Raw genomic sequence first — 1,153,433 nt, forward strand, 5'->3', positions numbered from 1 at the left:
TTAATATTGGCATTTAACCTGGCCATTTAAGACATAGATCCTTCTCTGAGAACACGGAGTTAAAAGCAGAGCTCTCCCCTGGGAGGCCCTTTTGGGTTTCTGGTGGGAAAGAGTTCGGGTCTCTCCCCCGGCCCAGCTGCTGGCTGGGCAGGGGGAGGGGAAAGCCATGTGGCCAAGAGAGGTAGGCCTGAGCCCGGGGGTGGAAGGGTGGAAGAGAGAGAGAGAGAGAGACACTGGGAGCCATCGGGCAGCCCCTCCTGAGCGACACAGAGAGAGAGAGAGAGAGAGCCGCTGCCTGGGACTGTAACCTTGAAGCTGGATAAACATGGACCTGCGCCGGCAGCACGGCTGGGACGGAGAAGAAGGGGGGGTGCAGCCGGCCCCTTGTAGGAGCTTTTAACCCCTTTTTGGAGAATGAGAACTTTACAGATCATTGACCTCTCCTAGAAGATAGAGTGGAAGATGAGGAAGGAATGTGCAAGTGTGAGAGAGGTCTGGGCGAGTGAGAGATAGTAGAAGAATAGAGAAGAATCCTAGTGGGAAGAGATGATGGAGTGGCTTTTGCTGGACTCTTTTTGTACAGCCATGGACAGACCCATGTTCCTTGTGACACAGAGACTGCATTCTAGGGGGAGGCAATGCCTCAGAACCAAGAGGGTTCAGTGTTGGTGCCCCTCGGCCCCAGGGGGTGAAAAAATATGGGGGGGACAGGTGTCCCAAAGGAGAGATTGTGGGGACAGGTGTCCCAAAGGAGAGATTGTGCCTTTTTTGGATCAGGACAGAGCATCCTTAAAAAGACAACCCTAGAAGCAGCTCTGGTCCGTGTTCAGTGGTGAGAGCACTGGACATGAAAAGGAAGAGGTCACGACGGCAGATGTACTCCGGGCGGTGCCACGAGTGACACTGGAAACACACGAGGCTTCGACTGTGTTTCCAGGGGAAGCCCATGGCACAAGAAGGACTCCTCTCCTCTTGATGAACTGAGGATTGATTGTCTAAAAGGTGGTGCTGGACCAAGAGTTGGTGATTTGAAGAATAGATGTATTGTATTAGAAATTTAGTGGGGGGAGGAGGAAATGTATTTGTAAGGTTTTCATTTTCCCTGTGTGTGTTCCTTTTATCTATAGTTGTAGAGTAGTTAATAAAGTTCTGTTTTCTTTTCTTTCCTAAGTAAAAGCCTGCTTTGCTTATTCCTAGTCACATCTCACAGCAGAAACCAGAGAGAAGGTATCTTCATAGAGGCACTGGCATTGTGCCAGTGTCAAACCATGACAGAGGGTAAGGCAGAAATGTGAAGCAAATTAATTGTCTTAATGTGACTAGGATATTTTAGAACGATTTTAAAAAATTAAAAAGTAATAAATTATATTCATATTGACTGAAAATTTTGTTCTGGAATGATTTTACATAGGTAATTGGAATTTGGTAATATAAAGCCTTTATTTGAGGAAAATAATTTTTAAAAGTTGAAATAACTAGTTAAATAGTATGTTTTTAGTAAAAAGGGTATGAAATAAAATATTTCATCGAGTGATCAAGTTAATTCATGAAAGCTATGAGCATTCAGATGACTTCTATGCTTGGGTCCTCATGCCTTGCTAAGAATACATGATTTAGGTATGAGGGACAGTTAGGAAAACTGGGTTCTTGAAATCCATACCATGACTGAAAAATGAAGTTAAAACAAGAGAGTTGAATTTCTCTGTTATCTCTTTCAGGTCCACACTCCTGTTACAGTACTAAAATTTCTCTTTAGTGAATATCACTTTGAAACAAAAAGCAAAGCAAAACAAGACTGCTCCAGCCTCTGTATTTGGCTTAAGTTCTCTCACTAACAAATAGAAATAAAAGCATCTAAGAGATAAAGCAAATATGATCAAGAAATGGTGCAATGGAAGAGCTCTCTGCTTTTGATATGTGACAGTTTTCACTAGCTTCTTTTTTCAGATGGACTATAAGATTAAAAATACTCCCAAACAAAATAAAGAGTGAGTTTAGAAGCCTAGCTACAATAATTTAGGATAGGGAGAGGAATAATGGATAATTCCACAATTAAATAAAAGTAAACAGAAAAAAACTTAGTCTGTAAAGATATCCAGGTACTTATATTCTAACATTCTGTAAAGTTGGAATCATAAAATTATATCAGTTGTTTTTAAAGTCTTTTAGAAAGAAATTTGAAAATTCAAGGGTCGGGGAGAACAATCCAAAGAAACAACATACATACATGCAAAATGAACCCTCAAAACCCCCGTAAACACAATCTAAACTTTTAATGTGTTTAAGATTTACTATGATTATCGTTTTTTAATCCATAATCTAAACATACTTTGCTGTGTTTGTTTCCCTCATTACTGCCACAAAAATGATCAAGAGTGCTGAAGAAACTCTTTTTTGAAGACAGGTTGAGAGAGTTATGGATTCTTCAATCTGGAGAAGAGAAGGCTACCATGAGACCTTATTGTGGCCTTTCAATATATTTTCAAAGATCAGGTCAGTAAGAAAGGTGTAGAGAGACTTCATCACAGCAGGTAGTGACAGGACAAAGGCAGTGGTTTTAAACTGAAAGAGGGTAGATTTAGATTAGACTTCTGAAAGAGTTTTTTTTTTTTACAATGAGAATGATGAAACAGTGGAAGAGGTTGCAGGCATCACCTCTGGGAGTGTTCAAGGTCCGATTGGACAGGGCTTTGAGCTTCCTGATCTTAGAGAAGATGACCCTAATCTTGACAGGGAAGTTCTACTAGATGATCTTTAAAGATCTTTCCAACTCAAACCATTCTATGATTCTATGATTTTATGACATTAATTTTTTTCCAGTAAAACTTGAGACAGAGAAATTCCAATAAATGCAAACTTTTTTTACCTTCCTTGTAAACACTGGGCTGTTATAGATTAAAAATGTATTCCCTAAAATGCGCAGTGAATGATTACTGGAAGATACAGGATTTATTGTTTTCAACTTTTTGTTTTCTTGGTTGAGGTTTATTAAAGGAACCTCCATTTAGCCTCCTGTAACTTCCATTTTTTGCACATGCAGGCTTCTACAGAATTTTATTATTGTACAGCCTAAGTAAATACAAGTTTTCTGGATTTCTGAGAGAGAAAAGCAAATTAAGAGTGAGTGGCTAGTGTCTGAATAAGCTGCATGTCACTCAGACTAAAATAAATAAACTAGCACTAGATTTTGTATTGGGTTTATATTGAAAGGATTCAGTGCACAATAGGGGTCTGCAGTTTCTTATCAGAAGAGACTGGGAGCTGACCCCTTGTCAGAAACAGCCAATTCCAGCTGGTTCCTAACCAGACCTGCCACAGGCCAAAATCTGAGCTCACCAGCAACCCCAGTGTAGCCTCTGTGATAATGTATTTAGGAAAGGGTAAAAAATGCTACAAAGCTGCTGTGACAGACGGAGGAATAAGAAAAATGAAGCAGTCCTGTAGACATCAAGGTGAGAGAAGGAAGAGGAAGAGGAAGTGCTCCAGGCACCTGAGCAGAGATTTCCTCATAACTCCTGAAGTTGTGGAGGAGAAGGTGTTTCCCAGAAGTTTACAGAGAGCCCTACTGAAGGAAATACCACATTGCAACCAGTGGAGAGACCATGCTGGAGCAGGTGGATATGCTCTGAAGGAAGCTGCAGGCCATGGAGATCCCAGGAGCAAACTTCTGGCAGGAACTGCAGTCAATGAAGTAGAGCCCTTACTCAGCTTCTCTGGCACAATCTGTGGCATGTGGGGGACCAGCACTGCAGCCATTCTTGGAGGACTGTACCACATGGAAAGGACTCGATTTTTAATTAGAAATAAATTAATCTTGCCCAAGTCCAACCAATATGTTTTGCCCATGAGAGTAATTGTTGAACGATTTCTATGTCCTTATCTTAAAATACAATCTTCTTCATTTATTTTCTTTCAGTTTTCTGCTGAGGAAGGAGGTGAGGCAACAGCTTGGTGAGCATCTGGCAGACAGCGAAGGTTAACTGATCAGAGGTGTATAGGGAAGAAGAAAAGGGTACAATTATTTCCTACCTAAAATGTATGTTAGATTTGTATTTTGCATTTGCTGTGTTCATGTTAGCACTTCTTTCTGAAGCACTAGCTGTGTTGTAAATGGATAATGTTGCATTTTTACAGTCTTTTACATTACTCTTTTCATATTTCTTTTAGTGTTGATTTGTTTCATTCACAAATCCTTACTCTTTCCATTAGAGTTTCATAAATTATTTTCATTAATCACACCTTTATAAGTTTCAATAATGCAGTATGTATGACAGAAGAAGCCCCTTCTTAATCGATGAAAAATTAATCTCTTGATCACTAGATTGGAATACTGAAAATTCTTTGGCAGATTATGTTCTGGGTTTCAGTCTTCCTCATTTTTCTTTTTGTACTCTCCATTCTCAACCAGATATAACGTGTTTCATAATCATTATTATTTCCATCTTGCCTAAGGAGTTGAAACATCAGTTCTACAACTGCTCACTCGCACAAAAATATTCTCTGATGAAGAATTGCTTCTGTTATCTCATACCCATCTCCTGGGTTTCATTCCACATCTGCTCCACAATCCTGGCTTGATACATGCTGACTCTCCTGACTTTTTTCCCTCTTATAATATTCTCCACACACTTCTGGAGGCAACAGAAGGAATCCCCTTCCCCCAAGACTGTGCACTGCAGGGAGAGCTGGGGAGACATCTCCTCAGAGTGAAAGCAAATTAATAGATCAGGAGAGCTGCTGGACTCTGATATCACAGTCCTGTTTTTTAGTTTATAAGAGCTGCCCTAGGCTGCTAAGTTGGAGTTTATTCTGCTTGCCAAAAAGCCTAATCAGATGCCTTCACCTCTAGAGGCAGTAAATTGGGATGGAAAGGTAACTTAAGAAGTAGCCTTTCTCCTTCCCAGCAGCTATTAAAGATTTATTCAGTTTTCACAGAAATGCAGATTCTCTTTTCAAAATTTGTTTGCATTAACAGAAGGTAATTATATGAGACATAAGCGAAAACTGCACTGTTTTTCTGGGTGATAAGCCCTTTCGAGGAATGTTTTATCCTAAGAAAGTGGCGTTTAAAGTAAATACCAATTGCCTATTAAGATACAAAATCACAGAAAGTACAACTTCAGCTTTAATATTTGGTGCTGGCTGCACCACTCTCATAAATCTGTTTAAACATTCAGTCACATTACATGAGAAGTGATCCCTAAGGCAGACAAGGAAATGTTGTCTGTTAAACTACTGGTCTGTCAGCAGTTTTTCTCAATGTTTTTGACTCTTGACTAGTGCCCTCCACAACTGAAAAGATTGTAGAAGAGTAGAGGTATAGGCCAGTTCTGCTACAGCCATTTCTAATCCTGCTTACCTCCTGCCTTTTGCTATCAGAAGCTAGACATTGCAAATGCATTATCTTAAGGTCAGATCTTGGGGAAATGTACTTTAAATTTAGTAGCAGTCATGAGGCTGACATACTGAAAAGGGACTTTGGGATGCTTGGAAGCAATAATAAAGGACAAGTAAATTCTGAAAGCTAACTATTAAAATGCGTTGATGAGGAAAAAGAAATGTAGTTGGTGGAGCCATTTTTAATAAAAAAATTGCTTGTAGGAAAGAAAATTGTATGAATTAATGGAAGCTCAGTATGAGCTTAACCCTTAAACTGAAAGGATGAAAAAAATAAGAACAGGTAGTTTGTCATATTAGAAGAGACCACTAACGTGGCCATTGTGGAGGCATATCCACATCGTGCTAATCATTGGCTGTTTGTCAGAAGGACTTGCACTTGCTTCTTATAAAGAGGCGTTATGCTATCTCTAAGGATTTCGAAGTTATTGTAAGAAAACCTGAATTCCCAGAACTTAAAGTATTAAAACTAGCAAAGCTGATTAAGGATTTATGGAAAAAAGCACACAAGTCATAAAATTAATTTAAAAATTAATAAATATTCCAACCACAGGCACTGACTTGTCTTTTGAGATTGCTTATGAGTTATTTCTCTGTCTTGATGCCTTTCTTGATTTTTGCATTTCTATCTCATAATTTGAAGTGCTAGAAATGTGGTATAAGTTGGACAGTTGTATGATGGCCTAGGACTTTAGATGAATGTCTCTAAAGTATTTTTTAATGTCTCTTGCATGTTACCTTCCTACATGGAAGGTTGATGATCAACAGAAGATACACCTGATTTCTACGATATCAAATCATCCTAGCCCATAGTTTTTCTTCATGTTCATGGAAATTCATGATGGGATTAGACCATTTCTAAGGCTGTTCAAATACCCCATGTTTAATTAGCATATCCATTTGTGACAAATTGCTGATATTAACCAGACAATCCTCTTTAAGTTGCATGAAATAAGGTAAAATACAAGTGTAGGTATTAATTTACAACCTCCACAATAATAATCAAATTAAAAAATCTACATTAAGAAAAAAATGAGGTAACTAAGAAAAAAAACAAACAACCATGAAACACCTTGATATTCACTTTAAGACAAAATTATGCTTAGGATGTCTGTGTTTTGATTCACAAAGATTTTCACAAATGCCTGGCACTGCAGGCTGTGCACCTCAGATAATAGCATTCATTGCTGAAGCATGCTGATTTTACAAACTGTTCTTGGTTTCTTTTCAAGGTCACCCAGAGGGTCTACTCAAATTTTGTGTTTCACCATCAAAACATATTCCAACAACCAGCAAGACCCTTCATTGGCTTCTTCTGCTGACAGAGACTAGAGTTTCATATAATCTTTCAGCAACATGCTGGCAATCCCTGTAATCCAGCTCCAGCATCTCTGCTGGAGCAGCATCTCTGCTGGAGCAGCATCTCTGATTTTTCCTTCATCTTGGTGGTTGAGGTTTTATGTGAACTAAACTTCTACACCATCGTTGCTTGCAAAAATTGAGAGTGGATTAAGCAATCCAGGAGTTTTATTCCATTCCTAAAATTAAATGACTGTAGCTGAGGTTAGTAAGTGATAGTCTTCCTAGGACAGATGGACAGCAGCTGTTATTCATGCTAGGAGTTTGTTTACATCTGGAGCATAAGGTATCATTCTTGTTGATGGGTAATATTTACCTGGGCATTATAGGCTGAAGGTATATTGTATGTACAGTACTCAACTTGAAAGGACACATTTGGAAACAGTGTTTGAGAAGTCTGATGAGTAGGAAGCAAATATAATCAAAAGAGGAGAGGAAAACATTCAGATTGCTTTATTTTGGACCTTGCATTTATTTTGGAAAAATGGGAGAGGGACGTGCAAAATATTGTTTTATTTTGCATATCACATCTTGCAGTTATTGAAGGTCATATATTCACATTTATTGAGGGTCATATATTCACAGTTATTATATTAATTCAAAATATTATATGAAAGTCTCTAAAGAAGAGCATTAAAAATGGAAGAAAACTGCAGTATGACTATCACTACAATATTGCAATATAAAATTGCAGTGATAAATATTACCTCATTGCCACAGAATTATAAAGTGTTCTGATTTATATCAGCTCAAGGGTTTTGCAAATATTTATGCATTTACATCCGTGCACATTGGTTTGAACAAAAAATTACAACTATGGCATCTAAGTACTCCTTTATGTTGAATTTATAGTTTTACAACATCTGCAATAAAGCTGGGAAGAAAATGAGACTGAGAAAGTGGAACCATATGTGAGGAAGGGTGTGGTGGAGGAAAAGGGGTGGGCGCTGATGTGTGGGATAAGGCTGGATAAGGAGACAGGAAATTTAATGTATAAGGAGAGTAGATACAAGAATCTGGCCTAGGTTCTGTTTAGTAATGAGTCCACATGTGAAAATTTAAGTGTATTTAAGAAACAACATGGCGTATATGCAAAAAATTGAGGCTGAGCTGAACAGACTTGTTCAGTTCAGTTTCTGTATTTTTCAGTTCTACCCTTTGCTACCTCTGACACACCCAAAAATCTGAGAAAAGGAATGTGAGGCATTTCTTTCTAGCCTGGTGGCAGTGCCAATAACATGCTGAGAAAGTCAAAGAGGTGAATGAAAACAGGAAGCACAGTATCAGTTGAGGAGTTAACTTACCTCACTACAAAATTGGAGGAGAGTGAGGCTGAAGCATGATGATAAGGCTGAAGTTGTAGCTGCACATCACGACTTCTTCATTAAGTTAACGAAAGAGAAATAAAGTAGAGCTGTACACAGTTTTTCAAAGGGGATCTACAGGAAAAACAGAAAGCTAGCAGGAGCAGACAAAAAAAATGTTCAGAGGCAGCATAGTAATCATATCAGAGCTACAGAGCAAAAGCATGACACATACCAGTAAAGAGTTGAGAAATGATACAGAGAAATAGGTAAACAGCAATATAGAGGAAGCTAAGAAATTAAGAAGGTATTTAAAAGGAATATATATTTTTTTTGTACACAACAAAAAGCGGAAGCTTTCCAGAGAATCTTAAGACGTACTAGAATAACTAAAATATAGAAAAAATAAGTAAACAATGGTTATAACATCGATTTTTTTTCCCCATCTATGTTAACCACGGAGGAGTTTGAAGTATAGAAACAGGGACCCTTCTTTACAGAGTGTGTGTCAGAGGTTTTGTTTAAAATTGAAGAATTGGCAGAAAAGGTGAATGGATCAAGGGGACGATGTGAGCAATAAGAAATCACCAGGAGCAGGTGGCCTCTGCCCCAGAGCTGTAAAGGAATTCGAGTGTGAAATAGCCAAACTAAAAAACGAGGTGTGTAAAAAACTGAGTCCTTGTTAAAGGACAGGAAAGTGGTTCAAACAATGCCAGTTTTTCAAAAAGGACTCCAGTAGAACCATAGATGGATAAAAACTGGAATTAAGGAACATATGGATGCCTATAAGAAGTCACAAAACTAGTAAGGTTCTTTGAAAATATTAACAGGCATTTAGATAACGGAGGTCTGACTACCATTCCTGTGGATTTGCAGGGTTCTTTCATTTATGTACCTCACCAAAAGTTTTCCAGAAAACTAAACAGAAGTACTCTTAAGGGTAAAGAGTACTTTAAGTAGTTTTTCCTAATAAAAACTTAGGAAACATAGGACAGGAATAAATTAATAACTACATTTGCAGTGAAAAGACAATTCGGTGCAGAAAGTCCATGGGTATCTATGCTGTGTTCCTTGGAGATCATCATACTCGCATTCTGGAAAAGGGAAATGGCAAAGTTGCTGACTCTGTTAAGCTATTTAGGATTTTAAAGATGATTTCCAGCTGTAAAATCTGCAAAAAAGAAATTACTGGGAGCTGAAGTGAAGCTGAAAACCAGTGTAGACAACTGCAAGTCAAAATCCCTGCCTGAACTACCTTCCTTGAAATATCCAAATCCTATCCTGCAGCAGGAATAATGCAGCGTGGATTAGAAAATCACCTCCCTGATAATCCACCTTCCATATTCTCAACTTCTGAAGCCCATACCTGTGCTGTAGCTGTCATAAAATAACTGTAAAATGAATTTATTCAAGGATCAGAGTGCTGGAGCACTTGTATGAGGAAGAAAGGCTAGGTGTTGGGGTTGTTCAACCTGGAGAAGAGAAAGCTCTTAAGAGACTTAATAAGACCTTTCAATCCCTAATGGGGACCTAAAGAAATAACAGTTTACAAGGTCATGTAGTGATGGGATAAGTGGGAACGGCTTTAAACTGAAAGATAGTAAGTTTAGATTCAATATTAGGAAGAAATTCTTTATTGTGAGTGTGGAGAGGCACTGGAACAGATTGCCCAGAGAAACTTTGGCTGCCCTACTCCTAGAAGCATTCAAAGCCATTCTGAGTGGGGCATTTGATGTGTCCCTGTCCATGGCACTGGGAGTAAAACTAAGTGATCTTTAAGGTGCCTGCAAGCCCAAACCATTCTATGAATGTATGATTCCCAGACCTGATCCCTATTCATGTGGTAGAAAACACATAAACCTTAAAGGAGGAACAAGCAGTTAAACCAAAACTTGCCTATGAAAGCATGTGGATGATTCGATCTTTTCTTCCCATCCTTCACTCATATCAGCTGCAAATGTGACTCACTTAATTGTGACTGTGCGAGTATCTCTTATCAGAATAATTTTATGATGGCAAAAATGCAAATCTCTGAGAGATTTTTCCTGGTTTTTTGTTCTTTAAAGTAGAGAGAATGCACTGGCAAATTACTTCAGTTTATTGATTGGAACTCAAAGTCTGTGAAAAGACAAAATGCCATGGGTGAGACAGACACGGGAATGACCATCATGTATAGTTTTACAGTGAAAAAGTCACACATTGTCCATACTGGTTTTGAGATAAATTACTTTCTGGATAATTTTCTATTTCTATTTTTAAAGCAACATGGAAACTGATGGTGTAAGATACTGATACCAAATGGACTGCTCAAGTGAAAAAGAAACCAACCTGAGAATTACATTGTAGTTGCGATGCATTTATTGAAAAACATTAGAGTGTGAAATATTCACTTGTTTTCTGACATGATCTTTTGCCTGATTAAATTTAAAATGAGAAAGAGTCCCTTAGATCCAAGTGTATAGGTAGAGGGAGTTAAAAATCAAGTCCTTGCTCAGAATCTCTTTCATCTATGTTTTTATTCTGTGCTATTCTTAAGCTCCATGAGCTTCACATTTAAGTGTCTGTTCTAAAATTGGAAGAGTTTTTGTTGGCTGTTGGCAGAAATAACATGAATAAGAATATCAGTCAAACCAGACTATAATGTGTGTGTGCATGAAGATAGGTAGGTGTGACTAAAGAAAGCATTTAATACATGCCAAGCACATCTTAGTTTCCACTTCTGACTGCATTTTATGTGAATTAATAGATCATTTAGTTTAGGAAAGTTAAGTGGCTGATATAAAACCATTTTCAAAAGAGCAGAGTAAGTATCCATAAACCTTATTTCTTAAACACCAATTTCAGCCAAGTTCTCTGGCAGACTGCTTGGTTCAATATGCACTTAAAGATGTTTTGTTGGGCTACGGAGAGGGTGGTGAAACTGCCAGTCATGTTAGGGTGCCCAATTTTCATTACTCATTTAGAACCAGTTTGATGGAAACTAAAGGTAAAAATAAATCTCCTAATGCTCTTACTTCTATGGTATTAGAGCAAGCTTAAACTCAGTTGGATTATGAAGATCTATGAATTGTAGAAAAAATATTCTGAATATTCTGAGCTTTTCTATTTCTCCAACTTCTTATTTATACAGCTCATTAGTTGTAGGACTCAAAAGACCTGCTACTTCAACAGGTACATCTGCATTGCTGCAGTGTGTGAAGGTTCATAATGGTCTACGTAAATTATGACTGTAATCAAGCCAGAAGATCAAGTGCCATATACAGTAGGCACACATGCACTGAGGGATTCAGTCACACATTGTGGTTTAGTCCTGTGGCAACAGGAACTTCAGTTGGAAATTAGTTTTAAGGATGAAATTAAAATTTGTCCTTTCATTCTAACTATGGCATAGCTATGTCAGTGTTGTGCTTATCTTCACCTATAGTGCACTAAAGTAATGAACTTCTTCAGTTGGTAACTTCCCAGTTATTCATATACAAAAATGAGGTAATGGAGTAATTTGCACAGTGGACTAAAATCAGACCAAGTGATTGAACCCCTAGCCACCTCCATAATTATGTACCTGAACAGTTGCTACGATCTCTCTGACTGCTTTGGAGATCCATCTCATGCAACTCTTGCTGTACTTAAACCAATATGCATATTTCAGTGAGTAAATTAGCATCCTAGGTGGGAAATCTGGCCATCCCAGAGACATACATCCCACCCAGGGATTCACATTTTCTATGTGGCTATTTGCTTCATACACAGGTCAGAGACTTCTAAAGAGTCAGAAAAAATTGCTCTAGAAGTGCAAATAAATGTTCTCTGTGCAGCTACGTAGTTAGGAGATATTCTGTACATTGTTTAAGAAAATTATTTGCAATAGGTAATGCATGTTGAGAAGTCTCACAGAACTGTGGGCCAGACTGGATAGGAGTTAAGCAGTTCAAGGAATCTCACTGATCCAGCTAAAGCACCATGAATTTCCTCACACTGTTATTCCCACAATATGGTAATGATCTGATTTTTTTTTCTAGACAGGAAACAATTGCAATAAAACAATGTAAATGGTTGTTCCTTTCTTAAATGAAAAAGTTTTTACTTCTTTAATGGTAATTACTTACATTCTGTATTATGAAGTACATTTTAAACAGTAGCACCACAGCTTCCACAATAACCAAATCTAGGTACCACAAATTTAAAAAGGAAGTTTAGTAATAAATTAAATAAAAATATCATTACTATTATACTTTAATACTTTCCACAATTTAAAGTACCAGTAACACATTTCAATAGAGAAGTAACTCATGCTTTCTTTTGCAGTTCAAGATAACAAAACCTCTTTCAAAGACATTAACCTGAAAATGTATAATAGATGAGCATTGTACAAGTAAATATGCAAGACAAAAGAAGCAGTGCACTAACCCTACTAGTATCACTCCTACTCATAATTGGTCTAGAAATAATTCTGAACAGAACAAATATAGCTTTTCCTTGATTGATTTTTGGTATTTCTGATTAACTCTAAATTGGCTTTTCTTTTATGCCAGTCTAGCACCATGAAACAGAGGTGTAACCAGGCAATGTGACACATTACTTAGAATTGAAATGCTGTTCATTGAAAAGCAAGAATTAAATTCAGGAGATAAGGCAAGACATTATGATTATTAAATTAATGCAAACTAAAACTTATCTTACTGGGAAAGAAGCCTATGATAAAGATTTCACTTTTAGAGAAAAACTGAAAGTAATAGCATAACAATGCTTTCTTCTGTAACTTATCCTTTCAAATCCAATTAATAAAGCCATTAGGAGTCAAGTCAAAGCAAACAAGGAGGTGAGTCTTCATGCAACATTTAGCAATCTTTCCAAAGGTTGCTGTGAAAATAAGAAGATTTCATTAGTTCTAAAGAGTCATTTGCAGGAAGAAAAATCCTATCAGGGCAGACACTTGAAGAGTGTCATGACACTTGAAGGGCTGGAAGGTATTAAGAGGAAACATCTTGTACTCTTGCCCAGTTTTTATTATTTCTGAATCATTATCACATGCCTACTCTGCTTATTCGTTTTCTTTAGCACATTGAAAGTACCTAAATCTCTAATATGCACTTAAAGCCCTCCCTGAAAATGAGGTTACTAAAAGATATTGGAAGGGTGGGGGGATGAAGGGTTCAAGACCACAAATTTGGTGGGAGTGGGCAACAGAATGAACTGAAACTCAAAGGCTCAGAAGTGGAGAAATTAGGAACCCAGAAGATCACCTGAAAAACAGGGACACCTGCAGCAGCACCTCTACTCCCTGGAAGCAGTCTGAGGAGCTGGCTGATGGACATAGCTGGAAGGAAGATTCTGAGGTGGAGGAATCCTTGATCTGACCCATTCCTGTGTAACTTGCTAAAATGTCTTATGAGTTTATATTGTTGAGCACTGTCTGTTTTCTGTGTACAACTCAGAACAGTTCCCAGTGGGAGAGCACTTACATTGGCAAAATTGTGTGTTGACACATTCGACAGTGGGCCTGCAGGCTGAATGAGCTGTGATGAGAAAGGTGATTTTAGTTGTCTGCACCAAAAGAGGATCTTCTGTCTTAGAAAAGAGAATAAGGAGCAGAGCTCTTAAGCTAAGTAAGGCAGATGTGTAAATGTATTCCCTGGTTATGAAGGTACCTGTTACAACTGGTTGATATGTCTAGCCACATATCTTCAGGCCTTTTTTGATTGATTGGGTTTTTTGCAGACCAGTAAGTAAAAATTGTTCAGTGACTCTTGGAGGTCACTTCACTTTAGTGTACTTCTATGGAAAATGTGTGAAAGAGCCAAGATAGTAGAAAAGATGTATGTCAGTATTCCACTGGTGTTAATAAGCCTCACTTTAATTTACAATATTGATATTCTTGATCCTAGAATATCATTAGATCACTACAATCTGCCCTTTTTTAAGATGACACTTTTTAAATATTTTAACATTTAGACAGTAAAAATACTCTTATGGATTTTCTTACTTGCTGAACAGATATGTGATAATGAAGTTTGTCATAAATGAGATGCATTCTATTTAACATTACTTTTCCTGGTGTCCCATTTTCCCTTTTTTTTTTCTTTCTTGATTCAGACCAGAAAGCTTAAGAATTGCAATAAGCTGTAATAATGACACACTTAGGATTGAAAATATTGAAAGCTTAGTTGCTTTACCAGTAGAGTAGGAAGGTTTTGTTGTACAAGATCTTCAAACTCAATTTATTTTAAGTAGTCATTTTGTTAATTTTCTTAATTTCTGTTCATTGTATTGTCAGCCACAAAGACCCCAAACCTACTCACAGTAACACAGGAACATGCTGCTGCTTATATGGAGGTGTAAATGCTAGCATATTATATCTAGTTCAGGATCAGGGTCCAAACACCATTCTTCTGTGATGCAAGTGAAATAGGACGTCCAGTTAGTTAAAAGCGAGTAATTAAACTTCTTTTTCTTCGTCTTCTTCTTCTTCTTGTTAATGTTGATCTTTGCACTATTTATACATTGGGATCAAATGAACATGGGATTGTAGAATTGGAAGTTTTTCTAAAGAACTGCACTGAAACATATTATAGTGCAATAATAAGGTGTGCAGAAAGAAGCCTCAACTAACATGTTCCTCAAAAAATCAGAGTTAATAGTCATACCAAAAATTTTGCCTGGAAATTTTCAACAAAATTGATGGAAAAACTATATTTAAACAATCTTGTAAAACTCTGCTGTTGGCCCATTTTTTTTTGTATATCTAGCAAGAAGAATTTGCTATTATAGACTACTGAAATTTTCTGAAAAGCGTTCATGAAAATGGCATAGAGAACACTTTGCCACTGACTCCCAGCAACCTGGTTTTCATTCAGCAATACCTTTGTCTTGTCCTTTTTCCCCACTGTAGGATTACACTATACAATATTTTCCAATGTATAAGCCATGCTTGCATATCTCCAAGTATCATCAGTCTGACAGAAAAAGATATTCTAAGGATTTTTTAGTCTCAAAATCTAGTTAATAATAGTTAGCATTTGGACCAGGCAATTCAGAAATTATATAATTCACAATATTTTTAAAGTAACAATGATACTTAAAAATGCAATACTTCATCCTATTTTATTTATATTAGTCTCCATCTTGAAGAGAATTGCAGATAAGGTAAAATCAGCCCACTTGAACAAGCTCATAAGCAAGGTTGACAGTAGCAATCACAGATGAGAGACCTGGGCTCTTGATTCTCTACTGTTGGAACCACTGAGCGTTCGTCTTTGTTTCAAGCACCAGATTTATATTTGCTGTCAAGTTGCACAATGCAGAGAGAGTTCCTGGAAGAATTTAAAATGAATTCAAAAGTAGAATTAAATGACCCTTAAGGTTCTAAATCTAAAAACACTCAATACGTATCCGAACTTTGCACCACAATCAGTGTGGATTTCTTCTTCTTACTATGTACAGGAAGAATGAGCATCCCTCTGCTGCAGATTTTAACCCAGCTTTCATGGTGCAAGAGATTTTGCATCGGTCACTGTGCATTTAATTGTCCCAAAATAAACATACATAAACACAAATTTGGATATTACCTGTTGATTTCCATTTTCTCTTTTTTACCATTTTCTGCATCCCTCCTATTATTCAAAGTAAATTGCTGACAGATTTCAGTTAAAATATACGTTGTACTACAGTCCCTGGTCATTGCTTCCCTCTTCTTGTTTTTTCCAGTTACTATCTCCCATTAAAAGCATATTTCCTTTCTTTCCTTGTGATTAATTCTCTTGGTTAATTAATTTTAACCATAATGCAAACCTTTCTGGATCCTATTATCTTTTATTTATTGCATAAATCAAGAACAAAAAACTAAGCTGTTCAGGCACTGTTAGAAGTTCTTGCATTTCTGTCCACTGTGGAATATCATTATACGTCATATTGACCTGTTAACAAGATTTGTGTTTTTTCCTAATGTAAGGATACATTGATGCAATGACACAAATGACAGTCAAAATGGTGAGATGATATTCCCTAATATTTCAATAAAACTTGAGTAGTCTGATGCATTTCCTTGATTCAGTATTCTTTTCTGCAGTGTGTTGAAGGAGAAATTATTTGCCCACAAATTAATTTATAAAACTGTACATTTACCTACTTTGAGTCGAATTTCTTCCTTCTGTCCTGATTCTTTCAAATTAGCTATACTTAAATTTATTATGGTGATTGTTTTCATAAGAAGCTTTTTAATCACAAATCATAATAAAATTATCAGATATCTGAATATTTCAGAAGGAGACATTAACCATTAAAAGTAATCTTTCTTTTGTTAAAGACTGATGTGGCAGCTTCTTTCCTCTCTCAATCTTTCTCCAGTCCAGGTATTCTTTATTTCCTCTGTCACCAATACTGTTATGTAGCCCAATATATTTGTTTGTCATTTTAATAAAACCATAATCCTTGTCCTATCTTAATATTATTAGTTTCTAGGAATTTCTTCTGCAATTTGCATGTAGTTATGTTTTTCTATCATCATGTAATCTGAGTTTGTGTCTTTTTTGTCCATTTTATTTATATGAGTCATTTCAGTACTGAAGTAATTTCTCTTCCACATTAGTGAAATTCCCTGGATTTTAATAGATATGTATGTATGTATATAATATAGTTCAATAAGTATTTTAATATTTTTAATAGATTTTAAAAATATATATGGTGTATTTATTTATGGACTTTTAAAGGATATACCTTCCATTCTTATGGTTTCTTATAATAAAATTGATCAACTGAAACCTCTTTTGGTTTTTCAATATATTTTTATCAACCTAAAGTAATTTGCAGTATATTTCTGAAAACTGTACTTTCCACAGAGGTGACGTATCCAACATAATGTTTTGGAACAGACTGAATTGGCTCCATAAAAATTCATTCTATGCTTTCTAAACGTTTTTGTTTAAATCACATTTGAATTTCACATATGGAGGATCATCGTGTTAGATCTGTTGGGGAAAATAAAACTGTTAAACCATAAAGTCTGGTTTTATGATGAAAAAATGGAATCTGATATATAATGAGGGAAAGATGTCTGCAAAAAATGTACTTTGTTTACTGAGTCAATATAGCAACAGGGTGAGAATGAGCTTATTTCAATGTCATTTTAATTTAATTGTTCTTTTCAGTGGAATCAAATTCCTGAAATAATGTGATGCATCTGTGAAGAAGGCAAATCCAATTCTAAGATGCTCCAGGGCAAACATTTCCAAGAGAAGTAAGGAAGTTTTTGTGCCATTGTACAAGGTCCCACACCATACTCATCTGGAAAACTGATCTAGTCAGCCATACTCAATAAAAGAAACTGAAATAAGAAGAGCTACAAATAAGAGCACAAGGAACATCAGGAGAATGGGGAGTTCACACTTGAAGAAGATTCTGGTAGAGCAGCTTGTTTGGGTGAGCAAAACGAAGATTCAAAAGGGGTATGATTACTGTCTTGGAATATGTTATAAGGGAAGCTCCTAGGAAAGAAGCTGTTAAAGATAAATATCAATGATGGCAAAAATACAAATGGGAGTGAACTGGTTATAATTAAACTGAGCACAGATGTTGCAAAATGCTTGACTATCAAAATAACAAAGTTCTGAAAAAACTCTCAGATCAGAAAAACAGGGTCAAAAATCTTGGTCAAAATTTTTGCCAAATAGGCTTCCAGATTCACCTCTCTATCACACAAAAAAACTAAAATGTCAGAATAATTCTCAGTTTCATCATTATGTTTTGAGTGATTCTTTTTAGCTGCTCTGATTTGTAATGGCTCTTTTTTATTTAGAACTCATATATTTTGTGCTGCTTTGATTCTGAATAAATTTAAGAATACCTTTAACTTGTTTTCAATGGTCAACATTTTTTAACTCTCACTTCACTTGTACTTTATAATATATGCTAGATTACCTCCACTTTTTCCTGAAGGTTTTTGTTCCGTTCTGCCCACATGCTGAACTAAGGGAAAGCACATAAAATTTCAGAAAAGTTGTGGAGCTTTCTCAAGTGGACACACCATTTTTGACAAACAATGCTATGATCAATTTTAATCTCAAATCCTTTACATAGGGAAATCCAGAAGATGTAAAGGCAAATAACAACCAAAGGGCAGGATTATTAAAAATGAATACATTTCTGATAGTGACAAATAAACATTATTTTACACTGAAATCATTACATTTTGTAGTGAGTGGCTGATATTTCAATTCCACATGCTAAAGGACAAACCACATGCAGCTTGATATGTACTTGCACAGTTTTCTCTACTGCCAATAATTTTCAATTGCCTAATCAAATTGTCATCAAAATGACATGTAAATAACTAGGAAAGATCTACATGTTTAGCAAATAACATTAAGATTTTTGGTTTTTATTAATTTCCAGTGTTCTTTGTTCATCAACTAATCAAAACCACTTTTGGAAAAGAAACACAGGTAAATTCACTCAGGTTTGAAGTGAAAATAATAATCCACACTGTGATTATCTTCTGAATTGTTTAGAGAATTGGATTAACAAATACACTCAGCGTATGTTGTTAAATTGAGTATCCTAGATCTTTCACATACAGGTCACCAGAACAGAAGGTCAGCCTCCAGGTGTGTCTTTCTTGCTGTTCAGTATGCTGAAAGATGCCAAGGAAACAAGGATTCAAGACATCAAACATCCTGTTGATGTACATATCAGATATGAAGACGAAATCTGTCAGATATATTTTCAGCTCTTCCATAGAGCTCAGTGCCTGAACTCAGTCAAATGTCATAGGAACGTTTCATCTCTCAGGATCTTGCTTCTGTAAAATAGCTGAGGTAAGTTCTGAAACTTCAACAGAGGGAATACAGAAAACTGACTGAAATACAATACCGTAAACATCTTCTGAGAAGTGCAAAGGCACAGGATAGGTGAGGTAAGACCCCTTTGAAAGTTCCCCAACCAAAAGTACACAATATAAATGCTTCCAGGAAACTGCCTTTTTTACAGTACCAGTTCTGCGTGGACAGAAGACAGAGTGAACATTTGCCACACTACAGGAATCTGCTGCTCTGAACTACTCTAGCTACCATTAGATCTTCTAACACTGCTTAATTTCTTTAAATTTTATTTTAATGAAAAATAATATCTCTAATGCATCGTTACCTCTGAGCTACTCTGAATTTCTGAACCACCAGTAGTGCCGTGGCAAGTGTCACTCGACAGTATTGGCTGACTCATTGCAGCCAGGGCCCTTAAGCTTCTGTCAGGTAGTTTATTTCTCACAACAGAATGATTCCTGTCTGTCCTTTTTACATGTTTCCAGTTTATGTCTAAAAAGCACCATGCCTTGAAACTAGTTCATTAACTTTATGTGCAGCAGTCACACAGATATTATAGCAGCACTTGTGATGAATGCCTAAAACATAGTTGAAAAACTTGTATTCCTATTAAGACAAATAAGATTATTAAATAGTTGGTACCTGTCTGACATATATAAAGGCTGAGATTTAATTTTGCAATTAAAATTTACACATTTGTAACAATTATCAAGGACACTAACTGAAAACACAACATGCAGACGTATATATGTGTATCTATATATATGCATATAAAATGTGAGTTTGAAACAGCAGTTCTGAAAATTGCATAATTTAAGTTCCTTAGGAAAGTGCCACTGTCTTTCTGATTTTTTTGGGGGGGGGAATTTTTTTTGCTTTTTTTTGGCTTTGCAGGGAGCTACTTCTTGAAAGCAACTGCCACAGACTCAGTAGTTTTTGAAAACGTTCGGGATAAATATTAGCTCAGAATACTCTCTGGAGAAACTAATTTCTGAAATGCTGACCATAGCTGGTAAAGCAGAGTACTGCTTAATGCAATAATGCATTCTAGCATAGTATAAGCTGTCATATCATAAAAATATGGGCAGAGATTCATTAATTCTTTCAGAAGAAAACAAAAAAGTTTTAACATTTAAATAAAAATTTTACTTTGTCAGCTGTTGATTGGAATATATGTCAGATATTGTTTGTATTTTTTGGAATATTTTGTCAAATGTGTTTGAATGTTTGTTGACAAAAATGTGAAAATGAAATCAGTTTTCCATGGGCAGAGTAGATTTGTAGGGTTCAGGAATATATTACAGAATATTATAATCACTCCTCTATTATCCCTCTCTGTTTCAGGTGAAAGTTCTTACAGGTCATTTTTCCTACCTTTTTTTTAACTTGGTATTTTTACTATCCACATCTTGCCCTTCAGTGCTGATACTTTTGCTTCTTTCACCCACATCACCCTACCTCAGATCACACTTCTATCTGTGACACTTCATTTCTCTTTTACAGGTTCCCATTTTATCAAGCCAGTTGCTTTCCCAGCCTCTTCATCCTGCTAATAACCTTTCTTTTCCTCTCAAAGATATCATCTTCTTAATTCTTCTCTCTAGAATTCTTTCCTATGTCTCCTGAATTTATGCTTCTGGACAAAAAAGAAATTGATTAGTTAAGGTCAAAGTTTCTTAAATCAAAGAACTTTAATGTATCTCTAAATGTAAATTTAAAAAGCTATACTTGTGCACTAGATAGATTTAAGAGAGCTATAAATCTGTATGTGTTCCTGTAAAATCCCTCTATTTTTTCACTTAATCTCTCTTCAATATTCTCAGTAGCAGTAAGCCTTCAAAATAAAACCTCACACATATATCATAGCTTTATTGGAGGGAGGAGGGAGGAAGTTTGCCTATTTGGTGGGGTGTAATTTTTAGATGAATCAAAATAATGCACCAGAACAGAAAAGAGAGCACAATTACAGATATAATGTAAAGCCACATCTAAAAAGATCATATAAGATCAGACTTCAGGATATTTCACAATTTGAGCATAGTCTGAAGAGAGTTGAAATTAATTTCAAAATTATATTGCAGTTAAGTCACTCCAATTTTAACTTTTTCAAAATCTTCCTTGCATCAACCCCACTCAAAAGATGGTTGCCACAGATCTTAGTGACAACTCCCTTCTTTATGCAACATAAAAAATGAGGGGGGGGGATGGTGTAATGCTGTGGGTTTGATCCTGATCTTTTCCGAAGAAAGTTGGCTGTTCTCTTACAGATGTATAGGATGAGTCTGAATGTTACTGGGCAGCTGTCCAGTCCAGCACCTTGTCTACATCACTGCTTCATAGGAGCACCTAGAAACTTCACTGAAAATTATTGTGCAATAAACTTTCATAGGAAAGAAAATTATTAGTGGTCTATTGCTTTTTAATTCTGTTATAGACATAAGGAAAACATTGCTAGAAAATTTTGTGTGGCTTCTTGCAGTGAGTTGTATCACAGATTATTTCTCTCCAAAAGAGCTGTTCAGCAATGTCAACGGATGTTAAACATCTCTCTTTTTTAATATCATCCTATGTCGTAGATGACAAATTATTCTTAACATGTGAACTCTTAGAAAGCTGGACTTGTTGAAATAAGAATATTTTTCCTTTAAGCTAAATGAAAATGCCGCTTGCCTCCTCTTAGCATGCTGGACACCTGCAATATAAGGTGGAAATTAGATCTGGGCCTTTAAAACAATTCTGTATCTACAAGATTCTCAAAAACAGAAATACCTGGCAAGTACCTTGATGACAGGTAGCAGGAAAGAGCGGAGGTCTTTGAAAGAAAATATTATCTGAAAAAGGTAAAACTTTTAAAAAGGCAACCTAAGTTTGAAATGCAGGTGAGATGCAGTAGGTTGATTTCCTAATAAATAAGAGGGATCTTTTTTAAACAGTCTAGAAAATTATAAACTTTTTTTCTCAAGAGTTTTTTAAATGAGATTCCTAAACAAGCTTTGTGACTCACTCTCTGGGAAAGAATAACACATACGAAGGTCAATGGCAAAGTTCAACTCACTTTAATAGCTTAAGAATTAAGTTCATTCAGAGCTGACATTTCTCTGTCTTAAAATATTTGTATGAAGTAAGGCTAAGGTACAATTACAAATTTTTTAGTATATGAAAAAGCACAAATCTTAATACACCTTCAAAATCTTAAACATCCTAATCATTCAATAATAGAATTTTTTTTAACATAATTTCATTACAATTGCTAAACCTGAAAATTATCTGCATTGTCTATTAGCACCTTAAGAAAGACCTAACTTTCTTGTTTATACCTAACTAACTTGTTTATACCTAACTTTCCAGCTGTTCAACCTTTCTCCAAGAAATTGCAAAGGACTGAAGTCTAAGAATGAGTAGCATCATAATAAATTAAAAATAAGCTCCTGCTGCAATGGTACTCCAAAACTTTATTTGTGGTCTTACTACAATAAAAATGTTCTGGTTAGGCTATTACTGAATTCAAATAATTTTTTACAACTTTCCAGTGCTCACGTCATAGTAATTGTGCTGTGTAAGAATAGCAGGACATCATGCTATTTACTGAAAACTTGGAAGCCCCAACTGGTCAATCAGAGAAAAATGCTATCAATCTTTAAGCTTTTTTTTTTTTTATTAAAGCCAGAATCTCTAACTTAGAACATGCTAAGAAGCCATCCAGAATATACAGGAATTAATTTTTTTTTTTAATTCTAATTCTATTTTCTTTGTGATTTTCTTTTCCTAGGCATGTTTCCAGTGATTTTTTTCACCTCTGGATATTCCCAAGAGAAGCAAACCCCTTCCTATCACTATGAAATGGATTCAACCATAAATCCAGAAACTGGCTCCTTTGACATTTTACCTTTTTTTTTTTTCCTTAACCTTGTAGAAAATGGAAATCTGTTACCCCATTTGGTACCTGGATATTCTTTTCTATATAGTGATCAAGCCTTGCCATGGTCAAGATGAGCAATGGTCCATACTTTAAAAATCACAACTGACCTCTCAGCCACACTGTCAAAGACCACGCAAAGATTAAATTTCAATGACATTCGTCTGCTTTGTATTTGCACTCCAGCTGATGCGGGTATCATGACAGATGTATTTTTTCAGCTCAGACTTACATTTCAGTTCAGCTCTGAAGTACACAACTGCCCTAATTTAAAAGCATATATAAATTTTTCTTTATAAGCTGAAAAATGTGGAAGGCTGGATAAGAGCCGACAGACTGACATCTGTTTATACTGAAATTAAAGTATTGAAGTTCATCACTCTTGAAGTGAAACATTAATCCATTAGTTTCCTCAGCCTACATTTTTTTAACCTATATAGGAATAATTTAAAGAGTGAGCTGTTACTAAGATCATTAACTATGTTACCATGATCAAATAGAATAAGAGAATACTCTTTGTCATGTCATTTTCTGTCAGCAATCTCTGTTTAGCTCTTGTTGGGATGACAAGGTGCTGCTGCTTTTGCTGGTTCTGCAATTGAGAATTGCTATTACCATCTGAGTTGTGTTTCTGGGAACTATGCTTAATTCAAGTCAATTTTCCACTGGTTGGAAAACTTTTACTCCACAGACTGTTCATCCCTTGGAACAGGCTGGTGGGGAAGTGGTTGAGTCATCATCCCTGGAGTTATTTAAAAGACGTGCAATGGTACTTGGAGACATGGTGTTGTGGGCTTGGAAGTGCTGTGTTAATGGTTGGACTCAGGGATCTTGGAGGCCATTTTCAACCTAGATGACTCTATTCTGTGATTCTGTAAGGATGAGTATGCAGAAGAAATAAATATATGTTTCACTTTCTGTAACTGGTGTTTGGTGGCATGGATGGGGCCAGCTGTAGCTCAGTACTGCTGGAGACAAGGCACTGGTTGTTGGCATGGCACCTGTCCTCAGCCCTAACACCTCACAGTGTCATGACTGCCCTAAGCCAGATGGCTACAAGGTGGAGAAGCCTGCAAGATTTGCCCCATGCCAGTATCCTGAAAAAGAGTTTTATCCTTTAAGAACTTGTCCAAGGTGCTGCTTCAGTTTTAACCTGCAGGAGCTGGTTCCCTGGACAAGGCTCCATTCTCACATGTACCCACAGCTCACAGCATACACCATGCCTAGCTCAGCACAGAAACCTCAATCAGTGTAATAGCTGAGCTGTCTGGTAAAAAAAACACCCAGACCAATAAACAAGAAACAAATCCCAAACAATAACAAAAAATCCAATCAACAAATAAATCTGCTTGATTTCCAAATTTTCTCTCCTTGCTTGGAAAGCATAATACACTACTACTTTGTCTCTTCCCTCCAGGCTTCTGACAGAGCACATGCCTTTGTTTTCATACCTAGTGTTTACCTTTTAGAAGCACTCTCTCAGTGTCATGCTGTTTTCTGAATTTTGTCCTTTATCTCAGTGTATGTGCCCTGCAGAGGCCAAGAGCTTGGAAAAAGCCATGAATTCTTTTCCTAACTAGAAGTGTCAAAGCTGCTGCACATACATCTTTTCCCATATAATTTTGTAGTTGGGATTCAGCCCTGACTGCCTTCTCAGCTCAAAATATTAGCACTGAGACGGATGAACTGCACAAACATATGCTGAGTTTGATGGAATATTCACACATTTTAGATTCTACTTGCTAAAATAATAAAAGGCTCAGGGACAAGACAACAGCTTTTTCTTATAAAATTATATAAATAATTTTTAAAAAGCATTTATCAACAACAAAGGTAGAACCACCGATTTTCCAGACCCTGGTCACATTTCTGATCTTCGTCAAAATGACTGTAGCACTGTAGCACTGAGATAAGATCCAGTACAGCCTTGTCAGAACTCTAGGATAGTAACCTTTATCACTAGTTATGGAGGAGGAGGTTTTTGATGATTGTGGGCACATTACCACCATAAGTGTGGCAAATGCAGAAGGTTCTGCAAAAGGATCATGGGACAAACACTTTCTATAGAAAATGTCAGTCCCAAATTCCTTCTTGCTTCAAGAAGAGTTACACTAGAAAAATCCTACCTTCTACTCCATTCCTGCATAAGCTCCTCACAATGGACTTTGTCCTAGAAGATGAACTCCACTCTCCTGTAAAAGTTTCTCCTCCTTCCTCCTTTCCAGCCCACAGGATATTACACAAGTTCAGATTTCTTTTAGTCTGAAAGGGGATGACCCTGGTGGATTTTCTTGGAGTATATTTGGGGTGAGACATAAAAGGGTTTGTTCTTCCTGAGCAATAGCTGGAAACAGAAGAGTGCATATAGAGTACAGAAGTCTACTCTCTTATCTGTCATTACTTCAGTTCCTTGCATTGCAAAGCCAAAGCTCACAGTCTGTGTATTAAGAGGTTTGGATTGCACTCTTTATCTTGCATTTTTGTGTCCCAGTGAATCATAAAATTATTTAGATTAGAAAAAAATTCAGATCATTAAGTTCAATCTTTAACCTAGCACTTCCTAGTCCACCACTAAACATTTGTTTTTAGTGTATCTATATAATGTGTGTGATGGCTTCCTGTTCAGAAAAATATGACTGTGTGAGAGTCTGATGCTATGTCAAATACTAAAGACAAAGAGTTGATGTTGTTTTATCACTACATAGCAGAATCATGTATTGGGACTACACTTATTTGCTGAGAGCAGCTGCTTGCGTTTTGCCGATGCAGCACTGACAAAGTTGTTTCCCTTCTGAAGACTTGTCTCTCACCATTCTGAGTAGTTTATATCAGTAGTTGTGAAGATTTTCTGTATTTGCTAGGCTTTTCTCAGACTCCAGCTCAGCAACTAATTCTGGTGTCCCTCCAGAGAGCCACAGAATAAAGTCCTGGGTGAGCTTGGGTTGCCTGGGACATCTGGACATCGTCTGGTCCCTCTCATCACTCAGAGGACAGCATAGACCCCGTGCCCAAAGGCATTGGAGGGCTGTGACCTGCCTCGTTTGGCATTCTCCTGAAATGAAGACTCCAGCATTCAGACTCACTGATGGGGGAGAGTCTCATCACAAATAGTAGGTCAGAACTTTTCAAAACTATTAGGTTTTTTCAAGCTTTTCACTGAAATGCTCTGTGAAGGAAGTCTGAATAATTAGTGGGGTTACATCCCTTTAGACAACTACTCACCTATTCCACACATAGGAAAGGAAATATTTCTAAGTATTTATATACACATATTAGATACTTTACATGTACTCATGTATATATATACGTAATATTTATTGGCATGGAAAATTGCTTAGAAATGCCCTTTGATTTACATTTTTTTTAATTGCAATTCTTTTAAAGTAGCTGAAATTGTCAGTAGAATATATAACAAGAAAACAAGCTAGCAGAGAGCACAGCAATGAGAGTATAAATTGTAATATTAGCTTTCAATTAATGTTTAAATTTGTTTTAGTAGCTATTTTTCTGATTACCAAAATAAGTGCTGGTTAAAAGCTCAAGTTGGTGAATAATTGTAAATGAACTGATACAGATGTCTTTTAGGGGAAAAAAAATCAAGCATGCAATTGTATGAGTAACTAGGGGAAAGAAACAAGATTGGAAAACATATAAAACATATACATGTTGTCAAATGTGTGTAATTTTCATTGTATAAAGAACTTGAAATTCTGCTTCAGTATACATCTCATATGCTTTGGATAGGCTATATCTGTTTATACAAACACATATATTTTCTGTCCTTATGTTTAAATATGAGAGTCCTGTAAATTAGAACTTTTTACTTAAAACATTTTTTAAAATACTCATATGATTAGCAAAATTCAAGAAATTATCATGTGTTTTTGTTGATAAACCCTTGAGAGAAATTTATTTCTGGTTAATTGGTGTTACCTGTAAAATTGAAATGAAAGTGTCTTCCCAGTCTATCAGATAATCATCATTACAGCAATTTCTAAAGTAATCTCATATCCACATAGGACTGGAGACACAGATATTGTCTTGAATACCAAATACATTTATATTTTAAAATTATCATCTGGATTGTAAGGCAATATGTTCTCATAATAATGTTTGTGCCTCAAAATATTTAGGGCATGTAGTTGAATTCATGCAAATTCTCAGTTCACATTAGTCAATTAAAGAAACTATTAATAGAGGAAATCTGAGGAGATTTTATTTTTTCCTACAATGTAACCAATAAGATGTGGCAGCAAAACCAGTCAACATCACAATTTTGAGATCAGGACACCTGCAACACAAAAAAAAATTAGTTAAACTTCATGGTGTAATATTCTTTTACTTTGTTTCTTACTTGCATTCTGCAATTCAGAAAAAAAAACCCAAACAAACAAACCAATAAACATTTAAATTCCAGTAGCTAAAACTCTTTCATAAGAAGATCGGGGAAATAATACAAGGTTTTCAAGAAATGAAGGCAAAGAATCACTGAACACGAGATACGTATAGTCATAGAACATTTAACCAAGTCAGGATTGCAAGACAATGGCCAAGGAGAGAGAACATGAGCTACACAGCAGTTTTACAATATGTACAATTTTACTGAGCCTTTAATAATATTTATCTTCTCTATTTTTTCATCTTCAGCCACATTTTTAATCATCACCATCACTTCTTCACTTTATAGAGACAATATGGAGGCAACAGGTGAAAACCAGTGGAACAGAAAGGGGTTTATTGCTAATTGGTCAAAATTTAAATATGTAAATCAGCATGACTTCTGTTCTTTCAAGGATAAAGCAGAACATAAGTTACCAGTTTTCCAATTTTGTATGCCATAAACTGCTCTTTTGCTTCAGTTAATTTATGATTTATTCCTTGATTATGAGCCTTTGAGAAAGGCTATGAATTGGTGTGAAACAAATGGATTAGCCTGGAAAAAAAGATGCATTCTACTTTGAAGAAGAAAAACTCAGACAGTTAAAAACAAAAAAATTGTGTTGAGCAAGCTCTACAATAATTTGACATTCCAGGATAGGCATCTGGGTACCATGTGTAGAATAAACCCACTGCTCAAATATATCATGCCCAACACTTCCCACTCTCCCTTGCTTGCTGTTTGGCTTTGATACAGATGATAAAACCTACTAGACTCGTGACTGTGCCACTGCTGGAGACATAGTTGTGGGATTTCCCCTCAGCCCCTTGTTAGTCACCATTCTCCACATTGCATTCTCAGACTTATCCAAAAGCTGGGAGTTAGGAAACTAACTTGTAAGGTTTATTAGACAGCTTTCTCCCTTCCTTCTCTCCTTTCTCTATCTCACCACCCTCTTCCCATACACACTCCCCCATCTGAGTGGGAATGATCCCTTTATAACGGGATGAGCTTCTAGCTCCCATGTGTTAAATCAGTGGCTTGGTATTTCCTTTGCTAAATGGTCATAGATGTGCAACTCTCTTCCATTTTCTTCAGTTTCTTCACCCATTTACTACCTTTTAGCTGAGGCTTCTGAGCATCCTGTGGCATCCTTCTCCAGACATTTCTGTTGTTGAGAGCAGGACTGCTAACAAGCCACTGCTTCCCAATGAGCCTGCAAGTGGCTAATGCCTATTTCAGTGCTGTTACCAGCGCATTGTGTAAATGCCATTCAGCTCTGACCTTTCTGGTCACCTTAAACTGCGAACTGCAAAGGTAGTTCTGCTAGGAAACTCTTAAATCCCTGCAAAACTTTCAAGCTTTTACTGGAAATGTTCTGTTTCTTGAGCCTGCCCACACAGCAACAGTGTGTTGAGCCATTAACAGAACTGCAAACAATTTAAAAGTCAAAGTTATGTTGAATAAGACTCACTCTTATTTTGTGGTACTTCAGGATTTAATCAACAGTATTTTCTGATGAAGTAAAATCAGCAGAAAATAAGCCCATCAGGATTAGATACTGTGAAAAAAACTATTAACCTATGTTTAAATGCATGCTGATTTAGGTCTCAAAGTGGTACACAGGAGTTACAAGTGATTGCTATGGGAAATAAAGAGTGGAAGTTTAGCAGTCATTCTCTATATTTAGAACAAATGTTTTCTGTTTCAAGTTAATTCAGCTGTTGTGGAAGCAGATACTGAAGCTTTAGTGGCATTGAAATGATTGAAACTATGAAATCTATGTTTCTTTTATTTTGGAGCCAGAAAGGAACTGAATTATTGCATTTCAAAAAATAATTTATTTGATTTTGGACATGTCAGTTTAGGGTGCTGTAATTTTTTGCCAGTATTTGTGATTAAATTATCCCAAATCTTAGACATTAACAGCTGAAATATATTTCCTGAACAGGTTACACATGAACAATCCATGCAAACATTGGTGCTGTAAACCAGCATGTTTAGTGTTTGTCTTTTACTTTTTACCTGGGGTTTTTTGGCTTGGTTGTTTGTTTGTTTTTTTTTTTGTTTGCTTTGTTTATTTGTTTGGGGGTTTTTTTTGTTTTGTTTTTGTTTTGGGGGTTGTTTGGTTTTGGATTTTATGTTTTTTTAATGAATCTGTGTCAACAGTTCTGGTCTATTAAGTCCTATCATTGCTATTTTCATTTTGTGCTTTCATGAGTACTAGGAAAGAGAGAATTTTAAGTCTCTCCTTATTTGTAGGCTTTTACTACCCCAATTATTTTAGTTGCTCAATTAAGCGTGAAATAAACATATCATTAATTCTTGGGATAAGAAAAGTTGTTAGATGATATTGGTTGTGTTTGGATGGCTCTTCTGGAAGGACATTGAATATCCTGGAAAAAGCATGTCTGTTGTCATTTTGGTGAAAAAAAAAGCTAATAGGAAATAGTTAACCTGATGAGATTTTAGAGAAGTATTGTTTTCCTCACCAGTACAAACAGGAGAGCATTTTGTTGACCAAGTTTGTCCTGGAGTGCCGCCTAAACCAGAGCTATTAATTGCTTCACTGGAAATCACAGACACTGAGAAATTCTTACACACTCTGTGTAGTAATTTATTTAGCATTTACTAATGACCTTGGCTTAAGCATTGCAGACTTCTTTTGATGAAAGTTTAAATTTACTGAAAGGAGATCATCAAAACTACTGTGGTTATCCCAGTTGAATGCTGTCATAGATGTCATTGCACAAATCTACTGTTTATGAGAGTGCCTAATGATGCAGGTTATATTTTATCACCAGAAGTTTTCAATTATTACCTTCAGAACCCCATTTACAGATGTCATATAATATCATTGTTACTTTTTTTTTCCATTGAAATAGCACTGTTCTTTCTTCCAGGTAGACTGTGATGAATTGTGATGAACTTTTATCCAAAAGAGATTAAATGAAAGGTACTGGTATTTCTGAGGTGATTCTGATACATCCAGGACTCAGAATCCTGTTTGTGGGAAGGAAGAGAAAATTTCCTCCTGGAGAAGAGCAGGTTTAAGAAACAAGAAATTAAATGTGTCACCAGGCATTATTGCACTGAGGAGAAAATCAGAAAACACTCAGATTTCTTTTGAAGCAATTAGCTTGTCAAATGATCACACTTTTTAAAGAAAATTCTAATGTCTTGTAAGTCTAGGGGAGATAGAAATAACAGAAGATCTCCATGCAAGGTTTTCAGTTTATGGTAAAAAAATTGCTCATATTTCATGACTTAAAAAAATCCATTCCAGTTTAAGAGTCTGAACTTTTCCCCTTTATTCTTTTAGTATACAGATGAATATATCTGTAAACCTTTTCTCACTAATGACAATTAGAACTGAGAGTCACTTGCATGATGAGCATATTTTTTATAGGCAAAAAGAGCAGATTGACTAATTTCATCATCATGTCATATGACAGTGCTACAGGACCTGAGATCATATGACTGTCTGTCTGTCCAGAATGCAGACAACCAAAAATAATGGTTTAATCTCCTACTGAATTTTAAGGGGTGATCAGCTCAGGTGATTTACAAGTAGAACAGAATTGAAGCATTCCTGGAGATTTCAAAGAGAATATGTATTTCATTATGGGATTTTTTTTTTAATTTCTACATTAGTATTTTAAAACTGATGCATTTAGATGAGCAATTCAGAATTTGTTTTTAACTTCCATGCTAGTATTCTGCCCCAAGGGTAGGATATACACTGCGTTTTTTTTAGCAGGAGACTAATATGAGAGGGTAATTTAACAGTTTGGACTTCAGACTGTGATTCAATAAAGCTCCCTGAAAAAATATCCCTGAACATATTTAAATAAATCATATACATATTCAGTTATGCTTGTTAGTCCCAGTCCTCTGTGAGATGTGAATGAATATCTTTTGATAGGGAAAAAGTATCTTTAAATCTAAAAATATATTATAGGATTTCTTTTGGAAAATAAAATTTTGTCTGACAGCTAGGTACTAAATCAGGAATGGTAAAAAACAATATAGATTTAGAACAGTAAGCTGTTACATTTGGTGTTTCTCTGACACACAGAAAGGCCCTTGAGATGAATAATCTACTGTAAAATATCACAGGGGAATTTTTTTTCATTTGATCCTTAAATTACTGGGTTTAAAGACATTGTAACTGACAAGGTGGGGTTTTTTATTCTACCTAGATAGCTCATATAGCAGTCTTCTGTTATTTTTTGTATATTATAATAAAGACTATTTCTTCTGTTAGTCTTCTCTTATTTTTTATTTTCTTATTTATTAAAAGTCTAAAGCTTGTCTTTATAATCTCTCTTTTAAATACTTGCTCATTAAAATTACTGAAATCTCCTTGTTTTGATTAACAGCTCAAACCCATGCATTCTCACCAGGAACCAAATTTTCACATTTGCATTATCCGCTTGTAGCCCGAGTCACCAAAGTATGTGCCATTCATGTGCAGTCCAAATTACTCTGTCAACCATTCAAATTTGAAAAAATTCAAATTCTTCCTAGGTGTTCCATCAGTCTTTTAAATTTTTTAGTTATTGAGTAATACTAAATAAATTATTAATACAGTAATTTTTCAACAGAAATTCAGAAAAAGGGCATACCAGGGAAGAGAAAAAGAATATCTGAGTTTAGGATTGGCAATGACAATGGAAATCTTCTCCTTGCATAAAACAGTGATGGAAATTATGTGCAAAAGAGGTTGAAATGTCATGATTCAGAATCACCCTGAATGTGAAAGATTCCTTAATTTTTGGAAAGCCTTGTTTTCTTCAAATTAATTCTGCCTTGCTGTAGGACAAACATTTCATTTTGTGGTCAAATTTATCTCTGGGATGAAGGAGAGCAGGGAAAGAAAGAGTGAAATTAACTGAATCCTACTCCATTGAATCTAGGGATAGAGTACAATGTTATTTGGAATTGCATGATATATTAATAAGCTTATTAAGTAGCTCAGATTATACCATTATTAATATTTAGTTTTTTTAAATTAATGTGGAGCTTTTCTTCTGTATAAAGAGATTCTGCAGTATAAACAGATTCTTCTTGCAACTCTTTGGTTATACCTGGAAAAGAAATGTAGCAATCTCCTGGGGTTTTCTTTGGATTTAAAGAAAGCCCTAGGTTTTCCTTTGAAGGGGGATTCCTGGAGACTGGCTGGTATTTAATGAATTTCAGAGTGCAGGGTTTAAACTGACAGAGACAATCTTGTAAGAAGGAGAGATGTTAAGTCTCATCCTTCCCTGCATAAAGCATATTCCAATAAAAGAGTAATTGAATGTTTTTACTTTAGATATTTCATATATTGCAACTGTATTTAGTCTAGCAGGCTGAGTTTTCCAGTGCTGTCTCTAAAGTATTTCCTTCATTACCACATGAGTTTAAGTTATGCATTTTAATTCTATTAGCTTTCATTCTAGTGGTACTTGGCTTAAAGATCTCTCTAAGATATGAGCAAAAAATGCTGCTGTATTTCTCTTGATAGTTATCACCACTGTATCCGACAGTGAAATATTATCTGTACTTTTCTGAGTGTGAATAAAGAACAGATTCTTACAATGTTTAATTGTTTCATAAAAATGTTATACCTTGCATATTTGGAATACTGATGTTTGCAGAAGTTTTTGCAGTCTTAAAGAAGTGCAGGGCAACATTCATTCATAGTCTTTTCATTGTCTGTGAAATATCACTGACAGTGAAAATATCAGTGATATCAGTGATATTTCACTGTCTTATGAGAGTGCACCACAGCAAGTAATTCACACTTTCCAGAAATAATCCAATGTGCCCTCTCTCGAGCAGTAAGTATTCGCTCTTTTCTTTAGGCCCTATGTTGCACTAGTTAAGCTGGAAAGGTTGACTCATGGAGGAACAAAGATGGTGAGGGAAAAGAAGGAAATTGCACAGTCAACATACTCACAAGTGCTTGAAAAAGAGGATAGATAACAAAGTTATGGAGTTTGAAGTGAAGAAAAATCAGCCTTGTGTCAGTCCAAACTAAAACTCTCTAGAGAACTGCATCAGGATCTTATAATGCTGGAAAAAACATGCAAATAAAATTTCATATCCACATGAGAAAAATAAAACATGGGAGCATACACAACACAGTACACAGAATATTATGGTTCAGAAGTAGTTGCCACTGCTTAAGAGGGAGATTGTAATCATTGTAGTTATCAACTCCCTCTTCACAGAACACTCAAATAATTGCAGAGAAAATAACAGAAAAAATTATATCCCACTAAGTAAATTCATTGCTACCACAACTTGGGTACTGCTTGCACTTCTTGATCACCTATTTTCGCCCTTGACCAGGGCTACAGAAAAGATAACAATGGGGGTCAGAAGTGCCTTCTGCAGAAGACAAGAAACCAGCTGTAGTACTTCTCTTTAAAAAGCTGAAAACAGATGGCTGTAATGAAATCATGAATATAGAGAAATTGTGTAAGGAATAATTTTTCATTTTCTGCTTAAATCTACTGCAGTCATACCAAAAGGATGACTGAGTTACATTCTTCCTTTCTAGAACACTGATAATACCATAATATGCTATTTAGACCTTTGATGTGAGAATCAAGATACTTTTCATGGTCCTCTAGTTAGACCCATGGAAAGTTTAATAAGTCCTCTAGCATGGACTTCATGAGCCATGTTCTTTCAGGGAATATCACCCACACAGTGGAGTTCTCCAGGCACTGCAGCATGGATACCCAGTTCATCACGGGATCTCTCCAGGAGCTGCAGGCCATCATCTCCTCCACCAGAGACTCTGCAGGGACCACAGGGGCATATCTGCTGAGGCTCCCAGAGCACCTCCTCTGCTCCTACTGCTTTCCCCTCAGGTCTCAAAGGGCCATTTATCACACTTTTTCTCTCACCTCTCACTATCCCCCACCACTGATACTAACCCTGAAGCCACTCTCTGCTACCAAAACCTTGAGACCTGCACACAATAAAATGATTTGCTTTCCAAGTACCTGAGGTCAAAACTGTTTAAAAACATACTTTACATCCTTTGCATTGGATTATGTGACTGAAAAGTTCATATCTTACAAGTTTCAAACAATGTAAGTCAATATAGAAGTCTACTAACTTGCTTTTTGCAAGCCATAAGTAATTCATGCCTCCTAAAAAATACTACATATCATTGTACTGTTCTTTCCTCCCTTTGACTGTACCTTCCTTCTTCAACTGTGTTTTGTGCTTAATTTCTTTGTAATTGTGTTAGCACAAAACATGTAATTGTGTTAGTTTTTTGGCATCATGGAACATTCTTTTCAAATATTCCCTCCCATCAGTATGATGAAGTAAAATCACATGTTTTATTGAGCAATTATGTCATGGAGTAACAATGGCACTGAATTAAGTAGCTAAAAGATATTCAGATATCATTTTTCAACCTTTTTCCTCATTATTGATGACATTATATTCTTTACCTGACACTGAAAAATGCATTAAATATTTACAAATTTTTCAATTTTAAAAATGCCAGAATGCTGGCTTATGCTGAATTCATTATTCTTTTTCTACAGTCTTCTCTTAAGCCATAATTTTTATCTATGAAAATAGCCCTCAATTTTTTCTGAACTTAAAAAAAAAATAAAAATGTATATTCGCACAGAAGATTTCATTGGCCTTCTCTCTTCAATATCTTCTTCATTCTTTCAGAGCTGATATGTCTGAAGACTGACTAAATACTCAAGGACTGGTCACAAGTCAGAAGAAAATCTAAGCCCTTTCACTAATTATAAATGTCAGTGATATGAAGATCACAGTGGCCTATAATTCATATAAAGTCTCTAGTTATTTCAAAGTTATAAGCCAATTAATACACTCAGATTATTAATGAATAATGTATTAGGAAAAAAGAGAAAACATTGCTGTCTTTGAAGAGCTTGCTTGCTGCAGTCAGAGAATTTTTTAAAGATCACTCATTGTACATCAATAATCTTTTAGATCAAATACCACCATCAGTTACATGAAGCTCTCCAGTAACAACCATAGCTAGTAAATTACAACAGTGAACAGCCTGATCAAGATCTGTTTGATGGAAATTCAACATCTTCTTGATGTTTTGCAACACTGAATTAAAGAAGAACCCTTGCTGTAAATATAAATTTGAACTCCAATGCTGATGCAAATCGGAGGGGTTTTTAGTTGTGCCCTTTGTGTTTTCCTTCTCAGAGCCTAGGTGGCCGTTAGATGATGAGGAGCATCTCAGTATGAGATTTTCTTGCATCTTGCCAGTAGTAAGTGAGAGTGAGCCTTTAATTTATCCTATCCCAGGAAAGAACAACATAGAAAAAATACATGCTGCGATTTCTTGTTTTACCGTAATGTGCAACACATCCCCTTTTTTTTTTTTAAGTTTCCTTTGTTGGCAGTTTTAATTTCAGCACAATTCTTGCTTAAATTAAAGTAATATTTTATATTCGCTATGTGCTAGAACTGAGACAATTTAGAGGTCTAAAAGAAATATCAGGTAAATAAAGAGAAGATAAACTTAGAAACTTGTATTGCCCCTACATGGCAAGAAAGTAACATTCACAGAAGCTATCTGGTAAAGACACAGATTTTCTATCTGAAAAGGACATACCATAAGATAACTGCTTTTATCCACCTCACAGATGCCAACATTTGTTACATAGGAAGGACTGACTTTTTCCTATGTGATCATTCTTGATTTCTCCAACTTTCCCTTGAAGTGATAACAATGAATAGTTGTCTCTTTTTCACTGCCCTAACTTTTGTGCCTCTTCAACAATTTTGGGAAGAAAAAGTTTTGAGACTCCTATATCTGCTTCATCCTCAAGTTCTGTGAAAGTTCTATTATTTTCTGTTACTTTTACAAAAGTTTAACAAAAATGCAGCTATGAACTGTGTAACTTCAAGCAACAATCCTCTCTAACTTGTAGTTTAACTTGGATAGAATTTCTATATCAAAAAATCCCCAATGCTTGAGTTTTTTCTAAGATTTTTTCATTGATTCAGTTCAGTCATAGTTATGTGTTTATTCTTTTAGCATATGGGGTCTCCAACTGGAGCTGGAATACCCAAACTTTTCAGAATCAGCATCTTCTTCTCAAAGGTGAAGATTGAAAACACAGAATAGTGCAATCTGGAAGGGACTTCAGGTTGTATATGCTTCCACCCACTGCTCATTAAATCATCAAGTAAGACTGAAAACGAAATATTTGTGAGGAAGCCATACAAAGAATGGCTGAGGTCTGGCTTATCCAGCCTGGAGAAAAGGAGAGTGAGGGAAGATGCTATAGCACTCTACAGCTTTCTCACAAAGGGAAGTGAAGGGGCAAGTATTTATCATTTCTTTCTAGTGACAGTGACAGACCCTGAGGTTGTGCCAGGGGAGGATTAGGTTGGAAATTAGAGGGTGAAAATTGGGCACTGGAACAGTCTCCCTAGGGAAGTGGTCACAGCACAAAACCTGACAGAGTTCTAGAAGCATTTGGACAACATCCTCAGGCACATGGTGTGACCCTTGGGGTGTCCTGTGCAGGGCAAGGAGTTGGAGACTCGATGATCTTTGTGGGTCCCTTCTTCAGGATATTCTATGATTTTTTAGTTAGTCTTCCTGTATTCTGAGGACTGTCTGAGATAAATTCTGTGGTTTGTTTTTTAGTGTCACCTTTAAATTTTTATACCCATTCCAGGCAAAATTCAAAAGCTGAAGTTCTTTAATTTCTTTTCTTCAATATCATCTAAACTGTTACTGTGTTTAGTGGCAATCTTTTAAAGTGTAGAATCAGCTGTTTATTTCTTGTTATAGAAAACCATAGGATGTTCAAAAATTGCTTTCTTTTGGGAATTATTTCAGGTTCCTAGGTTTTTGTTTGGTGAAACCTGATGCCTATTCATTACATGGAAAATGAGAATGTCACTATACACCTCTGTTTACATGCCCACTGTTCTCCAATGAAATTTCTGTTCTGCTATGAAAATTCTTCTAGATGTTAAATTTTAAAGTTCCTTTAGGATAAAAGAAGAACTTGGTTTGAACTAAAAAATAGTTTTAAATTTCTACAAATATTATGAACAACGCACTTAGCGAAAAAACCCTGACATTTTATACAATAAAAATAAACGAGATTAGAGTAACTCAGAAAATAATTTCTATCTCTACTGGCCACATATCTGCCAAATACTTTCCTAAAGCAGAGTCAAACATTTCAGAGCCTAATGAAAATCAAAATTAATTTAGATGTATATAAAATGTTGTGGAAATGAAATATTTTTTTAATATTCATTTCATAATCTATCATACTAAACAGATTCTCATGTACTAATATATTGTGTAGTCTTCAAATGTGTGATGGAGAACTGCCTCATCTGGAGAAATTTCCAGAGCTTCTATGAATTTTTTCAAGGCTTGGTTCTTTCAGATAGACTATGAAATAAGCCTGGCCCTATTTTGAACTTTTTTCTCTTCCTTCCCTCTTCATTCATCCTAAAGTCCAGTAGGATCACTAGGAGCTTCTGGGGAAAAAAAAAAAGAAAAGAAAAAAAGCTAAATTTCATCATAGTGCCTAGACTACAAAAGTTAAAAGATCTCCTCAAACCCTCATGAGAAAGGATACATTATCAAGTTAAATACTGGAAAGCTTTCAGAGGGAGACAGTGGGAACATTGCAAGAATTTACTTAAAGCAAGGATTGAAAGCATAGAAGAGAAGATAATTCAAAATCTCAGATCTAACCTATTTCGATAACACTTCTATTGTGTTCTCTGTGGAGCATCTCTGTAAAGTATAAAGGCTGATATAAGCACTTGATGGATCTGTGGGTTTGACAGCAGAATGACAGCAAGAAAAAAAAAAAAGGATTGATGAACTATGGGACTTTTTTTTTAGTATTAAATAGCAGGATGGCTAAAGAGAGATTGTGGAAATGGAACCTTGAGCAATGAGAGTATTAGTGACCAAACAGTGGACTTGCACACCCTTAGGCTCCCTATTAGTTTAGTTACATTGAAGCTCCCTGCAAAGCACATTGTTTTGCAGCAAGGATATATGGCAGCAGAACACCTCTCAGAGCTCAGTGATGCACTGACACAGAGTAATGTTGCAAACCAGTAAAACTGCACTGCTGCTCTTCTTTTGGGAAGACAAAAGGATTTCCACTTCTAATTCAGTAGAGAGTTTCTCTATTCTAATTCAGTAGATATTTCTCTATTCCACTAAACCTTAACATTTCTAGTTGTGTTATAGAGAAGCAGTGATTTAGACATCAACTTAAAGATTAACTGGTTCTTCCATGATGGTTGTTTTTGACACCACCACACAAATGGTGGAATAAAATGAAGGTTTTGTTTTCCTATTAATTACTGTCCAGCAAAATCCAGTAGTGCTCTGGTGGATGACAGAGTCCAAGCTTTTTAAAGGTGTTTTGCTTTTTCAAGGGTTTTCAGTGAACCACAGGGAATGGCTGTGTGTCTCTAACCCCACTCCAGATCTGTAATGTTCTCACTCCCCAAAGACTCTACTTCTGTTCCAGTGATATGTCTAGACCCATGGAAAGTCAGAGATGGAGAAAGGTTGACACGAGGACAGCAGGTCCTGGGCAAGGCAAGGCCCAGAGAGATTAAACATGTGGTGTAGTGGTGATTAGCAGAAAAATATTCCTTTCCCAGTGCAATAAAAGAATTAGTAAGAAACATTTTGGCCTAAAGTGTTTCTCCCCACCCCACCCTGAGCTAAACTGAAGCACATGCTAGGTCTCCAATGTGTGTATAATAGGAGTACATTACTATAGAACCAAGAGAAAATCCCTTTTTGGAATTCCAAATGGGAATATATTTGAAAGATTAAGTGCATCCTGGGTGATTTCTTTATTTATTTGTTTATTTTTTGAAAAATTGTGAAAGAGGAATACATAGTTTGAATTGTGTGAAATGCATTCTTATAGGGAGTATTTCAATAAATCCACAAAATTGAGGAAATTACCAATTGAAATTCTAAACATTTTTTTTCCTGACCTTTGCCTTGGACATAAAGTTGCTTATAAGACCTTTTGAAGTTGTAGAGTGTTGCTGGAAATTAGGACAAGAAATTGATTACACTGTTTATACTTCATTATTTTCTTCATGTTTTAAGTAACACAGTGAATTGAATTGGTGGATTGGGTGTGTGGCCATGCTTTAATAGCAGAGGGACTAACCAGGTGGCTTCTGTGAGAAACTGCCAGAAGCTTTGCTTTCTCCATGCCTGGAAGAGCCATTGCCAGCTGTTTCCAGGATGGACCCACCGCTGGCCAAGGCTGAGTCAATCAGGAATGATAACATTTTCTTTGTGATAAAATACTCAAAAAGGAAAACAGAAAATATTGTGCAAAGCTAATTTCAGCCAGAGAGCAGTAGTGTGTGAATGTGTCAGAGAAACCATTCTGCAGACACCAAGGGCAGTGCAGAAGGAGGAGGAGGAGTTGCTCCAGATGCTGGAGCCAAGATTTCCCTGCAGGCTCTGGTGCAGACCATGGTGAAGAATCTGTGTTTCTGCAGCCCATGGAAGCCCATGGGAATGCAGAGATCCACCTGCAGCCCATGAATGACCCCAGGCCACAGCAGGTGGATGCCTAAGTGGAGGCTGAGACCCCATGGGAGGCCTGTGCTGGAACAGAGTCCTGGCAGGGACCTTCAGACCCATGGAGAGAGGAGCCCACACTGGAGCAGATATCCTGGTAGACTTGTGGCCCTGTGTGGCATCCACTCTGAAGCAGGTTGTTCTTGAAGTACTGATCCCATGGAAGAGTGACCCACATTACAACAGTTCATGTAGAACTGTTGCCCATTGGATGGACTCACTGGAGAAGTTCATGGAGGGATGTCTCTTGTGGGAGGGACCCCATGTTGGAGCAGGGAAAGGACTCTTCTCCCTGAGAAGTGTCAGGAAAAACATTTCATGAACTGACAATAACCTCGATTTCCCATCTCCCTGTGCCACTGCAGCAGAGGAAATAGAGTTCAGGAAGAAGGAGCGATGGGGAAAGTTGTTTTTAAGATTTATTTTACTTCTCATTATCCTGCTCTGATCTTGTTAGCAATAAATTCAGTTAATATCGTCAGGTTGAGTCTATTATGCCCATGATGGTATCTGGTGAGTATCTGTCCCAGTCCTTATCTCAACCCATGAATCTTTTGCTATTTTTTCTCTTCTTTGTCTGGCGGAGAAAGGGAGTGATAGAGGAGTCCTGGTGAGTACCTGATGTCTAGCCAGTGACAAACCCTTACAATTGATCATTACTAAATTGCTTACATTTCCAAACATGTTAATTAGGTTGACCCTTGAAATCACATAATGGAAGTCTCTTTACATTGTTCTACAATTGCCAGCTTACATACCTTGTTATGTCATAACAGAATTATATATACATAAAATTGGTACTCCGGAAACAGTCCTGCTGCCATGTCTTCTGAGATTATTTACTCTGTTGCATCTTGTATCATTACTTCTGTTCTTGCTGTGTAAACTGTAAGGGTCTCCTCTGAGAGGGCACCAGAGAAGCCTGGTGCTATCATGGCTGTCAGTCAGATGTTTGCTGGCCTATAGGATGTTATCTAGGTGGGCAGCTGGTATGCCCAACACAGTTTAGATCCATGGTTTGGACTGTGGCTGAGACATATCACTGCATGTTGAAATGGAATTTCTACCCCTGAGAGATTAGTTTTGACAATATCATTGCTCTCTGTAATGTGTGAGAGATGTGGGATCTGTCAGTTTGGCATGTCACTTCCTCACTCTCTGTGGCAGTCCCTTGCATTTTACATGGCTTTTTTGGTTGTAGTTCCATAAGGTCAGTAAGATACTGGCAAGAGTAAGAGTCCTGTACATGTGCTTCCACATGCAGACTGGGCACGCATTTCTTTTAAGGGCTACTTATCATTCATTTTCTCCAGAAGCAGTCATAGACTATTTTTGCCAGGTTTCCTCTGAGCTGCTAAAGACAAGTGGTGATAGTTTGCTTTGAAAACTATCAAGAAGCCAGAGAATGGAGGTGAAAAAAATTAAAGCACTGTCCCTGGCATGGGGTTCCTTGTCCACTTCATTGTGTTCAGATCCAGATTTCACTGTTGACCCAGAGTGCAGACTGTCTTAATTTGTCTCAAAACACCCATTGTATTTTTGAACATTGCTGTACATTGATGTCTGTTCAGATGAAGTTTGGGTAACACTATAATGTGAGTACATTAGACAAATATTTCCTGGTTAGTGGTTTTTGTCCTTGACCTTCATTCCACCAGCTTTCCTTTCCCTGACACAGCACTAATCTATGTTTTTGTCAAAAGTTATTCAACCATGTTTCTCCAGGTGTTCCTACTGGGAAATTCTCCAGGCAGCATCTCTTCTTCCAGCATAATCAGACCAAAATTTCAATTTATTCCAGTCCCCAGGTTATCCTTCTGTGGTCCTAGGATTAGGATTACAGCATCTTCTTTCTCTTCTGTAGCATCTGCAAGAAGTAACAAAATGCTCTGCAGGAGACTGCTGTTTTCCAGCATCAGAGACACGTGTTATGGCTTTTTTGAATTTGTGGGGTCATTAGGTTGTAGGGAGTTTTGGAAGGAAATGTTGTAGGGCTCAGGCAGGAAAGGAATACTGAAGTTTTCAGGCTGTTGGTCCATTGTACACTGGATAAACCAGCTTTTCCTCTCCTACATGATTTTTGGGGTTGTGATTAGAAAGGTGACTAGAAACTTTCTTTCCTAGCATGTGACTCATGCAATACAGATAATAGGTAGTAAGATACTCTAAGTAGCCTAAGTACCTTTGTTCAGTATACTTCCTAATGTTGCAGTTGAAGTTAAAAAATGTTAATCCATATAAATGAGGTTTTAAAATCACACAAAGGACACAGAGAAATCAAATATATGAAATAAATATATAAAAAATGAAGCAAACTCTAAAGCAGATAATTTTAATAAATGAAGATACATTCCTTGGATATGAATCTCAAAGATTTGAATCCAAGAAAAAAAGGGATTTCAAAGTAGGAGCCATTAGGATTTCTCAAAAATTTTAAAGAATTATTTCAATAAAAGTTGAAACTTCACTGGTGGAGAACGAGCCATCTGGTCCTGTAATTTATGGTGAATTAAAGTTTTCTTGTACCATGACATACAGAAATAGTATTGGGGGTTTTACAAAATAGTAAAATGAGGAAGCACAATGGCTGAAAGGATTATCTAAATAAAATTGCCTATGGAGAAGGAAAGCATTAACTGAGATGTACACTTAAAAGATTTAGGCACAGTCACTGATAATAAACTGTCTGCTTCAAAGAATGACTCACACAGCAGACTGTGGAGACAGTATGGTGGGGTGTAGCTTTTCTGCAACTTTTCAATGAGACAGGTAATTGGACAACACAGTGGAGACACCAATGTGTGACTGACAGTGAGTTTAAATTTGATGTACGATGTATCCCTGAAATCAAACTCTCAGCAAATGTCCAATGGTGTCACACAAAACAATAACCCTCGAAAGAGTTGCAAGCTGGGCATGTTCTTGGGGCTTATAACAGGAGTGATAGGGCTGAAATGGCTTAAAAATAAAAATAAAAAAATAAAAAAAGGTTTTTTTGCTATTTTTATTTAGCTGAACAGAGCCCTTGGTACCAACAGTTGTTATAAGGGGCCAGCTACTATATAAAACTCAAGAAGCTGTTTGAAGCTCTCACACTCTCTAAGCTGAGGTGTTTCAAAACTGTTCAGAAAAAGGAAATATTGTAGCTGTTTTCAAACCTTGTTCTGAACAGGTCAGAGCAGAGAGATGTACTGAAAATGCTAGTGCTGGCAGGAGGCTCTGGCAGTGGCATCAAGAAGATTTGGCAGTACCTGTGACGATATTCAGCCTTCTGCAGGCTTTCTGTCCATATCAATGTGTGAAGAAGGGCCTCTTCAAGGAGTCACGACTCCTCTGAGTCTCCCACATTCCCTGAGCACTCCCATCTGAGCCACTTCATATACATAAGGCAAAGATGCAGCTTTCTTTCAGATAAGAGACCAAATGAATTTGAAATCCTGGAAAGGGGGCTATATCAACCTGGTTCAGACACTATCCCAGCTGTCAAGCCAAAGCAATGACAAAACAATGTAGAATTTCAGAGTTTTGATACTCATCCAGAAACCATGGCAGCTGGGTTATCAGTAAAACACAGCGGCAGAATTACCTATTATGGTACTCAGCTGCACTTGATGTAAGGCCCTGAATATTTGTTATGAGACAAACCCAGGACACTGCCAGTAGCAAATATCTGCTTTGAAGTTTCTGGAAAAATAGATACTTAGTCTGACAATGGTTGGCAAGTGGATGTCTTATCTCACAATACCTGCAGTTAAAGCTAAGAGGATTGTAGTTTTGGTGGCATAGTAGATGTTTTTGTATCAGAAGGGTGACAGTAGACATCAGAAAACTCTTCTAACATAAGTAACATTAGAAATGCTGTAAAATCAAGAATACCTTAACACTTACATGGAAATGTTTCAGTCAAATTCCTGTAAAATCTATGTTTCCTTCATATCACAAAGTAGATGCGTGTAGAACAAAAGCACAACAATTTAGTACATAAACCAATGAAAAAGGAAAAAAAAGTCTTCTGTTGTTTAATTTTTTTTTCCTTTTTTAAACTCTGAAGGAAGAAAGATTCATTAAGTGCTAGAAATTCTGAATTTTTCAGAATTTTTCACAGATCTTATTTGCTTTTACCTAAACTTACTACTTCTGAACTAATAAGTCTTTGTCAGAAGAACAGCCATAAGATCTTCTATAAAATGAAGACATTTTCCTAGTAAGTTTTACAGTTCTGAAACCCAACAAAGCGGCCCACAACACTACAGGCCATTGTCTGAGCACCCCTCAGGTTTCTCCCTATAGCTGTTGATGCTGCAGTAGATGGCTTTGTGTATTTCCATCATAGACACATTTTATCGATGTGGTTTGTTGCAAGAAGTAGGAATCATAGTAAGTGAATAACCGGTTATGAAGGGAAAAACGCAACATAATACAGAAACTCCAACATTAAAAATCCATGATTTGTGAGTACTTTCCATTTTGGTGAAATTCTTCATCCTGTCTTCCGGTATAATTGAATCGTTGCATTTTAAATTTGTTTCGTTGAATGGCTATAAGAATTTTTTCTAGTGGACAGAAATATTAATCACACTTGCAAAACATGAAAAGCAGTTGGAATGAAACTGTGCCATTAATGAAGCTGATTTTAAATTCAGTGCACCTTTAAAAACATTAATTGCATGGATTTCCATAATATTAGGGATCTCAGATTGTGGTTGTTTAGGAGCCTGATCATTTGAATCCTGCAAGTTCTGCTGCACAGAATAGTTCATTTTAAGTATAGTATCAGAAGAGTGTAATAAATACATGTGCATACATGTACATGCTTTAAAATAAAAAATTAAATGTGAGTGTTTCTTCTTCTGCAGCGATGTGTTGCCTTCAGTATAGTTGGACACAACAAAATTTGTGTAGGAAAGCAATAACTTTTATTAGCTCAGCTGATGTTACTGGGAAAGACAGACATCTTATTAGACATACCAGTCTGAGACACCAGACATGCTACTAGTTTTTAGAGGGGGTAAAAATTCATTAGGCAAATGACAGTAACAAAAAAAAAGTCTGAAGACTAGTTTCCTGAAGGCACTTTCTTTGTCAGAGTCTCTATTTAATTAATTTCACCCTTTGAATATTAAATTAATAAATGAACTATGGAATAAAGAAGATGAGTACCATCTTGTCTCGTGGTTATGCACAGTCCTGTTTATTCTGATGCAAAAGGACTGGAAAAAGGCAATAAAGTCAAAAGCAGGGAAAACATTCTAAACTTGTCAAGCAGAAAGGTTAGCCAAGAATTAACTTGTAACTTTACATGGGGAATTCAGGAGGAGGTGAGTAATCCAACTGGACTGTGCCAAAATAAGTACAGAAGATGAGTGAAGATGATACTTTGATAAAGGCCTGTCAGATACTGCTCAATCTATCCTACATGTTCCCTTCAGATTAAATTTCTTGTAACTGAATTTCAAAAGAAAAATTAAGAACAAGTCCCAACAGTGATGAAATATAATTTATTGTTATTGTTGTTATTATTATTCAGGTTTTAATCTTTTTTGTACTTCTTAATGACATATATGATAAAATAATTTGTTTGGTTTTCTAATTGATTTTTTTTCATTAAAAATTTGAGTGTAAAATCCAACAACAAAAGAACATTGTCCCTATGTTTATTTTCACTAGATAATAAGGAAGTTATTTTCAGATTCTCATAACATGAGATTTTTTTATTGGTGCGTGGATACTTTATAATTATTATCTGGGTATTCCTGTTATAAGAAATTAAAAAAGCGAAACATAACAAGGAATAGCTAAGAAAAATATTTCTGTGTTTTGCTGTGTAAAGTATTCCATAAGAATATAGTTTTTAATATTTTTTATCTTTCAGGTTTTAAAAGCAACAAATTTATATGCTCTACTCCTTTCATGAAAAGGAAAAAGGGGAAAAAAAAACGCACCAAAAAAAAAATCCCTCTAACAAAAAGCAAGATATTATTTGCAGCTAACACATAAGAAGTTAATTAAAATTTTGCAGACAGGAGAGAAAAATTTTCTTTTAGTTAAAAACTGTCACTGAAAAATAAAGATTCAAGTGAGCCAAACTGGTCACAGGTTCTTTTTGAATGGATTTGGCAGAAAAGTCAATTTAAAACAAGTAAAATCTTGTTCCGAAATGATTTAAAATTTTAAAATCTCAACCTGAACTGCTTATTGTGCCATCCTAATTAGCTAAATGTTTAGAACCATTACTAGCCTTTCACTGCATTTTAGCATTTCATTATGTATTACCTTATGTCTTTATTCAAAGTTATCATAGCTATTAAAAGAATTTAACAAAAAATGGTCGAAAACCTACAATCATTTTCAGAATCCTTTCTTAGCAGAAAAAAAAAACATTTTCAAAAAATTAATATACCCCAATAAAATAATTGTTCTTCTCCTTATTTTCCTTGATTTTTTCTTTATTTGCTTAGTTGCTTTGCACTCTGTATCAGGTTTACATGTCTCTGGCAGTCAATTATTATCATTGACAAAAAAGCATTCCAACAACAGGTTATATTTCTTAAAGCATCTAATTAAAATATTTTGATAGTCACCAAGAAATTAGAATTAATCTCAATACAGTAAGTGTTTCATATATAGACAGTGAGAAATTTAGAGAAAATATTCTGTCATGGAATTCCAATATGAAATACAAACTTCAGTTTTGACTACAAAACCAGCAACAATATCTTTTAAGGATATATTTATCATGTGTGGTCCTTTGTAATACATATTAGAAAAACTGAATATTCTTAAATATGCTTTTTACCTTTAGTTGTGTTTTAAGTCACAGCAAGCTGTATTAAAGCCCTCTGAATTGTATATTTTAGGGATGCTTTTCAATCAAAGGACTTCTTTTAAGCATATTGTAATAACTTCCCTGAAAGCTTGGCTTAGCAGCCCCTGGTCATATGAAATGTTTTTCTAGCTGTTTAGAAGTACAAGCATCTGCCCTGCCTGCCATCGTTGCTCCCTTCCCAAGGCTCCTGCATAGATTCCTAAAGAATAAATGAACATTAAAAAAAAAGAAAAAAAAAAAGAAAAACCGACCAAACAAACATAAAATTAACCAACCAACCAAAAAAACCCACCAAAAAAGTAAACAAAGAAAAGCAATTTCTTAGTCTCAGATAAATTAATTCTTAAGAAGACACAAGGCTTCACCATACTGCTTCAGTAAGAAGAGACCCAGATACTGCATCTCCTTAGAGTTTTGCTTTGAGAGATCTCATTCTTCTTTCATCCCTAATATGCCCATTCCAAAAAACAAAGGAGAGTCCTTATTCTAAACTACAGATCATGTCAATGTAAAAGTGTAATGAAAATTAGAGCTGTGTGTGAAATATATCACTCTGACCATCCAGTACATCTTGTTTCACTATTCAGTGCAGCACAGTCTGCAGCCTTCTCTGTTCTTGCACAGCTTTAGAGGTTGCAGATTTGCATCACATTTTCCAAGTGATTAAAAAATATTGTGACATACACAGAGATTCCAAAATGTCATATAATCACAAGTTTTTTCCAGATTAAAAATGCAGGCTCTAGGTAACTAAGAATGAGAAATCTGTTCAAAGAAATTTTTCCCTCATCATATAACCTATACTCTACAACTTGCAATATGCATGTAAGCTAGAGGCTTTTAAAGATTTTTTAATATTTTTGTTGATGAAAATGCCGTCTTTGCAGGTTATAGATATTAGATTAGATTTTAGCATCAGAGTAAGAGTTTATATACAAATATGATGAAATTCATTGCTGAAAAGTACATTACAATGCTCGTATCAATGTGTTCTTTAAAAAATCTAATACTGAAATGTTAAAATTGAGATTATCATAAGAATTTTTTTCGTTTAAGTTATTGACATTTCTGTTAATGTGACATGTCATGTATGGAATTTTTTGTGCAAGATTGCAGGTGATACAGAAATACTTAATAGAAAGATTAGAGATCTTTCTGTCTTGATTAATTGATGAGTTGTGCTTTACCTTGGGTGGATCATAAATACCTTCATTTTCCTTACTGTCTGTAAGATTATTATACATGTGCAATGCATTTTGTTAATTTCAAATACTTTTACAAAGTCCACTTTTACAAAGTCCAGAATCAAAAACTCCAGAATCAGAGCTCAGAAATCAAAAAATATTTGGTTTTGATCTTGAATGAAAACCTAAAATACTTCACTGAGAGAAAACTTGTTCATCTGGATGTCAGTGAGCATTACACTTTATAAAGATTTAATCTGTAAGAAGGGGAAATACTAGATTGCTGTGTGTCAGCACTGATCTTTTCTTTCACTTGGACAAATTCTGGGTCAGCTGAAAGTGTAATTTTTTTATACTTACTTGATGCCAGTCCATATTCCAACTTGAAACATGACCTGAATGCAAATTCAACATATGCCACATGGACATTATGATATAGAGAGACGACGACAGAATTGAAGACACGTGCTGGAAGGAAAATAATAAAATTTTGAGATATATGCCTTGCTTTAGGATACTCTATTAGTCTCAAATACATTATGCCAGATGATAAACTAGATTTCTAGGGGATTAAAGCTACCCTCATTGTTCATCCTTGAATTTGAAAGATACAGCAGTGGGTAAAGGGAAATACATTGCCAGCTAGGTGAAATTTGTTATGTATATTGTGTTTTACATGAAATAAGAAATAATCTATTAGTGCTTTGGAGGTCAAAAATAAACAAATTAAATATATGTCAAAACTGAAAAACAAGCAAACAAAACCACTTCACTTGTAAAAAAAAGAAAAAGAAAAACAAGAAATATGCGTTACTTGGAAAACTGCATTTTGACTAGGGTAGGAATGTGAAAACCTTAGCTGACTTGACGACAAGGGCTCAAACCTTTAAATCTATGTTGACATACTGCACTACAGTTGTGTGCACTTGAAGTCAGCACATGTCAGTGCTGAGCTAACAGAAGTGAGCTCACTGTCGTCCCTCCTCTCTTTCCTTTCATTCCATTCCAACAGCGTGCCTTGCCCCTCTCTTTTGCTGGTGGAGGGAGTATCTGGGGTGCAACATATGTCAGGGAATCCCTCTGCTCCTGCTAAAGATCTGCTCTTCCACAGCAAAGAATCTCACCCAGCAGGTCAGACAGAGACACAAAGTTTGTGCTCATGACATCTAAAACTCTACATTACCATATTTACCTTTTAAACTCCTCACCTGGAGAGAGAGCCTAGCCTTGCTCCCTAGTTCCAAGCACATTTGGTAATTGATCCAGTCAGTGATTTAAATTAGTACTTGCCATGGGCCTTCCTGTGATATTACTTGGGCCTAAGTGAGTTCTTTTCATAAACTGATTTGCTATAGAAGAAGAACAGTAGTGGTCACTTGGTTTTATCATCACCTGAGCCATTGGAATTTTGCTTCCAATATAAATTCAAACTGTGAGGTCCGGGACCTTTGCTGTGCAGTGACCCAGACTAAGAATGATGTGAACTGTGCAGGGCTTGGACTTTGATCTGCAACACGATATTTCTAGGAAAAAAACAAAAATTACATTTTCTTCTGCTATTTCATTAACACTTTATCCCAAATATATGATTTCTTATTTTAAAATAAATTTCTTTTTTATGTTAAACAATTTTTGTTAGTCTCTGTTTGTTTGAGATCAATGTATTTATTTACCCTTTGTTATTGATTGCAGAAATAGAAAAGAAATGTAATTTTAAAATGTGCAAGAAGTACAAGGTCCCAATTTAGCTGCAGCAGAACCTGAGATAAATACATTTGTATATTTGCAACTGAAAACCTTTTTTGGTAAACAGAATGAATGTTTCTGAGCTGTCCATTTGCTTCAAGTAAGATTATTTGTACTGTATATGTTTAAATTAACCGCAGAAGAAGGTTAATTCTGGTAGTATCCCTGAGTGATGACTTCCTTTTTTTAATTGCAATTAGAGAATGAGGTATTCAATTTAGTCATTTATTCATTAGTAGAGTATAATAGATAAATGAAAGACACAAATTAATGTCTTCAGTGTTATGTAAATAATGAAAAGTCTCTTTCCCTGCTGCTATACTTTTGATGAGTAGACTAAGACAGTTTTCATCACATGAATATTACATTGTGATGCTTGATGGAAAGAATTAATCACATTTTTGTGGAAGAAAGCATTGTGTTTATTTCAATGAGACTGCAAAAGGTGATATGAAGATCTAGTTTTGTTTCACCTCAGTAGAGCCTTTGCAGTGACAAATGTAGTGCAAAAAGCAAAGCTGGGTATTGTGCCAGATTTGCAAGCACTGCACAAAAAATTTGTTGTCCTGTTCCATCAGTTTTCACTCTGGGCAAAATTATTCTTGCTAAACACTATATGTTATAGTTGAGTAGGAAAAAAGAGGATATTAAAGAGGAAAGTTTAAAGTTATTTGTTTACTTTGTTGTAGAACTGCAGCAAGCCCGTGGAGCATATCAGTCTCATTGAAATGAGTGAGTACAAAATTAAGCAGATTAGCAGAGAAAGTGTACTGGGTCTGTGTCATCATTTCCCTTTGGGGTTTTCTGAAAGGGGATCAACAACTTGAGGAAAGGTTAAGGGACTTACTTTACAGAACTCTTTTCACATCTCAATCTTGTATTTTACCTATTACAGTAGGATACAGTACAACACATCTAAAAAGAAATTCAGATCTTTTGCTGAGTCTCACAGCTTTAAATTCTGTTTCTTATCCCTGATAAAACAGGGATAGGTCCCCTGAGCACTGTAGAAGGAAGTCTCCACAGTTCACATAACTGCAGAGGTGAACCTGGGTTTCTTTCCATTCTTGGTATATTCCAGTAGGTATGAATACCATTTCTGGGCCCTGATATGATGCAACAATCCTTTCATTCTACCCACTCCATGACTGCCTTCACACTCGAGCTCTATGGTGTGTAACTATGGAGCATCTGGTTATTGAGAATTTCATGAATGTTTCTCCTTGTTGACTCTTTTCCCCTGAAATAACTGGGTAATGTTCTGTTTTTTGGAAAAAAGTCAGTGTGTGTTGCCCTTGTCCAATCTCTTCTTGCCACCCCAGCAGGAGATATCAGATTTTTAATGCAATAAGGTACTTGTTGACTTCAACCTGACCTCATTTGTATGAAGGTTATTTATCTGAAATACTCATTTCAAGAAACTTTTTGCTGGAGACCAATAGAAATTATATTGTCCAAATCTTGTTTTACAGATGAATGCTAAGGATATTTTTGGTCCAAATTTTCATTTTTAAAGCATTATCCTTCTAATCGCTCAGATTTTTCAGTACTTTGGTGTTAACCTTTGCAAGTTGCTGACCCCTGCTAAATGATGTATGTTCTACACGAATAAAATGACTAATGTATCCTTTCTCTGCCATTTCCATAATTTTTCCTGTACAGAGAGAGCTAAAAGCAGAAAAGAACCCTGAGGTAACTCTGTAATGCCTGACTAACCCCCAGATTTCAAATTATCAATTTATATTATTTTCTTACAGGATAGTGAAAGCAGGAATAGCATTTATTTCATTCTGATTAATGCTAATTTAGTTTAGATTTGCTATTAATTTCTTCTGGCTCTCTTTGCATAGAGACAGACAAAACAGGAAAAAAAAACAATACCAAAATGAAGACTTAGTGGTTGTAGCAAGGCACCTAGAAGGCTTTGTAGACACAGGTTGTCTATTTTGTTCTAAATACTGAAAGTGATGAGGACCAGAGGGAGATGAGAGGAGAAGATGAGTGAATAGCCACTTGCAGTCTCACTCTGCAGGCACCAATGGGCAGATTTCCAAGCCAGTTCTTAACTATCTGAACTTAAAATGGTGTCTACAACAACCTCAGTGAAGGTTAATTCTCCTTTATGGGGTAGACACATTCACTTTCCCACCTTAACACAGGAAGTGAGTCAGGTTTGGTGGATTGACTACTTTGTTGACATTCCCTTGGTTTGCTTTTTTAAAAATGTCACTTGTGACTGGTTTTAAAAAGAGCCTCCTCAGAGACATTCATTTTCTCCCAAGGTAAAATTTCTGTAGATATGACCTGGGTAAAGTCCAAATAAATGCTTTTGGGTTATGATAAAATACACACACATGATCAATGGCTCCACAACAGCTTTTCATTGGCCAGTCTGTGTGTCAGGGTCAAGGGGTGGGGGGGAGCAGTGAGAAAGCTGCACTTGGACAAATGAGTAATATTTACAGAAGGGACTTGTTTCCTTGTTCTTGCTGAGTAACCATTTATTAAACAGAACCAAACTTTCATTTACTTTGCAGTTTTTACTGAGTCCTTGCTTAGGCTAGCCTTCATTATTCACTTCAATTTAACAACTCAGAACAGGTCAGGAGGAAATACATCTAGACTGAGAAATTACTAACTGCATTTCTTCTTCTCTGGTAGTTAAACACATACTTTGAGAACTAGCAAAGCACTGTTACTCTGAAGTGACAGTTAAGAGAAACATAACTGAAGCAGATCCAGAGGACATTTGCCAAAAAAATTCACATCCTTCCTGGTTTGTAAATTTTGAGCAACTTAAGTACTTGGCAAAAGGTTTCTAAGCTACAGCGGGCAAAATTCCAGCTGCAAAATCAGAACTTTAAAGAGGTTTGATTAATTTGCCATTCACGCTTGTTCTATTATAATGATGTTTTCTCTTGGCTGTTTGATTAAAGAAATAAGTAAACCACTTCAGCATTAGAGGCATTAATATTGAACGTGCTGATCCTGGTGGGAGCTTAATACTTCCCTCTCTACAGACAATGATACAATTATTTAGTAGATGGGAAATGGCATCTTTGTCTTCAGGTGCCACACTGTAAGTAATGACAGGAAAAGCAAAGCTGTTCTTCGTGGCAAGCTCACTGTGTAAAAGAGGCTGAGTCATCTCTGCAGACAGTCAGAAGGTAGATGGGTTTTTCTCTCTCGGTCTGAAAGGTTTGTGCCACATACTTTTCACAGTAGAATGAAAAAAACTGACAATAAATAAATCAACACAAATAAGATTTTAGCCCATGCAGAGGCCTGTGTCACCAATAAACTATAAATGGACTAATGAAGATATAATCAACATTAACTATACTGTAAAATATAAAATATTAAGTCCTATAACTAACAGCAGTACGTATTTATAACACTGTGACAGCATAGCCAGACAGACCTTTGCCTAAATATTTGAGTAATACATTCACCAAATAGTCAAAAAAAGCTAGGTCTGGTTGCATATAAAAAGCATCCTGACAACTAAAGCTGCCAGAGCGAGAACAAGATCAGGATAAGGGACATTCTTCCAAATACTCACAGATGACTGGCAAGATAAAAGTTATGGGATAAAACTGGCTTTCCTCTTGTGATAGGACAGCACTAGCACAAGCACATGGAACACAAGTTAGTAGAACTGGAGAATGGGAGAAAGTGAAGGAAGACAAGCTCCTTTCATTTCTGACTTCTCTTGCTGAATAACTTCCAAGCCTGATCAGCAGGATCTCTGCAACTAAAATCCACCAGGGGTTCCACCCATTCATAGTAACTTCATGGCATGTGCTCCATGGTAGTATGTACTGACAGCTAATTTAGAGTGGGATTCTCAAAAGATGAAGTTTTGTGTATATATTGTGGATGATCACTAATAAAATCTATTAACAAATCTGCTACTAATGAACAAACTCTAAAGCTGGCTTGATTTTCCACTCTTCTAAACAGTTACATCATGATGGTTCTCTAGCTGACATATATATATAAAACTAATACTTACATACACATATGTTCAGTAGGAATAAGGATATGGTATTGCATCATTTTTCCATAATAAGATAATTTACATGTGATATACAGAACTGTGTGGTAGCATTTGGTATAAACGTAGGATTATTGACAGAAAAGGACTTCCACATCCTTGCAAGTTAGGAGTCACAATACCTTCTCAAATCCTAGGGAAGAATTTAAACTATAATCATGTTCTACTTCAAACCTGGAAAACATATCTGAATGGTATTAACATTTTTTCATCTTAAAGAGCATCAAAAAAAGACCTAATTACCTCTGCCTATCCTTTGCACCATGTTGGAAACAACCTCTCTTCCCACCAAGAATTAAAAGCAGATGTAACTTAGTAGCATTCTATATTTTAATTTCATTTTTATTCAGTAACTACCTAATGCAAATGGCAATAGTAATTTGCTTCATTACTAGATGAGATGCAGGCTCTCATAGACATTATTCTGTCTGATACCATCAATCTTTAAAACTCCCTGTTTCCAGTAGTAGCACAGCTGCTGCTGAGAAGCAGCCTGAACATTCTGAGCTTTCCAGAAACAGTGGAATTTGTCTTCAGAAGTGTGAGCTCAAAATTGTTCCAACTCAGGTGAGCATAAGCCCTTGGGCAAATGCTAAAGTCACAGTGTTTGGTTTGCTGTGGATTTTTTTCCAGCAATTTAAACAGTTGTTATATTTAGTGGGAAATCTGCTTGTGAGTTCACAAAACCTCCTTTGGCTCTACTACTGGTCCAGGGCTTTGGTGCATCTCTATCTGCTTTCCTGTGTGACTGAGAAAAGAAGAGGATGTGGCAAACAATTTTAATTAGGCAGCTTTTAGAATAAAATACAGCAATAAAGCAAAATGTAAATGCAAGAAGAGGCGTGTAGTGGTGGTATTGGGTATAATATCCAAACTATGGATTATACCTGAGTTCCTTAGCTCAATCCAAGAATTTGTTTTAAAATTCCTCATGTTGCAGACAAAAAGAAATGCATGTCTGTGCCATAGGGTAGACTAGGGTTTACATATAGTTTTATCAATTCTTGACCTTGCAGACTGTTACACAAAATCTTAAGTGCCATTTATACTGAAAGAAAGTGGCATCTGAAAACAATCAGCTTGAAATTAATGAGGTAATTTATAGAGATAGATTCATCTTATAAGTTTTTTTTTTAAAGTATGTAAGCTAGAAAAGCAGAATGATGTGAAAATAACTCATTAGTCAGAGAGCTATCATAAAACTGAACCTCTGCCTTACACAGCTCTTAAATGAAACTGCATTCCCTAACTACTGTTTTCTAACATACACATAGATTTTATATGTATTTTAGTATAAATATTTTAACAACTTGATGGATATCCATCTGTTTGAGGCATGCTAGGTTTTCTGTTTCTATTCTGGCACCAAAGATTGCCACTGAAATGTTTTAAGCTGTATTGCATTTAGGCCTAAAATTTATATCACTTCATTTAGATTTAGGGCATGAAATATGTTACAAAAATTTTAGAGGTCAAAATATATCTTAAAATTGCTCTGTACAGTACAAAGACTTCCAAATTAGGGTCCAGGTTTACACAATGATGGCACAACTCCCTGATCTATAATAAACTTGAAAGAAGTGCAACACTGGCATCACAGTTGCAGGTTTAGCCATTTAAAACCAAAGCTTCCCCTGTGGTAGTTGAAATTCTGGTGCCAAATCTTCAGAAGTCAAGGAGTTGTAAATCATATTTTGAGTTTCCATGGAGTTGTGACCACAGACATGTATCTCAATTCTACATCAAAATCACAGAATGGTTTGGGCTGGAAGGCATCTTAAAGAGCATCTAGTTCTAAACCCCTGCCATGGGCAGGGATACCTTTCACTGGACCAGCTTGCTCAGGGACACATCTAGCCTGGCCTTCATCACTTCAAAGCAAGGGGCAACCACAGCTTCTCTAGGCATCTGTTCCCATGCCTTACCACCCTCAGAGTAAAGATTTTTTTTCCTAATATCTAACCTAAACCTGTTTTCTTTCTGTTTGAATCCAATCCCCAGTCCCATTACTACATGCTTTTGGAAAAAGTCCCTCTACATTTTTCTTGTAGGTTCCCTTCAGCTACTGGAATGCCACAATTAGGTCATCCAAAGCCTTCCCTTTTCCACCTGGGACCACTCCCAATTGTCTCAGCCTTTCCTCATAGGGGAGGTGCTCCATCTCTCTAATCACCCTGGTGGCCTCCTCTGGACTCACTCCAACAGTTCCATGTCCTCCCTGTGCTGGGCACACCAGAGCTGGCTGCAGCACTGCAGGTGGGGTGTCAGCAGAGCAGAGCAGAGCAGAGGGGCAGAATCCCCTCCCTGACTCTGCTGCCTACTCTGCTTTGGATGCTGCCCAGGACACATTTGGTTCTCTGGGCTGTGAGTGCCCATGGCTGGGTCGTGTCCAGCCTCTCCAGCACCCCCAAGTCCTCCTGGCTGCTCCCCATAATTTAATCTCCCAGCCTGTATTGGTACTGATCAGCAGCACCTTTCACTTGTTATACCTCATGAGATTCCCATGGGCCACTTCTAAAGCTTGTCCAGGTCCCTCTGGATGCCATCCCATCTTTGCAGTGAGTAAACTGCATCATTCAGCTTGGTGTCATCTGCAAATATGCTGAGAGTGCCCTTGATCGCTCTATGCCATTAATGAATTTGTCAAATATCACAGGTCTCAGTATGGACTCCTGAGGGACACCACTTTTCTCTAATATCTATCAGGACTCTTGATCACCATCCTACTAATAAAACTTTCAAACTCACATTTTATAAAAGCTAGAAGATGTAGTAAAACCTCTCACAGAAACCATTCCCTGTGAAATAAAGACAAAGGATTAAATATCTGATATGATAAAATGTTTGGCATCCTTAGCACTCATCATTTAATGAGAGGTTTAAGGACACTCACTAGTTCATGATGTTTCCAGAGACTTGCCATAGATGTGGATTTCATTTGTATCTTTAAGGAACTGTAGAGAAAAGATCTGAAATATTGCTTTATAACCAAAAAAACTTGGTTAATCAGCATCACAGGAAGCTGATAAAACAAATTAGTAGAATTGGAAGTCTAGTAAAACAGAAACAGTTTATTCAGGAAGCATGAACAGGAGAAAAGGAGACCAATATAATACTGTAGATCAAGAATGCTTTGAAGTCACTCTCTGAAGCTGAGAATAAGGTGAGAGGCAAATTTGTTACATTTCTCTAGGTGAAGATAAAAGGAGAAAGAACAAAACAAAAGCTCCTATCAAAAAGAAGCCGTAGATTAAATTTTTGATCAGGCAACAACAGCAACCAAAGGAAGAAAGCAATGTGGGACTGAGTACTTAATTATTTATTGGAAAAGAGTATTTAGGGCACAGTCCTACAAAATGTGTGGAAGGGAACTTTGCATGGCATATGTTAGAGAGGTTCAAATGTTCAGAGAATGATAAAATGCTTTCTGGAGTACCTTAAAAGTAATAGAGACCATATCACAGTTATTCTTGAAGAATAACTTGAAGAAATAGTTGAAGAATAGTATTCTTGAAGAAATAGTTAGGTTTGCTACATCAGGAAATTTATCCTCCAAAGGAAACTGTATCAATGGAAAAAAGGTATAATTGATAAATTATAGATTTAGTGCTTCAACTTGTCTTCTGAATTCATTGAGTTATCAATTTGTAAGCAACAGCAAAAAACATGTACTCTTTCTGATCATTGCCATTACTTTTTTGCAATATAACTGGCATAGAAGATAAGGATGATGTAATACTTGAAATATATTACTACCTTCGTAATCTTTCTGGCACTAGTCACATGGCATTTTGAAAATAATGATGGCCAGGTTATATACTATGGGCATAAGCCAAATTCCCCAAGTCAGTGCGTGCTCTTAGAGTGGATAGTGATGGTTCACTGATGAGCTGAGGAGATTTTTTAGATGGATGCCTGTAGGGTTCTGGCTTGGGCCGAGTTCTAAATGATATTTTCATTAATGGCTTTAAAGAAAGAAATAATCAAGGTTGTGTTTGTAAGACTTGCACAAAGTGCCAGTCTAAGAGGAATTTCTAGTTCAAAGAACAAAATGATAATTCAAAATATATCTGATATTCACAAGATCAAAATAAATGAAAAGCAACCAGTACTTTGCTAAAAAAGAGACATCAGACAATCTATCTGAGACAAGAGTCGGATATCCAGCAGACACTGAGCTCTGTGGATTTCTGCTGATGGAGACCTCTATGAATGCAAACATCAGGAACACTTTCCTGTCAATGAGGGGGACAACCCTTCAATGACCCTGGTGCCAAACCCAAGTGCAGTGAGGGTGACTTGCTTTGAAAAGTCAAAGAGAGGAAGTCTAAATGAAAATCCTCCCTGACTCTTGTTAATAAAGTATAGGATGCTCCCATCTGCACTACAGGACACTAAGTCCATTATTTCTGAGTATGTCTTTCTGAGTTGCAAAAGCTCACTCTCCTTTTCCAGGGCTGGATCTAGCAAGATCTGTCTTAGATTCTATTAGAGTTTCTCCTCCTCTGAAAAGGCAAGGTTTATTTGTTCTTATTGTTTGAAACTTTGAAGAAGGCAGATTTCAAGGCAAAATGCTGGTCAGCTGAGATGCCAAAAAATTGTCTTACACTGTCTCAACAGAAGTATGTGGGCATCTAAGTCCAACTGCTAAATGGAAACTAGAAACACATAGACACTATTTGTTAGTTTTTGCCTGCTTTCTATATTTTCCTTAGAAAGGAACTCTTTGTTTTCTTTATACCACAGAGGTTGCTCAGGGTTGCAATTTCAGTGCCTCTTGTCTGGTAAAAAAATCCTCTCAAGTTTTGCAAAATTACTTGAAGACAGCTCCGACCTTAGAATAGAGAGTAAGTTACAAAGCCAACCACCTCACATAGCTATCCTTCAGTTTTTTTACTGAGATAAAATAATCCTTTTTCTTACTTGAAAAAGAGGTTAAGAATTTAGCACATCCAGATTCCTGGAACAGCAGGAAGAACAATAAGGTTTTACTCCTTTTGCAAGCACAATCTATGTTTCTTTTTATGCCTGACCCTTACAACTTTCTTAATGGCATGGGTGAATGAAATATCCACAGGGCAGTAAGAGGTTGGAAAAAGGCCCCAGAAGGCAAAGTTTTCTAAGTTTGCAACCAATCTCTTCTTAACCACTGCAAAGTTAGGTCCAAGTTAGTGGTTATAAATATTGCAGTGAGATAATTCTATGCATGCTTCTATTTGATTTTAATATCTGCTCTTGCTGAAGAAAGAACACCATAAGGTAGCCGTGAGCTGTCTGTGTCTCTCTGAAAAGATATTGGGGATTTTTTCATTGTGAGGATCTTGGTTGCTAGAGAAAAGGGTTTATTTGGCTCAGGAGTAGAGCAGTGTAATTGCAGATTTGGTTCAGTTCCTCCCTTTGTTATTGATAACACACCACGACCATGTCCAGAGGTACTGTCTGTGTTACCATAAAAGGGGACACAATGCCAATTTGGATCTTCTAAATCCCAAGCACAATAGCTATGCCCTGGATCAGCTAGGGGGAAGATCACCACCACTGATTTTATTAATGCCTGGTAGCTGGCATAGCCTTCTAATTGACACAGATCTCTGCCTTCAAGTGCTGAAATTGAGTTCAGGGTAAAAGCACAAATTCTGTGTCAGCCATTTCCTTTCTTTGCTTTCCTCATTTAATTCCGATATTATTCTCACTGGATTCTTAGAGATTTGTGAATCTAATTCTGCTAACCAGAAATCTTATTTCTGAACAGAACACAGTTATACAGTTTATATAGTTGCAAATTGCTCTTTACTCTTTCTGTCCGTGAGGACAATTTTTCTTGAGGATATTCCTTCTGCTAGGAAGCAGGAGATCTGTGTGGTGGTAATCCCTCCTACATTATTTCTTTGATGAATGAGACCTCTGTCACAACTTATCTTATGTTCTACCTAAGGTGAAAAATTGAGTTGGTACTAACATGATTGAAACCAGTTGGGTTTTTTTTCCTAGTTTTATATTTATGAGTTCAAGGGTCTTTTTTTTCCTGCATAGACTAAGTCTTCTGTGTCAATGCAACAAAGTTCCACCCTTTTTCATGAGTGGCTGATAGTGAAAAATGTTTTCCCAGAATTGTACTTGTGAGAAGTAGAAATCAACAAGCGAATTAAAAAAAAAAAAAACTGAAATAAGACACAGATTTTTCTCATGCTGTTTGGACTGAGTGAATAGAGTACACCAAATGTCCAATAGTATATTTCATTAATTTAATAGTAAAGGTCAATAGGGCAGACCATATCTTGCTAAGGACGATCAATGTATTTACCTGCCAGGTAAAAAATTTTCAAATTAAGAAGCATGACAAAAAAGATTTGCCTGAAATGCAGCAAGAAGAAGTTGCAAGAAAAGAATATCATAAAGCCCAATGCTCCAAAGATGTGTTAGCTATCTGATGTAAGCATCAGCTGATCAATGAGCTACAGCCTGTTGACTGAACAGAGTACCTGTATTATTTTTTAAATAAAACCTTTGCAAGTCTGTAGCCTACTCTTCCATTGCCAAAAAAGAAATATCTGCCTGATTACAGGTATTAAAGGCAGGAATTATCTCCTATTGCAAAGGTGCTGACTGTTCTGAAAAACCTGGATGTTTGGATCAATAGTTAGAGATCTCTGCGCAAAGAGAATCTGGATCAGGGACTTTGTTAAAATATCTAAGACCCAAGTAGATCTGCCTTCATTGATCAAAGTATATTCTGACAGAGCCAATGTTATTGCAGGTGCCTTGATGGGTGATATCTCTATTAGCATATTTTCCATAGAAAAGAAAAAGAAAAAGAAAAAGAAAAGAAAAGAAAAAGAAAAAGAAAAAGAAAAAGAAAAAGAAAAAGAAAAAGAAAAAGAAAAAGAAAAAGAAAAAGAAAAAGAAAAAGAAAAAGAAAAAGAAAAAGAAAAAGAAAAAGAAAAAGAAAAAGAAAAAACCCTACCATGTGAATCCATACACAGACAAGCATTCAAAGCAGAAAAGTAACTGGGAATTTTAAACATATTTTATCCATGCACATATTATTTATTCTTTTCCACATCTTCTTCAAGTTCTTAGACACTTGGTACTCAGCAGGTTGAAACTGGGGAATGTGCATACTACACTGCCCCATATACTAAAGTGTTAGAATAATGAGAGGATGGAGAAAAAAATACACCTGGACTTTCAAAAAGTTTTAACAGAATCATTGTTACAGCATGGAATTTTTTTTTTTCCCCTCTGCTTGTCAATGCTGACACCTTGCCAAAATACTATGTCTAGGTTGGTAAGAATATAGAGGCTGACAGCAAAGAGAATAAAAAAAGAGCATAAGCAGCAATGTAAAATATTTGCTACACTGTCTTGTAAAGACTGAGTCAAAAGATCAAGTTCTACTACATAAATAAAAAGAAAAGAAAAGGTTTCTGGAAATGATCAGTCAGTTTTTCTCTGTTGTTGGTTGGTTGTTTTGTTTACAGAGAGGGCTGGTAATAGATATTAATCAAAGGTGATCAGTTATTAAGAGAAGTTTTCATAGAATCCTAGAATGTTAAGGGCTGGAAGGGACATTTAGGACCCTCTAGTTCCAACTTCCAACTCCCCTGCCATGGGCAGAGACATCGCCCACTAGACCATCTCCCAACTTGAGGTTGGTCAAGGCCTTATCCAACAGGTAACACTTCCAGGGATGGGGCATCCACAAGATCTCCAGGCAACCTCCGTATAACCTGCAAGGCTAATCATAAACTTGAAAAAGGGTTTTCTTGGTGAGTTTATAAAATAATTTTCACTGAAGATTTTTGGGAGAGGTAGGTAACCAAACACTTTTCAAGTATTATTTTCCTTTATATGAGATAGACTGAGTGGACCTTCTAAAGGTCCCTTTGAGGCAAATGTGTTTGAAATTCTTCTAGATTTTTCTGGTTTTTCCTCAGCCTGTGTGAAAATTCCATGTTGTGCTGCACCCAGATCATCATTAAATAACGTGTTTTAAAGTAAAATTTTAGGACTCTCTTGTACTGCAGGAGCAGGACAATATTTAGCTTACAACATTTATAATCCAGATTCAGAGATATTTTAAGATTATTTTCAAGGCCAAAAAAAAATCCTCAAACAAAACAGTTCTTAATAGTTTTTCAGAGTTGTTCCCTGTTTTTACTACTCCCAAAGCAACAGTAATATAGATTTTGTCTTTTTTTTAATATGAGGAAACTGGAGTATTTTCATTTCCTTTTATTTATGACTGGTTTTGTTCATTTCAAAGATACTCAGCATGTTGTTTCCTTTGAATAGATCACAGTGTATCAGGCATCAATTTCAAACAAGTAACCCTTGATGTCAATTTTTGTTATTGCTGTATCTCTCCAATCATTCTATTTAAATGGAGAGTCAATAGCAAAGACAGTAATTTTTTTCCTTTTTATTATTCTAGGAATCTCCTAAAACATCATATCTATCTAAACAATTATATTGCTGAGATTAAATATTTGTCTAAACAGGATCAGAACCGATGATAATTTCTAGCAGCCACAAGCCATGTTTAAACCTCAAAAATAGTAAATAATTTAAACCACTAATATATAAGCCATTCCTTGTCATTTTCTAGTGATTTTAACCATTAAGTTTATATTTTCTGCACACAGACAATTTTTGTACACTTGTTGCTGGAGTGAAAACTTTAAACTGGAGTTGTGTTTTCCTGAAAGGTCAGCACTTTCACCCAGAGGAAGCAACTGCACTGGGCTAGAGATTTGGATATTTCAGTCTCTATATTGCTTCTGGTAATGAAAACCTTTGCTGTTGAGGATGTTTTCCCCCTACTCACTGTTCCAAACTGCTTTGAAAAAATTAGTCACAAAGTTTGCACTATTAATGAAGTACATCATAAACTTCAATATGAAAATGCATTGGATAGGATTTTAAAACTGGAATATGAAAAACCATTGGAAATTTGAAGAGATTAGCCACATTTTTACTTGATAACAATATCTTTTTCTCATAACCAGTACAAAATGCAATACGTAGAACTTGCAGTTGGATTTGTTGTGTTTTGGTTATTATATAAAACTAGCTCCAGGAATTGGAAACTATTTCAAAGACTTTTTGATGTCAGTGTATTGAGATAACACTCTGGTAGGGGATGTGTTTCAGGATGCCATTGTCATCAGGCAGATGAAGGCAGGATCTCCAGAATTTTTGAAAATACATTTAGAATTTGGTGGAAGAAAAGAAATAACAGGAAAACCCTCAACTTCCAATTCTTTCCAGTGATCATTGCATTAGTCTCTGAATGCTAACTTGTCTGGAGTTTATTTACCTATTTTTTCACCTAAAAAGACATAGCTGGAAGTAAATGGTTGATTTCCCTTTTCAGGTATTTATTACAGACCCCTCTGAAAAGTAACTTCGAATTATTATTAGATAAAGTGCCAAGCTTCAAATAACCTGAATCTGGCATTTAATTTTGTTGTGGTTGTTGTTAAAAATTCTTAATGGAATTTAACTTCTGTCTGTGAAACAATCAAATGGGAAATAATTAATTCCTTTTTCCAGAAGTTCAGCAGTAAGCAAACATCAGAAATGCAACAATACTTCTGTGGATTGTGGCAACAGTTGCCATGGACAAAAATATGCCATTTTCATTTAAACCTCTGTTCTTCTCAAATGAAATGGCATTACCATATTGTACTACCAAGATGTCATAGTTGAGCTTTCCGTAAATCTCCAATTATAATTTAATTCATTATTTTATTATCACATTTTGATTGGCTTGATCAACATTTACTGCTTCTCTCACTCAGTTGTACAAGTGGGGGAAAAACTGGGGAGTACAATAATTGGGGAAAACAAAAGCCCCAGAGTCACCAGAAGCTGTTCTGCTGTTGGCTTCATTAAATATTTTGCTGGCATTTTGACAATTAACCATAAGCAATGGAGAAACCTCCTCTGTCTAAATGACAAACTTTCTGTAACCATTACCTCTAAAACATCATGAAAGCATCTCAGTACACTCTTACATGATCAATTATTCTCTCTGCTTACTTGTGTTTTGGGATATGGCACCCTTCACTCAATGCCCTGCAAAAGCCATATGCACCCCACCATGGAGTATGCCAATACCTACTCTACCTAGCAGGAAATTAAGAATATCTAAATAAAAGCATTGAATATATACAATCATAATTTTGAAGAACAGACCTAGTCTGGAAATAAATTTTCAATTCAGTGGTGACAGAAGGACTTCTTGCTGAGTTGTACAGAGCATGAAGTGTCCAGTCATGTCTTCTGAGTTATAATCAGGTATCTTATCATCAGTGTGCTTATAGCCATTTCCAGATACTTAAGAAAGTGAGTATTTTTCCAATAATACACAGAGTAGGGTTGGTTTTGGTTTGTTGTATTTTTTTGTTCTTTTCAGAAAACTCTTGGGTTTATTACTTGTTGGGGTTCATTATATATTAAAAGAAATATAAGATTTAACTTTTAGCCATCAATTCCTAAATGTTGAAGTAAGGCTGCAGTTAGAGGTCTAATCATATAATTGTGGAGTGGCATAGCTTTGAATTCCTCAAGATTTACTGTGACAGGTACAGTTTAATTTGGTAATGAACTTCTACCAAAATGAATTTGATGAAAATGAGAGATGGTGCTTGACAGCATAAAGTGTTCTTTGGTCTTTTAAATATAATTACATTTTTTTAAATCTTAATATTTTATATAGATGCATGTGAAGACAATATTAGATTTTTTGAGTAGACTTAAAATGAGTTTATAATTGGAAACTTGTTCTGTAGGCCTAAGACAAAGGCTGAAGTCTAAACTTCCTTCTGAGTATGCACCTTAAAGATCTGAAAATCACAGCTGCTGAAAACATTTATTTCAGTATAGCTTAGCTACTACACGTTTTACATAATATGTGCAAGTTAGACCCTATTTACAATTTATACCTCTCTGAGTTCATAATTTTTCTGGAAAACTACTTGATTTCATAGTAAAGAACAGTTTTCTCACTACTGAAGATGCAATACATCAAGATAATGACAGGTACAAGCAGAAGTCATCATATTCTCTCAGCACATAATACATCCATCAGAATGTCATTTTTATCACGTGATTTTACAGTTCTTAATTTCTTCTCTACAAGATACAAGACATAAACTACCTTCAGCAAGCACTAAAGAAGAAGTCAAGATGTGGGAGAAACAAGTCAATATGAAATGGTCTTGCTGTTTTCTTTTTTCATTTAAATAATTAAATCTGATTTAATCCTGGTTGTTGGGGTTCTTTCCCCTTCAAATTGGCTACAGCTTAACTGTATAAATATTTAGTTTTTGCTGATTTTCTGTCTGCTTTTATTTACTTAGTGAGTTGACTGATTCTCCATTTCTTGTAAAATTTTCTTCCTTTTTCTTCCTTGCTTTGCTTTCTATCTCTCTAAAGAATACATTTCATAATCTCTTATTATTTTTTATTTGCCAGAAAATTTAAAAATATGAGGCTGCAGATAAAAATACTTCTACAGTCAATTTAATGTTGTAATGAAATAGAGCAACTTCAACTGATTTCATTTGGAGTGAAATCAATCATTCCGATACCTTGAAAATCCTCAGTGCCTCACTTTATCCTTTCTTAAGGTAGAGAGGACATTCTTCAGCTTTCCAGCTGCTGTAAATGCATTATTGCTTTCCATCAAATTTCATTTTTACAAGAGTGCACATTTTGCTTGCATTCATACATTAGATTTTTATTTCCCCATATTAAAATGTACTGCTCATAGATTTTGTATTCATCTCTGCATTATCTTCTTTGATTAATACGTGATTATTCTGACTTCCTTCTCTGTCTGTGGCCAAAAAACCCAAAAATTGTGCATTTGTTATGTTAGTATATATGATGAATTTTTAAGGATCAAAATTGATATTTGCTTATACCGTATTCGTTTCATTAGGATTCTACACATGCATGGGTGCCAGAATCCCCTGTGCTCCCATATTTTACATACATTTTTTCACAGCATAAAGCTATTTGACAACTTTATTCTTTGGGACAAAATTTCAAAGGAAGAATGTCCTATGCCTTACAGACATTTTGATGCTTCAAGTCAGCCTTTAATTATGTATTATGGACTTGAAAATGGGCTTCAGATCCACATCTGAGGAAAAAGAGGGACAAAACAACACCTCCTCTCAGATGTGAAAGACCTTTAAAATGCATGAATTTTATACATAAAAACACACTACAAACCCAGAATTTAAATTCAATAAGGCCTGTTTTGTCTGCCAACAGTTACAACTCCCCAGATAACATAGCTTCCTTGGCTGCTTAACCTGTGCGGCCACTAGCTCAAAATTTACACAGTTAGAACTGCAGGAACCAGTCCTGAAGTGTGAACTGTCTCCCTTGATCTTCCAGCACATTCATTTCATAAAGCAGCAGCCATAGGAAAGTTGCCACAGAGCAGTGTTGTGCTGTTTAAAATGAGGATGTGTCACATTTGGAGAGCCATTCTGAACGACGTTAGCAGTGGACTGTAATTCTGTCTGAGCCCTTGGAAAAAGAAAGCTCTGACAAGCTAGTAAGGCAAACTTTGCACTTATATTTCCATGGCTCAGGTTGTTGTGAAGTGTTGTGGTAAATGTCTGTCAAAATTTGGCAAAGTTACTATATAGGAATTTTTATTTTTTTATTTATTTTGTTTTTACATTTGAAATCTCTTGTAGAGAGGCAGAAAAGATGCAACACAGTACAGAATAATGGCCAGTGCACAAGATGTATCTCCCTGTTATTGCAATGACTGACATTTCCTACACCAATTAAGTGTTTTGCAAAGCAAAGTGAAAAGAAAATCAAGTGTGGAGTATAACTTTCCTCATTTTCCTGCTTGATAAACCATGAATTCTTTATAACTGAGAGCTACCAATGGTTCTTAATAGCTGAATGCCACTGCTTACTAAAGCAAACTTGTAAGAATATTGAAACAACAAATATTTTTCAACTCTGTTGTCTGAACTCTTTAATACCAGGGACCAGGGTAAGGTCCTACAGCAGGTTCTGCCTAGTACCTTCAATTTTAATTCAGAAAAATCACTGGCACAGGTGTACTTGCCAAAGCACTGTCCTTCATGGTGTCCCTTAAAAGAAGATAGATTAGTCTAGATGCAAGAGATAAAACACTTCATCATAATAAGTGTCCCATAATTCAGTGACTGGGATGAGAAAAATCATATTGTTAAACATTTAAAAATACCAGATGGGAAGTTTAACTTACTCATTCCTGTCTCAGAGTCTAGCTAACACTCTCAATCTTTTGCCAAATGCACATATTAATATTTCTCCTTAAACCATCTGAGACTGAGAATATGTTACATTTTAAAAATTAACAGAATTAAGTAGAATTATCTTGATAGATGATTTGTGTGAAAGCTGGGTGCCATGAAAACTTCTGGGAGTTTCAGTACTTATTCTACAATTATAAAAGCTGTCCTTTCTGAATGCGGTGGATTTAACCTACCTGCCAGTCAAACACCCACCCACCAAGTTGTTTGCTCATCTGCAGGGGGGCAAAGAAAGAAAACAGGAAGAACAGGCATGAGAAGGATCACAGGTCAAGCTTAAGACTGTAATATTGCTTACCAAATGCCATTGTGGGAAAAACACTCTCAACTCAGGGAAAATTAACTTACCTTGTTGCTAACTAAACTAAATATTATTAACCGTGCAGTGAGAAACAAAAACCAAATAAACAACACCTTTCCTGTCCCATTTCCAAGTCTCAACTTCACTCCTTCATTCTCAATTCCTCTACTTCCACCCCTGCTAGTGCCACAGCTTCAGCCCCTTTGGCAAGCTTATGGGCAGAGTAAAAGTGAGGACAGGGAGTTAGAGTCAACACATGGTGGTTTTTCTCCTTAAAGTGCTCAGCTGTGACAATTTCTGAGTCTTTTTGCAATGGTCTTTGTAAATCAAGTGTGAGATTTTTCTGTTCGTACATATGTATATTTGCTCTGACATATGTTTGTAAGTTTTATAATTTAAAATTATTAAATGACAACTACTTATTTTGTCTTCCAGAAGCTTAATTCTTCACACCCAGAATCTCAAGAGTCAGTCCCCATAGCTGGTCTTACCAAGCCTGTAGTGATATGTTAGCTCTGCACAGATATGGGTTGTAGGCCGGATGGTGTGAGCTGAACATTCATACTACTTGTAAGGTTGAAGTTTTGAGTTCAGAACAGTTGTGAGCCTGCTAAATTTTTTTGGTTTGAAGACTGAGATTTCTTAATCCCTAAAGGAAAATAATTACTTCTGAGCTTGGTTAATAAAAATCAAGATATTTTATGAAACACATACATTTCCTATCCACAAAGGATCTGCTCAAAATGCTTATTTCAAAAGGTCGCTAGTGAAATAGTTAAACAAATACTTAAACAAATTTATATATCTACCATACACATCAGCTCTTGAATTAAGGATCTGCTATCTCTTTAGACAAGTTAGATGCAGTTAACTTATCTTTCTCTCAGTTATCATGTTTAGATTCTCCAAAAACCAAACTCAGCAATGAAGTAAGAGGCATTTAATTGGCACAAAAGGGCTTAGGGTAAACTGACACAAATTCTGTGCTTATGCCAAAGAAAAGGATATTCAGTTTATGTGCAAATCCTGCATCTTTCAGATGAAATTCAAACTTTTTCTCTGTCTTGATTTTTTTATCTAGATGAGTGCTCTATATACTAGGAGTTAGCAAAAGCTTTGGAAATGACAGCTCTTGCACATCACAAATTCAGATGTTTTAAAAGAGGTTTAACAGTTCCCAGCAATCAGCATCTCTTGCTGACTTCCTGGAAGTTGGTTAGAGAAGTATTTATAGTATTTTGCGGCTTTGTCTTAATATATTTTCTTGCCAATCTTTTGTCTTTTTAGCAATCTCTTTTTTGATCCTCTTTTTGTTTTCCTGCATCAGTGACCTTTTCTTATCTGGTGCTTTCATGGCCTGGCATGCAGCTCTGTTCACAACATCTGTATCTTTTTCCTCAAACCTCTACCACCATCAAATTTCTAATTTCCTCTAAATGTTAAAATCAGTTGCTAAACAGCATGTAGGAATCACTTCATAATGTGTATATGTGGCATTTTAGGAGGCCCTTCAGGAGGCAAAATGTCACCAGCACAGCCATTTGGTTAGAATGAGGAAAATATAAATAAATTATTTATGTCTGGTATTTTGTAAGAGCAGCTTCGTTTCATAGTGTTGTATTTCATTTGGACCTAACCTAGATAAACCTACTTGTAGGACCAGTTAGCATGACAAAAAATAATATAGCATGTTATTACAGCAGGAGAGACAATTTTTTTTAAATCTATATGTACTATAAATCCCTAGTGCCCACAGGGTCTGCACACTTGAAATATAAGAACATTTTAAAAAATCTGAAAACTCAAAGAGTAGCAAGCATGGTTATTGCAATACTGCAAAGTATTGCCATTGCTATGACTAAACCACAAGTAATGCAAGAAACATTTGACTTGTTCTGGACAACTGGTTGGAGAAAATTAAATGGAATTCTTCAGCAAAAGCAATTCAGTGATGTTTGGATGAAAAACTAGAATGTGGAATTAGGACATATTAGCGCTTAATGCTCCATTATTCAGTCAGTAGACAGGTAGTGCTGAGATCTGACTTGTATCCCATCAAGCCTCAGGACCAAGGAAAGGCATCATCAATACTATAATATAGTCTATAATACAGCAAAAACAATGGCAATACCAAAATATACAGCATGACATAGTGATTAATGTTTCTTGGATGAGGTCTCTCTTAAGCTTAGACTCCCTGTGACTCCCTAGGCTGGGCCTGCTTGGACATAGAGACCTTACCTAGCTGCAGGATCTTTGCCATGACAGGACTATCTGATTGCTTTGGTAATCAGACAAATGCTCTCTAAGTTTTAAGCAAAAGTCAAAGTGCATAAATCCAAAGCCTTCTCTCAGAAAAAAAGATCAAACAAACAAACAAATGCACTTGTTTTATTTCTTCAAACCAAGCTCCACATATTAAAACACAAGGCTTTGGGGTGCAGATGCAAAGCAGGGATGCCCTGCATGATTCTATGGAGTCTGACAGCCAGAAGGGCTGAGGACAGCATATGGTACCCTCATCAAAGGGCAGAAAGGCCCAGAGCATTACAATGCAATATTACAGATATAGAAAAAAATAAGTTTTTAATAAGCTTCATGATTCTTAGATAGAGTTGTATTTTGTAGTATAGCCAGGGTCAGCCTCCGGCAGAGAAAAAGGGGAATTGCACAATTTAATTTTCTCTTGCAATATGCTATAATCATCTCAACAAATCTAAATTCAGATTGGTACTTGCACATTTCCTTTGTGAGAACTCTGATAAGTTCAGTTAATGATCAGCAAGGTCTCCCCAAGAAAAGCACTGTTTACTCAGGACAGCAGCATTTCAATGAAAATGAAAATGAGATGTAAGTGCCTGTCTTGCTTAGGAGTAGTCTATTAATATCCCTAAAGAAATATAAATCTGCATCTCTTCCCTCTGACTGTTCACTCAGCTCCTGCCTGGGTCTTGGCCTCGTACACAGTTCACACTAAGACCTGATGTGTGCTGGGAGCAGGACCATGAGGTCAGCAGGAGCACCACATGTAGGCAGGGCAGGATGGATAGGACAGCACAAAGGTCATCACGCAGCTGTTGTCACCTGCTGCTTGCTGTCTCCTCCAGCCATTTTGTCTTCCAACCCTGAATATTAATTGCCTGAAGTTTCTTCTGTATCCATTAATTTATGGAAATGACATAGGCCAAATTTCCAAGCCTGAGGTTATAAATGCATCATCTCACTTAAGGGGATTTTAAAGCAGATCCCATAGCAGCCAGACTGCTGAGGCATTCATTCTTTCCTGTGTGACACTGGGGACACCTATGCTGTGAGGGAGGAGGAAGAATGAGCCCTCGCACCCTTTGCAAGGTAAGGGGTTTGCTCATTGGCACGTGAGTAAAAGTTAAAGAACTTGTGAGTCATGAATTACCTAAGTGAACCCATGTTTGGCTAGCCTGTACAAGTAAGGTTGAGTGTTTGCCTTTCCTCAAAAAGTAGAGTTTCATTTACAAAGTATATTGTCCTTTAAATTTAAGAGGTTCAAACAGACCATGACACCACTTCTAGTGCTTGTTATACCTGCTACAGTCCCAAGTCATTAATTTGCAAACAGTATCTATTTTTTTTTCAGCCAGGACTGCCAATTTTCTAATTTCAAAGTCTGATTTCCTTTTCTGCCTCTCTGATTAGGCCAATTATTTCAAGTATTCTTTGGTGGGGAAAGAAAATTTGGCCAGTGACATCTTAAAAGGCTTTTCACTTGCATAGTTTCACCATAACAATTTGGTCTTAAAGGCTCCTAACATTTTCTAGACTCTTAGGACCATCCTTTAGTTCACTGTCTTCTTTTTGGTCTCACTGCTGACTGAATTCCTGGCTTCCTGTATATCATTTATAGTCCTAATATGGTAGCCTTCTGCTGTTCTGTGGCGTTACAGGATTTTTCACATGGGATTTTTCACATAGGAGTGATCAATAGATCACTCAGAATTAGGAATATTGGAAAACAAGAATTTATTGCTTTCTGTAAGCTGTAACTCTTCAATAATGCTGCATTTAAATAATTCAAGAGTAAATAGGGCTTCTGTATTACAGAATGCCATCCACTCCATCTTAAAATTTCATTTTGATAGCTCTTTCCTAATGTCAACTTTCTAAATTCCTCTATTTATAACTGACATCATCCCTTGAAATTCAACAGAAAAAAACAGCATTTCTTGTAAATAGTAATTTCTGAACAAGCATTTCTTTTCTGTTCTGTCTATGGAGATTGGAGTTTTATTTAGGCAAAAAGTGTAAATCTCAGATAAAACTAGAAAATGTCACTGTCAAATGCTTATTCAATGCTATTTCAGTACTGGGATAACAAATTAAAAATTATAATATCACACATTGCATCTTACTGAGGATGCCTAAGAGATCTAAAACTTGCTATGGATTCAGCTGCAAGAATACCATAGGTATTGCACACTTTATCAGGACAGAAATCCGCAATGCCATATGGCAAACTGAAGTCAGATCCAAATAGAATAATTGCTTTGTGGGTAAGGAATAAGTTTTCTTTCACTGTATAAAGTAGATATTCATCTAATTTTCACCCGATTGTGCTTTCATAATTTAAGATAAGATTTTTTTTTTCTGGTAGTACTGCTGTGAATAATGCTAAGACAAACAGGATCATATACTTATTTGGACCTGAACAGATGATCAATCTATTAATTTCTTCTTTCAAATCATACAACTGCATAATTTTATGTCCATTCAACTAGGTAATATCCCTTTTTCTTTTTTTCCAGGCTATTACCTTTAGAGGAATAATGGAAAGGCCTTTCAGATAGTGAAAAGATAGCAAAACCTTGCCAAAGCCCCAGATTTTATTAGGTCATTTACAGAAATGTTACATGTTGTGGAACCTGAAGGAAGTATACTAGAAAGGTGTCTCAAAATATCCCTTCATTTCTATCCAGGAAATACTAGATACAATTTAATTTTGGGCATTGTTCTTAACAGGAAATAGTCCAAAATTCACAATTTTAAATTATGAATAGATTTGGTTTGTTTTGTAGGTTTAGTTTTATCTGGGTTAAGGAAGAAAGTATCACAGTGTAATGAAGTTGTGAGTAGGCCATGCAAGACATGAAAATGAGCAGTAGTAGTTGGCATGGTAAAGAATTTTGCTTTTGAGTTTATTACAGAAACATGCCTACTTCTTATCTTTAAGCAGCATTTTATTATCACCTAGAGCATCTGAAATTTTACTTCAAGACTACCTCTTAACAGAGAGTTTCTATCCACTCATCACTCCTATACCTTAGGTGAATGCTATATTTTTCTTTTCAAATGAGGTAGAAGTTCCAATGTTCTTTATCAAGAATGTCATTTTTTCTCCATTGAGAAATAACATGAATTAACATAAAGAATATTTACTTTATCTGAGAAAAATAATCAGCTGATAGAAGTTTGTGACTGTGCTATAGCTCTGCAAATGTGGTAAACATAGTGAATCATCTAATTCAAAAAGAAGAGCTACAACTACTAAGCAAACACCCATGCAAAGACTTAATTCTTGGTAGACCTTGAAGGAATTTTTTTTTTAACAAAAGAAAAAGTTTATCCTGTGTTTACAGAACTAAGATAAAAAGACTGAATCACTTGTTCAGCCGTTTCTTCCTAAGAAGTGTCTTTTTAAATAAATATTAACTTTCTTCAGTAAAGGCCAGGAAGTTTAAGTAACCCTTGTCGTCAATATTCGGTAGAAAGGCATGGAACACCCTGCCACCGAAGATGGGTTGCAGAAAAACTTACTGCTGACACGTAAGTTCGTTTAAGTGTGAGGAAACTAGTCTTGCAAGAGTCCTACAGCTTGACAGCAAGGTCGTAACATTACAGGGAGGACCACCTAAGACCAACACTCAGTTTGGTACCAGAACAGCTGAGGATAAGATACTTTTCCTCTCAGAAATGACTGCTATAGAATGGCATATGCTCCTGCTTCCTTTAACTGCAGAAATCTCACCAATTAAATTAAGGCAAATACATGGAAATGAAAGGCAGATGAAAGCACAGGAAATAAAAAATTAACTCCAAAACCTTGAATTCAATCAAGTTGTAGCCTACTGCAAATGGTTGCTTTTCAGGAAAACACTTTAGTGTTTTCACCTACACTTACAATAGTATTCTCTGATATCAGGCATTTATTGAACTCTAGCTGAAAAAAGTCTAGCAGATAACCCTTGTGAATGTATATTTCTTAGCTGGACAGTTTGCACTTGTTCATACTTTTTTTTTTGTTTTTTTTTTAATAATGTAGTGGGAGTGATACTATGGTTTTTTTTTTTCCTTCACACCTGGAATCTCAAAGGACAGTCTTCATAGCTGGTGTTACCAAGCCTGCAGCAGATTTTTAGCTCTGCACAGCTATGGGTTGTAGGCCAGACAGTGTGAGCAGAATATTCTTACTGATCCAAAGGTTCAAATTTTGAGTTCAGACCAGTTTCCAGCCTGTTATTTTTAACTTGATCAGAGACTGACATTTCTCAAGTTGCTGAAAAACCCCCAAAGAAAGAACTGATATAATTTATCCAAACTAAATTCAATAGATGTATGCCAACACAGTTGAAAGATTGAACTAAATAAAGTATGTAATAATGGTCCAATTAAGTATTACTGAAATGGTTACATCATATAGACAGAAAGGAATTGAGGAAATTTTGTTTAATAAGAATTAGAAAAGATAGGGAGACATAACTGAAGTTGTCCATTGCACTGAGGTTGGGTTATGCAAAAGAGGGACACAAATTAATCCCTGAGCTGCACAATAAAAAGATGAGCCATATTCATAGGCTGTAGCAAAGAAATCCTAGATAGGTATAAGGAAAATATCTTCACAAACAAATGCAGTGGTCAAGGACTTGGACAGGTGAACTGCGGAAGTTGTGAAGCCTTTATCCTCAAAGGTTTTTGAAATGAGATTGTCCTGAGCAAACTAATCTGTCTTTGAAGCTAGTCCTGCATTACAAGCCTGAATGATCCTTTCCAAATTAATTTTTCCTATGATTTCTATGAAGTACACTTGAACAACAATAAGGCCGGTTCTGGGTTCCCCAGTACAGAAGAGATAAGGAGTCACTGGGGAGAGATCAATGAGTGGCCACAAAAATGATGAAGGGACTGCAGCCTCTCTCCTGCAAGGAAAGGCTGGGAGAACAGGAACTGTTCACACTGGAGAAGAGAAGGCTTCAGGTGATCTCATTGTTGTATATACGTATCTGAAGGAAGATAAAGTTAGAACCACATTCTTTCTAGTGCTATCCAGTGAGAGGACCAGAGGTAATGGACACAAACTGGAACACAAGGTGTTCTCTCAAAACTTCAGCTCACGCTTTTTCACCGGTTCAGATTGACCAAAGAGATTGTGACATCACCATCCGTGGAGACACTAACAAGATGTCCTAGTGCTGGGCAATGTGGTCTTGGTAGCCCTCCTTGAGCAAGGGAATTGGACCATGTGACCTCCAGTGGTCACTTCCTGTGACCATGTTCACAGAGTCTCAGGCTGAGGGAAGAGACTAGGATTTGACTCCATGTTTCAGAAGGCTTTATTTATTATTTTATGATATATATTACATTAAAACTATACTAAAAGAATAGAAGAAAGGATTTCATCAGAAGGCTAGCTAAGAATAGAAACAGAAGGAATGATAACAAAGGTTTGTGGCTCGGACTCTCTGTCTGAGCTAGCTGGGCTGTGATTGGCCATTAATTAGAAACAACCAACATGGGGAATCAAAGATCCACCTGTTGCATTCCACAGCAGCAGATAACCATTGTTTACATTTTGTTCCTGAGGCCTCTCAGCTTCTCAGGAAGAAAAATCCTAAGGAAAGGATTTTTCAAAAAAGATGTCTGCAGCACCTTCCAACCTCAACCCGTCCATGATTCTGCAATACATGTTATGTTAAAAAACAATTTTGATGCTATGTTGACAGTACAGATCAATCCTCTGAGTCTTTTTTTCCCATGGTTACAGCTCTAAATGGCCTAAATGTCAGTGTTATCCAATATTCAGTGACAGGTTTTGTCCAATTATTAAAGCATGGAAGTTTTATTATATAGATATTGCTAATTACTGAAAACTAATTGTCTAAATTCCAATGAAAATGGGATTTACAAGTATTCATAACCTTCATAGGCATTAATAGGATTAATTCCAAAAATGACATTTGTTTTAATCGTAAAAGGAATTATCCAAGATTATGGTTGAAATGTCTTGCTAGGTCCCTGAAATTATTATATAGCCAAACTCCCAAAATAAATTGAAAAGCTGCTCCTTCCTCCTTCCGTCTCTTCATCACAGCTAACTTTTCTCCCGTACTCACAGAAAGTCCAAGAAAAAAAAAGATCTGAGCTTCAAACTGAGATTCAAATTGAATATACTTGGCAATCAAAATTTATTCCCAGTTTCAACTCTAAAACACAGAGTTCTTTCAAGGTTAGGCAATAACTTTATGAAAGAAAAACTTATGATATCTGCTGGTGCCTGCACCTGTATTAGCAATTCAATTAAATAATTGAACTATTCTACCTTATTCTGGAAGCCACATTTTCCCTGGAGTAATTAATGTTCAAATGGAAGCAAAACCAAATGCAAACCAAGCAAGTCTATGTGACATTACTAAGACAGTCTTAGGTTTATTTCTCTACCAGCGTTGGCTGTATAAAGCAAAAGCTCAGGTGAACACCTAGGTCTTTTATCCGACAAGACTCTAAACTGCAGTAGCTGTCTGGCATCTTTGCTGTCTGAAAAACTTGAAACTTTTTGTAAGTTTTCTCTTTGTTTCCTGGGTGTTTGTTTTCCTTCATTTAAGAATTCTGGTGAGGTAAACCAGAAGAATAAACAGAGCTTTTCTGAGGAATCTATAGGGAATATGCCAAGGTGCACAATCTAACAAATGAATTAAGCAAACAGGTTGGCTGATAAAGATTTTTTTAAGCTCATTAGAAATTTTTAATAGGCTTACTTTAGAATTTTAGAATCATGTTCACTTATGTCTAAAATATTTCTTAGAAGTGCTTTGCTACAAATGGAATTGAAGGTTAAAGTACTTTTCCATGCATCATATTTATTACTATTGTGACATGCCACAGTCCAGACCAGTGTACAGATTTCTGTTTTGTCCATATCTCTGACAGCAGAAGAAGGAACAGGAATTAACCTTTTTTTGGGTTGTTTTGGTTGGCGTTTACTCATGAAAATTCAAAAAATTCTCTGTTCAATTTATGAAATAGAAGGAATTAGAGAATGGCAGTTCAACAGGACTTGGGTGAGTACACAAGGAGCATCACCAGCTGACAACACCAGCACAGAGTAAAACTCTGTATGGTTATTGGGATCAAAAAACAATCTAGATATTCAAAGTTTTAAAGTACAAGTCCAAAATCTGGAGTTTTTCAGGCCCGTCTTGAATTGTTGCAAATGCAGGAACAGGGAATTCCTTCATGGATGTCCACCTGAATTACCAGTTTTTTTGAAAGTTCTGAAACCTCATCTCACAGTTAAACTTCATATTTTATGAACTTTACTTCATGTGTAGTGAAACACCTCAGAAGGACATGGTTAGAAAACTCAGCATTCATTTATTAAGTATGAATGTTTAATGAAGTGTAAAAGGGTAAAAAGGTAAAAGATGACCTTCCTGAATCAGAAAACACTACCAATATTTCTGTTTTCTAAAACATTTAGCTTAACTTTTCATTTGTGATTGGTCTCTGGTCAAATAGACCTTGGATTATCTACACAAATGTCAAGTCACCCATAAGATTTCTTGAAATATCTCCAGAACCCAGACAACAACCAGATTATTATATACTTAGAGCATTCTTGTAGAAAATTTGATATGTAGACTTGTGCTTTTTTAAGGGAAAGAATCAACTAATTGATCTGCAGTTGCATGAGTGGAATCAGAAGAATTAGAGGGCATTAATAACCAGAAGTGTAACACAGACCTGCTTTGTTCTTTGATAAAATGGACATGTTGTAAGTCTACCCTGATAAGAAGTCCTTGTCTCTGTTCTTCTAACCTGGGACAACTCTAGGTCTTTCAAAATCCGACTCCTACTCCTCCATCTATATTTACACCAGAAATTGCTGGGGGAAAAGCAAAAGAACAGCATGAAATAACCTTCACTGTTTAATTTCTAGCACATTCCTTCACGCAGTTTTGGCCTGTGCCAGCTAGTATTGTCTATGTCAATGCCCAGTTCATGGCATGGTATGGACCAAAACTCTTTCCAGTTCACATTTTGTGTAAGGCTTCCCAGGAAGTGCATCAGTGTGGACTTCCCTATTGACTCCAGAGCCCAAGAACTGTCCCTGGCCTATTTAAAAGCCTTTGTCTGGGTTCCAGACCTCAAAGTTTGTAACTGACTGTGTTTCTTCCACTCATGAATTCTTTATCTCACTTCTTGGTACTGGATATGCCTAGAGTTACCATCTACTGAAAGATGTGAGAGGTAAGGTTCCAGCTGTGTTATTCCCATGTGGTACAAGGCATAATACCAGTCCATCATATTATGCTTCCTATTTTAGAGTAAGTTGCAGCCTTCCACAGTTTTGACACCCACTACTGCAGTTTTAGACATTATTCAAATTAAACCTCTCTCTCAGTAAGTTTGAACACTGAAATGCTTCAGGCAGGTAAAGTAAAAGCAGAGTTTTCAGGATTCAAAAATTTGAAATGCTTTCTATGACAGTCATAGGAAAGGACCACTCTGGATATGTACATGAAGATAATCAGGACATGACCCAAGAACATTTCTATTTACAAGAAGAAAAACTTATGCTTAGGGAGTCAGGCTGCTTCATGTCTTGCTGCCAGCTCAGCAGTAAGAATGGAAGCAGATGTAGTCTTTCCCTAATTTTTTGTTGTTTTATATTTCTCAAGTAATTCCAACCCCAATTTCTTGGCTAGAGCCAGGACTTTTTAACTTGCTAGATAGGAGACTGGTACATGATGTCCAGCATAACTGTTGTGTGAGAGTGATAATTCTTGTTAATCTATACATTTCCATTGTTTAGAAAACAATTTGCCTTCCTGAGAAAAAGAGCTGAATTTAGTGTTCATTCTCTAGTTACTTCTATTTCTCTTATATTCATTTGTGACTGGGGCATAAAAGCACTGAATGGATTCTTCATTTTATTTTTATATGAGAACATAAATACACACTACAGTTGTGTCCCATGGATTCACAGTTGACTGAAACACTAAAGTGCTGTCTTTTTTATGTGACACTCAATTTTGTAAGCTAAGCAGCAGTGTAAAGTAGTCTGAAGATCCGCTTGACTTGAAAGATAATTGCAAATACTTATGAGACTCTTAACAATTGTGATTTATTACCAAGTAGTTTATATTCAAAAGCATTAATAACATTCTGAAGTAATGCAAACTCTTGACTGTGACAAAAGGATTCATTAAGACAGTTAGTGTTTCATGACATGATGAAATGACAGCTTTCACTCCAGTGTACATAAATTGCTAAAAATGTGGTGTGACACCTTTGCTTTGCTGTCAAAGGTTTTCCATCTGAATATATGCCTAGTCTTCCCTGCTGCTCGATAGGAGAAGTAGAATATTTTGGGTTCTGAGGAAGCAATAAGGAACTACCATCTCAGTTTGCCTCTTTAAACACCTTTCTTTTGCTCCACTGACATCAGTACATATGGAAAATGAGTCAAGGTGGAAAATACAGAATGCCAAAGGGTTTGCAGAGGGTATCCAGAGTAGGCTACATAACAGTGGTTAGACTGCTCTAAAAGTGAGCAGGGTGGAATCTAATTTAGGAATGGCTTGAGATTAATTAGATACAAAATGACTAAGCAGATAAAGGGACTAATTGAGCTGAAAATGGCTGGGGAAATGTGGAGTCCATATGGTTCACATGCACCTCCCTGTCTTTGTACAAGCATTTAGAAAGAGACAGTTAAAAAGAATGTGGGAGAAGCCAAATGCCTTGGGAACACCACAGCCTCATTCCAAGTTTCAGGGAAGACTTCAGTGCTTTGTCTCTGGTTGTGTTAAGCCTCTCTCCAGGTGCATGGATCTCAATCTAGTTTCCTCCACATTTATGATCATCCCAAGAAAGTAGAATATCATCTGCAAGTGAATTTTTTATACAAAGATCTGATTGTTTTCCCGCATATAGATGCTAAGCAGCTTATTAATTATGAGGAAGATAATGTCTGACACCTTATGAGCATCTATATTTAATTGAGGGAAGCACATTTCATGTGATGGCTACAAAAGCAGGGAAATTCCTTCACACACACCAGTAATCGGTATTAAAACATTACCTATGTTTACTTTTAGCTTTAACCTCTCTCCCTTTCAAATTGTGCAGTATTTTTCTCCAATATCATGAAATGGTTTTACGCCAAAACAGGAGCATGTAGGGAGTGTTTCATGGGCATGGCGAGAGAAGGGTGGAGGGCACCACAGGCAGCTCTAGTTCCACATACCGGGTCCCTCTCTGGGGACAAGTTGGGAGCATGTAGGAAGGTAAATGGGCCTGGAAATGCGCTCCCCAGTGAGTTGATCAGGAAGGGAGCAGGCCTCAGTTGCATTACCTCTGAGCTGGCCCTGAGCTCCAGCAGCCATGGCCACAAGAGGGAGGATGAATCCAGGGCTTTTACTTTTACTTTATAGCTTCTCTTTGTTTGCTAGTCTTTACAATGAATTTTTGACCTTCTGTCTAGACATTGTATATGCTAATGAATGTCTTTCACTTCCTTGGAATGTTTTAAAATATTATTTTTATAATCCTTAATGTTGACTTTGCTTCTGTTGCACTAGTAAATCAAAAATAAAAGAAAGTCTGGGATGGTTGATATATTCTTACAGTCCCTAGAATATTTAAATCATGAGTTTGTATAAAAGAATGATATTGACAGGCAGAACATGGAGAAAGCTAGAATTCCAATTGTATTGTAAAAATCCTCTTTTATCTTTCAGAGGTATTTTTTCCTTTAACAGATTGGGTTTTTTACATAATATAATTTCTCTTAGCAAGGTGTATTTCTGTCCTCTGTCAAAGCAGCTACAAAATCATTAGAATATGAGGAATTAGGTTCTCCTGCCTCATGATTAGTATTACTGACTGAGTTGAAAGAACTTTAACAATTATGAAGGTCAGTAGCAAGGACAGGGATGCAATAAACTAAAATTTGTGGTTATAGTAACAGCAATTTCATTATAAAATTAAGCTGGACTAATTACTGTGACTTTGGTGGTTCTGGTGGACAGAGGTTTTTTTCTTCTTTAGGTTGGGATGATTTTGGCATAGGCCAATGCAGTATTATAAATTGGATAATTCACTAAATGCAAATAAATTTTGCTTTTCATCATTTAATTAGGTTTTCACTTTTGAGTGTAATACCACTCAAAAGATCTGGTAAGCAACAGACACAAAATTACAGACACAACAATGAAGGTGTCCTCTTTTTTCAAGTCAGAATTGGGTTTTTATGACTTTCAACTTGGAAACCTGTTAACAAAACTATAGAAAACTATAGGAAAAAAATGATGGGAGAATTCTTGCAGTAAGTCTGGAACTATAATTATACTGTAATACTAATATTCTTCCTTATCTATGACCAAGATGTTGAGGCAGCCATCAGTGTAAAATAATCAGTTTCATATAAGTAATTAAATGTTGAATACTTAAGTATTTGTACATTATACTTCTATTTAAACATTCTGTTAAATTGTTCTTTGGCTTTGTCAGGAAAATTGGGCTATAAAATTATTTCCTGTCTGTTTCATGCAAAAAGACAAAAAGTGTTTTTTTTCTTTGAATCTATTACCCTCCTTTTGGCCTGATAAACTTTCTTTATGGCAAATACAGGTCTCTTTCCTGAAATTCCAGGCAAGATTTTAAACTTAGTTCCTGGCTTCTCTTTTAGCTGCTTATTCCATTGTTGAAAAACATTTGAATGGATTTATTCTTAGGTTTGCAGGACTGATTTAATTTCTTTTTCACTTTTTTGGATATGGTGTGTCCACCCCTTTGCAGAAAAGCTGGCTATCTGCTAAATCTTCTCTCCATCCCTACCCATATGTTGCAAAGAGACTGATTACTTACAAAGAAAGCCCCTGTCACAAGTGTCCTTGAAGACAGCTTAGCCAGAAGAGGAATAGAAGGTGTAAAAGGGGATACAAATGTGCAGCTGTATAATTAAGAAGTCATATAGGAGATTAGAAACTGATTGGAAAGGCAAGAGATAACACAGAGAAGTACAGTTTGGGTAAAACATATTGTCTAGCTATTTCTCTCCTTATATATATCCAAGAGACAAAGACACAGAGAAAACACTATGTCCCCCATGAGCTGTTAACACTAGCTTGTATTACCAATGAAGAGGTAATAACTTTCCTCTAACACCTGGGGAGAATTAAGTTTCAGTGTGTGATAGCACCTATTTGTATGCATGAGTATAGATACACTCATATAGATTCATATGTTAGGGTGTGTATTAGTAACGCATAACAAAAGCTATACTACTAGCATAATATTTCTGTATTATTGTGTGAATATACACACAGACATGCACACATGCAAAATACATATACTAACATAAATATATTACATGTGACATGTCTTTACGTATATGTAAAGAAATAGCACATTTTTGCCTTTGAAAGTATAGCTAGCAACAGTTAATTTGGATTTCCAGGTATCAGAATGGCTAAGGACATCACCTGTCCGAAAATCAAATCTAATTAAAATTTTGGGCATGATCTACACCAGCAGCTTGTTGCTGAAATAGAAGTGACTAAATCTTAATGTAGAAGAGGAAGAGAGAAAAGAACATTCTCCAACAATTCCTTTACTCCAAGTGCTAGACAGTCCTTGCAGTACCAATTTAGAGTTTTCCATTTGTTTTAACTGATTCCTCAGTCTGAAGATTAAAATTTCTACTGCTCATTATTTGGAATTTAGGAATTATAGACCTATCCAGGGGACTCTATAAACAAGACACCTGCTATTTAAAATAGAAGTGAAATAATTCTTTCATATGTTTAATTTTCAAGATTGGTATTTAAACTTACTCATCCTTCTGTAGCCAGCTAAATTTTCTAGAATGGTTTTTAGTCAAATGATTCCTGACAAACATTTAAAAATTAATTTGTCTTGCATAAGCAATGGACTTCAGATAAAGGAGAGTCTTCAAGAGAAAGTATTCTACAGGCTCCCCTGCCGTACCTTGTACATACAAATGCACATAGAAGTGTAAATATAGACATTTCTGAATTGAAAATTACCCCTCCCTCAAAAAAAGCTGAAAAGTAGAACTTTCACATTTCTCAAAGTCTCTCATTTCTGCTAGTCCTTAACATACTAAGCACTTTTTCTCCAGCCTGCTAGCAACTACCCTGTCTCCTTGAGCTCCTTGAATTGCTTCTCAGAAATCAGGAATAAAGGCAAGAAAACCCCGCAGAGGAATACAAAGGGATCTGTGCAGGACAGGCTATAGGACTAGAAAAAATGAAAAAGTGGAATTTCACGCTGGTCCCTGCAGTCAGGCAGTGATGGCACAAAAGTGGTCACAAAAAACGAATGTGAGACTGGGGCATGGAACGGGCAAGGTGTTGGTTGAATTTTGAGAGGAATAAGAGCTGAGTGAAATTCAAAGTGCTCAATAGCTACGTACTTGTGGAGAAAGGGGTAATGGAAAACCCTTCTTCTGGGAAGACATTTTTTAGCAAACTGTGGAGGTTGTATTGGCTGGAGGGAGGACTTGAGAGAACCAATGAATTGCTAAATGTTCCCCACTCCCCGCATGACAGGCTGAAAGACTCAAACACAGCCTTGACTGCAAAAATGCTGACAAAATAACAAATGATTCTTTTCCACTTAATACATATATAGGTAATCAAACATGATTTTCACATAAAGTTATTTCTTTCCTTCAGTTTGAAGCTGTCCATGTCTTTAGTTGGACACTGGGGGATTGTATAATTGTGTGGGCAATATTATACATATATGTGGACCTGAAGGACACAGGAAAGTAATTTGGATAATACATTTGAGGCTTTCAGAGACATGAACATCTTCCCTGTTTCTCAGCTACTGTGTAAGAAGTGGGACACTCGTCCTTTTGAGTTTATAAATGGTGTGAGTTTTAACTATCTGTAAAACCAGAATTTCTGGCACAGAAACTGTTACATTTCAGAGGAATAACACCCTTGAGAGCCACTAGAATGAAATCTGGAATGTCATAGAATAACCAAACATCATGATGGAGCATGATGCAGGTGCTCCTTTTCAGAAGAAAATGCTTTCAGCTGAATTTCCATCACCAATTCCTTAGACATCCTGCATGCTCTCTTTGGTCTCTGCTTCAATCCACATTCTCCAGTACAGCTCAGGTTGGGAGGGCTTGAAGCTGGTGATTACAGCAGGCTTGAAGCTGGTGATTACAGCAGGGTGGTTAAGTCAACTGAAGCAAATGAAGATTTACACAACTTGTCTTGTTTAAATAAAACTTAATTTCATTAAGGAAGCAGATGACCAGGATTTACAGGGAAAGTTGGGAAGGTAGAGAAGGAAGATGAATAAGAATAGATTTAGTTGTAACTGTCAAGCTTTGAAGACCTCATTTGCAAGTCATCTGCTGGTTTCGTATTTCAAATGCGAAGAAAGGATTTACAAATCTACTCATTTTAATTTAGGATTTATTGGGATGATTTGTAAATTCATCATAGGAATTACATACAGCAAGTAGGATTTATAAGTCTAGGGGAGGATTAAAAGGTGTGATGTAGGATTAGTAAATCTATTGTATGTATATATATATAAATATATTTCCAGATATCTAAATCTATTACATCATATTTTTTAATTAATGATGTGCAAATCAAAACTGAGTAAAATACTTTTATTATTAACCTAGTGGCAACATAATACAAGTTGGTACAAAATGTAAAAAAAGTCTCATAAACACATACAATTTGTAGAACAAAGTCAGTACAGAGTATGTATTACCAATGTAAATGTATGTTAAGAAGAAGAAGAGAGGGATATACTGAAATAGTGATTTTTCTTAACTATATTTAATTTGTAGAAACCTGTCCAGTTGGAGCAAAGTAGCAGTTTAAACAGACCTTTTAGTGATATATACGATGGTGAGGGGAAGTCAAGAGACTGGAACTGAATAGAAGAAGGTAAGAGTGCTTGCATCACGTCAATTAAGTCGATTAGAACACACAAATCCAGTGACAGTGCAGTGATTAGAAACGACAGGGAAGTTACACTACAGGTCTGAAAAAAACAACTTGCCCTCCACAATAACTCTGCGATCTCTTCCCTTTTTATTCCTTCTCCTCAAGTCCCAGGTGAAGGGAAGACTGGCTTGGTGAGCCATTGGCAGAAGCCATTTAAGTCTAATAGGCTGATTCCATCTTTCAGATGGGCAAAATAACCTGTAAAGATGGCATGAGTAATTTTAGATTTTTAGTAGTACAGCTTTCCAGAACAAAAACTTTACATAACAACAAAAAATTAAAGCCTTCTGGTAACCTATAATCATTCAGTAGAAGGCATCACAAAATAGCAGACTTAAAATGCAAGGGAAAAACAACTGGCAGTGTTATCAGAACAATCTGAGGATTTTGACTCACACTGTGAACATGTTTGAAATTTTTCTTGGCTGGCACTCAGACTGCATTTGCCAACTTGTGGCAAGTTGCTCAGATTTGCTCTGTGTTTGTAAACACCCTGCAGAATTCATTTTTATCTCATAAAAAAAGCTATTTTTATTCTGTTTCTACATAACCACAGTATATGAGAAGAGAAGTCAAAGCAAAACTGAGACAAAGATATTCAAAGGAAGAAGGCAAATGAGAAAGAGACCTTCATTATGTAGAAAGCTTATTGGTAGAAAAGTCATAATTCTCTAATTACAAAAAGGCAGCTATTGTCTGCTTGGGCTCCTACAGGCAAGTAAGTTTCATCAAATTTTTAGCGCTAAAAATTCTAGTCAGGTGTTCAGCTTCATCCATATTCCATTAATAATTCAACAAAAACATCTTGGGAACAATGAATAAGTTTTCTTTTTATTAATGATAACTTTTAAACAAGTTCTAATTTTTCTTAATTACTTAATCACTTCTTCTGCAAATGCATTCAATGGTCACAGAGTAAACAGAGTGAGAGCTTCTCCTTTAAATCACTGACAAAGTTTAATATTCAAGGAAAGTTAAGGCTTAATTTTGAGGTTCCAAAATTAACTTTCAAAGTACAAGTTAAGGAAAAAATGCTATTCCTTACTAAGGAAAAAAGTTCTGACTCTAGATAATTGAAACTGGAGACTGACAATGCCACTTCATTCCTTCTTTAAAACACAAATGCATGATAAACAAGTGAAGCAAAAAGAATGAAGCAGCAAAAGTTGCTTGAAGCTGAAAGCCAAGTCAGGATAGCATTTAAGCATAAACACAGATCAAAATTTAGAGTTGTGATAACTGACAGGAATTTACTTTCCCTCATTTTACCTCAAAGCTCTTTCTGCATTGAAGTTGTACTTAAGAAATATCATGTCATCACCTCCCAGTCATCTGCAATGTTAAATACTGCTTCATACTGCCTTTTGGAAAAAAAAAAAACAACCTGTGGCCTAAAAATTTTCTTTTAGCACCAAGTACCTCAAATTGTTTTCATCATGTGCATAAGCAGGAACTGCAAAGCACAGAAGGACCATCAGTTAACAACTCACCACTGGTACAAGGTACCTCCCTATTTCTCCTGTTGTCCCCTTCTCATCTTTTTGTGCATGCTACTCTATCCTCTACAAAAGTCAACCGAAAAGTGTTTCTTGGCTGCATCTATTTTTAACAGGACTGTAGAACTGTAGAATCATGCCATTATCTAGATTGGAAGGGAGCCCCAGAGGGCATCTCATTCAACCCACTGCTCAAAGTAAGTCTCATTAGATTATGTTGCTCAGGGCTGTGTCTAGTCAAGTCTTGAACAATTCCAAGGACAGTTTCTGGACAACCTCTTCTTTCACTTTACTTCACCTTGTGGAAAGCAAAACATAATCCTTGTATCTAAGCAGAATTTTCCATGTTCCAACTTGTTCCTCCTTCATCCTGACTTGTCACTCTCTGAGAAGAGTCTAGTTTTGTTTCCTCTGTATCCTCACAAGAAAAAAGCAATAAGATCTCCCCTTAGCCTTCTCTTCTCCAGACTGAACTAATAACATTGTCTCAGTCTGTCCTAGTGCATCATGTGCCCCAAGACCCTAACAATCTTGGTGGGCCCCACTGGGATTCTTTATGATGTCAGTATCTTCCTGGTACTGGTGAACCCAAAACTGGACACAGAACTCCAAATATAATTTCATAAGTGCTGAATAAGTTGGAAGGATCAATTCCTTGAAACTTCTGGCTACACTCTTACTAATACAGTCCAGGATGCAGCTGGTCTTTTTACTGCAAGGGTTGCTTGTAATTTGCTGATTCATGCTCAACTTGTTCTCCAACATGGATAACAAGCTGAGCACATCCTTTTCTTCAGACCTCCTTGATAGTCAGTTCCCACCTTGTTCTGTTGCATAGGATTATCCCACTCTAGATATAAGACTGCATTTTCTTTCATTGAACTTAATGACATTCCATCAGACCATTCCTCCATTCTGCCCAGGTGCCCATGTCCTCTAACATACTGATCACTTCCCACATTTGGCATCATTCACAAATTCACTGAGAGTGCACTCTGTCCCATCCTTCAGGCTTTAGCAGAGACATTAAACAATGCTGGATCCAGTATTGGTCCCTGATGGCCCCTATCTCCTGACCTTCAGATGGACTAGGCAATGATCACAAGCTCTTTGAGACCAGATGATGTTTTACCTATGTGGTGACAAGGAAACTATGGGAGATGGTGTCAGAAGCTTTGTTAAATAAAGTCAAAGTATAAAGCATTCACTGCCATCCTTTTGGGAGTCACACTAGGCATCTTATCATAAAAGACATGAGATTGTTCAAGCATGGCTTGCCCTTTGTAAATCTCAGCTTGCTGTTGCTAGTCACTCTCTTGTCCTTCACATATTTGGGAGTGGTTCTAAGAGGATTTGCTCCAAAATTTTTCACAAGACTGATGTGAGGCTGATCAGCTTGCTAACTGAATCTCCCTTCTGGCCCATCTTTAAGATGGGTATGACACTTGCCTTTTTCCAGTCATTAAGAATTTTTCCCAGCTCTCATGACCATTAGGAAATGACAGAGAGCACCGCTAAAGTGCCATCAGCCATCTCCATCAGCGCTGGAGGAGGCATTCCATCTGGTTCCAAGGGCTGTTCAATTTCTATCTAGCTTAAGTGATTCCAGACTCTCCCTCTACTGTGAGTAGAGCTTCACTTTTATAGACTCTGATAGAGGCTCAGGGACCTGCAATGCCTGAGTAAATATGATAAATATTTCACTAGTAAATATTACCAGTGAAAGCTGAGGCAAAGAAAATGTATTCCACATCCCTAGTTGTTAAGTCCCCTGCTCCACTGAACAGCAGACCCATTTCCTAGCCTTTCTTCCAACTGTCAATGTATTTACAAAATCCCTTCTTGTTTTCTGTTACCTCCATCACTGTATTCAACTCCAGCTAACCTTTAGCTTTCTTAGCTAAATTGCTACACACAAAGGCAATACGTTGTTTTTTTTTTTATCAGACAGAATTTTCATGTTCATCTACACTGTCCTACTGCTGTGATTGCTCAACTCTCTGTGTGTTGGAATGGACTGTTCTTTCCCTTTAAGTAAGCTGTCACTGAAGCCTCCCAAGAGGAGTCTGTGCAGTTTTCTTGGGCTCTTTGAACTCCAGGCAAGATTCATGGGGAATCTTGCCAAGCCGGTCCACAAAGAGCTGAACATCTGCTCTTTTAAGTCCAAGGCTAAAATTCCAATATATGTGTTGCTTACTTCTCTCAGGATTTTAAACTTCATAGTCTCACAGTCACTGCAGTCAAGGTTGTCCTTCACCTTAATATCTTAAACCAGTTTTTACTTACTTGGGAGTAAATAACTGGCCCAAGAAAACATTTGAATTGATTCACTGATTACTTACATTTAAAAAGTCTTCTGTACATTTTAGAAATCTTGTAGCTCTCTTGTACCTCACTTTATTGCTCTTCCAGAAAACATATTAGCAGTTTAACACATGAGCATTGTGACCCACGATTCTGAGGCTTTCTCCACCTACTTTAAAAAGTCTTCTTAAGTTTCAGATCTGCAAGTGAAGCAGGAACCAGAACTCATAAACTTCCAGCTTTCTCCATCTTGAGAGTGAACCCCTACTGCTTGTTTGATCATGACCTCACACTGTTTCTCCTTTGCTGCTTTGTATGGGTCATGCTGTTGTCTCTGCAATTTTCAGTGAAGACTCACTCAAGCACCTTTTAATTTCCCTGTACACAACCTGTAAACCTCTTCCTTCAGCTCCTGCACTGAGTGACTCAGTGCCTCAAGCTAAGCACATCTCACACTTGGGAGGTCTCTGGGACCAAGCATTCCCCAGAGCTCTGCAGCTGAACATGGATATAGTTCCCTTGGAGCTCTGTCAGGAAAAAGGTCTCCAAAGCATCAATGGCAATTGTACCAGTCAGTACCAAAGAAAGTACCCTCAGCATGCTGAAACCATTATCAGATAGTTTTCAAGCAGCCTCACAGAGCCTTGAGTAGTTTTAATGCATCCTTCTGTGCCCCTGCTGTGTCATGATATCTGCTATCCCTCTGGTGTGCTCAAAAATCTGGAAAAATAGCAATTTTTCCTCCTCTCTGCTGCTCGGTATTCTGTTTTGCCTTTGCTCCTCAGATAGCTGAACCTGGCAGCAAAAAGAAAACATAGGCCAAGAGCTTGAGTTAGAAGAGGATTTTAACACAAAAGAGAAATTAGAAATGTGGTAAGTAATAATCCATTACTACTACTCAATAATTGCAGATATAAATAAGATTTTTAACCTTGTACCCAAAAAATATACCATATGTACTGCACTACCCATTACAGATAACGTCACTATTTTAGCAGTTTCTATTTTGATGTAAAATTCCTTATGAACTTTCGTAGAACTGACCGATTTACCTAGTCAGTTCTACGAAATACCATGTCATTGCTATGCTCAACTTTATATCTGTCAACACAGCACCAGAAAACAGACTAAGGAAACAAGGTTCCAGACCTTAATTATTCACAATTGTATTTGTATTGATTTATTGAACACCTTGTTCATGAGCTCTCATTGCAAGGATTACACTGTTTGTGATCTTTCTACCTTTTCCTGCCACTTGCAAATCAAACACACATTTGAAAGTCAAGAAAGCATGTTTACATTACTGCTGTAATTGACAAAGCACACCTGTTATCTTCTCAATGGATAAATTAAACCTATGATAGACCTTGGAAACAAAGCATGAAAGGGAAATGACAGTTATTTCAAGCAACATGGAACATGAAATGTAGGAATGAAAGCCTGAAAGCAAATGGCATGAAATACAGTGTATGGACATGTGTCAAACTTATGCAGCTTTGTGCTTGCGTAAGTTATTTTACTTTTTAAGTAGGTACTTCAAAGATAGTGGAAAGCTTTTTGTGTGTGTATGTCTTGATTTTTACCTCCTGACAATGACAGTTCTTTTATCTGAACTATAGGGAAAAACAGTCCTGTAGGGCATCAGTAGTAAAATCATGAACTATAACAAAAGAAGTGAAATTAAGAGGGTAGAGGAAAGAGAAAATTACCTAGGACCAATGTAATCATACCCATCTCTTCTTAACACATGCTTATCAAGGTTTCTTAAAAATTCCCAGTGATAGTCACTCCACCATTCCTTATGTCTAGAGAAATCCCATTTTATCCTCCAATTAAATGTCCATACTATTTTCTATTACTATTTTCTTTATGGTGGGACTGGGGAACAATTTCCTTCTTCTCTGTGGGAACAAACATTCAAAACCATCATGGTGTGCAGAACCAGAAAAGAAATAGGCTAGAATTCATTCTTAGGTCACTTTGTTGCCTTCCAAACTGCAACACATAGCAGTTTATTCAGTGGTACTCTTCTCACTCAATTAATTTTTTTAAATTCTAAGGGGAGAAATCTTACCTGGTTGGTTCATTTTGTTTACTTTATATTATCTTTGGAAAAAGTATCTTTTAACAATAGGCTGCTGCTTACTATTCATTGTTTTGTACTCCTTGTTTTGACTGACTTTACTTGGTCTGGTTGGGACAGAGTTGATTTCATTGAATCACAGCCTGATTGAATTGTTTCATACAATCATTCTCCTTTTTGGATTTGTAACTAGACCAGTGTTGAAAACACAACAGTGTTTTGCCTATTGCTGAGCAATATTCACACAGCAACAAGGCTCTATCTTCTTCCTATTCTCTCCCCTTCATGAGCAGGATGGGGGTGTGCAAAAAACCAGGAAGAAAATGTCTGAGAACAGCTGACCAAACTTACCAGAGGGATACTCCATACCACATGATATCATGATCAACTGGAACATGTTGAAAGGGACTTCCAATGGGAAATAATGGAAAAGTTCCCTATTTTGCTTTGCTTCCATGTGAGCTTTGTTTTATCTATTAAAGTCTTTTCATCTTGATCCTCAAATTTTCTTGGCTTTATTTTCCAATTCTCTTTCCCATCCCAATGAGCTGGAAATAAGCCAACAACTGACTTGCTCAGCTGCTAGCCAGGGTCAACCCAACACACTGGCTGTAAATATGAGAAGAGATACTGCCAATCTCAAAAATTTCTGTCTATGTTTTTATCCCATAGGAACTTTAGAGTCTTAGTAGCTTTCAGTGGCTTTCTTTTGTTCTTTATTCTTTTCTCTCTTCAAGTGATATTATTTGGCACTTCAGGAGCAAAATAAGTTACCTAATCCACTTCATCTGGTGTGTTGAGTACTTTTATACTAGCTTGAGACACTGAGCAAATCATATGCGCCTGACTGAAGCTATAGAATTACTCATAAAGATATGTATTGTGGAGACACTTCCCCCAAAGCAATCAACCCACTGACTCTCAGCATGGCCATTCTGGCAGAGTCTAAGAGTCCATCTCCTTGAAGGCAGACTCTCCAAGGTCATTCACCAGGGCTCTCAATGCTATAACTTCACTGAGGATGTGCCTCTGCCTTGGGAGGGAGGCGTATGGCCATAAGGTGAGTAATCAGCATAAGCCCAGCATTTTACTTTCCCAGTTACACTTTCAAACCACATTCCTTATGTGCTATCCTTTATATTCATTCACACTTAGATTCAGCTGACATTCTATTGCCTCTCAATTTGCCTCCTGCAATTTTACAAGCAGCCCATACTTTTCTTGTTCTGAGTAACCTGGTATACTAGCAGATTTTTCTCTTCACTGCTTAATCTCTTCATGGGTATCTGAGATTAAACTAACTAGTTCCCTGCAGGACCCTACTGCTGGCCAGCCTCCATTCTGAGGGCTGAATATTTCATCTCATTTCCTGGGGTTTACCCTACAAATACTTTTTGGACATGCCAGAACTTTTACTCCTCCTCCTATTTGTTGGGAGTTTTTTAAGGTTTATGAAAAATGTTGCCAATGCCGTTTTTTGAAAGTCCTTTGAATTAACACTCAAGAACTATCTGAATTATAAGCACCTAACATGAAATGTCCTGCAGTTAGTACTTGCACTGCAGAAAGGGAAAGTAGTCCAGGGTTTAAGAGCAGCACCAATAAGTAATTAAAAAATACCAGTAATTAAAAGCATATATTTGGCAGCCTCCTGCTGTAGAAACTTTTTCCTTGAGTACAAAGATTCACAGTCTAAAACTAGAGACCACAAAGACCATAAACTACTTGTCTCTATCCTTGTTTTAGGAGATTGCTACTATCTCAGCTCTCAGAAATTGATCTTTTTTGAGAATTGGAAGTCACTGCCCTCATCCCAAATATTTTTCCAGTTCTTAGGTAGCAGCTACACTATCTTTCAGAAATAGTATAACTGATATATATCTAGTTAAATTCCCATTGGTTCTTCCAAATTTGTTTTCTGATTTTTTCCCTCTGTTTTCTGATTTTTGTCCTGATCTGAAGCATTTGTTTGCCTGAAACCTTTTCTGTTTTTTTCTATCGATGGATGTAACAAAAATGTTAATGCCACTTGTAATCTTTGTCTTGCCTGTATCTCTAAGCTGTCATTGCAGCAGCAATACTACATTAAAAAGAAGTTATTGATGTAAATTCACTCAGTCAGAAGAAAATGGAGACACCTTGTTTCTCCTTCTTTAACTCAGAGATTACACAAAGGATTATGCATCACAAAATTTTCTTCTTAACCTCAGTAATTCTGGAGAAAACTTTGTGAAGAAATTTTCTGTTTTATCTTTAATTTCCTTTCTTTCTAGACAGATTTTTAGTCATGTAGTTAGGCTTATGCTGCTGTTTTGCATAATAAAAGAATAACGAGTTAATAAATATTGAAAAAATCATGGTTTGTATGCACCTCTAATTAAAAACTTATTTTCTAACATATTTTAAGAGTAAATATCAATGTTTTGCCATACATTGCCTTTGATATATCAGCAGAATAAAAATATAATAAGATTAAAATTTGGATAATGACAGATTCATTTTGCAAACCTAAAGTTCTCTGTGAAACCAGGATGAGGTTTGGATAGCCAGGAACTATAGCAATTATCAGAATTCAGTGTTACCAGAGATTGTAGGTTCTCTTAGTGTTTGGTGATATTAATAAGAGGGTCATTGATTTGCCTTGAGTTATGACCACTATTTTCAATATTCTAAATTTTCACTTCATTTAAGGAAAGTGAATGTCACTCTAGCCACACCTTACACTGTATTTCTCACATCTTCTGCATATTTAAAAGTGAATAGAATTCTCTTTTATTCCTGTGCGTAACACTAAGGTATGAGGTGGACTCTGAATTAAACGTAAATTCTTGTGAGATTATAAAATGTTTGATTTTCACATTTATTTTGCATTTATTTGTATTTCACTTTTATTGTGCAGTAAGATATTTTCTTTAGCAATTTTTATTTTCTCTATGGAAGTTACTAAACAGAGTTAGATTCTCATTTGTATTTTAAAACATTCTTTAAAGAGGTGTAAATAATTTATTTTTGCCAGAAAAAAAATTACCAGCTACATACAATCCAATACTTATCTAGTTTCCCATTAACATGGTATTCATCAGAAATCAGCAGGTGAAATCCATCTCCAGGAGCTGCAGCAGAAGTATTGAATCTAATTACTACATGTAGCACACTGCATGTCAGCTTCTAGACAGTACACTCAGGTAACTCTCAGAGTAAAAGAGGCATGGCATAAAAAAATGATAGCTCATATCTTTGGTGCTTAACTCTTTATGTATGCAAGTGTTTTTCCATAGGAAGAAGTAATGAACAGCATGTGCTTTTAAACACACATTTGTTGTATTATTAATTCTATAACAAAGTGCAATATGAATGAAGCAGTAATTTGTTTACAGAGTGCTGAAGACTCACAGATGAAGCCGATTTTCAAAAAGTACAGCAAAGCTTTCAGACAGTTAAATGCAATCATTTTTTCCTCATACTTGGAACCCACAAAGACCATCATGGCAGATTTTTTAAAATAACCTAACCCGTGACGTACTAGTCTATTCTGAAATATAACCATTTGTTTGGATATGTAAATAAGACCTCAACTATCAAAAAGCTCTGCCCCTTCACATATGCAAGTTCTTTCTCTTTGGGTTCAGAACCAACCTAGGCCTGACTTTGAATTTTACTCTAGTGAAACAGAATCTAAGTTTCTTCTGAATTAAGAGAATTCAGTTCCAGCACTTGAGAGTTAACATCAGATTTTCTTTCTATTTGGAGAGACAGGACTAATCTTTCCCAGTTTCCCTCTCCTCTGAGCCATCAAGAGACACTAATTTTAGCTGACACTGGATTCCTATTCATTCCTCTCATTCTAGGAGTGTTAAGACATTAGTGACAGTGAAGAATTACTTGTCTGCATAGCATGTTGTGTATTGCAGCAATCACTACATGCAGGAAACTTTGAGGAGTGACAATGATGGCTTGATGTGCACAAAAGTATTGATGTCACATGAAGAATATCAGGTTTTGTATCAAGTTTTAGTTGTCATTCATCTTGTTACCAAGTTTTTCATATTCTTGAACAGAATTAAAAACAGTGTATTTGTCATATTAATCCATACCTCTGTTGAGACTTCCAAAATTATTTTGCAAGTATAAAACCATTCAATCAAGGCTGATAATTTTAAATGCCACCTATATATTGCTCATGCCTGCACTGAATCTGCTGTAACAGATTTTGCATTTTCTATTCTGTACTTACACACTACACATAGAACCATAAAATCATAACTATGCCTCAAATTAAATTAGGATACAAAAAGGTATGATCAGAAAACCATAAATGGAATTTAACATTTTCAATATTCTTTATTATTACCATGTGTTTTTCTTATGTTTCAACTTGTTTGAAGGTTTTGTGAGGTAAGAAGCCTTGAAATATTAATATAGTTATAATTACAAACTTTTAATAATCTAACAGGATGTAAGATAAAAGCCACTTGAAGCTCCTTATAGCCTGAGGGACTATGTTGATTTCTTTCTGCACTCACTTCTTAAAGTATTAAAAATGCATTATTGGAAGTGCTCTGATAACTGCTCAGATGTCTATTTATTCAACTCTGCAATTGTTTATGTTAGAATTATGGACTTGGTTTTCTATTCCGACAGTTATCTAGTTTGCTTGCTTGCTGTGTCTTGAATCTATTTTAGTTCAAATTATATTAGAGCATCACATACAAAAGAATTCTTTGTTCACAGCCTATCCAACAAAACAGAGAAGGCTTCAGAGGCATCTGTAGCTCCAGGGCCCAGTAAATTAGGTCTTGACTAGAAAAATAAAAGGAATAAAGATTGCCATATGTAAGAGGATGGATTGGATGTGCTGTCTTCCACTAAGAAAAAGGAAACTGCATTGTCTTATGAATTGAAAGTGTGTTTATTTTACAAATTTTTTTTAAAAGTCACATACTCTTAGATAAGAGGATCTACTCTAAGATGAAGAAACAGTGTTTTATATTCTTTCTGTGGTCTGGATGACATTTTTTTATGATGAAAAAGAGAAGGAAGTCAGATAAGAAATCTCTATGGAATTTACATTGTCTTGGCAACTACCCATCTTTACACCAGCCAGGAAAGCTGTGGAAGTGTATGGCTCCAGAGAATCTAGTTTTTGCCACACCCTTACTGTTGTACAACATCACAGTCTGAAAGTGGGAAGTGTTTCAAAATAGAATGTTTTTCTTCCCTTCTTTCTCAGCTACTGCCCTTTTTCAAAAGGTTGAAAATCAATTTACAATGTATTCTTCTACTGAAGCAGCCACTGAGAGATAACTTGGGAAGGCTAAGACATGAAAACTCTGGTGTTATCAAAACATTGGTTTTTTTCTCCTTATTCTTTTAATGCATATTTTGAAGCAGATATCCTTTTAAATACCATTCACAGAGAAGAATCCATTTGCTTTATTTCCTGTAGATGCCTTATTAGCTACATAATTTTCTTTCACATTTCTATTTACATAGCTGAAGCATAGAATTAGGTGGAAATTGATAAAATTAGCTCTATGTACAATTTTGATAGTTATTTTTGCATTGAACATTATTCTCCTGTGTTAATACAAGCTGTAGAAGGAGGATTATTGTTAATTAGATTGATAAATCTTTAATAGTGAAAAAGAATGTGGGTTTAATCATGTTCGGTAAGGCTTTTTGCAAAATCTTCTGCATTGTTTTAGAAAAATCTTATTCTGTATTGCATTTTGCATTTCTTCAGTATCAACTCATATGAAGATTGTACATATGCTATCCTTTAGTCCTGGTTAATAATACTTCAATTTCTACTTTCTTCCTTCACACTTCAGAGTGATGAGGATCCAATTTTAGGTTTATTTCTGAGGTCATTAAAAGGACATTTTATTTTGATCTTTTTTGAATTTCTTTAAGAGATCAGGTCCCTGCATACCATTTGTATATTTTGGAAAAAAATATAGCAAAACAGAACAAAATAACATAACAACAACAACAACAACAAAAAGAGCAGGAAGAATTATGTCTTACTGAAAATGCTGAAAAATTAATAGTGTATTTTAAATATGCTAGGTACTATTTTTGAATCATCTGTATCATAACCATGCATCTTTTAACCAGTATATGTTGCTTAGTTAAAATTTTATATACCTCTTCAATTCATTAATGTAGTAAGCAAAAAGCTCATTCTTTAGTGCTTCATGTGTTACTTTGGACCAGGATTCTAATTTAAGAACCTTTATCAGAAGCTATCAATCAGAATTATAGATAGCTTTTCATTATAGCAGTGAGCTATTGATTTTTTTCCTGTAATGACATGGGCCAATGCCTTTTTTCTTAAGAATTGTAATGTCTCTTTTTTTTTATTTTTATTTCAATGTTCAGCTAAAGGATATTCACAAGCCAACCTTTTAACTTATCAGTAGTGAAAGTGATATGAAACAGCAACAAAATAGGGAAAGAATAGATTGATAAGGTAATTGATAAATCAGTCACATTTCAGGGTTTACAATAAGCTGTTTAAGAGTCAAACAAGGAAATGTTCATGCTGTTTAACTTTGGGGGTTACAGGATGATGGCCCTGGTCTTGGAGGTGTGGGAGCTGTAGCACAACACCTATATTTCAAGCAGGGAAAATGAAAATGAAAATATGAGGCTATTTAGCCTTGAAAGATTTTAGCACTAATTAAGTAATTGGGGTGTGCATACATAAATTCAAGAGTGTAACAAATGTCAGATACAGATTTGCTGAGACTCAATGTCCTTCATCAGCAGAACAGAGGCTTATGAATGGAAGATATGTTAAATATGATAAAACTTCATTTCAGGAATATTTTGATTGCACCATATGGCTTGAAATTCGTACAACCAACTAGAAAAATAAATTTTAGAATGCCTTTATGAACTGTTAGTAACAAAAATTGCAAATTAATTACCAAATTTTCAAAACAGCACTGCAAACTTGCCAAAGCTAAATGTAGTAGGAGTTCTGAATACTCAGAAGATCCAAATTGGATGTGAGAGTGAAATCCAGAAACAATAATTAGGTGAGGGTCTGAGCTACTTGGTAGGGTCAAGAAAAGCAAGTTCTTCATTGGATCCAATGAATAGTGTCCCTCTGCTTTCAAATGAAAGAATTACCTTAATCTCTGCCACTTTTGGCTTGGCACAACATTTATTGCAAACTTATAAACCTCAGAGGAAAAAAAAAGATTATTGAAATCATTGCAGATCAGCAACTTGAATAGCTTCAGAACATTATCTGTGCCTTTTAATCAAGTCCTCTACAAATGAAAAATTGAAATTAATACAGATTTAATTTACTGCCTACTAAGGCTAGTGAATTTTAGGAAGTAAAATAACTCAGCTTTTTACTTTTTTTAACCATGGGTAACCTGCAATCCCTCTTTGGAGATGAGCAGAAAAGATATATAAAGACCTCTTAGGAGAACTGCTTTTGTGCAGAAGTTTTGTGTTTGTACGTGTGAATAATGGCTTCTCAGAACTGAGAAGGCAATCTCAACATGACTGTAGACTACAAGGAAACAGAAAATGTCTTTCAGTCTTTTAGCCAACATTCAGCATGAAAGCATCACAGATCTTTTTTTGGCAATGTAACATTTTCTGCTTCTTCTTCTGAGAATCAGGCACTTTACAGTGGTGTATGATCGGAGAACACAAGACAACAAAGCCAGGAACTAGAGAAGATCCAGCCTGATAAATGAAAAAAAATTCAAGGACAGAAACAGGTTGCCCGGAGATTGTATGCAACCTCTGCTGCTGAATACCTTCAAAAACGTAGAAAAAAATGGTGAGTATTCTAGTCTGATGCCACAGCCAACTGGACCAGAAATTTTCTGAGATTCTTTCCAACCTGAGTTATCCTATAAACATACAACCAACAACTTTTCATATCATTAGCTAGCAGGGTTTTTCTCATACCTCTCTCTGGTCTGTTTTTCAGTGTGGATTACAGCCTTACAGTTGTAGTGATCCTAAAGTATTTAACTTTTTACAGATTGTGAGGGGGAAATTCTAAGCACCCTTACTACTTTGGACTTAAACCAGATGCACTCAGTGATACAGCACTCATTTCACTTTGTATTCCAAATGGCAATTTTTGTCTCCAATTTAGTGCCTGTTGACACCTGAATTGCATGTCTACTTTCTGTCTCTCAAGGCATTGAGTATCTGCCTTACAGTCCACCACAGAGAGAACAGTTTTATTAAAAAAAAACCAGGGAAGTAAATATGGTCTTTTCTCTTTGGCCTTTCTCATCCCTAGCCATGTTTACTTTACTACCCTATCATTCTTTCCTTTTACCCACTGCTGCTAAGAAACAACTTTCCACATCAGCAGAAAAAATAGACACCCTTTTTATATGTCTTCTTACTTTCCCAAAGCTTCTTTTGACCTAAAAGGATTGTTTTTGTGGGGAATGTGGAAATATTTATATACATGACATGTTTTCTGTCTGAGCAGAGGGAAAAATAGGTTTGATGGGAGAGCAAAACAAGCTTCTTTGTTTGCAGTAAGACAGACCTTGCTAATATGATGTCATAGACAATTATCAGGGTTAAATTAAATAACATCAAACTTTATTGATATTAATACCTTAAAGATTAGGAGATGCTCTGTAGATTGTCATGAATGGGGTCCCATAATTTCAGAGGTCTATAGAGTCATCCTTAAAGCATCCTTAAAGCATCTTTAAAGAACAGAGAACATACAGTAATATGGACGATATTCAGTGATTATAATGAGTTAATTTCCTGTTTGCTTTTCTAAAGGACAGTTCTGAGATCTCTGAGGCCTCTTGCTTCTCCAGGTCTGCTTCTTCAAAATGTCAGTGATTTGAATGAAAAGGACCTAGAAAGAACAAGTTGCACTATTTTCACATTCTTCCTATTTGGGTTGAAAGTTTGATCAAACCTGCCAAAAAATTAATCTTGTCATGGAGATGTCTGGGTTGTTCATGTCCCAAACATAACCATTCAGAGCTGGCCAGTTCTATTACTGAAATGAAACTGCCTCATTTGAACAGAGAGAACAGATACTTTAGCAAGGTATGATTGCCCAGTTTTTCTTTTTACTGTGATATCTTATGCTTAAATGTTGTTAGTAAGCTATTAATTAAAAGTAAATATTGGTAGTAAAAAAAAAGGTAAATGAAATTTCTAATTAATCCCTGCTTAGTCTTCATAATTCACAAAGACTGTCTCCTTTTTAGAAAAATACAAATATTTACTGACCAACTTTTCTTGAATCTTTTGAGGGTTTAGGACTTTTTAGTTCTCTTTTTTTTTCCTGCTTAAATCTCATTTCTCAAAAGAAATAAGTAATGTCTCGTTATCTATATTAACTATATTTACATAATCATTTGCTACATATAGCTGTAGGAGTTCCTAAAACATAAAAGACAATGTTTTTGAAAAGCATATCTCAAAAGATGGATAAAGCTAAAGAGTCCTCTAGAATTTAAATGTTTGTACTGCATGTGCTGGGAGTCACAAGCTAACCTTTGATACAGTCATAATGTGCAGAAAATCATCACTAACCAATTTCTGGCCCTTGGGAATATTTCTCACTGTTTTCTAGAATTTCCAGTCAGCACTATCAATATCCAGTATGACTATGAATAAACAACCTCTAATCTGAATTCTGGTGTCATTTTTCTCAGAGCATCATGCTTAAAGCATTACTCTTCATCCACAAGAAACTTTGTCATGGCTGTAAGTATTATAGTATAGAGAGCACAGACACTTCTGAATGTAAGGTTTGGTGACTTTTCCATGCTTTCATTATTAAATATTTGGAAGAAATTGATTGTACAAGATGGGTTGCTTTGGTATGTTTCTAAAGCTACAGAAGCAATGCATGTGACCTACATATTCATAATTAAGACTTCTTAAGCATATTCTTCAGGTTCTTTCTTTGGAAATTTAACCATTGGGACTGCAATTATTTCAACACACCTTTTGGGCAGAGAGGAAACCTGTAGAATGGAACCCTCCTTATTTAACACCTGAAGATATTTTGGAAAAAAACCCTGTGGCTGGAGACTGGAATATATCTTAGGAACTCACAGAATCCAAGCATCTAATATTTCCCTTCCTAAAGTTAACTGATACATCTACATTTCAAATTAAAGTGATGACAACTAAGTAACCCTGAAAGTAATTATGTAAAATATCATCATATTTTCCATTATAGATTCTGTCATTCTTAAATGAGTTATTTAAAAACTTTTCAACTTAAAAAGCAAATGAAGCATTGGAAGCTTATTATGAAATACAAAATCTGCTGTAAACTCAAATAACAGATACTCCTCAGCTGGTCCCACATCTAACTAAATACTTGTGAAATAAACATAAAGAATGGTGACATCAATTGCAGATTATTTATATTAAAAAAATGGAAGCTGAATAATTTTCCACACAAAATATACTTAACTGAAAACTCTTCAGATTAATTGAAATGTACAATTAAAGTGAGATAGTATTTGAGCAAGATAGTATTTAAAATGCCCAGACTAAGATCCACTTGAACAAACCTTAAACATAACACAGCAGAGATTACCATTTTACATTAATATTCCACAGTCCTGTTCCTTCATAGATTCATTATCTATGTAATGCAAAAAATATTAACAAACTGCATTGCTTTAAAGTATTGAAAATTTCCTGATCCTAACAATCCCCTAGAGGAATCATATTTCTCTTGATAACAGAAATATCTCCTATATATAAATATTTCCAAAGATTTTTCATTATTTCAAAAACCATCATGAAAACAACAAGTTATATTTAATTACTTACATTAATTTATTTATTAACAATTAATTTATGAGTTTTGCATTTAAATTATACAACCTACAGCAAAGCAACTGCTTTATAAACCTGAATTGACATGTGCATGAAAGCATCATTGAAATCAAATTCAAACAGAAAATGTTTCTTAGATAGTAATATCCTTCTCTTGTTCTTCAAATGATGTTACCATTTACTGTTCTCCCCTACATGCTTGACATACTGAAACAAATATAACTGTAAGCAAAATTACAACATAATTTTTACTTACAGTAAAAATTGTCATTAAGTAAAAGTCAGAAAAATTAGGAAAAGTAATATATATTATTTTTATAATTTTGTTAGTGTCTATATTGTATATCAGCTGTGAAAGCACTGTAAATAACAAAGTACTGGATTTCTTTTGAAAATTCAAATATATTGTCAAAAAATGCTTGTGGTATTTAAAGCTTCCCTACAAAAAAATAGAATTTCTAAAATAATGTTTACCTTTATAACTATATCCTTACAGAGGCTTTATCAGTCTAATATCTTTCAACATATGAAATTTCATAAGTTTCAAGAAAAACTAAAATCTAAAAAAAAACCAGTAAAATGATCATGCAGTAAATTTAAAAGGAAAGAAATTGCAAGTTAAAAATCCTCGCATCATTTTATTTCTGCTCTTTCAGGTACATACTATAATTTTCCATGGTGTTATTGAACCCCCTCTATGTACTGAACTACATGGATACAAAATTTATGGAAAAACTCATCATTCTGATGAGGTGGTATTTTTGCTGCTGTGGTACCCAAGTTATTTTTACCTTCCTCTGTATCACCATGTGTCATAGGTTTCATAGGCTCATTAGAGCACATTCACCTAAAAAAAGCTATCTGCCATTCTGTCGATATGGGGATTGCTGATACACTTGATTGTTCCTGCCCTCCTTCTATTTTTGTGATCTTTCACACTAAAGTTCTTAATTTCTAAGGCACTGAAGTGCTTTGTGATTCAGGGTGTGTCAGTACGGTCCCTTCTAGATTAGATATTTGTTAAATGGATGGCTGTAATTCACAGCTGGGTATATTTGATGGGTCAGAAGGTCTTCTTGAGTGCTACAGTCCTAAAACTAAATGTGATTACATAAGGTGGGAAGTAGTAGAGATATTTAATTACTAAATCACACAGGCTATTATTTGTGAAGGCAGTGATGCATCATGAATGAGGCAAATGGAGCACATTGCTTTTATCCTCTCCTTTCAGTAAGCAAGGACACCTGCATCATTCCTCCTTCTGCTGTTTATTCTGTCAGTGGGGATTGCTCTCGTGAGCATAGTACAAATTAGATTCTTCCTTCTGAACAAGACAGGGATCTAAAATGCATTGCCATGCTTGTTAAAACAGATATTAGCATCCTTAAGCGATTTTTCTGAAACACATTCTGTGTGTGTTTATTGAAGAGATATCCTCTTCTGCTGGTTTTTTCTTTGTCATTCAAGCTATCCCCACTTTTCTGGGACAGCAAGGCAATGGTTGACTGAGTCTTGACCTACCTACTTGAATGGACATGGTAAACTACTAGACAAGAGAAACTCCTGGATGTGATGAGATGGATTTGTGGGAATCTAACAACAGTAACAGAAGTGCCATGAGAGGATGGTTGGATTTCACTGACAGCTCAGGAGTAGGTATGCAAGAAACAGGCAAACTTGACAGGAGGTGAAAAGGACCTTTGGGAAAGGGAATCTTGTAAGGCCCAAGATACTAAGAAAATCATATCAGCAGAAGCACATGGCTGAGAACACCCCAAAAACAGTAGCAGAAATACTAGATTAGACTACAGATAGGTGTACCAGAACATGATATGAAAAGCAATTAGGGAAATATTGTTTATTTTGTAGGAAACAGTTGTAAAAAGGAGAAAACCTGAGAAAGAAAAAAGGGAAAAGAAAGCAGCAGCTACAGATGACTTAGAGAAATATAGGTAGAGCAGCTAATGGTCTTGGTTCTTGATTACTACACTTGGCAGCGCAGCAAAACAGAACTGTTATTCTGCCCATAAATAATGTGGTGAATGTGCTTCTACTCTTAGGCAGACCAAGGACATCCTGACACCTTCCTATGCTTAGTGGAGAATGTCCAGACAGTCCTGCTACTGTCACCTTTCCAGTACTCCTTCTGGGTGTCATGACACCATAACCTTCGACACACCCACCCAGCACACTTCTAGTCTGACTATAGGAAACACGTGATTAAAAACCCGGAACAGATATGGACTTGAGGCTGTTTCAGATGAATGCACTGTTGTAGGTAAAAATTAGATTAACGCTGCATCAGCCCATAGAAAGCTGGGAACAGGTGAACAGGAAAATGACATTAAAATTGTACCCAAAAAACCAGTCTTCTAGTTCTGTTCTGGTTCTTTGCAGTTTGCGAGTAAGGAACAATGAAAATTTTTCAGGCTTTACAGAGTAACTTTGAAAACCTTCATCTGCTTTACTGAGTTTGAGACTGGTCTGCAGTAATACACTGGAGAATCAGAGAGTCATAGAATAAACTGAGTTGGAAGGCACCCATAAGGACCATTGAGTCCAACTCCTGTCCCTGTATAGGACCCTCCCCAAGAGACACACCATGTGCCCAACTGCACCATCCAAACCCTTGACAAATTCTGTCAGGATTTGTGTTTTGACTACTTCCCTGGAAAGCCTGTTCCAGTGCTCAACCACCCTCTGGTTGAGGAACCTTTTCCTAATATCCAACCTAAACTTCCCCTGACACAACTTCAGGCCATTCCCTTGGGTCCTGCCACTGGTAACCACAGACAGGAGATCTGTGCCTGTTCCTCCACTTCCCCTCATGAGGAGGTTGTTACTAAATGAGGTCTTCCCTTCTCCTCCAGGCTGAACAGACCAAGTGACCTCAGCTGCTTCTCATACGGCTTCTCCTCCAGAGCATTCATCATCATTGTTGCCCTCCTCCGGATGCTCTCTAACAGCTTAATATCCTTCTTATATTGTGGCACCCAGAACTGCCCCCAGCACTCGAAATGAGGCCACCCCAGTGCAGAGCAGAGTGGGACAATCCCCTCCCTTGCCTGGCTGGCGATGCTGTGCCTGATCTGCCCCCAGGACAGGCTTGGCTCTGCCAGGGCACTGCTGGCTCGTGTTCAACTTGCCAACAACCAGGACCCTCAGTCAGTCTGTCCATATATCCAGTGTTTCCCTGTCACAGGTGTGGAATCCAGCTTTTCCTTAGTGGAGTTTATCTGGTTGGTGATTGCCCACCCCTCTCATTTGTTGAGGCCTCTCTGCAGGGACTCCCTTCCTTGGAGGGAGTCAACAGCTCCTCCCAGATTTGTATCATCTGCCACTTTACTTAGTATCCCTTCCAGTCCTGCGTGCAAGGCGTTTATGAAGACATTGAAGAGCATAGGGCTGAGAATGGGGCCCTGCAGAACCCCAGTAGTGACAGATTGCCACCTGATGTCACTCACTCCATTCACTGTAACCCTTTGTGCCAACCCGTGAGCCAGTGGATCACCCATCATATGAAGTGTTTATCCAACTGGAATGCTGGGCGTTTTGTTCAGCATTACTTTAAGAACTAGCCTTATGGAAGTGTGTTGAAAATACAAGCTTACAAATTTTAAAATGTGTACAAGTTTCAGTCCTCAAAAGTACAATCTAGGCAAACACTTGTAAAAAAAATTTGCCTTACTTGCCCATTAATGAAAGAATATATCAAGGTAAATTAGATTTTTGGGTGTGTTTTCCCAGCATAATGGTCAAATGCAACTTGGCTTATTTTAATCTGACTACTTTGAAGCCACTGTAAATGGCACAGTTGGACATTAGGAGGACTAATGCAGCCAATGTCTAGACTGAGGTCAGTGGAGCATGGCTGTCCTTCTCCAGGGCCAGATGTCAAAATAACAAAACATTTTGTGAACAGGTGAAGGTAAAATCCAATAATCTGTTCTCAGGGTTGAAACATCAGGGGCAGAGACATGATATGATTTCTGAAATTGGAAATATTTTTACTTAAAAATAATACCATAGCTTTCAGTGCTGACACTGAGTACCTTTTTCACAGAGTCCTTAATGATTGCCTGCATAGGAAATTAATACATTCAATTTTCAACAGCATCATTCAGTCTCATGGTGATCTGGATAACACGCTACCAATTAATTAAGTTCAGAAATAAGGTGTAATTAATTCTCTGAGCATTTATTTAATTTCTGTCCAAGAAAACTAATTCTACCTAAAAATGTGCATATTTTTCTGTGGTTAGCTGTGCTTCAAAGAAAGACTGTTCAAATAAAACCCACATGTTTTTTTCTTCCCCCATCCCACATGTACTAAGAGTTTAAATATAATTGGATTTAACATCATTGAACACATCCAGTAGAATTTGCATGAATAGACAACATAAACAATGCACATAATATTCAGACAATTCTGTCAAATATTGATTGATGCCTTTGCTGCATATGCTGGAGAAGGCTATTATAGAGATTCAGCTAATATGTGAAATCATTTATTTTCACCTATTCTTTTACATTTACTTTTTACCTCTACACATTTACTTAAGATTTATCATGAGAAGCTTAGAAAATAGTTGATGTTCCTATAGTATAGCAGCTGGTATATTTTAACAGGGTTTCAGTGGAACTGCATCAAATAAAAAAGCAAAATTTACTGAAACCAATTATGCTACACCCACCATATGCAAAACTAAAGTATTTACAAATGCTTTCCTAACTCCATGACCAAGGGACATGCATATATTTTCAGTGTTGCCTGAACCAGAATGCACTCGTTCATAGTAGTGATCAATCTGCTTCAACGCTCCCTCATGTTTCTAGGCTTTCGTCATGAGAATTCTTCTTATAATGAAATAAAATGTAAATCATATAGGAAAGTAAAATGTGAATTCTGTATCTTTCATTTTTAAATGCTTTCTTTGCTTGGAATACAGTTGCAAAATACCCACATATCAGTCCTTAGAGCTAGATAAAATGTTCAGCTGTGCTTATCATGTTTTGGTTGGTTTCATTTGACTTTCACTTGAGAAATGGATTGCCTTTTTAATTTTTTTGCTTAGTTTTTTTTTTTTTTAAGGAACATATTTATGTCATCTTTTCAAAGGAAGAAATTATGTCAGACACTCTTCCAGGACTGATGTGCCAATTCTTCTTCTTCTGCTGGAAAACTAAATATATATGTGTGTAAATCTGTTTTTTCAAGCGTTCTTTGGCTGTCTCAAAGAACAAACTGTAAAATACAGTTTTATCTTCTTCCTCCACATCCATTCCTAAAAGTGTTATCTCATTAATCAATCTTTAAAAAAAAATTACAGGGAAAAGATGTTTTATCAGCAGAATTAACAAGGACTATAACAAAAAAATTCTTCTGCATGGAAGTCTATAAGATAAATTGGCACGGTATAAGTTTAGAGAGTGTGTTCGTTTCTTTTCACTAAAGTGAATATAAGACAACATTCAACTGGCATAATTTTCACTGGGGATTGCTTGCAAGAGAGGTAGAATTTCAAGATATTTCATTTTATTGCTGACTTTTTTTTGTGTTTGGTACTCTCCTACAAGTAAATAGTGTCCAGATGTTAATATTTCCTAATCAGGATGTTTTAGAATTGTGTAAATCAACTATGTCCTTTATTGGAATCAAACCTTGTTGCTGCTGCCAATTAACATTTCCGTTATTTTCCACTATTGCCAATAGGCTTTTCAACCCTATTGTCATTAAGTTTTCAAAAGTATTAGACTACTAGAATAGAAATTTCTCCAAAATTTTTACAATTCATCTGTTATAATCCCTTTAATCATTGTTTCACGTCTTTTTCAATTCTCAATTTATTGCTATCAAGTTTTGTGATGAACTATGTCAGTCTTATAGTTTCCACATTTTACTTTCTTCTCTTTGATAAATCATGAAAGCTCTGAGCATATATATCTATGAAGCATAATGTCCAAACTGGTGACACTAGCTAACATCTCAGAACTTCCAAGTTCTGTTCTAATAATCCAGAAACATTCTTGGTTTTGACATCAGAAATAATGCTCACATAAAGCAATTCTTGGAAAAAAAGCAAACAAAAAACCAAAAAACGAAGAAAGGACAGCCAAGGAAAACAATAATTTCTGTCAGAAACTAAGTGCTAAACACTTTTAGCAAAGCCTTTCTAACTTTTCTCAACTTTAAAGTTGAGAAAGTTCAGATGACTTTTTAATGGTTATAAGCATAATTAAGGTAGAAAATACAGAGAAAGGTGTAAGTTTGTCATTAGTTGCATCGTTACACAGTTTCAAGTTTTCAATTTGAACATCTGCAGGCATTTAGAAGTCCTAGATACTCTTTAAAGGTCTTTTCATTTAAAGCAAATAAAAGCTTCTAAAGAGTACAGTACCAGATTGAGAATAGAAAATCTATGAGTAAACATAGAATTTGTTGTTGATAAATGGTCATAAATTCAGAAATATGTATAAAGAGTGCATGGAGAGAGAAGAGTGACATGGGAGGAATCTCAATTGACACAAAAAGATGAGCAATTGTACATAAAACTATGAATGTAATTTCTTTGGCTGTATTTATGCTAAAATAAACTGTAAATTTAGTTTTGTTTAACTGAATTGAAAAGGGCAACTAAGAAAAAGGCCTGCATCCTAATATTAAATAAAGACACTGTAGCTTTGACAACTTCCTCCAGTCTAAGCCACTAGCATGGAAAACTAAGATGAAAGAGATAATGATGATTTAATATAAATTTTAATATTTATATAAGCTATGTCAATATAATCACTTTACATTTGGGGTGATTATTCTCATATAGGATCCTACTGGGATCCTGTGTTCCTCTGCCCTCAAATACATCAATTACCCTCCTTTTTCCTTTGTAACAATTTAACAGATGGGAAAACTGAATATTTGTTTGCATGTCATTAGCTGTGGATCGTAGAACAGAAGTCCAATTTCAAGGAGGTAAATGTCTGCCAGCATTATCATTTAGAAGTCAAAGGATGCAGCAGTGTGAAAAATGAGGATATTTATCAATGAGACGAAAAATTTTTGAGGCTGGATGTTCCTTAACTTCATATATCAGATCTAAGCTACTTTAGAGAGAAATTAATCATTCTTTGAAAGGTCCTGTCTCTTCCCTTGAGATGTAAAGGTAGTATAAAGATCCACAAATACTTGGTGCTGAAGTAAAGGTCAGCAAGATGTATCCAATTCCAAATTAGTAAATGTAAGCCACTGATTCTTTGCTCTTTACTTGGCTTCATCTCATTTTAAGTTTCCAAAACGAAGAGTGTTTGTATATCACTTTACAATGTTCTGATCATTATGGTTGCTATGGAAACTTAGCTCAAGTTTTATCAATATAAACTCAAATAATTGAATTGTGATTAAGCACAGTAGGAGAAAGAAGGGCTCACACAACATCCTTGTGCTTCAAAGCAAATTACAAGGTCATGAGTCCAGGCATGCAGGAACAGGATTTCCAAAGTAATTCCATTGCTCCTATCAAGGTACATCTGAACAGGAGTAAAGGCTACAAAGGCTATGACTCTCTGCTGGTACATGCCATGAGTAAAGTACTGGGGTAACTTCTGCCTGCTATGTCTCATTACAGGATAGAAATGAAACTTCTGGAGCCTTGCAATGGCAGTGAAAGCAAAAAACAAAGCCAAGTGCAAGGTCCTACACATGGCTCGTGGCAATCCCAGGAATACCTGCAGGCTGGAAGGAGAAATGATTGAGAGCAGCCCTGTGAAGAAGGCCTTAAGGATAAGAGTTGGTGAAAAACTCAGCCTGAGCCAGCAGTGTGTGCTCACAGCCCAGAAAGCCAATGGAATCCTGGGCTGCATCCAAAGGGGCTTGGCCTGCCGGTCAAGGGAGGTGATTCTGCCCCTCTACTCCAATCTGTAACTACACCTGTAGTACTGCATGCAGTTTTGGTGTCCCAAACATAACAAGGACATGGAACTGTTGGAACAAGTCCAGAGGAGGGTCATGAAGTCAATAAGTGGATTAGAGCATCTTCCCTAGGTTGGGAAAATTTTGGCTGTTCATCCTAGAGGAGATTGTGTGGAGATCTTGTAGCAAACTTCCAATACCAGAAGGGAGCCTCCAGGGAAGCTGGAGAGGGACTCTTCTTCAGGAACTTTAGGGACAGGACAAGGGAGAATGGGTACAAACTGAAAGGGGAAATTTGGGTTAAATATTAGGAAGAAATTCTTTACTGTGAGAGTGGTGAGACATTGGAAGAGGTTTCCCAGGAAGGCCGTGGATGCCTCATCCCTGGCAGTATTCAAAGCCAGGCTGGATAAGGTCTCAAACCACCTGGTCTACTGGGAGGTGTCCTTTCCCATGTCAGGGGGTTGAAACTTGATGATCTTTAAGGTCTGTTCCAATGCCTTAACTTTCTCTGTTTCTGTGACGGCCTGGATACAGCTGCAGAGTAATCCAGTTTCACCTCATACCTATCAGCCTCGCCCTTTTATGTAAAGTTGATTTAATGTCACTTTCTGATAACTAATATACATAATTAGCATTAATTATCAAATAACTATGTACACAAATTCCAGTGTGAAAAAAAAGAAATGTTAAATGTTTGTAGTATCTCCTGTCTGTGGAAAGGCACAAATTTTCAAGCCAACACTAGAAGAACACAGTGCAGTAATTAGTGATGTAGAACAGAGTATAATCAGAAAAAAAAAACTTCTCACATGATTGAAAAGGGTTTGGGCCTGCAGCAGCAGAATACATTCTAAAGGTTTTTAGGGCAGCTATGTAAACACAAGATATTATGTAGTATTTTTCATGCAAAAATAGAGCTAGCAAGCACAAAGCAATGCAAGGGTTGCGATGAACTGCTTGTGAACACTGTGGGGTAGATAAAATTATTTAGGCACAGCTATGTAGGGAAAGGAACTCTGTACCAGCTGCACAGCTCAACTGCAGTACAGTTTTCAGTTTTGGTCACCTTAATTATAAAGGGAAAGAGCATATAAGGATCAGGCTTAGTAAGAGTCAATGTAAATCAGCAGAAGCAGTGAAAAAGCCATAAAGAAGTTTTTCTCCATTGTCTAGGTTTATCTTAGAGAAGAATAAAAATGCCTTTTGGGATTAAAAAAACCCCAATGAATTCCAGAGGGAAAAAATGGCAGAAAACAGTAAATCCCTTTGCATTTCTTTTAGGGGACAAAAAAGGGTAGCTGTCTGGTACTACTGTGTGTGTCATTCACTGAAAGAACTCATTGCCACAAAATGGCATCAGGAGAAAGTTTTAAATTGAAAGGGGAAGGGAGTTTGATACTGACACTGTTGGTGAGTACTTCTGTAGTTAAATCCTACAGAGAATTTTAGAGAAGCAAGGCTTGTAAACTGACACTTCAGAACAAAATGTCAAAGGTGCTTGTATCATGCCAGTTTTTCTAGATTTTGCTTTCTGGATTATTTCACACTGTCAAATATCAAACACAATTATCAGACTATGGTTAGCATTATAGTACATTAATAATTGTCTCCCAACAATTTTTCTAATTTCCAAACTCCTCTATTTCTATGATGATCTCAGATCACAACAGCCCCTTTTGTACTGTAATTACATTGAAATTAATCTGCAGCAAATGAAAAGATAATTCCATGAGTTATAGTTGTAGGTCAGGTTTCAGCATGGGAAAAAAAAATTTATTTCAAAATAGGGAATATGCTGATATAAATGACATTCTAGAGCTATTGACTGACAGAAAATCTTAATTCTCTGTTAGAATCAAGAAGGACAAAAGCAGGGAAGCAGGTGATTTCCTTTTTTTTTTTTTTTTTAAGAAATGGGGACTTTTTGTGGCTTGATGTGGCCCTATATTCTCTTTACCTCACTGAAATGACTTGATGTGGCCAGCAAGTGCAGCAACAGGCATTACAGAGGATTTGAATGAAGATGCTAATGGGCCAGTTGCCAGACAGACTTCTTGTACTGAGACTGTGATCTTCACTCAAGGGACCACTAATATGAACCTTCCCGTTCCATGCAATAGTTTACTTTTATGAAGCTTGTGGTAACGTAAAAGCTTTGAGTCCTCAGCTGTGCTTTCACATGTTTTTTTTTAAATTGTATACCTTGTTTGAAAGTTGTTGGGTAGACTGACAGACTGACAGACAGATAAATGGCCATGGACAACATGATTGCAAAAAACTTTTCTGTTTAGGAAACCAGGATAAAAATAAACTGCCTTTATTATAACACTCAGTAGACTTCTGAAATCACTGAGATAGCCTCCATAATTACAGTACTATACTTCTAAGGCTGTTTAAAGGTATATAATGGTTATAACTGTTATTCTTGTCTGACTACCTGTAAAATTGCTGCATGCCATTCATTCCTAATGGCTGTTTAACAAATTTTAGCGTTGAATATGTGCTACCAACTGACTACAGCTGGAAGAAACAAATAACACGACAAAACAAAAATCTCAACATTCATTTGGAATTGTCTCTACCAAGGTCTGTAAACAAAAGCTATTAATTCAGCTGGAAGCATGATGAGTGTTGCTGGGTAGTTCAATCCAAAAGAACTGAACTCTTTAGAATAGTTTAGGTTGGAAATGACCTTTAAGATTATTGAGTACAACTGTTAACCCAGCACTGCCATGACCACGACTAAACCATTTCCCCAAGCACGGCATCAACACACATTTTAAATACTTCCAGGGATAGCAACTCCTCCACTTCCATGGGCAGATTGTTCAAATGCTTGACAGCTCTTTTGGTGAAGGATATTTTCTCTAATATCTGGATTAAACCCTCTCCGGCACAACCTAAGGCTGCTTTTTTTTGCATGGTCACTTTTTTACTGGGAAAGGCAACTGACATCTACCTTTCAAGAAGCTGTAGACAGCAAAAAGGTCCCCTCTGAGTCTTCTTTTCTCCAGGCTAAACAACCCCAGTCCCCTCTGCCACCCTCATAGGGCTTGTTCTCTAGACACTTCGCCACCCTTGTTGCTCTTCACTTACAAGTCACTCGCAATTATTTCATGATGCCACTTTTTGAGAATCAAGTGAATACTTGATTCTGAAGTACATCAGAAAAAGCTTGAGGTCCTTTTGGTCATTTAATGGAACACAAAAAGCCATTGTGCTCCTCAAATGAATATTTATTCAAATCATGAAGTGGTTTACTTCAACCACTTCAATTTTTAAAATCCATCTTTGCTGCATTCCAATTGTTATTTTCAGTAAACAGATAGGCATTTATCTAGAGGCAGAAGTATATTTTCCTGTAAAAATAACCCATTCTGATGAAATTATCAAGATTATAAGTATGCAGCATTCAACAAAAGCAAGTTACCTTTCTGGAAACTTACAGATACTTGGTCCGATTAGATTATTTACTGTTTTGAAAGAAAGGCCTGTGACAACTTACCCAAATATGGCTTTGCCTAGTGTTTGTTTTTTTCAGGGAGATGAAGGCCCTGCTGGAAATTTGAAGCAAAGCTGAGGTGATGAAGACTCCATTGCTGGCATTGAAATTGCAATCTGGGTAGAATTTGGGCCAACATCCCCACACTTTAACATTAAATTAATGTTTTTTATTAAATACTAAGTAGTGAATGATTTTTGAGTTCTGTATCTCATATTTTTCAGTAATATAGCCATAACCTAGAAAAGGGGTCCAATCTTGTTCTTCTTTACTTATAATACTTACTTCTTCTTTATGATATCTATTCTCATCAATAGAAGTCATACATGCTTGAGTTTTTTTGATCTGTTTTCTCTTCTCTTGCAGTTGTCAAGCACAGAACAGCTGAGCTGGGAGGAGAGTAGTGGTGAAAAAAAGGAAATAGATTTGTTAATCATGCTCTTCATTTAGTTTAAATGGCATTGGCCATTCCTACCTATTATCACTTATTATTCTTACTTTTTTGTGATTTATTTTTCATCTCTTTATTACTAATGCATGTCCATTAGCTCAAAAGATTTTTTTGTTTGATTTGCTGATGAATAGCCCCATACAATGGCTTGGCAACAGTCCCCTAGAATAATGTGGGATTCAAATGTTCTGCCCTTGTCACCTTGTGCTGGTCTAGTCTCTCTCATAACAGAAAGTTGGAATACTGAACAAAGAGGTTTTTAAATCATTGGAGAAGGCTTATTGTACCATAATGATCCTTTCTGGGCAAAATCTAAAAATAATACTCTATAGATGAGCTGACCTTATGTCTAAAGCCAACCCTTAGTATTTATCATTGCATTGGCTTTCTTGATTATAGAGTTATGATATGCTATCCTGCAGCATCTAATGCTGTTCATCTAAAATTTTGGGATGATTTTGCTACTAAGTGCAAATAAGAGGCAAGATGCCAGACTTGAGGTAGAGACAGTTTTCACTACTGGACTGAGTAGAAGAGCTATGTGTCTTTTTTTAAATATCTATTTCATCTCTTACTTGCATGCATCCATTTGCTCCAATGGCACCTCAGTGTTTTGTTTCCCTTAAAAGACCTTGGATGTGAGATTTTCTTTTTGATGAAGGGCTATTCAGGGCTTAGTGTTTTCATATCTTAAACCTTTCCATGCTGAAAATATATACCCTTTCCATCACATACCAGAAGGATGACAATAAAACTGCCATAGCAGAATAGACTGCAAGGTAAGTAACTGTTTCCTCGTTCTTAAAGACAACTTGTAAAAATAAAATGGGCAGGTTTTTACAACCATATTTGAAAGAATTGATGTATTTATCTTGAAACCTGGAAGAATTTTTATATCATCAGTAAGTTCTGACCTATTGATCTGCCTTCCATCTGGTGACACCATTTATACTCATGCAGAGCACAATCAATAGTATAGAAAAACCATATTTCTCCTGTATTACGGTGATATTTCAAATGACAGTATGGTAAAGGGAGAAGGTTTCAATAATAATAAAAAAATATTAAAATAAGAAATGTAGTTTGGGGTTTAATAGCTTGCCCATATTGATTTTTACCAGGGTTATTTGCCATATTTTACCATCAGGAGGAGCTGTCATCTCTGCAAAAGCCATTTATTTTCCAATTAATTATTTCAGCTTGGAAAGGCAAATAAGAATACCTAGGGATTATAATGTTTCCCAAAAAAATAAGCTAAGCTTTCCTGCCCCAGGGTTCTAGCCACTTTCTGCACCATTTCCTCTGGCTCTTTGGGATCCGTTAAGCTTAATATTTTTCAAAAATGTGAAAGAATCCCAGTTCTTCCTCAAGTCTCAGCAGTGCAGACTATCATGCCACAAACAAAAGAGGTTTCCAGAGGCCCTGTTAGGAGGAGGGAAAGCAAGAGCACACCTTTGGCTTATGCTCCAGCAGGAATCATTTAGAGAAACACAGGCTTTCATTGACAGGCTTAGGCAACAGCCACTGCTCAATACCACAGAGGAACATAAACAAAAGCCCAAAGTCTCAGTCAGTCTGACTGGGAAGAAAAGTATTTCCTCACTTCAAAGACAGCAAGTATTGTTTCACAGTCTGTCTTATGGGATGAAGCTTACCTGAAAGCACTGCCCACATAAATGAGATCCTGTTTATATCTTCACAGCCCTGACTGTATCAAACCACTATAGAAAACAAAAAAGGCCACATAAACTTTTCATTGCTGCTGCCAAATTCATACCCTTTTAACATTTTTGGGGACAAGAGACCTGAGTGTGATAGAAATCAAGACAAAAACTATTAAAAGGCCTTCAATATAAGGAAACACAAGAAAATTGTGCTACATGATTAGCCCAAAATTAAAATTTTGGCCCACTACAAAATCAAATCTATTTTAGAAAACACTAAATGGTGAAGACAACTCTGTGGAGACAAGGGGAACTCTAACACAGAGACTGTGAAGACTGAGTCCAAGGTGAACCACTGTGTTAGGGGTCAGGCCACCTGCCACATGTTAAGAAATTAGACCAGTGTCATGCTGCCCCAGATCTGTGGTGCTTGTCAGACCTGCACTGCAGGGCCTCAATTACGTGAGAATTACTTGAGTGCTGTGGAACAGAAATCTGAGAATAGAACTTATTACTCACCTTTTTTACCTTATTACATAAATTTAACTGTGTGTCACTGAGTGGTGTGGTTCTGTTCTCATATCCATCTGATTCAGATTCCCTCCAGGACAGCATAAGAGCAAGAATAGCACAGCTGACATTTTGGGTCATTGGTTTTACTGATGCCACCTGAACACTAATGCTGTCTTCTCTGGGGTTTCCTGCATTCACAGGTGGCCAGTATCAATGTTTCAAAAGAAAAGGGAAGGAAAAATGAAATTTAATGAAAGGGAAAAAAAATCTTTATTTTCTCTTCAGTGAACTTATATTTTTATAGCTGCTCCCATCAAAATCTTTGGTGTTTTTCCCCTACAAAAGTAACTGGCCTTGTGAACAAATATCAAGAAACAATGATAAGCATTGTCTGCATGAAATGCCTGTGGAGATGACATGAATTTATCATTCTTTCAATATAGCCCATCATCTACATATGTGGTTTTAACCATTTGTTAAAAGAGTTTGCATCTCTCTGATGGGGCTCTGCAGCATCATGCAACTCCAGAGAGGTTGTGCCTGTCAATGCAGCACCCTGTCTTAGTCATAATTTTCTTTAAGAGAGAAGAAACTGCCAAGGAATTAATCTAGCACAAAGCAGCTTCGCTCTCTCTGGGCCATGAAGCAGCCAGCAACAAGTAGCAAAATCCACACACACACACACAAAAAAAAAAAAAAAAAAAAAAAAAAAAAAAAACAAACTGAAAAAACCAAACCATACCAAAAAAAAAAAAACAAAAAAGAAACAAACAAAAAAACCCCCTACCTTTAAAGTCAGTGAGAAAAGAATTGTAATAGTATAGCTGATATTGTTCTTACAGGCATCCTTTGGGAATTGTAAACTCCCTGGAAATTTCACAGAAACTTCAGCTGAAAGATTATTCATCTGAAACCAGTGAATGAAGAAAGACACAGCTGGAATGGTAAAAAAGAGAAGTGTTTGCTCTGCAGCAGCAATTAATTTATTAACTATTTAAGAGAAAGATAAGAGATGCTATGAATTATATCTCTGTACTTGTGCACTGTATAGCAAAGGTAAGGGAAGTGTGGCAGCTGCAAGTTTTGCAGGGACTAAATTAGTAAGCACAAATAGTTTTAATATAATGGAAACCTAAGGTTTAAGAGATTGGGAATATTTCCTGTAAAACTCCCCTTTGATCTCAAGATAATTTTCTGTTTTGTTTTATTAGGCTTTTGTAGACTTTTTTGTTATTAGAGAGGAGATGAATCGACAGGGATAACTGAAAAAAAACCAAAAACAAACAAAACACCCCCAAACCAACAACAACCATAGCCTCCCCCACCCCTCCAAAAAAACCAAACCAGTTTTGTCTCAACAAAAGGAAATCTCAGGTTTAAGGGTAATTTTATGTGAAAGATGGATGAAGGGGAAGCTTTCCAGGGAATATGTAGCACACAGAAATGAATCAAAGCATGAAAACAGCATGCAGAGGAAAGGAGGCCACAACAGAGAAGAAAAATTACTTGTTTATCTCCCTGCTTAACTTGGGTAAGTTCAGGGAGATTTCTGAGCTGAACCATGGTTTTTAGCTATAGACTCATTAAAGGATACTCTCAACTGTCAGCAGAAGTTATTGAAGTAATAGAATTAAGAATAAAAAATCTGCAAGTCTAATTGATATTTCTTTTTAGGCTCTAGGGAGACTTAAAGATGAAACACAGGAATCTCAAACTTCTGTCTCAAATACAGTGTGGAAGAACAGGACTGACACATCCTGACATCAATTATTTCAGAAAGCTGCAGGGGAACCTGAGGACTGACCAATAGCTCAGTGCATCCACCATGTTAATTAGCTGAAACTGCCTGAAAAATGAAATTAATGTGCATCTGAATAAATATGAACAATTATGGTTCATAAATATGAATAATTAAGGAAGAGCAATATGGCTTTTGCAAATGAATAATGGTTTTTACAAATGTACAGTTCTCTAAAGTAATCAGCACGCCTCCACACTGATGCAAGAAGGCTGATAAAGTGCACCTTGACCTTGAAAACATGTTGAAAAAGGTCTTGTAACAAAGACTTAAACAGATGAAGATGACTTTGGAGAAGGGACTAAAATGAATAAATAAATTCCGTATTAAGAGGTAGAAAATAAGTGGCAAAAATAGTTAGATTTCACAGGGGAGGAAGATTATCAGAAGTATTCCTTAGTGATTTGCACTTGACTCCATAATTCTTAATTTAGTCTTTAATGATCTTGAAAAGATGCTGAGCAGTGAGGTGGAAAAGTCTGTCAAAGTTAATAAGTTATTTGGTACAACATACATGACCAGGGGCTGTGAAAAACACAAAAGCACTTCCTAGTAGTGACTGACTAGGTGACAGAGTGGTATTGAATGTAAAGGAGAAAGCAGAAGCCCACTTTATTACCTTAAGTGTGCTTTAATTAATCTTTTGAAGAATGAAATTTACAGAAGGTAAATATAATATTGAAGTCATCAACCCATTTCAGAAAAAAAATAGTAGCCTTAGAGAACTCTCCAAAATACTGTTTCAGTTCAAAATCAGAATTTACAAATTACATCTTTAGTCTGTGGATATTGTTCCCTTGATTTTCAGGTTTCAGAGAGAATGGAAGAGAATGAAACACCTGATTTAAGTTCCATTAAATAAAATCCATCTATAAAAACTTCTGATGTAGTATTATTATTTAATTGTATTTTACAAGAAGATAAACCATTTGATATCTGTTTCCAGTGTAAAGATCCAGAAATAATGTGTCAATTACCATCAAGCTACTGCAACTTTTCATGATCTTTTAAAATAAATATATTACAACTGCTTTATAAAGCCAGGCCAAGAGTTAGAGAACCTAATACATATCATAAAGTAATGAACACAACCTACAGTAAAAGTCTCCCAAAGATAAACCTGTGAAACTTTTCTACATATTCTTCCCCAGGGCTCTTTGGTCAATATGACTTCATAGAAACTGTTGTTCATGCATATTTTTCTGTCTATGGTTTTGTTTTCCTGGGACTGATAGAAGAAGTAGATTATTTTCTTATACTGAGAAATTTTGATTTTTCTATTTTTTATATCCTTTCAATTTTGTCTGCATTAGACGTGATTGGTTGCAGGTGTTTGTCTTGTTTCATGTAGCAAAATAGCTGTAGTATAATGATCTTTTTGTACTCTCTAGTTTCTTTTGTAAACTTACCTCTCTCTCTTCAGAGATGCAGATAAAATTCAGGCAATTCTTAATTAACTCCTCTTTTAGACTTTTTGGGTGTAGGAATACACCAGTTCCCCACCTGTAGCAGAGATACACAGTACTTTCACTTATTTCAAAATGATAAATAAACACTAAAATCAGCAAAATTTGTCAAATCATAGAATCACATACATTGGAAAAGACATTTAGGATCATTGAGTCTAACCATATGTGTAGGAATCATTTCAGTAGCTCTTGAAGAAAAAAAGTAAACCGATTAAAAAACTGAATCATCCATTAAAAAAAATAAGTAATTTTAAATAATTTTAAGAAAAGTTAGCAGGGTCACTGAATTCAGCCTTGAGGTTTTGACAATCTCACTATAATTCATGATGCAATTAATTGCATCTCTTGAAAATTTTTGCAACCCTAAGAACAATTTGACCATCATGTCAGGACTCTAGGTACCTTATCAAGTTTCTATCACAGAGTTTTAAGGTATTGCAACCTTAAAAAATGGCTGGTTGTCCTGCATTTTATATGATAAAATGTTAGTACTTCAACTTTCATTGGTCTTATCAATTTGTATAATTTTGTTTGCAGCCTTTATAAAATTTATAATTATTAAAGGTGACACACAATAAGTTGATTCAAGATGACAAAGTAAATATATGCCATAAATAAAATGAAAATAATAGTTTTATCAGTTATCTCTTCATCTCTCTGTCTTTTCATCTCTCTTTTTCTTCACTGAAAAATACATCAGTTATAGTTTTTCAAAACTTGAATTAAACTATCAGTATCTAATTTAGAGAAATTTCCTGAAAGATAATGCAAAAATAGTAGAGGCCATCATCCCGAAATAATCAGTTCACTTTTAAAATGTCTTTCAGTTTGATGAGTTTGTCAATGTCATGAACAATAGTTCCTCAACTCAGACTATCTGTCAAATCCACTAGACACCAAAAAATTCCACCTGCTCTAGGGAAAATACTGGAAATTTTAATAGAGGAGCTTAAACTGTAGAACTGCAATATTATTCATTTTGAGTCATCTAATTTCATTTTCTCAAAATAAATTAGTAAATACTGGACAACATTTTGAAGGGTCTCATATATTTAAGGAAAATATTAAGCTGTTAAATAATTTTAAAAATAAAGGGTGCACTATTACTTTTGCTAATTTTAAAATGGAATGTCAAATATTAATTCTTCTAATGTGTATATGCTGTTAGTTTAGTTGACTACTGTTATTGACAGAAGCTTCTGAGTGAATGTTATTATTTAAGATGTTCAGAGCTTCTAGAAGCATATTTTCTTGTAATGTCTCATGATTGTTTTAGGTATTGGGAGAAAAAAATATCTGAATATAGCTGAACTAATTAGAGAGGTCAAGAGTGGTGTCAGCAAACTTTCAGCTGTTTGAGGAGTTAGTGGATGTGGCCTCCTGGAAACTGCCCTCAGAGATAAAGGATTGAACAGAGCTTAGAGAATATTTTTCTCACAGCACAAGAACTTTCAATTTCCCTTCTTAAGAAATCAGGCACAGAAGGCAAGGAGATAAGCATGGCTGAGCAAGGACCTCCTGATCAAATTAAGTATAAGAAATGCACAAGCAGTGGAACCAAGGACAGGTTTCCTGACTGTAATATAGCAAGTTGCCTAGATATGTAGGGATGGGATCAGGAAAGATATAGTTCAGTTAGATCTTAATTAAGCAAGGAATGCAAAGAATAATAAGGATATCTATATTGTTGATATGAAAAAGAAGATAAAATGAAAAGTACCTGTCCTGATAAGTAAGACAAGGGAACTGATGGCAACAAGCATAAAGACTTGAGGCACTTAAAATTTTTTCTGCTTCAATTTTCAGTTTTAATCTCTCCTTGCACACCTCTCAAATCCCTAAACCTCAAGACAGGGGATGAGGGAATGATCTCTCTGGCTCTAGAAGATAATTTTCAGGACCACCTGAGAAACTTGAATGTACATAGGTCCATGTGACCTGATGAGATGCATGTCAGGGTCTTGAGGCAATTAGCTGCCTAAGATAGTGTCCTCTTATTATGTAGTGACTGTATCAGTGGACAAGGTCTTTGACATGTCCCCCCACCCAATATTCCACTTGATAAATTGGAGAGATATGGGTTTGATGAATGCACTTTTAGATGGATAAGGACTTTGCTGGATGACTGCGTCTGAAGTTCAGTCACAGTTATCAGCTCAATAGACAAGTGGAAATTAGTAATGAGTGGTGTCCTTCATGGGTCCATACTGGAATCAATACTATTTAATATCTTCACCAGTTACATTGACAGTGGGTTTGGGTACACTCTCACCAAGTTTGCAGATAACACCGAGCTCAGTGGTGAGGAGCTTGGTGTTATCTGCTGATGTGCTTTAGGGAAGCAATGACAACCAGAGGGACCTTGACAGGCTTGAGAAATGAGCACACATGAACCTCGTGAAGTCCTACAAGCCCAAGTGCAAGATCCTGCACCTGTGTAGGGCAATCCTAAGCACAAATACAGGCTGGGTGGAGAATGGATAGAGACCAGCCCTGCAGAGAAGGAATTCAGAATACTGATTGTATATGAGCCAGCAATGTGCACTTGCAACCCAGAAAGCCAGCTGTATCCAAAGCAGCCAGGGCACCAGGGTGAGGAATGGGATTCTGCCCCTCTGCTCTTGTGAGACCCCACTTGGAGTGCTGAGTCCTGGTTTGGGGTTCAGCAATGACATGGACATGTTAGGACTGACCCAGAGAAGGGCCACACAGATGACCTGAGGGCTGGAGCATCTCTGCTATGAAGAAAGGCTGAGAGAGTTGCTGCAGCCAGAGTTGTTCAGCCTGGAGAAGGGAAGACTCATGGAAGACCTTATTGCAGCCTTTCAGTATGTAAAATGAGACTCACAAGAAAGATGGAGGGATACCTTTTATGAAGATCTGTACTAACTGGACAGGGGTAATGGTTTTAAGTTGAAAGAGGATATAAGAAAGACGTTCTTTACAATGTAAACAAAGACAGGAAGAGTTGTTTATGTTCCGTTTCTTGAAGTGTTCAAGGTCAGGTTGGATAGAGCTTTGAGTAATCTCATCTGACAGAAGATGTCCCGGCCCATGGCAGGGTGTCTGGACTAGATGATCTGTAGAGATCCTTTTCATAAACATTCCAGGGTTCTATTATTTCATGATCCACAAAGTGACAATTATTGTGAAGCAAGAACTCTGGTTCTTTAGGATGAGACACACAGAAGATTTATAAATAATGAGATTTCCCAAGACGCTCACTTTTGTACAATCTCTTCCAGATTTACCAATTACTAACCTAGATTGAACATTTTTAGAAATCTCTTTGTCATATTTTATTTCAGCTATAAATGAAGAAAAATAAGATAGTTAAACACAGAGTAAACAAGAAGAGGACAACTAGATTAAGTGGGAAAAAAAGCAATAGAATTATGCTTTGAAAAAATAAGACTGCTAAAAATACTTTTTAAATAGCAAAGATTAATAACAGTATCCAACAAATGTAAATAGTATTGGCACATTCGAATCTTGAGCCTGTATATTCTACCATGTAAATAATATATTCGTTCCTTCTTCCCTAAGTTGATGTTTCAGCAAAAATAATTTTGCTTATAAGTGCTTGAAAAGTGAACCAATTTACAGAAATCTACTGCAGAATGTAATTGCCATCTAGTACTCCAGGCAGCTCTGCCCATAAATGGAGGAGAAAGTAATAGATAAGGGGGAAATATAAAAGACAAACACTGAGAAAGAAGTGGAATTTTAGACTGCTGAGAAGAGGAACTACTGCTATAAGTCCTGCCAGTTCATGAGAAACTGATCTGCAATTCATGAATGACAAAACATATTTTCCTTATAAAACAAAGAAGAGAGGTAAACAGAGCAAAAGGTGCTCCCTACCCCACTGCAAAATGGTGAATGGTATTTCCACTTAGGTAGATCCTTTGTGTATTTAAAAAACAAGAGCCTGAAGAATGCAGAAATTAGAAAACAAAAATCATATTTTTTACAATTGACAAAATTAAGAGGTCAAAAATGAAGAGGTCAATGAAAAATTTTGAACATGTATATAATCTTCTGGTAACTCAGAAATCCTCAAATCCTTGCATTTGAGAAGCTATTAGGAAAAACTGCTTACTTTTTTCTTCCAATTCAGATTTCTTTCTAGCTAATAGAAGCTGAGATCGTTTTATGCATTTTTTACTGCTGTTTTGCTTTTTTCATAAGAGTAGAGCTCCTGCGATCCTTTGTCTATGACTTTTTTTGTCTGTTTACTCCAAAGTAACCACATGCCTTCTTTTTCTTTCCTGTATTCCCATGTCTTTAAAGGCACTGTATGGAAATTGGTTTTTCTTCTCTCTGTTGGAAAAGCGGGACTGCTGTTTTGCTTCTGGAAGCAAAGAAAGGAGAGTTTATGGGTCAGACCCAGTAGATATTTTTTTTTAATAAAGTCAAATAGTACATGCTATTGATTACAAATTCAAATGCAAATGCAGTACTCTTAATACTAGTTCTAACATTATCAATTTTGGTCTGTAAGCTTTTTTTTTTTTTTTTACATTCCTTTTCTTCCATGAGATTCTTGATTCATTTTAAAATTCACTTGAAGGATTTCTAACCCTGGAAACATTGTGGGCTTTAAGATTGACATAAGGAATTAGGAGAATCTCTGATGGAAATGGTCTTAAATCAGATGGCCACCCCATGAGACATTGTAGAAAACCATACGGTAACATATAGATTGACACAATAAAATTTTTTTTGAGCATGGCAGCACCACTGTTCCAGGGCAAAGTGTCTGTGTGCTCTTGGGAATTAGCACCTCCATCACAAGTCCTTTTCATCTTCATTTTTGCTCAACTAACAAATTCCTTCTCCTTCTTCTATCTGTATGCAGAACAAATAAAGGGAATATCTCAAAAGAATTACAGTAACAGATTAAAAGCAATGTGCAGGATCACAATTATGTTGTACATGTCCAAAATGAATAAAATAGAATTAATTTCAGATTTATAATCACAAGAAATGAGGCTAATGAACAGCACTAATTACATCCCTGTAACATGATAAGCATAAAATAATTAAGTATGGATAATGTATTACATGATTTTAACAGAGATCAGGAGCATAGGTTTTCAGGAAAAGTTCTAGGCAATGGAGAAGATTCTAAACCTTTAAAATTAGCAAAGATCTCTGGAATATGAGATTTTCCTTTAGGTCTCTGTAGTAACACTTTTTAAACCTGCATTTTATATAACTTAAACGTGAACTGCAAAACTGCAGCTTATATTTAAGGCCAGGAAGACATAACTGTCTAATTCCCATTTTTGACTGTTCTTTAGAGCATCTTTATTGTGATAATTTGTTGCCTTTTATATCACACTATGTTAATTCTTTATGAGCATTTATTAAAGTATTATTTTCTTAGGAATACCTCCAAGTACTGATTGTATTTGTGTATCTTAACTTTCTCTGGAAAAGTAGATTTTCATTTGTACAAATACCATTACAACAATAATAAAAAATATTAGGTGTCCACACTGGAAATTGAAACACAAAATTAGACAGAGATAAGAAAAACTTGTCCACCTTAAAATTATAATATTTAGTGTTTAAAGAGTAAAACAAAGCATTCAAAGAAGTATTGGGGAAATTATGCAAATCACGATCTAAATTATTAGCAAACAGAAGAGGAAAATTGGTTTGTTCTCTAACCATTATTTCTGAAATGGGATTTCTGAATGGTTCCATGTTAAGGAGTTTTCTTCTTTCAATTTTTGTTTCATACCTTAATACTGCGGGGGTCTCTTACAAAAAATATTTCTGAAATCAAGCATTTTCTTTAACAGCCCTTCAAGTTTGCACTAAACCTTCCAATGCTTGCTACCCTTTTACGTACAATATTCCTATGAACCAGCAGATGCAAAGATGAGCAGGAAGGTTTTAAGTCACATGCTGTGGACTGCTTATCTTTAAAAATGCTTCATGAAAAGCACATTCTAAATGGCAGGCATGTCACCTAATGGAAGGAAAGGCCTTTTAAAAACGACTTGTTTTCAAGTTGTTAAGTTGTTTTACCAATGCTTCATTAGCTTTCTTTTACAATCAGGAGATGAAGTTCTTCCTCTTTTTTTTTTTTTTTTTTTTCTTTTTCTTTTTTTTTTTGACAAAGTAAAACTAGAGCTGGTAGGACTTGGGAGCGATGTATGTGGAAGGGAAGCAACAGCACCTCTCTTTATGTTTCATTCTTTGTAAAGACAAGGAGTCTCACAACCCACTTGCAGCTGTGTCAGGCTTTAGCCAGTCTGCAGTTATGGTTGGATAAGAAAGGGCTGAAGCTGAAAGATGAGCTGCTGTACAGTACATCTTAGGTTAAAACTTCCTGGGGTTTAAATAACATCTCTGAGCAGGATTAACATTTTTAAAACTTCTGCCACGCACTGAGCAGAAACCATGTTTGTATAGCTCCCAAAGGAAAAAATCTTTACTAGGTGACCAGAAATAGAGACCAGCTAAATGTATTTGGAGTCTCATGCAGCAAAGCATAGAAGCATGGCCTTATTCTCCATTTAGTCTGATCACATGGGCAAAAAACCATGTTCCTTGGGCTTGATCAGAACGAAGCTTGTACTGGACTGATTTGTTGAACTGATGCTTCTGGGTTCATTGAAAGCTCACTAAGCAAATGAAAAATGTTGCATTAGCATTAATAAGCTTCAGAAACTAAAATCCTATGATCTGCAGTGCATGAGGCTGATTTCACAGTAAATGACCTCACTGCAGTTTTTGAACTGAACAAATGTAATGAGATTAGAAGGATCCTCTCATGGATATTTCTCATTTCACAGTATAAAGAGTATATATTGCCAATAGGTATGTTTTTGTCTGTTACTTATCACCAACTAGTAATTCCAAGAAATTTTTCTTCTCTGATAATGCCTTGAAATTTGTTAGACTCAACTAAGCATTATGACTTGGAATAGGTGACAACTTTAAGTCAGAACATCCAAGAATAAAGTTTAAAAATTTACATTTTTTAAAAACTTCAGCACAGCAAATACCCAGATTAGAAGATGACTTTCTGAATGAAGAAATTACAAAATCTTTGTAAGGAAGTGTTGACATGACTAAGTTCTGTTGAATTATTTCATTGGTCAATGTCTTGAAAGACAAATTTAGCAGCATTTTTTGAATAAAGAAGCATAGAGATTCAGAAAATACAATACTAGAAGGGGAAAGCTTCCATTTGTGACCAGGAAAAGACATTATTGAGAAAGTAAATCACACTCTTCATCAAATAGCTTTTTTAAGAACTGAAAACTGTCAGCAAAAGAAAATTGTAAGCCAGAGTGCTCATGTTATCCATGTTGTGTCTTTAGCTGGAACAGAGCATGCCCTAAACAGTCAAAAAACATGTGGATACGTGCTCTGTATCACTTTGGACTCACCCAGCAGAGGAAGGAAGCCAAGGTTGAACAGATGTCCACTTCCAGCCTCACATTGTACCATATGGCAGAGACATACAGACAGTGCCCAGAGGAGAGAGACAAAAGGTTTAATTCCAAAACCCCTAAAGTGTTATGGATGGGTGTTATAACAAAAAAGTGGGAAAAGCAGCCTGCAGCTCCAGGTACTGGGCAAGCTGTGTATCTCCCATTTCATCTTATCTGGTGATAAACCAGTTGTAGTAGATTATTTTGCACCAGCAGAGCATGCAGAGGTCTCCCACTGGAGCACTAAATCTAACCCAGCATACTTCATAGTGGAGGGAACTGCTGAGCCTGACATTTACATGACCTGTAAATGATATTGGACTCCTTTATTTCACAGTAGACTAACCATGCTGGGTGTCACTTGAGGGTGAAATGGGCGTGCCTGCGTGTACTTACATATACAGGTTTGTGAAGGAACTGCAGTAGCACATATTTTGGTTTTCTCATAGTAACTCTGATTCTTGAAAAAAGCAAAATTAACATTTAATAAATCCACAATTTATTTGATGAGGGATTTGACAAATGATCTTGGCCCATCCTGGAGACAGGTAATGAGGAGCTATTTTTGTCCTGGAGATCTAGCCCCTTTAATATGACATGGCATATCTGAGAAATATAGATGAGACAGACAGGGGTAAGCCCAGGGCCTTTTTTTTTCTGGAGTGGCAGCTGGAAGCTAAGCATCATACCCTGTACTAAAATGGCACAGGAACCCACCTTCAGGTACCTGAATAACCAATTCCCTAATTTTTTTGTGAGAAAACAAGAACAAAAAATATCAGTTCAGCAAACCCAAATACATAAATACCAGTTATAAAATCCTTGGCTGTGAGCACTACCACTGATCACATGCCAAAGTATTATTCTGAACCTTAAAAAATAAAGTCACTAAAGATTTAATTGTCACCAGTGCTGACATTATAAAACACATGTAGCCCTCCTTGCTTCACAGCAAAGCTACCAGTGTGGGCCCTGAAATGCACAATATGTGCCTTCCTTTGGCCAAGGGTGTCTGGGTGTGAGGGACCAGGGAGGGAGTGTGTGCTGCCCAAATGCCCCAGGGAGAAGTGGCCTGCCAGCAATTTTCCTTCCATGATACCCACATCCCTCTAGCCTGCTCATCTGGTTTTCAGCCTCGGCTCCTTCCTGCCTCATTCCCTTCCATCCTCCTCACTGTGGACATATAGCAAAGATTCTGGTCTCAAGGTCCAACAAAAATCTTTCATGGAATGGATAGAGACTAGCTTGTCATTTGCAATTTTGTCTGAAAGAATGCTCCATATTTCAACAGGTTAGCCTCTCCTGTCACACGAGATGGTTGGACATCACCTGCACAAGATAACAGATTCTTTCTGAACGGCTCATGGGTTATTTACAACCAGTGATGCACAACGATTAACCACACTTTTCCCACTTTTCATCACTCAGACTGTTTTAACTTAATTTTTCACCTATTTTTATCTGGCCTCCTCATTCTTCCTTCTGCTTTTATCCTTCTCCAGGCTCACTTTTTCCCCTCTTTGAAAAAAGGACAACAAAAGAATTTGTTGTTTCATTCTTTAAATGGGCTCTGTTCCTCAGTGTTCTAAGGAAGAGTATTGTGAAAAAAACTAGAGGCTGCAGACACAGCAGGCAGGCAGGAACCACAAGTTTCAGTGCAGAGCAATTTTCCTTTTTTTTTGTTTGTTTGTTTGAATGCATTTGACAAGGACTAGGCAAATATATAGTAAATTAAAGGCTTCAGATTGCTAGGTTCAATGGCAAGGTTGGTTTCTCATTTACAAAGCTGTCTTGTGCAAGCTGGTAATTGAGCATCCACAGTAACATGTATGTGATTTATGGCAACCCCAGATGAATGGTGGTGGAATCCATAAAAAAATTATTTTTAATAAAGAAAAGGAAAAACAAACTGATTCCATTCCCAAATGTGAAGTCTATTTTTAAGTCATACTACTTTTCAAATACTGGAACTATCCAGGAATAACTATGGAGTTATTGGCAAATGACTTCAAATATATGTATTTACAATACTATGCTGCCATACATACAAAGAATACAACATTTGAAGGAGATAAATATGGTTTATCATGTTAGCTCCATTAAGCTTAAGTATATGAAATTATCTTTGACAAACTCAACTGATTTGAACACTGTTTCAACTGTTTTGAAAGTTTAAAAGCAACTGAAAACTCAAAAAAAGCTGAAAAAAAAAGATACAATTCCTTTACTTCTGGTTCATACACCAAGAAGGTAAAAAAAATTATTACCCACCTCACCTCTTCTTTTAATCATATGATCAGTTTCAGTCCCTGTTTCATATTAGCATTATGTAAAATCATTCTATTAGGTCCTTGTTTGCACTGTATGCGTTATATGTGCCTTGAGTTTCATGTACATTTTTCTTAGAATATTAGAATACACAATGAATTATAATCTTCTGTATTCTACTATATCTTTACTTAGTCATACACATATTTAATACTTGTAAATTACTATGTGGTGGTAGATATTTTTCAGTTGAACTTTCAGCAACTCTCCATTAGAGGCAATGGAGAGTTGCTGAAACCCTTGTTAAAAAAAAAGCTTTCTTGTTAAAAAAAAAGCTATAATGAATTGCATATCATTTCCTTTTATATTCTTCAGTTCTACTAAGAATATTTTTTAGGTTGCTGGATAATGAGCTTTTACCCCTCCTTAGGTACAGGCCTGAGTTCTCAAGGACCCACAAATGTATCATAGAACTGTTAATCCTAAAGGAAAATTATATCAGAGCTCAACCTCTCCTACTTCAGACAAGTCAATTATAAAATTTCAGTGAGAGCAAATGTGCCAGAGTTTTTCACTTTAAGAGGGGCAAAATAACAAAATGTTCCCTCCTTCTTAATCCTTTCAGAAAATTTAAATTAAAAAGCTCCAGCAAAGGAAATTAAAATTAACAGGAGAAAGAGACCTGAGTAAAGCATCAAGTTTGACTGACTGGGTAAAATAATAAAAATATACTGAGTTTAACTAATGTTTTTTCAGTAGCTAAAACCAGAGATCTCTGACCATTGCAAAACCAGGATTTTGTGAGTATTTGAGACCAAGTTTTAATACATGTAATAATTAAATTATTATGTAAATTATTTAATAATATTAAATAATTAACATAATTATTTTACATAAACACATAGGCAACAGTCTTAACTAAGTAAAAAAAAAAAAAAGAAAATAGGGAAAGAAGAATTTAATTTGTAATTTTTTGCTTAAACCTTTTTTTTTTAGCCCAAGTTTTCAATATATACCAGGCAGTCTACTTCATGTTCTTTCACATCACACTACAATACATGTCAATGTCCTAAATGCATGCAAAATGTCCTAAATAAGTATGCTGGCATATAAAAATAACTCTTTGCCAGCCAAGGCAGAAAGCAGGTCTGTGATCTGTATAACCCAAACCTATGTCTGCACCATCTTTATGGAAAGATATAAATGAAAATAGAGTCAAAGGGATATTTTGTGTAAATTATTGATTGCTTTGAATTTAAGGCTTGTACAAAATTAGTAATTTTTGATGAGAAATGGCAAAAATCTCCCAAAAGTTAGTGTTTGCTATAGAGAACTGAGTCTCAGGTTAGAAATGTTTATAAAATTAGAAGATAAACAGTAAAATGGTAGGCTATTAAGTAATTTTAATTTTCTAAACCTACCTCTAGAAAATTAATGCAAGGGTATCAGCAGATATCACATTCCTTGGTAGATAAAAAAAAACCCCAAAACATATTTCTTTGTTAAACAGTTAAGGCATAACAACAAAAAATGAGTTTTATATAGATTTTATTTAATATAAGTTTTATCTTTAGTGAGATAAATCTTACCAAAGCAATAGGAAATTTTAGTTTATAATTTCAGTCAGTAAATTCAGCTAAAATTTCAGAAGAACAAACTTTGAGGAATACTGGAAATTTTCTAGCATGTTTGCCTAGAATGATGAGTTCAAGAACCTCTGAACCTCTGAAACGGAAGAGGATGCAGAAATATTGTGTCCAATATATTAGCTTGGTGCTCGAAGTTCAGGGGGAAAAGTCCATTACAAACCAGAACCTTGAGAGGGTTACAGACTTCCTGGGATGACTAAGCAGTTCCTACAGAGATGAGGAGTAAAAACAGAGCATGCAAATATGGAAATTTGAATGTAACACATTTCTGCATCTTGGGAATTTAGAGATTTACAAAAGACCAACAGCCTACCGTGGACCTATATCTTGCAAAGAAAATGAAAATATGACACTGATGTTCTCCTTAGCCATAAAGCAAGAAGTAAACAGAAACTGTAAAACCAATGTACTGCAGACTGAAAACACTAGACTAAAGCCAAAAATATTAAAACATGATACTAGCATCAAGGAAGAAAAGAGAGGATAGCATAATGGAAAAATTATATGTATCATGGAAAAAAAAATCCAGATTGCTCAAGATACAAAAGGAAGGGCTGAAAGATCAACATGTGAAACCACAGCTACAAATATCCAAACACTACAGAATAGGAGAAATAATTTAAAATGCCACATGTTTTTGTGAAACTATGAGTTTATTCTAGATATTGTTGCTCCCATTTTTCACTTTTTTGACTTGGTTATTTTTCTCTATTGGTGTACTTTGAACTAGAGAAATTTTGACACATTTTACAATAAAGGCAGGTCATATTCATATGATATTATAAAATTTCAATACTGGAACCCTGGAGCCTAACTTTTCTGACAAGATATTGAGAATCCAATTTAAAGAAATATTTCTATGATTTCTGATCATTCTCCACTGCTGTCAATGAAATATTTATAAGAGCCTCATTTCTTTTGCTAGTATAAAATAATGCTGTGCAATTTTACAAGTGTGACTCATGACATAAAACAAATTTGTGGCGTGTCTAAAACTTTGGTGCCTACCTAGACCCTGCCTGAGATTTTAAACAGAATTGGAGAGAATCACCCCTGTAGTCAGTTCCACTCTAGTACCATAGCAGCTAAGCAATGAAATAATTAATTTCAGAAAGTTTCACAGAAAACAGTAATCCACAGAAACCTACAAAGAATCGAATAATCTCAATCTCAATAATCAATAGCCATAACTATAATGATTACTACAGGTCAAAAAAAAAGAAAGAATTTCAATCTAAACAAAAAATGGAAACCACAACAATGTACAAAAGATGGGGGGAAAGGTTGAAAAAAAAAGAAAAGAAATGCTCTCTGTGATTTGACCTGCAAGAAAACAGTCTTCCTGATTTCCAGTATGGTCTCCACTCCAACTCTGAGCATGGGAGAAGGGTTCAAAAACACAGTACTTGAGAAATTGATGCTACTGAGAGTACTAGTGAGCACTAATCTCCAGTCTGCCACTGTACTCAATTAAGAAAATACTTTAGGGAGGAAAAAAAAAACCCCAAGAAGCAACAAAACACAAATATAAAAGCACCCCACATTATTCATGGAATAAAAAACTAAGATGGTCTTATTTGGCAACAAATTTCTGAAGCATATCAATATAACTTCCACTTACAGCATATAAAAAGAACAATCACTCTCCTAAAATATCAATACCTCAGACAGGCAGAGATTCTGCTTCACTTTTCAAATATTCTGTCATCTTTTCCATGAACTTGACATGTTCTGATGATTCTTCATTGTTATGCTGTTTTGGAAGATTTTTTTGAGCATAAACCCATAAAGAAGAAGAAAGGAGAAGAAAGAATAAAGAAAGAAGAAAGAAGAAAGAAGAAAGAAGAAAGACAATGAAAATGACAATGACAATGATGATTCTGACAACAGAGTTTAAATTTTTTTTGTATTTCTGTGGCTATTTTCCTCCCCTGAAATTTACTTGTTTATGTTAATAAATGGTCAACAATCCCCTCAGACTCTGTTCCACTAATCAAAACAAGTCAACTACTTTTAATTACACTTCCTTACAGACAGTCTTCTCCTTTGATTAGTCTAGTAAACCACGGGCTGCTTTCAGATTTTTCAATTTGTAACTTGAAAAACGTTACTCTAAGCATTACATGTTATTTCAGAGGAAGTCCTGACATTGTCTCAAATAAGAATTCTGATAATTCTATATCCCCATCAGATGAGTTTTCTCTCCAAACTCACTGCTGCCCTGTTTTGCCAAACTTACTTATCTTAAAACAGCAGCACTTCTCACACACGACACATAGGGATGGTTCAGATGCTCTCTCCAGACAACCATGCACAAAGATTCCCCTTGTCATCTGTTGTCCCTTTTTGGACAAGTGATCAAACTACAGCAGCTGTTTGTGGCTACCTCTGTGCCTGAGTTTTCATTGTTTAATACCATTCTATTCCTATGTCTCCACAATAGTGACAATCCTCTCCAGATTTCTTGTTTCTCTGATGAAATGAACCCATGCCAGCCCTTACCTGGTGGCCACTACTGCATCTATTCAACAGGATCCCATTCCCAAGTGTCACCAAAAAATGATCCCTATCCTTTCTGACAACTGTTAAGCTGTCCCTTTTCCTCCAGCTTTTCTCTATCTACCTCACAATTCACTAGCAATCTCTGTCATCCACACCTCCCTTTTTTAATGTACAGGAGTCACATACAGATGCTAAACCTAGACATTCTCTGGATTAGATCCCTTCTCTGAGAAACTGGAAATATTAAAAAAACCTCAAAAGATGGAATTGCATTTCTCTCATGTCTCTTTTCACACTTTCCTTCAAGATCTTTTCTAAGACAATGTCCAGTACATTGGTCTACTATCAAGAAGTTTGTTGGCAGGTAATTTTCCAAATTTTCTGGAATATATGTTGATAAACTTCAGCAAGTTCTGAAATAGATTTTCCTCCATGAGAAAAAAAACAAAAAGCACACCAAGACTAATAACCAACCAAGACTGGTTTTGTTATTCTTTAATCCACTTGATAAAAAGAGCTCGACAAAACACTGAACTTACAGAAATGATGTTTGTTACAGAACAGTGATATAGTCTGCATGTTCAAGGATTAAAAGTTTTATTACCTCTTGCTTCCTGCATATTTTTTGATTATCCAATTTCAAGACTAACGTTCATACAAATATTTTTGGGAAATGCATGAGGATTCAGCTAACATTGTTTTTTACTATGTGGATTACAATTACATAAGAAAACTACATCTGAATATATAATAAAGTTTTGCTTCTCAAAAGATCTTTTCTTAAAAAGAAACAAAATTTTGGTAAAAGACCTGCGGCATTGTCAAGGATATTCAGGGATGTGTAAAGAAGACGCACCAAGAGCAACTAAAAAAAATCAGAGAAAAATAACCTTACTTTTTCAGGAAAATTCACATTCAAAAAAAAAGAAATCGTGAAAATAAAAGTTCATTACTCTTTTCACAAGCCATCATTAGTTGGATGCAGGTACTTTTATTTACTAAAAGTAGTGGCTAAATGCATGTTTATTTTAACAGAAACAGAATTTCAAAGACCTTTTGAAAAAAGTCTTGCTGGACAGTTAAGGCAATTGATAAGCATGGACAGAAAAAATAAAAAAAAAAAAAGAAAAAAAACCACAAAAAGAAGAAAGAAAAAAAACCAAAACCAACCAACCAAAAAAAAAAAACCCCCAAAAAAAAAATAGAGCTTTGACTTGGTTGCACCTATCAAATGTCATATGATGAAATACAGACACAGATACTAAAATTACTGGAGTTAACTGGAGTTAACACAGGAAAATCAGAGGAGGACTTCCCTGAGATAATTTTCCCTGCATTATCCTGTACTGATACTCAGTACCTGAGAGATTTCGATGCCACCACTCTGTTGAAATGTGCTTTTCCTTTTCTTTCTGAAGTTCTCTACATCATCCTCATGAAACTACATATGATATCTTAGTCATTACAGGGAATCTTGATTCTCAGCTACTGTTTGCCTTGGAAGATCTCCCTTTATGAAGCATCCGCTAAAACAGATGTCTTCCAGCTTAGACTGAGAGATCAGAAATGAAGTAATAGCTTGAAAATCACAGTATCCTCATGAAACCTGGCAATGCAGACAGCAACAGGAGACTGGAAACAGGGTGAGAACTCATCTAACCATCTGATTTCCAAGCAGATAGTCTGTTATATGCTGCACACAGCAGGTACTAGGCTGAAAATGCATTCATGTTAGCAGAAAGCATATAGTAGATGCGCTGAAAGGAACCCAAAGTTTTCTAATATTACAAGTATCCATGCCATGTGATATGAAGGATCAGGTGCAGATAAACTAGCGTACATTTTTGGAGATATCAGTAGTTTCCTTCTTTTTTTTAGCAATGCACATTGCTATCGAATGAAAAATCAAGAAGTGTCAAAACGAATAACAATTATTCAACAATACAAAACCCCAGGTTTTAAAGCCACAGTTTTTTTTTCACATCAGTACACTTTTCTAAACTGCATTGTATGAAGATGCTTTGGGTGTTGAATGTGTCTAATATTTATCACTCATGCAACAGAAATGAAAAACATTGCCCCAGGTTGCCTGAAACTTAAGACAAATTCTTTAGTATTTAAGCATATAGCAAGTCTACCCTGATTCCATGAATCACCAAACACTTCACTACCTCTGAAATATTTCAAGTAGATCTGGTATGAACTAGATTCTCCTCCTGCTACAAACTTAGACAAGCAGACTGCAAATATTAAATTAAATTACTTTGATGCAACCTTATGGACAAGCATTTAACTCAATGATTAGACATACACTGAAAATAGAGCCCATGATCTCTAAATTCAGACTCAGACACTTTGAGAGTTAAAAGTGGATCTGTTTGTGTATGAGAGCTTTGTCATGTACCTTAATTACTGCATTGTAGAACACAAGGATAATGACCATCATATACTTAGAAAGAAATTTCTTGAACATCCCTATTTTAAATACTAGGGTCAATGACAGAATTAATGAATTATCTGTCATGTGATTGTCTAAAATAAAAGATGAAATCTCATAAACAGAATACTATTGAGAATCACTTTCTATCGTTTACTCGGTAATATGATGACTTATAAAACATGGAATGGTCTCTAAAGGTAACAGTAAATCAAAAGTGTAATATTATAAGTTTGGCTTATTTTTTCCTTAGCTTACATTCATCCTACTCTTTTCAATTCTAAAATATAAGCTAGTTTCAACCAAAATCTGCCCTGGGACCTCAAGGACTGCAAAAATATTGTATGCTTCATCATTCTGTGCCTATGAATGATTGTCTACACCTGAAATCCCAAAATTCATGGAAGCAAAGAGCAGTAAAATACCCCATCTGAATGCACACATCTTCTTGACAATCTAACCTTGAAATTTATGGAACCAAGGGAGTGTACTAACTTCTCGATGTAAGTGTGATGAGCAATACGAGCCCCTCTCCTGAATTGCAAGAATTTTATTTTGGACAAGGTCCATTTAAATTATTTTTCCCCATGAGTGACCTGTCAGTATAAAACAATTGTTACATACTTAATTTTACTGCAGTTGGCATTTTCAAATGCTCCTGAGTTTGTAACATCAAAGTTGGAATGCTTTCCAGGGTATCATCATTCAGAGTGTCATGTTGTCTACTCTCAATTTACATCAAAACTGAAATTCCAATTATTCTTACCTTTGATTTCTAGTTAAAATTCTGGTTTCTACTTTGCTATGTGCTATTTCCCACTGCATGCTCTACTTAATGAATATAAATGGTGAATTTTGGGTTGGACAATCTTTTAGTTCTAAATATCATGCTGTTTTCAGACAATAGGCACTCTGTCACTGAACAAAGTAGGGAGGGTTCATAATCTGTATGAATCTGGACCAAATACAATTTTATTGTCCAGGGAAAAGAGGGGACATTAAAGATTGTATACAGACAGCTGATCATGACCAGATGGAATATCTAGCTGTGCTTAGCAGCAGGCAAAAATATTTTGGAGGACCCATAAAAATCCCAGCAAAATGGTAACATTTCAGATTTTATATATATATATAAAAGAACCTTTTTTCATTCTTTTTTTTTTCAGTAGATAGTCATTCAAAGTTGCTAACCAAAGAGAAAAAAGTTTAATTCCTAAGTAGTTTCCCTAAAAGTAAGTTCCACATAAAGTAAAAGACATATTACAATATGAATATTTTAAGGACTATAGAAATTCAGAGTACCACTTGAGGGTGAAAAATAGACAAAACTTAATTTCCTGCTGAACAGAAGATGCCTTGCTTTGGTGAAGAGCTGGAATCAGTCATGGTTCTTGACAATTTGCCAGGCTACAAAATGTGAAGCAGAATTAAAGAGAACCTAGTTATTTATGATTTAATTATTTCAGGTTGATAAAATGTAGTGCTGATTTAGCAAACCACATTTGAAGTGCTTTGCAAACATTATCTAATTTGTTTATAAATATGTCTCTCTGTTTTGCGTTTTTATTTATGCCACTCTTTGTTTTGGATAAATGTGTTAAATTAAAATTAGCCACCCCAATAAGAGATACTGAAGAAAAAGAAATGCAGTAAAAGGATTCAATGTAGCACAGAGTAGATTCTAATATTAACAACTATTATGTCAAAATTCAGGTTTTGAAGGCTGCAGCACTGCAGGGCAGACTATATCATTAAGGCACATCTGTGGAGGTGGCAGAGAGAGACTACTGAAAGCACTGAAAAATAGCTTTTTCCCTAAAAGAGGTGAAACACACATATTTAGCCAGCCACTGAATTCAGGTAGGGATAGAGTCATAAAAAACAGACGTACCAAAAAAATCTAGGGCCTGAGCAATGCAAAAGCTGCTATACTTTATAGTTGCTACAAATACTCCTGCCTAATTAAAGCAGGACATTTTTTCCCTGCATCTCCACACTAAATACCATGAGGTTTCTAATCTGACATCTTGAAAGACTTGAAAGTTTTCATCAAGTTGGTCTTTCCATGAATTCGTATGTCAGAACAGCTGCAAGAGGAGGTTCAGCATATCCCATGTTAAAAACACAGTGTAAGTCTCAGCTGACATAAATTCTTTCAGATCTAAAAATGTATCTACCCATGAGACTGGTTTTGTTTCAATAAACAGTTGTGATATTTCTTACAAAGTATATTAAATTAATAATATTCCATGAGGAAAAAATTATATAAAAAATTATTCAAAGAACAGTACATTTATTTTTCAGAAGTTTACTTTTAGATTCTACTAATTTTCAATTATTTTTGCCTTATTTTTCTTTAGAGTTTATTTCATTAACCAGGAAGAGAAATAAAATGCAGGATTTCCGTAATAAATTCCTTGTGATGGATGTAAATTAACTACAAGTTAAAAGGGGGGAAAGGTATATATTTGCACTCATTTTTAAGCAGTATTCTTTTTCATAATGCTGTTCAGATTTTAATTTACCCTTGTAAGTGTCGGCAATGGGCGTAGGCAGATTTTTACACCCATGTGACCAGATAGCTTTTGGGGCAAGCAAAGCTTTCTGGAGCTTTCTTTCTGTTTGTTTTCAACTTGAAAGTTCTCAAAAATTATTATGATTTGTAGATTATTATGATTTTATATATATATATATATAATATTATGATGATTATGTATATATATATACATAATCTTGTCTAGCTAAACATTTGAGTTATGACTCAGGTCTTGATCTGAGAAAATTAGAACTCAGAAAGGAAGAAATGGTTTATAAGGCTTCTGCGGGTGTGCTTAAAAAGCTGCCAGTGCTTCCCAATGTGTTTAGATGCCTAGGGTACAGCTGCAAGTGAAGAGCTGCCTGCTTCAGACCTTGGGTAACACCAATACTGTCTGAAAGCACTTTTTCAGTGAGTATTTTGGTGGTTTGGAGCACCTTCACACAATTCTCCACCTCTGGCTGAAAGACATATCTGGTGTCTATATTGTGTACAAGTATCCGCAGGTGTACTGTCCGTATATATGTAGACATATGTAAATACACTGTGTGAATATATCTGCTCCCCACTGAGCCAGGGGCATTGCTCCAGGAGCCCACTTGCTGAGCACACAGCCACTGATCTGTCAGTGTTGGATTCTTTTCAGACCTGGCCACCTCCTTCTCATGAGCTGTGAGGGCCAAGGCAGAAGCCCAGCCATCAGGTGCAGAGGCCCAAGTGCTTGGTTGCCAAAAGAAAAGATGAAAGACAGACTGCATCTAAAGTGCTTCTCTCCACCATGTATACATGCTACAATAAGAAGTGCATTATGTCAAACTTGGCTTCTGAACTCATTTCCACTATTTGATAGCAAGCAATATCACTGGGATTTGTTGGAACGACTGAAAGCGCCTTCTGGGGAATGGAAGATGTTAAGCACAGCTATAGCATTCTTCATTTCATTTTTTCAGCAAGGAATGCATCTTTCTTATGCTCACCACTGACACAACAGTCAGTCTTTATTGCTGCTTAGGAAAAAGGCTTCGTAAGAATCTCATTGCCACCTGGATACTTCTTTCTGTGACTGTCAGGATGTTCATGATAAATGTGTGACTCCTGATAGCAAGGTACAGCAAAAGAATTTTCCTAGATGCATATATTAAGCAGTATATCTCTATCTAAGTATTTAGTAGACAGTTTAATAAACATATATTGCTGGATATATTTTGCTATTTACTTCATTTATTGATGACCTCTGAGAATTCAACTTTTTCTATACTTTCTCAATTAATAAATAAATATAGCACACCAATTACTTGTTTGTACAATAAAAAGCAGGTCATAAAAATATCACAAGGAAATTATCATGAACCTTCAACTATGCCAAGTAGTTGGGTCTAATTATGTCATAAAACAACCAATTCTATCTTACAACTGTTTCATTTTCTCACCTCACTTCTTACTGGAAAGATGGTTCCAAGTCTCATTTTGTTAAAGAATGTATTGTTAATTCTAATCTAAACTTATTTGTGCACAGCATAGAGCTCTTTTTACTTTTCCTGTATCAATATTTTCTTCTGGCTTAACAAACTCCTCCATGGTTTTTGGTCTAGAAAGTAGAGAGGGAAGTGAAGGTCTCTCACAGAGGGATCAAGTGTGTGTCATTCAGTCTTTGTTTAGTGAGATTATTAAACCAAATTCTGTTAGTCACTGTTTGCAGGAAGTTTTGCCCTTTCTCTGAGCAGTCTCTGTACTCCTTTTAATGAAAATTTCTTTTTCCTGAATGTGGATTATCACAATGTATGTCGGACTCTCCATGATAATTTTCTTCTAGGACTTTTTAATATTTCTTATTCTCCTGCCAATTCTTCTGATATGTTTAATTATATTTCCTTTCTCCTGACCACATCACACTGATCATGACACTTATGACTCATCTTGATGAACTCAAACTTTTCTTTTCCACTGTCACTGGTTCATTTCCTTTTCATGAACCTTCCATTTATAGAATAAAATTCTTTTATCAATCTATAGTAGCAAGACCTTCTTGTTCTTGCATTTTATACCAATTCCTATTTGCCTTTCTAGTCTTAATTGCTTTTTCTTTGACAATATATTCCAAATCTTGCACACTGTAGAGGTCAAAGTCATCTATTTGCGGCTGCCTAGATAACTTATTCCTTTTGAAAAGTTACTGCTTCAAAAACTGGTTTTGATACTTTAAAAATTGAGTTTTTAGTAAAAAATCATTCCTACTAGACTCACTTGCACACTTTACTATGTTTCTGTACTTGGAAATCTAAAAATTGGAGGTAAACCATCTTAACAGGTAGACCACTTCTCCTCCCCCACTGAGGAGGAACCCATGAGAAGGATCTGGCCTCCTTAATTTTCCCTGGCATTTTCTATGTCTCAGTTTCCACTTCCATACAATCCTTCTCATAGCCATCTTACTCCTGCTATATATTCAACAGTGATGTCCCATCTTCTGCAAAGAGAAGCAGAATGCTGCTTTAACTTAGCCACCCCGTAATTATTTTGACTCTTCATCACTGATTAGGATGAGCTCAACTTTGTTTAATCATGTTCTTTTTTAACTTTCTGGTCTTCCTGATAAGATTATTTGATGATCAATATTTTCTCAGGATTTTTATCATCCAACTTTCCAGGTTTTTATTACATCTTATTTCAGCTGCCTAGGTATTCAACTAAATTGAGAGCCCTACAGAATTTCCTTTGTGCTTGACAATAAACTCCAAGTACTCTAAATGTTTCCTTCACATTCTTCCAGAGCCTTGGACAGCATGAATCCTCTAAGTTTGACCTGAATTCCTCTGTAAAACTCAAATCTGTGATTTTGAACTAGAAAGAATTATGTAGTAGCCTGGATTTTTAAACTTCTTTTTGATTTAAGCTGAACAACTCCAAGATACTGGTTTGTGTACTTAGCACTTACAAGCCTTCCAGAATAACTTTATTTCTTGACATTGTATCACTCTTGAATGACAAAATCTTTTACCTTTTGCACACAGAAATGATGTTATTCTTCGCAATAATTTTTTGTGTTATCAATATCTAGGAAATTTAAAGTCTGGTAAGAACAGAAATATAAATACTTGTAGTATTTATAATGTTAAGATCCACTCATTTAAGTTCTTGGAATCTTTAGAATATTTTTATGTTGTTGCAGTTGTACTAATTTGTTGCAATCCTTTGCAGAAATTGACTAATATATTATTTCAGTGCCTCTGTTCTTCCTCTCCTCCTCCAAATCTAGCTCAGGTATGGTTGGGCCATTTCAGTGGGAATATTTTACCTCAAGAATAGCAATTTGTATATTTTTCTTTGTTTCTATCAGAATCTCTTTTTTTCACCTTACTTCCACCTATCTTGTTCTATATGGCAAGCAATTCATTTTTCCATTCTCTGGTTCTTCTTTGGATTTAGGACTGGAAGTCCTTTAACAGCAGTCCCCACTAGAAAAATTCAAAGAGACTTGTGATATTTGTAGCAGGCCTTTGTATTTCCTAAGTATTTCACATTCAGTTTTCTCTGACAGTCTCTTTGGCATCATTCACCTTTTGGGGCCATTACTGCCCCTATCTGCTCCCATTTTCTTCTTTGTCTGCTCCGATGGAAAGAATCTCCTTTGTCCTTGTCCTTGTCACCCTGTCTCTTACCTGATTCCCTTTTTACTTCCCCAGCACAGCTAAACTTTTTCCTCTGGGAAGAAAAAGATGTTTTTACCTTGGGAATTAGCCAAGCCAGACAGGATATTGGTTTAAGCCTGCATTCAGTAGAGGAAAGAGGGAAATATGGGAAACTGTTGCCAGAATGGGATGAAGACTACATGTGGCAGAATCCCAAAAAGCAGTTGCTCTTTACTTCTGCTTAGCTCCTGTCAGTCAGTTCTCATTAGTTGTCTTTCTTAATTAGCATTTATGCAATTACAGGCCTAAGAGTGCAGGCTTTAGTCAGTCAAGCCACCTGCTGAGTTTTCAAAGTGACTTTTCTACAAGTTTTTCCTTTCTAGAGCTCAAGATCAAGTACAAGAGAAGCAATAGCTGAGTTTCATCTCTTTTGTATCTGGACTAATTCCCACACCATCTGCAATAAGCATTCTTAAACAACTTGTTAATTCTCTAGGGTTCTTACTGAAGCAACATGATGACTACGTTACTGGATCAGTTCTGTTTCAGAAAAAGATGAGAGTATTACCTTGCTAAGCCTCAGCAAAATTCCAGTGCCAGGCACTACTCCAGACTTTCACCAAAGTCTTATTTCTAACTCAAGAGTTTAGTCATCAGCAAACACAGCTTGCATTCATGAGATATAATATTGAATTTTATAGTTATGCAATACCACAGAGATAACCATCAACATTTATTTTATATTAGAAACTTCTTTTGGTCCAGGTTTGACCCTTATGCACTTTATGTAGTCTCCTGCAAAATGGTGCAATTTGATGAAAAACTTCCCAGAGCCTGAATCTTTGAGCAACAGTGGAAATGACAAGGGAAACACTAAGATTATTTAGAAATGTCAAGCCCAGTGATGCAGCAGTGAGTACTTTCATTTTTTTCAATTTTGTTAACTGTAGTTTTGAATCAGCTTTTCACTGAGAAAATAATGGATCTATTTCTGCCGACTGTAATAACTGTGGTTCATGAGGTCTGTTCTGGCTGTGAGCTGAAGGGTTGCAAAGTCAATGGAAGTTTATAAAATGTTTTGATAGCTGTTAATAACATAAACTGAGGGGTAAAAGTTACCAAAGGAAGAGAAAAGAGAGAAAAAAATATTAAAAAATTACAAATTATATCTGTCTGTGGATATGATAAAAGGACTGCAGTGAAACCGTCTTTACCCAGAAAAAAAAGCAGCATAGAAATGAATGAAGGCAAACTGGTGTGTTGGCAACACAGTCTGTTCAACATCTGCCCTTAATCACTGCCTTTTTAATGGTCTTTAAAGAGGCACTTTGAAAGGAACAGGTGGACACAAAACCCAACCATCAAGTAGGGAAATAACTGTTTTTTTCACTCCAGAGACTTCAGCCTTTGATTTTGATCTCTGAACTCATCTCCCCAAGGGTGTTTCCAGATTAGCTCATTATAAAATTAACAAAATCCCCTTTCTGATTAATGTGAAGCCTTCCTTCTCTGTTATCTGCCCAGGACTCAGGGAAATTAATTTGGTGATAGAAGTTACAGTGATTGAGCTCCAGCCTCAGACAGTAAAAAGTACTAAAAAAATGGGGAAAAAAGGAAAATAGGATCAGAGATCTCCTCTGTTACCAGATATAATTTTCATTATTTTGTGATTATTTCCTTTAAAAAATAGTAAGAAAACTACCATCTTTCAAAGAATTGAAAGACAGAAATAGCCTTTTTTCCTATGAAATATGTCCCAACAACAACAAATTACTTCTACTTCTAGATCCTGACATTTAAAAAAGGCTCTTTGGGAATCTTTGTCCATAGTTTTCAGTTTTGTAGTCAGGTGTGATACTTTTTTCTTTTTTTTTTTCTTTTAAATAATTGTTTCTCATTTTAACATATATTTTCCAGATTCTTTGAAACAGTAAATAAGTACTTGTTTACCGTTTGACACACTGTTACAGTTTTCATATGAATATTGATAATTCACTATGCTTATTTATCCTTTTTGAATAAAGGATAAGCAGTTGTGCTGAAGCTGAAGTATAACTGACAATCCCGAGTGACTCCAGATCTGCTCGATCATGGCCATCAAACAAATTCCCTTTGGTGCGCTGTGGCAGAAGGGCTGAAGAGCTGAGACTCGGCTGAGAAATAAGACGACATCAGACCACAGAAACAAAGAGCACTGTTCACACTGCAGCTGCTGTTGTCCAATCCACATTCATCCATTCCTGGAAAAGTTTTTGCCCTTGCTTTCCTTGCCAGAATACAGCTGCTGATGAGTAATGAATGCTGCTCAGAATAACCACATTTTGCTGAAAGTGAGCCATGGACACTATGCTCCCCCCCTGACTACTGATAGAGAAGGTATTTGAAGTACAAGCTCTCTTTAAATAGCCCAATGCAGCTTAAAATATAGTCTAATTTGATAAACAGGGGGGGAGGCTTATGGATATCTATGTGTTTCATATCTGCTATTATATGAATAGTGCAAAACACTAAGGGTCCTCCTGGTCATGTCTGAAAAATAAATTTCTATGAGTTATGGAGATGTCAAATTTTTCAGTGTGAAATGTTACAGAATCACAGAATCAATGTTACAAATGTTACAAATCACTGAATACAAAAAATTCCTCTTTTTTTCATATGTACTGGGACTGCATTGCTAGCACAACCCAAAATGAAATTATTCTGAAATCATATGATCTTGTTAACACTTAAGAAATTTCTCCATGAATTATTTACAGCTTGCTGTTATTTAGACATGTTCTCTACTGCCTACATGATCCAGGTTATTTCACCTTCCTTTTGCACTATCATGCTCTTCCCACAGTCTTGCCGCAGTCTTATTTCTTACCTCATTCAAACATTTATTATGTTTCATTTTAGACAGAATTCATTCCAGGGCATATGACTCAACTCAAGACTTTAATTATATTTCAACAGGTAAAGTTTGAGAGTTTTGAGTCAGATGCATCACTTGGTAATTTATACATCACCCAGTATAATATCACATACTGATTTATATTGATACAGGTTTCTCTTTATTATAGGAATATACAGCTTGTGTCCTCCTTAGATGACACAACTATTTAAATCCTGAGTTAACAAGTATTTAAATAAAGGCATCTGCTTTGTGATTGCTATATGGTTGAAGGGAGTTCCATTGGCTTTCTGTTTATCCCAGTGAAATAGCACAGATATTGATTATTAAACCTTCCCTAAGTTGGATAGAAATTATTTCCTTGCCAACTGGAACTATAATATATTTAGTTGCTAGTATATTTGTATTCTGAAACTAGGGTGATTTGGTTTCATATGTCTGAAGGTATGTAGTACTGTAAAATGCAAGTACTAGCCAGCTGTGAATTATTTTGTAATGTTTTAAATCACTGTGAAAGTTTTTGCACTGAAATTATTCCATATTTCTTTTTAGCCTCTAATGCTCAAAATGCATTATATTCTTTAAAGAACTAAACTCCTTACTAAATGCTTTATATTGGTTCTGAGTTTTAATTTTAAACCTGTTTTTATTTGGTACACTACACTTGCAAGATATGGTGGAGTCAAAAAATTACGTAGAGTGAAAATAAGGAAAAAGCATTCTTTGCAGAATGACCAGCAACACTCATACCTGGAGTTTATCTACAGTATTTTCTTCTATACATAAAATTCTATAGATTTTTGCTCCCAACAGTGCTTGGCCAATTTAAATTAATTTTTCATTATATTCTGAAAAAAATAGTTGTGCAAAGTAATCTCCAGAGGCCTTTGAGGTTTGTATAAATGGACGCTAAGGTGGTATCTCAGATCAAATGAAACAACATATTGATTCTCGTTAAGAATGCTGATCATTGATTTAGCAGTGCACTCAAATGATGGTGCTGTAGGTAAACATTCATGGATAGGGATCCTCAGACTTACATCCATCTGGCAGAAATGGATATTATAATGGACAAAGCATCATGTGTAAGAAAAAAGGTGAAGCAGCAACCAGCTGCTTAAACACAGAGGGGATTTATGCAGTTTTTTGTAACACAATTCAGACTGTGCTACAGGCTGTCTGAATTTAAAAAAAAAAGTACAGAGGGAGCAGAAAGAAAACATTCGCATAGAAAAACCCTTCTGTGAGTTACTGGTTTTATTCTTTGTCTTCTTTTGGTTTTAAAAATCAAGAAAGAGATTAGCAATTAGCAGGAGATTATTGTCTTTTTGCAGATAGGGATTCTACACAAAAAGTAGCGCTCATTAAAATAAAAAGGGACCTTTTTGTTTTTGCTCAGGAAAATTTATGATGTTGCTGTTTTCTCCATTTTCAAGAACTTTGAAGTGCTATTGGTCCCATGAGAATGGGAACTCCCCTACCTTTATACTTCTAACACAGAGACATATGTATGCATGCACAAGCACTCACACATCTGTTCATGCTGGTCCATTTATGAATGATTCCAGACTGATTTCAGGTAAGTCAGGAGTACTCATATTCTAAGCACTCTTGGGAATGGTAGTGCAAAAAGAGACCCTCTGACAAATCCTGGAATTAGTGATTACAAGAAAATGGGAGGAAAGGAGTGGAGAGGCTATTTGCTTAGTCTGAAGAAGTCTAAAGAAAATAAGCAGAGTTATCCTGCGCCATCTGTTAGGAAAGGATTGGGAGAAAGAATATAGGCATGAAGTCTTTCCAAAGAGTCGTGGAATATGAGGTACACAGAGACAAGAAGGACATAAATAAGAGTAATGAGTGGATTGGACAGCAAAATCCACTTGTGAGCCCTGTACTAAAGCATGATGGTAAAATGTCAAGGATGATGGAAGTAGGGACCCTTTGGTGTGCTGTCACATGCATTTACTCTCACTAGGAGCCTGTCCAGACAATGCAAGAAGTTCTTTCTCTACTTTTTTTTTATTTGGGAGGACTATTCAGGCAGATGACGGACAAAGTGCACATGAGTTTCATTGTCTTGTGGAGAAATGACCTTGTTACCACGAGAATTCCTTGTGGCTTTATAGAAGTGCTAGCACACATCAGCTATCCCACAAGAAAACTACAGTTTGATCAATGCCAGTCTATGGAAAAAATATGGGAGCCTCAACAGCAGAATACTATCTGAGGCTTTAGCACATTATCTCATTAAATACCCCTGGATTTTAAGTTCCCCCTTTCTCAGTCCTGCTCCCCAGAGCCTACATTTTTTACATAGCAATCAAAATTGTGCATGAAAAGAAGCAAAATCTGAGTTTGTACAATATTTTGTCTGTATTATAGTAACACATGGTTCCACATTTTTTCAACCATAATTTTACTGTAAAATTTTTGTCCTAGCAGATATAGAAGATATGCAGATCTAGAATTTAAAGGAAATGTAATGTAATACAGTTTGTAATATAGAATGACAATATTCCAATTTCTTCACAGTCATTAAAAAATGAAAGATTTTCAAGGATCATAATATAATAGAACAAGAAAATGAAATTTGACCTAGCAAGATATATGGAAAATCACTTCAGAACAAAAGAACTTTGAGTAAATCATATAAAAAAAAAATGAGACGAAAGAGGCAGTCTGCTATACAGAGGAAAAATAGATCAAATACATATGGAGGTATTTGGATGTTTTAGTGGCACTGATTTCTTTGAATAATTATTATTCACTCTTTTGTAGGTGCCCAGTAATCCGTCACAACATCACATCTGGTCCAGAAGTCATTTTTTAAACTATCCCGATAAAAGTGAATAATGCTGCTAGAACTAATTTTACTTCATAAGTAATAGAATATTTATCACACATTAGCTTATTTTGTCATAAATAGCCATTTCAAAAATCACACTGAGATCACTGATAAGTTTAGGGAAGGAACTTAGGAGATCACTTATTCACAACTCCCTTATTAAAGCACAGTCAGTGTTCAACACAGACCAGGCTGCTTTGTCCAACCAGCTCTTGAAAACCTCCTTAAAGCTATTTGAGACATCTATGATATAGTAAAAGTCCTGTGAAAACTCCTTGGACATTTCCTTCTGTATTGATTCAGAAAAAGACTACTTCAGACATACTTCACCAAGGCAGTTCCTCAGGAATTTTCCAAAGGATTTAATTGTAACAGAACTGCAAAGATATTGTCCCACTCTAGGAAATTAAAATATATTAACTGATTTTCCTGACTGTATTTGGTTTGAACAAACCAAAACAAACAACTGGTGTGGTGGAAGAAACATTCTGTTTGACACCTACCTTCTTTTTTTTTTTTCTGATCTCTTGAGTCTTTCATATGGCTCCTTTTGAAATTACAGAAACATTCACAGCTTCTATTTCAACAAAATGTGATTCCTGCACTGACATCAACTCATAATCCTTTGGTAAGTACTTTCTTAAGTTGTTTTATTGGTACAACCATATGCTAAAATTTTAGTGAAGCAGTTCTTCCTTAAGGAAATGAACAAATACAAGATTGCTTGATTTTTATTCATAAGCAGCAGGCAGGTGTTTGTTTTGGTCCTGCTTGGTTTGGATGCTCTCAAGAAGTGCTGTGCTACATTGTGAAAACATAGGAAATAATTTGATTATATGAAAAGGAACTTGTAAAACATTTATTCTACAGATAGATTTAACTTCTTATATTATCTTCTATTATTTCTTCTTAAAACACATTTCCCATTGTTTGCGTATGTTAGAATTAAGATCTACGAAAATTTAAAATTGGTACAAATATTTTCTTTACAACATATACTGCATCACTTATGAAAGCACAGCAAAGAACAATCATTTAAGTGTTTTTTCATCTTTCTGGTACTTGAGAAGATGTCTTCATGAAGAAGAAATTTTGAATTATGCTAAGGCCATTGTAATATCACTAAATGGTTTCTCATAGCATGATATGTGCAAGTTTGATTATAATTTTTTCATTTTTTATCATCTTTCAAAATAGAATAATATCACTTTTAGCAAATGAAAGAAAATAATTACTTGTATTAAATGAAATACACAAGGAAAGGGTTGAATTTTTCCAAGGACTTCACTGGTTTATATGAAAACTCCTGAGATGTTTTTAATTGTCAGACTATTGCCTCACACATTAAAATATGTAGTTTTAATTTTTTTCTTATGTATGAATCTGAAATCTATTTACCTACATTACACTCACTGAGAGAATGAAACTGTAGCCTAATGTTTGTGCTTACAGGAAAGCAGCAAGTCAAATGGGGAAGACAAGCAAGAACCTGCTCATTTTCAGCCTATGTATTCATACTTCCTGACTTTGGGGGATGTTTGTGTTTGGTTTTTTATTGTTGGTGATGGGATTTTTTTAAGCCTGGGAAATTTTGATTTTAGCTTGAACTCCAGGACAGCATTATAAAATATAGTTGCAGTGTCAGAGGTCTCAGTATAGGGACAGAACTACCAATTTAGGTACTTAGTTTTAATTTTCTGGATCTAATTTGAGTAAAAGAAGGTTTAATTGGTGATAAGAGAATTCTTTTGATCAAGATCTGCACTTCACATGCTTTAGCTACTGACATGGATATTCAACAAACTGCATCAAGAAAACCTATCCTGATACTTTATGCCTGAAACAAGAAAATGGTAATTCTTTTTTCAGCTCAAGTGTAGCTTTATAACTGGATAAAACTCTCTTCAAGAATTTCTCAATCTTTTTTACTCCTACATCTCGGTACATGTAGTCACACTTTCCATGACCCCACAGTCAATGCTTTGCAGCAGCTCATCCTCAGATTCAGAAGTGCTCCAAGATATTTTCTGTGTATTTTCCAGAGACACAAAAGTAACACCTATGACCCCAACAAAACAGTGTTCTCTGATTTGGTCATAGGACTAAGCAACTGAGAAGTTGCTGCAAAAAATTGGCAGGCTAGATGAGTTAGAGGAAATGCTGAAATACTTCAAGACTTTATCTCTTAAAAAAGCAGAGGGAGAAGTGTGAAGATCAAACAGATGGAGGTTGTCAAAAGCCTTTATTAATGTTTGATTTTATGTATCACACTATATGAGACATGTATACACTCAATCTTTTTACTGCTCCAGATATACATTAGATAGGATCTGTGTTGTCTGGAATGGCTGATAAAAATAAAACACCTTTTGTAATTGCAAGAGAAGAAGTACTAAGAGTTATTACAGAGGAAGAAGATTTATAATGCTGCCACAGGGCACATTACAAACAACGAGAAAACAAATGAACATTAAAGGCCAGAGGATGATGACTTTATTGTTCTAGATCTGCCCTCACCATATGGTCTACAACCTCTATTTTTTTTACCTTTCCCAATGTTTTATTGTCCCTTTGTGTTACATACATAAAATGCTAGGAAAATTAACCACTGGCACATTCTGATAAGATGATTTTCAAACATAAAATGAAAAACCTTTCAGCATTTTTTGCCTTTGAAAATTATGCTACCTTCATTTTTGTTTCCAGGTTGAGAATCCTTATTTGTTTTCTAGGTGCTGCCAAATGATGTCCAAAATGATACCTGAGAGTATCTTGCAACACAAAAATGTCTGTTCTAATGCAGTCAGAGCCAAGTCTTGCTACTACATCAAAAATTAGGCAGACAAGAGGGGAAAAGGCCTTACAACAAAGGTGAAAGCAGCTCTTGTGTATGCTGCATACTCCTCACAATCTGACTATGTCCAGAGCATACCAATTTTTCCATCCCAGCCCTTCTGGTGCCAAGTCATAGCTCACTTATCTTTTTTGCAGTTACAGCCAGAGGGCCCATGTGACATATGAGGTCCAGGTCTCCCAGAGGTGGGGGCTGTTTGAAGTGCTGGTCATTCCCCAGTTTTCTTGGGGTGCCCAGTGTTGCCTTTTTGAGCCCTTCTCACAGCTTCCTTCATCACCAGAAGAGGTCAACTGATGGACATTTCCAGCCTTCCTTGGCTCACCCATTTGCTCTGCCCTGTGATAGCAATAGCTTCTGACAGTAGCAGGCAACATAGGTGCTACAAGCAGCACCCTGGAGCACCACCTCTGCTCTGACTCCCAAAAGCAAAGCAGGGACTACCTAGTGACTAGCTTCCCCTGCATATTCTTTGAGTGAGTAAGTAAGAAACACTAGAAGTTAAACCTGGCTCATTTTTCCTCTCAGTCCATGACTGTGGGAGTATTATGCTCTATAAAGCTAAGCTCTGTGTATTTGAAACACATATTCGACCTTCAGTATTATAATGGTTTTTTACGTTCTCAGCATGGGAAAAGCTTCATGAGGTAGGAGCTGGAGTGTGGTAGGGAACTGTTTTGTGCATGTTATCCTGAAATGGTAAAGAATTTCTCTGCACAAGAGCAACTGCACCTCTTGAATCAAGCACATTAGAGGTGAATCCAATAGAAAAAGCAAGATATAAAAGGTCTTGAGTCTAAAGATAGAGTGAAAGAAATTGTTGGCTACTGGGAGGTGCTATGGGAATTTCACTGTGGATCTCTGGATATAGAGGTTTGATGAGTTCTCTCTTCTGATGACATCACAAAAAAAGAATGGGAGGCCAAATGGACCCTAAAAGACCTCCTTCTCAAAAAAATAAACTGTGGCAATATTTCACAGCCTGAGGTGTGTAATGCAGACATTCGTTTGTTCTGATTGCATGTATGACAGCATAAACATAAGACCTTTTATTTCGTTTCATATTATTTGTTAGACCATTTCTTTTCATAGACTGAGAGGTCATATTTTCTCCAGAATTAATAGAAAATATTATTAGTATTATATAATATACTATGTATTATATATATAATGAGTATTTTTAATTACGAAGGACCAAGATTTGGTGCCTTGTCAGATGTCATTTGTTATGTAAACAGTGACACTATTTAATGCTTTCTGTATAAGGGTATCCACCCTTGTCCAGAGATACTGAATTCTGCAATGTGAATTATAATAATTCTTACAGGCTGTAGTGACAGCTTTTAACAAAGGAACAGCTGATCTGCTGTAGATGCATCAGCCGCCAGACTGAGTCAACTGTGAGGCCACAATGAGCTGATGAGCCCCGCTTATGTGCATGTGTGTGTAAGTAATCAAAACAAAATCAGTCAGAAACACCTATAAATAGAAATAGTAGCATTGTTCATAGCTGCAAATTCGTGCTCATGTAGTGACTCAGTTGGTAATTTGTTAGGTGTTTGTAGGTCTTGTCAAATGCCAGCTAGTATAATTGACTGGTATTAGCATTGTTTGCAAAACAGACTTGTAGGATTATAAAACAGGCTTTATAAAAACAGGTGAAAACTGAAAAAGGCATTAATGCTCTCCTAGAAAATATGTTTATATTAATCTTAAAATACATAACTGATAAAGCACAAAAATTCCATTGTCTCTGCATGCTATGTAAATTAAATGTACGTCTGATTTAGAAAAAGCTAATTTGCTCTTTATTAGCTGTATATCTCCCTCTGATACATTTTTATCCATCACATTCACTTCTGAGTAGGCATCACCTCTTCTGAAGAATGTCATGTCACACATGACTTTTAAGCCACAGTCATATTTTCACACAATTTTGCAGTGCAGTGAAGGGGAAGGATAAGAAGCGACTGATGTAACTAATGACTTCTTCACTTACTTCAAGCAAAAGATGAATCCAGGAAGTGAAGACAAAATCAGGTTGCTAAAGATTAATGCAAAACAACGTAGGTGAGATATATGGAAACAAAAGACCAAAATATAAACCCCATGAAACTGACAAGACATATCCCCATAACATATGCACAGCTTGCTAGCAGAAAAGTAGGAAAACAGTCCCTGCTCCTTACCCAACAGTGAAGAAAACCCATGAATTTCATGCCCTTTTTGGAATCTTGAATCCAGAATTCCCCATCATTTATCACTGGTTTTCATAATTGATTACTTCACAACAGTGGGATAAGATCTTAGCTTAGAACAAGGGGAAAAGAAGTGTGAATACATTTAGATAACTGTTTGGAAGTCAGCTGGGCTTGATACATTTAATTCTAAAATATTTATCAAAATGGCTGAAGTAAACACACATATTAGCAGTTATTTTTGAAAATGTATAGGGACAAAAGGTGGCCTAAATGCCCTAAGAACCCTAAAAACAGTTAAAAGAAGTGATCTGGACAATTTCATGGGGATTTTACAGATTTTTCAGCTTCATCATGGACCCTGAGCAACCTTGATACAAGCAACTAAACTGTTTCCAAGCAGACAAGAGACTGAAAGATTACAGGATCAATAGCAGCTAATGTGGATTTGTAAAAAAAATAAAATGTGTCAATTACAATATTTTATCCTACAGCGGGGTGATGAAACCTGTGGATAGAATGGAAACACAGGAACATAAATATATGTTTCATATCACAAGGATAATAAAAACTTTTAATGGTGCCCTACATGATACTCTATAAGCAGGTTAGGGAGATGTGATGTAGATAAAATTTATTACAGGACAATCTGGATTAATCAGCTACAATGTGGGTGTAAATCTTTTTGGAAATCTGTAATCAGAAGGGTATCTGTCAATGAATTGCCACCCACAGTAGAAGAGGTCTGCTCAGAATCTGTTTTTTCTTAAATCTTGTAATGGATGAATTTGATATTAAAGTAAAAAACAAGCTTATTAAATGCACAGATGATGGAAAATCAGGTGAGACTGCAAGCATGTTGAAAGATAAGCTTACAATTCAAAATGACTTTGATAAATTGCGGAGATGATCCTACAATTTAAGAAAAAGGTTTTAATGGTTAGAAATGCAGTGAGCAGTTGTGCATGCAAAAGGTGAAAAGCAACCTGTTAGAAGTCAGTCCTATGGGAAGAAATAAACTATGTAAGCATGAAAAGGTTACTCTCAGAGGATCATTTTTGAAAGGCAGCACAGTTTTAAGCCTTCCATGTGTCCACACTGTGCACCTGTTACTTAGTCCATTTGTCCATATACCAAGAATAAAAGAGAAAATTTAATATCATCTGTGTACACTGAATATTTTAGGTAAGGTAAGATCTAATTTGGGGAATTTAATGATTTTTAAATACACTTCAGAAAAGGATGATATCCACTCTATAGGTAAAACATGCCAGAAAACTATAGCTATCTATACAATAATTCTTCTTTACTATTGCCTCCAGAAGCAACCATACCTTCCCTGAGTTTTTGAAATGTATCTGCAGTAGAGCTGGCAGATATTTAAACCCTAGATTAGCTGGCTGGCTCAGCATGTGAGGATCAAATTTAGAGGGAAATCTCCTCAATCTGTGAATTTTTAGGAATCTGCAATAAATAAAATCATCACCAGTTTCTAGGAAGATGTTCTTTTTTGTATTATATATTATGCAATATTCAATATCACTTCTTTTCACTGGAGTTTTAAAGGTTTGTAGGCTGTAAAAGCCTATGCCATGTCTTTCAGAAATTATTTTTATTCATCCATGTATTTTCCTATATCTAGGATGTAGGATGCTTTCCTGATGTAATTCTTGGAAAGGCCAAAATCACTTTAACTCCCACCTCTGCACTCTTTTATTATCTAGAGCTCTAGATCAAAGAAGTCTATCAAATTTGTGGCTCATTCAAAAGTCTGAACACCTTAAGGTGAGTGCAACTCTGGTTTGTGTCACTTAGAGACACAACAAGAAAGGGTAACCTGCCTCTGGGAAGGAGTTGAGGTACATGGAATATCTTGGCAGGCTGTCTACAATAGGTCAAAATATTTTAATCAATCAAAATTGAGATTAATTTGTCCAGTTCTTCCTTTGTTGTTTTATTTTTTACTTCACATGATGGTTTATGTTCTTCAAGGATTCACTTTCAGTAGGAAAAGATAATTATTGAAAACTGAACTTTTTCAATAATTTCTGATTTACAGGTAAAAATCATTAAGTGAAATTAAGTCACATGAGCAAGTTCTCACATCACGCATAGAGCAGGGTAATTATCTAGAAAGAGCTCAGGAAGTTACCCTGGAAAAGTAGAGGGTTGCAGATAAAATATTTTGGCTTATCAGCTTTTGCTGAATGCTGGGAGTTCTGTGCAGAATGTGCAGACCTGTCTCAGCTGCTGTGGTAAAAAAGCTGTCAAAGCAGCACTGAAAGATCTGAAGATTATTGGCTATTTCAAAAGCTCACAGGACTGGAGTTGGTTTTGAGTCTTCATTTTAAATTATTATATAATCCAAGTGGCTAGTTATTTGTTCTTTTAATATCAGTGCTCTTCTTCTACCAGTAAAATAATTTGTAAAATCAAGGTAATTTTATGTAGCTGTTGCTCTCTTCAGAGACTGCAAAATATACGTTGTATTGCTTGAAAGAGCACCAGGTGATGTTACCCTCAGAATCCCCTTAACAAATGACTTGACCAAAAAAGAACTGGCTTAGTTTTTTTCATCTAGATCAATTCTCCTAAGAAGATGGGCTCCAGTTGCTCAAACATTGTGTTAACATTGATATTAAGTACTGTAAGGATAGGTAGAAGGTAAAAGCTGTGTGAAGTATAATGGATTGAATGACATTTGTAATGTAAGGACATTTTTTGAGAATATTATTGAAAAAAAAACAAAGAGAAGACCAGAAAAAGTAATAAACCCCATCTCAATACACAGACCCTCTGGAAAAAGAGATAACAGAGACAATATCTGTGACCAGATCTCCCAGCTCACAGATTGAGGGAACACAACTGAACAAATCACTCAAGGCCTTGGAGATGTTCTATCAGCTTTTTGTAACTGATAAAAAGGGGTGCAGAGAGGGAGAAAGAGTCTCACAGGTCTCAGAAAAGAACAAACATTTTCAGAATTTTTCAGGGGCTTTAAGGCAATGGATTAAACTGACTATAGAATGTTAGGAGATTCAGAAAAAAGATTGACAGAGTTGGTTATGTAGACAATAATAACATTGAAGTGAAATCAGGTGATCATAGATCTAGAGAGACAAGAAATTAGGGGCAAAGGAGGCACCTTTGATATATAAGTGGAATAGCCTTTCCCCTTGCTCTGGAAGGATGATGAACACCCCCTGCTTGTCTGAGCTGAAAGAGCAGTCAGGACTTTTACTAAAATGGTCAGGAGTACCTAGTTTGTGCCATTCTTCATTAAAAATCTATTAATCTGCAGCATTTGGTGGGCAGCTTGACCTCTTCCAGTAACATCATATTTTTTTGCCAGTTACTCATAAGGGGGGAAACTGAGCCCCCCTGACAAATCAGTGGGAGAGGAGAAGCCTATGAAACAATCACAGTCAGGGCAGTCTGCCTTTCACAGATGTTCATTTTGTGGTGGCTCTTTATACTTGTCCATTCTGGAGTACACTGCTTATATTGGGGGAGTTTTTCTATCGTGCTTATATGTTGTTCCTTATCCAAAAACCTCAGCCTAATCTAAATAGTTTGATACATCCATTCAATAAGTGAAACAGTGGAAATCCATTGTATGGAAGCTACAGACAAATCCCATCTCAGTGAGGATCAGTCACAGACTATCCTGACCCTCAGCTCTCTGTTTTAATGAACACCTCATATATATATTAAACACACAAATTGTCTTCTATCCCTATGACTGCGACCATATTGAGATTGTTATTAGATCTGTAAAGATTCCAGATCACATTTTTCATAATAGACTAATGCAATATTATATCAGAAGAACAAGTCGCTAAATAACCACTAATGAAATATCTTTTACAGATTAAAAGTATTTTTCTTCAGTGTAATACACTGACTTCTACACATGAAACCTAAGTGAAGGATAAAATTTACAAATTGTTGAAATTAATGCTTGCCATTATAAGCCCATAGTGCATTTTATAAAGAGGCAAGGAGTAATGATTACAAAATGAAAGGGGAAATTTAGACTAGATGTTAGGAAGAAATTCTTTACTGTGAGGGTAGTGAGATACTGGAGGAGGTTGACCAGAGAAATTTAGATGCATCATACCTGGAAGTGTTCAAGGCCAAGCTGGATAAGGCCTTGAGCAGCCTGGTCGATTGAGAGGTGAATGGCAGAGGGGTTGAGACTAGATGATCTTTAAGGTATCTTCCACTCCTTAACATTCTGTGATTCTATGATTCTTCTTTTTTTGAGCTCTGTGTATGAAAACAAAAACTGTAGCTTTTGAAAAGTGAGGGGGGTTAGCCAATATGCACTACTGAAGTAACAGCATATTGACATCTCTTACATTTTGTTTTGTGGTTGATCATTTTTTACAAGAATCAGCTACCTCAACAAAGTGCAAATAGAGTCTAGCCATAAAATTCATGCAAAGTGTATGAAGATGAAAGCCTACTGTGTGTCACCCAATTGCTTGATGCATTATTAGGTTAAATTGGCAAGTACATTGTCAATCACTCATTAGAATAAACAACAGGAAAAAAGAATCCAAAGATAGATAGTTGCTCACCTGTATTTTTCTACAGAATATGTTCAAACATCCAAAATCACAGTAGCATTCTCAGCTGCTGTATAACAGCTGAAAAATCTCACAGGCATCACAAATAACATAAATATAAGCAAAGGTCACTGAATCTAATACAAATTTCTAAATTGATATCCCAGAGTGAAAAAAGAGAAGATTTACCATCTGAACTCTGTATGCAACAAAAGTAACTTATTTTAGGGACAGAGTTGACATGGGAAATGTGAAAGATCTTTTGTAACTCAGTTAAAAGGCTTTACCCCTTTAAATGGATTCTTGCTGTTGAGCTCATCAGAGCTGTCATAGTATACGTTCAGTGTCTTTCCAAAAAGACTTCTGCTGGGACTGACTATGCTACTTTTGTAACATAGTTGTTTTCATAATGTATAGCCACAGTAGATGTTGTGGAAATTTCAAAATTTAGCAAAAATGACTGACTACATAAATTCATATAAATGCATTTTAATAAGTACTTGATAAGTAACATTAGTGATGATAAAATTTTTACATTAGGATCATAAAACATCTTATTTCCTTCTTAGAATTTGGTACTGTTTTACAGCTTATTACTTTCATTTATTTCTTCTTTCATAAAAGGTAAGAAAATAATAAAAACACAGTTATCTTTTCCTTTGTAATTTTAGCAGGTGTTGCTGATAAAACATATCTTCATGTTTTCCACTAAGTTAAAAATACCACAAGGGAGGTTAGGTGTGCAGTAATACAGAGATTTACATAACAGGATTACATGAAAATAAGCAGTTCATTTTTCTGCTGAAAAAGCATAGGGCAAGAAACTCAAGTTTTCCTTCAAAATCTTTTACCCTGAAATTGAAAGAGCAGGAGTAGGAGGAAATGAGGAAAAATACATCCTGCCCCTTGTGCACCACATATTTTCTTGATGCACTTAAAAGATGAAAACTATCACAAAGAACATGAGACAGCAACGGACTTTAAGAATGGTACCAGGCTGAACAATTTATAATTGTTTAAATGTTGTGTCACAGATTTTTTTAGTATTTCCATTTTTACGATATCATTGTGAAAATCTAGTTTCCTAGATAGAAAACCATGATGTTGTAAACTTTCATAGGAAAAATTCAGTATTGTACTCATCCATTGCATAGTCAACCTTTCAACTCTTATGTGAATGAACATTTACACTGCAGCAACTGGTCCTCCTTTGTTGCTGAAATTTACTCTTTCTAAACAACTTAGTTTGTAGAAGTCTGTAGAAGCTTGCTACTGAAAACTCTGCAGGATGATGACAAACATACCTCCTTTACAAACCATGTATAGGACCAGAACCTGGCAATTATGCAAGATAGCCTGTAGCAAAAATGGTAAATCTGGGTAGCAGGCATGAACCAGATGATCTGACACAGTCAAACCTTTTTTGAAGTGAACTGAGGCCTGACAGAGAAAATTATCAGGTCAAAGTGTAAGGCAATCTGCTTCACAGCTATGAAGTGCAGAACAGCTCAGCTGAGAAACAAAATTAAATTAAGTATTTTGGGCCTCAAAATGTACAGGATATGCTGGAGGGCCTTGAGTTCCCACTGGCATCAGTGCTGTCCAGACAGCCCCCACTGTGACTTCAGCCTTGGTGCCACTGGTGGGTGGGGCAAACATTTTGAATGCACCAGTGGCATACCCAAAAAACTTAAGGTATGGGGAATATTACCAGGTGTCTTCCTGTACACTGAAACACTCATATGCACGCCTCATAAGGAGACAATTCTTGTAAGCTGTCCTTGCTAATGGCTGTATACCCATGCATCTTCTGAGGTGTGGGTTTTCATAAGAGTTTATGAAATTAAATTTAGAGTAAGGTTCTGAAAAAGTGTCAGATGAGAAGCTCTTCTGAGCACTGAAAAAACACACCAAGTCTCTCCAGAAAATTAAAATCACACTGGTTGGAAAAGGTAAATGTGTGTCACTTTTGGAGCATGGCATTCATGGAGTATAACAGTGAAGTAAAACTAGCTTCATCTTTCCTGATACTTACTAATTATAATAGAGCCCAGATTAGAAAATGACCCAGCATTCCATAATTCCATAATGCCAAATCATTAATTTTGACTTCAGGGTAGGTAATATCTCAGTCTTATGCAAGATGAGGTCTAACTAGATAATCAATCTACTGGTTCCTTGAACTCTGACAGTCTTTTACCCTATGGAAAGATACAAAGTAAAACCCAGACATAAATGGACTAAATAAAAGGATAATCATTGTAACAAGGTTTCACTAACTTTTATTCAAACAGCATCATTTTCTGAATCTGTGTCAAGACTTCTGCTCGACTTTTTGCAGGATGGTCTTTTTTGTTGAGATGGACTTATTCAATATACAAATACAGAAAAAAGAAAAAAGAATCCAAAAGCACAGTATAGTTCTGTAAGTGTTATACCTTAATCCTAAATGCTTTTATAGCTGTAAATGTATTAAAGGATGTATCCTGAGAATGGCTTGTCATTTCAGTTGACAATAATAGAGATAAACATGTTTTGAACATTCAAAGATATCCAACTATAGATTACAATTTGCAGCTGAGTTGACATTGTACTGCTAGTAATACTGGGTAACATGTAGACATGAAGACAAAATGAAATTACTTTCTTTCATGGGGTTAATGTTTACAAATTATTTCAGAACAGTCAGCTCTTCATATAACCTATTTATGTGACAGGGTATATGAATTTATAACAGTAAAATTTGTTTTACTGGATGCTGAAAAGAACAGTTTATACACTATGCTAATTTTCATTTCAACTTCTGGCCTTCCATCTTCCAAATAACAATATACCAAAAACCAACAAAAAGCCCACAAACTAAAAGCCCCAAGCCCTCTTTAAATCAGATCTCTTTAACTGATAGGAAAAAGCACCTACATTGTTTGTTACCCTCTCAATATTTTCACCATGTTTTTCTGTGAAGTTAAGTAAATCTCCAACTATCTCCTTAATCAGGAACACTTAAATGAAGTTTTATTATTCAAAAATGTAGTTTCCTTACTATACCTTGAATAGGAGCTCTGATTGATCCTGGCTGACACATACCATTGAATTCAATTGAATTTTTAACCTTTTGTATAATTTCTTGTGAAAATTTGACATGCTTAAAATGCCAAATTGTTTAGGAAACCAATGGCACTTACTCACTAAATAATAATTTTTACAATGATTTTTTAAAATAAGGTAGGTCGAAAAAATATTTTAATATGGCTGTTTCAGAGTGATTTTGTTCATTACTGCCTATTTGGTCGTCAGTGGATGAAGCTGGTAATAAGAAAATCTCAGTCAGGTCCTAGGGATGTGAGTTGTCTTCAGTACATAAAAACCAGCTCTCTCAATGCAAATACAGATTCATTTACAAAATCTGCAGGTACTACAAATTCAATTGTATCTTCCTATTGCCAGTCAAGCTTAGCACTTCAACAATAATTTACTCATAATCAAACTGAGACAAAGCCAGCTGTGCCTCAGAATTGAAAATTCCTTATATTTCTTTAGGATACTTCTGTTTAAAAAATATTTTCATGAGATCAGAAATGCAAGCTTTTGAGAATCCTCTTGTCATGTCATCATTGTGGCATAGAAAATCATCCTCATCCCAGGATTTATGGGCACTTTATTGTTATACAATATTCTGCAACAATTTAGGAGAAATGGAAAATACATATAGTATTACTATAATTCAAGGATGACTTGACTTTTTAAAAATAACATCAAAGTCAAATAAAAGAGAAGGAATTTGGACCAATTATTTGAATTCATTGCCAGCTTAGTTTCATTAAGACATCATATTGTGTGACTCAAGAAACACGTTCTTTCTTATCTGAAATGTATTTTGGTGGATGTTGTCAATGTCTTTCAATAATTTCACCCTGAAATAATTCTTAGAAAGGGATAAGAGAGTAATTGCTAGAACTTCTTTGAAATACTGCTCTAAACTTAAAAACTATCCATGCTTGATTGATTTTTCAGTTTATTAAAAAGGGCAAAAACAAGTTTTCCCAATTTTATTCTATATTTGCTAAAGATTATCTGAAACATGAAACTATTACATATAGTTATTTTCACTTCACTTCAGTTACATTTTTAGTATGGAAAGTTCCCATTGACTTCAGTGTGAAAAAAAAGTTGCCGGACCTGGACATGACAGAGGATCTCAACAATCTTCATATGAAGTATACATTTAAATTTAAACATAATCTTAAAGTCAAAACAGAAAAGAAATGATTTCCTTTCTGTCCAAAAATTCAAGCTTCCAAACTCCATTCCAAGAAGGATCAAACAAAAATTAATATGATTTGAGACAGAACATGCAGACACAAATAGTGTCTAGGCATCCCATATTTTAGAGGACTCATCCTGGCTGTTGACTGAACTGTTGACTAATGGACTTTTCCTTGGGTTCCTCCACTGCTACCTTCATCCTTTACCTCATGATGAAATTTTTCACAAAGAAAAATATATATTTTTAGTTAGCAGGATGGGGAAATTATTACTGGTAACCAGCTATTCCTAGATGGAACCCTTGAGCCTAAACTTGAAAAATTTGCTACTGATATTGTTTTTCATTATACAGTCATTTGGAGGACTAATTATCTGAAAATTATATTAGTGCATTTAACTCAATTCATGCTATTACTTCTTTTTTTCTGTTTTCTAAAATTTTTACTTGCTGTTACTTTGACCAAATGGAAATCGGAGGTTCAAGAACCTTTCTAAATCTAACAGGTAAATATAAATGGCAAAGATGCTTTTACAGTTCCCGTGCTAGAAAATATCTGCCTTGATATGATAATTTCCTTTTCTTTTTCTATCTTTTTCAAGGAAAAAAACCCAAAAAAACTCCAACTTGAAGAAACCCTCAGGGAAGTTAACCAAAGATTAGGACAGATACACCACTTCTAGGTACAGACCTGAGAAGCCTAAGACAGACTGTCTACATCCAAGAAGTCTGGGACTGACCAAAAAAAGTGAACCGCTTCCACCTACGTATGCTTTTTGCTTGTCAGAAGAAGAGGTTTAGTCACTGAGAATAAAGTTGGCAGACCTCTTCCTGAAGCTCTGTGGAATGCAGCCTCTTCCAGAAGTTGATCTCACTGCTTTTCACATTCTTAACCCTCACTGATCTCCTTTACTCTTCCTCTGTGACAGCAACAACAGCATATGGAAACTGATTTAAGTCATGTGGAAACTCTGACTTAATTCCTTTGTTACATTTCTCCATATCCATAAGCAAGGCTCGGTCCTGGCCTCTTCTCTGACCTCATGTGGTACCAGGGAACATCGAAAATGTGATGCATCGGGGAGAATCAAGGAGAAAAGTGACAGGAATGGGAGAAGCTTTTGAATCTTGCAGCATCTTGAGATGAAAACCCTCTCATGCAAAACTGTGATGTGAAAGGAGGAAACTTTGAGGGAGAAAAATAGATTTCAGACACCTCCCAGATTCTTCCAAAACTCTTCTGTCTCCAGGCCTCACTTTCCCTATGGAGGTCTACATTATTATATATCTTTATTTAACTTATATAGAGTATATATATTGTATACTATATTTAACTTCCAGGCTAACAGCTTCCATACTAACTACTCAGATCAGTATAGCCAGCTGGGTAACCTTTGCAGAGTAGGGAGAATCAGATGTCTTAAGTTCATTCTTCACTAGCCCACACTGCTTATCCTACCATTAGGTCAGACGTGTACAGTCCCCAGAACCATGAAATGCCCCTATTACATGGGAATATTTGAGGGGGAATGGAAGAAGGACACAGCCTACTTCTAGTCTTTCAATCTCCTTTACGTTTATTGCCAGAAAGACCTTTCAGCTCTGAAAAAGAGGCTGGGCTTCAGAAAGTGGATCACATGATGCTATCGCAGATCTAGGATACTGTGCCACCCAGTAATTTTATTATCAAGTACATTTTGAAGTTTAACTGTAAGACAGTTACTCCAGGTAACTACTGAGTGACCCACTACTTTCAGTTCAGAGTTAGATGTCTGTCTTAGGCTGGGAATCATAAACCCAGGGTCTGGCACTTGGCAGAAAAAATGAACTTTTGGTCCAACCAAACGTTTGGACAATGGGCTAGTTGGTCACTTCTCTACTCGAGTCAAGACTGGATTGGCCACTGTGCTCTGCCACCAGCAAGCTCCGTCTATAGCTGTAACTCAGCAGGCATCAAGACATGCCAGACCAGAACCTGACAATGAGGTTTTGGGCTTACTCTAGACTTGAGCCCAGAGGTGCTCTTCTCACAAGTCCTAGTAGTTGGGCAACATCTGGATTGGCATTGAGGGATGCTGCCAGGCTGAATCACCCTCAGCTGTAACTTACTGATTTTGTCACAGGTGGATGGGTCACCTTCACCGAACCCAGGGAAAGGACACATACCAGCCATCTATGTGGTCCAATAAATCTAGAAATAAACTCCCCTTGCTCCCCCTCCCCAAAAAGTGACCTCAGGCCTAAAACAAGGTATTCTGGCAGTGGGAAAACGTAGCCTCCGGCCTTCCGTGACATTAAGGGAGGGGTAGCCACCGCAACCATCCGTCGGTGAGAAGTGGGATCTTCAGCCAGGTGGATCTCCTGCTCGCAGTTTGGGGAAGCTGCGAGAACGCCAAGCGAGAGGTGGCAGCAGCGAGTCGCCGTGCAGCCACCAGCGGTCGGCCGGCACCGCTGCCGCCTGGGCTCAGCCCGGCCGCGGGTACCGCTGCGGGTCCGCATGCTTCATCCGTGCGGTGCGGGGCTGGAGGGGCGCGGGGAGGAGGGATGGGTGGATGGATGGATGGGAGCGCTGTGTCCCGCGGGACCGGCCCGCCTGGCCGCCCCTGGCGCCCGGGAACACGCGGGTCCCTCCCTGCGGGGCAGGTGCTGGGACCGCGATTTTGGTCAGCAAATGACCGGCTGTAGGCGCTGGCCAAGCGCCTCGGCCGCGCCTCTGGCTTTCCCCAGTGCCGCGCTGATGCTCAGCCTGCTGCAAGCGTGAGTTAGCAGAGGTTACCCCGGGCAACGACCCCAAAAAATTGGGTGGCATTGTTCAGGTACCAAAACTCCCGGCGGCGAGTTGAAAGGAGCCGTGGAGTGGCAACTTTCAGGTGAGTGCTGCAATTGCATTCCACACAAGTTTCTCAACGAAGGGTTAAGCGTGCGCAGGAGTAAAACATGACTTCCATATTCCTTACCCTATTTGCTCGCAAGAATACTTCTGAAAACACGGTAGGAATTCCACCTAGATTTCCCAAGCATGGGAAGAGAGACCCGAGGTAGGCACGAGCCGGAGAACGAGCTCTGGCTTCCCTGTTGCTCTCACCGTTTAGGCTGGCCCACCTCAAGTTCCCAACCCATGACAGCGGGAGCCGCGGTCACTGCCGAGGGGCTGCTCCCCACCGAGGACCCCCGCCCCAGGGTGCGCTCCCACACCTGCGCCCTCCGCCCTGCTTCCCCTTCCCCATTAAATCAGAGCCCCCCGGCCGCGGGGGTCTGAGGGAACACGGGGACGCGCCCCTCTGCGGCGAGGCTGGGGGACCCGGCGCGGCCCTACCTCAGCCCCGCCCGGCACGGGCGGCAGCGCCCCATCGGTGGCGGGGCCGCCCGCCCCCCCGTGTCCCCCCCGAGCAGCGCCGGCTGCTCGGCCGCGGCGGGCGCGCTCCTGCTGGGGAGGGGACGGGCAGGGAGGGGCGGAGGCAGGCGGGAGGAGGGAGGGAGGCAGGGCGGGCGGGAGCGCGGCGGCGGCAGATGCTGCGGCGGCGGCTGTGTCTCCTTCGGCCACATCCCGCGGCCGGTGCGCCCGCCCGGCGCGCTGCGCTACGGCGCCGCCGCGCAGCCTGCCCCAGCCGCCGCCGCCGCAGCAGCAGCAGCAGCAGCAGCGGCCCCGCGCCTCGCCCCAGCGGCGGGGCGGTGGATGCCGAGCCCTCCTCGCCCCGGCAGCCAGCGGGCAGCTGTCCTGCGGCCGAGCCCCTCGGAGCCGGATCGGCGCGCTCGCACGGACACGGGGACACACGGGCGGACACGCACGCCGTGGGGGGGGGCAAGCCGAAGATGCTGCAGCTGGGCAAGGTCAGGACCTTGCGGTGAAGCCCGGAGCCGTCGCTCGCCCCCCCCCCCCCCCCCGCCCCGCTCCCCCGCTTCATTCTCGCTTAGCGGACTGAGGATTTGCTCTTGGGTTTTGGTGTATGTTTGGGAGCAAGCAGACTGAATCGGCGCCGATCGGTGAGTACGACAGGCACCGTAATGGTGCCAGGTCCGTCCCCCTCCCCCCCACACACCCTTCCCGCCTGCGTGATATTTCTTCTTGGTGCGGGGTCCTGCGCTGCTCCCCTCGGCGAGGCTGCCGGGCTGGGCTGGGCTGCAAGGAGCGGTGTTTATGCCCTCAGCCGAAAGGTAACAAAGTGCGTTATTGCCTCATGGCTCTTTCTCCCGGGCCTCCCCCCTCCATCGCTTTCCTCCCTTTCTTGCTACGTTAGTCGTTGCTTATGTAGGGCATCCGCGGCACAGTGTCTCCCGGCGCCCTGCACTAATGTGCTCGTTACGGCGGTGAAGTCATGGGCCAGGGAGAAGGAGGAGGAAGAAGAGGAGAAAGAAGATGAAGGGGCCCGGGGACCCGCGGGCGGGGGCAGCGCCCGGCCCTGCGCGGAGCCCGCGCCCTGGGGCGGCTCCGAGCGACGGCTGCTGCGTGTTTCTGTGTGTCTGCGCTGCGTGTGTGTGTCTGTGTGTCTGTGTGTGCGGAGGGGTGTGTGGGGTGTGTGCTCTTCCTTTGAAGCCACCGTCTGCGAAATCCTGCGCTCGAGGAGCGGGCGGAGGAGGTGGGGAGGGGAGCCGCGATGTGCGCTGTGATGTTTGGTTGATCTATATTTAATGGCTGAAAGAAGATATGCTTTTCTTTCCTTTACCCTTACCTTACTCTTATTCTGGTGTGTAATGTGCTTGCATCGATCGGTCAAATCGTAGCTTCAGCTGAATCAAGTCACCACAGAAGAAGGAGGTGCAGCGGCACAGGCAGTACATGTAATACACAAATTCATCTGGCCGGGGATCTTGGAGAAAAATGAAAAAACCAGTTAGAGGGATAATTTTAGAAACCATGTTAAATTTCCTCTGGAGGGACTGGAAGGACGAATACACGGAAGAGTGTAATACAGCTTCTTGTGCTGTTACATTTTCTTATACTTTGTTAGGGTGTGCTTTGTTTGGATTCAGGGTGTCATGGTTAACCCTATGCTTTACAGAAAAGAAAAATCCAAAACTTAGAAGAAATATTTAGACATTATTAGGCTTCTTTGTTGAACACCCAGCTCTTAACTTTAGTGGCTGTAGTAACTGATGACTGTGCCCCTTAAAACGTGTATGCCTTTTTATTTGCAATAACAAGGTAAAGTAAAAACTTCACATTGCAGGTTTATTTTCAAAGTCTTTATAGGTAGCCTATATGTAAAGTGAAAACAGTGAGTCAGCCTGAGCTGTGCTTTGTAGCAAACCTTTCCATAGGGTACGTCAAGACTTACGTACCTCAAGACAGAGGGAGGACAACCCAGAATTATATGGAGTTTATGTAAGTCTGTTGTGTCTCTTGCAAAATCAAGAGAGGGGAAAAAAAATCTTTAATCATTCTGTACTTCAGGATATATTCATCCTGTCTTAAAAAATAAACTGATTATGTAACTCATGTAGGCTGGGTTTATCTTTTTCAGACAGCCTAGTTAGCTGGCAGTGTATAAATGATGCGGCACGAAGGGGTTAAGGGCAGGTCTCCAGAGAAAGCTGCTGTATATCCTACTTGTGGGCCTCTGAGACTCAAGTGGCTTTAGGGCTTTTGTTGCCTTTACACGGGTTATCTGGGGAGGAGCCCCAATACTCAACCCAAACCACCTGGAATGACTGTGATATTTAAGCAAAACATTATACGATGATCAAATACCCTTGTAAGACTAATTTCTGAGCTGAGTTGGTGAAGCTGTCTCCTTTCAGTCTGTGAATGACATGATCCTTTGGGAGCCTTGACTGACTATCAGCTGCAAAACTGCGGAGAACTTGCGATCGATCATCGTCATTAGTAAGAAGTTGATTAATAGCTCGGGACTGGGTTGAATGTGATTATGTTGAATGTTGTAGTTCCAAAAGAGGAGATCACATCTTGATCACGTTGTTCAGAGATGGTTTTTGCAGTCTGTTATATAAGAGAGGCTTGGGGAAAAAAAAGGAGTAGCGGGCTGTGCTATGGATACCTACCGAGGGAAATACCCCCCAGAGCTGCTGGTAGGAAGCTAAGTATTTATTTCCAAATGCCAGTTGCATGACTTTTTGTGGATTGTAAGAAAGATGCTTTTAGGAGAGGACTCCAGCAACAATTCTCGAGTTCTGTTTGTCAGGTGCCTTAATAGATGTTAAAAGCAATAAATAGCTCATCAGTGACACAAGCCTCTGACTTTTGCTGTGGGGTTTTTTTAAAAGCAATACCAAGATAATTTGATCCTCACATAATGAACTCTAACAGACAGTTGCACAAAATAGAAATAGCAACTAAAAAAAAATGTTTTGCATAAATCTGATTTGTATAATTTACCTTTGCTGATAGATGGTAGCAATTTAATGACTATGGTTTGGTGTTGAGTATTTGTTGCTCAAGACACGTGTAAAATCAACTTATGCTATGAAAGAAGTGCTGGAGTAGTTTATTTTAAGCGTTTTAAGAAAAGCGTTTTTAGGTAGGGGTGTAGATTGGCATGTAAATGGAGCAGATAACAGAATCAGCAGAACTCATGAGTGTTAAATTTTGCACTAAATTTCAGGTACATTTTCTATTTCATGGTTCAGTGTGATATGATTTTTAGAGCTGATCACTTGTGGAAATTCCGGCATATCTTTGTTAGGATTTCAAGCATATGTTTCTATCCCAGAAGCAACTGTTTTCAGGAGTATCAGCAAGATAAGGAAAATGCATTATTACAGTACTCTTCACTTAAATAAGGACCTATGGTTTTGATGCTTGTTGATTATGCTTGTAAGTCAGGAAAAGTTTGATATTTGAAGTTACAGCTGAGGTTTGACAAAAATGAAAGTGATTGTTTTTTCTCTTTGAAGTTCCCAGTAAGATCCTATTAGAGAATGAATTTTGGATGCTTTTTTACCTGCACAATATTAAGTTTAGTAGTGGAATTATTAATACATACAAGTAAACAAGATACCTTAATAGAGGCAGCAGTTTTAAATATGGAAAATTAATTTCTTAAGTGACAGAATGACTCTCAAATAGGACTAAACCACATTTGCTTAAAGAAGAGACTGCTTGTGTCATGACAGAAGATATTATACCAGGAAAAACATGTATTTTTGGCCTTTTTTAATGGGGGTATGTTGGGAAAAGTATTTTCTCTCCTATGAATAGGAAGTCTCTGTGCAGGACAGGTAAGTAGTCCTCTGCTCACACACTGCAGAACCACAAAACTCTTTGGCTAGATGGCTTCTTGGTAGTTAGGCTCACCCGGAAAGAAATCTGAATGCACCATGGCACACTGAAACAATTCCTTCTATCCCCTTGGGATGTGCTAACTTTGTGTAGTGAATGGGTTGTAAAAGCAGATTGCCTGACCAGATTGTCTGGCATTATGCTGGACAAAATTTAAATTCAATAGTATTGAAAAAGAAATATGCTATTTGTTTCTATGTAAACCAGTTGCCATGTTAATAGATTTTTTCTTATATAAACTGCCAGTTTAGTCTAGAACTAAGAAGCAGAGAAACATTTCATTATCTATGAGAGCAAGCATTTAATATTTGTTTAAATTGCTATTGGCATGGTAACTTCAAGTGCATCCTACTGGCCCTTAATCTGCCGATTCTACTTTACAAAATTCTATTATAATAATAAGCAATAACTTATAAGACATATAAACCATGGAACAAAATGTATTGTCTTGTCCTTTTGGTTGCTGCCTATTTTATTAAAGCTTCTGAAAAAAAACCCCAAAAAACTACCCAACCTAAACTCCCCCAAGAAACCTCCCAGGTTTCTAATGAAACTTTTAAACTTTGTACTTCTCAGAGCTGCCAAAATGGTGTTAACTTTCTAAAACTCATATAAATAAAATAACTGTGTTCAATGTTACATTTTGTATTGGTTTATTGTGTTAATAGTAATAATTCTACTATATAATGAACTATTATTTTCCACTTGTTTTAATTCATTTTAAGAAGCCACAAATATGTAGAGTTTGACTTGTAGCATCCAAAATCAAGGACATCTGAGACTCAAAGGGGCTTTACATAAAACTTTCTGCAGGGGAGGATTTTGCATTTTCCCCTCCTATGTTTTCGATGTTTTTGTCTTCCACTCATTTTTCCTTGACAAATTTACAATTGATTTCTTCATCTCCCAAAAGTCTTCACAGTAGAGCAACTTTCTTTTGGTCAAGATAATTACTTTTACTGACAGTGTAACTTAAATTTGCCTGCTTAATGTAACATAAGCATCTTCTTTTTTCAGCCATGGCTACATTCTCCTGTTCAAATACCATCAGTTGTTATTCAATTAAGTAGCCAAGATACCCCTTTAAGGCTGAAGTTTTGAAGGGAGCCAAGGGAAATAAATAGGTAGTGTAAATATATATTCTGATGGGATTCTAGATTGTTTTAAACCCACTGAATAAGATGTAACCCTTACACATTCAGTTATATCAGATTTATATTAGATAACTTCATTCAGATTACTAAGGTGCTTGGGAAAATAATTAGGAATAAGTTTCAGTCTGCTGGTAGAAAATTGCTGTACTTTTTAGCTCCACTAGGATGACTATGGGTTGTAATATTCATCCTGTAAAAGTATGTGCTTTCCATAAGAACCAGCAAGCAGTTTGGAAGGGTGACTAGCAAGGATGCTCTGAGAGGTAACTCAAGGCTCCAGACAATGAGTTGCAAGGTATTTTAATTCCTGCTTCCCAAGAGAGTTCTACAATTTTTGAAGCTGGGTATCTGAAAGGCAAGAAAACATGCACTGGATGTTATGAACAGGACATGTGAACTTTTTAGTTTTTCTTAACAGTTTTCCACCTAAATGCTGGAATTCATGAAATTGTATGCTTCTGATATGCTAGCTGATCTATAAGTGGCTATAGTTTTTTGTTTGTTTGTTTGTTTGGGGTGGGTTTTTTGGGTGTTTTTTTGCTTAGTTTTGTTGTTGTTGTTTTGGCTTTTTGTTTTTTAAATGTAGACATGGTTTTAGATTAACGTGAGTAAAGAGTAACTTTTATGAAGATGGCATAAATGAATCAAATCCTGGCATGTTGGCTCAGGTTTCTTCAAAAGCAGGTTGTTGTTGTTTTCCCAGTCAAATTTGCCTGTTCAGAAAAATTTATTCTTCTTGACAAGAGGTTGACTGTTGCTTTACCTGTTTGGCATATGGGAAGGCAAAAGCTTTTTCATGCTCTTTTTTTGTGTGAAAAATGTCATGACATTAGATGTGGATGTTCATATTCAGTGAAAAGCAGAGTGAGAAGGCAGAAGGCTAGGTCGGAGAATGATCATCTAAGGAAATAACAACTTAAAGGTTTTCAACAATGAAAATGCCTCAGGATTAAACATGTAAATCTTGCCTGGACAAACCTTGTTGTTGTTTTGTACACCAGAATTTGTAGAGTCAGTTCTTTAAATAAGCAGGTACTTAGAGACATTAATTACACCATCACTTTCTCACATTTCTTATGCCAACCAAGCTTCAAGACAACTTTTGAACGTGCCTAATGCATCATCTAATTTGTGCTTGGCATGATACTATAGTAGGTGAGATTGTGTGTGTGATGGAGAAATTGAAGTCTTATGGGAAGTTGAAGTTGGGGCTGCTAAAAATTGTAGGTACTAAATATGGAGTGGTACGTCTAGTGAATTCTTACAAATCAAAATCTAGGTTAGTCTATGAGCATTTTGAAAAAATTTAACAAAATGATTAGTCATATTTGATACTTCGAGTACTTCCTATGAAACACCTCTATCCTTGATCACCACATGATGGTAACCTGAAGCTTCAGTTCAGTGCCTAACCTTGTCTGACCTAGTGTGCTTAGAAATGCAGTGAATAGAACAAAAAAGTTCTGGGTATTTTAAAAAGTTTGTGCTTTAATGAAGGAGGTTGACAGTAATTGATGAGTTGTAGAATTCTTGCTGCAAATGGTTTTGAAGCCTGAGTTACAAGAATAATGTGATTTTATATGTGGATTTCCACTGCTGTGCTGATGTATGTCATCTGATGGTACAGAGGGCAAAACTTGGAAGTGTGATAGTGCATCTCTATTGTTGCAGGGCCCCCCAGGCAGGTAATAGCTTACATAGACTCCATGTATTACAGAAGGCTGAATAATCTCTTTATTATATTATTATTAAGAAACCCATTGCTCTTAGTTTGCTACAGGTGTACTCGTGTGACTGGTCTTTAATTAAAACACCATCACCATTGGCTAATTAAGAAACTACCCTTTGTTAAACAAATCTCCATAACACATTCCACATCTTCACAATAGTAGGTGCAGCGAGTTAAGATAAGAATTGTTTCTCATTCTTTTCTCTGATCTTCTCACAGCCTTTTCCCAGAATGATGCCTAGGAAAGTTGTGTTTCTCCCTGTGGTCAGAGAGCTGCTGCTACACATTTCTTCTTTGTAAGTGGCAAAAATATAGAATGCATTCTCAAAATTTTCATTGCAATTAAAGCAACAAAAGACTGTTGGTTTCTGTTTTCTTTACTTCTGACATTTAACTGCGTTAACCTTCCCAATACAAGAATTTTGAGTAAAAGGTTTGGAAGTCCTCTCCTGCTTACAGCTCACCAGGTTAATTCCAGATCCTTCTCAGCTATGCCTGTATGATTTTCAGACAATAAAGTTTGGTCCATTCCGGGGTAAAAAAGGGGTTGCAATCTGCTAGAGACCTTGAGGATTAGCTACTGCACATACATTTGTTTTACTGGTGACTTACATCATCCTACAGTTGAATGCGTAGGAGATAGGCAACACCAATTCCTCTTTTTCTGCCATAATAAATATGATAGTCCCTTACAGATTTTATAGATTCAGTAGTATGTATTTTTGGTTGAAAGTGTTTCTGACAAGCTTGGCAGCTTATTGCACTTATTTTTCACTTCTGACTTCTATTGCCTTTACCAAGAACAAGTAAATTATTGCACAGAGCCTCAGGAGTCTTGGGGGACTCTGACTTTAATCTCTTCAAAGAAGAATGGACAGGTTGAGCTTAATTAGAAACATGCATGTCTAATCAAAGGGTAAATCTAGAATCACACATTTTAAGAACTGGCATTAAAAGCAGACTCATGGTACCAAAAAAAATCTTTGGTTTCATGAAGCCATGGTATATTTGTGAAGCATAATGCACTATTCTGATAAGCAATTGTTTAATACTCTTAGGTATGTAGGCCTCCCTAATATGAGTCATTACATAGTTTTTTTCAATTAAAAAAATTCCGAAGCATGCAATTCTGGTCAAACCATGGAAGTTCCCAGTTTCCACTGGGATCTTATGCACTTAATTCTCAATGCAGACTCTCATAATGAGTGCCCAAAGGATGGCTAATACTCCTCATTTCAGCAAGGAAAAAACATTTCCTTATATTCCACATATCTTATGTAGCATAGATCTGTTCAGCAAGTACTGTATGTGAATGAAGTGGAAAGCTATGGTGTAAAATGTAAGCTTTGCATTTTTTCTTTGCTTTTCTTGAGGTTGAGTTTTGATTAGTTGGCTTACATGTTCCTTCTCCATAAATACCTTATATGTAAAAGTAGCCCAGAGTAATCTGCTTATTAATTCTTACTTTTCTATCTCTAAGTCTTTGAGATACAGTGCATGTATAGGTCTTGCTGTTTTGTTTTATTTTTTGTGTTGTTTTTTTTTCCGGTCAGTAAGAGACGTGAAATTTTTTTGCTGTGAGTAATAAATATTTCTTCTATTTCATGTGTATTAGAAAAACAGTATTTGAACTCAGCAGAGGAGACATCTGGTTTTGTGTGGTAAACCAAAATTCCAGGTTTTGATTATGTTTAATGCCTTCAATTTAGCTTAGAGTGGGTAAAATTTTACACAGATATGTAAAGTAATTTAGTCTGATTTCCAGAATAAAATTTATGTACTTAATAATTTATTTTTTTTTTGTGAGCAAGTGCAACACTGGTATTTGAAGAATGTGCTATACCTGACGGTGACAGTTAAGTGCCACATAAACTTGACCTACTCTTAGGATTTTGGGACATCTTGGATTTTTGAGACCGGGCATCTCTGACTCCTGAACATGCTGGTGTCATTTCATTGGAAAGCTGACTGAACAAAGCCACTTCAAAGAACCTGATTTTCCTGCTTGTGCATCAAATCCCTATATGTAGTTACTCAGAGGGGAGCTGGCCAGTGAGGGGGAGCAGGTTTTCCTTCACAGCTGTGTTCTGCCCACCGGAGTCCTCAGGCTAACATTGCTGATGGATTGCTCTGCCTGAGACTTCTTCCCCCTAAAAATATCCAGGGAGGAACTACTTGGCTTTTGATCAGTGGTGATGGAAATATTTCAGGTCCCCAAAGGACAGATTGTTGGTGATCTATTGACAGAACAGACTTGGAGCAATGATGTTTGTTAAGGAGCCAAAGAGTCTGCAATATAAATTGCTTTTACATTTTGGGGTTTGTTTTGTTTAGTTTTCATTTGGGTTTTTTTTTGGTTTGTTTTTACTGTACATAGTGTCCAAAGCAAAGGAAAAGATCTGAGATACTGGTTATAGCACGCTAATAAAAGGCTGGATGGGAATGTGGGGACTGGGGGACAGACTGGAAGGCACAACTGCTATGTTGTCATGTTATCAATGAATAGGAAATGTGCAAATTCAATCTCTTAACACAGGTAGTTGATCCAGTCTAGCAAATTTCTAGCAAATACTTTCAGAAATACATTTTTGGGAGTGTTTTATTTACTAAAGTGCATTAGTTCTAACATAACACCTTGCACAGATAAGCAAAGTAGTGTTTGAACAGGTTTAAGAAATGCATGCATGCATATATTCTATTTTTATGTATTAAACACATATGGAATTAGTTGCACCTCTGTCAAATGTAAAAATTCCCCTCTTGTATGCATGTTACACAACTTGCACATTAATCTGAAAAGCAATGTAGTGTTGTCATCTCCCCCAGGCAAAACCCAGCTGTACTCTTGTTGAATTTGGTAACAGAAATCCAACTGATTCCATGGGACCCCTGTGTTTTACTCCACGTCCCGTAGTAAAAATATCTTTTTCTATTTATTCTGCCTTCTTTCACTTGATTCTTTAGTAATTCCACAAGATAACGTTTGTCATGAAACAGTTGGGGTTAGCTTTTCAGTGGCTTTTTTTTGTGGTTTTTGGTTTGGTTGGTTGGTTTGTTGGTTGAGCTTTTTTTGTTTGGTGGAGGTTTTTGTTGGTTTTATTGGGTTTTTTAAAGAAAAATGCAGTTATTACACTGTTATCAAAAAACAGGCAGGACAAGTAAACTCAGTAGCAGGTAATAGTTTTTATACTACTTGGTCAATATGTGAATTACAGGTGGGGGTAAAAATGGGGGTGAAGTGGGAAAGAGAAGGAAAAGATCAGAATAGAAGTTGGTTTAGCTAACTTATCTTAATGAAAGATTATTCCTGACCTGTAGAACAGTATAGTTCTAGAAGTATAAGGTTTGTTTACCTGATAGTGTAGTATGCTAGTCATCAAATGGAATTGCTCTCTAGAAAGTTGTACAGATCTCCTAAAACAAGTTACTGGGTTTATGGAAATATGCATTCTTGGGAATAAAGCAATTTATTCTTCCCCTTCTGCTGTTTTAAATTCACTTTTTCATAAGGTATTTAGCGTGCCTCCAGTAAAATACTGTAATAAAGAAGCAAGGACTCCTGATTTTTGAAGGGCTTAATATTCTCATAATAGCATTCAAGTATCCATGTTTTTCAAATACTTTTCTAATAAATCTTTACTTAAATGTGATCTTTTGGTTCCAGTTTGAATTTAATAACTAAATAGTGTTGGTAGATTGACAGAAATAAAAGGTTTTTTGGTCATATGGTTTTGTTTAGGAGTGTCTAATTTGTATATACTATGCAATGCATTCATGTTTTTCCTAAACAAAAGAGAATGAATGGTGGATATTAAAAAGACAAGTTGGTCAGGAGGAATAGAACAAATGGAAAAGTGGCGTGGTCTTGAAATGCAGATGTATAGCTGTGCTTCAGAAATAAATGTTGTGTCTAAAACCTAGTGTTGTAAATTACGAGTCTCTAACTCTTTCACGTCATCTACAGTAAGTTGCACATTGAAGGGAATAGGATGCAGAAATAAAATTATTTTAGCCATCCTCAAACTCCATGGAAATAGTAGAAGATTTATTGCAGTGGTATTGCTTCCATTAGCTGACGCAAAACACGTCTCAAGTCATATCATTCCAGCATGGAAGCTTCTCGGTGGATTTTACGGGCAACTGAGGTGCTGTCACTACCACTTACTGCTGAGGCTGGCTTCTGTCTGAATGGGAACATCCACTGAAAACTTGTACCACTTCTATGTAGACTTTTCTACCTTTAAGTATGTTCCTGCACCTTGATACAGACCCTGATGGATGTCTGTCTCTCTTGTACCCTCTACTTAAGTTGGTTGTACAATAACTATTATGAACTACTGTAGCGTTCTTGTTTAACTTTAAGAAAACAAACATTTTTTGCTTAAAAAACCGTAAAGAGCTTCCTCTAATCTGAGTTTCCAGTGGCTACCACACTTCCTAACAACATGATGGGAAATTTATGGAATCTAAATTCTCTCTCATTTTTACTTTACAACTTTTATTTGAATAGCAACATCCCACAAATAAATATATGTGCATTCAAGAGGCATGGAGAAGAACGGTTATGTCTGATTGTGTTATCGGTATCCAAAGCTTGCACTTCTCTCCATGGGTTGTGAAAGGAAAGGGTTAGAGACTTGTGACTGATTTCACAATATCAGTTTTTAGATATAAAGTGTATTTCAGAGGCACAGCTATACATCTGCATTTCACAGGAACAGTTGAAGAAAGGAAGGCCAGCACAAAGCTTTTTCTTTTTTGCAGATGAATCCTTCTGAAGCTTCTTCAAAAAGGTGACTTACCTTGCTGAATGAATTTATAGAATATTGTTCAACATTTCTGATGTTTTAATCTTCACATTTTTCATACATGTGTAGAAGATAAGAATAAAAGGGACTTCAATTTAAAGTCTGAGCATTTATACATCCAAAACTTCTGAAATTTGAGGATGTATGCAGAGCTTTTAATAGTACCTAAATATGACATTCAAATATTACCCAAAGTGTAAAAGGTATATAAAGCAATACTTTCTATCTCTTTATTATTTATTTCTGCCAGGCAGGCTTCCTTTTTTGAATAGACTTTTTTTTTGGTTGTCTTGAAACAGTCATTAATGGGTTCAATAGAATATCATGGAAATAGCTGTGGCCTTATGAATTCTGTTCTTACCTTTTAAATTTTTTTTTTCTATTTTGATAAGCTCTAGTTTATGATACTATTTTACCCCTGAAATAGTTTTATAGTGCAAAAAAGATATTGTGAAGGGCCTGAAGCTGCTAATTCTAGATGCAGGCTAGCTCACAGTGGAAGCTTCAGGAGGCTCCTTCAGCACTCCTATTTGCAGCTGTTGTTTCAAACTTTCTTATCATTCTGCCTACAGGAAACCAAATTTCTCAGTGTTTGAGTGGTGGTGTATTTGCTTCTTATTGATACTGAATTTCAGTAGGTGAACTTTGTTATGGAACTGGACCTTAGCCCTAAATTAGAGCAGGACCTTGAAGGTAGCTGTAAATATCCCAGTGTTTCTCACATTGAAATACAGAGTGAGGTCAACACTCCTGAGTCCATCTGTGACTCTTTACAATAACAAACAGAACCACGGGCTGGACTGTGCTCCAGCACGCTCTGCCTCTGCAGAGTGGTCTGTAACCAACTCCCTCCCCGGGCAAGTTTAGAAAATTGCGTGCTGCAGCTTCATTAACTGCACCATGTATGAGAGACCATATGCAAGAATGCAGATGGAGGAACAGACTGGACTCATCTAAGCAATCAAACATAGTGGTGGCTCTTTATTTTGTATCACATCAGTGTTTTGACAACCATACTTAGATCACAGCCCTGTTGAACCTGTGCTGTCCAAAACACACTCACAGATGGTCCTTGTGCTGAAAAGTTCAAAAACCTATCTAACAGGACTGCTGAAGGGAAAACAAGTCAAGAGAGGCTGAAAATAGGTCAGGAACAAGCATGAAAATAGGATCCTGGTTGCTTATGTACTCTGTCTCCTAGAGCATGTAGCCCTTTCCCTGTTCCTTAAGCAAAAAGCTCTTGCTACACTGCTCTCAGTGCATGGGTGGCATAAAAGTTAACTTTTGTTTGACTTCAGCTGTTTTTTTCCAAAACAAGTAAAAACATATTTTATGTGATGTAAGAGACTTTTTTTCCAAAACAGAAAATGTCATTAGTGAGCTTTTTTTATGTCTTTAACAAAATGAAAATAAGTAAGAAGAGAGTAATTTGGAGGCGTGTAAACAAGGCAGGGGTGGTGGGGGAAAAAAGCTGTGCTAGATCCCTTCTCTGTGAGAATTTTAAAGAACAAAACTAGAACTTGCTTTGGCAAGAAGAATGAAGCTCTAGAAAGCATCAGCTAATACCCTGCTGCTGGTCCCTTACTACACTGTTACTTCTATTGTATTAACAGAGTGTGTAAGGAATGGCATTATACTCATTTATAGGCAAAGGTTGCTATTGTTTCATTATGTACTAAGAGAGAAGTGGACAGACAACTTCTACTCAAGCCTTGCTGTGGTACCAATAGTAGTCTTTCAGTCCTTTCTTGTTTCAAGCAAAAAGGAGCCATTTCAGAGCTGGAAGATGAGGGACAAATGCTTGAATTCCCTACATCTGTACGTTTTCTTCTTTTAATAAGCGTAAAGTTGATATTGGAGTAGTTAGAGATTGTTTCAGCAAAATAACTAGCATAGGTAAGCCCTAGAATATTTGAACAATCTTTCAGCATTTTTTTTCACTTTCACAAAACATTAATATCATTCTAATATTTGTCTGAAAATATCTCGGTGCTTTTTCGGTGGTTTCTCACAAGTGGTCTTTTCTGATATAGTATTTCTTGGTGTTCATTTTTTAAGGAGAAATAAACAAACAAAATACAAAAGAAACAAAAAGGAAAGAGAAGGGCTAAGGTGGCAGAGCACCCTAGGCTTTGGCTCAGTGGATCAGAAGGTAACCATGGATTTTTGTTGTAGTTGGTTTATTAGGTAAAAGTTGCCTTTATCACTTAATGAGTTTTAAATAAAGTAAAATATCTCAACAAATATATGTAATTACTTTGATAGCAAGAATATATAATATTTTTGGACATACTATAGATTGTGTTTATTGTTCTGTAATAATTTATGGGTAGTAATAGAATACATTCTCAAAACCATAATTAATGCAATATCAATTTGAAAAAGAAAATGTGTTAAACCTAACAAATTCCATGAAACTTTAGTTGTAGCTTTTGTAGCTGCTGCTCTTTCAGTCAAAGTAATAATTAAAGAAGGTTTGCTGAGCAAAATTAATTTAATGTACAGGAGAAATCTAATTTACTCAACTCTGATCCATTTATATATTTGTAGTCAGCCTTGATAGCATGGTCTATTGAAATTCACAGTGAATTTTAGAACATCTGCCTTCTAATTATTCTAAATATCACTATCTTAAAAGCATGTACATGAGGCAATTACTCCTTATGGTTTTATACATTTCTATTCTAGGAGCTGCTCAAAGCATGTCTTGTTTTTCTTATCCATTGTTCCTCTAGGTTGTCAGATTACAATCAGCTAGGTTTGTGGAGTTAACAAACCACTTACACCTCAAAAGGGTAACTACAGCACCAATGACAACAGTGTTTCCTACAGATATAATCTGAAGAGAAAATTCAATGTAAAACCCATAGTTTCTGGGACTTTTTGTTTATCATGTTTACCAAAATTTGTTTGCCCATGTGTGTGACTGCAGTACATTACCTCCTTTATCCATGGTCTAGGTATTTTTTATGTACTCAGAGAATGGTTAGACCGCAAATCTTTTTTTTTTTTCCTACTTCCAATAGACTGTTCCACAGTTCAGCATCTTTTCCTGACATCACTTAGTTTCCTCTCTTAAGCTTTGCTCTAGGCTTTATTTCCTGTGTTTTCAGCTACTAGCTAGCTTGTTTTTGATTCTGCTTTTCCTGACTTAGGGCACAGTCTGCTGTTAGTGACAAAAAACCTGGGCTCACTCATCATGACTGTGGTAATATGAAATTCTTTGGCATCTCCTTATTGGTCTGTGGCTATCAAGCAGTCTCAGGATGTTTCAAGTAGTGCCTTTCCTTTTATTGTGGTGTGGACTCTCTTACAGATGCAAGAACATATCTGATCAAGTGCTAATAAAGAGCTGATTTGAGCTTCAGAATTATCTTCTAGACAATAGTTTCCTCCAGCAACAGAAAGTGATATCTCTCTCTTTCTCATGCATTTCTGCCATATTTGCTCACTGAAGAGTGGAGGATCCTCTTTATCATGGCATCTGCCCATCATCTACTTTAAAAATTCTACTTACCTACTAATTATGTGAGATTTAAAATCTCTAATAATTATCTTTGAAAGGTCATGGCTATCATGGGAGTTTCCTGAGGACTGGAGGAAAGCAGACATCATCCCTGCTGTCAAGAAGGATAATCTGGAGAACTACAGTCAAGTCAGCCTCACCTCTGTCCTTGGGAAGATGATGGAGAAAATCCTCCCAGAAACACTTTCCAAACATATGAAGGACAAGAAGGCGACTGGGAGTAGTCATAATGATTTATGAAGGAGAAGACAAACTTTGCCAGCCCGATGGCCTTCTATGGTGAGATAAGATGGCCATGGAGGATGAAGGAAGAGCAACAAGTGTAATTTATTTTGACTTTGTGGGAGATTTTTGACAGCATTCCATAATCTATTCATACCCAATCTTTAAAAGTATGGAAGAAATAAATGAACAGTGACATGGGCTGAAAACTGTCAGATCTGCTGGGCCCAAAGATTGTTGTCAGCAACGACACCTAGCTGGAGGCTATGCACTAATAGTATACACCAAGGGTTTCTATTGTGTCCTGTGTGGTTGAACATTTGTGTTTGTTCCTGATCTCAGTGATGGGACACTGAGCCACACTCAGCAAGTTTGTAGCTGATAGAAAACTCAGAGGATCCACCAGATTGATAAAATGGTGTATCTGGCTCATACATGAGAAGATTGTGCTGCTGTTCAGAAACGTGTTACCAGATTGGAGAAAAGAGAAGAAGAAAACCTTGTGAAGTTCAATAAAGACAAAATGCCAAGTTTCGCACCTGGGTTGGAATAACCTCTTGTGCTAGTAATATGCTGGGGCTGGCTGGCTGGAAAGCTGCTTTGCAGAGGAGTATCAGAAAATTCCTAGTGTATGGCAGCAGTGTGCTCTCAGGGCAGAAAAGATCCAACAACTTCCCAGGCTTCAGAGGGAAGTGACTTTTTCATTCTATGCATTACTGATGAAGCCATGTCCTGGACAACTGTGCACAGTTCTTCTGCGTTTCATAATTCATTTTCTTTGACTTAAGTGTTGACATCTCCATTGTCTCAAAGAAATTCAGATATTAATGGACCATAGTATCAGTTTAACTGTTACTGAATATTGAACAAAGAATAAGGCTTTAAACCAGGAATGGAAGCTGTTTAGACCGTGGAAGAATTTTGGGTGTGGGCCTGATATGTTTCCATTGATGCTTGCTTTTAACACAATAGACAACTCGTTTCTCTGCAAATGGGAATCTGTATGTGGTCTTCAGATTGTTCATTGAATGTGGTGGTCATCCCAAGGATGTCACTTGCATTAATTACCGTGGCTTGTTTCTTGACAGGCAGATGGAAAGGAAATACTCTAATGCTGCCTGAAGACGTAGACATTTCAGGAAGTAAAGGAGCTTTGCATGATTTCCAGCAGAGCCCAAAGACTGCAGTAAATGTGCCTGTGCAGAGCCATTCAGCCTTGTCTGAGACTGCCTTTTCTACATTCAAGAGCTTGTCTCCTGAAATTCAGAATTCACAGTAGCTAGACTTGTGTCCCTTAGGAGCCATCATCAGGATGTTTCAAGAGTCTCATTACAGTTTTCTCTGAAGCAGATGCTGTATGATTTTTGTTAACAATTGGTCTTCATTTCATTTCACCAGTCACTGATACGGCAATCTAATTCGAATAAAGTGATGAGTATGTCTCAAATTAGTCTGATACTGGAACTGGAGAGGTATATGTATAGAATCATAGAAAATGCTTATGCTATGTTGGAAGGAACCTGTCAGGATCATCAAATTCAACTCCTGGCCCTGGGCAGGGCACCACAAGGACCACACCATTTCCCTGAGAGCATTTCCCTTATGCTTCTTGAACTCACACTGTCTTGGTGCTGTGACCACTTTCCTGGGGAGCCTTTTCCAGTGCCCAACCAATATCTGGGTGAAAAACTTTCTCCTAGTATCCAACCTAAATCTCCCCTGACTCAGTTTCATGCTGTTTCCTCAAGTCCTATTGCTGGTCATGAGAGTGAAGAGGTTGGTACTTGCTCCTCTTCTTCCACTCATGAGGAAGTTGTGACTGCAGTGAGGTCTCCCCTCTAGGCTCCTCTTCTCCAGGCTGAACAGACAAGTGACTTCAGCTGCTCCTCACATGGGTTCCCCTCCAAACCCTTCACCATCCTTGTGGCTGTCTTTTGGATACTCTATAACAGCTTAATGCCTTTCTTATATTGTGGCACCAAAAACTGCCCCAGCACTCGAGGGGAGGCTACCCCAGTGTAGAACAGAGTGGGACAATCCCCTCCCTTGCCCAGCTGGTGATGCTGTGCCTGATGCACTCCAGGACAGGGTTGGCCCTCCTGGCTGCCAGGGCACTGCTGACTTGTGGTCGACTTGTCACTGACCAGGACCCCCAGGGACCTTCCCTTCGCACTGCTTTCCAGGATCTTGTTTCCAGTCAGTCTGTCCATACATCCAGGAGCAGAACCCAGCACGTTTCCTTGTTGAACTTCATGCAATTGGTGATTGTTGAGATCTCTCTGCAGCGCCTCTGTTCCATCCAGGGAGTCAAGAGCTCCTTGCCATTTAGTGTCATCAGCAAGCTTATTTAGTATTCCTTTGAGTCCTGCGTCCAGATGCTTAATGAACACATTGAAAAGAACTGGGCCAAGGATATAGCATTCCTTCTTTTTATTTTTACTCCTGGGATACCCTGGACACCCTAATCTGTGTGTTCTGGGGTTTTTTTAAATTTGCTTTCTTAAGAAAATCAAGGCGAGCTCTTTGCAGCAAAAGACCAGAGGTTGGAAAGCTCTGGATTAATGGCTTGCAATTTCAAAGGATTCTAAAAATATACACTTCATAGTCAGAATTTCTGTGATATAATTGATGACAAGAAATGCTTCTTCAATATTCAGATTGCAGAGTGTTTTGTTGGGATTTTTTCTTTCATAATGAAGCATCTAAAATGAGCTAATGCCTTCTGCTTTGTTTTAGTAAGTTGTGTAAATCTGCTAGAAATATCCTCTATTTTTAGATACAAAATGATGATAGCAGAAAATTAATGCTTCATTCCTGATCATATTTGTGTTGGACCTGAAGACCACAAGCTACTGAGATCTGAACAATTATACTATAGAACTAGTTATACTAGTTATATAGTATGAAAATGGCATCCTAGCACTAACTTTGTCAAAAAGTCAGAAGGCAGTTTTGCAACAGAAAGCTCTTTTCCCTTCATATTTTGTATGGACAGGATTTTGTGGGAAGGTGTCTGGAAAAATAATGGCAAAATGGACTATTAATTCTGCTTTTATTCAGAGAACATGAACAAAATTTAACTTCCACTTTATAAAAATACATCCATGTGACAGTAGAGGTTTGGAATATTATTTTACAGTGTTGCATAGATGGATGAGCTATTATTTTGCTAGCTGTCTTCCAGGTTGGTTAATTTTCTCATAAACTAAGTGAAACATTATTTTTTATAAAGACACAGTTATGTGGTGATTCCCTATGTTTTAACAGGGGAGAATTAATTGTCATCTGTTTTTCTAGTTCTTCTTACAAATCCAAGAGTCCTGGGCTGATGGACTGAGATGAGCCATGTGATCATAAAGAATGAAACCAGAATTGATTTTATGATTTATTAGCTTTGCATTCTTGCATAAACCTTTTTGTAAAAAGCTTCACTGGTTCAAGGTTTGAGTTCTCAGTTGTAAGCTCTTCTAAATTTTAAAAGTATCTATCTTCTGAATTGTTTCTTTGTGGGAGCAAAACCTCTAGAGGGTGCCAAAAACTGGTTTTGGTTAAAGAAGCTGTTGTGTCCTACACTACTAATGTCAGAAGTGCAGAAGTGCAGGTCACAGATCAGGCCCTGAAAGCTTTTCTTCCTCCCAGTAATTCAGTTACCTGTAAAATCCCTGCTCCTTTAAATTTGATTCCAAAGTCTTTCTACTCTGTGATAATAATCTTTTTTTTAGGCTTTTTTTTTTTATACTAGGCACTGTATGATTGACAGGACTGGCATTGGAATTCTTCTTTTAGAAAACTTGGTTAATCTTTGTTTATAATTTCTCCAAATGGGAATAATACATCATGTTTCTAATGTCACACAGAGCATACACTAAGATAAGTAGTGTTTATTTGACCAAGGCTTTTTGTACCAGCAGACTAAGGATGTCTACAAATTGTAGATTTTCCCATTCCTATGTGACTCTTAATCTTGCCCTTCACCATTGCCCGGTTTTAAAAAGCTCCAGCTAGCATTAAGAACGCACTGCATTTTAAAGAGAAGCAAAACAAAACCAAAACCAACCTAACCTCCCCCTCACTCCAAAACCCCAAAACAGAACAGGGAGGAAGGGGGGGAGTTCAGTAGTGGAGATTGGTGCAGGGTAGAAGCTCCAGGAACAGATTCTCTTGCTAGTTACTTCTAATTGACTTCTTGTCATGTAGCTACAATTTAAGAATAACTAGATCAGTTTGTTTTTTCTTCTAATAAACACTGTATTCTAGCAGTTAAACATGTACATGACAAAGTATTGCCAACTGAACAATGTATCAAGCTGCATCAATGCCAGTCATCTCTAGCTAGGGGCGATGAGGACACTATCAGAAGCAATAGACTTGTAATTGCTCCTGCTGCACCTTGTAAGAGACATGACATATGCTTTATTTCTTGTCCCTCTCTGTGTAGGTGTGCCAAAAATACCTGGGTGTGCTCACGTATTTTAGGTTGAAATATTGCTAGGAATTCTTCTTGATGGCAGCCTCGCACACAACCTCAACAGCTGTAGAGGTTATAGACAGTAATGATGTGCCTTTAAACATAAAGTGCTACATCAAAGTCTCAATCACCAGCACAAATTAAAAGTTGGTGAAGAATGTTCTCAAGAGTTTTGTAGGGATTTGGAAGCTTCTGCTGTAAGATGTGATTGTTCAGGGGATTTGTATATGACCTAGGATCATTGCCCCCACCCTTCAAGATACAGAAGATCTTTGTATTTTGGTCAAGACAGTCAAGTCTTGTTCATAATTACTCTCAGAATTCTATTGACATCAGTGGAACTCTTTACATGAGTGAAACCAGTGGGATTTGTCCCAAATTACATAATCTCCAAAGGAATTTAATAATATGCATGTATTAACAACATTTACAGTTCTTGATCATTATCAATATTTAATCTACAGAAATTGTGCTGCATGTAAATCAATTACATGACCTGCCTAAAGAGGACCTTGAGAACATTGCAGACTTAGGAGTCTGAAAAAAACTTCTCTTAAAAAAAGGGTAGCATGTATTCTTAACTGGATATGCTAATTTTGAATAGGGTGCTGGGAAAATATGATGAAAAGACTAGCTAAAGATTGTCCCAGTAAAATATTGACTTGTTAGAATGGCCAGGCTAATGGGCACAATTGACAAAATCAATTTGTTTTACCAAAAAGGTTTTTTATGAAACTAATCATGCAAGTGCAGAGAAAATCTGATGTCATTTCTAGGGAAGAGCAAAACTTGGGGATTAAGAAAAAAGGAGTGATGAGTCTGTCCCAGACAAAATCACATGCTGTTTATTGGATTAACAATTAGTTGAACAATCTCAAAAAAAAACCCAACCAAAAACCCAAAAAACCACACAACAGCAAAAGTTTAAGGATTCTTGCCCCTCAGTGCAGTCAGCTGAGACACTGCAGGTGTATTGGCAGGGTCTTTCTGGAGTGAATCATGATCTAGAAAGCACACCTGCAGAAGATGATAAAGAAGCTCAAGCTGTTTTCCTTTGCCAGATGAATCAAATCATTGCAGACTGTTAGTACCTCCCGGGAAAGTGGTTTCTGTTGGATGGCTTTTTGATTTTGTAGCAAATAAAATGAGATTTGGAGTTGGTGGCTAATATGAACAATTGATTTTAGAAATGAATTTAGACTTTTAATACTTGTTGTAGTTCATAATGGAAATAAAACCATCAAATTACAATTGTCTGGATATATTTCTTGAATGTTGCATATACATTTAAAATATATAAATAGTCTGATTGGTAAACTGTTGTGGATATCAAATGATAGTTTATTCTGGCCTTACTACTGAATTCATTATTGAGTTAATGCACTTCAGAAAATTCTTTAAATTGTTCTCAGTTGCTCACTAGCTCAGTGTGCTGGTTGCATACTCCATCCTTGCTTTTGAAAGAACACTTGAGGCTCATTTATTTCTACTTAAATCACCAAAGGTAATACTACTGGTTAAAGTTTTGATATTTACTGCTTCTATTACCATTGGTTCTGGGATGATTCCAAGAGAACCATATATTTATAGGTAGAGTAAACCCTGGTTTGTTTTCATTTCATGATGGTGGAATGTAAGAACCTTATGAAATTTAAATCATGAAGAGAATCTCATGTGCAGTTGTAAAGACCTGCTTCCTTCACCATCTGAAATTCATGAACAATCGGGTTTCCATCTTTGTGTTGAAATATTCCACAAAACTAGCACCAGAAGGCAAATCATAGCATTTGATTACCTTTTCTTAGTGTTTTTAGGTTTTTACTTCTATCTACTTCTCAAAAGCACAAGGGAGATTTTGGCTTCCATAGGATCCTGGTTAATATACAGTAAAAGATACTGGATGTAGGCTCTTGATAATTCTCTGTCTTGGTCATTAGTTTGTCTATCTGTTTGGTTAGAATTTGTCTTAGAATAGCAAGGGTCATAAATGTCTGTTCCAAGTCTTGGCTAATTTACTTTCTTCATAATGAATGTGGGTTTTTTAGAAAGTAAACTAAAAAAGTGTTAACTGGTAACAAAATTTGCAGAAGATGGAGTTGGTTTTGTCTCTGCTGCTGTTTGCTAAGCAGCAGAACTTCTTCATTGGTGTGTGATGTCACGAAATATGACTGAGGAACACAGGAAGACAGAGTCAAATTCTGCAGGGTTCTTTCTGTAATGAATGTTTATGATAATTTTCTAAAACAAACTGCTCAGATGAGGTAGCCTTAAAATGATGACATGCCGTTCAGAAAGAAATGCAAGTACCTCTGGATTTTGCATAAGGGTTGCTCTGTAGAGTGCATTTCTGTTAAAGAATTATAGAGTCGTTCAGGTTGGAAAAGACCTTTAAGATCATCAACCATCAGTCCACCACTGACCCATGTGCACACTGGACAGCAGCACATCTAGACATCTTCTAAACCTCTCCAGGCATGGTTACTCCACCACTTCCCTGCACAGCCTGTTCTGATGCTTGACAAATCTTTCTGTGAAGACCTTTTTCCTAATATCCAATCTAAACATCCCCTGGTGCAACTTGAGGCCATTTGCTCTTGTTCTGTTGTTTGTTACTTGGGGCAAAAGGCTGACCTCCACCTGGCTTCAGACTCCTTTCAGGTGGTTGTGGAGAGTGATAAGGTCTCCCTTGAGTCTCCTTTTCTCCACGCTAAACACCACAGTTCTCTCAGCTGCTCCTCATCAGATTTGTTCTCCAGACCCTTCACCAGCCTGATTGCCCTTCTCTGGATACCCTCCAGCATTTTAATGTCTTTCTTGCAGAGGGGGACCCAAAACTGAACACAGGATTTGAGTTGTGCCCTCACAAGGGCTGCATACAGAGGGTCAGTCACTGCCTTGGTCCTGCTGGCCTTTTGGGAACCTTCTCTGTCATAACTCCAGAACTTTTTCCTAAACATGACTGTACAATCAAGACAGGCTTACTGAGTATTTTGGTATTTGGCAATATCTGAATATCCAAATACTTAAAAAGGTATGTGCCACTTCGTTTCTTAACAATATTATAAAAAAATAGAATTATGAGGCTTACACTCTTCCATGTGTGTAGTACACAGGTTTCCAGCACCCTTGAAGTGTGGTGGTGCTTGGGTTTGTAATTTGAGAGTAAGCATGTTTCTCCTGCAGCTGACTTCTTACCTGACTGGCACTTCTGAAATTTAATTTAGGCTTCACAGGTGTGCTAATTGAACTTTATTAATTTTAAATGCCTTAACCGTGTTATGAAGAGCAAGAGAGCATTTGTTTATGTTTTAAAGAGGGAGGGGAAAAAAGGGATTGATATTCCTAGCTCGTTCTTCTCCAAATGTCTTGCATAAGAAATAAAGATCTCTTCCTAAGATTGCAGTAAAAACTACAGATAACCTTTATAAAATCCAGATGACTGCTGAGTAGCTTTTGGTTTTAACAATGTAGACACCTACAAGTTCAGTTTTAAGATTCCACTTTTCCGAACCTTGATGTATTATGTAGTATGCCACTTTTTTTTTTGTTCTTAATGATAGATAATTAAGGATAATTTGTATCAATTTTTACTCACAGAGCTAGATTTATTAGCAACAGAAAGTGATGCTCTTTCTCATGCATTTCTGTCATACCAGTCTACTGTTAAAGCCATATATCCTGGCATGCATCCCGGTGTGTATCCTGGCCTTCTACTCTCGGTAGTGCTGATTAATATGTAATGTTTTGTATCTACCTTCCTGTCCATTTCCCAGTATTTATATTGAGCACAGGTTATTTTGTTACCTGCTAAGTGTGAGACTTGTTACTTTTCTGGGCATTTAGTAAAACTGTGTTAGGAATGTTTATTGGAATTTATAGTAACCATTATTAAAAATGGGGAATTTGCCAAACAATTTTTTTTGTAACATGTTGCATTTTACTGCTTCCTAAATAAAGGAAACATGTGGGCTACATGAGCTCCATGTGTCCAGCTCATTCTAAGACAACATGCATAAGTCTCTTAAATCCTGGTTTCTCTCAAAATATAATGGCAATTTGTGATGATGTTTTCTCTGAGGAGTGATGACCAGTGTAACCTAGGCACCTTCAAATGGTTTAGAAATTATTTGTTACATGATGATACATGGTTCAGAACAAAGTAATTCTTGTAAGAGTTTAACGATGAAAATGGTCACTTTTTTAACAATCATTTCCACTTATAAATTGAAATGGGTCAGATGACAATGAGACTTCTTTCTGTTTTCCCTCAATTATAGTAGTAACAGATCTTTAGTGAATTTAGGCATTCAGAAATAGAGCATCTCATAACTAATTGACAGAGAAATGCACGTGCAAGTAGAAAATTATTCTTGTGCTTATTTTTATCCTCAGAGTTTTAACAGCTGCATATTTCAATTATGTGTGGCTAATTAGAAGCCTGGCTTAAAGGCACTACTGCTCTTGGGGTTTTAAAAAATACATTGGGCTATTTATCACAAGAATGAAATTCTGAGTCTGTTTTCACTTTGGACTATTTCTTCCATGTTTCACTGCTTCTTTTTTGCCTGGAGAGATGAGGCATTGGCTTCAGTTGTATTAGGTTACTCAAGCTTGTTACTCAAGTGGTCTTTGTTCATTGGATCCTTTTTTTCAGAGGATGCTAACACTGCCCTGTAATCACTTTATTTGGATTGTCAGACTGTTGGCCTCTTAAAATCCAGAGATAATGTTTGTTTTTTTTCTGGTATCAGTATTTGTTTCAGAGAGTTTGGAGGAAATTATGATAATGGTCTCCTAGTGCCTCGAGGCAGAGGTGAAGTTTCGAAATCTTAGATAAATACCACTGTTTACTGGTGGACCTTGAGCAGCCACCTGCTTGTCTGAAAGTCAAGCTTTTATTCTCTCTGTTGCCTCTTAAAGTGTTCTCTGAGGGCTTTGGCTAAAGCATCAAAGGTTCGCTCCTAAGCAGTGGATAAATTGTAAAATCACTCAAACGGTGTGTAGCTTTCCTTGAGCCTCTCCTTTGGGCTTTGTCAAGAGAGACACGGGTTTTATGCTGCTGTTGGGCTGTGTGTTCTGAATGAATGGAGTCTTTGGACAGCTGCAGGGACCAGTTTTGCACCATGATCTGGGCCTAGAACTGTCACTCTGGAGCAGGGGGTGGAACTGCTGTGTTGAAGATAAGGCTTTCAGAAAGGAGAACTCAAGATGCTTTCTCGATTTATATAAATCATGCTTGAAAGAGCAATTGCCATGTCAGGTGAAATAAAAGAGCATTGTGTAATGGGTCTTGAAACATCTCCAAGCTGAAGTAATCAGGACAAGATTCAGTCCAGTTTGCTGACAGTTTGCTTTCTGCACCCTTCCTTATGGCAAATCCATTAAATTTCACTCCATTTTTAACAGAAGAGGGAGTGGACTTAGTGATTAGCAGCTAATGTGATAGCACCAGCTTTACTTCAGAGTGAAATGGTGTGTGTAACAATGTGAGAGTATGACCTTTTTTTTGCTCCTGAAATGGGTGAAATATATTGACTTATAGAACACGTGAAGCAGGATTTTGTCAGCATTTGGAGATACAGTAGAAAATTCAGCAAGGAGAACATTATACGCTATAAAAAGAATTTGAATTCTTTTCAAGGCTGTTTAAGGAACCCAATTCATAGTTCTAAATAAACACCCATAAATGTAATATATTTAGCTATTAGTGGAGTTCAGACTAGTTCAGAAAGACATTTTAACTTGACTAGGATGGGGGTGTTGGGGTGGGGGTGGCCTTTGTGCGGGCTTGTTTGCTTTGCTTTTGGTGTTGTTGTTTTTTGGGGTTTTTTAAGCTTACTTTAAGAAAAACTGCTGCTGTTTTCAGAACAGTTAATGTTTATGTTCTTGGTGACCAAACATGCTTAACTCTGCATTGGCGATTGCTCTGTGCAGTTCGAAAGTGTCATTGAATCTTGTGATTTTTTTTTTTTGTTTTTTAAGACATTTTGAGACCATCTCTTTTTTGAATGGACTAAAAACCAGGCAAATAACTCACAAAAAGGGTACAGAAATGCTCAAGCAAAGAACAAAAGAACAAAGCCTGATTTAAACATGATTTGAAATGACACTGGTAGAACTTTATTTTCACTTTTAGAATCCTGCTTAAAAAAATGTGCTCTTTCCTGTGCACAGATAACCATTGACTTCAAGAGGAAAACTTGATAAACATGGACAGAATCAGGTCCACAAGCACTAACACCCTTTTTTACTAAGTATAAAATACATATGTAAGCATTTTCCAGATGTTCCAAATGTTTTCATTGCCATCTTCTGAACCTGGATTTGATGTGGATAATTAAAAGCGTCATTGCTTACATAGCAAATAGGGAGGAATAAATGTTTTACAGTGTGTTTATTGTGCACGACCAGATGTCATGTTATCACGCTGCATTATTTTTCTTTGAGATTAATAGTGCTTTGTCTGTCTCCCAGATGTATGCGACACCTGCTACTTTAGTATCTGTCTAGGTCATTGTTACAGAAAGTCTCCAGTGTATGCTGTTTGTTTTTCATCATGTAGAGGATACATGCATTGATCCGTGGAGCTGTAGGAAAAGTCCTCAGCTTCCTTCTCTCTCTTCTGGCACTGAGAGTGTTTTCAAGCCCAGTTTTAGAGTGGATGTGAGAGCTGAAGCTGTTTCCTGGTTTGGCCAAAACCTCCGTGCCAATGCAGACATCAGGATAGAGAGAAACAGATCTGTCTCTTCCACCTACTGGTTCTGCCAGACAAAAAGAGAGGTGCAAATTTCTTTCGCTATCCCTTTATCCTCTTTGTGGTGTTTCTGGCATCCATTTAGCTCATGAATAACTGCACCACTTGTTTCAGATGCTCTTCACAGGGTCTTGCCAACAGCAGCGCTGTGAAATAAGCGTGGTTCATGCGAGGTGTCGTGGCTCCCCACTGGGCTCTCAGTGGCAGCGCTGAGCGATAATAACGTGGTCTTTTTGTTTTCACTCTGCTGCGGTTTAACAAGCCCATGTGTAACAGCGGAGATTAATTCAGCTTTCCGTCTGCTGGCTTGGGACAGCATTACAGCACTTTGCATTATCAAGTTTAGGTTTACTATTATATTATATCATGTAGTAGGATTTCTTACTATTATTATTATCATTATGGAATAATTTGAAACAGGAAATCTTCCAGCCTGCTTTGCTTGCTTTGGGAAGTTTTACCTCTTGATAATTAGCAAAGTAATATATAAATTTAAGAACTTTTTTGTGCTGTGTAGTCTGATCTGTGTCTTTTATCTGATTTCTACCAGGATAACAGGGTTTAGGGTGGTGGTGCTAGTGGTAATCCCAGATGAGTAGTGCTTGAGTCAAGAAAAAGCTCCTCTTGCATCTGAGCCACATTAGTTGAATTTAAACATTCCTAAGGATGTTTCTTTTTTTAAGCAGTTAGGGTATATGTGCTGTTGCTAGTCCATAGTAAAAGAAAACTTGTTGTGGTCCTTCTCAAGTCCACTCCTGAGAATGGGGGTTGCCCTTGCTGTCCCTTTGTAGCAGCATTGGCTTCTCTGCTGTTCTCTGTATGGGATCCTCAGAACTGCTGCTGGTGGTTTAGAAAAGGTCTTCCTTTTCCAGATTATCACGCTCTCAGGTTTCAGGACTTCTTGCATTCATGTCCTGACCTCTTGGGTTTTTCTTGCTCCGTATTTCCCTTCTCAGTGGGAGGAAGGGTACAAAAGAAAAAGTCTGAGCAGGATTTTCAAGGATGTCTCACTGAACAGTGGTTCCCTCACTTTTAATATGCTTTTGGAGCATTCTGTGCTGATTGACCAAAAAAAACCTTGGTTTTGGGTATTTCAAGGTGTAATGAGTTTCAGACCCACTAGACAAGATTTTAATTTTTTATTCCTTGTTAACCAGGATCTGTTCCACCCTGTTCTTCTCAAGTCTCTCCACTTCCAAAGCAAGCAAGTCACATGCAAAAGATTTATTTTGCACTGTGGCTTGGTTTGTACTGCTAATGCTGCTGTTACAACACTTCATGCTTCTGCTCCTATTGTGAGGTCTCAATCACAGTGTGCTCTCTTGTAATGAACACAGAAAATTCTCCTGCCTAGCATGAAGTTTCAAAGAAAATACATAAATCTCCCTTGTGCAGCACTGCACAGAGATGGAATTTTATTTTCAGTATTTTGGGATCTTCTGAATTGTAATGCTCCTCCTGCAATAATTAATTTTAATTAATACTGTGGTCTAATGCACATAGTCCAGATTATCTGCCTTTGAAATGAATTGAAAAAGGTGGGGTGAGAGATCCATGTGAAAATCTGAGATGGACAGGCCTGCTATCCTCTGCCATAAAATTCCTTCAAAATTGCTGTGGAAATGCAGTGTAAGAGTTAGATATTTGCTCTTGCTGATGAAGCTGGCATCTGTATTTGCTATGGTGTAGTTTAGTGGGTTTGTTAATTAGTTTTAATATGTGATTGAGGCTGCTTCTGCTATCTACAAGTAGATAGGGACTAAAGTTGCCAAAAATGAGTTGTCACTGCAGCTGCTTCCACTCTGTGAAGAAATGGAGTGTATTTTTTCAGGCTCAGATGAGTATATCTATGATGCAGGAACAACAATTGCAGATAAACGCCAACTATTTGTCATTTGCATCCAGTTCAGACATGGTTCAGAAGTCAGTTAAAATTAGTCAAAATTTTTTCCTAAATGTTATATTAAAATGTGTCCTTTCATTTAATGTCATATTTATCTTGAAGTTTGAGGAAGAACATGAAGTTGCACATTTACTACAGGGCTTTAATAAGCTTCTTCTGCAGCTAATTTTGGGAAATTAGAAATTACTCCATCTGCTTGCTGTTATTTAGAAGTGGGTGATTTCTCAGGTGTCTAGGTAAAAGAGCCAATCTATTTTGGTGTGCACAGAATAAACTCACGTTCAAATGTCAATGTAAATTTTCAAGTATACCTTTAAATAAATTCACTCATTTGCAACCTTCAACCTTTTGTAAATTGAAATGATCTTTACCAGATATTAACTTGTTATATTTTAGTAAGCTTAAGTATTACAAGTGCTGAAAAGGAATAAAATTTATATTAGGAGCCAACTTTTGAGATGTGGAGTTGCTTAAATTTTGATAAAATAGAAAACTTAAATTAAATGAAACATTTCTTTCAATTGCAGAGCCATTCCATTTTATATATTGGATGAATTTTAATGTGGTGAAAAAATCCTATTGAAACATTGTTCTATTCTGTGCTTCTCTCTTCAATGTGATATTTCACCATTATCTAGATTTCCCCCACTCAAAATATTATATTCAGTTTTAGTGTTTTAGAAAACTTTGGCAAAGGAGAGGCACTGCACTGCAAATAACTTCCTGTGGTATTTTTGGAAGCTGTCTGAGAAGGTGAAGAAAAGGTCTGTAAGGGTGAATATTCATCAAAGCATCAAGCCTATTACATGGTCCATCAATGCAACCGGGCATCTTTGCTTGCTGACTCCAGCTAAGGCCAGCTCTGCATTTCTGTGTTTTGCTGGGCTTTTTTGCTGATGTGAGGAGCTTGGGTTTCTGCTGTAGCTGTGAAATATGTCCTTTTCATATGTTCAGCAGAAAGGGTATGGATTGTATGGATCCTAACTTGCTAATACTTTTAAGGCTTTACAAGGGCTGATGTGAGTACCAGCTCTCTGCTGAGCCTCTTGGCTGAGGTGTATTGCACTTTGAGTGGGAAAGGTGCCTTCATATTAGTGATATGGTTTTTCAGGTCGTGTTGGAGGATGTATATAATTGGTGTAAACAAGAGTCTTTGCATTTTTAAGTATTGCAAACAAAATTCACCTGTGTCAGGGAAATCCTAAGAACAAATATGGGCTCCGTGGAGAATGATTTGAGAGCAGCCTTGTGGAGAAGGATTTGGGATGTTGGTGGACAAAACCTGACATGACCCAGCAATGTGCAGCCACAGCCCAGAAGGCCAAACCTGTCCTGAGCTGCATCCAAAGCAGCGTGGGCAGCAGGGTGAGGAGGGAGGGAATTCTGCCCCTCTGCTCTGCTGAGACCCCACCTACAGTGCTGCATCCAGCTCTGGGGCCCCCAGCATAAGAAGGACTTTGATCTGCTGGAACAAGTCCAAAGGAGGACAACAAAGATGATCAGAGGGATGGAGTACCTCTCCTGTGATGACAGGCTGAGAAAACTGGGATTGTTCTGTGTTGAGAAGAGAAGGCTCCATGGAAAATACTATCACAGCATTCCATAATAATGGAGGCCTACAAGAAAGATGGAGAGGGACTTTTTCTAAGGTCCTGTAATGACAGGACAAAGGATTATGTCTTTGAATTGAAAGAGGGTAGGTTTAGGTTAGATATTAGGAAGAAATTCTTTACAAGGAGGGTGATGAGGCATTGGAACAGATTGCTGAAAGAAACTGTGGGTGTTCCATCCCTGGAAGCCTTCAAGGCTGGGTTAGATGGAGCTCTGAGAAGCCTGGTCTATTGGAAGGTTTCTCTGCCCATGGTGGGAGGCTGGAACTAGATGGTCTTTAACATTCCTTCCAACCTAAACCATTCTATGGCAATAATATTGTGTTGTAGCTGAAAAGAATGTGCCACTTGTCATCCTCTTGCACTAGGTTCTGGTGGTATGGACTCCCTTAAGGACTGGTGGTCTTATCTATGAATTATCCATCTGTTCTACTAGATTAGTGCCAGGTTTTGGACATTGTATGGCTTCTGTGTCCAGCTTTCCAATTCCATGTCCTGTTCTACTGCAGGCAGTGCTCTGGTATGAGATGGAATAATTTTGCTTGCTGGCGGATCCCAGGCTGTTGCTGATGGTGGAAGTGGTTTCTGTATGTATCCTTGCCCTTCTGGCACCTCCAAGGTAGGCATGATCTGCAGTGAACATGCTTCTACCTACAGTGAATCCAGGAGCATTTTCCTAGCTGTTTTTGCATGTGGGATGACAGCAGTGAGGAAAACACATGAAGTTGAATAAAAGTGCCTGCTCTGACCATGTAGCTCTGAGTGACAGGAAGTTTTGACATACAGCTCCCTGGACCTTCCCCTCTCAGGAGGTCCCAGAGAAGCCTGAATGATTTTAAATTAAGAAAGCATCAGGTTTTACCAGGGAGGAAGATATTCCTTGGTATAAAAAGCCTAAGTGATGGGTGGGAGACAGGAATGTAAGAGGAGGACTGTGAGTAACTTTTGTTCAAGTGTGCCTTGGCAGGGAGAGCCCTTGTGGCTGGGCATGGCTGTCATGGCAGAAAACTGCATAGATCCATTTGATTTGGGGAGCATTTTTCCATTCTGCAATCCTGGAAGAAATTCCGTTTGTCATAAAGATCTTCAGGATAGGATAGTAATGCCTGATGGGTCATTACTGAATGTCTGAGCATTGGATTAGCTCAGACAAGATGTTATGAGGCTAAGTAAGGAACCAGCTTTTTAATCTATGGTAAAATTACATGCTTCATTCTGTTGCTACTGGATGTTTTAGTAGCATGGTGTGGGGTTTTTCTGTTTGGTTGGATGTGAGGGTTTTGTTGTTGTGTTGGGGTCTTTTAATTTTCTTTTCTTTACTGAATTCTTTCCAGATTTTTTCTAATGTTTTGTCTTTCTTTCTCTCTTTCTTCTGTTTGCAATAGTACAGTTATTTTTATGGTGCCACTTTTTAGTAAGTAAAGAGTGTCTGCTGTTGATTTTTAACATCTGTAAATAACTTCCATTGTTATTTACTCAAAGAGAGAGCTAATGGAGGAGTGACTGTGTATATCCTGGCTAATGATCTCAGACAATTCAGTTCAATCATGGGTGTTGCTATTTACTCTGCAAATGTTTTTTAAAAGTCAAAAAAAAACCCCTACACGATACATTATGGAGGAAAAAACTGCAAATTGAGATGACCATATAGTGTTCATATATATATAAACTAGCATAAAAATACTAAAATATTACTTGAAATAGCTGGTTCAATAGCCAGCTTCATCACTTATTATGTGCATTGATTTTATTCTGTTCCCATTGTGAACTTCAGAAAAATATAATGCTTATTTGTCAGTGATTTCAGTGTCCAGTGGGAACCTGTGAAACACTGTGGTATGGAGGTCATCAAGACTCTTAATTTTCTTGCTAAGTTCTTAACCCCGCTGTACAATTCTTAAATTGAATTTTGCACAGTGCTGACTAAAGGAACAACACAATATAAATAGCAAAAAATCATGGTGTAATATTTATTTAAGAGTAATTTTACAATGAATCTAAGTCCTAAGGGAAGTAGGAAATCCTGTGAATTATTTGGTGTATTACATGATCTGTGTAAAAATGTTTTCTTTATTAATTAAAAAAAAGAAAGAACCCTCTGTTTCTTTATAGATTTACAGAACCTTTTATTTATGTCTTTAGCTTTTAGTAAAGGATTATGTCTATTTTAATTTTATTAAGACATTAGTCTTTATATTAAATATATCTTTAATTTTATTGAGGCATTAGTGAGAAAATGAAACAGCCTGGCAGCCTTTTTCCTCCCCCTTAAATGAGAGTTAAATATTAGCACACTAGAAAGCTCTCCTCCCACCCCAAAACCCCTACCACCCCTAAACTCACCAAATTCATACTGCTGCAATGACCATACAACCTGAACTTTGCTGGAAAATACGACATAAACTTCTGTATGAGGCAAAGAAGAGGGTAGAGAAGGTCTTATAGGTGATGATTCTTTTTATTTAGTGTAGAGGACAAGCCCCGCTATGCATGAAAGATATTTGGTTGAAAGTTTTAGAGGTGCTTCAGCTTGATAAGAGTACTTGTTACTGTTTATGTTGTATTGGAAGATTAAATTAAAATTTTATAGGACTAATGAATTCAGACTATTGCTTCCAATTAGTTTTTTACATGGTTTGTGTGACCTCCTTTCCTCTGTATGAGTTATGAGCAAAATTATTGGAGATCACAGAGAATGAATAAACTTTAGAACTAAAATGCAAGTAGTTTATTTCTCTAAATTTGGGTTAATAGAAGTCTATGCAGTTTTATGGGAGTGTTTGAATAGAACATGTCATATGTATTTCAGCTCATTTATATTCCAATATGCAGACATCTAGGGAAAAGTAAGGACCTTGCTTATCCTGCCTATCAAGATTGTAGATTGTACATGTTTCTTAAAAAGACAAAGGTGGGAGACACTCCACTTCCCCATTCCCATTTTATTTGCTTTCTGTAATAAACTATGGTGTTTCTTGAGCATGTTGGGCTTTACTTTGTATATTATTCATGCTGTCACTGTGCCTAGGGCTTTACCAAAGCTAATGAATAAATGCATCAGTTATAGCTGCACAAGAAACCAGTTCAGCTGGAAGGCTGATTCTGAATTATATCAAGGAATGCTTGGAAAAGAATCAAGTAAGCCAAAATACATGCATAGCTAGGAATTGTAAATTTGCAGATGGTGATAAAGCTTTCAGTATAAAGCAGCTGCTTTTTCCAGTGTAATGCACTGTTCTGCATTTGGGCCTCTACTCCCCTAATGTGCAGTAAGTAGGCTGCAAGCAGTGAATGCAGTGGGAGTCAGGTTTGTGTGCACAGGATTGGGGAAGTCTCTATGCTCTTATGCCTGGCTGATATCTTTCTGGAAAAAAATAATGGACCTTACAATGTTAAGTCCTATCTCATATAAGAAAAGGCTGATTAACTTATTTTTATGAGGATTAAGTAACTAGCTATAAACTTCTGAAAAAAAAAAAATGGATTTGGAGAGTAAAAAGATTACCAGGCCTTAAAAAACTGTAAGTACACAAAAATGTTTCCTTGATATGGGATTAAGACAGAAAATATGACCTTGTACTTTAGGATGTCTGCAAAGTACAAAGGGATTAGGAAGAAAATTCTGTGATAGGCTATTTTTTGCATGCTGACCCAGAATGGATTTTGTTTTTCTGAAAATATTCTCCTGTAGTCTCCTGTACCAGCCATAGACTGAGATGTAGCTGGAAAAATCAGTGGGGTCTGATCCCTCCTATTGCATGTGCAGAAAATTCCAGCAGTACTGTTAAAGATGATCTGGTTAGGAATGTATGGGTAGGAAAGCACCAGGAGGAATAAATTGCAGGAAGGGGGCTGTAGGAAGGGGCAAGTCTAAATGCAGCTTTTCCTGAGCCCTGGGTTAAGGGGCAGTGATTAGGCCCTGGTGGCTCTGAGGATGGAAAGATTGAAAACTGCAGCTCGTGAAGGCTGGAAGAAGCCACACATAGCTGCCTACGGCTGCCATCTGACAGGAAGAGGACTCATTCTTCAAGCACCTTGGCTCCCAGACCATCCTGGGAGGCCATGGGTGGATACCAGTGACCCTGACCCTGCAGCCTCACCACTGGGCAGGCTGCTCAGAGTTTTGGTGCTGGTGAACATTTGGAAGTGAAAGCAAGAATGAAAGTGAGTTATGAAAGCAAGAATGTGAGTGAGTGAAGGCAGCTTTGTTGAAAAGCAAACCCGCCTTACTCGCCTGTAAGTTTTGCTAGAGGAGCACCGCAGTAATGGAGCAGCTTTCGCTACATAGAACCGGCATCTGCTCACCAGTGAACCATTGCAGGCATCGCTCCTGACGTAACTGAGGATTATGACACTCTGATGGGGTCTCGGTGGGGTGCTGCATATGTTTTTTCCCAAATATCCCATCTGTGAGCAGTTAAGTACTAGAAAAACACTTAGAAACACAAATGAAAGCAGAAAAACACACACAGAGAAACTCAATCACCAAGATGTTGTTATGCTTCTTCAGTGCATTGGTCCTGGAGCGCTGCTTGTGGCAGTGGTGCTGCCTGGTGGGTGTGAGTGGGATGTGAGGAGGGAGAGGGGTTTATTGGTTTGAGTCTTCCTGCAGGAGACCCTATGCCATAGGTATCAGGTCAAAGCAATAACAAAAGTTGCTCTGGGTTTTGTTTTAAATGAAAAGAAAGGCAGAGCTTTTGCTTCATCTTCCTCAAATGTTTGGGAAAAAAAGCTGTGGGTTGCTTGTGGGGTTTTCAGGACTCCATTCTTTTTGTTTGAATAGGTACATGGTACTTGAAAAGTTAAGTCTGGAAAGAAATTATAAACGCTCATGTATTTCACAGCCATCACTGGTCTAATCAGTGTGTAACTGTTAATTTCTTGCTTTGTTTTTTCCACCCCTTGTCATGAGTCTGGTGATTTAATAGGAAAAAGAAATCAGCGGTTTGACTTGTACCTCCATTCAATAACATCTGTAAAGCAAGCTACTCTTCAAGCATGAAGAATCCTTTTCTGTCATTGGTGTTAGGCTCTGTGAAGTCTTTCTAAATTTGGGGGTTTCTCAGTTATTCTTTAACTTCAGCTCTCACAAGGTTCTCTCATTGGCGTGAAGATGCTTTGTTCTGCCAACACAAGACATAGGTTGTTGTTTATCATATGGATGCATGGTAGCAGAAGTTTCCTAGGTCTGTACAGGCCATGGTTCTATCTGAGCCAGCACGGTAAATTATTCATTACCTTGTGATCTTTACATCTTCATAATAAATGGAGCTGTGAGGTAAAAGGTGTGGTGTGCACACTGCTCCCCCAAAGCTGCTCAAGCGTGTATTGTGGATCTACTTGCTGGTGTAGGGAAGAAGCCTGGGAGACTGGAGACTGTAACACAGCAATAGTATCAGAAAAGTTCATTCAGTGGGATGTCTGTGTAAGCCATACTGTACCTAGGCAGAAAAACGTTTGGCATCATATATCAGTCTGGAGGAGTAGACTTTACTGAAGCACATAGACAGTGGGAAAAAAATGTATGTTGTTTACATGAATTGATTTTGATTTGCTGTAACGAAATTAACTTGAAATTCGATTCCTAAAAGTGTTAAATGTATTTTCACCAGCAGTAAACTGATAATTTATTAGTCTCAGTCTAGTCATCTGTTCTTTTAGCTGCAGGGATGTGGGCTGAACATTTTCTGGAGTAGGAGAGAGATCTTTTTAAGTCGTTCTATTGGAAGTACATCCTACTCATGGTGAACGAATTCAGTTGTCTGAAAGATGCTATGGATAATCCATCCAATACAGCATTTATTGTGAAGACGTAAAGATTACAAGGTAAATTAATAATTAGCATGCTGGCAACCTTATGAAGTCTCAGGCTTACTGGCTTTCATAATTTTTTCAGGTATTTCTAATTTTTTGCCACAAGTTAACATATTTTATTTAAATTCCTTTAAAATACGATTTCCTACAACATCAAAGAAATTTTCTCCATCAGGATTACTATTTATTATTCACCAGGATTCTGAAAGAAGCATTGTATTATTTAATTTAGATCCTGGAGGAGGATGAGGAGAGATGAAGCAGAACCGGTGTTAATTCAATGTATCATTTTTTTTTATTTGAGTAGAGAAGTTTATTGTTCAGCTGGCTTCCTGCCAGATGTTCCTATGCTAAGAGGACTCTCACCATAGAGTTAAGATAACTTGCATTTCATAATGAAGAGCCAAACCAGTGACTAGGAGACTAGTAAAAGAATAAGGGAGTCCTGTATTCTTTTGTGAGCACAGCTTTTCTTCTGAAATGCTTACATAGTGATGTAAGATGTTAAATGCTTATGCATTTTGCAGGCTAATCTTGCAATAAGTAGAAAAATAACTATAAAACATGGCCATCAAATAATTATAAAATATGGCTGTCAGTAGAAAAAACATGTAACATGCACATGGCATTGAAACAATATTGATTTATGCTTTATAACTCACAGTTACTGATATGTAAGGGGATAGAATATAAGAAAATAAAGATAGTGTAGAAAGTAATCTTACCCCTAAGGAGTTGCAGCTGGGCCAATTATCAAAGATTAGGAACAGGCCTGACTTTAACAGGCCACAGCTGTAACCAGTGAGAAGAAGAGTGCTATAAAAGAGTGGGGTGGCTGGTTGATTGAGAGGGGAGCTGGAGTTAGTTTGTTGCTTTGTGAAGAAGGAAGAGTCAGTGCTTTGAGGAGATGCCCACAAGAAACACCAAGAAGGTATGAAACTTTTGTGACAGGTGACAAGAGTATGGAACCTCTGCAATAAGATGACAACACTGATATAGTGTTATATTTCCTCCACATTTTAACAGTGGCAAAGGCTTGCTTTCTCACAGGGTTAGAAAACAAGTCAAGTTTTTATTCAGAAAGTAAAATTAAATGCTTTTAATTTTCTGTAGTTTGAATTTACAGTTTAGGTTAAAATACATCATGGCCCAATTAACTGCTTACACTTATTTCTTTATTTTCCTTCAGAAAACTGTGTGTTACAGAACTTAGTAACAAAGTTACTAACTCCAGGCTTTGACAATTGTGCTTGCTCCCACTGATAAAGAGTGTAAGCCTCCAGACTGTGGTTCATTTATTGCAACTAAACTTGACTAACTTCAGGGTCCCAGTCTGTAGGGGTGGGACCCTGATTATTTTCCCTAAGGGAGAGAAGGTGTGGTGGACACCAATGGCCTTGGACAGGAAAATATGAAGCTGTGTTTAATACAGAATGAAGAAACTTCTCATTAAGTAAATATCTGACTCTCTGCACTGAGTGATAATGAGCAAAAGCTGAAGATGAGAAAAAATGTCTCACTGTGGTGATGTTTATCAAATGATGTGCAAAATGAGTTCCAAATGTGATGGAAAACATCCTGTGCAGCCAGACTTTTGATATGCCTGACTCCATTCGCTTTTGAATTTAATTAATCTAGTTTAATTAAACTGTTTTTTTTATTGTGTTTACTTTTGCTAAAGGTGTAAGATGTAAGCCTAGATACATCACAGTGGGGAGAAAAAGAAAATAATTTTGGATTTTAGAGAAGATTTCTCCACAAATGTAATTCTTGGCCTTGCTTTGTGCAGAAAAGAACATCTTTCGACTTATTAATTGGGAAAGAGTTTTATGTGAAATACTACTTAAAATCAATCCTGTCTTTTTGATTCTTAGGATGTGTAAATCCTATCTCTCTATGACAACTATGTGTTTGTGGACAGAAGTATTAACATCTTTAATTCTTGCTCTTGCTTGTGATTCTTCCATGCTTCATATTCTTTACTTTTTATGATCTGGGGGACTCAACAGTGAATGTATATTGCACAGATACTGCCCTGATATTGCAGTTTTCTGGATCTGGAGATTTTATTGATGTGCTGGACTCTTGGCTGCTGAGCTTGGATACCAGGTGGCTGTGGGAGTTGAGCTGTTCTCACAGTTTATGTGAAACTCATCAGTATTTCTTTGTTAGTGTTTTGCCTCCCTTATGGACTACCTGTTTTGCTAAGCAGTGTTATGAAGCTCTGAGTATATGATGTGTTTTCAGAATCAGAAAGCTGTAATAGTGTCTTTGTTACTGTGTGGTATCATTTTTTTTTCCATTTGTTCTTTAATGCTGTGTTGCAAAACATTGAGCTGTGTTTGGACTCATTTAATGCTATGACTGCTACGGGCTTTAATAATAATCTCTCAAACCTTTTTTGTACATAATTGTTTTTTCTGGCAGTGGAAATCTGGCAAATGTTAGGTCATTTCATTTTAAAACAATCCTAATGTTTGTAAATTGCCTGAAACACAGTTGGTATTTAAAAAAAAACCCCAGAAAAAAAAACCACAAGCAATTATCTTTGCCTTTTGCTATCCAAAATAAACAACAAATGCTAAGAATCCTTTTATTCTAATTACTCCATTTGGCTGTTTTGAAATAATTGATGAAATATAATTTATACCTCTACAAAATCAGTAAATTAAGAAATGGTGTGATACCTTTGAATGGAAAGGCATGGCAGTTTCTATGAATGATGTGTGGTACCTAAAGCACTGTAGCTTTCATGCTATTCAGCGCTGCTGACTTATTTCATACAGACTAATTAGAGCCACTGAGCCTGGCTTCAATGGGGCTTTGAACTTTGGTTCTTACCTGGGCAGAGTATCTCAATTACAGAAATGCTGAAGGTGTGATACATCAACATGGATTATTAAAAAATGTACTTCCCTGGTGTTGAATAAACTTTAGAGCCCCATCAAAAATATATCCTATGCAGTAGTCCCATTAAAGTAATATTTCTTGTGAGGTAGTTGTTTGAAACTTATTTTGCTCTGATAATTACGGAGTCTGTATCCAAGACAGAGAACCTGGGAGATCGAGGCACAAGGGATTCATGCAGACATGGCTGTATGCGAAATAACAGAATCTAAATCCATGGACCTGTCAGCCATACTCAAGTCAAGTAGTTGCAACAGTCCTGTTAGATCCCTACTTGAATGAAGAAGTTCAAAACCAAAACAAAACAACCCAACCACTGTCCTCCCCCAAAAAGCTCCCAAAACTATGAAACTCAAAGAAAACCCATCAACACCCCAAAACAACAACAAAAAAACTACAATCAAAACCAATTCTAGGCAGAGCATCTCTTTTCCCTGCACAAGGGACATGCTAGGAGCTGTTCTGCCTCAAATATCCAGGGAATCAAATATCTCCTTGAGCTTCATGGATGCTAAGTGGGAGGGAGTCTGCTGTTACCATACACAGGCTGCTAAAAAATTGTTGCTCTTTTTTGGGATGGAGTATGCATAGTAACAATTTCAGACAACATTTTATTGGTGTTCTGTTGCTTCAAGTGCAGACTTCTTAGAAGGGTGGATACACCACTGACATGTAAAGCATGCCTGTCCCGCTGTGGCAGTCAACCCTAATTGTAGAGAACAGCACTGACTAACTGCACGTGCAATAAACACTTTCCTTAGTGAAAACCAAGGCTGACAGAAATTTCTTAGCCTTGGCAGACTTGACTAGCTGGCTGAGAAAAAGCATATCTGGACTGAATCTTGGATAGAAACACTGTTTTCATATTTCTACTGTGGAAGCCTATAAATACAAAGAGGATTCTTGTGCTGGGGGCAGGGAAGGTCACAAAAAGTTAAGTATGGTATTTCTAATTTCTTTGAAAGTAAGTGACCACAAAAAATTGACATTTTAACAAAAAAGAAATAGCATACATTGAACTAAGAGTATAAAGTCTTTGGTTTGTAAAATTGTGTTTGTCAGTGGTAAAGCATTTGATTTGTATTTCTCCCAGTTTAGGAGATCTCAGGGAACTTTATTAACATAAGCAGAAGTAAATTTGGTTTTACAATATATTCAATGAATATTTCTTTAAAATGGACGTAGCTTTTTTTTCTTTGGGGTGCTGGTTGTATTAATTATTGTTTTGTTAGATTTCTTATAGCAGTCTCAAATATGGTGCTGTTTCTTACATATGTCTTAAAAAGCCCTGAAAGGTATTAGGTCTTGTTGCTGAAGGGGTGTGTGTAATTTTCTCTTGGTTTGCAGTCTCAGTGTACAGGAAATGAAACCATTGCTGCCCACCTGCCCTTCCAGAGGCAGACAAGTTTCTTTCAGGCTTGTGCCTCTCTAGTTCAGAGGTTCTCTCATGTAGGTGAAGAAACAACTGGATTTTTGTAATTTGCATGTAAACCAGAGCATTAAGAGCATGTCATGGGTAATAGGCTGAATTCCCAACCTGTTTAGAGAGACCCGTCTGAAGCAGATGTCTGCACATTACTCTAGGAGTGCTGCTCTCTGGTTTCGTAGCATGGTTTTGTGAAACATTTGCAAGCTTGGCAACACGTAGGCCAACGCAGTTGTTCAACCTCACGTGTCGGGGCACGGAGTTAAATGTTGTCACAATATAATATGTGTGCGTGTCTTCAAGTATATGAGATTGTCTGATTCTTTTACAAGCTTCTGTAGCAGCTGAGTAGCAACTGCATCCAGGAAAGGGAAAATAATGGAAGAGAACTCTGTGTTTTCTAGTCTCTCTTTTGAAAAATCCTGAACAGAATAGATCCTGTTTACATCTCCACTAGAAGACATGATTTGTTGGGCTTGATACTGTTACCTGGAAATCTTCTAAAGAAAGTGTAGGGCTAAATAACCATTATATTCAATAATTGTATCTCACAGGTAAGCTTGCTTAACATTTCAGACCAATTCCTGCAGACCAACCTGAAATGGGTGGTAGTGGGGATTTTTTATGGAAGAGCAGGTTGAGCAAGCTGGTCTTTTCTCGATTTGACCTCAGGCATTTAGTTCCCTGTTAAATGGAAGATGCCTCAGCTGAGGACATGGTCCTGGAAGGAAAGGTCAGGTGTGTCTCTGCTGCGGTGTTGAGGGGCAGGGGGAATTAATGGCATTAATGAATTTGCAGTAGTTCATAATAGCTCATTAGTAGCAGTCTCATGAAGTAAGCTGTATGTAAAACTTTTTTTCTATGACAAAGATGATCCTCTTACAATGCTTAGATACCATTTCATTATAATGACAAGTAGTAATGCTTAATTGGTACTATATAAAGAATAAATTAGAGAAGTATGACCTGTACCAGGCTCTAGGAAGTCATCACTACAATTTCTTAAGTAATTTTTTTTTAAATGCAGGTGGCATGATGTCAGTGCTTCTGTGCAAAATTCTTCAATTGCTATTTTTTTAAACTTAAGTTTTAATTTAATGGTTTAAAAAATACACTGATTTTAAAAATGGAAATACCTTCAGAAGATGAAAAATTAGCAACTTTTTAATGATAAATTTTATCTTTCTAAGAAATGTTGGAATAGCATGCACAGATAATTCAGCAAATGTTTACTATAAGCTACTTTTACTGGAAGATGTATTACTTTTAAAAAATTAGATATATATGGAAGAATTTCATTGGGTTTTTTCCATTGGGTCCTCAATTGTTCTTAAGAGAAGCTCACTTTTGTTTGCATTCTCTGCTGTTACAAAATTCTGGTTCCTTTTCTGTTATCTCTGTTTCCTTTATCTGCTAAACATTGGGGAGCTTTTGTGTTTGGATAAATAGCTGGGGTTTCTCTGTAAATGGTGGAGAGACTGATAGTCGGTGTAGCCTATTTGTTCTTCTGAAAGAGAAGGATGGTATTTTGCAGTTGGTTATGTCTGTGTTTCACTGCTCCTGCACTAAGCGCAAATGAGATTTTCTTTCTCTTTTTGGTCAGAGCTCTCCTTATGTTGATTTATTGATTACTCGTTGGAGAAGTAGATTTAGTTTAGCTGCTACTCAAAAGTACTGCATGAAGACTCTCATTCTCCTCCACTCCTTCTCCCTTTTTTGGGAACTTTTGGTATTTTGGTAAAATAATACTGAAGTATTTTACCCATTCATTTTGATGGAAAAGTGCACCCTTGCTGGTTTTTAGAAGCGGACAGAAGTGCAAGTTGAGACTATGCAGAACTAAAATTTTGTTACACAAAGACTAGGCAGCAGACTGCATGTGCTCATGTGTCCTTAATGGATCAGGGAAGCAGGTCTCTATCCAGACAGAGAAATCTGCTTGGCTCACCTCCATGTCTCTGCAGCTTTACCCACCGATGTTTTTTCAACTTTTCATCAGTTTGTGAGACTGTTAAGTGTGCACACTCTGTTAATGAAAATGAATCAGAACTGGGCATCCAGACTACTTTGTGCTTCAAAGCTCTTCCCCCCCCCCCCCAATTCACATTGGGACGCTAAGTCCTTCTGCAAAGTGTAAGATGTGGTTGTCTTGTTTGAGAAGGGGTTCTCCTGAAATTGCAGATCTCTTGGTTGAATGTGGCCCTGAGAAGTCTGAGGTTCCACTTGCTTCACAGCCAACACAAGATGTGTTGCGTGCCAATGCAGTTCAAAGCTCACTTCCTTTGGAAATAGTGGCCCTGTTGGTCTGTTAATTGTATTGAGGTACAATAACATCCCAAAATAAAAGTGGGTAGCAGCACTTAACTGAAAGTTTGTAGTTCAGTTGTTCTAGCTTAGCATTTGCAGCGGTGGCATGGGGAATGAGCAGAAGGGATGAGTGCTTTGAGTTAATACATGGGACGAGACAATCTTTGTTGCCTTCTCTTTGAGGGATGTCTTCACAATTCATTTTCCAGTACTTTTACCTTCTTGAGTATTTTCTTTTTGCTAGCCATAAATGGTAATTTGTATACAGAAAGGATCCTGCTGACTGCAACAGCTTTGTACTTTTGCTGAGACCTTGCTGGAGTTTATAGTCAGCATTTTTACTATGGTGAAATTAATGTTTTATTGCTGCTTAATGTACAGCATGTAAATCTTGTGGCACAGTTGCTTGTTACTTGCCACTTCTTAAAATTAATTTTTTCTTTGTCTTGCTCTGTCATTCTCTGTAGAGAATGGTGCTTGTTCTCTGCAGTTGTAAGTGAATTGTGATACTCAGCACCCTGAGCCATGTTTCCTTCACATTTGTTTTGCAGCAAATGTTTTAGATTGCCTGGCATCTTCCCCAAACCAATTAACATTAAAATCTGTCAAGAACAGTTCAAGCAAAAGAACTTAGCCTCTAACGTGTCAGACTACAGTGAGCAATTGCATTTTTGACAAAAATTTCAGACAAGCATCTCTACTGTTTAAATTATTATTTTATTTAGCTGTGATTTTCTTCTTCTGTAGTGTTTGCTGTCTGGCGAATGTATTCCCTAAACATAGGCAATGCTGAAGTGCAATCTCTATTCCAAACATTTTAGAGCCTATAATCTCCCCAATCAAATACCTGTCAGAGCCAGAATCAAATTTCTACATTCTCATTTTTCTCATTCTCATGAACAGTAGAATTACTTCTCCATCACTGTAGGGAAAACAAGTAGGATTGCTCTTGGGGTGAGGGAGGGATCTTTTTAACGCCTGTGAGTTCTCCCTCTCTTCTTAATGCTCAAATTGAGCCATTTTCCAACTCTTCAGCTGTAGTTATGGAAGTTGAACTGAGATAGTGTTTACATATTTTCATGCTGTATTTAAATGTTCCTAAGGAGAAATTTTAATTCATTTTTTTGCAATAGCAGTTGGTTTTGTGGTGGCATCTAGGAAGTCAAATTCACGATAGTTTTACAAACACATGAGAGAAGCTTCTCCATGGAACTGCACCACATGTGTCATCAGAGGTGGGCAAGGGATGAGCAAATTTGTTTAAAGTTCAGTAGACAAATGTGGTGTCTTGCAGTGTCCCCTGGCAGCAGTGAAAGCTGACAGCGTCCTGGACTGTGCTGGACAGAACACTGATGGAAGTGTTCCATTCCCCTTTTTGTCAGCACTTGTCAGAACCCACCTGGAATACTGTTTTGAGATTTCAACACCACCTCTCCTCTTTCTGCCAGCCCAGCTCAAGACAGACATGGAATGACTGGAATATATTCAATGGAGGGTGACCAAAACGGTTGGAAACTGAAGCGTACATCCTTTGCAAAGATGGGGGAATGGAGCTTGCTCAGCCTGGAGGAGATGCTTCAAGGGGAGGGTAACCTGATGGCAGCCTTCCATGACAATAAGGAGGCAATCAAATAGAGCTGGGCTCTTCACTGAGGCGCTTGGCCAGAAAATGAGACACCGGGTACGTAAATCAAGACATAAGAGGCTCAGTTTAAGGAGAAATATCCATTCACCATGAGGATAATTACGTATTGAGAGAGGCTGCCTAGCAAGGCTGTGGAATCTCTGTCCTTGAGATTTTTCAGGTCCTGCCTGACAAAGCCCTGAGCAACCTGATCTGAATTCAGAATCGACTCTGCTTTCTGTAGATTGGAGCAGATGACCACCTAATTCCTTTCCAACATGACTTCTAATTTTATTCTATGAGCCAAGGAAGATGATCAAGGAAGATCCTGGGAAGAAGAATATTTGCTGTCAAAGATAATGGTTTATAGAAGATAGGCCTACTTCCTTGTAGCTGATCAAGAAAAAGATTTCAAATAGTTTTCAAGAGGCCACATTTCAGGTTTTTGAGCGATTCATCCCTCTGACCCCCAGAATTATGCAGTGTTCCAAAAGTATAGCAGTGATCAAGAAAGTACAGAAAGCTGAAATAATTATCAGGGCAGGGCACAACTTTCCTGAGAGGGGTGGTGTATGTTTGGGATCTACAGGCTAGAGAATGGATAATTGAACGTGTGTAAGGTAAATCACAGGAAATATGCGGGATATGAACTTGAAGCTCTTGTCTTTTCTCCGCTAGCAGGCAGACGTGGTTGTCAAATGCAGCAAACAAGAAACAGGTGAAAAATGCAAGCCAGTGGTTTGCCCCTAATAAAGGCAATTGGGTGGGATTGCTTGCTGCAGCTGTTAATTTAAAAATTAGTCAATAAATAAATAACCTTCAATATGTTTAAAAAAAGAGGAAAAAATAATGGAAGATTAAAAAAATCAGTTACAGGTGGTCTACCATACACTTAACAAGAGTATGTGAGAGGAAAAAAAAACTAGTTTTGATGAACACTGAAGACTCTGTAACCTATTAGTACTGCTGTGCTCTGATTAAAGGAATAGTCTATTACTTAAGTGTGAATTGTATCGGTTTGGAATTTCCCATATTTTCAAACCTTAAAATGACATAATGTCACAGTCTGACAACTGATCAATAATTGATTGATTAACACCAATGAACTAAGAACCTGGAATGGTCATAAAGGCATAACATTAAAAGGATGTTTTTTATTGGAAGAGGACATACAGAGTTTCCTCCTTGCTGCTGGTTTTGTTGACATTCAGGAGCTGTTCATCATTCAGTTTGGAAAAAAGTGTTTTATCACTGGATCTTTTCCACAGAGTTTTCATCCTCTTGTAAGCTGATTTTCCTCTGGTTAAGAAAAAAGCTGTCCTTTGAAGATGTCAATAGGCATATCATATATGTAGAGGTATTTAGAGCAGTAACTTTATGATACTTTGATGTAATAAGGTCAGAAGGAAACTATTTCAGACAGCAAAAAAAATTATTCTTGGACTACTTTGTCCTTTGGGCAACACATCAAGCAGGAGTGGAATGTGTGCATACACATACTAAGTATCCAATGTTTAATCACATTCAATAATACTCAAAATCCCAACTTCACTGGAAAATCCACGTAGGCAATTGAAGTCCACATGCCATGAAAGTGAGGTTTTTAAGGTGGCAAATTTCTGACCAGTGTAGTTGGTGGCAGGATGCAATAGTCTATAGAAAATACCCAGTACAGAGTCAAGAGTGTGTAATTTAACATAGTGTGCTTTGGGCACTTCAAATGAGCATAGGGTATGAGGGCATTGCAACAAATTTATGCACTGTAAATTTTTCTCAATGCGTGTGGGATTTTTAATCATCACAACATGTTTCAAGAACTGCAGATAGAGAATTGCTGTAACAGCTTCCTCATATTTGAATAAATTTATGTTAATAGCAAATATGTGATGACTGCCTCAGAAGTAGGAACAGAACTCCAGAAATACTAATGAACTTCCAGAGCTTTATGCATTCTTTTCCACTTCAGATTTGATGTATATTGAATCTGTTTTGTTGGTACAGCATCCAGCCTTGGAGAAGTGTGTGGGCGGGATGCAGAGGACAGTGAAAGGGAAGTATGCCCCTGACTACATCTGCCAGGAACATGTTTTATAAAACAAAAACTTGGAACAGGGATTATATTCCATATGAACTTTTCCAAGTGAGGATGGGCTGTGTCTTGGCATGCTCTTTGTTGGTGTTTGACACACAGTTCTCATCTCCCCTTCAGTGCAGAAACAAATGTTAGTAGTCACCACAGTGTGCCTGCAGTTGGAAGATGGTTGTTTCCCATGTGCTGCGTTCTTTGCACTGAGCTACATCTGGAGAAGCCAGAAAGAATCTCTGTATCTGCAAGTTTTAAACTGTCCTCTAAGCTACTGTTAGAATAGGCTTTACATGGCACGGCAAAAAGCAATGATATGTTGTATTTTAAGCAGAAAAGACTGCACTTGGACGAAACAAGGACCTTTGTGTGTATACTGTACAAGCAAAAATGTGATGCTATTAAGCAAATAGACTCTCTTGTTCAGCTGGTTTTGGTCTTACATCCTTAATCATCCATTTAAAAACCCAGAGACTTCGTCAGCAGCAACAGATTGTCTGTTACTTGATCACAGAGTTCATAACTAAAAAAATTGGTTTTATATATAATCAAGAGCAACTAAATACAGTTAGTCCATTTTGTTTACTTTTTGCTAGTTGAAAACACTCGCAGTGAAACAAAACATTCAATGTGCATTGTACCATCTTTTACTTAAAACAACAAAAAAAATTGTATAAAAAGGTTATTTCCTAAAGCTGTAAGCTCAGATGCTTGTGTTCAGCTGTGAATAATCAACGAGCAAACACTGTACTCATTTCTAATTTTGGCATCCTTTATGCAGCTGCATTATAAAAGAACGTGTTAAAGATTTTGGATTACTTTTATCTGTCTCTATATTGGTGGTCCCTAACCTCCACATGTAATGATAAGTGTTTCAACTCAGATGGTCCTATTTTATTTGTTTGCATCAATTAGAATTGCTTTTATTAAAAAAACCAAACAAACCCCCAGCAAAACACAAAACACACACACAAACCCAAACAGCAAAAATAAGAACTTAATAAGCAGCCTGAATGATGTAATGGGAATTTGTGGGAATTCTCTGAAGCCATTTAGAGAAAGAAAATTATTCTGAACAATGTCATATTTCATATATGCAGTCTGTTAATGTTGAATGATCAAATGCTTGTTTTGAAACATTTCTGGGGATAATGAAATAGTATCAGAATGGAGTTGATGAGATATTTGTGACAGACAGGTAATGTCAGATGTGCTTAGTGACTACTTCTTCTGAACCAGTTCATACTTTGTACATGTGCTAAATGGCAAAACAGCTACCAAGCTCCTGAGTGTTGCTGGTACGTTAATAGGTTGATTGAGACAACAGGAGACGTTTGAATGTATCTATCTGCCACAAAAATATCTTTATTATAATTTATTAGCATGGATCAAAACTGACATCACTGTGTGCAGGAAGATGACTTGTAACTCAAGGGCCTATAAATTTACATTAAAGTAGTCCTAAAGAACACAAGTGCTGCTCTAGTATGCAGGGGAAGGCATGGTGAAGAAATTGGCTTAACAATGATGGTGATCAGTCAGTGCAATGATTCTATATTTACTGATTGTCAGAAACATGAGCCAGTTTCAATAACATAGCCAAAGTCATTGGAGTTTTTTAACACTCCTTTCTGGAAAAGGGTCAATGAGAGATGATAAACAGTAGGTACTGGGGCACTCAATAAATATATTTTGGTTTCCCTTTAGAAATTAGTTGCTAAATGATTCTGAGAAATTCTGTTTGTGTTCCAAGCTTCTTTCCTAGTTTGCAAAATGATCATAGTACTTGCAGTGTAAATGGCTGTGTCCATTTTACAGGAATCTGTGGTTGTAATTGTGAGAACTGGCTCTCTGAGACCATCCAGGCCAAAGCAAAGCAGACATGCTTTGAAGGCCTTTGGTGGCATGGGTTGAATTTTTGTGTTACACTGAATATGTCAGTCACAAGGAGAAGAGGACTGTGTGTTGTACTCATATGCCTCCATCAGAACTTCTGTCAGCTGCTGGATTTGATTAGAGGTGTTTGAGAATACGAACCCTAAAAGGTTTGCAATTGAAGATGGTGGAGCTAGAACGTCCTTCCTAGATCAGATTATTCCATTTTTTTTGTCATTTCAAAAGCTGTTTAGGATATGTACAACCATCAGCTGAAAAAAAAATTAAAAATACATTCACTATTAAACATGGTCATATCTTGTTTCATAATTTTACCAAACTTCAAAGCCATGCACATGAGAATATTCATAGTTGACCTCATACAGAAGCTGCTGTTGTATCTGGACTTCAGATTCTTTTTCATCTCCCTCCTTGATGTCATATATGACTGTGAAAACAGTGACTTATTGCAGAAATATGGTTACAGGAATACTTCAAGATTTCAATGCAAGATCTTCAACACGTAACAGGAGAACTGGAAGTTATTCTCTATTTTTTGTAACTCCTTCAATCTTGACAGCAACTTTTTTGTTTCAGTGGTAAGATATGTTCTGATGCCATAAACATAGTACTTTAGCTATACCACACAAGAATCTTTTGTTTCTCATATCAAGGAGTAATATATATGGTTAAATTTCTTAGTTCCATTCACTTACCTGTAGTTTGCATACAAGGAGTTTCCATTTTCCAATCTTTGTTTCCCTTTGTGGTTTTTTTTTTTTCCCTGATGTTTCTTTGTTTCCTACTTTGTTAAACCAAGTTTGAGGGATTGGTTTAATTAACTGAGGAATTAAAAAGAAACAGTGGGATTGCTGAGATGAGAGAGACCTGCGGGAACAGACCTTGAAATAATACAATGGAGAAAAATCTTGGAAATTTATATTCAGAAACTAATTCACTTTGCTCTTTTGCCTGCTTTCCCTCACTAAAGATTTGACAAAATTCTTGTTCTTTTGTCAACACTCACATCTTTAAGTGGTTTTTGTTTCTCATTAGATAATCATGTATTGCATTTGTATATGTGTAGCACTACTGCTGTAGGACTTTTGTCTTAATCAGAAACATCTTGACTTAAGTTGCTAATTACTGCGCAGGTCTGACAAAAACCATCCTGTTGTTTAGTGGAATTTTTTACAGTTTGATAGATGGCATAATGAGACAAAGAGCAGGTGAAGAGATTGTATAGTTGGCTGAAAAGCTACACCTTTCTGAGCAAACACCTAGTTTCAGGATTGCTTCAATAATTAGTGTTTTGTTCTGTCCTTTTTACCTGACTCAGACTTCCTGATGCCCAAGGAAAGATGCAATTCAATAACTGTGAAACTTGGTTTTCTTTTATAAAAAACATTACAGAAGCACTTATTCTAGTACTAACAGCTTGTAAAATAGTTTTAAAATGTTTTATCTACCTGGAAAAAGGAGCGTTTGTCTGTGAAAGAATGGAAGAGCTTAAATTTCATAGTTGCAATGGGAATATATAATTAATATTTCCTCGTTGCTACTATAATAGAAATTAAATGGTAAAACAAAGCAATTTCTCTGTGAAATGTAATTGTAGAGAAAAATCAGTTCTGCACAATTGGCAGGCTGAGCATCTATAAGAAATTTCCATTTAATTTAGCAACCTATTTGGTGAACAAGGAGATATTGCAAATAAGGACACAGATGAAAAAAAATCCCAAAGAATTAATTATCAAATATTTTAGTCAAATAAAATTGAGTTTCTTGAATTTTTTGCTTTTTCCTCAGCCTAATTTAGATCACATTTTTTAGAAAATGCAAATATGCATGACTTCTTTGTCTAAGTGGTCGAGAAATTCACTAGGAATGTCAAGTTCTTCCATGTTCCATGCTTCTGGAAAATATTCCTCTTCAGAAGAGACTGCTTGTGTTTTTTAATGATATGGACAATTGGAGTGGTGCTTGGGGTGTTTCTTCTGACTGGCAGCATGTGCTGAAGGTGGGGGTAGGAGTTGCCACAAGCCACTGGACAGAAGTGGAAAGCTGAAGGAGGAACCATTTGGTTTGAGAATAAGTTTGGTAGTTGGTTTTATGCATGGAGGCATATCAAAGCTAAGAAAGACTAGGCTGATCTGACATGAAGAGTAAACAGATTGTACTTCTCTGGTTACATCTATTCTGAAAACAGATACACAGTGCTGAAATTGGTCAGCTTCGTGTGAAGACTCTGGAATCTGAATGTGAACTCCAGAGTTTTAGATAAATGTATTTACTCTCTCTGTAGGAAAATGGAAGGGTTGTCTTCTATACGAACAAAAAAAGAGCATACCACACCATAGAATTGTTCCAGATGCCAGGGACTTGGATGATCATCTGGTCCAGCTACCTGATCACTCAATAGCTGACCAAAGTTCAGTGGCTGGACGCTGGAACAGATTTCCTAGAGAGGTGATGGATGCCCCATGTCTGTCAGTGCCTAAAAAAAAAAGAAACATTCAGCATTTGGTTATGCCCTTGATAATGGGATTCACTTCTTGGTCAGCCCTGATGTGGCCAGGCAGTTGGACTAGATGATCACTGTAGGTCCCTGCAAATTGAGCTATATCCTCCTCTCCCTTCCTCTCCCCTTCCCTGTCCTCTCCTTTCTTCTCTTTTTCATGGAGGTGATGAGGTCATTACTCAACATACTCTGGTCTCCAGCTCCTTCTCCTGCCTCTTTCTCTCCTGGGAATTGTCTTGATTATTCGGACTTGGTGTAGGGGTGTTTGTGGTCCTTATTTTCTAAAGCATTTTCTATATGCTTCAGGATTTTATTTGTTACCCTTTCATAAGCTTGTACTTAAAATATTTTGTAGACATGCAAATTATTATCTTGGGAAAGTGAAATTTCATGTAGTGTACTTTCAGAAATTGACATGTGTGTTTGTGAACAGATTTAGTAAGCAGAAGGAAATTTAACTTAATTCAGTGGTATTGTTTGATAATGGATACATACATTTTATATAAAAACATTGTTAATATATTAAATAGTCAAAAAGAAAATGAAATTATTAGGTTATAGAGAGGAGTCCCTTTGAATTCATATGAATTCAATCTGATATACAGCTCAAAAATGTTAATTATTTCTGCAGGTGGGAGATTTGGTAGAGATTAAAAACTACTTCTTTCTTAGGCTGATAGACTACTGTTAATGATCTCCTATGATATATGAAGAATGGTGTTCCTATGCTAACGCATTTTACTTGATCTCTCAGATTTGTAATTCTGAAAAGGAAGCTCTAAAGAATGCAGCATTCTGCATAAAGTTTCCAATATTGATGTGAAGGTGATTCCTGGAAGTTAATTTTCTATGTGCTGTTAGTATTCTGTCTTCATTTCAGCATTCATTCATTCACTTATTCATTCATCATTCAGAATGATGAGAACTCACGATATGGAGTTAGCATGTTTATCCAGAGCAGGCAAGCACATACATTTTCCATGGAGTGAAGCATCAATAAAGCATCTCTGCTGTTAACACACACTGCACCCCTGTGTTACATTTGATTGCATTAATGCAGTGTGCAGCCATCCCTTCTTTCCCTCGTAAAGTTTTGTTGGACAGCACCTTGGGATCAGTGCTTCTGCTAGCTGTGGATGGAAAAATGCGTGGTGGTGGAGCATGTGTGTGGTTTTTCTTTTAGTTGGTTGTTTTTTCTGGCCAACAGATAGAGGGGAGGCAGAGGGAAGACAGCTACTGTGCCAATTATTCTGATGCCTTGGACTGGCTACCTAGAGCAGAGGCTATACAGAGTTAAGAGAATAATGTGAGTATTTATTAAAGGCCTTCAATAGATACACCTTGGGCAGTCAAAAGCCTCGCAGAGGCTACAACCAAGTTGGTCGATGGTTGTGAGTTTTTCAGACATAAGCTAGGTTTTCAGATGTAAAACTGGTTTATTGGCATATCAGGTGTTAATTCTCCAATTACAGCTTCAGGTAATGAAGCTATACCCCCAGTTTGCTCCCTTCCACCTCAATTCACTTTTGTGTCTACTTTTGGGGGCCTGATGCTGTGGTGTGTCCTTGGATCACAGGCCTAGAGGGATTGTTTGGTCTAACCAAAAGGTAATGGCAGTTAACTACACATTATATGGAGTTTAGAGCTATGCACTAATGCAGTACAGGATTTGAAATGTGTAAAAGCTAAAATCTTAAGGCATCCATTCTGCCACTATGAACAGAGAACAGGGAAGAGGAACACTGTTGGGAGAGAACAGGGATTTGTGCTCTTCATGAACACAGAAAGCAGAAGTTAAGCAATCATGCTTAGAAGTGTAGAGTGTTGCACTACACCTGATATATTTTTGCCTGTTAAAGAAGCACACCTTACACACAAAGACAAGAATTTATTGTTAGTCTAATTGAAATTGTAGCAGTCTAATCAAGAAGCATCATTTTAATTGGACTAATAATACCAGGCTATCTTCAACTCAAAAAAAACCTCATTAGCATTATGTTTAAAGTTGTTCTTAAATGTCCTTGAATTGACTCCTTTTTGTCACGCTCATGTAACATCGCCTGGGTCCTGAGGTTAGTGGCATTGAGGCCAGGGGACAGGGCAGCACTGATGTCCTTGGCACCACTCTGGGAGTGGTGAGATACTGTCTGCATGAGGGGTAAGCTTCCCCCTTGATCTCAGGTCTGTTTAGGTCTGGCTTTATATATTTGCTGTCTGTTCAGCCACACTTTCTTTTCTAAATGACTCGAAGGGTGCTTGCACAAGGACTCACTCAGACCATTATCACAACACAAAGTTAAAGCACACCATGGCAGTTGGCAGGAAGCAGTAGCAAAGGAATCTCCTGTCAAGCTCTAGAAAATAGGTCTTTGTAGAGTCACAGAATCATGGAATGGTTTGGGTTGGAAGACAACTTAAAAAAGAGATAGTCTCAGCTTCCCTGATGTGGGCAGGGACACCTCCCAATAGACGAGGTTGCTCAGAGCCCCATCCAACCTGGTCTTGAACACTGTCAGGTGTGGGGCATCCATTGTCTCACCAACCTCATTATAAAAGATTTCTTTCTAATATATAATCTAAACCCACCCTCCTTCAGCTTAGGGCCATTCATTACCCTATGTTCTCCCCCTATATGCCCTTGTGTAAAAAGTTCGGTCCAGCTTTCTCCATTAGCTACTGAAATGCTGCTACAAGTTTGCCCTGGAACCTTCTCTTCTCCAGCCTGAACAACCCCAAAACCCTTTATCCTACTTTCACAGGAGAAGTTCTCCATCCCTCTGATCATCTTTGTGGTCCTCCTCTGGACTTGCTTCAGCAATTCCACATCCTTCTTATGCTGGAGACCCCAGAGCTGGATACAGCACCACAGGTGGGGTCTCACCAGAGCAGAGGGGCAGAATCCCCTCCATCACCCTGCTGGCCATGCTGCTTTGGATGGACTCTAGCATACTACTGGCTTTCTCGCTTCCAAGTGCACATTGCTGGTTCATGTCCATCTTCTTGTGCACCAAAGACCTTCAAGACTTTCTCTTCAGGACTGCTCTCAATATGCAGAGTCACTGTCCAGCTCTAGGATATAATCTTCCCATTCTTTCCTGACCCTTATCAATACTTGCAGTTGCAGCTAAAGCAGACCCATAACCATTTAGAGCATTCTCTGGACAGGCCCTAGCACTGTGAAGCTGCTGATGGGCTCTGATGTCCATGGCTGGGGCTGCAGGGGCAAGGGAGAAGAGCACCATGGTGTGGGGGATGAACACCATGTGAGCTGAGGAGAGGAGATGCCCAGGGAGAGGATTCTGAGGGTGTGTGCAAACAAAGTACAGCTTCACATCAGCCATGGACAGTCTATCAGAAGATGTTACCCATCACGCCAAACGTGGGTCTATGGAGGTCTTTCTTTACCCTATGTCGGATAGAGGAAGTTCAAAAAGTCACTTTTTGCCTTAAGCTTATGAACTGACCAAGCCAATATGAGCACACAAGAAAAAAATCAGAGTTTGAGCACATGTTTCCATTTTTGGCATTTTAAATCTTAAATTGCTCTTTAAGCCTTTAACTTTAAAATGTCATTGATTTTCATTAGAAGGCTTTGTAATCTATTTCAGAACTGCTTTAAAAAAAATCTATGTTGTTAGGGAGTTACAATGATTTTCTGTGTTGGCCTCCTTCCACTTTTATAAATTGAGACTTAATCAGGGCTACTGAACTGAAATTGATTTTATAGAAAGTAACAACCCATTAATAAGATCTTTTGCTTTAAATAAGTCTTCAATTGGAGCTCTCTACAAATGGGATAGAGGAAAAATGTTTGTTAGTGCCATGACTTAATATTGACTAATATTTATTCTTTGAGAAACATATTTTTCCTTCTCTATTTTTTAGAGAGCACAACCAAATCTGGATGTAAGCTTTATATCCCTAACTAAATGCATTTAAGGCATTAATGGATTTTTTTTTCAAATGTCTGTCAACTTAATCTTGTGTAGTAATCTTGATTCAGCAGTTTAGAGCTCTAAACTGTTACAATAGTCTACCTTAATGAATTTCCAAACCTTAGAAAACCCTGTTAAATCTTTTTGTCCCCTCCCACTCAGATCCACTACTGAGGGGAAAAAAAATCTGTGGAGCTGAAATATGAAAATGAGATGTTATCCCTAATGAAATATGTCTTAAATAAAGGTTAGTGTGAGTACACTATATTGATCGCCCCTTCCCTGGTCTTCTTTCTTTCAGTCTCCATATCTCATTCAATTGCCTGGTACCATTTTTTGCCTGTTAATTTTTAAATAAGCTGTCTTTTAAAAGCCTGCCTAAGTCTCTATATCACCTGTAGTCTGTTAATGTTAAGATTTTATTTTAAAAGGGCCCAGTTGAAAACATTTGCCCTCTCCCTTTTAACAGACCTATGAATGAGAGATTGAGAGGTGTCAGGATGTTGCTGCAGAGCAGCCCAATACAGTGGTGTATTCGGGCTGATCAATGTAAGGACTACTCAATGATGTATAATCTCTCCTTGTATAAAGAGCTGATTGGGCTGCTATTGCTCTCATTCTCTGTCTTCCCTGCAAAACTATCCTGTTTCTTAATTTTAGAGTTTTCAAAGAAATGACCTTGTTATCTCATTGGGACAGGAGTTATGTCTCTCAGGTGTAGACCCAGGGCCCTTTCTGGGGAGGTTCTCACAAGTAGTTATCAGACTGTACCACTGGTTCCAGGTGTGAAATGTGGAGTGGTGTGTCATTTTTAACCCAATTCAGCTGCCTTTACAAATGCTTTTGAAACATAAGCTCAGTTCTGTCACAGGCATACAGTTGATGTGATGTTTCTCAAGGAAATGCATCATTTTATTGATAACAAGCTGTTTTTTCTATTGATGTGTCACTTGGTCAGCACTGCAGTGACATGGCTTTCAGTGGTAGTTTTTTGTCTGCCAGGTCAGATACACTTCAGGACATCTCAGTCAGTGTGTGTTGACACTTACAGGGAGAAATTAGAGAAGGAGATCACTTAAGCCTCTGTCAATAATAGCTAGACTTCCCAGCCAACAGCGGGGTCTCCTGAGCCTTGTGGATCTGACCAAGTGGTGCTCCAGGCACGTAGTGCAGCAGTTATGGGGTTGTTACTCATGAGGGACCAGTGCAAACTCTTCTAGATCTTGGAAAGCTTTAAATGTTGTTCAAGGTTAAATACAGAAATCCCTGTATGGAGTTTGTACTGCTTCAGCTGTCCATTCCAACTGGGCATCTTTCTGGCTATCTTTCCCCATGCAACTGTACAATAATTAAAGTGTTAAAAAGCCCAAAGATGTTACTGCAGACATTTAATACATATGGCCTATTGGTATCTGCCTGATTTTCTGACCAGGAAAACAGCTGGACTTTTTCCTTCAGAAGTCACTTAAGCATTATTAAGATGCTGAACCTCATTAGTTCCCATCCCAGATTGCTTTAACATTCTGACTTGGAAGTACTGCTCTTTGAAAAGATAGTCTAGGATCTTTATTTAATTGGCTCATCATTTAACCACAAATTAGCCAGTAAATTTGTAAATTAGTAACTTTCAAGTTTATGCTCCAAATTAGACTTATCTAAGGAGTATTTGCATTACTTTATGCAGGTCAAATAATTACCTTAGCTTACTAGCACTCAGCAGATTTTCAGCTTACATTCAGTTTAGATTGTATTTGTTTAAGCAAACAGAATAAGCAGATATTCTTTAAATATCAAAATGTCGAGGTCTTAATTGAAGTCCCCAAAATTCTTTATATATACTCCCCACCCCCAAGGTATGCAAAGATGGCCTTATATAGTATGCAGACAGAATCAAGTCCATTTCCCCCTTCTTTGTCAAGAACCTTGGCAAAGTGACTTTACCCTAACTCCTCTAAGGGAATCTGTATCCTCCCAATCAATTTGCTCTAATATCATACCTTTGCAAAGCTTTTAAATATAATTAAAAAAAAAGAAGTTATTTTGCTATGTCCTTAGGATCTTATGGTGATGCATGTGAGTGTAGGTGTGGAACATATATTTGCAACCAGTCAGTCAAAGGAAAGAAAAATTAAGGGACAATAATAGAAGGCTTGAAATTATAAGTATTTTTCAGAGGTTGAAACCCAGAACTGATTAAGATAATGAAAAATACTGGGAGTGGGCAGAGTCACTGATGCTTAAATGCTTCAATTAAAAGACAACCAAACCCAACTTCAGAATGAAGTGTTAATTGTGATGGTTAATGAACATCTCTAAATAAGCTGGAAAATAATTTCCCACCCAGAATCTCACCCTTGTTACCAGAATGATTGTTTTAAATGTCTGTGAAGTATGGTATTAAGAAATTCTGAGTCTTTGCCTATTTTGCACATGCCTTTATTATGTATAAACCTTATTCTTGAAAGGTGAGTATTAATTGTGAATAATTTTTTAGCTTTTTTCAGATTAGTATCAAACTTCCCAGAATTCCAAAATCAGAACTGAATATAAGCACTATCACGTTTGATTAAAAAATGTTTATTCCTAAATTATTTGTGTTATGAGTTCAGTCTACTTTTCAGTATTCTTTCTTTCCTTCCTCCTCTGAACTTCCCCATCACATCCCAAGCAAGAGGCTGGAACATGTTAACACCATCAAGTGAAACATTTCTGCAAAATTGTTTTTGTTGTTTCCAAAATTTATTCAAATGAGACACGAGTAACATCAAAAAAACCCCAACCAGTCTGGCCACAAAAAAAGCCCTTCCAAAACAACTGAATTTCTAAAGTCAGTGCCCTTACCTTAGGATGAAGAAAAAAAGAAAATTTCTAAGGGGCTTGGGTATGACTACCACCTATATTATGATTTTTGGGCTAAAAAGTCTCCAAGGATATGTCTAAGCTGAAGAAGCTTTGTGATGTGACTCTAGCAGTGGAACATAGCTGGCAAGTTGACTGTAGGCTGAAGTTTTATTTCCTATCCCTTTGTGGAATAAGTAATGCTGTCAAAACCACAACTCTGCCTGTGTACCTGCTGCTACAGTGGCAGCAGTTTGTTGTTTCATTTCTGTCAGCTGGTCGAAATAACCAGTGGTGGTAAGAGATGTTAGTGTGAACTTGGCTCTGTTTCGATTTAGGAACTGTCCACATGTCATGGCAGGTGAAAAAGGAATTCATTTGGGGTAAAGGACTTACTGAACATGGTCTGCTACAATGACATGTAAAGGTCACCTGAGGTTAGTGTGGTAGCTGGTGGCAGAACATTTGACCTATTCATGCATGCCTTAATGGAGACTTGAGATATTTGAGTTTTATTTACCCAAAAGAATAAATGAAAAATTATCTACCCCAAAATGTTTACATTTTTTCCCTGTTACAGTTTGGCTACTGGGCTCTATTCCATGGAAAGCAACATTGATGTCAAATTTCACATTTTGATGCCATCATCATAGGGGGACCACCTCTAAAAAATTATGTAAGACGGTGCATATAAAATGAGGAAAAAGGATTCTTCTCTGCTACCACCCAGAGGAGAACTCCAGGTTATCTGTAGCAAGTTTATCAAAGAGATCAAGAAAGCTTATGAGTATGGAATTTAATGGTGACATTTTTTCAAAGTGTTGATAATCTGAAATCATAAATTACTTGGCACTGATACTGCCTTTAAATAGGAAATGTTATGTAACACTTGTCAGAAGAGGTATTTCATCCTAAATTAGCTTTTTAAGGAGCTGTTGAATTGCTGAATAACCATGATATGGAAAACTACAAATCCTTCTATAATAGGAAAAGATGCAAGAGCAGTAAAACAGGGCGGGAACTTGAAAGTGAAAGGTGAAGGTCAAGTCTGACAGTTTTAACTATGTGTAGCAGAATTAGGAATCAGTTGTCTGAGAAGCTGCCTGTGCATGGTGTGAAATCCTGATCACTCAAAACATCCCATAGTTACTTTTGCAGCCCAATGGGAGAAGGACTGGGTCTCACTTATCCTGAACATGAGTGCCTCCAAGGCTGAGAACTCCAGAATGGTGATGAAGAACAATAGGAAAAATACTGTGTGGTTTTGTTACTCATCTGTATCACAGACCTCCTTCAGTCTTTGGCTCAGTTTAGAGTGGCCTTGCAGCTCCTGCTACTTGTGTCACGGTGACAATTCCTTGGTACTGTGCAGCAGCAGAGGTGCTTGAGTACGGCATGTTCATCTCTTCTGCTGGCAGGAGCACTTAGGGTGGATACCATTTTACTATTTTTTTGATCCCTGTCAGTATACTTTGTCCTTATATATGAATTAATGAATAAGACAAGATATGTAACTAAAAAGTAAAAAAACTTCCTGAATGCGGTGTAGGAGTCTGTACAATTTTAGTTTTGTAGTCCAGTAGAAGGGAGAAAACAGTAGCTACATTAAAAAGGTTTATCTTGTCAACATCTTTTGTATACCATGATCAGATTTTTCTTTGCCCTTTGCCTGTCTCCAGGTTAAGAAATGCAATGGGGATTTTTCACTGGATTTATTGTTTCCAAATTTTTCTTGTAATATGTCACGATGAATTACACTTTGCTGCAAAATGTGGTGGTGTGTTTTTGTGCTATAGCCTTAACATAAATAGCATAGTCCCACTGGAACTAGTTCAGGTTTGTTGTGTAAAAGAGAGGTCAGTCTTGGACTAGTCACCTGGCTGCTGGAATCAAGCCTGTAAACAACAGTGCTGACAGTGTTTGATGCTCTCCATCCCCTGCCCTCCTAAAATGTTAATTAGCCTCAGGCTTTAAGTAACTCTTCAATGTGAAAAGTGAACATCTTTATAAAAGTACTGTACTTTGGTAACCTTTCACCACAGACACATGATACATGTGGCTTCCCATCTGGTTAGCAGCATTGATCCTACTTGAGATCAAGTTGTGCCACAAAACTGTGAGCTCCTCACACTTCTAAACAAAGATTACTTGAAGTCTGAGACACTACAGCTTCAGAAGCAATTTTTGAATGTTTACCTTTAGAATTCTCTTTCCTAGAATATAAGTGTTGTTCAGTCCTTTTCTTGCAGCATCCCATCCTGTAACATTGTATTTTTCACCATTCTTGAATGCACCCATTTCTAGGGTTTCTGACATGATCAGTGCTGACAGCTAAACTGACAACATCAGTTTAAGGAGATGGGTATGCCCATAAAGGAAAATAGCAGAGAAATGATGGTGGGGAATGGAGTTTGCTGAAAAGTTGAAATGTGGTTGTCTTTCTTTCTGCAGGTCAGAAGGAATGTAGGAGAAGGGGAAATTCAGCAGTGTAAAGCTGTAATTTGCCTGATCCTGTTGCAGACTGAGCCATGTTGAGCACTGTATTGAAACACCACTGTTTTGGAATGTTTGATTGTCAGTATAACTACTGTGGTGTGTCATAGACTCCTGGCAGATAAAGTCTAAACTTTTCCACCTGATGACACAAGATCATGTCAGACTAGTGGGTTTTAGACAGGTGTAAGAATTTTTCTACTCACATCACCTTATCATATCTGAGCTCTCTCAGGGGAGGTTCAGATTGGACATTAGGAAAAGGCTCTTCACTGAGAGGGTGGTCAGCCCCTGGAGCAGGCTTCCCAGGGAGGAAGTTAGAGCACCAAGCCTCACAGAGTTAAATGAGATTCTGGATTCCAGAATCCTTATGGATTCCTTCCAACTTGAGATACTCTATGATTCTATGATTTTCATCAGCATGTTCAAATTATGTTGGGTGGACATCATCTTAAAAAGGCTAGTTAGTTATCTTGGCTTGTACAGCATTGCTACTCACCAATTTATTAAGGTGAAGAGTACAGACTGTATGATTTCTGCAATCAAGTCTTGACATATGTGAAGATGTGAGGATTAACATTTATCAATTTCATTGCGACTTCTCCTTAGTTTGGTTTGATTTTTAAGTGTAACTAATATTTCACTAAATGTAATGAATATGAAACTTTTGAAATTCTTCACTTTAAAGTTAAAAAACCCCAGAGCCAAAGGTGTTTCAGGTTATTCAAAATTTTCTGATTTGTCTAAGTACCATATCCTCCTTTCAAATTCCCCATATTGGAGGGGATGAGTGAGAGGTTCCTGGAAACTTCTTCAGTTTTCCTCTGTGTATTCAAGTATCTTGTTGTGTCTTAGTGCAACACTTAGTAGATAAAAGCATTTACAAATGAGAGCTTTTATATAGATAATATAGGTAACTCTTGTTTCTGTAATGGGCTGAATCTAAAGTCCTCTGTTGGTTGCAAATATCTAAAAGGGTTGGACAATGTGTGATTGCTACATAACTAATACATATAAAAATAAATGTCTTTTTCAGAAACATGATGGAAAAAAATAAGCAAGTAGTTTGACAACTAAGACAATATTACCAGCAATGAGAATAAACCTACCAATGCCAAATAGGAGTCCCTTTTTATCTGGACACATACTATCTGCCATTTCCTTGCTGAGGAAAATCTTAGTGTGATAACATTGCCCTAAGCTAGTAGGCATTCTCAGTCTTTTCCATGCCACTAGCCTCTTCTGATGCCAATATCAGAAAACTAAAGACAGTCTATAGAATTTTAAAAACTTTGAATTTTGCTCTCCTGGGTCTAAGGATCTCACGGAAGTGGTCCACCTGAAGTGGGCATTTTTGTAGTAAGGGGCAAATTATAAGAGGAAACATTTAGTGGGATTGACCTGAAAAAATACGTTAAATTGTAGTTTTTTTCCTTTGGCTTCAAATTTATTTATTGCTCATTTAAAACTTACCAAAGCTAGTCCTATAAAAAGAAACAAAAACAAGCAGCCTTCCAAGACCAATATCATATCTGTACAAAAGTGTTTGAAAGACTTGAGAAAAGAAGGCTAAAGTCCATCTTGTTTATCTCAAATGGTGAGAAAACCAATTGCACTGTACCCTACTCTGCCAACAAAAGTAGTTTGACTAAATTGAAGAGGGTCATAAAATGGGAGGAATGTGACAGATTGATGAGTAGGTTGAAAATGTTTATCCTGTAGAATATGGAGGCTTAGGGATGAAGACCATCATCAATCTGTAAAGTAAATGAGATAACTTGAGAAAAATGTGAGTTGAATGTGGCATAATTTAGTCATAGGAAGTAATTTATGAGGGGTTCTCATTTTTTTTCCATGAAACCATTATGTTGGTGTTGGGTTGAATAAATGACTTTCATATCGTGTTGTCAAAGATAGTTGTTGTAACCATTCACTACAGAAATGTGGCTCCTCTGTCCTCATTGTTCCTTATCACTGCCTGAGTATTATTTCATGATACAATGAGTGATATTTTCTATGGAAATTTATCTGTTCAGAGTTTTCTCTGGTAGAGACAGAAATAGAAGATAAGAAGGACTGGGGGCAAGGTGGGGATGGAGGGGGAAGGAAGGGCAACAATAAACAGGTGAGATAAATTTTGCACCACCAGATATGATAACCCCTAATGATTATTTGTTATGGTTGTTCTTTTCTGCAGTCTTATTCATGGAAGTACTTTTTGAGTTTTGGAATTAGGTCTAACCTCCTTACTGCTAAGGTCAGTAATTTTATACTAGCCCAGATCACAATTTTAGCAGTCCTGAGTGCCTGTGGAATGCACCCTTCCTTTTGTCTCTGGGGAAAAGAAATATGAAACAAATTCCTGAGCATTACCTGTTCATGTAGTGACTAGGAATGTCACATTAGTAAGTTAGCTTTTATGGGAGACAGAGCTATATTATTTGTAGCTACTTGAACATTTATCTAAACTGCCTCTATCAAATAAATGCAAGAAGCTAATTCTAATTGACTGCATTTAATGCAGTGTCACCTGAAAGTGTCTATATTGCTAAATTTAAACATGAGCAGAATGACTTACATAGCCCAAGAGGAAGTTCAGGGCATTTTTTTTTCTGCTCTGCTTAGCAATTAAAGAGCAAATCTCTCAAGATTAGCCAGGTGCAATATGCTGCTACTCACTTTTCTCTGTAGCATCAGGTATTGGCCAGTGCTGGAGGCAGCATGCTGGATTTTACAGAACAGCAATGTGATCTGCTATGACAAATCCTGTGAGATCTTTTGGGGAAGTGGAAAGCTTCTCTGCTTTGAACACTGATGCATTCTCCACAGATTGTTTTTGTGGGTTTCGTGGCATGTCTGTTTTTCTACTTCCTGCTTCATAGTAGCAACATTTCCCTCTCCAACTTGAAAGTTATTGTCGGGGGGGACAAGATGTTTAAGTTACCTTACACTCCAGCATGAATGCAGTTGAAAGTATGGAAGTATTTAGAAGGAAAGCATCAAGGGCAAGTAGAAAGAGAGATAAAAACCAGTGAGGAATGCATACCTAAGGCTACCTGTTGCACGACTGTAGGCACCCTATTTATTAGATGAAAATGAAGTAGGACTTGCTAAACTCTACCAGAAGCTGAGATGTTAAGCAAGAACAATGCACTTAATCTCTGGTTCATCACTCCACAGTTACTGCCTGAAGACCATTCCAGTTAGCTTGAGTCATGTTTTGAGCAGGCTGTTGTGTGACTTCACAAATGTCTCCTGTCTAAGTAACTCTCAGGAAAGGCAGCCATAAGCACCAGTACATGCTGGATCACACCCAGCTGAAAACCAGCTTTTCAGGAAAGGACATGGCATTCTGGTGGATGCTACGTTGACCATGAGCAAATAAATCAAGAGCAAAGGGGACAAGATGTAGTAGTATCAGTCAAATTGATAATGAATAACAAAAGGGAGAAGAAGAGGATGCCAGACAATGCAGTATTGAAGGATTTCCAGCTCTAAAAAAATAAGTAATAGGGATTCCATTTTTAAAAGGATGACTTTGCAAATCTTTCCCTATGATGGTTTTCAGGACAATGCTTCAATTCTTTCAGAGCTGTTATTGGAGGAGGGACCAAAGTATGTCAAAAGAATAGGGCATAGGGGTGATGGAGATAATTTCATTCTTTATTTCTATCTAATGTCAGTTCAAGGAACTTGGATACATAAAAGCAGCTCGAAGGCTAATTACAAGATGACAGGAATGAGTCTGTATTAAAGATAAAACTTTCCAGACTTTGCTTTTATGTGAGGAAGATTCAAATTCAAAGTGAAGGTTGCTGATATAGTGAACATCATCTTGTCCAATTTTCTTCTCTTGTTATTTCTTATCCTGTTGCAGCATGGACTTGGTTTCAAAACTTTACTCTCCTTCCCTATTGCTGACAAGTTTCAGAAAAATTAGTACCTAAATATAGATACCTTTTTATGAGGAAACAGCACTACTGCATGTCTTGAATCAGTGCTTTCATTAATTTTGTGTGATAGTGGGCTGAATACTATTTGTGCTCAGTTTAGTTTAAATTTCAGGATAATATTCTCAAACATTTGTATGGAAAGATGTTGATTTTTTTCCCTTTTCCCCCAGATTCACCCCCAAATGAAAACAATTGTGTTTTCTGCTCTAAAATCACAGAAGAATTTTAAGTTAGAAAAATTATTCATTCTTGTTATGAGTATGTACACAAAAATGTCAGATGTATTTTAGGGAGTTCATCTGTGTTTTCACTGTTTCAGCAGCCTTATGGTCTATAAAAATCATAGTTGTTATTCCAAATTTCCAAACTCTGGTTGTGTGGGTTTTTTGTTTTTCTTTCAAGACTGGATGCACTGAATGTGAAAAATCAAAGATAGCAGTGAGAGGATGCTACAGAATGCATTAAGCATCAGAACAAAGCATCTGGAATTATCCTTCCCTGTGGCTGAACACAATATGGAAACACCACAGTTGTATTAGCTGGCATTTACAGGGAAAGAAAAAAATAAAACAGTACGAAGAGATCCTTGGAAAATGGAGTGATGGGGATTCTGGTTTGTCTTTTTGCATGTTAAGCAGTTTATGAAAGATCTCAGTTGTCTTATATGATGGCTTCAGGCATATACCCATGCTCTGAGAGAAACATGAAGTTAAATGTTCTTGACCATGGCCCAGGATTTTTACAATTATTGGTTATGAATTAACCAATATGAAGGAACAGACTAGACCAGAAGCATAGATACCTTGACCAGGATGTGATCTGTTCTAAATGTTCAGCATGATCTGTGACTCAACAGCTACAAGAAAAGATAGAATGATTTGTACTTCAGAGGATTTCTTGGAATGTTGCCTGGCACCTTGCAGATGGTTTCAGTTAGAATTTATGGTTGAAAGAAACAAAAGTTGTGCTAGGTATCCCATTTTTCTTTAAATCAACCAACCAACAAACCAGTTTTTTCTCCAGTCTCTGAGACAAACATGTCTTGTTTATTGTTGCACTAGGTGAACTTGAATCCAGCTTAATAGAGTAAATCACTATAATTTCTCAGAAAAAAAAAGTTAGAATGTAAACTATGTTATTCAAAGAGTGAATACAAATGGATAAACATCTGAAACACCTGCACTGAATCAGTGGCCTCTGAGTAATAAAGACCCAACAGAATTTGCACAAATTTCTTTCTGTTCAATGGTAGAATATAAGAGTTTTCCATAATCTGCTTTCTGTGGTACAAAAATTATTTTAATGTATGTTTGCATTGGTAATAATCCTAAAATACTTGGTTTTGGGATAATGGATTGTTCTGTTCATTCAGGTGGTAGGTATAGATGAAACAAGTGCAAGTATAGCTATATGATGCATGCTTGCTTTAAAAACCAAACAAATAAGCTCAATAGCAGGAATGAACAAACCCTGAAACTACACCTCAAAAGAGCGTGCATTTTATCCTGCTTTTTATCCTTGATCTCGTTTAATCAGTAGCTCAGATCTCTTCCAAGAATATGCCTTCATGGGATTGCACACCACATTAGAAATGCAGAGAGAGTGAAATAGACTTAAATGTAATCATTTTACTTTCTTGGCTCTTGCTGATTTTTTTAAGGCTGTGTGAATGATATTTTAACTTTTATTGGTAAGCCCTACCTAAAATCAGCTGAAATATTATAATTACAAAAGAGGGAACTTTGTTTGCTATGCTTGTTATTAAAGCAAAAACTATTTGATGTACCTTGAGGGGGAAATATTTTGAGCTTGAGTAATCATGTAATCCTTCATTAAAATGCATTTATTTTGCCAAGGACTTGAGTGTCCTGCTCATAAAGACTTTAATACTTATGTATTCTAATTCCTCCAAGGGCACTGCACGCACCCAAGTTTTTGTAGCTTTGGGCATAGTCTCACTTGGTCATCAATTTTGTTTGTTTGGGGTTTTTTTTTTGTGGTTGTTGTTGTTTTTGTTTGGTTTTTTTATTTTTCGTTCTTTGTTTATGTTTGGGTTTTTTTATTTCTTGACAGAATGTAAATGTTTCTAAAATTCTTTAAATAAAGCAAAGTTCTGGGACATTCTGTAGTCGAGATTTTTTCCTTAATTTTTTCTTATTTATTAATTTAAAGTCTGCTTCTCATTTTGAAGTGCAGCAGTAGAATAGGAAAACTGGAAAAATCTTTTGCAGGAAATAGTTTCAGGAAAAAAATTCAATCCAGGGAAGGAAGACTAAGTTCACTTGTCTTTCCCTAAAACTGTCCTTTTCCCTGAAAAAAAAATTCTGAAAATTTTCATTTTCAGAAAACTTATTTAGACAGTATTTTACCTGTAATTCAAGATGTCCACTGTGAATAAACATCCTTGTTAAACTGCTGCTGTGGATTATTAGCTTTTTCATTAAATGCTTGAAATGCATTCAGATTATCAATCTAGCAGTCCTTGAGATCCACCTCTTGGTCTAGCACATAAAGGTAATATTTCTGTCTAGTTTATATCTTCCCATATATTTAAGGAAATCAAGTTTTTTCTGTAACCTACCAGGTTGTTGATAATTGATTTTAAACATAAAGGGTTTTTTTCAGTATAGAAATGTTGTCTTTGTTCTCTTTCAGTGTACCTTCTTTGTACTATGGATATCAGATCTTACCACACTTATCATGTAATGTCTTTGGATTTGTTAACTGTTTTTCCACTGTCAGTTAATGGGTGTTATCTGTGCTCTTTCCCACCGAACAGAGAATTTCACATCTGTATATACCTGTATATATCAATTCAGTGTGTACCATGGGGATCCATTTTTGGAATATTTAAATGTACATAAAGACATGCCTTAAGAGAAGAACACTAACATTACTACTGCTTTCAGCAGAGGAAAATTGTCCATCTGTGTTCTGTTCCTTAATATAAAATGTTATCTTGATAGACACATAATTGCTTTAATTATTTTATCAATGGAGCATTTACAGGGGGTATTCTTTTTATTCAGCCTACTTAATATTTTAGGAACAGTTCTTAGTCATTTCACTTGCAAAGTGAAATTTAATCTGCTATCAGGGAAGAATTCTAAGTGGTATTTTAACTTGTGCATATCAACTTACCCAGCTATTCTTGGATTTTTATTGATTGATTTACAATATGGAGCAGGGATGCTGCCCTGAGATTGCTCTGCATTGCAATTGCGGGCAGGGATTTGGGTCTGTGTCCAGGGTTAGCTCAGGGTATGAAGGCAGGCAGCCTTTGGGGTGATCTGTCTTGGCTTTTGTGGGGGTTAAAATTGTACATAATTCTTCCCATGCTAGTAATTAAAGCATGTTAGTGCTTCTGTAAATCTGGCATGCTCCCCCTTGCCTGTAATGTACCTCAGTCCTGCACATATTTAAGTTGCCTACTTACATTTGTAAGGTTTCAATCAATGTGGTTTGTAGTAAAAGTAATAACATGCAAGTTTGTAAAAAAAAAAAGTAATACATGCAGTGTTTCATTTGTAAACTGAGACTGCTAATTATGGTTATTACTGCTCATATTGCTAGTCACATTTTGTAGTATGAAAAGTAATCCCCTCTTTGCAAAGGGTTTAGGTCTAAGTATAATTAAATTGTTTTTAAATGTCCATGTATCAGTATTCTGGAGGACATTCAAATGAAAAGACACTGAAATCAAATTGTGGGTGTAAACCTCATTCCAGTAATTTAAACTGAGAGAGTTCCAAATCCATATCCTAAATGGGACCCTGATTGTGTGCCAATCTATATTCTGAATGGCTGTGGGGAAAAAAAAAGGCAAAAAAGGTACCATTTAAGGCTATATTTCTCATTTTATTTGGTTATAAATGAGACAAATAATAGTCATTATATAATTCTGAAGAAAAATATGTTTCCACAGATCAAGACATATACCTATTCATAACTGTATGCATAATGTGATTTATAATATTTTTTTTTTCTTCAGAGAATTTCTAGATTGTTAGATATGTATGTTCTCATTCCAGGTTATGAATTTTGAATAATTTTTCTGGATGTATCCTAATTTTCCTTAACCACCTTTTTAAATCAAAGAAATCCTCATTTTGACAAATATTCATAGCACAAAGAGATGATCTTAAGGTCTCTGAGAATTTTAGTGCATATTCTATTTAAATGGCTAAGCAAAACCACAGCTGAAGCATATATTTAAGCATATATTTTCCAACCCACTATATGGGAGGTGGGGAAAATGGTGACACTATGTATTCTTCTAACCCTAGGCCCCTAATTTTTTTTATTGAAATCAGAGAGGATTTTTAATAATTTTGTAGGCTGATTTGTAGTGTACAGTGAAATCTCAGAATCTTCCAAACAACACAGAAGTGCCCTTTTGTATTCACCTTTTTCTTCTTAATGAATGAGTGATTTTTTTATTTTTTTTTTAGATTTTGGTCATTTACTGACCTTTTTTTGTTATGACAGTAGAAACCTCTCAGCAATTAGTTAGTGTGAAGAGATCACTACCACAGCCATATAGTGACATTTGACCTTGCCACAAATAAATGAGAGTAGAGAGAAATAAATGCCGCAGCAAACATTTGCAAACATTTTCATAGTGATGTGATTTAATTTTCTTTTATTCTAGTCTTTTTTGGAGACAGGTGCTTTGTCTATCCTTGTGAATAAATTACTCAATCCAAATTACTTAATATTTTCTGATTTTTATTTTTTACTAGTTACAATAGATAACCTAAAAAAAACCATTTTATAAATAGAAGGATTTCCTCTTCAAGTGTCTTCTTATATTTGGTTTCCTGCATTTTTTATTCAGGTGCACAGTATAGTGGTTAGCACTGAGTGATGTATTTTTAGCAAAGTAGATGAGATATTGTATTCTGGATTATTCCGATTCTGTTTGATTTTGGTTTTGCATTTGGCTGGCAGCAATGAGGAATTTAGATAAACTTATGGAATGACAAGCCTGTGTTTGTAAAGGGCTGTCCTGTTCTCAAGCTGCATACATAATTTTTGCAGTGTTTCCTTTCTCCTGCGGGGGATTTCTGCTATTGGATGTTATCAGTGCAGATGGTTACAAGCATGAGACACAACCTTTAAAACCAATGTTTTCCAAGTGTTTCCCCTGCCTCCACAGCTGTAGAAATTTCATGTTTTACTGATTCCTTTTCAGCCTTTGGTTGGTTTAGGCTGCTCTTGGAGGTTCTTCCTGAGCTGTACATGAAATAGTGTTTTGAAGGTCATTTGTCTGATGGTAGCTGGCACAGAGGAATGCATGTGCTAAAGAATTACTAAGATATCTCTCTGTATTCCAGCTTACCTTATGCTTGGCATTTTTAGAACTTTTCATAAAACCATCCTGTGATAGTGACAGATCCGTTTTCTCAACAAGATCTTCTAAACAAGGTATTATTTTCTGTCATCTAAAGATGAGTAGCTTAAATAAGAGAGTTTAAAACTAATATTCTTTGAAATAAGAGAAAAGAAAATTATTTAAATAAACTATTATTTAAAAACCTTACTGATTTCACACAGAAAAATAATTATCATTATACACTGTGACCGCAAATATTACACCCAGCATTATTTACACAGTTTTGGACAACTTTGTTTCTGGTGAAAAAGAAATTAACCACGAGAACAGTAAGGAGGTGGATCAGGTTGCCCAGAGAGGTTAGGCAGCCTCCTAACCCTGGGGGCATTCCAGACCCAGATGGATGAAGCCATGAGCAACTTGGTCAGATTTCATGGCTGACACTGCTTTGTGGAGAGGCTTTACTTTGATGATTTTCTGAGACACTCTCCAACCTGATTTAGCCTCTGATTCTATGAAAATGAATTGAAGTCACCTGCTGCTGCTGAAAGTGAAGTAGTTGTGTTGTAGCTATTACAGGTCTCTTTTAATCAGTCAAACTCTGTATAAAGATAGTGAAAGAAACAAGATTTAATGCTTAGTGCAGGAAAACATTCAACCCTGAATATTTAGATTTTTCCCATTGCCTTTTGTTATCAAGAAAGTTTGATAGCCCCAAAATATTGCAGTATATCAGGCAAAGACATGGAGTTTGATTCCCAGTTTCTGAAAGGATACCTGGTCACAGGTGGTGATGGGTTGTCTTTGCAGATCTGTGGTGAAAAAATGTGTCCTGTACTTGAAACAAATAGGAATTGAGATATAGCTGGAGGAAAGTAATGAATTTCTATATATTAAGAAGAGATGTACTGAACTCAAAGAGCTTGCTGCAGAATAATGTCCAGAGAAGGCCTGGAAAATCACTTGAGTATTTGATATGAATGGAGTTACTTTCTGAGATCTTTAAATACTGTTTTTAGCTAATCTTGTTTAGTTTTTCTTGTGTGCAATATTTACAGGTTACTTTTACTGGCCCTGAAGTCTTAGTACCAAGCCTTTCTCTTATAAACAGGAGAGCAGTTGGATCTTGGCCTACAGACTATTTAGAATAGTGTAAAAGTTTATTTTCCTTGGCACAAATGGCAATATGCATGATAGGTCTTTAAAACAAATGACTTCACATTCTTTTATTTAAATATCTAAGGACATCTGCAAGGCAATGAAGAGTTTTCAGGGTTTGAGTGTGTGTTTTGCTTTTTGTTTTTGTTGATCAAGTTTGCCTTTGTTTTTAGTACAATCATTTCTACTCTTAGTATAGTGTTTGTGGCAGCCTTGGTCTGGTAGGGTGTAGAGTGACAGGAAGAAAACAGGACATTCTGGGGTTTTTTATTTCTCCATTCTATTCCCTTCACCCTGCCCCCTGACAGCTATTGGGACACTGGAAGCATTTTCTGAGTAGGAAGGGTGATAAGAAATCCCCATAACCCAAAAGCTGTCCTGTTTGCTTTTTCCCTGACGGTCTGGGAGATGCCAGGGGCTGCTGTACACAGAGTGGTGCACAGCCCCTTGTCTTGCTCCATCCCATAACTCTGGTGCTTGTGTGCTTTGGGAATGTGAAGGTACTTTTGTGTTTGCCAGCACACTGCTGTGTATTTCTGAGCAAATTACCACAGAAGTTCTAAGTTCTCACCGCATAAATCTTGATGTCTAGTCTCAGTCTTAGCTCAGGCTTCACTTTTGACAGTTCCTATCAGTCTGTGTGTACACTTCGTAAGGGCCTTTATATTTATTGCACAATATAGAACCACCAGAGGAATTTCAGAATATTTTGCTACCTGAAGTAGTGAGATCAATCAAGTAGGATAAGGTAATCTAGCAACTGTGTACTTCATTTAGCTTCTCAAGGTAATGAGCTGTCTAGCCTATTTGCTAGAAATGCCTGGTGTGATTCCTGGCTGTCCTTTATCAGAGAAGAGAAAATAGTGTCTTCACATTTACAATTTGGATAAAGTTTTTTCATTGCTCAGATGAAAAAAATATTTGATAGTGTTTTGTTGCATATTAAAAAGAGTAAAATGCCACTAGGTAGGAAAAAAAGGTTTTTACCTTTGTTCTAAAACCTTATTATTTCTATATAGTGCCATACTTCTCAGAAGCCCTAGCTGGATTTCCCTAGCAATAGTGCAAAACGACTTTCAAGCTTCTTGTAAAACAACACAATGATTTTTTAATTTTTGTTTTTAATTTAGAGCACATTAATGAGAGACATTGATGTCTTTCAGTTGATGGAATTCCGTGTCAAGTAAATAAGAGTTATCTTTGGTGGATTGAGAAGAGTTTTAACTTTTTAAACACTTGTGTGGTTAAACTGAATGGCCAGAATACCTGAGTCTTAAGTACTAGAGGAGAGGAATTCTGTGTGTGGAAATTAATTGTTTGCTTCTGTGGCTAAGTCTTGGATAGTGACATAAAAATTCTGGGAGTATTCTTCATTCTATTACAATTCCTTGTGGGAAGTGAATTCAGCCCTGACATGAAAATGTGGGAGGCTTACAACTTAGCAGGCATCTTTCATTCCTTATCTCAATTCCCATTTGTCATTGAAAATATTACAGACCTACACTTTAGAGCCCCAGAAAAACTGAGCAAATAAAGGTTCTGCTGGAGTAGCACATGTCTCTGGGTGCTGATCTTTCCTTTCCTTTTCTAAACAAAATAAAACAAATCAAATGAACAATATAGATAAAAATCAAGAACATGAGAGCAGCTAATACCTGGGCTGGAATGGGGTGGGCTGAGAACTGATGAAGAGGGGGAAGAAATACCTTTTGTTCCTAGCAAATCTGTACTTGAAAACCATGAAAACTGCATTTTCTTCAGTAGACTGACTTGCTAGAAGAAACGATGGATTAGGTATTTATAAACATTTAAATACCGCATGAAGTGCAACTGTGTTTTTTACCTCATACTTGGTTCTAGATATTTGATACTTCATACAAGTAAAGACACACAGGACTTGTTATTCCATGCTTCACTTTTTCATACACATTCTTACAGTTCTTTATCTGATGACTCCCTTTCAAAATAGGAAGTTACATAGGAAAATACACATCTTCACCTGTGTGAAGAACGAGAGATGTGATGGCAGGTGGGAAACCCTATTATTTCAGCCTAATGGCTTAGGGTTTTGACACACATTTGTGTAGCGCCTGTTGCAGTGTCTGTGTGCACTCACTGCCCAAGGGTATGGGCAAATCATGGGTGGCCATGGAAGGGCATCTCAAGATTACTCCAGCTGGTGAGGAGGTTGAGGGCTTCGGGAAGCAGGTGTGCTGAGCATCAGGAGATGGCTGCTGGAGTGACCAGAGGGGCCAGGGGAACTCCCAGAGAGACTCCAGAGTGTAGGGGTGGCAGTGTCTGTGCCTGAGGCCACTGGAGATGAGAGGGTTCAGACATGAGATACAGGGCAGACTGAAAATGTCAGGTCAGTCACTGGAGAGTTGCCCAGCATGGTTTCCCCACTAGTGGACCTTCATCCTGGTTTGCTAGTGGTGAACAGGGTGAAGCTGCTAGCAATGTTTGTTTCCTGATGACAATTTACTGCTCTGAGAAGCAAGTGAGGTAGCTGTGCTGCTGCCTGCATATGTCAGCATAATGTTTTCATAAACATATCTATGAACTTCATGGAATCATTTAGGTTAGAAAAGACCTCTAAGATCATCAAGTCCAACACTTAACCCAGACTGCCAAATTCACCACTAAACCATGTCTCTCAGTGCCACATCTGTTAAATACCTCCAAGGATGGTGACTCCACCACTTCCCTGAGCAGCCTGTGCTAATTCTTGATGACCCTTTCAGTGAAGAAATTTTTCCAAATATCCAAACTAAACTTCCCCTGGTGCAACTTAAGGCCATTTCCTCTTGCCCTGTTCCTTGTGACATGGGAGAAGAGTCTGACATCTGAACCAAGCACAGGTTCTTCTGGTGGCTACTTGACCTTTCTTTGCAGGGCTGATCCTGCTGTTTCTTTCTCATTTTTGTGTATTTAGTTTTCTAGCTGGAATCCAGAAGTTGTCTGCATGGGATCTGATCACATCCCATTTTTTTTCTCCCTATTCCACACTTGATTCTAACTCAATTCTTGTTGTGAGGGGAGAGTAAAATATCTGTTTGGTTTGCCCTATCTTCTCCGATGTACAATATTGCCGCTTGAGGTCTCTAGCTCATTGAGTGTGTTCAAAATACATAGTTTTGTCTCTAGTCCTGTCCTTCAGAAGTGCTGAGCAGAATTTACAGCAAAGCTATCAATTCATATGAAAATGAGTTCATCCAAACAGCCTATCAAATAAAAGACCCTTCTTTTCTTTTTTTTTTTTTTTTAATGCATCAGTATCACAAATAAGTTTTTTGTTTGCCTGTTACATGGAACATTAGAATCAAAGTTTCTGGTTATCACATTGTAGATATCCAAGACAGTAAAGCTGATTGTAACTGAAAGCATATTTATATTAAGCAGCAAATGTGCTCATTTTTAACATAAAGAAAAGCGTTCATTAGAAAAAAGGAGTTCATTTCTTTTGAACGGAATGAAATGTAAGTTTAATTTTCAGAACGTTGCTTGGGGCAATGGTTTGACATTTTCTTGAAACCAATCTGATTAATTCTCAGAATTATGCTGAGAAATGTCACTTACTGTAGAAAATACCTTTCTAAGAAGTGAACCTCAGAAAGAAAAGAAAAAAATATTTTTCTTTTTTTTATAAATTACTGTGTGCATTTTAGTTGCAAGGGCAACAGCTCTACTTGTGTATTGAACTTGGTTTTATATGATTATGGAATCAATTCAGAATCTTAATGGGAAAATTATATGGATTGAACCAAGCCCATTGTGCTATTTTTGTGAAGGTGACCTTATAGAGAAGGTGTAAAGGCTTTCCAGTTTGAAATTTCAATACTCTTCTGCTGTAATTTTTATAACATGAAGTTAAGAGTTGCTTTTGCAAAATCTCCCTTAAATGAAACAGACTTTTTCATCTGAATTAGCGGAATGAGTGAATAAATATAACAATGTTGCACACTATCACTTACAGGACATGCTAATAGAAGTATTTAGCTTATATAGTCATCCAGGACTATAAAGAGTTCAGTAGACTTACTAGATCCCACTGGACAGTGAAATGATATTTTAAATTGGATATTGAAAGTAGTGTGGTTTAACAGCTGGTAGAATTTCTAGAGCCAAAAGCCAGACTTCGATGATCAGATTTCATCTTGTGCAAAGTTTAGGGTTTCTGTCAAGGATACCATTTTCACATCTGAATCATGATTTGTGGTTGTTGTATAGAGCAAGGCCAGGAGAATGCACTGTCTGAGGGAAATATCTTTTTCAGCACTGTAAAAGGTTTTAAGAACTAAGTTTCTTCTTTAAGAATATATGTATTATTAAATAAAGAATACAAAACAAAGACTATAAATATTTTAAAAACTTGATAGAGGTTTTGATGCTTATTATTTAAATTCCACATGTATGATATTTTTAAATCAAAAACCAGTAGGGATTTGGACCTCCTCACTAGTTGACTCAGTACTACAGTTTACTGTCTATTTTAATACAACTTGCTTTCTAGTTGTAGAACTTTTTACATGACAAAGAAGTTGATCTATCTGTATTTTTGTGTAGTGTATAATGTCATTGTGAAAAAAAATTATTTTTTCAGGGCACTATATTCTATACATTAAGAAGAGAATACAAAGCCAGTTGTTTTATTCCCAGTTCTGGAAAATGTAATTTTTACCTCCAATGTAAAAAAAAGTAAATATTCTTGAAGACAGAGAAAAGAAAATGGATTTGTGTGGTATGCAACATGCAGTTTACAGCACAGAACATGAAAATAAAGGGACCGCCTCTGAAATTGAATGGTTTGAACAGCTTTAAGCTAAAATTGAAGGGAACTCAACCTTGCACTATGCTTGTTGATAACATTGCTTTAAATTTCATATGTTAATGCATGTGTTAGTAGTTGGATATACAAGTTGATGTATCTAAAATCCACTCTGACCCCTGTTACCTGAAATGTCCACGTCTTTACCATTTAAAAGAAAAAAAAAATAGTTTTATTGTTCAAACACTGTAACGGGGGCCAGTATCTTTTTTTTTCCTTCCTTCTCTTTCATTCCCAGGTTTACAGATGGGGAAAAGGATAAGAGAAAAGGTTATTCACTCAAGGTGGATTAAGGTGCTGAGTGAAAGGACCCAAGTGTCTGTAGTCCCAGCCATATGACCTTCCTTATTCTTAATCAAGTTCTCTTTCAAGCAATCTTAGTTTTAATTAAATAGAACTGTCCTATCTCTAAGCTTCATTAAGGTATCATTAAGAAACTAGGGAGAAGAGAAAAGGATGCCAGAGTTCCTTCAGCAGGACCTTAAATTCTGTTTCTAAACCATAATGCAATTTCATCTTCCAGTTTATTTAATAATTAAGAATGCCAGTTTCTATTGAACCCTTCTAAGGTACAAAAATGCTGGTCATATTCTAAAGGAGCCTTCCAAATTATAAAAAATAAATTGTCCATACATTCATCTCACCTTAAACATTTTTGGAGTCTGGAGATAACAAAACAGCCTTAATTGTGGGGGGAAAATTGCTTAATTTAATATTCGATACCTGGGAAAAACCACACAAGTTGTGACTGAAGTGTTTCTAGCTAGAAGTTGGCATCATGGGAATCTCATGAGGTCCAACAATATCAAGTGCAAGGTGCTGCACCTGGGTCAGGGTAAGCCCGGGTACCAACCCAGGCTGGAGGATGAACAGATCCAGAGCAGCCCTGCCCAGAAGGATTTGGGGGTGCTGGAGAGGCTGGACAGGACCCAGCCATGGGCACTCACAGCCCAGAGAGTCAAACATGTCCTGGGCTGCATCCAAAGCAGTGTGGCCAGCAGGGGAGGGAGGGGATTCTGCCCCTCTGCTCTGCTCTGATGGGACCCCACCTGCATCCAGATCTGGGGGCCTCAGCAGAGGAAGGACAGGGAACTGTTGGAGCAAGTCCAGATGAGGCCACTGAGATGGTCAGAGAGATGAACTTCCCCCATGAAGAAAGGCTGAGAATCAGGGTTGTTTGTTCTGGAGGAGAATGCTCTGGGAAAACCTTATAGCAGACTTCTAGTACCTAAAGGAGTACAAGAAAGCCAAAGAAGGACTTCTTACAAAGACATGTAGTGATAGGACAAGGGGGAATGGCATAAATCTGGAGGAGGGTAGATTTAGATTAGATAATAGGAAGAAATTCTTTGTAAGAAGTGTGGTGAAACACTGGAATGTGATGAGAGAAACTTTGAATTTCCCATCTTTCACAGTGTTCAAGGACAAATAAGATGGGACTTTGAGCAAACTAGTCTAATAGCAGATGTCCCAGGCCACAGCAGAAGGGTTGGAATTAAATGACTTTTAAAGTCCCTTCCAAACCATTCTATGATTCAATGATTTGGGACAACTAGAAAATAGTAATTTTTCAGATGCTCTCTTTTGATGCTAAAATATTGTTACTGTCATCCTGAAATCAAGTTTGTGTTTATGTCATATTCTGTTGTGCATGGGGCTTTTTTGTTTAAGCACAATAAAGTTCAGAGTTTCGGGTTTTCATCCCATATAAGGGACTTGTAGACAGGTCAGAGAATTACATGACTGTGGAAACACGTTTCCTCAAGGAGGAAGAGGAGAAAACATAATGTTGTATAATGTTTAAAACCAAGAGGCTGAAAACTGTTGACTTTTTCTTAGAGGTGAACTGCAGCACCATATGTGAGCAATCTAAAGCAGTCTCTTTAATTGCACAGTGTTTTGAAATTTGCAGCATATGCTTGTGTGTGGGGATGACTAATTGATGTCCACTCAGTTTTCACAACACTCTCAAGAGCAGAAACTGCATTCCAACATGATAACTTCTTTTTTTTAAAGCAATAGTAAGAGGTAATGGTACAGGTGATAGGAGTAAATGGCAAGGTGGGCATTGAGCAGGCATTTTGCCCTGAATTCATATATTTAAAATGCTTGCATTCCCTGTGAAATTTATAAAGTTAAAGTTGTCTCCTTAATTTCTTTTCAATTTGTTTTTCAAGCTGACTTTAATCATCTGAGAGGTAGAGGACAGAGGATGTGTCCTGAAAGAACATTGGTTTGTTTATTTGGTTTGCATTGTTTTTCTCTGGAGACAGAGCACAGCCAATGTTATCTTTGTTCAGCAGTCTTACCAATATGCCTTATTCCTGGCCAGTTCCTTCCCTCTTCCTAGAGGGGATCAAACAGCTTTCATCCTCTTCAGCTCACTGCTTGCACTGTCTGCAGAGCTCTTGTTTTGAGGCATTTCTTTTATGTCTTTGGTAATCTTTGGGGCCTAAGGAATTGGCCTTGTTGCTTTCCAGCACCAATGAATTGAGCCAGGGACTAAGAAAGGACTTGCAGTTCAAATCCAAGAATGGTTGTGGTAAACTGTACATTGATTAAAAAAACAAAAAAAAACCCACAAAAAAAACCACCAAGGTTTTTTTTAGCATTTCCTCTCAGCACTATGCTTTAGGAAGAAATGACTCAATGAACTGTATCTACTTTTCTTCCCCTTTGCTTTTCTTTGTTGTCCTGGCATTTGCTCTTTCTTATTTCTGAATCTGCAAGCTGGCTGCATTTAAGCAATACTTCCCCCTCTTTATTTTGTTACTCACTCTAAAGATAGGATATACATTTGTTACATATACAAGAAAAACCTCCTGGAGTGACATGGAATAATGTAACTCTCACCAAGAGTGACACTTGCACACAACATGTGCTCTATTTGCCTTGCAAGCACGGGCTGTGTTCTGAGCAGCCTTCAGCTGTGTTTAAAGTACACACTGCACTGGGATTTCTGGATGCAGCCACATGCTCTGTTTTTCTAGTCAGGAAATGTGCAAAAATTAGAAATCTGTGTACTTCAAAAAGTGCAAAAATTATTTTGGACTCTCTCCATGTGTTTTAGAATTTAGGCTCATTTGGACTCAGCATTCAAAATGAATCAGATTCACATCAAAAGATTCCCTATAGCCTGACTACAGGGAGCTACTAATGCAGGCAAAGAGTGAGCTCTTACTTAGGCTTCCATTTAGTTTCACTTGATCTGATCCCTTCAGGAAGAAATTTCATCAGCTTCATTGCTCTCTAGGTAGAAACATGAAATCCTTAGTGGTAGCCTGAAAACTGGGCTACAGTATGATTAGAAAATGAGGTGGAAACTTAGAGTGACCTAGTCTACCATAGGATATTCATAATATGAAAGCCCAGGATGTCAGCTCTTTTATGACTAGAAAGTTTCTTCCAAAGAAAATGTAGTTCATTCATCCAGGTGAGTTTAGAACCTGGCATGACACAGGAGAAAGCCTTAATAGGCATGGGTCCTACCTCTTAAATTCACTGTTATTTTGCTACTGAAAGTAATTTGCTTTCCACTGTTGTACTGAGAAAAGCACACTTGCAGTGTTCTCCCCATCTCTCTGGTTCTAGCAGAGAACATGTGCACCAATGCCTTTTAAAAACTTGCACAGCTATTATTTTAAGACCAGTATCCCTAAGGTTCTCATAGTGTTTTGCTCCTGAAAGTAGATATAGGTGGAAAGTAAATCTTCCAGCATGTTGATTAAAGGAGCAATGTAGTCTCTGATAACCATTCCCTCACAGTTGTTTTCCCAGTGACCTGCTTTTCTTACTGAGGAATTCAAGTGTGGTCCTACAGCTTCTGAAGAGCAAAGTGCTGCCTGTCATCACATCTGTGAGATTTGGGACACCAAATACCGCAGTTTTCCAAACCTCTATCTTCTTAACCCATAGCTGCCCAGATGAGATGTCCCACTGATTTGTAAGTGAGGGAGACTCCTTTCTCACAGTGTCCTTCTTTCTGTGGAACAGTGAAATTCAAAGATCTTTGTACTATTTAATATGTACCTACTTGAATTTGTTCACTGCACAGAAAGAAGCAGCCTGCGGTGAAGGGTTCCCATGAATCTATGTCACATAAGGCTCACAGGATATGGATTACTATGTAAGGAGTGCTTTAAAGTAAATATGCAGGCAAGAATGCATATGTATGCACACATAAACATGGCTGTAATATGCAGGGTGTATTTACAGATATGTAATTGCAGGTTTCTTAAACTGAAAACCCCCTTGCTTGATGAATACACAGTCTTGCCCCTCCTTAGACATCATTTTTGTCTCTTACTTACTGTATTTTTACACTTGCTTGTATTTCCAGAAACAAGCTCAGCACCCACACCTGTGTACTGTGTTCAGTTTTGATTTCTGCTATACAAAAAAAGTGTACACAAACTGGAGAGGATGCACAGAAGGGCCACAAATATGATCAAAGGACTGGGAAGTGTGCCATGTGAGGAAAGGCCTAGAGAACTGGGTTTGTTCAGCCTGGAGAAAAGAAGGCTTATCTCTATGTTCCAGTATTTAAAGGCTGGCTAAAAAGAACATGGAGACTCCATTTTTACCAGGAATCACGTGGAAAGGATGAGGGGTAATGCATCCAAGTTTCTTCATGGAGATTCTGGTTGAAGATAAAAGGAAACTTTTTCACAATGAAAACAATTACCCATTGGAATAATCTCCCTGGGGAAGTGGTGGATTCCCCAATGTCAAACACTTATAAGAGCCAGCTGGACAGAGTGCTGGGCCATCTTGACTAGACCGTGCTTTTGCCAGGAAAGGTTGGGCCAGATTATCCTTGAAGTCTCTTCCAACTTGGTATTTTAGTATATTTTGATATTCTAACTACAAAGCTGAAGCGATGAAAAAAGAAGAACTATTTCTCATTATGTTGTTCCATCTTTTAACAGATAAAAGTGAAGCTTTCATAGTTTTCTTCTAAAGCATTAGCTGTACAATTCCCTTAGGATTTTCTACTATCAGAAATTCTAAGGTAACACTGACAGCTGTGACAGCAAGACTGAGGTGTTGATCTGCAGATGTATGGTGTCTTAGTTATTTTCAGTCTAACTCTTAAAAAAAGTTAGACAAAATAGTATTGGACATATATGTTTACATAATAGTTATGAAAAATTATTCTTCATCTTTATTCTTCATCTCCAGTTAAGGTTTTGCTTTCTGTCTTAAAGTATTTCCATTTCTGATGGGAAACTTTGTGGAAGATAAGCAACTTAGGGAAAGTTTTAAGATTTCTTAATGCTTCAGCAGTGAACAAAGACTTGTTATCAAATGTCTTCCACTGCTGCAATAGCTTTGAAAAAAAAAATTAGTATTTAATGTATTTCTTAAAATATTAAATAGTCATACTGAGTGTTTGGCCTTATGCAAAAGTATAAAAACCATAATAAAGGATCTGCTTTAGCAAACTGATTATGCTACTCTCATTCATGCATGGAGTTTGATTGACTTCCCCAGTGCCTCTCATCAAAGTCTTCTTCAACTTTAGCCAAACGGTACCAAATGGATGGTATTATTAATTTTAAATAATTCTCTACATGTGCTACTTAAAAAAAAAAAAAGACAACCAGACCACCCAAATTCCACTTATTTTTCCTTTACCTTTATTTAAAGCTTCCATATTTTCACTGAAGTAATCATAGTTCCTGAAAAGCATAAACCGAAAAAGAAAGTAACATGCAGGCATTTCATCAATGGGGTGTTAGCTGTTCAAGGTGGATTTGAAAGCTTCTCTCTTGGGATCCATGCAAGAAACCACTTCTGTGTTATGTGTACCATATTTTATTGTGTATTTCTATATAATTAAATTTTAAAAAGAGAAGCTAATTTTGTTTCAGATCTAATTTTACATAATAAGTTGATCAAACTACTTGGTTAATGAGTAGAAGTATCCCATCTTATTTAATCATCTAAATGTGTGTATTTATTGTTGGTGAAGTACTGTTACTGTAATTCTTTATATGCATGTACTTAAATTAAAAAGCCACGTGTTACAATTTGCTGATGGTAGGAACTGGAAAAAAAGAGATGTCTTTAGGTTTCCAAAACCTGACTTATGAGTGTAGTGATCATCTTTGCTGTCTTTTTGTCATGCATTTTCCATTTAAGTCAGGGGAAGTTGTATAGCTAAAATCACGCTGAATTCATTGAAAATCTAGGGCATGCTTAAAGGGCACTTCATCTGAGCAAAGAAATCATTGCTTTGAGTGTGGCTATGTTAAGTGAGAGATGGAAGTGAATAGCTTTTAGTTTATTGCTCATTTTAAACCTAGAGGGGAAAATGGCCTTTGTCTACCTGCCAAGCTCTTCCCCTCCTCTGCCCAGACTTCCTAAAAATGCTTATTTGAAATCTGGCAGCAGTTACCCATCATTTCTTTCAGGAGCTTTTTCTATTTTTTTTTTTTTTAACAGCATTTTTGTTTCTTTCTTTCCTGTTATAAATGTTATCTATTTTAAAAATGCGGTAAGTAAAAAACTAATGGGGCTTTGGGGCTTCAAAACAAGCCCCAAAGAAAGAATCACTTATTGATAATTTAATACTTAATTCAAAATCTAATCACTAATATGTACTCTTCAGTTGCTAGTTTTTCTCTGTGCAATGATAAATGAACCTTTTATATTTTCTTAGGAAAATTTTAAAAGTCCTACCTCTATGTATATACTATAATGACATCTTATTGCAGATGCAATAAAATTGTGTCATAATGTTGAAATTCTATAATTGCAGCTTGTAGCAAATTTGTCGTCTGCATATATGTGGATGTGAGACCTTATTGTTGTGTAATTTAAAAAGGAAAATGAAATTATGAAGTCTTTTTTTACCTTAAACAATAGTGCATTTAATGCATTAATTAGGCTGTGTTTGCTTTGAGACCAGCAAAAGAACAGAAAGTATCTGGTGTTTTCATGGTAGATCATTAAATAACACAAGCTTTTCTTAATAGAAGTGATCACAAACTTATTGTGATTTTGCATTTATTCTGCTTTTTATCTTCTCATTCATTTGGGAATTTTTCAGCTCCTGGCAGCACCATGGTTATCAAGTAGGCAGTTCTTGGAGATTTTCATGAGAGGTTTGTTTTTATGGAGGAGAAAAAAAAGGTCTGATTTTTTTTTCCTTCGAAGCTGTGTTATGATAAAGCATTTTCCATACTCAGGGCTTCCACTTAAGGCTATAGCTAAATAAACCTGAAATCTTGCCAAGTCCTGCAACTCAGTGCAAGAACAAATGAAAACGGTTCCTGAACAGTGTGTCTTTCTAGGTGATGTTGTGAACATGTCCATTTATACTTCGCCCTTGTAAGACAGTGTTACTTACTTAGAGTTTAAAATAGCTTTTATTTTTGCTCTAGAGTGACTGCTGACGCCAGGAACCAAGTCAAGAAACAGTTTCTCAAGAAGAGAAAAATAAGTCAGTTTTGAAAAATTCAATCTCTGTTTGAACTGGATTCAGATTTTATTAGTGGGTGTGAAACTGAAAAGGAGGTACTCTTGATGATATTAATAAGCACGAGCCAAAGGGAACAAACTCTGTAGAAGTTAAACTTGGGGTGGGTTTAGTAATGAGTTCCCAAGCTATGCTTCCTCTTTGCTGCACTGTGTTTTTGGATTGTGAGAAAATCAAGTAATAAAGTAAAGCATTCCTGCTACTTGAAACCCTTTCCTAAGTGAAATATGTCCTTATTATTGGTTAAAACCTCTTCTCTCAATATTTTTACTTTGAACATCCTCTCACCTAATGACCTCTCTGATGTCATTTTAGCTATCGTGGTCTTTTTATTCTTCTGCATCTAAATTAAAACAGCCCCTTAATAAACCCCTTAATAAGCACTTAAATTCCAAGGATATAAAATTAGCATGCTTTTTAGCACTCTTTGTGATGGCTATTACAAAAAATGCTGACCAGCAAAAAAAGAATGTTGTAGCATCATGACTCCTGCTTGATAAAGATGCTACTATAGATAATGATGCTGCCAGGTAAATGTCATTGCAGTATGAAACATTTATCAAAAACAAGTATCAGGCCTCAACTGATATGCATATTGATCCAAAAATTATTTCATCAGCAGCATGGAAGGTGTTTATTTTTGCATCGAGGTTAAGCACATTAGGATGATGATTCCTTAAGCACCTTAAGAGGATATTTAGGAAAGGTACTTTCTCTTTTTGCCTTCATGATTAAAGAGGCTGAAATTCTTTTCTGAAGTTTTGAGGTTGCCAGACCCAGGAGAGACCATTGATTTCTCTGAGCAGTGCACCCTGGTGTTGCCAGTACAAACGTGATGGGAGAATTTTGAATCTTGTGTAGACTCTGAATCATGCTTAAAGCGCAGTGTACCTATGGCAAAAGACTTGCCTATCATAAAAATATGGATCTTCCATCAAAATTGCATCCTCTGCTGGCAGCCAAACTGGGAAGAAAATGAAGGTGGTAGTGCAGGATTGGCAGTCTTCGTGAAAGTCAAAGGTCTGATTAAAAGCTGGAAGCTTGTGGCTTATAAACCACTGTGACAATATGTCATCATTAATAGGCATTACAAAGTACAGTTTGAAGTAATAGTAATATTCTTGGTTGAAAATAAATTATTGGATTATTCCTAGTAATTTCATAATCTGATCAATTGGATTTAAGGGGGAAAGAGCTTTCTTCATAATGTGACTTAAATACCTTTAACAACGTGTCCATGTTACAGAAAAGACATTTTTAGGGAAGGACTGTCTTAGCAAAACAGCTTTGTTTTCTATTAGTTTATTTAAGTGTTTTTAGAGATATCCTTCCTGCAGTTCAAGGTAAACTTAAAAAAATAGAAGGTTAAGAGTTTTACAGGCCATTATGTAAGAATTACTTCACAAGATCCAGTTTGCAGCATCATTTCTCTCTGTTTCAAAATTATTATAATTGACAATTACTGTATATGTTTGATTTCCATGATGTTGTGTTGGACAGTATTGCCATATAAAATTAAGTTTTGAAGTTCATTTTTTTTTATATTTTAATCTCTTTTTTAAACATAAGTCAGAAATAACTACTAATGGTTTAGGCTTATACAAAACAGGAAAAAGTAAAACTGGTTTGGCATGGAGTTTAGCTATTTTAATCTTTAGTGAGTTTTATACAGGATGGAGGTGTTTGGTTTGGATTTTTTTTGTTTATGTTTGGTTCAGGATTTTTTTGTGTGTTTTCTTTTTGGTATTTGAATTTGTGCTTGTTTTGTTTCTGGTTTGTTTTTCTTTTCCAAATAGTGTAATTGTTTTGCAAAACATTTGTGTTTTTCCTTGGAGGCAGTATTTAATTTAGATGAAGTACCTTTCTGGAAGTAACCATACTTCTCCCCTATTTGAATCTGTGATGTAAAATGCAAGTAGATAATTGGATCTTTGGGAGACATTTCATAAGAGTTAATATCTCATAAAGTGATGTGTGCTGGATATGTTTAGAAAATTACAGACACCACACTATTTGTGTAAACCTCTCAGTGCTACACATTTGAGGTGTTAATACTTCCTGTAAAAAGAGAAAAATTAAGATACTGCCCATATTGCCTACAACTTGAAGTATGGGGATGTGAGTAGCATCTGTTCAGTGAATGTAGCTTCAGGATGTCATGGCCTCTAGTCATAAGGAAACCCAGAGAAGAGAAGTCTTGTGATTCATTCTGATTATAGCCAAGTTTGCTCTTGATTTAATTTCTGCCAGTAGCAAACCCCAGAGACAGGTATCATCTGCCAAGAATTCCCTCCTTCTGGGTGCATGAAACCAAAATGCTTGGAACCCATCAAAGTTTGTGTGGTTGGGTTAGAGAAGGGTAGACAGTGAGTCTTCAAAAAGGCATTGCATCCAGGGAATTGCCAGCTAGACTGACTGCCTAGCACTGGGCATTTCACACAGAATATTGCCAGCTGCCACAGAGCACCAGCACAGCCTGAAAACATATACTGTGCTTTCACCTCCCATACAATAGCATATTATGGAAAGCATGATACAGGTATTTACAGTAATGTTCCTAGAACTTTGAAACATTTCACTGACTTCTGTGTGTACCAAAAATACAAAGAAACAGAAAAGATATATCTATACATAATATAGATCTAGGCTGGACAAATTCAGTCTCCTGTCAGTATTTTCCCACTCAAACAACAAACTCTGTTAGACACTCTTCTAATGCATGAGGAATTTTTGAAATTACAGGCCCTTGAAGAGTAGTCACCAAGGATGGAGTGATGCTTGATTTTTCATCCACTGCCTTCCTTCCCAAGGTAGAAGAGATAGATTTGGCTTTAGCAAGCAGAGGAAAAAATATCAGTTATAAAAGCAGTACATAGAAGCTTTCAAGAGCAGTGAATCAATATACTGATATTTCTTAAGTTTTTGTTATGTTTGGGCAATTATTTTTGTTGTAAATTTGACTGCATTTTATTAGTATTCAAAGTGCCTTATAAAACATTTCTAAATTTAAAACTTTTGTCCTTAATGTTATATGTGGATATGAGTTTGGACTACTTGTTCTTCCCTCTGTAGTAACAAAAGTGGTAGTCTATTTGGCAGCGAAGTTGACTAAGTTTACTAAGTTGACTTTAAATAGTATTGCTATTTCTTCATTTGCCATAGAAATATTTTCTTCCCAAATAGCACCTGAAATATTTCTAAAATGGCAGATACAATTTAGTTTAAAAGCCACAGTATCTGATGCTCCTGTAGTTAAGGATGTTTCGAGTAGTGCATGATAAGCAGAACTTAAATTCCTTGACATTTAATATTAAAAAATGGAAATATCGTTATCAGTGATAATGTGCTTTTTCAGTTAACAGGATACACTGGAATTTGGTATTTAAACTTTATCCTATGATCAGCTTAGACAGGCTTGTAAATTTTTTTGGTTGTTGTTACACTGAGCCCTACCCTTCTTCTGGGAAAACTTTATGACTTCTTCCTCTGTTGATGATCAGTGCTTTCTGTGGGAAGCTGGGTAGGTGCTCAGCAGTTAGTGCAGTTAGAAGAGGAAAAGCTTTTCCTTCTGCTGGGCCTAGAAGATTTGGTCCCACAGAATATGGGAAGATGCCTTGCAGCGAGTTGGTGAGCTCATAAGAAGAACACAGCCCTCCCTAGGCCCTGTAAGAAAAAAAAAACAGGTACAATGTGAGTTTTCTTGTTTGAGATTTGGCTCAGACAAGTGACACTAAGTTGCTTTGTTTTGTCTTGTCTGCTTGGTTTTTTGCTCCTCAAGATTGCCTGGCAGAACATCCCTCCCCAAGGGACTCCTGGCAGCTCCTGGACCGTTTTCCAAAACCCCATGTCTTGCTTTTGCTCCTCTTTCTTGTGCCTTCAAAATCTTCATTCATTGTGTTCCCATTCCTCTAAGTCACGGTCTCGTGCATCATCTCAATGTGTACTTTGGCAAGGCTGCTGTGGTATTGACTGCTGGTCTCCTGTAGAGGAAAATATCAAAAATGTAAAGTCATTAAGTTATGCAAGCAAGATTTTGAATAAATGAATGTATGCAAAGTGGGTTGAATGACTGTTGATTACTGTTCCGATGTGGATTTTTTGTGGTCAAGGTCTTGACTTTCTTTTATTGATCATTCACTTTTGAGACAAGGGTAGTCACTGAACAAAGAATATATTTGAACAACCTTTGCATGTGATTAATGCGTGCTTGGAATAATTTACAATGAAGTGCTTCAATATGTATCCCTACCAAGTATTATTTTTAGAGCCCGTGTTAAAATGACCTTAAGCTTGCTGATATATAAATTAGAAGGAAATAGTGAAAAAGAAGACAAAAGAATGAAAATTAGCTGATCTTGAGTAAGTACTATATAATATCCAGTGCACTTGTGCTGAATATTGTTTTCAGAATCATCATGGAAGTCTGAATTACATAGATGTTAGAATTACAATGTCCATAACATCATTGTCAGCCCAGCTTCCCCCCATACTCTTACCTATTGAAAAAATTAGTGTGATATAAATCAATAATCAGGATGGCTTGTGGGAGTTGGACTTGATGATCCCTGTGGATCCTTTCCAACAGAGCTCATTTTTCTGTGATTCTGCGATTCTGTGAAAAGTAAAGGACTTTTGAGTATAGGAGTGGCAAACGTAGAAAAGCATCTGGAATAGTGAATAGTTGCAGTATGCCTCAAACCTAGGGAAAAGCTTTTCCTTAAAAAGGGGAAAGCTTGGGTGGAGCCAAAAGTTTAAGCTTTAGATGGAAACAGAAGTGAGACATCTCATGCTATTTTTGGAATTAGGTTCAAATTTCTGTAATTCTTCTATTACAAGAATGTCTGTTTACACATTTTTCATCAGAAAAATGTGGTTTTAGAGAAACTCCCATCTGCTATAAGACTTTTTTGCAACTGTTATCTTTACATGGAAGTAATCAATATCTTTACTACTGAGTTTTATTTTAAAAGAACCACCAATAAAACTACTTGTAACAACTTTCTTTGTTATGACATATTAAAATATTGAGAATGATCAACTGGCATCCTATATTTTAGCAGTTCATTTAATGTTTATATGCAAGAATATATATAATGTGCATCTAAAGCACTCAGCAGTCTCATTTATTGGGAGCATTTGTTTCCAGATAGGAAAAAGAATTGTGCTTTTCCTAATTGGGAAAAATCCTTTGCTCTTAATTTATTGTCCTGTAAAGGCAATACTTTGTGTCCTTCTGCATGTATTTCAGCTCTGAGTATCTTCCCTTTCCTCTATATAAGCTGAATAGACATACTACAGTACATTTTTAAGCATAATTCTGTTGTGATTTGCTAGCTGGTGAACTACTGCTAACACTCCTTCCTGTTTCTCTTCTGTGTCTGTGTTTTATTCGCCCTCATATAGAGTAACTCAGAAGAAAACCCATTCTTGCCACCAGATATTTTTTGTGGTTGATACTGCATACTCCTTTTTGTGTTCTTATTCTCTATAATTTTTCTGACTTTCCAGAGAGTTCTTGGAAGCAACTTAATGTATGTCTTGCTGTTATGGATTGATTACTTTTTTTAAAATTTTGTTTGCTTGTCTTTTTCATTAGCAGTGTCTCCAAAAGTTCTCAGGCTAAAACTGGTAGAGGACTTGTGGCAGAATGTGAAGTGTTGTGCTGGTGAAGAGTATTTCTTCAGTCCTTTGACAATGTTTTTTTTTTGTGTCCTACCCTTTAGTAGTTGTCTCATACTTGAGAGTTACTTCGGCATTCCACTGCATTCCCTGGGATGCAGGGAGAATGAGGCATGAAGTGCTGCTCTTGTCACTATCACACGAGTCTCACGGGATGTGGCAAGGTGTGTTGTCCTGGAGAATCCCATGTCACTAGGCTGACTGCGTTTTAGAGTATCCAGGAGAGAAATATTAGACCTTGGGGGAATCTGCTCCCTGAAAAACACAGAAATAAAACTCATAAATTCGCAATCTCAAATACTTGAAGCAGGCTTCCCTCACGTGCCTCCAGGCTTGAGAAAAAGAGCATTATAAGAAATCCCCAGATCCTAAGCAGTCCCTCCAGATATACCACCTCCTTTTGTCTCCTTTGTCTTTTAGAAAGCAATACATTTTCACCTTCTGTTTCCTTTTTTCCTTTTCTTTTGTTACCTTTTTTTTTTTCTTTTTCCTTGGTAATTTAAGAGCTTGGATATGCATCAAATTAGAAAATGCTGGTTTTCTCTTGAGGTATTCTTAGTGCTGCTCTGTGACCATGAGGCTTGGTATGGCATTCATTTGGTGTTTGGTTGAAGATGTAGCTAGCCCTAAAAGAGTGCATTCTAGATTCAGCTTGTTCAGCATATAAAGTACTTCCACTGGAGAATTGGAATGACCAGTTAATCGAAGGTGGCAGAGAGCCATCAGCAGCAATGATTAGATTTGTACAGTGATGAAATTCTTGTACACCAAGAGGAGTGGAAACAGCCACCTTTTTTCCATACCTTGTCTCAACTAAAACACAGGAGCTGGAATGAGAGAGCTAGTTCCTGAAACTGAAGCATAGGCTGTTCAATTTTCAGTTTTAAGGAAAAAATTACTAGAGAGGGCAAAGGTTGGAGTGCTTGTCTGCTATCTGAAGGTATGAATATAATTCAAAAATTGTTGTGCACTGAGAGGTATATGTTCAGGATAAATCCTAGGAAAAATACTTGCCTTTGTGGAAAGCCGTAAGTCCATAATTTTTGGGGTTTTTTGTATGGCAGAGGTAATAGCTCAGAGAAGGAACAGGGTCACGTTGTCATAGAATCATAGAATGTTTTGGGTTGAAAGGACCTTTAAGATCATCCAGTTCCAATCCCCTGCCAGGGGCAGGGACACCTTGCTCAGAGCTTCATCCAGCTTGGTCTTGAACACTTAGGGGGAAGGGGCATTCACAGCTTCCCTGGACAACCTGTTCCAGTGCCTCACCACCCTCACAGCAAAGATTTTTTTCCTGGTGTCTAATCTAAATCTGTCCTCTTTCCTTTTAAAACGATTGCCTTTTTTCAATCCCTACAGAAATTGTTGTAATGCCTACCTCCCTCTTTATTATAAGCCTTTCAGTAATGAATGGCTGCAGCAAGGTTTTCCTTGAGCCTTCCCCTGTCTGGGCTGAACCACACCAATTCTCTCAGCACTTCTTCATAGGGAAGTTGTTTATTATCACAGTATTTGACAAATTTCAAATTTTGGTTGCTAATGATTTTGGAAAATGCTTTTATTCCTCAAATAGTGAATGAAATAGGCAGATCAACTGCACTAAGTTTAATTTCCTTTTTACAATTATTATAGCAACAAAATCTATAATCACACACAATTTAAATACACATTTATTTAAATTAAAGCATTTAAAATATATATTTTAAAATACACACTTGCTAAGCAATAAATTCAAGCAATATCAATGGGAGATCTTATTTTGGAAAACTAATTATCTACAGTACATATTTGTAAAGAATCGCAGAGCTAATTTTACTTGTTAATTTACATTGTTAAAAGAAAAAACTGGAAGGAGAAAGCAAAGGCTTATTAGTACACTGTAAATGCATTTTTTTCAAGTGTATAAGCTCTTGACTTTTAATTTATTCATGATATTAAGCATAGTAGCTATGGCCATGATCAGAAGGAAATCTGATTATGTGAAAACAGGGTCTAAACGTTCTGCTCTAAGTCATACTAAAATCTCTTCCACTTAGCAAGCCATCCTTGTGCTATTGCTGAATGTTGCCATGGAGTTAGGTAGTTGATGAAGAAGACAAAGTAATGTAAGAAAAGAACAGACAGCCAAGTGAAGCCTAGACATTAAGTGAAACCTAAGTTACACATTGTGGATGGTGGCCATGCTGGGCTTCCCAACAGAGTCCTGCTGTAGCCAGCATTTATATGGCTGAGAAATTCTCCCTCTGGTCAAAACAGGAGAAAAACGGGGTAGTTGACTTTTTCTCCCCCAGCAGTCTTTTACTCTAAGTTCCCCAACTTTCAAAATATTTTTTCCTCAAAGTTATTCAAACTCTGTGGAAGCAATTGAAAATAGGGGCATCTGTTTCTTGACAGACTGACATGGTTGGTTGAAATAGTGCAAATTTACTGCATAACTGAAGCAGAACTGGGGAGGGAATCCCTGCCAAATTGTAATCAGGCTGGGACCATCAACTGCTTTGAAACAATTTCCCTCCTTTTTCCACTTGTCTTTTTTTTTCAGTGATGCTTTTATGAATTAATGGTGCATGTGTGATGCTTTTATCCTATTAGTACTGCATATGCATACTGCAAATGTCATCTTAGGTGGCAAGGCCAGAGGAACAGCATGCTTTAGTTCACTGTTTTTTGCCACAATATCCTGTCTAAAGGGGCAAAAGAATCTGCATCTGCCCAATTTGTTTCTGTTTTTATATTCTGTAAATATATGCCAGATGAAAAGCTGAAATTGTGGTTCTCATTCAAAATAATTGCCTTGGAGAGGCAGGTTTTTTTTTGTGCTAAAATGTGCATCCTACAACAGGTATTCTTTTTGTAGAAGCCTCAAAATAACATGATGACATTTAAACCAATAGAATATATAAAATTGAAAGAATGTTACTCTTAATATTCCTTTTCTTCTTCCCCTCCCTCCCCCTTTGAAATGAATGAGTGTGACTGTGCCCTTCTGTACACACATCTGGTTCAGGATTGAGCTTGTCAGTTCAAAATTTGAATTTTAAACGCTATTCTTCTGCCTTCAGAAGTGCTGTTGTAAACCTGCACCTTCTTCCTTAGGATTGACTCTGACATATGTCAGAGTACTGCACTTTTTTTTTATTATCAGGCAAAAATTGATGCACAGTAACCATATCAGTTAGGGTACTTACTAAGTCACCTACACAGAGTTTAAAAAATGCTGCTAGCAAAATCTTCCATTTATCACTTTTATTTAAGTAATAGTTGTGTTTTCCCTTCTCCATCCTCTCTTGCGTTGGGCCTCTCAACTGAAAGAAAATTCAAAATTAATTCAAAAATTAACTGGAGATAAGCTTCCAGTATATCCACTGGGATTTTAATGTTATGACAATGAGATGCCTTTGTAACACTGTCCATCTAGTCCAGTTACCATCTGGCACAGTGATACAGAACATAAAAATTGTTTTTGTAGTAAAGGAAACCTGTTTGCTGGGGAATTTTTCATTTTGTTTTTGAAATTTCCTTCGATACTAGTTTCTGTTCTTGCTGAATTTTCTGGGAGAGAATTTGGCTGTGTCTTGCATGTTTGTGTAGTATCCAAGTGAGAGGCAGTTTAAAGATCCCAGTTTGTCTACTCTTGTGATAGGAACGAGTTTGTCCAGCATTTGTAGCTACATCTCTCCTCACACTGGTGCAGAAATATACACAAAGCAAGTTATTCTTAAGACATGTTAAAAATCTAATGATACTTGCTTTTTGTTTGTTAGAATTCTGTGCCAGACTTTAAGGTGTATTTTTGATTTCCAAAAAGAGACTTGGGCTAATTCATGAATAATTGTGGGTTCATGATTGACCTTAGTGGATGCAATACATATGACCAATCTTTTGAAGTTCCAGTGTTATTTTTGCTTTGTTTGTGGTCTGTCCCTGTGTGTCCATGTGTCATGCCAGTCCCCTATCTGTTTTCATTTGAGATGTGTTCTTTTTGGGCACTGAGTTTTCAGTGCCTTATTTTGAACTTAGGGCAGGAGTATTCAAGAATATTTTTCACCACTTGTGTCTCAAAGTGTAGATCTAGGCATTCTTTTTACATTATTTTTACTTCTACCTGGAACTACTGCCAAAAAGCTGTGGTAAAGTTTATTCTGCATGTGAACGGTAAAAATCAGTGCCTGGTGTAAGTGCTGTTTTCACTGCAGCTAAAGAAAATGATTACTTTATCTGCCTGAAGTGTCATAACCTCCTGTTGTTTAGAGGTGATTCTCACCATGGCCTTGTAGACGTAAAAGCTTAACCAGCGCTCAAGTAATTCTCTCGATGTCAACATACTTCAGCTTGTCAGCTGCCTGCCTCACTGTGCTTTGAGTTACAGCATTGTAATCATTGCCGCACTAAATCAAAGCTCTGAGCCACCCTTGCAAATGCAAGTTGATAGGTACCTTCTCTGTTATGAGTGAGAACGTGTGCCTTCAGCATCAGGCAGCAAGAGAGCAGGGAAATTAAAACTGGGAGAAGCAAAGATGAAGGAAGTGGAAATGCAAAAGGAAAATAGAAGAGAAGGTTGTTTAGCCTTCAGCAGTAATTAGTGAGTTATTATTTTAATTTGTAAAAAAATTGAATCGCTTGAGTATGTGTACTGTGGACCTGCAGTTCAAATTGCTTAGTCAGAGTCTTAAATTCAGCTTTATTAAGAAAGCAACTTTGTGTGTAGCATTATCATGTGCTCACATTTTTATTTTTACCTGTAATTTCATAAGATTTTTATTCCCTAGCAGAATCAGTGTAGGATGTTATGCACTGAGCAGAGTATTTCTAATCTCATGGAATAAATTCATAGATGGTTTTGGAAAAGGCTGATATACAAATTTATTCAAATTAGCTTAGTGAAGCAAATTTTAGGAGTTTGCTGGAAAGAGAACATCATGTACATCAGAGAAGCAAATTATGTATCTGATTATTTGAGAATTTGCATAGAAATAGGAAATTATGCAGAAATCAAAACTTAATGTTCATTGGAGTTTGGACAAGGGCAGTAAAGAGACTTGGAGTTACACAAAGTAGAAAATGAAGGCAAAATCTCTGACATTCTCTACTTAATTGAGATTATGTCCAAACAAAGATTTTTTATTTATTTATTTTTTTCTTTTCTTTCCCTCTCCCCTTTTGCATATGCCTTTGGAAGGGATCATTGCTATCCATTGCATGTGAGACACTGCCCTTTAAATATGTTTGATAGTACTGGGTATATTAAGATCCATAACACTGATTGATTTTGAAGTTAGTTTTTTAATGCAATGCCTTCCTGAAATATTTGTTTGTGCTTGCACCAATAAGCAATGCTCAAGTGGATTTTAACATAAGTAGGACATCATGTCTATTTTTCTTGAACCACAGCTCAAGGATAAAATTTATGCTAAGGGTAATAAAGTTGTTATCCTATAAAAAGTATCTATAGTTATATAAGACACAGATATCATGTATTCTCTTACCCACTTGTAGTCAGAAGAAAAGAGAGTAGTGCCAAAGTAATTTTAAAGCCACCCACCAGCAAAAAACCATCATACTAGTGCCAGTGAAATGGCACTAGTGAAATGTAATATAATACCAGTGAAATGTTTTGGGAAAAGAGTACTAAAGTCAAAGCAGAAATTATTTTGTACCTTGCTTATGCCATTCCAAATGAAATGAACAGCATGGTTCTTGCCTTTGAGCTTCACAAGAGAAAAATTAAACAGACTCTGCACAAATTTTAATCAGGCTGAAATTTATTTCTTAGGCTAAGTACAAATCGTGTTAATACTTTTCTTTTTTTAGAAACCACTTCATGTCTTGGTACTGGATGTGCCTTTACTTAAAGATGAAAGGTGATATTACAGATGCTAGATAAGCTTGTGCATAAAGAGAACCAATGTAGAAGAAGGTGCAAAAGTGAAGGGAGAGGCATTAATTGCTAAAATGTTGAGGAGAATTCTGTGGAAAGGTTTATAGGAAAGGCAAATGCACATGGGCCTTTGAATAAGGTAAACAAAATCTTGAATTAGAAAGAGGCATAATGAAGTAATGAGGCATTTAGAAAAGCAAAGCATGCTCTCAATACTTCAGAACTTTCTGAAATAAGTGTAGGAGGATTACAAAGGTAAACATCACATCTGAAAAAAAAACAACCCAAAAACCAATGAAGATGTGATAGGCAGGTCTATGTTTAAGCAATCTTGTTGAAATGAAAAGCAAATGGCATTGCAGTGATGCTGTGAAGCAGATCTAAAAGGCAGCCCCGAATCTCCACACTGCAGGGACTTGGGACATTGTAGATCAACTTGTTGTGGTGTAGGTATAAATAGGCTTGGTCATCCCCACTGGTGAAAACCTTACAAGGAAATTTTTTTCTGAAAGTCTTTGAGGATCTTTCTTGTCTCTGTGAAGCATCTGACAAATGACTCATTAAAACAAATCAAATTAACCCTTTGTGTTAAGGATAACTTTAAAATGTTTTTTGTCCTCTTGGGAGAGAAGGAAAGTTTATCAGATTTGAGGACGAGGCACAATTCACAAACTGAGAACCAGGGCAAGAGAGACAATAAAAGGGCATTGTGCAACTGATTCGGGACTATTAGCCTACAACATGGTAATGGACTTCTTCATGAAGCAAATTGTTGACATTGATGCTGCTAAATAATGAAAAAATAAAAATACTACTGCAGTGCACAAACACAGGTTTGTAGCAGACAGAACATGGGATAGCCACGGAAAAAGGAATTGTCAATTAAAGATCAAAAGCAGAAAGGGTTGCATTTATGCCCAGACAAGGAGGAAAGGGAAATAAAACAAAGAAGCTAACAAACCCAAACAAGCTCTATAAATATAATGAAGTAATAATAGAGAAACCTTTCTAAAAACAGGAAATGATTTCTTGTAAAGAGCAAAATAAATTATTAGTGTATTTCATTTCATTCCATCTACAGAACAGAAGTATAATATTGTGGCAATTAAAATCCCAAAAAGCAGAAAATATTTCTTTACCAGCCAAGCTTCTTTTCCTTGTAAGGTATGTACTAGGTACCTTGGAAAATGGATTTTTGTGCAAATTACATGACTCATCTCTATCCCGAGGGAGTGAAAGAAGGTGGAGAAAGAAAATTATTTCTTTTTATCAGTCTTAGTGATAGAGGGAAGGGAAATACCAGCATTGCATTAAGCAAGCTAGAAAAGTGATTCCTTGTAGCCAGCTGAAATACCATTATTGTACATTGCATTTCACCAGATCTGCCTTGCAACTGTGTGCAAGTGCTAAATGTTTCAAAAAGGTTAAATCAAAGCACTAGACTTTGCAGTTGTTAATTATTTCCATTGAGAAGATACTTAGAGATTAAATATTCCTTGAAGATGAATACATGAAAACTAGCATGCTTTTAGTAAATGTAAATGGGGTTCTCACTGCATAGTGAATGGAAATGGGGCCTGTCTACCCAGCATACCAGAACTCAGCATTTCCTTGAGAAAATATTTAGCATATTGAACATTTTGGAATTGAAAGAGGTCTCAAAGCTTTTGTGAAAATGCATCTTATTCACTGTTGGAGGCACAGAGATAAATCCTCACTCTTCGGTGATTTTCTCCAACTTCAGTGTCTGTGGATCCTTTGTAGTGAAAGGATATGAGTCAGTATCACAAGGTCATCTTCTATGGCCTCTATTCCTTCTCTGATTTGTCTTTCAATCTCTGGTTAACAGTCTATGAATTGATTTCAGATGCTGCATTTCTCAACAGCATCCTGCTGCAGTTCTGTCCTCAGTAGAGAGGCACTTTTCTGTATCTCTCTGTGTCAGCTCTGGTGGAAATCTTGCCTTGTTTATTGACTTAATCTGTCCTGCTCTCTGCCTGGTCTTGTTAGCATTGTTCAAAAAGACTAGCTGCTGTCACTAGTAATTTCATTACTTCCCTGTGTCTTGTGACAATCTGTTGACCACACTAAGGACAAGTCACCTCACAGCAGTAGTGAGTACTGAATTACTCCAGTAAATGAGTAATTTATTTTATTTGGCATATGATTCCAACTGGACATGACAAACTGCCCAAGTGGACTCCTTTACACCTCTGCAATCTCTGGACTGCTAGATTTTCACCCAAAATTTACTCAGAGAGCACCTCCTGTAAATTATTAAAGTCCAATTTCAGATACAGAAGGATATGCATTTTCCTCCAGTAATGTTTTCATCTTCATATCGTTTGAAGAAATTAAGTGATTATAAGTGTTGAAATACTAGACTTCATTAATATTCTCCTGATCTTTGCCAATATATATTAGTTAGTTGTTTTCAAGTGAGCTATATATTGTTTTTCTTGAGCTCTAATAACACTGATTTCCATGAGATCCAGTTGCTGTTATTCATGCTGGAAGTAAGCTTTACTCTTACAACCATGTACAACCATGTTTTTGTGATCATTATGTGCTATAAATATAATGCACAGTTTAGAATTAGTTCAGAAATATGTGGATGAAGTTCAGATATTCTTTGTAGGAATTTTAACTCTGCACATAACAATACCTGTCTCTTTGGAGGAAAAACTGGAAATAGTCTGGAAAAACTGCTGCTCTCTACAGATGCACAGTTTCAAACAAAGGACATTTAAAAAATATATCTTATATGAAGGATTTCTAAACTTGTGTGGTACTTTGTCAGTTCCTAGTATCACGGAATTCTCTATTTAAAATAAAATATATAGTAAGTTTTACAGTAAAACCTGTATCTGTGGAAGAATTTCTTTAGAAGGTTTTTGCACAATTTGCAGTACATTGTGGTATTTATGTTTTTCTAAAATAGCTGCTTTGTGTTGCTTTTGAAGCTCAGCATTAAAGAAGATATTTAGAAATCACTTCTCCTTTTTCCAGTATAGCAATTTTTGTATGGACTTCCCTGAAATTCTCTTTTCTATTCAAGGTAGCCTGCCTATCCAGCTGATCTCAAGGCTTGTGGTTGTAAAGGATAAGGAAGCACTGTTAATGCCAATAAGCAAGCAAAAAGCATGGTAAAATACCTGTGTTTTATCTTTTCCTTAACTAAGTCACAATAAAAAAAGGAAAGTGTTTTGAAGCAGAGCACTATGGTGTTGCACGGCAAATTGTGTTCGGTTAAGAAAAATAATAATACAACAAATCTGTAAATGCTTTGCAAAACATGTACACAGGAATTTGGAAAGCTTAGTTTTATGATAAAACTTCATTGCATGTACTCATCTTTGCTGTATATCATCTTGAGTACGATGCACCTGATTTCATACTTTAAAAAGGGAACATTTTAAGAGATAATTCGTACAGTACAAATTCCATAGCTGCAAAAATCATTGTATTATCACTTCAATAAATGATTTATTTTTATTTATACTGAGATATCTGCTGTGGGCAAGAGGAGACTTCCATTGTAAACAGAATAATTCAAAGTGCTGATAATGGTGCTGAAATGGTGTTTTATTTTCAGTCCAGCAGTTCAGATCTAGCTGACCATCGTTTATCAGTTGGCAGGTGTTGATGAATGTATGTGTAAGACAGTACAGAGCAAGAAGCAGATTGTGCACCACTGTTGCTCCTGATGCACCTCTCTTACAATCTTGTTCAAGAGGCCAAAGGTTCACTGACAGCAGGCAGCACAGTTTTCACACCCAGTGAATACTGTGCCTTCCTCTGTACTGGGTGTGGCCTATCTCAGATAGCCAGAAGCTTGGTAATACAGCTGGAGTTTTAAGGAGAAACAAAGAAGAGTCCGTTTCTCTACAGTCTGTCATGCAATCTATGTGGGCCTCATTGCTTTCCTGGTCAGAGAATTATTATTTTTAATAAAAAAAGTCTTCATGCAAATAGTGAAGCAAAAGGAAACCTTTGGTATTACAACTACCAATTTGAATCTGTGTTCTCAATAACATGGTGTAATCAGTTTGTTATTTGCACTCTCTGTACATATAACTTATCCTAAATGTGCAATGTAAAAGAAAGTAGGATTTTAGTATTATGGGTATTAATTACATTTGTTTTCCTGCAGATTTCTTGGTTTGGACCTTACTCTCTAGGTGTCCACTCCTAATTTCAAATGTATCCTAATTTTGATTTTTTAAAAAATTATATGCATCATCCTGCAATATGTGACTTAAAAGCAGTTATACCTGAACACAAAAATAAAACGTGGAAGGCAAAGTTGTGTCAAGAATTTTTTGTACAGAAAGAGTTCCGTTCACATCCACCAGCTTAAATAGAGCTTAATACTGTGTGATTGTTGCAGTCAGAGAGCTTGTCTAATGTGACAGACTGATGGCACTTTGCCTTGTCACTCCTGAACACCAGCCCATCTGAAGGAAGCAACTTCAGTTCACTCAGTGAGTGCTCTGGCCACATTCCACTGCTACCTGCCAGTAATTCTGAGTAATTTGGTGGCCACTTCTTAGATTCTTGGGTCAAGGAGTGTTTGGGAATATTTTTTGCTTCCTTTTGGTGTACTTGCAACAACCAGCATTTGTTGGTAGGTCATGGATCTTCTAAGCTGGCTATTATTGCATGCCTAAATAGGAAAGTGAAAAATAATTTGTTTTAACAAAATGAGAGATCTTTTGATATTTAAAAGTAGACCTTTTCAGTTACAGAGATTTAGTAAAATGACTTAGGAAGCAAAGGAAATAGTATTTTTCTAAGGATTCTTGAATTTACAGAGATTCTTATTCTGTTTAAGCAATGTTTTCTATTAAAAGCAATTCTAAATAAATAATCTGGCCAACTTTATCTCTGTGTGGGATCTTTCCAAAACTATATTAAAATTCCCTGTCAGACCCTTTAAAAAGGGAGGGATAGAACCTGAATTTTATTTAATACAAATTGTTTTGTCTCCTTGCTTTCAATAGGCTAATTTATCACTGGCATAGACCTGATGTTAAATCAATGTTACTTTTTCTATTTTACCATATCCATATTGCTCAATTTGACTTCTGTTTCATGAGCTCATGTGGCTTTTTTATCACATTTGGTTAATAAGGTTTTATTTTGAGCATTTGCAGCTTTTCATAATTCAATGCTTAAATTTCATGTAACTTGCAACTGCTGAGAGGTTGCAGTGCTGCTTTGGTTATGCATTAAACCTGTTCCATAGCTCCACAGCATGGAGTAAAAACAAATGTCTTGTTTCTGTAGCAAGCTCTGGTTTCTCCGAATCATGCGTGCACTGCAAAAACAATGGCTTTCCATGAAAAAGACATAATTTTTCCCTGCATTAAGCTCTTTATGTGGTGTTTTTCTCTTGTTTCACTGTGTTCTAGGAATGAAGGGCTCCATTCAGTTACCTCAACATAGATGGCTAGTGCCATTTGAGACAGCCCAAGTTTTTGTGGTTCCAGTACAGCAAATACAATACAGGATGTACAAGAGATTCCTCCTGAGTGCCACCTGGACTCCAGGCAGCAGAGAGAGAAACCCAAAGGCCTCCCAAGCAGCAGTAGACACTTGTTGTTGGTTACCTTTAATGTAATTAATGTAATTACTCAATTTTTGAATTGAGAATTGTGATGAGAACAGCTCTATGGGATCTGACTGTCCTGCCCCAAAAATTGCCAAATATAAATAATCAGAGAAAAAGGTTTTAAAAACAGCAAGTGTGCATTACCTATCTTTTTAGCACAGTGCCAGCCTCAGGCACTTTCCAGAAGAAGTGTGGTTTGATGTGTTTATTTAGTAACCTTGGTGCATTTTTCTCACCTGAAACCATGTATGTGTTTAGCAACTGCAGGAGCATTTCACGAGGACTTCAACAGCTCAGCAATGTACAAAGAGCCTCCTCCTTTTGTCTGTGTGGGATTCACCGCTCACTCACTGAATGTGCTGTCCCTGTTTGTTCCTAATCCACTCTTCCTGTGCTACCCAGACTTTCAGAGTTTTCTCATTTATCTTCCCAACTCTGTCTTCTCTGAACCAAGGAGTTCTGACATGCATCTTTATTCTTGATATGGGGACCATTCCTTGCCTCTGACTGTCTCTGTTACCCTTCTCTGGCTTTCCACTTCTGCTGTATCCTTTAAACTAAGGGGAGCCAGACCTGCTCACACTATTCAAGATGCAAGTTGCTGTTTATTGACTAGTCATTTAGTCTTGCAAGGGCTTCTGCTGTTCTCCTTAACTGACCATTTTCTGTAATATTTCAATTTCATATCATTAGCAACTTTCATTACCACCTGTAATCAAAAAAAAGGAATGAGCAGTATGAACGTGTATAAAAACCTAGGTTTCAACTCAGCTATTTCCTGGAATTTGTCTGTGGTGTCTGCTGAAAGAGCTTACTCTCTCTGCTTTTGTTTGTCCTCATGTAATTAGTTACTCATGAAAGAATTTTCTGTCCTATGTAATACCTCTACAACTTTTTCAAAAACTTTCAGTGAAGGACTTAAGAAAGGCTTTGGCACAGGCTGACACAGCATCATTTTATCCAGCTTGGGACATTAGTGGTCTTACTAGATGGATGAAAAACTCTGTGGAACATCAGACCAGAGCTCTTTACTTTTTTGGTTCTTTAGTTCTTCAGTGACAGGGATGCAGAGATGCAAGGCTTTGTTGACAAGTTTGTAGATCACCACAAATGGTGAGGTGCACTCAAAAGCACTCGGAGGCCTGGCTGCCATTCAGAGGAGCCTGCACAGACTTGATGAGAGAGCTGGCAGTGACCTTGTGAAATGAGGCAAATAACTTAGTCTTGAGCCTTGGCTGGACAAGCTCTGGCCATTGGTACGTCCTGGGCAGTCCCTGGCAAGCAGCTCTGCTGTTACAGACCTGCAAGGCCATCACAGCCAGCAGCCTGAGCGTGAGCTGGCAGGATGCCTTGGCAGCCAACTGCGTCCTGGGCTTCCCTAATAGCAGCACAGCCTGGAGAGTGAGGGAGAAGTTTATTTGCTTTTAGTCAGCTCTCATTCGACTGGGCCTAGACTGCCATGCCCACGTGTGGGGGACAGGAAAGACATTGATACATTGGGGCCAGTTCAGCAGAGGCCTCTGCGATGAGCAGTGGCAGGAGTACTTGCTCTGTGCAAAGAGGCTCAGAGGTGGGACTTGTTAAGCCTGGAAAAGAGATGGCTTTGGGGGAACCTAGCAGCCACCTTCTTGTATCTGTGAGGAAGTTATAGAGAAGACTGAGGCAGGCTCTTCTGTGAGATGTATGGCTGGGGGCTGACTCAATAATTGAGAGGGGATATTTTCACTTGACTTACAAGAAAGAAAAGTTGGCTGTAAGTGTAATTAAGCAGTTGAAGAGATTGCCTGGAGAAGCTATAGGATCTTCATTCCTGGATGTTTCAAGAGCCAACTGAACAAAGCCTAAGTAACCTGGTCTTGAATGCTGATCAACTGGCTAAAGCAGATTTTCCTGATCTGCTTGAATTGGGATGTTGGATCAAAAAGTCTGCTGAGATCCCTTCTAGCCTGAATAATTAATTTTGTATGATCATTGCTCATTTTATACTTGCTTCTTTCTTAATATTCACCTTCTTACCTGCATGCTTATTAAAATCCAGCTTCTTAGCTAAAAGCAAAGTAATGTTTTTAAAAAATAGTTATACTTTGGAAAACAGATTTTTTCATATTGTCATTCAGCACTCACATGATTGAGTTCTTATATTTCAATATACAGACATAACTTAAAAATGTGCAAAAATAATATCATTTTTGTAAGGGATTTTAGTTTGAAATAAATCCTCCTCCCCTGCACTGGAGGAGTATTATATCATCTCCTTTTCCAAAGGAAAAAAACCTCAACAATTAACTCTATCATAAATGCTGCATACTTAGCATAATTATTTTTGTACTGAATCTGCATGAGCATATGTTTCTACTGAAAATATTGTACTAAAAAATCTCAGATGATGCCTAATTCTGTGCGTGAAAAAAAAAAAGGTACAGGCAAGCTTGGGCTTGGATGTTTTCATGTCAGGGACAATTTCTAAGTCCTGGATAATTATACTTATCTTTCCAGAAGAAGTTTTGAACAACCTTTTGATTATATAGCGTGTCCCTGATGAGCTTGTTTGTTGGTATATTTATTATGCATCTCAGATGCAATTCATCTACCTAATTTTAGCTACCTGAAAAGGTAGTCACTGAGTTTAAAATAGATGCCTAGGCACCCGCTACAGGTAATAGAGATGATTCTTCCTATCCCCAAACATGAGTCATGCTGTCTGCCTCAGAGGCTTGACTTGTGATAAAATTAATCACTCTGCAAAGCACCTCTTTTACCCTATTAACTAGAAGGGGACTTTAGGCACTTAGCTCTTCCAGGAGAACTAGTTTAATATGCTTATGTTTTAAATCTCTACATTCAGACTCATCCTGTGTCACTTTCTGTTTCTCAAATATCATAGAAATATTTGGGAGAAACAGAAGTGAGCCTAACTAAAAAAACAAATTGCTTTAAGCTATCCTTAGATATGGTAACTGATGCAAATGTCTATTTCAGCATAGAATTTTGTAATATAACTCAGCTGGAGCCCATATCTGGAACAGATACATACCTGGTATTATGACTTGTTGGAAACATGAAGTCAACACCATCTGTACTACAGAGTGGGTTGTTTGCAGGACATGATGGAGTGGTGATGCTTGGTTTGGGATTTATTTGTTTGGGGGTTTTGGATTTGGTTTAGGTTGTAGTTTTTTTTGTTGTGGGATTTTGTGCGTGTGTGTGTGTGTGCATTTTTTTCATTTCTCCATCTCTGGATATCTCACAGGAGACATTAGTAACTGGAAGAGTGTTGGTAACACACCAGTATTTTGGATACTGCTGAGCAGCACTTGCACAGAATCAGCTCTGTCTCTCAATATTCCCCACATCAAGGGGCTGGAGGTAAGATCCTGAGAGGGGATGCAACCAGACCCAAAATATCCAAAGGGACATCTGCTCAGATATAAAAGCTAAGGAAAGGAGGAAGAAGGTGTGGCATTTATTATTTGCAATGTTTGTCTTCTGGAGCAACTTCAATGTGCACTGAAGCCCTGCTTCCTGAGAAGTGGCTGAACATTAGTTGCTAAAGTAGAGAAGAATTTTTTTTTTTTTTGTCTTAACTTGTGCTCATGAAAACTTTTGCTTTAGTAAACTCTCTTATCTAAACGTATGAGTTGTTTTCCGTCTTGTTTTTTCTCCCCTGTCCATCTGGGAAAGGGAGTGGTAGAGCAGCTTGATGGTCACCTGGTATCCAGCCAAGGTCAACCCACCAGAGTAGCATTGGGAGACTGGAAACTCTAGAAGTGATGTCAGTGAAATAAGACTCCAAACCTATACTGGAACTTCCGATTCTTATGCTTCTTTCTCTTGATTGCTAGCTAGACTTAAAAACAGATTGATGTTGGATACATACCTCTTTTCTTCTCCTTTAGCAGCACATTAATCCTCTGCAGGACAAGTCAGACATGAGTTTGTATCTACTTCAGATTAAACCAGATGAAATCTGAAGTATTACTTCTTTCTTTTCTTTTGGAAGTAATTGAAAGCAAGTTCATTCTTCTAGCAGCAGAATTGTGTATACTTCATAGAAAACTCATGTAATTGATAAGCACTTCTAAAAGCCCAACTTGAACTCCTGGGCTAAAGGTGATAGCAATAATGCTTAGCATTCAAAGACTGCCTGCAGCTGAACAATGAAAGCAATGCCAAATCAGCTCAAAATACAGAATTTATCTGAGGGTTTAAGGTGCAGGACAGGAAACAGCTGTCTGTGTTGTTAAGATTTTTCTTTTGTGGACAACACTGTAATAAGTGTTAAGTCTAGTGGATTAATTAGAATGACTGTTCTTTTGGGGTTGTACATTCAAACATCTCTGGCAAATTCTGTCACTCCTATTAAAATAAATGGGTAATCATGAATACAGACAGTGAAATGCTATTTCTAACCTTGTACTATCACTGTGTTTAGTATTTTCATTCAGTAAATCTTGCATATGTTTGCTGGTCATAAATTAATGATTTTCCACTTACTTAAATTGTTTTAGAGTGCTTCTTTAATTATTTTAGAGAGATCATGAAGTTCTAATTACCTCAGCTTTGAGTCACTTTTAATCTCTCAGTTTCTCATAGCTGTCTTTACTGCAGACAGGTAAACTTCCAGTGGATTTTTTTTTCCTGTGCATGACTGGACTAACAAGCCCCAAGTATCTTATCAAATAACAGGATCAAATAACTTATGAATAATCCTTGTGAATAATTTATTTTTTAGTCAGAAAATACCTGCATGTGTTAAAATCTGTGCTTGATTGACAATATTGAGTTCAGTAGAGATCTGCATATTATGCTCTTATGATATTTTTTCTAGTCTTTTTGTAATTTGTACAGTCCTCAGGCCAGTGGATATTCATTTGCAGTTGAAGGCTCTAGATATTCCTATAGTACAAATAATTTTTTTGCTGCTGTGCCCTGTAGAACAGAAACACTTCCAGAGATTCCACTTTCTTGGGAGATTTTTTTATAATGGAAACATAAAAAGATACTCTCCAGAAATACAAGTATTGGAAATGCCTGAACGGTTAAAGACAGGGGGGAGTGTGTGTGTGTGTGTGTGTGTGTGTGTGTGTGTGCTTAATTACAAGACAGCTGCCTGGATAGAGTATTTCAGCCCAAACAGTGAGCTTGTGAAAAGTGTAAGTGGCTCAAAATAGGATCTTAAAATGAGAAGTGCTAAACACTGCTAACTCTGTCTGCAACCAGAAAGAAAATTGTGAAACTTCCTCACCAGCTTTACATCATGGAATTCCACCAGAACTCTTTTAAAAATTGCTCCCAGCAAATCTGACTTCCTGCTGTTGCTGACTGCTTTCCTAGAAGCTGTGATGTCTCAGGTCTGCATTGCTCACCTTCCCCCTCTTTACCAGCTTTATTTCAGGAAGCAGCTCTTCTCATCTTAGTCAAGGGAGGGGAAAGGAAGAAGAGGCACAGAGAGGAGTGGCACCTTCTTTCTTGGCTTCCTGCCCACATGCTTGGCCTCCTCCCCAGTACCATGGGATATATCTCTGGCAGTATATTCCTGAACACTATGTTTGTTTAACTTGTGCAAACGTTTTTTATGGCAAAGAAATTTAATTTTCTGTTATGATGTGTAATTTGACAGGATGAACATGCAATTAGAATCACAAAAACAGCTGAGATTCTGTGGATATAAGTAGATTAAAGATTGCTGTATATACATTCAAAGTATGTATGTAGGAAGTTAAAACTAGGTAATGCAAGCAGCCAAAAGCAGCGCTGGAAAATGTGTCTAACTTAAAAGAATGGTGTGTATGTCTTTCCATGGGCACTCAAATGTTTCTGCTTTGAGTGGATGTGGCTGCAATTCCAGCCAGTGCAAAGGAATTCAGTGCTGTCTTAAATCAACCTCACAATGAAAATGGGAGATAACAATTATTACACAGCTCCAGTTTAACCCAGCAAGGCAATTTTAAGGACTTACATATTGCAGTAATTTGGCTTTAATTCTGTTGAAGACTTGGAAAATAGCGTGGGTTTGGAAATAGTATTCCCGAAAGAATGATTAAAAGATGTCAGTCTGCATGAAGACTGGGATACATTCTCAATCCATGAGAGTGTTTAGGGGAAAAAAGAAAGGAGTAGTGTGTCTTTGTAGGGCTACACCTACAATACAAAATGGAAGAAGTAGATGCTGGAGGACGTGTATTGAATTGAATATATTGATTTCTTTTTTGTTGCTGCTAATAACTTTGAGTTAGAAAATCAGAGTTACACAGTGTATAATAAAATTCAAGTACAAGTAAATCACAGGTGATTTTCAGTTCTGTGTAGCTAGCTGGTTTAAACCCAAGTCATTGAAGTGAGAGGTGACTTTCTTGCTATACTTAACTGCCACTGCAACTTAATTATTGTTTCTGATCTTTTAGCATAGCCTTTAATAATGGGCCCATTATTTAGTAACCAAATTTTTTACTGTTACATGTTCTTGACAAGTCCTGCAAAAGTAAACAGGCCCTCAGTAAAAGCCAGCGATATGACAATATTGTAAAAGAAGGCCCTAGCTTTAGGCTTACAAAGAAAATTATTGCAAGTTCTCTTGCCTAGAATACTTGTAGGTGCAATAAAAGTGTAATCATAATTAAAGGTCAATTTATGTTGCTATGTTAGTTTAGCTACTTATCCTCACTGAAAAAATGGTCCAGTATCTCTGTTCTGGGAGAGTTTGTGGTTCTTCAAACAGCACATCCCTTGCACTGAAATAAGGAATTTGATTAAGGTTCTGATGGTACTGTAGGACCATTCATTTGGGCAAGTTATGGTGACACTTTACTGTTTTATGAATGATTAGTCAATTGATGCTATGTGAGGTGGCTTTTCACATGTGGTCTTGTAGGCAAAATGACCATGGATAAGCAAGACATGATGTACATTCTTCACAAATACAGTTCAAACCATCAGTCTGAGCCTCCTTCCTGCTTAAGTTTAGTCAGCCTGTGTTTGGAGATAATTTCTTCTTAAGCAACAGCAGAGTCTTATCTGCTTCTTGTCTTTTATCGCTTAGCAACAAAAATATTTGAATGAACTAGTTCTGCACTTAGAATCACAGAATGTTAAGGGCTGGAATGGACCTTAAAGATCATCTATTCCCAATGCCCCTGGCATGGACAGGGTCACCTCCCACTGGACCAAGATGCTGAAGGCCTTATCCAGTCTGGCTTTGAACACTGCCAGGGCTGAGGCATCCACAATCTTCTTGGGCAACCTGTTCCAGTGTCTCACCACCCTCACAGTAAAGAATTTCTTCATAATGTCTAACCTAAATGTCCCTCTTTCAGTTTGAACCCATTACCCCTTGTCCTACTACAGGTGGGTCTCACAACAGCAGAGTAGACGGGAAGAATCACCTCCCCTGACCTGCTGGCCAAGCTTCTTTTGATGCAACCCAGGATTCCATTGGATTTCTGGGCTGTGTGTGCACACTACTGGATCATGTTGAGTTTTTCATCAACCATCACCCCCTGGTCCTTCTCCACAGGGCTGCTCTCAACCACTTCTCTGCTCAGCTTGTTGGTGTACCTGGGATTGCCATGATTCAAGTGTAAAGAACTTGCACTCGGCTTTTTGATCCTTACAAGGTTTGCATTGGCCCATCTTCCTGGCCTGTCAAGGTTCCTCTGGATGGCCTCCCTTCCCTCCCTGTGTCTAACACACCACTCAGCCTGGTGCTGTCCTTGCTGAGGGTACACTCGATCCTACTGTCCATGTCACCAGCAAGGGTGCTGAACAGTATCAGCCCCAGTACCAGCCCCTGAGGGACAGCATTGGTCACTGGTCTCCACTTGTACAATGAGACAGACCACAACCCTTTGCCATCCAGACAGTTCATTGTCCACCGAGTGGTTCATCCATCAAGTGCATGTCTTTCCAATTCTGGCCACAAGAATGTCATGCAGGACAGTGTCAAGAACTTTGAGTAAGTCCAAGGAGACTATATTGGTTGCTCTGCCCCGTAAATCAACTGTAAAACAATTGGCTCTGAGAGAGTTATACAAAGGTTTAGGTTTATTCTTACTTTTCCCCCAGCAATTTTTTACTACTATTTAACAGATTATCTGACTCTTTGTATAGCAAACAGGAGGAAGACAGACTTAACATAGCCAGTCTATTATAAGCCTTGCAAATCATGCTTAACTGATATATTTTAAGAATGCTCTCAACATATGGGTATGAAGATAACACTGTAAATTGATACCCCTTTAGTGTGACAGAGGGAAGGCTGAAACTGTTAGACTAATTACAGTCTTACACAACTTAAACATACATATTTTTATTCTTTTCTGTCAATAAGGTATCTCCTGGATAGTATAATTTTTGGCTAGAAAGAAAGTCAAACAGAAGATACATACTGTGAAGGGACACTGGGTTCAGTTTAACTGTGAGGGGGTTAGTAATTTCCAAACTTTCAGACAAACTGTGAAGAAAATGCAGTTGTCATCACATTCTTATAAAGATTGTCATTGTTTATTTAAGTATATTTCAGTTAAATCCAAACTTTGAAACTTGGTTTGGGTGTGTAAAGTATACTTAGCAGAAAATGATCCATTAATGCAAGGACTTCTGCCTCTGCTTTCTGGCAGGCAGAGATCCAGAAACAGTTTTGTACTCTATTGAATTTTTTTTATGACTATGTTTCTAATGGATTTTATTAGTTGATGTTTCAGCAGAAATTTCTGTCAGTATTTAGTTCTATGAAAATCCAGATTTCATGCTTGGGAGCACATAAAATATTACTTTGTATAGAGTTTAGAAAAATGGCTAGGATTGCACCGATAGAATTTCTGGTTTGTTTTCTCCATTAAATTGTACGTAGTGTCATATAGATCGAAAAGTTTGACTCTTAGAAGAGCTGAATTCAACTCTGATATCCTTTAGATTTCTGCTGTATCTTAGGTGAGATCCCTTGCCTCTTTGTGACTCTATAGACATGTATGCAGTTTTAAGTGTCACATGATTTTGATATCCTGTCAGAGAGATTATTTTGTCCAGGAGAAAATCTGGGCAGGGTAGTGCAATGGTTGCTTCACACATCTTCTCTTTTCTGCAGGGTTACAGTGAAGTCAAGGAAAGAATGCAGGTGGGTCAGCACAGTGTTTCAAGCTGGACTGTGTGCAGACCTGGTGTGGAGTCATGGGGTCCCCCAAAACACTCTCTGGTGCTCTTGGGTCCTCTGTATGTTGGTGAGGTGGTCCCTAATCTTGCTGGAGAGTCATGAGGTTCTCACCTCCCACTTTTGTACTCTGATTTTCTGCAATATTAAATATCCTTAGTTATAGGACTAGGCAGGGAATATCACGTTGGTAATGAGTCCCGTCAGATCTTGATCTTTCCACATTTGCATTTGCTGCTCTTGCTGCTCACAGTCTGTTCCCAGTACTGAGTCTTTGCACTTTTTGATGATCATCAGGCAGTTTGCATGGTTTGGCTGCCTGTTTTCCTCAGCACACAAAACCAATTCTCTTTTTCAGGACATCTGGCTGACTGTATTTCATCTGCTTTTGCCACAGTAAAGAGCTGTTTACCATTTACTGGCTTATGCTAGCAGCTATCCTGTCTAGACATAAATAATGCTAATTGCTACAGAGAGTGAAGAAAAAGCCCTAAGTTCTGTATTTTTTTTCCTTTTTTGTCCCAACTTTCTTGGTCATAAAGTCTCTTTAGGGAGCTTCCCATTCTGCAGTGTTATTTGTGGAGATGCCCTAGACTCACAAAATATTGCAAGAGTTTATGAAGCAAAAAAATCAAAATAATGGATGACAAAAAATTTATGTGGATAAACTTGAAATGATGCATATATGGAGAACAAGAGTAATATGACATCCCAGCTTCACACAGGAATCTGATTTAGGATTTGCTACTTTTTGTGGGGCTTGGGCTGTGTGCATAAGCCCATATCAAAGGAATGAGAAGACATAAGAACCTACAGTTTCCATTCCATTTTCCACTCTTCAGGAAAACACTTAGGAAATGTTTGATTGTCATGTCTGGGGGAGGTGCATCCAGATGTTTAAAAAGCAGATGTCCATAACTCAGCAGATCCCTACTTCAGCATGCTGTGAACAAGTGAGGAGATGCTGTGCTCATCTGCCAACCCCTTATTTAAGGGGTACAGCCATGGATAGAACCCCCAGTTATTGCTGCCTTGGTTCCCAGGGTGGCCCTACATTGACATTGTGTCTGTGCAGGTCACTCTGGAGGTAGGTTGCACAGTGTTGTATGGGGCTTGGAAACATGCATTCTGCTGTCTGGCTCTAATAAAAGGGAGAGATGTGAGGCAAAGAGGATTGTGCAATTCAGTATGATATATATAAGTAAGCTCCTTAACTGCAGGAATTAGTGAGGAAGTAGATTAGTCCTGAGATTACACCAATACCAGAACTGTCTATCCTCCTTCAGGTTCAGAGCCATGGGAGACATGAAGAGTAGTCAGCATGAATCACCCTGCAATTTAAATTTAAAGTAGTAGTAATAAAGAGTCCAATTTGGCAAGAACTTTACTGGATTCTTTACCTCAGACTCATAGGGCCATGTTTTTGCCTTGCTATTTCTGTTTTTTGTAATGAACATGTGTCCTCAGGTGCTTCTGCCATTGACCCTCTCTCTTTCATTACAAACCTCTTTTTCCTCTGATTACTGTTGGTGGTGTTTGGAGGAATTAGTTGTGATGTGGTTGGGGTTTGAATCTGGCTGGCAGCTAAGCCTTCACCCATTTGCTTGGTAACCCATTATAGCAGGATGAGGGAGAGAACTGGACAGTGAAAAGTGAGAAAAAAACCTCTAGTGAGTCAAGATAACAACAACTTAATACATCAAAGGAAAAAAAAAAGTAAAAAATTAAGTAAAAGCATTCACCACCATCAGACTGATGCCCACAAGCCCCCAAGCAAAAGCTACTTTGGAGAAACTGCCCCCAGCTTAAATGCTAAGCATGGCATTGTACAGTATGGAGTATGCCTTTGGTCTGTTGGGGTCAGCTGTCCTGGCTGTGTCCCCTCCCTACCCTGCTGAGGGGCAGAATGGGAAAAAGACAAGGCTCAGTTCTGTGCAAGCACCACTCAGCAGCGGCTGAAACTCTGCTTTTTAATCACAGTGTTACCACATGAGCTTCTATAAAGAAAATTAACTCCATTCCACCATGAACAAAACATAATGCCACTTTTTTTTTTTTCAATTCACCCCATGGCAATAAATGACCAACTGATGAAAAAAGAAAACCCAACAAAATATTATGTTAGTATCGCCTACTCATTAGGTGTCTACATAATAGAAGATTTTAAGAATTCATTGGAAGGACTGTTTCTGGCTTTTGTTTGTAGATGTGCATTTTGCTCTTTATGCTTGAGGATATTGGCATTGTCACAGAAGTAAGAACTCCTGTTCCCTCAGTAAGAGCAGGAAACAATATTCTCTCATTGGATTCCATGAATGAAGCAAATTTGCTTGCTTTATTGAATAGATTTTTCAGCAAAACTGAAATAAATTTTTGCAAATCCTCATGCTGAGGTCTCTAAAATACTGAGAGGAGGAGGAATTTTGATGCTGGTTTCTCTATATGATTGCATTACTAACTCCAAATGAAATATTTTCCTAAGAATTTGAGGAGGTTGCTCAGTTCTCAAATGGTCATGCTAGCTGGTTAGGATAAATCCTTATAGATTAGGATGGTGCTTTCAGGACCAATAAAGTAGGAAGAAGCAGCATGTGGTTTATCTGTTCTGATTAATCAATTGCTTATTCAATTGCTACAATAAATTGACATGGAAGGGGGCTAGGGGTAGTGAACAGCTCTGGCTTTGTGATTTGAGTCTGATCTTTAAATCTTCATGCACTGGTCAGCAGTGGTTCGAGCTCTTGTTTGAGAGAAAAAAACAACAAAGGATGTACAATTAGACTTTGCCTTTTTTTCAAGGTCCTTTGGGCCAAATGCTGTACGTTTTTTCTCATAAGCACTTCTGAGTTATGCTGCTAAAATAATTGGGAATTACTTAGAATTTTTGTTTAATTTTTAAGGAGGCTGGCTGTATAAGTAATTCAAAGTATTTGAAATTGTGAACATTATAGCAAAAAGCAAAACAGCCATGCTTTATGACATATTACTTGAGAAAAAAATACTTAGCAGGATCATATTGAACTAAAAAATTTGGAATCATTGCAGATGGCTTAAGCACTAGTCAAAACTTCAAGTTTCATATAGCCTCCAGTGTTCTTACACTGGTCAATGTAGACAGGGGCAGGAAAATATTTGATACAGCCTGTGGAGGCCTCAGGCTGTTGTGTACATAAGACTCTTCATTTTGCTTCCTCTATGCAGAGAAGGAAAATAGAAATATTTTAATCAAGAGACAGGGCAGAAGTAGAGAGTTCCTGAGGAAGAAACTTTTTTTTGTCTTGAGCTATAGTCATTGGAATGTTTCAAGAAATGCCTTTTGAGTCAGGCATCTGTGGAAGAGAAGGAAATTTTAGGTATTTCATATTTATCTATCGGACTTTAGAACAGGTGAAGTCAAGGAAAATACTGGAGGAAGTCTTCCAGTATAGCTTCTGTTCTGTCAGGTTTTAGAATATTGTTGTCTTTATCCTTTACTGTAGTGGCAATCTTTTATGTCTTCTACCACACTTCTGCAAAGAGCAGGAGGGTAGAAAAAGAAATTTTATGATCTAACTAATCTGAACCTCAACTTTTTCTAAACTTTAAACCAGAGAATTCTTTTTCACACCCTTAGAGGCCCTAAATACTTGTACAGTCTGGTTGAAATAACTGAATGCAAAAGCTGAAGTCACAAAAGAAGACAAAAGCCAAGCTCATCTGTTTTAAAGAGCAGGGAGATGGATGAGTCTGTGAACAAAGAACAATCCCAGAAAGAAAGCAGCCCTTGCTCTTTGGAAAGACCTCGTGATACGTTAGCTAGAATAAGAGGAGTGCTGACTGATCCCACATATCCCTGATCCTTAATTGAGCCTAAGCCTTTCCAAAGGTCTTTAAGATATCGTCTCTCCTTTAATTAATCTGTTTTCCTGCCTTAGTAATTTCAACATAGGAGATATATGCTTTAGGATGTTGTGATAACTACTTAGGCAATCAGAAGACATTTTTGCCTCCGAGGTATTTGGCAGGTTCTGGCAGTTTTTCTTATCTTACTGTTGACTCAAGAGATTATCAACCTATTTTTAAGAACACTTACCCAGACACAAATTGAACCAGGCTTGTCAGCTAAGATAGGACAGTTACAGAAATCTGTGATTTCAAAGGGGTTTTGTGCAGGAGGAGGGAGGGCCCATGTTTACAGACCTTGTTTCACTGTCACACAGCTGCAGGATTCAGATTCATTGCAGAAAATTCAGGCAGCATTAGTAGGCATGTGTCCTGCCGTCTAGAGACAATGCTATCTCAGCCTTCAGACACCTCCATAGTTTGAAGTTACTGAAGATTCGAATAATGGGTCATCTTTCTACTGGGAATGATTATTTGCATATTTAAATTCTCAAGCAGCGCTAATTTCTACTTCTTCCAGTTAGAATCTTATTCCAAAACTCTAACGTAAACATATTTGTTAGTCTACCAGTTGTATGTGATAATATTTGAATTGACTATGCAATATGTAATAGTAAGAATTACTACTTTGGGTAGTTTTCCCCATCCATGTCTGTACCTAATATGACTTGTGATACATATAATAATTTGCAAGAATGACCAGACCTATTTAAATCTGTGTCATTTTGACTCATAATTTATAACTGAATTCTTAGCTTATAAGAATGACTCAGTGAACAGGTAGAAACAGGATCAACATTAGCCCTTCTGACATCATGATATTAGTGTAGATATCATGAGATTAGTTTAGATATTTAGTAAATTTAAGTGTAGGAACAGTTTTAGGTAAAAAAAAAGAGAAATTAAATTATTTTCATTTTATAGTAAGTCCTCATATATTGAAACAATAGAAAAAAGGTAAGAGCAATTCTAATAGGAACAATAGAAATGCCTATTACTAAATTCTAGTCATACGGTAATCTCTAAATAGCACGTGTAAGGTAGAGGAAAGGAAGAAAAAAGTTTTCTTGATGCATGATTGCATATTGGATTATTTTAAGTGACTGATTCTTATCCAAGGCTACTTCAGTATCATTTGTGGCTTTCCAGATGAGCTCAGTAACATGCCAGATTTGATTACTATGCAGTAAGACAGCGTGACTTACGCTTTTATAATGAATGCACTCACTGATTAATGGTTCACTGTACAGGAAGAACTCACTGCCGCGTATGTGGTTTTTTCTGCAATATCTTTTTATTAAAGAAAGATACTTGGATTTTCTGATTTCCATGATTTGATGCAGTTGTTAGTGTAGTGCCTGACTTGGCTTTTGCCATGGATTCTCAGACATTGTGGAGCTGATTGGTTTGAGTTTTTTTAACCTATATGTACTTTCTACCCATGAAAGAGTGAGAAAACATTAGACTACTTAAACATCATTAACAAAGTTGCTTTTAGAGGAACTTCAATCTGATATTTAAACCTGAAAGTCTGTCTCTTTATGCAACATCCTCTCCTTCTTTAAGCATTGATGCTGCAGCTTCTTAAGTTCTAAATTTTTTTTCTGTGAATGAAGCTTGTTTTTTTCTGATGTGGAGGAGGAGAATAAGATCAGTGAAGGGCAGATGTAACTACCCCATCTATGAAAGAGCAGAAAGACTGGCAATGTGTTATTAGACAACTATGGAACCAAATTGCTTTCACCAATGACATCTTCATGACTATACTTCTTTAGTTCCCTATGTAGCAAATCTCTGCCCATAATCTATGCAAAGTGTGTGTGGAAAATTAAACTTTTAAGTGAAACCTCATCATCTGACACTGCCATTTTCATATGCATTTTTAAATCCTATAACTATTTTGTTTTATCTAAGGATTTATTTATGGTGTAGAATGGACCTTTGTGCCTGAGTTTAGCCTGAACAGATTTTTGCAATTTGACCTTGGAAGTAGCTACAGTGGATGCCTCAGAGGAGGCAAGACATCCTCCTACAAGGAAGAGTGTCTGCCATCCAGCTTCCACTGCCATCCCAAGAGTCACAGAAGGAATGTGGTCTTGCCATCGTTTATTCTCTGGTTCTGAATGTCATGCTATTACTGTTGCCAGATATTTGTGTGATCTAGTCATAAAGATTTGGATCACAGAGGTACGAACTGATGGTCCTCTGTGATCACTGAGTCCAGCCATTAACCTAGCACTGTGAGTCCACCATGAAACCATGTCCTTAAGCACCACATCTTGGTTTAAAACACCAGGTGTGTTTTAAACACTTCCAGAGATGAGGATTACACCAGTGTTCTGGGCAGCCTGTTCTAATGATTGATAACCTTTTTGGTGGAGAACTTTTTCTAATATCCAGTCTAAACCTCTCCTGGCAAAACCTGGGGCTGTTTCCTCTTGTATCATATGGTGCTTGGAAGAAGAGATCAACCGTAAGCTCCTTTCAGGTGGTTGTAGAGAATGATAAGGTCTCGCCTGAGCCTCCTTTTCTCCAGGGTAAACAACCCCAGCTCCCTCAAACTCCCTGCTCTGGACTCGCTCTAGCACCTCCATGTCCTTCTTGCTGTGAGGAGCCCAGAACTGGACATAGGATTTGTAGTGCCAAGTATAGGGTCGCGATCCTTTCCCAGGTCCCGCTGGCCACACTATTGCTGGTACAGGCCAGGATGCCATTGCCTTCTTGGACACCTGGGCACACATGGATCATGTTTGGATGGCTTCCAGGTCCATCTCTGCTGGGCAGCTTTCTACTGGGCTTCCTCCTCACATTATCCCTGCCCCAACTTGGGGCCTTCCCAGGGGCTGCAGGGTGAGCCCAGCCCGGCCGGGCTCTCTCCCAGGCCGCAGGGCCGTCCCTGCCGGGTCTCTCCTGCCCCCGGCCCTGCTCCCGCTGTCCCCTCAGGGCTCGCAGGGCTGTTTCTCGCTCGCTTCCCCTGGCTCAGCCCTGGCTGCCGGGCAGCGTTTTGCCCTCCCTTGCCCAGGCTTTCCCCGGGGCTCAGCTGTGCCCTGCGCTGGGGCCGCTGCAGCCGCTGGCACCGCCTGGAGCCGGCCCGGGCAGCGCCGGCCGCTCGCAGAGCCAACACTGGGACACTGCGCCCAGCTGGGAGAGAGAGGATGGTCTCGTCCGGATTTACGGTGTTGTTGACTTTTTTTTTTTTTTAATTGAGATTAAGTTTTTAGATGCTCTTAGAAGGACAGGGAAAAAAATTAAAGGGTCAAACTCTAGACAGAATTTTGCCAGCGCTTTGGAATACGGGAAGCCATGAATTATTTATGTCTGACTTGCCAGTATGTTCCCAAAAGGCTGGTAGTATTTTCCCTGTTCATCTGTCTATGCCTAGAATTTTAATTCGGTTCTCTCAGGAGCATGTTTATGCTCTGACTTACAGAATTTCATCTGTGTTTTTGTGGCACAGATAGAAAATAGTGTTGCTGTTGTGGAAATTAAATGTAGCCAAGGTACTTCTAGCAGTTTCTCAGCTATGGTATACTCTCTTAAGCTGCTTCGCTTTTCTTTTTCTTCTTGTACTCCCTCTAACTTCCTTTTGCTTTTGGTGCTAAGTTGCCAGGAGTGTGGGTTAAAAGGCTATCAGCCAACTTAATTTATGATGAAAAATGAAAAGCATTGGGGTGGCTTTTTCAGAGATTTTTTAGAGAAGGGAAGCCAGAGAAGAAGGAAAGGTACCACGGTCATTATCATTATGTGGGAAAATGCTTTTTTGAAGACAACTAGTGGAATTATTAGGTTTTTTGTGCCCATGCTGAACAGTGGAGGAAACAGGGAGAGTAAATGTATTGTATTAAACAGCAAAGCAAATTTTCTACTGATAAGGCCAGTGGAGCCTGGAGCAGAGGGAGGTGGCTAAGAGAGGCTGCAGTGAGAGAGGCTGTGCAGGACTGGTTTTATGTGTTAAATATGTGAAATGAGAGGAAAAAAATCTGCCTTGTCTAGAGCTTTGGTAGTGGGCTAGGGGTGCAGAGGCTCATTTCAACCATATTTTTTTGTAATTCTACAGTACTAGCAGTTTTAGGTCCCACTGAAACCTGAGAATGTAAAATTTCTTATGCTGAAGACTGAGCTAAATTAAAAGTTCATTTCTGAACAGATGTGCAAATGTGAGTGCTTGCTATGTTGATGTTTGCTGTTGAAACAGTTTTATGTTGCTGAGTCATGCTTTTTTTTTAATCTACTGTACCTTCAGTACAGTAGTGTCTCTATAGCTTGTGAAAATTCATTCTGTGTTTCCTTTCTGTATGGGATCTCTCATACAAATTTATGTAATGAACAAATAACTGTTAGAGTCTATAATGTTAACAGTTCAGCTGGATATCCCAGAACTGTAGATCCAGGGACACTGGGCTACTAGGTGCTATTGGCTGCAACCTTTCCCCTTGAAGAACTATAGTAACAAATGAACTCAGATGTTTGGCATTACATTCTCTGTCCAGAAGAAATATTTTAATAGGGGCACAAAACATTCCTTTTAATGTCAGAGACATTTATTTTGATGTCTCTGTTTCTAGATGAAGGGGACATGTGCAACATGTCTTTTTAAAAATCTTTTAAAAAACTTTTAAAATCTTTTTCTTCCTCCATCTTTTAATGTCTATATTTAAAAACAAACAAACAAAAATTATGGAACCATGGAGTGGTTGCAGAATGTTAGCTACTATCCAGATATTGAACCTATTTGAACCCAGTACAATTTATGACAGTAGTTGATTATGTAATCAGGGGTTTTTTTCCCATTTAAACTAATGCTTGCAAATGTAGATTAACAAAGCAGTTATTGAAGTGTTCTTTGGTGAAAACTAAGAGTTAAAAAAACCTTACAGCCTAAAAATTAAAATTTACTGAAATTGAATATTGCCCTAAAAGAAGTTGACATTAGCAGCAGGCAGCTGCTGCCTGTGTCTTATGGATGTAATTGTTTTAAACTCACTATTTTTGTTTGTTGTTGTTTTACCAGTAGCATCTTTTTGGTTACAGAGCAGCTTCCCTGTTGGCCATGCAGCCCTGCAGTCACTCCCAAATAGACTTTAAATATTCTGGAGCGTTTGTGCTCGGGCAAACATTTTGGTGTAGCTAGGGCAAACATTAGTGTAGTCTTGGACTCCCAGTCTCGTTTCCTTCCTGGGTTTTACCTCCTTGGGCGAGTGTTGTTTATGGAACAGCCAATTCAGCAGAGCCTACCCGCCAGGGTCAGGCAGCCCTGGGGCAGCGTGGGGATGGGCTGAGCAGGCAAAGGGGCTTTTCCCAGAGAGCTCCCTCAGCATGGCACCGAAAGCAGGGTGCAGCAGGGGAGCTGCTCCCAGCCAGGGAGCCTGAAAACATTTCCCCAGGCGCCTCATTCACAGCTCTGGTTGAAATAAATAGGGCAAGAGATCTTTCTCCTTTTTAATGCCTTTATTAAAAACTAGCTCGGGTGGGAAGAAACGACGGGTCGCGCTCACACTCGCTGCTGCTTCCAGGAATGGCACGGAGGAGGAGGAAAAGTGTAGCCATGACGTTTTCTGAAAAATCCTTTCCTTAGGATTTTTTCTCCTGAGAAGCTTAGAACGATGGATATCTGCTGCTGTGGAATGCAACAGGTGCATCTGTGATTGGTCTCATGTGGTTGTTTCTAATTGATTGCCAATCACAGTCAGCTGGCTCGGACTCTCTGTCCGAGACACAAGCTTTTGTTATCATTCCTTCTTTCTATTCTTAGCTTAGCTTAGCCTTCTAATAAAATCCTTTCTTCTATTCTTTTAGTATAGTTTTAATATAATATATATCATAAAACAATAAATCAAGTCTTCTGAATCATGGAGTCAGGGTCCTTGTCTCTCCCCCCATCCTTGGACCCCTGTGAACAACACAATCACGGAAAAGTGCAGCTTTGCCCACTGGTCTGTGGGCTAAGCTGGGGCTCCCATCCCCACATGAGCATCACGAGATTCCCTCTTTTTTTGGACATTCGAGCTCTTGTGTCCAGCCGACATCTTTGAGGTTAGGGTGAGGGTAAAAAGGGTCTTAGTGGATCCTGGATTCTGTTCCTCACATCTAGACATCACTCTGATCCGTCAATTCCGTGTTAGCTCGTTGTTTTTAGGGGTTTGGTGAGTGGCTTCTTCCTTTGCATGCTGGTTCCGAGGTCATTTGCATGTCAACTCCGATGTCCTCTCCTCTTCACTTCCAGGAAGCAAGCAGGGTGCCACTCGACAAAAGGGGGAATTTTAACCATCAACAACAGGTAGTTAACAAAAACGACGCGTGATTATAACAACAAACAGTTAGAACTCCACCCTGGCAGCAACTAGCCCAATCTGCGAACTCTGCAACTTTTTTTTTAAAAATGTGCAGCTTTTCTACTCATAACGCTGGTGTTCCTCCCCAGCCCATCGCAGTGTCGGGATGCAGTTCTTGGAGCCTCATGCCGCTGTAGTTCCACGTGAGCTGCCCCGAGCAGGGAGCACGGATTCCCTGCGCCTGGAGCGAGTGCATGCCGGGCAGGTGGGACTGCTGCTGCACTTGTCCTCGCTTGTGTGCTTGGATCCCCTGGGCTCCTTCAGACTTCACAGGCTACAGAGCTGATAGCAAGGAGTGTTGCATTACAGTGATTTCTGCAAATACCACTCTGCAAAATTAACTATAAGGCAACAAAATCAATTATTAGACCATTTGTAATTTTTTGTTGTATGTAAATAGCCACACCAAAAAGAAAACTACTTTTGTTTCTATTAGTAATTACTAATTTACTAAGAAAATATAATAACTAGATGGTTCGAAAGCAAGGTAACAGAATAAAGAATTATATGAATTATATGTGTGTGCCTGCATGTCTTTTCTCTGGTACTTACAGCAGCAAGTCTAATTGTATGTCACAAACTAGTTAAATTCCTATAACAGAAGTCAGTTCTTTTGTTAAAAACAAACAAACAAACAAAAAACCCCCAAGAAAATGTAATCCGAGAAGTCCTTTTAGATTGAGGTATTGGAATTGTTAAGAAGTTTTGTTCGGTCTGCTTGTACTTGTGATAGAAGAAGGCAGGTTTTCTAGGTTCCCAAGGAACCTTTCTTTCCCCCCAAGGTTTTCTAGTTTAACTTCAAATAGTGTTGGTGTCTGGAGCAAGGGCATTACCAGAGCCAAAGATTTGGTATTGAACATTGTCAGCAAGATTTGCTTACGAAAAGTAAGCTGTATGAAAATATGTAGCTTCTTTAATTAAAATTAAATATAATCACATTCTTCAGTATATAAACTAACTTAGCCTGAGATTTAGGGAGATTTTTCTTCTAACAAATAATTGGCTTTTTTATGAATAATCTGTTTTCATGTTTTTGTCTTGCATATGTATGTCAGTGTCTTGAGCTTCATGAAGCTTTGGAAAAATGCTACTCAGCTGGGCTAGCTGTGTCTTCTTGGGCAGCACTGTGGCTTCAGAGACAAAGCTTTATAGAATGTCATTTTCCCTTCTTTTAGAGATCTAATTTCCATGGCAGACTGATGCAGGGATACTTGGGCTGGGTATTGAATTTTATATTTGCTTTTACCCTACCCTTTCCTACTGTTTTCAGCCTTCTCACTTCTTCAAGAAAAAGCTGTATTACTATATTTTAGCAGAATAGAGCCAAGGCAGGAGTTTTGCTTCTTATGCAAGTAGTGACTGCTCTGAATATCCCCATTGCTCTTTATGAGGCCCATCCAGCTGGCAGCCTGTGGGCCACTTCTCTTGCACAGAATAATTCTGGCCAGCTCCCACATGAACCTGATTTTATCCTATCGTGCCTGTGCATAACCATGCAAACTGCCTCTCTGCTCATTTACTTCTGGAATGTGGCACAACGTGTCGGCCTCTGGAGATGTGCCTATAGTGACTTTTAAACAGAGATACTGCACTATAGCTTAGCCTTCAGAAAGATAAATCATTCCACTGTCACACCACTGTTTTGCCCTCTGAAAAGAAATGCTAGAAATGTCTTCAAATGCCAAGACTCTTCTTTTTCTTTTATTTTTTTTATTAGTAAGAGATCTTAAAAATGGCTTAACAACTGGTGTGTGTTTTTCGTAAAAATACTCAGATAAAATGTTGGCAAAATTAGACTACAAGAAAGGGTATGAAAGTTATCTAGGCTTAAAATATAATACATGTTAAATAAACACGTGTGTTAGCAAGTAAACACTAGATAGCTTATATTTCTCTCATTTATCATTTTTTGGGTTTCTCTTTGCAAAGCGTTTCATGTTTCATTACTTTCATGATACTGTAATTTTATGTCGTATGTTGCCACTGGTATACTATACAAAAATCACAGCTATAAATTAGTTGAATCCTTACAAATGTACTGATGGTAACTGTTTCAGAGTAAGACTGTTTTTTTTTTAATTAGGAATTTTTTAATTCAGAAATTGTTTATGTTTTAAATAAGTGATATATTCTACAATATAGAATTATATATCATTTTTACTTTAATTATAATAATAATAATTTTTACTATAATTTTTACTTTAAATGAGAGTTATTATTCTGGGATTTATATGAGTCTGCTATTTATCAGGTTTATGATAACAAATCCATTGTTTTATTTTTCCATGAACTGCAGAAACTATGCCTGTTCCAGACCAGCCCTCGTCTTCTGACAAGACAAGTTCCCTTAGTCCAGTGTTGAACACATCCAATGGCGATGGCTCCGAAACTGAGACAACCTCTGCCATTCTAGCTTCAGTCAAAGAACAGGTAGGCAAGTGATGCATCTGTAGGCTGGAAAACAATAGTATGATTTACTGGGTTTTTTGGTTTTTTTAACAAGTGTTTCATAGCTGGTATCTGAATAATTTAGTTCACAAATGCATATTCCAAAGAATGTTCACCATTTCTTCATGCTTTAGTATACTTCTGGAAGCTTTCCTACAGTAAATTTAATATAATTTAATTGAATTGCTCATTTTATTCTCCACTTCCACACTTTACTGTGGATGGTGGTTTTCTGATGTCTCTCCTTTTATTGTTGGCATCTGCATGTGGAGTTACAGTATACTGGCATGTAAGAGTTATAGACAAATGAATTGTGGACAAGATGTGTTATTGTAGAATTTTTTAAGGATTAGTAAGGGCCCTAGGATTTTAAAATTTATATACATGTTTTTGGGGGTTTTGGGTAAAACCTGAGGTGAGATTGTATCAGGGCAAAACTGGGTATAGATAGAGACACTCTTTTTTGGATGATTAAAACAAAAATATTAGAAACTTTCAAGGAAAATGTCTTCAGTGTGATGGTCTGCTTGATGCTAATAAGACAGGTTTGACATTTTAATGTAAATTTTTGTGGGCTGAATGTCAGAGATTTTGCTTTTAATGCCTTTTTGTACTTTAGGAGATGGTTAATATTTCAGTTAATGCAAACAACTGGTCTCTGTCACTGCCTCCTTTGTTTTGACACATCAACAGGAATTCCAAGGAGAGACATTAAAAACAGCTGCTTTTAGGCAGCTTTCTCCTTGCTGAAGGTGTTTAAATTGTTTCTTCCTTTATCAGGTACTGATCTTTCCCTGCCAAAGACATTCACTGGTTCTTGATTTAAATTAGTGCATGAATTCAGCTTATGGTATTTCTCAGCACTGGAGTAATAGCTCTTGAGTCTTAGAGATCTTATAAAAATTATAACATTGCTCATTCTTGGTTGTTTTGCTATATTCCAGTTCTCTCTTTTGGGTGGTAGAGGTTAGTCATATTTTCTGTTCTGAAAAGAGGAGTGCAAAAATGAAATGTTATAATGTGGAGCTTTGTCTAGGGATTTATGGCACATCATTGGAATAGAAAATTGCCCATGGTTTAGATGTTTGCTTTCTCTTCCATGTCAATGATATTTCTTGGGTGTGTACCAGTGTTTCAGCCTGTGTCACTGCATTATTTTGTAGAAAAGTATTTGCCTTACTTTCTGACTCTTTGATAGTGAAAAAGTGTACAGGGAGATTACATAGATAGAAGCTATGTTTGCATGTTGGAATGTGAATCACAGTATGGAATAGTGACAAGAACTTCTCTGTTGTTTGGTGTCGTGATTTTCACTAGTTTATATCTGGTTATGTGTTTTACAAATGAAACTTCCACCCCTAGAAATCAGTTGAGTACCAGAGGAAATTGCTGCTGAATCCACCAGATGAAAAGGATTTCAAGTGGTAATATATTAGCAAAGTTATTTCTGTTTCCTGTGAACTACAGCAGTAAGGAGCCTGTAATAAAGTAGTTCTGCATTGACTTATCACCAAGAACAGCCTAGCCAGCTAACTTAAGGTACTGCTGCCAAGAACAGCCTAGCCAGCTAACCTAAGGTACTGCTAACTAAAAAGATATTGTCTTGAACTACTGTAATACAAGGTACCAAAATTTAACAGGTGTTCTCTTAAGGAAATTTGCTTCTTGGTAGGTATCTCTAGTCAGACCTATCTTGAAGCTGGAAGACTCTACTAAACTCAAAACCAAGCAATAATAATATCAATAACAATGATAATGACAATAGCAATAACAACAACAACAACAATAATAATAATAATACCACCACAAACCCCCTCACCCCCAACCTACTTTCGGCCTTTTTCCCTACAAGATTGTGTGTTTTGACACGCTTCCATTATTTAATGTTCTGTTGGAAAAATTCTAGGTAATGCCACAATCCTGGTCTTCAGACAGATTAAATACATTGCACTGATTCTCCATTGTTGGAGTAAATGAAGTTAAGTTTCTAACTGACTGTTCAAATGGGTAGCCACCTGCTTTTTAGAAGAAGGAAGGAGTTACTTTACTGTCTGGTATGAGATTTTGCTCTGCATGCTTTTTGATTGTAGCCAAAAATATAACTAGAGTTACACAGATACAATTATTCAAAAGTACTTTCAATATTGAGAAATTAAGGTGTTTTTCAACATATCAGTCATAATTAGGATGGTTTTCAACCAATCAAGTATATTACATTTTCTTTTTCTCTGCCGATGCTTAGCTTTAAAAGGTTTCCTTGCATTTTTTCTCTTGGAGCACTTGGGGTAACTTCATGTGTTACTTCTCATAAAATAAATAGAACATTGTCACTGAGTGATGGTAATAAACTGTGGTATCTATGATATGGAAAAAAGTAAGAGGTGTTTGCATTCTTTGAAGAGGGCAGGATACATGAAAGGCACAGAGAAGTGGTAATAAATGTTGTATTTATTTGTTTTACTTGAATCTCCTACGTGAAATTTAAATGATATAATGAAAATTTAAAGTTTTGCTGTGCTTAGTTTGAAAAACACATATCCCTGTGCTTTCACATTTTGAGGAACTGATTTATTTGGTCTAAAAAGTTTATTGGGGCAAAAGTTGTGCTTGATATGTCAAATGTAAAGTGACACACGTGATTGTCATGACTCAATAAGAAGATTTAGCCACATGCTTTTCAAGCTGAGGGTATCTGTCAAAAGAGAAATGTTGCTGTTGAGGAATTATTTTGATTTTGGGAAATGTAAATGAAAAACTCCTTGCTTTGAAATACAGGCCATTTCATTTGTGCTTTACCTCTGGACAAGCGTGCTGATTCATGTTTGGGTTTCAGACTTCAGAGATGCTATTCAGAACTGATAGATATGGAACTTGAATCCATTCTTCATCCCTTGCTGTGAACTTCCTTAAGGTTAGACAGCACTGCTGGAGGCAAGGTCAGGATCATTCAACATTTGTCTAAGAAACCATGAGATGCCAGGCAGTGACCTTTGGCTTAGCCGTTTTTGAGCAGGCCTTATGAAGAGAAATATTAAATAACTTCTGTGAAAATGAAAGCTGTTCTTTTGGGGTTATTTTGTGTGGGTTTTTTGTGTGTGTTTTTTTTTTTTTTTTGTTTGTTTGAGATTTTTTAGACAGTATCAAGTTCTTTAAAGAGAAATCAAGCAATGAAGAAATAATTTCAGTTTTCTGTGAAATGGATGAAGGAGTTTTTTTCTTATGATATACTGGGAAACACCTTAGGCCCAATGCTTCATAGGTTTTAGAAAACATAAGGCCATTTCTCCTTGCATTTTGTCATCTGGTTTTGTATCTGTAAATATGGGAAAACTTCTTCAACAAAAAGTGAGATATCAGAACTCTTAATTTGTGAGAATATATGTGATAGATGCAACTATTTCTGCAAAAAGTATGATGTGCTTCTGATTGGGAATTTCCACCTGCAAAAGAGACTTCTGAGCTCACTTGTTAACAAACATCCTGGGAAGAGAGCTGTTGTTAATGCTTTTTTGAAGGTGGAAATAGCTGCTGGGGAGCCTTTTGAGTAAATATGTAATGAAGTGGATGCTTTTCCTGGAAGTCTCCAGGCATATGTAGTTCACAGTACTTGATTCTTGGCATACAGAAAACTGCTCCCTTGGAAGCTGAGCAGGATTGCAGTGACCTAGCAGAGGCTTGTTTTGGCAGATTTTATTTTTATAGGAACACATGGAAAAGATGTGATAAATTAATTTCCTAGGAGTAAGATCCATCTTGAAGTGTGGGCAGCTATTTTCAACTAGTATCATGCATCTCTTATTTTCTTTGTGGCTCTAGATTCCTTTAGCATCTTAGTAGTAGGCTGTTTCAGAGAACACCTTTCACTTTCAGAAAATTTATGCAAAGAGTGAGAGTTGGCAATGTTAATATTTCTTTTGAATCTTTTTTATGCGTACCTATTTTAAATAGAGATACTTGTTTCCAGTTGCACCCTTTAAAGAAAAAAAATTAGACTAATTCTTTTGAAATATTTCTCACATGGTTCAAATAAGTATTGATTGATATGTGCTTTAAGTCATATTGCTGATTTCAGGGAATACAGAAGTCTGGCTTTTATGGTTGCTGGTGGCTTTTGGTTTTGGTTTGGGCTTTTTGGGTTGGATTGTTTGGGGTTTTTTTTGTCTTTGTAAGATGCATTTTGTTCCTAAAATGGCTTATGTTGCTTTTAATATTTACTATGTTTTTCCACTAGAAAGCTACTTGTTTGTCAAGAAATTATGATTTGAAACTATATTAAAATCATATAAAGGGCAATAATTACTAAGTGTTATTATTCATGTCAGTATTAAATAAGGTGACTTAAGTAAACTTTTCCATTAGGTGTTAGTACACTTTGGAAACAGGGTTATGTATGCCATGCATGTCTTATATAGGTACATGTAAGTAAAACTGCAGTATTTTTTTTCTTTGGTCTGCCCGGTTGTGTTTCTTGTGTCTTTATATCATGATTGAAGTTTTAGAAAAAAAAATCACATATGTAGGTAGATGTTTCAATTCAGACTTTTGTTTTTGTTTTTGAGGTTGTAAGTCCAGAAGAGGTGTAAAATCATCTACTCTGACCAGCAGGTCATAACATTTCCTAGAGTCATCCAAGTTTTGGGCTCCCAAATCTGATTACAGAATGACATATGCACTGTTTTCCCTAATATTATGCATGCCATATTGTAATATGTAATATTCACCAAATAAAACTCCAGTCTTGCCTTTTGGATACCAGTAATTACTCTAGTAGTATCAAGTGTTCAGCAGGTTTTTAAATAGATTCAATTATGATATATTCATGTCTTGCTTCCCCTCAAACAGCAGCTCTGTTTCTGCCCTCAAAAGTTCTAGCAACTCTATTTCAAATGAATGCTAATTGTATTCAATCAATAGGTATTTCTTTCATAATTTCCCTTAAGTAGCATGTCAGTATATTCATTTCCTTAGTTATAGAAGTCCCTTGTTTCCAGTTGGGTTTTAAAATATTCCTGAGAGATATTCCTCTTCTATTTTCATTAATATATTGATTTAAGACAAGAACTGGACCCTGCTGTATTGTATGCTCTAGAATAGCACAGGTCTGTACAGTGCTTCTAAGTTGCTGAATAGATCAAGACATTATTGAAATATGAAGCTTTGGACTACAGCTGGTGCTTCCCAGATCCATCTTCGGGTTGATGGGAATTGCTTTTGAGATGTACAACTCTGCTACTGGAAATGGCAAGGTGAGTGGAGAAGTTTTGAAGAACACTCTCACATTGTCTGTTGAAGAAGGAAATTGTGGAAGGGACTCACAGCTGGTCTGTGAGTCAGAAAGAGTTAGTTGAAGAATAGAAGCTGATAAGAGTTGGCTTTTACCCTGAAAGGATTTCTGTCAAGGCCGTCGGCATGGAAACAGAGAAGAAGAGATAAATGAGAGGCTTGCAGTTAGATTTTGGTGGAAAACAGTGGTGGAGACCACCTTACACCAGTGTTGATTAATTTTTTACTTTGTGAGAAGGTATAAAAAGACAGCATGCTGCAAAAATAAGAGAGATAAGACTTCTCAAATACATGGTGTTCTTCTGTTTGTTACGACCGTCTTAACAGTGACAGGAAATCATGTAATGTAGTTGGTATCCACCCTGCTCTACAAGATTCTCAGGCTCTTAATTTAGCCTGGGACTGCTTTCACACAGTTCTTTGGAGCAACCATGAGTGTATTTGTGTGGTGCTTCTCAGGAAACAGAAGTTAACAAGACTGGAGACCTAGACAAGCAACAGTTATTCATGTTCAGAACCCCCAGCCCTTAAGTCATGCCAAAGGCCCTGTAGCCATAGGAGATGTAGAATGAAGAAACTAAAAATTGCTTCACTGATAAAAGATCGCAATGATAACCCAAAACATTTTTGGGATAGTTTGAAATGAGCTGAAAGTGGAAAGGTTTCTGCAGAGATTTAGTGTGATCGAAGAGTATTGAGGCAATATATCCTCCCAGCAAAACCATCTTTGAAGAGAGAGAAGAAAATGCTAATTATCAGAATAAAATTAGAGTTAAATATGATACTATTTTGACTTGAAGTAATGTTGAAAAACTAATATTTCAAAGCCAGGAATTTCAGAGAAGCTGGATAGAAAGCCACTTAGCCACAGCTCAGTCTAATGCTAATTTAAAGCATTAATAAAGGCCATCACAAAGAAAGGCAAAGTATCCTTTCTTATCAGGCAGCCAGTATATGAACATGCTTTTGGAAATCCGAAAGCACTTCTGCCTTGGCTTATTTTTTTGCTAGTAGTGGAATAGTTTCAAACTTAGAATAATGATACCCTATGAAAGTAATAATATTGATCTCAATGCCAACATAATTTAAATTTTAGTCTATTTCATTTTTAACATTTTAACATATTACATTTATAACTTTTTAAGATCATTGATTATTTTCTCTTTAGTTTCATTCATTAGGGCTTCTTGAAACATAAAATATTTTTACTTCTAAACCTGACTTTTTTTAACCAGTGTAGTGGTTATTTCACCTCAAAGTCACTTGAGAGGCAGACCTGAGCTTAAAATACTTACAAGAAGCGAGTCAAGTTGTGCCTTTCCTGTTTCTGACGCATCACTCTCTGTTGTACTGGCAAAAAATGTACTTCTGCAGCCGTGTGGGGAATGCTGCTGGGGAGCTGAGTGGATTGGAAATATGAAAAGATGAGATGGCAGCTTTAGGTTATTGGAGGTCAAGTGTGCTGTCCCTTTTGGTGAAGGGCAGATGGGTCAATGTGTCAGCTTGTTTGCAAGTATTGGGCTTTTTTAGCGTGGCTGTTTTAAACATATACTTCAGGCCATGAGTTTAATCAACTTTGCTGTAATATTTGGAATTATTCAGAAAGTCCAACATTATAGGCCTGTATAATTGTTCAGGGGAGCGGAAGTTTTGGGTATGTCTCCCACAAATCTGCCCCACTTCTTCCTCTAAAAGCAAATTACAGTCTTTATGAGACTTAGCTATCTAACCTGTTTTCAGCATTTTTCTCTTTCTACACTTGAATTAGGCAATATCCTTCAATGTTAATTGTCATTTGCATAGAGAATATATGAGGCTTGAGTTCCAAGGCTTTCAAAACCATCACACCTCTTCTACAGAGAAAATGAGGTGCTTTTAAAAGGCAAAACTCTGAAGGCAGCTTCAGTTAGTGATGGCTTTTATTTCTTTTGTCTTTTTGGGAAATGAAAAAAACTACTGGAGCACTTTCCAGATTCCACAGTGACCCTGTTTACTTTTCTTGCCAGTGTTTTTCATGCAGCTTGCTCTTAAAACTTACATTTTAAATGGGATTTTTGAAGGAGATTTGATTTTTGTAAATATTTTAGCAATTTTTGTTCCTCTTATGTAATTTTGAAAACTTTACTACTTCTGTTGTATTTCCCCATCTGTTCCTATGTGTTTTCTCACATGTTATTATTTTCTACTCCTGATGCATTTACTCCTAAAGGAAACTGTATCTTCATGTGGGTAGTTTAAATCTTTTGTATTTCTAGGTAAAACTACTTTAGGGGTAGGCTGAATTCTATTCATGTTATGTTTTGATGAAATAAGCTACAATTTAGTTTATCCCCATACATGAAAACTAGAACCCAAGAAATGCTAAACTAAGTTTAAACTTAAGTCTACCCCAGGGTTAATGTACTTTACTACCAAAATAACCTTAACCTAGGCTGTGAGTTACAGAGTTATTATAAGAATAAACCAGTTTAGAATAACGTAATAAATCGATTTCAACATGTGGAGCATGTACTTCTCTTTTACCTCCTCTGAGGTGAAAATGTGTTTACCTCTGAAATTTCTGGTGAATTCTAGTTGCTTCTGATGAGGATCTTTCCAGTGTAAAGGAGTAAAAGGCGAGCAAAGGACATTATTCTTTTAAAAAAAATAATTTGAAGATTCATAGTAAAGATCTAGACAAATTAATTGCTTAATTCATAATTCTTTTCCTCAGCATTAACACTGTATTTTATGTAAAACTTTACTCACTTTGTTTTGGAGGAAGGCTTTAGATGCATAACCTATAACATGCTTAATAGTGGAGCCAGACTTTTTGTGGGGGTTCCTTGCTACTTTTTATGAATGCATTTTTTTTTCTGTGCAAAGAGCAAATCCAAGTCCTGAGGTCCTGAGGCTCAAAGATGTTTTTCTCCTTTTTCTTTTCTAAGAGGTTTCATTGTTTTGTTTTCTTTTTTTTAAGGGGTAGATATGAGATGACACCAGCTTAAACCTTTTTGCTTGTTGGAACCTTGTCATAGTGCAATACTTTTTAACCATGTTCTTTTAGATACATGTAGAGGACTTTTTAATCTATAGTAAGAAGTTTACATTTCATATTACTTGCAGTTACAGGGGATTTTGATTTGAAAGTGATACAACAATTCACTCAAATCACAATTGAGTTAGTGAAGCGCAGCAATTGCACTATACAATTGATACAGTACAAATGGAATTTAATTATTTAGAACAAACTCAGCATCATTGTGCTGAGCATCTCCCAGTCCCCTAAAAGGAATGTGTATGTTGAAGTCAGCTGAAGGCTAAAACTCTGTTCAGAAAGGAGTTACTTGGTTCATTAAGAGTTCCATATAGTTCACATAAAGCTATCCAGCAAGCTCCCCAGTGGAGACCATATTCCTTCCTCCATCACCGTCTGAGCCCAGTAGCATGAGCTGTCCTGCATGCCTGGAGCTCAAGGCTGGCAGCCACAGGGCAGTGAGGCAGGTCTCCCAGGAGGTGTGTCCCAGCTCAGCCCACTTGCCTGGAGTCTGCTGCTGCACTGGGACTTCATCAGTCACTCACTGTAGGTGGAATCACAGCAGACAAAGTCACTTGCTGAGGTCATGACTAGGCTCTGCAGAAAAGCATAAAACAATTATCTAAACACCTATTATATGAGTAAAAGATACCCTTGATTAGAGTAATAGGATGATAATTTATAAGCAGATCCAGTACATACAGAAGTTACATTATTTCAACCAGAAGCTAAAACTAGCTAAAACTAACTTAACCCCTGAAATTAGTTTTGTTTTGCTCTGGGTCTACATTTCGTTCATTCAGGGACAGGCTCTTAGGCAAACAGTCAAAATACTTTGCTGATACAGTCAGTTTGTCTAAAACAAAGGCACCCTTGGGTTTCCCTAGGCAGGGACATGAGTCTGGCTTCCTTTTCAAGGTTTGTGATCAATCATGCCATTATTCTCCCCTGAGCCTTCAGGTCATGTAGCCTCTATTTATCTCTTCAGAGCATTCCTTCATTGTGGGTGTTTAAACTGTCAGTGTGTAGGGGGCTGTGTGAGGAGGGGGTGTCTTTGATCTGTTAAAGCTCTTTGGCCCCTTATTTTAACAATTTATGATTGGGAAATCTAATTTTTCCCTGTGCAGAAATTTACCTTTTTGGGTAATAATCATTTGTGACACCAGTTTCTGTAAGCAAAAACCTGCCACTGGTTATCCACTCGACAGCATACAGAGTAAAACTTTCTATTAGTATTCCCTCAGTTTCTCCAGTCTGCATTGTAACACAGCAGATATCTGCTTGTAGTCTGTTTTCTTAGTTGCTTCAAAATGTGAGCTGTACTTCTCAAATTTCATCTCTGTTCCTTTAGTTGCCACATTTGTTTTTCCTGGATTTCTCAAAAGGCATTATTCTTTACATTTTTCAGACAGTCCCATGTCTTATGCATTACTAGCTCCTGTCTATGTTGATCTTTCCTTGCTTGGATTTCTAGTGCTCTTCAACATAACGATCTGAGTAATCTGGAATGACATTTTGCTGCTTAGTGTGGTATTCCATCACTCTAACCGGCAATTCATGTTGCACTGCTATCCTATGGTCATGATTATCCATCTACCCCAACAGTAACACAGTGCAGTTATGTGCCTGACTGTAAATAAGATTTAAATTGAGCCATTTGTATACCATTACCAGCCCCTTCGTCCAGGAACAATTGTAGTTCATGTTCACATAGCTGGGCAATTTTCAACACATTTTTTCAGTGAAAAAAAAAAAAAACCAAGCTCAGAATGGGAAAATTTTCCAACTTTATCTGTTCACTTCTATGTATTTCATAATCTTCAGAGTCTTTATGTAAATAAGTAGGTTTAAGAATTGTACTGTATGTTGTCTTGAAAGCAGTAAATATTTTCTTCACCCCCTGTATGGTTCCAGCAGAGTAACACATCTTGGTAAAATCCTGTTTTTATATTTATTGCATTGTTATTTTCTGAAGTAGCTCAGTGCTTTAGGTTTTACAGCTGGTACCTCTGGAAAATACTGTTTTCATGTTTCAAAGGAGTTGCAGATTTTTTTCCTCCTTTTTTATTTTTTCTGTGCATAGTTAGATTTGTCTTTGTTCAGCTCATTGTCAATCTAGGTCATTATTTGAAGCTTTTGTTGACAGACCTCTTGAGGGTAAGTACATCTGATGCTATAAATAGGGCTGATTCTTCATAATAAGTCAGCAGATTCACTTGGAAATTCTCGGCTTTGTAGTAGGTTTGATGAAATGGAAGATCTACTGCATTGTTCTGTCACCCAGTAACATAATCATTTTTAATTAATTAATATCTTCAAAACTGTGACATTCTGGAATTTAGTAATTTTGAATTAATACAGGATTACTAATTTTGTTTAGAAGGGTGAAATGGACTCCTTAAATTATCTCTTTTTTAATTGTTTTTTAAAACTTCTATTTTTGTTTTCACAAAGCAGTGCTTGCACAAGAACACTTGTTCAAACACATTTTATGCCATTCTCTTTGTTCCAGATCTTAGAAAATAGAGGATACTATTTCTGTTACTGTGTCTTTCAGTAGCCTGTGCTGTGAAAATAGATGATTCTTTGGATTAGTTTTTTGTTTGTTAGTTCAGCACAAATTGTGTCAGGGACCAACCAAACAGTACCTTTCTTGCTACAAAGGTAGGTGCATGATACAGCTCCAAGATGCTGTTCTACTGGTTCAAAATTTTCAGGCATGGAAAAACCTGGGAATAGGTTGTGTTCTGTATGGCTACAGCCACAGGAATGGAGTTTAGGATCAGCTCTGTCTGCACCATGTGCATGGGCACCATTCTGAAACCTTTGATCACTGCATGTGGTGCTGGAGCTTTGAAAATCCAAAAATGACATAATTTTCACATTCTGTACTGTTCCTTAAAGGCTTATATAAACAGTGAATAAATTCTTGAGATTAAACTAGCAATGTGTTTTCATCCTATGTGCACAACAAATGTATTATGGAACCAGGTACAACATTAGGTAAGGCCTCTGTCTCCGAAAGTGGGACTGGGTGTCCCACTGTGGTAACGCTGGGTTGAGAAGCCGCGTAGGTAGGAGTACAGACCACAGGCTGTAGGGATTTGCCAAAATGCCCCCCCCGAGCCGAAAGGCAGCACCAGCATCCACCTTGGAGGTTTGTCACACTGAGGCTGCATGAGGGACTGACCAGCTGGAACCTGAACAGTTGTCCATGATAAATCTGATAGCCACTAAAACTGAGGTTTGAACCAGTGCCTGTTGGCTGATTCTGAATTTGCATTGCTGCTGGTGCTGTGCTTTATCTGCCAGATTCACTGTCAGACACAGAAATATAAATTAATGGATAGCATATGCCACAGTGATGCCTATCTAAATGCAGAAGAGCTGAGTTAATAACTTAAATAAATTAGTTATTTATTTCGTAATACATCAAAATTTAAAGGCTGATGAGAAGACTGCTAAGTGCTTTACATTTAATTTTAGAAAATGAACTACAGTTTATTCCACAATTTTTTAAAAATAAAAACAAGTAAAAAAGTACTTTCTGCGCCAGTGGTGTGTCAGTGATATGCAGCTGTATTTCCATATTTAACATGAGAAATTTTCCAATACTTAGAGTCTTTGCTAGGCTGTTTTTGTGTGAGAGAGAGAACCTTTACACTGTCACTAGTTTTAGTGCACTTTGGTTTGCAAAGGCCATACTTAAATGTGTTTCCTTTATGCATTGGGGTGAAAGGAATTAAAGAAATCTGTCTGGTTGTCATAAGTTTAGTCAGAACAGAAACAAGCACATTCACGCTTCTTACACTAAATTTGAATGGTACATAGAGTCCCTTGAGTGTTTGGTTGTTGTTGGTTTTTATTTAATAAGGTAGACTGTGACTCTGTAGCCATAATGCAAGATTTATAGGTATAATTAACAACTTTTTGAGGCCAACTACACCCTTTACTGTGGTCTAACTTATGCACCTCAATATTTACCTTTTTTTTTGGTACAGTCAATGGTTCCTTTTAGTATAGCAGTGCACAGGTATGCATACAGAGAAGTAAAGTATTTAAAAAAAAAGAATATTAATTTGTGTCTGTTCTGTTCAGTATTTTAGATATTTGCGAAGATTTCCACATTGTTAAACTTAAGTTTGATTTTTTTTAAATTGACTTCTTTGATCTGTAATCTGCATTAATAATCTTAATTACTTGAAAATGGAGAAATAGGCAGAGAGGTTGTTTAAACTCTCTTCAATGATTGTGGTGAGGCGTGAATGGACAGACTAAAGAAAAGTGAAAATCTTCAGGTTAACATTGAAAAGGATTGTATTAACATTGACAAAGATGCACAAGCGACTCACATGAAAATAATTCTGATTTTAATTTTAATATTCTTGACATAGACCTTCCTAGTTGGGTGTGTTTACTTGTAAGATTTATTTTCTATATATGTACTTGAAAGAGTCATTAAATGGTGGCATCAGGGTGTCCTTGCAGTTGTGGTCTAATATTGCCTTTTTTCCCTGGAGTTCAAGATTAATTGCTTTTGATAACAATTGCCCTGCAAGTTTTAAAATGTTTCTATTCATTACTAAAATTCATAATATGGGAAAGATTACTTCAATTCCAGTCACTTTATTAGGTAAATTAAAAAGGTTATCACCAGCTGTATGCTTTTCTTTCCTCCCACCGGTGTCAGACTAGTTGATTTATAGCAGAAAAAATTAATCTATTTTCTTTTTTTTTTTCTTTCTGCAATGATACCTGAGACTTCTAAGAAATTTTTCACCTGCATTACCTACTGAATAAAAGTTTCTATATGTGATGCCTTACGTCACTAAAGAAAAAGCCTACACCACCATTCCTTCAAAGAGCACAGAATTTGTTCCTAACCTTGTTATGATCTTTAAGTTGAATTCAGGTTTGCTGTAGTGCTTCATATAGTGCCTTTAATTTCTCCTTCATTATTTCTGAAGGAAGGAAATTGAAACTTCCAAGCAGGCCAAAGCGTACTTGGAACTGAATGTGAACGCATAGAATAATGAGAAAGGATTCTTCAAGTATTTTCCAGAGGGAACTTGGGAAATTTGCAGGTCCATGGTTGAATATTGGAGGCAATCCAATGAAGGACATAGAAACATAGAAAACCCAGAATTTTTCTTTGTTTTTTCAGTGGCTCCCAGACAAGGGACAGTACCATGACAGACACAGGTTCAGGACTGTTTAGTAGAAAATGGATGTATTCAGCTTCTTGGGGGTCTATGCCAAAACTGACAAGAGCTCATTTATGTAACAGTACTGCAAGGCAGCTGTCATCCAAGAGGTAACATGGTCAGTGAGGAAAGTCCTAATCTTACAGCAGCCTTTACAAAAGTAAGGAGAATGGTACTGGGATACACAGGCTGTGTCACATCAGTGTCAGTCTCCAGGGGGATAGTGGAGATCATCATCCTCTTGTTTCTAGACATGAGAAGGGCAAGTGTACCTAGAAAGAGTCAGAACAGATTTCTGCAGTGCAGTCAGTGTTTTATTTGCCTGTGAATGAGGGGAGCACATGTGGTGTGGTGTAAACTGTAACTTTATTAAGGCTTCTGATTCCTACTCCCACACTGTTGTCAGTAGTAAGCTGAGGAAGCATGGGCTGGGTGTTGAGTGGGCTGAAAATTGGCTGGACTACTGTACTGAAGGAGTAGTAATCAATATTAGCAACTAACCAGTTGACCAACTATCAGACAGTAAAGAGTGAAAATACCTCAAGGGTTGATTCTGGCACTCCTGCTACTCAATTCTGCAGTGACTTGGATGACAGAACTGAACAGAATGCACCCTCAGCAAATTTATGAATGATACTAAATTAGGGCGATGCTTGGAAAGCCAGATTGAGCTTCAGTCTTAAATCATTCTGAGACCTTGAATGAACTGAGGACTTAGCCAATAGGAAACCCATGTATTTAAAAAAGAACAGATTGAAATTCTGCATCTGAGGTAGAACAACACCATGGCTGGGAAGCACCTGTCTGAGTCACAGCCCTGCTGAAAAGGATCTGTAATCATTAGGAATGTCAAGCTGAATAGGAGCCAGCACTGCAGACAAAACTCCCTGTGTACTGAGCTGCATTAGAAGGAAGGAGGAACATGGCTGGCAGACTGAAGAAAATTGTTACCATCCCTACTTGGAGCTGCTTCTTGCACAACAGTATGTTGTTTTGGTAACCCCCAATCCAGAGAGGATGTTGAGAAATCTTGAGTCCAAGATGCTAAACTGGTTGGAGGCATAGACAACATGATGTAATGGGAGCAGTTAAGGAGCTGTGATTTTCAGGGAGCTGGGCCAGGTGAAGCAGAGGATAAGGGTGTGAGTTTAGCGTAGTTCACAATATCATCAAAAGGAGGGACAAAGATGATGGCACCAAACTTCTTTCAGTAGTGGTATACAGTTCAGCAGGGGGCAATACCATCAATTACAGCTTGAGGAGTTCAGGCTGGACACAGGAAAATTTTCTTCATGAAGAGGTTACTGTAGGAATGGAAGAGGTTACTAGAAACGCTGTGAGTTTGATCTTTTCCAGTCAAATACATAAATCCTGATTTGGTGTTGGAAATGATCATATTTTTAGTGGGAGGTGAGAATAAGTGACTTCCAGCCAAAATTTCTGTGATTCTATATTGATTCTTTGATAATGTACAATTTTACTGAAATTATGATTTAAATATTTTTTATGTAGACCATGGAAAATAAAATGTATGGGAGGACAGTGTAGCTTAACATTTCCCCCATTGTGATTACTTAGCTTTTAAAGCTTTAAAAATAGTATAGAAACTGAGGATAGCTGATTATTGAAGTAAAATCTCAATACTTTTCACTGTTTATATTAAGTGGGAAGCAATGGAATAGATCAACCAACAAAACTGATGAATAAAGAGGAAAATTAGCTAACACAGAGTGGAATACTGGAAGATTTTGATAAGATTTAGTTTTTTTTCAACCCTGGAGATGTCATCTATCTTTTAAAATAGATTTTAGACACCAAGTTTATTAATTCTCAAACTCTACCAGCACTTAGTATTTGCAAGAGATAAACATGTGGAAATAAATAAATAAATGGTGTTTTCTTGATATTATAATACAAAAGTGTAAAGGTAGTCTCACATTTAGATTTGATATCCTTTCTGTCAAACTTTGTATGACTGATCCATTCTTTTCACTATGCCTTATCTTTTTAATTTTTTTTTTTTTTTTTTAATTTGGAAAAGTAGCATTTAGCTTTTTTTCGGACAGCTTGCGTGTATATGTACAAGAAGAAAGACAGCATGGGTCCCTTAAGGGAGATAGGGTACTTTTCTCTCAGTTGCTTATGTCACATTGAATATCCAGAGAAGAGCAAAACAGGTATGAAAACGATGTTACACACTTTAATATGGCAAAGATTCCTATCTCAGGAGGGCTGAACCTTCCCTTCAGAGGATTCAGAGCTAATTCATAGAGACTTTGGATCTCCCCATGTGACTTGGACCTCAAGTCACAGAAAATAAGTCCAGGCAAGTCAGTTAGGCCTTCAGCAGGAAAGTTAATCACCTCATAGGCTGTGTGTAGCATGTGCAGCATGTAAATAATTAGGCTGGAAACCAGAGCAAGATATTGCTGATAAAGGAGACTGAGAGATTTCATGTTGCTGCAATAAACTGGCTGTCTGTGACTGCTTGATCTCAGTGGCACAGAGAACAGTCAACACTTTTTGAATGCATGATCAGTTCTGCAGGAGACTATTCTTTGTGTTAATCCTCAGATTCAGCAAGGTATTTCCTGGTGTTTGTTCAGCTCTCCCTAGAGCTGAGGGAGAAATACAATGTAATTGTTATAATGATGGATTTTAGGATATAGTATGTTGATTGTTATCTTTCTAATACTGAACTGATTGGCATGAAAATACATAACTGTTTCACATCAGACACATTCTTGTTCTTTTAGGAGTTGTTTAGAAAAAGTTCCAGCATGCCAGATGAGGATTTCAGGCAACAGAAGTTTGATTGTGGCCTATTTCTGCCTATTTTATCAGACTATTTATACAGTAGACATATACCAATACCTGTTCCTGCCCTTCTTCCTTAAATCCTAAGAAATGCTTGGTGCTTTAAAGAAAATATGTACTTTCAGGGCTTTTGTGAGCATCTTGTAGTTTACTGAGATGCTATTCAACAGTGCTGGTTTACCTTTTATGCTACTCTTAATGAGTATTGTTGTTCAATTCTGGGCCATACCCTATAATCCAATGTATTTGAGCAGTGCCTAGAAGGGGGATGTAATAATAATAAAATTTTCTGCAGAATCTGCTGCAGCTAATGTGCATTGTTTAATGTGCAAGCATTTTCTACAGCAGTCTGTTCACAGTTAAAGTTTACTTTCTCCAATTCCTTCTGTTGCATCACTATCAGTAAAACTGATGTTCTGCATTTTCATATACTTGTAAAGCCTTACTGTCTACAGCAAGTTTCTGTGTTTCTGGCCATTTAAAGTAATTTTGCCGCAGAGTTCTTGATTATTACATGAATCAAGATGCTTTCTGACTAAGATACTGCCTAGCTTTGGATTAAAGAGATCATCTGTGGTTGGGTTATTTTTTCAGTAGGTTTTGCGTTTCAGCTTAGTTAACTTTAGCCCTAATGAAGTTGTTGTTCTACAGCGCAAGAATTCCTATGCAGTTATCATGTTAGTATCTCAATTTTTTTCGTTAGTGTGACATATTTATTGAAAGAGGGACTTGCATAGTGCATAAAAAGCTTATTTTTTCCATTAGCATTTTATTCCCCACACAGTAAAATCCTTTCCCATTGCAAGGACCTATGGATGCTGTCATGCAATTTTTGAATTAAAATAACTTAATCTTCAGTATCTTTGACACTTTCACAGTAAGTTAGGACAATCTCCAGTCTTTGTAAACAAGACTTTTTTATCTGCACACTTGTGTAATGGAGCAACATCAATAATGCAGGTGTAGCTCTCTCTCAGTGGCTTGACAGACAGACAGTATCTGGGAGGGCTAGTACTGTATTAATATGCTGAGGAAGACCTGAGGTGGCTTCATGTGATCAGAATTCCCTGTGGTTTTGAGCACTTGCAGTCTCAAAATGAAATAAATGAATTGCTTCTAGATCCCAGCATGTGCTGAATGGCTTACAGAGGCTTGGTTCCCTACCTGTCTCTTCTTGACCTCTCATCTCTCCACAATTCCCTAGGTGCAAGACTTTGTCTGGTTATGTTGCTATCTTCTGGGATTCAGCTCCCTGAACTTCACCTTCTCCACACTCCAAAGTTGCCTTTTTAGACCAAGCTGTGTTCAGTCTTCTGAGCTATGAAAGGTACTAAAGGCACCTACAGGGCTGCTAAAAACAAAAATGGTACAAAAAGAAATTTTACAAAAGGAGATCATAAAGCACATCTATTTGTCTGGATATGGTACTTACTTCTTGGGCAGGAAAGAGTTGCTCAATTCTTTATGTGACCTCCCTGTCATACTCTTGCTGTACTTGGGCATCTGGGGAGTCCTTTCCTGTGTGCTGATGTAGCTGTATTCATATGAATAGCTAGAAGTTAAATTTTCAAGCAATTTTTGTGTAAATATTATAGTGAAAGGGGAATAATCCTGCAGATCCTTGAGCATAACTGTGCTCACCTGAACATCATAATACAGCTGGTGAAGTTACTTGTAGGAATTGTTTGCCAGTCAGAGGGCTTAGAGATTTGAGTAGAATCCTGAATTTAATTTTGAAGAGATGGCTTTGAAGACTGGGGTTCAAGTGATATTTAAGTTAATTCCTGAAAATAAATACTTACATGGAAGTACAAAAGCAATTTTAGCATATAAATTTCCAAATGTAAGTGATATAATATCCAAATCCTATGACTTTTTACAGCAGTTTTCTTTTTTTTTACTATTTGAACTTAGTTTCCTGTTTTAAAAGGAAGCAGGATATATTTACATAACATTACACAAATTTAAAATACAGCAAATAACCTGTATATGAATAACATATATACTAACAACTTATAGTATGTAACAAATTATTTGGCTTTCAGAAGGGTTTTGTCTAGTTTTTTGTAAATTTCAAACTTTAGATGGGTTTCACATTTAAGACATCTGTATCTGAGCTATGTATTTGTACAAGAATTTGGAAATTTCCTTTATATTTTAAAATACTAAAAAGTCAATAGAATGTTAGAAGTCTAATCCGGTGCTGAAAAAGTCTAAATTGAGAAATTAAGTTAAAACCTTATTACAGTTTTTGTTATTTCTCTCTTGGTAAAAAGCACATTTGCTTTTATGTCTTTCAAGTTATTCTCATTGGTTGGTTGGTGGTGGTGGTGGGTTTTTTAAATTGGATTTTTTTTTCAATGACCAGAAAGAAATATCTTCAACTGGCGAGAAATATTTGAAAGCAAAAGATTAGTTAATATAAACTTAATATAACCTTAATAATAACCTTTAGGAGATTATTAATTAAAATAACTGTATCAGTAGAAAGTTGATAATGTACAATTGAGGACTTGGAGACTGTGGTGTGATTTGTAGGTGTTTGAGGATTATTAACTGAGTTAGCAAGGTTAGTTTTCCTGTCTTATTATACAGTAATATAGAACTACACTCTGCGCATTCTTGTTCTCTCTATTGTGAGGTGCAAAAAAAGAATTGTCCAAAATCATATTTGTTTGTTTGTTTGTTGTTTTTTTGGGGTTTTTTTCTGAAAAAAGTGCTGTTATTTTTCCAAACATGCTCAGGATGAAACATTTCACACTTGTTGAAATATTCCACCTTTCTTCCTTTCCCCTGCTTTCTGTCTCTTGACTTCCAAGGTAACATCTTGCTTCTGACTAATAATCATTTTTCAACAAGGAAATATTTCACCAGAATGCTTTAAAGGGAATCTAATGGAAAAACTTTAATGTTACCTAATCAGTGTGCAAAGCAATTCTGGACCACTTGCACAACCCAATTCCAATATGACAAACAGGGAAAATTATAAATATTACCAAACTACTGATGCAAATTAATTTACATTTGTTATTTAACATGAAGAGGAACTGTTTTTAAAGATCTTACTCATTAAATGCACAAAATCTGATGCATTTAGTGAAAACTGCAAGGCTATTTTATTTTTGCTATTTTTATTTTGGTATAGTAGAGTTGTGAGAGCGATCATTTTGATCTCATGCATCTACTGTCTTTTTTTTCTCTGAGCTCTGAATGTTTGCATTCTGTCTTCATTTACTCCTTTGCAAGCCCATTGAATTTTATTAGTTATCACTGCAAGCTAAATGAAATACAAGTAGTTGCACAGCTGCAGTGATATGAGTCTGAACTGCCTCATCATCCTTACTTGCAGATATGAAAACAGGACAAAATGAGCTTGATTATAGATCTCAGGAACTTTGCCAGAACCAATATACAAGTGATTCTCTCAAAATGAAATCATTTTGCGCTGGGAATGTTGAAAAAAAATCAACCAAACCTGGGGGGAAAAAAGAAAAAAAGGAAAAAAAAAACAATAACAAAATAAACCAAAAAAGCCTAACAAACAAACAAACAAAAAATCCCACCCCCAAAAAAAAAGGAAAGAAAATATAGTCTCTTTAATTCTCAGATGCTTAGCATTCTTCGTCTTTTCAAGTCAGTGAGAAGTGTGGGCTCACACTGTCTTCTAAAAGTTTGACCAATATGGAAAAATTTTTGCTCATATTTACGTTATCTTACAGTAACAGAAGTGTATCCTAATGCTCTCTAGTTGAGCGTGTGTAATTGTGGCAGAAACAGCTGTGCCTGAATATTGATCATGGCTATCAAAATAAAGCCATTTATTTTGTGTACATTGAAGTATGTATTTTAAGCTTCCAGAATGAGCACTTTTATACTCTGCAGTTAGATAATTTCACTATTACAGCAGGCATAAAGACTGGAATGAGGGAACATCTCTCTAGTGGGGTTGTACCTGTTGAACTGCTGCTTGTAATTCATATTTAGTGCAGGATGTGTTTGTTTTGTAAATACTGTTTTCTGCTGTTCCTACTCTGTAGGTTCACAAAAACTATGCCTTGAAGATTTCAAGCTGATTTGCCCTGAGATTTTTCCCAGTGGTGCAGGTTGGCCTAAGAAGCTCAGATCAAGGCAGTGCTGTAAGCAGGGAGCAGCAATCTGTCTGCTGAGACCGGAGTCATGGAGCTCCAGTGCCTGACTCCAGAGACAGCGCGTCCTTTCACATGGGCTGGCTGTCTGTCCTGCCTTTGCACCAGGGTCACAAAGGCACAGTGCAGTGAGGCTGTGCAAGGAGCTGATAGAGACATGGAATGGCAAAGGGAAGTCATGGGACTGGGTATGTGTCATGAGCACAGTTACTTTGAGCTGACATAGGCAGGCATGACTGTGTGGTCTGTATAGGCACAAAAGGATATAAGATGCTTTTAGTGTAAAGCCAGCCTCACTTGAAAGTAATGAAAAGGTGCTGAAGGGCTGTGCTGTTCAGAACTGTAATACCATGCCTTCATTCCAAAATAGTTTTAATGTTTTATAATCAGCTTTTATCAGTCAGATAGATGGTGTGGAGTTTTTTTAAAAGATAGCTTTAAAAGTAGTTTTTAACATATATTTTGGATTTCTGCATTAGACTCTCCAGAATGCTATTAAGAATGAAATCTGACAGATCTTTCATGAGTTTATTTGTAAAGAAATTCTTCAATTCAATGCAAGTTTCTTACTTGCTTTTTGGTTTTAGTTTCCAAGGTAAAAAAATTACCAGTAAATGAATATTTCATTTCTTTAGTACTTTAAGAAACAAACAATTAGTTGAGCAGCTGTTTATTCTTCCTTCTCTGCAGTTCTGTTAATGGCAGGTTTTGAAACTGAAGATTGAAGGAACAAATCTGCCATCCAAATATTTTCAGTATTTTTTATGGGTTTTTTGGTTTTGTATGTATTTATACTTCCTCTGCTTAGTGTCACTTTCAGTGAAAAAAATAAATACAATAATAATAAAAATAGTAATTTTGCAATAACATATAAATATTTTATCTTTGCTCTTAGTAAAACAGGAAAGTTCAAATTATGTTTTCTCATCTGATTGCAGTTAATTATGTTCTTGCCTGAGGTGCCTGTGTTCCCTCCACGTAAATCTGTTTTTAAGAATTCCTTCCTTTTTTACTGTCAGATTTTAAAAAGGTGAATGCTCTCAGTTGCTAAAATAAATTTTTTGTGCGTATTTTTTTGTTAGAATAAGAAAATATTCCACTGTAGGAAAAAAGTTGTATTCCCTTGCTTGGAGAGTGGGGAAAATTTATTCACACATGAGTATATATAAAAAAATTGAATTTTACACAGATCATATGCTTTAGTTTCAAGAGAGGAGAAATATTGTTGTGACTTTTTTTTATTTGGAATTTTATTCTTTGCTTCAAGTCTTGGAGTAAGGCATGGTGGGTGCTTCAAGTCCTGTGGGAATACGTGCTACAGTGCTCAACTCTGCTTGCTAAATCCATTACCTCTGGATGTTGCTGACACGCTGTATGACAGTAAACTGAGAAGAAGCAAGGCAGTGGCAAGTGCTGGCGACTTGCTGCTGCACTGAGGGTTTCACTTCCCGTTTTTCCAGCATGACCTATAGCACTGTCTCTCCTTTTGCCAGCCTGGACGGGGCAGGCAGCCCTTCTATACCCAAAGAGATCAATATGCTGCTGGCTGTCTGCAGGATAAGGAGCACTGAGATGGTTTGAGTTGAAGTTGTTAGTCCTAGTAAGTTTTAAAATAGGCCTAAGGAATTGGCATGGTTTGGTTCATCGTTCACACGCAGTAGTTTTTGGCATATGCTGAAACAAGTATATTTTCCATCAGGGTTCACATGTGGAAACACCTAATTCAATCTTTTGTTGCAATAAATACTTTTATATCTCTCTTCTATTACATCAAGCAGAATGCTGGGGAGGCAATGCAAAAATTTGAACTTCAAAGTACATCTTTAAATTTATTTCAAAAAGTGACAGTGTTTTCAATGGCACTGATAAGTTACTATTATATCTTGTAATGAGAGAAACTTCTGCCTCCTACAAGGCTATTCATTGTGGGAAAGGGAAGCAGGATGGGCTCTTACCTTGCGCCACTCTGGTGGTACCTGTAGAAACAAGACTGTAAAGATTTCTTCTTCTGTATAATAATGGAGAGCATCAGCTTCCTCATACACGATTTTTAGTACTAAACATGTGACTAGACAGGCCAAGAAAAGCCCTTTTGTTTTATTTTGGTTTGCTTTTGTTTAATCTTTAAGATTTTGAACATAGGAATTCACTTACTTTCGTGCTTTCACATAAATATTGGCCTTTTTTTTGGATGAAGAATTAGATTTTCTTGCTGAGTAACAGAGAGCAAAGAAGGCAGAAGTTTCAGGAAATGTGACAAAAATGACTGAAGGCTTCCTTTATTACCTACCTTTTGTAGTAGGTAGGGACAAAGTATGAGAAAAATTTGCTGCAATCCTTCAGGAACAATAACAGTAGGGTTTCTTATTATTCTTGAGAGTTTTTCAGAGAGAATTCTGAATTTCAGAGGAAATAACTCTTCCTTACAGGATCTTAAGCTAAGAAATAGCCTGTAAAGTTGTCTGAACTTAGCTACTGTTTCTCAAATAATAGTGAATAAGAACATGTGAAAAATGTGAAGCCTGACCATATATTACTATATATATTACTATATACATTATTATATATCACCAAATATTTAAAAAAAATGTATTTTAGATATTCAGTTTATAGTTCGCTTAATATATGGTCAAGCTTCACATTTTTCACGTGTTCTTATTCACTAGAACTTTTTCATATGACTGCATTACCTCAATCCCTAGAATAGGAATTCCTGGAATTCCTAGAATAACTGTCTCCATTTATGATGATTGACATACCAAATAAGCAGGTACTATATAGTCAATCTGCTAATGTGTGTGTTTATTAAAATTATTTCTTTGAAGTAGAAGTAGAGCATTGTTGAGCTATAAGTAAGCCACTCGTGGGTTTATTTGAGAGTCACAATACTAATAGATTGTACAAATGTAAACACACAGAAAAGTTTCATTTCTCTACATTAAACACAAAGGATAAAATTAACATTTACTTCAGTTTAAAGTCGGAGGAGTAAATGACAAAGCATTACTAGATCTTTGTCAGAAGTAATACTTATTTTTTCATAGTTTTACAATAAAAAATAATTAAGCTCCTAATAAGAAGTAATTCCTAGTTTGGTTTCAAACAAGTCTACCCAAACCCTTAGCTCAGTTAAAGTATATTTATGGATACTATATATTATTTGAATTACAATCATTTCAATGGAAAAATAATGTAAGGCAAAAATACTTTGATTGCTTGTCAAAGTTTCACAGAATGTTGAGGGCAAAAAAGATAAAACAGCCACTGAAGCCACTGGTATTTTAAGCTGTTTTCAAGTCTCTCCATTACTTTTTGATCTTTTTATAAACATGGTCTATCTACAGTGTAGTAGGTAAAAGAATACTCTTCCCAGCCACTCTCCCCATATTTTTATCCCTGATCTAAATATCTGTATCAGCAATTACACCATTGCTTTAAAAACACAGTAGATAACTCTTCAAATGCCAGGTAGTCAAAGTGATACCACATTCTTGTAAATTCTTGAGGTGCAGAATCTGTGATGCAGAAACTTGTAGCTAGAAGCAGTGAGCAGCGGTGGTGACTTGAAATATGATTTTGGCTTCTGGGAAGGAGAAGAATGAGGCCCTATTGCTTTCATTCCTTTATTGTAGAGTTTTTTGGGTGGAGTTGTATTTCTGTGTGTTGTTGTTTTGATTTTTGGCTTTGGGTTTGGTTTTAATCTTGATGTTGGCCTACCAAATTCATGTTTGTGTGGGTAAGTAAATGACCTAATATCCAGTGGTGGGACATACTGAAACCAGATGTTCTGAGCATCAATCAGTCGCCAGAAGTCAATAATTCATGTGTGAATATTTTGGTGACTCCAGTCTTTTTTTATATTCGTAGTAACAGTATGTAGCAACAGGGACTGAAACTGTTGAGGAATTTTTTTTTTTTTACAATTTTCACGGATCCATGTAAAATAAATAAAAGGCAGTCCCCCAAATGTTTCTAATCAATCCCTTCCTCTCCCCTAATGGTTTAAATAATTCAAAAGATAATTCTGGTGTTAAACTTCATGGCCTATGAGTGTCTAAAAGATTTTAACTTGCCATTTTTATGATGCCCAAAATTCTAATATCTACAAAAGACTTTTGTTTTCATTTACTCTGTTCCACTTTTTTTTTCAGTTATAATTATGAGAGAAGTCTTTTAAGCCCCTGTTAGAAATAAATTAAACCATCACTCAGTAGCAAACATTCACTGCCCTTACCAGAAAATTTGATTTAGAGTGTAATTTCAAATTAAAATAATATTTAATTTGCTGTCAAAGTTGCATTCAAATAACAGCCTTCTTAGAATTGCTGACAGGCCAGCACAGATACAGGTTTTAATCTACTTTTCTGGCTACTGTTGTACTTGTGCAGAAATCTCAAAACCTGAGCAAAATGGCAGAATTTTACATGGGCAGAAAATCAAAATACCTGACACATAGTTCAGCATAGCTAGAAAATAGTTAAACAAGCTGAAAATGGGTACAGGTAGTTTTGGCCAATGCCATTTTGCTATTGGTTTATGGGGAATGATAGACCTCAGCCTGTCCAACTTTCAAATCACAGTTAGGAGCAGGGTGCTTTTTGAGTGTCACCAAAAAGAGAGTATTTAAATTCTGTTAAAGTCAAAGTCAGTTTGATTAATCTTAAAAGCAATTTATGTTGCATTGGATGATGTTTTACCCCAGTGACCCAGCCCATGTAAGGGTGGTGCTTGGTAGGAGTCGCAGGAAGTTGTAAGATTGTCACTGACTCAGGAGAGTGTCCAAGTGGTACTGGATACTCCAGTTGTTTTTGGACACATCCCAGCTCTAGACCTAGTCCTGCACTAAGTTACATTGAAAGTTGAGTAGACACCTACTTTCATCTGAACTTATACATATGAAAGTACATGTAAACATCAAGGAGCCTTGATGGTGAAGTAGAATAGCCCAGGACTTGATTTGTCATGTCATCACAGTCAGTAAGACTTACACTGAGGTATAAAGACTTTCCTTGTTTAAAGAAGTGATTACAAAAATAACAGACTGCAAAATTTCTGGGTGAGAGAGGAGAAATAAATTAGTGAAAATGGGGGTGCAAAATGTAGTGTTTCTAATTGTAAAAAATGTCATAGTAAATTATTTTAGTGGGGGGTAAATGCACCAATATGCATAGGAGTGTCTCAAATTCCTTTCAGCAAGAGAATGAACAGTGTAATACTATGGTTTTGCCATATAGTATTTCTGATGAGAGGATAAGGAGTAAAGTGAAAACTACTTCCAGCTGAAGTCTGTAGTTATGTCATAGTTAGAAGTGATTATTAACTATGTCATAGTTAGAAGTGATTATTAAAGAGTAATTTTCTTGAAATACAACACAAATTTTACAAGCAAGCTGATATTTTATTTTGATGAATGATTCCGTTTGCAATTTTTGTTTACCCAGTCACAGCCAGCTCTGCAGGTAGCTGAGACTAAGAGGATGTGAAATTCTCACTGTCACCTCGTTCTTAATTAGTGCATTGATCCTGTGTGATCCCTGTAGAGTAAACACTGAGATTTCACAACAGTTTTTCACTTAATTCATTCCTGCCTGAAAATCTGTATCACCTAATATTTAAAAAAAATGTATGTTAGATATTCAATTTATAGTCCACTTAATATATGGTCAGGCTTCACATTTTTCACGTGTTCTTATTCACTAGAACTTTTTCATATGGCTGCGTTACTTCAAGAACATAGTAAATACAAAACCCAGACAAGTATCTCCTGTCACCTCTGGTTGTTCCCTGTTACTGTAACCTATTAAAAAAACCCCAGCTCTTTACTCTGGCAGTAAAGACATATATTTAAACCTAGGTACATTCTCTACTATTTCTATTTTATAGCCTTCTTCAGTAAATATTTTGGAGCATGCAGTTTTCTGTAATACAGTGAGCTTCCCGTTACCTGTGATGCAGTGGGAATACCATGGCTCACAGTACCTTTGGAAAGGCAGCTGTCCTCTGGAACACTTGTAGAAATAGCTTCCAGGAATCTTAGAGCACACACATGTTCTGGTGGCTGCCCTGGAGCGGGGTCACCCATTATGCACAATGGTGTGTGTTAAACAAGGCACAAAAATGGGTTGGCTAATTCTGAGGTAACTCCTACATTTGTGTGTAAAGCTCTACACACAAGTGGTCTGTGAACCAGAAAAGTCTGTTTGCACACATATGGTTTTTCAACTTAAATGGCTCCCTGTACATGCAACAAGTCTGTTTTGGTAAATCTTTGTGGACATGAGCTTTGGGTTCATCCTTCAAGTACCTAACTTGTTAATTGAGACTCAGCTTGGGTATAAGTCACCTTGTTGGCTCTGTTTCAGTGCTGGCCACACTGGAGCAGGGCTAACCTGTGTAGAGGGGTCCTAAAGAAAGTCAACACCTTGTTCTTGGCTCTCATGGATCTCTACTAAGAGCTGCTTAATTTAGTGCTGTGTGCCAATGGACACAGCTAAACCTGCCATGGAATCCTGGGATTACTCAGTAAGGTGCTTCCTATCTTTACAGTTTTAAAAATCTAAACCTCTCCATATCTCCATAAAGAAACAGCTACAAATCTCACCTGTGTGTCTGGTTGTTCATGATGCATTGCTGGGAGTCAGGAAAAGATTTGCATTTCTATAGCTTACAGCTACAAAGCTCAGACACTGCTTAAATGGTTTTTGAAAGTCTGGAAGACAGTGCTAATAAGCAAATGTCATGTTGAAATGCAGTTTTCATTACTTAACCCATAGATTTTTAAATGCTTGTAATTTCAAGTGCTTTTCAGAGGCTGAAATTATTCCAGGCTCTGTTTAAACTTGAGATCATTAATTATTAATTAAAAAAAAAATTATTTTTTTATTTTTGAAAAGGCAAAAAAAGGAAAGGAACACCAAACTTCTTTATTTCTAATTAAGAATTTTTTTCAACTACAGTACTTAAAAGATAAAACTTTTGTTTCAACCTTCCGTTCTTCATAGACTGTGTAAACCTTTAAGCACTAATCCTCTCATAAAGAAAATTGGTGCAATAACTCTGGGCCTTTGCCTGTAAAAAAGTGTACTTTATGAGATACTAACTCTATACTATTACATTGATTTGTAAGTAAAGGGAACATTACTGAAATATTTTTTGTGGAAAGGAGTGGAACCTAAAATACCAGTACAAAATTGAACTGTGAGTGGTAGCTCTATAAAATTTGAACTGTTTCATTAAAAAGTAATTTTTTGTGAAAGAAGTTAGGCTCAAATAGTTAGGCTTGTAATGGAAACAAGTTTAATTTACTCATAGAGACTCAGTTTTCTAGGAAGGAGTGGTAGAAAGGCAAAAGCTATGATTATTAGTAAAATTATATTCATTGAATATTTACAAAGTTGTTCCTTCTATCCTCTTGACAGTTTGCTCTATAAAATTTTCACATCATAATTATATAGCATCTTACATATTAGGTGCTCTGAATGAAATAAATTCATCTTAGCATTTTTCTCTTTCAAGGGTTTAAAACACAACCCATAGACTCTCACATTTTGAGTTAAATTTAGAAGAGTTGGGCTCTTTGGTTTACTGAGATTTACTTCACTTTAAACAATGTTTTAATACTTTTTAGCTTTGTTTTGTTTGATAGAGAATGCCATTTGGATATACCTCTATTTGTGCTGGTCAGAACAAAGCAAAAATAAAACAAGCAAATGTACATGGAAGTTTTCTCTCCATTTTTTTTTGTACAATTCAGACATATGTGTCCTTTTCCTTAGAGATCCTTAGCAGTGAAGTGAAAGTTAAATGAGGTTTTTAAGTGAAATGCTAGCCAAGTAGTAATAGTGTGGTGGAGGATGGCATCGTGTGTATGATGGGAGGGATTGAGTAGGCTGGAAACAGTGTAAGCATAAGCAGATTATTTTCTTTATATAGAGTAAACTGGGCATTTCAGTCATTATTTCAGTGCAGCTTTCTAGTAAAACTGTGTAAGTTTGGAGGCAGTCTCTGGAGGAGGGGAACAGTGCTGGCTATCAGACATGTATCTCAAATGCTAGATTTCTGAGTATTCAAGTAATTGAAGTTGGTTTGCAAAGACAATAGATAGCACTGACAAATTCAAGTATGCCTGAATTTAACCATGTATCTTGTAATTAATCAAAGTGTAATGCGAGTATTTCTTCCAGGAGGCCATGAGCACACAGGGCAGATGTGAGAATTGCAGCCAGCGGTTGTGGCGCTGCTCTCACCACGACTTACAAGGATAATACACAATTGCAAAGGGCTTCTCCCCACTTTTCTGCTCTGCTGTGGGAGTGGCTGAAAATGGATTTTTTTCAGCTTAACTACTTAATGAGACTGGTGAATGAAATCACAGTTTTCATTTCAGCCTTAACAGCTTTAAGGCATCTGTGGGGAAAAGTAATTTTAAGCATCTAACTCTTAAGTTTAAGCTGATTAACTCTCCTGCTCCACTCCCTAATCGCTCATCCCTTTCAACATATAGGCCATCACTTTTACCTTTTCCCTTACCCACAACATTTTAAAGTAATTTTAGAAGCTGATACTACTGAAATATTGCCATTTTTCTATTTTGTGCTTCTTTAGTCTCTGCGAGTATCTCAAACAGTCTATCAGTGGACAACAAAAAGTAGTTTGTCATGTAGCTCAGTTTGTCCCTTTTGAATTTTAGTTTGTCATGTAGCTCAGTTTATATATTAAATTGTGTCCTATTTAACCTGTCTTCAGTTGTTCATTCACAACCAAAATTTAGAATTTGTTCATCTCTCTGACCATTTCCTTCACTTCAGTAAATCTGCAGAGGATTGTGATTGTCATATGGCAACACAGTTAAGAAAGGCAGAGGGAGAGACTAAAGTTTTAAAAACAGGGAGTAGAGTTTAAATACATATCTGCATATAGTTACATTCCACTGGTTTGTAGGCCATATTTCTTTGTTGAATGCTCATTCCTTATAGTACCTGTATCATATTAGTGTCTAAAATATGTACCTAGAAATTAGAACATGAGAGCCTTTGATTAAGCCTTCAGTTAAAATAAAACAACACTTCCAAATCCAATAAACAAGTAAAAAAAATATAAATCCAAAGAAAATTGATTTCTTAAAGTCTCTTTTCCCTCTTGTTGCCTCCCTCCTTCCCTTCCTTCACCATCCCCCTCCCAGATTTGGATCACTGACACAACCCTTTTGAATTTTAGTAAGCATGCAATTTTTAGAAGATTTATAAATCCTCTTTAAATATAATCTTGATTCTACTAAAGGCAGAGGCACAAAAGGTTCTCAGATGGATGAGAGTGAGTTATCAGATGTCTAGAAAATAAGAGGGCTTGTTTAGTTCTGTGGTTGTACATCACCTGTCCTGTCTGGGGACACCTGTCTGAGGCACCAGCCATGCCTGTTTTCCATGTTTCATCCCAGTTGCCAACCAGAGTCCCACTCAGCAGGCATCTCATGCTCTGCTCAGAGGAGCAGGTTGGATCTCAGAAATGATTACATGCACAGGGCAACAGGGCTGTGCTCCATCAAATATGCAAGGACAAGGCAAGGAGCTTGCCTTTCCAGTACACCAACAAGGAAGCTGTAGCTTTGGAAGATAGGGTGTCAGATCCAAGTCCCCTGAAGCAGAAATGAAAAGGCTTCTGAGGCAGGTCTGAGACACTCCTTTCCCCCACCCTCTGATGAACACAACGACAAGAATTGTATCCACCCTGTATCCTTCCCAATAATTTGTGGTCCACTGTCCAGCTGTCCTTCTGGATCTGAACATCAGATAGCTCTCAGCATGCTTGGGTGAAGCCAGTCACGTCCAACCTGTGGGTCAAGATCTCTCAGGTAATTATTGACTGGATCTTCCTTCATGCCTAGTAATTCTTCTCCTTTCCTATCTTTTCCTATGGAAATAGAGAACTGGGAGACCTTGTTGTTTCACCTTCAGAAGGAGGCAGAGGAGGCATCAGTTATCTCAATGTGTATCTATGTCTGCTGTTATTAAATCATCCACCCTATTCAACCATAGTCCCACGTTTTCCTTGTTTCACTTTTACCACTAATTTTATGGTCTTTTTGTTGTATTCAATTTCTTTTGCCAATCTTCCTCTAGTTCAGCATTGGCCTTTTGTAATACCATCCCCTGCATGCCCAGGCAGTGTTTTCAAACTCCTCCTTTATAGCTTGTCTCTGCTTCCATCTTCTGACGGAGGAAGAGTTTTATTCAATTTATATTTAGTTTATGTGAATGCTCACTGCATGTGTGAGAAAACTGGGAAACTGCATATAAATAGAAGCAGTTGAAGCTTGCACTTCAAGAGGTACACAGGAGACTTCTACGTGGGCTTTCTCTCGTCAGTTTGTGCATAACAGTCACTTGGTAGAAAAACGTTATTAAATGCTTCTGTAGGAATGATGTGATATACCCAATGTGAAAACTTTGCTTTCTGTTATCGTTTATCCTCCGCACCACTGGAGTGACTGTAATTTGGCCCAGTTTATTTTATAGTTCAATACAAAAAAGTTGGATTTGACTAGTGCTTTTAGCAGTAATAAAAATATTCAGAATCATAGTTCTATTCCTCTTGGAACTCTCTACTGATAACTGTCTTGGAGTAAAAGATGTCTTTCTCTGGATTCTGTTTTCAAAACTTCTGTATATGTGTTTTGTATTAATGGGAAGGAAGTTGAGGACTTGAGGTCAAGTGAATTTTTTTAATATGATTTCTCCAGTTAATGATTTAGGTATTGATTAGGTATTAGGAAATTTTACATAAAATAAAGAGATTTCAGAAGGAGAGATAGTTTAGAAAACCTGTATGGAAAATATGATTTTTTAAACAAATTTTAGCTAAGCCTCAAGTCTTTTATATATTGTATGATTACTGAATCTTAAATATAGACTATACTAAAAAGGAAAAAGAACCACTGAAAACTCAGTTCTGTGCATCTGTAGTTGTTTTGCTTAGTTACTTATCTAGTGTGTCTCTGCCTACCACTGTAGTAACACATTTATCTGAAAGAATCACCAGTTATTCTGTTCCAAATTATTGTTATAATAATCTAAGCAATGTTCAATTGCTATCTTCTGATATTCAATATGATTACAGTTATAATCCTCATGATGATCAAATGTTTTCTTTTGATAGTGTCTTGTTACTACCCACTCACAACAGAGACAGTATGTTGTTTATCTGTTATGAAATAGAGAGGACAATAAGTGTTACTGAATATTCCAAAATTCAATTTAAGGGCAGTTATGAAGTAAGGTAGTCATTTAGAAGAGTTATTCAGTGAATCAGATCAAGCCCATTACATATGGCAAGGTACAAACCTTATTTAGATACATGAAGTTTCAGCTATTTATGTTTTTTCTAAAATTAGGTAAGCCATATTGTGATATGGAAATGTACACTTAGGGCACTCATGTAACTTTAACAGCCCTATCACCAATGCCCACACAACCTTAAGTGCTTTATCACAGCTGCTTTCCAAAGGCACACTTCAATTTCGCTGAAATCTTCAGGGCAGAATATATTTGAACACAGAAATAATTCTATTTTTGCATAGCAAAGCTTATGTCAGACTTAGAAGTTGCTTGTTACATAAGTGAAAACATTTTGGTAAGTCATTGACATCCATACTACTTAAAAGGTATCCTGCTTTTATGCTTTTAAATACAGGTTTGGAAGCCTGATTGCAGTTTCAACCTGCAGCTATCAGAGCTAGGTGTTGCACAACCTGGGACACGTGAGCAGAGAACTGCAGTAATGGAATAGACATTGTAAAAGAAAGGGCAAAGAGCTTGTTGGGGTGTGCCTCTCAAATGTCACACAGGTGTTAATTTGAGGAAATGGATGACCTGAAGAGTGGCAGCATGGCTCCAAATGGTTCCAGAATCCTGAGTGTCCCTGCTGATCGCCTTGAGCAGCTACACTGCTGAGCAGACAAGTGGATGTCACAGCCTATTTTTACAAATATTAATTGCAGGAGTGGGCATGAAAGCAAGGAAGTGTGTAGGTAGATTCTAGCTATTCCCTTTGGAGTTACTTGCAGTAATTTTAGAGCTGCACTGCATATGCCAATATTCTTGAAGTGTGAGTATCTGTACGTGTCAGCTGTAGAATACCTTAAATCCAGTGGATAATTGATTCATCTGAACTCTGTCAGATCATGGAGAAACAAGACCACTTCATGTCCGTGCTGTCAAGCTCTGTACCATTAAAAAGCCTGAGGAAATAATTCTTATTTTTGAAATATAAAAGAAGTCGGATTTATTGTCCTGATATTTTTAAGGTTTATTCATGGCTATTTGTAATTGTAATATTGTGAGAATGTAGAGGGCAGAGAGGCCTCACAAGATTCCCTTTTAAATTTCCAATACATGAACTATAATGTAGGCTTGAAATTGGCCATTTCTCTCTTAGCACACCCAAATTCATGTTTTACATATGTTTTACATATTTCTGCTAAAACTTGATGTCTGGTGTACACACAGGTGAAGCTTGCATGAGGGATGAGGAAACACAACTGTTATCCATAATAGTCAGAAGTAGCCTGGATGTTCAAAGTAACATAACTACATGAATAAAAGCAAAATGAAATATTCATGTAACTGAGAACATACATTTTTGCAAAAACTGAAGGAAAACAGAGAATTTCAAAACTTGGTTTCCAAAGCCCCAAGCCTCTGTGTAGACATTTAATATTTGCATCCAGAAAGGGATATATTGTTTTTAGTTGGTGAACATTCTAAAGTTATTGCTGTCAGTGGATACAGCAAGTGCTCCACATCTTAAAAGCAACTATGCACTTGGTGAATGAAAAAACATCTACAAGCCTAAATTCAGACATCAAGCTCTAAAAATTCTGGTTGGAGATAATATTGATGCTTTTCATATCTTATGGTCTTTGTGTACCTACAGGAATGTTCTGAGAAAACATACTCTTCAAATCCCACACTGATCCCTGCTGATTCACCAGGCAAACAAATACCTCTTGCAGGGGTATTTCCTGGCTTTTCTTCCAGTTTCTGAATCCCTGCCCTGTCACTGAGTCTTCTGATAGGGGAAATCAGCTAAAAAAGGCTACATTTATACTTTATATATAGATTTTGTAGTTAGCTTACTAAAGGATGGTAAAAACCAAAGAAAAACATTTTTTTTAAAAAAGGCATACCCATTCAATTTGTTTTCTTGACAGTAATTATATACAGCTTCTTGTTTCCAACAGACATTTTTGAAAGTATTCACAGAGCAATTAGGTTTGTTATTAAGAAGATGTAACATAAAATTTTGTATGGAAGGTTTTCATTTCATATCTTGATCCATGTCATTAAAATCTGGCAAAGAGGACTCTCTTTACCCATCTGTGAAAGATGGAGTACAGTCATTTTGGAGGATGCTAAGTAAATTCTTCTTCAGCCTTATTGTGGATAGCAGCTTGGATATCAGCAAGTATGTTTCAACTCTCTGTGAGAGAAGGGAGGATAAGAAATATATGCCCCAGAGTGGCATTGAGTAATTGTTTGGAGTAAAATGGGATTAAAGAGTAAATCCTACTTCTATAGCACCGACTGACAGATTTCATAGTGTGAGGAAACAAGATAAGCAGTAATGAAGAGGAAGTGTTAATCTGGTGTATTGTGTTTTTTCCTCAGTGGTCATGATTTTTTATTTCTTTATTTTAATATGGTTTAATTTACCTCATCACTTAACTCTTTCTACTAAGGAATCTTTTGTTTTGTGGCCAAAAAGGGAGACCAGTGCTCTTAGCTGTAAAGTTTAAGTGGCCTTTGCTTCTGTGTTGCACCTAAAACATATTGTCTTTAAAGGCTGAGACATCAGTTCCTGATGATGCTGAGAGGCAGAATGCTTATTCTCTTCCTTTGTTTGAATGTGATAAGTTTCCTTCATATATAGAGTTCCAAACTGAGGTTATTTGAGGTAAACAGTGGATATAATTTATGTGCAGATGTAATAGTATGTCCAGTGATGATGATACTGGATGTTTCTGTAGGCATTGCTTTTAAGGGAGTTGTCTTACCTGTCTTTGTGTTAAAGATTTAAAATAGTTCCATATTATCTGGTTTCTGGTAGGTTTTGTATTCATCTTGGCAATAATGAAAACATGAGGGTTATTTAGGATTTTTAGTTTATGAAAGACGTGTTTAACTGAACCAAGAAATTAAATAATATATCTATGTCCTCTTTGTATTTTGGTTAGGCATATAATCTTCTTTCTTTATTAATGAATTTGTTTAGCAGCCTCACTGAATACTCACTCAATATTGTTTAGATTTCATTTTATGAACTAACAGCAGTAATGCTGTACGTAAGACACATTGGAGTTGATATTACATCAAGTTTTGTCATCACAGTATCTAGCTATATAAAGTTTATTGTAGCTGAACTGTGCTTTGTTTTGCTACCTAAGAATAATTTCTAAATTATTTGTGCATCTTAGATTGATCAGAAATTGTTTTGGTCAGTTTTCCCTAGATAAATTAATAGCCTTATTATTTTTCTAAGCATTCAGAATTTTGCCAGTATGCTGAAATCCAATTAGTTTTAAAGCTTGATTGAAAAAGTAATTTCCATTGCTTATCTTAGAAACGGTTTCTCAGATTCAAAAGATGCAACTCTTTCAACTTTGAAAATTTGCATAGGAGTGTCTTTCTTAATTTTTCTGGTTTTTTTTGTTGTGGGTTTTTTTTTGTTGCTGGTCTTTTTTTTGCCTGTAATGATGTAATCATGGTGAACACTATTTTTCTGAGAGGCTTTCTGATTTAAGAAAGAATGCCAGACCCTTCAACTTTTTGGAAGCAGATTCAGAAAACACCTCAATAATTTCAGAGAATTTTTGCCTCTTTATCTTGATAGCTTTTGATGAAGAAGATTATGACATGTTTATATTTAAGTATAAGATAACATAATTTTCTAAATAATGACTGGGGGTTTGAGGTCCAAGAGCATGACATGACAGGTGTGAGACAGACACAGGTTTACCACACGAGCTACAGTGACTTTGCCTTACAGTGCCTTTGCCTTTTGCTGGCACTGTTTGGTATGGCAGATGCTCTTGCATCATCTGGTAGAGTCTCATCTCTGTGCAACTATCCCATCCTATAAATGGAGGCTGCATCTTTCCATGTGAGATACTCATTGGGAATGAAGATGTTTTTCAGCTCCTTTAATATATCAGTTTTAATCCCATGAAACAGAGTTTATCAGCTGTCAACGATTTATCTTTCATCTCCTTCTACTCAGGATTGTTACAAAGTACAACTCCACATCTGAAGCAGCAAGAGGCCAATCTTCATCATGTAAACTATGCACATTACAAAATAATTTAATAATTTGGTAAAGTTTTTCCTTCTGCTTTTGGTCATCCTAAACGTTTGTGTGTGGTCTGAATCTTCTCTTAAATAAGAAAGAGTAAAAGGCAGTGGAAAGAAAGAATGGTTTTGTACCAAAAGCTTTCTGAATGTTCTTTGTTACAGGTCCCTTTTCTTGTGTACCTGCAAGAGGTGTGCACACTAGAAGCAAGTGTTTCAACATATGTAGTAGAGTGACTGAATTAGAACACTAATTTACATGCTGGAATATGAGTCATGATTACTTCTGCTGCTACACAATTCAAATATGTGTCCAGAGTAGTTAATCATAAAAGAGCTTAAAGTTAGGGGAGAATGTGACAAGATTAGGTTGATTACTTACCAGCCAAAACAATAAAAGAGAATCTAATTATCACTTGAACTCTCTCCTTGTCAAATAGCTGTGAATTAAAAAGGCCAGTATCCTATGGCATAAGATAATAAATAAAAAAATCTTTGAAACTTGTTTAAGGAAGGAAACACGATTTTTCTTTCTACTTGATTAAGTAAAAAGACATTATGTGCATCCCTATATTTTGTGTGTCTTCTCCACTAATGAACCAATTTAAGCTAAGTGTTAATTTTCATTGTCAAAGTTACCTAATATACCAACTGTTTTTATTCTCACTTGATGATATTAAATTAATGAAGAAAAATGGATCTGGAAAAAACAAACAATAGACACAACCTCTAGGACTCCTGTCAGGTCTTGATTATCTTTAAGGGATTCCTTATGTGTGGTACAGACATCTGGATAGCCTAAAGTACTCTTTATTTACAGGATTTTACTGGAGAGAGTGGATTTCTAAAAAATAAATCCCTCCCTCTCCAAACCCCTTTTCGGTTACAGTGTTTGAACTTGTCACAACAAGAATAGGTCAAAGTCATTGGAATAGACAATTTTTTCAAGTTACAAATGCTGTGCATAAGCATCTTGCTCATGACTGATTTCAATGAAATTTCTTCATGGTCTCTCTGTTTGTTGTCACTTCTATAGTAATACTCCAAATAGCTTGCATTTTTTACTGGTACTATTTTTGGTTCCAGAACTAGTTAAAAAGGAAGATCCCATTCTCAGTACATAGTTGCTTCCCACAGAAAAACTTCCCTTTTATCTGACCATGCTGCAAGGCAGCTGGCAAGCTTCAAACAGAATTTCAGGGGGAGCTTCTGGAGACAGGGACACTTTGTTGTGCAGCCGCGTTCAGTGCAGCCACATCATACCTCTCCACCCTACAAGACGGGATTGCTCTTGGCCATTCTGTGTCTTGAAAAAGGCCATCCAGGGAACAAACAAACAAAAATTGCTCTAACAACCTATGGACAGAACCCTTGGTTGTGTAGGGCTCTGTATTTTGTCAGTATTTTGCCCAGTAGCAGTCCAGTGAAACACCTTGGAAAAGTAAGAGATACGCTTAACCCCTATAACAAAATAAAAAGTCTGTTGAACAAACCTGAAGTCTTCCAACTGCAGATTGCTGCAGTCCTATTTTGTAGCCCACACAGATGGCATTGTACTAGGGAATTATGGAACATAGATTGATTTTGTTTGTAATGAAAGGTAAAGGAGAATAAAAACCTAAGTGCCAGCAATTATCCATAGAAGCTGGAGTTTAAAAAATAGCAAATGATAAAGAAAAATACAAAATTTGTATCTGCCTTAAGCTTATTTGTAATGGGTACAGAATTTACATAACTGTAGTGCTGGTACCTGGAAAAGTATGGAAAAAAACAGCACTGAAAAATCTACTTCATCTGTTCCATTTAAATTAAAATACTTGGTGGGAAGAAACAGGGAGGGAAGTCTTTAGGGACGGCTGGTTTTTTTGCCCCTTTTCTTTTGAAAGATGTGCTTTAATTTTAACACTCTAATGATCTGATACACATCAACATGTTTTTCTCAGAGAGATCATAGCATTTTGTTCTCAGAAATGCAAAGCACTATGTTTTTAGGTGGTCTGTGATTTATTTTTTCTCCCCCAAACCTCATGTAGGTAGAATTTGCTGATAATTGTTTAAAAAAAAAGGAAAAAATCTTTTATTTTGCTAAAGGTTCTCCTTATTTTGCATCTTCATTAGGCAGCTTTCTCTTGCATTATTGTTTTTTTGTTCTGCTTTTCCAAAAGAGAACCTTTGGTTCTCTTTTGGTCTTTTTATTAGCATCAACCAGATTAGGTCTTGGAGATGTTTGGTAGACTATATTGTCCAGCTTAGGTCTGCTGTTCATAATTTTCCTCCATTTTTCCACTTCTGATCAGGTGACTTAATACTCTTTGACTTTGGCTTAGATACCTCATATTGTATATATTTGTCTTACACATTTTGCATAGCTCAGCCTCAGCATATCTTCCAAAATCTCATTCCATACAACTTCCTTCTTAAATATTACCCTCAAATTTTCTGAGCATCAATTGACACAGATGTTCAAGGCATTGTGATGCCTGTTCTTGGGTTAGGCTTGCATAATTTGCCAGAAGAAATTGTCCTAGGTACTAATTATATTCCTAAACACATAGAAATTATTTAATATATAGCTTCCTCTTGCAAGTATAAGTGCTTCAGATGAAATACAGATTGTAAACACTGAAGTCAACCTTTGACCTATGAACAACAATGGGAAACATAAATAGGGACATTGTGAGAAGTTACCAAGGCCTTTTATGTATGAAAATTATTGGAAAAATCTGACATAGTAGTAAGGTGAGAAATAGGGTGTGTTGATTTTAATAAAGATACAAAAGGAACATGTGTCATCAAAGAATTTTAACGCATTCAGGAGAGAGCTGAATACAATTGCAAATGATAAAGTAGACTGATAGAACAAGGTAATAAAAAGGCTTCAGAATAGAGAAAATCATACCTTTTCAGATCATCTCTAAGCAAAATGTCAAATCAAAGTGGGAGGCAAAATATCTCAGAACCACAGATTTATTAAAATCTACTTATATTATGCAATCTTGAAAGTCTTAATTCTCTAAATATGCAAATAAAAAGATTTGGTGGGTGACTTCATAGGTGGCTTAAATTTCAGCTTTAGAAGAGAGGGGCTTGATAAAATGACTTCAAAAAAAAAAAGAAAACTTGGGTTTAAGCCTCATGTGTAATCATACAGTAGGTTAGATGTAAAATTTATTAAACCTTTCAGAAATTCTGCATTAAATTAACTGTAATTTTTTGGTGTCATCTTAGCAGGACTTTGAGAAACTGCAACTATTTGGGACCCATATTTAAGAAAAGAACAATAAGCCAGGAGTAGCTGGTTTGTATATTCACTCTGCCAGATTAAAAGCAAAATATTTCAGGTTTCGCCCTGCATGTTGTTGAGTGGTAAATCCTGCTGGGGGGGAGGGTCGGGGTCTTTTTGTTAAAAAAAAAAAATAACCCTTTTTAAAACATCGCAAAATTTATGAGAAACTACTTTTCCTTTCATAACTCAATCCAATAATAAGTCAGTAAGGATAAGAATGATATTTTAATTCCTCATTTCATAATGAGAAGAAGCAGTAACTTCAAGAGCCTGTATCTGTATTCTGTGGCCAAATTGCATAAGAAAACTGCTTTATTTCTATACTGATGCAAAGTTCTTTTAATCTGGTGGGAAAAAAACCTTTGATTTTTAAGTCTCAAGTAATGTGGCTCAATAGCAATTTAAAAAGTGCCATTTAAAAAGTATGAAGATTAGAACTGATGTGTAAGCTAACTCAAGTATGCCTACAGCTGCTCTGGCTGCCCAGTTTGCTGTTCTGTTCCTTCAAGTGCCTGATGTGCCTAAGTATGTCTCCAGGGAAAGCATGTGCTGCAGAAGCTTGAGACAGAGAAGATACCAGTTTGTCATCTAATTCTGCAGCACGTTCTACAGAGGCAAGGGAGGTTCAGTCCTGAGACTGACACTGAGCTGCATCACACAGGAGGCAAATCTGGCCTTGGTGGAATACCAGGTGACGTCTGCTTCAGGGAGATTTCACTTTTTCCACTTTCTGATGGTCCTGAGCCCTGTCTCTGGGAGTCACTGTCACGCATGTCCTTCTGCTGGCCTCCTCTGCAGAAGGATATGGCATGAAGTGCCTGAGTGGGAAAGCTGCTGGAGCTGAAGGTGAGTCTGAAGAGCTTTTGTCTTCACTGATTCCACCAACTGAAGACTGTTTTGAATATGGGCTGCTGCTGCTGAAGACACATTCTAGTCTTTCCACTAGCTTCCACTAGTCTTTCTAGTGGAAGCTTCAGTGTCTCAGCAAGTGGTCAGTATGGCCTCCACAAGAAGCCTTGAAGCCACGTTGTTTCCTGGTATCACACAGCCTTCTCTGGAGCTTGGTGTCCTTTTGGTTACTGCTTCTGTTTCAGGAGTTTCCCTGCAGTGTTATTACCCTTATATAGCCTTCCCTTCCCCTTTGGTCGTTTGCTGTTACCTGTTATCACCTCTAAAAATTACAAAAAAGCTGATATTTACTGGAGGAGAAGGCACTAACTCTCTGTTGCCTTCTCTACACATGTTCCCTGGGGTTCTACACTTGAATCTGCTCCCTAGCCAGTGAACCCTGGAAAGTTTTAGGTTACTTTTTTGAGGTTTCCAATGAGTGTCAGGAGCCCTTTGTTCTTGGAAGTGAAGAAAAACAGCTGAGGCAGACAAAAGTGCTTTCTCCTACTGATCCCTACAGCATATGAAACAGAATAGGAAGCACAAGAGATACATGAAATATAAGACTGACTTTTCAGGGTAATTCACAGCATCCAAACTTTTTTAGATTTCCTAAATCACACAGGAATTGTGACCCTGGGAAGGGTCAGAATGATATAACAAAAGTTAAGGAAAGAGGAGGTGTAGGCCATATGTGAGTGCAAAGTTGCTCCCTGAGTTCAGCTAGGTAGAGGAGAATACAAATTGAATATTTTCAGCCTCTAGCAAAATAGTCCTCTCTCTTACTCTCTTCCCATGTTATATTCCACAGATGTTGCTTCTCCAAAGTACTGTGGGTCCATTGGACTGTGGTGTTTCCTTGGGATAACAATATGTATTATCATTAGGGGAAAAGGATTTGTGCTCTTATTATTCTGCAGATTTTAATGTATTTATGAGGACTGCTGAAAAAGAACAACTAACCTCTCCAAATAACCTAAAGCAACAACAACAAAAAAATCCCAAACAAAAAACAAACAAAAAATTCTCAAAACAGTTTTAAGATATGCATATGCCTGAAAGCTTATCTTTGTAGATTAAAAACAGAGAGGAAATTAAATACTCTAACCTTAGCCTTATTAGTCTCTTGTTGATGGACATTTCTGAGGTGAAAGTTTAGGTTTTTTCTCAGCATTTGCTGAGGAATGTATATATCTATATGTGTATATATATGTGTATGTGTATATGTATATATTTCAACTATTGGCTGGTCCCTCCGCTCACACAATTCTCTGAAGGAAAGAAATGCCTAAAAGGCAAGAACAGAGGACAAGATTACCATGTTACACAAATGCATACTGTGGCAGGGAGGGTAGCTGAGTTGAATGGAAAATAAGACTATAAAACTTGGATGAAATAAGAATAGATATCAAAATCCCAAGCAGAATTTGAAAACAAGCTGTAGGCCTGAAAAATTCAGCTTTTTGTAGTATGCTTACATTTTCTTAAGAATGTTACCAAGTTCTGGAAAAAGACTGTTAAAAATCTTGTTTCTAATGCCTTAGGTTTGTGAAAGGAACTTCCGTATTCTCTATTTTTTTCTTTTGTTGTGGGGCCTTTTTTCCCTCCATTTTCCTTTCACCTTTTGCCCCAGAGATGGTACATAAAGAAAAAATACACTGTTGTGGTGCTTTTGACTGCCTGATTTAAGATTGGCATCTGATATAGACACCAGGGCAAGGGCTGCTTTGAGAACTTAACTGGCTGGCTGCTTGCTGTTTTATATTTCCCTTGCAAGGACATCTTTGAAGTTCCAGGTGATGTAGGGGTAGTGTAATATCATCTCATTGCCATCAGTTTTATTAATAGAAAGTAGCGCATATGGCTATGTAGAAGCATTCTCTCTTGAACCATACTTCTACTAAATGGATTGGCTTAGATTATTTTATAAATCCTCCTTTAGGAGCATAAGGAGCAGCTACTCAGATACATGGCTTTCTTCAATATTTTGCTTATAATGTTTGCATCACATCTACTAAGTGGTATGAAGATAATTCAAAAAATGTATTAAGATGCAAGATGATTCACTAGCAATGAGCTGCAGATGGTCTATTACTGAATTACTAAGTAACAGTGGGAAGGCCAGGACAATAATTATGGCATTTACCTGCACAGTGGCCAGCAAGCTGTTCAGACCTAGTTGTCTGAGAGGCAGCCTTGCTGTTTTGCACACTAAACATAGTTTTTTGTTCACTTACTCATTATCAGAAGGCAACTGAGAAAAAGAAACCCTTTGTACACTGGGTTAGAATAAAATAAGTCTGTTAAGGGAATTCTCCAAATTTGTACTTTAATACCAAGAATTCCACAGTATGTAAATAGTTACAGTCAAAATTAACATTATACATAGGAGATCATAGCCATGTATGTAGCATCTCACCACAAGCATCTGAGCATTTTCTTGCAGGAAAAAAAATTGAGGAACATGCTTTGCTAGAATTTAGCTCAAGTATCTAACAGACTAAATACATTTTTGTCCTTTTCATCATCTTTGTTGCATTCTCATGCTTTTCTATTTATAATCTAACTGCCATATAGATAAGCACTTCACTATAAATTCATCAGAAGAAGGATCAAATGAGTATGAAGCAATCTACAGTTACTGTAGCAGAGACTTTAATTATCCATACCCAATATATAATTGAGTAAGAAAGCAATGGATTTTTTTTTTATAAAAAATAACACCTAGGCAATTATCTGGGAAGATTACGTAATTTAAAATGTATTTTCATGACTGTGTCTTATAATTTTAATCCATTTAATCTCAACATTTAGGTAGAAATGAATTACACAAACTCATTTTCTTTTTAACAGTTCAACTACCTGTTTGTAAAATGTCTATGAGAGAACAAACTCCCCAAGGTGCATTTCAGGATGTTTTCCATGCTAGAAAACAGCAGAAAGCCTTATCACTCAGTAGTTTTTATTGACTTTCTGTGCAGTTCTGTCTCTCCTGGTGAATGTCTTTTGTCTCATATTCCCTCAAGTTCATTCAAGTAGCAGAATTACACAGTCCTGTTCAATGTCAACAGGTGCGCCCAAATTTTATCTCTTTAAATAATTCATTGTTGTTTGAAACTCTTTTTGTAAACAACATCTGACAGTAGAAGACTGCTCATATTCTTTTTCTTCTTTACTCAGAAATGTCACTCATGCATTTGATTACATAGTTTAAGTATGAATTTATTATTAAGCACATGTCCCAGTTTCCTCATTCTGCATAATACATTGAGCCAAACAGATGCATATAGTAATTGTTCATGCATTTTATTTTACTGGAGTAAAAGTAACTAATGTTTTACTGTAGATTAAAGCCTTTTACTTTATTGTCTTGAAAATCACAATTTAAGGCATATAAAAACTGAGAGAGGATGATCAGTTGGATGCCTTGTTAGCTGTGGCTAATGACTTTAAATGGAAGAAGCTTTTTCAAATGATGGAAAATGATTGATTTAAAACAAAGCTTATTCTTCTTACTTTTTTGCCCCTGTTCCAAAATGCTTCCCCCAAGCTGCTGCAGATGGTCACAGTCTTTTTTCAAACTTTTTTTGTCTTGCATTTCCACAGCATTAGGCTTGATTATTTCTGTTGGATTGCTTTAGGGAACCCAACATCAACACTCATTTGCAATATCCAAGTAAGATGATGCAGTATGATAGCTTGTTCTCAAAAGAAGGTCATTATTTTTTCTTTAACCCTTCCTACAGATATGCTACAGCCAGACATACTATCAGAAGTCCCAATAGCTCCTTTTACTAAGGGAGGCTGCTCTTGGCAAAGGTTTAGTATTATAAGCTTTCACAGTGTATTTAGTTTGTATGTCTTTTTCTGCATCAACATAAATCCATACAGTATTGGAAACCGTTTATATTGTTCATTGAAAGATGAGTATAATCTGTCATTTCACATTGTTTCATCTGGCTTGTTTCATGGAACCATTAAAAAATTTAAGCTAGAGAAGACCTATGAGGTCATCTCATTCATCCCTAGAGTCCAAAGGTGGAAGTAACTCTACCACTAAATTATTATTGCCATTAAATAAAATGTCATTTTTCAGTTCAAACTTTCCCTGCTTCAAATGTTTGATTAACTTAATCATAAGCAGTTTGCATGTTCTTTCTCACATTTAAAAGTGTCAGCAGTACTGCAGTTTTAGATGATTCTGCCTCAATATATTTTCATCTAGCCCACTGAATGATATAATCTCACTTTCTATCTTCCAATAAATTATTAGGGGAACACAGAATTCATATGAGCATTCTTATTTTTAATGCTTGGCCAAACCTAAGCTCTTCTGTTCTGCTCTTTAAATAATGTTAATGCTAATACTAATATTACTAAAAACATAATAATTAAGTAGTCAGGGCTTCTTATAATAACCATTGTTTAAGTGGTACTCTGTTCCCAAGCCTTCATAAAGTACTAAGAAAACCCCATACCTTGATGTCTCCCCAAATGCTGTAAATTTACTTGAGGCAAACAAAACAATTCTGATTTTAGCAAATGAAGAAAGGGAAAAAAGGAAGGTGTTATTGCCAAGGAGAAAAGGGAAGTATTTTTAATATAAGGTATTAAAAAAAAAAACCCAGTAACTGGTTTCAGAAAGAGAGATTGAGAGGCATGATAATACATACCAGAAAAACCCAAAACAAAGTGAAAAAACTCAAACTTCCCAAAGCCTAATGAAAGCCCCCAAAAACTCAAGAGGGGAAGTATGGTAATTATACATGGAAAAATATATTCCATGAGAGACTGTCAAATGAGAAATGTAGAAGCAAGTTACTTTGACATGCTGAAGTTTTTATATTTTCAGAAGAGTTCTTAGTATAAGAAGCTCTTGAGTGGGGCTGCTAAATGAAGCATATATGCTGCTGAAGCAGAGGGGTTTATGTGTTGATTCAAGGAGGAATCTCCCTGAAAAGTAGAAGAGTTTTTGTCTTTTCTAAGGTCATGGTATCACAGGGAACCTAAAAGATGAAGTAGCTCTGTTGGTGAAAGGAGAAGGAAGAAGCTGAAAATTTCGTTTTCAGTTTTATCTTCATGTAATTCCACTTCAAGTACTGTGTGGAAGTGGTAATGAGAAGCCTACTAATATGCAGGATGTTATTGTTTTGGATATCATAAAAAGGGGTTTGACATTTACTAGATTTGTCCCCCCTGCTTATTTCTCCTTCCTTCATTATTTTTGTTCCACATTTTGTTTCAGACACCCAGAGTCAGTGGTGCAAATTGTGTTTCTAGAGACTGCTGTCACTGTACTGCAGCTGCCTGTACACACATTAGGAGTGGCATTCTGTCATATCACAGTCTCCAGGAGCCTTAAGCCATCTTGATATTAGCTTATACAAGTGCTCAGTGTTCCTTTGCTACTGTCATCTGGTCTCATCTACAGAATTTTCAATGCTTATAATTTCTATTAATGAAAATTTCAACTCAAAAAGGTTTATTTGTGCTTATGAAGAACAATTTCTGATATTTGTAAGATAAGAATAAAAAGCTGTAACTCTTGGGAGTCTCTTTAAATTTTAAGCTTTTACATTACTTGGCAATACATACATATTACCTGCCAACATTATACATGCAGATGTGATCTTTCCAGTTGTGATTTGGTTTATGCATATTGCTAGTAAGATTGCAGAAAATGACCTTATATTTGGAATATTTTTTATCAATTGTAGTCATCAGTGCACTCCATATATCTTGTGTAGTTAAATCTTTTCTATAATGGTAGGTCATGCTTCCATTCTCTGGACACTTGCTCCAGTGCCTTTTTATTTTCCTATACAGGAAGTACTGTCAGTGGCATAAATCTCTGTAAATTTTCCAGATGATATTCAGACTGAAAGGCACTTCAGTAGGAATTTATGCCAACCTCCTACTGAAATAGGTCTTTGTCCTTCACGTCTCAGAAACTTGCTCCAAGTAACTAATGTCTCTTACTCCAAGAGAACTTGCTCCATGATTTTTCCCTTGGGTTGAAGTGGGGCTGACTGGTTTTCTTAAGACTTCAGCCAGCTCTGCAGCAGCCTTGGAGGATGAGGTGCAGCAGATCCTACAGACCTGATGAGCTCTCATGAGTAATCCCTTACCTGATGGCAGTTCCTTGCCTCCTTGAACCCTGCCTCTTAGTGCAGAGGTCCTGAAGCCTCAGTAGTAGCCATTGGCACAGTCACACACTTTCTGTGTATCAGTAGAGGATCTAAGCAGCTGGTTGCCAGCTCAGAGCTCTGCAAATCACTGCCCAAGGAAAGGAGGTGGGAGTACAAAGTGAGCTAAGGAACTGTGGGAGCAGCAGTCCCTGTTCAGGAGCAAGAGAGAGAGGCTTTTCTTGTCAGCAGAGGTGCTGCCTGTAGGTGCTGTGAGACAGAATGGATGGGGGACTTGAAAAGGGTGTGAATGTAGTGTCCATGGCTTGGGAGAGAGGGCAACTTCCTGGTGAGAGTTAAACCAAGGGCAGAAGTAGTTAATTGTGCCTGTGGAAGAGAACCCTCTCAGTAAGGAAGTCTTTTTGTCTCTCTTTGCCCAGAGAGAGAAGAACCTCCATCTCATTTTCCACACTATATTCAACTCTCTTTGCTATGAGTGGATGTGAGTCTTCTACCTTTGGATGGATAATCACCACGCAAAAGGTCTGAGGAACCTCAGACCTCGCACAGAAACCTTTTCTGTTCTCCAAAGTCTGTTCTACACAAAGAGGAGTTACTGAGCAGGTGCCCTGGTGTACCTACCACCAGATTAAAGGGAGCAATTCACTGAGTGTCCATGCATCTCCCAAATCATGACAATCCATTGATGCATCTGGGTCTGCGCTTCCTGTGTCACCCACATTGTCCCCAGACCCCCAAGGATAAACATTTAAGGAATGCATGTGGGAGTAATACTTCAGTGTTGGATGGTGTGGTCTTCTCAGGTTCTCCCTCATGCCAAGCCTGGAAGTTTGAGTTAAATAACTGCAGAGATCAGCTCATCCCTTATAAAATGGAAGGTTCAGTGATGTGGTCCTGTCTTAACCCCCTTTTTAGTAGATTAATGCCTTACTTAAAGTAGTTTTACTTGCATTATGATTATTATTCCTTGTTTTCAAGAAACTTGGCATCACCTTTTTTGGTTTAATGGAATATTCCTCTCACACTGGACTGCAGCCATAAGTTATAAACCTGCTGATGCTGTCATCAAGCTGAGCCACTGCCCGAGACACTTGTAGTCCTCTTTTAGAGGTTAAGATACGTGAGGTAATGTCATATTCATGAAGTCATTTCTTTTTTTCCAAGAGTGGCAAGAGGTAGCCATTGACTGATAAGATAGAACATGTTTAATTGTAGAAAACTATAATTGGTAATAGTAGCAAAAGTTAGTTTAACCAGGGTTGATTGCAGTAGAAGAAAGTGCAGGCAAAGAAAAGAATTTCAGAGCAGAAAATGTGTGTGACTGAAGAAGCAACAGCAGAATTGAAGAATAGTTCAAGAACTTTCAGTCACTTGGTATAGTGGAGGAGCCTCCTCATGTTTGCTGTGTTTTACAAACTTTTAGTGGTGCTGAAAGTTGCATGTGGCAGTGTCAGCTCTGTGGGAGTTTGGACCTAATTATCCCCATCAGAGTTGTAGAGCACTTTGGTGCAGTACTTCGAGTTGATTTTTCTAAAATCTAATTTGTTCTCAAAACTGCTCTGAGAACTGAGCAAGCACACAGGAAACGCAGTGAAGCGAACCAGAGAGTTTGGTTTGAGAGCGTTTATCTAAATGGGATTGCTAATGTACTCACAGCCTCTCTGAAAAAAAGGGGAAAAAACTTGCAAAAGAAGCATATTCTGCTTGTATGCGTGTATTCTACCAAAAGAATGAAGAAATTGCCATTTCCTGTAAAAAAACAAAAAACAAAAAAACCCAATTAAAAAACCCAAACACTCAACAAGCACAAAATATGTCTGTTTAATTAGGTTTTCCAGATATCATTTTTCTGAAATACATGTTCAAGCATTGGACTTCCACCACTCTTGCTTTTACTTCCTTTACACTTGCATTCAGTGTATTGTTTCCAGCAATCTAAGCTGTTTAATGGGTTTACATCGCTTCCAATTAAATTTGAATCATAGGCTCAGATCATAATATGCTTGACTAAAAATCTACATATACATAAATTTGTCTTTTTTATCTTAACAGTTTACGGTACAAACATGAGGTATTTCTTTGCAAGCTTAAAAGGTTACTTCATTTATATGTGACATCTTTGTTCTGACACTTGAATTTCTCCATTTTGTTAATAAAACAGTATCAGCTGTGTGTAAGCTAGTAATCAAGAGACAAAAAGTGTTTTAAAATGAGATAGTTGAGCCATAGTCAATTCTTCTTGTCTTCTTAACTCCCTATTCTAAGGTAACTTGTTTTGTAATACAATAGAATGAATTCTGCTCAAAACAAAGACAAAAGAAAAGATGGAATTAAATCAACTTTCTGGCCTTCTTAACCTTGCTCTCCCCAGTCAATGTAATTTGTTCTTTGTATAGACTTATTGTTTTCAAAGCACTTCTCTGATAAGTGTTAAATAAATGCTTTATATTAATATTGCAAATATATTTCTTTGCAATTCATTCATTTAATTGACCTCTATTTTACTACAGCTTGTAATGATAATCAATTAAATCCTTTTCCAGCCTTCATTGATCTTTCATCCCACATTGTGTTTTCTAACTCTTTTTTATCTCAAATCCCTTTAGAAGATAGGAATAAATGTAAAATTGCTTAAACTTATTTTAGCTTCTCCCTGCTCTTCTCAAGCAATCTACAGATTTGGAATATTTTTACAGTATTTCAGCTACAGAAATTCAAAATAAGCATACTTATTAAGCTATATGGATTAAATAATGATGATTAGCTGAAGTGAAATACAACAATTGCAATAGCTTATCAGTATATTTGAGAGGAGTGTGAAAAACACCTCAGGCGTTTTGTTCTTTTCAGTGGTAAAATGGAAGTGAAACAGTCCTAATCCTTTTTATTGTCACATGGAGAAAAACTGGTCAGTTTTATGTTTTGGATGCAACACTCTAGAGCAGAAATAAATTTGTAAGAAATATTTCCATCTCTTTTGTTGTATTTTTTTTTAATTTTTCTTGTTGCAGTAGTCCTTAAAATGTTGGCTTAATAATATCCATCATGGTGTCCTTAGCAACATTCTTTGCTTGTTTATTACTATTTATTTATTAAATAAAAAATTTAACACAGCTTCATGAGGTTTTTTTTCATATAGAGGTGATTTGCCATTGACTGTGACTCTTATTAAAATCTCTGTGATACATCTTCCATATTTAGGCTTTAGACAAACCTGTTTCCAAGATGTGTTCTACATTTGGTGTTCCTAACTCAGCATATTCCTTGTCAAAGTAATTCACCAGGAGCTGGGTTTGTTTTAATGGTAGATTCCCCAGAATGGGGAAGCATTTTGTATCAACTGTGTGTACTAGAAGGGAAATTCCCAATTAGGCCATCCTGGTTCTTATTCTTGTGAATAATTTGTAACCTGCTTACATGAAAACCTGCTGGTCTATGAGATGGGATACATCAGAATTCCATGGCACAAAACAAGAGCAGCGTTTTGTGATACTGCTAAGAGAAAAAATGTTAAAGACATATGAAGAACACAGAAGAAATGCAATGACCTGGAATATCAGTGAGTGAGATGTATTTTAAGGTTTCTTTCATCTGTGGTTGTATTCCAGAGTTAGAAGTAGCTCAGAAAATCCCAACTGAAAAAACCCATCCTGCCACAGCAAATTGTGACTGGCAAAAGGAAGAGAGAGTGTTCTTAGAGTTCTCAGATCATAAGTGTGGAGAGGTTGCTTTTTAAGCTTAAGTTAATAATGGAAAGATCCTTTTTGCTTCTGACCTGTTAAATAAAGGTTAATGAAATGGCCTCTATAAAATATCAGATTATTATTTATTGCATTGAAATGGATTAAAATCTAAGTTAATAGGAATTATAGGTGGTGTTTCTAAATAGCTGATTTTATAATGGTTTTCGCCATCATAAGTAATATTATTTGGAAGAAAGAAGAAATAATATTTGGAAAGCAATTAATTTTCAAGATAGCTAGAACATAATGCCAGTTAGAAATAAACTGGGTAGAAAAGAGCAGCATGAAGAAAACTGCAATCGAAGTCAGTTTAAAAATATGTATATATTTGTAGTGTATACACACAAATAGATTAAAAATTCAAGCCATTGGATGTAAACACAATCTGAGGAATCTGGAACATTTAGAAAATAGCTGGTGAGAACTATAAACAGAAGTGTAATAAGGAAAGTTGAGGCAACAAAAGAGTGGTTTTTGAAGTATAACAGGAGTTGATATTACATGGCATACTAAAAGTCAAAAAGTTACTTTAATTAATGGGGGGGTTATTGTTGTTATTAGTATTATTACTACAGTGTTCAAAGAGGAAACAGAATCATTGCTGTTTAATTAAGAACTGAAGAAACAAGATGATTATACCTTTTCTTAATTAAATTCAAATTGCATTAATAAACATGACAGAAATAGTAGAATAGGCTTTCATAATACACTTGATTTAATATTATCTCTGTCATAAGAAATTAAAATAGCATGCATTAAATAATTATAAAAAACAGGGGTTTGATGAATTTCAGATATATCAGGAAAAAGCCTTCAAATGCAGCTATGTGTAGTCAACAGCAAAAAACTTTCTCTTTTTACTGTAAGTCTTTTTTTGTAGTGCCCCAGATGACAAAATCCGATTGTTGCTTACCTGCTAGATATTGCATCTATCTTAAGGATGAATGCTACGATTAGAAAAGGCTTATTTTTGGTAAAGGAGCAAGTCATGGCTAGCAAATTTACAGACAGGTTAATCAGTATTGTCTCAGAGGGGTCAAAGAAGATGCCATGCAAGATGGATAGATAGATAGATATCATTATGGAGATATATCTTTGTGTCTTGTATACACAAAGATTTCAGACCATACTTAAAGTAGTCAGCTTTGTTGGGCAAATGATTGGAAGCCAGGATGGGACAGTTCCAAGCGTGACTTTAAAGCCAAGCATATTATTTAGTTGGAGTGGAGTGATTATTTTAAGAGTGTCTTTGTTTTTAATTCAAGTCCTACAGGAGTTTACTAACTAGTTCTTATTTGTCAATAGTTCAAGAAAGATGCTGATAAACTTAAGAGTATTTACAGAATGAGAATGACCAAAGATCAAGAAAACTTTCTCTGTGGTGAAAGATTCACAGAACTTGATCTGATTAGTTTATCAAGGGGATGATAAGAGGTACCTGCCTAGAAAAAAGATACCTGATAACAAGGTTAATCTGTAGTGCACCAGAAGTAAATCATCCAAACTCTGGAAATTGAAGCTATAAAAATTCAGACCCAGGTAATAAATTGTTGATAATAAAATTAAGTAAGATTTAATTTTGACTAACTGTTGATAAACTGTTATAAGAATTATCACATATATACCATCAAGATTATTCTGTTGTCTGTGAATGCTTAGTTCAGAGACACCTTATGAATGCTTAATTCAGAAAGAACTTGCAAGTTCTTTTTTTTTTGGAAGCCAAAGTAGATATAATTACCACAAAATATTTCTACCAGCCCTTGGGAAGTAATATATAATAACTCAAATTTCAATGTTAAGAACAATTTTATTACTTAGTAATCCTTCATAATACAAAAGGTTTGGGTTCACTGATTTATAGCAGTTAAATTTGTACTTGATATATGTTACACCAAGCCAGTGCTAAGATCCACCCACCTGAGTGTCCTGTGTTCAGTCATAAGAATGTGTGTAGAAAAAGGAATACAAGAGAGTTCATATATACTGATGCAGTATATATGCTAATGAGCCACATATTGGCTCTAATGGTGGGAAATGGAAACTTTTGGGGGAAATGGAAAAAGAGGAGGAGAGGAACAAGAGAGAAAGGATAAACTCCCCTTAGGCAGGAGGAGAAGTGCCAGGGGACCCCATCCTGTTAAGCTCTCTGCACGCATGTATTGATTGCCCAAATGGAAACCAAGAGCTACAATGAAAAGGGGGGGAAAGAAGGAGTAACCAGTGATAGTTCTTTCCCTTAACAACCACCAGGAGAACACTGTTGGGGTCTGCAGCAGGTAAAAGGCCATAGGAATAACACCACAAGAGTGAGTGCATAAGAACAGCAGAGAAAATGCTGTCACTGAGGCTCTAGAAAGCACTCCCATCACAGCTTGAGCAAAGGGATCAAGACACAGAGCTGAAGGGCTCTTTAGGCCATTCAAAAAGCAAGACATCAAAAGCACAAAAGACCTCTGTGCCTGTGTCGTGAACACAAGTGTTTTATGTATCTCTAGACATATATAAGATGATTTTCCCTTTCTGAAATTGAGTTACAATGTTTCATAGTCACTCCATGCACTGGCTGCTATTCAGTGGGTAATATTATATTAGCTGCATTAGAATTCAATCATTAAGTTTTATCATGTCTTGATTTGAACATGATAAGGTCCATGATTTTTTCTTCAATACTTTTTCCAATTTGGACATTGCTATTTGTGTCCATTCCACTTGCCATTCTCCTTTACTCCTTCTTAAACAATTTTCCTTTCTAAAAATTGAGTGAATTGTTCATTACTTCTTGAGCCATATATTGATAGCCTTTAATTTTGTCCCCCAACCTTGTTCATTTCTGTAGTTAGCAGTTGTATCCATATTCAGCCATTTAAAAGTGAAATGAAATATGTCTTAATGATTACTGACTGAAGGAAGTAAATTTTTTGAAGGATAGAAAAAAATAGAAAAATATTTTTAAAACTTAGTCACTTAATTTCATTTTGATTTAAATAAAAAAACCATGAGCAAGAACAAAAAGCATCTTTACATACTGCAATCAATATTTATGCAAGAAGGTGTTTGAAAGATGTGGAATGCCTAAGATGGAACATTTAAAGGGCATTTTAAATAATTCTTTAAAACTTCAAATAAACATGAGTTTGTTTTTAGATTTTATAAGCTGAATTGCTAATTTTGGCTAAGACAGAAGTGAACATTTTATCTTTTTATTCCACAGCAAATGGTAGAGAAGTGATAAGCCTGGTGTGTAGGGTTTTTTAGTTTGTTGGAGGGTTTTTTGTGTATGTGTGGATGCTCACTTAATATAGGGATGTTTTTGCTTTTTACCTGCATGATTCAGAAACTGCTGCAGGTATTCACTGAAATCCAAACAAGCCTGTACAAGAAAAATAAATAAATAAATAACCACTGTTGGGTTTTGAGCCAGTGATTACTTTAGGAATTTTACATCTGTATGTGATAAATTATGAGAGAAACAAGAAATCTTGTTAAAAATGACATTTCAACTCTTATTTTACACAGACTTATCTGATTGCCAGAGTGCTTCTCTCCACATTAAAAAAAATTGTAAATCTTTAGAAAGGAGGAAAGTACTTTTTAAAAAGATTTGCTATCTTTTGCAATCTTACCTCTTGTATGATTACCAAACAATAAATTTTAATAGACTCTGGAAAATATTTTTTTCAGGGTTAGGGTTTTTTTTTTTGTTTTTTTTTTGGGTTCTTTTGTTGTTTGGTTTGTTTTGGGGTTTTTTTTAATTTTTTGTTTTTTCTTTTGGATTGATTGGATTGCTTTTGCTTTCTGTTTGGTGGTTTGTTGGTTTTTTTTCTAATTTGGGAGTTTAGATATCTCAAATTCCTCAATAAAAGCAAAAATATGGCAAGGAAAGGAATTTAATCTACATGTATAGCAGGGAGCTTGCTTTTTAACACTTTTGACTTCTATGGAACTGAAGGCTGATGCTTGCCATTGAAATCAGAGTATAATGGTTCCTTTAATCAGCCTGACCCCACTGGAGATCCAATTTTGGATTTTGCCCTAGAATATAAATTCAGTTTAGTTCAGCTGTTTATTTGCAGCATACCAACCCAGAAATGCAAACAGAAATAACTGATTGAAGAAAATACTATGCTGGTGGTATGAAGCCTGTGTCATCATATTAAATGGGTAAAGAAGGTATATTTAGGGGGCTTGGAGCATGAGGGGGTGGGACAGTGTCACCAGTTACAGTTGTATGAGCTTGTGCCTGACAAAGGCAAGAAATGAAGGAATGCATTACTATTATAGCTTTTTACCAAACAGAGGGATAGAGAATAATAACAAAAGGCCTATTTTACCTGCAAGTAAAACACGTCATTATATTCAGGTTAGTGGCACAGATTCATTTGATTTAGGTAAAGTTGATTGGAAAATAGTATAATGCTTCCATTCTTCAGTATTAGACACTATTATGAGGTTCTTACAGTTCTTTTTTTTTTCATGTTATGAAACATAAGCATAATCATCAACGAATGTAACTACTAGCATTATAAAATCTAGCTTTAACCCATATCTTTGGACTGTGTAATGACTTACTCATTTAAACCAGTCCATTTTACATTGGTAGTAAAAAAATTCATTCAAGTAGGTAATTATAAGGGTAATAAAAAATCTGGCAGGAAGCAAATGCAGAAAAAAGAACAATGGTTTCAAACACTGAACAGTTGGCACAAAAAAAGGTTATTGGTGACAGCTAAATACAGAATAGGGACAAAGACAAGCAACTCTTGTTCACTGTGTTCCCACCAATGATCTCACAAGCACAACAGCTTAGCAGGAGCTTCTCAGTACACACAGCAGGATCTAGCTGGTACCAAGAATATGCTGCCCAAGGGTTGTGCGAGGGCATTGTCAGCCTCCTCCGCTTCCCTGTGAGATGTCCTGAGTGAACCCCAAGGTGGGACACTGAGTCAAAGCTTATGGCAGTGTTGGATGCTGGATAGCATCCTCTTCCAACAGAATGAAAGAGCAGGAAAGAGTGTTTCCTTGGTTTTAAATAGATAAAAAGGAAGTAGGAAGTTAAGAGATGGGAGTGCACAAAAGGAACAGTGCAATGAAAAGAAAGTGAGAGGACTGAGAGAGAGAGAGAGATGGAGAGAATAACATGAGGGGAGAATAAACAGGCTTTGCCATTTGGTCTGGAGCTCAACTCCAGCTATGCCAATGGATGTCCTTTCCTGACTCTATGCTAATCAAAGCTGGCAGGATTCTCTGGCAGTCAGATACTGGGGAGCACAAAAGGCCAGAAGCACTTCCTCTTATGTAGGGAAATTCCCTCTCAGAAATGGCAACCAGACATCTTGACAGTGTAACCTAAGCTGCAAATGCAATTTCAGTCAGATGTAGAATGCTGAGCAATCAATACAGTCAAAAGCTATACTGGACATGGAAAATTACTGGCTATGAGTCAGGTATGATAAATGCATTCATCTGGGAGAGCACCTAGAATTCACTATGCCAAAAATGAGCTCTGCAAGCAGTAGTAGAAAAATATTTGACTTCTGTAAAGCAGACTCTGAGGGAAAATAGAATGATTTGAGGAAAAGTCCATAGCATCTGAAAGGTCTGTACTGGAAAGTAAAGAGATATGTAAGTGTGTAGTAACCCATACCCAAAAGTCATACTGGAAACCTAAAATATGTGAGAAAGGAGCATAAGCAATTGTAGCTTATTATAATTAAGAACACACTGAGAATATGAAAATGCAGAGTAAGTAAGTGACTGAACTTTCTGAAGTTTAAGTTAAGATACTGACTGAATCATTTAGTAGTAATGCAAGAGAATTAGAATTAGAAGTAGCATAAAGAATGAAATAGAGAGAACCAGTAAACTGGTGACAGCAACCAGGAAAAAAGAAGAATTGCTAATTGGAAGGAGAAGCAAAGAAAAACAGAACCTAATCACCACAGAAAAAGGCCTAAATGTATAGTATTATGACTGAAAATAAGGTGTGAGATGCTTGTTCCTTATAGAAGATAATTATAAGTGAGAGGGATTTTTGACAGGCAAGAGGCTAAATTATGTAAGAAAAAGTCACACTATGAAAGAGAAAACTAGAACTATAGTTGTTTATAATACCAACCACATCTGTTGCTGTGGTTTGGCTTTCCACAGGAACACTCTCTCTTCTCTGTAAGAGCAGAGGTCTTGCTTCTTTTCATTGTCTGTGCTCCTGCTTATCCTACCTTCTCTGCTTGTGTGCAGTTTTGTGCTGATGTGCTTCTCCATCTGGTGGGAGGTATGTCAAGGAAGTTTTCCTGCCCTGAAATTATTGCTAGAAATGGCTAATAATAGTTACTAATCCAGTATAATTGTACTGAAATGCAGCTCAGGAGAACAGTTTCCAAAAAATCTCAGGTACTGTGAGATGGTCTGAGTATGGATCTTTTCCATTCTAACACTAACTCAAATAGCTGCTTAAAAAGTGCATGTGGAGAAATCCTGTCTGAGGGCCTGGATATTTATCAAAAACATAGGCCACCTTCCTTACTAGCTGAAACTGGATGGTGCTGGCAAAACAGGCAAGAAACAGGTACAGAAATTCTGTACAGAGACCTGAGGTGCAGTACAGTGAGAATAGATATAGCCTTTATTAAATATATGCATTATCTGCGAAGTATCTAATGTTAAATAAAACCCCTGAGCTCAACTCACTTGCTGTTATGAAGATTAATTAAGTATTTGATACAATGCTTGAGATTTCTTAGATGGCACAATAGTTGTCTGAAGGGAGAGTAAAATGAAAAAAACAATATCCCAAAGCCCCTATTTTGAGAAACATGTGGCAGAATAACACCTAGTAAAACAGTTTGATAAAGGATATCCAGCGTGAATTCAGGCAGAAGAGGTCATGCTGAGCTAATCTGTTTGAGTTCTTTGAAGATACTAGTGGTAAGAAAGATAAGGAAAATTTAGAGGATGTAGCATCCTTACATTTCAAAAAGAATTTGACAGGCTTTCACATCAGAGATAAATGCCTGCGGAAAAAAACTCTGGAGGAGGAAATAAATGAAGATGCTGGTAAAAAATTATTTGAAAGTGAGGAAATGCTTTGTGAATTTCAGAGAAGTTGAATGACATTCTCCTGGTCATTCTGTATTATGAAACTTAGACAATAGGACCAATATGATATTGTTAATTTTTAAAATGGTTGCAGAAAGACAGCAGAAGTGACTTAGGGTTATTAAACCTAAGTTTAATAACTAGTTGCTCAAAACTCGAGTCTTTGGGATTAAGATTTGTCAGGAAACTATTTATGTTCACACTCACAAAATCTCCTATTACATGATCACAACACAATTTTCCACAGCATTTGCCTTCTTTACTGTATAAAGGGTTTAGTATTCACTTGGCTATTTAGTGATTTGTTTTACCTTCTTTCAGCCTTGGGTCCTATTAATTATCACCACTTGCCTTGTGATTTAAGATAGATTTTTTAAATTCCTCATTGGCTTTTCCACAACAGTTTCTAATAATAGCACAGACTTTACTACAGTGGAAGAATACAGATTCCATCTTTCAGTGATGGGGAACTGAGGCTCTGAGCAATTACAGACAAAGGTATCTCCTTATTTTGCTCTGTCATTCTGAGGTTCCTGCAACATGACCTTTTATTATACTTAATTTATACAGCATTCTGTTTCAAAGGATAATGTGATACAGTTTTTGAAGTGCATAGTATTAAAATTCTAAAGTTAGAAAGAGCCATAAAATCACTGCTGATAGCAAGCTTTTTTGTATGTTAAGGAGAGAGGAAATGGAAACTCTGGGTTTTATAAAGTCAATGACACATTTTCTGATTACTGTTTCTCCTGTTATTCCTGCACACTTTGCATAAGTGGTCCCATGGTAATGTGATGTAATCACTTTCAATTTCTATTATAAGGGTGTGCTGCTGTTTCTTATTTCCAAAGAAAAACTTACTGGATATGACACCATCATCTTCCTCTCTGAAGTTTAAGCCTGTCAGGAAGAGTGCAGTATTTTTAGCATTATTATGTTGGTTAAAATCTTTCTGCTTAACTTGATTGAAATCTTGTATCTTTCTTGTGATTGTCCCTTCCAATAGGTCTGTAAATTTTGTCTGATTGGAGTGCAACATCTGGTTTGAAAAAAAAAAAAAAAAAGAAAAAAGAAGCTCATGTCTTTAAAGTGAATCTGGTAAACCTGAACTGTGATTTTAATTGAAGCACCTTGGGACTCATAGAATAAAAGTGTTGTATCACACTGCTTTTGTTATGTCAGCACAGGATGAGCAGGAAATATAAACATGTAAACCAAAGTGGGGGTTTTAGTTCTCTAGAAGCTTCATTTCATGTGATTGTAGCTTGTAGTTAACATTGGATTTGGTAGTATAAACAGAGATCACTTCTCCTTCAAGCTTCAGAGATTAAGTCATGAATACTTATTCCTTGAATGTCACTTAATTTATGTCTTTTGTTGTAAAATCTTTATCTGTCCAATTTAAATTGTTCTTTTTCTCTGTATTGAGTGAGTTCTGACACGAGAGAGATTGTTTCCTGCCAAATATCATTTTACTGCAATACATAACAGGCTAAACAAGGCATGATTTTTTTTCATTTACGTGTCATATATATCACCTGACTTATTTAATGCAGGAACTGAATTAATAAATAAGCAAAGGAATCAAAAGCCATAAAATATTAGTTTCTGGAAAAAAAATTCTGTAGTAAACGTACAACTACTCAGAGAAATGTTAGAATTATGACTGCTTACATTTACTGTATTCCCTTGCTTTGAGGCTTATTTGCTATGGATTTTTCCCTGGGGCAACCAGTCAGTCTTAAAATTACAAATTGGCCACAATGAACAGACAGAAAGCAATGTGTATTTCTGAAACAGACATAAATCATAGGTGTCAATTGTAGGTCTTTGAAAAAAAGGAAAACAGATGTAGAGTCATATTGTGTGGGAGAAATAGCAACTTGAAAGCAACTTGAAAGATGGTGTCATATCCAACGTGCTGTAGTTACTGAATCTACAAAATATATTGTTTTTACTTCTTTGTATGAATTTCAAAACCTTAAGGTGACAATCATACTTGGGTTCCTGAAGCTGAGTCATCAAGAGATCATCTTGGGGGCTTGGAAAATTTGATTGTTTCTATGTTTCTTTAATGTTGAGTTCTGTGCTATCACATAAGTAATGCTAGTATTAGAGTGATAAAACTCCATGAATGAAAATTGTCAGATCATCATTTTGATGATTAGGCTTGACTGAAGCTTTTTTCAATCAAAAGATGGTGCTGTTAAATAAGCATTTTTGTTGTAATCATCCAGCTTGAGTCATTACAAGTCTGTTTCAGGAATTAGCTTAGTAACAAGTTTTCGGTATGAATTTTGGGATTTGGTTTGGCTTTGTTGGTTTTGTTTGCCACAAATGGCACAAGGAGGTAAAAGGGAGGGAAGGAGGCAGGGAGGAAAGAAGGAAAGGAGGGAAACAGATAATGGAACAAAGAAAGAGAAAGAGAAAATAAGAGGGGAGAGACAGAGAGACAGAAAGTAACTGGAATAATCAGAAGCCTGGGTCAGACACTTGTCCTTAGTTTCAATTTTGGAGTACTTTCATTCAAGTGTATTCCATTTACTCTTTCACACTTTTTTTACATCTTTAAAAGATTATTTTGCCTTACTGAGAAAGATGTATATAAAAAGCAATTATTTCCTTTCATTTTTCCTCTGTAAAAACAAGAGGATATTTTTGCAGATTTCAGACTGCACCTCTGTGCACTGACTCATGCGAAATGGCTGTTATAGCCTATATTCATTCTGGTTTGTACTTCACAATTTATTCAGGTTGTTAAAGTTCTGGAATTCATTGTTAGGCTACTGGGTCTTCATATTATCACAGGACAAAAGGAATGACCTCTATGGGTGAATTCATTTTATTGTTGTTTTCTACATGGGTTGATGATGGCAGCCGATGGGGATGAGACACTAAAGCTTAAACAGTAAAGCTCTCTTCAAGGATGAAGCAGTAAAAAGTGAGGGTATTTTTCCTTTCTTTATAAATAAGAAAAATGGTTATACCTCATGAGTTTTAGCAATGAAATTGGTGAGCTGGAAAACTTCAGTCAGGTGAGAGGGCCTCTTCTCCAGTCAATTTTTGGAGACTGCTTGATGGAATATGTCCATTTGAATAGAAACTTAGAGTGTAAAAGGAAGATTTTACTGAGAATGTAATCTTTGCGTTATAAAAGAAACTCTTGAAATTTAGAAGACAATTTGGCTTTAGGGAGCCTTTGGAAAATAAGAGGATTTTTATTTTTAATAGAGAAGGTCTTTAGGAATATTAGAAAGGAAGATGACTTTTTCCATCAGTACCAATTTTGATTTTAGAAAATTACTAGCTCTTGCTTGAGGCAAGAAACCAAATTATTTTGCTGTATTTCAGAAAAATGTAATTACAGTATTTATTTCCAAATACATTTTTTAGGAAAGAATTTGATTGAACTTTATTACTATCACTGCCAAGGGAGAAGCAAAACTAAGATTGGTATGAATAGGTGTAGCTGATACTGACCCCTTGCTTAAAGATCCTGAAGAAATAAAAAGGCTGGATGAGTAGGCAACACCCGGTTGGCTTCAGCATCATTCCAGGTACACACAGAAAAGGGACTGACCAGGTCTAAAAGACAGTTAAAACCTACCACAACAGTAATTAATTGGACATAGGTGCTTTTCTTTTCATTAATTGAAAATAAAACATTTTGAGGCCAAAATCTCTATCCTTCTTTAGCTAATAAATGTGTTGTTAAAAACCTTCATCTATGAAGGGCCTACAGTCATAGATACCTTGGAGACAGAAATAAAATTTTAGAACCATAGTTTCATTTCTCCTGGAAGAGACCTCTGAAGATCACACAGTCCAACACCCCTGCCATGGGCAGGGACATGTTTCAATGATCCAGGTCACTCAAAGCCCCATCCAGCCTGGCCCTGAACTTCCAGGGACAGGATACCTACAGCCTCTCTGGACAACCTGTTCCACATAACATATTTTATGGTCTCATCATAAAAAAAAAAAAAAAAAAAAAGAAAAAGTTTCTTTCATCTGATCTAAATTTACCCTCTTTCAATTTAAAACTTATGCCCCTTATCCTGTCACTACAGGCCTAGGTAAAAAGCTTCTCTCTAACTTGCTTATAACCCTCTTTTATATTTGAAGGGAAGTGGACCTCTGGAGCAAGTAGGCGGCTGTAGGATGACAATGGATCAGAAAAATGGAGCCATCTTGGGTATGAGTGGTTTCTAAAGTAAGCAGACATTGATGCACAACTCAAATGTGCAAGAGGTCATTCAGAAGTAACAAGCAGGACCAGTATGGTAAGCTTGCAACTGAATAGAAGTTGCAAATCTGTGTTGCTTGAGCTGAGCTAAAGACTCTGGCTTGTAATCACACACCAGTGCTCCAGCAGAGGCCCTGCTCAGTTTGCCCAACAGATGAGCCCTATTTAGTTCCATGCTATTGCAACCCATTTTTAATGTGAGCATTCAGGATGTTCAATAAAATTATATCCATACAACTTTCTTTTCAAAACTTCCAGTCCTTTTTGGAAATGTGTTGTGCAAGAGCACTGCCAGCATTTAAATAAGGAAAGTTTCTGTTTACTTCAGCCTCAGTGTAGATACTTAAAGAACTGATTTTTAGTTACATGGGAAACTTTGGCAGCTGCTGAATATCAAGATGGCTGAAACCAGTGATTTTTTTTGTCAGTAGTCAGGAAGAAATAGCTTGTTGCAGTAATTTTCCGTGCACCGAGTGGTTCTTGCAACCAAGGCCAATATTTCAAGAATTTGTCAAAATTTACCTAACTGCTTGCCTTGTCGTAGGGCTTTTGTGATGGGAATCAGTTTAGCGTGTTTTATTTTAGAAATGTTGATCTATTTTTATCTGGTTTTTCAAATGTATGGGAGTTTATTGGCAAAAAGTGAGAAATGTACCAGCAATCCAGGGAACGTAGAGTTTTCCTGCTGAGCTTAATATAAGAGCAGTTCTCCCTCCACAGGGACACTATTTTCTGCTAGCTAATGTCCACATGGTGGAGTTTTTTTCATTTAGTAAAGAAGATCTTTTTGAAATCTGCTCAAGAGCCCATTAACAATTGCATGAATGCTTTGGAGCTCAAACCACATGTAAAATATTTACTTAAGTGCTTTTGAATCTGAGCCTTACATGCTATCCTTGAAAATCTGGATTCTAAGTTTACACCTGCAGGTGTTACAAGTGGAGGTTTCAATAATATCTAAAAATAAGTTAATGTTATTATTAACAAGTCACACCTGTTACAGGAGCAAGGAGCAAAGACAGGGCTGCTTTGGACCATCCACTGCAATACTGGGTAATCTTACATGAGGAGCCACAGCAAGGGTCTTAAAATTTAACACTCTCAGACTGTAATGTAGCATTCCTGTGACAGAACTCAGGTTAATGAACAGCCTGACTACTTCAAGTAAGACATCAGTTACCTGTCAGTCACAAAGACTTTTTTTTTTTCTGAGCAGTAAGAAATAATTTCAAATGTTATGAATTTGTATTCGTGGGGAATTTGTTTAATTGGAGCATCTTGTGAAAATGAAACAGGAAATTTCCTCCCTGAACGCCTTTCTTAAACACTTTTAGTGTTATATAATAGTGATTTTGAGTTTCATACTGTTACTTGGCCTTGAGCCATAGATTTCACTAGTCCTTACCTGAAATAGTATTCCTTTGTGGTTATATTTTGATTTCTTTAAATTTAAAAAAAATCTCTATTTTCTTTTTGTTTCCATAAAAAAGCTTCAGCATAGGTTGTGAGGGCTCACCTTCCTGGTAGAAAAAAACTGTCAGATGTAAAGTCACTACATATCTTTGTGTAATTAGTCTTTCCCAAATCCCTTTTAGCTGGAATTATCTCAGCTGTTGCTTGTAATTATAAAAAACATATTTTTTAAATACAAATCTAGTGATTTCTCTCTTATACAAGATCACATAAATTGCAGGAGCATGGCAGTAATTAACTTGGAGGGGGATAAAATTAGTGAATAATGTTTTCAACCACATATTTTCTAATTTGATTTAAAAAGTAATTGTATCATAAAAGGTATTTCAAAAGCCTGGGGAACTAGTGCCATGTTTGCTGCTTTCTTGGTACATATGATCAACCTCTAAAGCGATGAAATTAAAAATTTAACATGCTTGAAATGTCTTCCAGTGTGCTGAGAAGCAGTTTCTCACCTCGTGACAGGCCACTCCATTGTCTAAAACTCATTTGGGTTCCCAATAATGGCAACAAACAACATTCTTGGTGTGTTAATCAATGAGATGCCAAGTCAGAATACAATTCGAAGTAGTTTAACATACCCTTAAATCCCAATAAAGCAAATTGAAACTAACTATGTGCTCAAATTCCTTCCTGCAATGAAGACTAAAGGAATAGAGGCAGACTGGATGCTTGACAGTTTCTCTGATCTGAACAAAACATCTCAAAAGCAACTTAAATTCTTCCCTTCTCTGCAGTTCAGCTATGAGGCTCAGCAATACAAACTGGAGTCCCAAAAGTAACCAGCATTTATTTACCTTTATTTCCCTAGGAGTTGAGGCTCATGGAAAGTGGCTTCCGGCCTAGCAACTTGTTTTTTTACTCTAGTAATTATATACTGTACCTCTTGCCATCTTACAGCAAGGATAACTGATAACTTTACTTATGTGAGAAGTGGTCAAAGTGTTGCTGGTCTGAGAAAGTAATTTCAAGAAAGATAATGCATCTGTACAGTCTGTTGTCTTTCTCAGTTTTTGTGGGGCCGTTTCGGATGCACTTGCTAAGTAAACTGACCACAACAAGGGGGAATAAATCTATGTATTGGGATTCTTATTTCAGATTTTCAGAAATTGCAGTACTTCAGCTGTGTCAGCTGACATGTTGAACTCATTTTTGTACATGTGTAACATACATGTGCATGTGTGAAATAACAGACAAGCTAATATGTAATCTGGAAAGCTCATACACCAGGCTAGGATTAGGCATTTCCTGATTTATTTAGGGCTTGTTACCTAGCAAGAGAATGGCAAAAATAATACACTCTCACCTAATATTTGGTGAAGTGACTTAAGAGTTTCAATATCCCAAGGTGCAACCTAACACTGAAAGCCTTTTAAACAGAACTTCTTATATATTGGTTGTTCTTTAGAAGTAGTGAATACCAACCATCTTTTCTAAAGAAGAATGAAGTAGATACTTGAGTGAAAAATACTTTGCAAGTGTTGAAACAGAAATAAGATTCCTACTTTTCCCTCTCAGCTTTGAAGATAATGCTCAAAGTACAGTAATTATTTGTGATTTTGCCTTTTTGGTTGCCCCCTAAATTGCAGTCTGTATCTTGGACTCCAGTTGGAAGTCCCCACTCCAGCAGCCTCCCCCATCTATAAGCTTGGGGATGCCAGTTCCTGAGTGTCTGATAGGGGTTAATTTGAGCTAATGTATTTTATGCATTTTAAGAATATCTGGTCTTTTTGAAACGTGGCACAAGTGAAACTTCTTTGCTTTCTGATCACTTGCTAATTGAGTGTCCTTGCAGTTCTCTACCTGAGTGCTTCAAATGTAATGAATGAATATTAATGAAAACCTCTAATGAATTTAGATTATGGAATGTGTTTGATCATTAGATTATATCTTTGAAAATCTTCAGTTAGAAGAATGAGAAAGAATTCTGTGCTAAAACTTGATTCCAAATTTATGAATATTAAGTTTGCTTCTTATTATGCTAGAAGGTCATTAGGTTTCACAGAACATGTATTCTCCAGTAAAACTGTGGTTTTGTGAAGATTTTACTCAAAAGTGTCAATGGAGTTCTTTTCTACTTAAAATTAGTTTTATTGCAGTCATTACTGTTCAGCTGCAATTGATTTTTAAAAAAAAAATAACTGATGAATTTCTAAGCATATTAAAAAAGTGGTTGATAATTTATATGGTAAACGAACTGGCTCCTCACAAAAGGAAATGAAAATGCTGACTTTGTGCCAATTCCTACCATCTTTATTCACAGTGTCTTATACTTTATTCCACATGAAAGCCCTAGCTGAGAGAGTTGGACTACTTGCCTCAAAAAGCAATTACCTTGATAAATGAAGATGACAGAGTCTTTTCTTAAATAAACATGAATAATCCTTCCACCCATTCAGAAAGCTGAACATACAGGTGCCATCTTATCCTGGCATAACAGTTCGTTAAAAAACCTCGACCTTTTCATTCACCATTTCAAAGGGATGGATTAAGCTACAGTTATTTCCATATTTCTTGCTCTTTATTCCTGGTTTTGATTCAGAGGTAAGTAATAGCTATTACAACAATTCAGGATGAACTTTCTAATTTCTGCATAAATGGATCTCAGTAAAATGGTCTTTTAAAATATGATAAGCCTTTGCAAATACTGTTCCAATTAAAGTTTCATGAAATCAGCAGGACTTTTTTTGGATAATCTCACTGCAGACATTTTGTTCAAAAAAAAAAATAATACTCATATTTGATACTGGGAAAGAAACTAAGTAAAACCAAAATAGGTTACATTCTAGGTGAAGTGGTACTTTATGTGTATCCTGTTTCTGGTTTTTCAAAATCTGTCAGACTTCCATATTCTATTAATCAGGTTATTTCTACTGTCTTTCATTGATTCATCTCTTGATTTAATTATTAATGAAGGCTTTCCTATTACAGAAAAGAGCATCCAAAGCACTTATTCTTCTAACTGTATGGCATTTTTTACTTCTCCTAGAAGAAAGAGAAAGATTAAATGGCAAGATTTTACCCCTTGTATGTTTGTATATGACAAAAGAAAGAAGCCAGCCACAAAAGAAATTTTCCAGAGTTTCCAAATTATTTTTTCTTTTCTCCATATTGTAATATACTGTATTTGGATAATAGGAATGCCTTGCCGGGGAATTTGCTTGGCCAAATCATACTGGAACCATTGATTTAAAAAAAAAAAAATAAAAAGAAACCAAAACAAAATAAAACCCCAAAACCAATTTGTTCTTAACTGAAACTGACTGATGCATACAGATCCCAGAAATGCAGAATGGGTGTCCAGTTTCTGTCACTGTTGGCCAGCCTTTGTGCAGTCTGGCATGATAGAATATGTTCTTTGTGACTCCTGTCATCTGCCAGGGCCTAGGTGGCCTCTACATTCTGAAGCCTCCCCTGTAGCAGCTACAGTCTCCATCTAAGCATGTGTTGCTCACTCCAGTGAGAAGGAATGTTGATAGATGCCATTTAAAAGCTGTCCATGAAGAAATGAGCCTTGTAGTCATGTGCCTCTGGCCAGGAAAAACCCCAGCCCAGTGCCTACCCTGTTACTTGCACTCAGTTCTGAATTGTGCCACGTCCCATTAGGCAGTCTTCCTAGGAAGTCCTTTTAGTGTCTCCTCCAGAAAAATATTCCTCTTCAGAGGTTGTAGTCAGCTGTTGTAGTCCTTGCCCCTATTAAGAACTTGGCTCAACAGCCAAGGTGCTGTAGGAGCAGACTTTTGCCAGGCATTCTCTTCAAATTAAAACCACTAGTCAGACTAATGTTTTTTCTGTTTTGCACAAGATTTCAAGTCTTGTTTTGGCTAAATAGATCAAAAGCAGATGTTACAGGAGCTGGTGTTGATTTCTCCATCGTCCCTCCCACTCTGAAATCCAGTAAATACAATTTTGGCTTTGACAGTAGGAGGTCACAGGCTTGGTGCAGACCTGATAGTGTCTCAGGACACATCTGGCCTTGCCTTGGCGAGAGCTAGGTTTAGCAGGGGCAGCAGCTGTCTGGTGGCCACATGCCTGTGGCTCTCCTGCCTTGGCCTCTTTAGACTTTTAAACCACTAAATAGGCTAGCAATATCTTGAGTGTAACTCCTGTGCTGTAGCATGACCAGCTGCAGCAGCCAGGGACATGGATAAAGAAGGGTTGGCACTAGAGCAGATTGTGGGATTCACATTCTCTGAACCTGAGAGAAGCAGAGAAGTGAATGATCAAAACAATTCTTATCTCGCTTGCTGTGCCTGTGTTTGTGCCAAAGTAGAATGCATTGTGGAGATTGTTTACCCAAAGTGATGGTGTTTTGTTTCCTTGGCCTGTCAGGGCCAAGTGTGTGTGTGTGTGTCAGGACTGTCAGCTGACAGTCACAAGATTCTGGGCAGTTGAGTTGAGTTGGGTGCTTGTGCAGATTCAGTTTAGATGTAGTGTAATATAGTATAGAATAATATAGTATAATAAAGTAATTAGTTAGCCTTCTGATATGCATGGAGTCAGATGCATCATTTCTCTCCCCCCTGTTGCAGTTGCCCTGCTTTCTGATACAGATTCCCAGGGCAACCTGGGTCTGCCTGTAAGGACCCCTCTCAACTGGGAAGTGATAAACTTGCAGCCTGTTCAATATCCCCTAGTCCTCCCAGTTGTATTGAATCAGATACTGCAACCTGCCTTTCAGGTGTGGCATTTTTGCCTTGGCACTTTGGGCTGCCCTTTTTAGGATACGTTAAGAGATTCAAAACTCTGCAATATTCTGAAAGGCAGCATCCAAGCTGTATTTAGATGGTAACAAAAAAATTGCCACTACAGATTTTAAACAATATGGCAATCTGTGATCTGTAACAAAATATATTTTAAATGCACCACAAAATGGCTCCAAAAATTCTAGTTTTTCTCAGAGAGCTATTGTGATCTGCCATGTGTCTCTTCTCCTTGCTTTAGCCTACCAAATAGCTCCAAATTCTTGTTGTTTAAGGTTTATCTGAGCATTTCCTTAGATGAGCATTTGGAACTAGTTAGTGAAGTAGTTTCCTCATAGCTATCATGATACTGCCATGACTAAAACATTGTGTCCTCTTTCTTCCTTCCTCTTACTTCTATGTCCTTTATTGTGTTGAAGCTACATTTCAGTGATGAGTAGCTACAGTTTTTTGCTAAATTAAAGTAGTTCCAGCAGAAATCTGATCTGTGAGCCAGCATTGCTGTAGTATTTTGTTTTCTTTCCTCAACATAGGATTTCAAGTGACCTGCACATAGGTTGGTTAGAGTGATGTTGTGGTTTCAGGCACCCAGGAAAGTTGCTCACTCACCCTCCCCTGCCACAGCTGGGCACTGGAGAGAAAAAAAATAACAAAGTGTTCATGAGTTGAGATAAGGATTGGGAGAAAATATTTCAAGGGCAAAACAGGCTCAACTTAAAGGTACAAACTGAATTTACTACCAACTACATCAGAGCAGGATAATGACAAGTAAAATAAGCCCTTAAACCTTTTTTCCCTCCAACCCCTCCTTCCTTCCCACTGACAGTGCAGGGAGACAGTGGTGTGGGGGTTTTGGTCAGCTCATCACCCAGGGTTTACTTTCACATCTCAGGGAGAGGAGTCCTTCCCCTGTGAGACTGGGGGTCCCTCCCATGGGAGACGGGTCTCTGTGAACTTCTCCAGTGTGGGTCCACTCTCATGAGTAGCAGTCCTGACAAAATTGCTGCAATGTGAGTCCCTCCCACGGGCACACAATCCTCCCAAAACTGCTGTGACTCTGTTTCCACAGGGTGCAGTCCTCCAAGGCCAGGCTGCTCCAGCCTAGGAGCAGGGCCCCCTCTCTCCACTGGGTCTCCCACTGGATCACAGCCTCCTCCAGGCATCCACCACTCCAGCATGGGCACCTCCCCCACGGGCTGTGGGTGGATCTCTGCATCCCCCATGGATCCCCATGGGCTGAGGATGGATCTCTGCATCCCCCATGTATTCCCATGGGCTCTAGGTGGATCTCTGCCTCCCCCATGTATCCCCATGGGCTGAGGATGGATCTCTGCATCCCCCATGTATCTCCATGGGCTGTGGGTGGATCTCTGCATCCCCTGTGGATCCCCATGGGCTGCAGGGGCACAGCTGCTTCACCATGGTCTCACCACAGCCTGCAGAGGAACCTCAGCACCTCCTGCCCCCTCCTTCCTGAATGACCTTGGTGTCTCCATGTTGTTTCTCTCACATGTTCTCACCTCCTCCTCCTCTCTGGCTAGAAAAAAACTGTGTGTGCTTCTGTTTTTATTTTCTTCTAAATTTGTTATCACAGAGGTGATACCACCATCTCTAATTGGCCCAGCCTTGTCCAGCAGCATGTCCATCTTCAGAGCCACCAGGGATTGGCTCTGCTGGACATGCTGGAAGCTTCCAGCAGCTTCTCACTGAAGCCACCTCTGTGCCCTCCCTGCTACCGAAAACCAGGCTGAGCAAAACTGAACCAACCTAAAACAGGTGACATGACATACCATCTATTCAGGAAGAAACACTGCTTCATTTTAAGTCAGCATCTTTATTGATTATGAACTCCATCTACTGTATTAGTAATTATTTTCCAAGAGCTACTTTACCGTTGCTTGGAATTTTTCCTGAATTAATCTGCTGAAAAAAGTTTTTCTAATTGCTTTACCATTTCAATGATCTACGCAATAAATCCGCTTTAGCAGTTCATTCAAATTTATAATTACTACCACTTCAACCAATATTCTTTATTTTGTGCATTTACAGTGAAGAAATGCCATAGGTACTACTAACAGTGTTAAGCCCTTACAACATGTTTGAACTGTAATCAGTATAGATGAAAAGTTGTTTGTTAGAATATCTTAACTAGGGTCATCAACTGGGATGCAACATTTTTCCTTGGTACATGTTAAATACGACAAAAATAACCCATAATACTTCCAAAGCTAATTTTCTTGACAAAAAATTAATTGATACTAATGAATTTCATTCCTTTCCAAATTAGGATGAGAACTCGGATAAGAGCAGTCTTTCCCACTTGTTGCTGATGCATTTGTCCAAGTCCTGTATAATCTGGTGTGGTTTCCACCTTAGCAAAATAGATGAGAGAGCAGTGAGTTTCAGGATTTAGAGGTTTTTTGTGTTTGTTTGCTAGTTTGTTGTTATGTTGGACTTCTCTCTACACTCACGCAAGATTCCTGTCTAAAAATCAGTCTTAGAGTTTAGCTTTATAACTAGCTATTATTTATCCTGAAATATCCCACTGTTGGGAAGTAAGATACACATTATCCTTTAGAGTGATGTAAAAAGGGAGTTTCTTGTATGTAAGACTCTCAAAAAACAAAGGTAGGTTAGTGTATGCTTCAATAGCAAGTATTTCAGCTAAGGAATAAGAAATAAGAATAAAAATGTAAACCTTAATGTTGGTAGCATGGCCACATAATACAGGGATATGATAATCAGCAGAGGTTTTGAACATAATGTTTTCTGTAAAGTTAGATGATTTATTTCAGTATGAAATAGATTGCTCTGTAATACTTATAAACAACTTTACTCTCAGCTTCTGTTCACATAGCACTGAATGTCTGAAATTCTGCCTGCTAGAAGACAAGCAAATAAACAATTGGTCCTTACCAGGAGAGAAATTAGAGAAAGTGCATTATCCTTCCATCCTTCCATTTCCTAGCAACCATGTCTTCAAGCAATATTTTGTCCATAAAAAAGCAAGTAAACTAAGCTTCACTCTTGTCCTAGCCTAATTCAGTTCCTTCCTTCCTGCCTTCCTGCCTTCCTGCCTTCCTTCCTTTCAACAAGTTCAGCAGATACCATTATGGAACTCTGTCCTGATAAGTTTAACTTGGGCAAAAGATTTGGAGCAAATTTTATGATAGAGAAAAATAATCATGCTATTTGAAATATGCTGGATCATATATTTCCCCCTAATTTTTACTTTAACAGTGAAATGCTAGAAGTTTTGAAGAGGATTTTCAACTCTATCTTCACTGTACAATGCAGCTTAGCTTTTGTTTCTCACTAAATTTTTTTATATATACAGTGGATCATTACTGCAAACACTTCACAGATAAAAATCTGGATCATCTCCAACACTTTGTAATGTGCTGAATTCCTATAAGGATAAAGGTCTATTCACTAAAGATAATTTGGTATGGGAAAAAAAAATACTATTTTTTACTATTTTTTTCTAAAGAAGTGGAAGGAAACTAAATAGTAGTATGTTTGTAGGAAATCTTTGTAGAAAAAGAGTAAGATGTAAGAGTGAGACATAGAGTAAGATCTAAGAAGTCTAAAAGGCAAGCTGGCTTGCTGTACACTACTTTTTTCAAAGGTCTTGGTTTCAAAAGGGAGCAGCTATACTAAGAAGCATTTCATCTTGTGCATAATTGGTGGGCAGGCAGGTGTGCTTGTAAGGAGAATGCCTATAACAAGAATGTGTTGAGCTGGACATGCTGATAGAGTGAGGAGAGAGACCCTAAAAATTCAAAGCACTTTGGTCTTAAAGGTGTTTTAAGTTTTTTGTTTGAATTATTTTAAACGCTGGCTTTCACACCCTTTCATTGTTGTAAGGACTAAGTATTTAATTTTTAAGATCTGAGATAAAAATTGGCTAAATTTTTTCAAAAGGTTTTCTTAACAGACTGCATTAAAATTTTGGTACAATTGGATCTGCAAAATGGTGCCTCATGGGCATGGCTGCTGGATGTATCGCTTAACACAGGAGGGACTTAGCTTTGTACTCTTGCTTTCAAATCCAAAATAAAACTAGTGAATTAGATAGTGAATAATTGCTTAACAGTCATAAATTTAAGGGAAGAAACCAAATTTTTTTTAAAGTAAAAATCTGCTATGGATAAGCTGCTAAGCTTCAAGAAAAAATGTTGCTTGATATATATGCATGCATCAACTTCTGTTCATGCTGCATTCACTCTGAATGTGTACATTTGAAACCTCTACTTTTGTTTACTGGTGCTTGCTGAAGTATTACATGATGGAGGATGGAGCTCAGAGGGAATCTCATCCACGTATGTAAATACCTAAAGGGAGGATGCAATAAGGAGGGAGCAGGCTCTTTTCATTGATGGCTAGTGACAGTATCAGAGGCCATGGGCACAAACTGAAACACTGAAGGTTCCCTGTTAACATCAGGAAACACTTTTTCACTATGAGGGTGGCTAAGCACTGGCACAGAGTGCCCAGAGAGGCTGCAGAGTCTCCCTCTTTGGAGGTATTCAAAAGCTACCAGGACACAATCCTGAACAAGCTGATTTATTTATGTGTCCCAGCTCGAGCAGGCGGGTTAGAGCAGATGAGCTCCAGAGGCCCCTGCCAATCTCAAGCATTCTGCCATCCAGTGGAGATGCCTGCTGTATATGGTTAGAGCCACTGTATGTCCAGGCAGCTTAGCTTCTTGTTAAGTTAAGGAGTCAGTTACTGACTCCTGGGTGTCTTTACACTTTTTCTATCAACATCCCCCTTGCAGTTCTGTAGACTTTGCTATAGATGAGAATCACAGTGAACTTATAAATGAATTTTATTAGGATCATTTTAAAAATTCTGTTATTTAAATTGCTTGCTAAATTGACTCCAGGTAGTTCTTGTCAATTACTAATGTTTTAGACTGTGTTATGTAAGAAATCCCTGAACAATATAACAAGCGTAGCTTATGGTCAGCAGACTGTCAAAATGCAGGTCTGCCTGGCCAAGACAAGTTTTTCACCCCTTCCTGACCCACTGTCAAGCAGGCAAGATGCTCAGCTCTTCTTGTGCTGGAAAAATATTTACTCCTTTTTTAACAAGCAGCACAATTTAGGCAGCTGGCAGTGTAGGCACATGAGCAAAAGCCTAAAGCTACTGTGAAGTAACATCAGTCATGATGTGTCATGAAGAAAGGAGAAAAGGGCTGACTGATGAAATTATTTCAAGCCAGCCCTTTCATTGGCCCACCTGTTCTGGTAGTGTCCCATCACTGGAGGGAGAGAGTAATTTTCTTATTACAAAGGGAATTACCTCAATAGGTGTGCTGCAAGATAGCATGCTGTCTCAAGACAGCTATTTTAGTCACTTGACAGAGTGGTGTAATCAAAAGATTATGCAGTAACAGCAAGACTGTTGATGCATGTGCACTGCCACCACTTACTTTGTGCTCTTGATAAATGATTGAGGCAGACAGCCTATGGGGTCAGTGTGCACAGTACAGCAGGATGCCCAGATCTAGTAATGGGGATTGAGGACAGAACTTTTGAGCTTTCCTACCTGCTGTTACACGCTTCTTTTGGCAGGTGTGGTTCTTGCTTCTCTTCTCCCAGTTGTAAAACGCGACATTTTCTTCCCACTGTGTTGTAAGGATTAATTAGTTGGCATTTACAGAGAGTTTCAAAGAGGAGTTAATAGGACAATGTTAAATCTAAGACACAAGAGAGTACAATCTATTTGGTTTTTATCTGAGCAATCTCATTTATGTCAGAGAGCCAAGTTTCTTTTCTAATCTAGGAAGCAAAATCCTGGGAGGTGAAAAACCTCTGCAGCTTGCATTTGAAAATTTGATTTAAAATCTTTCTGACCATATTTTCTGAACTGTGGCATGATGAATTAAATCAAAGTAAAGAAGCTGAAAATATAACTTTATTTTCAGTTCTGAGCAGTCAGCGTCTCTCAGTAAAGTTAGAGGAAATGTGCAAAGTTTTTGGGTTTTTTCGCTTTTTTCTTAATGAGGTCACTTAAACAGCTGCTTCAAGTATGGAACTACGAAGCCAGCTTTGGTTATCTTGTCTTCTCAGAATACTAAAAAATTTAAGAAGAGCTTTCATTATATAGGGAAATCATAATGTGCCTTCTCTGAAGAGTTCATCCATAAATAAATTCTTGTAAGCAGGGCTTAATATCAAATGAATAGAGTCTGCAGCTACAGCAGGTGTTTGAAAGTCAAAGAGTGGCACTAATAGGCATAATTTAAAGTTCATTAACATCAGTAGAAGAAAAAAAATTATATATTTTTAAAGTTCTTTATTTTAGCTAGAGCTTTACAAGGGCATATATGCATCAGTAATCTTAAAATTATATCTTCAACAGCAGCGTTAAAGTGCTTTTTAGTCATTACAATATTGTTTTGAAAATTCAGGTTTAAAAATAAAGTATAGATGAAAAGAGGACTTCATTAAAACAATAAAATAACCCTTTCTGCAAGGCTTGGCTATGGTATCTCTGCAGGGCTTGTGTAAATAACAAGAATCCCAGGGGTGGGCTCTTAACACCACAGGAGACATTTTGTCCTCAAAGCCCATCAGCAGAAACCCTTGGATGCAGAAGCTGCCTGTTCAATGCCCAGGTCTCATGTGATTAAGGAAGTAGCACACTCTGGGGTGTGTATCCTGTTGGGACTGCACAGAAAGTGCAGCCTTATGTGCCACTCTCCCAGCCCTTGGGGAGGAAGTGGGGAGAAAAGAAGCCTGTCCTTCTGACTGCCAGTCCCCCCCCCATTAATCTCCAGTCTGTTTTGTTGCAGCTGTGCTGAAATGTATTCCATACACCAGCTGTCAGCCTAATGTGACTTGAAATGGGCTGCTGTAATAAACCATTATCAGAGCACTTGAGGATGTGAGCCTTGACCTTATCTGGATAATTATCTAATAGAGTGCACAGAGTGATCCCTTTAATTGCTATTGTCATCCTTTGCAGCCATGGCAGAATGTGCTGGCTTGGACAGTTACTGACTCCTAGGGTGTCTTTACACTTTTTCTATCAACATCCCCCTTGCAGTTCTGTAGACTTTGCTATAGATGAGAATCACAGTGAACTTATAAATGAATTTTATTAGGATCATTTAAAAAATTCTGTTATTTAAATGCTTGCTAAATTGACTCCAGGTAGTTCTTGTCAATTACTAATGTTTTAGACTGTGTTATGTAAGAAATCCCTGAACAATATAACAAGCGTAGCTTATGGTCAGCAGACTGTCAAAATGCAGGTCTGCCTGGCCAAGACAAGTTTTTCACCCCTTCCTGACCCACTGTCAAGCAGGCAAGATGCTCAGCTCTTCTAGAATCCAAATTTACACATTTTGCTTACTGCACAAAAACAATTCTTTTTGGCAAAGGATGGTTGAGTAGGATTCAGCAGTGCATCCTTAACAGTTTATTTCCTCTGGTGGTGAATGGGGGCAGAGGACCAAAACAAGTTCTATTTGTGTTACTTTATTTAGGAACTTGCAAAAACTTTGTCTTTTGATGCGCAAAGAAAGCATTTCATGAGAATCTATATGTTTAGGTGAAAGGGTAGTTTTTAAGCAGTTCTTGTCTTCTGTCTCTCATTTGCTTTCCCTTGCAAGTTCATCTAGTGCTATAAATTGTGTCATTCCTTTTTAACTAGCAAAATACACTATCAGTTCCTATTACAGGTCCATTTTTTGGACCCTGAAAAAAAATTCTGCCAGTGTACATGTGTTAGTCATATAAATAGCTGTGTCAAGTCACTTAGCTGTGACTTGGGTAGGATGTAACTGACATTTAATCCCAAATCCAGTTTATCATCTTTGAAAGAAGTCTCTCATAATCTGTAATGCTGTCATGTTTCTAGTCCATATTGTATCCTGAAAGGTCACATTCTGGAAAGCAAGTTCCTTTACTTTTTAAAAATACATTGGACAATTTTTTCTGAAGAGTTATGGTATTGGAATGCTGTTTCATTTTTTACCTTACCAAGAAGTTCTGCTCTAGTCTATACTCTCGGACTTTTGGCCTTGTATCTCTCAGAATCAGATGCCCAGAAGAAAATAGATAAGTATTTTCATTAAATTCAAAGTGTTCTCATTGATGTTTATGCTTTATTTTTTCATGCTTTAGGCATTTTTTCCTTTATGTTATGAAAAACTCTGATCATGCCTTTATGTAGGCAAGTTTATGTCATTACTTTTGCTTGATTTCTGTGTTTCCCTAATGAATACTATATTCAAATACTATAGCATTATCAATTTTTCACTTACAACCAATGAGAGATTTCAGATGTGAATTGCAACTCATATCTCAGACTCTAAGAAGACTGGAAATTGAATGCACTGAAATTTTTTTTAAATGTTTGTAGATAACAAAAGGACTTTGACTTTTTTTTGCATGCATATGTAAGTGAAAATACAATGCAAAGATTGTTGTTATTTGACAAAATAAAGATTTAAAATACAGCAAGCAAACCCTTTGTTCCAATGCTGTGAAAATAAAGTAACTGTGTAAGTGAGTAGTGATGTAGGTCAATTCAGCTGCTCCTCATATTCATTGTGACAGTTATTGGAATAGCTGGAGGCGGAGTGGTTACTGATACACTATCCTGTATTTAGATGTTTAGATGCTATGGCATCAACAGCAAGACCAATGGGAGCACTTAAAAGATATTGGTGATACAGAGGTTGAATTTCATCCTGAGAGGAGATAACGATTCTCATGGATTGTGGTGGTGAGACACAATTGACAGGGTAATAGGTACCAGATGCTTACATTTTTTTTTCTCTTGTTAATGCTTTTATGACACTGAATTTCTTTGTTTCCCAGTTCTCCACATTTTCCTACTTAATGGTGTACATAAGGAGAAAAAGATTAAAAAGGGTTAGATATCAGATATTACTGTAACAGAAATCATTTAGCTCCACATAAATCATAATCCCTGACTTCCTAGTTACATTGACTAAGCAATCAAGGCTGAACATAATCATTCTAGGTACTGGGCAAACAGAAAATTGTAGAGTTTCCATCTTATCCTCAGCAGTTTAGTGGACACACGCCGCATATGTAGCATGAAGGGTACACCAAACAAGAATGATAGAAGAACTATTGTGGAATTCTGTGATGATGTTTTATTCGAGTGGGAAAGGCAGTGGAATGGAGGCAAACACTGAGAGGGAGAGAGAGATAATGGTAGACAGGGAAAAGCATGGGGTGATTACAGTGGTACAGGGAAGGAACAGGGGTTCAGGGAAGGTTTGATTTTGCTAATACTGTGTGTACCATTTTTTAATACAGCACTAACACAACAACACATTCATTTGAGAAGTGGACTGGGTTTTTTTATCATGGGCCACAATTCCAGGAGTATTAAGTAATATTTGCCATTAACAACAGAATTGGCATATTCTGAGAACTACTTCTTGTGTGGAAATAAATATTGTAACTTAGAAACATGTATTATATAGACTCCTAAAATGAGTGCAGAACTTGTCACTTCACATTGACTCTGATGCCTAGGCAGACAAATGTCTCATCACTGCAGATCTGTATCTCCTTGATAAGTAGTCCAGTAGGATTGGAAGGTTGCTTTGGAATATTGTAAATAAAGGGCACATAGCAAGACCTTTCAGCTGATGTTCGCAGCTAAAGGTGAGAAAAGGGTAGGCTTCATGATGACTGATGAAGTTCAGAGTTGCACTATGCCTGCAACTTAATAGCAGTTATCAGTAGTCAAGAGAGATTGTAAATAGTCTGTTCTATTAATATTACTTTGTAATGCTGTGTTCTTGACTGTAACACTTTCTTTACAACTGTTTGTCTGAGATTTGCCTTCATTTTTATGCAAGTGAGGAAAACCATTTCCCTGTTACAAGTATGGGTTACCACTTAACTGAGATCTGTACTTCATGATCATGGCTCTCACCCCAGCACAGGCAGCCATGCTGATAAAAACTTGTAATTTTAGGACAAGGTGCGAGACCAATTCCACACTGCACACAGAGCACTGTACTCATAAAGTAAAACCAAGTGAGTTATCTTAGCTTTCAGGTATTAGTTATGCTGCCTTAATCTTGCAGCTCTTTGGATCTTCATGAGCCTTCTTTTGCAGGATAAAAGCAAGATTTAATTTGACATTGACTTGACTTTCAGATAATTCAGTTTTTAGCAGCAAGTAAGTAAGATTTTTAAATGCACTTGAATAAAATTGGTACTATGTGCTGATTCTCATTAAAGGATTAAACTATAAGCATTTTATTAAGTTATTCTTTATAAAGCTATTTTTATCAAGTTATTTTTAATTGACAGAAGAAAAAAAAAAATAGAGGAACTCAAAATAGAGGGAAGTGCCATTATTCAGAAGCTTCCAACCAGGAAATTATTTGTCTACTTTGAATATAAAAAAACTCAAGTACTCTATATTATACAGAGATCATGCTGGGCAAACTTTATTCAATTTCTTTTTCTTCCTGGGCCCTCTAATAAAAAATTCACCTAGAACATACTTCAATTTCTTGGGTCATTATTCCCCATATGAGGACTTGGACTGTGAAGAATGAAGGAGTTATACTTTCTTCCTCCTCTTTTTCTTTACCGCTTCATCTGAGGAAACTGACAGAATTCACAGTGTTGATTTGGGTTTATTCCATAAGAGGGTGAAAATCTACCTATGTGCAACAGGGCAGTGAAGGGTCTGTTGAAGAATAAACCAGCAAAAGCCTTGCGATTTGAAGATAACTGTTCCCTTGAAAAAGGCAATGGTTTTTCATATGTATCCTTGGCAAAGGTAGCCAGATATTTCATAGTCGTTTTCTCTCTGTAGTATGGAGTTGCATAAGCTGCTTTTATCTTACCTTTTGCCCTGCTGTGATAAAAATCACCTCCTTTCCAGCTCTCATTTAGTCTAGTCCAAGTGGTCCTTGTACTGTCCTGGGAAGATGAAAAAGAAATAGCTTTCTCTCTGAAAGAGCTGGATGACCTGACTAGCCTCAAATGGCTAAGGATAAGGGAAAGGAATAGTTCAGGAAGGAGAATATCAGGGACAAGGGTGAAGCTAGAAAACTCTCTGAGTCTTGTCATGAGGTGAAAGGAAGCCGTGCTGGAGCTCAAAAAACAAATGGTGATATTAGGTAAAGCCTCGGAAAGAAACTGGTTTACTAGGTCAGGGAAACATCTTCAAATCCTTAAATGTAGAACTGGAATGATTTGTGCTTATTTATATTCTGCTAAAGAAAACCTGAATTGTTATATTCTAATAATAGTAGATGGCAGCACCAGTCAAATGTCCTATTTAGAGAGCAGCAATCACCTCATGGAAAACACACAGTATATGTACACGCATTAAAAAGTTGGCCCAGTGAGCGAGATAATTGTGAGCTAGTTTAAATGTGATACAAAATAATAAAAGCTGTAATAAATTATAACTATTTCTTGCTATATAGTTATTTCCCATTTGAAGCATATGGTATATGCCTTTTTTCACTTCAGTCACAGGGCTTCTTTTGCATTCAAGCTTCATATACTGTTAATAGGTCATAAATCCATCGAATTAAAAGATATTGTGTACAACAATTTGTTTTAATTACGAAGTATCATGTGTTCTGTTTAACTGTGAGTTTAATGAATGGCTATTTAATTAAGGGTTTTAACTCAGGTAATCAGTTTGCATCACTGGGCAACAAATAATCAGTTTATAACATGCAGTTGAACAGTCAAAAAAAGCATCAGGCAAACCTTTTCCTGATAGCATTTATTGGCTAATTAAATGATCTGGACTCCAGAGTAAGTATAAAACAGGAAATAGATGGTAGGTGAAAAGGATGTCAGAGGAGGGTACTTGACAGAGCTTGTTGAAGCCATATAAATGTTGGTGGAGGCTTGTCATTCACTGTGTAAATATATCAATTCACTTCAGACACTATCACATGTAGAAAAAGAATGTCTTATACCTTTTCCTATCTTTGCAAATACATTACAACTCTAATAATGAAATACTGAAGTTATTTATTGTTGGCTATGATATAAAAGAACACATCAGTTCAGATTCTTTGGGGTAATATTAAAATCCTTTATTTTCCCTTTTTTTCTTTCTAGGTTTGTTTTCTCTTTCCACTTCTACCAAATCTTGAATTATTTCTATTTGAATTAAATTGATTATGCATTTACATGAAAAAACTGCTGTTTACATCAATACCTTTCAGAGCACATGCAAAAATTGAGTATATTCACATTCTAAGGCTGATATACCTTCTAAAGGTGTACTGTGAGGTTAAAAAGATTTGTATTTATGATTATGAACAATGTCTTCATTTGATATCTCTGCTGTCATCCATTCAGATTTTTATTTCATACATTGTAAGGATAAAGGGGGACATTCTGATAGTCCATGATATATTTTGTAGGCCATAGGATTTCAGCCAACAATCCTAGTATTTGTTTCAAAAGCTGTGGCTGATCTGTTGAATTGTTTTAGAAAGATAGAGTATAAAAAGAGGAAGTGATGCATAATCCAGTACAATGCTGTAAAGTTACTCCAAAATTTTATTTCCTTTATTGTTTAAGCTTTCCATCTTATTTATCAATTTCTTTTGCTTTTCTTCATCTAAGCCTACTTGAACTGTCAACTAAAGAGGTTTTCCTTCTCATGTAGATCCTTTTTATATACGATAGCTAAAGCTTTTCAGATTATTTCTTCCTGGTGATAATTTAGATTAGGCAATTCCTAAAGGTTACAATTCAAAAGAATTGCTTGGGTGATGCTCATGGTTTGTATAAAGTATTCTAGTTCAGCTGAGAGACCAAAATCAAGCATGATCCTGAACTGAAAAATGTGGAAGTACCATGGATTTAATTATTAGTTTTACCTTTAAGTGTTTTATAGTTAAATGTTTTATATTTAAGTGTTTTATATTTAAAACAAATTGAAATCTGCTACACACCACATGCATATGAACAATTACTTTTTTGTTTTAGGTTATGGCAAATACAGGTTTTGCATTTAGACTACAATAATAGATTTCTCCTCTCCTGCATCATAAAAGAGCTAAGTCATCATGATAGTGCATGTGTGCAAGACAAGAAAAAGATACTACATCTTATATTAGTGCAATAATATTGCATACATTAAAGTTCTTTTCCTAGGTTCCTTTCTTCATGGCCTATTAAGAAAGCAGTTTTTTCCCCTTTCCATTTTGCTGGGTCAGAGGAAGATGACTTTTTTTCTGTGTAAGACTTTTGGAAGGGAATATTAGAAGGTTTTCTTTTCTGTTCTAGGTATAACTCCAAAATAGTTATGTCTTTATATCAGCCTAACAGTGTTTGCACAATATCCTACATCTGCATCGTATGCTGGCTGAAGAAATTGTTGGTAACTTTTATAGCTATTTTAGACTGAGATTTCTGTCTCGACTTCTGCTCATATCACATGAAATTTTCAATTTTCAGACATTCAGTGGCAATTTGAGTGAATTCTAAAAATGCAAAGAAATGAAGATGAGTTGGAGTCTTAAGTTTAGATTAATCATGCTTAGATGTAATTTAAAAACAAGTGAAAGTTTATTTGTTCTTACTACTGCAGAGCCCAACAGCTTCTGCAGTAAAAAAAATGTATTGGTGATCATAACACATTTCATTGTCTTAGTGGACTAATGTTTTTCAGTGAGGGCTACCTATAGATGGCACCAAGAGTAAATACTAGAGGGGCTATAGAGAAAAAAATATTTTGAATCCAGTGTACTCGTGCTTCTGAAGAAGCAGTACTCAATGACTTTCTCATTATTATCACAGTGTTACAGTAGTTTTATTAATTCTTGTGGAAAATAATTGAAAGCCTTCTTCTGACCTAAACTGAATATAGAAAACGGGGACTGGATTCAGGAGATATTAGCTTAAATGGCCTTTGCTTTAAATTCTGTTGTTCTAGCCTGTTCTAGGTCTGGTGACAGTTTTGAAGATTGTAACGTCTCGCAGCACTGAGCAGCAGCATCACAAGGCTCTCTACTCCTGTGCATGCTGCTGAAGAAGATGGAGGGCTAGAACACTGTCTCAGATGTTTTTTCTTTCCCCCAGCTGCATCCTGGTTTTCCTAAAACACAAGCAAAACCTTTCAGGGGGAAAACAAAGGGGTGCTGAATTACATCAGGAATGGTCCCAGTGCTGTACTATTTCTTTATGTGACCCTGTGCAGTGAAATGTTCTGAGACATGCTGGGAAGCAAAATTAGCCTTTGAGGCAGTGTGGCCCTTGGTTTCTGTGATTAGTACATGCATCACTGCCTTTCTGCTGTCAATCTCTTTGTCCAAATTGGCTCAGCATCCCCAGTCATAAAGCTTGCAATGCCAACTGGAAGCATCATCAACATAATAATGTGTTACTCTCCATCTTCAACTGCAAATATAATAACCAAGCAAAAAAAGTCAGCAGAAGGTGCACAAAGAGTCTGTCCCGGTGTTATTCACCTTTGTGAGAAAAGCACCAATACATTAAAGTACAGAGAAGTCAGGCTGACACTAGAGCAGGACTCTGGAGATTAGTAGAGATGAAAAGTCCATATTACACATTTTCCCATTCTGTCTTAGGTAGGGCAGAAAACACTATTAAGGCAAAATAATGTATGATATAAAGAAAGAAAATGTTGCAAGGTAACTAGTAACTATTTTAATTTCTAAATTTATCTGTAAACCTGAAATTAGATTGTTAATAATGGCTTTCTTGTTATCTGAGCTCATAAATGCCAGAGGCCCTTATTCAGGATAGGACTTAGCATTCTTATGAAAAAGTTTTTGTTTATGAAATTGACAGAACTTTGATTTTTCCAGTATCCTTAGTCTTCACTATGATCTCAGTTTTTCATTCATAACTTGAACAGTTATCTTGAGTGCCATCACATGGCACCTACAGGGTGGTTGGGGGAGTCACACCCAGCCAGCATGGATTTAGGAGGGGCAGGTCCTCCCAGACCAACCTGATCTCCCTTTATCACCAGGTGAGATGTCTGGTGGCTGAGGGAGAGGCTGTGAATGTTGTATACCTGGATGTTAGCAAAGCCTTTGACACCATCTCCCACATCACACTCCTGGAAAAGCTGGCAGCCTGCAGCGTGGACAGGTGCACTCCTGGCAGAGAGCTGTGGGGAATGGTGCCACATCCAGCTGGTGCCAGTCACTAGCTGTGTCCCCCAGGGATCTGGGTTGGGCCCAGTCCTGTTTTATACCTTTACTGATGAGGGCATTGAGTCTACCATTAGCAAATTTGCAGATGACACGAAGTAGGAGGGAGTGTCTATCTGCCGGAGGGTACGAGGACTCTGCAGAGGGACCTGGACAGGCTGGATCGATGGGCCAAATCCAACAGTATGAGGGTCAACAAGACCAACAGCCAGGTCCAGCACTTTGGCCACAACAACCCCCTTCAGTGCTACAGGCTGGATGGAGACTGGCTGGAAAACTGCCTGGTGAAAAAGCACCTAGGCTTGCTGGTTGAGTCAGCTGAACATGAGCCAACATGTGCCCAGGTGGCCAAGAAGGCAAATGGCATCCTGGCCTGTATCAGCAATAGTGTGGCCAGCAGGAGCAGGGCAGCAATTGCCACCTTGTACTCAGCACTAGTGAGGTCACACCTTGAGTTCTGTGTCCAGTTCTGGGCCCCCCAGCTCAGGAAGGATGTTGAGATGCTTGAATATGTCCAGAGAAGGACAACAAGGCTGGTGAAGGGTCTGGAACACAAGTCCTCTAGGAAGTGGCTGAGGGAGCTGGGGCTGTTTAGACTGGGGAAAAGGAGGCTCAGGGGAGACCTTACCACTCTCTACAAGTCTCTGCAATTAAGATGTAGCCAGGTAAAGGACAGTCTCTTTCCCAGGCAACTAGCAGTAGGATAAGAGGACAGAGTCTTGAGCTGTGCCAGGGGAGATTTAGGTAGGAAGAAGTTCTCCACAGAAAGGGAGATTTGATATGGGAATGGGATGCCCAGGGAAGTGGTGGAGTCACTGTCCCTGGAGGTGTTTAAGGAAAGACTGGATGTGGCATTCTGTACGATGGTCTAGTTGACACAGTGGTGCTAGTTTGTAGGTTGGACTTGATGATCTCAAAAATCTGTCCCAACATAGTGGATTCTGTGTGTCTGTGATTCCGTAAAACATTGTGCAAATGAGGTGAATGGCCATGTGCTATCACCCCTCTGGAGTTCACCTTCTCAGACAGATTTGTGTGTATAGATGGCACAGCAGAGGTTCAAAGACCCTCAAAAAAAAAAACTTGGATGCAAATATTTAAATGTATCTTGTGCAGGATAAATTTTTGACATTGCTCATCAACTGTAGTTTTTCCAAGCACTTCATCTCTTATAGCACCACTGATCCTGTAAATATGAAGAAACAGTGTGATAGTGGTTGTTTTTGAGAGAGTGAGAGTTCAAGGCTGTTGAAGTCATTTTCTGAGAGGAAAAGAAGGGAAAAAAAGAAAGATTCAATATTTAAGAAATGATTGCCTCAGAGTACACTTTTCTTTTGATGTTAGCTTGAGTACTGTTTCCATCATACAAATAAATTTTCTTTTCTTTCTATTTATTTCATATCATTGGACTTCAGGCAACAAATTTTCTATGCAAGAGATACATACACAAGGGGGTTTTAATTCTTTGCTCTCCTTCTTTCAAGAGCAAGTCTCAAATACCTACCATTTGGGGGGTTTAATACAATAGTAAACCTTTATTCCTTTATCAAACAACAGATTTTCTGGTTTGTTGGTTTCAAAAACCTTCCACAAAATAGGTTTCAAATACAGTGTGTGGCAGTGCCATTTTGGTTGAGTGCTGATGCAAAACATACAATCTATAAGGCTATTACACTGCTAAAGCCACATAAACATCTTTTAAAAATTAAACGTTTTGTTTCCTAACAGACAAAACCTGACATGGCATGTGTCATATTCTCATAGTACTATGGTACTATATCTCAGCCATTTTTGAAATAATACATGTACTGTGCTTTAATTATTTTGACAGTGTTTAAAAAGTTGAAAACATCATGTGCTATTTAAGGGTATTATTGCCTTTATTCTTCTTAATTGGCATTTTGTAATTTCATTCCAAATTCCTTCTCACTGAAAGAATTAAAGTTTTGTTTTAATGTAACAACAAGTAGATGTGTAATTCTTCCTAGCTATGATATCTAACTTTTTAACTGTACAAATACATGTGAGTAGCCCTAGTGATATCAACTGAAACCATGACATTATGTTAGTACCTCCTAGTGCCTGTAGTGACACCAAGCCACCATGGGCATTTTGTGTTTGGGGAATGAATTACTTTGGATAATAGAACAAACAGTGAATACTCCTTCACTTCCACACAGCCATTTAGTCCTAACTTCTCTCTCATTGATGATATTTTACATAAAGAATTACATACTGTGTGTCTGCTTTTCACGCGTTTGGTTATAAATACATAGAATCATAGTGAAATGGAAGTGTTACTGTTTGTACTTTAAAATTTCTTATGTAAATTGCATGTATTCCTTTGTTATTATGCACCAAGCTGATATGCAGTTCTTGTTATTGTTGCCTTTATCTTAATATAATTTTATATTTTTATATTCCAATACTCTCTTTAGCCCATAAGGATGACTCTAACTTGTTTCAGTCTTCAATAACAAAGTATTGATTCTTAATGTATAGGGTTGCTCTGGATTTATGAACTTGTTCCCATTTCTAAAATGTGTTTTTCCAGAAAAGAGTCAGTGTATTTTGATCTGATAAATAATACTCATATATTTTCTCTAAGTCTATAAGTCAAACATATTATAAGGCCATGTAATAATGTCAACATTTAAACAATTCCTTAGTGACCTTTAATTGCTTGATATAGCCAGCATTTACTTTAAGAGATTGGTCATGGTAAGTTTATCAAATTAAAAATATCTTCACATTGAGAAAGATATGACACATTTGGCACATGGTACTTTCTATGATTTTTTTTTTTTGTCTTGGATATTTCACTTACCTAAAGATCAAAGCATCTTTATTATAGGAGAAATTCTGAAGGTACTTGATGCTTATATCTCCAGTGACAGTGCAGCAGATGACAAAATGTCTGGGCCACAGAGAATTTTTCTTGTCTTCTAGGCCATATAAATTTTTCCTTAATTAAACACTCAGTAGGAGGCTTGCAGTTTCTCTGCTTTATGCAAATCCTGAATTAAAAAATTACCTGCCATTTTTAGGTGAAATAGAATTTAGTAGATTTGTGAAGTAGTTATCTTAATTAAAAGGAAAAATACTGTGTGGTAACTCAGTTATTTCCATATGAACTTCATACAATTTTAAATTTAAGGGAAGGAAAGGTATAGTTGCCCTTACTTTAGCATGGAAGAAAATAATTAGAGAGACACTCCAATAAAAACAGCAAAAGCTGTGAGCAATGGAGAAAAGAAACTGGAAAAGGCAGAATAAGAAAAATAGCTTCAAAATGTTAGGTTGCAGAGAGTCAAGAAAACCCAAGCAAGCAAACACCTTCTGCACCAAGCCTTGTGTTCAGTGCTAAACGCTTCCTCTACCTCCTCACCGCCTCCTGCTTCATTAACAGTACCAGCTGTCAGCAAGAGACAAACACCCCAGAAAAGGCCTTGCCCTTCTGAGTGACTGAGATTTACTCACTCATGCTTCTCCCCAGGATGCTCCACAGCCTTTCTTATCTAGGTTCCAAAATGTTTCAAAGTCCATTATGTACCCCATAACCAGAATGTTTGTGTGAATTGGTGGCTGCTATAAGGAATACAGCTGACTTCTAACATGGTGTTTCCAAGCCATTGTCCTGTTCAGTGGAACACTACCCATGAGCGCACTGCCACAGGCTCTTATCCATGATTTCCTGCTGCAGTGCTAAAAGTGAATGTCCCTCCGGGCTGTGAGAGCGGGGGAAATCGCCTCACTGGGCTCTATGCTCTCCTTACTCACTGCTTTCAATTGCCTTCCCACAGTCTAAATAATTTGCTTTAGGCTTATGAAGTAGTGTGAATTAATCTCCAGACTGACTTTATTTCACTACTTAGAGCTAAACAGCTGGCAAAAGAATTGTTTTTTTTACTGAAGCATATCTCATTTTCTCATTGTTTTCAGTAAAACAAAGGAGCAGAAAGGTGGACATGATTATCAATTATGATTATCACTTATTTACATCTGCTTGAAATTCTAGATGCTGGATAAGTCTACTTGTTTTATTGAATAACCTTTTCATTAAAAACCACAAGTTTTTGGTTATTATTTTGGTACTTCTTACTGTCTCTAAGAACAAGGTGGTTGTCACATATTACCTGCTAGAAGGCTGTACTACCTATAGCTGTAAGTAATATAATATTCTGTAAGTTCTAAGCAGATTAATCTCTAGGTACCCTTTGCATAAAGATTTCGAGTATGGAGAAGCTTATTTAGATAGGTGCAACACTTTCTGCTCATATATTTACTCCTGGGATGCATATGGCAGCTATGTTGCAGCTATATGCAACATATTCCAGTGTTGCATAAACATTTACCTGTTTCAGACCTTTCAACATGAACAAGTGTAACTTCCTTCCATGATTCTGCATTTAATTGCAATTATTTTTATTGTTAGAATAAGTAAAGGACAATTTGGATGCTGTCTAAGCCATGCAGGTCTATTAGAATCAGTTCTTTTGTTCTCCAAAACAGCTCCAGCTGACATATACGGGGTATGTCTGCATGTGAGTGAGCAGAACTGCTCTCCCAAGGTCACAGGGAGCAGAACCCTTGTGTAAAGTGGAAGAAACCCAGCATGTGCCTGTGCAGTTAGGTGTTTTTAGTTTAGAAATGTGCAGTAGGCATCACTTTCCTCATGATGAAGGAAATTTCAATTGTAATTTACACAAATGCCTGCAGAATAGGTCTCAAGATTCTTTTAGGCAGATACAATTGCTTGTATTCATGCAGAAAGTCCCTGTTCTCTGTCATGCCCTTGGTTTTAATCTCCATAACATCCTAGCTGGGAGAAATTCTGTCTGTAACTATCAAAGCATAAAGGCAACTTCATTTACAGTAACTAGACCCTATCCACCAGTTTTTGAACACACCCCAAAGACAACCCTTTTACTCTGGAGGCCAAGGGAAGGAGACAGTCTTCCCTGAGACATGGTGCTGTCAGCTATTTCAAAGTTGTTTCAGGAGCCATGAGTTAGGGAAGATTTAGTAGTTCTCTTATAAAGGTAGACAGAGTGAAAAAGGTTCTCATTAGAAGGGTTAAATTCCTTACTCAACTAAGACATCCTGGGAAACGTATTGCTACCTTTCTGTTCCCACTCCCAGCAAATATTTTAAATGTAGGGAATTTGAGTTCTTATGTTGGTCAACACAATGTAACTTTTCACTTTCCAGTTTATAGAGATAATGCCGTCTCATAAGTTCTTAGACCGAACATTCACTTGGTAGTTTCCACTAATATTTTCTACCCAGTGTATCAGCTAGGTTTACTGATAGCTGTTATATCACATGAGGGCAGCTACTCAAAAAGCTTAGAAACAGATTTTGAATTTAACACTTGTGGGCAAGGTGTAAAGGCTGACAGACAGCTCAGCATGGGCCAAGACACAAGCAGAAATTTTTGCACAATGTGTTGCCATGAAAACAAAAGGAGACAATAAATTTGCATCACAGCACAGGGAAGATGCAATGACCAAAATCTCTTGGCACCTCTGAAGAGGGAGAAGAAAATATTGTGATGGAGCACCCTATGCACAGAAAAATAATGATCCACTAGGTCAAAGTTACTTGTGGTTTGCTGGGCACATAAAGGTGGGGTGAAAGATATTGTAGGTATTACGTGTACTGTCACATTTGAAGAATAAAAGAGGTGCTGTAGGACAGCACCTTGCTTGGGGAGGGCATTGTCCTGCCCATGGTGGAGACATGCCTCTCCCTGCTCCAGTGCAGCTCAGCCCTGCTGCTCCCTGATGGTCACTCGAGCCAGCACCCAGTGCTCAAAGCAGAGCTGGAATTCAGCCCCTTCTCACATGGGCAGGGGTGTGTGCCCTTGCTGGGCAGTGAAGGTCTGGCACTGCAGCCTGTTGGTGTTGCCCAGGAAATGGTGGGTCTGGCTTCCAGGCTGAATTTGAAATAGTTGTGTGGTCTTGGGGCACTGAGGTTTTTGGGGTGCTAATAACCTCCTGCCATATTTTGAAGTGGAAAGAGGCAATTTGAAGGCAAGTTGGATTTAAAAAAATATACTACTGCGGTTCATGCTTACTGCACTATAAGTAACAAGCAACATAGTCTCCAAGAGTGTGTGCAGAAAGGGCAGCAGGTGTTATTTCTTCACAAAATATTGTTTCATTTGTTTGAGGACACAGGCAGAGAGATAACATGCCAACAGAGGGAAGGAATTGTGTGCTTGAATGTTGCTGGGATTTGTTTTTCCTTAAGGGAACTGGATCTACTGTAAGGAGAGCAAAGTGGCAGGGAAGAATTAAGGGAGTGATTGAGAAGAGAGGAAGAAAAATACAGAGCTGCAGAGTTGAAGACAATGTGTGAAAAGGATGTTATTTAAATGTAGCATTGTTATTAGAATGAATGCCTTATTGACTGGAGAATGTTAGCAGAAGTTTAAATAACTTAATTAATTGGTCTGTTAATCGTTGTCCAAGTTGCTTTCTCTTGGGTGTATATAACATTGTTCCTTGGTTTTTGCCACAAATATTCAACAGGTAGAATGTGAGGCATTTAGTATTTGCTATGGTAATGTGTGACTATACTTCATAACTTTCTGTTCTACAAAATCATTGTGTCTGTAATAAAACTTATGGAATAGATGCACTGTGTGCTTTTAGGAGGAAAAAACCCCAATACCAAAACCACACCAAACCAATACCAAAAGTACAGCTCCATCCTTATCTGATTAAAAACCTTAACTGAAACTCCAGTAGCCAAGCAGTTATGATTGTCCAAAGAATTCCCTGAAACAGATTTAATTTTTTAATTGATATGACTGCTGTAGCAAGGGAAGGTTAGTATGGCTGTCACCTTGAAAGGAAGGGTGAGTGCAGTCATTAACAGGTGCCTCTCTCTCTTTCCTGGTAGTATCAGTGTCTCATACACCTTTCTGAACATCAGATTCATCCCCAGCTTTTTATCTGTTCTCTTTTTATCCCTCAGCCTCCTCAACTCCCTTCTGATCAGGTTAACTTGTTTTCATTTGTGGCAATCATTCATCAGTTTATTCTGAGTACTTCTACAGCCAAAACAGAAATCCATTAAATCTATATAGCAGTTTAATCTCAACCAATAATTGCCCATTAATCTTGCTGGAAATACACATTTTCTTCAGCCCATTGCCAAGGCACAAGCTTGAGGAAAAAAAATGAAGTATTTAATCAGTTTTTTAAAGTTTGTTAATGACAAATTCTGGCTGACAGATTAAAAAATTAGGTCCGCTGCATTGGGGTGCATTCAGTTTTTAAAATGTGATTAACTATATGCCAAGCTGTCAATGAAATTTTGCATGAAAAAAGAGGAGTTGTTAACATTATTATGTCTCTGCCCAATGATTTTATAATGTCCATTTTAAATATACATAGAAAAAAATAAGTCAGCATCATACAGTAATTTTCAAAAAGTGAAGTTTTTAACTATGAAAAGAGAAGCCTGAAACACCTTTTATGCTCATTCATAACCTCCCCCAATTTTTTTCTCCCATCAGTTTGATTTTAAAAACACTTCTGTATTTCCCTCTGAAATTTTAGTTGCATCTGCTAGCTAACTGAATTGAACACAAATTTTGGCTCTTCTGTCCTGAAGAACTTCTCCTTATTCTTGCCCTCCCATCAAACCATGGCTGCATCCTGGGAGACTCAGTTTTCCAGTGCAGTTGGATTTGCTGACACAGGTAGGTCATGGCCTGGGTTGATTTAGAAGTCCCACACTTGCTAAATAATTCAACCTATTTTATGGCTACTTGCTTAATACCCAGTTTCTGTGGAGTTGGTAAAGTGTCTGACAAAAGGTCAAATTGATTGCACTGCTTCTCTCTGTTGAACTTTTGCTGCTTCCTCATGCTGCTGTCCACATATCTTCACTTCTGATTGATTTTCTTAATTCAAAAATTGATGCAAAAAAGTCTTTTCTAATGAAAAGCATGTTTGTCAATATCCTCCACTCCCTTTATGGATTTCTTTGCGTTGTTACTTTGATTACCAGCTCCTGACCTGTTTATATTCTGGTTTGCTTTAAAATCCAAATCTTCCTTCTCCAAATGTGTAGTTTCATTTTAAAGATCTTTTTGAGAGCAGAAAGCAGCCTCCTGCTACGTGACCCGTACTGCATTTTTATATTCAGAAAGAGAAGAAAAACAACCTGTTGTGAGCAGCAAGTCTTTATTTCTGGTCAGAGATGAATTCCCAGATAAAAGGATATATTTCTTCTTTGCCTTGTGACACAAAGTCAGACTTCAAAAGCCTTCTACTTGTTCAAAGTGACTTGGAGGCTGAAGAAGTGACACCGTGTAAGGCTGTATATGACACACACCACTGCTGTGCACTTGTTCTGTGCAAAGTATCGAGTCTTGAACTCTTTTTAGTTTGATAGAAAACCCATCATAATGTTTGACTATTACAAAGCTTCAGCATCACAGATGTTGAACTTTTCTTGACGCTTGTATACATCATACAAAACGAAGCAAGTGAAGCTGCGTTACAGACATTGTTTTGTGTTGTGATGATGAATTGTTTCTGCCACTGATCACCATGCCAGCAATGGACTAAATGGCTGTAATAACACATTTTTACATTCCATTTGTTAGTTCCAGTATTGATTAATCTTTTTCCAATGTAGCCTTAGACTTTCTTTGAGGTTAAATGCAGCAAATTTTGAGGATTTCTCTATTTAAACAGTAAATACTAACTAAAAAAGATCCTATAATTCAAGTGAAAATAGCCCACATAACCCAATCCTCCAGGATTTTATACAGTTGAGCACATCCTCTCATTAATTTGGTTTTCCAGAATTCTGTATTGTTGAAGTTAAATAAGAATACACATGTAACAAAAGGACCTTCCCTCCCTACATTTCTTAAAGTTGTCGTAGAAGGATGTGAACACGAACTCTGAACTGGCATAAAATTTGAAAGATCATATTTTGATCAGGAAATCTTTACTAACAACTTGATGTGAGGGAAGTGAATTGGCAGTCCAAATGGAGATTGGTGACAAGTGGTGTCCCTCATTGATTGGTGTCAGGAGTGGTGATGTTCAGCATCTTTGTTGGCAACATGGACACTGGGACAGAGTTCACTCTTAGCAGGTTTGCTGATGACACCAAGCTCAGTGATGTGATCAACACAACAGAAGAAATGGATACCATCCAGCAGGACCTGGACAGACTTGAGAGGTGGACCTTTGCAATCCTCATGAAGTTCAGCTAGCGCAAGGTGCTGCGTCTTGGTCAGGGCAATCCCAAGCACAAATATAGACTGTGTGGAGAATGGATTGAGAGGAGCCCTGTGGAGAAGGACTTGGGGGCATTGCTGGGCAAGAAGCTTGATGTGAGTTGACAATACGCACTTGTAGCTCAGAAGGCCAACTGTATCCTGAGATGCATCCAAGGAAGCAGGACCAGCAGATCAGTGGAGGTGATTCTGCCTGTCTGGTCTGCTCTTGTGAGACCCCACCTGGAGTGCTGCATCCAGCTGGGGAGTCCCAAACAAAAGAAAGACAAGGACCTGTTGGTTTGAGTCAAGAGGAAGGCCCTGAAGATGCTCAGAGGGCTGGAGCACCTCTCCTATGAAGACAGACTGAGAGATTGGGGCTATTCAGCCTGCAGAAGAAAAGGCTCCAGGGGGACCTTATAGCACCTTCCAGTGCCTAAAGGGGGCCTACAGGAAAGCGAGAGGGATTTGTTACAAGGGCATGTAGTGACAGGACAAGGGGGAATGGCCCTAAGCTGAAGGATGGCAGGTTCAGTTTAGATATTAGGAAGAAATGTGGGTGGTGAAGCTCTGGAATGGGTTGCCCAGAGAGATTGTGGATGCCCCATGTGTTCAAAGTCCAACATGGATGGGGCACTGAGCAACCTGGTCTAGTGGAAAGTGTCCCTGCCCATGGAGGGAGGGTTGAAACTACATGATCTTTAAGGTCCCTTCCAACTAAAACTATTCTACAAATCTGTGATTCTTTCCTCTTATCCTAATGCATTGTATTTTGCATTGCTGGGCATCTAGTAGATTTTTCTCATGTTGTGAACAGGCAATGAAGCTATTCTGGATGACTTACCTAGTAGTAATGCCCACCAGTGCACCAATTTTCTTCTGTTTTAACTATAGATATTCAGGATGAAATATTATGAACAAATTGCAGATTAGGCTACAGATTAGTCTCATTTGTGCTCATTGCAATATAGCCATAAAATGCACACAGATGGTAGAAACAGAATATTCTTTGGAGGGAGAATTTCTTCAATTTCTCCTATATTCTCTGCATAAGTCAACAACCATGATTTGAAAACAAGGGGAAAAAAATCCGCAGCATCAAGGCTTCTGTGTCCTCTTTTTAGGCTTGCATTTAATCTTTCTGATAGTGAGGAGTACTAGGTAGCACAGAATAGTACTGACCATTGAGCACTGCCTGTGAGAGGTGGGTGGTGTGGGTTTCTGGAGAATGAGATTATCTATCAGATCCCATGGTTCTGATGGTGATTAAATCATCAACAGGAAAAAACATGCAGATTACACTGTGGAATAACCTTCTTCTTTTTTGCTCTTTTTTGTCCCATGCCACTTCTCTAATACAAAGCTCAGAGCAGCTTTCTGTAATAAGGCTCTGCATAGCCCAGGTGATTCATGTTGTCTCCAAGAAACTGGGATTATCTTCAGCATGCCTTCTGAAATCGCTTACTTTCTATTCTATGACTTAAATGTGGCTCACATTCTGCAAAGTTCTTGCTGAGTGTTAAAAACATTTAGCAGTGATGTTTTTCTCAAAGCTGCTACATAGTAGTAGGAAATTCTTAGTGGTTCTTTTAACAAAGCTGGCTACCAAATGGGCATGTTCTCTTCTTGCTTTCTGTTACTGAACTGGTTGTTCCCCCAAACAGGAAAACAGAGTAAGTCCTAAAGACTCTGTGGCCTGTAATACAATTTTAAAGTAATTTTGCTATTCATTGGTGTTACACAAGATAAAGAGAAAAGTTGGTGGAAATAACTGCTATCTACTACTGTCTATACAGACCCTGAAAAAGGCTTTCTCCATTTATTATGCAAGAACAAAATGCCCTGTTTATTCAATTTGCCAGAGCTTAGTATGTCATGGAAGAAAAATTGTAGGGATCTGCAGGGCCACCGTGCCCAGTATCACACAAACCTCTTGCTTATTCTTAGAGTGGTCGTCCTCAGAGGGTTATCAAATCAAGAGAGAAACCTGAATAAAATATAGTAAGATATTCTGACAGAGGCCTGAGCTTCTGAAAAGCATCTGAAGTTTTGCAGTATTTGAGGACTATTTCATGGTAACTTAGTGTCCCAGAAAATGCTAGTAGAGAAAAAGGAAAAATTCTGGAGTAATCTCTGTCTGCATATGCATAGATTGTCAAGCAGAAGAACAGCAAAGAGTCCTCCTAGAAATGGTTTAGGAGGAAAAAAACCCTACCCCAACTCAGTACAGAAACTATCTCAGTAAATATCTTTATTTACTTTATTTCGTGTAAATGAAATAGTCTTATTTCTAGCAGGTACAGCAGTTTATCCTGTGCATGAGTGTTGGCTCACTACACACATTAAGGATAGCACAAGCTAACCCTTAGCTCTGGCCTTAGTAGAACTGCATTGAAATGTTTACAGATGTATCTTTCCTGAAAACATAGATTGCTGTATTGGTGTTTTTCAGTCAAATTACAATGAATCCACCTAGGCACTACACTCTTGATGTTTGGAAATGTTTCAAATTATTCTTGATGAGCCAACATGAAAAAAGGGGAATGGGCACTTGTGTAGATTAAAGTGAGGTGTGATATTTGCATAAAAACACTGAATTATGGTTCAGAGATAACTGTTCATGTGTTGCATGAATAAAAGAAAAATCACACACCTGATCTTCTTTCTCAGCATTCCAACTAAAACACAGTTTTCCTTTTATTCGAGTAGTTCAGGGATAAATTATAGGGTTTCTTTCTGTTTCTCTCTGTTCAAACTCTCAAGTTTGCACAGCTTCAGCATACAATGGGTCAAATATCAACAGAGCACTCAAGGAGTTGATCAATTTTAAGTGTGTAGGAGTTTCTGTGATTCAGAAAAAGTAGGTATTCTACTCATATACAGTAACAGCATATGGGTTTGAAATGGGAATAGTTTTCCTCCAGTTTCATCAATCAGTTTTATGAGATAGAATCCCTTTATATAAAGATAGCAATCTGCACAAATGTCAAATGATTGAACAACTCTTTCATGAATATGTGGCAATCCATTTTAATACCAATTATTGATTTTGGCAATGAGAGTGAAATCCCTTTGAATTGTATTGATAGGTTAAATTTCTGTATTAAATATACTGCAAAATGGCCTGAGTGTTGTGCAGTGCTGCAATAGATGCAATAACCTGATAGTACATGTTTTCTTATTTTTTTAACAGAGCTTTTCTGAGGTGGTGATGCATATTCGCTCATTGAAATGAAACAGGATGGCCCTTCACAATATTTTAATAAAAGAGAACATGCTCAGGCTGCTATGTAATTAACTTATGCCTTTGAGATATTCTTGCAAGTAGAGTGGATTTTTTCCTATTAAATTGCCATTTATTTGTGACCTTTAATGTATCACAAACAGTCTTCTTTCTACATCCTAAGCAGCGCTGGAGAACAACAATAAACTGTTGTATTGCTCTCCTTAAATGACACTTACAGCTTGGCAGAGTTACAAGGAAGCTGGTAGGTTTGCCATTCAGGAGCTAAAATAAAGGACTTATCCGTTGCTCCCAGCAACATTTTACTTCCTTGAAATTTTAGAAATACAATTAACGGTTGGATTTTTCCCCCTCCAAAAGTTTCTGGGATAAGTAGCTGATTGTGTATAATAATAATAATAATAATAATAATAATAATAATAATAATAATAATAATAATAATAATAATAATAATAATAATAATAATAATAATAATATTCCTTTGGCCTCAGCAGGTGTTTAAAATAAGTTTCCAGTGCTAAACCTCTGAACCTTCTTTGGAGCTATCTGTTTCTTCCCTCACTTCTGGGAGGAAGCTGAGGGCAACCCCTGCACCTGGCAGCACACACAAACCCAGGCAAGATTGGTAGAAGCCAAATCAGCTACATTTTTGTCCCTTCAGCCCTTGAAATGCTGCTTTTCCTTCCTCAATGTGTATGCCTCGTCCCGTCAAATCAAGGAAAAGTGACCTCAGCTTCATTGTGACATTTTGAGAGAAGGCTACTGAAGTGTGCAGTGAAATTTTATGATTCCTAATCAAAAGTGGTAAATATTAATGATAGGGAATGTTAAGTACATGGTCACTGGGGTTCAGAGAAAGGGGTGGCTCTATGTAAGTAGAAAGGAGCTGCTTTTTTGAGATCTCTATTGAATATGGAATTTTAAGAAAAGGCTAAAATGCACGTCTCTAGTCAAGTCCTGCAGCCTTTTACCTAATCATTGGCAGCAAATAACACAGGCTGTGTGCAAGGAATTCTTTTAAAATTAAAATGGGTATAAAAATTACATTAAAAAACTTGGGAAGGGCTCATTTTGGAGTCTAAGCTGACAGTTTATTCACACAAAGTATTTAAGTATGAAACTTAATATTTATGTGAAAGAAGAGAAGGCTATTTTGCCTTTTGTATATATCATTATTTATATACAAAATAATGGAACAGTTGTTTTCTACCAGCATTCAGATCACAGAGGTGATCTGGAATGGAATGGAAATGCATTTACTGAGTAAGGCAGTTTAGCAAGAAATTTTTAGGAGCAAGTTAAATCTTTTTGACTTCATTAGAATAATTGAACCACTTTAACATTTGCACCATGCCAAAAATACCACCAATCTTTTATGGGCATAATTACACCTATGGGGGTCTTGCCTGGGATTGTAGAATATTTCTCATGAATATTGTTTGAGTTTCATTTCCATCTTTGGCATCCTGATCCTTGACCCAAGAGCTCTCAGACTTCAGAGTGCACACAAGGTCTTGCTGCATTCAGTGGCAAGTAATGCTGTACATAGATTTGTTCCTAGCAATGTGGTTTGGAGCCTCAGAGTTGTCCCCACTGGATGCTGGGCCATGCACTTATCCCTTAGCTTGTGACCTTGTCACCTGTTGCTGTGCAAAAATTCAAGAGTAAGTTTTATTTTCTAGATGACTGTATATTTTAAAGTTTCACAGCTTCAGGTCATACAGTCTGCAAAGCAGAAGTTTAAAAGAAAAGTTAAAAAAATAATATATGCCCCAAAATGTAATTTTATGTATTGTAAGAGACTGATAAGACCTGTCAGACTCTGATATGGAGTTAAATCCATTCAGTGTGAAGTTATGCTATGCATAGAATCATAGAATCTGACTCATATCTGAGTTGGATAGGACCTACAAGGAATGTCAACCCCTGGCCCAGCACAGGACAGCCCCAAGACATCACACCACGTGCCCGAGAGCGTTGTCTGAACACTTCTTGAACTCTGTCAAGCTTGGTGCTGTGAACACTTCCCTGAGGAGCTTCCAGTGCCCAAGAATCCTCTGGGTGAAAAACCTTATTCTAATATCCAGCCCAAACCTCTAACACAGCTTCAAGTCATTCCTTTGGGTCCTATCACTGGTGACCACAGAGATCAGTGTCTGCCTCTCTGCTTCCCCTCACAAGGAAATTGTGACTGCAATGATGTCTCCCCTCAGTCTCATCGAGGGTGAACAGACCAAGTGACCTCATCCAGTCCTCAGTGCAGCTGCTCCTTAAGGCTTTTCACCATCCCTGTGACTCTCCTTTGGATGGTCACTAAAAGCCTAAAGTCTTTTTTGTATTGTGGCACCCAAAATTGCACACAGCGCTCAAGGTGAGGCCACCCCCGTGCAGAGCAGAGTAGGACAATCCCCTCCCTTGCCAGGCTGTGCATGCTGTGCCTGATGCTCCCCAGGACAGGGCTGGCCCTCCTGGCTGCCAGGGCACTGCTGACACAGATTCAAGTTGCCATCCACCAGGACCCCCAGGTACCTTTCCATGGCGCTGCTTTCCAGCCTCTGGCTCCCCAGTCTGCCCATACACCCAGGATTGCCCGTCCCAGCTGCAGAATCCGACACCTTCCCTTGTTAAACTTCGCAGGGTTGGTGATTGCCCAGCCCTCCAATTTGTTCACTGGTAGCTTATCGACTTCCCTCAATTAGAAAGCCTAAATGACTATACCTGTGTGTGAAGATTGATCTGCACTCAGGTAGAAAAAAAAAAGAAAATGCTGAAGACATGTGTGAGCCAGTGGCAGGGCCAGGGGCTGCTGCCCCCGCCCGGCTCCCGGCCCGTGTCGCCGAGGGCCGCTTCTCCGAGCCGCTGTCGCGCTCGCTGCGCCGGGGGGCGGCGGGGGCGGCTCCGGCGGTGCCGGGGGCGCGGGGGGCTCGTCCCGCCGTTGCCATGGAGCCCTTTGTGCCCGCGGAGCGCCTCCCCCGGCCCGGCAGCTGCCGCCGCTGCCCGCGGCCCGGCCGCGCCCCCGGCCCCCACCCGCCTCAGCGCACGGCGGCGCGGGCTGGGCTGGGTTGGGCTGCCCTGTTGTTGTCGGCCCCGCGCTCTGCCCGCCGCTGGGAGCGGCCGCTGCCGTCCCGAAGTTTCCTTTTGTAATGTTAAAAGGAGAGGGGGGCAGCAAAAAAAGAAGAGTAGAGCTGCTTGAGCCGCCGCTCCGGAGAGGAGGGAAAGTCGCCCCGGCGGTGAGGAGGCTTCCCAGGCGCAGCGAACTGATTCGGGAGATTACTTTACAAGTGGGCGACATAAGGTAAAGCTTGGATCGCTTATGTGAGATGGAATGGGAGCTTTCGTGGAAAGGTTTATGACTTGTCTTGAAACGTCACTTTTGAATGTCTTTCGGATGGTGTTCGACTTCAAAATTCTGTAAGTCTCTTACCGTAGGTAGCATAATTAGCCACATTTTAGAGTTCACAGGAAAGGCAAGAAAGTAAATGTTACTCTTCAGTATCTTATTTCCCCCAAATGCCTCGTGTTCTTGTTCAGCAGCGCTTGATCTGACTGCGGTTATTTCTTGGTGCGACCCGTCTAAAGCAAAGCTTTAAGTAATTCCGTAGTTATAATAATTCAACCAGCCGATCTTCCTTGTGCAAAAATGTATTTCTGTAGATGCATGCTTTTGAGTTCGCAGACCTGTTGCTTTGTACTTCCACCCTAGAAAATGTTCTCAGTAAAATACCATATACTCAACTGTAGTGATATATCTCTTTTCAAATTATAGTCTTATGTAGATGAGAATGGGATTTGCATTTTTATAATTATATGTAGCCTTTCAGACTTTGCTGGGGGCTTTTCAGGTAGGTTTTTTTGTTTGTTTGTTTTTAGATGCATCAGCTAATTTGAAATTCATTACAGATAGCAAAAATAATGCATGATTATGACTTGCTGGTTTCATCTGGTGCTGCCCAAGTCCCAGGGAGATGTGACTGACTGTTCAAGGGATTAAATAAATGAATTTCATGTGGAAGTCAGTTGTGTGGAAAAAGTCCCAACAGCCTTCTTTTACACAGATCTGTATACTTGTTAAAGTAACAGTTTTATCTTTTGGCTGAATAAATGAAATACATAAAATGTAAAAACAAACCACCCTTCCTTATGTCTAGTACTCTCTACTAACAATAAAAAAAAGAGAGTTTTTAGAGCGTGTTGTTTTTATGTATTTTTCTCGAATCAAAACACTGCAGGAATGTCTTAATGTGTTTACTAGGTGACTGCATTTGTGCAGTTAAAAGAGTAAACATGTATCCTCCCAAAGTCCATAAGGACTGAAATACATGACTTTGGGGATTTTTTTCTGATACAATTAGTTTTTATCAGTTAAAGTTGGAAATTAAAGGTTTTCTAGATCAAAATGGTATAACTACGCAATGTTAGGCTAAGTGCTGGGGTGTTTTGTGGTGTGGGTTTGGTTTGTTTTTCCTTTTTTTTACCTTCTGGTAATCTAGAGTATTCATCTTTCTTCAGATGTTCCCATCTTTATTAGACCAATAAGATCTTCTGCAATTACTTCAAGACCAAATTTTATTTCAAAAAAAGTTTTCTAAGACAAATTTAACATTTGACTAGCGCTCAGTAGTTTAAAGTGCCGTGTGCAGTTGATCCAAGCTTTTCCCACTTGATCCAACTACTCATTTTAACTAGTTTGTACCAGTAGACTGATTTTAGTAAGACTGCTTAACTTGTTCTGTGGTGTTTTTCACTTGATTGTGGCATCTTAAAGTATGCGCATTTACTGTGGATTCTTTCAGTAGCTTTCTAATTGCAGACAGTTTAATTTTAGTGGCTTCTGAAGTCTTTTAGAGAAACTGGGTACCTTCTTCCTCTACCTCTTAAGGTGTGCTGCATAAAGGCCCCAGTTGGTCTCAACGGTGGGAAGAACATTTAAGTGACTTAGAAACGCTCATGAAGGGCTCGTGAAACCTGTGGTGTCAGAGCACTACCTGGAGTTGTTACAGCAGTTAATTCCAGTCTCCTTTACTAAAGTCCTCTGAGTCAGGTGTAGAAATAAAAATTCAGTGAAGTTCCTAATACAGTGTGCTCTCAGTGGAACCTCCTGTGGTTGATAAATATTTCAAGAAGCTGAAAGTTAGTGATACATTTTAAATGCACTGCTAAGCTGAGATACTTCATGGTTCTTTGCATATACATTTGCATTATTCATTTGTGCTGTGCAGGTAGATAATGGGCCAAATCTATCTTTGGTATTACTCCACTGATTTCTGAGTAACTGAGCTAATTCAACCATATGTGTACATCTTGCTTTTTGGAAGTCCAAGGCAAAGTTGGAATTACTTTGGTGATTTTATTATACAGGCAAGAGTTGTTTGTACACTAACTATTAATGTTTGCTAGCTTAAGCATTTCTTCATTAAGATAATTGCAAGCAGAAGGTATAATTTAATTTTTCTTTCTTTTTTCTGAAAAAAAACCCATGGTTAATGTTTTAGTTGCTGAAGTGGCTGAGAGATGTGATAAACCATCTTTCTGTCATTGGTAAAAGTTCATCCTCATAACCTACTAACTTAGAAGTTCTTGACACACTGCTTTGTACCACGATCTGTTTTAAGCAGCCTTTCGTGCCTTGGTCCATGATACTGATGTGCTGCACTTGTGTGTATGTGTATACAAGCTGTACATATATCTCTATTTTAAATAACTAGGTACTTGCTTTAACTTAGAATGAGAGGCAGAGAAAACAGAAAATGGAAAGCCTTGATCCAATTGCATGGACTAGATTTAAAAAGCTGACTCTGAGCAGTCATTCAGATTATATTCAGAGTATATAATGCATTTGATGGAAGCTACTATCCCTACATTTAAATGTGTATATGGAAGAGGTTATTGTTTGTGGGGGAGCTTTCTTTCTTTATTTCTTTCTTTCAGAAGATAATGATGTTGTAGAAATTTTAATGTCAAATTTAGCTATTTAATTTTAAGATCCAGAGAGATCCTATCAGAAGACCCTTAGCATGGGGTTCATGCTATTATGAATAATTTCTGCCAGAGATCAAGGCCTTTGTATTGCATTCTCAGAATGCTCGTTCCAGTAATTGGCTTTTGAAAAAGCTAACCTGAAAATTGTAGCAGAAACTTTCTCCTCCCAACTGTGAACACTTGAAAAACATCTCTGTCAGTGTTGAGTGCTACAAAAATGTGCAGTTTTAGGGGTCTGGAAGAATAAGTAGGTGGAAACACAACTTTGATTACACTCAGTTTTGAAGTAAGGCTCTACTTAATACACTCTGTGTCTAACATTTTCTAATGACAGTGTGCACAGCCATCTTATTCAGCAAAAGTCCTTCCTGTTAGCACAGCATAGTGGAGCAAATCAGAACTTGGGAGTCAATAAGAAAAACACTTATACATTTAAGATGTTGCCAAGGAATTATCACCATTGTATGTAATACCTCTGTCTTCTGTGCCAAGGAATTCTGTAAAAGTCTATTGAGACTTCAATAAACATTTATTGACAATTTCTTCTAAAACTATAGGCAGAGAAATATTATTTTTTTAAATTGTTGAGAAATTGTGTTAAATTGTTTGGTGATCAGCAGGCACTCAGATGTCATTACGTTTTTGGGGATTTTTTCCTAGTTCTGGCATCAATATTCCTGGTAGTGGTGAATACTGGTTTTTTTTTAAAGAAAACTTGTCTTCTTTTAAATAATATCACCACTTAGACACACCGCTGACACTGTGTGTGTCTAAGATATTTTGATTGTGTAATGAATAAATTAATTAATATTGATTATTGCCATTCTCTTGGCTTTGTACAAGTATTTTGTAAGGATATCTACATCTGGAGTGGTACCAAGCTGTCAATTTGGAAACTGAGGGTAGAAAATGCCTTTGCTTTCTAGTATGTACAGGCTCTCATTCTGGCATTTTCTCAGGACTATTTCACCTGGCACAGGTACCCATTCCTTGTGATGTTTGCATGCACAGTGGCTCAAAGATGATGTTGGTTGCCTGTGGTGGGAAAAGGGCAGACTGCTTGTCCAGCCTACTGGATGGCCCAGCAGACTATAAATAAGTTATAGCATTTCTTCTACAGGCTTGGTTGTGCAGTTGCTCATTTCTATTTTGTGAACCCACAGCACAGTTGGAATTTGTAGTAAATCTGAAGTCTAATAAGTTTGCTTTTCTGTGTTTCCAACTCTTTCCGCGTTTCTTAACTGACAGAGTTCGTGAATGTGCAAAAGGGACATGTCTGATACAAACCTCTTGCACAGAGGATTAAAATGACTGCATCATCAATAATGTCAGAGAGGTGTTGTTGACTAAAATGTAGAAAACAATATCAAAGTTTTCGAGTTTGTGAGGTCCCCCGGACAAAGGAGGAATTGAGAATTTGACTCCATGTTCTCAGAAGGCTGATTTATTATTTGACAATATTATATTAAAGATTGCTATACTAAACTATACTAAAGAAAGAGAAGGATACAGACAGAAGGCTTAACAAGAGTGAATAATGAAAACTTGTGATTGACTCCTCAGAGTCAGACGCAGCTGATGGTGACTGGTCATTAAATAAAAACAATTCACATGAAACCAATCAAACATTGACCAGTTGGTAAACAATCTCCAGACCACATTCCAAATCAGCAAAACAGGGAGAAGCTATCAGATAATTATTGTTTTCGTTCTTTTCTGAGGCTTCTCAACTTCCCAGGAGAAGAAATCCTGGTGAAGGGATTTTTCAGAAAATATGACAGTGACAAAAAGTGACGAGGAAATATTACACACTTGTAGGTTTTTTGCAGTTAATGGCCATCTTCAGAAGGATCAGTATTTTATTGCTGAGCCCAGTCTAGCATGAGCCTTCTAATCATGCTTTTATCTTTTAAAGTCTTGAAACCATTAGTTGTCACAAGATGGCCTTTAAGCAATAGAAAAGTCAGCCTGTTGCTGGAACTAACTAAGAAAACCTAAAACATTCTTCTAATGCAAGAGATGGTTAATTGACAATAGATAAAGAATTAAAAGAGAAGGACAGCAGAGATTTTAAGCAAAAAACCAAAACCCTTCAGATCCCAATAAACAGTTTCGCAGTTCTTTTTTTTTTTTTAAGGTTACAGTGCTACCTGTCTGCCCTGCCCTGATTTCAGGTTAGATTTCTTTTGGCTCCCCAGTTGACCCTCTCAGCTGGCTTTTTATGTGATAAAAATTGAATAGTCAAATTTCAAATTGAGAGTCAAGCGTGCAAATGGCTCCATGACAGCTTTCTGTGAGGAGCGGGTTCTCATCTTTGTCCTTGGTCTGTGCTCCTTTTCTCTACCTCAGTCTGCACAGTGGCTCTGTTGTTTTTCATTGTCTTTCTGTGGCATTCAAAGCCATTATGTATTCACAGCTCTATACTGCTGAGCTATGACTCTTTTTAAATAATTCCCACCTAATTGATACTCAGTCACATGGGTAAAGTCCTTCAAAAAAGCTCCTGCCAGCCCAGTCCCTGCCATTAGCTGGGGAGAGGGATGCTCCTCAGTTCTCATGTGAAATTCGGAGCCATTAGGGAGGGAAGTTTGTGGCTGCTAAATCAGAGGAAATATTTTTAGTGATCTCTCTCTAGCACTTTCTTTTATTTTTTTAACCAACTTTATGATATTCAGTCACAGCCAGAAGTTCTCAGATGGTTTAAAAAGAGGTATCAAGATCTGCTGAAATTAGTGGAATTTGGCTTACTTACCAGGAGGTGGATCTATGTTGGTTGCCTTATGTTGCCCTTGTAGTTATGGAAGACTTGCCTGACCTGATGGAGTCTGTATGTTTTGTTGTGCTCTTGCTGAAACTGCTACACAACTGCTTTAAGTAACTTCAGCCATAGTAAACTACAGCACATCTTGGCATATCCTGTGGAGGAGGTGAAATGTCACCAGCTTTATCTGCATAAACTGTATTTGAAGTTATGTGCTCAGAAGGATGCAATTAAAAGAGGAAAGAAAATAATATATAAACTGCAAAAGCCTTTGGGCTTTCCTAAATAACTTTACAGCATCCTCACCTTATTTCTTCCCCTCTTAAACAGTCATAAGGGTAGACATTGCACTGGAAGTGTGTGTGCTTGACATTCATAAAGTTTCAAACACTGATGTATTTTGGGTTTCATTTTAACCAAGCACAGATGCCTAAAAAGTAGTTTCCAGTATATTGTTTGCTGGTGCTAGGATCTGATGAATAACTTGTATTCCCTAATCTATTATTGAACAAACATATAGAAAAGAATTTAAAGCAATTTTATTTTAATATAATTGTTCCTGTATGAGATTAATACTACATATGAGTATTGAGTAACCCCAGCATTAATCATATTTCCTTCTTCATAATTCTTTTTCTGCCTCAGTTCACTGTGAGGCTATTTATGCTGTGGTCCAGCAGTGATTTGTGATTTTCATCACAAATAACAGATTCTGTGTATTCAGTACCAAAATATTGAATGTATTGAAATTGTAGTTACAGAGATGGAGAGTTTTCCTTCAACAGTAGCATAGTGGAGTGTATAGATTTCTCAGTCATTTTTTCTCATACGAGTTACTTGCATCCACTTTTGAGGGGGTCATGTTATACCTCCATTCTCCCATTACTGCTCTTGTAATGTGCTGGCATTCCATGGCTTTGGTTTGGTTTGGGGTTTGTTCGTTTGGTTGGTTGGTTGGTTGGTTTTTTGTTTATTTTTGACATTCTTTGGGTTTGTTTTGTTTGTTTTTGTTCTGTTGTGGTTTTTTTGTCTGTGTTTTTACACCTATTGTTTAAATTTTGTTTCGTAGATGAAATAACTACTTTGTTCACTTTTCAACTGTAATGTAGTTATTGCTCTGGGTACCCTCTGTATTTGTTTCTAATAAGTATTTACCACAAAAAAGTTATTTAACTATTTTTTAGTATACCTATAGATAGGGTTTTTCAAGTGCCATTGCCCCTCTTAAATAAGCTTCTGCAGTTTTTTTAAAGCCCATGTACATACACATACAACGCTGAATTATATGAAGAATGATATCAAAATTAGCCATGTCCAAATTAGCTCTGTATTTAAATAGGAACTTCACTGGAATGTGCATCTATATACTCCCTCAGTGCTCTTTGCACAAGTTGTATGTCTTTGAAGAGTGGCCTTTCACGTAACATTATTCTTAACGAATTGTTATTTTCACAGTATCTTTTAGTTTGAGGATATTTTATTTTCACTGTGTTTAATGGTAGCTTAAAGTATATTTTTAAATTAGTGTTAAATTATCATAATGAACCTGTGCAGCACATCATAAATAAGTTTTTTTCTAGTATTGTATGAGCTGTCTGGCTAATACTGTAAATTACTTGCTTGGTAGCTGTAGTTCTGTGCTGAAGCTTCAGGGAGGCAGGTAAGGGGAAGGAGGAAACAAAAAGTAAAGTCTTAAAAGGTGGTGATATTTTGCGTTTGGACATCTAGCTGACGTATTGGTCCTTCCAACTAAAGAAAAAAGGCTGCTGTTATTTTAACAGCGCAGTAAAAATGTATAGACATTTTCAAGAAAAGATTAAAGCAGAAGGGTTTATAGATCCATCACATCTTGAATGCGACCCAAAGCACCTTTGCAATGTCCCTGTAGGCATCTCAGGACTGGGTTACACTCAAATGGAATGGACAAAGTTGATATTTTTTCCTGTGGACGACAGCAATACACTATCTGCTGCATCACCTGAAAAGATTCCTTAAAACTTAGAGGATTTCCTTTAATGGATAAACTCTTGTGATAATAGCTTCTTGACACTTTTATCTTTAGGCTCTCTTCTTTAGGCTATGACACTTTTTTTTTTTTTAAACGTTGCCAGTTTGTTCCTGTGTTGGTGATGACTTGCACACAGACAAAATAGCATTGCTTCTGAGCATGTGCATTACACATGTGAATTTATCTCTTTGCAGAAAATGTTACCTGAACTAATACTCTGAAAATACCAGGAGTCTACTTCAAGTATATGAAATTTTATTTATAGCCTTGCCATCTGGAAAGACACAAGGCATCTCAGCCTTGTGAATGTGCTTGGTGATGTTTGAGGAAAAATAGAGGGAATAAATTTGGCTGTGGCTCCTTTGTCATCCATGTTCCTGCACTGCTAACATGAAGACAAGTGAAGGTGTTTTATAGGACAAGATGCTTACTATTTTAAACAATAGCAAAATTCTACATACTTTGGAGTGTGTTTGCTATGATGTGTAGACAAGTAAGTTATAAAGCAGCCGCCCATCATATTCAAGTGCTCACAGGTGAAGGAGAAGCCCTTTGCATTGCAACTTGAGGCCATTTCTGTTACTTCCTGGATGGTCAGATACCAAGCTAGTAAGCTGGCAGCATCTGAGCTGAAAAATCTTGACATCCCTGACTTGAGTTTGCACTTCTGTGCTTTTCTACAGAGTACAATCCAAAAGCAACTTGACAAGTTTGGTTAGTGTGCTAAGCAGCCTGTGTTTCTGGGAGCCAGGTGATGTTAAAATCAGATTAAGTGTTTATGTGCTTAATAGTGTTTCCCTGGTTGATCTCAGACCACTGAGGAAGTCTTGAGCAGTTGAGAGGGTGTCTGTTCTGGCAGGCTCCAGGATGGCCTTACTTCCTTTGGCTCTCCTGGCTTTGAGTTGTCTCCAGTGGCTTATGCAACAGAATGTTTTCTTTGTCATTACTTTCTCTTTTGTTTTTTCCTCAGGAATAATTGGGAGTAAACAAGTACAGCAGTGATTCTAGCATTGCTGCACCAGCTTTCTTTCTTCTCCCAAACTTTTCCTCTGTGTTCACTCCTGCCATTCTCTACTGATGTGTTATGAATGGGTCTTGCTATGTTCTTGAAGAGTTCTCTGAGTTAGGGGTGTAATTTTCTTGTCTGATATTATATATTGAACTATTTGTTGTTTTTCATTAGGAATTGTGTGTCTGAAATTATTTTATAATGAAATTCTGAGTTCTTTTTGAGTTATTGAAATGGTGAGAAATGACATATTTGGCTGTGGTAAATGCAGCATTAGATATAAGTGGACTCATTTACTCCTAAACAGGAATGCATGTACAAATAGCACCTGCATCCATCTAAAAAGAGTTTATTTTGTCTACATATGCATGAAGATTAAAATTTCTGATTTTCTTTTCCGAACAACACGTGATTTATTTGCTATTTTGTTTATTTTAAGATTTTGGGTATTATGGAATCATACTATTAGTTAGTGCCCTGCTATCAGTTTTACATACTTAAAATCTATTACATTATTTGACTGTCAGTATCTCATTACCCTGCTTCCTTCTTTAGTGTGTTCAGGGACTTGTACTCAGAAAGTCTGGTAGCAATAATCTCAACTGTTTTCCTATTCTTATTTTTAGTTCTTTGGCATCAGTGTTATAATGCCTTAAAATGAAAATAAGCTGGGATAAATGGATAAAGGCAGTGCCTGGACACTTGTTAATAACTGCCTTGGCTTAGGAAGTCGTACAAATAGGGGTGGCTGTGGCATAGCTGCAGGATAGAGCTGCAGGATAAAGTAACTGCCTTCTTGGCTGTGACCTCCAGATAGACCCTGGATATCTGTTTAGACAAACTCTAAAATGCCTTATGATTGGGCTTTTATTGCACATGGGCCTCCTAATGTAATCTTTTAACATTTTTAAGACAGGAAAGAGACAGAACCTAAGTTTTAATTAGTACTGGCTCTTGTAAAACAGCTGTCCATAAAATCAGTGAAATTCCTATTTGGACATAGGTGCATTTTCCAAGCTCTTACACAACCTCCTTGTGTGGGTTGCTGTCTTTCCTTCCTTTAAACATTTATTGTTAATATTCATGGAATGCTTTAAAAGAATAATTAGACATTTCGTTATTTGGAGGGAGAAGTCAGATGCAGATTTGAGACAGTCAGCATTGGGACTTGGCATTTTATGATTGATTTTTCTGAATGGCAGAGTGGGTTTATTAAAAAACCTCAAACACACTCTTCTATCTAAAATCAGTATATGCGAAAGGGAATTTGGAAAAAAGAAATTATATACAAGCATTGTGAACAGATTGAAAGTTTTTCTGGGAATGGGAGGCCCAGTCATTACTGTTTGGCAGCACTTTGCTTATTGTTTCAGAATATCTTTGTGCATGACATAATATTTTTTTATATATAAAGGGATTAATTTGCATTATTATTTTCGTCATTCTCCTCATACTGATTTTAGTTGAAGTTTTGAAGCATGCATCAGTAAGGCACAATATAGCTTTGAAAAACAGTATTAAAAAATAGTTTGAAAACTAATTAAAAAAAACCAGTTTACAAACAAAATCAATTTGGCTCAGTTTACCAAAACATGAGCAGGATTCAGAAACAGCTTGTTGGCTGAGCTCAACAGCAGGAGAAGCTGTAGTCGATCAGTTCTGCCCTCTTCAGCAGGTGTAATACCATTTGATGGAAATTGCAATACATGGTTTCAGGGGACATGTGGATAATGTGTCCAGATGATAGCAACATCAACAAAGTATAGAAAAAAACAGGGGCAGATGTTTGGCTTATTCTGTCTACATGGTTACACGTACTTAAATTCACTGTAATGGAGTTTATCTACTGTCGTGTTGTGGTTTGCTCTCTTACAAAGAAGGATTTTATGGCAGGCTGCTAATCTTGCAAAACAGTTCACCTGTTGCAGCAACCATATTTTGCAGCCTTAGCTGCAGGATTTTTTACCTTTTTTTTTCCCCTACTCTTTCTTTTCAAATATATTGAAGTGCTAGGTTTGACTACAGTGGAATGAATTGCTTTATGGTTTTGACATACAACTGGGTATTCTTGCAGTGTGACTGGATAGTCCAGACCTTCACAGGCAGAAGAAGATAAATTGCACCCTTTTCAAATGTCACCCTTAGGAAAAAAAAAAAGCCTCTAGGTTTATCTAACTGAATAACTTTTACTTTTGATTTTTATATTCTGCTCTGTGTGTGCCAGAAGTATGTCTACTCCTAAAATTACTGAAATAGAATGTTGACTCAACTTGATCTATGGAATATAAAATGTATCAATAATTACTGAAAATATTTAGACAGATGTTTAATTTATGAGCCAATGTTCTTCAGATCCATTTATGTATAATTAAAAGTGGTGGTGTATCCAGCTGTTCTATCATCAGGAGGTCCTGTTGGCATGGGTAGGGCATCCTATCTCCATTATCTGCTCCTGTCTCTTTTCATTCCCACTACTAGAACTCCTTAAAATTCGAAATCAACACAGCTTGCAAATTTAAATTCAGTGCTTTGTAAGATTAATTCAAAAAATGTATTAAACTATAATTTTGAAGCTGATGCGAACATTTAAAGGAAAGGGGCTTTATCTGCTATTCATTTAATGCAGCACAAAATTAACATCTGAATCAAACAGCAAAATTTTAGTAAATAAGATGCAGCATTTATTATGAGGCCTCATTATTCCATATGCATAGTAATATTTTCAAAGTGTAATTTTTTCTTCTTCCTAAGCTGCTCAAAATGTTTCCCCCTGTTTTTCAACAAGGCATTGTGTGTTGATGTTTGTAATTAGATCATTTGCATACAGTCATTGTCATTAGAAAGTTAGTGTTTTCAGTGGTTGCAGTTGTCTGAGTTATCCAAAGCTTTCTCATTTAGAAATATTTGAAATTATAATTTAGGTCACATAGTTTTTGCGCTATCCATTATTTGGAGTGTTATTTCTCACATGACTGCTTCTCAAGCTTAAGCTTGTTTCACTGTAAATAATTTTGTACTTTTCCATTTTAGTGGAATTCTAACTGTAGAGTATTTTCTTTTAGGGAATGTATAGTTGCAAGCTATTTATGTGAGGTACTGTATCCAGAGCCATGTGTACCCAGTTGCTATGGAGACACCTGTCATCCTGTCTTCCTAGGAAAGTGATAGTCCAGCCTGGCACCAAACATGCCCAAAGCAGTGGCGTGCAGAAAATTTGCTAGCAGGTACAAAACCTGTGTCACTGGCTTGAGAGATGTGTTCTGTAAATTCAGGAAAGGAAGGTAAAATCCTAAAATAACCAAACCCTATGCACTTTGGCTTACCTCCAGGAGGTTATGTTCCCCTCTGTCCAGTCCTGACAATAATCCAGTTGCCAAACTTCAATTAGGATTGTCTGTAGAGACTGTACCCTATGCAAGTACTGTCTCCAAAAGGGCTCCTTGCACGTCTCCTGTATCAAACATGAGCTGGAGGAACAAAAGGTAGAAACTGTCTGCAGTGTTTGTGAAGCTGCTTAAAAGGAAGGAAACTGATGTATAAGGCTTTAATTTTCAAAGTCCTCCTCTTTAAGTGGCATTACACTGTTGGAGGACTTTGCTCTTCCTAAAAAAGACATTAAAAGTGGTTAGAGGCACTTTATATTCCAATGATGCTGTCAAAGACATCCCAAACATTGTTGCAAGGTCTCTGCCCACTTTTCATGAATGTATTCAAGGGAGGGTATGGTGTATTTCTCTCTCTCTGTCTCTCTCTTTCTGGCTTTTCTCTGCAGTGGATATGAGCCAGAGAAATGTCTTTCCTGGTCAATGCAGTCTCTTGTTTGAGGAAATGAAGTAAAGTGCGTCCCATTAAATTATTTCTTTCATTCTAATTTCAGTGACTTTGCTTTTGGAAAGGATACACACTTTGCCAGCCATGTAATAAGAAAAACCAGTCTGTACTGAATAGGAATCAAGCTTTAGGGATGGGAAAGTAACACAATATTAAGAAAGCTTCAGCAGAGGTGAAATTTGCTTCAAAATCGTGATTTTGGTACACTGAATATATACTTTCCCTTTTTAAGACAGAGAGGAGCTTGCTGTATAAATTTTTAGCACTTGCTAAATCAGTTTGATGTCACATTTTGCTTGTCACATGATTGGAAAATGTAAAATACACAAGGAATAGACAACAGAACAGGTCCGGAAAATTAAGTAGCTTTTCTTTTATTCTTACAGTTTAGCATTGCAAATGTTTCTGGTACTTGTGTATTCCGGTCTGGTGAGACTCTCCTCGAAAGGGTCTGAATCCAAGGAACCAGACTTACTGAGCAAAGAGGCTTCTCAGGACTGTATCCAATGCAGCTATCAGACTAGGGCAAGTTAGTGTTTTGCATGGCACAGGCTATTGTTTAGAGTGTCTGTGAGATGAGAGGAATAAATTTTGTAAGGTAAGACAAGTTGAACCATCTATGATCAATTCAGAAAATAAAACAATATTCTCCCATGTTAATATAATCTGATATGTTAAACATTCCTAGCCTTCAGGCTCACTAGGAAGAAGCTGCACCTCTCACTCTGATTAGACAGAGAAAAATTCTAGAAGATCTCTCTTTTACTACAGATGTGTTCTGAGAGGGAGAGTAATTTTGATTGCACAAAAAAAGTTACCTAGTGTGCCTGACAACTGTCTGGTCAAATTTTGCTGCTTCTGAGATGATGTGTTTGCCTCAGTAACCTTGATAAGGTTAGTTTCAGACAGGGCTGTGCTCCATGCACCAGGACATGCTGGGAGCTACCTGGCTGATGAGTGGCTTTGCCAAAAAAGGCCCTGAGGGGTCCTAGTGGACACCAAGTTGAGCATGAGACAGAAATGTGCCCTTGTGGCAAAGAAGGTAACCAGTGTCCTTGGCTGCCTTAGGAGGATGAGTGTTGCCAGCAGGTCAAGGTGATCTTTCTCCTCTTCTCAGCACCGGTAAGGCCGCACCTCAACACTGGCTCCAGTTCTGGGCTTGTTAGTTCAAGACAGATACAGATATTGGAGGGGGTCCAGAAAAGAGCCACTAAGATGATGAAGGGAACATCTCTCCTTTGAAGAAAGGCTGAGAGCTGAGACTGTTCAGCCTGGGGTAAAGAAGGCTTCAGGAAGGAAGTCATCAATCTGTACAAACACCTGAACAGAAGGTGCAAAGAAGAGGGAGTCAGATTCTTTTCAGTGGTGCCCAGGGAAAGGACCAGAGCCAGTGGACACAAACTGAAACACAGAAGGTGCTGTAGGAACACCAGGAGACACACCATTACACCATTACTGGGAGAGTGACTGAACATTGGAACAAGTTTCCCAGAGAGACCATAGGTTCTTCTTTCTTAGAGATATTCAAAAGCTACCTGGACATGGTCTTGGACAGCTTGCTCAGTGTGGCCCTCTGTGAATTGGACAAGGTGGCCTCCAGAGGCCCCTGCCTACCTCCACGCTTCTGTGATCCTTTAAAGGTGCCTGCCATGCATGGTTAGGGCATATGTCTAGTGCTGATGCATTACATCCTGGTTTGTGAACAGGTTGGAGATTGGAAACAGACACAGAGTAATCTTGCATCTTAGTTATGTTGTGTAAGAGAGATTGCAATTCCAGATTCTCATTATTTCAGGCTAGCGAAGATCATTCAGAAGTGTCACATCGCATCTCATTTCTGTCTTTGAGATGTTTGGCTGTGCAAATCATATGGCTTTGACAAGTAATCCCAACACATGCACAGTTCTGAGATGCTGAAAAATACAGCTAAAACTTTGCTACCACAGGTTTGGTATTTCTGATTTGTGAAGTAAAAGCAAAGTTCCCCTTGTGCTGCTTCAGTTCATAGCAAGTACATATCACTACTTCCCCTCAGCCATGGAATGGCCAGAAATCCATCTGCTGTACAGTCAAAGTGCTCCTGGAGGGCAGGAGAGCCAAATGCTTTCTACCCATCCCAGATCTGCTCCGAACATACCAGCAAAACTGGGCACTCCATCCACCATGTCACATGAGCTTGAACCTCAGCAACTCTCACCAGGCATGAAGAGAGGTTTTCAGGCTGCATGGTGCTGCCAGGCCCACGGTCCCTCCCAGGATGTGCAATCAGCTTCACTCTTGTCCCTGATTTCTCAAAATGCCTTGTCCAGGGAGGTGAGAGGGAGCTCTGCTGGAGGGGTGATTCTCATTCCCTCCCTTCCAGACCAGTTTGAAATGACTTTCCTGTTGCTGTCATGGAAATGGTGCCTGGAGTCACAGAAGAAGGAGTATGTGGCATTCAGCTGCTGCCAGGTATGGGGAGGAGAGAGGCCTTATTTTACCCAGTCCAAATTCCCAGTGGGGGAAGAGATGTTAGATTTAAGATGAGGAGGCAGGGTAAAGAGCTGTATGGCTCTAAACTGCAGCCTGGAAACCATATCTGGAAATTAATTTGAATTGCCTCTCTGCCATTAAATTCACTTAAAACACTGAGTTTAAAATTCTGCATGCATGGCTTGTTTCCATTTACTTTGCCTTTCCTTTTCAATACTGTGACATCATGACCCTTTTTTTTCCTGAAAAGGGAACTGCAACTCCTCCCTGCTTAGCCTGCATTTGGAATCAGGGGCTTTAGTGTTATGCATTGTTTGAGACAGGTCTTGGACCTGTTATCAACACTGCTAGAAGGTTCCTAGCAGGAACCCAGTTCCACAGGGATAGGTGCAGTTTTGATGACTGTTTTGCTGTAATAAAGACTTAAATTGCAGGTGACTTTCACAACAGTATCAATGAAATATTCTGATTGAAGTCATACAACAAATTTATTCATTCATTCATTATTTCTACTCATTCTCTCTTCCCTCTTTTTCCCCCTGAATCAATGACAGTAACAATGATTCCTATGGCTCTCTTATTTTACAATTGTATCATAGGAATAATTTTGATATTCCTTCTGTAAAGAGCATCCCTGTAGAGATGCTTCTCTCTGTTTTTGTCTACTGACAGTTTCCTTGACATCATTTTGGTGGCAAATGAGTAGTCTTTGAACTGAAATCTGTGCTGTAATTGTGGAAGCAGCACAGTTGTCTTAGTGCGGCATGGTAATTCTGGAGTGCAGCAAGTGTTGCTTGTGTGTTTGAACTTCCAGAGGCATAGTCACAAATCTAGTCCAATATATTTAACTATTCAGAAAGATTATAGATTCGTACTACTCATTGTATTACTTAAAATGAGTAGTACAAATCTATAATCTTTCTGATTGATTGTTTGAGAACTCAGTAGTAAAATCTGTTTAGTGTCTTATTGAAAGAATAGCGTGGATTCCCAGTCTGGATTTTTCAAGGATGAAAATCTATTCTTCTGTAGAAAAACCTGATACATTATGTTTTCTGGTATCTGTTTGGTGGTAATAAATGTATGTTTCACTACCAAGAACAGCCATTGTTGGTTGGATGAACTGTCTTCAGTGATGACATCAAGTGTATGCTGACTAAAGAGTAACAGCAGGGCCATAATATGTAATATTGACTTCTAATACTCAAAAGCCACCTGTTTTCAGGTTTCCACGACCCAGCGAAGTTATGATGTACTTAGTAACCATCACAACCATGCCTGTTACATAAAGAGTCATCTTCTTTCATCTGTTTTCAAGTCAGTAGAGTGTTTCTGGGTCAAAATCAGAGCTATTGAGAGAAATCTCATGGTGTCTGCTATGGACCTAGGTGAGGAAGAAGAGGTGGATCAAACCTTCACTTCCAAGAGGCCTCAGGCTCTGGTTCTTAAGGGGGAATTCAGCCACTCTGGTACTGGGAAAACAGCACAATGGTGCATAATAATCTGGGACATTTCCAGGATGTGTTGAGAACAGCTTCTTCATGTGGTTGTGGATGGACCAACCAGGAGCTGTGCTCTCCTGGGCTGAATGTTTACCCTGTTGGAAGATAAAAATGTCAACAGCAGCTGCAGAGACTGTAAGAGCATAGAGGCCAAAGACTTGAGGAGGACAAGTGATCAAATAAAGACCTGAACTTCAGAAAAGCAGATTTCAACTCAGGGAACTTCTAGGAAGGATCCAATGGGAACCTGTCTTGGATGGCAAAGAAGCTCAGGAATGTTGGGAGATTTCCCAGTGCAGCTGCTTCTTGAAGTACAAAAGAGCAGTCTATCCCCCTAAGCAGGAAAAGGAGCAGACATAAAAAGAAATCAGTTGGAAAGGCACCAAGCTACCAAAAGAGCTCAAATGAGAAAAGGAGCACTGGAGCAGTGCAAAAGGGGACAAGCTTCCACAGATGAATAGAGAGGTACTGCTTCAGTGTACAGAGATGCAATTAGGAAGGCAAAAGCTCAGCTGGAACTCAAAGCAGCAAGAGATAATAAGAATAACTTAAGAGTTTCTGCAAGTATGTTAGCAAGTAGGAGTACAAGAAAGATACAGCTCTGCTGCTGCTAAGGGCCAGCGAGTTCATCAAAAATGGCACAGAAAAGGCTGAGGCATTCGGCCTCTCCTCTTGGGTAATGTCAGGCCCCAAAACTCTGTGTCAAAAAGAAACAGCAAAGCAAATGGCAAACCACTGATAATACAGAAGGGTCAAGTGTTGTTGCCCTTCAGCCCTACGGTCCCCCATAACTTTTTTTTGTTGCCTAACTTTGTTGACCTGTTGCTCATTCCTTGTTTCAAGTCATTCTATATCTTTTAAACAGTGGAACATGGCACCAGAACTTCACTGGTGGACACCTTCAGCTGAGAGAATTTACCATTTATTTCCTGATTTGACTTCCTGTTTAAGAAAAACTTATCCATGTGGAAGCCTTCTAGATAACTTGTTCATGTTTATGTTAGAGGCCACAAATTCTCTTCTATGTTACAGACTGATAATTTTTCCAGTAAGACTATCTGGCTTGCTGGTCTATAGTCTTCTATATCCCCCTGAAACTGGCATTACATTCAATGTCTTATAATTTTAAGCTGTGTATTTCTTAGTTTCTTAGAACTATTGAGCAAATACCATCTGATCTTCAATTTGCTACAGGTTGTTTTGTCAGTTTGTTTCATGACCTATTCACTTCAATTTCGGTCAGATCCTCTGATAAGACTCCCTCAGTGATTTCTTAGCACAAGAATTTCCCATAAAATAGTAAAAATTTCCATGAGGGATTAATTTGGTTTCTCTTCAGTGAGCCCTTTTATATCCTCACCAGTGGTTTTACAGGCTCTCCAGGCAGATTCTTGCTCCTGATGCATTTGGAGAAATATTTGTTGGTTGCTTTGATGCTTTTGGCTATTTGTCCTTTAAAATCAAATTGTGTTGTCTTGTATTCTTGTTTAACCTGTCGACATTTACGCTATTGTATTTTCTTCATTTGAAGATGATTTCACCTTTCAGAAAAAGGGCTTTTTTTAGTAACAGCTTCCTTTGCCCTTACTAACTTTCTGTGTCTTGACCTTTTCTTGATACACTGCCTTGATTCTGTACATTCATCATACACTTCCAACAATTATTTTCCCTGCTGTCTATAAATACTTTACTTTTAGCTTTAAGCAAATTTTTTGATATTTTTTTCTTAAAATTTTCTCTTTTTATGTGGCTCCTAACTGGCAGATGCTCTGCTTTCTGTGGGGATGTTGGATTCAAAGACAGAATGATCACTAAGGCTGGCTTCTCAGCTGCAAGATGTGAAACTATCTTGCTTGACCAAGTCAAGAATTTAATCTTTTCTTGTGGGCATCCCAAGCATCTGTGTATGATACTATCTAAACTTCAGCTTATGTGCCACCTTTTCATGTTACTTTCTTTCGTTTTCTGTACCAAGTGTTGGGGTAATTGAAGACTCTCAGAACTATTGCATTTTGTACCCATCTTTCAAACTACATCTCTGACAACTCAGTACTGCATCAACCCAGATATCAACTCATAAAAGGAATTTTTATTCAGTGAGATTGTTTCTTTTACTGGTTCTAAACTCTTTCCCTACCTATCCTTGCCCATACTATAAATGTTACCCTGAAGTACATGTTCCTTACCTATTTGTTTTCAAACAGGTGATTTTTAGACTATAATTTCATTATGAAAACGTTTTTACTTTGTTGAAAAGATGAGCTATTCATACCAGAAATTAGGAGAATAAGATCATAATGATACTTCTTAAAACTAACATTTTCATTACTAATTGCTTTTTTCTTTCATAAGGAACAATATGAATCTGTTGGGAATTTCATGAAACTGTGGTATTTCTTTAGGGTAGCCAGAAAAGGAATGAATTGCCTAATTATTTTACTAGTTCTCTTCTTTGTAATAAAAGATATAATAAAAGAGGAAATATTCAAAAGCTATTAAAGTTAACTGCTACTGCCATAGAATCATCTGTGAAGAAAATGTGCAAATCTCAAGGGTTTGCAGTCCTTGAGTTCAAATTTTTTTTAGCCCATACTGGCAATTTTTTTCTTTAGCACTTAATAGGACTTAGTAGCAGAAGTAAATTAATTATTTGACTAATCATTGTACTGTCAGCTAGAATACTAGAATTTTCGTTAATTAACATCTTTGTATTTGAGCTGAATTTACAGTTTTGATGCAATCCTTTATTTATTTGAAACTCCATCCACATTCAGTTAGTGTTGCAAACTGCCTCAAGTGTGCAGAAAATCAAGCTTCTAAGTTGTTAGTCTCAATACAAGAAAAAAAATCCTGTAGGTATTGATTTGCATGGGCTAGGTTGTCTTAAAAAAAAGGGCCCATCTTGCTTTGTTAGATGACTTTTGAATCTCTTAGAAACTTGCTAATGACCAGCTTTTTAATAGCTACTCATGGAAGTATTCAGATCTAGTATCTTAATTAATTCAGAAATTCAGGGATTATTGGAAATTATGGAGTGTGTTCTTGGATATGCTGTACTTACAGTCTATGTGTTGAGAAATAATTTTTTTCTTATAAGATGAGGAAAATCAAAAGAAAAAATTATTCACCAGAATAGTTTCCTAAATTCAAGTAGGAGAAAAGAAAGGGAATAGTTGGCTGCTCATTTAGACCATTTTGGACAAGTGTAAAGCTAATGATTTATCGTGCTGGTTCTCCATCTGTTCCCAGTGCCTAGGATGATGTGTATTCTCTGGGAGGGAGAACTAGTTCAGAGGCATATAGACAGGGAATTGCAGAAGTCCATGAATAAAATGCTGGAGAAGACTTCAGATCTCTAAGCATGTAGACAGGCTGGTCAAGAAGTTGTGTGTGTCACTGGTGTGCACATGTGTTGGTGCGTGCTCTGACAGCTCTGCAGCTATTGCTGGCATCTTGGCACACTGCCCAACAGAGCACAGATCTAATCAGATAAGAAAGGGGAACTGGAACCTGAGGATGTTGTCAGAACCAAAAAAGGCTTTCTTAATGCTTCAACATCTAGGATATTTTTTAGAAGTTTCACATTTTGTGACCATGTTGTACAACTTCCTTTGCTTTTCACACTTCTTTAAACTATACAAATATATGTATAATTAAGCATCTTCCATCTTCAATAAAATGACTGCTGATATGTACTGGAAAATCAAGGTAAAAATCCGTTAGTCCACAGTTTTGTCTTGTATGTTAGATTTGCTGAAAATCTAATAGTCAGGCTTCAAGAGCTGCTACTGTAAATGGAATTACCTTCTTCCACTTAGACATATGGTTGGACAGCTAGAAGTAAATGAGAATTACAAGCTCAGGCCAGTGTAAGACTGAGGAGTCAGAGTCTGTTACTAACCTGCAGCCCTACTTCTCTTGCTCTCCTTGGAGAAGGCCTACCACTTTGATGATTTGTTTTGCTCTCACATTGAGCTTTATGAATGAACAGTAAGCCGTAAAGCAGGTCAAAGTTAGTAAGGTAGAAAGTCAATTTTATCTAACATCCTCCTTGAATTGCTGCTGCAGAGGGTAGAGAAGCGCAGCACTTACATTAGAAAGCTCATAGCAGTCCTAATCCTGTCCTAACACTCTGAAGTTTTTACTTAGAGTTTATTGCTTTATGGATAGAAGTAGTTTGCATGGCAGGAAGTGGAATAGCACGGCAATCATGGTGGGTGATGAACCATTGGGAGTGTTGGTAAGGGATGTAAAAACTAATGAGAAGAAAAGAGTAGCTTAAAGACTGAAGCTGAAGATAAAACAGAGAAGAAAAAATGGGATAAAAAAGGACCATTTGAAATTTTAAAAACTTTGGTGATTATGTTGGAAAAGAAATAATGCAATTTCCCTAGGAACAGAAGTCCAGGCAGTTGGGCAATGTGCCTTCAGAGAGCAAGGCCTGCCTGCAATTCACAGAGGAACAGGGCAGTATGCCTAGAGAGCTAAAACAATGCCATGGAATGCAATTGTCACTGTATTTGTATGAGAATCCTAAACATAGAAAATAAAATAGGGCCCTATTTCTATAAAAGTTGTTAAAGGCATAAAAGGGACTTCTTTGAAGTAATCCTACATGAAAATGAAGGAATAGTTTATTTTTAAACACTGTAATCAGCCAAACTAGTTCTTTATCCCATAAATGATCCATATGCATAATAGCCTACATGCCATGCTAATCTCTTGTAAAGAAGCATGGGATGACTAAAACAGTCAAATCAGGTGGAGGAATAAGCTAATAGGCTGATAAAATACAAGCATTTACATCAAGTGAAATATGTCTGTATGTAATCATCATGATCAGGGAGTTTGGTAACCTCTGATCTAGTCAATAACCTTGGTATAAAGACTTGAAAAAAATATTCAGAGCTCATCAGTTCTAGGATAATAGGATACCTATTCTTGGAGGAAATAGGTTAAAAGAGACTCTGGAGGTCTGCTCCAAGCAAGTCTAGCTTCAGTGTTAGATCAGATGTGAAGATGGATTTTGAAATCTCCAAGAATGGCGATTTTATGTGTACCAGTGTTTCACCTGTTCCAGTGTTTCACTACCCTAATTTTTTGTTTGGTTTTGGATTTTTTTTAATTACTGTTTTTGTTGCTTGTGTTTGTTCTTTCACCTCTTGTTCAGTTAGAATTTACTTCATTGCAGCTTGTCACTGTTGCCCGTGTCTCCTTGCTGCGTATGTCTGGCAAGAGCCTGGTGATGTGATCACTATAACTGCCTTAAAGAAGTGAAAGTCTGTGACAACCAAGCTACAGGCTGGGGGCAGAGCATCTGGAAAGCTGCCCAGCAGAGAAGGACCTGGGGGTGTTGAACATGAGCCAGCTTGTGCCCAGGTGGCCAAGAAGTCAAATGCATCCTGGCCTGTGCTAGCAATAGTGTGGTCAGCAGGAGCAGGGCAGTGATTGTCCTCTTGTACTCACCACTGGTGAGGGCACACCTCAGATCCTGTGTTCAGTTCTGGGCCACTCCCTGCAAGAATGACATTGAGAGGCTGTAGTGTGTCCAGAGGAGGGCAGCAGCACTGGTCAGGGGTCTGGAGGGTCAGTTGTATGAGGAGTGGCTGAGGGAGCTGGGGTTGTTTAGGCTGGAGAAAAGGATACTCAGGGGTGACCTTGTTGCTCTCTACAAGTGCCTGACAGGAGGGTGTTGCAAGGTGAGGAGTCACCTCACCAGTCTCTTCTGGTATCAGAAGTCAGTCTCTTCTTCCAGGCAGCTGGTGAGAGGACAAGGGCACAACAGTCTCAAACTGTGCTGGGGCAGGTTTAGGTTGGGCATCAGAATTATTTTTTTCTCTGACAGGGTTGTTCAGCATTGGAACAGAGTCATCCCTGGAAGTGTTCAAGAAACGACTGGATGTGTCACTTAGTTCTGTGGTCTAGTTGACAGGGCAGTATTGGTCAAAGGTTGGACTTTTTATCTTGGAGGTCTTTTCCAGCCTTGGAGATTCTATAAAATACATCCTCCCTAGATGGTCTCTTCTCCATGCTAAACAAACCAAATTCCTCCACTTTCTGGTTGTACAATGTGTGCATTAATCTTGTGATCATTTTTGTGGCCCTCTGGTGATCTTGCTTTAAAATCTCGTCATGTCTTGTCCTGGTGGCCCAAAGCCAACCACTGTACTCAAGATGCAGTTTAAGGAGTAGCAAATAAAAGGGAATAATTAGTTCAATTGTTTCCTTGTTCTGCTAAGGGCTCTCTTGTTAGTGCAGTGTAATGAGCGGTTGGCCATTGTCACCACAGGAATGCACTGCTAAGTCATAACTTTGTGTCTGCTACACCCCCAGGTCCTTCCTGCGGAGATGCTGTACTGTTACATGGCATTCCATCCTCTCTGCAGGACTGTTTGTTTTTCTTTTATCAGCTTTATGACACTCTTGTCGGCCTATTCTTCCAGCTTGTCAAAGTTCCTCTGAATGGTAGTCCTGCCCTTCAGTGTATGAATTGCTTCCTTCAGGTTGGTTACCTGGAAACTTGGACTTGCTTATAGGTGCAGACATCTTTCCACTAAGATTCTGCAAGAACATACATACCCACCACTGAGTTTCTGAATCTGCTGCCTCTCTGCTTACATAATTACCTTTCTGTGAGCTTTTTCCCTCACCCCACGTTATTCACTATAATGGAATCAGGAAACAATCCCGTGAAAAAGGATAAGAACAGAACAAATGAAAATGCAGACCAACAATAGAGAGTGTAGAGAATGTGAAAGGTATTGATTGGTACATTCTAAAGCCCAGTTTCAAAGCTTTTGAACAACATTTAGTGTCAGATGTTTAGGGGCATTGCTAGTGGTGTTTTTTTCCTGTTTAGAAAGCATGAAGACACTCTGTTTTCCTTCTATTTACAGGATGGGTTGTCAGGTCTGGTTTGTGTCTGATGCTATCTGTCCCTATGTTTCTGCCAAGTTAGACTTTCCTGGGTTTTGCTGTTTTCCTTAGGAAGTACGTGCTCCAGATTTGCTGCTCATGTGTGGTTGGTACTGTAGGTTAAAAATAGTTTGTTGCCGACATGGCTCTGAGTAGTGGCATTCAGTAGAATGTACAGATGTGGAGTATATGGAATTGTGCATGATGCTATAGGATGTGCCTAGGAATATTCACATATTTGTGATGTTAATTGAGGTAAAGTTTTTCTTGTTTAACAGGTTACAAAAAGGTAGAGCCAGTGCTGTACACTTTTACAGCCTGTGTACTTTTTGAAGTTCTGTGGTTTCTAACATATTCCTCTGACAGACTTCAATCTCAGAGACAATTTATTTGTTTGTGTAGCTGTAATCAGGTTTCCTGTATTCATCTCACCAGGGATTCCTACCCTGGATTATCAGTGCTGTTATTTGTCTGTATTTCAAGATTCAAATGATCACCAGTGCCCCAATTAGGTTTTGTGTAGCATATTTGCAATCAAAAGCTAGACACTTCTCCTTTTTTAATGTCATGACCTAAAGATTCTTAGGAACCCAATAATTTTGCAAGCCTCTTGTGCCTAAATTTAGATTTTTTAAGGATTTTTTGTTCGTGTTTTTTTTGTTGTTTTTTTTTTTAACTGCTTTTTACTGTCACTACTGATTTTGCTGTCTTTTGCTTAGCATTGATACACATCTCTTTGTGGAAGAATTGAAGGATTACATTAAGATTGTAAAGGACAAAGTAAAACGAGATCAACTCCAAATACCAGCCAAATTTCTTTTGCCCTATTTTGCCCTTCCCAACATTCAAATGGGTCTATACAGCAGATGGCCCATCAGATGTAAAGCATAAAACATAACAGAATACCCTCTGGTTTGGTGTGCCCTGAGCTCAGGAGTTCCTAACTTGTCCAAAGGCTGTGAAGATTTCTTGCTTGCTTGTTCATTGTTTGGACCACTGTGAAATGTTATGACCTGACTCAAGTCTTATATTGTGCTTGAAGCTTTGGTGGCTGCAGAGGATAGATAAAATACAAAACTCATGCTGATAATGAAAGTACATTGAATTGCCATCTATGGAATAATGAATTATTTTTACAAAATAAACCCCACCATGTTTGTGGACAAATACCACTTTTAAAACATAAATTACTTCAGGCCCTAGCAGGTAAATACTTTGTATCACTTCAAAACAATATGATAAGGTTATCATGAAGTTCCTTCCCTTTCCAAGTTGCTCTCTTGAGTGGTTTCTCTGGATTACTCAAATCATTACCTCTGATCTCTGGTGGCTTCCCACTCCCGCACCCCCTCCTGGTGCCAAGTGCCAGGACTGCCATGCTAGTCACTGCACTTTGTAGTGCCTTTGTGTGGGCACTTGCTTTGGCATTATTGCCCTTTGCAGCACAGTCCTTGAGGCTGCTCCTGACATGTTATTATGTAAATTAATTTTGATGTTGCATTGTAGTTTCTGCTGTTCTTCATTCTGCAATTGTCTTGACAACAGATTTGCATAATCAGTGAGTAGGAATTTGTTTTTAATTTTGATGTTCTGATTAGCTTGATTCAGAGAAATAATAGAAAGTTGTGAAGATAACACAACATGGCATGAACTGGTGAGAATGATTGTAAACACAACAAATAATACAAATGATGGAGTCAGGTTCAGTGATTATTTTTATAAAATGTAAGCAAGCGCTATTTCTGGTTTCTGTCTACTTGCACTATGACAGCTGCTTGAAATCTAAACATATGGATTTATTCAAATATTAGTCACTCTCACTGCTTCCCAAGCAAAGACAAGGAAGCTTATTAATTTGTTTTCTGCCAGGATTTCTTGATATGGAGGGAAAACAGATTCACAAATCGTACTTGAATTCTTCTTTCCTTTTTTCAGTCCAAAGGCAACCCTGTGGACCTGCACCTTTTTCATGGGCATGAGGGAATACCAAAGAAAACTGCTTATTAAATTCAATGTAGAGGACAATCTTGAAGTTATAATTGTTTGGTTCTGCACATATCCCACCTCCCCAACTTTTGTTTCCTTTCTTTCATTTCTAACTTCTGGTGGCACCTGACAGAAGATAATTAAGTAAGAAATAGTAGCAATTAAAAAGCTAGTAGTGAAGTTCCTGTTCATGTTTTCTTGCCATTTTCATGTGTTAGAAACCCAGGGCTATTTCTTTCTTAAGTGATCAAGTACATCTTTGCTTCCTGCTTGAGGAGTAACATAGATACAACTGCCCTTTTCTAATCATCTCTGCAGGGCAGGACTTAAATTATGTGGGCAGTGAAACCAGAAAACATCAATTTGTACGTCTTAAGAACAGAAGAGTTTCCTCAATAAGGAACCAGGGAGAGAGAGAATGAGAAAAACTCCTTAAACCAATCAATTTAGGGCATTTGCTGGAGTAGCACTTTGTGTAATAGGACTGAAAGAGATTTAGTGGAGGATGAGTCATGAAATACACTAGGAAATGAAAGAAAGATGGAAGGCAGAAGAGAACAGAAAGCTGTAAGTAGGAAAAAAAAGACAGAGTGAAGAGTAGAAAAGTATGTTTTAGAGACTAGAATAATGAGAAAAAAAATCTTCTGGGGACAAAGTAATCTTAGCTAAAGGGTATTTGTTGAGGAAATGCAGAAGTTTCTGGAAATGTTGTCAATCAGAGTAATTAACTGAAGGAATAGAAAGCATAGAAAAGTATGAGAAGACATACAATCCAGAGAGCTGAAGAAAGGAAAAAAAAAGCAGAATAATACTACTTTTGAAGTATTTCTGTAAAATAGGATTGAGGCATTTCTGTATTTAGTTGGCTTGGGATAGCATGGACAAAAGGGAGAAACTAGAGAACCATCGTTTGCACCCCTACTAGACTTAAAGAGCACAAGGAACTGAACTTTTTTGTCTAGGAAAAGGCAAGTGGACAACATGGAGAGTGTTGAGCATTTGTTCCTGAATTCTTGGTGCTTAACATTCTCTCAGCAGCATTGAGGGGACAGCCCCACCTCCTCACTGGGCAGGTAAGGCAAATGCCCATTCTGAGCCATGGCAAAGAGCACTCCTGACCTGCCTCACCTGGGATGGTGAGAGCTGAAGTGACTGGGTGAAAATCTATGCTAAGCACCTAAATTTGCATTGTTGAGATAGACTCAAGTGGCTTAAAAATGTAGTGGCACAGAATAGCTGGTAAAAGTTCTGCTTGTATTTTGAAAGTAAACATAATGCTCAGTTAGATTTTCTTGGGTATTTTATTAGTATATTAACACTATCATAATTTCTCCAGCCTTACACACTTTGATTTAAGCATGCTGACATGGCAAATACTCTACCACTTTGATTTTTCATTCTTCAACAATTTAGTAATATTTCTAATAGAATCCTTTCTGCATTAAGGGTTTTATTTTATGCAAACCAGATCTGGATTTGAATAATAACTCTTGGAAAGCTGACAAACTGTCTCTTCAGCTTTTCAGGCAATTGATTCTTCTAGGTGAGAGAAATGCTCTCTGTGAAGGAGGCATATATGAAATAGATGATTATTGTCAGGTGATTTTTGTTAATCATACCTTCAGACAACAGTGAATAAGGTGTTGCTGTACACTACAAAAATGTGCAGAGAATATTATTAACTATTGATTGCTACAGCAGTGTTGACATTTAATGAACAGTGATGTTTTGTTCTTTACACCAATCTGACTTTCAGTGGTATTCTTGTACTCTGTATAGATTTGTTTGGAGTAATAAATTCACACTTAAGCAGGCTTTGTCACATAGTCAGTGGCCATTTAAGTATTCACTGGCTATTTCGTGCTGAATATAACCTATGTAGATGTCCCCCTTTACTCATAGTGCAAGGCAGAAATTATTCCATGACAATAGCAAGGGAAACATAGGAGAGTGATCCAGCTGGATTAAGCAGAATGATGATCAGCTAGTTCCTTCTTACATTTCAGTTATCATTTGCCTCATTTCAGAGATTTGAAAAATTTAAGGCCTTTATTTACCATTGATTACTTGGTCAGAAGTTTTAGGTAGGACTTTGAATGAGCACTTACAAATCCTACTCTATTTCTGTCATTTCTTCCTTTCTCTCAAATATTAAGTCCTTCAATGTCCCTTGGTGGGCATAAGTCACGACTCCAGTAATTTCCAGTGCTGTTCTGCCCAGCAGGACTTTGCTGGGGAGTTATTCAAGGGACTCCCTCCCATACCTCTGAATTAAAGGGGGGTTGTTTTGGAAGAAAATAGAGGGAGAAAGTGATAATGGGTTCATTTGTGTGGATTGGATAAGGGAATTATTTAAGAAAGGGATTCTCAAGATATTTCTCCTTGAGCCTTCAACAAACCTAAATAAAAGGGGCAGGGGAGATGTTTTTGTTTACCTGTGAAAATGATGCAATGTTACTGATCAAAATGAAAGGGCAGCAACACTTGACAAATTACAATTACCATAAAGTTGTTTAAGTTTTTTATTTGATAAAACTAGTGCTACAATATGTGAGGAATGTAGCCCTTTGAGAAATGGTGGCGATTTTAATTATATTGGTTTTCTTTTTTTTTTTTTTTTAATAAAAAATAATCTTTTGTGTATAAAAAAAGCCGCTTTATAAGTACCCTTATAAGCTCCGTGGATAAATCTTATCTGGTAGGACTGGTTTGGTTTCCTGGATAGAATAAAAGAAAATAAATTAAATTAGTGGTAGGAATTTAAGCACAGCTTTTGTCCAAAACTACTTGAGTTTCTCTTCTGCACATCATTAACTGCAGAAATTAAGTTGTGCTCAGGCCCTATCAACATACCTTCCATTTAGTTTATTTCACTGGTGTATACTGTGATGGTTATCTTTTTAAGTGCAGAAACTTAAATTAGATTATCCACAGAACTTAGCATCTTTTTTTATCAGTAACACAAATTGTACTTAATTGTGATCACACTTAGGTCAGTTTGCTAAGATCTCTGTGTTACTGAGAGATCTGCATGAACTCTGTAAGTGAAATTATTTAATATATTTAGAATTTCCTTTCCTGATAAACAGTCTTATTCTATGACATGCATCGTTAGGACAAATGAAGGAACAAGTAGGTGTCACCACAAAAATGTGAACTTTGAATGTGTTAAAAAAAGAAAAAAGGAAACTTTGTTATAAGATACTAAGCTAATAATTCTTGCACAAATTTCATTTTTATGTGCTGAAATTCCTTCTTAATCTCAAGAGAAGTCAAAGCAAATTGTTTAAATTATTGTTTTCAGGAACTGCAGTTTGAGAGACTGACTCGAGAACTTGAGGCTGAACGTCAGATTGTGGCAAGCCAGCTGGAGAGATGTAAGCTTGGATCAGAAACTGGAAGCATGAGCAGCATTAGGTAATGTACAAATTGTTGATATCTTTATAATTGGTAAGCGTTGCTGCTGTTAGGAATTATCACCAAGAACAAGTTTGATTTTTTAAATAAAAATCATATACACTTGGTAGCGTGAGATTTTAGTGGAGTTTGAAAATTTGCATTATGACCTGCTTTTTAAAAAGAAAATTTCCTGCAATTTTGTATCTTCTTTGTTCAGTAAGAAAATAGTAGTCTTATTTGGAATTCATTGATTTGCTGGAGCTTGAATAGATTATCAGCAACTTATTTCCACCACCAATACTGCTGTAATTTTCAGTTGAAGACTTTTAGCTTCCTACTTGCAGAGATTGATAAGTTTTGTGAACCTGTTTAACCATAATTTTATCATTCAAGGTATTAAAAGGTTTGGAATGAATTATGTAAAGCTGCTGACCTGTCTTCAAAATGTCAGATGTATTTTATATCTTCATGAGGAGATAGAAGTCCCTCTCTTTGTTTAAACATTGGTTTACTTTAAGAAATTCTTCTGGTACATTGTTTGGAGGATGATAAGTTTATTTAAGAAATTGTAACAAAAGGAAACTGGTCTCCTGGTGAATTTCATGGAAGTGAAGACTTTGCATTTTTTAGCTTCTCAATTAGTGTGTTTCTTTGTTTTCTCAGTGAACCTAATAAATGGAAGATGATGGTACTTGAGTTTCAAGAATTGAGGATTGTATAGGCATGTGTTCTTTTTTTTATCAGTGGAAATATGAATAGATAATAAGTATAACATGGCAAGCTCAGTGCAAAATTTTATGTGATAATAGTAGCAAAAATTTACAAAAAACAGTGATCACTTCCTCAGTTTAAGCAAGTCAAACTACCCTTCAATCAAGTGAAATGAGTGATTTTTCCATAAGAAGTAACTATTCAGTAGAATGCCAAAGATGTAACAAAAATATGGAATGCAAGTTCGCTTAAAAATGGCAGAAGTCAGAAGAGTCTTTGACAAATTCAGCAGAAGCTGTACGTGAAGTTGACTTAAGTGTATCATTCTTAATAAATCAGGTGAGAATTAACTCCTTAAGATAAACTCTTATTTTATATCATGTCACCATCTAGACTTGTTAACATTAGAGAAAGTTAGTTACTTAAAGTTATTTAAGCATGGCCTATATTGGCATGTCAAGTTTGCTTCTCTAGCATTTTAAATTTTAATTTAAAAATGGTTTGACTGAATTTCAAGAAAGTTATCTGAAATATGTTTGAGTAATACTGAGGTATGTTTAAATAATGCTGTTATTTTAGTATTACTCCAGTCAGTGGTATGAAGGTTGGGAAATTTCTTGCTGTGCAGGAGATGTTTCCTTGGTGAATTTTTTTCTTATTGATAAATTTATACTTTTGAGTTATCAGTGATATCAAGGTCAGATGACTTGGAATGTGTTCTGAGACTCCAGTTATTCCAGAAGTTTAATAATTGGACTGCTAGTCTGTCTGTGAATAACAGAAGGATAACGGAATAGTATAACAGAAGATATTTTAAGCAAATTTTTGATATCTGTAATTGGCCTTGAGATGTTTTACATATGCCGTTTCTAGCATTTAAACTAAATACATATTAAGAAATACCCAAAATACTGTTTTATAGAAAATAACATTGAAAGCTTACAGTTAGATAGCTGTCCTTCGACTTGGCAAGTGATGTGAAGACGAAATAAATAATAATGTAATATTGTTTTTGTTGGGTTGTTGTTTATCCCATATGTATTAAATGAGTAATCTTCTGTCCAAAAAATTCTAAATCCTCACTAGAGGGGCTTAGAACTAATACAAATACAAAATGCAGTCAGGTATCTTTCTGACTGCTGTGGCTGATTTTCCAGTGGTCATTCAGATTTGAGAAAGTTTCTTTAGCATTGTATTCTTTGACATATACTTCATCTATAGTCATTTTTTTAGGGGATTGGGGACTGCGGTCAATAGGAATTTTGCTAAAAAGGACTTGAGTGCATTCTTTTCAGGAACAGGTACTTGGATGTGAACCAAAGGCAGAATCAGTCGCTTCTGATAAAACTGAATAAAATGCTTAGACCACGAGTTAGGACAAAATTTGTGAACTCTTCCCTTCCCCAGTTTCCCTGATGGCAGATACTTACTCAGCCTGCTGAGTATTAAAATTTCATGATACGTGCCATAAGGAGACAAGTCATGTTGTGTGCTGCTCCATTCCTCTGGCTGAAGTGCTTATTCCTTCTGGGCCAGATCTGTCAGTCTGTCACTCCTGTTGGTATTGGGGGGGGGAATTGGATGCCAGCATATCTTTAGAGTTCTTAAGTCTCTGATAATTTTAAGCATATATTAAAGAAATGTACTGTTAGCAAATCCTTAAAACTTTAGGTTACTAGTTCATAGTCTTTATCACTGTTTATCGCTGTTTTGAGCAGTTTATTTGGGTTTTTGTTGTTTTGGGTTTTTTTTTTGAGAAATCCCTAGTGTTTGAACTGAGGAGCATAGCTCAAGCCTAGCCGACTTTTCTTCTTTGAACACAGGCATTTGCAAATTGGTCAGGCAAGAGACTTTTTCTCAACTGAATTTCTACTTACTACTGAAATTGGTAGAAGTGATGTGCCATTTGTTATTGAAAGTCTCTTGAAGAGACTGGCATTTGTGCCTGAGTGCCTGAAGCAATATGCTGAAGTTCATGTATCTTACAAGCAGCAAAAATACAATCTAATAAATTGAATAGCATGGAAAACATACCTGCTTTATGAATGCTTTTTTTCAGTAAAGTTTTCTCCTTTAGAAATGCCTATGTTATTCACACTTTATTACTAGGAAAATTATGTTTTCCTTAGATACAATTTTTGCAAATTCACTGAAAACAAAAGCACAGCAAATCTAATTGATAAACACATAAGATCCCTAATTTCAAGAACATTGACGAAATAGCTGGGATGCATTGTGACATAAGCAGACAGCTGCTGCTGTGTTGGTCAGGTAAATAAAATTGTAAATTATACAGTTTTCCTGTACAGCTATCAGTGTTCTATCTAATTTAGGCTACTTGTTGTGAAGGGATATATGGTAGTCTTTTTAGAGATTTAAAGATTGTCAAATCCAGTAACCTCATGAGAGGCGAGCCTGCTGGAACCTAGACCTGCACAGACTGGAGAAATGGGCTGAATGGAACCTTATCAAGTTGAAATTCATAAATGGTTTGCAAATGCATCTGGGATGGAGTATCCCCTTGTTACAACACAGCCAGGGATAGAAAACAGCCTTGCAGGAAAAGGCCTTCAGGACTTTGGAGGTCTTTTCCAACCTAAGTGATTCTCTGAATTACTGTGATACTTACTTGGGGATTCTCTGAGTCAGCAGTGTGTCCTTGCAGCAAAGGCCAGCTGCACCTTGGGCTGCTGCAGCAAAAGTGTAGCCAACAGATCAGGACAGGTGATTCATCCCTTCTGTTTGAAGGGATACATCTTGAGTGCCCTATCCAGTTTTGGGCATCCCTCTATAGGAAAGACATCATCATGCTGGAGCAGGTTCTGTGCAGGGCTGCCTGGAAGGCAGGTGGCTGGAGGGCACCTGGGGAGTGAAATGAGTCTGAGGAAACAAGGGGTTTTAACTACAAGAGAAGGGTCAGGAGGGGCCAGCTTCTGATTGCAACCAGGTGAAGGAAGGACGTACAGAAGACAGGGCAAGAGTGTTCTCAGAGGTGCATTGGGTAGAATGATAGGTGACAGATGGAAGTTGGAACACAGAACATTCTAAATAGGTGTAAGGTGTTTTTCAGAATGAATTTGGTTAAACATTATCACAGGTTGCACTGATAAATTCTAGAGTTTCCATCTGTAAAATAATAAGGACTTTCTCTTCCCACCTAAATTTTCCTGTGGTTTTTATTACTATTTCTTCATAAATCCTGGGAATAGAATTGTATTAGTATTCCAGTATTCTTTTTTTCCCCATAAAATGACAGGCTCCCCAGGGAACTGGTGATAGCATCAAGGCTGCCAGAATGAAGGAAGAATTTAGATAAGTCAGGCACATGGTCAGATTCTTGGGGCTGTCCTGTGCAGCACCAGGAATTGATGATCTTTGTGGGTCCCTTTTGACTCAGGATATTCTATGATTCTATTCAAGTATTTCAGAAAAAAAAACCCTCTCTTACCTGAACTGGTGAATGTGTTTGCTTTTGCCTGTGAATGTGGGTGTTAAAATAAGAATATAGGTATTAAAACAAAGTTGAAAAATACATGGTTAGTATGGATTCTGGAGCAAAATATGAGCCAAAAGACAAAGATATGTTTGTCATATTATGAGGACAGAACAGGGGTTTTTTAATGCATAGTTTGATCAACAGTCCTGTGTAAAAAACACTGCAGCTTTCAAGTGAAATTTCTACACCATCATACATATTAAATATACATTTCAATACATATTAGAAAATAGTTTAGCCTGCATTGTGGTTCTTTGTCAACTCGAGATTTATCAGTTAAATGTGTTCAATTGTTTCACATTGGTTTGCTTACAGAAATATCTCCAAATGCTACTGGAAAGCTTCTAACTTGAAAACAAAAATTAAAAAATCCTTTAAATTAAATGTAAATTAGAAAGCTAACTTTTAAAAAGAAAAAAAATCAACAATTATTGCAGAGATCAGTATTTTATCATTAGCTATGAAAATGCCAATTACAATGTTTGTACTTATTTTTTAAAAACAAGCCAATAGCATGGCTATCTTTACCAGGATTTTTAAAAGTGATGTTCTTTAAAGAGGTGGGCATTTCACCAGTGGGAAGAGAAGATTTTACTAAACTTTTGTCAGCAAATGCTGTAGCTTAAAATTAATCTCATTCTGTAATGTGTGTTTGCTTAGTAGTTCAGAAGCTGAATAAGCTTTAAGGTTTTTCACACACTGTTATTCATCATTGTGGATTGTGTAAAGCTTAACAATTCATACTTGGATGAACTTTTGTCAACTGAATTAATAAAAAAGTTTATCTAAAATAGAATTAAAAATGGCAATAAAAGCATGCAGGTTTTTGAAAATGTAAGATTCTGAAAATACTAGTCACAAATTCTACAAGTCAGAATTAATTAGCTGTGATAAGATAACATTTTGTAGGGGGTTTTCTGTTGTGTCTTTCTCCTCCCGCCTTTATCTCACAGTGATTTTATGTTGCTATAAGCGACCAGGTCAGGTAGAACCTTTCAAAAAGATGCAGATTGCTCTACTCCTGAAGAGAGTTTTGTAAATGTTAAGCATGGTACTATCAGATATATTTCTAGATCTTGTGCAAAGCTTTGTGTGGGCTTGTGATAAAGCAAAACATCCTAGTAAAAATGTGTTGTGGTTTTCAAGGTAGAAGAGATTAAAAACATCCTACCATTCTTTGCTAGGAAACCTAGTTTTGGTTATAATGCGGTTAAGCCGGAATGAAAACGAAGTTAGCTGGAAGGAAGCATTCAATTAGAACAAAACAATGGGAAAATGTGCATGAGTTTGTTGTACCAGAAGGTTTTCATTGAAGTGTTTGCATTATTTGAGTGAGTCCTGCGCTATCTCTGGAAGGCAGAGAATCCAAAAAAATACCTTTAAAAAACATCACTACTGCCAAAAAGAACCCTAAACAAAACAGTGAAATACAGAGGTTTTCTTAAAAAAATTTGAAAAGATGGTATTTTTCTTACATTCAGAATCCTTAAGGAGTTCATTTGTATTATCTCAGAAGAAAAGAAACTGAAGCAGCCTTTGTCAGACCATAATTTAGAATGAACAATGTGGGTTTAATGCTTGCCGCTTTTTAAAAGGTTGGTTTGATTTGTTTGTTTTTTTTCCCATGTCAGTTTTCAGCCTAGAGCTTGACTAAGTCATTGAGGGATTCTTCCCCACACCATTCATCTTTTCCAATAATCCACTGAGCTACCACAAAAAATGTTTGTGACTTTGTTGGGTTGCTAGGATTGCTAGCTGATGGTTGATAGTCACTGTGGTAATGTGTGCTCAGCTAGGTAATAGCTGGAATCCTTCTGAAAATAGCTGGAAGCACTTCTGAAAATTGGGCTACTGATTACCATGCCAAATCACAGCATTTAGGCACTACTCATGATGGGAAGGTGGAGGGGTGGGTGCTGATCTCTTCACCCTTGTGAGCAGTGGTAGGGCTCAAAACAACATGAAGCTCTGAGCCAGGGGAGGTTTAAGCTGGATATCAGGAAAAGGTTTTTCACCTGGAGTGTGGCTGGGCAGTGGAACAGGCTCCCCAGGGAAGCGGTCACAGCACCAGCCTGAGAGTTCAAGCAGTGTTTGGACAATGCTCTCAGGCACATGCTGTGACTCTTGGGGTGTCCTGCTCTGGGCCAGGAATCGGGAGACTCGATGATCCTTGTGGGTTGCTTCCAACTCAGCATATTCTATGTTTCTCTGATTGTGAAATCTTGGAAATCAGAATTTTGTGGAATACAATAAGTTGTCTACAGAAGTAGAGTGGGCAGATTCTGCTTGTTGTTGTAACTGTGTATCTAATTTCCAGGCCTAATTTCCTACACAGTTTGACATCAAATTGATGCTTCTGGTATTGTGTTTGCCACCACATATAAGAAGTGTTTGAGTCAGAGAAAAGGTCAGGGTAATACTAAGGATAATATTTTCAATGCTTCAGTATCACCTTGTACTTGGTACCTCTTGATCTTTTGATTGTGAGACCTAGAGACCTGAAATGTGATGAACTCTGTATGCTATTAGGCTTGGTCAATAAATTAGTTTGAATCCACCAAGAGAAGAAGATTTGGAGAAAATGTTACTCTAGGAAATAAATTATGGCTGGAACAGTTGGTAAAATTAATACTGGTAATGTGAAGAATGACATTTTACTGGATTAAAGTATCAGATTTGTGATCTGATCATTCTAAACAATCTGATTTTAGATTAAGTTTGAGCTTGTTTGTACTCAGTTTATAGTATGTCCAGCATTGAAGGAAATGGTTTAAAAAATACTGAGATAAGGAATTGGTACAGGAGGAAAAAAATGAGATGAAGTCAAAGGTTGTCCAATTTTTTTTTTTTTTTTTTTGTATTTCAATTACTAGAATATTTGCAGCTTCTTTGTGCTGGTTATCCACAATGAGATATATCAAGAAAAAATGTATTAGATTAGTCCTGTTAGCCTCTGCCAAAAACGAACTGGTTTCATAGTTTTGGAGCAGATAAGCTTCTGTTGCTGAAAGGCAAGTTTCCAGCATATCTTCAAACTATCATGTTTGGTGTCATTTTGTTTTTTAAAGTACATATTACTGCTGTAAAAGATATGGATCATATAATTCCCAGATAGATACACCCCTGAAGGCACAAGCTCCAACAGGACTTTTAAAACATCCTTTCTACAGATACTCTCCCTCTTTTTCTGCTTGCTGAATACCCTCTGGGCATGCCATCTCCATGAGAGGAGTAACACAGTAATATTCAGCATTGCGAAACTCATTACATTGGCATGTTAATGAAATCAAGTATCGGATTTTCATTTAATTTCATAAAGAGAAGATATGTCAGTAAGGATATGGACATTTTACTGCCCTAAGAAAAGGGTCTTAAAGTCTGAAAGCCTTATGTGGGGCTGCCAATTGTCACTTAGATTCCCTCTCAAGCTTTTCATTATGTCCTCTGTTTTATTAATACAGAACATACAGGAATAGTACAGGAAAAAAACCAGAATGACAACAGAAAAATTCTTTACATATCAACTTTTACTGATATGTGGGCCAGTGAAGACTGTACTTAATAGTAAATTCTCTACCTTAGTGCATTTTGGTGTACTACTAAGTTATTTGAAAACTGATTTTTTTGCATTCACAATTTCGATGGTTTTTTGAAAGCCTGACACGTGGATATGGCTACTATGAAATATGCATGGAATCGCTGGTCTTAGGAAATATATTGTTAATGTAAAACTTGGTTATGTCTTACAAAGTGAGGTTCTGTGTTCAGCCTGCTGTTCACAAGCTGTTTGTTGAAATATCAGGACACTTCAGTTTATCATAAAGGGTTGATAAGCACTGTAGTAGTTTGCCCAAGGACACAATAATAAAAACTATCATTTGAAACTAAAGGATATGTAGAAAATCTATCAAGAATGGGACACAAGTGACAAGTCTGTTTCTCTACAGCCCTTCTAGCTCTCCTTGCTGGGCACTGCTTTAATAATTTGACAACATTCTTTTTGTTCCTATCCTTCCTTATTGTATGTCAAAATGTTTTTGGATCGATTAGGAGGAAGACAAAATTGAGAATATACCGAGAGAAAGTGCCTTATTATTAAAAGTTCTTGAATATAGAGTGCTTGAAGGCGAGTTTGATAAAACTTCTCCAGGATGCTCATTTTTAGTGCTTACTGCTTGTGAGTCAAAGGTACTAGATAGTGATTTTGTGATATCTTAGATGTAGAATACAGCTGAGAACAAATCCTGCAACATGGCGCCAGTAAAAAATGGCCATGGGCAATCGACATCAAACACTGAAACAGAATTAAGGTATCCAAGGTGCTTCAAGAAGTCAGTTCTGAGAAACTGTGGGCAGAGACCGAAGTGCTATCTGTCATCAAAGTTGCCTGCTGCTTTGTACAGAACCAAGATTTCAGTTCCTTATTTTGATAAGCTGCACCTTTCAGGTAGAGTATTTCCTTTCCAAAATGCACAGGCTGAGATTTTGAAGGGAATTTCAGCTAAGCAACGTTCTTGCTGTTTTTATAAATTTGCACCAAAAGGCATTGCTGTTATCAGAGGAATTAAGCATACCTTTGCACAGAGTTATGGAGATAATTCCCTATTTTCCTACAGTGCTTTTTGTTTTCTACCTAATGGGGTGTATGATGGGGTAGAATACTGGAGCTTGGAGGGAAGTCTCTTCAGTGTTGTTCCATCCTTCCTTCCATGTTGCCATAGGTGTCCTATGAGTGCAGTGGCAAGAGGTTAAGAAGCAGATTTCCAGCTGTATTTAACATGCCAGTTAATGCATATATGGGGGGAAGTTAGAGGGGAGGAACCTTTGTTCAAAATGTGGATGAAGTGTCTGGTAGAATGCAGATTCAGTCTATAAAGTATAGATTGCTCAAAATTGGAGACTTGAGGAGTGAAGAGTGGGTTGAATAAGGATGATGAAAAAACAGGAGCAGAGAAGAGCAGAAGAGGTGGCTAAGGCAGAGGAGTCAGGGAGCTGTGTTCTTTCCTTACAGCTGGAGGATCAAAGACTAAAGTTGAAAATACCCTTTTATCCTGGCTGCTCAGTCTGAGAAATCTCAGAGTAATTGCTGAAGCGATCTACTGGCTTCACTTGCTGCTATAAGCAGTCTTCACATCTGTGCATGGGTTCCTGATCTGGTTATTAGGATCCCTGCGTGTCTGGAAGGCTGTACAGAGAAATAAGAAGCGAAGAATACCTGACAGGGTTTCAAAATGATCTTTCCATTAGCAGCATTAGGCAGCAGAACAATTCCACAGGTACAATTCCACTAGATTGCCTTCAGCTATTACAAGGAGATAGATAGTTCTCTTCCTAATGCACATTCTGCAAGTTATGAATTCTATTGGTGCTGTAAACAACAGTGTCCCTCTAGACAAGCATGACTTATCCCTCAAGCACTTTAGAAATGAAGTGGTCATGAAACAGAAGTTGTGTAACAATGCATTTGTACAAGGACTAAGTCAAAATGCAACTAGCTGAAGGTGTCCCAGAATTCCAGCTATACCTTTTCTTCCTGTGTGTGTTTCACCAGTAAAAACAAAGCCTATCTTACTGCTTTCTTGAGGAAAAAAAAAAAAAAGTCTGATGTTGAGTTTCAAAGAAATATTTCAAAGAACTTTTGCAGTCAGGCATGGTAATTTCTCTCCCTTTACCACCCCTACCTTCTGCTTCTCACCATCTGACCTTGTGTAGACAACCTTGAATTATGTCTTGAGCATCCACTCTTCTGATATCTTTCTTCTTCAACCCTGCCTAAATTTAAATTCCACCTAAATCACTAGACACTGTAATTTGACAAAATAAAGCTGTTACCTCATGCTCTCAGTACTTCCTTGCTTTGGCAAGTCCTGCTCACCTTTCAGTGCAGATACAGGAACAGTTACTAAAGGTCCCAGCCAAACCCTCATCCTGGTTACTTTATCTGTCCCTAGCAAGTTATTTTTCTATTAAGGTGGCTTTTTTTGGGTTCTTGATTTTAATAAAAGCATAGTTGTTTTCCAATGCAATCTTAAGAAACTGATTTTCAATAGAAATATATTGGTGGAAGTTGCAGACTTCCCAGAAGTCACAGGTCTCAAAGATATACTCCTCTTGACAGTAGTAATTTCTGCAGTCAGAGCAAAAGTGGATCTTGTATCTTGCCATGGTAAAAACAAAAATGAATTTTGTTATATTTAGCTGTAGTGTTTGATACAGCAAATTTTAAACTTACCAATTCACTTAGAAAACAATTTGGGGGTGGTTTTTTTTTGTGTTCTTTTATCCTAACTTTAGAAATTGACTGTTCTATTGCTCTTAATTATTAGGTATTCTTTCCTTGCTCATATGTGATAATTGGTCCTGATTTTCCTTTTGTTGTCTGTATACTTTTCTGTTGGATTGACATGAACTTCTTAGTGATGCTGTTGCAAATGTGACTGTTCTGTAGTTGAAACTGAGCTATGCATTCTTTGATACTCAAGTACTTTGACTACCAGAAGGGCTCAGGAAGTATTACTAGTATATTTAGTTGAATTCCATGAAAGGCATGAATGAACACAGTTCTATTCCACTGGCATCTCAGAACTGGATAGCAGTGTACTTTGAATGGCTAAGTTTAGATGCTTTCTAGGCATGTTGCCACTTCAGCAGTTAAGGAATATTTTATAGACTTTATTACGTTAAACTTAGAGGAGCTTTTAAATCTCTCGTGCTTTCAGCTCATAGATGTACTCTCAGCTATTGCTAATTGTGAATAAATACTGTGCTTCCTGCTGGCTTTCGTTTACTCCTTCCATTTTATCCTTGTTCTCTACCCTGCTTGTTTGTACAAACAAACAGTGAAAAAACCCAAAGACCAAAACGAACCAAACAAAAAAAAACCCAAAAAAAACCAAAACCAAGCAAAAACGCAAAACTTTTGCATGCATCAACTCACTGCTTCTTTACTCTCTATAGAGCAATATACCCCAACTCCCCAGGTATAGAGAAGGAAAATTTAGTACAAATGTTGCATTTATGTTTGTTCTATTATCTTAACTAGATCAAGATTATATACCTGTATTTTCATTTAAATCTACTTTCTGAATTTTTTCTTGAAAGTCTTCAACATGCATATTATCACAAAGCTGGCTTAGTGAGTGCAGCTGCAATAGAATTCATATTGAACTGAATACAGTGTGAAGTTTGTCTAATTTCAAATATCCTATGAAAGTTACCTTAAATGTTCCCAATACAGCTATTGACTTTATTGACTTATTCATGAATGGCTAGCAGGAGCCAGTGGTTAACCTGAAAAGAATGTCTTTAGCTTGGATAAGAATGCTTTAGCATTAAAAAAAATTAAAGGGCGCCAGTTGCTGGTAGAAAAGTTTTAGTTTCAGGAGGACTTCAACGAGCTTCACAGCAATGGCATTCCTCCCTCCACTAGTGAATCCACACTTTCAAGAGGATTAACTTGGTAGTAGGTAGGTTCTATGGATTCTGGCCAGTATTTCCCGGCTCCCTTCTGGGTTTGAGTACTGCTCTCCAAACCTATTTGTTAATGAACCCCTATCAGTAAAACATTTTTGAGCATGGACCCACAATATATGGTTATTTATTTATCCTTTGCATTTGTGTACTATTGTATTAATATATTATGAACCTTATGAACCAGAAATTAAAAAAAATATGGGATAAAAATGAAGTAAACACAATTAAAAAAAAATGTTTCTTTTATGTACTGATGATACAAAAAGAATTTTTTCCTGCACTCCAGCAACTTGTCTTGTGGAATACCTGGAGTATCTGCATCCCACTTTGGAGAGTGCTGGGATGGAGGACTAATCTCACAGTGGTAATAACCTTTCTGCTTAAGAGTCTGATTGAAGCCTTTTAGAAGCAGTCCTGCTTTAGGTCAGGCTCTGCAAGAAGGGTGTGCAAGACAGTAGTGTTGGCAAGTTAAGCAAGGGAGCTGTAGATGGGCAGATGTGAGTTTCCCCCTCACCTAAACCATCTGAGAGCTGCAGTCCTCCTTTAACAGTATCAGGCACTGTGTAGGGAATGCAGAAACAGCAGCAACAACTACATCAAAGTTGTAGTTTTCTTCTTCTCCCCCTTCTTTCACTGCCTTTTCCCCCCATTCTTGCAGTGTGAAAAAGAGATGTCATTAATATTTTAATTTTTGGCCTAGGTTATGGGTTTACTGAATAATAGGTACAGTTATCTTACAGTAGGTTCATGCCACACTTGGTGTAGTTCCCAGTACCCAAGGGATCTTGTCCTTAAAAGCAAGTATTGCCTGTACTGGGATAAGTTCCCTTCGGTAAGCTGAGGCATGTATAGTTGGGGAACTATTATTGCATTCCTTTACTTTTGTATCACTCATGAATAAATTTGTTTATTCTAAATACCAGTTGTAAGTAGTATTTCAATCTAAACCCATTTCAACCACTAACACAGGAACAGCATTTCAGGAACATCGATCTGATAGTGTTAGTCTATATGGTGCCACTTTTAGTCAGAACACCAGACTAGTAGATAGAGAGCATTACAAGAATTTTCTTTATTACACTCATAGGACCCATTCACTTATAATCAGTGCTTTGTAGTTCAGCTATCTGATTTTCTCCTTCTTGTTGATTCACTGAAAGCTCTGGCAGATCTTTGGAAGCTCATGGCCAAATAATTTGTCAATGAAATGTATTGGATGTAAATTGGTACATGTAGCTGTTAGGAGGATTATTTAATCATTGCAAATTTCTGATGAGAACAGAAGACCCTATTAATAATTTGAAGTAATCATCATCTCCACTTTCTTTCTTAGTCTGCTAAATCTATTGCATCACAATATATTACATGTTGCTTCCTAGGGATATGTAAACATAAGGGCATAAGGAATTCTGTATATTTATGAAAGGCTTTTGCAAAAAGCTTTCTGATTTCCTCCATCTAGTCCATGTTAATCGTGTTGAAGAAATGAGCCCGAGATGTAGTTTATTCATACATAATGGTGTTTATAAATCTGCTCTTGAAAAGTGAAATGTACTTTATGCAGTAGATTCTAGAAGTCAATCTGAAACAGCTTCTGTAGCAGCATTTATGTTTCCCAGCTTTTGTTTATGATGTAAAAAATACCTCCATTTAGATGTCAGAAGACCAGGACTTTTATTATTAGGTACTTTCTCATCCACCTCTTCTCCTTTCCTTTCCTTTCCTCCTGACTTAAATCCTCATACTATTCTCAATTAGTGCCATAATTAAGAAGGCACTGTATTTATATTTGAAGAGAAAGACTTTAAGACTTTCACCTTCCTTGAGTCTTTATTTCTGGCACTAATCTGAAGAGGACATTGTGCACTACCCTCCTTAGCACTATAAGAATCTAATTGTACTACAAGTCACTTTTGTTCTTATTTTGAACTGTTTTTTAAATCCACGTAAATCTTTCTATAGTCAACTCTACTAATAAAACCTAAAAATTGACTTATTTTTCACTGTTTCAATATTAATCTCTGTTTCTGCTGCGAGACACTGGTACTATGTTGCTTTACTACTTTGCAGTGAATTTAGATGACAGTTTATATTCAGCTTAGAAGAAAGACCCAACAACAAAAAAGGGATATTTATATAATTACAGTAAATGCCCTTTTTCATGCTATTAAAATAATCTGTGACAGGAACCGCCTAACATCAAGGATATTTCAATAAGCATGATTTTTATCCCTTGATGAATAAAATTTAAAGAAGGCCCTGTTACCATGCATAATATAACCCTTGTCAGGTTTTGATTATTTAAAGCATTTTTGATTATTTAAAGCATTTACTGAAAATGTTGGCTATGAATTACTTTTATGTTATTCAAAATAATGCAGGATACACATAGTGAAGAGATACAATTGTGGCTAGTCATTTAGAAAGGTATGGTTAATGTACAGCTTTGTGCATTAATGTTGTCTTTAGTGAAAAACAGTACTGCATTTATTGAATGTTTTGATATTAGCACATCATTATTTAAGAGTGCAGCCAGCCTAGGGTACAATTTTTTGGATCTTAATTTTTTTTTTACTCTATCCTGTTATGATTTAAAGCTATATTAAGTGATACTAAGCAGTAATAATGCTAAATATTCTTAATCTAATCCAATTATTAAGATAGGATTTTAAAGGTTTATTTTGCTTTTTTTGTTCAAATTATACACAGGAGAAAGTTGTTTTGATGTTACTATTGCTGTTCAGTGTTCAAGTGGCTTGGATTAGCTTGTGAGGTACAGCAGATCTCATGAAAGAAACTACAAGAATATTCTTAATGTAATTTTTGTACTTTTTGAAATCTCATATTTTCAGTCACTTCTGTATTTTTTCTTAACATTTCAGTTCTGCTTTAGATTTTTGTCATATTTATAGCAGTTTCTTCTCTCTCTCTGCTTTTCTCATCTATTGATATTATAAAGGTATAGGCCTTTTGATGAGCAGTTCTATTCTGTATGATTCAATAGTTTTGCCACCCTGGAATGTCTGATGAGGTAAATAATTTATTTTACTGGAGTGATGTCATATTCCTGAGTTTCAAGATCCAAGGGCCCGGAAATCTTAATGACTGCAAATCCTTACCAATTAACCTCTCTGACAAACAAGGTGTGTCTAAAAGGACAGAGGTTTTTTTTTTCTCTGTTGATATCTCTGGTTCTCATCTAGGAGGAGATACAGGATTTTCCAATCTACTTTCTTTAGAATCTCCATACCACTTTCTCTTTCGGCTTTGGAGGTATCTTGTTATTTTCTTCTGCAAGAACAATCAATTGCTTTGTCCCCTTAGCTTTTCCATCACTTGATGATGATGATAGACCCCTCCATGTTCTGCTAATTCCATAATGGGTCCTGGGTCAGAGTCAGGGGGCACAAGACAAGAGGTAGTGTAGTTTGGAAAAAATGGTCATGCTTTCATTGGTACTGATGATCAGTCAGCAGTCTGACTGAAAAAAGTACTTCCATGAAGGTCTGTCAGAAATACTGCATGCTACATTTCTTGATAGTCACTATAAATAGAATATTATAAGCAAACACATGCACTTACTGCAGCTAAAATTTTATGACTTTTCAATGAAATGTGCTTGCCTTCCTGCCTTGGGTTCCTTTGAACTGCTCAGTCTGAAAGTCTTCCACTAATGTTGCTGAAGTTTGCATGTAATCTATTAAAAAATTAATCCAATAAACCCATTTTGACTGATGTTTAATTTTATTGCAGACAAATATCAAAGAGGGATACCATGCAATGTGACTTGTAAGCAGGCAGCAAGCCTTTTAGTGGAAGATACAAATCTTGCAGCCAGTCTTCAATTCATTGACTGCTCATTAATTTCAATGGTATTGCTTGGGTAAAGAAGTTAGAAAATTACCTTTGATTTTGCCTGTTTAAATGCTGTATCATTCTTATGGAAAAGAACTGTGGAAGTAGAACAAAAGGTAGTAAATGCATAATTGAAAGTACATTCTGTAGATTTGCTTCTGTATTTACTTTAACCTAATATGTCATAGTAAAGGGTTAATCTCAAAGAAAAACAAAACAGAAAGAAACAAACAAAACCCCCACATTACAGCACTGGGTTGACATTGGTCCTTCTTGCAAGATGGAATTGCAAGAGAAAGCAGAGGCTTCAAAACAACCTATACAGTCACAGTTAAATTTAAACAATATGTATTAAATTACAAGTTCTCTTTTGTGGAACTTGAGACCCCTGAATATCTTTAGGAATAAGATTATAAAGAGCATCAAGGCAGAAATTCAAGGTTATTTCCTAATGGACCATTTTTATGGTCCAAGGTGAAATCTTAATTGCTTTTTATAACACAGTTTGAACAGAGATAAATATTGAAGTTTTACTTCTCTGCTGAATTGTCATGCTTCTTTTTAAAAGGAAGGGACCTAGGTGCTGTACCCTGTGGAGACAAGTTGATTTCCTTCTTTCAGTTCTTTTGTTCCCGTGTGCAGGGGAATGGGAAAAAAGAAAAAGGAAAAGAAGAAGAAATAAAAAAAAAAGGAAAAAAGAACTTTATTTGCATGGAGGAAGGGCAGGGATTGAATGAAGAATTCAGTTCTGCCAAGGCAGCCATTCTCTTCTGTGGCATCAGTACTCTGCCAAGATTGTCACACTGTGATAGCTCCTTTATTTTGAAGTTGGAGACTTTCTAAAACTAGGATCTTTTAGGTCTGTGGTTTTGCAGTGTGATAGCATGAAGCCTGATGGGAAGGATTCACCATGAACTACTGCCTGGAAAAGCTTGGCCAGTCTCTTTGAGCAGAAGGCTTGAAGTGAAAGAAATGGCAACAGAGGGGAGAAGTAATGAATGTGGTATAAAGTCACTTTACTTTTTTGATAGGACAATAAGCACAGTTAGTGCGACTTTTCTTATCTTTTCCACTGCATCTTGATGGCCTTTAGGTAGCATTAGGGGGCAAAGCTATTAACACTAAGAAAAAAAGATTCAAATACATGAGGACACACAGCCTCTTATGGGAAATACAGCATCTGAAATGGCATTGCTTACTTTCCGAATGCAGTTCAAAATGCCTTGAAATGCCAGTGTTTACTGCATTGGGTATTCCAAGTAGTGCGGTTATTTTCCCAAAATACCTTTATTTAAATAAGTTTAAACAAGCCACTGCATTATTAGAAGTTGTGGCAACCATAGGGATTTCCAACTATTACTATAAGAAAAGAAATGCCTTACTGCTCAGATTAATTTTTTTTCAATATTGCAGCATATGATTATTTTAATATTTCATCTAAATTCATGAGCTATACAATAATTACTACAGGAAATATATTTTATGTAAATAGCTGGGTTTTTTTCTCAGAATCAAAATTGTGTTTTCAATTAATGAAAATTATATTAGGCAATTCTTTGAAAGTCTATTGTGAGTTCTTCACTGGTTTCCAGATTTTCTCTGAGATTTTAAACATGTTGTAAGTAAAAAAGCCTAAAAGCTCAAGTGTTCAAAATTAAAGATAGTGCTCAATTACATTCAAAATCGTGATATTTTGGATACTATGAGTTGTTTTACTGGTACTTGGGGAATAAAGGCAACTTTAAGGTTTCTGTAGTGACTGGCTTTATGTGCCTTACAATCTCATTGCACTTGGCCACCAGTTGTCCAGACATGGAGTTCTGGGTGTCTGGTTCTAGCTCCATCACTGTCTGTTTAGCCAAGTTCTTTTCAAGTGGAAGCCAACTGTGCCTTTTGGTTCTTACTTCACTTATGAATTTTTCATTGTTTTAATCTGTTTTGCACTTGAAACTTTAAATTTATGCTTGCTCTTGTGTCATGGTAATGACATACCAGGGACAGTTGATGTACTGTAGCAAGGCACCTGTCATTGCCCCCTTGTACACAGGACAACTGCGTAATAAAATGTAAGTGGTGTTAAGGAACGATCCCATTTCAAGGAAAGCTATAAAAATACATATACATAAGGCTTTCACAGACATTCTTAAAGAGTATCTGTAAAGAAAAAAAGCTGTAGCAAATAAAAAGGCAAGGAATTACTTAATGGGGACTATTTAAGCATTCTCTGAACTAATTATACCTGAAAATCCTTTCTGAATGCATTCCAGTGCTTCACCTGCAGAAAATGTATACTGCTTCTCTGATAGATAGTGTTGTCTGTTCTACCAAGTGTTTCAGCCAAGTGGCAATATATTTGTTCTCTCTGAGATGTGTACAGGATGACTGCACTTGCAGACTGGCTGTGAGAGTGACAGTGACACAGATCTTGCTTTTCAGTTTGCTTATGTTACTCCGTAAATGTATTGGCAGGTCATGCTTGAAATGAATGTGTCACCATTACTTTGCTATACACTGGTATCTTTAATGTCATTTCCATTTCATTACCCTACCCAGAGCAATTTAAGTTATCTGTGATAGCATTCTTTGTCTGCTGTCAACATAGTATTGGTAAGGCATTCAGGGGCCAATGGAAAATAAATGAAGAGTGTGGGTATCCTTGCCCCCCTGCAAGATAAATTTACAGAATGGTGCACTAATAATGCTCAAGTTTCTAGAAAACTTTCCATGTCTGTCCTGTGGACTAGCTTTCAGCCAGAAAATGTATGACACTGAGACCAAGTGTCACTGTCCTAAGGGCACAGAGCCAGTTTGTAGGTGTTCCTTTTCCAGTCCTATTTCCTTGAGGAGCACTGCATGTCCATTGTAGGTAGCCACATCTTCAGCCTTGTGCATTGCTGTGTCACCCAGGGGGACCTTGAATATATATTATGGGTAACTTCTCTCCTGGATGGACCTCTTGGACAGGACTACAGCGTGAATTCCAGTCTGTTCCCAGCCCTATCTCTGGATGCTTGTGACCAAGCCCCTGGATGGATTCTAGACTCAATCAGTTACTTCACTGTTTCAGGAACTGTAGGTAGACTGATACCACCACCCTGTCTGCTCAATTCCTTGGCAAGAGTGAGGAGCTTTTCCACAGCACAGTGTGGGGCACTGAGCAGATCAAAGATGTGTCCCTGGATGTTTCTTCACAAGGGTCTTCTGTCCTTGGGGGCTTGAAGACTTCTATCCAGAAGGATTCTCCTGGTGAGATGATGATGATCCTGGTTCTGTGGGTGGGGATATCCAAATGAAAACAAAGCTCAAGTGCTGTGTTTCAGTGTGAAAATGAGCTCGGGATCTCTGTAACAGAGACATGTCTATTTTGCTACTTCCAAAGTCTGGTGGTGGTTTAGGGTCCTCAAAGAAAAGGTTTTCATCTTCATGAAGACAGTGCAGTACCTGGTCAGCTTGCACATTGCAGTGGAGTATAAGAAGCACTAGAAAGTAGCTCTGAGCCCCTAAGCCTTTTAAGAGCCTTTTGGATGGCATATGAATGTTTAGTGAGTATTTGGTGTACCTCTGGAACAATGTTTTCAGCTAAATTTCCTCCTAAAAGGATCTAGTTAGCATGTACTGTACCAATTCTGCAAGCTGAACTGGCATTCCAAAGGGTCTTTGCTTTATGGATTTGCTTCAAAATGATAGTACTGCTTAGGACTGAAAAGAGTACCACAGATGCAGCCTCAGGACATGGGTTCAATATGCTGACGACTGCCTGCCACTGAAAGGAGCAATAGTTGTCTTGTGCTCACATCACTTTTTGTGTGCTCCTTCTGCTTCCTCTTCTGAGTTCTACTTGTCACACTAAACATTCCCTGATTGGAGGGAAAGCTAACTCATGAAAACCTCCTAGTTTTCCCTCAGATCAGCAAGCTGAGGAAAGCCACTAGAGAGTTGCACAATTACTAAATTTAACTCAAGGGAAGAGTCAGAGAAAAGCAGGGAGAACACGGGTCTACCCCCTCTGGCCCCCGCCTGCTGTTAGATTGAATTAAGTCTAATATGAAAATACACCCTGAAGGAGAAGCATCATTTAGAGAAGATTATCACTGCTGCTACTGGTTGAGAATTCACACAGCTGAAGAGTCACTGTTTAAAAAATGTGGTGGAATTCCCCAAATTCCTGAGATTTTTTTTCGACAGATAATAAACATTGTCAGATGTCTCATGTAGGTCTTTCTTGACAAATGGAAAAACACTGGATATATGTTTGGTTTTCTTCTTTTATTCTGACCTTCTCAGAAGAATGAAAAAAATTCAGAAAGTAACAGTGAGCTGTTATAATCAGTATGATATTCACAGGCAGCTACAGTAGCTAATGCATCACTAAGATCTTTTGTTCATCTTTCCAAAATATGTTTTAGTATGAGGTCAGTATTTTTCCAAATTTTAATATGGCTTTGTGTATCTGTACTTGGATGATGATAAAGATAAAAGTTTTGTATTGTATTTTTCTACCTATAATTTACAAAACTCATATTATCTACTTTCTTTCCAATCTATTTATCTTTTTCTAAGAAAAAAACACCACCACCAGCCCTCCTTAAAATGCCATATTAAAACACCACTCAGTCTAGGATTGAATTTTGAGTCTCCTGCTGGAACTACTCTCAGCTCACTTTGAACTAAACTGAACAGAAACAGCAGGAGAGTATTCTATTCCCTAAATGTACATTTTGTTAGAAATAAGGTTATCTAATTAGGGCATATTAGTTGTGGAAATTGGGAAATCTCAGTGCTAATGTATGGGCAGATTAAGGTGGAAGTTCTAAAATAAAATCTTTTGTGTTCTTGTACTGTAAGTTGTTTCTTGCTGCTTTTGTACACTAGCAGCTTGCAGAGATTTTTCCAGATGGAACAGGTACCATACATTTCCTCCTAGGCTCTTAAGGGTCTGGGCTTTTTTTCCCCAGAGATTGCTCTGCAGTGTGGCTGAGGTCTGCTCTCTGCTCTGAGCAGAGCCTGTCCCTACTGGGCATTTCTGCCTTTCAGCCTCATCCTGGAAGCCCTTCCTCTTCCCTCTGGATAATTGTTCTGAGTGCAGCAGCCAGGAAAGATAGCTGACCACACACACTTTTTGCAATAATAGCAGATAATGTTTGTGCATCACATTCAACAGCACAATTTGCCCAACACACTGTTAAATTATGAAGACAGAAGCAGATACCAAGGAAGATCCTTTGGCCTTAATTAAATTGATTAAATTCTGCAGTTGTGAGCCTGTAGCTAAGGCAGTCCAGATTTAGCACTAGGTGTGTGTCAAATGACTACAACTGAATGGGTGAACAATTTGAGGTATCTGATGTTTATTATATCCATTACATTAGGCATGCTTTGGGAAAGTGAAGTGAGATAAACAAATCTAGCTATGGAGACCTTGGCTGAACTGACAATTCCATGGCTACTATTCATGAAACCAAAATGATTTTTCTGCTGTGAAAAATACACATGTGAGTATGTCCAGCAAGGTTGTGACAGGATATATTGTAGTATGTATGTTTGTGTGTTGGAGATTTAGACAGAAATTACCAAGTAATTGCTTCTGGAGAGTGCTTAAGGATTATGCTAGAACAAGCTTTAGAGAATTTGCATTATTTACAGAGAATTTGTATACATGGCATTTTATCACAAATTTTGCTGACCTCAAGGAGGACCCATGTCTATTTGTCACAGGTACTACCTGCTCCTAACCCATGGTACCTTCATCATTCTGCCTAGGGTCCCCAAGGAGCCTGTCTCTCCCCATAATGTTGGGTGAAGCGATTTTGTCTCTTCTGGTTGCATTTCTGAGTTTCATCCAACTGAAAAAAACAGCAAAAGAAAGTCAAGAGTAGTACAAGAAAAAAATTAATCCAAGGCACAATCGTATGAATTTCAATAAGGGCAAGTGCTGGATTCTGCGCTTGGGATGGGACAACCCTGGATGTTCAGACGACTGGGGAACGAGGAGCTGGAAGTCAGTGCCACAGAAAGGGACCTGGGGGTTCTGGTTGATGGCAAGTTGAATCTCAGTCAATTCTGCCCTGGCAGCCAGGAGGGCCAACCCTGTCCTGGGGTGCATCAGGCACAGCATCACAGCCGGGCAGGGGAAGGGATTGTCCTGCTCTGCTCTGCACTGGGGTGGCCTCACCTTGAGTGCTGGGGGCAGGTTTGGGTGCCACAATAAAAAAAAGACATTAAGCCCTTAGCATCCAAAGGAGAGCCATGAGGATGGTGAGGGGCCTTGAGGGGAAGCTGCATGAGGAGTGTCACTTGGTCTGCTCAGCCTGGAGGAAACTGAGGGGAGTTCTCATTGCAGTTACAGCTTCCTCATAAGGTGAAGAGGAGGAACAAACACTGATCCCTTCTCTGTGATGACCAGTGACATGACCTGAGGGAATGGCCTAAAGTTGTGTCATGAGAGGTTTAGGTTGGATATTAGAATAAGGTTCTTCACCCAGAGGGTGGTTGGGCACTGGAACAGGCTCCCCAGGGAAGTGGTCACAGCACCAAAACCACAAGAGTTCAAGAGGCATTTTGAGGATGATGCTCTCAGGCACATAGTGTGATTCTAGGGAGTTATTGTGCAGGGCTAAGAATTGGACTCAGTGATCCTTGTGAGTCCCTTCCAACTCAGAATATTCCACGATTCTGTAAATTTGTTTTTTTAAAAACTTATGAGACAGAATTGGTGAATTCCTTGTTCCTAAGTCCTTTATAGATCTCACCTAAGCAAACAAGTCAGTCTCTGTTTTCCCTCAGCTCTTGAACCTCCACATGAATACTTATGGCTTCTTGAAAGAAGCTGGCAAATGTGCCTTCTCTGCATGTCCTTGATAAATGTGAGAGGTTGGATACAGCCCCTAACTCTTCTGGCCTTCAGAAGGGTCTGCTCTGTGCAGAGAGTGTAAGCCTCCAGACCTCTCCCTTTTGTCTTCATAAGGTTCTCCTTGTGTTTTGCTACTATTTTATGAGAAAGGGGGAGGGTAGGAACAGAACAGAGCAAAAACTAAAAAAAAAAAACAAACGAGGAGATGGCAGAGAAATTTAAATCGATGCTTGATGGTGAGAGGCTCAGGAATTTAGTAGCAAGGTAAGGAGAGTAAGTTAGAAGCTGGAGAGGATGAGTGGCAAGCTGGGACTGGATAAGCAAATACAGGAAGGCAGTGGTGTACCATAACTTGAGAAAAGAGTAACATGAGATTATAAAAGGAACTAGGCTAGGTCGATGGGAGCCAAAGGAAGTGGGTAGACAGTTAAAAGATAAGGAAAACCTGTTTCAGCACAAAATGATGATTGTTAGACTCAAAATCCTATTATCAACAAAAGGGTACATGCCATATAGATATGTAAAGAGGAACTCTCCAATACAAAATAAAATACTTAAATTATCTAAAAGCTTATCTAGTTTTAAAGAAAGGAAAACCTCTTTGGAAATAGCTTTTAAATTTTAAATACAAGAGATACTTTCAAGTAGCTGCCCCTTTACCCAGGCTGCTGTGTGTATTCTTTCAGTGTTCCTCTGGGCTCTGGAGCTGAAAGTGTCAATGTTTCTGAAGAGGAACGGGGGCAATTAGAACAAGTTTTCAGCAGTGTGTGGGCTTTGCTGAACAAGGTTAACAGAGGCAGTCCCTTTCCCCTCATTCTTGGGATATTTTATGTAATATCTTACCACTGTGTTCCCCCTGCTTTCCAAACTGGGGAGCTGCACACTGCCTCCATGAGTCCCATTACGCTGGAGGGGCTGTTTGTCACACAGTGGTTACGTAGCGCCAGCCCCGTGCTCTGGGTGCCCCCAAACCAAAGCCATTGTAGGGAAGCACAGGCATGTAGCCATCAGACAACTGCTGCCACAGCTAAAAGCAGCTTCCACCAAGGCAGAGCCAGACACATCCACAGATCCTATGCTCCTGACTGAACAAGCCTCTGACCTTGTGCTAGTGATAGCCAAAACTGTATTTACATAGCTAAGGGAGAAAGGCTGATGGAAAAGACAAAGATGCTGGAGTTATAATCAAACTGGAAAAGTGAACCTACATATCACTGTATAGGGAGATGGAGTCTGACTCCCTCCAACCCAAAGAAGGGATGCCAGAGTTATGTTTATGGAGTTCTTGTGGATACAGGACTTGGCAAAACAGCTTGGCACTATAAAGCAGAGGAGGTTAGGCTTGGAGAAAAGGTAGCCTTATGGAGTAGGAAGTAATATTCTCCAGGAAAGTGGGTTTGAGTTCAGAATTGATCCTGCATGTTCCCATTCTTTGCTGTCAGCAAGTGTCCAGTCTTGTGTACACAGGCAAAGTGTACCAGCCTGCAAATCTGCCAACTACTCTATTAATACAGAATGCAAAACCAATTCAAAGCCAAGTCTCATCATACTATTGATCTGCATGGATCTCAGCATGATGCCGTATTTATGGAGAAAACTGTGCAATAGGTTGTATCTGTGTTGAAGATTTTCAAGGTTAATAGTATTTTATACATTTTAAGTTACAACGCTTAAGAGGGTGATCAGGGGTATTTTTCTACAATCATTTGTGTCATTCTGCAAACAGCTCTCAGAATAATTCATAATTATTATGCAGTTTGAGGTATTAAAAATTAAAGATTAATATATTTAAATGGGTTGTATTATACTCAATATTCTCTAAAAGAAGTTCCTAATAATCTTTACATATATATATATACATATATATATATATATATATTTACACACACACAATATCTATCTCTGGAAGCATGCAGACTTCGCCACTCCTGTTCACTTGCAGTAATAGGTTTGTTGTATCATGTCAGGGTGCTAGTTATTGTCTAATGGAAAAACATATTTAATCTGTGCTTTTGTTATATTTTGGATATATTTAAGAGAAAACAGTTGAATTGGATATTCAGTCTTTGACAATAACCTGCTTTTTACTTTCTAGGACCAGAAGAATTTATCAACAAAACTAGTAGATGAGGATGAAGCCAGAACATGTATTTATAATGAGACAATCAAGTTCTGTATTGAGGCTATAGTGCAGGGATTTTTGTTCCACTGCATTAAATGGTAGGTAAAAGCAATAACAATTTTGTTTGATATCAGTGCAGTAAAGTAAGTGCTCAGCTTAGATGTATTTTGATTATCTTTCAGAAAAAATTGATTTTTCAACCCAGTCATCAATCTAATTTATTGGTAAATTGAGCTCAAAAAGTACAACTCAGTACCCACATATATTTTAGGTTCTCTTGAACATACCAAGAAATGTGTCACTGATGGGGAGGCTTTGTTAATTTTTGATTTTTATTTTTTGGAAAAAGGTCAGTGCTGTGTCTTTTGGGAAGAAAGCCTGGTGCATACACAGCTTTCTTTCAATGGTTTGATTAATCTCAAGGATTCTTATTGTGGCAGAGTAAGTGATTCAGGGATCACTGCTCAAACTCTATACTTAACTCCAAAGAGGGCATGTTCATTGCACATTCTGGCTCATCCCCTGTCTAGGTCCTTTTGCTCTGGGCATGGAAAGTACAGACAGACTAATTCAGATCTGGAATTGCAGGAAAAAAAGGTTCCTATTGAGCTGCAATTGAAATGCCAAGACTGGGGGAAGGAGAAAGTTTAAATTATAACTCAAAATCTATTGTGGCAGTGTTTGCAGACATTCCTTTTTGCTGACCTGCTGCCCAAGAACTGGAACTGCTTGTGTTTTGGGGGCCGAGGGGCCACCTTACCCAGGGGGGCTACTGTGCCTTTTGTCTGAGCTAGCTGGGCTTTCTCATGTCCTTCCTGACTATAGAGACACTCAGGGAGCTTGGATTTCCCTGTGCTGTGTTTTGCTGTACTTGCAGTTGTGTGCAGCACTAGGGGAGAAGACACAGACTGTTCTGGCAGGGCAGTGCCAGAAGCTGGTTACACAATCAGTTCAGCAACAACTGTCTGCAGGGCTCTGCACCTGTAGCTCTGACTTGTTTCCTGTAGCCAGAGTGGTTTAAGTGCGGTACTTAATGAGCTTAAATTGTTGTGTTGCAGTGGAAGAGTATGAAGGACGATTAGTTGGCCTCTACTTTCCTCAATTTTACCCTTCTTTTGTCAGGCCATGGTTCTTAGAACTTGGTGCATCACTTGTAGGAAATGCAAGTTTTGATGGCTGGGTCAAGTATCAGGGTTTGATGGATGATATTATTTCAAGTTATGAACTAACGGAAGGAAGAAAATAATGTATTCTATCATCTTGTATGGGGCAACTTTAAAATTGGCAACTCAGTATCAGACAATGAAAATTTATAAAGTTGCTCACTTGTCAAATATCAGTGTCAAGATATAGGTTATAATCTACAATAAATGTTAGATACAGCACAGGACGGAGTGTTCTCAGTTGATGCTCAGGATCATGTTGCCTCTAGATGACTCTATCTAAAACAACTGTTAAGAACTTACAGTGCTCAGAGTATCTTGATTGAATGGAACATTTGAGCATTTTGGAGATTGACTTCATCTGTGTATATGTATTACAGTGTACCACTTGTTTTCTTGTCAAAATTTTCTCGTTAATGTTAAACTTCAGTCATGAAATCTTGTACAGTTTTCTTGTGTATGTGACTTTGCTTTTAATATCACTAGAGGGTGATACTGTAATTTACTGGTTCTGTTCAGTTGCTGTTTAACTGGCCCAGCACTAAAATTTGATGGCCAGAAGACTTCCTTTATGATCAGACTAGTCAGCACATTGGCAGTCAATTTCTGTTGTGTGGGATCATCCCACACCAAAAACTGTTGCAGGGAGCTGAGGTTCTCTTTTGCCCAATGTCAGGCTGAAGGAGTATAAATTCTGCTTTTGGAATGACTGTTCGAGAGGTTTTACTTTGCTTCTGTGCCAGCATCCCTCACAAAAGCTACAGTGTTTAAGTACAAAATAGTATTTCTTACCACTTAACAGGATGCTCTTGGATTTTTTTCCCAACTCAGCAGGGCTCTAACACGGTGCCAGACCTTTATTTTGTGGGCATCCGGTCTGTATTCCCAGTTCCAGCGTGACTGTCAGCCTCAGCAAGGGATGGCTGGCCATCAGCACTGGGGAGCCAGGGCAGAGCATGCTAACAAGCCTGGCAGCATGGGGGGCTCACCAGCCTGGGCCCCGTCCCTCAGGATCCAAGCAGGGTGGGTCTGGAGGCAGGAACAAGGTTCAGAGGAGAAAGGAGTTCACCCCAGGTTCAGAAGAGGTCAGACAAGTTCCTGGTGATAAGGCAGGGCTGAGGTGAAGCCCAGAACACCAGTCAGTGACTCCTGCTTGAGGCAGGCCCAGAGGCAGTAGCTGGGTCAGCTGGAGTGCAGAGGCACCAGGTGAGATCTCAGGGATGAGGCAGTTCCTGTGCCAGCCTGGGAAGTCGGTCTGGGTCTGGGCCAGTGGGGTCGGTGGCCGGGCACAGGCACCCGCAGTGTGGTGGCAGCATAGCTCAGGTGGTCTGTGGCCAAGTGTGGCAGCCTCAGCTCTGCAGCCACTCCTACTCAAGGGGTAGGGCAGCCACCAAACCTTCTCCTAGCTTCTCCTGAAAAGCTCTTCCCGGCTTGCCAGGATATCTCAGCCCTGGCTTTTGCTACACAAAGCTGGGCTGGCGTGTGTTGCAGTCTAGACAAGCACTGGGAAGTCTCACCTCTGTCTCCCACATAACAGTGATAAGAAAATACTCTCTTTTGATCGATGTTTAACAAAGAACATTTCTGATACATCTCCAAGAACAACCTACTGGGATATCTTCCATTGCACATGGAATGGTCAAGAATTATCAAAAAATTTTTAAAAACTATACAAGACTGCTTGTTTATACTGTTTATTCACAGATCTATGACATTCAAATCTCTGCTCTCTATGATGGAGGCAGACCGTACATGTCAACCAGTGATGAGGCAGACATGAAAGTCTGCTTTCAGAGACTGACACTTGCTTTCAAGTACTGTAGGCAGAGTAGCTTACCCCTGCCACAGAGCAAATCTAAGGGAAATAAATTTTAAGATCTTCAGCCCCCTGGATGTGCTTTTATCAGCAAAAGAGTATCTAATTTTCTTACAAAAAGTCACATCCATAGACTGTTTCTTCCTCTTCTGCCATAGGAAGGTAGTGGGTGGGGAAGGATAGGAGGCAAGCTAGGTGGTCTCTGTGAGGGCCTCTCTTCATCACTTCTATGACTCATGGAGGTCATGTCATCCCAGGAAAGCTCAGCTTAGGGAGGGACTCCTCTCCTTATTTACATTCCACATACTTGCAACAAAAAAGTTTCTGTAAATCATTAACAGAAGCTCAAATACTGAATTTACTATACCTGGCACAGATGCTAACCTTATGGTCAGCAGAAGTGACAGCATCATTCACGTGGTCTTAAACAATATAATAAAAGGATAAATGAAGGCTCCCTCCATTTTCTCTCTTTCAGGACTAGCCCCTCACATCCAACATTGTAGTATCAATTTTGTGAAGCAGCAAAAGCTGCAAGAAGTATTTTTTAGCAAGTGTCTTGTGGCTATTTAGAGCAAGGCAAGGTAGCTGTGATGTCTTGCAGTTTTGTGTGCCAGCTGTGCCCTCGGTGCAATTTCTTCTGCTCACTACCATTGGGAAAGACTTCCCCTTTCCATAACCGTGAAGCATGGGGTATTTTTTCCCTGCTGGAGTGGACTCACCTGTCCCTATGAACTTAGGCTCTTAGCTCTCCTGGATGAAGATTTATGGGATCCTGGGCACAATTTAGTGGGCAGACTTCAGGAAGTGGAAAGCTGTCTCTTCTAGCACTTGCTGACAGCTGTGACCTGCCTGCAGAATATACCAGAATAGATATTTAGTGTTATGTTTTTGTGGACCTCATTACTCAAATCAAGGCAGTGTTTAATGTACAGCAAAGCTTTCTGTGCATTGTGGGGACATTCGGCAGGCAGTCTGCAGGGAACTGCTGAGGGGTTTTTGTGCTTCAAAGTTTCTTTGGCATTCACCCCAGCTAAAGGCACCAGCTGCTATCAAGGCTTGTTATTTTTTCTTACCTTCTCTACTTTTGTTTCTCTGCAGTTAAATAATTAACTTAATGAGAGATTTCTGGTTATTCTGGTAATGTTCTGGGACATTGTTGAACTTCTGTGATCAACAGGAACTCTGACAGGTGTCAGGATCTATTTTCCGTCATGTAGAAAGGTAGTGAGTAGCAGCCAAAAGCAGCATAGAGCAATGACACAGCACAAAGCAATTCAGGAAAAACACAAAGTCCCTTAAATCAAAAGTGTCTGTATGTTTATGGAAGACTACGTTTGATGGCTCAGTAATTTTTGCTTACTAATTTTTATTTTTTTATTTTTCTGACTAGATTAATGATGCACTGGAAAGGAGTGAGTAGGAAAACTGGAGGTTTTGTAGTAAAGGAAATAATTTCAAGATATATATATATAAAGTAAAATTTACTTTGGTACTTAAGTTAATACATACTTGTCAGGAATAAAAATTGGAAGACTTTTTTTTCCCCAGAGGCAAAAAAAGCATGAGGAAAACTTACTTGTGGCTGAAAAATTGTTGTGTCAGTTCTTGTTCTGAATGGAACATGGTTTGTATGCAAAATTAAAATATTTTTGCTATGTGTGGTTTTTTAACTGTTCAACTTAAGTACACTTGGAAAGTTTTATTTTGAAATGGCAAGTGCATTCAAGCAATGCTGCCAAATTCCTGGATTAGTACAGTTAATAAAGAACATTGTGTTGAATTTAATTTGTGAAAAGGGATATGCAGCCTCAATTATCTTTGGAAAAAATGCTACAAAATCTGAAAGTGTTAGAACACCCAAATGATTTATAGACATAATAGTTTATTGTCAAGGATAATTGATCTGAAATACATATACAGTATATTTTGTCCTTAAGTACCCTATTTTTGTATTTGTGGCTTCTTAGAGGAAAAGGCAGTAAGGCAGAAATTATGTGGTAGCTGGTTTGAAAACCATTCCTCAGACCAGAACCTTTCTGAAGTTACATTGCTGCTAGATGTGGGAGGTTGTGACAAGATCTCAAGTGAGATGACCAAGCCTAGTCTTCCTCCTAAAAGTACGCTCCCCAAAGAAGATGAAAAGAGTTCTTGAGTGCAGAAGGGGCAGAGGGAAAAAACAACAAAAAAAAAAGGTAGAAAACTTATCTTTTAAATACAGAAAAATCCCAAATTACTAAGAAAACAGCACAGAGATGGAAGTGGTTCCTATTGTGTCATGGTACAGTGATTTAGTCCTTCTGGGCTTGTTTTATGCCAGCTAGTGACCTTGAATTGCAAACTGTGAACATTTTCTCCCCCTCCTCCTTCCCCTGCCATGGTTTGCTGCATTTCCTCTCTGCTTACCCCTATTGTCCAGCTGCTCCAGAGTTCCTCTGGCTTCTCTTCTTCCCCCCACACCTCACATCCTACCATGGCCACTGCCCCAGCAGGCAATCTGCTTTTTTTTAGTGGCATCCCTGGGCATCCCAGTGGGGAAGCACAAGCTCCAGCCCGGTCCCTTCAGGGAGCGGACTGTACCTCCAAGAGCCCAGGCCTCGACGAGGAGGATGGTGAGAGCTTTCCCAACAGACACTGAATTACTCAGCATGCAGCTGCTTGCTGCTTTCCAGCAATTGCTAAATCACAGTTCAGGCAGAGGCAAAACAAAGCTGCCCTTGACTTAAGGAATAACAGCCTGCAGCCTTAATTATTCTGGAATTTAAAGGCTTACTGTTAGCACTAGACAATCAAAGGGAAGAGTGCTTTAATACTGCTAGAGATATGGGTTTGCTGGTAACCAGGACTTAATAAAGCTGATATTTCTTCATTTGAGCAACCTTCCCTACTTTCTGTGTGATTTTGTACTGCTTCTCTGGAGACAATATACGAGTGAGGAAAAATCTTAGTTCCAAGCACAGGATTGGAGGAAGTTTTCCTCAGCATCTCAAAGTAGTTCTGGCATCTTTTCTCAGTGGTAGTCCTCTTTGTTGTGTTATACCACACCTGCTAATAAGGGTCTGTGTGCTACGAAAATGGGCAAGTGCAGGGAAACAAGAAAAGGTGCCCTTTACTAAATGGTTGTTGAGTGGCTTTTCCAAGTGTCACACCAGAGCAGGCAGAAACATTGAATGGCTGTCGGGACTGCAGCTTGATGGATTTTTCACTAAAAAGCTGACACTGACATTATGTTTTGAATCTTGCACTTTTTCACAAGCTGAGTAAGATGAATTTGTCAAATATCTATCCAGTAAATAATATGTAGAAATCCTCCAAGTGACATGTCTTTTTAGCTTGTCTGGCTTTTTACCCTTCTATTGGTTTACAGTTTCCTGTGAACAAAGAGACTGTTGCTACCCCCATTTTGTCTGCACATTTCTTTTAACTTTAGAAATCTTATTACCTGTTGATAAAAACCTTCATATTTGAATATGCTTTTAAAAAATAAAATAGAAGCTTAAGTTTTTAGCACTATCCTCTTCTTTGCCTATGCCCTCCACCCCCAAAATGTTTGGAAAACAGAACACTAAAACAAGTGCTGAAAAGATCCTTTTGAATTCTGACACATGGCACTGTTAAATGATATTGTATATCCAAAGAATTTAGCCTTGGTAAACTTTTGAAGTAAAAATTTAGTTATTTACCACAGTATAATTTTAGGTATCTGTTTCTAAAGCTGCACTGTACACCTGAGCTCCCTGCTTGTTTCTTTCAATCTGTTCTCACTTACAGAGTGTGTGTGCAATACTGATGGTAACTGAGCCATATGATTGGTTTAGTATATATTCTGAACAAGAAATTAGCTACTCAAACTAGTATGTGATTCAATGTCCTATTTTAGATTGATTTTTTCCTTACTCTTTGCAAAATATTTTGGGATTCCCATCGCCGAGGTTTAAAATATAAAATTGTAAAAACAAGCTTCAGCTGAACTCTTTAAGTGCAGAATGGGCAAAGAAAGGGGAACAAAGCTAAATAGAAAACTATAAGAAAAATATGCCAGATTTTTTTTTGTTTAAATTTCTGTAACTTTTTTCTTTCCTCTGCTAAAATACAATTTTCACATGCATAAAATCTTGAGCAAAAGAGAGGTCTACAAAAGCAGATTAAAACCAATGGCCTCTTTTTACATTTCATTTACAATGCCTTGCTGAAGATAGGGTAATTCCAGCTTATTTAAAAACAAGCTACAAGAGAAAGGGTTTCCTGAGTCCAAGAGAAATTATATATAGCTACATAATTGGAACAAGTGATAGATTGAAAGGTTTTTCTGTTGTTTGTTTTTTAGCAGCTATTTGATATAGTTTTTAACTAGAAATTTAAAGTATCCAGGTATGTGTAAGTGAACAAATGGAAACTAAGACACCTACTCTGTGAAGGCAACAGTTGTACTTCAAAAAATTAGAGCTCAGATTTTCTGAGGTGATTTCTGAAACTAGACCAGGAAAAAATGGAATGCAAAATATACAGAAGAAATTAACATTTCCACACTGTACAGATCGGCTTTGAGCCCTTGGGCTTTGTACTTAATAGCATGGGTTACTAGGCCACTTCTACCCAGTTGGTTTTTTTCCCCTTGTCCTGCTTTATTACCAAAGCAGTCTTTGCTTTTTCAAAATCGTTGTCTTCTGAGGTGACAGCGTACTCTGGAAGAGATTAAATCCATTGGCAAATAGTTATCAATTGGAGTGTTTGCACTTTAGTCACCAATTTGGAAAGGTGCAACAAGCTTACTTGGTGCCACTTTTATTTGAACAAATGGTCCATGGTATAATAACAATTAAATAATTAATAACTAAATATTCACTGTGACCGTGTAGTAGGTTCAGGACTTGCTTAAGATTCAAAGATATTAAAATCTAATATGTAAATTAAAACAAAGATGAAGGCATACTACAATTCAAAGGGCAGAAGAAGTTTTGTCAAGTATCTCAGTGATAAGTTTGAAGCATTTAAATTTACTACTTTTTTCCTCTTTTTAATCTTCATTATTTTTGCGTACTCTCTTTAACTTCTTGAATAAAAAGAGTTCCATATTAATTTGGAAAAGATAATGCTGTTGCTTACAGAATGCACATTTCATGGTTTTTTGTGCTTCAGTGACTGAGCTTATGTTTAGTTAGCATTATTGTCTTTTCATCAAGAGGAGGTCACACACAGTATCTATCCCAAATACATGAAGTCTAGTCTACACTCTACAGTTGTGTAGTGTGGCCCAGTCTTTTAAAAAGAACCATGAACAGGTTAAGCTCTTTGGATTTTTAAGCAAACAGTTACTGTAAACATCCAGGAAATCAAATTAGTCATCTTAAACTGAGATTCTGAACCTTTTTTCAGAGAAAAACATCAGTGCTTACAGACATGTTGAAAAAAAAGAATCCTGTTAGAAGTAACTGATGTGTGTCACCCCATGACAGTAGTTCAGAAGGTTTGACTTGCCATTTTATTTCCAGTGCTGTTGTTTTCTTCCAAACCCGTAGAAGTTCAGGGAGGCTCTCATGTACATAATCTGCAGCATTTCACTTTTATGAAGAGGGGTAATTTTTTTTTTAAACAGCTTGCCTTCTGTTTGACAATACCTGCAGAAGATGATCACTTCATCTGGTCATGTATGTCAATAAACCTCAGTATTTAACAGGATTAGAACTTCCATATGCAGAAAAAAAAAAAAAAAACAATCCAGAAGACAAGAACTGAAGGAAGTAGAGAAGGAAAAATATGTTGATAAACAGATGAGCAAGCAAAATTGAAGGGAACATTTGATAAAAGATGGCCAGTATTTAAAGAATTCTTATTTTGGAACTATTACTAATTTTGAAATTTTTAGATTTTTTTCTTTTAAATATCTGAAAATATCCAGGTATGTAATTTTAATAACAGTAGTTGTCATCAGTTTGGACTTCTAGTCCTTCTCATTGTCGCATAAATGAAACTAAAAGATTTTTAAAGGTGCCTTCCAACCCAAAGGATTTTGATATGAAGATGATATCTTCGACTGAAAACCATCTTGACAAGTGACAAGGGTTGCAATTACCTAATTTGTAGATTATGCTTGTTCTTTTTAGTATTTTTTCTGACTTGAGAGAAAAAAAATTCATTAAAAATGTCTAGTTCAAAAGAACAAATGTTGGGATAGTAGTGCATGTATTTATTTCATGTTCAAACAAATAGCTCTAGTATTTATTGATGACTACTCAAATTACATGTTAGGAGGAGAAAAAACTGAAAATGTCTACAGTATAACATCAGATAAAACCCCAAAATTATGTTTCCTACATCTGTCTGTTTTTCAATGTGTGACACTGCTACTGTATCAATTTGAGTAACTTCATAAGTCACGCAACTTGCGGTGCTTTCACAAAGAAGGAAGGAAGGAGAAAAGAGTATTTATGGAGAATACCTTTAGTTTTTGACAAACTTTGCTTTCTTTAAAGATAAACTGCTGCTTGTTTTTCGTTTGTAACTAGTAACTGACAAGAAAAATTCCAGGACTGTAGATGCAGCAAAAGGACTTGCATTTAATCCTCTCTGTAATTCAGGAGTAAAACATTAAGGCCTCTATTCAAGATTGGAGCTAGTAACATTTGTTTCAGGTTAAGTGTATTTTTCACTGCTATTTCTGCACTGGAGCTTTCCTGGTTTAACCTCGCAATTACAATCAAACAAAAGTTGAAACTCTTTCAATAACAACTCCTGAGGCTACAGATGACAAGTCAAAGTTGTGGTCTTCAGCTCATGTGCCTTGAGTGGAATGGACAATTTATTTGCTAGCAGTGATTTCCAGAACTCCCAAGCATTTTAAGAATAAGGATTTTTAGATCTCCTGGTTCTTTTTCTTCACTTTTTTTCTTTTTTATCTATAAACTAATTAAAGACATTTTCTGACTGGCTTCTCAAGAGAGAGCAAGTGTAAGGTGTGAGCATGGACTGTAATGGAAGCAATGCGTTTGTGCTGAGAAGGAAGAGGAAAACCTTCCATTTCTGAGAAATCAGCTATAGTAAAATTTCACACATGACTGTTTGACTTCAATTTGTCACTGTTCTCTGTACACAGAGGTTCCACCAACATAAGAAATATTTAGTTTTTGTGATGTTATTTGCTGTGAAATTCCGCTTTGTGGTTTTGCTGGCACATAAATGTCATTAATGATGGACATTGTAAAACTCAGTCATGTTTCAACAGTCACTTCCTCTTTTTAGGTAACAAATTAACCACTGAAAACTGAGTGGAAGTCTGAGGATTTCATTTGAGAACAGTGAATTTGGGAGCCTGTTCAAAACATTGAAATAGTGACATTAAATATTTTGATGGTCATTGAGTCTATAGTCTTCAAGTAAATTCATCAGACAGGAGAGTTATTTTGACCTGCTTAGGAGCCCTTTTCTGGGTCAGTTAATCAAAACTTCAGCACTGGGTGTGTATGTGCTCAGCATGAATTCCCAGACTGCCAGGATTTTTATTTGAAAATCATAACTTTGCAGGTAACAAACATATTCCTTTTGAGAATCTGAAGGATTGACATAGAAAACTGGTAATCCACTGTGGACTCTTTAGCTGTCTTAAGTTTCTACAGGCACATGGAGAAAGTGAGACTTTATTATCCTGTTACTTCATTATTTTCTCCTTTCCATTGCTTTGTCATATCTGCATCTCTTTTAAAACTTTGCTCTTCTTCTAGAGAATGTATATGAGTAAAACAGAAGTTAACTGTACATATCTATTTTTTACATCTCACTTTAAATTCTGAAATATCAGGGAGTATGGGAAGACATGACAAAAAAAAAGACATGACAAGAAAAATTATGAAAATTTTTTGAAGTACTTTTAAATTCTTGGAAACTTAAGCTGATATTCATGATTCCTGTTTATCTGAGAGAATGTTGTATTCCATACATCTGCTATTGAGTGTGCCACATTGAAACTGTCTCAATCAGATCACTGCTAAGAACTATGTGGGACACTTAATTTCTACATTTTTAATGGCTTGAGTATGTGTATATTCCCTTTCTCCATAAGCGATTTTTATATTCCTAACTGTTTGTGTTTACTGAAAATTGCTCCTTGTTTCCCAGTAAAACTGTAATTTATGCGCAGATGCTGTGCTGCAGGGCATGCAAAGATCAGAATATACACTGGTTGATTTATTCCTTCTAATAAAATGAGAATTTTATACTACTCTAAAAATTTGATTTAATAGCATTTCCTACATTCCAAAATGTCAAATTTTAATCCTGTTCCGCCAATGTATTTTAGTTAGTGCTTGTGTACAGTACTTGTATTTGAATGCAAAAAGATGAGCTACTGCAGTCTTAAGGTTGCCTATCTAAAATTGCTTAAAAAATAAAAAAGGTCAACGAGCAATACTAATGTGTTGTCTTACCACCTGCAGATTAACTAATGCTCCATCATAGAGGTCAAAGAGAAGAAATTGAATTAATTCAAAGAGCTCCTGGAGTGTAGGGACTAATCCTATTTAAACTTATGAGTTAATGAAGTGGTAGGTGTGGAGTCTTCAGCAGAAGAAGGCAACCTTTTTCTCATAAGGGGGTGCTGGAACACCAGAGCTTTGTGTAATTTTGTTGCCTGTCAGGTCAGATAAACGGCAATGGATGACTACATCTGTATTTTGCTAAAAGCCCAGGGTTTTGACAGCATACATGGAGACTTCTTTGATTGAATTTTTGAAATAGTTCAAACGTTGCATGAAAATATTTTCACCAAAATAAGGAGCTATTATTGCTGCATTGATTCAGATTTATTTTGCACAGTCAGTAGTGTATTGTGAGTAGTTTACTTTACAGATGAAATTTTCTGATGCATACAGTAATATGTACTGTACTGTGGATATTGCCTGTCATCTTTATTTAACATCCAGCTAAAGGGATGCAAAAATTGCTAATTGAAAACATCTCTGACTTCACCAAATTAGTAAAATTAGGTGCATTGGTGTTAAAAAGTAACCAAGAATATATGAACTAGCAGGATATATGTCTAAAGAGAGGACTGAGTGTGGGACTGAAGAAAATGCCTGGGATTGCTTCACTGGTTTCACAAGATGGAATTAATTTTGCAATTTGACTTCAGTTTTGCAATGCCAACTCTGTAACTAACTGTGGGCCTGGGTTAGTACTTCTCTTGTTTTGTTCTTTCTTTTCCTTGCAAGGTGTCTGTGGATGAAACATTTTTCATTACAGCAATAAGTTTTCTATCCAGTCATTGCTTGCAAGAGGTAGAAGGGTAGAGACTTAGATTGTGATTTCATTTTGTGTGGAGCTGAGAGCACTGAGCCAAAGAATGCTTCTCTCAGTTATCCTAAAAGGCATGAGCATACTCTGTGCCTCACACAGGCACACACATGTGCTGCATACACAAGTGGTAGCTACACTTGCCCTTGTGACTTGGGCCTAAGTGAAATATGAACAGAGCAAATATATGATAGCGCAAAGAGAAAACTATGCAAAATAGAAACAAAGAGTTGTAAAAATATGGGACAAAAAGATTATGGCTAATGTGAGCAAGAACTTAAAATTGTATATACAAGGTACATTAGGTAAATGAAGAAAAAAATTAAAAATTAGCAGTTGATCTTCTGATTAAGATTTTCAAAGAAGCCTTGATAAAGTTATTAATTCCTGTTGGTTTTAAGGAAAAGTTGCAGGCTCATTACTTTAAACCTCCGTCAAAGCTGAAGAATTTGATTTATCATTTTAGATGGAAATGATTCTGTCATGTGAAAAAAAAATCAAAATACTTGTACAAATATTAAGTTCTTAATGTAAAATATGAATGTCTAAGAGTGCAAATAAAATTATAAATAAAATTGCATTGTAGGATGAAAGAGTATAAAATTGAAGTCAAATATTTAACTTTTGAGGAAAAATCTAGTAATTAAGAGATGGAAGTCTGAGAAAACAAGTATGTTATTTGCTAACAAAATTGTTAACAAATACTAAATATACAGTCCAACAAACACATGCTTGTTTTTATGCTCTCTTGTTGGACACACATTAATTAGCCTGTGTGTTGCCAAGTTTTACATTTGGCTATGGGTTTGTGAAATAGCCCTGTTGCTGCTTAAAGTATTGTGTTTAGTAACAGAGTAGGTAATACTGAGAAAAAGTTTCATACTGTAATATAACTGTGATATGTGCCTGTATTTTCAGACACATCTTGAGAAAATTTCTTACATTTCATGAGTCACTTCGAGCTGTTAGTTTTCATTGTTTTGGAATTATGAAATAGATACATTTCCATTATTATGGAAATACAGAATTTATGTTGGAAGGGACCTTTAAAGATATCTAGTTCAAACCCCAAGCAAGGAGCAGGGACAACTTCATCTAGGTCAGGTTGCTCAGAGGCCCACCCAACCGGACCATGAATATTTCCAGGGATGGGGCATCTGCCAGCTCTCTGTGCAAATTGCTCTGATGTTTCACCAGCCTCATAGTTAAAAATGTTGTCCTTACATCTAATTTAAATCTACTCTCTTTTACTTTGAAACCTTTACCCCCTGTCCTGTCACAACAGGCTCCACTAAAATGTTTGTCCTCATCTTTGTTAGAAGTGCCCTTAAGTGCTGAAAGGACACAACGAGGTCTCCTTGGACCCTTTCCTCTTCAGTCTGGACAAACCCAACTCTCTCGCCCTGTCCTCTAATCATCTTCGTGACTGTCTTGTGAACCCATCTCATGTCTTTCCTGTGCTGAGGATCCCAGAGCTGGATGGAGTACTCGGAGCAGGGTCTCACCAGCGCGGAGCAGAGGGGCAGAACCTGCTGTCTGTATTTGTTTGGGTACAGCCCAGGATACAGTTGGCTTTCTGGGCTGCAAGTACACATTGTTGGTTCCTGTCCAGCTTTTCATTCACCAGCAGCCCCAAGTCCTTCTTGGCAGGACTGCTCTCAAGTCCCTTCATCTTCCAGCCTCTCTTGATACCAAGGGTTAGTCTGACTCAGGCACACAACCTTGTACTTGGCATTGCTCCACCTCATGAGATTCCCATGCACCCACTTCTCAGGTTTGTGCCGGTCCCTCTGGATGGCATCCCATTCCTCAGGCATGTCAGCTCACCGTGCTACTTGGTGTCACCTGCAGGCTTGCTGTGTGTGCACTCAGTCCATCTGTCTGTGTCATTGATGGAGATGTTAAACAGTTCTGGTGCCAGTACAACCCCCTGAGGGACACCACTCATCACTGATCTCTGTTCAGATATTGAGCCATTGACCATTACTCTCTGGATATGACCATCTGAGCAATTTCTTATCCACTGAACAGTCCATCCATCACTGTTACAGTAAAACATATTTGAGTCTCCTACAGTGTATTCATTGTCAACAGTGATTTACTTCCACTTTTTCTATCTTTCGTATATAACCAAAGCATTAATGTGAGAGAAAATTGCATATAACTGTCACTACAGTGGAACATGCTATAGTGTATGATGGAGTTGTAAATAAGTGAGCCCTGTGGAAGAAGCACTCTGCAACCTCCCTCTTCTGTTGCTATTTCCTGTGAAAGCTCCTCTAGGAAGTTGCTGTTGCATTTTTTAAATAGCTGCTGTAAAACACATGTGATGATGGTACAAGATACTTCAGCTGATTTAAATACAAATCCTTCAGTGAACTTGCACATTATGTGTGTCAGCATGGAATTTATCTAAATGTCTTTATCTGCCATGCCTTACCAAATCCCTCAGAAGATGAGCTGCAGCCTTGTTAATCAATTGAGATTTGAGCAGGGATGGTTAATGTTCCATAGTCACAGGGTATAAGGAGTTAACATCTTGAGAGTGAATGATTAGTGTTTAATTCAGAGTATACAGAATTATGGGTACAGACATAAGAAATCGTATAAACTAGGAATCTAGTTTATAGAATCTAGAATCGTAGATTCCTAGAAATGTATCAGAACTAAATGTTTAATTAAATGACTTGCAATGTGGTTTATGTTATGTTTGCTAATTATTCTTCATCTCAGCTTATCTTCTTAGGAGATCTACACCACTTTTTTAAAACCTTTGTAGTAAGAAGGTCATATGCTGATCTTAAAGTCAAAGAGATGGTGCATAGCTCATTAACAGTATCTTAGATTGTCTTTTTGTGAATGTTTTACTATCAGGATATCCTACATCCATTTTATTATACTTTTTTTGAGGAAGGACATTGGTGAAGCAAAGAGTATCTGTTAAAACTAAACAAAGGAGATAACTCTATCAAAGTCTGACCAATACCTATCATTAATAACTAGGTAATTTAGCAAGTGAATGTGGATTATTTCAGTCTTCCATGCAGATTCTCCTGATGAGGGCAGAACAGGAATGGAAATAAGGGATGGAAAAAAATTCTGTGTTGTGTATATCAATTGGCAACCCTTTTTAGTGATTTCTCTTACTGAAAGGGTGGACTTGGAATGCAAATAAGGTTTTCAATCCTCTGATGTAGGAGGTTGTAGGTTATATTAAAATACTCCATCAAAGAATTAATATAGCTTTAAATACTGCACAATTACTCACCTGTGTCAGTTGGTGCCATACAAGTACTTGATCTTTATTGAAGAAATGCATCCCCAAAATACATGTAGTAAGCTTAGAGGAAGTGAATTTTTGCAGCTATAATTTATATTTGTCAGTGTAGCATCTGCAAAGAAGTCAAGACATTGAACCATCATTAAAAATGCAAATGAATTCTTATCTTTTCTAAGCACTTGATAGAGGATGAGCTGTGATAAGGCTGGCTCTTTGCTACACAGTGCATAAATCTGCAAGCTGTGTCAATGTGAGATGCTTGTTGTAGGATCATTTAGGCTGATGCAAGTGGTAATGCAATTCCCAAAGCCTAGACCTCTATTAAACTGTATACTCTCTCATCAGAACTGTCTAGGTCTTTCACATATAGCTAAACATAATTTCATTCACTGAATTTTTTTCTGAGGTGGATGTTATACCAAGGTCAATTGATGTCTAATAAACAGTAGAAGCATCTCACATGATCCAGGATGATGGATAAGTAGTAAAGCATGAAATAAAAATGGTTTATTAGAAATTGAAATGGAAGTGTTTTTTTAAAGAAAGTTGTTTTATTATAGGTTCACTATAGATAATTATAAACATGCCCTTTAGAATTTTAGAAATAAAATGAAGACTTCTATGATTACAATACATATTAAAGGCTATTAAAGATGTGCAAGATATAACAGCTCCTGGCACAGTGGAGGATGACAGAAATGAGGATCTCTTAGGCACTAACCTATATAAAGGTTAGGGATACACAAAGGTGTAAGTTAGTGCCTAATAATGCTACAAACACAACTTAAGCTGCGTGTAGGAAGGTCTACTAGTCCAGATGTTCTTTTAACCTCTTTTCATTAATGGTTATGTAATGATTTTATTTCTCCACTGATTATGTGGCCATTTTGGTGGTAGATATCACTTGTCAAACAGCCTTAGTTCAACTCATTCTGGACAAAACGTGTAAACATAATATTTGCTGTATCTTGGGTAACATATTGGTTTAGGTTTCATTTTTCACCTAGTATTGGTTTGACTGAACAACCTTTTTTAAGGAAATTATAGGCTAAGACTCCTCAATAGGTCTTTAGCTTCTGCCTGGACAGCTGCTTGCTGTGGGTTTCTTGTATCTGAAGTGTACCTGAAGTGATCAGCTCACATTCCAGTTCCTCACTGAAGAACAACTGTTCCTGGCTCTACCTTGACCCTCAATTTACATTTGAGGATGTGAGTCTGCACTGGACTTGGGGAGACTTAAGTCTTAGATAAACACAGGTCTTAAGCAGTACTGGGATTTTCTCAAAGTCAAATTAATGTGATTGTGCTGTGTTCTTTTATTGATCAATTTCCTTTTGATTAATGAAAAAGTCCCCACCATGTGATGCTTTGAAGTTTTCCCTGGATAGTCAGAGAGCTCTCTGAGCAATACCTTGGGCAGTCTTTTCATCTGAGAAGTATTTTTTTCTGTACAGGGTGTAAGTAGGAAGGGACAAACCATTAGTTGAACATGGTAATATATCTCCGTTAATTAATCTTAATCACGTTCTGCTCTTCAGGAAAGGTGGGGTAGGGGCACAGGAAATAGCCTTTATCAGTTTTCACCCTAACTGAGGAACATTTCTCCTTGATTCCATAGTGTCTGATCAGCTGGATATATTTGTTGCATGGAGCATGTGCTCACTGACAGGCTGCTTGTTGAAAAGCAGCTAGTGTGGAGATCACTTAGTCCAATGGCTCAGATCAGTCCAGGTTGTCACTTAGGTTCACCCAAGCATAGCAGGTCTTGGTCCACCCAGGGAACTGATGGCTGACATCCTGGATGTGCACACAGATAAATCCCTGATACCCAGGCATGACTGATTTATAATTTTGTTTTTGATTCACAGTTACAATTTAAGCTTCATAGATCTGGACACTTATACCTTCCTGAAAATGCACATCCTACATTAGCATTGGAGGGAAGTAGGATAGGACAGATGTAGAAGAAAAACATTGAAAATGAATTAATATGTTGAAATCATTGCCACATCCATGGCAAACACTTCTCTCTAGCCTGATGGATGAAGGGGGCACATGTTGCTGTAAAATTGTCGCAGACATCTTTTCACTAAAAATCCTTTCTTTAGGATTTTTCCTTCTGAGAAGCTAAGAGCCTCAGAGTCAGAATGTAAACAATGGTTATCTGCTGCTGTGGAATGCAACAGGTCCATCTGTGATTGGCCCATCTTGGATATTTATAATTAATGGCCAATCAAGGACCGAGCTATCTCAGACAGAGTCTGGGAGAGCTGCCTTTGTTATCATTCTTTTCTTTTCTATTCTTAGATCAGTTAGCTTCTGAGAAAACCTTTCCCTTCTTTTTCTTTTTAGTATAGTTATAATGTAATATATATATATATATATCATAAAATAATAAATCAAGCCTTCTGATCATGGAGTCAACATTCTTGTCTCTTCCCTCATCCAAGAACCCCTGTGAACACGGTCACATAAAATGGGCCTCCTTCACCCTCCTGAAAATGTTTTCAGTTCCCTCCTTGTAGGTTTTCTTCTTTGGCTTCCAGGTAACAACCTTGTCTGAGACAGGCTCAGATCTTTTTTCAAATGAAGCCCTAGGAGAAAATCTGCCATTGGGCCACTATCAAAGACCAGTACCTGGCTGTTAGAAAGTTTGCTTTTATCCTTATCACAGCTGTGGATAACATGAACTCTTAAGCTTATGGCTCATCCTTAAAGGTGGTGAGCCTGTGGAAACTTGTCTGTAAAAGGTTTCTAGCTGTGGAATGTGCTTCACAGATATTCTAGGAAAGTGAATTGACCTCACATAGTACATTTCAATGGGTTAACATTGGAAACTGAAGAAAGTTTCATAACAAACTCCTTGATCTTGGGATTTCTAGGAGCACCTCTTCTATTTTTTTCTTCATTATAGCTTGGAAGCTCTCTTGTGAGAAGTTCATAGAAGGGGATAGAGATAAACAGTACAGAATGTACCACTGTCTGTTATATTTATACTGGTAATATGAAAGAAGGAGACAAATTTGGGATGAATTTTCCCTTTCTATAGCTGTCTCCACACCAACTGATTTCTTTTTAAGGCAAGTCTTATGGTTAACAGACAGTTAGGAAGATCTGATAGTATCTGGATTCCTGTAGGACATGACACTGGAGGATGCAGAGCCTTCAGAGGCTGTGTGTGGATGTACAGTTTACTGAATTGCCAAGAGCTGGGTCGAATGCTGGAACTCATGCTGGTTTTCTGAAATAGGACATTGTGTGAATTTCAGGTGAGAAATGGGCTTCACTAAGGAATTTTTTCATGAAGATAACATTCTGTCTCATCTCTCATATGCGTTAATAATTTCAATAGCTAAAAAATCACTATTTTTGGTGACTTAGGGAATGATTAAAGTGCTGCTGTCTTTAAGCCTTTAAACTCACTGCTGTTGACATATTTATTTAGCAAGAGCAATATTCTCTCTGAGCTTATATGAGACAAAACCATCATTAATTAAACTTATATGTTGTGCAAGGCAGCTTGAATTCAAGTGGATAAGAAAACCGTGCATGTATATTAGCAAAGGGCACTGAGGTAGTACCTGTTGTGAACAAAACAGCAGTAAAAGAGTTTCATTTCATTCTCAACAGTTCTGCCCCCAGCCTGTACTATTGCTTGTCTTACATAAATAAATCTTCTTTAGTTTCTGAAAATGTCCCTTGAGTTAGGGTCTGTCCTCATTTTTCTTCTTTCTCTAATTTAAATAGGAAATAGTATCAGTAAGATTCCGAAGAAACAGGATACAGTGAAAATAGTAATTAATATAACTAACAAGCATTCCAATATTGCAGCCTGGAAAATCCATAGGAATGGTACTGAAAAAAAAGTTAGAGGTGATTATCGCATTAGCCTCTGTTCCACTGTCCCACCCATAAAATTCCGTATAATGTCCATCAGTCACAATAATGACAGTACATTGCTGCACTGATGATAGTAGAGGTGTCTCATAAAAAAGTAGATAACTTGGTTCCAGGTTGTTGTTGGATCCATCAGATAAACTACCAGGGTTAGATACTGTAACTAAAGAAGTGATAAATAAAAGCCTCGTCAGAGACTGATACTGTTATAAAAATTCATAGTTATGTAGATTATATACTTGTGGAAGGTCAATAGTACATAAAACACCATTGTAATTACCATTCTTGTTAATATAGTGCGTGTCTGTGAAAAGTGGTTAATTTATGACCCAAATGCTATTGAAAGTAATAAACATAATGCCCTGGAAAACTACATGAGCAACTGTCATACAGAAATGATGCTTTAGACCTTGGAGAATGTCTTCAAATATTTTGATAGCTATGTATGGTTGTTAGCTCCTACAGTTGGTGCAGGACGATTGCTTTTGGTGCCATGACAGCGATGCCATATTATGTGCCAGTTATTCTCATGCCTGCTTGGTCTCATGGAAGAGTTGGTGTTGGAAGGCACCTCTCAAGCAGAACCACCTAGATCTACTTGTCCCTAACCATGTCCAGGCAGATCTTGAATGTCTCCAGGGATGGAGATGCTACAACTTCCGTGTGTCACTACCTGGCCAGTACAGAAGTGTCTCCTGATGTTCATGCAGTACTTTCTGTGTTTCACCTTGTGTCCATTGGCTCTTGTTCTGTCCCTGGTCACCACTGGCAAATAGTCTGGCTCCATCTTCTTTGCAACTTCCTTCAGTCATTTATAGCCATTAATAAGATCCTTCCTGAGTATTCTTTTCCCCAGGCTGAGCAGTCGCAGCTCTTGCATCTGATGACTTCCATACTACAGGTGCCCTTTGGATGCCCCTAGTTAATTTGAAACACTGTATGCATGGCAAATGATGCTTGAATTATATGGTAAAATACTGCAACAGGCATATAATATCTTAAAAGGCATTATTTGTGGTTCCTTTAGAAAGTATTTTAAACAATTCTAACTGGCATTTTTTAGTACAAAAGGTGATTCTGTATTCTTCTTGATGTCACTGAGAGATAAAATTTGTTTGTAGCATAACATAATATTACATCTCCCACAGCTTGTCTGTTTCTCGTCATGTTTGTGACCAGTCAATATAATCTGATGAAGGACCATTTATTGTTGAAAATTTGGTTCAGTAATATAAGGAAAGAAGGTTCAGATTGGTATATCCTAGTGGTTCTTGATTTTTATTGCACCTTCTCCAATTTTAAATAATTAAGCATGCTTTGGACTTAAAGATTTTGGACACATCAGGCCAAACCGCAGCTAAGTAGATGGAGATACCCATTCAGTCTTAAGTATAAGTTTCTTCATGTAATGGTTATTTTTGCTTTTATCCCCTTGGACAAAAACACTGGGATATTGAAAGAAAAAGTATAAATGTCTGAGTGCACCATTTGAAGTGCTTGACTGTATCAATATTGACATATAATAAAGGATTTCCTGATACTGAGATAATTTTAATCAGCTAAGTTTGTTCAGTGTACTGAAGGTTTTTGTTTAGTTTCCATGCAGTTTAGTACCAGAGCATTTCTCTTCTCTTGTGTTACCTGACATATTAATTACTAGCATACTTTTGCAGCTCTAGGCAGAATGTCTTAGTTTGATCTATGGCAGATTTTAAATTCTATTTATCATGGTTAGGTTTTTTTCATTTTTGTGTTTTGGCTTCTCATTTTTCTTCTTTTCTTCCCATGCTCCTTACAGAGGGGCCCCAATACCACAGAGTGCTTACCTGCATCCCAATCTAAAGGCAGCTGAATCGTCATGAGTTATCCATGCAGGAGCAAAGCAGCAGGAAGCCGTGTGTGACAGAGTTATATTATGAATTGCAATTCGCTACTTGGCTGTCCTGCTACACCAGATAATTGATAATCTGATGCCTTTCCCATCCTGCACCTGTACCCTGGTGACAAAGAAATTAGCTGCCAAATAGCTGCTGTAAAACAAAACCAAACCAAAACAAACACAAAACAAGCAAAAAATCCCCAAACAAAACTAACCCTGGAGGTGAGTGCTCATTGAAAAGAGTATCTTTCAGTATTATCTTTCTACCCTCTACTTCGTTTAACCACTCGTGACAATTGTCTCATGTCCTCCAGTTGTCTGCATTTTACACACAATTTAAGTTCTGCATCTGAAATGGAATAACCCCATCCAAAAGCAGGGCTGGGGCTGCCTGGGTGGAAAGCAGCTCAGGGGCCCTGGTGTACAGTAGACATGAACCAGCATTGACAGAATGAAAGGCAGCAGTCACAAACTGCATCACAGCCAATTCCGATTAAATATTGTGGATTCTTTTATTTTCAGCACAAGAGCAGTCTGGGAACAGGTTTGGGAACAGGTGCACACTCTGGTTGTGGAATTTCATCCTCATAAATATTGAATCCTCACACAAATACAACCTTGAGAACCTGATCTACTTGGAAGTGCTCTGGGCAGAGAGCTGGGCTAAATGGTCCCCAGAGGTCCTTTGTGACCTTAATTTCTCTATAGTTTCATGATAAGCCAGTGTGAGCCCTGCAAGGGTAGCAGAAGGTACCTAATGTATCAACTTCATTGTTGAATTTGGAATAACAAATGATGTTTTTTACTTTCATGTATATAATTTTCAATCTAAAAGAAGAAATCAACTTCAATGAGGTACGTTTTTCAGAAAGTGCTTTTGAATTTTGCGACTTCCACTATGTGTAATGAATTTACTATGAACAACATTTTAACCTGGTTTTTAGTATAGCCCAGTGACTGAGTCAAGTTTTAGATTTTCAGCTGAGAACTTAAGAAAGGCTGGAGTTGTAGGGAGGAAGTATTCCACGCTGGTATTATATATACACGAGTTCTGTTTCATTGGAGTATCTTAAAAATTAAGTTAGACAGGACTATTTTCAGGGTCTCTAAAATTGATATCCAAGCAAAATTTAGGTGAATAGGGCCACAGCAATAAGCATCTATTTTAAGAATATGAGGACTGTTAAATCATAAGAGAGACAAGATGTAGATTTCTCTTGCACTATGATTATTGTATTTTTTCTATGGAAGGAAATGCAATACAATCCTTGTTTACAAATCAAGGAAGTTGAAATGTAGAAAGAGAAGACAAGGCTATAACTCTGATGTTTCATTAGGATTTTTTGCCTTTTGGGTTCTGCCAGAAGGGCAACACCAAACATCTGTGCAGTATTGATAAATGGATTTTTATTCCTCCAAGGTAACAGGAGAACTGTATTGCTGCTACATTCTTGTATATATAGAAAAAACTTAAATGCATACATATAAAAACACAGAAATATTCTCTTGAGTAAAAAAATGAAACCCAGCAGAAATGTTCCTTGCAGGACTCGTACACGTATAGGCCTAGGACTTAACAGATAATGTCCTAATTATTCCCTGAGATATTTTGTTTCTCTCTAACCCAAACATGATCTTTTCTCAGGAAGTAAAATTACCCAAAAGGCAAAAAGAGAAAGGGGGAAAACATCCACCACTGTATATATGTCTCCTGTGTGGCAAAAAGGGAGGCACAGAATTAATCTGTAAGGGTAGCCCCATTTATGGAAATATTTGAATGTCACCCTTTCATGTCCTTTCATCCAGACATTGCTCGACAGTGTTGCCTTGTGGCACTCATTTCTGCAGTTTCATTGTTTGTTTTGTTCAGATGTGGCAAATTCAGGATTTACTACAGCCAAAAGCAACCAAGAGATGGCAGCACTGCTTTTAATATTCTGTGTGCACCATCTGCATTAAGTGCTACATCTGTCAGTAATACTTTTGAACTTTTCCCTTTGTACCTGGCACATGCTTTCACCACTCAGTGAGTAGTTCTTTCTTTACAGAAGACCTGGTAAAATGAGTGGGCCTTACTGCTAATGGAAATTGTCTTTTCCCACTGCAAATTTGCATAATGCTGTCTCATCTCTTCAGAAGGAAAAGCCTAACAGATATAGGAACTGTAGGGAATATTTAAGTGCCACAGGGCGTTGGTCAGTGTCACTGGGCAATCTTGCTTCATTATTTTCTTTTTTTGCCTTGAAATGATTTTTCTTTCATTTTTTATTCCAGAAAAAAATTGTTTTCATCAGACAAGGTGTTTTGGAATATAGGATACTGAACTAACTGCCCATGTTTAGTGATTTCTTTTTACCAGTGTGCTTAAATACCTTCTACCCTTCTGAAGTGAGCATCAATCACTTCAGTTTAATCCCAAGAAAGCCTCAAGGGGACATAGCCATCAAAGAATTATTAACACTGTCAGGAGATTATTATCATTTCAGTAATTGTTCATAGGCTGTATAGAATCACTTTGTTTCTTTCATTGTAATGGTTACATTATGTCACTATGTATATACAAAGACTCAAAAAATTTTAATCAACTAATTTTGTTTTCATACTGTATAAAATTTAAAGATTTTTTTAGCAGCTAGACATCTGCAAAAGCTGACACAGTATAAATGTGGTGATTGAAACTAGAAATTAAGTATTTGAATATTAAGTGAAATAGGTTGTGGTACAGTGTGAGGTTGGATACACTGCATATAAATGTGAGCATTTTTCATTTTGCATTTAAAGTCACTAACATGTATATGGCTGCAGTGTCAAAATGATGTTGAAAAGCAAAAAAAATTAGCTTGACCCTCCTAGAATCCACATCTATTTCTAGCAAACTGACTTCAGATCACCTTTTACTGTGACTTGGTAATGTGATGCTTGATTTTTGAGTTTTGTGTGTTGTGGTTAGCATTTTAAAACCTTTAGTCTTGCCAAGAAAAACTCCATAACATGTAGTCTACATGCATGTTTCAGCCCAGAACTACTTGATGATTCAGAGTGATCTAGAATTGTTTTACCTATGTGTGCCTAAATATTCAGAAAAAAAGGCAAAAGCTTATGGGCTTTAACTTTGTGGTTTTTGCAATATTTGACAAAATAGCTTGCCATGTTTCTGCTAAGAAATCAGTGTTGTCATGAGAAAAAGAGCCTATTTCTGGCATTCCTGATCTTCCAGTACTCACCTGGGTTGGTCTTACAGCAGTGCTGCTGAATGGAATAGACCATCATTATTTTGAAATAAGCACTGCAGATTTTTCTTATGTGGAAAGTTTATAACCCAAATGATTATCCATATTCAGAACTAGACTCGTCTTATTTCAGCATTTGTCTTTGCAACTGCTCTGGAAGTGGCCATCACCAGGAGCCTTCAACCATCAAATTTGCTGAACTGCATGTGGGTAATTTTAAATGATCCATTTTAAGCCATTTCTTTGGATGCAGAAATTATGATGCCAGGAGGTAAGACAGCTAGGAGACGTGGTGTCATGTGATTCTGGTGGGAATCCAGCAGAACAGTCTGGAGATCTCACCCAAGTTGCAGCCACTGCTGCAGGGGTGCCTGCAGAGGCTGCCGCTGCCACTCAGACAGCAGCTGGCCATGCTCTGTGTGAAATCTGTGTGTATCTGGGAGTGTTACCCAGGCAAAGCATATATGTTAGCATGTTTTGGGTTTGTTTTTTTTTTCAATAACTGTTTGCCAGTGTCTGTGCCTTGCTGCATTGTGGGTATTTCCATTGACACAAACTGTGAGGAGGGGCACAGTGCTTGTGGCAGGCTTGGATTTCTGCTGATGGCAGCAAACAAGGCGATGATTTAGGGCTGGTGTTGAACTTAGAAGTTGTCAGATCAAGCAGGGCAGCTGAGGGAGGCACAGGGGAAGATCCAGCCCTGGCACTGGGCACCTCCCTGGGGATGGGAGAAGGTCAGGCTGGGACTTGGGCCCATCCCTGGCTGGGCAGGGATGCGGGGAGCTGGAGACTGGCCCTGCTGCAGCATCACTGGGATAGAGGCTGACAGCCCTGGGGGACTGACATGAGGTCCTGGGCTGTGGCAAGGTTTGGGGAGCACCAAGGAAGACTGGGCAGGGACTGCAAGGCCTCATGGGCTCCTGACATGTCTGGGCAGCTCATGAATTGACCACTCATGATAGCAGGAGTCTTTATTTGCAGCATCTTGTAGGGGAAAAAAACCCCAAAAATGGACATCCCAAACAGCTGCAAGTAGATATTACAGGCATTACAATGAAATGTTTGTACCCCTTAGACATACCTTCAAAAGCTACAGGAGAAAATGAAGCAAAAACTTTGTATGCAACCAGTGTTGGTAAGTCACAACACTAAAGAAAGGTCATGGTGGTTTAGCATTTCTATGGGAATGTGCAGAGTGCAGTGGAGTAAATCACAGGGATGGCATTAGGGCAGCTAGCTGAAGTGAGTAACTCTGTTTTCCTTATTGACCTGTATTTTCTTTTTTCAAAATGGCTGTAATTTTCATAAAAGAATTGTTTGTAGTTGGGCTGGAGATGCTGCCTTTTCCTTCACTTTGTTCTTGAAGTCTCCCTTTCCTCTTCTGTGACTGGGAGGGTGCTGTCATTAATGAAGTAGAAATCCTGTCAGAATTCAAACCTTTTGAAGGACTTCACAGTTCAGTAAACTTTGACAAATGAAGACATGTGAGAGCACACTAGGAGGTGTTTATCTGAATGATGGTCAACAGGTCTGTCTATAGGCTGGGCCAGGGACAGAGACATGTTCTGTCAGTGGCTCTGTTTGAAATGTATCCAAACCATACAGTAAAAGAGCTTTGTAATAGTAATACTGGATTTTAAATTCCTCATGAAGTCTAAAAGCTTTCAGAACTTCACTAACCTGAAACTGGCATCTCAGTTTCTTCATCACCTTCAAAGTTCAAAGGATACCACTACGAATAATATGAATGTTGATATAATCCCAATCAGAGAAAATTGCAATAATAGTTAAAACCTCAGTCATTGTTTTAATTCAATGAGTACTTGTAATAGGTTCAACCACCTAATTTAGCAGAAGATGCAGCCACTTTTAATAAATAAGGTATTTGAGCAACTTTATTGGCAAGTGACTTGAAAAATCCTTGAAAGCATAAAATTGATCAAATCAAGATTGGTGAAAGGTGCAACAAAATAGTTTGTGTTCACGGTGGGAAAATAACTAGTGAAACAAAATCCTGGGTAAACTTTAATAGCACTTGAAGTATATCCAGCAAACCAATGAAGTTCTTCATAACAGAGATATGCAGTCATGCAGTAAAAGAATTTAAATAGCATTGCAAAAAGTATTCCAAGTGCAATAGTAAAAGTTAACTCAAGAATTTAACTCAGATTTGGATTAACAAGAAAGCATTCTTTTATCAGAAAATCTGAAAACTTACTTGAAGATGAAGAAAAAGAAATCCTAATAATGACATTCACATTGTGTATTCTACTGTGTAAAGTTTTTTGTCTTTTAGGCTTTATAGCTCCTAAGATTCAGCTCTAATATTTATACTTCTTTGCTCCAGAAAATTATAAACCCCTATAAAATTATGTTTGAGCAAAATATCTGCCTTTTTAATTTTCCTCTGTCTGATCCAAAGTGGTGAAGGAATGTCAAATACAGCATATGAAAGCAGTTACTCAGACAGAGAAATTTAAAGTGAAAACTCTCCAGCCATGAAAACCAAGTGTTTTGTTTTTCCTAAGTATTCAGAGAAGTAGTTTGCTAATGAATTACAAAAGATTAGTATAGTTGTGAAAGAAGTTCACTACCTTTCCACATGTAAACAACAAGCTGAGCATAAAAAAAATACTGGATATAGTGGCAGTCTTAGACTCTTGAACAGCTGGAAATACACGCTGTAAAGAACCTCTATATGGAGAATGTTTTCAAGGAAAGATGCAATAAATTCAATAGGTTTTGCCTAAAAAAGTGTTTGAGACAGCAAAATCTTTCATGAGCATGCTTAAGGAAATGTCTTGTAAGAGAGAACGGGTCTCACTTTAGTTGCAGAATTACAACAGGCTGGGTCACCAGCAATTGCTGCAACACTGATTGAAAAAGCCCTGTCACTGTAATGCTATTAGTGCCTGAAGGTGTTTATCTGACACCAGAGAATTTCTTGCTAAAGACACCTATGCAGGGGAGACAGAATGAGGGAGGATTGAGAAACCTATCAATGTCCCACTGTGTGACCTTCCCAAATAGGATGAAATTGAATTTTGGATGCCAACTGCTCACAGTTCACTGGCAGGCTGCACAGTTACATCAAGCAGTAGACTTTAGGCCAGGTAAAATAATTTAAAAGATTAAGCATTGGCAGCTGTGTGTTTGATATGTATTTACTGATCTATATTTGAATTTGATTTTTTAATGTAGGTGGGAATATTGTAGAGTAGGAGTTGAAAAAAGAATCTTAGAAGGGATTAAGAGTAACTAATACAGAAGTAGAGCTAAACAGTGCACTGTTTAGTTGCCTTGCAAATATTAAGAAAGTCCAGGTCTTTGACCTGTAGATATCCCTTCAACATTTGTCCAGTTTTGGTGACATAGAAATCAAGTTAAGGTGCATTTCACAATCAAATGTAAGATCCAAGTATAGACTTCAACAAGGTCTGCTTTTTTAAATGGAAAATGAAACCCTTTCCAAGAAGTAGGCTTTCATCTGAGCAAGCATAATAAAACTTCAGTGAAATTGGTAAGGCAAACCTTTCATGTGCAAGTAAAATAAATTGAATTCTAAATTAATGACTCTTTCTCAGTGGTTTGAAGCATAGCATGATGTTAATGCACAAGAAAAGCTGCTATATTCAAATACTAGACCACACAACAAATCCATGTTGTTTGGTTTCCATCAAAGAAAGCATATTTACCCAGATTATGTGGGCTGCATGCAAAAAGTAGTTTTGCTGTGGGTAACAAAGATCCTCCTTCAGGCTTTTGTATGTCAGTAACTATAACCTCAGGGTTGTAGTTGTCTAAATGGCTACCTAAGTAATTTTTTATTTAGATTCTCTGGTTTTCTGTAGCTGGCTTAGCAGATGACCTCAGATTTAAATCCCCTGGAGCAGGGACCATTCATTTATATGGGCATGAACAGTGAGGATTTGATCTTGGCTGGAGCTGCAGGTTGTGACTGTGATGTAAATGTCAAGTCATAATAGAGTAAGCTCAGGCAATTTCTCTTAGAAATAAAACTTGCTGCTTTCAAATGTCACTAGGCTAAAGAAATTTCAGCATAAACTAATGCTGAAGTCAGTGGGAAATACATTTATCCACAATGTAACTTCAATATAAGTTATTTAATTGTAAGATATATTAAAATTTTATTAATCCAGTTATTCTGTATTGTTCACTCTAGCAGAACTATGCCATTTGAGAGAAAAAAGCTTATTGGATGCCTTCAGAATTGCCACACTTCCTTCTGTCTCCCAGGCACTCCTTGCAATTTTTGGCCAGACAGTCTAAAAATAAATAATTATGATTAAAACAAAAATATAGTAACACCTCTAAACATAATCTTATGTGTTAAATCAGCCATAATGCAAATGCTTTTTAGGGAAGTCAAGTTCTCAAGTGTGTCTTTACCAACTGTGTGATTTCCAATTCATGTTTTCTCACTGCAAGTCCAGAAAATTGTATGTCACCTTTATGAGGAACTGGGATAAGTTGGAATGATTTCCTCCATTTTTTTTAGATTTTTATGGCTACTTACCCAGAATGTCTAATAGGATTTATCTGCAAAACACAGATCTTAGTAGTGCAGTCTCAGTGAATGGAAAGAACTCTGTATGTATGTATGTATGATCCTGGACTTTGCTTACCAGCAGCCTTTTATTCCTGGTGTGTACATTTTTTTTTCAGGCACTTAATGTGTTGTATTTGGAAGAAGTCACCATCCTCTCTCTTGCAGCTCTAGGGCTTCTTTGCAGAACTTAGTTACGAATTCAAATATGGATAATACCTGAACCGTGAAGAGAAAAATTTCTGTGATGCGAGGTACAGAAGTAAATATTGGAGTTGATACATGTGAATTTCTTTTATTTCTGAAATACTTATGCAGTCACTCTCCTCAGTGGTGTCACAAAAATAGTTAATGTTTGAATTTCATGGCAGATAGCTACATGAAAATTAAATACTGCTGATTTGGAGTTACAAAGTCCATTTATCTTAAGTTAAATAGCTGCCATGATTGAAGGGAAATAATTGTGAGAAAAATATGGTAAGTTGCAAAATCTTACAGAATACAAAAATGTGCTGTGATTTCTTTATCTTTAGGCAGACTTGCACATTCTGAAAAGCCTTTTTATTGACACCAGTAAAAAAAAAAGATGAGGCATCTTGATTTGAGCTGATGCATGTCGGGTTCAGGGAATGATGTCTGTCATCATGAAAGATGTCTTTAGGGTCCTGGTGTTACACCTGATTTTTCATGATCATAAAGTAGCTGAAGTTGGGTGGGTGCACACTGTTTTGGATTGCCTAGTAGCAGTCCTTCAGTGGGCATTGCTGTTGTTCATTACAGCTGTGAGCTCTGACCTTTGCAGGGACAAGATGGATCCTAAGGCAGGACTCAGTAGATGTGTCTGCCACCTCAGTTTGTTCCCTACACCTTTGTGAGGAATAGGAAAAGCTAACAGCAGGAAGCATGTCTCCAAATTAAGGCTTTGATGTTGGTGTGTCTGCTTCTTCCTGGCTTATAAAAGTCTTTCTTTAAGTGGCTTTGAATTAGATCTGTGTGATGTCTTACGTCTACTGTAACTCAGCTGTGAAGCCTTAGCAAAGAGTGAAATTAATTAAATGTAGGATCTTGGTGTTTTATGGAGCAGTGTTTGCTTGGCATATTTTTCATGGTAGAATCAGGACAGGCCTTGAAAACACACAGTTACACACTCACATGCACATGTATTGCTAAGATGGAGCAGTCAGCATCGAGTTACGTAGTAGATACCGGTTGTATAACATGAAAAGAGATGTGTGTGTGTTATATATATATATATATATATATATATATATATATATATATATATATATATATAAAATTCATCTCCTTATGGCAAAAAAAATAAATATATATATATATAGACAACAATAAGAAATCCATCCATAACCAACTAAATCTAAAAAAAATGACTACATTACTTTTTAACCTGAAATTCCTAAGCTATTTTTTCTCCTCACTTGGCTTTCAAGTTGACATAGCAACTGCCATGGATTCTCCTGCATTGCATTCATCTTCCAGTTTCAGTGGGGGATGCAGGAAATGGTGTCCTGCATAAGGCTGTGTTGATACAAGAAGTTATCCTTGTGTTTTGGTGTAACAGGAAGGTTCTGAGGGGAGAGCCTGGAATGAGGGTGCAAGCCAAGGAAGAAATTAAGACTCTTACAGGAGAAAGTGATAAGCTTCAGATTTATTTGTAACAAAGTATGTCCACAAAGAGCTGTAAGGCAGGTGCAGAGCAGACAGAAGATGAATACTGAAATGTTACCATCCATCCAGGGAAAGAGCTGGTCAAAGATTTGAGGCCTTAGACTAATGGAGAGGCCTCTGCACATTTCCCTAAAGCATTGAAGGTGGCAGCCTGTAACACTTTCCTCAGAGAGCTTCCTGGAACCCTCTGACCAAAGGAAATGTCTTGCTGGTGCAGGTAGGAGTTTGTCTTGCTACACAGTTTCCATTCTGTTTCTGCTCTGAAAAAAGGATAGAAAGCAGAAAAACAAACAGCCGAACAAACTTCACATAGCTTTAGTCTCTCAAAAGGAAGCTTCTTGAGTATTCTTGAGTATCACCTGTATTGCTTTAGGTGACAAATTGTCTGATGGCATAATTTCCACTTTTAATTTGGCCTAATTGAACTGGAGGAGTGGGGCTCAGGGAAGCATTGCTGACCTGTTCACCATGGAAATAAAATGGGCTAGTCCTGAAGGAGATTAGATAATCCATAATCCAATTTACCTTTCCTAATGAAAGTTCATCATTGACTGTCTAAAGTACAGTGTCCTTAACTAAGGACGCTGGCTTGAAATCCTGTAACTGTCCACAGGTGTGGATGCTACCTGAAGGACTAATCAATCCAAGGGTTAGTAAATTGGTAAAATAATGAAAAAAAAATCATTTGAGAACAAGGAATTTATGAAAAATTAAAATGATAGATTAAACACTAAGTTTGCATAGAAATGCTTTAAAATCAGTAGAAAAACTGTAAGAAACAAGTCCTTTAGTAGACTTCAGCAAATCAGTAACATTGTATCTGCAATAAAACTATCACAATGTTCTACAAGTTTTAATATCCAGAAATCGTTACAGGGTGAAAACATCTGTTCTCTTTCTTTAATTTATATGCAAAGAGTGAAAGAAACATTTAAAAGTAATTATTTTAATGGACTGGGAGATCCTGGTGACTGTAATCGTTGCTGGTACAACTAATGCAACAATTAATGTGAGTGAGGTAATTATTAACCTTAATCAATTTATTAGTAGTAAAGTTGCTTACTACATGATCTGATACTGTTATGACTACTCATCACTTCCTCAGAGTATTGCATTCCTGTGTCTCAGATTTATTAGTAATCTGAGCAACACATCCTCCTTCTCTTTTTATTCAGCCATAGATAAAACATCATACATGGACTTTCTATTCAAATATTTTTTTGTCTTTTAGCAAATATAACACCATTTATAATAGTTGCAGTCATGATCAATCACAGATGATCAGTGGTTGTAATCATGGTTAGTGATGTACTCAGTTTCCAAACTGCTGTAAAAATTCTGTGTAAAAATTAGAGAAGTATTCTTGTTTCAATAAGCAACTGGAGTGCATTTACCCCTCACCAGCTTCCCTCAAGATTACTGCATTTCATCCTTACACTATTGAAAAATTGTTCTGTAATTTTAACATTGATCAGCAGTAAGCCAGTTACTGGGTTTTTCATTGGCTTTTATATATCAAAGTGTGACTTAGTCTTAAGTCTGATTTGCTGATTAACATTAGTACGTCTTCAAAGTCAATTAGCATGGACATTCAAGCATTCCTAATCTTTATTTACTTAAAAAACAATTTTCTGTCCAGTCTGAAAAAAACTGATGAAAGACTTGGGACTTTCTGGAAATTATTTTCTGTAGAATTTTACTGTTTAAATCCAATTTTAAGGGTTGAAATGTCAAATAATGTGAAGACCATCTAAGATCTCCTGTATACTTCTGTTCTGATCTGAAAGTTCTGTCAGTGAAATCATCCAGTCCATACCTGAAATTCTGTTGGCAAATTTAAAACTTATTAACTGGTAATGCTACCAGGAACATGAAAGGTTCTTTGAAAAAAAAAAATGGTTGTGGTAGTGAAGGATTTGAAGAAGGGGATTGTGTGCCATCTTCAATGACTGTCCTGGTTCTGCCTCTCCTCTCAAAGCATACCTTGCTTCAATGCAGAAAACCAGGCATAGTAGGATCAGAATGGTTTAGAGGATGAAATTTAGGTCAAAAATTGACACAAAAGCTGGTGTCTTTATGTCTTCCTTGGGAGTCTTCTCATCTCTTACCCTAAAAGATGATTGCATGGTCACTCACTTTGGAAATGTTTCTGAAGCTTCCTGAGCTACTCCTGCTTCCCATTCCTACTTTCCATTAGTACTCAGTAGATTTTACTTAGGCAGGTACATCACTTGGTACATAACAGTGAGATATCCCATGAGTCATTTTCTTCTTCAAGCTTAGCCATACAGTCAGCAGGGTCTGTTAAGTCACACAATACAGTATTTGTCAGAGTAATGACTTAAAAAAGCTGCTGAACCTCAATACTGCATTTTGTCTCCCTCTGCATTTCAAATTGATGCCACCTTCTTTGAGGCATAAACATGATCTGAATTTCACTAATTATCTGCCTCTTGTGACCTCATATTTCATACACGTGCTTGCAACAGTTATTCTCTAAGCCACACTTCTTGTGGCTTTCTTGCATTGACAGCTTTTGTTCTTTTGGTTACTTTTTCCCCTTAGGCTGCAGCTCATGTTAATACTGGGATGGCAGTGTCAGGCTGATTACGTGTGAGACCAAGAAATAGTTTTAAAAAGGGGAGGGGAAAACAATTGCACCACAATAAAAGCCCTAAACCTCTGTAGGATTTGCCAGCTCTACTTTGCTGCAGTGTGTGTCACTTTTTCACTTTCTGAGACAAGCACTGATGTGTGTTAGGAAAATGCATGAAGGCAAGTTATGGTTTCTAGTTTTCCCTTCTACACACAGTAGTTTGTTTACAGCTGGGATAGGAATCTGTATTTCTTAAAGTATAAAAATGGTTGAGATTGAGCACTGCATATTCATGGCCATGCCTGTAGATGTCCCTTGTGTTAATAGAAGAGACCACAGCATGGCAAGCAGTACAAAATCTTGACTAAGCCAAGAAATGAGAGACTGTGTTCTGCTGTGTCTGAATGCTGTCCCTTTAAAGCCAAAGGAGATGTGCTCCTGGATTTGATTTTCTATTTCTGAAGTCCAAGGAACAGCAGCTGATGAGTGAGTAAATGCCTAAAGTATTTTGGGAAGAATACTGACTTTCCAGGAGAATACGTAAGAATGCTAGGCCACTGAGATATTAGAAGGGACAGAAACAAAAACCTTGCTGATACATATCAATCAAGCTTTCTATCTGTGGTCTTCTTTTTCTGTGAGAAATATTAGCTATAAACACTTTTTAAAACCTTTCTCTTTTGTAGTGTGGCAAGATGGTAACTAATTTAGGGAGGTGGATTTATATTTATATTACCTAGTACTTACTAGGTAATAACTAGTTCCTAATATTAACTTTCGTACATGTTTACCTAAGAGAACAGGTATATAGCAACTTTTAATTTTTATAGCAAACACAGAACTGACAGCAGCATTAGTAATTGCTTTAAGGTTTCTCTTACTTCATTTTGGGGGTAATATTATGAAGCATAATTTTGGCAGAAATAAAATAACTGAGCATCAGGTGAATGCCCAGTAAAAAGCACTTAATAGGAATCAAATATTCATTATCTACATTCAACCAGCTGTAATCAACAGGAGATTTGAAATTCAGAGCACTTCTTAACACCATTTCAAGTGCAGGACCTTTGGATATTTGTGTGCTGAAGACTAAAGTCACAGTGTGTGATATTCATGCATTTATGTTTCAGAAAGAAAAAAGTTCTTTAGTCTAGATTGCCATAGCAGCTACAGATTTTAATCTAAATAGCATTGCTACCACACTAGAAAATCAAGTGAAAACGGGCAGAGAGTCCACCTGTAAAGGAATTTTAGATAGAAAAGGAATGTGTTATCCAAAATATTTATAATAATACCAAAATTCTGGTTTGGAATAGTGAAATCAAATGCACTGACTCTTCCCAGAGTTTCCTTTAACATAAATTGAATTACCAATCTTCTGGTATCTAAATACTGCTTTTACACAGAAAGTTAAAAACAATAAGCAGCAGATGCAAGAACTGTCACAATGATAGAGAACGCAAGTTTGAGACAAAATGTATGGTTCCTGATTATATAGTGCTTATAAAGTTGTGTAATGTTTAATAACTTGTAGGATAAAGCAAAATAAAAGTTTTATTCTTTCTTTTTCCATTTTGATTCTTGAAGTACTTTTAAGGGATGATCTGTTTACTTGGTCCTGCCTAGCCATCATGGACATACCTGTCTTCTTTTCCTGTGTTGAAAGTTTGTGCACGTATCTCTTCTGACATCTGTTATCTCATGGTCAAATCCTACAGCTTTGATAAAATCTTTGGGGATGACTGGAATTTTAGCTCTGTAAAAATGGAGTTTTGGCTTTAAGATTTATCATGAAATACTTGAAGGATATTGAAACAAATTCCTTGTGAGTCTCAGTGTCCAGAAAAATAGTGTAATTCAAAATAAGGGTGAGTTATCATTTGACCTGTAGCCAAATATTTTTAAGGCCAACATAGTAATAATCATAACCTATCTTTTGGATAATCCTGGAAAGATACATAGCTTTTAGTGTGGTTGCATTTGATATGTTGTTACCTTCAATTTAATGTGTGTTAGGCTCTGTGAGCTCATCTCTGGTATTCGTGGTTTGGACAGGTAGATGCATAGGGCAGTGAAGTTACTGCTCTACCAGACATTTGCTGAGTGTCCTTTGGTATGCCTGGAGTTTTTTTCAAGTGCACTGTGCACCAAAGAGTTTAAATACTGCCTACAGTAGGCATAACTTGTCTTTAATTTGCTCTTACTGTGAGCTAAACCACATGAGGCTAAGAGCTTGTCAGTGTGATGTGGAACAGCTGGCATACTGAACATGGCACCACCTGAATCAACAGCATATTAGAACACAGCTGTACACAGCTATCACATTTTCAGTCCATCACTGCAACCTCCAGGAGGTCAGCTCTGTCCAGCTAAGGCATGCTGGCCTAAATCTTTTCTGGTGTATAAAAGCATGTACCAGGTGTCTTCCACTCATATCCAAAAGGCCACCAGAAAAGGTGTTCAATGCTCTAGGTAGAAAATGTATAAAAGCTAAGTTCAATTCATTTCCCCAACCAACAGGGAGAATTTTCTAGTGACAAGAAATATAAGTTATTTTGGCTAAGATTTATTTTTATACTTCCTATGATGGCTGTTCTACTATGCACAGAACTGAAGATTCATTAGAGTGGAAGGAGGTCAAGGAACATTATTCTGACAGCTGGGGAGGTACCTGCATTTCCATCTGTGCTTCCAGGACTGTTTCTGTACTGTGGTTTCATGGACTTAAATATCAGCCTTTAAAACATAAAGCTTTTATTTTTCTTTTTCCCCTTTACTACCACCACATGCCACATTTGCTAAGAGTGATTTTTTTTTTTTGAGGTAAACAAATGCAATAACATAAATGGAAAGATGTCTTGTCATTTCTCTGCTTGTTGGTGTTAAAAAAAGCAGTGGATCTTTTGTTATGAGAAGGTGAGAATACAGTTTGTGTAACTGAAATTGTTGAAAGTTGTTCAATAAGAATGGCACAGGGAGGTGAGAGTATATATCAAATTTGTTGGGCTTTTTATCAAGTTACAGACTTTCTGTTCAAAAGGTTTGTGTTTGTTTGTTTTTTTTTAATCAGCACCCATGGAGCTGTGGATATGATCTTACGCATCACTGCTACTGTGCTGTTGGCAGCGCACACAAATGTCATACTTGAGCACTTCTCTTCTGAGAATATCCCAGTAGTATTGGGAACCTTTGGGAGAAAAAACAAAAAAAAAAAAAAGAGAGAACTGTAACTTAGACAATCACATCTTCTATTGAAATCCAGGACAAGAGCTGTTCCCATTACTTGCAAGTATACCTAGCTCTGTGCTGGTTGTAGATATAAATTAACTAAGAAATTATTTTAGTTGCTTAAGATAGCAGAAGGCTGATGAGAAGGAATGGCAATTTCCTTCTCCCACCAGCTTTTTCTACATTGAGAAGTAGTATAACCACAAAGTTAGTAGTAGCTCTCACAGAAAAAACATCAAAGTTCAATTCATTGCTCATGTGACAGCACACAAATCTCTAGCATGAACAAAGAGAAACAAAGCTTGTAAAATATTAAGCCTTAGCATTTGAGCCAGATATCATAAGATTAATTATCCTTATGAATCCTGTTTCTAAGGTTTTACAAGCTAAGTGTACACTTTTTTGTACAGTTAACACTTCTAGTTCAGTGCATGCAGTCCAGTGGTTACATAGGGTTGGCCTGATCCTGCTGAAGACAATCACACATTCCAAATAAAAGATCAAATGCCTTGAAGTAGATCACTTGGAGATAAACAGTATTAAAATGGAAGCACATCTGCCAAGTATCAGCTGTCAAAGCCCTGCAGCTATCTGAAACCAATCAAGTGTTAGAATAATCTGTTGTAGTGCACTTCATCTTTATGTCTTTGTAATCATCCAGGCAATTTCATGAGCAACATGGAAAAGCATAGGTGTGTGTTTGTGATTATAATAATGCTTTAGGTGAAATCAGAAATAAAGAATAAACACTTAATCTGCAGCTATGAATTTCAGCACCTCATTTGTTCATTATTTTCTGATTTCCCATCAATTCATGATTGCCTATGGCAGTTGAAAACATTTATTCATTCTATATCTGGCTGAGAATTAAGAAAACTTGTTGCAAATAGTCTGAACCTCTTAAGCAAGTGCATACAAGACCTAAATGATTCCAACACATGCATTGTTGCACTTTCATCCTCTAAAAATGTTTTTGTGAGATCCTTAGAGGAATAGGACAAGCTGATTGCTAAGGTCTAAAGTCAATTTTCAGCTCACCTAGTTGTCAGATCAGATGTCCTCTGTGTTTGTGAAGGGGGGCTGCAAAATTTAGGTATATACTCTGTCACAGTCACAGAATAAAACTGAAAGCATTCTCTGATGGTTACAGAGCAGGTTGATATTGAGAACTGGAAAGCTGTCAGAACTGGAAGACAGCCCATGTGACATAAGAAAGGCCACTTCAGGGCACCCATTTTCTTCTACCTTTCCACCCATCATCATATTATTTGGATACTTTATAGAGCAGAAACTGGCTTTTCAAATAAACTAAGTCTAGCTTGTTTTGGCGTTCCTAAAGCACTTAGGCACTATGTTGTACACACTAATTGCCTTTCTTATGCAGTTGCTTCTAAAGACAGAGTTTCATGCGGTTGGTTTTTAAAGTGGAGCAGGAATTCTGATAGGGTAGAGGAGCTTCTGGAGAAAAGTTGAGTGTGAAGTCCAGGCCATGGCATCAGGACATTGTAGATGTCATTGGAGCTCAAGAATCTACTTACTGAATATCAATAGTTGAAACTATGTCTGACTTTTGCCATTGGTTTTCTGGTTTTCAGCATAATCACCAACTTCTGTATATGTATTTGACTACTTTCCCTGTTATGGAGATAAAAATTGGGTGCAGTCTTTAAAAGTATCATGGACAGAAATGACCCTGTGAGTGTTCAGATCTGACCTCTCATTTGTCTTAAGCCATTTCATTTCAGCCAGCTTATATGTACTTGAATAACATGTGTTTACCTCACATAATTTTCAGACAAATGTAAACTCTTGGTTTATAGGCATTAAGGAATGGAGAGTCTATAAGTGCCCTTGGTAGTTTGCAGCTCTAGTGGTTACATACATTCATGAATATTTATATCAGATTATTGAAAGGAAGAGTTTTGCTGTTTTAATGTTCTCCTGTTCTGCTTTCTTGCAATTAATCCTTGGTTCTCTGGGCTAAGATAACTCCAGATCCGGCTTGCTCAGGACTAAAGCCCACACGGAATTGCACAGACGGAAGATAAAAGATGAGAAGCGCTCTTTGCCACGTGGAGACGAGTGTCCAGTTCATTAGCTTGAGACAGGGCACTGTGGTGGCAGCGACCACCCAGGCAGCAAAGAGACCGAACCACACCTGCCGTAGGGTTTTATACCCCAGGTAATGGGGGCAAGAAAAGAGGACCACGGCCAATGGGATAACACTGGGGAGGGGCGAGGGGAGGGACCACCCGTGGGACAGACCACCAGGGCATACAGAAACCAGGGCGTTATGTGAGGGGGAATATACCATCCACGTGACCCAACAACATTTTTTCAACACCCAGTGCAAACAACTAAATAACTATTTAGTGCAATACAACGCTTTCTGTACCAGGAGAAAACCTTAATGCTTTGACTGGGAGAAAGTTTCATAAACTGTAATCAGAAACCCTCTCAATCTTCTTGATTAACTGATCAAAAGAAGCCTTTTAATCATACAGGTCATACAGAGGTATTTTCCTTAGTTTAATTTGTATTATTCTTCGCTTTTTTCTCCAGTTCTTTCAATGACCCCTTTTGAATTTTATCTCTCTAGGCAGTATTTGAATATCAAGAATATTTCTGGAAGCCTTTAACTGAAATAGAATATTCTCCACTATTTTTGTGCTCTTTTTACATTCAAGGTTTTTAAATTTGCTCTTCCTGCCACGGCATATTGCTTAACTAAATAGATATTTAAGCATGGCACCAAAAATCCTCTTTAACTGTTTTTCCAAGATATGTTCTCTATTTTTCAGGAAAAAACAGAATTCCTTATTGTTTAATGAATTACTCTTCTTTTGACCGTAATAAAACACACTTATACCTAGGAAGGTAATCATAATTTTTCTTTCCAATTGTTTCCTTCACATCTAATAATTTTGCCAATTCCAGGCATCAGCAAGCTTTATAAAATCATTGTAATGCTTTCCTACAGCTCATCAGTGAATATAGTGTTAGCTGTCCTACATACTCTCCCATTTGCTACAGAAGATGTCAGCCATTTCTCTACATGTGCTTTGATTCTGCCCAGTCCTATTTCTGTCTGAAAATATGATGCAGAATGGCATTGTGTAAACTGTATCTACCATTAATTTTAAAAAGTGAAACTTTAGATCTAGGAAGGCAATCAGATTGGTTTGATAATAACTATTCTTGGTAAGCTGTTATTGCTTGACATTTGGGACCAGCTCTTGGTCACTGCAAAGATAAAATGCCTTAACAGTCCCACCAATTGATTCAGCAAGTGGAAGAATAACAGACTAAAACAAAAATTTTAAAAATACTTTCATAAAGTTGTTTCTCCTCCCTCTTCCTGTAGAACCCCTCAAAAGAATTTTAGCTTCCATGTTTGTTACTCAGACATGATATATTTACAAATTCATGCTTAGAACAATATGCTTTTTTTTTTTTAGACCAGAGTTCTCTAAAGCAATTCACAGTTTGAACCAACATATAGTCTGATAACTTGACAACAAGTGATGTGAACCAAGTAGCAATATAGTCTTGTATTCAGTGTATTCTTGAAAATAAGCAAGACTACCTAATAGTACCTGTATGTTCATGCATAGTCCAGCCAGTCAATATGTTTACCATTAAATGTCTTACCAGAATACAGGCTTAAATCTAAGTTGCTAAATAGAATGTGTGACTTAAATTTCATTGTGAATCTTATAATTTTCTAAGTGTAAATTGTGCGAGAGATTAACCTTGACCTTTTTTAAATTCATTGAGACAGAAGGGTTTTGGAATCAACATTTGAGATCATGAGCAAATGAACCAGTATTGAAATTGTTGTAACTGCCCTTCACATGCTCTGTAAGGTGTTGCATTTGCTATATGTTGTAAATAATTCACCATTCTTTTTATAGGATCCAGGAATAAATTAACCTATTAACTGAATGTAGAGTTTTCTGTATTAGATTTTTGTTTTAATTAAAACCCCACAATCTTCTCTTTTCCATTATTCCAAATTGTTAATTGTTAAGTAGTTTGGACTGTATAATATATTAGATTCTCACATTTGAATCACAGCAGTGTCAAGATTACTTTTCAGTTGAGACAAATCTGTTTCTGTAGCTTTTAATATGCCTGCAGGTGTTCAGGATGTTCACAATGTTTGTGACAGTACCCAGTTCTGAGGGGAAAGGGGGGCAGCTTGCCTTTTTTGCTTTTTTTTTTAAACCATCAAATATAGTATCAGACCATACTTTCTACACCAGGCTTGACAGAGAGCAGTGCAGTGAGTTCAGCAGCTCCTACACCTGTAGTAGTGTTCACCTGGTAGCTGAGTTGCACTTAAGAATCAGCTGTGAAGGGCTCACAGACCTAAGCAGCCTCTCCTTACTTGACTGTCCTGTTCAGGGGTTCAGCTGAGGAGATGTAGGTAGGAGCCATATGGCTTGGATTACCACACAGTGTGAGATCTGGAGGTGAAAGGGTACAGGGACTGCTCTGGAAGCCTGCTGGTAGGGTGGATGATCCCCTCAAACAGTAAATACAAAGATTTGCATGTCTTTGCCAAGTCTGGTGAGTGACGCTGTATTTGACATCAGCAGTTGTTACAGTCATTTATAATAAAGCTAAGATCTTTTTCTTCTCCTTTTTCAATTAAATTCTTTTGTCCAGCATAAAAAAAAAAGCATCACAATTGTGTCAATTTTACAGGATGAAGTGCCATTCTTATTTTTGTGTGAAATTGTCCAAAACACTTAAGGAACCAGGAGCATGTAGATAATACATGTGTCAATGTTATAGTTCTAGCAAAAATACAATATGAAAATTAAAGTATTTATGCCTGCATATAATTCATGTTGCTGGGAGCTCTACATGTAATCACTTTCATTTTTCCTGGCAAATGTGCTCATAAGGAAGAACAATACAGCATCACAGCACTTTGCATCACTCGTTGGTGATTAGCCTGATTAAGTTACATGGTACTCACAATGAGTAATTCAAAAGTATGTGATATTCAGAGATATGAGCAGGAGAAAACAGCTCCCTTTCTTTGGTGTGTGCTTACTGTTAACTGTCCAGTGAATGGCCTTTTGCCTTTGTCAAACAACTTGTAGTTTCTTTTATGAGCCAATTTCGTGGCTTTTGTGAATGTGCCATACAGTGAAGATATATCTATCGCACTGTTCTGTAGTTTTGAGGAAACACTTCTGAACACTGGCAGAGTTTGGCTTCTTGCCTTCAAAATTTTGATCTACTTCAGGCATCTTCTAGAAGTTTGTATCTCTAGCTGATAGGGAAGTACAAGATTAATACTCTGTTCACAGTTGCCCATTGAAACATTTATTTCCAATACAAATTTTTTAGCTTAATCTTTTACTCCAGGAAATGACAACTAAGGAGAGACATGAATTCTGTAGAGCAAGTAAAATTCAATAGCTTCAGCTATTAAATAAAAATGTTACAGATTTTTGCAGCTGGAGCTTAAGAAATATTGGGTAGTGAGTAATGTTATTCAAAATATATTCCCATGATGTTTCCATTTAGAAACATTCCTTCAATCTATGTATATTATTCTCCACTTGATTATGCAGTTTGAATTTTTTTAGCCAAAATTCTCTTTGGCCTTCTCATAATGATTACACTATAAAATGTCTTCAAATATTTTAAAAATAAAATAGCTTTCAGTAACCAGTTATATTATTTACTATCTATAGATCTCTTCAGAAGAAGCTTTTCTTTCTGTCAAGTTGACTCTGGAGCCACTTATTCTATCCTTATTCTTTCATTTCTTGCACGGATACCATCATCATTACTAAACATTTATGTACAGCTGTGCATGCACTGTCATAATGATTTGACAATATTTTGCAAGTGAGAGAAAGTCAGTATTTGCATCTTCAGTAGCTTTATCCAGACTTCTTAGAGATGAATTCTAGCAGCAATACTTACTGTGTACTGCTCAGATTTTGCCCTTTGTTATTTGATACAGCTACAACCTAAGAATTTTGCTGTGAGGGCCTCCTATTTCTCTTGATGCATGACAAATATCCAGAAACAATGGAAGTATATTGACTTCATAAAGAGGATATCAAGTACAGGAAAGACTAAAATGCTCTGAGTATTCAGGTACTAATTTTTAGGCGTATTTTCAAGAGTACATGTTGGGATATCACACTATAGAGATAGGGATCACCTCCAGGCCTACCTCTTACTGCACAAAGACTGACAACCAAGCTGTCTTTCTTTATTTATTATTGGTTTTGTCTGTGGAAAAATTGAACTGAAACAACCCACTCAATTTTAATCCACAGACCCCCAGCTAGCTGGGGACACAGTCTTTCCAATTTCGATTCCAGTTCAGACAGTAAGAAGAGATCCTTATTCTATCTGCCTGTGATCTGCTGAGCGCAGTATAGAAGAACATAACTATAAAAAATCAGGCAGTTTAGAGGTGTAGTCATGGTAGATATTTATTCAGTTCTGAGGTTTAGAGCCCAATAATGGAAAATTTTGATTCTTTTGAATGATAAGCTAGTTTGTCACAGAGTTGTAATTTCTTTTTTCTATTCTGATATAACTCATATATAAAAGATGCTATTTAGTAGCAATCCCTGTTCTAATTAGAAGGAGTACTGGTGTCACACTTTTCATGAAAGAAAAGATTTCTAATAGTTCAAGTGTCAGGTAATGATAATTTTAACTGAAATCAACATTGGCAGGAAATTTGGATAAGGCTTTCATTTTCCATGTCTATCTGATTTTAACATATTATTTTTAATACATCACAAAAATCTGGAATTTAAAAATAGTTTGCTGTGCAGGGATTAGGATGATCATATTTTTTTTTTTAACTTTTCAGAGTAAGTGGAGACCATCTGTCTATTAATTTTTTCCCCAAGTTCTAACTGTAATTATTTTGTAGTATCACATACCTTCATATTTAATCATTCCACTTCTATCAAAAGTTATATTTTTAACTCATCTTAAGGGTATACAAAAAGATGGCTTAAATGTTTTTCTTGCTTGGTCAAGGTGCATCCTCAGTTCAAAAAACCATATCTGTTTTTTGTACACATCTCAGTTTAAATATTTGCAGAATGCAGTTAGCACAAAATTGACATTTATCATGAGACTGTTCTTGAAATATAAGATTTACTGAGCAATTTAGATGTGGGAGGAACCCAGCTTTCATCCTGGATGCATGATGTTCTGAAAATAGAAGTGGTATTTCCGATGCTTGCTTATGATCCAGCTAAGTTGATATGTGCTGGCAAGGGAGTTTGGGAGCTGCAAACATTTCTTATTTTCAGGATGTCTTTTCAATTTAAATCAAATCTCAGTTTCTTCCAGCTGACCATTAGATGATGGAACAATAATCCATTTGAGTTCTGAAACTTAAAAGAACCTGAGTTCCAGGAGAGTGGGGTTCTGCTAAGATTATTTTAAAAAATTTGTTTGTGATTGTACTTTCTTTTGCAAATATGAGTGTCACTTTCTGTCTTCTGAAAAATGTGTCTATGTTGTCTTCAAAATACTTTTAATTTGAAAAATAATAATACGGAGTCTTCTTAATTAGGTCTCTGATTGTGATAGCAAGCAGCAGGGCGGGAGGCATACAAGGGTAACTTACATGACATTTTTTCCCCTGTATGCATCCTCAAGACTAGATCAAAATGAAGCCATATGTTGTTAAGCAGTCAGAGAGTGCTGTACCTGCTGGTATCATCCTTCTATTCCAAAAGCAGGTGCATTTTATTTTCATTAAAAATGAAAAGTGAAGATGTACAGTCAGGTACATGTTGGGTGGGGCATATCTCTTCAGAAGATCAGCACTTCAGCCAGGGGAAACACTGTAGTTAAGGGCTGAGAGCTGCACTTCAAGTTCATGCTTTACTTTTCTAAACAGAGAAAGTTCATACTTTCTCTGCACCCACAAAGTTGCATGTAAAGGTTGAAGACAATGATCTTTTAGCATTTTTGTTAATTCATTTATTTTGCAGTTTTCAGCATGCCTGGGTTTAAATTCTGGTTTATAATTTATCCGATCTTGGTAACGTTGTTTTAGGGTAATCTAGAAATTGGTTTCCTTTTCTCTCTATTCCTTTACAAAACACAAGTAAAGGAAAGTGTTTTTAAAATCATATTGAGATCCCAATATACTCCATCTTTTTGACATTCTGATGTAAAACCAGTGAACAGTCAAGATTGCAAGGCACCTGTGGAAGTGTCTGGTGCCAGCTCAAAGCAGGGTCAACTAGAGTAGGTTTCTCAAGATTGCATCCAGTGGGGTTGGCTCCACAACCTCTCTGACCAACCTGTTCTAGTTAATAGCTATAAAAAACTTTTCTTCATGTTTAAGTGGATTTTCTTCAGTCTTAATTTGGGCTCATTGCTACTTGTCCTCTCACTCACTACCACTGAGAGGCCTGGCTCTTCTTTGCACCATTCCATCAGGTTCTTACACAAATCAGTAAGGTCCCTCCAAGCCTTTCCTTCTTGAAGCCTTCACAGCTCTCTCAGCCTTTCCCTGCATGGCAGAGACTCAAATGCAGTTGTCATCTTTGTGGCCCCTCACTGGACTCACTCAAATTCTCTGTATCTTATCTCCTGAAGCCCAGAAGTGCCCACTGTGCACAACGTGTGGCTTCACCCATGCTGAGCAGAGGGAAAGGATCACCTCCCTCAGCTCACTGGCAATGATTTTCTTCATACAGCTCTGGGTCCTGTTGGTCACCTTTTACTGCAAGGTCACACTGTTGGTTTGTGTGCTACCCAAAAAGACTTCTCTGCAAAGATTCTTTCTAGCTGGTTAGACCCCAGCCTGCACTGGTGGGATTGTTCCTCCTTAACCCCTTGTTGAACTTTGTGAGGTTTCTGTCAGCCCATTTCTTCAGTCTGTTGAGATCTCTCTGAATGGCAACACAATCCCCATGTCTCTCAAACACTTCTCACAATTTTTCATCATCTCTAAGCTTGCTGAGGCTGCACTCTGTCCTATTATCTACACAGTTAAATTAAGATGCTCAAAATGCTCATCTCCACACTGATATAATTCATGTGGTATTTTCACCCCGCCGCCTTTCCCTTGAATTGATGAAGAGAGGCAGTATATGTTAGGGAATAGATGTGCTGTATACAAACAACAAAAGACCACTTCTTAATTTCCTGTAGCCTCACAAGGGGCTACAAAACAACAGTTCAGATGCAAAGGATATTGGACTTGGAAGCTTAAGTGAGTCTAGTTATGAATATTGTAGAAATGCAGCATTTTCAGATGCAAGGCCTCATTTTGACTTCATTTTGAGCACCAAATGTATTAATTTTGGGTCTAGCTCACTGAAAGGGAAATAACCTCTAGCAGGTTATTTCTGATTTTCACTATATTCATCTTCATCTTCTACCTTACACATGTAACATCTCCTAAATTTACTGTTATCTGTATTTGATCCCTAAGTACATATCTCATTCTGTTTAAATGTCTTCTTACATATTGCTTTATCAAATTTTTAGGAGATAATAGCATCATAAAATTACTGCTGTGGTACCTAATCTGTATTCTACATATGTCTATACATAGTAGTTCACAATTGCAAAGTTCATACTTAATGGACAATAAAAACATATTTAATAACTTTCTCCCTGGAAATATGATATTTTTACCAGGAATATTGGTTTATTGGTTATTCATTTAAGTAGGTTCTATTTAAATGTTTCTGTAGTTTTGTTTAGGCTACAAACTTCTTGGCCGTAATTGTACTGACAGCTGTGGATCCAGTAATCCATTTGTATAAAAATCAAAGTATTACTCACAACCTTAAAGCTGAAAATTGATAAAATAGAATTTAGACATGGAAGTCAGAGAAAGATAGAAAAAATGATTGTGACTAGAATATTTATAAGGTTAAATTAATTTTAAATGTGATTCACACTGTGATGTGAGGAGTGAGCATAGCTTCTTTAATTAAATAAATAAATAAAACAAAAATAAACCTCTTAGCTACTGATTGGGCCATATTCTAGTCTTATAGAATTATTCAAATATTATTGCTGCTGTAAGTATGTCTAGAACTTGCTACATAGACGTGGCCAATTTGTAGGGGAATTAGTTTTCTGACAGGTCTAGTAGTCTGTAGCTTCCACAGCCAAAGATGGTGGCTGTCATGAGTGGGACCAGCAAGGTGTGCTGACCCTGGCTAGTCTGTTTGCCTTAGAAGCTGAGAGGAGTTTGTACTCCTAAGGCAGGCAGTGTTATTTGGCTACTACAATGCAGAGCATTTTAAGCACCTTCAGTTTGTTACTGAGCAGGAAGGAAATGGAAGTGCACTTGAAGTCAGTGTGATAGGCTCAGAAAGGTGTAGCGGCAATAGTGGAGTGTCTGAGCTGTGGTCACCCTTGGCTGATGGCTCTGATACAGTAAGTTAGGCACTGGTGACATACATTGCAGTGGAGCAGTATGGAATCTGCCTGTTGGAGATTCCTGCTGGGGCATTTAAGGTGCTACATAGGACTGGGGCACATGGAGAAAGAAGGCTGAATTCAGGGCAGGTGTAATCTACATCATCGTAGGGCCCGGCTTTTTATGGACACATCCAGGTAGTCAAGGCTTTCATAAAATAATGGGGCTGATGTTAGAATTTTTTTTGGATTAACAGAAAAGCTTGCGCCTTGTGGAAGAAAGTGATAACTCCAGAATAAGTGTGTGGTCAGCTGCTCCCATAAAGCTGAATTTTCCACACATAGTAATTATGTCAACTGTCCTGACCTAGTTATACACTGACAAGGAATTTTTTTTTTCCAGAAGTAAGAGTTTTTTGCTCAAATGCACACTTACAAAGGGCTTGAAGGAGAAAGGGGAAGGTGCCCATCTTATGTCACATAGCCTTTCACTTAGTTGATGCCACACTTTTGCTTAGCAGGTTGTTCTGCAGCTGTGAGAAAAGTGGCCCTATCTGTCACATGTATATCTCGTGTCAGCACTCTAAAGAGTGAATTTCAATGAAGGCAGGCTTCTGGTCACAAGTTTCAATTGGTTTTCAGGTGATGCCACATATGTCTCATTGCCCTCAGCTGAAGAGGTTGTTGAAAGAATCCTTTCCTTTCAAATACGTTTCTGAAAATGTAACTCAGCCCTGAGAAGATGGTATCATGGCCTGCTGTTTCTGCTGTCCCAGTGACTCCAGGTTATACTTTCACAGGTTCAAAGCAAACATGGGGATTGCATTCACCTTCTCTTTTCCCTGTCTGCAATGCAGTTTGAGACTGGATTTTAAAGGCAGCCAGACCTTCTTACATATGATGTCCTAGTTAGGAGGACACCAACAGTAATGCCAAGCATACTGTACAAGCCAGAAAAAAACACCTGCTTTTTCTAAGCAGCATGGGCTCTGGGTTTACAGGAGTTAAATCTATGTGTGGAATCTAAGTACTGGCATGTGCAAATATACCTGCTTCATGTACTTGGAATCAAGTTGCTTAATATACCAGCATTTTTAATCTCATGTTTTATGGACAACCTCACTTGCATAGTAATCTACCTTCTTCAACTCCTACTAATCTGAGTAAAATCTGAATCTAAAATCTGTTTAGGAAGAAATAAAAGGATCCATTAATTGTTTGCAATAAATATATTTATTCACTGGATAAATAGTATTTGAGATTCCAGTGTGCTCAGTCTTGTCACAAGTTCCATTAAATGCTTATTGTAATAGGCAGGAGATGGGAGGAGAAGATAGTAATTCTGAAAAAAGGAAACAGAACAATATCTAATAAAAAAACCCAAGGAACTCATGTAAAAGGTTTTCAGCTCTTTGAGTAGAGGTGCTGGGTAGCAGGAACATAGAAGTTTTGGGTTGGAGTGAAGAGGAATTAACTAGGCAGTCAGGCCACCCACCATGTGTACAAACACCGTGTGCCGTAGGAGAGCTTTCCCCTCACGTAGACATACCAGGGAATCCTCGATCCTCTTCTACTACTGGTGATGTGCTCACTCATGCACTTCGGTATTTCTGGATTCTGCCCAGCACCAGTTCAGCTCACCCTGTGAAAGGGCAGGTGAGGGTGCTGGCTGTCACACCAAGGTCACCTCTTGTCTGTGTATCCAGCTCTGTGCTCTGCAGCTGCCTGGAACTGACCTGGCACACAGGGGAGTCACTCAGTCACGGAGTGCAACCTGGATTCCTGGGTAGGTTATTTTAATTATGTATTACTTCTTGAAAGTGCTTCTGCTCTTGTAAAGAGGACTTCACTGAACATGTCAGTCTTGAGAAGGCAGTCTTTATGTGTAAGATGGAAATTTTAAAGGTGTTATTGGCTCACAGTGCTGCAAAAGAACAGGTTTTCAAATTTTTCTTTTCTTCAGTGGTGAAAACAACTAGACTAGACAAAATGACTAGAAAAATAGGACAGAAAACTTTAGGCCGCTATTAGTGTGCATCACTGACATTTCACATGCAATTTTTAATAGTATTTAGTTTCAGACGGAGGTCAAGAAGTCCAGTCTTATCTAATACCAAAGGACTGCTTTAATACCTTTTTTCAGGTACTGATCTTGCCTCATTTTCAAAATGCCTGAATTTGTCTTGCATACTTCTGTGCAAAACTGAATTCCCCCAAGACTGACTTCTGGGGAGTGCTGGGTTGTGTCTCACTTGCTCAGCTTCAGTTTAACATTGCCAATTGTCTCTTGTCTGGCTCTGTTTATGCACAGTGTTTGAATCTTGTACTGTTTCTCACTTTCTTTTTGAAGCTATTAACTTGGCAATGTCATCTGATAATGGGTCAAATGCCCAATGGAATTCCAGATGTATTAGATCTACTTTTCTTTTTATTTTACTCCATGAAAGAAATTGTGCTCTGTGAAACCTTAATAAAATCAAGTGCATTTACTTTTTTTCCTTTTAACTTATTAGCAAATTTTGAACTTTAGAAGCCAGCCTAGGCTTGAGTTGACAGTTTTGATTTTTTCCTCCTTTCTTAAATAGGTATGATATTTTGTAATGTCTGTTTAGAAATTGCCACCCCCAGCTTGATGGAATAACAAAATTTGTGATTACATCTGCTTATTTCACTTATAGACTGGACACAATATAGTTCATCACGGGACATTGAGTATACTGTATTATTAAATTTCTCCTTACCATTATCCCTGAGTAGAACACCATTCTTGTTGAAAACAGGCCAGATAATGCTTTTCTCTGTACAGATCACTTCTATTCCAGTTCATCCTAACATCAAAGCTGTTTTGCATTGAAGTCTAAACCACCTAGTTGTTGTGCACAGAGTTGTATTGAACTATATTTCTCAACACAAGAAATTGTTGGAATTGAGATTCTTAGAATTTTGTTTATCAGTGGGTCTTTTCATGTTTTCTTCATAAACTTTTTGCTTACTCACTGTTTTGGGTTTTTTTTAAACAAAAGAAAAATTAAGATCTGCATACAATTTTTAACAATTGAAGGCTAGGAATACCTCCCAGCAGCACTCATTGACCTGGCTTTGAGCAGAGGTTTTGCTACATGATGAGCAGTAAAAATTTGTCTCTGCTCTTGACACTGACAGCCCTGAAGCTAACTTGCAAATACTGTTCTTCCTCAAAATGGCCACAAAACTCACGGTACTCTTCAGTAAAATTATTGTTTTCAGCTCTTAGCTTTAGCATTTCTGTACTGTGAAAAATTAATTTTGTGAAGTCTAGAACAGATTTTATGTGATTCATATTCAGAGAGAAAAAAAAATCGGTTTCCTTGCTTTTCATATTAGCTCTGTTTTGCAGTGAGAACAGATTTAGCTTTTTGATTGGACTATTTCCAAGATGCACTGAATAAGTAATATAAAATCTCAATTTTACAATCAGCTTTTAAGCCTAGATTAAGATATTCAGGGAGAAAGAAGCTAAGAGAGTTAGTGAATGATGGCATAACTCAGTTGACAACCCCTTGAAGTTTCATTTAGTGTAATCAGAGAAAAGAAAGCTTAAAATAAATGCAAAGCTGGTAACTTCTATGTATATGTAGAATTTCTGAACATGGAACATGGTGATTTAGATGGGCATGAAGAGGAAAATATTACTTAGTGGCATGAGCTTTAGTGAAAACTAGTGGGATTCTGGATCTACGTGGCATGGGAAAGAAAAAATTTTAATTAATTGTTTTGAACAAGTTACGTTGAGGCATCCTAGAGAGGGATTTGCTTAGGTAGCCAAGAACTCAATTTTCTTATGGTTCAGTAACCTTTTCACCAAAACAAAGAACTTTCAAAGAATTGTATCTGGCAATGTAAAGCTCAGCTAGTTATTTGAGATCTGGGTTTCATTCCCTTGTCTACTGTTTCAGCAGAGTCAGCAGAGAAAAGCAGTGATTTTATTTAACCAAATATGGTTTAACATTTTTCTGCATAATTGTGCAGACTTTATAGAAGGTATTTGATGGTCCCGTGCACAGGATGAGGATCACTGCCCTATCTTAATGCTTTAAAGTTTTACAACTTTCAAATTTGAAGTGCTTTGAGGACTGCAGTCTGTAGAATTTTGTTTTATCAAACAAGCCATCTCAGCAGTTGAATTCTTTTATTAAAATGTTCTTAGATGTGAACTCAGGTGCTACCATAAGTGACAGACTAATTGGTCTCTTAAATATTTACAAGTGATAAAAGCATATAGCTAAGCCGCCTGCGTTGTTTTTCAATGCAACGTGAGAACCTGTAATATTTGGGAATATAGTCACTTCTTTAATATTTGCCACATTTGCATTTGCAAACTTTACAATAAATAAGTAACAGACAGCTTTCACTACTTTTCTAATTTACACTCTGCTTTGTCTCCCCATTTTGTGGGGAGAAAGATGGTCTTTTTTGCAGCTTAATGGAGCAGTGATATGGAATTCAAGGGTATGCTTTTGTTTTTAATGATTATTGGTAAGATTGCCCAAAGCAGGCCACAAGAGTTAGGAAAAAATTTGCAATTCAGCTGTAGCAATATCAGCTGCATGGCAATAGGTGCAGATGGGAATTTGGTACTTGCTTCAATATGCAGACAGTGAGCAATAGAGGGGTTATAGAAAAGCCAAAAAGAACAAAGAAGTGTCATGTAAAATTTCCAAAGCTGACTGAGCACTTGTTTTTGGATCTGATCAGAGTTTTAGTCTAACTCTGGCTACTGGAGTACATCCCTTCATGGCTTACCTGGTTGGCAAACCTTCGGGACTGGATCAGAACATAAAGTTTTGTTGCAAAGTAATTGCAACAGAAGTAATTCAGTATTGAAATGTGTAGATTATATATTAAATTAAAAGATTTAATATTTAACTGTCTTGTAACACTTCATGTTCTGGATGTAAAGAATATAAGTAGAAAGATGATTTCATCCTTTTGTTAACAAAACAAAATTTCAAAGGATTGGTTCAGTTGTCTAGTAACTTTCACAATATTTTATATTGTAATAGTCTTCTAAGAATAAAGATGATTGAAATAATATTTTTTTCAGCATCACTAGTATGATATCTGTAAGATATTTTCTTCTTTATTCGAAAAAAAAATATCCTTTTACTCTTTAGGAATATTTTTTTTAATGCCTGTATATAATTTTTAAAAATGCAGCATATTTCTTACATCTGTCTTTGCTAAATGTCTGACCTATGAACCTGGTTTTACTTGTGTCGTGTCTCCTGTGTTGTATTCCTTCTGGTAGGCAATGAATAATGGAAGAAATATTATTTTCATAGGGAACTGATTCTTGTTTTCCCCTCTGCACCTTAGTGGTGGAAAAAGCCAGAATAAAAAGACTCTGTGCTTACAACAATGCTCCCAATCTGTCTAAAGGTTACATTTACTTTTTGTCAGCTTGCATTAATATAATTTTAGTCATTTTCAGTAATAAATGTGTGATTAAAGGTTATCCATATAGCTAAGTAGCTGTTATTACCATGTGCCATTTTAGTTGCTTGGATAATTTGTCAACTCTATATATAAACAGACAGTTTACAAATAAGAACTTTCACTCCTGTTGTTAAAATCATAAACCAATAGCAATTTTTCATGGATTGATCCAGCTGCTTATCACCCACCTAACAGACTCAATTACCTTTATATTCATCTAACATTTTAGGTTAGAAAGTAGTTTTCTCTTGCCTTTATGTTCATCCACTGAAATGTAAATGTTCCACTCATCAGTTCTTGCATACATTTTTCTTGGTACTGGCTGCTTCTAGAAAACTCTGTTGCCTGTGTTTCTGGTGGTATCAGTTATGTGTGGATACTGCTCTGTAACAATCATCACTTTGGCAGCATCACAGATTAGGTTATTCAAATACAGAACTGGAGGCACCATCCTGGGCTGCCCTTCAGTTCCTTGAAGCTGGAACTAATATCAACTCCTTCTAATAAACTTACCAACCAGCCTTCTAAGAACAGAGTGAGTATAGTTTCCACACCTCAACTCAAATTGTGTGGGATTGGCTGCTTCTGTGATGTTTTAATACATTTTTTAAAGTTCCATCAAAAATTTCAGTGACCAGCTTGAACTTGTTTGTCCTTGTCCCATATGTGCTTCCTCTATTTCTTTTTCTCCTGTTCTTCAGCCTTGCTAAATTATAAAAGCCAGATGTGCTCCCTTCTCAGACTTCAATTCTTTCATCTTAATTCACCAAATTCTTCTGATTTCACCTTTTATCAGTCTTTATTTTCTCTATTAAAAAAAAAAGATAATTAACTGAACAAATGCTGAACAGCAGAATACTGATGGAGTCTCCCACGTGCCTTGCTAAATTACATTCAGGACAGTACTTCAAAAGTAGCCCAGCTTTAAGTGGGGACTGGACCAAATGATGCCAAATTCTCCCGTAAAAAAGATCAACAAAATCTTTCCTGCTTCCTGCAGAATCTGCTTCTGTTTCATGGGAGGGTTTCATGGGAGTGTTTAATGAGAGTGTTTCATGTTCACACATCTGGTGGAGAATACGGAAACAAAAGACAACCTATAAGGTGTGGGTGACCACCATGCAGTCTCTTCAGTGCCAAATTCAGACAATATATTGACACTGAGACTATTCTTTGTTAGTTACAGGGGCCTTCTGACCACTGTGGAGGCACAGTAGGGGTTTGCTTCTTGGCTCCAACAGGCATAAGCTGCAGGGAAGGAAGTAGCTAAATAAAAAGAAGAAACATCCTGGTTCTATATTTTCTTCTGTAGAGGGGAAAAAGAATGCAAAGACAAGGAAAGAATTGTTTACAAGGAAAGAGGTGGAGGTGAGAGCCCTGTGAAGGGAGGTTTCTTGGAAGCAGCTGAGTGAAGCTAATGGGAAGAGGCTGTAAGGGAGAAGAGCTGGGGAGGGCTGTGATGTGTGATTTCACAGTGACAGGCTCTGTGTTTGTGTATTGGGAATTTCCTGCATGGAGTACACTTTCTTCAAGGTAGAGGCCGTCTGGCTTCTGTCTGCTTTATTTCCCTAAGGAAGTGCTGAATTTAAAATGAATCATCCCTTCAAAACATTGAGAAAATCCCTTTCTATTATTTACCAAGGACAACACAGAACAAATATTGTAGCTGAAATAGTCATATAAAGTGTGATCATACTTTACATAATTTACCTAGAACAATGGTCAGCATGAGGCTCTCAGCTTAATCTTCATGTTAAGGATTAACTCTTCTGCAGAAGGAATATCCTTGTGCAATTTGTTGGTATTGAAAAGACAAGGAGCTTCATGTTACTAGTTCTGTGTCTTTTTTACCTGCTCTAGCAGTTAGCTGTCCCTAGGAAAAAAAAAAAATTACAATGTCTTCATTTACAGAAGTGGGTTTCCTTAAAGGAATTTCATGTACATTACACCATATACATTTGGAAATGAATGTTATGGTACCAAGGACCAGAACCAAAAATGCACTGAAAAAATGTGTTGTAATTCTTATTTGTAGGTGACTGTCTCCACGCATCCATGGTTTGAGTTAACACCCAAACCACAGTGCTCATACAGTGCATAGGGAACTATGTGCCTCAGAAAAGAATCAATCTCGTATTCACTGAATGTTTCTTACCCAGCATCAAAACACGGGTTGTTTAAGGCACCTTACAAGAAATTCACTCTCGCTCCTTGGTCTTCGGTACCTTTTTCTGCTCCACTGGGAAAATACCTTTCTTCAATGCTAAAGTGTGCACACTTTCCCTGAAGGCATCTTTCAAAACTTGGTGTGAAGGAAATGTAGCTGTGGTGGTGTCTTTTATAATGGAGTTTCTTAACCAAAATAATGTATTGTTTTCTATACAGAATAGAAGTTTCAATAGGAAAGACAGAGAGTAGCCCAATGGTTACATTGAACTTAATCACTGCTTTGATTTCTCACAAAATATTGTAACTGGTTCCATCACATTGTGCACGACTGCTTTAATAACTAAACTTTTGGAATAAGAGGGAGGAGGGATTGAAGAAGCTAGACCCCCCCTTTATCTTTTAGGGCATGGTACTGTTTTCTTTAAAGCATGGCAACAACTATCCTACTTTTTGTGCAATGTTGTCAATAAGGCATGCTTGAAGAACACAGTTTTATGGGTACTGTTAGGCTGTGGTGTGATTTAGACAACAGACTGCTCTGTTGCCTTAGGGCAGAGATGATTCTATCTATCCACTATTGATTTCTCTAATTTGCCATTTCTGATTCTATTTTAGATGCTTATTGAGTTTGGATCAGATCCAAATACCACCACTGGGACTGAAGGAATATCACAGTATGCTGCTGTCTAAACTGCTCTGCTGTGTAGAAGCGGCAAAAATTAATTTAAGATGGCTGACCAGTGAGCTCATTGCTGACTGAGGAGGTGAAGGAGAGAAGGAAGAGCTGAGCTCTTCCCCCTGGGATCCAGAGACAGAGCTCACCCACGAACAGTTTAAAGCTGTGTCAGGAGATGCTCAGACTAGGCATGAAGAAGCATTTCTTTACCAAGAGAGGGGTGAAACACTGGAGCAGGCTCCTAGAGAGGTGCTTGAGGCCCCAAACCTGTCAGTTTAAGAAGCTTTTGGACAATGACCTCAATAATCTGCTGTATAAGCTTCAGTCAGCCCTGGAGTGGTTAGGTATTTGGAGTCAATAGTCATTGTAGGTCCCTTGCAATTGAAATATTCTAATTCTATTCTCTTCTAAATGTGTTCCTGTGTACCTATGTTCAGTTTGGGAAATGAGCTCTTTTCTCAAATAAAAACAGGTTTGAAGCAAACCAGAAGAACTAACATTATTAGCAGAAATCCAGCCTTGAGCTAATTCCTTCTTATTGTGAACCATCATCCTTTTTCTTAATTAATTAATAATGGGAAATTACAAAATTAAGTAATTTGGTTTGATTTTGGCTTCTCTAAATAAGAACAGAAGAGTGGCTGTATTGATTCAAAACTGGGGTCTATCCAGCCCAGTATCCTGGCTGGAATGCTTAAGGGCATGAAAGGGACATCAGGGGAAGAGTGAGAACAGGGCAATCACACGGTGCTTGTTTCCCTAATGTTGTTGCTGTGTCCAAGTTTAAAGTTAAATAAATACACCAAGTACCTATTGCCCTCTAAATTCTTTTCCTTAGAACAGCAGAGCTTCGAAGGCTTCCACTCTGAAGAATTCTCTGTGTTCACTGTCATGCCAGGTCTGTCTGCGGAACTGAAGCTAAAGGAAACTGGCTGGTTGCAAGTGAAGTAGCAAGTGTTCTCTCCCTAGGTGACCAAGTCAATTCAAAACTGAAGTAAATGGGTTTTGGAGGGTTGGTCTGTGTGAAATTAATTCAGTAGCAAAATAAAATTTACTATCATTGATGGTCTTGTAGACCATTTCAGGAGTGATGGTCAAAAACTATGGGGAAACAGGCTGTGTTATGCTTTGTCCATTAAATAACAGCCTCTGGCACATGCTTTGCAAGCCCTTTAGCAGGGCACTGTGTGGAATGCAAGGCTGCTGCTGCCTTTCCATGCATGCTGTGTACTTGAACCGTGTTCTTAGTGGTGTAGCACCTGAATTTTAAATCACATTTAAAAATGAAGAAACAGAACATTTTTATTAAGGACAATCAGCATAAGGAAATTGAATATAAATAGGACCAAAGCAGTGCAAAAATTGTTTTTAAAGGAAAATCATGTAAATTTCTGCAGGTATTAAATGTAGAGGAAAGCATTGATTCTTGAGACCTGTTTAGAAATTTGGCTGCAAATATTTCCCTGTATCATTGGAAAGAAGTACAAAACTTTCACAGCACAGCCACAAAGTTCTGCTATTGATTTCATAAAACCTAGGGAATAACAATCATTTTTCTATGAAAAAAAATTAGACAGTTTTCTTTCCCTGCAGGAACTTGAAGCGAAGCTATTCTAATAAAGGTGGGAATTAACCACCTGAATGGTTTCCTGGCATCTGCAGCTAAGAACTTTGTCATCATTCTGAAAATCAGTTTGAAATTTCCAAGGTATAAGAAAGCAGCCATCAGTAAAATATGTGTGGGTTTGTGGGGGTATTATTTATTTATTTTGGTTTGTTGGACTGGGTTTGTTTTGGTGGTTTTTTTTTTTCATTTTCTGGGATCATTGTAGGGAATTGGATGAGGTTTGTTGGAACATCAAAAAAAAGGACTTCTTGATAGGGCAGCCAGGTTGATACCACAGCTGACTAATAGAGTGCTATTCAATATTTGAGAGAACCTACAGTGTCACATTTATAGAGATGAAGGGAGTGCCTACCAATGTCATAGATTTTGATGTTATTTTAAATTGGCCTCAAAACCCAAAAGTTGCTCTTGAGGATTGTTTTTTATTATGGCAATTTATTGAAGGGTTGGTACTTTTTTGCAGGATTATTTAATGTAAAATTTATTCTTAGGTTGTTTGGTTTTTTTCCCCACCAGATAGTTGATACTAAAAGTTGTTTACTATTTTGCAGATAACCTAAAATGTACTGATGATTTAAAATTTGCTTCTCCTTTGCTTTAGATGGAATATTAGTTTTTCAGCCTCCTTGCTTTTTGTGAAATGCTTCTGGATCTTTTTTCTTCCACCTTCCACAACAAAAAAAACAATTTTAAAATCAATGAGACAATATCTGCCTGTAATTATATACAGCAATGGTTGTGTAGCTCCATTGTCGAAATAATTTAAAAGACCATGTGCTGATACAACTCCTTGTAAAATCCTTTCATAGCTTTTCTACAGTAGTGTTATATATAATTTCATTAATTGTTTTAGATATAATTTCATTAATTGTTTTAGAAAACAAGAAAAATATTTTGGTGTAGCAGATAGCTATAGCACTTTTTAAAAAATGAGTGACAACTGTAAACTGAATGACTTCACACTAAGGAGAGGCACACAAACATTTCTTGGGTAATTAGAGGAATACAAAAGTGTGAATTTGTCCTGGCAGCCTGTATGCAGGCTCAGTGATAAAGCAAGGAGTGTGCCAGCAACAGTGAATGAAAGAAACCCTACCTCCCTTCCCAACAAGAATTGAGTTGCTCTGCTGTGGTGTTCTTCTGGAGAGAGCAGCAAGGCAATGAATAACCATAACTGCTTTGGCCTGCTGTGCATGTGCACTGATGTATTTTGGTGCATGTGGTAAGAACAATGAATTTCTGCAGGCTGCATAGTAAATACCATTGCTGGAGAAGGGTGTGCAGGGCAGTGGAGCTCCTTCTTGCACTGAATGGTTCTGAACCTATCAAGGTTCAGAACCATTCCTCTGAAGTGGGCCTGGTCTCACATTAGGCCATGTAATGTCTGAAACTAAACCCAAGGGATGCTGCAAGTACTGCTGTGGCCAGGTAGTGTGCAAAATGTGTCTTGGGCTGGGGTTTGGTGTAAATTACCTTTGCCTACCATTGTCCCTGCTGCCAGTGCCACAGGCACACATCCATCTTCCAGGAGTTCAGCTGAGCCCAAGGTGCCCTTGCTGCTTCCCAGCACCTGCTTTGGAAGTGAATCTTTGGGTGTTTGGGTGTTCATCCAGGCCCTAACAGCAACACAGTCTGGGGGTGTCTCAGGCAGCGTTCCTTCTGCCAAAACACTCAATAGCATTCCCCACCTCTGGGTTACCTCCCCTGACCACTTTGGTTGCTTTTATAGAAACATGGCTGGTGAATGTTGTCCAGGAAAGCATTATTTTGGTGTCATGTGGAGCATTCACTGCTACACCTCCAAAACTGCTTTTGACTCCTGTAAATTGCTGGGAGGGGCATTTGATGGTCTTCTGTAACTCACCTTGCTATGTAGGTGCTGGCTGATCTTGGTGGATTCCTATCAAGTCCATCACGAAGGGGCACCCGCTTCTTGTTTAACTTGATTTGAGGCACAGGAAAAATGAAGGCTCCTTGGTTTGTTGCTTGTTTATGGACAAACTGTAGGTCAGTCTGGGATTTTTCTGTTTGTGCCTGAACAGGGATGAACTTGATGTACAGAGCTGCTGGTAATAGTCAGACATCCTCAGTTGGCTGTAGAAAATCTGTGTTTTTGCAATGCTCTGTGCTGCTGCTGTTCCCTCACTGTGCAGAGGCAGGTAGAGCTCCCCACGTGATGCTCCCCAAAACGAGCTCCCTGCAGGGTGCTGTGCTCATTTGCCTTTCGCCCTCCCCATATGCAAGGGCACACACAGAGGGTTCTCACTGCTTTGGTGCTTTTATGACATTTGTGTGGAAATGGGAATGTGTGAGTTCAGCTGGAATCAAGATGACTCTTCTGTGGATATTTACTTTCCTCATTCTTGCCTAGGGAGGTAAAACAATTTTTACTGGAATATTTCCTTTCCTAGGTACTTGTTAAAGGTAAAGCTTTAAGCACAATGTAGTGCATCCTTACAGAAGATAGGTTCATTAGCTTAAACATTAACATCAAGAACTAAACATATAACAATATTCTTCTTAGTGTTTTGCTCATATGTTTGGGTTTTAGCATTATCTTCTCATTCTTAAGTTATTCAGCTTCCTTGAGATTTTCCTTCAATACATTGAGTTTTCCAAAGGCAATATAAGCATAGAAGAATCAGGTTTTGCACAGCTGAATAGTGATGGAGGATTCTTTCTGTAAGTCAGGTAGAGTTAATCAGAACAGTAGTCTTATTTATACCTAGAACATTTGAACTACAAGTAGGATGCACTGAATACCAAAAATAAAAGAAGAATAAATAAATTACAATTATTCTTCTAAGTTTGGGTTAAGGGATGTAGTAGTTTTACCTGCTTGAGTTCTCAGGTCAGTCGTTTTTTATGGTAGGATTTCCTAATGCTGTACCAATGTAGTTCTAGTTAAAATCCCTCCCTCAAACTCTTAAAGTGGGCTCAGGTTCCCATAGCTCAGAACAGATTGATAAAGAACTTTATTGCTCATCTAGCTCAGTCAAAGATACTAATGTTTGCAAACTTACATAATGAGGCATAGAAATATTGAGAAAAGTGGTTGCTAATGCATTTTTTCTTTATAAAAAAATATGAAGCAAAAATACGTTTTGCTGAACATGCTGAAAAAAATTATTAGGACAATACTTCTGTTAATTATTGGTTTTTTGTCTTTTCATGTATTTGATGTAACTATACAGTCTATTGTACTGATCTCTTGTGCAGCTGGGAAACACCAGAAAGAAAAGGACAGAAAAGTGTGCCCTTTTATTCACTCAAGCAGATTTGGCACAGTCGTGACACAGCCTGAAGGCTTCCTGCACAAATAAGTCAGGTTGCTTCAGTCAGGAATCTTTTTCAGGCCAAAAGCAGGGGAAGCTCAGTTAAAAAGGGGAAAAAGGAAAAATAAAGAGTATTTAGATTAAACCTATGGCAAATTCTAATAAAGTTTTCTAGTGAATGTTTGTTTAAATGTTTGTTTGCAAGGCTCTGGCATTGAATTGCAACCAAGAAAAGGCAGCTTCAATATCCAACTGTACTGGATGGTTATAAAGCTAAAGAACATGAATTTAACTAAGGAAAACAGCACTCTTTCCATACCAGAATATACTGATATCTTTGTAGGAGCAAATACAACTTCAATAGAGAATCATAGAATGTTTTATGTTAGAAAAGACCTTTGTGACCATCAAGTCCAAGCATTAACCCAGCACTACCAAGTCCACCACTAAACCATGTCCCCAGGTTTCACATCCACACATGTTTTAAATACCTCCAGGGATGGGGACTCACCACTGCCCTGCTCAGCCTGGTTCATGTTCCATATGCTGAATAAGAAGGTAGCATTAGGATAAAAATTCTGATGGTGTTTCTGCCATCATGACTCTAAAAGCTACATTATTTATTGAAAGACCATTACAGTACTGGTGAGGAGAAGCATGACTAAAATTGGAAAAGTCAAAATGGAGTGAAAATTCATTGTGATCCTGAGATTAATATGGATACTGTTCAGTGTTTCTGTGGAAGTCAGACAAGTGGTATTGAGGATTACTATGAATCAACCATAAGTGATTCATTGAACAAAATGACCTTTGTTAAATTTTGTACAAGTTTGCTACTTAGAATGGGCTAAGCTGGAATTCCTGGAAGTGGTAATTTGCTCTTTACGCATGACTTGATTTTCTTTTCTAACTTACTTGGATGAGGTGGCATATGCTTTTACATCATGGTGTTCTTGCCAGCAACATCTAGTAATTCATTCTGCCAGCAAGAATGCCACCTGAGATATTACTTTTTTTCTGGCTGTTGAGGTGATATCTGTCACAAAGAAATCTGGATACTGGAAGAGGGACTTTGGAGTGGAAAGTAGTACATTACTTATTATGGATTGTGCTAATTACAGAAGGGAAGATTGCTCTCAAGTCCCAGTGTGTCAGATGAAGCTGCAGTTATTTAGTACATCTGAAGATCAGACAAAAGGAATGTAAAATTGGAAAAAGTGTTATTTCAAAAAAAGTCACTGTCCCTAGTCACCACTAGGACTTAATTTCAAAGGTAATTTAAATTAAGTATTTCATCCAGTTCAACACTTTGCAGTTATTATTGTTTGTCTGAGGACTCTGGCAACGCCTATCTTCAATATTGTTAATTTCAGTGGACTTGAATGCAAGAATTTTAGTTCACTATCTCATCAAAGGACTGGTTTCTTAATCTATAACATCTCACTACTGTGAGTCAATATAAACCACAGACCGTCGATATTAGGAAATTTATGATGATGTATAGATTTGAACTTGCCATGTTAACATTTATGATGCCAGGTAGAAATTAAAAGTTCTTTTAGAAATAGTTTTGTGTAAATTAGACAATAATTTTTTTTTAATACTATCAAATCTGGTAAATAATTTGCATAAGTTCTTTACTGTAAAAATAGACTTCCACAAGGAAGCATTTAATTTAATTTACATTACTATTGTTCAGAACATAGATAGTAGGAGGTATACTGATATATTCATAAGTGATCCAGCATTTGCTGGGAAGAGGGAAAACAATTAGAGATTTAAATCCTTTTATTAATCCAAAAGAGCATTTTGTCTCAACATCATAAAATAAATGAAAAAGTAAATTGTTGGAAAAGTTAAAATAATTTCAGTCTTTGTTTTTTTCTTTTTTTTTAACTTATGAGTGCAACAGATAATGTTGTTCTCCCCTAAAAGTATCTTACAAAAATGTACAGAAAAATCTTTTAGTCATAGGTGTAATAATCAGTTCACTGTTATCAAAAGAATGGGTAGCACTGAGTAACTTGAATCCTTTTTGTATTCTCGTCATGTGAGAAAAACCTATATTGAAGCATAAACAGAGCATGCCTTGGAGGAAAGTGTAGTCATTGCCTAATTGAATATACAATTTATTTTATCATTCATTTGAATGTATCTTTCATTTTATTGGGAAAAAAAAAAACCTACCTAATCCATCCTCTGGTGTGCGTGCTCATTATTTTAAAATTAAGACCTTCTGTTGCTTAAGTGCTTGTACATAGAAGCACAAACACATCTAAATTTACTCTCCTGTGTAGGTCAATTGAATTAACTTGGCTGCACATTTGAATAATATAAAAATGCACATAATAATCAGTAGAACCAGGACTCGTAATTTCTTTCAGAAATCACATGTAACTATTCACTTGAGAAAGCAATTTATAATTTTCTTGATAAACATGGAGAATCAGACAAATGAAAGGATCCAAAAAGTTGAAGAATGCTAATGTTTTTTTGAAATAGTGTAGTTTGTATATCAAGACCAAGACGCCAATTTCTATATGCATGATTGAAATTACTTGATAAAGAAATAAAGATGCTTCCCTCCAGCTGAGTGAATGATGTCATTAATTAAAAAAATATATATAAGTCATTAAGTAAAAATATATATAAAATTATGTATTCTAAATACGTTTTTTATTCTTAAGTGTCTTCTCTTAAATCAGTTCCTTCAGAATAGATTTATATCTGAATATTCATGGCACACTACAAAGCAATTTAATTAAAAATGATCACGTTTTTCTTTCTCTTTCCAGTTCAACAGAAGAGCAGTTTCACTGGCAAACACAAGGTAATGTACCTATGTACATATATGTATCACTTACATTCTCTCCCAGAAAGATCATTTTTACCTAAAGAAGATGGAGGGAGAAAGCATATTCATGTATGTGGAGGTTTTTGTTGGGCTTTTTGTGTGTTTTTTCTCATTGCTAGTGGGTGAAAATTGTACTTAAAAAGTGACAAGATTTGGCGAAAGCTTTTAGGATTGACAAAAAGTACACTGAAACTAAGTAGAGTTTTGAGAAGGTGCATTGCTAAATATGTGTCTGGCTTTTTTTACTACTAGACCTAAATATTCTCATTTTGCTTTTATTAATCCAAGGCCACACTTTCAAAGGATGGCACAATTTTCAGTATGGCCAGCGTCCTGGGAATGTGTGGCCTCCATTCCTTCATCAGCTGTGAATGCTTAGTCACATAAAACTGGTTTTAGCTTTTGTCTTGTATATGGCTTTACCTTTTTGGCCTTCTTTTACGTTTTTATGTTGTTAATTTCATTACAGATGGTCAGAAGGATATAGAAGATGAACTCACCACTGGTCTGGAGCTGGTGGACTCCTGTATTAGATCACTGCAGGAATCAGGGATACTTGATCCACAGGATTATTCAGCCAGTGAAAGTAAGTTGCTAGAAATATATTTTCTAGAACTCAAAAATTTCTTGCTTTAAAACTGAATGCATGTCTTTAAGTGCTGCTAGTTTTTTGGGGGAAAAACAAGCACATGAAATATATTTTAAGGAAAAGATTTTCTAATTGCAATGCTGCTGCACTATACTATAAGGTCATGTTACAAAACTTCAGCATCGCCACCATAAAAACATAAAACAACCATAAAAACAACATTCAAACAGCAATTTTTCACTATCCAAAGGTAATAAAATGAAACATACTGGGTGGCTGTGAGGAAGTCTGATTGTAACCACTTGGCCAGGTAGCTGGTAACTCCTTACAACTAAAATTTTCTTGTGGACACAGAGACAGAAGTAAGTGAACTTAAAGATGATGCACAGAACGGCAGCTGGAGCAAAAATGTGAAGTCTTGTCTCCAAGGCTGGCTCACTGGTCACTTAGCAGCTATGCAGTGAGTGGATGGATTGTTGGCTAGAACCAGCCACTGGGGAAGGGAATCAAGGCTACACAACAGCAAAAGTGATCAAGGGACATGCCACTCAGTGTGTTTGTAGAGCAGATGTCTACCAACAGTTGTGCTCATGAGTCATACCAAGACTGTTTTCCAGCATGTTAACTGGTCTGTTATCATATGTAGCACTAGATGATGGAAAAGCAGGTTAATTCCCTAGATTCCTTTCTTTTTTCTCAGGCTCCTATCTCATATTCTGTCTCCATCTGCCACAATATAAACCCACATTCACTTCTCTGCGGTTCCTGACACTGGCTTTGCTTTTTTTTAGTATTCTTCTACATCTCATTCCCTCTTTCTCAGTTGATCCCTGCTACCCAGTACCTTCTGACTGAGTCACATCTTTGGAGGTAGCTGCCCAAATTCAGCTTTCTTGATATCAAAAGGGAAAATCTCCCCTGCATCTGATGAAGTTGATGAACTGTGACAGCCACCTTCTTCAAAGCATCTCTAGCAATGACAAGTCATCACCTGAAATATGATCATCAGGTGACAGAAGGAAGACATTGCACATTGGATACAGAATTTTATTTTTCCAGAACACTTTTCATTATTTTAAAACAAGGTTTGCTGTCAAATTAAAGCTGACAATCCTGGGACAGTAGAAAATGTTTCATTTTTCATGTGCACAAGATTTCTGGGCCAACAGTGTCACTAACACTTTTGTTATGGTTTTGCTTAATCTGAACACAGTCTGTATGATTGACATCTGTTAAGATGTTGCTTGATCTGAACAAAATGGGGAAAATGATGAAAAAATGTAAGCCCTTGGTTTTTTCTTCATTTGGGGGTGAGGAGAAACAAAACAGACTAGCATGATAAGGATTGCCTTCAAAATGTGATACTGTGATAAAAAGATTAAACTGAGTAGATGACAATAGAGGAGATTGAGAGCAGAGTGGGGCCAACTTGTATGGAGAACTGCCAAAAACTGGCTTAAGAGATGGAAACTAAGAGAAATATATTGGAGAAAGATGAAAACAGTACATGGAATGAATTCTGTGTACATGAAAAAAACTAAAGACATTTCTGGGGAGCATCACAATAAGCTAAAAGACAAACAGGAATGCAGATAGATAGAAAGAAAAAGAAAGAATGTGGGCAAATGGAAAATGGGGATGGAGAAGAAGAACAATAGAGATGGATTTGTAGGGGATCATCAGGAGAGGAACTGAGGTTTGTTGAAGCAGGAGGTCCATAAAGAATATTGAAAGCAGAATTTGCTTGGCTGGGTGATTTGTTTTTGGAGCAGGAGCTAAGTGCAAAGAAAGGGGACAACAGGGTGATGAGAATGACAGCCCAGAAAAGGAAAAGTGGTATCATTATGGACAGGACAGTAGCTGTCCCTAAACATAGGTTTGGAGAGAACAGGCAGGTGCATGTGCTCACAGGGAAGCAGGCTTCCCTACAGGGCTGCAAGCTTGATCTTCTGCATTGTCAGGAAATATTTATAAAGCCTTTTGTCACAGTGCCCTTATTCCTCTGCTCTGGGCTCAGCTTGTAATAAAACTAGATTGCTATTTGCCATTTATGGGTTTAATTAAGAATCAGATCTATATGCCAAAGCTAACAGTTGCAGCTCTGCTAATCACTCATAAATATATTAGGATGTCATATTCTGGATTTTTTTTTTCTGGTTTGGAGGTCTTTTTTGAATTTCGAGTAAAATGTTACGAACACATCAGACAGGTAAAATTTTACTGTGTTTTAAAAGTCAAAAGTACAAAAGTCAAGACTGTACAGCATAATTTGAATTTCTTATGAATTCATTAGAAAACAATTATTATCATGCTCTATTTTGTACATTTTCTATCCATGCCTAAGTTACCCCAAGTTGAGGCTCAAATTGCAACAGCACACTAGAGGGGAGAGTGCTTCTGACTTCTGTAAGCAACGAGTAGAACACACATACACAATGAAAACAAAAGTCTCATATTTACTTCATATTTTGTTGTGACCCTCCTTTGTGCCCTAGAGCTTTCCTGTTATAGTTGTAAAATCATTCAAAGTATTTTCTGCTGATACTTAGTTTTAGGTGTTCCCAGTTAGGTGTGCTGAGAACAAACTGTTGTAACAGAACACTGTGGGAGCACAGTCTCAAATATTTGAAGCATAATACAAAAAGGAAGTTTAAAGCCCACTCTGTAATGTCTCAAACCAGTATTTGCATTTCCTAGACACTTCAGTTCTTAATCCTTTCAATTTTGAAATAGGAAATGAGATCTATATAAATGTCTCACTTTACAGGTATTCCAAAAATCACCATTTGTGATGTATCTGAAGTAAACATTGAGTGCTGTAGAATTATCCACCAGGATGCTATTGTTTGTTTTTTCTTTGTATTGAACGTTTTTCAATGGAGACCTGATGTGGTGCAGTACAAACCACAGAACCATTTTGCATTGTGTGCACTGGCCATAAGGACGGAAGGAGGTGAAGAGCGACGACTCAGAAAAGGAAACTTAGTCTGGCATTTTCTAACTTTTGAGATCCCAATTTGACAATTATACTTTTGTTTACTTCTCTGCAGTTTGGCTGCAAAACTGAAAACTGTATTTTAAGTAACAAGACTGACTCTGAGGAGAGCATTTCCTGCCTGCCACGCATTTGAAGCAGATTTTTTGAAATCATCATATGAAAGCCTGCCCAGTGATGTGACCACAGCTTCCTTTTCTGAACTGTGTGCATCTAGTCTAGTGACTTAATCTATCAGTAGCCCTGCCTTTGGAGAGGATTAGTGTGTCTCTACTCAGAATCTTTACAATTTGGTTTCATGCACTCTGATTTTCTCAGGCTTAATTGTAAAAAGTTGTCACATAGCAGTGAGCTGTTATAATACTCTAAATCCCAAATATCACTTCACATGTGCTATTCCTTTAGTAGCAAATAAAAGCTATGAAAAAAAGGCTAATGGGACAAGTCACATGAAAGGGGCTTACACAGGAGGTCCTCTGGATTGCTAATAGAGATGCTCACTAATTATCTTTACTGAGTGTGAATCAGCAAATTTAAAAAACCTTAGGTATATAAAACTTCTTTATTTGGTGAAATGAAAGCAGAGTGGTCATTGCTTTTAAAGTAATTATTATCAGACAGGCAGATTCATAACTGCTGCAAGCTCTCATACAAGCTTCCTGTGGTGGAGCTGACCCTGGGACAAGGTTATATGCCACCAAGGAGAGCTCCTGCACTGTCCCCCACCTCTTTCTTGTGTCCCAACTCAGTGTTAGTTGTCTTCCTCAAACCATGTGCTTCCAGCTACAATTGACAAAGAGTCGGGAATCTTCCAGAATTATGCAAGAAACTGCATCTGTCTGGAGCCCTGAGCCTGCATCTCCATGGTCCAGTTCCCCAGACTGCAGTGATTTCTCATTATCTCCGTGTAGCTCTAGATCTGTCAAGACTGTGTCACTCCAGGTTACATCAAGCATGTCATCGTTTTGTGGCCTCAGAGGGGTATTCAGCCTGTCCTGAGCGTTCCTGGGGATCATCAGCAGAACAACAGTGGTCCACACATCCGCCCCCGTCCCCGAGGGAGGGCACATACAGCTCCTACTGGTGTCAGCAGACATAGGTACAGAGGGTCCAGGGGTCACCCTGAGGGCACTCAATCCATCCTCCTCCCTGCCCCTCATTGCTGTAACACCCAGCTTGCCTGGCAGCTCCTCTCTGAAAACATTTCTTCCTTTTGCCATTACTTTTTTCTAACAGGAACTCAAAAGCACTGCTTTTGCATAAATGAAGATAAGTGACTGTCACTCTGAATAGGGTCAGGGGAAAAACCAGAGGTGTGAGAGCCAATGTAGTCACGTATAAGATGCTGGAAACAAGTCATGGAAGAGGGATGGGAATGCACAGTAACTGCAGGACCTGGAATGACTGGGTGAGGAAGCATGCAGAGGAACAAAATTTAGTTCAGAACAGAGTTACCGCATTAAGGATGTTTCAGGAGACACAGCAATACTGAACAGTGAATGTAGCTCAGGAAGGGTATTTTCATGGCAGAGTGGTTTAATCTAGTGAGGAAAGGCATGTGAAAATAAATTTTGTGATGGCTGAGTATGCACTGTGGAGACGAAAAGTTAATATTTCTGACCAGAAATCTTGGAAAAATGCAGGACATTATTTCCTCTCCTTCCCATCACTGCACCACTGTCTCAAAATCACACAACTACTTCAGATCCATTCCTTTTACTGCCTTGGTTTTGTTTTGTTTTTTTTTCCTTTTTTCCACTCACATTATATGTAAGAACATTTGAAAAGGTGGAAACCTGCATGGAAAGAAAGAGAGTAAACACAGATATACAGCTGTCTGAGTTAAGAAGATTGGTTGCTGAGGACATTTGTCATTAAGGTTTAATAAGGTTGCAGTCTGGCCTGCAGATGAGTGAGAAAGGTCCTGATGAGCTGCCTGAGGCCCCCAGATGTTCATCCTCTGTGACAGAGAAACTGGATCCTCTAAGCAGCTGTTAAGACCAAACTACCTTTTCCTGATGATGTCTGTAAATTTGCAGTTTACAGATGGGTAGTGTAGGGTAAAAGTGGAACAGGAGGAAAAGTTGGTTCTATATTTCTTTCCCTTCTATTAGTTTCTCTGTCCCCCTATTCCTGTGGGTCACTAGCATGCCACATTAGAGGATTGACATGACACTGTCATCAAAACAATTTCTGAGATAATTAGCTGAAGCTCACTGAGTCTTTTCAGAATACACTGCATCCTTGCAGTCTACAGCAGTGGAGACTGTCAGTGGTTTTTCCTTCTGTGATGGCATTAGCAAAAGGGAGGTTTGCAGACTTCTAAGATTACTGAGCAAATCCATTGGCACTTTCTTCCTAGCTTAAACCACAGGCTCAAATGTCTGCTAATACAGAAGTCTCTAATTTTAATTTATCTGTTCTTAAATCTTCCACACTTTTTCCTTTGCTTCAGCCTCCACAAAATAAACATAGGACCGGTCTTTAAAGGATTATTGGGCGGATTTATGAAGCTTTCGGTGTTTATGTTTCTAACTGAAACAGAATAATTTCATTATTTTTCACTTGCTTCACCACTTCATTTGGCAACCTTCCTTGTTTGCTCTCTAAATCAACAGTACAGACTGTAGGAACAGGGCTCTCGTTGACATGGATCAAAAAACTTCCTGGATAGTTCTCCTAATTGTCTTGATATTTTTTAAATGCTCATTTTTAATTTCAGTTTTTAATTTTTTTTAGAACAAGCAGTTTCTATTAGGATTGCAGTTTTTCCCACACAACACTGCCAGTACTCCAGATGAATTTTTTTCCCCACATTTTCTGGATACATATTTTTATTTATGTCTGTGACCCTGTTGTCCTGGTGCTCAGGATTAATTGCAGAATTCAGAGCACTGATAAGGGAATAAATACAATGCAGATTTAATAATGCCATCTTCTTGGCTGAGGCCATTTCATAATGCACTTCACAGATGCTACATATTGACAGAAATGCAGGCAATTTAGAGTGTCCAAGTTCTTCTAGGGAAGAAAAATAATGGTTAACCACTCTGGTCTCAATCCCACAATATATTAACTATTTTAGTCATTTGAAACTATTTGTCCCAAATGTAGCACAAACAGGTAGAAGTACCATTTAGATGCTGGGGTTTTTTCCCTCTGAAGAATGAATTATGTTACAAGAGCATTTTACCACATGAAATTATATACAGATGTCACATTAGACAGATGTGGATTTCACTTAAAACCCCTGTCTAATTGTCAGGCTGAAAAGGTAGGCTAAACTCTTAATTTATTCTCTTAATTCACTTTTGTTTCAGCAATTTTTTGTATAAGAGAGATCCTCCTTACCCAGTGGAAACAAGTTGTCCCAGCTTGAAAAAAGCACTCCTTGTTCAACCTGTATGATTTTCAGCTTTTATCAGCTGATTTTATTATAGGTACTGTAAATGGATTGAAACAAAAAGGCTCTATTTACACAATGAATCTGTAAAAGGATGTTTGTTTTCCATCCCATAGCTCTTGCTTTGTGAAATTGCCACCTGTCAGATGGCTGGACATGCTCAATGAGATGAAATTTGGCAACAGTGGACATCACAGTTTTTGACAGATGAAGTTATTTCCATTTCATTATCTGCTCTGAGAGCCAGGGCTATCCAGTTTAGTCATTCTTTGTGCACACAAAGGAGGTGTTCTTGTGGGATCTCCTGGTAAACATACACACTAATAAAATCACGTGCTCTTTGAGTATGTTTCCAAGCTGAAAAACCCCTAGGAAGTATGCATGCCCCTCCTCCATTTCAGGATCAGAGTCTTAGGAGTAGAAGTGGCATAAATGCCTAACACAGGCTACACTATCTTTCTGTCTGCTGCATTAATGCAAACCTGGCAGTGTCTGATTCAAGCATTCATAGCTCCAGGTAAATCTCTCAGATTATGAAGTCTGATGAAATTTTGATTTTTTAGGGAAACTTCTGTCAGGATTGTAATATATTTAGGGTAAATATTTATAATTGGACATTTTGGATGCCTCTCTTTACTCCATTCATATCTTCTAAAACAAGATTTCGGCCAATCTTCGCTTCAAAACTTTGGGGTTTTAAAGTCATCATTGCCCAATCTGTAATGGAGTAAATCTCTGAAAGGGGAACACCATTTTTCAAAGGTTGGTTTTACAGTTGTTCATTGTGTCATTGTATGTTATCACAGAGAAAGTTGTAAGGGAATCATCTCAACTGTGAGTCAAATTCAGTCTTTTAAAGTAGTTGTTAAATATGTATATTTATTAGAAATGGGGATAAGATATTGTTTCCTTTACCCATCTCCCCTTTTTGGCCCTAGTCACCCTAAGTGTGAGCATGAAATAACAAATTCAGTCATTTAACATTGTAATAGCCACTGGCTGATCACAAACAGAGACCTGCTTTCCAGGGGCAATCCTCAGCAGGAGATGAATGTCTTTACCAAATAGCTGACAATGAAAAGCTCCTGTAGATTCATTGCTACACCCCACTAAGACATTAGGATTTGATGAAATGAAGTCGGCTCTAGTGCTGCTGAGAGCCAGCTCTTACATCTCAGCAGCAGTGTTTACAGCCAGTGCTGCCTCAGGAAATGCTCCACCAGCACTAAGCATCCTTAGCTTGGACTCTATTGAATATTTTCCTTCTCTGTAACAGGCAGAGCTCAAAGGCATTCAGAATAGGCCCAGAAGAAGAGATGTAGCTCAAACACTGCCATGCAGTGCTACATCACCTCTGCCCTTCTGGGTATCAGGATGGTATAACAGGCACATCTTTGCGACTGACATATCACATCCTGGTAAATTCATGTCAGTGTTCTTACTTTAGGTGCATGAGGGAAGTTTTCCTTTTTGGCTGCTTCCCTTATGCAGGCAGGAGAACAGCCTTAGGAGTAGAGTCACAGTATGGGCTTTCACCACCAGTATTCCTGACAGACTTTGGTGTCTACTTCAGGATGGACTCAGGTCCAGTTACTCTTTGGTTTGCTGCCTGTCTTCAAGTTCATGTGTGATTGTTGCAAGCAGGAAACCTGGTGAAGGCTGAATGGACCATCAGTGTTCAGGGAAGCAGTTTATGCTCTCCCTGGTTTCCTCAGAGGTGGTACAGAAGTTGCTGTGGGCACCCTCCTGTGCAGGGCTTCAATCATCTCAATTCTTCTGCTGCCCTTCCGCAGATTGGTAGGTGCCTGGGTGAATTTACAGGCTTCTAGGGGGAAAGCACTAGAAGCTACTGGCAGAAGTGTTGTTCAAAACTTATAGCTCAGTACATGCCCTTATTGTTTGACCTGAACTTCTGCAGGCTGCCTCTTGCAATTTCCTCTCCTCAGGAAGTTCTCCAGCTGGAGACACTCACACCATCATAACATCCAGCCTTCTACCTTCCTGTGCTCTCTTGCCTTTTCTTAGTGCACCATCTTTCCCTAAACCACCCATTTCTGTCTTACCACATCCTTGTCTTTTGCATCCTTTCTTGTTTAATTCACATCTTTTCTTTTATCTTCTTCCTTTATCTTTTATTTTTTCACATGTCATGCAATAAAGCCTCAGTGCTTGTCCCCAAAACAGATGATCATTCATCCTCAGAGAAAAAAAAAAATCCATCAAAACTCCCCAAAACCCACACACATTTTCTGCATATAAGTGACCTTGCCCTCCTGACTTTTCACATGCTTTCCCATTAACTAGAAGCAAACCCAGATTGTGTATTGCTGTGTCAGAGGTAGCACTATGAGAACATTGCAACTAATGAATTTCTAATTTCCCTCAATTTCTGCACAGCAGCCTACAGGCTGAATTTTTGTTTCAATGTGCTGTGACCTGTAACATGGATTTTCTTGGAGTTTACTTATATCTGCAAGATGAAACTGTGTTTATATACAAATTCCATACTGATATCACAATACTACTTTATATCTCTGAACTTGTCCTGTGACAAATCTGATTTTGGTAGCTGGTGTCATTTAATGCTGTGCAACTGACTTAAAATCCATGCCTAAGGAAAACAACCCCTTACAATCTAGTTTTAGTACTGTAGTACAGAAGAGTAAAAAAAAAAAAAAAAAGGCAGTAACAGCAGGTAAAACATACATGGAGGGGGGAAATGGAAAGATGAGAGTCAAGACGAGGACAGCAGGAACAATTAGTGGCAATGTCAAAGATGGATAGGAGGTAATGATCAGTTTGTAATGCTTAGTCCTGTGTCAAACACAAATCCTTTACAGGCAACCAGGTGTTTCCTCATCCACAGCAGGAAGCAGCTACTGAGACTCGTTAGGAAATGACAGTGACTTATAGTAGCATCTGTAGGAGCAGAACAAAGAAAGGCTCTTGGCATGCGAACCCAGAGCGCAAAAGAACATCAGTAAATATTGTGCCTGTAGTATGGGCCAGGAAACAAACGCACCCACATCCCCACGACAGACTGATCAACCACTCACCCCGCTCCTGCCTCAGGGGCAGTGCCAGTGCCTGCACACTCGGCTCAGTCAGGAGTGCCAAGAGCCGCATAATTCTGGGATCTGCTGATGCCAGCTTGTGAGCATAAGCATTGTGGAGAGGCAGCCCTGAAAAAAGAGGTAGTTGGCTTGTTAGCCTATGGGAAATGATGTATGTGGAAGATAAAATTTTGGCAGGTATGGATTTGGGTTTGATTTCTGTTGTGCTACATGCAGTTTACACAGCTCTCAATCAAGTAGGATTTTTGTGACTTTTGTGCTAACGCAGATTAGGGAGCTGCTTCCGTTTTTTCCATTCTGGCCTATAAATGGAGAAATGCATTTTCTCAGGACAGTGTGAGAGCAGAGAATGGTGCACATTTGTGTGGACACAGAGAAAGAAAGCAGAAGGGTATACTTTCTGGTTTATGGCAGAGGAGGTTTTGGCAGATGAAAAAGATCGTAATAAAATTTTGACCTTTTTGACTTACTTTTTAATTGACTTCTGCAGCAGAGCTAAACACATTCTGAACTGCCTCACCTCAGAGACCAAATAGTCATTTTCTTTTGTGGACAGAAAAGATTCAGGATTTAAGCCTGTCAAAGGTCTGGAAAAAATGGAGTTCTGCTTTGCACAAGAAGAGGAAACCTGTTTTGTGCTAGTAGTTAAGTTCATAGAACAACATAATAGTGCAATAGATCTGCTGATATTTTTTGTATTAGATCCATATATCTGTGAGGGGTTTTATAGGCTTTTATAATCAGAAGCTGTTGGGCGCTTTCTTTTTTTTCCAGCAGTCTAATTTAGGTCTATCAGAGGAGATTTTTCTGTTGGTTTTCTTTCCAGATAATGCATTCAGCTTCCATGTGCATCATGTTTGTGGGATGTCTATAAACATCTGATTGTATTTCCTAGTAATAAAAAAGGAACACATTAGTTAAGTACTATTGATGGCAGTTTTAGGCTGTGCTTAGGCACAGAGAATGACTAGAAACACTTGATGCTCACAGCTGGTTTTCATAGGTAGAAAACACTTCCAAAAATTAGGATTTAATAATCCAAAATATGTTCTTAAAGTAGTCAGCCCTTTTTGTTCCTGTAAACAAAGCCCACGCACCATTTTAAATATAGCTATTCCTTTAAAAATGGGACACTGATAATGAAAACACAAATTAAAAAATGACAGTTTTTAATGCCAAAACCCAATGTTTCTCAAATGGAAAGATGGCAGTTCCTTCTGAGTTGGAGTTTCCTGTCTGTGTTGCAACATGCAGTGCCTCTTTCTGTACACAAGTTTCTTCTTCTGGTCACATTCACAAATGTATCTAATCCCATGAAGGAGCCCCACTCAGGTACTGTTCTCCTGTGGTTCCACAGTGATATTTTAATAGAGAGCATGCTTCTGTTACACTGAAGTGTTCTACCACTCCTAGTGTTGCACAGTGTCACAGAAGCAGCATCAGAAAGGCTTGAGGATATTATTTTTCCTCTTTGAGTCTTCTGTAATGCAGAAATGTAATTTAGTTATCATCCTTGCTGCCCATCTTGTTTTTCTATTGTGTCTATCTATTGCTCCAATAAAGCTCATTGTCCTAATGGCCAATGATAAATTATCTTGTTCAGAGACTGATTTCGATATCTGCAGGGTTTAGCAAATAATTTCATAAAATATGATTAATCTTCTACCAAAAAAATTGGTTTAATCTTGGGGTCAATTAAAAACTTGCATTAGTACGGTTATCCTTGGTTTTAAACTCAGTTGAGGATAGATTTTCTGTTAAAAACCCAAAACAAACAAACAGAAGAAAAACAAAGACGAGGCCAGCTTCTGTATTCTGAGCTTAAATATGTATAGATCTATTCTTGCTCAGTGCATGTATTTCAGTCCTGGTCTGCAGCATCTTCAGGAATTTCTCTCATTAGTAATGGAACTCCAGATTTTTCCTGCTGTCAAACATTACCCAGTATTGCTTATGAAAGAAGATCTGGCTGGTTTTACATTTCATACAAACTTCTGGAGTAATGCTACGCATGATATGGTATAAAAAGCAAAATACACACTGTCTGAAGTTACCCTATCATGTCAGGATTACTTAAGCTTTGCTATGTTACCTTATTCCATGAGGTTTAAAAAAAATCTTCCGGGAATCAAAAAAGAAATATTTACTGTTGGGATGGAATGCAAAGCTTTTTTTTTTCCTATGCCCTTCAAGTCTTATAATTTTCTACTACTTCTTGTGGACAATTTATGGTGCTTTGCTATCCCTTGGAGTAGAGATTTATTATTATTTCAAATCCTAGAAGATGCCTGTTTTCTTCTTACAGTATTGGCAGAAGTGTTACCTTGTGCAAAAAGCATAAGATAAACAGCATCTAATGAAACTAGTTTTTTATTTACTGTTCAATTACTGTTGAAGTAAAGTGTTTCTCATCTTTCTTTCTGATAGTAATTAGGTCAGGAGAGTTAGAAGGGATATCCTTGTATTGTTCACTTATATAATGGTATCAGCCTAGTTTTTGCATAATTTCTCCATATATATATATATATATATATATCAGTTATAGAGTTCTTGGTTAAAAATGAACTTACTCTACTCTTGTGAATGCATTCCACAAAATCCTATTTTCCAGTACCTAAGAATACCTTCTATAGCAGTACTAAAGACCTTTTCTGTGTTTGTAGGTAGAACATAGCCCTCTTAATGCTGGTAGAGCATGGCATTGCATATAAATTGCTTTCCTTTTTTGTAAAACAGGTTTGTTTTCAGTGTACCCATTTAAGATTTGCTGCCTCTCATCTAAAGAGATGTGTTTGGTTCATAACAAGAGAGCTGCTTGTGATTAAGCATTTAAAGTATTACCATTTATTTCTTCGTTTTAAATATGCAGATGGTGTCCCCCCTCTTGCTCTCCCTCTGCCTTTTTTTGCCCTTCAACTTTCTTCATTTCTAGGGTATGGAATTCCTTTGCTGTATTGCAGCCTTGGTATTTTTTCTTGTAATATAAAGCTACTGATATATTTAATATTTAATATCTCCTAGGAGGTAGATGTTGAAATATTTTCCTAGACCTATTCTAGTTCTAGTCTAAGATTTGGAGGAAGAAAGGGTGCCATATTTATTACTGTTGTTATAGGAGAGCTGCTTTTTATCTTCTATTTGAGGTCAGACTAACAGGTGCCTTGAAAACCCTTCTTTTCCTACAAAATCTGTTTGACAAGTTGTGTTTCCAACTGCAGATCTTAAGTTTTGCCTTGGTTAAATCTCTCCCTTTTCTAATTAAGAAAATGTGTTCTTTTTATGATTGCCACAAAGTTCTGTCATCTAGTTCCCAAGGACTTTACTTTTTGCCCCATGCCTCTGCATTTCTCACAACTTCCCTGGAGACTAGAAAATGGAGAAGGTCTGTACCTGTGTGGCATTGTCACTGCTTTTTGCCACCCTCTGTGGTACCTGCAGGGCCTCCCTTCTGCTCACTCAATTCCTCCACTTCCAAAACCATCCGAAATCATCTTGGCAACAGAGAGAGTTTCTTCAAAGAATGTTTCAGATGACCTCAAAAATAGGACACAGGGCAACGGAGGGGGTTAAAACAGACAAATAAGTGTTCTCTACCCTTCTGATTCGGAAGGAAAGTTCACTCCTCATTCCAGATGGAGCTGTTTAATTCTGGGAGCAGGACTTAGAAACCAGAATGTACTAGTGAGATGCCAAGGAATTTAGTATCACTTGGAATAGTCTGTCCACCTTGTCATTAACTATCATCACCTCTTCTCTAATATCAGATACTGTGGAAGGACATCAGGAGGTTAACATCAGAAACTCTCTCTTGTTATACTGTTCTTTTTAAATTATCCATTCCTTTACAAAACTGGGCAACAAATAGAACTCAGCTTTAGGAGGGGTCGGCAACTGCTTGGTCGGAGTGCAGACACTTTAATGAACTTATAAAAAAAGTAGGTTGTAGGGTAGGAATTGATTTTTTGCACTCAAACTAAATGACCTGGGAGGCAGAAGAAACAAGTAAGTGATGACTTTTTGGTATTTGAGATCCTTAATTAGGCATATACTAACAGTTAGGAGGTGGCTCCTCTGGATGGGATGTGAGGCACCTCAACCTATTAACTCTGTAAATGAATGTTTAAAGGACATTAAAGGAGTTTTGCTGGTGTTTTTCTTTCAACTGTTATCCAAATGAGCAAAGCAGGTTGAAGAATGTGTGAAGTGATTAATTACACTAATTAAAAACACTTTATTTACACTTACTCTATAATTTATCATTACTACTTTTGTCAGTTGATCGAAGGTGAGTGAAGTGTTGTTTATAATTGGTATGGGAGCTAATTAAATGGTCGTTCAAGCACGTTTTGGTCTATTTCCTTTGTCAATTAGAACTGGCATCGTAATAGATGACTGACCAAATGGAGATGTATAGCACAATAGTAGTTCTTACTGGGAGAAGCAAATGGGAAGCCAACTGACTTTAAATCTCAAGAAGAAAAAACCTTCTCCTTTCACTTGCCTGCTATTTTTGTTTGTAACTTTATATGAAAAACTCAGGTAACAAGCATGCAATTACTTCACAGAGGGTGACTAGGTAGATGTTTCTGTTGTTTGTACTGTAATTATTTTAGCCAATTCAGAGGTAATTATTGCATAGATTTTGAATACTGAATTAATCATACCATTATTTTGCAATAATATAGTGCTGTATGTAACTTGTCGTTATCTGATATTTATTTTCTAATGGAAAAACTACCAGATAACGTATTACTGAATACTTGTTCTACACTAAATTCTGCTCTGTATTGTAATATATTAATCCTGTTTCATAAATCAGCCTTTTTATTTGTTTTGTTTGTTTGTTTTAAAGATTGACCATACTATTGCAATAGTATTATCTTGAATTGTTAGATGCTGTGAAGCTAAAGTGTTTGAAGTATTCCCTAAGATACTGTGGTCTAAGGATTAGGAAATGGGAGCAACTTTTCAGATGTTTGACAGGCAGACAGTAGAGATAGATTGTCATTGATATCCCCAAGAGAGCAATTTCTGTTGTTTCTTTTTAGGAGTTCCTCCTTTACAAGAAACTCCCATTTATATGAGTATTTAGCTTTGTGACACAGCAATGGTGCTACAATGTGACAGAAAAACTGTAAAGATTTTTGAGTGTGTAATAGAGTTAATCCACACCCCTGCAACCTTAACTTGCTCTCCTGTAGTTTAAATATGTATAACAAGTACTGATTGTACTTAAATCTTATCAGACTTTCCCTTGGGAAATTGTCCTTAGGAAAAAAGGGGTCCTGCTAGGCCAGACACACTTTAGGAAAGAAATCTTAATGGCACAGGAGTAGGCCATCCTTACATGCCATAAGATGAGCTGATGGGGAAGAAGACTGGCCTGGCTGAAGAGGGAGCTTTTGCTGGAACTTAGGTGGAAAAGAAGAGTTTATGACCTTTGGAAGAAGGGGTAGGCAACTCAGGAAGACTACAAAGATGTCATTTGGTCATGCAGAGAGAAAATGAGAAAGGCAAAAGCTCACTAGAACTCAATCTGTTAACTGCTGTGAAAGATAATAAAATGTGTTTATATAAATACATTAACAACAAAAGGAGGGCCAAGGAAAATCTCCATCCATTATTGGATTTGGGCAGGAGGGAGAACATTGCCAATGTCATTATTGGATTTGGGCAGGAGGGGGAACAAGTCTGAGGTATTTAATGTCTTCTTTGCCTGAGTCTTTATCAGAAAGACCAGTTATCCTCAGAACAGCCAGACCCCTGAGCTGGTAGACAGGCATGGAGAGCAGAACAGACTTCCTGCAATGCAGGAGGAAGTTGTGAGTGACGTGTTGTGCCACTTGGACACTCACAAGTCTGTATGGGGCAGGATGGGATTCACCAGAGGATGCTGAGGGAGTTGGCAGAGCTCCCCAAGTCGCTCTCCATAATTTACCATCAGTTATCATGATGGTTGACCAGGGAGGTCCCAGACAACAGGAGGATGGCAGATGTGATGCCTGTCTACAAGAAGTGTTGGAAGGAGGAACTACACGGCTGTCAGCTCAACCTCGGTGCTGGGGAAAACTATGGAACAGATTTTCATGAGTGTGATCACATGGCACATACTGGACAATCAGGGGATCAGGCCCAGTCAGGATCAGGTTTAGGAAAGGCAAGTCCTCTTCACCAACCTGATCTCCTTCTATGACCAGGTGACCTGCCTTGATTATGAGGGAAAGACTGTGGATTTAATCTCCCTGGACTTCAGAAAAGCTTTTGCCCACAGCATTCTCCTGGGAAAACTGGAGACCCTAAGAGTGGTGGTGAATGGTGCTGCATCCACTTGGTGGCCTGTCAGTTGTGGCCAGGATTGGAGCCAGTCCTATTTAATACCTTTATCAACAATCTGGACCAGGGGATGGAGTGCACCCTCAACAAGTTCTTGGTTAACAAGTTGGGCAGGAGTGTTGATCTGTTAGAGGGTAGGCAGGCTTTGCAGAGGGATCTGGGCAGGCAGGATTGATGGGCCAAAGCCAGCTTCATGAGGTTCAACAAGGTGAAGTGCCAGGTCCTGCACTTTGGCCACAACAGCCTCATGCAGCTCCACAACATGGGGGAAGAGTGGCTGGAAAGCTGCCAGTGGAAAAGGACATGGCAGGGCTGGTAGACAACTGGCTGAGCACAATCTAGGAGTGTGTCCAGGTGGCCAATGTCATCCTGGCCTGGACCAGCAATAGTGTGGCCAGCAGGAGCAGGGCAGTGATCATCATCCTGTACTCAGCACTGCTGAGGCCACACCTCAAATCCTGTGTCCAGCTTTGGATCTCTCAAAGCAAGAAGGACATTGAGGTGCTGGAGCATGTCCAGAGAAGGGCAGCAGAGCTGGTGAAGGGTCTGGAGCAGCTGAGGGAGCTGGGGTTGTTTAGCCTGGAGGCTAGAGAGGCTCAGGGGAGACCTTATTGCTCTACAACTGCCAGAGAGGAGACTGTAGCTAGGTGGAGGTCAGTCCCTTTTCCCAGGCAACCACCAACAGGACAAGAGGAAATGGTCTCAAGCTGCACCAGGTGAGGTTCAGGTTGGAGATCAGGAAGAATTTTTTTCACTGAAGGGGTGGTTGGAAGCATTGGAAGGAGCTTCTCAGGGAGGTGGTGGAGTCACGATCCCTGGAAGTTTTCAAGGAATGACTGGAAGTGGCATTTAGTGCTGTGGTTTAGTTGATAAAGTGGTGTTCAGTCAAAGGTTGGACTCTATGATCCTGGAGTCTTTTTCAACCTTAGCAATTCTATGATTCCATCATGTGTTTGTTTTTAAAATCTTGCTCGTGATCTGGTAGTATTAGAAATATTACAAATTTAATAGGATGAGCTTCATTGCCCCCTATCTCTAATCAGTGTTAATGTACTGAATAAATCTCTCAGAACTTAGAAAATTGCTTATCTTCTGACACTGGTAAGCTCCTTGGAGCCCAAGTTCCTACTGGCTTTCTTATATGAGATACTCTTCTGCTTATGACCACCATGGGGTATGATTCAGGTGAGCTCTGCTACTTACGTGGTCACTAGACAAGTTCTTACCCTACACTGAAAGGGAAGAAAGCATTTAATGACTCACCAGCCCTGACTCCCAAACAAGATTCCTGTCTTTTCAACAACTGTTGGTGCTGATGCCTATTTTTTGTAATCTTTCAATGTAGCTTCAGTCAGCATTAATGACCTTTCATTGGATCAAAATTCAATGTGTTGATGCACTTTGGTCTTTGTTGGTTTAGGTTTGATTTGGTTATTTTTTAGCTGGAACAGTATAAGCAGGTACTGGGAAGTATCTTAGTATTTTGTTTTTCTGCTATTTAAAATAGCTTTGCTTGCCAACACTTGCCATTCAAGAATAATTTATTTAAAACATAAATTAAAAATTTAATTTTTAGGTTGTGATTTTGTTTCCTTGGTTTGATTTCTGCTTTTTTTACCCTGAATGATGTAAGAAGGAAGAGGACATGGTCTGAAGAGAGCAGAAATAACAGGCAAGATATTTTATTTTCAAAGAAAATATTGCTCTTGAAAATTAAAAAGACAAATGTTTTCATAATTTCATTTTTTTTCTTCACTTTTGACCCAGTCATGAATTATAATAGTAGCCTGGATTCTTTGCATCACTTGCTTCCCCTAATCAACTCCTACTGTGAGGTCCTTGAATTAATAATAGTCTCATCATTTAAGACCACTCACTTCCTTAGTTTGGTTTTTAAATAGCTACACTGCACCTTATTGCAGCATTGTGCATGGTATTTTTACAAGGAAAAGCAGTGACCCCTGCAGGAATCCTGCCAGTGCAGATCCCTGTCCCTCCCAGGCCAGGGGGCACAGCTCAGCCCCAGCTGCACCATGGAGCTCATCCCGCAGCTGTGGCCTCCTGCTTCCCCCAGTTGCCCGTGGCAGAAGCACGAGCTGCTGTGGAAGCTCCCTCTGCTGTGGTTTGTCTGGAGCCTGGAGCTCACCAGGTTACTGATGGCCAATGCAGAGTTCTCAGTGCCCAGAACCAGGCTGGTCAGTGCACTGTCAGACTGCTTTGGCAAATGCAGTGTGGCAGGAAGATGGCAAATATGGGCTTCAGTGCTGCTCTCTTTAGTAAGAGAGCACTGCCTCTGCTCCTCTTCCCCATTTGGCTTGAGGTGTGCAAAGTACACTCAGGTCCTCCACATCTCTTAAACTAGTAAGTTTTGAAATACAAAAAATAGTAGCCTTATAATAACCATCATAACTGGCAGCAAGAGGGGTGGGTAATATAAACTAAGGGAAAGGGCTTCACACAAAGCCCCCTCTCCTCACTGCCTGAATGGGAGAGTCATTTTCCTCTAACCCTGTCAGTGCCTGCCAGCACCTGGACTTCTAAAACACAGAAGAAATTCCTGTTTCCCTTCTCTAATCCTAGAAAAGTCCTCTGTTCTCCATCACCTCTGAAGTTTCTTTGTGGGTTGGCTCCCTGATGTAAGCATATCCTCCATCTACATCTGTTCTCTTCTTGCCTGGTCTTCTCTGTGCTCCAGCAGCTTTCCCCCACTTAACTGCACTTTGTGTCCCAAGCAAGACACCACCTTCTCACTCTCCTTCCAGCTCCTTTCTGAGCTGGGTTACAGAGGCCAAGGTGAGCAACCTAGGGAGGCTTGCACACTGCTCTGCTCAAGGATAAGAGGAAGAGGAAGGTATTGTCTGCAGTATTGTGACGGTGTTCACAGGGGTTTTCAGGTGAGGGATGAGATGAGAATGTTGACTCTGTGTTTCAGAAGGCTTGATTTATTATTTTATGATATACATTACATCAAAACTACACTAAAAAGAATAGAAGGAAAAGTTTCATCTCAGAAGGCTAGCTAAGCTAAGAATAGAAAGGAATGAATAATAAAGGTTTGTGTCTCGGACAGAGAGTCCAAGCAAACTGGGCCATTAATTATAAACATCCAAGATGAGCCAATCACAGATGCACCTGTTGCATTCCACAGCAGCAGATAACCATTGTTTACATTTTGTTCCTGAAGCCTCTCAGCTTCTCAGGAAGAAAAATCCTAAGAAAAGATTTTTAATGAAAAGATGTCTGCGACACAGTATCTGTCCCCCAAACTGGAGACAAGTTAAAGAGTTGATTGCTCTAACCTGCTCTATCATTTGAAGTCAGTCCACAGAGGTGTCTCTTGCAGTATGATGGCTCTGACTCAGTTTCCTGAATTTTCACTCTTACCTCTACCATTTTAATAAAGGAGGAGCGTGGCACAAACTGAATCAGTGAAAAATTGGTACTATCAACCCTGAATAATCCAACATCAATATTCTTTCACAAGGAATTTTTCTTTTTTTTAATGTGGTGGTGAAAACATAAGGGAGAACAGGTATTTATGTCTTCCCCATAGACTCAAATGGAAACCAAACAGTACAAAATTTTAAAGCAATACCACAGATCATTGATATCTGCTACACCAAATCTTATGAAGCCTGAAGTGTTGTTTTAAATTGAACAATTGCAGTAATTATGTCTCATTAAGGGAACCAGTAAGACTGAATTGTGCTAGCAGTTAACTAGTGATTTCCAGTGCATAGCTCAAAATTGAGAATTTCCAGCTGCCTTAACTCTTCTGAAAGCAAATGAAAAACAGTTGGATGAACGGAGTTTAAATTCTTGCCTGGAAGAAATGATAGATTATTGTCAAGAGCCATCAGTGTACAGGACACAAACAAACTTCTCTTCTGAGTAAACTGCAGGCTCTTTAGAAGATTTGGTTTTACCTTCAGATTAAAATCTCAAGAATGTTAATGAGAAAAGCAATGCATCTTTTTCATATCAGACAAGGCGGGACTGCTTGCAGTCCCTAAAAAACAAACTTGTGTTTCCTCATGGTCACTTTAATTGGTCTCAAATGTATCTTCTAGTTTGTATGCTTGATTTAGGGCTTTGCTATTTAAAGGTGAGCAACCACTACTCTATTCTACACTTGCTTGGGCTTATTTAAAATTCTAGGCTTATTTAAAATATATATCTGTCTCTCTGAAATTACTTTGTAATTATTGAAATATATGTTCATTTTAATTGTTCATTACTGCTTGTTAAGGTAAAAAATACAAACTGCTAAATAAAACCAGTATTTTAGTGAACTTCAAACTATGTGTGCCAAACTTTTTACATTCTTTTTTTAAGAGGTTGGATAAGTTTCTTTAAGTGCATGGAAGTGTTTAAACTAAATGGTGCAGGGAACCCATGTATGTGTTTCTAGCTGGCAATGTAAATCCCCTAGTGAGCCACAGTAATATGAAAGCAGCACTTGAAAGCCAGATGCAATGAAAATTTAAACATATTGCATTCATAGCATGTGATAGTTTAATCATTATTTAAGCTTTAGAAATGTCACAGCATAATTACTTTCAGAATGAGTACAAACACTTTCATGCACAAAAAATTCTTTCTTTTTGCAACTTGCTTCTCATGGGAAACTTATGCCTTTGTGAAATTTCTGAACTTGATCTTGTTCATCACTTGATCACAGAAAAATTATCAGTGAAAATTCAAAATCCAAAAGATTCAAATAAACCCTACAGATCTTTTTAGAACTAAGCATGTATTTTCTTTATGCTCTTAAAATTAAAAAAAAAACCAAAACTGTGAAAGTATTTCTTTCATTAAAGAAGAAATTTTGCAACAAAACCAGTTAAATGGAAAAGCTAAATAAACCCTATTTTCAGAGCCAGGGAATGGAAAGTACCAAAGGCTGGATTTATAAGCACCCATAGAGGATTAAATTCAGCTCTCCTGTGGATGTGATACATTTTTACTGGCCTTACAGCATACACAGGGCTCTACCTCCTGTACTTGTAAGGAAAATCCAGGGACCAGAACTTACATTCTAAATTTGTCCTGGATCTCGAATGTTCTGATGAATGCCATTGATTTTGCAGTATAAATTGTGTTGATGTGTAAAATAGTGTCAAAATCCCAGTCTGCATTTAGATGGGAGCACTTCCTCTTTACATAGCCTACTACGATTTGTTTATGATACGAGCAGTCCAGGTTGGATTTAGAAAATAGCAGTTCTAATGGTTCTGCCATTTCTGAGAAATGGGCTAGAGGAAAAAATACTCTCTGTGTAATTCGGGGGTGGGGTTGTTTGCACGTTTGCTAAGTGGAAATCTTTTTGGAACAGCTTTACATCCTCATAGCAAAGATTTAAAGGTCATAAAAACTGCCTTTGTATCAGGAATGTACTGGATGTTATTTCTGGTAAATTCATTGGAATTTTTCCATTGTGAGGCTGTTTAAAACTGAACTTACCACATGTTCTGTAGGAGCAAAATCACTGTAATCATTTCACATCTCTTAAGGCTTGTGTCACCTTCTGTGCTCTCAGGAGCTTGTTAGTGCTAATCAAAGGATGAACCTGTCAGCCCTGTGGAGCCACTGAGTGTGCTACACATGACAGCTGTTGGGTTGAAGGTAACCTGTGCAATGGCCAAGGTATAACCCTTTTTCCTCCTCTTGTATTTCACTTCCTGGGCCCAGACACTGAAAGAGACTAATATCAGTGAAGACAGAGAGAGGATTAAGTGTGTATTCTTTAATGTAGCTCTCTGTGTATAGAATGACAGAATGGCTTGGGTCAGAAAGGATCTTTAGGCTCATCTCGTTCCAGCCCCACAGCTGTGGATCGGGACATCTCCATCTAGACCGGGTTGATCAGGGCTCCATCCCACCTGGCCTTGAACACTAACAGAGATGAGTTATCCACATCTTCTCTGGACAACTTGTGCCATAGCCTCACACCACAGGGAAGATTTTCTTCCTAACTGCTAATTTAAAGCTACTCTGTCAATGTAAAGCCATTGTGCTGCCACTACATGCCCTTATAAAAAGTCTCTCTCCATCTTTCTTGTAGGTTCCCTTCAGGTGGTGGAAGCCCACAGTTAGATCACCCTAAAGCCTTTGCTTTTCCAGACTGAACAATCCCAATTCTCTTAGCCTTTCATCACAGGAGAGGTGCTCCATTTAACTTAGTGGCCCTCCTCTGGACTTGCTCCAACAGATGTTCTTCCTGTGCTGGGATCTCAGATCTGGATGCAGCACTGCAGTGGGGTCTCACCAGAGCAGAGCAGAGGGGCAGAATCCCCTCCCTGGCCCTGCTGCCCACACTGCTTTGGATGCAGCCCAGGACATGTTTGGCTCTCTGGGCTGTGAGTGCCCATGGCTGGGTCATGTCCAGCCATTCCAGCACCCCCAAGTCCTGGGCAGGGCTGCTCTGGATCTGTTCATCCTCCAGCCTGGGTTCATACCAGGATTTACCCTGATCCAGGAGCAGCACCTTGCTCTTGGTCTTGTTAAACATCATGAGATTCCCATGCACCCACTTTTCAAGCTTGTCCAGGTCCCTCTGGATGCCATCCCATCCTTCAGGTGTGGCAACTGCACCACTCAGCTTGGTGTCATCTTCAAATTTGCTGCAGGTGCACTTGATTCCTGTGTGGAAAAATTGGGAAATTTGTTATGTGCATGTGGTAAGCTAAATCAGTTGTAGGTGAACCTAATGAAGATTAGGACATGTTTTAGTTTCACAGAGCTACTAAATAACTGTGGAAAATGTTCATGGTCCTGACATGCCCTTCAGTCTGGCAGCCCCAGTTCAGGCTCGCTGCCTGTACTTGGCTCTCCTGCTATGCAGTGCTGTGGTGGGGAAGATAAGATAGCTGAAAAATAGTTATCAAAGATTCACTGAGATCAGGGCGTGTCCTGCATGATGAGAAGAGCAATTAATATTTTAAAGGCTGCCATCCATCCCTACAGGCACCAAAGTATTACATCACTCTGTGTACAGGACAGTGGCAGGAATCAATAGATCTAATGTGCTGGGGGCTCAGGGAGGGACAAGTTAGCATTTCCCAGGCAGAATGACTGGATATAATTAAGAGAAATAAACAAGGCTTATCCTTAGGGGGAAAAACCCTCATCAGCTATTCTGAGTTGAAAAGCAGGAGTTCTCTACCAAATAGTATGGTTGGATTTGTTCAGGCATAGAATTTCTTCACCAGTCAAAATGATACATTTCTTACAAAGAAAGCAATGTGGTCTGTTGTTTGAACATGATGACTGAGTGGTAAGAAAACAAAGTAATGCATGTATTTTAATTACTGAAAAGTCAAATTCTGAAAATCTGAAGCCAGATACATCTGATAATTTCAAGACTAACTTGACAGATGATGCAGGTATGCTCTTTCATTGATGCTTTCTGACTGCTCTCAAATCCTGTCCCCACAGGGCCCAGCCTCCTCTCCCAGAGTGCACTCCAGCTCAATTCCAAACCTGAAGGATCCTTCCAGTACTCAGCCAGCTACCACAGCAACCAGACCCTTGCCCTGGGAGAAACAGCTTCTGCCCAGCTCCCGTCCCGCAGCAGTCAGGCCAGAGGTGCCATCCAGAGTTACAGCCAGGTATGTGTCCTAAGCAACTGTGGTCTCTCACTCCTGATACTGTGTGGAGTAGCTCCCAGGAAAGAGCTGTTTGCTGCTTCCCACACCTGAATTTCTGCCTTTACTTTCTGTCTTGTTCAACACACCTGCAGCAGGGTGGAGTTACCATCTTGATTTTTGTAAATCTCCAGTGGGTTGACTTGCATAGTGATAAAGTAATCCTGATTAACAAGGAGATCTGCATACCAGATTAACTTACTTGCTTGCATATATATATTTTGGTAATAGCATGTTCAAGCATTTAGTTTTCAAAGCAAATTTCTGTGCCTGTGCTGATTATGAGTCCATCCTGAAGTCTAGGACCTGCCAGCATTGCCATATTACTGAAAGCAGTAAGTGCCAGGAAACAAAGCCAGGCTGACACCAGATGTGAAACCTGCCTGGGATACCATGCATAACATGGTGCTATGGCCTCATCTCAAGTGTAGGAAACAGTTTTTTCACTACATATTGTAGGACTGTTGCCTTTACTTTTGAAACATTTTGAAAGATTGTCTCAGATACATATGAAAACTTTGTAAATCCCTCTACCTGTCTAAACCATCTCTCCTGGCTCGGACATGTAACCTTCTCACCTTCTGTGCTTTTCACTGTGACATCAAAGCCTCTTAGGAGAAAGTTAAGCTTCACTTTACACAAGATGTGTTCATGCTTCTGTACCTAAGCAAAGTCTAACTGGGTTGTGTCGGTCAGCACTGGTTATTTTCTCTGTTTAGATGCTAACCATCCTAGCAAAGCAGATCATCTCAGTGTGATACCAGGACATTTTGCAGTTCAGGATTCTGTAGAAGAGAGTAGTTATTTGAATTTCAAAGCCTAAAATTGCTAAGAGATTTCAAGTATTAGAGTCATTGCACAGTTTGTGAGAGGCTGAGAGACATACAATATTCTATTCTCTCAATTTTCTCAGAAAAGCTCCCTGTTCTCTAAGACTGAAAAATGAAATAAAACACAGTTAAATTAAATTTCAAATTGTGTAGGTAAGAACAGAGTCCAAATATTAACCCAGCACTGGCCATCAGTGAATCATGTCCCCAAGTGCCACATCTGCATTTCTTCTAAATACCCTCAGGGATGGTGACTTGACAACCCCTTCAGTGAAAAAAATTCTTCCTGATCTCCAACCTGAACCTCACCTGGTGCAGCTTGAGACCATTTCCTCTTGTCCTGTTGGTGGTTGCCTGGGAAAAGGGACTGACCTCCACCTAGCTACAGTCTCCTCTCTGGCAGTTGTAGAGCAATAAGGTCTCCCCTGAGCCTCTCTAGCCTCCAGGCTAAACAACCCCAGCTCCCTCAGCTGCTCCAGACCCTTCACCAGCTCTGCTGCCCTTCTCTGGACATGCTCCAGCACCTCAATGTCCTTCTTGCATTGAGAGATCCAAAGCTGGACACAGGATTTGAGGTGTGGCCTCAGCAGTGCTGAGTACAGGATGATGATCACTGCCCTGCTCCTGCTGGCCACACTATTGCTGGTCCAGGCCAGGATGACATTGGCCACCTGGACACACTCCTAGATTGTGCTCAGCCAGTTGTCTACCAGCCCTGCCATGTCCTTTTCCACTGGCAGCTTTCCAGCCACTCTTCCCCCATGTTGTGGAGCTGCATGAGGCTGTTGTGGCCAAAGTGCAGGACCTGGCACTTCACCTTGTTGAACCTCATGAAGCTGGCTTTGGCCCATCGATCCTGCCTGCCCAGATCCCTCTGCAAAGCCTGCCTACCCTCTAACAGATCAACACTCCCAGTCAGCTTGGTTTTTTTCTGCAAACTGGTTGAGGGTGTACTCCATCCCCTTGTCCAGGTCATTGTTAAAGATATCAAACAACAGAGATCCCTGGGGAATTCCACTTGTGGCAGGCCATCCCCCTGATGCAACCTTTCACAACCATTCCCTAGGCCCAGTCACAGGTTTTTACCTAGTGAAGAGTAAAGCCAGGTTTTTACCTAGTGAAGAGTGCACCCAGCCATGCCATGGGCTGCCAGCTTCTCCAGGTGCATCTTGTGGAAAATAGCATCATCTGGAGTTCTGCTTTTTGAAAAGCATCTTACCTTGGAGGTTAGCCTGAAAGACTGTGATGCGGTCTTAAAGGAGGCTGGAAAAATAAGATGATGGAAATGGAGCAGGTTATGGGAGGAACAGAAATAAAAACAAAGTAGAAATGAGAGGGGAAGGAGAAAGAATCTTTTTTTTTAAAAGGAAGGAAAATCATGCAAATTTGTAAAGGTTAGAAATAGATATATTCTTAATATAAATTCTATTATACTCATTGATAGAAAAAGATGAATTAATGGTGGGGGAAAAATTAATGACCTAGATTTTTTTTTTCATTGGAATTACACTGATGAGATGTTGCTTAGATCTGAGAAGCTCTCATGAACCATCACTTCAGAGAGAACTGGTTTCCTTCAGAAAGGTAATTAGTAAGGCAACATTTCCTATCCTTTGTTTTTCTTGGTATGAGAGGACAGAAAATAGATGTTATTTTTATTTTCATACACATTGTAGGATAGATATTCCTGCAGGAAAATAATTCAGAGAACTTAATAATTTTTCACACCATGATGCTGCAAAAGATGCCTGACAACTTCAGATGAATTTATATATATTTTGAAAATACTAACAAACTGCCACATAAACTATTAATTAATACCATTAAAAATATGTAAAAGGGGTTTTAAAAGAGGTAAACAGGAAGAGGAAAATTCAAAAGTCAAAATTTAAAAATTCTGAATATGACCATTGCTGATCCCACAATTACAGGGAAAAAAAAGTCAATCCTAAGAATTGTTTTGCTATACCTATTATAATTAAAATAAGCCTCAGGAGCTGAAGCTTCTCAGATTGTGATAATTTCCTTTGGTATTTGTGTGCAAGGAATATAGCTATCTCTCAACATGAATGATAGTCCAAATGCTTGCAAAAAAAAAGTAAATAGTCCCAAGGCCAGCTGTGACAGCAAGAACAATTTGTGAAAATGCAATTGTATAAAAAAGAGAAACTAATTAGTCTTGGGACTTCCTGCATAGTGTTGCAAAGTGCAATCTAACATTTTTGTCAATTTGGTGGAGTTCATTATAGATCATAGAGTTTTTCCAGTGCTTTGCCTACTTTCAAACATAAAACTTTTATCTTCTAAATACTACCGGGACACAATTTCTTAGCAAAAACTGCTCCTCTGGCAGGGAATTACTCTGCTTCCCCACTGAAAACTGCTTTTCAAATTCAGTGTCCAACCAGGTTTAGTGCAACTTGGAGAATGATCATCTTATGATGCAGAGATATCAAAGGAGTATAAAGTACAGCATGTAGTAAATGGAGTAGTTTTCTGCATGCTCTGCCATGTGTTTGCAAGGGGACAGGAAAGGAAGTTTATGTTCTGGATGAGGACTTGTTTAGCTGTTGATAATGTTGCAGTCCTTTCAGAGGCTGTGGCTGCAACACAGGTAAATCCCTACTGTATTGCAGTATCCTGTGCACCTGCTGCTTTTGGACTGAATAAGCTGGCATAGAATTGAATAACTTAAAATCAAAAAAGTATATGGAAATTAAAGGTGATTAAAATGTCTTGAAAACACATTTTACAGTTAGTGTTCTAACTTGTCTCCTTTTCCCTATAAACAAGTTTGTCAGACCACCACACCTCACTAGCAAATGAATGGTAGAATGCATTAAGTTTTTAAGCGTAATCTGTGTACTGGCCACAAGGTAACAGGTTGCTTGATAACCTACCCAGACGAAAGCTAAAATAAATATTTCTCTTCTGGTAGGTATAGCCAATGACAATGTGTTTAAAACCAAATTCCTAATATAAACATAAGAATTTTTCTGACATAAAGGAAACAAGATGAAATCTTAAAACAGATTACTCTTATTACAGCACTCAGATAACAATTCACTAGTAGAGATTAAGGCAGTGGAAATCTGCAATGCTGCTTTGATTCTGCCACAGGTAATGACTGTAGCATTCACTGCTGCTTTAAAACCAGAGATGGACCATCTCTGGACACTTTGAGAAGGTCTCACACCATTCTGTTTGTGGATGTAGAAGACTACAATTACCTACCTTCATCTATATGTATGACCTTTGAGAGCAGGATCAGGTAGGCTGACAAATTTTCCTAATAGTGTTGGAATTTTGAAGTGGAATGTGGAACAAAATCAGGAGAAAGAGATGGAATAGGCCATATTTGAGGGATCCAGATGTATAGTCTAGCATCTGTTTTTGTATAAGAGCATTTGAACATAGGTAGCATCTTTCTAGTCAGGTCAGGAACTTAGAAATTACATTAAAGTAGTCTTGCAGAAGAAAGGCCCTTCTATAGGTCCTGTCCAAAGACTGAAGGGTGCATTCCAAGACTAGAGAATGTTATGCAATTTCCATGCCCTCTTCTTCTCTTTGTAAGAGTGTTGATTGAGGCATTGGACCACAGCAGAGTAATGCCTTGAGTGAAGCCTTATGGAAGGGTCTTTGGGCTTACAGGAAAAAAAGGAGCCCTCAACAGACTGGCAAGTCTAGCAGTCTCTGAAAAAGCTCAGAGCATCACTGAGACTGTGAAACAGAGCTGTACCTGTGGAATGTCTCTGAAAACCCTGGTCAGGATGAACAAGTTTTCTGCCTAAAGCTACCAACACACGCCAATAGTTAAAAGCCAAAGGGGCCTGGAGAGAGGTTTTCTACACAACTTGGAAAATGCTCCCTAAAATCAAGAGAAAGGGTCTCCTCAGGGACCACAGTGCACTGTATATGACTATGTTAGTATTCATCAGATGTGACTTGTTTGAGATTTATAAAGGCAAAGAGATCCAGAGAGCAAAATGAGCTGAAAACTGGCACTGGCATTTACTGCTAAACTAAAGTTCATCCAGACCTAAGATGGGCATGCAGACTTACTCAAACCTCTGGGAGCAATCTCCAAGAATCAATATACTGATTCATATTAGCAGCTGACCCCAAAGTTTCACTTAAAGCTATCTAGCCATTTTGTAATTCCTTATCCATGAAAAATTTTCTGCAGAATAAATAAGTCAACACAGTTATTTGGCCCTCTCGATTCTACTCTATAGAACAGAAATCTTATATTGCAGTCTTTTATTTACTCTTTCTAGGGTAAAGTTCCAATTTAAGTTATCACTTGGATTGTAAAAACAAACAAACAAAAACCAAACAAAAAAAAGCCAAACAACAACTAAAGAATCCCCTCACAAGAACAACCGAACAACCAAAAAAAAAGCCACAAAACCCCAACCCCCAAAATACTAATTTCCTGGAATTCCGGGCATTAAATGCTTGAATGAACAGGCAAACAGCAGTTGGACTGTTCTCTAGTCTCCTATAACCTAACTGGATACCCCCAGTAATTTTCTGTATGAAGCTCTAAAGATACTGTTTTGAATCAGTAGAAAATGATCTTCTTAGTACCATTAAATTGGAAAGAAAATATTTTTATAGCTGTGTTAATGTTCTCATGTTTTTTTCACACATTCCTGTTTTTAAAAAGGATATACCAGAATCCATATATTGAATCGAAATAAGCAAGGCTACTTTTCGTTGGGATGCCAGGGAAATGAAACCCCTGTGTCTTGGAATAGATATTCATAGGGCTGTAGTAAGAAAGTCCTTGATTTTTATTCATATCTATGAAATAGGATGATGGTAGAGAATATAATTAATGAGAAGCAAATTTGCTCTTAGTTTATTAGCTTAAACACAGTTTTGTTATCAGGTTGACAAAAATAATGGATAAATGGAAAAAAATAAGGGAAAAATACCACTGTATTTTATTCTTCCATACAAAGTATGTCACATTGTAGGGTGAACAGTGATGTGTCTTTGGGTCTGTTTTAAGCCACAGACAGGGAGAAACACAATGAAAAACTAAACCACATTTTGTCTCTGAAAAGATGTGTGGAGAATGTTACTGCACACTTGGCCCTTTGAAAAAACCTAAGAACCTCACGGTACATTTAAGACAGGTCTGAGATTAGTCACATCCTAGAAAATACTGCATGCTAGTGTTTTCATTGCAATCTGTTCATCCATAAGTTCTCTCCTTCACACAGAGCACATGCTTAGCTTTTTAGGAAGTGATCTACGCTGCATTTTTAATTAAGCATTTAATTATTGTGTCTCACCACTACACCTTGTTCCCTATAACAAATCATCATGAAATGGGATTTTTGGGGTTTTTTTTTGAATTAGTGCTTGCAGAATGCTCGCAGCTTTATAGAGATTTATTAGGAATATGGGATAATACTGGTTTACTTGAAATTAATTACTGTAAATCCTTGACACATTAAGCAGTGTAGAAGTAGATTAGTAAAAGAAATTTTGTATACATGATGACAGTACTTGCCTAAAACCCTTAGGATCAACAGCAAACTGGTAAAGTTACCAGTGTGTTGAAGAAGTAATTGGTGCACTGTTAACATTGCAAAAGACTGTATTTTGGAGCACTGTTTATTAGAAAATTATTATTATTATTATTATGCCACTTAACAGTCCAAAAAGTAAAATTTATTAGCAAATATCAATTGATAATGTAGCTAGTTTGAATGAAACTTTGTTAAGTGCAAAATTTGCTCTGCCCATGTTGTCTTAAATCATACCGACCTTTTTTTTGTCTAATGAAAGTTGTTACCATATAGTCTAAACCTGGAAAATGAAAACTGTACTCCTGTCAAATACATTATTGGACAGTCAGCTGAAGATTAGTCCTTCTTTCCACTTTAAAGCATATACGGTAAGTAGCTCAGCATGAAAGTAGCTTTTAAAAGTTTGCTGATGTTCCCACAGTTTTCCTTCCTGGTTTTTGTTAGAAGCCTTTCAAGTGAGCAACTTGAGCTTGTTGACCATTTTGGAGAATGTCAGGACTTGTACTTGCAGCTGTGGTGTTTGTCACTCGCTGCTGCAATCTGAACAGTCCAGCTCAAAAGAGAGCAGCTACTTCCATCTGTGAGCCCCTTGCTCACCTGGCACTCACCGTACAGAGCACCTGGAGTGGGACAGTTTATGTTTCATTTATGTGTAAAGCCACTGCTCTGTGAGCTGCAAAGCCAGGGAGGTTTGGGTCTGGCAGTGCTCTCTAAAGAAGCCTGAACAATGTCAGTGCTGGTAGCTCTTCCATGCGACTAGCAACTGGGAGCAAAGCTCCAGGAGGAGCTTCTCCAAAGCCTTGTTTCTTGTCTCTGTCTAGGAAAATACATATTCTTCCTCCAGACACAAAGCATTTAAGATGAAGGGCTCCAAAAGTAAAAAAAAAAAAAAAAACCCACAAACATTTCCAGTGGGTGTACATAGGAAGAAGTACAGCTTTCTGGTATTTTGAATATTGTTTATTTTCTGCTCTGATTAGTTGTACTGTCCTCAGTTCCTGACCAAATCCTTTATTGAGTATCCTAGTGCAAATAAATCACATTTCATACCAGGAACATGGTGCTTTTGCCCACTTGTTTTTTTGTAGGATGCTACTGGAAAATCACATTGCTATTCAATGTATAACAATGCTACTGTTGGCATTCACAACACCTCTTTGAATTGAGTCACAAAATTCATTATTCACATTTTAAAGCTTCTTCTGGCTAAGGAAATCAGTAGCTGAGAGGCGTGTGCATGTGTTTGGGCAAAGCATCGGTCAGACCGATTCAAACTATGCTGTCAACTCTGAGGATCCAGAGCACTTTCTGAGGTTTCAAGTAAATCCCCTGCCTAACCAGAAAAAAAACAGTATCTGAATCTAACAGCACATCTTCCAACAGAGCGCTGAGCTCTCCCTCACTGCGGGGTGCAGTTATGAGAGGATTTTAATGTTACCAGACTCACAGATGATCTCTTGAGCCTAAGATCCCCGATAAAAAAAAAAAAGGGGTAGCCGACTGTGTATAAGGGCAAGCTTCATCCTCTGCGGCTTCAGAAGCGGCTCAGGCACAGAACCGAAATTTCTCATAGGCAGTATCTCCCGAGGATTTTCTCTCGCTCCCTCATCCCAGCCCCCCTCAATTACTGGTCTTAGAGGGAGCTCAGCGCTGCCTTGCCCGCGGCCAGAGGGTCGGCGCAGTGAGCTCTCTCCCTCCTTCTCTATGCAGATTCCCCGCTGGATGCGGCCCAGGGAAGAGCCCGGCCCCGGCAGCTCCTCCCGTACCCCCCGCCCCCTTCGTGCCGCGTAACTGAGTGCGAGGCGGCCGCTTGCCGAGCCGTGCCGTGCTGTGCTGTGCTGCCAGGGGGGCTCGGCGTGCACCGGCCCGGGCTTCCCCTGCCTCCGCCCCTCCACACAGGTCCGGGCCGCCGGGAGCAGCGAGCTCCCGGTGTAGTGCCTCTCCTGTAGGGACACAGGTTGCTGGAAAACGAGGAAAGTTTCTGAGGCTTCGGCCGCTCTTCTCTAATGTATGCAGAATAAAGGGGCGTGGGTGTATTTATCTGTGTCTATGTACGTACGTAAGTATTTGAGCCGGGGCTAGACCCTGCCTGGTTTAGGGGTTGGCCGGCGAGCGCGTTCCGGAGCCGGCGCGCCGGAGCACTGTGCCCCGCGGCCGGGAGACGGCTTCAGCCGTCGGGAGGAGTTTCGACGCCTCTCGGGCCGAGCCGGCCGATGTTTTTTTTTCCCTGAAAGGCCGGGAATGCTTTAGCAGATTACTGACTCCCGTAATCCCACGGGCGCCGGGTGCCGGCCTGGTTCGAGGTCAGCGAGGGGGCTGCGTGCGGCCGGGGGGCTGCTCCGGCCGGCGGGCCCGCACCGCCCCGCGCAGGGCCGGGGGAGCCGGGCGCCCGCCGCCGCTGACGCCTCTGCCTTTCCTTCCCGCAGCAGGGCCCGGGGGGCCGCGGCGCCCACCCGGGCGGCCCGGAACCGCCGCCGCCGCCCGCCGCCCCGCAGCCGCGGGAGCCCTTCGCGCCCAGCCACGGCAGCGCCTTCCACCTGCCCGAGCCCCAGCACGCCGCCGCGCTCTACTACGCCAGCTCCACGCTGCCGGCGCAGCGGGTGAGCTCCCCGCTGCCCGCCCAGCCCGGCGGCTCCCCCACCAAGCTGCCGCGGGCCGGCTCCGCCGCCGAGGGCGCCGCCTACGCCACCGCGCAGCGCCTCTCCTCCCCGAAGCAGTCCCCCAGCCGCCTGGCCAAGTCCTACAGCACCAGCTCGCCCATCAACATCGTCGTCTCCTCGGCGGGACTGTCGCCGTCCCCCATCCGAGTGACCTCCCCGCCCACCGTCCAGTCTAACATTTCCTCCTCTCCTATCCACCAGTTAAGCTCCACCATCGGCACTTACGCCACCCTGTCGCCTACCAAGCGGCTTGTTCACGCTGCCGATCAGTACAGCAAGCACTCCCAGGAGCTGTACGCCACCGCCACCCTGCAGAGACCCGGCTCCCTCGCAGGTAAAACCGCGGCCGGCAGCGCCTCGGGTCCGCGGCGGGGCCGGGGCTGCGCGGGGCCGGCGCGCCCGCGGAGGGAGGCGGCGAGGGGCGAGAGGCGGGGGGCAGGGCCGCCGGCCGGGGACGGGAGGGAGGGAGGGAGAGGGGGGCGTTTGACAGGAGAACGGCACTTGGGGGAATTGCGGGTGGGTTTCATCGCGGGCCGTGCTCGGAGAGGCTGCCTGCCGCTGCTTGAGCGAAGTACCTGAGTTGTCCCGGCCCGTGCCGCCTTCCCGGCGCCGGGCAGGTGTGCGTGCTGCCGGGGGTGCGGGGCTCGCCGCGCTCCCCGCTGTGACCCGCGGTGCGGGTGGGGGGTTTGTTACTATGGCGAATCTCTTCTCTGCCGCCATCAGAACCTCTGAGCCTTTTGCAGGGAATCGCTTTTCCCCGGATTTACAGGCGGCTCAGGCGTACTTGACAAGTTTGGGGTTACTTAGCAGGAACTCCCGGTGTACCGAGTCGTGCCGAGTAAGAGGTAGCGGTGATTTGGCTCCGAGTGCTCTTTGGGGAACAGGCTGTTACAGCTGATTTAATGTCTCTGTAAACGCAGACTTTGAGCAGATCCAAGAAGTGAGATACTGGTGTGCTGTTCTCTAAACCATCTCTTTGCTAAACTGAGCATCCTTCAGGGGTGGGTTTTTTGTGTTCTCAAAATTTTCAGTTTCATTGCTATAGTAACAGCTGCTATGCTCATATGTTCTCTTGTGTGACATAAATAGATTTGAAGATAAATAGGATACATGAAGAAGTTAGGCTGAGTTTATCAGTCAGGTACACAAGTCTCTTACTGGAGTGAGGACCTCACCCCCCTTTCTCCTCTCACCCACCTCCCCTCCCCCACTCCAGCTGTTGTCAGCATCCTATATAATTCCTGTGTGTCTAAACACACAGATGGAATTAACTAATAATAAAATACTGTTTTGATCTATCTCCTTGTAAGAACTATTTGCTGGATTTTTTTTCATATTTAAAGGGCAGGAATTTTAGAACTTTATATCTTTACAGATATATATATATATAACACCACATTTTAATTTTAGAATGAGTAAAGTGACAGTATCATTAAATTAAGGTGAAGTTCAAGATCTCGGGATGCTTGTATCAAGCCTCTTGGCAAATACTGAGTCTCAGAATACTAAGTGGTTTATTTACCATTTATATTAATACAACTTCTTCTTGCTGTAGACCACTGTTGGCCACAAGTATTAAATACTGCCTTTGTACAGTGAAAATTTAGGATTGCCACAGACTTTGTATTTTAGGTAGTTTTATAACTTCGTTGTATAGCAAGAGTTTGAGTCTAAAAAGGCATGGATGTCAGCATCATTGATGTCAGCATCAAGGGAATGGAGAAAAAATCGATTTAAAACTAATATACCTGTGGCTATGAGCTATTAGTATTTGCCTGATTTTTCTTACCTTTATTCTAGGATAGAAGTCTTTGCTTTGGGAAGTTTCTAACAGGCATAGTACTTTTTCCTGTTTGTAGACTGTTAGCATTGACATTTCTGTTGTGTTAGGGCTTTGGTTTTGTTGTATCATTGCAGCATCAAGTCTGTCACGGTAGCTTGGTCCAAAACTTTTTTATTTAGGGGTTAAGGTCCAGCATAATGACTCTGAAGTGCTACAGAAGCTGTTTGTCCTGAGCTAGATCCAAGTTGAAACTTGGGTTTAGGCTCTTTTGGCCTTCTTGGCCAATAATGCTTCTATAGACATTCCTAACAGAATTTTCTACTTTGTTTTGAATGAAAGTTAAGGAACTGACATTCATTTTCTTCGATTGCTTTTAAATAAAAGCTTTTGATAAGACTTCTGCATCTTGCATAACCTGCATCTTTTTAAAGCCTACTGCAGGGCGTTGCCTGATTTACTGATTTATGGCTTTGGTGAAATAAAAAGGCTATAGATGATACATGCATTTAGGAAATGGCTGGTGTATTGTGTGTGGATTTTCCTATGGGAGAGAAGTAGTGATTGACCATTTGAATTTGCTGTTGAGTTTGTAAAAATTGATAAAGCAGCACTAACTTTGCTTAGTGCTGGGCTGATCAGAGCAAGCATAACCATCTACTGGGTCACTCATCCCTAAGGGATTTGATTTTAAGATATGTAAAAACCCTCATTGTTTTATTTTATAACAAATGGAAAATCGTGTGACTTGAATAAGTATTAGGTGGCTGACCTGAAGAGATAAAGTTTTGCTATTTCAAAGACTCAGTGTAAGCAACAGTATGTTAGTAAATAGCTTTTCTTTTTTTTCCCCACAGTGGTGACATGCCTTTCAAGTAGTCCTTGAAAGGAGCTCTCTCACATGATCCATTCTTTTGCAAAGGTTTTCTATTGTGTGCTCCTACCCCTTATTTTCCACTGCCATTCTTATGCATGTTCCTCATGGCCTGACTGCCATCCCAGAGTTACACATTTGCCAGCAGTGTTAAGTGCCTGACTAATCTTCTAGACTTTCACTGGATTCACTGAAGCCAATGGACTACTCAGAGGCTTAAAATTAGCATATGCTTTAGAGTTAGCCAGGATCAGATGTTACAGATACTACTAAGGTAATCTTAATTTCTTCCTTCCTTCTGTAACTATTTTTACTCAGAATAGGTTTGGAATTTGAGCTCTAAGTATATTATATTTTTGCAGGAGTTTTTCAGTCATTGTGTTAGAAATCAAACCCACTGAGAAGGAAAGCAAGCAATTGTACTTTGAAAAACTAATGTTCAATAAATAGTGGTTTTGCTTCTTGTTCAAAACATCCAAAGATGCATTGAAGTTTTTTGGGGTTTTTGAGAGAGAGAAAGAGAGGAGGAGGAAGAATGGAGAACAGTTGTCACATTGCACTGATTGATGGTTTGCCTACTGTGATTAATGTGAAGTTGCATTGGCACGTATGTGTCATCACAGGGATGATGTTATACTAAGTAATCTTTTTTATATCTGGCAATAAAAAAATAAGTATTTGTAGTAATTACTAAAACCACAAATGATGCATTTGTTTTAATTATTTTTGCATTATAGTAGAAATTTGTCCTGGAGCTATCTAGTTCATGAATACTACTGGGTTTCAGTGTGCTAAACAAGCCAAACTGTATCAGTGCCAGACTTAGATATTTAAAAGAGAAAATATTCAGATAAGATCAATTTTTTTAAAAAAATCAAGTAAAAAGTTACATAGATGACCCAAAACATAATCTGAGACTTAACTGAGGGGATGGCATTATTTATATTAATTTCCTACAAATTTGATTATGAAACAACTTGAAATTTTAAAAATGGCAGTTCTTAGACTTCATCCTGAATTTCAAATGAGACATGCAACAGTGTGCAATGACTCAGTTTTAACCGAGTAACCTTAGAAACGTCTTCAGAAATGGCTTTTAGTCTAGTTATATTTGAGCTGCTGCCACTGCCAAGTGTGTGTGTGTATGGGTGTGTGTGTACATGTGTATATAGTGGCTCTGGTGAGTGTACATTTGCTGTGTTTATTCTTAGTCTAGCTGCTTCATTGCTATGATCTGCAATTACAGTTTTAGAAGTAGTTTTCTGCTCTGCACTGCTCCAAAGCATATTTGACCGTCTGTTCAAGCAGCGATCCAAATCCAGAAAGCACAGTTAGTAAATACTTTCTTGCAGCTTCCACACCTGCACTGAGCTTCAGAGTGCTGCTGGGAGCCAAACTCACCAAAGCAGCCCATTTTGCCTGGGAGAAGGAGCGTTTAGGACAGCAAGCAGCAGAAACATGGGAAAACTCTTTCAGGAGGCAGGTTATGGCACAGGTGCCCACTCTTCACGCTCTTCTGATGCATCTTCTGGTGGGCAGAATCAGACAGACAGTACTAGAGGAATACTGCATTTATTTAGGAGCAAAGGGGAAGGAAGCAGTCAAAGTGTGTTGTTCACGTGGTTTGTGCCTCAGGTTGTGTCTCTGGGAGCAGCCCCAATGTTACAAAGCCATTCCTGCCTTCTCATCCAGGTATAGGGAAGAGTAAGGACATGCAAAGCAATGGAAAGTAGTTTTATGTATTGCCTTATTACAGAAAATTCAAAGGAGAGTAATCCTGCTGGAAGACTGCACCGTATTTCATAAGCTGCACTAAAAGGTTGAGTTTAAGAAATGAGTGTTGGTGTGAATCACTTGATGTAATGTTAGATGGAAAGAATATTACACAGCTATCTTTCATGTAGTGGTGACACATTTCACTGAAGGAAGAGCTGCAGCATCCCTCTAGACAGCTCTGCTTCTACCAGTGTTGAAAACTTCAGTGCTCAGCCTGGTGTTTACAATCTTCTTTCAAGTAAAACAAAATGGAAAAGAATTTTTCCTTTCTGAAGAGGACTGTTTGTATGCAAGCGTAATACTAACATTAAAATAACACCAGTTTATAAAAATGTGGCATGGGTTAATACATAAAATATGCTTTCCACTCCTTGTTGAGCAAAGAGTTCTAAATTTATCAGGCTTTTAATTGGTTCCTTCTGCTCCTTCATATGTTTTGCCTCACTCATCTCTCTCTTTGCTGAGGACCATCCTTTATCCCTTCTCCTTCTGTAAGCTTTTCACTATATATGATGTGTTGAACCCTGGTTTCCTGTTGGGGCTTAGACAGGACTCCTATTTGGTGGTGAGTGTTAACATGTTAAAGCATGTCAGTGTGCAGTCACAGGGGCACAGAACAGCTTAAGCAACTTTCTGTGGGATAACTGATGTACATTACTACTAGCATGGATTAATGTTTCCTTTCGATTGCAAGAAAATATTGGATCATCTGTATATCACTAGTTCATCGCAATCTTTAAAAAGATTATCTTGTTAAGTGTTAGACGTCTCCAGTAAATCACACTACACATGTCTTTGTGCTAAAAGAGCTGCATTACTGTTAACTTACAGCCAAAGTAAATCTAAATCACCCCAGAATTAAAAGTTCCCTGTGCCTTTAAATCCCCACCTGAGACACAGGGCTGACCTAATAAAATAGTCTAGGTGTGATGTGCCATTGTACATTTTGGACAGGCAAGGAAGAAAAATATTTGAATTTTTCTTTTGGCTTTAAGATAAGCTCTTGGACCATCTATATGATTGATCATAACAGAAAGGACACTCAGTTGTTTCCCGTAACTATTCTATATTTTTACAGAATCCTGAGAGTATCTCTTTTATAGAGAGAACCAAATTGCTTCATTAATTTTAACCAAAGAAGTTTTCCATAGATTTTTTTCCTAAGTTTTTTTTTCTTTGTTTTTATTAGCTGGAAAATTTCTTTATCTGCTGCCAGAGCCTTTACACATGAGAACACTGTTAATACTCTTTTGTTCTGGGACAGACGCTGCTGTCTTAGGCTTTTTTTCTTCTCCTTTTACTCTTATTTGTTTTGAGACTCTTTCTTTCAGATAAGAAAACAAAGTGGAAGATTTTGAGTAATATCCAGCAAAATACCAGTTATTAATTAGAACATGGAATTTGGTGTCTTTCTGATACAAAGTTACTTGCTCCCACATTGCAACCTGGAGGTTAGGTATGCTGGTGTTGCTTTAGAGTTGATACAAATATACAACTAAATGTCACTTTGATTTTCTTTGTCACTTATTCTACCTATTTCTTTAGCAATAGTTATGTTTCTAATTGTTACAACTGGAACCTTTACAATTGTGCTCAGTTCCAGTTTGGAAGAGGTATCCACCGTGGACAGTGTACAGCAAAAAAGCAGAAGGAATAAGGTGGATGACTTTGAAATATGTTATTATTGCCATGATTTTTGCTCCTGTGTTTTTCAGATTTAGATCACATGAAATTAACTTGCTCATAGGAGAGGAATAATTGACAAGAGCCAAATACAGAAGCCCCATGTGCGTCTTTGAGCTAATGAACTTGATGGTGGCTCCCAATGTGAGCAAACACAAGAAATATGTCTAAACTTGGGTCCTGTTCTTTCACTGATTACCACGTTTCCCTTTGCTTCCCATTCTTGATAAGGGACATTGTTTGGCTGATCCTCCTAATGATCTTTCAGAGGGGTGTTAAATCAAATAACATTGCAGACTAACAAGCTTTTTGGGCAAAGAGCACCAGCGTGCAGTACCGCTGAAAATGGGTTCAACTTGTATAAAGCTGCAAGTATTTTAACGAAATGACTGGGAAACTGTGTGGCAGTGGCTGTTTCTGGGATTTTGGGTGAATGTAACATCAGACATGCTTCTGGGGACTACTGAGGCCTGTGCTGTTGCTTGGTAACCACAAATGTGGTTTCTGGCCTCTGGTCCTGAACTTTAGCAGTGTACCTAAGAAGGCCAGGATTCAAATTTAGGCATGCAAGTCACTAGAAGAAATTTCTTTAACATCAGAGCAGAATTTGAAGTGTCTCTGCTTATACACCTGTTGGGCAGGAGGACAAGAAGGAGGTGAAGTTGACAAAAGGTAACAGAGAAGAGTCTCTGTCCCTAGCAGAAGGATGGTTAAGCCAAGGAGCTGGAATTTGCCAGTTTTTCTTGGTTACTGAAATCCAATGGAATGTATGAAGTCAAAGAACAGTGTTTTGGGAACCTGACCTTATGGAATTTAGGTTAGAGCAATGGAAATACATTAACCAGTGGTGGCACTACAGTTCCTATGCTTGTCTTGCTTATATTGATCTGTGTTCTGTTTAGTATGAGATTGCAGGAAGATAATAGAGCCTCATAAACGATTATACATCCAAACCTTTGGGTCTTAAGGGTGTGCTAGTGAGGCTAAGTCTCATCCTTGCCTATTACAACCCATTTTTGCCTTCAGGTCTCAGTGGTGTCCTCATGTACCTATTGTTCTCTTCAGTTGCCAGGAGTGTGATTCTGTGCTATAGGTCTTTGGCCTCAAACTCGCTCCTTGAGGGCAGAGGAGAGTGCTGTTGTATGGGATAGGGAGTATAAGCAAAGGCAAGGTCCCCTTCTATCAAATTTCTGACACTCAGTCTTTTATGGCATGAGTGAAAAGATTTATTTCTGCTATACAGTCTAAAATGGGATGACTGTGTTTGTATTGCTTGTTTGCTTATTTGCACTGGGCAAAGAAGGTACATGTGAAAGCTGCAGCTTCCTCAGTCTCAAACCCTGTTGCAAGGTGTTATCCACTAGCCTGGAAATGTTTGTTGCAAAAGTATTGATAAAAAATGACAGAAATCTTACGTTCATCATGGTTTTTGGGTATGTAAGGGATGTGAGAACAAGCCCTTCATTTTTACTGTGGTGGAAAACATCATCCTTTCCAGTTGCTGTGGCACAGAAACTTTTAGTAATAGATGGAGTAGCTCAGATTTAGGAAGCTGGCATGCAGCTCATCAATAATATAAGCATTAATTTGTTGGCATATCTAATGGCTTTTTGGTTGTTGTGTGCACACACTCTCTTTTAAGCAGTGCAGGTGCCTCTGGTCAAGAATAATTAATTGACAGAAAGAAGATGGCAAAATGGGCAATTGTGGAAAGCCCCTTTCTTTAAGGCCAAAGCTTGCGTGGGGAGGTTGCCCATGTCTGCCTGTGCCACATGCAGTGTGCTCATGGGTGACACACATTCCTTGTCAGTGGTAACACCTGCCAGAAGCTACACGGGGCCAAATTTGCTCTATGAGCAATCATGGGAGATAAATGAAGCGATTTTTCAGTAATCATAGGGTCAAATTTGAAGATCACATAGATGTGGACCTAGAACAGAATACCTTTTGGTTTTATAGAAGTGATATTGGAGAGGACAGAGAGATATTGTCTAATGATAATGAATTCATGGAACTGTACATGATCATAAGCGGTTAGAAGCAAAAGTCACAATTTAATGTGCTGAAATGAGGAGGACCAAATGATGACTAATCTTACAATTATAAGGCATGGCATATGAAACTGCCAGTTGGATCACATAGATTTTTAATGGCATATGAAACTGCCAGTTGGATCACCTAGATTTTTAATAAGTACCTCAAGTTGCAACTTACAGTGTGTTAGTGAGGTGTCCCTGCCCATGACAGGGGGTTGAAACTAATCTTTAAGGTCCCTTCCAGCCCAAACCATTCTGCGATGCTATAATAGTAAAGTGCTGTGTTAGTTTGAATACAAGTGGTTTGCAATCTCATGCAATCCTCCCTTTACTGAGGAGATTTTTGCATATGCTTTTCTATGTTTACTTCCTCCACAGTGTATGTCTATGTCTCGCCTTATGGCCCCTTATCCTCTCAGTCCAATCCAGGTGCAAAGCATCCCTTTTATCAGCTAGCCAGCTGTGCTGCTCTCAGGCAGTAAAAGCTTTTGATCATCCAGCTAAAGCTGTCCCTGGGTTTAAAGAGTGTTGCCTGGGAGGAAAGTAAGGGTGGAGAAGGAACTGTGACCCTCTGATAGCAGGGCAGATTTCCTGTCATTGGAGAGCAAAATGACACCTCTCCATGGGTCTTTCCCTCACCCCACTACTTTCCTGAACATCCTAGTTCAGTGGGAATGCAGTCATGTTTACATTTGACCACCAAAAGGTGTCATGAGCTCTTCAAAGTTCTGGGAGCATGGTCCATAAAGGAGGGTGAGATGGAGATGGACTCCTTCAGATATTTGTGGGGGAAGAGAAGGTGGAGTGGGACAAGATGACAGCCCTCTGTGTATTTGAGGCTAATATACCATGGAAAAAGGGAGGACTGAGTAAAAGAAAAATTACAGACCTGCTAATCACAGTGCTCTTTGAGCATTACAACATAAACTGATAGAAAGGATAATATAAGAATGAAGGTAGTAAATGGTTAAAGGGATAATTTGCAACAGGAGTTCTCCAAAACCAGATTGTGCTGGAATGACCTGCTTACTGACCTTTTCTTAGATGATATTTGATGTCTTTCTATTACCTGTCAGGGCTCTGAGCATGGATTTTCTGTAGTGCCACTTGGGAAATGTTTACTTAAGCTAGAGAAGATAGATATTCTTTCAAGAGTGTAGTTGGGCAGGGACCTGGGTAAAGGAACATTTTCAGTTTGTCATTTTGAAGAGTGAAGTAATGGAAAGGAAGGGTACTCCTAATAAAGTTCCACAAGGAGAACTCTTTTTGGCTACTTGAAAAATACTTTTTTGTTTTATTATCTTGGCACAAAACCATGAAATAATCCAAGGAAACTTCTTGATAGTGGAATATTAGGAGGCATTTTCTGAAGAGAGGAAGATAAATCCTATGTAGAAAGATGGAAGATGGAAAGATGGAAGGGGAAGAAAAGGATTGGAGCCAAGGTAATAATACACTTACTAGCTGGTTGCATGTTCAGCATCTTTGGCTGAAAAGAAGAATAGGAGAATAGCTATGTGACCTGGTTGAGTACAGCATATCTCAGCTACCTGTATTAGGAACATAATAGAATATTTCATGACCTCACAGAACAAGCAAAACTGGGAGCATTACACAGGGTTAGGACTTCATCTGAAGAACTGTACACAGCTGTGACCCTCTGTAGGCAAGAGACACTTTCTAGCCTTCATTTCTTCTGAACTGTCCTGCATGGGTTATCACGAAATAAAGAAGCTTGTTGTACACAGACCTGACTTAGTGTTTCTCCCGTTTCTTAACAGAGGAGAGGCTGCTAGATTACATAGCTCCTTACAGTAAATAGAGGTTATTTGTTAAGAGTGCTGAATCCTGGTAAGAATAATTAATTTGATGAAGGATTTACTTTCTTTGAAAAAATACAGGATTCGTTGAGTCCCTGGCAGCTTTTAGTATAGTTCATCTCTGATGAACTGTGGTGAGGGGTGTTTGAAACTAGGTGATTTGTAAGGTTCCTTCCAACTCAAGTCTTTATTTCTATAATTCATCTGACCAAGGAGGGATTGAGAGCTAAAGGTATCTTCTGAGTGGCTTTTTACCATCAGCCTTTGGTTTTAGGGCTTTAGCTAACCAGCCATGATGTGTTTGATTGGAGCATCTTTGTCAGCTGGTGCTCCTCCATTTTCCCTCAAAAGATTTGAACCTGATAGCCCTAGTGAATACAGTGACCTCCCAGCCATGATTGCACTTTGTCTGGTCTCTGACCAAACTTCAAAGTTTTCAAGGTTTATTAGGTGAAATTTTGTGTTTCTTTCTCTCCAGAGTCGTAGTTCCTGTGTAGCTCATGTCATCCTTGTCTGTGTTGCATCTTGAGATGGCTTTGGCAAGAATCAGCTAATGCTTGAGCATAACTGAGCATCTTCTCCAAAGTGATCTAGTTTGTGTCCTACCATGCTTAAGATCCTATCTTCTGAATTCAGAAATTCAAGAATTAATTGTCTTAGCTGAAAAACTCTTTTTCTCTGAAGTTTATCAAGGTTGTGATTGCATGTCACTGCTTTTTTCAGTCGGCAGTAGATTTTGGACCACTTTGTAAAATCAGGCACAACTTGATGCATATGTCTTCAGCCAGCCATATGGCTATGGAAGTGTTGGCTTCACTGGCAAGGCAGCCATTGACATGCAAATAGTGTCAATTTGCATTTATGAATAACCAGTAACTAATGGTGTGACACTTCAGAATGCCTCAAGTGTTTGTCACCTTTGGACTACATGAATCGAATTCTTCTAATTGGAATCACTGTTAAGCCATTCTTGAAGCTAAACACTTCCAGTAGTTTATTGCAAACTGCTCTGAGCACATTTCTTATGTTCCTTATCTTAGATCTACTTTCCTTTTGCCAGTGACCTTCTTTCACCATTTGTCTCGTGCAACATTTGTCATGGCCATCTCATTTAAGCATGGACTCTGCTGGAGTGACAGCACTCTTTCAGCCTAAGGTTCTTTTCTGGCCATGCTTTTCAGCAATAATCTGAATTTGTGAGGTTAATTGCAAAGTCTGTTTTTCTGTGTTTGTTTCTTTTCTTCTCTGCTCTCTTTTTTTCTTTTTTTTTCTTTACAATAAGTTCATGCTAAAAAGAATCTGTAGCCATCCATTTCCTCCTTTGCTTGTTGCTTATTGTGAAAGGTTTTACTTAAGGAACTTTTCTGAGTCTTTGGAAGTTGGATACTAAATGCATGCTATTGAGTGATTGCTATATTATTAAGAATAATGAATTAAAAGATAATTTTATTTTATGGGATGCAACAATTATTTCAGCATAAATTTTAAGTCCTTGAGCTACTCATGTCTTGGTGTTAACAGTATTTCTTTTCTTTTTCTCTGCATTCAGCATTTCTTTTATTTAGAGCATCCCTGTTAGAATTCCTTTAGATTATAATGACTTTAGTAATAGGAGATTATTTTAAGTTTTCTAGCAGAGGTCTCAATAGGTACATAATGGAAACAACCTAAAACCAGCTTGAATAATGGTACAATAATCTTTTGATCATAATTCTAAAAGTGAGTAATTGTTGGTCTAAACTTCTTTACAGGCATAACTAAATTCTTTGGTTCAATTGCATTCAAATTGATTTTGTATACATTTAATAAAACGTCCATGTTTTAACTCCCATATTTTAAATGCAGTGAGTCTCAAATGTATAGTGAAAACTTGATGAGTAATAGAGTATCACAGAATACCCAGGGATATCTTCCCTTTCTTGAATTTGGCATTGAGAAAAAGACAAAGATAATGAACTCCATTTTTTTCTCCTGGAATGTCACATACTTATACCTCATGTCTTGGTGAAGTCTGGAAACCAGGGACTGCAAGTTAAGTGCTCACTGAAGAGGAGAAAGCCTCTGGGAGGAGAACGTGTTTAAGATTATATCAAAGATGACCTTACATGAAAGAACAAATACTACTAATGCTTTTCTCTATTCTCTTAATGAAAGGCAAGTTTGAATACAAAGAGGTACAGATAAAATTTCCAAATTTGGTGTTGTTCAGACCTCTTATAATGTGCAATCTTATTGTAAAAGGAATTACAAAAGATAAGTGCTCAACACTTTTCTGTGAGCAAACCCCAGATGCAGTGTCTGAGATTTCAGCTGTGTCTGTCAGAAACTGGAACACAGGTTTTCAAAACAAAAATATTCACAATAAGTTAATACTTTTTAAAAGGTGCGTGTGTAATTGAGATTCATTAGAACTATGTTTGCCTTTTCCCTGTTAGCAGGAAAACCTCATCTTGGAACAGTGAACTTCTAGGAAGGACTTTACCATTAGATAAAGAATTCGGGTTGCCCAGCAAAAGCCAGTTGAGGAATACTGTAGTTGAGCAGACTTGACACTTCATTACCCAGTTGAGTTTTGTTTTTTTCTGTTGTTACCTTTTCCAAAGTGTTGCACAGTGACTGTTTTTTTTTGTTTGGGAACCACTGTTCCACAAAGCGCCTTCCTTAACAAATTCTCTGAAAATCTTGAGAATCCCACTTCTAGTTGGATTTAAGCTCTAGATATTCTTTCTGTTCCCTCTGCAGGGAGGAGTTGATGTGGAAAGGTTTTCCCCTTCCCCCTGCATCAGAGCTGCTGTGAGAACTGGCTCCGTTTAAGGTTGACTGAGCTGATGCTTGGTTTAGGGGAAGGCTTCAGAATTGCTGGGGTTTTTAGCTGCTGTGCTTTTCCACAGTGTTTAACACGATCAGAAAGTTAAATTTTCACCAGCAGGCATTAGTGCAGTAGTGCCTGATTTGTTTTGCTGGAGGCAGCAGTGCTTCTTAGCAAATCACTCATGCTGCTGGAAGTTGTCTCTAGCCCTCCAAAGACCTTTAGGGTTTTGGATGTTTAGCCTATACTGCTGCTCAACCAGCAGAAATTGGGTCTCCAAGTTTGCTTAGGTACAGCCTTGTGAAAGAAGGAAGGCACAGCCTGGAGAATTAAGGATGAACTGTTACTTCCCTTTAGTTTGCAATCCTTGTCAGTGAAGCATTCACTGTGGGGCTTCACAGACTATCCCATAGAGAGTTTTTTTCTGGATATTTGCTTTTGGGGCCTGTCTCATCGATACACCAGTATTTCATTCCTTTCCTTGCTGAGTTGAATGCATTGCCACAACCCCTGCATCAGCATAGAGCCCATGGTGCAACACAAACTATTAACGTTCAGAATTGGAAATAATAAATTTTTATCTTTTCTAAGATCAAGATAAGCAAAACTTCAAAGTTCTCTGCTGCTGCAAAGGCCTAATATTGTTTTCAACGGTTGTGTAGCTGTGGTGAGCTATCCAAACAGCTTCTGCAGAGCTGCTTGGCTGTGTTGCTTAGTAACATCATCCTGTTGCTGAGGCACTCGGCCCTCACTCAAAGTGGGTAGCGAGCAGGAAAGTTAGGAACAGTGATTTGTATAACCAGATAGCAGCATCTGTTCCCATTTGTGCATGGGACTTCTCTTCCCTTTTCTTGTGAAATTGGCAGGGCTGAGGGGCATGGAAGAGGCAGAGCTTAAAAGAGGGGAGAGAAAAAACACCAAACAAACACAAAGTAACACGCAGGATGATCATTTGCTAAATGGTTAAAAAAAAAAAATCTTTTACTTCCTTCCCAGCTGAAGGCAAATTGTTGATGTATGGTTCTGGTTTCTTTGGGGCAGTTTCTGTTTTTAGTTTTTTCTTCATTGACAGTACCCTAGATGAGAAATGAAGTAGGAATTATCTCCCTGAACTTTTCTGTCACATTTAATCTGCTATTTCTTCCTGGCTGTATTTGCCGCTTATATCTTTGCTTCCAGTCAAACTTTTCTTTTCCACCAGCAATTTATTTTTGATAAAATGTTGTAAGCAGGTGAGTGCTTTTCAACAGAACAAGGGCAGTAGCAGAAAGAAGAAAATGCTCAGGATGAGGTACAAATTTCTAGTGTGGTCCTTCTGTTTTCCCTAGATTCTTAGAATTATAGTAACTGATACAATACTTTACAGTGAAGTTAGATTGCATGGCTAAAATCATGGACTATTTAAAAATATTTCTGCCTTTATTTTTCTTTTAAACATGCTGAGAAATATAATGGATGCCAGTATTTGGTTAAAAACTTATTAACTTAATATTTGGTTAGTTTCAATATTTGGTTAGTTTAATTATGTGGGTACTTCTTATAAGACATAATAAACTTTATTGAATGATTTTTAAAGTTTATTTGGGGCCTGTTTATTACACTTATAAAAGTGTAGTCCTTTTTTTCCTTCTTCCTTTCTCTATTTTTAGCACTAATGTGAAAACTGCTGGCCTTAGTTCAGATGTTGATTTTGCAGTGTCCCTTAAGCAGCCAAAGCCAATCTGTTTCGAGGAGACTTTTCTAAGATGCTTAATCTGGTTAATGGACAAATTATGTCTGGGAAATTCCACAGTGTGAGCTGAATGTGGCAGTATCCTGACGGTGACACTGCTAATAGGTTTGACAGTGCAGTGAGAGTTTGCAGAAACACTCCAGACCATGCATCGTATTCTACTTCAATCCTTTAAGGAGAAAACCTGGGGAAAAGCAATCTAAGATACTGACAGGTGAGGCAAGGCTGCTCTTTTAGTTCTGGGGACTTGAATATTGGGGCAGACTTTTTGTTTGGTGGTGAGCTCCTATAGTGTGGGCTGAGGATGCCAGAGTAGCATATCCGTAGGGCTTTTTTCAGGCATCCAGAGTTTGATATCAGTTGAAAGATGTCATGTGTAATTAGTCAATTCACTGAGGGCATTATTTCTTTCTGTATCTGTACAAATAGTCCTGAGTCAGAGAGAGAATGATGTAGTGAGAATGAAAGAAGTGTAAAAACAGAAATGAGTTTTAATTCTGAGCTTTCATTAGTTAATCTTTCATTCTAGTATTTCAGGAAAGAAAAAATTAAACATTTGTGTTTGTGTATATGTAAAATCTAAACAGGTGAGAATCCTGTGTTTAAAAAAGCCCTAAACCCAGTTAAAAAGAATTCACTGGAGACTGTGTTCTGATTTTAGTGACTGCAGGTCTTTGGTGTGCTAGGGCCCAAGCTGATGTACCAAGGTGTGCATTAGCTGGAGCTGCCATATGGCCTGTCATGTCTTACTGGTTAATTTAACCATCTGTCATGTCTTAACAATTTGTATTCACTTTCAGTAGTCAGGATAGAAGGGTTTTCTACTCTTTGGTACAGTAATTTTCATCATACAGTGCTGTTACATTTCCCTTATCTGAGTTCTATTAGTTTTATTTATAATCATATTACTTGTAGATCATACTTTCCTTTTTCAATGTTATGACTTGAAGATTCATACATTCAGGCAGGCATTTTGGAGATGTTTCTGCTAAATTTCTGGCACAAAACAAAGTCAGTATCAAAACTTGAGCTGTGAATGTTTGACTCCACTTCTCCTCCTGTTCACTTCTAATTCTGCACTTGTGTTCACATCAACTTCTTTGCTATGTAAATTAAAATAGGTTAGTGTCTGTAAAACAGGTTTCATAACATATGAGTTCAGAGTAAAAATCCCACTGTACATATGCTCTTTCTCACATGTTGTGTTTTCAGTATTGCAGTGAAGTTCTGACCTGACCTACTGTATATATATATTTATTTAATAAGCAGCATTATTATTATGCTACTATTTATTTAATAGTAGCATTTCAGGACAAGCATCTAAGAGAAAGTTACATCAAAAAGGGTTTTCAGCCATGATGTGCTATTTAAATCAAAAAGTTCTTTCAGTCTTCTGAAAAGCATGCAACATATCAAAGCCACAAAATTCCTATGATTTTCTTTGAGATTTTGTGCCTGCAGGCTCTTATCTCAATGATGGGCTTATTGCAATTTTATCATAGTCTGGGGTTGGTTGCTGTTTGTTTGTGGGTTTTTTTGTTTTTTGGTCGGGTTTTTTTTTTAACTTGTAGTGTAAGCAATGTTGTCATTGTATTTAAAGTTAAGAATTGATGCAGCTAGATCTTCAATCTTCCTTGTCAGAAAGATGCATCTTCTAAGTGCAGTGTTATAGTGTGTTCAGTCAGATTTTGGTACTTGGAGCCTTAAGTAGCCAGAGGTCTGCTGTGTGTTGAAAGGTGTGGGGTTGCAACAAAGTTTAATTAATTAAATTAAGTTGTTAACATGTAACTGATAAGGGGTAATACAATGGTTTTAGATCTTCAGCTCATGTGTCACTAATGATGTTCCTCCATCATATACATAAGGAAATTGTTTATCAGGACTCTTGATCAATGTATTTAATGATCAAGAATTTCTGAATGAGGGCTGAATGGTATACCTGGTTAGATCTAAATGGGTTTTTTAACATTGAGATTATCACTTGCATATTTTGTGTTTCCAAGGAGCTCTTAAATCCTGGACAGGAGGACAGTACTGTATGCTCTTGCAATTAGAGATGTTTAGAGAGTATCAAGACTTAGTAGGGCTTCTTCTTAAAGGTGTAGCAAGGTAGGAGGATAGGTTATAAAGCCTTTCCAAAGAGTCACAAATATAAACTCTCCAAGATTTATTTGAGCATATGCAATGCCCGTGATCCATTAATTTCAGTAATTTTAATGCCTTTAGTTTCTTGCAATGACAAATACCAATATATTGGTTTACTTATTGACCTAAACTGTCAGATCAGCAGTGTCATTCAAATGTGTCTGTTGTATTTATTTTCTTGACAGCCTGCACCAGCTATGAAGAGCAATTAGGGATTATTTAGTGTGTATCTCTCATGTTACACTTGTCTGATTACAGTATTTATCTTCCTGTGGGAAGTGAGACTTTGTCAAAAAAGAGCATTTCCTAGGAAACAACTATTTCCCTATGCTGCAGAGGAATGTATCAAACTAACGTGGAAAAATTTAGCTAGTGGGGTGGGCATTTTTCAAGTGTGAAGAGTGGAGATCAACTTTTTGATCTAATTTGGTAGGACTGCACTTTTCATATTGCTCCTCTTGAATGTGGGAGGAGAGGAAATACCACATGTAGGAATATGTATTTTCATCTGGACAGTTCTAGGTTATCCTTGTTGCCCTAATCCAGTTCACCTGGCTGGGGGCTCATGTGATACCCCAGTGGAACCTTGCCACAGATGACTTCTAAAGGCTCCACAGTGATGCAGAAGATAGGATGTTCCACTTGCTTTCAGGTTTCAGTCTTGGAGGCTTCAGAAGACAGAGAATACTCCTCTTACCATATGCTTTGGTTCAAATAGTTAATCAGTTTCTGTTCTAAAAAATATATTAATTTTTTTTTCTTAATTTTGTGCCTCTCACAGCTATTTTAAAGCTGTATAGTCTTCTTCATCACACCTTCTGCTGTGATGCCACAGATGGATTTGTCAAACAAGACTGGACTATTGGAATAATTGATTAAAGGATGGTTTCTTGAACACCTAAATAATGGTTTAGTTCTTCTCAGTGGTTTTGGATTGGTTTGGTTTTTTTGGGATTTTTAAATTAATCTATTACCCCACTTTTTGACCACCATGATCCTGAGAGTTCTGGCTATGCTCTGATGCTGGATACATTATCTATAAATAACAACTAGCAGGACTGAAAGTTTAATAATGAGTTTTCTTTGAACTTGAGCATAGACCTGTCTGTGAATGGGCTTGATGCCTGATTACGTCTCTGAAATAAAAACAGGATTGCTGTTAGGGCAGGCTGGCCAGGGAGTAGGGCTGAGTCCATTTTCAGAATATGTAGGAGAAAGGTGTGTGGCCTTGCTGCACATCACTGCTTTGATTTCAGGCACCCAGAGAGGTGCAGGGCTATTAGTGGGGTGAAGGGCTGGCAGTGTATAAGAAGGTTTGGACAGTGCAGTCTGGGGGGAGCCATGCATTCATGATGCCTCTATGTTTAGAGAAACTGCTTTTGAGGGTGCTGAGCTTCCTTAGTGTGAGATTGCTTGTGAGCCTTGCTGGTCTTATCTTCTACTGCTTCCTAGTAGTATATTGGTTGCTGCTTGTCCATTCTGACCTGGTTGCTTTTCCAGCCTCTGTGAGCTTCAAACTGCTTTAATGCAAGAGTTTTTGATGGCAGTGGAACAGATCAGCTTGTAGCTTTGAATAGGAAAGGATGTAGCTGTGGGCTGTTAACCCAGAATACATGCAGGAGACCCATTACACCTCTCCTTCTCTGTGACATCAGTTCTTTGAGTTCATGGTCTTTGTTTTGATCAGTTATCTCAACAGTCTCTCCAGTGCCTTCCAAAGCAGCAGAATATGGTGCCAGCTTGAGTGTGTAGATGAGGTGGGATTCAGTTGTCTGAAATCCCTAAGTTATCTGTCTGACCTTTCCTGGATATAACTCTTGGTATAACAGCTACTAGTTAGTTGATTTTAATATTTAAATTAAATATGCAATAAAAAACTGTTGCTCCTTAGTTGAGACTTGAATAAATTAATAAATAGAAAAACTTCTAGGAGCAACTGAAAGGAAATTTTAACTTAAATCAACTTGCTGTTGTAGTTTTTTAAATACCTACCTAATAGAAACATTAAAAAGTATGATGGTGTTACATCTCTTTTTAAATCTTTTGATTTATTGTCTTTTTAGCTAGATTTAAGAACCTTAAAGGGTAGTAGTATTTTGTGTTTAAATATTGATACCTGATAATTTGGAAGTAGTGTAGTAAAATTGCATACAGAAAAGTATCATTTTTCCTTAAAACTTAAGGTGTTTAAGAGACATCATTTTAAAATGGCCTTAATTTCTGAGATTTGAGAGAAGTTTAGTTTCTAAAATGAAAATATTTTAGTTACCTGTTGAAATCTTCATTTTCCTGAAGTGTTAGAGGGATAGTGGCAGTTACTCACTGATAGGGTTTTAACTCTTGACCTTCTTGGGAGGGATGTTCAGTCATAATGTGTTACTCAGATGCTTTGAAGTTGTTTTTAGATTGCCACTTAACTGTTTTCAGTCAAATCAGGTTGATTAAATGTTTTGGTCAAGAAGTTTCTCTGGTTATACATGTGCTTACTGTTTAGTACAGTAGTAAAGTCTTAATTACATGTATAATTTGCAAATAAATCTCTGTTCAATATTAGCATAATAAACTAATATTAAGCTTCTATTTAGACTAGTATCAGCACTTGTAAGTGCAGAACTATTGGTAGAGTATGAATTAAGGTTGAATTAAGCCCACCTCACCAGAAGATTACCATAACAGTTTGGAAACATGCTGATATCTGGATTATACTGCTACTGAGTTCAGTGGGAAAAAATCTTTTGGCTTACAGGAAGCTGAGTTAGGAAGAAAATCTGTTGTTCCAAAACCACTGTTAACTTGTATGTGGGCAAAAGAATTGTAATGCTTCTAGAATGGGGTTGTAATTCTTTATTCTATAGCAAGTCCAATTTGTTGATACACTGTTAAATGTCTGAAATGTTCTCCTCACTTTTTCTGTATTTTTTCCTCTGATGCAGATTGATTGAGCCAAATATGCATTGAAATTTGGACATAATCATAACAGGCTGTTTTTCAGGCCACTCTGAAGGATACTAGACCTTGGTGGGAGCAGTTCAGCTGTTCTGAAAATCTGTCTCAAGGGTGTGGGGCTAAAGAGCTCTTTGAAAATGTAGACCATGAAAAATTTAATTCTGTAATAGTAATATCAACTTTCTGGATAATTGCTGTAGTTATAGATAAAATATTTGGGATTCTTGGCAGACTTTCTAGTAAGGAAAGCAACAGAATTACTTTCAGCAGTGTGCTAATGGCAATTCAGACTGAAAAATGTTTGAAGGGAAAAATATGCAAATAGGGCATTCCACTAAAAACATGCACAAAAGTTGAAAAATTCAGAAGAAAACACGTATATGGCACAAGCTGATTCGAAGAAGGAAAGGGAATAAATTATTCTTTTCTCCAGACAATTTGTATTAAAGTTTAAGTAATGTTGTGTCAGTGTATATTTCTCATTTCCATCCTGTGTTGCTATCTCATCTTACTTTATATCTGTGCTTTGCATTTTAAAAGTACTTAGTGTCTGTTTATGCAACAAAACCACTGCAAACACAATGATTGTGGCAGAGGCTTTCAGCAGGAGTAGCTACACCCGTGGTCTGAGCAGTACAAGCTCAGCCAGTGGAACATCACCTACATCCAGATTTCAACCTCACAGAACTAGCAGCAAGGGCCAGAATAGTTGTATCTTTGATTGCTTTTATAAACACTTAAGTAGCATGTTATCGCTTTGTGGTATAGATCTGACATTTGCAAAGTGTCACTTGCATACTTATTGCCTACTTTACTTTATTCTTACCTTCAAAATGTGTAATGTTTGTACAGCATCCCCATGACTCTTCTTGCCAATCTTGATAACAGACCACAGAGCTGAAGTTACCTGAGTGGCAAAAGGATTGAAGTGACAACTTCAATCACAGCTGGAAATACACAAGTCTCTTTTTTAAACGTTCTAATATAATATGTTCTTAATAGTAGAATAAGAAAATGTTTTAATGAAATCACATTTGATCTTGTTATTTACCAAAAAAAAGGAAATAAGCTGTATCCTTAAAATGTTTTTTTCAGGTGTGTTTAATTCATTCATTCTCAGAGGATATTTAAGTTATAGAAAGTCTTAGCATCTTGATTTTTTTTTCAAAGCGTTGAAGACAAAATGTTGATAAGGCACAACCATTCTCTTGCTATTTTGAGAAGCATTTGAAAGATCAGCCTTCATGTAAATCTACATCCATTCATCAACTCCAGCTTATTTTATTTGTAGATCTTCAGATATGGGCATAACATGTGCAACTCGTTCTGACTGCTGCTGCTTTTTTCTCCCCAACCCTCCTACCTCCCCCAGTCCTGGACCCGTTTAGTTGAGGACATTCCTGGGTTGTACAGCTTTTGCCTTTTCTTGTTTGGTTGGTTTTGTTTGTTGGGTTTTTCTTTTTTTTTAATGAGGGGTTGGGGGATTGGTTTGGGTTTAGTTTGGTTTGGGGATTTTTTTGTTTTTTGGAAGGGGGAGAGTTGGGGTTTTTCTTCATTTTTGAGAGGACGTGGTGGGTTCTTTGGTCTCTGTTTAAGAAGAGATGATATGATATCAATCTCACCAAAATACATAGTTTCCTTGGAAGAAATGGGATTTTTGTGTAGATTCCGGCAGCTGAATGATGCAGCTAAAGGGTTTAAGTGGAGCTGTAGCTGCCCTTGCTTGCTATTTCTATTTGCATGTTGAAAACACTTACTACTTAGCTTTGTTTGGGGATTTTTTTTGTGTTTAAATGCTACTTTAAAGTAAAATTTTAACAGTCAGATCCTGTATTGTCTCTTGTTTTCTTCCTCTTAAACGTCTCTTCTAAATCTGTTTGCAGCTGGGTCTCGGGCATCTTACAGCAGCCAGCACAGCCACCTTGGCTCGGAGTTAAGGGCACTGCAGTCTCCAGAGCACCACATAGATCCTATTTACGAAGACAGAGTTTATCAGAAGCCCCCTATGAGGAGTCTCAGCCAGAGTCAGGGGGACCCTCTGCAACCAGCACACACAGGCACATATCGCACTAGTACAGGTAGGTGGATATAAGCTGCATGATTGTCTTTCTATGAGATATGTAACTTACTCTCTGCTACTAACTCTTCTTCTCTTCCTGATGTGCTTAACCAAATGTATTCTCTGCATGCCAGTCAAATAAAATACCTTTTGCAGATGGCAGCTACCAATAGAACCCCAGATACATGCACAAAAGGGAGAAATACTTAATGTTGTGCTACATGTACAGTAGGTTAAGCTAATTTGGGGAGGGAGCTTACTCATAAACAGAGAGAAAATACTTCTGTTAATCTAGTGTACTGTCTTGGAGAAAGATCTGGTGTCTCTGAAGAAATTGCTAGGATTTTTTTTTTGTTTCCAAAGCTATTTTTTGTGTTGCAAATGGACTGCAAAGTTCCTGCCACATAAAGCTAAGTGATTGTTCACTTGCTTTCAAAGTAAATCATAAGTACATTTTCTTCCTCTGTCCCACAGAGCTATGCTTTGGTGTGGGTACACAGACATAAAATTGAACAATAACATAGGGAAAAGCTGTTAGTATCACTGGTTTATCCATAAATAATAATGATTGTCCCTGAAATGCATTGGTGTACAAGTCCTACTTGCAGAATGTCCTCTCAACCAAATGAAATACAGCTGTATGTTGGAACCCACAAATAGATCAAAAATCAACAGGGATATTTATGGTATTTAATGCACAAAATAATTAGAGTATATAAATGCTACAGCCAAAATAGCCTAAAGCAGATGTAGAAGAAACTTGCCTTAGGAATTGTAAGTATTTCTGGTGTTTCATCTTTGCTGTGTTGATCAAAGAGGGAAGATTATGTCCATTTTCAGATCCCTCCTATTTTCATCAAGGAAAAGTTAAGTGCACTTTTCAGAGCAAGATACTTCACTTTCTTTCAAAACTATTTTTTTAAACTTCTTTAAAAAACCCATTTCTCCAAGGGAAAAGCTGGCAGTTTTTGCATGTCCTACTGCCTTCTGCAAGTTTGGGTGTTCAGAGTACCGGAGGAAATCTTAAAAAGGAAATTTGGCCAGAGAATTATCTAGAAAAATACCTGTAACAGCTTTATGCTTTTTGAAGAGCACCATTGCACCTTTTCCCCCCTGTTAAAGAAACTATCACAGTCTCAAGTTTTGTATAGAATCACACATGGATATGAGGAAAAATTACTATTCTTTACACGAAAGGGAGAAAAACCTTGCTTGTATCAGTGAGTTGTGGAGGCAGTGGTAGTGATTGAAACTACTGTTTCTGTTGAACTTTAAGCCTTCTGTTCCACCTGTGGCTGCCTCATATTGCCTATATGATGCTCTTTTCTCAGACATGCCCTGAAGAGGGTTTCTTGTTCTGCTTGCAAATTATCCCTTTGGTTGTCTGTGCTGAAGTAGCAGGCTGTCTTGTGACTGTACTGCTCACAGCACCTCAGTAAGGAAGGAAACCTAGTCAACACAGATAACAATTACAGTGAATTAAACTGGGGCACAGGATGTTAGTTGGTTACACATGGAGATGTGTTTTCAAAAGGAAAGAGAAAAAAATGTTAAAAACCCCACAGTCATATGGGTAGCAGAAACATCCCCTGTGAAGATGAGTTTTGTTTTGCCACTTGGGATGTGGATTTGAATGTTGCTGCAGGCTCCCTCTGAAGAAAGACCCCATCAGTCCAGCTTTGTGTTGGGTTGATCCTCCCATGCCTTCCACCCTGCACCTCTATCATCAGGGTCAGGGGAAATGTGAGCAGATGGATGTGTGCCAGTCCAATCACTCTGTTGCTCTGTTGGTAGCTGTCAGCTTTTCACACAGCCAGGCTGAAGAGCTGTCTGTGCTCAGAGGGAATTTTGAGCTGGATTGGATCAGCTCTCAGACTCCTGCCTCTAGCACAAATACCAACAGGAACATATCCTTTCTGATGGAGACCATACAATTTTTTTCAAATTAACAGAAAGGAGGGAAAGGAGTTCAAGTTTGCATATATTTTTTTTCCTTTATTGGGTTTTCATAAGTATTGATTTTTCTTTTTTTTTTAATTTTTTTATTTTATTTTAGGACTAGATTGCTATTTGGTGTAAGATATGGGGGGGGGTGGGTAGATTACTGTGTACTCCGTGAAGATGCGTGCCAAGGATTCATGGCCTGTATATTCTGTGTACATGAGTCATGGCAGAGTGGGGAGCTTTAAAACTTCTGAGCGCTCCTTCGTACACCATAGTTCACACCCTTTGTGTATGACAAAAATAGCATTAATCATGATGATGATGATGCATGCTTTTCCACATCTGAAGAAAGATGTGGGAGGGAGGGAAGACAAAGATGTTGTCCAAAGGATTTTTCTCTGCAGCTGACACTGCCCATTGAAAATAAAAATTAAGTTAGTTTTACTTGCAAGCCATTTAATTTTTTTTTAGTAGGGTTTCTTTTTGGTTGATTTTGGTTGGAATTTTTTTTAGTTTTGTTGTACTTTGTGGGGTTTGAGGGGATTTTTATGGGGTTTTTCTTTGGTTTGTTTGTTTGCTTTTAAAGAACATTATTCCTGAATTTGAAAATTTCACTTACTTTGGAAAAGTAACCAAGAATGGTTACTTACTATAGACATCACCTCTTTCTATTTTATGAGCCCTTAAATACATATGACATTCAAGAATGTTTACACAACTGAGGATAAAGAGTTTTTAAACCCTCTCAAGAGTTTTTCACCTTCTAGGTGAATGAACATTCAGTAAGCAAAATACAATAAGCTAAAATTTCTCTATGGGGTGAACTAAATTAAGTTTGTTCTATATAATCATTTTTTTAGGTGATGTTTTGGTTCTTAACTTTAGTATTTTCTTTGTATTTCACTTGAGAATGAAATGCATGATGATAGTTCTGCACTACATACTGCAGAAGGTACAAAACAAGTCTGAACATCTCCCCTAATACCTTTAGAGATGATGAATTCTTCAAAGAATCACTGAATGGTTTGTGCAGAAAGGGACCTTAAAGATCATCACATTCTGTCTTCCCTGGCACTGGCAGGAAACCTTTCACTAGACCAGAGTGAAAGGTTTCTGGTCAGAGTCCCATCCAGCCTGGTCTTGAGGATTTCCAGGGATGGGGAGTCCACAGCTTCTGTGGGCAACCTGTTCCAGTGCCTCACCACCCTCAGCATAATTTCTTCCTCATATCTTATCTAAACCTATCCTCCTTAATTTAAGTCGATTCCCCCTTGTCCTGTCACTTAGTGCTCTTGTGAAAAGTCACTCTCCAGCTCTTGTAGGGCCTTTTCAGGTACTGAAGGGGGCTCTAAGGTCTTCCTGGAGCCTTCTCTTGGCTGAGCAGCCACAACTCTCTCAGGCTGTCTTTGCAGGAGAGGTGCTCCAGCCCTCTGAGCATCTTGGTGGTCTCCTCTGGGCTTGCTCCAGCAGTTCCCTGTCCTTCCTGTGCAATGGACCCCAGAGCTGGATGCAGCACTGCAGATAGGGTCTCAGCAGAGTAGAGGGGCAGAATCCCCTCCCTGGCCCTCCTGGCCATGGTGCTTTGGATGCAGCCCAGGACACGGTTGGATTTCTGGACTGCAAGCACAAATTGCCAGGTCATGTTGAGCTTTTCATCCATAAACACTCCCAGGTCTGTCTCCCCAGGTCTAGTCTTGTTCCATTCTCCAGCCAGCCTGTACCTGTGGTGTAAATTATAACTGGGTGTGTTACTGTCATGCTGTCTAAGCTAAAAATAATGTTTCAAATTTGACAGCAGTAGCTGTAAAAGCTCTTTTGGTTGTTAAGCTTTTACTTAAAAATCCCTTTTGCTCTTCAAAGGGTAATGCCTTCTCTCATATAAAAAGTACCAGCCCAGACTTTTGCACTAAAAGCAATAAGTGTGAAATTTTCCTTTTGAAATGGGAAGCCTCAAAGGATGTGCTTGGAGGGAGCACTCAGACACAATACAAAAAGCAAATTAATTTATTTACTGAATAGCAGCTTACAGCTTGTATTTGTAACTCAACTAAATAACACTAATAATTTTTGTTCAGGCAGGTTTGTTACTGATTTTCCTCATAAACCTAAAGGTTTTGAATTATTCATATAGGAGAGCTAAGCTTTTTTGATGGGATGTTTACATGAACACTGATGGAATTTGAAGAGGGCTGTTAATTAAGAGGGAGGAAGGGTTGCCTTTCAGCCAGAGCGGCACATGGAATCAATGATTGTTTGCTTATTTGCAGAATTAGAATTTTGAACTAGAGGTTTAGTCTATAGTTATTGACATTTAATCCTTGTCAAACATGAAACCAGGCAAAACAGGCAAAATCACACTATTTTGCAAGCCTGGGATTTCTGTAGCTGCCATGAGGACAAAGCATCCTCACTGTTATGGGCTGTCAGTGCTGAGCTCAGGAGCACAGCTTTGTCAGCTGTGGGGTCTGTGTGAACAGTTGTCATCACCCTCCAGAGGCTGGCATCACTGTCTGGAAGCTCATGCTTCTGTTGTGCTCCCTCAGAGAAACAGATGAGCCCTCTTCTGTAAAAAGGATGTAATTTCCAGATAAAGTTTGTAAAAGCCTTGAAGAATAATATCCCCCATGGTCGGGGGAGGGGGGGAGATGAGAAATGGGAGAGCTGTGCTTGCTCTGAACTCTCTACAAAGAGCGACTTTATCAGATGAAGTAACTGTTGCTGTGTAAGAGCACTGGGGCTGCTGGTAAACTGTGAGCATTTAGATCTTAAAACCTGCTGAGGTCTTTAAACCATGCTTTAAGAGCACTCACTGGTTTCAGGGGCTGCAGGGAAATACTTTTGACCCCAGCCTTACAAAAGTGACAAGGATGCCCTGGAGGAGTGAGCCTGTCCTCCTCAGCTCTGTGAAGGGCACATGAATCTTGCTGGCATCAGGACAACCCTGGCAGCCTGGGTAAAAGCTCAGGGAGAGTCTCAGAATGCACACAACCTGAGAATGGTCTGTCTCAGTCCCCTGAAGGTCACCATAGGGAAGGTGTTGTGACACAGTTCAGTCGTAGTTGAATGGACTTCAAAGTGTAGCAGCTTCATGTGGTTCCACAACCACTTGGTGCTCGTTGGAGTGCTGGGTGCACGGAGCTGAGCTGCCTCCTTGATGGAGACAAGGCATGCAAGGTACTGCAAAGACTGTTCTGAGAGCATTAGGAGAATGAGGAGTCTGTGATTGATCTGCTGAAATTAAAGAGAACCCTGAAAGGAAGGATTAATTGAAAGGAGGTTGGATAGTAGAAGGCTAAGCAGTAAAAGTTTTATTGTCTCTGAAGAGTCACTTCAGAGACAGGGTGGGATCTGCAGGGCTCATCAGGCATGCTCTTGCAATGGGTTACCTGTCGGGGAACATATTTGTGGCAGGTGCATACTGCAGCACTTCCTGCTACCTTCAGAGGTGCCCAGTGTCCCTGTGTGTGCAGGCAGCTGCCAGGCTGCCCTCAGGCTTCTCTGACAGCCTCCATTCCTTCAGGCTAGGTCCATCTCCCTGAGATTCCTCCCACTGATACTTGAGTGCTTCCACCAGTACACCAGCACCTCTGAAGATGTCTGTTCCCAAAAGCTGTGCTGCCACAGGCTGCACCACTTCCTGGGCATCATGGCACAGTGATCCAAGGGAAGAGGCCTGTGGAATTATGTGAACTTGCAAGCTGGGTTTCTGTGTGGAGGAAGAATGCTGACTGGAGAGCTGTTAACAGCCAAGGCAGCTGCTTTTCAAAGGAAAGAGTTATCTGCTGCTCCTGGCCATTTGCCAGTGGCAAGGATAAACACAATATTTCATTGTCCTGTGATGCAGCTCAGGAAAAACTGCCAAAGGTGAGAATTGCCATTGTGTATCTGGACAGATGCTCTTGTCCTCTTCTCTGCCTTCCATCCCACTCCTGCCTCGTACTTCATTTGCTGAAGGAAGTGTCTGCAGCAAGGATGCTTTATCTCAAGTGCTGCTTGTAGTAATGTTGCATTTCTCCTGTAAAGGTGTGTTTTGCTTTAGTAGGGTAGAAGCAGGGTTTGTTTCTGGAGTCCAGTCTTTCTTCATGTACCAGATGCTGCTGGAGGGATGGGAAGAGGAGCCAGGTGGCAGTGGCAGCATCTGCTGCTTCATGCCTGCTGCGCTTGGGCTGGGCTTTTGCTGTCCTGGAGTCTAGGCAGTGTCCAAGGAGAAGGTATACAAGAAAACTTAGTCCTTTTTAGACAAGAAAACCTAGTCCTTCTTTTGTCACTGGGCTGATGGCTTTCTCACAACATGACTGAGCTGCCTCCTTGTTCTGTCTGATGAGGCGTCTGTGGTGAGGATCATGTCTCTATTCATGACCTAAAGAAGTAGGAGGGAGAAGCCAAATGCCCATTTTTCTTCTGCTCCAGGCAGGAACAGCCCAATCAAAACAAATTGTACTCTTTGTTTGAGTTTGTTTTTTTGCAGGGAAGGGACATTACTAGTTTTGGTTCTTGGGAGTGTTTAAATGGCTCTGACCTCCGCCTCTTCTCATTTGCTTTGCACAAGTGAAGTGGGGCAGTCCAAGTTCTCAGAGCCAGGTTCATGTGTCATTTGCCCCTGCTCCCTGGGGGCTCCCTCCCTCTATGAAAGGCCTGACCTCTTCAAACTTCCATCTCACTGACCTGGTAGACAGAAGTCTGGCATTGTGAAGTGGCTCCTGGAAAGCTGCACTGGCCACCATCTCCTTGCCTCTGCCCTGCCCTCCCTCTGCAGCTGGCCTGGTGGGGCAGAGACCTTGCCTTGTCCTGGGAGGGAGTGCTGCTCTGGTGTCCCATGGCCCTGCCTTGCCAGCAAGGGAGCCAGAGGTCTGTGGGAACAGTAATTGCTGAGTAGGTCCAAGGAATGTTTTTTTAACAGATTTTTACAGCAAGGATGGAGGAGGGTGTTGCATGGGCTTCTTAATGCTGCTTTGAAATACCCAAGGGCTTCATTTGCTACATGTTTTTTATGATGGTCCAGCTTAGCCTTTCTTTGGTTCTCAACATTTTGTCATGTCTCTTACCTCCTTTGTTGCCCTGTACAAAAGGAGAATGAGGCTACAGAGGATGCATGAAATGAGCCAAAGTACATCATCTTCACAAGATCCTGAATATTTGTCTTGGTAATTAATAAAGTAGTGAATATCTTTGAAATTTTTAGAAGTCATTATTTCAATGTGTATTTTTTACGTATTGTGAAGTAATTTTCAAATACTCAAAAATTTGACATATGAAAAATTTAGATGTCTGAATCCCTTAGAGTGATTTACTCTTCTTTCAAGAACAGTTAAGCTACTTTATTGCAGGTGTGTTTTATCACAAATGGATTGTGTTTTTCTGTATGCTTTTACAGATAAATTGTTCTTGAACCATTTTTAAGGTTTTAAACCTTAATATTTTGACCTTTGAAATTTGTTGGGATTTTTTAATGGTTATGAAATAGTTTAAAACAGAATGATAGTCATAGAATAGATTGGGTTGCAAGGGGCCTCCAAAGATCCTGTAGTCCAAACCTTCTGCAGTAGGGAGGGACTTGTTCAACCAGACCAGGCTGTGCAGAGCCCTGTCCAACCTGACCTTGAATGTCTCCAGGGATGGGCCATCTACCACCTGCCTCTGGGCAGCCTGTTCCAGTTGCTCCTTTACAACCTTCATTGTAAACAAAGTCTTCCTTCTTTCTAGCCTCTGTTTAAAACCATTGCCTCTTGTCCTATTGCACCAGCCCTGCTAAAAGGTCCCTCCCCAGATTTATTTCAGGCCTCCTTCAGGTACCCTTTCAAGTCTCCCTGAAGCTTTCTCTTTTCCAGGCTGAACAACCCCAACTTTCTCAGCCTCCCATCATCAGAGAAGCACTCCAGCCCTCTGACCATCTCTGTGGCCCTCCTCTGGACCATCTCTAACATGTCTGTGTCTTTCTTATGCTGAGCTGGCTGCAGCACTCCAGGTGGGGTCCCACCAGAGCAGCTTAGGTGGGGAGAATCCCCTCCCTCACCCTGCTTCCTGTGCTGCTGTGGATGCAGCCCAGGATACAATTGGTTTCTCGGCTGTGAGTGCCCATGGCTGGGTTGTGTCCAGCCTCTCATCCACCCCCAGGTCCTTCTGGGCAGGGCTGCTCTTAATCCCTTCATCCCCCAACCTGTCTTTATACCACAGGTCTTCTGCACCTTGCATTTGATACTCAAATTCAGATTATATCTGAAACAAATACAAGGGGTTTTTTTTTAAGCTTTACTTGGAGATATATATTTTTGATGGTCCCTTGGTAACTTGTTTGTTATTAGCTGTTTCAAATCAGTGAAGCTGTCTTATGATTTAAACATGCTGAAGAAAATTTAGAGAATTAACACAGCATGAAATAAAATGAGACTATGTAAAATGACATTGAGGCACTGCAATTTTAGTGTCATGATGAATCACATACAGAGGGTTTAGTTCAGTTTTCTGCACCTGTAAGGTGTGCAAACATAACTTCAGCTTTGGGAATCGTTAGTCTGATCCTTGCATATCACTAGTGGCAGTTTCCAAAGGCACTTCATATCCCAGTAAATGGACAGTTACCCTTTTTCATGTTAAGTATTGCTTTTCAGCAGGGAACTGGAATTTAGTTAACCAGATTTATCACTTCTAATTCCATAGACTTCAGATTAATGAGTCAAAGGAATCTAAAGGGGCTTAGAGGAGGAAAAAATCATGTATACAAACACTTAGATATTTTCAGGTTCTTACAGGGGGCACCAGTGAATACATTGGTACAGTAATTAATTTCAGAATGTCATCTAGCTGTTAATGAAAAGTTACCCGTTACATGCTCTTTCCTGTATTACAAATACTTGATTTAAAAGAAAAAGGGAACTTTGGTTTCAATTATACATTTTTCTCTATTTGTCTCTAAAACTCTCAGTTCAGGGGAGAAGGAGGAGCAACAAAGATATCGGCTTTCACTTGCCCCATTTAGATTAAACCCTTTGTCCTTTATGCTGCTTCTCAAATCTGTATTTAATTTTTCATTCTTCCTGATCTAAAAGAGTTAGACTATAAACACCAAATATTGCTTCTTTCTGCTCAGATGGTGGCTTTTTTTCTGGCTGGGGGACAGGTTGTTTTGTTGTGTCATAAGCTGCTGTCTATGGATGTGCTGTGATGGCACAGCTGTAGATTAATTGAGGATCATGCTGATAAATCACACAGCATGGAGTTCTGGCTATAGGACATAATGTTTTCAGAGAAATTAAAAAGAAGAATTACTCCTACGACTGCATCTCTTTCAGTTTGGTAATGTTGTGATAATAGACCTGTACTCCTAACTGACATCCACTTGATAACATTGTTTTGGGAGAGAGAATTATAGGAAGCAAGCAGGGAACAAATCTTCAGTACAAAGTAAATTGAGCAGAAAATACCTTAGTAATCTGTATAAAGAATAACAAATCACCTCAAAGCAATACAAAGTCATAATCTCATTTCATTTGTCAGATCCAGGTTCACTCACATAGTCCTACCTGTGTTATAGTCTTGCATATATGTTTTAGGTGACATTTTTTTCTTCTATGAGAAAGGATTTTCTATTTTATTTCCTTCCTATTAAAAACTTGGCAGAGGAATAACAAAATGCGCTATTTTCAACTTCAGCAGTATCCTGTGGACAGGAATGGAGAGGGTGGGGCCAGAGGTTAAAACCCTACAGAATCACTGAAATCTGAAAGCAATATCCCCCTCCTTATAGTGCAGAAGCATTTTCCAAATAAAACAGTTGTAGTTTCAAAGTACTGAGCCCATGATTGGGTTCTATAGAGGAATTGCACCTATATGAATACAGACAAGATTTTACCACTCAGAATAGAAACCTTTTAGAATGGTTAGTATCCATGACTTCTTTCCTGTGTCCCATGAGCAGGATACCTCCAGAGACTTGTATTTTATTCCATATATTTTCTTCTATTCTCCCTTTTTTCACAGAAGAATGACTTGTAACATGTCTGAGCATTTCTCAGGTGCCCCTTGACTTTTGCCACTTATTGAGGGAGAGCTGTGATTATAAAATCTTGCTCAGGGGAGTACATACTCTGTAAATCTCATCTGCCACTTCTGAGAAAATACAGTGTTTGTGCCAGAAACTGTAGGTGTATTTGTCATCTATTTACTGTACAGGTGTAATCTCTCTTTAAAGATTCATCACATTAGATTTAAGTCAAGCAGGACACCCATTCTCATTTATATAATTCAGTGTTGCATAGAAATGCAGAGTTGTCATTAATGAAATAAAAATTCAATTCAAACACCTTTCATAAATCTCATTCTTGTAAATCTTTGCTGAACGAAAACACTGCTGTGCCTCAGGTAACTACCCAGTCTTGTCTTTAGGATGACTAAATCTTTTGTTAGAGGATCATTCCTTCTGCATATTCCATTTAAAGGCACTCTTAAAAATCACCAGCCCATAATTTTTTTTTTTTTACTCATGCTGTACTCTATCTCTTTTTTCTTAGTATAAGACTGGCTACTTTTAGAACTATCCCTTTGTCATAATTTAAGCAGTTCACATGTGGTTTTTCTGAGTACAAATATACAAACAGAGTAGTTTTTACTTAAATGTATTCAACAACTTTTAAACTATCATTTGCAGAAGTTAGGTTAATGATTCGGGTGAACATACCACGTGGTCTGGCACTGGAACACAAATGTGATTACCTTAATAACAAAACAACTGTCTATTCCAGAGTGGAAACTAAAAATTAAAATAGCTGAAGTTTATTAGGATGTTCTAAGAAATACCATTTAGTAGCCACTTGACTACTGAGGATTATAGTGCCCTAAATAAGGAAAACTCAAAATATGAAGGAGAAGATGTCCATGTGCTTGATGGCTGTAGCATGATGCAGTGCAGTCTGTTAATCTGTTATTGTCTCATACTATTTATATATATTTTTTATATATTAAGTGTGACTTCTGTCCGTGTGTTCAGCTTTATGCTGGCCAGATGGATGGGAAACTTCAGAAATTTCAAGAGAATGTTCTTTTAGGAGTGAAAGCAGAGATTTAGTTGCAGTAGGCTCATTTATGTGCATCAGCGTGGTCTGTGTGGATTTGCTGTGATTGGGTCATTTTGTCCCACGCACAGAATGTGAAATCATGTATTACTGCAAAGAGGAGGAAAGTGATGTATATGGCTCCTATATTGTGCCATTGCTCAGGGTTGAATTTTATCTCTAGGGAGGAAATTCCCATGATGAATTTTAGTATGTCAAATTCTGGAAGGGCAGTTGTTGATTTCTCTGTTTAAATGCTCATGTAACAAATGAATTAAACAGCATGTTCTTCCTAAACTGAGGGATGGAGCTGAGAGAGAGGACACAATCTGAGAAAAGATCTTGGCAATAACGTTTTCAGCAGCCAAAGTTGGCATCTGATTATCACATTATGTGTACGCACCATTTTTTACGTGCAGAGCAGCATCACTGAAACATGGTAGGAGCTGAACCTGAGAATGAAAGTTACATATATTACTGAGATTAAAATCTGGCAGATTTAAAATGCAGTCAATTCCTGGAGGTGGAAAGGAGTGTTATATTTCTTAATACTGATAACTTGAAAACTGAGGCTTCTCCTCTGTTTGGTTGTAAACAAGGAAGTCATTCCAGCCTTGAACTGGAAATCTGAAATAATGAAAATATATAGTTGAAATTCTAATATCTGCATAAAACCCTGGTGTCCACTTGGACTATGTGGATTTTAAAATTATGCTTTAACTATATGTGCTTTTGAGATGCAGGCTGTGTTACTGTGTCGGACACCCTGTAACTCTGAAACCTCCTGGTGGTAAATGACTGGAGGAAAGGATGTAGAATTGGAGAAGGTTATGGGTGGGGGGATGTGAGATGGGGCACAGCACTGAAGCCTGTGACAAACCCAGCTGTGGAAGAAGCTGCATTCAGGTTTGGACTTGAGGCTTCTCTGAAGACTCATTAAAAGCACTGTTTCAAAATTAGCTTGGGCGGGAACTCACTCATCTCAGCCACTATATCTGTTGAATTGAAATACAGGTTTCTAAAATACAAATTCTGTCACCATTGCTGCTCACCGAATTACTTCATCTACCTGTTTCTGCATTAGCATTTGCTTAGAAGTACAAAAATCTTTATAGATTACTTCATTCATTAAGTCATTTGCTTTTCTTGCCAACCCTAGTGGTACCAGGTGATTTCAGATTAACACCAGCTAATCACCTAATGAACCCATAAGTAAAATAATTAGTAGTAAATAAATGTCAAGTCTAAATTGGCAATGAAGAGAATCATTCCATGATTTTCCATGCTGAGGTTTAGGCAGTGCCAGTTACACAACTTCGCCCAACAGAAAAAAAAAGAAAAAAGGAACTAAGACACAATGTGAGAGTGGGCAAACTGATGTGGAACAAGATAGACAAAAGCCTTCAAAGTGCCCAGGTAACAGCTGTAATGTAAAGAGAGGAATAGCTCAGAAACCAAGGAAGCAGTATTTGCAGTATTTTCTTTGACTGACTCTTACTGCATTATAGAATAAACGTCAGTTTCTAAGCAAAGGAGTGTTCAGCCTTACTGTTACAATTAGTGTTAGATCTAAAGAACACTCTTAGAAAATGGAACTGAAAGGACACCTCGGTGCAGTAGCAAGTTCAGTTCTTCAGTCTTCAAAGATTGTCCATTTTTGTGTTGAAAGACTCATTGAACACAATATACAGAGCACAAGTGATGTTTCCTTGGTTTCTCTGAAACAAGGAATTCTTCTGCAAAAGAACAGCTTGTAGATATTGCAGTGGTAAGGAGAGGATTGGTTGGAGTGTACACTCACTTTGAATATGTTCATGACCTTCATTAGGATTAGTACTTTACAGCTGCCAGCAATGGCAATGAGCCTATTAAATAATTCAGGGAGGCCCTGAGTATTTCCCATAGCAGTGAGAGCGTAGCAGCTAAACAGCCACCTGTGGTTTTTAAGATGGGATGGAAAAGTGAGAAAAATATAAATCTCCTGTGATGGTATCTAGTAGACAGGGATGTTGCCTTGATAAAAAGGCTTCCTCCTCACCATGTCATGAAAACATCTGATGATTAAAATATTACTGAATACCTACTTGCACCAGCTTGTAGACATGCTAATTACAAGTAGGTGTGACAGCTAGGTGTAACCAGTACTTGAGGAAATTATGACTAACATGTTTGTGGGTGGAAAAGAGGCCTTTTTTGCTATGCACCATCCTGTTCTGTATTAATTTTTTTAGTCTGCTTGCATTTCCCTTATACATTGTGCTGTGTTCCCTTAAAAGATATCCTTGTGCACAGGGAGACCTGTTTGCCATGACCAGCTACTTAAAGCATGGAGCTGAGCATGGGGAAGCTGACTGGAGGGAAGAAGGTTGTATTTCCCCTGACTTACACAAAATAGGAGCATCTGGAGCCCACAGAAAGAATTAGGCAGAACAATCCTGGAAGCCCTAAAGGGCTGATGTGTTTGAAATCAAAGGCTGGCTGGCCGGTGAAGAGCCCATCTCATGAGGATGCAAAGGAAGATTTGCTGAAAAGTCCTTTTCATTTGTCCCTGGCTGAGAATTTTGATTGCAAGAAAAACTAGATAGGACAAAATAAAGAGTGCAGAAAAGTGAGGGAGGAACAAATGGAAAAGAAGAGAAATAGAAAGCTGTAGTAGTTTTCACGGTGTTTCTTCTGGTTTGAGTATGAGAAGTGACATAGCAAAGATGTCAGCCTCCAGAGAAATCCTGTGGTATTTGGTATTTGCAGAAGGTCCTAAATATTTTAAATCTAAACTGAAGCCTTGTATCTTGAAATCCGGTAGTGTTTGCTTTTTTGTTTTGTTTTGGTCTCACTTTGCATATCTGAAGTAAAAAACCTGCATGTGCATGTGTATTTTTGAGCAGAGGATATGATAGTGCCTTTATCAAATCTTGACAGCATTAGAGGTAGTTGCTAATACCAAGTACAGGGAAGGATTTTTCACCTCTTTCAGTAAATATTTTCAGTTTCCCTCAACCACGTATTTCTGTAAAATTTTATACTTCCCATGTGGAAAAATGCTCCTAAAAGTAACATCTAAGCAAGTTATTATTAGTAGTATTTATTATTTTTATATGTAATACCATGCACCTTGAGCAGTATTAAAATTGAATGTTTGTGCTTGTTCCTTTGGATTGCCAGTTTGCTACTAGCTTGATCAACATTTATTTTCTTAAACTTCTATTCCAAGAAGGCTGGTATATGCCTTAAAACACCCTTCTCAGCATTTTGAGTTAAAGTGTTTGTGTGTCCCAAGCTTGATGAGTTTTTTTTCATAATTGACAGAGAAGTCACTTGTTATTTTTATGGTATATTAGGTGGGAAAAGGATCTGCTTTATAAATCTTCTTATAAATTTGGTATCAACAGAATGCACTGCATTTGTGTAGTTTATGAACTCCTGGTGGGATGGTGGACATACTCTGCACTGAAAAGATATCTCACTGGGATCCAATTCTCAACTTTCACAAAAGTGTATAAATCAACTGCAAGTGCAAATCAGTGAAGAAAACAAATAAAGGGAGAAAACAAAGAAAATAATTTTGAAATCTCCATGAAAGAAACTAGGAGAAGGTTAGCACAGGAATTGAATGTCTAATATCAAATAATAATAAGAAAAAATTTCAAGGTAATACCTGCAAATCAAACAGCAGCATCAGTGAGGTAATTTTCAGCAAGCAGGTGTAGCAAGATAATTCTCATTAATGAGTATATAATTTTTGAAGGTCTGATCTTTGTTATGTTAACTTGGCAAAATGTCCTTTGGCTTCTAGAAAGTCTGAACTTTTTGGCAGCTCATGTGCCAACTTGGTCTCCCTAAGATACTCAGGTATGGTGCAATAGTATCCCTGCCTAGATCAAGGTGTTCTTGCTTTTTACATTAGTGGTTCCTAACATCTGCCACAGATGTGAGAAGAACATTCAAAAGCTGAAAGCTTGTGAGTATCACATTATGAGCATATTTAGTGATACACCTAAATTTTCAGCATTAATATTACAGTTCTGATATTTAAATTATTAAGACTGGCTTTTCTATATGCTGTTTCTGCAATCAAGAGAACAATAATTAGGGCATATATCAGGTTTTCAGAGGGCTTTCGTTATATTTAACAGGGGCTTTTCTTTCTCTTTGACAAGCATTTGTAAGAACATACTAAATGCTGTGTGGTACTCCAGATACTCTATTTACTGGGTATGTGATTTTGGTTGGAGTAGTGAGGGGCTGAGATGATACAGTATCTTTTAGGTATTAATGACATGACAAATTAAAGCAAGATCTTAAATGTTTAGGGGACAAACTGAGATCACTGAGACTGTGGTGCTTGATTTGCAATGTGAAATGCTCACTTGGAAAATTCTCACTTCAGAAATTCTCAGTGAAACCCTTTTCTCAACCCAAAATTAAAATTCTCCCTTTCAAGGACAGTTCTTCTATTGAAGTTTAAATATTGATAATATACAGAGATTTATTAGCCTACAACTGAGCATGTCATTTTTTGTACTGGGTCTTTGCTGGCTGCAGCACAGAGTGCGTGCTATGGCTTTCCCTCCAGCATGAGCCAGCCTCAGCTGCAGGTCAGGGACTGTGCAAGCCCTTCCTGTGTGTCTGGAGTGGGGCACTTGGGAGGGGAGGTCAGGTCCCAGTCACCCTCTCCTTGTGTCTCTGCAAGGCCACTGTGCTGAGCAGGAGCTGTGGGAAGGCCAACCAGTGCAAAAGGAGCAAGCAGAACTTCAGAAACTTACCTGACATCAGAATCCACTGAATTTCCAGGTAAATTTCTAAAAAATGAGGAGAGCAGTCACTGTTGAAAGCAGTGTTTTCACTTAGGTAAGACACAATACTGGATAAATAAGGTTTCGAGTTCTTCTGCTTATTTGATTTTAATCTTGATCTCCTTGTGAGTTTTGGGACTTTGAAGACCCAAGGAAGGTCTGGTTTTGTGGACACCTTTACCTTCAAGCTTCACAAAACTAAACCTGCTTCTTCACAGTGTGGTTATGAGTTTTGGTTTTACCTTTATGTAGAGGCAGAATAGAGTCAGCGGTAGACACAGGGAAACAACATGGTTTGGCCATGATTCTGCTTCAGCCAGGCCAGATCTCAGGCTGGTGAGAGAGGGAAAGACAGCCAATTTCTCCAGAAACATTCTGTTGCAATTCTTTTTTGTTCCTCTCTTCCCTTGCTGGGGCAAACCCCCTCTCCTTGTCAGCTCACCTAAACTGACCTGGTTCTGGTCAAACTGTAGCTGGCTTGGATTTGACAGGACAGTCAAATGCGAAAGTTAGAGAAAGGGCTGTCTTCAATTGACAAACAGGTTAAAAGGTTGCATGACCATCTGCAAATGTACCTGGTGTGTGAATGCTTTCTGGTTCAGTCCTGATGTGTGTCTTCTGGATGCCCTGTGCTCAGAGAAGATTTACTGTGCTGGGTGAGGAAATCAACTTCTAAATCTGTTTCATTAGACATAATCACTCTGGCTTTGCTGTTTGAATAGCTAAATAGAGGGGAGATCCAATAGTTTGCCATAGCCTAAAAGAGCCACAGTTCACTCAGTAGGTTTGGCTGCCAAAGGGTTTTGTTTAAGCAAGGGAAGTATATTGTAGAAGATGATTTTCTTCAGTTTTAGATACACTTATTTTTGTAAAAATGTCTGCTAAAGCATAACCCATGTGCAGTCAATGACAGTGGATGTAGTCAAGTTAGAGGTAGAAGTTTTTCTAATGTGTAGTTGTTTGGGTTTTTTGTTTTTGTTTTAATTGATCTGGGTAACACAGTTCAAATAAACACAATTGTGAATGTTTTAAGTCATAGATTTGTCTCATTCTCATATTTTGAATGTGGCATTTCTGTGTTCATAGTGATAAAATTCAAAAGGAAGTAGCAGTCTACTAGGAAGGTAATTTGAGAAATGAATCAGAGTGACTTGATAAGCTTGTAGGTGTTAGGATGACAGCCAGTTTCAGTTTATATAAATACCTATTTTGATAACAAGACAAAGGAGAAAATACAAAGAAAACTTTTCAAATAATTTAAAAACAAACATGATTTTCATTGAACTGTCTTGCAAAGAAGATGAAGGAAATACAGTGGAATATTTTGCAAAGCAATAAACATTACAATGAAGTTCTTGTTTTCAGCAGTATTGGTGTAGAGTTTTTTGCAATTCCCCATACAATTTGTCAAAAGGTGCTAGCATGTTCTATGGAATGACAGTGCTTAAGAGTATGCTATGTCAGTACACAATTACATTTTCTCTTTTTCACTTGAAAATATTTCTAGTATTTTCTCTAACTTGTTTTATTACTCTTTTTCTTACAAGGCACCTGATTTTGGTTTTGAACTCTGTATTTTCTGTTAAAATGTTATGTTTGTCTTTCTTTCTAACACTGAATTTAGCATGATTTGTGCATGGGATGTGTAAATATGTTGATACTGTTAATATATTTGAACTGATGCAGTTTTATGAAAAAGTCTGTGTGTCTTAATTACTCATTTCTTATGGAGGTATATATATATATATTTATATATTTATATGTTTATATTTACACACTAGTAATTTAACCAAAACAATACATTTAAAATGTTACTATATATGTGAGTAAATGTAATTATAGAATCATAGAGTGGTTTGGGTTGGAAGGGACCTTTAGGGTCATCCAGTTTCAGCCCCCTCCTGCAGTGAGCAGGGACTCTTTCAGCTAGATCAGGTTGCTCAAGCTCCATCCAACCTGACCTTGAGCACTTCCAGGGATGGAGTAATAGATAAGTGGGTGATCCCACTTTCTTATGTTTGGAATGAAGTTACGATACTTGCTATTGTAAAATTAAATACTTTTGGACCATAAGAAAAAAAATTAAAATAAGTAAAAAAATTCAATATAAGTTTAAAATTTTCAGGTGTTGTAATTTTGCGAAGTACAAGGTCATACAAAACCATGTTAATTGTATTTAAAGCTCACTGTATTTCATTTGCTGACACTTTGAGATAAAATGCTTACAATCCCTTTCATGAACGTATAATGCATTAAATATTTTTTTAAAATGTGCATGCCAATGAAAAATGATTGGGAAATCTGTTCTAAAAACCTGTCTCTTCAGTATGTGGTTTTGTCTGCAGTTTAGCATATGCATTTGACCCAGCTAAAAACAGCCCTGGACTCAGGCCACTCCTTTTGGCAAAAGTATTCTTGTTGTCTTGGGACAGGAAGAAATGGCAACCACCATGAGTTCACGTGCCACTTCAAACAGTCCAAATTTTCTTCTGAGCAGAGCCAGCATTTAATTTGTGTCTGTCTCCATGCCAAAGATCATGTGGGTATTGGTCCTCTTGCCCTTACAGTGATAATCCATTTGCCATTAACTGGACTTTGGTTCAAAAATACTGCATGTTTAATCCAGTGGACTGCTACCCAGTGCTGTAACAGAAAGATAATGGGCTACAAGAGAGATTAATAAGATTTTTGAGTCGCAAAAGCATTAAGCCAGTTTAAAGCTATTGGTTAAGCTGCTCAGAACTGGTAATGCATTAATCTTGAGCTGTGGTGTATGAGCGCAGCCGCTGCTGATGTGCATTAAGACATCTACATGGTCACCTTGTGCTTAGCTCTATTTCAGACTGAGTTAGCAATAACACTCTCCTAAGTCTTAAGGTGAATTTCCAGGAGACAGGTTAACAAAGCATATGCAGTGATTCTCACTAGCAGGTGTCTGGTTTTACCTGCTTTATGGATACCAGGGCTACAAATCTGGGATGGCTGGGTATTTCTTCTGCTGGAGAGCCATCTGTCTCATTTTGGACTCTTGAGCCTGCTTTGATTCTCCTCTTGGTGGATCTGACTGACTTCCACTCCTGTAAGGACTGCAAAAGCCTCACTCAGTGGTGGTTGTGAACCTTAGCTTGAATATTCCCATGCTGCTTCTGCACTTCATTTCGTGTTAGCGCAGTTAGAACCCCAAGTGAAAATACCTCTCCAATCTGTTTAATTGGAATTAAGGTCTTCTAGTCCAGAACTGGCATGTCATTTAGAAATTTGTTTGATGGTTATTTCCTTCTAAGGTTTGGAAAATGACAATGTTGCTTGTTTCTTTTTGTTTGTTTTTTTTCTCATTCTTTTTGAACCCTCGTTTTATATGTGTGTGTTTTTTTTTTTCCTCTGCCTAGACCTGGTTAACCATTTCTGTGAACAGGTCCTCAATTTTTTACTTTGTCCCTACTTTCCTGTCGTAGCCCCATCTTCCCCTGGTGTCGACTCCGTACCCTTACAGCGCACAGGCAGCCAGCACGGCACACAGAACGCAACCGCGACCTTCCAGAGGGCCAGCTATGCGGCCGGCCCAGCCTCCAATTACGCAGACCCCTACCGACAGCTGCAGTATTGTCCTTCTGTTGAATCACCATACAGCAAATCTGGGCCAGCCATCCCACCCGAAGGGACCTTGGCTAGGTCACCTTCCATTGATAGCATTCAGAAAGACCCCAGGTGGGTGAAACCTTCTTCATTGTCTTTTATTTCCCGCTCGCGCTGAGGGTTGTAATTGTGGTTTGCTTTGCGTGTTTCTGCTGTTGGATATCAAAGAAACACCCGTGGTGGTACACGAAAGACTTTGTTTGCATGACAGCATTGTCTAATGCTTCACCTTGGAAAGCTCTCATGAGCTGTTCTGTGCAATGAAATGATAGGTGTGGTCTTGAATGTGTGTGTGTTTAGCCTGCTTTCAGTAGTGCCACCCCTCAAAAGCTTAAAAAAGTAGTTTTCTCTGGAAATGGGAGGAGTGGAGTAACTGTTGGCTCTGTAGCCATTGTGGATTGAATTTTCAAGTTGCTTCTTGGGCAGAAGTTGTTGCAGTTCTTGATTTGTCTACATGTAATGTTTAAAATGCTGCAGAAAAGGATATTTGGGTGTTGTGCGGTGAGACTGAGCAATGTGAAAACAACATGTAACCAGGGTTGTGTTTCATCCCATGTGTTGTACAGGCTTACAGTGCCAGTATGTGGTAATAGAATGTATGATTACAGTTTTGCAGAAATGGTTATTGCTGTGCATGTTTTTCAAATATTTAGCACAATTTTTAATGTCGCTGGTGACCATCCTAATCTACTTAGGGAAGGTGCAAGGAGGAAACTTTACAGCCCAAGCAGTCACATAGATTAGAGAGAGAATTTTCTGGGAAATTATTTGACTTCTATGATAATAGCAACAGAAGTGCTAGCTGGAATCCTCAATGCACTTTGTGATTCTGTTCCGTTTTCTGAGGGAAAAGAAAACAATTCCCTCTAGTAACTTGAGTTTAAACTTGTTGAAAGTGTTAGTTTATACCAATGTTTTTCTTTGGCAGATGGTGTGATTTATTTGTTTGTTGTAATGCATAATTTAATGATAGAAAAGTCCAAAAGTTTGCCTGCAACAAAAATGCTGGAGGTTTTTAAGTAACAATTTGAAGAAACTTGTTTCCCAAAATCTAAAAAAATAAATTCATAAACTGATTCTTTACTTGTTTAGCAGTAGCAATTCTTTCTGTCTCTCCACCCAGGAACAGAACAGCAGATAACATTTTGCAGCACATCAGAAACATCACTGCTTGCAGGGTTTTACTTGTTGAGAACACTTCTGTCTTCAAGCTTTTTTTTTCCCTCTTAGCTTTAACTGGAGAAATATGAAAAAAAATAATTGCTTCCTTTCTTCCCCCTGTGCCAAAGCAAACATTAGTAACAAGAGGGGAAAGGTATTTTTCTGAAATGGTAGTATTATATTTCCATTCCAGAATATAAGAGCCCATGTATAAAAAAGAGCTTTGCTTTGTAATTGTGTTATGTTGAAAGTTAAGGCAACTTAGATTAGGAGAGCACTAGACCAGATGAGAAATGACTGTAATCTATATGAAATGTTCTCAGGAGAAGCATGATGGTGTTGAAAATGCTATTCCCTCTAAACAGGAAAGACATACTTACAGTATCTCTACAGGGCTTAAACATAATGCCTTTTTAAGAAGAGGCTATTTCTGTTCAATTCCTTTGTTATCACTTTGCAACTGTTAATGTATAGAATATGTGCTAGTATTTTTCATTTGCTTCTTTTTTGGTTCTTCCTTGTCATGCCATTTGTACATTCATGAGTATTGATTTCTGGAGGTAAAATAGGAGCGAAGAAGCAACTAGGTATAAAATGAACTCCATAAACCCTTTGGAGGGGATCATTAAATATTATTACTGATTACTGTTAGATGGGTTGAAAATTTGTACAAAACTTTTGTAAATGGGTTTGCATTGCTCTTGATTTCATTTCTTTGATCCTAGGCTGTGTGTGGCATATATTAGTATTTCTACCTTTGTGTGTTGGTTTGAATAATTCTGATAAAGAAATGTCAGAAACACACTTGATTATGTTATGCCTTAATCCACAGAAACCATACTCCACTGAGGCAGACTGACTTGTGAAACTGTCTGTGGCCTACAGCAGTTGCTGATCATTCAGCTATTGGAAAGATATTGAAGATTTGAAAGGAGTTGGGAAAAGAAGTAACAAAAGCAATCAGAATGCTTTTAACATATTGATTTATATGAATAGATTACAAAAATGCCCATATATGATAAGTGTGGAAGTGATAAAATGAAAGACTTTCCAGATACCTTAAAAAATACTATGGAATTGAAATTACTTTGGGTAGAATGTGGGAGATACAGTCAGGAAAAGGAAGATGACCCAAATGCAATACAGGTTTTCAGTGGCTGTGTTGAGTTGTGCTGTATGCCCCAGAGGGTTACCAGTTATGTCTTACACAGCAAGAAAAAAGTCCACAGGTTGGTCAGCAGCTGCACTTTGTGAGCTGATAAGTCACAAGTGTCCTTACAGACATGTTGCTGCTTTTGTTGGCTACCGGTCAGAGTATTTTCTGACTGTCACAAGTTGTAGAGGGCAATAGTAGGCTTCATTTTCAGACACCAAACCTACCTGTCCAACCAGAGGTCCAAAAAAATGCTCAGTGGCAGAGGAAAATCTGCAAGACAAAAGCACTCTATGTGTAGGCTTTTGATTAACCTATGTATCATTCAGCTCAAGATGAAAATCTAGATATCCAGAAGAGATAGTACTCAACCCTTATAAGCAATTAGCATTCCTAAAATTGAACATAATTTTCTGGAATCTTCAATTCAGACAGAATTTCTGTCTGGAGGCCCAGAAAAATGGTTGGCAGACACCGATGTAATTGACATTTTTTTCCATTGTTTTCACCATGTAGTTTGTCTTACTGATACTTCTAAGTTTAAATACGTGTTCTGAGCTGACATTTGGCAAATGAAATTTTAGCTCAACATCTGTTCTGAATCATCTAGCTGTCATAAAATGCAGTTCAGTGTTCATTAAGTTAAAGTTTAGGACAAAAACATTTAAAAAAAAAGGGTATTAAGATGTTTACAATCAAGTTTGTGGCAGGGGATAATTTTTAATTTATGCAGGTAGACTTAACTCATAGACGTTTATAGACAGATAGTAAAAACTTTACACATCTATCCAGTTGGAGAGTGAGGCTTTGCTGTTTGAAAAGGAAATAAGTCCCATATCACTGTCAGAAATAATACTGAAGGTCTGCATATGGGAAATGGAAAAGTTCCTGTCATTGCAGATTGATTTTTCAGAGCATTCTTTTATGTTTCCTTCATATAAAAACAAAAAGGAAAAGAAATATGTGCTAGGGCTGTGATATCAACTGTTTCATGCCATAATTTCTTATATGAAGATGTGGTATAAGGAGGGAAATAACACAATATTTGTTTTATAATTATTTCGTTTCTTCTGAACTGTGATTGAGAGAAGTCTTGAGTTTTTTAAGGTATCATAAATACATGTTAATGTGGTATTTTCCAGCCTACTTTCATGAAAGAAGATTAATCTTTCTCTTGGCACCAACAAGTTATCTGTGACTTGTGTATACTTATTATTATTGTAATTATTTTACTATTATTTTATTCTTCTGTCTGTTTCTAAATTTTAAGAAAACTGGGGAATCTTAGAAATGTTGGGATCCAGTATTCAGTATGTGTGCCTTCTGGATTTAATTACAAATTCCAAACTTGCCAAATGTGTATAAATTAGTTAAATTTTGAAGTTTTAATCTAGTAAGAAGCTGTGTACATGTACCACTGTGGCTAAGTTACGCTTGCTACACAACAGATGAAAATAGAACATTTTCATCTCCTCCATTTAAATACATACCAGTGGGGTTTTGTGATTGCAGTGGTTTTGCTGGTTTATGAACTCAAGCTGTATGGTTTGATGTGTCCGGTCACAAGGTGTTCTTCATTGTTGTGTGACTTCCCAACTGTTTTTATTTACGTACGAATACACGGGTCATCTCCTCCAAAGAAGCTGGCAAAAAGCTGAGGTAACAGCAAGAATTGTGTGGAATACACTCCACCATGGATACCAAAGTGATTTTCAGAGCTCACTGTCCCTTTTCATATTGCCTTGAATTATACTGATCTGCGCTTAAAACTTTCCGTTACGGCTTCACTTTCCATGTGCTTCAGAACCTTTAGAACTATTTATTCAGAAAAAGTGGGATAATTTGGTGAATGAAACTGTAAAAGGTACATTATTCATTATAGAACAGACTGCAATAATGATTTGGCTCTTGTTTAAAAAGAAAAAACATTATCATTAGAGAATCATGTTGCAACTTCACAAGAAAAAAATAAATAAACCCCAGTTATCTTGTAGCATTTCTCACCTTTACAACTGGGTGTAAGTCAGCACAGAGACAAAAGTTTTCCAGGAGATGTATGATTTAACAGTAATACTCTGAAACATTTCTGGTCAGTTTTGCATTTTCAGAGTTAACTTCTCATTTCATTACCTCTGCTGACCTTAATTTCCTCCTAAACAGAAAACAACAGTGCTGTCTATCTTCTAAACTTCTAAACTAGCTTTCTTTTCACTTAGGAAAGGATATAAATTAGATCAGATCATCTTGTGTGAACTGTTAAGTTTCAAAACTCATCTTTTTTCTCTTTTTTTTTTTCCCAGAAATATATTTCATTTGCAAAATACAAGCTAGAGAGCATTCTTTTTCTGTAGGAAAATTGACAGGAGTAAAATAAACTCTAGTTTAATTTCTGTGCTCCCGTAAAACTGCTTATGAGATTAGCACACAGCGTTTGGAGCATGGCCTGTTAAATGTTTCTGCAGGAGTGTTCTCCAAATACTTAATCTCACTTTGTTACAAGGATTGTCTTGGTATTAATAGTTTTAGTCTGCTGTAAGTCTGAATAGAAGCCAGGCACTCTGAGAGGCTAAAGAATTAAGAACATAACAGTATAATCCTGCACGGGTGGGACGTTGGCAATCTTGGTGGGAACGTTTCTAGTAGGTTCTTTGGGAAGGGTTGTCACTTTCAGAAAGAAACTTCTGGTGAGATGGAAGGCATTGCTATGACTGTGGTATAGCTCATGGCAGCACTGTGCAACACTGCTGTTTTCAGGCCTGAGACACTGGCTGGAGTTTTCAGAATCCCAAGGGACTGGTGGTTGCATTGGTGAGTTTCTGGCCTAACTCTCTAATGCAAAGTGTAGAAGACTGGAGTTCATTCCCAGTATGGATGAGACGGAACAGCGCTTACAGATACTCTTCCTGCTTTTGTGTGACACAAGGCATGATAGGCAGCTCTCCTTTTCTCTTAATTGGTCCCTCTTACCCTTACCTGAAATTAAGGGTAAAGGGGAAGGTTTCTCCAGAGGTGATGGTAGTAGGACAGCCATGGGAAACACACTTTTAGCGAATCAGATAATGTAAAGTTTGGCAGTGTAGGCTTGTCTCTAGAAGCAAATGTTTCAACTTTCTAGGTCCTGTGAACACCATCAGTTTTGGGAGGTTTTTTTGTATCAGATTTACTCAGGCCAGGCCCCTTGTATTGGTAGGACCAACCAGACGGTGTTTGAAAGTGCTCATTTCATGGGTCTGTGTTTAAGTATTTCTTTCATACAGGAAGGAAATACCAAGTTTACTTTCCTTACACAGAAATCATACAGTCTCTCAGGTTTTAATCAATACTCCTCCTCAGTATGACAAACTGACCCCAGAAGAATAAATTTGAAGAGTCTTAACAGCACAAAGATACACCCAGTTCAAGAATAGCAAGTCTGGAGCACATTGCAATTCTTCATAAAGATCTCTTCTACATTAAAGGTGGGAATTTTGACTTAGTGCACAAGTTAGTTTTTAAAAAGCATAGCAGCTATAAGAAAATAAACAGCAATCTGTTTTCCTTTCCTGATGAAGATAATTAAGGATGAATCTTGCTTCCTTAAAATAGATGGGGATGGAATCCATAGACTATCCTACAGTCTGTTAATTTGGGATTTTGGGACCTAGCTGGAAACTTTGTCTGGGAAAGATTTTCCCAGTGAGTATTTAGTTCCAGCTTGAGCATAGCAAAATAAACAAGCATCTAACTTGTCCTTGCAAGTGTGAACTTATGGTGAGGTAAAGAATTGATATCCAGAACTTGTAAATTTTATTTTTGTCTGTATTTGAGCACATTGTGGTAGGTGCCAACAGTTCCTGTCTTTCCACTGTTTACACTGATGTGGTTTATAAATGGCTGGGGAGGCGGGAGGCGTTGGGCACAGGTGGAACCATCTTACAGCGCAGCAAATGCAATTCTGTATGTACAGAATTATCCACCTGTATTTGCTATTTTTTCCTCATTGGAATTTGCCCTATATTATTTAGCAACCTTCTTTCTCTAGGGTAAATGCTTGGTAGTAAAAAAAAAAAACCAACCAAACTGAACCAAAGAAACAGAAAATTTTAAAATATCTATTTAGAACGACAGGAATTAAGTGACTGCTTTTAGCTGATGAAGTACTTACTACCCTCTTTCTCTCCTTTTTGACTGGTACCATTTTACTGACAATGCATGAAGCCACTCAGTAATGTTACGATCCTGTCTTTCAAGAAATCCAATCCTATCATTAGAAAATTGCTCTGTTGTGCTCACAGAACATCGTGCTTTCAGGATATTGCAGTAAGATGGATGGTGCTGGTCCGTGAATTTTGAATAATGAGTATGTCCAGGAGAACTTACAGTTCCTAACCTATGAGCAGGGTAGAACAGGTTATGTGTAGCCATTCTATTTGTCAGGTTATTTAGCAGCAGGGTATAATTTTGAGAGAGATGATACCTTGTGTCTTGTTTTGATCTGCAGGTTTAGCTCTTCCAGTCCTCTCCTTCTACCAGGAAGTAATTCCTTTCCATTATGCTGAAGGGAGAGAAGCAAAAGGCTCCTTAGGTACTTGTGACTGAGGCAGGGTGTTCAGGAGGATGCTGGCAGGAGAGCCAGTAGAGTGGTAAATGCACTTCTCATAGCTCAGGGGAGATAAGACTGATGTTTCCTTTTTGAAGTTTTGTTATTTCTAACCTCCCTTCCTCCCCAGTGCCGGACTGCCACTTGAAGAGCAGCAACAAAGCACTTCCCTCTCTTTCTCTCTTCATCTGTTGTGTATTTTAATGGCCTCATTCATCCAAGAAGAAACCAGTGGACAGTACTTCAAACTGTTCATAGCTCATTTCTGGTTTTTGCATGGCATTACTGAGCTTCTAATGGCAAATATATGTTTCAGTGCAGTTTCTGCCTTTGTTTGCCACACGTGTTGCTCAGCATCCTGTGGCTCATTTGCAAACTTTGACAGATGCAAAATCTGTGTGGTGCCTTTCTGTGATGACAGACTGTAAGAGCCAGGAAATATTGTAAGTATATTTTCCAACCAGACATTAAAAACAAGGAGAAGAATCATACTTTCAGGCTTTACTGGGCTCATGTAAGCTGTTATGATCTTCTGGCAAGATAAACCACATAAGAGGCTTCTCAGTAATAGATCTTGGACAACTCATCAGCCAAATGGATAATAATGATCTTACTTTTTACAGGGACATTGAGAATAAGTTAAATTTTTAAGGTGCATCAAAGGATAATCTTGCTTTTACTCTCATGGGAAATACAATGGGAACAAGATGAGGGAAATAGATGGAGAAGATGAATGGGGGGAAATTTAAAGAAGTGATAGAAGATCAGGATGCATTGTCTCAATTTTTTCTTTAAAAAAAGCGACTGAAAGTCATCCTCGATCGTGAGATAAATTGCCATGCAGATTTCAGAACCTCGACCTCAGTGTCATATACCATAGCTGTTTTATAAGCAGGAAACAAGAGCTAACATTGAGAGTGCAGAACATTCTGCAAGAAAATAATATCAATTCTTTGCTAAAAAAAAATCTCTACTGTAGTGCAGAGCTAAAATGTTTAAAGAGAAAGAATGGTCAACAACTTTTATTAGTTTCTAGCAGAACATTTTAGCTTTTATAAACTAAAAACTTGACTTTAAGAACTTCAGCTCTATGTAGATTTAAAATGCTTCATGGTAATAGATCTATCTCTGCTAGCTCACTCAAGATCACAAAAACTCAGAATGTTCTGAGTCAGAAGGGGCCCGTAAGGATCATCGAATGATCATAGAATGGTCCCTGCACAGGGAGTGGCACCCTGTGCCTGAAAGAATTGTACAAATGCTTCTTGAGCTCTGTCAGGCTTGGTGCTGTGACCTGTGAAGGTCCCTATGGAGCCTGTTCCAGTGCCCAACCTCTGGATGAAGAACCTTCTCCTGATACCAAAACTAAACCTTCTCTGACACAACTCAGGCCATTCTCTTGGGTCCTGTCACTGGTCACCACAGAGTAGAGATCAGTGTCTGCCCCTCTTCTTCCTGTCATGAAGAAGTTGTAACAGCAATGAGGTCTCAGCTCAGTCTTCTCCAGGCTGAGGAGATCAAGTGACCTTGGCCATTCCTCATATGGCTTCCCCTCAAGGCCCTTCACCATCTTCATAGCCCTCTTTTGGGATCAGAGCCTGATGTGAAGTCCAGACTCCAGCTTTTATTTCTCTGGTGCATCACTGTTCCCTGGTGATCTCCACCAGCTTCAATTAGATTGTTCTTTCTCTGCCCACTCCACTGCCCCACTCCAGGAGCTCAGTGAACAAGTGAGGTTCACAGATTCACCCCAGTTCTTAGCATTAGGCAATCGGTTTCCTAGGAAGCAAAAGATAGCACTGATCCCATAGAAAACTGCAGCCATTGTTGCCAGGGAAACTCCTAGTCTCTGGACTTACTGTGAAACATTTGGGGTTTTTACTTGTTTGGTTTTGGTTGGTTAGTTTCTTTAAGCCACTGCAGCATCAGTGGGACCACTTGCTGCTTAGCTTGCCATTAAAAATTTGGGGGTCATGTTTGTCTTCACTGTTTAATTATGTGGAAAGATCTGGATACCTGAACAGCTTCTGGATAGCTGAAGACCTGGAATGAAATGGTCAGGTTTTCTTAGCCCAAAGGAGGGCTAAGAGTGAGATATCTAGGTTTCCTGAACATACCAAAGGTAAAAATGTGGAGAAGGAAGAGCTCTGTCCCAAGACAAATAATTTATGTCAGGAAATGACCAAAAGCTACACAGGCTTAAGGAAAGTATATTAATATAGTTTTTTGCTCTTTAGAAATCGTTTCAAGTTATCGATTATCCTTGATAATATTTTCATTCTGTGTGAGGACATGATGTATTTATTTCATAGATTTCTTTTTGAAGAGGAGGGCTGATTTTTGGTTTTATTCTGTTTGATGCTGTGTTTTTCTTTCTGAAAATAATTTCTTTCTGAACCTACCTGAATTTGAGCATCTTGAGTGTAAAAACTTGGTTTGAAAGTTTGGGCCTAATAGCTGCAGCTTAAGAAGAGTGGTTGTGTGTGTGTGTTGGTGAGAGGAATGAGTACAGACAACACAGGTGTAACAGGTTTCTTAGTAAAAGCAGCTCCATTACTTTCCCATTAGCTGGGGCTGTGTAATATTTCATTATGACTCTCTCTCAGAATCTGTGCTGATCCATCAGCCTCACTTACTCCAGCTCTTGTTGCTAGTGTGAAAAGTGGTGCCTTTTCTTGACCAGGAGATGACTGCTAGGAGTCTAGGCAAAGGCTGAGCCTGGAGCAACCCAGGGGTGTTTGTTTTTCAGAGGTGTTGGTACTTTCCTGTTAGCTGTGTGATGTTGCTGCCATGCCCATTCTGGTTCAGAACCTGGAGCTGAGGATTGAAGCAGGAGTTCCCTGCTTGCAGAGAGCCAGGATGTCCAGGCCTGCTCACAACAGAGGGTTTGCTGCCAGTGAAGTTTTACTGCAGCTGAAAACACAAAATATTTGAACTGTTTTAGTCAGTTGTAGTTCACGTCCAAGGATTCACGGAGAAAAGCAGCCTCTTTTTTTGGTGAAATGATCCTGTAATTACATACATAGTATGAATTACATTACACCATAGCTAGATTTATGGCCTTAAAATAAAAGGAATTTGTTTTCATCCTACAAGAAATTGGCTTTTAAGGGCTTACCCTTTTGACACTTTTTTAAGTTTCTGTATAGTTCTGATTCTGTCCAATACCTTTTTATAAAGAAAGCTTGACATTTTTCTGCATGAGAATAGTTGTCAAATGTCTTGTAAAGTTCTTGCTGCACACAAATGGACACACAGGGGGATCTTTTAGATGTTTTGCTGTTATCTTTTTCAGGAAGAAATGGGAAAAAGGCATTTGATTTCTCTTGTGCCTTTACCTGAGTTTGCCATGATTGGCCAAATCGCAGAACCTCTGTTTCAGCAAGGCATTTCCTCTCTCATGTATTTTGAAGTTCTCTTAAATGCATGAAATCATCTCTGCAGGATGAAATCTTCTTTGCATAGTCTTTTCTGGTGGATGTTTTTTCATTTGTCAGCAGCTACATTTTTTTAAATGAAATTTTATCCCAAACTGTCAAGGTTTTATCTGCAGCTGTGAAGGGATAACAAATCCTGTCAGCCACTGCTTTTTCTGTGGCGTGGCTCCAGCAACCATCTGTTACCTTTCTGCTGCTGCATGATTTACACACCAGAATCTCCCCTAAAAAAAAAAAAAACAAAAACAAAACTGTAGATAAGTGTTGCACAAAAGCTTCATTTGAAGTATGTAAGATTATATAATTTCAGTTAATGTGAGTGACCAGTTCTTGGGTCTGATAAGAGAGACCTTAGAGCAATTTGGTTATGCTTCACAGGAGGAAGGGGCTGCTTTTGCACAGGGGAAAATGGCCTGCATGAAATTTTCTCATTCAAAAGTGTGTGTGCATGACTTTCACAGAGAAATTCAGGAGAAATGCACACTGAACACCTCTCCACCTTTTCCTTTCCAGTTATGAGTTTGAGCTGATCAATTTTCAAGTCAGCTAAGTGGAAATACTTTCATTGAGAAGCCTGTTTATCACCTCCTGTATGCGTTTAATCATTTCAGTTGTACACATGGGTGCAGTGAAACTGAGCCTAATAGTTCCTAATCCACAGTAGGTTTATTACTAAGCCAGATTTGCCTCATAAGAATAATGCAGAGAGCTTCTCAGAATAACTTAATAACTGCAGTGTGAATGCAGAAGCCTTATTCCTGTTTCATTTCATATTCACCAACATAAAACTATCTGATACCAAACTTAAATCTTCTTTGCTATTGTTGTTCTTAAATAAAATCAGATTTTTGTTTAGACTTTATTATTTATTAATATTAAACATAACTAAGTTTCATTATGTTTCAGTGTTTGTATTGTGGACTTTTTTTGTTAATTATTTTTTGTAGTTAGCACTAAGAATGGGGTAGGAGTCATTAGCTTCTCAACTGTTTTCCAAGAACATCTGATGAGAAACAGTATACACTTCATTGCTAAAAGGAAAAAAAAAGCGTTTTGGAAGGGTGAAGGGAAGAACTGATGGAGCTGTTTTCCTTCAAAAGAGAGTTTGTTGGGAAAAAATGTATCAATCTCACTAAAATTTATTTCAGAGCACTATTTATTTATTTTGCCTCTATACAATTAAGAATAGAATGAATGGCAGAGAAGTGATAGAGCTGGTAGGTGACAGCTGAGACATGCAGAATAGTGAAGGTAGCCTGCTACACTTGTATTGAGAACTTCAGCATAGCCTGAAGGATCATTAAATGCACAAAGTTTCTTTTCAGAAACATTTTAAAGAAAAACTATTTATGAGCTCACGTCTCTAACATTTTAAACTTCTTTGGAAAATGCAATTCTCTGCATGTGGTGTTGAATTAGTTCCTTGCTGTTGCAGGCTTCTTGGGAAAGCTAAACTTATGGTGCTCCCAGTTGTGCTGAATATAAGCAATATAAGCTAAATCCTGCAGTGTTTTCAAAGAGGAAATTCATTTACTTTGTAACATGACTTTGAATGGAGTAAGTGCAACAATTCAAAGAAACTTCTATTCTACTGGAATATTGACCATGAGTTTTGATCATCAGTGGTTAAGAGGCAATTTTTTAGTTTTTGATAAAAAAAAGTGTATAAGAGGATAAAACTGTCATGTGACATTCTGTTAGATTACAGTGTAAACTAGTGAGGTTTGAGAATTTCGTGATGATAGTTTGGAGTTCAGCATTTGTTCATAGTACAAGCAGAGTCTGGAGTTTTATCAGTATATTGTTCTCCACTTCGTGAATCTTGTATGTGGGGGAGAAAATGTTTAAAAGGCATTGTTGTCAAGTTCACAAAATATGTGCAATGAGAAATATATGGAGAAAACATTTTCATCCTGTTTCCTTTAAAATGGTCTTCTAATTTCCCTGTACCTCTCTTATGTGCAACAGCTGAGTCTCAGCAAGTTCACAGCAGCTAGAAGCAGTTCAGGGGTGGGTTTTTTTCATACTTTCAGATGAATAAAGCTTCTTGATTTAAACAAGAAGATAACACTTCTTGGATATTACCTGTCTAATAACTTATCACTCAAATTGTAAGATGTCAGTGTAACAAGAGCAGTATTTTTCACTGTCATCATCTCTCTGAAGAATTTTGTTTCAGTTGGGATGTCATGCATCCTACTTAAAAAATTTAAACTTTTGGAGAGACATGTTTTAGATTTTCTTGTAAGGCCTAAAGACCAAAGTTTCAGTGGTAAAAAAGTAAAGCAAATAAACTTTTAATAGAGCAAGTGATACTTTCATATACTGGAGTTTGGTTTTGTTTAGAAAACTCAGAAAAAAGTAATGCTCTTTTGAAATAAAAGCCAGGAAAAAAGAATTAAAGGTAATATTAATAAATGTAGCTTTTATGTTTTCTGGGAATTTAAAGACTGATTGAGTGTTTAGAAAGTTCAGAGAGAAGAGAGATGGCTGCTTTTACATGAGTGTTGTAATATTTTAAAAAATATGATCTCTGCCTTTGTTTCTTTTACCTTGGGGAAAGAACATTTTGGCAAAGAACATTTTCTTCCTTATTCTCCCCACACCCATGTAAAATTTTGGCTTTGTAATACTGAATTCTCTTAGGATCCCATTGAAAAGGAGACTGGTGTGAAGATTTATGTATCTCTCTCAATATGTGCCTGTGATAGTGATGCAACTCTCTTGAGAAGATGCAAGTTGGAATGGAGGCTGTGAAAAGTGCCTGGAGAATTACTGGCCAGCATCCCCTTTTAATATGCAAACCAAAAGTAAAAATATGGGTTGATGCCACTGTTTCTGCACATCTTGCCAGCATTTAAATGGTCCAGTGGTTTCATTTTGCTGTACATGTTCAGTTCCAAAAAGCTCATGTTCAATTTGAAATGAGATGTGAAAAGCTGGAATGATGAAGAACAAGAGAAAGAAAGGCAGGATTAAAAACAAGAACAGTTAAATTGTTTAGTTATGCCAAGGATTAAGAATTGGTAGCTTCTTTCTGGACGGGTCTGCTGTGAAAGCCTGTAGGAAGGATGCCGTGTGAAAATTGCAAAAATATTTTTGGAAAATGTGGGCAAATACATGCTCAAGGTTGTTGTTAAAGGAGCTTTTCAAAGACTGCAGTGAAGGGCAGAACTCTGAAGGACCTTGGACATCTAAGAAAACTATGTGGAAAATGTACCCAACTGTATTCAACAGTCTCATGATACCATCTTGTAAAAATCAAAATTGCTTTGAAAGCTTGATTGCTGGAATGAAAAACCCACATCTTTGAAGTAGAGTAGCAATTTAACTGCATGACTATTAAGTCTGGGTAACTAACTTGGAAAAAAAAATCTGTTTCCTTTACTACTCCACAAGTGGCATTTGCTATTCTTAGCTTATTATATATACATATATTTATTTTTGTGTATTTATCTCTGTATGTAGTATTAAGTAGGGCTTTTGGCTTGACCATGTGCTGGCCTTGGAATGTCTTGAAAAGAGAAAGCACAGAGCACAGGATTTTTAGCAACAACAGGACAGTGGAAGAGCTCCTCTGGAAACTTCAGTCTTTCTATATATAGAATAAATACAATTTATATATGTAGTATGTATGCATATGTAGAAACCATAATCCATGTTTGTCTGGCTTGAATCTGTATGCTGACAGCATGTGTGTGTAGGTGAGGAGATGGAGCACAGGAGCAGGGTGTGATTTTTATTCAAAGACGTGTGAGATTACTTTGGTTTATAAGAAACAGGATCAGAACAGCGTGAGTGGAATCTCCTTGGCTGCTGCTGAAATTCCTTGTGTAAATCAAATTGAAAGAGAGTACGTTTAGCTTAGATATTAGGAAGAAATTATTAATTGTGAGTGTGATGAGGCACTGCAACAGGTTGCCAGGAGAAGCTGGGGATGCCCCAGCCCTGAAAATGTTCAAGGCTTGATGGGATGGGGCTTTGAGCAACATGGTCTAGTGAAAGGTCACAGCCGGTGGTCATGGGGGAGTGGAACTGGGAGATCTGTTCCAACCCAAACCATTCAGTGAGGCTATGATTCTGTGAAATGCTGAGAAGCACTTGGCCTGATGTAGACCCCAGCCTCTCCAACACTCTTCACATAGAAACCTCAGGTTCAAAGGACATGATGTGTCCTGTGTCACCTTCAGAAAAGATACATGTTCATTGTGTCCTCTGCTTAAGGTAGAGTCATTGCCCATATCCTTTATGGTCTTCCTGCTGGTCTCTCCAAAGTATCTCTCTGTTTGAAATTGCAAGCTCAGGAGGTGCAAATTTTACATATGCAAATTCAATTGCAGCAGCTAGTTTTATTTGGGCCCTTGGGATTTCCTTGATTATAAAGTGGAAACTGCAATATCAATTTATTTCAGATATTTGTGATGGTTTTCACTGACAGCTCAAGGAACAGTCGTGGTCATTTTCAGTGTTTAAGTTACAGGCAAATTACAGAGAATCTCTTTTATTTCCATGGTTTCAAATACAGAGTTAATATGGATGTTTTGTCAGAAAGAAATGAAAATAATGTGAGTATTCAAAAAGGAGCAATATGTTTCCTGGGTTTCACATTAAAACTTTACCTTGGATAGTAACACACATCCAGTTCAATGGTTAACCAGACTGACACATGCTGCACCAAATTACATCCACAGGCATATTATATGAAGAACCAAAATATGTGACAAGGTAGTGTAATCCTGAAGTGACAAGAGTTCTGACTTGGTTTGCATCAGCTGGTATGTCTAGGAAAGGCTGGTGTCTTACTAGGGATGTGATATTTGGAAGCTCTCCTCCAGTAGAGCCAGTCAGTGAGACTGAAGTTCTCTATCTTTGTTTCATGACTAAGTTTATGATGGAAAGAAGCTCTCCAATTCAAAAAAGATAAAGGAATAAGTAGAATTTGTTAAAAGTCCTAATTTGCTTGCTAGGAGGTGTTGCTCTTCCTAGAAGATGCATGACTGAGACCTGGATTTGCCTAAACTTTAAAGAGTACTAGTACTATTCAAGGGTATTCGTTATAGAGTAATAATAATATTCATATTAAATAATTATATGTATTTATTGCATATTTCACATATATGTGACCAAATTCTGTGTTGTAAAAAGATAAATTTGCCATTTAGGACAACAAAGTTGTTTGTTTTCAAATGAGATTTAATTATTGGCTGATGTGGTACTGTTTATCTCTTTGTTTGCTTTTTATTAAAAATTTTGTAAGAACATTTATCCCTTAATAGTGTTTTAATTTTAATTTTTAGACTCAAAATTGCATTTCCTGAGGACCTGTAAAATAATTTAAGAGGATTGTATGTTACATTTAATAAGATGATGCTTCCTTCTTTTGGGTAGGAAGCAGATTGTCTATGTGCTTAATAGAGATTTATGTTTTATAGCCTATTACATAAGACTGGTCTCCATGGAACCTCAAGAAATTAGGGAATGTAATAAATTGTCTGGGGTTTTTTTGCGGGTTTTTTGTTCGTGGTTTTTTTTTTTTTTTAATATCACTGGGGAATCTCAGAAACATTGCAAGAATACAAATCTAGTAGGAGTCAAGTGAAAATTCCCCCTCCTGTGTTACCTTCACTTCCAAAGACTTGAGTCTCTGAAGTTCTTAAAATAGGTACTTTCTTCCTTTCCTGTTCTCTTATTTGACACTTCAACTAGACAGAGCTGAGTGATTTTTCAACAAGTAGCTAAAAATATGTAGGAGAGTGGCAGATATAAAACTAGCATGAATTTAAATGGTCAAAAGACTGACATGAATGTGTTTCTTCTAAATTTGTCAAAGGGTGAAGCAGAAAAACTTTTTAAGACCTACAGTAAAGTAGACTTGCTTGTGAACTCCAAGAGCAATATCCTAATTGCGAATTTGTTGCCTGCTTATTTTCATCCTAGGAGGCATTTCTGGCTCCTGGGCTTCCCAACCTTCCAATTAGAAGTATGACGTGTAAGACATCATTCAGGATTTCCTCTCTTAATGTTTGTGGGAATTGTCGCATGCATGTGTCCTGTCAAATAACACTTCCTTGGAATGGCACTTGGTCTCTTCCTTTATTTCTCCTTTTTTTTAAAATAATTTTTAGAGCCTCTAGTGATGTGCTGTGTGCCAGGGTGTGCAGCCATCTCATCTCATGTGATTTTGACTCTAAAGTGGTCCCTGATGCAAGTGGGAATTTCATTTCATGCACACACCTTTTTTTTCTCCTCACGGAGCAGGATGCTGGCCAGTTTTTTATTGGGATACCTACTAACTTCTCTGCTGAAAGAGGAAGAATTCAGAGCAGAATTTTATTATGGTTACAGAAGGTGTTGTGAGTAGCTGAGAGAGTGAAGCTGAGTTCTTATTTGTTTACATGCTAGGAAGGGTAGAAGAGACAATGTGGTGATACTTCAGCTGTAAAATGTAAGGCTTTAATGCCTCATCATTCAGAATAGCTCATAGGGCAAATTACAGCTTAAATTTGGTGGTGGAAGAGACACATACTTGCTGAGAGGCTTATTCCTTGCTGTACTGTACACAATATGCTTAGGCTAGATCAATTTGACTTATTTTTGTGTAGCATTTGGATTTTGTCATTATTGGCAGTTCTCTAGCTGGTGGTGTCTGATGTTTTTAAGAACAGGTCTAATAAGCACAACCATGTTGGTTGCAGTTTTTAAGAACAGGTCTAATAAGCACAACCATGTTGGTTGCAGTTGGTAGAAGAAGCTCTGAGGGTTGATAGAAAGCTGCTGCTGAGAGATTATATGTTAATGAGTTAGTGGTAGGAGCCTTTTGTGTATATCAGACTTCCAGAAACAACACTGGAAACCAGGTCTGGATTTCATTTTTCAAAGTTTACTGGACGTGTATTGTATAATTGAAAAACTTGTTTTCAAACTAGTTGGAGGCACATAGAGGAGGGTGCCTTTTTTGCCTTCCTCCATGCCCCTGTCTCCTCCACAAGCTGTAGTTAGACTGCAGCAGTGCAATTTATGGTGTGCCATATGGAATGGCATTTGAGGGGGGAAGCAGGGATCAAGAATCTTCTGCCATGGATAGCTAATGAATATTTTCAGAATTAAGGCTGGCCTGAAAGCTGTGACTTGTTGCAGTTACTTGTAGGTTGTATCAATGGCCTCAGTAATTCTGCAGCAAGAAAACAAGAATAAGGGATGAAGTCTTCCTTTCCCCACAAAAAAGACTGAGGGGTCTGAGGGTTCTCGTTCCAACAGATTAGTAAAGTTGAAGACGATATGAACCTGTGAAGTTCTAAAATATGGCATTACTAAATGTTTGCTGGTTTAAAGTTATTTTAATGTGGTTTTTTTGTGAATTGTCTTTATGCCTTCATTCTGAATTTACACAACAGTTTAAATATTCTAAATTATTTCAGACAAAATGCAATTTTTTCTGTATTTTGCCTTTTTATTTTTATGTGGTTGAAGAAGCATATAGATGCCTTCAGAAAGGAAAGTGCCTTTTTATCAATAAAGGAGGCATAAAATTATGTTTCAGTCTTTGCATTCTAAGATACAAAGTTATGCTTTCAAATACATGAATTAAGTTTTTATGTAATAGAATTTGAGTGGAGGGAGTATCAGGAGTATCTGGAGTATAAAATACTGAGAGGAGGAAATTTTTCAGTGCACTCACATGAAACGGCTTTCTTCATTTTATTTACAAAATTTACCTTTTTTGTTTGGACACTTGGTCTTAACTAATCTCTAACAGAGGGTATAGTATCTGATTCACAATAAATGTTCTAAAATATACTCTTTGCAACCCCTCTTAAAGCTCTTAGTGTTAAAGGTGATGCCTTGTCTCTAAAGGTGCATGTACAGTACTGTTAGTTTTGCACAGGCAGAATAAATAATGTATTGTGAACCTGAACCAGGCAGCCTGGGTGTTGATAACAATGAGCAGAACGAAGGTCGCTCTGTGAAGCAATCCAAAAAATGAGGCTACCAGGTGCTCTCTCAGTGGGAAGGTGAGGCAGCTATAACTGAAAGCTAGTTGAATTTTCAGCATAAACTCTGTCTCGCTTGTACATACACTGAAATTACTGAATTATCCAAAAACAATTTTCACAGGTTGTCAAGAAAATCTGGTTGTTGATGTGAACGAAAGATACCCGTCTCTGGGACTTCCAGAGGACAGTATTTGAATGCATGACAGTGTTTACAGAGTACATTATTTCTAGCTTGGGTTGGTTCTGAGTCTGCAAATTTTACCCACCTTACTGTCCACCATCATCTTCAGGAGAAGGCAGATTGTCCTAAGGGAGGTGATACATGTGTAGCTGCTTGTGTATCACAGACACAGGCTTAATCTCTTAAAGTCCAATAAAAGGTGTGATGGATAGTAGTTACAGAGAAGGAAAAGTGGGAATAAAAAAGGCATGTGACATCTCTTATCTAGTACAGAACTCAGCCTGTGTCATGTCACAGGGTGGCTGTCACAGTGACTGTGCAGCTCTAGTATATATTGGTCCAGTTTGGCTTGTGGAAACAGTCATAGTAATAGTTTTTGTTCTGGTATTTTCCTGTTTCAGCCTTATGCATGAAGCAAAATGCTGCTTTTCTCAGTTATAAACACTAATTTTGGACACAGATTGTAGTTTTGTTTTCCACTACTTTGAGAGAAGTCGGGTTTTTTACATGATCCCTTTCACGTGTTCTTGGTATTTGTTCTACAGTCATGCATGTAAAGCTGTGATTCACATTTATTGCATTGCTACCGGTTGCTTCAGGCCCAGAGTATTTACCTACTCTCCTTAATCCCCTTATCTGCTAATTGAAATAATCCTTGGAAATTTCTTGAGCTACTATTATCCTAATTCATTCTAACAGGTAGTAAGTAATATCATTTCATACTTCTGGTTCATGTATAGAACTTTAACTGGAGAGTAAAGGGAGAACTCATCCTGCAGTTGTGTAGACAGTGTTTAGAGATGTGGCATAATGGGTTGACCTGGAGTATTTTGTTTGGGGTTTATTTTCAATGGCTGAACATACCTTCTTAAAGTTTTTTTCTTAGGGGATTTTGGTGTTTGTCTGGGTTTTTTGGAGTTTTTTAGATTACTTGACAGAGTTTGATTATCAGCTGTGTCTGCTTTGCGTTATGGTGACTGAATACTTGCTTTATGTCTCCATAAAGGTTTGGGAGTAAGAATACCATCTTTTTTACAAATGAGTTGTGAGTAGCCTTCCAAATTGTAGTTGCATTGTTCAGCCATGTGTGATTATAGGATCATCTGGTGAAAAGGCAACTGCAATGCATATGAAATCTTGTTGCTTAGCTTCCACAAAAACCCTCTTGGGTTCATTATATACCTCTCATTCTGGCCAGAGGTTAAATGTAGGCATGCAGATACTGTATTACTACTAAAAAAAAAATTTCTAAACATAAGAAATCTGAACACTGTGATTTGAATTTAAAAAGAAATAAAAACAAACCACAACCTAAACTAGCAGTTTTATGTGTTTTCCTGTTACATGCTTGAGAACATTTTCTGTTCAGCAGGGGAATATAATCTCATTTGAAAAGCAGACATCACGACACTTAGAGATTTGTCATATAGCGCATTGGAAATTATCCATCAGAGCTGTACTGTGCTAATTTTTACTGCTGGCCAGATCTCTCCATACATTAAAAAAGATTAACTAGACTTGAGATGAAAAAAAGTGTTGCCATACTTTTTCAGATGCATAATTGACTTTATATTATTAAACTGGAAATCCTCTGGGATACTGGAGCTTATCTTGAATAACAGCTCCTTGGTGGCCATCTTGGCTTTTAGATGATAAAACAATGTACTTATTTTTCTTAACACTGTGATATTCTAGAGTACAGTGCAAGATCTGTACTTAGATCAACTTCCGTAGGGGGGGCTTCCCCATCATGTTTTTTTACACTCTCCTACTACAATATTTTTTTGTGCTCTGCTTACAGACTTCACTTACATAAAATCCAAGAGGGAGACAGCTTGTGTCGATTCTGAGCATTTCTTACCTTATATAGGTTAAAGTAGTTTATAAACTTCAAAAACATCAGTTATGTTTATCACACTGTACAACCTGGAAGGTGGTTTTTAGATTGATGTTGCACATGAAGCTTGTTAGCTATGAGACCTCCTCTTTTCTTATTACAAGGTGTTGCTAGAAAATCTTTTAAAGGTACTTCAGTTTTTCTAATCTGTCATTTATTTCTAGACTGCCTATCTGGACTGCCTATTTCATCATTCAGTAGCAATGAAAACAATACTCTTTAGGCCAAGCATTCTTGAGGGTGTTTCTCTCTCTAAAATTGTAACTATCCTTTAGTTAGATTTCACCAGGTAAAATATAAGACTAGAATAATGGCATAACATACTTTGTTCAAAGTCCAAAACACTCCTTGTCCTAGGGAGTTCAGCTGCAGCCAGGAATGCCACTGCCACTAAAGAAAAAAGTCTGGTCAGGAAATGCTGGATGGTGCAACTTGTTGAAGCCTAGGACTGTTAAATACTATTAAAAATGAAGAAAAATGAAAGAAATTGGTGCTTCAAAGCATTTTCTTTGTGTCTGTTGTTTCTTTCAGTTCAGGGAAATAGAGATAGTTGAGGTAGGTACACAGTTTTTATACAAAGGCAGATGCTTCTGTACTTTGGTAGCTGAGTGAAGGAAGGATATTCCTGATTAAAAAGAATATTAAAAGAATATTATGTATAATATACAGGAGATGAGCCTGTCCTCGCAGGCTGATAGTCTGTCTGAAACAAGGTCACATCATCAGCTACCTTAAGGTGGCTAAAAGCCCCCTTAACTTTAGAGATAACTGTTCTTCAAAGGAGACTCCTCAATGGAGGTGTGGTAGCTGATTTTCTACTCTGAAGTCACCATGCTTTTTTATTTATTAATACCACTGCTAAGCATGGAAGGGACATATATGGATTTTCCCCCTCCTCTCAAATTCCTGTTGACTTCGATCTGAGATTTTAAATGAGATCTGTATACTCATAGCATTCTGGCAGAGCAAGCAATGAAACTTCAGAATTGTTATTCTAAGTTAGCTCAAAGGGCTTTTGAGTCCTATATCCCCTCTGACAGAGGCCAGCACGCAGGGGAGAGGACAGTACAAGCCTGCTGCTATTATGCAAAATGTTTTTGCATCCATATTGTGTTCAAGGAGTTTTTCAATTCATATGCACCTTCTTTGAAGATCTCTTGGGAAACTTGCATTTGATATTTTAGTTAGATGTCTTTCAGTTCTTGTACTGAACACAGCTTTTAAAAGGAGATTCATATTCCTCTTCTCCATGGCAGTCATAATTGTGTACCACACGTCCTGCAACTCATTTGTTTTATAGGCTGAAGCATTCTCTGTATATTTAGAAGTATACATTATTGAAGCTGCTAATTAACTGTTAGGGTTCCCTTACCATCTTCTCTATTTTCATTAAGATTTGCTTAATTCTTTTTGCAAGAGGGGGGCTACAGCCAGGCATTCAAGGTTTGTACCACAGATATGCAAGTAAAGATAATGACAATGGTGCCTTTGTCTTACATTGTTTTTCTAATCACATATTGATTTCACAGATGTTTCACAGTATGAAGCTGATACTTTCCTAGAACTGTTATAATCCAAGTTTTTTTTTTTTTGTTTTTTGAAAAACAATGCACTCTTTGGCTTCTTCACAAGCTTCCAGTGGCTCATATGGTTGCATGTGCTCATAAATTCAGTTTTGAAAAATAGTTTCTAAAAATTTGGCCAGGTTTTTACAGGTCTGTGGTTCCCCAAATATTCCCTGCAACTTTCTTCTTTTTTAATTAGCATTCCTCTATCTGTCCCCCCCCATTACTTAATACACATATAATTTTAAGCAGGAGTTTGTGCAGTTTAGCTAGAGGAGCTAGAGGTTCTCCTATTTCATTCTCATACTTCTTTCGTTGTGCATGCCATCACAGAATAGTTTGAGTTGGAAGGGACCTTTAAAGGCCATCTAATCTACCTCCCCTGCTATGGGCAGGGATCTTCAACTAGACCAGGTGGCTCAGAGTCCCATCCAACCTGAGCTTGAATGTTTCCAGAGATGGGGGGGCATCTGACTGGGCAGCCAGTTCCAGTGTTTCATCATCCTCATCTGGAAGACATCTAAAAAGCATCTTCCTTTGATCTTGTCTCAGAGTACCCTCCTTCAATTTAAAAACAATTCCTGTTGTTCTCTTGCTGCTAAAAACTTTGTCCCCGGCTTTCTTAGGCACTCCTTTTAAGTACTGAAAGACCACAATAAGAGGTCCTCAACTCCAGCTCTCTCAGCATTTCCACACAGGAGAAGTGATCCAGTCCTCTAATCATTTCTGTGCCCCTTGTCTGCACTCACTCCAACAGTTCCATGTCCTTTCTGTCCTCTGGGGCCCCAGACCTGGATGCAATACTGCAGGTGGGGTCTCACCAGAGCAGAGGAGCAGAATCACTGAGACTGATTGAAGGACATCCTATACCTGAAGGCCAGTAGCAGGTGAAATATCCTGGGACCTGTCCTGCTTAATTTCTTTATCAATAACTGGCTAGAAATAATAGAGAACACTGTATTCAAATTTCTAGATGAATAGATTTCACCAGATTAGGGTGACCAGTTGATACCCTTGAGGGCAAGGCCACCATCCAGAGAGACCTAGAGAGGATGTGGAAATGGGTTAGCAGAGGAACCTTAGGAAATTTCAGATGGACAGGTGCCAAGTCCTGCATCTGACAAGGAATAAGGCCACACAGTGACTCAGGCTGGTGCCTGGCTGGTTGGGAGCAGCTTTGCAGCAAGGGACATGGCACCTTGGCAGGCACAAGTTGGGCAGGAGCCAGCACTGTGTCCTGACTTCAGGGACAGCCAGCTGCTCCCTGGGCTGTGTTAACAGCAGCACAGCCAGGACAGCAGGGGAATGATCTGTCTCTGGCTAATCCTTGTTGAGTCACATGTAAGTTACTGTGCACAGTCCCCCCACCTGATACGGGAGAGATGTCAGCAAACCAAAGCAGCTCCTGTGAAGGGAACCCTGAAGATGAGCACGGACCTAGATTTAAGTCCCATGAGGAGAGCCTGAGAGAATGGAGCTTATGGAGACTTGGGTGATGTCTTTTCTGGTGCCTAGGAGGATGTTACTGAGAAGTGTTTTCACAGTGTTGTGTGGTAGAAGGACAGGAGGAGGGCAAAGGCTGAAACAGGGGAGGTGTAGATCTCATACAGAAAATCTTCATTGCCACATGGAGGCTCAAGCTGGGAAGAGGTTGCTCTCAGAGATGCTGTGGTTTTTATCCTTGAGATTTTCAAGACATGAAACCTGACAAGTTTAAACCCTGGGCAGTCTAGTATTCATTCTTACCAGCTGTTTGACTGCACCTTCAGAAAAAAATTACAAGTTTGTGTGTGTGTGTGTGTGTGTGTATGCATACACATACATACATACATACATGAAGAATTTGAGATGAATTAATGATTTTTTTAGAATTTAGGAGTGAAAGTAGTGTGGATGATGTGAAATAAACCAGTTTGTTGTGGCTATTGCAATCTGTTGCTAAAGAGTGCTTACTACTTACTGTTCATGACCAAAGGTGTCTTTGCTGTATTCTGTATTCTTACGTGGAGTACTCAAAGGCAGGGGTAGATTTTCTTAAAAAGAAGAACAAGATGGAAAGCCTGTGAGGAACTAGCAGTGGGCAAACTTACCAAGAGCTCACTTTGAACATCAGTAGCTGTCATTTGGTCCCTACACAGTTACTGGTTCTGTCATATTTCTTTGTGAAAGCACTCTGTTCCCCACTGGATCATCATTTTTCAACACTCTTAAAATACTATCTGAATTCCCTGTTTATATCCATTAGGTTTTTTCCTAATTAGCTGGAGATTAAAGCAGTTTGAATTTCTGGTGACTTTGAATGCACCTTGCTGCAATCTGAGCCCAACTCATTGTTAGGAAGGCTGGCACAGGAAGACAAATAGTCCCTGAGGCAGAGTCAGATCTGATGCTTTACAATGCTTCCCCTAAAAGAAAGTGTTGCCCAAAGCTACTGAAGTTTTGATGGAATTTGTTATGATTTACTAGGTTTAAAACTCAATTCAGGTATATAGAATTCCTAATACGCCTGCTAAGAAATCAAGTAAGCCTAACACAAGTGCTGGAGTATATGAATGGCACTTTTTTGTTCTGCTTGCCTTAAGGTTGTTGAGCACTTTTTCCCTAATGTGTCTGTTTCATTTAGACTGGGCTGCTTGTGTTTCTCCAAGGAATCAGTATTGAATACATCCATTAGTGTAACATCTCAGTTTAAAAATATTGCTAGAACACAGCATTGAAAATTAAATTACAGATATTAACTATAACTTGGACTTAAAGTAAAGGAACTCTTACTTCATGAAACATTTCAGAATTAAAAGTATGATTTAAATTGTGTACACTTCCACAATGACAGATAAAATAAAACCTTCCATTGTTAAACTAGACTGAAGATCATTAACCAAACTGAGCTGCAGTCCTCTTATAGGTATGGTAGTGAATGAGCTCTGCAAAATCTTGTTTCAGGACACCATTTGGACCTAGGGTGTAGGTGCTGTTTCTCTTTTTTACATGTGACTGGTGCTCTGTGTCCATACTGCAAAAAAGAGGTGTAGGTAGTAGCTGACTTTGAGGACAGAAAGGAGCATAATTACAGCCTCCACCCATGTATGTGTTTCCTGTTAACATGCACATTCCTTTTATCTTGGGGAAAAGGGCATGAATCCTGGGATTACAACCACAATATATGAGGCAGTCATTAGACATTCAGTTTACTAAAAGCTAAGAAGAGACTCAAGCTCTCAGAACAGAATGGTACTTTTCTTGTGGTGACCACCTAGAAATGTTCCTTGTAGGTAACAAAAAATCCATTTTTTTCCCCTCCACAAGATAGCAATTAGCTTTAGATATTCCTTTGTAAAGAGAAACAGTGAAAATAATGAGAGCTTAAATGGTCTATTGTAACTAACCAGAAATTGTCCACTAAAATGAAGCATCAGAATGGTGGAGAGCAATGATATCCAAATGAAGAGACAGGAAGACAGGTGCCCTTCTGCCACCCTTATCCATGGCAAAAGACTTGTCTCAGTGACCTGAGGCTCCAGTTCCTTGGCCCTTTGAGAGGCTGGTCAAGACCCTACCAGATACTATTGCACAAGGAGGCAACATAAGGCAAGACCACATAGAAACATTGCCTTACCCCTACTGTGAATTTTGCCTGAGCTGCTGTTCTGTCCAGTCTTTTCCTAGTTCAGGCAGTAGCTAAGGGAAACCTTTTTCCATACCTTTTCCATTCCTTCTGGAAGACTGATAAAGGGAGCAAGGAAAAACTCCAGTTGACAGAGAAAGTGTTGAGCTAGAAGCAGGGAGTCAGTAGTTACTTTTATAAGTAAGGTTTTTTTATAAGAGAGGTTAAGGGGGCTGCACACTATGAATTGTGAAGGTGCGACAGGAGATCTCAAAGCTGATATATTTAGGCGCAGTTTAGTTATCTGTAAAATTTGTTTACAGTTGCCATCTGAACCATCTGTTGCCTTTCCTTGCGTTGTAGTCAGTTGGGGTAGATGAGATTCTGTAATAGATGGAAGGTTTTTTAAAAGTATGGTTTATGTCTCTACATATACATTTATAGAGTACATCTTCTAACGAGGCCTAGATCCCATCGGTGCTATTTGGGGATGCCACTGTAGTAACAATGATATATTACACGCTGTTAATGCTGTGTTTGCAAAGCATTTCCAGTTAAAGTTGTTATGCAAATGAAAGTTGCCTCCTTTCTCCATCTGGTTGTTTGCATACAGGCTGTGGCATGCTTTTCTGTGAAATAGTTTTTGGTGTTACATTTCTTAAAGTTTATCTTTAATGTTGGCAGGGGTATGGGAGGACTTCCATTATACGGAGTCAGTGTCCCATGACAGGAATTGCCACCAGTGCTTGGGCTTGTTGGATGTACAGCTCTGTGCTCCAGCATTTGAGCTGATGGGGGATTGGCCACAGCACTGTTATGTTCTACCCTCTCTTGCTGGTGAGGGCATGGAGGCTATGGCACAACGTCAGGAATCACAGCTGCTTTCCAAGGGGTCGAGGAGTATTAGGAGCCTAGAATGGGTGTTCAGTTCTAGACACAATGTTGCAGTGTTCTCCAGGGTAATGGATAGGAAAACATACAAGAAATGACTGGATCTGGTTTCTGAACTGCCCACTGAGCCATAGATTTGGTTCCTTCAGGTCATGTTTGGAAGACCAGAGACAGCTTTTTCCCCTGCATCTTAGTGAGAATGTCCCCAGTCAGGCTTGCTACTCAGACATTTGTCACAGGGACTACAAGATGACCAAAAGAGCTGGGAACCAGCTGTCATTTTTGAGAATGAAAGGTAAATTCCACTCTGTGCTGACATTAACATCAGTTGAAAAAGCAAAATCTCCATTAGGACTCCGCAGAACTAAGATTAACTGAGATTTAATGCACCATTTACAGATGTCTTTATTCCACTGCAGGTTTTGTCAGGATTTGTCAGTCTCATATGTAGTCATGACCAATCTATTTGAGAGCCCATCCCAAGTATATATCTAATAGTTTGTATGGTAGTTATTTCACAACATTGTATTCACTTCAGAGAAATTTCACCTTCTAATTTAACAAAGTATTAGGAGTTTAACATCTGTGAAGGAATGTGTGGATATGTGGATAATAGAAATAACATGACTATGAATCAAATAGTGCTGAATCAGAGGTTAGGTGGACCCTTCTGAAAAAAATAGCAAACAAAACATTTCTGCCAGCATTAATAATTATTTGCTGTAGCACTTAGTCTTGTAGAAGATAACCCAGTTTTTGTTGTCCAACCTAAATGACTCTTGTGTGTTCCATGCAAGGCAGGTCTCAGCAGCTGTGATCAGCACTTCAAACAGAGATACAGTAAACCTTTCATTGTTTCAGCTAGAGGTGCATTACCTTCCTCTAGGATCCCAACATATAGTTTTCCTTAGAAATGGGACTTTTAATTCAATGCAAGCCTAATCTGATTGTGGGGCCAAAACACAGCAATTTTCAAAATCTGGTGTATGCTCTGGGTTCAGTATCAAAATGCATTTCTTTCCTCACACAGGGCTTGGGTTTTTTCACTCTCTCCTTGTGGGCTGTGGCAGATAACAATCACCTGTTAAAAATCTTGTATTTATAAAACCTCCACAAAATAGTGCATGAATCCTAATGGCATGTGAAAGGAAAGGGATCAAGTCAAGCAATCCAGTTTTTGCTGGATTGATTGATATTAAAAGAGTAAACAGATGTGTAAATACCACAGGGTGTGATGACTCTGCTCCTCTTAATGCAAAGTACTGCAAGAAGTTGTGCATATTTATGTATGTGTACACATATATGCATTTATTAGCATATAGTTTAATATATATATTTTAATATACATACAGTTATGTGTATATGTACACATACATAATTATAGGTAGGCTATATGTTTTTCCTAGAGAAGCTGCTGCTGTGAAGTCAGTATTCACATTTGGCAAAGAACTCAAGGAACTGGGTACTGCTATACTTTCATTGATGTTACTTACCATTTCTAGCTGTTTATTTTGCAATACTAATTGTTTTTAGGGATTAAAGGAATGAAGAGAGGCAAATTTCTTTAAAGTAAACTTTTAGCAACTAAATGCACTGCTGCTGAAAGGGCCCTGGGGGTCCTGGTTGATGGCAAGTTGAACACGAGCCAGCAGTGCCCTGGCAGCCAGGAGGGCCAACCCTGTCCTAGGGGGACATCAGGCACAGCATCACCTCATCTCGAGTCCTGTGTGCAGGTTTGGGTGCCACAATATAAAAGTGACATTGTACTACCGGAGAGTGCCCCAAGGAGGGTCACAAGGATGGTGAAGGCCCTGGAGGGGAAGCTGTATGAGGAGCAGCTGAGGTCACTTGGTCTGTTCAGCCTGGAGGAGACTGAAGGGAGACCTCACTGCAGTTACAGCTTCCTCATGATGGGAAGTGGAAGGGCAGGCAATGATATTTCCACTCTCATGACCAGTGACAGGACTTGAGGAAATGACATGAGGCTGAGTCAGGGCAGGATGGATGGATATCAGGAGAAAGGATGGATATCAGGAGAAAGTTTAGGATGGATATCGGGAGAAAGTTCTTCACCCAGAGGGTGGTTGGGCACTGGAACAGGCTCTCCAGGGAAGTGGCCACAGCAGCAGCCTGACAGAGTTCAAAAAGCATTTGGACAATGCTCTCAGGCACATGGTGTGACTCTTGGGATGTCCTGCATAGCACCAGGATTGGCCTCAATGAACCTTGTAGGTCTTTCCCAATGTAGCATATTCTGTGATTCTGTAAATCTACAGGATTGCAAATCCTTGATAATCTTTTTATCTCTAGGGAGCAAACTAAGGCAAACATGTAAGGCACATAGGACAAAGCAGTTGTTTCTGTAGCTAGCGGACAGCCCCAGATCTGTTTGTCAGATGCTGGCATTTCATAATTCACATCCAGTTTCTTCATCATCTATAAATGATGAAGTTCATCACAATGTTTTGACATAAGAAATTGTACATTGTTTATAAAACTATATTGGGTTCTTACTGCAGCAATGTGGGACAGATGCTAGAGAGAGAAGTCAAAATTAAGTTGAAAAATACTGTTTTAATATTTCATCATAGTTTACATGTTCAAAGCACTTTGGTAACTTCTGTTATTGTATAAATGTGTAACATATAGCTGCCCAGTATTTCATAAGGGATTTAGTAGTTTAATGGTAAATATCATAAAAAGAATTAATAGTTTAAAAAGTAATTTTAAGGACAAACACTACTGAATTGAAATTTTAGATTAGAGTATTGTGTATATCTCTACAAGCCATGTTTTAGCCTGAGGAGCTGAAAACCTGTGTCTATGTTGTGGGAAACCTCTGCGTAACCTTCTGGTTGCATGAAAAAGAAAAAAAGATAAATAGTAATCAGTGTGCATTGTTTATTTGAGTTAATATTTAATGTGCATTATGAGTTTCTAAAATAAACTGCTTACAATAATTCATTATGGAAAGATAATTGGTTTATAAATTTAATGTGTTCTGTATGTTCATGCTGGCACTAATCAAAGAAAAAATCATAATAGGAATTTTGCCCTCATTTGAAACAAAATTTTCATGTTGCTATTTTTTCCCCTCAAACATCATAAATGCAGGTTGTTTTATTAATACTTCAGTACTTAAATATTCCTAAAGAAAGACTTAATCATCTTGTACATGTTGTTTGCTTTCCTATTTATATTAGAATAGGCAAGTATTAATCACTGCTGAATTTTCTTTAGGGAGGTCAGAGAATCCTTTAGAGAGGAGTAATTGTTACAGCACAAAGGTTTTTAAACTACTTTATGTTTTCATTTGCCCCTCTAATCCATTTGAACACGTCAGTTAAGAGGTATGAGTAGTTGTAATTACAGTTTCCTAGTAGCTTTATGGTTTAAGTTAGTTAGATTGTTAAAATAATTTTTGTATTAGAAGAAGCAGTTTATGTTGCTTAGCCTGTAGCTTAACTATAAAAGAGAAATTTAAATTAAGTCTTTTCCGGTTTAGTCATCAAATAAAGACACAATAAACATACTTATTAAGGTGTAATATTTGAGATGGGAAGTATTTGGTTTTCCTTTCTCATGTGAATAGTCCTTTCTTACACAACTAGTCATTATCAGTTCAGGAGATTTGCTTCTACTAAGGCTCATTAATAATGGTTTTGGAGTTGGTGCACGTACTTCTCTGAAATTAAGGGTAAGTGAAACACAGATAATGAGTTTTATATCGGTACCAGTGCTGGCCAAGAAACTAGAAGCATACATATGGTTACATTGTGATATGGTTGCACAGACCATCTACAGTAAGAAAATCTTCTGTTATCTCACATGAAAGAAACAAAACTTTGTTTTGTATCTGTCTTATTGAGCAGGAAAAATGGCATTATTCCCACTGTGTTTACATCTAAAAAGGTGAAGAGCTGAATTTGCTACTTGCATGTTGCTGTAGAAATTATGCACCATCATAGAAAGAAGTAAATGTTTTCTATCTCATGAAGTAAACATTATTAAATTCTTGAATCATTGAAGTGGAAACAGCTTAGTAGTGTTTTGAAAAATGTGCAATGTATGAACACTGAGTCTGTTTGTAAATCCAGTGTCAATTCCAACTAGCTAGGAAAACATTATATGAGCCAAATAGAAGATGGCTATGCTACTGGTAGTGATGTTTTTATTGTTGTGGTTTGGTTTGGTTTGGTTTGGTTGGTTGGTTTGGTTTGGTTTGGTTTGGTTTGGTTTGGTTTGGTTTGTGGGGGGAGTGGTATGTTTTTTCTTTGTTTTTAGATGCCAGGTTAGTGCTTTCCTGAAAAGCGCTAGTTAGATTGTAGAAACTCTAACCCTGTAATCTCTTGGGAAGTTCTGATCCAGTGGTCTTCTCAGTAAAAAGTCAACACCAAATTTAGACCAGCATGCTGAAGCCTTTGGCTAGGTGTGCCTTGAGAATCTCCAAGAACAGAGATTATGCTGCCTCCTTAGGCAATGTTTTATAGTGCTTAATTCTCCTCATTATAAACATTCCTTTCTTTATGCCAAGTCAGAGCCTCCCTCATTTTAATTTTTGCCCATGGTCTTTTATGCTTCAGCCACAGATCTCAGTAGAGAGCTTAGGTCAAAATTCGGTATATAACCTCCTCTTACATAAAGGAAGGTTGCTGTTAGGTCCTGCTCCCCAGTTATTTCCTACCCTGTACCATTGCAAGTGTTTACTCCTAGAAGCAGAACTTTGCTTTTGTCCATTTTGTATGTCATGAGGTTCCTGCTGTGATCTGTTCCTCCAGTCTGACCACAGGTTTGTCTGCACAGCTCTCAAAGTTGCCCCCAGGTATGATAGAAGGCAGCAGACACAAGTTGGAACAGAGGAATTTTGGATGAAGTGCAAAGATTTATGTTTCTGATCCATGTGTCTAGAAGTGACTTTCAGAACTTCCTCCATGATTTTTCCAGGTGCCAAAGAAAGACTATCCTATCACCTTGCCATTTTTTAAACACCAGTGTAGCTGTTCTTTTCCCTCTGTTACTGAGGACCTTAGCCAATCATCATTCCATGCCAAATGGAAGACTTTCAGGGTCATCAGCAGGCTCTTAGCACCATTACATGCAGCAGATTTGTCAAGTCTTTTGCTATTTGCAAACTTTTCTCTGTCAGTGTCTCTCCTCCTTGAACTCTTCAGACATAAAACCCTGGGAGACTGTTGGGGACTACTAACACAGAAGGTATCAGGTACTTGATCTTGTCCTTAATCATGAGTGTGATTACTGGTTTAGCCACAAATTTGTGGTTTCATTGTTCATCTTCTGGTGGTTATGTTGCAATAAGAGCTGTTTTCATTGCCTTTGACATTGCTTGGACATCTCAATTCAAGCTCATTTTTAGCTTTCTTGGCAGCACCCATGCATGTTCAGGCAGTATTTCTGCTTTCCTCTTTCCACATCCTGTCCTCACTTGTATCCCATGTACCCGTCCTTGCTACACTGGAGCTCAGTGGTTCATTCCTCAGACTTTTTACTTGGTATACTAACATAAATAATCTTGGCTTGTGCTCTGTTCAGTATTAAAAGTTGAGGTTTTTTCTGATTGATGCAAACTTTGTCCTGTAACAAAAGTTGAGAATAAAATGCTAAAAATAAATCAGTTAATTAGCCTTAATCTTCTTCATTTGAATTTGTTTTACAAATAAATCAGTATTTAGAACACTGTGACGATGTTCACAGGGGTTTTCAGGTGAGGGATGAGATGAGAATGTTAGCTCCATGTTCAGAAGGCTTGATTTATTATTTTATCATATACATTACACTAAAACTAAGAATAGAACTAAACTAAAAAGAATAGAAGGTAAAGTTTCATCTCAGAAGGCTAGCTAAGCTAAGAATAGAATGGAATGAATAACAAAGGTTTGTGTCTCGGACAGAGAGTCCAAGCGAACTGGGCTGGGATTGGCCATTAATTATAAACATCCAAGATGGGCCAATCACTGATGTACCTGTTGCATTCCACAGCAGCAGATAACCACTGTTTACATTTTGTTCCTGAAGCCTCTCAGCTTCTCGGGAAGAAAAATCCTAAGAAAGGATTTTTAATGAAAAGATGTCTGCAACAGAACACATGTCTGGAATTTTCTGAGAAGCTTCAGATAGGTTTCCAGTGATAACTGAAACTCATCCATGCTTTGTGTAAAGTTCATGCAAGTGACATTAATTTACTGTAAAATTGAAAACTATCAATGTAGTCTTTAATCCCGAGAAAAATTACAAAAATGTGTCCTATCTGAAAAAATTGGATAAGAGGAGATATAGCCTTTGTGTGTCTGTGTAACAGTTGATACTGCCAGTCATGAATTCAAAGCAGCTGATGTAAAAGCTGGATCTCATAAGGAAAAAATAAGCCAAACACTGTTTAGAAGGTTAGACAGCAATGTATGGATCGACAGCAAAGCATATGGTGCCAGGAGCTTGATGCTGGGAACAGTCCCACTCTCTATCTTCATTATTAATTTGGAAAGAATGCAAACATATGTTAAGTTTTATTTTATATTTTTCTTTGCATAAATCGTACCTTATGAATTGAAGAATCTTGTACTTTACCAGTCAGGACAGAGCATAATGTGATTTGGCATGATTATATTTTTATTCGGAAAAAAAAAAGGCAGAATAGTATTTGACTTGGAAATTACAAACTAATGTAATTAAGGGGAAATGAGGCCAATTTATTTATTTAAAGACAGAGACACTCATGTAGGAAATAATGGTACTACAAGAGACCCTTGGCATTCCTTCTCCCTGACAGCATGATGGGAGTGCAGAGAGCTGTATTACAAAGTTCTCCACTCATGGATGAGGAAAGAAGGAGCTGCCCTTTTCCTGCAAAGATGTATGGCTGTTTGGCATAGAGGGGAAAAACAGGTCAAATTGGGATATAACAAAATCTACTAGAATCTGTGACAGTGTTGAGCAAGTGTGGACCATTTGCTCTTAGTTCACTTGTAATCAGTAAATTGAGTAACCAGTTCTGCACTTAAACAAATCACAGGTTGAGGGCTGAGTTAAAACTTCACAGGGATAAAAAGAAAACTGGCATATGGCTTAATCTGTTACTAGGATGTTCTGGAAAGCTTGGGAGCATGGTTAAAGTATTATGGATTGTTAAGCAGAGCAGAGGCTACGGGCAGCCATTGAATTTGGCCATTTTGCAGTGTGAAAATGCCATCTGAATACATTCAAAAACATAAACAGTTATCAGGAAAACAGAAAAGTCTCTCATGCAGAAGTTCATCAGCACAAGCACAGGAACAGCAAAACTGGATTTGTTTTACAGCAGCTCAGAATGCCAAGTGTGTTTCTTGCACTGATACTCCTTCAGGCAGCAAGTACTTGCTTGCCAACACTGTGGTGAATGAAACTGGGGGATAGAAAAGAAACCAGCATTTCTCTTACATCTGCTCTCTGGGAAGGCACATTTATTTCAGCAACAGGTTATCTTTGTGCCTGACTTTCTTCCTTATTGCTTTCATTCTGTGTGAAACTGTGGTTTGGGTTTTATCCTTTAATAACAATAAAAAAATAGTAGAATAATTTCAGAGCTGAAACGCTGAGATTTACTTTCTTCACCTGTGTTCTCATGTATTTCTTTTCAAATTTCTGTTCAAGCAGTCTCTAAAAAGTAGAGAATATTTAAGTAATGTCCTCTGCTGCATATGGGATTATGCATGACATTTGCTTGATATTTGCTAGTATATCTTGCTGGTTTTTGTCTCTACAGCATATTAAAACTTTGCTTCTATAATACATATTGAAAAAGTACTTCTTAGCATTTAGCAAGTAATACTAGCTTTATATTTTATAAATATGAATTCACTAAATGTTAAATTAATGGTAATAAATAGAAAATTCAGAAAATGAAGATATGCCATTGTTTATACCAAATTGTTTTTATTATTTCTAGTGAATCCTGCAGGAAAATTCCAGTCATTACAGTGTTCCTGTTACAGTTTCTTCTGAAGATTGTTTTTCAAGAAACAGTGACTGCATAGTAAGCTGGACAGATGTTTACATAGCATGTGTAACATAGCATTTATGTGAGTCACTTCATAGAGGGATTGCTCTGGAATAACAACCATTCACTTAAGAAATTAATTCACAATACGTGCAGTTGCATGTTCAGGAGTGTATGTCTAGGAAAACACATTTAAATTACAGATTTAATAATAAATTTCTGGTGTTATTTCATTTTTACTATATACAATCCTGCATTGCTTGAAATCATGAAGCTGCTCTTTGAGGAGCTGTTGCTTGGCATCTTAAAACATCTTGCTGTGTTTGTATCTAAGCGGGGATAATACATGAACAAGTTGGAAAATGTACCTAAAAAAACAAGGACTATAGTAAATAAGTGAAAAAAATTAATCTGCAGTAACAACAGACATAATTATTGGGATGAAAAGCTTCATATTCATTGATTAATGAAGATAATAGTATTTATTTTAAAACATTATCCAGAGAATCTTGATATTGCTCTTCGTTAGTTTTACAGTTTTTGAAGTCAGCTTTAAAAAATTCTTTTTCTCCAGTCAGATTAAGAAATTTGCTTGATAAAATGCTTGTTTTCAGTCTCTTAGTTTGACTTTTTCTATAATCTCTTTAGTTGTCTCTCAAAATACCTCAAACCAGTACTGCTCAGTCACTATGCAAATGTTAAAGTATCAGTAAGATTTTTACCCTTCAGGATGAGATTATCCCAGGAATTCAAAGTATAGCAGGGACCCAGTGTTCCCTCAAGTATTGTTATGGGTGAATTTTTGTATCGCGCTATTTTCTCTGGAGTCACCAAGAGTCTCCTCTCCATGTTTTCCGTGGTTGGACATCAGATCACACCATCTTGATTCAACAGGAAAGGAATAATAACAGTCCAAGCAATGACCCAGGTTAGAATCACTTCTCTGGTTTCTATGTGTTGTGATTTAATTGGGGTAAAAATAAAAATGTACTAAGCTATGGTTTCACCCAGGCTGGCAACCAAGCATCATGCAGCTGTGGTGCTTCTGTGCAATAAAAAGTCTTGAAAATTTAGCTTGGATTTAGTTGCTTACATATGTGTAGTTAATTTCCACATACTTCACTAAAGTAGACTTAAATACGGATCAAGTGCTGTATCCAAAAGGTCAAAGTCTTTTGAATCAATACGGTTTTTGTACTCTGGAAATGTGTGCCAGCTCAGTAACTGAGGGTTCCAGGTATTGCCTGAGTTAACTCAGCTGCAGTACAAGATATGGCACTCATGTTTCAAGATCACACATAATGATCTTGATGTCTTTTGTCTGGCTTTGAATTGATGTTGGTGAACATCAACGTGATGGACATGTTATCAGTGCTGGAAATCCACAAAAATGGCTCAATAATTTGCCTGGAAGCATATGTTTGAGTTTCACAAAGTATATGGATATGATTTCAGTAAAAATTAGTTACTAGAGAGTTGAAAAAGTAGCTAAAATACTATTGAAACTAGTCATTGATAATGGTCAGTAGGCATTTGTTTCAGCCTAAGTTATATTCACTAAGTCACATATGCCACTGATCTCATTTTACTAAACACTGTCACTAGTTGTAATAAACTCAATTAATGTTTTTAAGTGTTTCAAGCTATTTTTTTAACAGATTTAGATGAATTTAGGTACTGGTTCTTGGCCATGATGCTCTTGAGGAACAAGAGACATTTTGACTAATGAACTGTCTAGTTCAATAGTCTAATGAATCATGCAGGTCATGCAAAATCTCGAAAGGGAAAGGATCCAGAGGGTAAATTCCCTACTGACTTATTACTTTAGAGTTTCTTGTTATTCTTTTAACTTCCCATATCTGTCCCTTCCCCCTTGTTTTTTCACAGCAGTACTTTTTTTCAAAGGTTTCATAATATTCAGCTTTTGAAAATTTGTTATTAAAGATTTCACAATTGCTGCTTTGGTAGCAAAGAGCAAGTATTCATTAATCACTGTCCTGAGAGTTGTTCTCTATATATCCTTATGCAGAAAAGATTAAAAGATAATGATTAGTTCAGCGAAGACTCTCACCTTAACTTGTAGTATGGCTTCCTCCTCCTCCCAGCTTGTGCTTCCATCTCTTTCGATTTTATCACATTTGCAGGTGTGTGCCAGAAGCACATTCAAATACAACCTTCAAAGGATGCTGGGAAGGCAGCAGGGCAGGGTAGCTCTGCCTTTTGGGTCAGCTCAGAGCCCAGAGTGATGGTAGAGAAGTGCCAGCAAAGAGAGAATATCCAAAGGCCTGACTCTTTCCTCACTGGCTGAATCTAGTTTTATTTGCTCCTTCAGTGAGATAATAAGCTAGCTCCTTTTCTAGCCTTACACTGAAATAATTATATGCTCTTTCTGAGCACTTGGAAATAGCGTTCAGTAATTGTTAAGTCCCAGTTCAGATGTGACTTCATTCTTAAACCAGACATTTTTTCCATCTCAGTAAATTGTTTTTTATTTTCAGCTCTTAGGAAGAAATGAGAACAGCACAAAAATTGTTCAGGTTCTCCAGTCATAGGTTGTTTTTGACTTTGCACATCACAAAACAGTTTAAATACTACATTGCTGTTATCCTTGACCTCTATGCAAATGCTTCTTCTATTACTGACGCATCTCATTGGTTTGATGCAATCAATGTTGATAGAACATTTCACAATACTTGTAGTGAGTAGAAGAGTTAAGCCTGCTCTTGATTTATCTTCATTCTTCAACTTCACTGGCTTGTGTTTTCAAAGATCTCAGAAGCACATCATATGAATGAACTTTCCTCATCTTTTTTGCTCATTTTTCCCTTTCGTGAGGCTCCTTTTGATAGGTGATTCCCACTACTGTTGTCCTTTCCTTAGGATGTTGTAAAGCAGCATTGATACTACATTAAGTATCGTCACCACCCATTTAATGAAGACAGTCCTTTTCTTTTTTCTGTAGCTCCCTTCTCTGAAGTTCAGTGAGACTGGAGGATATTGTCGTCTTCATGTTTCACATTAGGATGTTTAGCCAAAGGACATTCTAGTCCTTAAGGAATGTGTCTTCAGTTGCAAGAGCTCAAACAAGAGCTTAGACATTATCAGAGGCAAGAGTTGCACTTTCTGTTGTGGGCTCCTTAAGCAAGAGTTTTACTGTTTGTGTTCATCAGCAGAAGACCCACCCTACACCATGTGCTATTCTGTACCCTCCATCTTTTACCCCTCCTGCCACTCTCCTGCCCCCACTAGTCAGTAAGAAGCTCATTCATGATCGTCTGGATTTGAATTGCTGACAGGTTGATTCCCTTAAGATTCAGATGAGCTTCTTGTGTCTAGCTTCAAATGTCTCATTCAAAGGAATCTCCACTCCATAGTGAGTAGGAAACCCCACTTTTTACCCAAGCATCCTTGAAAATTTGTCCATTTGCAGTCCTGTATGGTATACATGCACATAATTACATGGAAGACCTTGATTCCAGCTTCCCTTGTAGGGTCCTCGATTTTTTCTCTAAAATCTTTCTCTTGCCTTTTCCCTGTGCTACTGGCAGCCATGGAAAGCAGACATTTAGACTTCTCAGACCCAATGCTTCTTCCCTCATATGACTTTGCCTCCAGCAAGTGACTGTGTGGTGCTGTCTGGTCTTGAAAACCCCTAGTTCCTCAGTGCCAGTCCCACTCTCCCCTTCATCATAGGTCCCTGGTTCCAGGATACTTGGTGTTTGGATAGAAAGGCCTCAGCACAGCTGTCTATTGCTATGTCCTCCTGCCATGTGATGGCATGGGCTTTAGCCTGCACCTGGGTCTTGATCCCTGAACTTCCTGAAAATCTTCTGTCCTGGCTGATCATCCTCTTTCTCAGAGGACTTGGTTTCTGTGTTTAGAGAGCAGATTGCTCACCAGTGTCTCTGTAAACACTGCCTCTAACACATGGATTGTGTTTCTCTTGAGTCCCTTTGGTCCAGCCCCCTCAGAAAAGCTCCTAGATATACTGTCTTCATCCTCGTGCGTCAGGGCTGTTTTTCTATGGTTCAGTGTTTGTACATGAGATGTTCAACAGATACCTACTTGCTAAAGCTCTATCTTATTTTTTATTCTGGATGGGTAACAGCAATTCTTTAAGATGGTTTCTGTATCACAGTGATTCACCTAATTGGCAGATTTCCAGATGTTGCTGAATTGCCCCTGGATCCAAAAATCAATTTATCTTCTCAGCTCACTTCCTCTGATGTTTCCAGGAGCTCTGCTCACTCTATACTAGGACTCATGTTACCTTCAGCAAGAGCCCAATTTCTAATTTCACATTTTTAGCTGCATGGTCCCTCTCGTCCTTCTTCCTGCCACACATAGTGCATTACTGAGTAAATACCTGTTCGTGGTCTTACAGAAATTAGACTGATTTCTTATTAATGCAAGGGGAACAAAGCCAAAACATGTAATTCTTTTTGCACAAAGCAGTATATTCACATACCATATTTTAAATTACCAGAGAGAAACCTAGATCCTGTCTTTGAAAAATAGGAAGAGCATTAAGGAATACTGGTCAAAACAGAATTTCTGATAGTTTTTATTTCAATTTAAATGAACAGTTTACTGGAGAGAATTGTATTAGGAACTTGTCTTTGAGCATCAATTATAAAATACACAAAATAGTAAAGTATGGAAAATTTTCTGTTTATCATCTATTTTTTATAGGAAAATACACCATGACTTTCCTAGTTTAGGGAAATTAGACCAAAACTACATCCTCTGATCAGGAATCAATTGTGCTCAAGAGAGAGTCAGGTCACAGCTTGAGGTTACCTTGCCACCTTATCCATAACATGCATATTGCTACATGGTCACCCCATTTTTTGAGGGCTTTCTTGGAGTTGGCAAGGCTTGGGTGTGTCTACCTTCTTTGGGGTATCTCCAGGTTTGATCCCTAGCCATTTCCCATTATTTTATCTGAACTGACACCAATAAATAAGTTGTTAGCCAGAGGATCATGTTGATGACTGAACCAATGTCAACAAAAATCCAAACAAAATGTCTCTGTATTAGCTCTGTGAGTGGACAGTGAATTGATCCCAGAAATGGTGAGCTGAGTCTCACTGGGCTGAAGAGCTTTAACCACTTAGGACCACTGGAGCAGAAGTTCATCATCCTCAACAAAAATAAGCAAAGTGAACACACACTCTGTTATTCCAAGAAATTCCTGGTTTAAGTGAGGGCAGTTCTGTGAGTTCATTCTGCAGTTGACTTGAAGCATCCTAATCTGTGAGTAGCCATTGTGGTCCTTCAGGTATTTCACAGAAACTGTTCCTGATCTTACATTGTCATGTTTGTTTCCCATTACTGTGGCTGCATATCTGTGCTTGGTAGCAATACAAAATGCATTATTCTCTTTCGGTTTGTGCAGGATAGATGACTTGTGTTTTCAGAGATACTTTGTGTCAGAATATTCTGAGTTTTGCGTAAGGGAGGATACGTAGCTGCTGAGCACTGAGTGATTCAGCAGTGTTCCAAGGGAACAGACTTTGACATATAGATGTGTGAATGACATGAGCTTTTCCACAAGACTTACAGCATTGATTCATTTACTTATCCCTGTTTCCTCTTGCTGTATTTATTCTTTTGTAGCCTGGATGTTTTCTTAAAGGGCTGTTTCAGACTTCAGTTATAAATTTCCAGCAGTCATAAATCTTCTATGACCATTGTTTCATTATGATTGTCCTGTTGGGTTTTTTTTTTTTGTTTTGTTTTTGTACTACAGAAAACTGAACAGACATCTGTAATTTTGGTGTTTCTTATTGCAGTTTTAATTAGTATTTTGGGGACATTATATGAAATCTATTAGGATTTAGGTTTGCATTTTATACTGTGTCACATGAAATATGTCTCAAATTATTTCACATATTTTCAGTTTGAATGTTGTCATCTATTCCAAGAGCTTGTTAAAGGCTTTAGATTAGTCATGATTATTAAATCTTTTGGCTTAAGTTGTGGAAAAATGTATATTTTTTGAAATAATATCTGTGCCTGATCATTCTAAATGAGATGTCTATATTAAAAAAGCCAAAGAGGGAGTGAGGAAGCACAACAATAAAAGCTATAAGCAGTTCTTCTTTGGAAGCCTGCCTTACAGTACCTCAGAAAAACAGGGAAACATGAAAGACCTAAAAAGTCTGTAAGTAAAATCCTTGTATTTACATTCAAACTGATACTGTGTTTGAAGAAGATTATGAAGAAAAAATTATGACAAATGAGAGTGGATGGCAAATCAGATATTTTAGAAGTATGATGTTTGAGATACAGTAATTTACAAGACTCTTCTATGGTTAAGTGCAAAAAAATTTTGTGACTTGAAAGCTAACCAGGATAACATGCATGAAAGTGTTCTTCAGAATTACTCAGAAGATGGACAGGCACCTGTGTTAAATTTAACACAGGAAAGAAAAAGCTAATTAAAATTTTCTGTATGGGTTGCTGTTTGCAGGAATTTTGCTATTCCTTTGGGTACACAGAGTGTAATTGTTTTCTAGTTCATCTGAGAAGCATTTCCTGAAAAAATGTAAATAATTGTGTTTATCTAAATCAAATTTTACTCTTCATTGGAGAAGCAAATTGCAAAATCTGAAAATAATGAAGAAGCAGATCACATAACTTTTATTGCTGTAAAAAAAGAAATTTATGAAGTTTCTCATTAACCTAAATATAATATTAAAATATGTAATTGGAATTACTTTTGTAATTTACCTTGTCACAATCACAGTTTATGACATCTTTTCAATGAAACAACAAAAGCAGGAAAAACAAAGCCAAAGTTCAATATATTAAAGTCAACTACTTCTGAACAGAGATGATCAATACATTTAAAGGGAATTGCATTCCAGAAGTGCCAGATGCTAGCACAGCTCAATACTGGGGCTGTAGCTCCTCTGAAAATCAGATAGTTTTTATTTTTCTTTTAATAAGTTGTTCCAGAAACTACCAAAATGTTTAGTCTTGTATGTGTGTTCTCCTAGCTAGTTTGTTTTGGTTTTTTTTCTATCTTGTGGTTAATTCACATTATACTTGCTATCAGGAAAGAATCTGCTTCTTATTAATACAGCAAAGTCGGCCAAGAATTACATGTTGAATTTGATCTGTGTCTACATAATTCCCACGTTCTAGAAGAATGTGGAAAGCTGAGAGTGCCTCAACCCAACTTGCACGTTTTTTCCCCCTCCCTGTAACTATTACAAATTTTATGTGAAGAAGCACAAGAAGTAAGAAGGTTGGTATGGAATTCTGGCTTAGTAAGTTCTGATTCATAGTGTTTAGAATTTAAAGTTTCACTATCTAACAATTAACCTTAAATTTTGTTCCAAATTTTATTTTTGAGACACCGCATTAAATTTGATCTTTTTTTCCTCTGATATACACTGTGCCATGAATGAAATTGCTGTTCTTAAATAAGGGATTGTCCAAAACATAATGTGCTAAACCTGGTGGATTCAGTGAGTCTTGTGTGAGGTTTTACATCCTACCATCCCTAATGCAGTATAGAAGTTCCCAAGCCTACTCACAGCATCTGCCAATCTTGTTTTACTACTTTTCTTGTGATGAAGACTGACAGGGTAATCTTGGTCTGTAAGACTTCCAGGTTTCCCCTTCTCTCATAGACTGTGGTTTATTTTACCAAGAAAATGTCCAGATTTCCTCTACTGCATAAGAGATGGTGAGCCATTTGGTCATAGCTATGGGTGTGGGGTAGCTTTCAGACAAATCTTTATGTGCTACCTGTTGACCACTGGCCCCCTTAGCCCGCACTGCCTCCCATTTGTTTCTCACAGTTTTTAAGCGCATAGATGTATATGCCCATTCCCAGTTGATGGCCAGCTTTTAACCTGGAAAGCTGCCCTGTGTCATCATGTAAAATGATGCTCTGTTCTGAAGTCAGGCATTCTGAAGTCAAGGTAGGCAAAGCATAGAAGTGACAAGAGCTTGCATGAGGGCAAGAAGAATGTCATGAAACAGTTGAGTGAAAATGCCCTCGGTGTCAGATTGCTTGTGCAGACTTTGCCAATAGTTAGTTCAGCCTGTGAATCACAGTGTTTGTTACACTAGAGGAACATTTATTTCTTCCTGAATTTCCCTGCCAGCACTTGCTCACTGAAGAGCAAGTGAAAAGCTTTGGCTTTCTCTCCTTCTGAGGAGCATTTCTGAGAGAAGAGAAAAAGAACTTATCATAGGAAATATCTCAAAATGTATCAGTGGCAAAATTGGGGAACAAATACTAAATTAGGAATAAGAGATTGCCAGGACTAGATAATGTTCATCCAAGAGTAGCAAGAACTCTCAGAAACAAAAGAGCTAAACTGAAGGCTATAGTGTTTCTCTTTTAGTCCCCACAAAATGTCTCATAGGACGCCTGTGTTCCAGATGGGCTTCCAAGTATGTCTAGGCAGCTCAGATCTGTATAACATTTGCATCAGACTAATAGAAAATGCAATCAAGAGCAGAACTGATTATCTCACATGCTAATACAATGTGGTGTGAGAGAAAAAACATGGAGTTTTTAAGAATGAAATTGCGATGCCACACTGAAATCAGTTAAAATTGATTTTGTGTAAGTATGAAGTGATGTATGTGGAAAAGTCATGACTTCACATAGACATGTGGTGCATTATAAACCAGTATGAGGCATGAAGAGGGTCTTATGGTGATTTAAAGGATCATTCCATTAAAATAGTTGTTCACTGGTCAGTTACAAGATGGTGAGAAGTGCCTGAGATGACCTGGTAGCTCAACCCAGAATGGCTTTTTCTACTTTGTAACATATAACTCAGACAACTTTGGTTTAGCTTTGCAAGTTCACTACCATTTGAGATAGTCAGTCCTGAATTGTTTCCCAAATTTTCCAGTAGCATCTGCCTGTTTCAAATCTGTTTATCCTCATCAGAACTTCCTGCTGAAAACTTTCAAAGAATAAGCAGTCAGAGATCTTGGTTTTGATGAAATAACAAAGTTCTTCAGAGCAAAAACCCAGATGACAACCATTTAACCATTCAAAACATAATGTGGGTTGATATTACCATTTTTAAGTAGCATAAGCAGAGAATTCATTTATGCATTCTATACTATTTTTTAGACACAAATGAAAACTACTGTTTTCACATCATGCATTGAGAATGAGAGAGAGCCCATTCTTCTGCTACACTTCTTGTCAGAACTACTATAAACCTTGATTTCTGGTGGAGTAAAAGGTTTTAGTCCACATGCAATTCTTCACAGTCTTCTTAAAATCTACTCCACCAGTGAAATATTTTTATTACTGAAGTATCTTTCCTCCAACTCATAAAATTAGACCTTTTTTATTAAGTGTAATTATCAAGATTTACCACATGCTGTCCTTTCTGCTGTGGAAGGGCTAGCCCTACATCAGTCATCTTTTGCTTTGTGAGTCATAAATGATGTTGAGAAGTGTGTCCCAAATAGACTTTTAAATCACTTCTATGGGTCTCCACGACTACCTGCCATTTTCTGTTCTGTCCCACCAGTCCCAGTCTAATTTAAAACACACAATTAACAATTATTATTAACAACACTGTATTAACAATTACAGTGACTCAGCTACATGATCCAAAGCACTGTTCAAAAATTAAAACTGTAGAGAAAACTGAAGATTTTGGAAAAAAAATGTACATTTGTACACAACCCTATGCCCCCCCCCCAAACAGCAAAACAAAAAAAAACTACACCAAAAAACTAACAAACCTACTAGAAAATCTAAATACTCATTCATGCTGTTTGTGGTAGAGATACATTTTAATGTCTTCACACTCCAGAGCAGCAAAAAAATCCATTAGCACACAGATTCTCACAGTCATTGACTGTGTGGGAAGATACAGATGGGGTTTTTTTCTTCATTGCAGCAATATCACTAACAGCAGGAGCTGAAACATACTATGTCATGTCAACCTGAAACAAATTAGGGTTTAAGAATCTAATAACGTTGGGATTGCTCAGTGGTGCAGTTTGCTGACAGAATGTCATTGTGCACGAATGGCATGTGCTCAGAGTTGAGTTGCTCTGGCAGTTAAAATACCCATGTTTCCCTATTAAGCCAGAATGCCAGCACCTACCCCACTGGGGGCTTCAGTGTAATATAATACACTCATCCCAAATTTTCTGTGGCACTGGGTGGTCAGAGGGCTCTATGGCCAAACAACTGAACTGAAGAAAATAAAGAAAAAGACCTGGTAACCTGTCAGAAGCTTAAAATCTGCCAGGTTCAGTGGCTGCCTCACTGTGGCTAACTGATGCTATCTCACAGATTCAAATAAATATGTTGATATATTATGTACTATGCTTAATGACAATGTTTTTAAAAACCTTAAAAGGTTTGGTTTTTTTTGCTAAAGAACTAAAGTATTAATTGTGTCAGTTTTCTATATTCCTGTTACAGTGAGAAGGAAAGCGAAAGTTTCATGGGCAGACTTTCATTTTATTACGAAGTACTGCAAGTGCTTGCAGGTTTTTGCTTCATATATAGCCAGGTCTAAGAAACATTTTAAAGCTAAATAGCTCCTTGTTCAAGTTTCTTAAACCTGATTTGAATTCATGGTCACAGGAATGTAGGTACAATACAAAAGAAAATTTTGCCTATAAAGATGTTAATTGCATACACTGTCCATCTTGTTTAACCAGTGGTAAAAGAAGACTCACATAAGCACCTGTTGTATCAACAACAGGCAGTTGATATATCCCAAATTCAGAATTCTCTCTAATAGATAGTGCAAATACAAGGCTGTGCTATCCTTCTAAAAATTGGCTGTTCTTAGCTCACTTGTTTTGTGAAGCAGGACACAGCTCACTTGTTCCAAGTGTCAACAGCCCATGTTAGAAGGCTTTGTATGGACACAGCTCTTCAGTGCTGTGGCAGTGTCAGCTTGACCTCCTTCCTGTTGCAAAGATATTTTTTAAATGCCCGTGTTTAAAAATGTAAAGACTGTTCTATGTATTAGCTGCCAGTTTTTCAACCACTTCAGAGAATTTTTTGTTCTTAAGTTAGCTTAAAAATAGCCAAATTATTTGAACATCAGTATCATATACAATCTAAATGAAATGTTTTAATTTTTTTCTGCTGAAATAGAAAAGGCGTGTTAAATATATGCCAGAAAAACTGATGATTTTCAGGGTCCAGTTGAATGGTGCAGAAGACATCTTCTGGTTCTGTACTTCTTTTGCTTAACCCCCAGTGTACATATTTGGGCTTTTCTGAAGCTCATGGATGCTAAAGCTGGTGATCCTGTATTTCTTGCCCTATTTCTGTGTCTGGACAGCTGGACCTCATTGTCTTCTACTGCATTCCACTACAAGATCTAGCACTATTAATTGTCATTTTTAATGTGCATGGAGAAATTTTAGAAAGGGAAAAGTGTCTGTAACTTTTAAGGATTTCTGTATCTGTACATAGGATCTATCACTATTTATGAGAGGAGAAAACTCATCCCTGCTGCTTTCACATCTTCTACTGAAATAGTAGCAGATCTTCTATATGGAAAGTGAATGTTCTGTTTAAAGACTAAAAGCTAGAGTAGAAGGTCATAGGGAGATGCAGAAATCCTAGTGATTAAGTGAACAAACCTTTGAGCAGCACACATTTTCAAGCCTGACTGCACATTTCAGTGCTCCTTGTGGGTGCTTTATGGCACCACTTTCTTGTGTCTTAGGAGCTGCTGGTACAGCCTTGGCATCCTGTGCCTGCCTGTGTGCATCCTCAGCTCAGAAAGCTGTCCCCTGACTGCAGTGTTCCGCATCTAATTGCTGCTTCTCTCACTGGATCTTGCTGAGTTTAAATCTGGTAACTCCCTGCTCTGCACTGATGGATTGTTATCTTTTCCATGTCCTTTTATCTACCAGTGGTAGGACAACATTCTTTGAGCAGATAGTTATATAAAGGTTTTGCTTTCTCTTAGGGAAGAGAGAATAGCTGGGAGTTCTTTTGTCTACTTACCATGTCTGTGAATACCTTTGAAATGGAAATCGAGATATCAGCAGATACTTGAAGGCCGGTTTGCTCTGAATATACCTTAAACCAAGCCTTTGCAGAGAGCAAGTCATTATTTAGTTTTTCTGTATATTCCTTTGGCTAGTCCTTAACTTCCAGCACTGTCAAATGAATCTCACAGAGAGCCATAAAGTTTTTTTAACTGTATCTCTGTCCTTGTCACTGAGCTGTGTGCTGGATGATCTTATTCACTCCTGAGGCCACATCTGAATTTCAGCAATAGTGAACCTTAGAACATTATTATGCATTTTTGTTCAAAATGTATCACATGAAAATATTGATAATTATTGCTTTTTACCTCCATTACAGCTCTAGGAAATGTTTGAATTATCACAGACTTTTAACTTCTGGATTTCATTACAAACATTAAAAATGCATTGCTTTTTAAAAATCCATGAGCTGTTAACTCTACAAAATGGCATTTGCTGAAACAGCTCTGGTCATTTCAGCAGCTACTTCAGTCAGTGCATCTCCAAGGGCTGGACACTCTGATCAGTCACAGTCCAGGTGGACAGACACATCCAAAGGAATGCTGAGCAGCTTGGACAGGCTCATGGCTGAGCAGTCCTCTTCTCTGGGCCTCATATGACATGTGGTTGTCATGGAGGGTATTTTTCTCACTGTTGCCTGCTCATGAGTTTAAACAGGGCTTTGGAGTTTTTAGATTATGCCAAATCATCACAGTGAAGTGTGATATAGTTCTTTGATTTAACACTTGGATGTGTAAGAAACTGCCTGTCAGTCTGTCTGGACTGTCAGTCAGTCCAGTCGCACCTGGAGATCCTGGGCAGTTGTCTGCCTACCAAAGAAGCAGCCAGTGGGGATGTTTTACATGGGCAAAGCTCATGACTTCACCTGACAAGAGGCGTTTTAGAGGAGGTTTTCCTTTAAAGTCCTTATTTTGAGATGTGTAGAAGTCAGGAAGAAAGTAGGTCTGCAGTATGTCAATAAACTCTTAAAGTTAGAGAAACATTTGGCTCGTGACTTTTACCGTGCACCAAAGACAGTCTTGGAAAGACACAGAATGTTTAATGTGGTAATAAATGTGTTCTTAACGATTACTCAACACAGCTGAGAATGAAAGGTTGCAAATGGCTTGATTAGTTCAGTTACTTATTTCCTGGGTGAGTGTTACCTCTCTATTGATACCCCATGGCATTTGTACAAAACTTTTGTCCTCCTTCCAGGATCAGTTAATTACTCATTAAATAGTCACACAGCTTATTTGATCTCCAACTCTCAAAAGTCTTCTCCAGGATAATGGAAAATTGCTTGTCATGTTCCTGGTTCTCTCTCATTCACATTTGACTTTCCTCATGTAGCAGCCCCCTGAGAGTCTGATGCTGTGCTTTGTATGCTTGTAGATACCATTAGTTAGAAGAAGAGCACGGGATAAAATGCAATGCCAAACTATTAACACATAAAATGCAATTAATAAAATACGCAGCAGTGCATTTCAGTCAACAAAGAAACTATTTGATACTTTATTCTGCTATCAGTTAGAATAAAATAAAAGATGCCATCTAAGTATGTGGCTACAATATAAAAATCAAAATGTCTGAAAAGAAAATCTAGTGCTGAGAAATCATGTTGATAAGTAAAATTTTGACTCTTAAAAATGTTATCCCTTATTGATGTGGAAGGACATCAGTTCCAAGGCCAGCAGCATTCTCTAGAAATGTAAGCTTCTTATCTGGTTGTGGTGGATGATGAGAGTATTTTTAAGGAAGATGGTGGGAGTAGTACTTAGATGCTTCCCAGCTGGTAAACAATTGAGACTGCTGAACAGATGGCAATACAGGCTGATAGGTATTGGTGAGTCTGGTGATTAGTATCACATAAATACTTAGCTATACTGTGTGTACATCCCAGGTCTGTTCAAGATTTGTCATTAAATTCCTCTTGAGTGTATGTAAAGCAAAATCTAAATTTTCAGCCTCTGTATTGCTGAGTAATTCCATTATCATGGGAAAAATCAAGAGCAAGTCTAACTTGCTAAAACAGTCATGAAACCACCCACTTTCAATTGTTCAACTGGGAGAGTCATTCATGTATTTTGTCAGCAATGTAGTATCAGGTAAAATGCTGATCTAAGGTGTTATTTTATTAAGGACTGTCCTCAGTGAGTATTTGTAATTTACCATTTTGCAGCTGCATACACTGGGATTATTTTTAATAAGGTGAGGAATTTTTTCTTAAGCCTCTCTTTAGATATATGTAGTGCCTATATTCTCCAGTCAGCATCAGTTCTCAGAACTGGGATGTTAGGATTCTATTCCAAGGAAATTTGAGTTTTAGGCAAAATACCTGACAACATAATTGAGAAACAGAATTTCTTTGGGCATGTGAAACAAATTGCATTTTACTAAGCTTCTCCCATTTTCTTTTTGCACAGTGCTTGCTTAACAAGTGATAGTCAATAATTTGCCTCCTGATAGGTTTTTTTTTTGTCTTAGATCTTCACCCGCTTTAAAACCATTTGGTTGTGGTGACTACTCTGCACTTCTGTGGCAGCACTGATAATAACATTTTGCCCTGGAGTCAGTGATTTTTTATAGCAAGGTCTCAAAAATCTTTCAGAAGGGCCATTCAGAAGGGCTATTTTTAATAGGTAGCAAACCAGATGTATAGAGATATGAAATGACATGGAAAAAATAACAATATATTTATGCTTCCCATTTCCTTGTCTCTTGCTGTGCTTACTCTGCATGATCTCTGCCTGACCTACAGGGGTTTTTTCTTAGTTTAATTCATGGAGTTTGTGGCTGTGACTATATTGCTTTGCTTTTATCTCATGTCTTCAAGCCATAACTCTTTATCTCCTAACTCAAAGCTGCGGGACTGAAGGCGAAGTTGATTTGCTTTCTTCTTTTCTCAGTGCTCTGATGTTCTGCAAGGAAAATTTGGCAGAGGTAAATAACTGTCAAAGAGAAAGAACAAGACAAACCTGGCAGATCAAGGTTTTCAAAATTGGCTAGTAATTTTAGGTGCATTCATTTTGGATGTGCAGTTGACAAACAAAGACTCACAGCCAGGCCCTTGTAGTTTGGCAGCCAAAACCATTAGCATCTTTTAATAAACTTGGCTACCATGCTATCTTTATAGATAACCTGATTTTAAACAGCTGGCTAAAGTAAAATTTTATTTCCAAAGGTAATTCAGTTTGTTGAAAAATATGACTTTTTTATTGTTCATGTGTTCTAATCTTAATTATAACAAGAAAAGTTTACCTTCAAAAAAAGGGTAATACTTGTCTTCTGACAAGCCAGCTTTTAATTCCTGCTGTGTGGAACTCCAGTTCAAAGGGAAGAGAGAAGAGAACAGAAGGCTCAGCTGTTGTTGGCTTTGCAATGCAGACTGCTGGGAGCTGCACAGCTGCAGCTGTAAGCAAACCTGGCTGGTGCTGGGTTAGACCCAAGCTGCCTGTCCCAGGAGATCCTCCTAAGCAGCCCTGGGCCTGAAGGTCAAGCAGAAGTTGCAGGTGCAGAACTGGTTAGCCATGGTCTCACTCCCTCCCTCCCTGCTTTGCCAAAGCAGGGGCTCCCTCAATATTGGATTGCATCACTTCTGGGATGGGGCAGTGGAGCAGCTTTGCAGGGCATCTTCAGTTTCCCTTGTGATTCTGAAGCCTGTTGAACGGGCTGTGTTTGTATAGTGTCGAGACAGTAGCTGATGCATCATTTATATGTCTGAACAAAAAATCTGTTAGGACCTAATTTAGGATGTATCTCCTTATCTTAAATTCTAATCAGGCAGAACTTGCCTAGTTGTACGTATTCCAACAAAAGCAGTTAGTTGAAATAGGTATTGCTGATTTTTTTTCCTCCAAGACCTCTTTTATCAGTTGCTCTGAATTTTTGTTGAATTTCTAGGACATCTCCTGCTCTTCCTATGCTCAGGCTCCAATTTTTGTTGAATTTCTAGGACATCTCCTGTTATGTTGCAGCAGCAGCAGTCCATGACTGATTAGTATGCAGAGATCATTTTGGTCCTGGTCTTGCCTAATAGTACTAACCTCAAAATAAAAAGTTAATTAGAGCAAGTGAAGTTATTAAAAGTGCCTGTGTGATTTAAAAGCTGAAGTCTACTTTTTTTCAGGAGAGTCTTAGGCATTTTGGAAACCTGATTAAATTAATATCCTTTATGAGGTTACATGAAAATAGAACTTTGGCTTTAAATCACCTTGCTGATTTTGATAATCTTTGAGTCTTTCATCATCTCTCACAATAAATGGAAATCCTTTGCAGGTGAAATTCACCAATCTCAGCTATGGAGGAGTACAAGGGCATCCTCACCAACAGCATAGATTTAGTCAAAATTTTTCACAAAACTCAAGAGCACTTCAGATAACAATTCATTTTAAATGACCTTTATTTAGAAACAGGTAGGTGAAGACACAAAAAAGTTTCTTTGTTTGCAGTTTTTTTAAACTATAGTTCTTTACTGTCAGTAGAGATTTCATGACTGTTTGTGTTATGGTTGAGATTACATTTTGTAGCCAGGTATATAAATTTGATACACTCTGACACCCAGCACATTGTGGGCTTTGTCAGGAGAATAACAAGTTGAAGAAAGGAGGCCTCCTTGCTGAGGGAGGCAGAGCCTCTCCTCTAAACTCAGTGTTAATATCAAGCACAGCAGTACTCAGGTGCCATTGTCCACATATGCATTGTCTGCATTTGCCATAGAAAACCAGTTTGGTAGCACTAGGGAAATAGGTGTCCATAAGAGTCCCAGTTGCTAAATCCTCACTAGCAAACCAAAGACTAAATGAGCCTGGAGACTGATTTGTGTTTTCATCTACAGTGACTCTCAGTGGAAGTTGACTGCCTGTGCTTAAATTAGTGTAAGAAATGCAAGACAGTATGTATTTTCTTTCTGAAGGAAACAAATGCACGGAGTGGGAGAATGAATAATCTGCAGGCTGCCCTTGGTGAGGGGGGTGAGATGCAGTGACGGGGGAGGAAGGAGCTGTGAAGGATGTAGAACCACTTCTAGTGAAGTGGACAAGAGACATCTCAAATCCTTCAAGTATTTTGCTTATCTTTAGCGAAAGCATCTTGAGATGCTTGTGCTGGTACAGATAGTATTGAATTCATACTCTTGTTTTAATGTACTGTCTTGGTAACACAATAGGTGTTTAATGCAGCTCTGCCTGTCTTCCTTTTTCTACTTGTCTAGAATATCCTTGGTGTTTTAGAACAACCCTTATGTCAGCTTCTTTATTAAAAAATGTGCTGCGGAAATTATGCTAATTAAGCTGGAGTGTAATTATGGGCTAGAAAGATTATTTCACAGTCAGAATCGAATTGTTGTAGATAAATGTGCATTAACTTAATAGTGTGCAGCTAATTAGTTTTGCTATTTACTCGTAAAAATTTAAAAAAAGATATAATCAGTTATACTAAAGCTTGAGAAATGAATATATTGCAAAGCCAATGGGGAGTGTACTCTGAATCTCTCTTTAATTACTGTTTTGCTGGAATTTTTTCTTAGTTTTCCTATTCTGAACTTGCAATGGACACAAGTAGCTAATTAACAAACTTTATTTCTACTTAAAATATATATTATGCAGGTAATCCATGTGGTTGCCAGTTTGACAGTTATATCTGTAATTCATACTAAAGCAGTTACAGCATCAGTGTCTTGTACTCTCCACAAAAGTTAAATTGCTTTGGATCTCATTGTGTAGCAAATTAAGATAGAGACTTTATTTTCTCTGTATATCTAACTTTAATTTTTGTATCTGTCAGCCAGCTGGCATTAGTCCTTATCATGGCTTTAGGAAGAAAAGAACAAATTACTTTCATGCTCAGATACATCCACTAAATACCTCTTTGAGTACTGCAGTGCCTAGTCATGGTACATTCCTGAAAACCAAAGAACACAGAATTACTTGACCCCCATCTAAAAGACTGAAAGCCTTGAGGTGTTCACAAACAAACATGTAATTTTATATGTTTCAAAAATACCCTTTATAGCTGTATGTCTCTGGTGTTCACAAGTGTGAAAGGAAGGCTGCAGAACATTCTCCTAATGTATATTAGTATCAGTTTCTGGGAAAATCTAATACAGTAGTTTGATTTGTGCATATAAATTCATATATAGAAATTTTTCTAAGCCACCCCTGAGCATAATATGCCTTCCATTGACTTCGGAGGAAAGAGACTCCAGTATAAATGAAAGTAGTGATTAAAAAGTGCAGTCTCAAACACAAGTCTGGTGTGCTCTGACCTCCATGTGCAGTGTTGCCTACAGGGCTTTACTATATGATCATCTTTCGTTATGCTGAAATGAAAAAACATAGAAGAGGGACATATTTTTATGAAACAGAGAAAAATAATTTCGATACCTATATAGTGATTTCTCCCCTAATAAATAAATAATACCAGATATAATATCCTCTGTTGCAGAACAGTTCCATGGCTTTTCCACAGTGAGTTTTAATGAAATTGGATATCAGTTTCATTTTTATCAAGTTATATCAAGAACACTAGCTCCTAGGTGAATTTGTATTTGCCATTAGAACAAAACTTATGAACAGCAGGTATTGACACAAAACTAAATAATCTCAGACTTTTCCCACTTCCAGTCTCCCTCGTGCAAACAACACAGCTGAAAATCTGTGAACTTTGTCATGTTTGAAATTGGCTTTGGAATTTGCAACAAGAATTTGCAATATGGATTTACAAATCATACCTATTTTTCCTAACATTACCAAAAATGTAAAATTAGGATGTGCAAAAAAAGTATGTTTTTCTGTTTTGAAGGATTTTATAGCTGTAGTTGATGCTCTCAGTTGAGCACATAGAGAAGAGTTTCAAAGTTTGAGGGAGTGGTGTTGTCCTTTCAGTTCCAATAAGGAAATATGGGGGGAAAGATTAGCAAAGTCTGAAAGGAATCAGTTCTGAGGTGAAAAGGGAAAGGTACAATTCACAGTCTGTACTTCTTGCTGCTGGCAAAGCATATTGCAGAGTGTCACTCACCAACTAAATTGTTGGATCAGTGAAAGTAATGGGCACTGGAATTTAGTATATCAGATGAAAAATCCACCCAGAACGTGTTGCATGGAAATAAGTACCATAGAAGTAGCAACTGAGCAAAATACTAGTAACTCATTCTTTTTGTGTCAATAGCTGTACTTCCACTGGCTGAGGAAAGATTTTTGATAGATCGAGGCCCACATTTTCCTTTAATATATTCAAGTTTCAAAGGCCTCTTTAAGATATTGATTCTGATTTCCAAATGGCAGCTCCTTGGCAGTATATCTGTCATTCGTTAATAAGGGCAATTGCCCTGAGTCTGTACCATGATTATTGTCTCCAGTGGATTTATTAGATACATGCAGTGTTTCACAGTTCAGCTGGAAATGTTTCTGTAGAAAGGCTGTACAGCACATTCTGCAGCCTCATTCTTTTACTCAAGAGCAGAAGAGTTATCTCCCCATTGTATCCTGGCAGGATGGCAATTAAGGGAGGAGCTAGTTTTCCTCATTCAAAGGGTGTTTTTCTGTGAGCTGGATTTTACTCAGGTAAAACTATCAAATATACATGTGAAATGTTTATTTTAGGTTCTTTTAAAAGATACAGCCTACTTCTGAACTAAATATCATATTCATAGCTGAATATCATATCTGACTATCATCTGTGTAATTTTTTTTTTTTTCTGATCCAGCTTTTGCATTGATTTTAGTAAGATACTTCCTGGTTTCAGCCAAGATTCACTGTTCTTGGTCTGCTTTTGTTGCTGATACATCAGTTCAGGGTTGTGGATTTCTCTGGTGTTGACAAGATCTTGGTAGTACTTTAACCACTGACAAACTCATCATTCTTCTGCTGGCTTTTGAGTCATTGTGATGGCTCTCTGGGTTATACTGTGGCCCAAACAGAGATCAGAGACATTATCATGCTAGATAGCCAGCTAGAAATCATCCTTTCTCTGTTTACTTCCCCCTTTACGTGCTGAAGTACAGCCTTGTTTTCTTAATATTCAGAAAAGTGGGACATACATTATGTTTGTTGGTGCTTTGCATAGAATAGAATGAAATCGAAGTACCCAGTTAGAAACAGCAATATCAATAACAAAAACGCACTTTTTCTGAAAGAATGTGTGACAGATCTTTATTATTGTTATTCTTTATAAAATGAAACTGTTGTTAGTTTATATCAACAGAATCTGAGATTGATTTAAATTCAAGCCAAGTGATGGCTACAAGAAGCCATCTTTAGCTTAAGGAATGGATGTGGGAGCATCCATGCCAAAGAGCAGGAGGGTCACAGTCAGAGGTTGGCTTTGGTAGCCCAGAAGGTCTCCTCTTGCCCTGCACTCCCCTGAAGTGCTATCCAGATTCTCTGCATTTTTGATATACTTGAAAACCTTTTGCAGTCAGCTAATGGTGCATCAGTCTGTCTGGGTTCCGGGGCTGAGGATTTAATAGCAGCCTTTTAGCTTTTGCCAATTTTTTTTTCTCTCTATCAGAGAGTCATGTAAGCACTGTCTCTCTTTACCCATGCTTGGCATGAAGATGATGATATCTATGTACTGCATTAGGAGAGTTCCCTAGAATTTCTACAAGGCTTTGAAGAAGATGAAAAGCATGTGATGGGAAATAGCAATAGTATTTGAGTATCACTACTCACTGCTGTTAGATACATTTTCTTCAATCCAACAGCTTTTATTTGAGCAATTTTTTAACAACTTAACTCCCCTCGTACTGACTCCATGAACTTTCTGTCTCACGAGTGTCAAGTATGTCTTGCATTATTGCATTGTTTTGGTGGTTGTACAGTGAGGTACATCAAGCTAGCATGCAAGAGATCAGTTTTTCCATACTTAATGAAAACTGAAATAAAGGCAGCACAGGAAAACCATTAGTCTGTATTTCCCCTTGACAAGAAAAGCAATTTCAAGTGCATTTATAGTATTGTACAGCTCGCAACTTTAGTGAACAGAATTAATTCCTTACTTTTTCCAAAAGACTGAATAGGAGTCTAGTTGTAAGAAAAGAAAATGAATACTGTTTGTTGTTTCTCTTTTTTAAAATTCAGTATTAGAAATTTTTATAAGCTTTTTTCTTGGCTTTCCAGAGTTGGTGTTTCAGGACAAATTCTGGACTTATCAATTCGTATTGTTTTTATCAATATCTTAAGTCACTGTTAAGTTTTACTGTTTAATATTCATTATTAAGCATCAAATGAATGCCTATTACGAAGAGTTTGCTGTGCTCAGGAAAACAGGGAGTGCTGGAAAGCGTTGCATAGATAAGAATGATGCCTGGTATGTATGTGTGGGGATGAGAATGGTTTGGATTTCTGCTGTGCAGCAAGAAATCAAGACAATAGTGCACTCAGTGGAGTAATCATTTAAGGACTGAGATAACACAAGATATTTAGGATTAAGACTTTCTGTAAGTTTAGATTAATGCCTTTTCCTGGTGCCCCACCCCAACTGTAAAAAGTATTTCTGCAGCTTGTGCTAAACTGTATGCTCTGTTGGAATTTCCCATTTTCTGCTATTTGCACACATAGAAAACACCCAGTTTCTAGTGTTGGTGGTCATTGCTTTCCTTTGGCAGTTCCAGATTACCCAGGCAGTGGTAGGTCCAAGCTTTACATTTGAGAACATGAGAGAAACTTCCAGCTTCATTGTTTCTTGGTTTGCCTAAACCTTGAAAAGCTTAACTTTGTCATCCCTGCTGGAAAAGGGTAGAAGCAGTTTTCCTGTCACTGCCATCAAACTTGGGATCTGGAGCCAGAAGCTTGATCAGGCAAAGAGAGCAGCAGGGAGAGACAAACCATGTGTTGTCACATCCCTTACTGTGAAACTCATGCTGCTTAATTGCACAGCATCGAAAAGCTTTGACTGGAGAGAGGTGCAATGCCTCAAAACCTTTTGGGAACTTTTCATGTTTCTGGTTATTAAAAAAATAATGTGGATGCTTTGAGCCTTTCAGGGAATATTGTGTGTGCCAGCTTCCCCTCCTGCAGATGAATGTGGTTTCAATCATTAACATTGGTGCTGTTAGGCTAATGTTTGAATGCTCCTGCTGCTTTTTTCACTTTCTTCTTTTATAGCTGCAATGTTTAGGTGTTATCATACATGTAGGGAAATAAAATAAGTATCTTCCTTTCTAAAATGCTTCTCCCATTTTCCTAGGGAAATCAGGGGTTTGTGGAGTAACATTTGTTCTTTAGAAGGTTACATTTCTATATGGCAGTATAGGAGCACAGTCTCAAAAGCCTTTTTTCCCCCCTGTTGTTGAAATACATACTGGTTTAGGAGCCTCTTAGTTGTAACAGTAGTTCTCGAAAAGGAGACAGCTTTGATTTATGGGTTTGTGGAGGTGGAAAACCTCTCAAACCTCAGAGAAAGGCATTAAAGTAAATAATTCTGTCTGACAGTGTAAGTCAATGACAGAGTCAAGGCTGGAATCCCCTAGGTCTGTGTACTGTTCTGATCTCCTGCCTATGTTCCCACCTTTCTGATCTATGAGGAAAACATATCTGCATCTGTAACAGCAGTGCTGCCAGTGAATAAGATTTCACAATCTCCTGGAATCTGCCCTGTGATGTGTGAACTGTAGATGGAGGGAGGCCAAGTGTAAGCTGGTCTCCCAGGGAAGGGTTAACTTGGCATATTTTCACAGCTGCAATGTATTAAGCTACTGTAAGGCCCTTTGGTAGTTGGAGGTCAGAAAAATGTTATTCATCACAGGAAAAAAGAAGATAAATTAGGCAGCTTAAAGACATCTTGATAGTTTAGCTAATTTGCCTCGTGCTTTTGCAGAGGGAGTCCCTGTATATGCAAATACCTGCAGAGGAACAGATAAAACAAGTTTTTCCAGACTTTCAGCTCAACAGCCCCAAAAGACAAATACCACTTTCCAACTAAAACAAAACTAAACAAACCAAGTAATACAAATGGGAAAGTAAGAGATAGTCTAAAGCACAGAAGTCCCTGCTCCAAACACAGTCTAGAGGAGAGATAACATTGTACCAGGTACTGAGGGTATGGTTACCTCACAGTAGAGGCAACTTTTCTCATGAGAATAAGAAATGGAAGCTCCCTCACAAGGTGTGAGACAATTAATATATAGATCAGTACCAATGCAGAGTGAAAAAAATATTTCATAGATGTTCATAAAAACGACATTTGTAAATGAAATGAGGGTAACCTTGAGTAGATGATACTTATACTCTGAATATAATCATGTTGTATTGAAGGCAGTAACCTGGAGCTGGAAATAGTAACACATGGTCCGGTGTCAACTGATAATCTTTACTCAACTAAATCATCTTTAAAATCTTTTCTGCCTTATGAAATGTTCACAAAATCTAAAGATGGTTCAGCTCCAGGCCATTTTTGTTACGTTGAAGTAGTTCTCATCTTGCCTCTTCACATGCTCACCTCTTAGGGTTTTTTTTAATTCTAAAATCTAAATAGCAGAAGAGTGATGCCTTATGAGAGAAAATGTAAAGGCTACAAAGGCAGAACTGCAGGGGGGTATATTTGCCATTGTACAAGCCAGTTTTAGCCCTTTGCTGTATTCAAGATGTAAGTTTTTGAACTACTGGATTAACCCTGAGACCACAGGTTTATGGTTGTGTTAAGAACCTGGGACATGCTGAGCATCTCCATCGCTGCTTGACAAGAATCCTGTGCATCTGGTACATCACATCCTTCTCTGCACCTCATTAGCAGACACAAATGTATTGTAAAAACCACATTGTGCTGAATCTGTGTAAGCACTACTGCATGGCTGTTTTAGTTTAGGCCACATGAAAGCATAAACAAAGGAAAATGTCATAACCCAAGAACAACATCCAAATTTTTGGCAGGAGTGCCAAAAACTTTTTCATGTTTTACATACAGTCATGTTGAATTTGAAAAGCTCTAACAAGAGAGCAGCTTTTCAGAAAGTGTAAAGAGCTCTTTTAGAGGAAGAAAGAAATGGTGAAGATTTCCAAGATTCCAGAATCACAGGTTTGGTGAGATGTTCACATTCTGTCTGTGTGATGGTGGATTACCTGTGACCAGCCCCACATAGGCTACAGTTTCAGGTTGGAATAAACAATAACGTATTTCTTTGTTTATAAGAACTTAATGTTTTTATTCATAGAAAAGACATCTTCAGTGCCTTTTCTCTGTCGTCCTTCTGGTGCTTCCAAATTTAGACTAAACTATGTCAGATTATTTTGTTCCTTACTTTTTCAGTAAGTTTTGGCTTATCTAATTTGAAAGGACAAAAAGAGAAGCATAGAGAGCTGTCTGCTGATAAGGGTTCATTTCTGTCCTAAGCAGTTTGCATTAGGCCCAAACAGGCCATTACTACATCTTGTGGTGGGTTATGTGTGGTTTGTGTCACCATGGGTCTGCGGATGACGATCAGTTGCTTGTTATGGTTCACTCCTTTGACCAAGTTTGACTGGGGAAGTGAGTATGCTGAAGGGTTTTGAGGGTTTTCCAAGGTGAGAGGAAGAGAGATTGACATATCTATTTTTTTCTCTAAAATTGAGTGCTGAAGTTAGCCAGTATTCATATGTTCCATTTTCAAAGTATAGTGGTTCTGCCTCCTCTTAAACTGTAGGAGATCATTCAGAGCGGGCTGGCAATCTCTGTGTATGCGTGTGTAAATATGGAGAAGCGTGTTTGAAAAAAAGAAAGTACTTCAAGGAAGCACTTCAAATTTAACTCACAATAAATTAAGTGTAATAAGTCAGTGTTCTCTTGTGTTTGACCAACTGTCAGAAAACCACAGAAAGAAAATAAGGAAATGAGCTGTTAGATGGCTCCTTCCTCTTTATATCACATTCATTTTCTGTGGATTATGTTTAAGTATGCTTGATTTCTTTTTCTATTTGGGTGTAACTTCCTATCTTTGGGGTTTTTTTAAATGTACCTAGTCCTTAGAGAGAGATTCTTGTAGTATTGGTATATTGCCTTCCAAATACTTTAATAGAAGTTAATTTCTCCCTTTAAACACAGAAGCTAGTTCTTTGATCTTCTCTTGGCTTTTGATTAGTTCTCCTTGTTTGATCCTGAGCTACATGTAGTTTATTTTCTTTTAGTACTACCAGAAAACCATTTTCACAGCTCTCCTTTCTGAAATGAGGGAAAAGAGATTTTCAGACTTTATTTATTGAATTGAGGGAGGAAGCAAACAGAAGGGTCTATGTCTGTAGGCATAAATTCAACAGAAAGTCTTTTAGACTGGCATTAACAATGCCACAATGCATATGAGGTAAAAATTGAGGAAATATTCTTAGCTCAAATTGAATTGCCTTTGCCTTTGAGCACCACTTCATATATGAAAAACTTTCTTCACCAGTTCAAGACTGTTTCACATGCATATTAAGACAACCAGAGACACACAGGCGAGTTTGATTTAAACAATCTTGTAATAAAAAATTGTGCATTCACTTTGTTTGATAAATGCTTGGTGGTAGTTCAGTCTTTGTGAAGCATATGGTTCTTTATAGCGGGCGTCTTCACAGCACTGCCTTTGGGGAATGCTGCAGAGACAGGAATAGCTCTGGGTGTCAGTGCTTGCCTGTGCCAACTGCCTGATCAGATGTGAATGTACTGCTCTAATAATGTAAATCAGAAATAAGAACCAAGCTCTTATGAGATTCACTGTGACCAATGGCTGCAGAGTAGACAGAGCCATCACACCTGCTCTTGCAATGCTTTGTAGAAGCAATCAGTATCCTTAGTTACCAGCTGGACACCTGTGGTTTTAAAACTCATTTAGCAGCCTTTTAAAATCAGTGCAGTATATAAATATATATATATATATATATATATATATATATATATGTAACAGGATTTTTGGTTTTGCTTTTCTGTGTACCATCAGCATTTTCAGTAGCTGAAGAAGAAAATTCTGGCATAATTAAAGCAAATATTCAGATGCAGTACATCCTCTGTGTTCAGCAGCACTTCTAAGTGAACCCACAGAGCCAATGCACCCACCTGTATTGCAAACAATCTCTTTTAAGTTTGCATCTCTTTTACTTCCTGGCACATGTATGTGATACGATAGAAGGAACAGGACCTGTTTTCAGTGCATTACTTGCAGTACCCAAGTCAGCCTGGATTTCTTGGTGCTACTGCTTCTATGTCAGAGTTGTGTCTCGTGTAGAACTCCTCCTTGATTCTCTTCAGTTGTTCATGATATGATGCAGCCTTTTGTGGTAACTCTAGGCATATATATTGCCATGGAGCCTTGAGTTCCCCTTTGGGTCCTCTTCCGCTGCAGGAGCAGTGTAGTCTGTTGTAATCCATGCAACATCTGCCTTAGTCACCACTTCAAGCTAAAACCTTCTGCAGGAATCAAAATCAGATCAATCCTACAATCCTAGAGCACAACTTTCATCAAAGAAAGAAAGTTGGAACACCTTGGTGTGTTCCAGTCAGTCTCCTCAGATGAGGATGCTTCTTAGAAAAAATGCACTTTTATAACCTGCCAAAATATTTGGAGTCCATGGCAAATGCTGCTTTCCGGACAAACTGTGAAGTTCTTGCACAGCTGGGATTCTCTTGTGGACAAACTCACACTGCCAGCAGAAGCCTTTGGCTGACCTAAATGGATTAGTGCTCTTACTCCAGGGAAATCATAGGCAAATGGTAGATTAGGAAAAGATCTTGCATGTGCAGCTACTACCTTACTCTTCATTTTTGGATCAACCACACAGATACTTTGTTAACATTCTCAAAATGCCACACACCTCCTCAGATTTACTCCAGCCTTTCAGCTTGTTTCACCATCTGTGTGGATTGCCTCGCTCAGATTTTGTAAGCATGGTGATGTTTTAATAAGGGACACAGGCTTAGATAGTGTTTGTTTAGGATGTCCACTGTGATATCAAAGTCTGCTTAATTCTACTTCATAATTTTACTAAATGCAAGTTTTGTCAATTTGCATGTGGCACAGTATCAGATGTTTCACAGAAATCAAGGTAGATTGGATTTTCATTAACCTTCTACTTTCCTTTAGTCTCCTCTCTGTCAAATACTGACCCTACTGCTTTTCATCGGTAGGGAGTAAAAGTCCACATAATTCCAGGTCTTTCCTACTAGTTGTTACTTTCTGTTTGGCTCTCTATTTTAATGCATTTTTTTGTCATTTAAGTAAGTATGCTTGGAGGCATGGCCTTGATTTTCCCCCACATCTATGCAAATTGTTCCACATACATTTTGTGCCTTTGTCTTTAAGGAATACCAGTCGTCCTTCCTTCTCCAGGCATCTGCCAGATTACTTCATTAAGTAGCCTTTCTAACTTTTCATAATAAGGCTAAATTAAAAAAAATAAACTTATATATAATTTTTTAAATAAATGTTAATAGAGCTGCAAACTTGCTGTTCTTAAAAAAAAATCCTCTTTCTCATTCTATCTTTTTTCCACCTATAAAACACATATATAATACAAATGAAAAATTTAAACTCCTAGAAACTACTCTTTCTTGCCCTGAAGGTGGCTAAAATTATCACAATTATCCATGCAGCCCTAACTGTTGACAGAAGTTTTTGTTTGTTTTATGTAGCTACTGTATTTCATTTAGAAACTACTAAAAATAAAATCATCTTAGAGACCATCTGCTTAAAATGACAGTGCATACTAGGGCTAAATTTTTAAACTTCTTTTCTTGCTTTGTTCCTTATTTCTCCAAAAACTGGTTACTTAACAAACTCAGTATTCAGTGCTAAGGGCTTATTTTCTGAATTGATTTTCTGCTTACATCCAGTGTGTACACATCCATTTGCAACAAGTAGCCATAATTCACTCATATGCTGACTGCTTTGGGAGATCAGAGGGTAAAAGAAGGGATAGCCTTGTTTTCATACTTAAATACCATGTAGAGGCTTCAGGTTCCTCAGAACAATTAACTCTTCCTTTGATGAAGGGACCTTTTTCCTTTTGCTCCCTCATTGCCTGTTCTGTTCTGGATTCCAGGACACGAGGAAGAAAAACCTGAGCAGATGGTTAAAGCCCATAATTTACCACTGCACATAATGAGCCTTTTGTTTAGTTTGGTTTTGGTTGGTTTGTTTCTTGGTTGGATTAAGTAATACACATGTTGAGAAGGAGGAAATTTTCTTTTTGAGAGAATTTGTTGGTAGAAGTTCCCACACTTCAACACATACTGTAGTCTTGTCGTTCAGGCTGTTTTCTTCTGGTATTTTGTGTAATCTCCAAAATACCCATACCAGCATTTGACATCTAGGATTGAAAATTAGAATAAATAAGAAATGGAGATAGGATAATTAATTTGTCTTCAGCTAGTTTATTGGATTTTGCTCTCATTTTTTATTTTTGTTTAAACAAAAAATCTGGAAGATGTCGTTGGTTTGTTTAGAGCTGTTTTTGTAGAATGCAGGTCTAATAAGTTTGAAGAACCTGTTAGGAAGTGTTAATATTGTTAATTGAAAGAAAGCAGATGTAAGAGGAAGATGCCCTGTCAGGTAATATTGTTTCTATGATCTCTAGCAATTCAAACTTAAAAAAAGCAGTGCCAGTGAATCTCTTCCTTTTCACCTGTTGACAGAGTTATGGTTAACTGGAAATGTGATGTTCACAATCTTTGGCTACTGAAGTCTGTAGCCTTCCCTGATACTTTTTACAATGTTCTCTAACTTTTCAAAATATCAATTAAATGTTAAAATCTTTTTGAACCTATGCAAATGTCTCTTGCAGAGATTTCCAACAGTCTATATAATCTAAAAATTCATTGGAATAGTCCATATGTGATTTATTACTACATCTTTATGTTTTCTTTGTATTAAATGTTTAATGCGAATTCTAATATTTATGAGTTAACTTAAGTTTTGTCAGAGGAGAAATAACCAATGAAATTCTGAGTGGTTTTTTACATATCATATTAATATTCTGAATCTCCATAAAGACACAACTGTAGTGACAACACTCAATCTGCAAACATCACATATAAGAAAAGAACAAACAATCCCTCTTTCTGTAGCAATTCATTATTATTGTAAGATAAGTCTTCCTTCCCTGAAATGTTGTGGGCAATTGTTGTATTTAAAGTGTGCTTGGGACAGATTGGAGAGATGCTGTGAATTCTCCTAGTGACGTAAACTTGGTCTCAGTGCAGAAAAATCTTCATAATTTAGGAAGGAGACTGGTGATCAGTATTATTTTAGCCAAATATTATAGCTGGAGTCTGCAACAGGTCTGCCAGGTTTTTTTTTGTCAATGAGATCCCAGATGATCATGGTAACTGGAACAGAGAACTTTTTTGTAAGTTACCTCTTTTTCCGAGTTTCCCCAATTTCCCTTTTTTAGCTTAAACATGTATCACTAGATGGAAAATGATCAAAATATTTATATGGCACAAAAAATAAGCTCTTGGGGAAAAGGCATATGATAATGAAGTATATCATATAGAGAGGCTATGTGTATCTCTGGTTTTAGGGACATGAAGTCCAAAACCATTTCCATGAATGATTTTACCTGTAAACCCAGAGTGGAAAAATACACCTGAAGTGATGGATTGATTTTAAGTTCAGGTCTGGAAGCTTCATAATACATACTGGAACTTGTTCTGCATACTTGAATTCAGTTCTTTTATGTGATACTAACAGTGTTTCATGTTTTATATGATTAAAGTGTAGAGACTTGAGTGCTCAAGTAGGGCCAGAAATGTGTAAGAGTTTTACATTGACTGTATCTGAAAAAAAACTCCAAACAAAAGACAAAATTGGTCATTGCTTTCGTTATAAGATAGTGATTGGTATTGCATAGATACAGCAATAAGTACAAAGGACTTTTTTTGCAAATTAGCATTTCATAGCAAACCATTTGTGGTGATCTCAGCATGCATTTTCTTTCTTTTAGTATACTAAGATTTCACGTAGCCTCTTTATTTAGAAAAATTAATCAGTTAGAGAACTATTTCCACAGTTACTTCTTCTAGTGATACTTTGTTTAATTCTTTTTCCAGAGGAGTACAGCTTAAAATGACAAATAGCTTCAAATTTGATTTTAATGTTTGCTTTGACAAAGTGGGGACAAAAAAGATGTTATTTACACATTTCTGTCTTCTTTGTTGACCTACTGTTGGCACATTTATCCACTAATAGCAGATTTTTTGATGGTTTTTTGTTTTTGCTTTTGCACAGAGAGTTTGGATGGCGGGATCCAGAGCTTCCAGAAGTTATACAGATGTTACAACATCAATTTCCCTCAGTACAGTCAAATGCTGCAGCCTACTTACAACACCTCTGTTTCGGAGACAATAAAATAAAAGCAGAGGTAAGATTTATAAATCCTTTTCCCAGCAGTATTGCTGTCTGCTATTTATCATCAACAATTATTTATATGTGTTTTAAAAAGCTTAAAAGAGACATCATGGATATATGCCTGACTTTCTTTCGTTACTAAAGCTTTCACTTAAGTCATTTGTTACTGTTACAAAATGAAAAACATGCATTAAATACTATTGTAACTCATTGTTTTATTTTCTTTGGGATGGTTTGATTGATTGCATACCATTTAAACACTGTATCATAGTTGTTCAGTAATCAGCTAGTGGTGTAGTCTTGATCTGTCTGAAACATATGGGCATTTCCTTAGGGTTCTCTGAGAGCCATCTAGACACTAAATACAAGCACAGAATATGAAAATTAAGCAAGAAATTTCTAAATCAAAGCATCCTTTAATGCATAATTGTGTGAATAGGTTTTAATTTGGCTGTATTTGCAGCTTGAATGGTGCTCATTGGTCTATGATCTTGGAATTCAGTGCAGATTGTATCTAAAATGTAATTCAGACATCAGTATAGAGATTGTTCTGTACCTGTAGCTGACAGGTATTTCTTTCTTGTTTGTTCCCTGTGGTTAATGGGACCAGCACAGCTTTTGGCACAAGTTAAACAGAAGCTCTGAGGGATCTGACAAACACACAGCAGTCAATTAAAATTGAATGAGTGAAGCCATTACCAGCCCCAGCTGCTTCCCCTGGCCCTCTCAGAGACACTGCTAATCAGGGACATGTGGTGTGCACATAAATCTGTGCCTCTACTGGCACCTTTTAGCCTGGCATGTAAAGGGAAACTGAGATCAAGATCTGCTTCTGCCTGTTTGTCAGAACTGTTCAGTGATGCTGGCTTGCCAGTGCTTCATCTTCCTCACCCTCAGCACAACCCACTCAGTGGTTCTGTCCCACTATAGAACCTTCCCTTGCAGGCTTCTTCATGCTCAGGAAATTCCTTAGTGGGTAAGCATGTAGTCTGCTGGTGTTGGCAGAGCTGCACTGGTTGCAAACATCACCTCAAACATCTTAGATATAATAATAAAAAAAATATTTGCATGAGTGTAAAGTGAAGAATGTTTGTGCAATGGAGAAGAGAACTCTGGTACAGGTATCACTGAAAATTTTAACTGTGTGCTCTCTCTGTACTCGACTCTCATCCATATTCAGAAATTAGTTTTTCAGTGAAGGAACTGGTAAATCTCTGAGAAAGGAAGTTAAATTATTAGAGCACTTTGCTCATTGCACAATCTCTGCTGGCTCCTGTTAGCCATAGATTGAGACCCCTCAAGTAGCTGTCCCATTTGAGGGAGGCAGATGGATTAATTTCTGTTGCTAACCATTTAGGAAAAAGGGGTCTGATCATTGTTGATCTCACCTGTCCCAACAGCCTTTGGACATCAGCCCTTGTAAGCTTCAGGCTCATGAGCTGGGAGGGTGAAGGTAGATAAATACAACAGTAGAGCACTAGGCAGCATTCAGAGCTTCTTCTGTGAGAAAGGATAGCAGATAAAACAAGGCTTCCCCCATTTCATTTGTTATTATTCAGGACTTTTACATACCCCTCACTATGTAATAATGCAAACTGCTATGTAAACAAACCAAAGTACCTTTCTTAAAACAGTTCATCTAAGAGTAAGCTTTCAAACTTCTGGTACTTTGGATTTTTGTAAGATGATGAAATAATGGGATGTATTGTAATACTTTCCTAATGCTTTGTGGAGCTGTTCAGTCTAAAGCACCCAACATTATCAAACTATTTTATCTCTCTCTGTATCTATCTGTGTACCAGCCTCTGTTATTTAATGGCAAGTCCTGTTGTGTTTAGGTCATGCCTCAGCAGAGCACTTGAAACAGTTTCTGTGTTTACTTGTTGGGATCAGGATCTACCCAAATGGCTCAGTAGTGTACCTAGGGCCTGCTCGACCTTCTACTGAGTCAGTTTCTCAAGGAGCCTTTTTTGTGAGGGTTCAAAATCCTGTTGATAAGGAGATATCACAACAGATATCTCAGATTCTTCATAGGTGTATACCTAGCCAGAGGAACTTGAGCAGTCCTGTCAAACCTGCCCAGAACTACTCCTGTGATAACTGTTAAGGATGTATCTGAATTATGAGTTGAATTATAAATAATACACCTAAATAATACACACTGATACCAAAATTCTCTTTTCTGCAAAGTATTTGTGTTGTAGTTGTGTGTCATGGCCAGTTCTCTGTCTGAGAATGACCACATTTAATACTGAATTCCTCCTAGCAGCATTCCAGTCCTACTGCACATGGTTGCAGGGAATCTTGCCAGCTCTGACACAAGGAAAAAAGTACCAGGATGCAGTATATTTTCCTTACAATCTCTTACTGAGATTACAGAGCAAAAAAAATTCCAAAAATTCTTTTGAAGCAGAGAAAAATGCTCTTTGATGAAATACCTAGCTTTAATATAGCAAAGGACTTGGGCTAAAGATGAGAAACTGTCTTGGTGGTCATTCAAATCCTAGAGAAAGGACAAACATAAGTATGTGTAAGTAAAGAATAGCTGCTGCTATTTTGTGTGCCTGACAGCCACTGAGGAAAAGGCAAATGGAATTCACAAAATAATTTTTTAAGTGTTAATCTTTAATGTACACTTGATCATGCATGAACAGAAAGAATAATATTATACAATAATTTAGTTTGTTTACCAGGTTGTATTGAATTTTGAAATGTAATGGCAGTTGTTAAAGTAACTCTGGAATTATCTTACAGGGAAAAAAAGTTCTCTTACCTTTATCACTACTGAGCATCAAATTCTCACACTGCAATGAATGGCTATTTCATCCAGAGTTTCTGGAAATAACTGTTCTGAAATACTTAATTTTTTATTCTTTTAAACATGATTTATACTGTATCACCTATCCGAAAAGATGATTAATGATCTTTCCTCTAAACCTAACCATTGTTTTTGTATAGTGACAGACTTGTCCTACTCTCATAAATTAGTGGGATATGTATAAAATTTCTCCTCATGTACTTGGTAGGACAAAGGCCTCCCTTATATTCCTTTTGTGGAAGAGTGTCACCTAAAATTTAGACAGAAATAGAAAACAGCAGCTGTGACTATATGCATTTCTGAGATTCCTAGTATCTTTTATGGTTTTACTATTATGTTTTTATCTTCTAAAATATTTCAATTTCTGTGGCTGAAGTGTGGAACACTACCCCTTGCTTCTTCTGAACCCTCCCTCCAAGAAAAGGAAGTGGAAATGCTCTCCAAAAAACATCTGAGAAAAAGATGCTCAGTCAAAAATGTTGGATGTATGACTAGGGAAACTGGAGCTATTTTTCCCTTCCTGACGATGTTCTTTGTAATAGGTGTTATTTCTAGAGCACATTGATCACAGATGTGCTTATGAATTTGGTGATGTCACTGGAAATGTGCTTTTATTGCTGCATCAGCGTAAATGTCCTGCTCAGTCTTACGCAGCAATGAGGTCTGCAAATCCCCTTCTCTATCTTAAAGTACTTCAGACAAAGTTGGTAACTGTTTATGTGAAGATGTCCCAGGCTGAATGCTAAGGTTATCAGAAGTCATTTTCTTCCTCACAGAATAAACCCAGCTTCTGGAGTGAATTAGGTTTTGTATTTCTGGAAGAATTTCTATTTTTCCCTTGTTAGCCCTGATCACAGCAGAACAGCAATAGGCAAATGCAATAAATACTGGCCATTGATAAAGATGGTGGTGTTACTTCTTCCAGGTGCTGCCACTTCTATGCTGCTCAAAACCATTCAGTGAAAGTCTTTATTTCTAAGTGCAGTTGTAACTGCTGCTCTAATCTGAAAGTTTTTCACAAATGCTGCTCTTGAGTCTCCTTGAGTCTTGCTGACTGCAAGGCAGGTGCTATACATGTTCTCAGTAGTGCTTCTCATTCTGTGCCTTCATTTTTATTCCATGTGCTGGGTGCTTATGTGGTGCAGCAGATATTAGAATGGAGTTGAAGAAATTGGATTGGTTTTGCTATTGTTTGATAGCTAGATTTTTCATCTTCCTTTGAGTAGTGACCAATCATCGCTGAAGGTCTCACATAAGTAGAAGGGGACATAGGGAGGCAGAAGTCATAATATAAAGATTATAAAAATTGCCAGGCAGCCCATTACAGTTAGGCATAATAATTCCAAAATTGAGAGTCTCAGAATACTTCAGTAAATTCTTCTATAAATTATTCTTTCACTGGTAACAGTGAAGAATGTAACTTAAAAGCAAAAGGGAAGGAGGGAAGAAGTTTTGATCAGATATTTGAAAGCAAATGAAAAGCCTATCAGGCTGAAGAGCACAAGAAGACCCTTTCAGATGTCATTTTTCTCCTCAGGAGAGGTTCTTACACCAACAATGCTGAGATTGTGAGCAGGGCCAGAGTAGCTGCTCCTGGATGCCAAGAAGGAACAGACAGGGGATAATAGGAAAGGAGAAGCATTTTTAAATACTCTGCGGAGAAAATTTCTTTAAAAGAGCACATTCTATTAAACACAGGGTTCATTCTTCCACAGCATTCTTTTCTTCCTATAATGACATTTTCCTCCTTTGCATGAGGTCACCATATAAAAGGATTGAATTGTGCAGTTTCACACACCAACACCATTTTGCCCTCATGGAAAATGGCAGCCTGCCATCAGCTGCAGAGGTGTAACAGTTCACTCGGGGGTTTTGGCACCAGTGATTCCCTTCCTCAAGCTAGGAAATTAATTTTTGCCAGCAAAGTCACAACACTTGAGATTCTCGTCTCAGGAAAATAATTCAAAGATGCCAAATAAAAGAACAGCAACTGCTGAACTGTCCTGCCTGAAGTCTTCCCTTGCATCCTTAATTAATACTGCTGAATTGGACAGTGTCCTCTTTATCTTGGAGAGCATTTCCATAAACTCCCTTTAGAAGAAAAGTATCAGTCCAGACACTGTCACATGGAGTTGTAAAAACTGATTGACTGCACACTGAAAGCATCTATTTTCCCAACTCGTTGAAGCCCATCATTCACAGTCATTTTGTCATTACACTAAAGGTATTTCTGCATCTTCTTCTGTAAGTTCTTTAGACTGTGCCCAGCACCCTTCCAATGTAGTACCCTGGTTGTTCACGTATCAGGCAGTGGACATAAACTCCATTAGCCCCTTGTTCATCTTCTTTATAATACACATAGCTGCAGTGTTGTCGTAACTTCGATGTTGTCCATTGCACTGCTAGGTTCCTGATGATCAAGGATACTCACATACCTGTTTCTAGCATGGTTTTCTCCCAGGGAATACTTGCATTTAGTATGGGGTGATGGAGAAAAAGTTGCTTTTAGATATGCTGACTGACAGAAATCTTAATAGTATTTGAAGGATCCAGAAGGGTGATTGGAAGTGCTCACATCATCCTCAGAGGGTATCTTGATTTGAGTTCTACACTGCAAGATTCCCCTCTGTTTCCATAAGGATAGTCAGAGAAAACAGGTTATCTTACCATGCTGCAGGCTTGGGAAAGAGAGTTACTGGAAAAGCTGGAATGCTGCCCAGCAGGAAAGGATCTCCACCTGGTGCTGGTCAACAGCCAGCTGAACATGAGCCAGCTGTGCCTAGGTGGCCAAGAGGGCCAATGCCATACTGGCCTGTACCAGAAATGGTGTGGCCAGCGGGAACAGGGCAGTGGTTGTCCCCCTGCACTCAGCACTGGTGAGGCTGCACCTTGAGTGCCAGTCCAGTTCTGGACCCCTCACTACAAGAAGGACATCAAAGTGCCAAAGCGTGTCTAGAGAAGGGCAGCAGGTGAAGGGGCTGGTCATGTAGATGTAGCACTTAGGGGACATAGTTTGGTGGTGGACTTGGCAGTGCTGGGTTCATGGTTGGACTCGATGATCTTAAAGGTCTTTTCTAACCCAAATGACTTGATGTTCTTTTTTTCCCCCTATGTGTTTCAGTAAGAATTATAGTTCTGGATTCACTTTCCCATACATAGCCTTGCTCTTCTCCTTTTACTTCTAAAATGTTTTCAGTTAAAGACTGGAATGTGGCTTCTACACTGGTGATCCTGTCAGTTTTCCATTAAAGACATTATGAGAACTCCTTTAATTTCTGCATACAAGAAGATATAGGCATAGTATTTAATTTAAATGAAAGAAGTATCTCACAGGTGATACTGAAAAGTAATGTAGTAATTGCAGAGAGACTCTACAGCATTTGTTGAGAGTGCATTTTATTGCAGACAATGCCTGTATATCTTTGGAGAAAATTTACATCCATGTTTGATCATAAACATTTTGTTTGTATTTTGATAACCATAATTTTCATATGTTAAAATAACTTGATGGATAAAAAATCACAATTTTGAAAAATTACTTCCCTCAATGGCTTCACAAGTAATTTCCTATTGTAGTGATGATTTTTTATATTAAAAGGTGCTTGCCTGTACCTGATTACTAAAACAAACACTGAGATATTCATGCTTTTGCTTACCTGTGTTTGGATTACTGCAGTACAGTTTGGGTCTGTGCCCCCATCCCCCTGGGCAGCTGTGTTCATCTCTGCAGGCAGATGTCAAGCAATCCATTTTCAATACACTTTCTGTGGAGTTTTTACTGGTAGAAATTACTTAACTGAAGTAAAGCAGCACCCAGTGGCATACCCAGAAACAGTGTTTGAATTTTATTTTTTTTTTAATTTTTATTTTCTCATTGACGATTTTACAAGACTTACCTTTTGGGTTCTTACTGATCTCTGGTTTGTTTTCTAAGAAGTCAATCAACAGTTGGTATATAGTTTTGCAGTAAAGGTTGGAAGATTTTATTGATAGGTTATTTACTGTCAAATATTCAAAGACAAAATGCTGCTTGTTTGGGGGTTTAATACTTTGCTCTCAAAGCATTTTGGAAATGATCCTTTGATTTGTCTTTTGTAAATTGTCTTAGTTTGCATTGTTGAAATAGTTTCTGCAGCAAGGCTTTCCACTCTTAGCATCTTGTTATTCAAGGATATGATTTTACACTGAGAGAAAGTTAGGTGCAACTTCCATGCAGAACCATCAACACCACCAGGGAGTCTCACTCTTCACAGTAAGACAAGGAAGACAAGGCATACAAATAGATATATGATTACTTCTTGTCCCACTATGTTCAAGGTTTTTGTTCTTTAGAATGAGAAATGCCATTTTTCATTCTACCTCAAAATTTATTTATATTTTAATGTTAGTTTTCCAAAGAGCTTTTGAACTACTTAAAGAATGCATTTCAGCCAAGAGAGGCTGCACTGTTATAGTATTTCTGTTGTACTGCATATACCTTACATGAGAAGTAACTTTGAGTGTCAAATAACTGACCTGTAATTACTAAATGACATTTGGTCAACCGGGCAGTTGATAATTGGAAAACCAAACTGGGACAGGAGTGATACATTTGATCAATTCAAGTATCCATTGCTGTAGCTTTCTCTAGCACGCCTATGGTTCAAATACACTCCTATTATGCTGTGACATGAAAAAAAATCCCCACATATTTATGTTTCAGTATCATCAGACAGAGAAGAAAAAGGGGTAAATATGTGAGAGTGTTACAAATAACAAACATGTTAAGTAAAAGCTGTACACATCATGTACTTGAAATAAAAAGGGTTTAGAGTAAAAGCATTTGATTAAGTTTGAAACCCGTGGCCCATTTTTAGCTCTGAATGATGATGGTCACTCTTGTAAATGGGGATTTAATTTTTTATTGTTATTATTATTTCCTTTTATTCTTCTTAAGGGTTCTAAGTTGGCAACAACCTGTCAATATCAACTCCTACGTGGCTTCAGGATGAAAACATTTCTGAGGGCTGTTCCTCTGTCGTGGCTTGACCCAACCAGCAGCTAAACCCCACGCAGCCGCTCGCTCACTTCCCCACAGTGGGATGGAAGAGTGAAAAAAGTGAAAAGTAAAAGTGAAAAAACTCAAGAGATGCAATAAAGGCACTTCGATAAGGAGAGCAAAAGCCACACACACTAGGAAAGCAAATGAAGGAAATAATTTGTCACAGCAAAACAAGGAATTTCCTATTCCATCACTTTGTATGGGCAGGCACTTTGCCTGGCATCTTACATCTTTTGGTATTCTTGCAGTCCCACTAATTTGAAGTGGGATAGAGGGGCTAAAGATATCTTTTCCCTTGTCCTATTGGAAGATCTCTAAAGCACCTGGGACAGCTGAAAGATTAATCCACTGTTTGTTTGAAATAGAAATTATGTCCTTTTATTCTCACATGATCAAAATCCCATCACTTGGATACACTAACTATGGCTTGTCCCACCTTCTTTCCACAGAAATTTTTTAGAAAGCTTAGTAGTAGACTAGCCCTTGTTTCTGCTACTTCTACTTGGTTTTGATTTTCTTCTTTTTTTTTATCCCATCTTTTAGACTGTGTAACCACTTGTGATCAGTCTGCTCCCTTCCATTTTATCAAGCAGTCAGTAGCTTGAATTCTCTTTCTCTGTTAAGACAGACAGATATAAATGGTTTGTCTCTCCTGAGCAAAGCAGTGATATCTGTGCTTCAAGCTCTTCTCTACTGACAGGTGTACAAGAGAGTTTATATGACAGCATTTCAGTAACTACAGTGCCAGTTTGAAGTGTCTCATATGTCTGTTCTGGATGTCCCTTTATGCCATCTCCATGATACCCTCTCTCCTCTTTCAGTTTTGCATATAGTACAAGCCTGTGGATGAAAATTTTTCCTCTTTAATATTAACTAGAACAGGTGAGGCAGAAATGGCTACATTGGTCTTGACACAACAGTCTATGTTAACACTGTTAAGACCATCTAAATATGAGTGGTCTTAATTACAATGCTAATAAAAACCCAGTTTCACTCACTTCACATAAAGTATTGTAATTATGTTTCTCGGTCTAGAGACCAACACTGCATTACCAAATAATATTTATGAAAGTATATCACTCTTTTTTTCTTGCTAATATATTGTCTTAATTTTGCTTCCAGATAAAATGATAAAGTAACTTCCAGATAAAATGATAAAGTGGTAGACCTTTTCACTTTTTCACAGGAAAAAAGCATAAAAGTGTGCTTTCTATCTGGCATTTAAATCTTACACTGACAGTCTTGTTTTCAAAAGCAATTCTGAATGCATTTCTGTGTTTCTTTTTGCCATCTTACTTACACAGTACTATTTTATTATAGTTCTGTTTTCTGATGAGAGATGATATTTCTCTTTTCATCTCTGTTTTGTGCACAGTCTTTACACTGATTGAGACTGAGTATTAATGACTGTCACTGAGTGCTGTGCTGTGTCCCCATAATATGTGCTTTCTGTAGCATTAAAGTGTCATTTCACACTCTGGGATCCTTCTGGGATCATTAAACCAAGGTTATTCTTGATTTCATCATCAAGATACTGTGCCTGAATTATAATAATGATTTACTGTGTACCTGGCATATATTTCACTTGACTTAAGGAAAATGTTCCATTTGTTCAATAAATGAATTAATGACAAGCCCCGCAGGAGTAACATTTCTTATAAGGGGGAAAGGCAGATTTAGGATGTTTAGTTGGGATGTTAAATGAACATTGCACGACAAAGTAGTGGGAGATTGCTAGGGCCAGTCCTTGTCTTGTAATCCTCTGCTCTGCTAAGGATCTTGATAAATGCCTTGGGTTTATGGCAAGAATTATTTCTGTTGGAAAAAAGCTTTAGTCATGTAAAATGACATGATTTTAAAAAGAAGTAACTGAGAGTGTATTATTTCATAAATGTAATGGAACATCTAGTTGTGGTTGGGTTTTTTTGAGTTAATGCTGGGTAAGCAAAAATTAGACATTTTTCTTCCCTTACTGTTTTCAGTTGTTTTGTAACATCTCATCTTGAAAAGAGATTGAATCAAGCAAATTTACAAGGTGACTTAAAACATTATTTTACGAAATTGTGGGCTTAATACTGAGTGATTTCATCTCAACACTGCTTTACACTGCTTTTGTGTTTCTCCTCTCCCACTGGCCAGTTATTCCCTCTCCACGGACTAACCAAAAGGACAGTATTTTTCCCACTCTTCCAAGAAGTTTACCTCTAAGGTTTTTCTGATAGTAATAGTCAGCAACAATTATTTAGAGTGAAAGTGAGCCAAAATTTTAAATACATTTAGGTAATAGTAGTAGTTCACAAATGTCTGTGTTTTATTTGGATAATTGCAACTTCGCTCTTTGTACTCTGCTGTTTATTCACTACAGTGGAAGCTGGTAGCAGCTGTTCACAAACGTCTTTGGGATGCAGAATTTGACCTTTGTTCTGCTGCTGTTTAGGATCTTGATTCTGGTCTTCTTGCAGGCTGAAGGGAGGGAGTCTGGACAAGAACCTGTCTAGACTCTCTATTATCTCGGTTTAGCATTCATTCCTACAGTGTCTGCCTCACTAGAGATGGGATACTGGCTAAAGGTTTCTATCTTTTTCATCTCTGGGCAGCCAGAATAAGCACCTAGAAAAGAATTTCAGGCAATGAATTTGATAAGCAAAAAAATTCAGATGTGAATATCTGGTGAAAATGCTTTTCATGCAGTTAGGAGCGGGAAAAAAAGCAGTACTATGCGTGCAAGATGAATGCCTTTGTGCTACTTTCTGTGGTATGCAGCAGACACAGAAAGAGCATTTTCACTGTACTTTTCCTCTCTCCACTGGTCTGAGGAAAGCATGTCATAGTTGTATCAAAACATTTGCAAAAGCTTTATATTTTGTGTTTGAAAATATTTGGTGGTAGGGAAAGAAGGGTAATTCACTGAAAGACAGTGTCATTTGGCATAGGTAGTGTGACATTTTGAATGGGTAATAAATACATTTGCAGCTTTTTCAAGCAGTATAGTGGATTTCTTTCTATTCATAAGTCTCCTGCCAGTTGCTTCTCTGATTTATTAGACTGATGTGTGAATGCAGAGGATCACTTTCCTATTGTAGAGCATATTTTTTATTACTGTTCTCATCATCCAGCAAGCCATGGTAAGACTTTGCACACTATATATAGAAATAAAATAACCTGGATTGATATCAGTATCTGTAATTTGGTGCTTTCTCAACATATCTCTACTAAAAAGGTTGGCAGCAAAATGATTTCAATAAGGAAAATCATAGTCCTGATAAAAAGGACCTGCCAAATGAAACTTTTAAGGTAAAGACCATCAGTTGATCTTCAAAATGTGTTTAAAAATACAAAGAGATGGCTGGTATTGAGCTACTGAGAGTGGTGGCAGCAGAAGGCACAGGTTTGTAGAGACATAAGAGCACCTAAGACTCTAAAACAGAAATGCCTGCCTTGAAACCAGTGCGCATATATATATATATATATATATACATATATATATATGTGTGTGTGTATATTTATTTATAATTTTCTATTTTGTATATTTATATATTTATTTATACACACACTCTCATTTATTACATAATACATACTTATATATATATATAAAGTTTTGCATATTGATCTGTGGGTAATACGAAGTGTATTAGCTGTGAGGCAGGTGTTTACTTGTTCTGATTTTTACTTCATTTATAAAACTCATGTAAATGGAGAGATTGAGGGAAGATTCTGCAGTGCACCTTTCTGCTTCACTGAAATTCTTAAACTGCAGGTCATAGCCTGCGTTTGTGAACTTAGACAAAAATTTAAATTTTATGTGCCTGGGGTTCTGTTAGCAAAACTTCCTACCAAAGAGGGATGTTGTTAGAATGTGTTCATTAGCTCTTGAGGGAGTAGCTTGCTCCCAAAATACTTCAGGACAGAAAATTCTCATGGGACTGAGAGATTCTTTGAAGGATATTACCTCATTCCTAAGAAGAGAGCACCTCATATTCCAATCACTATATAGAATGTCTTGTGAGCAGAGGTCATCAGCTTTGATGTTCAACATAATAAACTGCAAATGTATTTTTAATCTGACAAGAGGCCTTTTGTTTATTCTATGAGGCAAACTGAGGTAGCTACAGCAAGCATCAATAAAAAAGAACTTCTTGAATTTCCAATTACAGCTGAAACGTCAGATAGAGTTGTTTTGTTGTTTGGGCTTAAATGATTGGAAAAAAAAAATTCTTTGATCTTGTTTGTGTTCACATTGACTAAATCCCATTTATTATACCCTTAACTGAATAGAGTGAACTGCAGCTTCAAAAATTTTCATGTATCACTGAGGTGATGTCCTTTGTTGCTGTTAAAATATTTGAAGTGACATACAGCTATCTATAAAAAACTTCCTTTTGCTTTACATTAAAAAAATTGAATTTTCTTTATTTTGTTAAACTTCACCAGATATCTGATTATAGGAATACCAGGATATTTTTAGTTGAAATATATATGTCAGTTCTTTTCACCAATAATAAATGTAAACCTTCATTCTCAAATAGATAATTCATCATTTTTAAATACTGGAAAGTAAATGATCCAAACGGTTGGTGTTAATCATAATTTTTCATTTAATGTCAGACAGTACTAAATCTGTTGATTGGTTGAGTAACGCCAATGTCTTTGCATCCTAAATTAATACTGCTCTTGCACTGTCTATGAAGTGCACTGAAGCTGCTGAACCTTCTTTGGCATTCTGCATTTTTTGAAAAACAAAGACCCTGAATCAATATCAAGTAGTTGAAATACCTACTGAGGGTTTTGGCATGTGTGTGTTTTATCATATTTATGTGTGCTTCTCAGTTTATAACATAGGTCAATGCCAATCTGTTAATTTTAGGAGATATTGCTTTTAACAGTGGGACTGAAAATTGCTTTTCTGATGCCTTCTCAGTCAGACAAGCACTAAAGGTCAGCTCTGTGCTTGCAGTTAGAAGTGTTATTTGGAAGATCCCACTAGCCCTTTATGATTAGAGTAGCATACTCGTGTTGTCCTTCAAATGTAATGTTTTTTGAAAGTATTAAAGTGCTTTACAATTATAGGTAACTCAGGCCTACCCAGGGATTTTTTTTTTTTTGTAAAATCTCAAATCACATGAAAACTTTGATTTATGATAGGTATAGCCTTCCTACCAAGCATGAAAAACAAAATGTGTCACAGAGCAGAATACATTAAGGCTTACTGACTGAGAAAGCAACAGATTTATTCATACCTTCTCAGGGCAATTTTAGAACATGATTTTCAGTCTCCTCCTGTTCAGAAAATAGTTTTGACCCTCTGTCAACCCCAGATATAGATCCCAAGATCTAAAGAGGTCACTTAAGAGACACAGGGAAAAAAAACAATCTGTACTCAGTAACAGAAATAAGATACCAACTCCCGAGAAAAAAGCTCCTGAATATTGATCCCATGCTTTGCATCCTCACGTCACACAACCTTTCCACCAAACACCCACCTGGTTTCTATAGACACAGAAAAAAAGATCCCCATCCTTCTCCACACAGTGCAGTTTAACACAGAGGGAACGATTCTTGTTTCATTTTAAGTATATATACTGGTAGTTGAATTTATTTGCATTATGCCTGTTCACAGCTTTATGTTACCTTTGTATCTGATCTAAAAAGTCCTAATGAGAAAGCCATTCTTAAATAGGACCTACCTCCAAACCCTGATTTAGATCACCTAAACAAATTAGACTTTGGAGTTAATGCAGCAATTTGCATAACATTCTGCTCTATTTTCAGCTAAAATTGCTCAGCACTTTTTTAAACCTGTAGCAAATTACTTCACTAATGAGGCAAAATTACCCTGTGATGTTACAGGTAAATTTTTCTGTAATAAATCTCATGTGCATTTGCAATGTACAGATTTTGCATTGTCTACCTGCTGTTCCATAGGCACATCAGAAGAAGTAATGGAGAGGACTTAAAGTTTGAACCAGTATATTTGTCTTAAGAGATGTGCTGCACTAAATATTATTCCCATCTTTTGTTTTTATGAGTTGTTTTCTCCCTTTCACATCCATTTCAAGTTCTGGGAGTGCCTCTGAAACTAGCCAGCAGTGGGGCTGCTTGTCTTCCAAACCCTTCTCCAAAAAATAGTGTGGTTCTTACCCGCTTAGATGGAAGTCATTTTAGTAATGTAAACAAGGCAAAGATAAATAACTGAGAGAATTTGTAACTGCAGTAAAAACATGAAGAAATAGAATCATTTCATGGATATTGTGGATAAACAGCCAGTGCAGTCAAGTTGCTGTGCAGCTGTATTGGCCTTTGCTGCAGTGCCCTGGTCCTTGTGGCCAAACCAGTCAGCTCACACAGTAAGCCTGAAAAGAACAGGGCACCTGTAGTCAAAGAGTGTCTCACCACACAGCCTGCTGCCATTTAAAAATTCTTGGGAACTTGCTTTGGCTCTTGTAGCTTCTCCTTCCAGCACTGGTAGAAAAGAGTTGCTCAAAATCCATTCATACATGAAGTGGTAGCACTGCCCTGCTGGTTGGAAAACCAGTATCTGAAAACATTAAAACCAGTTCTTACTGATTGTTTCCAATCAATTGAATCAATTGAATTCCAATTGATTTAAACTGAATTGTCCTTTTAATTTGGTGTTTATTGCATACATAACATCAACTGTGCTAGCAGGCAGTTATTTTTTAGTTCTGTTCTATATGTAACAGAGTGGCATTAAAAATAATTCCATGTGTTTAAATATGTGTATTTTGATATATTAAAATATGCTTTCTTAATAGCAGAAATGTCAGAGAATAAGTGGTAGATGATGCAGTGTGTTATGTCAATTAAACTGACAGTTAATATCTATGATGTGTAGAAAGGATTGATTGTTGTTAGATTTCCTTCACCTCCTCTGGACGAAGAGTTACTCAATAGTGATTATTAAGTAAAATGTAGAAAGTAAGCATCTAACCATGAATTAATCTTTGAATTAGGAATGTGGAGCTGTTAATAGTGGAACACTTAATGTCTTACTGGGAAGAGGAGATTGTGCTATTTTAGCAGCACACTTCATCACTCTGTCAGTCTAACAGTTTAACAGGGGGGTTTTTTCCCTATTCTTACTTCTCTTCTGTTTCCATTATGTTTTACTTTGTTAGGAAGGGTACTCAGAATGAAATGCAGAAAAGGATGTTTCAGTTATACCTACTGGCAAAATTTGAACAATATTTTAGATACCCACTTGCTGAATATAAATAGAAGAGGAAGGCTGTTTTGGTTTCTGTCACAGAAGTATTTTTAGGCTGTTTTGGAATACTTCATTATCTAACAGTCTTTGGCTAAACTGTTTAAAACTTGAAGCTTCACTTTTCTTTCTTTTTGTATCTCTAGCTCTAATTTTTGTAGCCTTCCAAGGGATTCCAATTGCAAGAGGCAATTTCCATTATGTAGTGATTGAAAGAAAGGGTTTTGCTTCTTTTCTTTGCTGCTGGGAGGAATCGAATAATTTTCACTCCACAGATTTCAAGGAATATATTTCAAAATCGGGTTCAAAACCTTAGTGATAGTCAAAACAGATAATATCTATTTGCTTTAACTTTGCTTCTGCTGTTGCAAAGCCATAAGCAATACCCAGGTTCCAGGGCCAGATTTCTCATAGCTTGATATGAAGAGAGGTCACTCACCTATATTTTGTTCACTCTGGTCTCACCGGTATCTATCCTTGAGAACCACAGTGTCACTGATAGCTCTCTCCCACATCTCCTGTTGTCCTCAGCTATTCCAGCTAAAGGTCCACTAGTGTTATGCCATTGTTAGCAATTAGGATTAATAAGAAGGTAAAACAAGGTGCAGTGATCAAATGAGGAGTGTGACCAGACACGCATGGTGAAGCACAACTTATTTACAGATGACCAATCCCTTTCATCATGCCTTTTTTTCTATTTCCTCATGTTGTTCCTCCCCCATGCATTTGGAATGACTCCCTTTTCCTATCTTTGCCCTTCTGCTAAACATCCTGTGAGTCTGGGACACTGCCACAATCCCATCAGCATGCTCTTTACCATAGGACCTTTCCATTCATTCCTCCCTGTGTCCCCACTTTACCAGTTAACAAAGCTCAGGCTGAACCTCTCCAAGCCTTGGAGTGGCTCCTTCTGCAGCCCATTGAGCAGTGACCTCCCAGACGTGGTCTTTAGCATTGTCCCTTGCTCTGCAGGGTTTGTGTACATCAGTGTGGTTCATTACTTTTCCCATCTCATCTCTGTTTATACGCTGGACAGCCACTGAGCAGATGTCCTCACAAAACAGGTGCCTCTACATTCCAAGTATCTACATACCCTTCACATCCTGCATTTCATTTCCTTCCGCACATTCAGACAATCTGTTGTATTGAGAAAGCAGGCTAGCAAGAATTAATATGCTAAGCTCTTACAGTAATCAAGCATATAGATATATATATGTATATAGATATAGTTTCAGACATATTGTTGATGTCTTATTGACTTGTTTTTATCAGCACATATGCTTCAGGCTGGTCATGTGTAACTCCTGGTAGATTAAGTGTCTAACAGTCCACTCTTGGGATGAACACCACTGAGTCAAACATAAACCTTGAAACAGATTAATTAATTTCTCATAGGCTCTTGGCATGGGGTATAGAAGCTGTCCTAAGAACATAATTGACATCTTCAGTGCCTCCAGTAGCAGCCTGAACCCCTTCTTGAATCTAAGTTTTATTTTCATAGTGTGGATGCAAATACATATTCTCAGATGTAATGTAAAAAAACTTCATATTATGTCAGAGAGAAGACTCTGTCATCAAGCTGACATGAGTGCACTTTTGTCAATCGGTGTACTAGAGAGTCTGGCACCTATTCCTCTCCTGTCTGCCTGTGTTTTGGCATCAGTGAGCCTGGTCAAGTGCTTGTGGCCAGCAAGTAGACAATGACATTAATGGCAAAGAGCCAACTTTAAAGGAAAGTTTGAAAATGTCCTGGTAAAAGAAAACACATGATTCCTCAGATGAAAGAAGGAAGATGCATTCTTCCATGGAAATAGTTTTTTTCCCCAAAATTTATGTAATCTCTCTTCTTTCAGTTTTCACTTTGATTGGCATAGATTCCTAATCACAGCTCTGTATTTAACAGCTCTCTAACAGTGTCTTCCAAAGACATACACAAAATATTTTCAGTGAGAAAAAGGAAGGAACATGACTTTCAGAAATTACTGTATCCGTGGATTAAGAGAGTCATGAGAAAGAACACAGCGCAGATTCACCCAGCCTTGTTAATATTGTTAATCCTTCTCCTCTGATCCTCTTTTTTATTTTTGAGAAAAGATGGTGTAAAAAGGGGACAATGCATTTGGGACATGGGTAGATGCAACTGGGCATACTCAATTGCTGGAGAGTTGAAGGTCATTATTTTGAGATCAGCAATGGCTACTTTGGGGCTGCTCTGTGTAAGAATAGAGTTGGTCCTCTGTATCTCCTGACAAATTGGTACTCCACTGTTAGTTTTTATTGGTCAAGCAGACTCTGACATATTCTATTTTCTTTTCCTCCTAGATGTAACAAGGCAGCAGCCACTGATAAGTCAGTAAATATTATATTAAGAAATGTTTTCTTCATCTTAAGTTAGGAAAGAGACAGAAGTATCAAATTGGGATTTGGGATTTGATGCCCCATTGGTGCAAATTGCTGCTTATCCATCTCCAGGCATTTTTGGCATAGACATTTGGCAGTAGCACTGCTGAATTCACTGGAGCTGTGCCTAACTTAGCTGAGATCTGCCCCAGGAGACTAGGTCAGAATTGTCCTCCTGGCTATGGCTCTTAGCTCCCTAAAGGACTTGAACAAATAATTTCATTTCCTTTGCCTCTATTTCAATACATTTAAATAGATCCTGCTAACATCCATCACAATCTCACAATTTGTCAGGCTTACTTAAACTGCTGGAGAGTATAGTTCTAAACATCTATATAGATACTTGATAGAAGCATGAAGATAGGGTGAATAAAGGCCTGGTGTAAAAAAAACAGAAAACAACCAAAGCAAGAGAGGAGTCCAGATAAAAAACAGCATCAGAATCTGGGCTCCTAGTTGTGAACAATCAGCTCCATCTCTCCCTGCATGACACAGTTACTCTGCCAAATACCTGAGCTTGGAAATTCAAGGAAAGTTTGTAAAATAAACCTTCTATTTCCTAGGTAAGAAAAGGTTCTTCCTTCAGCAAAATTCAAGAAATTTTGTCAAGTTATGTAAAGTGTTATGTAACAACTGTTTCATTTCTGTTGTATTACCCTTTTTTCTGACAGAAATGCATTTTAGATTAATATTTAATGCCTTTGCTTTTAACAAACTATCTTTGAATCACTTTAGTCTGCTGCTGGCTTCAGGTTCCTGGGAGAGGAGGAGCTGCATGAGCTGAACACTAGTGTGCTGTCAGCTACCATAACTGGAAAGAGAAGGTGCAGCTCAGGAATACTGTCTCAGTGTTGCAGAACCACACATTTCCCTTTAGAAATGAGCAGAAGATAGCAAAGCCTATCCCCTGAGAGCATCCACAGGATAAACTGCTGGGGAGCATGAGATGCCGCTTGATTGTGTGCAAAGGAAAGAGTGGGAAAAACGGCATAGGCACAGAGTTCTTCTCAATGGAGACAGAGCCCTCTGAGTCTTTAGCTGAATTGTAGCACGCAGGATGATTTTTTCTACAAATTAATACTTTTTCACATTCTTACTCTTTTTTTTTAGCAGCAAAGCAATTAAAATATTCATTCAACATATTGTGGTTTAAAAATATAATTCACCAAGATCAGCAGGCATGTTTTCATTCTGTCGTTCCTGATATTACTCATCACACCAGGCAACTCATATATTTTTTAACTGTATTCTTTCTTCTATCAGATCTTGTTTCTTTTCCAAGGTTGAAGTGTGAAGCTCTGTGGTTGATTCACCTTTTGTAGAACTGATGCATAAATTTTTGTTCCTAGTCTTTTTAGTAAATGTCATCCGTTTTGTCATGTAGGTGGCTCTTCATGTAGCATGCTTAGTTTTTAAAATCTGGTTAGTAGGGGAAGCAAATGTATTTTTATATGAAGGTTAAATGGTAATGGATTGTAAACCCAAGCAAACAAAACAAAACAAGCAAGATTCACTCCACGTCTCTCCCAGATTACTTGGTCAATTTTTTTCTGGCTCAGAAATGAGCTAATTATTTAATTGCAAGTCATCCTGTTCACATGCAAAATATTTGACTAGTGATATATTTTTCAGCACCTTTTCTCTTTGACCTGCTTTTCTCATTTCTAAACTGAAAGAGGTCATGGTTTCTCTAAGCAGCAGAAGCATAAAGTCTCAAAAAGATTGGTGAATTTTTCTGCCTGAAGTTGATATATTTTACCAATGTCCATTCATACCTCTTCATGCATCATGTAGTGCCAGCTGCTGCAGTCTTTGAGGTGACCTGCATATTGCTCAGAAAGTTGCACATTAGTACTGATATAATGCCTATTTAAGGAAAAATATCCTAGTTTCTCTTTAAACACTATCACTTTGGCATTTAGACCAAAGCTGTGTGGTAACTGTATAGACATTACTTTTAAGCTTGAATTCCTAATAGATTTTATTGTACTTTAACTGTTTCCTTCTTCCAAGACTTCCCCCTGCAGAGCCCCAAGAACACACGGCCATGCAAAAACTGCTTCACAAATATTTTTTGTTGTCCTAAATGTAAAATGGCCAGCTGAAATGCCTGGCTTGTTTTGGGCCTTAGCCAACGACACATATGGGGAAACTTCTTGACCTTTTCAGAGTTGTCTGTGTAATTTGCTTGAAGCTAAAGCATTGTACTCTTCAGATGTTAGTTATGAACCTGTGTGGTTTCTTAACATTAGATCCAAAAATCATTACTCTTTGAGGGATAAATAGTGCCACAGAACAATAAAGTGTTTGTTTGAAATAGTTTCATAATAAATTGTACTTAGTATTCCTGACCTTCTTGATAATTTGTCTCAAATATTTTTAGATATGCATTTTAAAATTATTTTATATGAGATATCAAATAAGAAATTTATTTTGTCGGCACCTTGGGTACGTACACATAAGACTTCTGTTCTGCATCACTTAAGGGTCTCCCTCAATATTGTTAGAACAAGCTTACCACAATTTATTTCATATCCTTATCTTAATGTTTCTGGTGGTTCCTCATTTTGCTTTCATCATTGCTCATCCCAATTTAGTTGATATAATGTCCTTACTGAGACTACAGTAGTTGTTCCCATTCCCAGTAAGAAAATGTAAAGGTAGGAAACTTTATGATATTAAAAAAACTAAAAACTTTATGCTGTTAAGTGCTTTGTTTTGTTTGCTGTAGCCTTGTGGTTTTTTCTCTAGCTTGTGATGTGTTACACTCTGAAGGAGACGACGTTTCTCCAGCACAGAAGGAACTCTTGCCAAGGCAAACCTTGACAAACCGTGAGAAACCTTGATGAGGCAACACTTGACTAATTTGGGCTGCTTTTACAGAAGTTCTGGTTTGTCAGTGTACAGTTTTGTTGCCACTGAAAGAATAATACTAGGAATCAAGGCAGTGAAATATAGCAGCTCTGTGGTGTTACCAGCACAACTTTACTGCCCGGTAGCCTGCATAAAGCACAGCTTCATTACATTGGACAGCATTTATTGGTACTGGTGTTCATTGCCTAACTGTGTGATTATCACTTTGTCCTGTTTCAGATAAGAAGACAAGGCGGAATACAATTACTGGTGGACCTATTGGACCATCGGATGACCGAAGTCCACCGTAGTGCCTGTGGAGCTTTGAGAAACTTGGTATATGGGAAGGCAAATGATGACAACAAAATAGCTCTGAAAAACTGTGGTGGTATCCCAGCATTAGTACGGTTACTCCGCAAGACTACAGATTTGGAAATCAGAGAACTGGTCACAGGTTTGAATTTTTCAATATTTTTTGTTGAAACTCTCTGTCATTCTTGCAAGCACAGTTCTGTGCCGCATGCCACTTGCTCCATCAGTAACCATTTCATGACCATCTTGTTTGCCATAACAAAAAGCTTTCAAGCCCTTTGGATTTATGTAATGGATGAATGGCTTTCAATATCATGCAGTTTACAGATGTAGGTATGGTTTATGGCTGTCATTGCTGGTTCACTTTGTTCTTGGTTAGCCATGAGTGCTCTTGTGGGAGATGTGCTCCACACATGGATATGTTCTGGTGGGAATCCTCTGCTCTCCTTCCTGTCTGGTGTAGGGCTGGCCAGGCAAGAACCATATTTTGCTTAATTTACTTAGAAACTGTTACTTCTTGCTTTTATATGCTATGTAATGATGTTGTGAGAGGGAGGATTTGTTCAGGGGTTTTCTGCCTTTCTTGGGGTTCTTACAGGAAAGTGGAAAACTGTGTTGGAGAGGTGGACGTCATCTTCTGAAGCCTTTTGTCTGAAATTTGATAGCATGCTATGTGATGTGTTGCCCACAGAGCATGCAGGTAGTGGTAGTTTATTTCTTTTCTTGATGTAGGAGGATCTGGTCTTTTTAAGATTGTGTGGATTTTCCCTTTCTGAAATTCAAAGGAGGGGGGCTGGGTGGTGGTGTTCAGGAATACAGGAATGCTGTCAAACAGGACTGGTATGAAATGTTTGGAATTTTTTTTTCACCTTGCCCTTAAGCTAGCATTTAATATGCAAAACAGAAGTGAGACAGAGGGTTTTTTTGTTTTTCACTTTGTGATTTCATTCTATTTGGTGATTATTTAACACTATAAATCAAAAATATTTTCATTATCCTGTTTCCAGTTTTCAATTGTATTTTCATTATGGGTTTCCTACTAAAATATGTAAGAAAATTTGTAATTTCTGTCACAAATCATCAGAGTACACATTATCATCTATGTTTGTGCAGAAATTACTTAGCCTTGTACGTCAGGCCTCATTTAGAATACAGTTGATAAGATGATCATCCTTTGGTTGGGTCCAGGTTTCTTCCTTGAGGGTATTTGAATAAACTGCATGGTGTTTATTAAATGTAGATTTTTTATATTTAATTTTGTTTCTTAGTTACAACAGTTATCACCTCCTACTTGTTAGTCAGGATTAATGGGGCAGAGATACAGGTTACATGAGCTCAAATTGTGCCTCCTGTGGAGTGACAGAATTACTGACAGATCTAATAAAGTGTAACCACTGCTTCATATTCAGCATACTTGTTTGTCTCTTGGTTATGTTGTCAGTATCCTGGCTCCAGGGAACATTCTGCCTATTTATTCTGAGCAGTAAGTGGCAAACTGCTAATACACCTCAGCAGTCACCGTGGCACTTCCCACGCCATCTGTAGATGGAACACACAATGTCATTAGGTCATTTAAAAAATATATACTGGGCTACAGTTTACATTGGTTCCGTTGCACAGTATGCTGTTAAATATTCCCAAATTCCCACTGAAAGAAAGGATGTTTCTTTTCTAGTATGCCCACAAAATGTTGCTTCCAAGAGGAGTAGGCACTGACCATCAGTGGTGGGCAGTAACCTGCCTTTGTACAGGTAGATGCAGCTCCCAGGGATGGTGAGCATCAGGAGTGCTGGATGAAAGGGGAGAAGACCAAGATGGTGACCCTGAGGAATGGAATCAAAGTCAGTGGTATTTCAACATTTTATTCCTGAGCCTTTTTTTTGGTATTGGAGTTTTTTGTTCATTTTTAATAGCCTGTACATCCCTGAAGGCCACTACTTGCCCTGGCACACAGTGCCATGTTTTCAGAAAGGCAGATGTTTTGTGCCTTTCAGAATGCAGATCACTGGCCCTGGCTTTCAAAATGCAGACATGTTTGTGGTAGTGCTCTGCAAAGCTTCCTTCTAAAGCAAGGCTCATAGCTGCAGCTCTCATCTTGCATCTCTTAGGAAACAGGCTAAAGTTGTGCATCTGAATCAGTTCTCCTTTCCTTTTTATTTTGGTAAAGTTTTGTAGTGTGACAGCTGAATTCCTTCTTTCTGTCCTTTCTAGGGAGTGAAAGGTAGCTCCTGCAGCAGCTCCCTTGGTAATGAAAAGATTTGGCTTGGTGGCAGGCATAAGGAAAAATAAAAGGTTCCTCATGCTTTCCATCAGCCTTCCTGAGCTGAGGTGGCAGGAAGCTAATTATTTCAGTAGGGGCTCCACAGCCTGGAGGAGATGCAGAAAAAATAATAACAAATGTCTGTTTTGGGAGTAAACATAATACCTTGAGCCTTTCCATCTCATGTTCATTGTGCATCCTGTTATATAAAGGCTGTTCTTGTTTGTTACTTTTAGGGAGGACACAAAGTTCATGCCTTAGGAATTCATACAGGCTCTGACATGGCTGCCCCTAAATAGTCATCCACATTTGTCTGCAGAGCACTTCTCTTTGGTGGGGAAGTATCATTATCTCGGTCCTACAGATGGGGAACTGAGCCTATCAAGTGTAAATGACCTGTCCAGAAATCTGGCAAGATGAAGGTATGAAGCACTCTGAGTAGGCACCCAGCTGCAAGGGAAGAAATATGGCCTGGAGAGGTTTTTTAGCAGCTCAATTTGTCTGGCAGTAGTGAAGCATTCATTGCCTGCCCCAAGTACCTTGAAGCACTTGCCCAGCAGAGCGAAAGTTCTGATATTAGTTTCTTCCTCAAACATGCACATTCTCTTCCTTCTTGTTGCTCTTCTCTAAGTAGAATATAACTTCAATTTCTGGCAATCTCAAGCCTGGCTTTGGAAGGGTATTCAAACGTGCAGACCAGCTTTCTAGCCCAGTATCTCCTTGATTGTCAGGATTGCCTTCAGCACCATTTGTGTCTTGTCCTCTTTTCCAGAGATTTCTTTCTGCCATAATCTCTCCAAAACAGAGGTTTTTTTACTTTTTCCTTTATCTTGTCTCTCTCCTCCTCAGCAGCAGAGGTCATGAGCTAATACTGGAAAACCTTACCATGCTCAAATTTTTGGGCTGCACAAACTTAACCTTATAGCAAAGTGTTAGAGTGTCAAGGCTGTCTTATGTCAAGGAAATGGTTTCAGTGCAGGCTCCCATGAAGAAGCTCTGAGGGAAGTGTGCTGCCTGGCTGTTATTAAATTAAATGATGTTAATGCCCAGGAAATATTTCCTGAGATATGGAAAGATTATTCATACAGAAACACTTCCACAGTTACAGGTTTTTACTAGAAGAACATGGATAAAATTAGGTATATCCGTGAACATTTGTGCAAAAGTGAAATACTCTGATAGAAATATAGATGTTGGCATGACCTACAGCCTCTGGTAGTTTGCAGAGATGCAAGGAGAACCCAAATCACAACGTAAGTCTGTAAATAAAAAGAAATATAGGTTAAGCTGAATGCACAACACTTAATCTAGCCATCTTTTTACCCCAGCACTGTGCTGCCAGTTTCCACAGTAGCACCTGTTTGTGGGAAAAAATAAAAGCCTTCAATTTTAAAAGAATTAAATGTTAACGCTTTTCTAATAAATATAAATAGAGAGGAACACAGTACAAAATTAGCACAGATCCTGCAGATGGTAGAAAGAAATGTTTTCACTTGTTAATAATGACAGTGAGTAACTGATTTCTGATTCTCTTGCCTTTAACAAGTTAATTATGAACCCTTCCACAAAATTCTATTTTATAATTTTTTCTATTTGTTTTACTATCAGGGAAAAAAATACATGGAAAAATCTGACATTTTAGCAAGGATAACAGAGGAATCCCATGGATGCCTTGTGCAGAAGGTGAGGTCAAGCAGCTGTTGCTAGACCCTTTCCAACTCAGGCTGTTCTATGATTCTGTGATTCAGCTTATGCTTGCTCCTTCTTCCATCTGCTTGATTGGTTGACTCGGTTGATCTCTGTCTGACATAAAATAGTTTAAACTGTTATTCTTCTCAGTTTTGACAAACAAGATCCTTCACAGCTAGAATGACAGTTTCTGCCTATGAACAATGAGGTAGCTGAATTTAAGAAACTCCTTTTAAAGAGGGCCCTTGTATGACTGCATAACCTGTTTAAAATCTGTGAATACCATTTCTGATTGAAAGGTAAAAGTGGATAATCCACTTTTAGAAAGTACATGATGATAAAGAGCTGCAGCTATAAATAATGTCAGGAGAAACTGGTTTTTTCCTGTGTTAGCAGCCAGTCTCCTGCTTATTTTGGTTGACAATAAAGTGTCAGAGATTTAACTATTGTCTACTAAAAATATATAAATTATAAAAATTAGCACATTAAAAAACTTATAAAGCAGAAACTAACACTAGACATATATCCTAAATATAGATAGGTAGATATTGACTCTGTATACTTCATTCACATTTTTATTCACTTAATTAAATGGCTTTTATTCCATTCCTGCAAAACATTACAAGATACTGTGTACAAAATATTTCTTTCAAAGAAGCAGTAGTTCTCCAAGTATCCTTAGCCCACAGTCAAGCTGGACAGGGAAGAATTTCATTTACTTCCCAGACTTTGGATTGCAGTATTCATTAGTGCTGTCTTTAATTTCAGCTGTGGCCAGTTTGGGTTTTGGCCTGGTTGATCCCCTGTTTTCACTCCATGTTATGCAATATTATTGCATAGTCCTGTTTCAGTTTTAGTAGCTGCTGTGTTTATAAGGAGGGGTTTATAACCTTATGGATAAACTCTCAGTGTCACTGAAAGCAATTACACGTTGTTCACCTTAGATCTGTCTGGTCTGAGTTAAGTACTGCAGGTGAAAGCTCCTTTTGATTGCATGCTGCTTCTTAGCATGTGCATAAATTATTGGCAGATTGGTCAAGCCACTCCAGAAGGCCTCTTTGAGCCCTGTATCTGCCTTTGCTGATCTGTGTAGTTGTAAGTTAGTAAGCCTGCAGTGATATGTAAAGCATGGTTAAGGGAGTATTCTATTTAAATGGACCTTTTAGCTCACTTCAATGGAAGATTTAATTGGATTTAATTTTTTTAAAGTAATTCTGGCCAATTATTTAGAATTTTTAACTTCCTAGTACAATGGCAGTTCCTCTGTTTGGGGTTCCCAAAGTCAAAATCACATGGCTGCAATTGTTTTCACTTTGTAATGTTATTTTCTAATTGGACTTTGTAAGGTATCCCACTTGTGAATTTTTTGCATAGCAAATTTATTTACCAATATTATGGCAAAGGGTTGGCTGTTTAGTACTTAGGATCTTGAAGCAGTTTAATTTAATAATTTAATAGTTTTCTGCAGATGTGCCCTTGACATACCTTAGTTACTGGAGTGTGTAAACACAGATGTGAAATTTTATTGTGATATAAACATTTATTTGGAGGTGGCACCTATTTGTAACCTTATTGCTCTCTGTAAATTTTATTTAAAAATGAATAAAGGTACTTTTATCCCATTCCGAGATGACTTTCCCACAGCCTTAAGTAAGAAAGAACCAAATTCTTCTATGAGTTCTGAATTCTTATAGTATTTCACCTTGATGTAATTCCTTAAATCTCTATTATATCCCTTTTCCTTTGCAGGTTTATATTAGGTGTTGCTCCAGTATTGCTCATATAAATATCCCATTTCTTAACTGTATTCAAGTTTTGTAATGGAGAAATGCAAGTGTAAGGAAGCCTGACCAGAGAAAGGCCTAATTAATTATCAGCTTTTGATCTGTAATGTAAAAAGATAAGTAGGAAGATAAATGTACAAAGTGACTTGCTCTTGTAACCAAAGAGACAATTTCAGCATTACACAAACTGAAAAGCAGATTATACAGATACACGTTTTAGGTTCAGATACATTTCCTGCCTATCACAAGCTTTTCAAACAGATGACATGGAAAGCCATATATGTGTGTTTAAATTGTCATGATGGCATAATCATACTCTAAGACTGCTGCTACAAGATTGACATAGCTCTGGTCCAATATATGCTTAGCTAAGAGAATGGGACTGCCAAATATCCTTTGGGGCCCATAATGCTATGTGGCAAAACAAAATGGAGATGTGGCATAAATGCAGAAAGTACACAAGTGCCTCTTAAGATGCAGCTCCTCCACCTCCAGCATCTGTGTCCTGTCAAGTCAAAGAAATTAGAAAGGTTAAGCATGGAGTTAGATAACTACTAGCACAGAGGACTGCTTTCAGGAGTGGTGATTTTGGTTTTTGCAGGAAATATGTTCATTCATTTCTTACTTAGCGTCTGCTCTGAACATAAGCGAATTCTCTTTGGTAACTTCAAACAAGTGTTTTGAGGAACTCTGCCAAGCACAGAGGCAGGTGCCTTACAGACTTGAATTATTTTTCCACCAACAGATTTAGGATAAGATTAACAAATTACAAATCTACTTGCCTGGGCACTAAAGTTTGCTTGTATGTTTTAAATGATTTTTATTCAAAATGGAGATTTAAAGGGCATTAGCTCTAATAAACCTTTCCTATCCTTCGTTAAATGGATGTAATTGCAAGTACAATATCCTACCACAATCAATTTTAAAAGTTGATTAAAGCTTATGAAGCAATTTACTTCTAATTAGGTGTTTTAAATAAAAGTTGTTTTCAACATTAACAAGATTATTTGTGTAATGAAAATTCCTCTCTGTTTACTCTGGATCGAAGCCAGTGGCTGAATAAGGAATTACATATTGCAGTTTCTTCAGTATTTCTTTCAAGTAAAAGAGCCTTTTCAGTTCCCTGAGGTTACATAGTAATTTGACTCCCTCCTTTAGCTTGAGATACTTTTAAGCAAACCTCCTCACTTCAACCTCCACCCTGAGTTCTGTGAACCACTGAGAATTTAAAAAAAAGCCAAACTCCATCAAATCCCCTGCAAGCCTCAGCTTGCCTTTAAAACAATGTCTTTCATCTCACAGCCAAAACTTTGCACAGGCTAGTTTGTCATTTTATACTGTTACATCTAAAATCTTTTGTGGGGACAGAAGGAAACCAAGGGTTTGTTTAACTCAGAAAGACTACTTGTTACTGCTACCTTGATAAAATTTGGCTTAATCCAGACCATTATCAAAGCTAAGCAAAAGCAAGATAAATGAAGGCATGTGGTCTGCAGGAGCAGCTGCTCAGGTTAATCTCACTGAAGGTCCAAGTGCCCCAACACAACTTCAAACAACTCCACCAATGTAGTACAAACCCTGTGGCAGGGTGAGTGGGCTGCATGGCAACTCTGTTTTTCCACCCCAGTCATCAGTTACTCTAAGGTTTTACAGACAGTCTCCAAAAATCACTATTGCATCATCATCATTTTCAATAAATACTTAAATTTTGTATTTTGTACTATTTGTACTTCTCTAGACTAATAGGCTGACATTTCATAGTCAGTGGAGTGCTACAGCCAGGCACAGCTGTGTGTTGTACTTTACAGTATAATTGTACAGTGTGGGAGAGTTTAAATTTAGATTTAGATTTTAAATCTAAATTTAGATTTAGATTTTAACATCACCTACAGAAAATACTGCCATTATTTCTGGAAATGTGGAAGTGATTTTCAAACAAATTCAGAGCAGGAATTAGTTGGCATTTTATGAAGTTTTCATATGACCCCAATGTGGAACCACTCACCAAAATACCAAATCTCTGTGGTCATTTTCCTTGCAAAACAGGAAGGTAAAAGGTTCTACAGCTTACACTCATATGATGTTGGAATACTGATTTCCAGCCTATAGGCTGTGACATCTTCAAGGAATTCCAGAGGAGTCCTTCAAAACGCATCCTATTTATAGTTCATATGTACCAGCAAACCTAAAAGTAATTTAATAAATTGTGTAATTTTTCTTCAGAAATGATGCTGTCTTATCAAATAACACTTGGGCAAACAATGTTGACAGTTCAACTGGATCATTTTACACCATATCTATTACAATTTTACTGTCTAATTATAAAGCAATCTTTGCCCTCTCTCTCAATATGCTGTCACTATTTTGGCTCTGAAAATGGGAAAACCCACTGATAGAATCTGTTGTCTTCATGAAGAGTTATTCTCAACTTTTTCTGAATCATCAGATTAACTTCTTCACCCCCTGCTGCTCCCAGTTAAATCAGGAGATGTGTTAAAATAGTTACTTTCTCAAATCTTACACCCGGCTTTCTTAGCAACAGGCTGGGGTACTGATTTATCGTGTAAGGTGTTAAATCCGAAGGATTTTTAGAGGTAGAAGGGAATGTACTGTTCCACAGCAATACCAAACCTTTCCCAGGCTGGCAGTGCCTGTTTCCCTGGAGGTGAATGTGGCAGAGCAGAAGGCACTGGGTGCTGAGGTCTCTGCTGCAACAGTGCAATGCTCCTGCCAGGGGAGTCCCTCTCCTCTCTCTCAAGGGTCTGCTTGGGGCTGGATTAATCTGTTTTCTCATCACAGCCTGCTTCCTTCTCCCTGTTTCCCAGGGAAATTCACACTCATTTGTCCTGCATTTACCACCCTCAGTACCAATACAAAACCCAAGGTGGTCCCATGTTGCTCTTCTTTTCTCTCTAAGTGGGAATAACTGTTTTTCTCTTGTACAGTGAGATGTATCTTCTATCGAAAATTCATTCAAGTTTTGCCCATGTTTCAGTTCATGGAGCAGTGAAACTGATTTCATAATTTACTTGTTAATATATTACATAAATAATTTTCTTTTTTTATTTTTTTTACTTCAGTCAAATTTTAAGTTTAAGAGGAAATATCAAACAGGGTAATCTGGAGTGATAAATAGAGGACATCTGTTGCAGCATATGGCTTGACATAATAGCTGCATTGAACTTTTTCAGCAAGTACTAATTCGTTGGAAAAGTCAGCTGGACATACAGTTTTGATGGGCCTGCCTGAAGATGGATTATTAAAATTGCAGTTTAAAACCACTTTGTAGTTTTAAATGTTTGAGATTTGCCACACCAAGTACTTAAATTTTATTTTGAAAATGTTTTTTTGTTTAGAAAAAGATTGGAATATTTCACTTTTCATTTACAAAATGAAAATTTGAGGTTATGGTGAAACATGTTCATTCTGTGGTCAAATTACTGTTTTCACTATGCCCAGTAATTTTATTATATATTTATTTTTTAAATTTTATTTGTTGTTTTTAAGTTCAAAGGCCAACTTCCCTTCTTCCCTTCCAAATGTTATTTACATTTAATGTTATTTACAGTGCTCTCTTTTTCTTAGGAACAATTTGGTTAGTAAATGTTTCCTTCTTTCTTGTTTTTTAGCAGCTATACACCAAGGCTTTCATTTTGCACAATTTTATAGATAGGACTAACTTTCTAACTGGTTCTTTTTAGAAAGGAGTTTTGTATTTAGAGCTGTAACTTAATATTCAACTTTAGTTATAACATTTTTATTATCTGTACTAGGGTCTGTTATGATATATTTTGATTTTTGAGGCTAATACAGGTGTAAGCACTGAAAAACACCTTGCCATTCATATATATCCATCCTTGTTAGATTCCCATGTTTTCTAATAAAGTACTTAATTTGGAATGGCACTGCCATTAGTCATGTGTTCGGATAAAACTTTTTTTGAAAGCAGTTGATATATTTTTTTTGTGTTTCTGTCACTTTGAATGAATTGGTTTTGGTTTGGCTTCAGTGTTTAACAGGACTCATTGTATTTCATCAGCCAGGAAAGGAAGCTAAGCAGGAACCACTGATCTGTCTGCAGTAACCTTGGTCAGCTCTTCCAGTATTTCCTCTGCTGTTTAATATGAAGGCTAATAACTCTCTAACATTCTTGGCTGATACTTCTTCCTTTCCACAGTTATGTGTTAATTTTCAGTGTACAGCAGAAAAGAGGAGCAACCTTAGGTCAGAATTCAGTCCCATTAGAGAAATACAATACTGCAATAGCATTTGGGTGGAACTTGGTCTTAATACTAAAATTGGCCCCTCCTTTTTGTTTTGATAAAATCCAAGATGTAATTTTCAGATGAAAAGAGCAGCAATTGAGGAAAAAAAGGGCTAGTTTTTCAGAGGAATTATTTATACTTTTTATACTCTATGTAGTCTTGTATTTTTATGTAGTCAAGATCAGTTGTATTTTTTGTAATAAAACAAAAAGCCACACCATAATAATCCTTCTCCTCTGTGGAAGCTTTTCCCTTATAAGTCTATGAGTGGATGCAAAGCAAAGAAATTACTGCTGTGACTTTGCTTAGTGTTCCATAAGCTCCTGCCTGCTCATGGCTTTTACTGAGCTCAGTATTTCTCAATGTGGAATTTTCCTATGTCAGCTTATACACAGATAGCAACCCACCTCTGTGCATGTCAACCTGTGAATTACAGCAAGGTATGCATAGGCAGTCGTTCACAAACCAGATAAATATTCAGGAACACTGGTGAAAGTTCCTCATCTGTTATGCCAGTTATTAACTTACTTTCAGAGTGTGCTTTTAAGGAGATTCCGTCTGAGCTAAATGTTGTTCAGGTGCCAGAACTTTTCAAATCAGCCACTTTTTCTTTCCTACAGAAAGTCTGTTACTGAGCCAGTTTCTCACAGTTGGGCTGGTTGTGAAGTCTTACTGCACTTTGTATTAAGAAATGTTGTGGTTGACATTCAGCATCTCTGCAGCAGAACTGCTGTGATCTATCAGGAGCCCACACCTGCTGCCAGGGAGCAGATCCAGCTCTGCAGAGCAGCCTTGCAATTACAGCAGGGGCTCCAAGCAGCAGCCAGCAAATGACTTTACTAGCACTTGGGAGCTTGAGCTAGAAGTTGTTTTTCCTAAGGATTCCAGCAAAAGATCCCTTGTGCTTGGCTTCTGTGCAGGGTATTTAGCACTCAGATTTCAATCTTAATTGTCATGTTTCTGAGGGAAACTCCCAGTAGTATTTCTGTGCCTTCAGCATATTAACAAAAATGCCTGCCGATGCTTTGGTCTCTATTTGTGGGATGCAGTCTCTCAGCAATATCAAATGGGTTTCCGCATCATTCCATGACCAAACTATTAAATTATCATGGAAAAGGAGAACCTGGATATATTAGAATACTTTTGGATTTTTATTTTTACAGAGAATATGAAAGTTGACTTAAACATCCCATATTGAGAAGAATCAAATCTCGTTTCTCCAAACAGTATTTGTTTACTTACAATCTTTTTACCATATAATTTATTTTTAAAAACATAGTGGCAGGGGTAATGCTTCTTGGAAAAGATTACTTTTCCAGTTTCTTGGTTTCCATTTATATTTGTAGTCTGAAGTTGTTCTGAGAGGTTTGTTTTTTATGTATAAGTCATAATTTGATGTTGCATTAAATCATGAGCTAACTAGTTGTTTAGACTTTCGTGTTTTTGCATATGTTCTATTGCTATGACTGTATTTTTTGCATAGATGTATGTGATCTCTATGTTCTTAACTTTGAATGGAATAAGGATAGCATGTGGCTTATCAGGTCTTGAGTTATATCTGACTATAGATATACATATACCAGTTCTTACTAAAACACCAGCACAAAAATGCATTGAAGTGTTTAATCACCATGAGTTTGAGCTCCAGCTTGATTCAGAGATTATGGGGTTTTCACTCTGACTGCTCCAATAAACTGGGCAACCCATTGGGCATAGCAGTTGCATGACCTCTGATAAACTACTCCAGAAGATGCAACTTGATGCAGTAAGATCTCCAGAATAAGCATTCCTAGAGTCTTCTCTAAGAATCCTTCATCTGATGTCTGCTAGACTAATACTCAGACCCAAAATTCATCTTCTAACTGGAATGAACTGAATATTTTCAATACCAGTTTCTCCTCAGTTTTAAGTTTAAAATGTGATTGCAAGATAATTTTCACTGTATTTCCATTTTTTATATGCAAGGGTGAAAAACCTCAACCTGCAAAAAGACTTGCTCAGTCTGGTGTAGCTCTTTTTGTCTTTCTACGAGTCTTCTAATATAACCAAATAGTTATCTGAAAATGGGGACACAAAATGCTTAATTTAAATGCCTCAGAGCTTTAAAAGCAAGAAGAAGATAAGATATGAATGAAAGTGATTAAAAGATGTTCAACACTGATTAGTTCTTTATTTCATACCTCTCACAAGAGTCAGTCTGTGGATGGTAAACAGTTGGGTTGGACTGTTGGGTTGTTGTGTGGATCCTGCTTTTTGACATTGGCCACTGGTGAGTCCAGTCCCTTACCTTCCTGTGAGCAGGTGATGGCAATGCAAATTCTCCAGGGGTCAGTCAAGGCACCTCTGAGGCTATTGCAGAGTTGCTTCTTGTGCTCAGAAACCCAGTTCAGTCAGGGCTTTCAGAGTATTCTATAAGTTTCTTACAGTAGCCCTAAAGGCATGTCATGAATAGACACTTGGAAAATAATGTTCAGAATCATGTGGTGAAAAGGTGGCTCTGTAATGGAAGGTGTATCAGGTAAAGGATTTATGCTATTGTCATTCTCCCTTGCAAAGTCAAGGCAATAGATCATCTTCTCAGATCCCACATAAATCTAGCTCCAGGTTATCCTCAGCAAAAACAGTGAGGAGTGAATTACCAATGCCCTTTTGTAATTGCAAATTTCTTAATTAAGAAGGTTACAAGGAGGTGTGTAGAATGCCATCCTCAGCATGTAGCAGACTGCACTGCTTGTGAGAATAAATTGTAGCATGTCAGTAGAAAATTTTTGGTTCATGTGGTTGGTATTCAGTCTCAATTAGATAAAATGCATTGTTCTGGGGTGGAAGAGGATTATCTCACTCTTTAAAACTGTGAGCAGTATAAACTTGGAAGAAGGCATCAGGCTCACTGGGCAATGCTTCTGCCTTGACTTAAATTTTGCTTGCTTCTGTCTTGACTTAAAATCATTTTAGGAGAAGGTGTAATAGGCGTTTTAGCCTGGTGATCCCATCATCCTCTTACTCTGAAGGTTTCATTTTCCAGTTAGAGAAATCAGAGAGAAAGAGGGCTTAAAGAATTTTTCTAGGCTCAACTGTTGCTGCATACCATGATGTTAATGTGAGTTTACTTTAAATTAGCAAGAACCTGAAGTGAATAGAAAATAGCTTTGACATACATGTTTTTAAGCATTTTGCTAGATGGGGCTCTTATGTTTGCTTGTTTTGTATTCTTTTCTGCTTTTCAGTTCATGACTACTTCTTGAAACCCAAAATATTCTTTTGCTGCCATCAAAATACTCTCTTCTACTTCACTTTTAAAACAGGACTTCTTTACAAAGTTACAGCCTCTTGTCTTGCATAAGAACTAAACTGAACCTTAAAGGGGGAAAGATTTGCATTCTGATTCTCTGCTTTTATACCATGCATATCATCTACACCTGTCTAGATAAATGTTTAAAAAAAAAGGCAACTGTATTGTTGTTCTTACTGACAAAGCCAGCAAAATGCTAGGTATTTCAAGAATAGTAGATGTGCCATTAAAGCTTTCCAAGAGCAAGAACACATAGAAAAGCAATATAAATATCCTTATGAAGGTCATTATTCCTTTAAATATGGAATTCCTTTTCATTATGACATTCAGAACAGAATTCAAACAAAGACTCTTTTCCCTTTAAAGTAACAATTCTTAATGAAAAATGAATATTATTAAAATGAACATTTTTCTTATTTCTGGGGGTTTTTTGTCTGTAGCTGAAGTTGGTCTGCCTCATGCAGATCATGTTAATAGGGTTTCTTTTACTAGTATACTGATCAAAGTTTTATATTAAACTGTGTAACTACCTTTGCAGATAGTTAGCATATAAAATAATTTAAACATGAAATGGTATAACTGAAACAGTCTCCCTATAGAGGTAATTAATTTTAAAGGGAAATCCAAAAATGCATGTTGATTCCTGACTGCTCTGTCAAAGCACAGAATGCTAAGGAAAATCTTGAGCAAGTAGTGTTCTTGCTGATTGTGTTTATAAATAACTGAGTCTGTGTTCCTAAGGCCTTCCTTCAGCTTTTTCCTCCCACAACACTCACTTGGATTTTTTGTAGTGTTTGTATTTGTAACCTATATACAATGATGATGAGGGTAGTAATTATTCTCTTTTGGTTGAAAACTTTTGATAGATATAAAATCAAAACTCAGTTTTGCCACTCAAGGATAGATATGATGCCAGGACTACTGTCCTTTGGGAAGGAGAGTAGGGAGGAGTAGGATTGGATTCTACAGAAGAGGATGCATGTTGGCAAGGGGAGGGGCATGATGGGGCAGCTTCTTTGTCCAGCTACTGCTGGGAGGGTGCTGAGCTAAAATAAAGACACTGGTTCTTCAGAATAGCAAATTGTCCTCCAGCTTCCCCCAGCAGTAAGAGCTGCCCGGCAGCAGCCGGCACTTGGCACAGCACTGAAGTCACCTGTGCTTTTCCAGCAAATACATAAATATGGGAATGGAAAGCAGTATGTCTTTTGCTCCTAACAATTTCTTGCCTGCCTTCTGTGTGGCACAATTGCAGTGACCTTGATCTTTGCAGATGTGCTTAGAAAACTTTGGCTCTTGATTTCTCTTCTTTTTCTTTGGCACATTCTGAGTTGCAACAGAAGGGATTTTGGTTTTTTTAAACTCCAGTAAATGTCCTTGTTAGTTGCACCATTGAGCTTGCTGTTTCCATGTAAAAAATACAGTATTCTCTAGCTTTGTATAGCTAAATATTTGGAAAATATAACATTACTTGCAGAAAATACTACTGTATCATGTTTTGCTTGTAGTACCAAGAAGCCTAGACTGTTACTTCCATTACAGTGATGATCACAGGGTGGAGGTTTTGTTCTCTCAATGTGTATCTATCAACAGTGAAAGTTTTAGTGTAGAACCTGTTTTCTGCTATTGGTTTTTATTAATTTTACTTAGAAGAAAGATATCTGAAGACCAAGCCCTAAAAAATTCCTTCATTCCATGTGTGCTTCACAGCCTATGTAGGCCTAGATCATAACCAGCTGCTCAGACTTTAGGCAGAGCTCTGAGAAATTTCCAGTGCTCCTGTGTCTACGTGTTTCATATTTAAAGCTGTATTCCCACTGCAAAAGTTTGCATGTGTCATTCAGCCCCATCTACAATGTAGTCTGTTTTATTTTGGACAGAAACAGCTAAATTGAATGCACCAATGCTGTGAAATATATTGGCTTGGATTGGGTTTTTTTAAACAAAAAACATTCAAAACTTGTTTTGAATGAAGTGTTAATTTTTAGTGATTTTACTTTTTGTAGGAGTTCTCTGGAATCTATCCTCCTGTGATGCACTGAAAATGCCAATCATCCAGGATGCCCTTGCAGTGTTGACCAATGCAGTGATCATCCCTCACTCCGGATGGGAAAACTCTCCGCTCCAGGATGATCATAAAATACAGCTCCATTCATCACAGGTGCTGCGCAATGCCACTGGGTGCCTAAGGTGAGTACTTCAAAACCTGTGCTTCGCCTTTATCATCTTGCTCTTGTTTGAATTGGTATTCCTCATTCTTAGTCATCTGTGAACTAAATAATTGGTTTGTCCATCAAGAAAGATGATGACTTTCAGTGATGTAAACCTAAAGATGGAAATTAATTAGAATACAAGCTTCAGGTCATTCAAAAATAATCTTTAGAAGAGCTGTTGGGATATTCTGTTTTTCTTTTCTTAGATGTTTTCATCCAAGCTTGTATATTACATCTATTTTCTCTCTTGTAGATTTGTCTTGTTTCCCCATTTGCTAAAATAAAGTCAATATGTTCTCACTATTACATCAAATTTAATCAATACAAAAACAATTAAGATGTTCACAAAAAGTAACGTGTCTTAAAGGTTCCAGATGCCATTGCTGGAGTTGTGATAAATATATAAGTAGATTTTTTATGCTCTGGGGAGATGAGAATTTCAATGAGAGATCAATCAATTTAACATTTATCAACCAAAAGACTTAAATAAATCCTTAACAAATATGAGAACTATTTATGTTTGTGTTTCTATGCCAAACTTGTATATGCAATGCAAAGGTGCATTTATATAAATATGTGCAATTTGATCTGTCCATTCCTAAAAGTCACTGTAGTTGTGAGAATGAAAGTAGAATCAGTAAGAAGAGTTTCAGTTTTGACAAAATCTTACTAAAGGATAGAGTCATAGCAATTTCTGAATTCCAATGCATATCATTTTCGTGAAATGTTTTAAGATAATAGGCAGGTTCTTTTTAAGTGTAGATTTTTTTTCTCCAGGTATATTGGAGGAAATAATCTGTAGTCCATCCCATAGATATGAAAATAGATTAGTTAATATTTTTACATACATTACAGAAAATAACATAGTGAATAGTAGGTGTCAGTAAGGCAATCTATGTTGTAGGCTGCATCCAAAGCAGATATACATTAAAGAGCTAAATAAAAAAGAAAAGTGATAGGAGGCAAAGTAAAATAGCAATATTTTTTATTTATCTGTAGCAAGCACCTTTTTGTGTTTGTGCTCTTTCATCAAATGAAATGTCTCCCTTTCCAAAGTTATATTTGAAAAGTTTAAGGGAAAAAGCATTAAATATTACTGACAGTTTGAATGCAATCAAAAGAGAATGAAAGATAGAAGATAATAACTTCCATATTGCAAATATGGAATTAAATGCAGTATTGCAGTATTGGACTTCAAGCCAGGTGTGATTATGTGAATACCAGCTATCTTGGGGTATGTGACTGAAGCCAGGAGTTTTTACCTGAGTTGTTTTGACGTTTTTTTTTAAAGAGTTTATGATATAATTGTGTTGCATTGAATTCAAATCACTACCAAAAAGGTTGCCATAATGTCTAGGAGGTGACAGAAGGTGTTACATGAAGACCTTTACTACATTAAAAGTCTCACATTTCCAGTATTTAATGTGTCTCAGTTAAAGAGCTGCCTCTGAAAGAAACTTCTGGTACAAATTTGGGACTTCACAGTGTCCCCTCTCTGAGTGAGCATATCTGGTGTTGCTCTCCCCTCATCATAAGTTCCATCTTCCTGTTAATTTTTCTCAACTGCTTCTCAGCGACCAATGCTCATCCCTGATCCCGCAAACTTCAGTTTTTCCTACCTCTTAGTTGATGGACTCATTGCACACTGGTCTTGAAATCTTTCTTCTTTCTCTTTTTTCCCTTGTGAGTGTGTGTGCACGCCCATTTGCAAACTGATGTGAGCTTACAGTAGCCTGCAGCCCGGGTGAGCCTGAGGACTGGGGCCACGGCAGAAGGGTACGTTGCCTATGGAACACACACGGCTTTGCAGCAAGGCTTCCTACCCAGCGCTTGACGGGCTGCTCCCATGGCAGAATGGCTTCTGGGCAGCTCGTGCTAAATAAGCTCATATCTGCCTGCAAAAGACTGTGCATATTAAAGCTCCTGAATCCTTTCCAGGTAGCTGTAGCAGCAGCTCAAACTGCTGTCCTGAGCAGCTTGGTCTTCCTTCTAAGCCCAGGCCTTTCAATCATAATACGCTTTTTAATATCTTTCTGGTATCAAACCCTCACTATTTCCCAAATGCATCTTTCTATCCTCTCTAGTGGCTTCAGATATTTTTTTGGCCTCCATCCATCTTCCTTAGATAGTTCCATCCCACTGAGTCTGTGTGGATGCTCTTTGGCAGAGCATGAACATTTGGAGAGGGTTGAAACTTACTTCTGCTTCACACCAGTGGTAACTTCTCTTGCTTACTTTTCCCCACTGTTGAACATATCTCTCTCTATGCAAAATATCAAATCTGAGATTGTGCAAGAGAGAAAAGTGCAAGCTCACCCCTGAGAAGGAGTTGGTTTCTTCTGTTAAATTCATGTAATATACGGGACTGTAGACTGGAGAAAACAGCAGGTGTCAGAATAAAAAGATTAGAAAATTATGTGAAGATGGTTGGAGTCTTGCTCTGTTCAGGTGAAATACCCACCACCCTCAATAAACTGAACAGCTTTCACACTTTCCACTTGGGTCTAGTTACAAGACCTGTAGTTCCATTTCAAGATCTCAGTGGACAAGGGAGGTAAATCAAGATGTAGTGTGGATGCTGGCTGAGGTTGTGCTATGCTTATCTGCTAAATGGAGTCCATTGGCATCTTCCAGGGAGAATTTCTTCTAAGACTCTGGTTTGGTTGTCCTCTGCTGTTTTCTTTTTCTGTTTTTGATAGAGCTCATTTTGAGGGGATGCAGTTAAAGTTCACTTGCATCGGGATTACCAGTGACAATGCTCAGTATCAGAGGAAGAGTAGTGGTGCTCAGGATACTTGACAAATTCTGAATACCTAATGTTGGCAAATTTTTGAGACTTGAGGTTGTATTACATAGATTTAAAGCTAACACATATGCCAGGAGAATTTGGGTTTGAGGGTTTTTTCAGTCTTCTGTGACTTTGGTTGTCTGGTGTATTCACTGCTGAAAACTTAAATAATAACTGAGAGGTGACGTACAATAATCCACCCCATATAACTGCTAGTGAATAGTGTACAGTGACCATTATACAGGAATAGTCAGATCTTTGTTTTATGTTTTTGTCACAGCAGTATATGAATTATTATTCTTTCTGCTGATCTTTGTTTTCTCAGTTTCTTGATGAGAATTTCTTAAAATCTTTCAAAAATTTGGTTATTAGCTACAATTTTTAGTACTCATGCTTACTCATTATCTTTCTTAACAACATTCTTATGTCTGTAACTCCAGTCACCCAGTAATGCAGCTGAAATCACATAAAAAGCAGCAGCAATAGCAGACCTTCTCCTGTTATTTTCTCTTTTCCTTAAAGATGCTATTTACAAACTACACTTTGCATACTTTTCTGATTTAAAAAAATAAAGTATTTTAATGCAATATTGTACAAATTAATTTTAAACAAATTAATAACTGTAACACTTTGAAATTGTTTAGATAATTCAGCATTATGGCTATCACTTACAAATTTAATCTAAATATTCAGCTTTCATAAATTGCCAGACCTCAGTGTGACATGTTGGAGTAATCACCCAATTTAGTTGCCTCCCCACTGAGATACTAGTACCTTACCTCATTAAGCTCTGGTAAAGTTAGACTTCTTTTTTTCCTTTTGTATTTTAGCTGTGACTCTTTTAGTTGTGTTAGGGAAATATTGTATCTTTGATTTATAATTTCTGATTCATTTAAACAAGTTAGGGATAGTCAGGTGAAAACTGAATTTGTAATCCCAGTTGTTAATGGGAGAGGGTTTGCAATCCCCAATCTGAAATTTAAAAATCAGCAAGAGAGACATTGAATAATGTCGTCTTAACCTGAAACATCAAGGTTACTTATCACAAAACTATAAATCCCTGTCCAGAGATTTATTTGAAAAAAATTGCAGACAAAAAAATTTTCAAAAATTTTTGTCTCATGCAATCTAGAACCTTGTTTTTTCTATTAATTTAAAATGAATTTAAGTTAAATGAATACAATCTGAGGACTTAAAAGAATTTTAAGACTTCACTATTTTAAAATCCTAATGTGGGTTTAGACACAGAATTGTTAATTATTTTTCTTTCTTCCATGTTTTACTTAATCTATAATCATACACTGAAAGTAGAGGGGCAATTGTGAAAATCAAAGACTTGTTAAAATATTTTTCTTTACCCCATTAGTAGAAATTGTATGGGAGTATCATTCTAGAGGTTATTCATTTAGAAAGCTCCATATCTTTCCAAGCTTCATACTTCATACTTTCTTACTTGTAAACCTTTAACAAAATACCTTATTAATTTCAATTATTTTTCAACTGCAAGCTCTCAAAGTAGAAGAGCAAGGGGGAAAAGTGCTTTTAAAACATGACTTGAATAACTGACTCAGTAGTATTTTCTGGATAGATCAACTTTTGGAAGGAACAAATTGCCTTGTTAAAACAATTTTTGTTAGCTGTGAAATCTGAATATCAAATGTTTTCAACTGGTTTGCGGCTGAGTGATGTATCTCACAGAGATTTACATCCAATGCATTTTTCTCACTGTCTTATATCTTCTCCTGTTCTCTTCTAAACATCCAAAATCTATTGACTCCTGTCCTTAGGAACTTCTGTACTCTGTTTTCAGTAGAGCATGCTGCATACTGACAAAATAAGACATGGGAGCAGCATCAAATAAATGACTCAGTCTGTATTATTGGTCATCTGTTCTGTCTAGAGAAATATATATGTACACACATGTATGTGAAGCATGTTTGAGACTAAAGTGATACATGTATGTATGGATGTGCAAGGGTGTGGGTGTGCTTGTGTTGTATGCATTCAGATATAGACAGGATGATTATGGAAGCCAAGATAACTTTCTGTCTTCAAGCTCTGAATATCTGCTCTTGAGTATAGATGCAGCTGGCTTCTTACAGTAGTACCAGGACTGTTGTTGCTGATTTTGTGATTCTCCTCCTGTTAACAGAGCAGTCATGTTTTGTCCATCTCTGTTGATGCTGCGGTGGAAGATTTTAGAGATTATAGAGATTTTGGATTTACCAACCCATCTCAGTCCTTTCCATGCTTTTCTAAAACCTGCAGCTTTTCTCAGGCTCTGACCATGTAATTTTGTCCACGGAATGCCCATTCGTTTGAGTTTTGTCCTAACTTTGCATTCTGACAGGTTTCTTTCTGTCAGAAAGAAACCTGTCAGAATGCAAAGTTAGGACAAAACTCAAATGAATTGTGTATTTCCACAGACAGCCTTCTCAAGGGAGGGACTGTTACTACAAGCAGTTCCCACAAGCTAAAATGGAAAAAAGCAAAGGAAATAAAAAAGTCAGTCTGCAGGAAAATGTGTATATCACCTTTTCAAGAATCTAGGTTCCAGCCTAGAAGAGAGTCACAAACCAATTGAGAGGTCAGAACAATTGCATCCCAGTTAAGCCTAAAGTTTTGAAGGTGAATTTCTGCAAAATATTAAAGAGATTGTTCCTTCCTAAATGCTGCAATTGTTCAGAAATGTAGCTGAAATAAAAGTCTAATGTTAAGACTCAGAGGAAGAGAGACATTTTAGTAGGAATAGATCAGTGTCCTCTGATTACTGCTGTAATATTTTTATTCAGAAGATACTCAAGGGAAAAGTACCAACAGAATTAAATGTGTAGTTGTGTCAGATATTTAAGCACCCCACTTTTTCTTCACAGTGTAGTTATTCCTAATTTGCATATTCATGAACTAATTTATAAGGTTTATACAAGGTCATACTGTATTAATTATAGCAGTGGCATTCAAATAGCACTCTCAAGTATAATGCTTCTAATGCTTCTTCAGCATTCCTGGTAAAAGCATTATTTCAACACATCAAATTGATGCTTCAAATTCTGTATAGCTCTGGAAGTTTGTTCTGGGCTCAAGCTAATGAAAATCTTAAGCAGAAATTTTGATTTTAAGCTGATATTATGGAATGCTCTTTGTTTCCTTTTTTGGTCTAAAAAATAATACAACATAATTCCAGCCACTTTTTACTTTCTGTACTTAAAAACATAGCAGCTTTGGTGGCATACCTCCTTCCTGCATCATTTTATCTGATAAAAGAGATGCTGGGCTGCTCTGCAAAAATCTGCTTTCAAACACAGAACAAACTCCCAATGTATTGATTTTGCACAGAGTTAGCCAAAACGTGACCTGTCAACATACATCTTCAAAATACTGTGTAAGTGGTTCCTGGGCAAACAAGGAAACTCACTCATGGGTCAGTGGGGCTTCATGTGTGGATACCAAATAGAAATACTGGACTTGTTTGTTGAGTGTAGAACCTAGCTGAAATTTAGGTTTTATTCTTCAACTGACATATTTTATTCTCTTTAACATGAATGTATGTGGATTATTTCAGGGAAAAAATCCACAGTTTAACTGGGTGTCATACAATTAGAAGTATTTACTTATTGCTATGGCAGGAGTGTGTTCTTCCTGTATTTAAGTAATTTACTGTTTCTGGAAATTATAGACCTACATTTGAAAAGAATGGATATGCCTTTTGCATCTTAGGATATTCTTAGGCTCAGCAACAGTGATAAAATTATAAAGTGTTGCTTCTAAGGCTGAATGGCTTATGATGTACCCTAGCCTTAAATGTGGGGGGTGTTGAATATCTCAACTATATTTTGAAGGACTGACTGTTTTTCCAGATTTTGATGATTTTAATTCCTTTCAGGTTGAATGCCTACTCTTAAGTAGTGCCTAATGTGAAAATTAAGTGTCCATTCTTATTTGCATAGTTAGGTAGTGTTAATTTACATTTCCTTCTGCCAGCGGTTTAAGCCTTGTGGATGTGAATGCTTTGAAGAAAGCAGGTTTTTTTGTGAAATGGCTTCAACTTTGTTGTTTGGGGTTTTTGTAATTTCAAAACAGTTTCTGTGTATGCAGTAACAAGTGTTAGCTTGGCAGACACTGTAATAAAGTATGATTTGAGTCTTAGTGTCCTGCTGGCTTGATTTTAGCTGACGCTTAAGCACAGCTGACAATAACAGGTCTCCTTCTCACTGGCCAGCTGCAGAATTGTGTATCACAGTAGCACAGATGTTTTCTTTTTTGGGAAGAGCCCCCTAAGCCTGTGTGGTACCACGTGTATTTTAGAGCTCATCCATGCAGTCACTGTGTGGGAAGATAAAGCGATGGAGCCAATTTTTTCATGGCTGTCTGGGCCCATTGAGAAGAATAACCAGGAGTGTCACTGGGAATCAAGGTGTTCCTCTGTTGTGGCTTTGCTGACCATCAAAAATCCTAAATGGTCCTTTTTGAATGGGTACTTTGACAAACTCATATAGTCTGGCTCCACAGAAAATATTATTTGTCTCAGCATGAGAGAAAAGCTGATTGTGACAATTCTGTGGTACTACTCATGGTCACAGTGATTGATGATAGAGGATGATGTTTTATTTACCCAAGAAAGATGAGAAACACAGTCATTCAGAGTTTGTATGCCCACTCAATTTCACCAGCGATAATAAAATAACACTCAGTAAGTTTGGGTTCTTTGGTGCTCATTGCATGGTTTCTATATTGACTAGATTTTCTCTTCCTAAAACTATTTGCATTACTAGGCAATATGGAAAAGGAACATGTGAAAACCTGTGACTCTGAATAGTGAAGGAAAGCAGGTTGTACTTCTGCAACTTTCCCTCTTTGTCTCTTGATGAATGTCTTAAAATCTGAATAAACTTTGCCTAGGAATGGGAGGATCATTTGGTTTCTGCTCAGTCTGAGGATTTGCAGCAGAGAGATGTTTTTGAAGTACACTGAGCTTGCTTCAGCCTTCTGAGTAAGCCAGCCAGCATCACAGAGTAAACATTTTATCAGCTCCTTTCGAATGCTGTGGGCATGTGAACTGTTGGGCTTCAGGCACAGGAGTAATTAATGCCAGCAACCCAAGTTGAGGCAGTGCTCAAATCTCCTGAGAGATGCTTTGATGGCATTCCCCATATCTGCAAGTTGGTGAGCTACTGAGAGCTGGTGAGAAATGCTCTCCAGCAGTTAAGTGTAGCACTGAAGCCCCAAGAGCTGCAGTCCCTACTAATCGCATTCACAAACTTTGCAACTTTTTTCTGTTTGAGAAATATTTTCCCAAAAACTCTCCTGATGAAGTAAGTAAATAAAAATACAGCTCCTGAGGGGTGTGATGAAACATGCAGACTGCCATTGTCTGATCTGAACCCTGAAAAGCAGATGATCATTTCAGAATATCATATTTTGTGAAACTTTGTCTAGTGAGTGTTGAGATTGTGTTCTTGTTATCATCACTGCAAATCTCCATAGAGGAGTTTTAGCACTTTGGAAGATTTTTTTTTGTTGATCTCTTTTGATGAAGAGAGGGCAGTCTGGTAAGAACACATTGAGAAATGGAGATAAAGACCACTACTTGCAATAAAATGGATTCCCCCCCTTTCTGAGAGAATTAGTAAAGTGGACAGGTAATTTGAGGGTAAATTGATGCTTCTGTAAAGACTGAGGTAAAAAGCAAGTGATGTTTTTCAGTAATTCAATTCTATTTCATTGATTTTATCCAATTTGAATATTTCTGTGGTCATAATACAAACACACAAGTGAAGTGAGATGGTTTAAAGCTTAGGCAAGATGGTGCTGATTTCCAGCTACACTGACCCATACAGCCTTGCAAGCACTGCCTCAGAAAGGCAACAGCAGCACAAAAGGAGAGAATTTTGTGTTCTGCAAGCAAAGTCTGTGCTAATTTCTGTCTAATATGGAAAACAGGGTGGCACACTGCCCTCTTCAAAAATTAGAGATACTGAGGAGTTTGTATTTCAGGTGTTTATTTCCAGCTGTCTTCCCTAAATTAGCTTCATATACAGTATTTTCAACATCTTTATTACTGGTGGGACAGTTTTCTTGGGAAAGAAAGAATACATTCAGTAAAAAAAAAAATTAAGAATCCAGTATTTTAAATGCATACACCTGTACTATGAAAACATTTACCATCTGCCTGAAAGATGTCGTTTTACCAGAGCATATAGTGACAAGGAGGAATGGTTTAAAACTGAGAGTAGGTTTAGATTATATGTTAGAAGGAAAGTCTTTACTGTGAGGGTGGTAAGGCACTGGAACTAGTTGTCCAGAAAAATTGTGTATGCCCCATTCCTGGAAGTGTTCAAGGCCAGGCTAGATGGGGATTTGAGCAACCTGGGATAGTGGAAAATGTCCCTACCCATGGCAGGGAGGCTGCAGCCAGATGGTCTATAAGGCCCCTTCCAACCCAGACCATTTTATGATTCTATAATAGTATTTTTAGCGAGGATTGCACACTCCATGCAGACAATTTCTGTGACAAAGTACTTTTGAAGTATTTGTCCTAGTGCAGCTTTTTTACATTCACAGCTCATTTCTTTTTGTCATGTAGTCATTTATTGCAGTTAGTTGGTTCCAGCTTCAGTGTTTCCTCTTGAAGGACAGTAGTATTGTGAAACACCTCCTCTTCTCCCCCTGCTGTCATTCATCCATCTTTGTATTGGATTTACTGTGCACAAAAGAACAATATTTGGAAAGTGTTTAAAAAAGATTGTTGTGAGAGGGCACAATATAGGTATTGTGCCCACACAAATTTGAGTTTAGGGGTTTTTTTAATCCCCTAATGAAGTAAAAATACCCACTAGAATGGATAATAAAAATAGTTATTTACAAAAAACCTACTTAATTCCCTGTATTCACTTTATGTAATTGATTTGTGCTGAGGAGGTTTTTTAGTTGACCAGTCAAATTGATTGACTCTGGTTGATTTTGATACCTGCTGTGTTTACTTGCCAGACTTCATGTTAAAAAGGAGTGTCTTCTAATCAATGCAAATATAAGAAAATGCACAATGTTGTTTGCACTCATGGTAGTTATTTAGGCATGAGAGTCAGCTGCCTGTGCTCGTGGTCTGACTGCACAGGTGGGCACTTGCAGTCAGTGAGGAGAGAGACCTACAGACCTACAGCTGCTTGGCCTTGGGCACAGCTTATCGCCTCAGAAGTATCTAAGTTTCATAAACCCACAGGAATAAGGACTATCTTATTTTTAGTTAACAAACTAAAGTGGGAGGTCATCCTTTTTATAGCCCATGTAATAAAGGGAGCAGAGCAGGGAGTAGTGTTTCTGTTTGCATTCACCAACAGCATGACCAAAACCAAACATTTGTGAGTTAGGATGAATATTTGCTGTGCACAGCAGAAGGATCAGCTGGGACACATTTAAGAGAAGAACCAACAGAGACAAGTTAAGTAAGGAGGGTGCAGATTTATTAATTTAACATTAAGGATGGTGATGTAGCTGGGGTGGTATCTTCTGTGCTGGCTATCAATCTGCTTTGGGAACAGTGTAGTCCTCCTTAGCCCACTCTTAGATGGAACCGTGTCACCCTTCCCCGTCACTAGGTTGCAGAGGTTATTGAGGACACCTGGTCCACACACAAGGCATAGGATCCACCAGCAAAATCAGCAGGAGTGTGGCTGCCACTGGAATCACCAGCACTGAAACAGGGAAGAGGGAAATTCACATAAATTATACCATTTTCGGATCTGAAATTTTATACAGAAATGACATGGGAGTTTTTAATTGTTTTTACAAGAACAATGTATTTGCTTTTCTTGTTTCCCTTACCTTTTAGAGAATTGGTAGTTTTGTTTTTACCTTCACCTAGGTTATAGAATAATCAGCTAAAAGAGTCCTTGGGCACTGAATTACTCAAAGATTTCCAAGATTTTTTTATTATTATTCTATTTGCGCTTTAGTAAAAAAAAAAATGGAGAACATAAATAGGCAGTATTTCCACCTTGAAGGATTTCAGGAAAACAAATTGTCTTCCTTTGATTATAAAAGCAATTTATGACTTGTTTTAGGTGTCTTATTTAACTAGACACCTGAATGATGTACTAGTTGTTTAGAGGCATACTAGTGCTGTATGTATGTCACATTTGTGTATACAAAGATGATCTGTAAATAATCAGGTTTTTTTACAATTGTTTCCCCTGAATATGTAAGTACTTTAAGCACTTTTCTAGTATTATTATCTGTAATGAAAATGCATAATTACTTGCTAATAAAACAGGAAGACGTGTGCATCTCTAGAGGGGATTGTATGTATTTATATATTTTTCTTTTTTTGTACTCTTCGGTCTGAATAATGAGGTTGGTAGAATTTGTTTTGAGGCAGTGGGAAGTGATTGCATTAGCACAAATATTTTACTGGAGAATCATGGCTCCACATATCATGAAACACCATGGGAAGCATTAACTGATTAATTATCCCCCATAATTCTCCAACATATCTCTGTCTAAATTATAATGCTTACAGTGTCACTTCTGCTGGGGTTACATTTTGCCTGACCTTATGGCAGACATGCAGTGTAATTACTAAATAGGGGCTAATTTATATAAACAAATGCTAGTTTTTCATAGCATGAGCCCTATCATTATGTTTTATTGCTAGTGGATGGGATATGTAGTCAGCCATTCTTCAACGGTTTGGGTAGACCATTATAGTAAATTATCTTTATACTATAAACTAAAAAAGATTAGAGTTTACAAAGTGAAAGTAGCATAACCCTTAGATACTATTTATATTTCCTCCCCTATAAATATGTGAGAGCTTCAACTATCGTACTTTAGCAAAGAAAATATATTTTACTTTGTGTGAGGGTACTTCAGGTATTTTCCATTTAGTACAGTTTGGGGGATTCTAATGCAAGCCACGGCTTGTATCAGATGTAATAGATTTTTAAAAATATGCAGGAACTGGAGATTTTAAATACTGTGGTAACGGTCATGTACTGACCTTCATCTATCAAAAATTTCTGAGGTAGCTGCCATACAGTAAAAGTAATTGATTTCCATTGTTCCTTATAATCTAAATTACCCTCATAGCCCCCATTCTTAAATCAAGTGCAGGAATGTGTTATGAGGATAGCAGTGAAACTACCCACCCGTTTACTTCTTGGTTTCAAATAGTACTAATAATAACATTTCCTTCTTTCTTTCCTTACTTCTTACTCTTAGATAAGGCAAGAAAGGAGATTGATCATGTTTATAGTGACATCTGAATACCTGGAGTTTTTACTGCTGCAGACACGCAGCAGTATTGGGAATGGGTCTCTTGGCAGGCATCTAAGCTTCTTCATGCTTTTCCTGTTTAATCATTTCACATTTACTCTTCTCTACTGGAGGTCTGTCCTTGTGCTGTTCATTCTTTCAAGTTCATGTATTCAGTAAGAAACAAATAATTAATCAATTTTATCAATAATAAATATTCATTCATGCTTAGAATCTGCAATGAGAAACAGAATATTTCCAGAAGATGCCATTTGGGAGTTTGCTCTGCTTTTTTCATAGTTAGTGTGAAATGAAGTTAGGGACTTCAGCACAGCTCCTGCTACTGTCTCACCTGAAGTAGTACTGCTGTTGCAGTCCTTGATACCCAGGCAGGAAAAGGAATGATGTTGGCAGTGCAAGTAGAAGGTAACTTGCAGCACTGGGTACGTGTGCCCTGCAGCAGGATCACATCAGCCAGCAGTACAGACTATTGCATCTGATATCAACCTCCTGTGGTTGTTTACTATACATTTAGGTTGTTATTCTCAACTCTAGTGGCATTCTTCTAAGTTTGAGTTTGGTTGTTAAACATACCTGCCCAGGTATTTGATCATTCCTCCTCCTGACCGCAGCATCAGGGTATCCATGGCAGTCACACACTCACTGGACTTGGAATCCTTTGTGAATCTATTTCAGAGGAGAAAGTGTGCACAAATTTAAAAAAAAAAACCCAAAAACAAAACGAACCCCAAACCAAACAAAGAAACAAAAAAATCCCTCAAACCACCAAACAAAAAGCAATCAGCTTGCTGGAAGCTTGGAAGCAAATCATGCTGCTATACAGGAAGATTGGAAATTATAGTAGAACCACTTACTTGGGTAAACAGAAAGTCTCCTGAAGCACAAGAAGAAACCAGAATGGAAACCAGAACAACAAATGCAGCTTTTCATATTCCTTTAAAGGAATATGAGAAGCTGCATTTGGAGATAAAATGAGGAAGATCAAAGACCAGCGGGAGGTAACTTGGGATATAAAGGGTCACAGCAGGGGATTTTACAAGCATATGTATCCTAAAAGGAGAAGGAAGTTGAGAAAATATAAGTCCATTAATGCATGGGGAAGAAAAAATTAGTGATGGATAAAAGGGAAAAGACTGAAGACACCTGTTGTGCCACAGTTTTATCAAGCAAATCCTGCTCCTGGACTCCTGTAAATCTCAGTGTGTTTTAAGAAGGGCAAGAAGAAGCAGGCATGGGCATCAACAGGATAAGAGCTATTTGGAGAATATATATATATATATATGTGTGTGTATATATATATATATATACATACATACATGTATGTATGTATTTGGATCTATGACACTGGATGGAATTTACATAAGGGTACTGCAAAAAAAGCTGATTGGTGCAGTTGTGAGGCATCTGTCACACTGTTGTTTTGGGAAGGTGACTAGAGAACTGAGAACTAGAGAAAGGCTAAAAATTAATCTGGTTTTGAGGAGAACAGAAATAGTCTAAGGATCACCTTTATCTCAAAACTCAGAGAAAACACGGACTATGACTTTTTAGAATCCATTTGAAAGCATATGATGGAGGAACAGTCAGCATGGATTTATCACTGGCAAATCATGTTTAGTGAGCATGATTGCCTTGTGTGATAAAGTGTTTGTCCACGTGGATGAAAGGAGAGCGCTGATGGAATATACTATTCCTTTGTTGTTTTATTAGCACAGGCTATAAATCCTGACTAAAGCAGCACACTTTTGAAAAGGATTTTGGGTTTATAGAGGACACCAATCCAAAAATGAGCCAATAATGTATTTTCCTCCTGTATATGGTAGACTGGGATACATCTGTGACTAGCAGGTGTATGGAAGATTATCTCCCTTTTCTTGGTACTGCTGTGGACATCTGAGCAACACTGTTTTCATCTTTGGGCCTACTCCATTCAATAAGAATTCTCAGAATCTGGAGAGGGTGCAGGGAAGAGGTCACATGTTTCAGTTTGGGAAGTTCAGATTGGACATTGCACTTCACCAGGTAGGCAATGCAATGCTGGAACAGAGAGTTGGTGGAATGTCCATCATTGGATCACTTCAGGGCTCTCCAGCAAAATCGCTGACCTTATCTGGTCTTGATAATCCTTCCATAGGCAGCAGGCTGGACTCTGATGGCTTCCCGATGGTTCTTCCAACCAACAGCTCTAAGATTGATTACATGAGTGACTCCAGAGTTTCAAGTCAGGCCCCTGGAAAACTGGGAATACATAAAGTACAAGCTCTGAGACAAAATCTGGAATAGAACAAAATTCCCTTACCTCCTTTCTCATGTCAGGGCCATTATTCATCTTCCCTTGCATTGATCATGGAGCACTTGCTGACAGAGGTGAGCAGGCTAATGGAAAACAACCCCAACAAACCCTTCTAAGCGAAACTGGCATTCACATCAAATAAATCCATTGTGTGTGGTGGATTCCCACACACACACAGCGAGTCCTACAGGGGTGAAAAGTGACAGCGTAGACAACATATCACAACCATTCTGTAAAAGGGGTTGAATGAAGGATGCAGAGGCTAACTTAACTTAGGAATTATGTGAGTTCTCAGTGCTTGACTTTCTAACTGTACTGTTCTGTAAAGCATGTTACAACAATGAGCTGATTAGCAATTGCAAGTATGTTACTTTCAAATGTCAGCCAAACAGCTCAAGAAAGATTTGTACTTGAAAATCTTTTTTCAATTATGGTCACATAGGCTAATGAGTGTTAATTTGGGTTCTCTTAATAGATAAGAAAATAAGTGGTATTTTGATGGTACTTTAAATTTATATGTACAGTTACAATATTGGACATTTTTAATTAATGTTAATTTAAATAGACACTTTCGGAATTGCAGTTGCAAGCTGGTTTTCATATTCTTTACATCAAGATGAAACTGCAGAGAAAAAGTATTGACCATTACATTCACAGTGTCTTGCCGTTTGTTAGTATCTAAATTCTTCAAGTTAAATCCCCTTGAAATTGCAACCAAACTTGAAAGCTCTATGCAAAATATTAATACTACAATTTTTGAAGAACTGGACATCGAGGAAACACAGTAGATTTTTTTTTTGTTAATCACTTTACCTAACTAATACAACTGTGGGACATTTAGGTCTTATTTTTCAATGTCATTCATACTTCCATATTTTTCTGGAGTTGTGTGAATTTGTATACTGAAGTATTTCCGGAATTCTCTGTTGTTTGTTCAGGGTAACTCCATCATTGGTCTAAATAAATAAAGATGGTTGCACTTAATCTTTAAAGTAAACTTTGAGAGTTTATGCTTGTTACTGCTGTTATTTCTGGTGTTATAGTAGTGATCAGCTTCTCAGGCATTGCTATTTTTTTTGGCTGTCATGTTTTGTTCAGTTAACAGGGCAGATTTGTAAATCAAGTTTACAGCCTAGCAGACTGCCTGAATCTTCTGAGGCAGGTTATAGTGCCAGTTTTCAAGTGGACTTCGGGTTATAAATGTGTAAATTGAAGACCCAGGTGATATAATTTTTATTTGGGGAGAGAGGGTAGGAGGTGTATTGAACGTCATGACATGACTCCTAAGAGGCTATAACAGATAGCAAAGACAGGTGTATGAGGTTTTGCTGCCTGAATTAGGAATGTTTAACAGCTCAGTTTAATTAGGCATGTTTTGAGAAAATATTTCATGGTGTGGATTGAATTTCAGGCATTCACCAAAATCATGTGGGTGGCTTTAGCTGCAGCCATCACAGCAGTACCACTGGTCACAGCAGTACCACCGGCTCACGTGGTATTTGGAGAAGCCCAGCACACCCCCAAAAATGTGGGGAAACACTGAATCTGTGTTTTCTATCTGCCAGGGTGCTGCTTTCCATGGAGATTCTCAAGAGAACAGATGACATGGATGACAGTGGTGTTGTGTGGCTTAATACCATGATGCTGAAGGCAACATTTTAGGTAAAATGGTGAGGCAAGAGTGAAGATATATTTGGTGAGAATCAGGCAGATTAAGCAGATAAAATTGAAGCTGGATATGGATTACTTCTTGTCTGTTGTAACCAAGAGTTTTATCATAGGGACTTCACTGCACTGTGGAATAGCATCAAGCAAAGAACTGCAGAATAGTTGTTTCTCAGTAATTCTTCCAGTGAATACTCTCAGGGTAGACCCTGTGTCACCAGAGGAAGTTAGTGCAGGATAAATACTGCACATGAAATACAGATAACTTTTCCAAAGCCTCCTCCAGTAGAAGAGTTAGTGCAGTGTCTGAATGTCCCTGAAGTGTTCAGTGGCACCCATTGGTGCCTAGGGGTGTTTCTGGAGCACATGTGCAATTCTTCCCTTCCTCTAAACCCTGGTGTGGTTTTATATGACCAAGAAGTTCCTAGAGCTGTGATCAGAGACACACTTAGCAGCTGCCAGAGCCCAAGGATACAGGGAGTGGTGCTTGTGCCCAGCAAAGCCCAATCACTGTCTGATTCTGATTGCAGTAGGGAAGAGAGAGTGAGCCCCAGCTGGGGCCCCTCCAATACCTCTGCCTCACATGGTGGATAAGGAATTGGCTGGATGGATGCACACAGAGAGTTGTGGTCAATAGCTCTATCTTTAGGGGGAGACTGCTGATGAGTGGTGCCCCTCAAGGCTCTATCTTGAGGCCGGTGCTCTTCGCTAGCAGTGATCAAGTGCACCTTCAGTGAATTTGCCGGTGACACGAAGCTGAGCAGTGCAGGTGACACAAGAGAAGGAAGGGGTCTCATTCAGGGGGACATGGACAATCTTGAGAAGTGGGCCCATGAGAACCTCATGAAGCTCAACAAGTCAAACTGCAAGGTGCCACACCTGGGTCAGGGCAATCACAGAGGTGAGTGCAGGCTGGGAGAGCCACTGAGAGCAGCCTTGCCAAGAAACACTTGGGAGTTCTGGTGGATGAAATGCTGGACATGAGCCAAGAGCGTGTGCTTACACCTCAGTGATGTCCTGGGCTGCATCAAAAGCAGCGTAGCCAGGAGGTCGAGGGAGGTGGCTCTCCAGCACTACTCTACTCTCCTGAGAGAGCAGCTGGAGTGCTGCATCCAGCTCTGGGGCCCCCAAAATCAGAAGGTCATGGACCTGTTGGAGCAAGTCCAGTGGAGGGACATGGAGACAATCTGCTCTGGGCAGAAAGATAACTCAAGAACAAGGAACTGGAACATTGCAATACTCAATTTATACACATACTATCTTGATGGAGTGTCATTTTACCAGAGCCACCTGCTAAAAGAGGAAGAAAAAATGCTCTCATATTTGGTACTGACATATTTATTTCAGCAAGGTTTTGGCAATGGAAATCTCCTCTGAGCTGGGAAATAAGTACTAAGCTTCCTAAAGTTCTATTAAATAATTTGCAGTCTTTATACCTAATACAGGAAATTTTACTGTAATTCAGGGAATTGTGTTTGCAGTGTTTCAGAGGAAGCTATGTTTTCGAGTAACTGACAATTAACTGAGAATGGTAAAATAATAATTACAAAATTAGAATGAGTGTTTATTCATAAAAGAACAGGCACCTTTATAAGCTGTAATTATCTTTTTGCTAATTTGGTCTGACTGGCAAACGAAGCATACAGAGGATGATTCTTTTCCCGTGCATAGCTCCACTGCAGTGAGAGCACTGTTAGAGGTGAGGTTTGTTGTAAAAGCAGGTCCCATGGCAGCAGGTACTGATGGTGCTGAGTATCTCTTGCTCAGGGAATTCTTATTGACAACTGAAAAGTAAAAACAACTGCAGAAATTCCTCAGCGTAGGAATAATTAACTAGTGACTGAGGCTGAAGTTTGTCACAGCACCAGTAACTTTGTACTTGAAACCAACTCTCAACTTTTTCTGGTTATTCAGTTTGCATAATTTTTTCCCCCACTGTTTTTTTTATTGTTTGTGAATTGTGGGTTTCTAGAACACAATGCATTCTGTCTCTTGGCCCAAGAAACATGTATCTATGCACATGTCCTCTTATTTAAGGTGAAACTTAATGGAAATAAGATGAACAAAGGTGCATCATGAGAGAAAGGAGACAATGATTCTGCAGAAAACTTTACTCAATCAGATACATACAGCTCCTGCAAACTATATTTTGGGGAAGAGGAAGGGTGAGGGTGAGGTGTCCTCTTCTTTCATGGCATACAAATGTTTTGGTGCAATTTATAGGAAGAGTCAGGATGAGACAAATACAGTAATGTGTTAAATGCATGTCTTTGCAGATGGGAGAGGGAAATATCTGAAGCATAATAGTGTATTTCATGGCCAAGCAAATAACAAAGTAGAGAGTCTGATACACATGCTGGAGTTTTGCAAGCATTTTAAGGCACCAATGCAAAGTTTGAATTTGGCATTTAGTTTAGCAGGAATGAGCAAATTGATTCAAAGGGTATCTGTTAAAATGAAAAGGGAAGAATTTAATCTCTGACAATAAGTAATATCTGCCTCCTGAGCAGTTCCTGTGACATACAAGAGAGCCAGGCATCAAAGCAGGGCAGTGTAGGGTCTTGTAAGAAGTTGGTTCTGGCAGTAGATCCAGGTTGTCAGATGCCATCCCTGGGGTATCAGCCAAAGGGGTGCAGAGCATTGACAGTAACACTGTCAATAGGAGAGTTTGTTCATTGTTCTGTATGGCATGGACTAAGTGGGGGTAAGTAGAGTTGTGGTAGAGTGATCCCCTTCTTTTTTACAGGTTGGCCCTGAGATTGGCTCAGTTGCTGAGAGCATGGTGCTAAGCAGCAGTGATGCACAGGGACTCATTAGGCTGAAGGGCACCCTAGAGGGTCAGTTCTTTCACCATCCCTCAGTGTGCACATAAAGCTGTTTGGAGATGGGATGATGTGACATAATTTGAGGTAGGATGCACACTGGCAATTTCAGGTGAACTGTCATAAAAACAGGACACAAGCATACATATTTATTTCTTATGCTGAAGGCACATTTGGACAAAGCATAAGAATTGTAATTTATTATGCATCCCATTATATGTTTTAAACAATTAGGCAATTTATGATAATGAGATTTTTTAACAGGTATTTAGCTCAAAAATTCATAGCAATCTGAGATGCTATTACTGGGAAACAGCATAGATACCTTGATGTCTTTAATGGAGTTAAAGCATAAAGAAAAGAAAATTGAGGGTTGAGATTGTTCTAGAAATAAGAAGATGCAATTTCACAGGAACAGTATCATTTAATTATGCAACTAGAAAGAAATAACATGAGCAAATGATAAACTAATTTTGAAATGCCTAACTGAAAATTTGGAAGAAGGAGCTGGTAACAGAGCGTCTATGACAGGATTATGATAGTAAAAGAACTTACATACTGCAAACTAGTTTAGACAAAGAACAGGGAGAAATGGCAAATAAGCAGCATTTCTAAAGATTTTTAGTTTGGTAGGGAAGAAATATGCCTCTCAGATTTGGAGAGACTTCAGCCACAGAAATGTCCGTAGCAGTCAATTCACTGAGAGCATGGGCAATCACACAGATGAAAAGAATGTCTTCTACTTTGCTGTGCTACTTTGCTGTGCTCTAACTTAATTTGTTTCAGGGCAGCATTTCATACTTCTGATACTCTAGTAAGTGTTCTGCTTTGTGACTTCTTATCCTCTGTATTAAAATTTCTAAGTAGCTGATCAAAAAGAGATGAAGCTAATAATCTAATGAACTGATTGGTGTTGTAATTAATTGTGCTCATCTGATTAGTCAACAACCAAAGCTGATTTACCCTCCTTTCTTCTCAAGAAACTGCACTGATAATGGCTTTTCAAGACTGCAAAATAGATGCAGGAAGGCACTTGAAACTCAGATGTGACAGGGAGATTGCTTTGTAGGTTAAGGGAATCATCTTACTTGAGCAATCACTATCCTATTTGTTTGTTCCTCCAGTTTGATAGGATTGCATATTGCTTGTGTTTTTTCTGGAACCTAATCTTTATTCATAGGATTTTTAGAGTGGTAACTTTGTTAAATATACCTATTTACATTCTTTCTGGTCTTATTTTTGCAATTATCTTTTCCACTGAGTTCTAAAACCAAAGCAAGAGAGCAATATAACTTTCCAATACTTCGATTTATAAGACCTGAGAAGAACTGCCTTCCTGATAATGCTTTTAAATGTTTCAAACCTAAGGGCAGAGGCAAACGGACTTACTGAGCTTAAGTGTCTACCAAAGTATATAAAAAGAATAAGCAATATGTTGTAATACCTCATCCAAAACTTTTAGGTTTGGTTTAGTAACAACAGTGTCAACTTAAAAATCAGCATACCCAATGGAAAAGTGAAAATCAGAGCATAAAAAGTATAATCTTATGTCAAAATGGAATCCAAAATTCATCTCTAATGCCATTATTTATTTTCATATTTATACAACTAGAAAGTCACATCTGAACTGTCATCTAGCCCAAGTAGAATACTTATTTTAACAGATTGAGAAACCAAAATGACAGTGTCATGGTATCCCATACCAGGGTTTAAAGTAGTTTTTCCTCATACAGATGCTCTCCTGAGTTGCTATGTCTGAAATGAGCTCTATTTATTTTTCTGGGTTTTTTTAAATATTTTTCAAGATGTGGCTTTCGTGTTTGCCTGGAAATGCATTCACATCCTTTATCATCAAACTAGGAGAACTCATTTCAGCTTCCCATCCTTTCAAAGTGTCTATTTATTTGGAAATGTAAAATTACTGGGTTTATACCTGAATCACAGATTTATCTTCTTGCATCACATTGTAGAAGGAGTTTGACAGTTGTGGCACTTAGCTTTTTACTACCTTTGTTTGGTTGCTCTTAAACTGAATTTGTATGGCCAGTAGGTCTATGTGTCAAATGGACTGTTTTCCATATAACAGGCATTCACTAGATATTTAAATGGACTGTTTTTTCTGACACACTGACTTCTTACTGTTCCATTTGTGTGTATGAGCCACAAAGGAGACCAAGAGAGGGACCTACAATTTACACATTAAAGCACTTTTTTCTTCCATAGTTGTCAGTTAAGGGAGTTTAGGGGGACAGCAGGACTCACTGGAATGCACGACACTCAAATGACTGAGAAAGTTCTAATACAGAGATATTGGGCTTCAAATCACTTACTTTTTTGCTTCTTTGAGGTAGTGCAATGACATTCTTTGCACAAAGACTTCTGAGTGTGCTGGAGACCCATTTCTAAGTGCCTTACTAGAATGGAGCAGAGGATGGCTCCAGAGGGTTCCAAATCTCGGGTACTGAGTTCATTATTACTTCATAGAGGGGAGAAAGGATGCACAAATTAGTCCTTTAAGACCTCAAGATATTTAACAAATAAACTTTAAGAAAGTGTAACCTAAAGTCTGTTTTTCGTAAGTTTTGCCCTTAGATTTTGGAGGTTTTTTTCTGATTACAGAAATTATACTTGTGAAACTTTTTCATAGATTCTGTTGTTGTTGTTCTTGTTTAGAAGTTTCATTGAATAAGAAAACTGTCTTGCTAGAAAAAGCATCATGCTTATATGTGATGGTCTGGTCCTTTTCTATTACTATAGTCAAATATGTCTTCTGTAGGTAGAACATGCCCACTAGTACTGACCAATTCCAGGTAAAACCTGGCAGCAGGCCAGGAATGTATTTTGGCCCCGTGTTGGATTCTGAAGTTTCCCTTTTATCATGACCAACTCAGGCACTGAAATATTTCTCACTGCATAGAAAAGGGGCTTGCATGAATTTCTGAAAAGCACAAGAGCTACACTGGGATTAAGTCACGGGGAAAGAGCTGTCAAAACGAAGACTTTTTTTTTTTCATTTGTTAGTACTAGCTGTTCTTAAGATAAAAAAAAGGTCAAATACATCAAAGCATGGCAAGAAATTTCACACACTATGAGAGGTCGGCTAAATTCCTTTTCCAAGTTTCAGGTATGAATGAAACTCCTTTCCTCAGCTGTTGTGTATGTTACAATTTTGACTGAAGGAGAGTGATTTTTCTTTGCAGCTAAAATTGTATTAGAGAAATAACATTCAAACAATTGTATAAAGAGGTCTCAGCAGTTTAAGGCGTGCTGGTACGCTCAGAATAATATTCTAGACACAGTAAATTACTGCCTTTTACAGATAGTATATTTCTTTGATGCTTACTGCAAGCTCTAAAGTATTTTGTCTGCTTCTTTTCAATTGTTCTTAAGAATGCAGTCGTAATACCAAGTTTTTCCTGGGTCTACAGCCTACAAAAAATAAAAGAGGGGACATTTTTATTTTGCAGAAGTATTTTTGCTAGGGCAGCTCATGCAAGTCAAAGGCTTTCCCACAGTCCTAAAGAGCACAAACAGAGGCTTCATCTTTTAGTGGAGAAGTAAAGTAGACATAGAAATTATGTACAAATAATCTGAATTACAATACTTTAGAGATTGCTTGAATGGTTGATGTAGAGAAAGAGCATCAAAACAGACCAATATATAAGGATTTGAAGAAAATAACCTAAAAACAATAGGTAGAATGAGGTTAATTGAAAACCATTTATGTCTGATCAGTTTTGTTCTGAATAAGATAACAAGCTGAACAGAAAAATGAAAATGGACTACTTTCCAATGCTGAAGCATCTGACACAGTAGTTTGAGTTTTCACAGTAATCACAACAGGTAGCCAGGGAAGAAATGTGGAATGGGACCAGTAGTAGTTCCTCAGGGCATGCTCCCACTGGCCACGTGGGTGTTTCACTGAGTGCTGGGTGGGGGGAGTGATGCCTGCACTTGGCAGCCTCAGTGCCATCCTTCTCCACAAATTTGTCCTGTTGCTCTTCAGTCCATGCCAGGAGTAAGAGCTGCAGAGTCCTCTGGACAGTGATTCTGTAGGCAGAGGTTCCTGAGCTGATGCTGGTATTTAATGCTGGATCATCAAAAGCTGATGCTGTTGCATTTACATTCTTGCAGTCTTCAACACATCTAGATCTCCATTTAGCAACATGACAATTGTAAATGGAGAAAAGTGTCTTGACACTGACATGTTTAAACCATTCCTATTTTGCCCTTCAGAGTCTGTACCACAGCAGGTCTTCCCAAGGGCAGTAAGTGACTCAATATTTCAGCTCTTTCTGAATGAACAGGTAGTGTATTAAAAGCTGTATAAACAGATGAGCATTAATGAGTGCAGTGATTTTTATGAAACCAAATACTACATGTCAGAGAAATCAAATATCAAAACAGAAATTTTATGCAGATAGGATTTTTTAATAGTATAATAAAAATTTATAATAATTTTTAATTTATTTTTATAATATAATAATAAAACCATAATTTAAAAGATTCCCTCAATACACTATGTCTAATTCTGTGTATTGTAGTTAAATAGAATTGCACATCAAATGAAAATACAGCAAAAGAGGAGAGGGGTAATTAGAATTTTTTTTTTCTTTCAGATGAAGCTAGGGTTGATTATAGCATGAAATCTTACCAAAATTGTTGCTGCCAGAAAATTCGGGGTAGTTTTGGGTTTGTTTTACAGAGACAGTTTCTTTTAAGATGTTTATTGCAGTTCATGTGCTGTCCCATTGTGTATCTTTCAAAACTATCAAAATAGCAAAAAATGATGTTAGGAGTCAACTGCTTCACAAATCCCACAGAGCATTCTTTAAAAACAATGCATTTAGCCTCAGGATTGGACATGCAGAAGCACAGCAGTAAAAGGCACCTGTTGAGTGCTTGACTTGGTAGGCTAATTGCTCTGATGCTTTGAAAACAACAGGTATCACTGAATAACCAAAGCTAAATAACATTGTCATAGCATTTGATAGAAAGGTTAATAACCAAGACTGTATCCACATTAGACTTGTCAGATGTTTGTCTAATTGCAAAGTATTCTTTTAAAGTGAAAGCGATACCTAAGAGAGAAAGATCTCACTTAGGCCAAGTTCCTTTTTCATATAGAATGGTCTTCTTTAACAAAGTTGAGCTATTCTAATTAATACAAGACAAGTTTTCCTGGAAACTTATGTTAAACTTAATCCACATTCAGGATTGCTAAATTCTGGAAGCCAGCTTATAGAGAAAGCTATAAGTGGTGCTAAGAATACTTACGAAGAAGAAATATTGCTGATTTTGGTGATACAGCACTGAACTGTCATTCAGATCAGGAAAAGTTAAAGGGAAATCTGTGGCAGTGACTGAAAAATCTATTTTAATTTATTTTTACTTCCAAACTATAAGCTGATTTTATAGTCACTGAAAACCTAGCACTTAGAAACTCTAATAATGAAGAATGAACCGTCTTGTGTTTTCTAAGGTTTTGTCTCACTGCTTTGTTTAAATTTCTATTTTGTCTGAGAAATAGCTAGTCTTATCAGCTAGTTTCGTTTCCAATAAGAGATGATTTTAAAAAGTCTTACTGTACAAATGATAAAAAAAATCAGAATTTGTCTAAAAGTTACAGTAGTAACCAGAACTACTACAGCTAACCGTATCTATTCCGTGTCCAAAGGCTGCACTGAGTACTCACAGATAAGCCAATGTGACTCGAGGTCTACTTCACTATAAAAAGCCCCCCAAATTGTATGGTTGCACAGGCTCTGCTGATGACACTGGGCACACTTGATGGATACATGCGTGGTGTTAATTGCTTCATTTTGCTGTCTGTGTCACTGTATTAAACACTTGCAGCAAAGAGCCTGAATGCTGACAGAAACAGCTGGGAGTGTACAGAAAAAGCAATAGCTCTTAGGGGATCATGTGTTACATGGCAGGCCAGCTCAGAGGATCATCACCACAGCACTCCCTGATGGGCCTGGGGATGCCAGCTTGCCCCTGAGACAAGGCTTGGTCCCTGAAGGAGAAATGCTCAGTCAATCAGACAGAAGTAGAAACAGGCAGCATATAAAAGAGCACATCTAGAGAAGGCCAGTTTCAGGGTGGGGTTTTGTCTGTTTGGGTTTGTAATTTAAAGAAAATTATTTTGTGTGCCAGTTGTAACTCAGTTACTCAGTATTCTGAGGGCTTTTCCCTTCCTCAGGCAAACATAATCGCAGTTGCTGTAATATTAATGGGGTTGGTGTAGCTCTTGATTTTTGTAAACCTTTCCCCCTTGCTGTGAAAAATCTTTTATTGGTGGCTTTTGTAACACACAGAAAGATGAAAAAGATTGAGGCTTTTATGATTAGTCCCTCTTACACAAAACTTCTTGGAATAATTATATACTTGGAAAGCCCCTGAAGTTTCATGCCAAAGATAACTTGTGCTTTCCAGCTAATTTAGGATATTATCCTTCCCGTTTCTGTCCTCTCTTATTCAGTCCATGACAAAAATATTATATATACTAGATATTAAACATACTTTCTCTTTTTATCATGGGGCTTTTAGGAATACCTGTCTCAATTTCACCATTGCTAAATGCAGATTATTTGTTTTCAACCATTATCTGGCATGACTTCAATGAGATCTGCAATCTGAAGACTCATAACTGCTACAGGGAAGGTCCTGCTACTTGGTGAGACCTGAGCATGCTTAGGGAAGGCAGGTGCAGATGTTTTAATTCTGTCTTTGACATGGATAAAACTGCCAGTGGGAGTAGTTTCAACAGCTTGCTAAATATTCCCATATCCAGAGTTCATGTCTCAGCACACTGGCTTGCCTTCTGAATGATCTTTCTGTAGAAATCTATGTCTTTCCCCTGTATAAGGCAGATGATTTTAGTTAGCCTAGAATCATAAGGACGTTGCTCTGAACCTCCCACAGTTTGCATGAATGTATGGAAAATGACCCTAAAGCAGAAAGAAATTGCTTGGCACCACCCATCTTCCCCTTCCTCAAAGCCTGGCAATGGCATTGAATAACTAATGCCAGTGCCAGGGTTGACAGGAGTCAGGTGTGTTCTGGACAGTGCACTCCTTCATACCACACCCTTCATATCCCAAGAGCCTTGCATTGACATGCCTTAGGTATGGAGGATCATGCCTCCTGATAGTTTTCAGGTGATGATATGATAGTTGGCACATTTTCCCATGAAGCTGAAGCTGGATTATTTTAGTTCTCTTCCCATTCCTAGGTAATTAGCAAAGTCAATCTGCCATTTGTTCAGAAAATCAGTTTGATGAACCATGGGTCTGAGCTCTTGCTCCATCTGTCCTTAGTCTTCCTCTCATGAGAAAAAGCTATTTACATTAGCTGGGGTTTAGAGGTCTAACTGGAACCTTCTGACTAAACTGAGAGTTATTCTTCAGTCCTCTGTATTCTTGGTATTCCTGCATGACTGGATTCTATTTGAAATTCATTTTACTGGTTTATGGCAGGCTGAAGGACTCCTTGTCCTGTTAGATTCAAAATGACAGCCTATGGCTCACATACACCATGAGTAGAGTTTACACTAAGAATCAAAGTATACAGGGTGGGCTGCATTTATAATGGAGAAGTATTTTTGTCCCTGAAAACTTGTGTATTGTATCTCCACATCCAGAAAACATGGTTTCACCTGTTTGAAAAATCACACTGGAAAAATATTCACTGACTTAGTGAGACATCTTACCAACAGGCGATACTACTAATGTTCCAATTTAGCATCTGCACAGTGACCTGTAAATTCACAAATGACAAATCATGTCTTATTCCCTGTCACACTGACAGCTACAGCATGTCCAAGTTAAATGACAGCGTGTTTTCTTTGACCGCTCATTAAATCTGAAACTTGTTTCTCTTTTGAAGAACTACATAGCCTGAACATGGTGGTGTTAGAGACCCTCTGTGAATGATCTCAGTTAAGAGGGATTACTTCAGCAGAGGTGATATGAGACTAACTAGATATTGGGGTGTATTTCTTTTGAAATAATCAACTGATTATTTCTGCCAAAATGCTGAGGCAGGGTTGGGATTTGTGTTGTTTTTTAGCTGTCTCCTATGTAAGTAAATGTACCATATCTCAGTGAGGGCTGTAGTAGCTATGAGTCAGTGCAGAAAGTAAACAGTGACTTTTGTAAGAAAAGGAAAGGCAGTCATGGGAATTCAGAATATTCATCTCTTGATTAAAGGAGCAACTGGAGCATAATGGGGAAGGATGATAGACAGAAGAACCCGACTCGACATCTCCTCCATACAGAGCCAGGAAATGCATTGTCTGTGCAAGATGTGCCCCTGGTGTGTCTGTATTGCTTTGTGCAAAGGCCTCATATTCTCTGTTTGCTGGAAATGAATGAGGCAGATAGCTCACAGCTCAGGGACTATAAGGTTGTCTACATTGCTGTCTTGGTGAGGAGAAGTTTCTGGTGAACTTGGAGAGGAGCTGAGGGGCTGACAGTCTCTGCAGGCTCTGGACAGTCAAGGTGACTTGCAGTTGGCTGTGATAGAGAGAAGGAAAATTCACCTCAATTAGAAGATCAGGGAGACTATATCTCTGTTTCTGGTGGTGTCTAAATCAGTCTTTTTTGAAAGCTTGCACTCACTATATAAAGAAGCCTTATTATTCTAGTTACACATTATTCTAGTACAGACTCGAAGATATATCTCTGTTTAAACAGATTCAGGAATATTTCAGCTTTTTTTTTTTCCTAGTGGTGTAAAGAAAGGTGCAAAGCCATGCTGAGAACTCTTCCTCAGCATCCTCCTGTTATAATTTCTGCGGTTGCTCTTCTAGGGCTGGATACAACTTTCTTCATCATAGAGTCATAGGATCATAAAACAGTTAAGGTTGGAATGCATCTTAAAGACTATGGAATTCTTACACCTTACCATGAACAGTAACATCTTCCACGAGACCAGATTGCTCAAAGCCCCATCCAGCCTGCTCTTGAACACTAGCAGGGAATGGAACATCCACAACTTCTTTGGGTAACCTGCACCAGTGCCCTCTCTCCATCTATATTTATCTACCTACTGCTGTCTTTATCTGCCTAGAGGGTAAGAGAATGAAGTTTCAGAAAGAAGTCAAATAATCCTTCTTGTCCTCACTCTAAACCCCACAATGAGCTTTTCCAGTCCATGATTCTGCTTTTCCTACATGTGCTGCCCTTTCAGAATATCAGTAGAGCTCTTGCCTTTAAAAGAGCGTGGTCTACTCTACTTTAGGTGGAGTCTCCAGACCTGCAAATATAGGGCACAGATACTTGTTTGGGGAAAACCATACTCTATATTTCTACCTTCTTATTTCTGCCACACAAAGGTAAGTCAGAAGTTTCCATCACTTCTAAGGGAGAGAGTTTTTCAATTGATGTTATCCAGACCCTACTTCCTAGAAGAAAGTTTCCCCATGAATTGGAGGAAAACCCCTCACCTGCTGATCCTATAGCAGCAGAGAGATAAAGGAAGGAGGCATTGGAGTTCAGGGACCAGAGGAATCAGACAACACAACACTTGCAAGCTGTTATGAAGGGCAGGCTTCTGATGTGTAATGTGGCCAAAAATGAGGGGTTTCAAGGAGAGTGAATTTGTTTGCTAGAGAGATGGAAGAATTCATTCCAGTGCTCCAGGGCTATATGTTTTCTGTCAAGCTGTCTGCTGTGGTGAAGGGAACAGTATTGAAATAATTGGGCCAGTTTGTGTGTGGGAGAGCAGCACTAATTAGGGCTGTGTGGGGATGCAAGTATAGATGGCAAATCATATATGTTTAGGGGGCAGTCAGTTAGGAACTTGAATTGGAACTGGGGGATTGTCCAGTTATAAGACTCTTTGTGGCTTTGGGGAAATGAAAATGCTTTTTTCAGGTTTTTTTTGGATAATAAGGAGCAGAGCAGGATGAAGTAGATAGATCAGAAAAAGATTGAAAGGAAACCTAGCCCTAAATCCTCTCATCTTCCATCTGAAATTCCTTCCTCCTTCCCAGAATTCCTGTGCTTTTTCCACCTTTAGTGCAAAGGTTATTGAAAATGGCATAAAAGATAGAAAGTGCCTTGCCTTCTTCCCAAATTCAAGGGCCAATGTCCTCCCTTCCATTTTCACACATTAGCATTAATTACATAGGTCTGGTGTGTGTGCTTTTATTGTTCTTTCTTTGTGTAGACTTTACTAGTAGGGAGGGAAGAGCTGCAGATGAGCCACATCAGCAAAGGGTTATCTTCCCCTACTGAAGGAGACTCTGAAAAGTTTTACCCCATTCTTGAGATTGCTAATTCACCCATTTCCAAATCAAACCTGCTATGCATATTTGCATGCAGTTTTTCTCTGGGAGACTTGATGTTAGCAAATATAGATTCTGTTTGTAAATGCTCATTCATACATATTTGTTTCTTTGTGTATCAGTACTTTGAACTTTATGACACAATATGTTACGCAGTGAATTTTGTTTTAATTGGATTTGTATAAATATATTCAGAAAGCCATGTGGCCCCATCTAAGGAACACAAGAATTACAATGTTATTATAATAATCTAAGGCCTTAAGTTTTGAAATGTAAAATAAACTACGTAAAGAGAAGACTGAGGCATTAACCTTCTCTCAAAATGAAAGAGAAAAGGAAACACTCATGTAAAATGAGAAGCAAGCAACAGCAGGTGTTTCATATTATGCTCTGATAATATTTTTTTCTCAGGTTAAGAACCCTAACTCCTGGGCTCTTCAATTCCTAGGAGATGTATTTGTCAAAACCTCTAGACTTTTGAAATCCTGATTTATATGTACATATGCATATTTTTAAAAGAAGGGAGGGAGGAAAGGAAGGGAAGGAAGGACGGAAATTATCAGCCCTTCTCCAAATTTGGTGGGCCATGAGTCTCCCCATGCAGGTGGGCGCATGCTGCTTGGCCACTCAGCCCCATCCTGTGGAGGACCTGATGTCTTCCATTTGTTCCCCTCTGCGTTACATTTCCTGAGCTCATTCGCAGCTGTCTCCATTATTCACACCTCTGAGCTGATGAGAGGAAGAAGGGTAACGTGTGTTCTATCTGTATGTGAACTGTGAGAAGGTTTCAGGTGGGGCAGTGAGCTGTGTGGATAGTGACCCTTGCTGTTGCCTTGCAGGAATGTCAGCTCTGCTGGAGAGGAGGCCCGCAGAAGAATGAGGGAGTGTGATGGCCTGACAGATGCATTGCTGTACGTGATCCAGTCTGCTCTGGGGAGCAGTGAAATTGATAGTAAGGTTTGTCGTCTTTGTCTTTTCAGCAGCAAATAGAGGTATTCAGGGTACATGGGGACTATAAAGAGACCAGTTTTTCATGATATTCCTTTTTCAATGCATAGTGAGGAATGTCTTAGCAAAGCATAATTTAGCCCATCTCTTCCTTTTTTTTTTTTTCTGCTGAGCTGTTTATTTTCATGTGCTAAGCATTGTATTTGTACCGGTGTAGTGTGCACAGGTAAGCATGTCATCCTCTCTGTTGAATTATTGAAGTAGAAAGTATGATACTGGTTTAAGAAGAGAAAATATATGATATTCCGTGTAAAGTTCCTTACATTGCTCTGCCAGTTTTACCTTAAAATTGATTTTTAGTACCCAGTATGAGAGCTAATGAGAGTGAGGTAGGCTTACAAGGCAAACAAGCAAAAAAGAATTGGACAATTAATAGGCAGTTTTGCAGTAAAACCAACATTATTTCTTCTTTGAAGAGGATCAATGAATGCTTTCAATAACAACTGTGTTAAGATGCCTCATTATGTCAACTTTACTTCTCTTAAAATGCTAGGATATGAACAAGCTTCTCCAGAGGTGAAAGGCACTCCCTAATTAAAAAGACTCCAAGCATTTACAAATTGAAGATTTGTAATGCATTAAAGTATTCCAGAGAAGAAGAAAAAGGCCAGTTTCTTTTGCTTTCGGTAAATGGTGCTAAATTAATTACAGTGGCTGCTCTAGGGCAACCTTGGTCCATTTGCAAACCCCTAGGAATTGCAGGAGAGCAGCCTTTTATGCAGCAAGGTTTTAAAGCCCACTGGGCTTGTATTTCCAAATACTACTTCACAGAGTTGTCTGTGGACCCCCATGGGTTTATAGATTTGAGAGGAATAATCTCCAGGAGTCTCTGGCTACCATCTGAATCAAATAGGGGAAATTTGCCTGTGAATTCAGGGGACAGAGAGAGGAATATAGAGAGGTTCATAGCATGAGGTGCTGGGCTAACAGCATGGCTTTTTTTTTTTTTTAAGGAAAAAAAAACCCTCAAACACCCAAAAAATCTCACAACCCATTACCCTGTAATCAATGTTCCATTAATAGAAGTTTAGTAGAGGGATGCTCAAAGGACACCAACCTACAAGGCAGGCAAAACACCTGGCAACAGGGTTTGGGGCAAACTTGGCTGTTGCCAGCCCCTACTACTTCCTGCAGAGTCTCCCCATGCAGGTGAGCGCATGCTGCTTGGCCACTCAGCCCCATCCTGTGGAGGACCTGATGTCTTCCATTTGTTCCGCTCTGCGTTACATTTCCTGAGCTCATTCGCAGCTGTCTCCATATACAGGGGTGTTTTGACTTCATTAGCTTCAGAGTAGCTTAAAAGTAGCTAGAGTAGAAAAGCTAGTGAACTTGTACCTAGCCCCTTTATGATGAAACTGAAAATAGAATAAGGAACTCAAGGATCCTTGAAAGTCAAGGAGGGGTGAAGTCTGTCCAGCTGTGTGGTTCGAACCAGCTTTCTTGGCTTGTAGGAGTTCACATTAATAGAGAAGGTGTTGATTGAATTTGAGCCTTGGAAGTTTGCTTATCAGTTTTTAGTTTAAGGTAACATTGTCCTTGTGATGACTCAGCTTATGTTTTCTACAAAATGAGAATTTCAAATGCAAAAACTATGATTTATTAAAAGGAAAATCAAAGTTTAGTATTCTAATCAACAGATGCAAAGCTTTAACTTCAGCATGCTATATCAAAAGTGAATAAAATTCATGTTAAAAAAAAAACCAAAGAAGTAGCAAACTTTGAAAAATAATTATGGTCACTGTGATGTTTGCAAAGCTTTCAGCTGTGAAAGCTGCACTAAGAGCACTTTAGACACAGACACACACACATACATGTTTCTACATGTGTTTATGTATTTGGCAGAAATTTCAAATCAGTACAAACATATTGCAAAATTGTGACATTTCATCTATGTTAGAAAACAGATACATAAGTGTTCCTGTTTAGATGAATCTGAATTCGATGTCACCTCTGGAGCTTTGTGTCATCACAAAAAGCGTGTGCTGAGTGCATACCTGGCAGAAGCTCATGCCATACATGGAAGGAAATGAAGCCCCATCTGTTTGCCTAACTGGTGAATATGGCAGAGTAGGGTAGAGCTGAAAACCTCACAGTCATTCCATTCTGGGTTAATGGAGCAAAAGAGCTGGGATGTAGTGGCTATTGCTTTTTATGTCCACAGAGCATTAGAAACAGTTGAAATAAATATAAATAGATAGAGAATGGCTTTTTTAACCATGCTTTCCTTGTGGGGAGAAAATTAAGCTCATATCCTTCTTATTAGGGATAATCAAACCAAATTGAACCAACTAAATGAGCAGGTTTCACGTCTAAACTGAACTTCTTTTAGACTTGGAGAAATTAGGTTGAATTACATGTGAATTTTCCTCCACTGGGTCTCATCCATTTATGGATTCCTGCTTGCATCTTCTACAGAAGGCACAACCTATTAGGGGTATAAATGGATGAAAGGGAAAGGCTGCACACAAGGTATCTGCAGCCTGGCTAGAAGCAGTAAAAGCAGCAAGACAGATTTCTAGTCCTACTTCTGGGACTGGAGAAACATCATCTGTTCATGCTACAAGTACTTGTGAAATGGAACTCAGACCAAATTTTATGGCAATTTACATAGAATTTCTGCCAGAAAAAAAGTTTATTTCTGGTTTTAAAAGGACAAAACCCAGGATCTATTACCACTTTCTGTTTGTAGCATTTTCTGTTCACTGAGGTGGGAGTTTTCTGACATTTGGAGTGTTCAGGTTCTCTTGATCGCTTTTTACTTCAACATCTGTTTCACATGGAGCTCCAGTGTGAAATTCAGAACAACAATAAAAAAACTCTCAGTAAAGTATTGTTCAGACCACTGCTTTGTTACCATAAAAATTTCTGAGTCTCTTAACCTGTGATTACCTGGGGAGCACTCAGAAATGTGCGCATAAGAATTGTGCTGGGAAAAGGCGCATTCAAAGATAGATGACATTCCTTCTGCTTCATATTCAGAGTGAGCAAGGGGAGGATTTTAATCTCTCTCTGGTTTTGTTTTCTGTATTTTTCTTTTTGTCATACTTTTCAGACCGTTGAAAACTGTGTGTGCATTTTGAGGAACCTCTCATACAGGCTAGCTGCAGAAACATCTCAGGGACAGCAGATGGGAACAGATGAACTTGATGGATTACTCTGTGGTGATGCCAATGGAAAAGATGCAGAGAGTTCAGGGTGCTGGGGGAAGAAGAAGAAGAAAAAGAAATCACAAGATCAGGTAATGAAAGTTATTTGCAGCTGTGTTGTGAGTAGTTGAAGTGCCCATCATTTAAAATATAAATAATTAATGCACTGTATTAGAAATTAAATGCGTGACACATAGTATACAAAACTGTTGTCCTTGTTAATTAGCTGAGAGCTTAAAGTAGAATATGGCTCTGGAGTAATAAAATATGTTTGCTTGAGAAATTGTACATTATGTGGTGCTCCTGGAAACTGTAGTCATGGGTACACTGTGAATGCCATAAATACCATAAAATGCTCTTTGAAAGGAAGCCATTTCTAATGAAAAGTGTAATCTGCATATACTTTACACTGTAATTCCACGGAGCCACGTGTGTGTAGAAGGGCTTTAATGCAAACAACCATCAGGCTTGTATATATACACTCACTTGCCTCAAAGTTAGTCTTGTACCATGTCTCTACACACTGAAAGAAAACTGTACAGGACTGAATCAAGTAATATGAGTGAATGTTATAAAAGCATTCATATTTTGATATATTTTATGTTATTACCAAAGAAAAAGTGAAAAGCTAAGCCTTGATTTCTTCCTCAAGTTATTTGACAGGTTATCATTTTGGGTGGGTTGATTGTTAAAGTGTATTTATCTCTTTTTTTATCCTATTAAGACCTTATAATTTGGGGAATACTAACAGTTGTATTGCAGAGAAAGACACTGTACACACAGCAAATAGGAATAAGAATGGCTACTGATTTATGGACTTTTTCAGACAGCCTGTGCTGGCAGTAGTAAGTTTTCCACCTCTTCCTACACTTACTCACTTTTTTGCATTGTAGTTTATTTCTGTTTCAGATTGCTCAAAGAAAATATTTATTTGAGTACGCAATTAAGTGCACAGGGTAATAAATTATGTCAACCAGTACTGAAAATATTCCTGAGTTCCTGAAGCCAATTTGTGTTGATGTGGAAAGGTTCTAGCAACACTACTAAGCTAAAGCTTGGATACTGAAAAATGCAGCACTCATTACTAGTAAGACTTATTTCACCTACTCTTGTGGTTAAACACCCTATCATCAGATAACTTGAATTTATTATGGCCTTTTGTTGGGATTCCTGTGTTAGGCTACAGTGAGATTGTAAGTGTTGAAGCAAACTAATTTTATCCCATGAAGTAGTCATCATCCCTGTTACTGAATTAACAGTTCTCACACTGTGCTTGCAGTTATTCAAAGTGCATGAGCAAAAAATAGCATGTCTGGGGATGAATGTGTCACACTGCAGCTTGGCTTGCTCTCTGGTGCTCTGTTTACTAACACATGCACACACACTCACTAGCTAAAGGCTTTCTAAGTCTTCCTCTTCTCTTTCTTCTGTGACTTTTGGATCTCACAGTCATGCTTTTAACTCTGTACTGTTGACTCTTTTAGTATTCCCATGGGGCGTCTCTGTACTGTAATGGTTCCCTTAAAAACATTTTTTTGCTCCTCCAGGCGAAAGAACTGAGCTCTTTTGGCCAATTACCTTTACAATGTGCATGCTTTTGCCTGCTCTTAGATATTTTTGTCTATTTCTATAAGTGGTCATTATCAGCATGTTGCATGGTAAAGATCTCCTCAGAGCTGTTAGTGTTGGCCTCATGGAAGAGTTTTATATAATTTTTAAAGTCTAAAGAACAATAAAACTACACACATATTTTTCAGGTTTATGATCACTAGGATTTTCTGTGGCAAGGACATAAATTTACTCTTTCCAGAACTGATTCTGTTGTGCGTAGGACTGCTTTACATTACAAGTATTAAAAACATTTTTCTAATGGTGTTTTCTTCTTTCATCTAATTTCCTTTAAATCCAGACATCCTACTTCATCTTGCCATATTCAAGGTCTCACATGTGGATATTATTCAGTTCAGGAATTTTAAGGGGGCCTTGTGTGCCTTCTGCAGGTTATTTTCACCCCATAATCCTCGATTGCTGTTGAACATTCCAAATGATTTGAAGTATATTATCAATTTAATATATTATCAAGTTAACTAGAGTGCCACTAAAAACAACAGCAGCAAGATCACTGTGCCAGAAAGAACTCTCCCAACTTACCCTCAAAAATGGAAAAGAAAAGCAATAATTTTCATGTAACCACATTTATATTAATAGCATTAAATAACCTATGATAAAGGTAAATTTAACCTTTTTGTCAATTTATTTTGCAAAAAATAAGTACAGAAGTATGTTCAGAGGTACTTGTCCAGTCTGGACACAATTGTCCAATTGTGTGAAAAGACCTGTTCTTTCTGCTTCTTTGTCTTTGTGGCTCCTTTAATACTTAGGAGTTTTATCTTTTCAGGTAAAGCCCAGGGCACAGGCATACCTCTGTCAGTTGTGACACCACAGTACAGGGGAGTGGCATCCACTCTATGTTGCTACATTTTATGTCCCCAGGAGATATGTGTTCAGGGTATAGGTTTTTTTTTCTTTTATTGGCAGCCCATGGGGTTTTTGCAAAACAAAATTGCTGTTTCAGTTCTTCTCATAATATGAGATGTACAAAACAGTGTGGAAGAAAATTGTTCAGATTTAAGTGAATGCGGTTTTGAAATTTTCCTATTACACTATCACTGTAACTTAGTTTCTTCATTTTTATGTGTATTTACTTGAACTTCATTGTGCATTTATGAGGTAGTCTTTAATTTTTGGATAAAAGTCTTTGTAAAAGAAATAGTAGCAAAACTATTGTAGTTGCAAAAGAAAAACAGATGTGTAATTTTAGACAAAGAATGTGGATGAAGATGCACTTTTCTGTACTTACAAAAAATCCTTCACAGAACAGGGGATTTTGTTTCTTAAGCCATAAAACAGGAGAAGTTTGATATTAAAGTCACTTTCTCATGTATTTTCTCTACAAAGAAAGTACAAGTTCATTTCTTTGGTTTATGATTTATGGAGCAAGTATCCCAATTTTTTCTAAGTTATCTTTCAGGTGTAGTCACATGTAAATTACTTAAAGGAAAGAACAGAATTGAGTGGTAGTATAAAATGTGGCTTCTTTCAAAGGCCTTTCAAGAATAAACTGAAATTTATTTTTTATTAATGATGCCAGTTGTCTATCAGTTGTCTATAATGGCAACTTCTGTGCATCTTGGAATCAAGTAAGAGATGTGTCTTTGTTCAGATCATAGGGCTAATGACACTTTGCAAATTACTTTACTTAAGGAATTCCCTTAGGATCACAGGAAGCAAGTATTCTCCACATATCAGAATAAAGGTCAGTGGTGTTAAAAGAGCCCACAACCGTTTTTCAGAGCTGAAAGAGGTTTCTGAGGCATCTGCTTTGTTGCACAAATTAAATGTTAGAAGATGGCCAGACCTTCTGAAGGTTTGTGATAAAATCTAGGTATAGCACTGGTTTTATTTATGGAAACACAGAAATCAAAACTTCTGTTAAGGCCTCAGAAAAAATAAGAGAAGCTAACTTGGCTTCTGTCTCAAACCTCTAGGACTGTAATTCTCTGCTGTTTTGTTAGTTTTTCTCTGCTGCTTACCTGTGATCAGCTGGTATGAACACTCACCCCACTAAGCTCTCCAGCCTCAGACCCCTTCATCCCTGACTAGGACCTTGTAGACATCAACCTCTCTGCCTTGTATTGTGTCACTTTTCAAATGGAAACTGATTCTTCCATTGCTGAAAATGCTGTTCATGCTGCTGGCATGCTCACTGCTGCCTACAGATTTATTCTTTGAGCTGTATGAGAAATGAAGATTATGACAAAAAGCAGTTAGGACAAATCAGGTGTATGGTCCAACTTCAGTTAAAAAAATGCCAGGGAGTTGTCATTAATCCTTATTTATTTCTTGTTACACAGCCCATTATGTATACATGTGGCACAATTTCATTTCTTTTCCTTTCTTCTCTAAGAGAAAAAAGTTGACTTCTTGGCTTCATGCTCATCTTGAGTTCCCCATCTGTGATCATTCTTGTCAAACCAGAATCTAGCCCAAAGTCTGTTTTTTGATTGGAAGTGACACTTCTGAAATGAGCCTGACCTTCTTTTTCACCTTCTGTCAGGAGCCTTAAGCTATAACAGCAACATTTCAAGTTATATATCATTAAGAATTGACTGGCACGCTTCTTTAGCACGCTTGCTAAATGTCCTATAAATTCTTCTATCTATGTGAAATAGAAGGTTTAAGGCAATAATATTTCAAAAAGCATAAAAAATAAACCTACCAGATAAGTCTTTTCATGTGGTGAGACCACTATTTTACCAAGTGTGCTTCATGCTCTAGCAAGCCATACCTAGCTAATAAGCCCAGAAACAGAGAAATGGTGGCAGATCCTGGGTTTAACCAGTAACATGAACTGTGATTAGGGATGAAAAGCTGTGTTGCCAATACATTCTTGCTCAGAGGAATATTATTTCCACTTGTTGCTTCTTCATCTTGCACAAGGTGGTTATGTCAGATGTTTAGTAGCAAGAATCAACTATCCTGAGCAATTCCTTACAGAGCCTTTTGGAAAACATTTCTGCTTTCTTGCTTGCCAACACAGCATCTTGCCAGATACTCTGTGAGCCTCTCAGTGTCATGTATGGCCAATTTGTTTTCAAAGTCAAAACTGCAGAGTTATTAAATATAATTTGTATTTGTCAGTTCGTGGAACATACTGCAAAGCCAATTAGCTTCAGCTTTCTGTGGAGAGGGGAAGGGCATGCAGCTTTAACTCCATCTCCCTTCATTTGGGAAGGGTCTGTTTTTGCTGTTATCACTGGTTTTTTGTTACCACAGCAAAGAGAAAATGTACAGACTGAATTACTATTTTTTTCTTAGCTAATATTAAGCATAATATTAAAAAGTTGAATAAAGGCAGTGGCAATTATTTTAAGAGTGTAATGTACAATGTAAAGTACAATTTAGATTTATTAATATCTGAAATTAATTATAATTATTCAATACATTGAAATGTTTTGAAGCATTGCAAACACCTTTTCTATAATGTTGTAAATGTTGCATCAAACTGGGAAGGGTACCTTTATTTATGCAATGAGCTCTGCTCTCTCCCACCATGCTCCTGTAGTCTCTGTGTCAGTTAACACCTGCACTTATATTCACTACCTTTATTTAGGCCTGGATATCTAAACTGAGGTTTGACTTGATGTAAACAGTGGTATACCTGCCTGCTTAGTGCCAGCTACATGGATTCTGAAATCAAGCTCTGTGACTTGGTTGTATTTTTTGTTGCTGAATTTCTAGTTTCTGCTCTTTGTTTAGCATTGGCCAATTCACCTCTTGGACAAAGCTGTCCAAAGAGGTTATTGGACTGACCTGTCTAGGGCGAGCTGGCAGAGACTGTCACGGCCACTAAGACATGCAGGATGAGATATCAATGTCTTCTTAGGGAGCCTGTTAATGTAAAAGCCTTTGTCATTTCAAAGATGGTTTTAGTAAGCACTGTGTAATTGCTCATGTGAATTTTGTCACTGCTGCTTCAAGGAGCATAGCTACAGTGTTATCATACTATACCAAATGTCTGGGATCATTGGAGAGAGGTCTAGATTGTTTTAGACATTGCTGGGGTTTGTTTTAATTTTTTCGTAGAATTTTTTTAGTAGTGGTATTTTGTACAGACTGGGGTAAAGGAAGTATTCATATGTAACAGATTTAAATCAAACACTGTAAAAGCCTATGGTTATGTGATACCAATTTAAAAGCAAACCCTAACAATTTGAGGTTGTTAGTACAAACCCTAAAATCTGCAGAATATACTTCTCTTACTGAGCTGAAGCCGTCCCAGGTATTTAGTACAATTGCACTATAAATTTGGATTTACCTTCATTAAAATGAGAAGGTAGTGGTAGATAATCTATTGTGCAGCACTGGAAAGCATCTCGATGAGTGATCTTTTTCTCCTCTCAAAGTTCCTTACAATTATGAAAATTTGGAAATTTTATTGGAGTACTTTAACTATCAAAAGTCTGTTGTTCTTAAAAGATCTTGGTATTCGACTCTTATTTTTCTAGACTTTCATCTTTTTTTTGCACCAGTGTCAGGAAATGAGAGATTTGTATCTCACCCACGTAACAAGCAGTTTGTCAGCTTCAACCACAATATATATGGGTAATTTCAGCTGAAGGAGGGAAGCCTGGAAGGAATATTTGTTTATGAATTTTTTTTTCTTCCTCAGTATAAGCTAGGAAGAGTAATTGCATGTTTTCCTCTTTTTCAGAGGCTCCTACTGCAGCCTCAGTCTATTTCAAATAGACCTTCCTGATCATTCCTGATGGGAAGCAACAGTACAGTAACTCTTCCAGTAATTTACTGGGTAGAGGTGTTTACTGGGTGAGGATGCTGCCACAGCTCATTAATATTTAGCAATGCAAACTGCAAAGCAACTTCTGCCACGCCTTAACCACTACTTTAGATATGGACTCTAATACCACCCAGGGAAAAATACTTTTTTTTTTCCTCAGGCAGTTGATGTTTATGAAATACGAAATAAATGAATGAAGATATCAGGCAAATAAATCTCTTTTGCAATAGCCTCTTTGCTTACCCATGTCAGTTCTGTGTGCCCTGCACCAGTTGGGCTGCACTGCTTCAGGCACTGGTCTCAGCTACACAGAAGACACCAGAAGCCATCAAGCCCTACAGTGAAGAGGCTGCCACAGACACAGCAGCCACCGGTGTCGTGGTTTAACCCCAGTCAGCAACCAAACCCACACAGCCCTAACCCAGTGGGTGGGGGTGAAGAACAGTGAAAGTGAGAAGATGTGTGGGTTGAGGTAAAAGCAGTTTAATGGGGAAAGCAAAAGCCCCACAGGGAAGCAAAGCAAAGGAAGGAATTCATTCACCACTTCCCATGGGCAAGCATGAACATTTCCCATCTTCAGCCATCCCCAGGAAAGCAGGGCTCCACATGCATAACAGTGATTTGGGTAAACAAACCCCATGTGAATGTCCTCCCTTCCTTCTTCTTCCCCATAGCTTTATCTTCTGAGCATGACACCATGTGGTATGGAATGTCCCTTGGTCAGCTGGAGTCAGCTGTCCTTCTTACTGTATTCCCTCCCAGCTCTGTGCATCCCCATTCTCCTAGCTGGTGGGATGGGATGAGGAGCAGAAAAGGCTGTGTTACTCAGTGTGAGTGTCAGTGCTACTCAGCTGTGACTAAAACATCCCTGGGTTATCAAGGCTGTTTCCAGCACAAATTGAAAACATGGCTCCGTACCAACTACTGTGAAGGTAATTACCCAGCCTAAACCAGCACAGCGTGGTGAGCAGTGCCACCCTCCCTGTGCCGCCACTCAGCTGCTCTGGGCACACGCACCACATGTGAAGAGCGCTGCAGGACATTTTCCAGGGTGACTGAATTTCCTGTCCTTCCACTGCACATGCATGTGTGGTACCAAAGATTTTCATCATCATTACATGGACTCTAAGGCATCACAGCATCTTGGGAAAAAAGTCTTCCCTCACAGTTGGTGATAAATTAATGTAATCATGCTGAAAGTGAGTTGCAAGGAGGGCAGGGAAATGCAGTAATTTGTTTCCTTTTTTTTTTTTTTTTAATGTTTTCTCATTACTGGGCAGAATGGCAAAAGAACATTAAATATTAATTTATCTGCTAGATCATTTCCAGTGCTTTATATGTCCCAGCACAGCATGAACATATATATGGAGCTCTATTTATTTCAGCTGATTTTCAGTAGTCCTTGGGATCATACAAGTGTAAATAGCTGAGCATAAAAAAAACTCATACCCCCACATAGGCATATACCCCCTCATATGGGTAGATCTGGTACATTTGATGCATTTCATGTGCTTTGTCCTTGAAATAATATTCCCTGTACAAACACTATTTAGTTGCATAATGCATAATTCATGCAAGTTGGAATGAGACAAGTGAAGACTTGAACTGGTGCCCTTGCACATCCAAGTCATTCATTAGTGGTCTTACTAAGGTGCAAAACCTAAACCTGGTGTGAAGTCAGATTTGACCTGTAAGATATGTCTCTCATTTGTTTTCAAAAAAATCTGACAGTGTGAATGATTGAATTCTGAGAGTTAAAATAAGAAGCAGGCTTTAATGTATTTTTTATGAGCTGAAAAGAACTCATTTCTAGCAAGGCTGGTGATTTATAAGGAGGAAAAAGAAGAATTGAGTCACATGCACTGAAAACAATCTATTGGTTTAAAGGCAGAAATGCATTAAAAATCTCAAAGACACAGCCCCATAATAGTGTCATTTGAATGCATTCTTTCTCCAGAAGGCATTTGTCCTCTACTTTCTCAACCACCACTGGGCATTGCTGTGCCAGTTCTTTTAAACTGTGGTAACATTTGTCCAGCATAGTGAGTTTCACACCTGAGCTGCTTTCTGGTAACTGCTCATGTGTATGAAATGGTTCCTCTAGCTTTCCAATTTGGTGTTTGTTCTGATTTAATTTAGAAAAGAATAGCAGGTTTCATTCCTAAAGACATAAATCACACAAAACCTTGTTGAAATTGGGTTAGTTGTTATTAGGGAAGACTTGATTGATTGTCCCTTAAAATATATGTATTTTATTTTTAAAGTTAGTGTAAATAAAATGATGGTTGATACTTTCTGAAAACAAGAGGTTCTAGGTCTTTCCCAGTGCAAGTATTATTGTACACTCACAACTAGTTAAATTAACTGTTGCAGATTTAAACCAGGAGTTAATTTGACTTATGCTATCAGTTTAGTAGATGTTAATGTTATGGTACAGATTTTCTGTTTATATAGGCACAGTAACCTCTCACCGAAGGTACTAAAAGGTTTACTTTTTATTCTGTTGCACAATGTGGACATATCAGAAGTGTTAGAAAAGGTATTTCTTAAAAAGTTAAGACTTGTTTCTAACAGTTGCATTAGTGCCATGAATTATTAAAATCTATTTATCTGTACAAAACAAAACAGAATATACAATAAATATATAAGTAGATTTCCATTTAAAATTTTATTGAAAGTGCATTCCACATCTTACTTTTGTTTAAAAGGCAAAAAGAAAGTCTGTGTATTTTCCTTTGAGATGTTTCGTACGTAGGTGCAAGTGTTGTGTGCTCCAGTGGAGAGGAGAATCCCTGTCCTCCTGGAATATAGTTATTTCTGGTAAGAGTGGGTTTTTGCAATAAGCTACCATTTGTTCAGGTTTAAATATTGCACATTTTGGATATCAGACTTAGGTTGTTTTTCATGGTAATACTCTGCATGTGATGAGAGCAACAGCATCTTTTGTGAGGGCTGATACTACCAGTTGCATTGGAGTCTCAGACCACACAGCTGGCTGGCTGATCCCTCCTGCACTCTCATTGTGAGAAGCCAGAAGTTGTGCCATTGAAGAAGACTTGTCACACTTGTGCCTTTCATGGGACAGAGGGCTCATGGCCTTGAATGATTCTGTTTTTCATAGTAGCATTTTGTGTTGTTTTTCTTCTCATGGGAAGACAGACAATGTGGAGAACTGAGAAGGATGTGAAAAGAAAATCTCTTCTTGCCATGCAAGTTCTAGATTTGCCTCTTATGATAATGTTCATTTGGCTTCTGTTCCTACACACAAAAAAAAAATACATACATTGAAAAGTGGTTTTGTTTTTTCAGCTAGCTAAAACATTGGGATTTCTGCCAATCTTATAGTTCGTCTATATGGAATGCTGAGTAGGAAATTTGGTTCCTCCATGAAGAATCACATGATGTGCAAACATTGAGAACATCTGTTTATGGGCAGATGCCTTCACAGATGTTATAGTTTCAACTGAGGCAATTCTCAAATGTATTTCACTGTTCCTTGCTGACAATGTGATTTGTGCTTTCCAACAGTGGGATGGCGTAGGACCTCTCCCAGACTGTGCAGAACCACCCAAAGGAATCCAGATGCTGTGGCACCCTTCAATAGTCAAACCCTACCTCACACTTCTTTCTGAGTGCTCAAATCCAGACACGCTGGAGGGGGCAGCGGGGGCACTGCAGAACTTGGCTGCTGGGAGTTGGAAGGTAGGAATATTAACCCAATACATATTTCCTCTTCAGTTCTGAACCTACAGCTGACAGCAGGCTGGTGATATAAATGTATCTAATTGCTTCTGGTAGTGGAATAACCTTCTGTTCTCATAGAACTATCTGAAGTCAAATCTGAGACAGTATTTCAAGTCCTGGGTACTCATATCATAGCAAATGTCAGCGTACAGCAGCAAAGATCACATCAGTCAAGTCAAGTATGAAAAATTGCCACAGAAAACCAATATCCAAATATAGAGAATAAGGAGAAGCAGTTCTTGATGAACCTGGGTGACAGAGCCATGAAAAATGAGCCAAAAATGCGACCAGTGGCAATCAAATGAATCCATATTGTTTTGTCACTGCAGAAACTGGTTGACATTCTGTCCCTTAGGAGAAGGCAGGGCACAGCAGAGCAAGATATAAATGATGTGACACCAAGTAATCTTAGCATCTACTTTTTTAAAAACAAGGCATTATTAAAATGCATTCATAATATGATTAATTATATACAATGAGTGAGGAAATGTGCAATCAAGGCACTCTATTCCAGCTAATCCTATTTTTCAGTTATATTCAAAAGCACCATTTTTCTTTTATGTATTATTTGCAGTATGTCCAGTAAAATAGTTAAGAAAATGCTTTCAAATTTAGAACAGATCAGTAAAATTCAACATTGAACTTTCTTTACTTTTTAGGGCAACTTTCCTGGTGGTAAACTGGTTTAATCGGCTGAAAGTACTAACTGTGTAATCCTGTGGTGTAACTATAAGGCATTGATTTTAAATTAACTCTCAGTAGGAATTTTTCTCATTTACTATGAAAACAGTCATGTACAGGGAAATGCACTGATCAAAGTTATGTTTCAGAAGGTATCCTGTTGGGTTTTAAGCAGTTGGGCCTTTGTATGTGATATGTAAATACCAATTTAATTAGGCATTCATTTTGAAATATTAGCACTGGCACTAAGAAGTTGTTTTCTTTTTCACGTAAAATTTTATTGGAAGTTGGGTTGGCACACTCACTAGCTCTTGCAAGACATATCATGTTTTTGGGGGTTTTTTTATAATGGTGTTCCACCAGATTTATAATATGTCATTGACTGTTGCATTCAGTGGCATGTAAAATGATTTAACAAAGTATCTGTTCAGTGATTTTTGTCCTATGTAGCACTGTGCCTGAAAATCATTATGGTTTTATTATTCTCATGTTTTAGACTGCTTCAGATGGTGTAATCCTGGCAGCAAAATGCAATAAATGTGTACTATCCATCTGGGAATGGGTGTAGTCCTGGTCCAAATGAGAAAACAATGCATGCATGTTTGCCAGGACTAATGGAAGTGCTAAAATCCAAGTGGTGTCCCTTCTCCCATTTCTAATAAATCTGTATACCTGTCATCCTTTAGTTGCCAGAAGTGTACAGTGAGAGGAAGGGAGGCTCTGCAGAGCTCTTTGGCAAGTGCTGGCTTAGAAAAACTGGTTTTAGACTTTAATACTATCTGTGCTGATACCATGGGAAAAGCTGGGTTGTTCTCATATTGCTCTATTTTTCTAAAGATTCACCAATTCTATTACAAGGGATGTGCAGACACAGAAGGAATATCCTTAATTTCACATGTCATACTAGCCATTTTTGTGAGGGGAGTAATCCTCTTTGGGGATTACATAAGCATTGATGTTTCCACCTTTTGACCTCTCCTTTCCGCTGCTGCAGTCCAGATATAAAATGACTGAAATAAAAGATAGAAAACTCTTAAAAGAAGAGGTTATTCCTCAGGGAGATTTTAATTTTTTTAGTTCCTCCAAGAAATGGTAATTTTATAAAGAATGGAAATTATTTTTTTTTACTTGAATTCTTTAAGAACTTTATGATTACTGAAACTTAAAACTGAAAGAGAGAAGAGCAAACTGTATGAAGATAAACAATGTTGCTATTAATGACAATAGCAATAGCAGTTGTGGGCTTTTTCCAATTAGCATTATTATAATATCAGAAGAACCACAGACTATATGAAGCACCCAGCCTACCAGGTGTGCTCACACACTACTGAAGATACAGTCTCTTCTGGAAAAAAATACAATGCAGTTGATACACTTACACAATTCTTTCCTAGCTGTTTCACCCTTTTGATTCCTCTAGTACAAAGCTGTCTAATCCTCTTGGGTGGCCAAGAGGTAATATTTTTAACACAGGCAGTGCTTAGCCAGTGCTATTACAGAGAGAAAGTGAGCAGATAAAAGGAAGCCTGGGTAATTTTTAAAAAATAAAAAGTTATGTAGAGGATTTAGATAAATGTCTACTGCTAGAATTAACAGACGATATGTGTCTAAATCCCCTAGACTGCTTTGGAGAATTTCAGGCACAAAAAGAAAGCAGCAGTATGTAGCTTTAAGGATTAATAGCTCAGAAAGGCTGAAAGTTTTCATTATTTCAGGGTGTATAGTTTCTCAGGGATACATACACATAAAATCAACACATGCACATGGTGAAACATAATCTGTAGGACAATTTTAGCACTGCTTCAGTTGCAGGAATTCCTTCTAAAACCAAATACTAACATAAAAGAACAAAGTGGGACATACTTATATAGTTACAGACAATTTTTCTATGTCAAAATGAAACACCTAGTACCAAAATCTTGACATGTATTACCCATCATCAAAGTAAAACTTGGGAGTTTTTTATAATGACCAATGAAATATTTGGTCAGTGCAATTATTATTACACCAAGCGCAGTTTATTACACAGTAACAAACCAGAAAAGGAGCATCTTGGTGGCAAATACATTAGCTGATCCAAATGAAGATTTATCAATAAAACAGGATACTGATTTTGATGTATGAGGAAGAGTATTTTCGATGTGAAAATTTAACCTGGCATAATTTATGACTGCGTATCTTGACTTTGGTGTATATTCTGGTTTTGAAAAAGATTGCCAGCTTATATACAAAGCAGAACTCATTTTGGAAGAGACTCTTTCAGATAAACACAGACATTTGTTCATCTCACTGTTCTGCATCAAGATGTTATCACATAAGGAGGACACTGGTATTGGAATCTGAAGGAGAAGAACCATCTTTGTCATGGAAAATTACATGCGTATGCACACAGAGATACCTTTTTTGTTCATGTGCTTACTTGATGCATCCATGAAAAATAGGATTGGCCCTTCTAGAATAATGTCTATGGAGACAGCCAATATGTAAGTCTTTTGGAAAAACTGGACAAATTAACATTATCTACATCATTGCCAGAGTATCACATTGCCTAAGGTCCAACTGTTGCCCTCCACAGTGACCTGTGACACCAGCTAGGGGTCACTGCATGTCCCCCTCCTGACAGGGTTGGTGACTGCCATAATGCACACTCCAAGCACTGTGCTGCTGCCTGACAGCAATGGGGCAGTTTGTCAGCCCTGGATCTGCACCCCCTCACCACCTTCTGCCGAGCTCAGCTGCTACATGGGACTGCAAGGGTTACTGTTTTAAAGAAGTTACTGCTTCCCAAAACATTTTGTCCCATCAGATCATAACCACAGTAGTTTCATGATATCCTGATCATCCTGCAGGTAGAAGGAGCAACACGTGAAAAGCGTGGACATTGGGTTAGGCTTTGCTTCCTCTCATTGCCTCTAAGATTTTTTTTTTCAAAGAATAGGCTTTTTGTAATTATACTTGATGTGAACTTGAATATTAAAGCTGCTTAGAAATATGAAATAATAAAGCTAGGGAAACACTTTCCTCATCAATCTTAGCTGGAGTTTTCCCTGAACAAATAAGGTTTGAGACATGCCTTTGGAAGCAGTGCAAACTCTTTATTTCCCATTAGGTATTAACTTTCACTGGGAGCTCTGTTATTTTTCTTTGCCACTTAATTTGTGTTTAACCAAATTTGTGCAAAAATATAGAATAAGAAAAAAGGAGACTTTCTGACTCTCCCAGCTCTATTCTGAAGACAATTGCCTGCTTATTAAGAAATCTCTCCCATTATAACTCTTCAAACCAGAAGTTCTTTCTGCAACCTCATTTTTTTTTTTTATTTTAATGCCTTGGATTGAAAAAATTACATGGTTTAAAATTACAAGAGCAATCCTGTAAAAGATTATCTTTTTATATGTAGTCTGGCATTAATACTTCTCCTCAGATGGTAAAAATAAAAGTGGCAAGTTCTTTTTAGTTTTCACCTTGGTCAATTGGCTATTAACACATTAAATCTCCTGAGCCTGTAAAAAGTTATATGCAAAATGTCCTCGAGTTAACAGTGTCAAGCATCCAAGGTTATGTCCCTTCTGAATAAAATTATCCTCTCAGGAAGAAAGGAAATACTAGGATATCTCCTTATTACTGTGTCTGTATGTATCTGACAGCTGAGTTTAGGTTGATGTCAGTTTATCTGCCAGACATTACTGCAATATTGCAAGACCTGTTGCTCTGAACTCATAGAATCACAAAGGAGCTCAGGTTGGCAGGGACCTCTGGAGGTCATCGGGTCCAACCCCCTGCTTAAGCAAGGCCACCTGGAGGCAATTGTGTGGGACCATGTCCAGATGGTTTTCTGAATGTCTCCAAGACTGGAGACTCTACAACCTCTCTGGGCAACCTGTGCTGGTGTTCAGTCCCCCTCACAAGTGAAGAAGCAATTCCTGCTTTTTGCAAAAGTCCTGTGTTTCAGTTATTGCCCATTGCCTCTGGTCTTACATAACCTTTGTTGTTACATGTGGTTGTAACACAATGTTGTCACCACAAGTGGCATTTCCTTAGTTTTGTCAAACATTAAAAATAAAATCTTCATTCAGATGATTCTTTAAAAAAATACTATCATTACTTACATAGGCAATACCTATCTTTTAAAACCAGGCAACAAGATTGACTTTATTTCTTCTGGCTTACATTGGAACCGATAGCACACCTGCTCTGAGCCTTGCTTAGTCCCTTCTGTGCACTCAGTCTCCTGTCTCAGTTAATTACAGGCTTTAGGAACTCCCTCATCTGCTTTAATGACAGGATGGCCAACTTCCTTTTCCACACTGTTGCTGATACAGGTCAGGATGCCCTTGGCCTTTTTGGCCACCTGGACACACATTGGATTGTGTTCAGCCACTGTCAAGGTCCTTTTTCACTCAGGTCCTTTTTCACTGGGCCACTTTCCAGCCACTCTGCCCCCAGCCTGTGGCGCTGCCCAGGGTGTTGTGATCCAAGGACAAGAAGCATTTGGTACCTCAGTCTTTTCCTCTTCCCCTGTCACTGTGTTTCTCCCTGCATCCAATAAAGGATTGAGATTCTCCTTAGCCTTCTTTTTGTTGGTGCTGTATTTATAGAAATTTATATTTTTGTTGTCTTTTACAGCAGTAGCCAGATTTATTTCTAGCTGGACTTTGGCCCTTCTGATTTTCTCCCTGAAACCTCAGAACATCCATATAGCCCTCCTGAGCTCCCTTCTTCTGAAGGGGAGGGAAAAACTCTGTTCATTTTTTCCTGAGCTCCAGCTTTGTTCAACCAGGCTGCTGCTTTTCCCCACCAGCTCATCTTTTAACATACAGGGATGACTTGTTCCTCTCAACAACTGGAACAAGCTTTTAAGATTTCCTACTTGAACAATGTCTAGCCTTCCTGGACTTCTTTGCCCTTCAGTACTGTCTCCCAAGATACTCTGTGAACCAGTCTCCTACACAGCCCAAAGTTTGTCCTCTGCAAGTCCAAGGTAGCCATTCTGCTGAGCCTCCTCCTTTCTTATCCTTTGACTGTAACATGAGGAGCAAGTGTTGCTCTGTTGAGGTCAGTATCAGTCTCATGAAACTCTAGCATTCCTTGGCTGGTTCTTTCTAGTGCCTCTCCTTTCTGTTCCATGTTTGATCATACTCAGCAGGGAATGAGGAGCTCTTTGGTCAGACTGCTGAATGTCCCTGCCTTTGATCCCTAATATACAGGTACAATACCCATGTGAATGGTGTTTATGGGTCATTGGCCTGATCTCTTGAGATAGGCTAGATGCTATCATGGTCTTTGTTTCTTAGACAAGAAACTGCATTTTTTTTGTTAATTCCGTGCTGAGGGAAATCGGACTCTCATAGGAGCAAGAGCTCCATTAAGTAAATTATTAGATAAGGAAACTGAAAACATAAAAGAGACCATTTTAGGCACAAGGTCAGTGCAGCTGTTTCAAAGAGTAGTATGAGAAAGAGTTTCAAGCTCCTTGCCATGCACACTCTTGAAGATAATGAGTAATTAGTTTTTAAAGCTGCAGACATCTAGGTTATCAATCTTCTCTTATCAGGCAAGGACATATTGTGGGTTCCTTGCCAGACTTTTCTGATTTAGTTATTTATGTATTAACCCTTTGAAGTTTCATCAGGCTGTTTCAGGAGAAAGTTTTCTTGGATTACAGTGAAAAGGCTTGCTTTCATTTTCTCCTAAGTAGTAGTATTGTGAATCTTTATGTGATAGGATGCAGAAGACCATTTATAACTTAATATGTGATCAACAAAGTCAATTTTTAAAATAACCAATGCTTTATTCTGTCAGGAATTCCAATGCTTTGCTCTGTCAGGAATTCTTACCTGGTAGAAACACCTCATTAATGAGGCAGCATCAATTGTTAAATACATTGGATTGTATAAGTACGTAAATTGTTAATACACTGGAGATGTATTGGCTCTGGAGGACAGAAGACAAAATTGAAGGGACAGGACAATATTTAAAAAACAAGACCTGCTGCTGCAAACACTTGTATCATTGACATCATAAGGAAATTAGCATGGCCATCTGTATATGGAATGGGTGTATATGGAATGGGAGCACAGTAGTTCATAGTGCCTTCATGTTCAAGGTAATCCCTTACTATAAGCAGTTTTCTTCCCATGAGATGTGTTACTTTTGTCCCAAATCTTTTCTTTTTTAATTATATTAGTTAAAATGTTTGGAAAACTGATCATAAAAGTTCTCAGATGATTTTGGAAACATAATACCTACTTGTTCTGCAGAACCAGGAATGATGAGGTGCAAAGGCAGTTCCTTATCAGTTTTGCCTTCCTGTTTAAGGTAACATCTGTTAACACTTTTATTTTTCTCTAGTTTATTTACTTAACTTTGTATCTTTACCCACTGGATTTTTTCCTTTCTCTTTAATCTTGACTAAGGTTGTGGAGCAAAAGAGTAACCAGTTAATACTTTACTCTTGTCCCAACACAAAGATGTAGAGAACTTGCTAGTAGTATACCAGATAGGATTATTTCTGAGAGCAGAACACCACAACTGGGACAAGAAGTCCTTGGGATGTCTCTTTCTGCCCTCTTCAGAAACTGCAGAGAGTTAACCAAGATTTCAGAGCTTTGCTGTCTGTCAGGTGGTGTGACTTCTTAGGGATCCCAATAGAGTTTTTTGAGTAAAGTAGATCTTTAATTTTTGAATATAAAAATATTTTCCTTTTTTCCTGATAGGTATATTACATTGAGTCTGATCAGACAGAGAGGAATATTTGTCTTTAATTACTCACTGATCTTTGATTATTTCACATTCAGTTCTCTTTCATGGTCTGCTATTTTACTACTGTTAGCATGGACTCTTTCTAAGCCTTTCCTAGCAGACCTCAAGTCTCTCTAATCTTCCTGGTACTATAATTTGCCAAGTAATTTAGTTTGCTGTGTCATGCCTGCTCCCCTGATTTAGCTTTCATGTTGTGGTTTATGTCTTAGTAGTTCCTTTTAGTATTCAGTAACTCAATAGTCTTTGGGTCGCAGTGTTGAACTGTACCAGTACAATCCAAATTCTAGTCAAAGCTGAAGTATGGGGTGAAATATTCTGCAGATACTTTGGGAGCACTGATGTCAATGAGAGGAAAGTGAATCCATTCAAAATGTCAAGTGTATACAGTTGTTGGTATTTCTTGCATTTTTAGGGGGGGAATTTATTTTGGTAGTTTTCTTCTTTCTCATTTTATGATGGAAATTTCTTCATTGTTCAGTTTGGTCTCCTGTGTTCCTGCTTCATAGAGAAATAAAGAAAACCATATGAAACACCAGAAGGAGTTAAGTGAATAAGTGCTTTTAAATTTTTCTGGAAAATATAATTGAGTTTTATCTAGAGTAATTACTCTTTTCTTGAGTTTCGGCCTAATATAATCCTAAATCCCTAGAGGCATTCACTTGTGCAGATGGTATCTGACAAACAAAAAAATAATTTGCAAGTTTACTCTATTTTTCTACCTAATTACTGTGATGAAAATAAAAAGGAAGCCTCTTATGAAAGTGGACATAGAGCTCTACTCTGTACCTTCAAAGGGATGTGTAGTAGTTATGCCCCCCAAATTCCATTATTGGTAAAGTGTATTCATGCAAAGACTTCGGCTCCTGTGCTTGTCTCTGATAATTTAGCCTCAATCTGATGCAGCAACAATGATTTTATTTTATTTTCTGGCTGCTTGTTGCCACTAAAGTGTTTGCTGTTCCCACAGGAACGCTTTTGCTATACAAACTGAACAGCTATTTGATCGTTGACACTGGCACTGATTTGTGCAGTAACAGGATGATTAAGTGTATTAGCAGAGTGCCTCATTTACTGACTGATAGGCAACAAACCCTTTGTCTCTTTTCTTTTTTATGATTTTTTCATCTCTTCGCTTTTATGCTTCACTGAGCTCGTATTAGCAATTGACCCACAATGTGGAAATGCAGGCACCGCACGATGGCTTTAGGCAAACAGAAGGATCATCAGTGTACACAAGGCTGAATCAATTTCTCCATTCTCTGTAAGAATGAAATAACTTTTTGAGGCACCTCCATTTGAGCTTTCCTGAAATCCACACAGTGCAGCATAATTGCTTGCAGAGACTTGTCCTAATTGGCAGCTTAAGGAAAGAGGACCAGACAGTTCATACCACTTTCCACATGGAAAGTTCTCCAGAGACCCTTGAAACAATTAAAAGCGTTTCTCTCTTTCTGCCTAAGGTTCATGACTTGAAGCAGCAGATTAAATGATAGCAAATCACACATTGAGGAGTCTGTGAACTTTTCCCAAAGTGGATGACATCCTCTGGAAAAAGACAGCTTGGGAAGGAGAGGAGTACACAGGAGAGAGGAGAGGTTTTGTACTTAACTTTTCTGTAGTACTCCACCCATTGTTTTATATGTATGTGTGCATATGTGCATCTGTAAAAAATTATATCTGGATCTTTCCCCTGTGAAAGCTTTGGAGCTCTCTTTTTTACTGTTGTAATCAAATTGATTGGTTCATTACAGATCCTGAAGGCTTGCATGTTGTTTATTTAGTAAGGAGGTTTATATTTTCTCTTTTTTTTTCATAGTGAGTTATTTCAGTGTTTCTCCTACAGTGTCTCCTACTCTCTCTCTAGGCTTAAAAGCAAAACATTTCCTAATTTGTTCCTCTTAAACTTTTGGGTTGGAATGGATGATGAAAGTGCTACATCCTAAGAAGTCTGTCTGAACAAGTGCTTATGTTTTCTCTTGGTAGGTGGCTAAAAAAAATCAAAGAAAAACTGTTTACTGAGGTTTTAGAATGGAGGTTTTTAAAATATAGTGAATAATCTAAGGGATTATTTTTGATTCTCCTTGGTATTGAATAGACATAGATAAGGCTTTTTTTCTCTCAAAACAAACACCCCCACTGGTTCCACATGTAGTCCATTCTGGAGATGCTACATCTGTGATTTACTTCTGCAATGAACAGCAGCATCTTTCAGAATACTCTCATCCAGCCTGAACTCTCACCTCAACCAGACAGGCTCACTTCTTTCTCAAAATACTCTCACTGTTATCTTGAACTCTCACGCTGGCAGTCACCTTGTAATCACAGCAGACACAACAGATGCTTCCCCTGGGAGTGATGTACAAAATACAGCATTTTTTAAGTGCAAGGAGGTATTGCTCATTTCCCAGCTGCAGGTGAGAATAAATCTAACTGGCAGGTAAATACATATTTATTAAGCCAGGAAGGTTAGAAATATCCATTTGTTGTTTCCATAGCATCCTTTATACTTAATATCCCATTAAAATTAATGTATAGGGAAGAAACTTTTTCACAAAATACTTCCTGTTAGACTCTTTGATCCTTAAGATCTGTTTTAGTTTTTTGTCTGATGATCATCCTACACAATGGTTCTAGAGAAGAGACTGGAGGAGAGAGCATAGAAAAAGATCAACAAGGAGTCCTGCTATCACTTATCTCCCATAAGCTGTTTGCTTTGTAGCACAAAATGTCAGCACATTTATGTTTTAGACACATTAATATGCTCAGGGATGCTGAGAACCCCTTGTCCAACGTAACTGACAAGATAGCTTATCATAACTGTTATCACTTTCATCTTCAGCAAAGTCCAGCCAACTGCCTTTTGTTATGCATAGTTACTACAGAGGAGAATTAATAAAAAAATACTCTTTAAATTCCAGAATTCTGGTTTGCGTTCCTTTTTTCCCAATTTCCCCTGAATCCTATCACCTGGAACAAACTTGTACTACAGACATTGCAGCACTGGAGTTCTTGTCTATCTCCACATCTACTGTTTTTATCATAAATATATATTCTGGTTTTTGCTATTCAGGGCATATATCTGATATAAACAGATGCTTTTAAAGTGAGCTCTTCAGCTGTGGTAAGTAGAGGCTGTATGCAGGGGTTAAGCATGGTCTGCTTACAGTGAATGTGCTTTTTTTTTTACTCTGCCTGGCTATGGAGTAATGCTTTTGCAATGTAATTATTCTTTACAGTGGGATGTCTTTGTCAAAAGACAAGAGCCATTTAGATCAGAAAATCCTAAGACTTAGCATCCTAGTTTCTGAAATAATTGAAATATTTCAAAAGCAAAGACCTTCCAGAACTTGTCTTCACCTTCCACATACAATGGCAAGATAAGCATCCATGCCAAGGAAGGAGACATTGTGCTTCAATAATTTCCTTTTAACAGTCAGTACAAGAAACATGAATGTGAACTTTATTGAAATTGCAGAGAAGAGAACATGAAGTGAAAGGAATGTGTGCCTGTGGATGGCTTGTTTTGAAGTGGGCTGTGCTGAGGAGACCTGTGCATCTACAGGTGTCCAAACAACTTAACTTTGGCAGTACCCATATACTTAAAACCCACAAGGTCGCAGCTGCTTCCTGTTTATGTTATACAACAGCTGGAGATAGCAGCAGAATGGAAAACAGGGTAGTATAGCTGATCTTTCACCCCTTTATGTGCTGAGAACCCCAAGTTGTACAGCTCTGGATGGATTTCCTAATCAATCACAGTGCACTGCACAGATCCCTTGTTCACTGACATGATAATCTTTAGAGCTCCTGAAGAGTTTTTTAGAAGTAAACAATTCCATTCATCATTTCTGCTGTCAAATGAAAAGGATGTTTACATGAGAACATACTGCTCGCTTTGATACAAAGACAAGGCCGTGCCAGTGGTGTCATGACCAGCTGTCAAGTGGGAGATGCCTACAGGCTTCTCTGATAGAATCAGCCACTGGGTTTATGCTGCAGCCACGTGATACCTGCAGCCAGGCACAGCATAGGCACACACTGCCCTCAGGTCAGCTCTTGAGGGAATGGCTAGCCTTTCAATGTACAAAAGTATTCTAGTTAGGATCACTATAGCTGCCAAAACCAGGCATGAAATTATCCTCAGTTTTCTTTCTGAACAAGTTAACAATCACAAGAGAAATTATAATAGTGTTTTCATGTTTATAGACTGAATAATTCTTAGGGTAACAACAAAGAATACTCAGACCTCTTGAACTTGCTTTGTAATGCAAATACATATTTTGTAAAATAAATATTGTTAGTTTAGCAGTAAACAAGCATCATTAGATGTTGCATACAAAACGCTGGTGAAAAGTAAGTTGTCTGCAGACTTGGGCCGTGAAAATGTAACCAGGTGTGCTGGGAAAGAAGTCAATTCATCATTTAATTTCTCTGTCACCATAAAAAAAAAAAGAGTGCTGATTGCCAAATCAAGTGGTTTCCTGGCATCATCAATGCAATTATTTCCACTCCTTTGAATTTTGCATCCAGGTGCTTCTGTTAGCCCTTACTCTGTTGTGAGTTCGGGTGCCTCACTGCCTGTGGTGGATTGTTCACTTTGTCCCCCTCTCTCTGTCCCGTGTGTTCGCAGTGGTCAGTGTACATCCGCGCTGCCGTCCGCAAGGAGAAAGGATTGCCCATCCTGGTGGAGCTGCTCCGGATAGACAATGACCGGGTGGTATGTGCAGTTGCTACAGCTTTACGAAACATGGCCTTAGATGTCAGAAATAAAGAGTTAATAGGTATGTTCTTTCCAAACAATCTATATCTACTGTGGGCTTGGGGGTGGTGGTTTTTTTTTTTCCAGTTCACAGCAGAATGAGCACAATGAAAATTATTCTCACATTTCTAGAACAATTTCTTTAATTCTTTCTCTAGTGTGTCATACTCAGATTTTATGTGACAGCTTGCTAGTATATATCAAGGAATTGTTAAATTAATTAAACATCATGCAATGTTTCTTGATCTTTCAGGCTGTAATCTCTGTAAGAAAAGCTATGGCTTTGTTCTGCTTTAGCATTTCATTCTTAGGCTGGCACTTGCATCTTCCAGATCAAGGATCTAAGCAGGGCACCCCCTCCTGATCCTCAGATTACCTATTGCACGTAACTTTGGAGCCATGAAGTAACAAGTCATAAAAATTTTAAGAAGGTTACAGGAATTTACTGGGCAGATTAGTAGCTCCAGAAAGAGAACTGGGAGACTCTTGCTTCACAAACAAATATGGTCTTAAGGAAAATATGGTCTTAAGGAATAGGACAATAATTTATGTACATCGTTATTGCCCCGAATTCTGATAGTACAGGAAGCACACTACTGGGTTTTTATTTTGTTCAGGTTTTTAGTGGGTTTTTTTAGCTGTAATTCATCCAAACACTGTGGGTCATTGAGCTTTTATTTTCATGTTCTGTCTTTGAAAAATAATCACTTCCTTGATTTTTAACTATTTCAACAATCATAACCAGATTATTTCTACTTCTGTACATTAAGAGCATATTTTCTGTTAATTTTTCCTGACTTGTTGATTTGTTATCATTACAGCATATTTCTTCTCTGCTTTTAATTACAGAATAATATAAATAGATACTATGATCATAATGTTTATTACTTGCATCCAGTGCTGTCTTAGGGTTAATGCTTCTTTACAGCAGTGCTCTGCAAGTTGTTAAAACAAGGCAATCACTCCTCTCATATTGGGAGGGGTGTCTTATTGTACTAATGTTCCCAGATCTACAAATTTCATTTAGGAATGTAACACTATACATTTAAAATTGAGCTGTTTCACTCTGGTGTGCCATTCAAAATACTGGTTAAATTATGGGTAGTTAATTGGCACAACCTCAACATTTTAGTATTTTATGAAATTCTTAAATAACACATCATAAAAGCAAAGATAAATTTAAAAAATGTGGGAAGAGTCTGGTGAATATAATAACCTAATATATTTATTTATGTAGCCAGCTGATAATAGCTGTAGAGGGCTGCTCTGCTTTATGTTATTTGTAGGGTTATTCTGAGAAATTGTACTTCATAATTGCAATAGTAATTCGCTGCAGCTTAAAAACAACCCAAACATGCCAATATGACAGGGGAGTTATGATTATAATTCTTGGACCATTTCAGCTGTGATCTTTGTATGTTCATTTCTTTGGCTTTCATTATTGAACTTCAAAGAAACAGTAATAGCGGTCATTACTGCTCTTGTTCTCTAGTATTTCTTAGCAAATAGGGCCTATCATGCAGCTGATTTTCAGAAATGCTAAACATCAGCAGTAGTCAAGGATTTCAACTCATGTTGTAGTCCATCCATTTTTGTGATATTGCACTTCTGTGTATTGTATATGTATTGGAGGATGCCTTAGCTGTTGCTATGCAAAGGAAGCCTCAAAAGGAGCTTGTGCTTTATCAGGGTAGTTCCTCAGGCATCCTTCTGCCTAGGCAAAATCAACATGCTATTTATCTTTTCTCTTTCTGATTGTTGTTAGTGCATCAGGTTCTTGTGCTGACACACTCTGCCTCACAAGCTGGAATTTTCCCCATAAAACAACCTTTCCTAAAGGTTATCTTTCCTAAAGGAGAATTTTCCAACTGTATATATAGTAAAGTTACATAGCTAGAATTGAGTTGGTTGGGGGGTTTTTAGTGCCTTTATAAAGCTTTCTTTTCAGTGGTGCTGTCGTTTCATTCCCAGCTGACATTTTTTTACAGAAATGTGCCAGAGAATGATATATTTAATTCTGCTGCTGCCAAGCAGGCCATAAATCAGTATTGAGGAACCTGGAAAATATATTAGAAACCTTGCCAAAATCCAGGCTCACCTGTACTGCTCTACAAAACAAACACAAAGACCCTTTTCTCGATGGCCAGAAGTTTTGTACTAGACTTCATTGAATTGACCAATCTGTTTTGTTTTTCACACAGATCTATCAACTATGATGCTATATTGCTAAAGGCTGGTGAGAGGCTTCTCTTATAATTTATCTGAGCCATCCCCATAGCAACATTTTCTTTATTTATATTGAGGTCTTCTTCCTGGGTTTCATTTCAGGCATGCTCCATGTCTTTAAAAGGACCTGCTCTTTTCTCCTTCTTCATTGCTTTTGCATTGTGCCGTGTGTCCCTTGGCTGAGACAGCAGACATATTCATCCTTCTCCTTCCCAAAATTCAACTGCACTCAAAAACATGGTAAATCTGGCCTGGAATAGATAATACAACACCCAATTTTCTCTTCTTGAACACACTGCCCAGGTGCATTCCTGGTCACGGGTTAGACCACATTCATTTTCACTTGACTTCCAGGATCCTTGTTTGCATAAAATAGTTCATAGTCTTTGTTGTTCCCAAGAGAGCACCCAAGGGAAAGGTTTCTCAGCCTTTTCTCCCACAGCTGAGGAAAAGATCCACTACTGATATTGCCTGTTTTGTTCTTCCTTGGTTTCAGTGATCTAGGCTGCACAGCATCCCTGTGTCCCTCTGGTATCACATTTTTCCACTTCTATTCATGTGCTCAGCATTTTGGAAGGCTTCTTTTCCTTCCTTGAAGCAGGTTCTGTCTCTGCTAAACTTCTCCATGGGTCCATTAGCTTCTCCCCCCAGCCCCTGTAAATGTCACTGAATTGACAAAAATCACTTTTATTTGTTTTCAACTGTTCACTTAGGCAGAAGAAAATCACTTTTGTTCCACAGGTCCTCTAAAAGCTATGTTGATGACCTTTGTGCAGTTATGTCATTCCCATGTTCTTTCCCTCTTCTTCATCTGTCCCTTTCTCTCAAAAAAAAAAAGGGTGAGTAAGGGAAAGTAGAATAACAAACCCACCATTCTGTGTTCCTCAGAGTTATACTGGCACCTTAGTTTGAGGATATGATATTATTCTCTTTCTGCTGGGAATGCAGTTTTTAAATTGAGGATTTTCTGCAGACCTCTTGCTTCTGGCAGTGCTGGTCAGGCCAGCACCTCACACCAAAGCTGTGCCACTGTCTTCCCTACAGGAGTGCACCTACAAACTCCATTTTCTAAAGCCACATTTTGTTGCCATGGTATCAGAAAACCTAATACAATACAATAATATTGCTAATACAATATAGTTTCTTTAATTACAAATAACTTGGATGAGCTGGATGGGGCAGAAAAGTAAAAAATAAACCCATCTCCTGTAAACAGCATCTTTGCAGGATGAATTGTTTCCTTGCTGTCTGCCCCAGCAACCTTCAGTGGCTTTCTGGTTCAAACGCCCTCCACAGCCTTTCTGGTTCAAAAGTCCTCCTCTGGTTACCTGAGCCTGCACTGTACACTTGTGTCCTTGGGATTCTCCCAGCCAGCAGTGGTGCAGCAGCCTCCCTTCTCTTCCCACCCTGCATGTGAGAAGGTTTCCAAATCAGGATTCCCCATTCAGTCCTGGGAAACAAGCCAGCTTCATCTTTCCTTTATCTGAAAGACAGACAGCATTTTCCTCTCCGCTGCTATCCATGACCTCTTTAACAAAGGAGATTATGCATTGTACAGTTAATTGAAAAATAATGTGACTTGTTATTCTACCTAAACAAGCAGGTACAGACTATTCCTGTCTGAAATTTTTGAAGGATGACTATCCCCAAAATTTGTGTTTTCCTTGTTCTTCTGTTTGCACGGCAGTCACCTTTTATTTTAAATGGAAATTACTGTGGTATTTTAAAGTGCAGTCGGTGGTCTTTCAAACAAGTTAGGCTGATTTTTCTAGCTGCCCCAGATGAGAAATTTGTCACTATTCATGTACTGCAAAATATGTACAATATAGGATTTTTCCTCTTGAAGGAAAATTTGGAATTTGTATTAGTACTGTTCAGTGGCAAGTCCACAGAGTACGGGCTTTGGAGAGAAAGCAGAGCTGGAGGTAAAATGTATAAAACTTCAATGCACAGTCTTGTGTTTTAAGTCATTCTGTCACTTTCATTTTATCCTGACAATGATTTCTAATGCTGTTCTGGGTCAGAATTCTGATTAAGAGGAATATTGTACTAGTAATTGAAAAGAACCATTCTTTCTCTTGGCCTCTTGGTCTGCACTTTTGCAGTAAAATAAAAGATTTTCTTTCCTTTTTTAGAGACTGGTATTATTTTAATCCCTTGGGAAAAAGGAGGACAGTTCCACTTAAAAGTTTTTGTTGACTTCTTGAATTGTGTAGAAAAGAAGTCCTTGCATATCTATGCCCTTTAACTGTTTAGAGAATCCAGGTGTCTGTTCAGGGCTCTAGATTCTATGGAGTTTAATGGGATAAGTTGAAGTGTTATAATATTTAAAACTTTCTTGTTACGACTGTTGTTGTAAAAGCTTGATTCAGATAAGTAAAGTTAGTGGTACAATTTCTTCTGCCTTCACAGAGTTTTGAATTAGGTTTCAAAACAGGGCCTGTAGCAGGGCTCATTTTTAAATAATGGTTCTTGAGTTAGGGACTGTGTGTCTGTACTGAATTATTATCCTCTTTTCACTGTTTGTCTGTCAGTAATGCAGTTATACATGCAAAATTCAACAGTAGCACATGAATTAAATTATTACCTAATGGGTGCTGGAAACTGCTTACTTTTGCTAGGTGTCTAGAAGTTCATTGTCTAAGATAAGATGCCTGTATTGGATGCCTTATAGGTGACTGAGAGACTCACAGAAAGCTACTTATTTAGTCTAAAAATAAGATACTACTTATAGTGAGAAGATGGAAGTTACCCTATATTACTGTATCACTGTTGTTTAGAGATGAAAACCAACTAAGAAGTGTGTAAATTGTCAGTGTATGTCTTTTGATCTCATAGCAGTGTGAGTCTGTTTGGGTGCCTGGTGTTTGTTTCAAAGTTTTATTGCTAAACTTGAGAAAGTTTGACTGAATGATGTATCAGGAGTTCACAACTCTAATGAATTGTTAGATTTGCAGAATAATTCATGTTGGAAGGAACCTCACAGGGTCACCTTGCCTAAGTTCAGATATGTTATTTCAAAGTGTGATATCAGCATTTGGAAAGACTGGTTGTTAGCTGTGAGGCTGAAAATGGATCAGAATGAAGTATTTTCATTCTCAGAGCAGAACATGGCTCTTCTGGTGTATTAACAGCTACATGGAATCCTCCTATCTTAGAGCATGGTTGCATTTTGGTTTAGAATTAGTAATAATTCCAAGAGAAAAGTGTTTCCAGTTTTGTAGTTACAAGAACAGCAGATGAGTCCTAGTAATGTACATTGATAGGGAATGTGAGGTTGTGTTGGGAGGTGATTAAATCAAATATGCAGCTTATATTCCCCTTAATAGTGCCTACATGCAGCTTTCTCTTATTTTTGGATGTGAGCATTTCCGAATTTCTCACACATGCATCTGCTGACAGTGAGAGAGAGTGAATTTTCTTATTGCATTTTAATTGATGTATAAAGTATCTTAGTCACTGGAATGCTAAATTGACATAAATTTGCAATGCAGAAGATTCCAGAAAGCACTAATCAGGCATTTGTTCAGAAGAAGGTGACAACATAATATATCCTGCAATTTTTAAATTTATGTCCGTTTTTATTGCACTTCATTTTTGTGTTTGATAGTTGAGCTGGGCAAAACAATAAACAGATACCTGAATGAGAACAGGCTGTCATCAAGAAGTTGAAGAAGTTGATTTACAAAATTAAACGTATTGTCATGCATTAATAACTGGTGCTCCTTACTCTTCATTAGTGACGAGAAAGATGCTATTTAAGTTAGTAAAGGAGTAATTAAACTATGATGTTTTATAGAACCTGTATAGCAACATCTGAACTCCCTGGTTTTTGGTGTTGTATAAATAAGTTAGCTGAGAATTTAACCTGATAAATGTTTAAATGTTAAGTACTTCTTCCGTTGTGGTGTAAAAGCCTTGTGTCAAGGAGATGCTGACTTTTCATGTGCCTTAGCCACTTGCATGTTGCTTTTTGCTCTATGTTTCCTCAAATATATTTGTGTCAAGCAGACCTGGTAATTACAGAGGTTAGAAAAAGTTTTCAATCTCAGTCATTTCTTATTAAGTAACACTCTCACATGAAGATTTAGGAGGAAAACTAACATTGGTAAAACTGAATTCTTTTTTTTAGTATCAAATTGAAGATCAAACACTTTCAGAATTCGATCAACTCTTCTACATCTGAACTTTCCTATTGCCTAAGTACACCTGTCTGGATTTGGAGGGATTTTTCTCTTCCTTCAAATATCTGAAAAAAATCGTGTTTCAAGTAGTCATCTGGGCTTCTGAACAGTAGAAAGAAAATGGCACCACTAGGTGTTCATCCCACTTACCTCTATCACATAAAATGTTTGATCTTAAAGTCTAATGAGTTCCGTGTGAGAACCTAGAGAAGTGGCCAGAGACTGAGTGGCCAACTTCTGTGTCACTGAATCCCATCAGAAGTTGTTCTCGTAATACAGACTGAGCAGTGTCCTGCTCCCCTTTAATTAGGTCAATAGACTTGGCAAGGGCAATTAGTGAAAAAGCTCTACAATTTTTCATTGTCACCCAAAACAGCAGAAATAACTGCATGCAGATTCAAATCTAGGACAATGGGGAATACTGCTTCCACAGATCTGTTTTTAATTGTAATGTCAAGTTAGAGAATCATTTCATCTCTGTCATAGTAAGGTCAAGATGCTCCACAAATTGTAACCACAACCCAGCCATAGGTCAGCTGTTCCTTCTAGTGGAATAAACTGTGGGAAAATGCCTGTAAAATGCCTGTATTTCTATTTTAAGTGCTGTAATCAAGAGAGTCATCTTCAGTATTGCACCATGACAGCTTCTCTAGATGATGATGGTAATGTTAAATGATGCCATATAGAGCTTTAAGGTTTATAAACCTTGAAGTCTTTATTATAGGTTTTATCATTTTGTATTCACATTCAGTATTACTTAAGATTGAATTCTGAATGCAAGTCATAAAAGTTGCAAAATCTGGTAGAGGTGGCCCAAGAAAGCCTAGATTAATTGTGACTGCCAAAAACACCACCACCTCCAAGAACAGCTGAGGGATGTGCCTTTTCACTTCACTGATGTGCATTTCACACATAAGAAAGTGCCCTGACCTGCACCTTACATTTTGTTTGAGATAAACAGTTTCTGTTCATTTCTGTTCTCCTGCACGAGATAGCAGGCAATTAAACTGTAACTGCATCTGCTTTTCTAACTCAGAAGATTGACATTTCAAACAATTTAATATTAATTTTCATCTCTGCTTCTCAGTATGTTCGTGCTGAGAAGTGCCACTTACCTTTTGGAGTTCTGATCTAAAAAGTGCGTATAATTTAGTCACATGAAATATACAAAGGTAGAAATGCAAATTTCAGAAACTGCCAAAGTAATTTTAAAAGCACTTTTAAATCCATGAGAATGGAAAAACAGCTTTGAAAATCCAAGTTTTGTGACAGCCTTACAGTAACAGATAAGTGTATCAAAACATGTTTCCAGCCTATTCTGTATGAACTTCAATTAATGAAACAGCAAGCTAGTTTTATTCTCTGTAAGATTCAAAATAGTGTTTTCCCCTGAAATACATATCACCTTAAATGACTTTTAAATTATAGAAGTGACATATATGGCATTTTTTTACTAAAAGCACTTTTCTTTGAAGAAACTCAAATTCCCATTCATGAAATGTCAGTGCAAGACAGTAGAACATGACAGGTGAATTAGCATTTGATAAAGGAATGTAGTTTTCTTCTCACGTGTGAAGACCCTGAGAATGGGTCTGGGTCACTGTAGTTTCAAAAGATGTTGAAGGTGGATCTGAGAAATGGAAAAAATTTAAACCAGTAAGAAAAGGAAGGATGAATGTGTATTGATTAAATTTAAACTACCTATAGATGGCTTTCAGTCATATTAACAGTAATTTTCTCTGTGCATCTACATCCATGCACTCTCTAAATTAGTGCAGTTGTTCCTGCAAAATCTCATTCAATCCTAGTTCCCAGGTTAGATGTTGACAGGTGAAGTGGGCAGCACACAATGTCCCTCTCACCTCATGTGGCTTTTGAGAGATACTTCCACTTCTATTTTAGTGTCCCCAAAGTTGTTTTCTTCATGTTTTAGAGTGTTTGAAAAAGAAAAATGTTAAGGACAAAACCCGAACAGCATTCACAAAGGTAATACTGGTAGAAAATTCTGATTGCAGGGACCTAAGCTATGTCCTTGCACAGGAGGACTAATTGTAGGCTGACACAGAAATAAAATACCTGCAAATATGCAACCCCTGTGTTTGTCATCATCTATTAGATTTAAAAATGCACCATAGAAAGTCTCATTTTCACTGGATAAAAATGTAACTGTCAGGGTTTAGAAATGGTATTCCTTAATTTAGTGCTCCCACTAAAGTGAAAAACCACAAGCTGCTTCCCTGTCCCCATCCTCTCCAGTGAGAGACAAATGGCAGACATACCAAGCTGAGATAAGAACAATTTACCGGAAACTACAATGAGATAAGAAGACAGACAGTAACAGGAACAGCAACAAAGTTGATAACAAAAAGATACAGAATTGATACAAAAAGAGGCTGTCCTACAGGCAAAAATTGGTCTCCAACCAGGACAGTGAACAAAACAGTGGACAGACTGTCCACGTCCATGTTTTCTTTTTCCCTCAAGCTTGAGACAGTGATAGTGCTTAATAACACCATATCTTGGCCACACCTACACAGCTCCAGGCTCTGCCCCATCACAGCTACTCAGAAAATTAACTCTGTCCTTGACTGAAACTCAGACAACAGCAAAGATAAAAGATACCAGAGAGTTAGTGTTCAAAGAATGCAGGATTAGGAAAGATTGTGAATGTCTGGATTCTTACAAGTGGCATTTTAACTAAATCTCAGTGCAGTTAATTTGAATTTATTTATTCTTTCTATTCCTGGCCATTAGGTGCTTGCACAATATTCTGGTTCATAGCACTTGCCCAGTATGGGCAGAAGGTGATGGTAGCTTTGGTGGGTTATATGCACTCTGTGCCAAAATACCTGTGAACATGTGTTGGTTAAGTCTTTGATGGATATAAAAAAGGCAGTCAGTCACAACACTTGATGGCTTCTGCATGCCATCTTCAGAGGCTTCTGTTTTCTGACAGTTTAATTTGTCTTCATTAAGTACTTCGATGTAGGATGTTTTCGCTTGTAAGAGCCAAGTCATACCCTGGTTGTTTCCATCATTTATTATGAGTTTCAGTGTTAAAGGCCCTTGTTTCAGGTAATACTAGTAAAACTTCAAATATACTCCTAATTACAGAAAGCAGAATAATGGTCTTTTGCTGCAGCCTTTGCAAATGAATGCTTATGTTTCCTATGAATATTTTACCTTTATGCGCATGTAGCCTCTCAGAAGGCACTGTCTGGGACTGGCTGCTAGCACTGTCACTATATCTTAGGTTTCTGGTCATTTATGGGCTCTTTTTTTTTTTTTATTGGTTAAATAAGTCTTAGAAAAAATCCACTTCCACCCCTATTTAACAAGCAGTATTTTACAAAATCAAAATCTTCTGTTTCATGCCTGTAGCTGGTGGAATTGAACAGCAGCAGTTTTGGAATAGACAGTTACAAAATATTAAAAGGGTAACAAATTCTCATCATCTGAGATAAGTGAGGGAATAATCAATTTGCTGAGGGGCCTTATTATCATAATTCCATAAGGTAAGACTGTGATTCTTCTACTTAATATCTCGATGGGCTCAATTAAACAAAAGTAAAGAAATGTAGTTTTGCTCCCAAGGAAAGCCTAGAGAACCTTCAGAATCAGCTTCAAAGCCCCATTGATCTCTCCATGGCATCTCTATAAAATTACTTGAAATCTGGTATTACTGATACAATCTTCTATGTTACTATGTTTTCCATTTTCCTTTTGCTTCCTCTTGTGGCTGTGTTACGCAAGAGGTTGTGTGAATGTGAAAAAAATTCAATGACTACCCCCTAGATTTAGCAATTTTATATATGTATAATGTAAGATATTTTATAATGATAGATTGGACTTCAGGAATTGACCTAAGAAAGTATTAAATGCATTAATGCTTAAATCCATGCTTTTTGTGTTGATGTGTAATATGAGTAGTGCAGTTTGAAAGACCAGGTTAGGACAAAAGAAAACAGCATGTTGTTAGCACTTAAAATTGAAGGCCTTTATTGTTTGAAAAAATGAACTAAATAATTGATAGAATTGCTCCAATATTCCAGAATGAAGATTTTAAGTAAACATAATCAGAGAGACACCTTTAGAGAGATAGTTTTGAGAATTGTCAGTAGATTGACAAGCCCTACCTTACAAAAAGAAATAGAAATTAAACCTACCTTGCTGATGGTTTATAAACCTTGCTAAATGTGCAGGGAAGGAAACAATAATGAATTTCAAAATTGCTTGTCTTTATGGTCTCAGTTGTTAAGTAATTGCTAACAGTCTGGGATACAAATACTATGAAATTCCTTTGGTCACTAGAGGATATTGTGCCAGTTTACTTCCTTTAGTCCATATAAGCCTAAAAATTAGGTTAACTGGGTAACTTTGGAAAATATACCTAAAAATAAAGTAAATTTTTCAGGTTGTAGGGAAGGCTTCAGTCTGCAAGTGCAATAAAGACAAAATTTGGTATTACTGGATCTGTTTGGCTTGGAAGGGGCCTCCAAAAGTCAAGCTGGTTCAGTAACAGAAAGTTGCTTCAAACTTTATCCAGCAGATGAGATGGAGATTCTTCAACCTTCCTGGGCAACCTCTTCTGTTGTTTGACCACCACCATAGCAAAATTAGTCTTCCTTTATCAGATGGAATTTCCTGTATTCCAGCATGTCTTTTGCTTCTTTTTCTTAGACTGTGGAACTCGTTAAGATGATCCTGACCCCATCTTCTCCACACCATTCCATTACGTAGAAGTAAACAATAGCAAGATCTCTCCATAACCTTCGTTTAAGGCCCAGATGATGCAATTATTGTCTGCCATGTGTTCCAGTCCCCAGCTGTCTTTGTGGTGCTCCACTGCACTTGTTCCAGTATTTTGCAATGCCTTTTTGTACTGGGCAGAAAAAAACTGCATGTGACACTCTAGGTGTAGTGCAGATGCAGAACTTTTTGAGTGAGAGGAAGAATCATATTTTTGTTGGGTTGTCTAGACTCCATGTAATAAAGCCCAGGATGTCATTGGCCTTCTGCACTGCAAGGGCACATTCTGGATTCATGCTCAACTTGTCTACCAGCACTTCTAGGTTTCAGGGTTTTTTTCTTTAAAAATTGCTTTCTAACCAGTTGGCACCCATCTGTGTGCTGGTACAGGGGCTTGTTTAATCTTGAGTGCATTTGCCTTTGTTGAACTTTGAGTTTGCTGTTCAGCTGTCCATCTGAATAGCAGTCCTGCCTTTCAGTGTATTGACTAGTTCTCCCAGCATCACATGGTCCACATTCTTTCTTTCTGTCCAGTCCTTCAGGCTGTTAATGAAGATGTGAAACAGTCTTGCCCCCAGTACCACCACCTACAGGGCACCTCTAAGTAACCATCTGCCCGCTGGGTTTCATACTGGCAATGAAGCCCTTTGTCCAACCAGTTTTCTGCCCAACATATCATCTACTTATCTGGTCAAAATCTCAGTAAGGACACTAGATGGAGAAAGGGTAAACTGCCACATTTGTTATTTCAAGCAGTGTAAAGTCTCTAATTCCTAAATTAGAAGTGGATAAATGCAATTTAAATGTCTTTAACCTCAGTGACATCATTGCAGATACTTAAGTTACTTCAGGACAAGGTTCACCAAATTTTAAACCACAGATTCAGTGTGACAGTGTATAAGCTTCAGGGAATAACCATCTTATTGTGGAATCAGGGCCATAATAGGATAATTTTAACTAAATTCACTCAAACACAGAAGTTTGCTTTATTTACCAGAGAGAATTGTAGTAGTAGCTCCATTTGTTGCATTTTTAGTAAGGCACCGTACTTGCAGATTTTAAAAAGGAAATACTGTGGAATGTCATAGAATACCCTAAGTTAGAAGTGACCTGCAAGGATCATCAAGTCCAACTCTTGGCCCTGAAGAGGATGATCCCCATGAGACACCATGTGCCTGAGAGCATTGTCCAAACCCTTCTTGAATTCTGTCAGGCTTGGTGCTGTGACCACTTCCCTGGGGAGCTTATTCCAGTGCCCAAGCACCCTCTAGGTGAAAAACCTTTTCCTAACATTTGTCTTTGGAATTGTTTACTTTCAAATCAGTGGAACTAAATGCAATTTCTCTAGTCTTCAACAGTGATGCCTACTATTAAACTAACCACATGTAGACTAATAGATTCTGATGTGATACATAATTCCATTGTGCAGCAATAACATGAATTTTAAATTATTTCAAACTCATGGAAAAAAATGGTTGTAAGAAATGTAATCAGAACACTCTTATGTACAAAAGCATTTTTATTCTGTCATTTAAAATAACTTTATTCAAATTCACCTCTTAATATCATCTGCATATTATCTGCATATTAAATTGATGTAGAGTTCCTTTAACCTAATCTTTATTTATATTAATATATACACACTGCAGCACTATATATGTATGTGGTAGTGTATGTTCATATATATTTAGGTAGGTTCTCTTCCAGCCTTTAAGCTGCACCAAAGAGGAAGAGAAGCTGTGCTAAGGAGTACACGTGCACATAGAAAATTACTCCCTTCATGTAAAACACACATTGTATTATGGCATACAATTGCAACAGCTAGAAGGAAATCTTGTTGCTGTCAGCTTAATCATCTCATGGGAGCTAGAAGGAATTTTTCCATCAAGTTCCTGAGAAGCAGGATTCAACTCAGAGTAGCAAAGCAGCATTATTAAGATAGAGTGAGTAGGCTGCATAGGTACTAATCACCATACAATGCCAAACAATGTTCAAGTCTACTTTAAATCAATTAATTAAATAGGAGAGTAAAGGGAAAGTACAAGTGATTCTTACCATGTTAATAACATCTGGGTAAAATTCTTAGGTGCCTGATGGTAAAATAAGAACTGAATTTCTGTTTTCAGTCATAACATAGGCATTAAATGGACTGTTTTAAGGAACTAACAGTTTATTATGAAAATCAGAGTTGGAAGCAGGTTAATTCACTTTGATCCTTTGAAAATACTGTACTTCACCATTAAGTATATTTAATAGAAATAAATTAATGTTAAATATATTATATAATACAGTTCATTTTTTAATAGTGGAATTTCTTTTCACTCTGAAAATTATAGGTTCTCAGCTGATTGAGTTAGCCTGTTTAAGAAACTACAGTTCCCTAAGCTAACCCGTGGTAATTCACCGTGACCCAGTCAGTGACAGAATATCCTCCTGCTTCTGGGTTCTATTCAGCCCCTCATTAGCACATCACAACTACATTGAGTCAGCACTGCCTGACTAATCTGTCAGAATGAACTGGGGGAGCAAAAGGATTACTGTTTCCTCTTGCAGACTAATTTCATTAAACACAACAAACTCAAATGAGTCAGATGAGCAGCCAACCTGAGATGTGAAAAACTCTGACTCGCCCCACTAGTGCTTATGAGGCTCAAAATGATAAATTTTCACATACTGGAGGTCTGCCCACAGCCTGAAAGATGTTTTATTTTGTTAGAATCCAGCCACCATGAAGCCTATCTTAATATTATTGCATTACTGTAAACTGTTGCTTTACTAAAAGCCCACCCTCCCCTGTCTTTCCTCCCTCCCTCCTTCCATCCCTCCCAAAATAAAATGAAACAAAACAAAACAACCAGTTTTGGGAATTCCTTCATGTCTTACTGGAAAATTAGAATAGGAAAACAGAGAAGCTGTGTTCCTTGGACAGACAAAAGCAGGGTCCTTTGGAATATAATGGTATCAGGCAGGCTGGGAAGCTGGCATGTATAATTTCTCTACAGTGGTATTAAATCTTCAGCAGCTAAAGGTGTTATCCTCTGCTGTACGATTCTGTACCACAATGTCTAAATCAAGCCCCAAAGAAAAGGCCATATCTCCTTCTCTCTTGTGAGCCACTAACAATCTGAAATACCAAGTACATCACAAGCAAAGCCTTTGAGACAGGGTGTTCTGAGGGTGGATTTTTGTGCATTATCCACTGTAGTTAAATCCATTCTTCTGCCTTGGGATTGAATATGTATATGCCTTATACTGAAAGGCTCAGCTTCTTCCTAGGGAGACTGAAATTCATCTCGTTCAGTTGTAGCCCTGTTCAAGCATCTTTCATTCAGTAGGACTTTTCTGATAAGCTGTGCTCAGCTTACAGAAACTTCAAAGCTGAGGCAAAGTTATTAAAAGAGAGAGAGAAAAGAAGTGCACCTCTAGTTCAATCTTCAAACAATACAAAAATCGATTAAAAGTCAGAGATTAGCTTCACTGTAACCCTTCCCACATTCTCATGAAAATTAAATGTTGTCTCTTTCCTTCCCCATTTTATTCTAAAATCTACTTAAAACTTAAGAGATCAGTAACTATTAGTCTGGCAATATTAATAACAAGCTGCACTTTAGAGCCCTTTGACTAGAGATTAGTTGTAGAGTTGCCACCAAAGAAAGAGAATGAAATTATTTACAAAGCAAATACTAAAAAACCTCATCTTGAAGCTGGAAGAATTCATTTGCTTCAATCATTCCTGAGCAGCAAAACTCTAAGTCTTAGGTGGCTTCTTGAGTTGGACTTTGGCCTATCTTGCCTTGGTTTCTGTAATCGTGAGTGAATAATCACGTGTGGCTTTGTCATTGTGAGAGACAATGATTGTGCAGAAAATGTCTAGACATCACCCACTAAAAGGAATTCTAAAAAGCACATCATTATTATAAAATGATGGAAGTACTTCCAGAAGCAGTGGTACTAATTTGAAAGTTAGGATGGCATGGGCTTTTTAACCAGTCCTGGGGCACAGCCTGGATTAGATTGCAGTGGGAATCCAGGAGAAAGCATCCAAGGTGAGCTGTTCACACCCTAATCTTCCTGGAAAGAGCAGTGCTTTTGAATATTGGCCCATTAGTGTGTGTGCATAACTTTTGCAGGATGGGTGAGCCAGAGTAGGCACTTGGCCATCTGGCCATGGCAGCAGCTGGCCCAGGAGCCAGGTCACCTGAAGGCTGTGAACAAAGAAGAAGAATATTCCCTGGATTATAAAGAGGAGTGTAGGAAGATAAGATGTCTCAGCATTCTGCTTTGTATGATTCTGAAAGAAAGGGAGCAGACAGCAACAAGCAAGAAAAGGAGGATGGTGGTCAAATGTACTCATGGAATTGTGCAGTTAGAAAATGTAAGGAAAATATTCTGAGACCTATTCATGTTGTGAATCTGCCATTTTTCATCTAGGTTTTTGCCTTGGATCTCTTTTTTTCCCTTTCTTCCAAATACCAGGAAGTTAAACAGTTCATTCCTTTTGCAAGATCATATTATCATCCAACAAGTATTGCACTCATTTACAAGCTAAAAGGGTATTTCATCTAAGGAATGTATTTACAGGGCCCTGAACCACAGAGACTTCAAGCAAAAGTCTCAAGCCATTATGATCCTGAAGAAGATACAGAGTGTTATCAAAACCAGATATCATATTTTGACTGCAGGAGTTTTGAAAATAAGCTGTGTGCAGGTTCCTGCCAGCCATCAGTCTGAGCCCACTAAACCAATTCATTTGCAGAATCAGCTGAGATTCACCAGTTATTCTATAGGGAAATAACAGATTCTGAATCAGTTGATAGGCCTGTCAGTAAAAAACGCTATGAGCCAATCCATCAAGCTACAGCTCCACCTTTCACTCTTTCAACATACTGCATACACAACCTCAGTCAATTGATAGTCCTGTCCTGTCTCTTCCAGCACATTACAAGCCTCCACTTTCTGAAGTTAGCTCTGTGCCTGACCCTCCTCCACCTCAGAATAAGCCAGCAATTTTCAGATCCTCTGGAGAGGACATGGTGCGGTTCACTTCTTATCCTCAGAAAAGCTCCCTGACAAAGGCCCTGTTAAAGGAACTAACAGATTCAGAAAACACTCACTCCTTCTTACAACTGCTTTACAATAAAACCTTACCCAGTGCTGCAAGGCCCTTTGAGCACAAGTTTGGAAGTCCTAAACCCAAACACAATCTCTTGACAAAAGAAGTTCAACATAAATCACAGTCACCATCAAAATCTCTCAGTTCTCCCCAACCCAATTCCCACTAAGCTGTTTCAGCTTATTGCAGCTTCCCAAGTTTGACAGTGGAATGGCTACAATACCTTCAGTGAACAGGTTCAACAATCCTAAGTATCAACCCAATAATGTTAATGCTGTTCCTAAAGCCATTTCTATAAGCCCTTCAGCACTCAAGGATGAGAAGGAAGACCACAGACACACTGTTGCAGCACAGCAAGAGGTGTATTTAACAGCTATGGTGGTGTTTTCAGCTCCTTAGGGTCTGGTGGTAGTATTTTTGTACCACAGGGTATATTCCAGATGGACTAGAGCAAGAAATCTGTTTCAAAGTCTGCAAAAAACAACCTTTCCAGTTTTTTAGTCAAAGAGAAAAGTAAAATGCTTCTTAGGCCCTCAGTAATGTCAGGGTCTCATGGATTAACATTCCTGAAATCAGTGCTGCTGTGCCTGATGTACTGTGACCCCAAAACCTGTCAGAACAAGTCCCTTCTTGGAAGGGAAGGGGATAGTCTGGGGATCCAGACTATCTCACTAAAGGAAACTGTTTCTCAGTCCTAATTGACCCTTTATAAATATAAAGTTAGTTCAGTAAATAAAAAATGGGAAACTGAGATAGACCTCACATATAAGGTGAACCACTCTATTTCAAGGCCAGTAAGTGCAGCTTGCAAGCAAGCAATGTTTTCCATATAAGCCAGTTCTTTCTTCCCATTTTGGACGCTTGACTTGCAACTTCCTTTGTTCCAGTTCTTTAAGTAGATCATATGGAGACCTCATCCTAAACATGCAGTGAGGCCATATGTACAGGGCCTCTGCTTTTTCTGCCATCTCTTGGTGACCTGCAGTCTCCAGTAGCAGCCTCCTCTGCTATGTATGTTGTGCAGGAAGACCCTGAGTAAGAATGGTGCCACTGCAGTACATTACAATAAAGAACACAGCATTGTTCCTTGTTTGCTGGTTGAAGGTGTAAAGTAGCTGAATACCTAGTCAAAGCTGAGATGGCAGTCAGTTCAGTCTGTCTTCCTAGCTACTCTTGTTGCTTTCATTTGGACTTATTCTGGTTGGTCCCTGTGTTTCCTGAAGTCTGCCATTGAATTGTGGTATTTCTCCATAAGCTCTGCACAGAGGAACATACCATCTGTATGTTCTGCCAGGAATAGTTGGTAACACACTCCTGAATAACTAGCTGTCTTTGTCAGAGCAACCCATCTTGTAACACATGCCTATCTTATGATCTTCTCTGGCTTCCTGATCCTTTCTTCCAGAATTGCTACTCAGTAAATTGTTCTTCATTCTGTATTTCTGCAGATAATTGTCTCCTGCTTCTGTGTAATAATATTATCCATTTGACTTTAATGAATTCCATCTTGCAAAATCAAGATAACTGAAATCTAAACCAGTCCTCAAACATTTTTCACCCTCTGTCCTTGTTTCTATCCATACAACAGACAGTCACACAGGATGGACATAGATCCAGGATAGAAGATTGTCTACAGAAATTAATTCATACATTTTCTGCCAAATTCTTTTGATAAATGCTTATATTTCATTGATGAACCATTAGTACCTGTTCTGAGTAGCACCATGTGAATATTTTTTCATCCTATTTGCACCAGTTCCATCTTAGTTTCCATCTCCATTCTGCCAATAAATACATATTTTCTCCTCTGTATTACTTAATCTTTCTTGCATACTCTTGCTTCCTTCATATCCCAGAATATATTCATATCAAAAAGAATGCAGTCCATTGTCATCTTTATGTAGTTAAAATTTGTACTGGGAGAAGAGACTAAACAAATGTGCACACAGGAACAGACACATTCATTGTATTTAAATGTTTCTTCCATTATGAATAATAATCTTTTTGACAGGAGAGCAGCAGAGGGGCTATTAGGTGCCATCTATTGTGTTATGTCAACTATATGAGATATAATACATGTATTTTTTAACACTTTTCTATTGATCTGCAGTTGTCTCGTGATAGTTTTGCATTGCATTGGTTTTGCATTTCTTGTGGGCAGGGAGGTTAGGTTAGACAAGCTCCCAATGTCCTTTCCAACCTCAGTTATTCTGGTTCTACATATAATTTTTAAATTTACTTGATATTAATAAATGCATTTTTTATGTGTATCTACATAAAGTAAAATACTTCTATGAATTATAAGGACAGCATTATCAGACTCAGTCTCTGAAAGGAGAAGTAATTCCAGGATAAAGAGAACTTGAACATAAATGACAGATCTATCTACTTTAATTTGCTTTCAGAAGAGGATTTCGTAGCTCAAAAGTGGGCCAGGTTCCAAGATATTCTTCAGTATATTTACTTTTAATGTTTGAAATAAATATGAACTAAGGATGTATTTCAGGTATTTTCAAAGATAAGGATATGTGTGTGGATAAATCTGGAAGCTAAGAGCTACCCAGTAGAATATCTCATAATTGGTAAGAGAGTGCTTTATATTAATGATCTTTAAAGAATCTTTTCAGTATGGTTTGTCTGCTATAAATTTGATGCAACGTGACTGCAAATGTGCTTTGTATTGCTGTTTATCTTAGATAAGGAGCTCTTGTTTAAATGAATGTGTGGCTGCACAATATTGCTGTTAACTGTGTCTCACTCAAAAGCTGATATGCCAATTCTAATATTCTCTTTCCCTCATGTTTTTCACAAAAGTTTCATTTCATCTGAGTGGATTTTTTTGGGAGTAGCACTATGATATTTAAGGTCCATTTAGCTTAATGGTGCCATTTTAATGGAGTATTTAGCATAATTGTTAAAGGGAAGACCACTGCCACTTGCCTAGTGCATTGCATCATATTTGATTCATAGGCAGAAATTTTACTTGGGTGTTTCTGCTAAATCAAGCGGGGAACCAGCTTGAGCTGCAGGAAAAGCAGGGCTAACAGGAGTAAAATCTTTAATTTTCTCACATAGTGAAGACTAATGTTTGCTTGAGACAGTGATAAATGAAGCCTTACCTCATTGCTTCTGCTCAGCTTTATGAGAGCAAGATCATGCCAAAAAAACTGGTTTCTTTTTTGGCAATTATAAACATTTGTGTCAGCTTGTTTTCTACTTTTACCAGCTTACTTGGTCTTGGGTTTCAGAAGTCATTTGTGCTGTTGGGGTCAAGGATTAGAGTTTGGTATTGGGGTAGGAGGTGGGGGAGAGGTAGGAGTCAGGTTTGGGGTTAGTGGTCAGAGTTTGTGTAAAGGCTTAACAAGCATGGTCTAACACCCAAAGCGCACTTACAGCCACAAAAGCAACCCTTCCTTGCTGGCCCAGCTCTCCCACACCCTTTGTGTGAGCTTCACATGCCAGCCTCCAGGTCCTGCCTATTCAAGTGCTGAGGCATGAGGACCCCCAGGGATCCAGCTGAAGCATTCTGTCCTCCTTGACCTCTGCTCATCTCCCACCTCCTGGGCACTGGCACCTGAGAGCTGGGGTCAGAAGAGAGGCTGAATGTCCGGGGTGAAGAAGGAGGGCAGAGGCTTTGGGAATCTGCACAGGTCTAGGGCTGGGGGTTGAGCCTGCCTTTTGGGGAGAGGGATTAGCCTTTAGAGTGACAGAATGGCTTTGGGTCAAGGTTTGGGGTTCCATGAAGAGTTTTTAGTAAGCAATTGTAGGTTGTAGGTTGTAGGTGGAGTCACAGTGAGGATTAGGATTAGGGCTAGGGACTGCAGATTAGGGCTGCCATCAGAACAAGGATGTGGGGTAGGGATAAAATAAAGGGTTTCAGGTTTGGTTTTTGGCCTTTGTGATAGAGCTTGGGGTTAGGGTTTAGTGAAGGGTGCTGGGGTAAGGTTTTTAGGTCAGGTTACACAGGCTTTGTGTTAGTGGCCAGAGTTGGGTAAGGGCTTCAAAAGTGTGCTCTTGTGTTTGCTGTACCCACTACGCTGCCATCACTTTCATTGTCAAGACAAATCTAAAAAAGTCCTGGAGTCAGCAGCACACCCCAGCAGCAAAGTGGGCCAGCAGCCCCTGGGCTGTCAGGAGTGTTAGCAGCAGGTCAGTGAAGGTGACCATGCCCCTCAGCTCAGCACTGGTGAGACCACACATGGAGCACCAAGTCCAGTTCTGGGGCTCAGCAGTGCAGGAGAGACACAGACATACTGGAGAAAGTTCAGTAAAGGGCCCTAAGGATAATTATGGGCCTGGAGCATCTCTCCTGTGAGGAGAGGTTCAAGGAGCAGGGACTGTTCAGCCCAAAGAAGAGGAGGCTCAGTGAGATCTTATACAATGTTTAAATGCCTGATAGGCAGGTGTAAAGAGGACAGAACCAGACTCTTCTTGGTTTGATGCTGTCAGGACAAGAGTTCATCAGCACAAATTGAAATACAGGAAATTCCATCTGAGTATAAGAGAACATTAAGCTGAACCTACATTGAACAGAGGGGTTAAACTAGGTTATCTCTAGAGAAGCCTGGCAACCTCAACTGTTCTATAATCTGTAAGGAAATTATTTGCATAAATATTTATTTAATTTTTGCTAGAAGTATCAAGGTCCACAATCAAGCTATGTTAGGGGCCTCCTAGGGGCCAATGACTATGCTAGGGGCCTCATTCATTTGTGGTTGCATTTCAGTTTTACACACTTAGTCCTTTGGGGAATACAGAGATGGGCTGATCTTTCTAACATAGGGAGCTTAGACAATTATTTAATCAGTGAGTGACCCTGCTGTTTTATGGCTCTTCCTGTATTTTTTTCAAGGTACAGGCTGTAACCTTTTCTTCTGAGAAGTTCTCTGCAACCTTAAGAAAGATAAAAATGCTCCTAGTCCAGGAGATTTTGCAGCATAAGCTCTGTGTACCAAAAGAATGTGCCATGGTGGTGTTCAGAGTTCACCTGCTGTTTGGTGGATCTAATGTGCAGTATGAGAGAAATAAATTATCTCATTACTTACTCCTCTCAGGAGAAAAGTTACAGGATCTCAGATTGTGTGCTACTCAGGGTGCTCTTAAAGTGATATGTTTTATACATTATTTGGATTTTATAACTCAGGATTATTTTAGCAAATCATCAGTGCTAATTTTAATTAGGGGAAAATGCTTTTATTAGCATGAGAATATGCAAAGTCATATATTTGTGTATAAAGTTTTTCAAGGTGACACTGACAACAAAGGTTGCTCTCACAAAGGGAACATGACATTCTGCAGACTTACGGTTTTCAGAGGAGCAGTCTATCAAGAAATATTTTACCTTTGGTAATATTGTCCCCTGAATCTCCTGTGATTAGGAGGTCAGCATTGCATCTGACCTGTTACCTGTTTCATGTAGCTGAGAGCATTTCTTTTTCTGCCTTGTTTTTGTGTTTTTGTTATGTCAAATCTTTTCCAGCACTCCAAGCCTCATCTCCCATCCCTCCCCTGCAATGCAGAGTGTAGTTTATATTCTGTCACATCTCAGGGAAGTAGCAAGGCTGCTGGGTTCATGTAAAATTTTTACTCTGACTCCTCCCTAGTCTTTCAGAGCACTCTGATAATTTAAAATAAGTCACTGGAGCCTGGGAGCCAGCTGCTCTGTGCCAGATTTGTCTTTTCCATAAATCTGGAGGGGGAAGAAGTCTTTTGCAATTTTTGCCCAATTCTCCCCCTCTCTTTGGAAGTAACTGAGGTCAGCCAACGTTGCAGAAGCCAGTGAACTTGAAGGATCTAGGAGGTTTTGGGCTTTGCCTTAAGCTGGTCTCCAGCCTATCTCTAAGAAGGAGATGAAGCCCAGCATAACAAGTTTAACTCTCTGACTCTTGCCATTGGCCAACTGCATCTCCATGGAGCTAGGAAAAGGAAACTGAGTAGGTACACAGTCCTGAGAATCCTCCTGCCATGTGTTACTGAGCTGTAGGTGAGCAGCTGTGACTTGGGTTAAAAAAGCAACAGTTTAATGACACTGAGCAACCTCAAATGACTGTCTGGAGGCAAGGTTTCTTTGTGGGCCACTAGAGAGAAGGCTTGATCAGCTCCTAGCCTGAAGGTGACGCCTGGAGCTGTTACTTTGAAAGGATCAGCAGTAGCACAACCCAAAAGCAAGTCACATTATGAACTGTTTGACTCCCACCTCCTGAGAAAGCACAAACAGAACTGTGCTCCAGTAGATCTGTTCTCTGATGGATCATTTGGGACTAGAATTTGTTTGACACAATTTCTTTAAACACAACTAACAATGAGCTGTATACCTTAGAAGAGCTGAGAAACTTTTTTATGAGAAATGTAAGAATTATTAGTGTTGTAGTCAAAACAATAATATACTGCTCATTTGTTAAAGAAAGTTATTGGATGCATTTTTGGCCTTCCTATGAGAACACAGAAGCTACTTTGACTCTGCATTGTACATATCCATTCTCACATAATTACTGTATTCACTTACTGTACTTAAATTTGCAGTAGCTTTAGGTGATTTAAAATATAGAACTACAATATAGTTTGCTCTTTTCCAGTGGCTGTAAAACACTGTAGGGAACAGGAATTTAACTGAGTCACAACATTAGTAATATTTGTAAAATTAATTGACCTCTAAAAAATACCTGTAGAACCAACTACATGTCTACTTCCTACATGAGTAATGTGAGAGGCCCTGTTTCTAATAAATGTATTTACAGCTTCATTACCCCAGCAGACCTTTGGATGGTCTGGTTTAGTTATAGTGACACATTAGTAGTTCAACAGATGAACACTGTTTCCATGAGGTATTTGCTAACAATTGCAAATCGCAGGGAAAAAAAAATCAAATAGTGTATTATATTCTTAGCCATTCATGGATTAATTGTCTTTAAAGTTTTAAAAAATAATTTTTAAACACCCATCACTTTTTCTGATGCTGTTTGTTACTTGTTCTTTTCCCTTATGTCCTTCTCCCAGCCGCTGAAATCTGTAAAGTTAGTGTATGATTTCACTGAGCCTTAGAAACTAACCTCCTGTGTTTTGTAACTGAAATATAAATTATTTTATTTTATGGTGTACAATAAAGCAATGTGAAATGCTGATACATAATTTGTTATGCCATCACGATTAATTATCCTAACTATTCCATGTAGCTTTTTCATGGTGATGACTTAAGAAATATTTGAACACTGAAGTAATTACAAAATAGATAAACATTGCAGTATGACTTGAAGTGGTTTTGATGTCTGTTGTAAGAGATGCTCTCAAAAGACACTACCACTTTACCAAGATTTTTATTTATTGAGCTAATACATTTGCATCTATGCTTTTTATTTAACCTTTAATAACAGAGAAGATCATGAAGATCTCTTTTATTTCTCTTAATGTGAAGTAAAAGAATCTTCATGTTTTCACCATGGCATTGTATATAAAAGCATGCAAAAACAATCAGTCTTTCAGACCATACCACGGGAACAAATTTCTTCTTGAGTTTCAGGCAATATTCTAGCACAAGTAAAGAAGCAGAAAAGAGCAGCAAATAAATTGCAATTCCTTCATGGACACTTAAAACAGGATAATGTCTAGTTGCAATTTCCTCTGCCTACCCCTGTCAGAATCTTGCTCTGTTTTGGACACAAAATAGAAACCAAAGTGGAAAAAAAAGCTATTTTTTTCTGCATCCAATTTCATACCTTTTAACGTTGGTAGACAGGCTCAGTAATTTCAATGGATGTTGGATCAGGCTATAGATCTGGAAGCCTAAACTTACTTTTCCAAAAATAGATAACATTTTTATTTCTTCATTATGCCCTAATTTGAAGTCCCTTGAATCAGACTATTAACAAAATATTATCCTATCTCTGAAAATAATGCAGATAAAACTAAAATTCCACTCAACTCTCACATAGTACTTTTCCTCTTCAAAGCATTTTAGCATCACTGATTAATCATTGCATTAATTAAATGACTATATTTTTTTTTAAAATTCAGCTTTCCAAAAGCTCTGTTCTCTGCAGGGAGCAGGGAAGAGCATAGCAAGGGACTAAAACCAGCTCCAGTAATCAGAAAACTTAGCCTGCAGCAATTAAACTGAGGAATCACTTCCCTTGCAGAATCTTTTTTACCTTGGGCTAGTGGAAAGATGAAAGGAAAGATGACAGTGCAGTCTAAACAAGAAATAGCTCTGTTGGCGTGTAAAGGAGCTGGTTAATTGGATATATTTGCACTACCTGAATCAATAGGTAGGCTCACAGCTCCTTTCCACGCATTTGCTAGTTTGTATACCTGGCAGGAAATGCAATCAAAATTAATTACAAAGGAAATTATTTGAGTTATTGCACACATGGACTCCATCCATTCTGGATATAAAACACAAACATGCAAGAATAAATTCCTTAGATCCAACAACAATTAAGCCTGAGGTTGTCATTTTTGTTCTCAGACAACTCTCCAGAGCTAAGTCTTCAAGGGAGACAGCCAAAGCCACCACTCAAATCCTTTTTTCTGGCCAAGAGAGCAGAAGCAGCAGAACAGTAGCAATACCTCTGATTGCCTTAAAAAATGCTGCTTTTTTCACTGCTGAGGGTGACAAATAGAATCTTATTAGTGGATATTTTTCTCCTTCTGTGGACCCAGCAGTTGTTTGGCATACCAGGTCAGCAGATAATTAGACAGGTCATGCTGAACTTGAACTGACTCATTTTTATAGTCCCAGCATGGGTGAGACAGTCAACAAATTAATGCTTGCACTTCTTCCCAAATTCATCTTCATAAACCAGATTGCAAGTCAGAGAGCACACCCTTGAGTTGGGTTGTGTTTGATGGTTGCTTCGCTTCTCCAGCATGAGAGAGGAAGGATTGCTGATACATGAGTGAACATTCAGAGCAGAAGCCATCCAGTGTGCTGGGTGAGAGGTGTTGTTATGAAACAGAAAATCCATTTGGCCATGGTACACATAAATCCATTTCAGGATTAGTCTTCTGGCTGTTTTGCTGCAGACATTTACGCCCCTGAAGGACATCTGGTTTCTCCAGAAATCCACATGGCAGGCAGCATGCATCCCATGAAAACTGCCAAAAGGACAGCAGCAAAGATGGAAGAAGCAGAGATGTTCAGCAGGGTCTCAATGGAGTGCTCGACCTTTGGCATTACCTCTGGTAGAGCCAGCTGAGGTGCTTCTGCATGCAAAGTGCAGACATGCATCTAGCCTTTAAAGCACATACTAGAATGTGAATCAGCAGGTTATGGTCAGCCAAAGAACCCTGAGAATTCTTCAATCTGTAGTTTTTACAATAACTGCTGGTATAAAGTGTGAATATCTGTGGTCTCGCTGTGTGAGAGACAACCAGAATGTGGGGTGCCATTGAGAAAGGAGTAAAATCAGTATTAGAAGTAACAGCAGATTAAGTAGCTGCCTGTGGAATTGAGATATACAAGAGAGACAACAAGAGTAGTACAAGAGCAATAGTGTTTAAAGACACTGGTACTTTTGAGTCTAAAATCTGTGCTTGCAAACAAGCTAAAATCTCCTTTAATTCAGAACATTAAAAAGCGTGAGTCTGTGGTGGGTTGGGGTGGGACTGGGAATGCTGGGGTGTGACAAAAGCAACATCTAGCTGACCATCAAAGTGTAGGTATTTAAAGCAAAATGAGGAGAGGCTGGAAAAGCTTGGCAAACAAGGCAGCTGCAGAGATTTACAAGACATGGCAAAGGACGATGAAAACTTCACAGTTAAGAGCCAAAGGGTCAAGGGGATGCAGCTCAAGGAAGAAAAGTTATTAGTCACATAGTAGAGGGGAGAGGGGGTAGCCCTGGGAAGATGAGTTGAACACAAGAAAAGTAATCAGCCAGAGGGAGGCAGGAAACATACAAAATGGAAAAGTTATGTGTATGGGAGCAGAAAGAGAAGTTTCAGAGAAGCTGGTTACTGGGTGAAAATGCTGTTACAGGAAAGAAAATCTGTGAAGGGTCTGAGAAAGCATATTGCTGAAAAGTGGTGATTGCACTGCACCCAGTTGTGATTTCCCATGGCATGTTCAGGTTCAAAATACCAAAATGCTTCTCTTTTGTCTTTGTGCAATGCTAATAGTTTCTATACATGCTGCTCTTTCATCCTTGTTATGGATGTGCCCTTTGTCATTCCTTGTTCTCCTCGTACCTTTTGCAAAATGTAGAACTAACATCTTTAATCTTTTTCAAAAGATAAAAGCTTCTATATTGGTTACCCTTTTAGATATTTGATTCTTTTACAAGCAAATCTCAACTGACATTGCCACGCAGTTATTGGTGTTCTACATGCTTTCATCACTCTGCGGTAGTTTGAGGGTTTCTTCCCTAAAACTGTAAAAGATTACTATTCCTGCTCCCTGTAGGGCTTTATATGCTACACTGCTGATGGCTGAATTTCTTCTTGATAAAAAAGATTTTAAAAAAGAAAACCAATGACTGACACATCACATAAAATGCATCTGGGAAGATACTGTTTCTCTTTGTTGTGGTCCATACCAAATACCAATCTTATGTCTGGAAATCTTGCTGCCCGTCATCAGAGATGGTGAAAAACTGAAAATGTGTATCATTTATCTGAAGTGAAAAGGGAGTCTGAGACCTCCACCTGATTCTTTGTTCAGTCTCAGCAGCCATCAGCAGAGTGCACCTGGATCCTTGGGGGCACAGGAGGGCAGGTGTGTGTAACGGTTTTTATTCTTTCTTTATTCTCAAATAATAATGTATCTCTTCAGACTCTTAAAATTTAAATTTAAAAAAAAATGCAAGGAAATTATATCTGGTATTGTTCTCTAGCTCAAGGTACTCATTATCCCAGCTTAATTGGCAAGTTATGCCTAATGTGAAGCAGCTAAAACAGTGGCTTCCAGCCCATAAGGCTCGAGCTGCTTACTAAAACCAGTTTAAGTTAACTCATCACTCTTTCCTTTATAAATGATTGAGCTGAAGTGATAGTTTCTTTGGATAGGGATAATTGCAGTACTATAGTCAATTCCCATTATGTAGTGCAATATGTATTTATTTTGAAGTGCCAGAGGTTACAAATGTTTGTGCATGTCACTAACATAAGAATTAAAAGAACCTGAGTACCTAAACAACATTTTTGGCCAAACATTGAGAATGATATCTAGATGCCTAGAGATAAGCATTAAACTTTAAGGACCAAAGGGTATCCAATTTTGTTTACCTGTGCTTTTCCAGAAGCCTGTGTGTCTTCCATAGGTCTACTAACTGTGCAGGTATCTCAAGTATCCAAGGGAATTTGAAACCACACTGCCCCCATCTATTTGGACACATAAATTTCCCCCTATTTACCTGAAAATGGTTTGATCTTTTTTTACACTTCCATCTCAAAATGATCTAGAATCATCCATTCTCTGACACTTGCTAGAAGTGGTGGGGTGCATGCTTTTCAGTCCTACTGCTCCAGGGTTTTTCCACTTTCTTCTTCCAGTAACAATTCATGCACAGTGGTCCTAGGAATACGAAACAGATGTGTTGTGATGAGCAGCATCACAGACCATGAGCCAGCACAGGCCAGGCCATGGGGGTTTGACAGTGGACATTACTGTGCAGTATCATAAACCTGCTCTGTCCACAGCTGGAGTCATGTCAAATGAGTGGCCCCAGAGAGAGGGAAGAGAGGATTGCTGTATGAAAACTGGGACTTGCAGTCCCTCACATGCAAGGTGCCCTGCCGCAGGCACTGCCACAGACTGTCTTACAGAGTCGGGTGGAGAGCAAAGTCACTGGTTGGTGGTTGCAGTGGAAAGCCTGTTTGGAGACAGTCATATCATTTAGTGGTGAGTGAGAGGGCATTAAACTCTGTGCTGGCTGATGACCCTTATTTCAGATTGTGCTGCTCTGTCTTCTTTTATAAACCTTCTTTCAAAAGGTTACAAACCTTTATAAACCAACATTGCTTCATAAGGTGGATTTTTTCTTACTCTTCACTCACTTTTCCTGCTGCTCCCCAAAGTCTGAGGAGTAATCATTTGCTCAGTGGGTCAAGTGTCTCTCAACCTCAGTCTTTTTTGCTTTCAAAGATACAGGTTTGTGTCTCCATCCATCTGCTGCCTTTACTCCTGGCTCAGCAGCTCTGACATTACCCTGCTTCATCTTTTTGGGCTTACTTCCAACTCTGCCCCAAAAAAAAGCACGTTTGGCTCTAAGACCCAGTATGACAGCATTTCTTATCTCTTAGCCTATTTTGTCTTTAAAATTCAGGGTAGTTTTCTCCCTTGAGTCTTTCACTGGTGATAGAAAATCTCCTTATGCAAATTAACACACCTTTACCCTCCGAAATGTCATGAGGTTGACTGCTGCTCTGATGCCTACACTATAACTTGTCTTGTCCAAGTCCAGAGTCTGCTACATATTGCAATAAGCATAATCATTCTTTTTTTATGGACTCTTACACCCCCTCTTGCACCTCAGTATGTACTAGAAAATTTCCAGTGTTCAGAGTATGCACAGGGTTCCTCTGGATCACTGACAGCTGGACTCTGAGGGAGTTCCAGGTGCTACACAGGTGCCAGTAGTGGTAATATATTACACTTAGAACAGTGGTATCTGACAGGGAAAGCATAGTGCAGGAATGAATCATCAAATATAGCTGTGTTTTTGCCACTGCTGACATGTGATGAATACGCTCTAATTTATTAGACTACCAGTTGAATAATACACTGACTTAAGACCAAAATCAGTTCCATAAAAATTAGGTTGGCAGTTTTGGCATATTTCTTAAGTAATGATTGAAAGTAATAATAAAAGCTCTCCCAGTCATATTCTTTCCATAAGTCTGTGAAACACTGAAGTTGAGTAGTATTAAAAACACAGGGGTGGTGAAAATGCCCAAAACCACGTAAGTCTAAGTGGAGTGCACATGTTAGTATGAAGAGAAGAAAATTCAGATATATTCTGACATACAGCCACCAGTAGTTCTGGGATAGGATATCTGCGCCTTTACAACAAAGTATGGTGGCATTTTGCCATTTTTATATTAGCTAGCTACATTATATGAATTAATGGATATCTTTGGAGGGGAGGAATAGTGAACAATTACTTTTATAGAAAAAGATCTATCTCTAGGACAGGGGTCTTTGTTGGAATTAATATCTGTTTGGGGTGTCTTGTTTCTTTAATAGGTCAATTTTCCTAATCTTGTACTCTCAAACTAGGAACCATGTCACAACTATTTAATAAATTTGCCAATGTGTCAAAGACATTATTCAGAGATGAGTGAAAATGGAAGTGGTTTCAACAATGTTACAACAGCAGCGAATTTGTCTCAAGGCAATAGTAGGAAAGTATTTCCAGAAGTAGAACCTTATCTGTGATGATTTTGCTCTGGTTTAATCTACCAGAAGAATAGTTTGCTGTGCTGTTTGGCTCTGAAGGCAGAATCATTCTTAGGACAGTTATTTGATCCTCTGATGTGAAAATTTTCCTGAATTAAGTAGTGGAGGCAGGTATTAAGGTGCTGAGGCTTTTATCATGCAAAGGAAAAGACATTAAATCTTCATTGTTGAAATAATAAGCAGATGCTATCCTCTTACAGTCAAAGACTTAGTAGATGGTGCTAGATGAATCACCTTCTTAATATGAAAATGATGGATGTCTAATCTTAGAAAAATAACTTTTAAATGTATAGTATCAGAAAAATGCTCTTCCAAGCACCCACAAGATAACCCCTTTCCTATTATGTCTATTTTATGTCTTTCTTCCTTCCTTTAAGAGTAAAATTGGACAACTAAATACGTTTTCTTTTTTCCTTGTTGAGCTGTTGGCTATGTTTAATCATATTATGTAAATCCTCTTTAAAAGCTTCAAATCAGTTTTGGATCTTACAGTGTGTAATGTTGTTCAACTACAAAAAATAAATTTAAAAAATCAATTTGTTTGTAGATTAAAGTAGTTCTGCATGGACCCTAATGAAAATTAACAAGGCTATTTAATTTTAATATAATCCTCACACACATCTGCCTCTCTTCCCAGCATCCCCATCAGTTCTCACTTCTTCCATTCAGGGTGGCTTCTTGTATTGCAAGCTGAATTGCCCAGCTCTCCTACTAGTGGTGCTAGATAATGGTAGTGCTAGATAACATTTTGCTGACATTCCAACACTGGTTTCCATTACACATTTCAGTCTGCTTTCAGAAGAGGCTCCTAACACGGACAAACAAAATTCTAAGTGCAAATGCTCTGCAGAATGTAATGCACACCAGTGCAGAAGTCAGGGATCGCAGTTGTGTTGGGCTGGTGCAACAATACCTGTGGGAGGACTTCACATTCACACCACTGTAGAGTGAGGTTTCTTCTATAGCTGGTGGTAGAAAACATGACTCTTCTTCATGTCTGTAGTAAAGAAGTAGGAGAATAACTGATATAAGAGAAATTAACCAATAAGTAACAGGGTTTTTTTCTGTGCATGTCCTACAGTGATTTATTAACTAACTATATGTGTAGTTTTAGAAAAACTTCTTGCAATATAAAGAATGTACTTTATATATACTTGACTTTCAAATTCCATGGCTTAATTCTGTATTAAAGCAAATTCCCTGCTTTTTCAGTACATTTTCACATAGCTAACACAGTGTTTGAAGTACTTAAACCACAGAAAATGGGCTAACAGTTACACTCCTTAATAGGTTCTAAGACCAACGTTAACAGTGACTGGGATCAACTCTGTAGCTCAGCCACGCCCTCCTTCTTCCAGCTCATGTGGCACCTGTGTGTGGTGAACCTCTGGAAGGACATTTTGGTGTCCTTGACCATGATGCCTGCTGGATTGTAGTCAGTTGCTTTACCCACATGGGTGAGCAGCTTTTTTGGAAGCAGCAGTTCTGCCTTTTGCTGCCTCCTGGGGACAGGGCAGGGAGAGGAGGGAGGCCTGTATCCCCAACAGGCAGCTCCTGGCAGGGGGGCTGGCATTGGCATTACAGGTTCTGGTAGGGAGGTCTCCAAACTGGGCACCAGCTTGCACAGCTGCCACAGATGAAATACAGTGACTAGATTTTTAGATCTACAAAATGTGAGTCTTCTGGTACTTGCTATCCAAAGGCTAAATTCAATGCAATTCTTGGGGGGGAAGGAAGGGGAAAGCAATTTAAAAACCCTGCCAAACCCACTCAGAATATATTTTACTTTAAATATGCTTCTGATTAAGAATTGAATGGTAATATTGGGCTAGAATTGCTACAACTGCTCAGAATAAGGAATGCTGTACTATCCCACTGTTACTCATTATGTTTAAAAAGCCTGTTTTATTGTTTTGAAGTATTTAATACTGACTTATTCTTCTCATGCCTTACTGATGGGTGCACACAGCAGAAATGTTAGAACTGCTGAACATTGGAATTTCCAGAATGCTTATAACCTGCTTGATTGTGTCTGTTAAAGTTTTCTAACTGAGCTTTCCCTGATAGCTCCAAAGCCTTTATTTGTTGTAAGAACCATCTTGCATGTCTAGGCATGTGTACTGGTGTGAATACTACTGCCTGGAATACTAGACCAGTTCCAGGAAAGAAATCTGCTTGGGGCAGCCATCCAGATTTCCTTACATCCACTGTTCTGGGATGTAATCTTTGGCTGCTAATGAAATTATCATCATGAACTGCTTCCACTAGAGGACTGAGGTGCTGAGATGCTCTCTTGCAATTTAAGTGAGGTCCAAAAAGAAAAAGGAATATTGGTCTAGTCTGGATATGTGCACAGAGTAAAGCAGAAAAGTCTCACTGATCTGATTTATCTACTTGTACTTACTCCCAACCAGTGGCAGACACTGCACTAGAGGAGTAAAAGATACATTAAATGATAGTTTATTTTTTGAAACACCAGCTTAATTTGATATGTGTTGCAAACTGAAGTACTCACTGTAAGTGATATACAGCTATTAATGTGTTCATGTTGCACAAGAACAGACAGATGCAGGTGAAAATAGCATTTCAGACGTTTCTGCAGTTCGTTTCATAAATGTGTGGGGAAAAAGAAGATTTTCAGTTTGCTCAAACAAATCATTTCTGAAGGAGAAAGAAGTGCTAACAACTGTTCTACATCTGATATTAATAATATTGCTTAAAATCATTACAGTGCAAGTAAATTAAATATTAAGTTCAAAGAAATAAAAATGTTTGAGGACAGGATTTGTATTTGTATTGCAGCACACTGGAAAGATTCAAATCCTGCTGTACACATTTTGTACACAGTCTAATGCTTTTTATAATCAGGAATGTTTTTACATAATATAGACTGAGTATTTTCTAACACTTCACATTACCACAAAAATCTATTTGATAATCTTTAACAGTTCAGTACAGAGATTTAAGTTTTTATGTATATTATGAATATTCTGTTCAAATGACTGATTGTTCCACCACATCAGGCAAAACTGTGAGAAATAAAAATGATTCAATGTCTGATAGGTAAAAGATAAGATTTTCCTCTTGCCTCTGCTTTCAAATATAGATACAAACAACTGAATTTATGAATTCAGAAATAAGATTTTTAATAAGTATGCATAAACACTATGCGTAAACATTTTTAAGTTATCAAAAAAATCTGATTAAATTACCATATTGTATACAATAATCATACCTGATCATTCACAAAATGTAATGTAGATTAGATTACTAATTATGTTTATATTTCCCAATTTTCCTGTCCTTTTCATCCTGCATGACACACTCTTGGTGATTGCTGTATGCAAATTCTTAGCACATCTGCACTGAAGGTGATTCAGAGTTGTTTCACTGACCTCAGTAATAATTCCATCAGGCCTTCACCTTCTCTGATCTTCTCTTTATCACATTGAAGGATTGAGCAGTCACCATAATAGCAATCTTCTAGAACTGATGTGAGGCTTCTGGTGTATCTGTGCTGCCATATATCTGGTGTATCTGTGCTGCTAATCCTGCCATATATATTCTCAGAAGCTGATTTTTTATTATTTTCACATGCACTGCATGACTTTTAGGTACAATTTTGAAAAGGAAATCTATTTATTTAAGCATGAAAAAAATTATAATAATCTTAGAATCACTTAGGTTGAAAAGATCATCAAGCCCAAACATAATATACAGAATTTCTTTTTATTTAAATGTTTGATGTGACCATTTCGAAAAATTCTTTTCATTTGAGGAGATTTTAAGTTCTGGAGGTTAGTGTTTTATTCAGGAAATCCTTGCAAAATGCCAGATTGGAATAGATGTTGGAAAGACTCCTTTTTTGGCCAGTACCATGCATACAACTAAGGATGTGTGAAAAAGATGGCATCCTCTTGAGCAATGCAGTCTAAGAAACACCACTAAACCCATTTAAATTGCTGCATGTAGATTAGAATTAACCTTGTACAGGGGAGAAGTCTTCAGAGAAGACCTTTTCACAAATAACAACATCACTGGGTTTGCGTTCACTGCTGTGGTTTTAACAATTGATGCACATTCAATTTATGGTAACATGTGAGACGTTTGGTGAGGACTTACCAAGTTCTGTGAATTGTGGTATTCAGATTATCTTTGTGCGTATACTTGGCCTTACCATCACAGCTCCGTTCTCTTACGGGTGTGATGTGGTCATATCCGAAGTCTCTGATGCAGTATGGAAGTATTAACAGAATCTGTAATGTGTGAAATGCTTGAACATGCAATCAAAACAAAAACAATGTAAATATCACTTGCTCCAAATTAACATCAGTATCCAATTAAATTACCTGCAATGATGCAAATGGTGCTATTAGTCTTGCGTGTTTTCCCTGTACTTCTCCCTCACCCTTTATTGCTGTATCTTCTGAATTGTCCCTTCGTTTTCTTTCAACAAAGGCAAGTATGCCATGAGGGATCTGGTCCACCGACTGCCAGGCGCTAACAACAGCAACAGCTCAGCGAGCAAGGCCATGTCTGATGACACCGTGACTGCCATTTGCTGCACTCTGCACGAAGTCATCACTAAAAACATGGAGAATGCCAAGGCCTTACGGGACGCAGGCGGCATTGAGAAACTGGTTGGCATATCTAAGAGTAAAGGAGACAAGTATGTTTTGCAAATCACCTTGCACCTTTTTAACCTCTCCTGCAGTTATTACTAGTCCTGAATGTGTTTGCCTTCTCTGTGCAGTGGCAAGTTGAATCCTTTAGTTTCAACAGATATCACGTGGCCCAGTGCGAAGGGTGACAAGAAACAGACAATGTCAATACCAAAAATCTCCCTCTGCTTTGGTTTATTTTTGACGTGCCATCCGCAGTGCAGGGAGTGCAGTCCGTGTGCATTTTAAGGAAAAGTAATTATCTACAGTAACCCCTACCTCTAAGCAATTCCAGAAGATCCCAGTAAACATTAGGGATCAGAGTGGTTGGATTGCACCCTGCACAAGGCGTGACATGCAGGTGGAGGGGTCCTTTGAAAGGAAGGACCTCACCACAGTTCTGGTACTGCTTCTCTTGATCTCGGAGTGAAGAATGTAAAGTCACTGTCCCTCTTCACAGCTCCCTTTTCCCTGCCACCAGCTTGGTAGTAGATCCATGGATTTTCTGTCTGGTTGCTTTTGAGAGAGCCTTTAGGCTGCTTTGTGAGGCAAAAAAATGTCTTGCACACAACTGTGACATTTTCAGAACAGCTACAGTTTCATCTTGTCTGTTTGGCTATGTACACACTCTTCATGAAGAGTTCACTCTTTATCCTTCTTTTGCCTAAAACAGATAGCCTGGTTCTCATATTTGTCAAGCTGATGAAGTATAGTGCAATGGGACTATGGCAGTTTGAAAACAAAAAGCCTTCACTGTAGTGTACAAAACCCATCAGTCCACCTACTCGGAGCTGTCATCACACAGCCTACTGCAGCATCAGAGCTCTTAAAGAGCCCCACAAAGCCAGGCCACAACCTGAAGGAAAGATTTATGCACCCTACAGTTGGTATGAGAACTTATGCTCGCCTCTGTGATCAGAGCATTGCCAATATAATTTAATCGCATTTCTTTTCCTCTATTGTCACCCTTTTCCTTTCATACCAAATTCATTATTGAAACATTCTTGCATTCAAATTGTAAGGGGTAAAAAGTAGTGTGAGCAAGTATGTGATTCTAGCTGTGGGAGCTCCCCATGCTCTGCCAATTTATTTATATTTGCAGTTTGTTATTACTGAATCTACCTAAATTTTTATTTCTATTTTCTAGATCAAATGTACTGACATTGCAAGCAGGTTCATATCCATTTCTCTTAAGTTGAATGTGTATTTCCTCAGAATAATGCATCTGTCTACCTGTTCATTATCTGGTAAAGAATACTAATACCTGTTGAATCTGGAATTTTTGAAGTATCATGGGCAGTTTTAGGAGGATCCAAGGGCATAATTCCGTGTCTGAATATACCTCATAACTGTGAAAGACATCTATTTCTAATTAATCTAGAGCAGAGTAATTCCAAAATGCCCTTCCAAGTCATGATATGGATCCCTCCTCTCAAGTACTTTGACCTGCAGTCCTGTATTATTATTTTTACAGGTTACACAGTTCTAGAACAAGAAAACCTGTCAACACACAGTGCTGCAAACACCCATCTTAAGTAAAAGTTCAATTTTTCAGCTTTCAGAAGTGTCAGTACTGTGTGCTGTTGGTTTGGTTTGGTTTCTTACAGGTAATTCATTGTTTGAAAACCGAAATTGCTGGTTGTTGGACTGATAGAAAATTCTGACATGCTCACTTTAATACAGTAAATCATTTCTGTATGAAGTCATTTTGTCCAGTGTGAACTGTTTCTGAATGTGCAGGATACTGAACTGGCCATGCATCCTAGTATGTATCAGTGCCAGTAGTCTGGCTCTGATAGCCTTTGGAATATGCCCAGGGCTTGAACAGCCTCTCTGTATGACCACATGAGAGAACTGGTGTTCATAAGGTTATTTATATTGTCCAAGCCCATATCAGCTTCACATAGCTCCTGCCTCTCCTCAATACTCATGGAGTGGTTGGCACAGTTATTTTCCTGGTTACTCCATGCTTATCAGCACCCCACTAGCCAGTACAGCTGGAAGTATAATAAAAACAATTATGCTTGAAAGGGCTTATCAAAACCCTGTTTACTCACCAATTACCCACCTACTGCTCTACTCTGGGTGAGAAATGGAATAGAAGTGGGGGAAAAAGCACCAAATAAATTACTAGGGAAATGTTGTATTAATAAATCAGTTGTGTCATAGCAGCACTTTACCAGCTTGAATGTCAGCCTACCAGTGATTCATCTCAGAACTTACAGAATGAACCAAAGCCTGGCCCCTGCCCAAAGTAGCAGCTTAGGATTGCTGCTGGTTTTCTGGTTTCTCTTTGATGTTTCAAACCATATGCCTCTTCTGAGCAGAACATAAATCACCTCTATGACTGCCCCAGACTCCATCAATCCTCACTCTGGACTTTGGCCTTTGCAAGGTTTTCTAGCGTTCTGCTGCTTTATATGTATTTTTGATCCTGCACAATGAATGCTTCATTAATGGGCTGGGTTATCTTCCTGGTCCTGTTCTATTTGACCCCTTTTTGTTTTGGGGGTTTTTTTAAAATTTTTAATTACCTATTCCAGCAGGATTATATGACACCAGCTGATTGTAACAATAGTTTAGATCTTCTTTCATAACTTCTGTGAAGAGAAATACCATGTGAAGTTACATGGTTTTCAACACCACATTGTATTCCTGTCATTAAAGGATAATGGTGTCAGCAAAATCTTAGTCCACATTTGGATTCCTAATGAAATTTATCATAGTTTCTTGTAATCAGTTGTATTTCTGCATCTTGGCTCTGCATTTCAAAACCAGTGCTCATCACCCATCTAGAGTTTCTTTTATCCACTGCTGAGAGGAGCTAAATGAGTTGAGCAGACTGTCCTGAGCTAGAGTTCAGCAGCTTGCAAAGAATGAAATTCTGCTCTGTCTCCTTGTCCTTTATGCCAAAAGTTGCAGCTTATCTTAGATGTACATAATGCCAGTTGATCCTCAATAATTTTGCCAATTGCTACCTCCTATTCCTCTTACTATGCTCTCAGCAGAAATCCCTGTGTGTGCTGAGATACACAAGTTTTTTTCCCCTCATTGATTGATTAATACTATAGAGATATCTTGCCCTTGCTTAAAAACACCTTGGTCTCCCAGATGCCAAGCAAAGATCTTACAGTGTACTTGAAACACACTTCATTTGTGAGAAATGGAAAAGTTGGAATCTGTAGCAATGCATCTGAAAATTGGAATGAATGGCGTCCTTTATTTAACAGTCTCTTTCTCACTCTTTTTTTTTCTCTCTCTCCCTTTTTAATGTACATGTGTAACAGGCATTCGCCTAAAGTGGTGAAAGCAGCATCTCAGGTCCTCAATAGTATGTGGCAGTACAGAGACCTGAGAAGTCTCTACAAGAAGGTAAGGCTTGGGTTTTTTCTAGATTTATCATCTTTCATACTGTTACCCAAATTTGGGGGCTGAGAGACTTTAGACCAAAATATTTGTTTATGTAACTGGAAATTCACTTGGAGTTTAAAGTTTCAGATACTTGGAGTTCTTATTTATTCCTTAATTTCTACTTTAAACATAAGAATGCCCTCTGAAAATATGTGTGGTGGTGAAAAGTAGATGTGAATTTGATTTTGAAATAAATTCATACAAAAGGTGCTGGATCTGACAGCCCAGGAGAGTGAAATCCTCTGTTCATTGAACAAACGTATGTAACAACTCCTACTGGAACAGTCTTTCTTACACCTCCTCGTGTTTCTGAGATTACCAGATTTCCAGCCCTTCAGCTCCCAAATTTCCTCATGAGATTGTAAACAAGAGTATCTGAAGGAGAGGTGCTTAGGGACCAGCTCCATATGGAGCTGGGCAGAAACCTGTAGCTTTGTTTCTAATCAGCCAGCAGACAGTGGCATCATATACTTGGTTTTCAGTCTGTTGAGTCCATAGTACCGTGCCATTCCCACAGGCCTGCTAATCTCTTGGAAATGAATTGCAGTAGAGTAATACAAAAATGTGAAACAACATTCTATATAGCTTTTTTAACATAAGTGTCTACTTATTAAATGGAAACATGTACAGTAATTCTTGCTGAATATTTCCAAACTGAATTACGTTCCGTGTGAGTATCAGCCTGCAGATTTAGTTCTTTTGTGTCTTCTTGCTTGGAATGCCACATCATATGTGAGTGATACTTGTATTTGGAATCTCATCAGAGAGAGCTAAGACTTCATGTGGCATCTTCAGTTCAGGCCCTAGTTAAGGCTGAGGCATAAGGATTGTGAAGTAGGGAAGGTTCACAGTGGTGTGATCTGTGTTGTATGTATTCTGCACAAGAAAGTACCTTAGTTACATGAAATGTATGCAGCAAATCTCAAGCTGGCAGAAGCTGACCTTCTGTGTGAAATGCTGTTCTTTTGCATGCCTCAGCCCTGCTTGTGTCAAGTCTGAGGAGTGAGGAAGATGATTGTTGAGTCTCTCCATTGTTCACTTCCCATATTTTCAGTCATCCTTGGCAGCCCTAGAGATACCATATGTGAAGATGTTCCAAGTCACAAGCTGGTTCTCAACTGTCCCATTATGAGGTGGAAACAAACATGAACAGGCTTTTCTTGATCCAAGTCAGTAACACACTGGAAGTGTGCATAGCCTGACTTCTGTGCTTGTGGGTGGCTGCAGTGTAGAGGCTGAGCTGTTCTGCACCATAATCTCTTAGAGGTTCTTACAGTATCTGCCTTGTGTCCAACCTTCTGTCTGTATACATATGCCATAATGGTAAAGCAGTTTCTGAGGTGTCTCCATGCAGGAGGTAATAGTGTTTGTGCTGTGTGGCTGCTGAGTTTACTGCTACCTAAGGGACGCTGTTGGCTGCTGGTGTGACTGCTGGTGATGGACTTACATACTAAGCATGCTCAGGTGCTAAGTACTTTGCATGCTTACAACAGCATTTTCCATGGCCACAAATACCTACTTGTGATACGGAAATTAGGGCAGGCTAGCTTTAGAGGTAGCTTCTCAACACTCATAGCAGACAGATCATCTATATAATCAGGAAGAGAATTGTATTAATATCTATATTACTTAACCCCTACACAAAATCTTAAAATCAAGATCAGTCTCTGCGACAAATCTGTATATTAATTACATAACATTGTATGTGCTGTTAAGCCTTGTATAAATATGGTTTCTTTTAATAAAAATGTTCAGATAGTTAATTTTAAATACTCCTTTTTGTTGAAATGCAAAAACAATCCTTATAAAATTATAATATTTATTAAACTTGTATGTAATAGGCTGACTGACTTAGGCTGTCTGTCTGAGTTTAACCACTGCTTGGAAGGCAGTGGCAATGGTTTTATGATAGGAAAATTAGAGAAATTTGCATTATACTAATAGTCAGCTACTTATGTAATATAAAGATACTGGATTAATGCAATCTTTGTTTTGTCCCATTAAAATATATATGTACCAGTAAAAATGAATGAACACAGAGTGTAATGCAGTCAGCACTTGCAGTATCTTGCACTTGCATAGCCTTTTTTTGAAGTGCAGGTAAATTCCATTGCATAACCATCAGCAATTTGCTCCCATATACCAAAGTATCTATACAATTGCTTTCAAAGAATTGGCCAACAGAGACACAACTTTGTATTGTAATACAAGGAAATTGCAAGCATCCCATTATAGTTAAGTGAAAGCAGCAACACTTATCTTCTGTTTGAGAAACAATATAACCAAATAGTTTGAATTGTGGTATATTTTAGAGCTACACGTTCATAATAAAGAAGTTGTAAAATGAATAGAAGTATTATTCTTTGTATTAATGGGTGAGGAAGGCAATACATGTATACTGCTGATACGGTAGAAGTCAGTATGTTTAGCCCAAGTATGACTGGATCAGCAAAAACACTAAAACTCTTTAATTTTTCTAATTTTGCTCAACATTGCAAGGAACATCCTACAGCCAGCAGAAGATAAACTGCACTGACAGAAATCCAGAGTTGGGGATTGGTGTGGATGCTCTTTAAGTCCACAATATCTTATGCACTGTGTTTGCAGAGCTGTGCCACAACCTGTATCCTGCACTGGCAGGTTTTATCCAGTGTCCAGGGATTTCCAGGTCATGGAAGTTGTGTTGTGCCTTTACTGGGCACACAGACTCTTTAGGCTGGGCTGGCATGGAAAAGACAGAAAGTAAATAGCATTCAGATCTGTGAGTGAGGCAAGAGTGTTAGTTCTCTGTAGGCTTGTGCTTTGACAGGAAAAAAATCAGTTTTGCCCCCTGGTGTGGTTAAGTTGACATTATCCTAACACCATCCAACAAGGAAAAGTTATAAAATGCATAAATATTTCTGGTCCTAAAACTGTAGGAAAAAAAAAAAGAAGGCTTAACAGACAAAGAGGAAGCAGATAATTTAGTCTTGAAATGAAGGAGTTGCCAGCCACCCCAAAAGTTGTGAGTCCTTCATCATGCAAGAACTCATCAGAAATACTGCTTAATTTACAAGCAATAGCTGGTACAGGAATCTAGTCTGAAAAAGTCCACCAAGAGGAAAACAATGTTCAGATTCAGTCACATATAGACAGTGATTAGATTATTTAGTGTCAATAATTTCTAGAAAGGAGGTGATGACATTTTTCATTAGTAGAGAAAATATGGTCTCCCAAAGATAATATCATCATTTTCAAACTTCTTTGTTTTCTACAAGCAAGACATATATTCATAAATGATCATTTATCTGTCTTTGTTTTCATGAGTCTGATCCAAATTACTTAAAATCTGATTTTCAAACATTCTTAATGGTCCCATGGCCCGAAGCCCCATGGGTGAGGTCAGTGGCTCAACAATTGGAAAAACAAGGTACAGGAGCTATCGCACAACTTGTTCCTATGCTTCAGACTCCTGGTACACCCCTCCTCTTCAAGTGTCTTGGTAACCTCTATTATAGAGTTAGCAGGAGACATAAGTGCTGCTTACAGCATCCAGAAAGAGACATCCTGCCCCATTTATGCTTAGCCTCTTAAGAGCTACTACATAGCTTGTTTAAAGGCACCTATTTTTGACTCAATATCACTGTCCCTGCTCCAGTCTCTAGGGTGTTCACTGGTTGAATGTTTTGGAACACCTGAGAAAATACAGGTGTGTCTATAAGAGAGCAAATTTCCATTAACTGGTAAACTCTTCTCTGTGTCAAATTTCAAGAAAATAACCAACTACTCTTAAATACAGATAGCTTGTTAAATTGCATGAGGAAATTTGAGCAAAAGGGTTGTGCTAAATGAGCTTAACATGAAAGAAAATTTATTAGCTAAAAACAAGCTTCAATTAGCATTAAATGTGTGTAGTATTAAAGAGCTGGAGGAACTGTCAGGAAGAATATGTTAATTGGTTTGCTTTGCCTAACCACTTAGGCTCCAACAAAATATGTTTACATTCTATCATTATGTTTACACTTACTCTGTCTTCCAATGTGTAAGTAGAGGTCATGATGAATTTGTAGAAAATATTTTTCTTTCCCCTTTATTGTGGTAGGTTTCTGTTCTGCACAGAATATTAGAAATTATTGTCCCATTCGCCTGCCATCTGAATAAAAATGCCACCCAATGTTGGAAACCAGGGAGACTGTACAGGGCAGTTGTCCTTCAGCTTGTACCATGCCATTTACAGCAGGGAGGCTTCTGTGATAGGCATTTAATGGAGCCACTCTGAAGATGGCCTCGTCTGTCATTCGTTAGAAAAAACACATAGAATTACCTGAAGTCTTCTTAGCAGTTAAGGCCATGTGGATATAGAAAAAGACTTGCTTTTCATGTGGCTTTCAGAATAATAAGAAGGTGGCTTTATGAGAAGTCCTTTATGACTAAATGCTCCATGAAAATTGACAGCATTAAAATTCAAAATCTTAGTCTCAAGGACTTTTAGAATCTAAAGTATTTTTCTTAAATAAAATATACCTACTCACCTTTTAAAAATGTTAATTACAACATCCAATCATGTAAACTTGGGACACATATCTTGGATTTTCTTCTGGTAACGTTATTATTATCAGTCAGACATCCCCCAAAAGGAAGCTGGTGTAGGTTAAATTTATCTAGTGAAAAGGTCTGTGCAGAACTTAAACCTTACATTAAAGATCTAAATTCTAAATCCAGAGCATAATAATTCCTAAAAAATAGTGGCTTGACTTGAAGGAACTATTCATGTGTTCAGATTATTCATGAGCATATGTACTTTGCAGTACTGATCTTTCAGCGGGGCTTAATTTATTTCTGTACAATTGGCAAAAGCTTTTTCAGATTAATATGTCACCCTCTTAGAAAAAGGATGAATTAATTTAAGATAAACCCCTTTCTGTAATATGAAGCTAAAGTATCATTATAGAGAAGGCATTGTCTAGAGCCCATTTTTATATTAACTATGAAAATGCAAGTACCTGATTAATAAATGATTGACTGATTGATTGATTTATGGCAGTGGGCGTCCCCAAGCTTCAGTGTGACTGATGACAGAGGATTTTCACCAACCCACGACTCTGGGTCATGGCACGCTCAGCATACTCTCTCCCAGAGCCAAGAAACCAGAATCTATTCCCCAACCCAGGTATTCTGGCTGTCAGCTGAGCAGTCTTGAATTGTTGTGTTTCATGCATACTGAGATTTGTACCCAAAGCAGTTCTTCAGGAGACCCTTGAATCAAAAGTAACAAAGCCTGACTCGAGAATATGTTCTTAAGTTGCACAGTGTAATTCACTGAACCCTGTTGGTTCTAGATGGAAAGTGCCTCACTTCACTTAGGAGAGTACCTGCAAGGAAGGTGTGCCAAGTTCTGCTCTCTCTGTGGACAGAACATACCAGTGAGAGGGACAAGTGCATTAAATCCAGTTCCCTGACAATCTTTCTAGTATTTCGCTGATCTCTTTCCTGATTGTCTCAGCCTTTCAAAGAGAAAGGAGGCTGCTGATAAGCACTATGTTGCAACACCATTTTAAATTTATCAAACACATTGCTTTGTTTTTTTGGCAAAACAACATCTTTTAAAAAAAAAAGCAATGGCTCAACATTTCAATAAGGGGATCCTAGGTAAACTGGTAAACTGGCACATCTATAGAAAAATCAGTGTGTCCAAGAGTCAATGAAATTCTTAAAATGATAATTTTCAAAATCTTTATTAAGAGTGATAATATATGTTTCCTTCAGACAATTATAGATGAGAATTAGCTGGACTGGCCTTTTTTTTTCCAGAATAAAATATTACTTTGTGGCATTATGGCAAAACCAAATCACCTTCTACATTTGCACAACATCCTAGTAAGTCCATGGAGTGACTGTATTTATGTCTGTGCATTATGCATGTATGTGTATATATATATATATATATACACACACAGACATATATAGACAGTCATACATATATGTCTGTATATAATCTCTGATAAAATATTTAGAGGAAATTGGAATTTACCTGTTTTTCTGGCCCTACAGAACATAGTAGCTATGCTATTTCTTTCATCTTTTTGGTTTTTTGTACTACGTTTGCCTGGAAAAGAGTAGACATCAGAGAAGACATCATTTAAATACTCCAGACATAAATATCTTTCAAGGTTAGGGTAAATCCTTTTCATCTTTAGCTAACAGGACTATAGTTAAAACACCCAACATTTCATCAGCTTTTGTTAATTAGGAACTAGGCAAAGTCCTAATTTGACTTCAGATAAAGGAAATGTGGAAATTTTTTGCCTAAGTAAAATACTCTCAGGCCTGTTTAAAGTATCATCTGATTAATTTTAGTAGAAAGAGATTCTATAACCAATATAGGCAAAAGAGTTATAGTCTACAAGTGTATGCATCTGTTTTTTCCGTCTTACGGAACATGTCATTTGCCTTTAGTTGAGCATTTTAAATGTGGCTTTTTATCAATTGGCAATCTTGCGAAATACTGAATCCTGAAATTGTCATTGGGTTCATTACTAGAGAAAACGTTAGCATTACTGATTTGTGTGTGTGTGCATTCTTAATTCTGCATTTTATGCTGAATATTACTTCCCAGTGTTCATGTCAGATAGGCTTGCCTATCCCAATGCACACAAAAATATGAAGAATTTAATCATTAAAGCAAAGGCATATTTTGTATTCTGCAGCAAATAACAGGTAGTTGCTGCAGAGCAAAGAATAATATGATAATCTTTTCACATTATTTCTTAGAGACACGAGAACCTTTTCAGTGAGCAATGATATGAGAGTCTGGAATTTCGTTTTTACCTTGATGTTACTTTTTCAACATCATTTTCCCTAGGTAGCATCACCATATAAACTCACTATTTAAATTACTTCCTCTTTTGATTGCATAAACCTTCCCAGGGATTGTTTTTTTAAGAATCATTCAAACCTTTGGCAAGAAAATTTTAACATTTCTGGCTTTTTGATTGCCAATTGCCTGCTTGAATAGCACCCTATTTGTCTACACAATAGGAATTTACATATCATGAGAAAAATCATGAATCCTAAAGGGGAAATTGTGCAAATAAATTGAACTGACATATAGAGGCAAACTCCTTGGCTTATGCAGAAGTAGTCAGGAGTATCCACACAGGTAAAAAGTGATGTAAAAACCACTCCTGAATTTTTAAAAATAGAGACAGAAAAATCTCATCATTTGTCAAAACATATATTGTTTTCCCCTATCTATGCTACTATTCAAAATCTTTTGGCTACTTTTTAAGAAGAACAATTTAAAAAAAGACAAAAATATTACAAAATGCTAAGTCAAACTGAATGTTGTTTTGATTCCCTTTTAATGCTCATAATTATCATTTCACTAGTGGCATCAAGTGAATATGTTCTGATTTCCTTGGCTTTTTCATCATCTCAAGTAATTTTCTTTTTCAGTTTATTAACAATCTCAAACAGTACTAGAAAGATAGCAAGTGATTACTATTATAAAAATACACTTTGCATGGCCTAGAGAGGGTAAAAAACATTTTGCAATGCAAACTATTCATGTTCTTACCTGTATCACAATGGCAACACATGGAGGAATATCAAATTACTTGTTTCAACATCAGTTGTTGGAAGGAGATGTTCTCAAATGTTTTACCGTTATGGATTCCATAATTTACTATATACTAATAATCAGAATTTATTTTAATAATTTTGCATTTTACATAGTCAAAATTTTTGTGATGCCCTCAACAAATATTTTTTTACTATGCAGTATCACCTACCATTCCTTTAGTTATGTTTCAGTAATTACATGTTTCTCTCTAAAACATTTTCTATGTCTATGATGATATTGAAAATATTTATAGCAATCTAAGATAGTCTGGGCTGAACTATTGAAAATTCAATACCAGCAATCATTTTTCATGAAAACAGATCTGCCCTTGCTTGTACTATTTCAATAATGAATGAGATTTTAAAAATCAGGTATAATAATTGAGCAGAATTAGAACAAAACTAATGGTGTTTTTTTTGTTTTGCAAATACTTGTGTGTCTATTGGACAACATATCTGTGTGTTTGGTGGTAAATACCACTCTGTACTTACATGTACATGTATACAGAAATGGGCTGTGTTGATGTAAAAACTTGAACACAACCACAGGGTAGATTTAGAGAACACTGCCTTTAAGTATGGTCCCCACAATACCCATAGGTTGGATATTGTGAAAGTTTCTTCACCCAGAGGGTGATTGGGCGCTGGAACAGGCTCCCCAGGGAAGTGGTTGCAGCACCAGCCTGACAGAGCTCAAGAAGGGTTTGGACAATGCTCTCAGGCACAGGGTGTGACCTTTGGGTGTTCTGTGCAGGAGCAAGAGTTGGACTTGATGATTCTGACAGCTCCCTTCTAATTCAGGAGATTCTGTGATTCTATGTCTAAACAAAGAGAGCTTGGGAATAAAAGAAATAAACCTTAATGGTTTTAATTGTGTGCTTACAAAGTATCTACAGCTATAGTTGACTGTTGCTTTTCCCCTGAGTGTGCTAAGGGCATGATATTACTTCCCTCTAGCATTGAGCATTGTAGCAAGCAATAATTCAACAACCAAATTTTGCAGTAATTCTTCCAGATAATCATTAAGGAGAGCATGGAAGCTGGCAACATTCTTATCCAAAATCTACTAGATTCAAGAGGTGCTAAACAAATGAGTAAAGAATCAAAGTTTATCCAAACAATTCTCTAGGATGCACCATATATATGTGACACTGAAGCATCCTCAGCATTGATGCTGGGTCTCATGGTAAGCGCTAGCTGATTCATAAGGCAGTGATGAGGTATGGTTCACCTAAAAACTCAAGCCCACTCTAAGGCTGCTAAGTACAGATTTAGAAGAGAGAAATTTAATCTCATACTTGTGTAAAGTCTGTCCCCAAAGTACTCCACCCTTTGAACTTTTCTGAAGAAAAGAAAATTTAAAATGCAGCCCAGGAGTCAGTATCTTTAAGTTAAAGCTCTCTTTCTGAAGGGAATTGTATAACTGAAGTTTCTGAAATATCCTTAGGGTAGAGCTATGAGGAGGCATCCAGAATCCAGAAGGTTATGCATAGGTCATATCTGCAGATGTTTTTTCAAAAGTATGGTACCTCAGAATAAAATTGGATTTTAATATTTGAGTAGAATATAGTGACCTAAGAAAATTAACTACATATCTTTTGGCACTGGGTACATTTTTAGTCCATTTAAATAAAGTATTAAATGTTTTAAAACTAATTTACATTAGTTAATGGCAAACAATGCTTAGCTGGATTCATATGTACAACACTGAAAAAAATCCAGACATCTTCCTAAAGACTTTCAAAGGTGTTTTAAAGATACATGCAAAGAGAAACTATTTTTAGTTGATGTCAATATTTTTCTCCAAAAGTCATTCAAGGAATATGATTTCTACCATTCTGAACAAAATGTCATATTTAATTAACTTGTATACTTAATATTTGTATATCTAGGTCCAGGCACAAATCAGAGTAGATGTGCAGTTAGGAGTATGGGTGAGAAACCCTGGTTCCTCTCAGCAGACTTGAGCAGGATTGTTGGGTGGTGTTGGATGGCTGCTCACAGTTTTGCAAATGAATCAGACCACTAGAACTCTTACTTGCAGTAGTAGCACACTCATGGAGCACAGAGGGGAGGGAAATCAGTTAATTCCTGTGTCAGTCACAGCATATTTCTGTCTCAGAGGTAAGCAGTTGATCTGGGATAGTCAATGCATAACAGTGGGTGTCTTTGTGATGCTGAGCTGTGTTGCCCTACTGGCACCATCACCATCCTCGTCGTTCTGGGTTCTACAAGGAGGTCAAAAGTGTGTGTTCAGTATGGCTGGTACATGTTAATTCAATCAAAGGTTAGTGAAACATGAAGCTGCTCCATCAACATCCTACCTCCATGTCTTTGATGTTCTACATGATCTAATAATGAGTGGGGAAAAAATACTAGGAAGTCCTTCTCATTTCTTCCTTCTTCTCTTCCTAAAACTGCTAAAGGAATTCAAAAATGCCCTAAATATGTCTGCCATTTCAGACTTTAAAAAAGAAAGAAACCTTATATTTTGAAAGGAGTCTCTTTTGTAGTATGTGTGCTTTGTTCTGAGTGTTTTACTTCCTTACTTGCTGATAGAGTTTGTCTTGATGAAAGAGCTGTAGCTACTTCTTCCTGCAAAAAGTAGAATTTTCACTGGAAGTTTCTGAATTGGTTCATTACTTTTAATTGAATAGAGTGCTTTTAGAGAAAGTTGAGGATCTTCTAAATTGAGAGTTGTAGTCTTGGTCCAATAGTGTGTTTCTCTTTGAGTTAACAATACTACTTTGTGAATTGGAAACTGTTAAAGCAGTATCAGTAAAAAACAATGTGCATTTCTCATTATTAATGTCCATGTGTGCTGATGAGCTACATGTTCAAAGCAGAATATCCTTAAACTCACACAGGTTAGCAGCAATCACTCGGATCTCTAACTCTGTGATTCAAGTGTATTATGCACAAATTTAGATCTAAAACTAAGGACAGCATGAGTTCTTCCAGTGAATTTTCTGAAGGGGCACTGATTCCTGTTATGTCAGACAGCTCCACATTTGAACAAAATGATTGTCTGTTTTCAGCTGCACTGCTGCTGTTTGGGAAGCACAAACTTCTAATCTTGATCACAGTCAGTAGTATCATTAGTATACCATGTTCTTTACCATAAGGGAGAATGGTGCAAATTTCATTCTGCTAATGATATTTTTCATGTTTTACACTCATAGGTATAATAGAAGAGTTGTATCTGGTTGATTTTATGGTTTAATGCATGAAAAGTAAGAGTAAAAGGCTGATTGGTTTCTAGCCTTTGGAAGGACAGTAAATTTAAGAAACTGACCATGAACATAAAGTAGTACTTTCTCTCCTGAAATTTTGTGGCCAATAGCCACAGTTCACATTTCTAGATCATATACATGTTAAGATAGGTGGAATTGCATTACTGGAATGAAAATTACAATACAAATAAAAAATCATTGTACATATTTTTTGTACATACAAGCAAGAATAGTTCTTTTGTGATTCTAACAATTTAAATTATAGCTTATATACATTGTGCAGGAGAAAATAGAAGAAGAGAAATTCTAGCTGAAAGGCCAAGTACTGCCATCATTTCCTCTAAAATATATTAAAACAAATTTTTTTCTGTATAAGAGGCAAAGTGATGCTTTGAGAAATGAATTTATTTCATTTTATTGCAGTGTTTTGAAAGGTTTTTTTTTTTTGGCTGCATATAACCTTAGCAAAATGAATAATGAACTCTGCCACATCTGAAGTCTTGTCCTTCATGCTTTGCCTCACATACCATTCTCTTTTCTTGCAGCTATTTTATTTATCAGATTAGGTCTTGTCATCTTTGCAATTCACACAACAGGAAATCAATAATTAATTATGGATAGGTAAAGCAATGCCTCACTGATTGCCTAAAACATCCAAGACTTGCACTTTATAAAACCACCGGGGATAGTTTCCTTGCTGTTTCTCACTTGAATAGATTTGGCAAGTAATTAGCACTTATCTCTCCCTCATCATGTGTCTCTTCATAGCTAAAATCAAGGGATGAGGTGTAAAATTAAGGTACAAGATCTGTGATTAGAAGATGACAACAATGCACATCAAAAAGTGCATTAGAAAAAAGAGAAAAGTCACTAAGGCCATCTGCGGTATTTAGAAAGAAAAAAAATGGATGACACTCTCAGAAGAATATAGTACTCCTTGCACTGCAATGGAAGAGAAAAACAGGGAGAGAAAATATTGTAGATTATTTTGAGGTGGAATGCTGACAGTGGGAGAATAATGGTGTTGCTTTCAGAGAAGCCGAGGTGGAGGCTGGGAGGTGTATATCTCATTTCAAAAAAAATGAGTTTAACCACCGATTCTGAAAATGGCACTTCAAAGGGCCTACAGAAAACTTAATAATCCTCAGCCAGTTCCAGACAGTTTTGCTGCAGTTAATAACTGTCTGACTAGGAGCCCTTCTTTAAGCCTCATGCTGCCCTAAATACGTATTTCAATATCTATTTGTCTTTCGGCTTCTTAAGCATTGAACTTGTGCTGTGTCTGGGATTCAGAAAGGGTCACTTGTAAGTAAAAGCCATTTGTACACTGGAATTCAGAGTGAGAAGATGAGAAGCACTGAGGTCAAGCCCTCTGCACCAGATATGAGAGGAAGCACTGCGTGTGTCACACAGCTGCACCAGCTGTGGAGCCACATGGCAGCCCCAGCATCTGGCACTGGCACAGGGGACTGAGGGTCCCTGGGAGAGCTGGCTGCTCCAGTGGAGCTCTGCCACCTGCCTGGCCTGCTCCTTCCCTGCCTGGCCCTGCTGCTAATGCTGCTCTTTGCCTTGGCTCAAGTGATGGCACTGATTCCATGGGACTCTCAGCAGAGTCTCCATCCTTTCTCCCAGTTAGGTCAGTGCAGAGGAGGAGGGAGTGGCCTTCCTCAGAGGTTCACACAGGAGTGGTACTCCCAGCATGACCTTTAACCAACAAACAGCTGGCTTCATCACCATCATGAAAAGGCATGGGAAGTAAGCTGTGCTTTCTTTTAACCGCTTTGTCTAACTTCTCATCCTGTCACCAACTCCTGCTCTTTTATCCAAATTAATGTAACATTTTTAAAGCCCCAAAACTTGACGAATTTCTCTTCTAAAAATAATCTTCTGGCTTCCGTAAGTTGTGGAAATGAGTCTATAAGCACAAATACTAAAATCTTCAAATTAAGATGAACTTCAGTGATGCATGTCTTCACTTTGGACCTGTTGATTTTGGGGGCTTGGCTCATAACTCTTTGGGCGAGGAGAGGAAACATGACACTTGGAGTCAGCAGCTCTCCTAAAGCCTTTGAAATTGCTCCAGAATAAAGGATTTAAACCAAATGGACATGTAAACTGGGAGAACACCAGGATCTTCCAGGCTCAATCCCTACTCTTCTCTTGAGCAGCATATCCTGATTTACCTCTTCGGAAGCAAAAGATAGAATCCTAGGAACAGAAATGGCAATACTCATTAGAATTGTAGAGTAACTGATGGCAGTAAAATAATGTTTATTCATAATACATAGTAAAGCAGATCAATGCCCAGGAACTCTTTTCTGGAAACAACACTAGCAAATCCAGAAAAAAGCAATACTTTGAGGAGTCATTTACTGTTAATAGGATTTGACAGTGTAAATTCAATTTGAATTTGAATTTAAAATTAAAAAACATTCAAATTAAAAATTAAAAAACCTTTGGGTTTAAATTAGATAGTTTACATAAAAGTAGTTGGTTTGTTTTTCAGGAGTGTTTCTAGAGTTTTTGAAGCTGTAGTTGAAATCTCTCTTCCAAAGTAAATACTCTTCAAGTACAAAGGCAGGGGCTTTTTTTAGAGTAAGCTGTCTCACCATCTCCTCCTCAGCAGCTCATATTTCCTGGTCACCTCTCTAGTGGTGCACAAGTTCTGTTGGTGGGGACTAGTTAGCTTCTTGCCTTGCTGCCATGGGGCTGGCTTGGTATCTTTTTTGAGAAACATCGGGAAATGTGTTTATTCTTTCTCTTTCAGTAAAACCAAATAATATGATCCCAGATTGTAAATCCTAATAAGTAAGGGTGGTTGTTGGTGACCATAAAAAATGCATTATTTTGGAAATCCCATGTGAGAGCTCCATGAGATATTTATGTGGATCACCCCAACTTTGTGACAGTTTCAGATTTCTCACCACAGTCAAGTCATACATATAAGTTTTCATATGGCAATGTATCTAGATTATGTGATCCAGTTGTAATTTCTGCTTCGTCCTATTAGAGTTGTGACAGCAAATTCCCACTGAAGAATTGCCCAAACCTATGTAAGTCTGATGAGCCTTGACTTAATTCACATCAGATTTATCCTTTGCTGTAGACAGCGTCACACTGGTGCACAGCAGTCGGGATGTTTCATTTAACCTGACAGTGCTGCTTTGGCTTGTGAAGGAAGCAGCACTCAGCAGTGTCTGGCTGAGTTTCAGTGAGTAGATCCTATGTTACATACTTACAGGCACTTTGCCTTGCTGCTGTGTCACCTACTTCTAACACCACAGTGAGTCTAGTTTCTGATCCCTGCAAGAGGTTATCTACCAAAACTTCACATTTCTACAGCTTATAATCATTAAGAGAGCAGTTATTACTTCAATTAATATCCTGGAACCAGTGAAAATTTGAGTTATGGATAAGGAAGTAGGATGATGAAGCAAGTCTGGTTCTGTGTGCTTCAAGTTGTCTGTAAAATGTCTATTAAATTAGGTTACAAGAGGATCAGACCTGAAGCAAGAAGTAGCATGCTGGCAAGGTTGTAAATTTCAGGAAGGTAGGACACAACATTATCTATAGTTTTTCAGGCTTTAGCTGTTTTTTAATGGGATTTTTTGCATCATTTTAAATTTTTTTTCTCTACTAGAAATTTCCCATTTACAAGAAGCTGCTCTTCTCTATTCCTGACAATGTTCAAACAACTATGGCCAGGAGTCAGAGCAGACTGTGCTCTTCAACACTGAAGATACTGAGCCATCACACAGCCATCATACCTCGTACAGTTCTTCTAGAGCACTCAGTGCTTTTCAAGTCAATGTCTTCTTATAGAAGTTGATCAGTCAGAGGATAGGGCTTGTTTTCACTTTTGCTGTGTGACTATTAGCACATGGACTGTTGTGGGATTTCTTTCTGAGTGGATGCTGTGAGGTATCCAGGTTAGGCACCGTAGCCTTCCTGACTCCTGGACTTTCCTTGTTTCCTGTTGGGAACTGTTGGGTCAACAGGTTGCCAGTTGCCATCAGGACTTAATTTAATTCAGTCTTCACAATGATACTGTACTACATGAGAGAAAATGGTGTGTCTGTTATCATCCACCTCCACAAATCTTCTCCTCAAATCAAAGACTCCCCTACCAGTGATTTCTGAAGATTTGAAATTCGTGCAAACACAATAGAAATCTGATTCCCATTTTGTCCTTACATTTTAAACACAAAGAGAATAGGAAGGAAGGAAGGAAGGAAGGAAGGAAGGAAGGAAGGAAGGAAGGAAGGAAGGAAGGAAGGAAGGAAGGAAGGAAGGAAGGAAGGAAGGAAGGAAGGAAGGAAGGAAGGAAGGAAGGAAGGAAGGAAGGAAGGAAGGAAGGAAGGAAGGAAGGAAGGAAGGAAGGAAGGAAGGAAGGAAGGAAGGAAGGAAGGAAGGAAGGAAGGAAGGAAGGAAGGAAAGAGAAAGAAGAAGAAGAAAGAAAGAAGAAGAAGAAGAAAGAAAGAAAGGAAAGAAGAAAGAAGAAGAAAGAAGAAAGAAGAAAGAAGAAGAAAGAAAAGAAAGAAAAATATATTTTCATGAGACACATGCTATAGGTGTTTGGTGCAATAAGATTAATCATCCTGACAAAATAATTATTTTCACATGGGCCTGATGAAAATGATTTCTTTTCAAAATGACTGAAAGTTGAGTAGGGAGATAAAGAACCTGTTCACCCCATAAGCCCAGTAAAAAGCGTTCAGAGAGACTACAATATCACTTTCATTTTCTATAGCGGTCATCCAACTCCCATCCCAGTTTTAATCCTGCAGCTTGTCCAAGAGGATGTTGTCAGAAACTAGTCACTACCAAACAAGCTTTAGCAGTTGGAATTTATAAAGTATAATTGATATAATAGTATAATGGATATATTCACTATAGTCAAAATATAGACAAATGCCCAGTAGGAGATGTGTTGGAAAGATGTATAATGATATTTCTGTACTCTGGTTGTTCTCTGTCCTCCTGTAGTGTGCAGTTGCCACCTATTAGTTAATTTAATGAAATACATTTAACATTGCATTTAAAAAATATATCCATTCTGTAACAGAAGTTCATTGAATTGCTTTCCAATTTATCAAATCCTTTTGTCTTCCTCTCCTAGATCACATTTGTGGCTAGCAAATTGGTTTCTTAAATTCAGCCTCACATACTTTGGTCTTGAGTTAGCTTTCTTGTCTTCAGGACACTGCTGTATACTGTACCTTTAAGTATCCAAGTCAATTTAATTAAATTTCATTACAGGCAGTAGACCTGAAACAAAATAATGAAAGCAGCCAACATGTCAGGTGGTATTTATCTAGCCATTAAATTGAAAATACCCCCTTTAGGCTCTTAAAAATTAGTTTCAATATTTAATACTAATAGCTTTTGGAATTGTTAATGGGTATAGTTTTAATAAATTTGTTACAAACTGTTTACCTTTTCAAGGAAAGAAGCTTGTTGCTTGCTCCAGAAGAGAGCTAAGGATAAATAACTTGAAAGTATTAGGGTTTTGAAATACTGTGAGGTCTGGGAGCTGCCTGCAGTCTGTGGAAAAACACCATGAAAGTTGTCATACAGTGATAGGTGTACGCCTTGTTTAGTCAAAGGCAATGCCAAGCCAGTACAAAACTTGCCTTAGAGTTTATTGTTTGCCTCACTTGTCTTATTGAGCTGATTTGGCTTGCCAGCTTGAGAGTTTGTAGCAGAATTTATTTAAAGACCTCATTATAAGCACTATTGTCACCAGAGAGAAAAATGAGAATTTGCAGGAAGAGAAGAAGGGAAAACCTCCACTGCAGAAAAAGACTGCTGGTGCCAGCATCCAAGCAGCTCTCCTTGCTGCTCAGGCACCTCACAGTGCTGTGTCTGAGGAAGCAGCATTGACAAAGCACCTGTTGATATCCTGCACAGCCAAACTGGTGCCATCTGCTGTTCCTGCAATGTCCGTGGGACGGTGCAGGTGTCAGGGATTTATTTCATCTGCTTCCTGTCAGAAGCAGGCTGCAGGTATTAATGTATACAACACCAATGAAATAGGAAACAGGAAGAAAGACTTAGGGGAAGACTCCTGTCAAATTTTACTGAACAATATGCCAGGGTTTTGCTTGAGGTAAGCAAGAGTGCAAAAGGAGAGTATACTTGGCCATAACTGTATCCAAATCCACAAAACTGGAAACATTTCTACCTTGCTCTATGTAAGCATGGTTGATGCCTCTTCTTTTGCAGGCAGAGAGTAATGAATAGTGAGTGCATCCCTTTTGCTTTTGTCAGATCTAAAGTCTATCCTCTTCATAGCTTCCCCTTCTTCCATCTGTTTAAAAGAAAATTTATTTTTAACAGAAATTAATTCTTTTGTAGAAAATTACAACAGCTTGAGATATAGTCACCTTTCTTGTAAGAAATTCTTAACCCCAGAGAAGGAGAAAGAAGAACCATTTTTCTTCATCAGGATAAAGGCATGGGCTTCTTATATGTTTGCTCCTTCAGTTTCATAACAGAGAAATGAATGCATAAGTTATTGTCAACCAGACACAAAAAATAAGGCTATATGTGTTACTTGTAGTCTTGGATAAGATTATTGGACTTAAACTATTCATTACAGCTCTAATTATATTATGTGTTCTTTAAAATACATGTATTTTAATAATATGTACATATCATGTATAGTAGTTTCCAATTTGATTTAAGAAGTTAGGGCTTCACAGATTTTTTTCTTCCATTATCATGAGCCCTCCCTCTAGCTTGGAGGATGTGGTTTGTGTAGAAACTTCTTTTTGGAGATGGGATATAGATTGGAAATGTTGTATATAGAAAATTTTGGTTTAACAGAAATTAATTCCGTTGTATTAGAAGAAGTTGTATTAAAGATCAAGTATTTATTTTTTCAAGTTACTTATTTTTATTAATTAACAAGCTTTCTCCCTTATATTTTCTTATATGACTGTGATTAAATATGAGGTGCAGTTCAGTGAAGTGTCTTAAACAGGAGCAATAGAGGACAGTCACTGCTGACTCCAGGGAAAGTCCTGACTGTACTGTAAATGCCATAGCCCAGATTTCATTCTTGCTCATTTTTGTCTTTGAAGTTGCAGCTGAGTTACACCCCTGTTTGTAAAAAGCATTACATGAGAAATACAGTCCTTCAGCACCCATAGTTAGCTGTCACCTCTGCTGTCCTAAGTTGTTTATAAAATTTCCTTCTACAAGAAGTGTATCTTCTTTTCTCCTGCTGTGTCACAGTCTTGATGAGTCCTCTCTTCTAAGAGTCTCGTGGAAAGGGGATTTTCAACCCATCTTCTCTTCTTCTGAGAGCCAGGTGCCCATGGTTTCTGGGGATGGAAAAAAAGTCAGATACGTTGAGCAAAGGCATTTTGCTGGATGTGTGGAATTCATTGCTGGATGTGTGGGATTCATTGCTGGATGTGTGGAATAGCTGAGTTAGGGGGTGAGAATAGTCTTTACTACCCCAACCATGAATTATTCTTCTCTGAGCAAGAGGAAAATTCCAGCTGGTTTTTGGTAATGTTTTATTGTGTTTATTTTTTTCAGCATTTTGTTGCAAAACTTCTGTTTAGCACCATGACTGGTGCTTGACTTAATTTCCCCTGAGCCCAACAGAAAGTGGGCATTTTTAAAACTGTGTGAGACTGGAAATCTCAGTGTTACGGATTTAGATTTAACATTAAGAACTAATAAAGACAGTTGCAATCTATCAATACTGAAGGCAGTTGAAATACTGTCGTTTAATAAGAACACTACCAGAAATCAGTTTATGCTCTCATGATAGTTTCAGACTATACATAATACGTTTTTAAAAATGTGAAGTACGTTATTTTGATTTATTGCATTATGTTATGGTGCAGGAATAAACCATGAAGTATTTAAACTTGCCTTTTTTATTTTTGAACTAGCTGTTTTTAGTAATTGTATTACTTTGTTGCAGTTTTTTAATACATCACCATGAACAGAGTTTTAAAAAGAAGGAATAGAATTTCATTCTGTATGCCTTGAACAAAGCTGGAACAAAATGCATTGATTCTTTTTCTCTCATGTGCGAGCACGAGAGAAAAAGAGGGCTGGTAATCCTGGAACTTCCCAATCTACTTATTCCAAAACTCCATATAAATGAAAAATATTTCAAGCCAGAATGAAATGTTTCAAGCAACAAGCAAACAAAAATATTTCAAGCCAATGCTGTTTGCAATGTGAAAATTTAGGTTTGGAAAAAAAGGCAGAACTATTAAACAAATATCCTAAAACAGTGTTAATAATTTGAGTCTTTCTGAGATGTGTTATTTTATAGAACTTTCTCCATTTATTTTTAATCTTGCTGTGTCAGTACAGTCAGCACATCCTATCCTGTACCACTAACTATACTTACCACCCAGTGGCAGGAAGAAGACAGCAGCCTACCAGTGTATCCATAGTGAAAACACCAGAGAAAAATACTCTGCTTAAAGCAGTGAGCCGTGTGGCCTTTTCACTGACCATTGTCACCATTCTTGGTGTTGCAGGACGGATGGTCACAGTATCACTTTGTAGCCTCATCTTCAACAATAGAAAGGGATCGGCAAAGACCGTACTCCTCATCCCGCACGCCCTCCATCTCTCCCGTGCGCATGTCTCCCAACAACCGCTCAGGTAAGGCCAGGCCCAAGCAAAGGCACAGGTAAAAATCCATCACCGTCATTTTCCCTGGCACCTGGATTTGTTGTTCACTCTGGTGGAAGGGCACAAAGTGTATTCTTTACTGTCACCAAATTATTTGGTCAAAACAGGATTTAATTTTTTTTTCATTAGCACCTCATAAAGTTTTACAGAAGAAAGATTATTCCGTAAAGTTTTACAGAAGAAAGATTATTCCGTAACATTTTGTCATAAATTCTCCCAATATATTTTCTTGATATTAGGATTACCTGACTAGATCCCAGGGCAATGGCATCCATTGGTACCACCAGGAAATTCTGTTGCTCACTTTGCTAGTCATGAAAGCCACTATGTGGTTTATGACCATTTTGCACACTTAGCAGGAGTTTAAAGACCCACATTACTTTTTTTGTCAGCTTTTATTCTGGGTATGTGTGTAGACATAAGCAAATGTAAGTTTCAAGATTTGTCTACACATCTTCCTAACATTAATAGCATATATTACACCAGCCATTATCAATTTTGTATGATCTGCACAATGAACTAATGTAAGTATATCAATTAATGCCATTGTGCAAATTAATTTTTCTATCTAGAAATTGGATAATCTTTCCCTCACTTTAAGGTAAAACATACCTTCATTAGATAAAGCCATTCCCAGTGAAAAATTTTCAAGATAAACAGAGTGCACTCTGACAGTCTTTCAGTGGCCTTTCTGCTGCTTGTTCAATCAAATGCTGTCATTCCATAGGTACACAAAGGGTTTAGGATTAAAATTGCCAAACTTATTATTACCATTATGCCATAGGTTTTTTTTCCTAGAAAATTGATGTGTTAATTATCTAGAAGCTGCATCTTAGTCCTGCAGAACAACAATTGAGGAGATATGAAAATGTAGCCAGAAGTACAGTGAAAGCTGCTACTCTGTTTTTAAAATCTGCCATTACACAAGTCCATAAAGGGCTCTTGTTCCTTTTTTTCTTCTCTAAAATCTCATCTTGACTGTAAGTGCAAGGTACTTGAAATGTCTAGCCCTGAGATCTTAGTTCTGTCTCTTGCCAGAGCCATCTTGTCACTTCTGTTGCTCTAAATTTTGGATGAAATTTTACTGCCGTCCTCAGTTATCGTAAGACTGGAAAAGCAGAAATAATAGTGGCTGTTTCTGAAGGAAGAAGAGCCCATGTCATTACATACCAGTCAGCTCAATGTCAGTCTAGAAAATTGCTGGAACAAATAATCAGAACCTGAACAGCTCAAAGGTAGTAGGAACATAAGATATTACTTAGCTGTAGGAGTATCTATTTCTACATAATAACGTAAGTTGCTCTATGTCTGGTAGTATCCATATCAAATGCAACCTTTGATTCAATACCAATTGCTCTTATTAAATCCATCTGAGTTCCTGCTACAAGAATTTGCAGAAAGAAAAGTCAGTAAGTACAATATCCTATGAACAGTAAGACTCTTTCACACAACATCTTTATGGAAAAGCCTAAGGCAAGCTAGCCAACAGTTCAGAAAACATTCTATGTGGTAAATAAAAAACTTACTGAAAACCATTCACAAGGAAAGGGTATTGTTTATTGCCAAAATGGCAGAATGCTATGCTTAGAGCCTAGCTTGGGTCCATTACCCTTCAGTGGTTTTAGTAATATACCTATTAACTTTGTGGGTGACGTAAACCTGGGAGACAATCATGTTCTTTGATGGGCATTATTGAAATTCAAAGTGATCCTGAGAAATTTGAGGTAATGTTCAAAGGGAAAAAAATAACCAGTCCTTTAAAAATAAGTTATAAGGAGAATGTCTGACTAGGTGACGTTCCTAATTTCTAAAGTTCTTTAGAAATTATCTGGCAATTTTTGTCAGTTGCACACATGAATTGGAAGGTGGAAAAATTAGGATATGAGAACATACTGAATGGACTGTAATTGTTTAACTCAAGTAAAAGAGACATGAGATGGAGACAGTGGGAAGAGGTACACACCAAGTCTTCAAGCATGTAACAGCCAGCCGTGAAGTGGAATGGTGTGAACTTTTTCTGCTTTCATAGCAGACAAATGGAAATAATGAGCAGCAAGGAGTCAGGGTAGACATTTCCTAGCAGTGGGGAAAGAAAGCGCTGGAACAGAGTGCTTGGAGCAGTTATGTGATCTCTGTCATTAGAGATCTTTAATTCCAGATTAAAATCTCTCAAGAATTATGTTGGTATACTGGATCCTACCTTGGGGTAAAGAGTTGAAGTAAATGAACTCACACCATCCCATCCATCCCTAGGACTGGTTGATAAAAGGCTTTTCTGTGTCCTTTAAGAATTAGAGCAGAAAAACATTATATTAGTTTTCAGTCTAATATCAACCAAAGTCTTCATCTTTGCTTCCAGTAAAAACTCTGAAAGAGGATTGATTCTGCATTTTAATGCTTTCCAGAAAGTAGTTTTCCTCTCATGGGAAGAGCAGGGGAATTCCCACAGGGAACAGAGACAGATGATTTTATCTGTATCAGTCAGTTTTGTTCAAAACACCAGAGTGTTTATAACCATTACCAGAGTATGTGAAACAAAATGTGTCTCTCTGCTAGCAGCTTTTTCAAGGTTTGCATTCTGGCCCTCTCCCCATTAGACTCAAGCTGCCATTAGCTGATTTGGTGGTTTAACGTCATGTTTCTTTATATCTGCTGGATTATCAGCTTTAGATTTACATCACTATTGGCAAACAGTTTAAAAGCAATCCCCAATTCTAATGGCTTCACAAGAAAGAACATCTGTCCCGCATTTGCTCTGTAAATTCAGAGGCTAGGGCCAGCAAAACCAATTGAAGCAGAATTCAACATCACTTGTGCTTCCCTACTCCATAGTTGAGTGCAAGTACTTCACTGTTGCTCAACTAAAAAATGTAACATAGTTTAGAGATGCTGGACGATATGCCTCAAGGTCAATCTTCACAAAGAGTTTGTATTACATTTTTAATTTTTTTTCTTTTCTCTATTTATGAACAAAGGGGTTGTTACTGTTTTTGAGCTTCTTTTTACATAGCAAATACCTGGATGGAGGCAGGGAAGTGTGTAGGGGCAAGCACCAGTACTTTAGTAATGTTTATGCCACTGTGCCCTTGCGAGGCTCTGGGGAGCTCTGCCACTCACCCTGTGCTCCTCCTGCCCTCCACAACAGGGAAAGTGCACTTTATTTACCAGTACCTAAATATATTGAAGTCAGTTCACTTGAAAGCCATTATTTTTTTCCTTTGCTTTTCTCCTTTTCCTATGCATTGCAAGCTCTAAGGCTTCATGATCAGTGACAGTGATCACTTCCACATTCTCCAGTGTGTGAGACTTGAGTACAAAACCCAGTTCTCTTTTGTGCTACCTGTGCTTTCCTCCTTCTAGCTGTACCTTGAGTATAGGTGATGAAGGACTTAGTTTTTATAAAAATAGCTTAAAGTAGCAGTTGTTGCTTTAATGGCAGTTATTCACACATATAGCTGTTTAAAGACAGAGAAATTATTTCAGTTACCTTTAACTGTTAGGCATTCTTTGATATCTGTTTTCTAGGAGGAAGAAGGCGTTCTTTTCTTCCCTTTTCCATTCAAATAATTTAATTGGTTTATTTTCAAGAGAAAAGGGAAGAAAATAATTTTATAAGGGTTTTTCCCACACAGTTGAAAGTTAACAGTCTTTTCAATGGAAATAAAGTAACCATTTTGAGGAAAAATTGGAAGTGCCCATACCAGAAAGTTTTGACAAGTTAAAGAAACTGAAAAGCAAAAGGAGAAAAAAAAATTGTTGTACTTTTGTTCTTTAATAGCAATCATCTTAGATGTTGGATGTAAGTAAAAAGAAATTTAACATTTAGAAATAAAAATATGTTTGCAGTTGATTGTCCAATAAATACATTTGCCTTGTCCTTGAAATAGCAGCATCTCTTCTTTTCCTCCATAATGTGGTAGAGTTTCTTCAATCAGCTTCATGTTAGAAAACTAACAGATGTAAACTTTACAGGAATGCTTACTCAAGAGTTAAACCCTACTTTCAGTCATGTATGATTAGAAAAAGAAAAAATCCATTTTTGTTATCTAGCAAGTGCCCCAGCCTCACCTCGGGAAATGATCAGCCTAAAAGAAAGAAAAACAGACTATGAATCAACTGGAACTAACGCCACTTACCATGGAAGCAAGGGAGAACACACTTCTAGGAAAGACACCATGACAGGTGAGATTTTGCTTGCATAGCATATATATAAATGAGCTAATAGAACACTGATTTTATAGGATTGCCTGGGCTTGCTGCACTGTGGAAGAGAGTCAACCTGCTTTCGTTAATTCCCAAGTTTTAGCCACCTTGAGAAATACAACTGAAGATATATTTGAATGAATACAAGACTATGTGAAAATGATTTGTGAACATCATGGTTCTTCATGGAAGAAAGGCTCTAAATCAAATCTTGCACGTCTTTTTCAATTTTACATTTGTTTTCATTTCAGGAGGAAGTTGGTTGATCACTTTGAATTAACTGGTATATTTGAGCATGTGCAGTGATCCCTAACATCTGTCTTTTGCAGGGAATGCTCTCCAGGATGAGTTACCTTATTTTGTATGTCAGTATTCATAGGAAGTTTGTGGCTCTTTGTAGAGTTTATCCATGTTCCTTTCTTAGCGGGGCTGATTTAAATGCAGTAATTTTCTGTGTATGTTGTAGCATCTGTTGCAGGTTTCTCTGAAGGCCTCTCTTCCCCAGTGAGCTCATTAATCTCTTAGCATTTCAGTAATTAGGAAATTTTGAGTGGTTTTCCCACTGCTGTACCTCTTCATGAATTCTCTTCAAAATACATGTTGGTCTCCGTCACCATTGCACCATCATGGGGCTGATATAACCATTATTGAACTTTTTGTCACATTTGTACAGCACCAAGCATCACGGTCTCCTCCAAATGCTGCCTCAGGGCAGGCAAAAAATCTCAGTGAGAAGTCTGAATGCCAGTTACCTTCTCCCATGCCCTCTGTAGAGGTCTTGCTCAGAGGCAGAATGAGTTGCTCACCAGGAACATGGTGACTCAGCATCAATCCATCCATAAGATCCATCTTTCAAGGAGGTATTCAGGATATGAAGATGCTCACACATGAAGATATCTACTACGTTAAATGTGATTATGTAATCAAAACCTAAAGAGCAGCCTTGGAACTTGTGTGAAAATGCAATATGGAATGTTAATTAGCCAGAAGGTGAAAATCTGGAGAGAAGAATGACAGTCAAGAGCATTTGGAAACCACAGAAATTAGGAGTGTCCTGAATGACTTCTGTAGGGTACTATGGAAAGTGCAGAAGATTCAGTCAAGGTACTGCATTTTATGTGTCTGTAGTGTTTTGAGTGTTGCATATTCACTGCACGAGGTAGTTTTCTATAACAGTTCAGTGGCCCCTACTCGGCTGATTGTGAAGGACAGCACTGATGTGTTTTTCTGTCATTTGTCAAGGACCTATAAATGTTCCTCTTATCTTGGGAATAAGAGCATCAGGCTGAAAAGGAAAAGGCAGAATCAGTAGTATTTTGTTCTAGCTGTATCTGTAAATTCAGATTAGCAAATTGTATCAGGAAGTTCACCAAAATACAGTGTCCCCATGCTGAAAATTTGGGTTTCTTTGCATATAGTCTTGCCTCTGTCCACACGTTAAAAATTTTGACTTTTCTTTTTTCACACCCCTTTTCACTTTCTTTTCGAATGTGGTGCTTTTCTTGTCTGATTCCTACTTCCCTTAATTCCTTTCTCTCACAGTGTAATTTTCGGATTGTGGGGTTTATACTGCCTCAGCACCTTTACTCCACTTTGATTTTTCCATTGTGTTTTCCTCTAATATTGTCTTGTATTTTGTCTGTTTCTCTCGATTATTTGGGTGGGCTTTTAGTAAGGAAACTTGAAACTATTAGCATCACACTCAGCTATCAACTGTCCTTCCAACTCCTGAGCTCAGTGAGGGGAAAAAAAAATCAAACTAATTCAAATCAAAAAATGTAATATTTCATAATCTTACATGACCAATGTACAAATAAATATGGAATTAACAAGTAACTTTCTCTCTTTCAGATCACCAAATCTCTGCATGTTTGGTCTAAACTCAAATTAAGCACCATTATAAGAACAAAAGAAAATGACGGAAGGAGTTTTGCTTGCCAACATTCAACATGGAATTTATGTAACATAATTGTACCTCGTTAAATAATAAATACTTGATTTTAAAAAACAAATAAAGTCAGTATTTGTGATTTTGTGAGACATTTTGACTTTGCTTGAGTGGCCCAATACAAGTTCATGTAGCAAGTTTCTTGCGATGCCTGCGTTTCATTTTGTGCATTAGACAGTGCATTGCAGCCGATACATCCATGTGGATGGGACTTAGATGAATGTTTTCTCAGGTTCCACCTGGCACACACATATTTTGATCTGCTCTTCTACTTTTGTGCCAAGCTGATGTATTACACAAAGCTTGCTTTGACTTAGGGATTTTACACAGAGCGTAGAGCCACAGCTTTAGTCCCAATTTATCCATGACTTGTCTCCATGCTCTTCTCCAAAGCTCTTCTCAGTTTATAGTTGAAAAATTTTATGACCTTTGAGCTGAGACTGAAATAAAGGTTTTTTGATGGATTTTCGAAGTAGGAATGTTGGCTTCCTGCCATCCTGAGGATTTGTCAGGGAACCTCTGGGGAAAATGGAGAATCTATGAAGTAAACAGTTTGGCTGAAGATGATAACTTACATTGATTTCACGACGATAGATAAAAAAAAAAGAGGCACAGTATCAAAGTTTTCATTGCCCTGTTCACAGGTTTATGATGCCTTTTATATGTACTGTCTATTTTCTCCTCTCTGTAGAAAATAATAACCAATTACAAAATTTTGTCACCTAAAGTATATTTTTAAGACAAAAGCTGTTATATTCCGTTTAGGAAAATGGGAACTGTAAGTGCACGTGATAATGTTATTTATGCCATGTTGGTTTTTTCAGAACAGGGAAGATAAGGTCCTTGTGGACCATCACGGGACTCCTTCTTTGAGGTTTCTTTTACCTTTTTAGTTCCCTCAGTGAACTAATATGTACATCATAGTCAACATGCTGTGTCTTCTCTTCCAGCAGCAGAGAAAAACTTCTAATTAATTTCTTTTTCCTTTGGTTGTGGAGAATCAATCCTGAATACTTTTGTTATTTTAACTTACTGGCAAGTCCATGCATATTTGGAACACAAAAAAAACACCATCAGGTGCTACAGGTGCTCGGATTATCATTATTTTTATTATTATTATTATTTTCAGAAACAATAATGCACTGTAATCTTTTCTCATGCCCTTACCTCATTTTTCACTGTGCAGGAAGGTGGCAGTGGTAGTGACAGGCAATGATCTCTGTTACCTAAGATTTGTGAGGTACAGAAACATTTTTCTTTACTGTGTTGAACTAATTTTTTTTAAATGGGGACCTGCTGCTAATAGTAGCAAAAGCAGGTTGTGTGATACCAGATGAGGATGACTACCTGTCCAGCTGAGCTGTCCTTTCTTGCTGTCAGTTTGTTCCTGAGGGCAGAAGGCTAGCATCTTGTTATTCCAAAGTGTCTGTAAATGTGTTCAGAATAAGCACGTCCAAGATCTGAAAGCCGAATGTTAAACCATTAATGAAGTGACTGGGATATATGGGGATGAATTTGGTCAATGACATCTTTGACATGTAAACCACTGAGTAACATAATTTTCAATTTTTGTCATCTTTAAAAAAACTGCTATAGGCAACTATGTGACTTTTTTTTTTAACCAGTATCACCTAGAAGACTGAACAGAAGGGAGAAAGAAAGCTGTTTTTCTATAATGTCCTGTATGCAATTGAGCCACGAAGTACTGCAGGTTGATCATAGTATTCATTTTAGAATGCTCACAATTTTGCCTCTTCAGTATTATCATGGACTGATGTTTAGAGACTGCATAAAATACATACATAAACACACACGCTGATCACTTCTCTGTTAATCTGATTTTCCGCTAGTTCTCACATCTCTGTGAAGAAATGTGGCTGCAGAAATATCTCTGTTTCTTTCTCCTTTCCCTCCTTTCCCTTCTATTGCCATTTTTATTTTTAAAAAATACTCTATTGACTTCTCTTTCCATTTATTTTACAGTTTTATTATAATGGTAAATATATAATATTATCAGGAAAAATCAGATGTTAACCACACTATCTATCAATTTATCTAGCTCATTCTCTCCTTTTTTGTATATTTGTCTTCTGCTTTTGGATAGCAAGAGTCAACTGCTCACTTTATCATGGCAGAGTGGGAATGGAGTTCCCAGGGATTCCACCTGCATGTTCAGAAGCAGATACTGGAGCAGGGCTGCATTCACTGCTAGCAGCTACATTCTTCACCTACATTTCCTCCAGAATCAAAATTACCTCAACCTCCAAGCTAGCCTAAGCCAAGATTTCTTATTCTTGATGTCCTGGGATTTATTGTCAAGCATTTTATCATTGTTTTTATTGCTTTGAGAAATATTACTAAGGGTTTGAGGAGGTTTTTTTTTTTTTTCATTTTTAACTTTTGAATTTGTATCCCCATCACTGCAGTGAAATAAGCCACACAGAGCTTGCGACTATTTTCATAAGCTGAAATTACCTATTTTCCATTGCAGAATATGTGATCCAAGAGACCGTAAAATTTCAGTCTGGTATGTGACATTTGTGAGCACATCAGTGCAAATGTCACAGTAGTGCACTGGACAGCTACACACCAACTCGGAACTATTTCTAGGTTTATAATAGTCATGGCTAATAGCAGCACATATGTACCACATGTCTTTGTATATCTCAATATGGAAAGGTCATGACCTCCCTCCTAATGTCTAATTGCCTGAAGGACCAACAAGCAAATTAGCATGTCCAGTTTGCTATTTTTCATCATATTCTTCACAATACCCTCAGATTACAGTTGCACCTTGTACCAGTCTTTTGCTCTTGACATCAAACAACCAGGAACAGCATTGACCTGTCTGAACTCAATGTGTCCAGTCATGTCTGACTAGAAATTTACATGCATAAAACTTCTAACCCACTTGTCTTGGCACATATGTTCATAAAGGCAAAGTGGTTACAAGAAGTTCTTCCTCCATCTGTGGACAGTCTGATACATTGAATGTCACTTAATGTTTTTTCAAGAACTAGGACTTCCCAAAATGGATATCTGAAACACTTGAGTATCTTTAGATCTTGAGAAGAGGAATTTGTATAACAAAACTCTGGCATTTTGTGGGACAAGCAAGAAAATCAGAAAAACAGCCTTAAAAAGATGATATCAAGGAAAGATCTGGCAGCTGTACTACAGAGAGTCGTGTTGTCATGAGATGCACCATAAAGAGCAATGTTGATGCAAACTTCTCTAATACTAAAGATCATCAGGAGGGGTATTCTCAAACACTACAGCAGAGGCTGCAGCTGGAATATAAAGAAACCCACTGAAATAACAACTAAGTCTCAAAATCCCTAAGTGACAAAATGTAACCTGAACAGTGAGAATTTCTGCAAATCAACACTTTGACGTTAATGTTGACAACCAAAGAAAACTACTCAAGCACTACTTTCTATAATTTCCCCTGTTTCTATCTGTTGCAGCCTATTGGCAGACAGGTAGAATTAAAAGTATCTACCACAGGAGGAGCCCAACCAGCATCTGTCACTAGAGTTCATATTCTTGCCACCTTAAAAAAAAGGGTCATGCTGCACTTGGAGACCTCTGGGGCTCTTCTCCATTTCCTGCACAGGATTCTGCACTTTCTTAGTTATTGCATCCAGCTCTTCAAGGAACAAAGCTCTTCACCCCTATCAATTAATGGCTGTGAAATGAAAAGTCTCTTTTTCCAGCTGTTAGAGCTCATCAAGCCACAATATAAGCCCTGCCTTTCTCTTGTTTTTATAAACATAGTGCAGATCTTTAAGAAAAAACATCTGAGATCTGTAAAGCAGCAACATGGAGCAGTGCATCAAACTGACAAAAATTATACCCTCAACATGGAACCCATGGCAGATGTGAAGACCCGAATTGATGTGTTCCAGTCAGCTTCAGCTGAAGGCCATGCCATTCCTTTCTCCAGAAAGGGTGCAGTGGTGGGAGGAAAGGTAGAGGAAGTTGTACATGCAGATGTCCATGTTTGCACATTGCCAAAGGAAGACAGAATCCTTACATCTTCGTAAATGTGGTTCTTCCTAGTGATGTGACTGGCATGGATCCCATGTCCAGCTTTCAGCTCTGATGCTCAGCACTTGCCATCACAAGTTTTGAGCTGTGAAAGTATTAAAGGCCACTCTTTGTGCCTCCAGGTTTTTTGCCATTGCACAGAGACCTGAGAGTCATCACGAGCCATGTGTTTCAGTTCCACTAGTGACTCTGATTCACAGCTACTCAGTTTTTACTTTCCGGCCTGTTCTTTTATAGTAAGAGTCCTCATAACATACAGACAGCGTTCAGTCATTGGTTAGAGTGTCTGGAAAGTTAATAATGCATGAAAAGTGTGCAGCAGCCACACAAAATTCTATCTTCATAGTCTTTCAAATGTGAGAAGTAACTACAGTCTTTCAAGTCTTACCAGCAAACTAAGCTTCAGCTACATTGCCAAATCAGAGGGATCGGTGGAGTCAGCTTTGCAAGGAAAATCCTTTGCTTTTCATTTGGGGTTTTTTTGGGATGGGGTCAGAAATAAATTTTTGCAAGACTGTATATCATCCTCCTCTTTAGAAATACTTCCAGTTTCAAACTCGTAGCTCAGTTTTGTCTGTGCATTTGAGTAGTAGGACATCTGAGAAGAAAGTGGCAGCAGTGACGGCAGTCGTGTATTTGAGACTGTCTTGGCCAGACCTCTTCCGTATAACTGCATATTACTTTTTTCATAACTTTTTTATGACTTATATTTAATCACTTTATGCTTGAATAATTTCATAATAAAGCAAAATGACTGTAGGATTAATGATCCACATTGTCCAACTGAAGTGAAAGAACTGAAATGTTTCTTAATCTCAATATTTACAGCTGCAGTTTGTTACATGTGTTACATAAGCCCATCTATAACCTGAAATTTATTCTTGAATGCTAGATTTATATGAAATTATTTTGTTGATGCATATATGAAGTGCACAGATTGTTATGAGCATGACATGGAGCCTGTTACCATTAATAAATGAATACCAAAGAGATGTATGTACACCAAAGCAAAGATGATGACCATTCAGCGGGAGGAAAAGCCTGCAGATGCTTTTAAAGACTTTTGTGTGTGGGAAACAGGCTTTGTATGATGTACTTAATGAAGAATTCAGTTTGAGGCCAAAGAGGTATGTTTGGTAAACCTGCTTTTTCTCTCTCTGCAGCTCAGAACACTGGAATCTCAACTTTGTACAGGAATTCATATGGTGCGCCTGCTGAAGATATCAAACATAACCAGGTAAGTGCAGAGACTAAAATGTTACTGTTCCAGATGGCAAAAGACTGGTGCAACATTGTATATGGAAATAGGAAAAATTTAAAAACATCACAAATAAACAGATTGCTTCAGGTAGAATTTTACTCGTGTGTCCAAATCAAACACCTTTATTTGAATATGGGAACTGAAATGAGGTCCTGAAGGTCACTTACTCCTTGATAGCAGTTCTAGAAATAGAAACTAGAGTAGTTACACTCTCTTGTGCAGTTGTAATATCAGATCAAAACTTGTAACATCACTTGTGGAACGGCTAAAAGTTGTGAACTTAGGCACCTTTTTCAATCCCTTCTTAGAGTGCAATACAGATACTTGTTCTGAACAAATATCAAGGGGTTTGGGTCATAGCAGTGTGACTGTTCCTGCCATCTTGAAGGAACATTACTAACATGTACAGAGCAGCAGGATCCACAAAGTATTCTTACATTGGTGTCTGAGCATCAGTATTCCTAGTGATAATCATCTGAGGAATGACAGTCTACCTCATTTTGCAGCCACAAAGTCTGTCCCACCTTAGAGAGGTGGCATGAAGCAGGGGATAGTCTTCTAGGATAGTAAGCATGTGTTTATACATTTCAGATTTCAATAAAGTCTCAGCTATAAAATCAGAGATTCACTAGGGGTGTGAGAAAAAAAAGTATGGCAACCTTAGGGTAGAGGACTGTCTTTGAGCAGAAGTTAAGATAATGCACAATTTTGTATTTTTAGCATGAGAAATGTAAGCGAGATTGACTCCTTCCATCCTGTTGCCTACAAGTTGTATCTAACAAGCTGTGGGTATTGCTGTCTTTCAGGTTTCAACACAGCCAGTTCCACAGGAGCCCAGCAGAAAAGATTATGAACCATATCAGTCATTTCAGAATTCAACAAGAAACTATGACGAGTCCTTCTTTGAGGACCAAGTGCATCATCGTCCACCTGCAAGCGAATACAACATGCACCTGGGACTAAAGTCAACTGGCAACTACGTCGACTTCTACTCAGCTGCTCGTCCCTATAGTGAACTTAACTATGAAACAAGCCACTATCCAGCCTCTCCCGACTCCTGGGTTTGAGACTTGGGCAGATACAAAAGCTCCAGGAACTGTGCATGTGCATGCATACCACGAGACATTTTTTTTCCTGCAAATTTAGTTTGTTAAAGCCTGTTCCATAGGAAGGCACAGATAACCAGTATGGAGAAAATTAAGAGATTTTTTTAGAAGGCTAAAAGATATGAAAGCTAAACCTGGGAGTAATTAGAAAGAAATATATATATACATATATATATTTTACAGTGTGGGGCAACTTTACTGTTGGCCTGTAGAGTCTAAAGTTCAGTGCTGTATATTGAACGTGGCTGAAGGAAGGAGGAAGAACATGACAGTGGATCTGGGTCAAGAGTTAAGCACAAGTTACTGAGCAGCATACATACTTTATGGGGAACAGCTTCTCACACCTTGTTTAATATCCTCATTCATTGTGAATCTAGGCTTCAAGTTGCATTTGGGGTTTCCTCTGTACAGCAAGATGTTTCTTGCCTTTTGTTAATGCATTGTTGTAAAGTATTTGATGTACATTACAGATAAAAAAAAAAGGTGCATTGTGTATATTACACCAATGCCACAGTGTTTCTTCATCTATGGTTCTAAATATTGCTTCAATTTCAAATTTTGAAAGATGTATGAATTTCCAGTTTTTTGTTTTCTTTTCCCCGGTGCGTTTTAACAAAAAAAAAAATCAAAAAAAATCAAAAAAACAAAAAGGAATATTTAGCAGTATTGTTTGTTCTGATATGTGACTTTGTTTGTGGCAACTCAAAAAAAAGGCATTCAGCAGTTTCTGACAATTAACATTCATCATTCCACACTCCTTGTCAACAAAGTGCTTTTTCACTGCCTAAAATTTTAGATGTAGATATTTGAAATAGATTTTTTTTCATTTATACCAGTTTTCTTTATGATGATACAGTGTTAAAAGAAAATAAATTACAATTGATCTGTCATCCATATTTGCTAAGAATGTCTATTTCCAAGAGCCTACCATACAAATACACATTCTTACTCGTGTGTGTCCATGTATGCATAGTATTCCGTGTGCGTGTGTTTGAGTGTGTGTGTTTGTGTGGCGTAAGACTTCTTTTCATCCAATGTTCTCCTTGTTAAGCTTCAGTTTTTGTTTGATTTTCAGTTCTTTTAAACAGTGGAAACTCCAGTATGTGCTTTCTCTGACTCACTTCCGTAACCATCGATAGCAATTCAACATTGCTAGGCCACATGCTCACAGAAGAAGGGGTAGCTGATTTTTTATCACCAACTCCATCACCCTTAGATGCCATTTCCTTTAAAATAACATCTTTCGATCTCCTCTTGAGGAAATTTCATTACTCTCCAGCCACCAACCAGTAAGTGCTCAAGGAAGGCAGAGTTTGATCTTGCCATCTCCCTGAGGGAATGAAAAACTGAGACCCATCAGACTTTAATCTGGACTCTCCAAACTCTTTTGACTACAGAAGGGTCCAATTCTTGAACCATTAGGACAATCATTTATTTTAACCCATACCAAAAACAAAACCCAACACCCAGAACACATTCCTCAAATATGATAATAAAGACCATTTCTGTGCATTTAAAGTGAAATTCTAAAAAATGTAAGGGACAGAGAATTTTTTTTTTTCATTTGAAAAGTAAACAACAGCTACATAGGCTAGGAGGCCAGAAGAGGTGGCATATTCATTCTAGCACTTGTAATGCTGGAAGGAAAAATAGAAGCATTTCTTCATTTCCGTGATTCAGGCAACAAACAGTTCAGCATACAGTTTTCAGAGCATAAGACCCACAACTAATGGAGTAGTTGTAAATTGCTTAAATTGCCAATAAGGAATTTGTTTTAGGTTGCAAACATTTCTGTGGTTAGTCACTGTAATAGTTTTAACATCACCTGGCGCACTTCTGGCTGTGCCCAGGGGGAGACGTCTCTCACAAGTCATCACCTGCTCTATAGGATGCAGCCCAAGTAGTTCATGCAGGCGGGTATTGTGATGTAGAATTGGTTTATTGGTAATCTAGGACTATAGTTTAATCTTTTGGGCAGCTTTTCCCAGTGTACGATATGTAACCTTTGCTCTTTGTAGTAAACAAGGGGGAAAAAAAATAGCATGCAAAAAACTTTTTAAAAAATTTCAGAAAGGGTGGGTGGGAGGGGCACAGTGGGCCAGATGTATAGTGAGGTAGATAAAAATACTATTCATAGTTTTGGACACAGGTTGTTTATATTTTATTTATTACATTGATTTTAATAAGTGACATTTGCAGTGCTCTTTTGAACAAAGCACATTTTCAGTATAAAAACTTTTTTTTAATAAAGAATGTCACTCGCAGCTGGAAGTTCTTCTTGACTGCCTGACAAGCAGCAGGCTGGTGCAGCTCTCCAGGCACAGGTTGGCCAACAGGCCGAGGGGATGCATCATTCTGTTTGAAGCTCTTAGGACAGGAGATCATTGTAAGTTGGATATATTTCCATTCTTCAAACTACTGAAATGCCCACATTGCCCTCTTTCAGCTCCTCTTAGGAATTACTTGGAGTCAAATGTTGACCATTGCTCAAGTGAGAGATTCTGGATTGATGACGTGGCATAAAATACCTTTTGTCTATACTTTGTGTTGGTTTGTTTCCATTTTTCTGTAGTGGCAAGTGCTTCGACTGGTAACGTTCACTCTTGCTGTACTGGGTTTTGAGAAGGTGTTGAATTTCCTGGCTTCTTTTCCAGGTTTGGAAATACAACACTGCTGCCATACAGAGCAAGATATATATGATGCATTCTTTTTAATACTGAGGAAAGTATCATTACCTATTGCTGTTCCCTTCATTCTTGTACTAGATCACACACAGAAATAGAGAAGAAACAAAATTGTTCAAAAAAATGTATAAAATGCAATTGATGTACTGTAAAATGTCGGATTTTTTTTTTTTAACAAGCTTCGTAATAGAATCTTGTTCAGCTGTGTAGAGCTATATAAATCTCACTGTTTTATTAAATGCTGTTTATGGTCTGGAAGGAATGGTTAACCTATCTCAAGATTTAACAAATTTGCACTAACATGAGCAATATTGATTTGAAAAAAAAATAATATGAATTCAATATTTGAAAGATAAACTATGATTTTAAAGGTATATTAACACTGAAAGTACATTTTGACAAATAGCATATTTAAGCCCAAAATATAAATGGTTATGTCAGATAACACAAAAGAACTATAACAATATAGATTGAGAAAAAAAAAAGTGTTTCACTGTACATGTTGCTAACATGTACAAAGACAAACTCATATTGACGTATTTTCTATTAATAAATCCTACTGTATTGTGGAGAATCGCTGGTCATAGTGCAGTATGTTTAAACTCAGAAGTTGACTCTGTAGAAGCTGCCCAGCTTCACACAGCAAACAGATCCTTGTGATTTAAGTATTTTAAATATTGATCAGAAACCTAACTTTCAGCTCTGAAGTCAGTCACTGCCCTCTCCCTCTCCACAAGGTTGATGAGCACAACCTGCTCTACATCAACCAGCCAAGGGGAAAGATATTTTTGAGAGCGCCCAGGTGACCCCTAATTATGTCTGCAAGGGTTCAGCTGCCACCACTAGTAGAGAGAGTTTATCTACACCCCTAGAAAAAACCTGAAACGCTCAAGGCTGGTGCCACAGGATAGGAACATGCTGTAAAATATATGATCTTGGCCACAGGTTACATCGACCACAGCCAAGAAACAAAGAGCAGAACATTAATTTGCTTGTGCATTGCTGGAAGACCCAGCACACAGTGCATATAAAGGCTCTGGAATAATTGTTTCCCAGGTTCCATGAGCTTGCAGAAGCGTCTCACCAGGAGACTTGCAACTCAAATCAGAAATGCTGAAGTTTTTTTGTACCTTGGCACAGCACAGGCTGTGTATGCCAGTGCATGGCAAGGGAGGCTTTCTCATCTCCTCTGTCACTGTTACTCATTTTCTCCTGCCAGCAGACAGAAAGAGCCCTGAGTTTAGATTTATTGCTTGTATCATGAGTGGGAGAGATGGAGACAGCAATCCGAACCAGGGGGAGGAAACAGAAGGGCCTAAAAATACACTCAGAGTGTGTGCATGAAGACAGATCCTCACCCATAATTACTAACAGTGGAACTGACCCAACAGGAGATTTTATGCAGCAAGATCTTCAAATATTACCATCAAGTTAATGTAATGAACATTTAATAGTAGCAGTGTGATGCACACAAAGCTTTATGCTAGAAAAGTGGGGGGGAGTGACAGAGAAAAGACACAGGTCACCACTGGGCACTCCCAGCTTCAGCCAGCAGATGTTGGGCATGTGGGCAGAGACTGCTTACTGCTGTGAAGGAGAGGGATGACTCTCGAGGAATAGCTTTAGGTCCAAGCCTTTCAGATTCAGTCAAAACAACATTAGCTAAAACAGAGGCCACTTTTTGCAAGCCTGCCCCTTGCCCCACCATCCTCAGTGGCAGAGTGAGGTTCCCCCTGGCAGACACATGATGCACATGGGGGGCAATCCTATCAAGGGCCTTGCCAAGGCTCTTTTCTCTCAGCTGGAAAATACCTGGTGCAGGTGTGTGTCTGACAGCTGCCAGAGCCAGGGCTGTTGAGCAGCTGCAGCCACTTTCAATTTGAAGTCCAGCATTTTCCCTGGAGGACAGATGGGCACCAACATCTGCCAAAGAGCTGTGCAATCCTGGCTCTTTCCCAGGGACTAGACAGTTTCTAAATAGTGGCCTAAAGCCAGTTTCAGACATTTAGGCTGAAAGGAGAGATTTGGGTTTCATGCCTAGGCAAGGGGGCTGAAGCCTGTGGTTGGTACCTGTAAGGAGAGGGGCATCCCCACCTTCCAGGCTGTTCTGAAACACAAGAAGAGAAGAGAAGAGCTGTACTGGCTATTACACACCTTCTGACCACCTGTGTTAGGAGCACTTGCTTCTAACTTGTGCTCTGTTCTTCTGAGGGCCAAACCAAACAGCTCCACATGACACAAGCATTTCTACTTCTTCCTTCCCCGTGCTCCCCCTGGCTTTTGCACTGTCTCAACTGGGACACGTCAGTCAAAAGAGCAGCAGACCACAGTTCTCTGCAAGTCCAGCAAGGCACATGCATGGGTACTGGTGCTCTAGCAGGACACCATGCCAATTCATTATTCCTAAACCTAATTCTCAATCAAACTCACTTTAGTATTTTTAATGTAATTTTAAAAGCAGTTTCCTTCCTCTGTGAGCATCAGTACTGCTTTGCCAGAAGAAAGCACATGCTAAACTCTTGCAAACCTGTAAATGTTTAGCTTACACCCAATTTCAAAGCCTATGGAATTCCCTGGAAAGATTTTCATCAGCTTCAGCAGGCCCAAGTGAGAACAGGTGAAGAATTAGTACAACCTTCCCAAAGGAGAACCTCCTCATCAAGGTCACTCTTGCCAACACATCAAAGGCTGCAACCTTCTAATAGCTAACAGGAGCAAAAAGTTATTTGCTAGTACCCATCTGTCAAAATTTACTCTAGAGCCTTTGCCTTTCTGCACTTTTACTTTCACTGCTTTCAGAGAGTGACATAGATAAAAAGTACTCACAGTGACTGATAGTTGCAGTTAATTTCAGTAGTTGGATGAGTAGTTTCAAATGCTGAAATATCTTTCTTTTCCAAGCAGGTAAAATCTGAAACTTGCCACTAAATTTAGGAAAGCAGAATGGCAGTGGTTTGCTGATTTTTTTTTTTCACAAATTCAATTAAAATAGTAACTCTGGCTATGGAGGCTGATTTTTACAAAATTTATTTCTTTTACATTAATGTTACATAGGCAGAAATGTTGATAGCTAAACATCAAGACAGTAACTTGTTTAATAACATCAAGATAAGAGAGAAAATTTGTGCCATGGAATTCAGGCTACTGTGTGCAGGCAATATCAATTATTACCTCTGTCATCAAGGGAGAGAGAGAGAAAAAAAGCCTCTTCCACCATTTGAAGCCTAACATCTTCTTTAGCAAATATAAGTCAATTTTGAAAAAGACTTCTACTCTTTCCTTCAGAAAAACAGCACCAAAAACAAACAAACAAAAAAACACCACCCCAAAACCTCTCAACCTTTTCCTTAAGCTACCCTGGGTTTGAGTTTTGTAGTGGGGTGGCAGGAAGGGAGGAGAATTTGCTCTATATGCAATATTTGAACAATATGTTGTGTTGCTTTTGTTTCTGCCTAAGGTCTGTGGATGTGGGCAAGAGCACCACCCACTGTAGTGCTGTAGCAGCATTAAGCAAAAATTAAATCAAAATATGCCAAATAGCAGCTGCATTGCCAAATGTGACAGCCACCACTTCCAATACCCTGGCTACCACTGCAGGCTTGTCATCATGGGAAGGAAAAAAGAGAGTGTCAGCCTCCTGTTCCACAGACGCAGGCGAGAGCGAAAAGGAGTGAGCTGTGCAAAGCTGCTCAGGACAGACAGACTGCCTGTGGCTGTCCTTGCCACAGGGCTGAGTGGGACAGGCTGTGACAGAGTGTGGGGCAGCCCATAGCCTGAGGGAGCACCACGGGCAGGAGGATATGGGGCTCGAGGGCAGGCACAGAGGGCAGAATTGGGCAGAAGTGTCTTAGATCTCAGCAGGGCACAAATGCTGGGGCCAAGGAGCTGGTCTGGCCTGAGAGTGCTGAGGGTGCTGCAGCTTCAAGACACTCAGAGCTGACCAGGCACTGCTGTCTTGCTCTGCTCCTGCAGCACAACCAGGGACTTTCCTGTCCAGATTTTTGCTTTACTTACTTTCAGTTAGAATGATTTTAGAGGTGACATGTTTAGGTTTTTTTCCCTTCTGGTTCTTTTTCTAGCAATACAACACTTCATAAAATCATGGAATGGTTGAAGGGACCTTAAAGATAATTTAGTCCAAGTTCCCTCTTTTGGGCAGGGACACCTACCACTAGACCAGGTTTCTCAGAGCCCCGTCCAGCCTGGCCTTAAACACTTCCAGGGGTGGGACATCCACAACTTCTCTGGGCAATGTGTTCCAGTGTCTCACCAACCTTGCAGTGAAGAATTTCATCCTAACACCTAATCTAAATCTCCTGTCTTTTAGTTTAATACCACTTCACTTGTCCCATCACTATCTGCCTTTAGTCAGAATGCTTTAAGAGCTTACCTTTTTGGGTTTGTTTTGTTCTCTTCAGTTTCTTTGTAATAGTGAAGCAGTTGATAGGATCCACTCTGATTGCCAAAACCCAGGTGCAGAGCCAATGCTTGCATGTCAGCAGCTCAATCTGCTCTTGCACTCACAGTTTATCTGTAATGTAGTGAAAAAAAAATAAAATCTCAGTTCCTAGATTATATGTTCTGAGCAAAACAAAGGGGTGTTTAAGTATGCATGGCTTGCTGGTGCACTAAAGCCTGGGCACAGCTCCCAGCCCTGAGCTGGCCGGGCACATGGCAGGAGGATGTTGGGCAGGCAGCTGCAGACTGCCCAAAGTGGGGACACCCTGGCCCCAGTGGGGACACCCTGGCCCAAAGTGGGGACACCCTGGCCCAAAGTGGGGACACCCTGACCACAGCTTTCTCCATAGTCCCCACTGAGGGGAAAAGCATATGGACATCTGTAGTGGCTTTTTAAGTTATCAAGAGGGAAATGTAAGGTTGGGAACCAGAGACCAGGAGACTTAACATTACAGTTGTTTACTATGTAAAATGCAAGCAATCCTTCTCACTGCTAAGGTCTGTAGTTTGGGGGTTTGGGCATTTTTGGGTTTTGGTTTTGGTTTTTTGGGGTTTTTTTGCTTTTATTAATACAGTTTAGGGCAATAACATTTTTGATGCAATCATCTGTGGAATATGTTTTGAATAAGCAAAAAGAAAAGGGACATTAATAAATGCAACTGAAAAAAAACCAGCCAGAGACAAGTTGGTTTGATTTCTTAAAGTTTGATGTATATGTGTAGTTTAAGATAATGATTTGGTTCAACAACACTGTGATGTAAATGCAAATTATGTAATACTCTAATAGACTGTGAAATTCCAGGTCTATCAGCAGTGTATCCTATACATAGTTAATTAATGACTGCTCAAATCAGCAAAATTAAGGTTAAAATGTTAAAAGACAGGAAGATTGTGTAGCTGCTTCATGAAGTGACAGATGATGGCTGTCATGCATCTTGTCTCTGACATGCCACACTTTAAGTATGATGTTTGTCTGCTGTATTAACTTTCATTTTAAAAATAAAACTAGTTTTATAAACCAGAACACAGGGTTTATAAACCCTTCAGTCACAACTAAGCCTGACCTGCTGGACTGAGGGATGTATGAAGTGGGAAATGAACTATGTAGTCTTTTATTGTGTTTCTAATACCATGTCCAGAGATCATGAATTATCCCAGAAAAACCAGGACTCTTTTACTTCCAGGGATTTACTCTGTTCCTTGCTGATGGCACTTACTGCCTCTCACAAGACCATCTGTCAAGGCACTGCTGGAACCCCAGCAAAAGGCCAACAATTTTCCTGACATCTCAGCAGAGCAGTAGGTGCTTGGAAAGCAAATCAGCAGCTTTGCATCTTGTCACAACTGAATTCCTGATCCTTGCTCCAAGACCTTTGTCCACCCCACACAGGGCTAGAAGAGCAGAAAGGGGATATCACTGCTCCAGCCTATTTGAAATAAATCACCACATGGGACTAGGAGCATCTAAAACTGTCTAATGGCCCCATAGCTCTTTTTTTTCTTTTTTTGGTGTAGGTACTCCAGTGGCAAAGGGTGCTCCATGGCAAAGGAAGAAATCCAGCTTACAGCATGCAGAAAACCTTTCAGCCTAATTTTCTTCCCCTCAGCACCTCTAAGGGTGCTGAAGCCAGTGTTTTATTAGCAACCTCCTTAAATGTACCCACTGCTCCTCTTACTGACACCCACATTCTTGCAGACTTGCCTAGTTCCTGTACCTGGTTCAAGAGCAAAATATGAAATACCACTGGGAAGTGCAGTGAGCTGAGGCTCAAAAAGTCAAAGCAGTTTGACGTAATGGTGTCGGAACCCAGGAAATTCCTCTGGCTGCCCTGGAGGGCTCGAGCCCCTGTGCGGGGGGCTCAGAGACCTTGGCACAGAGCCCAAGACCCCTGTGCCTTTGATTTAGCCCTTGCAAAAAACAATTACCAACCTTTATATGAAGAATTACAAGCCACGAAAGTTTAAGTAGAATGATAGTCACAGGGCGAAAAATAGATTTTTTTAGAGTTTTTAGAATGGGGGTTCAGGGGACAAGATGGAGGAATCTCGGTGTGTCCAGCCTTTCTCCTTCTTCTTCTTGGCCTCCATCTTCTGCAGTGATGTTGGCACTTTTAGATTGGTTTAGAGTAGAAGCTCACTGTCTAACATAGGTGAGAGGTATTGGAAAGTAATTGCAAATATTGTAGACGTAGTTTTTAGTATAAAAAGATAACACCACCTCAGGGACAGACAGAGTGCCTCTGACTGTCCTGCTGAGCAGACCTTGGCTGGACAGGAGAAAGAATTTTATAGATAAGGAACAATAAACAATCTTGAGACCGAGAAATGAAGAGCTCTGACTCCTTCTTCGAGCACTGGGCTGGGAAAAGAGACTTTTTAATGCATGTCAGGGTCACTCTGAGCAGTAGAGACACCAAGATAATGGAGGAGGCTTCCAAGATCCTGAGATGGTTTTAAGTGTCCTCTGAAAAAAGAGGTCCCCTTGTCACAGAAAGGGATGAAAGGCACGGTGCCTGCAGGAGAGGCAGAGGAGCCCTGAATCTGCCAGGCCCTTGCACAGCTGCCTGCCAAGCTGGACCCAGTTTGCTGCACGTGCATTTCAGTGCCTTTGCTCAGGACAGCAGGCACCAGCCACACTTCCCCAGAGGAGATGGGACTGCCAAGGGTTTTGCAGAAGCTCGTCCTCTGGCACAGTTTGAGTGGCCACAGCAGGACAGCAGCAGAGCTTGTCCCATGCATGGGTGGCACTGGCAGTGGTACAAGAGCTAAGAAGAGCCATGGGGAACAAGGGCTTCACTGAACTCAGGCAATGGGACAGAGACTCACCATGGTCTGCCAGGCTGTCAAACAAAAATTATATTAATGGCAATCATGCATTTGTACAGTTACAGTAAATTCTGATCTTAATAACAGAATATTTTAAGCCTTGTCTGGATTTGTCTGGGTTTTAACCCATTTTAGCAGTATATTGAAAAATTGTCCTAGAAACTTTTGAAGCAGCAGCTCTGCTATCCATCTTTCTTTGGCTGTCTCAGTATTTGTATGTCTTAGCTGAGGTTTTGCTTAGCCTTGCACAATTGTGTGGTGTCAGCAGTCAGCATGAGCAAAAATTCTCATCCAAACACCAGAGGGATAAAGTATTACCAATTAAAGAGCTGCAGATTTAAGGCATGAACAGCATGTGATGAGTGAGGAAAGGAGGACATGAGCTGCATCCAAGGCCAAGCTAACACCACTTAAAGAGCATGGCTGTGCCCACAAACCAAGCAATCTGTAACAGGAACAGGATGTTAACTGGTCAGCAGCAGATATGTAAAGGAGATGCTGCATTTTCCCCTCTGTGCAGGGGTATCAGAAGAGGATGCTCTGGGCAGAAGGAGCCCTAGTCTGACATTTCTCAAGCCTGGAAAGCTTAGGCAAGGAAAATGAGCTTAGGTCTGAATGTGTGTCTGTTCTTCACATGTGTGAGATCATGCTAAAACTACACCAAAAATCAGGAAGTGTTGCCAAGTTGTTGGTGTGCAGCACCAAGTATCCAAGACCTGTAAATCAGTGCAGCATCCATGTCTGTCCCAGCATGAAAACCAGAAGAGGAGTTAATCTTTCCCAGCACATTTACAACTGTGAATTTATAGATGAGGACCTCAAAAATTATTCTAATAAGGTACTGCTTCAGTCAGTCCTCAGCTGTCAAAGTCACAGAGCTGCTCAATTCTGGTTTTGTTTCATTTTGCTGGAAAAGAAAAATTCCCTTGGGCACATCAAAAAATCGAAAGCTTTCAGGAAAGGAAAATGCCACATGGCATTCCTGCCACATGGCATTCCCACCATATTCCACCATTCTGCTGGAATATGATGGGAGAGGACTCAAGAGCATGTGGAACAGAAGTCCTGTTGAAGCCTGCTGAAAAATAATTACAGCAGAGGGGATGTCCACAAGACAATTAAAATGTTGTACTTGATCAGGTGGTGATTTTGCTGTATTCAACCTTTCTTCTTGAGCTGAGTTTTCTAAAGGCAGAATGGAATATCCTTTTCCTATGCCCTGATGAAGCTGACTCCAATTAGGACAGATGCTTTAAAATATAGACAGAATTCAGTGTAGATAGGAGAAATCAAATACTGGTGTTCTCATCCATGTTCTTTATGCTGTTATTATTGTCTCCTGAAAGGATGATGAATGTTCTTTTTATGTGCTTGATAATTGATTTGCATTATTATTGAATTTCCTTAATGTTGATAGAGCTAAGTAGAACAATATGGATTATATTGATTTTTCTGGAAACAGACTATTTATCTGCAATTTCTATTAATTCACTGAAGCCTTACAGTAATAATCAAATAATGTATAACTGGCTTTCTACTGCTTTCAGGAGGCATCAAGAACAAAGAGTAATCAAGTCACTGAGTTCAATAGGCATTGGAGTTTTGTGCTTTATAAAACTGTCTTAAGGGTCTTCATAAAAGCGTAAATGAGATCCTAACACTGGATTTACATCAGAGGGTGCCTAGAGCTTTTTGTCCTGGGTCAAGTTCAGTTCCAGAATTCCTTTACTCATCCCATCAAAGTCAATAAACATTTTATGTTGCAGAGAACATCTCTTGTTTTGGACTTCACAGATGTGATGTAGGCTGGAGGAAAGAGAAGTTCTGAATAAGGACAAACATACATTTTAGCTGAGCTTTTCATCTAGATATGGGCTTTCTGAAAAACACATGCAAAAGGACTTGTTGAAGAGGGTTTCATACATCTCAGTAAGTCAATATTACTTTTCAGTCCTGAAGGGAAACTGCACTCATTAGAAAAATCTTCCTTGTCTGGGTTTGTGTAGCAAACCATGAAGAATCTGTATGACCATATTGCATGACAGGCTTCAAATCTTACAGCTCACAATAATTTATAGTGGTGTAACCAAATTAAATTGTATTTGCCTAATCCAACACCTGTTAGCATAAGCAGACTTCTTTTGTCAAGATATTTTCCAGATGGATTCCTGAAGTGTGTGTATGAGGACAGGTTGTTTTAGGATGCTGACTAGAGCTTGAATGTCCATTATGTCCAATAAAATAAGAAAGAGAAACCTGCAGCATTTGTCAAAATGACAGTTCTGTTTCCTCTTATCATCCCTTCCACTAATTAGCTCCCATTTTTTGTTTATATCTTACACAAGAATAATCTCTTTTTCATGAGAAAACAATTTTCCCCTTATCTGTTCTAAAGGGTTAAGTAGCTTTTTCATCACTCTTAGGAACATAACTGCAACCTTGAGTCTTCCATGAAAGCCTTTCTTTCCTTCAAGGGCATGCTGACTACATTCATCTAATTTTGCTGCTCTGATTTGCATATTAAAGAATTGTTTCTTCTTGCAGAAAAACAGTGTGAGCAAAATCCATGGCTTTTGATGCCAACTGTAAACTAGATTAATGTTAGAGAAAATAATTACAGAACCCAAAATAATATATAACATACTAGAGAGCTAACAAGGCAGTAGCTAGTCACAGGGTTAACAGCTTGAAGAGAGAGCTCTGCTTCAAAAGGCTTTTATCTGCCAGCAGATGTCTGTGAAAGGAAATCATCTCAAGAATGCCACGCTGTATCTGTACAGCAGAGCTGGGAGGGCCTGGACTACCCACACACCAAGCCACATCCCAAAACAAACAAGAATCCCAAAGCCAATACTTGGTGGCAGTGAGGAGAACAAATTGAGGATTTGGTAAGTGCAGTGGACTCCTCATTTGCAAAGTCCAGCTTTCATAATCAGCTTGCAGCCCCTTTTGTCCAGTCATAAAAGTGCTAAAGTAGGCAATATGATGTCAGTCTTATGAAGAATTTAACATGCAGCCTGACTGATGTCCATAATTAGATAGATGTGATCATAAGCTTGGGCACCGAAGGTTTTGGAACAAAGCTTTGTGATGGCTTCCAAAGGCTGGTGGGAGAGCCAGACACCAACACCCTACTGTCTGCCTAGACATATTCTTCACAAATGTGGAGACTGCATTTGTCCTGAGAGAGGAAGAGGAAACTGAACATGTCTATAATACACGTTATTTGCCTGTGTTTGAGATGCCAAATACATTCACTGTGTGTTTTGTGTACCCAACACAGCATTTTTGGATTATGAGAGATTTTTAGAAAAGAGGCAAAATTTCTAGCTGTTCTTCTGTCATACAAGTCTCCTTGGCTGAAGTCAGCAACATTTGCATGATTCCTTACCATGCCTGTAACCAATTATCTCTTAAAAATTTTCTTGCTTCTAAATCCTGTCTGAATGTGAAGTCTGTGGCCTCTCTCTCAATTGTCTCTTTGTCTGTTATTTTAGGACTGCCCTACTAATACAGTCCTGAGGTTCATATATACAACCCAGACAAAATTGTGTCTTTTTTTCTTTTAATCCCTCTGTTTGTCTGGAGCTGAACTAAAATATTTTATGTCTTCTTTTTTTTTTTTTTCCCTTTCACAGAGTTGCCAAGCATTTGACAAACTATATGGCATAATTTCCAGAAATTAAAGCACAATGATTTTCTACATAATCTTTAAAGAATAGAGCCAATGTGAGCTACACTACACCACAGAGCTAAAGTGCACTGAAAAGTGATCAGAAAAAGGTATTAGAACTGCATCCTCTAAAGTCTTGTCCTTTGCTGTCATTTGTGGAGGATGCTTTTCAATTCCTGCCAAGGCTTCAGTCTTGCTAACAATCACCCTAACTCATGCCTGAGTAAGAAAGTGTTGCCATAGTTAACATTTAGCTGAAATGCCATCACAAGCTTTTGCATCTCATTATGTGATAGCATGTTCTGTGGTAATCCCCCTCATATTTTGTCTCTTTTGAGCACCTTTTCTGGTGAAGGTGCCACACACAAAGTTCTCCAAACCAGCTTGCTTGTTCTCATTCTCTTACATGTACCTTTTCCATTTCTACAAGAATAATTTCAGTAGCTGTCTTTTTTCTCTGCATTTTCAAGAAAATAAATACAGCAAGTTTTCCACTCTCTCCTGTCATGAAATTGTCTAACACATCTAAATTTCAGTCTCTCTACAGATGCTTCCAGTAATCTATGCCAAGGCTTCCTATTCTGCAGCACCATTTCACTTGAATAATTTGTGCTGAGCTTAACACTTTTCCACATTTAAATAAATACCCTGCAAAGCTTTCACAGCATTGGTTTAGTACTTTCTCAGACTTAGGAAAACAATCAAACATATCTTCCATAACAAGTCACCTCAGCAAATGCATTGGCACTTCATCAAGAGACTTTCCTCACTTCGATATTCCTACCTGGTTTTATGACTTGCTCCTTCTAAATACAGCCTATCTCATCCCTGTTGGATTTATATTATTTAATTCCTCTCTTGCTTTTTCTTCATGTGGTACTCTTGCAAAATAATTGCTCCAAGCATAGCTTATTAATCCGGGATTCATTTCCAATATTCCTTTTTTACCTCTTATATAAGCAAGCATGTTTGTATCCTTTATCATTTGTTCTCCTGCCTCAATGAGCTTGCAATTTTTTTTTCTATGTCTTGAGTCTTTCCCCTGCCTAAGGAGCTATTAAATTCACTGATAACTCTACTTGTAGCTGACACTGCTGCTTCAGCTTCCTTTTTTTCTTGTAATATTTTCACTAATTTAGGTGATTGTTCCAATCTTTCCAATTCAACAGGCTCTTTTACTTGAGTTTTTCATAAACAATCTACTTTATTATCTTATTCAGTTCTGATATGAGTACTGGGTGCTTTCTGAAGAAAACCTACCTATAGTTCCAACACTGCCCCATTTATGTTGATTGAATTTAACAGATCACAGACATCAGAGGTGGAAAATGGGGATTGGGTGTATGCAGTAGGATGTCCTCTTGCCTACCCAATGGGTTTGTCTCAGTGATTTTTCTCAGGTGGTGATGGTGTTCCAGAGAGCAATCAATTCCTTTACCCCAAACGTCTGTAAGAGGCAAAGCACTGTTTCATGGATGAAGAATCAAGGTAACGCAAAGCATACAGATAAACCTAACAAGCACTTAAAAAAATTATAAAATGCTCAGCACTTTAAAGCTTCAGACATAATTTTCATGGACAGATATTTTTTCAGAAGATCTCATTAGTAAACATGAGTTCCTTTTGAAAACCTTTTCCCTGACCCGCTTTCATAAAATACATCTTCTACCAAACAGCTGATGGGCTGCACAGTGTGCTTGTAGCAATGCCAGCAAAAATGGGCACCATGTCCTCACTCTATGTTGTGTTTCTACAGCCCAAAATCCTTCCACTGTGCAGCCTTTGTTTTGTCTGGCTGCTATGCATAAAATTCAACAAGAAAGCAGAGAGAAAAAAGAAGTTGGCTTTGTGAAGAAGAAAGATTAATAATCTCTGCAATATCTCAGTGGTGTGATGTAAAATAATATCAGTGGGGCAGCAGAAAGCTGTGTGCAACACAACTTGCAGCCAAGAAGAGAGAAATGGGATAGCCTCTAACCAGAACATCTAAAACCCTGTCATGTCACTTGAGTGTTAATTTAATTTTTTGACAAGGTTACTTTAATTAGTTGGCAGATGATAGAAAGAAACCTGACAGGTAAGCATAACCTGACAGGTCCTGAATCCCTGCTGTCCCTCTGCCTTTTCATTTTGAGTTCAAATTTGGGCAAAAATTTGCATTGCCATGAGGCTAAATGTTGGCATGGAAGTCCATGCACCAGATGTTTGTTTCACCTCTAGGAGATTTTGGATGTATACTTACAATATTTTAACAACAACAATAGAAATGGACAAGAGCTTAAATTTGAAAAAACCCAAGACAAGACTGACCTTTTCCAGTTTTAGCAAGAGTGGACTGTCCAAGTCTTCCTAATTTGAAAACACACATTATTCGAAAGAGAGTGACTGTGATAAAATACAAAAATTAAACCATTTTCAGGGTCAGTGAGGAAAAAAATAAGATGGATTTCAGGGGCAGGGGGGAACCTTTATAAATCTGGTTTTATTCTTATTATGATTTAAACAATTTTACAATATTTAAGCTCACAATTCACTTTACAATTAGGACTGCAGGCCTTCTCATTTTAAGTCTTCTGTGGTTAGAACTGGGCCTGAGAAATGGGAATTACGAGTACCAAATCTGGGACTGCCACTTCTCATTTGGGCTTGATGCTGCAGATATTTCTGCATGTGAGTATCACTGCCTTCATGAATAGACCCAAGGTTTTACAAGACCATTTGTAGGTGTTAAGATGCACAGGACTGTGCACTATTTTCAGGATAAGAGTCCTAACTTCCCACTTGGGCTTTGAAGAGCAAAATGTTCCTCCTTGCCCTGAGGGTGAACAGAGGCCTCAGTTTCCTCTGTCACTTCCAGATAAATCAGTGGAATTTCTGCTTAAAACTATTTTATTTTCCCTTAAGTTGATCTGATTTTGTACACTCCCTGGAGCCCAAATGCCAGATATTATATTTAAGACCTGAAAAACTTTTGTATGACAATCCTGTTTTGTAATGTTCTTCTGACTAATAGCAAGTATGAGCATGAGCATGAGCAGGAGAGGAGATGAGACTACAATGAAAATCCAGCTTGGAATAATTCAGGGCACCACGATTTAGCTGAATGCATATGGATGTAGTGGGGTTTCCTGTGTTACTTCTCTGCTACCTCAGTTGAAATATTGGACGTTGTCCCATAAAGCACCTTGTAATTGTTGAGACCTTTATAGCTTTCAGGCTCACCAAGCAAGCCCTTCTCTGACATCTGATGTATATTATACTGAAACAGATAACATCCTCTTGGCACAAGTACTACTCGTCTGAAATTTTAAACTTCTAACATATTCGACCACGGGATGGGATTTTATTTTATACAGAGCTCAGGAAAATATTTTGCTCCAAATTGTTCACAGTTTGTGAGACTCATGTGGTTAGGGTCAGTTGACATTCCTGTTTTCTGTGTATTGCAGAAATGACTTTGCTCAGCTCTGGTATGGGCCTGCTGACTTTTCACTGGAAGTTGCTGTTAGCCACCTGAATCAAAGCCATAAGAAACTTGCAGGGAAGGAAACTGATTCTGCCCAGTCACCCAGAGATGGTTTGGTTGTTTCCTGATAAGATTTGTGTAAGTATTGTGTAGTTAGCACCACTCAATAAGTTTCATTAAAGGACCTCTGCCTCAGCAGAGAGGTTGTTGTGCTCTTGTGCAACTGGAGGGTTCTTTACCACCTTCACTCCTGACTGGGCAACAATCATTTCAGAGCTTCTTAAGAAATAATGATGTCTTAAACCTAATGCTTTTTGGTTATAAAAAACCCACAAATAGCAGAAATACTGTATTTTCATTATTAGGGGATTAAATTTCAGAAAAATTAGTCAGGTTCCTCATAAAGTCAGTCCTAACTTGCCTATATAACCAACATACAAACATATAACTTTGTTTACTATTACTCAAAAAAAAAAAAATTCTGAGATATTTAAAAGATTTAGTTCTAGTTCTCTGAGAACAGTTTCTGGTGTCTCAAACTTTATTTCCATTTTATATCATCATCTTGATGTCTATTTACAGCACCTGGCTTGGAATCTAGAAATACTAAACTCACTTTCAAGGCAGAAGTTCTTTTCTAAAGTAAAAAAAAATGCAGAAACAAATCTAACCCCCAAACCCAACTCTGCTAATATTACAACAAAGTTGTAGGCTTTTTGAAATAAGAAGGCGAAACATTGAAATCAAAAGTTAAAGCTGGCATGCAGAAGTAAAGTGAAAATAAAATTAACAGAATGTTGTAAGAGTGCTATTAAAGCATTGTGCATTGTCATTCATACAAATTATATATATTCATGGTTTGTGTGTGTGTGTGTGTGTGTGTGTGTGTGTGTGTAGCCATATTTGGTACATGAGTGTTTATTTCACCATCTGGCTTAGCACAATTCTGATATAGGTAATGAACCAATCCAATTTGATCTTAAAGCATGTCATCTACAGATTCATGATAACATCACAGATTGAAATTTGGACCATAAAGATTTCAAAAATATCAATTCTAGAACAAGAGAATAATGGATATGGCACTTAATATAACCTACAAACCCTCTGCTATGCCCCAGTCCTGCTGGCCTGGGTCACATTCCTGTTTCACAGCACAAAGATGCTTCAACATCCTGGTTTGTCCCATCCTGGTGTCCCTTCCAAACAAGGACCACACAAAGGCAGGGGAAATCCACCATCAGTTTCTGAACAACTTCTGATGGGAGCAATAAGAAGAGGTGGGAGGCAGGCACCAGAAAGTGCCTTTGCTTGACAAAGGACACAGCCTGAGTTTCTCTTGTTCATTTATACTCCATAACTTAAATTTGCTGGTTATTGCAAGGTATCACATGCAAAACAGGGCAATAATCATCTCTACCTTACACTCAAAACCATTGAAACATTTCTTGACAGTAATTAGTAAATTAAATTCTAGAGGCTCTGATATAATTGTGAAAAGACAGAGTTCTCAGATTTCTTTTGTAATTAAATATTTTTTCAGCACTTTGTGAAAGTCTCACATCATTTGCACAGAAATAGATTATAGTAACTGCTCTGAACACACGCTTTGAAGAATTAACTACTGTGTAAAAGATAATAATTTATATTTTCAGAAAAAAAAAACCTACATGATTTTTAACTGAAAGATTCATCTGAGCAGGCTGCCAGTTTGCTGTCCTTTTTGGTACAATCATGTGGGACAACTGGGAGAAGTTGCTCACTTCCTACCCTCAGTGAATTGGCTCAGACCACTTCAAATAGATTAGTTTTTTCCTTTTCTTTTTGGTGAAGGGAAGAGTTTGGGTATTGCTAATTGTTCTATGCATGAGCTCAAACACCGCTGACTAAATTAAGTTCAGGGGTGCAGTTGTATTTTTCCTTATTAACTTGTACCTGTCATGAAATAAGTGGGAGGCCACTGTTTCAGGCAAGCTTTTCCTCAGATTTTACAATCAATTCCTCCAGGACACATTTCCTACACATACAACAATGCATAAGATATTGCCCAAATGTTCCCTGGTTCTGTTGGAAAGCAGATGAAAGACTTCCCTCCAAGACATTTTACTTTATTGGAAGGAAGAGCATCGATGGGATTTCTAGCAGAGCTAATTAACTAGAAAATTATCTTGCAAACACCCTTCCAGTTGCACAGGTCAATAAAATGCTTTTGAGATTATGTCTCAAGGCCAACTGCCCCAGTGCAAAATATGAAATAGACATGCCTTCAGAGGTGGCTTTATAGCAGTGCCATACAGATATGGCAGTGATAAACTGATAGTGGAATAACTGAGAAATCCAAGACATTACAAGCTATTTTTCAAATCTACTACTAGGCTGCATGGGAATTGGCAAGTCCAAGCCTGAGGAAGGCATGATTTGAAGTCTGTGTACACATTGCTAAAAGGCAGGTGCAATTGCACCTCTCCATCACTGCTCTTAATAAATACCTAACTTAGTTTTATGAATTGGCTCGGTGAGTATATCGTTAACCAGCACAGGGTAAATTCATCATGGTGAGCAAGATAAACACAGAGCTCCACCGTGGGGAAGAGAATGTGACTAATGGGTGTGGAGGGTGGAGAAGAACTTAGAACTACAATGCAGCTACAGTACAGGGTGTTGGGCTGCCAGGAATGATGTATTTCAAAGAGGAAAAAAAAAATGAGGAAAAAAAAAATCAGTTAAGAGCAGACAGCTGTCAGAGCCCTGTGATTTTGGAGAAGGAGTCAGAGGTGCTTCTTTGAGAGAAAGCATGAAATGGAAAATAAAGAAGAGAAATTGTGTTGTCTGGGAAGATAATGTGAGGGGGGGGTGGTTCAGACAGAAAAATATTTACTTGTTTATTTTAAAAACAAAAAAATCCCACATGGAAATGTTAGTGGTGAAATCAGAGAAAAACTCTTAAGCAGAATGTGTTAGCTGGTTAATTTGAGGGTTTATTTTGAAAATCTAGAATATGCATGTATATTTGCTTTTGCATGCATGTGTACACAGATAGGTGCAAATATGAATGCACATTTTTATACATGTGTATATTTAGGTATTTATGTATATACAGACACACCCCCCCTTCATTTCCACACACAGCAGATGTCTGATTGCCATTTCCAGACCTACTGCATACTTTGAGTACCAGTTGCCACCTGCTTTAAGAATAAAGTGGGATATTGAGCAGCAATTTAAGCAATGTGTTCCATTAATCCAAGTGAAAGGCAAATCAAGATAAAAAATTAGTAAAACCATGCCTATTGCCCCTTTTTTTATCTTCAGAGTATGGCAATGAACATGAACACAAGGCTTAGTGATTTTTCCTTTTACCAAACGAAGTGGGCAAAAGACAGAAAATAACACAGTAACAGTAATGCAGTTGGTTTGCACCCAAAAGGTTCTATTTTAGAAACACCTCATACAGAGCAATTATGAAAAGAGAAATATGCCATTCCAGTTGCATGATAAATTTCTCAGTTTTGCAAACACTAAATATAATCCAAGGTGGAAAAGTTTTACTGTTCCTTTATTTTCATTCTGTTCCCAGGTTTTATTCTACTCAAACAATCAGAGAAACTGTAAACTGGAAAATAGCTCTGGAATGAATCACTGTAGAGAAGTTCACAATATGCTGCCTGAGAATTTTATCAAAGAAACTTCACTAGCCCTTGGCAGCACCTATGGATTGCTTGTACTATCTTTTTATTAACACGATTTTCAGATAAAAAAATATTTTTGAAAATATTACCATAAGTTTGAGCCTCTGCATATCATTATCAATTTATAGTCAGAAGAAAAGTGCCACAATTACCTCATGATTTCTTTGTGGGCTTGGGAGACATTAAAAAAATGTGCTGGCAGCCAAAAAATATTCCACCCAAATACTCTTTTAGTTAGTTTTTTCTCTTGTTTTAAAATATAAAATGAAATATGGAAGGAGATAGAAATGAATGGAAAACTGAAAAGTTCTGATTTCCATTAGAAAATCAATTTCTTTTCTGTCAGAAAATTGGATAGTTAAAATAATCAGCATTAAACATAACCAACAAATAATCCTCATTATGCTATATTATCTTGAAATCCCTTTTGCTAACCTTGCCTTTAAGAGCCTTAGATGAAAACTTGTATATTACATAACACTTGACACAGCCATGCCTATAGGCACCACAAGATGGTTTACAAAATCTTAAATTATGTATATTGTAGGTTATTCACTCCATGAATAAACTATTAAATCAGTAGTTCAAACTTCAGCAGTTATGCAAATCTGTGACTGCAGTCTGTGCTGTAGCACTGAGGTGGCAAGTTGAGGATGACGGGTTCATGAAGTTTTGTCAAAAGCCAAACATCAAATCCACTAACACAAATACTTTTGAGAGTGTCTGGATGAAAAACTTTCTCAGTACTGCAATGCTCTTGGTAGACTTCAGACCAAAGATGTATTTAAAAATTACATGTATTCAATGAATTATTTGCTTATGTGATTGTTGCCAAATCAGTAGAGAGAAACATCATTGCAAACTTGAATGAATATTCATACAGCGCAAATAAACAATGAATACTCATCATGGCAAGCTGACAAAAATTATGCTAAAATTATGTTGAAATTGGTTTGGGAACAAATTCAAATTCATAGCCTGTTGGCAAATGCTTTGCTGAAAGAAAAAGAGCTACAATTGTCATAGAACCATTTGCATACTTCAAATGTTGCACTGAGTTATTTTATTTAGCCATAAGGACTCTCAGACTTTCAAGTCTGAAATCAACTCCCACAGGAAATAAACAGGTTTGGAAGATGCACTGATTAATTGCCTTTGGTTCCCAACATTAACCCTCTTAGCAAGACAGATGAACAAGCTGGCTCTACAGATTCCCTTATTTAAACACCATTACATATCCTTGGATAGCATTACTGGGAGTTACAAGATATTAATTTTCAATTCCTGTTGCAATAGGGAGCCTGAGCTGAACTTTCATTTTCTTTCCACATCAGCTGATCGTTAAGGTGGAAGTTTAGCACTCAGCCATCCTTATCCTGGCCTGACTTTTCCATACCTTTCAGTTCAAAAGTCCCTTCAGTCACTGGAGCCCATCAACCCCACCTGCTGTGCCTCTCAGCCAGACTGACTCACTCAGCACTTGTTTGGCTTTTCCATCAGCTGTCTGTTATTGCAAACATACCCAATTTTTCTTTGGTTTCATTGTGCCCCTTCCTTTATTATCTATTCTATCAAACCATTTCACTTTAAGCAGTCTACAAAGACAGCTGCATTGCTGGATGCCCAGTTTGCCTTGGAGGGATTTTTCTTCCTGAGACAGAAATTTTGTAGGAGGGAGCTGAAGATGTAATTTCTAGAGGTCTGTAAGTTCATGCTTTTATTAATAACACTGAATTTCTTCAGTTTTCAAATACACCACTTGCCTTACACTGCCAGAATCACTACTGAAAAACTAGAGAAGGTAAATAATTTTTCATTTGTGTGTTTTTAGACTGAAGGCAATTTTGAACCCACAAAAAGTGGCAACAAGATGCAAATATAAGTGTTTAACTGCCGTGGGACCCAATAAGTAATGACAATGTTGCTTTATTATGTAAGCTGAATGGCACCCACTTGTCACCATATCCCTGGATGTCCTGCCCACAACACCACTGTGACCCTTAAATAAGGGATTGTACTCTGCACTTAACTAAGAGACCATTTTGGAGACAAATTTTCAAGTATCCACAGCCATCACATAGTCAAAATCTGTTTCTTTTATCAAGACAATAATTTGCAAATAAAAGCAAGAGGCTGAAACACTGAACTCTATTATAATGACTTCACTTTACAAGATTTCCATAAATTCAGCAAAGCTCCAGCTAATTATCACAGACTTACAATGTGGAGATGAAGGCTGCTTGGAGGAAGAGCTTGTTAGAAAGGCAGTATGGAATGAAGGCAGGAGTTGAAAACCAGTCATGAAGCCAACATTTCAAGACTAATTAAAGCAAGAAAATTTTGTCTATAAAAAATCAACTCCACTACTGATACATTGAGAAGTAGCTGGGGGAATATTCCCAACTCATTATGACAGTTAAAATCTTATAGGTATTTGAAAACACAGCACAAATTTGATTGAATACTCACTAATCCTACCAGGACTTTACCCTTCTCTATCTTCTTGGCTCTGCCTTGTCTGGGATTGCAGCCCTGTAGCTTTGTGCTGTCTCCATTCACAAATGTGAGCAGTGGAGTATTGTAATGAACCTGGGCTTTTCTGAGTTTAAAAGCTGCTTGGGGAATTCACTGCAGGAAAAGGTCCAGGCAAATCCTCTTCACATTTGTACACCATCTGGAGACCTGTCACATGCATTTTTGAGCATAAGGTGGTAAATGCTGAAGGGCCTTTGTCCCATTAGATTTCAATTTACATGTCCTTGCTCTGTAAGTGTCTCTGGGCAGCATTGCTTCCAAGAAACATATCTGGAGGTCTCCAGCCTTTCTCTCAGGCACATTCATCCCACTGCCTGTCCCCAGCCTTGCACTCCATTGAAGGATGATTAAGGAGTGCACTATCTCTCTTTCACAGCATTGCACCCAGATCATGAGCGGCCCCACAACTCAGTGACCTATTCCCACTGAGTCATGACATGACCTTCTCATTTTTTCTCTGAAACAAATCCAACAGCAGCATTTAAAATTAAAAAAACTGTCACACACTGCAAAATAGAAGTCCTTACATATTTGCATTACCTAGAGTCTAATGGCTAATCTGTGCAGTAGCCTGTTGTGAACTTCATGGTCTCTGCTTTGACATCGGTAGATTCTGGATTTCTAATTTCAAAACAACAGCCTTTGATAAAATCCCGTCAGGCAAAACCAGCCACCTTTACTACCCCCTCTTTCAGGAATTTGGAGGTGACATTGTTTGCGGCATTATGAAATGGATTTGTCTGATGTGATTCTCTCAGCTGCATGTGGGCTGAACCCTTGCAGTGCTCATGCTGCTCATATGCTCTGTTGCTTTCCTTGGCTGATGACAGTGACTGGGATGCCAAGGTAAACTTCTTTTTCTGCTGTTTGGTATTGCTGCCAACATTGCAGAATACATCCCTTAGCCTTAAGCCAGTCTCAAATTATTTGTTTTCATCTCCTTTGGTACTCCCTGTAAACACAGACAATACCAGTCCCATGTCAGTAAAACCTACCTAGCTACCTGAAAAGTAGTAAACCCATCAGAATTAAAAACTGAGGCACCCTCTGTCATTCATGTTGACAGGTGCTGCTTGCAGACCCCGAGCAAGGGGCTGCTTTTCAGTCTCCAAGGTGTCCTCCTGGATTCTGGAGGGATTCAGTTTTCCTCAGATTTTAAGTTCTTACTCATACTTTCCAGGTGGGCTTGCTTTTTTTTTTTTTTTTTTTTTTTTTTTTTTTTTTTTTTTTTTTTTGTGGTGTTGTTTTGAGGTTTTTTCCCCTAGTTGCACTCTAGGTTCAGGGATTGCTGGAGACATCTGACAGAGGTGAGCTGTCTGAAATGTTTCAGTTGTACCTGAGCATTACACAGAGGAGCCATCCATCATTACCAGGTCAGGCATATTTGCCACTTGCTGCCCTGCTGATGGGACCACAGTTACAATGGATACTTTTTTTTCTACTGCAAATACATGGAAGGATTTGCAGGAAAGTTTCCTGTCTCCTTTTTTTTCCAGCAGGACAAAGTTAGCAGTATAACACTGATAAAGCCCCATTTATTTCCATTTAAAGAACGTTCTACCACTGTTTTTTCCTTACATTTGCAGCTACAGTCCTCTTTCTTGTCAATGGAGACAGATTCTCTGCACAGGAGCTTGAAGTTGGTGATGTCTTGAAAGGCAGAACAGCCTCTCCTCTTGACACCTGATGGAAAGAAGAGATTAATAAAAGTGATCTATGGAACATGCTTGTATAAGTGTATCTGAGGGGATATTCTTCATATTCTTCATTTATGCTCTGCTCTTTTATAAAGCAAATTCATTCACAAATGAGGAAGATTAGGTCGTTGAGGAACTATAAGTTTAATTTAATTTCCCCCAGTTTCTAGATAGGAATAGAAGACAGTGTTTTATTAGTAATGCTGAAACTCGAACTTAGTGCTGACCCTTACTGATGTCAGTCAGATCCTGAGACATGGGCTGAACACAGACACCACAAAACAAGGATGTTGTAGATGCAGCTAATCCTGCAATCCAAGGCACCTGCATCTACAAAGGGCTGCAAGGATGTGTGAACTGTCTTGTTGCATGATTTAAGCATGACCTGACACAAAAGCATGTCAGATTCCCAAGAATTTCAGATGCTGACTAGGGTAGGAGAGTAGGTTTATAGCACAAAGTTCCATCAAAACATTTCTTATTGTTGTGACTTCATGTGGAAGTAATATGTTAAGTTAGTTTTCAGTCACTCCCTTTTAATGTGGAGTTTCAGCACTAGAAAGAGCTATCAGGACAATCACTGTGCAATAACTTCCAAAGCCCACATCAAGAACCTTTCATAGTACATTACCCATGTTTAATAGGAAGGACACAGAGAGGAGGAAAACCAGAACATTGAAACATGTCTAAATCTTCAAGACTGTGTTAAATTAGAAATTCAAAGTTAAAAAAAAAAGTAAAAAAGGAAAAAGAAAAGAAAAGAAAAGAAAAGAAAAGAAAAGAAAAGAAAAGAAAAGAAAAGAAAAGAAAAGAAAAGAAAAGAAAAGAAAAGAAAAGAAAAGAAAAGAAAAGAAAAGAAAAGAAAAGAAAAGAGAGAAAAAAACCCCAAACAAATAAAAAAACCAAACTCAACCTAAATAGCTCTCTTTCATGCCATGGCTAGAATTGCCATTTATAACTTACCCTGTTAAATGTGACATCTAGAATCATAAAGAAAATAGCAATAAATCCCTTTAACTCCTAACAATTTGGCTATTGAAAGCCTGGTTTTCTATCAGGGTAAAAAGCTGAAAAATTTAGTGTATTCATACAAAGCCATCTACACTGTCACACCCTGGGGTTTCACTCCTGTTTTGAAATTATAAAATATTTTCCAATCACTGGGTTGAGGACTTCACGTGTGCTACTGGAGATTTCACTGGCCATGGTTCATTGTCTCTCAGGAGCGTGGAGCTCAGCTCTGGGTCCTCTAGCTGGTCTAATATAAAAGCAAAAGAAAAATTACTGCCTACAGTGCCAGGCAATAACAAGAAAGAGCAATAGTTGGCAGACATGACCGGTGGACAGACAGACTTAAGAAAACGTTTACATGCAGGCAGTTCATGAATATACCTGCTTTCTTTTGTGAGCCAAAATCTGTGTATTGAAGGAGCTGAACACACCAGCCTTTCCTGAGTTCTTAATTGCTACAGTTATGGAAGCAGAAGTAAAAACACTTGCATTTATGGAAGTTATCTTCTGCTGTCCCCCCTTTAAAGTGACGGAAGTACACAGTGAATAAATTCCCTTCTTCTACATGGTCAAGAGAAACACTGCCAGAAAACAAGCAAATCAACCCAAACCATACTGTGACTAACAAATTACATACAGAATGAATCTCTCCTGTCTTCAGGGATTGCCTGACAAGTATTCCTGATGTTACCCGAATTGGTGGATAGGCTCATGTCTGAGCTGGATGACCTACTTAATTCTGTGTCACTCACAATGATTTCCATGAATTAGGAGTATTCAAGACAATTTCTATTTTTTTGTTTACACCTTGTTGAATATGCAATTAATGAAGTGTCCTTTTGCCTACATTTTATAGACTGGTGGTACTGAGATCTCCTCATTGCCTTTACTACATTATGTATTAAGAATATATAAAATGCCTGATGGGTGCAGATTAACAATCTCACAGAGGTGGGATATGGATGCCACTATCTATAGCCCACCCTCCTCGTGCCCCTCCATCAATGAGAACTTTGTGAGAGATGCCAGAGGGTATGCAGCCCTGCTTGTTCTGTTTGACAGGTGTGTGTGCACCTGCAGACCCTGAATTTGACTACTGCCCTCCCCACTGGACCTGCTGACCATGTCTACCTCCATGAAATGCCACAGCAAAGAACACAGGTGCTCACCACCCACAGCCCAGAAAGGTGCTTTCATTTCTCCATTTTAATTCAGTCTCCTACCAGTGTCCCTGAGCCAGTACTTCATGGCATCCAGTAAGCCCAGTTACATATTTAGTTCATCTTCTGCCTCTGTGATTTGTGACCTCAGTCTTATGCCCCATCCATCTCCTCCTCTAATCTCCTGTGGCATGAGCCACAGCCTCTTTAGTCATTCCTTGTGAAGAAACCCCAACATCACATCCCTTTGATTGCTGCAGTTTTTCTTCTCTGTACCTTCTCTAAGACCATCATGCTCTTCTGGAGATGTGGCATTCCCAATACTTTTCCTGATGATGCCCAGAGCCTCATTGACTTTTCTGGCTGCTGTTTCACAACAGATCAGTGAGTTTAGAAGACAGTCAGCAATGGCTCCAATATATCTTTCCTGGGTTTTAGCTGCCTGGCCTGAGTTGCAACAGTATTTTAGGTTCCCTTATCATATCTTCTCTTTATACTCTTTCCAGTAATAGTCATGATCATTTGCAACTCCCTTCACATAAGCAGCAGCTCCAACTCTCTGATGATCTGCTGCCCTTCTCAAGACAACTGCTTCTGCTTCACGTATGTCCCTTTTGAAACAAAGTAATAAATATCCAAGGCAAGGAGAGCAAGATGTGGCATTTCTGCAATGCTTTCTATGTTGCACCGTGGAATTTCTGAAATATTTTGTCTATTGCACTCTTCATTTTCCTTTGTATACTCTAATTTCCCAATCTGAAATTTTATTTGGCATTGAAACTACGCGTTGTTTGACATACAAAATATAGCCTAAGCAGCTTCTTCATTTTATTAAAATTATTCCCATTTTCAAAGAAATTTCAGCTTATCCAGAAACTATGAAGTATTGTCTTATTCAGGTGTCACCAAATGATTACTTTTTTATAGAGTTTGACATTCTTCACAAGTATTTCTAAAGTATGGAACAACATGCTGCACTCTTTTACTCATTCACACTCGTCTTCCAAGCCAATCAAGATCTCAAGCAGGTCTATCAGGATGAGCTGCACATATGTCTATGTATTTCTACCTTGTTCTTTACCTGTAGAAGTGGTTTTGTAGATGGTAGGGCTTCTCACAAACACTGCACCACTCATCACAGCAGGTATCTCTTGAAATAATTATGTGCTGGAACAAGTACATGAAATTTATGAGTAGGTTTCAATAAATATTGCCCCAAGAAGCCCCAGCCTGGCCCAGCTACAATATGTATACCAAGACAGAGTAGGAATATGCAAAAGTGATTTTTAAAAAGGAAAGTTTGCCTAGCAGCAACTTTTGTATCTAAGAAAGTAAGGAGCATTTTTAAGGGCTAGGGATCCATATAAATTTTTGGAAGATGGAATTACAAAACCACACAGAATAATGTCAGGAGATTGAGAGAGAGGAGAATTTATTGGAGTCTTAGAAATCATGGTCTGTTGTGAACTTTAACTATTGTTTTCCAAGGAAGGTGGAAAGCAATAAAAGCATTGATAAATGCTAACCTGAAAAGCAGAAAAGTATGTCAAAGGTGTTTGGGGTTTTGCTGGAGTCTTTTTTGGTGCATTGGTTGGTTCTTTTTGGGTTTTTTTTTGTTCTTCTGTCAAGCTTTGTAATTTCTTATCATGTATATATGGTATATCACATATTTGTGAACTATATATTGTTTATTAGCATAAATGAAGCTCAGCATCCATATTTTTAATTATATATTCACAATCTAAATTTCATAAAAACTAAAAAAAGATATGCCAAGTCATTCTTTAGGCAGCAGTTTTGCAAGAGGTACTGAGTAAGAGAGATTTTCTATCTGCTTCAGGAGCAAACCAACCACATGGCATCACAGTGCTTTTTCTCCAAACTGACTTCCAGTCATCTGCTGCTCTTTTGTTTGAAGGAGTCTTTGAGTGGAGGCAATACTGATAGCCTTCTTCTAACTAAATAGCAATGGCCAAAAACAGAGGAACCCTCTAAAATTAGTTACCAGTCCAGTTAGTTGGACTTTTTTTTTGTTTGGGGACTGCTCTTTGATAAGCAGTTGGCTTTCCTTCCCTAGCTTGCCTGTAGCATTTTTAAACATCTGTTGCAATAAAGTCATATCATGGAGCACGCTGGGGATTGGCTTTAAACCCCACAATCTGTTAAAGAATGGTCTGTCCTATTACAGGCACAAAGGTATTTTAATTGATATTTTAGACTATTTTAGGAAGGTTTGGTGGTTTTTAATCAGTTTTCTGGGGAAGAACCAAAGAATGATGTGTATTTCTGCCAAGTATGGGCCTCTTAACCATGGACCAAATAGACACACAAATCAATGCCCTTGGCAGCTCTGTGAATGTTTGGAACCACATCTATCCACTTCCAAGGAAGCTACTTGTCTAAACTTTCATTCAGTGCCTTGAAAAAGCAAGGCAAATGGCACTGCTGAGTCTCAGTGATCTTCTGCTCATTTATCACATCTTCATTCTTAGAGAATAGACCAAGGCATGACATATGATGTTTGTTGAGATTGCAGCAGCTCGAGCACCATTAAGTGCTTTCTAATAGTGTGTCTAGGGTAGCTCCTGGGCTGTGTACCTTCCATCATCTCTCTGGCAAATGGCTGGCTTTGAAGGAAGGCTTACAAATTTTAAGACCTCTGACTACCACTCCACATTTTCCCTTCAGCTGGAGCAGCAGAACAGCTCTGGTAGGTAGGCTCATTTTGTTGCCACTGATGAGGAAGGCAGTTGTGGGCACTGGTGCAAATATTTCAGGAGGCAGAACTCAGACCCAGCTGTGATGGATTCCTCAGAGTAGAGTCTGTGTTGCTGTCTCCTAAAAACTTCTCTGCTGTAGATTTGGACATATGGAACAACAGATTGGTGGACAGGGAAGCTGGTTAAGTCAGTCTGTAAATTTACTCACAATAAATCAAATCAATCCTCCTATGATTAACATACTTACAGTTGAAAGGTCTACTTTCAAGTGAAATGTCACTGTTTTGTGGTCTTTGGACAGATTGTTATATGGGAATGTTTTTGCAGGCTGCCAGTAACCTACTGTCATTACTGCTGAGCATTCTGTCTAGGTGATGTGTAGCATATTTTCTCTTTAAAGTGCTCTGTGGTTGTAGGTCAACGTGTTAAAAGATGCCACCTTTCTTGAGAAAAACAAATGAACAAAAAGTAAAAAAATGGCTTTCAGCAGTGCAAAAATATTTAGCTTCATAATGCTATGAAGAAGACCAAAGCCCAGAACAAGATTTGCTGATGTAGTTTCCAGGACACCAAGATGTGACTAATTCATCTCTCAAACATATTTCCTCTTACCTCTTAATGTTGGAATTATGCCTACACTGATCTTTACAGGAAATTTTAGGACCATGTATCAAGCAGTAATCATCCAGCTCTTAATAGTATCAAATGTACATTTAAAGCAAATGAGCAACATCAAACTCTTTCTAAATAAGTTTAAGAGTTTAAAAAGTCTAATAAAAAAATACCTATCTTTGCCACTAATGCAAAGCCAAAATGAACAGAGCACAGATTTTGACTAATAAAAAAATAATAAATCTTTCAGGATTCCTTTTATAATTTTTTCCATTTGGGCTATTGTCTTCTATATCTCCTTGTAGCATTATCATCTTGTTTGGAAATTGAAATTCAAAACAATAAATAGGCACCATTCTAGAGCTGCAATGACCAAGCAAATAACCTGACTAGTGAGAAAGGCAAATTAGGTGTGGTCTAAAATGTGATGCAATGAACTGTCTCATGTGCATGTGCATCTGTGCCATGGAGCCACGACAAGTTACATGCTGCTGTAAATTTAAGGGTCATTTCTCTTATGGCAGCAGAGTGGTGCAATTGATTAAAAGCACCTGTCTCTGCTTGCCACTGTTGCTATGATCTCACTTTCACATGAAGCAGCAGCAGGCACAAAGCCTTATATATTTAATATTCTTATATATATTTAATATTTATTTTAATATATTATAATATTTATTCATTTATTACTCTTAATATCATGCTGGGTTGGTGCACACCAAACAATGCACAGGCCTTTTCTGATTAGAGGGAATTACTGGGAGCTGAGTAAAAGTAGGACATGTAAAGTGTAGGTTAAAAGGAATGAGGAAAAAAGTGAAGAAATGTTTTTTATGTATTTATGCAATTTGGTGCATATTTGCTGTCATGCAAGATGGACAAGGATACACTTTTCATATGTATTACAGCAGACAGAATACAAATGGTCTGCTACATTCATAAAGCCAACATATAATGCTGATTTCCTTTCATCTCAAATCATGACTTTTTAAAAATCAAGGATCCGGGCTCTCACTGAAAAATTCAAAGCTGTCATTGAATATGGTACATTGGAAAACAGAGAACCATGCAGGGTCACAGTTCCTTCCCAGCATGGCTGCGTATTTGAAGTCGTTATGAAACATATTTGCAGATGCAGAGGAGCATAACTGCAGGGTGTTTGAAAATAATAGAAGCCTTCAAAATAATGATCAGAGGAATTAGATATAATTATACCTGAAAAGCATCCAGAGATATGGAAACCTTGTTATCTGTCTAGTTCAACTCATACATAAGAAGCAGCCTACCCAGGTCCTGGGTGGATGTCCTGAGAGGCAGAAAGCAAGAGGACTTCCCTCAGAACACACAGCAACTACAACATCTGAAGATTTGGGTCTCTGTATGCAGCCTACAAGCTGCTGACAGAGACCTTCTTAAACTACACAGGACAGGAAAGAAGTGCCTGGAGTCAGGAATTCTCCACTGATCCACAAAGCAGAGAGAACGTGGCTAGCATAATATCCAGCAGCAACTGGAATATCTTTTTTATTAACGATGGAAGCTGCTGTTGGAATAATGTGTTTCAAAATTGAAACTGCCTGATTATATTATGAATAGGCCCCATGCTACCTACCATTTGGTTATCTATACATATGTTTTTCTAAAATGAAATAGTCAGTCTTGGAAAGATTATGCTGCACTTTGAGCAGTTTACCTTTCAGCAGAGATTACAGAAAATAATTTGTGGAGTCCACAGATACTGTGTATTACACAGTGCATAAGACAAAGAAATGGATACCATTTAAATCAACAAAGGAAAATGTGGAGAGCTGATCTGGAGCTAACAAGAGTTTATTTTCTTTTACAGTATCTATTCCAAATTGAAGACAAGGGAAGAGGCAAAGTGATAATTTTGAGGTATTAAATAACTGAGTGATGTGTGAAATAGACTAAAAACCCTTCTAAATCTAAACTTTTAGTATTACTTGTAATCCTCTAGTGTTCTAACCTGTGTATCTGTGTGAAGAATAGAGAGCAAGTGTAGATATTAACACCACTTCCTAGGAATACTAATGGTGTGGAAGGAAAGCAGGGGACACAAGATGATGGACAGATTCCTTTCTCTGAGGGGGGACAATGAGGTGCATGATGTGATTGGAGGGAGCCTGTGCAAGGTTGTCCTTTCAGATATCCTGACATCAGAGCTGTAGGACAGAACAGTAAGACCACAGTGGCTTTTCACAGCAAGCAAGTTTTCAGATAACTTCTCTGGAGTATTTGCAAGGATTCAGGTTCACATACCCAAGAGCCAGCTGGGAAGTATATTGTGAGTTTCCTCCTTTTTTTTTTTTGAACATAAGGGTCTTCTGCTGAGGGTCCTGGAGAAAGCTTTGTGAAAAGTAGCTACATACAGCCTTAGGTTGCCCTACAAAACAAACTTTTGTCCTTTTTTTCTCAGAAGTGACTCCTCTCCTCAGCAGCGCACAATCTGGGAGCATTTAAATCAGACAGTGGAACTCAGGGAACAAACTGCTTTTTGTGCCCTGATCATTCAGATTGTGAGAATGAGAATCACTTCTGGGAACCAAGGCTTCCTCTTTGTATGTAAAGCCTGACTTTCAGACCTAGGTTTTAATCATAAGCGCGACATAAGCCTGAAAATAATTAATTGGCCATTTTGCAGTTGCAAGCTGCAGTTCTGGATAAAAGTGATATATCACTTGGAGATCAAATATAAATGTGAAATTGGCTTGAATGACTTCATCTTGTGCAGTGGTGTGTTGAGACTACAGACATCAATGACTACAGAATGGCCAGAAATTATAAACTCAATTTAAAAATTGCCTCAAAGTAGGAAAACTTCAGGGTAAAATAGGTCTAACCTCCTGATGCTACAGGTGGTTCACTGGCAGGACTATTTAAGTTGGTTTTCTTATGTTTACGTTGGCATTTAAGAACTTTAGGCAGTTGTACACAAAATGCCTTCTCAAGAAAGGTGTTATTGCAGCTGCAAGGTCAGGGCAGTCTAAGCCAACCACAGCCAGAATGCCCTGTCACCCTTAGCTTGTACCACCGTGCCAATGTGTTGATCTACGTGTGCAACTGCCTGGGAGCCTGATTTCCACCAAGTGGGAAATTGCATGATTTTACAGGAAAAAAACCCTTCTGGATAGAAAACAACAACAAAAGTTAATCTCTGTGGAACAGAAGGGGAGGTTATGAGTATTTGATCAGAATAAAGGGAGTTCACAGCACTGTCCATGGTTTTTATGTTTTCCATGCTTATATCTTCATACCCATATATTCTGGGTTGTGACACCCGGCCTCGAAAGTTTTGCTCATGGTGCCTGTGATGGAAAGAGACAAGAAGAACTAAAAAGAGATGGGTAAAAGACAGAAGACACTCCAGACAGCAGCACTAGTGCTAGGCTGAAACTTATTAACTCCTCCCTTCTTTACAAATTGGGACTGTCATAACACTTTGCTGTCACCACAGGGCAAGGGTAAAAAGCCAAATGAAGAGGTCGAGCACTGCAACTGCCCACATTAACAACCAGAGCATGTAGATGGTCTCCTTCCCTTGTCAGATACCAGGCAAGAAATGAAATTTCAAGGGTCTGATGTGCAAAAATTCCAAGGTCGCTCAACCCGAGGAGGGTAAATGATAATAAGCTTCACTATAAATAGCAGCCTCAGTGACCTGCTGTTGCAATTCTGGGTGAGTTATCAGTGATGCATTTTCAAGTATTCACCATTAAGAAGAATATGCATCATATTGAACGTCAGACTGTAGGAGGTTGTAGCTCTTTTCCTTCTTTAGCAAAGGGATGAGACATATGCCATCAAGCTGCAGCCACTACGAGGCATCTAGTTTAAGGTAGTTATTCAAGTTTCCCATGTAATAAAGTGGGATTTATCTTAGTAACAAATTAATTGACTTCTGGAGGAGCCTATTTTCTTTCCAGTTAACTATGAAGGGAGCTTAAACAGCTGTGTTTAACAAGGATCTGTATCTTAGAATGGTAAAGTGTGAATTCCATGATTGTGTTTCGTGATATCCAGTGCCAGTGAAGTCACTAGGCATGATGTCATATCTTACCCTACAGGGTTAATAAAATGAAGGGTGATGCTTGTCCTAGATAGAGACATCTAAAAAACAAATGTTGCTAAATTCATGCAGAGAGAAAAGGACAAAATTATGGCCAACACCGGGCAAACACAAAGATGTTCAAGTGAGCGTGGAAAGCACCACTGAGTGTCACTGCCACAAGTATGGGCTCTCTTCGTCTATTGAGTACAAATTTTCCACCTCAGCAAGAACAATTGTTTCAGTGTAAATATTCCTAACTTTTTACAGTACAGGCAAGAAGAAGCTGATAAATGTGATTATTAATCCTTTGTCAGTCTATATCAGTTTAAATAAACTATTCAAGTTGGGCATATTTTCTACTGGGTTTTCGGTGATACTGAAGGAACATGAACCTGCATTGTTTAATATCAATTTACTGCTAAACAAAGTCTCTTCTGACTTCAGTGTGGCTCATGAATAGCAAGTTAATCAAATTTGGAACTGTTTGTTTTGTCTTTAAAATGATTTAATCAGACATACTTCATTTAGAAAATAATTTAATAAGAGAGGCAAAGTAACAGTTAACACTGCTTCTGTGTTGAAGCAGATTGTTTAGATGAACTGGCTTATGAATCCAATATGCAGTATATAAAAATGCAGGCCTATCACCCTGCTCTTTTTGGATCAATAACCTCAACAAGTTCCTAATAACATGTTTCATATAAAGAATTCAGATATAAGTTTCTCTATCATTCTGTTTTGTGAAAATAAATGTTTGCATTCAGTAAACAATTTTAATATACAATGTATCAAAAAGTCAGTATGGGTCAGATTAATAAAAATTCACAAAATCTGTATCATTGATCTCACAGGAGCTACTCCAGCTCATTCTTGTGATGGATGCATCCCCAGACTGCATTGCAGAAGAGGAAAAAATGAAACATGAAAATTATTCTCTGTGGAGAAATGACTAGATTAGCAAAGGAATGAGTAATGACTTGTCAGCACTTACTCCATAAAGAAGTTTACTCCTGTTCATGGAGCAGGACAAAAATGCCTGGCCACTCTGGTAATGTCACAGAAGAAAGGAGAGAGATGCTAAGAAGATTCAGGTTTTGGAATAAGTGTTGTCATCACTTTCTAAAATGTATGCTTTAAGAAGTCCATTACAATTACAACAGCAAAACTGAAAATAATGAAGAAAAATCATTGCCTGTACCATTGAAATTATTCATTGCTCCTAAGCAAAAACCTTCATGTTTCAGCAGGCACCAAGAAAGGACTTAGTTGGGACGTAATGAAGTCTCTTTCATTCAGTTGATAATTTCATTACATAATTTAGGATTCCATTTATCTGTCTTCAGCTGAGAGATGTAAACTCTTGTTGGGTATCCAAACAGGAACTCTATGATGAGTCAATCAGGCACAAAAGGAAGACTTTACTAAAATGTGTAATTGGATCTCTTCTAGATATCAGATGATGTTTGCATGAGGAATCACCACTCAGCTCTCACAATTTTCCTACCAGCACTCCTGTGCTAACCTCACCTTCCCTGGCCTCTCTTCTCATGTTCAGCATCATATCATGCTCGTCACCCTGTCAAAAAATGCCCACAGCTCTGCAAACTCTCCCCCACATCTCACTGACTCTGCCCTTCTTCATTCAGATCTACCAGTGTCCTGTGTTCTGTCAGACTCTCATACTCAAGGAAGCACAAACTACGATGCATCCCTGCTAAAGATGTGCTTTTTAGGTGGTGTTTTTGAAAATTCATAACGCTGACAGGCAATGGCACTATGTACAGCTGACAGGATAGTGGCTTTTGGCTCCACCTCTCTATACAGAGACATAAAGAGGGCTGCAGTGGGGCAAGCCAAGCATCTGTTTACTCTGGGGCCCTCAATCCAGCAGCAGACAACAGCAAACATACACAGAAGAGGCTATAAAGTAAGATAACATACAAAAATGGCAGTATTTTCTTAAAATTTTTCTCATAGTTGTAACCATGTAAATAAGATTTTTGACACACAGGTTTTAGTTGTGGCATCAAATTGATTGGTAGCCATGTGCCTGTTGCATCCCTGCATTTTCTTTGCTCTGGGTGTGCCCAGGGCAGGATGTAGTCACCATGGGACAAACAGCTTCTCTAAACTTTGTCTGGGAAACAGGGAGAAGGAGGTAGGCTGTGATAAAACCTTATATAAAAATATCCCCAAAGAGACCCAAAGCTGAGGAGAAGGAGATCCCTGGTCATCGTCACATTGCTCACAGCAAACATATCAGGACACTCATTATTTGTTGCAATCCCACTCCACCTTTTATGAGGGAAACTCAACTCCTTGACCTTGAACCTGAGAGAGCCCTTGGAAGGCTCTTCAGAGCATCAGAGAAAAGAAGGTGATATCAATATATCTTCTTGTAAACAATTTTAACTGTATTACTCTTGAGGTTTCTCTATATTAAATTTGGACTTAGAGTGCATTTTATTGTAAATGCACTAGTAATTTGGACTATTAGGCTGTTAAAATATTAGTAGAGCTGATTTTAAATTATTCCTTTATGCCAATAACAAGGCTTGGAGTGTAAATGGATTCTGAGTGCAAGCATATCCAACTAAATTGCCATCCCTCTAGGGACTTTCTGAACCAGAACAGGTGTCTCTGGAGTTAGTAGCCATGAATGGCTTGTTCCTACCATGGCTTTTTCCAGTCACTTTTTAGACCAATGCAGATCACTTCTCTTGCAAAGCTGGACACACATTATATGCTATCTCACAGGAACTGGCGAGCTGAAGAAGGGCTTTGGGGGATATGTATTTTGTAAAATGTATTTTGCTGTGCTTCATATTATATACCATCATTTTCCTAATGTCCAAAACTCTTTGTCTCTGCTGTTCTTCAGCTGTGTGGTAGGTACCAGCACCTACCACTGGTAGTTGAAGTGCTCTTCCTTCTGTGCCTTGTAGGCAGCACTTTGGCTCAACATGTAGAAGTGAAGAGGTCAGCTTTGAACACAATCTGGAATTCCTAAAGGAGGGAACAATATTTGAGATATCTGGCCTTGATGTTCACCCTTGGCTGACAGGAACTACAGAACAGCACACAAATAATCTGTTACATCAGCTAAACCCAAGAAACAAACCAGTTCAGGACTCACTGGGGACTCTTTCCCGTATTTGTACGCTGCAAGAGAGTTTTACATCCACAGGTTTGTTTGCTCATGATATTATTTCTTCCTCCACTTATAAATGAGACAGACATGACTCTGCTGTTAGAAAATCCAAACATGAATTGTGACTTCAGTAATTTGCCACTGAGCTGTGCCTCTGCCCTGAGCAGTACGTATGTACTCTCAAAGGCAGTGAATGAAATAAAACTGCCACAAAAACTTGTCTGCAGTTCTTTCTGAAAGAAGAACTGGGAACTTCTCTTCCTGTACAGCAAGCAGCAGGGGCAGAGACCCAGGACACTTCATCAAAAGCATTAAGAAAATGTCTATTTTCCCTGGGAGGAATAATGTGATTTTCTGAAAACTCCACTCTGTTCATTAGTGGAAAAAACAAAACCAACACCAGCTTTAACAATTACTGGAAGATGTTTGCATTCTGGTTGTACTGACTTAGACCTTAAAGGAACATTATTTATATAACAGCTCATCATTCCCCATCCTCTGCAATGTTTGGTGAATCATGGCTTATGTCCCTTGCTCTGTTTTCCACTATATATACTCCCTTTCTTCCATTATTTGCTCTAGGCTGCCCATTCATTATGGCAATGATTCACTCTTAGTATGGGTAGCAACAGACACAGTGGTGAAAGATGTTTTGGCACTGCTAGCAGTTATCATTATGCAAAAAATACCAGTGCTTAGTTAATCTTGTTCAAAATAACAACAATCAACAGAAGGCCAATATTAACTTTTCTGTTTTGGGGAGGCAGAAATGTTACAATGTGTGTCCTTATTTCAGGAAAACACCCTTATTCTGGACATCTTGTGCCCAAAGTGTCTAAAGTGGAAGGTAAAATTGAAAAACGAACTGTTGGAACTGTTTCTTAACAGGAAAAATGTAATATAGCTCTTCTGGGAAATAATATTGTGCTTGCACCTCCTGTGGACAGGTGATCCAGAATGGCTTTACAATTGCTAATAGTACAAAAATTCTCATTTGCACTACAGGTTGGTAAGCAATCAAAGCATCATGGTCATGTTGCCAGGAAGGGACTCTAAAAATTATTGATTCCACTATGTCATTCAAAGCATAAGTATGAGCAACTCCTTTTCAGATCAGCTATGGCTTTGCTAGGCCACTTCTTGAAAATCTTCAAGGTTTCCCATGTTCCCAGGCAAGCAGTTCCTGTGCTGCACTGACCTCTTAGTGGGAAAGCTTTTCCTCAAATTCCATCTGAAGTTTCCAACATACAACTGGTGCCCTTTGCACCCTGCTGCATCACCTGTGACTGCTATGCAGAATTTGTCTCCTCATCTTTGTGACCTTCCCTGAAGTACTGTTGGCAGCTATTACATGGCTCCTTATTTTCTTCTTCTGCAGACTACAAAAGCTCGATTCCTTCCAACTGCAAACCCCTGACCAGCCCAGATAGTGAAAGGCTGTCAGCACCATTGCTTTGTTTGGTTCTCCTAAATGAATGAAATTACCTTAATTACCTTCTAGTGAATCCTAGAGGAGAAAAACAACAACCACCAAAAAAAAAAAAAAAAAAAAAAAAAAAAAAAAAAAAAAAAGAAAAAAAAGCAAACAGAAATTCCTACCCAACCAGAAAGCAAAACTTTAAAATATTTTTAATCTCTTACACAAAATCAGAGGAATTTCTTGTTTTCACATGAAAACCAAGTTATGCTGTACTTTTAGCCATCTCTGTACAAACAAGAACCTTCACAGTACTGTCTCCTCTAATAACTGAAACTGCAGTTTGCATTTTAATGGTTTTTAGTAGTATTGAGATAGTGCATCAATTGCTTTTGTCATATTAAGTGCATCCAGCAAATCTCTGTCCAGCACAGCAGTACAACTATGTAATATACACAGGATTCAGCATCTACATGATACATAACAAAAGACAATGCAGGCAACTAACCATGTAATACAGGTGAAAAAGTGACAAAATCTAAAAGAACTGTGGGATAACAGATTCAAATAATCACAGAAATTACTGACTCAATTCCAACACTGGCTTAGTGATCTGAAGCCATCCTGATATGCCTTTTTTGTTCACTAAAAAGAAGCACATAGAGTGCAAGCTGGTCTGCTGCTCTAAGGCAGTACATAAGCAATCCATACCCCCACACTTCAGAAAGCTCTTTTGCACTAGCTGCAAGTGTATAATTCCAAACACCCAGATCCAGCCACAGGAACTGCAGGCCCCAGTGTGCACTGCAGGGATAGTGAAGCCATACTGAGGGCACAGCCTTGTCACCAGCTTTCAGAACACCCAGGAGAAATGGTGGAGCTCTTGGATGCTGCTTACCCAGGGAAACTTCTGGCAGGACCAAGGCAAGCAAGAGGGCACAGAACTTGAGATCACTTCATCCATCTCCTACTTTTCCCATTGGCATGTAGAAGCACTGCACTCTCCTGTCCAGTACCTCTGTCCAGTCTTGCAACACTGCTCAGCTTCCCATCTTTTCAGAAGCCAGTTAGGCAGGATTGCCCCCCTTAGCCACCCTTCCAAGAATTTTGTTGCTGCTGTACTGTTATTTCACATTTGTTTCCTCAAGAACAATCTTCCCTAAAGAAATCTGTCTGATTACATGAAAAGCAGTGTGTTGAGGGATTTCAAAATCTGCTCTTTCCACCTAGGTGCAATGAGCCTTGAGTAATTTGGTTTTGTCCAGTCATGGAGCTTGGTTCTCTATTGCAGGGAAGGGTAGAAGACATAGCTTGTTTTTTAAGGATCGCTGAATCTCCATAAAGTAAACACAAATCATTGTTAAAACATAAGGCAAAAAAAAAGAAAAGTTGGCATTGGATGATGTATCCATTAATGATTCTGTTGAAACCAAGACACATTTTGTTCTCGCTGGAGACTGCCCACTTTCTGATATGAAGGAAATACCCTGGGACATCCAACAAACGATTTCTAGAACTTTCATCTGTTTTGAAAATTCCCTCTGAAAAAGCAATGGAGGACTGTGAGCGGAGATTTCAGAATCCCTGTGTGAGGAAACCTTATCAAAATAGTGTTTGCTCTTTAGGAGAGAAATGAAAGCAGAGAGAACCTTCTGAATGAAGTGAAAGCAGGAGCATAGATTTATACTGTAAGACTTTTGAAATTTGTTTTCAAATTCTGAATTTTGTCTGTTGTTCAAAACAAGAAAATAATTTCCTCTTGTCTCAGTAGAATCCAGAAATAATGGCCACCTGCTGCCTGCTGCTGCTTTACTTCAATGGAACCTTCTAACAGCAGCTTCACTTGAGGAAAAGTATCTTTTATGTCTGAGTGAGGGAGAAAACAATTTCATTAGAACAATTTCTTTGTACACTAGGGATGCTCTTCAGTGTCAGTCCAGGATGTGGTGAGAGGCACAGTTCCTGGGACCTAGTGTTGTCCAGTTTAATTTTCCCTTCCCTTGTGATTAGGAAATAATTTTAGAAGTGAGGGTATAGCAGGCCAAAAAGGGCAGAAATAACAGAAGTGGAACTTTGTGTTCAGACTTTGAGAACATTATTGCGCACAAAATTTGGAGACTACTTGTTTGCTATTAGTTTGACCTTTTTACCTTGTTTGGTTTTTGTTCATGACTTTCTCTTCAGCTTGACAGATCTTACTGTCATCAGGATTTTTTCCCCTATGAATGTTGCTACCAATCCAAACAAACTACATTTAAAAATATATACTGATCCTAATTATAACCCAGTTAGAAAACACTCCCTAAAGGGAAAAAAGGCACATTGAAGAAAGCTTGAAAAAAACTGGAGCCTTCTGAATTTTTCATGTATAATTTCTTTTCTAAGATGGTGAAAAACACTTGCGTACAGCAACACTCCCTCACCTCCCAAGAACTGCAGCAGGTCTGTGACTTGTTTAAATTGGTGTCACAGCCATCTTACCCCTTTCTCAGGCAATTGAACACCAGAGTGTTCAGTTCCTTCTCTCACAGAAGAATTTGTTAGGGGCTCTTTCTAATTTCATAAAGTTGCACTGGTCTGGCTGTAATTCAATGAATTATGGGCTAGGGGAAAATTATTGATGCTCATCATGACAACACTTTTCATCAAATTAAGCAGTGTTGCTGAGAGGGGAAAAAGTTATACTTCCAAGACAATGCACCTGCAGAGAATTAGCTGATAAATGATTTACAGACATGTGGCTGAAAACATTAATGGGCAAACACATTTTTTAAATGAATTTGGGGTTTTTTCCCAATTCTAAATGCCTCCTCTGTGTGATCTTAAATATTTGGCTGTTTAAAGATGCAACACTACACTTTGTGCCATGGGAAGCAAATTGCTCAGACATTTTTCCCTCTTGCGTGTTGTTTGATGGTTCTTCTCCCCGTTATTTTGTCACTGACACTAGAATTCACAAATAAATCATCATGGCTAGTGATTCCCTTCCATTGACACAGAAAAAGTGGGAGCATATAACTACCTGCCCAGAAGGGGCAACCATCTCTGTGCTGTTTATGCATCCTTACTTCAAGCGGTGTTAGCTATACTTTGTAGGTTTATGATGATTATGTTATATTTATACTACAGGAACAGTAAAAGATACCAGCATGTTACTGCCAGACCCTCAGAAGTATTATTTGGATGTCTAACTCCTGGGCTTTGGTTGCTGTGCAATGTCTGAAGGCTGCAGATGGAAGAGGTAGTCAAGCATCAAATTACATTGTTTCCTACAGCTCCCTTGATTCCCATGTTGCAGCCTTTGGAAAGTACAGGGTGAGTAAGGAAGGAGCCTGCAGGAATAAAAAGAAGGTACGAGCCAGCAGAATGGCGCCATGGAGAAATGTACTTTATCCCCTAGACTCCTGCTGGAGAATTCCTACATGATGCTCGTTACTAAAGTTACTTTCCAAAGTAATTAGTTCCTGGTACCCAAAGTCAAGCACAGAAAGGGCTGGGTTTGCCGAAGTGTCACCCTCTGAGAACACTGACTGAGAAATCTTGGGGCTGTGCAATGAACTGCTGCGAGAAAACTAGGAAGAAGAAAGTGATGAAACTGCCAGGTGGTTTTACAGTTATTCCTGAGCAGAGAAGAATGCAAACAGAGGGCTTTGTGGAAGAGTTTGGAAAGCACTGTTATCTAGAAAAATCTGGGAGGCAATAAATATTTTGGACCACTTTTCTATGTCACTACCCCAGACTTCTAAATGGATCCATCTAGGACTGGATCTTCTGTGCAAGATTCTCTCTTTCTCACCCCCATCCTCGCCTTTTTATCTTCTCGGTGCATCCTTACTTTCCCCTCACCACCTAATTTATTTCCCTTTGCTTCCTTTCACCTACTTTCTCCTAATTCTCCTCTTTAATCTTTCTTCTGCAATGTTATTTACACTGTACTTTTCACCTTTCCTCTCCCCACATCACAGCTTGGAGTAGCATCAAATTCCGTAATCGTCAGGAAAGTTTTGATCATTCCCGAGTCCCTATTATGTGCAGTCACCTTGCTGAGATAAATCAAGCTCCATTGTCTTAAATTTTCTTCTTTCAGTGGGAACATGTAGTATGCCTGATATCCAGATGTCGAACCTGAATCTTTCCTCCTGAGTTTAAGCCTATTACTTTATCCCCCTGCGAATTACAGACATAGAGAAGAGCTTATTCACTTGCTTTTAGCAGCAATGTCTTTAAACATCCAAAGACTGTTATTATGTCTCTCCTTGACATTTTCCTCTCTAGATTAAATAGCCTCAGTTGACTTAACTTTTCCCTGTAGGTGATATTTTATAGTGCTCTCTCTCATTGTTCTCTCTGCAATGCCTTTTGCTCAGCCTTTTGGAAGCATGTCATCAAAAGTGGACATAGATGTCCTGCTGAGACCCTGGCAATGCTGACTGCAGTGGAATTCAGTCTATTAAGATATAATCCCTTCTTTCTCTAACCATATATAGAGATATAAAAATATAAATTATCTTTCAGTATAGAGGGTTTAGGGTTGCTTTTTTTTAGCAATAACATGACATTGCTGACTTATATCCTTCACTATCATTCTTTTCCCACAGAAGGATTTCTTGCCAATTCTTACTCTTGCTATGTTAACATAAAGGACTGTTCCTGACTAAGTGTATTGCTTCTTATTCTTAATGGTAAGCAGCCTTCTTTGAAGAATATTCATCCAATTCAAAAAAATTATCCAGAATCCTAAGCTTGCTCTCTAAGGTCCTTCTAAGTCTGACATCATCTGCAGATTCAGTAGTCATACTTTCCCCTCTGTTGCTTCCACTGTCCCACTTTCTGTCCCCAAACTTCCTGACTCAGGTTAATCATGAAAATTTTATGAAACACTGTATGCAGATCAACTCTTACTAGAATGCTGCTTTGCATATCTCCCATTCTGACAGTGTGTTATTTTCTAGACAGTTTTTCCCATGCATAAAATTAATTAGTGTAGTAGTTCATGTTTCTTTTACTTAATTATAGATGAATGGAAGGCAATGCCCATTGAAACACAAGATATATGAACTCTGATGCTTCCTCCATATACACTGGATGGATTAAGAAGTCCATTTTGGATGTGTCACTTCATTATCTTCTAGATGTTTATGTGCAGTTTGCTTGATCATCTGCTCATCTCTTTTTCTGTAAGTGAAGTCTCTGTTGCAGATGTGCTAGCATAGGTGTCCTTTGTTCATAGAATCACTATTTCTAACAGACACTGTTAGTATTTATTAGTACTGGACCACACTGCCCAAGGAAGTGGTGGCCACCATCCCTGGAGGCATTTAAAAGATGTTTTGATGTGGCATTTGGTGGAAGTGTTTGGAATGGCGGATTGGCTGTGCCAAAATACTGTTTGGACTTAATCACTTTAGAGGTCTTTTCCAACCTAAAAGATTCTATGAATCTATTAATGAATGCCATTTCTTGTGCAAAGACCTACAAAACCAACAGAGAGACAAGTGAAGGAAGTGAGTGGCTTTGGCTGTTGACATCTGCTGTGTTTGTGGTTTACTATGTAACGTGCATTTTATTACCCCACTGCCTGGGTGCTGCAGGGTGACTCAGAAGAAACCTCTGGATGGAGCAAAAGCTTCTTCTTTCCCTGGAAGCCACTGAGCCAGGCCATGGGAAGTGTCATGGGTCAAGGGTGGCAAAGGGAGAGCTTGGGTACCACAGTTTCCAAGCAACTGTGAATCATTTGCCTATCCTGTACACTTTGTTATCAATGTTGTAGCTGATACCATTTGCTTTCCTATCTCATCACTGTTTCCAATAAATTTTTCTTACCTCAACTCACGATCTTTAACTTTTGTGCCTCTTTTCTCCTCTCCGTCCTGCCTCAGTGGGAAGGAGAATGGGTCAGGGCAAGGGGAAGTGAGCAAGCAGTGAATGGTTGGGAGTGTTTTGGTGGGAATATTAAATTGGGGAATACCATTCCTAAACTACAAAAGAAAGATTGACACACTCCAAAAAAGAGAAAGGGGAGGGGGAGTTTTCTAGCTAAAGGGATAAAAATATTTCCTTTCCTTATAAAGGGTTTGTCTGATTTGGTAGGCACATTCTCTTAGATTTATTCTCTTAAGTTTTTATTTCTCTTTAAGTTTCTCTTAGGTTTACTCTTAAGTTACTTTGAGACCTTCATATATGAATGCTTACTAAATAAACCTGTCGCCACAAGGGTATAAATTCACAGTTAAACTGCAACAAGGGTCTGATGGCTTTTGGCTAGGTAGATCTTTTCTCCAAGAGAATTCCCCAGAGTCTGGGAGCAAAGATTTGTGTAGCAAGACAAAATCCAGGCAACTCAAAGAGCACTAAAAACGTGGCCTCTAAGCAATCAGCACAAAAATAAAATCTCAGTCCCTAGCAAAGAACATGAGATTTTTCTGATATTATTTGCACTGCTGTTCCAGTCTTTCTGATCAGTGACAGATCAGTAAAACCTCAATCCTACAAACTGATGCTCTTGAAAGACCCTGTGCCACAGCTGAACTTCCTCAAAAACTGTAGCTTCTGGAATCACAAGACAGTTCCTCAGTTATGATGAGGTAGAATGTACTGTATAAGAAGGCATTTTTAAATATAATCATAGAATGATTTGGGTTGGAAGGGACCATAAAATAACATCTAGTTCAAGCTCTACTGCCGTGGGCAGGGAATCTACCCCTAGACCAGGTTACTCAGAGTCCCAGCCAACGTGCCTTTAAATACCTACAGGGATGGGACATCCACAATTTCTCTGGCCACTTCTTTCAGTGTCTCATCCCCCTTATGGCAAAAAATTTCTTCCTAATATCTAATCTAATATAAACCAGCGCTCTTTCTATTTGAAGCCATTGCCACTTGTCCTGTCACTACATGCTGTAAGACACTTAAAGATCACAATTGCCTTTAAACATTATCAAGGCTGCACAAGGAATTTGCTATAGGATAAACTACCAGAGCAGGAACTTCAGATAAGCACAGAGGAGAGGAAAGTGCAACAAGAAGGCACTGATTCCAGGCCTAGCAGAGATGAGCTTTGCTTATCACCTCCTAGTTAATGCATCCAGAAAAAATTCTCACTGTGACAGACTGTGGCAAAGGAAGCAACTGCTTATAGACATGCCATGCCAAGTTATGGGCATGGCATCTGCACCCTGTGGATACTGAACGTGGATTGTATGAAGGTGACACCCCAGAAGAATGACCTGGGGACCCCCACCACTGAGAAGGGCAGAAGAAGAAAGACCAACAGGATATTGCCTGGATCCATGGAGTGGTGATACCTTTCTGCTTATTCTGTATCTCTGACTTTTTTTCTCTCCCAACCCCCCTTTCCTATATCTTTCTATCTCTCTTCACATTCACTGTTGAATAGAATCCATATTATTGACTTTGACATATGATCTTGTTTGCACTTTAACCTTGCAGAGGCATTTCTTAATAATCAGATCATAAAAATTGCCCATGTGAAATGTCCTTCTCAAGCTTTCCTGTCGGCTCTTTTAGGTACTGGAAGGTGCTCAAAGTTCTCTCTGGAACTTCTCTTCTCCAGGTAGAACATCCTCAGCCTGTCTTCATAGAAGAGGTGCTCCAGCCCTCCGATGATCTTTGTGGCCTTCCTTTGGACTTGTTCCAGCAGGTCCACGTCCTTCTTATATTGGGGTGCCAGGGCTGGATGCAGCACTCCAGATGGGGTCTCAAAAGAGTAGAGTGGAATTTCCATTTTGAAACCTCTGAAAACTACAGCAAATGCATCAACTCAATAGGAATTTTTCAGTTTCTAAATTTTACATTTAATAAGACCCACTCATTGATATCCTTGAATATATTACTTATAGGGTCATAGCAGCTGAGACCATCTGTCACTGTGACTTACAGCTCTGATGATTACTTCATTATAGAGGCTTCAGTGTTTCAAAAGGAAGGAATTAATTCTTTCAAGAGAACATATCCCTCCAAGCAGAAAGTCCAGCAAGTCTCTAAATTCTCATTACAGGGATTCTCTGCAGAAGAGTTTTGCACATTGGCCTGAAGCTGCCTAAGCTGTGCACGTCTGGTCCCTAGCACTCTCTATCAGGAACAGGGCATCTGAGAGTGAAAATGATGATCTCATTCTGGTTGCAGATTAGCTTGAAACAAGATTTCACTAAGTCATGAGTGCTAGAGGGTTTCTCTGGGTTATTGCAGTCACGACTTGTGTGTGTACTGCAGGATGTAGATTGTTCTACACAGGCTCCCAGGCATTAGCTAGGCTACAGAAAGTAATCTTTTTGGCAGAAGCAGCCTTTGTTGATTGCAAAAACTGTAAATGCCAGGGGCTACTCTAGCTAAACAGCATATTTCATCCTTTCAAGTCCTGAGAGTGCAGGCAGGCTTGGTCAGACCTCAGTGACTTATTTCATCTGAAATAAGGAAGCAGTCAGCACAGTGCTGTTGAAGTGGCCAGTATCTCCTATGACAAACTATTCCCTCGAAAGAATTCTTATCAGAAAAGAAGACTTTGTCACTGCAGTATAATATTTTTATATTTCAAGTATTACTTTAGCTATAAAATAAATTATTTTAGCTTACAGAGTATTTCAACTTTGCCTCATTATGATTTTGATGCATGGGAGTGATTCTAGAAAGTGTTAGTTAATATCTGTTTTGTTCTTTGTTCTTCTAGCATGTATGTGTCTGACTTCAACCTCATGTATGTACAACATATTAAATATCCAACTAATGATACATTACAAAATAATTTAATTTCAATATGAATGAATTATTAAATATATACTTGATTTTTCTTAATAAGTTATCAAGGCTGAAAACAAAACCATTTAGATGCTAGAGGTAGAACAAGTTAGCAATTACTCTGTGTTCCTTCCTTCTTTGGCAAGACGCTTTTCCTTTTTTTTTTTTTTTTTGCTTTGTTTTTACACCAATTGTGGCTATTACTAGGATATTATGTATTTAGTGTCAAAATTTGGTTATACTGTGGGCTTTGCTATCCTGGATGAGCCGTATCAATCCATGCTATTATTTTTTGTTTTATATACCTAGCCTGAAAATACTATGCCAAATACATAAGGAAATAATAGAAGCTTCAAACTCAAAAAGTGGCTTAGCCTTGTTTCTTCAACACATCAACACACTGAGGTTTTTCACTACATTTCACAAACTGCAATTAATATTAAGATAATAATTACTGATTAATTAGACATATGCCATCATATTTACTCTACTAAATGGTTCAGGAACAGACTGGGAAGTCATTACCCATTATTAAGTCAATGAAGGAAAAGGAGATTTTCACAACTGTTTTGTTCCATCCATTCATCTTTCATCTGTTCTTTCTTAGCCTGGGCTAATTCAGAAACCTGAATTAGCCCAGGCTAAGAAAAAACAGATGTTTCATGGATCAGGTCCTCAGCTAAATGGAGCTGTTTGTAAACTCCTTAAAATCACACTCACTCACTCACTCACTCACTCACTGAGGAGAAGAGCAGGGCAGAAGGTGGAATAACTGCAAAACCAGAATCATTATTTCCCAGTCCTTATTAATACAAGTGTCACATCATTCTCATTTTGGCCTTTGCATGTCAGGAGAAATTACATGACACTCAAGTCAGACTTCTATATCAACCTTCCATATACAAAAACCAGATCATGCAGCAATGACTGAGAGCTTAGTACACACACATGCAGAAGGTGAAGAGGATTCCGAGGAAGCTGTGTCTTCACATGATAATTGTTCATGTCTCTTGAGCAACTATATACACCTTCCACTGCTAAGATGCTTAACAGCTGGGCAGATCCATCTAAAAAATGTCTGCTTACTAGGGAATGTCTTTCTTTGTCTATATATTCATACCCTATTTACCTTAGTGGCAGAAATTGGTACACTTCAAAAGCCTTTACCTGTATCATAAATAGACTAAAACTTGCTTCTTTTCAGAAGCCCAAATTTGTTGTTACATCCTGACATCAGTGAATCTAATAATGGGGTGTGGTAATAGTACAAACTGGAGCAGCTCTCAAATTCCAGCTTGACTTGGACAGTAAAAGCAGAATTAATTCACAAATATACATGTGCAGCTACTGCCTATGTCCTTATAATCCAACATGTAGAAGACTGACTTAACTGTAAGGACACAATTGCAACGTCCAAAGGTTTTAAGTACGTGTATAAAAGTAAGAGTCAAACGCATGTGAAATATCATATAGTAAAATCCTTTGTGTTTAATTTGCAACGTTGTCCTGCACATCTCAGGCATAATGAATCAATTCCTGTTTGTCCTTTTATGAAGCAAGATCTTTTTTTGCTTTTGGCAGCAGCCTGGCTAGTGACTATATTTTTTTCATTGAAATCCTAAAATTGGGGAGAGAAAATAATCTATTAATTAACCGCAGTGGTTGCATTGCAGCAGGAGTCTCTGATCGCAGTCTAGATGAGCAGTTGTAGCTGCAGAGAGGTTACATCAGGTCAGTCATTTGGGCTCTTTGCTCAAAGTGTTGGGCTAAACAGCTGTTCACGGGATTACTCACAAACAAGACTGTAAAAAGGAGACACTTAAAAGGTAATCTGCATTCTATTTTAGAAACAAAACTAAATCCCCCAATTCTGAATAATCTGTACAGCTCGTTATGAAGCCTTTGCTCTGGCAGTAGTCTCGAAGTTAATTACCTTTTTTTATTCCAGTTTTTCACACATCATTTCAACTATAGTGTTAGTAATTTTATCTTTGATGCTCATTTTAGCTGCTCACCAGTTCCTGCAGCCATCTTCTGGGAATTGTGAGATCTGGCTGGAAATGATAACTCTACAGGCTGACTGCTCAGAAAGAAAGTGTGGTCAAAGAATGTAGCATTAGACTGTATTTTTGGCAGGGATTTTTCAATAGGTTTTGACTCAGGTTGGGGTAAACATTTCATTCCCTTTCCTTGATTGGAGCCAACATGTTGATGATTAGATGCCTTAAGGAACTGTACTATGCTGAAAAAAGAAAAAAAAAAGTGTGTTCTTTGAAAAACAGAAAAGAAAAAAACCTATCATGATGGTTGAGACTCATTATTAGTTCTACTTTTCAATTTTTTATAACTTTGCTGTGTATTTTGGAAAAATGGGACATGGGGGTAAAAAAACAATCAAGGCAAAGCTAGTGTTACTGTATTCAGTGTCTTCTTTTTAGATTAACAAGTTTTTTGTGATGAAATAATGAAAAGTTTATACTGAGATCAGAACATCTTGGCCTCTAGTCATCTGAACACTGATGCACTAAAAATCATGCACTGAATTTACAAAATATATATGCTAAAAGTATAAGGGATTGCAAAATAGAATAAAGATTTATTCTGCACAATAAACTCACCTGGACTGCAAGACTTCCAGGTAGATTTATGTAAGCAAGGAAAACCAAAGCTTTACATAATTCATACCATGAATATCTAGAAATTTTTTAACTAGGCTACATTTTTGTCACCAGACAAAATTCCTTCAGGCTTCCAGTAGAGCCTGAAGGAATTTCACTAATATCTGCCTGTCACAACCTTTTTTCTCATACTCTTAAATCTTACACACTTGTGTCATGAAGCCATCAACGAGGCAGAATGCAGAAGTTTTTTCAGGCTTGGTTTCTCTGTATAAACCATGGAGACAGAGAGATACATGCCTAAAGAATCCACACAAGACAGCAGGCTGGCTCTGCCAGGCAAAAAGTTTACCTAATAAAAAAGGAAGGGGGAAAAAAAAAGGGATCTTCCAGTTCAGCTTTCTCTTGAAATACATTTTATGAAGGAAAATGCTTTGACCATTTGAGGCTCCAGAAATCCCAAAAGAAGTACAAGCCTTACCAAAACAAAGGGTGTTGCATTGGAGATGAGGGCTGTGTAAAAGAATATATTTTGCTGCAGCAACATTTTTGCACCTTTTCCTTGGGAAGAAGATGGAGCATTCATATTTTTTGGGTATACCACAATTTGAAAGACGTCAGGCTGCAGCATCCTGGTTTACAATATGGTGAAGGAGATTCTGTTTCTTCTGTTAGAGTAGCTCTTCTTCACGTGAAACTACTAGAGAGAGGATAAACATGCCTCTGACCTACTGATTTGACTACCTGCTTGGGCAGAAAAACATGCAGGCCACTATCCAGATTGTGCTAGGATGCAGTTGAAGCTGTCTTTTGAATCCTGGTCAAGGGCTCCAGGGAATATCTCTCCTACATGTCCAATATTTTAAGTAGTTCTTTTTCCCTCCTGATAATGTATGCTGAACCTGAAGTCTTTAGAAAACATTCATGCTCCATTTCCTAAGAAGGGTCTGAATAATCTGTGTGTTAGCCTCTCCTTTTCTCATAATTCTAATAGACCTTCTCTCCAGCATCAGTTCCAGACTGAATTCAATTTTCTCTACCACAGGTAAGCAAAAGTGAGACCTTATCAACACAAGTGTTTTCTCCTGATGTGAATCTATTCTTTAGGTGGAGAATTAGCACCTTGTTTATTTCCAGTTGGACTGCCTCAAATATTGGAACATGCTGAAATCATTGAACTGGCTGCCTTTTAGCTGAGGCACCTCCAATGTCATCTGCTTTGCAAGAGGTTTCCTGAATGGATAAAGTTTCAGTGTCGTTGTGATTTGCTTTGTGTACCTGCCAGGACTCAAAAAAATAAAACCAAAAATGTTAATTATGTTAGAGGAAGGACAGGTATTTGTAACAACTTTTGATAAAACTCATAGCACAAATATGCCTTTCATTAGTAATGTTTTATTTTTCCTTGTTGTAGCATTTTCTATTGGTTATATCTGGTAATTTTCAATTAAAATGAAAATAAACACCAGTCATTTTGCTTCTCACAGATGTTTTCTTTTACCACATGATTACAGTTTTGTTCTGCCTGTCTTCCCCACCTTTCTATTGATCATGATGAGTTTTTTTGGCATTAATCTTAGCTTTGTCCAATCCTGCAAGAACTCCTCCATCTGCATGACATTAGGGCCCTCCTAAAGTAGAAACATAAATCTCAGTGTGGCTAAAGCATTAGACTAGAAATATTTTTAGGATGTAGGATCTATTTCTGCTTCATAAGCCTTTTCTTAAAGTGGAGCCTCACTCTAACTTGAGTGCCTGCATGTGATTGAAAAATAAATTGTTTTTTAAATAACCTCAAAAGAAGAAAGAATTCTTGCCTGCTTCCTGATATAGGAACTGCTTTTCTCAGTTACCAAGCAGAGTGCCCAATAAAAGTAGCTGGTTCTCACCATGTTCAATGGGAAAAGCAGGAAATTACACAGATTGGACTTGCTCTAAAAAAGATTTTATGTAGATGCATTGGAAATGAGGAAGGGATTTTAAACATTAATGTTTATACAAACATCAAATAACTACAGAAAAACTTTAAAATGCTTTCAACAAAAATAAAAATATATATAGCTTTTGATGCCTCAGGTTTTAGCTTTTATATTTTTCAGATTCTGTGCTGCTTTAGTGTGTACTTCTGAGCTTCATGTTAGGGGATAATAAGCTCTCTTCACAGAATAGGTAGACAAAACAATTCCTTCTCTAGCTGGGGACCAAGGACAAATGATCCAAATCTCAGACCCAAGAGCATAAACAATGGTCTGAAGAGAGAAAAACAAGAAGGATGAGACTTCATAAGCTAAAGCTGTAATTGGACAATTAACTCCAATATGCAAATGGACCAGCACCTATAAAAGTGAGAGACCCTGTGACTGGTCATCTATTTTGTGACCATTTTGGGTATAGCCCTGGCTGGGCTCTTGGGCTGCCCAAGGTGGATCCATTGAGGCCTTCTAATAAATCCCTACTTTATTCTTCAGCTCTGTCTAGCCTCTGTTCTAGGTCAGCCTTCACAAGGCATCACTTTCAGCAAACATAAAGATCAGTTAAAAGAAATGTATCTGTGTTTGCTGTTTCAAAAGATTTAGGAAGATGTTGATTCCAGAGATGCATTAACCATCTCTTTAACCTAACCACTACTCTTCATTTCAAAACCATCCCCATGGGGAGTATGGATTACTATTTTCATTTTTCAACTGCTAAAACACTTGAATAGTGGGAGCTATAGTAATTGTAGCATTCCTATGTCTTGTAGTTAGCAAAATGCAGGACATGTTGGAATATTATTGTGGAAAATTTATATATTAACTGTATGAAAAAAATCTAAAGACCACTTCAAATTCTACTTTAATTTCCCTAATCCCTTGTAGACTGGGAAATTGTCTAGATAGAACAAAAGAGTTTAGTCCTCATGGAAGTTCACTGCTGAGCTTTTCTCAGTACTGTTAAATATAGGGTACAATTTTAATTACTAAAGCAAAATTCTGTCCTTTCTTCCAGGTGCACCTGCACCCCGAGGCTTTCTTCTGCCCACACTGTGTGTTGAAATGAAATGCATTTGTTGGCTGATAAAAACAAAATTAAAAAAAAAGGAAAAAGAGAAGTTTTCTGCTGTGAGAAGTCAAGATCACTTAAATGCATATTAGTGGCTTCTACCTTTAAAATCAGAGTCTGTTTACACTGGGATAAAAAGGGTGCTGCAGTTAAGATAGACCTCTGGGAAATATTTCAACTTTCTATAAATAAGCACTTTGTCACTTTGTGGACTTTTTAGTATCTTCAGAGTCTTCTATGCAGTCTATCTCTGTGACACCTCTATATGGGGTAATAGAGAAAAATGGTCATTCTACAAATAAACTTTGTCTGCACCAACTTTTATTTTATTTCCCCTTAGTCAAGAATAAACCTTTACTTGAAGTTGTCAGATGTGATTATTGATCTGAGTCTGACAGCATAAGTCTGGACAACAGTCCAGGAATAACTAAAAAGTTGAGCTATTCTTTTCCCTCACTTTTAATTTAAATTGGATTTTAAACAAGGATAGCAACGATTGGAGAAAAATGTAGCAATCTACTGAAGTTAAAGCATAGTATCAATGCAGCATTATGTTGTTTATGGCTTAGAATCCTGGGAGGCCTGCAGGAACAGTAGTGGACATGTGGCTATAGATCTCTCTGCACCTAGACAATTCAACATACTGTGCTGATTGAATAAAAACAAAATGACAATAGGAGCAAGTTGGAGCAGTGACAATTTTGAATGAGGTCTGGCAGAAGCATCTTTCACCATGATCTGGTGACTTGTCCTGCACATTTGAGGAGGCAGATGCCCCTTTCCTACCTACTCTAATTTCTTGCACTAGTAAAATTTTATGCTCTGAAAGTTTTACTCATGAAGTAGTTTGGCAAGCTGTAGTCTTGTTTTGACATATGCCCCTCTGTACCATAGAATAGATTTCTGTAAGTTTAAAATTGTGAGGAAAGACACATCTTTTTTGAAAGCACTGTGGATGGCCTGGAGGCTTATTTAGAAACCAAAATTTTTAATGCAACCATTGCAAATTCCAAAGCTTTCAATCAATTGATTTCTAAGGTAATTTGCTTGAGTAGAAAAAATGATGACTGTTGACTAAAGATATAATGTGGATCCCACACTTCTAACCTGAGGCAGAGCTGGCTCGAGGCTTTGCAGAAGTAGACATAAAATCATGGAACATTTTAGGTTGGAGAAAGACCTTATAGATAATTGAATCCAACTGTTAACCCAGCACTGCTAAGCCTACCACAAAACCATGTCCCTAAAAGCCACATAGACATGTCTTTTAAATACCTCCAGGGCTGGTGACTCCAGCACTTCCCAGGGCAACCTTTTCCATTACCTGATCATGTTTTCAGTGAATAAATTTTTCCTAATGTACAATCTAAACCTTCCCTGGTGCAACTTGAGGCAGTTTCCTCTCATCCTGTCACTTGTTACTTGTGAGAAGAGGCCAACCCCAACCTCATACCCCCTCCTTTCAGGGAGTTGTAAAGAACAACAAGGTCACCCCTGAGCCTCCTTTTCTCCAGGATAAACAACCCCAAATCCTTCACCACACTTCACCAGCCTTATTGCTCTTCTCTGGATACCCTCCATCAGATCAACACTCCAGCCCAGCTTGGTGTCATCTGAGAACTGATGGATGGTGCACTCAATCCCCTCATCCAGATTATTTGTAAAGATATTAAATAGGTCTGGCCCTAACCACAGCCCTGGGGAGCACCACTAGTGACTGAAAACCAACCTGATTTAACTCCATTCACCACCACTCTCTAGTGGCCATCCAGACAGTTTTTCACACAGTGAAGAGTGCACATCCAAGCCATGAGCAGCCAGTTGCTCCAAGAAAATGCTGTGGGAAGTGCTGTCAAAGTACCAGTGTTCAGGCAGAAAATACCCACAGCCTTTCCCTCATCCATTAAGCAGGCTACACTGCCATAGAAGGGGATCACACTGGTCAAGCAGGACCTGCCTTTCCTAAACCCACGCTGGCCGGGCCTGATGCCCTGGCTGTCCTGTACATGCCATGGGATGGCACTCAAGATGACCTGCTCCATGACATTGCCCTGTACCAAGGTCAAGCTGACAGGCCTGTAGTTCCCCAGATCCTCCTTCCAGCAATTCTTGTAGATGGGTGCCACATTTTCTAACCTCCAGTCATCTGGGACCTTCCCACTCATCTAGGACTGCTAGTAAATGATGGGAAGTGTCTTGGTGAGCCCTTCCACCAGCACCCTCAGTACCCTTAGGAGGATCTCATCTGGCCCCATAGACCTGAGTATTTGTAAGCGGTACAGCAGATCTCTGATTATTTCCCCTTGGATTATGGGGCCTTAAACTTATAACTACAGACATACTTGGACTTTTCTGTGCAAAGAGGAAGTGAAAACTTATTTTGCTGTCATTCTGAGGAAATAAAATCATTTTTTCACCGAAAAATTACCTTCTTTGGGGGAGACTAGCAGACTCAAGAGTGACTGGAAGTAATCTGTAAATTATCTGTTCACTAGGCATGTAGAAACAAAAGGATTTGGTGTGAATTTTCTGGATCTGATTGCTCTTTCTTGACTCCTTCCTTTAGATATTCAGCCCTAAGTTGAAGGAGTCTTGCATTGGCAAGTAAAAGCAGCTGTACTACCTTGATCCAACAATCTGTGTCTTATTTGTAGCAATGATCAAAACTGGAAAAAACTGATCAAAACAGGATGAGCATATTGCAACTTACTAAATTTTGGGTTTGCCATCAAACAAATGGCCAGAGGCTTGTGCTTTAGAGCTGGCAGTGCAGGGTCCCAAGATGTGGGTGTCCTGCCTTGGCATGAGGTGCTCTTAACAGTGTCAGCAATCATTAAATGGCCACATGCCTGTGGCCTCCCCTGCTCTGATTTCACTCTGAGAGCACCCAGGACAGGAGGCTGGCACCCCTACCAAGTCACTGTGGGACAAATAGGACCTGTGGGGCAATGGGGAGGGGAAGGGCACATTGTGTGGCTGGGAAGCAGAAAGAAGGAGGCAGGTTGTGATAGGAAAACTGCAGGAGTGAAAGAGGGACACCCCCATTACTGTACCCAACTGAGAGCTGAGGATGCTGATGATTTGTTCTCATTCTCACCATTCATCTTGAGGAAGACTTGAATCTTAATTTTGACACCTAGAGGGACACCAGAAAGATGAACACAACACCAGAGAAAATGCATAGCTATCAGTAATTTTCTTGCCTAACAATTTTAAGGCAGTGCCTGTGACAAGGTCCCTCTGGCAAAGTAGATGGCCAAGTACCTGTCTCATGGCTGCTACCCAAGACTGTGCATAAATAGGTTTGGAGAGGCTTTGCCCTGAAATGACTCTGACTCTTTAAAGTTTGTTCATATGCACAAATACACCAGTAATACATTTAAAAAAAAAAGGCAACTTTATAATGTTGCAAGGTTGGTGTTAGATATCTAAATCCTTCCCAAACAGTTATGTGGACCTGTATGCAAACATCTTTTTCCAGCTTTCTAGAGGGGTAGAAAAAAGAACAAATCACAACTTGTGCAATAATGAACACTAATTATATATTTTTTATAGAATTGACAAAAGAAGACTCACTTTTTAAAGACACAAAGATTTCAGGAAAGTGCATTATGCCAATTAGATTTAGTAATACCATTCGGAAATAAAATTGTGTTATTCAATTACCAGTCACATTTGCAGACATTAGTTCCCCTGGAAACTTGTCAAAGCTTTAGAGTACAGCTGTCAAGGCAAAAAAACACAGAAAAAGAATACAAACAATTTGCAATTGATGTTTAAATGTTATTTTCATCAATGAAACTAAATATTTGGAAAATTTATCAGAATAATCTCTTATGTCTGACTAAAATGATATCATATTCTGCTTGTGTATTACTTGATATATCTACATATATATACATACACAAATACAAATTTAACTGATATGTGTAGCTGATATATGTACACATGCTATATGTATATACTACATTAGACAATTTTTTTACCTGCAGTAGCTTTCCAAAAATTCCTTTTAGACAAAAATAGGATACAAATGTTAGGAACAGAAGCACTTATGTCACTTGCTTCATGTTAATAATGATCTTAGCAAAGTGAAGATGAAATTTCTACCCTAGGTGGTTAGTAATACACAATCAGATTTTGGTTTGTTTGTCTGCTTCTCCCATCTGATGCACCAAGTGCTGTCCAGTGGCAGAGTTTCCAACTTGAATTGAGATATATTTAATATAAGCTTGCAACTCTGTGGTTCCAGTGCAGCAAAAAAACAGAGACTGAATAAATAATTTAATTTGAGGTTTACTATGCTCCTAAATGAGAGTTTCATGCAGGGAGGAAAGACTGTCTCCCCAGTGTATTACGAAGGATATACACAAGACATGAAAAGCATGGATATATTTTTATATATGAGACATGTAATTTACAACTTTTTTTCTACTTCTGAAAGCAATACAAATTTTGCAGGTATTGACTGCTAAATAAAACAGTTTCCTACATGATACTGGAGACTAGTATGATATTACAGGAGAAAACACTCAACAAGAATTGCTATTTTATAATATAAGCAGTTTCAGTATTATAAAGAAATCTGTTGTGTCCTTAATTCTGTTCTTTTTTCTACTTTTACTCAGGACTTCTCCTTTCCATACCTGTCTTGTTTCTGTTCCTGGTATCAGAAAAAAATTAACACAATTTTTTCTAATTATATCTTTACAGAAACACTAGGAATAAAGGTTTGGTGCTTAGTATTTTAGGGTAATAAAGGTTAAGTACTTACTACTTTAGGGTAATAATCTGAATTACCTGTTAGAGACTTTATTCCTGTTAGGTTTAAAATGCAGCCATGACTTGCTAATTAAACAAAGAAAAAAATGCTTATAGCACTCTCTCAAATACAGAACACTGATTGCATTTTTTATAGCATCATCATTGGCTATTGATTATTCCCAAGGAACATCAATCTAATAGACAGAGTGGCAGTGTTCTAACTTCTGTGTGTGTGAGGCTTAGACATATTTAAAGACATGCTACAAGAGGAACATGCTGTGGGGAGCACTGCAATGAACACTGGTTCTTCAACTCCACTGATCAATGTGACAAAAAAATATTTTACAATTTATGTTCCAAAAACATCTAGTAAAATGTAATAAAAGAAAAAAAGTAAGGGTGATAAAAGTGTAGGCACATGATGTTACCAGTTTAATGACATTTCTTCTTTTTATTAGTAGCAATCCCACAGATGCCTAAGGAAGCACATTTGCCTTTGTTAAAACAAATCCATTCTAGAAACTGTTCTGACGTCCATCATTAAAGCATTTTATGTGAGTAGTCTTTCTTACTGTATTATTAAACCATTCGTTAACATGATAGATAAAAACCCCATTCCACTGAGAATCTGCCTTGGCATTACAAAAATGTACCAGAATGCTTGGCAACGATTAAATATGCCATGACAGGAAAACAATGGAACAATGCATCTTAACATTAGGCTTTTCCAACTGTAGAATATTTCTATTGTGCTATTTAGCATACACACCAAAGTCAATTTCCTCTTACAATAAATAAATGAATAAATAAATTCCCTTTGTACCAGAATTGAATATAGGCAGTGCAGCCTGCAATATGATTGCTAAAACAAGACAAAAACAAAGATAGAAAACCCTTAGTTACAGCACTGAGTCATTTTAAGTTCCTTATACAGCTCTTAAATGTGCCTGGGAAGCCTGAACTGTATTTCTGTAATTGAGCAAATAGCAAATGACTGTACTTAAAACACCTGAAACTGCACAGGCTTTAGAGAGCAATGTATTTAGGCATGAAGACATCACCAGCCTTTCTTCAGTATTCTCCAGGGAAAACTATATTTTCAAAGCTTGGCTTTATAGGTAATTTTTTCATATTATTACTGAAGTATTCAAGCACTTCACAGCCTTCATCATCTCTTGTAGTGTCCCTGTTCTACCTTGGAACAGATAAAACAGAATCACAGCATCAGACAATCACTGAAACTGGAAGGACCCTCTGGAAGATTCTCCAGTCCAAATCCTCTGCTCAAAACAAAGTCACCCACAGCAAGTTACACAGGGTCATGTCCAGATATCTCAGTGGATGGACACTCCACAATCTTTCTGGACTGCCCACTCCAGTGCTCACTCAGCTTCACAGTAAAAGAAGTGTTCTTCACAGGTTTAAATAGAATTTCCTGTGTGCCAGTTTCTACCCATTACCTCTTATCCTGTTCCTGGGCACTACTGAGAAAAATCTGGCTCTATTTAATCTACATCCTCTTTGAGCCTTGTCTTCTTCAGGTTGAACAGTACCAGTTCTCTCACCCTTTCCCCATGTCACACACACTCCAGTCCCTTCATCATCTTTGGGGCTCTTCACTCCCAGTATGCCAATGTCTTGTACTGGGAAACGCAGCACTCCAGACCCAGCCTCACTAGTGCTGAGCAGAAGGAAACCTGCTGGCAATGTTCTTCATAACAGGCCCAGGGTGCCCAGGGAACAGGACAGAGTACTCTTACAAATGAAGGAAACTGTACAACTGTGGTGGTGTGTGATGTAACGTTGTTTGATTTGGTCTGGTTCATCCTGAATAGTTTCCCCCTCTTTCCCTGGAAATCCCCAATTTCTTATCGTTATTTGTCTATCACGTCTCCCCTCCCCTATCCATCAGATGTGTCTTGTTGTCCCCACCCCTGGCCTTTGTCCATCACTCGGCAGCCCTGCCTTTCCTTCTAGAACCTTCTCCCCAGGGTGTCGAGTGATTGGGCAGGGGCAGGGACCCCTCCCCAGTTTTTTGCTGATTTGTCGGTTTCATGCGTTCATCAACCTATGTATCAGTTCTTTCATACCCTCATTTGCTGTCGTGTTGCCCCTCCCAGGCCCTCCCCCTTCCCTTATAAGCTGTTTCTTGCCCTCAGTTCAGTGCTCAGTCCTTCTCCCTCCACCCTGCTTTTTCTCCCCCTTCGACCTTCCTCCAATAAACCTGCCAACCCTTCCTGAAGGCTGAGTCCCTCTTTCCTTGCCTGCGCCTCCCTGCGTTTGCCGCCCTCCTCCGCTCTCGTATCGTGGATCTCTTCGGGACCCATAGGCGCGATAGGAGCTCCGGGCTCCTCAAGCGCCCCTTCGCCGCTGATCGGGGCTGAACGTGAGCCGGGCAAACTCATCACCTCAGCACCGCAGCAGTTTGGCGCCCAACGCGTGGCGTGAAGACCCCTGCATCTGAGGCAGTCTGCGGATCCTGAACACCGTTCGGAGGACTGCATCTCGGAACAGGAGTCCCGCGACGCGCGGGTTGGATTGCTCTAATCCTTTGGGCGACTCACCGCTCTCCGTGTAGCACGCCCTCGTTTCGGGAGGTGCGGTGCTCCGGAGAGAAGAAGGCGACACCCTCTCAGCGCACCCTAAAGAGGCCGCCTTCGGCGCAGGCAGCTCCCGCTAGCAGCAGCCTTGGTTCGTCCCCCTGACGGGTGAGTCTCTTGGCTGTGTTGTACAGCCCACCACCTGACCTCACGGAAAACCTGGCGTAGGCATCCCGGTCCTCTCCTCGGCCAGTGGGAGGGGGAGGTCAGGGTCAGTGGGGACCCCGTTTAGTTTTATTTTAGATTCCTTTTGATTTTCCTGTTGCTAGCGGTAGAGCGAGTGGCTGACCCCTGCGTATTCCATCTGCAAATATGGGTGCTAAACTGTCGGCCACTCAGAAAGGGGTTTTTTACCAAGTTGTGGGTACCCTGGGGGGTGGGAATTATAAGTTTAATAAAAGGGAAGTTAAAAGTTTAGTCCGCTGGCTGACCCATACCTACCCCGATTTAAATGCCGAGTCAGTCCGGGATCCCAAATTCCTGAGGCGAGTCCAATCCCGCCTTCAGAGAGAGATCCAAGCTGGCGGCAAATCCTTTCAGAGCCATTTTTGTTTAATATCCCTTTTGATTTCTGCCCTCACTGTTAAACCCTCTTCCCGGACTCAGCCAGCGGACCCCCAGTTATACCCCAGTTCTCCCCGTCCCCATGCACCTGCCCTTCGTTCCTCGCGCCCTCCCTCCCGAACCGAGTCCCTGCGGGGAGCAGCCCGTGACAGCCCCGCGCCAGGGAGACACCCGTCCCTAAGTTCCTCGCGGGCGACCCGGTCCCCGAGCCTCCGAAGGTCTGGCCAACCTCCGGAGGAGACTGTTCCTGCTCCCTCTTTCCGCACCCCCTCGACCCCAGTTGTTAAACCCAAGGTTCGTTTCAGTTCTCCGCGGTCCTCTCGCCAAGATGGCGTCAAATCATCCCGAAATGGAGGGGACCGCGTGTTCAATCCTAAAAAACCCCCTTCTCCTTCCCAGAGTTCCCCCACTCCTTCCCGAGCCCCCCCCCAAATCCCTCCCCTTCCCCCCTCGCGGGTTCCTCCCACGTCCCCTCCCCTTCCCCCTCCCCCTTCTCCTCCCCCTCCTCCTCCGCCCCCTGCTCCCGAAACTCCTCCCCCTCCTCCCCCGCCTTCACCCCCTGCAACTCCTCCCCCTTCCCCTCCTCTCCCACCACCCCCCGCCTCCGCAACGACGTCAATGGGCCCCTCCCATAAGGGGAGGCACTTTGCTGCAGGACCCTCCCTCCAGTTCCCACGCCGGGACCCTCCCTCCCCCGCTCCCGGTTCCCACGCCCTCCCTTCCGGTTCCCACGCTCTGGGGGCTAGCGGGGGGGGGGTCCCGAGCCGGGGACCGGAGCTGTCTGCAGTCCCATCAGCAGCCCCGGTCGTTTTTCATCCCGCGGGAGATGGGACAACCCTGGCTCAATGGGTCCCCTTCTCTCACTCGTCCATGAAGGAGCTGTGCAAAGCACAGAAAGAGTTCGGGAGGGACTCCGAATATTTTCGGGGACTCCTTCAGGCCGTCCTGGCGGAGTCGGTCATTACACCTGCCGACCTCCGCCGAGTCTTCCGCTGCCTCCTCAATTCCACCGAGCAAGTGCTCTGGGAGGCAGCGTGGAGAAAGGAAGCCTTGAAGGTGCTCCCGTCCCTATGGGATTCCCCGAACTCCCGGACGAGTGTAGACGGGGATGTCATTTCCATTGACCATATGCTTGGGACGGGGAACTGGAGTGACGGAGCAACCCAAGCCAGAGCCATACCCGTGGAGGTTCTGCAGCAAACTGCCCGGGCGGCTGAGAAAGCTTTCTTGGGGTTGCGAGCGGCCACACCCCAGGTCCCATATGCCAAAGTCCTGCAGGGTGCCGAGGAACCATTCCTCGAGTTTGTGGAGCGGCTCCGAAAGTCCATTAACTATCAGGTTGAAGGAGAACACTTGCAAGCCGAGCTGTTAAAAGAGATGGCATTCCTCAATGCCAACTCGGCTTGCAAAGATGCAATCAACAGCCTCCCTCTGGAGCCAGCTCCCACCCTGCGGGACATGCTTTTGGTGTGTGGGAAAAAGGTATTAGTTCCATCAGGTACTGGACCACCACCTGCCGCAGCCTCCCGCCTGAAGACACCTTTTCGTCCTGCCGCCGCCGCCGTCGAGGAGCCCCCATTTACCACCGACGTCTGTCCCACTACCGCGCAGCCGCTGCCACCAACATCAGCCCCGGTGCCCAAGCCTCCAGCCACACCGTGCCATCTGTGTGGGAAGCTGGGGCACTGGATGCCCGCATGTCCCCTCAAACAACAATTTTATGAGTTCAAAAAGTCCGTGCAGGGGACCCACGGGCAAACTATTCAAAAAAACTAATTAAACAGCGCAGCGGCCCCCTGCGCCAGGACACAAATGCGGAGGCCTGTTCACACCATCCGTCCTGGCGGGAGAAGAGGGAGAACAGTGAGATAATGCCTCCAACTGGACTTGACTTTCATACCGGACTGACACAGACACCTATTAATACTCATGCTCTTTCATCCTGTGTTTCCTCCCGTAGGTTGCAGCTTGCGGAACCATTACATCTCCGTTCCGCCGGTTTCCACCACGTTGCTGTCCTCCCGGAGGGTCTAACAAACTGGGAACGTCAAAGCCACAGTCTCCTCGTCCTAGGCGACACAAAGGCGACCCCACCAGAAGTGAGTATTGTCCCGAGCCTGCTTCCCGCTGGCTCGGAACAAATCTCACTCATGCTGCACTGTGTCCACCCCCCGCTCTTCCTACCGAAGGGGCAAATAATGGCCCAATTCTTTGTCGTGTCACCACCGTATGCTGTTTCCGATTTATCACCTCCGGAATTTCAATCGGCAACCCAGGCTCCAGACATACCCACAGTAGCCTGGGCTCAAACTCTTGGGCATGAAAAGCCCAAACTTATTTGTAAATTAAAAAAGGGGGGAGAGCAAGTCGCACTACGCGGCTTGCTGGACACAGGGGCAGACGTCACGGTTATTCCCTCTCGGGATTGGCCGTCGCGTTGGGAATTGCAAAGCGTCCCTGGCCACATCAGAGGTGTAGGAGGGCTTCAATTGGCAAAACAATCGAAGAGCATCGTACAAATTACGGGGCCCGACGGACAATTGGCTTCGGTTCGTCCGTTTGTTTTAGATTACCCGGAACCCTTGTGGGGGAGGGATCTCTTGGCCCAGTGGGGAGCCCGAATTGACCTACCAGTGGCTCCCCAGGTTTTTCGGGCAGCGACCACTGCTGAGCGCCCCACCTGGAAGCTGGATTGGCTTTCGGATGAACCAGTACAGGTGGCGCAGTGGCCGCTAAACAAACAAAAATTAGCGGCGCTCAACGAGCTCGTGCAGGAACAACTACAGAAAGGGCATTTAGTAGAGTCCATGTCGCCTTGGAACTCTCCCATCTTTGTCATCAAAAAGCCCAACAAAGACAAATGGCGACTCCTGCATGACCTCCGTCAAATTAATGCAGTTATTAAAGATATGGGACCCCTCCAACCAGGGATGCCGTCCCCTGCGATGCTCCCTAAAGATTGGAATTTGGCAGTTGTTGACATAAAAGATTGTTTTTTCCAAATTCCCCTACACCCTGATGACGCGCCGCGCTTCGCCTTCACGGTTCCATCCATCAACCGTGAAGCCCCAGGCAAGCGCTACCATTGGACAGTATTGCCACAAGGCATGAAGTGCAGCCCGGTGATCTGCCAATGGTACGTCGCTTCCCTGCTGACCCCTGTCCGTGCAGCTGTGGAGTCAGCCGTCATCCATCATTATATGGATGACATTTTGATTTGTGCGCCAGACGACGACCTGTTGGCTCATGCGCTTGACCTAACAACCACTGCGTTGGTTGCTGCAGGGTTTGAGCTGGCGCAGGAAAAGATTCAAAGGATGCCACCCTGGCGGTACCTTGGCCTTGAAATTACCAAGCGGACCATTGTTCCGCAAAAATTGGCAATAAAAAGCAATATCCGAAGCCTAGCAGATGCCCACCAACTGTGTGGTTCTTTAAATTGGGTGAGACCTTGGTTGGGTATTCCCACGGAAGACCTAACCCCTCTCTTCAATTTGTTGAAGGGGGGAGAGGAGCTGAGTTCTCCCAGGACCCTCACCCCGGAGGCCAAAACCGCTCTGGAGAAAATTCAGAGTTTAATCTCGGCCAGGCAGGCCCACCGGTACCAACCGGGCCTGCCATTCCGTTTTATTGTTTTGGGGAAACTGCCACACCTTCACGGCATGCTCTTCCAGTGGGACGGAGTCATCGGGAAGAGCAAGGACCGCGGGGCGAAGGACCCTCTCTTGATCATAGAGTGGGTATTCCTGAGCCACCACAGGTCCAAGAGAATGACATCGCCACTGGAGCTGGTGGCTGACCTGATCCGGAAAGCGAGATCACGGATCAGGGAGCTGGCAGGTGAGGACTTGACGTGCATTCATCTTCCCATTAAATTCGGCACGGGCCACCTCAAATTAACAATGTTTGAGAACGTCCTTCAGACGAGTGAACTTTTACAACTAGCTTTGGACAGCTACACGGGCCAGATTACGATAGATCGGCCGGCCCACAAATTGTTTAATCAAGAATTTGTTTTCACCATCAAGTCAGTGCAGAGCAAGAGACCCCTCGATGCCCTGACCGTTTTCACTGACGCATCTGGAGCATCCCACAAGTCAGTAATGACTTGGCGGGATCCTCAAACTCAGCGGTGGGAGGCAGACATCACTGTGGTGGAAGGATCGCCACAAGTGGCTGAGTTAGATGCAGTCGTCCGGGCTTTTGAGAGGTTCTCTGAGCCATTCAATTTGGTAACTGATTCGGCATATGTAGCCGGTGTAGTGTCCAGAGCGGAGGGAGCAATCCTCCAGGACGTCTCGAATGTTCGTCTTTTCGAGCTACTCTCCAAAATTGTAAATTTAGTCTCCCACCGAGAGCAGCCCTTCTACGTAATGCACGTAAGGTCGCACACCGACTTGCCGGGGTTCATTGCGGAGGGCAACAGGCGCGCTGATGCCCTTGCCGCTCCTGTTCAGGTGGCCCCGCTCCCTGATCGCTTCGGTCAGGCCAAACTAAGCCACCAGCTGTTCCACCAAAACGCGCCTGGCCTTGTTCGCCAGTTCAATCTGACGCGCGAACAGGCCAAAGCTATCGTGGCGACATGTCCCCAGTGCCAGTCCCACCAGCTTCCATCATTGGGCCTGGGGGCAAATCCTAGAGGACTTTCGAGCTGTGAAGTGTGGCAAACAGATGTCACTCATGTTCCCTCCTTTGGCCGGTTGAGCTTTGTTCATGTCTCGATAGACACTTTCTCCGGCGCGGTATTCGCCTCCGCCCACACGGGGGAAAGAGCAGCGGATGTCGAAAAACACCTACTTCAGGCATTTGCTGTTCTGGGCATCCCTAGGCTGCTCAAAACTGATAATGGGCCTGCGTACAAGTCCAGGGAACTGCGCCAGTTCCTGCAGCAATGGGGAATAGAACATCGAACAGGCATCCCCTATTCCCCGACAGGCCAAGCCATGGTAGAGAGGGCTCACCAAAGCCTTAAGAAAACTTTAGAACACCAGAAATCCACCACAAAGGTAGAGCCCCCTCACATCAGACTCTCAAAGGCGATGTTCACTTTGAATTTTTTGAACTGTTCCTTTGAGAGCCTGAACCCGCCCATGGTTAGACACTTCGGGAGCCACAACGCGCTGCAACCTACAGCCAAGCCTCCGGTCCTCATTAAGGACCCGGAGACTTGGCAGACCCAGGGGCCCTTTGACTTGGTGACCTGGGGGAGAGGGTACGCTTGCGTCCTCACTCCTTCTGGTCCCAAGTGGGTGCCCTCAAAGTGGGTTCGGCCTTTTGTGCCCAGGGAAGCGAAACACCGGGCGAAAGAGCAACAAGTCCGTGTCGCCAGTTGGAGGCGCCGAAGAAAGCCCCCTGACCCCCTTCTTCCGCCTATCTGTTTTTTATTCAGTGATGAGCCAGAACCATTCGAATATTTAGTTCACGTTTCTTAAAACCCAGTTCTCCTTCCCTGATACTGCCTCTTTTTAGTTTTTCAGGTATGGCACGGCCCCAGACACACCTAGTTGCCACCTACCTCCTTTGGGCCACGCTCACCACCAGCTGCTCTGCATGGACTCTCCCCCAGCCGAAACCTAATGTTTGGCGGACCCTCGCGGAAGCCCTGGGGCAAGATCACCTTTGCCTGAACACGGCGGCAGCAGAAGACCCGATGGCGTCTTGCCTCGTGGGGATCCCGCTCCCCCCTTCCCAGCTTCCCTCCCCTTTCAATTATATTTACTCCTTCAGAACTACCCCGAAATCCCCCACTGCTTTTTGGAACGCCTGGAGAGACCACCTCCGCTTACAACCTACTCTTGAGGTGAACCCTCCAGAGCTCCATTTGCTCGGCTCTGCACTTGCCCCAGTTTGCCTCATTTTTCGATATATCCCCAGCCCCGGTAATCCTCTATATTTTAGAGAAGCCCCGGGTTCCCAACACCCCCCCTCTGCCTCACTCCGGTATCCACGCACTCTGACCCTGTTGAACCCCTCCAATGCCTCCTATCTCCCGAACCAATGGTGCAAACGAGTTGAAAAAATCCCTCTAGCCACCTCCCCGAATGACAAAGCAGTGACCCTTCCCCATGGTTTGTTCTTAATTTGCGGAAACCGAGCTTGGGCGGGAATCCCATCTAATCCTATCGGGGGACCATGTGCATTAGGCCGGCTGTCCCTGTTTACACCCAACCTGACCCATATTATTGATTGGCAAAATAAAAGCGCAAGCCTCAATTCGACCTTCGATTCAAAACGTATCAAAAGAGATTTAAAGAATTTAGATGAAGGCTGCGACTCCGTGATTGAACATTGGGACCGTACAAAAGCGACTGCCCTCACAGTTTTACTCCCTTGGGTAGCGATCGCGAAGTCACTAGGCGAATTGGGCCGCCTAGAGTGTTGGGTTGTAAAACAGGCCAATCTTACGTCAGCCGCCCTAACGGACCTCCTTTATGATGAGAAAGTCACGAGGCAAGCCACGCTCCAAAACAGAGCCGCCATCGATTTCCTCCTCCTGTTACACCAGCACAAGTGCGAGGAGTTTGAAGGTCTCTGCTGCCTCAACCTCTCATCCAGGGCTGAAGACGCGAGAGTCTCCATTGAGCGCATGCAAAATCATCTTGAAAATATTAAAGCGCAAACTACCGACTGGCTGGGGGACATGTTCCGCGGGTGGGGGTTTTCAAACTGGGTAGTGGCCATCCTGAAGCCAATCGTTTATTTATGTTTTTCACTTATACTTGTGTTGCTCGCTGCCTCAATACTATGGAAAGTACTGAAAAACTTTATTAACCGAGCCCTCTCCTCTCCGGAAGTCCTCCGACTCCAAGCACCCCCTAACTCACCAGAAGAAAACTCTTGGGAGGACCCTGACGAAGGAGACAGCATGGAGCCTGTAGACCAAGAACTGTCCTATGAGGACAGCGAATTCGAACCTTGAGAACATAAACTCAGATACTTATAATAAGTTAGTCCCCCCGTCCCCCCTTTCCTTTTTTTGTTGTTTGCGAAAGGGGGAGATGTGGTGGTGTGTGATGTAACGTTGTTTGATTTGGTCTGGTTCATCCTGAATAGTTTCCCCCTCTTTCCCTGGAAATCCCCAATTTCTTATCGTTATTTGTCTATCACGTCTCCCCTCCCCTATCCATCAGATGTGTCTTGTTGTCCCCACCCCTGGCCTTTGTCCATCTCTCGGCAGCCCTGCCTTTCCTTCTAGAACCTTCTCCCCAGGGTGTCGAGTGATTGGGCAGGGGCAGGGACCCCTCCCCAGTTTTTTGCTGATTTGTCGGTTTCATGCGTTCATCAACCTATGTATCAGTTCTTTCATACCCTCATTTGCTGTCGTGTTGCCCCTCCCAGGCCCTCCCCCTTCCCTTATAAGCTGTTTCTTGCCCTCAGTTCAGTGCTCAGTCCTTCTCCCTCCACCCTGCTTTTTCTCCCCCTTCGACCTTCCTCCAATAAACCTGCCAACCCTTCCTGAAGGCTGAGTCCCTCTTTCCTTGCCTGCGCCTCCCTGCGTTTGCCGCCCTCCTCCGCTCTCGTATCGTGGATCTCTTCGGGACCCATAGGCGCGATAGGAGCTCCGGGCTCCTCAAGCGCCCCTTCGCCGCTGATCGGGGCTGAACGTGAGCCGGGCAAACTCATCACCTCAGCACCGCAGCATACAACACCTTGGAAATGAGCTTGCGGATCTCAAAACCAGAGGTCCCATTTCCCTGCAACCTAGTCCGTTGACTCTAGGTCCAACACTAAAGTTATGAACCCTTAATAATCTGGGTTGGAAGGGACCAATAAAGGTCATCTAGTCCAACCCCCCTGCAATGAGGAGGGACTTCTTCAAGTAGATCAGGTTGCTCAGAGCTCTGTCCAATCTGGCCTTGTATATTTCCAAAGATAGGGCACCTGCCACTTCTCTGGTCAGCCTGCACCCTTGTTTTATCCCCCTCATTGTAAAAAATGTTTTCCTTATATCTAGTTTAGGCCACCCCTCTTTTAGTATAAAAATTATTACTCCTTGTCCAATCACAATAGGCCTTACTATTTTTCCTCATCTTTCTTACAGGCCCTTTAGGTACAGGAAGGTGCTCTAAGGCCTCCCTGGAGCTTTCTCTTCTCCAGGCTGAGCAGACCCAGACCTCTCAGCCTGTCCTCATAGGAAAGGGGTTTCCATGCTATGTGCTGGGGCAAAAGACTCAGTTCTTCTACAGTGTGTCCTTCACAGGGAATGGTGCTTGGAAGCAGTAACAGATTACATGAACTGCACCAAATCCTGAGATAGAAGGGATCTGTAAAACTCAGAAGATTTCAAGGCACTGCAAAAGCAACACTAAAGGACATATAAAATATTTTTGCTGATTTACAAAGGGAAAAATAACTAATTGGGATTTCTGACAGAACTCAAATGCTGGCATCAGAGAGATTGCTATGCAGCATATAATAGCATGAACTAAGCCTAGCCTGGGAAGGACACACTATGCAATGAATCTCCAGTTTCTGGAGGGTGAATGGGATTCTATATCATAGTGCTGTCATGGAGCTTATAACATGAAACAGAGACAGCCCAACCCACCTGGGATTTCAGTGGACCTTAGAGGCTGACCTGGTGAGTGATGTAGGAGATTCACATGAAAAGAGGGAGTGCAAGAATAATTACATATATCAATTTTTGATACCCTCATCAGCCGTGTGGATCAGAGGAACCTGGCTTACACACATGTTACTGCCTCAGTTGTTATTCAAATGGCTACAGAGGCATCTGGAATTGGAAAATTTCAACACAATTTAAAATTGTGCAGTTAATTGCAGTTGACAGAGTTGAGAGAATCTTCAACACTGAAGGATATTACTGTGGTCAAACTGTGTTTCATGGCCAAACTGTTCAAAGTCCTTGTTTGGCCCTCATTTTTCTTTTATTTGAATCCTGTAAAATCATTATATTATTCATCCTCACAACACTGAGCAGAAGGACATGTGATTACCCTCACTGCTGACATGCGGAGGTACACAAAGGCCAGAGAACAATTTAAGCACCTGATTCTTAAGAGCTCCTTTTTATTCCACTGAGCATTTTTGTTTCCAGCAGTCAAGCTACTTTGATGCTTGAAGTTTTGCTCTTGTACATGTACTGATCCTTTTTTGACTGTACTTGTGCGCCTTACTAGAGCAAGATTTGGAGGCTCATTCAAGAATGCTCTGTGCCTGCCTGACTCTGTTCCACATTGCTTACCATGGTCCCTAACATAGGTTTGCCCACACCTATCCACAGCCTCTGTGCCAGCTGAACCAAAGACCAAGAACACCAGGCAGCATGGAAAAGACTGTAGCACACTTGTTTGACCTGCACTGTCCTTCAGTGCACTTGCAGGGCACTGTGCAATCAAAACCATTTTTATACACTGTCATGCCCCATCATAATGCATGCAACACATGGCTTCTGCTTCAGCAATAACCAGCTGCCTTTCAGCACTCTCCTTGCCTCAGACACTATGAAGTAAAAGGTAGGCAGAAACCTGGTATTTACATCCTGGAGTCACAGAAACACCTCACAGAGGAGACTTATGTCATGAATACACACAGGTCAAGCCAGCCATGCCAGATGCACAAAGCTTATGGCCACAGAAGGCTCTTTAGCGCTGTTTAATGTATTGGTAGAGACAAAGTTGCAGGTGAACAATTGTGTCTAAACATAACAAACATAACTTATCCTAAGTGTGCTCCAGCCAGCATAGCCAAGAGGCAAGTCCCAGTAGGAGCAGTCTTTCCTGCTCCCTTTCACTGGGATAATGATCTGTTCATTGTTGAGAATGTTCTCCTAGAAAACCACTGATGTGGATTTGAATCTTCCACTTGTTTTTTCAGAGGAAGTGGGATCTTTGATTTCTGTTACCTAGCAAAAGCTTCCACTCAGGTTAATATGCCAAACTGCGTAAGTCAAACTTCAGAGCTGTGACTTTAGGCATTATGGTTCATCTGATTCTCTCCAAATTATTATTTTTAAGTGACTTGCTTAGGGCCACCTCTGATATCAAGGTAAAGAGAACCAGACTTGTAGGCACATCTGCCATCCACACAGCTGCTCTAACCTCTAACCTCTCTAACCTGCTCTAACCTCTCCTGCTTCTAACCAGGAAGTGTCGCTCTTGTTTGGCCTGACCAGCCATGGTTCTGGAGTCACTGTTAGTAATGTACCTGTTACAGGCATCCCTGCTTAGTCTTTTGTAGGCTCAGATGGAGGAACACACAAAGGCTGGGAGTCCACAGGACAGACATCAGTGAATACTAATGAGAGCCTCTCCTTTGCAGCCACAACCTACATATTTGGAAAATGGCTTTGTCATACCAGCTTAAGCACCCTGTTTTCAAACATGATAGATGCTTAGGTATTACATCTCAGGTAATTGCTTTTCAGGTCCTTTCCTTGGAAAGCCTGCTTCCAAAACCCACACACATCTTTGATGCACTTGTGGATTTTCTCTGACTTAGAACAGAACAGTTGCATTTAAATTTATTTAAATATTTAATATCCATCTTTCTCGGAGTGAATAGCAATGCTCTCTAAACTTTCTTAGTTATGTACCCACAGGAGTGCTTTTTCAGTCTTCCCTGTTGCTGTCAGCTAAATGTGGAAAAAGTGGATTATTGCTAGCAAGAATGTGGTGCTCTTCCTTCTGATTTGTGAAGTTCCAGACACAATTCTTTGGTGTATACTGCTCTGCCTGACCTCCTCTTTCTTCTAAAAAACATTGAAACTACTATCACTGGCTCAGTCTCCCCTCCCTATTGTTATTTTCTTCACAAGCTCTTTTTCCCCCTGGCAATTCAATTTTCTGAGTTTCTGTGGTGCAATTTTAATCTTTTCTACAGTTTTCTAGGATTTTTTCAAAGGCCATAAGGTCTTCTCTGACAGGTCCTTCCTGCTGCTGTTTCCTGCTCTTCAGGCTTAATGTGGCTTGTATAAGTTTGTAGCAATTTAGTCAAAATGAATGAAAATTTGTGCTAAATTACCAGAGCTCAAGGGCTTACACTTCCTCTTTATTTGGGTAATTGAGAGAGCCTAAAGAAGTACCATAAATACCTCAGAGTTGCTCATCATGCAGAAGTATTTTAATCTTCAGACTTAAATCTATTCACAAAATGTCTTTTGCATTTTCTTTCTGCTTTTATCCAGCAGCCTCAAAGCATTTTGCAAAAAAAACAAAAAAAAACAAAAAAAAACCCCAAAAAAACCCCCCATGTACTAGTTTTGTGTCAGGGTGTTCTAAGAGACAAATAAAGTGAAAAGGCCTTGCAGTAAAGCTGATCTACCCGCGGTGCAGTGATGAAGAGTGAAATAGCTCTCTGAGAGGCTCTCGCTAAATGTCTCAGTCACCCTGCTCAGAGAAACACAGTGCCCTGTACCTCTCATGATTGCTCCAGAGAAGGGTGCCTCCCCAGCTGCAGAGAAGGATGTGCCAGCCATCTGGCCCAAAGGCTGCCTGGTTGCTCTGAGTGGCAAATCTGTCTGAACTGTGGGAAATGATGGACACTAACTGGCAAGGCAGATTTCCTCCCTGGCATACATCAACCATCTCTACTATTTTGAGAACTAAGTAAGACTCCACTGTATTGTTTATGCAGCTGGAGACAGAGTTTTTATACTTTATGCTTTCCCTCTGACCAATACAAAATTTGCCAGGACTCAAAATAACTTTCCAGGAACCATTTAATAAAATCAGAGCAGTCAGGAGTAACAGCTGTGAGTTTCAGTTGCCATTAGCTGTATTATCAGTATATGAAAATCAGATACAGAAGATAGATAGGGCTTTTCTTTTTCTCTTTTTAATCTGGAATGTATTCAGAACTCTGAGGAATTGTTAAGTTTGATGTCAGCTGCTTCCCCAGCTGTTTCTACTTAGAAAAAGCTCGTAAAATCTGGACTGTGCCTCCAATGGCATCCCACTAAGAACTTGCATTACCACAGCAGTGAAGAAAATGCAAAACACTCATTGAGACACTGAATCTCTACAACCAATTCTAGCACTTCAACAAAACTAAGTTCGGTTTCAAGCAAGGAAGCTTTACTCAGTGGCAGACTAAAAAATCCTATCTCACTAGTTAAGATTGGCCTCCTTTTTCTCACCCAATCACCATCCTCCATTTCTTTTTGTCAGGAAAAAAGAACTAGTAAATTTAATTAAAAGAGCTGCTAAAGCAGAAAAGAATACTTTAGTAATATGATCTTCTGAGTTCTCTCCAACATCATCTTAGGTAATGGCTTATCACATAACATGTGCTTTATTTTCTCTTTAGCAGTAAGATATTTCCAAACTTGTGCATCCCATCTGTATCCATTTTCACAATGACTGAACAAATGCAATTAGTCTGCAGTCAGCCATGTAATGGTCTCCTACTACTACCACTAGGTATTTTTAGTCCATGGATTCTCTTATTTCTCAGCTATGCCTTCTTTCTTTCCCTAGCTTACATTTATTACCAGAATTGCTTTTCTCCCTTCACTGCCACTCTGTGTTATTGAAAGAATCTCATATACTTTATCTTTTCATAATTCTCTCATGGTCACCTCATTGCAACATACAGATGGTTGTAAAAGGAGGAAATTTTTCATTAAAAATACTGCAAAATTTGTCATTAATTTCTTCTCAAATTCTGTATTTTGCTTTATTTCCTAGATCTGAGCAGTCTGTCTTCTACCCAGACTCCCTTTTACTGCTTACTATGCTTTCACAAAGATATATGAACCACTGGAGAAGAGAAAATCTCCATATCAACCTTTTGAGAAAGGAGTTCAGTTTCTTTCCCTCTCATAACAGATTTCCTATGGTCCACCCACCTCGCAGCAGAATGCAACAGTGATCTTTTTTAAGTCCAGATTGCAGTTTTCTTCTGTGCTGAACAGAGCAGGGATGAACGTGACTTTGTGTGTGCCCTTTGCCTATGATGTGTAAACACAGCAGCCTTTCTGACTTGGCTTCAGCCTGTTAAAAACAAAGATGTGTCACTAACTCTTCCTTCACCTTTCTGAGAGTTAAATATGATATGCTTTGAATTCTCTGAATTTTCAGCTGGTTCCTTCGCCAAGCTAAATGTGATGCTCCTCTGACTCTATGAATCATCCTGCTTTCCTTAAAGCTGTTTGGTGAACAGGATATTCTGTCTTTCAACATATTTTATTTCTCATTTTGTCATCCAATTTTGTGATGTATACAGAATTTCCTGTTTGTTTGAGGTGCTGGTATTCAACTTTTTTTGTGTGGTCATTGTTTTTATGAGACAGACAAATTTTATTATTTACAGCTTCTTTTTCAACGTACTTCTCTGAAAAATGGTGAATCCTCAGATGTCTCTCAACAGCTGTGAAATACTTGTATCAGGTTGGCCTCTGATGGGGACAATATGCATGCAGGAAGCTTTCCTCACAACAGAAAAATACATTTATTCAATTTAAACCAAGTTTTAAACCAACCTTGTTTAACAAATGTAGGTTTTTGTGTAGACCTTCTTACTCTATATAGCTTATGCAAGTTTTTCATTGTCCTGAATTAAAGAGAGAAGACATTGGTTTCAGTTTAATAAGGAATGTCTATCGTATTTATTTAAAACTGCACACCTAAACAGACTGACTCATCTTGCTGTGTATATTTTAAAGCCTTTCACCCCTCATGGAGAAAAGGCTTTAAAATATACACAGCAAGATGAGAAAAAAAAATATAAAGTCCCCTAGAGTGTTCTTCCCACTGTACTCTGAGTTCCTCATCCTTTCCACACTTCTGATTGGAAGCTGAACTTTTCAGTTGTTTCATAAAACAGAAACTTGCATAAATTTCACTGCAGCTTTTGGGGATCTCAACAATCTCAAGAAATGTTCTTGTGGTTACACTTCCTGTTCACCAGCTCCTGTTTCCTTTTTTATCCTTCTTTTTCCACACTTTCTCTGTGAATTGTACAGGCTCTAAAACAATTTTGAACATTTGGACTACAGCATTGCCTTTCAAAAATTTAACCAAGCTTCTAGGAATATCTTCAGAATATTCTCCCACCATCCCCCCAACACATTCTTACCTTTTAATAGAAAAAGAACCATTAAAAAGAAATATTCTGACACCGAATAGAAAATGAAATAGATTTATACCTCTTCATTTGGTTAAGCTACATTCTGAGGCAGGATATACTGAAGAAGTTACAAAAATACAAGCAGGCTGAATCTTTCATTACCTTAGAGAATAGCCAAGCTTAGCAGCAGTGATTTCATCTCTAAGTCCAAAATCTTCAGCTGAAAATACTTTCCTTGCTTTCTTTTGAACAGGCTCAGAAACCTTTTCTTCCTTCATCTCACTGTTCTTCCCAGCAAAAGAAATTATTCTGGTTTTTCAGTCAGCCTCTTTTCACTCAGCATTTCAGTTTGCACCCTCAGCTCAGGTTCATGTGTGTGAATCACTTGAGCAGAGCTGATAGAATGTTGCTTTTTCCTTTTTTCCCCCCTAACACATAGGCCTATTTGCTATTACATTTCCTTCCCTTTGATATCAGATTAGTGAGGCTGCATTAATTATTCATTTTCCTAGGTGACAAACACTCTGTGTTCAATAGTTGATTGACCTGGTTCTTTAAGCTGAATAGAGATGTTAGTTTTAGCTATACCAGGGAGGACAAAGGAGAAAAGATACCTCAGCAAGAGTTCAAATATTTATAACAGACCATTTTCCTACTGCTTCTCCCAGTGCTGTATGCCTTTCACTTTATGAAACTCAACATTTTAAAAAATTGTTTCATTCAGTATTAGGAAATGCTTTGACACTGAAACTGGCAGAATTCTTAGGTTAAATATTCTCCTCCACTATTCTGGTGCTTTTCTGACTAGCTGAAGTCACCAGACAATGTTTCTTCCACTTAAATCCCTGCCTGACAAGCTCTAAAATGGAAAAAAAATAGTACAGGCTGCTGGGTATTGCAAGGATATTACACTAAACTGGTTCTAAGGCTAGCTGCACCTATGGGATCAAGTCATTAGCTATTTACCTTGAAATCCCCCTTAACTGAAGCCTAAAATAAAGGCAAAAAAATGTTTGCTTACAGAATTTAAAATAGGTGCTTGCAGAATTTTCTGATGTCTAAGTGCTAAAAGGAAACAGAAAATGCATGCAGATCTTTAGTCATTATTTATGTTGGCTCTAAAGTTTCTTCTCACCCATTATGAGGCAGCTGAGACTAGAAATTCACATCTTCTTGACAGAGGATTCAGTCTTGAAAAATCTGAAAACATCCTCAGGCTGAGGGGAAAGGGATGGAACGGGATCTTGGCTCAGGAAAGAATGTTACCTTTCATAACATGTTGATTTAAACACATTTAAAGGATGAAATTTCTTTTCTACCAGATGAAAAAGATTTACCCAAACCCTTTGTGTTTCATTAGTCAAGGAAAGCCAAGACCCAGGAATGCTCAGACTCTTGTGCCCAACCAGCCTGTCAGCATCCCCTTAGGGGTTCCCTTCAGTGAGCAGTTCACTACATCAGAGACTGACTTGTTCACAGTCACACACCAAACAGAGAGAAACCTCTCATGGGTCTCCACACCTTTACCCACTGCCAGTCACTGCCAGAACCCTTGAAATACTCACATTAACAGTTTAGGGAATAATACTCTTCATCAATGAAATTGTGAGAATTTAAGATTCTAAAATTGCTGACGATAATATCTGACTGCAAATATACACTCAATGCTATAGAGTAATTCAAAGAAATATACCAAGACACTCTAACCCCCAGTAAAAGCTGGCTGAAGATGATCATTCAGCATGCAGAGAACACAGTTCTTTACCAGAAAGGCATCTCTGTGGGGGAGAAGACAGGTTTAGCCCTTCAACTGATTCCAGCTGGAGTTTTCCCCTACTTCCCTCTCTTATATTTTACACTATATCTTTACGTTTAGGTGGAGTTTGGGTGACTTTAGTCATACATCTTACTAGTATGACTAGTAAGTAAGTATGACCAGGTGGTCATATCTTGGGGCTGGATATCTCAGGATAACCTTGGGAAGGGGATGTGGATCAGTCCAAGGTTTTGCCACTATTGCCGATGCAACAACAAGACATCTCCTTTTATCTCCCTTGGTTTTCAGCTGCTGTGTGGCTTATCAGCTGGAAAGTACCACTGAGTTCTCTCCTCTGCAAGGGTTTTGGCAGAGCCTGGTCATGGTGGCTCCACTCTGCTCCATCTTCTGTTTAGTGCCCCTTGGATTGCATTGTGTGGGGGAGGTCGGACATGCTGACTGCATTCCATATGGAGAGTAGCAACTGCATGTTTCCCTAGAACTTCCATGCCATTATCTTTTTAACCTCAGTGATTTCCTCACATCTTCCCACAAATATTTTAACTTTCATTTCCTAAATGAAAAGTGCTCCTTCACTTTAGACCTTTTTCTTGAGTATTAATTTCCCATGCCCCTGTGATAATGCTGCTTTCTTTCTGGCAAACAAGACATAGTCGTCTGATTGGCTTGAGTATTAGCAAACTGTTAATGAGTTTATAACCAGATGTTGCACATCTCTTCCCACCTGATCAAAACTGAAAATACTTCTGGAAGTCGGTGTATATTATCATTTTAATAAGAAAGTTTCGTTTCACCTAAGGCTTTGCCCATGTTTTATACAAACATAACAATGGACTACACCACATCTGACTGTCAGATAAAATCCCTGGCGCAACTGAGCTCAGGGAAGTCACAGAATAAGTCAGGCATGGGATGTGTGAGGAGTTTCTCCAGCTGACACATATTTGTAGCACAGGGTGTGATTCATTTCAGGTCCATGCTGCAGCTAACTGTGGTCAGTGCAGCATGCAGGCTCTCACACAGCACTTCTGAGACATTGCCACAGCACTCCAAAGCCACTGCAGGAACAGATGAAGCCTCCCCAGGCATAGGTTACCTTTGCTGGATTCTCAGCATTTGCAGAGCTGAAGAGACAGCAGAAATATGCAGTGGGACAAAGAGTATGAGCAACAGGCCAGAAAAACCACTTCCAAGAGACACAGTGCAAGCATTTGGGGATTGTGTGAGATTTTTTTGTTTGTTATTTTTAATATTGGGTTTTTAATTTTCCTTAGAGACTTGGGAGTCATTAGATATGACAAATTCCCATGAGACTAAAAAGTATCTATATTATCATATATATTTCATTTGCTGAAGGTGAGTTTGATGCAGCAGAGCCTTGTTCCAGGATTGTCTCCAAAATACAAGAGCAGAAGCAGGCTCTTGTATTTAACTGACATATGGGGCTGTGTGCATTTAACTGACATATGGGGCTGAGAAGGGCAAAGAAACAGGGCATTTCTTCCTGAACAACCTGTTAGTGAAGGGATTTTCATCAGGTGTTTGGAACTAGTAGCAACATGGGAGACTGGCTAATCTTCTGTAAAGACATTTGAAAGAGGACCACATGGAGCTATTTTCATTGTTGCACTGGAAACAGCAACAGAGGAGAAAGGAGAGGCCAGAGGCAACAACAGGCACTACAGAAGTAGAGGCATGCCTAGTAGACTGTTTTGAAGAATGCATTTTGAACCTGCAATTGACTTTAAACAGGAATTAACTGATGTACAGGGGATGGTAGCATAAAGATGATTTATGGCTGCTGCTAATGACAGAAGAAGTGCAGTTCAGTTTCAGTGCAGAGCACTGTCTTTTAGGGTTATAAACTCTCAAACCTGTGTTAGATACAGTATTGGAAACCAAGATAAGTTTGTGCTATGGAAGAGGGCAAGCAGGATGATAAGGAGTAGATGATAAGGGCAAGGAAGAAGCACTAACCTTTGGACAGAAAGATGAGGTAGTTTGGGGAGGCAGAACTTCCCCAGATAACCTGTATAAACTTGAGGCTGTTTCAGGATGACCTAAGGGACAGTATTTCTAGCAGACTTGTCCTTCAGGGGGAACCATGAATACTGTAACAGCCAAGAATTTAAAATCAGTAGAATTGGAAAGAAATGGCCTATAAAAAATAATAAATGAGGTCTCTGAAAAGAGGACTATAGGACCCTTTAGTCCTCTAGTACAGATAATGACAATAGAATGTGATGAATTCAGAATGATCCATTCGGCCCACATCTTACCCTTGCACAGTGTCCATAAATGATGGTGGTGACCCTCAATGTGCTTGTTGATACACATTTTCCTTGACCTGGCAGTATCAGACATTTTTCCCCATGGCCTTATAACATGGCTTGCAAATTGTAACACCAAATTGGTAGTTCAGCTATTATCAGACCAACACCATTATTCCAATTTTGCTGGGATTCAAGACCCAGGGACAGTATTTCTTCAAGAAAGCAATTGTCAGTGTGTTGCCTGGTGGCTGCTACTGCCTCTGGTAATTCATCACAGAGCACTACAGGCACTGAAATGGGAAGTGGAAAGCTTCTGGCATCTTGTTGTCCTCAGGTTTTAGCTGGAAAGGGAGGAAAGAAAGAACATTACTACACAAAAATGTGGTGGCAGACACTGACAAAGGATATAGAAAAGGCGAGGTACTTCATGCTTTTTTTGCCTCAGTTTTTACTGACGTGTTCTTCTCTCAGGTATGCCAGGAACTTAATAATGGTCTGTGACACTGAAGCATTACTCATGGTAAAGGGTAACTAGCAGGGCTAGGAATCACTTAAGCCAGCATATGAGACTTGATGGGGTGCATTCCATAGTGCTGGGACAGATGTCTGCTGTCATTGCAAGTTCTTTATCACTTTTGAAAGGGCGTGGCAATCACAAATAGGTTTCTGAAGACAGAAGAAAGTAAATTTCACACCCTTCTTCAAGAAGGAAGTTCCAGAGAAAACAGAATGGAGAAGTTGGGGAACAAATTTTCCTGGGAGCCACTTAGGACTGTAGGGTTGACTGTTACAGGTGCTAAAGAGCTGCCATGAGTACAGGCTCATCATAGCTCAGCGCCTTTCAGTGGCTGACAGGGCAATCAGCTTTGGCACAAGCAGCAAAAGGCGCAAAGGTGACTGGCAAAAGTCACCTAAGACACAGTGAAGCTGGGACTCAGCTTCCCACAGTCTGCACTCTGGTGGGATGACCTGGGACAACAGCCAGGCACCCACAGACCCACCCAGCAGACTTGATGCTGTGCAAGCACTGCTCAGCAACAGCCCAAACACTGTTAAAACTGCTTTGCTCACAAATCCAAAACACAGGACCATAAGGGCAGTTATGATGAGAATTACCACCATCCCAGACTGACACAGCACAAGCATGAAAAACATCCTAATGATACTTTGATAAATTCTTAACACAAGTTAATTGGTGAACATAAAACTAGATTTCTGTGGAAAGTATAAAAAATTGTAATAATAGCAACAACAAAAAATAAAGAAAAATAAAGAAGAATTTAAATTATGTAATCTGAACAGCAGGAAAAATAGAAAACTGCTAAACAAACTGAATCTTTGTGCAAAGAAAAAATAAAATATAGATATATACTCTAAAAACATCTTATAACCTTTATCTCTCAGCCAGAAAGCACTTTGAAAATATACTCATTAAAATTGACATAATTCTGGGACACAACTGAAAAGCAAAACAGCCCTTCCACCATTGTTCAAATGCTGCAGCTTCCTAAGGAGAGGTCATAAAACTTCCCAAACTTAAAGAATGCTGATACTTTGCATTCTTTTCATGTAAGAAGAAAGAGGACTGGAGAGATAACAGGAGAAAAAATGTGTTAGCCTTATACCCTTGAGCTGTGATGAAATACCAGTCTACTTACATTTAATTATGTTCAGTTTATAACAAAGCATTCAGCAGAAAACATCAATAAGAATGTTGACACACCGAGACTCCTTCCAATAAGAGAGAAGAATTATAGTTGGAAATCTGGCATCTAGAATTCAACTGAAAAGGGATTTTGCTGTTTAGCAATTAGTTCTCTCTGAAACATAGTGTTTCTAACGGAAAATTATTGGGTAGATTTCCAATTGAGGTATGTGCTCAGATCAGTTCAAAGATTAAAAAATGACTACATTACTCTAGAAAAAGACATATTTCAACTAAATATACACCACAATATATAATTTCTTGTTGTATATTACTTAACATTCTCTGGAAGGAACATAAATAAATAATGCAGAGTGTAAAGACCAGAACTTTGCAATTGATATGTTTGCTGCAAAGTTAACAGAAATCTTAGGTCTGAAACCAAGGCACTAAGGCTCTTCCAGAAGAAAAAGTGTCTTTTGGAATAGGTCTGGGTGCATCAGAAGGATAATGCAGAGCCAGGCAAAGCCTGTGTCAGGTACTGGTGCTGGGGGAAGCTGAGTATCAACTTCACTCCTGCCTTAGGAGTGGCTGTATTTAAGCTAAAAGACACCACACTGTCAGGTACTGAAAGGTGCTGACCTGTGAGGTTGTGCTCTTTAGCACCTGCAGTAGTCAAACTACAATCTTAAGAAGTTAACTCCTAGAAGCTAGAGGCAACTTACTTCTGTACGTACAAAACTCCCTCTCAAGCCAACAAAGCTTTTGTGAAAAATTAGAAAGAACCTGAAGATACTGAAATCAATGAAGTTTGATGTTATTTACCATGGTATCTGACGTTAAATATGAAATATGTACAGTAAGCAACCATCAGTTCTGTACTAAGTGCTTACTGTAAGGCTTGCTGTTAGCCAGGTTCTTAGTTTCCATCACAACCACAAAACCCCCACATTGATGATAACTGTTTTCAGAAATAAAATGTAGGAAAAAAACCCACCAAATCCAACGTGTTTGTAAACACGAAGAAGTTAAATCAGCTTGGCTTTTTTCATTTTCACTTTTGAGCCAACATTAATTCCTTCCTTTTTTGAAAAAGCACAGCTTGCACAGGTACAAATCAGTAAGACAGAATGGGATGGGAAAGAAACGAAGAGAGGAGCAGGTAAGACCCACTTGCTGAGTGCAACATCTAATTCTCTTGAGCCTCATTTGATATGAACACCAGTAACTCCCAGGAGCAATCACAGCCCCCACTCACACTGATCCTGAGGCTGTGATGAAAGTCCTAAACTGCAAGAGGTTCTGCACATTCATCTCAAGTGGAGGGAGGCCTTGCTGTATACAGAGCTAGAACAAGACCTCTCTAAGTGGGCAGCACTGATGTGCACATATTCTATCATGATAAAATACACTGTTTCTTTAGTAAGTCCCAGATTAATGAGACAATCGAGAGAGAACCGTGCCCCAAGGGGCACTGGCAGTGCCTTCTGTTTTCATCTCTGCCACTAGTTCTGTCTTGGCAACTTAATTTTCTGTACTTCTGCTTACCCATTCTAAGACAGTGGATAATGAAAATTATGGCCTTTACGCAGAACATTGGTCTTTTAGGACAAAAAACCTCCAAAAGATGAAATTTACTTTCTCTGTTGAAGCAGACATATTCCTCCCTAGTTTCCTTCTTTTATTCTCTTCCCTGCTCTCTTTCTTCTTCCCTCTTCCTCCTCCCCCCTTTCTACCTTTCTTCCATTGAATCTGTAAATTCCTTTGGTAATCTTCCATATCAGAATACTTCTGTGGCAGTATCACCATTAGTAGCGTTTTAAGGCAGAACTGCAGTGCACTGCATTGGAGGAAGAATTAATATTTTGCAAGGAAAGCCTCTGGAAACTCATACACATTTATTCTCTTTATTTTCCTTTTAGTATATAGTGGTAAAGCCATTTTATATAATTTTATTTTCATTTAATGAAAAGCAATAAATTTTAGCTTAATGTGAGGATGTGTAGTGATAGCAGTTTCCATTTGGGTTTCCTTAAAGGCAGAATTCTCATGTGAACTCAATATAAATTTTTACTTCAGCTGTATGGCAACCAGCAACCTGTTCTTGAAAGAAAAGAAACCTACAACAAATTATGTCACTCTAGCATGCACCATGTCTAAAACTTAACAGCTAAAATAATATTGTAGAGTGGGGAGAAGCAAATGTAAAAAGCAGTCATAGCTAAGACAGATATTAGCAGAGTAACAGACTGTTTTTGTGAAAAAGGCATACAGAACAATTTCTTAATTTGCTACAAGCCTCCTGAATTTGATTCATATCTCAGTAGTAATCCATCATACTGAGAAATTGCTTTTCATGCTGATTTAATTTTGATAACAGCTTAGAAGTCTGAACTTCATAACAATATAATATGAGTGGCAATGTAACATTGCAACATTTCTTTCTGAAAACATCATCATTCTACCTTTCTCGTGAGAAAGACCCGTAGCATACTTTTTTATCAGAAATATGTCCAAGGAAATCTAATAAAACACTAAGAAAAAAGAGCATTTGAGTCTTACAATTACATTGTGATTCAATTCAGAAACTTCTAACACTCAACAAATTTATGTTTGACCCAATGGAAACTTATTCAAACCCTACAGAAAAAAATTAATTATATAGGTTTTCCTGGAAAATTGAATTAGTAAATCAAAAAAGCAAATAAATTTGAGTTCCTTGTCATAATAAGAGCACAGTTAGAGTAACAAAATGGAATTAATCAGATCATCAAGATACAGAGAAACCAGCAAACACTGTAACCCAAGTGACTTTAAATGAGTCAATGCAATGACAATTGGTAAGGCAAGCGTAGAAAATCATTACTAAAGCAAATTACTCCTTACCGCAAATTTCTTTGCTTGTTCACTTACACAAACTATTTTCCCAAGTCTGCACATTAAAATAAAATCACCTTTTTTGGGTGGCATCCCACACAATATCTGAAAATTTCCTAACAAAGCACAGTCCTAAACCCAGCACCCTTTTATCAGTCTGGCATAAAAGTGAGACAGAACTAAAATGGCTTTATTTGACTTTTGCTAAAAGCTTTACGTATTTCCACATAAGTAAAAAAGCAAGGAATTTTCCCAACTGGCTGCATCAGACTAAGCCCATTCTTTTAAGTAGTGGGCAGCAACATATACAAATAAAGATCTGCAAACTCAAAAAGTCAAAGTGAAGGATCGAATTTCTGAGTAAACCCTTAGGTTTGTTCTATCATTTCTCAGAAATTAAGGCACCCTAAAAATGTCGCAAAGGATTAGAACTCTATGGATAACTGATATTTTTATTAACTGGCTGGGGGGGGGGGGGGAAGAAAAATAAGAAGATAAAAGAGAAAATTATTTTATTTCCCCATGGTTTTTCAGGTTTAAAAATGGCAAAATTTTAAAACATATTGTTGAAATGAAACAAAATTTCAAAACAACTAACTGCTTTGAGGCAAAACTATCTTGGATGGATTATCAAAATCAGCTGGTAGTTTTCATTGACTTGATCCCTGTCTATAAATTGGGCAAAACCCTGTTCACTGAGAGATTTTTGCCTACCAGGTAGCTAAACAGAGCAGATGATTGTACTTCCCAGTATTTACAGCATGCACGTGCATATGTGTGTTAGAAATGATAGCAGAAGTCATGTGGCAAAGCAGTTAGCTGCCTTTTAAATGCTGAGTGACCCTAGGTTGCACTATTATAATTTCCCATTGACTTGAACCCAAAAATTGCTTTTCTATGTGTGGCAGTATTTTCAGAAAGAACAGAAAATTCTGCTGCAGGCCCCAAGCAAAAGCACCAAAACTACAGCCATCTGTTTGGTATTGGTGAGCATTTTCAAAACTGACAAAAATGGTCTCCTAATCATAGTTCAACAGACTGTTTATTTTTAAAAAAAGACTGCTTACTGAACATACTTTGGGCTATAAAGGACAAAAATAAGAACCTGTTATTACTGTCAAAAGTGCCGTGAATGCCCAACTGCCACTGAAAATAGCTGTTATATGCATGCTTTTGCATACTTTCCTAACAATCCTCTTCAGGTTGTTTTTTAACTTAGCCTCTGGGATTTGTAAAGGACTTTTTCCTATTTTTGGCTAGCTTTTTTTTTTTTTTTTGCCTGCACCATCACCACAAAAGACATAGCTTCTTTCTGCTTGCTATTTTAGTTAAAATTTATAGTAGCTGGACAGTTCTCTTTCTTGATTGTGCTGGATAATGTCACAGAGACTTAAGATGTCTATTACCAGCTCTTACCCATGAACTGAAGAGGTAAGTGATGGAATCATCCACAAAAATACTTTTATTCTAAAACACTCAGCAGTCTTCAAAATATGTTAAAACATGAAATACCCTAAACAACGTTTTATTTACTCTTCTCTCAGTGTGCTGCTACATTTCAGTGCCCTGTGATGCTGTCATTCACTCGTTTTCCAGTAGAGACTTGACTTTGCTACAGTCTCTGGGGAAAGTGTGTCAGCACCAGGCGTGGCTGAATTGGCAAAGGAAGTGACTCCACAGCCTGATTTTTGTAAGAACTCTGCCTGTTTTCCGACGAAGTTTCCCACTGTTGCTGCCATTTGTGCATGCTGGTACAAACAAGAGGCCTGCTGGAAATGACTAAGTGACTGAAAAATCCTGGCATTTTACTGCCAGCCACTAAGAATGCCTCTCTGTTTCTTGTACATTGGCATAATTGAGCAGGACAATGTTTAGCCTGGGGAAAAGGAGGCAGAGCTTACTGCTCTCTACGAGTACCTGAGAAAGGAGGCTGTAGCCAGGTGGGTGCCAGTCTCGTCTCCCAGGTAACAAGTAACAGGATGAGAGGAAATGGCTTCAAGTTTTGCCAGGGCGGGAGGTTTACACTGGATATTAGGAAAAATGTCTTCATGGAAGGGGTTGTAAAGGATTGGAACAGATTGCCCAGGGCAAACTATTAAACCATGTCCTCAAGTGCCATATCCACACATGTTTGAACAGTTCCAAATGATGGTTGGACTTTACGATCTTCAGGGTCTTTTCCATCCTTAATGACCCTCTGATGCTGTGATTCTTACTACTATGGCACTGCCATAGCTGGAAAAACACATGTTGCCTTACATTTGCCAAAGAAACCATCACACTGTTTCACAAAACTGAAGTACCACTTACAAACTTTATGGCATCTTCTCTTTTAGGCACTTAATTCTACAAATCTCAATTTATTTACTTATGTATTTAATTTTTGATTTTTGTCTTACTTTTGCTTTTCTTGCAACAATTTAAGAACAATATCTGAAAATTAAATTCTACCCTATGGTATCATACTGACACCTCTATAATTCTTCTGCAAGCATAAAAACTTAGCATTGGCACAGACCCCTTTCTCTTAAGGAAAGCAGTAATTATGTGCACTGACAACTACAGAGAGGTTGGTCTGAGAAGCTCCAGACTATGGAAAGCAGCAAAGATCCTCCCCTCTCCCTCCCACAAGCCTGATGCTCTGTGTGCTTGCTCCTGCCTGACCTACCTTCAGTCCTCTCTCCCTTCTCCCTGGGCTCCTCATCCTCATCTCACTCAACCAGTTCTGGCTCCTACTTCATTTTTTGAGGAAAAACATTTCTTTCTTTCTGCCATGGTGGTTGCCCTGCTTCACAATTCTCATGTTACCCCTCCAGCACCCCCTACTCAACTTTTTGACCTTGTCTCCTGGTACACTAAGGCCAAGTCCTCCTGTTCCTCATTTTATTCTGTTTCAATCTGTCTTCCCCTCTTCCAGTTCTTGCTCTTCTGCACTAGTGTGGTTTGCCTTGAGGTTCCAGCTTCCAAATCTGATGCACAGCTGCGCTTTCAGGAAATTTCAGCCCTGTGTCTCTGAGAAATACTCAGGGTGGATGCTGTAGCTTAGCTGCAAAGCCACAGAAAGCCTTCATACAAATACTTGTGTTAATGGCAACATGAATTCTCACAACATAAAGAAATGTTGCTGGCTGTAGCAAGAACAGCCAAAGCACATCTTTGATGTAATACTTCCTCCCAGTGCACCTTCATATACTAAAACTTTGTGCTTAAATAGGAAATTATTAAATTAAATTGTTTCTTAGAGAAAAATCATTAACTTGCAGGTGTTTTAATTTAATATAGCACATTTTCTTTAATGTCATTTCTATAACAGCTGGCTTAGATTAAACCTGCAATGGCAAAAATTTCTATCAACTTCGGTAATCAGCACAGGGAAATCCAAGGCAAATAAAGCTGGGAAAACCAAGAAAAAGTGAAAATGAATTCAAATTCAGAGGACAGTAGACAAAAAACCATTAAAATCTCATAATACTACTCTAGAAAAAAATTATAATCTGGATAGACTTTGACAGAGACTAGAAAGGGAATTGGAGTAATTTGTGTTAGGCTACACGGAAGGTGACAGAGCTGAAAATACAATCTCAGACTCTAACATGCTGCATGTGTAAAAAATTGAAATAACCCACCAGCAAAATGTAAGAACTTAGTTACAGTATTTTTACATTTGTTCATTCAAGCTGTTAAGGATGCCATGACGTGAATAGATTTTGGACTATTGCAAAAAAACCCCCAAAATGTGTATTTACACATCACATGTATTCTTTTAATGATAATATAGTTGTTACATAGATATAATAAATAAATAAAATATTATTACAAATAAATAAAATATTATTAGATTAATTTCCCTATAACAAATGTGTGATTAAATATTTCTGTACCACTTTGGAGGCAGGGAGGGTCAACTGTCAAACATCAAACTGTCATCTTTTGGGGTACTTGCTTTCTTATTCAAACTACAGAAGAAAACCAGAATGGCCTGCATGGTTCGCACCTTGCTGTTAATATAATTCATTCAGATATTATGCTCTCTGCCTTTCCACATGACTTGGAAAAGCTAACTCAAGTGCTTGAAAATTTTCTTAAAACTGTGAATCAGGTCTGTAATTTCAAACAGCGAGGCAATGAGGTCTGAACCAAAGGCAAGGTGGGCACTTACTGCCCTGAGTTATTAACAGGGTCTCCAGCACAATTCCAAAATATGGCCCATACCGGCTATCTCGAAGAAAATTAACTCTGCCTCAGCCAAAAACTGCACAGCTCTTTATGCCGCTTCACACACACGCGGTTTGGCAGAACACAACCAAGCGCAAGGCGCGCACTGCCAATTAGTCACTAATTACAAGAATTATTTGAAGTGCAGACGATGCAAAACCACGTCGTTAACGGCCCGCGCCGTTTTCCCTTAGCACATAAAACCAGCAGGGCAGATCAGGCCGCAGGAGCTGCCTGCGCTGCCCTCACGGCACGGCACAGCACGGCACGGCAGACGCCGCCTGTTGCGGGCGCCACGTCCCCGCCCGCCCGGCCGGGGCAGGGCCCGGCGCCCGGCGCGGCACCGCCCCCCCGGCGGCCACGTTGACAGGGCGGGCGTGGGCCGTGTTCGCCGCGCCGTGTCGGTGTGCGGATACCCGGTGCGGGAGCGGGGCCGCTGCCACAGTAAAAATGTCTTCGCCTCCCAAAGAGAAAGCAGAGACGCGGGCCGGACACCCTCCTGCTGGTACGGCCGCCGGTTCCCGTCTCTCCGCTCTTTCTCTTGCCACGCCGGGGCACGGGACGGGGGGGTCGGGGCGGCCGCGGGCCGGCGGGGCCAGGCGCCGGTTCCCCGCCAGGTCCCCTCCTGTGCGCGCCGGGGCTGAGGAGGGCGAGGGCGGCCTCGGGCGGGTCCCGCCGCTGCCGGGGATGTGAGCCCCGGTAGGTTCGAGCCCCCGAGGATGCCAGCCCCGGTGGGTTTCCTCGCTCTCCACTGCGCTCCGGCCGCGGGAGGTGCGCTGGGATCCCCGCCTGAGCCCTGGGCGCCCGCGGCGCTCCCTGCCCTCCGGCAGCCTCTCCCGGTGACGGGCGACGCTCCCTGCCCTGCCTCGCCCCGAGGAGAGCTCCGCTTGTGGCCAAACCCTCATCGGGTGTGTGTAGCTTGGCATCTCTAGGCTCCCACCCGGCAGGCAGGCAGCGTTGCCTTCTGCGGCATCCCGCCCTCGAAAGGCGGCGGAGGCCTCCGGAACTCCGCCTGGGGCTGGTGGTGTGGTGGGAAGGGGAGCGGAGCGGTCTCGGCCCCACGCAGCTTGCGGGGCTGTTCCAGCAGAGTGTACGCTGAGTGTGAACAGACACTGCAGACCAGGAGTGCTCTGTGCATCCATTTTGCCTGTGGGCATCACGGTGTGAGTGTCAGAGCATCCTGCGTGCTTCTGGCTGCGATTCTGGAGCCTGGCAGGGTAGGAAACAGGTAAAGCTGCTTGAGAAGTGCCCAGCGAAGGAGCTCCATCGCGTTCCGTCCTGCTGCTATGTGCGAGTGGACGGTCATGGTGGGAGCTGTGTGTCACCTCTAGTGGGAAATATCTGCCAGGGTCCATAGACGGTAGCTCCTCTCTATGCACAGGTGGGGTTCAATTCCTCGCAGTATCAAAGTTGGGTTCCTTCAAGTACTGTTAGTTTTACTTCTTACAGTTTTCTTAGAAAGGAGAACTTTGATCCCTGCATCAGCAGTTTTACATATGTCGTCTAATATTTCCCTGCGGAGTAGTTGGTGAACTTTTTAAGTGTTTCAGTAAAAAATCCCAAGGTTGCTAGTTCTATATTCAGATCACTTGGTGAGATTTAAAGCTAAATTTGTAAACAGCTGTTGAACCTTAATTGAATTCTATGTTCTTTATGACGAGGACCTGAAATTCCTCTAAATAGAAGTGAGAAATAGTGGCTTTGCTTTTTGCATGGCATATACAGTTCAGCAGTGCAGGTAAGTCAGTCGCTTGGCTAAGCAGTCATTCCAGTCCTGCAGCCTCCCTTGTCATGGCATTAGCTCTTACCTGGCTTCTTGCTGAGCTGCTTCAGGGAGCAAACCAAAGCATCATTTTCCAGTGCTGACAGCTTTTGTTGCCCTAGCTCCTCGAGCTGGCTTGTCTTGAGGTACACATCAGCTTCAGAGTGGAGGGATCATTAAGATCTTACATTGGTTTAGCTCTGTCTTCCAGCTACAACACTGAGGAAACAAATATGCTTTGTAATGATATTTTCTGATGTTGTTCCATGTTTGAGGGTTTTGCTTCAAAACCTGTCTTTTGAAACTGGCGAAAATTTTTAAAGACCTGAAGTGAGCCTCTCTAGGCCACGTGAGAAACTAGCAATGTACAGTGTAAAATTTCAACTGGAGTACAGTACAGGTTTCCTTTGCTGTCAGAATATTTCAGTTTGAGCTTTTTACTTTTTAAAACATGGGCCCACATATGAATTGAAGAACACCTTCACCTATGCACCATTTAAGGCATACCTGTTTTGGGGTTTTTTTTTATTTTTTGTGAACATGCACACAAAATTTATCTTTGGAAGAAGGGTAATCACAGCCTGTCTTTGAGGCAAAAAAAAAAGCTTTACCATATCTTCAGGTTGCTTTGGGAAGAAGATTTTTCTAAACTGTTTGGCCTTTGGTCTTTTACCACCTGGAAAACCCACAAGAAGTGTTATGACTAGCAAGAGTATATATTTACTCTAGTGGTTGAAGATATGTTTTAATCCTCTATCTCAAGCTTGTTTAGATCCCTGAATATTAGAATAATGCAATAGATCGCTCTGCAAACAAGTTTTGATAAAATGAAAGAAATTCTTTTTAAAAATTATTACAGGTGGAATTTTATTCATAAATAACAAGGCAAATTTCTTTTAAAGAAAAGGTGTGAATAGGGAATCTCTTTTGATAAATGGCTTAAAAGGCCAGGTTTTGCTGCATGCAGTTCTATAAAGAGCACTGCCTGTAATTACAGATGTGTCTTACCCTACTGAGTATGTTGGACATGTAAGTTTAGAAGGATTTGGGTCATCAAATTAAAAGCAAAATTGACAAATCTGTTGTTTTTCAAGTGCTCCATTGGCCCTTGCTTACTGACTGCACTGCATTCCTCTGCATTGATCTTTCACAAAGGGGGAAAAGAAAAGGCTCTTGAAAAGACAGAGGGTAATGAAATGGAAAGAAACCTCAAGACCTCAGTGCAGGAAGTGACTTTGACCTCCCCTCTGAAATTTAAGAGGGTCCTAACTTAATCTTTATTAAATATCCCCCTGTCATTGAGATCAAGTGTGCCCATAATACATTGCTGAGTAGGTTTGTAAAGTTCCTCTGAACAGATCTGTGTAATTATGCTTTAGCTGTTCATCTGGTACATACTGTGGAGGGATAAAGGAAGATGATTGCGTTAATAGTGTATTTATGAAGGTTTATGATAGATTTTTGAAAATAGTTATGTGCTTTTTTGTACATTAAAAAAAATAGCTCTGAGCTGAGATTTCTGTGAAATGAAGGCATATAATAACTCCTCTTCTTACTTTGTTGAACACCAATGTATGCTCCCTTAAAATCATGTACAACGGCGTATTTTGTGTTTCCCTTTTCATACATCCTATCATTGTAATGGAATCTGTTACTACACACTACATAAGAAATAAATTTTTATGTTACTATTGAATACACGCTCAAGGAAAAGGAAAGCTGCTACGATTCCTGGTGTACTCTGGATTTGTAAAAGTTCTCCGGTTGCTGTGACCGGCGGGTGATTGGGGCTGAGCTGGAAGGTTTCCCTGGGAAGGACTGCCTCGGGTCTGCACCCTGAGCCAGCCGGGGCCAGCCCTGTCCCTGACCTCTGGTGCTTCTCTAGGCACTCAGTACTTGCTCCAACTCAGTGGGGTTTATTTCAGAATTGAGTCTCAGAAACAGAGAGCAGTCCAGCCGTGGGGGCAGGGAGGAAAAAGTAGACTGCTTCCTGACTGCAGATCAGCTTGAGTGGTAATTGATTAACACAGTTATTTAATACATTTCCAGCAGGAGTAGTCATACCCTTATGAGGAACGCAGGCTGGCATTCACAGGACTGACAAGGTAGTCCTGTTTGCCTCTCGAGGAGGGAGGGGGGGGGAAAACATGACATATGATAATTAAAATCCAAAACTTGTATTCAGTAGTTAAGCAGATAGACTTGTTGCTCTTCTGAGTGTGCTGGCAAATGATCCCTTCTTTATTTCACTCTTTAGTAAAGGCTTAGGGTCCTTGGCTGTCACCACTCCAGGGAGCCATTTCCTGTCCTCTCCTGCCTTAGCACCTGAGCTCTGCACTTGCCCTTCAGCACAGGAGCTGTTTTCTTCCTAATCCCAACACAGGGTCGTTGACACCATCCACTTCTGGACACTGCTGTCTGACAGTGTTCTGGAAGGTGGTTTATCAGTTATTTAAATCCTTTGTTTGCAGGATAAGGAAATCTGAGCTCTTTTAAGGATAATTTTTAAGTGACAAAATCACCATGGTAAGCATCTGTCGAATTAGGTAGTAAATGCTAGGCAAGTAGGAAGTAGCTGATTCTTCATAATTCCTGAGAAAAATCTCCAAGTGTTGAGTGGGTTTTTCATTAGCTTCATGGATGTAATCAGTTCTTCTCTTGTCACACCCTGAGGTAATGTAGCTTAGCTGATAACTTTTGAAAAGGAAGGTGAGTTATGCTGCAAGAGTATTTATCATCTTAAGTTAAATCTCCTAAAACTGGGTTGGGTATGAGCAAGCTATGTCATGGGTGGCAGATATGTACAGAATGCTATCTAATTATTTCACTTCTGGTCTCACAAATACACATGATTATTGCAGCTGTTTGCTGGTTCCTTCTGCACAGTAACCTTGGATTGCTAAATATAATTCAATTATGCACCAAAGTACTCTAAGCTGTATATACTATGCCTGATGATATTAGTTCAAAAAAAATCACATTTAAAATTCTAAGTTGCTGCATTAGTCACTCTTACACCTTTTTAGTTGTCTGGTTATTTGCTTTTTAATCCCTGCTTTTTAATACAGGCAAATCTGAAAGTGTTAGCTGTGTATTTTTTCCAGTGACAGATAAAGAGAAAAGGGGTGGCTGGTGGCCTGATGATATACAATGTGAGAGGAGAAACATTTTAGATCTAAATTAGCACCAAATCTTCAGGTATCATTTTCTCTACTTTTCTGTTAGATGTTGAAGGACATGGAAGTGTGTGTATTGTTCAGAACTGTTGTTTGTAACCCTGGCAGATGTTGCTGTGGAGACAGCATCTTCCATGAAAAGTCATTTGAAACAAATAAGTAAAAGGTCCTGACTGTGCAATGATGTTAAATTTAGAAATTAATTAAAATAAATCAATAATTTATAAATAAATGTAAATAAAGCATAGCAGTACTGTGATTAACTGAGATGTTAAAAGAAGTCTGCACTTGACAAAACTCAGTGTTTGCTTTTGCAAACAAACTTAAATTTCTAAGGAGCTTGAATCAAGACAAATTAATTGGAATTTTAATTTTTGCTTCACTTCAGGCAACAAAGAAATGTAGATTTCTACAAAGAAATGTAGTCTTTCTTTCCTTGTCCCATGTGAAACATTTCTTACCAATTAAAGTTTTACACTGAAGATGGAACACAAATGATTTGGGTTTGGGGTTTTTTAGTGCATGATAAGAGGACACAGTTTTTATAGGTTTTAAAAGATATTTCTTTGAGTTTGTCTGTTGATTGCCTGTCTTTAGTTAATGACCTTTATTGAATTAGAAGTTTATCATTCAAATATCACTCAGAACGTAAAATCTGTTTTTAAAAGACAGGGCCAAAGCTTTCACTTTCTCCTGGTGCAGGTCACTTTCTCTTTCCTGCTTTCCTTCACCCAGGCTGTAAAATTTATGCACAGCAGTGGCCTTTCCATTGCTGTCCTCGTTAAGAATTGGGAACTAAACCTGTGTCTAGGTTTCTGGGATAGCACTGAACAGCTGTGGGGTGCCCTGCTCCCTCTGTGGCAGGTCACAAGAGCCACGGCCGCCCTGTCCCTGCCAGCTTCAGCTTCTCCGAGTGCTGCTCTGGCATCCTGCTCGCTCCGAGGGCTGTGACACCTCTGCCGAGGCTCACCACAGACACTGTGTCAGGCACTGTGAAACACAAAACCAGCGTGTCTCTAAGTGGTTTTATTGACTTCTGGCCACTATAGTGGTTTTCTGATGTGGTTGCTGATGGTAAGTGTAACCTATCCAATTAAGGTAATGAGATGCATCATCTTATCCTGTGCTGTCCTGTAAGCATGTGTAGCAATTGTTGAAGAAAAAGAAAAGTATACTATTGAACCAGAAAGCAGATCAAGAACAGCCTGTCTGTTGCTCTGCTTGGTAGCTGCAGTGCTAAGCCTGGCTTGCTTCCTGTTTTAGATTGCACTTTGGAGTGGATAAGTGATGCACATAAGTGGATCTGCTTTCACTTCTTGTTTTGTGTTTCTAAGGGCTGCTTTCATGTTTGCATCATTTCTAAAACTTAAATGATGCAAGGATTGAAAATGTTGTAAATACTCATATGTTTTGCAAACCAAAAAGCTCTGTTCTAAATGCAAGTTAACAGTTCTCCTAAATTTTGCTTTTTATTACACTGTTTGTGAAGTACTTCTTTGTATAAATACCATTATTATAGCTGTAGTTTTTAACATGAAATGACAAGTCAGTTTCTTTGGTTTGTGGCCTTTTGTGTAGTGTTATGCAAGTCATTGCATCAGTTTCTTCTGACTGCTGCATGTTGGTATGGGGTGAAGGAGGAATTAAAACAATTGAGTTTTCTGAATTGTCGTTGGAAGCAGGCGGTAAAATGAGCTGCAGCTTCTCAGGATAAGGAAAGATGGCATCATGTGAAAGAGAATGGCAGATGTGGTCCTGAAGGAGCTGTTCTTTAGGCCTGCCACTTTTTAACCCTTTGTGCCTCTTTTTGGAACTGTGGTTACTGTTAAATTACTATGAAAAGTATCAGGAGGGAAGCAGAGTGTAAGGAATTCCTTACATTCTTCACTTAACATTGATTTGACTGAGGTTTGTTGTTATCTATTTAATTTTCATTCCAGTGAAAGCCGGTGGGATGCGGATTGTGCAGAAACACCCACACAATTCAGATGCCAAAGAAGAAAAAGATAAGGATGACCAAGACTGGGAAACCAGCAGGTGAGCACTTTGATTTGGTGCATGTGGTACAGTGAATTTCCATGACCTTGAACCTTATCACCAGTTTGTTTTCCTTGTGACTAGCAGACCAAAGGTGCAGTTGTTTTTGTACCATAAAGCAGTCGCAAGTTGGACACTCCTTCAAGACAATTGGGAAATTTGGGAATTTTGATATTGCTGAGCCTTCTTTAAATGATTCTGTCATGTAAGACAAGGCTGGAGAAAAAAGTACAATAGAAGTAAAACCTCAGCTTTCCTAAGATGTTTCACTTCAGACTGTGCAGAAGCATAGAGGCTAGGCATACTTGGACACAGGTATCAGGCTGGCAGTCCGTATATGAAGTGGTCTTTCTCTGTGCTGGGTGTTTCCTTTTACCCTTTGGCCCCTAATCCTTTGTCTGTGAGGTCTTTCACACTATGGTGCTTTTGAATAGACAAGTAAAAATATGTGGTACTAATATTATCTGCTTTTATTTTTAGATGGGAATCTATCTGTTTTGGTGGTAGAGGGTACTAAGACTGCAGTTACTTAGCAGTTTTAACTAGATTTGTGGGATTACTGCTGTTTAGAAATGAAAGCAGGGAGGTTCGATGGACTGTCGCTGTTTTTCTGTTCTTACAAAAGCCACCTGGTTTTGTGCTGCTTTCCTCAGCTAACTGTTTTTCTTTCCAGCCAAGACTATATTTACCTGAAATGTTTATCTACTAACTTAGGTCATGGGTTTGTCCTTGCTATTTGCTCAAGTAACACAAACTAGAGAACCATTCCTGTGTTTTGGTAAGTAGACTGACTTAGATGATATTTATTTTACACGTAAAATAATGGTAATAAATAAACATTGTGAAAATGTCTAGAAATAAACCCAAATGTGTTTATTTACTTGAATAGGAAACACCTTTTTGAGAAGGGAAAAGTAATTTTAATTAATAAATCCAAATACCAGTCAGGAGAATTAAAATTTGTGAATTTCTTCACAAATTCTTTCTTCATCAGCCAAATTGGTCATCTTGTAATTCTGCACTGTGACACATCAGTTGAAAGTGTCTGTATTGCAGTCAAGTTTTGTCTAAAGTAAAAAAAATTATCTTGGGGTCAATTTAAACTTCGTGTGGGGATATATCCTCTTATTTGAGATGTTGACCTTGACTGGGCAGCCAGTGTCCACCAAGCTGCCCTATTATTCCCCTACTCAGCAGGATGAGGAGGGAGAAAGTAAGATGAAAAAACCCATCTGTCAAGATAAGAGCAGTTTAATAAAGGAAAAGCAAAGGCCATGCATGGGAGCAAAGGAAAATAAAATATGTATCCACTATGTCCCATCAGCAGATGATGTCCATCATGTCCAGGGAAGTAGGGCTTCAGTATGTGTTAGGGATTGCTCTGGAAGGCAAATGTCATAGTAATGAATTCTCCCTGCCTCCTCCTCCTTTCTCCTAGTTTGTGTTGCTGAGCAGGTGGTCTGGAATATTCCCTTGGTCAGTTGGGGTCAGTTGTCCTGGCTGTGTCCCCCCCAAGATCTTGTCTACCCACTGCCTGAGGGTGAGAGGATAATGTTGGACAAGCAGCTTAGGTTCTGTGGAAGTGCTGGTCAGCAGTAGCGAAAACTGGTGCGTTTTATGTTATGTGGTGTTCCTGGCTACCAGTACCAAGCACAGCACTGGGAGGGCTGCTGTGGGGAGAATTTACCACCTCAGCCAGACCCAGCACAGTGATATGTACCTGCTTATCTTTCACTGGCACGCCAGCCTCATGGCAAGGAGCCTCATTAGGATCCAAATGACAAGACTTCTTGTGCCTGTTCACAGATCTAAGCCTCTCTTACAACACAGCACCTGCTTTATTCCCTTCTTCAAACAAGATTATGTTTTCCCTGTTTCACTTAATGGTGCAGGGAAAAGTTAAAATTTAACCTCGATTTTTGTGGCTGTGTCTGCTGTAGCAGGTGCTGTGACACAGTAGAAGCACATCAATAGAGGTAAGCAGTGGGTGCTGAGGACTTCATGTTCACACTGTGTGTGTTTTAGAGATAAATTAGTTTGGTCATCTGGACTGAAGGACCAATCCCAGCTGGCATGGGTTAGGTGTCTCCTTGAAATGTGTGTGTCAGTTTAGCATCACCTCAGGGAGTCTAGGTGAGGTGACCTGAGACCAATCCCCAGTGTGAAACAAAGCCTAGACAGCTAGGTTGGAATGACTGGGAGAGAGCTGAACTCTTGATCTGTAGATGCTAACAAAAGCAAACTGTATTTTAATACTGTGAGCAAAGGTTATGCTTTTTAGACAGAGGAGAAAGTTTAAAGACTTCTAGAGCTATCTTATTAACTAGCTGTGGTACATCAAAATCCATTCTTTCATCCACCTCCGGATAGTCAAAACGTGCTCTTTGAGTGTGCCCTTTGCTTCGGTTTTCATTTGGAGGATACATTATCGGTTTGTATTAGGGACTTGTACATATAGTTATTCTGAGTCTATGTATCAGACTGAAAGTATTGAGTTGAACTATTTTATTTCTTTGATCTAATCCTCTTGAGAAAGAAAGCAGCAGGAGGATGTAAGTTAGGTGGGAATTAATATGAATTATAAGTTTGTTTACAAGTCAAGAGAAGTTGTTTTCCTGGTAGAACTGAGGGCTTTTTGTGTATATAAGGGAAAGGGTTTAATGTGTCTGTTGTAGGCTCCTTTGGGAATACTTGCACAGCTCTGGTGGCAGTACAAGCTATGTGAGCAAGAAGGTATTTAGCCATAGACAGAATAAGCTAGTCAAAATTAAATTAGGTTTGCAATACATTGGCTGCTTTTGTGCTGGAAGGTGCAGTCCCCCAGAGTTTGTGTCTGCTCCAGATGATTCATAGTGCTGTTTGAAAACCCTTGGATTTCTGATGTGTGTGAGGGGTGGTTTATCAGGAAATGGATTTGTCAGGAGGGGTGAAGTGAGCATTGCTCTCCAGCACCAATATATATATGTACCTTTGTGGCTTAGTTAGCTGGTATTTTATGTCCCTTTGTTAGGCAGGTGTGGAAACATCCGTGTTTTTAACTTTGTACTAGCCGTGGTTTTAGTCTTTGCCATTTTAAGGCGGTATTGTTGATATGATGCAATCTCTACTCCCATTGCATCTGAAGTCAAAAGAAGCAAACAGCCCTTCAGGAAATCTCTGTCAGCTGATATGGGCCCTTCAGGAAATCTCTGTCAGCTGATATGGGCAGCTGACAATGGGGCGAGAAAATAAGAAAATAGAGAAGAGTAATTTGTGTGTGAAGAGGGAGGCTAGGATGAGTCATTATTTTAACCTCATTGTAAACATATCTGAAGACAGATTAGTGGAATTGGCAGTAAATGGAAGCAGAAGAATTCAGTCTTTCCCAGAGTTCTCTGGGAACTCTGAGAGCACATGGCCTCCCCATAATGGCACAGATCTGAGCCTGTTGCTGAGCAAGAAGGCTTCAGTTCATAGAACTATTTGTGGCTTTGGAGACAGCTGGCGTTGTTTTTGCAGCTTGCAGGAAAAGAATTGGATCGGTGTTTCTAGTCTTAATGTAAACGAAGCTGACATAGGTAAACACCCCTGACATAGCTAACTGTGCTGTGATAAAGGTGACTTTAACATTCACCAGGTAGGCCTTTGTTTCTTTTTCTCAGTTGTTTAGCTACTTGAAGTCCAGTTACTGTAATTTACTCTACAAAGTATTTTACTCAATTCTGTTTCCCAAAATAAAATTGTTATGGCGACCTCCCATTACGTGAAATTGTAGGGAGACTTGTCAGGGGGGTGATTTGCAATCCCTTAAAACAATATGTGATAAAGACCGTTTTGCACAAATTTGAACTTTTCCTGCAGGGCAGGTCTCAGCCTTGAGTTGTAGCAGAAATAATTTCATGTCTCTAGTATAAATATAGTTTTACTTAAAAAAGGAATGTCTGGATATGATTATATGGTGGAGAAGGCTCGATGGAAGAAAGTTGCACAGTTTGATTTAGGTGAACTAAAGGTATGTGTGGCATCAAAGCCAGTGGAACCCCCATGGTCAGGGTGTCCATCTTAAATTGTGCTGTGTGGTAGGATTCTTGGCCCATATTCTTTTCAAGATGAGTGATTTTGATCAACTTGTTTAGAGCTAGGATGCTGGCTGGCTGAACTTCTGTACTGATGAATTACTGATTTTTCTCAGGGTTATATAATTTCTTAACACTTATGTTGGTTTGGTTTTTTGGATACAGTTGCAGTTTTTATTGATTGACAGTCATAGTGATTGCTGCTGGAAGCATTTTTGTGATGCTAGAGGAGGGTGAACCATATAAATAGAAGTATGGTTATGAATCAAAACCATCATTTTTCAGGACTGCATGTTATCATAGAAATTATTTGGAATAAATAGGCTACTCACAGTCCTATGCTTTATTAAAAGCCTGTTAATGCCTGTTTTACTGAGGTTTGCAGTATCATGTGCATTCCTGTGCCAGCAGCTGTCTCTAGACATAATAAATACTCCTGTAAGACAGATAATTTGAATTGAGAGTTGCATGTTCAGTTTTGCACAAGAGATTCATTAACTGTCACTCTGGGATCTCAAGAAAAAGAAACTGTAATTATCTATCAGGATCTGGATTAAAAAAAATATTTAAAGTATCTGGCTTGTTTTTAACAAACAGGGTAAACTGCAAAGGCTTTTATGTCTTAAAGACTCTTGCCTTCTCTTTTGTTATATTTCTGAAACAAAGTGGGTAATTACCATGATTTAATTACTCAAGATAAATGCAGTAGTGTAGTTTCTCTATATATGTTTAAATTGTATGTGTTTTGTGTCTTAAGCCTACCTGGAGATTGTGAACCCAACATTAAGCCTGACTTTTACGATGTGGATATTTGCCTTTCATCCATCAGGTGAAAGGAAGAAAGCCAAGAGAGTAATTTAGAATGTTGATTCAAAAGCAAAATTATGCTAATGAAGCATATGGGTGTCTGTATGTCAAAGAGTACTCTCAAAACTTAGTTACATGGTGAGAGAGGAGTTGTCAAAGGCCCCTGTTATCCTTCAGTGTTACTTGTTAAGTCTGAATACGCAAGTTGAGCTAAAGCTGTTTTTTTTCTTTTGGAAGTGCACTGAAAATCTCAAAAACTTGGGTGTGGGTATGTACTTTCATTCAAGAGTGAATTTGTTTTTTCTTTTCCTCACTTTGCTCTGCTGCAACTGACAAGAAATAAGTCTCAGGCATTATTTCTGGTTTTTTATTTGCCACTGAAGATTCTCCTGTCATTAAAATATTCTTAGTTTTTGCCTTGTCATGACCCATGTTGACCAAACTTCTGACAGAATTTAAAAAATATAAATTGGCTATATAATTAAGCCATTAGAGAAGGTTTGTATGTCTGTTTACATCCTGAATATGGAAGTGTTTGGAACTGTTTCTGTTCTTTGTATTTTATTCTTCTGGTTGTTTTAGCTGGGGTAGAAAGTGTAGAGTCAAAGTTCTGACCCTTTAGCTTGGGAATAACTGCTCTTCAGGACAGCTGAGACCTGGGAAATGATGTGTAGTGTTCAGTTCACTTGTATGCACATCCTTTAGGAGGTAGTTTCCATCACGTATGAAGATATCCCAGTCCAGGTGGCTCTGATGTAGTTTGTAGTAGAGTCAACAGGTGTTTGACAGAGGGCAATATTGAGAGTTATATGTGTAAACAAACAAAACACCCCCCAAAACTTTGCAGCTTGTTAAACATGGAAACCAAACCCATATAAATGTGAACAGGTAGCAATGAACTTCCATAAATACTCGGAGTGAATAACCCATCAGTGTTCCTCTCATGAAGTTCACCGACATAAAGCTGAAAAAGACCTCGTTACCTGTGTTCATGTATCTGTAAAACCAAAGTTACGGAAATGTAAGCAGGCATTGACTCAGTGGTGAATATTTAAGGTTAAAAGAGACAGGTCAGGACAGACAGACTGCTACACCTTCTGCATAAGTTTCTAGAGAGCAAATGTGCAACTTTGGTGGGTAGAGGACTGACTGAGTCCCCTTTTGCTTCAAAGGTCCCTTGGGCTACTGTGTCAGTGGAGGCAGCCTTGAAGGAGTGATTTAGTACTCTGTTAAAGCATCTGTTATCCTCTTCTTGGACAGAATTCAAATTTCTTCCACCATATCTCTAACCATCTCTTTTTTTCCCATCTTTGTGGCCTGATTGTGTTACCTCCATGAGTAGATATGGTTGCACAAAAGAGCTTATGTTCATAGATTGTATTGTCATTTTACATTTGACTACATAAAAAATGAAATTTGATTAAACGTATGGATATAATGGGTATGACTCAGGGGTTTTATTCCTGTCTTTGGCTTTTGAACTCTTGTTACTCAGATACAGAGCTTCGGAGACAACTGGCCTTGAAAATGAAATGTCTGGTGGAAATGCAATGGAAAAGCAACCTGGCTGTGAATACTGTGCTTGTGGTTTCTGGGAATTGCAGCAAATGCTGGGTGTTACCCCATGGTCATATTAGAGCTTTGTGTGACTTTCTCTTTACTTGGCTAAATATTCCAAGGGTTAAAAGAAGCTTCTGCTGGAAAAATGCTGTCAAAGAATTGCAACTATAATTTTGTAATATTATTAAGCATAATAATAAGCATTATTAAGCAATGTAGCAGAGTTAGGGAAATAGCTTCCAAAATATCTTTATTTCCAAAAAAGATTCAGTGGTTAGTGCTTGGGGTTTTTTTTAATCCCTTCCCCATTCTTATCTTTATTATTTTGGACTTAAATTTACTTCACAGTTAAGGGAATAGCTTCTTAATAGTGTTACACCATTCTCCTTTACATAAGTGGCATTGCCTTCAATGCATTTTTCTACTTTATTATTCATCTTTGTGTCTCAATCTTTTGCCTAGGGTTTTTATGATTAGCAGATGCTCAAGTCTGCTAAAGTTTATACATACATAATTTGATTAGTTATAAAACCTGAAAACAATGTTAGCTGTGTTCATGTGATTTTTCAGGACAATACCTTCTGCAGATGACCAGTTACTTTGAGAAGTAGCAAAGTAATTGCTATGACCTCTGTTCAACTCTATCAAATGCCTATGCAGTAACAGATTTAAGTGTATGTACAGTGAATAGAATGTGTAATACTGATTTTTAAATGCAGAGCTACTGTAAAGCAAGAAAATAGGCTGTGAATATCTCCATTTAAGAACTGAAAATATCTGTGAATGTAGGAAATGGAGAAAAAGCTAAGCAAGATTATGAATGAAGCATTCTCATACAGGAAGATGAGAGCCTTCTGAAAGACTGTTTTATGCTTCCAGTATTTCTTGATGATTGAAGCAGTAAGTTGATAAATCCATCAGTGTAAGTGCCAGTTATGACATTATATGGATAGTTCTTTTCACATTCCTGAAGTACTGTGTGCCTGTGTGAAAGAACTAAAAAAGATCTGATATTTCTCCCCCTCAAAGTGAATAGAAGATAACGCCATCCAGCTCAGTGAGAGCCAGGTTCTGTCCTGAAAAAACATATGCTGTCTTATGAAATTAGCTGGAAAGCTGAGTTGAATTGTCAGCCAAGCTGGTGTAAGAAAAAAAGATTTTAACAGAATGAAAGTCTTTAATTTGTATTCTGTGTGATGAGAAAGGTGAGAACAGCTTAGTCATATATGAGAGGAAAATGGATGGGAAGCACTGTCTTTACTGTGGCACAGCTTAGTTAGCACAGCATTCCATGTCAGTACAGAAAAGTCAATGATCTTGAACTAATAGCTTGTGTGGTATTTTTCCTAGTTCTTTTCTCTTGATATCCTTCTGAAGTATTGGAATGCATGGGATGAAGGTGACTATGCCAGTCTGTCTATAAGCACAGGCATTATAAAGCACAAAAATTTTCAAACCCAGAAGTACAGTCAAATCCATTTCACTATACTAACTGAGCTCAAATCGCTATTATTGAAGTGTTCAAAAGCACTAAGAGTATTTCTAAAGCTAAAGGTATTAATTTCTCCTAGCAAAAGCTTGCAGAGGACCAGATGCTACTCATTTATTTAGCATCACAACCCTATGTTTGAAGTGAAGTCAGCAAAAGCTGAAAATGAGTAGGAGGTGCGTGTGATTGTCACTGTGTGCCAAGGAGGGGGATCTTTTTCCAGTAGCACCTTTCTCTCCTTTCAGTTTCTTCTGCCTCAGCTGCATCAGGCACCAAACTTTGAAGTAGTTTAATATTAAAATAAACTTTGAATTATCATTTCTTAACTGTCACTGTTCCAAACAGGAGGGAATTTATTTCACTCCCAGCTGCTCCCAGAACACTGGTACAAGAAGCAAGAGATACATGGGAGATAGATAAGAACAACGCTGAAAGCATTTATTACATGTCATCATTAGAGCTTTATTTAGTCTGCTGTGGCAGCTCATCCTTGTTTGTTGGGGGAGTGTTCACTGCAGTAGGCTTGCTGCCTTCTGATATTACTGTAACATTTTAATCACCACATCTTGGTCAAAGACATCATGTTAAATAGATGGCAGTTAGTAAAAATACTTTAGCAACATTCACACAAATCTTAGTTCTGGAAAATTTCAGTTTCTCTGGGACTTATTCCTTAGAATATGTGTAGTGCCTGGAGCTGGTACTGTATTCAAAGGGCAGCTGGCTTTGTTGCTGCTGGGTACAACCAAAGTGGTTAGTTCTTTTCCCTAATAATCTTGAAATTTAACTATTTTCTTCTTCTTTTTTTTTCCCCAGCTTGTTAGAGTTATAATTAAATACTAGACTAGGCTAGCTCTCAGTTACGTCTGGCTTCATCTAGCACCTCGCACTGCAGTACTGAATCAGTCCTTGAGATCCAGGTACTTTTGAGTGCTGAGTGTTTGCCCATTGCTTTCCAAACCCTATTCTAAAGCCTTCTTTTTTACTTTAAATAAATAAATCAGTGCAGAGCTCTGGGTGTTACAGTGGAAGAGCTAGGCTGGATTTTTTGCTAGAACAGCTTAAGTGTCTCAGAGTATTTGAACTACCAAAAATGTGCAAAATAATTCAGTAACCAAAACCTCGTTACTCACTGTGTCCATCCTCGTACACCTTGGATGTTGCTAGTAAGCTTGACTGCATTCCAGTGCTGATGGTCACTTTCATGAGACTGCAACCTCATATGAGTGTTTAGAACATGCAGTCGTAAACTGTGTTTACTGTTTAGTGGTTGCTAGTTAAAAATTGCTAGATTTTTATTTGTGTTTAAATATTTTATTTTTTCATACAATTTATTAACATATGTGCTCATGTGCAACATGTTATTGTTGCTAATAAGCAATTTTTTTTGCTTGTAATGCAGAATTGTTTTTGACTTTGTGGAGCACTAAGGAATTAATCAATCAGTTAAGGGACAGCCCCATTTGGCTTGTTTGTTAAAATGTTGCTTTTGTATGGATGGTGGTGGAATGAAATTCTAGTAAGTTGAACTGAGTATTTTTCACTTCTGTGATTCTTCCTTTATTTCTGGTATCATGCTACCCAGTGATTCTAGAGGAAAAGTGTATTTAGCCATGTGTATGCTGTTTTATATCAACAGTGACACTAATAGCATTACCACAAATTCTTCCACATAAGGCTATTTAGAAGGCTTGTGACTAAATGAAATTTAGCCTTCTTATTTTTTGCTTTGAAAACTGCTATAGAATTAATTTCCTGTTTTCAGAGATTACACAATTCTGTTTCTGCTGGTGTGTTTGAAAGATTTTATTCTTCTTCCAGTTTACAATAGGGAAAAAAGTCCAGAACAAAAAAAAAGCTTCTGTGGAGTGGAGCTTTGTGTTATGCTGTTTTCTCCAAGCATAGGCTTTCTGGCTGATAACACTGGTTGGTTTGGTTCCTTCCCTGTATTGGGATGGTTTGGATTACCTCTATATGGCTTCGAAGTTTAATACTACATTTTTCCTTCATATCTTATGAACAATTGCTATTAGAGAAAATTTGAATTCCTGCTGATAATGAATTATTTATTCCTTCTGCATTTCTTTGGAAGATCTCTCTTTATAACACCTTATTTCCTAGTTCAGATTCTTATTTTGTGTTGTGTCTGACTCTTTAAGTGATTTCTTTATTAGTTAGTGATCACCAGTTATTCTCATCCTGTTGTATTTTCCTAAATCACCTTTTTTTTTTAACTCCTCAGAAGAGTTTTAATGTTGAGAGACCTGTATACCTTTCATCCTCCTATGCAGAGCTAACAGATTAGCTGGTCTGATGATCAGGACTTGGCTGTTTTATAAAAGTTTTCTGTGTCAGACTGAGAAATAAATAAATCTGCTGTTTAGGAGCTGTGTAGTTCTAACAGAACTAGATGGTAATAGTAATATGTTTTAAGGCCATTTATGTGTCATTTCTGTATTTGACTATTGCCATTTCTCTCTGCTTTATCCCATGCTAACTCAGTTTAGTGAGAGGTCTTACTGGTGTTTTTGGAAATCTCTGCATACCCAGTAGGCTAGAAGATTTTTGGGTGTTTTTTTGCTTTGATAATTCCCCTCAGGTTTTAATACCTTTTACTGGGAAGAGAAACTTGCCAAATTAATGCACATTGTTGTCCACTACCATGGGAGGAGAAAAGGGAAGATAACTGCTCAGAGTTAATGCACCAGATTTTGTCTTCCTTTGTACCTTTTTAAAAGTTTTTGTAGGTTTATTACATAATGGTTTTTTAAGAAACTGGATGTTTCATACTTCTCCCTGCCTGTTCCCATGTCTTCTAAAACAATAAATAAGTAGCAATACAGTGAAGGAAAGAGGGAGTAATAACCTTGTTATAGTCTCTATCTTTCTCTTCTGTTTTAAAGAATATGGATGTTTCTGCAGGGCCAGCACAAATATCTGCCTGTGCAGCACTCCCCAGCAGATGGTCCTTTGGGGCAGTGTACAAGGAGAATTTGTGTACAATGAGCCCAATAAACTCCCCCAGCATCTAGCAATCCAAATTACTCCTGAGGAACTTGCTAATCAAATTACTGCCATTTGACCTGTTCCTGTTTCTCTATCCCTCTTTCAACCATTTCTCACCTTGATGATCCCCTTCCTGAAAAGGCAGCATCACACTCCAAGTAGTGTCTGCTGCAAAAAGTTTTTCTTTTTGCATGCCTGGTAACTTTTTCCTGTGTCCCTCAAGTATTACATACTAAGAAATACTGAATAATTTACATTCTCCTCTTTATTGTATATTTTTCTTGAGTTCTCTTTTATCATTTTGTTTGGGTTTTGGGGGTCATAACTAGAATTGCAGTGTGGAGGTTAAAAGCCTGCCCCAGACATACGCACTGACATAGTTCTATTTTTCTGCTTCTTTTCCTTCTCTTAATTGTTCTTGTGTTACAGTTGTCTTTTTAGCTGCCTTTTAGGTATTAAACTGCTGATTTCAAAAATCTTTTCCCAGTGACTCCAGCATTTGTTACTGAGTTTAATAACTGTGGTAGAGGCTATCATCACGTAGGTTCAGTTAGGATTGTTTCTCTCGATGTGTGTTTTCTGCATTTATCATGGTGCCATCTTTCTTCTTTCCCTTTATTGTTCTGTCATTCCTCTGAGATCTCTTGTAACTGTTTACATTCAGGCTTTTTTGTCTTGAATAATTCACTAACATTAGCATATATTGTCATCTGTTTAGACCTGTTTTCAAGTTTCTTGCAGGATCCCACTGTTAACCTCCATCATTATGATATTTGATTTATTCCTCTTCTCTATTTTCAGTTTGTGATTCTCGAGAGTGTCTTTTGCCATATCCCATGATAACTCAGTTTATCTACTGAGGAGCCTTGTTTGCATTTTTTGGAATTCTGTGCATACCAAATAGACTGAGTTGTTTTTTTTCACTTGATCATTGATTCAGATTTTAATACCCATCCTATTAAATATTTAGCCAACAAATATAAACTCTATTTTGGGTTATTTTACAGTAACTTTACCTTAAACACTCATTCTCTTGCTAGAAAATCCTCAGCTAAGATTTCCTAATACTACTACACTTGTTAGATAGCATGCAAAAATATGCAAACAAAGCTATTAAGTAATAGATTCATCTGCTGAATCTAAAATAGCATTCATATTGCTGAAAAAAAGGAAATCTTTATTTGCTTGTTTTTAGTATTTCCTTTTCTAAGCTATCTTTATGTACATACTTGAGAGAAACCTTGGCAAATAAATAGCTTCTGTGAGATAAGTGGCATTGATTTGTTTTTATTTGAACTTAATTATGTTACTACAAATGTGGCGAAAATATCATCAAATGGGACAAAGTGTCTGTGCAAAGAACCTAGCAGCAAAATTTCCATCAGACATCCCCTTGGGTTTTCACAGCCTCTCTAGTGATGTTTGCAAACACTGGAGTTACTGAATCTTCACAGTTGATGTTTAGTCTGCCATAATTTCAGTGAGTGTTTACAGCCATGACATTCCATAGTGTGTCCCACCTTTCAGTAGAGAAGGCAGTGCTGAGCCAAGCTTCTGGGCAAACAGTCATGCATTAGGATTTGAATGAATAAACAAAAGCTGTGTTTATGGGAATGGTGGGCATATTACTTGGTCTCTGCAGCAGTACAGGGTTGATTGTTGTCGGTGACCTTGGAAGTAAACAGTGAATCTTCAAGTGTGCTAATGGTAAATAGCTGTTTTGCTTAGTTAAATGCCACACCAATGGTGAGGAACTCCAAAAGTGCATCAGTAAATTCTGCTGGTAAATAGAGATGAAAAATTTAAGTACCACATGTTAGTCTAACTAGCAGAGTCTCTGCAAATAAATTCTAGTAAGTTCAATCAATCTTTGGATGAATATCAAGATATGGATGGTTTTGATGTAAAAGTTTAATTTGATTCTGTGCATACATCTTTTACTTTCACTTACCTAAAGTAAACCATTGGAAGATATGAAATACTGCTTTATGGAAAGAAGCCTGTAAAATCTTTGTGCAGAATAGAGTTGTTTTAATTCAGTGTGTAGTACTTGGTGTTCATGACTTTTCATATTTAGTAATAAACTTCTCTTCACTCACCTGCCCCTGCAGCCCTGGTGGTTTTCATTTTGGATGCAAGTCTGCGGTCCATCTGCTGTTAGGTATCTTGAAATATTTCATTTGTAGGAGATGTTCTTTTGGATACAATGTCCTGGAAGAGTTCACATTTGGTAGGAGTGCTATTGGCAGCATAAATGTTGACTTCTGTGGTGCTTGTCTGTGGCACTCATCAGCTGGTAATTTCAGGCAAGCCAGAAATGATCAGAACTGACATCTAGTGCCCATGCAGTAGCTGGGACTAGAGACACTTCTTCAGCAGTGTTCAAAAGTAAATCTCTTTAAACTGGAGCAACAGCAGCATTTCCTGAGGCAAGAGGAGTCTTCTGAAAGCATGATACAAGTCTTCTTGGATCCTTGTATATAGCATCCTACAACCAACCATTTTCTATTAATTTTTCAGTGGCCTTTGTAATCCAAACTTTTTTGCAGAGTTTGATGCCATTCTGGAATTCTTCTCCACTGGTAGGGCACTTAACTGAAGGGCTGTCAGCTAGGCTGGTGAGTGGCATAGGTGCCTGGGCTGTGGGTGGTACTGTGTTTTGGGAACAAGGTCACAAGCACCCAGTGTAAACCCAACTTGAAGCTGGAAGATCAGTCTGAGCTCAAGAAGGACATGTTCTTCCTGTTCACTTCCACTCTTGGACCGCCCTGGTTTGGAGCCCTTTCCTATAAGGTTCATGATAAGCAAGAACCTGCATTACTTTGGTTTTGCTAATCTCCCCCAGTCTTAATCCAGGAGTTATGGATAGGGAGGGTTGTTTTATGATCAAATACCACAACAGCATAGAAACAGAAGATGAAAATCCCTTCAGTTGCACTGTTGTCCCTGCTTTGCCTTGCAGATTGAAACACTTTCAGGCTGCTGGCAGTCTTGTTACTGTCTGAAATATTCATGTGGCACCTTTGCATCTTGACTAGATTCCTCTCTCTGGCATGGTGGTAGGGAGAGACAGAAGGGTGGAGGTGGGGACAGCATGCTGTCAGTGAGGTCAGACAGTAAAACAGTTAAGCATCTTCTCTGCAATGGGAGCTCTGCTGCTGTTGCAAGCCCTGGCCATGGGCTAACACAGTTTTGTGCTGGTTAACAAATAAAATGACGGAAGTCTAGGCTGCAGCCAGAGTGAGAAATAACCCACTTCCCCTAGTTCCACCAGCTAGGAGGAATAATCTGTTGCCTGAGGTTATCTACAGAGCATTTGACCTCTGTGCTTTTCAGCTTAGCCAGGAACAAGCTTGTAGTGGTTTTGGGTTTGCAGAGTATACGGCTATCCCTCTAACTCCAATTTGAAATACCTTCTTGAGGAGAAAAGAAATTTGTGAGGCAACAAAGTTGACTAGTTCTTCGCTCACTTTTCTGTAGAGGTGAATGATTTGCTTTATATGAGCCCAATTATGAGTTAGAAATTACAAGAAAATTTATAATCTTGTCATAGTAAAAATATGAAGTCACATAAGTGTTCATTTCTGTAAGCAATCTTTGAAAAAAAAAATGGTTGTGAAAACTGTTGGACTGTGTTCCCACCTGTCTGTGATCATCCAAGAGAAATTGCAGGCAATTGGGTATTTGCCCTAGAGGCCACTTGAGCTGTTATCTATGGGTATCTGTTTCCTGCTCTGGGTAATATATGGAAAAATTCTTCAGAGCCTAAGGCACGTTTAAAAGACTGCAAGCTGCATTGTACTCAGGCCAGCTGAGATAAGACAAGATATTATTGAGGAGCCCTGCAAGGCAGTCAGGTTGGTGTTGCACTCCTAGGGTAAGCAAAGGTGTGGCGGCACCAGCTTTAAAAACTTCTTTTTTTTACCTGCCTTTAAACATGGGATCTTTGGCCCCTGGTGCAGGTGGTGCTGTGTTCTCTGTCAGTGCCCACTGAGAAGCAGCATCCAGTGCATAGGTCCTTAAAATATTTATGAAATAATCTTCTGCATCTGTGCCACTGCTCTGTTGAGATCTCTGCTCGTTCTTATTGAAGTTCATTAATCAGTTGTGGAGTTTTGGGTTTTAAATGCAAGTCCTTCATATTTGTTCTTCATTACCTGGCATGCAGTAAACACAGCTGCTGAACTTGAGTTTCCTCAGGAAAACATGCTGCAAGAGCGTTGTGAGTAGGCTATGAAAATCTGACATACTCCAAGTCTCTTAAAAAAAAGAATCTGCTTTGCCAGATAATTTGGCACTCCCTGCTTGAGTGAGCAGGATGGAGTTGAGGTTGATTGGCAGGCTTTACAGGCTGGAGAGGGGAGCCAGTGTGAACATGGTGAAGTGCAGCATGGCCAAGTGCAAAAGTCCTGCACCTAGGCTTGGACAATTGTCATCACACAGGCTGTGTGATCAATGGATTGAGAGCAGCCCTGCAGAGAAAAATTTGTGGGGATTCTGGTGGATGAGGGGCTGAACACGTGCACTTGCAGCCCAGAAGGCAAGTTGTACCTTGGTCTGCACCCACCTGGAGTATTATATCCAGTTCTGGGGACTCCCAAGATAAAAAGGATGTGGACCCGTTGGAGCTGGTCCAGAGGAAGGCCACAAAAATGGTGAGAGGTTTGGAGCACCTCTCTTGTAACGATAGGCGGAGAGAGTTTTGGTTATTAAGCCTGGAGAAGAGCACGTTCCCAGGATACCTCTTTGTGGCTTTTCATCTTCTATAGGGATTTTACAAGAGAGATGGGGACAGACTTTTTAATAGGACCAACTACCACAAGGGGCAGTGGTTTAAGCTGAAAGAAGTTAGATTTAAATTAGATACTAAGATGAAATTCTTTACTGTGAAGGTCATCACGTGCTTGAAGAGGGAAGTAGTAGATGCTCCATTGTTGGAAGTACTCAAAATCAGGTTGGATGGGACCTTGAGCAGACTTCTCAAGGCACTCTTAAAGATGTCCCTGCCCATAGCAGAAAATCATGTTTAAACATGACTAGATCATGTCTTAACAACCCTTACAACCCAAACCATTTGGTGGTTCCATGTCTACAGGTAGTGCCTATGTTGTTTAATATTTTGAGAGGAGGGAATTTCAGACTGTTGACTTATGACTGTATTTTTAAAAGTCCAAGCAAAAGAAGATTGTCTAACTGAAGCACATTTGATGTAGAGATTTGGTGTTCTTGCAAACAAGAGCTGTGGAAGGTTTGAAAAAAAAAGACTTAGAGTAGCAATGTTTGTAGTCTCATTTATGTATAAACCATTTGCGTTAAAAAATACCAGCCTCCATATGATACAGTAGAAAGAAATTTCCTTATAAGCAGATTCTGGTACAGTTTGCTTGCTGTTGTATGTCTGACACCTCTTCCTGAGGCAAGATGAGGCTGTGAAGGAAAGGGAACACTGACTGATACTGAATTAAAAATACCAAGTCTTCAAGGCTGATTTTCCTGGCATTTCTTTGAGTATTTCTTTTCATTTGATGTGGGAAGACAGCTGTCCTTCAGTGTCCTTTGGTTTCTGGTAGCTAAACATCAAGGGTTCCCATTGTGTGACTTTGGCTATTGTTCCTCAGGCCTGGAGGCACCTTGTAGACCTCAGCTGCAAAAGGATAAGGGCATGGATAGATGAAGAATCTGTCTGAGGAAAAGCAATGAAGTGTAGAGGGTATTTGGCTTAGTGAATGTCAGTTCCTCAGAGGGGCTGCCATCCTTATTTAACAGGGTAATACAGGAGCAGTTGTCTTGTTTCCTGTACCTTAGCAGCAGGGTCACTAGTGTATGATGGTGACACCTAAGTCTGGATTTCATGTCTGCTTCTTTAGGGGGCAGAGAAAACCTCTGTTTTGTTTACCAACTAAGGGTAACTAAGAGGTTTGCTGTATTCGCTGTAAGAATTTGTGGAATAACAGGAAGAGCAGTCCCACCTAGCAGGAGGAGTATCAAGAAAGCTGTGTGCTTGATGGAAGCAGTATTTTGAAAGAGAAGAGGTATGTGTTTTAGTTAAATTAGTGTGTGTTCTGTCACCAAGGGATTGCCTGTCAGGTTTAATTTGAAATGAAACTAATTGTTAGTCTGACAGCTTGATGTGCTGGGAAACGTGATAAATACATTGGTACCAAAAATCGTTTTCAGCTCTATTATCTAACTGTTGTTTGATTTAATGAGAAAGGAAGAGCTGAAACATGAATGTTTTTAGGAACAGCTGCCTATAAGTTTTGCTTATGTAAAAATAATGCAAGATTTTTGTGCTCTTTTCATCAAATGCTTTTAAAAACTCTTGTACTCTTGTTTCATAATCTTTGCTAATCAACATAGGCATAAAAATATTGCTAGCTCTGGTAATGTTAGTGTGTTTATCCTGTTTTTCTTCCTTACTCAAGCATATCCAGGATAGAGAGCAATCCGAATTCCCTAAACTACCGAGATGTAGAACTAAAGAATTAATTTGCATTTTTGGTCATAAGAGATTTCATTAGAATCACTTGAACTTTAAAGAACTAATTGCAAGCTTATTTTACAGCTGGTATTAAAAGGATAGCAAGGTCACTTTCTCTGATCAAAGTGAAGACTGAAAATAACTGCCTGGCAAATCACATAGATAAACTTGGAACCAATTGTATGAATCATCAAAGTTTTATTGTTATGGCTTCAGACTGGTGTAATTAGGCATTACCTTTTGGGCAGACACAGAATGTAGTCTCCCTCTCAAAAATTAAAAGCAGCTTGCTGTGAGACTGGCTTTGAAATAGAAAAGGCAGTGGTTTGTCAGGAAGGTAGGACTTCAGGCACAAATCTGGGCTAAGTACTGTCTTTGTAGGCAGCTGTCTTTACTGCTGCCACCGGTTTCTTCTCTTTGCTTTGTTCCAGCAGTTGTTTTGATTTTCTGAAGAAGTCACTTAACATTTATTGGCTCTTGCCTTGTGACAGCAGCCAAAACTGTGCAACAGTACCAGAAAGATTTTCAGTGAAGCTTTCAAGTTGAGTTGACTCCTAAATATGTGTAAGCATTTGTTTCTTTCTTAAGGAATTGGGTTTTTTTTCTCTCGTTTTGCAGTATGCTGTCATCTCTGGAGGGGTACTGGTTAGTGGCAGCAGGGAAATGTTCTGTTTTCTAAAGTTCCTTTTTTATCCTGCAACAAGATGTAAATCAGCAGAGGATCCTTGCTGTAGAAACGTCCAGGGACTAATGTCTCCAAGCAGTAATTTATCAGAGCTAGATAATAAGGAAAAGGAATTAAAGATCCTGAGGGGATGAATATCTTTCTAGGACAAAGAAGGGAGGGTCAAGGAATAGGAGACTCTTGGAAGAAAAGATTACTATTTTCTGAAAAGATAATGGGAAGGTGATTGTCTTGAGTGTGAGAGAGACCTCTGAACTGTACTAGATAGCGCAGAAAACTGAGTGATAGGCCTACTGAAATTAATAAAGAGCTGGATAGAAAGAGGGAGAGGAAGGAAGAGATCAAAATCAAGATTTACTAGAATGGCAGAAGGGATTAAACTTGAGAAACAGAAGGGAGTGCAGGAAAATGTATTTGCCTCTAATACTTCTGCTTATTCTCCTTTGTGGCCAGGAACTAGACACAAGATGTCAGCAGTGTCCTTACCTCACGCAGTGCTAGCCAGTGCAGAGGGCTCATTACTATTATCACTTACCCTTCTGGCTTAAGTAGCTAACCTTCATCAGTGTGATGATTAGCATGATGAACTCTGTTTTCCAGCTTCACTTGTTAAAGACAGATTTGGAGATTTGCAGGCTTACCATCTAATGAGCTGTGTGCAGCCCTGCACCTCTTGTGAAAGCGATCTTCGGAAGAGCAAAAAAAAGCTTTCTCCTTTTACTTACCCTGCTGCAAGAAAGATTTCAGCCTAAATGATATTACTAGGGTAGGCTAAACCAAGCTTAAAAAAAGAAATCAACTTGACTTTCACTGATCTTTGTTTTGGTGTTTTCTTTTAAATGCAATGGGGGCTGCAAAAAACTGTCAGTTCTTTTAGATTTGAGAATTCAATAACAACTGTTTCAGATTTAACTTCTCTTAATTATTAGACCATCACACTGAAATTATACCAATCAGAAGCTCCATATGTGCAATGTTGTCTTAAAATAACAGTATGACTTCATTCAAGCAAACAAATCCCCTCAAACCTAAGGACTGGGGTTAAATCTGTTCCATCTATATATTCACTGACAAACTTTAGTTGCCTGATCAACTCTCCAGGTTTTCTTCAGAACTTGCTTTATTCCACAGAATTTATGCCATTAAGAAGGTGCTTGCCCAACTTTTTATAATACCTATTGAATTTCCTGTGCCTCTAGTTCCTATTTATTACACTTTAAAAATCTTTTTTCACAGCAGTCTCTGAATAATTTCCTTATGGGCTTTTTGATGGTGCTTATAAGTGGTGCTTTCACAATCAGTTTATTTTTAAAATGTTCTTCAGATATAAGGAAGCCAAGTTTGAAGATAAAGTGTAATTAATGGGCTGGCCAGCTTGACCCTAAGGTGCAGTCAGTAGAATACTTACTTTGCATGTAGCACTTGGTATTTTCCAGCTATAGCTCCCATTGCCTTTATTTGCATTGGCCTTTCCTGCATTGAATTTAACATCTCAAGTTGGACACTTTAAAAAAAAAGAAGAAAGTTTAATCTGTGAAAAGTTTGATTATGTGATTTGCTAAGTATAGCTTTTGGATATTTTCTGGGAAATTACTAGACTCCTTTAGTTCTAGATGTCTTCTTTCTTGAGCATTCCCTAGCTTATTTCCTAAATAGTTTTCGAGCTGTTACAGCAAGGGCACCTCTTGTGTAATCCTCATTGATAACCAGAGGTCTGTTCTGTTTGCTGAAGAAAGGGTTTATGTGAGGGTAACGTAAGAGAAATTAGTGGAGCATTCAGTGCAATTGGTGAATTCTGTTTATTAGTAGACAAACTGTAGAATCATCTAAATTCCAGTAAGTTACATCTGGTTCATCCACACCTTCATGCTACTTTTCTTTTGGTTTTTCAGCCTCTTTCATTTTAAAACTATTTACATACCATTAGCAGAATTTTGTTTTCTACTGGTTACATGCTAGATGGGAGGGTACATCAATTGAAGATGATTTCAGATGTGTGCTGCCACCAAAGATCATGGTGAGACTTTGGAAATCTCTTATCAATTGCCAAAATGGATGGAAACATATTAAGACAAAGAGCTGTTGATGAGATAAATAGCAGGGACGTGATCACTTTGAACTTAATTTAGTCAATAACACTTTTGCTAAACTTTTGCAATTGGTCACTATTAGAAACCAATTGCTAGGTGCAGATTGCCTGGTTTAAAGTTCTAAGCTTCTTACAAACCATACCATCTAAGGACACAGTCCAGGCTCTGGATCATGAGATAACTCAGGTTGGAGATGGCTTGAGAGATCTGTAGTGTAGGCTCAAAGCAGGGATGAGCAGAGCTCAGACCAGAATGTATACTCATGGCTTTATTCAGCCAGGTCTTGTAAATATCCAGAGATGGAGGCTGTGCAGTGCCTACAAGCAACCTGTTCTTCTGCTCCGCTGTCCTCCTGGCAAGTTTGTCTGCACAGAACCTCCCTTTTTTCAGCTTATCCCTGCTGTCTCATCCTGCAGCCATGTGCCACTGTTTAAAGCCTGGCTTCTTGGTAACATCCTTGCAGGCATTGGCAAGCCGCTGTTAGGTTTTCCCAAAGCCTTTGTTCCTGCAGGTTGAACAAACCCAGTTCCCTGAGCCTTTTCTCATAGGATAAATGGTCCAACATTGGGAACATCCTGATGGCCCTCCCTGAGCTCACACTAGTTTGATGTTTTGGGGGCCCAGAACTGAACACATTATTTCAAACATGGTCTAGTGAGCACTCAGCAGAGCGGGTTAATCTCCAGCACAAAATTAAGCCAGCTTTATAGGCTACTAGAAAGTGCTGCTGGCTCATGTTCAGCTTGCTGTTCACCAGGAATACAGGAGAGAAATTAGTTATATTAGTTGAAAAATTTAGTCTGATCTCTTCATCAGCCTCATCGTCTATAGCCTATATTTCATAACTTGTAACTCTCTGTCGTTTCTCTCCAGATTAGCTTTAGGTGTATTTACCTCTGTTTTCACAAATCCCAATCTTTTGTCTTTTTTGTCTGCATCTGTGCCTGCCTGGCCTGTGAAGCTCATATTTTCTGCCCTTGGATCTCCTGGGACTTTCCTTTGTAACTGTGTATAGTAGGGACAACAAATAGAAGCAGTGGTAATAAAGAATAGCTGGTGTTTTATGTATTGTTTTGGGGGATATTGCTGTCTGCCAAAATTGCAGGACAGTCTCATTTGGCTCATGAAGCCTTGAAAATCTTGTGCAGGTGAAGCTGTAGTTTCTTGGCCTTAGCCATGCAGAGCAGATACCTGCAAGCAGAAATGACTTATCTGCAAGCACAGATGGTGTATCTCATTAGACCTACTCACAGAGCTGAAAATTTGGATGACCTCTTGGTCTTGTGAACCTTTATATATTTGAAATACTCAGACTTCTGTTTCATGCCTGAAGATTCCTACACATCTTGCTTTACTTGTGTCACATCATTGGAACAGTGTGGTCCCATTATTGGGACTATGGCCTCAACGCCTCATTTTTTTGCCACATGCACAAATGCCACAGAGAATGTTCCTGACAAACAAGTGGCAATTGAGAGTCCCTGATAAGATGGGGCATTGCCATATCTTCTTAAAGTTGCTTTCACTCTCAGTATGGCAGAGCAGCTGATCTTTATAGATAGTTATTCAGAGACTTAGGCTACATCCCTGTCTTCCAGAGGATCTGCACTTTATGGATAGATACTTCTACCTGCAGAGGGTAGACAGCCTTGTTGCTGTGGAGGAAGTCAAGTCCTGGATGGAACTGTTTTAGTTCAGCTATCTATCACACAGGAATATTTTGAGAAGTATCAGGATGAATTTTTAATAAGCTAAGAGGTAATATATTCTGAATTACATATAGGTGTTCAAGTAAGTAATGTCATCCGAGTCCCACCTTGTGACTTCTGCTGTGCATCTCTTCAAGATCTTCATTTGCATTTATAGCTGAATTGCAAGAACCAGTTGATCCCAGAAAACAACCCTTACCTAATCAGTTCGCTGGTCTTAAGGTATCCTGGGAGAAACGGAGGTAATTTTGCTGTTCTTTTTTTTTTTTAATTCAAAGAATAATAATATAGAACATGTAAGATTATCATCAGTCTGCTGCAACCAAACAGCTCAGCATTTGGAGAGCACTTCTTGCCATGGATAAGGGCTTCATTCTTACTGAGAGAGACATTATCTTGGATGAAGCTCTCATAGTTGAAATTGTCTGCAATGAATGAAGTAATGCTGCCAAATTACAGCACAGGAATAACCATCTAGATATGCATTGGATTTTTTTAAAATTGGATTAATAGACCTGGGCACACAGACAAGTGGAAAGCCTAAAGTCTAGATATCTATACCATTGTAAAAATGGAAAGAAATGTTTGTTACAAGCTTTGTGTTTTCAATAGGAAAAAGATTGGCCCTGTGTCTTAGACTAAGATAAACCTGTTACTTGAAGTTTTGATATCAGCCTTATATATGAAATGTTCATTTCTTCCTGGCTGTGGAATTCATGTCAGCCAAAGCCAACTGTTCTGTGAAGGGTATTAAGTATTCCTTTTAAAGGGGATGTTGCAGGTTCCTGTGTCCAAGCTTGGACAGGATGAAGCATCTCAGGCCCACTAAAATAAAAGGCAGTTCCTAGGATCTAATTTAATTTGTTTGCCTTTGTTTACATATTGCAGTGAGAGAATTATTTTTGGGGTGTCACTTTTATCAGTGGTTCCCTACTCTCTGCTCTCAGAACTGGATTTTTAAAGTCATTTTACTTAAATTTTGCTGTGGTAACTCTGACAGAGACTTCCTCTGTCATGATTCTGGTCTCACACAAAACGGGATGAAACAGCAACCAGCCAACCTTTGGACAGCTTTATTTTAGGGTAATGGGGAAAAAAAGCAGTTTACAAGTTAACTTTCATGGGATTTGACTAAGTTGCTGCTGAGTCAGAAGTTCACCAGTCTTCTGCTAAGTTTTTAATGTCTCTTAATCCACACATTTTCTGTGAAGATGAATTGCGTTGACTGCAGAGGCCTATTGTTTTCCATTTTGTCTACGTTCTAGAAATTTTACATGAATCTTCCATTTTTAGGAGCTCAAGATTTGTCTAGACTTTGTATCAGTGCTACAGTACATTTTTAGTGTTACACGTGCTGCTTAATTTAAACATGTCTTCATATAATAATTCCTGAAGTTTCCATACCCCAGAAGTCTCTCAGTTGTTAGACGATTATATTAGAATTGTTGAATTGCTTTATGCAGAAGTTGACTTCATAAATGCAGGAAAGGAGGAAATTGAATTTTACTGTGCAATAGCACTACATAAAAACTATTTTGGTAGATATTAATTTTTAGAAACCATGTCTATAGCAAAATACAATAATACAGCTGAAATTCACTAATCTGTATTTCCTAGAGGAATGTACATGTACATGGTTAATTCTAAACTATAAAATGTAAATGTGGGTATCTTGATCACTTCATGAGTTCATAGTTCTGTAATTATCTTTGGTATTTAATTCAGAATAATCACTGCATAATCTGATGTCTATGCCTCAACTTTAAAAGTTTTGAATGCTTTATATGGAACTGTATTTGACAGTTAAAAGATTCAGCTAAGTTAAAATCTTTTGAAGAATAAAATAACTTATTCATAATTTTGACTTTTCAGTCCCACCCTTACAATAGCTTTTTTGTTTTCTTGAAGTACCTAACAGAAACTCTTGGAATATTAAGAAAATTCCCAGTGTTTATAAGCACTTCAGAAAAGGCAGTCAGGAAGAGCTAGGGAACTACTACTACTACTGGTCAGCCTTACCTCACTTCCTGATAGAGCAGGCAATCAGGGAAACTACTTTCAGGTACTAGAAGGACATGAAAATGATGGAAAAGTCAACACAGATGCATCAAAGGGAAGTCATATATGATAAACTTAATAAACTTCTGCAATGAAAATACCAGCTTGATAGACAAGGGGAGAACGTTGGATGTTTTCTACCTCAGTTTCAGAAAGGCCTTCAAAGCTGTCTGCTGAAAGATCTCCATGGATAGGATCTGATGGGGCATGGGCTCGATGAGCAGAGTGAGGTCAGTTGAAAACTGCTTGAATAGCCAGGCCCAGAGAACTGATCATTTAAAGGAAGTCTAGTTAGAGACCAGTTATTAGCATTGTATCCCTTGGGTCAATACTGGATCTGGTCCAATCCTCTTCAACATCTCCATTAATGATCCAGGTGATGGGGCAGACCATGTCCACAGCAAGTGGAGGAAGGGCTGATGTGCCAGAGGATTATGTTCAGTTCTGGGCTCCTTGGTACAAGAGGAAGTTGGAGCTACTGAAGAGGGTCAACTCAGTGAAGGGCCACAAAAAGAATGAGGAAATTGGAGCACCTTTTCTGTGAAGAGAGATTGAAGGAGCCAGGGAGAGCTTTTCAATATATATAAATACCTGCAGGTAGGGCACAAAGAAAAGGGAGACAGTGTTTTTCAGTGGTGCCTTGTCACAGGACCAGAGACAATGGGTACAAACTGAAATACAGGAGGTTCTCTCTGGATGTCAGTCAAAAAAAACAAAAAAGGCGTTTCCTGTGAGAGGAACTGAGCACTGGCACAGATTTCCCAAAGAGATTTTTGAGTCTTGATCCTTGGAGATAATAGCAAGCTGCCTGGACATTGTTTTGGGCAGCCTGTGTTCTAGATTGCCCAGCTTGAGCAGGGGCTTGGATCAGATGATCCTGAGGTCACTGCCAACCTCAGTCCTTCCATGGTTCTCTTGTGGAGTGCTCTGTAATTACAGTTCTGTAATTTGTCTTATTAGTTTTTTTCAGTGTTGTTTATCTTTTAGATTTTTAGACTGTCTAGACTAGACTCTCTTCTCAAATAATTGAAGGCAGTTTTGGTTTATGAACTCCGTATGTGTATGTCCAGAGAATAGGTTAGGAATGAGTGTTCCCAAGACTCTCTTAGGTTGAAGTGTTATAATCTAAGATTGATTTTCAGTTTCTATCTGAAGTGTAGTGGCAGATCTCTGCTAAGAGGGATATTAGAGGAAGCACTTGTCCCTTGTGCTGCTGTCCAGGAGGAGCCACCCAAGCAGCACATACTGGAGACTGGATGATCCAGGAGAGCCATCTAGCCTTTTCAGAGTGTGGCCTTGTACAGCCATCCCCACATCTTATAAATGATCTGATGGGCAATGTGGAACCTTCTCTTGGTTGTCTGTACAGCTGTGTTGGTTCAAAGTGACCAGAGTCTGATCAGTAGGCTGCCAATGTCAGATGAGTACAAAAAAATTATACATTCACAATGAAATGCTCCATGAAGGAGGAAAAAGCTGGTGATCTTCAGAGTAAAACAGCTGCCATGGGCATGTGAACCTCCAGAGAGACAGCCTGCCCTGAGCACTGACCCAGCACAGGCTGCAGTGATGGGACTGTTATCTGTGGCTTGGCACTGCTGACTGAGCCTGAGCTGCGGCCAGATGCGCCACCAGGGAAGACACTGAAGTGCAGGTCCGGGGACAAGGTCACACTAGCAACAATGTTTGAGTTGGCCTCTGCTTGCATTGCCTGTTCTGTGCTTAAAAGGATTATGATCTTCTGGGCTGCCAAGTCCACGTTTTGCAGAATACTATATTTCCTTGTCATTACAACCAAATTGTTAATAGTTAAAAAGCACGAGTGAGAAGATGAACAACCAGCTCTTTTGCACTATCCTGTTTATTCTCAAAGAATTTGTGCTCAAATTCTTTTCATCTTTTCCTTGAGGATTATATCAGATATTTCACTTCTCTCATGCTTCTGTGATAGCGGTTCTGCAGGCTCAGTCACACATTCTACTGAAAATTCAGAAGTGGTTTCTCAAGTGCAAGTACCGTACTTAATAATCTTCACTCAGTTTTCAGAGGTAGAGATGCTCCTGTTTAAATCAGTCACATTTGTGAAGGCCCAAGCCCTTTGAAAAATGCAGCAGGGTATACTAATAAAAATAGCCAGAGGTCAAGTTTACAAACTGCATTTGAAACTGTTGTGTTATGTGGACAATAGCCAAGACGCTGAATGGGTTTCCTTAGGTTTCCCAAGGACATAAACATCACCAAATTACATCTTCCCTTTACTATGTTAATATTTTGATTTGGTCTAAAACCTGACCTACCTGAAATAATTACCAGGCTTCCTGAAGTTCTAAAATATGCATTTTCATTAAAAAACTTCTACTGAAGTCACACCTGTCAGTCTGGTTTAAGCTTTTAATTAATTTGTTCCTTAAGATTACCATACCTAAAAGAAATGGTAACAGATGATGAAATTGCTTCATGTGCCAAGAGTGACAGTGAGATAACATTTGGTGAAATAAAAAATGAAACTTTCTGAGCATTGAGTGGTTTATAAGAAAGTTATGAGGGGCTGTTTGCCAGTCTGTGATACCTAGAGAAAAACAGTAATTACTTCAGGCTGGACTTTTGCAATAGTGAATTGCCTTAGCTTGTGTTTTCTGGAGTGTTTCCATTAGTTGTTAACATCCTACTGTTACTTGAAGCTCTGCAAAGCGAATGCAGGCTGAAATCAGCATGACTTTGCCACTTCCAAGGGTGATCATAGCTCTCCCTTTGACATAATGCTAGGTAGCTGCTTTCTGTCACACAGTGTGGTCTGTCATGCCAGCACAGGCAGATACAGAGTGGGAAATTCTCCATTTATTTTTCTTCTGTTGTGGAGAGATGTGGTTTTCCTTTTTTACATGTGAAAGTCGTAATGTTTTGATTCATAAAAGATTGAGGCTCTCCAGTGGTCTGTATGGAAACTGGGCTTCAGGAAATAGCAGAGGTACCAAAATTAACCCATAAATGTCTGGTAGTTCATTACTGCTGATAGCTTATTGGTGCTTTACATATGAGTTGCAAATCTGCCTTTTGATGGTCTTTCAGAAGAATGGCAGTGTTTCTCATCTCTGCATAGGCTACAAAACACTTGGATCATTTCTACATGTCACAACTATAAAACTGGGGGGGAAGGGGATTGGGGATAAGAATTGCATACATGTGATTATACTTAGCCCATCTACACAGAAAAGGGGGAGAGGAAAGAATATTTGTGCACCAGTGTTGTGTCCCTTTGTGTGCTTAACAAGGTCATGGCCGAGCCCTTTGTCTGCCTGAGGTGGGAAGTCCATGGCAACATGTCACTGATTCCCTGGGGTGCCTACCTACATCAAGGCACTTCATAGGCGGATCAGTGGCATCCTTGCATTGTCTTTTCATGGCCTTTCTCTAGCCTTACTTACAAAACAAGATAGCTTGTGCTTGACATGGAGCATATCCCTGGAAATTTCCTCTGCCCTGTTATTGGGGCCTGTCATAGGAGCTTACACTTCCACTGTGTTTTAGGAAATTTTTCCTGATGCATATTCAGCAGTACTGCCAAAGGAGAGGATGTTCATTTTTTCTTTCTTTTTTCCTTCCCCTCCCCCTTTCCCTTCTTTCTCTTTCTGTTCCCTCTCCTTGCAGTTTTCTTTCCTACTGTACCTCTGCCCAATACTCAAAAAACTCCTGAACCTAGGAGGAATGAGCCTTTCTCTTCTTACTTTATTCACGGATCAAGTAGCATGATTGCACCGTATTTTTTTCTGAGCTCCGGATTGTGCTACTATCCCCTCTGTTGCATCAGCAAGTGTTGCTGTTCTCTATAGCAGAGCTTCACAACAAAACTTGCTATTCTCCCCTAAAGCTCCAGCATGCTTTACTTCTACTCCTTTTGATATGCTACGGTTATGAATGAGGATTGGTGCTGTAAAATTCATGGATCTTTCTTCACAACTGGAAGTCACTAGCAGAGATCCCTCTGATAGGCAAAAATGAAATTAAACTTCAGTTTGCAGCTGGCCATTATGTAGCAGCAATAGCATTGCTGTCATCTGGGTGCCTAGGGTATGTCTCTGTGGGCTTTTTCTGTATGAAGATTTTAAATAAATATGACAGGAGCCCAATACCCTTCTGTCAATTTTAATGTCATAGCAGCAAGTACTCAGAGCAAGAATACACAAGAGAATCTGTCTCCTCTCTTGACAGTGCAGGTTAATAATAGGAATGCCATGTTGGTTAATGGAAGCTTTTTCCATAAATATGGAGGATGAAAATTAGAAAATTATTTGTCCTTTTGATAAATTAAGGACATTCACTTTACACCTGCTCTTTTTGCCTTTTTTTTTTTTGTGGTCACATAAGGAATGGGTAGACATTTGATGTTAAAGGTGTGTGTAAACTTGTTTGTTGGTCAAAAATTTACATGTATCAGTTTATAAAATGTGATCTCAGAATATAATGTAAAAGGAGAATTATAAGTGAATACAAGTTCAAGCAGTAAATATCTCAGACACTGATTTGGCTTCCTGTATTCTTATTTTGAGCTTTTTGAGGTCACAGCTATCTGGTTGTTACCAAAAACCTGTAGTAATGCATGTGTTGGGGTTTTTTCAGCCCCTGTTCAGAGAATAGATTTTCACTGAACCACAGCTTTTTGTGTCTGAGCAGCCTCAAATGCAATCTGGCCTCATGGCTTATTTGCACCTGCCGTGAGTAGGTGCTCTGGGAGTCACTCAGAGACTGAGAAGTGAGAACAAATAAACACCAAAAATACATTATTGCTACTTCTAACATTGTTGCATTCTGCTGACCTTTGCTATTCTATGTTTTGCAGCTCTCTTCTGAAGAAAATATTCAAATAATACCTCTACTTTTCAGTTAAATGAAAACTTCTGTTTTTTGTGGGGGGCTCAGTTTTTTAAGATTATCTGTATTGTAAGATATCAAACCAGAATGTACAGCCTTAATGGAATCTGAGGCCTTTCTCAGATACATGCATTTCTGTCAGTATGATTTCTACGCTGTCTCACACTCTTTCATGAGATGTTTTTCTGATGAAAGCAGGATAACCATCTGAATCCTTTCCTGTGTTCTTTGACTTAGCATCCCAGGCCAGTATATATTCTATCTTCTCCCTGAGTAAAAAAGAGGAAGAACTCTACGATCTAAATTGGTGCTGTTGTTCCTCTAAAGTATTTTTACGACTTCTCGTTGCAAAGGTTTTCAGCTGTGTCTAAGATGATGTGAATTCAGAAGAGTTCAGCTGAGTCAGGCAGTGCATCATCTTACACTCCAGCCTTGGAGTGTAAGATCATGCACTGCCTGACACAGCTGAAGTCTTCTGAACTTGTAGCAAAATTTGGTTGCTACAGGTTCCAAATTCCTGATGTATTTACGTGTGAAGTGATTATGCTGCAAGTTACAGAGATGCTTTCTCAGGAAAGCACTGACTTTGGAAATACATTATCCAAAGTCATCACATAATAGAAAATAAAGAGTGTGGCGATTAATTTGCCACTGTTGCATAGTTAATGTCTTGCAATTAAAAACAACTACAAAAACTACTGGTTTGGGATCAAGTCCTTGGGGGTTAAAAGGCTGTTAGAGAAGGACAGGATCATTACCTCCCCTGTACCCTCTGCCAAAAAAGTACCATTGAAAAATTTCCTCTGGTTCTTGCTCCTGCAGATCTTGAGCTCCCTCTAACCACTTGCTTTCGTAATGAAAACTCATCAGGGATGTGTTTTATACTGAACTCTTAAAATAATCAGCATTCCACACATGTTTAGCTCTGAGTCCCAGCATGTTGAGGAGTCTTAAAGGTGTGAGGGGAAATAGGAAATGTAATGGAATCAAGAGATAAATAATCAAAAATACATTTTTGCAGTAGAAATAGCTCCTATTTACAAAATGTTTCTTCCAAATAGGAAAATTTGAAAAGAATAGGCTATGAGTCACCCCACATTAAGAAAAGTTATGAAAATTAGTGTTTACAAATTGGCTGTGAGTATGGTGTAGTTATTGTGACAATTGCTATTTCACTTTTTAATTATGTGAAAATCTTACTGTGGTGGTGTATGTTTTCATTAATCTTCACACTGATGTACTGGGTCTCCATTGAAATACATAAAAGGAAAAATTACCTGAATCATGGGAAATATCTGCATTTGCATGTTAATAGGCTTTTACAAAGCATGTTGCAATTCATTAGTAAATAAAAAGCCATTAATTAAAATGGTTCTATGTCCAAATATGCACAGAATGACAGAAACAGGTTTTTGAAGCACACAAAGGAATGGTATTGTTATTTTTGCTAATCCAAAGCAAATCTAAGCTGATACTTAGATAGGTACACTTTTCAAAGGTAAGTATGGTAATGATTTCTTAAGTCAGTTCCCATTATTATATTGTCACTTCTTATAACATCCAGACAGTGACTGAAGGTACTGCCACCAGGCAGTTATTTTGGAAAAACTCTGTTCTTGCTGGGGACACCCTTCAGCTGGAAGGATGGAAATGTAGCTTTAGACAGTACTCTAGCCAGAACTGTCCCACCAGGTAGTGGATAAAGTAAAATGAGTAACTTTTAGTGCATCTTTGTTCTTTTCTGTTGTGCTGTGTGGGGAAATGACCAGTATAAAATACTAGTACAAACTGGCAGCATGAAGAACCACTAGTACTGCTGCTGCTTAATAAATGTAAGCTCAGCTGAGACTGTGCATGCGTGTTTTATTTTCATTCCTCAGAGAGGCTGATATCTATTTGTCCCATAGAAGCAAAGTGAAGAAGCAAAGATGTGCATCACAAACAGAAAAAATGTAGTCTAACCCTGCTCTGTATGGTAGAAGGTAATTCTGCCAGGTAGTCAGCTGCCATCCTGCAGGTGCTGTGGTGCTTCTTTAAGGAAATGAACTGCTTTTGCTGTTACTAAAGCCATTCAAACAAATAGAACACCAAGAAGTGGCAGATCTAAGAGATTGAACTAGAAAAGTAGCAGTCATTCTTCTTTGATTAACAGAAAAATCACTAGTGGTATTGACATTCAGGAGTTTGTAGTTGCTTTAAGATTTCTACATCCCATTGAATGAATGGGTACTACTTTAGTACTATATTCAGATTTAACAGCACATTGATCTGTTATCCGTTTGAATTGTCATGGCTTCTATTATCACTTTAAAAAGCTAGACATTTATTTCACACAGAGTGAAAGCTTAGTGTCTAAGAACTCCTCTTGACATCCTTCAGATTACAATGCTTTGAATCCCATTGCTATTGATTTCCTGAAGGTTATTTTCTGTGTATTTTCATAGCACCAAGTCCCAGTCCCACTGACAGTGGAAGTTTTGCAGATGATTGTAGTAATATCTGATATTGACCTTCCAGATTAAACCCATAAGATTAATATGGAAGGAAGAAACAGCCTGTTCTGGTAGTGTTCAGGGGACTGGATGTTTCTAGATGGAAAATGATGCTGCCTTTCCAACCACCACCTCTCAGCACAGGCACCGTAATGGTAGTAGAGGAATCAAGTGGTTGCTTCCTCTCAGGTCAATGGAGGTCAGCTTCTCTGTGGAAAAATTATACTTCAACAAGTTCATTTAAATGAAGATGCACCCGTGTCTGAATCCTTTTGAGAGAACTTCGTTCCTTGTCTTGTGTCACAGTAAAAACCTATCTGGGCTAAGTGTATTAGGGACTAGGGGGTTTCTTGCTATTAAAAGTAAGCCGTTAAGTTAAAAACATTTCTTAATTCCATCTTCTGTTGCTCCTATGTGAGCCCTGAATATAAAATTGCATACTTAAAGAATGTTCTCTCTGTCTGGATGACATGATTTATGACTCCACTTGCCACTGGAGAATAGGGAAAATTGTGTCGATAACTTTGGCAGGGTTTGAACTAAAGCGAGTTTTTGACTAAGAGCAGTCAGCTTACACAATCTTCAGCTGGCATCTGATACTACCAGAGTACCTTCATGACCTTCCAACAGCATCCTTTATCATGGTCAGAGCTTCCCCAGGAGTGGCCTATTGAAATGGACAAGAAATTCCTTCTGGTCCCTTTTGCTATGGGCAGAGACATTTCCTTTGGAGAGCTTCACATAATAGTAGGGTGCAACGGTAGAATGTAAACCATTCAGAATGCACAGTGTAAATTTGGGTTGAGAAGGCTTCTCACTACAGTTGTATGGCTGTGGAAGGTGATGTAGTATTTATGCATGTGCAGACACCTGCATACTTGACTTCATGTCTGCACTGGTTTTGGGGATAATAACAAATGATACTGCAATTGCTCAAAGCAGTAGGAGAGTGAAAGGTGCACATCTACTGAATGATTAATACTGTGAAACATTGGAAAGCAAGATTCAGGTTATGAACTCTTAACAGGAAAGGTTGGGAAATTTCGGGCCACTGCTGTGTGGCTCTGAGACAAACACAGCTTCATCTGGGCAGAAATGATGAGATTTACACCTTCTCAGCTTCTGTCTTCTTGTGTTTTTCTCACTGCACTGACATCCTCTATTTCTAGTACAGCATCAAGCTGTTCTTCCAGTTGCACTCCATCTTTCATCTGCTGAGAGATGGAGGAGTACAACAGGGCCACAACTGACCCCTACATCTCTGTAGCCAAGACGCTGCAGTGCAGGCCCATGCTCATGGTATTCTCAGCATGAAAGTGCATTGCTCTCATGGGAACGTGCACAGGGATGCACTTCAGCACCTGACAAACACATGGAAGATTTGGTCTTCTCTCCCTTTTGAACCATGGTCTTTGATAATTTTGCAAATGCTTGAAGTCTACCCTATTTCTTTCCTTATTTTAGAGTTTCCTTGGAGTTGCATCACCATTTAAGCACTACTTACTTTATGTCAGTTTTCATAGCTCTCTTTTTTCCACAGTTAAGTAGTTTAAAGATTATTAAGTGGGCTGATGCTGCAGTAGCTGCATGTGAGTAGTTGGTCATTGGTGTTCACTAAGAGCTAATGGAGATACTGCAATAACAGGATGAAACCTTTATAAATCAACCAGCAGTTGGAGAATTGCGGACTATTTCTAAATCCTCTGAGTCTACGGAAAAGGTGAAATACTTAAATCTTCATTTTGTGATCAGAAGGCAGCTTGAAAGAGAAATTTATTCTCTGATAGCAATATCATGTACAACAATATAGATAAGAGATGGTGGATCTCTTTCTTAAATAATTTCTTTTTATGGGTTATACTTGAACTAAAACAAAAGATGAATGAGAGGCTGGTGAGATTAATCAGGCCATATGCTGCAATGCCTTAATAGTGAATGTAAGAATAATGAATGTCAATCAGTTGCTATTAAATGTAATGGCCAGTCATTTACCACCTCATTAAAAGATCAGTACACTCGATTTGCTTGTATGTGAATAGCAAAATAAATAGTAATTAAGATTTCCTGATAGGGCGTTGCGTTCTCTTGGGGTGTATCAGGGCACAGCCTAATACACACAGGAAAGTTATATCCCAAAGTAGCATCTGTAGGTATGTGTAAGAATTTTGTGTGTATTTGTGTATGCACTGTGTTTTGTCAGGATTTGTCATCAAGGGGAAGCACTGCTTTTTACTTGTTTTAGTATTTTCTGCAGCACCTGGATATTTTTGAGGTTGTTCCCTCCTTCATCTGCAGGAGACTCTGAGGTTCAACAGTGCCATCTTGTGGATGATCTAAAGATCTGAAAGCTTTGGCAGATAAATGACCTCAAACACAATAAATAATCGTAGAATATCAGATACTGTATGTCCCCACGCAATCAGCTAAAACATTTCCCTCTGGTAGTCAGTCAGACTAATTATTACTTCTCTGTCCATAAAATTGATAATCTAAACGTATTACAACCAACAGGAAATTATTTCAAGCAAGCTGATGAGCAGGCTGCTTGTTAGTTTTGTTCTGTTGCTGAGAAGTGTGATTTTAATCATCTCAGTGTGGTTTTAATCATCTTAGAATTTATTTTTGCAGACAATGCCAAAATCAAAGGCAACTCTGTAAATTCAAATAAGCACCCCTGTAATGACATATCTGGACATCTTTAGAGAAGCATTAGATTGAAACTAAGACTAGTTAATGTTCATGGTTCATAACCAGAAAATACAAATTCCCAAACAACCTTGAAGATTAAGGTGAATGATTTGAACAACTGGGCACAATACTTTCAATTGCAGAAATAGAAGGGCAGGATTAAAGTATGACGTTTTGTTGACTGAAAAGGAAATTCTGCTCAGAATACTTGGGGAACCTGTTCATGGAGTGGATATCATGCCAGGAAAAAAAGTAAAAACCCACAAAACTTGCTCTCATTAGGAAGCAGTTGGGGAATCAATGAGTAACTGCAGATCATAGTATTTCATATATGGTTTTCATTTTGCTTGCCTAAGTTAATTGTGAGGAAAGTGAATGGAGTTTATTTGGAAATGAGCAGGGAAATAAAGGCGAGCTGATCAGTGGAAGGTTCTGCTCACTTTTCAAGTCCTTGCTGTTTTGGGGTGCTGGAGGGGCAAGGGTGTGCTGTCTGTGTGCTGCCTTTGCCTGAATGGTCAGGGAGCTGGGTGCAGCCCCAGGTGCTGTGCTGTAATCTCTTTGGTTTGCAGGAATTTCTCCTTTGTTTTTTCCAGTGCCTGTCACAGAAATTGCTCCTTTGCTTTCCACAGCTGTAGGCCAACTATGAGTCACAGTACATGCCAGTGGATGATTTGATTAAAACAAGGAAACATCAAGTCACAAACTCCAGCATTGTTCTTGGGTAGTTAAAAATGATGATGTAATTTCTGGTTCCAAAGTCTTGAAAAATGTGTATTTATAGTTTCCATATATCTGTTTGCCAGGCTTACTTAAAAGAGCAAAAGGTGATCACCAGTGCTAAGACATACCATTAATTCCCACAAATATGAAAAGATAAATATGAGTCATTCCCATTCTTTAATCCTAAATATGAATAATTGCATCTAGAAGATTAGTTTAATGCAGTTTTAATGATTTAACTTTAGTCTAACATATTTTGACCAAAAAAAAAAAAATCATCCAGTCTAATAAAAGCCTTGCATCGATGTAGTTTTCTCCTTTTTAAAGTAGGCTAACCTGTTTTGAATGTTGGCGTAGTGGAAATTTTGAGATTGATGCCTTATTTTCAGGAGGTTCTACATTTCAATCTATTTTAAAGGTATCTGCTATTAATTTTAAATTTAGTCTTCTGCAAGTGTCACTTTCTACTTATACTGTAACGAAGTTAGATGAGACCACTATTGTCTACTCCTTTGTGTACTGTATCCTAAGAGTTCTTAGCTGTCTCCTTATGTGAGTTCTTGGTTCTCTCTAAGCTATCTTTTCCAGCTATATTTTTTGTTCTTGTTCTTCACTTATGGTGTTCCTGGTCTGAATACTATCTTTTAATAGAGGTATACTGTGAGCTACTATTTTTACTATTGCTTTTTCTCATTCTTTCTTTGTCTTGGTACGTTATTTTGATTTTTCTGATCGCCAGTGTACATGGGGCACTTACCTTCTCCACTGTGGCTGCAGTGAGACCCACTTCCCTTTTTAGGAGCTTTTATGTTTGTGTGGACAGCAGCAATGTTTGGGGGTTTTTCCTGGTTTTGTCAACTCTGAATGGAGCCCTTTGGTTTGGATTGCACTGTGAGGAGTGCTCACATTCCTTCCTCCAGATTGGATCTGCTGTTCAAACTTCTGCAGGAAGCCAGCATTATATGCATTCCATCCTATCAGATAAGGGATGCAGTAGGTAATTTGGGTGCACCAAACACCAGCGTGGCTGCAGGTGTTCATCCCCCCACAGCAATGTGCTCTGCTTTGTTCTGCATTTGGGCCCACTCTGAAACAGCTGTGAATTTGTGTCATCTCTGTGTGCATACGTGCACAGCCTCTGCACATATGTGCACACCTTCACTGCATTTACAGATAGATAGATACAGTTAACTGTAAATTTCCCTGTTGAATTACAAAACTGATTTAGTCAGGGTCTCTGTTTTAATGGAGTTGGATAAATCCTCATCTGCTCTATGTGTGTTCTGTGGCCTCTAGGAGATTTCACAGTGACTCCTGTGTCACTGTGTTTGTCTTTATACTATGTCTGTCATACTTCAGTTCAACCAATCCCTCTGAGGTGAAGACACAAGATTTTAGTATTATTAATGCCTCGTTTCATCTAGTTAATGATCTTTGCAAGTTATTTCATCTTCTTTGTGATTTACCTTCCATGTCAGATAAAGATCCTATTTGAGCTAAGTATTATGGAATAATAGAAATCTATTCTATTTGAACAGTCAGGACAAATGAATCCAGTAGAGAATCTGATGTTAAACAGGTGCAGCATCGCACATGTAAAATCAGGGTAAGTTCTCTGAACACTTAGATCTTAACAGATGTGTTCTTTTTCTCCATATGTTAGAACAAAATAAGGATTTGCTTTGAAAGTATTGACACAAACACTAACCAGTCTTGGCAAGCACAAAACTGTGTTCCTTACACAGTATCAGCTGTGACTATTCATTAACTTTAAATAAATGTGTGCACTAAATAGCTGTAAAGCACATATATGTATAAACAAAATCAGGTTTTGTCAGAAATAAATTTTTTTTGCTTTCTTGTTTACTGATGCCTAGACAAAGGAATGATGCATCTTCAAAACAACATCTGTCAAACCGATTTTCATCAGATTAAGTATATCCTCAGAAAAACCATCACAGCTTACAAAATACTGGAAATGTAGGTTGTGCTTTGTATAAAACACCAATAGAATTTAAAGCACTTAAAAGTGCTTTATAAATGTAGCAATGATAGCCTGTGCCTGTTTTCCATTTTTGTTTCTATTTTCAGGAAGTTCTTGGGAAAGATAATGAGTGATGTTGCAACACTGCAATCCCAGTAGATGTCTCAGAGTGCAATTACAGAGTTATGGTCCTGGCAGCTAATCTGGGTCCACAAAAGCGCATGATTTGGGAGTCTGGCAGTAGAGATTGAATTTATTATGACAAAGTTCATCTGTGGAAAGATTTCTCTCATTGGGAATGAAATTAAAGCATGAATCAGTGACTGATTATCCAAGCCTTTCTCTGATCTGTTGAATTCTTCATTAGTATAGATGTGTGATTATATATACTCTGGTCTGGTTCTATATATCATCAAAGATAATGAATAATACTAATTTTTTTAAGATTTTTTCTGAAACAATGTAATCTGGTAGAAATGTAAGGACATAGGACATAAATACCAACACACTCAATCATTCCCATTTCTGGCCAGCTTTTGGTCTTTTTCCCTGCTACTGGATAATTAATACATGGAAATGAACTTCCTATTAAGCTGGTGTGTCTTCTGTGGGAGTGAAGCATTTTTCCTGTGTAACAAGTTAAATAGAGAGGTGAAGCCTCATTACCGTGTGCACCTGCAGCTGATCATGGAAACCTGGGGCAGCCAGAAACAAGTGCCAGGGTTTCTGCAAGATCTTTGTGGATGGAGGGTAGAGGTGCTTGAGCTGGAAGATGGGTCAGCATTCCCATTAGTTCTTCCATTTAAAAACTGGAAATCTAGTATGGAGCAGGGAGAGTCCAGTCAAAATCCATGGAGATGACAAACAAGGGGGAAAGTCAAGGAGAATACTGTTCCAGCTGCATCGGGGAGTAGATCCCTTTTGCAACTCTGATTTCCTGTTAGGTTGCTGTCTGTGTGTCAGCACTATCCTAGAGTGTCCTACATGAACCGTAAGTGAGGTGTTTTGGTGCTTACCACACACCTTTGGGAGAGCCTAATCAGCATCCTGTTTCCAAGGCAGTGTAACTAAAGACAGTCACAGAACCCACTGCATACAAACAAGGCTGCATATGTTATGTTGTGATAGTGCTCAAGATAAATGCTTTGTGTCTGAAAAATACAGTTTTACTAGGAAAGTGGTACTGCTGACTTTGGTCTTCTTTATAAAGATGTGCTAGCTGCTTCTGAAGTACTACCTGAAGCATAAACCTGAGACTGGATTTTAGCTTACCTGAAAATGACAGTGATCTTTACAGGATCTTCAGCCTAATTCCTGAGACAAAAGAACATATAATTAAATTAAAATAAATACAGAAATCTGCCAAATAGTCTAACCATATCCAGCTCTATCATATACTTAGGAGACTTAACACTTGCAAGTTTGGGCCCTGTGAACATGAATAACATGACATTTCAACAGGAGGCTGGGGTTTCTAAGCAGATATTTGTAATTTGCAGTGGTAAAAGATGTGTTTGAAATGACCATTATGCAAGAGATTCCTTCTGGTTGTCATTTTTGGCCAAAGCCATAGAACATTACACTTGTTTTTAAAGTAAGAATTATGAACTGCACAGCAGATAATACAGTGTGGTAGTTGAAGAACAGCTCATGGCACATTCAGCAAATGCAGGCTCTGCTGGGGAAATGTTGATGTGAATTTCATGCATCATCCCAGCATAATGAACATTGAAAGGTCATGTTAAGAATATTAAAAAAAAATCCATCTGATTTGACTTTTTCACCATCCAGTATTGTTAATAATATAATGTCAAGCAAAAAACAGTTTCTCTGAGTGTGACTAAAGCCAGATTCCATGTCTAGTTGAAGAGTAAATTGTCATACTTTTTTTCTTTTTCATTTACTGTTCATTTCCTTTTTAATGTCATGGTGTGTGTGACTTGTACCTTGAGCCACTGCAGTACATCTGTATTTTCTCAGTCAGAGTTAGTTTTTTGAGTTTGTTACTCGGTATCCAGTAAGTCTCATGCAGAGTGTAACATACTAATTGGCTCAGTATAATTAGAATGAAATGGAAATGTTTCGCTATTGATCTTTGCTTGTTATTAGTTTGTACTGACAGAAAATTGGATTGAAAAAGTCTAATACAGCTATTAAAATGCTACTTCTTATGGCAGGAAATATCACTGTTATTCTTCCATGAAAGTATTTTAGAGCAGAACTCTCTTCCTTTCTCCTTTTTTTCTAACCTTGTCTTTCTGACTTTTTAAAAATTTCTAGGAGGGATGCTGAGCCTTGTTAAATAACCAGGCTGTTCAGAGACTGAGCAGCAATACCATGACTTAAGCAGGGCTCAGGCAATATTTATGAGTTCATTATAACAAGTCTAATACTGTGCTGCTTGTTATCTTAACTTCACACAACAATATGTTAATAAATTTTTACAAGCTGTGTAGTTGTAAAGTGCATCATAGTAATCACTATCATTCCTCTAATAAGTCATTTGATTTGTGTGTGCTTTGTGTTGTTCCAGCCTTGTGAGCTGTAACATCTTGGGGTAGAACCCTTCTTGTGGTCCAGGTTAATGGACCTGCTCTGAGTCCTCAGTTACAGATGTTCTCATGGGGAGGGACACCTTCAGCTCCCCACTCTGCTTCCCTCTGCAGTGCCTCAGGTTACATGGTTTTCTTACAGGAGAATTACCCCTATTGTGGAGATTTTCTGGAGCTCCAGGTCCCAGCCCTTCTGCAGACTCCATGCAGATGTGTGGTTTTACCTGCCCCAGAGGCACTAAGGTTGCTGTGTGTGTAATTCAGACTCTGGCAGTGCCAGCAGGGCGAGCAGTTGGACGTGGCTGTGCTGTAGCCTCCAGGTAGAGGTGGTCACTTCAGGAGATCAGGGAAACCAATGGCTTGTGCTGACCAAGCTACAGAGAACTCTGGCTGTGGAGAGTCTGTTCCTGTTGGTGTGGATGGAGGGTCTGCAAATGAAAAACCAGGAAAGGCTTTGCTTTATGTTTTTTAATATTTGTTTGATTACAGACGTTTCTTTTCTTGTAATAGACTACCTGCTTGAATATCTGCAATTTAAAGTACAGTCTGTTGCTCTTTCTGAGACTCAGAATCCTCATTCGTTCGATTGACAGATGTAAACTTGAAATTTATTTTATTCTCTAACACAGCAGTGACTTTAGTCCAGCTACAGTTTTCATTGTGCAATACAAAAACACTAAAGTACTGCTGGCAGTTTATGTATAAAATGTGAGGATTAAGAAACCAGTGCAAACAAAGACTCAGCTTTAAGGAGCAGTATTGTTGGACTAGCCTCTTACATCTGTCACAATCATGGTGAAGTAATAGCAGCCAAAACCTAAAGGTCTGGTTTTGGCTGCAGTAAGTACTACTAAAGCAATAGTCATTTGAAGAGAAAATTTGTCTTGTCTGTTTGAAACATTAATGGGTTTCAAAAAATGCCACCTTTTTTTTGCATTGTATGTGTGATTTCCTTTTCATTTTTACCTTCTAAATAAGTGATACAAATGATCTCTCTTATTTTTTTCAGCCCACCTAAGCCAGCAGTGTTCATCTCCGGTGTCATTGCTAGGGTAAGATTATCAGTAAATTTCTCTCAGTCATAGCAAAATTACTGTAAGCTTTTCAGAATTACCTCGAATCAGAGCAAAATTAATCTTTTTCATACCCCTTCCTCTTTTGTGAGAGGAGGCTTTGTGTTTTCTATATTCGTGTAAGGCCCTTTGACCATTCTTTCTGGGTTTGTGTAAAATTGAAATTATTCATTGAAATTATTTCCACTGTTTTTCTTTGAATTTTAGCACTTTAAGTTTATTGGATCATCCTTTTATATCTAAGCTAGATATTACTGTATTCATTTCCTTTGGAAGCAGCTGCATATTAAACTGCTGCTGTAGCTTGATCTGTGATGAGGAGCAGCCCTCCTGCCTGTAAGGTGACATGCTTGAAGATAGTATGTTTCAGCTGCCATATTGTGCCTTGAGGTACTTGGGATTCAGGGTGTTATTCCCTGGACTTTAAGAGCAGGCAGGACCTGGAAATCCTTACTATTAACTAGCCATTAATCATGTGATCAGTAATTTGTGCATTGTGGCAGGGTTTTTGTCATGGCTTTATGTGGTGGTTACCTTACATCACAGGGGGTTGTAGTTTGCTTTACTGTAAGACGCTATGCTTGTGTCAGATCCCATAGGAAAGAGTGAGCTGATGCCATTTTCCTCAGCCCATAAGGAATGGGCAATTGGCAGCGTCGGGGGAGAGAAGGCAGAAAATGTTGAGTCTGAGGAGAGCAGATCTTTGAACACTGGAAGCACGTTGGAGGAGAGTAAAAATTATAAAATGTAACAAGTTAACATAGTGATTAAACGAAACCAAAACAAAACAGTGTAAGGTTGTTGCCCTGTGAGCCAGTGGAATGCCCAGAGCTTCTGGCCTGTATGTTTGTCCCGCTTTCTGAAGAGGGAAGTTGTGTCCCTCTTCACTATTGTCCCCCTGTCACTGAGCACTGATAGTATTTGTTTCCTGTTGCTTTTTGAAAGCCTCATGGGACTGACCATAGAAATGGCAATGGTAATTAGGTGACATATGGGTCACCTGGACTGAGACTGCTCAGCAGCAGACCTGACAGCTAACCTGGTTAAAAGAGCATGTTAAACTTCAAAGCCAGCCATCCCTAAGAGTTGAGTCATAAGTAGTTTTAGATCCTGCTTTCTTCCTAAAGAAACTGGCTTTGTTTAGTCTGGAAAAGAGAAGGCCTTGGGGTGACTTAACTGCATCCCTCAGGATGGAGTCCTGAACAGCCTGGTCTAGTGGAGGGCATCCCTGCCCATGGCATTGATGTTGGAACTGGATGATCTTTAAGATTGCTTCCAACCCAGGCCATTCTACAATTCTGATTCCTGCAGCAGGCTTTTTGTGCAGGTATTTTTCATGCTGCCTTAACTTACTTTTAAAATAGTCTAGTCTTTCTAGTGGCTTCTTTGAAACCAAACACATCTGAAGATAGGAATATTTTGATTTTTTTTCCCTTGGAGTCACATTAAGATACCTTATTATTGGATAGTGTGTGTAACTGGAAGAAATGAAGCTTACATAAGAAAAATTTTGAAGTTGGCTAATAAGAATAAAAACATAAAATCTGTAAAAGGGGACCCCAAAGTAACATGCAACACTGTTTTTCATCTGATTTTCACAGTTTTTAGAATTTACATCAATTATAACTGGAAAGTACACTTTTAAGATTCCTTAAACTTTTCCTGCTGTGTTCTTCAAACAGGGTGATAAGGACTTCCCTCCAGCTGCAGCTCAGGTGGCTCATCAGAAGCCACATCCTTCTGTGGAGAAGCTTCCCCACCCACAGCACGTCAAACCGCACATCCACCAGCCTCGCAAGTGAGCTCCCGCCAGGATCTCTGCCAGCCTGCTTCAGTGAATGTTTTCAAGAGAAGACAAAAACCCTTTAGTATTCACACTGTCAAATCTGTAAAATTGACATCTAAAATAATATGCTGTTTCTTTTACTTTAATTCTCAAGGGTTAATAAGAATGAAGACATTGCTCAGTTGTTATCCCAGATGGAAAATTCTGTTTTGGGTATTTGCTGATCAGGGGTGCTTTTTTATAAGATTTTCTTATTGCCAAGATAAAAACTTCAGTATGAGTAATATGATTAATGGGCTTAAAATTTGTACTTTTAGTTGTGGACTCACAGTAGCAGATAGTTAATGTAGTTTTTATGCTAAGCCAGTGAGGAAGAACAGCCCTTTTGTACTGGTACCTTTACTGTCTGGAGGGAGTTTGTTGGGTGTGTTGAGACAGAAGTCAGTGGTTGTCTTGATTATGTAGAACCCTTGCAGTCTTCAGTATCCTACAGTGTTCCACCCCAGTGCCCTCTGGATTCAAGCAGGGAGATGATGATAGGGCCCCGCTACATTCTCAAGTGGGCAGAGATCCAGCTGAATCTTCTTTACACCCCTTTGCACTCACACAGTCTTGCTGAGATTTTTCCCTCTGGTGGTCTGTGGGAAAGGAGAGGAGAGAGAAATCAGAATTACAAGAACACTGCTGCTGTAGACAACTCATTTGTAATCTCATGGGTCTCACTGGGGGCTGTATTTTTGAGGTGATGATTTCACATTCCAATAGCAAGCTGAAGGAGTTCATGACCCTCCATATTGAACTTAAAATAAGTTGGTGAAAAATCTGTTTCCTTTTTTTAATTTAGAATTTGAGATCACCTTTTGAAACTAAGAGGTACCATTAGTAAATATGTTTATGATCCAATCTCTTTTGTACATAATTTTTTTTCCTAGTGTTCTTATTCTGAAATACAGTAGTGATATGAGGGAGTAAAAAGAAAGTTATTTCCAAACAGAGCAATCAGGTTTTTTTTTTACCAGATAATTAAATCACTTAATTTCTCAGTTCAAAATCACTTAGCTCTGTCATTTTCCTTCCGTAACTCACCTCTGTAAAAACCAGGAAAAAAGTTTCATACATTCTACCTATTTTAAAGTGTCCTTCTGTTTTTAACTGACTATAAATACAATACAGCCTTTGGTTTATAAAGCCTCCAGGTTTATAAAGTTTCTAATGATGTCAAAAAAGTGGGAGCTAATGTTGCAGCCATTCACCTGGCAAATGACTGAAATGTTAAGGTCACTTGGGGCTGTAGCAGTTCATTTATGGTTTAAAAACAGTGTGGAAAGTTTAGAAATTATTATTTTTTAAATATTCTGTAGATTTAATAATTATTTCCCGAGTAGCTGATTTAAAACAACAGCAACAAAATAATGGGAAATGTGGCCCATTTCACAAGTGGAACAACTCACTTTGTGTGGGTGCAAGGGACCTGACATTTCCATCTCTTCGTAGGCTTGAAATGGAAATGATGTTTTACAAATTATATGCATGGACATACTTATTCTAAACCCAAGGAAGGATGTACAATCTACATATGCAGTCCTTATTTTCAATTTGATTAGAAACCATACTTGCCTTAAGGAACGAGTGTTGTTTGTAAGAATTATTCTGTATTAGAATATGCCTAACTTTTCAAATCTGCTTTCTGTTCTGATGTCGGTGCAGCAGAGGCCTTGTTTGTAGCTGCTTATGAGTGTACAAGTGATTCACACCTGAGCAACTCATTCATAAGGGTAGCATGGCTGAGCCCGTTGGAATCTGTGCAGGAGATGATTTGCTGGCAGGAATGTTTGCAGGCACGGGACAGGCGGTGGTTGGTGGTGCAGCCGTAGCTGTCCGAGTGCTGCGTCGGCGATGGAGCGGAGCAGAGCGTCGCCGTCACCTCCGGTACCTGCTGGCCTCAGGGGGAGCTGGGTGGGATCCAGCTCTGCCTCCTGCTGTGCCTGCCTCTGAAGCAGTGCCTAGAGCCCGGTGTAGTCAGTGGTGGTGCAGTCAGGAGGGTCAGCAGAGCTTAGGTATGGCACCATTGCCCAAAGGGAAGAGTCTTTCAGGATGAGCTGGATCGCTCTTGGCTCCACTGACTGCAGTGGGAAACTAAACCTCGGTGTGGAGACACACGGTGAGGTGGGGCTGGGTACCTCTGCTCCATGACTTGTAATAGATAAAAACAGCTTTGAAAGCCACACCACATCTCCATTGTGACAGTAAAATTTAGGAGCATGGATACATTCAAATTACAAACTACTGCTCCTGGTTATTAATGCAATATATACAGCATATATAGACCATACCTGATTTTTGTCTTTGATTACTTAGATAGATATGTAAGTTTGTACAATGAGGTATGGCTCTTAAGATAGCTTTAGTGGCTTTTAGAGCGCAGAAATTCATATATGATTAGAAAATGTCTCTCTATGAAAGCTATATATTGTTGGGAGGTATCCATGTTTATACATAGATGTCCTTACCAAAGCATTACCTTTTCCAAAATAATCATAACTGGTGAACTGGATTTCTTACTGATGGTTATTGATACTTTTAAAATATGTTGCAATAGCATATAAGCACAGGAGATGTTCAGATGTTACCTTGAAATAACTGCAGAAGAAATTTGCTGTAATTGTCAATGTGGCAATAGTGCAACAATAAAGCATGAAGTTATATATTGGGCTCTTTTTTCTCTGTAAGTGCAATGTAAATCAGCAGGATGCAGCTTTGTGGCATTTATGGGATTTTATTACAGATTGCCGCATGACTAATCAACATTTTATAGATAGTGAAATTTATTATGAAGTTTTATGATACAGTGGATGAGCTGTTTTGAATAGTCCAGTCTCATGTAAAATAAAAAGTAGCTGCTACCATCTAGAATGGGACTTGCTGTTTTCCACTATGAAATTGGAGATGCTCACTCAGCCCCTGTGAAGCTGGAGAATCTAACCCTGGTAATAAACCAGGATGGTAAAGGAAACTAAATGTAGCATTTTCCATTGCTTTGCAAGTTCTAGTCTTTCAGAAAAAGTAAGTATTGTAATCAGAAGAGGTGACAAGCTTTTCATAAAGCTGCAGTTTACACAGTGCAGGCCATAACACAAGTGATTTGCTGAAGATTACAGAGAAATTGCTGCAGTGTTTCTGGGCCCTTCCTGATACTTTGGGCATCCCGTGTTTAGTGCATGTGTGGTGTGTATGTAATGCAGCAAAAGTGTGTGATACAGTGCAGAGGTGATGGCTACTGCCCTGGGACTCGTGCAGCATTGCATCCTTAGACTCTGCACTCACATGATTGTAGAATGGTTTAGGTTGGAAAAACCCTTAAAGTCGTTGAGTCCAAGCATTAACCAGCACTGCCAAGTCCACCACTAAGCCATGTCCCTAAGAGCCACAGCCATACATCTTTTAAATACCTCTGGGGTGGTGACTTAACCACCTCCCTGGGCAGCCTGTTCTAAAGCTTGAAACCATTTTGGTGAAGAAAGTTTTCTTCATATCCAATCCTAACCCCCCCCTGGCACAACTTGAGGCCGTTTCCTCTTATGTTGTCACTTGTTACCTTGGAGAAGAGGCCAACCCCACCTTGCTACAACCTCCTTACAGGTAGTTGTAATGAGCAATAGGGTCTCTTCTCAGCCTCCTTTTCATGCTACATTATTCAAAAGATACCTTCTTTCATTAAAATTTTAGGAAAATACATGTGCATGGTGTTGGGCATGCTGTTGATTGCATTGTCCACTGTTACTCCAAATTTCATGGCCTTGTAATCAGCAGTGTTGCAAATGTTGTTAGTAATTAGAAATTACTTACTTCTATGTCAACGGTATGATCTACCCTTTTGTCACGGAATGACTTGAAACAGAAGCCTTGTACTTTTTTCCACAGTACTGTGATCACTGCGTGCTCCTGGCTGTTTAATGAAAGTACTCCCAGCAGTTTTCCATACAGAGGTGAAGGGAATGAACAGACATATATTTTTATCCCTTTGGAATAACTTTATTCTGTATACTCGCCATCTTCATGGGGGAGGGAGGTGTGGGCTTTATAAGACACTTCTTGTGTCCACTTCAGCTTTGGGTAAAATTAGTTTATATTTAAGTCTAAGCTAGTGCCTTAAGATGCTGGATTAATACACATAATTGCATTTTAGAAAATGTGGGGATGTCAGTATGGGTAGAGTTACTTTTACAACAGGGGGCTATGCTGCTGGTCAGAGGCTGCAATGATGTAAAGAATTAAGACAAATCTCTGTTTTAATTTCAATTCTTTGCACACAAACCTTTCACAAGATAAAGACATTTAAATATAGCTGGTTACACCCAGTGTTATCTGCTATATAAAGATGCAGAGGGATGCAGATCATAGTGACTGGCTGGCTCAAGAGGAAACTGAGTCAAGTCTGCAGCAGTAAAGCATGGGATTTCTTCAGCAGATGGGTAAAATAAGTCAGCATTGTAGCTGTAACCTTTGGTAAGTGCTGTGCATGATTCTATCATATAAAATTAGTAAAGGTAGTTTCTTAAGAGGTGGAGGTTTGTATTTTGCTTGTCCCTGTGGTTTTGGGTCTCCTTCAAGAATGTGTCTTTATTGATTTTCTTCATCCCCCATCAGAGAAAAGACTGCAGCTAGTGTATACTATTTCTTGGATCATAAAATGGAAGCACTAGCATTCAGATATGAGGCCTGAGAGGAGAGGTGGAGTGCATTGTATTTGACAAAGCACTCTGTGAACAAAGAAGTAATTTCTATTGCAATGGCTGTTTTCCTTCCCTTCAGAATGCTGATCAGAGGTGAGGAAAAGAGTATGATATCCCATTGTGGGAATGGAATTTATTACTGTTTGGAGCTCACAGGCATGCATGGTTGCTGATGATGTTTTGCAAAATACAGAATGCTGCCAATGACAAAACTGAAATGAAGGATACTAGAGCCATGGCAAGCATCTTGCAAGTGACCTTGAAAGAAGCCCTGTAGCATAATCTCTGCTGTCCAGTTTACATTGGAGGTATTTTTAGAAAATGTGAGTGTCTGGCATTCTACAGGTCACTTGTAGCTTTAGAAAAAGAAAAGCATTAGTAATCCCCAGTGCTTTTAAGGATTATGAAATTGGTCAGCTGCTGATGACACTGCAGCTTGCATCAGTGTCAGTGAGGTAACGTTGTGTTACGTCAGTATAGTCTCATTGTTCTGACTAAAGCTGGTTCAGCATAAGGGTTTTTATCCTCCTTTCTGGCAGAGGAGCAAGTGGCTGGTTATGAAGGTGTGTGAAATGGGTTCTTATGAGCCATGTGAGGTAGCTGCTCAGGTGTCAATGTCTGATACCATGTCAAGATGGATAGTGACATCACTTTGTTGCACACAGAGGAGTGAGTGAACTGGAGAGCACAGCAATGAGATCAGTTTCCAAATCACAGAATACTCTGCGTTGGAAGGGACTCACAAGGATCCAGTGAATCCAATTAAGTGAATGGCCCGTGGGGGGATTGGACCCACACCCTGCTGTTACTCACACCACGCTCTGGCAAACTGAGTTAAACTCAGAGTCACAATGGAACCCACCTGGCTTCTCTCTTAAACCAGAAGTGCCTTTTAAAATATAGAACCGTGGACTTAGTTAAAATGAAAAGCAAGAGTTAGCCACTTATTTCTGTATGCTGGTAGCAGCTGAAATGACAAATATCTTCTCATGTTTCAAGTGTGACTGAAGCCATATATTCAACGCCTTTCAGAGTAAAATTGCACCAAGTGTGTGTCACGATCCGTCCTTACAAATGGGTTTCGTGATGGTTCGTGGGTTGATCTCAGGGTGCAAAAGAACCGACACAACACAGGGGATTTGCAGTATTAATCAAAACAAATGCATCTCTATTGAATGACCCCAGCAAAATGCGATAGAGAGATTAAGGGAGAGAAAAAGACAGAGAGAAAAGAGAGAGAGAGGAGGGGGATATAGCTACCTAATGTAGAGATGAAGTCCTTTGGTCCAGTCCAGTTGAGGATTCACCTGTTACGTCGGGGAGATCTCAAAATCTCTAGCTAACTCAGAGGTTTTTATTATTGAAAATTGTGGGGGCGGGGGGGGGACAGGTACAACAAGGAATAGATGTAACAGGTAGTCCATGTTCTCAACAGTAAGCAAGAGCCATTGTCTTCTTGGTCCAGTGGTCACACCTGCAGGCAAACATCTCGCTTTGGTCAGCTTGCCTCCCCACACACCTCCCCCGGGCTGGGGGTTTCAGTCCCAGTCCTTGGAAGGAGGAGAGGGGCCTTCTCACATAGGGGTTTCATGTCTCGGTCTTTGATGGAGAGGCTTCTTAAATCTCAGTTTTTCTGTCATGGTGGTTGTAAAATAGGTGAGGTTCTTCTGTAGGGACCCTCTGAAACTCAGGAGAAGTCCAGCCAGGCCGAGAGGTGGGACAGCTTCCAAGGCTACTGTTGCAAAAAGGGCACGGTGCCCCTTCTTCTTCTCATTGGGCTCAGTGTAGCATACAGCAAACAACACCTGTGAAAACAATAACTTAGCAATGCTCTCAGATCTCAGGGCCTTGTTGGCATGTGACTTTCTCCTTCAGAGCCAGAGATTCTAGACAGGGGGGGTCTTCTCTTCAGTGGTCCCCAAATGACGATCGTGAGGCAGATGAGGGAAATTTCAGACAGACTCTCACAGTGTGCCAGTATTTGGGTCTGAAGGAAGAGAGGCATCACCTTTTTCCTTGTTTTATGCTTACTTGTGAACCTAATGTATTTACTGAAAATTTCACTTGGTATTAAAAAAAAAAAAAGCCTTATTTCTAAGATGAGATGCGCACCTCATCTTAAGCTATATTTAATTTTTCAAATGGTATCTCTGAGGAAGATAAAGGTTGTCTGGCTTTGTCTCTTGAAGAGCACCAGACTGGGGCACATGCCAGTGGAATGTTGCACACTTCATTTTACTTTCTGTGTATTTAAATCAGCAGTGAACAGGAGCTGTGATCAGAGAAGTAAAGCCTTAAATATTAAAAGTAGAACAGTAAATGGATCAGCACAGAAGTGGATTCAGTTGTGCTCTGTAAAGCTGTTGTTAGAGGATGATAAGAGAAAAGCAGCAGAGCTGTCATATTCTTTCAGAACTGTACACTGGCCATTTCTTGTGCTGACCTCAATTCCCCATGCCTAATTACATACTGAGAGGACAATTCTTTGATTTGTAAATCTACATGTCCTTGAATCTTTTTGCATGGAAGAGGCCTTTGGATGAGGGAAATCTGCAAATGCAAATACATTTTAATAAATTCTGGTTATTTTAACCTACAAGGTTAAGCATAAAGAAATATATATTATCTCTCTTCACTGCAAAAGGCAGCATGTATGCGATATAAGATGTAGAACTAAGACATACTCTAGTTGAACTGAGACCTAGTTAATATTCATATGTGTGTGTGTGTGTGTATGTCCCTACAATGAGAGAACAGCCAGTTTTAAAAACTAGGATGTAAGATTTCGTTCATCCCAGAGATATTAAGCAATGGGAGATCACATTCTTTGGAACATGTAGTTTAGGGTGAACACCTTTAATATCCTTTTTGCATGTAGCTAGTGTTACATATGAGTTGCTAATAAAAAAGACCCACATCAAAAGTAATTCCTTACCTTATTCCTTCCCTCTGAACAAGAGATAATGAATAGCAAATGCAAGAATTCTCCTTTTAGGGCCTGATTTATCACCCAGAGCATAATAAACATTAGCTTGCTGCTGACGTGACCATTGTGACAGCTGGAGGGGTTTGGAATGAAAGGCTGAAGCCTTAAATAAGCCTGTCAACTGAGCTTGTTATGAGGATCTTGGTTAAGATCCTTGGTTAAGACTTTGCTTTTCTTGGCCCCAAAGAGCTCCTACAGCATCCGCACTGACAGCTTCACAGTGTGAGAACTGTGCCTTGCATGCTGATGGCTGCCTCACCACCAGCCAGTAGTGGCTAAGGTCAGTACTTAAAGAAAGCACTGAGCTTGATCCAACTATTTATCATGACCCATGATATTCCTCTCCCCTAGATGCATATGTTTAGTTTGTTTGTGCACCTGGTTTTGTTCCTGGCTGTCGTGGTGTGCTGTGTGTGTCACTCTCTGATGGCTGGTCCTTCACAATAGCAATGACTTTGTTAGTGGGTGCAGGACAAAAAACAATCTTAAAAGGCAGAATCTAAACATTAAAAAGTATGGAAAATGTTACCAATGCCAGCTAAGCAGATCCCCCGGGGAGATTTAGGATTCCTACAAGTGTAGGTTCCTTCAAGGCAGGTTATTTTCCCATCCCATTCAGGCCACTGGTCTTTTAGAGGATTTCTACTTTGTGTTTACTGTCCTGCTAACTTCAGTGATACTCTCCAAGGAAGTAAGGTAAGTTCAGATTTATTTTGCAGGACTAGAGAGTCCAACTAGTTATTTTACATGACCTAGAGACCTCCAAACATCTCTCTTTTCAAACACTGTAAGGTCCATCAACCTGAAAAGTGGTGGAGAAGACTCGTGGGCAGATCCTTTCCTTTATTTGAGTTGTGTTTGTGGAGTTCTGCAGAGGAATGCTGGTGTTACATGGCTGTGTCCCATCTTCAGTTCTGCAGCTTGGTCACTGCTAAGCCACTTAAACATTGATTTCTGGGCTTTTATCTGACTCACAAATGTGTTATGAAGCTCTGGCTTCAGGGCATGAAATGAAATTTGTCATGCAAAATAGGACCCTATCGTTGTGTGGGCCCTATGATTTCAAAAATAGGGGACTGGAATTCAACAGAGCTCCTTAGAAGAAGGAGCACAGGTCTGTGCAGTGCTCCTTGCTGGAACAGCAAGTTTACAAGAAAAGATTATATGAGTGAGAATATGAGTTATTTTGAAAACAGTTGAACAAAATACTTCAGAGTAAATGAGCTTATGAGATAGAAGTGGGGGGGAATCACTGTTGTAACACACAGGTGTACACGTACATCTAAACATATACATGTTGCATAATTCAGTATACCTGATTTTAATAACTAAGGGGAAAAATCCTAATTTTTCATTTACTAGTAAACAAGTGTACAGTCTGTTTCAGCAGAAACAAGCATAAGCCCAACCACAACTCCTTTTTGAGGAATGATATAAACATTATATATAAATGTATATTTTTTAAATTATATCCTTTGTTTATTTACAAAAGCAGTCCCAGGGTTACTGCTCTGGAGTTTCTCTTTTACTTACCTGTTGCTTTGCCTATAATCAAACAAGATTGCAAAACAATTGGCAAGATGTCAGCTCAGCCTGCAGGTGCTATTGAAATGCTTTCAATAGTCAGAATCAAACAAGAACTTCACTCTTGATTTATTGTGCTTTATGTTCTGAAAATACAAATATTTCTGTGGCTGAGATTATAGAGTGAAAAGATTAAAGCACAGCACTTGAGGAAGAAGAGCTGTACCAATTACCCTGAGAAACAATTCTAAATAGCATTAGTGACCCAGTATTAGTAGTCTGAAAGGTGGCTGAGTAAAGATGGCACCTTCATATTCATTTTGAGTACTCCATTTTGATAGCTTAGCATTTGTACTCAAGGTGAAATGCTAGGGCCAGTGTAAATGGAGAACAGCACTTTGATAACATTATAGTTCTAATAGGTAATACAAGCTACAAGGAATGAATATGAGCCCTGTATATTTTTTCAGCCATATTTGCTGGCATTAATAACCATAGTGCTGAAGCCTTTTTGCCTTTCATCAGCTGTGCAGCAGAAGCTCTTCAAATGTAAAAGGAGAGGTGAATTTGTTTTTATTCTGCAAACTTAACAGAAATGCTTCTTAAAGCGAAATCTTCAATCCTTGTGTGCCTGGAGTCACCGAGAGGCAGCGGTGTCTAACAGCCTGTGTCATCTGCTGGCCTCCTGCTCCCCAGTGCTGCCACTCTCAAGGACAACCTGTCACCACAATTCATGGCCCAGCTCCTGCCTGTGCCTTGCAAAGCCACAGATTAACTTTGATGTAGCCTCTGGTACTGTTTTGTGGGGTGCTACACTGCTTAAAGGTGGGACCTTACTCAGGTGCGGGGAGGTGACTAAAGGCTGGGAGAGCATCCAGGGGACAGAACTCAAGCTGAACTTGTATCTTCACTCCCTAAAGCTGCCAGTGGATGCTGAGCATCAGGTGGGCCTTTTCTGTAGGTTCACTGAGGGATGGTTTAGCTGATGAACAGAATTCAGGGAAGATATTATTTGTCACATTCACATTTTCTGAAAAATCCCTTTGCCCAGGATTTTTCTCTTGGGAAGCTGAAAAGCCTCAGAGAAAAAGGAAAACGATAATTATCTGATTTGCTTCTCCTCTGTTTTGCTCATGTGGAATGTGTTTGGAGATTGTTTATCCATAGGTGGTTGTTTCATTGGTTTCTGGTGTGAGTTGTTTGCACTCAGTGGCCAATCAGTGCCAAGCTGTGTTGGGACTCTGGAGAGAGTCATGAGTTTTCATTATTATCTTTTTAGCATTCCGTAAGTATCCTTTCTGTATTCTTTAGCATAGTTTAGTATAGCATTCTTTAATATAATAAAGTATCTTAAAATAATAAATTAGCCTTCTGAGAACATGGAGTCAGATTCATCATTCCTCCCTTTGTCTGGGGGCAACGCAAATACAATAATTAATGAAAATCAATGGTGTGAGGCTACAGCAACTGAGCTGTTTTAGCCTTGATATTTTGAGAGGAAAATGCTAGAGCGTTTTTAGAAATGCACCTTGGAACAGTTGATGCCTTGGAGCATCAACAAAGCCTGAAAGGTGGTATGCAGTATTAGAAAGCATTTGAAAGCATTTTTAAGTGTTCTCAAGATCCTTTTTTATTAGAGGTGAGTCTCCTGGTGTTGTTCTGTCCCAGTCAGTTCTCTGGATGATGCAGTGGACAGCCTTTGCTCTTAGCCAGAGGCTGGCATGGAAGACCAGAGTGTGGTGTCTGTACCCTTCCTTGGGGAGAGTCTTTGAGGTTTATCCCCAGCTGTTACTGACATGGGAGATTGGAGGGCCACTGCCAGGGCCACCTCCCAGGACAGAGCCTTTCACGATCTTTGGGGACCAGGCACCTCAGAGAGCCCCAGCCCATGAGGCATTGCTGGTGAGCAGAGGCATCCAGCCACCAGGAGAGGCTGCGAGAGCTTCTTGTGCTGGTGAGCAGCTGCTGGAAGAGAGGGCAAAAAGAGTGTTTTGCTCTGGACCACTGGATGTGCTTGCAGCAGGCATAAAGGGTGTGGGGTTACCCCACCACGTGTGACTGCATCTGCTGGTGATGCTTAACCTAAGAAAGCCACACCCTGAGCACCCAATAAGCAGCGTTTACTGCAGTGCCTACAGCGTGGTGCTTATAATATGGACTCAGATTTAAAGGGATTTGGATTTCTAGCCCATTTCAGTGAAAGCTTTTGTTATCTTTCATGGAAATTGATTGCTTACCAGTAAAATCCATGTGGTTTATTGTTACAATTTAATAGGGTTTGCCTGTGAAAACAGATGTGAAAAAGCCCTTAAATAGCTACATGCCCTTCCAGCATCCCAGCATTCCCTACCCGACTCAGGGATATTTTCTCAAATGAATGATGTGGATAAAATTGAAATTAGCAGAAACACTGTGCAAGGAATCCTAGGAAAGGTATGAGTGGCTCTCAAAATATTTCACAGGTGTAGACCTTTCTGCAGTGCAGACCTTCCTGCTGAGCTGTGGGTGTAACATGGTACTCAACAATTCCCACTTCAGCTCCTTCCCACCACTATGGTTTTCTTGACACTACTCTGAAAATGTGAGCAGTGTTGCCTTCTCTGGCTTGAGGGAGAGATCTTCAGGTCACAAGAATTTCTTCACTCTTCCATGGGTCTAGGAGTCCAAAGGCTGTTTTGGGTGAGTGTAAACCCACAATTCTGTAGGAAGATTCATGTCCATACATTAATGTGATTTTTAAATAACTGTGTGAGGGATGATCATTGTTAAATTAGATCTTGGCTTTGTTAGACTTACTGCTGCTGCTGGGCTGCTGCTGCCACCTCTCCCTCCTCTTTTTCCCTGCCCTGGGTTATTTAAATTCCCCCCAAGTGTCATTTTCAGATGTGCCTTCTCAGCTGGCACAAGGCTTTCAGAAGAACCCAGCTAATGGCAACAGGCAACACAGGGATTTTATGGCATTTAAACTGCACGGACCTGACTTTTGCTTTCATAACTTCATAAATCTCTTAAATTGCCTACTGGAATCTTCAAAAGCTGGAATTCTTCAGCAAAGGAGGGCATGATGGCAGTATATGATGCAAAACTTTCATAGTCTTGTGTTTTAGGCTAAGCTTTCCTACACAGCAAATACTCATTTGCCTAAGGAAATCACTTGGTGGAAAAAACAGGCCATGGGCATGGTAAGCTTCCTGTTACTCAGAGGGAAGGATACTTTTCACATGTGTTTTGAGGAGGGCACCTTTAATGTTATCTATCTGTACTGTAGGGAATGCATGAGCACTCTTGCCCTTCTTTGTCTTCAGAAGCTGTGTGGGCTCAGCCACTCTGCAGCCATGAGCAAAGATGATCTGTGTCCTGGGTGTGTCCAGCCTCACCAGCACCTGACATCTGAAGACTGCCACTGGGATTGTCACAAGCTCCACAGGCCCCTGCTGTCCCAGCTGCCTCTGCCATCTCTGAAGAATTTTGTGTGGTTTTCCAAAGCCAAGAGGGGATACGTTCTCACTTTGCTTGACTGACATAGTTTTTGTTACATGGTTTTGTTTCTGTGGATTTTCCCATCCATCCTTTTTCCCTCACACCTGATAACCAAGAGCTGACCTTATGGATTAACTTGGTATTGAGGAAAATATTTCTCTTCAGTTGAGGGGTAGACTGAGGCACACAGGAAATTAACAAGTCCGACTGGAACAAGCCCTGCACTTGATCCAACAAATGCCAGCACAGGAACAGCTGCATCTTTAATGCTTATGGAAATACCAGATGGTGAGCTTGGCTGTAACCTGTTTTCTTCCCTCAGTGTTTTCTTCAGTTATATCCCTCTCTGGTGGTGGATTTCTTTCTCTCATTCTACCTCGCATTATCTTTACTTTGGTCAGATCTGAGTTGACTGGTGTACAACACTCAGCTCTTCACTATGGCCTCATTTTGCTGCTTTTCCAATTTAACTAATTCTTGCCCCAAGGAAATGCCATTCAATGCCCTAAAAGAAGAGTGACCCATATAACATATGTTCTGTGCCCTGGGATGATGGGCTTAGGAGACAAAGAGCCAGAGTGATAGACTACCATATTTGTAGAATCTTCCTACCATATTTATAGCTTTTCTGCTTTTTTTTTTTTTTTAATTTGACACATCCTGAAGCTGGGATTTTTTTTCTACTGACTAAAAATAGCTACAGTTGTGAATGTGATCTGCATGTGGCAATTGAAGAGCATACCTGGAGATAAAGAAGGAAGAGAGGTCTCCAGCCAAGCCCCAGGTTTGGAGTCTGGGAGGTGGGCTGATTGTCTGCAGTGCTTAAATCCCACGGCTGTGGGATCCTGTACAAACTGTGTTTTGTAGGAGGCAGCCCTGGGAGACCTGCAGACAGGGAATTACTGTAATCCAGCCTGAATGTCACGAAAGCATGGATTAATATTTCATCTTCTCACTCTGACTGTTGTCAGACTCACTTTGTTCCTGAGCAGGGGCTGTGATCCTCAAAAGACAGTGTTGAATTAAAGATTAAGCCAGTGTTTTACTTGATGGGAAGAGAGCAGTTCTCTGTGGAGGATGGTGACAATGCGGCTCTTACCCAGCGCTGCATGTGGGGGTTTGGATTTTCCCAAATCCAAATGACAGAGCAAAGCTGCAGCGTGCTGCTGGGGATGGTGTGAAGGGAAGGATCCCTGGCAGCTGTGAGCCCTGTTAATGAAAGTGACACTGGTAACTAGCTAAAGGTGAGCAAGAGGCACTGAGTGGCTCCAGGAGATGCCATTGGCTGCTGTATGTGAGAAAGCTCATCAGCAATGAGTAAAAGGGCAACAAGTACCTGCTTGGAAAAATGGAAGCTGCAAGAAACCAACATGGACCAGCAGAGAGCCCAGGTGAGAGCCTTACCCCAGGTCAAGGATGTGGCAGGGCAGCCCTCTTCGCTGGAAACAACACACCTAAGCTGCCCCAGCTCTCAGCACGGAAACCAGTTTCAGGATGAATGATTTACATCTCTTTAACCACTAACTGCTTCTGATTGGTTAAGTCAAGTGAATATAAGCCTGATTAAAATCAACCCAAGAGAGTTTGTGCACACTAGTTCAGCTTAACTTTTCAGTTAAAATGGCTCAATTGAAGTTTTTTTGTGTTGTTTTTAAATACAGACCAGACCTCGTCATGTTGCCTGGTATCTCTTCTCTGGACAGCTGACATACAGCACTTCTCCCTTGGCTTTCTCTGAGCACAGTATCCTAGTCAGTCATGCAGATTCTCATGAGGACTGGAAACCCTTCAGAAGCCTAAAAAGGCTCTTGCAGAAGACCTGGAAAACCATAGGCAAACACTGCTCATTATGCCCATGAACATAAAAAAAAAGGATAATGCAGTCAATCATGTGAAGAATAAACTCCACATTTTTCAAAAGCTAGAGGTGAGAAACTGATTGTGTAAAACACCCAAAAAGTACATTTTTATGATCATGTTAGTGGAATTTCTGTTTGCTAAACAAAGTTTTGAGACCGAAAGAAAGAAAAATTATTTTAATATGGCTGGTCTGTTTGGTTCTGTTGCTCACCAAACAAATATTTTATTTCACTCATATGAATACACTTAGGAAGCTGCAACTGCAGCTTTTTGAAAAGGATACCAGGCAGTCAAAGACCACATTTCCCTTGAGCAGAACTTGGGTAAATGCTACATGACTACTATTCCACTAGACTTCCCTGTGAATGCAGCCAAGCTGACAATACAGCATGTCTGCTCTCAGTACAACTATGTTTGCATATTCTTTTCAAACACTACTTCACTTTGGTTTGGAACTGAACTTTTAGTGGGGCTATAACTTAAATTCCCCATTTACTTATTGATTTGTGTCCCATTAACACTGTCACACGAAAATGCAGAGCACCCCCACACTACTGGCTTCTGCAAAAAGCTGGCTCCAGTGTTGTGGCAGCAAACACAAGGAAACCTTAACTCCCTGCTGCTGCACGTAGTGTGAAAGTAAATATTTTATCACCTCTGTCAGCAGAAAGCTGTGCACAGCGGCTCAGGAAGCACCTTTGGTGGTTAGCACCTCTCTGAGCTGACTTCAGTTACTATGGCACCAAGAGGAAAAACCCCATTGGCGCACACACACACGGAGCAGAGATGTTCCAGCAGTTCCTGGGCCCCTTTCCTGATCCACATTTACAGGAGCTCACTGCTCCATCAGTGCCTTGTGGGAAATCACTGGATGCATCCAGGACGGCACCCGCGAGCACAGATTTTGCACATCTGCCCCTGGAAGGTTTCTGTTCCTTTTCTGTCTGTTTTGGAGGAAGGGCTTGGGCAAAGAACAAACTGGCATTCATGTGGGAAGCTGCTGCAACAGGAAGGGGAAAATGAACTACTGAATCCATTTTCCCAACCTCTTCTCTTTCCCTGAGAGACAACTGAAACAGGAGCATTTGGCCCACTAATTATCCAGAAACCTGTGCAGTTTTATAGATATAAAAGCATGCTACAACCATTGTAAATTCAAAGGTGCCAAGAGAAGTGGCAAATTTAAACATGACTAGGCAAAATTAATGTGCATAATAACTTTCATTACCCAATGAAGTACAATTTTCACATAATCCCCTGCCTCTTCTCATGCAAGTGCTCCATAGCGTTCAGTGAAAAAGGCAGCTGGTCTGTTTTCCCTTTGTAGCCTCCATAATATACCCCAAATTATTTGCTCCTCTCACAGAACAATTATTTAATACTGTCTTTTTGAGAGATGGTCATCATTAACATATATAAGTGCTCCACATTATCACTAGGAGGTAAGAGGATTTTTATATGTATATGTGTTAATAATATATGTTAAAAAATTTAAATTATGTATGTATCTATATATTTTATATATGTATCTCATTATTACTTTATACTGGAATAGTGTTCATGTGTGCCTGTTATCTGCAGGTAGTTTTATAGGTATGGTTAAGTGTAATACCATGTGTAATTAAAATTACTTAATTATATAAGTGTCTATATAGGTGTCTATATAGGTGGGGAACTGATTTGGAGCATCCAGTTTGCCCAGTCTGGGATATCCATATTTAGCATTATTAAGCACATCTCAGTCTCAGCATGGATTTGGCTGATATCATTTATACTTCCCAGAGGTCAGCAGCTCCACAGCCAAAGCAGAAAGGGTCCAGAGTTCACGAACTTCTCCATAAGTGCTATGTTTAGCTGTACATAGGAATTCACCAAACAGAAGAAAACTCCTGCTCTCCAGAATGAGTTGGCCCTTCTCATTTTCCAGGCTTCTTTTCTAATACTGTGACAGCCTGTGATACCTTTGGAGGTATCTATGAATACTTTTTAGCTTTTTTCCTTACTTGGATGGTGGCCAGCACAGTGGCTGATATTGGGTGATGGGGAAGATGGTGCCTTCTGGGAACCCCCATGCTGAAGCTCTTCCTCACCAGAGATGAGAGCACAATATCATTTTAGAAAATGTTGGGAAGCAGTTGGATTTCCACCTTCCGCTGTCACTGTCATTAAATCCCTGTTAGTACAATTACTGCAGAACTAGGTTGGCCCATGGGGCTGGGAGCTTCCTGGGAGCACCATGGTGAGATGATCCCAGGGTACCAAGACAAGGAATGGCTGTGATGGCAGACAGCCCCCATGCCAGTTACAGCACTCCAGGACTGATTCTTCCCACTAATGTGCCACACTACATCCTGGCACTGAAGGCAGGTAGAAAACCTCCCTCTGTCCTAGGAATTAATGTCCCTTTTCCCTCTGAGAACATCTTTCTGCAGCAGCACCTTTGCCTTCCCTCAGGGGCTCCAGCTGCCAGGAGGTGCTGCAAAGGGTTTGCTTGCTCTTTTTTAGGAGGTAAACTGTGTTGCTTGAGTGACCAGGAGCAACCTGAAGTGCAGCCAGTATTGCCTGGCATTTCATTGTTATGGATCTCTTGGGAGAAAAGAAATCCACAACAAAACACAGATCAAGCCACTCTATTTGTGCTGAAATCCAACAGAACTCAAATCCTCCTTGGCAGCAGCAGCTCAAGGGGACAGATGGCTGAAAGCAAGCCAGGTGTGCCTTCTCTTCCTCCTCCTCATCCTCCTCCACTGTGGTCCCTTTGCCACAGGTTTCAGGAAGAGTTTTGTGGGAGCTTTGCCCACTGCAACCTTCAGACAGGTAAGGTAAACAGCAAGTGAGGGGTGCAGACTTTAGGGTGAGGACAATGGTGAAGAGGGGAAGATAGCAGATCAGAGAGGCAGCAGGGGAGGAAGGCAATGAGGACACAGAAACCTGTGGCCTGCCCTGCCAAAACTAGCAAGTGCAAAGCTTTACACAGATGCCTCAAGTGGAGTCACACTCTCAGCAAGGATACTGGGAGACTACGTGCTTGCAGCAGAGCATGGACACAGGCCAGAAAAGCAATGACTTCTTTCTCCAGCAAGATGACCAGTGAAAACCTGATGGGAAACAAAAGCAACAGTTTTCCTTAACTCCTAGGGAAAAATTCAATAGGAGTGGAAGTTAACCCACAATCACTGCATGGAAACCAAACAACTTTTAGGTGATGCTGATGAGTCTTTTGGTGAAAGTGAACGGCTTTTAGGTCCACTGGAAAGTGAAAGGCAGCATCCCAAAACCCCTCTGAAGAATGAGCGTGTCAAGTAAGTTTAACATCTTGTGCCTCTTTTAATGGAAATATCACATTTATGCACATGAACACAGTAAAGTACAAAGGATTAGAAAATAGGCTTAATTTCCAGCCCCTAATTCTAACATACTGTTCATTAATCCCTGAGTGCACCTGTCAACTGTCGGTCTCTTGCAGGTGGTACTGAAAGTGCAAATTCAAGTGCTCAGCTGTAGCACAGGTTGCTTTTCAGAACCAAATATTAGTACTAAATCTTCAAAACCCTGGGTTGGCAGTAAACAAAAATTAACAGTTAAACCATTCAATCCAGTGTACCAATTTGAAATCTATCCTGATACCTTTGCCACAGCCAGCCAAAAGATTGTCTGCCTGCTTTCCAGAGAAATGAGTTCAACTTGTACTCTGGTCACCCCAAAGCCATTAAAAAATTGGTGCCTATGAATTGCACAGCCCTGATGCACTTACAGATTAAACTGCTATTCATATTCCCAGGACTGGGCAGGTGTATTGGCAGGTGCATATTCCTCCAGCTCTGACCCAGGAGGCCACCTGGCACTGCAGTCTGGCCAGCACGGAAGTACAAAGAACAGGCTGTGTGGAAAAATCTTTGTCTCCCACATCTGTCCTAAGCCCTGTCAGACCCCTCAGACAGGAAATGGCAGTGCTGATCTGGGCTCCAGTTTTCAATCAACTGAATTTATTTCTCCCATGGCATGCCAGTTTCATTACAAATTCAGTGAGACTGAGGCCAGCCTCTGTGCTGTGGGACTAAAGGATGGAAAAGTTTTCCCTCTCTTTAATTGACGGGAGAAACTGGTGACAGCAGCTGCTGGGGTCTGCCTGGGCTCCAGCACAGCAACACCTTCAGGAGGACACACTGCAGCACATTTCAGTTCAAATGTGTGCAAAGCCTGAGCAAAACCTTACCCTGAGCATGTGCTCTGTGCTGTTTGCACTGGACCTCTACTTCTATCAGCATGGTCTTTCTTCAGCAAGCAGCAGGTTCACAGCCCTTCCTGACCAGAATCTGCCAGGGCTTGGCTTGCTGTTCAGCCTGATGACTGGTACAACCAGAGGAATCCTTAATGGATCCTTAAAGGAGCACAAAAACTTGCAGCAACCTGTGGGAACTGCCACTTGGAGACGCACTTCCATACAAGGGAAAGTTTTCTCCCTGTGTGGAAACAGGGGGTGAGGTACTGCCCTTCTCGGGCACCCAGAGGTGTGGTACCCAAGGTTACAGTGACATCTGGCCACATCAGTGGCTGAGCTGCCTGGTACTGCACCTCTGACTGGGTATTCACAGCCTGTAGCTGCACTTGACACCTGGGAAAGTTGGTTGAACCTCTGGAAGCTGCATAATATTCTTGTCCTGGCTATATTCTGGAAAGGCTAACAATAAACCTGGTGAATTTTTTAAAAAGAAACTTTAATATCAACCTAAAAAATATCCACTGTGCTTCACCATCTCCCTTATTTCACAGTTAAAAGCAATGACAAAATATTCCCTGAGACTAAAAAGGAGACAACAGATAATGGATAAAGGGAAATCTATTGGAGGAGGCATATCTTAGGTGGTGGTGGCAATCAAAAATTGTCTCATCTTCTATATTTCTTCAAAGAAAGAAACTGTCTCATCTTCTATATTTCTTCAAATCACTCCATGCACCTGATTTATATTTGCAGAAGATGTGACTACCTCAACTGCACAGATATTTCATATTAAGCCCTTTTTAGGTTCAACAGAATAAACAATAGCATTAGGAACTGCATCCATACAGATTGTATAGACCTGTACTTAAAATCTGTTAACTGGAATAGAAATAAAGTGCTTAGTATATCCAAAACAATTGTAGACCTGGATTTTCACTGCCAACCAACACTGTGGTAAATTTTAAACTTTTAATTATTACTATAAACCTTTGCAATATGTCTACCTAAGGAAGAAGAGGGAGGAATGTCTAGTGTCAAAAGCACAACTCCTTAATTTTGTCCATTACAAAATGAACAAACACAAAATACGATCCTTTCAAACACGTTTTTCAAACTGTTTCACAGTCATTCACCAGGAGCTGGAAAAACAGGAATCCATAAGAGGACTGCACCACTTAGAATGTCCTGTCAACAGCAGACCAGTAAACCTAGTAAGTCTTCCAGCTCAAAGCATCTTCCTGCTCCACCATCAGACTTGCTGTGGCATAGCCCTTGCTGTATTTCTGCTCCTTTCCTGCTCCTGCCATGACTCAGTATTCCAGCTCCATGAGCAGTGGGCACGCACAAAGGCATTCAGTCTGTTACCTTGATGGGATAACAAGACTAGCAGCTCAAGAACCTTCTCAGCAGCTACCTTCAAATCAGGTCCTGCTCTGGGCAGGAGACACCTGCCTGGGCTTTTGAGCCTCTGCTGCTCTATTCTTCTCCAGCTCCTCTGCCTTCCTCCGCTCTTCTTTCAGCTCCTTGTATCTCCATTTGGGAATCTGCAGATAGGGGTCCTCCTTGGCACTGCTCCTCCTCCTGGCCTTTTCTGGCTGGAAGGTGGGCGGAGGAGCCTTGCTGACACGGACTTTGGGGATGACAAATCCCGGCCGGACACTGCTCCGTCGAAGCAGGTGGAGCGGCAGCAGACTTGCTTTCCTCGTGGCTACTGTTGTCACCTGGGACATGGCCATGCTGATGGGCTGCAGGCTGGCTCTTCGTTCCTTCTTCTTGGGGACCACAGTGACTTTGGAGTTCTGGAAGAGCTTCTCATAGCTGCTAACGTGATCCTTGTCTTGAGATCGGATCTCCTCTGCTCTCTGCTTCCTAAGGATCTCCTGCACTGCCAGTCTGCGTTTCCCCACACAAGGTGGGCTGCCTGGGCACACAGTCCGGCACCCCAGGGCAATGAAGGGACTTCCCAAACTTGTTGTCACCTTCACCATGTGGTCAAGAACCCCATCCTCTTCCGGGCCATAGAAAGACCGGAACGAGACAGCAGCCCTTACGCACTCAGAAATCTTCTGCAAGCAGCTTTTTGGCTCTGCAGCCTTGGCAAGAAGTTCCTTCATTTTTGGCCATTCTGGTTTATATTGATCAGAAAACTGTTCTGGGCATGGCCTGTCCATCAGCTTCTGCATGACGAAGGCAGACTCTGATCTTCCTGTGAAACAAGCCCATTCCCATGAAGTCAGTCCCCGGCTTGGGTCAGTTGCATGAACATTTGCCCCTCAAAAGAAAAACAATTAGCATTAATTATTTAAAACACCCACATTTCTGTTATCAGAGGTGAGTCAGGCAGACCCCTACATGAAAATGTCACATAAAATACACAATAATATTTTTGTCAAAATGAACATACAATAAGGATACATCTGATTCCTGACTTTATGAACTCCTTATGTATTTAAAACAAGGTAAAAGGCATTAAGACTGCATATATGAAATTCTCTTAAAATTACAAGTAATGAAATAATGAATTTCACCTGCATTTAATCTTGACTGCCATTTTAATATCCATTCACTTGAGCTCACAAGGAAAGAGTTACAGATATGGAAAGAAACAATTCTCTATAAAAAAATCCATCCCCGTATCGAATAGTGAACTTTCTACTGGTCACGTCCACTTGGAAGAAAGGTCTTAGGCTAATAATCACAAGTTTCATGAAAATATCCACTCACTGCTCACTAGGGGTAAAATCAGCAAATAAAATATAATTAATTTCTTTTAAAGTATCTCCATTAAAAATGGGGGAAAAAAAGAAAGTAAAAAATGTGCAATTCATGCTTCCTTATGTCTGAAAGGACCCTGTAGAATTAGGAAATGTTGAGAAGATGGTAACAAGGGTGATCAAATATAAGGAAAGTATCCATGAATGTCCAAGAGTGGATAATGGGTGAGATGGACCTTCAGTTTGAACCCAGAACAGCTGGTCTCACCTACCTGAGATAACAAGCCTAAGGAAATGAAGTAACTGTTAGCCAAAACATTCTGTTATTTCTAAGTGGATCAGCCATAAAAGGCAGCTGGGATACAGGCTACACAGCAGAGGCTTAGACATTTGAAGTGTTTTGTCCTGGAAGGAAATTATTTCAAGTGGCCTGTCCTTCTCCCATTCCCAGTTTATATTTATCTCTTTGATTCTGATGTCTGTCCCCATCACCATTCTTTTTTTTTCTCACATATTTCTGCATCCTTTTTCCATCTTTGCATTTCTTTTGATCTCTCCATCTTCCACTAAGACCTCACACATTGGCTTTTGCCCTTCTTCTTCCCTCTTGTTTTCAAGTGGAGTTACACTCTTCTCCCCCGGGGCACTTGGGGACTCTTGAAAAGAGGATACAAGAGTCTCATGAGAAGCAGACATCCCAGTCTGCCCCATGGTATCCTTTACAACTTCCTTAGTATCATACCCACATTCCTTGGCAACCAGAAAATTGCAGGGAAGTCTTCCCATAACATTAGGGTGGAGCTGTGGGCATTTGTCAATGAGGATGGCGTGTGCCCAGTCCTGCTGACAAAGAAGAGCTCTGTAAAGGACACAGGAAGCTCAATCCAAAGTGCACCTGTGGAAGAATTGCTGCAGAACAATGAACAGCAGCAAGTGGTTCTGGAAGCTGAAGTTGGCAGGACACTGTTGCAAATAGCCAGCAGATTACAGCTGGTGAATGCTATAGGATACAAAAGACCTGTCAAAAAATTGGCTTGATGGCACCAATTAAAAAGAATCTCAGAGACTTGTCAAGGACTTGACAACTGGCACCATATCCTGGGCTTTGCATCCAAGTGATCCTGGGCACACACACCTTGATGCTCTACAGTACATGGGTATGAAGGTGAAGAATGAAATCAATGGGAGAGTGAGGGAATACTCTCTGGTTTCAGGCAGACAGGTTCTTAAACTGAAAATCCTTTGGTTTATATTCTGCCTTTGAACTTTGACTGATCTCAGAGGGAGCTTTGCACGCTCCAGTCTGCAGACTGTTCTGCAGATCTGTTCCCTGGGACAGGCACGGGCACTTTGCCCAGCTGCCTTCAACATACTGAGCTCTGCAACATTTAGTCATGGTTTACTCATATCTCTGTCCCTGCAGACAGTTTCTTGAAAGAGTTTAAAGCTGGGATACAAAGAACATTTGACTTATTGAAGGGCTTCTTTACCAGGTGAAGGACCATTTTCAAACAGACAACACAAAACTGACCCACACAGATCTTGTCACAAAAGTGACAGTCTATCCCATTGCTTCACAAGAAGGAGATGTCCAGAAATCTGAGGAAAGGACCAGAGAATACTGGTAATGAGACTGTTACCAGAATACTGGTACATAAAATAATAATAATTTTTTTTCCAGGTGGATTATCTTGGAGACAGCATTTCAAACTGGAATAAGGAGTACTTGATATAAAGAAAAGCAACCACAATCTAGTTTGTGGTGGGTTCAGTATAACCTTTCCCACAAAGGATGTTTTGTCATTAGAGGAAGATAAAGGCAAAAAGAGAGCAGAGGAAAAGTGATAAAAACCTCAGCTTTATTAAGCTAGTTCCTAAGTCTCTGAGAATATCCCTAAAGAGAAGATGCTGGAGACATAGATCAAGAATGGATGTGGAAGGAGACACCCTAAGCAAAATTGCTGATAACAGTTAAAGTATAATTTAAGTGAAATTTGCAGAAAGGACACTCAGAGAGAGAGCAGCAGGGCACTGCAGGGAGTCAAGCATGGGACCCAGACTGGAAGGTGGAAAGAAGCCAAAGAGAAGGAACGAATCAAAGAGTTCATGTAGATTTGAAGAAAGGATCTCAGATGCAGAATGGTTTGATGAAGTTCATGACTGTAGAAATTACAGATAAATCAGGGAGGGGTGGGAAAAAGGCAGACCAACACATACCTCCTGCTTCCTAACCTCTTTTTGAACCTCCTGACCCAAACTTCCTATCTTTGGATTTCCCTCATCTCACACTAGCCTCTTTCCCTAGTCCCTTCTTAATACTTGCCTGAATCTGAGCTCCTTCCCAAAAGAGCTCACTGTGACTGTGGCAAATTATGTGGAAGTTGTTTCCTTGATGTACATATAACAGGCAAGGAATTAATACAGGAAGAACAGCAGCTAAAGGAATTGTCTTCAAATAAAAAATTTAATTCTCAGCTTGTAAACAAGCAAGAGGTCTAGACAGCTGTTTACCATTATCTTCAAGAAAAAGTCATTTCAGTTCTGATATGGTGCAGCTGTGAGAATTTGGAGCAGAGTAGTTCAAAAAGAGCAGTGTGAGAAAGTGCTCAGTGGGGGCTCCTCACCTTTGCTTGGGGGCTGCACTCAGCTCTGGCCCTTGTCTGGGCTATGCCTGTGCCCTGCTGGCCTGGACCCTGACCCACAGACATAATTTCTTGTTTTGCCTCAGACCTACCTTGACTCTATGAACTTGCCTTTGTTATCATGGACTTGCCTGGCAATCACTGCAGTGCTGCCTGATCCAGGTTATTGACACCAGCCCTGCCATGTTCCTCAAAGGAACACCTTTGTTGAGGAGGCTGGTGCTGTCACCCTTGGCTCATCTTCCTCTGAGGAGAAGCCCATTCTTTCTGACAGATGGCTCCCCAGGTGTTTTGGAAACTGTCTCAGAAAACAATACTACAGAGTATTGAAATCCCAACCTACCAAGAGAAATCAATGCTGACTTTTTACCTTGTATTACAAAATCTCTCCTAAGGTGTTATTCACCATGGTTTTATTGATTTTCTGTGCAAATCAGGATACATTCCTGAACAAACTTGTCATTCAGCAGAATGCCTTATCTAGAATATACATGAGTAGTCATGTCCCTTTGTAAATGTGATAGCAGTCTTATAGAACTAATTGTCATTTCAGTGTAACTATAGCCTACAAGTTTTCTTTCAGGAAAGCTGCACTTGCCACTTGCCTTGCTTTTCCTAGAAGTTTCCCTGAAGATCATTTTCAGTGCAATTAATTTGAACACGCATGCTCCTTTAGGATATAAATATCCTATTTTATTAAGACTTCAAGTCCTTTTGAGGTGCAGAACAGGCATCTTGAGTTTAAAGATGGGGCTGAAGAGACTCAGGTGTTTGTTGCCAGCCTGTTTTTTGGGTGGTTTTTTGGGTTTAAAGCCCAGTCTCCAGATCCAGGGCCACTCTGCCAGCATTACTAAAGCAGCACTGAGTTTAGACTGGAGATTACAGCAGGGCTTGACACGTGAACAGCAACCAGCATTTCTGGCTGGCTCCCCTGATGAGTGCTGGCAGCGGCGTGGTGCTGGCAGCGCAGCAGCCTGTGACAAACTGCCAGTGGCAGAGGGGCCCCCCTTCACCCACTGTGTGCTCACAAACAGCAAATTCACATGTTCCAAAGGCTCCCTCTGAAAGAGCAACGCTATGGCCAAGTGTCTCAGAGTGCCTTAATCTTGTAGTGATTGACCTTGCCCCCCCTCCACAAACTCAAATTTCAGAAAGAGCAGTCACTTTGGCAATCCAGCTCCGACCATCTGTCACACATTGCTGTCACCTCTTTCCCCATCTGACTGTGCTGAATCCATGCTAAGGCAGCTAGGAAGGTGAGTTATTTTGCTTTGCTGACCTCCCGCATTGCCATCAGCAGAGGTCTTACCCAAGCCACTGAATGGATACCAGGTTTAAAACCTCCTGGCTGTAACTCTTTTCTAAACACACATAACTGCTTTGTAGCTGTGCAAGGAGACCCACAGCTGATTATGGGTGTTTCCCCTCTATGTTGCCATGCATTTTTACATTTTAATATCAAATTTTGCTGCTTTATTTGTGAAACTGATTTTTTCACCAAATCTTTTAATAATGTCTTTTACCTTCTGCAGCTCACTAGTACTTAATTGTCAGCACCCACTCAGTGTCTCTTAAATCTCAAACTACTTCTAAATCCATTCTGAATGAGAATTTCCCTCCTTCCCTCCCTCCATTTCACCAGACTGTGCAGTGCTAAAAAATACTCGGATATTAAAATGGGTGAAGGCAAATTACTGCGCTTCCTTTGTGGCCTCTAATTTGAGCTGAAAATGTGAGGAACTGCAAGTACTCACTGAAACTGCAATTCAGAAAATCAAAAGTATATTAACTTGCTAGATCTTTAGTTGGTGGATGACCTTGGGTATCCTCTCTATCTCTGATGCAAAAATAGGCTGATAAAGCTTTCTGTAGGCAAACCCAAGATGGAGGCTAAAAAAAAAACATTTTCTGGCTGTCTAAAGGTTTGTTCTCCCCAATATTCTGTTTTTTTATGAATCATGGAAACAAGAAATGGCTATTCAGATGCTAGAGGCAGTAACCACAGAAGTGAACTTTGATAATAATATTTTAGTATAAGAATCAGAATAACAAGTACTGGGTTATTTGCATAGACGAAAGGTTGCAAAACAGCTTCTAGTGACCCAAACAGAAAGAACAAGCTTCCCTCAGATCTCGAGTGATAATAATAGGTCATGACACCATAAGGCAAATTTGACAAGTCAGAAAATCATAGGATTGAAGTTTCATTTTAAGTAATGATTTATAACAGTCACTGGAAAATTCTGAACTAGCATCTGCATGATGTACGTGTGAGTCCAGAAAGTACATCTGTTTCTAGTGGTATTCAAGCTCTGACAGTAGTTTCATAATTTTCTGTCATAAAAATTTAAAATGAATGATCCAGTTCCTAAGCCTTTGTTCCAGAGTAAGAGGCTACAGAACCTAGCAGAAAATAACACACTAGTTACCACATCATGTCTTCTGTGTCATATCAATGTCTAGAAACTGGATATTATGGAATGAAGGACAGTAATATCACGGAATGAAGGATAGTAATATCACTATGCTTGATAAAATCGTGTGACTTAAAATACTCTGATTATGAAGGGTTAGACTCTTGTGACAGCAAAATCACTGAAATGAACTCCTTGTTCAAGATCTGTCCCAATGATATGGACCTGTAGGACTCTTGATCTGGACAGTAACAATATTCACATGCCATTTGTTATTATTTCCACAATATTTAATTTGTGTTTTCATATTTGCATCTGAAAAACAAGTATATATAGTAATAGAAACGAGTTATTTAATCGTTATCTAACAGTTTATATACCAATTACTTCATATTAAAAAACCCATACAATATTGTGGCTGAAAAATGCTGTATGTTAGGATGGCTCTTGTAGAGGCTGTTGCCCCTCAAGGGTCCTTCTGATTCTCCTCTCCAGGACCCCTTCACCGTGCAATGCAACACAGCCAGAAATTCAACAGCAGACAGGAGCCAAGAGCAAAAAACATAATTTCTGTTCTCAGTTGTGTAGAGAGACAGGTGGGCAGAGAGGGACCTGCTCACTCCCTGTGCCACAGCTCCCTCCTTGCAGCAGACACAGACCTGGTGGTGCTCTGTTGCTCATAAACCTGGAGACCAAACTCAGAGCTGTGGAGGCATTAACAAAAAGTGAGTGACCAGATTTCCCACCAGTGTTCCCTGGTGGGATGTGGCCCCTACACCCAACACTCCTGACAGGGGCTGGAGCCCCCAAAGCTTTCCAGTCCCCAGCACAGTTCAAGGCAGAAATGGAGGTCTGGCTGTGATCTCACCCTTGCAGTGTCTGCCACACACAGAGATGGCAGCCAGCGACCAGCATGTCTTTCCCACCTGTGTCATGGATTTCATCAACTCATGTTCTACAAATTTTGGTGATCCTGCTCCCCAGACTCTCCTGGAGACAATAAATCTCACCTTCACAGCTCTAGGAGAGCTCCTGGGTGAGGTTGTACAAGCAAACTCTTGCAGCATCTGCCTTCACTGCCTTGACTATGGCTTATTTAAAAGCTGCACCGATTTCCAGGGAAGGCTGTACCACAGTTCTCAGAGCAAAAACATCCCAAGAGACAATTTTATTCTTGGTAGTTGTTAGATGGTGACAAAGACGAAGAAAAGCACTTTGCATACCTGCCATCATCAAGGCTTTCACACATTCTGTTCGGCCCTGCATTGCAGATTTCATCAGGGCTGTGAATCCAAACGCATTCCTCTTCTCAATATCAAGCCCAGGAAAATAGTTCAACAAATAGTTTGTAATGGTTATGTGCCCTTTAAAGAAACAAAAAAGCAGAGAAAATGTCATACAATGCAGGTGCTGTCTCAAGGATAAACCAAAAATTTACTCCTGCAGGTCTGATAACTGGAAAATGCAGATAATTAATAAGATATCTTTTCTTTGTGTCCTCTTCCATTCAACACTGTCATCAGCCTTAGGATTAAGTGGCCCTGACTTTTGACCAGAATATTGGGATAGGAGGTGGAAAATCTGGGTTCCTACCTTCTCTCAAATTGCTCTCCTTTCTGAAAAGTCAGTTTAAGGTAAGAGAATAATTGAAGACTAGAAATGGTCACTCTGAGTTTGCAAGGGGCCCCAGGTTCTTGACCCAGTGAGTAGCACTGCAGAGGCAATCCCTACACCCGATGCCCCATCACCAGGGGCAACTTATTGCAAAGGTTCAGCTTTTTCCCTCCCCTGGTAAATTTGAGCCTTATAATCATGCTGCTTCATTAAAAAGTGATGACTGCACATAGTTGTTCCAGCTAACAATGCTTTCAAACTATGCCAGGCCTGATACAAGAGCAAGGAATATTTTGTGTAGCATCCCACATTTTTATTTTTCCATCTGACAGTGTAAAGCCACTTGTCTACTTTCCTGCAGTTGGGAAATTGGATTGATGTTCAGTTTTGGTAGTAAAATAAATTATTTAAATTCTGTTTCTAAAAGCAACTGTTGTTGCCATTCATGGGCCTTGTGTGCCAGGATAACCGGTGTCTACAAGGCTATATGGAGGAGCTGAACACATCTCTGGCTAAATGGTTGGAAGACCAATTAAGACACCAAATCTTTATAATTGGACTATCAGATGAATAGCTAGGGCCATTATGACTCATTCAAAACAGTTTTCCCTTCACTTGTCAATCATTTTATGATGCTTTGATGCTCTATAAAATAATGCCGTCTGTCAGGCAGCTGCAACAATCACAATTTAATTAGCAAGAGCTGTAAAAATATTCTCTCATTTTGCTCTGCAGACCAGATGACTATTCTGTGATGCATGCCATTCAAATTCATCTAGAAATATTACTGAAGCAGATTAGAATTCATACAGGACAATTTTAAAAGTCTGTAGCATCACATCTGGTGTAGATTTCATCAGCAGCCACTTTTTACCAACACAGTCCTCCATTCATTTTGAAAAGCAAGTTAAGAAAGTCTTTACCAATTAATTTGTGTTGCAGGTGTTACTCTTTCTCTCCTATTTTTTTTACTCTGCTACCTTTCTGCATAACTGGAGACTCTCATGAAACCTGAGCAGATGTAGAGATAATGCAGATCAGATGAGCAACTCCAGAGCCAGAGAAAACCAAATAAAAAGCTCCCTGTACCTTGAGCAGTCTGATGAGAATGAACTATAAAGTTTCATCAAACCACAACAAGCTGAACAAAGCAAAAGCGAACTGTGTTCAGGGCAGGATCAAGTGGCCTGGTCCTGCTCACTCAATAAAGAGAATTCAGCTTTGCTGATTCTATGGCATAAAATCAAATCCTAGAAAGGAGTCAGTTGCTACTGGGAGAATCTTTGTGCCCAAATTGTTTTGCAGGACATGCTCTGATTCAGTGATGTGCAACATCATGAAGGTTCATGAAGGCTTTGGAACAAAACCCTGCTTTTTGACCACAAAGACTGGAGACAAGCTGAAAGAAGTAGAAATAATAAAATGGAAGATTTTTCAGCAGTTATTACATCACTGAAGATGTTCTTCCTTTTGCCAAAAGTATAATTACAGTAGGAGATGTTTTGCAAATCTGGGGTGATCCTAAGAATTAATCCTGAAAGACCTTTCTTAATCAAAACTCTCCAGGGGACTAGAAGTGACTTCAAATTAGACACAAAAAAAACCCCAAAAAAACAAACCAGCAGCAAAATATGAAAGAAAATTAAGAAGTTTGTGATTCACAGAAGTTTTGTATCTCAGGGATTCCTGAAAACCAGTTTTAATCTGGAGGATCTTCTGTCCTCTGAGGTTTTGCTTCAGATTTCCAGTTCAAACAGATATCAAATTCAAAGCAAAACTCAGAGCTGCCAAGTTTTAGTTCAAACCCCGTCGTACACTTTTGATTTAATGCCATGAAGTTTGCTTTGGTTCTCCTGTGTCTGTGTGAACGAGCAGCCTGTACCTAATTTATAAACTGGGTGAGCCTCCTGTGATGCAAAGTCTGCTGTGAAAGCCCTGTGCAGCTCTAAAAAAAACGAGCCTGGGCTCAGCCTGTTTGGCAATACTGAATTCAAAGCAGGCTTTTGCTATTTGCAAGCCAGATCTACTTCCTACCAGAACTGGCATGCCAAGGTCTCACTTCTTCTCCCTGCGAGCCATATTTAGAGATCAGCACAGATGTCTGTAATAGCTTAATTCACTTAATTGCTGCCACAAAGGAAAGGCCTGTAATGATGACAATATTACCTAATAATCTGTGTAATGCAGGCAGAAGGATAAGCTGCATAGTAAGGAAGACCCTTTGTCAAATAACATCTCACTCCTGAATTGTACCTGCAAAATTCTTGTGTTTGGCCTGCGGGCAGCAAATGCTTCCTCACAGATGGATGGAACCAAAGACACCCAGAAGGCTTTATCTTCTGGGTGTTTTAGGTGTTTGTGTTCTCATGTCTTTCCTAATAAACAGAAACTGGGATAGCTTCCAATTTTGTTCCCAGCAAGGCTCTCAAACTGGTGGCTGCAACATAAAACATGTATACTTTGTAAGCAAATACAACTCCCTCTGAGCACAAGTGCATGCCAATTACTATACACTGATGTAGCTATGTCCCCATCAGCAGCAGAACTGAGGAAAAAAATTTGTAATTTTCTTTCTTTTCCTTTTCCACTTGTTATTTCAACCACATGTTTGTATCAATCTCCCCTTTTTTTCTGCATTGTCCTTGTAATGATGTTTAATGATTTTGCTTCTGCTTCAATAGCATTACCACCCATTTCTGGACACCACCTGCTGCAGACTGCAATGCATTTACAGTTCTGGAAGGCAAGCTCTCTCTGAAAAGGGATATAAGAAATAGGAAACATAGAGAAAGCAGGCGAACAGACCAATTTTCAAATGTGACATTTACACACAAAGCAGAGCACTTTGTGGTTATTTTTCTATATTAATAAGCTTGTTAAGACAGAACTGCTTTTCACTGATCCTCCCAACCTGTCTTTCTCTGATCAGCCCATGCAGAAAACTTCAGCCTTAGATACTTTTGTTGGAGGATGAGAATCTCAAATTATCAAAAGCAATATGAGAAACTGAATTCACTCATCTTCTGAGACTCTAGTTGCTCTTTAATTTAATCCTATTTATTTCAAGCTGATGCTCATATTTGAGCATCATGTCTGGGCAGTCATGAAATGGCATAGGCAAATGTGGATTTAAACTCCTCAGCACAAGTGAAGAGTCCTTGTCATCTGTTTTGGTATCTATACACAAGGAACAACTCCTCAAGACCACATGATTTTTCCCATCCAGCTCCCCTTTGGGGTCTGGCCATACACGATGGCCCACCTGGCAGTGGATCATAACAAAAATGGGAGCACTTTCTGAAACCTTCAAATACCATCTCACAGATACCTGAAATAATGTGGATTTGCTATTACACTTTCCACAGCAAACCCCATAGTTTTGGTATAAACAACAGTGATTTCAGAATAACATATTTTGCAAAAGTGTGATTACTTTCACAGCCTAAAGTTAACCCCTCCCCCAACAAATAAATTCTCCACTGAAGGCAAGCTTGCATAAGCTTTGCTTTCAGGTCTTTATAATGGACTGCTCAGTGTTACTACTTAACATCCAGCAATAATTAAGCAGCATCTATTGCACTATAACTCCTCTGGTTGCAGTATTAGCCTCACAGTAATCTCTATTAACACTGCAGCGGTATTGGTGTAAACCCTGTAGCTCAGGATTAGCACAGGCAGGGGAAAACATCCAAGTTGTTGGGGGTTTGTATAAATTTCTGTTGACTACAGTAATTTCCAGTTGCTTTTGGGATCAATAGCAAGTACTGGCAGAGAGTGTCAAATCAATGTCAGCCCACCGGATTAATTCTGAGCTCATTATCATGAGTTATAAAGGTCAAGAAGGAGACAGTGTTAAACCTTTTTTAGTTCAAATTTATATTAGGGGAGATAAATAAAAGTAGATTAGTGTTTTGGGGACTTTTCCACCTTCTTTGGAAAGCTACTCTCCTCATGACTTTGCTATGAATGTGGTCACAGTTCTTTCTTCCAGTATTCAAGACCCATCTTGCAGGAACTTTCGCAGAGTTCACTTTTTGGTACAATACAAAGCAAGGTTAGGTACTACCTGGATATGTATAGTGGCACTATTACTAAATTGACATGGAAACCGAACTGCTCCAATCTTTAAACATGGCTTGTAATGCCCATTGATGCTCCGGATAGAAATTTGTTCCCTTCAGGCAGCCAGTGTCTAGGAGTGAGAACTATGTCCCACGAGCTCCCACAAACATCCCAGACTCTTCACCAGTCAGCAGACATGATAAAGGCCAGCTGTGCATTGTCTTGGAAAGTGACTGCCTTTGCAGAGTGCCTTACAACATGCAAAGGAAACCAGAGATGCAGAGCCAGGCAGCCCCTGGCTTTTAGACTACAAAGTGATGGCTTCCTTCCTTGGAGAAATTTTTCCTGATTTACATGGTTTAGCACTTTGTTGACACTCATTAGAGGAAACTAAACCTTCCCTTAAAGATTGAAGCACAGCCCTTCAATTTAAACAGAAATAATCAAATGATTGTTTTCTAACTGAACACTGGAAGCAAGGAACTCTCCCAGGAGCTTCTCTTACATCTAAGTGATCTGTAAGACTCATTCACTGTACATTACCATGCTGGGTGGGATAAAAGAAAAACCTTGTGCTAAACTCCAGCCTGCATCAGGATTAACATGGTTGATGTTGATATCAGGTGTTACAAAAGGATCATTGGCAAATCCTAAATCCTGCTGAGGTTTTTTGCTTTTCAGCTGTGGAGTGGATGAAGGATGTCTTAGCAGATAAGGTATTTCTTAATGATGATATGTTTTCCTACAGTCATCAATTACTACAGACCCTCTGAGGTAGGTGCAGCAAGTATGGGAGGAAAGCACTAATGCAGCACATTACATGTCCACAGTGCTCAATTGTTGCTCACCAGAGCAAACATTGGAAAATCAGCTTAAAGGAACTAAGCACTATAATACTGCACACTTGGGATGAGGTTTTCTTTATTTTAAGTTAAAATAATTAATGGTGTCTACTAAAACCATCTAGCTTTTGCTCCCTTAATCTGCTGGATAAATACTATTGTAGATTAATTAGTTCAAAGAAAATCATGACAAACCTATTTGGGAGTGGGCTTAGCCAGAATTACTTTACACAGAATAATTTCTTTCAGGGATTTGAAAAAAAATCCTAAAATTAAGTAGCCTAAACACACACTCCTCCCAAGACCCTGCATGTCAGAGGTGATGCAGAGAGCCTTACCTGCCTGTGCAGCTGTAATTAGAGCCGTGTTCCCCTCGTTGTCCTGCCAGTTCACATCAAGGTGAGGGCATTGTGCTAAGGCCATTACAATGTCCACATAACCTTGGTAACAGGCAACGATAAGACCATTCTGTAAGTAAAATATAAAGAGAGACTTAGGTTTGCCAGACTGAGAAAAATTCACTAAAGAAGCTTACTAGACAGCTGTTTAATTTTTTTTTCTTCCAGACTGAAGAACTGAAAAGGTACCAGCACAACAAGTGATCACCTCCAGGCACAATGTTCAGATCCATACACTTCTTTTTATCTCTGCCCTTTGGCAAGTAATGTTTGATACTCCTCATAAATACCTAGGAGAGTAGGTATTACATTATACTACATGCAAAGTAACTGTTTATAAATGGCTTATGCTTATATAGCTATATACTCTATACCCAAATGAGAATAAATCTGATTTTATTATATAATAAAATGAACCCAGCAGGTAAGATGAACTGGACCTGCTCTGAATATTAATTCTCTGAAAAACAGCTACTTTTTCCATGAAGGGAAAGTGGTAGGCAGGAGTTGTGTTCATACTGCCTGTTGCTATCATTAAATAATTCAAATTTCCCATTAGAACTATGCCTCCTCTTTTTATAATCATAAATAAAATTAAATTGCTTTTAGAGGTCCTGCTTAATGTGTTTTATGACAGCTGGAGGCTGTAAAATTTCCAGGAGGAAGCCAAGCCAGGAGGTAAACCCTGTAACTATGCTTGATACCCAGATAGTGTTTCACTCCACAGCAGCAAACTGACAGCTTCCCTAAAATACTGCAAAATACACTTGTCATTAATTAAATGGAACCACAGTGCTTAATTCTGGCTGCTCTCTTGGCCACTAGGATTAAAGCCATTATCTGCAGTCTTCAGGATTGCTTGGGCAGCCCTCACTCAGCCTGGGGCTGCTGGCTGTAGGGGAGGGCAGGCGCAGATCAATCAGCGCTCCCTGCGCTCCCTCCCTGCTGCCAGCGCGTCACTCAGTGAGCCTGAGCTCAGTGAGAGCATCTGACTGACTGCCCAAAAGATGGGGGCAGATACACAAATCTCAAACTGCCTGCTTGCCCTGCCTGCCTGAAATGCACTCACACCAAAGACTTGCAGGGAGAACCTGGTTATGGAAACAGAATGGCCCACCCTGACTCCTCCATCATTTTTCTCTTGCCTACACATTCTCTTTATTTCTTTTCCCCATGGACATTACTAAGACAGAGATGTTCAGCAGATGACGACTGTGGCTTCTTATTTATTGTCATCTTAGTAGTTAGTTACTTATTCAGTGTCCTGTTTCACTGTTGTTCTGGATAGTTCTCTTGGCTGAGGTGGCAAACACCTTCACTGAGATACAGGAGTGATATCTACTCTTCAGGTTGTCCACAGGCTATGTAGGTTATTTCTCAATTACATCTCTCAATAAAATAATTACTCTGCTTTCTTTTGTTCTCAATTCACTCTTGCCCTCAGCATGAAGCAACACCTACCGTTGCTTTATAAAGGGCATCTTCATTTCCTTGTGAAGTACCTGCAATACTTCAAAGCCTTCTATTGAAATTGTACAGAGGATTCTGCCAAAAGTCATTTATTTTCAACTTTTTTTTTTTTTTACTGAACGTATGTACTTTCCTGGTGAGATTTACAGATTAATCCAAGTTTTACTGTAATGTAATAGTCTTTAGCTTTAAGAAAAATGTGTCAGTGTCCATTTTCCAAGGTTTGAGCATTATTTCAATTCTTTAATAATTTAATTTTTCACCTGATGATCAGGATATAGGTCTTTACAACTCCAAAAGCTGTGAAGATTTAAAACACCACGCAGTCATTCAGTAAAATGTCCATTACTTATGATAGCAGAAAATTAAGTTTACAATTGTTGGGAGACCAAAAGCTTTTGACAATAAGAAAAGAGATTCTATTATTCACTAGAAAAAATGGTATTTTTGAAGATAGTTTCAAAAAGGTTGTAAGAATAACTAAAAGTAGCTATCTCTACCTCTAATGAAAAAAACCAACCTGTTTCACCCAATATCTGGAGGATATTTTCACAGTACATTTTCACAGAACATTTTTTTGTTCTAAAAATAGTTACCAGATGCTTAAAATAAGTTTGTTTTTTTTGTTCTCTTTGTAAAAGTATAAAGTTCAAATATTGTTAAAGTGCAGTAAAAAAAAAATGATAACAAACATTAGTGGGTTTTTTGGTTTTTTGGGTTTTTTTTTTTGCAAGAGGTTTTTCCATTACAGTATGGAGGGATTTTGTCCTACTTTAGTGGACAGATAGTAACTAATACATCTAACACTGGCATTCTGATTTCAGCAGATACAAGACACAAATTATCTTCAAATCAATCAAACTCACTCACCACTCTGTGTTTAAAAACCAGAAGGATTACGTAGGTGTCAACATTTTCTAAAGTTTATTTTCCAAAGATGCTATCAAAGACTGCTTGCTTAAGGATAAAGAAAGGCAAGAGAGAGCAGGAGCTTTCTGAGGGATTACATGATGCAGTAGCACAGAAAATCATCCTTGAAGAACAGTTTTACAAATCTGAAGTGGGCCTGATAAGAGTGTGAGAACCCAATAACTCAATATTCGGTGGAGTGTACACATAGCAGTCCCTGGTTGAGAAGCAAAACAAGCTATGGCATGAGAAAATAAAAACAAATCCCTTCTGTAAAGCTGATGTGGTTTTTTTCACCCCTTTTTCAGTTCTGTGGGAGGCGGGTGAGATAGAATGCTTGCTGAGGGACTGCTTTCCTTTGCATAACCCTTCCGAACATGTCAGATGCTGAAAGGGGGTGCAGGAGGCTGCAGCTTTATGATGAAAGTTGCAATAAACTACTGGATTTGATGGTTATTTTCCAAATCCTTGTGAAATGATACGTAGGTATCATTTGTGTTATCAAATGATAATTTGTGTTATCAGGTTGCTTTTCTTTTTCCTATTTTTTTTCCTTTGCATCCATTTCCGACCCTGTCTTTATTCTGCTTGCTGAAAGCTAGTACAAACACATCAGCCAGCATGTGAAATCAGTCACTAACAAAGTGACTTAGTCTAGAATCTTTAAATTCATATACCAATAAATACTTCCATATATTAAAAACTCCTTCAATACTCTCAATTAATAAGTGATACAAAATCACCTCCAGCAAATTGCCTTTTGAAGAGATCAATAAAGCAGTAGCCTTTATCACAGCAGTGTGCAGGAAAATACAGCTGTGAAATTAATGTCTTTTCAAAATCTAAAATAAATGAGTTTTAGTTAGAAAATACTGGACCTGAACAATCTGGTTACCCTGAGAAGAGAGATGACATTAATATTCTACCAAAGGCATCCATTATTCTGCTCCTTATAAGAAAGGCCACAGTGCAACTATGAAATGGTCAGTATACATGGAAAAAAAAGTATTTTTTAAATTGAATCTTACCATTATTTTTGTCAGTAAGATCCATTCTCAGAAGTAACCACTACTTGTGAAGGCTTTAGGAGAAAGAAAGATTAATAATTCTTTAAAGAATATTCTCTGCCTAAGAGGACTTTTCTCCTTCAACAGCATCCTTACCCCTCTCCCTTCTGCACAGTCCTCAAACACCACTTATTTTAAATAATAATAAAACTCAAACTATTCCCATTAATATATAGTAATACACATCAATTATTAGTGTAACTGTACATATGTCACAAAGTGCAAGCACAGCATCCTTGCTTTTCAAGGATACTCTGTTATCTGCCTTGCTCTCTCCCAATCAGTGGCCAGGGTTGTTGCCCATCATTCTCCCAGACCAATGAAACAGATCCTCTGTGCATAAGAGACTTAAAATATGAAACAAGGTTTGCAACTGATCCTATTTCATTTTTTAAATACCATGCACAGGCCCTGTGTGACAAACAAGAAAACGTGAGCCATCCATCACACCAACTACATTAACATTTACTGTTTTTCCACAGAAGGGGAGGTGGAAAGTCAGCTCAGGAATGGGTTTTTTCCAAGTAGAAGCCACAATACTTCCAGGTGTTGGGGGCTCTATCTTTTCTCTGGGAAATATTTGGCATTACACACAGCTTTCCCACAGTTTTTCTGTAGTATATGATATATCTGACTTTTTGTGTAACCAGCACAGTTTTGAAAGATCCCCCTTTGTTTTGAAGTGTCAGCAAAATTTAAAATATTTAGAATATATGACAAAACAGTCTCAGATAAAATACTTGTTTTTCATATATTCTAAATAAAGTATAACTACTTTTCTTATTTTCTTCTCACAGTACACAAATTAACATAACAGGCATTGGAGTACCTGAAGTTATTCAGATGTTGCAACACCTTCCTCAAGCAGTGAATCTTCTGATTCTGTTTAAAATTATAATTCTCCATGTGCCTTTGATTTCATGCAGGACTGGAATAGTGCTGCCACTATGAAAATAAACTCTGTTTTGATCAGCTGTGTTGGCTAATGACATAATAACATGTCTGATTAAGTGAGGTAATGGATATCTCAAGAGACAATTTTATAAATCAGATATTATGACAAAATTACTGATGTAGGGCTATTTGTACGCTAGATCATTACATATAATAGGGATCACAAGAAATACTCAAGGATCAATATTGAACTCAAGCTGAATAACAAGCAAATCACATACAGCATGCAATTAATTTAGCTTTTTTAAAGTTCTCTTCAGGCAACTTATTTTCCACCAAGATGCTGAGAATGAAAACAGCTTATTATAGTTTTTTGCCAATTACCCCACACAAAACAAGTCTGGCAAAAGGCTAAATTGGTATTACACATTGCTCTCCACAAGCATTGTGATAAACAACTGTCCAGTTTGCTTTGCATGCATCTGTAAGTACTAATGACAATTCTGCAAGCCTGGTATACTAGCAGTGATTAAAACCTCATGTAATTGAATTAAATGAGATAATGATTCATTGTAATCCATAATCACATGCAAGGACAACAATAAAAATTAAGTGTAAGTTAAAAACAAGTTATTTAAAAATATTAAAAGTAGTAGAAATGAAATAATAAAAAAGAATAAAGGAATAAAAAGTTGTGTTGAAGCATTTTCTTGTTGATTCATAAAAATAATAATTCATGTGTTATGAAAATAATAATTCATGTGTTTAATATTTTGTCTTATACAAAACTCATACGATAACAGAATTATATATATATATAACCATAACTCTTGTACGAAGAAAAAACAAAATTAAAATCAGGTCAAGTATTTCAAAGCAAATCTCCCAAAATCATTTCAAGGTAATTCTGATAATTCTGATCTCCACTAAAAGCTCTGCAATTGTGTGAAACTTCACTCTAACAGAGATTCTACATTTATGTTGTATTAAAAAAGAGCAAAATGTAGCTCTGAGCACCATGATCTGCTACATATTAATTTTTGTATAATGCACAAAGCCTTCCAGTATAAAAATGGCAATCTGAGAAAACTTCAGAAGTGGCTTGAGCTTGTTTTATATTTAGGTTTAGGTTGATTATTTCAACAGCGACAGAGACGAGGTAATTATTCAGGTCATCAGTCCCTCGAGAAGTGGTGTTTATGTGCTACAGAAATCCATCAAGCACATAAGCCCTAAAATTATCTGCAGAAAATAATTTAGGCTGACCTTTTAAAGAAAGGACTGCAACAGCTTAGCCACATGCACATTTGTATTGGGAAAGTGACAAAAAAAAAAGAACTGGAAAATTAAATAAATTTTGTCCAACAGTTGCTTGATGAAAACTCCACATGTCTGGAGGGGGAAAGGGGGGAGAGGTTAATTTTGCCAGGGAAAGTGATCAGAGAAGTACAAAAGGGGGTCCAAGCGTCAGTGTGGAAAACTCTCTGCCTGCTCTGCAGAGGAACAGAGTAGCCCAAAGCCTAATCCTGCATCCAAAATCGAGTTCAAATGGCACTGCCCCTGCCAGTGCTTCAATACTGAAGGCACAAAATTGCCACCTTTGCTTTGAAGAGTTATGAGCATTTACAGATCCATTCCCCAGTATGGACCGTGCTCCACTACATAAAAACACAGTCCGTGGACACAGAGACGATGACCCATCATTTTTCTGCTCCAATTTTTGGGATGTGTTCAGCTTCACTTCTTCTATAAGCACCTCTTCAATCAGTCAGGCCACATGTCTTTAAGGAAAGGTATATGTATCATCTCTGCAGAAATCCTTACTTAATCTATTCTAATCCAAATCCCCATGATCACCTCTAAAAATAGTGCCAGGAAAGTTCGTTTTACTATGCCTGCAAAAGCTTGCATTACACAACAAAGAGAACCCGTGCCACTTGTGTAATAAAGCAGACAACAGGAAAAGGTAATAAAAATAGTGGGATTTTCCTTATTTACTAACATGTACGTCATCTGAATTAGTTTCAGCAACACTGGTGATGCAAGCAGCTGGCAGAAACCAGAAGTAACTGCTAAGAGCCATAAGGGACTTACAAGGCAAATAAATACATGCTGAGTAGTCAGAGATATTCCAGTGGGTGGGATATATAAGAAATACATGGCAATTCTGAGAGATGCTTATGAGATATTAACCCTTCTCTATTTTTTTTTTTATAATATCAAGATACATAATAAAAGCAAATAATTCAGTAGGAAATTTAAACCCCATGAGCTGATGGGGACCTAAGGGTTGTGCATTGTTCCACAGGAGGCTGGAACGTGTGCTCAGCTCCTGCACTGCCCCATGTATCCCAACACCAGACATCTGGCTGCCTTTTGACACAGCTTTCTTGACCAAAGTCTGGGGGAGAGGACAGCTGAAGAGATGATCTTCAGCCCATGGGAAGCCTGATGGGAGGAGAACAGGAGCATTACACCAAAAATAGTGATCTTTCTTTCCTCCTTGCTCCTGCAGGCAGTTCTAATCTTCCCATGAGGCAAAGTCCAGCTAAGACAACACCCGGGTGTTCGGGAGCCCCACACCTCATCCTGCACCCCAGGGATGCTCCAGGAGCTGTGCAGGGTGACTTCTCTCTCACACTTCTTTATCTGCTCCATCTGCCACCACCTCCCACCCTACACACTGCCACATCTCACCCAAAATCACACCATGTCCAGGGGCCTGGGGGGTGATGAAGCACAGAAGTTATTTTTGGACTGTACAACCTGACCAGCAGCCTGTGGTGGCCAGCACCTCCTCTCCCCATCACCAGAGAAAAGGGCTGCTTTGTTCCTGGCTGTATCACATCCTCTGGACAATCATTTCCATGGCAGAAGCAGGCCAGAAGCAGAGGACACTCAGGATTACATCTAACAGTGGGAACAACCCTGCAGAAAAAATATGGGCCAAGGGTTGCTGTGCTGATTGAGTGGCAGGAGACCTGGGCTGCATTGCCAGCTGTTTTCCTCTATCTTATGAAGGCACTTGATGACACTTCTTGAAACAGCAGCAACTAGATCTATGTTATCATGTGAAAAATCTTTTGCTGCTCTTTCCTCTGAACCTCAGCTGGAGCTGAACATGAACCAGCAGCAGCAGCCACAACTAGCTTGGGCATATTTTAACGTTGAGATGCACGAGTTAGGTTATTTAATATAGGTTAGGTTATTTAATATATATTAATATATTTAAAATATGTGATTCCATTAACACATATTTTAAAAAAAATAAAAACTGCTCAAGATGTTAGCAGAGACACACATTCGTGCTCAACACCAATTTTGTTAAAATTTTCAGTGACAGATGGGAAAGGATTAGGAATCTACTCATCAATCTGAAATTTCAGCAGGAAGAAGTTCCTTTGCTAGTCACAGCCGAATGACGTGCAACAAAGCAACATACAGAATCAAGAAGTTTACATGAAAAGAGAGGAAACTGGGATCATTTTCCCGCAGAGTGATATTTGATGTGTGCAATCAGTCCAAAATAAAGCTTTGCAATGTATGCAAGATCTCTGGTCACAGCAGAACTAAACAAGGCATAATTTAGAGAAGGACTAAGGAAGGAAACTTTAGGGAAATAGTGTTTAATACAAATAGCTTATCCTTCAAATGAACTGACAGGTCATCTAGTGGAGCTTACCATCATTATACATAAGATAAAAGGAAGTTGTATAAGGATTCAATAACATGGCAAAACAGCCCAGAATTCCATTTTTGAGAAAGAGTTCTCTGCTCTGTTTATGAGGTGCCTGACTGCAAAGAACAGAAAGTAGTGTGGGAAAATGGTAGGGGAAGCAACACAAATTTTATTAGATTAAATTTCATATTTTAATTTTATTTGACTGTCATGTTGGGTACAACTAATAAATAGCAATAATCCCTGATAAATAATGCAGCCTTTACTAATCCTAGCTTACCTGTTTGTACTGCACATAATAACAAGTGTTAGTACTGTCAAATATTAGTGCTGAGATTTCAGTGTTGGTGGTAGTAACACAAGACCCACAGCAGCCCAATTTATAAAGTCCTCTATGTTCTGGCAGGTGTGCTAAACAGGACATTCTGCTTTACAAAAAGCAAGAGGTCTGGCTTCAGAAAAGAATGTAAATGATGTACTATGAGGGTGGTGGGGCACTGGAGCAGGCTGCCCAGAGAAGCTGTGGATGCCCCATCCCTGGCAGTGTTTATTTAAGGCCAAGTTGGATGGGCCCTGAGCAACCTGGTCTAGTGGAAGGTGTCCCTGCCCATTGCAGAGGGGTGGGAACCAAATGATCTTTAAGGCATCTTCAAACCCAAAACATTCTGTGATTCTGTAATTTATTTAATGAGGGGATCCTGATATAAACCCTGAAGGCATTTCTACCACAAATCCCACGCCTTTACTTCAAGATGCTTTGAACATTAGCAACTCAAACCATTCACTGCAGAGGGCTGGGGAGGCAATGTGGTGGACTCCTTCCAGCATCAGGGTCCTGCTACAGCAAATGGTGAGTGGATTTTAATTTCTTTTCTTTTTCTTTCACTGGCTTGATATGCAACGTTCACAAAGGCTCCCAATGGCTGGAAACCATTCTGTGCACAAGGGTAATGTATTTCTGGGTGCTTAAATGAACAGTACCTTACTGTGCTTTGCTTGGAACAGCTGTTTCCAGCTACTGAAAGATTCAAAGCAAGAAAGTGCTGACTGCTTCCTCCTGAGGACACCTGAGGCTGGGATCTCCTGCTGCTTTGGCTATTTGCTGCACAGAGCTGCAGTGGGTTTGGGCATCACTGGAAGAAAGAGTGTTTGTAATAAAGCTCAAACTGTACCTTTTGTGGATATAATTATATGTAAAACATTTTGGAGAGTCTCTCAATTGCCAGATTACTTCAAAATCCGACATCAAAATTGTAGCCTTCCCATGAATTCTATCACTGAAGGATTTTGTTTACTCTGTTTTCAGAAAGACAAACCTCCTAAAAGGAAAACAAAGTTATTGTCAAAGCTGGATCATCTAGCAGCATAACCAAACCTGGTGTGACCTGTATGCAGTGCACTCTCTCAGCACACAAGACCTCTGGGAATATTCAGAAACAAGTTTAGATGTGAACTTTAGCTCCTGTGCCTGACAAACTCTGCTGTCAACCTCTCTCCTTGCCTTTAAATATATGTACACCTTCATACACACTTAGGATGAAAAGGAGAGTTTACATCATTTAAAAAGCATTTTGTAGGGCTTTCAGAAGCCATGTGAAATGCATTGTGTGCACTGACATAACTCTGTCAAAAAGAGCTCCCTTTGGCTTTAAAGCATATGATTCAACTCCTCTCTGTGTTTAATAGATGCATTTTCCTTTTTGTTATGTTCTGTCAGATGCAGGCAGGTTGTAGTTGAGATCTGTTGCAAGAAGCTTAATAGAGTGTTTGAATGCATAGGGCTTTTTTCAGGAGACCTCTCACAAAATCTTCATAAAGATAAATTTTAACTTGACACCGAGCAAAAGATGAATGTACAACCTTTCACACCATCAGAATCTATCACTGTATCTAATCTGTCTCTTCTGTAAAGAATATTTTAAAGCCCCCAGAACATTTTCACTGTGAAAGGCTCTGAAATGACCAGTCATGAGCTTGCAAGCACCCTCTTGTGGCAGTAAGGTACTGTAGTTTTGTTTAGGAAAGACCTTCCCAAGAAGTTTCCCAAGTTTTCTTCCAACTTCTGTAAATTCATTTTGCAACTGTTCTTCTGTGAAATTGCACCAGACCCAAACCTTGTAATGAAAGAGCCCAGGAGCAATTCTGTCCATCAGTGGCTAATCTGACACGGGGGAAAAACAAACCCAAAACCCCAACCAACTAAAAAACCCAAAAAACAAACAAAGCTTAAACCTGAAAGCTCTTTTTTCCTCAGAAGAAAACCATCTTGATGAAGTAAAATACCCATCAGGGTGAAATCTCTTCCTTGCAGAGGCCCTATTCTCTCAAGAAGAGAAACTGTACACCCTCCTTATGACTCCAAAGAGGGGAACTGAGCACACACTACACACAGTGCTGCATAATGAGGCGAGTAATAAAAACTAGATGAGTTTTAAACTCCCTTCCAACCCAACCCAACCTGCTGTATGATTCAGTAATACCGCACAAAATAGTGCCAGCCTATTTCCTCACCCTTTGATCCAAAGAAGTTGTAAGAGCACTAGAAGCCCAGTCTCCATATTAGAGTGCCATTTGACAATGAGTTTCATAATGGCATCAGAGGAAACATAACTCCCTCATTGTATCTTCTTCCCAACTAATCCTGTACTCCACCTCTTGAACCTCATTGCTTCCTTTTCTCTAGCACTTCTAATAATAACCTTCCCTCCTGATTTTGGATCTTCTAATAATAAGCTTATTGATCCTGAAATTGACACGATGGACCAGGAAAATGTGGCAAACTTTCTTCCCCAGTGAAAAAAAGACAGGGCAAAGGGAGCAGCTGCCCTTGCACAGCAGAAGGGCACATGTATCTCAGATGAGTGTATTAGTATTTCCCGTATAGGATTCACCTTACATCCTTCTGTCTGGATGTGCTATCACATAGCAACAGCCAAAATCCTCTTTTCAAACAAGAGGATAACATGGTAACAACAACCTTGTTGTTCATGGAAATGCAAGGTTAATACTAATGTACAGAAAGAACGGTATGTTGAAATATTACTAGTAGATATAAAAGGGATTCTCCACCTGGACCAAACATTGCTATTTTACTTCTATCAAGCAAAGATCCCACTGATGGGATCTCATTATCTTGCCTCTTCAGGTTATCATCAACTACTGCAAGTGACAATGGTTCTTTGGATGTCAAAGTGTCCGGGTTCTTAAAAGCCCTTTTCATTATGGTTTCCACAATGAAAAAGCTTCCTTCATCTCGGTTATGCTTCTGGTTTTACCTAGTCTAGTTTTCCACTGATTTATGCCCCTTATGCACACTTTTTCTTTCCCTAGCTCTAAAAAAGCAAACGATTTTTTTTGTCTATAAATATAAAAAAAGTGTCCTGCTTTTTATTAGAAAATAGGTGGTTTTGAGCAACAGATGCATCTGTGGTGAATGATGGGACTGTTTTTCACTCAGAGACCTAAAGTGGATTTTTATATAGGTGGATTAGTGTCAACTCTTGTGATCCTAAAAGGTTGCAATCCTGTAATCCTACAACTCTACAGAATGCAGCTGCTGTGGAATATCACAGATGACCATGCTGGAGGCAAAAAAATGTATTTTTATAGGTATTATTCCTAGTATTCAGGTGTGTGAAACTTGGAGGAAAGTACCACAGTTCCTGACTTCACAGGAAGTTTTTTGCTCTTTCCCACCTATGCATGGCTTATTAGTAGCACTCCACAAACTGCACTGAAACTGAGTCTCCATAAAAAGAAGGGAAAAAAAAAAGGGAGAGGGAGAGAGAGAAAAGAGGCACTAATAACTATTTTTCTAAACACAATCTTGAAAAATTCACAGTTTCTAAATCCTGGAGATTTTAATTTCCGGGTGAAAGCACTAACTTCAAACAAAGTATTCAATTGTGCAGTAATGCAGGGTTCACGAGCACTATAAATTTTATTCTCATTTTTTTCATCTTTTATAGCTGTTAGAACCACGGGTGACTGTGATCACATTTTAAATTACAGCAGAACACATGACCTGTGTTTCAGTAAGACCTCTATTTTTTATGTAAATGTTCTTTGGTCAAGGGCAAACAGGGTTGTGCTCTTGTGACTTACGCCTACAACATTGGCTCTGTAATGTTCATGGCTGATTAGAGAGCAAGGACTCCTACTATAAAACCCATAAACCTACAATCCTGTCTATTTAAGTAATAAAGTAACTGATAGGCTGCACACAGCCACTGGCGAGGAAATCCAGCATGCCTCAGGCTTCTCATTAAGGAACGGCTCCTTCCTGAAGGTTTAGCATCACCCTGTGAAAAATACATCTATTTTAAGAAAAGGCAGAATTACAGTTTTGTAAGATCAGAGACTAGCACTTGGCTAAACCAAGAATGCTGCTGCTACTGGCTTGCAAGTTCTAGTGAATAGCCTCACATTAATTTAGTGATGTATTTAGGGAATAGGCTCATCCACCTTATTAATCTGAAAGAGGCTCAGCCTGGCGGTTTTTGTTTGAGAAAGCACGCACTGTGACATGGAATCAATCTGTCCAGAGGGACATTTTTTCCTGAAAAATGGTGAACCAGTAGTTCTCTGGTTTTTTATACTCAACTTTTTAAAAATTGTGAATGACGTGGTTCAAAAGCAGGCTAAGGGATTGCTACTGGGTTTCATTTTTTTTCTTAAGTGTGCAATCCCATTTTGAATTTCCCTTTTATTATCTCAGTGGGCTAGATAAGGATTCACTGTAGCTGTAACAGGTAACAGGCATCAGGGTGTGAGTAGACAGTTCAAGAAAGATAAAAATCATGTTTGGAATACCCAGGTGGGCCACAGTAGCATCACCATCTTATCTGTCTCAAGTTAACTACAGTATTACAATTAGAGTTTAATAAGCAAATGCAGCACACGCTGGTACTGCATGTCCTTGCCTGGTGGCAAGAGCAGAGTGAGTCCTTCCTCTTCTGTAGAGCCTGTGACCTCCCTGTTTATCTCAGCTGAGAGTCATGCTCCATGCAATGAAAGGCAGGAAAGATCTTCTGCCTCTGTTCTTGGATCTAAAAACCTAATCTTCTAATGAATACACCCCATTCACCTAAATAATAAAGAAACATAGGGAGTAATTGAACATTAACATACTATTGAATCTGAAGAAGGCAGAATTAAATATCTGGGGAAAAAAGAGGGAGAAGCAATTTCACATTTATATTCAAATAGCTGGAATCTCTAGAGATCACTTGCCCTTGTTAAAACACATAAATCATTAATACAATACAAATACTTTATAAAACAGTTTCAGTCAAGCAATCCAGAAACAGTTCTCCTACTCCATAAAATTGTAGAATACTTAGATAAACTGTAAAACAGATATTACTACAACAGGAGTCCAGGAATTCATATAAGCAGTCTGTTTTTTAATTTAGGGACCTATACCTATGGGAGAAATGGTAGACATTAAGAACACAGCTTTCTCAACAAAAGAATAGCTTTTGCTGAAAAGAAGCACTCTACAAAAATCCCAGCATGTATCAATCTGATGGGGGTTTCTCAGAGCAGTTTGCAGTGAGCTTGACAGATCTCTGTATACCACAGCAGCTGAATTACAAGAGTCTTTGGCTATGTCAAGACTTTGCTTGACTGCAGGGTGGCATTTTTTTGGATAGCAGCTCACTAAAGAGAGGAGTATCTGAACACACTGTGGGACCTTCGAACAATGCTGCAGGCCCTGGAGCAAAGAAAAGATAGCTGGCTTATAGGAAATTTTCAGTGTACAGGTGGAAACTAAAACTCAGAATGACACAGAACATGCTGGGTTGGAAGGAACCCATCAGGAACATCGAGTTCAGCTCCTGGCCCTACACAGCACTCTCCCCAAGAGTCATACTTGTGCCTGAGACAATTGTCCAAATGCTTCTTGAAATCTGTCAGGCTTTGTGCTGTGACCACTGCCCTGGGGAGCCTGTCCCAGTGCCCAAACACCCTCTGCGTGAAGAACCTTTTTAATATCCAACCTAAACCTCCCCTGACTCAGCTTTAGGCCGCTCCCATGGGTCCTGTCACTGGTCACCAAAGAAAAGAGATCAGTGCCTGCCCCTCCTCTCGCCCTCACGAGGAATCTGTAACTGCAATGATTGGTTCATTGACTTGTTCATTGAAATAGTAGAGGTGACTTATAAACACAATTTTCTTCATTTTTGTGGTGCCCAACTCCAAAGCTATGGAATTTCCTAAGAGATGAGAAGAAGCACACTTGCTTTGAAGAAGTACTGCAAAGAAGAATCCATTCCTATTTGTGCAATTTTTACATTTCATAATGATGAAGAGTGTGATAGAAAAGGAAATTCTTTTACCATTAGATAAGCATGGAGTGGTTAGCAGTAAATAGGAATAATGAGAGTAAAAAGCTGTGATGAAGAGGTATTTCTGTATTTAAAAGGAAGAAAGTAAATGCTGGTGTAATTAACTATTTGATTATAAATTTGGTATTCTCTTACTAGCAGTGTATGACAACATAAATTTTCAGCTGTGCATCATAATTACATGCACTACACTGAACAAAACCCACTATGTACCTACTCCATAAAGAATAACATTGTCCATTTTGCAGTCACTCACAAGCCGTACTCAAGAACAAACCAAGCAGTTTTAGAGGAGATGGAGGCAAAACCAGAAGACTGACTTTTCTAGATTTGATTGATAATTAAATACAACCACAATTAAGATGTTAAATGTGAAAATTATGCCCAGATATTTGGGGTTTTTGGCACTTGTTTCCATTTCATCACAACTGAGAATGTGGAGCACTAGCTGCTCTCCTTCACCAGCAGATAAGGAGCATCCTTAAATCCATCTATGCGTGTTCTGAGGACAGTAAATCTCAGCACCATTAAACCTCCCAGCTCCATGCAGAGCTCCCCAGGGAGCCTCAGCCTTCCAGTCTGTTTGCTTAGACAGAGTCCTCTACTAGAGCAGCTCAGCCACAGGAACTTGTGATGCAAACCAGCAGCACAGTCTGCTGCCAAATCTTGCTCCTTTCTTGCCCTAGGATGGACACAGGGTTTGGCAGCAACAAATGCTCCCCTTCCTTACCACCAAGTCTACAAAGGTGCAGGTTCTTCAGCTCTAACCTCTAGGAGCAGAGGCACTGAGAGTGACACTTTCTGTTCTTCATTTTTTTAATTCCTCTAATATGCAATTTATCATCCAGTGCTAAACGTCTCATTTCCTAGGTCTGATTCCCACCTTGTTCTTTGGCCAAAGAAATGCAAGATCTGAAAAGGTGAGAGATGATATTCTAACTATGTAGACTTCAAAGCCTTTGAGCCCTTTATTCCACAGAGAACATTCCACTTGGTACAGAAGGCTCTGCCCAGCTGTAGCAAATGAGAGCCAAAAACCCCTTCCATGCCTCAGTTAGAAGACAGAGGTCAGATGAGATTTTATCTGCTGCACAAAGGCAATGACTCATAGAGCAGTAAACTGAAGGACATGTGTACCTTAATGACTTCAAAGACTCTTTTACAGGTTATGATCCTTTCTATTTTTGATTCAGGAGTGTCATGTCTCCCATTTACCCTTAAAAAAGTGTGTTCTAACCTATCCTACACAGCTAACTATTAGAAAGCACAGGGAGGAAATATCAAGATCTTGCCTCTATTGGAAGACTAACAATTTATAATCTCCTTCTCTTTTTAAATTCCATGCAAGGAAAACGTGTACACCCAGATTTGAAAATTGATTTTACAGTATTTTACTTTCTGTATATCTTCATTCATATTACATTTTTATGGCATGAATAACCTCATCAATATGTGCCTTTCTGCATCATAGATCTCTGGCCTAAATATTTGCTGTAGGAAAAATTCCTTACGTTGACTTAGACTTAAGATCTTTTCAGAGACTACATAATTAATTTCTTGAGTAATTCCTGATTTCCCCTTTCACTACTACTAAAATTTTCATCACTCTTTCAAAATGCCTTGATCTGGAGGTTGGCTGTGAAGTTGTGAGTTTCCACTGGCTTTTACTAATAGTTCAATAGGAATCAGGGTCACTTAGATTTGTGTAGAAAAGCTGCAGTGTAGTAAAAGCAACAGGAAGGTTTGCTAAGATCTTCCTTTACTCACATCAATGAGAAAGGCAAATTTTTATGTAAAAGAAAAGAAATTGAATTTAAAAAAAAAGAATAAATATGGTCTCGTTCCAATTAACAGTTCATCTTTCTCATGACTTCAGAAGATACTGTTTGGGGTTTGTTTTCTTTTCTCTTATTTGAGGAGTAGAAACTGAAATGATTAGAGGGTTTACAGTTACTAACAAAGTACTGCAATTTCTCATCCCAGATTTTCTGAGAACTATATTATCTCTATTAGCTAAAGAGACCACAAAGTAGCAGTGGAAGAGTGGTAAAATTTATGTTTCCCTCCCTCAGTATTCAGGCATCTAGAAGCAGTAGCAGAATATTTTTGAATGTTTTTCTCAGTGTTTGGAGTTATTTTTCTATTTCTCTGACACAAAATGAGAGAATGCTACTTGGTAATAGGGAAATCTTTTAAAGACCAGATCTGGTCTTTTCATTTTTACCTGAAAATTATGGGCAGGCTGTTTCCTGCTACCTTCAGAGTCTGACTCCTTCAATCTATCTCTGGAAAGAAACAAACAGTAGCACATCCAAAATGAAGGCTAGTTGCAATTAACTGATTCTAACTAACACTGGTATCAAAACCCTATAGCCAAAAATCACCTTCTTCTCCTTAACATTTGTAAGTCTCACACTGGATTTTTTAATTTTTAATTTACTGTAGAATTTCTGTAAATAACATGGTTATACTAATTGATATTTCTTTGTAGCAATAATCCTGAAAGCTCAGCCAATATAGGTAGACTTCAAAATCATGTATTATGGAATATTACTGGTTGCAGTACCACCAGTAATGAAGTAGAATCATTCCACTCCCTGAGGACCTTAAAATCTGAAAGGAAATAGCAGGATACAGCCCTGGGAAGAGAAGCAAGTTTGTGAAAGCAATGCTGACAATATTTGAATGTTTTTGTAAGGGTTTACATCACATGAACAATGCTCACTTGCCCTTTCCCCTGTGACTGATAAGCTGCCAAACTGTACAGGCTTTGCTCTAGTTCTTAGTTCCTTTAGGATACACACTAACAATTTAGTAATAAATCACATCCGATGAAGTCACTGTACTAGAAATAGAAATTACATGAGAAAGAGGAAAATACAGTATTTTTAGGCAAGTTCTCAAAATCTAAACAGGGTAGCTAAGCACTATTTTAAAAACCTCTTCCCCAGAGGAATGTTTTGTGGATGGCAGGGAGTAAACAGAAAAAAGGGCCAATACACACATTAAACTCACAACTGCAATTACTACAGTTACTATTTTACATTACAGAAAAAACAGCACTGATTTTTCTTTTTTAATTCTCAAAACAATTAATTTATTTTTATAAAATCTCAAAGCATGAGTCTGGATACGTTTGACCTAAATTTTCAAATTCTGCAGATCGACAGATAAATGGCAGTAGGCTAGCTCACCAAGGATAGTCATTACAAGATTGTGAACTGTGCTTCCCTGCACACCCAGTTTGTCAAGTGTTCAGACAGAATGTCTGTGTTGCCCTCTAAGCAGTCCAGCCTGAAGCCACCAGCCCTCAGCTCACTCTGCTGGGGAGATGTCCCTCAGTAACACATGCACAGCAGGTAAACAAAGGGGCTTTGCACATGACTAGTGAGTATCTGTGAATGTGGCCTGGTGAGTAGGTCAGGCAGGGTATGGTCTCCTGCCCCAGCAGACACAGCAGCTGGCACCTGAGCTGGAAGCTGCAAGGTGAGAGTGTCCCTGTGGTTCAGTGCCTGTGCCCTGGGCACCCTGCTCCTGCTCCTGTACTGCCCTGGCCCACCCTGGAGTCACTCTTCTTTCCACTGACACTAAAGGAACCCCTGTGATTTTTAAAACCCTTCCTCTCTGTGGTATCTTCACCCATATCACACATATTTATGACATTTAGTTGGCAATGTTGATCTGTTTGTTCCTGTGGTTACTGTCTGTGCATCCACTGCAGGAGGGTGTTCCTATTGATCTAGCATCAGGTACTGAAGCTCCAAAGAGGGATCACAGCACTTTCTGCTGACACCTGATAGCTGGGGGGTTTCATAATTTTAACAACAGCAGAAAAGAGAGTGGTGAGATATGAGAAACAGCATTACCTTTCTTGAAACCTCCAGGTTAGGCTTTTTTTCCCTCATTTGACTGCACATCCCAAGAGGATGGTAAATGCATTTGTGATCTGTGAACATTGCCATAGATGTATACCTGAATACCTCAGCTCTGCCTGCACCCATCTGTGAATGGAGCCTCTGCTCACAAATCAGCTGTGCTGACTGTAATAAGCATAAACTAGGTCAGGCTAAAAACGCCCACAGAGAGAAAAAAATGGCAATAGCAAGTAAAAGACATTTCATAATCTTTTGCCTTAGAAGAAAATAATTTGGGTGATTAATTTTAAGAGAAAGGTTGACATTTTTTTCACCATCTCTTTTTCTTTTTTCTTTTTTTTTTTTTTGGTTCTGGGCTGCTGATATCAGAATCATAGAATCAATAAGGCTGGGAAAGACATCCAAGATCATCAAATCCAGCCTTCAATGGAATGCCACCTTGCTCACTAAGCCACACTGTGAAGTGCCATATCTACTCATTATTCAACATTTGCAGGCGTGGTGACTACACCGCTTCCCTGAACAACCTGTTCCAACACTTAATCACAAAATGACACAGAAACACACAGAATAAGCTGGGTTGGAAGGGACCCATCAGGATCATAAAGTCCAACTCCTGGCCCTGGGCAGGTCACCTCAAGAATCACACCTTGTGCCTCAGACAACTGTCCAAATGTTTCTTGAACGCTGTAAGATTTGGTGCTATGACCATTTTCCTGGGGAGCTTGTCCCAGTGCTCAGATACCCTCTGGGTGAAAAACCCTTTTCTAATATCCAACCTAAACCTCCCCTGACTCAGCTTCAGGCCATTCTCTGGGTCCTGTCACTGTTACCACACAGCAGAGATCACTGCCTGCCTCTCCTCTTCCTCTCACAAAGTTGTAACTGCAGTGAGGTCTCCTCTCAGTCTCCCCTTCTCCAGGCTGAAAAAACCAAGTGACTTCTGCAGCTCCTCACACAGATTCCCCTTTAAACTACTGTTTGGTGAAGAAATTTTTTTTAGTACCCAACCTGAACTTCCCCTGACACCACCTGAGGCCATTTCCCCTTGTCCTATCACTTGTTATTTGTGAGAAAGAGAATGACCCCCACCCTACCACAATCTCCTTTCAGGTGCTTTAGAAACTTACTGCTTATAAAATGTTTGACTTGAGTATTCAATATTTCAATATTTGCTTCATGTATCCACATATATGCAAAGAATCTTACACACTTCATGGGAACTTTTATGAAGATAAGTATTGTAATAGCACTGAGACAACTGGCTTCAATAAACACATTCTTTTAATTCAAATAAGGAACTAAAAAGATTAGCATGTATCAAGTACTCAGTTCCAGTTCCTATTCCATAGGCAGTTCTGCTCATGGATATCTTCACACTTGGAGCATCCTTGTTGCATCCTCACAAGAGGAAGAATTTTCTGGACTGTAAAATTCCTGCAGACCATACAGCATCAGTGCAGTAAAACAAAAGAAAGCACAGCTATAAATAGGTGGCAAGGAAGGTTCAGTCCCACCCCACATAAATGACAGCAGGACTCAGCACAGCTTGGCCTGTCCCATTGACTGGTGATGGCAAGAGGTTAAGGGGGGATCCCAGAACCACCTGAGCCCTTTCACACAGCCTCTGCTTGCAGGCTGTGGGACAGTCTCTGCCTGGGAGATTGCCCCTGTCCCTGGGGTACAAGAAAGAGGCTTTCACTCAATTCCCAGAGTCCTTGAAATTGTTTTACTTCCCTGTCAGACATGAATGGTTTCACTCCCCCCTCAAACCACTGGCCAGGCTGTTCCTCCAGGAACCCTGTGTGTTTTATTCCAGGCTGGCAGCTCTGCATGGGGAGCTCAGCTGCAGCAGTGTGGCAGAGCAGTGTCTCTGATACAGTCATGCTGTCCAGTTTTCCCTGCAGACAGGACTCACCTAACACAGCACTGAGCCTGCAAAGTGCCTGTAGGACAGCAGGGAAAACAACATTTTTCTTCCCAGACACAGGTTTCCTCTGGCTGGCATTGTTCCATGCTTCCAGGCATTTACAGCTTGTCTCAGTGTAACCAGAAGACTCCTCTACTATGTTTCTATTTTTTACTAGCTCAGAAGGGCTCTTATATTTCCTTAGTGTTTGAAGTCTAAACACTTATATTGCATTAGTGTTTGTGGTATTTCACTAACACTTGTGGTATTTAATTTTGCAGAACTGGCCAAGATGTGTTATCCTACATTCTTTGTCTAACAAGTTCTTGCTACTTCATTCTTTTTAGAGAAAATCTGTAGAAAACTCTGTAGAAAGAAAAGTATTTTAAATTAACTCTTTTGTGGAGCTGAGCTTTGACTCTGCCTTCTCTTGGATCCTTTATCAAACTCATATGATACTTGCAGATACACAGAAGTACCACACCACCTTTCAAAGAAAACTCTTCCTTTTCCTTTCATCCACACTTAAAGACACTTTTATGAATACATGGATACCCTTCCTGTGTTTCTCAATCAAATGCTAAACAGTTGAGCTGAGCCTTCTTACTTTAGCTCCAAATAGCAAGATATCTAGGTTTTGTAAAGAAGAAAAAAGAAAGAAAAGAAGCCAAATACCGCCTGAAAGGCTCTTTTTATGAACAGATTGAATATGTCCCATTATCTGCTACTTTTGAACTTCAGAAAACTAATAACAATGGATTCTGCATAAGCTTCCCTCCTATAGTAATAGAAACAGAACTTCAAAACTTCTCCATGAGCCCAGTTCTGAGCTCTGGTGGTTGCTGGCAGCATCTCTTGTTGCCAGCAGTTGGTCTGTCCACACACAAGCTGTCCCAAAGATGAGGCCTCATGTACTGAGAGGCAAAAGACAAAAAAATCCCCAACCCTCATATGTGAGAGGATATTACAGGATCAAGCTCAGAACATTATACATCCAAAACGTGTGAACCAACAAAAGCCCAACCGTGAGTCATTCCCATTTTGCATCATCTTGCTTTCAAATTGCTCCCCATGGAATTTAACAGACATGATAGAAAATAATAGAATTGAAAAATGGGAACTATTTCCACATAGTGGGTTTTTCCCACAGTGGATACAATTTGAATTGCTAATTCACTGCCAGATGTGCAACCACAGACACTGTGACAACAATCCTCTTCCTATGGTACTTGATTATTTCTTCTTGTGACTCACTGAGGATTATATCAGGATTATATACAGGATTATATCTAGCCCAGGTTGGAGGGTTTCCATTTTTGTATTTAATTAAAGAACAGTCAGAAACAGGTAAATTCAAACCAGTGTGGCATAATATTTAATTTAGAAGGGTAACCTTGAGAGAATCTTTATTTATGAAAACATTAAAGGTGAACTCCTGTCTTAAATAAGGCCTGTGGGAATTCTTCATTGCTTTCACATTCTCCAGAGATTTTCTATTCTATTTTTTAAAAATCTACTGGCAGTTTTTAGCAACTCTACCATTAGTTTTTAGTTAGTGACCATGTATCACTTCTCTTTAGAGGAATAAAAATGTGTTTTAATGAAATGTAATTTTACATAAACTTGATGTACATTCGGGTCCTCTGGTGGGAAGCAACCAACACCTGTAAAGTCATACCAGAGTTACTACTCCTCTGTGAAGTTGAAGTACCACCAAAATACAGAAGTATTACAGTAAAACACCTGATTTTTGTTGGTCTCTGTCAGACAGTGACATTTTCCAAAATGTATAATGGAGTTTTGGGGGTTTTATCTTGCTGTCTATTTCTTCTTGAGTAGTAGATCCAATTAGATGTTTTGATTGCTTGAACTGCCTGTTCAACTTTTTTTAGTTTCAATTTATTGTCATATTTTATATTCCCAAGCATAAACACAAGACTGTGTGACTAAAATTAAGATGATGGCAAGAGGTTTCTGTGCCACACATTAATGCCTCTTTCAAAACCCTTTTGGAAATGTCCCCTGAAACCCAGCACCAAGTCAGACTGAGTGAAAGATGACCAAGTCTCACACCTCTGAAAAGGGAACTCCCTGATGAGGGGCTGACATCCCTGTCCCTGCCTTTCCATCTGTCAACACTGACTCGGGAGCCTCCAAGAGCCCAGATCACCACTTCCACCACCAGGCAGCTTTGAATCTGGTGCCTGAGACAGGAACATTTTTTATTTCTTCCTGAGAGCCCTTGCCTTGAGACCTAAAGCCTTGATAAAACGAGGTACCACTATTGCCTTACTGGCACTTAGCTTGGAGCTGAAGAATTTGGGAATATTGGGGCTTTTGGACCACTTCCTTTCCCAGCAGACTTGAAGTCCAGTACCTCCTATAAGCTACTGAAACTCAACAGAAACCCATTTTTTCAGAGCAATCAGATGTTCTGTAGCAGTGCTGTCTGCTTCAACTTCCTATGATTCCGCAATAAATTTTCCCTGAGGAATCTTTGGAAGCTTTACAAAAGGAAATTAGTGCCAATATTCCTTCTTGAGCAATTCTTCTATGAAAACATAAATTTGAATTTCCTAATGGATTGAAGGCATTAGCAGCGTCAATTTATGCACAGTGAAATAAAGCTCTACTATTTTCTAGGAAAAGGCAGTAAGGCATCCCAAAGTCCCATGTGTTATGGACGTGTTATGCTAAAAACACGTTATACGTCTGTCAAAATTACTGACAAAAGCTGTCCAGGACAACCAGTCTTGTTAGGTTATCATGGGATTTTAAATGCAGCTGCATTTTTAAATATCTGCAGTCAACTTGTCCTCAGATGGGTAACCAGGATCATCCCTGCATCTCTGAGGAGCCCTGCAAGCCACACACTTGATTTAAGACACTAACATGAAACGGTGCTTAAAGCAGAACAGAAGATTGATGTGACCTTTACTCCTGTACTACTGTCAGACTAAAAACACCTCTTCTGTTCCATACACTTCCCATTAAGCAATTTGTCAAAATTCTTCAAGGAAGCTACTCTTCATCTGGTTTCTCTAGAAGCTGAAACTATCACTTGAAAGTAGATTAAACTTGTACAACTTTCTCATCTGGTCTCCAAATCTGTATTTGTCCATTCCAGTAGGACCTACATCTAATTAGCTAATGCTGCTTTTGATACTAAGTACAAATTTTTTCATACTACCTGTCAGCTCCATGGAGGACACAGCCTGCTCTGGCCATGCATTTCCAGCAGTGCACTAAAGACCTGCATTGCCATTCTTTATTTCTACACACCCTCAGGGTCTTTATTAATTGTTCTCTTTAATCTATAGAAATTATGTTCTGTGCACATACTTTTTCTCCAGTAAAGTTATTCTAAAGGATTATTTTTTGTGCCAGGTTTACATAGGCATTAGTCACCTAACACTGCAGATGAATACAGACAAGAGGAGGCAGACAGCTAACCTGCCCACGCTCTTCTGATAATGCCTCTGAGTGCCTACCTGCATCAGTCTGGTTCATGCTCTGGTTAGCTCACCAAATTCCCTCTTAGCCAGCTCACTTCATATTTTCCATGCTTTATCTATTCCTTTCTGATGGCTAACCTTGAGCTGTAATTACTTTACTTGAAGAATTCCCCCCTTTTTTGACATCTATAATTCTTTGCTCACTTCCTTTTTAAGCACAAACATGTATTTCCAGGGACATTTTTTACTGCATTTGAGGATTTCTGTACTTTTTTAAGGATTTAAATTATACTACTTTTGTTGTCTTTTTAAAAGTACTTTCACTCCAAAAAATTCCCTTTCATTGTTTAGTGTCATGATGTTAAGTTTCAATACAATTGTTTCCATGAGAATGCTTTGTATAAGATAATATGAAGGAACTGAAGCTGTCCATGAAAATAATAATGAAAAAATATTCTGAGCACTGTAGGACATGATGTTCTTAAAATCCTTTGTCTGACATGGGTTAACTTGGGTTAGCTATGTGCCATGAAAACTGAAAAGCAACATGTGACGGGGGAACTTCATTCCTTACCAGAAAATGTTAAAATGTTAGAGTCCTGATTTTTTATTTTTACAAGATTCTGAAGATTTAAAAAAAAAAAAAAAAAAATATATATATATATATATATATATAAAGCGAGTTAATGGAGTGTTACACAATCTCTGGCACTTTTTGTGATACATGACTTTTTAGAAAAGCCTCATCCAATACAAAGTTCCCTCACCCAGAAAGTGGGAATCGAACCACTGGCTCCCTGTCCTTCACAACCAATTGCAATTTCAGAAGCCCAGCCCTTTGGCAAGGACAAATTCAGGTGTCAGCTCCATGGAGGATTCACTGTGCATTGCTCTGAGAAAAATTCTGAAGGGCAATGCTCCCTAAAGTGTGTGAGTTTCCCAAAGCAGTTTCACTGCGGCAGCACGGAGCCTGAGGAGCAGCCTGCACCACCAGGAAAGGAGAACATGACAGGTCTGATGCCTTGGATACTGTCATGGAGCCAGCGTGGAAACCAGGCGAGTGATGCCATTCCAAAACATTCACTCACAGGGTACAGTGCACAAACAAGCCTAGGCTGCAATCAGAGAAACATTCCCACAGTTATGTCCATAGCTGTCTATGGAACTATGGACATATGGACTATTGTCTATGGACAAAAGACTCATTGAGCAATGACAGAAAAAAAAAAAAGAATAACTGAGAAAAACTACAACAGAATATTCTTGCTAATATGGGCTATATCACATGTAAGATCAACACAAAACCTTTCTGCAGATCAGCTGCAGTGATTATTTTCAGTCTGGCAAAGGAACGTTCTTTGCCTTCTTTTCTCTCTCCCCCATCTCTTAATGCTTTCTCTATTGTCATGGCAAATTTCTAAATTTTCTTGTATTCTGTAGTTAGGTAACACCAGATTTTGAAACTCTGTCTTTCTAAGTATAGATATAATCCTGGTCACCAGGCAAAATTTGATATTTTTATCTCATCATTTTAACATCACTTAATATCTGAAATTCTAGAAATTTGGCAAGTGAGGGAGGAGAATCAGTCCCCATGTGGTAAGGTGAAAAGTAGCACTATTAGCCAGGTGATACTAAGGTGTCAGTCAGGTCAGGAAATTTCACCAATGCCATGATTTTATTTTCCCTTGTCTATTTTCAAATCCCTCTTTACTGTTAGGATAAACAAACAAACACTGAAGCATTAGAGGTCACCCTGCACGATGTAAAATTAGTATATTATATGCTGTCATAATTATTTCCAGTGTTAGTTTGGGCAAGGAGAGGAAATGAGCAGTACCAAACCAGTCTTTCTGAAAATTCCATGGACAGACAGCAGTGCAAGAGAAGATGAGGGGATCAGCCACTTGGGGATACTCCGCAGTCAATGATACAGAAACTGCTTTTGTCTTGACAGTAATGAAAACAAGACAGGGAAGGTACAGATCTTCAGGCTACATGTGGTGACTTATAAATCAGATGTTGTGGAGTCTGGTTTACTGCAGGAAGGTGGATTTAATGAAAACTTGTGCCTGGCAGGAGGTTCTGCAGCTCACAAACAGACTATGGGGAAAATACGCTTCTGAGAAATGTCACAAAAAGGCACTATCCAAGCTTGGCAAATTGACTCTAAAGAGACAATTGATGTATTTTGGCACAAAGGGTGCAGCAAAATAAGTAAGGGTACCTCTGGATCCCAGCATTTCCTGGAGAGTTGCTTCTACATCTTAAATTTATACACTTACACTTCAGGAACAAGGTAAAACTTATTAAAAACAAAGTAGGCTCATTGTGCCCAGTTTAGGGCATTTGGAAGTTTTTTCATGTTACATTTTGTGAGCTGATTTTATTTACTTTCAGAATCAAAATATATCGTGGTCTTACTACAATATCTTGTTACTTATTTTGTCTGTTTTGAACAAAACTTGATTTTGAAATTGTGAAAATGAAACTACTGTACCTACGTACCTGGGGTTATCAGATCAGGATGGTGAAAATAGTTAATATCCTCAGATGGACAGCCCTCCCCTTCACCACCCCACTTCTCAAAAAGCAAGTTATTCTTCATTCTCTGCCCTGTCTCATGGAAAAGAAATTAAAACTTAGAAGAAACAAAAGCCTAGTTTATTTGTTCACAGCATGGAGGAAAAAAAAAAAAAGAAAAAAGTTATAAAAGAAAGGTAAAAAAAAAATTAAAAATAAGAAAAAAATAGAGCTTTCTAACAAATGTATACAAGATAACATTGTAGACAAACATTATCCTGGCAAAAGAAGATGCTTAAAGCCAATAATAGTTTTAGTTTCAGCAACTAAAAAACTTAATGAGAACAACAGGTATGTGTAAATTGTTCTGTTACTTTGTGGAAGCAAAATTGTCTTGTTCATGGATAACATCAAATGATTTATAATGAAATTCAAGAGAAAAAAAAATCCACAGAAAGGGCAATAAAAGGCCTGTGTGAATTTGAATTTCCATTTGTTAGGTAAAGTTCTCTAAAAAAGGTGATTTTCCTTTGCAAAATAATGAGAATTTGCCTCAATACTCCTGAGCAGGAGTCACACCTGAATTTTCCACTTCCTAGTCAAAAGATTTCTCCCATCCCATTCACATCTGCCTGGAAAAGACCGAGTGTCCTGCTCTGTACTGCTGTGACTGGGGCTCTTCACTTCCTCTCTGTGAGAAAGGCAGAGAGGAAGTAAACTCATGTCTACCACATCATTCCTGTAGCTTCACAAGTTGCTGAATTCCAGAACTTTTTCCTTTGTATTCATAAAAAAAATGAAGAAAACAGAATTTTATGCCAATTTTTAATTTCAGGTCAAATTGAATATTTGCCTAAGTAGATGATCTTTTTGTTTTGTTGGGTTTTGGGCTTTTACAGTATGAACAAAGAGAATAAACTTTTGGATTCAAACTAAAGCTCTGCCTCTTTTCTCTGAAGCTGAAGAGATAAAGAACAATTTGTTTTTTGGGAGTAGGATGGTGAAGGGAAGGCTGTCCAAAGAGGAGAATTTTTGCTGCTTTCACAATCCTGATCTGATCACCTTTGCCAGAAGAGCAGTTGCAGGATGAGGGCTGATGCTTGTGCTGAACTTTGTCATTCCTGTTGACTGAGGTCTGCAGAACCCCAGCCCTGAGAGGGAGGGTTCCTGCAGCTTCTTGCCCTCTGCTGGGCAGGAAGGCCACTTTTCAGAGGGGACAGCTCTGGGGCACTTGGCCCTTAATGTCACATGTATGGGGGGCCAAAGCTCCCACATCATCACACACTTGAGACACACTGAATCAATGGACCTCAGCAGAGGCTGGAGCCCAAACCCCTCACAGTGTCAGGGCTGGGGTGGGGCTCCTGCCCAGGCACAGCACTTATATATGGGATAGGTGTATCTGCAGGATATTCAAAATATCCTGCAATGTACAACTGGATCTCACATGTTACCACCTAAAGTATAACCACATCATACCCTGGCCTGGGCAGAAGAGTTGATGCAAATTATTTCTGTCCTGTGTTGCTCATTCCCACCCTCACACCAGAGGTTGCTTCTCCCTCAGCTGTGTTAATATGATATTTTGTCTTTTTAAGAAATTTACAATAAGTCTGATCACTGAAATTCTGTATTAAAATCAATCCTTTGGAGAAGAAGTAAAGATTTTTTTAGGAAAAATCCTAGAAGTACATATATCTAAGCCACAAGGAAAGCCCCTCTCCAGACAGAACCAAACACAAATCATGGCATTCTTTTTGACACAAAGACAACTTATGTTGCCAGAATATGCAAGTTACTTGCCCAATTAAAATAACGCAGGTTTCCTTTCATAACACTGCTGTCACGGATTAGTCACAGAATTGTTTTTGCAGATTCTTTATGCAAAATAACTTCTTAAGTTTAAAACAAACTATAGTATTGGTAATCTTCTATACCACTGTTCAAATGTCTCAGAAACTCATTAACCAGAAAATCTTTCCCAAGTTTTCACCTTCCGATTTAGAGAAGTACACTTCTGTCTCTGCAATTAACTGAGTAACAGGAAAAAACAGAGCCACAAAACTTGTACCGATACAAACCCCAAAAATAGATTATCAGCAAGAAATAAATACAAGGAGAACTCTGAAAAATGCTGATTTTAACACAGGAATACCCTGAACCCTGCTTGGCAGTCTAGGAACCAGGAACAAGCTTATGTTTTTGGGGGAGCTAAAGGAAGAAGAAAAAAAAAACTGAAAAAAAAATTTACTAGCAGTTCAAAATTTCAAGGTGAATATCATAAAGTACTGCAAGGGATGAACAGCCCAGAAAAGAGGAAGGTTTTTTGATGCTGAACACAGCCATTACCAGCGATGTCCCTCTCTGTCCCCAATAAACAGAGGGAAAACAAGACCCAATTCAAAACTGATAGCGGGAAAACCCGGAATCTCTACCTCTGTCTCCTTCCAGATACCGGACCCTTCCTTAGCCAAAGGCGTTAAGTCAGGGCTGGCAAGTCACACCCACCTCTGCCCCTCGCTGCCTGGGGTCCCGTCCCCCGCGGGGCTGCAGGGCAGCATCCCAGAAGCGGGAGGGGCGGCACTCAGCCCCGGCACGGCTGCTGCCCCGGCTCGGCTCCGCTCGGCGCTGGGGGCGGAGGCGGCGGCAGCCGAGCCGCGCTGCCCCGGGCGGGGTGCGGGCTGCCGGGGCTGCCGGGGCGGCGGGGGCGCGGCGCGGGATGCTCAGTGCTCACCCTGCGGTTGCGGTCGGCCTCCCGCACCTCCTCCTCCTGGGGGCCCTGGCGGATGAGCGCCTTCAGCACGATGCTGTTGTTGGTGCAGCAGGCTCGGAAGAGGCTGAGCGCCTCGGGGCTGTCGCGCTCGTCCCCTTCCAGGGACCAGATGTCCTCGTCGTCGTCGTCCAGCCCCCTAGGAGGGTAGAAGGAGTCGTCTGAAGCGATGCTGCAGGTGTCGGGCAGCTCGGAGAAGTCCTCGTACTCCTCGCAATCCTCCTCCTCCTCCACCTCCTTCTCCTCCTCTTCGTCCGGCTCCTCGGCGGCAGCCTCCGCCGCCCCCTGCTCGGGGCTGCTCTCCGCCCCGGCGCCGGGCATCTCCTTGGCGGCGGCGGGCGCGGGGCAGACGCGCTCCCCGGGCAGCTGCTCGCCGTGCCCGGACAGCAGCACCATGCCGGGGCCCCGCGGGGCGCTCAGGGCGCCCGGCAGCCGCGGCTCTGCCTCGCCGGCCCCGGCGGCCGCTGCCCCCTCACGCAAGGGTCAGCCCCCTCCCGCGAGAGGCCCCGTGGCAGCCCGGCCGCCCCCCGGGCTGGGGCATGCCGCCGCCTGAGGGGAGGCTCCGCGGGGGCCGCTCACCGCCGCCGGCCCGGCCCGGCCCGGGGGAGCTGCCGCCGCCGCGGGGAGAGGCTGCGGGCGGGCAGGGCGGCTCTGGGGAGCGCAGGCACTTGTCGAACTCCCGTCCCGTAATCCGCTCAGCATCGCTGTGAGGAGATTGGGGCTGGGGTTTAGCGGCGGGGCGCGGTGCCGGGGCGGTGTGCGGGGGGAGCGGGGGCGGCCGCGGCTGCTCCCTGCGGGCACCGAGCTGCAGGTGCGGGACCGCAGCTCCCCGAGCACCCCCGGGCTCCTCAGACTCCTGGGCTCGGAGGGGCCCGCGGCGAGCCCGCCTGAGGGGGCAGAGGCGGGAGCGGCCCCGGCCGCCGCTGGTCCTTCAGCACCAACTGCGTGGTCCGAGAGCCGCGGCTGCAGCGACGTACGCAAAACTTTTCAGGAATACAACCGGCCTGTGCGGAATTCGTCTTTTGAAATAAACACTGACACTAAGGGGAATGACTGCACAGAATTGCAATGCTGTAAAAGCAAGCAATTCATTAAATCAGCCTTGGCGCTTTAGCAGCTGTAGAGATATCAGGCACGTACGTTTTATGGAAGGCATTTGGAGATTAGGTTGAGAGGAATTAATGCATGTATAAATTGAGTTCCTGCTTTGTCACAGTTCCTCTAAAATCTCTCTTCCCTTTCAAATGCCAGGGATTAGCACTGTTCTCTGGCAGGGAAACAGTGGGGAGAAGTCCTTTGGCCAACAAAATAGGGTATTTGCTTTCTTCAACAGCCTTTTGAAGTGAATGTCATATATTTGACATCTTTCAGCAAGTGAATGTCCAAGGTCCAAGTCCCTGTCTATCTGATGGGAGAGAAAGGAGGTGGTATTCCTGCAGGACGTGAGGCAAAGTATGAGCCACATTTTTTACACTAAAAGAACATAGGAAAGAAAAGTAAAATGTAACTGTGAGTAAAGGGCCCCAAATAGTAGGTGTTTACAGTCTTACAAGAAATCATTGTGTAAATCAGACATGATGGGTGATACAAAGCCCAGCAGCTTCTTGCTGAATCCTAACTGGCAGGGTTATCCCAGTGCCCAGCAGGAGGATAACTGTAAGCAGAATTAGTATTAAATAGTTCCCTGATTGGCTGCTTCTGCCTAGGAGCTAAACTGGGAAAGAAGGAGATTAAACTATCCCCTCACCTCCAGACACCTCTGAGATCACAGCTGGTGTAGATTACCAGCTTGCTCATGCTACCTGTCTCCCCTTATTTGCTTGGGTAAAGACAGGCCCTTTCTCCACTGCTGCTGGGTGTGTCTGCTCCCAAATCAAGCACTTCTGAGCTGCCTTTATCTGCTGCACGACAGCGCTGTAGGATTCACTTTCTACACTTACTGTCTATCCATTTGTTATGTATTTGCATTCACAGAGTTTAGGGGCTCCATTCATTCAACTTCTTGTTTTCTTGTCAGTAAGTGCAGCCAATGAGCTGCTTAACAGAATGCTACCTCTTACAATAGCACTTGTATTTTGAGAAAACTTCATTTTTGCCTGAGATCCTGCAGCTGGTGGGGAGCATTTGATTTTTCTCAGCCTGAACTCATCAGAAAAGCCCAGAAAGACTCTTGACTCTAGTAACTTCAAATAGCAGAAAAAGGCCCCAAAGTAATTCTACTACAGGGGAACAAAGGAGTTTTTTTTGAAGATTCAGCTCATCTGTAAGAATTCATTAATCAAATATACTTGCTTTGTTTTTTTCTTATATAATCAATTCAGAAGAATAAATATTTACCACATTACCAGACTGTTTTTTAAAATGCTATGTGGAATTTATTAGCAAAGAGGCAGGGACCACTAACTCTGAATATAAGGAAAACCAAAGCCAACAAAAAAAAAAAAAACCAAAAAAACCCAAACCAACCTTGAAAAACCTTCATGCTAACTAGGGGGAAAACACAGTTATACAGGAAAAAAAGTTTGACTCTCGAAAGTCATCCTTTTTTTCTCTCCGTGTTCAGTTTGCCTTATCAGCTAATTAATAGAGGAAAAATGTATCAGTTTTCTCCCACAGCTGTAGTAATTCTGCAGGGAGCTTGGAGATGAGAACTGTTTTCTCTTACCTCAGCCTGTCACTTTGATCTCTTCTCTCAAAGAACAGTGCTATACTGCTTAAGCTTTCAAAGCAAGGTGTCAGGCTGGAACAGGGCAGACATGGTGTTTCCCCTTGAATTTTTCACTTTTACAACTGGTATTGAGGCTGTATTTCAAATTATTTAACCTGCATGCATCTTGACAAAAAAGCTGGTGCAGCTAATCGGGCATAAACTGTTACTTGACTCCTTAAGATGCTGATGCAGCCATTTATCTTGTCACACACAGCTGCCCACCAAGGCTGCTCAGCTTGGGCACAGTCATAGATGTAAAGCAGATGATGTCTGGTTTCTTGATTCTTTCAGTGACACAGCTTGTATTATGTGACAAACAGGACTTCTTGTCCCTTGTGCTTCAGTGTTAAACATTTATGTAAACATAAATCAAAACAAAAAATTTGTGAGGAAAGGCCACAGAGTAAGTCTGCAGATTCTTTCAAATTATCCAAAACAACCCCTGTTTTCATGGCATTTGTAAGAGGACAGCCTCAAACTTTCATCTAGAAAAGAAATCACTTAATGTAATTGAATTTAAATGCTGGTATTCCTAAACTTTGTATCAAAATCTCAAAGCAAATACCCAAGAATTATGAGTCATTATCACTATCCGTATCTCATTAAAATCTATTGCTGGGAATTACCAAGGCAGGAAATTAAAATACTCAGCACAGATACCTGGCCCTATGCAAACAAAGCTTCCCTTGAAGAAAACCAATTTTTGGAATGACTATATCATGGGATGCCCCCAGTTTACCTTGTCAATGGTAATATAACCATTGCATTTATAAAACACTCTGAAATTGAGATTTAGTGATATTTATGTGCAATAATAAAGACAAGAGTAAGATAAATAGTAAGACTCAGTGAGTTTTATATGTTCTTACAGGCAACAATTTAACCTAAGGAAAAAAATTCATAATACATTGAAAGCTATTGCCAGTATTCTTAAAAGATGAAATCTAGTCGCTACAAAAGCATTGGTTTCCAAAATAAAATAACTTTTGTTTTGGCTGTTTCCATTACTCAGGTGTCTAAAATTTCTGAATAACAAGAAGCCTGGTTGTTTAGTTTTTACCCATCTGACATCTAAACACTCATTTTTGAAATTCAGGATGTATTTTTCTCTTCCTTAGTTGACCTGCCTGTAAAAATCTCTTAGGTAATCTGAGGCTGAGTGAGCATTTGTTGGTAAGACATTTAAGCTGTTTAGGCACCTTGCTGGTGTATTCCCACCAACTGGCAACTTCAGCCGCTTCAGTGATCCAAGGGTTTTACAAACTCTTGGTGGCTACCAGGTAGGTTTTTCTGCATCCATCTGGCTCCTCACTCATTTCTTTGTAGGTTTGTGCTGGGAGTGGGTGAAAGGATGGAGCAGCATCTCCTTACCTGGCAGCACCTGCAGTAGTTGCAATACCACAGTGTTAAACATGAGAGCCAGCTCACTCACCCCCTCTCTCTGTTTAGCAGCTTGTAAAAACTGTGAGATGCACAGAAAGGGTTTCTGTGGACACTGGAGCTCTCTTTCACAGCATTTCCACCAGCACCACTAAAGGAAGCATTCAGAGCACAAGGAAACCTCTCTTGAGCAGCCTCCTATCTTCACAGATGGGAGAGGAGCTGAAGCCCTCAAAAGGCCAGTGTGGGGAGTGGGTTTGGTGACATGACCTCGGTTTGGTGACATGACCTAAGTCAGCATCATCCCAGTGCTGACCTGGTCCATGCCAAAGGCCACCACAGATGGTCCATGGAGGAAATGTGGGCACTGAGGGAAACAAGGTGCTAAAAGAGATAAGATACTGCTTTTTACTGATAGCATCCTTTGGAATTTTGGGGAGAGACTTTCAGAATTACTGCGTCCAAGCCTCACACTCGTCCTCAAAACAGAGTGCCTGCATCTTCAAAAACTGTCTGCTTGAAGTTAATCTCAAGAGAGTTTATAGGCACAGATGTAAGCAAACTGGTGTCTGCGGTTGCTGAGTTCTTGGCAGAGCTAGCAGGCTAATAAATCCAACCTCTTGTTTATCATGCCTAATAATAATAATAATAATAATAATAATAATAATAATAGTAATAATAATAATAATGTATTTTTGATTGGGGTGGTTTTCTACGGCTGTAGCGGGACTGTAAGCAGGCTGGCTGCTGTGAGGCATCAAAGTGCAATTAACCTAGTCAAAAACTATCAGGTGGTGTACTATTGGCAAGGTGTGTCTGAAGAAGGCATTCAAGGTAAAGAATTAAGCTGAAGAAATGATTAATAAAATGTTCCCTCTCAACTCTAAAGAGCCAAAGAGAGACAGAGTTATTTTCATATTTACCTGATTCGAGGTGTTGGAAAGAGCGTTTATAAACTAACAGATTCAGCAGCACTTGCTACGACTTCCTCACTTAAAAAGTCCTCTAGAAGGAGAAAGGTTGGAGTCTCTGTTTTCCTAAGCTCTGGCCAAGACTTGATGTGAAATCTCAGTTGATCTGAATAGTAACAGCTGCTAAGGAGTCATGAGTGGAAGTTGCAATATGTTTCCTAGAAACCAAGGGCTTGAGCTGAATGATGAGAGCAGAGCCAGAGAATAAAAAATACTAGCAACAATCTTATTAAATGTTAATGCTTTCTCAGTTGCTAGTATTGTTCCAGCACTTGCTCTGTCAAATTAAATGCTGTTTAAAGCATCTGTAGTACCAGCTTATTGGTATCTCTGTGCAGTTAATACAATAAAGGGTTATAAGGGTATAAATGTAATACCAGTTCATTTAATTTCATTCACTAGCTCTGACTGAAAATAATCGATTTTCTGCTTTCAGTATGAACCTGTATTTTGTTTGCACTGAAATCTAAAGCACAGCCCTTTCCAGAAAAGGAATACTTCCTCAAGGCACGGTCTTGGGTCCAGCTAATCTCAATTTAGTTGTAGCCAAAGCTTGCAAGCCCTGTCAGTGCTGAGGACAGCAGTGGTAGTAGCAGGTAGGTCTCTCAGGGTAAGAGTTCTGTGCTACTTCTGGGCACGTAGGGCAGATCCCTGATAGCCAGGGGCACCTGGAAGGTGGGCATCTGCCACCTAAGCACTGCCTGGTGGGGGTCAGCTTCACTGGAGAAGTATGGAAGCTACTTAAATCTTTTTGGATTATTTCCTCAAGACTGTAAAGAACAAGTAAGGCACACCAAATATGCTAACAGTTTGCTTTTATGTGTGGTTTGATATTTTTGAATGTGGTAGGTAGAAGTGGAGGAGGCTGTGCAAGTGAAGAGGGGAGAGATGGAGAGTACTCTAGTTCCCACAGAGCTGCTCTTTTCAAATACATGCTGCTGCAGACGGTGATGCTGAAGATCCTTGAGGCTTCTCAATAATTCTTCAGCATGGAAATTATGTTTTCATATTTCTCTCAATTTCTGTCTTAGGGAATTTCTCGGGAGCAAACTGTTGAAAATTTGTTGTTGTCCAGATGTTGCTTTATTGATGAAAACCAGAGATTTGCATAAAATGTTTGTCTGGGAGTCTTCTATCTCTGAAGAGCACATTTTAAAAATCACCTCTTCAAACTAATTCTCTTTCCTTTTAACTTTGCATATTATTTCTTAAACTGCCACAAAACTACATAATAATAGGGAAACAGCCATGGCTTGAAATGTCAGTGGATTTCTTTTTCTTGGAGGAAGGCTAACAAAGATTGAGAAAAGGAGAGAAAAATGTTTCTCAAACTATAAGTTTAATTTTATTTTTCTGTATTTTGATATCTTTTACCAAAATAACACAATACTAGACATAATACATGTATAAAAATTATTAGGGAAAATAATCCCATATATATTGCATTGCAAGATTATAATTATCAGGTCATTGGGGCTGGGGATGGGGGTTGACTGGATTAGTGTACATGAGAGTTTATTTGGGAATTGTTATCTTATTTTTGCACTCTGCTGAAGCAGAAGACTCCCCACATATATGTGTGGAAATGTATCCCTAAGTTGGGTATCTAGAATAAATAAGTAATGTTATTTTGATACCAAAATCTTTTGTTCCACCCTAAAGGAATTCTTTCTACATATAGGGGGTAAGCCATGTATCTGCTTCACATTTTCCTAAAATTATTCCTCTTCCTTTATTGTGAAATTATGCCCCCAAAAATAGGCTGGTTTGATGCTGTATGAGTAAGCCTGCTGATGCCATTCCATATGGAGAAAGCGTGTAGCACATCTACGCTTGCACTTCTGATCAGTTCACTCCTCCTCTACACGGACTTCCTGTGTGGCTGTGAGAGCTTTAAGCCTCTCCATCCCTGAGGTTTTATTCCTGAATAACAATAATGGTACTTCTCTCTACTTCTGGGAAGTTTGGGACCTGAGGACATTGCTGTTTGAAAGAGTTTCTGATGGTGTTTAAATTCAAGTTTTGAAAGTAGCCCAGGTACACGTCCATCTATCCCTATTGTTGCCCTGCATCAGGAAACTGTAAAGAAGTCAGTGATAAATTCATCCTAATTTTAATCTTTCTGACAAACCCTAGAGAAAACCTTAATATGTGACCCAGTTTCTATTTCTGAAATATTATGGCTTTAATCCTCTTTCTATTTCAGTTTTGTCTAATTCAAATTGGGGATTGGACACTGCTACCTAATGTAGTCCAGTACTGGAAAAACATTGGTATAAAAGCAGAAACAGAAATATTTTCAAAAAGCAAAGAAATTAAAAGAAAATCTAGATTTTGCTGCTATATTTTATTAATATATACCATCTTATTTTATTATCCACTCTCCTGTGAGAATTTGGAGTGCTTTAGACTTTAGCTTGCATTGAATGACAGGTTTCAGCAAAATATCTCATCTCATGCTGTAGAGGTGAATGTCATAGCTGTTTTATAGACGCTGAAATTGAATTGCAGACTACTCACAGGGCATTGTATAATATAATATCAAACATACAGATGTCTTATTTTGGCTATACTCAAATGCTTTAAATGACTTGTAGTTCAAATGGCTTATCCACATACCTACATAATTAGGCAAATGGGGTATACGGGTGTGGTTACCAACTGGGACCATTAGAGAAATCCATCTGAGTCCCTGTGGTGTAGCTGCATCAAGGGCCACAAATGGCCATCTTGGAACTATTTCTCTTTTTAGAACATAATGAACACTGGCCAGAAAATTACAAGTAGCACTTTAGGACAAAGAGTTGTTATAATCAGTGCATTGAATTGTTATCTACCTGTTTCTTCTACGCTCTTAAATATAAACCAGGATACTGAGACACAAAGTGGGCTCCAGCAAGGCCGTGTGGATACAAATCCAGCTTATTGCCTTAGTAGGGGATTTCAGAGATTGTATTTGTTTCTTCATACAGTATCAAAATAATAACACCCTGTATTTGGAAATGTGAGTCCTTGTATGTGCAATGAATCATACTATGAGGATTTCTTATTTTTCCTCTCCCACCCCGTCCTGAGATAATTGGTCTCTGGTGTTAACTGGTGTTTCACCAGCCTATGTAAACATGTGAATAACCAGAGGCTTTCATTGAAAGACAAATATACTTACATATTCTGGAAAAAGCTTTGTGCATGTATTTAAGTGATTTAGAGAATTAGTATCCTAATAAGATGTGTGTGGTTTGAAAACATTTTAGAAACTCACAGAATAACTGTGGGGCTGTTATTGTTTCCCTTTTGTGTGCATTATCTATTAGGTTTCCTTGTCTCTAATAGGATCATACTCATTTTCATCTTTGCAGAAATGCAATATTCTCTCATGAGATTATTTAATATTATCCTGAAATCATTAAAATTGCCATACTGCCAAGTTAAAATAAACAGATGCTTATCTAGCCCAAGGTTCCATTGTTTCTTGGTGTTTTCATAATGTGATTTTCACAAATCACAAACATCATGGGACTCATCCCAGGAGATGTTCAAGTGAAAGTAGATTATCTGTAAAACATTCCCCTTTAGAAATCATACCTCCCATGTGATAGTCATTTAAGCAATTTTAAATATCCTGCTCCCTCTGTTTCATCCCTTTTTATCAGAATTCTTCCACTTTAGAAAATACATTCCCATTAATTTGCTGGAGAAGGAATTAGTAGGTTTAGTCAGTAGCTAACTCTGACTGCATTGTGGTGGTAAATCCTCTGCAGTTCCATTTCAGTTCTGTTAGTGCCCATACCCCCTGTGTGCATACAGAATATGGAACTGAAGAGCTGCCCCTGCTCAGAGCATGTTCTGCCACAGAGGGGGGCAGGTATGGAGGGTCCTGCTGACCCCCTTTACAGTGCTAGTTAACAAGCAGTGCCAAATGGAGAGGGCAGCATCTCCTTCCTGTGATGTTCTCATTGCCTGCATTTTCTTTACAACTCTGTAAAGTCTGTTACTGATCCAGTAAAGGACACAGAGGTTTCTGTGTGGTTGTATTTTCTTTGGAAACATCCCATGGGTCCAGCATGATTTCCTTTTGATTGCTTCTTGCATGTCCAGCAACAAGTACGTTTTTTAACTTCCCCTGTAAGAAGGATGGCATCAAGGGATGACATTTCCATAGTCAAGCCACTTCAGAAGCAGCAATTAACAATCAGAAGACACTGAGATAGGTAAATATTGTTATCTCAGCTTTTCAGCTGGTGAAATTGAAATAAGGAGTTCAAGGTCAACATCTTCCAATTTAAAATTTATGGTTGGACTTCAATGGCTAAATTAATGACATGAATTGCAAACTTTCGAAGCCTACAAAATCAAAAAGACTGCACATTTTCAGGAATCATAGAAATCTGAACACTTATTTATATGCCATAAGTGTTATAACCATATTAAAAGTTCTTGCTTCAATTATTAGGGCAATGTTAAGTCTTGGTCAAAGATATCTTCAATCATTTTAGGTTTTAGAGTTTTGTCTTATGTACAGCTGCAGATAACTGCATTTGCTCCCTCTGTTTATTTGCACTTACGCAGCATTAACATCTCATGAGGAAATTTTCCTTAAATACCCTGGTTGCTCTTTAAAGTTAAGTCGTACTTAGATTTCTCTGGTTTGCTTCACTACAGTCTGTCTCACATTCATGAAGGAACTTGCACACTAAGTGAAGGAAAATTATCATCTCTTCTGTAGGTGGCTGTGGAAAAGAGGAAAATAGGCACTTTCCTCACAAAAAGAGGAAGGAAAGAAAGAGCATCTTGCTTTCCCAGAGGAGAGTGTAGGGAAGGGACAGGGCCAGAGGAGGCAGCTCTCTAGAAGAGAGAGAGCTTTACACTTGACTCTTCTCCATGTCCATGCAGTCCTCTTTGAAGGGGACTCCAGGCATGGTGGCAAGTGCTGCTGCAGCCCACGAGCTGTATGGTGTGCTTGCACTACATACAGGTAATTTGTTACTGAAGCCCTGACCAGATGGCCCCCCAATGGCATCAATGCATTGATTTTGCACTCATTAATTTGGGCTCTTAAAAGTTGAGGAGGAGAAAGTTAACTACAAAACTTGAATGTTTTGCACTGATCGGCCCTCACCCTCACATTAAGGCACAAGGCCAAAGCAGAGGTTTTTTCCATTTTCAGCACACATGGCACAGAAAATACAGATGTGCTGCCTAACTTAGTAATCAGCACTGGAAGAAGACAGGTGTTTCCTTTCACTGAGCACATGATCTGACTCCCTCTCATGCTGCAAATTTCCTCTCCTGGCAGAGGAGTCAAGTCAGGTATCTCCTCTCTCATTAGTGCCTGGAGGAGGCATGTCCTGCCCGGAGGCACTGATCATCCTGATCATGTACTGCCCCACATGTGGCCAATCGTTGAGGAGAAGCACAAGCTGGGGAATGCTGCTGAGGCAGATGATAAGTCTCAGATCAGAAGCCTTGAGATGGTATTTTGGCAGCCTGGGAAAGGCACATGCTTTGCCTTAATTAGGAACACGGGTTAGTTATATTGCTCGTGAAAGTTTCATTACACTAGTTAGCACATTAGCATTACAAGCAACATAATTAAGCGTAATTGGTACAAGGGTTCAGTGTGAACTAATTGATCTGGAAAAAATGACATTTCTGAATACAAACAAGAAAAATAAACCTTGATGTTTCCTAGAAATTTCCAGGAGGGATTTTATTTATAAAATATTAAGATAGAATTGAGAACTTGCTAGCAAGCTGATTTAATTTTTTTGTTGATTAGTTTATAAAAATGGCATCTTGCTTATCACTCAGCAAAGAGATTTACCTGCAGGGACCTCTATATTGAGCTGTGTTTGATTGGAAACTGCTGAAAATGTTGATTTGGGAATAAGAGGATACATCACGTTTATAAAAGATAAACTGCTGCTAGTTTTTGTTGTAAAGTAAGTACATTCAAGTAAGGTTACTGAGAGAGGGAAAACCATTCTAGTTACAAAAAAACTGTTAGCACAGCTATAAGGTCTTGCTGTACAGTTTGCTAACTGCAACAGATAAGTTTTTGCCATCAAAAATGGTGACATGGCATTCAATTTAAACCCCTTTCTGTTGCACTTCTCTCTTGTTCTTAGCTAAATTATAAATACATTTTCCAATACTGAAAAAACCCCCTTGGAGATCTAACATTCAGTTTCACAAATTATATTTTTGCTTACCCATATCAAACCTAACTTTGGAACCTATAAACTTTTCCTTGTGTCAGAGCCAAAACTCACTCCCGTGCTTCTGTAGAATAATCAGGGTTTACAATTATAGTTGTGAAAGTTAATGAAATGCCCTTTAAACAGCTAAAAAATATTGTCATTTAAATGAGCCTTGTTACTAGCAATTTTGGTGAGATTCAATTGTTTTTATGTGGGCAAGCACCAACATTTTTCTGGGGAGAAAATCCTTTGCTGATGCCATTGGGATGAGGTATAAAATGAGCAGAGTCTTGTTTAATGAATATAGCTTGGATCAAAGGTATGTTTTCACCAGGTGCCATTGGTTTTATACCACACAAGGTAGTGGTAAATATTTGAATAGCAGGGTCCTGACACTCGTAAAGTGAGCAGAGTGTGAGTTTTCCAGGTGATTCACAGCTGGGAGGCTGAGGAGTGAGGCCAACACCATCCCTCTGGGGATGGGGAGGAAGGCTGGGGGCTGGCCTGGGTGAGGGGCACTGAGAGGAGCAGAGCACATGCACCAGGGGAGAGAGGCACATCACCTCGCTGGTCTGTGCCTGTCCTTCTCTCCTGGGGTGACAGCAGCAGGTGTTTCCTGGGATTCAGGGTTCTTTCTTTCACATCCTGAGTGCTCTTCACCCCATTTTATTTACCTCTGCCTAGTAAATCCCTAGTCAGGTAAGACAAATGTATTAATAACACTTTAAACCACTTCAGCACTGCAAGAAACACAGAGCTGAGAGCTGTGACAGCCAAGTTCAAACATAATTTGCCCGTTTGAAGGTTTTGCAGTGAGTCATTTTCGGGTGTGTATGCCAAGTGCACCAGCATCAGTGCTGCAAAAGAGGCAGTGTTTCTTCCTGCGGGGTGGTGTCAGCTCAGCACAGATGGTGCAAATTCCCAGCAGAATCACCAGGTTTCGTGCAACAGGTGGGTTTGCTTCCTTCAGGGATGAAGGAAGAGCAGGATGGGCAGGCTGAGTAAGGAGGCCTCCCCTGCCCAGCACTGCAGCTCAAAACAACAGCAGGCAGTGACTCCCAGCAGGGTACGAGAGAAAAGGAATTTGAACTTTTCATTAAGTCAATAGCTACATGCTGTCTAAATTACATTTAGGTATTACATCAGCATTTGAGCTAATTACAACTGCGGAGCAGGGGCACGTTCCTCTCGTGGTGCTCCTCTGATCTGGTTGGGAAGTGAGGCATGGTGTGAGCAAAGTCCCTCATTCCTCTGGAGAGCATGAGGAGGATCAGTGCCAACAATGTGCCCAGGCCAGAGACTATGGAATAGGGATTACCTTCCAGGTCCACATCACCAGGGCAGCTGCTGACACAACTAGAGGGTTACAGTAGAAGTTTTAGCAAAGGCTGTTGCTAAGAGATGCATTAAAGGGCTTGGAAGTGCTTTGAGATCCACTGGGAGTAACTTTTGAGAACAAGATATATGCTGGTGGGAAAATATGTTATGAATAACAAGAATAGGCCATGATCCTGAGTAACTAACTGTCTTGTTTTTCTCCTGATGTCTCATAATGTTCCCATTTTGCTGAAAGCCAGAGCTCCTGAAATCATCTGCTTAGCTCTAAATGTCACTTCTAAACTAAAAAGATAAGTAAAAGTAATGGTGAATCTGTTACTTTGCATAGCTTGTGATTTTGGAGATAATCTAGTGATTTATGTTGCTGAGTACAGGATCTTTGGAAGTTTGAGTGTGGCAGGCCTTGAAATCTGTGAATCCACTGTCATGCATTTTCTACCAAATGCACAAATTGGGAGCAGTCCCCAGGTTCATCACCCATCTGAGCTAATTTTTCTGCAATCTGGGATACAGATCCCACTTTCCCAATGCTTGCTGATGGATACAGTGCAATAATATCTCAATGACTTCACAAGCTGGCAAATAATCAGTAAAATCTCTGCCTAATTTGACATTTCCTAGTTTGGGATCAGTGTTTGGAACCTCACTGATATGTGAGGAACCTGTGAAGTACACACCTAACATGGGAGGAACATGTTAGTAGTACAAGAGGCACTCCCACATTTTATTGCCCTTTTATTTTGATACATAGTCAAAATAATCTTTCAGAAATTATGGACAATCCAGTCCATAATCCAACAAATTCTTGGCTACTTTTCTGCATGTGCTTTTAAATTTCGTTCCTGTATTGGAAGTTTTTCATATGTGCCTCAAGGACATAATAAACTGTTTTCATATAAGAAGCCTCTTGTTAGTGGCAAGCCGGCATCATTTTAAGAGAGAAGTTTCTGCAGTTTGTGATCAATATCAATCTTTCCATGACAGAGGTTCAGCCAGTTGGTGCCTGATGTAATTAAGTTGGTTTAACATTTTCCCATTAAATGGAACCCTATTCTGTTACTTAAAAGTTCACAACACTTAGAAAAACTTCCTTAGATTTTAGGAAGGGTGCTTCTATGACTTTGGTTTTGGGGTTTTTTTTTAACTAATTCATTTTGCTACATTCAAGAAGGGAAAAAAACCAGAACAATTGTGCTCTTGTGGCATGTTAAAACAACTGGTGTCATCTCTGAATGTGGTTATTCTGTAAATATTATGATGAATTCTTTTTTTTCCAGCAATATCATATTTCAGCCAACCAAGCTGACTAGTGATCCCCAGCTGTGTGTTTCTGGTTTTCAGAGAGCCTTGATTTCTTCTTTTCAAAGTCCTTGATCCTTTTTTCAAAAATGCTGATCATTCACTATTGCAGCTGAAACATACCTATGCTGGACAGAGAGAGCACCTGTGAAATTCTTTAGAGAAAAGTGAAGGTAAATAGGCACATGTATAAGTTATCTAAATACATTAAAATTGTTTGCCTGCTGTGAATTGGTACCTCCTGTGGTGTGCTCTAAATTAGTAGAAACTCAAAACTCTGTGCATCTCCTTTGAAAAAGCTTTTTCAGTGTGTGAAAAAAATTATTTCACAGTGTAGCATACTCTTTAAAAAGTCAGATTTCACATCTCCTACAATTTTTTTTTTTTTAGCCAGGAAATATGAAAGTTAATATGAAAGTTAAGTAGAGAAGAATAGTAAAGTAGTTTCTGGACTATCTTAAAAAATTCTGAATTTTTTTCTGACTGCCTTTACTTTTAGCAGACTCCATTTTTTAACAGCCCCCCTCGCCTTCAAAAGTGTTGCTCTAAACATTTTTTTAATCATGATTCCTCATGTGCTTGGCATTCTGCTGTGGTCCCTGATGAGGCAGTGACGTGCCACAGCTTTTCCTACCTGTGCTGTGTGCAGCAGAGATGGGGCACTGCCAGGGCTCAGCTGCTGTGGGACAGGCTAAGTAAAGTCTTATCCTCTGTGCAAAGCAGCTTGTTGGGGAGGAGGCAAGCTGGCACCACCCCTCTCACTCTGTTACACAAGAATTGGTGAGATATCTGTAGTTTACATAATGGTACCCAGCGTCCAGGCAGTGTTCTCATCAGTAGATAATAAAATGCTCTTAAAAAAAAAAAAGTCAGTGTTATCATCCTCAATTTACATATTCTGAGTCTGACTTTGAAGAAAGGGCATTTTTCTCCTGGTCAGAGCAATGGTAAAAGACAAGACAGCTTGTGCAAAGATTTAAAATGTGCCTGAGTAAACAAGGCTTCAAGGCTTATCTGTTTAGTGCTTAAGACCTGTGACTGAATCTAAAACATACCTAAACTATCCTTGTGTAACTTTGCAGGCATAAAATTAAATACTGCTAATTACCTTCCTGCCTCTGGTGTGTTATATTTTGGGCTGCAGAGCAAGCAGTCCCTATAGATTGATTTGCTTAACACTTCACACTAAGACCTTGTCTTTAGTTGCATGTAGTCTGTGTGTGTGCACAGCTGTGCAGGTTAGGATTTTCTGTCTGAACAGCTTTATCTTTAAAGACAGCTGATCTTGAAAAATCTTTTAAAGAAGTGCTTCTGTAAAAAAAATTCAGCACAAATTGAAGTTTGGGGACAAATATTTTTAGGCACATCATGGGGGATTTTCAGTCTCACCCTGACACCGGATGCAGGCTTTAAAGCTGCCACTATTATTTCTGTGCAATCCTTGCATACCCCATTCCCACAAGCCTGCAATCCTTGCAATATGCTTGCAATCCTTGCATACCCCATTCCCACAAGCCCTCTGCTTTAGTTCTGCCCCTGTAAAAGGAAACAACAGCACCTTCTTTATGCAGTTCTTCCAGGGTTTTGCCTTTTTGGCCTGAAAGCTCTTGAGTCCATAGTACCTGTCTTAAATATACTGTCTGGCTTTTCTGGACCCAAATGTTACTCAAGAAACTTGCTGTAGCTTCACTGCAAGAAATTTTTACTAATATAATATTATTATAGGCTTTTTGATTGGAATTTCACAACATGATAAAAGAAAAATACATTTAGGAAGAGGAGTGTATATTGTAGGAGTGATCATTTGTTTGACCTTAATCTGTCATTGACAAAGCTTCCAGGCTGCACTGTATTAGCAGATGGATAATGGGCTCCAGCTGAAATTACTTGCACAGTTAAGTACTTTATTTTCTCATTTTCCTACAGTGAGAGTCTCCAAGAACAGGGCTGGCATATAAACACTCCTGAACATTCCTGCATAAACATGTTGGCCTCATTGTTTAGACTGTTTCAGTGAGAAGCTGAGATGCTGCCATCTCTTCTCCGGTGCTTTGTGTGAGGAACAAAAGCTGGAGCCAGGTAGTCACTGTTGTTTCCCTTGGGGAGAGTGGGGAGCCTGGCACAAAAGTGCAGCACCTCATTTGGGACAGATTCCAAAGGACAGGGGGAGGGAGGTTTTTCACAGACTTCATTGGATTTTGGATCATCTTCAGAGTTTTTATCCTAGAATAGCTTGCAAAGCTTCTCTGTATTGAGCTTTTCAGTGATGTCTTTGTGCTGTGTAGAGAGAAAGTAATTAAAAGAGAAAATTTACCACAGCAGTAAACAAAATTAGAAATCACAAAGTTCAGAGGAAATAGGATTCAGGGGATAAAACCAGAGAAAACAATAGAATGAGCACTCATTTTGCATGCAGATGATCTTATTGCCTATAACTTTTGTTAACAGGTTAAGGAGAGCTCTTGCAAAGATTTTTATTAAAGTGTAAGCAACATGAAGAACAAAAATGATCAATGCTGCTAATTACACATCTTCTGATGACTTTGACATCTCTGGAAAGGAATTCCTCACGTGACAACAGGATAAGATCTGCATAGTTTTTGTCAAGATGACTATTCCCCTAAATGATTCAAATATTATTAGAGCAGAATTAAGTGATGTGCAATTTCTGCCTGTGAGCCAAAAACAGTCTCTCATTTGAACACCAAGATGTAGAGGATTATTGATTATAAACTAAAACATTATAAGCAAACTGTGCACAAAGAAAGGGGTGCACCCAAGGGTTTTGTTCAGGAATAATGTATTTATTTATTCCAGAATAATATAAAGAAATTTGCATCTATAAGGAAATTACATGAATGATAATAAAGATGCTTAGCAGTTACAGAAATGTTATTGTTTTCATGTGGTAGGAAATTGTCATTTGAAGCTGGCTCCTTTCCTTAGCATATAAACCTGACATAACTGTTCCCAATGACACAGGGTAATTTTAATGAAACTTAATTGAAAGAAATTGAAAGGCAGTTTGGATTTGGTACTCCCATCTCAATTATATTAATTCTGCTTATATTAACCAGAGACAAAAGAAATTCATTTAATTATGCTTTATTCCTAACAGAATCATGGGTAAATGACATTCAAAGAAAATTGAAAAAAGAAGAGCAGATTCCCTGCTTTGAGCTGTAGAAGCTGAACAGAAAAGTGATTTTTTTTAATAAGGAAAATATGTAGCAACCAGTGAAGTTGCCATAGATTTTGCAGGTCAGATGGGGGTTTAGTGATGGCTGGCACATCCCTGGTGTGTTAACTGTGGGAGCACTATGGCCAAGTACCCAGTAGTCAGTCTAGAGGTGAGTAAAAAAATCTGGAAAGAACTGAGCCCTGTGGATGTACAGCAGAAAGTAAGCTATGGCATGAAGTCACAAAGAAGTTCAATGAATGTGAATAAAAAATGTATTGGATCAGGAGCCACACGTTTTTCAAAAAGAGACACAAAGCTTTGATCAGTTTGATACCCCAGAAAGACTTCCTACCACTGAGGTGGCAGAACCTGCAAACATAGAAGCCTGCAGTCTTGCTGAGCCAGTGGCTTGCCCACACCTTTGCCACTCAGTTACTCCAGGCCTGAAACAGTGTGGTGCTGTGCATGACCTAGTGGAACCTGTTAAATTGGAACTGGGATACAGGGCTAGAGCAGGAATTGAAAGACCTGGAAATTTGCTCTGAGGTTCAGTTTTCTCTGCTTGCAAATATGTATGTTTTACTGAGGGCAGGGCGTCTGCAACATTCCTGCTACTGCCACGTAGTGCACACAAATCAGCTGCAATGACAGGTGTGGCAAATCCCTCTAGATTGCTTGTGGGCTACACATGATTGATAATAGAGCAGAGGCAGATGGGGTATTTTTTATTTAACTTCGGAAAGCAAACAGCATAGGCTATGTCAGCATTAAAAATTACATACTGTCTTGGAGCAACCCTAAAGGTTGATGAGCTCCCTAAATCCATGTTGCATGAAGCTTAGGATGACACAAGGCCCACAGCATTCCTGTACCCTTCTGATGCAGGGAGGGAGGTGGGGTGCTCTCTGTCCACATCAAAAAACTCCAAGGGCATGAGATTCTTACATGAACATCTGAGACAGTTGTGTGGGCTCCAGCTGCAGTCAGTGGAGACTGGGTGTGACTGCTGTTCACTGACAGCTTTAGATGGATCCTACACCTGGCCCAGACAGAGCTACTGCATTGTGGCCACCCAAAATTCAGGAATAAAAGCCCTACCCAGCTTGTCAGCAATTAGCCCGAACATTAAAGCTCTGCCAAGGCTGCAGAACTCATTGGCACAAGAGGGATAGTTACATATTTCTTGTACAATTGGACACTTTCTTATCACTACTGTTGGTCTGAGCTGGTCAGAACTCATTAAAAGGTAGAGACAAAAGGTGCTAAAGATTACACATGCAAGCTGTGAGTGCACAAGAGATGGTGAAACTAAATACTCCCTGTAGAGGCACATGGAATTTAATTTTCTTTTAAAAGGTTTTTTTTTTTTTTAATCTTCTAGCAACCTTCTAGTGTGATGTCTGTTTGTCTGTTGATCCAATGTAGATAGTTATATTCTGAGTTCGGGTGCTGAATCAGGTGTGAAATCATGAAATTATTTTTGTTTTAAGCTAACATGTGTGAATGACAAAATTACTTGCAAAAATGTACAAAACTGCAGTTTTGTTGGACTTCACATTTACAGGGAACATTTTCTCTAGTTCTGAAGAATCCCCATAATTTGTATAAATCAGCAAGCGTTGGCATTTTCTTAATGTCACTAATGACATTTTGGCCAAGAGGGTCTCAGCTGACTTTATTTACTACAGAATAACACAAGGCATATCCTGAGGGGAATTGCTGCATCACTGGGTTTGTTTACATTACTCTTTAAGCTGTCATCCCCAGCAAGTGTAATTAACTGCCCAGTGAAACAAGATCTTTCATTACCATCTTTCCTAAAGCTTAATGTAGGAATAATTCTCTGGGATGTTCGTTTTATATGGAGCAAACAAAGTATTTCCTTCTCAGTGGGGTGAATAAAGTTACTGTTGTCAAATGCTGAATGACAAAAGACAGAGTTTGCCCAAAGGCACTGTTTTGGGGGGATAACTGAGGGAAACTGACATTGATCTGATGCAATGTTGCCAAGGTTATTATATAGCAAATTTAGCAAAGAACATATTATTCCAGGCCCTTACAGAATTATATCCACCAAGGGGCCAGTTAAGAAAGTAAAAATCTCTTTCCAGTAGAAAGTGGACCACACTGAGCATTTGATAACAGCTGTGTTGTTACTCAGGTGATGGTGATGGATTAAGCCAAGGTTAATGTAACACAGCTGAACTCAGAGCTACTGATACAAAGAGGAGGGAGGTCTGGTGACAAGGCTACCCACTGTACTGCTCTCTGGAGAGCAAGCAGAGTGTGCTTACTCTAAGAGTTATATGCCTTAATCACAGCATCCAGCCAAGCTGATTGCTTTTGGTGTCAGTATTCAGTGCTCTGGGGATAGCAAAAGAGTATAAAATGCTCCCACAGAGTCAGAGATGTTTTAACAAAATGCCTAAATTACTTATGAACAGATTTGCATTATGACTTGTGGGCATAGACTACTTCAGGAGTGTTGTGAAGCTGCACCAGGATATCTGGCCTCCTACCAGCAGGGCAGTTCAGCCACAACTCTGAATGTGAGCAGCATTTTAGGACAGTGTCATAGTGTTAAATATTCCACCTTCATTACTATTTTCCAATGAATGTATATTGCCTTCTTTTTTCTGATCAAGTCAATCTCGGCCTAACTAGCAGGATGTGCTGCTACACAATGGTGCCTTTTGCCACATTGTACTCCTAAGATCTTGACATCTTATTTCTTCACAGCACAGGCTGTGTTAGGGCAAGGCTGTGCTAGCCCTGATATCCCACTTGTCTCAGAACAGCACAATTAGAGGGCTCAACATAATAAAATGTGCTAAGAGCCAAGGGATGTAAAAAAAAAAAAAAATCTGACATCTGAGCAAGGCTTCAGTGCATACAACCTGTGCTTTCCATGCTCCGTAGAGGTTAATTATTTGTCTGGAAAAAATTGTCTCAAATGACATGCTCCCCAGGAGGTTAAAATTCTCCCCTCTTCAGCTGGGTTATTGATTCCCTTTTCCACTATGAAAAATTGCATCAAGTTTCACTGGAGAATAAGGTAGTGGTAGAGGGGATGGAACTGCTCATCAGTGCAGGGACCACGGCCCATGATTCAGCTTCCACAGGCTGAAGAGGTGGAAGAAACAGTAAAAACTAAGGAGGGGTGTCAGAAAAAATGGAAAAGCAATCCTGACATTTCTTTTCAAATCCAGATGGTGAGCCACTCCTCCATGTGAGGGTTGTTTGACTTAAAAAAGATACAACTTTGTTAATATTTTTGGGCAAATGAGTAACGGGGATGGCTCTGGTTTTTGTTTGTTTATTTGATCAAAAAGAAAGTTATAGAAGAACAAATAAACAAACCATGACTTTTATCAGGCTGACACCAGTGCAAAGAAAGGAGGCAATTAAATGCTGACACAAACAGGTTGCACCAGGGGAGAGGTCAGTACAATGCTCCTTTGAAATGCTCATCCCTTCTTGTCTAAACCTAATTGCCTGATTTTCCTTTGAACTGTTCAACAAGTTTATGGCAGTTGGAAGAGTCTGAAGGAAACACAAGTCATCCCATCACTTGAACTGTTCATCTGCAGTGGTAGAACCCATGGCATCCAGAGGTGCAGCCTGGTCGATGGCACTTGGTACAAAGACAGAACAATTTGCCTTGAATTGTGCATCAAATAAAAGTAAAGCAGTCCCTGGAATGCTGATGTAACATAGAGAAGAAACTAAATAATTCTAGACCACAAAGAGTTTAAACATGCTTCAGAGGTATTAATTAACTGTCTGTTAATTAATAGTCCAGGTATGCAGAGAAATTGTTCCATAGAATCACTGAATCCTTTAGGTTGGAAGAGAGCTCAAAGATCATCAAGTTCAAGCATTAACCAGGACTGCAAAGCCCACCACTAAACCATGTCCCCAGGCACCACATTTACACATTTTTTGGAATGCTTCTAGGAATGGTGATTTCACCACATCCCTGGGCAGCCTGTTTCTATGCCTGACCACCCTTTCCATGAAAAATGTTTTTCCTAATAATCACTCTAAACCTCTTCTGGTGCATCTCAAGGCAGTTCCCCCTCATTCTGTCCTTTGTTAATTTTCAGAAGAGACCAACCCCCACCCGACTACAGCCTCCTTTCAGGCAGTTGTAGAGAGCAACAAGGTCCCTCCTGAGCCTCCTTTCCTCCAGGCTAAACATCCCCAGCTCCCTCAGCTGCTGCTTAGAAGACTTGTGCTCTAGTTCCCTAGTTGCAGCCAAAAAGAGATTAAATAAGTGACTCGTGGTTCTGCTCACTGCTAGTTTTCCTGAATCCCCTGGCATTTGTGTTTCTTTGCTGCAGGATGAGTATCTTGCCTTGAATAGCAGAGGTGGAGGTCAGCTCAGCATTTGCTTGTCCTTCATGCCCTCTCAGGATCTTGTCTCAGCTGGAGAGCCTCTTATGAGGAAGGGCTGAGCATGGTGCTAGTCTGACACCAGGGAATTTGCAGAAGACCTTAGATAAGCAGTAATCTAAGACCCTTCCAATTACTTGTATCCCTTCAACACTGAAACCTACACGTGCAACAGAAAAGGTGCACCAAAAAAGAAGAAGCTGCTCTCAGCTCATCCCATGTTGTCTCAGATACTTCTTCCTCATCAGGGGAAAGATTCCTCACACTCTTCCCCTGCTGCAGCCTTGGGTCCATCTCTATGGTGCTTTTAATGCTTTAGTTAAGAAAGCTTAATAAAAATAAAAAGAACTCTGACGTGCAAAATAAGTTAGAGTTGGTTTTTTTTAAACCCTGTTTTCAAGAAAATGACTGATGATTCGCTGCTAACCTGGTCAAAACAGCTTCCCATGAGAGGTAGGATCTTGATTTTTGCTTTATTAAAGAAGTAATGTTTTTTTGCAAATTCTTGTCAAATAATCTTAAAACACTACATAGAGAGAAAAAAACATACACAGGTATGGTCCTCTGTTTCTTGGCAGAATACCTGGAATGTGAAGGAAAAGGGTTTTTATAACAGAAGAACATGCTATGTGATGTCTTTCCCAAGCAATTATATCCTTTCACAGTAATGCTTTCATGAAAGATAATCTGATGAAATACCTTTGGTCAGGAGCCTATTTTTAATTAAATACCCTGAGGATAGCTCTTTTAGCTATTTAACTTTGAGCTATTTAACTCACTTGGGTTTAATGGCTGTCAGTAAACCCTGAGTAATTCACATGTTCAAAGAAGCTGAATTTATGAGTAAATCCTAACTCACCTCAGCCTGAATCTGTGGTTTGGCAGAGGGGCCATAAAGGGAGTTAAGGAGTCCTCTCTGCTATACAGACCCCTGGAGACTGGGGAAGCTCCTAGGTACCCAGTGTGGGACACTCTCAGGTGGACCACTGGTCTGATGCCATGCAGCTATTCTGATGCCTCTATGCCTAAACTCCCTAGAGTTTCACCTTTTGCATACTCAGCCATCTCGGAGCTCAGACATGCTCTCCAGAATTCTTTATGCACAGCTCTAACAATAAGCAGTCACATCAGGAAGACAAATCAGTGATTTAGGCTGCTAACACCTCAAATACAAAGGGGGACTGAAATTTATACACATATAGACACAATAAAATTGAAGGCTATTCACAGATTAAATGCATACTTGGGTGAAGCCAATAGTTTGGGCAGCAGTCTCTGCATTCTGCTTTGGGAGCTTCTGGACCTTCCAGGGGCAAGGTCCAGGATCATTGGGTACACCTGGGAAACACTGAGAAACTAGAGAGTGCCTGCTGCTGTCAGACAAGAGCAAGGGAAGGGGAGCTACCAGGGGTGGGCTCAAGGAAGCTCTGGCAGCTTCTGATGATCATGATCAGCTGCCCTTAACCCTGCATGCCTGGAGCCCTTGTGGCAGCTGCCCATCCTTAGAAGGGTGAAGCACATTTAGCCAGGGCTCAGGTGAGGACTATAGAAGGGTCCTGGTTTGGAGCACAGCTCCAAGGCAGCAGTTTGTGCAGCAGACCACAAGGGAGGGGGCTTCTCTGGGATTTATAGTGCTGTGACAGTCTCAGCTATGGTAGTGATGTGTCACAGGGCAGCCTGCCTGGCAGGTGTTGGAGCAGCTGTTCCTGCCAGGGCAGTGGCCTGAGGCAGACTCTGGATAGCAGATGAAGGCCTCCAAGCCCTAGGCTGTGGGGAGTACCTGAAGCTTCTCTCTGATGCCTGAGAGATGGCCTGCTGTCCTGCCAGATGTGTGCTATCTTGGAAGATATGCAAACCAAATGGAGGAGTTACAGTGGGAGTGAGCAAGCTGTGCAGCATCAGAGAAGCCAAAAAAGGAGATATATGAGTATTTTTATGGAAAAAAAAAAAGGAAAGGTTCTTCTTCTCAGTAGTGTGAAGAACCCTAGACTGCAACTGCAGCAGAGAAGCAGGCAGTATCCACCACTAATATTGAGGTAAGTGTAACTGCTGGAGAATGGGAAGGATGGGTCATTACTTTTATTACTTAGGAAATGTTCCTGCCCCCATCTAAGCACTTAAAACTGGGAGATGCATTCCCTGCCCTCAAAGCTGATGAGGAGCCAGGTATGCCTTCAGGCAAAGAATCTGTTCCCTCTGACTCTAAACCATGCAAGACTATGGGGATGAAATGGTGAGGCCATGCAAACAGGCACCTCCCTGCTGCAGGGGACAGAGGCAGCCATGTGCTGATCTGGCCATCACCTAGAGCAGTCTGCTGCCTGTGCTGTGACCGGGGATGCCATGGAGAGAGTGCTGAAACTCCTCCAACCCTCTGGCCACTCTCCTCTGCACACCAAGGGAGGTGATTCTTCCCATCTGCTCAGCACTGGTGAGGCCACACCTGGCACACTCAGTTGGTCTGAGCTCCTCAGTGTAAGAGAGATGAAACATTGGTGCATCAGAGAAAGTCCATATAAGGTCCAGGTACAAAGATGATGGGCTCGAGCATCTCTTAGGAAAGGCTGAGTGAGCTGGGACTCTTTAGCCTGGAGGGGAGAAGGCTCATTGTTGAACTTATCAATATGTGTATATAAATACAGCAAGTTGTTAAGAAGATGAAGTAAGGCATTTTACAGTGGTGCCTGGTGAGAGAGTCAGAGCAAAGCATAAAAACTGAAACACTTATGTTTCCTCTGAAGATCAGAAAACACATTTTAACTCTGAGGGTGGCTGAGTACTGGCAGAGGTTGCCCAAAGAGGTGGTGGAGTTTCTGGAGATATTCAAAAGCTGCTTGGAAATAGTCCTGGCCAGCTGTGTCTAGCTGGTCCTGTCTTGATAGGGGTGGGGAAATGTTGGATGTATCCTCAGAGGTCCCTTTCAGTCTCAGCCCTTCTGTGATCCTCCCTATTATTGCCACAGGGCTTTCTGATGGCAACACTAGAAATGTCTAAATATTACTGTGATAGTTCACTTTTTGATTTCACTTCAAGTTTTTCACTACATCAGAAAAGTAAATTTGCAGAGTGGTACCTTGAGACAATACTCTAATGAGAATATGCTCATTACAGATGGAGCTGTCTGAACCCATTAATTGTAGAGAAGAGTGTGTCTGAAAAACAGTCCTCAGAGTATTTAAAAAACCTTTGCCTGATTATGGCACAAGCTCAGAGACAACCCCAGAGGTGCAGCCTCCCATGTAACGTGCTATGGATGGCCACCCCACATCAGATGGGCAGCCACTCAGCAGCCTCAGTGGCCTGGCCGTGGTTAGAAGAGGGATGAACTCTATCTTAGAGTGGTACATGTAAAATTTTAATTAATTCAGCAGCTGGAAAGGAGGCTACCTTGTATAGCTAACTGAGAATGCTGGCTGTGCACACAGTCAGCCTAAAAATAGAGGTGGCCATATTGTCAGTGGTACAGTGAGTTTACTTTAATTTTGGGCTGACACCTGGGGCCAATATCAGCAAATGGAGCCATGTCAGAAAAATATACTTGCTCCAGAAGCAAAATTAGCAAAACATTTTTATCTGTTTTAAGTTTAGGTTCATATCATTATGCTCCAAAATCTTTCTAAAGAGGAAAGAAATAGTGCTTGAGTAATCTACTGAAGATTTCTTTTGTTTCAGATATTGATGAAATAACCCCCACTGTAAATAAAAGGTTTATTCGGTGTCTTTGAGAAAAGTGAAGCAACTTACAGGATAATGCGCTCCTCAGGTCATACAATAAATTCATCTTCTTTTCAGAAATACAGATAAAACCTATCCACTAGTTACAAGCCCCCCCTTCCTGAAAGTTCCTTGAAAAAATAATGCCTGGATTAGGAGTCAAGCATTTTTTTAATCTACCAAAGCAAAGCTTGTAACACCAACACAGGCAAGGTTTGAATGCTGCTAATAAGCTAATCAGTAAATCTCCATTTCTCCTGATCTTTGATGCATTAAAACAATTGACATGAAGTTTCTGATTAAAAAGTACTTGCTGAAATCTTCACTTTAATCAAGCCCACTTGTTATTTACTAAGCTTGAACAAATGTTCTGATCACCGTTGGCTAACATGCTTTTATGCAAAAATAACATAAAAGACTTAATTTAGGATACTATTGAAAATATAACTAATTAATCTTAAGCATTTTAACAATGTATTTTGATTATTTGAGGTATATTTCTTTACCAATATTAAGAGTGATTAGGATTTAACTTATAGTGTTAAAAAAACCCAGTTATTACAACCAGGCACATCCTGAAAATGGTCACAACCAGCAGACTGACAGTCAAATTGGATTGTTTGGTTGAACTGCTGCAGTATTGCCATATTGTTAATCACCAATTTCCACAGCAGCAAGTTTTCTTTCTGGTGCTGTTAATGTCTCCCTTGATTCTTTCATAGGACTCTGGTTGTCTTTTAGGCATAATACTGTCTTGTTAAACTATGCTTAACAGTCTATAATGGCCGTTTCAAGCATTTTTTCCTCTCCATAATTTTTGCAATGTGTTTAGGAATAGAATACAGTGCAGTGGGTTAGAAAATGCATTTATGTCCAGTTTGTGTATTAATTTGGAGTCTCAATACTTACCCTGTTTCAAACCAGTTTCTCTTTGAAAGGCAGTCCTTTGCCTAATCCATCCTCTTACTCTGTGCTTGGGGGCAGGGGGCTCAAAATGCTTGCCTAAATATAATCCTTTGGTCTGGATGTTTGGGAAGTTGTCCCAGATTTGGACATCTGGGAAGCTGAGGGCTCCAGTCAGGGTTTGTGTGTTCATATGTGATGAGGTGAAAGGAGGGAGTGCTGCTGTGCATTGAGACCCACAGGCAACATCTGTGAAGCCACTAAAGCAGCTCAAGTCCTGTTTTCTGAGCTGAACTGACACAGCAGTGTGCAGGCGCACGCTTCTCCCCTCCCACCACCCAGAACCACGTGGCTGCATCCAGAATGACAGGAGCAGCCCCCCCACTTGTACCTGCCCAATGCCTGGCAGCGCTTTGGATGAGTGATGTGCTGGGAGCCGTGCAGGAGCTTTGCAGGGCTCGCGGCTGGCACTGAATAGGGAAAATCATAGCTCCAGATGCTGTGGATACTGAGGCTGTGTGGAGCTGGAAGTTTGGGAGCAGGCACAGCGGTCCTGAGCAACCAGCTGCAGAAAAAAGACCAAGCAGAGTGGGTTGATGAGGTGAATTAAACGGCTTGATAAATAATTAAGCTCCCTCAAGAAAGTACCTTTTAGTAAGAGGACGAAGAATGCTAGTGTTTGAGGGTGTTTTCTGTGTTCGTTTTGATTTGTTTTTTAACAGGGTTTTAGTGTTCTATTTTTGTGCCAGGAATTAGGATGGCAAAATAAAACTTCCTAGGAACTTTAACAACCTAGATGCTTTCTGGGGAAATTTTGGCATAAAGTAAATTATTATTAATATTGTAATGTGATCATAAAAATAATGAGTAGGCATATTTTATAATATGCCTCAATTTTTTATTATATATTGTATATAACTCCTGCTAAAAAGGGCATTCTGTCCTGGAGAATTTAAAGTCTAAGGTTCTAGTCCTGGAATTTGCAGTATATGAGTGGATTTCTTAATCTGTATGCACTGCCAATGCAGTCAGTTGCATGGGAGCAGTCAGTCACAGGCTATGGTTTTCCGAGAGCAGAACTGAAAATTCTCTGGGAGGATCCAGTGCTTTTTGGTTTTTTTTAATTTAGCTAATAAGTCTTATTTTCTTGTAAAGTTGAAGCAGCTTTCACTTTAGGAAGTGCAGGGCAGTGTAGGGCAGCTCCTATAACTCACTGTGATTGCCACTGAACACTGTTGTGATGAGTTTGTGTAAATCCCAGAAGGTTTTCCTTTTCCTTAATATGAAACAGTTATTTATAGCCAGCAACCACACTGAGTACAGAGAAATGAGCAACTGACCAAAAGTGCCTGTAGTTTCTGCCCTCTGACTGGACAAACAGAAGCCCCTAAAATATTGACCTTACTAGTAGTCCAAAAACTGTCATTAGCAAATAATTGTCATAATTTAGTTGTGCCAACTTTACTGCAGGATAAATGTCTAAGAGAAGTCATGCATTTTGTTTGCTCATGGTGGTTAATGCTTTGGAGGCCCGGCACTCTGCATTCTTTTATGCTAACAGGCCGGTGGCAGTAGAATTTTGTCATGTGTGACCGGATGTTTTATTTGTCAGGTTTTAAATTTGCAATTGCACTTTGCTAGACTGTCACCCCAGCTTGACACCAGCTGAATGAAGCCTCCCTTGGAACAGACAAAGAGTGAGCCAGTGAGGACAGTGTCTTTCAGGGCTTTCAGTGGCAGACAAAACCAAAGTAGTCCCTGTTCAGCAGTGGTGTTTATGGCCCAACCTCGTGGGCCTTCAGTTCACTCCTTTGTTTTCCTGCCTGTGTGAAAACTGTGCAGTCAAGTACCACAAGAACCATGAGCACTTCCTTGTGTATTTTGGGATACAGGGCACATATACACAAGAAACTTTCTTTCCCAGATGTCTAATCAAATAGTTTATGACATAGAAGAATAAACTCTATTTATTGCTGCTGTTGCGGATAGCACCAATTACAGTACCCCTTGGGAATCCCCATCTTTCATCACTCAAAAGTCCACCCTGTTTACTTATTTTCTTATTCTTTTAAAAGAGATTACTTGCACATTCTTCTTTCCTCCCCCTGCCCCCGGAAAACGTGACTTCAGTAAATGGTATTTCCACCATACTAAGTATCTCATGCAGCTATCATGTGAAAATAAAAATTACTCTGTGGGATTTTCCACTAGCTCTGAATGTACATAGCTTAAAACATAGGACATGTGAGGAGAGAAAATCAGTGTCTTTATTTTTCACAGAGTTTTTTGTTAATCTATCGTGTATTGTAAGGTTTTTTGCTGTTCTAGAGGTGCATGAGATGTAACAACACATCTTATTGACTCTTTCATTTAACATTGGGTATCATAAGACTTCTTCAAAACTGAATTGCTGCCAGCTAACCTAAATTAGGACTGTGCTTTGAGGAAACTGATTCCCTAGCAAGCGTGGGTGTAGCCTGTTGAAGGATGGCAGTTCTTCCTCTCTGTCCATCTGCCACCTGCCTCAACCCACAGTCTGCTTTATTTTCAGCTGGCAAGTAAGGAGTTTCAAAACTTAGACAGCAAAAAGTTAAATGTATTTTGAAATAGGTAAGCCATTAAAACAGCAATTTAGAAAAAGCCATCACCTTGGTGATTGCAGCTTTAAAAGTGCAAAAAATTTTGTATATTCCTTGTGCTATTTACAGGTGAGATAATAATTCCAGGGCAAGTTTCCTTCCAACATGACCAGTCAAAACAAAACAACATACATAGTAGCTTAAACTATGTGCATTCAAAGAAAACAAGAGTTAAGATAAGCATGATGAATGGTGAAACAGTTGGTTCCTCCATGGTCTTTTCATAAAAGTGTAGGTATAATACCAATCTCTGTTTCCTTTGAAAACCCTACTGCAATTTACTTTGTACTACATGATGATGTTGTATCTCATTCCTTCTATGCACATGTATATGAACGAGGGATAAAAATATTCTTTCTTACATTGACTTGTTCTTCTCTTTCATAACTTGGAAGTTATTTGTACTGATACGTAGGAGACAAGATCTGAGTACTACTTGTACTGTGCAATATTTTGCTTTCTTCTCTGACTGGTTTTCTCATTTCCCTAAGTCAGTTCACCCAGCCTCATTTGCTACCAAAATATCTCCTTTTCAGTATGAGATAGCCAGAGTGCCACTCTGTGTGGAGCAGCATGGGAGGAATAGACTTTGATAGCACTTTAACTCTGTATGTAATGAATGACTCATTTGCAAAAGTGATAAGGATATTTATTGTCTATGTTGGTGGTAAATGTTGACCAAGAACTGAAAAGCCATGTGTTTTTTACAGGCACTCATGGTGGTTTTACTCAGAGCTGCAAAGGGAGGTGTAACCCACCTGCACCTGAGGCAATGCCCCCAGGGGAGTTCCACTCAGGTCAGACTGAATTCTGATCCCAGCTCTGCTGCCCACCTCCATCACTGCTGTCAGCACACCCTGCTGTCTCTCTGGATTTCCTCTCCTTTTGTCAAGTAATATTAATTGCTGTCACATTTTCTTTCCTGCTATGAAGATTAGAAGGGTAAAGCTAAGCCTATCAGTGAGTGACTTGGCTGGCATGTTGTTAAGAAACCATTTTGATGGTTTTGTGGCAGTCTTCTTTAGCAATGCACAGTCAGGTAGGCATGTCCTTGATCTTCCATGACCCTTCCCCAAGGGCATGACCTCATTGGTTAATCTATGTTGCTGCTTCTTTGCATTCCACTTGCTGTATTTTGCAGAGGATGAAGGAACCCTATCATCAATGCCTGCACAGAGGACAGCACAACATCTTCCTTATTATTACAAATCACATGTGAAATAGAGAAAGGAGAACTGACAGTGGTCAACCACAAGTGCTCTGTTATCCTCTAAAGGATTTCAATTAAAAAAAAAATCCCACCCAAGAGATTTAAAGCATTGCTTTTCCCCCCCCACCCCGTCCCCTCTGGAAGTTTATTCCCTGATGCTGCTCTCAGATTTCTACATGACATTTTTTTGCCACTTTCCTTTTTAACCTCACTTGGGATTTTTTTCTTTTGCAGTTAAGGGATTCTCTGACTCCCTTAAAATAAGCACAATTGTGCTAGTACCTGAATAACACTGTACTGAAGCTGAAACACAGAGCTACAAAGACACTGTGCTCTGACTACCAGCTAAATTCTACCAAGAATTTCCATGCATAGCTTGGAAATTGAGGTATCATGAACTCCATGATATCATCTGCCTGAGTACAGAGAACAACATTACTGATAAAAGTTTAGTATTGAGCTAAATTGTACTTACAAGTTTCTAGTGCTGGAGTTTCCACAGCCTCTCTGACTTCAGTTTGTTCCAGATCCATTTTGTTTTTGTAAGACAGTGTTCAATCTAGGCATAAATCTCCTGCAGAGGCCTTAAAAATGCTCAACAGAATGCAAGAAATACTTGCAGGATTACTTGTTGGTCTTGTTCATTCATCTCCAGTTTACATGGTCCTGCATTGCACAGCAGTTTGCCACAGGCTTGTGTTCAGCTCATGGTCCACTATAAACCCCAGAAACTGTTCTCCAACACTTCAGAACTATTTGCTCCTGATTTGTACTCCTGAAATTAATTACTCCTGCCCAAGGGCAGTGGTTTTTACTTGTCTTGACAAAATTTCATAAATTTTTTGCTCTCTGTTCCTCCAGTTTCTCAATTTCAAATTCTGTCCCTGATATATTTGTGGGAAGGTGGTAAAACCAGTGATAAACTGAATAGGATGACATTAACCTCACATCCTTAGGAAACTGGTAAAATTTCAACAAGAAGAGAATTCAAGACTTGGCATTTTGCACTGACTGTTCTATATTGGCAGTAGGAGGGAAAAGCTGTGACTACAAACTTCATCTAAAAGTTGTGTTCTCCACCACAATCAGTCATAGCTGAGTCCTGCTTTTGTTCTTGGTTGCTCATGTAGCTCAAAGCTCTCCTGAGAATCTTGGGACATCAGAACTTGGTGGGCTGCACCCAGATGTGCTCCAGCATTTGCTATTGGTGTGTGGTTCTACCCATTGATTTGAACTATAAAGCCAGGTCTGCTAGATCAGGGCCTTGATCTTCAGATGAGGTGTGCACATAGGAATACAATAAGATGAACTGTAACCAGATTTTCCTACCTTCTAGTAAGAACAAACCAAGCATTTCTTGTTTTCACACCTCTGCTGACAGGTCACACTAATATGTTACAAAAGCTCACCACTGGTGCTTGAACAGGAATGCATGCTTTTCATAAAGTCACTCATGATAAATTTGCACAAGAAGGAGGTTGTACTTTTTAGCTTTGCTTTTAGCAGAAACATAGTGTCATTTACAGACATAATTGTATCTTTGATAATGATTCCAGTATTTAGTAGCAGCTATTTTTGCCTGTTTGTTTGGAAGCCTCTAATGACTTAGTCCAGTTGAGCTCATTTCATAGCTTCCCCTATCTGTGGGCCATCTGTATCCACTCACTTTTTTTTCTTTCCCTGATTGGTTTCACACAAGCCCTTTAGTTCATTCAATTAGGGTAGTTTGTACAAGATCATACTATAATCTGCAGTGGTGTCATGTGTATGTTGTCCCTGTCCCACCCCACTCATCCCCCCACAATTAGATGAAAAACATTCCATGATGAAGAATGTTGTTGAATTTACCAGGCTTGGTGGAAAAAGACTCTGTGGGGATTTTCTCCAAAGCTGGAGGATTTCTGCAGGTAAGCCTATAAAACCTGCAGAAGAGGGTAATGAAAAAAAATCTAAAAATAGAAAAAAGGAATAGGAAAAAAAGCTAAAAATTTAGACACTTTCTTTAATCATACTGTTGACCTTTTATGTATATCTATGCATATATTCATCTATATAAATATGTATATATAAACACTGTTGACCTTTCAAATGTATACATAAATAATATATAATTTATAAATATACATTATATATGTGCATGTAATATAAAAATATCTATCTCACTTCCTTGGGGAATTTTTCTTTAATTTAAAAATTTTTGTTCATACAGGTCATGAGTGAGGCTGCAGAAGTATAAGGGGAATGAAGAGATATTAGAAAATTCTTAGAAGCCTCTTGAAATATATCTCCAGACAGATGAACCTGAAGGCCTCTTTTGCTTCTGGAAATTATGTTGTGGGTTGTTTTTTTATATGTAATTTCAGACTCTGAGCAAGAGTTATACAATGCTGGAATGGGGAATTGCTGCTGTGGGCAGGATTTTGGAAGCAATAGTTCAGAAGCAGAAGGGCAATGTCAGGTTGGAGGAACCCTGTCTCGCTTCCCCTGTCATTTTGTCATAATGAAGAGAATCCTGCAGAATCCCGTGGGTTTCAAACAATTCTCATTTCAGATTGAGATGGGCAAACATCAAGGAATAGCTGACGAATTCTAATATCTGTGTTTTTGCACCAGCCTTGCAATAGGCCACACCATTGGGAAGCATAGGAGCAACCTTAATTTGAGATGTTACCGTCCAAAGCACAAAGTCCTCCTGCTGGCTGCAGGAAACAGGGGTTTTGCAGAACTGCTCGTGGCATGTTATTGCTGTGGGCTTTGTGTGAGTGCAATAGCTCTGCCTGTCTTGTGGTGCCTTCAGTCTGAGCTCGGCACAGGCTTCTCCAGTTGAAATTTTCTTGTATCTTTATTTCATAGCCCGAGGAAGGAAAAATGCATGCAAAATGTCAGCCTGGAAGCCTTTCCACTTTGGCTGGGAGCGGAGCGCTGCACGGCTTGGGCTGGCAGGGGGCTCGGAGAGTCGCTCTGTCTCCCCCGCCCATACTCTTGCAGATGGATCACAGGTGCCAGCCTGCAGCCCCGGCCTCTGCTGTCCGGGCCTGCTCCTGGAGCTGATTCGAGCCCCCGGGACAGTGGGGAACGAGAGAGGCCTGAGCTGCCGGTGGGGGAGGGAACGTTCACAGGATTCCTCCTGGGGCTGGTAAAGAAAACCCCCAAATAGAACGGGGAAAAGGCAGCGTGAAGGATGTGCTCCAGGGAGGAGTGAGGGCTTCCCCTGGTGATGTAAAGCCACCAGCCCGCTCTAGGAGCTAAGGAAAGGCTTCGTGCAGCCGTTCCACTACTGAAATATCCCTGCGTCCGTGCTGCTGTGCCATGCCCGGCAGTGGAGGGGAAGGTCCGCAGTCGCTACCTGCAGCAGGCGTGGATGCCATAAGGAAGAGCCAGGGTCGCAAGGCAAAGCTGTGGACTGTATTTTTCTGGGGACGGGGAGCCCCTCCGCGCTCCCGGTGCCGGCCCGTGTACGGGACTCCGCTGCTTTCCACAGCACCACCTGGTGTCGGGCGGCAGGGAAGAGCTTCCAAAGCTGCTCCTATCCCAAAACCTCCGCTGCCATTCTCTCGTGCTTAACAAAACTGCTTCCCCGGGAAGCCTGGTGGGTACCACCGCCTCCTGCCTGTCGTGGCTCTGCCCCTTGCCAGGAACGGCGTTGGTACCCGACACCTTTCAGCTCTGCAGCTGCCCTGTTCTAGGGTGGTTTTCTAAGAAAGGATCGATTGGCATTTGGCTCTTTTATGCCAAGTATCACTTACTGGGATAAACTGTTGATGGCCTTCTCATTTATCAGCGTGACCAGGCTGTGAGCAGTGACAAACCCCAGGTGCCACCCGGAGCATGCTGCTGCACCGCTGCCTCCTGTGGTAAAACAAATGCACCAATGCAGCCAATCAGGCTTGCTTTCTGTGGGCAGGAGCAGCCACAGCTAAAGGCTTTTATTAGGAACTGTGTGTTTACAACTTGCTGTCCCTGCAGATCCCAGGCTGAGGAGACAGGAGGTAGTCAGGGAGCTCTCTGAATCCCACCCTGCATCTTCTGCCTGGGCAATTGCACCTGAGCAACCCATGAGGAGCCAGGGGGAAACCTAAGTATCAGGGAATGGGATCCTGAATCTTCAGCTCTGGGGTACATGTCTGCAACCAGAAAATAAAGCCTGGTTTGGAGATGTTGCTTTTTTCATTGGTACACAGTAGCCGTTGGGGCTTTTTTTTCCTCACTGAGTGAGGAACTTTCAGAGCAGAGATGATGCTACTATACCTTGCACTAGTATCTGCTTCTAAATCAGTGTTTCTACTCAACTTCTCATCTGGTTCCCTATGCAGCCACCTACAGACTGGGAAAGGCAAGACTGAGCTGAGGTATTCTGACTTTCCTGGCTGCATATCCATTCCTGTAAGGTGTGTAAATAGCCTTCCTCTCTCTCTTTTGCAGGACAGGTTTAGGGTTGGGAGATATGGCTTACAGAACAGCCTCAAATCTCCCATGGTTGCCCCCCAGAGGCAGCCACGAAGCTCTTCAGAGGGAGCCCTTTCAGCTGTAGGCTCCTGCTTATCCTGTTTCTAATCATGGCTGTACCCATTAAGTGTCTGCTGTCAGAGCCAGGAATAGACCAGAGTAATCCTGGTGCCCAGCATCCTTCCAGAGAGTTTTGTAATTGACAGCCATGTGTGTGTCATCTTCACTCAGCTCACTCTGCCAGGCGTTGCCTTGTGCAATGGGTACAGGTACGATCTGCTGCCCACCGAGCAGGCTCTGTTCTCCATGTGTGCTGGAGGTGTGAGAGGCATCAGCACTGCCTGTAGGCTCAGCTACAGATAGGAAAACATTGCAGTTTGCAGCTTAAACCGTGTTGTTTAAAACCAGCTCTTTTTGCACAGCTTATGCCTCTGTGTGTGTATTAGGTGGACTCTGATAATGGCTTTGGCTTTGCTAACAGCTTTTTGCTGATGGGAGTGCAGCTGTTTGCATCCTATGTAAGATATGTCCTATTAGTGCTTCTGTACTGCTTCTGCTCTGGTGGGCAAGAGACAGATCTGAGGCGAGGCACTTCACTGCACAGCAGTTTGACAGGCACAGAGAACAACACATGCAAAGCTCTGCCTGAAAGTCTGGAAACTGGAATAAACAAGTGCTCAAAGAAAATAACTTAATTCTTCATGCACACTTGCAGGGAAGTATGTGCCAGGCTGCTGTGTGCACTGGGATGGAAGACCTGGAGAAGTGGGTGAGGGTGGGTGCTTTTCCTTTGCATTGCAGCCAGGCTGCTCTTTGCCTTGCAAGGCTGAGTTTGTGACAGACAAAGCATGTGCTGGGGACCTGGGGACAGATAGAAGGATGGGTCAGATCTGCAGACACACTGGTAAGCAAAATGGTTTTCAGTGAAGGTTTTGGGTATCAGTGAACAGAGTCAGAAAGAACTGGGATTGTGCAGCTTCTGACATAATGGGTGGGGATGCCTGCCAAACCACAGGTCTGCCTGGGGAGGAAATGGGGGAAAGCCTGCAAAGAAGTAACAGGATGGAAGGAAGCCTGCACCAGGGAACAGTGGGATGTGGAAACCACAGTGTCTGTGGTGAGTACTTTAGTACTTTAACTGCAAAACTCTAATGACTTGTGTGTGTGCAGAGCTGAGAGAAACTGGCCAAGGGGTAGAATTTGACATTGTAATTGAGGCATTCACAAGTGCCTGAGGACCACTTCTGATCACAAGCAAGCAGCACTTCTGCTTTGTGTCTCAGAGGTTGAGCTTCCAAATGTGATGACACTGGGATACACACTGGGAGTTGTGCTGATGAAATGCTATCACTGATGAGCTCAGCAAATATGCTGATCTTGAATTATGAGTCCCTGTGCGAGCTAAAGCCACTGTGTATTCTCCCCATTGGCAATTACCTGCAGGATCTGTTTCTGCCCTGCACCTGCTTTCTCCTCCCTGCCCCCATGAGCTTGGGAAACTGCAGTGTGTGACCATTTGAGCTCATGCCAATCTCTTCAAAGATTCTCCGTAATCCCCTATGCTAATCCTCCTGGAAGAGGAAGGATGCTTGTAGGCAGCACTTGCAGATCCACACCCAGAATATTAAGCCTGTTATAACACCTGGCCTGTCCTTGCATCTGCTGACTTGTTTCCAAGGAAATTGTTGTGCATAAGTTCCTCCTTTGAAATGTTGCTTCAGGTAAAAGTAATATTACTTGTTTCATATATGAGAAGAAATGGCAGCATCCAGGGACAGCTATCATTATTCACTGCACTAACAGTGTTGAACATGAGAGGCCACATTTTTGAGGTGACCTCTAAGGCTGCACAAACCTGCAGTTATAGCAAAAGTAGGTGATTTGATCCATGTGACCAAACACTGACCATCAGCCTCATGCCAAGGATTCACCTTGAGGGATACACTGGGGCCCCAAGAGAGGAGATGAAGCTCCCTAGACCAGTGCAAAATGAGGTACATTTAAGACATGCCCACAAGATAAATGCAAGGGAAACTTTAGCACCAGCTGAAACATGCAGTTGGCACAGGACTTCTGTGTTGCTCTAAAGCTTCCCAAGTAGTGCAAGTGCTGAGAGCGTGGCAAGGTCTGTGCTGTTTCAGCTCCCTTGTGTGGCATTTCTAGCAGGCATCAATCAGAAATCAATAGCATGCTTTTAAAAGAAAAGCACAGGCTCTTCTGTGCTTCCTGGTAAAGAACACAAGGAGCCCTGTGCTGGAAGGGTCTCTACATCTGTGGCAAGCAGGGCACTGGCACAGCTAAGCAAAAGCAGGGGCTGAATCACCTGCCAGAAACTGCCACTTTTCCACAGTCATGGCCACATTTCAGTTTAGCCAGTTTCCTTCTCAGAGTATTTGTGACAAAAAGTACAGAAGAGGCTTTTGTTCTTCACAGGGATTATGTTTAATCACAACAGGTGTTAATGAAAATTTAATTAAATAAATAATGATGCCCACCAGACCATTAACCACGAAGGAGGAAAAGGCAAGGGAGAAACCTTGGCTCCAAGCAGGTGGCAGGTATTAGCTTGTTGGAAGGCTAACAGCAAGGGAAGGGCAGAGAAGGGAGCAGGCAAAGAATCAAGGGTTGCAGGGCAGAAACTGTAAAGGGCTTAGAAAAACCCATGAAGGCTTTGAAATACACAATAAAACTTGAGTGTGCAAGAGGGCATTGGATTTACTTCTAGTTGTTTAACAGTGAGCTCCCAGCTCCATCAAGTGAGAACACCATGCTTTATCTTTAAAGATGAGAATTATACCAGCCTGATTAAACTGATCTAAATCTGATGAATCCATGAGAGATCACAGAGAGATACAGAGAGAAGAATCAATAAGGTATTAATAGATGATAGAGTTGCTGCCTGTAAATCAATTTGGAATTGTCCAGTGCACTGCAGTTCATAAAATACACCACAGGCTGTAATTGTGAACTGGACTAAGTTACAAAGGAATAAACATCCACGAGCTAAGGAGTTGCAGCAGGCTCTGAGTGCTACACAGCTGAAGCAATAAATCAGCTGCACTCCCCCAGCAGAGAAAGCAGCGAGGTCTAAGCATTCTCTGACTTCTCTGGTTGCCATCAGCACCTGTACAGCTCCACACTGGACTTTTGGATGAGCTAGAAGGCAAGAAAATTAGAACTTGGACAGCAAAAGATGAAAATTAAACTCTTGTCAGTGGTCTGGTAAAGGCAATTTTGGAAAATATGCCTATGGCATAAATGATACTTCTATAAATTGATTCTTATGTGCTAGAGAAGCTCACCTCGTGTCCCTATAGATAAAAAAGCTGGTTCAGCTGAATCAAGGCTACAGATTTTGAATGGGGCATCTTTGCTGAAGTCTAAGGTAGAAGAGAGTAAAACCAACAGTGACCAAAAAAGAATGAAATTTAAGTGTCCGAAATTCAAGTGTGCTTTGTCTTCACCAAATCTCTCTCGTTTTTGCAGAGTGACACTGATGCTACCAGCCTGGATATCACAACTCCTTTCCTGGAGACAATGAGGTTGACATGCAGGCTCCAGGGGCAAGGGAGAAGAGGTGGCAACAGCCAGAGCTGCTCTGAGGTGAGTACAGTCAATCTTAGCACCAGCGTGGGACCCCCAACCTTCCTGTTCAACATCCCCTGCTCCTGCAGGCCAAGGGGTGAGTGTTAAAGAAGCAGCTGCAGCTTAAACTGCCCTAGGGATCTGCATGGCATATGTCCTAGGAGAGCCATTCCCTGCTGCAGGAGAGACTGTGGTCTCTGCCAGGTGCTGGCTGCTTACTCCATATCCTTCACAAAGATGCACAGATCTTGTTGTAAATTTGCCAAACAAGTTGGGCTGGAACCAGCAAAAATCTGTCACAGTTGGAGGTCAATAGCTGTCTTTTCTATCTCCCAGGCCTGCATGGGCTGTCTGGGCCCACAAGCCAGGCTGCTTCCATTTTGGCTTTTGGGTAGTCCCATGAGGTTTCTATTCATCCTACAGCTTGTTTTGCCTGGCTCCATGGCCCTTTTCTCATCCAGAAATATGCATGCTGAATGTGATAAGGATTGAGAAAACTGTTACAAAGCGTGTTTTATTTCTCTTTACCCAAAGCATGTTTAAAAAAATTAATAAATTGAGCTTTCAAATTTTTCCCCTGTTTCTAGGGGAAACTGAACACAATAAAACTGTTAGGTAGTGCTTTGAATCTAAGGAATAGAAGGAATGCTAAATATGAAAAATCTCTTTCTTTCATGTTAGAGAAAAATTCAGTATACTTCTAAATAAATACCTGGCTGCAGAAAGTCTGCAAGGTTTTTTTAGTAGTGGAGGAAAAACCTAACACAAGCCATGGGATGCTCCTCCCTGTGTCAGCTGTGTGGGGAAGAGGTCTGCTCCTCAGGATGAGCCTCCCACTCCTCTGGAACACCATTAGGAAGGTTTGGGCCTTAAGAGCAGTGTGATTTCAGTGTGGTTTCAACCTGGCACTCTTGGAGGTACCAAGTGACTTTGTTGGGTTGGGATCATTCAGCCTAGGTTAAGCTTTGTGCCCCAGGGTATGGTCCTAATCTAGATGGTTCCTGATGTGCCAACAGCTGGAGTATCTAGCAGTATAAATTCCATCTGAAGGAAGACACAAGGTGGTACATTTAAGGAGTTCTCCTGAAGTGCTGTATGATCTATGTTGGCTTAATGTATACACTAATTCTTCCCTGTTCTACCTTCTACTTGTCCAGCAGTTTAGGACTGTTCTGCTGCACTGTGAGGATATTTGGGGCTGATTTCCACAGAGACTTTCTCCATAGATCAATGTTGTCCATCTATGAAAGCACCACACTACTTGCCATGAATCGCAGCTCTGCAAAGGCGCTGCACCATACTCAAGTGCCCCTGCTGCAGCATCCTGCAGTGAGGCAGCACTCCTGCCTGGGAAAACGCAGCTGTGCAGCTTTCTCTCTCCTGCTCAGAAGGGACCATGAGACTGAGAGTGTTAAACTTACATTATTAACCATGTGTTAATGTTTGATGACAAAGTCACTGTGCTGTTGGGCAGCAGCAGCACAGTGCTGGGTGCAGGAGAAGAGGGTGTGCCACAGACTGGAGACAACAGCTGGGGAAGAGTTTTAGCTGAAAGACTGTGACAATCCCACTCTTTGCTTGATGGGAAGCCAACCCAAGTGTGATTTTGCCTGGAAGGAAAAGTGGTGCTATGAACTTTTGTAAGCTGATGATCTTTTTCTCCCATCCAGTAAGTTTGCTCCTGGAAAGTCTGTAGCCACGATTGTTCCATGATAACAGGAACTGGGGCTTTTTAGAAGAAAAGAAGCCCCTAAGATAATTTTGAATCATTCAAAATATTGTTGTTTAGCTGAACAAAACATCTACCCTAATTCTTATCAATTTAATTTATAAACAAACAAAATCAATTTTTTGTTTAATCTGTAGTCTTAAATCTGCTTGGATACTTTGTTGAACTTGATTTTCATAATTTTGAATAAATGTTTTTTTCCAGTGGAGATGGTCAAAACAGTTTTGCACAGCTTTTCTCAGTACTCTTTTGATAAAATGTGCTAATGCTAGTGAGTGTACTTCAGTACAGCATGGATGAAAAGTGCAGCTGGGAAGAGTCTTCACAACAAGTAGTCTGTATCATGTGATGTCAAAGATCCCCAGGCAAACGTAGCTAGAGGCACCAAATCTCTCAGAGGGCTAAAATCCCAGCTGAGTCTCAAATTCACTGTGCAGGGAAGGGCTGTAATCTGCTAACGAAAAGCAGATGTCCAAAAGTCATTCTGGCAGCTGCATCTGTCATGGTGCCTCTCCCCCACCCTGCCTTGATAAACCCACTCTTCCATCCAGTCGTGTGCTTTTCAGAGACAACAAATAGGCAAGCACAAATGTCAATCATGTGAAATCTATCCCTTTAAGATAGTCCTTCTGTCCCCATCCTGCCTTACAGTCTGATTGAGCCCTATTGCTCCCTCAGCCCCTCAGCAAAATCAGAATTAAGGCCAAGTACTGGGCAGGACCCTGGGGTATCCCTGTGCAGCCATGCAGCTCCCTGCACACTGGCAACACCCCTGTGCTCCAGGGGGGGACAAACCCATCCTGGTTCTGCACTGCGTATCCTGCTGCTTCAGGATCCTCTCACAATCCTGCGGCAGGGGCCTGCTGGAGGGCCTGCTGTCATCTCGCACCACATTCCTCATGTCCTGTGAAAAATGCGTATTTTATGATTGGCTTTTCACAAATATTAAAATGAATACTATATGTGTTGTGTTAGAAAGTAATGTTGTATTCATTCTCTTAAGTAGTGTGTTAAATATAGTTTTCGTTTATAAAAAAAATGTTAAAATAGGAACTATGCTATGTAGGATACCTTTTTCTTAAAGAAAGGACTTGCAACGAGATAGCAGCCACAGGACACCTAAATCTTTCAGAGAAAAAGAATTTATTGCCCTCTTATCAGAAGAAACAAACTTCTTCCCGCCTTGAGGGCGCTGTCAGGATTCAGAGGAAGAAGGTGACGATGACCAGACAGAATCCTGTGTTTGTGTTTGAATGGAATTTATGTATCATGTATGATGTGTATGAATATGCAACTGGCTATTGTTTTTAAGGGTTAATCCTTTGTTAATGGGTGTCCTTTTTCGGGCTCGTGCTGCCCGAAAAAGGCAGCTTGTCTCATATTGTCCTAATTCAAATTGTCCAGATTATTATTACTCTAATTGTATTACTGTTTTTATAACCATTTTATTACTATTAAACTTTTAAAATAAAATAAAAAAAAAAAAAAAAAAAAAAAAACAAACAAAAAACAAGTGATTGGCGTTTGTCACATGTTCCAAGACAGAATCGGGCCTCAGAGCCTCGATGGCGACAGCGAGGCTGATGTTCCTCCCGCCCCGCCACGATCGGGGGAGCGCTTTGGCGGCTCTGGGGGCCAGGCGAGCGGCCCTGAGGCGGGCGGGCGGGCACCCCGGCCCGTGCGGCGCAGGAAAGCCAGAGCCCGCTGTCCCCCAGGGCAGGGCGGCGTGTCCCCGCGGCCTCCCGCCGGCAGGCGGCGCCCGCGGCCCTGAGGCACAGCGGCCTTCCCGGTGCTTGCTCCCGTCTCGCCAGGCAGTCAGCTGGGAGTGACCCGCACACGGCTGCCTTGCCGAGCGCCGGAACTTCACGCTATTTACACATTTCAGCAAGCAGGGGCATCAGCGGTCATTGGTTGCAAATTACGTAACTTTTGTGTTCATTGCTACTCAATCCCCATCTGCTGGCTGTGTCTCTCGCTGCTCATGCTAATCAGGCCGCGGCGCGGTCCTGCCCTCCATCTGAGCCTGGGGTCCGTTCCGAGTAGGTGGCCAGTGAGTCGGAGGTCGCGGATCGCCCACTGCCGGGATTACAGTCCCCAGTTACTGCTCAGCCCCGCTGATTTTGCTCCTGGTGCCTTTCGTCCGGACAGCCCATCCAACTTGGGATTTTCTGCCCTACTCCTTAAAATTCTAACTGTGAAAAACGCCAATCACTTGTTTTTAAATTTTTAAAAGTTTAATAGTAATAACATGGTTATAAAAATAGTAATACAATTAGAGTAATAATAATTTGGACAATTGGAATTAGGACAATATGAGACAATAGAGACAAAGAGTTATGGATATCCGGGTACCTTTTTCTGGGCAGCACGAGGCCGAAAAAGGACACCCGTTAACAAAGGATTAACCCTTAAAAACAATAGCCTGTTGCATATTCATACACTTCGTACATGATGCATAAATTCTATTCAAACACAGGATTCTGTCTGGTCATCGTCACCTTCTTCCTCTGAATCCTGACAGCGCCTTCGAGGCGGGAAGAAGTTTGTTTCTTCTGATAAGAGGGCAATAAATTCTTTTTCTCTGAAAGATTTAGGTGTCCTGTGGCTGCTATCTCGCTGCAAGTCCTTTCTTTAAAAAAAAAGGTATCCTACATAGCATAGTTTCTATTTTAACATTTTTTATAACCCAAAACTATATTTAACACACTACTTAACAGAATTAATACAGCATTATTTTCTAACACAACACATATAGTATTCATTTTAATTTTTGAGAAAATCCAATCATAAAATATGCATTTTTCACACTAACCATGCTCACAATGCAACTGATTAATCTTAACTGTCCAGCTACCGGATACTAATTTTTAAAAAATAAAAGGCAAAGCTCAACTCTGCCCCCTCCGCACCCCGTGCCGGGCCGGGTGCCGCCCCCTCGGAGGCGGGAGCGCCCTCAGCGAAGGCGGCGCCGGGGCCGCCCCTCTCGGTCACGGGGCTGCGCGGTGCGGCGATGGCGGCGCCCGGCGCAGCGATGGAGTCTCCCAGCGCCGTGTGGCTCGGCGGGGACCCGGTGAGGCGGCGGGGCCTGCGCGGGGCAGGGCGGCGGGGCCGGCGTGGCGGGGCTGACCCGTGTCCCCTCGCAGGTGGAGTGGGTGCTGTGCCCCTATGATGTCCATCACCGTGTTCCCCGCGCGTCGCTGGAGAGGCACGCGGCGTCCTGCCGGCTCCGCAGGATGGGGTACTCCGCCGAGGAGGAGGTGGGAGCGCGGCTCGGGAAGCGGGGCACGGGGCTGGCGCTGCTGCCCCGGGCGCGCCTGGGCTGCCACCGCCGCTCGGCAGCCCCGGGCCGGGCCTTGACCGAGCCCTTTGGTCCCGCAGGCCGAGATGTACGACTCCAGCTTTTTCTACGGAAAGCTGAAGGTTCCTAGCATCGCCATGGGTGAGCGGCAGCGGGGGCTCCGCCGGACGGTGCGGCACACGCGGCTGGGGCTGAGGAGGGACCCCCGGGGAGTGCAGAGGATGAGGGGCCATGGGGAGGTCCCGGGGAAGGACAAAGATGTGGGACTAAGGAGGCCGGGTCCTCACGATAGCACAACCCCGCTGCCTTGGCAGCTGTAAGCTCCCCAAGACCTCCTGAAAACCTTCAGTGTTTCAATCAGTAGGTTAGTTTTCTCAAATTGTAATTTGCAATTTGCCTTATTTTACCGTCTTTATGCATCTGTCACTGTGTAATTCTATTCTGTAGATCACTTTTATATTTTCGTCTTAAAATCTAAGGAGGATCTGTTTTGTCCTCTTAGGAGTTTCTTCCTATGTTCTCAGTCCTCACTCTTGCATCAAATGCAGAAAAGTGTATTAAAATGAATGCTAAGAAGGTGGGGAAGCTGTCTGTAGAATTTGGAGATAAAGCAATGGTACAGAGAGCAATATACATACATTTCTTTTTCCATATCCTTGTAACCCAGAAATGCATTTTTTTCTTAATTTTCTCCCCTCATTTCAAATATGTAATAGATGAAAATTGCATTTTTAGTTCAAATGAATGAAACAATGATGTTTTGTACCATACCATAAGTCTTATAATAGAGGTTGGGGAATAAAGACTAACCCAATCAAGTACCCAAAAACTTGATGTAAAACTGGTATGATTTTATTTTTTTCTCTGCCTGCAGATAAAGATCTACAGTTTCACATTGTTAAGCAGGCTAGAGCCCAAAGTATGAAGGAAGGTTCAGGCTACAGTGAAGGTAAGGAGCAAGAAGATACTGATGTGCTTTCACCAGCCTCCTGTGGAGAGCTGCCCTTGTCTCCCTCCTTACTGCTTCCTTCATTCCTCTCATTCCACTGAGAACTGCTGTGAGGAATTTCACTTCATTTATTCTTAATATTCTTTCCCCTGCACATCTTGGAGCATGATTACTTTCTATACTTGGGGCAACTAGATGAGAGACTTTGAGTTTGTTGTGGCTGTATCTCTTATTGCCTTCAGGACTGAAAAAACCAAACAACAGGCTGGTTACTATGTTGGACTGTTTCAAGACTGAACTAATATTTGTAAAAGAACTATGCTGGCACATTTGCAAATGTGATGTTGTCCTCTGTCACTGCTCCAAGATCACTAATTCCTTTACATTTCATTTTTCAGTGGGTTTTGTGACCAGACAGGGGACCAGGCTAGGATGGAGTTTTTGAAGGTTCACATTTAGATCAAGCAGAAAAATAGGGCTCCCTGTGGAATCTGTTGAGCTTTAGTATATGGTTGAGAAATTACTGCAACACCTGAAAGAACACTTGCTCTCTGTAGACTTTGGGTTGTTAAACATATATAGGCAGAAGGAAAAGTAACACTGAAACTTTTCTGACAGTGAAATACAGCACTTGCTCAGGACAGCTTTTCATGTTTTCTTTGTTTCTCTGGCATAGCAAATAGAGGCTTAATGGACAGTTGCTTGGAAGTGTTTTGAGCATGTGAGGTGCATTTCCTCTGAAGGGAAGTGGGAACTCATTAATTTGACACAACCACGTCCAAGTAGAGAAGCAGCAGATAAACCCTTTGTGGAGTGGTTCATTGCAAAGGTGCACCAGTGAGCCACTAGATGCCAGTGTTCACTGCCCAGATTGCCCTGCAAGCTTGCCTTTCTCTGAGGATAACACTAAAACTGCATCGGTGCTTTTCATTGTGACAACTTGGCCTGTCGTAAGATTTGTAAAGGCTTTGGCAACAGAAACAAATGAAAAATAATTTTTCATTGTAAATTTCCTTTTTGACTCACTGTCTCAAAGGAGAAGATTTTCTTTCTTTGTTTTCTTTTTTCAATTCTAACCATATTTAGAATATTAGCATAACTATATTGTTGAAAAGAAAAATTTGTCTCAATCACAAGTTGTGTAATTCTTCTGAAATCACAAGCATGTAATTATCAGTGCATTTTTATGGACTTCTGTGACACTGTAAGAACAGTGCATTTTAAAAAGAGACTTCTAATTTTTGTGTTTAAATTCATTTGTTCATGTTAGAACAGTTCTGGTTTAGGTTCCAAGTACAGTAATGATGAAATCTTGTATTTTAGGTTTGTTTGAGAGTTACTGTGGTTTCTCTTCCTCTTCTTTGGTGTCATTAGTGATAGTAGGATGTGAAAGATTGCCCAGCTTCCATTGAGAGCTGAATAATCTGGAGAAGCTCTAGGTTTGCTGTTGTTGCATACCCCGTTCTTATGTGTTGGCTCTGCTGTCTGTCTGGAGATGTGTGGGATTGTGTTGGGGGAGGCAGGATTATGGAGGTCAGATCAATGGTTGCAGGAAAATTTAAAGTTTTTGACTCAAATGGTGTTCTGCTGGCAATGTCCTAGAGGATTACAGCCTGTGTCTTTGTGGAAGTCACTTAACTGCTGTTGCAGTGGATTGAGAATGGATTAATTTGTTTGGAGGCATGTGTGTTTTAACTGGGGAATGGGAAAGAAAGTGTTCAGGCAGTGTGCTTGTTTCCGTAGCTTTAAGTCAGTTATCTGATCTGGAGCACTTTGAAAGTGCCTTTGCAGTACTTTTAGCTATAAATCCCAGTGTCAGTCTGTTATAAAAGCTCTGTAGGGAAGGTGACAGTGTGAGTGAGACTGATTTTCACAGTGCTTGGTTATCTAGTCTCCTAGAAGCTCTCATTCTTGTTGGCAGAACAGGTATTTTGCAGCTAGCACTTTACATAACATTTTAGGAGTAAGATAAACCCACAAGTTAGAGCTGCAGCCTCTTTTGATTTAGTTTGTAAGCCAAAAGTGAAACTCATGGGAAATTATAGAGGTCGTTTCGATCTAATCTAGTATGATTCCTTTGTGGGATATGAAAACTGTATCTGTGTAAGCAGTCAAGAGGGGTTTTACAGCCTGAAGGGGGCTTAGGAGGGATCTTTGTGTATTTTCATCTTTTCAAATTAAGAAGGTTGAAACTTCTTACAGATACATAGGGGAAGGATGAAAACAGCCTAGGAGTTTACGGCATTGTTTGTTTGTTGAGCTTCTTGCTATTTTCCTGCATAATTATGCTGCTTTACAAGTAACAGCTCTCTGTCCAACCTCCAGGTTCTTACTCATTACTGCCCATAGAAGTTCCTCAAAACCACAAGCGTTTCACCTGTGACCTGACCCAAGCTGACCGCCTTGCTCTTTATGATTATGTTGTTGAGGAGACAAAGAAACAGAGGTCCAGATCCCAGATTACAGAAAATGACAGTGATCTCTTCGTGGATTTAGCAGCAAAAATCACCCAAGGTTTGAAGAATGATCTGTTGTTGAATTTATGGCTCAGAACTTTCACTTTGTCCAGTTGCGTGAGTTTTGTTGATAGCCAAACAGAATTGATTGTGGGGTTTTTTTTTGTTTGTTTTTGTGTTTGTTTTTTTTTTTTTTTTGTGGAGAGCATACTGTTCTTAAAAGCTACAACAAAGATCCAGGATCACAAAATGCTAGTTTGTTGTCCTTTGTGGTGTTTACCTTGTTGGAAAACCTCAGTGCTCTGCCCTTGGCACATGTATTATGGGTATCTCAGTGGATGGATCTTCTGTCTTTGCTGCAGCTGTCTCCAGGTTGATTAATGTTGCCACTGTGCTGTGCAGCTAACAGTTATTTGCTGTAAGACATGATGAGATTAAAGATTGCTTAAGAGTAAAAGCTGAACAGGAGAGGTTGGCAGTCATCCAGGTGGAGCTCTTGAGAAACATACCTTGGTGTTGGTCTGGGACCTCTCATCCCTGTTGAGTCATGCCAGTTTGTAACTACCAAGTGCAGCAAAAGCATCTGTGTCACCCTGCAGGCCCTGCTGTGCCTAGGAGGTGTGACAGTGCTTGGCATCTATGCAGGTAACTTTTTTACAGAATCTGGCTTTCTCATTCTGTGTCTTAGTGTAATACTGGCTTTGAAAACATGACTCATATTTAGAAGGCATTTGACCAAATCACCAGCCTGTATTTTGGTGTGGATCACAGTTTGGAGACTGAGATCACATAACAGCATTTGCTTGGTGGCTTTTTACTTGTGTGTAAGCAGCCAGCAAGAAGGTTGGAGGAGGAAGCTTGAGATAAATTCACCATAGTTACTAAATACAGGAGGAGCTTGAGAAAGAACACAATTATTTTATGTCCTGAGCATACAAGGCCTGTGTACTGCAGGTGCTAACATCCTGCTAATGACCATTTGTTTTACTCCCAATTTTTTGCTAGATGACAGTCAGAAAGGTCCGAAGTCCCATCTTGAAATTCTGGCTGAAATGCGAGATTACAAAAGGCGGCGGCAGTCATACAGAGCTAAGAATGTTCATATAACAAAGAAGTCCTACACTGAGGTGAGATGGGAAAAAAAAGGCTTTTTTGCACAGAAGTGCTTATTATACATCGGCATGAACAACTACATATGCTTTCAAAGACAAATAATATGTCTTTCTCTGCTTCTTGTATCCTGCTTTGTTATTGTTGCAAACTGTAGAGAAATTATTTTGGTTTGTTGCAGCAAGTTATGAATAATGAGCATTTCTAACTGCTAAGGTTTGAATGTGAAAATGCCAGCAAGACATAGCTCACTATCATAAAACGGTGCTATTTAAATTTATGCTGAAACATTTTTCTGCAAATAAGACTTTCCATTCAAACATCTGATGTACAGGGTTTGGGGGAGATTTTTGTGAGGTTAGGGTTTTTTTTGAGATGTTTACAGTTTGTTTAGTGCTAGTTCAGGCACTACCATGACATGTTTGTTTTTAATATATCTTAATCTCCAGGTGATTCGGGATGTGATTGGTGTGCATATGGAAGAACTCAGCAATCAGTGGCAGGAGGAGAACAGGTTGGATAATTCAGAGATATGTGAAGGAGGGAAGTCAAAGTCTTCAGGAAGGTATGCCAAAGATGACAGCTTCTTCAGGCATGAAGCAGGTTGTAATTTTATCTTACCACCTTCTTCTAATAGCACATATCAACATATATCTGAGTCATATGCACGGTTTATTTTATACTAATTCTATTAAGTCTTGTTTGAGAAACTCTGCCTGCATGGAGGATGGAGAAAAATTAATAAGTATCTTTCTTTCAGAGGTAAGTAGGTTAGTTGCAAGTGATTCAGCTGAACAGCTAGTTTCTGGTGGAGGTGGGGGATGAATAGTGCTCCCTCTGTGCCCAAATGTGTATATATGTTGTAGCTGGTTACAGAAGGACACTTGGAAATACAAGTATACAATTTCTTACCCTTCCCTACTACATGACATGTGCTAGATATATTACACCTCAGAGTAGAAGTTTCCATAACATAGGAAATATGGGGAGGCTTTACAGTTCTTATCCCTGCAAATGCTGCTGTGCTAATTGGGAGGGTGTTGTAGTATACATATTTCTGCTGTGTCAAGCAACACTGCATACCCTTCCACATGTTGGTCACTGAAGTAAACATGGAGTCATGACCTAGTGATTGCCTATTTGTGCCTCTTCAGCAGGTCTTTGAGAGGAGAATGTTTTTGAAACACTCTAGAAAGTGACACTCTGTTACCAGCATTAAAATGAAGATGAATGGGTGGCAGAGCACTGGAACAGTCTGCCCAGGGAGATCCTGGAGTCTCCCTGTCTAGAGAAATTCAAAACCCACCTGAACAGGTTCCTGTGTAACCTGCTCTAGGTGACCCTGCCTTGGCACAGGGAGTGGATTAGATCTCCAGAGGTCCCTTCCAACCCTAACAATTCTGTGATTCTGTCAGATCAGGACTTAGGTTCTCCAGCTGTAGGTTGCAGCTTAAGACAGGTGCTTGAAGAGTTAAAAGATTTGAAGCAAAACAGAGTGAACCCCTTCTACTGCCTCCTGTTTGACAAGCAAAGGTGTTATGGAGCAGTGTTCATAGGAAATAACTGGGTTAGAATGCTGAGATATGCACATGGACTTTGGGCCTCTTTTGGGAGGTATTGCATTTCTTAGAGAGATAGGCTTAATAAAAGATATGTCTTTTGTCTTACATCAGTAGTATGTCACTATATTACAAAACTGGTACTGGAAGCAGTGACTGTGAAACTGTTTTTATGGATTAAAGTCACTTAAGTTTGTTTTCAGAAGGGAGGACAGGCGGTCAGCTTCAGTGGACTCGCGGCAGTCTGGGGGAAGCAGTAGGACACGGAGTGCACGAGACACAGGAGAGACACCAGCAGGAGTCCAAGTAAACGGAGGAGGAGTCGTGAGAGAGGCAAAGACAGAGACTCTCGGAGAAAAAGAGAGAGGTGAGCAGAAACACTGACAGCTGACTCCTGCTTCCCAATCAAGCAGCTGTAGCCATTTTCTTTGAGAACATAGTGCAGAGGTTGAGAATGTCTCATCCAGTGAAAAAGCTGGGCTAACCTCATGTGCAGTATGACAAGTCAGTGGTATGAGGCTACTAATACTAAACAGAACATACTGTGAAATCACAAACTGTGATCCAGACTTCAGAATTTACTGACACATCTGAAAGGTGGCACTTCCTGCAGTATGCTTGCAGGGTTGCAACAGTACTGTAACAGGCTGTTGATTTTACTCCTTGAGCAGTATGGTTAAGGGACAGCATGTTTCTCATCCACAACTAAGTGCCTGTCATGTCTAGTGATGATTTCTGCTCTAGTTTGCTCTAGAGACCTTAATAAATAGTATTATTAACCTTTCCACATTAGATGCTTCAAAACAATGCTGTTGCTCTTCAGTACATCTGGACATACAATTTAGCAAAAGAAAACAAATCTAGGCCACAGCTTGTAATACCATCACCAAAGTTGATACTTACATCTGCAGGCCCACAGGTGTGTGTGACCTATGTTTGAGCAGACATGACAGGGACTGTTGTGCAGAAGAAATGCTGCCTTGCCCTTGTTGTTTGGGTAAATGCATTACATAACTGCATGGATGGCAATGATGGCTTGTCTCAAAGCTGGCTTCATTACACCGTGATGCCGTTCATCCTAAACTAATTGCCACTCTGGCACTGCATGACAAGGCTTGATTAAAGCAGCACGGAAATTCACCTGTCTACGAGCAGTTTACTTTCTTTCCTTAGAGGAGGACATGGCTACATTTAATGAGAGCTTGCCATTTTCCAAGTTGTTTTTTTCTCTTCAGACTCTCACTCTGAGCCTAACAGCCCACACAATGTTTATGTTTTTGTTTCAGGGATGAAGACAAGTATTACAATCATAAAAGAAGAAAGTAGGAACAAGAACCTGATGATTCTGTTTGTCAGCTGTTCAAAACATAACTTCCACAAGAACTATTGTTACTGCTGTTTCGCCCAAGACAGTAAAGGTGTGCACATAATATTGGTGTTGCATCACACCTGTGCTGCTTGGAGACGAAAAAGTGCTACAGTTTGTCAGGATGGAAGCAGTGTATTTCAGATAATGTGTAAATCTGTAACATTTATACATCTGTTAATAAATTATATTGATCTGTCATGTATTTGAGTTATTCTCACAAGGCTGAAGAATAAACTTTATGAGAGGCTGTACTTACTGGCCTTCCTGCCCCATAAGTAGTGGATATAGAACAGAGCTAATGCCTGGAGTCCAGATCAGTTACAAACAGGGAAGGCATGAAGAGAGCTCCCTCTCCTACCGAACAGTGTTACCTCTAGGTGCTATTCCCTACTTACAGCATGTACCAGAGGGCACATTTCAGAGTTCTCCAACAGGATAAAACATCTTCAACTGCCGCTGGTGTTAAATGGACAATAACACAAAAGTTAGTGTTCCCAAGCTCATGCTCAAAGAAAATTCAGAACAATATAATCTGGCAAAGGTGATGAGAATGTAGCTCTCCACAGAAGCTAGGGGGGAGGCACCAAGGACACTTGGAGTATTGCTGAGTACCATATTCAAACAGCAGGTGCATTTCCTTTCAGCAACTAACATACATGTGTTTGTGATAGAGGTTGCTAAAACAGACTTAAAACATGCAGGTAAGTATTAAGGATGTACTGTTCTGTTAATTCCTCACACAATCTACTTCAGCAAGGTCAGTCACCATCAGCCAAGCTTCTTGTTTCAGCAAAGTAAACAACTATAAGAACAAGATCCATCTTTCCTAAAATACTTCTGTTTGTTCAATTTGCCAAGAAAGGGCACTTCATGTTTCTCGTGGTTGTGGCCTCAGTCAAAGGGAATCTTTCCAGTTTTACTGTAGCCTCTAGTATCCTCTTTCATATCTCAGTTGTTTCTGCAATTAAGTGTGATTATCTGTCAGTAAATATTTGGTCTAGTTTTGATGGATTTAGGCTTCTATACCTGCTACAGCAGTTTAACCAAACAACTCTGTGTAAGGTATTCCTTGCCTGCGTGATAAATGCAGTAGCTTTACCTGTCAGAAAACAAAACACATTTTAAAAGATCTTTATTTAGACAAGTCTTTCCAAAAATGAAAAAAGGTATTTAAGTTCTAAAAGGCTTCTAATTAGAGGGAAAACAATATGGAACCACTGCAGTCCCTGCATTGGTTCTGTCTACCAGCTCAGCCACAGGGTTCTCATTAAGTTCTTTCAGTAGGGTCTGGTAAAACAGTTTAAATAGAGCATGTCCTGGCACACAAGCTGTATTTGTGCCAAAGTCAAAATGAAGTGAGAGCTACCAGAAGCATAATGAGAAATGCTCCAGTTACACCTGCCCTGGCTTAACTCAATTCCGTGTTTTACTTAATCAGTTATCAAATGTAGGTAGGAAGCTCGGTAACAAAACAACTTTTGCTCAATTCAATATCAGCAGATGAGTGAAGGGGTCGCTCCCTAGGAGCAGCCATCAGTGTCTGAGGTTGGAGAACAATATAGCCATGTATTATTCAATGAACATCCCCTGAAGGGCCATCTCAAGAGCAGGGTAAAGAAAAGGAAATGCCAGAGATCATGTTGTTCTGAAATGTGCAAATTATGGTACTTTGAACACAAATTATTTTCTTGAACTTATTTATTCCTTCTTTTATTTTTCTCACCTCATGCTGAAGAGTAGGGTTGGTAAGGTTGATCAATAAAATATGAAGGAGTATGGCAGGAAGTGTCTGATGAGTACCATGCCAGAGTGTTTGTCCCTGGAAAGGAATAAACCAAGATTTTTAAATGGCACTTTCACGTGGTAAATCCTAGTGTGTTGGTAAAGATACAATTTAGGGCTATATGAAATGCAATAAAAAGGGGATTTATGATCTGTTAAATCAAAGAAACAGCCCAGAAAATGCTGCTGGTCCCAGAACCAGGAATATGCAGATGTTACAAGTCTGTATATAATAGCTTCCTACAGGGAAAATTATACCATCCTGCAAAGGCTTCAATATTTCAGAGAAAGATGGATAAATAACAGTTTATCTTTTAACAGTGTAAACGCTGAAGTTGACAAAAAATAACTGTATATTTTTGATACAATCTTAGTCAATCCTTACTCCTGACATCATGGCTATGCCCAGAAGAAAATGGACTATTCACCTGAAATTAAAGGCTTATGGAGAACCCAGAGGCAATCGATACAATAAAATTCCTTGCACAGATTTTTACTTACGCTTTTTCTTTAATTTCATGGAGGAATGCATTAGTTTCTGTCTCTGATATCTCTCCATCAATACTGGCCAAATACAAATAAAGGAACGAGAATGTTTCAAAGGGGATTCGAGCTGCTCCACCTTCTGGGTCTCTTGTTAGGATCTCACAGGCCTGTTTCATTGAACTCAGCAAGGACTGCAGGGTTCCAGCAAGAAATGAAAGGAAAAGTATCAGAGCCATGAACATCCTTGCATATCATGGCAAAATCCACACTGAAAGCCATTAAAAGGGAGGGTAAATGAGATGAAGGTATCATCATTGCCTAGCTTCAAACCCCAAATTTACTCTCTAGTGCAGGCCCAAGGATGGAAACAATAATGTAGTTCTAGTAGAGGCCGGAGTAAAAAATACCAGAATCTTGTGATGGTTAAAGATTGCATAGGGTTATCTGAGCTCTCTCTCCATTAGGGCCAAATAGCTCTGTTCTGCTACTGTAAAAGCTCCAACATCACTGTATCTCGTAAAAGATCTTTTTGTGTGTGTGTATATCACCTCAATGGCTCTAAATGAATTCTCAGCAGCAGTTAAGATAGATAAGTCTACAACCCTCAGAAAATAAATATAGGTTTGGTGATTTTATTATGATATTATATTACATAATTCTTAGATTATATTTTGGCTGATAATTACCGTTTCCCCTATCTCTATGCAAGGAGAGATAACAGACAGTAGAAAAAGCACTGAGGCAAAGGCATTTAAAGAATATTTCAGTTTAGTCAATGGCCAATAGCATCCGAGTTACCTTTAAAACACATGCCTCAAATTATTAGTTCCAAATATACTTTGAAAAAATACTTCCTTAAATATGGTGTTGACAATCCTGTGCCTTATGCATGCTGAGCTATACTGGGAAAAGTGTTGAAAATTTCAGCATTGAGTTTCATTCAAAGACTGATTGGATGCCATTAAAGAAACAAACAAGTAAAACCACATGCGCCATATATATCCAAAATATAAAAGCACAAAACCAAACCCACACAGGCTTTCTTCCACCTAAGTCTTAATATTTTTCACTGCAACTTTTTCAAAATTTACTCATACATTTTCATTAACAAGCAAGCAATGTCTATGTAAAAAGATAGTATTTCCTACCAGTAGAATAGCACTATTTAAAATAAATGCAGTATCTGTTTAGGATCTAGAACACATGCCAGAGAAATGTCATTTTATAATCCTTTACCAGTTTTACTTAATGCATCTCCTCCCCTGGAAGGCTTCTCAGGGAAAAGACAGGCAGCTGACTCTATGATGGCCAACTCTACATTTTGCATTTGGCTACCTCTCTACTGTCCTTTCTGGTCCTGCCACCCCAATCTGCCACGGTCTCTCTCACAGCACAGCAAAGTTATTCATATCCATTTTGCCAACCTTGGAAGACAATTTAACAGGCTACCTGTGTGGTCATTTCTCCTTTTGTAAAGGCTTTTATAAAAATGTATTGATGCTTTAAAAAAAGATGTTTCAGACTGGTGCTCTTAAGAAGTTCATATTTGTCTACTCTTGTATCTCAACCATGACCCTGTTTGACTGTGAACACAATTTACAGCTGCAGGAAATTAATGTAAATTTCTCATGTATGTCTTTCTCTCCGGTTTAGGAAACTCAGATCTAGGTTTAATTATGTAGTATTGAAATCAAATAATTCACTTAATATCCAAAAGGATGGTGAGATAGTGAATTTTAGTCTGTCTAGCTCCATTAGAATGATGTTCCTGTGACTCCATTTTTAGTTTTGGTTTATTTGGGTTTTTTTGCAGGAAAGAGTGGTTGTTTTTTTTTAGATAAGTAATGTTGCTGTTACTATTTTTAAATGAAGAAAAGAGCCCAGATGACAAGATTATTTTGGGAGGGAGACTGGAACCAAGAAATACAAATTTGAAATAAAGACAGACAGACAGATGGACAGACAGATGGACAGACAGATGGATAGATAGACAGACAATTGCACAATTGCATCGCCAGGCCAGGTTAACATTCAGGCCTTCCAGATATTGCAACATTCACAAAAATTATTTCACATATATTTTCTTTTTAGTACCTCTTCTTCCCTACTGTAGAAATCATTAGAAGTATTATACTTTATAAGAACATCAGCTTAATGCATTTTATAATCTTTCATTCTGTTGAAATGCTCTGCTGAGATTTTATTACTGACATTAAAAGAATTAAGTGCAGATGTAGTAACATTAAGTGCTGCTGAGAAAATTTAATTGGCTACACAATCAATTAAAAATTGGTTCTTTAATTTCTCTCTTCAGTTCTCCTTCATGGATATTGACACTGATGCCATCAGCATCATTCCTCCATCATCCTCTCTCACACAGTACAAGCTCCCTGTAGACACACTTGCTCTTCCACTGAGGACTTAGCCATCCTTCTGGTTAAGTTCCCCAGACCAAAATCTGATGGACAACAGAAGTAAACACTCAAGCCACTTTACCAGCTGCTGCAAAAGCAATCACCATTCCTCAAATCCATCTGCATTAATTGTACTATGGTCTATCTTGCATATGGATCCCAGGCAACCCCTTGTGTTTGGATATGAGGGCTCCAGCTGTGAACGTACCCCACCAAGCACGCTGCACCCAAGTGCCAGAAACTTCATCCATTCCACCTCCTCGCCAAAACTGTCCAATTGCAGGATAGCTTCCAGCTGCTCCTCTGGCAAGCCCAAATGCTTCCATTTTTCCCTCAGTTCTGCAATGGCCACCATGTCTTTGGAAGAAAGCTATGAACAAAATCATGGTACCACAATAAGAACTCTGAAAACCAGAACGAATTTAAGAACACTGTCTCCCCAAAATACTTCAAATACTTGACAGTCTCTCTCCCCAGCCATCTCCAACACATCAGCATTCCTCAATAGCATTGTGCATTTGATAAAGAACAGCTTGTACCTGTTTGTGCAAGACCTTAAGGAGTCCTGGGGTCAAACCAGCATCTTTTTTCCCTGTTGTTAATGGCATTTCGAGCCTCTCCTTCACAGGAAGGGGTTCACCTTTAGATAAGGCTGAAAAATACCTAAGGGAATGGAAAGAGCAACACACCTCAATGCCCATGGCCATTACAAACTGCACAGAAGTAAATTCTCTTACAGTTCAGTGTAAGAGTCTGCAGGCTCCCCCACAGGAGCAGCAGCAACTGGTAAGCTGCCTACATGCACAGCTCCTATATTCTGTGCCCAAAACCCACAATCTTTAGACTTTACTTGCCCCTTTTCATTACACTCTAATAATTCTTAAGGCATTTAACTTATTTTGTGCATGATATATTCAGTTCTTTTAATTGATGAACCTGAGTATTTATCTGTTTAACATTCCCCTCGTGGACTACTCAAAATGTACACCTGCCTATTCACATTGCAATTCTCTTCTCAGTATTTCTGCTATTTCTGTCTACTCCAAAATAAAACTTAAGAGCAGAGCATAAAGGGCATTGGATGCACATCCTTTTAATTATAAGGCTGTCAACCTTAAGAACTGCCTCTGCCTTAACTGGCCAACAAACTGAATTGTGCAAGAAAAACTCAGTTTTTATTCAGGTGCATCTAATTTACAAGCTTCTCCACCTGTCCCGCCTCATCTGCCCTGGTCATCCCTGTCCATGTTCAGGCTATCCCCTGCTGTGCAAACACCTGCTAAAATACAGCAGGCAGCACTCCAGAACTGAATTAGTGTGACTATAGAAACAGATGCACAGTATACATGCACAGATAACACCCGGCCTATTTTTCAGCCAGATCCAGTTCCTCATCTGATGATTCACAGGCACAAGCACTACAACAGCAGCAGCACGCGTGAAGCCACAGCTTTGCTCTGCGTTGCACGGCTTCCAGGGACAGATCTTGCTCCGCCAGGTCGGGAGCATGCTCCAGAGAGAGGGGCTGCGATGGGCAGCCGCAGGAGGATGGCAGCAGACGCAATCCTGCGGGGCTGCCCCCGTCGAGCTGCTGCAGTGCTCAGGCAGAGCTCGGGGCTGGCCCTGCTCTCGCAGCGCCAGTCCCAGCAGGCTCCGGCTGCACACGTAGCCGCACCTCACCTCCACCACATTCCTAGAAACGCCACACCATTGTAAGGTGGTCCTGCTGGCTTCCTCCAACACTGCAGCGGTAACAACTCAGCTTCAGATTATTTTCTTTCTAACAGACAAGCCGGACTCCAGCCTGGCTGTGTTAACAGCCTCCCCTCCCTCACAGGGTGCAGAAGTTTTGCAAGTCCCCCCAGCTGAGAACATCTCACAGATACCTTTCAAGAGCTTGCCCACACAAACCATAGGGCAAGAAAAAATTATAGTGAGTAGTTGAGTAAAAGAAACAAGATGTTAAATGAGAAACATTTAAACATCTAAATCAACTTTATAGCAAGAGATTTATTATGCCGATTATCACTTCAAAGGTGCAATTTTTCAGGCACTTTTCCCAGAAAGAAAGAAGAGAAATCTAACCAGGCTTAAGAATTAGAAAGCTAATGTCTATTTTTTCCTTTAAATTCCAAGAACTGAATCTCAGATGAGAGAAGAAAAACCAAACCAAACCAAACCAAACCAAAAGGAAAAAGAGTTGGTCTTTCAGATAGAAAGACTAATAACAAAAATAAAATTAAGATGCATTTTTCTGTATGGAAATCCAGCTATTTCAGAAGTAAGCCAGCCCTAAACCTCAAGGAAACAGAAAAGAAATAAAATAAATAAAATTTTTAAAAGGCTTACATGCTGCATTACTACACAGAAGTGTATTTGTAATGTATATGCTGATGCAATATTCAAAACTGTGTCCACTATACAATAAAGAGGAGAGTGAGGTTTTGAGGGCCCATATGTAGAGCTCTCTGTTGTTAGGTGAACATCATACTTACGCAGCTGCCCACTGCAAAACATCAAAAGGCTGAGTCCTAATAGCAGCTTTAGTAAATTGCTTCAGAATATCGGGTAGCTCCGGGGGGATTTTGATCTGCTGAGCACAGAACATGGTTTCTGGAAGAGGCATGGTGTCCAGTCACAAGGACCTGAAAGAAATAAAACAGCAGTTCACAGCTGCAGAATGTGAATGAAAAGCTGTGTGTGCACATGGGAGTGAATAGTGCCTGTCCCCAGATTTTCTCCTGTCCTACTTGACAGCTAGGGTTTCTGGGGTGCTGACAGATTTGGAAGGGTAAATAGACAAAGCCCTGTGTGGCTCTAGGATCTAAAAACCTTTATGGCTACACCAAGTAAAACACATCAGCTTGGGCACCAATCACAGGTGGGTGAGAACTACTGCTTTAACAGGTGACTTCAGACAGTTTTAAACTGATTTTTCTCCTCAAACCTACCACAACGAAAATTTGTAAAATGGGCAGTCCAGACAAGTCACACCACACATGCCAACATGAAAGGTATCTACACTGACAACTCACTACTGCATGCCAAGGAAAATCTTGGCATTTTTGTACAGATACCAGAATACGCAGATGAGCAAGTCTGTACTGTGTTTATGTATTCAGAAATGCTGTAGCAAAAAGTTACTAATTTGTGCTCGTGACAGACTTTACTTCAAACAATTACAGTGACGAACAAAACATTCATGTGTGCTGCAAGCACATATCACACTTTGCTCATACAGCTCTACAGGTGTATCTGTCTCATTCAGGATTTAACTCATTTGTTGCAAGGAATCCCGTTCCCCAGGATCCAAAAGAAGGGACAGAGATAGGCTATTGTATGGTTCTTCTCCCATAGCAATGGAGCGCATTCAGTGGGAAACTCTTCTCATCATTTCCAGGACAAACTATGGCATGCTTAAGTTGATTTAGCAACAAGAACCTAAGATGGTTAGTTGTTTGCAGAAAGGAGGAGCAGTAAAAGCAACAGCATTAAGAAAGTAATCAGGAATCATGTAACATTCCTTTATTCCTTTATAGACTTTTTAAAGATAAGAGTATCTGGCAGGTGGCTTTCTCACATTAATTTTCCTGTAGCAGAAAAGAAAAAAATTAAAAGTCAGGGATAGAGCAATGGAACTGCTGTGGCTCGAGGCTCCTTTGAGGATCAAGCCATATTTAGAGCGTTATTTATGGAGAAATACAGACAGGGTACAGCATCTTCATCAGTCCAATGCAGGCAATTTGCATCAGAAACAGACTTCGCAGTGCACATTTAATTACCACATTGGTCATGCACTTTCAGTAATGATTCAAAAACACAGCTCTAGCCAAGGAACAGAAGCTGAAGGCAAAAAAGCTGAGAATTTCAGGACAACAGAAAAACTCTGAGGAAGGAATACAGCTGCGTGTGCATGTACCCTTAGGAAGTAGTCAAATAAAAGAATAAAAATAAAATCAGAAAAAAAATGCATTCCGAGAGCTGCTTTTCTACAGTAAGCCATTAATCACAGAAGGGCAGTGGTGGCCAGAGACTTCTTGGAGGTCAGCTGGTCTGAACCCCTGCACAACCTATGAGCAGGGTGCCAAAGATTGATGTGCAGGTGTGTTCCAAGAATCTCCAAGGATGGAGGCTCCACACTCCCGTGGGCAACCTGTGCCAGTGCTTCGTCACCCTCACAGGGAAAGAAGGTTTCCTGATGTTCAGAGGGAACCTCCTGCACATATATACACACCTAATGGTCAAAAAAAAGCACAGCTAGGTCAGGCAGCCTCTGCACCCCTTCACCATGGGTTATTCTCGCTAGAGACAAAGAGCAGCTCACCACTTTCACTTCCTCTATCTAGTTAGCTCTAATTTTCTATTTTTTTCCTTCCACGCCCCCCAAGCCAGCCCCAGGTGTTCTGAAAACAAGGCCAAGGCGTGGCCGCACGCAGATGGGACCGGCCGAGCCCCGGCTGCCCGCGGCCCGTCCGCCCCGAGCTGCGGGGAGACACCGCCGGCGGGCAGCGGCCCCTCGCAGGCCGGAGGGAGCCCCAGGGCCGCCCACGGCCCCAGCGCCCCGGAGACCCCCGCGGAGGCCGCCCCGGGGCTCGGCGAAGGCCCGGACGCGGCTCCTCACCTGCCCCGCTCCGCGGCCCCGCTGCCCCGGCAACGCGGAGGGAGCGGCCGGGGCGGGGCAAAACTTGATGGCGGCGAGCTTTAAAGGGCAACAGCAGCACCTGCTCTTTGTACAAACTTTCGAAAAGGCCCAAACCATGGATGAGGAGACTGAATGTAAAGTTACGAACTTTACCTTCGTAAAGTCACAGACGCAGCCTGCAGGGTGGGTCGGAGTAGGCTGAGGCACAGCTGCGGGACATGAGCCAGCAGTGGGCCCAGGTGGCCAAAAAGGCCCGTGGCATCCGGCCTGTAACAGCAGTAGTGTTGCCAGCAGGATGGGGGAAGTGATTCTTCCCCTGTACACGGCCCTGCTGAGGCTACACCTCGAATCCTGTGTCCTCTCAATTCAGGGAGGAACTGGAGGATGCCGCAGGGAAGGGTGACAAAGCTGGACAAGAGCCTGGAGCACGAGTCCTATGAGGAACAGCTGGGGAAGGTAGGTTGTTTAGCCTGGAGAAGAGTCGTCTCAGGCGTAACCTTATTGCTCTGTACAACTGCCTGAAAGGAGGCTGTAGGCAAGTGAAGGTTGGCATCTTCTCCCAAGCAACCAGTGACAGAGTAAGAGGACACAGTCTTTAAGCTGTGGCAGGGGACATTAAAACATTTAGTTTGGATATTAAGAAGAATTTCTTCACAGAAGGGATGATTAGACAGTGGAAGGGTTGATCCAGGGAGGTATTAGAATCACCATCCCAGGTGGTGTTTAAGGAAAGAGTGTATGTAGCACTTTGTGCCATGGTCTAGGTGCTAGGGTGGTGTTCAGTCATAGGCTGGTCTTTATCTCAGACATCTTTTCCATCTTGATTGATTCTGTGAACATCTTAGCCCCATGTAAGTGGCAGAGCCCATGGCTGGGAAGGCTGGTTCCTGCAGGTGCCTGGGTTCCCTGTAGCCTGCTGGCCTCTGCATGTCCCCTGGCCACAAGGATGCTCTACTGGGTGAGCAGTGTTAGGGTGGCATGTCCATCTTGCCTTTGGCATTCTTGCACCTCCTTTCCTGGCTTGGATGAAATGTGAAGAAATGCTGAGTGAGCTGAAAAAGACAGGACAATGTATCCCCAAAAATTCCCTTGGAAACTGCTGCTTCCAAGGACAGCTCAGCCACAATCAACCTCTGCTGGTCAGGCTCCACAGTCCTGGACATTCAGGATAGCAGCACCACTGGCGAGTCTGCCACCATGGAGAGAGCACAGCCAGTGTCAGCAGCTTCTCAGCACCTGCGGGTCCAAACTGACACCACAGGGCAGTGTGGGCTCTCCCACTGCTCCAGAATGTGAGGAACCAAAGTGCCCTCTCTGCCACAAAGTCTTCTTTCCACTGCAGATAAAAACAGCACCAGAGGTAACCTGACTTGCATCCTCTGTAAAGATGCCAGCACATCTCTTGGTTACAAAGCAATACCCCTCCTGTACCTTCTAAAATGGACTGTACACAGCCTGAGCACTCAAATCAACTTGGTAATAGGATTATTCACGTCAGAAAGCCTTCTCAAGCCACTGCTCCAAAGAAACTTGGGTGCTGCATGCTCAAAACAGGCCAAGCAGAAGCACACAATCCTATTTGAAGCCAGGCCTTTTTAATCCACATTATGTCCCTGCTGATGAACATGCAAGGCCATGCAGGACAAAGATAAAATGGTGGGCTCTGGAAAGCAATAAGCGCACATTTTAACAACTGTTTAATTTTTCATAAAACAGGAATACTTAGCATAAGCTACAGGCTAATTATTTGGCTTCAAAATACTTTGCAGATTCCTGTAACTAAAGAAAACAGTAAACTTCTGACATATAATGACATACATTTCTATCCTTTAGTTGTTTTAAAGCATCTACTCATTTAAGAACGTGATAGCAAGAAAAACATGAAGGAGACATTATCCTTCAGGAACATACAGAATAGAATTCAATTAAACCAATTTCACAGTGCAGTTTCTCAAAGGTGCCTAGTGATAGCAAATTAACAACGAGATGCATATTATCTCTCATCTGTGGTCCTTGCACACACTCAAAACTATCCCTAAAATGCTCCAAAAGTAGATGTCATACTCTTACTTCTTCCAGCAATTTGGTTCAGTGCAGTGAAATCATGCATAAAGCTGCCACACTGTATTATGGGAAACAGCAGCACATACGTGGAATTTTTTTTCTGTATTTAATGAAATGTATTTTCACAGAATCATAGACTGGCCTGGCTTGGACCTTAGAAATCACCTAGTTCCAACCCTCCTGCCACAGGCACAAGCACTTTCAGTACACCAAGCTACTCAGAGCTCCATCCAACCTGGCTTTTCACATTTCCAGTGGTGGGGCATCCACATCTTTTCTGGACAATCTGTTCCTGTGTCCCATCACCCTCACAGTAGAGAATGTCTTCCTAACATCTAATTAAACCTACTGTCTTCCAGTTTGAAGCCACTTCCTCCTTGTCCTGTCACTACATGCTCTTGTTAATACTCTATATGAATCTATGCTGCTTCCTAAAAGTATTTCCTCCCACTGTAAAATATATACTCTTATATAAAGAACATTTAGAAGCATATCCATGGATGTAATTGTTCTTTATAGCAGCACTGCCAGAAATGCTGCTATAAAGCAGCATACCTTAGAATTTCTGCTGCTTCCTACTTCCATGACTCCTGCTAACTAGTCAAAATATCCTATGGACTCTCCATTCTAATCCAGCAGTATTTTTTAGATGCATCACATTCCTTACCTAACCCTAGCAAGCCACTTAGGCAATTTGTATCTGCTGAATGTGGCACACCAGTGCAGCTCTGCACTATTTAAGTTTTAATACAGAAACTCTATCCAATATAAATAAAAGAGCTTTGCACTGTTCTCTGGTTTTGTAAGCAACAAGGAATTCCAAGTAAAACTAATGTCCTTTTCCAGGAACACGAACAGCCCTTGAAAGGCAAGTAATGTTAAATACCACCCACTCTTTCCATGCCTGATGTAGATACCTCCAGATGTTTGACTTCACCTTATATAGGGGAAAATGCCTCTGCAGGTTTGGTGTTGGCCAGTACTCAACAGGTAAGAGATAATAGCAGGTATGCAGGTAAGCAGAAAAACTGAGATGTAGAGCTGTGAAACAAGTTTGCCATTGCTCCTTCTCTCAGTATTATACTGAACTCAAAGCATTCAGTTTATTTTGAAATAGTATTTGACCTCTAGAAATACAATCTTTAAAAATTTTCCATTATTGAGTAACTTTGATTTCTGCATATAATTTCTCAATTTATGGTTACTTCTTAATGAAGATATTAAAACCAGATGCACAGTTTTAAAAAATTGCTGTTAACTATGCAATTTTTTAGTTCCAGCTACTAATTAAGATCTGAAATGCCACAGTAAGAGAGCTCTAACTTACCATTATGCTTTTTAAAAGTTGTTTCCTCATCTCTTTTCAGAAAACAGCTTCTTTTATTTTGCACCCAGAACTTCATTACACTACCAAGATTCAATTCCTTGTTTAATGTTTTTACTATTTGTATCATAATTTCTGCCAAGAACCTCACTCATTGCCCAGGCTGTACCATGGCCATTATTCCCAAGGCAAGCAGAACAAGAACACTGATCCTACCACAAAACCTTTCCAATCTGGATGTAGAAAAATGGACAGTGACATCCAAGGAAACACAATGATGCTGATCAGCATGCCAGGCAATCAAACCCCAGTCATTTGTGCTTTGTGAGGTACAGGCCTTTGTGAAGCTTTTTACAGAGTTCTCTGAAGAACAGCGCGGCTGCTGTGAAGATTTTTATGAGGACCTTTACGCAAGCATAGGGGAAGGCAAGGAAAGAATTAATGCACTCAGCAGAAAAGTGATGTGAGCACTGTAATGGGCTGGAGTTGGCATCTTACTGAGGAAGTCACTGACACAAAGCAGTTACAGATACTGAAGGGCTCTCAGAAACAAAATCAAGTAACTTCTGCTTCACTCAATAGAGAAGGGGCAGACAGAAAAGATGCAGAGTTTTAACTATTTTTAATCAATATAAAATAACCTGTGTAAAAACAGTCAAAGCTATTCTGCAATTAACTTTTTTCAATATGCACAAGATAGCTACAGAGCCATCTGACAGTTCTTGGATGAAGGCTTGTGGAACTAACAACAGCATCAGATTCTCAACACACAAAGGAGATACAATTGAGCCAGTACACACCTCCAACCCCTCCAGTCAAGACCAAGGTCAACACAAATTGTGGTGGAAGAGTTCCCCCCCCTCCCCCCCACACTTTCCCACTTGAAAAGTAACAGGAGCACACACCACTCTGCATCACTCCAGCACAGATGGAAGCCACTGGTACAGGGTTCATCAGCTGTGTCAGAAACAGCCACTTTCATGCTTACTTATCAGGTTTCTATGCCAGGGGAGTACACAGCACACAATAAGGCAAACCACTGAAATTTAAAACAATTTATAAAGTACTGTTATTTAATTCCTGTTCTCTACAACCTCCATATTCTTTCAAAATGTGTAAAAATAAGATGAGGAGATGAGATTTCTGAGAAGTTCACAATGGACAGTTCTGGAAACAAACTTTACCTGGGATCTGTAAAGCAGTGCAAATGCCAGCACAACAGTTGGATTTGAAACCAGTTTTCCATTTAAAAAAAAGCAATTACAGATACTGTAAGCTACATCAAAATAGCTGCAGTTCACATTGCATGACTGACCTGATTTGCTGTTTTCTTTCATGACTTGTAAAATACCAGTAGAAACAGCACAAAGGCTTTTTCTTAATAAATTTTAATATTAAGACCAGTTTGTCTGGATAAAAACACAGTTACAAGTACCACACTACTGCAAATTCTGCATGATGCACAGCAGTGCTTGCAACATTTGAGTGGCAAGACCACTTTGGAACTGTTTGTGAAAGGTATGTCAAAAACAGAATCTTGGCATAAGTAATAATGTATGTTACCAGTGAATTTATTATTGTGAAAATATATCTGTCCCACAATGTACACCACTGTAAATAATCAAATGCAATATTTATGCACATCAAAAATATATGGGGCGAATATAGACTCAGTTCAGCATTAAATCAGCAACAGTAAATGAAAAAAATATTTTGGCTATTTTTCTATGATTTCATTTCACTGGAAATTTTCTAATAAATCACTCCAAAGAGTAATATTTGTGGTTCAAAACCATCAGGACAACAGTAATTCTGTAAAATAGTATGGATCTGAGAGTGACAGCCCAATCCTCCTGCCACTAGATTTAGATGCATTTGGCTTGCGCTCACTGCCTTAGAACATGAGTCCAGACACCAAAGAATGAACTACCACCATCACAGCCTGGACCACATTAGCTCATACCATGTCAGATCAGAGATGCAACATCAATAAAAGGAGATGACACTTTAAAAGCACCTGCCAGATTCTCAAGTATTAATTATATACACACATGGTAAGTACAGAATACTGAAGGAGAGTGTACTGAGTAGCAAGTTAAATGTTCTATTCACTTTCTCATTACTGCAATGGATATTCACATTTTCCACATTGGTCCAGGAAAGATACTGCAATCTAAGCATGTGATTTGATGCTACTTAAAGCTTTGAGATACTGTTATGTGTTTTCTTTATCTACATAACCCCCACCCCCACCCCCAAATATTACTGCAAAAGAACTATCTACATATAGAAATAACACAGACTTGATTTGGTGGCTCTTGTTTGACTGTGTTCTTGCAAAGAAATCTGCTAACTTTTCCTTGCCTGTTTAATAGCATATGTATTTCCCTGCCCCTTAGGCCATAAATGGTTCATGATAAATCACTTCCTCAGTATTATTCCTGTAAAAATTCACAGTGACCAATTCTGAGAGAATTTTTTTTGGTTGGGTTTGGTTTTTTTAAAAGTAATTGTGCAATATAGAATTCATACTACAATTTTCAACTTTGGTAACTTACAGAAAAGAGATTTCACGCCGTTTAACTAAGGATCAGGTCAGGACGTTGCTTACACTATGCTCTTCGTGCTGTGCAAGCACATCAGTTAAGATTCATCCCTTTTCTTGAGATCCTGAAAAATTCTAATATTGATAAGAAATTGGCTACAATTTAAGTTGTGAACCTATTTAATTTTTCTTGGTACCTTTAAATACTTCCATCACCTAGCCTTAGTAAATTTTTACTTACTGCTTCAATTAATGGAATCCTGATCCCAAAGCAAACACCCATCTACCCCCTTCAACCAAATAGAAAAATCCAGCTGAGCCTCAACAAGTACATCTGAATTCTCAGAAGAGGAAATATTTTCTTGATTTAACAGTAACTGTACAATATTACAAACTCTGACACATGAAAAACAATCAGGCAATAGAAAAATGTACAACAGCTTTGGTGTTATACAAAATAATAAAAAAGACTGGACAGCAAGATACATAGTTCATTATGTTCTCGACACAGCAACTTCATTGCTGACTGTAAGACAGTTATTTACTTTTGATATTCTCTATGTGGCCTTTCCACTCATGAAAAATCATACTGTATTACTACAATAAGAACTGTTATGAACACCATAAAGTAAGCTCCAAATTTTATAAAAACATCTTGCCTCTTTGCACTATTGCTTTGTGGCACATTGTCAACAGAACAGCAGTCCAAAATAAAGTGACAACTAGATTTAATAAATTAATATACTTTTTAAAGATGTACAATGCACATTCTTTTTAATCCAAGGTTTTAGGGTGTCAGGACACTGCTATATACACATATACAGATCTCAGACAGCATTTACAACATCAGAAAATGCAGATAAGAAACAGAGCCTTAACTGCTATCTGGATGCTACCAACAGAAGCCAAAACACTGCTGAGAGTATTATTGGGAGAGATATCCAAAGACAAGAAGAGTCTATGAAAAAAGGACATGTAAAGGCAAAGGGAAGGTCAAGATGTTTAATATGACCATCTATTCTTGTGAAGACTGAGGTGGAGTTGTTGATGTGCCTGGTTTACCAGACTTCCGTTCATAATTCACAAGTCGTTGTCCAACAAGGTACCTGGGATCACAGTAAGAACAGAAATTAACACAAGGGAATACTATTTTTTAACACAAATCCACTCTATCTCCTTTGCTGCCAAAGTAATTTTTTCATTTCAATAAAAAGTTATTCTATAAATTGTAAAGGAGGAACTTTAGCTGGTCCTTAAGCTTTCTTAAAGGGAAAGAAAATATCCTGATGCTACTCCATGGAAAGCTTAAGGGCTGCAAGATATCTTTAGTGTGATATTGAAAGAAATTTAACTATCTCAGCAGCTTAACAGTTTTCATACCTTTCACATTATTCCTTTTTCCTATCATTGTTCCACATTTTTTGCCACCTGAATTCCTTTTCATGCTTCCTATTTGCATGCTAGTTCTGCATGTACAAGAGCCCTACACACCTATGAATTAGTTGCTAAATTAGTTGCTAATCTTCTTAATAACCCATAAAAAAGGTAATTAGGGTAACACCAAGAATAATTTAATAACACAAATAAGAGGCTCAACTAAGCGAGATAACCAGAAAAGAATAGGAAAATTATTATTTTTATCAGGCTTCTGAGTAATACAGAGTAATAATTACTGAAAACCACACAAAATTTAGTAAGGACAAACTATCAGAACAACTGAACATTCTTTAACAGGTTAGTTGGACTAATAAGTAAAAGAGTAAGAAAAGCAGTTATGCAGAAAAGGTTGAAGAAATGGTTTTATAAGCAGCAGCTTGAGACATGATTTTAACTTCCAGGTATGTTGTAATTCATTACATTAATCTGTCATTCAAGACTACAGATGAGACCAACAGTCAGCTTCACTTGTGGGAAAACACACTCATGTTAGACATGGGGAAGTGTCTTCCCTTTATAAAGACAGTCTATTCCTGTGTTTATCTACCTGAACCACAGATAAAACATCTGCTAAGAACAGTCTGTCTGTCTTAAAGAGTCATTTGTCTAGAAAACTTAAAAAACCCTTTTAGTCCTAAGTATTTACAACGCCTGAATTCGACCTGAAGTATTCACATATATAGATATATATAAAGGGGAAAAATTTAAAATCCCCCACTATATACTCACTTGTCATTTTTAATATGTTCATAAAGGCGCTTGAACTGGCGGACTTGGAAGGACAGAATTCCCATCAAAACCACCACCATAAGCAGAAAAGGATAAATGCGTCGCTGAACGAGGTTCTGCATTTCAGCAGTAACTCCTACAAAACAAGACACAATCCTTAGACATTGTAATACTGCTGAGCTAACTCACATATTTCTGCTTCTCTACTTGCTTCCATACTTTTTATACTTCAGTTATACTTCAGTAGAAGGGCTGTGAAATAAATGACACATCCATTTACTTCAAAGATCCAACGTGACAGCTGCTGTTCTTTTTAATCTGAAGCACTACAAGCAGAAAGTTTTCCATTAACAGAGTGAAAATCCACGGTAGAAAAAGAAAAGAGCTTATCAGTTCTTTTTGCCTATTAACTTCTCCTTATCTGCTTACTGACTTCTCGTGTCAGAAAAGTCAACGCAATAAAAGTCAGCATTCAAGTGAGACTGAAGAATAAAATGGGACTTCTTGAACATGTTAACATCAAAACTAACTAGTACAAGACAAGTCTTGATGAAAAAGCTTATAAACCCTGGTTCTAATCAAATTATTTACCTCAATTGTGAGGAAATAGGAAAGTCTGAAAAAACCCTATATATTTAAAATTTACATTTTAATACTATTAAAACCTCAAAATAAACCCAGGATTTTCACTCATTTTAAATTTTATTTACAATCTGACAAGTCAGAAAAAGACGGCCTCAGCTCAGTATAGCTCCTAGAGGGACTAAAATCAAAGGCTGATTGTCCAAAGAAATGAATTAATCATTCCTTTCCCAAACTAGCTGGATACCTGAAATGCACCAGAGAAAAAAATCAGTGTCTGCCCCTCCTCCTGAGTAAGAGGAGGGGCAGACACTGATTTCTTCACTTGGTGACCAGTGACAGGACCCAAGGAGCAGCCTCAAGCTGTGCTAGGGAAGGGCTTGGGTTGGGTATTAGAAAAAGGTTCTTCCCCCAGAGGGTGGTTGGGCACTGGCACAAGCTCCTCAGGGAAGTGGTCACAGCACCAAGCTTGACAGAGTTCAAGAAGCATTTGGACAATATTCCTGGAACATGGTGTGATTCTTGGAAGTCTTTAAACATTTACACTTGTCAGCAGAAGAGGAGTTTTTTGTTTGGGTTTTGTGGGGGTTTTTTTGTTTGTTTTTTAAAATAAACTAAAGCTTGAAGTTTTATTTCCACAAACATATTTACCCTGCTGTAAACCATAAGATGACAAATAAGAGTTCTGAATGCATACATACCCAGTAAAGGTACAACACCAGAAGCTATGATGTACGGCACACACAGGGAAAGTAAGAGGACAGAGATTACAGGTGCTGCCAGTTTACGGATGATGAAGTGTAAGTCAATGTTACGAATCCCATTTGCATATACCTAAAATGGAACAAGTTAGAAGTAGAACAGATTAATTAAGAAAGCCTTGCTTTGCACTTACAGTAATAATTAAAAGGTTTTACACAATTCTTCTTATGAAAGGAAATGGGTGCTCCCACGGCCACAGCTGAAGAAGAAAAAACTCTGCCAATTTACATCATGAAGGTTCCAGGAAATCATTTAAACAATGCCCAAGAGACCAGTTTAATCTGGAACAGAGTTGTGATTCAGTTGCAGGAAAGCAAGGAATCTTCTGAAAGATCATTTAATAGAGCTGTGGACAATGGTTCTGTGGGTGACCTGGGATCACTTTGCACTGTTAATTTACTAGAAGAGGATCCTGTATAGGCTAATAGAATAAATTATTACATTTTGTAGTGGGCAGAAAATAGGATCCTATTTTATTTGGTGGGGCAGACCAGAGCCTCTGTACATAGAGTCTGTTCCTGAAAAAAAGGCCTCCACAATTCCTAAGCTTCTGCAGTTACTACCAGAAGCTAAAGTCAAAACATAACCAGATTAAGCATGGGAAAAAACCAGTTTTGAATGGCTACCAGCTACAGCTAAACAATGGCCTCTGTGCCACAGCCTGGAAGGCTCAGGAAAGTGGGTAAACAGCCCATGGAGAGTGTTCAGAATGGAACAGGGAGCTGTGGTATGCATCAAAGTCCCAGACTAAGACTGTATTTCTGCAGTGTGACAGCTGAAGTGATTTAATAAAGGACTATGTGCTAGACTTACTCACGAGAGGCACCTTGTGTACAGAGGTTGGGACATGCACCACAAGCATCACATACAGTGCAGGGCTGAAATATTACCTTCTGACAAACAACTGAGATACTTCATCGAGATTGCAACTATGTAATTTAACAGTTATAAGCAAGAAAAAAATACTTCTAACAAAGCTACAGGCCATGTGACTCTGAACTGCTCAGAGAAACTGTTCTGTGTTGCTTAATAATCAAAGGGGAACAGAAATTGTGTCTTTCATCTCTACTGATCTATGAACGAGGTAATCACTACAGCTGCAGAGAAAGCAAAATTCTGTGTTCTTGACTTGTGGAGGTAAATATTGTCCAATATTTGGACAAGTATTTGGACACACAGACTTCATCTGAAGAAATAATCATGTTTCTTTCTCATTTTATTACAAACCTGAGAAAAATGCATATATGTATACAAAGCATTTTCTTGAATTCAGATTTCTGAGTTTTTGTTTTACTGTTAAGTGTACCTTAATGGATTGGGCTATACAATTTAAACGGTTTTTACAAGACTAGTTGAATTCTACTCAGTTACTCCATTACTGCAAGAGTAACACTGTTTTTTGACACACAGTTAGAAACATAAAAAATGTACTATACAGATAATTCACATGAAGAATTTTTCCTACCTGTTCAATAACTGTTTTCAGCCACCACTGGGGACCCATCAGTGTTATGGCAGCAATTATTTTGGCATGCAGAACTCCAAGAGCCCAGTCCTAATTTTGTAAAAAATTATAGTGTTAGCAATAACATATCTTTAAAAAGTCTGACAACCAAAAGCTTTAAGAGCAATGTGTTAATATTACTTATTAGTGAAAATATAATTACTTTTCCATTTACATGGGACGTTGATCCAAAGAGATGAATGACATCATCTGCAGATTCCTATGAAAAAGAGAATGCTCTCAAGATTAACTGACATCTGTAAATTTAGCTCCATGGGACCAGGAAAATCACTACTTCTATTAAACCAAAGGCAAATACAAAATAAAAACATTAGACTTAAAGGAATTGACTAACATTCTGGTTAAAAACTAACTTACATAAAAGGAAATTAATTTCCTTTCTCTATAGAAGAATAGAAAAAAGATACAAAGATGATAACATACATTAGGAAACAAGTTCTTCTGAAGTTTAATTATTCCCAAAACCCTGCCTGATGTAAGAAAGCTTAAAGCAAAACAATGTTCTTAACAAAAAAAGTCACACTCCTTGGTGGAAACTTTATGTTTTGACATAAACTGCAATTATTATGGCACGGAATTAGGACACTAACTATTGGCTTCTAGTAAACACTTCACATCATAAGTCCATCCTTTCTGGATTACAGATATTTGTAAGAGATTTTCAATAAAAACCACCAAAAATAGAATGCAAAACATAGGCTGATAAAGTAGAATAACCAGCTAAGAACTGGTAAGGCTTGGGACATCATAGACTAAATTAACTTTCTTAACCTGCTGGGGAAATACATTTTCTTTAACTGATTATTTAAAAAGACAACTTTTGTTAATGCCAATTCTAAATTATTTTTAAAATTGTTACAAAAAAAGCACCAGTGTTAAAGTTGATTCATGTTTATTTAATGATGTAACCTCTGCATAACTCTTTTGGGAAAAATGGAAATTAGTCTCAATTTTGATAGTTCTTTGTTCATTTAGAACAAGTCTCAAATCCCACTTATCCTATATTTTGAAGAAGTTCTGCTACATGAAAATAAAGCTTTTCAGTATACTTCTTTTAAAACTTTTAAGGAACTAATGTGCAATAGTAAAGAATTTTTATAATCTCTAGCATTACAAATTCTTTCCAAAATTGTTTGGAAAGCATGATCATCTACCACTGTAATTATATGATGTCCTGATTTTCTGGTCATCTACTCAGCTCAAAATATACTTGGATTTTAAAATATGGAATAATCAAATTAGTAGCCAAATTCTTCTTTGTATTACGGCTTTCAAACATTTGGATATTGAAAGTAAATGAAAGTTTAGGGCAGCTTAAAAAGTCACTGTCCCTGAACGCTTTCTTGTTATTTAGAAATGGCATTCTAGATGCTCTGAGTTATGGTCCCCTCAGCTGGGTTTCTTCGAGTTATGACTTTTTTCATAATTCAGCCTAGGTGATGGAAGAAGCATTTGTCATTCAATCCACTCTATCTTCATTTCGTCTCCCAACTTGCAGGACAGAAATTTGCATTCAGCCTGTGAGACTGGACTGAAGAGTAATAAAACACAACTACCTCAAAATTTTGTATTAATGATTTGACAAGTCAGGCCAAAACCAGCACAATCCTAAATAATTTAAAAATTACATTCATAATGTGCCTTATACTGAATTAAAATCTTACAAAGAAAAAAAAATTACCAGAACCTCTTTCTGCATAACTGTATGCAGAAAGTTTTCCAGAAGGATTAGAGTATGTACATCTGTGCATACATTCATATAGATATACCAATTTCTTACATAACTTTACAATTATGCTACTGGAAAAATAGCTGATCACTGAAATGCAACCTTTGATGTAATCTCACAACAGTTCAGCTTTTCATAGTTTAAATTCCTCAGCATATCCTTTTGGTTCAAATAATTCTCACATCCAGACTAGCTGCCTTTTCTCTGCCACATACAAACATATTTGTGGAAAATGCTTTGAAGCACCAAATCCACATGAAGCAAGGCAGCCCATACTCCTTACATCAGCAGCAGCAAAAGAGTGGGAGCAACTGACCTGCCAGGGATAGAAGAGAGGTGTTTGATCCAAAGGAACTCTCAAAGGTGCGACGATGACCAGTTCAAACAAAAGACCGAGCAAAAGCGGAACCACACCAGCGAGCAGTATAGCCACTATCAATGTCTTCATTATCTAAAGAACCCAAGACATTTCATTAATATATTTACCAGAGGATTCTTCGTTTAAACTCAAAAATGTAATTAGAACTACATAAACTCACAGCCCTGGTAAATAAACCCCAAAACTACAAAGACCTCTATTTCACACATATACACCCCTAGAAACAATTTTTACTACATACATAGTTTTGCAATCCAAGTTTTCAAGATTGGGTCCTATTCCATAGGAAAAGGAATTCCAGAAAAAATCATGACTGTTCCTACTTGTACTCATATAGCTCTAAACCATAAAATCACATTGACTGTTCTCAAAAGGGAATACTATCCAATGGCACTTCAATACATTGCATATGCTCATATGTTGGGAAACTAAAATTTTTTTCCAAAACTGCCAATTTCCAATTCTCTGGAACACAACAAACCTTAAAAATCCAGTCATTGTGGAATATTTGACTTAAAAATGGAGGACTCAGAACACCATATTTGAATCTTTATTTATTCTAAAAGTCTCTTAATTTAACTGCATCATACAAAATAGCCTGACTCTTAATTAACATGATAAGGAGAAGTGGCAAAGAACAAGTAGAAATTAAGCTTTAACTATGAATTTTCTTGAAGAAGCTAAGATCTTAAAGAAGCTAAAATGAAAATTATGGATGAGGTATTTGGGAAACATGGTAGTACATGAAGAACACATACAGTGTAACAATTCAATAAGCACATTAAAAGGTCCATAACAAGATACATTTATGCTATTTAAGTTTAAAGGAACTAGCAAGAAATCTACTGCAGAAATCCTCAAAACCAAAACCAAGATAAAAAGTTGGGGTATGAATTTGTTTTCATGCTGAGACTGTTAATTAATTCCTCATAATTAATATTTTTGAGGAAAGTATCTTTTATTTGAACAATGCAAGTTCAACAGCCAGTAAAGATCTTCTTGAAAATATGCATCAAGCTACTTTGTAGAGATATGGTCATCATCATCATCTATCAGCTTTATTAGGTTTTTCCTTTTGATAATTTCATGTAACTAAACAAGTAAATAGTTAAGCTTCCAGGTTTCTGTGAAAGAGAGTAAAGCCTGCAAGCAAAAAATGAAACAAGCCCCATCAGCTAATTTTTTTGTAATTCAGTAGAACTTTTTCTCAAGACTCACCATGAGAGACCATTCTTTGACCTTCTGGAAAATGACTCTACGACCCTGTGGCATCCAGGCAACCAGCACTGTCACAGCTCGGATAGTCAGCCAACAGACATAAAGACCACAGGCAGCTGTGTACAGCTCATGGATTTTGGCAGTCCCCGTCCAAAATGACATTAACCACCGGCCAGCGAACACTGAAAACAGAAGCACTGTTACATACAGTAATGCTTCTGGATGTATTAGAGAAGGATGCTTATTAAAAAAGTACTTAGCAAATTTATCTGAAATATTCCTGCATAAATATTATTCATCATAAAACTGTTTTTTTGGTACTATACCCATAAGGCAGGTGTGAAGCACTATGCAAACGGCTTCAAAAATGATGCCAAATAAACATATAGAAATTTTTTCCACGTAAATTTTCATTAGGTCAGCAATGAAACCTGACCTGAGCTGAGGCAAATGAGACCTGAGCTACAGCAAAACAAAGCACTGTTCAGAGCCTAAACACTGATCTTCAGAACTGCAACAGCGATCATGCATTAGCGTGTAAGCTTGAACTTAAAATTATACGAACTCTCTTTGGGTTGTTTCACTGCTTCATGTGATTTTTTTAAGACTTACTGATGGGGCTTCTAAAGTTCTCTGACAAAAATGGGAGACTAATTTGCTATAGTTCATTTTTAATAGTGTTTTCATTTCCTTAGTATTACAGCAGAATTATTTTACGTCCTACTACTAAAACAATTGCAGAATTTATAACTTTGATCTCAACGTATTGTTGACTTTGGGATCATTAACAGAAGAAGGTATAAATTACATGGTATTACAACAGACAGGTTATGAAATTCTTCATTAATAGAAGAAGGTATAAATTACATGGTATTACAGCAGACAGCTTATGAAATTTATGCTGGTTGACATGGCTTCATTTACTCAAAATTATTTTTAAAAATACCAATTGTTTTTGAAGTACTTATTCAGACATTTTAAAGTGATATACATGCCACTTCACAAAATCTTCTAGTGACGTGTCAAGATGACCGAATCATAGAGTATCTCGAGTTGGAAGGATCATTGAGTCCAACTCCCTGCTCCTCGCAATACTCAAAAATGACACCCTCAGAATATTTAATTAAAGAAAATACTGTAAAGACCTGGAAGCATTCTACATATTTTCCTTCTCGAAACAGTAAAACAGGTGCAAGAGTTTAAATTATTTTCCAGTCAATACTACCAAGATTGAAGCACCTGAACTCCTGTCCTCAGAGAAAAATTATTCTACAACAAAAAGGGAATGGCAATCTCTATCATTTAGATTTTTTGATTACAATTGGATGACAATTATTAAAAATGAGACTAGTTTCCATATTTTTGCCTTTTGACTTCAAACAATGATTTCAAAACATCTGCCATGGTTGGGCATGGCAGCATACTGAGTTGTTTTTAATGATAGTTTACTGTAATAGACTCACCTGGTAAGGTAAGGCAGATAAGACTAGCAATCAGTAATGTTATGCACATGAAAACAATCAAAAGAAATATCTGAAAAAGGGAAAAAAAAAGGAGGGGAAGTTCGTAAGAAAGTTATTTAACCAAACCCCAAGAAACCCCAGTACAAAAAAATACATCATCCTAGAAAGGCAGCTAAACTATGATGTTCAAATACTAACTGATGTTTCACTATAAATAAATGAGCAAAAAGAAACCTAACCACAGTACATGCAGAACACCTGCAGTGTTGTGTATTTCTAAGACTTTCCATTAACTGTTCCAACAGTAAAAAATAACATTTGAATCCAGAATGACTTAAGATCTTTGCTTTGTCACATAAAAAAAGACCATCTCTTAATTTCTGCACTGAGCAGCACGACTCCCATATAATCCTGAAAGATTTCTAGCTCTGTATACCATATGAGCAAGACAGTGGTTTTAATAGGAAAACCTTGCTGACAAAGTTCTTCTTGATGTGCTCAGGTTTCTGTGACCAGAAGCTGACAGTGAAGCTGGTTACTCCTCAGCCAGGTTTTCACCTTACCAGAGAATTACCATGTACTTGACTTTTTAAAATATTTCTCAAGCACCAGGCACTATGAAGTTCTGCTTCACTAATCATCAAAGCCACACAACAAGCAAGCTTGCTATGGGAAAGCTAACACCTTATCCCAACAGACTGCCAAGAGAAAGTTCAATCTGGAACAGACTTTCCTTGACGAGACACTTGGGTGTAAAGGAAGGAACCTTCAGATGCAATACCACACTGACCCAATGTTAGCCATTCTTCAGCTATACCTGAAACCACACTAAGTGACCTGTGGTGAAGTTTCTATTTAGAAACTAGTAGTAACTGAGTTAGTAGAACTAACAACAAAACAGCTATTTAGTTTAAGCTGTATATTACTCTAGAAATGTAAGTACTTGCCAATAAAATTTCCTTTCTAATTTTAAGGATTTAGAACTTTCAAGTATTATATGATGCCTTTCTATGTTTAATACAGATGCAGAAGCAACAGAAGTTCTCTGTTTGTTTTCTTAATAAGGCAAAATAGTTCTAAATACACTTCAGCTACAAAGTATGCCCCCTTGAAAGCCAAGCTTTGTTAGAGGCACACCTGAACTACCTTTTTGAGAGGGGCTTATTGTCTTTCTCTCCATTACTTTGTGTAAAGAAAATAAGATGTCAATTGACACATAATACTCAACATATACGGGATCCATAAATAAAATTGTAATTGTCTTACATTTAAGGCTGAAAAAAGCCTTATATGAGCACAACTGCAACTATATGTTTTTGAAAGCTGCAAACCATATAAAACAGGACACACCATGTGACTTCTGGTGGGCTAACGTGGGCTAAATCTTTCTTAGAAAAAAAAACTTCTCAAATGCCTTTTTCTTTTCTCTTGATGTGTTAGGTATACATACCCTGAGTGGGAATTTTAAAGGCCTACGATAAGGCTGGAAACCCACAGGTCCTCCCTGTTGAAGTATGGCTTGATGGGCCGCATGGAGACCTTCTCCCACAACTGGAATGGCATTATTATTGCGAGCATGCTGGTTGTTAGGTTGCTGATTTGCATTGTTTTCGTTCTCTTCCTGATCACCAAGTAGGTAAGAATGAAGATCCCTGCAACAATCAAAATTTCAGTTTTGTTCTGTTTGGTATGAATGAGAAACTTACAGAAATATAGGCCTACTCAGAATCCATACAGGTTGTACAAAACTAATACAGGAGTACTGGCAGAATCTTGATTAAGTAAAATAAGCCTTTTTTGGTAACATAATATCATCACAAACACAGTTTAGAAGGAAAGTGCTGGTGTGGATGCAGTTAGAATCCCATCACAAGGGAAGATCACGTATCTGTTTGACTGCTTTAAAAACACCACCTGGTATTAAAGGTGTTGTGCACATGAAAGGAAAATTACATGGATATTTCAGTTCATGTAAGCACAGAGCTCTACTGACAGCTTTTATGTTACTGTCACCCAAGCTCTATAGGAAACAAGGGCCTTCAAACCTAAACCAAACAAGGTTGGTGCTGCATTGCTATGGACGTGCTGTCAAACTGCAGAGGCAGGCAGAGTCTTTCAAGAAGATTCTAAATTGCTCAAACCTGTTCACAGCTTTTTAAGAATATCAATCCTAGGAAAAAAATCAATCTACTTAAAAATTATTCTGTTGATGTTTTCCACCCATACAATTAGCAAAATTTGACTATGATTAAAAATGAACATTTAAAACTTAATTTTCTTCAGCTTTAGCAGAGTAAGATATGTGCAGATATTCTAATAGCAATTAAATTTACCCAACAGTTTGCTTTTTGGGAACAACAGAGCAAAACATTTTCATCTGTGCTAAACTAAAATTCCTGAAGAGGTAATTTGTAATTGTCCTAAAGAGCTGCAACACTGGAGTAAGAAGAGCCATTTCTATCACAATCTCTAAAACTCTCTTGTTACACTATACTTAAACACAATCAAAACTTGGAAAATAATTAAAAACTTCTTCAAAATGTAAACCAAGAGAATACAGAGTGAGCAGTTTCCTTATGAGAAACTAAAATAAATATTATGGGTTACAGTGAAGAAAAAAATCTTTCATTCATTCACTCACTTTCTCAGACATAACTTAGCAAAGAATAATTCTTGATGCTAAGAGTGCAACATGGTGGGAGAATGCCAATGTACTTTGAAGTTAAACTGAAAACTGTACAGAAATAAAATCAACCTTACTTTTTTCTTGACTAATTTGGCAAACAGAAGAACTAAAAAATAATTTCAAGTGCTAGAACTCTGGCTGGCAGTACAATAATTTACTTTATTTGACAAAGAAATAGTTTATCCTTTTCTAAAGTCTGAACTTGTAACTTTAAAACCCCTAATTTAAGTTGCTTACTTCTTCAGCTCAATGTTCTAAATTATTTTTCTTTTTTTTTTCCTTCTTAGAGTAAGAAATCCAAGAAATGCACATGAATTTTACTTAGATGATTCATGGAAACACATTGCTGACATTTCCTTATTTTCATATAATAGGGAGTGAAGAAGATGTCAGTCATACTTTTACAGATTTCTTTCACTAAGCAAATGCTGTAATGGTGTACCAAAAGAATTACTTGTCAAAGGCTAGTCCAGAAGTACATACATCTACTGCTTAGAAGAAAGCAATCACTGTGTAAGTTTTTCATAATATATTTATCTGTAAAAGAGCTATTAAACCTGCTTGTTGGGATAACCTTCTGGAAAGCTGCCCTCATGTTAAAGGCCTAACTGGGCACAGTGGTTATAGCTGAATTTGGATTTCTGTACTTACAGCAAGTATCCAGCAGTAACAGTCCATGCTCGTACAAGACCCTTCAACCACTGTCTTGTATGTCCTTGCTCTAGCAAAGCTGGAAGCACCACCTGAAGTAAAAGCAGCTCTAGGGAAAGTTCACTTACTGGAGCATCACTGGAAACAATGGGAAGAGCATAACATAAAACATAAGGAACATTCTAATAGAAATCTTTTACACTGAATCCTATCAATGCCACCACAATACAAAAATACACTGGATGCCAAAAAGGAAAATCGTTCATTTTTTGTTACGGTTTTTCCCTATATACTACCCTGAACAGAGAGGTTAGCCACTTTGGCATATAATAAATTTAGGAAAAAACCATTGAGAAAGATTTTATCTAAGAATACAGTATGTGTCTCTATTTGCATCTATCATTACTGTTTGAATTATTATTCAGAAATAGGAAAAAACTGCTATCATTAAAAAAATGCAGTTACAGATATTCTTTTACTCCTGAAGCAATGACAATCAGGAATAAGTGTGTTAAAAAAGCTAACGCAAAAGGAACTTCACTATCAGAAAGTTGAACTGGGAAGTGTTTTGAGGGCATAAAGCCCCGAACAGTTATCTTTATGGAAGGAATACAAACTGCTTCTTTTTTCAAGTAGCTTTTAATTTGTCACATTGTATGATGTAGCCATGTCCTTTACCCTTTACTTCTCCTAGAACAATGAAGATTAGATTAACGGAAGACAAAATAACATAACAAAAAGTGTCACTTTAATGCTCAGGGAGAGCAAATACTTTTTCCAGTTATACAAACACTTTTTCCAGTTATACAAACATTAAAAAAAACCCCATCTTTTTAAAAATAAATGCTCACCTGTAGAGCATAACATTATATGGAAGAAAGTTAGGCAGGAGATACTTAATAATGCGTATAGGAAGCCAGAGCATGAGTAGTACAATTGATCCAAAGACAATCTGCAATTATAAAGTAAACAAGTTAGTCCAAAAAGTAGAAACTACCAAACCATGTTTCCCACCCATCTCTGACATGTTCCCTGGGGTGGTGGGCAGCCCTGGGCTAACAGCTGAATACCTTCCCAGCTGCTTGCTTATTCCCCTCTCCAGCTGAAAGGGAAGGCAAAACAGAAGGCAGGCAAGGCTGAGATAATGGCAATTTAAAAGGGAAAGCACCAAGTAAGCAATCAAACAGTAAGAATTCACTCTCTACTTCCCATCAGCAGACAGACAATCAGCAATTTCTTGGGAAGTCAGGAAGGCAAACACCATAACCATGAACATCCCCTCCCAACCTCCTTTCTCACAGCTTTTACTGCTGATCATGATGTCATATCCCTTTGGTCAGTTTGGGTCAGCTGTTCCAGGAATACCCTCCTTCCAGCCTACAGCTTATTCACTGGAGGTGAGGGAGCAGGGCAGAGCGGCAAAGAAAATGCCTGGATGCTGAGCAAGCACTGTCCAGCCATAGCCAACAGGGCTGTGTTTAGCAACACTGTTTCAGCTGCCATTCAAGGTGCAGAAGGGCATTTGAAGACACTATGAAGAAAATAAAATCCATCCCAGGCAGACCAGTTGACTACGATGCCCTTGCCAAATAGGACTGCAGGTGAGTAAGCACCAGAATAACCCTGCTGACAGCTAGAGCAACACCAGAGTTCTTTCTTCCTCCATCCCCAACACCAGGATTGCTTATTTTGTATTCCTCTCTTTTCTAAGTGGCTGACTTCTTAAGCAACTTGCTGAAGCGTCAAAAGACCTTTCAGTTCCAATTTTTTCACATTTCAAATTGACTGCAAGACCAAAATTCAGTAGGGGACATCAAGTGCCTGAAGACAATGCACTTTTATGATTTCTGTTTCCTTAAGGAACAGATGAGGAAAAATGAAGTACATTTTAAGCACATTCTTACATTTCATATAAATGAAATAGAGACTAAAGATGTGGAAAAAAATTGTGTTTAGGTTAAAAAAAATCCCATTCTTCCTGAAAAATAATAGTTTATGTCATACACAAGACATTTCTTTAAAATACAGAAAGATAAACAGAGCTTGAAAGGTGTGATTTATTCTTTGAAATGGTAAATGATTACCATTGTGGATCCCATATTCTAGCATGAGGCTAGTGAAAATTCTGAATTAATTAGCTGAGCAAGTCAAAAGGTGAAGTTCAAGTAACTGCCTGTCCAACGCTTATGTGTGACAACATAAGTGAGACCATGAGCAACCAGTAGATCTTGGCTTGTATTTGGGCCACCTGATGTACCATGAAATTTCAGGCAGCTGAAGAATTACCATTATCTAAGGACAGAATGCACAGAAAGGTGGAAAGGTCAACTCCACTCAGATATTGAAGGGCTCTCTAACAAACCAGGATCTCTCTGAGCTTTCACTGCTTAAAGCACCTCAGGTGTAACAACACAGCACATCAAACAATGTTTCTGGTGTGTCAGCTTACACAGTTCATGTAACATTTATGTCAAAGCCAGTCTGCGACCCTGCCTTCACTGCATGCTCAGCACTGCTCAGCAAACCTCAGACAAACAACTGAAGGGAAAAAACTCTCAATGTTTTCACCATCTTACAGTGATAATCTGGAAACAGCCACCACTGGCTACCGCAGTAGAATCCAGTCCAAAATCTATCTAGAAAATTACTCTCCCCTGCTGCACTACTTTGGCTGAACTGGACACACAATGTTTACTGCAGTAACTGAGGGCATCATGAAAGTTAAGCGATTTACAATATCCATTATAAAAAAACACTTGTTTTCTGAATATACAAACATTTTCTGGGACTTAGCATAAGATACTTGGTTTAGAAGAGAGCTCTGAAGTCCAACCAACTCTCCCCACACCCCTGCTCTGAGCATACCCAGATACATCAGGTTGTTCAGAACCTTATCTAGTTGAGCTTGAGTATTGAAAGATGCAGATTCTGTTTGCAACCTGTTCCAGTACCAGTTCACTTCCATGGTAATAATGTTCTTCATTAAATACACAATACATATGAAGCTTTATTTCCAAATAAAGAAATCTTTTTGATAAGTCCTTACCACTGATAAGATAAACCTCCTGAGATGTCTATAGATGGGCAAGTGAATCATTTCCTGCACAGGATTGAAGTCTGGATCATTCAAATTCCTGAGAAACCATAAGACACCAGGTCTCAATACCTGAAGTAGGAAATAGAAAACAACATATGAGGACAATATAATCTTTGTATTTATTTTTCATTTTGAACAACACTGCTGTAGAAAATAAGCTTTACCATAATAGGGATATTGGTTGAACAAGATTCACCAAAATTGCACAGAAATAGAACAAAGAAAGTATTATTACAGGGAACTAGAGAACCAATAACCAAATAAGAGCTTAATTTTCAAGTACTGATTTATCTTAAACAACTAAAACATATTTGGATTCATTTGAAGGCAATGCTCATATTAAACAGCTAAACAAAAATCTTTAAGTAAAATGTACTCAAAATCATGATTTTTTCACTGCAGTAAGTACCAGCATGGCCCTTTTTACAGAAAACTGAATCCAATATACACACAAAAAATGGTAGCAGCAACACCCACACACGAAAGATTTAGAAGTTCTGTATGTAAGCCTCCAACTGTGTTACATACCTATCTTATTCTAGAGACTCACCTCTCTTAGCAAAAGGATGAAGGATGCAAAATAGAAGACATAAACCATTCCAACCAACCAATGCAGAAACATTGTGGTGCCTGGGGCAGACTGAAAGCTCAATTCTCTGTCTTTCAGAGTGGCATCAAACATCTCCTAGAAGAAGGTGAAGAGTAAACAAATTTGAATAAAGTTTGGCAAACATCCACACATACTCATTTTGTTTACCCTAGTTAAATATATATACTAAGCATAATTTAAATGTTTGCTTTAACACATAAATACACCATTTATAGAAAAAAGGGATTATTTATGATAAGAACAGCAAATAAAGATCAATATCTGATCAATTTATTTCTTCTGACAGAAAGAAGAAATATGTCAACTCAATCACTAACAGACTCTAGATAAGTTATAAATCAATTCAAACAAAGTGACACTATGATGGAAGCAAGTAATCCCTAAGTAAAATTCTATTTCTACCAAGGCTGGAAGAAACTAATTTTGTCTATTTCAAATTTATCACTCAGTATTTTTCAGGACAGAAAAACTATCCTCAATTCCAAACAAGTGCAGCAAAGATCTTTTTCAAAACAGAAAGAGACTGGACAACTTAAAATACGAAGTCATTACTATTCCACATAAGATGGCTGCATGAAGAGGTTTATTCAGAGCACAAGTTTGCCTATAAGTAAGCTCATTATCAGAGTGGTCTTGTAACAGCACTAAAAAGGATTAGGATCTTGTGATTTTAGTAATAGCATATTAATTTGTATTTAGTAACATAAAAAACCCCAAAATTAACATTAGGCAGTACCTAAAAAACCCTAGAAGTCTCCCTCTTGAAATCTGTTGATGAAAACAGAAGAGTGCTGTCAAATCAAGCTCATATTAACAGCTCTCTTCTCATCAGAACTTTTTTTTTTTGCTTCAAATATAAACAGCTACAAAAGATTTTATCATTATTTGTTTCTGTTCTTACCAAGGAGCATATATCCAACCACCAGCCACAGATGAGAGGAAACACACCAATTTCAACCACCACTAACAAGGAAACCTTTAGGAAAAGACAGAAAATAACATCTCACTTATTTAACAAAAATTGCTAAGAAAACAATAATGTCAGTTTAAATTGAGAGGGTTTTTTTTCCGCACACAAAAAATTAGGATTACCTTGACAACAATATAGCAAACTCCTAGTAAACGACGTGATCGCTGAAACTTAACAAGAGCTGCCAAACCCTGAAGAGCTTTGTCAAGTAAATAACACTGGAAAATATTTTGTAACAGTCTAATATCAAACACTATATTATGCTGCTTTTAGCAACAGGAAATTTTATAAAAGAGAAAAATTAAATAGTAAGTATGTGTACTATCAGGGTTCTATTTCCAAAACTGGCTGTGACTCCAGTAGTCATGATCTGGTGTGCTGAGTAACATCCCCAAACATGCATCTAAAGTAAATAAATATTAATTAATAATAGGACCCTTAAATTAAACAACCAGCAGTTTTCTCGATAAATAAATAGTTGTCTCTGAAAACATCTGCCACAAATAAGTAAGTTTAAAAACCGAAGACCTACTTTAAATAGTAGCTTTCCCTTCACTGCTGTCTAAACCAAATTCTCACCTTTTCCAAGAAAAGCTAGATGCACTTGCACTTTGGGAGCTTGTTTTGGGTTTTTTTTTTCAGGAGGAAAAACCTACATGCTAATCTACTAATGTTTTCACATGCACTGCACATCAGTATACTGATGTGGAAAATCAATGTTAACTTCATTTACTTTTGCACAAAAAACTGGTAACAAGTGTATATTCTTTCAAATTGAAGCTGATGTAAAAAACCATGCAGCTTGAATGCAGTTTTCTTACTTGTGGCCAAATAAATCTTTCCAGCTTCCAGTACTTTATTTTCTACAACTGAAAGAAAGTAGTTTTCTCTGAGAAAGTAATAATGAGAAGGAAATTCTTGCTGCAAACTCTCAGTAGTTCAGAGACATAACAAAGAAACTAAAATAATTCTTATTCAAAAATCTGGCAGGATCAAAAATATTTGAATAAATTTCCCATCATACCTCCTTTTATAATCTCTTTGCTGCAACTACAGTTCCCAGCAGAAGCCTACAGATAGTGAGGAAAAAATGATTCTACACTCTTCTCCTCAGACAGACCTTCAAGCAAGCATAAAAGCCCTTGATTGTGTTGTTGAGCATGTGACAGTATTTGAAAGCAGGCAGTCACACTGACAACTTCTAAATCTCCAAGAGAACAGATCTTTCCTTCCAATTTCACCAAAAGAGCAGAGAAAAATGGTGAGTTAAGTGCACCTGCATCATGTCTGCACCTCAACAAAGCATAGCCAGAAAAAATTATTGACACATAAATCTGAACCAGGTAACTACTGACAAAAGGATACATGACAAACAATTAGAGTCACTGCTAGAAGAACATATCCCACTATAGTTGTAATCAGGCCTTCAAAGTGAGACGCTTGGACCTGGAGCAAAGAGGAAAAAAGGTGAAAGTTTATCACTCTCTTAGAAGATTACATCTCCTTTTTATGTAACTAAGATCAATTCCAAATTTCAACTCTTCAAGAAGAATGCCAAGTTTCTCTAGTTTTTAAATATTTCAATAATCTACTATTTTTGTATCTTCATCAAGAATAGATAATGTTTACATTTACATTACAACTACTTTCTTTGAACTCAAAACCACCTCAATATATGAAAGAAAAAGTGCCACCTTACACTGTTTCATTCATCCCCTGGTTTCCTCATCTCAGTATCATCCATTTTCAAACTTTGTAAACAAGTTTAAAATGTACACAAGGAACAAGAGGCTGTTAAAAAAATCTGAAGACACACACAGTTTTTACAAACAGTAAAAGCTTCATTTGAGATGTAAATAATGGAGGAAGTGGAAAAGAGTGGGACAAAATTTTTAATCATATACTCAAAAAGGTTGAAGGACTAGCAAGAAGACATACTTGAAGTTACTTTTGCCAACCACAAATAGAAGTGGAAAGATGCTACAAAAATATTGTGATTGAATAAACAGTGGTAGTTTATTTTTCATTTTGAAATTATAAAACAGTACTCACATATTCCTCAAAGCCCAGGCCAACAATGGAGAAGTGACCAATGTGGTATGGACAAAATGCTATATAATGTAAGCAGAAAAGAGAAAAAAAGGCCATGAAAACTGGTAATGGAGCCTTATTTGCAGGATGAATACTATAACATGGTATTATTCTGCTTCTTGTAAATTTCACAAAAATAATACAAAAAATTAATTTCTGTGCAAATATTTGCAAGTGTTAGATTTCTATAATTTTATAAACACTGAAAATCAGATCAGAATTTGCACTTAAGGACTAAAACAATATAAAACTACACAGAATAAAAGGAAGTCTTTTCCTTCTTATTCCATCTTGCACTTTGTAAATTAATTCCAGAGTTATGTACTAGGTTGGCATCTGTCTCAGACTCCTGTAGGAACCTGTGCTGTATATTCATTCTTTCCCATGCACTAAAAGACTTCATTAGCCATTTTACAGCCTGGTGAGATGGGACTTGCTTTAGCAAGGCTTCAGTTCTAGTGCTTTAATTCTTAAGAATACTTAATATATTTTGAAAAATGCAAGCCCTGCAGAAATTTGCAGAGGGAAGAGGAGGGGGAGAAAGATGATACCCAGTGAAGAGATGAGGAGCAAATGAGAAGTCTTTTACTTTGAACTAATGTACTGAAAACTGTTCGTTATTCCTGGGAACTCACTCCTGACCATTCTGAGGTTTCAGGGGAAATGCATTAGAAAACCTTCCCCATTTTTAGAAACCTGCATATTTGCAACAAAATTAATTTTTTAGTTACTTTATCTCACTCTGTTGTCTTCCAACCAAGTTATGAAGGACTATAGAATTCAAATAATTTTTTTATAGGAGCGGAGTGCATCAGTATAAAGAGAAGGGGCTGCAAAAGTGGCAAGCTTTTGTTTTCACCTATATTCTCTTCACTACATCATGGTAGCCCACCCTGGGAACCACTACAGACTAAACATTCCCTCAAATGAAAACTGTGATGATTTTCTTTTTCCTCATTTCTGTATGACCAATATGAAAAAAATTCCAACTTCAATACCAAGAAGCAAACAAACAAATCAACAAAAAAACTACAGGAAAAGATTTAGCAGGATTTGTATTACCCTCATCAATGATAAGAAAAGTTTTAATTTATGTCTCTTTTAGGAAAATCAGCAGTTATTGGGAAAAGCAAACATGTAAAAGATAAAGGAAGGAATTGAACTCTCCCTGCCCAGTAAGAACAAGAGAAAGAAAAGTGAGATGAAAAAGATCACACTCCCAACTCCTACAGATATCAGACTAATAACTTAAAAGTTGCATTTTTGACATTTTATGAGAATATAGTGCACAGTTTGTCATGTTTTTAAAATAACATTATTTAAAACATTTTCTAATGGATTCCTAACAAAAAAGCACAAAGGAGTACTCCTCTGTGAGTACCAGACTGAGCGACAGAAAATATTAATTAAGTTGAAATGAATTAATTTGTCCAAGGAGAATTTCTGGACCATTGTAATTAAGATTACAAATGCTTTCCTTCTGTTTTATCAAGTACCTCCTGTGATATCTGAACTCACAAGTACTATAATTACAAATTACTAGAGATTTGGCAGTTGCAAATTAAGCAGTATTACTTAATGGGAAAGATACTAAAAATAGGCTTGAGAGGCACATGTTAAATTCCCAGACCTCATGCTTACTTAGGAAAGTCATTCTCTTTTCTATTTGGGAGTTCCCCCTTGGCAAAGCAGCTACTGAAAATGTTTCTATACAACAGCCTCATTAAACATTCTTATTACTTCCTTATTATTGAATTTTCATCTATGGTTTAGAAATTCCATGGTTATTATCTACTTAGTAAAAAAGCCTACATATTATAGCAGCTAAAAAAATCCAATTAACTTCTGATAACTACGCATTAAAATAGAATAATTATCAGAAAGAAATAATTCAAGTATTTCCCACCTCTTATTTTAGAACAGCTACAGTTTCTTGTGAATTAAACATACAATGTACTTATGTTTATTTTCTTTTGATTTGCTGTTCTGTTTCAGTATCTAGATGTTCAAATCACTGGTTCAGTGTTGTGAGCTTTACTTTGTCTGTAAAAACTTATCTACAGTACAACTTCAGCTTTTCAATCTCAAACCCTTCTGCCAGGAAAGACCACTGAAAAAACACCAAAGCAACATAAAAATTTCTTTTATAAACTGGTCATTCAGAGGAAGTGAAACTTTGTGGTATTTTTGTCTGGTATTTTTTGAAGTGTATAACATGCTTTATTTGTCACTGAAATGCTACATTCTTGCCTACCTCCCTCCCTTTCAGTCTGAGCTCCAAGAATGGATTCTTGGAAAAATTTGTATAACTAGCTAATAAGAACTATGAAGAGAAAAATTATCTTAGCTACTCCTCAAAGTACTGCATTTCCTTGCAAATTAAATTCCCTGAGATTCCTCCTTTAATTTAACAATATTAGAAATAAATATTTTCTGTGCTTTAGTTGACATGGTTAAGGTTCTACTAGGTTTCCTATTTTAAATCTATTCACTTAAAGAAATTAAAATGACAAAACTAGAAAATAATAAATATTTGTTTTCATATTGCCAGTTCATTTTTGGTTCTGTTTTTAGAGTCACATCTTCATTTTTCTAGAACAGCCTTAAAATAGACCTGCACTACCAATTCACAAAGAAGGATAATTTTAAAACCTAAGAGCAAACAATACTTACCAAAGACAAGTATGAACAGGGTATTTAAAGACACCACCCAAAAGACATGCTCCTGTAAGGAGTACAGGGGAAAGAGGAAGGAAGATGATAAGAAAACAGTACATAAATGTCAGTTTTCTAAATAAGTGACTTGACTTTGTATCTCAACTTCTCATTCCAACAGCCTATTATCACCAGAACTTGCACATCTCATGTGAGAGCCAGGAAGTTTGTGCTCTAACATGCAGCTCAGTCACATCCATGAACATTTATCTAGATAAGTGCACTTACTCTTACTTACATTTTGTAAAAGTAGGCTTTTATTTTAAAGCCTATACAAATAGTTCCATCTTTAAAAAGAATTACATGAAATGTGTGTGGATACTTTTTTTATAAATGAGAAATGTTCATCTGAACTTTTAACAATTAGTTTTTGCCACAACGCATTAACAAAACTGACAGCTCTGACTCTAGAAATGACAGCACATCTCCAGTTTTTAATATTACTTTTAGCTAAGATGTGACCTCAGCCACAAGTACACTAGATTTTTACTATTTTTGATATTAATATTTAAGGTAAATGACTAATAACATTAGTCATTAGTTATTAGCATCACATTTAAGTAAGAGACATTAATGACCTCTGAGGTATTTTTCAAACTGAATGATTCTAAGAGAGAGTATTTTGAAAACAGAGTCAACTGAAGAGCTTAGATTTTAAAATCTAGTCTACACTAGATGTAGTGGTGTTATGGTGGTACTAGGACAAAAAATATATTTGAATGAGAACTGTATTTTAATTATAATAAAGATCAAAACATAAGGTTAGAACACATATGTATTTTCAGTGTGTGCTTTTTAAAAGCTCTAGTTTTTATTTTTAGTGGAGTAAGTGATCCAAAAGTTTCTACGTCTTTTAAGAAATTCACTTTTATGCCACACACACACCACTAATTTGTGAAACTCCTAAAATCCCAGTTTGCTTGAACATGACATCATTAAAAATGTCTTTTAAGAAATATATATATGACATGAAAATAAGGACTTTAAATACAATTAAGTATATTAAAAAATACAGATACTTAAAAGAATCCTTCTGTAGAAATTCTTTAAAAGCAAGATTGCACTTACTAAGAAAACCAGAGATCCATCAAGTCCAAGCATCTGTGAAGATAAGAAAGTTATTTTTACTTATCAGAAAAAGTAACCTGAATCTAAAATAAGCCTCTTTCACATTGACCTTTATTGTCCAATGCAGTCAAGAGTTTTTTTATGGCTCAACCAACAGTATTGGCACATAAATTCTTACTGATAAAGAGAGAAACTAAGTTCTCATTCAACACAGTAAACTCAGGTGCTCAAAGACAGTGATATACATGTGGAATATCTGAATACACATGTATCTATATGCATCACACCAAACACAGAATCAATTTATAAGCTCTTTCTCTCTATGACTTTGAAGGCTTTGACAAAGATTTTGTATTTACAAAATATTGTAGTGATTGAATGGCTATTCAAGTACATGTTTAATCAACTTAATATTTAAATACAAGAGCAAATTTTGGTTTCATCCTACTTGTAAAGTATCAGTTTACGCTGCACTGAGAAAAGTTAGTATTTTACCCTCGATGTGTAAGCAACCCCTAACAGGGTAATTTGCTACACTGTATGCTATTAATTTTGAACAGAATTGTTTTAAAGCTAGGGAAGATGGGAAGCAAATTCTTCATCACTCGGCACAGCTGTTATACGAAGCATCCACAGAGCAGTCATAAATAAAGCATCCATCACAAAAAAAAAAAAATCTCCTTTCCCTTCACTTTGAGTGTATCTTACTATGTGTATCTTACTATTTCAATCGAGACACTCCTAATCCACAATTACCGCTGTGAAGTTCCATGTTCAAGGCTCTTTTGTACAAGGACTTTGCACTAAGTTCCAAGATACAAAAGTTGCACATATTTTACAAATCAAACTAAGATGCAAAAATGTTTGAAAATTCAGAAAGCTTGCATGGTATTTTTATATTATAATAGAAGAGCTACCTGCATTTCAATACTAAAATTCAACTACACATCTATTGCCTATGTCAGCAATTGGAAGTGATTATGAGAGTATGCTGAAATTGACTTCGATGTTCATGGAAAAGCAACAAAATTTCATCAGTTAGGAATATATCAGCACTTTCTAGCAAATAAATTGGGTTCAAAAATACAGCACTTCCATCCTGAAATAACAGAATGGTTCAGGAACCTGAATTTATGTGCATCCTTTTTTATGAAATATCTTTCAAAAGACACTAAGAAGCTTTCAGTAGATACAAAACAAATATCAAGATGTGCCACTCATGATGAAAACTGTATTTTTGCTACCCTGCAATCAAGGCAACAACTATACCACAGCCTAGTAGTGATGCTGGTAAATCACATGAAGCTTCTGCACCTACCATCAGGCAGATTTTGCTGCATGTGGTGAGCTTAGAACTCAAGATGTTGGCTACCTCTAGACCAGCTACAAAAACCTAATTTTCAAGTCTCTACACTACTCCATGATTACAGTGTACATGCACGTCATGCTCCAGTTATGGAATTTGTGATCCATAAATAATACAGAAACATGTTACATTAAAATGCCCCATCATTTTAAGAGAAATACATTCCATTTCTCTTTTCTTTAGTCTAATGCTTTCATGAACACAAAAATTAAGCATTAAACTACATCTAATGCAACATCTCTCCACTCCTAATCTGGCCCAGCATCCTCAAAGCAAGATGCAAGTCAGTTCTATACCTCACCAAGTGGAAGACTTCAGAAAAGACTACTAAAACATGTTTTATGCTGCTACTATATACTTATAAGCTGCTACTATACTTAAAATTGAAAAAATGCTTTCTTTAATGGTTAAGAAGTAACATCATAACATTTTGTTTATAATGTAACAACTTATCTAGGTCACTAAAGGCTCTTACAAAAGAATTATTTCCAAATCTATCCCAGATGCATTTTAACACAGCATTACTACAAATAATTTCAAGTATGAGCCTGAATTATTAAATTCAAGAAAATCATTCTTACTCACTCGCTCCCAAGTAAGTTCTTCTGCTGCTCGATCCCATTCCAAAGCATTCCAGTTCATGTCATCTGAGGAGACAACGGCAATTTTTATAGCTGTTAGAGCACTCAAAACAAGATGTAACCACTCCATGTTATGTTCTAAATGAACAAAAAGACTTTAGTGCATAATATCCATCTTGTAACTGCCGACAGCTTTTCAGCAAGCAGATGCTTCCAGCACTCAAAATGCATGAAAATTGCAGAGGCAAGATAAATAAGCTGAAGTGGGAACTTACACAGCTTCCTTCAATTACAACAGCTCGGTATTAAATGAATTTATATTTAATAAGAACTAGAACATTAATGTTTTGAGTCACCTGTTACCTTGTGCTCCATTGTTTGCATCTGCTGCATCTTCTACTACAGCATCCTCTTCATCTTCATTATCTTCCTCCTCTTCATCTACTTGTTCCTCTTGAATTTCAGGGTTCTCACCTACAACTACATTCTCAGCAGCTGGGTTAGCAGGTTGATCAAGCACAGCATTCTCAACACCTCCATTTACAGCAGCCTGAGCCTGTAGAAACAGGAGTTATTACTTGGTTAAACTGATAGAGAACTCTTCATGCTTTTATCCTGTATATATATGAAACCAAACAGTATTAAAAAAAGCCAATAATATATTTTCTAGATAAGAATTACCCTTGGGACCACTAAACCTTTAAAAACAGGAACAGAAACATTCCGTTAACTTTACATAGTAGCTGAGGTAGCAAAGGGTCTCTAGAGATCATCTAGCCAATCTGACTAATCAAAGCAGGGTCAGCTATGGCAGGCTCAGTGCTGTTTCCACTTGGCTTTTGAGCCACCTTTTCCTGAGGTTGAAACTTTATGATGTCTCTAAGCAACCTGTTCCAGTAGGTGATCACAGTAGTAGAATACCAAAAAAAAAAAAAAACCAAAAACAAAACCCACCTTTTTTTTAAAAATCTAAATGGAACTTGCTCCATTTTAACTTAAGTCTACTGCCTATGGTCCTGTCACTCAATACCAGCAAGACAGCCTTGGCTCTGTCTTCTTCACAGCCCTCCATCAGGCATTCATACAGACTGGCAAGGTCCACCCTGAGCATTCCCATTTTCAAACTAAGTAATTCCAGTTCTCTTAGCATCTCATCATGTCAGATGTTCCAGTCCTTTAATCATTTCTGTTGGCTCTTCACTGCACTCATTCCAGTCTGTCCATGACTCTTTTGTACTGGGGAACCCTAAAACTGGATACAGCACTCCAGATGTGGTTTCACCAGCGCTTAATAGAGGGGAACTCCCTCATGGAAACTATCATTATATGAGAAAGATGATAGTTCAAGGCCAGCTCAAGTCAGTTACCAAGATGAGAAACTCTGTCTTTTAAAAACTGACATTTACTAAAACGAAAACAATATTCTGAATTATTTCTTCCCTATGCATTGATTGCTTATATGATGATTTGTTTACCCAAGAGGCCCCTGAAAGCACTGAAGGAGCACACATGTCTGCGTGGGGAGTGGGAGGAGGGCAGAGAAGTTCCAACTTCAGTGGTGTTAATAAAACTTCCATTTGCTTTGAGAACAGTGAATTGTTACCTCATGAACTACCAGCATACTTATGAAGACAAAATAAAAGCAAGCTGCATCTTCATTGACTATGCTTGAGAATTCAGCTTTATGTGCATAAAATTATCTTACAAAATGGTACAGATATGCAGCTAAGCATCTATGCAATGCTATACAATAAAACAATTTCAAAAACATAACAGTGGTGTCACCGAGTTTATACAGGAAAAAGTGCTCAACTTCTGCTAACAAATAAAGAGGCCATGAAGTAAAAAAAAAATTCCTGTTATGTTATGATAAAGTATTTACTCCCAGAACCACATTTTTTAAATTAATTGTGAACTAATGAGCAGTAAGTTTTACCTCATTTTGTTGACCAACACCATTGAGTGGCTGCTGTTGATTTTGTTCCAACCACTGTGGTGCTCCTCCATGGACGATCTGTTCACGTAACCAAACAAGGCTGATAAATGCACACAGAGTGCATGTCACCACAAAACAGCCCTGCAAACAGTCAGCCAGTAAGTTCTCCCTATTAAAAAAAACCAAAAAAAACAAAACCTAATGAAAACAATATTTTGCTGGTAACACTACAGAGTAGCTCAGAAAAAACAATCTTCCAGAACAGCAAAGGAAACACAATAGTCACTAAGTAAATGGTTTGATATAGTAAGAAGTTTACTTAAATGGCTAAATGCATAATATCCAGTCCACCAGTCCATCCAGATAAAGCATTTTATCTGCTGAGCTACCTGAACCAGAAGAATGGAATGTAGGGTTTCCCCTTCAATTGCTCTACATTTCAGGTAGCATTTCACCTCAGATATTATCTCTATACCTTAAAAATCTTAATCAATCAGATCATACATAACTGTATAGCAACAGCAAAGCAAAGTTCAGTCAGCCAACCAAAACTGGGGTTTCATGCAATGCAAGAGGTACTTAAATCATCTTAAGCAATTCTCATCCCTAATTTCAGGTTCCTCCTTGGAAAACTACAATATGTTCTTAAAAATAAGTAAGAAAAATGGCATCATAGTACTCTGCCATCCCCCAAAGAAGCATCAGTCTGGTCTCCCTTGAAGCTGCAAACTTGTGCCTTCACAGCACAATGAATACCATGGGGACATGAAGTCCAAAATGAAAAGAGGACACAAGAGGCTACTGTAATTGACTCTGCCAAAGAAATAAATGTCAAAACACAGTTTCACACACCATTAAAATCTGACAAATACTTGAGTCTCTTATTTTCTCCCTAGACTGTAATAGATATGAGGTGCTCTGGGTTCAGTTGTTACAGATTCTTCTCCGAAAAATAAAAATAGAATCTACACTAAAGAGATAATAGGAAATATACTGTTATTAGACTGAAACAAGCATCTCTCTCCAATAATGAAAATAAGTTAAATGCAACTTGACCTGATTTCTCAAATCAAATAGCCCAATTGAGATGATTGATTTAGATGAACCACAGAGAACATTCACTCCAAATCTGCTTGATGTGCAGCTGATTCTACTTAAACTCAGTTTCAGCTCCTCATGTTCAAGATAAGGAGAAAGTAAGAGGCTTGAATATAAGTAGGCTTGGAATTCTGTTGTTTGGTATTTATTGATTCTTCGGGCAAAATTGATTTAAAAAGGACAAGGAAAGACAATGTGCAACAGCAGATGGTGATTGAAGCATTAAAAATCCAAGTATCAGCTAGAAGGAAATCTGATAAAAAAAATAATCCCTCTCACATAAGAGACTCAGAATGAATAAAATTAAATTCAAAATATAAAAATGCAACAAAGAAAACAAAGTGACATTATTAGGGACACATTTCTTAATATTCTACTATGTATCTGATTTAAACAATAGGAAGTTGATTTTTTAAATTATTAAGTGTAATTTTGCAGCATAAGTTTTCTTGACATCAAATACAAATTTTCATTAACCAGGACCTGCTTTGCAAAGTCTGTTTTCCAGCTCCAAAGATCCTGAATAATGGAACTCCAAAGTGAAATGATTTCTATTGTAATGGTGTTGTTCATACATCTGGTTGTGCAAACGGTAATGGGCAGTTGCTTATTAAGATGGTAGAAGACAGCAAGTGTAACTGGACGAAAGGGAAACTAAGTTCCAAAGTTCCTGTTTTCAAGATAATCTGACTAAAAACGGGTTTTTGTATCAAACTGCTGAAGTACTTACGTGGACAGAATATCTAATGGCAGTGTCAGTAGTGAGCTCACAGAGCCAGTAAACAAGCACTTGTAGATACGACCTGCATGAATAAACAGAAACTTGATATAAATTCAATTTTGAATATAGCTTCATTTGGAAAGGACCCCCAGGTACCCTCTTGTCACCTGGTGGCCAACTAAATTTATGACATGGAAGAAAATCTGAACTTTCAGTGCATGAACAGAACTCAAGATCATATACAACCACGTGGAACAAAGCTGTATTTTAGCTGTACATCTTTAAAAGGTACGCATTCAAAGTGTAAGAACTGCCATGCTAGATTAGAGCCAAGATTCATCTAGATCTGTGTCCAGCACTGGTCACACTAATGGATACCTAAGGAAGAATATGGAAGCAGGTTAAAGACAGAAGTAGTATCACTGCAAATATCTATTTGGAAAGTAAATTTCAAACTGTATACTAGAGTAATTTAAATGCGTGCTCTCTTTTCTGAATTCCTTTACTACTTACATGACTTTGAGATTTAAGAGTTTCACAAATCAATTTGTCCATGATTATAAAGAATTTTACTTTTCACATAACCCCTGCACTTTCATTTAGAGATGATTAATAAAAATAGGACAATTCTTCTCTCCTAATATTAGTATATGGCATAAAAACATTCCATGTAGATTTTAAAGAAGATAATGAAGAAGAGGCATTTTATTGGAGTAAGACATTTAAAAGCTCTTTCATGCATTCTCTCCTATGTCTTAACATTTTTGTATTGCACTACTGGCTTAAGAATCAAACAGGTAGAATTTCTGAGTGAAAATAAATGAAATAGCATCCTTGAATTTTTATTTTTTAATAGACAATAATGGTCTCACAAAACTTTGTTGCAGGAAGCAGCACATTTCCATGTGTATAAGAGCATTATGTACAGAAAATTAATACTTACATGCAGTAAGAGGTACTACTCCCAACCATGCAAAGGCCACAAGTGTATAATGAAACCAGTATCGTATTGCTGTGCCAATACTTGTAACCAGTCCAGCAAAGATGTCTTGGATTGGAAGCCTTGAAGGCATATCTGGGGAATAGACTGTGTAGAAAAGGCACTTGTGAAACAGTTTGCCCTTTAGAGAAGCATTTATGTAATGTCCTGCCAACTACAAACTGTTTGCATCTGACAAAAGCTTACTAGAAGAATAAGCATATTTTATATTCTCAGGAGACGACTCCAAACAACAAGAAAAATTCACATAACACATTTGTTTCAGTGTGTACTGAGTGGAATGGGAAAATTAATAAGCTCCATGCCAATTTTTGACCTAAGAGAAGTTTTTTTAATAGCTTTATTTGTTAACTGTAAACTCCAATTACCGAAAAATAAGCTCAAGAAAAAGCAGATTCTAAAGTCAGTATAACTCTCACTCAACACTACCTCAAAGATTCCTCTGTCTGTTATTTATAAACCTAGTTCATGGACAGGGCACGAGGAATAACAGGAATTAGCAATTTTGCACACTATCCATTTGTTTGTGCTAGATAATTTAGATCCTACTTGCCATTCAACAGCATGGACCAAAAAAACCCCAGCAAAATAAAAGCAGCACACAGGAAGGAAAATTGGAGAGAACTGATTAAGTATCCACAGACACTGAAATTTACACACCATGACTGACTTTCAACAGATATCTGCTTCATATCAGGCAGAATTTCTTCTAAGGACGCTCCTATTACAAAGCACAATGCAAATCTCTGATCCTGCACAGATATTCTCATGTACTAGATTTTCTTGACTTTTTAAACTCAACACCTATATGTTGCATAGCTCCATCCCTACTCAAAAGCCAAGAAAAACAGTGGTGAGGTTTTCTTTTGCAAACAATTAGAAAACATGTAAAAATTTCATTACATGTACTTAGTTTCTACATACTTACATGGATACTAAGAAGTGGCAATGCGCAGCATCAATAACAGATTTGAATAAAGAAGATAAACTATATTTACGAGTTGCACAAAGACATTTCTGCCTGGATGTTTGTAATGTTGGAAACATCTGTGCTTGAAGACTAACATCATGGACTATCTTTTAAAACCTTATATACTTCTAACTACATAAGGAAACTCAATTTTTATAACAATAAATAGAAAGAAGATTTCAATTCCTCTCATAAGCAATCCATTAAAGAGTCTAACAAATACTGCTTTATGCTATCTACCTGCAGCTCCTTCACCTACATTCCCAATCATCCTTTTACTAGTCTCAGAGAAGAAGCCTCTACAGGAGAAAGAAATTCTTTTCTCTCCAGAGCTATTTCCTTCAGTTTCTGTATTGTAAAGAGAAGTCAAGAACACAGACAAACAGTATCAACATCCAGAAGCAGTCAAAGAATGGGGAGAGACTGGTGCATTTCAGCACTGTGTGGATTGTAACTGACACAAAGTAACAACAGCACAGTACCCCCGAGACAAGTAGAAACTGGTTTGAAAGGTATCTGGCAGGGAACTGGAATTCATGAAACACAGGACTGAAAGTATAACACTAGGGAACTGTAGCTGTGAGAACACAGAGCAGTGAATTGAAAGCAGGACACAAACATATTTTGACATTGTCTTACAATTTTCTTGTTACAGAAACAGATTTAGTACACAATTTGGAACTATACAAAATGCCAGCCGAAGTCTAACTAATGATCTCAGCTCACACTGAACAAGCATTCTGGAAAATTTCTGCCACAGGAGAGACAAAAAAGCTTTGTCAAGGGTGCAAAAGAATATCTGTTTAGAGTGCATCTGTTAAATATTTACGGCACCACTCACAGACAATTCAGCAGATACTTTGAGAACCTTCTCATTTTCAAAAAATATATTTTGATCAACACTTTGCAACAAGGACAACACAGAAAACGTTAACTTTGTATTAATGATTAATTTGTTAGGGACAAGTTGTTAAGTTGGAAAGATTTGAAATTTAAAAATGCATCTTCCAGGAATTACCAAACACACACGAAGAACTATAAGAAAGAATGTCCATCCTAACTTAAAGCAGAAAGTGCTTATACAAGTTGGCATTTTTGTGTGCTCACTTTTCTAAAGGCTTTAGAGTTACAACGGAGCTTTTTCAAATAAAAGCACAATGTAGCTACTACTCAGAGAATGCAAGCTGTGTCCCCCAACTTTTAACAATTTGTTGATTTTTGATGATTTGAGAAGCTGAGGGTGGGAAGAAAGCTGGTTTTTCTGTGCACTGTCCTGTGCACACCTTAAAATATGTACAGCTTTTTCCACTAAAAGCTTTATATCATTATGACAAGGTAAAATCCTGCTATGTCCTGCAACACTCAGGTGCATGAAATATAGGAATTCCTAGCATGACAGGAACCCTTGGTGTGCAAGCACCCTGCACCACTGCAGCTTGCTGCCAGTGATTTTCATAGCTTATCTCCCCACCTGTGTCTGTCACCCAGTGCCATTTTCTGTCCACATTGCAGCTCCCTGCACCCCCTTCCCACCATCACTTTGAGGCCTGAGACCTTGACTCTTGCCACCACAGCATCCATCCTCCTCACTGCACCTCCATCCCTTATTTACATCTCAGTAATCTTTCCTAACTCAGTTTGAGAAAGCAAATTCCTACTTTACTTACCATAGTTCCTCCAAATAAAAATCTTTCTTCTAGAGACCAATTGAAACAATAGCTTGTCTTTTTTTTTCTATTACAGTATGAAATTCAAACAGATTTTGGGTGAGTTTTTCATAGGTTTAGCTCAACTTCTTTGAGCTGTACAGGTTATAGAAAAACTACTAGAAAGCTTTTTGGATACTTAGGTCACAGCTATGCAGTGTAACTGCTAATTTAGTTGTGAATCCTAAATTTAGGTGGGGTTTTTTTGTTTGGCTGGTTGTTTTCAGGAGGTGGGGTTTTCTTTTACCCTCCTCTCCTGTAAGCCTAACTTTTCCAGGAACACAATTATTAATTTTACTTCTCCAAAACAGATGGTAGACAAAAAATATGCTCTTACACTGACACAAATAAGGTAGGAAAACCACAAGGCTACATTTAGAAGCTGCCATTTAGCTTACTTCACAGAATCATCACACTTGCAGCCCTCTCACCCATAGGTTCTTTATTTACTACTACATTTGCAAGCCATTTATATGCCACCTCAGTCATCCTCGTGCACTGATCGTGAAATAACACTGTGTAACTCATAAGTAAAAACCATATGCTTGATAGCTCCTGGGTGGAAACACTGATTTGGTAAAACAGGGCTTGTGAGTTATTCTTTAGGTTGGACTAGATGATCTTCATAAGACCCTTCCAACCCAAACCACTCTATGTTTCTGTGTTTTACACCCTTCAAACACATGCAGACTTTGCTTCAGACCACTAAGGTAAAAGGAGAAATACTCCACTCCTTCTCAGGCAAGCACAGCTCTAGTGTATGAAGTAACATTCATACAACTCTCAGCTGTGTGTATACTCTGCACACTGGAACTGGCAGAAGGCACACTGAATTCTGTGCCAGCATGTAGTATTTTGTTCCAGAAGTTTATTTTTTGAAGTTAGCCTTTCTAGAAATGCTGAAGCTATGGACTACTGTGTTAAAAGTTTATGAAAACAAAACAGGTCGAGATATCAGTTTATTATATCCTTCAATAATGTAATATCCAAATTACATGATAAGGAACATCCTACTCATATGGGTTCCTTTAGTTTTACAGTCTTTGTTTTAACTAAGCTTGTGACATTGAATGAACTGCATACCAGCAATGAAGCTGCACAGGAAGTGCAGAAACGAACCCATCCCAACCCTCAGACAAAGATCAGCCTAGTCTGCTTCTGTACTTGTGTTTTTGACAGTATTTATGTTAACATTACCTCCTACAGAATGGTGAAGTTTTGACAACTGTATTTTCTTGGGAAATACAGCCTCACCATCTTTCATGTGTTGGCGCTTATGTTTAGTGTAGCACTAATAGAAGCACATCCTTGCACATGACAAAAGAAAGTGCATGTGTGGGGAGGAAAAGAACAGAGAGTAGTTACTCTTTAAAAACTCAGGAAGAAAACTCACAAATTGAAAATTAACAAGTACCTTGACAATCAAAAATGTCAAAAGCTACTTTTTTCATAGTTGATTTAGTTCTTAACTTGTAGAACTGCAGAAAAGTAATTAATTTTAAAACATAAAAATTTAGCTTTAAAGAATGCATTTGAAATCAAGTAATTTACCTACATGACTAAACACATTTAGAGAATGATGCTATTATTCAAAAGAAAAATTTGTTCCTTTGTACTCCAGCCAAAATACAAGTTGAATCTTCTCCTTTTTCCTTTTTTCCAAGCAATAACTAAGCTAGTAGTTCAGGTGCTAAAAAAATCCCAAAATGTTACAGAACTTAGAGAATAATGCACTACAAATAGTTTATGAATACTCTATACAGGGAGCATTTTTGACAGAATGACAGCAACAGCCTTAGCAAGCAAACCAAGCTAAACAAGAGAGGAGTTGCTGGTATTACTGCACTAATATTCTATTACACCATTAGTGCTTGTCTGCTGGAGCACAGATATTAATTACATGCATGTGTTTATTTGACCACATCCCGTGGTGAATCGACTTATCTGAAAATGTGTTACACCTGGCATGGTTACAGGCCAGATCCAACTTTGCTTGGGATGACTGGCATACATAAGTCCCCTTTTTTTCCTGCCTTATCATTCTCTCTCCAGCACCTGTGACTCCTTCCCCGTTCCCACAAGCAGATCCAGTTTCCAGACTGGACAGCCACATTATCTTCCAAAGAAAGAGGGAAAAGAGAAATTATGGAAACCGTAACTGCGTGAGTATTGGGTGTGAGGGAAACAATGAAACAAGACCCCATGGGTAGCGAGGGCAGGAGGAATCTGTGCAGGGTACCTGACCTGCTACCACTGTGTGAAGCCTGGTAGAAAAAAGCACACTGCAACGTGGAAAGCTGAGAAGGAAACCTTATCAGCTGAGCCTGCTCACTCATGGGAGTGACAAGTGTGTGGTAGAGGATAAGCAGAACTTTACTAGAGGCTGAATGTGGAGGAGAAACTCTATTGCATGAGGAAGAAAGAGATTGCTTATTACCAATTTCAAAGCTCCCATTAAAAATGGTAATTTTTTTGAGCCACATGAACTCAACTAAGTTTTATCCCCTGTCTATAACCTGCAAGTCCAATACAAGCTGTGCTGGCAACAGCAGTGTCAGTAAAGAATTAACTTCTGCAGAACACCTCTGTTGATAAGGGCAGCAACTAAGCTTCCTCTTATCAAGAGCAACATGCATATAAAATGTATTTAGTTTGGAATGGCTTATCCTCTTTTTCTAGATCCCAAGGAAAACATTATAAACTTTTTTGATTTGCTTTTTTCTTTTCATACAAAACTAGAAAGTCTTTTTTCTTAACAACTAATAAATCACTGAAATGCCATTTTCTGGTCATGCACACTAAATTCTGTAGAGGACCTGGTGACAGTATGCGATTTTCGAAGTGGCTAATTAGCTCGTAGGGAGATTCAGAACTCAATATCACTTTTAGTCTGTGCAAGTTCCATGCAGAAGTAATATAATGCCTTTATAAAAATATGTAACAAATAAAACCTGCAAGCAGATGATCTCTAACATTCCTCATACAGGTCACTGCAGTATTTAAGAATAATAACTGGAAAGCACTGCTGTGTTTAACGTAAAATACACTATTGCCCTCCCAAGACAGAGTTAATATAGTACATTTCACTGATGGTCTAGTGTGTTTAATTAATTCTTGGCAGAAATACATTATACCAAGGTTCAACATATAGAAAGAAGGTGCACTAAGGGATTTTTGGAACAGAAAATACATGAACTAAACCACCTTAACCTCAGTTTTCTCTACCAAAGTACAAAACTAGGAGGAAAAAAATGCCAACACACAAAAAAAGGTAAGAGGGGAACAGAAATAAATCAGTAAATTTAAAGAGAAAAATGTAGCATAAAACCCACTTTACCTGCTCAACAGGCAACTGACAACACTAAATAATACTAGTCTGCCACCTCACCTATTCCTACTACAATCAGCCAAAATGTAATTAAGAATCCTCTGGGAGCTATATGAATATTCTTCATCTTTCTATTTAGTTGTATCTAACATAAGAGGCAATTTAATACTGAGTAGCTAGTGTATCTTGACTGAAATATAAGTTGAATAATAATAATTTCTATTATCTGTCAAGACCACTTCAACTGAAACTGACAGAAGCAAAGTATTAGTGTTGCAGGTAGATCCTTTAAAGGTAACTGAAAACTGCCTTTAAAATTCAAATTTTGCCACTGTTTCACTTTACCATTCAGACTTCCAAAAACTCAAATTTATCAATGAAGCTGAAAACATGCAACACACTGTAATGCTGGCAAAAAAAGAATGGGATTGAGGCTGTCAGAAAAAGGTACAGAATAATACTTCTACATCTCACTTAAGATTATGAAAGAACCAAATTATCCATCATTTAAGCAATTCACAGTCTGCAATAACATGCATAAAAATTGCAATTAAAACAAAAATACAGAAGTTACACCACAAATTTGGATCTACCACACTGAATGAAAAAGTAATCACTTCATAGATATTATGTAAGAAAAATTCTGAAAAAAATAGGAGCAAGAAAAACATACTTACTTGGTGTGAAAGCAAATCTGTGCTTACATAATTCACAGTATTCTTTTCTGCTGTGTTTAAGCCACTGAACTAAGCTGCAATAAAAAGTGATCCCATTAACACACGCTATACATCTCTCAGCCCTATCCCTCCTTTAAGGAAAACACACTAATTCCCTTCTTTCACACTTAAATCAGGATATTTGTACTGTCAAGCAGGACTTAAATTAGCATGTTTATTAAGTCCATTTAGGCCATGAAATAAGTTTCAAACAGTAGAAAAAGGTAAACTGACATGTGTCCCAGTGTTGATAAAGAACATTCATTCTCTGAGTACGTTATTGATCAAAGCAGACAGCCTGGCACAGACATCCACCTCTGACACCAGTTCTTATAAATATTTCAAGATATGACATATGGATGCACACAGCTAAGATTTAGAATTGCTGCATTTGTGAAAGGAGGACTATTAAAATACCATCAGAAATGACCATATAGACCAGAAATACAGTTTTTACTTTAGCACTTCCTGATCAAACACACCTCAACTAAAAAGCACTAGGGTTTTTTATTTTTTTCTGTGAGGTTTGATGCTCTTTCTATTCACAACTATAAGTGGGTAAAAAAAGCCCTAACACACTGATTTTTTGCTTAGTTTTCATAAAGCTCACCTCCAATCAGAACTGCAGTCCCAAATACAAATAATTATCAGCTTTCTTTCCATGTATAATTACTAAATTTTTCCTGAATTGTAATGAATTATCATGTAAACAACATCAAAACCCCAAACATGTTTCCACTGAATATTGTTTTTTTCACTTAACCTCAAGACTTGAGGTATTTTTAGAAACATGTTAATATGTTTTCATTAGGAAAAGAAAAATTTACGAAACACACAGACACAGAACTCACCATTCCTGATGAATAAATTTAATACTGCCAGTACACACACATGGATGATAGAGGGGTTTCTCGGGAGTTCCTTCCGACCGACAGACTCTGCATATATCTGCTGACAAGGACAAAAAGCTTATTACACTTCTGCTTAAAGAACTTACATCTTCAAGACAAATTACACAAGTACATTCAGAAACTTTACTGTGTAGCAAAATGAAACCAGGATAAATTGAAAGAGGATGAAAGACAGATTTCATCTGATGCAAGACAGAGACTGGGAGATCACCAGAAAGAGCAACACGAACATTATCTGCCTGATCATGTTACATAAACTCAAAACACGTCCTAAAGAATTTTAGGATTTCTAGGAAATAGACACAGTAAAACCACAGGAGGACGTGTTTTCTACCTAAAGAGTTATCACTAAAACAACATAAAAACTGTTTCTTGAATGTGGATACTTTGAAATAGAAAAATTTCATCTCAGTTTAGAAAAAGTTAAACAGATGATGAACAGAAGATGTTTAATAATGTCCAACAATGACTTAAATAATTTCCTTGAACCTAACACACATACTTCCTTGGTGCTCTTGATGAAAGGAAAAAAATCCAATATAACAAACAGACACAGGTATTTTGCAATTTGCTAGCCAACTTGGAGACAGCCTACTGTCCAGTAAGAAAAGCCACTTTCTATTTCTTATTTTAGAATTTCAGTAATATTTCTATACGTCCCGCACCTACTTTATTCCCTATTTTTGATGTTTTCTTGCAACTAAAGGTTGCAGAGGTTTTGTGGATAAAGAAGTGAGCATAAACTTTTCCCTCTAAACCATTCAGTTAGCCAGAGCTCTAAACACACAATTAAATAGAAATAAAAATCAAGTTTTATCTGTTTATTGACAGATGCATCTTCCCTTGACTCTTCCTTTTACTTTTATTAAGGAAGTAAACATAAAATGTCCATTTTTATAGAATATGTGAGTTTGAGATTTTATCTTTTGTTAATTATTTCTCTATCAACCACTATCCAGCAAACACACATATTTGTTCCAGTGGAACTCATGCCTATCAGAGATCTTTGTCAGAAAAATATGTGAGAATACTGCAAATATGCAATTTCAAATCCAAATCACCTATCTTTGTTCTTGGCCAGAATCTTCAAAGTTAATGCTTTTCTACAAAAAAGAAGCCACCAAAGACTGATTTTTTTTCCTATAAAGAAGTCACATTATGACCATATCCATAGTTTATAGACTATTAGGACAGTTTCTACACATAAAGCATAAGAATTCAAATTATTAAATTCAAACAATTTTTTATCCATGAAAGTGTAGTTTGAGTGAATTCATTATGCAGCATGAAAACCCAGAATTAACAGAAACAGGTATTCAACATCACATCAGTGATGCTACAAAGAGACATAAAGAGCATTTCCACCACTGCCACGTGTAGCAGCGATGATTTGCAGTATTGCTGCAAACACCACGAGTCCCTGGTTCCTCTGCTGACAAGAATGATCAGAACTGCTACTTCTCTTAACAAACGATTCTTTTATGGCAGAGAGCACTTCCAGATGGCTGCACAGGACAGGTCTCCCTGGCTGACAGGCAGGCCCTGTCCTACCCACTGGCTGTGGCATGCCCACCTCCTCCTGCATTCTTTCCAAGGGAGCTGTTTCACTGCAGCAAGTGGGCAGCTTTGTCGGCTGGGTCAGCCTCACAAGGGGTCAGACAAGCACGAGACAGCACATGAAACCACTGCTTTAAGGACACTCTGGCACCAATGAAAGCAAGCTGAAAGCACACTGCTCCCTGAAGGATGCCCACGGCTCTCTGAATCTGTCCATTTAATGGCCTGTTGACTCTCACAGCAAACTGTTCACTTATTGTCAAAAGTTCTGGGAAAAAGCAATTTGCATTACTGTGAGCAAAAGAGCTCTTTACTTGAGAAAAGACTGCCTATTAGCTTACTAAAATAAACCTAAATTTCATTTTTTCAAAGCTATGATAATTTCTAGATATTTCCCCTTGTTGTATAAATCCAAATAAACATATTATGAGTGCAATTGGTTGGACTGTTAAGCAACTGATAGCTTCAAATCAATAAACTCTGTTGAGGGTCAATGTGTTAAGCTATGCACTTTATGACCTACAGCCACGGTCAAAGAGAATTGCACTGTGCAAGAGTCACTATTTTTCTATGTGCACCCACATTTTGCATCCTGTTCTTCAGGCACATGTTTTGGAAAAAATGACCTTGAATAATAAGTTCTTTCCTGCTCCCCCTGAGAATGATTCACTGCCTATTATCTCTCCAACTGAATCCAACACTGGAATATCAAAAAGTGAAGATTACGTTATTTAGCAACAAAGTGATCTATCTAGAAAGAACCAGAATTACCTCTTTAGCAAAACCTGGTATGTGGTGCTTTCAGGTGCTGCAGACAAGCAACTTTCACATTCGTTGAGGGGAAGCAGCTTCCGCTTAGGTCTGACATGACCCCAGACTGCCTCTCTTATCTCAGCTCTCACCACACAGTTCAGTTTTCCAGCCCCACAATACACTTCAGTCAAGCACAAAGCCCATCAGAACCACAACGGCCGGAACACCACTATCAGACAATCACCAGTTCACAAAGTCCACCTGACACTTTGCAGCAGAAGCTCAAGCACACAATAATATCATATTTCCTCTTCCTCAAGGCACTAACACAGTCTTTGCTGCTGCTGCTGTTCAGAGCTTTCTAACCTTGGGAAGTCTCTTCAGCGTTCTGGCAAGCCTCGGGAAGTTCTAATAGTAGGATCTGATGTTTGAAACTGTAGAAGAAGTTGTAACATTCTGGTGGTATTTATGGAAAGTGAGTATATAGACCGGTTACTTTCAAGCTACCACTGGGAGCTTTTGAGGGCAACATTGATAAGGCCACAATAGAATATCTAAGGCTGCATATACAAGTGCCTTTGTGTGTGCTTGTATATAAAACCAGAAAAGTCAAAATTTCAAGTGTGGAATTTAAAACAAAGGTTTAGTCAAAGAAGACAATGCCTTAAAGATGTAACTAAAAACCTCCTCTTCTTTGTCTTGCTGGTCTGTTCACCTACTTAAGTCAGGTATGATCAAAGTCTACCACTGGTAACAGCCTGTAACAAATTATCAACTATGCTGTTTGAGTTAAATCCACCGAGATGGATTTACCAGCTGCTGGAGTGGTGGAAAATCAGGAGGTCATTTCTGAGTATCCACTTCACAGCTTGCAAAAAACCCAGTTTTTCTGGGCAAGCAGAGGGAAAGCAATCAAAGTTTCAATTTGTTGTTGATTTCATCGGTGTAAGTGACTTGGTCTACAGAGCTGCAGCAAGCAATTTCAAATGTTAGATTTAAGAAACACAAATATTTTGATAAACCATCAGTGATCACGGGTATTAAGGATGTCTACAGCACAACCCAAAGGACACTACTACAAAGGTGCTGTCTTACTTCATCCAGTGGTTCACGTTTTTCCATTTTTTTTAAACCCTCTCAAGCATCTGATAAAAAGCTACATTCAAAATGATACCAAAGTAACAAGAGCCAAGACACAAAATGCTTTCCTTGGAACTGCCTTGCTGCTGCAATATGTATTTGCACTCATTGTTTGAGATGATAAACAAAGCTCAAATACTGCAGAAACATAGCACAACAAACATGCTTTATTTAGTTTGGTTTACGCTACAATATGAAGCGCTGATCTGTCAAAGTTCCCCGACATCTGCTTGAACAACATAGTCCCTCTCCCTCTCTGGAGACATTCAAAACCCACCTGGACACATTCCTGTGTCACCTGCTCTAGGTGACCCTGCCTTGGCAGGGGGCTTTGAGTACATGAACGCCAGAGGTCCCTTACAACCTTAAAAATTCAGTGACTTTGTGATTATCTAAGCATAACAAAAGTGCTGACAAAACATATCCACGTTTGATGTCAAGTAAAGCAATACCCTTAGAAATGGATACTACACATAAAACCCACTTCATGACTATATCTCTGACAATTCTTTTTTTTTAAAGTTAGATAAGTGACTACAATATTAGAGACAGAAAAACATGTCAGCTCCTGCCTATTTCAATCTCCCAAACAGATTGCCCAGCACACGTAACAAAGCCAGCTTTGCGAAAGGAGCAGCTATTACTATTCAGCTAAACGCAGAAATGCGAGGCTCCCTGGGCCACAGGGCCGGCCGGGTCCGACAGGGTCCGCTGGCCAGGAGGGAGCCGGGGGCAGCGCCCTCCTCCCGCTGCCCCAGCGTGCGCACCCCGCCTGCTGCTCTCCGCCCCGGGCCCTCATTTCTCCCCCGGGCCCCCACTTCCTCAGCCAGCGGAAGGTTCCGGCAGGCCCCGGTGCCCCGGTAGGGCCCATCCCAGCCCCGCTCCGGGTGTTGCCAGCACCGCCCCCCTTTCCCCCCCCCGCTCCCCGTTCCCCGTGGTTACGTAAGGGGCACCCGAGCGCGCCGCCTCACACACTGCCCCCTTCGGCCCGGCTCGGCCCGGCCCGGCCCGGCACGGCCCCCGCGGCACGGCGGGCCCGGCACGGTGGGGGGGGCGCAGGGCCCGAGCACCTGCAGCCCCGGTGCGAGAAGCCCCTCCGGGCGTGAACAGCCCCCAGCCCGCCCAGCGGGCCCAGTGACACTCTCCTCCTCCCCCGCGCCCCTCCACCCTCCGAGGCTGCCCCGGCAGAGCCTCCGCCCGGGGGCTGGCGGCGGTGGCGGGGCGAGCCGTACCTTCCTCAGCGGTCTCCATCTTGCCGGGCTGACGCAGCGCCGGCCGGGCGGGTGGTGTGACCGGGGGGGCGGGGCCGCGCGCCGAGCGGACGGACCGGCCGCGCCGCCGAGCCCGCGGCCACAGAGCGCGGCCGAGCGGGGACGGAGCGCCGCCCGCCCGCCCACAGCGCCGCCTGCCGGACACACCGGCTGGGAGGCCCGGGATGGGCCGGCGCTGCTGCGGGCCGGCCCCGCTCTCATCTACAGAAACACGGGGTCAGGTGGGTTGGAAAAGACCTCCGAGATCATCGGGTCCTACCTATGAACGAACACCTGCCCATGTCAGCTAGACCGTGGCACTAAGCGCCACATACAGCTTTTCCTGAAACACCTCCAGGAACGGTGACTCCAGCACCTCCCTGGGCAGCCCATTCCAATGCCCAATCACTCTTTCTGTGGAGATATTCCTCATAATGTCCAATCTGAACCTTCCCTGCTGCATCTTGCCACTATGGCCTCTCCCCTAGCACTAGCTGTCTGGGAAGAAGATGCTGATCCCGACACGGCTACAACCTCATTTCATGTGGCTGTGTGAAAAATGCTAATCACTTGGTTTTTTTAAATTTTAAAAGTTTAATAGTAATAAAACAGTTATAAAAATAGTAATACAATTAGAGTAATAATAATTTGGACAATTTGAATTAGGACAATATGAGACAATAGAGACAAAGAGTTACAGACGTCCAGGTACCTTTTTCTGGGCAGCACAAGCCCAAAAAAGGACACCTGTTAACAAAGGATTAACTTTTAAGAGCATAAGCTTGTTGAATATTCATATACCTCTTACATGATGCATAAATTCTATTCAAACAAAGCATTCGGTTTGGTCATTGTTAACTTCTTCTTAATCTTAAGGCACCTTCAATCCTTATCTAGGCAGGAAGAATTCAGTTTCTTCTGATAAGAGAACAATAAATTATTTTTCTCTGAAAGATGTAGGTGTCTTGTGGCTGCTATCTGGTGCGAATGCTTCATTCTTTTCTTAAAAAGATATCTCACTTACATAATTCTTATTTTAAATACAAAAGTTACCTTTTAACTACAAGACTACATTTATCATATTATTAAAATGTTAATATAGCACTACTAATCAATACATCAAAATACATATAGTAAATATTTGCATAGAGCCATATAATATGCACTTTTCACAGTTGCACAGTGATAATGTCCTCCCCTGAGCCTCCTTTACTCCAGGCTAAACAACCCTGGCTGCCTCAGCCATTCCTCAGGGCACTGGTTCCAGACCAGTCACTGGCTCCGCTGTTTCTCTCTGGACACTTTCCAGCATCTCAGTGTCCTGAACTGAGGGGCCCAGAGCTGGACATAGTACTCAAGTTGTGGCCCCATCCATGCCAAGTACAGGGGGACAATCACTGCCCTGGTCCTGCTAGCCACGCTGTTCCTGATCCAAGCCAGGATGCCATTGGCCACCGGGACACATGCTGGCTCATGTTCAGCCAGCTGTTGATCAACACCCCCAGGTCCTGTTCCAATGGGCAGCTTTCCAGACACTCTTCCCCCAGCCTGTAGTGCTGCCTGGGGTTGCTGGGACCCAAGTTCAGGACCCGGCACTTGTCCCTGCAGCTCTGCCAGCGCCGCTCGGGTGGGTCCCTGTCGAGGGCAGCGGCAGGGCATGGGAAGAGCACGGAAGTTGGACAAAATGTAGCCAAAACTGGTTTTAAGTTCTACTCCAAACCGGAGAGAAATGCTGCATCCTTAGGTGAAGTCGGCCGGATTTTGAGAGGATCAATGTTCCAGGGATCAGGGATGTGTAAGCCCTGGAAACAGCTGGCCTCCTCAGTGTTACCTGTGCTGTTCACCAAATCTCACCACCCCTTCCAGATCTGGGGCTTCCAACAGAGCTAATAAACTGCCCAGCAAAGCACAAAATTCTCTCTTAGCTTAATCATTTATGTTTCCATGTCTTGCTACCCTACATAACCGGGGCAGCACGCATTAAAACTTTGTACTCTGCCATGTGCGCTGAGAGCTGTCGCTCAGGCTCTGCTGAGTTGGCAGGAATACTGTTAAGGAAGAAAACAATTTAATTTTACTCAGGGTAGAGATGAATTCCATCCTGATGAAATGTATGCGTGCCTTGTTTTAGCGTTCCATTGTGGCAGCTGTTTCAACCCCTATGGTTGATCAATGAGTTGTAGCAACCCTCAGCTCTCTTTACCATATGACCCTTTGTGTCCAGGCAGTCACTAAATCCTTTGCATTCAGCCTTCGGGCTCCGTGTCAGCAGCAGAGTGGTCGGTCCTTCAAGTCTGAACTTAGAGTGCGGAGGTGGCACGTGCCCAATTTGCGATTTTATAACTCTATTTTCCTAAACTGTAACCATGTTAGGTCCTTCAATATTACATTTTTTCAAGCTAGTGGAGTGTATGATACTGGCCTGTGTAACCAAAAAAATAAGGAAAAAGTGAAGGCTTCATATGGCTCTCCAATAGCTGAAAAAGTACAGTAAAGTCCTGCAATAAATATACTTGGGCTAGACTGCCATACTCAGCTCTTCTGTGTCCCTCTGCTCTGAAAGGCAAGGTGGAAAAATTCCCACTTATAACTTTAAAAAAAAATCTGTTTGTTTTAAAAATAAGCTCATTTTTGAGTTTCACTTTGCTCAGTGTCAGCAAATTATCTTGGCCTATTAAAAATCTGGCAGCATAGTACTGAGAATGTGAGAAATGCTGCAATACTAATTTTGCCAAAGCAAGGAAAAATCAATGGAAAAAAACAGGAGAAAAAGCCAAGAAATGGAGAATTTAAATTTCCAAGTATATTCCTAATTCCCACTCTTTATTTTCCAAACATGTAACCATTCTTTGTTACAACATTGTTATTCTGCTGTGATAAATGTAAATTAAATGTCAATAAAAGTCTCTAAATTATAATTTGCATTCAAAGACCATGGCAAGATTAATGTATATAATTCTTCATTTTCAGTCTCTCATGGTAGGCTTCTTGAAATTCAATTAAAGCTTTTGAAAGGAGTTGCTGTATGTTGCCAGTGAATAATTTCATTCCTGTCTGTATCTGTCTGTTCAGCCATTTAAATTACCTACCAAATATTACATGTGTACCATCTTCTCAGCATTTAGAGAGAATTAATCCCAAAATTTTGTTCATACCTAGTGTTTCAGTATAGGCTATACAATAGCTTACCAGTAAATGTGAGTTGGAGGCAGACCATTAAAATGAAAATGTAAAAAAAAAAAACCAAAAAAACCCCTATAGTATGTTATTGTAGGTTAAATTAAATTAAGCATCTCTCAGCCTTCTTGGAGTTTTTGGTGAACATGTTATTAAGCCCTGTCTATTTAGTAATACGTTAGGTGTTTTTTGCTTAAGAAATACCCATGGCTTATGCAGCTTTTAATTTTTGGTAAAGAAGGACATCAGAAGGTTATTGTTAGCTTTTGTCTCTCGACAAGGTCAAGAATTACTGCAAAAAGGAGCTGAACAAATATGCTGAAAAAACAAAGTCTCTGAGCCATATAAGTTATTATCTAGGTAATGGAGGAAATGTGGTAATTGTACAGGTGTAAACTGAAGACAGTAATAGATATAACCCCAAACAACAGAAGGTTATGGCAAAAGGAAAGGCATATTTATAAGTGGGGATAGTAAGAGTAGAAAAAGAAACAAGGTTCTTTTCAACATGGTCTTGTTTTGGTTTTACATGACTTAAATGTGTAGATAATGCATTTTTATTAGAGTTCTATTAAGAGAATACAAAATAATAATTGCAAAATGAAAACTATTCAGCATTTGTACTGTGACATTTCCATCTTTCCTGTCATTTTAAAATGCCTTCATAAAATGATTCCCTTACACTTTTAGTTATTTTGAAAGTTCAGAGCATTGAAAAAAACAAACAGCAAAAGCTACTGCTTTTCAATTTTTCTGTAGATGAACATTTCAAAATGCATTTATTTTCTTAACCAGTGGTTTTGAGGTTTTTTTCAGTGCTGTCCTAGTTTTTTTCCCTCAGCTGCTCACCTCACTTGCACTGCAAAATTGGTTCAGTTAGTTATGTTGCAGAAATGTGGAAAACATAGTGCAAGTTGCAGAAATGTGGAAAACATAGTGGATTATCTTAAGTAAAATGAAGTGGATGTCAGCTTTTCTTGACAAACCAAGCAGTATTTGGAGTGAACCTAAATGATATCTAAATCTGGTACCTAAATGATGCACCATCACTAGGGAGGCCCAGAGCTTCCATGGCAGGAGAAAAACCATCAAAACAGTCTCTTTGGGGTGTAGCACAAAGTATGGCCCACAGAAGATTGGCCTGACACAATCAGAAAGCACAGAGGTCTTGGTGAAAAACACTGACAGCCTGGATCTTCCCTGTGCACTGCAGGGGCTTTAGAGCACATGCTTCCTGGCCAGTGGCTGCTCTGCCGTGACATCTCCTGAGCCATCCCTAACCAGCAGGTAGCTGCTGTGGCCATGGGTTCCTGGAGTGAAGATGGAGAGAAGTGCTCTCAGATGTACTGTGAATGCAATTGTGTTTGCTGCTGCACCAGGAGATTGGCCCAGGCTGCTGCACTGGTGCTAAATACTGACTCTGACACCTCAGTATATGAACTGCTGAACAATGTGTTTCCCTTCACCTGGTGCTTGCCTCTTACTAAACCTAGGCTATGATTAGTAGCTAATGGAAGAGTCAAACTTCCTGAATGAATATGTGACTTGTGGTTCATGTTTTGTGCTATGAAATGTGTAGCAGTACTGCACCAAACATAAATTAAAGGATGGGGATAATGGCTGAGCATCATCAGACTCAGCCATGACATAGGCTCCAGACCTGTTTACTTCAGAAACTGTTTCTGAGGAGGTGCTTGGCTATGCACTGGGGTTTGTTCTATGGATTATTAACATTTCAACCAAAAGGAACCCCTATTTCCACTAGCATCTAAAGGGAGAGATGAGGCAAATAAACCCAGTCTAAATGATGCTACTGTTTAATGAGTCTGACTGAAAAGACAAACAAGACTGTTTATATGTCTAGATTTTAAGAATCTAGGCAATACTTTGATAATTAACACAAACCATTTACATGGAGTAAAGAAGTATTTGCTGAACTTCATGGATCTTTTCAAGATCTGCAGAATGTGTTTCACCAAATTATTTTTCTTAAGCACAGCAGGGATCTTTTCACACATGTTGCAGTGGATTTTCTATTTGAAATACAGGCCCTATCAGCTTGATTGGGAGGCTGCCTTCATGCTGAGAATGGAGCCAATGGCTGTTATTTTTTTTTAATTTTTAGATTTAATTAATCTACTTGGGATCCAGAGCTCTGTGGCTGTGGTTGCTTGATGGAGGCCTCCTGCATTCAAGAAAAAGAAAAAAAAAAGGCTCTATTGGTCTTTCAGAATATCCCATTCCTAATAACTGTCATATCATTTGAAGTATACAGTTCCTCACCTACAACACTTTCATCATGTCCAAGTGAATCTTTTAGATAGTTAGATATTTGTGTCATTAGATTAGAAAGATTTTTTTTCCTACTTCCAGAACTTTGATCTCCTGGGTAATAGAGGGTGTGGTGTGAAACACTACCATCGTCAAGTGACTGTGTATAAGTGCTTCTGAGGACATGTTGGTTCTCGTGTCTTTAAAATTCTGTGAAAGTATCCCTGCAGATGACAGGAGTTAGGGATTATCCTCGGTATTTAGAATAAACAATCTTATTTTCCCAGAAACCTTTATCTTGACCTTCCAGGCAATATTAAACATTATGACTGCCAATCAAATTAAATTTAATTCCTCAGGGCAAGGTTCAGTTCTACTTCATTTAAAACCATGAGAGTTGCCAAAAAGAAGATGTAACTGCTAGGGAGAATGATACACATATTCACTATAGTTACACATTCTGTAACAACACCTGTGTCACTGCCTGCGCTTCTGCAACACTGATTGGGAAAGAAGTACAGAAGGGCTTAGATTTGTAATGACTTTGTCATTACTTTTCCTCAAATGTTTGTGAGGTACGGTCTAAAGGTCAGAGTTATTACAGGCTGATCAGAGTCAATGACCTCTGTTTTGTGAGGTTGTCTGATTTCTGTGGTGACTTTCACTTCACAGTAGCTTGCACATAGAATGTGCGTCACGGGGCAGCAAAAAACCCCCAGCTTTTACTCATTTCCCTATGGCAAGAATGCATTTGCTGTGTGTGCTGCCTTCAATGCAGGGTCAAAGAGTGAAGAAACCACTCAATGTTTTTGCTGTCTAAAAAAAATGTTTGGCTCAGTGAAGTAGATTTTCAGTTGGGTGACTGACATGGAATGTCAAACATGCTTACTACTCAAAAGGTACATTCTCTTCACTATCCTTTGTGTATCAATTATACTTTTTTTTTTGTTAGACTCACTTTTTAGCATAGCCGTGTAACGTGGGCCTCTGCCAGGGCCTCAGCCTGGTTAGAGGTGCTAAAGAAAGAGTAATCTCACAAAGATGACAACACACAGAGAAATGGCAGTGCATGATATTTCATTCTGATGGCCTGGCCCTCAGAGGGTCTGAAGACTATTTAAGCAGCTGCATTCAGTGTCACCATTCAGCTTCTGAGAACAACCTTGTTTGGAATATGCACTTTTCAATTGAGAACACCTGGGAAAATTCTTACCTTAAAAATCAGTATGGAGTTTGTCACTGTTTAAGGTTGAAAAGTCTTCCAAGAGCCTGTCTTTTCTGATTCATTATCACAACAGCACTGAGAGGAGAAACCGCTGTCAAAAATTCTTACCAAAATTTCCAGTAAGGTCTTACATATTGAGGATGATAAACTGGGTTCTCCTCTTTCATTTTTCTCTGGATCTCCAAGTTTTGTTTCTACTCCTTTTACCTCTTCTTTTACTGATCTTCTATAGGGAGGAAATCAGGGGTCTTCAAATTATTTATGGATTCTTGAGGGGATTGATTTATTTCTGCTTTCCTTACATTCCTGGTCATGTTGAGCCAAGTTCTTGATCCTGATTCTGTGGAAAGGCAGGGGAGAATTTTATACAGTGAAGGACAGGGAGTTCTTTGGGAGGCCTCAACCTCACAGTAGCTTCAATGAAAGCAAAGGCTCATGGACAACTCTTTTTCTCCCTCAAACTCACTCCCAGTGAAGGTTGGTAGGTTGGGCAAATACAGTTTCTTCTGTGGATAGGGGTGCTACCATGGAAGAGTACAGGAAGAACAGCCAGGAGCCAGAGAGATGCATGGTGGAAAGGATCATGGTGGAAAGGATCATGGTGAATAGCAGGGCCAAGATGAGCAGGGCAAGATGGGAGGAGTGTGAGTGGGGCTAAGAGAAAGACTAGAATAATTTGCCCAGAGGAGTTGTGGGTGCTCCATCCCTGGAAGTGTTGCTCAAGGCCAGGCTGGATGGGGCTCTGAGCAACCTGGTCTAGTGAAAGGTGTCCCTGCCCATGGTGGGGGGGTTGGAACTAGATGATCTTTAAAGTGCCTTCCAATCCAGACCATTCCATGATCCTATGAAGTAAAAATGGTAATAGGGAGAGATACTTGAAAACAGGGAAAAGGGAAGTGTCACAACAATTTTCAAGGCAAAACAAGAGAATTCATGGAACTACAGGTCAGTCAGCCTCATCTCAACCGACAGCAAGATTATGCAGTGTGCACTGAAAGAATCTCATGGCAACGGGGACCTGGACACGAGGAGCCACAGCACGGACCAATCCAGAGAGGTGACAGAGCTCCAAGGGTGCCACCAGAGGGCACCTCTACTCCAGGCCCAGGAGGAGTTTGGGGACCCTGAGAAGAAGGTGGCAGAGGAGATGGAGCATCTCTGGGGCCTGCAGTGGCCAGTCAGGCAGGGACCATGGCAGCTTGCACCCAAGCTGGGGCCACCTGACAATTTGATGGGCCATCAAACAAGCAGCTGCTGATTTTGGGAAACTTATTGCCTTGAATGCTGCCACCTGATTCAGGAAGACTTCTACTTGAGAGGCTCCAGGGCATTTCCAGGGGTCTAAGGCCTTCAACATTTGCAGCAGCATCCTGCACAGCTGCCCTGCACCTTGCTACTAGCACTGGTGGCAGCTGAATGACTGAGTCACCAGGGGCTGCCAATCTGCTATCTTGTCCCAGGCTGCCATATCTTCCTGTATCATCACTGGGATAGTCCCCAGATCACATCCCATGACTGTCGGAGCCTCTTGAGCTGGGTCAGTCACTGCCTGTGCTCAGCTGGGGCTGGAGTGGTTTGGGAGAAAGATGTGGGGACTTAGGGTTTTCCCTGAGAGCCCAGGGGTGATGTGACAGTGGCTGATGGCCTCTGCCTCAGCTGCAGAAAGTGCTGCCCTCCTTGAGCCCCATAGGTGACCATTCCCAGCTCCTATACCAAGGACTGGCCCTTAACCCTCTGTTCAGGGGGATGTGGGGAAGAACATGTCATAAATTTCTAAGATGGCCTTATTGATGAGGACCCAGGTACCTGTCACTCCAATGACATTCAGTGAATTTTTGGTCTAAATATAGGAAATTGTATGCAAAACTGCTAACTGCTGAAATGTTCTGTCCATAGTAATAAAGCAGTATGAAGCCAAGAGGAAAGAGATGTGCTTTAGCTCTCCACCAGGAGGGGGACAGGGGGCAGGAGAGGGAATGGGAGTGCTTCAGCACTGACACACCAAATGGTCTCATGCAAGGAGCCTGCTGTGTGAGCCTGGACAAAAAGGATGGGAGCTGGTCCAGCAGCATGTCAGCCCAGCCCTATGGGGCAGCATGCCTCTGTGAATTGGCGCGCTCTCAGCAGCAGCCTGCACCTTGCAATAACAGGAGAAAGTCCAAGAGGCCAAGAGAGGTGACCCAGAACTCTCCAATCATCTGAGCAACAAGGATCTGTCGATGTTGGTGAGTTGGAAATCAGTACACCAAGTAGTGCTTGTGCTTGATTTTCTACTACAGATTTTCTGACTGCAGTCCAAAACTTGGGGTTGAAAGTGTGTACTTATGTTAAGTACTCCAATTTAGCTATGTTCACACATCTTTAATGACTATATCAGAAATATTCTTAGACCTGCACCATGCTTCAGATTGGCTTGTAGGTTTTGGATATGGAATCAATTCCAGAGCAGCTATTACAACCAAGAAAAGGTGTGAATTTAGATTGTTTCTTGAAGACACATGAGAAGGAAGACATTGACGATCTCTTTTTGTTTTTGAAAACCCATATTTAAAACATGCAGAGCAATAACATCCTATGCTTTAGTATCATATACAATCACAGATATTTAATAAGATTATTTGTCTACTCATTTTCAGTTATTTAATATGACCATATTTTAATGAAAGTTGAAAGCTGAAAGTTAAGTTCTCACTCACTTGGATCCATTGTACTTAGAAATTTGCCACATATATTTAGTGCTGTGCTCATGAGCAAATCAAAGCTCTCCATGGAGCCCAGGGAATAAAATCACTGGGACCTTGGGCAAGTGCTGTGTGCTGTAGAACTGGGACCTGTACTGACTTGGCTCTTCTTAGCTTGACTTGAACATGATTTCTTCTTCAGCATCCCAGTAATGTTTGTGTTTCTTTTAAATCTGGAGATAACAAACTGGAAAACCCCATATATTTCTTGCTCTCATAATAAAAATCAGAATAATGTATTTTCTTCTTTGTAAAATTTTCATTTAAGATAAATAGAGAGCCATTTAATGGAGAGTCATTTAGTACAAGAGTAAAGAAAGTTACAAGTGTGATGAGGAGGTTATAGCTGTTGAATTTCAGCTGTTGTTAGGAGAGCATTGAAAGAAGAATTCCTTGGAAAGATACCATACCTAAAGAACATGAAGAATTCCTAACAACCTTTTAGAAAAGTTCACTGATTCTCTGGGAGGCTTCCAGGAGTAACCAACACAACTGCCAGTAGTTCAGCTGCCTGAAAGATTAACATAAACACAGCAAAAATTACTTTGAAGTGTACCCAGGTGGAATGTGCAAGATCTAGATTGCATTTAGGAAAGCCAGTTGTTTCCCAAACTTTACAAAATCTTTTTATCCCATCAAAGCAGGAAACAAAAATAGGCCTCCTAACAAACCTTTATTATAACAGCATTCTGTATGGTAACCAAGAGCCTTAATTGCCATGCCAAGAAGGAGCCTGTTTAATTTCTGATTTTCTGTTTACAGAAATAATTTACAAGTTCATTGGGGAATGTGTAGTTTCATTGCTGTTCTTCTGAGTCAGGCCATGCTTATTGTTTGCTCTCAATTCACATATGTAATTGTCCCTGGAAATTAATTTAGTTCTCAGACGTTTAAGTTTGAAAACATTGGCATTTATGTCTTTTCTTACAGGAAAGAACTTTTCAAAATTGTTGAATAACACACAGCAATGGTTGTGCTCAATTAAATCATGGGGTTTAACTCCTGAGGAATTGAAATTACCTAGATGTGATTATTTTAGGATGAATATGCATCATCAGAAAAATCCACATAGTCAAAATTCAGTTTTGGTGACACTTTTGAACAAATATCTGGAGAAGAGATCTTCAGCAGGCAGCAATTTCTGCTTAAAACCAGAGAGGGAGTGTTGGAATAGCTGATAGTACATTGGTATCTGACTGGAATAAGAGGAATCAGGTTTCTGATTCTGGCTCACATAAAAACAGAAGTGGGTGTACCAAGGCAGAATCTTCCAGAGAAGACAGAAGCAGAGAAACAAACTGCCATGTAGGTATGGCAGTTTCTCCACAAAGGAGCAGGGTGGAACAGTAGCTTGAGCACAGATCTCTGACCCAGCATATTTATGTTAAATCTTCAGGTCTACACTGAGGGCATGTCTTAGGTGGAAAGTTCTGGGTCCTCCTTTCAGAGTCAGCCTGTCCAAGACTTCCTCTCCCAACATTATCCCACCTGCTTTATATCTGAGTTTTATATTTTGTATGAGCATTCAGACAAATGCTTCCCATGAATGTCAGTCTATCACTCATGAGAAAGTATGTGATGGTAGAGGCACACTATGAATACCTTCTGCAGAGAAGATGACTAATTTCCCTTTGAAGAGGCAGGTGACTGGGGATTTGATTTCAGCTTGAGGCTTAGGGTTTGGGTTGGTTTTTCCCCCTGAACCAGGAGAACAGGCTGTAATGAACACCTGAGCTTGTCCTGAGGTCTAAGCTGCAGCTCAAGACAGGTCTTTGGAAGCAATCTGCCCTATGGTACCTGCTGTGTCAAGTAAAGACAGGCTATCATCTCTGCAGCTTACAGGGAACAAAGGGAAAATCAAAGCACCTTACAGCTGAACCTTGTAAAGAATTGAATAAGGTGGGCCTAAACTTTTTGTCTCATGGCCTATAACACCTCATCTCTCTGTGATCTTGTTGTGGGTCTATCAGGAAACTGAGTTCCAATTTCAGACCAGAAGGAAGCAGCATGCTGGAAATTGTGAAATCTGGAAGTGCTAATATCAGCCCTTTAGAGCAAATCTGATCACGCCTTGAATTTTGTGCTTAAGCTCATGTTTTCTACTTGCTGTAGCATCCAGTTTGGAACTCACTAGTTCACAACCAAGCTGTGGAAGAGCAAGCCTGGGAGTTCACTCTTGGCACACCTGCTTTGGCACACAAAGTGTTAGCAAATGTTTGAACTGCCCCAGTGAGCAGGGGAAGAGAACCTCTTCCACACCATGATGTTTGATGCCACAAGCATCTGAACCAGGTAGGGTGGGCAGTGACTGCAGTATGGTTGGCCTACCTGGCCCAGGTGCTCCCTTCCACATGAGATGCACATTGCCTGTGTGCCTTCCTGTACCTGCACGGGGCAGTGCAGTCAAGCATTCACACAGGGGGCTGGCCCCCTTCCTGCCTGGACCCCTTTTGTCTTCTGAGATTCCCCATTACATGTTTGCAGCAGCTCAGGGAGTCTTAGAAACTCATTTTGTCAACTGGCACAGACTTAGAACAGTTCTAGCACAGTCTCAAGCATTTGCAGGGTTACACCAAAATGTAATTTTTTTTCTGCTTGGGCAAAGTTCATTATCTCATTTTAGAAAAAGGGTGAGACAGGTGCTAACTGCAAACATATTTAATAAAATATGTTTGCTCTGAATTATGTATGGTAATTATCTTGTTATATAATTAGAAGCTCTCAAATATACTTTCCTTAAACTTGTTGCTTTGATGTTGCACTTGGGCGTCTGTATTACTTTGTGGGATACAGTCCAAAGCAGCCTGGATACATTCCAAGATTACTAATGCATAGACATATTTGCAAAACAGGACTTTTAAAGTCGAGCAAAAATGGGTAAAAGTTTTTTTCCTGGCACTCTGTTTAAAGTTTTGGAGTTTAAAACACTGATTAGTATAGCAATTTATACCAGATTTGTTCAATATTCAGTGATAGTAGCTATCATGAATTGTTGAACAATCCGTGTTCCTGATCGTTCCCCTTTCTCCAGCTGGGAAAAAAAACCCCTAAAAGTTCATCTGAAAGATGTATAACCTGTAGGGGATCATATGCAGGTGGTAATTTTGGGCTCCTCTTGGCTTTAGAAAGGATGTCTTGGAAAATCCCAGCCAAATGAAGCTGTTCAAGTGCATGCTGGGAGTTTACAGAGGAAAAGCCAGATTTCTATACATGAAAGTTACCTCTTTTGAAAATGAAGATAAATTCTGTGGGCACAAGGTGCAGCTTTTTGTCCAGGACAGCTTATTTGTACTGAACACTGAAACAGTATTTACATCTCCGTGCAAATATGGCCTCAAATACAAGGAAACAAAATCACTCCCCTCCAGCTGATTAATCCCAGAAAGTTCCTGAAATATAAAATGAACATTAGATGAGTTTTGTAAGAGTTTTGTAAGAGACAGCACATACCAAATAAAGGAAGAGAAGGAAAAAAAAGGACCTATGCCCTAGAATAACACTGATCAAATTTATGTCTTTTAATGAGAAAAATTCTGGATATAAAATTCTTTTCAAAGACTAAACACATTGAATTAATTCATCATTGAAAGTAGTACTCTGAGTGGTGGATAACTGGAAAAAAGGAGAAGTGTTTTTTAATAATTACTGGACTTAAAATTTTTGTTATTTTAGAGAAGACAAAATTTTTGGTAAGAGAAAGACAAAAGACATATTCCTAAATCATGCACAAAATAGATGTTTAGTTTTTTAGAGAAGGAAATCAGTCCTTAGTACATGCAGTTGTCCATATACTCTTAATTCTATTTTCTTGCCCATGTCTGCATTTATAGTGTTCAGTGAAAAACAGATGCCACTTTTGATCTGGGGTACCTGTTTTTGAGCCATTGCTCCAGAATGTACAATTATCCCTGTAGACTGTTATTAATATTCATTATTATTTGGAATAATTTGCCTTGTGCTGAAAATTCATTGAAAGTGTTCCTTAATAAATTGAAGAGCAACTGAATAACCTAGAAACACCTGCCCAGTGATAAGTGATTTTAATACCCCTCTTTGCATGTCACCCACAACATTACAATAGATTTCCTGTTATTGCTTGGCATAAACAAAGTACTCCACCCAATTTCTATAAAGTTCACAAAGCACACCCTCTGTAATCCCACAAACACTTTTAGGAAAAATAGAAAATTTGAGAATAAACATTAACAATTTATTTTTAAGTAAAAATTAATCCAAGACAGGCGTAAGAAACCCAGAAGCTGTGGGGTCAACCAATTCTACGTCACAAACTAGCAACATACCTATGGAAAACTATAATTTGCAGATCATCCTGTGGTGAAAGTCATAATATTGATTTTAGATAGATAAGTACTTGTATGCTTTGAGAGCTGACCATAGCCTACCCCAGAAAAACTCTGGAACACTGAAAGAGATAACCAGAAACCAACTGAAACCAGTGGCTTCAAATAACTTACATAAATGGAGCAGAGTGGAGCAGGAGGAAGAAGGGGTGGATGCAATGGGGAGATGGCCAAAAGGAGAGATGATGACAGATTGAGCCTATTATTTTTTAGCAGCAAATAAAATCACAAGGGAGTGGAAGCCTGGTGAGAGATGCGAAGATTTATGATGAAGAAGCAGCAATCACCCTGGTCCTGGAGCCCTGTGAGGAGCAGCGGGTGCTCTGATCAGTGCAGGGAACACGGTCGTGCCTGCCAACGATGCACCAGATGGAGCAGATAAGGTCACTCACTCCCACAGAGGACAGACTTCGGAGCCTTTCTTCTTAGACACATGGGAAAGCTTGGGAAAGAGTGGGGATATGGTTCACTACTAACCAAATCAGAGGATTTCTTGGAGAATTTTTGTTGTGCTCCAGGCAAAGGCAGCTGCCAACTCCACAGTACCATGCTAGGTAAATGGTAAAGAACAGAATTGTAAGTGTAAGACTAGTTCTCACTGATGATAAAGAAAGTGTCTGTACATGTAAACCTCCTGCCAAGCCTTGATTTGCAATAAAAACAGCTGGCCTGATTTCCAAGGGTCTTTTTTCAAACACTGACTGGACACCCAAGAAAGAAACCTGGAGTATTAAATCAGATTTATTAAAAAATATTTCTTCCCTCCCACGTGATGACTCAGTAGATATCTTTAGATACAAACCACTTTACTGGATGGAGGGAAAGGAATTGGGTTAACATACAGAAAAGAAAAAGCATCAAATGAAGCTCCAAATTACAAGCTCACTGGGAAGGCTGTTCTTACAGTAAAGTTTTATTAGAAGGAATAGCTATGCTCCCCTGTGGTGGTTCTAGTTGTCGGTTCCTCTGGGTCTGGATTGAAGGCACTTGAGACAGTAGTTCATGTTCGGACTCAGGTGTTTATTATTTCTTATCAGTAAAACAATCTCACTACTGTGAGTTTGGCAGCTTTTCATTGGAAGGCACAAAATGGCCAACAATCTCTTGTTACAAGGTCTTTTAAGACTAAACTATCCAATTAAGAACTGACACCTAGATTATTTTCCCGTTTAACCCAATAACTGATCCCAAAGAGCCTGCAATGAGGACTTCTCTGCCCAATTACAAAATGCCACCCAAACCCACAAAGAAGGAAGAAGCATGAAGAAGAAACCCAGGATGACACCCTGTGCCCTTCATCTTGCTTCCATCCACAACATACTAAAAATCTCAAAACTTAAATTTCTCACTAAGTGATACACCTACACTACTCTCTATAATCTATTTCACACTTTTGCGGATTATAGTCTATCTTGAAGTCTAGGGAACTTTCTCCATGAATGAGGGTCAAAGTCAGTGCTCCCCTGGGGGTCAGGGCACCCCAGAGCAGACAGAGAAATATTCCCGGTGCCCTGAGTTTCCACATTCCCCTCGTGAAGAGACCCAAGTCCCAAAGGATTTCTCTTGCTATGAAGGCAGATCTTGGGTACAGACTCACCAGTGGCATTAGAGCTGGCTCTCCAGAGCTGCATTTTGACTCCATCCCACTGTGCCTCTGCTGTGGCCCTTCCCAGGAGCCTCCCCACTGGTTCCTCACAAGATACCTGGGCAGTGGTAATCCCTTAACAAGGCTGCTATTGCTGGCTGGCATCTCAAGAGGAGAGGGGAGCCCTGCTGTCCCTCTTGCCTCATCTGCAGCTTCTAGGCTGCAATCCTGTCACTCAACAGAGATGTTTTGAACGGGTTTTTTCACAACATAAAATACAACATTTGCAATGATTTCAACTTCCTGGCGAGTCTGTTGTTACCAGCAGCACTCTAAATACTGTACGGGGTGACTGTAGATTGGGCATGTTTAAGCCTGCTCATTGGTTTCTCCATCTGAGTGTTTCACTTCTGCACTAGATGCCACCAGAGTACCTGCCTATCTGGGTTTTTAGATATCAGTAGTCATCTCAGAGAGAATACCTTTCTATTTTGCCTCAGGGCAGCAGGCTTGCATGTCCTAGGATCTTGTTTCTTTTATTGACATACAACTAAAATTGCAGCCAGCAGCTGTGAGGATTAATTTTTGGGCTTTATTCTATGTCCATTCCTATAAAACCAGGAGGAGCAGTTGGAGAAGTATTGGTGCAAGCCTTAAGGAGCAAAAGAAGTCAAACCAGAAAAAAACCAGCTGTGTGCCTCAGGTGAATGAGAAATTCCACCACTGTGTGTTTGAACAAGTAAATCTGTTGTGCTCATTCCAACTCAGTTATGTGTCTTCTTTCTTTTTTTTAACCCTAAAAAGAGAAATGTTCACAGGAGGCATAAAAAATTTGTCCGAGACATCTTTTTATGAAAATCCTTTCATTAAGATTTTTCCTGCTGAGAAGCTGAGAAGCTTCAGCAACAAAATGTAAACAATAGTTATCTGCTCCTATAGAATGCAACAGGTGGATCCGTGATTGGTCTCGTGTAGATGTTTAGATTTAGTGACCAGTTACAGCAGAGCTGGCTCTCTCTCTCTGTCCGAGCCAGCTGCTTTTATTACCATTCTTTTCCTTTCTATTCTTAGCTTAGCTAGCCTTCTGAGATGAAACTTTTCCTTCTATTCTTTTTACTATAGTTATAATGTAATATATATATATATCATAAAATAATAAATCAAGCCTTCTGAAATATGGAGCCAGGTCTACGTCTCTTCCCTCATCCTGAAAACCCTTGTGAACACTGTCACAAAAATTAAATACATAAGTTCCTTGAGACTGTAGGAAGTTCATGGATGCAATGATCTGCATAGTCCTGAGTCCATTACATAGGTGATTGTATCTTACAGGGAAAAAGTCTTATTGAGTATAGGAGATCTGAATGATACAGGGTTTGCAGGTCAAACATAAACACCATGTGCAGGCAAAGGCTTGCATTAGAGCAGAGTCCTTTGCTCTCCTTTTACCCTAACCAAAGGTAAAGGGAGAGCAAGGCTGGGCACCAGGACAGGGTTTACAGTCATGAGATGCATGTGGGATCAGGTGCGTGCTTCTGCTGACCCAGTCTGTTCCAGGGGACTGCAGCTTGGATGAATCCACATCCCATGAGGGCAAGGCAGGAAATACTTCAGTCTTGTGGCTCTGTGTACAAGACACCCATCTGGGAGGGGTTACACAAGGGCAAGCAAGATGCCATTAATATCAAAGTACAAACCGGATCTTTTCAGTCAAGTCTCCCCACTTGCTCCCTTGCAACACAAGTAATCTTTTTAATGGTTTCTTGTACAATCCTGATGTGCAAATCTGCTGACGGGTGTAACAGGACAAACACCCTCTTTCTGGTCATGACAAACCTTAATTTTGAGTTGTGTGCAGCTGCCAGAGCACAGAGAGGCAGGACTCCTTTTGCCTGGGTTATTATGCACTCAGCATAGCAATCTTATTGCACTAGTTGGGTCATCTAGGGGACTTCCTATTTTCATTCAAAAAAAGACAACCATGGAGTGTGAGTCATACTCTAAATATTGATGACACTGCGGGAGTGTAGACACCTTGCTGACATGAAGACATCATCATTGTAAATGTCTGAAATTTGGTGAACTGAGTCCATCTATCACCTATTAAACATAGTCCTCAGATTATGGTCGCTACCTCACAGAGTACTCCTGAGCATCTGCTGGGTGACTGGGGAACTTGTTTGTCATATACACCAAGAATAAAAATTTATTTACTGACCTCTGTCATGAAATTACATTATAATTTTCTTTGTCTCTCTCGTTTGCATACCTCCCCCCCATGTGTACACACAGAGGGAAAATGAGTGTATGTCAGACTGAGGGCTAAGTTAATGTTCCTTGCATACAGTGCTGTTGTGGAAATAGGAATGGAAAATTTCAATGAGGCACCACAGACTCCAGTCTTTCTCGCTTGTCAAATGCAAGTCTAATCACAAATAACCTGGAACACTTTTCAACTTGTTGAGAATACTTATGGGTGTGGTTGTAGTATGTTGAATGTGTGTGCTAGGGAGACTTAGTAAGTTTTTTAAACTGCAAGTTTGCCAGGACAGATTCATCTTAATTCACCTCAAATTTCATTAATGACATTTGTTATAGTCAAGAAAGTATATGAATATTCTTCAAGAAAATGCATCACCAAACACACCACTGATGCTAAATGTCTCAGTTATAAATACTGAAGTCTAAAACCTTTGCAGTGTCTTCATTGTCTGCATTACACACATCATAGTATATTACAGTGTTTGGGTGCATCTTTCCTTCTCAACTCCTTAGATAATAAATAAATGAAAGGTGGAGTAAAGGCAACTGATGTGGAGCCTGCTGCAGACTGCCTCTGTGCATGATCTGTCCCCACCCCTTCCGTTCGGGATGACTCTTGAGTGAAGCCTCTCCTACTTACTTCCCAATCCCAATATCTGCAGAAGAGTTGAAGAGCACCTGAAAACTGGATGGGCAGCACCAGGAGCAAAACTGTCAGCAAGAACTGGTTTTCTTCTTTTTCTGTTTAGAGAAATCTAGCTGGTGTCTCATTGAGCAGAAGAAGTGAGCTGGGCTGAAACAGGATCCTGCACTCCAGGTATGTGAGGGCAAACTGGTCCATGCAGACTGAGTTGACAGCAGAAAAGGATAACTACTTTTACTGGTGCTTAAAGGGAAAATCTGAAATTGCTAAGCAAGTAGATATAGCTCTTTGAAAAGGCATGAAACAACCAGCAAAACCTACTCCTTTAAAGAGAGACTATTATTTTGGTTTCAGTAAAAAATGCACAAAGACAAGTATCAAGGGGCAGATAAGATGGAGATAAAGGCTGTCAACTTTGGGAAAGACTAAATTTCATTTTGAGTCTTTGCAACAAACTGTGGTACAGTGATAGTTCTGAGGACACTGATAATTTATGTTCATCGAGTATCAAGTTCACATTAAAGGACCATAATATTTTTTTCACCCTTATGGTAATGAATTTCCATTCTTTTCCTTGTTTGGTCTACTGAGCTCTTAGCATTGAAATGAAATGCTGCTGTAGCTTAAAATGTTATCACTCGACCCGGGAAAAGGGCAGAGATGTCACATCTTGGCATCAATAGTTCAAGGTCCTGCCAAACAGCACAGCACTTAAAGATCACGTGCTCATACTCACTTTCTGAGAAGTGGAGATTGTCCTTAGCAGGATCTTTGCCTCTGTTTAACCTGATTGTGTTTTAAAATATTTTTAACCTCACTTTTCAAGTAGAGATTTGTTTTTTCCTGATGAAAACTAAGACTCAGCAGAATATAATTATGTGATTTGCTGCTCCCAGAAATGCAGTAGTTTGGGTCTGTCCTACCACCTTTTGTGGAGCCCACCTTTGTGGTGTGTAAATACCTCTCCTCAGTTTTTAACTTACTTGCATGAAAGCTGAATGATATCAAGACACCCAAAGAAGGGCAAAACTACTGGATAGAAGGAGAAGGTCTAAGAAGCCTTTCTCTCAAGGAACAGTAGGATGTCACAAGACTCATCAATAACTGTGGTTTTCCACATGAGCAGCAGTAACTTTTCCCCCTGTCCCCAGCAGGCCCTGCATCCCCTCTCTGCTGCAGCACAGTGATGCAGAGCAGGGCATAAAGGTGAGATGCTGCCGACTTGGAACTGTGCCATGGGGAAAGCAGGAAAAGGAAAAGTGTAGTGGATGAAATTGGTGGGAAGAGGGAATGAGGTGAGACTGGAAAAGTAGGAAATATCCTGGCGTGTTGCTTTGCCACACCACATTGCGTGGGACAAAGCAGGTGGGAGTAAATAAATCTCCTGACTGAACAGGATCCCATCAAACTTCTAAGCAGTTCAGGTGTGGCTGACTATTTACTAACGTTCTGTGCTGCCTGGTGCCTGGAAAGGAGCCAGCTGGCCTGGCCTCAGTCAGCACAGGCCAAAGAAATGGTTTCTGGGAAGCAACCGACGGATAGGGAGGAGGCTGGTTCACAATTATTGCAGAGTTTAGTGATTCCTAAGCAACACTTCCTTGAAGGGGACACAGGTTGTGCCCTTCTCAACAAAATACGACAGTGGAGTAGGACTGTGGCTGCCATCTCAGAAGGCAGCAGTGCTAGCTATCTTTGGGAATGCCTGTGGCGTCTCCAAGCAGCCTCCTTTACTTCAAACAGCTCATTCATCTTAGGTTATAAAAAAGAGAGGTAGGAAGCACTTTTGTATGAACAGACCTCTCTCAAGCATTTTCAGGCATTTCAAGCATTATGGGGGGGCCTAAACTAGGAGATAATCTCCCATGTGTGACGCACCTTCCACTTTCATGTTATGCCAAAACAATGGAGGTCTTAATCCTGAAGATTAGGCTACTTTGTGCTTCCTAGAACCAAGCCTGACAGATGTTGAGAAAGGTGGGATGAAAATTACACATGTAATCAATTCTCATTTATCAGCACAGAGGATTACTGGTGATGAGAGATCATCCATCTTGTGGATTTATCTGAATGAGCTTGATTAGAGCAGTAAAGCCATGTCTGCCCAGTTCCTGCATGTCTACACCACTCTTAGCCAGGGTTATGGTTGTAATCAAGCATATTTGCTCAAACTCAGTGCTGGCCCTGCCAGATCTGGTAACAGCAGCCCCAGGCTTGGGAGAGGATGGGGAAGAACAGTGTCTCTGCACTACGCATTAAGGAGCATTTAATAAGTTTAAATGCATATAAAATTTGGGTATAAAGCAGTCTAAATGCATATAAAATATGGATCCTTTTATTGTGCCAGAGTGAATCATGCAAACCGGGAAGTATTGTGCAGGGCATAAGCAAGCAGTGAGTCTCTGTGGCATCAACTCTCTGTTCTTCAGTCTGTCCGTACCATGGTTCCAAATGTGTCTGCATTGCCTAGGTAAAATTACCCATTACTCTGTGAAATGCAGCCCGCTGCTGCTCTAGTCAATGGAGGGCTGAGGAAGGCATGTATTTTTAGGGGAATTTGCTGCCCTTCCATGAAGATTAGATAGTTTTATCAAGTACATGTTACAGCGCAAACTAAAATAATAGGTTGATGTAGAAATGATGAAGTGGAGACAGTCATAGTGTATGTGCCTATGTACTGCACGCCCAAGGACAGTTTCAAAGTCAGCACAAAGTCAGTACATGGCTAGGAAGTGCTACTATTATCACTGCCCCTGCAGACTTAATTGGATTACTTGTACAGATGCATTGTAACACCACTTTTAATTACAGGATCTCAATCTACTTTTTGCACAGAGTCCATTCCAAGCTCCTGACACAGAGAGTCAGAACAACTTTTGACTTTAATCTGTCTAGCACATCTACTGGCTCATTGTCTCTAATTGCTACTTTTGCAGGAGGGACAAAACCATATACTCTCAAATATTCTGAATGAGGCTTGCACATAAGCTTGTTTTTTTGCAATCCCTCTCAAGGGCATAGGGGCACATGGCATTGGAATCTAGTTTATAAATCCATCCTGCGGCTCTTCATTAACTGTGCCCAGTCCTCCTGCTCTCAGAAGAGCTGTGACGGTGCTACAGATGGGCTACCAGGCACCAGCACCAGCAGAAGCACTGAACACCACACTTCAATGCAGCAGTTGAGTGCTGTGGTCCTTGCAAATAGCTCAGAGGAACCAGCACAGGATTCCCCATGAAGACATGGGTGATGGCCCCATACCTCAGGAGACAGTGACATGGGAAGCCATAGTGCTTCACACCCATGCTCACAGAGCCACATGGCAGCAAAACAAATGTGACATGAGTGTCAAGACCTACATGTCCAGGTTGTTTGTAGTTTGTTCACGTTGATTTTGGTATTTCTCTTTATTCTCAGCTTAATAACATAATAGATGAAGAGGCATTCTTCACTGGACATTGTTTTTGCTTTTTTCTACTTTCTCTCTTCATACAAGGATGTCAATGTTATTTACAGAAGTTATTAAACTACTTTCAGAAGACAATATTTGCCTTTTTGTCCTAAATGATTTTTGTTAACAAATTATTTTTACATTCTTGCTATATTCTTCTTGTTTTTTAGGTTTTCAAATGGCTGATCCTTTTCTATATAATACTGGAGAAAGGTCTCACTATGGGTGCCTTGGCCATGAAGTACAAATTGACTACCTTAAGGCATATGTTTGTAGACCATCTTTTTCCACGGACAAAGCTGTGATTGTGGTTCATGATGTATTTGGATGGCAGTTCCCAGACATTAGATACATAGTCGATTTGATAGCAGGTCATGGATATATGTAAGCAAATTTCTTTCTTATCTTCCCCTTAAATACACTGATAGACCACCAAGCCCAAAGCCAGGCATAGCATATGATGTTTCCAACAGACAACCATACACTTCAGTCTGAGCAAATAAAAAAGAAAATGGACAAAATATTTCCATGGAGCCACCAAAGATGCTAAAATTGACTCAGGAAAATGGCTAGCTGAGCACAAAGGCACAAGGAGTCTTGAAGTGCCTGTGTTTGTGCTTATGAAGCAACATGGGTGGTCCAAAGAGAAACAGTGGAATCTATTTTAATTTGTGTAAGCTTTTCAGAACCAAACCTTTTGAACATTTGCTTTGCCTTGTAACAGCAAAGAGGTATATATGTGTTAATATAGAATCAGGAGGTTTGTTTAATCCCTTTATTTTTGTATTAAGTGTGTCTAGGGAAATAATAAGGAAACAATTTGTGTCTTTTTTTTCCATAAAAGACATATACTTTTAGCTAGCTGATTACCAGAATAGGACGAGTAAAACATGATTCAGACAGTGATCGTGTAGATGTGTACTCTGGACTAGAAGATATTAAGAGACTCTTAGACAGTTTTAATGAAAATTGACTTGAATTCCATATCTCACACAGAACCATCTGCCCAGACTTCTTCAAGGGGACAAAACCCTGGACATCTACTGATCACTGGGCTGACTTTCCTGACTGGTTGAAAAATCATGATCCTGTGAAAGTAGACAAGTAAGATACATATTTGTACTTGAACTTTAAGAAGAATCTAGCAAACAAGGAGAATTTATATGAAATGTTAGAAATAGCACCTCACAGCAGGGCAAGCTGGCTGCACAACCACAGTTTCTTGTTCTGGGTGATTCTTCTGTGGTTCTGGGCACTGTCTTGTCTGAGATTTGAATAGGATCATCTGCTCTGCCCATCACTCTGCTTATTGTCCACATCTTGTGTTCCTGAGCCCTTTTCTGACTATGTTATACTGGCCATGCAGGCTCACAGCGTTTCACAGGCTACAAAATACCCAGCACTCTCACCCACAAGTGCTGATTCTGCACTCAGTTCCTCAAGATAAAGAGGAAAAGTCTTCTAAAACTGCAGATGTTATCTGCCAGTTGTCACATGCCCATCTTGCTCTCTGCCTTGCAGATTATGATAGATACTGACGAGATTCTCCTGAGCAGCACTACATAAAAATTTGCTAGACTGACCAAAACCTAAGAAACATCTGATGAACTGTACTGTTTTTTTCAGAGTGAAATAGAGGGATTATTTTCTGTAACACGGCTTCTCTGAATTATGGGAGGTATTGCTGTTTCTTCAGCATCTCTCACCACAGCTCAAAACTTCAGATGATAGTGAGGCAATGGTGACACCCTATTGCTCAGCTACCATCCTGCAAGCCACAAGTATTCTTCTGACCCTGTCCAGATATTCAGCAGCCCCAGTCTATCTTCAATGTCTCTCAGCAAATATTTTGATCATATAATTCCAGAAGCTGTGACCAAATTTTTTAAGACACAAATTCCTAGCAATTGTAAAAAATCCCCCTCCAAAGAAGAGCAGATATGTGGGCACTGTCTCAAAAAATTAAGATCTCAGGACATGCCTTTGCTATCTTCTGAGGGATCACTTGTAGGTGAACATTCCAGTTCAGATCCATTGCTCTTTCAGAGAACACAGAACCCAACTTATCCATGGCCTTCTTAGTATCCTTTCAAACAAACCAAAACTGAGAGAGCATGGCCACAGGCCTAGGACATAATGTCGTCCTCATGTCACTGTCACACTGGGTTTTTTTTGGTCAGCCTAACCAAACCTGAATGACCATACAACTCTATCTCATGTTCGAAAATGCAGTTAATAGCTTACGAACTCTGCATTTAAACTTAATTTAAAACTCTGTAGGCAATGAAGAAGATAAAATTATTGAGACCTCAGAAGTCAGCAATTTTAAAAAAAATTACTTGCTCTCATCTACAGTAATAAAAATATTTTTCACGTTTTTTTTCATTGCACCTCATGCAAAAGTTTTTTTTTAAACATTGCTGTTACTGACAATGTAATTTGAGTAAATGCTATTTTAGCATAACATTCTTGCATGTAGGTTTGGTAAGATATTTTAGTATTAACTCATGTAACAGGAATGACAGGAAAAACCTTTATCTAAATTGGTGAACTCTGTAGAGGTAGTACAGTGAAGCTTATCTATTCCTACAGTCCATATGCAAGATGTTGTTCTACTTGCAGATATGTCTTGTCTTTAGTTGTCCTGTCCTAGACAAAGTGATTCAAATAAAAAATTACTAATTTTGAAAACAAAGGAGCAGGTGACAATTCAGGTAAGTATTTAAGTGCCTACACCTGTACTTCCCTAAACTAGGACCAGAGATGTTAACCCTCATTTAATAATAGAAGCCACTGCTCTAGCCTGAAATGTGCTTTTTAAAGTAATCTCTGTTTTAAACAACTAAGGGTGCAGACACAGAAAAAATACCATGTATGTCTTTTAATTAACTTCTTAAATTGTCAAGTATTGGCTCTGCAATAGATTCCTTAGTTTACTTTTCTTTATATGTCTTAGGGAAGCTGATGTTGTCTTGAAGTATCTAAAGGAACAATGCGGTGCAAAGAAGATTGGTATCGTTGGGTTTTCCTGGGGTGGAATGGCAGTACATCACTTGATGCTGAAAAATCCTCAATTAGCCGCTGGGGTGTCCCTCTATGGTAGTGTAGAACATGAAAACTTACTTGGGTTCACATGACTATGCATTGTTTGTAATTCTACTTATTGCTTTGTAACAATTTCTATACTCAACTCAAAGGTGAGTTGCAGATTTTAATTATGGTTATTTCAGCCATAAGCTATATTGGTACAAAAATATTAAGGATATTGTAAACAAAAAAAATTTCATTCCTTGTTTTAGGAGAGCAGGGAAATATGCTTTCCAAATGCTTATTCTCCATCCACATAGCCAGTGTCCTCATCTAAGTAATGTACCTAATGAGTAAACCTAAATAGAAATGTTCTCTTTTAATTTGCCATTTATCTCTTTGTAATGCTAACCTCACTAATGGACTGTTTCTCAAAACATTACAGGAATAGTTAGAGACTCTGAAGAAAGATACCGTTTACTAAATCCCACATTTTTCATTTTTGGTGAGAAAGACCACACTATTTCTTTGGATCAGGTAAGCTGTTGTTCTGGAAAGACTTCTTTTCCCATAGCTCATTTATCTTACACAGAATCCTTGTTAGAAACCACTTTCACATACAAAAAAATTAGACAGGTTGGACAGTTCTGTTTCTATTTCGACTTCCCCTCTATCTTGTTTAGGTTATTCAAAGCTTCTTTTTTGAGGTAAGAAATACAGTAAAGAACAGTCATCAGTCTCTGAGTGGCTAGATAAGCAGAGTGTGAAACTGGGCAGGAATATCCAACTGGGTATGAGCCAAGCATCTCAAAAACTTGTATGCTACTGCTATGGGTGAGAAATCAGGTAGCTAAACCATTGAATCTGGACACTGAATGGGGGAAAAAAAAAGTATTTTCAGCTTAGTAACTGAACTTCTGATGAGTTAGTCTCATGACTAACTGCTTTTGCCACAGGAAGACAAAATGAACTGCGTCAAAAGAGTGGGCATGAACTTTAGCTGAGACAACAACAACAACTCATAGACTCAGATGTTTTGGCTCCTGGCTGCCATCTATGTTCTGATATAACCCAGGGGTTATATGTAAGCATATGTGAGAGGCTGGATAAATATATGGGTAGGAAACTGGTGCCCTCTTCTGTGCATAAATTCTTTTTCTTCAGTGACAAGGATAACATACAACCCCTAGCACAGCTTGTTTTTTAGGGTAGGGTCTGACTGGAGAACTGGCAGTGTGCTCTGGGAATGCAGAAGTCATTCAATATTTTCTTCCAACTGCATTAGTCAGCATATTAATCTGTACCTCATATGTGTCTCTGCAGAGGAAAACAAATCCTTCACCCTCTGTCCTCGTTTTATGGCAAACATGTCTTTCTCCCAGGGGCACACTTTTGGCAAATGCATTTTTTCTGCATGTGTTACACATTGAAATCACTCCCTTTTCTCCTGAAGCTTTCTTTCTGTGCAGACTGCATCAGTAAAAATTCCTGCATTAAACAAAAAACAACCCTCAAATATGTAGTTTTCTGTACTGAAAAAAAGGGCTTCATAAAAAAAACCCAAACCAAAATGACAAAAAACCATTAAATAAATTACAATACTCTGTCTAATCTGTAAAATGAATAGAAGTAAGCTTTTGGGGAAAAATAAGCATTCATTCTTCTATTTTCTGACTTTTAGTGGCAATAGGCACAAACTGTGCCAGCAAATGTATATGGGTACATGAACACATTGTATACTAATTGCATACTAATCACCACTAATCACCAAAACATTGTGCAAGAGCAATGTCTTTTTGTTGTTCAGTTAACAAAAGAAAAAAAAAGCCTTCCATGTTTTCTTAAACTCTGTTACTAAGCCTATCAAAATGTTTTGGACTGATGGTCACTAAGGTTTATGGTCCATGGTCTCTCAGGATCAGAGCTTCAAGTGTAGGTTACAAGTCTGAGTCTGAACAGAAACACACCTGTTCCTTTATGGCAATGAGATTTACCAAACCATTTTTGCTGCAACTGTTGAGGTTCTTAGACTCACCCATACTTTAAAAAAAAGTGTCAGTCTTACATCCAAAGAGGCATTTTCTCTATGAGAAACTGCAAATTTGGCAGATTTAAGAAAAAACTCCATAATGTAATGGAAAAATGTTTTTTTTTACAGATCTTCTTATTGGAGGACAAGCTGAAACAGTATTGTAAAGTTCCATACAAAATTAAAGTTTATCCTGGGCAAGTTCATGGGTTTGCACAACTGAAGCCAGAAGATATGAAACCTGATGATAAACCTTATATTGAAGAAGCTAGAAGGGATATGATTGATTGGATCAAAATGTTTGTTTGACAATAGCAGAAAGAAATGCTAGGCTTCAAGATCAGTGATTGATTTAAGTGATTGAGAGAAGAAGAGAAGAAAACAGTCAAGGGAAAATGATCTCATTTTGAAAGTTGACATAAACTAAAATAGGAACGCTTTAATTTATATCTTTAAATTATTTTTGACAATATTCACAGAAGATTGTGAAATAAAAGTCAGACTAAAGGATGATTAGGCATTAAAAAGTCTTTTGAAGTTTTCTTGCTTTTTATTTGCGACATTATTTTATATTATGACCTTGATACTGATGATAGTGCTTATCCATTTTTCTTTTCTAATAAGCATGACTTCATCATGACTTTACTTGAGTAATTGCAGGCTTTATTTTGGTATGATGACTGGTGGTCATAGGTGTTCACATGGAAGTACCCTGGGTTTGCATACAGACATTTTCTTTCATTACCTACAAAGTATTTTTCTCAGCTGCAGTGGACAGAATTCCCCGTGCATGAAACAAGCACTTGGCTATACTATGGAGTTAGGAAGAAATTATGTTATTAAGTGACACCCTCCAGATATTCCCTTGGCAATATTCAGAAGGGTATTTCTGGTATTCCTTCATCAACATCAAGGAAAAATAGAAACAGTCCCTCCTGCAGAAGTAATCCAGACATGAACACTGCAGAAACAGTGGGTTTTATGTCATGATGAAATTGTGGTAATCAGGCACAGGGCTCATGCAATCCTGATTATATTTTTTGCTGCACATTATATCCTTGTTCCTCTCTCAAGTTCTTCCCCTTTATCACCCTCATATCCTCCCAATAACATAATACATAAAAAAAAAAGCATACTCATGTACACTCTGCCCTTGTGTGTTTTTTGAATTTCATTCCTTGGTAATGACTTGGCAATTAGTGTTTACTCAGAGATTCTCTAAGGAACCCATCTCCCTTTTTATTTTCTTCATCTGTCAGTTTCTCACCCTGTCACCTTGTTAATGTTGCCATAAGTTAAGGCTAGCTAGCTATATTAATATGACTTTCCCTCTGATATCAGGCAGTCTGGCAGTTTCACACATTGTTATCCTGTCAGTGTAACTATATGGTCACAGCATGCTGGCTGTCCACACACCTCAAAACACCGACTATGTTAAACAATACTTGCTTGATGAGCCGTCTAAAAGGGCTTTTTATGTACTCTGAGTTAGATGCATGGGAGAAATACCAACAAGATATTATCAAGAGGCCAAAATAATAAAAAAAAAACTTCACTGGCAGCTATAGAAAATCATAGAACTTGGGCAAAAGGTTTAGAGTAGCATTCTATCAACATAAAACATCTCACAAAATGTTATTCACTTGTCTATTCAACTTGCCAAACTCCAAACCCATCTAATTTTAAATAATTCAAAACTCCAAGAAGAGTGAATTAGAAGAAAGAGACAAAGACAGAAAAGATACAGAAAAGAACAAGTATAGCTACCATTTCTAGTTCCAGCAGTGTCCAGTCTCTCAGAGTTGCATGCCCAGCTGTATTAATGCATTTAAATATTTTAGAGTCCTTATTCAATATGTCAGTAGCTGGTCCTGTTTAATTACAGGAAAGGTGCCATTTCTGTGTGTGAGGTCCTGATTTTTGATAATTATTCCTTCTGACGTGAGCAGGAGTTCTTCTCACACTCTGTTGCTTGCAAAAGAGCTGACATTGCAGCAGCCTTTTCCTTGCACCTTCTATTACCCAGACACAGTCTGATCCATATGCAATCATCTTGTGTGGGTGTGTAAAGAAATATCACTACTGTGCCATTAGAAATCTGGGAAACCTTGTCTCTTTATGGAATAGAACCCTGACAGTGAAAGCTTGGATTTGGCAGCAGTTGCCTTGCCCTGCCTTGCCCTGCCTTGCTTTGCCTTGCCTTGCATTGCATTGCCTTGCCCTGCCTTGCCTTGCCTTGCATTGCATTGCCTTGCCCTGCCTTGCCTTGCCTTGCATTGTCCTGCCTTGCCCTGCCTTGCCTTGCCTTGCCTTGCATTGCCTTGCATTGCCTTGCCTTGCCTTGCCTTGCCTTGCATTGCATTGCCTTGCCTTGCCTTGCCTTGCCTTGCATTGCCTTGCCTTGCATTGCATTGCCTTGCCTTGCCTTGCCTTGCATTGCCCTGCCTTGCACTGCCCTGCCTTGCCTTGCCTTGCCTTGCCTTGCCTTGCCCTGCCTTGCCTTGCCTTGCCTTGCCCTGCCTTGCCCTGCCTTGCCCTGCCCTGCCCTGCCTTGCCTTGCCTTGCCTTGCCCTGCCCTGCCCTGCCCTGCCCTGCCTTGCCTTGCCTTGCCTTGCCTTGCCTTGCATTGCCTTGCCCTGCCTTGCCAAGGAACTGTCTCTTAAGACTGTTTGCTGCCTTCATCTTTGGTGAAGATGGTGAGCCATCTCTGGGCAATGGTGAGCTACAGTCATAAAAATTATATTGTGACACCACTTCAGATGGAAAATATTATATCCATGAACTTTAACGAATAGGGCAATCTATGCTGCTTATTTCCCAAGTCTGAGGTACAGCTTTGCAGTGTCAATGAGTTTTCAGGTGGAAGAAGAAAGGATTTTGTGTGTGTACGTGTGTAAATAAGGGCATTTTAAAGTATGCAAACACAGCCATTTTTCTTTTCAGTTGTACTGGGGACCTTGAAATCCATGACACAAGTGGTTATCTCTTAAACTCAAGGACTGACAAAATTACACAATCAAGATCACTGCTGTACATCAAAATGTACACTGTAAGGTACAATACAATACATGTATCATCAGTGTGACTTGCTGCTATTTGCCATCCAAAAAATGCTGGAATTGAGACTCTTTTGTTCTTCCAGTACCAGTAAACAATCCTGGTCTACTGGCTTGTTGTGCACGATGAAGAGTTAGGACTGAAGACATTAATTATTTATGTAATACTTGCACTTAGACAGTCCACAATCAGATTGTTAGATTTGTCTTCCTTTAGATTCATTACAGTCAAGCACTTAAGCTTTTGCTTTTTTAATTCTTAGGGACAGCATAGAAATGGATGCACAAATTTTCCAGACAAACTAGGAACAGAATGTTTTCCAAAGGCAAAGGTGATGAATGTGCCTGAGATGACTGAAAAATGGGTACATACAGACATGCCTAGATCACAGTCCTAGGACTTAGCAGGCTTAATTCACTGCAAAAAGGACACACAGGTCCTGAAATGCTCCTGTCTTGCCCTGGGAAGATGGTGGCTGGCACTGTGTTGACAAAAATAAATAATTTAGTAGATCTAGCCAATGGCTCCCTTCATGGTTCTCAGGAGTGAAGGCATCAGAAGTAGGTTGTAGGCCATAATAACCTTGGGACCACCAAGATGGTAAGAGGGCGGGAGCACCTTTCCTGTGGAGAGAGGGTGAGAGAGTTGGGGTTGTTTGGCCTGGGGGGCTGCCGCCGTCTTCACCCTCCACGGGCGCAGTGGAGAAGGTCGTGTCAGGAGGGCACAGGGGAAGGTGAGGAGGCAGCAGGCACTAGGGGATCCATGGAGCTCTGAGATGTTTCACAACTTCTCTGGGGCAACCTGCCCAGAGAAGTGACAGAATCTCCCTCTTTGGAGAGGTTCAAGACCTTTAGCGTGAGTGAAGCTTTGAATGGTGTAGTCTTGTCCTGGCCCATGAGAGATTGGACAAGGTGAGTTCCAAGGGCACCTCCAACCTCCAACATCTCCTGATCCCTAAAATCCCCATGATGACCTGACCTGGTGCTTTCAGTACAAATCTGTTACCATGTCCCCAGAGGGTATCTCTGGGTCCCCAGGTGCTACCCCCACAGCTGGATCTTATATTGCCAAACATTGAGGGCCCAGTCTCACAATGTTTCCATGTGTGCCAAGGAGAGCTCCAGGCCCTTGGCACCACTCCTGTGCCTACATAACCTCAGAAAAACTCTCCAAGTGTCATGGCTTTGTGAAGGCAGCACCAAACACTATGTCATTTTTGTAGGAGACAAGGGGCGAGGGTGATGAAGGTCTTGAAAATAGCAATTTGATGAAGCTGTAAAAGCAGTGTCTGCTGTAGTTTGTCCTGAAGTGAAAAATGCTGGTTGCATTATTGGTGTTAAAACCTGTTTGAAGTGGGATAGAAACTGTTTTTCCAAATACTACTCATCTTAAAAAATAGCATTCAGTGGGGAGCCTCTTTAGGTGACACTCGTCCCTATGATCCAGGTGTCGTGGGTGTGGGATAGCATGTGTGGGATGCAGCTGCATGTTGTGTAAACAGATTTTATAGGAGAGACATGAAAGCCTGCTTGTACTCTTCTCCAAAGCCACCAAGACAGGGGTCATCAGGGCTGGCACAGGGCGTCTCCAACTATTCTGGACATCCAGGCTCTCCTGCTGCTCACAGCATGTGGCCACATGTGCCATGGCCTCTGGGGTGCCTGAGAAATTGTTCCTTGGGTTGGTTCGTTGATCTCACTGGTGGTGGATGCCCTGACCTCATCTCAGCTCACCCTTCTCTTTTCTCATTCCCGTTCTTCAGTGAGCAGGTAAAGAGTTTGCAAGTAGTGAGCAGGTAAAGAGTTTGCACGTAGTATGTAAAAGTGTCCTTCAGGTCCTCCTTTAAAAGCTGTATTGAGGCAGGATGCTTCATACCTACAGAAACTGGAGGATGGTTTGCCTTGAGAGAAGGAAACGAGGTCATTTTTGCACTTCTCAGCCCAGATATAACTCCGGTTTAGGCAAGATCTGCTGCAGCTGGTTATCACAGCTTGTTTTCAGCACTACATTAACAGCACTGTGGTTAACAGCTTCACAGCCAGACCACACTTGCTCCAGGAAATGTCCACAAGATGGGGCCCCTTTCCTTGACAGCCACCAAGAAAACTTTTAGGGACTTTGGCTCTAATTACAGTAATCAACACTCTAAATGGTCCATGTCAAATCCTACAGTAAAAGTACACCAGTGTCAGAGGAAACCTGGCTTCCTAGTAAGTGGAGGCTGTAGCAAGCAAAGCTGTTGAATGTTGTCTCTGTGTGCAGCAAGGCACCGGCCTGTGGGGTGTGATAAAAGGTGGAATGTCATCTGCTCGTTAGGAGTTTGTAGTTATTCAGAGAAAACCCTGGTTATCACACAGCATCATCACACTACTGAATATTTATCAGTTTATCTGCTGTATGTAGGAAAATCAAATTACCTTGGGATATCATTAGAGCTTGATAAGCCAATAAGTTGGAAGAAGCGTGATTTGAATTTTAAGCCAAAGGTATTCTCTTTATGCTTGCTCATCATGAGCCAGACCTTTCTTTTTCCAATATAAGCAAGTATAAATAGAGTTACACTAAGCTGCTTAAAGAAATTTTAACTGTGGCAAACAGTATTAATTCCAAAATGCTGAGTTAATCTCCTTGCAATTCCAAAATGCTGAGTTAATCTCTTGCAATTCTCTGTTAAACTTAATTGGCTAAATACTGCAAAATCACTTTAAAATTCCTCGGCAAACTAGAACTCAATTGAGAGGGGCAGCCCAAATATCTATCACTGGAAAAGTAGCATTCAAAGAACAGCAGCTGGTAAATCTGAATTTCTGCCATCCAAGCATCACCAGTGCTCAGGTACAAGGAACCTCTGCTACAGAATGAAGTATTGTGGAGACAGATTTGTGTCTGGCACTCCTGTGCTGCATGAGAAAATGGGGAGTAGCCACCTTGATGACAGGCCATAGAATAAAACTGGACAAGGACTAATGAGCAATGGGAAGAATAAATAGATGAAGGAAAAAACAGAGAAGCATTTCAAACTAGTGCTGTTTGGAGTCTTGTTAACTATTTCTGTGCTGATGCTATAGCCCCAGGCTCCTTGCTGCAGGTGGGAGAACAGCACAGACGCTGTTATGCTCTGGCTGCAATATCAGGAGTTCACAGATAAGACTCTGCCCAAACTGGGTCTTACCCAAATTGTTTTGGTATTTGGTTTTATTTTCTAGAGAGGGTTTATGTGATAAATTAATCTTGAAACTGCTTTTAATACCATTTACTGCATTACAATTGTAGCAGAGAAATTGAAGAGGGATTATTGGAAGTGTATTAGAGACCTTATTTAGTGTCTATTTTAATTAGTTAGAAAATCTAGAATGGAATAAGTAACTAAGATATATTCTGAACAAAAAGCAGTTCAGCATTGAAGAGCACATTTGATTTTTATTGCCAGCATGCTGCATTTCACTTTAGTAAGGGGACCAGCCAGACCAAGGAATATTGTTCCAGTACATGCATTTACATGGGAGTAAGCAAACAGTTCCATTTTGATCAGTTAAGAGTGATAGCAGAACAAGGTTTTAAACAGCTTCTCAGACTAGGGTAAAATAAATGCTCTTTGTATGACTGCCTAATGACTGTGAAGGGGAAGAGGAGGGATCACCAAATGTTAATTTGGTTTAAAAAGATGCTACAATGGCCTGTCTCCTGTTGAAAGATACAAGAAACTAAATTGAGCATGAGGGTTTCATCTGAGAAGACCTCCTAGGTCAGAAACTCTGTAGAAGCCTTTCTTCCCTTGAGGAGAAATGGAATAGTTTCCAGCTTGTCCTTTAAAATGCATACCTGTGGAGAAGTTATGTATCTGTGCTGTATGAGGATGTGTTATATGCACAGCACTGGTGTATGTGTCTATTCTTCTGACCACTCTCAGTTCAGATTGCACAGTGTATAGCTTTGCAAAGAAACCCTCTGCTGATTTACCTTCTTCAAGCTGACTTATTAGAATCTTTAAAGATGCCAGTCAATGATGGGCTCCCTGGGAAAGGATTATATATGGCAGGGGATACAAGAGATCAGCAAAGAGCATGCAGGAAGCAGCAGGTTTGGAGTCCCTGAGGAGAAAGGGAAAGGGGACATACAGAATGAAAGCTTGAAGGGAACAGCAGTAAGAAAAACAGCATGATGACAGTGGGGTCCCACAGGAATTACAGCAAGAGGTTAGCAGGTGCAAGTGTGTGAGGAGGAACTGCAAGACCACATGAGAGGAGCGGTTATGAAGCAGTGTGTGGGGACATCACATGGAAATGTAGCTATCACATGCTGAATTGCTCCAGGTACAAAGCTAGGAGGGGTGGGCTGACATAAACCCTTCCTCTGCCCTTAACACTCTCATGGGTTATGCTGACTGACCTGAAATTTATGAATATTTATGTCATAAACATGTCAACAGCCTGTTCACAATAAGCACCTGGAATCTCCCTTCCAACCTTGCCGTACCAAGCGGATATCATTAGGTGTCTGGAGGGGGCTGGGGAGGACTGCATGAAGATTGACTCATAATCACAGCTCTTATTGCAGATAACAACTGGTTTGCATTTCTGCTTTCCTGCAGATTCCTAGATGGCTGATGAATGAGGCCCTGCCCGTGTGATACTGGAGGCAGATTTGACTATGAGGGTTGTGGGGCAGGAAGTACAAGTTGAGCACATCAAGGTGTACATTTGCAAACCACCTGCCAGCACAGGCAAATCTGTGATTGTGATTCATGATATATTTGGATGGCACCTCCCAAACACCAGATACATGGCTGATATGCTAACAACTAATGGATACATGTAAGAAATCTTTTATCTTTCAAGAAATCCCACTCTTTATGATTTCTAGCCTTACCTTAGAACTGTTATATGTTAAAAAAAACTACTATCAGGCCAGTTTGAGCAATATATTTCCATATTACAGACCCAAAGAGGAACACACTGTGTAGTGTGGCAGAGTATAGCATGCTTCCTTCATTCTTTGCTGATTACAGAAGAAGTGACTGCACATGTAGAATGTGTAGGATATTGAAAATATGATGCAGTAAAAAGTGATTTTGCTTATTTTCCCAGAAAAGTGAGATGGCTTTTAAAAATAGAATGTTCTGAAACACAAGTATGTTTTCTGTTTTTGTAAGCCTTTTAAAATAAATAATTAAGTCTGAGTTCTATGATGGGATTTTTAAAAATTTCCATCAGCAGAAATATGAATGAATGTCAGACATTTTGAGTATGATATTGAATATGTGCATATGAATGGTCCATATGCACACTTGGATATAATATAATGATAATGATAATGATAATGATAATGATAATAATATATAATATATATATAATCTCCTACCCCCTTCAAAGCTTTCACATTCATTTTCATTTAATGTCCTACAACAGTTAAATTCCAAAATGTAGAAAAATCATGCAATAACTGGACATGATGCAATGTACTCCATTTGCTTTATACATTACAGACATTCATATGGGGTTTGAACAGGCATGCAGTACCAAAAAGCAAACCTCCACACAATTCTGTAGAAGTCTAGTTTGGAGAGAGAGTGCCTTTAATGCCCTGAGCCTAGGGAGCATGAGGGAAGCCAGATGTCACCAGACAGATGTGGTGTGGCTGAAATCTGTCTGTGGCACTGTCTCTGGAGAAAAAAACTCTACCTTTGCCAGCATTAGGGTTTTACTGATACACTGGAACAATGCAAGGGTCTGTTGTCTGCTCCGTGTCTTTCCTGATGTCCCCTATTCTGCTCCATGTTTGGAAGTCTGTTTGTCTTGTGATGAAATGCAAATGTTGTCAATGGACACACACCCTTCATGCTGTGCAAATCACTGCTATGACAATGTGCTGCTTTGTTACAGCAAGAGTCTGCTCTGTCAAAAGTGCCCAGTGTCTGATCAATTGGTATTTTTCAATACTACCTTGCAAATTTTCCCTATGATTCGTGCTCTGCCATACTTGTTTTTGGGATACCTTCTTTGCCTCCATCCAAACTGTTAAGAATGTGGTGGTCAAGGGAAGAAGGCTTCAGGAGAACTGAGCGTTTTCAGGCAGCAGTGTCTGAATGAAGAGAAGTTGTATGTAGCTTCCAAGATGCTGCTGAACTGGTGCATCAATGCTTATTGAGAGAAAATAGACAGATTTTTCCCAGTGCAGTATGGGGTGAGGAGCTATGGGAACTCCATTTCAGAGACCATATTAAGCCTGATAGCTACTATTGCCTTATTAGATCAGTTTGAGTGGGAAAACCTGTTCTTCTGCATGGGTTTGGGAAGGTTCACTTTCAAAGCACTATGTGTTTCTGACAGATTCTTATGCAAAGGCTGCACAGTTTTGCCCATACATTTCCAAATACATTTATGCTCTGGGTGTCACTGTTAGTTTGGTGGGGTTTTTTTTGTTTTTTTTTTTTTTTTTTTTTTTTTTGTTTGTTTTTGTTTTTGTTTTTTTTGGTTTTTTTTAATAGAAATTATAGAAATTATCAAACAAGGTGAAGAAAAATAAATGACTGCAACATACTTCAGTCTGATTTAGGCCAAACTGATCCAGTCATTTCACCATGTTCAATAACATCCATGAGGTGTGTCTGGGGACGGAGAGAGCCAAAGACATTTTAATAAGTGAAAGATGATTGCTGTTTCCCAGAGATCCCATTGCTTCCACACAGCAACACCTGGTGGTGACCTAGTGATGGCAGCCTCCAGAGTCCCTTCTGCACCAGGAAACTCTGTCCTTCACTAGTAAGTCACAACTGCTGCTGGTCACGAGACACATTTCAGCCAAGGTCATCCTGAGTTGGGGTTTGCATCCCGTGATGCAGGAGCTCAGTACTGAGTGGACTCTTAGTGCACTTCCCTTTTTCCAGTCACCAGATGAGTAAAACACTACTCCCCTTCTTCCCAGACAGTTTCCCTTCACTTGTTCTTTGCTGACCTCAGTCCATCAGGCGTCTGTTGTTTTGGTTTTTTCCTTGCTCATAAGTAAGCCTCACCATGTGCCCTGTAGTAAACAACTATTTTATGTAATTGTCTTGGTTTACATGGAACCCATCAATGATGGATTTGTGTTAAATGTTGTATGCAAAATGTAAATTTTTTGTAATCAGGACAGAGTTTTATCATCTTTTACAAGATCATGCATTGTTTTACTGTGTATAGTTTCAAAAACAGGTTAAATAATACAGATAAGAGTTTTAATATTTTCCAGATTTGTATCACAGAATGTATTTTGTGGTTTAATAATTGAAAAAAGCATTTATAGGTATATTTAATGTTTTCTAACGCTCATAGGTATTTCTGTGGAATAGGTAACAATGTTATTTAAAAACATTACTTTCTCAGGAAAAAAGAGATATAAATTATGTCTGGATAGAAATCTTCCATGCAATGAAAGGCCAAAAAACCCTCAGTGTTTGATTAATTAATTCAATTTTTATTTTGTGTCTATGTGTGCAGAGCCAGCTGCCCAGACTTTTTTAAGGAAGAGAAGCTTAGACACTTTCTGATGAGCGGTCTGAATTTGTGGATTGGCTGAAAACTTGAGATGGCAGGAAAATACCAAGTAAAATGTCATGGAGCTGGATATAACATTGCCTGCTGCTGTTAAAAACTGCCTTTTCCCACTTTTTTTGTTTCATTTGCTTTTATTTGGTTTAGTTTGGGCTTTCTTTTGGTTTTGTTTTGTTTGAGATTGGATGCAGCTATTTGAGCTACACTAGCAAAAGTGGACTTTTGAAATGATTTCCTAGAAGTGGATGGAATCAATGATTTTGCCTTGAAGAGAATTCAGGGACAACTTTCTTAGTAGCAGCTTGGTGAAGAATTTTTGTCCTCTGCTGTTGGCAAAAGTTGCTTCCTCTTCTTCAAAAAGCCCAGTTTAAAAGTGCTCATTGACTCAAATCGTGAGAAACCATAATTCTGATCTGATGTCTCACTGAGTAAGTAGACTGATCCTTTAAGGTGTTGTATGGAAAGAAGAAAGGAGTTATTGATTGTGCCAGAGAACTCTCCCAGCAGCGTGTAATTGCCCCCAGGGAGGTGATGGCTGCATCACCAGGCAGAGTGAGGGCCAGTGGCTCCCTAGGAATGTGGAGCTGGGAACCAGGAGGAGTATCGCACCCCTCCTGTGCACAGCACTGCCTGCACATTTATCAGCCAAGACCTGTCACTAGCAGGCTCTGCTGCCTTAATAACAGAGAGGGAAGCTGCTGGCAAGACAGCCCTGAGAAGGGGTCAGACTAATTAGAGGCCAAACTAATTAACTTTCCTGGGAGAGCAAATATCTTGGATTATTGGGAGTAGCTGCATTGAACGTTGCTGAGCTAGGGTATTTGGTGAGAAGGTTATGGGAGACATAACTGGACCATTTCCAGACTGCTTCTGTCTCACAGGGGTCAGTTGTCTTGGAAACTTTTTAGCTTGGAATCTGCCCCCTGTCTGCTGCAATGGGAAGGCAGGGTTGGGTGCTGCCTGGTATTTCTTACAGGCAATTCACACGTTTCAAGTGTCAGGTCCAGTCAAGAAGGAATTTCTTGGCACTTAATTTGCTTGTTGTGTGTGTTTGTGTGTTGGCAGATAAAGCTGTGTTTTGGAGGCTGGTTTATTGGGGAATTTCACTGGTGCCCAAGGGGGTGAGGAACTGGGGCTGGGAACAGCCTGGAGGTGATATAAAAGCCTGAACTGCCACCCAGCTCCCAGCAATACTTTCTCTTTACTGTCTCTGCATGGTGACACATGCTACAGGAGTAAATGGGTGTTTTCAGAGCACAGCATCTCAGCAAGATGTATTTTCAGGTTGTAGGTTCTGAAAACATCTACCATGTTTGTTACATTGACTTCCCTGCAACAAATATCCCAGATGACAGCTTACAGTTACTGTCAGCATTTTCACTGGCTAATAAGTGGTATTTTCTAGAGTGCTTTTTACTACTTTTCTGTCAAAATTTACAAAGCAAACCTGGTCCAGCTTCTTCCAAAATGGCAAGCTTTTTTAACTCTTAGGTAGGTGTGTTATCAATATCCATCCTTTTCAATCCATCCTTTTAGGTTTTCTTTCATGTAGTTATGTTGCTTTTTTTATAGAATCCCATTGAGATAGCTTTTTTCTCTTTCTGATGATATCAGATTAGTGATCTCTAACACTTACCTGAAATAAATAATTATTTAAAGTATGCAAAAGAAAATCTAGTAGCAGCACAATATGGTGACAGTCACTTTTGTGCCTCTGTATTTTTGTATTTTCAGATACTGGTTTTACTATGGTTGCTCGATTTGCATTTCCTTACATGTTCCAGAGAAGCTGATGCTGTCCTGAAATACCAAAGGGAGCAGTGTGGTGCAAAGAAATTAGGGGTCATTGGTTTTTGAGTGGGTGGTGCTGATGTAGGTCACCTGATGATCACACACTTGGAATTAAAGGCTGGTGCATCTCTCTATGGTAGGTAAATCCAAGAATGTCCTACAAGCAGGTACCCATGCATAAGCCTGTTGGGTAGCCTAAACACTTGGTGCAGCATCATTTTTTCAAATGAGGCTATCACCTGATGAAGAGAGATATTTTTAGCAGAGTTGGAAGGATACTATGCAAAGAAGAGGGTGGTGAGGATATTCGTTCCTAGTTTTGGAAGGGTCATAGCAGACATGTCCTTAATTTGGATCTGGACACGCATTCATGTTGTCCTTGGGTCACTTTCCCAATTTAGCTTCCTTTTTCCTGTTTACTACTGCTCTGCATACTGCAGAGACAGAACTTCACCCAGGAGCAGAGAGTGTTATTTTTGTTGTAGCTGCTCTGCAAAGTTGGATTGCAGTTATTTAACAACAGCTTTCCTTTATTTTAACACCAGATTTCCTTTTGCGCTCTGCTCAAGAAGCTTGGATAGCTGAGTTGCCCTTTCCTGATGTTCTCAGAATGTACATTTTAGACTGCTTACTAAAACATTGCTTCTCCCTGTCAGTTTGAAAGAACTCAAGCTTGTATGCATAGAAGATATCTTTGAAGTCTTAATTCAGATATTCTGTCTATACTAAGAAACTGGCTTAAATAGAGTTTTATTCTAGAAAAATTTATCTTTTGAGGAGCCATGATACCAGTAGCTTCAAAATAAAGCTAGTATGTACGGCTACATATTGTATGAGATATGAAAATTTCTCACTGCAGAAGCAGAATGCTCTGTTTGAGTCTGGATTTCCCCTAAAATGTCAACTGAAGATTTTGTTTTCATGTTTTCCAGGACTAATCAAAGATTTTGATGATATATTCAATTTCACGAACCCTAAATCTTTCATTTTTGATGAAAAAGGTGACTTAATTCCCCTTCATCAAATATGCTAATAGCCTCCATCATCTTTGATTTCTGCATGTTTTAATTTCCATCCTAAATTGTGAGTTAAAACTCAGCCTCCTAATAGTGCTTGAAGATCAAAAAAGCCAAGCAGAAAAATAGAACTGGACATAGAAGGGCTAATGTAACCTAGGAAAAGAATGAAATCTATCTATATCTATATTTTTAAGTATCTTTCTTTTGTAAAAATATGGTTACTAACCTAAATAGAAAAGTTTCATAAGAATTCCACTGCTGTTTTGGAGTACCCTACTCAGGTATCCTTTGCTGTAGGACACTTTTCCTATTGGTCTAGGAACCCATAAACCATGTAGGATGTGATAAATCACATCCAAATGTGTCTGTTAGAGGCTTCTTGTTCAATTATAGTGTATGTGGCACTGCCATATATTTCACATAGGAAATACCTTTGTTATGTCCATGCCTTTGCAATTGGGAGGCCTCCTTTTAGCAAATTTTCTAGAATCTGAATGCAAAAGTGCATGCTGTGCTTTAACATGCTTTGAAATACTCTCCAGTTCCTTGAGATTCATGTTTGAAGTTAGACTAAAGGTAAATGAATCTGTGTATTATGACCCTTGTTCATCTATGTTCCAAATAAATCACAAGCCCAAAATTTAGGAACACGAACACATTGCTTGGTGAATCTCATTTTGAGAGATGAAGCTTTTTTGACTTGTAGCCTGGTGGCAGATGTGTGTTTAGCAGGTTATGTAAGGGAGCACATATCTTTCAAAATTTGTGGCTAAGGTTATTCAGAGGGGGTTCTACTCTCTTGGTTTCCCTGTGGCACAGTGAAACACCATAGATTCCTAAACTGACCAGTTTAGGAATTGAAGTGTGCATTGGAAGGTGCAGAAAGGACATTTTAATGTGAGGCTTACAACCATGGCTGCTCCCTGAAAAAGAAATCCCACATTTCAAAAACAATCCATGGTTTTTTGCATGATGTATCTTGTTCCTTAGTTCTTCTGTCAGTGATATGACACAATTCTCCATGTCTCATCAGCTCAAGACTGTATCCTCCTCAGCACCTATTCTCCATTTGTGGCCAGCAGTAAGGAATATCCCCCCTTGCTAAACATCCTGGCAACCTGTGCTTCAGGAGATTTCTGCGCTAGAAATTTCTAATGCCACTCCTGCAACTGTGTCAAATGGCCACTGGTGGACCAAGAGTCTGTGGATTAGCCAGACCCTTTTGGAACTTTCTTGAGCTGCTCAGCTCTAGCTCACCTTGTGACTGTGACTCCCGTGGTTTAATTATGCCTTATAATTAAAGAGGGAGAAAGGCTCGTGATCATTACTTTGAACCCAGCTGCCTCATATCTTCATCAGGTGCTTCTATTAGAAAACCAAACATGAGTGTATGCCCCATTTCACCTTTTCAGTGCTACAGATAAAGACTGCATATAATTTAAATGGGGAGAAAAATATAATTTAGTGAAGTCTTAATTTTACTAATGACAGTCTCTCAAATTAAATATACCATCAGCGAAATATTTATTGTGGTGTCTCTCATGTAAAGATAGTCAACAGTACTAATGACCTGTATTTCTCTTAATGGGATTGTTAAGGTATTCCTACGTTATATGCTGCTAATGGCTCTCCATCTTTCTCATGGGGAGGTCCTCACAGAATTCTGACCTGAAACTGCTGATTAACTGTTGATTTCTGTGTGACACCACCTATCTGTAATATATAAATGCAGTTTCCTGGGTGATACAGCTGTCATAACACTTATTTTCCAAGAGAAGAATGCAGAAGTCTGGAAGTATTGTGCCTTAATTTGCCCCAGTGTCAAACACGGGTAACTCCACATTAATGGTGTTCCATTAGTGTTGGAAAGTTTGTTAATGTGGGAGAGGATGATCAGGACATCTATTTAGAGAACAGCAGTCATTCATAAATTCTGGAATGGCATGTGAACTGCAACACTAACACTGTGACTAAGCAAAAAGAAAAAAACAAACTGACATGCAGTAGTTTCGTGAAATGAAACGGTAGACAGCTACAGAACCATATTATCATAGTTATGTTATAAATGTGTATTTTATATATGTGTATTTTTAATATATGTATAATATGTATAATATATATAACATATATTATAGTTCCTACAGGTACAGCCAAATATTCATGATAAAACTGTAAGTCTCTGAGTAGGAGCAGGAAATGTGAGATCTGAAAGAGGTGAGTGTTTACATTGTGAAATGCAGCCAAATGCATGCACAGAGATGGTGGATGCATTGAATTAAGTTATGACTTCTAAGTGAAAAATCAGCATGGATTGCCTATCAAGGAACATGAAACAATAGGAAATTAAAAGCAGTTCAGTTTCCAAAGTTTAACCTTGATATTAAGGTAAAATGGAATAGTCTTACATATAAAGAATTATTTCCACATGACTAAGAAAGTGGAAATGTGGTTAAACAGCTCTAGTGGACAGAAGGTTCTGCAAGCATTGCTGCCATTTTTGTTTTCTGTGAATGATGAAAACTCACAATTGTTCTCTCATTTATTTGACTGCTGTTCTCCAAAGTATATATGGAGTACCTAATGTCCTTGTGTGCTATAATTTGTGGCACACAAGTGAGAAGAGCCAAAAAACGTAAAACAAAAAGATTGGGGTTTGAGCCTTATGACTTTGCTCTGGAAATCATGGATGGGCTTTTTTTTAATTTGTTTTACTTTATTTTAGGGATTGCAATCAAAGAGCCTTAATGAAGTAACTTAAAATATGAGCAAACACCTTATGTATGAGGACTAAACTGTAAGGCAAAAGTGTGTTAGACTAGTACACATTTAGTCTACTTCATAGACAGCACCTCTGAGGAAGCAGGGAATTTTGGGTTGCTAATATATTTAGCTAAAGGTCTTTACAAAATAATCCTAATAAAAAGAAAATGAGGAGAGTGGGAAGGATACAAGGGTCAGCCAGAAACTAAAGACAAAAAGAAAAAAATGCATAAAGTATCCTGTAGTAGGATAAAAATGTCTCTAATTTAAACACTTATTGAATAGCATGGAGGTACAGCAATCTAGAAAGTTATTACTTTCTTACATGCTACTTATTTTCATCCTGAAGAAAAAATATTTTTCCTGCAGTGTGTAACATTTGTCTAGTATAAAGCTTTGAAATGACATTTCTCCTTCACTACCTCACCCTGCTGATGACTTTAAATATACCTTTTACCCATGGATAAATAGTCTCGGGAATTAATTGTGCAAATGTAGTATTCGAAAGTGGTTCGACACCAACCTTTAGAAAACAAAGGAACGCTCTTAAAAAAAAAAAAAAAAGAAAAAAAAGAAAAAAAAAAGAAAAAAAAACCTAGGTGGATTGTTCAGCTAAATCAACATGTTTTGGAAACATGAAAGAAAAAGTCCTCCAGGGGTAAATACTATTTCATGCAAGTTCAAAAGAAAGCTTGAGGCGATGGCAGCACACCCCGCCCACGGTGGCAGTGAGATGAACAGCTTTAAAAAGAGCGGCCTTCGTCACTCGGCCAGGCACAAAGATAAAGGCAGGGGCTTATGTAACTCTTTTAAAGGAACCCGATCCTTGCGCTCTCCCCTTTCGTTTTGGGAGTGAGCGCTTTGTTTGGGGATCCAGTTCTGCCCCAACCATCCACGCCGAGCTCCTGCATCCTGCTGCTACAGTCTCGCACACCTGCAGCGCTACAGGTATGTGCGGGTTTGTTTGGGGTTTTTTGAAAGTCATGGCTTTTTTTTTTTTTTTCCTCAGAAACGTAGGACAAGCGCTTGCGAGGTGTGAGTCAGCACGTTCGGGAGACTTTCATTTTATTTGCAGACAGGGTGCAAGCTCATTTAAATGCAATTGGGGGTTACTTTCTTTCCTTTCTTTATTCCCCCCCCCCCCTTTTTTTTTTCTTTTTGAGATGATGGTTCAGAAACCTGTTATTTTCCCCCTAGAGGTGGGGAAGACCTCTGAGGAGGAAGACGCAGGAGAGTGTGTTTAAAGTGATGGTGCCACACAGCAGTATCTTTACATTTTTACTGGCTGTAGATTGAAGTATCTGAAAATCAATTCTTGTTTGGTCTTCCAGTAAATTTTCAAGTGCTTGCAGGTGGCAATGGAGGTACACCAAGGCTGTGGGTTTTCAGATCCTCCTAAAATAATAGCTTTGATAAATGTATGAGGGGGAAATTAATTTTTAAGCAATGTTTCAAGAGCATCTTAGGAATGGGAAAAGATGCTGTTTGTATGTACTACAGCAGATGCAGAAACACTGAAGTGTCTTGCCTATGCTACAGAGCTTGCAAGTGTATATGGCTTATAAACCATACAAGCCAATGCTATCCCTCACAGTCTTGCATCTGGAGATGTTTTCATCAGTGAATATATCTACATCTTTAAATATTTCATGTTCTATGTGTTGCTTTACATTTTATCACATAGTATGAAATGTTTTCAATTAAAGCCTTTGAGGTTATACCAGTGAGGGCATTGTATTT

The 1,153,433-nt window shown here is 38.6% G+C and overlaps 9 protein-coding genes across 21 annotated transcripts in view; 6 read left to right on the plus strand and 3 right to left on the minus strand.

The window, feature by feature from the left end:
* Positions 1-164,145: 164,145 nt before the first annotated feature.
* Positions 164,146-801,422, plus strand: CTNND2 (catenin delta 2). 7 transcript variants are annotated; one of them, XM_054516522.1, is made up of 23 exons: positions 164,146-164,437; positions 285,421-285,554; positions 412,398-412,510; positions 500,039-500,073; positions 500,567-500,683; positions 523,929-524,101; positions 532,937-533,504; positions 554,655-554,849; positions 574,004-574,322; positions 638,876-639,008; positions 659,570-659,783; positions 674,935-675,118; positions 705,113-705,230; positions 708,334-708,519; positions 718,314-718,487; positions 730,603-730,753; positions 764,849-765,059; positions 768,339-768,423; positions 773,486-773,611; positions 787,808-787,934; positions 792,015-792,146; positions 799,329-799,402; positions 800,233-801,422. In XM_054516522.1, exons 2-23 carry the CDS (start codon positions 285,426-285,428, stop codon positions 800,491-800,493), a joined length of 3,825 nt encoding a protein of 1,274 aa, XP_054372497.1. In that variant the 5' UTR covers positions 164,146-164,437; positions 285,421-285,425; the 3' UTR covers positions 800,494-801,422. The 7 variants fall into 7 exon arrangements, with proteins under 7 accessions (XP_054372497.1, XP_036260277.1, XP_036260278.1 ...); XM_036404384.2 differs by having other exon boundaries at positions 164,187-164,590; XM_036404385.2 differs by having other exon boundaries at positions 164,193-164,590; positions 574,070-574,322.
* A 59,241-nt stretch (positions 801,423-860,663) lies between these two features.
* Positions 860,664-869,200, plus strand: LOC118700070 (uncharacterized). Its single transcript, XM_036404401.2, has 2 exons — positions 860,664-861,583; positions 867,509-869,200. Exon 2 carries the CDS (start codon positions 867,519-867,521, stop codon positions 868,956-868,958), a length of 1,440 nt encoding a protein of 479 aa, XP_036260294.1. The 5' UTR covers positions 860,664-861,583; positions 867,509-867,518; the 3' UTR covers positions 868,959-869,200.
* A 20,020-nt stretch (positions 869,201-889,220) lies between these two features.
* Positions 889,221-940,638, plus strand: DAP (death associated protein). The gene is made up of 4 exons (XM_036404402.2): positions 889,221-889,359; positions 895,733-895,829; positions 936,084-936,126; positions 937,830-940,638. Exons 1-4 carry the CDS (start codon positions 889,305-889,307, stop codon positions 937,947-937,949), a joined length of 315 nt encoding a protein of 104 aa, XP_036260295.1. The 5' UTR covers positions 889,221-889,304; the 3' UTR covers positions 937,950-940,638.
* A 15,181-nt stretch (positions 940,639-955,819) lies between these two features.
* On the minus strand, positions 955,820-1,000,740 carry ANKRD33B (ankyrin repeat domain 33B). The gene is made up of 4 exons (XM_036404403.1): positions 1,000,290-1,000,740; positions 971,365-971,494; positions 965,732-965,872; positions 955,820-959,010 (listed from the first exon to the last, which is right to left on the minus strand). Exons 1-4 carry the CDS (start codon positions 1,000,719-1,000,721, stop codon positions 958,160-958,162), a joined length of 1,554 nt encoding a protein of 517 aa, XP_036260296.1. The 5' UTR covers positions 1,000,722-1,000,740; the 3' UTR covers positions 955,820-958,159.
* A 42,273-nt stretch (positions 1,000,741-1,043,013) lies between these two features.
* On the plus strand, positions 1,043,014-1,050,789 carry SNRNP48 (small nuclear ribonucleoprotein U11/U12 subunit 48). Its single transcript, XM_036404396.2, is given in 10 exon segments — positions 1,043,014-1,043,095; positions 1,043,169-1,043,282; positions 1,043,404-1,043,464; positions 1,044,198-1,044,272; positions 1,046,598-1,046,786; positions 1,047,734-1,047,855; positions 1,048,288-1,048,403; positions 1,049,601-1,049,653; positions 1,049,656-1,049,764; positions 1,050,684-1,050,789. Coding segments are annotated over 10 exon segments (939 nt in total). The 5' UTR covers positions 1,043,014-1,043,035; the 3' UTR covers positions 1,050,724-1,050,789.
* ROPN1L (rhophilin associated tail protein 1 like) lies at positions 1,047,857-1,060,096 on the minus strand. 2 transcript variants are annotated; one of them, XM_054518515.1, is made up of 6 exons: positions 1,057,944-1,058,171; positions 1,055,988-1,056,111; positions 1,055,657-1,055,818; positions 1,053,050-1,053,225; positions 1,052,490-1,052,585; positions 1,047,857-1,051,865 (listed from the first exon to the last, which is right to left on the minus strand). In XM_054518515.1, the coding sequence occupies exons 1-5, from the start codon at positions 1,058,072-1,058,074 to the stop codon at positions 1,052,522-1,052,524; spliced, it is 657 nt and encodes a 218-aa protein (XP_054374490.1). In that variant the 5' UTR covers positions 1,058,075-1,058,171; the 3' UTR covers positions 1,047,857-1,051,865; positions 1,052,490-1,052,521. The 2 variants fall into 2 exon arrangements, with proteins under 2 accessions (XP_054374490.1, XP_036260290.1); XM_036404397.2 differs by lacking the exon at positions 1,047,857-1,051,865 and adding an exon at positions 1,060,070-1,060,096 and having other exon boundaries at positions 1,051,882-1,052,585; positions 1,057,944-1,058,093.
* Positions 1,060,097-1,064,083: 3,987 nt separating this feature from the next.
* Positions 1,064,084-1,108,810, minus strand: MARCHF6 (membrane associated ring-CH-type finger 6). Of its 2 annotated transcripts, none has more exons than XM_036404383.1 (26): positions 1,108,751-1,108,810; positions 1,104,009-1,104,105; positions 1,103,119-1,103,192; positions 1,096,381-1,096,524; positions 1,095,447-1,095,519; positions 1,093,619-1,093,787; positions 1,092,046-1,092,238; positions 1,091,687-1,091,748; positions 1,089,736-1,089,768; positions 1,088,626-1,088,677; positions 1,085,914-1,085,972; positions 1,085,227-1,085,307; positions 1,083,984-1,084,052; positions 1,083,793-1,083,867; positions 1,082,832-1,082,966; positions 1,082,231-1,082,350; positions 1,080,036-1,080,136; positions 1,079,185-1,079,322; positions 1,077,298-1,077,499; positions 1,075,848-1,075,917; positions 1,074,385-1,074,566; positions 1,073,104-1,073,238; positions 1,070,999-1,071,088; positions 1,069,473-1,069,605; positions 1,068,190-1,068,325; positions 1,064,084-1,067,129 (listed from the first exon to the last, which is right to left on the minus strand). In XM_036404383.1, exons 1-26 carry the CDS (start codon positions 1,108,767-1,108,769, stop codon positions 1,067,039-1,067,041), a joined length of 2,733 nt encoding a protein of 910 aa, XP_036260276.1. In that variant the 5' UTR covers positions 1,108,770-1,108,810; the 3' UTR covers positions 1,064,084-1,067,038. The 2 variants fall into 2 exon arrangements, with proteins under 2 accessions (XP_036260276.1, XP_036260275.1); XM_036404382.1 differs by having other exon boundaries at positions 1,104,009-1,104,108; positions 1,108,751-1,108,805.
* Positions 1,108,811-1,130,659: 21,849 nt separating this feature from the next.
* LOC118700067 (carboxymethylenebutenolidase homolog) lies at positions 1,130,660-1,135,846 on the plus strand. Its single transcript, XM_036404395.1, has 5 exons — positions 1,130,660-1,130,865; positions 1,131,478-1,131,585; positions 1,133,438-1,133,580; positions 1,133,954-1,134,045; positions 1,135,667-1,135,846. The coding sequence occupies exons 1-5, from the start codon at positions 1,130,660-1,130,662 to the stop codon at positions 1,135,844-1,135,846; spliced, it is 729 nt and encodes a 242-aa protein (XP_036260288.1).
* A 16,647-nt stretch (positions 1,135,847-1,152,493) lies between these two features.
* The window catches only part of LOC118700066 (carboxymethylenebutenolidase homolog), a 7,490-nt gene continuing 6,550 nt past the window's right edge, over positions 1,152,494-1,153,433 (plus strand). For 3 of the 5 annotated variants that reach the window (XM_054516382.1, XM_036404391.1, XM_036404392.1), the window contains exon 1: positions 1,152,532-1,152,641. The gene's annotated coding sequence lies outside the window, so the exon portion shown is untranslated. Of the gene's footprint in view, positions 1,152,642-1,153,433 lie in introns of all 5 variants that reach the window. The other 2 variants (XM_036404394.2, XM_036404393.2) reach the window with 2 other exon arrangements.

This window comes from Molothrus ater, chromosome 1 (genome assembly GCF_012460135.2).
Source record: "Molothrus ater isolate BHLD 08-10-18 breed brown headed cowbird chromosome 1, BPBGC_Mater_1.1, whole genome shotgun sequence".
NCBI lineage: Eukaryota > Metazoa > Chordata > Aves > Passeriformes > Icteridae > Molothrus > Molothrus ater.

What these genes read in the sequence shown, in the direction of transcription:
- CTNND2 (XM_036404384.2), top strand. Translation starts at nt 164,554, where the DNA reads ATGTTTGGGAGCAAGCAGACTGAATCGGCGCCGATCG. An exon ending in GCAGTGAAATTGATAGTAAG is followed by an intron (nt 705,231 to 708,333) that starts GTTTGTCGTCTT and finishes CATACTTTTCAG; the next exon opens with ACCGTTGAAAACTGTGTGTG. An exon ending in TGAGAAGTCTCTACAAGAAG is followed by an intron (nt 768,424 to 773,485) that starts GTAAGGCTTGGG and finishes GATTTATGGCAG; the next exon opens with TGGGCGTCCCCAAGCTTCAG.
- LOC118700070 (XM_036404401.2), top strand. Translation starts at nt 867,519, where the DNA reads ATGGCACGGCCCCAGACACACCTAGTTGCCACCTACCTCCTTTGGGCC.
- DAP (XM_036404402.2), top strand. Translation starts at nt 889,305, where the DNA reads ATGTCTTCGCCTCCCAAAGAGAAAGCAGAGACGCGGGCCGGACACCCT. An exon ending in CAAGACTGGGAAACCAGCAG is followed by an intron (nt 895,830 to 936,083) that starts GTGAGCACTTTG and finishes TATTTTTTTCAG; the next exon opens with CCCACCTAAGCCAGCAGTGT. An exon ending in TCTCCGGTGTCATTGCTAGG is followed by an intron (nt 936,127 to 937,829) that starts GTAAGATTATCA and finishes TTCTTCAAACAG; the next exon opens with GGTGATAAGGACTTCCCTCC.
- ANKRD33B (XM_036404403.1), bottom strand. Translation starts at nt 1,000,721, where the DNA reads ATGGTGCTGCTGTCCGGGCACGGCGAGCAGCTGCCCGGGGAGCGCGTC. An exon ending in AATTACAGCTGCACAGGCAG is followed by an intron (nt 965,873 to 971,364) that starts GTAAGGCTCTCT and finishes GTTTCTTTAAAG; the next exon opens with GGCACATAACCATTACAAAC. An exon ending in GAAAGCCTTGATGATGGCAG is followed by an intron (nt 959,011 to 965,731) that starts GTATGCAAAGTG and finishes TTTTCTTTTGAG; the next exon opens with GGGCAAATGTTCATGCAACT.
- ROPN1L (XM_054518515.1), bottom strand. Translation starts at nt 1,058,074, where the DNA reads ATGCCTCTTCCAGAAACCATGTTCTGTGCTCAGCAGATCAAAATCCCC. An exon ending in TTAAGGTCTTGCACAAACAG is followed by an intron (nt 1,055,819 to 1,055,987) that starts GTACAAGCTGTT and finishes TTTTGTTCATAG; the next exon opens with CTTTCTTCCAAAGACATGGT. An exon ending in GGTGCAGCGTGCTTGGTGGG is followed by an intron (nt 1,053,226 to 1,055,656) that starts GTACGTTCACAG and finishes GGAACCCTGCAG; the next exon opens with TCCTTGCTGAGTTCAATGAA.
- MARCHF6 (XM_036404382.1), bottom strand. An exon ending in AGTAGTACCTCTTACTGCAT is followed by an intron (nt 1,095,520 to 1,096,380) that starts GTAAGTATTAAT and finishes TTATTCATGCAG; the next exon opens with GTCGTATCTACAAGTGCTTG. An exon ending in CCATTAGATATTCTGTCCAC is followed by an intron (nt 1,093,788 to 1,095,446) that starts GTAAGTACTTCA and finishes TTTTTTTAATAG; the next exon opens with GGAGAACTTACTGGCTGACT.
- LOC118700067 (XM_036404395.1), top strand. Translation starts at nt 1,130,660, where the DNA reads ATGGCTGATCCTTTTCTATATAATACTGGAGAAAGGTCTCACTATGGG. An exon ending in CGCTGGGGTGTCCCTCTATG is followed by an intron (nt 1,133,581 to 1,133,953) that starts GTAGTGTAGAAC and finishes AAAACATTACAG; the next exon opens with GAATAGTTAGAGACTCTGAA. An exon ending in ACACTATTTCTTTGGATCAG is followed by an intron (nt 1,134,046 to 1,135,666) that starts GTAAGCTGTTGT and finishes TTTTTTTTACAG; the next exon opens with ATCTTCTTATTGGAGGACAA.